We start from the raw sequence: 1,041,098 nt of genomic DNA on the forward strand, positions 1-1,041,098 counted from the left end.
GCCTTTTACTTTTAAGTAGTTAAACCATTTGGAATTGATTTTTGAGTAATAATCATACGATATAGGAACTCAATTTCTTTCTTTCTTTGTTTTGGATAACGTATTGTTCCAATATATTTAATTAACATTTTATCCTTTCCCCAATGATTCACAGTAGTAGTTCTGTCATATATTAAGTTTACTTAAATGCATTAGTTGATTGGGGGCTCTCTGCTTCCTTGGCCTATTTTTTAATCCTTGCACCATTATCAAGCTGTCTTAATTTAAATTAAGTGTTTGGCCCGCGTTAGATTTGTCTTCCCACATTCTTTTCCCCTCCCTTTCTATCTTCATCCTGGTTTTATACTTCAAAATAGTTCTTACTTTAAAAAACTTTATTTCTCAAGAAAACCATCCCCAATTTATAACCCTGGCTCCCAAGAAAAGGTATTATTTTTCAATTGTAAGAGACCATAGCCTTAGAAGAAATTATCTCATATTATTGTGAGTTATTTCACCAGCACAAATAAATCTCAAATATTGTTTTGATCTATGAGATGCATTCTGCTCCCAAGAGTAATTAACTCATTGTAGACCACATCTAAGACTCCACAAATTGAAAACACTTGGCCTGGAGTTCCTTGGTGAGCTGATATGACACATATTCTGCTTTCACGGAGGACAGCCAACATAAAAAATGGTACTTCTTCTCACAAAAACATATGCCTGATTATGAAGAGATTTGGCTGATTTACAGATGTAACTAGGGTTTGGAAAATAGTGTTTGTAACTCTATACCCAAGGATGGTCTCCAAGAGCATGTCAAAATTACTTAGTTTTTTACTTCATCTGTACTGAGTGATCCATCAAATATAAAATTCTCAGATGTGAAGAAAAGGATATCACTGGAGTTGAGATTTAAGTTTTTCCATAAAGTTCATGTATCAGAGAAAAGACTTTTTGTTTGTCCACCAAGTACTGAAAGGATAAGTTCCTCTATGGTGATGATTTTTTTCTTTTTTTTGAGATGGGGTCTTGCTCTGCCACCCAGCCTGGAGTACAGTGGCACAATTTTGGCTCACTGCAACCTCCGCCTCATGAGTTCAAGCGATTCTCCTTCCTCAGCCTCCCAAGAGGCTGGGATTACAGACACACACCACCATGCCTGGCTATTTTTTATATATTTTTTATTTTTAGTAGAGACAGGGTTTCACCATGTTGGCCAGGCTGGTCTTGAACTCCTGACCTCAAGTGATCTGCCTGCTTCGGCCTCCCATAGTGCTGGGATTACAGGCATGAGCCAATGTGCCTGGCTTATAGTGATGAATTTACTACCCTTCAGGTTCTGGGTCTCTTAGGCTTAGAAGTTCAGTATGTTCAGCAATAGATGGTAGATCTATCTCTGAGGAGCAGACTCCACTTTTAACATACTCACGAAAGCTGATGCATGATGCAGAATGCTAATTGATTAATGGACAATCATTACAGGGTTTGTAATATTTGACAAACCCAATCTAGAACTTATTTGTGAGCACAGTATAGATTCAACTAATTATTGCATAAATAATCTTTAAAAATATATTGTGAGCCAAATATGGTCGCAAGAAGTTAGGTTAGTTGTAGGATTCAAAAGCCTAATAATGCCAGGTGTTTCAGTGATCTACTATAAGATAACAAAGCACCTGAAGCTTAGTAGTTTAAAACACCAACAATCATTTATTTTGCTCATAAGTCTGCAATTCTGGAAGGACTCAGCAGAGACTGTGTATCTGTGTTCTACACGTCATTAGCTGGAACAGCCTGAATGCAGGAGGTGACTTGATGCCTGGGGGCTGGAATCATCTGAAGGTTGACTCACTCACATATCTGACAGCTGATGTTGGCTGTCTATTGTGACAGCAGCTGGGGATTTTGGCTTGGACACCTATAGGTAGCTTGGCTTTCTCCTAGCATGGTGGCTGGGTTCCAAGAGTGAACACCCAAGAGTAGTAAAAAGGCACAAATGCATGGCAGTTTTTTGAAGTAACACTGGAAATCATGCACATCACTTACACAGTACTGTACTGGGCAAGGAAATTGACAGAGTCTGCCCACGTTGAAGGGCAGGTGAAATAGACCTCACCATGCTCTTAAGTAGCTTCACAGTCACATTGTAAAAAGAACATATAGGAGAGAATATTTGCAGCAGTCATCTTTGGAAAATATCACCTGCTCCATCAGGCTATCAGAGTCCAGTGCATGTACTGTTCCTCAATTGAGATATAACTGCTGTTTGAAAAAACAGATGATATTCTTCCATTTGACCCAGCCATCCCATTACTGGGTATATACCCAAAGGACTATAAATCATGCTGCTATAAAGACACATGCACACGTATGTTTATTGCGGCATTATTCACAATAGCAAAGACTTGGAACCAACCCAAATGTCCAACAATGATAGACTGGATTAAGAAAATGTGGCACATATACACCACGGAATACTATGCAGCCATAAAAAATGATGAGTTTATGTCCTTTGTAGGGACGTGGATGAAATTGGAAATCATCATTCTCAGTAAACTATCGCAAGAACAAAAAACCAAACACCGCATATTCTCACTCATAGGTGGGAATTGAACAATGAGAACACATGGACACAGGAAGGGGAACATCACACTTTGGGGACTGTTGTGGGGTGGGGGGAGGGGGTAGGGATCGCATTGGGAGATATACCTAATGCTAGATGACGAGTTAGTGGGTGCAGCGCACCAGCATGGCACATGTATACATATGTAACTAACCTGCACATTGCGCACATGTACCATAAAACCTAAAGTATAATAATGATAAATAAATAAATAGATAAATAAATAAATAAATAAAAGAGATATCAAGGATAAAAAGAAAAAGAAAAACAGATGATATTCTTAACCCTATTTGGGCAAAATTTCCAAAAAGCCATTAGCTTTCAAATGGCTAAATTTGACATGACTAAACTTGCTCTTTAGCCATAATATTCACATTTGAAAAGTATACTGACCAGTGGAAAAGGCAATGGATAAATAATCAAGAGATGAGAATATCAGTCCTAACACTCCCATTATCTGTAAAACTTTGGACAATATCAACCCCTCTGAACAACAGTTTGATAATTAGGGATTTTTTTACTCTAAGGTCATATGACCATCACTTCTTGGCCTTTTAGCTAAAATCAAGTGTAAAATTATGTGACTTATATATGTGAATGACCGAGTATCTTGTTCATTTGGTTTATTTCCCTTTTCATTTTTTTTATGGGAAATATTTATTTGGGGGAAGGCTGTCAAGAAGGATGGCATTGAAACTGCTGGGAAATGTAAATTTGCAGCAGATCTGGAATCTGCTGCAAGTGTGAACACCCTCAGATGTTTTTGACCGGTGTTTGGAGAAGTGACCAGTTTCCCACCAGCCAACTGAAGAACAGATTTAATAAAATCTGGACTATCCACATCTTCACTAAGAACATCTTTCTGTAGAGTAAAGGAGAATGTAAAGATGATTTTTAACAATCAGCTAGCTCCTTACTAATCTTTTTACAGAAAACTGTACTGAACCTCCTTTTACCTTTTGGGAGCTTTGCAATTCAGTTCAGTAGATCTTACAGATAGGTTACTGACAAACAGAAAAAGTCACCTTCCTTTAGGCAAGGTTTCTCAACCTCAGGACAATTGACAATTTGGGCTGGATAATTCTTTGTTGCTAGAAGCTGACTTGTGTAGCATAGGGAGCTTAGCATCTCTGCCTTCTACCCATTAGATGCCAGTAACATCCCCTTTCCCTGTTGTGATCAACAAAAATGTCTTCAGACATTCCCAAATGTCTGGGACATAGTCATCCCTGGTGGAAGTCCACTGCTTCAGTATGTCATGCTGAAATTTTGTAGATTTTATCTACCTGTTAGTCTTAATAGATAATGTGGCATTAAAAAATGCAGTGAGTCCTGTGCATTGTGACCGATTAAAACTCTAGAACAGTAGTTTTCAGTCTCGAACTCAGCCTCCAAGACTCTGACATAAATGATGTGGGTGTCACCTAGGTAGATTTTGTTATTATTATTGTTATTGTTGGTTGTTGGCTTGTTTGGTTTTAGACTCCAAAGTGATTACAAAATTCCATCAGGGACAAGAGACACTGCATTAAAGAAAAGTTAGTATCCTACTTTGAGTCCATTTAAGTTTGTGGACATGTGACTGTCACCAAAGTACTGAGCTGGGGCAAACTTGGACAGAGTTCCAGTCTCCTCATGCCAGCAATAGTCACTCCCTGCCAGACTTAGGCGTCATCTGGCCAATGTCTCCAACAGGGAAGGTTACAATTAGTAAGACAGAATTATCTGCAGATTCAGAGATCAATCCTAGATCTGGGGCAAATATGGAAAAGGATCTTTATAATTAGCCCGACAAAAGACACTAATGGAAGAATTGAAATGCGTAACAAATAAATGACAGAGATAAATGCTTGTGGTGGTGGTTCTTTGTGTGAGAAAGCACTGTTACTGACAGTGATATTGATATCTATGTTAAGGGCAAGGTTAAGAAGGCAAATGCGTGCTTAATGGCATGTAATATTTTCAATGGTGCTATTAATGTCATTGTGCATTTGTATGCCCATTATAACAAGTAAGAGTAAGATGGATGCTATAAGGAGTGGCCTGGGAAAACCTCATAGCTTTTTGGTATTGCACTAGCCATGATTTCTTAATGTTGAAAATTTTGGACAAAGCATTTTATTTATCACAGATATTTGTAAGAATTTTTCAAATTCAAATCAACAGGAGAATTTTTTTGTTAGCCATTGTATAAGGTGACTTATGTGAGTTCTTCAACCAGGTAGAAATCTCTGAGAACTGGCTGGATTCTAGCTCCCAGAGGCAGCTAAGAGGGGGAAATTTTTGACGTTTTGGAATTCCAGAAATCTGGATGAGAAGTAAAATGTTTCACAAAGGTTCTGGAGGTAAATGTATCACAGTGTTAGGAACAGTGGCATTTCAGAGGAGGAAAGGAACAGGCACTCCGTCATCCTTGTCCTGCCCTAGCTCCAATTGCTTGTGTGCCACTATCTAAGAATCTTCATCTTGCTGCCTTTCAGTTATTCACACAGTAAATTGGAACTGGCAAGACCTAGAAGCTCAAAACCCTATTCTTTTGACTAGTCACTTCTCCATAATCATCACTCTTTGTTAAAATAGTATACAAGCCTCTGAGGCTAATTGCCTCTTTGGATTTTTGACTTCTTTTCTGTGAAGCCCCTGTGCATGTAAAATTAAAAGTATTTTTTATTCAAGTACTTTTTAATTTTAAAATTAAAAGTATTTTAAAGTTTAAATTTTAAATTAATTAAAATTAAATTTTAATTTTAAAATTATAAAATACTTTTAATTTCAAATTTAAAGTACTTTAAAATTAAAATTATACTTTAAAGCCCCCATATCTCTTTTCCTGTTAATCTGTCTTTTGTTAGTTTAATTCAAATACAGAACATAAGAAAGTAAATTTGTTTTCTTCTACAAAACGCGTCACACTGATCTCTGTATCTGCAATTATATTGCCTTCTTCTATTTGTTTTCCTTCCTTCCTCTTATGAGAACCCTTGTGAATATATTGGATCCACTAAAGTAATATAGTAGTAAAATCTCCATCTCTCAAAATTCTTACCTTAATCACAACTGTAAAGTCACTTTTGCTTTATATCATAACATTTTTGGATTTCAGGGGTCAGGATATGGGCATTCTGGAGAGTCATTAATCAGTCTACCACTGTATCTTATTCACAGTGTATGTGGTTCTAACAGAGGGACCCATCCACTGGTGAAAGGATGGGATGCAACTCAGGCTTGGCCAATCAAAGAAATCCACTTACCCCTAAACAACCACAGTGGTTAGATCAGCTTGATCCACACATTGTAACTTGATCTAATGAAACTTTTATCAGAACTACTGGAAGAGAAGGAAATTGATTTCCACTTGGGTTGTGTAATAAATTAAACGAAAGCCTGAAGCTTTTGGGCTATGTGTGTTGACAGTTAGGAGTCCCCTGCCTTAAAATAAGGCATCACAGGGGAAAATTAAAGCCAGGATGGGGAGATTGAAGTCATCTGCTTACCCATATCCAACACTACCTGAAAGTCTATTCTGCTCTATTCTTTAAATTAAATAAAACTAAAAAGTAATTTTCTGCTTAATCTAAGTTGGATTTCTATGTCTTGCAACCCAAAGTATCATGAATAATACATTATTATTCCCTATATAGGACATTAAATAAAAAATAAACTGGAGGTCAGAAAGGTAATTTTAAAAATGCCACAAAGAGAAAGACAAGACTTTAATTTACTGACTCTTGTGTTATTTTTACATGTACTCAAATGAGCTGACAATATCTGATAATGTATGATAAACTCATAATTCATCTGTGCAGGAAGTTCTTCCATTAATTATTAACCGAGTATTTCCTGAGGTTTTTCTCATGATGATAAGCATTTTGCTAAATTCAAACTGGGCTACCTGCTCTCAAGTGACACTATTCAATTAGAGAACAAAGCCTACACAAAAGGACTCATTCCTCTACAATAACACGGGGCAGAGATATATGCTAACTGATGGTGTAGGTAATTAAAAATCCAGGAATTTTGTGAAGAGAGGTGGAAGGATATCAGAACTATTGTTTGTAAGTGACACTTGACCTAACTAGCATAGGAAAAATTGTTCTGTAGTCTGATCAATGTGCTAAGTGAGTGGGAAGGCTCCAGGTTTCCAACTGAATCAGGTACCATGCACTGTGGTTATGGAGATGGAATCTACTAGATCCCATTGATAATAGTGACAGAAGGTAGAAAGTTGGAAAAGAAGTTCCCAAAAAGGAGGAGAGTGCTTTTCCCATCAAAAGAGGAGTGTGTTGGGTTTATAAAAGAGTAATTGTCTACCACAGCTAGATAAGAGAGGGAATGCCTTGGGGAAGACTGAGACAGGCTTTGAAGGAGGCATAGAATTTGGACACATACCAAAAAGGGACTGTCTGGTAACTCCAAAATCACATTCTCTGTGACCTAGAAGAGCAACAAATTTTAACCAAAGGGAGAAGAAGAATAGAATCTGGAGAGAGAGGCCTGAGGGAGGCAGACAGTTCCCATAGAGAAGTACCAGTTGTTACTAACTCCTTTATGTAAGAATAACCACACAGACTCACTGACACAGTGTGGGAGGGAGCTGAAATCAACAGTTCTTTATTTCTTAATCATGCAGCAAATTATTAGAATTAAGTGACACCCTCTTCTATGCAACCATAAAGTTATAGAATAGTGTTTTTATTTGTGTGTTTTTGTGTGATAATAAGTTACCCTTCCCTAAATGAGGCCCTTGCCTAACCCCAACTAAACTCTAGTCGAACCCTCTCTACTGTTTACAGTTACAAGGAGTAGGGTGGCCACCTAGATAGTGTTAATAAGGCAGGAGGGATGTATTTGCAATTTCTGTTTTAGTTAGAAGATTCTGAATTGAATCATAGCGTTGCTTTTAATTTTATCTCCATCCCCAAGAAGTAATCCTAGTGAGTAAAAAATTAATTTAGTAAACCAAGTGAGCACTCTTGCTGGCATTTACTCACGGTGAGGGCAGGGGCAGGGGATTCTGTGTGAAAATAGTATGAATACTGCAAATACGTTGTAGATTAGTTGGCATCTTGAAGGCTGGTTCTGGCATCTCAGAACCCTGTAAAATATTCTTTCTATGAGAAAATGCAATCTGATTTGCCTATTGGCTGAACCACAATTCCTTCAGTTAGGAATTATCTGTCATAGGAGATGAGGTTGCCAATAAGGAATCATTTATGAAGGATCTTCTAGGCCAGGCAGAGGAGTCTGATGCAAAAGGGAAGAGAAGCCACTGGAAGCCACTGGAAGCATCAGATGATGGAAGTGGCAGAATGAGAGCAATGATATGGGCCAGTTGGAAGGACAGGGCCATGAAGACTTAACCGGAGGAAGAAGCCGACATCAGAATCATCAACACCTAAGCAGTGACTGTAAATCTTGCTGCTTTTTTTAAGAGAAGGAGGAAAATTAATGCAATGAAATTTCCTAGGATTCTTCAAAAAGACCATTAGAGGTCTCTTTGAGTAAACAAAAGAACTTTATTTCTCTATGGCCTGATAAAATCATGCTTTCTCTAGCTTATGGATTGTAACTCTGCACTTGAAAAAAGTATTTTCCTTGGAGAGGGTAAAAACACAAGCCTAAACAGAAGCATTCTGTTGAGGTCATGCTTCAGTCAAAAGCTTTAAAAGCTCAGTGGGCACTTGCTCATGCAGAAATGGAAACAGCAGTGGTTTAAGATGAAGCATGTCCATTCAATACAGTCCAGCAGGAAATGGTTATTAATAATTCCTGTGTCCCTCAAAATTGTCTTCTACCAGCTCCTGAAAAATAACGGCTTAAATAAAATAAGTTTTTGTTTCTTCTTTTATAATTAACAATAGGTGAGGATTTCCTTCCTGGGACTTCTAAGCACCCTGGATTTTATTGTATTTTACCAGATATACTATTATAATATATTATAGTGTATTTACCAAATATACTATTTACGTCAGAGTTCCTGCAGTAGCCATGTTTTATTACTCTGAAATCAACATGCCAATTAGTTAACTATGAATGTAGGCATTTGTATTAGTTTCTTATTGTTGTCGTATGTAACAAATTACCACCAACATAATGGCTTAAAATAACACAAATTTATTGTCTTACATTTCAGGAGGTCAGAATTATAAAATGGGTCAGTAGGGCTGTATTCCTTCTAGAAGCTCTAGGAAAGAATTCATTTCTTTGTTATTTTCAGTTTCTCGGGGCCATCTGCATGCCTTGGTTCATGGCTTCTTCCTGTGATTTTAAAGCCAGCAGTGTGGCATCTTAAACTCTCTCTCTGACTTCTGCTTCTGTCATCACATCTTTTCTCTTACTGGCTCCCCTATTTCCCTCCTTAGAACTTTTCTTGTGATTATATTGGGTCCATCACGATACTCCAGGATAATCTTCTCATCTCAAGTTCCTTAATTTAATAACATCTGTAACGTCTCTTTTTGCCACAGTAGCTAACACATTCACAGGTCCTGGGGACTAGGATGGAAACTCCATAAAATATATTATTTTTAAGTGCCTACTCTTCTGGAAAGGGATACTGGTCCAAGATTATCTAAATTATCATTCATAAAACAATCCATGTGATTAAATTTTTTTCTTGTGGTATTTAATATCATAAGTAGTTGGTTTGGGGTCATGATTTTGAGGAGATGGTATAGCAGAAGGCGGTCTAGAGGTTTAATTCTATTATGGGTTTTCTTAGCTTAGAATGAATAAGGGAAGAGATTCCTCTATCTTCCTCCCACTTCAGAGAGCCTCTGACATACCCCCTTGTCTTCATCTCCATAAAATAAAGCTGAGCATTTAGAGCTTATTTTCTGGATATTTTCAGTCTGCTCTTAAAATGCACGTGGGCAGGAATCAGTTGGGTTTCTTCTTTTATGACCAAAAGGATGTGCTGGATTTTTTAATAGATTCAAAGTTGGCAGTTTCTAAACTACTGTAATTCCACAATGAATGAAGGAGACATATTAACCCAAAGAAATAGAAAAAAAATCTCCACACTTCTGTGTATACTAGTGTTTGGTCATTGATGGGACACAATTACTGAATATTGGAAATGTCCAGCCTGGGTCAGCAGAGGGCCTTTGCAATGCCTCACCACATCATTCTTCAACTCAGTGCATTCTTCAACTGCACATTCAGGAAGCAAGTGAGGCTATAGTTTAATTTTTGTCCAAGGAACACAGTCTAGGTGCTGACAGAAGTTGAAATGAGGCCCTTATAGATATTTGATCTTGAGCAAAATATTGCAATTGCCTATCTTCTTCCTATTTGGAAAAAAAGGGCAATGTCTACTTACCACTTTTTGGAGCTTTTTGATATATTTAGACTTAAATTCTTAATAATATTTGTTATTATAGCAATAAATAAAATCATGTTAGAGTCCCAAATTTCTGTGTTTGATGTTATAACAACAAATATCAACAAACAGTTGGCTTTTATAGTTTTTACCTGGTGAAACCCAGTACCCCTAAAAATGTGATGAAGCTGACAAAGACAAATCTGAGCCACACTGGAGGAATTAAAACTTAATTGATGCTGTGTAAGTAATTATGTCAGACTGAGGTCAGATCAGAGATTCCCACTTCCCCAAAAATTTATCAGATGAAATGAATTTAAAAACAAAAAACAAAATTGAGCAATAAGAAGTCACAGCCCAGTGTCACAAATACCAAAAGTTTTTGGCAAGAAAACTGTTCCTTTACTCATAACCCTTCTAAAATGAAATGTGTGTGATTTTTTCTGCCAACAACCAATTCTCCAACTCCCTGTGGAACCAAGTGGGTGTCCGACAATTTCATTTCAATTCTGACACCATATGACGTTAGCACAGACTCCATAGATTAAGGGCTAAGTCTCACAAGACTGAAACTGCCCTCACAGGGTTAAGGAGAAATACAAGCCAGACTTTAGGCAGAATTATAGTGGGTAAGCTGACCAGGGTATGCTGGTGTGCTTTAAGTCACTTGCCTGCAGCTGCCAGCTAACCGAGAGTCACATAGCACTTTGACCACCTGCTCCCCTATTGTTCCTATAGATAGAATCTCTAACACTGAAACTTTTAACCCAGGAATTGCTTAAAGTGTTTTTTAGATCCTGAATCCCAGCGGAACAGCTGTCATCAAGTGGTCTGAAGACCCCCACCAAGGAACCAATTCAGCAGAAGAATGCAGTTTCTTCATCTCTCTGTCCCATGACTTCACCCTTTACTTTTCAGTCAATTAGTGATCCCCACACTTTAGCCCATCACCCACCCAGACCCCTTAAAAAATCCATCACCAGATGTCTCAGGGAGGCACATCTGAGGTTTCTTCTTGTCTCCTCCTTCAGCTGCTCTATGATTATTAAACTCTTTCTGTGTGGCAACCCCTAGTGTCTCAGGATATTGAATCACTCTGCATTGGGCAATGAACTTATGGTTACAAGACTGCTCCCCACTTCAGACATGGTTGCAAATAGTGTGTCCCCAGATTACCCACACTTCTGTCTGACTTTAATACATATTGGGAATTCCCCAAAAACTGTTCCTCAGTTTTAGATATTTTGCTATAATAGCTCACAGAACTCAGGGAAATAGTTTATGTTTACTGATTTATCATAAAATATATTACAAAAATGCAAATGAATTGCCAGTTGAAGAGGTATATAGGGCCAGGTCCAGAAGGGTCCTGAGTGCAAGACCTTCTGTCCAATGGTGTTAGGGTGCACCACTCTGCTGGCATGTGGATGTGTTAACCAACCTAGAAGAAATCAATGGATGGAGAAACTATTATAAAAATAAATCCAAACAACAGAAGTATATTTTTCATTAATGTCTTATGCTTTAGAAGAATAAGAACATGAATTCAACAAAAATCTAGATGACAAAACAATGAAATAAAACAGAAGTGAAGATTAGAAAATAGAGCCAGTAAATTGAGAAGAAAAGTGATTCCATCATAGACAGAATAAATTAATTAAACCTACCAGGAAACACAATAAACATGGTTGGCAGTAAAATTACTAACACAAGAAACGTCTTGAGATAATAACAAAGGAAAATGACAGAATGATAAGAACAATCTGGAATGGAAATATTGTGCAAAATGGAGAAACTAATTCAACATCTGGAAAATTCTATTCCTGAGTGTTCTGCTAAGGTAAGAAATATTATAAATGAAACAGGCATTCAAAGAAATGCCTAGAAGAGTGAGGAGAACTTGATCTACAAATTGGTAAAAACCTCAATTTATTTTAGAAGAAAAAATATATCCAGAGTGATTGACACTCAGACATATCCTAGCTAAGATTTTAAAATATACTGAAAAAAAATTTTTTCAAGCATTCAGACAGCAAAAGGGGGAGATGCTAGTCTGGCTTTAAGCTTTTCCTCATTGGCATTTAAGGCTAGAATTCAAGAGCAAAGTATATAAAATTCTGAAAGAAAAAATTGTGATCCACGAATACTATGCCCAATCCAGTTGTCATTCCAGCATAAAAGTCATAGACATTTTTAAACATGCGAGAGCTATAGCTATATATACTCATGGATTCTTTATGGCATAAAGGTACTTGGTTATTAAACTCTTTCTGTGCTGCAACAGAGCAAGTTGCAGTATAACTTTCCTGATAACTAAGAGATTTTTTAAATAAACTTAGAAATGCAAGAGATGAAAATAAAAAGATCGTTGGTGGCCATTAAATTTATGTTAAAATGAACCAACAGTGGGAATTATGATTACAGGTTGGAGTACAAATGTAACTCTTACACACACATACACATGTGCATCCATATGCATAACAAAAATTAACTGCCAAGAAGAGGAACCAGAAGGAATGATAAAGTCTAATTTTATTGTCTCTTATAGCAAATAATCTAAAAACTCACAATATTAAAATATAAAAGTAATTCCAAGATCTTAATTATTTTAATAACCTTTTTCTATAAAGTTTAAGAAATCTTTTAGGAAGTAATATGTATTGGGGGTTAAAAAAACATTGATCATAGATTTTAAATGCATTTTATTACAATTTAAGTTTTTTTCTGCTACATTAAGTACAATAGAATTACATCATTTAACTTATAGATTGCCATAGAACTTATCTTTGTAAAATTCACCTCCATTAGATCAATGCCTACAGGTAGGAGAGTGACAGTTATTCAACAGGACTTCAAAACAAAATGCCAAGTTTGCCATTCTTTTCTATGATTTTTCAAGCAGAAGAATACCTGTATCTCTGATCAGGTAAGATTTACATTCTAACTCAACAAATATTTGTTGAACACATACTATAAACAGCTATTAAGGGTCTATGCTAGGTGCTGTCATATGTCTTATTTTGTTCAATAATCAAAACACTAAACTGCCCTATAAAAGAATATTTTAAAACAGATCTTATAAGCAACTAGGATCACTTTCTTTTATACTTATTGAATGGTTTAAATGACTTGACATACACAAGTTTTTTTTTTTTTTTTTCTCTTGGTCTAGCTAAGAGGGTCCCTAGTGTCCATAACAATTAGTGAACAGCATTTATACATGAAAACAAGTGTACTCTACTGTTTTAAAAACATCTGCTGGATGGTTTTTAAATCTTTAGAAAAATAATGCTTTTTTGCACTGGTTTTAAAAACAACTAAACTAAGGTAAAATATCACATCAGTAAAATGTCAAATTATTAAAAAGTAAATTATATACTATGGTTCAATTTTTTATAGACTGAAAACTATTCGTCTTGTTCTCTGTCAAGCTACTGACTCATCCAAATGGAGAGATGTAATGACATTGAACTCAAGCTAAAGTTATTCTAACTGGTAGAAAGATAATATTTTAAATTTACTCTCTTTTAAATACTTTGATATTCTGTTAAAATGCTCTATAATGATTATGAATTACTATGGACTGAGTTGTGCCTCCCGTCCTCCAAAATTCACATACTGGAGCACTAATCTCCAATGTCTCTATTTGGAAATAAGGCTTTTAAAGAAGTAATTAAGGTAAATGAGGTCATAAAAGAAGAGGCCTAACCCAATAGGACTAATGTCCTTATAAGAAGAGAAAAAGACACCAGGAGTGCATGCTAGCAAAAGAAAGGCCATGTGAGGACACAGAGAGAAGACGACCCTCTGCAAGCCAAGGAGAGAGGCCTCGGGAGAAACCATATCTGTTGACATCTTTTTCTTGGACTTCCAGACCCCAGAACTGTGAGAAAATAAATTCCTCTTGGTTAAGCTACCTAGTCCATGAACTTTGGTATGGCAGCCTGGGCAAGCTAATGCGTTCATTATTTCTCTCTCTCTCTCTCTCTCTCTCTCTCTCTCTCCCCCAACCCGCCCCCCCCACCACCCCCGCCGTCACCACCCTCCCATAGTTGACAGAATGCCAGATGGCCTTTTGAGAAAAGATGCTCTGTAAGTGTAAAGATATAATCATGATAGAGCCCCTAAAGAGTCTGAAAAAGACTTGCCTTTATCCACACTTACCAAGACTGCAAAATTGGTCTCAAGGTTTCTTAAGAAGAGGCCGTCTCCTGAGAACATTCTCAACTGTCAATTTCCAATCATGTCAGAAAACACCAGAAGAGCTCCTTTTACAATAGTTGGTACTTAAGCTTTTGGTCCTCTCAAGACTCTGAAAGTGCAGTGATCTATTTCTTATTTCTTAAACTTAAAAATGTTTTGAGCTGCGTGAAGGTGATGGTTCAACTTGATATTTTTCCCCAGTACCTTGAGAAAACAAACCTAGGTTGTTTTCTCCCATTGGCTGGTCTATTACAGAATTTGTCTCTTCCATTAATCCTATGTTTCCCAAATTTTCTTTCCACTGCATTCTTTACAAATATACTGTGTTAAAGTCAAATGCATTTGAAAAAAAAAATTGTCCATCTTTTCAAATGGATTCCTCAGAATCCTTAGACATAAGGATTATAGAGAACGCTAATATTAGAACTTGGAGAGTTCTCTATAACAACTTTCTAAATTTATGTTTTTATTTAATAATTATCAAAAATTCACAAACATTTTCCAGATTATGTATATGACTTCTTATAATGAAACTTTTTCACAAAATATCAGTATCAGTTTTCCCATTCGTGTTTATTAATTCAGGCCTATGCCAGGACCACATGATACTCTGGCATCAAAACAAACTAAATTTTGGCATCATTTCCAAAAGAGAAAACCAGAGAGCTGAGATATCATAAGACATATAGCAGTAGATGATGCTGACCTCAGAAGAACCTGCCTTGTAGCAAAGTATACAATGACCACTGTAAGAGAAGATTTGGTAGGACCTTTTCACTTTAGTGTACCACCTCTTACTAGTTCTTTAGCAGTAGAAACACTGCTATGCTAATATTAAATATTCCACAAATTTGTGAATTTTTGATAAGTATTAAATATACCATGAAGAATGTTCTGTTCTTGATTCCAGGAGTAATTTTACTGTGTACCCAGAGAAGAAGTAAGTAACTAACAACTTGCATTTTGAGTATATTGTCAACTTTTGCTTATAATAACATTTATCTTTTAAGACATCTTTTATTTCTACAGCTCACACATGCCCTCATTTACCCTTACAATCTTCTTCTATTTATCTACTTCTTTTCTGAACACTATAAACACCTAAAAAGAACTGGGAACATTGAAATAGACTTGACGCTATCCTTGAAACCTAAGGTCTTTGTGCTGCAGAAGAGAGAAGGTGACTTTTTAGATGGGAATTTATCTGACAACTGTTTCATGCTGCTGTTTCTAGCAGTTGCCCAGTTATTTGAATGCTATAAAACTCAAAAGCTGATGTAATGAAATTATAGGCACATAGACCATTTATACCTATCCAGGGCTGGCTTGGTTCCTCTTCAATATCTCTTTCCATTAATAATTTCTTTTTAATCAGCAGCAAGGGGGAGTACAATGAATATCTTCTGCCAGGCTAGATGGTCTTTTGCATTGCCTGAAATTTCAAGATCCATGCATAGACCAACCCAAGGTGTTTTACTTACACAGTTATTCTAAAGTGTTCTAAGATATTCTGTCTCTAAACAATTACTTATCTTTGTGAAAGTCTTGTTTTCTATAACTACAAATATTGACCAGTCTTTCATTTATTTATTCCTCTCTGTCTTTTTAGACCAGAGGTTGATGAACTTTTTCTGTACACAGCAATATAGTCAATAACTATATTTTCAGCTTTATTGACCTTATGTCCTCAGTCATAACTACTTAATACTAACACTGTAATTCAAAAGCAGGCATTGATATAACTGAATTGGCATGACTGTATTCCAATAAAACTTTATTTACAAAAATGGGAAGAAGGACAGATTTGGCCAAAGGATCATAGTTTTGAACCTCTGTTCAGACTTAAGAAAATGTTAATAATACAGACTAAACTTAAAAGTATGTCATGTTTGTAGCTGTTAGATTGTTCATAACACAAAGACTGAGTAAATATTCTTCCAGTGTTTGAAAACTGTTATGTAATTCAACAAAAAGTCTCTCACGTTATTGATAAGTAAGTGAAGTTCCTATCATCCTTGTTGCTTCACTCCCATCCCATTGTTTAACATAAATGAAGATATCAACCAGCATTCAAGTCAGAACTATAACTGTTTATCAGTTACAAATGTAGGTTGGCTGTTAATACAAGAGTTTGGCAAAATATCAAATAAAGCATCCTATAAGAATAAATTAAACATGTAGAATGGACAATATTGTATAGTTATTATTTGAATATTGTGCTCTATACTTCCTTTTATCAGGAAAAAAAGAATAATTTTTGTGTGTATGTAGATTTGATATAGATATGCACATATTTGCTGAGGAGCCATTATAATCACATGAGATTTAACTGTTCCAGAAATCTATAGCAACCCTATGGTTGACCTCATGTGATTATTATGTTTAGGATTTTGGTCCATGGGCAGGAAAAAGCTTACTAAAAATCATCCCTTACAAAATGCTGTAGGGGAAGCATATAGAAGTGATTAATTTCATGAACATAATGAAGCAGCTCAATCTGAATTCAAATCCTAGCTCCATCTCATAGCTGTGCAATATAGTATAATTAATTTTATTCATTTTGGCCTCTAATTTTCTCATCTATCAAAAACACAATAATGATAATACCTAACTCACAGATTTTCTGAAGGAATAACTGTGAAAAAAATACATGGAAGATGTGGTGGAATCCCTGATAAGTAAAGGCATTCAATACTATTAACTGTGGAACTGTAACAATTATAGGTGGGCAAAGCTGCTTGTGAGGCTGAGACAGAATGATTGCTTGAGCCCAGGAGTTCATGCTGCAGTGAGCTATCATCACTCATGCCACTGCACTGAAGCCTGAGCAACAAAGTGAGACTCTGTCTCTAAATATAAATAATACAATTGTAATTGTCTAAGTGTGTCAAATAGCACTGGTTTTCTTCCAATATCCCTTCCCTACTTCTTCATTAGTAATCAAGCCCCTTTCATTTAGCAGGATACATGACTTCTAGAAGTCAACCCCTGATGGAAAGTATTACACCTCTGGGAGAAGAAAGATATGTTATTGAAAAAGAGGTTTCCTTACCCTGATAGCCAATAAAAGGCACACAGATATAGAAGTTTGCAATGTCCACCCAATCATTGTCCAAGAGAGAAAATTCCCTGGCACAACACTCTGAGTCCCAGTGGCAAGCCTTAAGCTATTAACAAATCAAGTCCTTAAATCTCAGAACCAATGTCCCTTGTGTTCTGATTACGTGCTAACCAGCCATTCTGATTGTTACTTCGCAGCTGGGGTGGGGCGGGGGGGAGCAGGAGGAAGTATTGAACTTAATTATACTGTCCCCTCCTCAGTTAAAATTAAAATTTAATTTAATCAATCAGGATTTTTGTTCTACATCCTAAATTTGGTTTTATATGTTCACCTTGGTTAATGTGAGTGGTCCCTTAATAAACTAATCTACATGAAAAACAATTCAACTTTCTAAAACTGCAAGGTTTGGAGATGAACTATGAACAGTGGGAATCATTGACAAGTCTTGGTTCTCTGAGATTTTCTAGAATAATTTTCAGACTTGTCTTTCTTGAGAAAGCTACCTGTAACCAAGCAAAGAAACAAATAAGAAAATAAGGAACAGACATTTGGTTACCCACTTTTATTTGTCTTGGTAAGAACATTAACAATGAAATAAAACCTTCCTTCTGTTAGAAGATAGCAAAAAGTAATTAGAATAATAATAAAAAGAATTTTGAAAGAATGAAGAATGAAATAAAACCAACAAAAACATCTATCATCTTGATCACCATTGTACATGTGCACGCACACACACACACACACATGCACACACAAAGCATTTTAACATAAAAAGGTAGGATATAATCTTGGAATAATATAGAGTCTCTTTCAAAAAGAAATATTATTGGTTACACCTTAGCATATAAAAGATACGTTAATAAAAATTGAAGACAAAGATTTTAACATAAAAATTTATTGTCTGATATGGCATTATATAGAATCCTTTTTGGATACAAAGTTGTCAGTCCCTATGTGCATATTTGGCAGTGCAAAATAGTTTGACTATCCAATTTATTCAGGTAATTTATTTTTACTACAATCACTGCCCAAAAATCCAATTTCACAAATTATAATCTGACAAAATGGAAATGACACACCTCACATGATTTCACTCCATTTGGCAAATTCTGAGTGAAGTGAGAGAAGTTGAAAAACAGTAACCCCCAATCCTCTAGCCCTCTTCTGAGCCATTTTCTCAGCCTTGGGATAAGGACCACCCTAGAGGTAGGACTACATTTCACTGACAAAGTGATCTGTCCAGAAGGCACATGGGTGGAATCAAGGGAAAGACATAGTTTCCAGAAAATTGTGACTGGTAGGCAGGCAAAATGAATGTCCCATGAAGAAAATTATCTAAAGTTTGGAAGTAAAACAGAAAGCTTATTTTGATCTTTGATGTAATGCTGTTGCATCAAGATTGCCTAAGGATGATGTGATTCTCCAGAGGAGTGTAGATTACTATTACTGTTAATTAGAACATATATATATATGATGTATATATGAGACACATATATGATGTATATATGAGACACATATATGATGTATATATGAGACACATATATGATGTATATATGAGACACATATATGATGTATATATGAGACACATATGATGTATATATGAGACATATATATGATGTATATATGAGACATATATATGATGTATATATGAGACATATATATGATGTATACATGAGACATATATGATGTATACATGAGACATATATATGATGTATACATGAGACATATATATGATGTATATATGAGACATATATATCATATATATGAGACATATATGATATATATGACATATATATGATATATATGACATATATATCATATATGAGACATATATGATATATATGACATATATATCATATATGAGACATATATGATATGTATGACATATATATGATGGTAAAGTTATAATTCTGTAATATATTAATTTAAGAAAATGGATGTAAGTTATTTCTATCTTATAGGTATGCAAAAAGTTTTTTCCTGATAGTAATGCAAATTACTTTGGTCTATTAAAGAAGATAACCACAGAGGCTATGTTTTATTATACTGTGGAACATTAATTGGTTTTGCTTTAACTTATAAATATTACTTGATCATTTTGTGTTTTGTCATTCAATGACATACATTTATTTTTTCTTTTGAAGTAATATATGAGCTCGCATTCATTTCATCTTATCTACCTTTGAACTAGTTTTATCATCCTGCTGGTTCTCATTAATGAGCTAAAATAAAAGTTTAGCATATGCTTACTATTAGTATAATTGCGTGAGATTTTTAACAACATTTTGAAAATTAAACTTTTGAGAGTCTACAACAGAGACTACTCAACACAGAGCTGTGAAAATTGGGTCCTTGATCACTCAACACAGGATACATGTCTTTGTCTGAGCAGAATGATATAAATTAAAGAAAATGTCATCTTGGCATGGAAGTTGGGAAACATTTCCCTAGAAGATAGTCAGCAGGCTGCTCCTGTGGGTCACTATCTATATTTTTAATTTTTGCAGTAACTCAGACATTCAACTTGCAATATCTTTCTCTCCTCCCCCTCCCTATTTTCCCACATTTTACAAGTCACTGCACTCCGTTCTTTTAGGTTTGCTTTTCTCCAATCTATGCCTTTTGCATTCTCCTAGCCATTGGCTTTCTGTTGGGACTCCATTCTACCTCTTTTTGCTTCAAATTATTTCAATAATTATTTCAATAACTGTTCCTAGATCCATCAAAACATAGCAGGAATTAGGACATTATTCTACTAAAAAAAAGTCCTTGATGCATCACCAACTACCTATAAAACAAAGCCTGTGGCTCTCAGATAAATTGCATCCATCTTTACATTATCTTCTATTTATCATTGTTATGGCCTATCATTGTATCAAATCAAATTTATGTTTCTCAAATATACCAGGAATTTCCATACCTCTGTGCACATGGAAGATAAACTTATGCTGGAGGAAATGTATAAACTTCCCAACAGTTTAGATTGTAATTGGCAGCAGTCTGACTTAGGTCAGAACACCAGTTCTCTGTCTCTAAGTGAACAGGTCTTGAGAAATTTGCTTAGTCTCTCCAGGTGTCATTTTTCTAATCTATAAACTGGTGATATATCACACAGGGTTGAGAATTAAAAGGTGTCACTGTGATTCATTTGTTTACTCTTGCAGTTTTTTATTGGTTAATTTAACAAATAGGAAATGGGCCCTCACTAGGTGCCACTGTACAAAGTCCTGGGGCTACGAAGTCCAATTAATCAAGGTCCCTGTAGCCAGGCTCAAGATATGTGTAACTTTCTTTAAAATATTTTTAGCATAGCAAGAGTGTTATTCTCTGAATGCTGGTTGGATAAGCTACAACCCAGTAGCAAATAACATGCTACTCATAGATGCTACTCATAGATGCTTACTCCTGGTTTGCTTAGCTAGCAGTGTAGCCTGTTCTCCAGAAGCACTATTACAAAGCACACCTGCTATTCTTATCTCAACCAACACCAAAGGTTTGTAAATCAGCATGGTGAATATCAGCAATTCGATTTTGCTTGTGCAACTAATATCTTGATGGCATGATGAATGTTAGAAACAGTTTTGCATTGGTGAACTCTAAGTATTGGCTAAGGATTTAGAGCTATTGTCCAGTCTTGCATGAACAGGGCTTAGAAATACAGTGAAGTGTGTGGTCTTTTCCTGGAGGGATGATGCCAAGAGATAATCTCTAAATGGTTTGGTAAAATTGGAGGATTCCGTCTGCTAAATGCCTGCTGAAAGAATAGCATTCTGCCTTTGTTCATTAACAGGGTGCCCCCAACTGAATCTTTCCCATGTAAAGTGAAGGTTAGAACACCTGAAAGACAAAAAGATGGGATTTGATTGAGTTTTTAGATCAGTTTGTATGAACTGTTTTTGTGACTGCTTATTTATCAATAGATGTATAATTAATAAATATCTGCCCATTACAATTTTGTGGGTTAAGATAGAGAAAGCTGGTATAGCTAAATCTCACCCATTTCAGAGGTTTAGGTATCCACTTTTATTTTTCAAAAAGCACCCAAAATATGTGCACATAGGAAATCAACTAGATCATTTTGCTAAAGCAGGAGACTCGCTGCCAAGGAGAAGAGACAGAGGAGTTAACCTATAATTACAGTGAAGTGTTAGAAGTGTTTGTACAGGGAGATATGAGAGCACAGAGAAAGCATATTTGAATCAAAGAAAGGTTTTGTTATAAACTGACCCAAATCTGTCGAGTTATTCACAATTATTAAGTTCTTTTTGGTAAGTGTTTATAGCCTTCAATAGTCAGAGTAGGTGAAGGCTATAGGTTTTTTTGCCTACAATCTTATTATCAAGCGATGTGTTTAAAAGACAGCAAGCCTGAGACTTTATTCTATTAAACATTTGAACATTTATTAGAAAGCTGGCACAAAAAAATAGGTCATCCAGATATTCCACAAGCTCTATGAAGTCTCAGTGCTCCATCCTTTCGGGTTCTCTGACGAGCACCTTTTTGTGAAAGAATCACTCAACAACATTCTAATCGTGGGATTCAGTTAACCTAGGTCTGTTTGAGCAAAGAATTGCTTGAAAATGATGACATATATGACCATTAAGCAAATTTACAACCCCAACCCTGATATTCATCTGAGATAAATAGCTGGTAGTAGCAGCCTCTGGAAAGTGGATTTCTGAATAGAGTTTTAAATGCTAACCTCCCACACTTTGAATGTGCTTTCCTGAATAGAGTACTTCAAATCGTAAATAACCACACCTAGTTAGATTAAGATAACAGATAAATATGAACCTACTTATAATTTAGTACTTAAAATGCAGATAATGTAGCAAAAGTGAAGTGCAAAAATCATAAGAGGGAGCATTTTGAGAGGGGCATCACTTAAACTGAGTTGTAAATCCCAAAGAGTCACTATGAAGTACTAATATATAAATGAAGTGCCTGAATCTTTGGGGGCAGGTGCTTAATAAATGTTTTCCTTCCATTTCTTCTTTGCACATGTCTGTTTTTTCAGTCCAAGACATACTTCCCATCACTATCGCTCTAAATCTGTTCATCTCTGAAAGCCCAGCATAAATGCCATTCCTTCAGCTGAACTTCCCCTAATCATCAGCACCGCTACCCAAATCCCCTACTTCCCTATCCCCCTCCCCACAGCCAGAATCAATCTCTTGTCTACCGTGGGCTCCCACAGTATACTGTTCACTGAACATTAGAAATCCTTTCTAGGCTCCTTTCAGACGAGTACCTTATCTTATAATTTCCAGGTGCCTTCCATATAGTGGGTGCTCCATAAATGTTTGTAGAATAAATAAATGGAGAATCGTTATAACACTGACATTATCTTCTCCTTCAGAATCCTTGCTTGTGTCCTTCAGACTTTTCAACTAAATCCTTTTAAAGGCAGTGGAGAGTGCAAAAGAAATGAAGGTGCATACCTGGAAAGATAAGCAAAGATATTTATTTGTGGGTTCTTGTTTTATCTGAAAAAATGTTATCCTACTTATGCCTTTTTTTCAGTACTTTAAAATAAAAAATCTTAATTGTGCCAAGCTAAATTACTTTTAAAGTGAAGAAAAAAAATGAGATGATGTTCCATGTTTATTCTGTGGTTGGGTGCACCTGGGGAAGCAAGAACTCAGGCTTGGGAAGCATGACTTCAGGTAAACTCTCTTTAGTGTGTTTCTCATGATACTGTCTTTTAGCATCAGCTGAAAAACTTGTTTAAAAGTAAAATTTCATGCAGGGCCCCAGCTTCAGAATTTTAATTCAGGATGTCTGGAGTGGGCCTGGGGGTGGGGGTGGGGTGGCAGTTAGGGAGGAGCCAATTAGCACTTCTAATATGCAATTTAATGGATTCAGTTACGAGTTTAGGTTTTGATAGACACTGTACAAAGGGGGAATTCTAGTTGATTAATGGTCAAATTTCTAGCTATAGAATGATACTTCCCTTAGTGCAGTGCTCTTTGAGCTCCAAGATGTAACTTTACACTGAGCTTTAAGTAATTTTGTGTGACGCAAGGCTTCTTATAAATATGGAGATCTTAAAACTTTGATTAAATCAAATCTGTCCTCTGATCTTGTGTAGATTACAAATCTTATAGCTCAGATGGCCTACGGATTCTAAATAATTGCCCATTTAAGTCACTTTCTTCTTGCTTTTTATGATTTAAAAAAAGACTCAAAATAGTTGTGACATTTGCGCAGTGTTACACTGTGGGTCAAAGGGAGAGTAGGGATAGGTCAGAGAACTAATTATGCTCACCTTGGTGTTCCCTCACTACCTTCTCACCAAAGGGTTGTCGTATACACCATTTCAATGACTCACTGACCTAGAAGCTGCCCCTCTGTGGCCAGGCAATCTCCTTTATCCTTACACTTTTTTCAGTCTTGGCTTTGACACACTAAATCCCTCAGGATCTTGCTGGGACTGTGGCAAGCTTTATTCTTAAAATCAGCCTGAGACCACCGGCTCATTTCATAACTGTCAGAAACTGAAGAGCTGTCATCCTTCTGTACAGGTTTGAAAGCACAAGTGAGCTGAAGTTGAGCCTTCTCCTGCTTATTACAAATCTCCTGAATCACTTGGCAGGCAAAGCCACTGCAAGAAATCAAGAGTAGGCTTTTGTTCCATTTATAGAACAATGTAGGCTTTCTCTGGAACCAAAGTCACACTTGTGTATTCATTTAATGAAAATGGCTTATAATCAGAGTCCATTGTGCCAAAAAAAATGCATTGTAATTTCACATATTTTCTCCATTATGCTACAAAGTAGAGAGAGACATAATTAGCCTTATAAAATGATTGACAAATCAAGACATAAAGAGATCAAGAGATCTTAAAGTTCACATAGTATTTTCCAAGGAAATAGAGTGTAGATATTCTACCCTTCCCTATCCAATATTCTTTGCATTATTTATGATCCTCCCTCTTCAAAATGTCTGCCTATTTTCAAAATAGATTTGAGAAACTTGCAATAAAAGCACATACTGAATAAGGCAAATACAAATATATAAAAACATCCAAAAAGAGCTTATGAATCTCTCAGAGCAAGAAGAAACATTCAAGGAACATGGAATATTATGGAATAATATGGATAATATCCATAATAACATGGAATATTATTGTCTCAACTGAGCAGTGGAATTGACTTTGAGCTTCCTGGTAACCAATGTGAAAAGAAATCAAAATGAATCATAGGCTTTTAATTGCCTGGTAAAAGCAACTATATTATTTTTCAGAAAATGGAGTATCAATTTCTACTCTAAATTCTAAAGAACAAATCTTTAATAGTAATAATGCAGAAAAAGTAAAAATGATTTTATATTTTGTCTTGCCATCCTTAAAGAAACATAAGGATATACTATTAAATTGTAATTCAGTAAAGAGCCTTTGGTAAGACAAGGTTATTATTCCAATACTTCATTTTCACATTGCCATGCAGGTCTTTCCTATTAGCGGTGGGCATTACTTTCTTACCTCTTGAATTTGGGCCAAGTCACGTGATTTCCTTTTGCAAAAGGATTTTAGCAGATGTAATGCAAGCAAACACTTGAAATATTCTGTGGGTAGGGTTACTCTGTTGTGCCTTTACCACTGGCATGAGAAGAACATGTCCTAGGTATCCTGAAGGCCGAAGGAGGATGAGACTTGTAGATCAGACCCAAATCTGCAGGCTTGTAGAAAGAAACAGAACTGCCACATCTGTATCCCGCCAAGTCCACAACCCAAATGCCAACTCACACATCGTAGACAAGTGATATATTAAGGCACTACTTTTTGGAGTGGTTTACTGGGCAGAACTTTATAAGTGAGGTTTTCAAAGATATCATTTATAGGAAAGACGATCCTTTCTTTTGGTATACCGTATTATACATTCTGAAAAATGTAAACAGGCATCTAACCACCACTACAAACAAGATATAAAACATATTTAACACCTCAAAGATTCCTTCATTTATGTTTAGCAGCCAGTCCCCTCTACTACTGCCAGTGATTATCAATCCCTGATCTTCTCTCTGTCTCTGTAGTGTTGCCTTTACCAGATTGTCATATAGATAGAATCATACAGTATGTAGCATTTTGTAGCATTTTGTGTCTGCCTTCACTTAGAATAATCCATTTGGGATAAATTCATATTGTTGCACTTATCAGTAATTCATCCTTACAATTGCTAAATGGTATCCCATTGTGTGGCTGCACCACAGTTTGTTTATATATTCTGCAGCTTATGGATGATGGGTTGTTTCCAGTTTGGGGCAGTATGAATAAAGGTGCTGTAAAAGCTCGTGTGCAACTTTTGATATGAACATATTTTCACTTGGCTTGGAGTAAATATCTAAGAGTACAATCACTGGATCATACAAAAGTATATAAGAAACTGCTATTCCCCAAAGTGGCTATACCATTTTGCATTATCTCCAGGATTGTATGAGAGTTCCAGTTGCTCTACATCCTCACTAACACTTGATATTGTCAGATTGTACAATTTTAGCCATTTATAGAAATGTGCAATGGTATCTGATTGTAATTAGCAGCATTTTTGTGGCAATGATTAACTGATAAAAAGAGTTAAGCCAATGTGATCCAAATACAATGTTTGCTGGTGTTCCAAACTTCACATGTAACTACTGCTGTTTAAATAAAAGATGGCAAAAGTTAACCTATATTTTAATTGTTCCAGATGCAGTCTTTCAGAAAAATTTGGAAATCTATTAAGACTTCCAGGATGTCTAGTGGTAATTCCTATAGCCTCCAATATTATAGTGACAATGTAGTAACTGCAATAACTGCTCTAGGCAATTGTTCTTTCCCTTTTTCTCTCATTTTATTTTAATAGTTGTAACAGGCCTGTCTTTTCTATCGGCTGCAATACTCTTTTAAAGACCAGTCAGAGTTATTTTATTACTTCTGCTTTATAAACAGGAGTAAAATCCTAACTAGAATCCGGCCTCCAGGACTGAAACTTGAGATGGAGAGAGAAGTTTCCTATGTTTTAGTATTTAATTTCTCTTCTCAGTCCGGGAAATTAGATTTCAATAATGTGTTCTTTTCATTTAGAACTGTTTCAAAGGTAAAAGAGGTAGCATTTCAATAGATTCCCTGCAAAATAAAATCCAAATAAAAACTCAATTTTTCCAAATACAGAATGCCATTTAGCATAATGTCTGTCTTAATTAGTGTCAATTCAAAAGGAAATTGACCTAGAAAAAAGGAAATTGGATTCATGTCTTAGAAATTAGTTCCTGGTTTTGTGGTCTGTGGTCATCAGTACCTGGAAGGGCAACTGTGCAATGCTCTGTTCTTTTTGCTGAATGGCTATTCCAGGCCTAAGATCTTTTGGGGTTTTTTCCAGGTAATAGACTCCAATGAGCCTTGCCGCATTTTAGTATAATACTTCAGATTTCAAGCAAACGTTATTTTCACTAACCCTGTTGACTTTCGGGTGTCCTAAAGTTTATGACTCATTAATATTCAACAAAATGTTCTGGTAGGGATGTTTGTCCCAAGGAAGAAAAAATTGATGAGAAAATAAAAACTATGTTTAAATATTTTAATCCTCTCCTGTGAATGAGAAAAGAAACTTAATGTTTTCCATAGGGACGTGCTAGGAATGATGAGGAGATACTTTGTGAAGTCAGATTTGCTTCAATGTGAGGAATAAGTGCTTTCACCAGTAGAGCTTCTGACAAGGTCAGAAGTGGTTTCCCTGTGCTCAGTTAACACCCAGACAGTTTGAAATGCGATCACATAATCTGAACAAAACCTGTGAGGTAATTCCTAGCTCTGGGATTTTCTGATTCTGTTATTCTCATGCTTGGGCTATAGAAATACAAAGGATTACTTATCTGTTAGATATACTTCTTAAAATGACCCTTCACCCTTCCCATACCTCATGATGCTCATGGTGCTGGTGGTTCTCTCTCTCTCTCTCTCTTTCTCTCTGTTTTCTTCCTCTTCCTCCTTCTCCTGCTCCTCTCCCCATCTCTATATCTCTCATACATGTGTTGTGGGGAGAGGTGAATGGCACAGGGAACTGGGAACTGTATTTTCCAGTAATTTTGTTTGTTTTGTTTCTGTTTCAGTACATTTTGGTCTTTTGTTGTGAGTGACAGAAACCTAATTTGAACCAATTATGTCCTTCCTCCTGTCCCAGAAAGGGGAATACTTTGATTCATGGAATCAAGCTGCAACAAGAACATGGATATAGTTCCGTTAGAAACCAATGCAACCAGCCTGTGGAACACTGCTTAGGGCTCTCTTTCTTATCTCTTGTCTCTGCCTTCCTCTGTGTTGGATTCATCTCTTCTATTGCTAATCAGCTTTTACCAGGTCACGTGGTGCAAGGTGCATGGTTTCTGGAGGTGTCTAAATTTTTAACTAAATTTTAATAGAGGACTGAGCATCTTTCTCTTGTACCCATTTTTAAAATCCTAAGAAAGTACTCAGTTTGAATGAGGTATCCAGTCCTGTGGCCTGAGGGGCAATAGATTCCTATAATTGTCAGCCCCATTGAAGCACATAAGAAAACAAAGCAATTAAAATCCACTGCTGGGTTGAATTCCTTTATGTAAAAAACAGCTATAGCACCTACTACATGGTAGGCACTATTGTCTATGCTTTGCAAATATTAATTTATTTAATCCTTATACTATCATTCCTATTATTATTATTTTCCTTTAGAGATGAAGAAACTGAGGCACAGAGCACTTAAGGAATGGCCCAGGGCAGGACTGGACTGAATCAGAGTCTATTCACATGGCACAGGCTGCTTCACATTCACAAAGTCTGAGAGTGTTACCCTCAGAGCTACTTTCTAGATCCTTAACCCACCTCTCTTTTCTTCACAGAGTTTTATCTTTTTACTGTGTACTTATGCTTAGCATAGCAGTCTTTTTGACTGGCCCCAGTCTTCTCCCTCAACTGACAGAGGAATAATCTTTATCTGGTTGACATGTCAAGTGGTGAGAAATATTGGCATTCCTTAAAAAAGCAATTTTTCTTTTTTTCTCAAATGTATCACGTGCAGTTAAATGGCACTGACTTGTGCCCCCACCGACCAAATTTCACAGAGATGGCCTGTCAGAGGCTGGAGAATCTATTGAGGAATGGGTGTCTTCTCTGTGGAAATATCCCAATTACTATTTCTTGTGGGAAATGCAGCATCACCCCAGAGATCTGTAGCCATCAGGAAAAGTAGCCAAGCTGAAGGGACATCCATCTTCATTCCCAGTAGGGACACCACCATCTTCTCTAACTTGTCATCTTGAGGAATAGAAAACTCTAACTAAATAAATGAAAAAGGATGGCAGAAAATAATCCACAGTGACTTGTGCATCATTCTCCATCCATAAATAACTTTATATTTCACTTTTGGCAGCAGAGCCGAGCCAGGAGGTAATGAGCCATTGTGGAAAACCCATCTGTTGCTCATAAGGGGAAAGGCCAGATTTATGGAGGAAGAATCTGGAGTGTAAGTCCTGTTATTGTTAATGGAAGTTGCACATCTAATTGGTCATGCTGAAAATATGCCCTATTATATTCTTTTCCTGGCCAGATGGATGTGCTGAGCTGCAATGCTGAGAAGAAAAATGTACCTAAAGAATTCAAGAGTAGGAGTGGGCATCTCAGCCGATAGGGAACTGACAGTTCTAATGAGGACAGATAGTACTTGTCCATGGGCCTGATTTAAAGATGTTTTCCAAAGAACCCAAAGGGCCCAATACAGGTATTTCTAAATGGAGTGCCATAGTCCAGTCCCCTGGAGTGGATAGTGCTGAATCATTTCAACTAGCTCTCACCAGCCCCATCATTAGAAACACTTCTGCCTCTCATTCTTTTGTAACTGGCCCATTGGTACTTAATAATTGCTTTGAGACTTTCTCAGAATGGTGCTGGATATTGGCAATTGAAAGCCTTTTCTTCCAGCTTTCTCTTTACCACTGTCTTTTCTCCCAGCATCCTCTTTACCACTGTGGTAGGAAGAAAAACAGTAATCAAAGGCAAACTCATATACTAAAATTTTTCCAATCATCTTTGAATTAGAGTTGACAGAAGTGAGGGATTATATCTTAAGACAGTTCCTGGTACATTGTAGTTGCTTAATAAACATTGAATGAAGGAGAATAAAATCAAGTAACACTGATTCACAGAATCTTAGAGATTCAACTCTCTGAGCAGCCTTACATATTTTTATTAGTTAGGGTGTGTTAACTGCTATAACAATCCCTAATTCAAAGTAACTTAACAAAGGTTTAGTGCTCTCATGTCGTGGCCCAAAATAGTGGATGTGAAGGAGGGGCATGTAGTGGCAGGTGACACAATGGTCCACAGTCATTCCCTATCTTGCAGTACTTCCAATTTCCTACCTGCTCTCCAAGGTCACACAGAAGGAAAGAAGAGTGAGGAGGCCCTGTCAGGGTACATTACTCTCAAGTCTTGGAGGGAGATATGTCACCTCCACCATTACGCTGGTCAAAACTCAATTATCTGGCCCCAAATAATAAAGCAAAAGCTGGAAAATGTAGTTTTCCCACATGCCCAGAAGGAAAAGAGCTGCGTTTTGTGAACACATGGAATTGTCACTGATACTAAGACTCTTTAGTCAGCGCCTTGATTTTACAGATGGTCAAACAAGTGCTGAGACTGGATGACTTTCAGCAAGTCACATGATTGTTCCTTGGCAGACTCAGAACAAGAACTCGGATTTCCTGTTTCCTAATACCACTGAGTACATGGGGGAGAGAGAGCGAGAGCAAGAGTGAGAGAGAGAGAGAGAGAGACAGAAAGAGAGAAGGGGAGAGAGAGAGAAAGTAGAGAAATCAGGTAAGGGGAAGGGGCGAGGAAGGGGGAAGAGGAGGGGGAAGAAGGGGAGGGAAGGGAGGAAGGCAGATACTGGAGCACCCTATTAGGAGACCTGGAGAGGAGTCAGAACATCCAAACTCATGTTCCTGACTCTCTCATCAGCCTGACTCATCAATTACACTCCTCATTTTTCCCTTCTATAAAGTAAGAAGTGCAAGTGATTATTGAGATCCTTTCAAACTCCAACAATCTTCTATTAAGAGACATGGAGAAGAATAAACCAAAATACAGTCATGCATCATTTAATGATGAGGATACATTCTGAGAAATGCATCATCAGGCAATTTTGTAATTGTGTGAACATAATAGAGTGTACTTACACAGGCCTAGATGGTATAGCCCCTACACACCTGGGCTGTGTGGTACAGCGTATTGCTCCCGGGCTACAAACTTGTAGAGCATGTTATTGTACTGAGTACCATAGGCAATTATAACACAGTGATAAGTATTTATATATCTAAACATACAAAAGTTCCAGTAAAAATATGTGTACAAGATACAGTATAAAAGATTGAAAATGTTGCACCTGTATAGGGTATTTACCATGAATGGAGCTTGCAGGAACTGTGAGTTGCTCTGGGTGGGTCCGTGAGTGAGTGAGTGGTGAGTGAATGTGAAGGGGCGGGACATTACTGTGTGCTACTGTAGACTTTATAAACATTGTACTCTTAGGCCACGCTAAATGTATTTAAATTTATTTTCTTCAATAGGAAATTAACCTTAGCTTACCATAACTTTTTCACAAACTTTTAAATTTTTAAAACTTTTTTGACTCATAATAATACTTAGCTTAAACACAAACATATCATATAGCTGTATAAAAATATTCTTTCCTTATATCCTTATTCTATAAGCTTTTTTTAATTTCTAAATCCTTAAATTTATTTTTATTTTTTCAACTTCTTTGTTAAAAGCGAAGACACAAAGACACACATTAGTCTAGGCTTCCACAGGGTGAGGGTCATCAATATCACTGTCTCCCACTTCCACATCTTCTTCCACTGGAAGGTCTTCAGGGGCAGTAACATCCATGGAAATGTCATCTCCTATGATAACAATGCCTTCTTCTGGAATACTTCCTGGAGGACCCACCTGGATTTTAAAAAATATATAAGTTAGAAAGAATACATTCTAAAATAATGGTAAAAAGTACAGTATAGTAAATACACAAACCAGTAACATATTATCATCATCAAGTATTATGTGCTATATGTAATTGTATGTGCTATACTTTTATATAACTGGCAGTGCATTAGGTTTGTTTATACCAGCTTCACCACAAACACATGAGTAATGCATTGCACTGCAATGTTAAGATGGCTGTGGCATCAGTAGGTGATAGGAATTTTTTAGCTCCACAATAAAATTATGGAACCACCACCGTCTATGTGGTCCGCTATTGATCAAAAGGTCACTATGCAGTACATGGCTGTGATAAGAGAAGCTGTCAAAGTCAAGCAAGTGGATATGAGATGAGGGATGTGATAATGTTAAAGAAAGACAGGTAGGTTCAGCCTTCTGGGCATCATGGCTTGTGAGGATGGCACAGAAGCTTCTCACCCAGTAGTGACTCAGAGACCACGGGCATCTTCCTGGAGTTCATTTTGTCCTCGTATAGACTCTCTCTCCTCCTATTCCCCCAATCCAGGCCCATTGCCTTCTCATCAGAGACCCATGGTATGAGCCCCACTGCCAGGCTGTCACAAGACTTGGGAGCAGCCTGGCCAATGGCGGGGCTGAGGGGGCCTGGCAGCATGTAGCTGGGCAACTGCCCCTTTTCCTACCTTCTCAGGAGCTTCACTCTCACTCAGCTTCAAGTGTGCAAGTTGCAGCAGCAAAGGGATTAAGGTGACCCTATAGGCGGCTTCATTAACTGCTCCGAGGCCAGCCAACCCCGAGAGACTGTCCTCATGCAGGGGTGATAACAGGCCACAACAAGGCAGCTGGCGGCAGACTCAAATCCCTTTTCAATTCTGCCCACTTTAGCTTGTTCAAAGGGGAGAGGGATCAATTTCTGAAATCAGCCTTTCCCTTAAACACGGCCAAGTGGCAGCCAAAGCATAAAAAGAGGTAATCCTTCAAGGAGTGACACTTCAGGCTCATCAAACACTTTCATCTCAGGATTCTAAAATCTTTTTCAATCATTAATCGTTTTCTCTAAGCCTCCTGTTCTCAGAATCATGCAGAAGCAATGTGGAAGCTCTGCGAGGAAGGGTGGAAAGCAAGAATCTAAAAGGCACTAGCGGAGCACAGCTACATTTCCATCTTCCACCGGGTTTCTGTAAATAACATGAACAGAAATAAAGAATTGCTTGAAATAATGGCTATCATATTGAGACAGCATTGCTCAAACCTGGAGAGGGAGCAATTATGAGCTAGGAAATCTAGAGTTATGGTTTTCACTCACCTGGTCTCCAGTGATGGTGAGGCTGGATCAAACCCTTAATATCTCTCAGGGTCTCTCCGTCTTCACTTTTGACTGGGTTAACATGGAAACATTTTCTAATCATTATGAGAGACCCAAAGACGATAATCTTAGACTGCAAACTCTCAAATGGGTTTATATTTGTGGAAGGCATGATTTTATAGCTACAAAATTAGGTAATATAGAAATAATTACACTTCCTTATTTTTTAACCAGCAGCATAAACCAGACACCAGCTTTTATCTCACCAGGCTGATGGAAAATTTCGTCCCAGCCATATAGCTGCTGCCCCATCACAGTTTAGGAATTCTCAGGGACTTGGGTCACTGGTCCTCACCAATTCATGATGAGCGGTCCATTGGCAGAACTTGCTCAGCTCCTCGAGGACTGCTGACTGCTGCTTCTGTTAATGGAAATGCCAACTGATTTTGGAAACCTCAGTTCCACAGGTTCTCTACTTCATGTCTTCCAGGCATCTTCCCTCTGAGGTCTCATTGTTTCCCCAGTGCTATCTCACAGAGGAGGTGGTGTGTCCTCCCTGTCCACAGGACGGATGCCTTCTAACCCCTTCCTGGAAGAAGGCAGGAAGGAATTGACTGGGAGAAATCTTTCTTATTTCCTTTACTACTGACAAAGGCTCTCTTCTTTGATCAAACTTAAGTCTGGCTCCTCTGAGCTCCCTTTGTGACAAGCCCAGCTCTGGGCTCTGCCCTTTTCCTGTTTAGTCCAGTTTTAGCAGGACTCCTGCTGTGTCACTTTAGCAAAAATCCCCCATATTTGATATCTGATTAAATTCCCTATCCCCCATCCTCAATGTGTCATCACCTTGGCCTGCCTTCAGCAAGGATCCTGTCTGTCCAACTGGTTTCGCCAGAATCCCCTTTACCCCTGATGTTTCCTCTTAGTAATTTTCCATCCACTGTTTCCAACCCTGCTCCTTGGCTATAAATCTTTGTTGTATTTGAAGTTATACTCGACTCCTCTGTGCTGCTAAAGGACATGTCATGAGTAATTTTTTTTTTCTTAACAATACCTTCAAAGTCATTCCACAATTTCCCTTCTCACTTTACACTCTGCACAGTGAAAGAGTTTTTTTTTGTTGTTTTTTGTTTTTTGTTTTTTTTAAAGGAAAATGTGGCCAGGTACAGTGGCTCACGCCTGTAATCCCAGCACTTTGGGAGGCAAAAGCGGGCATATCACGAGGTCAGGAGTTCGAGACCAGCCTGGCCAATATGGTGAAACCCTGTCTCTACTAAAAATACACAAATTAGCTGGGTGTGGTGGTGGGCGCCTGTAGTTCCAGCTACTCGGGAGGCTGAGGCAGAAGAATCGCTTGAACCCGGGAGGCAGAGGTTACAGTGAGCCGAGATCTTGCCACTGCACTCCAGCCTGGTTGACAGAGTGAGGCTCCATCTCAAAAAAAAAAAAAAAAAAAGAAAATGTAAAGGCCATGGCTCTTGGTTTGAAAAACAGAAAAAAAAAATTATAAAATGAACAAAATGGCTTCAAAAATTTTAATAAGCCATCTTCCTAAATTCTGTCACTAAGAAAACCAACATAGACTACCACCACCTCAAATTACAGAAGGAACAATGTTCAGCCAAAGAGATAGGCAGAAGCCAAAAATAGGATCTGCTTGTCTGTGGTGCATCTTCCGGTCACTAGTGTTTGCTATAGACAAGGTTAATGGATACTGGGATTTACTAAAAACTGCTTGTGGCTTGAGTGATTCCGAAGGAACTTTCTGTAAGCCTGTATGAATACTTTCATCACTCCATGTTAGGTAAAGGACAAGGGGTCAAATAGTTCACTCAGTTTGTTTTCTATCTGAAATACTGCACTTAGTCAACTTCCACAATGAGCCAGCAATTTCTCTTGAGGAAACCCATTACAGATAACAGTTTTTGGACCAAATCTAAACTTCCCCTGGCTGATCACAATTCCATCCTCTAGTCTAGAATCATAAAGGCTGTTGGGAAGAAAATTAACTTCTGCCAGATTTCCATTATGTGCCAGACATTCTCAGATCACTTTTTATGTTTGCTTCATACAAATTCTGAAAGGTAGCGATTATTTTCTCCATCAAGGAGATGCAGAAAGAGATGAAGGAGGTATCAAGGAGGTTAAGTGATTTGCCAAAAGTCAGTTATAAGACAAAAGAGTGGTACCTCAGTTCTAAAGCAATGTCCTTCCCACTGTACCAGGCTATGTGCCAACTTGCACATAATCATCTATAGAAATATTATCTCTAATGAGATCACTGCCATGATCCCACTAACTTTTCCAGGTTAACCATTCGCTCACCATTATTCTGACAATAGTAGCCAACATTTATTGAGGACTCTATTATGATCAAGATTTCTGGTCATGCCTTTACATGGACCACCTCATTTAAGTATTTCCAGAACCCTATGAGGCAGATACAATTGTACTCTCATCTTACAGTCATAGAGTTACCCAGCTTGTTAACAAATTAAAGTCTTGCCTATGCCTCTTTGGCAAATGGTTGCCCACTTTCTCCCGAGGCAAATTCCTAGAGAGATTGCTTTTTCAATTGTCTACGCATTTTAAAATATCTTATTTCCCCTATTGAATCAGACTCAACTCAGTATGTCACTACTTTCTGAGCAAGGAAGATGAAGATCTTGCAGTTTCATTACAGTGTGGTAGAACTTACTAATAAAATCGCTAAATTAAGGTTACCTTTCTGCCCCATTTTTTCAAAGAGTTATTGAAATGTTTCATACCAAGAAAGACCTTCCCCCTCATCCTTTGCCCGAAATTTCCAGCCCTAACAGAGGTGATGAACTCAAACTATGATAATGCAAGCAAATAAACCTCTCTGGTGGTACTCTGAATTTAAACTCAAGCTTTTACATCTCTAACATGGTCTCATACACAAAAATAATATAACAGCATTAATTCTATCTTACAATGGGAATTGTTCAACTACAAAATTCAGGCATCTGAGGACAAAGTCCTATGAATGGCTAATATACTCCCCTTCCTACACCCTTGCCAAATTTCCGGAGGAAACACTAACTGCAATGCATTGCCATTTCGGAAAAGTCTTATTTCCCCCCTAATAAAAGGTCTCCTCAGTTGGAAGCAGAATGTCAGGATGTCAGATAATAATCATGAACCTCCTGATTTTTCCAGTGAAAGAAAAATTTAATTCATGGCCATTAAAGTCAAACAACCTAAGTCCAATGAACAACAATACAGAAGATAGATGAATCTCACTGACATAATGTTGAGTGGCAGGAATGAGACCCAAATAAGCACACATGGTATGGTTCTATCTGTATAGTTCTCAAAGCACATAAGTTAAACCTATGGCCCCAAGTTAAACCTATGGCCCCACATCAGGATAGGAATTACCTTTGAGGAGGAAGTGCCTAGAAATGACAGCAAAATAAATTTCTGGGATGGTCATTCTGTTTCTCGATCTGGCTCTTGGTTACATGAATGTGTATAATTTGTGAAAAATCATTGAGCTGCAATGCTTTGTGTACTTCTCTGTATGTCATACTTCAATAAAAATTTATGAGAAATCAAAAAGTCAAAACCACTAAAAAATTTATTCCCATGAAAATATACACAAAACACACACAAAAGTTTGTTCGGCATTGCAGATATTGCCAGAAAAATTGATATACAGGGCATCAGAATTTTAGTTAAAGAAAGTACTGTTTATTAAATCTATTATATTCAGATGGAGAGCCAGAGAATGATGTTTTTCTATTTCCCCTTCTTTATATTCAATTTTTTTTGAAAAAAATAATGCCTTTTGAATCAAGAAGGAATTTATAGAATATCAGTAGGAGAGAGTAAATTACCTTCATTTACTCACCAAAAAATCAAAAGTATCCATCCCCTTATTTTAAGGATAGTCAGGTCATTAAATCAATTCTGTGCAGGCCGAGACATTGTTCTCTGAGAAGAGGAAGACAGTTATCATCATATGCTTAATTATAACCTACCAAGGTTTTATTTGTAGGCCACCATAATGCTATCTTAAAAGCAGATGTTTCATAAAATACTGTTCTATAGATGCGTTTGGCATATTGGAGAAGTTACCAATTTCTCCTCCCTATATCCTGATGCAGTGGGAGCTGAAGCACTCACTTAGTTTGTTCTTCTGGGAAACCGTCCTCATACCTTGAGGTCTGGGGTAGTGAGGCTCTCCTTTGAGCTGCCAAAGAGCCATATGCTAACTCCATCATTGGATTTAGCATATTCCAGCTCGTCAGTTTACATATTCATCTTCCACTCTATAATGTATGCAATTTGACCACAGGTGAGATACACATGAGGTTGCTCTGTCCCTGTGTCCTCAGTCTACCTCAGCAATCAACTGCAGATGCAGGGAGCAGGAACCCTATACCCTGACATCTTCCCACTTCAAGTGCTTAAATCTCTGTAATACTCTACCTGCAGGAATTTGCTCAGCCATGCAAGGCAGCCTAAATGTCCTAGAGACTTAATGCTTTACAACCAATGAGGGTTAGATATTGGTGGATTAATGCCCCAGTGTCTGTTTACTGTTGCATAATAAAACACCCCAAACGCAGAGCCATACAACAACATTGATTTTACCAGGGAGCTCACAAATTCTCCGAGTCAGGAATTTGGAAAGAGTAAGCAAGGACAGCTTGTCTCTGCACCATCATGGTTAGGTCTCATTTGAGAAAATGCAGTCATGGAGTGACTTAATAACTGAGAGTAGTACTCATCAGAAAGCTTACTTAAAAATTTTCTCCCATTCTGTAGGTTGCCTGTTCACTCTGATGGTAGTTTCTTTTGCTGTGTAGAAGCTCTTTAGTTTAATTAGATCCCGTTTGTCAATTTTGACTTTTGTTGCCATTGCTTTGGTGTTTTAGTTATGAAGTCCTTGCCCATGCCTATGTCCTGAATGGTATTGCCTAGGTTTTCTTCTAGGGTTTTTATGGTTTTAGGTCTAACATTTAAGTCTTTAATCCACCTTGAATTAATTTTTGTAAAAGGTGTAAGGAAGAGATCCAGTTTCAGCTTTCTACATATGGCTAGCCAGTTTTCCCAGCACCATTTATTAGATAGGGGGAATCCTTTCCCCATTTCTTGTTTTTGTCAGGTTTGTCAAAGATCAGAGAGCTAATATCCAGAATCTACAAAGAACTTAAACAAATTTACAGAAAAAATCAAACAACCCCATCAAAAAGTGGGTGAAGGATATGAACAGACACTTCTCAAAAGAAGACATTTATGCAGCCAACAGACACATGAAAAAATGCTCATCATCACTGGCCGTCAGAGAAATGCAAATCAAAACCACAATGAGATACCATCTCACACCTCTTAGAATGGCAATCATTAAAAAGTCAGGAAACAACAGGTGCTGGAGAGGATGTGGAGAAATAGGAACACTTTCACACTGTTGGTGGGACTGTAAACTAGTTCAACCATTGTGGAAGACAATGTGGTGATTCCTCAAGGATCTAAAACTAGAAATACCATTTGACTCAGTCATCCCATTACTGGGTATATACCCAAAGGATTGTAAATCATGCTGCTATAAAGACACATGCACACATATGTTTATTGCAGCACTATTCACAATAGCAAAGACTTGGAAGCAACCCAAATGTCCATCAATGATAGACTGGATTAAGAAAATGTGGCACATGTATACCATGGAATACTATGCAGCCATAAAAAACGATGAGTTCATGTCCTTTATAGGGACATCGATGAAGCTGGAAACCATCATTCTCAGCAAACTATCGCAAGGACCGAAAACTAAACACCGCATGTTCTCACTCATAGGTGGAAATTGAACAATGAGAACACTTGGATACAGGAAGGGGAACATCACACACTGGGGCCTGTCGTAGGGTGGGAGGCTGGGGGAGGGATAGCATTAGGAGAAATACCTAATGTAAATGACAAGTTAATGGGTACAGCACACCAACATGGCACATGTATACGTATGTAACAAACCTGCACGTTGTGCACGTGTACCCTAGAACTTAAACTATAATTAAAAAAAAAGAAAGCTTACTTAATCAATTTCTGGCAATCAGTGCTGGCTGTAGCTGGCTCCTCATGTGGATCTAATGGCTGGAACATCTGCATGTGTCATCCACATGTAGTTTGGGCTCCTCACAACATGGAGGTAGAGTTCTAAAAGTGAGCATCCTAAGAGAAACTAAAAGAAGCTGTATTTCCCTTTATGTTCCAGTCTCTGAAGTCAAGTAACACCATTTCCACTAAGGTCACAAGTTTATCCATATTTAAGGGGAGGGGATTAGACCCAAGCTCTTGAGTAGATGAGTCCTAAGGTCACATGATAAGAGGAGCGTATCAGATGAGAGATATTGTTGTGGTCATGTCTGGAAAGGAATACACACCAGAACTCATCTCTTTTGTTCCTCATTGGGACAATTCTGAGATATATGTTCTCAATGATTCTTCCAAGTGTCTCAGTAGGACAGAATCCTAGCTGTCCACTGCAATAATCTATTCATATAGATACAACAGCTGACTTTTCTGACTTACTTGTGTCACTTTCCACACTCCTCTATTTGAGCTTCCTAGGCTCACCTTCCAAATATTGTCTGCACCCAAGTCCTTGCCTTACAGAATGCTTCTGGGAAAACTTTGATAAGAGGAGTTGAGTCTTTATGTTCTATAGCTGGAGTCTAACACCATGGCTGTGTCATAATTAGTGCTTAATAAAAGCTAACCGGATAAATAGACATCTCATTTCATGGATTAGGATAGTGATACAAGGAAAACATTGGCTGAGCAGCAGCTTTTAGAGCTAAATATCAAATTCATATTGACATTATTTTAGTATTTTCTTTTATTCACAAGCTCAGAGCTCTTTAAGACTTGTTGAACCTTTCCTAAAATGTTCTAGAAAACAGGATCAAAATGACTCCATGTAGTTTGACTCCTACTCTGTTGTCATCTTATTCTAACACAACTATTACCATTACCAATAGGGTAATTGTTGTGTGCTACTTACAGTTAGTATTTCTATGTATGAAATACTATACAAATATGAAATACTATACAAGTATGAAATACTTATACTATATAAGCTAGTGAATTCCACAGTGCTCTACAGGGGATACATGCCAATCTGATCAATTAACAAAACTGAATGTATTTATATCCTTACAGTTGTTTTGCAAGATTATTCTGTCACTTTCTGTATTTTTAAGTCAGCTTCTTAAATGGAATAGTTTTAATAATGAGGTAATTTTTTTCCAAATATACAACTTCCACAGCTATTGCTCTATATCTGTAAAATATCATAGAGTCAACATTTTATAGCAGAAAAATAAACCATTATAAATCTAAGCTAACCACCTCTATATACTGAAGAACCCTGAGTGAAGTGCAGCTCAGAGATAGTTCAAAATAACTTGTTTAAAAATACAGCTAATTAGTGGGGGAAAGTGGAATTAGATTTCAGTTCGTTCAAAACCAATTCTTTGAATATATAGAATTAATATATATCAATTGATATATATATATATCTTTCAATATATTGGGCTTCTTTTAATATATTGTGTTATCTATGAACTACGTTTATCAGACCTTCAGTCTTAATTGAGAGCATGAGATAGAATTGAGATGAATAAACTTCTTAATGCATGGTCAGATAATATAAATTCCAGCTGTAATAGCAGATGTAATAAATCATACATTTTAGAAGCAGAACTTATTTTAGAGACAATCTATTGTAACTAGTGTTATAAATGCTGACATTCAGAAAGGCTAAGTGAATTTATTCATTGTCTCACTAATTTAATAAATATTTATTGAGTGCCCATATTTCATGTCAACCACTATTGTATGCCTTGATGATTGAAAGGTAAAGCTTCCATGGAGCTTATATTATGATCACAATAGGATCTTATTCAACCTTTGAGATTGTTGTCGCTTTGCTTTACCCTTCAAATATTTAGATTTTGGATAAATAGCAAACACCATAATGTGCACATGGCTACATAACACAGACGTTTCACATGCAGTTTACTGGTAAAATGTATTGAGTAATTTTGAAATTCCAAGTGCGAGAGGCACTTCTGAATATATGGAGAGACATGAAGCATACTGTCAAGAAGGTAAATACCCTAGGCTCTTGTTGTCCGGCTTAGGAGAGGGAGAGTAATAGGATGAGTTACCACAAGAGGGGAAGACAGATAAATATCAAGAAGTTCCAAATGATAATCTTGTCTCCAAAGGAAAAGTGACTAAATAATGGGGATCACCACTGGGAATCATCTTGCAGAATCTGGTTCTCTCTTTTGAAGTACCAGACATTAGTCTTTTGTTTTGCTTTTAAACAACTCGAACTACAGAAAATTTGCAGAGACATTACCCAAAATGTTTTGTTCTGGACCATTTGAGGCAAGTTGCCAACATGATGCCCTATCTCCTCCCACCTCATCACCAGTAAGTTCATGTGTATGTCCTACAAACAGGGATATTCTTCTATATAAACCTAATGCAATCATCAAACCCAGTGAAATTATCACTGATCCATTACTATCTCCTAATCTACAGACTACATTCAAGTTTGCCAGTTGTCCCAATAAAGACTATGGCAGAAAGGATTTAGTTCAGAATGAAGCATTACATTTAGTTGCCATGTCTTTTTATTCTCCTTCAATAGCTCTTCAGTCTTTGCTTGATGATTTTGATGATTACAGACCAGTTATTACATAAAATTTTCCTCAGTGTGGCTTTATCTGATGTTTCCTCATGATTAGATTCAGATTACACCTCCTCGGCAGGAACCCATCACAAATGAGTTTCTGTGTTCTTTTCATTGCATTCTGTCAGTTGTCATACGATTTTGCTTTGTCCTTTTATTGATGAGTTTAAGTGTTCTCATCTGATTAAGGTGGTATCTAACAGGTTTCTCATTAGAAGCTTATTCATTTTCTCTTTGGAATTAATAAGGATTTCATGAGAAAATACATTGAGACTATGTGAATATCCTGTTCCTCATCAAACTTTTAATTGGTTTATTGACATTATTATGAACTCATGGTTTTCTTTTTTTCAGAGGAAAATAGTTTTCTCAGATTTGGCTAGGGGAAACTCTTGCTGTCTAGTTGCTGTGTCTTGTTGACATATCCCATCATTCTTTGGAGACTTCCTTCCTGTCACAAGGTGGCCTAGGTTCTTGGATTTTCCATGTCCTATCTCTGGAATCAGACATTTATGCAAGGAGCCCTGCTTGCTTCCTTTCATGGAGAATGATATTAGAAACGAAGATCTGGGTGTCAAGTGTACTCTTTACTATTGAGATATTGTTTCTCTTAGTGAACAGAACTAAAAAATGTGTGTGCGTGTGCGCGTGCATGTGCATGTGTGTATCTGGTGTATAAATGTGTGTTTGTGTGAATTGTCCTAGTCTGCTTCATGCTGCTGTAACAGAATACCACAAGTTGATAATTTATAAAGAAGAGAAATTACCGAAATCTCACAAATCATCCCGAAAGAACTTACTCATATAACCAAATACCACTGTACCCCATAACTTATGGAAAAATAAAATAAACAATAATAATAAAAGAATGGAAATTTACTTTTCACAGTTTTCTGGAGGCCCTGGCATCTGGTCTGGTAAAGGCTTTCTTGTTTTGTCCTCACATGGTGGAAGGCAGAAGGGCAAGCTTGCTAAATGTTGTGTGAAGCCTCTTTTTTTTTAAGACCTTAATTTCATCTGTGACAGAAGATTCTTCTGGCCTAACCACCTCTTAAAGGCCCTGCCTCTTAATACTATCACATTTGACAAGACCTGAAATTTTGGGGAGACACATTCAAACCATAGAATGCATATACACATTCTTCTGTCTATCCATCTATTTTTATCTATCCATACTGTAAATTATAAGGTATTCGAATGCCTCCAATTTCAAGTCAATATCACAAGAATCATTATGGCTTTTCTTCTTTCCATACTTGTAACTTTCTTCCCTGACGGTGATCCACCCCACTCCTATTCTAGTATATTTTCTTATTTGATTAGACCCGTATATGGAACCAACCTCTCTTTGTCACCATCTTCCCACTTCCATCAAAGATGCCCTCCTCACCCTGCTCAGGCTATAAGATTGCTTGCTAAGATCCATCACCGTGAACAACCTCCTTATTCCACTTGGGCTGTGATACCATGCAGCAAGCCACCCATCCGTGGGGATGCTCTCCTGCCCCACCTGGGCCCTAATAGTTCATGCTCAGGCTGGAAACCCTCTCCTGTTCACATGGATGTCCTCCTCATACTGCTTGGGTTGTGACACCATCACTAGGCCACCACCCACTCCTCACCCTGTGGCTATATCAATGGATCTCAAATCTGACTGCCTTGGGACTATTTTATAAAATACCAATGTCTAATCCCAACCCAGAACAGTCAGCTCAAAACTTCTTGGGGATGGAGCCCAGAATAAATATTTTATTTAAAAAAAAAGAAAGAAAATTTCCCAGGGGATGATAATGAGCAGCCAAAGCTGAGAGCTATTGAGTTAGATGGTTCAAATGTTGAAAAGCTAATTGGCATCAGTTTAGGATATCTTAAAGCACCCAACTCATTTTGAGGAACAGAAATAACTGGGTTTGGTTAAGGCCTCTCCTTTTCCCTTCAACAGAGCTAGAAAATTCACTCCCATTGGTTTTTATTGCTTTTGTTTGGTTTTGTTTTGTTTTTTTTCCTTTACCCTCAATCTTCTATGTTTGCATAGCTGATGAATATCCTTCTACTTGACATTGCTTTTTTTCTTTTTTCGGATATTGCTGATTGATTCAGTCAGGTTATAGTGATCCAGGCTTATTCAGAAAGACTTTACATTATCTGAGTCAAAGTCAATATGTTGATTTTAATAACGATATCAATAGTTACCACAGAGACCATATCATAGGCATGTTCAGAACATGCCATCCCAAAATATGCCACTTTGGCTTACTGATTATTTTGAGTTAAAGCATTTGATAACAACATATGCAAAAAGGGTACTCTGATCTTCCTTTTCTTCCTGAAAGCAAGAGATAAAATTTCTATGAGAAAGGTACCCTCCCTGTACCAGGAGGAAGAAAGACATTTTTATTGTCCATATTGGCAAATCAAGGCTAAGAGAAAACTATACAAATCTTGTTAAACTAATCTTATCTACCTAGTATTTTTTCACAATTAACTGCCCTAGCTCAAACCCCTTTGTCTTGACAAATTTTCACAATGCACTACTCTTTGTCCATCTAGTACATAAACTTTCAGCTCTCGCTGCTTTTGGGGTCTTCATTTTTTTCTTTGGATGGCTCCCACGTAGATATAAAAATTACAGAATAAAATGTGTAGATTTTTCTCCTGTTAATTTTTCTTATGTTGGTTTAATGCTTACACCCAGTCAGAGATCCTAAGAAGACAGAAGAGAAATTTTACTCTAAGAAGAACTTTTTACATCAATCACACTTAAGAATCATTACTGCTCTATAAAGTAAATAAATGTGTCCCCATTTTATAGATGGGACTGAACGAGATTAAGTAACTTGTCCAAGGTTACTGAACACGCAATTTTTACTTTAAATCCTATGTTCTTCCTGTGCATTGCTCTGCCTCTCACATTTTAACTTTCAAAGGCCAATCTTTTTTGCTCATTTTCATATTTTTTGAAGAAATTTTCCATAATTGTAGCATTCAAGTGCTAACAAAAGTCACTGTAGCATAATTGACTAAAAACTGGATTTCAATATGAGTTAGGACAATCTTGGATGCCTGCCAGAGTTATTTACTAACAGTGATTGAGAAGCCAAAAGGAAGCATGCGTAAGAAAGATTCATGTGCAGACCCAAATGGACTCCTGTAAGAGTGAAGCTCAGTATTGTAAATTGGACAGGAAAACAGAGGCAATTATCTAAATGTGGTTTCTTTGCACTATAAGCCTGCATTCCTGAGCAGCTTAAGTACAAAGGCTGAAAAGAAAATTGTTTGGCCTGGGACTTGTCATTTGAATTTTCCCCAAAGGTGACATTCAGATATATAAAAGTAACAAATTTAAGTATTACTTTAAAATGTCTACTTATCTAATCCTCAGGTAGTTCTCAAGTTAAATGTTATTATTCAGATCTTTCCAAGAGCCACTGACTGATTTTTCTTTATGTTGTTTTTATTAACGTGAGTCACCTTTAACCTGAATTATTTAACCAAAAACACAAAGAAGGGAGACAGAAAGGGAGAAAGAGATATAATAAACAATAAAGAAAGCAAGAAACTGACCTTTGACTGAGGTGGTCAAGTCAAAGCATCTCTTATTACACAGGAGGATATATCTCACAAATGAGATTTACCTTAGCATGAATTTCCCTGTTTCTAGAGGCTGGAACATTTAGCAGGTTATTAATGACCCATGATACTTGCATTTCATTGTTTAACCAGAAAAAAAATAGTGTCATATGAGGAATTTTAGATGACTAGCTATGACTCCATTTATTGGTCAAAGAAAGGTTTATGGAAAATTCTGAATTTGCTTTGTTCTTTATTACTTGATAGTTCCCTAAGCATTGAGCTGTGAATCCAACTTGCTTGTATGCTCCAAGTTCAAGTATTAAAGGACAATTATAAATCATTTGTGAGCAATTTAGTTAAAGAAGTTTCCTGGGAGCCGGGTGCAGTGGCTCACGCCTATAGTCCCAGCACTTTGGGAGGCCGAAGCGGGTGGATCACAAGGTCAGGAGATCGAGACCATCCTGGCCAACACGGTGAAACCTTGTCTCTACTAAAAAAAAAAAATACAAAAATTAGCTGGGCATGGTGGTGGGTGCCTATAGTCCCAGCTACTCAGGAGGCTGAGGCAGGAGAATCGCTTGAACCCAGGAGGCAGAGGTTGCAGTGAGCCGAGATTGCGCTACTGCACTCCAGCCTGGTAACAGAGCAAGACTCCGTCTCAAAAAAAAAAAGTTTCCTGGATAGCTCTTTGAGGCTTTTAATAAATTATGGATGCATTAATTAGTCATCATGATTTTTGGATAATAGAGTAACCTTGAAGCTTACTCCAGAAGATTAGAATATTCTAGACTTTGTTCTTTCCTCTTTTATTCCTCTGTCCAAGGACTGGCAGGGCAGAGTTGCAACCTTCTAAGCAATGGTTTCCAAAAATTTTTGGTTGTGTATTTCTGTTGATGAAAAAAAAACCAAAGTTTGTGAATATATTCCCCAAAATAATAGATATGCACTACTATAATAATATAATATAGAATCAATTTATATGTAATATATAAATGGTAAGAGTAGGAGATAAAAATGTAACCATCCAACAGGTTCACCTTGCCCACTGCCTAGACAGAGCCAATTTATAAAGACAGGGTAATTGCAATAGAGAAAGAATAATTCATGCAGAGCCAGCTGTGTGGGAGACCAGAGTCTTACTATTACTCATATCAGTCTCCCCAAGCATTTAGGGATAAGAGTTTTTAAAGATAATTTGGCAGGTGAGGAGGCCAGGGAGTCAGGAGTGGTAATTGGTTGGGTCAGAAATGAAATCATAGCAAGGCAAAGCTGTCCTCTTGCACTGATTCAGTTCCTGGGTGGGTGCCACAAGACCAGATGAGCCAGTTTATGGATCTGGATGGTGCCAGCTGATCTATCAAGTGCATGGTTGGCAAAATATCTCTAGCACTGATCTTAGGTTTTATAATAATGATGTTGTCCCCAGAAGCAATTTAGGGAGAGGGTCAGAATCTTGTAGCCTCCAACTGCCTGACTCCTAAACTACAGTTTCTACTCTTGTGACTAATTTGTTAGTCCTACAAAGGCAATGTATTCCCCAGGCAGGAAAGGGGTTTGTTTTGGGAAAGGGCTGTTATTACCTTTGTTTAAAAGTTGAACTATAAACTAAGCTCCTCCCAAAGTTAGTTCAGCCTATGCCCAGGAATGAACAAGGACATCTTGAGGCTTAGACACAAGGTAGAGTTGGTTAGTCAGATTCCTTTCACTGTCTCAGTTATAATTTTGTGATGGCAGTTTCAAAAACAATAATAAAAATTTTATTATTTTAATTTTATAGTCCATTTTAGGAGTCATTTTTCATATTTTAATGTATATAAAAATTGCCTGGGAATATTGTTAAAAATGCAGATATTGATTCATTAAGTAAGAGATATGGCCTGAGAATTTACATTTTTAACAAGCAAGCAAGGGATACTGATATTGCTGGACTACGGACCACATTTTTTAACAGCAAGACTCAAAATCAAATGTCACATTTTATAAATTATTTCCTCCTCTTCACATTTCAAAAAATTTAATAGCACATCCTTGGTCCAGGGAAACAACCGAAGCGTTCACATACTTACTGTGATGGTTAGGCTAGCTTTGTTTGAAAGATGATGTCACAAAAAAGGTTTATGCTTTTTCCAACCCTCTGGAAGTGAGCCTGGCTTCCCCTGAAATCTGAGCGTCCACACTGATGACCTTACGGATAGATTCTTTTGGCTCTTAATCTTTTTACTCATAGTTTTCCTCCTGAATACAATGCCCTGAGCTTAACAAACTCCTTTTAGCTTAGTAGCAACAAAACTGGGACTAGGGTGAAACACTATCCTTAGATAAAAAAGTTTAAGAGGATGCCAAAAAATAACCAAGTAATCAAGGTAGGTAATGTTATGATTCAGTATTTTAAACAATTAAATCGACAAACTGTGGCTGGCTGCCTGTTTTGTAAATAAAGTTTTATTGGTCCCAATATTCTTCTTTGTCTTGCCATTGGGCACTGCCCACTGCAGCACCAGGAGCTTTATCAGACATATCCTAAATGTCCTCTTCCAAGTAATTGTTAAATATAGCCTTCAATAAACTAACTTAAAAAAAATCTATGTTATAGCACACAATATTTGAAGAAAAATCAAATATTTTTACATTAATTCTCTGGATTATTAAAAAATTAGAAGGAATATTTAAACTTATGATGTCTTTTAATGAAATTAGCCTGAAAGATAGAATGGCCCCAGTGGTAAAAATATTACCTTAATTCCAATCTTGATTGTTGTATAAAATCTGACCCATAATTTTTCTGCTGTGAAGGAAATACAAGAGGTATCAGATTTGATAGCATTTCTACCTACGGGGCAGAAAAAGTAAATTATCTACAAACAAATAATGTATTCAAACTCAGTCTTGAGATATCTCAATATATCAGTAAATGATCTTAAAATCCATTCAATCATCAAGCTAGAAACTTTGATGCTGTTGTTAATTTTTCCTTTTTGGTTTCATTTGGCCATAATCGATTGGTTGCCGAATTATTTTAGTTATATTCCTCAGAGACCTTTGGATTTGCCTTTTATCCTTTTGAAACCTTTATTATTATCATTAGTTTGAGACAGAATCTCACTCTGTCACCCAGGCCGGAGTGCATAGGTGTGATCTCAGCTCACTGCAGCCTCCGCCTCCCGGGTTCAAGCGATTCTCCTGCCTCAGCCTCCCAAGTAGCTGGGATTACAGGCACATGCCACCATGCCCTGGTAATTTTTGTATTTTTACTAGATATGGGGTTTCACCATGTTGGCCAGGCTGGTCTCGAACTCCTGACCTCAGGTGATCTGCCCACCTCAGCCTCCCAAAGTGCTGGGATTACAGGCATGAGCCACCGTGCCTGGCCCATATCCTTTCTGCTTCAACACTCATCTGCACTGCTCCTCAAGAATCTAGGTTCTTCCAATTCCAATTCAATCTCCATATTGCTATTATAAAATAAAGCTCCAGTCACTTCATTTCACAACTTTAAAACTTTATAAAACTTTCTGTGATGGGTTAAATGCACAACATTTAGCTTAGTGCTAATCAGACTGCATAGCCTTATCTTCCACTGTTTCCTGTGTACCTGCTACAGCCATGTTGCACTGTTTGCTGAAGTCATTGAGAAATATGTACTCCCTGAAGTCATGGATCTCAAATACTATATAAGTATATATATAGTATTTATATACTATATATATACTTATATATAGTATATATAACTTGGGGTTTTGTTCATTTTATAAAAAGAGTCTAAGTCTAAAGCCAAATGCAAAAATAAAACTCAAGAAATAGATAGAAGGAGATAAAGATGGAAATGGAAATAGAGGTAGAGAGGTGGGGAAAAGAGGGCAGTAGGAGAGCTAACAGGATTATCTGAGACTAGGGTGCAGCTGTATCTGAACTAGTTCACCTCTAGATATAAATATCTAGATCTTTATGTAAATTTAGTTTTTACAGTAAATTCATTCTCTTTGTATAGACTAACTTGAGTTGAGTTTTTGAGGTTTGCAACTAAGACTCTTAAACAATACAATAAACCTAATAAAAATTGAATTCTGCTGCTGTTCATTATTATACAGTTGGTATCTGTGGTTTTCTAGTTTCTAGTTGAGATTAGCCAAAATGAAGAGCAGACAACGAGCATTAGTAGGGGCAGGAGATGGAGGCAAGGAAATACCCGTAATTAAAGACAGGCAAATTGTTGGTTTTTTTTTTCTATGAAGATTTTTCATTTTCTGATTGGCTCACATTTTAGAATTGTCCAAACAAAGTAAGCCTCTATACTTACAGATATATAAAGTTCAAAATACATGCATTATATGTACATAACACAATGAAAACAAAACAAAAGAATATGCATTTTTCAGAGCTGGTGACTTTTCTTGCTGTACTGGAACTAATATTGTCAGGTGTGGGCTGAAGGTAAAGGACAAGAAAGGATTTATCTTGATTATTTTTCTTCTAGTTATGTTTTTGCTGAGTGTCACAGTGACCTTCCCAATGCAGATGCTCACAAGCTGCCAGCTTCTCAACATCTGTTACTATTGCTATTTTGAAAATTTAGAAAATCAACGTACAGCTGGACTCTGCATTTATTATGGTCACAAATGGAATCTCCAAAGCCAATGGGGTTGATTTTGTCTAATGATTCAACCCAAAGAAATATATGCCTTAGGCCATTTGCTCGAGCCTGAGCTATTAGGAAGCGTGAGATGACCTTGGGCTTTGATCCCGTCTAATTTGCTGGCCACAGCAAAAGCACTCATGGCAATCAACAAGAGTTATTTAAATCATATATTTGTCCTTATTTTAATAACTTTATTCTTTCATGCGTCATAATTAACTGCTTTAAAATCACATGTTGTTGCCTGAAAAAGGCAAGGCTTGTCAAAAAAATAACCTGCAAATTGACCACAGCTGATTTACTAACAAAAATCAAAGACTGGTGGCATACTTTTTAAATCAAAAACTAGGCCTAGTGAAGATGTTTTGCCAAATGTTCTTGTATAAAACTTTTGTTATGTTGGTAGACTTTCCATCGCTGTAAACATTTCATCAGGAAAGGAAATGAGATGCCTTTGTTTTGGACATCCACAACTCAAAGCAGCAATCTCCAAAAAGCAAAACACAATTTCATTCATGAGTAGAACATTCTTTTCTCATCAACAAATTGGTAATGCAGGCAGGATGCTGGCTATCCTAATGCTACTGGGGCATGGATTTTGGCAGCAGCTGTCTGCAAGTGAGCCTGTGGACATGCTGAGGGTCACCCTTACTTGTCTTTTTCTGTTAATTTCTCTCCCATACTTCTCATTAAGATAAGAAGTCTCACCACTCCCACACGTGGCTTTCTCAGCAGCTTTCTGGCCTGTGCACTAGTTGGGTTGATTTACGATTTAATTTTATGGATGATATCACACAATTATCTCCAGATGAAATAATCAGGATGAAGATCTGCCAACCAACATTAGAAATGAAGCAGGTTCATCCAGCACCAGCCATTTCTTCACTGTAATTATTTTTTGTTTTGACTTCATAAATTTGTCCGGAGATGCTGGGTGTTCTTTTTTAGCAGGGCCTCATTTGTCTAATTCAAATGAGATTATCTCACTCTGTTCCCCACATTTCCTCATATTTTTCTTATCATTTTGCATCCAACAGAGAGACTCATAAATTATGATTTGTGGAGCTAAAAATATACAAAATCTAATCTGCCCAATTTATGATGCACTAACAGAGTCATCTTGATGAATTGTGAATCTTAAAGTTTTGATTCACAAAAGGGAATTCACTTTTGATTCACAAGAGGGTAGAAGCAAAGGAGAAGCAGAGTTGATGATCTGCAGGTCCCCTCATCACTGAAATCACCTAAATAAAACTTGCCAAGTTAAAGCCAGAAATGTACAACCAGTTGTAATGACTGGATATGTTCCGTTCACTGAGCCCTCAGTTGCTATGTGATCTGTGGTACTGAAGGACATCTGTTCTTTTTGTTTTTTAATGGTACACTGAAGAATTATGATGGGTCAACCTGACCAAGTATTCTCCATCTTTCTTCCTTCCTCCTAGGCATAAGAAAATTGCATGCTTAATTCAAGCCAAAATTCATCATAGAAGCCTATGAGAGCATCTTAACCACAAAGATCCCTTTGTTGAATGTTGGTATTTACAAAAATGATGATACAGAACGACAACAGCAAAACATACTTCAGAAGCTTTGGACACTTGTTTATTTAGTTATTCACAAATATTCATTGTTATGCCAGACTATTTTTATGCTTGTAGGCCAAATTAAGTTTCTTTAGCCAAAGAACAATGAAACTGTATTATAGTATCTAAAGCAGGGAAGAGGAAGCAGTGAAGAAGGACATAATTAGATCTTACACGCTGTGGGTTATGGAGAAATAACTGGAGTAGAGAGAGGTTCTCTAAGGGTGGTTCTTGAACCAAGCCCATCAGCATTTCCCGTGAGCTTGTTAGAAATGTATATTCTGAGCCCCATCCCAGACCTATTGAATCAGAAACTCTGGGTGGTAGTGACTACTTTCTACTTTAACAGGCCCTCCAGGTGATGTACACTCACTGGAGCATGGCAAAAGTAGCTGTGGAGGATTTCAGATGAACATCCATATTAACTAAGATATAGCTGACCCTTAAACACAAGTTTGAACTGTGAGTCCACTTGTACATGAACTTTCCTTTGCCTCTGCCACCTCTGAGACAGCAAGACCAACCCCTTGTCCTTTCCCTTTTCCTCAGCCTAGTCAAGTGAAAATGATGAGAATGAAGACCTTTATAAGGATCTACTTTTACCGAATACATAGTAAATATATTTTTTCTTGCCTTTTTTTTTTGAAGAGACAGGGTCTCCTTATGTTACCCAGGTTGGATTTAAACTCCTGAACCCCTGAGCTCAAGCAATTCTCTCTCTTTTGCCTCTTGAGTAGTTAGGATTGCAGGTGCAGCCATTGCACCCAGCTCTACGATTTTCTTAATAACACTTTTTCTCCAGATTACTTTGTTGTAAGAGTGCAATATATAATGCATATAACATACAAAATGTATGTTAACTGTTTATATTATTGATAAGGCATTCTGGTCAATAATAGGCTATTACTAGTTAAGATTTGGGGGAGTCAAAAATTATAGATTTTTGACTGCCTAGGAAGTCAGCACCACCAACCCCTGAGTTGTTCAAGCATCAACTGTACAGTCATATCTTTCTTAAATATGGGGATACATTCTGAGAAATGCATCACTAAGCAATTCTGTTCTTCTGTAAACATCATAGAATGCACTTACACAAACTGAGATTGCATAGCCTACTACACCCCCAGAGTCTACGGTATAGCTTATTGCTTGTAGTCTACAAATTTGAACATCATGTTACTATACTGAATACTGTAGACAGTTGTAACACAAAGGTAGGTGTGTATCTAAACATAGAAAGGGTATAGTAAAAACAAGGTGTACAGGCATTGTGACTTTAGTACTAATATCCCTCTGTTATACTATGAATCATATGACAGGGTGTACATCCCTGTGACATTAGGAGTAACATCCCCCTAGAATAGGACAAATAATATCACAGGAGGTACCCACCCTGTGACTTTAGGAGTATCACCGCCCTGAATTATGAGGAATACTGTCCCAGGGTATTAACCTCCTGTGACCTGAGGAGTAACATCCCACTGGAATATTACAAATAATATCACAGTGTGTACACCAACTGTGATATTAGGAGTCCTATGAATTTTTAGGATATTAGGTATAGTATCACAGTAGGTGTACCTACCATGATATTAAAAGTTATATCCCCCTAGGGTATTGCGAATAACATCAAAGTGGGTGCACACCGACTGTGATATTTGAAGTAATATCTCCCTAAGATATGACAAAAAATATCAAAGCATGGACCCTGTCTGTGACATCAAAGGTAACATCGCTGTGGATATTCCGAATAATATCACAGGGTGTACACAACCTGTGACATTAGGAGTAGCATCCCCAAAAGATATTCCGAGTAATATCACAGGGTGCACACCCCATGTGACATTAAGGGTAACATCTTCTTAGGATGTTACGAATGACATCACAGGGTGTACGCCCCCTGTGACTTTTCAAGTAACATCCCCCTAGAATATTATGAATAATATCATGAGTGTACACCCCGTGTGACATTAGGAGTAACATCTCCCTAGGATATTACGAAGAATATCACTGGGTGTACACCCTCTGCCGTATTAGGAGTAACATCCTTCTAGGACATTATGAATAATATCACAAGGTGTACACGCACTGTGATATTCGGAGAGATATCTCCCTAGGATATAAGGTGTACACTCACTGTGATATTAGAAGCAATATCTAACTATGATAGTATGAGACATATCAAAGGGAGTATTCTCACTGTGATAATAGATGTAACCATGGATATTACAAATAATATCACAGGTTGTACACACATGACGTATACCCACTGTGGTATTATTTGTACTGTCTTAGAGAGATATAACTCTCTAATATAACACAAAGAGAGATAATTCTGTAATATCTCTGAGATATTACAAATAATACCACAGTGAGTGTACACCCACTGTGAGATTTACAGTAATATCTCCCTATAAGACTACAAATAGTATCGAAGGGTGTATACCCCCTGTGACCTTAGGAGTAACATCCTTCTGGATATCGGGAATAATATCATAAGGCATACCCACCCTGTGACATTTTGTACACCCTTTGTGACATTAAAAGTCACATCCCCCTAGTGTATTATGAATAATATCAAAGGCAGTTGATGCACATGGTGTGCATACCCTGTTACATTAGGCATAATCTTTTTCTGTGATTTATGAATAATATCATAGAAGGTGTACACACATGGTGGACACTCCAGGTGACATTAGGAGCAACATCACCCCAAGATTTTAGAAATAGTATTACCAGGGTTGCATACACATGGTGTACTCTCCCTGTGACATTGGCAGCAACATTCCCCTAGAATATTACGAATAACATCAGAGGGGGAGTACACATATAATGTACGCACCTTGTAAACTTAGGAGTAGCATCTCCCTATGATGTTATGAATAATATCACAGAATGTGTACACACATGGCGTATACCCCATGTGATGTTAAGAGTTACATCCTTCTAGTATGTTAGGAATAATACCACAAAGGTGTTCGCACATGGTTAACACCATATGGAGTATTAGGATTAACATCCCTCCAGAATATTACAAACTACATCACAGGGGATGTGCACACATGGTGCCCATGCCCTGTGGTGTTAGGAGTACATTTCCCTGACACATTACGAGTAATATCACAGAGTGTACACCTTCTGTGACATTTGGAGTAATGTCCCCTAGGACAGTACAAAGAATATCACAGGGTGTACATCCCCTATGACCTGAGGAGTAACATCTTTCCAGGATATTGTGAATAATATCACAAGACGCACAGCTCCTGTGACACGAGGAGTAACATCTACCTAGGATATTATGAATAATATCACAGGGAGTACACCTCATGTGACAGTAGGAGTAACCTCGCCCGAGGATATAAGGAACAAATACAGAGGATGCACACGTGTTGTGACGTTAGCAGTAACATCCATTTAGGATATTACGAATATTATCACAGTGTGAATCCCCCCTGTGATATTAGGAGTGACATCCCCCTACAATATTGGAAACCATATCATACAGTGTACACCCCCTGTGACATTAGAGGTAACATTTCGTTAGGATATTATGAATAATATTACAAGGTGTACAGCCCCTGCGATCCTGGTCATGGTTCACGTTCTCGTGTTTATTCCCATGTCTAGTAATTTTCTATTGGATGTTAGACACTAAATGCTATATTGTTAAATGTCCTTTTTTTTAATGTATTGATTTAAAGCATGTTGAGTTTTGTTTGGTATGCAGTTACATTTCTTGCAAATCAGTTTAGTCATTTCAAGTTAGCTTTTTTTTTTTTTTAGCTTCGTTAGCATATGTCTCAGTAGACTTTACTTCAGGGCTACTTTAGCTCGTCTACTAATGTATAACCTTTCTGGGGTTTCTACTGAATGCCTCAGGCATTCATTGAAGTCTGTCTCCTCTGACTAGTCAGAGCTCAAATGTATTTTAGCCCTAATGAGCTTTGAAGATTGCTCAGCTTTCATATTCCTTTTCCTTTGTCCAGCCTTATAGATTCTTGCCTCATGCAAGTACAGCTATGCATTCAGATAAAGAAAAGCCCTATGCCAATCTCTAGAACTCTCTTTCTGTATAACCCACTCTCTTTTGCACTCTGTCTCACAAATTTCAATTCCCTTAATTTTCCCTAATTGATTTCTTCCTCTTCAATTCCATGAGATTTTTATGTTAAATTTTGTGTACCTTTCCCTCCACCATTGTCTAGAAATTGTCTCACAGAGTCAAGGTAATTATAGGTCTCACATCATTTCTTTCCCTTTATTTAGAAATCACAGTCTGTATTGTCAGTTTTCCAATACCTGAAAATAGTTGTCTTCCCCTTTGTCCCCCAGTTCTCTAGTTATTTATGGTGAGAAAACCAGTTCAGTATCAGTTGTCTCATCATGGCTGTTGGCAGAAACCTCTCTGGGTACCTTTTGAAGTCCTGTCAAGGAGAACCTTACTAAGTTGTTATAGGTCATGGTACCTTCTTTCCAATATATGGTAAGAGAATGGTTACCTCCTGGTGGGGTAGAATACTAAAATGAAAAATCCTAAGACAAATTAATAACAAGCAAGAATCAAAGTTTATGTCTAATTTGCTTCAAAGGAGTAGATTCTAAGAAGATAAACTCAAAATTTTCTCCTTTTTATAAAAAATAAAGGAGGTAGTAAAGAAACATCTAGTTAAAAAAATTTAACTTCTGTTTGTAGTATGAATGGGTAATTAACTCCCCAGAAGAAATTGTAATCTTATTAAATCTATCAGAAAATTGCTTATTTTCTCTGAAATGCTAATTACTTTCCAGAAAGATAATAAATGATATTAGTTAACATACTTCTATCTACTTTACATTTTGAACAGTTTTTTGTGGTTTTTTTTTTGTAATTATAATCCTCACTTCCTTAAAACCAGTGTCGTAGCTGTAGGAAGGAAAATGAAGCCTGGGGCAAGCAATGGTGATACCCTTCATTTCACTACTAAATCAACTCTATGGTCATCCCCAATCTCAAAAGTTCCAGCATTTATACTATGTTCTGCTGGATTTCAGAGAGGGGATAGCAAAATGACTGGTTTGTTTTCAGTTACAACCAATTTGGTATATTGGAAGCAGATGAGACATGGCAGTTCTAGTACTTGGTGGTTCTAGGTTGTCCTCTAGCTACAATTAGAGAAAGAGCTTATTTCTACCTGCTGATGCCTTGACAGCCCCTGGTGCAGAGATCCAACTTCACCTAGTGGAGATAGATCACACTTACATTAATTCAGCTTCTCAGGTTTTAATATCCTTACCTTTTTTGCTTTAATATCCTTACCTTTCTTGCAAAGAAGAATTTGGTGACTAGATATAGATAACACAGAAGGAGGAAGAGAAAAGGAAAATAACACAAGATAATATGTATGATGAAAATTGAACTTCAAGTGACTGCATACTCATTATCTCAAAATTCTGTCCTGGCTCACTTTTAAAATTCCTATTCACTAAATAAAGCATATTTAAATTTGCTTCAATTTTTTTTTTTTTTTTTTTTTTTTTTGAGACTGAGTCTCACTCTGTCACTCAGGCTGGAGTGCAGTGGCATGATCTCGGCTAACTGCAACCTCCACTTCCCAGGTTCAAGTGATTCTCATGCCTCAGCCTCCCAAGTAGCTGGGATTACAAGCATGCACCACCACACCCAGCTAATTTTTGTATTTTTTGCAGAGATGGGGTTTTGCTATGTTGGCCAGCCTGGTCTCGAACTGTTGGCCTCAAGTGATCCACCTGCATTGGCCTCCCAAAGTGCAGTGATTACAGGTGTGAACCACCATGCCGGGCTGCTTCAGTGATTAATTGTTATAATAAATTTGTAAACAGTGCATTATAGCCAAAAAGAGTGAGTCTGTTTGTCCTATATATTGAAAGGGAGATACATTCCAAGATTTCTGCCTTCTGTGTTTTGTGAAAAGATAAGTAGCAGAAATGTTTCCATTCTGCTAATTGTAAAGTGAAAAGTTCCCATTCCAGTAAGTTCATCACAGGTAGGAACAAGTAGCCTGATGGAAATCATTAGTGAAAGCATCCACTAGCTAACTGTTGAAAGTGTCTAGCACAAGATAATTAACCTGTGCAGAAATGACTGTGTAGGTTCAACAAACAAGAAAAAAGTAAAGGTCCTCATGCCCAAATCGGGAAGACTGTCAGGAAAAATTCATTCCATAATAGCAGGATTTTTCAACCTACTGAGATTTTGGACTAAATGATTCCTATGACTAGGGGTGAGGCAGTTTGGGGGAGATGAAATTGTTAAGAGGAGACTGTCCTGTGCATCATAAGATGTTTAGCAGCATTCTGGGCCTCTATGCATTAGATGTCAGCAGAACCTCACCCCTACCAAATGTGGCAATCAAAACATCTCTAGACATTGCCCAATGTCCCTTAGAGGAAGCAAAATTACCTGTGTTTGAGAACCACTTTTCTATAAAAAGAGGAGTATCAAACATGGGATGCCAAGGCAGGTGGATCACCTGAGGTCAGGAGTTCAAGACCACCCTAGCCAACATGGTGAAACCCCATCTCTACTAAAAATACAAAAATTCGCTGGACATGGTGGTGCATGCCTGTAATCCCAGCTACTCGGGAAGCTGAGACAGGAGAATTGCTTGAACCTGGGAGGCGGAGGTTGCAGTGAGCAGAAATCGCACCACTGCACTTCAGTCTGATCAATGGAGGCAGACTCTGTCTCAAAAATAAATAAATAAATAAATAACAAATTTAACTTTTTTCTCCCTTTATTAGTCTGCTAGGGCTGCCATAACAAAATACCATGGAATGAGTGGCTTAAACAACAGAAACCTATTTTCTCACAGTTCCAGAGGCTGGAAATCCAAAATCATGGTGTCAGCATGTTTGGTTTCTTCTAAGGCTTCTCTTCTTGGCTTGCAGATGGCCTCTGCTGTGGACTGAATATTTGTGTTTCCCCAAAATTCATATGTTGAAGCCTAAATTCTCAATGTGGTCACATTTGGAGGTGTGGATTTGGAAGGTAATTAGGTCATGATGGTGGAGCCCTCCTGAATGGGATTAGTCCCCTTATAAGAAAAGACATGAGCGATATTGATCTCTCTCTCTCTCAGCCACATGAGGATAAAATAAGAAAGCAGCTATCTGCAAGCCAGGAAGAATACTGTTACCAGACACCACATCTAACAGCACCTTGATCTTGGACTTCCTGGCTTCTAGAACTGTGAGAAATAAATTTCTACTGTTTGGAACACCCAGTTTATGGTATTCTGTTAGCAACCTCAACTTACTGAGACAACTGCTTTCTTGCTGTGTCCTCACATGGCCTTTTCTCTGTTTACACACATACGTGGTGACTCTCACTATGGGTGCCACAGATCGGCACATCAAACAAAGGCATATGCTAAAGCACAGAAGGGATCACATAAACACAGTAAGTCCAATCTCTTTTTAACTTACATCAGTCAGATTGGGTTAGAGCTCACTCTAAAGACCTCATTTTATCTTAATTATCTCTTTAAAGCCCTCTGTTCAAATACAGTCACATTCTGAGGTACTGGAGGTTAGGACTTCAACATGTAAATCTGGGGTGATAGAATTCAGTTCATAATACTCCCCTACCTTGGACAGTCACATATTATTTGGGGATGGTAGTAGCAAGTAATTCAATTTCTGGAAAAGAACAGAAAGTTAGTTTGAGAAAGTTAGAATTAGTTAGAGCCTTTTTTCCTCAACCTACCTTCCCCTACCCAATCCTTCACCTCTGTGGCATAGCCAACTAATAAATGCTTCATTGTCTAAACCTGTCTTAATTATAGATCCAATTTTTCACATTGATTGTGACAGAATCAGTGTGAGACTTGGTTATCCAGAGATATTCACTCATTCTAGGCCCTTCTAATATATTCTTTTTCTTGCAGTTTATATTGACAAGATGGGAACATTGTTTTTACAAATCTTTGCAGCAATTTGGGAATGTCAATCTAAAGATTAGGAAATTGGGTTTGGTTATGATGAGTGTTTTGAACTTGACTTTTTACAATTTTGTTTTTAAAAATCCCAAACCATCTCTCCTTTAGGCAACAGACTTTCTTGTATTAATTTTTCAATGTACATATATATGTGTATAATATGTATTTTAATATATATAATTGATATCGATTCATTACATATATGTATTAAAATATATACTGCTACTTAGATCTTTTATTAGTTTTCCGTACTTGGTAGCACATTGCAAAGTATCACCTTGCCAAGAAAAGTTAAAGAAAGTAAAAGTTTTAGGTTATGGATTTAATTCAGTGTAGAAAAAATGATGGCTATTTGGTTGTTGTTGCTCTGAATTACATCTGGTAACTCTGGTAAACAGAAAACTGAAATATGCTCTAAGTGAAATTTTGAATAAAATGTAGATTAAATGGAAAGGGGTAGCCAAATTGTTTTGGCTAATAGAGATTCCAAGATTGCAAAGGACTTTACAAATAACAACTAAATATAAGATCCCTTAATGTCGCAGTTTGTTTTAAACTTTGACCTAAAAAAATGGGTATATCAAAGTGTTCTCAGTATACTTAGAGATTTAATTTTTTTCTTCATATTTTTTTCAGTTAACCATTTTCAGTAATAAGTCCATATTAATTTCACAATGAGAAAACAGTTAAACATCCTCCATAAATGTTTGTAATGGCTATGCCAGATTGGCTTTCAACAAGAATCTCATATCCCTTCTCATATGCTTCAGTGTTCTACAGAACCGGACTGGCCATAAGTTGCATTTCTCTGACTCTTTTGTAGCTCCAAATCATCTTTAGGCTCAACCTAAATTAGCAGGAAGTGACTTAATATAGAGAATTAAGTTAAATAAAAAATTGGCAGAAGGGCTCAGGCCTTTGGCTGTGCCACGAATACCTCTTAGAACAACATTGTGGGATTAGCCCACACAGAAGCTATAACTCTACATAGAATGCAATTAGACTCATTTCCATGAGATTTGGAATACAAAAGTAAGGCAGCAACATGGTTGGAATGATATTGGGTTTTTCTGCAACAGCGTCAACATCATTGTCTTTATGGGTGTCAAGAGGCAAGGCATAGAACATTTGTTTCTTTCCTCAGTAGATATCTAGAAGGCTTGGCATGTCTCCAAAGACATGGCAGTGGCTTCCTAACCCCTGGAACCTGGCCAAATGAGTGCATTTTGAGCTCACACTCCCAATTGGTAGCTTTCTGATGAGAGTTATAGCTTCTATATGGGCTAATCCCACAATGTTCTTCTAAGAGGTATTCATGGCACAGCCAAAGGCCCGAGCCCTTCTGTCAATTTTTTATTTAACTTAATTCTCTATATTAAGTCACTTCCTGCTTAACATAGCTAGAGAGTCTTATGTTTTGTGCAAATGAAGGCCAATGTACTAAAAACTGTACTACACCATTTTAAATAGTCAATTTATAACTGTTTTTTAGGTTGTAAGTAAATGATACTGAAGAGAAACGAAAGAGATCTTAGTCCTTATTTCTTTTTTATTTCACTAATGAGTGATCTGGTTGTCTTATAAGCAGTTAAAATGCAAAGAACAATGTTTGCAATTAAAATAAACCAAATTCTAATCATAGTTATTAAGAAGTCTGCACAGGCACAAATGGTATATAAAATCAACATTTAGAGGTTTTCACAACTGGAAGTGAGGATAGGGGGATTAAAAGTTAGAAAGAAAACTGACAGAATGACTGTAAGAAGTAGAGGAAAGGGAGCAGTCAAAGATGAATCAGGTTTTGCACTTGAGAGTCTGTGAGAATAGTGATGCCTTGAAAGGAATGAAAAATAGCCATGCAGTTGGGTTTGTGATGAAGGTAATAAGCCCAGATTTAAACACATTAATTAAAGCACAGGTTCTGTTAAAGGGGATAGATGTTTCCAGTAGGGTAGTGGAAAAAGTTGAGCTTTTTGGGAATATTACCCAGGAGATTAATCACAGAATTATCCAACAAAACCAAAGAGATAAGATGAATAAACAGGATTTTTAAAAAAGAGAGAAGGGGAGGAAGCCACAGATCAGCACATCAAACAAAGGCATATCCTAAAGCACAGAAGAGATCAAATAAACACAGTAAGTCCAAGCAAGTAAAAGTGGGCAGGGGTGACTGAAAATCTAAGTGTGGGAATACTAGGCTCAAGCAAGGACATTTCTTTCACGAGAAACTTGGTGCATTTGTCCAGGCCAGAAGCCTTCAGGAGCTGGGCCAAAAATGGACAAGGTGCAATTAAAGGTATCTGGAAGAAAATGCCAACAAGCAATTGACAATGACTGGGTCTTTAGAGAGTGGTTAAGGCTAGATTTGGATGTTGGGGCCATTCCTATTGAGGTAATAGTTGACATCACTGATGGTGACACACAGGAAGAAAAAAGTGTGCCTTCACAATAATGGGATGGTAGTGGAAAAATCAGCTAAAATGAAACTTAAAGGGAAGATGGTGGAAGATAAAAAAAGATAAACCGAGCAGTACTATTTACTGCATAAAGAGAGGCAGAACTACAAGTGGCTAAGTGTGGTTGACAACATCAAGTGCTTTTGAAAGGGGGAAGACGGCATTGTTAAGTGACCATTGAACATTGTTAACCAAAAGGTCATTTGTCACTGATGACCTTCACAAAGAGAATTTGATTAGCATAACCTGAGTAAAGAAAGAAGCTAAGAGATTAAGGAGGTTACAGATGGTATCATTAGAGGCTATTTTGGGCTTCCAGCTTAATCAGGAGGGAGAGATCAAAAGTCCAAGCTATTCTTGTTCATATTTCTTTGTAACTGATGTCTTAGACTCCTGCATTTTTCTTCAATACCTTTCTGCCTTAGAATAATTGACTTCACCTTTCTCTTTGTAGAAAGGTAAAACTAATGCATTTAAAAATAACATCCATTCTGTTGAACGTGGGCAGGAGGTAGAAGACACAAAATACCATTTCTGCCAAATGATAAAATAACCTGGTTATTTCAGTGCTTATAGAGTACACATCCCAAGATGCCAAAAGCTGAAGAGGTGGTAATGAAAGGGTAGCTTCAAGGGCTAAAAGAGTTAAGAGCAAGCTTAGAGTGTCAGACTGATTTTTCCCTTTAAAGGTCTTCCATTTTCCTATCCAACAATATAAATTTTTGTGTTAGTGGAGAGTGGAGAAGAATGAAGTTGGCAAAAGACTATCAACTTTGGAGTCAGAGAGTACTTTATATTTCCTATACAACCATGTCTAGAACATCCATTTGAGGCTGGCCAGAGACACGCATTACCCCAGCTCTCATAAGTTCCCCTCAGGCAACATAAAATCAGACAAATTATTAGACAGTGTAAACCAGACTAGTCTTTAAGTGACCTAGGTTACCATGGAAACATAGTACTATGGAAATGGGTATCAAATAGGACGTCCTTTAAGAGGTAATATTCGGAACTCAGGGTCAATGTGAAAATATATATCTCTATGTATGTGTACATATAATGTGTCTGTAGGGATATGTGTATATAGACATGTTCTGCCTTGAGCACTCTTCCTCCAGACCTCCACAAAATTGACTTCTCTTCACTCAGGTGCTATCTTAAATGTCACCTCAGTGGGGTTTTCCCTAAGAATCCCATGTAAAATAGCTCCACTACTCCTGCCTGTCATTCCTCATGACATTACCCTATTTTCTTCAAAACATTTATCACTTTCTTAAATTATCTTATTCATTTTAAAAAATGTATAGTCTTTTTCCTTCTTCATTTCCAGTATTTATAACAGTATCTGGAATATAGTAATTGATCAAAAAATAATTATTAAATGAATATGCCTAAATAGTAACAAAAATTACCTCTTCAGAAAGATAAGAGGACACTGAGGGGAGTTAAGGAAATAGTCTGTCTAGAATAGAAGGAAATGGAATATCCTACAGGTAAAAACAAGATTTGAAGTTGAAAGAAAGAAAAAATAGGTGTCTGATGGAGTAATAACTAGAGCATTGATTTAACCTTAGAAAGAAGGACCAACTCTTTTAGTTAGAGGAACCAGTGAGAAGGAGGGTTAAATAAGAAGAGATTAGATAAAGTTTAGGGGGAGAGAAGGAAATTACTAAAGAAGCATTAAGAAAGAGGGAGGTTGAATGTTACAGAAATTTTATTTTCTTCTTTTTAAAATTTTTTTATTATACTTTAAGTTCTGGGGTACATGTGCAGAACATGCAGGTTTGCTACATAGCTATACATGTGCAATGGTGGTTTGCTGCACCCATCAACCCGCTATCTAGGTTTTAAGCCCTGCATACATTAGGCATTTGTCCTAATGCTTTCCCTTCCCTTGCCCCTCACCCCGCGATAGGCCCCAGTGTGTGATGTTCCCCTCCCCATGTCTATGTGTTCTCATTGTTCAGCTCCCACTTATGAGTGAGAACTTGCGGTGTTTGGTTTTCCGTTCCTGTGTTAGTTTGCTGAGAATGATAGTTCCAGCTTCATCCATGTCCTGGCAGAGGACATGAACTCTTTCTTTTTTATGGCTGTATAGTATTCCATGACGTATATGTGCCACATTTTTGTTATCCAGTCTATCGTTGATGGGCATTTGGTCAGTTCCAAGTCTTTCCTATTATGAATAGTGCTGCAAGAAACATATCTGTGCATGTGTCTTTATAGTAGAATGATTTATAACCCTTTGGGTATATAGCCAGTAATGGAATTGCTGGGTCAAATGGTATTTCTGGTTCTAAATCCTTGAGAAATAACCACACTGTCTTCCGCAATGACTGAACTAATTTATACTCCCACCAACAGTGTAAAAGCATTCCTATTTCTCTACATCTTCTCCAGCATCTGTTGTTTCCTGATTTTAAATGGTTGGCATTCTAACTGGCATGAGATGGTATCTTATTGTGGTTTTGATTTTCATTTCTCTAATGAACAGTGATGATGAGCTTTTTTTCATATGTTTGTTGGCCACATGAATGTCTTCTTTTGAGTAGTGTCTGTTCATATCCTTCACCCACTTTTTGATGGGGTTGTTTTTTTCTTGTAAATTTGTTTATGTTCTTTATAGATTCTGGATATTAGCCCTTTGTCAGATGGATAGATTGCAAAAATTTTCTTCCATCCTGTAGGTTGCCTGTTCACTCTGATGATAGTTTCTTTTGCTGTACAGGCCTGTTCACTCTGATGATAGTTTCTTTTGCTGTACAGAAGCTCTTTAGTTTAATTAGATCCCATTTGTCGATTTTGGCCTTTCTTGCAATTGCTTTTGGTGTTTTAGTCACGAAGACTTTGCCCATGCCTATGTCCTGAATTGTATTGCTTAGGTTTTCTTCTAGGGTTTTTATGGTTTTAGGTTTTATATTTAAGTCTTTAATTCATCTTGAGTTAATTTTTGTATAAGGTGTAAGGAAGGGATCCAGTTTCAGTTTTCTGCATAGGGCTAGTCAGTTTTCCCAGCACCATTTATTAAATAGGGAATTTTTTCTCATTGCTTGTTTTTTTTCCGGTTTGTCAAAGATCAGATGATTGTAGATGTGTGGTGTTATTTCTGAGGCCTCTGTTCTGTTCCATTGGTCTATACATCTGTTTTGGTACCAGTACCATGCTCTTTTGGTTACTGTAGCCTTGTAGTATAGTTTGAAGCCATGTAGTATGATAACTCCAGCTTTGTTCTTTTTGCTTAAGATTGTCTTGGCTATACAGGCTCTTTTTAAGAAACTCACTCAAAACCACACAACTACATGGAAACTGAACAACCTGCTCCTGAATGACTACTGGGTAAATAATGAAATTAAGGCAGAAATAAGTAAGTATTTTGAAACCAATGAGAACAGACACAATAGACCAGAATCTCTGGGACACAGCTAAAGCAGTGTTAAGAGGGAAATTTATAGCACTAAATGCCCATATCAGAAAGCGGGAATGATCTAAAATCAACACCCTAACATCACAATGAAAAGAACTAGTGAAGCCAAGAGCAAACAAATTCAAAAGCTAGCAGAAGACAAGAAATAACTAAGATTAGAGCAGAAAGGTTTTCTGAAAAAACGCTTCAAAAAAATCAACGAATCCAGGAGCTGGTTTTTTGAAAAGATTAACAAAATAGATAGACTGCTAGCCAGACTAATAAAGAAGAAAAGAGAGAAGAATCAAACAGACACCATAAAAAATGATGAAGGGGATATCATCACTGATGCCACAGAAATACAATCTACCATCAGAGAATATTATAAACACCTCTATGAAAATGAACTAGAAAATCTAGAAGAAATGGATTACTTCCTGGACACACACACACCCCCAAGACTAAACGAGGAAGAAGTCGAATCCCAGAATAGACCAATAACAATTTCTGAAATTGAGGCAGTAATTAACAGCCTACCAACCAAAATAAGTCCAGGACCAGACAGATTCACAGCGGAATTCTACCAGAGGTACAAACAGGAGCTGGTACCTTTCCTTCCAAAACTATTCCAACAGTAGAAAAAAGAGGGACTCCTTTCTAACTCATTTTATGAGGCTGGCATCATCCTGATACCAAAACCTGGCAAAGACACAACAAAAAAAGAAAGTTTCAGGACAATATCCCTGAATGAACATCAATGCAAAAATCCTCAATAAAATACTGGCAAACCGAATCTGGCAGCACATCAAAAAGCTTATCTACCATGATGAAGTCAGCTTCATCCCTGGATGCAAGGCTGGTTCAACATATACAAATCAATAAATGTAATCCATCACATAAACAGAACCAATGACAAAGACCACATGATTATCTCAATAGATGCAGAAAAGGCCTTCAATAAAATTCAACACCCCTTCATGCTGAAAGAACTCAATAAACTAAGTATTGATGGAGCATATCTCAAAATAATAAGAGCTATTTATGACAAACCCATAGCCAATATCATACTGAACAGGCAAAAGCTGGAACATTCCTTTTGAAACAGACCCAAGACAAGGATGCCCTCTCTCATCACTCTTATAACATAGTATTGGAAATTCCAGCCATGACAATCAGGCAAAAGAAAAAAATAAAGGGTCCTCAAATAGGAAGACTCAAATTGTCTCTGTTTGCAGATGACATGATTGTACATTTAGAAAACCCCATTGTCTCAGCCCAAAAACTCCTTAAGCTGATTAGCAACTTCAGCAAAGTCTCAGAATACAAAACTAATGTGCAAAAATCACAAGCGTTGCTGTACACCAATAATAAAGAGCCAAATCATGAGTGAACTCCTATTCACAATTGCTATAAAGAAAATAAACTACTTAGGAATACAACTTAAAAGGGATGTGAAAGACCTCTTCGAGAGAGAGAGCAAGAATGAAACTGCACCTGGAAAAGCTGAAGGTACTCAACACTAGCCTGGAAAAGCAGCCAAGGAGGTGGTACAGTGCAAAGCCACAGAGCCTGAGCTGCCTAAGGCCTTGGGAACCCACCCATTACATCAGCATGCCTTGGATGTGAGACGTGAAGTCAAAGGAGATTATGTTGGAGCTTTAAGTTTTAATGAGTGCCCTGCTGGGTTTCAGACTTGCATGGGGCCTGTGGCCCCTTTGTTATGGCAAATTTCTCCCATTTGGAATGGGAACATTTACCCAATGCCTGTATTCCCATTGTATCTAGGAAGTAACTAAATTGCTTTTGATCTTGCAGGGTCATAGGCAGAAGGGACTTGCCTTATCTCAGATGAGACTTTGGACTTGGACTTTTCAGTTAATGCTGGAATGAGTTAAGGCTTTGGGGGATTGTTGGGAAGGCATGATTGCATTTTGAAATGTGAGGAGGACATGAGATTTTGGAGGGGCCAGGGACAGAATGATATGGTTTGGCTCTATGTCCCCACCTAAATCTCATCTCAAATTTTAATCTCCACATGTCAAGGGAGGGACCTAATGGGAGATAATTGGATCATGGGGGCAGTTTCCCCCATGCTGTTCTTGTGATAGTGAGTTCTCATGAGATCTGATAGTTTAAAAGTGTTTGGCAGTTTCCCCCTCGCTCTGTCTCTCTCTCTCCTGCTGTCATGTAAGATATGCCTTGCTTCCCCTTCATCCTCTACCACTATTGTATTCCCTCAGGCCTCCCCAGCCATGCGGTACAGTAAATCAATTAAATCTCTTTCCTTTATAAATTACCCAGTCTCAGGTAGTTCTAAAGCAGTGTGAAAACTAATACAGCAGGTCCGTTTAAACACCACCAAGAGCATCAGGATGGGATTCTGAATAGCAGCCAATGTGTATCCATGGTCCTGATTGGTAACTTAGACTTGATGCACACTCAGCATTTTCCCTGTCCTTCCCAGGTGCAGCAGCCTCCATCCTTCTACTTTCATTCCTTACATCAGTGGTCCCCAAAAGGTTGGGGACCAGGGACGAGTTTCATGGAAAATAATTTTTCTATAGACCCCAGGCGGGGATGGTTTTGGGATAAACTGTTCCACCTCAGATCATCAGGCATGAGTTATATTCTCATATGTAGTGCACAACCTAGATCCCTCACACACACAGTTCATAATAGGGTTCGTGCTCCTGTGAGAATCTAATACTACTGATGATCTGACAGGAGGTAGAGCTCAGGTGGTAATGTTTGCTCACCTGCCACTCATCTCCTGTGGCATAGTTCCTAACAGGCCATGGACTGACACAAGTTCATAGCCCAGGGGTTGGGAACACCTGCCTTACATTATTCCATACATGCGTTATTCCATACATGTAGATTTGTGTTTCACATTTTAAGGCCCTAGAGAAGCATATTTATAATTTATAAAATTCTGACAGCCCTCTACATCCCCAACACCCCTAGGTCTAGATAGTGTTTTACACCTATTTTATTTTAATGGAATATATCCATCTAATGACGGTAAATGCAGCAAGGGCTTTTGCTGTCCCTAGCTGGGATGCCAAACTGCAAGGGAATATTTCCACACTGACTGAGGGTGAGACTCTTCCTTCATACTATCATCATCTTTAAAAATGCCGAAGTTCCTAATTCTATTAGTCAAAGGTATACACAGGGTTAAGAGAAATGAGCAGGGAATCTTGCAGTTTCCGCAGGGCTGGTAACAATGTAGAGCTATTATCTAAGGTGCAAAGGAAAGAAGTTTTCAGATTACAAAGAGAGTATTGACTCTCTACCAGAAGCTATGACCTTCACTAGAAAGCTACAGCCACTCCACTGCAGCAGAGCAGAGAGGGAGCCAGACTTGACACATACCCTGACACTCTCTAATCTGCAGCTAGTGTTTGAACACCTGCATTAGCCCATTTTGTGTCGCTATAAAGAAATACCTGACACTGAGTAATTTATAAAGGAAAGAGATTCATATGGCTCATAGTTCTGCAGGCTGTACAAGCATGGCACCGGCATCTGTTTGGCTTCTGGTGAGGCCTCAGGAAGCTTTTACTCAGGGCAGAAGGTGAAGAGGAAGCAGGCATGTCACATGGCAAGAGACAAAGCAAGAGAGAAGGGATCAAGAAAGAAAAGGAATACGCCAGACTCTTTAAACAACCAAATCTCATGTGAACTAATAGAGTGAGAACTCACTTATCACCAAGGGGATGGCACCAAGCCATTCATTAAGGATTTGCCCCCATGACCCAAACACCTCCCACTAGGTCCCACCTCTAATATTGGGGATATTTCAACATGACATCCAGAGGGGACAAATATCTCAGCTATACAACTCCCAACTAGGAGACAGAAGTCAATGGAGCTGTAGATATATGCACCATTCAGGTCAGCTTCCTTGGGCAAATGACAAGATGGAGAAGAGTGAAGAGAGGACCTGGGGGGGTGGTAAATTGAAAATTTTCTAGCGTGCCCTTCCTCCATTAAGAGACACTTACATGTGTCCTGGACTGGAAAGAAAGGTATTTCCATGGAATGAAAAAGAGACTGGCAGAATCATTCTAAATGGGACGACTGACATGTGGGGCCTACTGATGCTGAGTGTGGTTTTCACGGGAGGGGAGGGGGATGCAAAGGGCAACTCGGCTTCCTCAGTGTCAGGTCAGTGCTTATTCTGGGTTTCTCAGTCTCAAGTTCTCCTCTCCAAATGGTCCTTCCCTTCTTCCTCTTTTTTAGCACCATTGTTTTCACTCATCTTTGGGAGAAGGAAAGTTTTCTAAACAAGCCTACAGCCAAATTTGTATGTCTTTCACTGTAGCCAGTAGTTTGTGGCTCAATCATTGAGTATTTTTTAGTCTTCATTCAAATTTCACAGTAAGTAACCTAGGTCTACTACAACAGGGTCTTAGGGTACACAAAAAGGAATTTGTAGGCGGTGTTGGGGTGAGGAAAAATAAACTAAAACTTCGGTGTGCAACCATCCACATAAATTTTTATAGTTAGAGTAAAAATATATGTTCGTGCTATTGAGTGTAGAGGACAGAGGGAAGCATGCAAGGTGAATATGTGTTTTATGACCCACGCGATGCTCCTGAAATGTGATTTTTAAAAAATAGTGCTTGCCCCTCATGTCTATTGGCAGCTATGCATGAAGGTGAGAAGACAGGAACATTTTGTTTTATCTTTAAAATTCCCTGTATGATAACTTATATTTAGAATTAAAGCTGAAAATAAAATAAAATCTTGATCTTTTAATACTGGAAATTTACTTTGTATTTATAAACGTGAAACATGGCCATGAAAATGATTCCCTGATTTGTGCAGCGTTAGTGTGGAGAGTAAAGCAGTCCCATGCTTTGTTGACTGTAAGTATGCCCTATTTTGTCAACTCAGAGCCCAGGGGTATACTAAAGTCAACATCTGGTTTAAGCCAGGCCTATCTGTCTGATTTTCCCCTTCAGCAAATCTGAACTACCCTTTATTTCACCACCATTCTTTGCTCATACACTCTTCCCTTATTTGGAATTCTACTCCTCCTTCAAGATTTCGTACACATTTCTTTCATGTATTTTCACAATGCCAATGCTATAAATTGTGTTTGTGATCCACACTGGAAGAAAAATGTTCTATATCTTTATATTGAAGGGAGTGTTTGATGTGGCTCTCCTTGACAGCTAAGACTCCAAGCACAAAGTCTAGAATAGGGATACTCAAGTTGCGGTCCAATGACCATAACACTTGCATCACCTGCAAGCTGATTAGAGAAGCAAATTCATAGGTCCTACTTGCAGTGACTGTAGAAGAGTTTTGAGGAAAATTTATATGATCTATTTTACATGCCACTTAACTCCAGAGGACATTCTCAACTGAGATACCTACTTAAAAGATTTTGTTTTTAACTTTTATTTTTTTAAGACAGAATCTCACTCTGTCACCCAGGCTGGAGTGCAGTGGCATGATCTTGGCTCACTTCAACCTCTGCTTCCCAGGTTTAAGCAATTCTCCTGCCTCAGCCTCCCGAGTAGCTGGGATTACAGGCTCCCGCCACCACCACGCCTGGCTAATTTTTCTATTTTTAGTAGACATGGGGTTCCATCATGTCGGCCAGGCTGGTCTCAAACTCCTGACCGCAGGTGATCCACAAACCTCGGCCTCCCAAAGTGTTGGGATTACAGGTGTGACCCACCAAACCTGGCCTTTTTTTACTACTTAACACCTACTCTCAAATAAAATTTGCTGCCCAGCCTACAGTTCAGTGAAGGGATTAGTAATTTCAATGTGGCTTGCCCTGGCCCCCAATAAAATCAGTCTGGCTTGTTGTTTTTGTTGTCTCCCAATTTGATCAGCAATAAATGATACAGAAAATACACATGGATCATAAAATGTTCAAGTTAATAAGTCTATTAGAACTTCCATTTGAGGATTCTGAAATACAAAAGTCATGCAAAATGATTTTGCTAACATTACTTAGCGTGAACACAAGGAAGTATTATTGTAATCAAGATAGTCCTCATAACAACTATACTATATGAACACTATTATTCTATCTATTTCACAGATAAACACAGGGAGGGTAAGTAACTTATTGAAGATACATCATGAGTAAATAGTTTAAATGGCGCTCAAGCCCTGGCAGTCTGGCTCTAAAGTTTCCAGTCTTAATCATTATACTATATCAGACAGGCAGGTTTCAGGTTTCTTCCTACTATTGCTGCTGTATTTTCTAAACACCGAAGTCAAAATGACAAAAAATCTATATTCACATAGTGGAGTCATCACTTTAGCTTAAGTTGTGCCCAATGCTGTAATACAGACATATTTAGCCACATGGAGCTGACTTACGTGGCAAATCTGACTATACTATACTATGCATGGTAGTTTTCCAGGGTGGAAGAATAGAGATGGGCAGTTTGCTAAAGAGAAAGGGTTGAGAGTACAATGTGATCTTTCCTCAGAAATATGTTGAACCTGAAAGAGCAGACAACATTTAAAGGTGATATTATAATGTGACACACTTGGACATAGACGGTGCTGTTTGATGTTTAAGTTAAGAAAAAAAGTTAATTCCCAGCCAAGGCCACTGTCTGCATGGATTTTCTCTGGGTAATTCTTTTTTCTCTCACATTTAAGTTTGACACTAAATGCGGGAACAATGACATTCTCCTGATTCTGCATGGGTTACTATTTAGCCTTGGCACCTCTCAGGTTTTCACGATGTTATTCTCAACAATTCGCAGCTCTTTGGAGATGGCAAGCTTTGCATGGTTATTATTGGAGCCTATGGACATCCTACTAGGCACTGGTGATCTTGGGAGTGATGAGGTATCCTCGAAGGAAGAACAACGCAGCAGGTGCTATGTGGCAGAAAAGACTTTTATTGGCTCACTTGGATACTTGATGAGGACTCTTGGAAAGATTTGGGATCTTACTTTCAAGGTATTAAAGATCTTTGTATCAGTTAGGATTCATTCAAGAAAACAAAATCACTCTGTATTCTAACTATAGCAGGTCCTTGAATAATGTTTCATTCAACATCGTTTCACTATAATGTTGATCGGAAAAAAAGTTAATTCACAACCAAGGCCACTGTCTGCATGGATTTTCTCTGGATAATTATTTTTTCTCTCACATCTCAAAGATGTGCATATTAAGTGAAATAGCCTGTCCAAATTGTCCCAGTCTGAGTGTGTGTGTGTGTGTGTGTGTGTGTGTGTGTGTGTGTACGTACCCTGCAGAGTATAGGCATCCTGTCCAGGGCTGGTTGCAGCCTTGTGATCTGAGCTGCTGGAATAGGATCCAGCCACCTGTGACCCTGAACTGGAATAAGTAGACTGGGAAATAAATGAATAAATACAAATTATTATCAAATATTGATTTGTAAAGTCTATGATAATCATACAAATTTACAATAAACAATGCAGTACAAAAGCATTCAGTGAGCTCTCCTCATTTGTAATTGTTTATTTTTGAACTGTGTGGTGGTAGGAGGTGCTCTTTACAATTTTTACCTTGCAAATATTTATTCCTTGATTTAATGCACTGTCACTATGACCACCATCACTCACTGATTCACCAAAAATTAAATAATTATCTTTGTTTTATTAGTCTTTCTTAAATGTATGTATATCACATTTATTTCAATGTTTACTATTAGAAGTGTTTTGAATCTTAATTTAGGAGTTCAGTGATTTTTGGTGATCAGAAATCTGCCGTAGGAACTTAACCCTTTTTGATATCAATTAGCCTATGGTAAAACTGGTTTCATTATACGTTATTTCACTTAAAGTCACCGTTTGCAAGGATCTATTCTGCACATTAAGTGAGAGCTCCCTGTATCACAGATTTAGTATAGGACCGGGGACCTATGTGATAGGTAGAAAAGTGGCAGTGTCAGGGAAACTACTGTGGAAGGCCAGGGGAGCTGCCCCCAAAGGCAGAGAATTGATGCTCAAGACTTCAGATTGAAGTACCCAATTTGATTCTTCAAAATTTGCCTGAAGGCTGCTACAACTCTTGAGAATCATTAAGAAGCTCCCACCATCTGCTTTTTCTGAAAAGTGGGTCATGTTTTGGAGTTACCAGAAAGCTGCTGTGAAACTCTTGTCTTCCTACACATCTGGCTGTACTTGCCTCCAGAAAATAATGATTACTGCTTTGCATTCACTTTTCAAATCGGACACCAGCTCCTTTCATTGTCAAACACCAGTCTGGAACCATACGTGGAGGAAGATTCTGAGAAATATAATTCCCAGCCTTAGGGTACGGTGGCGGTAGTGGCAAATTGACAGCAAATAATTTAGTTTGCAACTGTGACTGCAGTAGGAGCAAAACCCAAAAAAGTAGTTAATTACTGTTAACATGATACCAATCCTAAAATGTCTGGAAGAAACCAAACCAAAGCAGCACACATACAGAACAACAACAACAACAAAATAAAGCAAAATGGTCTTGCTCTTAACTAGTAATGATAACAGTATAGGTCAGGAGTAGAATAAAAGATTTATCTGTAGAGGTAAATGTACAGATAATTTTGAAATCGATCAACATTTTAGATTAAAAAAAAGTAGTATACAAGTGCAAAAATGACCACCAAGGATAAGACATTAGGTTGAGTATAAAAAATATAGATAGGAATCAAACTTTAACTTTCAGAATGTGCATGAAAACAAGGCATACATATTGACTGGACAGATGCCAAAGAAAGTGTAAAATAAAACCCCTATTCATTGACTGAACAGTCATTTGAAAGTGGCCATGTGATAAGAATAAATTATATTTTCTCATAGTTTTTGATGAATACTGAAAAGAATAAGGTTACTTCAGGAAGCAAATCCCTAGCTTAAAAACAAAATTTCTCAGAACCAAGAAGATAATGTTTAATTTTAATGGCTAAATGTTTTCCATTTTAAGCTTTAGAAATCAATTCCAGTATGGTTGGGAAATAACCTGTATTTTAAAGTACTATTAGTGTCCGTATTTATTGTCCTCATCTTTGTGTGTCATTACATGATCTTTTACTGACTTTTATCTCCACCCTCATGTTTGTTTCAAATCAATTCTACTCTTTGTACCAAGCTGAGGTCTCAGATGGGTGTCTATCACCCTCTTCTAATAGCCAAATATGCTATTTCGTGGGCAAAATGGAATTGGAAATGGTTACTCTTGAAAAAAAATGCAAAACACAAAACACATGCAGCTTTCTTATATAGTCTGCTTGGTATGCAAGTGATCAAAATGCAGAATTCTTATTGCTTCAGATGAATAGGTCTTTAGCAGATGGGCTTGGGAAACATGCTTCTCATGAATAATGTAAGAAAATATTCAAAATTAGACATTAAAAAAACAGCCAACACTTATAAAGTTCATACAATAGATTGGGTATAGTTCTATAGGCTCCCATGTGATGAACTTCCCTTCGAGAAAAGGACTGTTGTCATTATTCTCATTTCACAGATTAGGAAACTTCAGATAGATGATTGATGGAATATACTCAAAATTACAGAGCTGGGGAGTTGAAGAGTCGTGATGCATGGATGCAAACCAAAGCCTTGGATGTAAACTCATGCATTTGAACTCCACAGCCTGCGCTATTCGCCATAATTCTATCCTGCTTCTCAAAAGAAATAAAATGAAACTAAAATGCTTGTAAGAGACAAGGCCAGGGACAGCACAAAATAGAGAAATAACTTCGATTATCTCTATTACTTATAGCTTTACATTTTGCCTTTAAGACAACGATCTTTTTGTTTGTTTATGGATTTTTAATTGCTCCTATACTTTCTATCAAAAAGACCATATTTCCTTCAACTAATCTCTTTGCACTTTTGTTCAAAAATCAGTTGACCATTTTTGTTTGTGTCTGTTTGTAAGTTTTCTTTCCTGTCCAAATGATCTATGGCACCCATCCTTCCACTACTATCATAGACTTGATAACTGTCACCCTCCTACTTTATTTTTGTTGTCAAGATTGTATTAGCTATTCTAAAATAGCTGTGCCCTTCCATATATATTTTACAATGATCTTGTCTGTCTAGGAAAAAAAGTCTTGCTGGGATTTTGAGAGGAATTGCACTAAACCTAATGTGCACTAAATTTGGGAAGGATTGACATCTTTACTATTTTGAGTGTTCCGATCCATGAACACGATGCATTCTCTTCTTTGGTTTCTTTTAACAACATTTTGTAATTTTCAGCATATAGAACCTTAACATTTTAAAGTATGTGCCTGAGTGTTTCATCTTCTTTGAAACGATTACAAATAGTGTTATGTTTTTAATTTCAGTTTCTACATGTTCATTCTTGGTATATAAAATGTGATTAAATTGTGTGTGCTGATGCTGTATTTGCAAACCTTGCTGACCTTACCGGTTCTAGAGTTTTGAGAGTTGTATATTTCTTGCAATTTTCTATGTAGATAACCATATCATCTGCAAATAGGGACAGTTTTATTTTCTTCCAATCAGTATGCTTTTTTTTTTTCCTTATTGCAGGGGCTAGAAATATGATCACTATATTGAATAAATGGCGACAGCAGAAATCATTGTCTTGTTCCTAATCTTGAGTGAAAACAGCCAGTCTGTCACTACTAAATATGATGCTAGCAGAAGGGATTTTGTAGATGCCCTCTATCAACTTAAGGTAATTCTCTTCTATTCCTAACTTGCTAAGAGTTTTTATCAGGAATGGAATTCAAATTCTGCCTAACGTTTTTTTTCTGCATCAATTGATATGATTACACAATTGATACGATGAATTACACTGATTGATTTCAAATATTGACACACTTTGCATGCTTGAAATAAATTCTACTTGGAAATGATGTATAATTATTTATATTCATTATCGGATTCAGTTTGCTGAAGTTGAAGGTTTTTGTCGAAGATTTTTAATCTAAGTTCTGAAGAGATATTGGTCTGTATTATTCACTTTTTGTACTCTCTTTGTGTGGTTTTGGTCTTAAGACAATAATGACCTCCTAAAGGGCATTGGAAAGTGTTATTCTCTCTTCTGTTTTCTGGAGGAGACTCTATAAAAGTGTTTTTAACTCTATTTGAAATATTTTGTGGAATTCTCCTGTTAAACTACCTGGGCCTGGAGATTTATTTTATGAGAGTTGTATATTGATTTTTAGTTTAAGGATTTGATATAAATGTGGTAATAATATGGAGTGTAACACATAAGTAGCAATTTTGCTCAATAGGGTGGTGTAGCAGGTGTGTTAGCAAATCACCTCATTTCTTTTGGACCTTTATACCATTTCTCTGCACAGCTGCCTGTCTTTGAATGGCCAGAACCTGCATCTTTGCCAGCAGGCTGTGCTGAAACCCACATAGCTCACATGTAAGGTTGACAGGAAAGACTGAGAATTAAATCTCCCGTTGCCCCCAAGCCTTTAACCAAAAACTGACAAGTACAGGAATATAAATACCCCAGTTTCCCTGCCCTTCACTAGATAACGCTGAGGAGTATATTTTGCATCACTTCTAGAGTTTTTCTGCAGGATTAGGCTCCAGTTATCCATTACAGAAACCAGCTTTATAATACCCGCTTTATTGTTTGCCTTTCCTTTCCCTAGCTCTCTACCCCTCACCTATTTGTGTTTCTTACGCTTGCCAATAAACTGCCAGCACTCAAATGTTTGCTTCAGAGTCCGCTTTGGGAGAAGTCCAACATAAAACATTTAATATCATATATGAGTATCTTATGCATATGGAACATGGTGATTGAAAACTGATACTATAAATTGCGACTCAGAAAATGCTATAAGGGAAAAATATGGAATTTATACTTAGAGTCTATATTTAGGTCCTGTGTGTGTGTGTGTGTGTGTGTGTGTGTGTGTGTCTGCATGAATTATGCACAAATGATAATTCTATGAGGTGCATTAAAAGTAAATTTAGTGGAAATAAGTGTGCTATTTCAAACCACATTTAAATGGAACAGCATTCCAGGGTTCCAGTCATGCTCTTGGCTGCCTGTAGGAACTTTTGTTCATGTCCTAGGGTGGAAATTTACTAAACATAAGCTAAAATTTCTCCAGAGCCCTTTCTTTCCTTAAATAACACAGGAAAACCAAAACAACAACAAAAGTGCTAGTGAACAGCACCAGTGGAAAGGCAAACATGACTACTATTTTTAAAGTACGAGATGATAATTTTGTGCAATAAAATTACATCAATTATAAACTGAATATTTGGTAAGCAACTTGGGTGTTTTCCTTAACAAAAAGCAGAAAATTTTGTGCTTGTTAAGTGAAAGTATGGATAAACATTAAAAATCTTTGAATGTTCCCTTCTCGGCACTCTCAAATACAAAGGGATCATGGGTACTTTCCTGGAATAATATGGAATTTTGAAGTTTGGATCAGGAATAAAGGTGGTAGCTGTAATTTTTAGGGCTGATAAGACAATTCCAGGGGAGATGCTAACGTATAGAATGGGTTAACATTCCAAATAGTTGTTCATCTGAAGGGCTGATGCTGAGAAGATATAGTATGAAACCAAATGAAAAAAGACTTTGGAAACCAGTTGACAGTGAGAAATAAGGGTATAATATGGAGCTTGGATCAATGCCTGAGTGTATGCTTCAAGAAGAGACAACATCTTTATCTAAATGCCTATAGACTCAGTATTGGGTGGGGATAAAGTGGTGAATGTGGATAATCTTCAGGAGCATTTCGTTTGTTTGAAACGCATGCAAATATTCATAAATACAGATCCGTTTCAACTATGTCTTTTCATATTGCCTCAGCCCCTTGTAGCCTAGTTTCTTTTGCAAGAATCTTTTGGGCTTCTTGTTTCATTAAGGGCAAAATTTTGAGAGAAAATATCAGAAAAGGATTCTTACACTCTTAATATCTGGTATGTGAAATAACTAGATACAATATTTTAATACATAGCAAACTGACTTTGGAAAAAACTATTGAGATAAAAGCTGCAAATTTGGCCGGCTAGAAGTCCACCTGCCTGTGTGATTTCAGGAGACCCTTGCATGAAAATGTCATGCTAATTATATGATAGTGGTTTCTTTCATTCTAACTGAAGAGCTTTGGGATCTTCAGTATAAATTGAATTTTTCATTAGTATGAATTTCAACATTACAATGAGATTGTACACATATTAACTAAATGATCCTCAAAATAGCTCAATGAAGTAGGTCCAATGAATTCTCATTAATCTTTTATTACAGGTTAAAGAAAGGCCACTTATCAAGGAATTTTATTTTAAATTTAAAATGTCCCTGGGAATCAGTGCTATAGAATAACTTAGAAAGAAAAGAATACTGGCCAGGTGCCTGCTTGAAATGAAGGTGAGAAGAGAATAGGACATGGAGAATGAGAAGGTGCTAGAAAGCAAACTTCTTGAATTTTATGATTTGGCTAGGACCTTCCCTGAGTGAAATCTAGTGCTTCAAGGCATGATCACACTTACAACACCAACACTTTCATTGTGAACTACTCAAAGCATCTCTGCAGATTGCCTGTTCATGCCATCCAAAGTTTTGAAAAAGAGGAAGAAGAAAATTGTTTTTCTCTCCCTTAAATGTCTGTGGTATTTGGCCTTGTTGTTTAACTCAATTACTGTAGAAGGCTTGCTTTCTCCACCTAGTGGCCAGAAAAAAGAAGATTTTTATCTATGGAGATGAAAAGAAGCAAGAAAGGGCAACAGAATATGTAGAGTAATAGCAACTATAATTTGTTGAGTATTTGTGCAGGTGCTGTGATAAATGCTTTACATATGTTACCAATCCCCACACCACGGGAGACAGGAATTATCATCCCACTTTACTAAAGCGAAGAAAAATCAAGTGATGCCCAGGTTCACATAGTTTGAATATGGCCAGAAATACATATTTGAATATAGCCAGAAATTTAACCTAAGTGTATAACTTCAAAGCCAGTTTTCATCTGCATTAATAAATTTGCTTTCTGGAACACATGGATGCTAGATATTCTATCATCTTTTTTGGAAATAAAGTAATATGATACATACGATCACCAAGCTTCGAGACAAGCCCAAATAGACTGAGAAGAGGACCTAGGACTGAGCACTAAGGAACTCCAATGTAGGGGTGTGTGTGTGTGAGTCTAAGGGGAAGTCTAGCTCCTTATTTCAAAGTAATATTTTATCACTTTTCATTATTAAGCAGTTGTACTACTGGTTCCACTTTCTCTTATTTGTCTTCCAAACAGAATACCTCAAAGGAAAAAGTACTTAAAACCAGTAAACTACACAATACAGACCTAACAGATTCCACAGAAATCTCACCAAAGCAATTATAAGATATGGGGCATATAGATTGCAGAGAATAAGAGAGGAGAGGAGAGGAGAGAGGAAAAGAAAGGAAGAAAGAAAAAGAAGAAAGAAAGAAAGGAAAGAAAGAAAGAAAGAGGAAGAAGGAAGCAAGGAAGGAAGGAAGGAAAGAAAAAAGGAAAGAGCTTACAGTCAGATAGGGTGGCCAGTGTTCCCCACCTCCAAAAAAGCTAAGTTCCAAAAAGCAAATTTTTTTTTAATTTTACCTGTAGTATGCAAGACTTTTCCAGTACTTGCTCTGATATTAAGCAAAATGAGATGGCACATTTGGAAGTGGTTGCTTCAGATTCAGGAACGGGTGATGACATGAGTTTCATTTGTTCTAATCATTGACCGAAACTTTTATTTTTGCTTAATGGAACACAAGACATATGATCCATTCTGTGAGTAAGTAGAGAGAGAAATAAAAAGAAAACCAAAGGTTTTCTGTCTATCCTGGTCATGTTTTACTGATTTGTTTAGCTTCTAAAACTAACTAGCTAGCTGATAAAAAATAAAATAAAATTATGACCTAAGGTACATTTAAGCTGAAAACCTGAAATGCACTTCTCCCTCCGCTGCACAGATCCTTCTGGAATTATATTTCTTATTTGGTTAGTGTTTCATACAAAACAAAGGGGTTTCTCGTGGCGCAGACTTTCCTTGTGCTAGATTAGCTCTCAGTAAAATATACCGAATCCAACTATCTCATCTTAAGGCCAGTGGTCCTTAAAGTGTGGTCCAGGACCATCAGTATCAGCAACTTCTGGAAACTTATTAGAAAGGCAAATTCTCAGGCCCTGCCCCAGGCCAAGTGAAATGGAAACTCTTGGGTTGAGGCCCAGCAGTCTGTGTTATAACAAGCCCTCTAGGTGATTCTGATACCTGTTAAGGTTTAGGAATTACTGTATTAGGTAGTAATGTTGTCTTCTACAAGGGAAGGTCAAGGTCTAGTAACAACAAATGGCGTAAAAGAATACATCACTTTCCCAACATTTTAAGATTACATTAGTACTCCAGAAATCAGATGCAGTCCTGGAGAGGAGAAAACACAAATCGATTGTGATTAACTTTCCACCAAAATATGCCAGGTAAAATTGGTGCTTAAAATAAAATTTAAATTGAATTTGAGAAAAAGAAAATATTGTTTCTTGCATGTCTGGTTTTGTGGATTGAGATTGTGCCTGTCACACTATAGTGCCTCTACTATTTACTGGTTATTAAGACTGCTGAGCCCTGTAAATTGTTGTTAAATCATTGCAAATCCCTTACTGCTACTGCAAAAACATATTCATTAAATTAATTTACAAAACAGGGTATAAATCTGATGATAAGTGACATGATCATTAGGAATGCATATCATGGTAACATAAGAACTGCTGTTTCATAAAAAAACACATCTAATCTTGACCCACAAACCTTTACAGGACTCACATTATCACTGTAACCACATTTCTCTTATCATTCCACCCTAGATATAATTGACATTTTCTTAAGTATGGAGAAGATATAATAATTTCCCATTGTGATTTTATATGCCAATGCAATTATACAAATTTTTCAATACAATAAAATATAAAGATGTTAAGTTGATTAAACAGAATTAACCTTCCTTCCCCCAAGCTCTAAACACAAAACAGAGAAGCCTTAGACAAGTATTTGAAAACTCCTCAGTAATCTCGTTCATTGAAAGTACTTCGCGTCATAAAAATTTCAATAACTCACAATTTTATATAGTGTTTTATAGTACCTAGAGTTTTTTCATATATTTTCTCATTTAATCCATACAAAAGTTCTGCTCACAGCATATCATCATCCACATTTTCAAATGAGAAATCTGTTATTTGGAGAATTTGTCAGTTTCTTCTCTAAGACTGCAAAGTTAATGGAGGCAGAGCCAAGCACTCCTTAGAGAGAATGGGTTTCCATTGGAATATTCTGTTCTTCACAAGATGAGTACATGGGTCAACATTCCAAGTGTTCCAGTTGCCTCCAACTACACGACAAACCACCACAAATTTCGTGATATAAAACAGCAGCAATTACTTGTCAGTGTCACTTCTCATGGTTCTGGAGTTTGATTGGGCTCAGACAAGGGGCTCTTAATGAGGGTCTTTTGTGTTAGGATGCATCACAATGACTGACACTGGAGTTATCTTGAAAGCCTCTTCACTTACATATCTGGTAACTGATCTGGAAAGCCTTAAACAGATGAAGCCCAGAGTAGAATAGCTTGGTCTTCTATGGCATCTCTCTCTCTATCTCTATGAGATCTCTACTCTTGAGCATGGTGGCTTCACGGTTGCCAGACTTCTTACAGGATGCCTCCGTACTCCAAATGTGTATGTCTCAGACAGAAAGTTAGACAGGCAGAACTTTAGGCACCTTTTATAACCTAGCCTCTGAAGTCACTGAGTGCCATTTTCTCCATTTTATATTTATTAGACAAATGACAATAATATCAGCTCACATTAAACAGGATAAAAATTAGACTGCTATGTCTTGATGGGAGGAGTGTCAAAGAATTTACAGACACCTGTGGAAGCAAGCTGGTTGGATGCATATATCCAAAATGGACCAAATCATTGATTAAGACTTTATATTAATCATTTATACACCTTCTTGACCCCAGTTAGCCAGGTTATTACCCTTCTCCTCCCACAAAGGAGATTTCAAGTTTATTCTCCAGAGAAGTTAGGCTAGAGATGCTATGGATTTGGGAACACAGAAGAGCAGAGGATGGATGTGAAACTTAAGATGAAAAACATGAATATTAAGAGGCCTGATCCCATATTGAGACACGATAGTTCCCTTGACCCCTTAGTGGGAATCATGAAGGGGTAGCTCACTTACTCAGCCAGCAGCACTCAAACCCCTTGCAGGAGCGGAGCATGCACGTGAGTGGATGCAGGAGCTGGGGCATGTGGCTTTGGACTCCAGCAGGAATGAATCCCATACCAGCCCACGGCAGTGTCTACGGTTGCCCACAACTTCTGGAGCTTCAGAAGGTGTGTGTTACAGCATGCTTTTTTAGCTTTGCCATTTGCAGATGGCTTAACTGTTAAACTGCTCAGTGGAGAGTAAGTGTGATAGCCTCTTGCACCTGCACCTGGGTCCTTGTCTGGTGCCCAAGAGGAATGATGTTACACAGACTTGAAGGATGGTGAATATGGAGATTTTATTGAGCAGTGGAAGTGGCTCTCAGTGGGATGGGGAACTGCAAAGGGGATGGATTGAGAAGGCAGTCTTCTCCTGGAGTTTGGCCCTCCCCCAGCCAAACTCCTCTCCAATCGTCCCTGGCCGAACTCCTCTCTGACCATAGTCTCTGATGTCCAGCTGCTTCTCCTCTTGACATTCAGTCGTTTCTCGCTTCTGTCCTTCTCCGCCATGCCACTCTGCCCCTCTGCCAGTGGAACCTGGGTTTTTATGGTTACAGGGTGGGGCAGTACAGGCTGGTTTCTGAAAAGGCAACATTCAGGCGGAAAAACAGGGATGTGAAGTTCTCAAGTTAGGGACACAGGTCCAGGTTTGATGGTGGAGCCCTCGCCAGGGACCCTGCCCTCTTCTACCCAGTATTTCCCTGCCTCCTGTCTGTATCAATATTACTAGCTGATAAGTATATACTACATCCCATCTCTACCAAGGCAAGAGCTGGATGTATTTTCTCCAGAAAAACAGAAAGCCCCCTGAGCAAAGATCTTCAGACACTGACCTTTGAATGTCTTTCAGCCAAGAGCTGATCCATGAGCAACCACCTTGTCTTGCAGCCCATCTCTGCACACAGTGCTTTTTAGTGCCTGGAACTTAGGTATTAATGACAATTAGCCATTTGAAGAAAGTCTCTGACAGAGAGGAAATCCAAAGTAAACAGAAATGGAGAGCTATAAACTAACCAGAGCTCAGATCTACTACATGCTAGGCAGTTTTCAAGGAGCACCAAAAGCTGCCTATCTCTTATTCTTGCAATAACCTTGTAAATAGCCATTATACTGTCTCCATTTAATAATAGGCCTGAGGCACAGGTTTTTAAATGATTTGCCCACAGTCACTCAATGCAAAGAAGTCAAAGCCATTTCCAGTACTTATAGTTCCCTCCCCTGGATGCTCTGTGAATTCTAGTTTTACAAACCTGTCCCATGCCCACCTTTCCTGAAGTGATTATATTTTTGAAATAATTAGTACATTATGTAGTGTTTCTTGTTTCCTAATTGCCTGTGCAAGTCTGTATACAACGTTGAGTGCAAGTAGTGTTTTTCCAGTTTCATTTGCTATTCTTTTGCAATAGTCTATCACTTTTCTTTAATGAAACCAGGTTGTAAAAGATACTATTTTCTCAGCTTCCCAGTAAAATCTGACCCTGAGGTTTTATTTAATTAACCTTAGCCATTGTATGCAGATAACAACCTCCATTTTAATAAGAGAATAACAAGAAGAAGTCCTTTGGGAAGTGAAGATAGGTAAGTGGCAAAACATTTGCCATTTTTCCCCTAGGAAAAAATAGATCTTATTCTTCATTGGTTGGAGGAAAAAAAAATAAAAGAGAGAAAAAAAATCTCTGTGGCTGGAAGTCGCATTTCCGTTTAGCAGATGTCTCTCTTCTGAATAATTTCAGGAACTGGAGAGGGATCCCCTACAGGAAGTAATTAAAACTTGGCAGTAGGGACATACGTCAACTTTTAAAACTCCAAACCAGAATTATCAGTCATATCTCTTGGAAATATTATGAGATAGTTTAAGATTCACTATCAGCACACACCTACAGTGAACTCATTTTCAATAAATATGCCAAGAACATACACTGGAGAAAAGACAGTCTTCAGTAAGTGGTTCTGGGAAAAAAGAATATCCATATGCAGAAGAATAAAACTAAACCTCTGTCTCTTACCATATATAAAAATCAAATTGGAATGGGTTAAAAACTTAAATCTAAGACCTCAATCTATGAAACAGCTACAAGAAAACATTGGAGAAACTCTCCAGGACATTGATCTGGGCAAAAATTTCTTGAGTAATACCCCACAAACACAGGCAACCAAGGCAAAATGAACAAATGAGATCACATCAAGTTATAAAGCTTCTGCACCACAAAGGAAATAATTAAAAGTGAAGAGAGATCCGCAGAATGGGAGAAAATATTTGTGTACTACCCATCTGACAAGGGATTAATAACCACAATTTATAATAAGCTCAAACAACTCTATAAGAAAAACAATCTAATAATCTGATTGTAAAATGGTCAAGAGATGTGAATAGGCATTTCCTGAAGGAAAACATACAAATAGCAAACAGGCATATGAAAAGATGCTCAACATCTGTATTAGTTCGTTTTCACAGTGCTGATAAAGACATACCGAAGACTGAGCAATTTACAAAAGAAGGAGGTTTAATTGGACTTACAGTTCTGTGTGGCTATGGAAGTCTCACAATCATGATGGAAGGTGAGGAGGAGCAAGTCACATTTTACATGGATAGTGGCAGGCAAAAAATGAGAGCTTGTGCAGGGTAACTCCTCTTTTTAAAACCATCAGAACTCGTGAGACTTATTCACCATCACAAGACTAGCACAAGAAAGACCTGTCCCCATGATTCAATTACCTTCCACTGGATCCGTCCCATGACACATGGAAATTGTGGGAGTTACAGTTCAAGATGAGATTTGGGTGGGGACGCAGCCAAACCATATTGACATCATTGATCATCAGAGAAATGCAATCAAAAATACAATTAGATATCATCACACCCAGTTAAAATGGCTTATATCTAAAAAACAGGCAATATCAAATGCTAGAGAGAATGTGGAGAAAAGGGAACTCTCGTACACTGTTGGTGGAAATGTAAATTATTACAATCACCATGAAGAACAGTTTGGAGGTTCCTCAAAAAACTAAAAATAGAGCTACCATATGATCCAGCAATGCTACTACTGAGTACATACCCCAAAGAAAGGAAATCAGTATATGGAAGAGATATCTGCACTCCTGTGTTTGTTACAGCACTGTTCACAATAGCCAAAATTTGGAAGCAACATAAGTGTCCATCAATAGATGAATGGATAAAGGAAATGTGATACTTCTACACAATGGAGTACTATTCAGCCATAAAAAAAGAATGAGATTCTGTCATTTGCAACAACGTGGATGGAACTGGAGGTCATTAAGTTTAGTGAAATAAACCAGGCACAGAAAGACAAACATCTCATGTTCTCACTTATTTGTGGGATCTAAAAATCAAAACAATTGAACACATGGAGATAGTAAAAGGGTGGTTACCAAAGGCTGGGAAGGGTAGTGGGCAGTTGACAGGAAATGGGGATAGTGAATGGGCAGAAAAAAAAATAGAAAGAATGAACAAGACCTACTATTTTATAGCACAACAGAGTGACTATAGTCAATAATAATTTAATTGGATATTTTGAAATAACTAAAACAATATAATTGAATTGTTTGTAACACAAAGGATAAATGCTTGAGGGAGTGGATACCTCATTTTTCATGATATAATTATTACACATTGTATGCCTGTATCAAAATATCTCATGTACCTCATAAATTTATACACCTACTGTGTAGCCACAAAATTAAAAATTAAAAATTAAAAAAAGAAAGATTCACTATCCATTGCAGACAATCAACAATGAACTTGGCTTTCCCTGGGATCCCCCCCCAAAAAAAATGTGTTTTTTTGAGAAATATTTATTGTTTTTATGGCTCTAAGGAAAAATAATTTCAGTTATGATTATTTTAAGGTCTTTTTGTTTTTATTGTTGTTTGTTTTTTTTTTTGAGACAGAGTTTCATGGCATTGCCCAGGCTAAAGGGCAGTGGCACGATCTTGGTTCACTGCAACCTCTACCTCCCAGGTACAAATGATTTTCCTGCCTCCGTCTTCCAAGTAGCTGGGATTACAGGCATGTGCTACCATGCCCGTCTAATTTTTTTGTATTTATAGTAGAGACTGGGTTTCACCATGTGGGCCAGGCTGGTCTCGAACTCCTGGCCTTAAGTGATCTGCTTGCCTTGTCCTCCCAAAGTGCTGGGATGACAGGTGTGAGCTACTGCACCTGGCCTCAGTTATGATTAGTTTTAATCATATATATGTAAGCTCAATTATATTTATTCCCTTAATTATTAGGGAGAGTAAGTGCCTTCCAGTTTAGAATTGTGTGATCATGGTACTGGACAGAACTGTCTCAAGATAGAACCAAGATTGAAATAAAACCTTAGGAATCCAGCCCCTCCACCCCACAAAAATAATTTCTTGCGTTTCTATAGCACTTTGTAATTTATCAGATGCTTTTGCCACTATTACCTGTATTGATCCTCAAAATAATCTTGTGAGTTTTATGTAGAACAGTGCCAAATTAGGAAAGGATCAAAGAAAAAAACTTTCACCTGGTTTTGGATTGCCAGATTTAGCAAATAAAAATATAAGATAATCAGTTAAATTTAAATTTCTGATAAATGATCAATATTTTAGTATAATTGTGTCCAATGTAATATTTGGGATTCATTTATTTTAAAAATGTGTTTTTATTTGTTGTTTTTCTGAAGCTCAATTTTAACTAGGCATCCTGTATTCATTTGGCAACCCTAAGTTGGTACCATGGGCAGATGTGCAGAAGATATAAAAAAAGAAAATATTTGTCCAGCATTTTAGTGAAGGGCCTCTTCTTCATTGTTCACTACTTTGATTAAGTTTGAAAGCTACACATGGCTAAGATCAGCCAATCAAAGGACTTTATTATCCTGGCCAGAATGATTGCTCAGTGATTAGCATGTGACTCAAGCTGGACTAATCAGTGAAATATTGAGGAGATTATCTTTTCTCTCGGGATTGGTAATGTCAGGACAATGTGAGTTTAGAATTGCCCACTGGGGGAATTCTGAGAAAAAATTCATCTCAGCAAAAAGGAGTTATAGGAGAGAAACAGTGTGTTTGTGAGATTATTTGGGCCTCTGGTTCCAGCTGCACTTGAAATCAGGTATACTTCTAGGTGCTTAAATCTCTTGCAACCAACAGATTTCTAATTAACATTCTGAGATATGTGAATTTGTTAGGAGAAAAGCTGAGTGTTGGGAGAGAAGCTGAGGCAAGGCTTGCATGTCTGACATAATGTAAAAGAGTCTTGGAACATGTCCGGGATCCAGGGTCTAAAACCTCTTGTGGCCTTTGGAACACCAAGCTCTGTGCTAAAGGGTGGAAGGCTACCCTGATGCAACATAATCTAAGCCCAGGGCATAAAACCCCTCATGGCTTGGATAGAATCCAGGGCTTGTGGCCTCTGGAATGTGTCTAGACTTGCTGGCTCCTTGCTCCTTGCTCTCCCAGGATCGATTGTATCTTGAGTTAAAATAACCTACTCCCCATTATCTCAAGTAGCAGAGCAAATGCTAAACCGTCACAGCAATAAATCACGTGCTTAATACAACGCTCCCTTTGGACCCCCACTTTCTCACCACCTGTTTCTTTGTTGGATTACCAATAAATAGTGTGGGCTCCCAGAGCTCGGGGCCTTCGCAGCCTCCATACACTCATGATGGCCCCCTGGACCCACTTTTCTCTTTCAAATTATCTTTTTCTCATCCTTTTGACTCCGCTGGACTTCGTCACTCCCACGGCTTGGTGTTGGGTCTGACCACCCCAACATGAATTATTTCCTAATTTGCCCACTAAATCAGATCTCCCTGACACCCAGGCTTGTGTGTGCAGCCTTCCCTGGTTTCCTCTGACCTTCATCTTCATCCTTCAACAAGAAACTACTCACGGACAGGTTCTCCAGAACTGTGTGTGCTTCTCTGAGGCAGAAATTTTGGATATGATGGAAATGAGTTCTCCCCAGGCAAATGTAGCTGACAGGCTTCCTATAAAGCCCCAAAATTATTCATCTAAGACAGGAGTCTGCAAACTTTGTAAAGGGTCAGATAGTGAATATTTTTAATTTTGTAGGTCATACGATCTCAGATATGATGATGCAACATTGTCGTTTCAGTGTGAAAGTATTTAAAGACAATAAGTAAATTAATAGGTGTGGCTGTGTTTCAATACATCTGTATTTACTAAAATAAGCAGTGGACCAAATTTGGCCTGCAAGCCATAATTTGCTGACCCCTGATTAAAGGATCCAACAAAAGTCAGTGTCTAGTATCAGTAGGGTATTCTCAGATGGTTAAATAATTCCCATTATAATAACCCAGCTAACTCTGAGACTAGTGAGAGTTTTTGAGTTGGAAGTTCATCTCCTGGGCTGTGTGCAGGTATGGATATAGCCAAGATAAATTAGTTTATATGTCTTCTTAATTTTGCTTTTAGAAAGTCTAGACTCTTCAAGTCTATATTTAAAAAAAAATTCTCTGTACATTTATGTGAAAAAAACTCATTTTTTTTTAATGTTTGCCTAGCATGAGCCTTTGGAGATATTATCTGGACACTGATCTTCCTCAAGCTTTCAGATACTATTGTTATTTGATATTTGTCTCATATTGACCAAATTGGTCCTAAAGACTGCTTATTAGGTAGATTTGTAACAACTTTTTGTTTGTTACAAACCACCCTAAAACTGAATAACTAGAGACAATAACAGTAATGTATTTTGCTCACAAAACTGTAACTCGGGTAGGTCTGGGTGGAGAAGGCTCATTTCTATTTTATGTGGCATTAGCTGGAATCTCTTAACTAGAAGCTGGGGAATTTATTTCTAATATAAATGACAAATTATTGCTGGCTGTGAGCTGGAAACTCAGCAGAGCTGAGGGATGAAGTTTCAGTTCTCTAAATTGGTAGCCCCATGCGGCCTGGCCTTCCTCACAGTATGATGGCTGTAAGTCCCATCCCAAGAGAAAGAGACAAATGGAAACTGGATCACACTTTATAGCCTAGCCTCAGAATTATACATCATTACTTCTGCCTCATTCTATTCACTGGGGCAGTAACAAAGCCCCCATCCAATTTCAAGGGAAGTGAAAAAGTGGAGTAAAAAAGTTCTGGAAGGACAGATAGGATTAGAAGTGTTACAGAAACATTTTTTAAAGGGAAAATATCCATTTTTAAAAAATTTGAATAAATGTTGCACAAAAAAATATTTTAACAAAATATAGTGTGGTGGCATAAGAAAAAGAGAGTGAGAGCATCCAAAGATGTTTAGAACTTTTTTTAAATGGGAAATATCTCATAATCCAGTGATATAGTTTGGCTGTGTCCCCACCCAAATCTCATCTTGAATTATAACTCCAACAATTCCCACACATCTTTGGAGGAACCCAGTGAGAGGCAATTGAATTATGGGGGCAGGTCTTTCCTACACTATTCTCATAATAGTGAATGAGTCTCATGAGATCTGATGGTTTTAAAAATGGGAGTTTTCCTATTCAAGCTCTCTCTTTGCCTGCTGCCATCCACATAAGATGTGACTTGCTCCTCCTTGCCTTCCACCATGATTGTGAGGCCTCCCCAGCCATGTAGAACTGTAAGCCCATTAAACCTCTTCTCCTTCCCAATCTCGAGTATATCTTTATCAGCAGCATGAAAATGGACTAACACATCCAGCAGAGAAATAAGAGGTCTAAACTTAAAAACCATGATTTAAAAATATATAACTATAAAATGAAAATGTAATATTTATGCTATCCTAATAATAGACACTTTCTTTAGCTAAACTTTCGAAGTCAGAATTATATTTTATAGTATTTCTACAGAAAGAGATTATTTATCCAATTCAATCTTACACTTTAGAAAAAGTTCAATCAATGAGAAAAAGTATTTTACTAATTTTTGATAAATAAATCTGTCAAAATCAATAACAATAACAACAACAACAACAAAAACCATGAATACAAGACACAATTAAAACTGGAAATGTGAGCATCTTTAAATATATTATCCCATGGACAAGGGAGATGATTTTATGGATGAAGAAATAATTAATTCAACAGCTGCTGTCCATGTCAGTATGACTGTTTCATAGTAATGGTAGAGATCAAAACATAGAAGACACAATGGGCCTTCAATGAGTGCAGTTGATGAGTAAAATTAAAAAGTAAAAAATAACTTCAATACAATGTGGGGGAGAATGCTAAAACAAAGAGAGATCTGAGGAATGCTAAATCAAATCTAGTAGAATTAAGGAAGTGATTCCCCCAGGAAGTGATGCATAAATTGAGTCCTAGGATGATAGAAGTTAGCCAGGGATAGGTAGGAGAACGTCAGTGAGTATAGCATGTGTGAAGGCAGACAGACAGAGGAGGATGTATGCAAGGGCTGGCAACTGGTGCAATGATAATGTCCACATGGGTCCAACCATGAAGGATCTTATTTGACATGTTCAAGAGTTTAGTTAGAATCCTCAAATCCTTCTTTTTAAGCAGTTATGGTGGTATGACCAGGTCTGAATTGTTTAAAAATCACCAGTGGCAGCATTGAACCAGTGAGCATCATTTATTAGAAACGAGGACCTAGAGTAAGGCAATAATAGTGGTGGCCAATTTAAGTGTAATTCATTGAAAAAAAAAAAATGATCAATCTTGGTAAATGATTAGATGTGGAGAATAAAAAGTAAGATGACTAAGATTTCTAAATTTGACTCCCGTGTTCTCTCCACCTAAATATATTACATCAAATAAAAACAGGGCTGAAGGTTAATCTACTTATAAAACATGCTGAGATCATTATTGGAGTTCCAAAACCCTCTGTAGAAAGTTGTAGCCTAGACTAACATAGAGGTAGGGAGGTGTTAAGACTAACAGAAGGTTTTTACCACTTGGCCTGCTATAACCAGTGTGTTAGATCCCTATCGACTGAGGCAGTGACAAATTCCTACCCAATTTTAAGAGAACGGAATGTGGATGCTACCTCTTTTTGGTACCATGAAAAAGTTCTGGAAGTGTACATAAGGATCAGAAAGACTGTGGCAACAAAGTACCAAAAACTGGATGGTTTTAAACAACAGAAACTTTTCCCCTCACGGTTCTGGAAGCCAGAAGTTCAAAATGAAATACAGATGTTGGCAGGGTTGGTTCTTTCTGGAGATTATAAGTGAGAATCTGCTCCAGGTTTTTCTCCTAGCTACCGATAGGTGATAAAAACTCTTGGTGTTCCTTGGCTTGTAGACATATCACTTCAATCTCTGCTTCTGTCTTCTCATGAAACACTTCTCTGTGTCTTCTGTGTCTTCACATAGTTTTATCTTCTCTATCTCTGGATTTTAATTTTCCTCTTTATAAGGACACCAGTTATTGGATTAGGGGCCATCCTAATCCAGTCTGACTTCATAACTTGATTACATCTGCAAGAACCTATTTCCAAATAAGAGCACATTGACATGTTTCAAAGTAGACATGAAATCTGGTGGGAACATTAGTCAACCCAGTTCAGGCTTGGAGAGCATTTGGGGGCCATGTCGTCTGATCTTTTTAAAAGCTGTATAACGCATAGTCTCCTCTGTTGCTGACAAACAATTGTGCAAGTCTATCATTTTTGTAGATTGCATTAATGGCCTTACTTATTTTCCCTTTGTGGCTTTACAGTGCTTCCCCTTAAATAAGTGAGGCACATTTTTCCTCCTCTGGGCTTTGGCTTGAACTGGGAGGATAATTAGTGGAAGTGTCAGTGTGCAAGTTTTGAACCTAGGACTCGAGGATTTTTGTGTGTTTCTGCTTGTTTCTTGTTGCCTCTTGCTCCTACAAAGAAGATTAGAAACATATAGTACAGAGCTGAGCCAAATCCAGCCAAGCCCAGCTTAGGTCTGCCCACCTTCAGCTGATCTCCAGACAATCCACGGATCCATGAGGATAAATGGCTGTTGTTTTTTTAGCAATTAGTAGCAAATACAACCCCAACAATAGTAATATTCTATATCACTTGCTTATATAGCATATTTCTTCTACGAATGTCATCAACTTAGAGACTTGGAGAAACCCAACGATAATACAATAATAGTTAACATTTACTGCCTTGCTAGGCATTTTACAATAATTATTACAGCAGTCTTTCAAAGTAGGTTGAGTAGAGGTGACTTTGGGGAACTTTGGATTTTTGTTTTCTACCTCCTTTCAGCAGCTTATCAAGGAGCTCGTATCACAGACATTTATTGAGTAACTCCTGTGAGTCAGACTTTCTGATGGGTGCTGGGAATTTTGAATACAAGAAACTCCAAGCCATCAAAAGGCTTTACAGCTGAATTATTCTTTTGTGCTTTTTTGCAGTCTGTGAATCCCTCCTTTCTAGCAAGGACATCACCCCTGACCCAGAGGCTGCATGCTACACATTGACCTAAATCTTCCCTGTTTTGTTGCTTTGTGGTGCATTGCAGAGGCAGAGTCACTGCAGTGGAATACTCACTAAAAAATGTCAAATCTGGTGCCAGCGTGTCTATACTAGCATACTTTGGTACAATGAGAGATGAAGGATTTGTGCTCTGATACAAGGGAAAGGTATTAATGGTATGTGTGTGTCCATGCCTACTTTGCTTACCATAGGAAAGGTTGTTATACCATTTAGGCAAGAAAACTGAGGCCCAGAGAGATTAATTCAACATTACATAACTACTAGTACTGGAACTTGAAACTGTGTCTGTGACTCTGAAGCCTGCACTCCCAGTCACTACTGCATCCTCTTTCAGGTTGTAAATAATTGCACTGCCCTTTAACTTGTGATTAAGCACTCTGCTATCTATACTCCACCCACTCTTCCCCTCAACAATTGCCACAGCCCCTACCACTACCATCTGAGTTATGAAGTTATTGATTATTATTTCTCATTATTTCTCTTTCCTTTATCTCCATCTTACTTGCTCAATACCCTTTGATTTTAGAGACATCTCAGTCTACCGTATATAACACACCTTTCTTTCCTTGTCACATTATAAATTATTGACCTCCCTCTAAACTGTTCATTACCTCATAGTGAACAGAAGTCATGCCTTTATTCATTTCATATGAATTCATTCATTTACTAGACAGATGTTTATGCAGTAACTCCTGTGAGTCAGACTTTTTGATGGGTGCTGAGAATTTGGAATACAGCAAACTCGCAGCCTTCAAGGGTCTTTACAGCTGAATTCTTCTTTAGTGCTTTTTGAGGTCTAGCATAGTGTTAGGTAGATGTTAACTATTATCATGCTATTCCGTAAAAGTGTAAGAAAGGGGTAAAGAGGATGAAATATTTCCAGTTAAAATAATTTTAAAAATATACCACTTAAAGAACTGCCTTTCTTCACATACTTAGAAACTTCATAGTTTATCTTTTCTTTTCTTTTTAAAGTACAAGGGAAGAACAAAGAGGGATAAGGAAAAGAACATATACAAGGAGTAAAACAAATGCACAAAAATAGCATTAATATTTAGCAAAATGTTATCACAAGGAGAACCATATGTTGTCAAATAAATGAAAAGAGTTCATCCCTACAGCAAGCAACTGATGAAATGCTGGAGTAAAAGTTACAGAAATTAGGTGGGCTGATACTTCCCTTTGGAGCAAATAAAATAAAGACACTTAAACATTTGTAATCAAAGTTTAATATTCTCCAGTAGCAGCTTGTATTTTCTGAAGATGTCCACACCAATATCACACACCGTTTTACAATGTGACCTTGATATTCTTTCCATCTAGTGGCGGGCTCTGTGGATGAATGTTTATAATGGTCTTCATCAATATGTAACCATTGGAGGGGTTCTTCCTGCTGGCTGCATGAAGAAAGACCACAGCACTGTCGCAGACAAAGTGTTTAACAGACACAAGGCCGATCAGGCTACATGGAAGTCAGAATTAGCCCTCACATCATCTCCTCCAAACCTCCCAGATTAGGGATTTTTCAAAGGCAGTCTGGGGGAAGGGGTGGGAGTAGCCAGGTAACAGGTGCTTGATGGTGATTGGTTGGGGTGGAGATGAAATCATAAGGGGTCGAAGATGCCTCCCTGGGCTAAACTGCTTCTGGGTGGGGCCAAAAGAGTGGGGTTGGCAGTTCCAGGTGGAGCCATGGGGGTTAGACATGCAGAAAACTCAAAAAGAGATCTCAAAAGGCCAATCTACAATAGTGGTATAATTTGAAGGAGTAATTGGGGAATTTGCATATCTTATAACCTCCATACTAATTGCTGACAATCATTTATGTATGCACTTTAGCAGGACTAAGGATCCTCTCCTCCCCCCCAGCCTAATGGCCTTCCATTAGCTTTACAAAAGCAATTCAGTTTTGAGCAAGGCCTATTATCATTTAAACTATAGCCTAAATATCTTCCAAAGTTAGGTTGGCCCAGTATCTCAGGAATAATTAAGGAAGCAGCAAGATGGAGTGTGCGTTAACTCAGATCTCTTTTACTGTCATAATTTTTTTCACTGATACAATTTTTGCAAAGGCAGTTTCAAATAGAGTACACTATGTGACTGCTAAGGGTAGCTCATAAAAATATCACGTACTTCTTCTTGGTTCCTTTAAGGTATTTGCTCTTGTAATTCAGCTACCATGTTGTGAGGAAGCTCAGGCAACCCATGTGAGTGAACCAGCTTGAATGAGTGTCTTCCAGCCCCCACTTGATGTGAAACCGCCTTTGCAAAAATTATAACTGAGAAAATTATTAGAGTCAAAGAGATCTGACCTAACCAACTCCATCTTGCGTCTAACCTCCAAGTTGTCTTTGTTCATTCCTGGGCTGAACTAACTTTAGGAGAAACTTTGATTATAGTTTAACTTTGAAACAAAGATGATAACAGCCCTTTCCCAAAACAAACCTGCTTCCTGCCTGGGGAATACATTGCCTTTTTAGGACTAACAAACTAAACACAAGATTAGAAATTATGGTTTAGTAGTCATGCAGCTGAAGGCTACAAGATTTTGACCCTCCCCAAATTGCTCCTGGGGATAACATCACTACTATAAAACCTAAGATCAGTGTTAGAGACATTTTGCAGACCCTGCGCTTGATGGATCAGCTGGCACTATCCAGATTGATAAACTGGCTCATTTGGTCTCGTGGACCCCACCCAGGAACTGACTCAGTGCAAGAGGACAGCTTGTACTCTCTATAATTGCATCTTCAACCCAACCAATCAGCACTTCTGACTCACTGGCCCCTATCCACCAAATTGTCCTTAAAAAACCCAATCCCTCAATTTTAGATTTGAATAATAATAAAAGTCTGGTCTCCCATACAGCCAGCTCTGAGTAAATTAAACTCTTTCTCTATTGCAGTTCCCCTGTCTGGATAAATTGGCTGTGTCTAGGCAGCATGCAAGGTGAACTCACGGAGCAGTTACATGAAGAGTGAAGGAAGGGAGAAACAGAGGAAGGGAGGAAAGGAGGAAGGAAGAAAACATGCTTCATGCCTCTTTCCTTTGATTTATTATTCCTTCATAAGAGCTGTAAAAGCATTTAGAAACTAAACTTTTCTTTTTTTTTTTGTTATACTAAGTTCTAGGGTACATGTGCAAAACATGTAGGTTTGTTACATATGTATACATGTGCCATGTTGGTTTGCTGCACCCATTAACTAGTGATTGACATTAGGTATTTCTCCTAATGCTATCCCTCCCCCCTTCCCCCAATCCCACGACAGGCCCTGGTGTGTGATGTTCCCTGCCCTGTGTCTAAGTGTTCTCATTGTTCAATTCCCACCTATGAGTGAGAACATGCAGTGTTTGGAAACTAAAATTTTCTTACCATAATTTGTATCTTGTTCTGTGACATAGAATTTCAAAGTTGGAAGGAATGCTAAAGGTCATCTCTTCAGTTTTTGGAGGTAAGAAAGGATCTCTGCATCACTTTTTATTTATGGTTGGCATGTTTACTATTTTCAAGGCATTTATTGCATTTGGAGGGCCAGTTAGAAAAATGCTTCTTTCCATTAGCCAAATTCTGCCTTCTCTATTTCCGCTCATGACTCTTGCTTCCTGAAACTGGTATAGATTGTGATGTGCCTGATATTTTTTTTTTTTTTTTTTTTTTTTTTTTTTTTTTTTTTTTTAGCACGGTGTAAACTGAAGACTCCTCAAATGAAAACAGATTACATTTCTTCACTTTCCATGATCTAATCAGAATTTACCTCCCAAGCTTATCTCCTGCTAATTTTTCTATCTCTACTAGAGATTGTTTACTATTTCTCAAACGTATCTTACATACTTCTGCCTTGCTTTGACCTCCAGTGGGGATGCTCTTCCTGTTAATCCATATCCTGTTGTCAGAACCTTGCCCACAGATCAAAGTATTTTCAAACTCCTAGTTATCCATTAAAATTATTTTAATCCCTATCAAGCTGATGCAATTTTTACTGTTATTTGAACTTCCATAGAACTTGTTATCATTTCAAGGAACATAAAATAGTCAACATTTTGGAAAAATTATATATTCTTTCCTTATAGTCATGTAACACTAGAAACACTGTCTTTTAATACTTAGTACTGAGCTTTGCACATAAAAAGTACTTATCAAATATATAATTGATTGACTTTGTTGGCTTAAATACATTAAAATTTAAAAACAAAAGCAAAAAACAATTAACTTTATACCAGACAGGAAAGAACTATAGCAGAATATCCTGACACTGTTAAATTTTGTTGTTGTTGAGTTATCTAGTTGTGCTGGTTCTTTTCTAGCTGTTGCCTGTTGACTACCTAGGTTAATTTTCTATTCTTCTATGTCTTGCTTTGCACATTAGATTGATGCAATTAACAGACCCCCCTCGACAGCTGGCATCAGTTTGAATTTCATCAATGAGAGACAGTGGCAGGAGACAGGATGGCAAAAGGAAGTGGTTTGGGTGTTTGTCCCTCACTTTTTGAAGTGCCTCTGATAGCAGCTGCATCCCTTCATGACTGCAGCCCACTAGACATTTTCTCCATGGCTCCAGCTCTTGCTCTGATATTACTGTCTTCTGCCTTTATTTCTTTAACCCTCATGGTGATAACACCTTTCTACTGTGGCTAGTCTCACCATTGCCTTTTTAATTTTTATTTTTAAATCTCAGCACAAACTTTTTAAAGTAGTCCTTTTATTAATGTTTTTCATTTGAACAATCTGGAGTGAATTCTGTTTCATGCGTAAACAGTGACTGATAGGTTAATTAGCAAATTAGTTTGGAGAAAAAGACACCTTTTCTTCATTGAGAAAGGTGCCACAAAAATCACCCATGTTAAGGCATATACATTTTCCCTTGCAAAAGGATAGCTACACTTCTGAGAAGTTCTGAAGCCCCTTGAAGATAATGGCCCAGGACAATTTCTAGGAAAGGCTTTTCTGCCTAAGGTTTAGACAAAAGAAAAAACGAATTTATGTGAACAGACACTTCTCCAAAGAGTGCATACAAATGGCCAGCAGTGTATTAAAAGATGCTCAACATCACCAATCATGGGAAAATGCAAATCAAAACCATGAAGAGATGTCATATTGAAAAGAGCCAGCTTGGTTTAGGCAGACACTAAGGGCAGGGTTCCCCCACCCCACAAATGTTTAAACCAGACATTTTGTGTATAAGGGAACTTGCACAAGGGACTTGCCTAAACATGCCCACAGTGGAAAATTCCGTTCCTTAATTCATGCACAGTAAGGGAAATAAATCAATATGGAGCGTCTCAGTGTATGGGCCGGCAGGCACATTGGAAGGGTTTGGTGGGGCCACCAGGAATTCACACCTTAAGCCCGGATATTCAACTGTGAAGGGGGTAACTGGCTTTCAGGACCCCTCTCTTTGCTGAGAGCATTCCTTTTGCATAATGAATTCTACTCCACTCACTCTCTGGGGTCCATGCACCTAATTTTTCCTGATCATGAGACAAGAACCCAGACCTAGCCGAGCTAAAGGAGCAAAAGTTCTGCAACATTTTGGTGGCTGTATGGGGATCCTGAGGAAAGGTGAGTAAAAGGTGGACCCCAAAAAATCTCTTTCACTTTCGTTGCTGAGCCTTCTCATCCTCAGACTTTTTCTCTAAACAGATGTAGCACCGGGCTTCTGTTAGCCTATTAAGAACGAAGGGCATGGCTGCAGAGGCTGCCATCCACCCCCGTCACACTCGGAGGTTGAGAATATGGGCCTCATCCCAATCCAGTCTGCTCTATGGCATTTTTCTTCCTCCTTTTGGGGCTGTTACAGCATCTATCTTTTCTTTTACAATATTGGGGGTGTTATTGCAAACTGCAGAGATATTATGAGATAGAAAGGGTCTTTGGCCCAGCCATCAGATATGCAATTTAGAACAACGCGATTTCCGTGTGTTCTTAAGCATGTTGCCCTCCACTCCAGGCTGAGGCGCACGGCCATGTCTGCCTCATGTTCATGCAGCGCCCAACGGCCACACGGCACAGCAATCAGCCTCAGCAGCCGCCCAGGCCCTGGGCGGTCTCCAGGGCCAAAGGCCCCATGCGGCTGGCTGGCCAGTGTTTCCCACTTGTCGTCCCCTCCCACCAAATGCCCGCAGAGTCTTTCTTCCCCTGGCCGAGCCAAAAGGAGAGTACAACGATTAAGAGTTTCTCTCCCTGTTTGAGGAATTTATTTGCATAGAGCTAGAGGTTTTTCCCCAGGCGCCCTTTCTGCCCCACACATAAGCTGTTTTATTTTCCTTTTCTCTGTTATTTATTTTCCATTTCTCTGTTAACACAGACCTGTGAATACAGAGAGTTTTCTATGTGACAGGTTTTTTTTTTCCCCCCCCTTTTGGAAAGTGTCTTGCAAGGCCAGGACCCCAATTCACAGGACTCCCTTTTCTCTCCTTTGTATGAGGGGGGCCACCTGGGACTTAAGGAGTCCATGAACTCTCCTGAAGCACATTTTTTTGTCACAAACTCAATTCCAGGGTTCGGGTTGAAGCCCTAGGAGGGAAAGCTGGATCTAAGGGATACAGAGGCAGGCAGCAATGGAAGAAAAGGAGCACAGCACGGGTGAGTGTGACTAATTCCCGCTGATTAGCCACCACCCCCCTCCACCCCAGTTTCATAGATAGAGGCCATGCAAGTATCCATAGTATAGACAAGGTCTAGGGAACTCAAAGGTTGCCAACAGCAGGGAGGAGGAAGCACACGGATAAACGCAGATTTTTCCCACCCTTGAGGCCTCCCTGTTAACATGGGTGAAAATCTGCACTGGCACCCACAGGTGGTACCCCACCAAGGTCGCTGGGAATCGGGGATATAAGGATTCAGGAAGGAAGGTGGACACCTCTTCTTCTCTCCCTCACGTACCTCGTGTATTTGCTGGGAAGCAAAAGGAACTAGGGAGGCCTTGTTCCCCTCTTTCTAGAAGGGTAACCAGTCATCTTCAGTCTGTATTTCTCTGGAATGACTCTTGAATCACTGGGATTCCTTTGAAAGAAAAAAAACAAAATGCCTTCTTTCTACTTTTTCCTCCTCTGTCCTCTCTTCACAGATGGTAATTGTGTCCTCATATCACAGGACACTCCCCTTGGATGCATCCCCCAAACTGGAAAACCTTAAGGACATTATGCTAAGTGAAATAAGCCAGACATAGAAAGACAAATATTGCATGATTCCATTTATATGCAGTACCTAAAATTGTCAAACTTACAGAATCAGAAATTAGAATGGTGGTTTCCAGGGGCTGTGGGAGGGAAAAAAGAATTGTCTTACAATGAGTATAGTTTCTGTTATACAAGATGAGTAAGTTCTAGAGACCTAATCTACAATATAGTCGCTCTAGCTAACAATACTGTATTGTGCACTTAAAAAATGGTTAACAGACAGCCGGGCGCAGTGACTTACGCCTGTAATCCCAGCACTTTGGGAGGCGGAGGTGGGCGGATCACGAGGCCAGAAAATAGAGACCATCCTGGCTAACACGGTGAAACCCCGTCTCTACTAAATAATACAAAAAATTAGCCGGGCATGGTGGCAGGCGCCTGTAGTCCCAGCTACTCGGGAAGCTGAGGCAGGAGAATGGCGTGAACCCGGGAGGTGGAGCTTGCAGTGAGCCGAGATCGCACCAGTGCACTCCAGCCTGGGCGACAGAGAGAGACTCGGTCTCAAAAAAAAAAAATGGTTAAGAGAGTTGATCTCAGGAAAAGGGGTGGTGGAAGCAGAAGAAATATTTTAGAGGTGATAGATATGCTTATTACTTGATTGTGGCGATGATTTCACAGGGTTATGCATATGTTCAAACCCATTAAATTATATACATTAAATATCTGTAGTTATTTTGTGTATTAATTGCACCCCCCAGAAAAGCTATTAAAAGTGAACAAATTGAAGTAGGAGAAGCTGAAGAGGGGGAAATGGAGACTTGCTGTTCAATGGTGTAAAATTTCAGTCATGCAAATTAAAAGTTTAGAGATCTGCTATACAGAATTATGCTTATAGTTAACAATTCTGCACTATTCACTTAAAAATTGTTAAGAGCATGTATCTCATGTTACAAGGGTTTTTTTATAATCACAATAAAAGAAATGAAAAGAAAAAAAGGAACTTACAAAGATTATGAGCCCTCACAACCCCATCTCAAGACATTCTATAAACAAGGGCTGTAACGTATCAAAGATGGAGGCCTCCATCAGTGACAATCCAACTAAATTGTTTGAGAATAAGATGAGTAACAGAGCTTTGGCATTTAAAAACATAAAAGGTAGAGAGGTTGTAGACTCTGAATAGAGTGGAGGGTCGGCTGAAGGAAGACAGCAGGAAGGGACAGAATTCTATAACGGAAAAAAGTAGCTGGATTCTGAGCCCATCAAGTTGACATAACTCTGGGTTTCCTAATGGCCCCCAAAAATGTGAGGGCCAGTGAGCAGGGAAAAACATATCCTATTACCACCCCAGTTTCTTAGACTCAGAAATCGCAAAAAATCCAAATGTAAAGAGGCACGAATCATAGTGAAAGAATAAGGACTACACTTTTGCACTGAATTTGGCAATAACTGTTTTATATCAGCTGCCAATATTTAGTGTCCTTGAGCCCTTAGATATGCCCCATCTCAAAAATATTTTGTATCCTGGAAAGAACAAACCCCATCAGCTCCCTTATTCAATTTTACATTCAATTAGATGCCCACAAGTAAGTGTTGTTTCAGACTTCATCTTATTACTTTTGGTGTATTTGGGTCCAACATGCCAGGGGTAGATGAAGAGAAGCTACATTGGTACAGAAGAAAAGTAAAAACCAGGAAGTGTTTATAAAGTAACTATTATTAGAAGCAATTCAGTCCAATTATTTACTGTCTACGTAGACTATTTCTTAAACATCTACCTCACTAGGATGAATTCTGGAGTGTCCTGAAACCATTTAGCCTCAAAGAGTTCTGCTTTTGGGTAAACCAGTTTGCCAAAATTATGATAATTTTAACTGATTTATTTAGCTTCCAAATAACTGTTTTATGGATCTATATTTTCTAATGAAATTTTAGATATGAGAAGAAAGAGTAAACCTATTTTGAAATTATAAAATTATGATAACTTTCATCGTTCTTTATAGATCTGAAATTTGTACTTCATTAATCTGTGAAGTTATTGTTTTCTATGATTCCTCCTAATGAGTTATGTGAGTCAAAACCCAATCTAGTCTTGTTAATTTTTTCCCTGGAAGATGTGAGAAGAGGAGAAAATTCTTTATGAGGGATTTGAGTCAACTTGGACGTCCAGGGAATTTTTTTTTTCCCTCGTAGGAAAATACGGAATTAAGACTTTTCTTCCTTATTCGTAATGGAGTTATGCCACTATCATTGTGCCATTTCCTGAAATATATGTGGCATATCTTTCCTGAAAAATGTTACATAATATCAGCAAATATCCTGCTTAAAGTATAAAACTCCTATTTACTTGAGCTTTTTGATACATTAGGGAAAAATATTTTAATTACAGAAAAAGAAGTTGTAATTCTACTTCACTTGTGTTCCCTACAATTTCTGCTGGAAACAGGCCCTCCCTTTGCTGCAATTGCTAAATGCGTTCCATAGTGTGCTTTGGACACAGTCCCATATTTAATCCTAATGACTGGGTAGAAAGTGCCAGCCTTGGGCTTCAGGACCACATAAAGAATTGATGAACCCCCCTTGAAACCAAGTGCAAGAGGCAGAAGGACTAATGTCTGGATATTGCTTTTCATTGCATTTAATAAGGAATAAAAGCCTTGGACTGCCCTCTGCTCTTTGTTTTCCCACAATTTCCATCTTACTGTTATTAAAGGAAACAAAGCACAGTCTACAAACTTCTGATTTGCCAACTGCTAACTGCTAGATCTCTCATGAGAGCATACATAATACTTTCTATAGGAGAAGTGTACAAGTCCCCTTAGGAAGTCAGCATCCAAAGTCACTCTGATAGGGACAAGAGGCAGAGAAATTCTAGACAGAGAGGAGAGGGGAGGAGAAAAGAAGTAGCCAGACATCTGAGAGAGGCAGCTTGACTTCAGAGGGACAGCTTGATGGCAGGACTTTGGAGAAGAGCCTTGCCGGGGGTGGCCAGACTGCAGGGGAAGACAACCTTCCCAGTCTGTCCCCTTTTCAGCTCCCTTTCCTGATGAAAGCCACTTTCATTGGCAATAAAAATCCTCCATATTCACTACCTTCCAATTCGTTCCTGTGACCTGATTCTCCTGGACATTGAACAAGAGCTTGGGAGCCATGGGTGCAGAGGCTTTAGCCGTTTAATTCTTAAGCCCTCTGCAAATGGCAAAGCTAAAAAAGCACTATAATACATGCCCTCTGGGGCTCCAGGGATCACAGATACACCCCTAGGTGCCGCCATGGGGCTGCACTGAGTTCTGCTTCGGCTGGCGCCCAAAAGTACTAGTCCCAGCTCCTGAACCTGCTCACCTGTGTGCTCCCCCTCTCGCAAGGGGTTAAGAGCTACGGGCTGAGTAAGCAAGGCACCCCTTTTGCGAGGTCCGTTAAGGGATCAGGGAAAATTTTCTGTTTCAACTCCACGTGGAGTTGACTCTACTTATGGTCCAGTGGAGAACAAACTACGTGCCTAATAAAGACAATAGGAATTCAATGCAGCCCATTAGGGACATTGGAGCCACCATCATTAGCTAGTTGAAACTTCCTAGGTTGTTTTTAAGTTTTCTTCCTCACTCTAACTCTAGTACTGAAATTTTCAGTTTTTCCTTCCTTGTGTTGAACTTTCATGTTTCTACTCTCAAGGAAATTATAGCAGATTGAGAACTATTCATAGAAAGTGGGTTGAGAAAATAGACGTGCAGAAAGGTGTGAGCATATCAAGTCAATGCATTTTCAACCTCTAAAAGAAGGGCAAATTTAGCTAGGCACACTGGTGCATGCCTGTAATCCCAGCACTTTGGGAGGCCAAGGTGGGTGGTTCACTTGAGCCCAGGAGTTTGAGACCAGCCTGGGCAACATGGTAAAACCCTGCCTCTACATAAAATACAAAAATTAGCCAGATATGGTGGTGTATGCCTGTAGTCCCAGTTACTCAGGAGGCTGAGGTAGGAGGATCACTTGAGCCTAGGAGGTTGAGGTTGCAGTGAGCCAAGGTCATGCCACTGCACTCCAGCCTAAGTGACAAGGTGAGATCCTGTCTCAAAAGAAGAGGAGGAGGAGGAGAAGGAGGAGGAGGGAGAGAGGAGGACGGAGGGCACATTTTTTTTGAGACAGAGTCTTGCTCTGTCATTAGGCTGTGGTGCCGAGGAGGAGGAGAAAGAGGGGGAGGAGGAGGAGGGGGAGGGAGAGGAGAAGGAGCAGGGAGGAGGGAGGGCGGGAGGGAGGACAGAGGGCACTTTTTTTTTTGGCGACGGAGTCTTGCTCTATCGTTATACTGACGTGCGGTGGTGCAATCTTGGCTCACTGCAACCTCCGCCTCTTGGGTTCAAGTGATTCCCCTGCCTCAGCCTCCTGAGTAGCTGGGACTACAAGCACGCGCCACCATACGTGGCTAATTTTTTTATATTTTAGTAGAGATGGGATAGGAGGGCATATTTTTAAGAAGAAAACTTTGAACACATTCATTGATGCTCTTCACTTCTAGGACCTTTTTTAAGATTTATAGTGAGCACTTACTCATTGAGTATAAACATAGCTCTATGTAAATCAACATAGGGTCACATACTGTGAAGCCAAAAGTATCTGAGACAGGTCTCAATCAATTTAGAAAGTCTGTTTTGCCAAGGTTGAGAATGTACCCATGACACTGCCTCAGCAGGTGCTTACCACATGTGCCCAAGGTGTTAGGGCACACCTTGGTTTTACACATTTTAGGGAGACATGAGACATCAATCGATGTGTAAGATGTATATTGGTTTGGTCCAAAAAGGCGGGACAACTCAAAGTGGGGGCTTCCAGGTCATAGGTAGATAAGAAACAAGAGTTTGCATTATTTTAGGTTTTTGATCCGCCTTTCACTGAATTCACATTTTACATGTCAGGCTGTGGGTAGAGGAATAGGTATTTATGCCCTAGTCTAGCTCAGTGAATCTGTATTTTTACATAAATAATAGGGCAGAGGAAGGAACCAGATATGCATTTGCCTCAGGTGAGCAGAGGGATTACTTTTAGTTCTGTCAGTCCTTCGTCCCACCCCTGTGAAGATAAGCTATTAATTTATATTGTCAGTATAAAATTCAACAGAACTGTTTTAGGGTAAAGATTTTGAGACCCACAAGGAATTTTCTTGTGGGCAAATTGTGAGAGAGGTATGCAGCTTTTTTTTTTTTTTTTTTTTTTAATCTTTGGAGCTATCTTATTAAGGAATAAAATGGGAGACAGGTTTACCTGATGCAGTTCCCAGCTTGACTTTTCCCTTTGGCTCAGTGATTTGGGGGTCCTGAAGTTTATTTTCTTTTCACAATACATAAGCCATATCTGATTTTCTTCTTTAAAATTTTACTTGAGGATTTATTCAATGCAAAATCTTGCATACTGATGAAATTTAGAGTTGAGAGACTGCAGATTAACATTCAGAAAATTATTCTATATAATAAAAGAGACACTAACCGGTTAATTTCAAACTTGGCAAGCCTATGATTGCCTAGTACTTCTCTCGATGCCTGTGTGTTTCTAGTAATTCATAACATGGTAGAACATGGGCCAGAATGTGAGAGGAAGAAAATGATATATTCTAACAGTTTCTAAGTATCCAATCTTCTTTGAGAGAAAGTCTTCAAGAACCTAGCGTCAATTTTGTGAATTCAAAGAGTAGGCAAAAACATACATTGTAACTGAGAGTGTTGACGAGAAAAGTCAAACTCTGTAAAATATTTGAAGAGATTTATTCTGAGCCAAATATGAGTGACCATCACCCGTGACACAGCCCTCAGGAAGTCCTGAGAACATGTGCCCAAGTTGGTTGGGGCGCAGCTTGGTTTTATACATGTTAGGGAGGCATGAGACATCAATCAAATACATTTGAGAAATACATTCGTTTGGTCCAGAAAGGCAGGACAATTCGAAGTGGGGGGCTTTCAGGCTATAGGTAAATTTAAACATTTTCCGGTTGACAATTGGTTGAGTTTGTCTAAAGACCTGGGATCAATGGAAAGGAAATGTTTAGGTTAAGATGAAAGATTGTGGAGACCAAAGTTCTTTTGAAGTCTCATAGTGGCTGCTGTTAGAGACAATAGATGACAAATGTTTCCTATTCAGACCTTAAAAGGTTCTAGACTCTCAGTTAATCTCTTCAGGATTGGGAGGGCTGGGAAGAAAAATATCTAGCTATGTTAATAGAGATTCTTTACAGATGCAAATTTTCCTCCACAAAGGACAGCTTTGCAAAGACCATTTCAAAATATGGCAAAGAAACATGTTTGGTGGTAAAATATTTTGATTTTCTCCTTTGTCACATGTTATGCCAGAGGCAAATTGGAAAGTCAGTCATGATATATATGGTTAAATAAAACCATCTGATGAGAATTTATGGTTTGTAAGGCATGACTTCCCAGACCCCTTAGATAGGAATATGGGCAACATAAGAAAAAATCAGAGCTTAGTCATCACGACTACCCCCATTTTTCTAAGAGATAGTTTATTTTCTCTCTGTCTTTTTCCTCCTTTTCCCCACTTCCTATTTAGCCCTTCAGAAATGCAAATATAGCCTTTTACCTCCCCTTCACCAGACATTCCCTACAGGGCAAGTTCTAACTATGTGCTTAGGAGCCACAGAAAGGAACTCTCAGCCAGCAGGAGGTTTCCTGAAGAGATAACAGTCTATTTACAACCCAAAGTCTACCTGCCCAAGAAGAAGAAAGTTGTCAGCAGAACCAGCTGGGTAGATAGGGCACCAAGCTAACATGTGGACCCCTCATCTGCTCACTCCCCCTCCCACCGTGGGCAGTTCATGTTAGGCACCCTTTTAAATTGCTCACTTTCGGCCCAGCGCAGTGGCTCACGCCTGTAATCCCAGCACTCTGGGAGGCCAAAGCGGGTGGATCACCTGAGGTCGGGAGTTTGAGACCAGCCTGACCAACATGGAGAAACCCCGTCTCTACTGAAAATACAAAAAATTAGCCAGGTGTTGTGGCGCATGCCTGTAATCCTAGCTACTTAGGAGGCTGAGGCAGGAGAATCACTTGAGCCCGGGAGGCAGAGGTTGCAGTGAGCTGAGATCGTGCCATTGAACTCCAGCCTGGGCAACAAGAGCGAAACTCCGTCTCAAAAAAAAAAGCACTCACTTTCTGCTTTGAAAGTGAAGTGGTACTCTTAAAGGCAGGAAACCTGTACTTCTTCTCCTGAGCTAGCTTTGGAATAAAAAGTCATTTTCTGTATAGCAGACCTTGCTCTTGTTAATTGAACTCTGTAAGCATCGAGTTACTGAACCAGGGTTTCAGTTACAATATGACATGACTTACAGAAGACCAAAACCCCTCCCTCTTCCCAGGACCTATACTATTTCTCTGAATATATTGCCATATTGTTCCCTTGACCATATAATGTTTCAAACATTTTATCCAGGGAGCTCTTATATACAACAATTGTCACCTAGCAGAAATGAAGGATTGTGAATGAACAAAAAGTAAAAGAAGAAAAAGAAAACAAAATTATTGAAGGGAGAAGTAGAAAAAAGTCTAAAATCTGGGGAACCATTAGAAAGCGGACTGCATGACTGTCAAAGTCAAAGACTGACAAGTCAAGGTGTGACTTGGTCAAGGTTTAGGTGAAAGTGGAACTAAAAAATGATTTGGAGATGGTGAAAATATAATCTATTTCCCTTTTGCTTAATTCTTACTTGATTTCTTAATTAGAACCAATAAGGGATGAATGTTGCTGTTTCTCCTAGATCTATATTAACATAAAGATACTTCCGGGCTGGACACAGTGGCTCATGCCTGTAACCCCAGCACTTTGGGAGGCTGAGGTGAGTGGATTGCTTGAGCCCAGGAGTTTGAGACCAGCCTGGGCAACATAGTGAGACCCCATCTCTACAAAAAATACAAAAATAAAAATTAGCCAAGTGTAGTGGCACATGTCTATAGTCCCAGCTACTCAGGAGGCTGAAGTGGGAGCATTGTTTGAGAGGTGGAGGTTGCAGTGGGGTATGACCATACCACTGCACTCCAGCCTGGATGTGAGAGTGAGACCTTGTCTCCAAAAAAACAAAAAAACAGCAACAAAAAAACTTTGGTGTTCTGCCTAAGGGTATACAAAAACTTGGAGATTCCCTATAGAGGTGTTTCTCCAGTTCCTTCTGGTGAGGCAGTGCTGGGGTAACAGGGAACTGCACACTGGATAATAGGCTTACAGTCTCATTTAGTGCTGCCCCTTCAGTGGCCACCCCGAATCAGGTATCTCAGCAAGCAGAAACCAACAGGAAGGTAAAAAACAAACTGTGTTTGGGGATGATGGCATAACACAGTCATATTGCCGCAGGCTCTCTTGTCCCTTTAAAAGAACACCATCTCCTTGGCGTCTACCATTTGGAGGGCACTCATCAATGGAGTAGTTTTATAGTGTGCTATTTTATTTTGATAGTCAGCCTAAATTGACTATTCAAACACAGCAGCACATTAAGATTATTGCTGCACTGCTAGGGGAAAAACAAAGAAGAAGAAAAACGACAAAGAAAAACATGTTCTGGCAGTTGGCAGAAAGCATGTCAATCAGGTAACAGAAACTGTGACAGAGCAAAAGTGAAATATCTCTGCTTCTGTTAAGGAATAACATGTTCAAAGAGTAGTCTTCTGAAGCAAACACATTGATAAACAGATGGCTCTGATCCTATCAGAAAAAATTCAACCAAGTAGTCACACTTTAGAACTGAAATACAGAGAGCTACTTGGGGGAAGAAGAGGATGAGGGAAAGATAAAAATAAAACTCATAGCTCATTCTTAAGTCAGAGAAAACCCTTAATTAATCAGTTTTGGTTCTTGTGGTTCTTCATTCTCGTTTGAATAGTAAAACCTGGTCCTTCTGTGAGGCACAAAAGACTCATCTACATAGAAAAGCCAGTTCGTTTCTCAGGTTCCTAAGTTCTGGTACCTGAAAGTAACTAGACCTTCTCCGGTCATCCCCACACAACCCAGACTTAACCTGCTGCCTGCTGGATAGGGTTTTTGCCACTTTTCTCATCCCGCTGAAATATTTAGAGGATCGCAAGAGGAGATGAGTTTAAGAGGGATTTTTTCCACTCTCAGGGAAATCCTAGCCTTGATTTCTGTGCCAGGCAGAATTCCAATTTCTTCAGGGAAGACTCAATTTTTTGAGTCTGTAATAGCACTGTGGAAGAAATCTTGATATCTGATTTCTCACCTAAGATCTGCTAAGATCTAGTTATTCAACATTTTAAAAGCATGTGCACTTTGACATACCAATTCCACTTCTAGGAATTTATTCCTCAAGCATTCTTTCACACATGTACAAAATATCATTTGGACAATATTAAATGCTACATTTTAGGAAGAGCTAGAGTTTGTAAACAAGAAAATTTTAGCATTATGGGACTAGCTAAATAAGTTCTGGTACATCCATATATTGAAATATTATACAACCAGTAAAGTGAATAAAGCTATTCCATACACAAGTGCCAGGTGTGTCCCACAAACCCTGGCCAACGGATGAAATGATTACTCAGACACAGGTATGCAGTGTAAGAGAGCTAGGTGACTGCCTGGCTCTAGTGGCCAGAAACCAGCTCCAAGAAGCTCGAGCTGCTTGCTTTTATTCAGTGCAGGCACAATGCTGAAAACCTGGAGCAAACACAACCTGTAGGTAATTAACATTTATTGTTCCCCTTCAGGGAATGTCTCGTGCATGGGCGTGGATGATCAAAGGTCAGTTCTTGGTCAGTATAAGCAAACAAGCCTGTTTAAGATAAATTTCCCTATACTCCCTTGTACCTACTCCTTGCTCTCTGCCTCAGGGTTATAGAACAGTTGCCTTCAGCTATTCTCCCCCAGGGCTCTGCAAAACCTTCTGACCTTTCAGAAGGTTTGCATCCTTTCCCAACAGTTTTTCCCACCACTCTGACTGATCCCCCACATCACAAGAAATATTATTTCATGGGAAAGTGAAAGTGCTAAACAGTGAGTATGTTATAGTCCCTAGCATTTACGTTTGTATAATTATTTGTGGGAAAACACATACACACACACAAGAAACTAGTAATAGTGATTGTTTCTGGGGAAAACAATGTGTATGTTTTATATTTCAGACTTGGTATATTTTGAATACTTCATACTATTTAAAAATACAATAAAAACATGAAATAGAGTAAAATAATCACAATATTACTCTAAAAATCACTCACTAGGAAAGTACGTGAGATGATAGATGTTATTCTGTTTCACTGTAGTAGCCATTTTACTATGTACATATATCCTATAACATGTTGTGACCTCCAAATATATACAATAAAATTTATTTTAAATTAAGTATATATTTATAATATTTTATGTATATATATCCATATATAGATTTTATATGATTATGAATATAAGAAGCTAACACAATTAGCCTAAACACAGCTTGAAGATGGTGTGGGGGATGAGTAAAGTAAGCAGAGAGAGATAAGCATAGGAAGGGAAAAGTAAACCAAGAAGAGAAAGAGAGAAGGTATATACTTTAAATTTTTTTCACATTTATTCTATGAACACTTTTTTTGGTTAAAAAGTGTAGTTTATGTGCATATATGTCTAAAGAAATTGAAAAAAAAGTTTGATCTATAGCTAATGGCTGGTATGAATGTCCACCCATGATAAACTGTTGTTTTTTTTTTAATTTGCCGAAGTGAAAAATAGTATTTTTGAATTTTTTGAAAATTCAAGCAAATACTTATTTGTATGTGTGTATACATATTTCACCAGCATACATACATATATATGCGCATGTATATACATGCATATATATACACACACACGTATATATACACACACGCATATATATACATGTGTATATATATATGCGTGTGTGTATATATACGTGTGTGTGTATATATATGTACGTATGTATCCTGGCTATGACTTTTAAGGATGAAAGAATGAAAAAGTACATACTCAGCCATTGCCATTGATCTTTTCAGTAGAATGTCATTGGAGAGAAGGATGGATGAAGAGGTGATTAGCTTTGCCTTTGTATATCTTTAGTTCACTTGTTATAAACAAGAGTCTATCCCTTTCTTTTTGTGTGTTTGTTTTGAGACAGGATCTCATTCTGTTGCCCAGGCTGGAGTGCAGTGCTGTGGTGTGATCACAGCTCAGTGAAGCCTCGACCTCCCCGGCTCAACAGATCTCCCATCTCAGTCTCAAAAGTGGCCTAGGTAAGACGATTTTTTTCTTTTGGAGATGGGGATCTCACTACATTGCTCAAGTTGGCCTTGAACTCTTGGGCTCAAGCAATCCTCCTGCCTCAGTCTCTTGAGTAGATGGGGCTATAGGTACATGCCATCGTGTTTGGCTGATTTCTAAAATCACTTCCAACAGTCACCTTATGATTGTATTCTATTTCTTAAAATTAGTAAAAGAAGAACATTGGGATTTTAATAGAATATGCATTTGTCTCTGTTTGTCCTGATTTGGTTATTTGAAGCATGTGCAGTTGGTGATGGTGGTTTTGAGTGGGCATTAGCATCAGAATGCTCTCAAATTCATCAGAATTTTGTGAATATATCAAAATTCCTTTTAAGGGTAAGTACAGCAATATCCAAGAGTTCATGTGGGTGGTCTGCCACTTTTTCTGCCCTCTAAAATGCTTTTCTGTCATTAACATCTAGAAATGATTACATCAGACAAAAATGTTTTACTAGATTAATCTAACTCCAAGGGGACTGTATTTTATTCAAAAAGGGTGAAATTCTATTGATTTCTTAATCTGGGAACTGATATTTTCCTTCTTGTGACTTCATAAATTTCGCCAAATCAAATGACCACAGATAAACCTGTTCTTCCCAAAAATGAGAGAAAATGGAAGACAGGTGCTATTAACTGCCTTATTTGGTGGTTAAGAGCAGAGGATTTTAGAGTAAAGCAAATTTGTGTTTTAATCTGATATTTACCACTTACATGTGAGGTGACCTTGATAGAGCTGAGTTATTTTATATCTCTAAACTTTGATTACCTTATTTATATAAATGAGGAAAATACTATTCCTTCGTAGAATTGTCATTAGGATTCCATCATATAATATATGAAAGTCACAGGAAGATTAACTGAACTCAAAGTGCTATTATTATTGTTATTATTGACTGCTACCAGTGCTCTTGCTACAATTGTAGTCATGATAGTCCATGTTGTAACTTCATACATTTCACTAAAATTTTCTAGTATTGTTTAACAAATATATATTTATTAGATAATATAGTCATTTAGTATAGTATATAAATCTGACTATAAATGTTTTACATATAAACTGATGTATTCATGAGTATCTGTGCTATTCGTATTACCATATAAATAATAAAATATTCTGGAAAATTTACTGTTTATTATAAAAAAGATATTACACACATATATTATACATATAATATATTCTTATATCGTATATTTATATGAGAGAATGAGAGATGGGGAAATTGGCCTGCCCTGGGTTCCTTTTTCTCTGCTGGAGTCATCTTTCCCAGCCCTCATAGTTGCTGCTATCTGTTTATTTTTCACACACTTGAATTTAAAAAGAGAGAGAGATGGAGAAGGGAAGGGAGGAAGAAGGGAGGAAAACAAGAAGGGAAGAAGGGAGGGAAGGAGGAAGGAAAAATAAATATTGGCAAAAGTCAACATGTTTGGGCAGATAGTGATTTAAGTTGCTCTGAACTTCAGGTTTCAGGTCTCAGAAACGTGGATCACTGAAGGAAAGTGTGAGTAAGACAGGGGAATTTAGGGTGAGCCTTGAGCTCTCCATCCCACAACACAAATGCTGCTGATGCACCTTTCACAGCAGACGGAGGAAAGCAGGGGCCTATTGGCATATTGATGTCATTGTCTACCAGTCTGACCTGCTCAGCCTTGACAAGCTGTTAACAGCTAGCTAGGAGGAAGTATCATGCATGCAGACTGACTGTTCCACTAGTACTTCAGTTGGAATCTGGGCTGTCCAGATCCTTTAAGAGCTGCAACAACCAGGGCTTGGCATGATGTATCTAGGCTTAGTTGGGGCAGAAGTAGGAGAAGGATGGGAGTGACAGCCAAGAGCCACGGTTTTGAAAGGGCAGAGACAGGCCTTGCAGATTTGGCTCATTTTCCAATTTCAGAAAGAAATTACCCTACATAATTTTTAGCCTGAAATTTGATAAGGTAATTTTTGTAGAACTGAAAGTAAGTCTCTGAAATTAAAAATATAAAAATCCAAAATTTAATTTTTATTCATAGATAATAGTAAAACAATGTTCAAGATTATGATTATCTGCCTATCAATATATAGTGCTTCAAGTTCAAAATTATTTTTAGGTGCATCATCACCTATGATGTTCATTACCACCCTATTACCCATTAGTTCCTCTTACAGAAGTAGAAATTGAGGTTCAGATTGTGCATGAGACTCAAAGTCATTAAATATGCAATAACTTCAAGATGAGGATTCTAAGAGACTAAGATCAAGAAGAAATATAATAATAATACAATTTATAGGACATTAAAAAGTTATTCCTGCTCTGTTTCTTTAATTGAATTCCCCCAGAAGCAGAGTCTGAGACAAGGATTTAAGCACAAGTAGTTTATTTGGAAAGAGATTGTTGGAAGACGTTTCTCCACAGGAGTGTCACATTTCCATACATCTTGTGAGCAGAGCCACTGTCTTTGATCTGAACTATCTTTTCAAGGTTGTTTATATAGCAAACAACCTTGGGAGATAGAGATAGTGTCTCCCTTCACAGAACAAGAATGCCTTTGATTTATTTTGGTTTGGCTTGTCTTTTTACTTTCCAATATAGTAAAGATGTCTCACTTTGAAGGTTCATCTCCCATAACACGACCCAAATGTGCAGGTGTCACCTGGTTTTCTTGGTGTCACACTGTGAGGATTGGGGCTTGGGAAACAAGCTCATGCACTAATGCTCTGGTTACTGTTATTGCTGTGAGTAGTACATCCCTTTGCATCTGACCCGGGAATCTTGTATCTTTTACCAGCTTCCATGATATTTTGCTAAGCTAATTATTACCTTGCAAATAGAGTAAAATCTGATACCCTTCATAGTCTTGCAGTGACCCCAGGAGGCACCAGTAGGGGATTATGAAAGTAAGACACAGAAGGAAAGCAAGCCAATAAGGAAGAGCACATGCTATGGGAAACTGAAGGCTGGAACTTTGGAAGACAGCATAGATTATGCCTCAGCTATCCCCAACCAAGGGGTAAGGGGGCTAGGGCACTTATTCAACAACATCCATCAACCATTGGTTGAGTGCTGCTCCAGATAGTTGTCTGCCTTATCTGGCCTGTTGTGTGTGTGTGTGTGTGTATGTGTGTGAGTTTGTGTGTGTGTGCATGCATGTGTTTGTGTGTGCATGTGCCAGCAGGGTACAGAGGCCAGAGAAAGCCCTTAGGAATACAGTGACAGGTAGAAGCCATTGGTCAGCTATTCATGGGAATGATGAATGTGTACCCTTTGGCCCAAGTGGTTTCCTTCAATTTCTAGGCCTCAACTTCCCTCTAACATTCTTACAGATCTTTAAAGGTGTGTTTCTCATTGTCTGTCTTGTAGCTCTGCCAAGTTATGATGGGCACAAAGGTAGACAAAGAGTTAGTGAGTTAGGCTATTTAATGGCTTTCACTTAAGATTTCTTGGATAAGAGATCCTTGCCTAGAAGGAGTTTAATATTTTGGCCCTGAACCAGGAAGAGTGATGAGATGAACTCTTAATGTCATTTTAGCATTTTAAGTTAGTAAATTATTGTTCCTTTAAAAAGTGTTGCATCCTAGGAAAAAAAAACATGATTCCTGATAGAGTGTGCTGATATTAAGAACCTTCCAAAGACAAGCTGCTGTTACTGGGCTGTATTCTTGCCACCTTGTGGCTGGCTCTGCTGATCAGATTCACAGTTCTTCTATTGACTGGTGTAGTGTGTCCTTATAGTTTCTATAATAGTTTCTGAATCTTAGAGCTCATGCACCACAAACAGAAGTTTACACAGTGACAATATACAATATCTATTTCTCAATTCCTCTGAAGATATCAGTAGGCAGGAAATGCAGAATGTATTTATTCAGTCAGTTTTAATTTACTCAACAAGTATGTATTGAATGTCTCCTACATGCATGGCATTGAGTCCTGGAGATTCAGTGGTAGACAAAACAAGGCAAAATAAAACAAAATAGTACTATATGTGATCTCTGACCCTCTGGGGCTTACATTCTAGTAGAAGAGGTGTGTTCATCAAAATTTATAAAAAATTTACAAAATTATGACTCTGATATGTGCTATAAAGGAGAAATTGAGAGCCTGTAATTGGGAAAGGGGGAAGGAGAACTGGATCTAGAGAGGGAGATCAGGGAAAGCATCTTTAATAAAGTGCATAATGGATATAGACTTCCAACTAACTTTCTATTTATGAAACATGAAACAAACATGTATGTCCTGTTCCAAAAATTTGGAACCCAAATAGTAAAACAGCTCTTTTTTTTTTCAAATAAAACTGTTTTGTGTTTCATATACTGGCAATATTATCAAAAAATCTAGGCTATCTAGATTTTTGTGTTGCATATACTTGCAATATTATTAGAAAATCTAGGCTGTCTCTTGTATTAGTTTCTTATTGCTACTATAGTGAATTACAACAAAACCATTTAGTGGATTAATAAAGCAATACAACTTTATTATCCTGAAGTTCTGGAGGCCAGGGATCCATAATAGGCCAGCAGGACTGTGTTCCTTTGGAGACTCTGGAGAAGAATCTGTTTCCTTGCCTTTTCCAGATTCAAGAGGCTGCTTGCGTTCCTTGGCTTGTGGCCCTGCATCACTCTGACCTCTGCTTCCGTGATCACATCTCCTTCTCTGAGTCTGATTCTCATAAATGGCCTAGCATACTCTTCTATTCTTCTTCCTGTATTGTGCCACTTTTGTTTCTTCACTGGTGACAGGGTTGGTGAAGAAGAGATATGGTACAGATGCATCTTACTTATGAGGTACATTAATAACCTCGTACTTTCTGAAATACTTCTACGTCCAAAAGCAAACCTCGACTCTTCTGTGGGGCATTTTTGTGGGTATCTACATCTCACAGTTCTCAGTATTTTCCATTTATAGTGACTTTTTCTAGATGACTAATTAACACCGACACCTATCCCAGCCACTGAATTCTTATGGCCCACTCCTTTAGCAGCTCCTGATGGACAGACTTGCTTCTAAGACACTCCAAGTTTAGTTCTCTATGAGATCCACATCAGCCCTTCAGGAAGCAAACACACATCCTTGACTCATCAAACTCTGGAAGTGCAGGCTCTTCCCAGAGCAAACGTGCCTCTTAATTCTACAGCCCAGAAGGACATTCTGCCCATCCTCTCAGACACAGGTATTTCACTCATAAGATATCAGCTATTTTATTCCACAATCTCTATGGAATATCAAGTTATGTGAGTAGTTCCCTCAAAGTTTCTGATCACTTGGCTTATGATAAGAGGAAATACCTCCCCTTCTTCTACAACAATGGTCTCTCTCTAAAGGAATCTTCTAATTTTCCAAATTGCTAATGAATTCTTAGCCTTTTTCTCATATAACTTGGAGAGCTAATATTGGCATAACTACCTTTTTAAAAATATAACTTTATTAAGATACATTTTATATACCAATGAAATGTACCCATTTGAAAGTTACAGTAATCAACCTTGTAACCACCACCACAGTTGCAGTATAGAATATTTCCATGCTCCAAAAATTTCTCTCATGCCCCCTGTCAATTAATCCCCCGTCTACTTAACCCCATTCTCTTGTCCACAGGCAACCACTAATCTGCTTTGTATCACATTTGGTTACCCAGTCTAGAATTTCATACACATGAGGTCACAGGATATATATTCTTTGTTGCCTGCCTTCTGTTCCTAAACATAATGCTTCTGATAATTATTTTGCTTAACTTTGTTTTGTTGCGTTTTTCAGTAGTTTGTTCATTTTTTATTGCTGAATAGTTTTCCATTTTACTGATATACCACTGTTTGTTTATCCATTCACGTGTTGATGTATATTTAGTTTTCAGTTTTGGGTTATTATGAACAAAGCTGCTGTGAACATTTGCATAATAGTCTATGTGTGGGCACATGTTTTCATTTTTTTAGCTAAATATCCAGGAGAGAAATTGCTAGACCATAGGTTAAGTGTATTTTAACTTTTAAAGCAATTTCCAATTTTCCAAACAAATGGCATAACTAGCTTATGACTTCCTCAATTTGCAGGTGCTGCAGAGATGGCTTAGTGTTTTACTTTCAAGTGTGGAGTTGCTCAGCCACTATTATTCTCAATTTGAGGACTTTAGATGATACTCTGAAATAACAGAAACATTTCTATTTAACTAACACATAAAATGCTTAGTTTAACTTCCTTCCTATACAATACCAGACAAAATATTTGAGAGAGCAGGAACTATGTCTTATTTCTTCTTTGTTCTTCGAGATACAGTACCTGGCCACATAGTAACTTGAAAAAAAAAAAAAAAAGCAAAGCAAAGCAAAACAATTGAAATAAAAGCTAGTAAATTTGAAGGTATTGCCCGAACACTAAAACTACACTTATTTTAATTATTTCTTTCATTGTCTATAATTTAATAATTTAGACTTGAAGTTAGCAAAATCCATAAACCCAAGTAAAAAACGGCAGTGCTATATATTCACCATTTCCTCTCTGGCTAGCTATAAGAAATCTTTTCAGTTCCCAAGCAAAGTAAAATAACAAGGCAAAAGGGAAAAGAAAGAACAGTCATCAAAGGCACATTTTTTTTCTCTATTCCTATCTTCTGGGCCTCTGAGGCTGCACCTTGAGTTTGAACATGTATTAAAATTGGCATGAAGCCATTTTCCTCCCAGGCTGTAATTTCAGAAAGCCTTGTCTGGGAAGAAATGACCTTTCAGCTACTTCAAAAGCAGCTCCTCCCTAACACCCTGTGATGGCTGACTGGGACTGTGGCAGGGCTCTCAATTAAAAGGATGACTTCTAAATAGTTTCTCATCATGTCACCTCAGGCTTGTGATGGTGATCTCTGTGGCCGGAGGGAGAAATTGTGGCTACACAGGAGTCAAAGTTAGAGTCATGAGTTTGGAAATGAACAGAAAAATGAAAAGGAGAATACCACCACTTTTTAGTGGAGAATTTTTTCAGAATATGAAATGCAGGCAGCTCTGAATATACCTAGAGTACTCCAATTGGCTTCACAAAAGTGGTAGCTAGCTTGTGCTGGGTTCTACTTCCCAAGCCTTGTCCTGCAGCTCTCTGATCCGAAGGGCATTTTGCCTTTTGAAGATCAAAGGCGTCCTTGGGAATATGTCTTTATTTTTTCCCTCAGCCCACTTTCCCTTATTCAGTCTTCTCTGATTGTATTTCATCTAACACTCTCATGCATCCTTTGGGCTTTAGAATAAAGTGAAGGAAGGTGGTTCCTGAGGAGACAGAAAGTCTTGTCACAATTTGATCTATCTAGATAAGCCATCCATTATCCTGTTTTGACAGTTCTAGTCAAATGCAGCTATTTAGTGTTCTATCACATGTAACATTGACAGATGTATGGCCCTTAATGGCCTTTTCATTAAAAAAAAACAAAAAGCAGGAGATACTTTTATCTGACAAATGTGGGATGGAGGATTCTGACCACTTATACAAGTGCCTAAAGTCCCCTAGGAGAAATGCTGAAAGGTTATATCACTCTACTCAGATTTCTAACTTCCAGATCTGTGGCTTATTTAACACATGCCCATACAAAGGCTTGTATACAGATATCTAATTCAGTGAACTTTGCAAAGAAAATTGGTTAACATGTTAATTTAAACAAACAAATGAAACACACTTCATTTTAACCTCAGACTATGCCCTACATTCTAGAAGTGTAAAAGAATCAGGGGTGAAAAAGTTAAGCTATTTTTAACCGTATCTGACCTCAGGATGGGAAAGAGGGTGAAAAATTAAAAGCAATGGAAGTAAGCACAAATAACGAGATGAATTATAATAGATAAGACTACAAGCAACCGTAAAATTTTGTGTGAAAGACTGTAAGAAATAGTAGAAAGCTATTAATAAGGACTGTGGTAAATGTGAATGCACTAAAATGGCAGGGTATCATATTAATTTTATAAAAACAGGTTGCATGTAGGCTAATTCTGTAGTTTAAAAACGAAATATATGCATACATACCTGTGCTGTTGGTGATGTATATCATCTATATCCTGGGCTTTTATATGTTAACGCAATCATAGCAGCTGCAAATTTATCTACTTTATATATTTATGTATAAGATGCTGGAATAAGTTTAATTACATAAAATGATTCTGATGGATGCAACCAACCTCGATATTTAGCCAAATTGTTTTAACGTTTTTATTATTATAATAAAGGCTGTCAGAACACTGGCTCAGATACCTATGTGTTTCCATAGGACAAACTTGTAGAAGTGGAATTGCTTGGCATAAACTTCTGTACGTTGTAAAATGCTTCCTGTGTACTCTCCAAAATAACTGCCACCAACATGGAGCAAAAGTACAATCCCACCAGTAAGGCATAGTTATAATTCCCCAAAACCTCGCCCCTACTCCATTGTGAATATAAGGTATTTCATCATTTTATTATAAGTTTTAATTGGGCTTGTGAAGGCAGATGTGCCTATTGATATACTTCGCTCATTTTCATTTGGTGTTTTAAATTTTTTTTTAACTGTGTGTATGTTAAGAATTATAGTTAGCTTCAATTAAAAGCCTCTCCGTCATACAGGGCCTTAAATAGTGTTTTTTGTTGCCTTCATGACAGTTTTAATTTGTGACTCATTTTCATGTAACAATTATAATCAAGGAAATTTTTAAATTCTGATTTTTCCTTGTGCTCAACTTTTACAGATATAGCATCTAATGACTATACTAATTTCTATTCTCATTTTGGGAGAATACCAATTGCAGGTTTTTCTCTAGTTTTTCTCACTTTTAGTACAGTATCTCTTTTATAGTAATAATAAATTTGCTTTGATTCATTAGTTTTACATTAATTTAATCACCATTCATTAAATTATTTATTAATTTAAACATAGTTTTTATTTTTTTAACTTTTATTTTAGGTTTGGTGATACATATAAAGGTTTGTTATATATATAAGCATGGGTCACTGGGGTTTGTTGTACATATTATTTCATCACCCAGGTATTAAGCTCAATACCTAATAGTTATCTTTTCTGCTTCTCTCCCTCCTCTCACTCTTCCCCCTCAAGTGGACCCCAGTGTCTGTTATTTCCTTCTTGGTGTTCATAAGTTCTTGTTATATAGCCCCTGCTTATAAGTGAGAACATGCAGTATTTGGTTTTCTTTTCCTGTGTTAATTTGCTAATGATGATAGCCTCCAGCTCCATCCATGTTCCCACAAAAGACATGATTTCATTCTTTTTTATGGCTGCATAATATTTCATGGTGTATATGTACCACATTTTCTTTATCCATTCTGACACTGATGGGCATTTAGGTTGATTTCATTTCTTTGTTATTGTGAATAGTGCTGCAATGAAAATCCACGTTCATGTATCTTTACGGTAGAATGGTTTCTAGTCCTCTGAGTGTATACCCAGTAATAGGATTGCTGAGTTGAGTGGTAGTTCTGCTTTTAGCTCTTTGAGGAATCACCATACTATTTTCCACAATGATTGAACTAATTTGCACTCCCACCAACAGTATATAAGTGATCTTTTATCTCTGCAACCTCGCCAGCATCTGTTTTTTTTTTTCTTTTCTTTTTTTTTTTTTTTTTTTACTTTTTAATAATTGCCATTCTGACTGGTGTAAGATGGTATCTCATTGTGGTTTTGATTTGCATTTCTCTAATGATCAGTGATATTGAGCTTTTTTTCATGTTTGTTACATGAACGTATGTCTTTTTTTGAGAAGTGTCTGTTCATGTCCTTTGTCCACTATTTTTTTTTTTTTTTTGAGATGAAATCTCGCTCTGTCACCCAGGCTGGAGTGCAGTGGCATAATCTCTGCTCACTGCAACCTCTGCCTCCCGGGTTCAAGCGATTCTCCTGCCTCAGCCCCCTGAGTAGCTGGACTACAGGCTCCTGCCATCATGGCCGGCTCATTTTTTGTGTTTTTAGTAGAGACAGGGTTTCACCAAGTTAGCCAGGATGGTCTCGATCTCCTGACCTCGTGATCTACCCACCTCGGCCTCCCAAAGTGCTGGGATTACAGGCATGAGCCACCGTGCCCGGCGTTTGTTCACTTTTTAATGGGGTTGTTTGTTTTTCCCTTGTAAATTTGTTTATATTCCTTATAGATGCTGGATGTTAGGCCTTTGTCAGATAAATAATTTGCAAATATTAACTTAAACATAGTTTTAAAATGTCTGACCTTTCTTTTGCCACTTGTTCATTCTTATAGAGAAAGATTTGTGGTATTTTTGTTTGGTTGGTTGGTTTTTGGCACTGGGATTAGAGGCGGGTTTTATGAGCGATAAAGAGACCATTTAAAAAATCATTTAGTAAATATGGAGAAAAATGGAAAAGTTTACTATTAATAGGCTTTGCTTTTGTTCCACAAGTAGAGGTAGAGGAAGGGATCAGAGAGGTATTTTTGTTTTTGTTTGTTTGTTTGGCTTGATCTGGCAGCAGAAAATTTTTATGCAGAACCCTTCTTTCATTGTGTGTTGGTAGCCCTGAGTTAGGCAGGCAGCTCAACCCTGTTTCCCTGGCATGCTGCCCTTTCCTGGAGGCAACTGTGGCACTTCCATTGGTGCCATATATAAATACAGTATGTGCCGTCCTTGTCCCTGCTTCCTCTAGCCTTGGAAACCTGTAGCATGTCCCAGGGCCGGTTGAGATTGACATGTCCCTCACTCTCTTTCCTCCTCACACTCCACCACAGTTCTAGGCATGCTTGATACAAATTAGGAATGACAATGACAGCCTTAGTTTCAATATTCTTCCACTTTCCATCTGCAGGCAGGAGGTAGGGCACAAATCAGTTTTTTTCTTTCAAGTTAGTGTCATTTGAATCAGAGGTGGATTTTGGGGGTCATCAAGCTTTATAGAATGCTAGAGATACATCATTATGGGACAAAAATATCACTGAAAACATTTAATAAAAAAGAAAACAGTATTTACCCATATCTCCCCTGGGGAGATGAATCTGGATGTTGAGAAAGAATACTTTGATGATCTGGTTGAAGTGGGGATTGAGTGCAGAAGGAACCTACTCAGGTCAGACAAGATCACCACAACAGCTCCTGGCATAGCGGGAGCTCCTATTAACTGTTGAGTAGCATGTCCAAGTTGAAAGATGGGAAGACTAAGACTCCATATTGCCCTTCATTAGCTCTCCAATCCCCTGCCCCTTTCAGACAACCCCTCATGTCCTTTATATATAAATGCTTATCAGATATTAAAGAATATGGAGTTAAAAGGGCACCAAATAATCAAACTGCCACGGGTTATCAGGTGTTTTGGTCTGGCCCTTATCTGCATTCTGTATTGCAAAAGTTCCTTAAAGTTTCTGGCCTGTGGCTGAGACCATTTCTCTAGTTACCAGGGCTGTTACAGTCTCCCAGCTCTTCTGTTTATATTCACATAGACTTTCAGTAGAGATCTGAAGATTTAAGCATATGATTTTTTTAGGTTGCCACACTATTTGGACCCATCTATTTCCAAGTTTTAAAAATCTTGGCTTTCAAAAAAATCTTGACTTTCATATATAAAACTTCACACACTTTTCTGATCAAAAAATAAATTTGTGTAGTTAAGCTGAATTTCTAAGGACATGATATAGCTGAAAAGTTTGATGTGGGTGGTCAGTATCTTAGGCAGAAGTTTTAGGTATGACTTGACTTTGATGTTCCCAGATATTTTATGCCCTATCACAAAGGTTTAAAATCACCCAAGGTAGTATGATTTCAGAGTTGGTTTTAATATCAAGTGCACCAAAAGCACCCAGAGAGAGATAATGCTATACAACAACAGCACGAAAAGCCATTGGAATGGAACTGTGACAATTGCATGATTAATACAAATGCTGGAGGTTTGCCATCTATAAATTTCCTACAACATTTAATCACTTTTCAAGTTAAATAAACTCAAGCCATGTTTGAATTTTCTGATACTTGCAGATATCAGAGTCACACAGTTTGAATTTTTCTCAGAGCCCTTTTTGTCAAAGCTGTACTCAGGATAACTTTGTCCATGGCTACATCCAATCATCCCTTGTTGTATGCCTTTCACTCTTTTGTCATGTAAACTGCTATGGTGTGAATGTTTGTGATCCTTCCAAAATTCAGGTTGAAACTTAGTCATCAACGTGATAGTATTAAGAGATGGACCCTTCACAAGGTAATTAAGACATGAAGGAGGAACCCACATGAATGGGATTAGTAACTTTATAAAAGGGCTAGAGAGAATAAGCTAGACCCCCTTTTGCCGTTTTCTATCCATTCTGCCATCTGAGGGAACTGTTTAATTTCTCTGGAGGACACAGAGTTCAAGGTGTTATCTTGGAAGCAGAGACTCCAGACACTGAACTCGTCAGCGCTTTGATCTTGGACATCCCAGTCTCCAGATCTGTGAGAAAGAAATGTATGTTCTTTATAAATTACGTAGTCCTCAGATGTCTTCTCATAGCAGCAGGAATGCTAATACATTGACCCTTCTGTCATATCCTCAGGAGCCTCTCTTCCTCTGGGTGGGGGCTGTGCTCAGCTTTGGGTGCCATGAGACCTGGCAGACCCAACTCACTGCCCCTTCTCTAGGCAATTTGTCCCCCATTGTGCTAAAGGGCAGCTTCACCCAGCCTCTCCTGCTTGAAAGAAGCTGCTGCCTTTTCCACATCTGAGGGCTCACTTAATAGGTAGCACTAATTCACCCAGTGGGAAGATTGAGAGAACAGCCTGGAGGGGAGGTTGATGAGAGGACACAGGAGCCTTCTGGCTTCATTTAACCTCTCAAAAATCAGGAGCAAATTTCTTCCTACTAGAAGCAATGCATCTGAGGTGACACTTTTATAAGATTGTCTTTTGAATGTTAACACAACAACAGGTCATTGTTGAAGGCTTCCTAAAATAGAAAAGTTTGTATGTGTATGGTAGGGGATAATGAAAGAAATTCATATTATAATAAAAGTTAAAAGACAAATATGAATAATAGAGTCTTTACAAGGTTATTTGTTCTCATTAATATAGCTAACCATTAAAGATCTGAAATTATCAGGTTATTGGCACCCCAAGGGAAAGAATTATGCCTCAGGAAATTCAATTAATAAACAAGCCCCTGGGTATATTTAGACTTTGTTAGAAATACACATATATATATTAGGTATCAAGTGCAGAATAAAACAGACTCTCAGATCTAATATAAAAATGTGCACTACTTTTGAAGAAAGGAAATTAAAACACACATATACACAACACATTTGGAAGCCAGTTTTTTTATTTGACGTTAAATCTTTGATTGATATGTTTATCCTTTTATCATTTTCCCCTATCTTGCACCTTTTTAGCATTCCTTCTCTGACAGGGCACCGATTGCAGAATACATCGTCTTTTACTTAGTCATACAATCCAGCTGTCAGATCCACCCATCACATCCTCTCCTCTGTCGCCTTTGTTCAGTTCTGTTTCAGTCTTTGTTCAGATGATCAACACAAGCCTTAAGCGAGCTCTTTGCTTTTAGTTTTGCTCCATTCAAGGTCAATGTCATTTACATGTGATAGCCAATTACTCTTCTAAAACAAAATGTGACTTTTCCTTCTGCCTTAAGCCTTTAGGTAGCTTCTTACTGGCACATAGAAATAACAAACTGCTGAGGATGGTGCAACATGGTTTGACCCCTCCAAGCTTTCCCATCTGATATGGTTTGGCTCTTTGTCCTCACCCAAATCTCATCTTGAATTGTACTCCCATAATTCCCATGCATTGTGGGAGGGACCTGGTGGGAGATAATTGAATCATGGGGCAATTTCCCCCATATTGTTCTCATGGTAGTGAATAAGTCTCACAAGATCTGATGGTTTAAAAAGGGAAACCCATTTCACTTGGCTCTCATTCTCTCTTCTTTTTGCCTGCCGCCATCCATGTAAGACGTGACTTGCTCCTCCTTGCCTTCTGCCGTGATTGTGAGGCCTCCCTAGCCATGTGGAACTGTTAAGTCCATTAAACTTCTTTTTCTTCCCAGTCTTGGGTATGTCTTTATCAGCAGTGTGAAAACAGGCTATCACAGTAAATTGGTACCAGCAGAATAGGGCACTGCTGAAAAAATACCCAAAAATGTGGAAGCAACTTTGGAACTGCATAACAGGCAGAGATTGGAACAGTTTGGAGGGCTCAGAAGAAGACAGGAAATGCAGGATGTTTAGAACTGCCTAGAGACTTGTTGAATGGCTTTGTCAAAAATTCTGATAGTGATATAACAATAAGGTCCAGGCCAAGGTGGTCTCAGATGGAGATGAGGAACTTGTTTGGAACTGGAGCAGAGGTAACTCTTGTTATGTTTTAGCAAAGAGACTGGTAGCATTTTGCCCCTGCCATGGAGATTTGTGGAACTTTGAACTTGAGGGAGATGATTTAGGGTATCTGGCAGAAGAAATTTCGAAGCAGCAAAACCTTTAAGCGGTGTCTTGGATGCTGTCAAAGGCAATCAGTTTTATAAGGGAAGCAGAGCGTAAAAGTTTGGAAAGTTTGCAGCCTAACAATGCGATAGAAAAGCAATCCCATTTTCTGAGGAGAAATTCAAGCAGGCTGCAGAAATTTGCATAAATAACAAGCTGAATGTTAATCCTAAAGACAATGGGGAAAATGTCTCTAGAGCTTGTCCGAGGTCTTCGCAGCAGCCCCTGCCATCATGGGCTCGTAGGCCTAGGAAGAAAAAATGGTTTCAAGTGTCAGACCACGGGTCCCTGTGCTGGGTGCAGCCTAGGGACTTGGTGCCCTGTGTCCCAACCTCTCCAGCCGTGGCTGAAAGGGGCCAATGTAGACCTTGGGCCATAGCTTCAGAGGGTGCAAGCCTCAGGCCTTGGCAGCTTCCACATGGTGTTGAGTCATCGAGTGCACAGAAGTCAAGAATTGAGGTTTGGGAACCTCCACCTAGATTTCAGAAGATATCTGGAAACGCCCAGATGCCCAGGAAGAAGTTTGCTATAGGGGCAGGGTCCTCATGGAGCACTGGTGGGGCATGGAGCCTCTGGTGGGGCAGTGCAGAAGAGAAATGTGGGGTGGGAGCCCCCACACAGAGTCCCTGCTGGGGCACCACCTAGTGGAGCTGTAAGAAGAGGGTCACCATCCTCCAGACCCCAGAATGATAGATCCATGGAGAGCTTGCACTATACACCTGGAAAAGCTGCAGACACTCATTGCCAGCCAGTGAAAGCACCTGGTAGGAAGACTATACCTTGTGAAGCCACAGGGGTGGGGCTGCCCAAGACCATGGGAATGCACCTCCTGCATCAGTGTGACCTGGATATGAGACATGGAGTCAAAGGAGATCATTTCAGACCTTTAAGATTTGACTGTGCTGCTAGATTTTGGACTTGCATGGGGCCTGTAGCCCCTTTGTTTGGCCAGTTCCTCCCATTTGGAATGGCTGTATCTACCCAATGCCTGTACCCTCATTGTATCTAGGAAGTAACTAACTTGCTTTTGATTTTATAGGCTTATAGGCAGAAGGGACTTGCCTTGTCTCAGATAAGACTTTGGACTGTGGACTTTTGAGTTAATGCTGAAATGAATTAAGACTTTGGGGGATGGTTGGGAAGGCACGATTGGTTTTGAAATGTGAGGACATGAGACTTGGGAGGGAGTCTGGGGCAGAATGATATGGTATGGCTCTGTGTCCCCACCCAAATCTCATCTTGAATTGTACTCCCATAATTCCCATGCATTGTGGGAGGGACCCAGTGGGAGATAATTGAATCATGGGGGTGGTTTCCCCCATACCATTCTCATGATAGTGAACAAGTCTCACGAGATCTGATGGTCTGATAAGGGGAAACCCGTTTTGCTTGGCTCTCATTCTCTCTTCTCTTTGCCTACCACCATCCATTAAGACAAGACTTGCTCCTCCTTGCCTTCCACCATGATTGTGAGGCCTCCCTAGCTATGTGGAACTGTCCATTAAACTTCTTTTTCTTCCCAGTTTCAGGTATGTCTTTATCAACAGCATGAAAACAGGCTAACATACCATCTTGACTCTCATTACCACTCTCTTGTGGTATTTCCTCACATCAAGCTTGACTGATTTAAGTTGTCTATATGTATTTTATTCTCACTCAGATCTTGCTCCTTTACCTGGGTAGGTCCTACTCACTCTACCCATATGAAGCAATGTCTCCAGCAGGAGTTCTTCCCAGACTTCCTCCAGGCTGGGTTAGAATCCTTTCTTATAGCCTCCAAAAGCACTATTTGATTCTCTCTCTCATAGTAGTTGTCTTACTATAGCAGATCAATATACTTTCATTGGTAGAACCAGGTTAGGGTTAACATTTTATTTCTCTTTAAACCCCTGGATATAACACCAAGCCTGGCATATTGAAAAAACTCATTAACTTAGGGCTGTGCACTAGCTGTTCACTCTGCCTTTATTGGTTTCCCCCAATAGCTGTATGGCTCCCCACTCACTTCCTTCAAGTCGTTGCGTATCTGTTACCTTCTCAATGAGACCAACCCTGACAGAGAGAAAGAGACCAATGTTATAAATCCAGTTGTAATCTAACCTGAAAGCTTAAACATATAAGGCAAACAAGAAAAACTCTATGTGATCTCACTTATAAATATCTTTAAATGTACTAATAAAGTCTAATAGCAGAGCAAACGAGTAATTCAGTCTGAACTATAGAAAAGCAAAAATATATTATCTTTAAAACATAATAAATAACATCATCTAATACAATTTTCAAAGTTCAATTATCTCAAGAGATTCCAGAAAAGTGGTTTAAATTTAACTCTAATTCCATATAAAAATAATTAATAAATCATAAAACAATTGAATTAACCTGATGAAGATATTGGCAAATCAATAGGCAATATCATACCTGAATGTAAAACATTAGCGATAATTTCAATAAAGCCATAGTGAAGGCAAAGATATGAAATGTTGTTTATATATATATATTTATAGATATATATATCTATAAATATATATCTATAAATAAATATAATATATATCTATAAATATATATAATATATATAATATGTATCTGTAAATATATAGATATAATATATATTATATAGATATTATATATATATTATATAGATATATAGTTAGAGACAGGATCTTGCTATGTTGCCCAAGCTGGAATGCAGTGGCCAGTCAGCCATGATCATAGTGATCATAGTGAGCTACAGGTTTGAGTTCCTGGGCTCAAGCAATCCTCCTGCCTTAGACTACCAAGTAGCTGAGACTATAGGTGCATGCCACCACACTTGGCTTCGTTAATAGTTTTAATGTTCTGGCAATTATAACCAAAACAATAGATAATGTAATCAAAATAAAAATTATAATTGGAAGATAAAATATTAGGGACAATAATGTTGAATATATAACATTTATTGAGTCAATGGAGGGGTAAAAAATAAAGATTCAGAAACACATGTAAATATAAAAAAAAAATTCTCCTTAAATACCAAAAATAAACTGGCAGAAAATGTAATAGAAAATAATCACCTCAAAATAGCAACAAAATATAAAATAGTTAAAAATAATTGTAGCCAAATGTGTGCTAGACTTTTATGGAAAAAAATAACACTGTAAAAATATATAACAGAAATGTTAAAAAGTGAAGGGACTACTATTTTTTGAAAGATCAAAAATTATGTGTCAATATTATTCTTAGAATGGTAATTATTTTTAAATGTATTTATATGACATCACTTAGAAGATATTTTGGAACTTGAAATTATAATTCTAATTTTACTCCAGAGAAACTAGAGACAAATGAGTTCTTTTAAAAAATGAACTCTTAAGGATTTATATTTAATGGGATATGGCCACTAAAGTATCTTATAAAGTTTGAATAATGAAATGACATAAGCATTGACAGGAAGATTTATGAAACAAAATAATACCACTTAGATACAGTTGCTAATGTACACAAGAAGTTAATACACAGTTAATAAGGTATATACATCAGCATGAAAGAGGTTTATTTAATAAATATTTTTCAGGGCTGGGCGCGGTGGCTCACGCCTGTAATCCTAGCATTTTGGGAGGCTGAGGCGGGTGGATCACGAGGTCAGGAGATCAAGACCATCCTGGCTAAGGTGGTGAAACCCCGTCTCTACTAAAAATACAAAAAAAATTAGCCGGGCGTGGTGGGAGGCGCCTGTAGTCCCAGCTACTTGGGAGGCTGAGGCAGGAAAATGGTGTGAACCTGGGAGGCTGAGCTTGCAGTGAGCGGAGATCGCGCCACTGCCCTCCAGCCTGAGCGACAGAGCGAGACTCCTCTGTCTCAAAAAAGAAAAAAAAAGGAAATATTTTTCAGAATATTGATTTTGATGCTAGTGAAAAAAATGCAAAACAATTAAAATTGACAATACAACACAAAAATTTAGATACTGACTTTATACCAAAATAAATTCCAAAAGTAATAAAAAGCAAAATATTTAAAATCAGTCATGAAAACTATAATGTATATATGGCTATTTAATTTACCTCTACAGGATAAAGGATACAGTTAAGTTAAAAACAATAGAAAAAAATTAAAAAATAAAAATATCCTGATTTGAATATTAAAAAGTAAATAACTTATCAAAGAAGGCATAAAGTTAAAAATTAATAACAAAAATGTATAGTAAATAAGCCACAGAAATACTTAACATAATAGAGAAAAGGCTCATATCAAACACAAAAATATGGTAAATTGAAATAAAAGTAATTTTGCAAATAGTGCTGCATAACTGCTAATAAAATACAGACTGGTTAATCTCAATGGTGATCAAAGAAATCTAAATTAAAATACAATTTTTGCTTATTAAATTAGTAAAGATGAGAACATTTTAAAAAGCAGCTTCATTAGGCCATTATTGAAATATGCACCCTCGTACATAACTGAGAGTAGAAAATTATGTACTCTTTTGAAAAGCAAGTAAAATATCCCTACCCTCTGACTTGGTAATTTCCCTTTTAGAAAAATCTACCCTAAGGAAAGAATCTGACATATAGATAGAGATTTATCTGTTGTTTATAACAGTGAAGATTTAGCAATAACCTAATTGTTTAACCTTGGGGAAATAGTTAAGAAAATTATGATGCAGCCATATAATGGAATATTCTATACAGAGGTCACAAAGTCAAAATGAACAGAGATCAGTCAGTTAATATAAATGAGTAAAACAGGGAGATGAAAGAAAACCTTACAGAAAAACCAATACTAGATCTACATTAGAAGCTGCCATTCAGCTCTAAGTATCAACAAGTTTTTTGAGAGGATCCAGGTGCCTTTTTCTATAATTCCCTATTTTCTTGCAGCAGCTGGAAATCTGGATTAGTTAATGTTAAATCAATCAACTTTTACATTACTGGCAACTAATTTAAACTTTATGTCTATAAACAAAACAAATCTGCCGGCCCAATGTAATGCATGGAAGATTGCTTTAGATCTTTTGCTGCACAACTATTAAAATTAATTTTCATGAAATCTCATTTTGAAACATGGGGGATTGCCCATAATATAATAAACAGGAGATTTAAAATTTGAAGGCTGAAAACTGCCTCCAGACAAGAATAGTGTTTATTTTGTCATCGTTGCCTGCCCAGTATCCAGCACAAAGTCTGATACAGAGCAAGCAGCTGCTCAGCAAACATTCAAATGACTGTTATCAGATGGAAATACTAAGTCAGCTGTAAACAAAAATGCATAAACTGACAGAAAATATATCAATATGCCAACATTAATTGCCTCTTGTTTTCCTTACTTGAAAGGAAAATATTAGATTCATTTTATTCATTAGTATTTCATTCATTCGTTTCATAAATATTTATTGAGGACCCAGAATTTACTGGGGAATGTTCTTAATAATGGAGATATAGAAGTTAAAAAAAATAACAAAAATAAATTCCTACTTCATGAAACTTGTATTCTAATTAGGGATGACGTGCAATAAACGATATAAATAAATTAACTGTATAGTATGTTTCATACGAAGTGAGAAGACATAAGAAGTAAATGCCTTAACATTTGCACTTGAGATTTGTTTTAATCGGGTGTGTTAAGACACAGAGACATGAGGTGATTCCCATAGAGGAAGAAGTTTCTGCTCACAGATACTAAAAACAGGAGACACAGCACACCATGCTGTGCTACATGGAAGGGCACCAAGGGAAGTCAGTGGGCAGAAGGGATGAGATAAAGTCATAGGCTAGAAACTTTATTGGGGTTTTAGAGGGAAAGGTGAGGTAAGGCAGGGTAAACAGCTTTGGACTGCCTAGTTTGTATAACGCAGGTGGGCTTTGTGGCATAAGGTCTGTCCCTAGCTGACTTGGACCTGACCCTAGGTTGACTGAGGGGAGAGGAAACACTGGCCTAGGTACGTAAGAGCTTGATAAAGGAGATGGTTAGGGCTGTGGGCTCTGGATTGGTTAGTCTGTGTATGAAAGATGCGCTCCCTGACAAGCCTTTTGCTATCCCTTAGGACTGGCTACCTTTGGGAGGGCAGTCTCTCCCTGATTAGTGACAATAGAAATGCCAGAACACCAAGAATAGAGAAAATAAGTACAATTAAGACAGCAAAATATAGCAAAGAAAGGGGATAGAGAATGTTAGAGTGAGTGGGCTGGAATTTTAGACAGGAATGCCAGGATAGGCCTCACTGAGAAGATGAAAAATTGCGTGAAGATCTGAAGTGGGAGAGGGAGTGACCCATTTGCATATCAAAGAAAGTTCTTTCCAGGCAGAAGGAACTGCAAGTGCAAACGCATTGATGTGGGAATGTGTCTGGCCATTTGGAGGAATAGCAAGTAGGACAGAATGACTTCACCTGCATGAGTGCATGAGGGAAGTTGAAGGAAATAAGTCAGAGATATAATGGGGTGAGGCACAGAGGGGAGAAGAGTGAGCAAGTACTGTAGGCTGTTGTAACCCATTTTAAGGATCTTGACTTTTAGCTAACTGAATCCACAAATGTGCTTATATGTAATAAAAAATGGCCAAGAATGGTTTATCCCAGGAACATGAAGATGATAAAAGTTAGAAAATACATGAACAATTTACTGCATTAATAGACCAAAAGGAAACAAAAAGTTATTTCATTTGATTCAGAAAAATAGCACTTGATGGATTTTAGTACATATTTAAAACATTTAAAAAAAATTCTAGGAAACTATAATTAGAAGGAAACATTCTTCACTTTATAGAGGTCATGTACCAAAAATTTATAGTACACTACCCCTAGCAAAAGACCTTAAGTACATTCCCTTTAAAGTTGAGAATGAGATTAGTATGCTTATTCTCACTATTAATGCATAACATGGTCCTGGAAGTCCTGGCCAAGTGTGTAACAAAAGAAAAAGAGAAAGGAAAGTAGTAAAATTTTAAATAGAAGAAATAAAATTGTCATTACTTATGGAAGTATTATCTGCCTTAAAACGTTAAAAAAGAATTATTAAATTATTAAATCTAATAAGAAAGTTCAGTAAAATTGTCATGAATAAGATTAAAAAAACAAATTACTTAAATGGAGAACTTGAAACAATACTTACATGGAGAGTGTTTTAAATATCTAAGGCTACAAGAATACAATGGGAATCACTGTGGAGATGTTCATTATTACCCTTGGCTAAGACAACCTAATATTATAAAAATGTCAATTATACTTAAATTAACCTGTAAATTCAATGCAATACCAAACATTTATTTCTATTTTGTTCATGACTTAATATATTTATTTTAAAATTTACATGGCTGAATAAATATCCACCATCCACCATCACTACATTAATTTTAATTTAAAAAGAGAGAAAAGAGAAATGATTTTCTTGACTGGATACTAAGATATATATTAAAAACAGGGTGGTATTGATGGGGGAAAAAAAGGCAAACTGGCCATTGAAAAGAATGAAAATGTAAAAGACAGATATATATGGTTATGAAAATTTAATATACAATGAAGATGGCACCACCAAATCAATGAGGAAAGTATAGATTACATATGAGTCCATTTTCACACTGCTATAAAGAAAATACCTGAGACTTGGTAATTTATAAACAAAGGAGGTTTAATTGATTCACATTCAATGTCTCAGAGCGGGGATGGCTCCGGAAGCTTGCAATCATGACAGAAGGGGAAACAGGAATATCTTACATAGTGGCAGGCAAGAGAGAGCTTGTGAGAGCAGGAAAAACTGCCTTATAAAACCATCAGATCTTGCGAGAACTAACTCTCACTCTCACTCTCACGAGAATAGCATGGGGGAACTGCTCCCATGGTCCAATCACCTCCCACCAGTCCCTTCCTCGACACACAGGGATTATGGGGATTACAATTTGTGATGAGATTCGGATGGGGACACAGGGTCAAACCACATCATATTACTTGGGAAAACTCCCACAAAATCAATAAAAAATTAAATTTTCCCTACATATCACTATATATAAAAGGAGATCACAGGTAATTAAATACCTAAATGTGAAAAATAAATCTATAAGCTTCATGGAGGAAAATAAAAATGTAATTGTAAACTACAGGGAAGTAGTAATTCTTAAACATAACTTCAAATGTACAAACCACAGAGCAAAAAAATATGAATTATACAAAAATTAAGAATTTCTTTTCAGAAACTGATATCTTGGATAAAGTTTATAAGTGACAGAAGGTGAGAAATAATTTGCAGTTGTTTAAAACCACCAAGAAATTAATATCTAGAATATAAAACGAACTCTTACAAAATCATAAAAAGACAGAAAAACCAAGAGAAAAATGGGCAATGGTTGTGAATAAACAGTTTAACAAAAAGGAAATCAAAAATTAAGCATATGAAGTCATATTTTAAATAATTGCTAATCAGAAAATGAAAATTAAACCACAGTGAGATATTGCTTTACATCATTAGCCTGACAAATTAGAAAGCTGAATAACGCTGAGCATTGGTGAGAATATGGACTTCTTGCACACTGCTAGTGGGAATGTAGACTGTTGCAGCCATTATGGAGTGTGGTCTGTCATCAGTAAGGCAATTAAGAAAATGCATATACACCCTATCATTTAGAAATTTCACTCCTTAACATATATTATAGAAATTAGTGCTAGTCATCAAATATTTCTGTCTCTCAACCTCCTAGGCACATGATAAGATTGCACTGATTTGCTCTTCCACCTTTGAAGATAGATGTGGCCATGTGATTTACTTTGGCTGATGAAATGTGAATAGAGATATGTTTTCTTGCTACTGCTGCAGTGATAATGGAAACAATATGTTAAGATGGAGTCTCTATCAACCTGGGTCCTAGGGTGCCTATAATGAGCATATTCTCTATGTTAGTTAAGACCTATCTTGGATCTCCAGAATGAGTAAAAAATAAACTTTTGTTGTGTTAAGCCACTGAAATTACCAGGTTGTTTGTTCTTGTAGCACAATTTGTAACTGATACAGTATTCCAAGGAATTTTTTTATATATGCACATCTTATGACCTGAATATGTATCTCCTCCAAATTCAAATCTCGAAGCCCTGCCCCTCATTGTGGCTATATTTGGGGATAGGGCTTTTGGTGGGATTTCTATCTCTCTCAATATATGCACAGAGGAAGGGACATAGGAGGACATGGTTAGAAGGTGGCCATTTACGAGTCAGGAAGAAATCCCTCACCAGGAACCAAACTGGCTAGCATCTTCATCTTGGTGTTTTAGCCTCTAGAACTGTGAGGAAAAAAAAAAGTATCTGTTGTTTAAACGATCCACTCTGTGCTATTTTGTTATGGCAGACCTAGCTAACTAATACAGTGCATAATGTGATATGTATAAGGGTTGCTTTTTCTTTTTTTTTTAAAGCTTTTTAGTAGTTGTGGGGAGCTGGAAGCAATCTGATCCTCTGTTATTGACTAAATTATGACCCTGCCTCCAAATTAGTATACGTGAAGTTCTTTTTTTTTTTCATTATTATACTTTAAGTTTTAGGGTACATGTGCACAATGTGCAGGTTTGTTACATATGTATACATGTGCCATGTTGGTGTGCTGCACCCATTAACTCGTCATTTAGCATTAGGTATATCTCCTAATGCTATCTCTCCCCCCTCCCCCCACCCCACAACAGTACCGGGTGTGTGATGTTCCCCTCCCTGTGTCCATGTGTTCTCATTGTTCAATTCCCACCTATGAGTGAGAACATGCGGTGTTTGGTTTTTTGTCCTTGCGATAGTTTGCCGAGAATGATGGTTTCCAGCTTCATCCATGTCCTTACAAAGGACATGGACTCATCATTTTTTATGGCTGCATAGTATTCCATGGTGTATATGTGACACATTTTCTTAATCCAGTCTATCATTATTGGACATTTGGGTTGGTTCCAAGTCTTTGCTATTGTGAATAGTGCCGCTATAAACATACGTGTGCATGTGTCTTTATAGCACCATGATTTATAATCCTTTGGGTATATACCCAGTAATGGGATGGCTGGGTCAAATGGTATTTCTAGTTCTAGACCCCTGAGGAATTGCCACACCGACTTCCACAATGGTTGAACTAGATTACAGTTCCACCAACAGTGTAAAAGTGTTCCTATTTCTCCACATCCTCTCCAGCACCTGTTGTTTCCTGACTTTTTTATGATCACCATTCTAACTGGTATGAGATGGTATCTCACTGTGGTTTTGATTTGCATTTCTTTGAAGGCCAGTGATGATGAGCATTTTTTCATCTGTCTTTTGGCTGCATAAATGTCTTCTTCTGAAAAGTGTCTGTTCATATCCTTTGCCCACTTTGTGATGGGGTTGTTTGTTTTTTTCCTGTAAATTTGTTTGAGTTCATTGTAGATTCTGGATATTAGCCCTTTGTCAGATGAGTAGGTTGCAAAAATTTTCTCCCATTCTGTAGGTTGCCTGTTCACTCGGATAGTGGTTTCTTTTGCTGTGCAGAAGCTCTTTAGTTTAATTAGATCCCGTTTGTCAATTTTGGCTTTTGTTGCCATTGCTTTTGGTGTTTTAGACATGAAGTCCTTGCCCATGCCTGTGTCCTGAATGGTATTGCCTATGTTTTCTTCTAGGGTTTTTATGGTTTTATGTCTAACATTTAAGTCTTTAATCCATCTTGAATTAATTTTTTTATAAGGTGTAAGGAAGGGATCCAGTTTCAGCTTTCTACATATGGCTAGCCAGTTTTCCCAGCACCATTTACTAAATAGGGAATCCTTTCCCCATTGCTAATTTTTGTCAGGTTTGTCAAAGATTAGGTAGTTGTAGATATGTGACATTATTTCTGAGGGCTCTGTTCTGTTCCATTGGTCTATATCTCTGTTTTGGTACCAGTACCATGCTGTTTTGGTTACTGTAGCCTTGTAGTATAGTTTGAAGTCAGGTAGTGTGATACCTCCAGCTTTGTTCTTTTGGCTTAGGATTGACTTGGCGATGTGGGCTCTTTTTTGGTTGCATATGAACTATAAAGTATTTTTTTCCAATTCTGTGAAGAAAGTCATTGGTAGCTTGATGGGGATGGCATTGAATCCATAAATTACCTTGGGCAGTATGGCCATTTTCACGATATTGATTCTTCCTACCCATGAGCAGGGAATGTTCTTTCATTGTTTGTATCCTCTTTTATTTCATTGAGCAGTGGTTTGTAGTTCTCCTTGAAGAGGTCCTTCACATCCCTTGTAAGTTGGATTCCTAGGTATTTTATTCTCTTTGAAGCAATTGTCAATGGGAGTTCACTCATGATTTGGCTCTCTGTTTGTGTGTTATTTGTGTATAAGAATGCTTGTGATTTTTGCACATTGATTTTGTATCGTGAGATTTTGCTGAAGTTGCTTATCAGATTAAGGAGATTTTGGGCTGAGATGATGGGGTTTTCTAGATATACAATCATGTCATCTGCAAACAGGGACAATTTGACTTCCTCTTTTCCTAACTGAATGCCCTTTATTTCCTTCTGCTTAATTGCCCTGGCCAGAACTTCCAACACGATGTTGAATAGGAGTGGTGAGAGAGGGCATCCCTGTCTTGTGCCAGATTTCGAAGGGAATGCTTCCACTTTTTGTCCATTCAGTATGATATTGGCTGTGGGTTTGTCATAGATAGCTTTTATTATTTTGAGATACGTCCCATCAATACCTAATTTATTGAGACTTTTTAGCATGAAGCGTTGTTGAATTTTGTCAAAGGCCTTTTCTGCATCTATTGAGATAATCATATGGTTTTTGTCTTTGGTTCTGTTTACATGCTGGATTACATTTATTGATTTGTGTATGTTGAACCAGCCTTGCATCCCAGGGATGAAGCCCACTTGATCATGGTGGATAAGCTTTTTGATGTGTTGCTGGATTTGGTTTGCCAGTATTTTATTGAGGATTTTTGTGTCAATGTTCATCAAGGATGTTGGTCTAAAATTCTCTTTTTTTGTTATGTCTCTGCTAGGCTTTGGTATCAGGATGATGCTGGCCTCATAAAATGAGTTAGGGAGGATTCCCTCTTTTTCTATTGATTGGAATAGTTTCAGAAGGAATGGTACCAGCTCCTCCTTGTACCTCTGGTAGAATTCGGCTGTGAATCCATCTGGTCCTGGACTTTTTTTGGTTGGTAAGCTATTAATTATTGCCTCAGTTTCAGAGCCTGTTATTGGTCTATTCAGAGATTCAACTTCTTCCTGGTTTAGTCTTGGGAGGATGTATGTGTCTAGGAATTTATCCATTTCTTCTAGATTTTCTAGTTTATTTACGTAGAGGTGTTTATAGTATTCTCTGATGGTAGTTTGTATTTCTGTGGGATCGATGGTGATATCCCCCTTATCATTTTTTACTGCGTCTATTTGATTCTTCTCTCTTTTCTTCTTTATTAGTCTTGCTAGCAGTCTATCAATTTTGTTGATCTTTTCAAAAAACCAGCTCCTGGATTCATTTATTTTTTGAAGGGTTTTTTGTGTCTCTATCTCTTTCAGTTCTGCTCTGGTCTTAGTTATTTCTTGCCTTCTGCTAGCTTTTGAACGTGTTTGCTCTTGCTTTTCTAGTTCTTTTAATTGTGATGTTAGGGTGTCAATTTTAGATCTTTCCTGCTTTCTCTTGTGGGCATTTAGTGCTATAAATTTCCCTCTACATACTGCTTTGAATGTGTTCCAGAGATTCTGGTATGTTGTGTCTTTGTTCTCATGGGTTTCAAAGAACATCTTTATTTCTGCCTTCATTTCATTATGTACCCAGTAGTCATTCAGGAGCAGGTTGTTCAATTTCCATGTAGTTGAGCTGTTTTGAGTGAGTTTATTAATCCTGAGTTCTAGTTTGATTGCACTGTGGTCTGAGAGACAGTTTGTTATGATTTCTGTTCTTTTACTTTTGCTGAGGAGAGCTTTACTTCTAACTATGTGGTCAATTTTTGAATAGGTGTGGTGTGGTGCTGAAAAGAATATATATTCTGTTGATTTGGGGTGGAGAGTTCTGTAGATGTCTATTAGGTCCACTTGGTGCAGAGCTGAGTTGAATTCCTGGATATCCTTGTTAACTTTCTGTCTGGTTGATCTGTCTAATGTTGACAGTGGGGTGTTAAAATCTCCCATTATTGTGTGGTAATCTAAGTCACTTTGTAGGTCACTAAGGACTTGCTTTATGAATCTGGGTGCTTCTGTATTGGGTGCATATATATTTAGGATAGTTAGTTCTTCTTGTTGAATTGATCTCTTTACCATTATGTAATGGCCTTCTTTATCTCTTTTGATCTTTGTTGGTTTAAAGTCTGTTTTATCAGAGACTAGGATTGCAACCCCTGCCTTTTTTTGTTTTCCATTTGCTTGGTAGATCTTCCTCCATCCCTTTATTTTGAGCCTATTGTGTCTCTGCATGTGAGATGGGTTTCCTAAATACAGCACACTGATGGGTCTTGACTCTTTATCCAATTTGCCAGTCTGTGTCTTTTAATTGGAGCATTTAGCCCATTTACATTTAAGGTCAGTATTGTTATGTGTGAATTTGATCCTGTCATTATGATGTTAGCTGGTTATTTTGCTCGTTAGCTGATGCAGTTTCTTCCTATCCTCGATGGTCTTTATAATTTGGCATGTTTTTGCAATGGCTGGTACCGGTTGTTCCTTTCCATGTTTAGTGCTTCCTTTAGGAGCTCTTGTAGGGCAGGCCTGGTGGTGATAAAATCTCTCAGCATTTGCTTGTCCGTAAAAGATTTTATTTGTCCTTCACTTATGAAGCTTAATTTGGCTGGATATGAAATTCTGGGTTGAAAATTCTTTTCTTTAAGAGTGTTGAATATTGGCCCCCACTCTCTTCTGGCTTGTAGAGTTTCTGCCAAGAGATCAGCTGTTAGTCTGATGGGCTTCCCTTTGTGGGTAACCCAACCTTTCTCTCTGGCTGCCCTTAACATATTTTCCTTCATTTCAACTTTGGTGAATCTGACAATTATGTGTCTTGGAGTTGCTCTTCTCGAGGAGTATCTTTGTGGCGTTCTCCGTATTTCCTCAATCTGAATGTTGGCCTGCCTTGCTAGATTGGGGAAGTTCTCCTGGATAATATCCTGCAGAGTGTTTTCCAACTTGGTTCCATTCTCCCCGTCACTTTCAGGTACACCAATTAGATGTAGATTTGGTCTTTTCACATAGTCCCATATTTCTTGGAGGCTTTGTTCGTTTCTTTTTATTCTTTTTTCTCTAAACTTCTCTTCACGCTTCATTTCATTCATTTCATCTTCCGTCGCTGATACCATTCCTTCCAGTTGATCGTATCGGTTACTGAGGTCTGTGCATTAGTCACGTTGTTCTTGTGCCTTGGTTTTCAGCTCCATCAGGTCCTTTCAGGACTTCTCTGCACTAGTTATTCTACTTATCTGTTTGTCTATTTTTTTTTCAAAGTTTTTAACTTCTTTGCCATTGGTTCGAATTTCCTCCTGTAGCTCGGAGTAGTTTGATCTTCTGAAGCCTTCTTCTCTCAACTCATCAAAGTCATTCTCCATCCAGCTTTGTTCTGTTGCTGGTGAGGAGCTGTTTTCCTTTGGAGGAGGAGAGGTGCTCTGATTTTTAGAGTTTCTGGTTTTTCTGTTCTGTTTTTTCCCCATCTTTGTGGTTTTATCTACCTTTGGTCTTTGATGATGGTGACATACAGATGAGTTTTTGGTGTGGGTGTCCTTTCTGTTTGTTAGTCTTCCTTCTAACAGACAGGACCCTCAGCTGCAGGTCTGTTGGAGTTTACTGGAGGTCCACTCCAGACCCTGTTTGCCTGGGTATCAGCAGCGGTGGCTGCAGAACAGCGGATATTGGTGAACCGCAAATGCTGCTGCCTGATCGTTCCTCTGGAAGTTTTGTCTCAGAGGAGTACCCGGCCGTGTGAGGTGTCAGTCCCCCACTACTGGGGGTTGCCTCCCAGTTAGGCTACTCGGGGGTCAGGGACTCGCTTGAGGAGGTAGTCTGCCCATTCTCAGATCTCAAGCTGGGTGCTGGGAGAACCACTACTCTCTTCAAAGCTGTCAGACAATCCATCTTACTTGCTGTTGGCCATCTGCAACCCAAGGGAAAATCCTTTCCCAGACATCAACCTTTCTGCCATCTTGATTTTGAACTTCCAGCCTCCAGAACTGTGAGAAATAAATTTCTGTTGTTTAAGCTGCCCCATCTGTGATATTTTGGTTATAGAACCATGAGTGGATAAATATAACCTCCATCCTTGGGAGAACAGGCAGGTAAAATCTGGTGGCTGCAAAATCCCAAGTACTAATCCATCTTACTTAGGGAGTTTTTCTTGGCTGTGCTATAACCATTAGATTCTCCTGGGGGTATCAGGTTTTCTTGTTATTTGTACCACCAACCCTGACTCCAACCATATCAAAATTCTTTCCCTGGAATTTTTTTTAAATTAGGAATTAGAGATGACATAAATCAGCACAGCTCTGGTACTGGTCTAAAAGGAAGGAAAATAAAAGAAATTGGAATTCAAAAAAAACATCAAAAATGAGAGGCAGAAAGAAAGTTTTGCTGGTGTTTAATTTCTTAGTTCCAGATGTGTCTGAGATCGGTTACATTTTGCTCCCCCTGCAGCTTGATTTTTAAGCCAAATATTAATACATCTCCTCCTTGAGAATCAGCCATATAAAATTAACTTTCTTTTATTTGGAATTAAAATAATATAAATCTCAAAAAGACTTCAAGTTTTCTAGATTCTTCACATCTAAAAGTTTTAAGAACACAACCTAAGAATTAGAGAACCCCAGCTGGTTCTCAGCACACAAAAGTTATTCTGCAAGGAACAAATATACCTATAGTTGGAAAAGCTGCTATAAAAAATGAGACTTTTGTCTCTGACTTTGGAATCCGCACAGTGATGAAAACACTTTAGAAACTCTAAAGCATTTTATAGTTGCATTGTGCAGGATAATTCTTCAGTTTACCTGTCAACTATAGTAAGCCACTGAAATGCAAGTTTCCTCTAGTGCTATTAAGTTGCCCCATATAATTCATAAGGTATGCTGTGGTACAATCTACCTGGACATAAGGGAAAAAAAGTCTCTCTCTCTCAAACAAAGATAACACTTTCCAGGAGGGAGGGAGGGTGGTGACATGATCAGGCTGAAAGCTGAGACATGATCACATGAAGTTGCCTGTACAGGAAACATCTAAGACATGCTGCAGTGCCCTGACCCTGACTTCAGACTTTAGATGGTCATTCTAAAAATCTCTGAGTGACATTTTGAAAATATGGCTGTAGTATTTCATTCTCTTCTAAGTTCTTGACCATTCTTTTCTCTACCAAAGAGCAGACTTTATGCATCCTGCTGAGCCACTAGAATATTTCTAAGACAGTAGTTCTGGAGGTTTACTTTTCTAGATACAAATTGGATAATAAAGAAACTCATTATCCTTAGTCTCAACTCACATGAAATCCTGAGGGTCCATCCTGAGCCATCTGAAGGTTCAGACATGTCAGTGTTGGTTTCACCTTTTGATTTAAACAGTACCTTATCCCATTCCTACAGTGAAATAGCTAAAATCTGCTATAGTAATGAAATGAATTGTTTTCATGCTACTCATCATATATATTATTCAGTGCCAACAATAATTATGCCTCACAAGTTTTTCCTTAGAATCTCAGAACTCAATAAATACACTCATTTAGTACTTAATGAGTAGATAGCACCTAATTAGTTTTAGTATCTTGAACGCTTCAGAGGAAAGGCAGCTTATTAGTAGGAATTTCTAAACATATATTAAGCCTTCTAATGCCACTGTAAGAGCTATAAACGTTTTAACATTTAGTACAAATGCTGAGAGAGTCAGTTACTTGCCATACCACCAGACATAAGTTAGTAAAGATGAGAGTGAATTCTAATTTTCAATCCATTTCTTTCACTGCAGAACTCCACAGAATTCCTTTTAATGGTGGACAATATAGCACAAATGCAACTTCTAGGGTTGTTATGTGATTTGATTCTGATGCAATGCCTTTTATTTTGTGTCCCTGGTGCAGTTCTTCTATCATTACAATGGAAAATATGACAGCTCAATGCAGAAATGTGTTCAATCTAAATTAAAACACATGCAGAAGCATCAGGACTGAATTCAAAATTCTGTTAATAAACATCACTGACAGAGTATCTTAGCTTAGTTAGCAAGTCAAACTTCTGTGACATTAAGGTATGTGCAAATCTGAAAAAGCCTTCAGCATTTCCACACAAGTCTGCAAGATTTAGGATTACAGCAGGCTGAATTTTTCTGAAGGCATTTCCCAGGTATAATAACAGGCTGGCGCATTCAAAGCACATTCTTCTAGGCAGGTATTTACTTAATTGCTATTTAATGCACCTTCAGACATAAAGTTCCCTTGAGTCAAAATGAAATTACTCAATAGTCACAGACCAATCCATGAGACTTATTCCCAAAATATAACCCACACACAGCACCTCTTGTCACTAAGAGAAGTTTAGAGAGATGGGAAAAAAAACAAGTGGCTAGCCCTTCTCTTTCTCTTCTGTTAAATAACATTACTTTCATGATCTGGTTTCTTGAGATTCATCCAATGGGGACCTTACACCCAATGCTATCAGCCAATTTCTGCATACTCAAAGAACACACCAACTATGCTCTCTTACAGTATTGTGACTCCAGTTGAGCTTTTTTATATATTATGAAATATTTAAATCAAAGAGGTATGAGGATTAATATAATATAGTCGCCATGCTGCTTCACAAAGAAAATGCTAATACAGTTAAAAGTCCTGTGTGTATTTCTATACCATTTCTTCCCCAACACCTTTCTCCCAGGAATAACTGCTATATTAAAATTGGCATTTTATTGTTTCTCTGCATTTATTATTTTAGATTCATTCATACAGATATGGATTTTATTAATTTCACTGCAGTACTGCATTCCACTGCATGAAGATACCATATTTTATTTATTCAATGCTCTATTGATGGACATTGGAATTATTCCCATTAGGAGCTATTAAGAACAATGCTGCAAAATGCCTACATGTACATGTCTGCTCAGATATATGAGCAAGAGTTACTTTACGGTATATAATATCTAGGTTATGCACAGTCTGCAACTCCTTTAGATTATGAGGCACTTCCTCAAAAGGTTGTACCAAGAGCCTCTGTACTTAAAAGCCTGTTCTAAGTGATATTTACAGAGTAATAAAATGTTTAATTTTCTAATAAACTTAGTATCTTCAAGCGTTGTAATTTTGCCAACACTCATAAAATGGAATAACTTTTCATGTTTATTGACCATTGTCTTCCCTTTGTAAATAGTCGTTCACGTCTTTTCATTTTTCTTTTTGTTATTGATTTATAAGCATTATTTACATATTATAGATTCTAAAAATATATAGTCCTGGTTGGAACATGAATATGGAGGGCTTTAATAGGGAAATTGCCCCCACAGTGTATTTAATTAAATAGCTAAAGTGGTTTTATGTAGTGAAAAGAATGTTTGTGGGTTTTTTTACGACAAAAATTCACGATAGATATATAGTAAACTAAGTAAATGCCAGGAAAAAGAAAAACTTGAGCAAGAACATAATCAGTGTACTTAAGAACCTCAGTTTTAAGTAATTACAGCATAATAAAATGTAAATATCATGCATTTAACCAAAAAGAGTGGCATAATTTTATTGTCAAGTAGGTTTGTGTGGGGAAATAGGATGTAATAAAACTAAATTTTCATTTTATGTAGCAGGAAGTCGGTAGATAATATATACAGTTTTTAAAAAAGTGAATTGCATGCTACTTAAAAATATGGAGAAAAACACATCAATAATAAGTTACTAAAATACTTGAAAGCATTTGCCTCTAAGGAGTAGAATAAAAATAGGCAGGAATGAGACAGGGAACGGTTGGTTTTCACTATAAATGCTGTATTAATAATCAACTTTTAAAAGTTATACATGTATTACTTTGATATAAACATTAAATTTAAAATTTTAGCTATACCTATCTATGAAATTTAGAATTTTAGGTATATCTATCTATAGGCATATAAATAGATTACAAACACAAACATAAAAATAACATAGGAACCCATGAACCAAATGTTTAATAGTGTTTACATGGGGTATCAAGGTTATAATTGACTTTTATTTTCTAGTTAATACTTTTCTGAGTTTTCTAATATTTCTAAAATACACATATATTTATTTCTTAGCACAATATTGGTGCTATTAATTTTTAAAGTGAAAGGAAATAATTAAAAAGAACAAGATTATCCTTCAAAGGGTGTAGGAAATGGACTTCAAATGATGGGAGGGGAGGCCAAAAGCAAAGAACAATTAGGAAACCATGAAGGCCTGAACTAGAGAGTGTCCATGGTAAAAAGTTCAAATTAACATGTTTTGGTAAGAAACTTAATGTGGGAAAAGTTTGAAGCATAAATTTTGAGAGCCTTTAAATTCTCTGGTTTGGGCAAACTGGTGTTCCCATTCACTGAGATAGGAAATTTATCTTGTAGAGCAAATTGAGTTCCATTTTAGAGATACTAAATCCTTTATTACACTGCAATAGTTGGAGTGGTCTAACTGCTGTAACTAACAACTGCAATTCTCAGTGGCCTAACACAACTTGACTCTTCTTTCCAGCAAAATCTGGTGCAAATGTTTCTGGCTGGTGAACCTGTGACACTATCATCTTTTAATGCTGTCGGGGAAGAGAAAGAGCTTGCGTGATCACACAGACCATGATAGGGATGATACACAGAAGTGATCTGTGTTGATTCTAACCACATCCCATTAGCCCTGTGTCTATCATACAGCCTGCATAAATGTAAGGAAGGTTGGCAAATGTCTAGCCACAAATATGAAGCAAAATTTAGGTGGACACATAGCATTTTCTCCACTCCAGACCTCCTGGTGGGGAAATTCAGGAGACAGAAATGTCCAGCTGAATTAGAAATCAACCAGATAAAACGTTCAATAATGTCATTACTTAAATGGTAGTTGAAGTCAGGATTAGGTGATTTAGAGGGTGCATAGACTAAGAAAGAATTGACATGGAACCCAAGGGAATGTGTAAACATATGCAAAGGAGGAAGGAAGAGGCAGAGAGGAAACAACCAGAGACAGAAAGTTAAATCAGATGAGAGAATCGGTGAAGGAAGAAACTCTATGATGCCAGACGTTAGAGAAAGGCAAATCAAATTTGGACAGGAAAGCTTTTCTATGTTGATCTTGGCAACTAGAAAGTCATTGGTAGCTTTCACATACAAGGATTAAGTAGGTTTGGAAGCAGGAATCAATCTCTGGGGGTTGTGGAGGAAGTGGGAAATGAGAAGTATGAATGAATAACAAACATCTCTTTCAAATCCTTAAATACTTTGAAGGGAAGGAAGGCGAGAGAGCAATTGGAAAAGTAGGGATGAATGGGTGATGGAGAACTCCATGTATTTACTTAGTAACCATTTCATTTCCTATTTATATGAGTCAGAAATACTTAATTACCAAATGGATTCTGATCAATGTAAGCACACTGGTTTTCTATAATTCCAATGCAAAAGAATATACTGCTTTACTCAGACTGAATGCCCATACCAAGAGTTTTGAATTATCAATTACAGCTTGTCAATTCTATTTACTATTTATGTTAATCTGGGGCCCCAGTTTGAGAGGCCATGTTCCCCATTAAATCGCTCAAACATGTGGCAGGCAGGAATTCTCATAAAATTAAATTTCGTAAGGGGAGGATTTAGGTTTTGTAGAAAATGTAAAATAGTATAGCATTGGGCAGGATTAGAATAAGAAAAACACGATATTGTGGGAAAGGGGAGGAGATCCAGAAGAAAAATTATGTTTGCTAACAAAATAATTAAATGCTCTGTGGAATATCCATTTAGTTATATATTTAAATGGTTTAATAATTTTTTAAAATTATAAAATATTTATTTTTCTTATATTCCTTTGTTTCTGTTTTTTTGGTAGCAACATTTAACATTGGGACTTACTCTCTTAACAAATTTTAGTAATTTGTTAATTGCTATATAAAAATAGAAACAATTAGGATAACTATCCAGAGTCTCCTGGAAGGTGGGAGGGCCCTTTCAGGATTTCGATGACCACTCAGCCTCAAAGCTGTGTTGTCTGTGAGACAGTGTTAGATAGACAAGATCATGTTGTTATCCAAAGTGATTGTGGAAACTATATTAAACTAGGCGAGAGACTTAAACTGTTTAAGAGTATTTGCTTCCCTCCTCCTACACCCCTTGGTATAGGATTCATCAGTTCATAAGCCTGAAAGCTATCTCTTGGTAAGCCTAAAAAGTCAGAGCCTGGAGTTCTGATACCTTTGTTGCTCCTAATTGTGTCTCCCCAGCAGCACCAGTGCAGACATCCCTGACCACAGGCTAGGAAACTCACTTAATACTTTTCAGCAGCTTACCAAGAGGAAACAGGGGGAGGGAAATCACATTTTCACATGAGAAATTATGATCAGCTGTGATCCTCTGTCAGCCCATGAATTTCAACTGGTGCCGCATTTTCACATTCACTATTTCAGTCCTAATCAGTCTGTGGAAAGCAGTCATGGGGGTTATACTTCACAAGCAGTTTGGCTTACTGAACACTCAAAGGAGACTGCAAGCGAGCTTTCAGCTGATAAAATTTGCTCCTCAGAGTACAAAGGGAATATAAGTAAATCTGTCTTTATAGTCCCAGCATTTGAAGCAAACTAAAGGATAGCTTGAAAGCATTTGATTGTCAGAGATTTGAGGCAAAGCCTGGATTTTCAATAAGCGATGGGTTGGGGCATCCTCTGTGCTGAAGGGGGCAGGAGTTTCTCAAAGCCCTACTGAGTTGGAAATGGATAGACACATTTTATTTCTAGTGCTAAGAAACATCTGGAGGGGGAAAGCCTCGCTTCTTGTAGTTTCCTTGGATATTAGAACCTGTTCCACAGAACCCACAAATTCCAAATACTTTTCCCAGATGAATCCCAAGAGGCAAAATTTTAGGTGGACTTTGTCATGGAGTTACTGTATCTAAAACAGCTTTCCATTACCAGACTTGGAAATAAATAACCTCATGGAAGTACACATATACATATAAGATTAAGCTACTGTTTCCATTTTGTTTTTGTCTGTTTTCCATCTGGGGGTAAAAATTTCGGAAGTGTATAGTCAAATTAATGTGTTTAAAATAAATCCTACCTTATTGAAAAATCAATAATACTCATTGTTGAAGTTAAAACTTCATGCATTTCTCTCCATGTTAGAAAACATGCACTTCTCTCCATGTTAGAAAAATGCAAAGCCTAGAAGTAGCTGCTTTAAATTATTGTGTTTATGTACCCAGACCCACAAGCACGCTTGCTGGATTGTAGTCTATGGTGCCCTCTGGTGGAACAGAATCACTATGGTGTCTCTTAATCCTTAAAACCAAGTGTCAATGTTCAAAGAAATCTAGATTCATTTTAGACAGATGTGTCCTAGGATTTGAAAGACTTCCATGAAGTATAATGCCAGCTGTTTTGGGGTGTGTGTGTGTGTGTGTGTGTTTTGTTTTGATTTTTCAATGAATACTCATCCTATGTTGATTTGTTCAGAATTTGAGGCTTCTATAGATACATTTTTGAGATGTTCTTTAAAAAAATTATTAAAAAGAATTCTGATAACTCCAAATTCCATAGTTTTAGAAGTAGTAACACTTCTAAACTTTGTCTTTGATAACTTAGTCTTATGACTTGTTTGGTGTTTTTAACCACGTAATCTAAAATTTACTACCAGTAAGAGAAATGCCTACTTAAATGGAATCATTGGAAATGATGTTGTACAAACAAACAAGTAAAATAACACCACCACCAAAAATGAGACCTATTGTGAATGCAAGCTTGATTTGCAGCATGTTTGCCCATTTTCACAACCATTGTAGGTTTGGGCCCTATTCATAAATAATACTGTTAATGGGAGTTCATTCATGATTTGGCTCTCTGCTTGTCAGTTGTTAGTATATAGGAATGCTTGTGATTTTTGCACGTTGGTTTTGTATCCTGAGACTACGCTGAAGTTGCTTATCAGCTTAAGAAGCTTTTGGACTGAGACAACGGGGTTTTCTAGATAGAGGATTATGTCATCTGTAAACAGACAATTTGACTTCCTCTCTTCCTATTGGAGTAACTTCTATTTCTTTCTCTTGCCTGATTGCCCTGGCCAGAACTTCCAAAACTATGTTGAATAGTTTTGGAATAGGAGTTGAATAGGAGTGGTGAGAGAGGGCAATCTTGTCTTGTGCTGATTTTCAAAGGGAATGCTTCTAGCTTTTGCCAATTCAGTATGATATTGACTGTGGGTTTGTCATATATGGCTCTTATTATTTTGAGGTATGTTCCTTCAAAACCTAGCTTATTGAGAGTTTTTAACATGAAGGGATGTTGAATTTTATCGAAGGCCTTTTCTGTGTCCATCGAGATGATCGTGGTTTTTGTTTTTAGTTCTGTTTATGTGATAAATTACATTTATTGATTTTCATATGTTGAACCAGCCTTGCATCCGGGAATAAAACTAACTTGATCATGGTGGATGAGCTTGTTGATGTGCTGCTGGATTCCATTTGCCTGTATTTTATTGAAGATTTTTGCATTGATGTTCATTAGGAATATTGGCCTGAAGTTTTCTTTTATTGTTGTTGTATCTCTGCCAGGTTTTGGTATCAGGATGATGCTGGCATCATAAAATGAGTTAGGGAGGAGTCCTTTCTTTTCAGTTGTTTAGAATAATTTCAGAGGAAATGGTACCTGCTCCTCTTTCTACCTCTGGTGGAATTCAGCTGTAAATCTGTCTTTTTCTGGGCTTTTTTTGGTTGGTAGGCTATATATTACTGCCTCAATTTCAGAACTCGCTCTTGGTGTTCATGGATTGTACTTCTTTCTGCTTCAGTCTTGGGAGGGTGTACGAATCCAGAAATGTATCCGTTTTTTCTAGATTTTTGAGTTTATTTGCATAAAGGTGTTTACAGTGTTCTCCAATGGTTGTTTGTATTTCTGAGGGTCAGTGGTGATATCACCTTTGTCATTTTTTATTTTGTCTATTTGATTCTTCTCTCTTGTCTTCTTTGTTAGTCCAGCTAGCAGTCTATTTTATTTATTTATTTTTTCCAAAAAACCAGCTCCTGGATTTGTTGATTTTTTGAAGTCTTTTTCATGTCTTTATCTCTTTCAGTTCCGCACTGATCTTGGTTATTTCTTGTCTTCTGCTAGCTTTGGGGTTTGTTTGCTCTTGGTTCTCTAGTTCTTTTAGTTGTGATGTTAGAGTGTCGATTTGAGATCTTTCTAGCTTTTTGATGTGGGCATTTAATGTTATAAATTTCCCACTTAACACTGCTTCAGCGGCATCTGAAAGATTCTGGTATGTTGTCTCTTTGTTCTCATTAGTTTCAAGGAACTTCTTTATTTCTGCCTTAATTTCATTATTTACCCAGGACTCTTTCAGGAACAAGTTGCTGAATTTCCACATAGTTGTGTGGTTTTGAGTGAGTTTCTTAGTCTTGAGTTCTAATTTGATTATGCTGTGGTCTGAGACTGTTCCGTGTGATTTCAGTTCTTTTGCATTTGCTGTGTTTTACTTCTAGGTATGTGATCAATTTTAGAGTAAGCCATGTGGTGCCAACCTAGGAATACAGCTAACAGGGAAGTGAAAAGCCTCTTCAAGGAGAACTACTCAAGGCATTGCTCAAGGAAATCAGAGAGGAAACAAACAAATGGAAAAACATTTCACATTCATGAATAGGAAGAATCAATATTGTCAAAATGGCCATACTCCCCAAAGTAATTTATAGATTCAGTGGTATTCCCATTAAACTACCTTTGACATAGGTATTATAGAAAAAAACTATTTTAAAATTCATATGGAACCAAAAAAGAGCCTGTGTAGCCTCAACAATCCTAAGCAAAAAGAACAAAGCTGGAGGCATCACATTACTCAACTTCAAAATATACTACAAGGCTACAGTAACCAAAACAGCATGGTACTGGTACAAAAACAGACACATAGACCAATGGAACAGAATAGATAACTCATTTATAAGACTGCACATCTACAACCATCTGATCTTTGAGAAATCGGACAAAAACAAGCAATGGGGAAGGGATTCCTTACTTAATAAATGATGGTGGGAGAATTGGCTAGCCATACGCAGAAAACTGGAACTGGACCCTTTCCTTACACCTCATACAAAGATTAACTCAAGGTGGATTAGACTTAAATGTAAAACCTAAAACTATGAAAACCCTAGAAGAAAATCTAGGCAATAACACTGAGGACATAGGCACGGGCAAAATTTCATGACAAAGACATAGGCATGGGCAAAGATTTCATGATGAAGACATGCAATTGCAAAAAAGATGCAAATTGCAACAAAAGCAAAAATTGACAAATAAAATTTAATTAAACTAATTTTTTGTTGTTGTTTTGAGATAGAGTCTTGCTGTGTCACCCAGGCTGGAGTGCAGTGGTGTGATCTTGGCTCACTGCAACCTCCGCCTCCCAGGTTCAAGCAATTCTTCTGCCTCAGCCTCCCAAGTAGCTTGGATTACAGGTGCCCACCATCAAGCCTGGCTCATTTTTGTATTATTAGTAGAGATGGGATTTCACCATGTTGGCAAGGCTGGTCTCAAACTTCTGACTTCGGGTGATCTGCCTGCCTCGGCCTCCCAAAGTGCTAGGATTACAGGTGTGAGCCACCGTGCCTGGCTGTGATGTAATTAAACTAAAGAGCTTCTGCACAGCAAAAGAAACTATTAACAAATTAAACAGACAACCTACAGAATCACAGAAAATTTTTGCAATCTATCCATCTGACAAAAGTCTAATATACAGCATCTATAAGGAACTTAAATGTACAAGAAAAAAAAAACCAAACAACTCCATTAAAAAGTGGGTAAAGTACATGAACAGACACTTCTCAAAAGAAAACACACATGTGGCCAACAAACATGATAAAAAGCTCAACATCACTGATCATTAGAGAAATGTAAATCAACATTACAATTCTCACACCAGTCAGAATGGCAATTATTAAAAAGTCAAGAAACATCAGATGCTGGCAAGGCTGTGGAGAAATAGGAATGCTTTTACACTGTTTGTGGGAATGTAAATTAATTCAACTATTGTCAAAGACGGTGTGGCAATTCCTCAAGGTCCCAGAACCAGAAACAGCATTTGATCCAACAATCCTGTTGCTGGGTATATACTCCAAGAAATAGAAATCATTCTGTTACAAAGATACATGCACAGGTATGTTCCTTGCAGCACTATTCACAGTAGCAAAGACATGAAATCAATCCAAATGCCCATCAATGATAGATTAGATAAAGAAAATGTGGAACATACACACCATGGAATACTATGCAGCCATATAAAGAAATGAGATCATGTCCTTTGCAGGGACATGGATGGAGCCGGAACCCATTATCCTCAGCAAACTAGTGCAGAAACAGAAAACCAAACACTTCATGTTCTCATTTATAAGTGGGAGCTGAACAATGAGAACATATGGACACAGGGAGGGGAGCAACACACACTGGGGCCTGTTGGAGGTGTGTGGGGAAAGGGAGAGCATCAGGAGAAATAGTTAATGCTTGCTAGGCTTAATACCTAGGTGATAGGTGCAGCAAACCACCATGGCACACATTTACCTATGTAACAAACCTTTGCATCCTGCACATGTAACCCAGAACTTAAAATGAAATAAAATACAATAAAATATATTTAAAAAATTAGTGGCTGAATATGGTGGTTCACACCTGTAATCCTAGCACTTTGGGAGGCCATAGCGGGTAGATCATGAGGTCAGGATATCGAGACCATCCTGGCTAACATGGAGAAACCCCATCTCTACTAAAAATACAAAAAATTAGCCAGGCGTGGTGGTGGGTGCCTGTAGTCCCAGCTACTTGGGAGGCTGAGGCAGGAGAATGGCATGAACCCGGGAGGTGGAGCTTGCAGTGAGCCGAGATCGTGCCACTGCACTCCATCCTGGGCAACAGAGCAAAACTCTGTCTCAAAAAAAAAAAAAAAAAGGAGAAATTAGTAACTGGTTTCCTTCCCAACTTGAGAAAATTGTCAACTTTCCAAAATGTTCGAATCTTATCAGAAGAGATTCTACAGAATATGACACTCTGAATTACCTCAGAAATGCAAAGTGTGTTTTTGAGAGTGTGACAATAATAAAAAAGCTTAGCCAAACAAAATTGGACATATTCGAAGACAATAATGAAAAAAAAAACGTAAACAAAAAATAAATTTTGCCTCTGAAAACCAAAAGCTTTAATAAGATGCACTAGTTGAGGGAGAAATTAAAAATTGCCTTAAGGATCTGGACACATAACCTGAGGCCCAGAGAGATGTAGTATCCTGGTCACGTTCTCTAAGTAGAGAGCCCACTGTGACCTATGGAACTCAGGTCTGATTTTAAAGTTTGACTGCTTCCATTCTGCCAGGATTTCTCTCCATGAGGTAAAGAGCTGGGTCCTATCTGAATAGGCAGATGTGCATGAGCCCCTATCTACAAGTGTTGAATGTGTGTGTTCCCATTGTTCATGTTGTAATGTATGTGCATGAAAAGACAATATTTCCAACCAATACAGGCATGTTTTTTGAGACAGTAGAACATGGTTCTGAGAAGCCTGAGGACAAAGTAAGGGCTTACTCACTGAACAGGTTATTGGTTTTACCTTCCTTTTAAGACCATCCTGCCAAGCAACTATCATGCCAATGGCAGCACTGTGGTCACATGAGAAGGTCTAATGACACTAAACTTTCCAATTTTACAACTGAATCCAATTTACCCATTCTATTCTTACCCAGGAACATTGTGGTTACAATATGGGTTCCAATTTTCTCCAGAAACAAAAGAATCTGATTATATGTTCACAAGAATCCAGTCTCCATAATGATCAGTGTCATTTCATTCAATAAATTAGCCTTTTCATTTTGTATCAATTTATTCATTCATTCACATGTTCAAAAATTATTTATTGGTCTTGGCCTACAGAGGACAGCCAAAAAATTATTTATTGGGAGACTTCCAGTTTCTCTCAGGATAATGCTGCTTGAATACAAATGTTTCTACTTTACTTACCAAACGCATACAGAGCATTTAGAAAAGAGAAAGAGAGAGAGAGATAAATTACAATCTATGCCTATAGCATCACAAGGAAAGAAAACATATTACAACCTTCAATTTATGTACAATTACCTGAGAAGCCCATGCCAGGGCGAATAGTCAAACATGTTACACAGAAAAGAAGTAGATGCAACTGGGAAAAACTAATATCATCATCATCATCATCATCATCATCATTATCATCATCATCATCATCTCTGTCTCTTTCTCTCTCTGTCTCTGTAATCACTCTGGAGAAGCCAGCTGCCATGTTCTGAGGACACTCAAGCAACCCTATGAAGAAGCCTACACGAAGAGGAACTGAGATCTCCAGCTAACATCCAGAGAACAGAGGTCTCCTTCCAACAGCTTGGAAGAGAATCCCTCAGCCATAGTCAACCCTTTAAGTGACTGCAGCCCTGGCTGACATCTCATTGCTACCTCATGAGAGGCCCTGAGCCCAAACCTCCCCCTTAAACTGCTTTCCAAGTTCCTTTCCCACAGGAACTGTGATATAATAATTGTTTCTTGCTTTAAGCCACCTGATTCAGGATGATTTGTTATACAGCAATAGATGGTAACTAATGTAGGGGGGGTCAAATGGAAAGGATTTGGATGTGCCTACGACCAAAAGTATTAGTCTTGTGAAAGTAATGCTTTCTGGAAGAGATGAGCTATCTTAATAGGGAAAGTCTTCCCTTGGAGGTTTGGCAGTGAAGGGAAAGAATGAAGCAAGTTTATAAATTAAGGGTCTAAAAGAAACAAATGAAAATTACAGAATCAGAACACATAGCCCTCTTCTATTTCACAAACACTACATTTAACAACCTGCATTTCACTGTGCCAACCAAAAAGTACATTCTTGAACTAAGAAACCTGATAAACCACCTAAATCCCAGACTCCTAACACAGAAACTCATGCTATTATTCACCAAGGAAAATTTAGGACATTTAAAAACAAACAGAAAATGGCAAGCAATAGCCATATAAAGCTACTGTAAGAAGAAAACAGAATATGAACATCAAAACTCCTCAGCTAATTAAAATTGTCACCTGCATGTGAAACCATAAAACGGAAAACTTGTAAAACAGTACTCTGATATAGATCAAATATCTTTAAACGAACACTTGTAAATATGAAAGACCTTAAATTAGACAAAAATTCAGACTAGAAATGGGCTAAAATAGGAAGATGTGATATGAGTGTTGACCAATTCTAGGAAGTAAATTGAAGGAAAATTCAACATTATCTCAGGAATAAAGACTAACATGACAAAGCTGAACATAGTGGTCCACACCTGTAATCCCAGTACTTTGGGAGGCCAAGGTGGGTGGATCACTTGAGGTCAGGAGTTCGAGACCAGCCTGGCCAACATGGCAAAACCCCATCTCCACTAAAAATACAAAAAACTAGCCAGGCGTGATGGTGGTTGCCTGTAGTTCCAGCTACTTGGGAGGCTGAGGCACAAGAATTGCTTGAAGGGAGGCAGAGGTTTCAGTGAGCCAAGATCGCACCACTGTACTCCAGCCTGGGTGACAGAGCCAGACCTTGTCTCCAAAAGGGGGAAAACAAGACAAAATGACAAGTAACCTAAGTAGTGAAGTATCAACTAAAATGGAAAAGGCGTTAAGGAGAGGAATGAAGCAGACAAGAAAAAGAAAGAGTGATAAAGTGATACAGAAGATAGAAGATCCAAGAAAAACAATGAAACAAACTAATGTTTAAAACTGTAACTATTTAAAACTATAATCAAAGAAAACTTTCCAAAAATAGAAAATCTCAGTCTATTTATTGAAAGGGGTCACTATTCCTGGGGAATCAAGGTTGGGACACATCCTAGAGAACAGACTTACAGGCTTTAATGCTATAGAAATAAAAAAATTGATTACTCCAGAATAAAAAGACCACATTTCTCTCTCTCTCTCTTTCTTTCTCTCTTTCTTTCTCTATCTCCCTCTCTCCTTTCTTTTCTCTCCTTCCTTCTTTCCTCCCTTCCTTCCTTTCTTTCTCTCTCTCTCTTTCTTCCCTTCCCTTCCTTTCCCTCCGCTTCCCTTCCCTTTCCTTTCTTTCCTTTCTTTTCCTTTCTTTTCTTTTCTTTCCCCTCCCTCCCTCCCTTTTTCTTTCTTTCTTTCTTTCTCTCTTTCTTTCTTTCTTTCTTTCTTTCTTTCTTTCTTTCTTTCTTTCTTTCTTTCTTTCTTTCTTTTTCTCTCTTTCTCTCCTTCCTTCCTTCCTTCCCTCCTTCCTTCCTTCCCACTATGTTACCCAGCCTGGTTTCAAATTCCTGAGCTCTAGTGATCTTCCTGCCCCAGCTCCCAAAGTGCCAGGATTATAAGCAGGAGCCACCACGCTGTGCCAAAAAGACCACATTTCTTATGAAACATAAGATCAGTAGGATCTTGACAGTAATAAGCAAAATAAATAATAGTGGTACAGGAAATTTCAGTAAATTCAAGGAAAAGATATATGACTCACAATTTTACATCCAGCCAAATGTCTTTCAAGTATTGAAACTGTAGAAAAGCAAATTTAAACATTCAAGGACTTGAGGGATATTATACTCCAGACCCTTTCTTGAAGGGTGGACCAAAGGAAGACCTTCATCCAATGGGGATATGGCAAGAAAAACCGGAACAGAAGGAGTAAAGTAAACATTGGCTAGATATTTTTTAAGATCTAGCAATAAAACAAAGGTGAAGACAAGGGAGGAACAAGAGTACATAAGGTTATGTGACCTGATCTAGTAGAAATAAACATAAAAAAGAAGAAAGAGGAAAATTGAATAAATGTATTGGTTGCTGAATAGATAACATGTGGGAGCCAAAGGATAATATTTAAATTTCATAAATCAAATAGTAGAGTACGGAAGATGGAAATATAATGATAATGATGATAATACTAATAATAAAGTGTTTATTTCTACCAACTATTAGATATCATCAATAACAGTTTATTGTTTTTGTTATTATCATTACTTTATTTAGCCACATAATATTTTGAAATAATAAAAATTGAGTGCCTTTAAACAGGGCATATACTGTCCAATTCCCACTGGGTCTGCACTCCTATAATGTCACTTATTCACATTCCCTGCCGAGTCCATGAAGGCATTTTAGTTGAGGCCATGGGGATACTTTATACATAGCGAACAAAATACATGTAGATTTTGATTCAAGAAGCTGACACATCTATCTATATCTGATTAGCATTCATGATCCTGATAAAATTTGAGGCACTGAGAAAGTGAGTTCCTACATAAGAAAGCCTGAGGTATGGAGGAAGGATTTTGAAGAATTTACTAAGGTGAACTGAATACTACTTCATTCAGTCAACCTTCCTTGGCAACACAATATATGTAGATATCCGTATTTCCAATGGTGCTTTTAAGCTTATTTGATTATGGTGGATTGAGATATAATATTATCTTCATTTATAGAATGAGGTAATTTTATTATTTATCATGAAGCCTGGAAAAAAATGTTTTCGTAATGTGATGCCAAAAGAGAGTAACAAAATCTTCATAAATTATTTTTCTAAACAAGCAATTATAGATGACCTACCTACTATGTAAAGTAGGATGTTGTGAGAAATTCTGTATATTCAGATGAGGACACAGCCAATAATTATGCCAAATTCTAAAATAATAGGTTAAATACACATACATCAACTAAAGGATGTGCTTTGATGAGGGGGTAATAATTCTTAACGTGTGCTGCAAATAAGTTGAATGAGCTTAGATAATTTATTAAAATAAATCTTGAAGGTCAAGGTACCAGATTCCTGTTGTATCCCTCTTACCTCCATCCCCTCAGCTTCCTCTCTGATGTCCACTGTGGCTTTTGCCTAGTTCCGTATGAAATTTAACTCATCTTGCTCTCCTAGCAGCTCACTCTTAAGTGTGTATAGCACATCTTTTGCTTTTCGACTGAGGGTTTCTCTTTTTGGCATGCGTAGAAGTACAGAGGAGTTAGCACACCCTAGGGCAACCTTCAGTGGGTACTGGAGTTGATAAATGTTTCTCTTTGGAGATCATCTGGTGGGAAATTCTGAAAGTTGTTTTGGAAGCTCCTCAGAAGATCTGTTTAGATGAAGTTGCCCATGTTGTTTACCAACTCAATAGCACACTCCTTTTTTCTCTTTCTTTTACACGTTCTCTGGCCCTGTTTCTAGGAATCAACTCCAAATATAACTACCTGCACACCAGACCTTGTTACTAAGTTTTAGGAGATTCAGATGAGGCCACTCATCTAGCAAAACGTAAAGAGTCTAGCAATTATGGAAACCAGTATTAAAACTTCTCAAAAAAACAAAATAGAATTATCATATGATCCAGCAATCTCACTGTTGGGTATATATCCAAAAGAAACGAAATTGTATATTGAAGGGAGATCTGCATTCTCATGTTTATTGCAGCACAATTCACAATAGCCAACATATGGAATCAACCTAAGTGTCCATCAACAAATGAACAAATAAAATATGTCATATATATACAACGAAATATTATTCAGCCATAAAAAAGAATTGAATCTTATCATTCTCAGCAACATAGAACTGGAGGTCATTAAGTTTAATAAGCCAGGTATAGAAAGACAGATATCTCATATTCTCCCTCAGATGTGGGGTCTAAAAAAGTGGATCTCGTGGAGGTAGAAAGTAGGATGGTGGTTACCACAGGCTGGAAAGGGAAGGGAGAAGGGAGGAGAAAGACACGTTAGTGAATGAGGATGAAAATACTATTAGACAGAAGGAATAAGTTCTAGTATTTGATAGTAAAGTAGGAAAATTATAGTTAACCATAATTTGTTATATATTTCAAAATAGCTAGAAGGATTGTAATGTTCCCACATAAAGATAAATGTTTGCAGTGATGGATATCCCAGTTACCTTGATTAGATCATTACATACATGATGATTGTGTATATGTATGAAAATATCACATGTACCCCCAAAATATGTACAACTACTATATATCAATTGAAAAAATATATTTTTAGGTCCCATCCTCCTTATAAGTGGGAGAGAAGAACTTCCTTTGCTTTGTTGATAATTCTATCCCAAATGCCTTAGGCTACTTCTTGTTGCATTCTTAATGATCTACCTGTAATAAGCAGCCTTGGGTCTCTGATTCTCAACACATGCAATTCTCCCTTTTGAGTATAGTGATTCTTACATGAGCATGCATTACAAAATTATTTGTGGAGCTTTATGAAAATTCATCATCCTGGACTTCATCCTAAAACTATAGTGTTAGAATTTCCTGAGGTTCTTCTGATATTCAGCCATGCTTTATAATCATTGGTCTAGAGACCCCAATCTACTCTTTGTCCACCATCATCATTTATCCATTTAATTATAATTTATTAACCTTCAACTATGTATCAGGCACTGTGCTAGGAACTGGGGATAAGATAACAAATAGAACTACGTCCATTTGGGTATCCTAAGCTTATCTTGGTGTATAGCCATGCCACCCTGAATGCATCTGATCTCGTCTGAACTTATCTTGGATGTCACTGCCTCTATAAACTCTTTACCAGACACTTTTACTACCATGAGCTTTAACTTTCCATTCCCTCTGTCCATAATTAGAGGTCTCATTCTTAATTCTTCCCTAATAACTACGATTCATGTTGCTACAAAATTTGCTGCATTGCTCTGAAATGATTTACAATTCTGTTTATTCTACTCTACTCTGAGCTCTCCAAGTACAGCAATTGTATTCATTATTATGACATTTTTGGTAATGTTAAAAGGAAAAATGGGAGGGATAGAGAAAAAGAAGAAGGAAGGGAAATAGTGAGGAAAGCACATTTACTGTTGTGAATGTTCATGACATCATCCTTAAACTTGGCCCTTTGCAGAATGCTTTAATTCAGATAGAAAGGAAACAAAAATAAGTATTATATGTTTGCAAGTTGGGTCCTCTCATATTTAATTCTCTCAACAGTCTTGTCTTAGACATATTATCATTTCCATTTTGAAGATAAGTAACCAGATATTCAAAAAGATTAAGTGTCTTCCTCAAGATGTCACTTACTTCTTAGTAAATGGAGGATCTGGGGTTTGAACCCAAGGCTCCCAATGAGAAAAAGGCCCAAAGTTTTTACTGGCCTTGCGTATACAGACTGCTGCAGTGTATGAGTATGTCTGTTTGTAGACTTTTCCCTCCAATGAAACTTCTCAAAGGCAGAAATAACATTTGTTTCATCATTTCCAGTATAAGAGTCAGTGTTTAACAAAGTTACCATCAGGAGAGGAATAAATTCTTCAAGGGAATGTTCATCTGTTTCTTTTGATTTTTGGCATTAAAGATCTCGGTAGTCCTGCTAGAAATTTTCCATCAAGGTTATTCTCCAAGTTCTTGTGGATGACTTTGAAATTTAAATTTTCCCATCATCTTCCAGAATGAAGGCTGAGGTTAAAAAGGCATATTTCATTTTTTCTCCTTTTCCCCATGGCCTTCAATGTCTTTTTTTTCTCACCATTATCCTTTCCCTCATCTGTGATATATCTGAAAAATGTTTTACTTACATCTTCAGCTGGCTCTCCTCTTCCCTTTTCTCTGTGCTTTAAGCTTCTGAAGCTGCATCTTCCCTGTGGAACTCATGCCAAATATAATTATCCTGCACTGTTTGGGAAAGGCTTAGATTTGTTTCGTAGGTTGTTTCTTTAGCCTTAATAAGTACAGACACTTATTAGCTGGCCACAATTTCATTCTTCCCTCTGTGGGTTGCATTTCTTTGCTCATTAATGTGTAAATCATAGATTTCCCTAATTACACACTGTTGCCTTTTTGTCTCAGAGCTTGAAAATTAGTACGGGGCTGGGTCGGACCCTGATAGAAATGTCTAGAATGGTTTCTTCACACACATTTGGGGATGCTACAGAGACAGAGTAAATTTAGCTTCAATGTGTGTGTTTGTATGTGTGGTTAGCTGCACTGAATGTTCAGTTTGATTCTGAGGTTAAGAACACAACAGCTAGTGTTTAAGGAAAACATGTTTCAAGAACCTCAGCCTTGCAAAGTCAAAACTATAAATTCAAATGAATTAATTAAATGTTCAGTAAACACTAAAGTAATTTTGCCATTTATCTCATGTCTCCTAATGATCTAACTCTGAAATTAACAATTTTTGTGTTTCTGATAAAAAAGCTGGAAATGTTTTTTACTCGATAATAAATTTCTTTTATTTATTTGAATCTACTATAGTAATGATTTGAACCAGTTTGTGTATGGAGAAACATACAAAGCTGATTATAATTAGAGTTATTTTTGAAATTCTTCTAATGGGTGAAAACCCAAAATACACTGCGTCCTCCTATCCTTGTAACTCAAAGTGTAGTCTTGGGTCCAGCAGCCTCAGAGCCAGAATCTCAGGACATGCCTATCCACCACAGCTCAGACCTACATAATTATAATTTGCACTTTTAACAAGATCTCCTGGTAATCCTGTACACATTAAAACTTAGGAAACATTGTTCATTATCATGGATCCCTCCAAAATACTTCGCTTTGAAATACATGGCTAGTTCAACCAAACTGCTATAAGAAGAAAAATAAAAAAGGTAGCTAGGTAGCATGTATGTAAAACCAACCACAGAAAGAATTCAAGTTCTGAACAGAGTTTCTCAGCCAATTTGCTTTGTTTTTGTAAGGGGTACTTCTTAAGGATATTAACCATATTATCACATGTTTCTGTTGCACAGTATTTCTACTGGCTAAAACTTATTTCAAAGAGGATTATAGGGTTGAGGAAGAGAACACCAGCACTCAAAAGGATGTAGTCATTAGAACCAATCTCACTATTTCAACGAGTGAGGATAAAGCCATGTAGAGATGTGAACTTTTACTACCGAATACTTAGGTTTCCAGCTTACATGTTTCAGGTACTTTACTACATGGATAATGATTTCCTTTTCCTTTGTAAGGAAACATCAGATATACACCAGACACAATCTTTTATTCTCCTTTAAGAGCTGCTCTGAGTGACTAGTTTGCCATATTAATTTTGTCCTTTTCAAGTTGTGTTTTGAGCATATGAACTGCTTTGGCAATGACAAAACAGTGGCTAAAACAGTAAAGGATAACTTGCTTATGAATAGCAGTGCGCCATACTGGGTCTTCCTATTTATTTCCTTATTTCTGAAATAGAATTTAAAAAACAAAGACAACCAAAACATCCCACAAATTTAGCAGTATTGCAAATGACCAGAAAATATTTATCAGCACATTAAAAAAATTCAAGCTCTCTGCTCATTACCCTGAGTAATAGCACAAAGGTGAGATACACCAAAAGAATAATCACTAAAATTCACCAAGTGATTGGACAGAATGCAATAGATGGAATGCATCTCTCATTGGAAACCTCTTAATCATCTTGTTTTTCCTTCCCATTTGCAGGCAATTATTTCTGATCAACAGAATTTAGGGTGTGGAGTTGGATAAGCAACCCAGTAAATGTGGTAGAAGTGTTTAATTGATACTTCTGTTGTACCCTTGTCAGGTGACTTTGTTCCAAGTACTTATTCTTGCGATATTGATTTAAGGAGGGACACTGTTAAACTCACATGCGTGGAAAATACTAGTGAGAAAATTTCATAACCAAGTTGAATAAATTAGTAAAAGTGTGGGAAATAGAATTTAAAAGCATGGCCATGTAGCTCACTTTCATCCTTTAAGGTTATTAAAAAAAAATAGCTATTTAGGAGCGAAAAGGTAATACTTTCTATTGCCCTTCATGAAGGTTATGGCTAATACTCCTGTAACAAAAGACAGATTAGTAAGAGAACTACAAAAAATTATTTAACAAAGTTTTACATGAAACAGAAGCTTTCAGGAATGACTCAAAGACTCAGGGAAAACTGTGTATTTTTATGCTTTGCTGGTGTAAAGAATGGACAGTTTTGTAGAAAGAAATGTGATTGTATAAAAACAGTGTGATCTATTAGTTATGACCAAGAGGGGAAATTCAGCAAGGCCTGTTTGTTCAGATTCTTCTTGGCTTCTTGGTGTAGCATTTCTTTCCCTCCCCAACCCAGCTATAGGGCAGGACCACTTTGGAACTAGGGTATTATGACCTATTTTGAGGCAAGGTTGGTCAGAAAATTCCTGTATTAGTCCATTTTCATACTGCTATAAAGAACTGCCTGAGACTGGGTAGCTTATAAAGGAAAGATTTAATTGATTCACAGTTCAGCATGCCTGGGGAGCCCTCAGAAAACTCACAATTGATGGTGGAAAGCAAAGGGGAAGCAAGAAACCTTCTTCACAAGGTGGCAGGAAGAAGAAGAACCCACTGAGGAAGGAAAATCCCTTATAAAACCATCAGATTTTGTGAGAACTCACTCACTATCACAAGAATAGCATGGGGGAAAACGCCTCCATGATTCAATTACCTCCACCTCGTCTCTCCCTTAACACATGGGGATTATGGGAATTATGGGGATGACAATTCAAGATGAGATTTGGGTGGGGACAGAAAGCCTAACCATAACAATTCCTTTACAACCATCCTTCACACAGAAAGACAGGAAAAATCAGAGTGAGCTTCTTGCTACTGAGACCTCCACCAGTCTCCTTTAGGTCAAAGTACTTAGTTGTAATATTTTCTGAGACACAGCATTTGCAAATTCTTTGATACTCATCCCATTCAATGATAAGGTCTGTGTTTCTGAGTGGACTTGCGACTCTTGTAATCAATAGAATACATTAGAAGCAATACTGTATGACTTTTAAACTTAGTCTGAAACAATGAGTCTACTTCCACCTTGTTCTTGGAGCACTGAACAAATCTGTAAGAAGCTCCACTACCCTGAGGTTGCCACACTGTTAGGAAGCTGTGTCACACAGTTAAGCCAACATGTAGGTAGCCTAGTCATCAGCCTGATCTTTAAATCCTCCCAGCCCAGGCCCTTCAAGTCTTCCCAGTTGAGGCCTCAGGTAACCTAAAATAGAGATGAGCCATTTCTGTTGTTCCCTCCCTGAATTCCTGACCAACGTGATCAATTAGCATAATAAAATGGTTGTTTTGAGCCACTAATTTTAAGGTGATTTGCTTCACAGCAATAGTAATGAAAATAACCTTCTCGCTCTCTGTCTCCACCCATTTCCCCAAGGTCCAGAGTTCTATGATATATATTATTTTCCAAAGCAATAGCTGAAAATATATAGAATTTTGGCTATGGATAGTACCTTAAGTTGTATCCAATCCAGATTTCCTCCAAATTGAGTAATTTCCACAGAGCCATATTTTCATACTACCTATATTATTATTAATTCATGATTTTCTTTTAATTCCCTTAATTATTTTTACTATTTAGCCTTATTTTAAGTGATAGCGGCCACGATGGAATCTTGATGCTAAGTTTTATTTTTCTAAAATTATGAATATTCATAAATACAAATATAAGAAACATCAGTGTATCACCAAATAACATGTTGTATACTAATAGTGTAACATGTCTTCCAGTTTTGAAAATAATGATCTGATACAAACCTTCTGTATGACAGACAACTCCATCTGACATAGACTAATTATGCTCTGGGCTCTTTCCATTTCTAAGATCAAAGAATAAAAAGCATTCTACTGTTCTGCCAGCTTCTTGTTTTGACTGTTTCTCCAAAAGCACTTATTGTCTTTTATACTTTGTGCAAAATTATGCATTTTATTTATTTTATACTTTGTGCAAAGTTATGCATTTTATTCATTTTATTTCAAGTAACTAAATTTTACACCTTGCCCTCCTCAAATACAATAGAGTTTACTTCTGATGGTAACTACTTCCTTAACTGTTGACTTTGGTCTTCACAAACTTGTTCCTGTGGAAACCTATTAAAAAGGAAATAAGGCAGAAGGGATGCCTGGAACACATGTCTGTGTATATGAATAATGCAGTGGATATATCATATCAAAAATGATGTTGTAGGCTGGGCGTGGTGGCTCACGCCTGTAATCCCAGCACTTTGGGAGGCCGAGTCACGCGGGTCACGAGGTCAGGAGATCGAGACCATCCTGGCTAACATGGTAAAACACTGTCTCTACTAAAAATACAAAAAATTAGCCGGGCGTGGTGGCGGATGCCTGTAGTCCCAGCTACTCGGAAGGCTGAGGCAGGAGAATGGCCTGAACCTGGGAGGCAGAGCTTGCAGTGAGCCGAGATTGCCCCACTGCACTCCAGCCTGGGCGACAGAGAGAGACTCCATCACAAAAAAAGAAAAGAAAACAAAAGAAAAAAATTAAAAAAGATGTTGTAGCATAGGGCTACTCAAAGTGTGGTATTGAGGCAGGTGCCAGTGGGTGAAAGGTTTATTACTGTCCTATGGGTAGATAACAACAACATTTGAGAATTGGCATTTTTAAACTTTATAATTTAATGTCAGTTGAATTTAATAATAGTTAAAAATAGGGAGCTTAAATTGTGTGTCTGTTTAGTTTAATTTCATCTAGAAAGTTTTTGTTGTGTTTTACAAAACTATTGGTTTGCGACAGACTAGAAGTTAAAGCAAAAATAAATGATTATTACAGATAGTTTGAGAAGCACTTGTATAAAAAAACTAAATAGAATATAAAATCTTATTTTAAAAAGGACTCAGTAAATTGTAAGAGTATCATCTCAATTTTTCAATGATATAATTTGTAGATATTCTGGGAAAAAAGTGGAAAGAAGCATATTCACTAACATAACCAATATTCTAGCATTAATTGTTGCTGAGTGGCGGGACATGACCCTAAAATGCGTATCATAACCAGTTATTTAAAAAGAAAATGGAAATATTTGTTTTCCTACTGATTCTTACTCTTTTTCCTCTGCCCCAAACTCTATCAGAATTTCAGCACTTGAAAAAATGAACACCACTGTCTCTCAACAACTTTTACCAATTGCATTTGACTGAATTAATTTTATAAGACAGCTTTCAATTAAATCCAACATTGCTGGAATATAATGTTTTAAAATATTTGGGTAAAGCATAATAAGGCTTTAAAACAGAGCTAGAAACAAGTTTTGTTATGCCTTGATCCTAGATTACCTACATTTCTGCTTAACAGATGCAATAAATCATAGTTACTGCTAAAATGCTCTTGTCTGCTTTCGGTAAAAACCAAAGTGATTCTCATAGATCAAATGGGCTCATTAGATACTGAGACATGGAAACACACTCACATATAACTGGTATTCCACTTTGTAGCCATAATCTATATGATGTAATGTTGCTAAAGAAATAATGGGATTTGAAGCCAAATTTGAAGTTTGAGTTTGAATGACAATTCATCAATTGCTCCTACCTCCATGGTTGTTTCAAAAATCAGATATTGATTATGTAAAGAGTCTGAAGAAATACTTTATTATTTGATATGTAGGGTTTTAAAGTAATCTATACGATTTTGCTTATAACATTATAAATAGACTTACATAGAGGTGACTAATCTCCCGAATCTGCTATTCCCATTACCTAAAGGCCTGCTTGTGGTTGAGATATATGGATATAATTGCTAGTTTAGGAATATGTTTCTGACAAAAATAAGATTTTCCTCTCAAATCGTCCCACTTGCAGTTTGGCTCTACACCAGCCCATCATAGCCATATTCAATAATATTGTTCTATCTCTTCTTAAAACTCACTTATCTCTTATTTTCTGTAATACTTTGTTTCTCCATCTAGCTATAAACAATTTTTTATCAACATCTTTTATTGGTTCCTTCTACTCTATCAAGACTTTCTTTGAGTTATCACTGTTTTTTTTTTTTTTTGGCCCAATTTTATATTCACTATTCCCTCTCCCTGAGCCATCTTATTAACTTTCATGATATTAGCTATCAGCTATAACCTAATGACTTACCCTTTTCTGACTTCAATCTTGATTTCTTTTCAAACCTTAAGTATACAACTGAAGGTTAAATCATCTCATGTAAATGTTTCACCAAGAGTTCCAACTCAAAATGTCTCATAGTGACCTCATTAACTTCTGCCACAAAAGCTGTTTCTCTTCCGCTAATTCTATCTCATTTTTTGAACCATTATATCCTCAATTACTCTAATCAGAACCTAGAGAATCTCTTCCACTGGTTCCCCATTTTCTAAACTCTATATCCATTCAACTACTGAATACTTCTAACTTAATATCTCTACTTATCACCTTGTATTGCATAAAAAACAACCTGAAAATCTCAGTGGCCGACCACCGTAGGCATTTGTTCTCATTTGTATGGTTCTAGGGGGGTGACTGTGGTTCTGCTGATTTAGGCCAGACCTATCAGGGATGCTCTGCTTCAGATTGCAAGGCAACTGGGTTTGGCCTCAGACCAAGTATGAGATTCAGGTGTATTCCCATCCTCCTGGAACTAGAAGCTACTAGGGTATATTTTGTGGTAATAAGTTCAAGAGGGTTAATTGCATACTCACATTTCAAACCTCTGTTTATAACAAGTCTACTCATATCCCATTGTCCAAAGAAAATAGTTAAGCCCAAAGACAAGGGGTGGGAAATATACTCTGCTTCTAGTGCAAGGGACAATGTTACATGGCAAATGCTGTGGGCATGTAATTCCAAAACAGGGAGAACACAAAGAATTAGAGACTTACGACCCAATCTACCACAGTATCTTAAGTATTTCTTAGCTCTATCCTTTGTCCTCATTCTAAAAGGTATGTTCCCATTTCATTACTAATTATCTCTGCACAAACTTAGGTCTCCCACCAACCTAAACCCATCTTCTATAGTGCAGCCAGAGCACTCAACAGAAAACACAATTCAGACCATGTAACTTCCCTCATTATAGTTTTTCTGATGCTCCCCGTCGCTCACTGAATAAAATCCAAGCTCCTCAGCAATGCACAGTGTTCTCCAATGCACATTCCTGCCCTTCTCTGCAGACTCATCTCCCCCAACTCCTCCCTTTACTTTGTGCATCAGGATTAATGAAATACAAATAGTTATCTCTGTGTTGCAGTTCCACAAGTTTCCACACCCTTCTGCTATTGTTCACATTGTTCCTTCTCTTGAAACATTCGTTTTTCTCCTTATTCATCTGGCAAATTCTTGCTTGTCTTGTAAGAGCTAGCCCACACGTTGTCTCTGTGGTGAGTCTTGGGATATCCTCAGGCTGGCTAGTGCTCCATCATAGACCTTACTATGTTTTGTTCAGTGGATTGATCCAAAGTTATTTCTTTTCCAGCATACCCCAAAAAACTCTTTCAGGAGTCTGTGAATATGAGTAGGAAAAAAATATATTCCTTTATTCTTACTAACATCCAACAGAAATTTAACATTTCGTTTAATGACAATTGTAAACAACAAACCACAGTACTATTTAGAGTGCTTTATCACAAATAGAAATTACAAATCATTTTATATCACACTACAATTTTTGTAGATAATTCAAAATTTCATGTCAGTAAATCATATATAGCATTAATAAAGAAGTTCATTTATTACTAAATCAACAAATTAAAAATATTTTAATTTTTTCAATATAACTTCTACATCTTATTCCCATGAATTTTGTTTCTGTAAACATTTCTAAAGTATTACCAAATGCCAAAGAGAGCCCTGACACTCAGAAAACCAAGAACCCTGAATAATGCTTCTCTGTTGGCAGTTTGACAGTTTCATTGCAAGGAGTACTGGAGAGTTCAAAAGCCAGATGGATATCTGAGTCAAAAATATTCACCTCTCTCTTTTGAAATTTTTTCCTTAGTGTTTGTATTGTTTTGTTTGTCTGTGTGTTTATTTGGAAGAGTAACACGTTCACAAAATAACGCAAAAGATGTGAAAAGTATGTAGTAAAAAAATTTCCTTGGAACACAAGCTCCCCTACCTCTACCCATGGAATAAACCAGTGTGATAACTTCCTTGTAACTGTTTCCAGAGACATTCTATCCCTGTACAAGCAGATTCTGTGTATGGGTATGGATATGTATAAACAGAAAAGGAAAAATGTAAAATATATCAAAACACACATATACACACAGACACAGATTTTTGTTTTTGTAACTCAGCTGACTGGTATACCAGACATTGTTCTTCACCTTTTATTTTATTGAATACTATCTCTTTTTTCTTATTATTTATTTATTTATTTATTTATTTATTTTTCCATCAGTTATTATAGGTCATGGGTTGTTCTTTATAACTCATGTTAATTACATGAGTAAGTTCTTTATTGGTGATTTATGAGATTTTGGTGCCCACATCACCCAAGTGCATCCATCACCCAAGTGTATACTGCACCCTATTTGTAGTCTTTTATTCCTCATCTCCCTCCCACTCTTCCCCCAAAGTGCCCCAAGTCCATTGTATCATTCTTATGCCTTTGCATCCTCATAGCTTAGCTCCCACATATCAGTGAGAACATACAATGTTTAGTTTTCCATTCCTGAGTTACTTCACTTAGAGTAATAGTCTCCAATCTCATCCACGTCGCTGTGAGTGCCATTAATTCATTTCTTTTTCATGGCTGAGTAGTTGGATACTAACTGTCTCTCATTCATTCTAAATTACTGTTGTATGTAAAAATAAGAACTTCTTGACATTCAACTTCAGTTGTTTTTTTACCCATTTAAGGAAAATAAATTTGTAATCAAAATAGAATTTAAAAATTAAGTATAACTCACCACATACTATCTCAAGTACAGTTTTATTTATTGATTGATTGATCCTGAAATCCTCCACAAAAATCTGAGTGTCCTGGCCATCCAATGCAAGCAGCTTAAAGTAAATAACATGAGGCAGTCTTCTGGGTATTGCTAATGGATGCTGACTTTTTTACTTAAATAGTTTAAAGTGCAGCTCCTAAAAAGTGAATTGTCCATCATTGTTCAATACTATAGTTTATGATATTTTTATTTTTTAATTAATTAAATCCAGAGGTGGTTTATAGTATGTCTATTCGAGGGAATTTAATGTGATGTTTAAAACAGTGCAGTTGAAAATAATATAGTGACAGTGTTCACAATGTAAGTGAAAAAATGACACATACTGTCATAATATAAGTCTATGCATATAGGATTGCATATAGAATTACATATAGAAAACAAAAGAGTTAAAGAAACAAATTTCTCTGTTGTGCAGTTATGATAGGTATTTATTTTCTTCTATAAGTCAGTTTGCATTTTCTAAACTTTCTGTAACCATTATGAACAATCAGAATAATTAGGAAAAAAATTAAAACAAAAATCCAAATTGAGAGAGCCAAAGACATGGAGACAGAAAGGCAATGAACCAGAGAAAAAAATAAATAAGGACTTTATAACATAGCTAAATACAGATGGAAAAAAAAGAAAGCTAATAAGAAACTCATTCAAAACGCCGACTTTTCTAGCAGCCAAGACTGGGTGCAATTCACTAAATAAGACATAGAGAAGTGTTAAAGAAGAATAGATATCCTGCTTCAGCTGTGTACCACAATAGGCAAGCATCACCCAGGCAACAGTATGTCTAACACAGACACAAATTCAAGAGCCAGGGTTTGAGGCGTACAGGGGACTGGGATTCACAGTGGTTGCTGACAAATTTTCATGTGAGGAATATACACATGCAGCTCATGAGGGAGAAGGGAGAGCCTGGGAGGTGAGCCCACATTGCCAGCTTCAGCATTTACCTCCTAGCTGTCCTCCAGAGTGGATGGGGAGGAGGAAAGTTGGAGGAGGCAAAAGGTCAGAGTTTGCAAACAAAAGAGCGGAAGGACAAAAACATCAAGGTGTACTAAAGATGTCATATTTTGTTTGAAATAAACGATGAATTTAGTAATAGCACAATATAGAAGAGACGTTTTAGGCATCCTCTAAGACTGGAAAGACTCTTACAATGTTTCAGAATTATAAGAATGCCTCAGAAGAAATACATAGAATGACATTCTTACCCATTTGTTTTAAGTTAAATAGAGATTTCTTTTCCTGATTCACCACTGTGGATTAATTCCTGAAAGGATCTAACAGTAATGTCTGCCACCTGGAAAATCATGTGTCTTCTCTGAGCCTCAGTGTTCCCATCTGTATAAAAGAAAAATAAATCTCTGCTCTACTAACCATATGTACTAGAGAATATGAAAGTTATAGACCTATGATGATTTTGGAATTTGTTCAGTGCTATAAAAAAGGATTATTAATTTCTCATATATCAGTAGCAAAAGGACACAGATGTCTTTTTATTTCTTGTTGCACTGGGTCCAGCTGATTCAAAGTGGACCTCATACCTAAGCACCTAGCCACCTGCCACACTTCTTGATGTTTCAGAGCAGAACCAGGTTCTCTTTCTTCACAGTTTTCACTTCTTTGCCAGATACTGAAACAATTTGCTTTCTTCGGTTTTCTTCCTCCATAATTAACTGGAATGAAAAAAAACTAAGTCTTAATCTAATCAGAAGCCCTAAAGAGTGAAAAGATTTAGAGAAGTAGTGTCTGAGAAAAATCCAACTTGCTGTGGGTCAAGTAGTAAGATCTTTGTGAACTCGACTCCCTGTTCACCTTTCAACCAGGATCTATCTGATATCTCAGAAAGGTTACCTTTCTAACCCCTGAAAATGGTTGCTTGCCCCAACCACTGCATATTGATGTAGTTTCCTTGTATTCTTGACTTCAGCAGAATCTTTTAATAAGATAATAGCATTCAATGTTTGCTGAGCACTTACTATATGCCAGTTACCCTTTTAAATGTTTTACATGTATTTATTTAACTCACAAAAACTCACATGAGACAGATACTATTAGTTTACTTATTTTAGAGATGAGGAAAACAAGGTTTATAATGTTAACAATGGAGAGCTGAAAATTAAACACAAGTTGCCTGATTTGAAAGACTGTGCTTTTACTGCTGGACTGTACCTCTGCTACAGTAGTAGAGAGGGACTTGGGGGGAATTATTACCCCCTGGATGCCCCATTTTTATTACAGTTAATATTTTTAGGTATATTTCCTGTTTAGAAGTGTAGTAGATATATTGCTCATGAATATGGATGCCTATGTATAAAGATTGTTAAAGTTTTATTTTAATATTTTGTACTGTATAAAATAAATTTACCTTGGTAAATAACCTTATTGAATATCAGACAAGGGAGTTGTCAAAAAATGTCAAGAGTCTTAGAGGAATAAAATGTCTCCGTAGTGTTAGGTACAAGTAATAGCAGCGTCTAGAGTAGAGAGGTGAAGGAAGTATGCCCTAATTGCTGTTGGAAAAGCCCTCATTAATCAATAAACTTCTGGTTTTTACCTTACTTTTCCTGCCATGATGACTTCCAATGCAGTAGCTAAGTGTAGCAAGAAAACCATCTCAATTCTGATAGGCCCTTTCCTGTCAGAATTGTTGGCTACTCTCTTCCTAGATCAGTTCACTCTCGGGGGACCCTGACTTCACCAATGCTGAAGCAAGACAATGGAGAGCTAGAAAACATGGTGCTCTTTGTCCCGTCTTTCCTTTTGTTTTGAGAGTCTGGAAAGATCAAAGTACCAGTGGGGAAAAAACAAAACTGCTATTCCAGAAGTCAAAAGTCTTTCTTTTTGTTGGTTCCTAGTTAGCCTCAGAGTAAAGTGTCTTATTTAAGGAAATTTGGTTATGATTTTGAAATTAAAAACTAAGATAATCAAGAATTCTAGTTTCAGCTCAGATATGTAGAAAGATAGAGAGCTCCACACTTACAACATTGAAAATGTTGGACAGGCTGCAAATTTGATGACTTTTCTTGAGGCCATCAGAAAACTGAGGTCACGGGGCAACCCACTATAGTAAAATCTGAGAAAAGAGGTATCTCCTGAGAAAAACAGGACCTGAGTAAGCATCTGCTTGCTTGCAGCAGTTTCTGTGCATGTCTTATTGCATGGCAGAGGCACCTGACAGTCACAACTGAAGCAAACCCTGAGAATGACCCTATGGTCTAAGAAGCATGTTGCTTTAGAGTTCTGAGTTAAGGAATCAGGAAGTGACCAGCCCGGAAATTCACTCCTTATCTATGAAGGAACTCGCGGCTTAACCCTTGGAACACAGGTGGTCCAAGGAATAGAGGCCCTTTATTTTTGGGGTGAGTGGAGATTGCTAGGTGAAGGGTGTGATGTGTAAATGCTATATAAACTGCATGCTTTGTACAAATAGTAGTGGTCTTCCTATTCAGCCCACTGCCACTGAACCACACCATACGTAAGTCCCCCCCAGTAAACCCTGTGTCTCCTTCAATGGCTCTGGTTCTTTGGCCTCTTGAACGTGGTGCCATCCCCACTGGAGTCAATAGAAGTCCAGCACAGCACTTATGTACTAGCTTCTCATGGCTGTCGTAGCAAAGTACTACAAGCTAGGTGCCTTAAAACAACAGAAATTTATTTTCTCACAGTTCTTGATTTTCAGGCCAGAATCCTGAAATCAAGATGTCCCAGAGCCATGCTCCCTCTGAGGTTCTAGGAAAGAATCTGTTCCACTCCTCTCTTTCAGCTTCTGGTTGCTTCTGGCAATCCTTGGCATCCCTTGGCTTGCAGCTTCATCTCTCCAGTTGCTACGTTGGTTCTCACATGGCTGTCTTCCTTCTGTGTCTGTGTGCATATGTGTCCCAGTTTTCCTCTTTTTATAAGGACACCAGTCATATTGGATTTAGGGCCCACCCTAATCCCTAATCTCATTTTAACTTGATTACATCTCCAAGGACCTTATTTCCAGATAAGGTCACATTAACAGCTTCTGGAGGTTACATCTTAAACATATCTTTTTTGAGCAGGTCTGGAGGGAGACACCCTTCAACCCAGTATACCATATAAGCCCGATAATCTGATTCCCCTAAACATTCTTAATGAGTTGCTAAAGACAGCCTGTGGGCTAGTGTGAGAGTGTGGAGCCCAGAGAATCTGCAAATATAACAGAATGTGCTCCGTCTTGCAGGCTTTTCCTCCAAACTCCCACCAGGAAAATTGGAGAGGAATCTCCAGAAAGAGACAAAGAGAACGTGAGAAAGAGATCTTGCAAAAGTCAAATCCCTGATACCCAGACTCAGGCATATCAGAACCTCAAAGAACTCACTTCTCTTACCAAAATTTTAAGGCACAATGTGTGTGTATGTATATATATATACATACACACACATACACACACAAGCATACATGTCCACATATACATACATGTACACATATGTGTATATATGTGTATAAGCATATATAAAAATACATATATACATATGTATATATACACGTGTATATATACATATATGCATTATGCCTTAAAATTTTAAAAATGTATAAAATATATTAATATTTTAAAATTTGATTTTTTTAATATATATATATATATATTTTTTTTTTTTTTTGAAACAGAGTCTCACTTTGTCACCCAGGCTGGAGTGCAGTGGTGCCATCTTGGCTCACTGCAACCTCCACTGCCCAGACTCAAGTGATTCTCGTGCCTCAGCCTCCCAAGTAACTGGGACTACAAGTGCGTACCACCACACCCAGGTAATTTTTGTATTTTTGTAGAGACAGGTTTTTTCCATGTTGGCCAGGCTGGTTTCAAACTCCTGAGCTCAAATGATCTGCCTCCATTCTGCCTCCCAAAGTGCTGGGATTATAGGCGTGAGCCACTGTGCCCGGCCACAATGCATATTTTAATAGAAACTCTGCAGAGGGTTCACCAAAGTAGTAGGTTTTATGTTAGTTTTACAAAGGCTTTGATTCCTGCTTGCAGGACCACAATGGTAAAAGGATGTATATATGGTAATCCCTCCACCCCAAATGCTATGTAAACCCCAAAGCACATACCTGGGAAGTAGCATAAAGAGACCTGGTTGATCACTGATCTGAAAGATTCAGTGTCAGGAAAGTAAGACAGTGATGGCAAAATCTATGTAAGAAAGCGCTAAGCAATTTAAAATTATAATCAGAAGCCAAAGGAATTGTCAGTCTAGTCAGTGGGCGTGGGTTTAATATATTCCATATGATGTGCTTTTGTGTAAACGATGGTATATTGGTAACTTCTAGCTCTGGAGGGTCTCCCATTGAAGTCTGGAATCAGCTGTCCCGTGTCAATTATTGTCTGAATAAGCAGACAATAAATGACATGCCACCAAACCTTAAATGAAGCCTTACAACCAGTCTTTCCTTAGGACTCAGCAATTGCTTTTAAGTATGGCTCACTTGAGCTCAGGAATTGGAGACCAGCCTGGGCAACATGGTGAAACCCCATCTCTACAAAAAATTAGCCAGGCATGGTGGTGCATGCTTGTTGTCCCAGCTACTCAGGAGGCTGACATGGGGGGATCACCTGAGCCCAGGAGATAGAGATTGCAGTGAGCTGAGATTGTGTCACTGCCATCCAGCCTGGACAACAGAGTGAAATCCTGTCTCAAAAATAAAATAAAACAAAATTACATTAAAATAAAATAAAATAGGCTGGTTAATATTCTCTCATGGACATTTAGTTTAGGACTTTTGCTAAGCTATAAGGGATGTTAAACATTGAAGAGATGGTAGAAATAATTTGTCTGATCTCTGAAACTGAAGGTCTTTAAAATTTGGGTAATATAGCCATGTGTATAGTTTTCAGAGGAATAATAGATATCTTGGGGTTTCAAACACAAGAAAAATTGTTAGTTGTCTCTTCCTGTATAACACCTATATTCTCATAAAAACATTCCAGTTTGCATTTATGTAAAGTAAAATTCAGACAAAAATCATTCTAGGGTTTTAGAGTTCAAGATAGAGTTACCTTTGGAAGAAGGGTTTGCATAATGACTGAAACAGAGCATGGGAAAGTGATATCTTTTTGGTTGCTAATAATATTCTGTTTCTTGGTTATTCTTGTGTGTTCAGCTTGTGGACATCGTTGTGTTGATCATTCATGGTGTATTGTTGTTTGTTTATTATCTTACTGCATTTTAGTAAAAATCAAAACCAAAAACAAACATGAAACAAATCAACCATAAGACAAGAGGGGCGGGAGATCATGGCAGCAGGCAAAGAGGCAGAGCTATGTATATATCTCACAGCCACTATCTTATGTTCATTAGACTTGTTTCAGGTGTTTTAGAGGCCAGACCTTATTACATTTTCTAGTAGCAATAATTTGTCTTAGAAATATTTGTTTGATGCAACCTACCTATTGGTGTGACTATTTTGATACTGTCTACTTGTTGGGATAAACATGCTTTGTCAACTTGAGGTCTAAAGAAGATTCTGCCCCTAGTTCTTCAATGTTGTTTTCAGTTCACAATGTATAGTAGTCTTCTCAAATTGTTAACACCTGCCCCCTTCCATCAGTAGCTGCCTTTAGATTATATGCAGTTATGGAGGAAGTCCTAAGAAGGTAGAGTGTGTATGGTGATTTGATGATAATACAGGATTATCATTCAAAATCATGGGTGAATTTAGCTCAACCAGCAGCTATGTTTCTGTGTTCTCTTGTTCTTGTGGCCTGGAAGCTGGTGGCTTCAAGCCTGGCATTTGTGTCCTCCAGAATCTGACAGCATTGCAAAGTAGCTAAGTGTCACCTTGGTTCTACCATTGCCTCCTTTCATCTTCTTAGATATTAATCTTGTCTTTAACTCTCAGGAGTTACCCTCATAAAAACATCTTTAAAGAGAAACATCAGAACTAAACAGTTAAAATTATGCATAACACTTGATCGATAATTTTTAGAGCATTTACACATGATATATGTATTGCCTGTTTTATCATAATCATTCTGAGAAATAAAAGGTATGTATTTTGAGACATAAAAAAACCTGACATTCAGAAAGAAAGAAAAAATGTTTTGCAGATGGTATACCTAAAGTCAAAATCCAAGCTCTTTTCACTGCTTGCCTGGTATTTTTTCTAAAATTTTGTTATCTATCTCTAAGAATAAAGTTATAACGGTGAAATGCCAGGTAATAGAAAAGTTATTTTGGGGAAACAATTCATTCCTTCAAGCCATATGAATAGATTCAGCATTATTAGGAGGAAAATCATTGGCTTTTGTACCTAGCTGATCCTGTGTGTGGATTTTGCCTGTACCATGAAAACATGGCCAAGTCCTATAACTTTGAAAAGTTATGTCCAACTTAGAATGGCATATTCCACTCTTCTTGCTGTCAAAAGAATTAAATGTCCCAGGTCACTTGGGAAAAAGATAACAGACACTCTGTTAAGGGGCTGAACTAGGGAATAAGCAGCAGCAAGGGTTAAACATATTGCCCACAAAACTCTCTGATCTTATTTCACACCAAAATGTTACAAACTGGTACTTACTAGAATACAATACCTTACAAACAGGAATGCCTACTCTCTTTTGGCATCATTAAATTATTTATGGAGGGTCCATATGCTAGAAACTGTTCAATGAATGAGTCAATGAAAAGTTAAACCTATCTATTTGGTAGACAAGTACTTTCCTTCTAGAGTAAATCAGACAGACTCAAATACAGAAAAGATTGAAACAGCAAGTTATTTCTGGAACAGAAAATGTGAATTGTGTTGAGTTTTGTCACTAAGGTGATTAGAATGAGTGTCCAATGCCCTTCTTCTACAGAAATCACAAATCCCAGGCCAAGTGAGGCAAACTATTAAAAAAAATGCTGATTAAAAACAAACAAGTAAGAAAACACACGCACAAACAACTGCCTCCCCCATTGGCATTTCCCAAAGTCATTTCAGAAGAAATTTTTGAAGCCAAGGGTTCAGAATTTGAATGTGTTTTTAAAGCACTCTCTAGCCCTTCCTAAGTATAGGTCCATGGGTAGGTTGCCCAACTCTCCAAGCCCCATCTGGGAAATGGGGACAATTTTCCAATCCCTATCTCAGAGCACTCTTGTGAAAGTTGTATGAACTCAAGTATGTGAGGGCACTTGGTGCAGCTCTTGGCACAGAGTGAGTGCCCAGTTAATGGTGATCCTTTCTCTTACAGCCTTATCTCACATTGCTGGTTTTGTGTAGAATAGAGAACCTGGGATTTGGGTTTGGAATCCACTAGAGACTAATACTGCAGCGCCACCTGGTGACCATTTTACCACAATAGTAACCATACAACGTCCTAAAGATCATGGGTGAGAAAGCTATCTCCCTTTGTTTCTAAAGATTTAAATAAAAATACAGTCTCTTGATATATTAGAGAGACTTTTATCATTATTGAAAGTGTCACTCCTTAAAAAAATTCCAGAAATAATCAAATTCTCAGAGATTAAGTTTGAGCTATATTGTTTTTCATTTTACTGCCTTTGGAAAGCAGCTGAATGTTATCTTCATCAGCATCAATTAAAAAAGGCATAATGGGAACATAAACCTTGTTAGAACTATTGAGAATTGACAGTTCACTCAGTTCTTCTTGGAGAAAATAAATTATTAGACGGTAAAAAATGCACAGATATGAGATCAGAAAATCATGATTATTTTATGTACGAGGGTCACCATAATAAATGTAGTTTGTTTCTTCATTTCCTAGTCTTCATTCTCCTGTGTTCATACCTTGTAACCAAGGGTTCTTCACCAGAAACCTCTAGGTACATTTTAGGAAATTCCAAAATGTCTTGCAATTTGAAGCAAAAATTTTGTGCATATTGGGTGGTGGTGCAGTACTATTATTTTTTAATCCTAAACAAACAAAAAAGAATTTCAGGTCTAAGAAAGCTTTGATAGAACATGGATGTGGTGTTCTGAATGTTTATGTCTCCCAAAAATTCATATGTTGAAATACCCCTAAGGTGATAGTGTTAAAAAGTGGGGCCTTCTTGACATGATTAGCTCATGAGGGCTCTGCCCTCATAAATGGAATTAGTGCCCTTATGGAAAAGGCCTGTGAGAACTTGTTTGCCCCTTCAGCCTTATGAAGACACATGGAAAGCACAGTCTATGAGGAACAGGCCTTCACCAGACCCCAAAACTGCTGGTGCCTTGATCTTGGACTTTCCAGCTTCCAAAACTGTGAGCGATGAATTTCCGTTGTTTATAAATTACCCAATCCAAGGCATTTTGTTATAACAGCCCAAACAGAACAAAGGCAGTGGGTAAAACTAAGTTCAAGATCTTTGTTCCAGGCTGGGCACAGTGGCTCACGCCTGTAATCCCAGCACTTTGGGAGGCCGAGGCGGGTGGATCACAATGTCAGGAGATCGAGACCATCCTGTCTAACATGGTGAAACCCCGTCTCTACTAAAAATACAAAAAATTAGCCGGGCGTGGTGGCGGGCACCTGTAGTCCCAGCTACTCGGGAGGCTGAGGCAGGAGACTGGCATGATCCCGGGAGGCGGAGCTTGCAGTGAGCCAAGATCGCACCACTGCACTCCAGCCTGGGTGACAGAGCGAGACTCCGTCTCAAAAAAAAAAAAAAAAAAAATCTTTGTTCCACACTTTCTTAAACTATCCAATAAATCCATTCTTCCAGTTTTCTCCTCTAGTTTTCTCTTCTGCCAGTACAATGTGGACTGATGTTCAGAAAGGGAAAAGGTATATACACAACATATTCTTAGAGCCTGGGCACCGATTGGAGAGCTTTCTCCACAGCCTCCCCTGGGTGCATGTATTCTAAAGCAAGAAGATGCCATGTGGGAAATCACCTTGATGTAGTGGTAGCTTCCAACTACACTGTTATGCAGATTATATTAGAAGTCATAGAACAGAAAGACTCACAGACCAATAAAGATGCTAGAAGCACGGGGCTTATTAAATCAATTTTAAATACACAGAAAAGAAACGAGGTAAAAGTCATGGGGTAGGTTGACTCATTGAGGTTAAAGTGTGAGAGGGGTGGAAGGATCACACTAGCTGAATGTTCTGCAATGTGGGTATATATACTCCTCTTCCCTCTGCCATATTATCCTTCTCCAGTGACGGTGTGTTATACCAGAGTTGGGTTTTGAGCAATGAAAGAGGGAACCAATGGAAGATTCTTACTCCCTCCAAGACAATCAGGGGCAAACCATTGAAATTCACTAATTAGGTTGATGAGCTGCTATGGGTACCAGAATGGAAGGCAACAAAGAGTGAGCAAATTAAGACCTAATGAATAGTGAAAGCTTAATTTTCTCACATATATATCTAGTGTATCGCATGTAGTGTTTTCTTGGTCTTTCTTTCCCTTTCTATTTTTGTTCACACTCACATGCTGTACTTAGCTTTTCTGTCTTAAGGGACACTTTGTTGTTTAACACATCATAGGAATTTCATGTATCCCTTTGTTTTCCTGTCTTCTGCAGTAGAATGGAATATTTTTGAACAACATAGCAAATGACTATTACAGAACAGCATATTATTGGCTCTTAAATATGAGCTCCAAGTTAGCTTGGATTACTCTGGCCTAGAAAAATAGGTTTTCTTTTTATTTGCTTAGCACCGTCTTCTGTAACTTGAGGAATGGACACTTCTTATTTTGGTTGACCTGGATTTAATCCTTGCAGGGATACAAACCAAAGGTGTCAATATAACTGGCCTTCATCCAAGATTCATCAAGTAGTTGGTAGCTGTTAGGCATGTTTGGAGATAGGAGTTCTGTGGTCTCTAAATCCCTAAACTTGAGAATGAGGAAGATTGTGGGAGTCCCTGGGAAGACCTAAATGGTCCTCTCTTTCTAAATTCCCACAAACAGTGGCTTTCTCAGGTCCCCTTGGCATGTATTGAATATTCCCTCTTCTCTCATTTTTTGTTAGCTGAGATGATTCTTTAAAAAATTTCAGCACTGTTCCAGATTAAAGGTGGACACCACTCCTTCCTATCAGCCCTCCTCCCGCAACCAGTCTCTGGATGAGTGCAGAAAAACACAACAGCCCTATTCAATTGATTTTATTTTCATTTTTTATTGAAAGCTTCATCAAAGAAAACAGAAGTTTAAACCTAACATCCACTGATCTACAGAAAGCCCAAGGGATGGGGGAGATGGTTGCTAATTTGACTGTGGTACAGATGAAGAAATTAAAAATAAAACCAGAAACACCTTAGAATTACAGAAGTTTCCATGACAGTCAGAGACAGCAGTACAAAAATGCTCTTAAATAAAGTTCAAAATTGAATGATGTTTCAGAAGTTCCATGAAGTTAAATATGGACTGAAACAAGGGTTTTAAAAGAAGCTGTGTCCCTTTTTTTTTTTTTAGAAACTGAATATCTCATAGCAGATACTACTACATATATTTTTTAAAATTAAGATTCCATTTTTCTTCTTCTTCTTTTGAAATAAATGGAAGCATTTGTGTCCAGAATAGAGAAAACTTTTTCAAGTGTCTTTTTGAAATAATTTTTACAGTTCCTGAAAAGCATGGAATAACTCATTTTTTTAATATATGAAGAGATAACATATTTGAGGGAAGAGGAAAGAACATCTTTCTCAATAATCTTAGACCAGAGGGTTTGAAACAAAATATAACATTAAAGTTACAATTTGGACATTATTTAAATTTGATGTGATCATAAAAATATCCATGGGAGTGTCAAAGTCATTCGGCCTTAATACAGTAATGCAGTCAAAATGTAACAAAAACAATGCAATAGTTTTGGTCAAAGAAAGATTTAAAAATATGAATATGACTATACCAAGAGCTACCGTTATACTCTCATTGCAGAAGTTGTGTTGATCCATGCTACTGGTTTAAATTTAGTGGAGTGAAGGAAACAAAATTAGCTTTCTTTTGAGGGAAGCTGAATTCTTTGCTATGATTTTTTCCCGTATATTCTGCAAGAATATAGCCAACTCTCAATTATTTGTGTTAGATAAGAAAAGACATTATAGGTAATCAAAATTTATGACACATAATGTACTGACATTAATTTTACCAATGATTTCAAACTCTTTTAAGAAATTAATACTTTATAAGAAATAATCAAATTTTATTTCCAATTGTTTGTCCCACCCTCAGGTGACATGCTAATAAAAGGAAACAGAGCCCAAGGCCTACACGTTGAAAAGAAAAAACAAAACATACCCACAAAGTAGATAATTAGCCCTTCAAAAATTGAGAATGATTGTATTTATGCACAACTTAGAAATTGGGGCAGTAGTAAGAAAAGCTCAAGTATGACTCAGTGGCCTAGTGGTTCTTCCTGCAGATCCAAGCTTGACTGCACCTCTACTTCAGCTTTAAAGCTTTCTAAGTGGAAGAAAATTTTCTTGATATATTATTTACCCTCACAAAAATAAACAGAAATGAATATTGAAAGCCATTCATCCCTGTTTTGCTATAGAGAGCATCTATATGTTAGAGTATAAAGCCAATGATAAAAGAAATTAATCTGGGGTGAACTCTTGTCTCTCACATCATAAAAGGTCTTTGGGGCCACTTGGGGATTTAGTGTTTAGTTTTCTACTTTCCTGAACGCTATGTAATCCGCAAAGGACAGCCATGACCAAGAGCATTTGGATTAAAGGACCAATTTCATACTTAAGAATGTTTGGTAAGAAATGTTAAACTTGAGTCAGACCCAACTGTCTTCCAATGCCACAGTGGATGTCATTTGTAAAACAAATTGATTCATTAACGAAATCCCATTATCACTTGCCACAGGAAGGGTGGAGTGTATGGAATCAATGAGCCTGTTTAAATTCTGTCAATCCTGCAGATTGAAGTGAGAGGCTGTCAGTCCCAGTAAGTTCAAAATTTTGAAGCATGCCAGCTACAATAACATGAAAGACAAAATCTCATCCTTCACTTTTTACTGAAGACAAAGTAATATAGATCAAGGTTCTATGACATGTTTAAGCTTTATTATAGTGTGTGATTCCTCAAACGTGCTGAATGTTGTTATACACGTACATAAATATTGTCCCTTTACTTGATTTCAAACCATACAAAAAACATTTATTAGTGAAACCCACTTGAGAATTTCTCTCTGCTTATCAGCTCATCTGCAGTGGTTCATGCACTCAAATTAAGAATGAAAATGAATTGCCAAATGTATTTTAATCTCCTATTAACATCATAATCTGTCTAGACAGCCTATTGAAACTTATCCTCAATCGTGAAGATGACCGCAAGAGTCCTAATTAAATCAAATTTCACTTTTCATTAATAGGGGTTTTAGGCAACTGTAAAAAAAGAAATAGGTATTTAGCAAATATCCCAATTATTTAAATAAAGAGGTTTTTTTGGAAAAGAAAAAACAATTACTTTTTTGGGGCCATGCATAAATTGAAAGTACTTTTAAATCACTTTGCAAGGGGTCCAAAGATGTATTTTTAGGCATAGTAAAATAAAGTGAAATTCCTGCTTTAAACAGCCTTCTTCGGTTCTCAGCCTTATATTTCTAATGGGAGTGCTTTTAACACCATGCAGTTTTTCATTAGAAGGGGGTGGAAGTGAGTCATATGCTGTCAAATGTGACAGATCTGCTAAGGTCACAGGAGGAAGTAATTCAAGTGAAATATGGAGGTAACATTCTGAAATGTTGAAATCCACCAAGGAAACAAACTAATCCTTGCAAAACTAGAGTCAGGTAGAGGATTTTTTAAAAAGAGTATTATAACATTTGCAATATTCAAAACATGTCAGCATTCAAGGACAAACTGTCATCAGCACCTGCCAGTATTACCTTCAGTTCACTTGGGATCATTACTTTGTCTCTAGAAGACATGGCCACGTATTGGGGAGCTCCCAGTTACCATGCACACTTTGCCTCCCTTGACAACACCTTATTATTATTAAAAGAAAACTCACTCTTGCACTGACCATGAAACTAGAGTTTAGATGAGACAGTGTTTCTCTCATTTGGATTGTGGCTTTAGTTTGTTTCCTGATGTTTAAGCTAAGTCTTGGCAATTAAAGTCAAAAGGAAAAATGGAAACATCCGAATAAATGCTTGAAAATCTGGTGGACCAGAATGCATGGAAAATTAACTTCAACTTAAAGAAAAAAAAGATTATAGTCCTAATTAGGATGGGCGACAGAGACTCCGTCTCAAAAAAAAAAAAAAAATCACTACAATATATTTTGTTGATTAAATTTGAATTCTGTTGTCTGTATATATTGAAAACTTATTTTGGTTTATTATCACACAATGTAATGCTGCTTACCTGTTGATGCTTTTTTTTCTCTCCCAGACTTGGCTCTTCAAAACAAGTCTTAGGTAAGACAACAGACAAAGCAGAGCAAATTTGAGTATGTGCCATTGTTTTCCTTCCATTTTTTTTCTTTTTGGTTTGAAAACATATATTTTATAGAATGGCATGATATAAACTATCCAAACACAAAACACACATGAACACATCAAATGACAGGTCATTTACTTTTGCAGTAACTGGCTTAAAAAATTGATATTGAAATTTCATAGTTGAAAAAAATATTTCTGAATGTACAAATAAAGCAGCAGTTTTGAATAGAAACAGGAAGTTACCTAGGCACATTCATTAGCCACATGGTAGCTACCTCTTAGCCTCATTGTTGATTGTGTAAATGAGACTTTCTTTGTATCACATTAATACATGTTTTTGGTTATTTTTTCACAAAAATGAAAGAAAGTATGTTGGTTTCATATTCAAATGAATTATGCCCAGGATAATCCTTATTTATACAAAAAGAGTTTAGAGAGTGAAAAAGAGAAACAGAAAATATGGTTCCCATACGTGTCTTTTTGTACCCCAAAAAACTTTGGGGCCCACTTTTCAAAGATAAAAACTTAAGTGCCACCTTTATAATGCATGGGAAGCTGAAGGATGGAACAAAAGACAGTATAAATCTAGCATTTTCTCTAAAGCATGAAAAACCATAATGGTGAGTGCGACCAGTTGGAATTTCTCTGTAACACACACTACATTTTCTTGGATACACTTTTGCCTCCAATGTGACCATAAATATATGGAGTCATTCTCTGATTTGGGCTTCCAATTCATGGGGTTGCAAATAAGAGAACCAGAGTTTACATAAATAGAATATTGACAATTTCACATGAGTCAGTCAACCTTATTACTCACGTTGACCTAATGGGAATATGATTTACCTTTAAAACTTTTTAATTTTTAAAAAGCTCACCCTGTTTTATAGTGTGCTTAAATAAATTTCCCTGCTTCTTTTGGACTAAGACAGGCTCCTGTGACTGACTTAGTTTGTGAAAAGAGTTTCACCTATTTGATTCAAAGGATTCATTCAGAAAGAAATCTAGTGAATAGTTCACTTAACAAATTCTATTCCATTGTCCTTAATTTCAGGTAAAACTGTAAAGGTTGAACACATATCTCATGAATTAAAAATGTAGATCTATTTTACAAGTGGGTCAATTTAATTCATTTTAGACAAAGTTTTGCATCGTTCTAAATGCAAGTATTCCTCCTTGGCTTAAATGATTGATCAAACCTAATTCTTTTGGTTCTTATTGATATAAATCATACTGTTCCTTGATTGTCAACTAGCATTTTAAGGACTTCCCTAAATTCCACTAATAGAATTCTCAATCTTATTGGTCCTACATGCCTCAAAGAATTAAACCGAAAGAAAAAGTTCTTTCGGCAACGCCAATATATGAAAATACAATGAAAACAGGCAAAAAGAAGATACCCCCTCCCCATTTGCAAAACCAAGGTGACTATTCATGGTAGGTGATGACAAACACAGAGGTGAAAAGACAAAACCCAGAGGTGTTGTAATTTAGAGGGAAGACTATTGTTACACAATGAGACCTTTCCAGGAGACCACTCACCATATCACAGAATATCACTAAGCTTTTTTGACAAATGACCTTTCAGACCAGGTTCAGAAAGTGTCTTTAGCTGAAATTTCATATAAAGAATATTCCACCTGTTAAATAAGCATCTTGGTTTACTAGTGGCCATCAATATAGGTTTCACTATTCAAGACAGCTAGTGAGAAACCAGAAAAGCTCACAGAATTTAAAGCCACTTGGCTCTATCAATCAGTTGATATCCAGAACTCTTCATGCTGAAACTGCTAAACACAGCAGGTACAAGCTTCTGCTATCAATGAATACACATTTAAAGAAAAGAAAGACACCTCCCCCCACCCTCTTTTTTTTTTTTTTTTGCACTATGTAAAACACCAGTGGAAGGTAGTTTAAACAAACAACAAAGTAAGAACTGGTCCGGCCATGTCGGTCAAATAAATTTTTTTTTTTTTTTTTAAAAAGAAAAGAAACGAAAACAACCTCTATCTTCTGGACTGTAATAGGGTGTCACTTCATCTTTGGTATAAAATAGGCCATCCATAGGCTGAATTTGATCACAACTAGGAAAGACTACAGAAATTGTCAACAATTTCTCTATCTATTGCTTTTTTTTTGTTTTTTTGCACTTTTTGACCATAAGCTCCTATCTACTTTTTTTTTTTAATGCTCTTAAGCTAGGTTTTGCAATGTGACAAGCAAAGCTGACTAAAAACTTTGTAAAGCTCATAAAAAAGACTGCAGATAAAAAGCACTAATGCTTTTGCTAGCGATCACGCTTTGTAAATTAAAAAAATCTGCATTCTGCCCCCCAAACACGCATTATTTCTAATGCAGTTGTTTTTAAACCAACATTAATAACTTTACTGTAAAATGTTTTAGCCTTTTAGAATGATTCATGTCAACACTTAAGACAAAGTTCATGAAAAGTCCCAGCATTTTTCCAATTCTTGCAGTTGCCATGGTTTCTTTTATCAACAAATTTTCTTCAAATGAAGAAAAACATTTTCATTTAAACTGTACAGTTTTTTTTTCACCCTAAAAACTCATAGTCTTAAACTTCTGTGCCAGTGAAAGCCGGCACAATATTTCAATTCTTTCTTGATTTTTGTTTTTAACAAGACGTTGACAGCTTGCCTCGAGAGACTTTGACGTCCTTAAAATTAAGGCAATTAAGATTCAAGATAAACCTTACCTAAATATTTCTAAGAAAAAAATAAAATAAAAAAACCCACTAGATTAAAACAAGAAGGGAAAAAGAGAAAGTAGCTTAATTATTGAGGAAGACAATTTGTTTCCATTTCTATTGTCCACCTCTTGACATCAGGTTTTCTGTTAAAAAAAAAAAAAGTATCTACACCTTCAGGAAAATTCTGAATTCAATTCAAATGTTCTTCCACATAAAATATCAACCTTCAACGTTTTGTTTTTTGTAGTTTTTTTTCCTCTTCTGGAAATTTTTTCTTTAATTAAAAAAAAACGATGGCAAAAATAAATTGTCAGACCACATGAAGACCATTTGCACAGCACATAAAAACTTTGTTTTCATTGGGTAAGGTATAAAACTAAAAAAAAAAAAAAACAACAACAACAAAAAATGCATTCCATTGACGTCTGTGCAAACTGGAAGCCAACTTCTTGTTCAATGAAGTTTCTTCATTCAAGGCAAAGATTCAGACGGACATTCTTCAGTCCTGTTTATGGTCTGTGAAAACAATTGAATAAGAGTGGTCATTAAATTAAAGTAACTTTGAAATCACATTCTGTGACCTTTTCCAATGAGGCAGCTTTAAAAGATACCAAGCTTTCAATATAATATAGTCACAAAAGCATCATAAAATCATACTGAGTCTATGAGATTGTCAAATTCTGCCACTTTCATTTAAATACAGATTTGGGCCAGAGAGTTTGTTTACATCAAAAATCAAGGTTAATAGCTTATGTTATAGCTCCTTACAGATCCTTTGAGTAATTCTGTTCCTTTAAAACTACTATAGGAATCATCACTAATTCCAGCAACAAATATGAGATTCTTTACTATGCACCCAAAATAACTGGGTTGTATGTTATCTCATGGTATTCACCACGTACATTTACATAAGGCTTATTGCCTGAGGAAATAAGTGAGACAGTTAAGAGGCCAATGCAGTTTTATTCTCTTGTCCTCTTCCCTTTCTCTTCTTTCTTGTTCATTCCCCCTGTCAAGATTATAAATTTGTGAGAGCAGGAACTATATTTTACTTCTACCTTTTACCCTTTAGGCAGAGTGGTATATACACAATAGGTGTTTAACTAGAAAAATATCATTTTACTATATGCCAGTTTGCTTAGCTCATGTCAAATAAAGACTTCTGCTACTGCCCCTTCTATGTTGCAAGGCTAACCTTCCAGCAGGATGACTTTACTCTTAGCTCTTTTGCCCACAGATTAGAAGTTTGTAAAATAACTTCAGAGTTGTGCTATAGAAAGAAGGACCTCTATATTATCTGTAAGTTACATTTAGCTGAAGGCCTCTTTGCTCAGGGTATTGGATGCCAGCAAAAAGTTATGCAAGTTCTTCTGATGCACAGTTGCTTAATTTAGTAAATATGACTCAGTGTTACTATGCATAGTTTTACAGATCGTTTACTATACAAGATGTATGATTGAGGGAGTGGGGGCTAAATTTCAGCCCATCGTCTGCTCCCCAAGGTATGTACCCTGGAGGAGAGCTGTAACCCCAATTCACAGTGTTTTAAATCGTGTAATCTTTAGCTTGAGATGGCCCAGAAAGGACATAGTTTCCTCATTTGCAAAAAGCCATCACGTGAGCCAGCTATGGCAATTAGGAACCTGATTAATTTCTTCCTAAAATCATGTGAGAAAAGCAACTAGTTGAGAGATCGAATATTCAATTTTTATCAATAGGTTAAATCCCTAAAAATATATTTCTGTGTTATATGAGAAAGTGAGATATCTTCTAAGAAGTAAAGCAATTACAATTTTCGTACAGTAGCAACAATAAGAAAAAATTTTATTAGTGGTAGTCATGGAAACCATGGTTTATATTTCAACTATCTCTAGCTTTGCAAACTATAGACTTACTCCATTTATGTCTAAAAATCTATATTACTAAGGGAACAATTTTTTTTCTTGGTTATATAGTTTTGTGTGTGTGTGTGTGTTGGGGGAGAGTCTGTTCTTTGTTCCCACTCCCATCTTCTACTCTGGTATTATTGTGTACTGAACCAAAAATGCCTAAAACACCATGAATCTCTTCAGCGGCTGCTCAGTGAATGATGTCTTATTTAGTGGACTACAGTACACAGGATACCTGACCCATCAAACTCAAGTACTTGATATTCACTGGTCTCAAAAGCATTGATATTTATGAGCTAGGCTGGAACTACTTTAGGTTTTATAACTGTACACAAATGTTTCTAATAGCCCTCTCCCATAATTTGCTTGGTCTTTAAAGTGGCCCCATTGCCACATGAAAACAAATGATGGCAAATAGATGGTTGTACTTTACAAGTTCATGTTTGCTAGCTGAAGTTTGAAGGAAAAAGGATCTTGCCATTTAATAGAACTGAGTTCACTCCTGCCCATCTCCTCTGTCCTAGAATAAATGTGAATGTGCACATTTACATAATACTTACGGATTGCACTGAAATTCCTAAAAACAGAAGGGTTTTAATTTTTTTTAGGCTGGGATCTTTGGCAACAAGAACATTTTAAGTTGGACATTTTAGAAATAAAATGGGTTACAACTTGAAAACAGGAATTCATGTGAAGAAATAATGAGTATGGAAATCAATTGCAAACTGTAAAACAGTGCACATACAATGTATTATTACAATATATTATAATACATAGAATGTCGTATTACTCACAAGTGTGAAGGACATAATTTGCTCATCATTAATATACTGACAATGTATAGAAATTTGATATTCATGGCAGTTCAGTTAGCCAGAGAAGATTTGAAGTATAAAAAGAACTTGCAATACCAGGGTTGAGATGAGGGCCTTCTAAAGTCAGAGTAAATGTGGTAGAGTAGGAATTTCACTGAATTTAAGAATACAGAGTCATTTTGAATCCTCTCATCACTCCTCCACCCTCAAAAAAAAAAAAAAAAAGGCACAGTGAATATATTGGAACGTAACAAATGATAATCTTAGAAATCTATCTTAGAGCAGGAGGAAGTTTTAGAGATAGCCAAATGAAGCCATATTTTCCAGAATAATTCCTGACAGACTAGCTTCATGTAATGCTATGTAAAAAGTGGGATTCTGTGATCCAGAGTGTGGAAAAATGTCACAGTATATTCCCTCTACTGGATTACTCACAGGTAAACTAAAGAAGTGGTTAGGGCACCCATAAGGAAGGGCATAAATATTTTAAAAAATTGTCCTTGAAAGAATGTAATCTTTTACATAGGTATCTAAATTACAACATGTAGATGAAACTGTTAGACTTCTTTAGTAATTTAATTTTTCTTTTCTTTTTTTAAATTATACTTTAAGTTCTGGGATACGTATGCAGAACGTGCAGGTTTGTTACATAGGTATATACACATGCCATGGTGATTTGCTGTACCCATCAACCCATCAACTACATTAGGTATTTCTCCTAATGCTATCCCTTCCTTAGCCCACCACCCCCTGACAGGCCCCAGTATGTGATGCTCCCACCCCCGATGTCCATATTCTCACTGTTCAACTCCCACTTATGAGTGAGAACACGTGGTGTTTGGTTTTCTGTTCTTGTGTTAGTTTGCTGAGAATGATGGTTTCCAGTTTCATCCATGTCCCTCCAAAGGACATGAACTCATCCTTTTTTATGACTGCATAGTATTCCATGGTGTATATGTGCCACATTTTCTTTATCAAGTCTATCATTAATGGGCATTTGGGTTGGTTCCAACTCTTTGCTATTGTGAACAGTGCCACAGTAAACATTCGTGGGCGTGTGTCTTTATAGTAGAATAATTTATAATCCTTTGGGTATATACCCAGTAATGGGATTGCTGGGTCAAATGGTATTTCTGGTTCTAGATCCTTGAGGAATCACCACACTGTCATCCACAATGGTTGAACTAATTTACACTCCCACCAACAGTGTAAAAGTGTTCCTATTTCTCCACATCCTCTCCAGCATCTGTTGTTTCCTGACATTTTAATGATTGCCATTCTAACTGGCATGAAATGGTATCTCATTGTGGTTTTGATTTGCTTTTCTCTGATGACCAGTGGTGATGAACTTTTTTTCATGTTGGTTGGCTGCATAAATGTCTTCTTTTGAGAAGCGTCTGTTCATATCCTTTGTCCACTTTTTGATGGGGTTGTTTTTTTCTTGTAAATTTGTTCAAGTTCTTTGTAGATTCTAGATATTAGACCTTTGTCAGATGGATAGATTGCAAAAATTTGCTCCCATTCTGTACGTTGCCTGTTCACCCTGATGATAGTTTCTTTTGCTGTGCAGAAGTTCTTTAGTTTAATTAGATCCCATTTGTCTAGTTTGACTTTTTTTTGCCGTTGCTTTTGGTGTTTTAGTCATGAAGTCTTTGCCCATGCCTATGTCCTGATTTTCTTCTAGGGTTTTTATGGTTTTAGGTCTTTTTTAATTATTATTTTATTATTATTATACTGTAAGTTTTAGGGTACATATGCACAACATGCAGGTTTGTTACATATGTATACATGTGCCATGTTGGTGTGCTGCACCCATTAACTCATTTAGCATTAGGTATATCTCCTAATGTTATCCCTCCCCCCTCCCCCCACCCCACAACAGTCCCTGGTATGTGATGTTCCCCTTCCTGTGTCCATGTGCTCTCATTGTTCAAGTACCACCTATGAGTGAGAACATGTAGTGTTTGGTTTTTTGTCCTTGTGATAGTTTGCTGGGAATGTTGGTTTCCAGTTTCATCCATGTCCCTACAAAGGACACAAACTCATCATTTTTTATGGCTACATAGTATTCCATGGTGTATATGTGCCACATTTTCTTAATCCAGGCTATCGTTGTTGGACATTTAGGTTGGTTCCAAGTCTTTGCTATTGTGAATAGTGCCACTATAAACATACATGTGCATGTGTCTTTATAGCACCATGATTTATAATCCTTTGGGTATATACCCAGTAATGGGATGGCTGGGTCAAATGGTATTTCTAGTTCTAGATCCCTGAGGAATCGCCACACTGACTTCCACAATGGTTGAACTAGTTTACAGTCCCACCAACAGTGTAAAAGTGTTCCTATTTCTTCACATCCTCTCCAGCACCTGTTGTTTCCTGACTTTTTAATGATTGCCATTCTAACTGGTGTAAGATGATATCTCATTGTTGTTTTGATTTGCATTTCTCTGATGGCCAGTGATGATGAGCATTTTTTCATGTGTCTTTTGGCTGCATAAATGTCTTCTTTTGAGAAGTGTCTGTTCATATCCTTTGCCCACTTTTTGATGGGGTTGTTTGTTTTTTTTCTTGTAAATTTGTTTGAGTTCATTATAGATTCTGGATAATAGCCCTTTGTCAGATGAGTAAGTTGCAAAAATTTTCTCCCATTCTGTAGGTTGCCTGTTCACTCTGATAGTAGTTTCTTTTGCTGTGCAGAAGCTCTTTAGTTTAATTAGATCTCATTTGTCAATTTTGGCTTTTGTTGCCATTGCTTTTGGTGTTTTAGACATGAAGTCCTTGCCTGTGCCTATGTCCTGAATGGTATTGCCTAGATTTTCTTCTAGGGTTTTTATGGTTTTAGGTCTAACATTTAAGTCTTTAATCCATCTTGAATTAATTTTTGGATAAGGTGTAAGGAAGGGATCCAGTTTCAGCTTTCTACATATGGCTAGCCAGTTTTCCCAGCACCATTTATTAAATAGGGAATCCTTTCCCCATTTCTTGTTTTTGTCAGGTTTGTCAAAGATTAGATAGTTGTAGATATGTGGCATTATTTCTGAGGGCTCCGTTCTGTTCCATTGGTCTATATCTCTGTTTTGGTACCAGTACCATGCTGTTTTGGTTACTGTAGCTTTGTAGTATAGTTTGAAGTCAGGTAGAGTGATGCCTCCAGCTTTGTACTTTTGGCTTAGGATTGACTTGGCGATGCGGGCTCTTTTTTGGTTGCATATGAACTATAAAGTAGTTTTTTTCCAATTCTGTGAAGAAAGTCATTGGTAGCTTGATGGGGATGGCATTGAATCCATAAATTACCTTGGGCAGTATGGCCATTTTCACGATATTGATCTTCCTACCCATGAGCATAGACTGTTCTTCCATTTGTTTGTATCCTCTTTTATTTCATTGAGCAGTGGTTTGTAGTTCTCCTTGAAGAGGTCCTTCACATCCCTTGTAAGTTGGATTCCTAGGTATTTTAGTCTCCTTGAAGCAATTGTGAATTGGAGTTCACTCATGATTTGGCTCTCTGTTTGTCTGTTATTGGTGTATAAGAATGCTTGTGATTTTTGCACATTGATTTTGTATGCTGAGACTTTGCTGAAGTTGCTTATCAGCTTGAGGAAATTTTGGGCTGAGATGATGGGGTTTTCTAGATTATGCAATCATGTCATCTGCAAACAGGGACAATTTGACTTCCTCTTTTCCTAATTGAATACCCTTTATTTCCTTCTCCTGCCTGATTGCCCTGGCCAGAACTTCCAACATGATGTTGAATAGGAGTGGTGAGAGAGGGCATCCCTGTCTTGTGCCAGTTTTCAAAGGGAATGCTTCCAGTTTTTGCCCATTCAGTATGATATTGCCTATGGGTTTGTCATAGATAGCTCTTATTATTTTGAGATACATCCCATCAATACCTAATTTATTGAGAGTTTTTAGCATGAAGGGCCTTTTGCCAAAGGCCTTTTCTGCATCTATTGAGATAATCAATAGATTATCAAAGCAGTGTGTAGAGGGAAATTTTGTTGAATTTTTGTCAACGGCCTTTTCTGCATCTATTGAGATAATCATGTGGTTTTTGTCTTTGGTTCTGTTTCTATGCTGGACTACATTTATTGATTTGCATATGTTGAACCAGCCTTGCATCCCAGGGATGAAGCCCACTTGATCATGGTGGATAAGCTTTTTGATGTGCTACTGGATTCGGTTTGCAGTATTTTATTGAGGATTTTTGCATTGATGTTCATCAAGGATATTGGTCTAAAATTCACATTTTTGGTTGTGTCTCAGCCAAGCTTTGGTATCAGGATGATGCTGGCCTCATAAAATGAGTTAGGGAGGATTCCCTCTTTTTCTATTGATTGGAATCGTTTCAGAAGGAATGGTACCAGCTCCTCTTTGTACCTCTGGTAGAATTCGGCTGTGAATCCGTCTGGTCCTGGACTTTTTTTGGTTGGTAAGCTATTGATTATTGCCACAATTTCAGAGCCTGTTATTGGTCTATTCAGAGATTCAACTTCTTCCTGGTTTAGTCTTGGGAGGATGTATGTGTCTAGGAATTTATCCATTTCTTCTAGATTTTCTAGTTTATTTACGTAGAGGTGTTGTTTATAGTATTCTCTGATGGTAGTTTGTATTTCTGTGGGATCGGTGGTGATATCCCCTTTATCATTTTTTACTGCGTCTATTTGATTCTTCTCTCTTTTCTTCTTTATTAGTCTTGCTAGCAGTCTATCAATTTTGTTGATCTTTTCAAAAAACCAGCTCCTGGATTCATTGATTTTTTGAAGGGTTTTTTGTGTTTCTATCTCTTTCAGTTCTGCTCTGGTCTTAGTTATTTCTTGCCTTCTGCTAGCTTTTGAATGTGTTTGCTCTTGCTTTTCTAGTTCTCTTAATTGTGATGTTAGGGTGTCAATTTTAGATCTTTCCTGCTTATTCTTGTGGGCATTTAGTGCTATAAATTTCCCTCTACACACTGCTTTGAATGTGTCCCAGAGATTCTGGTATGTTGTGTCTTTGTTCTCGTTGGTTTCAAAGAATATCTTTATTTCTGCCTTCATTTCGTTATTTACCCAGTAGTCATTCAGGAGCAGGTTGTTCAGTTTCCATGTAGTTGAGCGGTTTTGAGTGAGTTTCTTAATCCTGAGTTCTAGTTTGATTGCACTGTGGTCTGAGAGACAGTTTGTTATAATTTCTGTTCTTTTACATTTGCTGAGGAGTGCTTTACTTCCAACTATGTGGTCAATTTTTGAATAGGTGTGGTGTGGTGCTGAGAAGAATGTATATTCTGTTGATTTGGGGTGAAGAGTTCTGTAGATGTCTATTAGGTCTGCTTGGTGCAGAGCTGAGTTCAATTCCTGTGTATCCTTGTTAACTTTCTGTCTCACTGATCTGTCTGATGTTGACAGTGGGGTGTTAAAGTCTCCCATTATTATTGTGTGGGAGTCTAAGTCTCCTTGTAGGTCATTAAGGACTTGCTTTAAGAATCTGGATGCTTCTGTATTGGGTGCATATATATTTAGGATAGTTAGCTCTTCTTGTTGAACTGATCCGTTTACCATTATGTAATGGCCTTCTTTGTCTCTTTTGATCTTTGTTGGTTTAAAGTCTGTTTTATCAGAGACTAGGATTGCAACCCCTGCCTTTTTTTGTTTTCCATTTGCTTGGTAGATCTTCCTCCATCCCTTTATTTTGAGCCTATGTGTGTCTCTGCATGTGAGATGGGTTTCCTGAATACAGCACACTGATGGGTCTTGAGTCTTTATCCAATTTGCCAGCCTGTGTCTTTTAATTGGAGCATTTAGCCCATTTCCATTTAAAGTTAATATTGTTATGTGTGAATTTGATCCTGTCATTATGATGTTAGCTTGTGATTTTGCTCGTTAGTTGATGCAATTTCTTCCTAGCCTTGAAGGTCTTTACAATTTGGCATGTTTTTGCAGTGGTTGGTACCGGTTGTTCCTTTCCATGTTTAGTGCTTCCTTCAGGAGCTCTTGTAGGGCAGGCCTGGTGAAGACAAAATCTCTCAGCATTTTCTTGTCTGTAAAGTATTTTATTTCTCCTTCACTTATGAAGCTTAGTTTAGCTGGATATGAAATTCTGGGTTGAAAATTCTTTTCTTTAAGAATGTTGAATATTGGTCCCCACTCTCTTCTGGCTTGTAGAGTTTCTGCCAAGAGATCAGCTGTTAGTCTGATGGGCTTCCCTTTGTGGGTAACCTGACCTTTCTCTCTGGCTGCCCTTAACATTTTTTCCTTCATTTCAACTTTGGTGAATCTGACAATTATGTGTCTTGGAGTTGCTCTTCTTGAGGAGTATCTTTGTGGCGTTCTCTGTATTTCCTGAATTTGAATGTTGGCCTGCCTTGCTAGATTGGGGAAGTTCTCCTGGATAATATCCGGCAGAGTGTTTTCCAACTTGGTTCCATTCTCCCCATCTCTTTCAGGTACACCAATCAGACGTAGGTTTGGTCTTTTCACATGGTTCCATATTTCTTGGAGGCTTTGTTTGTTTCTTTTTATTCTTTTTTCTCTAAATTTCTCTTCTCACTTCATTTCATTCATTTCATCTTCCATCACTGATACCCTTTCTTCCAGTTGATCGCATTGGCTACTGAGGCTTCTGCATTAGTCACGTTGTTCTTGTGCCTTGGTTTTCAGCTCCATCAGCTCCTTTAAGGACTTCTCTGCATTGGTTATTCTAGTTATCTGTTCATCTAATTTTTTTTTCAAAGGTTTTAATTTCTTTGCCATAGGTTCGAATTTCCTCCTGTAGCTGGGGAGGAGTTTGATCATCTGAAGCCTTCTTCTCTCAACTCGTCAAAGTCATTCTCCGTCCAGCTTTGTTCCGTTGCTGGTGAGGAGCTGCGTTCCTTTGGAGGAGGAGAGGCACTCTGATTTTTAGAGTTTCCAGTGTTTCTGCTCTGTTTTTTTCCCATCTTTGTGGTTTTATCTACCTTTGGTCTTTGATGATGGTGACGTACAGTTGGGTTTTTGGTGTGGATGTCCTTTCTGTTTGTTAGTTTTCCTTCTAACAAACAGACAGGACCCTCAGCTGCAGGTCTGTTGGAGTTTGCTGGAGGTCCACTCCCCACTCTGTTTGCCTAGGTATCAGCAGCGGTGGCTGCAGAACAGCAGATATTGGTGAACTGCAAATGCTGCTGCCTGATCGTTCCTCTGCAAGTTTTGTCTCAGAGGAGTACCTGGCCGTGTGAGGTGTCAGTCCGCCCCTACTGGGGGGGTGCCTCCCAGTTAGGCTACTCGGGGGTCAGGGACCCACTTGAGGAGGCAGTCTGCCCCTTTTCAGATCTCAAGCTGTGTGCTGGGAGAACCACTACTCTCTTCAAAGCTGTCAGAGAGGGACATTTAAGTCTGCAGAGGTTACTGCTGTCTTTTTGTTTGTCTGTGCCCTGCCCCCAGAGGTGGAGCCTACAGAGGCAGGCAGGCCTCCTTGAGCTGTTGTGGGCTCCACCCAGTTCGAGCTTCCCAGCCGCTTTGTTTACCTAATCAAACAACTAACTCAGCAATGGTGTGCGCCCCTCCCCCAGCCTCGCTGCCGCCTTGCAGTTTGATCTCGAACTGCTGTGCTAGCAATGAGCGGGACTCCTTGGGCATAGGACCCTCCGAGCCAGGTGCGGGATATAATCTCCTGGTGTGCCATTTTTGAAGCCCATTGGAAAAGTGCAGTATTAGGGTGGGAGTGACCCAATTTTCCAGGTGCCGTCTGTCACCACTTTCTTTGACTAGGTAAGGGAATTCCTTGACCCCTTGTGCTTCCTGGGTGAGGCGATGCCTCGCCCTGCTTCGGCTCACACATGGTGTGCTGCACCCACTGTCCTGCACCTACTGTCTGGCACTCTCCAGTGAGATGAACCTGGTACTTCAGTTGGAAATGCAGAAATCACCCATCTTCTGCATCACTCATGCTGGGAGCTGTAGACCAGAGCTGTTCCTATTCGGCCGTCTTGGCTTCTCCCTCAGTTTTAGGTCTTATGTTTAAGTCTTTAATCCATCTTGAGTTAATTTTTGTATAAGGTGTAAGGAAGGGATCCAGTGTCAGCTTTCTGCATATGGTTAGCCAGTTTTCCCAATACCATTTATTAAATAGGGAATCCTTTCCCCATTGCTTCTTTTTACCAGGTTTGTCAAAGGTCAGATGGTTGTAGATGTGTGGTATTATTTCTGAGGCCTCTGATCTGTTCCATTGGTCTATATATCTGTTTTGGTACCAGTACCATGCTGTTTTGGTTACTGTAGCCTTGTAGTAGAGTTTGAAGTCAGGTAGCATGATGTCTCCAGGTTCGTTCTTTTTGCTTAGGAATGTCTTGGCTATGTTGGCTCTTTTTTGGTTTCATATGAAATTTAAAGTAGTTTTTTCCAATTCTGTGAAGAAAGTCAATGGTAGCTTGATGGGGATAGCATTAAATATATAAATTACTTTGGGCAGTATGGCCATTTTCACATGATTATCTCAATAGATGCAGAAAAGGCCTTCAACAAAATTCAATAGCCCTTCATGCTAAAAACTCTCAATAAACTAGATATTGATGGAATGTATCTCAAAATAGTAAGAGCTATTTATGACACACCCACACCCAATATCATTCTGAATGGGCAAAAACTGGAAGCATTCCCTTTGAAAACTGGCACAAGACAAGGATGCCCTCTCTCACCACTCCTATTCAACATAGTATTGGAAGTTCTGGCCAGGGCAATCAGGCAAGAGAAAGAAATAAAGGGTATTCAATCAGGAAAAGAGGAATTCAAATTCTCTCTGTTTGCAGATGACATGATTGTATATTTAGAAAACTCCATCATCTCAGCGCAAAATCTCCTTAAGCTGATAAGCAACTTCAGCAAAGTCTCAGGATACAAAATCAAGGTGCAAAAATCACAAGCATTCCTATACACCAATAACAGACAAACAGCCAAATCTTGAGTGAATTCCCATTCACAGTTGCTACAAAGAGAATAAAATACCTAGGAATACAACTTACAAGAGATGTGAAAGACCTCTTCAAGGAGAACTATAAACCACTGCTCAAGGAATAAGAGAGGACACAAACAAATGGAAAAACCTTCCATGCTCATGGATAGGAAGAATTAATAATTTAATTTTAAAAAATTTTGGAGGCCAGGCATGGTGGCTCACACCTGTAACCCTAGCATTTTGGGAGGCCAATACAGGAGGATCACTTAAGGCCCGGAGTTCGAGATAAGCCTGGCTAACACGGCGAAAACCCATCTCTACTAGAAATACAAAAATTAGCTGGGTATGGTGGTGCGTGCCTGTAATCCCAGCTACTTGGGAGGCTGAGGCAGGAGAAATGCTTGAAATGGGGAGGTGGAGGTTGCAGTGAGCTGAGATCATGCCACTACACTCCAGCCTGAGTGACAGAGTGAGACTCTCGTGCTCTCTCTCTCTCTCTCTCTATATGTATATATATATAACATAAATAATAATTTTAAAAAGCCTCTTAGAATTCCCTGAGGGGAAGGCATCACACACCCTAATCTTTCTGGAAGTAAAACATTGCCTGTATTTATCAGACACTCTAGGAGGTCATATCAATTAGTATTTTTATGACTTTGAAGAAAAATGAAATAAGAAAACTATTTCACTTAGTTTAAACCAGTGTATCCCAACATAATTTGACCAGAATGTGCTTCCCTCCCACCCCACCCCACCCCAACTCCAGGGCACAGTGGCAAATCCTCCCTCAGTACTAGAGACCTAATTAACACTCTTTGGAGAACACTGATGTAATCCTCCCACTTTAAGGAAGAGTAAAATGAGGCTCCAGAGGGCTGAGTGATAACTAGGAAGTGGTAAAAGTGGAATCTGAACCAAGGACTTCTGATTCCACATATTAGAATTTAACTTTGATTGAAGACATAGTTTTCAGATCTAGTTATTTTTAAGGTTTCCTACATAGCACAAAGGAAAACAGATAACATGGGTGGGAATTGGAATTTCCATAGAATTTCCAAAACAACCCACAGTTATTTCCTCCTTCTTTGATAAGAATCTGGAATCCTTTTGCATTAGTAGCCTCTTTTTTGTTATCATTTTAATAGTTTTTGGAGTACAAGTGGTTTTGGTTACATGAATGAATTCTATTGTGATGAATTCTTAGACTTTGGTGCATCTGTCACCTGAGCAGTATACACCATACCCTATATGTAGTCTTTTACCCCTTAAGTAGCCTCTTTTAACAATGGGGGAAAGAAAACTCCATAAATACTAAAATGTGAAGTCCTTTGATTTACCTTGAAATGTGGAATTTGAAATATTAAATATTTGCCAACATATATCCCAAATATAGTCCCTTAATTCATAGGTACATCATTTATATTTCTCAAACTCTTCCCTTTAAACCATCTGTTATGAAGTCTGTACTTTACAATATCTTTAGTGCGGACATTGTGATTTGTTAAATGTATATATAATGGGTTAAGCTACTTTTCAGGAACACTTGCTGCCCTAATCAGAATTTCACACCCCACAGGAGGTCAGCTAGCATTTAATGAGAAAGGCCAGAGGTTTGTACAAGTACTTAAAGCTATTGTATCTCAATTAACGTAATGATTGTTAGAAATGGGCTTCCTGATGAAAATAGTAGCATGTTAATTAGCATAATGATGCTGGAAATGAGCTGTCATTTGTGAAACTTGGAGTATTCAAGATAATGTGGATTGGTTAAATTATTTTAGAGATATTCTACACTTTACAAGAAAAGGAAGGATACAATAAAAATGTGGGGAAAAACCAGGTGAAGTGATAGGTGTCTGTAATCATAGCTACTTGGGAGGCTGAGGAGGAAGGATCACTTGAGTCCAAGAGTTTGAGGTTGTAGTGAGCCATGATTGCACCACTGCACTTCAGCCTAGGTGACAGAGTGAGACCCTGTCTGTAACTTTTTTTAAATAAAAAAGCTTTAAATATTAAAAATGTGGGGAAATTTATAGCATACAACTAACTTTAGGATGTTGTTTGAGCTTGATCTCAAAATTGGACTGTCATTGAATAATTTTCTGGTGGCTTCTGCAAGGATAACATCACCCTACCTCCAGAAAATGGTCAAATGTAACCTGAGTGAATTTTTCATGTAAGATATGGTCAGGTTATCTCTAAAAACAGAACTGGGACTTCCGGTATACAGAGCAAACTGTATAAATTGTGTTATGCCTATTTTCTAATCAATGCTTGTTAAATATTTACAAAGTGCCTCCGTGGGTGCTCTTGCATCCCTCACACTTTTCCCAGTGATGGTTACCAATGAAAAGAAACCCAGTTTTTATGACCCAAATGCAAAGCTGAATTACGAGTGTCTTCCTTGAATGGTTGTGAAGAATCTCATGTCTTACTGTGGCTAAAATTGATATAAACTTAGATAGAGTCACATTAATTATTCCTGTTTACAAATTTACAGGAGTGATTGCCATCTACAAATTAATTTTATTTATTCACTTTGTTTCATTTAATTTTGTATTGCTATTGTTGTTTTAAGTCAAAAACTTCTAGCACTTTGTATCATATCAAAAAAGAGAATATAAGCAGGAGCTGTTAAAATTTTCTCCAGGTTTAATGTCCATAGGGCGATATAAGTTGGTTTTCACAGGCCACACTTTTCACATGTCACACCATTGAAATATTTTATGTTCCAAGGTGTGTTCAGAATAATTAGATTCCTTGTCTTTCTCCAAAAATCAGGCCTTCCTGCGCTTTTAGCTCATCTGCCTCCATTAATGGCATCAAAAACTTCATTGTTTTGCTTGGAATTTTTAAGTCTTGTTTGTTTCTTTCTTTTTCTTTGGTCTATCCCTATTCTACTTCCCTACCCTACCATTATACCCACTACCATTATACTTCAGACCTTTACCTCCTCCTGTGTGAATCACTGAAATAATAGGACTGTGGATTTTCAATGCTTCCAAGTGCATTGTCTACTTCAGCTGGAATAGCAGTCCTAGAACAAAGAAAACGCTGTCCAAGCACCTCAGTATGACACGATACTAGAATCTGGGTCAAATCTGCCTTTTCACACTATTCTATTAGTCTGCTTCATTTCTCAGAGAAATACTCTGAGCTTTCCCACCCCTGGACTTTGGTCAAACTGTTATTCTGCCTAGAACATTGCTTTTTCCCATAAGACCCAGATCCAGTTGCCAAAACTTCCATTAATGTTTATCCAGCCAGAAAAGAAAAATGATGTGCATTCTATTACTACAGTATTTTTGCAGAGAGTTCTTTTCATTTTCTTCATTGCAGTACATACATAGATAGATAGATAGCTATAGATACAGATATAGATAATTCATATGTAGATCTAAATCACCTACTGGATTGTAAGCCTTGGAGAGCAGGGATCCTGCCTCCTAGTACAATACCTGGCATAATGCTGGTACCACAAGTGAAGTTGGACCTGTGTATGGAGGTGATGGGGAGACTGTCACCAGAATCCATTAGAGGCAGAGATATACTCTCTTTGGATGAGGCAAAACATCTGCTTCCCCACCACATTATACAATGACCAGGCAAAGGTGCCTTACACCTGGGTAGGGACAGCCTTGAGAGAGAAGAGAGCACTTCACTGGAGGTTCACAAATGGAAGCAACTAAAGCTTCTTTAATCAGGCAGGGAGAGAAGGAGATTCTGGACAGTTGCAAGAAGGGGAAAAATTTGCATTCTGAAATCCATCCTTGAAACATGCTCCTCTTTACCTAGCATCCATTGGTAATAGTCATTGATGTTTAAATCAAATCATATCATTCCTGTTTTTTTAAAGGCTTCCAAAAGCTTCCTAGCTCACTTAGAATATAACAAAGTATAATTACTGGACGCAAAGCCAAGTAGCCAAGGGCCAAGGACTCTATAACAGCTGGCCTGTTTCACTTATCTCCTGTTACTCTCCCCTCTAGTTCAGGACATTCATGCTTCAGGTGGCCCCTCAGGGCCTCTGAACTTCCTGTTTCATCTGCTTAAAATACTTTTTCTCCAGATCTCTCCATTATTAGCTTCTAATTGCTTTCAGATCTGAAGACCTTATAGACAGGCTTCCTCTGATACCTAATCTTAGGTACTTGGTCACTTTGTATCAAAATAATCTTTTAAAATAATATGCTTTGTAGCTCTGTCTCTTTTTGATTATTTTCTGATTGATCCATTGATTATAAGTCTACTAATAGAAGTAAACTCCAAGAGAGTGGGGGAGGCATTTGCCTCTTTCATTAGTCTTTCCCTAGCACCTAGAATGCTGCCTTTCACATAGTAGGTGCTCAATAATTAATTGTTGATTGGATAAATCAAAGTATTTTTTTCCATTTATCCAGACATCATTAAACAGCAGGAAGGTTCTAGAATCATTCATTTCCTTATTGTGTTTCGGCACAATCAAAGCCAGTTTCACCTACTCACTGAGTCTTGAGAGGTGTTTCTGGCAAACAGTATATTAGTGAGACTTTTCTAAAGAAACAGAAATAGGAGATATTTATTATAAAAAATTTGCTCCAAGATCTGTGGTCAGCAATCTGGAGACCCAGGAGAGCTGATACTGATAGTATAGTTCCACTTTGAGTCTGACAGTCTGAGACCCAGGAAAGCTGATGATATAAATTTAAGTCCCAGAGCTGGCAGGCTCAAATCCAAGAAAAGCCAATGTTTCAGTTCAAATCCAAAGGCAGGAAAAGACTGATGTGCTAGCTTAGTCTGCCAGTTTTCTTTTATTCAGAGGAGGCTCAACTTTTTGTTCTGTTCAGGCCTTCAACTGATAGGATAAGGACCTCCCACACTGGGGAGGGCCATCTGCTTTACTCAGTCCACTGATTCAAATGTTAATCTCATCCAAAAGCACCCTCACAGACACACCCGGAAATAATGTTTGACAGACTATATGAGTATCCCATGGGCCAGTCAAATTGACACATAAAATTAACTATCACAAGTTAACTTCTTGTCAACTTGGCATTCATATGCATCTTCACAAACCATACTTAATCTTTATATAAAGACAATAACAAGGACATGATTCCTTATAACATGACACAACTATCCTACATATGGCTGAAAACACACTAACCCCTTTCACAGAAATAGAGGTAAAGTCTTTGAGTGACGTTTACTCTCCTCTTTGATATTTTGTAACTTAAATACTGATGTAAAATGAACAATACTTAAATACTATGATATGAAGTCAACATACAATTATACATAAGAGAGTAAGAGAAAAAAAGATATTTGCTTAATATATACGTTAACATATAAACATACACGCACACAAATGTATCCATGAAAAGGTAAGGAGGAGATACTGATGGCAATTACAGTCTTTATTGCTGTAGCTGGTCATAGCTGATATTTATAATAATCTTCTTTCACTATTCATTCTGTGTTCCCTTCGCCTTCAGCAAGTACTTCAGCTGGTCAGGATGCTTTACCTGGTGGGGTGACCCAAACCTCCATTTCTGAAGGATCTGGGCCATTGGATTGAGTAGTCCTTCTTGGATTGTGTTGTAATTTTCCATTGACCTTAATCACAGGGCATGGTAATACTAAGAGACACACTAAGGGATCTCCTGTATTCCAGATATTCTTTTCCTTACCTCCATTGTAGAGTAGTAGTCCGATTTCCCTTTGTTAGTCAGGATTAATCACCCCAGCCAGCACAGTAACTCACTTATTTGCCTGTTGATTCAGAAACATGAGGAGTACAAAGTGGCTAAGCAGCAGTATTAACTTCTAGTTCAGTAGAATTACTGTTGTCTCTCCTGGTGCAAGCATTCCTCCCTTAGCAACTGAGGTCTCTTGGCCAGCAGAACATAATGTCATGGGTATAGGAAGCAAAAATTTTGCTAGTGAGTCACTAAGGGTAATAGTGAGTAGTGCACTCTCATTTTCACCTTTTAATTTCTGGACCCATGAAACCTGGCTATAGGAGAACCAGCACCATATATATTGGGTACTCATTCAAAGCACATATAGCCTTTCAGAAATCCTTCACCCATCCCTGTAGGGTATTGCCAGTTAGCTAGCATTGTAATTGAGTCTTCAAAAGGACATTCCACTGTCTGTCAAGCCAGCTGCTTCAGGGTGGTGGGGAACATAGCAAGATCAGTGAATTCTATGAGCCTGGGCCTGGGCCCATTGCCATGCCTTATTTGCTGTGAAATGAGTTCCTTGATCAGAAGCAATGTCGTGTAGAATAACATGATGGTGGATAAAGCATTCTTTAAGTTCACTGATGGTAGTTTTGGCAGAAACATTATGTATAGGAAAGGCAATTCCACATCCAAAGTAAGTCTGTTGTCTAGTAAGAAGAAAATATTGCCCCTTTCATGATGGAAGTAGTCCAATGTAATCATCCTAGTACCAGTTAGCTGGCTGATCACCTCAGAGAATGGTGCCATATCAGGGATATGTTGCTGGCAGATTGGGCACTCAGCGGTGCCTATGCCAGGTTTTCCTTGGTGAACAAAAGTCCATGTTGCTGATCTCACTCATAACCTTCATCTCTGTAACTGTGGCCATTTTGTTCATGAGTGCATTGGGCAATGACAGGAATGGCTGAGAAAAGAGCTGACTCATATTCACAGACACATATTCATCTTATATCTTGATTATCAAAATTCTCTGTGGAGGTGATCCTATGATGGACATTTACATGGACTATCAATATCTTCTCTTTATTTATTTATAAGATTTTCACATACCTTTCCCACAAATTTCTTTGTCACCAATTTCCCAATCACGTTCTTTCCAAGTCCCTTACCATCCAATCAAACTCTTGGATATAGCCCATGATTAAGTATATAGTCATACTTCTGGCCATTTTTCCTTCCAAGCAAAGTGAACGGCCAGAGGCACTGATATGAATTCTACCCAATGAAAGGATTTCACTTCACCACTGTCCTTCACGAATGGCCCAGAAAGGGACTACAGTGTCTCAGCTGCCCGCTGTCGGTTGTGCCTGCGTATCATGCAGAGCCACCTATAAATTAGACCTGAAGAGGCAGGATAGCAGGAGTGGGAAACATGGATATTTGGGCCACTTTTTTATGTAGCTTTCTGTGCCTTCAGGTTCTGCTCAAGCCCAATCATGTATATACCACTTCCATTTTATGATAGAGTACTGCGTGTCCATCTTTATGGCTTGGTGAGTCAGATAACACCCAGTTCATGACAGGTAGCTCAGTTCACATGGTAACTTGATTGCGCATAGTTAAGTGTTCAGTTTCTGCTGAGGCCCAGTAGCAAGCCAAGAGCTGTTACTCAAAAGGAAAGTAGTTATTGATAGAGAACGGCAAGGCTTTGCTCCAAAATCCTAAGGGCCTTCACTGCAATTCACCTATAAGAGCCTGTCAAAACCTCCAAATAGCATCCTTATTTGCAACTGACACTTCAAGCACCATCGGATCTGCTGAATTATATGGCTCAAGTGACAGAGCAGGTTCCATTGCAGGCTGGACCTGTTGTGAAACCTTCTCTTGTTCTGAGTCCCATTTAAAACCAGCAGTTCTTTGTGTCACTCAATAAATGGGTGAGAGTCACATACCCATATACCCATATACTACCTCTAAAATCCAAAGAAGCCACTCAGCATTGTGCTTTTTTTGGTGATAGGAGATACTAGATGCAACAGGATTAAACTTATCTTTCACCCTTAGAGATGTATTTTCACAAACCCTACCACACTGGACCTCTAGAAATCACTGATAGAAGTTCCTTGAATTTTTGTTGAATTTATTTACCAGTCTTGGACACACAAATGTTCTACTAATAAATCTAGAGTAGTTATTACTTCTTGCTCATTAAGTCTAATCAGCATAGTGTCATGAATGTAATGGGCCAGTATGATATCTTGTGGAAGACAGAGATCATCAAGATCCATGCAAACTAAATTACGGCCTAGGCTAATATACTCCTGAGGTAGGACATTGGAGGTATATTGGTGGCCTTGAAAGCTGAAAACAAACTTTCTGGTGGGTCTTATTGACAGTAATGGAGAAACAAAGGAATGTGCCAGATCAACAGATGCCTAACAGGTACCAAGGGGTGTGTTACTTTGCACAAGCAATGAAACCACATTTGATGCAGCCACTGCCATTGGAATCACCACCTGAGTATGTGATATGGTTTGGCTCCAAGTCTCATCTTGAATTGTACTTCCATAATTCCCATGTGTTCTGGGAGGCACCCAGTGAGAGATAATTTGAGTCATGGGGGTGGTTTCCTCCATACTGTTCTCATGGTAGTGAATGAATCTCATGAGATCTGATGGTTTTAGCCGGGGTTTCAGTTTTCACATCTTCCTCATTTTCTCTTGTTGCTGCCATATAAGAACTGCCTTTCACCTCCCGCCATGATTCTGAGGCCTCCCCGGCCATGTGGAACTGTAAGTCCAATTAATCCTCTTTTTCTACCCAGTCTCAGGTATGTCTTTATCAGCAGCATGAAAACAGACTAATGCAGTATGCTTACAACAATCTACTGTCCTTCTCTAAGTTCCATCTGTCCTTTGCACAGGCTAAATGGAAAAGTTAAATGGAGTTATAATGGAAATCGACCCTGTGCATGTTTCAAGTTCTTGACAGTAACACTAATTTTTGCAATCCCTCTAGAAATGCACTATTGAATTTGGTTTACTATTTTCCTATGTAGAGGCAGTTCCTGTGTCTTCCATTTTGCCCATTCCACCATAAAAGTCTCCATTCTGCAAGTCAGGGAACCAATGTGGGGACTCTGCAAGCTACTGAGCATTCTAGAACTAAAGAAACAACCACAAGATGGGCTTGGGGATTCATGGAGGGACTTGAGCTAAAACTCCATTGATCACCTGACCTCTGTATGTCTATACTCTGGTGCACGATGGTGCCATTTTAGGTCTCTTGTAATTAATGTCAGTTCAGAGCCTGCGTCCAATAGACTCTGAAAGATCTTTTTTTTCCTTTTCTTTGCTCAGAGGCAATAGGTCCTTTTTGGGAAGGCTGAGAGAAAAATTAACAGTATACATTTTTGATAGTTTATCAGTGTCCTTCTTTGAGGAAACCCAATCTCCTCTTCAGTCAATGGATTCTTGGTCTGTAAACTGGCTAAGTCTGGGAATTTATTGAAGTACGATGAATCTCTCTCTTTATGATTCAAGTTAGAAATTTATTCACCTATAAGGCAAATAAGAATTTAGTAGACTTTCTATGTATTTTACTTCTAGGAACACCATGATCAACCAGCCAATGTCGTAAGTCTGCATGAGCCAGACAATCCTGATTGCTGTTTTAACTCTGCTGTCCACTACAGTAGCCATGCCAATCTTGCTTTTGGTGATTGAATGTTGCCACCTGGCCCCAGTCACTCAGGATCCAATCAAATTGCATTTAGGTTTCCCAATTCAGTGACTATAGTTCCCACTGTAAGTTCTGGGCTACAGAGAAAAGCAATTACAGAGTTATTCAAGGATGCCAAGGCTCCCCTCACACATGTATTTCTTATAGTTGTGGTGAAATGTCTTCTGGACCCTCCCAGCATGGGTGAGTAGATCTGAAATGATAAATCCACTCCAATATTAAAATCTCTCTAAGCCTTTGAATCTCTTCCTCTAGGTTAAACCAAGGTAGGACTAGCATAGCCACGTGGGTCATCTCTTGATCCATGTTTTAGTCAACAAACTAAGCTATTAGAGTCAACAAACTAAGCTATTAGAGTCAATAACTCCTTGAGTTGCAACATTAATTGCAGAATCTATGCTTAGTGAGCCCATGTCAATTACTTCGGGCTGATCCAACGTTATGTTCCTTCCATTATTATCTCACATCCTTGATATCCATTTCCACACATGTTCCCTGAATTTCTGTCTGTGTAAATTAAAAAATCCAAGTAGTTCTTCTGAAGTGTAGTGCACCTCCCTATAGGTGATATTTTGCACCTCACCTTTAGGGGCTTGCTAGGCTTGAGCCTAGTTATAGATCTAGAAGCAAAGAGGGGTGGTGGAGGTGAGTCCTAAGAAGACTCAGCTTTGTCTTACATGACAACTGACTCAGGGGAAGCCATTCCAGTTTTTTCAGGCAATGCAGGGTTAATCTCCTCACACAGGGGTAGAGAAATCACTCCCAATTGTAGTGGAGAAGCCACTCTCACTGGGCATGGGGAGGCTTCTTCCACTGGCAAAGAATACTCATCATATTTAGGGACTCACTGTCCCCAGCTTGATTAGGTTTTTCCCCCCCATATATCCATGCCAATTACAGGATCCCACTCTTTCCCAATCAGTGCCTTCACTTTAACAGTAGATACTCATGAAATTAGGAGTTCAACTTTTATTGTAACTCAGCCTGTCATAGGATGAGATTCTGGGTTTGATTTTCAGCAATCTCAGCCATGTGGCTATAGGAAATAAAGGGCTTTTTCAAGGCAGACATAGAAACCTTCAAGTCATTTATACAGTGGTTAAGCTGAACATTTGAATCCCTGAATGCATCTTCTTCTTTCCCCCACCTTGTCTAGTGATATTAGGAGCAATCAGACAATCATATTCATTAATTTCCTAAAAAGTTTGAAAATGTCATATACATAAGTCACCCATCTCCTTGCTTCTTATAAGTGGTTGATTAGGAGTATCTAATTGAGATATTTTGCATATTTCCATTGTCAGATCATGTCATGGAATATAAATGCTCTCTTTACTACTAGAAATAGAGTCATTAGTTTTAATCCTAATCAGATCAGAAAACCAATTTCAGAAGTAACTGTGTGTGTGTGTGTTTGTGTATGTGTGTGTGTGTACATATATATACACACACATATGAGAGAGGGAGAAAGAGAGAGGAGAGATACAGAGATTTTTTAAAATAAGAAATTGACTTGCACAATTATTAAGATTGAGAAGTCTCATGATCTACAGTGATCTGCAGCTGGCAGACTGGAGACCCAGGAGGCCAACAGTGTAATTCTAGTTTGAGTCTGAAAGTCTGAGAACTGAAAGAGTTGATGTAAATTCTAGTTCTATAGCTGGCAGGCTCAAGATCTAAGAAGAACCAATATTTTGTTCAAGTCCAAAGGCAGGAAAAGACCAATGTTCTAGCAATAGCAGTCAAGTAACAGGAGTTCCTTCTTCATTCATGAGAGGTTCAATCTTTTTGCTCTATTCAGGGCTTCAACTAACTGATTGGATGGAAGCCTCCCACAGCGGGGAGGAAAATCTGCTTTAACTGATTCAAATATTAATCTCATCCAAAATCACCCTCACAGACATACCCAGAAATATTGTTTTGCCAAATATATGGGTACCCTGTGGCTCAGTCAAATGGTCACATAAAATTTCCCATTACCCACAGTATTTCTCATCTCCCACCAATGTCTCTTGCTATGCTTTATACATAGCCAATATCTGCTCCTTTCCCCACATATAACCCATTGACCAGGCTGAAAAAAAATTTCAATATGCTTGGACTGGAGTTTCAGAGTCTACCACAGTATTAGTTTTGCACATAAAAGTGATTCACACAGGCTATGTCAATTAAATTAACAATAACATACGGCTTTACTCAGTAACAATCTTTTCTGAAAGTCATTATTGCTATTAATAATGGCAATCATAATAATACCTTATATTTGTAAGTTTAAGTCATATTCTGAGCAAATTTAATTTGTAAAGCTGACTTTAGACCTAAACCACACAAAAAAGAGTTTATTGCTTTGATGAATCTAACAAAAAAATCTCTTAATGTATACTGAAGTTAAAAAGTGACAAAGATTCTCTTCTTGCTCAACTTTTAGTCAGGCTACTGAGTCCCCTTCTTGAGTAGGCGTAGACTTTTGCCCCCATTCTTGCCAGTTCTTTATAGCCTAGTTTTAGCAAGAATCTTGCTAAGTCAGTTTAAAGAGAATAGCCTATCGTTGATATGACCACCCTCAATATCTGATCAATTTTCTCATCCCCTACATTTGATGTTTTTATTCCTTGATCTGCCTTTAGCAAAAATCCCGTCAATTTAGGTTAGCAGTAATTCCCCTGTTCTTGATGTCTTCTGTTAGTAATTCTCCACTCACTGACCCCCTCACGCGGCTTGTTGGCTACAAATCCCCAGCTGTCTTTGCTGTGTTCTGAACTGAGCATGTTCTCTCTTCCCCTATTGCAATAGTTCTTTTTTTTTTTTTTGAGACGGAGTCTTGCTCTGTCACCCAGGCTGGAGTGCAGTGGCGCAATCTCTGCTCACTGCAAGCTCCGCCTCCCGGGTTCACGCCATTCTCCTGCCTCAGCCCCCCGCCCGCCCCCGCCCCCACCCCGGAGTAGCTGGGACTACAGCCACCCGCCACCACGCCCGGCTAAGTTTTTTGTATTTTTACTAGAGACGGGGTTTCACCGTGTTAGCCAGGATGGTCTCTATCTCCTGACCTCGTGATCCGCCCGCCTCGGCCTCCCATAGTGCTGGGATTACAGGCGTGAGCCACTGCGCCCGACCTAATACCTATGGTTTTTAATGGCAAAAACCGCAATTACTTTTGTACCAACCTAATAAATAAATTATTTCTTAATGTTTTAACAAATATCAGAATAATTTTTTTCTTTAACAAGAAAAATTATTTTAAATAATAGAGCAGCACTCTGTAGACAGGCAGGATTGTCTGGGGATTCTCTATTCATCAGGGATTTTATTGCTATCTACAAAGTTGAATAGTTTGCATGCCAAGACACTTGTATAAAGACTTTGCTTTTCTAAATTCTTTTGGTTTCAATAAACAGCCCTCAAACTTTACCAAAGTTTGCCAAATGTTTACTCAACACAAAGCCAAATGTACTTTGCATTATGAGTGATTTAAGGATTTTCAAGAGTAATTCTGAAAATCCTTGCCATTTTATTCCTGAATAAGACCATATTTTATATTGCTTCATATGTTACAATACCCTTTTTCATCGACATTTAACTGTGTATTCAAAGTAACCCTACAAGGGGGAGTGTTACTGTCTTCATTTAAGAGTGAGGAGACTGAGACTCTATTCAGTTTCAGGTAGGAATATTATAATTTTTCTAATAATAAATATGGTAGTTTTTTTTTTAATGGCTGCAGTGCCTCTTTCTACATCAAGCTTTTTCAAAGTGAACTGGTACACTGACTGTTTGGCCAAGTGACTTGCTTTGGCTAATGAGACAGTAGAAAATTAGTGATAAACAGAATTAAGAGTGTTTGTACATTTGGGCTTGTTCTTTACTATTCTTGAAATTCTGAGACTTCCGTGTGAATTAGCCTGCTGGAAGATCAGAAACATATGGCCTAGTCACTTCCATCACACATCCAACAACTAGCAACACCCAGAAGCAGAGATGCATAGATAATCAGCAGCTGTTCCTAGATGTTTGATTCCTGTCAAGATCAGAAGAACCATCCACCCAAAGTTAGCCCAAATTTCAAACCCACATAATCATGAGCTAAATAAATGCCTGTTGCTAAGTTTGGGATGGTTTATATTTCAGCAAAAGCTAACAGATACAACAAAAAGAGTGATGTCAAGGTGGCTGATCTTGAGGAAAAGAGCTTAGCACAGCCTGGACTTACTTAGACTGTTGGTAAGAATATGCAGGTGCATGTTCGTTGGATGTGTCCACTGCTATCTGTTGCTGCTGACCACTGGTGTCCTGGGATGAAGGTGCCACTGTCTGGGGAGAGGTATCAGCAACAACACCCTAAGGAGGCAAAGAAGAACATAAAAGCCTTACTTGCTTCAGCAAAGGGCCCTCTCTAGATAGGCTGTAAGTACCCCTCTTCTATTTGGCTTAAGTAGAGATGCTCTCAGCTACATGAAGTCACAATAAGTATTCAGAGGAAACCCAGAGAGCACATTTAGATAAGGACTAAGTAATTCATCCTAATGTGACACCAAGAAACCTTGCCATTAGAAGTCGTTGGAGTAGTTAAGTGGTCAGAAAATAATTTTGCCTATACTTGGAACTTTTAAACCAGGTTTGTACATTTATCCACAATAAATAACAATTTATCTTCATTCAGGATTCCTATACAAACTTGTATGTCCAAACATTTTCCTGGCATATTTCACTGTATCATGACTATATCATTTGGGATAACAATGGAAACTGACCTTAATAAAAATATACATCAAAGTTTGGAAATCTTTTAAAGGATGCTATTAAGTAGGTTTTCTCTTCAGTAATTTGATTTGTTTTGTTTTCTGGTATATGAACTGAAAGTCACCAATAAGTTTTAAGAAAACAACAACAAAACTTGTCCTTAATTTTGGTTTCCTTTTCCTTCACCTTTCCTATTTTTTTTTTGTTTCTCACAGATGCTGGCAAGAGTGGATTTCTGGAATTGGTCACAATCAGGAATATATTTTTGGAATCCAGAGAGGCATAGGTGATTTTATTTGGTTGTTAGTGGGCCTAAGAAGAGCACCTATCCTGATAAATTTTCCTGGTTTTATTTGTAGTCCTGGATACCTGCAGTGATGTCAAATTTCAGATGTTCTTGGTTAATTCTATGGCTGAAATTCCCTAAATTTCTTCTTTAGAATTTGAAAATTCTCTATATATTTATTCAGTCTTTCCTTTCCTAATTTACTATTTGGTATTATTTATTTTTTGAAACCTCCCACCTTTATAGATATTGATAAATGTTCAATGAGTGTTTTCACATAGAGAATGAATTAATGCTTTTCCTTATAATCACTGGTTCAAGGCAATATATCAGAGTATATTTATATTTTTATCAGTGAAATATTTCTTTTAATCCCTAAATATAACTATAATTAGACTGTTTCCAATAAACCACACTGTCAAATGTCTCATAATCATCAAAATGGTCGAATTTTGTAGATAAGTATGTCTTTGGTGTACACAGAAATGAAAATATATGGCAGAAGTTTACACTTAAAGTGCCTAGAATATCCAGATTTTTAATTTTCTTATGGCATAGGTGCTTTTTGATAGCTAAATATAGCAAAGAACATGAAATTTAATCATATATTCTTGAAATTCTGAAAAGACAATTAAAACTGTTTAAGATGACACATTCTTTGAGACCTATAGGTCTAGAACACATGAAAGATTTAAACATTGGAACTCCTTGATTTCCTAAGCTACCTAACAGTGCCCTGTTAAACATCTGGATTTCCTAAACCTTGGTATGAACAAACATCTGTCACACAACAAAACCAAGAAACATTTTAGAAGATCCAATTTAGTCCGTAAAGGTTTCCCTCAATCTCAGAGATTTAGAGTCTTGGTGAATTTTTATGTGGAGTGGTACCAACACAGCAGTTGCTTGCCAACAAATTGAGTAGCAAAGACATCAACTGCAGAGGATTCCCAGCCGCTGAGAAGGAATGCACGGTGACCATAATGCACATGTGCATCAGGAGAGGGGAAAGAAGGGCAATAAAAAAGTAATGGCTAGAACCAGAGAGAAGATAGATACCTAAGTGTTTTACCACCATCTGCATAGCTCTGTGCCCTCTCCATTTCTATGTAGTTTATGGCCCTGTCCAGTAAAATGATGTGTAGAGGGCATAGATTTATCCCAATGGAAAGAGAGAATGAAAGCAGTAAAGCTTCCATTAAGGACAAGCTGACATCATCATTCATGATATCTACAGCAATAAGAGTTTTACAACTTCTTTCTTGTCTGGAAGAAGCTGTAAACCTGTGCAGGTTCATGGCCTAGAGCAAAGGTTTCTAGTCTTTGGTACATATTAGAATCATCTAAGATCTTTTGAAAATATGATGTTCAGTCTATACTCCAGACAAATAAATCATAATCTCTGGGGATAGGACCCAGGAATCAATATTTTTTAAAGCTCTCAAAATAATTTAAATGTGCAGAAAAGTTTGAGAACCAGTGCATTAGTCCAGTGTCTTTAATGTGCATTTGGATCACTGAGTGATCATCTTAAAATGCAAATTCAGACGCAGTAGGTCTGGATAGTACCTAAGAGTCTACATTTCGTTTTTTTTTTTTTTTTTCTTCCTTCTGACAAGGTCTCACTGTTTGACCCAGGCTGGTCTCGAACTTCTGGTCTCAAGAGATCCTCCTGTCTCAGCCTCTCAAGTAGCAGGGATTACAGGTGCATGCCATCATGCCCAGCAAGTCTGCATTTCTAACAAGCTCTCAAGGGATATCAATGATGCTGGTCTAGGAACCACTCTTTGAGGAACAAGGCATTAGAGAACTAGTTCATTCACATAGTTGCAAACTTTTTGCCTTTTATAAGTATTTGTGATTAAAATTTGATGGAATTGTGATTTGGCTTCTGGAATTTTCTCTAAATATGAAAGAGACTCCCATCGTGCCTCCGTAGCAGATGAGCTCATTTCATGTGCAAAGCAAAACAACCACATTCAAGTAAATGTTTATACTTTCATATGCTGAATTTACAATGTCATATTTTAGAGTAGCACAAAAATTGCAAGTGAGGATTCCTACAGTTATGGGGGACTACAGTGTATGTGACTGAGATTTACTTCTTCTAACCTCTTTATTAGACAGGGATAGACTTACTTCAATAGAAACAGCTGTCGGAGGCACAGGCGTGTACTGAGGAATGTAGGTCCCTTGCATAGGAGCAGCAGCAGTCATATACTAGAGAGAATCAAAGAAAAATGCATGTGAACTTTGAGCTGCAACCAGTGAGAAAATTAAATACCACATGAGACTGCTTTAGCTATGGGGCCCATAGCCAGTGTGTATTTTTTTCCAACTCAATTTTCACTAAAAATAATGCAGCTCCTCTCAGTATTGAAAGGCCTTTGCTTACTGATTCAGTACCCACAGTAGCCCTACCTCCTAATTATCAATATGAGTTAATTCACCCCCATTTCCTCACTTTGTCCTTTTACACATTCTATTCTAAATAAGATCGCAAACATTTCACATTTCACATCTAAACAAACAAACATAAACTCCAGGAGAGTTGGGGATGATGTCTCTTTTTTACTCTCTTTTATTGCTAGCACCTATCACATAGTAGGCTCTCAACAAGTATTTGTTGAATGAATGATCATATAAATTGTTAGTAATATTTATTTTTTGAATTTAAAAAAGCAGCAAAGTAATGTAATAGTTATGTGATACATTGGCATTATTGGCAAATGTCATTTTTTCATTTTTGCATCACTTTTTTAAATATAAAAAAATGGAGTATTACAGATAATATTGAAGTCTCTATTGTTCCCTTCTCCCATTTCATTCTCGTAGCAGTGTTAAAATTTCCTTTCCAATACCTTTAATCCACCAAATTTTTCTTATCAGGATGAATAATGAAGCCAAATCATTTTTTTGCTAAGTTGTACTAGTGAATAAATTATGTATTGAGGATAAGTTGTATTTTTGCAACGAAGAAAGGGAGCCCCAGCAAAACTATATGTTCAGTTACATAAGCATAAAGTATGACCCATATTCATAACACACATATTCACCCTGCACATTCAAAGTTCTACTCTTTAAGAATTGAATTTTCTATGGAATCAACTATGTTTCTGAGTTTCTGAACTTCACCAATAACACAAAACATCAAAACTGGAATCATCAAATGAAGACAAGTTTTCTCAATTCATAAAGTTTAGAGGAATGATTTTTTTGGAAAATCAAAAGCTCCTGATAATTTTTCTAAATTTGCTGAGATCAAATACTAAGTTCATGTATCAATATGAAAAAGCTAGATTACTGTTTTGTGTATCTTAGTATATTCAGTATTTAAGAGGCATGCTGATTCTGAATCAAGGAAAGCATCTGAACACTAGTCCATCTTTTCTTTTTCTTTGTTGTTGTTGTTGTTTTCCTCCTCTTTTCAAACTGGGTTTCATTCTGTTGCCCAGGGTGGAGTGCAGGGGCATGATCTTGGCTCACTGCAAGCTCTGCCTCCAGGGTTCAAGAGATTCTCATGCTTCAGCCTCCCGAGTAGCTGGGAGTACAGATGTGTGCCACCACTCCTGGTTAATTTTTGTATTTTTAGTAGAGACAGGGTTTTGCCATATTGGCCAAGCTGGTCTCAAACTCTTGGCCTCAAGTGATCCACCTGCCTTGGCCTCCCAGAGTGCTGGGATTACAGGTGTGAGCTACTGCACCCAGCCAGCATCTGCCTTTTCAACAAGATTATTCTAGAGAGTATGTTGTAGAAAACAGTTCCCTGGCCATTTCAGATAGGTAATTTGCCTCTGCTATATAGGTTCTAAATATCCTTTAATTTAGCACTTTTTACAATATATTCCTTGGAACACTAGCTATACTGAGAGTAAAGCTTTCTGTGTTCCAATGTATTTGAGCAATGCTGCCTGATATATCCTCTTCTTGATATTGACATATGATTAAACTGAGAAATCGTGTTTTACAGAAGAAGCCTATTTAAAGGTGATAAACTAGTATTTCTAAAACTTTTGATTTTGGTATCATTTATTAGTTTTACTTAAAACAAACTACTACTCCAAGAAATGTATTCTGGAAAATGTTTCTTTAATTGAATCTCAAAAATCTAGCAGATTTATAGCAAATGAGAATATATTTTTACCAACCATGAATTTAATTAAGTTCAGAACTGATACATTTGTGGCTCATGTTCTACCATTTGGTCATGGTTTTCTAAGGTTTACTATATACTAGTAAAAGGATAAATCCTTACCTATTTGAGTACTTCCTATTCTAAAGTTAGTAATTCTAAACTTTGCAACTTGCCCAGTAAGTTAGTATGTGTACCCTTTGCATAAGAGGATGTCACTGGCACCCTCTGTAGAATACTACTCTGATCCATCCCCACTCCACTCTCTACATCTCTAAGAAGAAATTCTGTGAATTAGAGGTCATTAGAAACATGACTTGTGGCCATATACAGCAATGTTCACTAGTTCACATGAGTATCTATTCCATTATTTAGACTTTCCTTGCCAAACTGGAGTTCCTAGGTAGTATGGTTAATAAGAAGCATTGGGGGTGGTTGGCAAGACGGATGAATAGGAACAGCTCTGGTCTTGCATCTCCCAGCAAGATCAATGCAGAAGGTAGGTGATTTCTGCATTTCCAACTGAGGTACCTGGCTCATCTCATTGGGATTGGTTAGATAGTGGGTGCAGCCCAAGGAGGGTGAGCCGAAGCAGGGTAGGGCATCGCCTCACCCGGGAAGCACAAGGGGTTGGAGAACTCCCTCCCCTAGCCAAGGGAAGCCATGAGGGACTGTGCGGTAAGGAACATGCATTCTGGCCCAGATACTATGCTTTTCTCACAGTCTTCACAACTGGCAAACCAGGAGATTCTCTCGGGTGCCTACACCACTAGGGCCCTGGGTTTCAAGCACAAAACTGGGCAGCCGTTTGGGCAGACACCAAGCTAGCTGCAGCTTTTTTTTTTTCATACCCCAGTGGCACCTGGAATGCCAGTGAGATGAACCATTCACTCCCTTGGAAAAGGGACTGAAGCCAGGGTGTCACCTCTATGGAGCCCAGCAAGCTAAGATCCACTGGCATGAAATTCTTGCTGCCAGCACAGCAGTCTGAAGTCCACTTGGGATGCTGGAGCTTGGTGTGGGGAGGGGTGTCTGCCCTTACTGAGGCTTGAGCAGGCTGGTTTCCCCTCACAGTGTAAACAAAGCTGCTGGGATGTTCAAACTGGGCGGAGCCCACCACGGCTCGGCAAAGCCACTATAGTTAGACTGCCTTTCTAGATTCCTCATCTCTGGGCAGGGCATCTCTGAAAGAAAGGCAGCAGCCCCAGTTAGGGGTTGTAGATAAAACACCTATCTCCCTGGGACAGAGCACCTGTGGGTATGGGCAGCTGTGGGCACAGCTTCAGCAGACAAATGTTCCTGCCTGCTGGCTCTGAAGAGAGCAGCAGATCTCCCAGCATGGTGCTTGAGCTTTGCCTCAAGTGGGTCCCTCAAGTGGGACCCTGACAGACTGCCTCCTCAAGTGGGTCTCTGACCCTCATGCCTCCTGACTGGCAGACACCTCTGAGCAGGGGTCAACAGACACCTCATACTGGAGACCTCCAGCTGGCATCTGGTGGGTGCCCCTCTGGGACGAAGCTTCCAGAGGAAGGAACAGGCAGCAATATTTGCAGTTCTGCAGCCTCCACTGGTCATATCCAGGCAAACAGGGTCTGGAGTGGACCTCCAGCAAACTCCAGCAGACCTGCAGCAGAGGGGCTTGACTGTTAGAAGGAAAACTAACAGAAAGGAATAGCGTCAACATCAACAAAAAGGACATCCATACAAAAAACCCATCTGAAGGTCACCAGCATCAAAGACTAAAGGTAGATAAATCCATGAAGATGAGGAAAAACCAGTGCAAAAAGGCTGAAAATTCCAAAAACCAGAATGCCTCTTCTCCTTCAAAGGATCACCACTTCTCACCAGCGAGAGAACAAAACTGGACAGAGAATGAGTTTGATGAATTAACAGAAGTGGCTTCAGAAGGTGGGTAATAACAAACTCCTCCGAGCTAAAGGAGCACGTTCTAATGCAATGAAAGGAAGCTAAGAACCTTGAAAAAAGGCTAGAGGAACTGCTGACTAGAATAACCAGTTTAGAAAAGAACATACATGACCTGATGGAGCTGAAAAACACAGCACGAGAACTTCATGAAGCATAGACAAGTATCATTAGCCAAATTGATCAAATGGAAGAAAGGATATGAGAGATTGAAGATCAACTCAATGAAATAAAGCATGAAGACAAGATTAGAGAAAAAAGAATGAAAAAGAATGAACAAAGCCTCCAAGAAATATGGGAGTATGTGAAAAGACCAAACCTACGTTTGACTGGTGTACTGGAAAGTGACGGGGAAAATGAAACCAAGCTGGAAAATGCTCTTCAGGATATTATCCAGGAGAACTTCCCCAACCTAGCAAGACAGGCCAACATTCAAATTCAGGAAATACAGAGAACACCACAATGATACTCCTCAAGAAGAGCAACCCCAAGACACATATTCATCAGATTCACCAAGGTCGAAATGAAGGAAAAAATGTTAAGGGCAGCCAGAGAGAAAGGTCATGTTACCCACAAAGGGAAGCCCATCAGACTAACAGTGGATCTCTCTGAAGAAACCCTACAAGCCAGAAGAGAGTGGTAGCCAATATTCAACATTCTTAAAAGAATTTTCAACCCAGAATTTCATATCCAGCCAAACTAAGCTTCATAAGCAAAGGAGAAATAAAATCCTTTACAGACAAGCAAATGCTAAGAGACTTTGTCACCACTGAGCCTGCCTTACAAGAGCTCCTGAAGGAAGTACTAAATACGGAAAGAAAAAACTGGCACCAGCCACTGCAAAAATATGTCAAATTGTAGAGACCATCGACACTATGAAAAAACTGCATCAACTAATGGGCAAAATAAACAGCTAGCGTCATAATGACAGGATCAAATTCACACATAACCATATTAACCTTAAATGTAAATGAGCTAAATGCTCCAATTAAAAGACACGGACTGGCAAATTGGATAAAGAGTAAGATTCATTGGTGTGCTGCATTCAGGAGACCCATCTCACATGCAAAGACACACATAGGCTCAAAATAAAGGGATGGAAGAATGTTTACCAAGCAAATAGAAAGAAGAAAAAAAACCGGGTTGCAATCCTAGTCTCTGATAAAACAGACTTTAGGACAACAAAGATCAAAAAAGACAAAGAAGGGCATTACATAGGGGTAAAGGGATCAATGCAACAAGAGGAGCTAATTATCCTAAATATATATGCACCCAATACATGAGCACCCAGATTACTAAAGAAAGTTCTTAGAGACCTACAAAGAGACTTAGACTCCCACACCATAATAATGGGAGACTTTAACACCCCACTGTCAATATTAGACAGATCAACAAGACAGAAAATTAACAAGGATATTCAGGACTTGAACTCAGCTCTGGACCAAGTGGACCTAATAGACATGTACAGAACTCTCCACCCCAAATCAACAGAATATACATTCTTCTCAGCACCACATCTCACTTATTCTAAAATTGACCACATAATTGGAACACTCCTCAGCAAATGTAAAAGAATGGAAATCATAACAAACAGTCAGACCACAGTGCAATCAAATTAGAACTCAGGATGAAGAAACTCACTCAAAACAGCACAACTACGTGGAAACTGAACAACCTTCTCCTGAATGACTACTGGGTAAATAATGAAATTAAGGCAGAAATAAGTAACTTCTTTGAACCAATGAGAACAAAGACACAACGTACCAGAATCTCTGGGACACAGCTAAAGCAGTGTTTAGAGGGAAATTGATAGCACTAAATGCCCACCGGAGAAAGCAGGAAAGATCTAAAATCGACACCCTAACATCATAATTGAGAGAACTAGAGAAGCAAGACCAAACAAATTAAAAAGCTAGCAGAAGACAAGAAATAACTAAGATCAGAGCAGAACTGAAGGAGATAGAGACATGAAAAATCCTTCAAAAAATGAATGAATCCAGGAGCTGGTGTTTTGAAAAGATTAACAAAATAGACGACTAGCCAGACTAATAAGAAAAGAGAGAAGAATCATATAGACACCATAAAAAAAATAAAGGGGATATCACCACTGACCCCACAGAAATACAAACTACAATCAGATAATACGATAAACACCTCTATGCAAATAAACTAGAAAATCTAGAAGAAATGGATAAACTCCTGGACACATACCCTCCCAAGACTAAACCAGGAAGAAGTTGAATCCCTGAATAGACCAATAACAAGTTCTGAAATTGAAGCAGTAATTGATAGCCTACCAACAAAAAAAGCCCAGGACCAGATGGATTCATGGCCGAATTCTATCAGAGGTACAAAGAGGAGCTAGTACCATTCCTTCTGAAACTATTCCAAACAATAGAAAAAGAGGGAATCCTCCCTAACTCATTTTATGAGGCCAGCATCACCCTGATACCAAAACCTGGCAGAGACACACACAAAGAAAATTTCAGGCCAATATCCCTGATGAATATCGATGCAAAAATCCTCAATAAAATACTGGAAAACTGAATCCAGCAGCACATCAAAAAGCTTATCACTATGATCAAATTGGCTTCATCCGTGGGATGCAAGGCTGGTTTAACATACACAAATCAATAAATGCAATCCGTCACATAAACAGGACCAATGACAAAAACGACATGATTATCTCAATAGATGCAGAAAAGGCCTTCAACAAAATTCAATATCCCTTCATGCTAAAAACCCTCAGTAAACTAGATACTGATGGAACGTATCAAAATAATAAGAGCTATTTATGACAAACCCACACTCAATGTCATACTGAATGGGCAAAAACTGGAAGCGTTCCCTTTGAAAACTGGCACAAGACATGGATGCCCTCTCTAACCACTCCTATTCAACATAGTATTGGAAGTTCTGGCCAGGTCAATCAGGCAAGAGAAAGAAATACAGGGCATTCAAATAGGAAGAGAGGAAGTCCAATTGTCTCTGTTTGCAGATGACAGGATTGTATATTTAGAAAACCCCATTGTCTCAGCCCAAAATCTCCTCAAGCTGTTGAGCAACTTCAGCACAGTCTCAGGATACAAAATCAATGTGAAAAAATCACAAGTATTTCTATACACCAATAATAGACAGAGAGCCAAACCATGAATGAACTCCCATTCACAATTGCTACAAAGAGAATAAAACACCTAGGAATACAACTGACAAGGGATGTGTAGGATCATTTCAAGGAGAACTATGAACCACTTCTCAAGGAAATAAGAGAGGACAAAAACAAATGGAAAAAACATTTCATGCTCATGGATAGGAAGAATCAATATCATGAAAATAGCCATATTGCCCAAAGTAATTTATAGATTCATTGCTAGTCCCATTAAGCTACCATTGACTTTCTTCACAGAATTAGAAAAAACTACTTTATATTTCATACAGAACAAAAAGAGAGCCTGTATAGCCAAGACAGTCCTAAGCAAAAAGAACGAAGCTGGAGGCATCACAATTCCCGACTTCAAACTATACTATAAGGCTACAGTAACCAAAACAGCATGGTACTGGTACCAAAACAGGTATATAGACCGAGAGAAGAGAACAGAGGCCTCAGAAATATGCCATACATCTACAACCATCTATCTTCAACAAACCTGACAAAAACAAGCAATGGGGAAAGGATTCCCTATTTAATAAATGGTGTTGGGAAAACTGGCTAGCCATAGGCAGAAAACTGAAACTGGACCCCCTCCTTAAACCTTATACAAAAATTAACTCAAGATGGATTAAAGACCTAAATGTAAGACATAAAACCCTAAAAACCCTAGAAGAAAACCTAGGCAGTATCATCCAGGACATAGGCATTGGCAAAGACTTCAAGACTAAAACACCAAAAGCAATGGCAACAAAAGCCAAAACTGACAAATGGAATCTAATTAAACTAAAGAGCTTCTGCACAGCAAAAGAAACTATCATCAGAGTGAACACGCAACCTACAGAATGCGAGCAAATTTTTGCAATCTATCCATCTGACAAAGGTCTAATATCCAGAATCTACAAGTAACAAACACATTTATAAGAGAAAGACAACTTTATCAAAAAGTGGGTGAAGGATATGAACAGACACTTCTCAAAAGAAGACATTTGTGTGGCCAACAAACATATGAAAAAAAAGCTCATCATCACTGATGATTGGAGAAATGCAAATCAAAACCACAATGACATACCATCTCACACCAGTTAGACTGGGGATCATTAACAAGTCATGAAACGACAGATGCTGGAGAGGATGTGGAGAAATAGGAACACTTTACCCTGTTGATGGGAGTGTAAATTAGTTCTACCATTGTGGAAGACAGTGTGGCAATTCCTCAGGGATCTAGAACCAGAAATACAATTTGACCCAGCAATCCCATTACTGGGTATATACCTAAAGGATTAGAAATCATTCTACTGTAAAGATACATGCACACATATGTTTATTGCAGCACTGTTCACAATAGCAAAGACTTGCAACCAACCCAAACGCCCTACAATGATAGACTGGATAAAGAAAATGTGGCACATATACACCATGGAATACTATGTAACCATAAAAAGAATGAGTTCATGTCCTTTGCAGGGACATGGATAAAGCTGGAAACCATCATTCTCAGCAAACTAACACAGGAACAGAAAACCATACACTGCATATTCTCACTCATAAGTGGGAGTTGAACGGTGAGAACACATGGGCCCAGAGAGGGGAACATCACACACTGTGGCCTGTCGGGTGTTGGGGGGCTAGGGAAGGGATAGCATTAGGAGAAATACCTAATGTAGATGACAGGTTGATGGGTGCAGCATACCAACATGGCACATGTATACCTATGTAACAAACCTGCACGTTCTGCACATGTATCCCAGAACTTAATAATAAAGTAGCATTTTAGGTGAATCTTAGCTAAACTTCTTCAAATGACACTGGAGTTATTTAAAACTCCATCTGCATTTTGTTTTAGTAAAACTGAATCAGAGTATCTTTACTTCTTTCATGACATTCAATAAAGTTGTCAACATGACCAAAACTGAACTGCTTGTCATGCAATTCATACTCAACTTCTCTTCAGAACAACACTGAGTCAAGCAAAATGCTTTACCTATTTTACAGATGGAGAAATATAGGTTCTTCTATAACGAGGATAAACCCCAGTTTTGTCATTGTTGTTGTTGTTGTTTCTTTCCTTCTTTTTTCTTTTTGTTTTAGAGGCAGTCTTGCTCATGTGGCCCAGGCTGGAGTACAGTGGTACAATCATAGCTCACTGTAACCTCAAACTCCCGGGCTCAAGTGATCCTCCCGCCTCACCCTCCCAAGTAGCTGGGACTACATGCATGCGCCACCATGCCTAGATATGTTTTTTTACTTTTATTTTTGTAGAGACAGGGTCTTGCCCAGACTGGTCTTGAACTCCTGGCCTCAAGTATCCTCTGGCCTCTGCCTCCCAAAATGCTGAGATTACAGGTGTGAGCCACCAAGCCAGGCCCCCAGTTCTTCTGACCTATTATTCAGCACACTTTTCAGTCTACTTCATTATTTTTGAAGTAAATAAGGTCTTAAGATCTTCCTTCTGATCATTTTTATGTAATATAGATATTAACTTTTTTTAATGGCCTTTAATAATTTAAGAAAGATAGAAACATATGCCATTGATTGATAATTTTAGGGTTTTTTTTTTCCATTTTTTTTAACCTTCACTTTATATTCAGACAACCTAATTTTCTTCTAGGTGAGCTACCTTAAATACTTGGTAACTTACTTTTATGTTTATTTTCTTAAAATAACCAGTACAGATTTAATAGTATAATTGAGATTAGCTCAGTTCAATGTGTTGTATGTGTGTGTATCTTTTAATGAAAAAAAACCTTTCTGCTTGCTTTTCTTTTGTCACAGAAAACCTAACAGAACTTGAAAAACTTGTTTGAAAATTAAGAACAGGTTATTTTAAACTAATCAATGCTATGGAGTTTTATGTCCCTTAAAACTATTATCTCTGGGTAAAAATTTTTGTATTACAGTTCTTCTGTGGGAGACATATACTTTCTAAGGTAAATCCTCAAGAAGTGACAGTCTTGTGAAATTAGGAACAAGTGTTTACAGGAATTGGCTATAGCTATGTGTAAGCTCAACTCCTAGCTTTAGGTAATTAGTGACAACTCTGAACTTTCTCTGCAAGCACATAGTTTGATTTTCTTCAGAGCACAGATGAACTACAGTCAGACTTAATAATACAGCCTGCACAAACACTGATTAGATCTGGGTGCCTCAGAGACTGCTTTCATTTTATCCAGCTAATAAATGGCAGAGGACTAAGAGAATGACCTGTGATATCAATTCTGCCCTTTTAACTTGATAAATTCTCACAGATTACTTATTAAAACCACAAGAATAGATGTATATCCTTAAGCTATTTTTTTTTACTAGAGCCTCACAAAAGCTAGAAAATATCTGCAATAATTATTTCATGAACACAAGTTTTTTATTTTGCATATTTCAGATATAGGGGCTAATGGGGACCACAGTACAATGAGATGACATATATTAATCCATACAATATTTCCTTGTATATTCACCAATGCTATCAGTAGCAGCTTGAACTTATAGCATTAATGAATATATATATATATTTGGTAAACAGCTTGATGATTTTTACCTATTCTGAAATCATTAGATTTTCACATGTGAATGTGTAGGAGCACTGAATAACCATTTTCAAACCCACAGAATAAATTCCAGACTCCATGCCTTGTTCCAAAAAGTCTAGACACTGCATCACCACGGTGTTGCATGAAGAAACAAAAAAAAATTGTAAAATTGGAACGGAACTGTGTTTTTGCCTATTTCAGTTGGGACAAATGGTTTCTATTAGTGTGGAATCATTGATTATTTCTGTGGAAACAAACAAAGAAAACCGCAAATTATTAGTTCTAGATTTACACTCTTTTCCTCCACTAAAGCAAAACAAAACAAACATATTTTATATATTTCCTGTGGGGAAACTTTTTATTTTAATTATTTGTAGAGCCAGGGAGGGGCAAGGAAGTTCCTGCATTTTAATATTTGAAATTTCAGTTTTTGGAATTTCCTAAAATAATTGATCAAACTAATTTGAAGTTATCATTGTACCATTTGAATTTTAAATTGGTGCTTCCAGTCCTTGCTATAAAATTGATGAAGCTGGTTAACGAATTTCAGAAAGGAGAGTTTTTCAGGTCGTATCAAACCCAGAAAGTCAATGAGAACAACAGAGGAAAGTTGTAAAAATGCACTCTGAAAGGAAGTTGAACAGAAGAAAAGAAAGATTGTGCTAGATGATGCTAAGAGCATGCCATGTGAGTTACTTTCAAAAGCATGTAGTTCAAAATTTCTTTTAACAAAGGAAGCTTGGGGATATAGGGAATAAACTGAGTTATGATTTGTCAGAGTTGAGCGAGTAGCTGAAGGAGAGAAGCAGTATTGCCTCAAGCAGAGGTATTCCACACTTTTGAGGGTCACATTTTTAGATTTGCATAATTCTATTATTTCTGAATTGAGGCACAATGTCTGAACCTGGTTTGGCAAATTGATACCATTTCACATGCTTGCTTTGACTAATGAATTAGTAATATCTGCCTCAAGTGAAATTCTAAGAATGTTTTATATGTCATCATGTCACTCAAGGGATGAGAGACCATGCACAGAGAGGATGAGATCTTGAGATATTTTCCTTGAGCACAGAGTGTCCCTACTAGGGCATGGCAAGGATGGACTCCTACCTGGACCTCTACTGCTCAGTTCTTCCTATATTCTTTCTACTTCTGTCAGTGGAATGTATAATGGATGATGAACTAGATCTCTATCCAGACTAGTAACAGTGTATGCATTCATAATGGTTTATATTAGTTTTAGTATATAAAGGAGGCTATTTGCTTAAGGTACTAATATAGAAATAACAAAGTAGACAGTTATAAATGATGAAATGATCATCCAGGAGGCAAATACAGAGCAGGGTATACTTCTACTGGGAGTGAAAGTACTTGAAGAAGGAAGAAGGCCAGTTAGTGGGCTTGACAGGTATATTATTCCATTCAGTCTCCCAGAATATCACTAAACATAACCCACAGGAAACTGTGCATTAAACTATTAAAAAAGAAATACAGAGAATTATTTTATTCGGGAGTGAGGGTCATTTGCTAGTGGCATACAAAATTGTATCTCTATATGTCAACAAGAGACAATTAAAATGAAAATTAAATACTACATATATATATATAGCATCAAAAAACAAAATAACTAGAAATATGAGAAAAGGCAATGAAAACTTGTATATTACAAATTAGAAAATCTTGATGAAAGAAATTAAATAAGACCTAAATATATTCAGAGATATACCACATTCCACAATTAGAATACTCAGTCCTGTTAAAGTGTAAATTTTCGTTACAAATTGCAATCCCCATTGAAATTCAAGCAGATTTCTTAGTAGAAATAAACAAGCCCATTCTAAAATTTATATGGAAATACAAAGGACTTAGAATGTGGAAGAAAATTCTGCAGGCAAAATATCAAAGTTGAAGCATGTATACTACTGGATATCAATAGTTACTGAAAAGTCAAGGTAATTAAGATAGTGTGCTTAGTGTCATATTGCAAAGATAGAAAAATAGACTAATGGAACAGAATAGAGAGACTACAAGGGATCTCACTATATGATTTCTTAGAACTGCATGTGAATATTCAATGATCTCTAAAAATTTTATTAAAAAACAAGACAATGAAAAATTTATATATATAGTTGATGTAAATGATAATATGCATATTAAAACATGATTGATCTCACTTATTGGTCATTAGGAAAATGCAAGTTAAAAATATTATGATATAACACCCTACTCCAACCAGACTGGCAAAAATGAAAAAGGCTCACAATACCAAGTGTTGATAAGGATGTGGACAACAGGAACTCCTATATACTGCTAGTGGGAGTTTAAATTGTAAAATTGTTTGACATTGCCAATTAAGCAGAACATTTGCAGAACGCATGACCAAGCAATCACACTCCTATGTATGTATCAACAGAAATTCTTACAAATATACACCAAAAGATAAGTATAACATATTTAAAGTAAAATTATTTATAATGATTCTAAGCTGGAAGTCACCTAAATATCATCTACAGTAAAGTATATAAAATATAAAACATACATAAAATATATAAATAAATAAACATTTTATATATAAAATATATAAATACATAAACATATTTTATATACAAAATATATAAATACATAAACATTTTATATACAAAATATATAAATACATAAACATATTTTATATACAAAATATATAAATACATAAACATATTTTATATACAATATATAAATACATAAACATATTTTATATACAATATATAAATACATAAACATATTTTATATACAAAATATATAAATACATAAACATATTTTATATACAAAATATATAAATACATAAACATATTTTATATACGAAATATATAAATACATAAACATATTTTATATACGAAATAAATACATAAACATATTTTATATACAAAATATATAAATACATAAACATATTTTATATATAAAATATATACATAAACATATTTTATATATAAAATATATGAATACATAAACATATTTTATATATAAAATATATAAATCTATAAACATATTTTATATATAAAATATATAAATACATAAACATATTTTATATATAAAATATATAAATACATAAACATATTTTATATATAAAATATATAAATACATAAACATATTTTATATATAAAATATATAAATACATAAACATATTTTATATATAAAATATATAAATACATAAACATATTTTATATATAAAATATATAAATACATAAACATATTTTATATATAAAATATATAAATACATAAACATATATATAAAATATATAAATACATAAACATATATAAAATATATAAATATATAAACATATTTTATATATAAATATATAAACATATTTTATATATATAAACATATTTATATATAATATATAAATATATTATATATAAAATATATAAATATATTATATATAAAATATATAAATATATAAACATTTTATATATAAAATATAAAACAGTGAGAAACAAAGTACTCTATAAATATGGATGGGTTTCACAGATACAATGTTGAATTAAAGAAGGCAGACATAAAAGGTTTTACACTGTATTATTCCATTTTCTTAAAGCTTAAAAATAAGACAAATCTATGGCAATAGAAGTTAGGATTTTTTATACTTTGGTGGGGATAATAAAAGGGGCAGGAATATAAGGGAGGTTTCTGTGATAAGACCCTTTTATATGTTGATGTGGATGATGGATCCATGAATGTTTACACTTTGTAAAATTTATTGAGCTGTAAACTTGTGAATTGTGTAGTTTTTCTGTACATGCGTTATACTTCAATAAAAGAGTATTTAAAAAACTGACAGAAAACAAAAAATAATGACTTTAGATAAGAACAGGGGCAATTTATTCATTCAAAAGGATACAATTAATAGATTCAGATGTGAAAAGATTGGGAGATTTGTAAGGTACCAATGTTCTCTTTTCATCATTTCTATATTTGAAGCAAGATGTGAGGTGAAAATGAAAGGTGGTGGGCTTGGCAGTCAGAAAGAAGGTATAAAATGGTTGTCTTGAAGAGCAGGAGAGTGAATGGACCAGGGTTATGTAATAAGATTTCTAGGAAGTGTTGAGGTAACATTTAAGTCTTGTGGTTACAAAATCAAGGTAAAGACCAACAACATAGTGGTGTTTTACTCTAGCCATATCCAGCTGTTCAAAAGAATGGAGCAGTCTGAGAATGGAATACAAGTGAGATCCAAGTTTTACTTGAAGAAGATGATGAAAGAAGAGTTAGCCAGGGTAGGTGAGGCACAGGAAAGACAGTGATTACTATCTTTTACTATGGAATCTAAGTTAGAGATGGATGTGAGAAAATGAAGAGGGAAAAGTACTGAAAGAGGGGGCAATAATAAACAGAAAAGCAGGCTTAGTAGTGTCAAAGAACTGTTGCCATAGGGTCATGAAAGAAGTGTGTGGAAAGAAGGAAGTGGTCATCAGAATGTGATATGTGTGAAATTGAGTGCTTAAAATTGAGATTTAGAGTGAGCACAGTAATCTTACATTCACCATAGTACCCAGGAACCAAGTAGATAATCAAATTCCTGCAAATTGGATCTTTCATATTATTACTACTTTCTTCTGTTAGTGTTTCTATTTCACATTTGAATTTCTTGTCTGCTGATACCCTCTTCAGTGTTCCTTAACATTCTGTTTTCTTTTTGCCATATTAGTCTGGTTTGTAAAGAATAAAGAATTTAAAAGTGCCTGTAAAGTAGTGATCTCTTTAAATAAGAGAGTCTGTTTAGGTCAAACCAACATTTATTATCAGTCTTTAAATTTGAAATAAGAAGAAATTAGTTTAACTGGCCTGACCTATTATCTAGTTAGTTCTTTTAGAAACTGACATGAACACATAAACAACTAATGTCCTTAGCCTCTTTAGGTTCATTTAATTTTGTCTGTTGACTAGGCTTGCTTCTTTACTTTGGAAACGAAAGAACTGAGGGACTTCGTCAAAAAGACAAAGGAACGAAGAAATCCTCAATGTGCCTGGAAGCTTTGTTGTTTTCTATTTAATTTCTGTGACTCACGCATTAGATTGGGCTTGGTAAAGATGCTTTAACCAAAGAGAAAGGGAACTTATTCAGACTGCCACACACAGAGTAAATTCCATTTCCACACAAAACATTTCCTTTTGATGGTCTCCAGCCCACACATCGTGAATGCCAATCATCCCAGTGGACTCAAGTAAATGATGCAACTAAACAAGAGAAAATGTTGAAGGCATTCCTTAATGTTTTCTGAAACAGAGCTCAGTCTCTACAAGGGTCAACGATATTATTTTTTAATGTGTTTTTTTGGTCAAGAGATTTTCAGAGACAGAACTCGACTTACTCAACTATTTTGAATATTCATATTAAAGGTTGATCCAAGATGGGTGGTAAGCAAATGAAGACAGGGAGAAAATGGAGAGAAGAAAAGAAGAGGCAGCAACATTCTAAATAAACAAAGTAATAGAAAACAAAAAGTTGGAAACTGCAAAAAATAGGGCATAAAGCTATTTGATTAAAATACCTCTAGGAACTGTGCATATTTAGAGGGAAACAATTAAATGGTACTACTCTATCCATGGGGGTACGATTTGGGCAATATAAAAACAAAATGAAAAAGTCTCTGCAAGCACTCTTTTTTCCAAGGCTATGAGGAGTTCAAAGTAAAGAACCAAAAGCAAAAAAATAGAAAAGAGAACTGGAAGGAAATCGACCCTCTGGTGCCAGAGTCCAGATTCCACTCCTTGCCAAAGGAATTGAAGAATAGTTAGTTTGATGAGAACTGTCAAGCAACGGAGAAGCAAAGTATGTAATTGTGGGGTAAATTTTATTCCACTCCAATTCAATTCTTAGAATCATTGTGACCTACATCATCTCACTTATGTTTGGCTATTCCAAAATCCACTTGCTCACAGTTAAGAGCACTTTCTTGCTAACCTCCTTCTTCTGTGCCTTTTTTGTTTCCACTGTGTTCAAACTTTTTTTTAATCCACCTACAACACAAATCCAAAACCTGTCTCTCAAGCTGAGTCCAAATGCTGAATTCCTGTATGATGCCTTGCTTCAGTCCCCCATTGGGAAAAGTTAACTATCTCTTATGACATCTAACAGCTTTTTCTCTGTACCTCTGCTAAAGCTCTTAGCAGTCAAACCAGGTAAACTAGAAAGACCATGCCTAATTCATTATGGTTGGTATTTAATATATATTTGTTGAGTGAATGAATGAATGAATGAGTGAATGAATAATTAAGCATTCTGGGTAAAAAGCTTAAGGTTTTCAAGGAGAACATAAAAAATTAAGGGAGAATAAAGTCAGTTAAAAAAGCAGGCTTTTTAAAAATTGAATAATTAAGGGTGAGAATTAAAGGAAAAATATTAAAATTAAGAGAAAAGGAATTCTGAACCAGTAAAAAATATTGCCCTACACCTAACATATTTGAGAAGAAACCGGAGCCACTTATGAAACAACTTAAAATTAAAACAAACAAACAAGTGTATTAGGACAAAAAGAAGCAGGATACCAAATGTATAAGTAAGATCTTCCATCATAGGAAGCTCTTGACAACATTGGGCTGTGAAGTACTCTGTTAAAAGGCATTCTGAAGTGAGGCCAAGGCTGAAATCATTGGTAATGAAATAATGTAGTCTTGAGGAGGTGAGAAGAGATGAGTATTGGGCCAGGGTGGACAAATGAGTACAAGAGAGGAGGCAGTTATAAAGCGGGGAATGGGAGAATCTTGTGTTTCTAAGAAAGATGGGAAGAGAGAAGACACTGGAGGAGCTGGAGAAGTGAGTCCAAGAGAGGAGGCAGTTATAAAGCAGGGAATGGGAGCATCTTGTGTTTCTAAGAAAGATGGGAAGAGAGAAAACCTGAAGGAGCTGGCAGGAAGAGGGAAGAGAGAGGAGCCCATGAGTGGTATGGGCCTGAAATTCCACTTTGGTAAAGCTGTTAAAAGGCATTTAAACCACAGAGATGTAGCTTTATATTCAAGTTGAAGTTATTGGAATGAACAATATGTTTCAATTCCTGAACACATCCCAAATCTTCATTAATGTGACTCTGAGTGGGATTTTTATGAGAACATTGAAAAAAGAATAAATTTTACATCAAAATCAACCTAGAATAAAGAGAGCAAATAAGAGTGATTATTAATGCCCTTGAAAACTCAAATACATGTTGCATAAAGCTTTGGACTTCTAAAGGGTATGGAATTGAGGATTTTAGACAATCATCTGGTTTCAAAATATTGAGAGACCCAGTGATATCTCAGTTACATTCTTAAACAAAGAAAATAAATTGGATATAATCAACTCAAAAGGACAAATCTTAATATCTCCCATTCACTGGAAAAAATAAGATATAAAGGGTCTGAACATTAAGAGAGACATGTAAGAATTAGCTTCGAAAAGAAATAAAACTAATGAAATAAATAGATGAGCAAACCAGAAGTGCTCATTATTAGGTGGTAGCAAAGAAGAAGGCAGCCAAAGTCAAAGACAAAGAAAAAGCAATATAGATATCATATTACTCTTCATTTTTATCTCCTAATTTTCCTGATCTGGTCTCATCTAGTTTCTTTGTCCTTGAATGCTATATCCTAGAAAACATTAGTTTCTGTTTAGGGCCTGGGGACACTCCTTCACTAACTCACAGGCTACTATGGACAGTTTTTTCCAAAAATGTTAACTACATATTTTTCTAGAGTTTTGCTTAATGAGGTCATGTTTCCTATATTATATAAAATTTTTATTGAAAACCAATTATATTTAAAATGCTGTAAGTTTTAAAGTGGTAGATATAAACTAACATCCTCTTTAATGAATTTCATACACACATAGAAAATAAAAAGATGTAGGTTTGAATTTCCTAAAAATACTCTTAAGTCTTGTCTCAAGGATATTTATAAAATAAGACAGATTTTTAAAAGAGGGATCAATGACTTAAGGTCAAAAGTAAAAATCAATCAAAAGTTGTACTTGTACACTACAGACAGAAGGATATGAAGAATGATGACAAGGGTGAACTTCTATTTGCATTTTTTTCTTACAACTCAGCATTCATTTCCTATTCTCGATGATAATCCACATTTCTTCTGAACATCCTATGACCCCCATTTCACTACCATGTGGTTAGAATGTGATTGGCTCTACAGTTAGTGTATCCTGATCATTTGTTCAGAAATAAATGAAAATAACCCTAACAGAGCCAATGAAACTTGATGTTTACTTAAGCTACTGGAGAGGAAAACATTCTCTTTTCCATACAGAGACACCTGGAAATGACCTGTTCTCTTTCCTAGCATGGTGTAGTGTAAGCTTATGGGTCAGCGACTCCGTTACCATGATAGAGAGGACATAGTTTTGTCAGATATGAGAATATGGAATGTGAAGACAAATGCAAATGAATATAAAGAAAAAAACATGTAGTGATATCATTTAAGGCAGCTCTTGCAATTGGCTTTTTATATACATGAATCAATCAATTTCTTTTAAAATTAAACCATTTTGTGCTGGGTGTTTAACTGTTCTTTGTGGTTGGGGAGATCATATGAATTTAGAAGGGTAAATTAAGCAAGAGACAAAATCAGTTAAAAAGAAATACACAACATTGTCAACTCTGGTAGAATTATCCAAAATCATTATCAGACCAGGGATAACCTTAGAGCCTTGTCTATTAGGCATTTCATCTTCCTTTTTCCTGTCAATCATACTCAGTTGCTAATAGAACCTTCTCCAACATTGATACTTGACTATCCATTTAAAATGTTTATCCAAATCCAATTTGCCTAATTACTTTATTTTCACCACTATCTATGATAACTCAAAACTTTTCATGATTAAGAGACTAATTAAGTAGAAGTTTTTGAGATCTCTTAGGACAGCTATATGGAGAATTACCACCATCATGCTGCATCTGTCTTACAATTAAATATCCATCACAGCGCCTGAAATTCCATCACTAGGGTCAAACGTTAACGCATTCAGGGATCATGGTGGACGGAAGGCAGACCTAGATTGCAGCTCCGGACAGAGCAGCATGCGAAGGCTTGCACTGTGAATTTTAGCACTAGATCCACTGCAAGAACAAACCAGCAATCCTGAGAGGACCCACAGACCCTCTGAAGGAAGCGGACTGCTCCTGCAGGACCCAGGAAGCACCCCAAATACAGTGAGTGCCCCAACTGAGGAAGTGGGAACGGGACACCCTTCTCTCCTGAACACACAACCCCACTGGAGAAGCTGAAGGTCTGTTTGTGGGAGAAGTTTCCGACTTTACCTGGAGCTGAGTCAAGTTAAGAGAGCAGAGCTGAGTGAAATACAGGGATAGAGGAAGCAGCAGAAAGGCCTCGGGAGCTCACCGGGTCCTCAGGCAGCCCATTCCTGCCTGGCACCACAGGGATCCAGCAGGAGGGTGGCCAGAGGGGCAGGGGCTAAAACTCCACTGGCAGAAGGAATTCTCTATCTGAAATTTGTAACAATTTGAATGGGGAGAGAAACCCCCCAGCCAGAACTCAGGAGAGGGCATGAATCTGGCTAGCGGACTTCACAGGCAGGGGAAGATCTAAAGCCCTTTTCCTTTGCAGCTGGGAGGCAGAAAGCCTCGGGCAAGTTTTCAAGCCTGTCTCACCCTCCACCTGGAAACAGACTGTTACAGGGGCAGGCCGGGTGGGCAGCCGTGGGAGTGAGTCCTGCCCTCTGGGATATCAAAACCTCTGGGATACAGCTAAGGTGGTGCTAAGAGGAAAGATCACGCCCTAAATGCCTACATCAAAGAGTCTGAAATAGCACAAACTGACATTCTATGGTCACACCTTACAGCACTAGAGAAACAAGAACACACTAAACCCAAACCTAGCAGAAGAAAGAAAATAACCAAGATCAGAGCAGAACTAAATGAAATTAAAACAAAACACAAAAATACACAAGATAAATGAAACAAAAATCTGGTTCTTTGAAAAGATAAATAAAATTAATAGACCATTAGTAAGATTAACCAAGAAAAGAAGAGAGAAAATCCAAATAACCTCACTAAGAAACAAAACAGGAGTATTACAACTGACACCACTGAAATACAAAAGATAATTCAAGGCTACTGTGAGCACATTTACACACATAAACTAGAAAACCTAGAAAAGACGGATAAATTTCTGGAAAAATACAACCCTCCTAGCTTAAATCAGGAAGAATTAGATGCCCTGAACAGACCGATAACAAGCAGCAAGATTGAAACGGTAATTAAAAAATTACCAGCAACAACAAAAAAAGTCCAGGCCAGGCACAGTGGCTCACGCCTGTAATCCCAGCACTTTGGGAGGCTGAGGCAGGCAGATCACAAGGGTCAGGAGATCGAGACCATCCTGGCTAACATGGTGAAATCCCGTCTCTACTAAAAGTACAAAAAATTAGCCAGACATGGTGGCACACATCTGTATTCCAAGCACCTCGGGAGGCTGAGGCAGGAGAAGCACTTGAACTCAGGAGGCAGAGGTTGCAGTGAGGCCAGAGACTCTGTCTCAAAACAAAACAAAACAAAACAAAACAAAACAAAACAAAACAAAATCCAGGACCAGACAGATTCATAGAAGATTTCTACCAGACATTCAAAGAAGAATTGGTACCAATCCTTTTGCCACTATTCCACAAGATAGAGAAAGAAGGAACCTCCCTAATTCATTCTATGAAGACAGCATCACCCGCTAATACCAAAACCAGGAAAGGACACAAGCCAAAAAGACAACTACAGACTGATATCCTTGATGAACATAGATGCTAAAATCCTTAGCAAAATAATAGCCAACCAAATCCAACAACATATCAAGAAGATAATCCACCATGATCAAGTGGGTTTCCTACCAGGGATGCAGGGATGGTTTAACATACACAAGTCAATAAATGTGATACACCACATAAACAGAACTAAAAACAAAAATCGTGGTCATCTGAATAGATGCAGAAAAAGCATTTGACAAAATCCAGCATCCTTTATGATTAAAACCCTCAGCAAAATTGGCATACAAGGGACATACCTTAATGTAATAAAAGCCATCTATGACAAACCCAGAGCCAACATAACACTGAATGGGGAAAAGTTGAAAGCATTCCCTCTGAGAACTGGAACAAGACAAGGATGCCTCACCACTCCTCTTCAACATAGTACTGGAAGTCCTAGCCAGAGCAATCAGACAAGAGAAATAAATAAAGGGCATCCAAATCAGTAGAGAAGAAGTCAAACTGTCCCTGTTTGCTGAGAATATGATTATTTACCTTGAAAACCCTAAGGACTCCTCCAGAAAACTCCTAGAACTGATCAAAGAATTCAGCAGTTTCTGGATACAAGGTTAATGTACAAAAATCAGTAGCTCTTCTATACACCAACAGCGACCAAGTGGAGAATCAAATCGAGAACTCAACCCCTAGCTGAAAAAAAAGATACTGAGGAATATACCTAACAAAGGAGTTGAAAGACCTCTACAAGCAAAACTCCAAAATATTTCTGAAAGAAATCATAGAAGACACAAATGGAAACACATCCCATGCTCATGGATGGGTAGAACCAATATTGTGAAAATGACCATACTGCCAAAAGCAATATTCAAATTCCACACAATCCCCATCAGAGTACCATCATCATTTCCACAGAGTTAGAAAAAACAATTCTAAAATTCATATAGAACGAAGAAAGAGCCCATATAGCCAAAGCAAGACAAAGCAAAAAGAACAAATCTGGAGGTATCGCACTACCTGATTTTAAACTATAAGGCCATGGTCATCAAAACAGCATGGTACTGATATAAAAATAGGCACATAGACCAATGGAACAGAATAGAGAACTCAAAAAATAAACCCAAATACTTACAGCCAACTGATCTTTGACAAAGCAAACAAAAACATAAAAGTGGAGAAAGGACACCCTTTTCAACAAATGGTGCTGGGATAATTGGTAGCCAAATGTAGGAGAATGAAACTGGATCCTCATCTCTCACCTTATACAAAAATCAACTCAAGATGCATTAAGCACTTAAACCTAAGACCTAAAATTATAAAAGTTCTAGAAGAATATTGGAAAAACCCTTCTAGACATTGGCTTAGGCAAGGATTTCATGACCAACAACCCAAAAGCAAATGCAATAAAAACAAAGGTAAAGTGTTCGGGCCTAATTAAACTAAGATGCTTTTGTTTACAGAAAAAAGAACAGTCAGCAGAGTAAACAGACAACCCACAGAATGGGAGAAAATCTTCACAATCTATACATCTGACAAAGGACTGATATCCAGGATCTACAATTAACTCAGACAAATCAGTAAGAAAAAACCAAACAATCCCTTCAAAAAGTGGGCCAAGGACATGAATAGACAATTCTCAAAAGAAGTTATACAAATGGCCAACAAACATGTGAAAAAATGCTCAACATCACTAATGATCAGGGAAATGCAAATCAAAACCACAATGCGATACCACCTTACTCTTGCAAGAATGGCCATAATAAAAAAATTAAAAAAACCAGTAGCTGTTGGTGTGGGTGCAGTAATCAGGGAACACTTCTACACTGCTGAGGGGAATGTAAACTAGTAAAGCTGCTATGGAAAACAGTGTGGATGGATATTCCTTAAAGAACTAAAAGTAGAACTACCATTTGATCCAGCAATCCCACTACTGGTTATCTACCCAGAGGAAAAAAATAATTATTATTATTCAAAAAATATACTTGCACATGCTTGTTTATATAGCAGCACAATTCACAACTGCAAAATCATGGAACCAACCCAAATGCTCATCAATCAACAAAGCGGATAAAAAAACTGTGGTATGTATATATGATAGAATACTACTCAGCCATAAAAATGAATGAATTAACAGCATTTGCAGTGACCTGGATGAGATTGGAGACTATTATTCTAAGTGAAGTAACTCAGGAATGCAAAATCAAACATCATATGTTCTCACTGATGTGTAGGAACTAAGCTATGAGGACAAAAAGGCATAAGAATGATATAATTGACTTTGGGGACAAAGGGGGAAAAGTGGGAGGGGAGTGAGGAATAAAAGACTACAAATATGGTGCAGTGTATACTGCTAGTGGGTGCACCAAAATTTCACAAATCACCGCTAAAGAACTTACTCATGTAACCAAATACCACCTGTACTCCAGTAACTTATGGGAAAATAAAATTAAGAAAATTAAAAAGAAATGTTAATGCATTCAGAAATCAGTATTTTACCATACAATTGGCCCCCAAGAAGGAGTTGGGAGAATCCTGAGAAAAGGTTACCAGTTAGTTTTCATGAAGGAAAGAAGAAACTATAGACCACAACTGATTAGATAGGCTCCAGAGGTATAAAGTTCAGAAAAAGAAAGTTTTTAGAAAAGCCCGGGAGAAAAGAATATAAAATGGTGAATGAGTATAATAGAAATGGGATATTGGATAGTCCCAGACTAACCAGTTTGTTTGAGCTTATCCTGCACATGCCACTAGATCTAATGTATCCTGGCACTGTATTTCTGCTATCATACCACTCTACTTTCTTACCTGATTGGATTTCCCTTTCCAGTGTTAATAAACGTTGGAGTCCTCTACATACCATTCATTTAATTCTTCTGTTAATTTTTGGAGACTGACTTTTTAAAACTAAATTTCACATGGTGCTTGTGATCTAAATACCCTATTTCTATTAGATACTTCACATAATTCCTGAAGTCTTATGTTATACTTCACACACTATTTTAAATATCAAATATGACAGCAAAGTATAGTAAGATCTGATATAACTGGGTTTTTAATAAGCATTTCAGAAACACACTTCGTGGTGGATCCTTTTAATCCATATTTTCTGAATTATATTCTATGGAAGATGTGTTCCAATAAAATTTTTACAGGTGTTCTACATATAATGAAATCTGAGCAAACAAATTTGAAATATGATGAAATAAGCCAAGCTAAATAGGTTTTCAGTTTTTCTTGGAGGTGTGAGTTACTTTTTCTCTTGTCCTCCTTCATTCTTTACATCCATTTTCTTCCTTTATGTACTCAGCCTTTAATATATATATATATATTTTTTGGAGGGGGGCAGCCTGGTTCTGTCACCTAGCCTGGAGTACGGTGGTGGGATCTTGGCTCACTGCAACATCTGCCTCCAGGGTTCAGATGATTCTCCCACCTCAGCCTCCAAGTAGCTGGGATTATAAGCATGTACCACCACACCCAATTAATTTTTGTATTTTTAGTGGCGATGCGGGTTCACCTTGTTACCCAGGCTGGTCTCAAACTCCTGACTTCAAGTGATCCACCTGCCTCGGCCTCCCACAGTGCTGGGATTACAGGCATGAAACACCGAGCCCAGCCAATGTGAAAATGTTCATTGTGATTCTCTAAGTGTTTGTAAGAAGACAAAAACAGTCTGCTACATTTCCCAAAGGTGGTAAATCTTAGAAGTTTTTTGTTTGTTTAAGTATAACACTAATATCGCATAAGACTGAGAGGAATCCTTTAGGATCCTTTCAAACTTGGCTTTACATTGTAATCACCTGGGAAGATTTAATAAATTACTGATGCTTGGATCCACCCACAGATATGCTGATTTAATTGGCCTGGACTGTAGCCTGGGCATTCGGGCATTTAATGCTCACAAGGTGATTTTACTAGGCTACAAAATTTCAGATCTCTTACTCTAGGGAATGTTTGGGAAATGATGTTTAAATATGTTCCCTAAGGAAATCTATATGACCAAAAGATAAATCAAATTTAAGTTATAATTTTGTGTTGAGTACTTTGCATTTTGATCATTTTTCCATGGGATTTTATCTTGCATTCTGAACAGGAAAGTAAAACAGAAAAAAAAAAATCCCCAAAGTAACTGGAAGCAATTGTGAAGGGCACAGGGGATACAGAACTGGAAGCAATGTGAAGGGCCCAGGAGATAAGTAAATATACGCACAATAAAATCTCTTTCCAGTTCTATGTAGGATTTATTCTACAGGCACTGAGAGAAAAATAGAAAAAAAAAAAAAAAAGGAGCTGTCCTCATTAGCTGTGAGTCGAAGTGAATCAGTAGTCAAGGAAGGTTAATTTGACTGTGATATTTGGGCCTCAGTCGAGAGATTTATTTCTAGTTTTATATATTTTATAAATACAAACAGTGAATAATCAGGATTAGATGCTTTCAGTTATGAAAAGAGTCTTAATATCCAAGCACGATGTAATCCTCTTAGCTGGTATTGACACCAGTGGAAAATAAAAAGGGCCAATTTAGTTACTGCTCTAGTTACTAGAGGTTCAAAGGATCATGCTAGGGATGCAGGGCTTGTTGGTATGGTATTATATATATATATGAGTCTTGACCCATATTAAAAACAGAGCTTTAACTCAGTAAAACCTACATAAAGTAACCATGTAGAAACACTAGGATTTCATACCCATACACCCCACCTCAGTGCAGTTATGTTTATAAACAATTGTGGCTCCCTCCTCTTCAGACCAAGAGATGAGGAATGAGCTATCATGCTGGTTTTAGACCTCTAGAACTCTAAAAGTTATAACCAACTATTCCATAGTGGATACACACACTATGCAAAGGTACTGATCACTGGATTTCATTTTTTCTAGGACTTCCTACATATATCATTTTATCCTGATAGTTTTTATTGTACTGGATAAACTCAAATAGGGATTTATTTATTTCTCTCCAAGGGGACCAATACACTCATTTCCAACCTAAGTGAAATTATGTCGGTCTTCAAAAAAAGTCATGCAAAAGGAAGGAAATCATAAAAGAAAGATAAATATATATATATCTTATTATATATATACATATATTATATATAAAAATATATATTAATATATATTATACATATATATGTATAATTCTGGAAGGAAGGAGTTTGACTGATAAAGAATAATTAACATTCTACACAAGACTAAAAAGTCTACTGTCAGTTTAACTCCCTCCTGATTAGATTTTGCTGTGTCCCCACCCAAATCTTATCTTGAATTGTAGTTCCCGTAATCCCCACATGTTGTGGGAAAGACCTGGTGGGAAGTAATTGAATCATGGGGGCAGTTACCTCCATGCTGTTCTCAGGATAGTGAGTGAGTTCTCATGAGATCTAATGGTTTTATAAGGGGTTATTTCCTTCTTTGCTTGGCACTTCTCCTTCCTTCCGCCATGTGAAGAAGGATATATTTCCTTCACCTTCCACCATGATTGTTGCAAGTTTCCCGAGGCCTCCCCAGTCCTGCAGAACTGTGAGTGAATTAAACCTTTTTCCTTCATAAATTACTCAGTCTCACGAAGTTCTTCATAGCAGCATGAGAACAGACTAGTATAGTAAATTGGTACTGTGTAGTGGGGTGCTGCTCTAAAGATACCTAAAAATGTGGAAGCAACTCTGGAACTGGGTAACAGGTTGAGGTTGGAACAGTTTGGAGGGTTCAGAAGAAGACAGGAAGATGTGGGAAACTTTGAAACTTCCTAGAGACTTGTTGGATGGTTTTTACCAAAATGCTGATAGTGATATGGACAATGAAGTCCAGGCTGAGGTGGTCTCAGATGGAGATAAGAAATTTCTTGGGAACTAGAACAAAGGTGACTCTTGCCATGCTTTAGCAAAGAGACTGGAGGCATTTTGCCCCCGCCCTAGAGATCTGTAGAACTTTGAACTTCAGAGAGACGATTTAGGGTATCTGGTGGAAGAAATTTCTAGGCCACAAAATATTCAAGAGGTGACACAGCATAAAAGTCTGGAAAATTTGCATCCTGACAATGCAATAAGAAAGAAAAACCCATTTTCAGGGAGAAATTCAAGCTGGCTGCAGAAAATTGCATAAGTAATGAGGATCCAACTGTTAATCACCAAGATAATGGAAAAATGTCTCCAGGGCATGTCAGAGGTCTTCATAGCAGCCCCTCTCATCACAGGACCAGAGGCCGAGGAGGAAAAATAGTTTCCTGAACCAGGCCTAGGGTCCCTTTGCTGTGTGCAGCCTAGGACTTGGTGACTTCTGTGGTAGCTGCTCCAGCCATGGCTAGAAAGAGGCCAAGGTACAGCTTGGGCTATGGCTTCAGAGAGTGCAAGCCCCAAGCCTTGGCAGCTTCCACGTGGTGTTGAGCCTGCAGGTGCACACAGGTCAAGAATTGAGGTTTGAGAATCTCTGCCTAGATTTCAGAGGATGTATGGAAAAATCTGGACGTCCAAGCAGAAGTTTGCTGCAGGGACAGAGAACTCTCATGGAGAACCTCTGCTAGGGCAGTGTGGAAGGGAAATGTGGGGTGTGAGTTCCCACACAGAGTCCCCCCTGGGGCACTGCCTAGTGGAGCTGTGAAAAGAGGGACACTGTCTTCCAGATCCCAGAATGGTAGATCCACCAACAGCTTGCACTGTGTACCTGGAAAAGCCACAGGCACTCAATTCCAGCCTGTGAAAGCAATTGGGAGGGGAGCTGTTCCCTGCAAAGCCACAGGGGCAAAGCTGCCCAAGGCCATGGGAGCCCACCTCTTGTACCACATCCCTGGATGTAAGACATGGAGTCAAATGAGATCATTTTGGAGCTCTAAGATTTGACTGCCCCACTGGATTTTAAACTTTCATGGGGCCTGTAGTCCCTTTGGTTTGGCCAATTTCTCCCAATTGGAATGAGTATATTTACCCAATTCCTGTACTCACATTGTATCTAGGAAGTAATTAACTTGCCTTTGATTTTACAGGCTCATAGGTGGAAGGAATTTCCCTTGTCTCCTATGAGACTTTGGATTTGGACTTTTGGGTTAATGCTGGAATGAGCTAAGACTTTGGAGGACTGTTGGAAAGGCATGATTGTGTTTTGAAATGTAAGGACATGAGATTTGGGAGGAGCCAGGGTGAAATAATATGGTTTGCGTATGTCCCCACCCAAATCTCATCTTGAATTGTAGTTCCCATAATCCCCACATGTTGCAGGAAGGATCTGGTGGGAGATAATTGAATCATGGGGGCAGTTCCTCTATGCTGTTCTCGTGATAGTGAGTTCTCATGAGATCTGATGGTTTTATAAGGGGCTTTTCCCACTTTACTTGGCACTTCTCCTTGCTGCTGCCATGTGAATAAGGATGTGTTTGCTTCCCCTTCCACCACGATTTTAAGTTTCCTGAGGCCTCCCGAGCCCTGTAGAACTGTAAGTCAATTAAACCTCTTTCCTTTACACATTACTCAGTCTTGAGTAATTCTTCATAGCATCATGAAAATGAACTTATATACCTCCCACTGTTTTAATCATTTTATCCTTTCCCCATTCACACACAGCAAATGTTTGTGATTTGCTGATTGGCTTAAGTGGTTCTCAAACTCACCATCAGAATCATGCACCAGAGTCACCTGGAGGCTTTTTAGAAATCAGATTGTTCCACCTCCACCCTCGCCCCCTGCCCAACCCTTTTGGGTTCAGTAGATCTGGGTCAAGGCCTGAGAATCTGTATGTCTAACAAGCTCTCAGGAGATGCTGTGCTGCTAGACTGGGATCACAGTTTGAGAACTATTGGTTTAAAAAATTGAAAATGCTAAGTCAAAATCTTGGAATCCTGTGATGTGGGAAAGACTGAATATCTATTATGACTATGCCAATATCTCATCTAACTCTCATAGTATATCTCTGTGGGTATTGTCATTATCTTCTTTACAGATGGTAAGACAGCTTCAGAGAACCCATACATAGAGTCCATGCAAGAGCTGGGATTTAAATGCTCATCTTGTTCAAAACTTGTATTCATTCTTTCACCACATGCTGCCTGCTCAGCATTGAGATGGGATGAGGTACTTCTACTGAGCTGTCAAATTCTCGTATCTTCTCATTATGTCTGGCCACTCAGGAATGGACTATGGTGAAAAAGGGGTAATGAAGGGAACTCACTGCAGAAATGAACACAAAAGCTGAACTTTCATGCTTTATTTAACAAGAATGCATCAGCTGTATTGCCTACTTTAATACTCATTTTTTAACACACAAATTACTGATTCTAGAATAAGGCCTGTGAAGTTGATGTACTTTCCTTTAGCCCACTAACGGCATTTCACTCTTGGTGAGATTGCTAAGAAAAGTTATTTTAGGAACTGGGACCTATACACACATAGACACTTTAGCATCACATTAATTTAATTCTTCAAATGAACTTAAAGTCTAAATGGCTTGGTTGATAAGCACAAATGCCGATAGCGTGAGTTTTAAAGCTAACAGGCACCTTATAAAGTATAAGCTAAGGGCAATATAATTCAATTGAGTTTAGAGGATTAAAAAAAACTCTCAAATTTTGCCTAAACTAGCCAAGTTCAAGGGCATCAATCAAACATACTTTCCTAAAGGGATTAAAATAACAGCGGAGTTTTTTTTCTGCATGAATGCTAAAGGAATTTAAAAAATACCTAGAATGACTGCTTACTTTACATTTATATCCAGTTTTATAATGAGAAAAATCAAGAGGAAAAACATTTCTTTGAGAGTAAGGAATTCAAGAAACTGAAATCCACAGACAGGAACCATCAAAAAGAAAGGCTTTCAAAAGATTAATTGATATTTTATCCCTTTGAATACCTAATCTGCAAGAATTTTCAATGTCATTTAGAAAACATGATATTTCTTGCAGACTGTCAAGAAAAAATAGGACAAAACAAATGAGAAAGAAAGAGGGGAAGACAGCAAACTTTTCTGCTAGATGAAAGGGTGCCGTGTTTGATCATGGCTGAAAATCCTATCTAAGGAAAACCAGCCCTATGTACACAGGCTGGCTGCATTTCTTCAGTAAGCTCTTGATGTAATAGTGTATCACTAACAGACTGAATATGGTGCTATTCCATTTCATTAATGAAAAAGAACTAAAAGACATTACTTGCTCTGATTACCATTAACAATGATGGTGAGGCACCTGATGTGTGTCCAGAGAATCTGTAAAAGGCATAACATAGGCTATTGAAGAATCTATTTAAAAAAATAAAAATAAAGCAAAGATGTGACGTCATTGGGACCAGTGTATGTTTGCAATGGTGTACGTGTGAGTGATCTTGGCAATGAAAAGAGTATAAAAGTACTTTTACAAGGTGACACTGGGGAATCAATTATGATGATGTTAGTAAGATAAATGAATATGATGGCTATCTAGGGAAAATAAGAAAATGAAACCTTTCAGATAAGCAACATTGCAGAAGGGGCATTCATATTTCTAATAGACACATTGTAGATTTCCACCAATATTTTAAATTATTTCATATAAGAATCATTTTCCAATTATTCTACTGTCTCCAAATCCTTTCACATCCTCCCAACTCCATTTTCTTGTCATGAGTTTTTCCTATCCCCTTCAGAAAGCTCTCTGCACTTAGTTGTTCATTCACATTTCCAGACTTCTTGGGAATTCTGAGTCTGTTTTCCTCTTGCTATTTTAATCTTTTGAAGAGAAAGTTAGGATTATGTAGAAAGTGTGTCTAACAAATCAGCATTTTTACATATAGGTATCATTTATTCAATCAATGAATATTTAATAAACACCTACCATGGGCCAGATGTTGCTGGATTATGGAGAAATAAGGTAAATATGAGTAATCCCTGCTCTACGAGTTTATAGCCTTTACTCTAGAGGGGAGAAATGATAATTAAACTGGAAATGGTGATTCAGTGTGTTAATGTTACAATAAAGATATTCCCAGACATCTAAGGGGAGAGAAAACTCTAAGACAAGACAAAAGGATAAGGGAACCTTCCAAGAAGAAGAAAACATTTGAGACAATTGCTGTGAAACAAGCCAGCATTAGCAGGTTGAAGAGTAAAGGAAACACATTCTAGATGAGGATTTGCTCATGTTTATCTATTCCCACTTATGCAAAGACCCTGCAGGCTTGGCCCATCCCAGAAACTGAAAGCAGTTCATTATGGCGGGAGAACAGAAGTAGTAACAGATGAATGTGAAAAAGGAGGCATCAGGATCATGAAGGGCCTTGTTGCACAGGCTAAGGACTGAGGATTATGTCCTGAAAGCTGTGAAAGGATTTCAAACATGTCGTGTTTGTTTCAGAAACGTGGCTCTGGGGCTGTAGAGAAAATGAATTGAGTGGAAAGAAGGCTTGAATCAGCCAGACCAGTTAGATGGATATTGTGCTAGTCCTGCCAAGGGATGGCAGTTACCTAGAGTAACTTTCTGGAAAGACACTTTTAAATTTTAGAACTGTGAGAGAAAATTCAGGCATCTGACTAGCCTAGTATTACCTCCCTCCCCCACTTTTTTCCTCCACATTTATTAAGAGTAAAAGCCAACATTGAGGTATATAATTGAGGGTGAGTTCTTACTTAAAGACTTATTTATATCAAAAATTTGAGCTTTAATACCACAAGGGATAAAAGGAATGGCAGAGCCCTTGATCTCCAAACCTCTAGGAACTTATAATCTAAAGGTAGGTTGGAGAGAAGATAGTGAGGAATGTGCAAATATCTAACATAAGGTGGAATTCATCAGGTGGTATCAGAAAACTTTGAGAGTTTTCAAAATAAAGTGTGAAAATCGGAAAGAAACTCACAAGATTTGATCCACAGAGATGGCAGGTGTGGCAGGGAAGAAATTCCAGGTGGAAAGTGAGCATGAGCAAAGACAAGAAAGCAAGCACTCGCCACTAAACACATCCTACAAATAACTGTGACTAGTGAAAGAAGAGTCATGAAGCAGACAGAAAGAAAACTAGTTGGGAAAGTAGCTTGAAGATTATACTGTGGCAGGCCTTGAACACAAGGCTGATAAGTTCTTAATTCTTGTAGCATTTGAGTTGTGGCTCTTAACAGAGAAAAATAATACACTAGTCATTTCCATTTCCAGAATTTATTTAATTATAGTCCACCTTGCTGCCCAAAACTATTTAAGGCAGCTTTCAAGGTTGTATAAAATATTGCAACGTCCAATAAGTGAGAAAAATGAGGTGAAAGGAAAGAGAGTATGATGAAGTCAGCAAACAGGCTAATTAAATAAATGCTATTAAAACGTTATCAGAGTTAGTTAGCAATGATTTATACAAGTCACTGTGTCCATTAGGTAAGAAAATAAGCTAGGTGCATTGAAGAACGATTCCCAATATGGAAGGAAGAGAGATGTTTCTCCTGTGAGTCTGAAAGGAGCAGACACTGTGTAGTCTAATGAATAACAGTCTTAATATAGCAAAGCAAGTTTCCAAGGGCTATTTATTATAGTGTCCTTCAAACATTAACAAATGGTACTGTGCCAAGGCATACTTCATGAAGAGCAGTTTCAGGGGTCCAATGGAATGCAGTCATCCAGGTAAAACAGCTTTTTTTTCTTAGCTTAATCCAAGGATCTAACTTAGAATATCCGAGGAAAATGGATATACTGCATAAGATCCAAATATTTCTCCAAAAATATCATTTCTCTTAGTCAAGGTTCTGAAAGGTATGAGTGGCAGTGACTTTGAAATTGTTATGTTTCTTGAAAAGTACTTGGAAGTAGCTTTCTTTGCTGCTGGCTACACACAGGACCATATGTTTAAATTATCAGCTGAAATCGGCATTGGATGATAGACTCAAGTGGAAGAAGCGAAGAAGAATGAGAACCCACTGACTCCTTTCAAGACACATACCCCTTCACTTCGATGTTAGCTGCAGGAAGAGCAATATTCCTGCCAGAAAAATTTTAGATCTCCTCTCACGCAGAGGCCAATGGGCAACTATCATCATACTGTGGTTCTGCGGTATGACATAGTTGTTACACCTGCCTCCCTGTAGAAAAATCTCCATAAGCTAACTATAGCTTTGAGTAGTGTAACATTTCTGGTACATACTGGTTACGAGTTGGAGGGCTGCTGTTAGAAAAGATGACTTTAGATTCAGAAATCTGATCTGTATCCTACTTTCTGGCAGTGATCAGATGGTAGGGATAGCTATCTACTAAGGTAACTCCTAATTGTTCCATTAACATATTCTTGCAGATAAACATTTTTAAATGTTAATCTCAAAATTTATTCTAGAATGTGTGTGAAGGATGAATAGGAAAGAGAAGTGCTAGGTGTTGACACCAAAACAACACTCAAATAATAAAACTAGAATGTAATAAGAACCCAGCCTGGACCTGGGTAATAGAATGGAATGGGTACAGCAGATTCAAAATACATTGTAGAAATAGAATCTACATGAAAAAGGAAGATTGCATGTGGCATGGAGTACATCAAACACCTCTGAGGTTTTAAGCACCATTGGCTAAAAGAAAAAGAACTCACCAATTTGTAAAAGATTTCCTATCTGACTCCAAGCTTAGTATAACATTAAATCATATGGTTCTTACCCCAAAGAGAAGAGCTCTATGCTACTGTCAAAGACTCTAACAATCTTAAACTTGTAGCTACACTTAAAACATCTTGGCATAGAGAAAGAATGCTTACAGAGGTTTGCTTGAACCCTAGGAAAGTCTGCAGAAGAAACTGGATTGAGAAGAAAGATTATGAGACATTTGAAATTGTGAATAAGAAGTTTGAACTATAAATGGGCCAGGTAAGAGTGGATGGGGGATATCTAGGAAGTAGTTGGAAACGTTGGCATGAAACCAAAATAGATGACAGGATTTAGCAATATAGATTTGGAGGTCATCTATATAACAGTTAAAAGTGAGGAAGCACATGATGCCATTGAGAAAAAAATGAAGAAAAGCAAAGTGTCATAAGACCAGCACCATGAGAATCTTGAGGCAAAAAGGATCTATACATTTCATCAAGCATAGGAAAAATCATCATTGAATAAATATATATTGAAGAAGGTGCATCTGGGATAGAGGGCAATCAATGCTATAAGACCATAAAAACAGATTGAGACAGATGAAATAAAAAACATACAAGGAGGGGTTAACATCGACAAAAAGAGGACTATGGCTTGACAAAAGAGGAAGATAGGAAGAAGGGAAAAATGAAGAAACAAACATTTGAAGATCATATAACGTGGTACTGATCTTCTCATAAAGAAAGAGCCATTTTTTAGCATAAATGGCGAGACTCGTGTTTGGAACTTAAGAAGGTGAAAAAGGCTGAAACAGCTGAAGGAGCATAAATATGAGTGTGGGTCCAGCTGAGCTTATAAAGAACCAATTTGCAGAGGACAAAGAAACTCCCTGTTTTAATGATTGTGACAATCAAATGTTACAAATCAATTCACGTAGAGCACTAAGTACAGTGCCTAGAACATAGTATGTATGTGATGAATACATACTATATGATGAATAAAATACGTGATGAATAAAACACTATTTTACCCTCTCTCATGTTTGCATTTATATTTCTTCAAGGACATTTAATGTTCTGCTATATTTTTGTTAGGCAATATTATAATTGCCCTTGAGATAAGGAAAGAATTTATGGAAATCTTTCAAATAACCTTTAATTAGCTGGTAGCTATTTGCAAGGTCATAGCATTCCCAACTAAACAATTTTCGAAGATTATGAACAATTTTCAGACAAGGCCACTCAAGGACTGTGGTGGATAAAAGAGAGACAGGTACATTCTGCAAACCTAAACAATCAAACATCTCCTTTTTCTGTCTAACATTAATGACGGCTGCATCTTTGCCAATGATAACTTGAGCCCTTCTTTCTTCTTCCCAACTACTAAATAACACTTAAGACACACAATCATTCAATTGCCCCTCATTTCCAGATATCACTCAATGTGGAACAAATGGTCACTTCTTCATAACCCTTCCCAAAGTCTTACTGCACAAGCTCTAATTCTGTAATAAGCCCTTCCAGACTTCCTTTTCTGAGATGCTCCACGGTTCAACTGGCATATATTTTCCCTTGTTTCAGCAAGCTAATGAACTTAACTATGTTTGACTATAGTTGATCCTTAGTTTTCTTTGGCTAGTAGGCTTCAACCCTCCAGAACAAGTATCTCAAGAATCTCTATAATTTTTACCAAATCTTCATATTTTATTTGCTAATGTAACTGCTCAACTATGAATAAAATTCATATTTCCTGGATCTGGAGTCCTGTGCATTCCCATATCTGAGTCTCTTGGGCAAACTGCTAGACTCAGAGCAGGCACATAAAGTTGCCTGATAAAAAATAATATACTGATATATTCCACATGATCAAAATAAATAAAACAGTGGTAGAAAGGAAGGAAGAATAAACAATATCTTGGGTGGCAAAAGCACTTAGAAGTTATATCAGCTTGATTGGGTAAGTATAAGTATTTTGTAATTACAGCTCAGGGAAACAAATCAACAGCAGATTTCATTTTAAGCAGAAAAGTAAAAAAAAAATGTGTATATAGTAGTAGTCTAAGTTGCAGAAGTTAGACATAATATGTAATTAAAAGTGTATTATATGCGGTCCCCTTTCAAATATGTCATATCAATTCTGTAAACCACAAGAGCCTTGATGTCTCACATAATATAAACTGGGAAGGTTTTAGGTTGTTCCAACTGCTGCATGCAAGAAACATCATATATCATTTGAAATGTGATTTCAATATGAAAAGCGGCATTAACTATTGGTTGTGGAAATGTTGATCTTCTGGTAGGTGGAAAATGAATTTACATAAAATTTAATGAATTTAGATTATAGAATCACTCAAAAATTCTGCCAATTCTATATAGAGATATAATGTCTCTTTTAATCTTGCCCTAAATGCCTTAATGTTGAGATGTGATGAGTGGAGGTGGGGAAAATGTTAGAGGTTACCACTGCTACTGCTATCATCCATATAATCACCACACTCATTATCATCATCTTTATTTTCATTTTCATACAGTCATGTTTTTCTGGTACATAAATGTCTCCTTAAAACTGTTGCCATTTCAAAGACTGTTATTAAAGTTTTAATAAATTATAAGTGTAGCAAAGCAACATTTCAAGAAGTTTAGAAATAGAAATTGAAAACATATGAAAATAATTTTATGCATTCATTTCTAGATTTTTTCATGTGTATGTTTTAGGCTTCAAAATCATAATGATTGTTCACTTTTGTCATCTTTTCACTGTGCATTATGAACATTCTTTTTCATGTTATTAAATATTTATATTTATTATATTAATTCACCTAGTAATATCATAATAGTTTGGCCAATAAGAAAGATAATATAATTAACTTTCTTACTATTTCTTTTATTTTTAGATATTGAGTTTGGAAACTATTTAAAAAGATTCCTTTCTTTGGATCAGTTAATCTAACATAGCAAATATAAGATTAGCGATACTTCAAAAAGTCCTAACACACTTTCCTGAATGCAAAGAAAGGAAGCAGAAAGGAAGCTTCAATTATTTAATATCGATCATGAGTCATGCCCTTACTAGGTACTTTGGACATACCCTTTCAATTAATCCTTTTATTGTTGTGTATACATAAAGAGGTAATAAATAGATTATATACTCTACTCTTAAGGAGAGAAAAGCTAAGCTTCAGAAAATTTAAGTAACTCTAATTGTTAAATAATTATTAAATAATATGACCCAGAAATCACATACACCCTGTGAATTCTAAAAATCATTTTGATTTTTTCTACCATACTTTTTTCCTGTTTAAAACTTCATGTGTGAGAATGAAAACAAACAGTGTCTGGCGGTAAATTTTTAGATAAGATCAACACACAATCAAAATCATCTTTCATTTTGTCTTTCTCCTAAGATGTTTAGCACACAAACTTCCCGTTAGCCCAATAGTATTTCTTCATTTATTTTTTACTAACGGAATTAGAAGCTTTGTACTTCCAAGTTGAATTTGTGGAAGATTTACAAAATTAAGCACTGCATTAAGAAGTACAATTAAAAATACCAGCAAATCAACGAACATTTAAGAGCAATAGAGAGAACATGCTACCAGGAACACTTGCAATGTACTCCATCTAATTCCAACTATCCTGATAACCAAGGCTAAGGGGAAATAGATTAAGCTGGGTATTTTACATTGTTAGTTAAAAATAAGTATATTCATTCATCTGGAGAGAGATACTTGCTGAGACACTGAACTCAAGGATCTATTAATCATTTGCTTCTTTATATAAAAGACATTGTGTAAAATAACAGACAATTATGTTTGCTGTGGCATCTCAAAAGGCTGGTAACGTTGTTTAAATGTTCGTGTAATATATTGCTTCTCTAAGAAAAAAGAGGTTAAAATGTTAAATTTTAACTGAGAGAAAACATTTCAATAGGGACGTCCAATTTTATGGTTCAGGCATTTTGCATTCTGATAAACTAATTTAACATAGGGTCTAGAGAACTGTTAACATGTTTGTTAGGCAGTATCTCTCCAGAATCAGATGTCTCTCGCATGCCTCTGGCAAGGGCTGAATCATACATAGTCAATTCATGACTATATTCTCTGACAGGCTCCTCAAGTGCCCACTTTGTGCTGTTGATTTAAAACGGGGACCATGTGATTTCAGTACCAGATGTGCTGATTCCTGCACATGCAATTAGCTTACTTTAAAGTCCATTGTTGTCTTGAAAGTGTTCTGCTGCGTATTATGTAGGCTCTGTCCTTTTGTAGATGACTGAGGCACAAAGTGATGCTGTGTGCTGCTGCTGCGGGAGGCTTTAAGTCAGTTGCTGCCACTCACTGAAAAATTCTACTGCAGAAAGCATTTTGAGAGGCTGCCTTTTGATTTGATGTGTGTGCTGCATCACTAAGCGTCGTTTTTCTCTGACCTTGCCACAGAGGATAGTCATATCTCCAGCCATCCCAGGCTTGCCCTGTGTAGTGTTTGGCTTTTAGACAAGACCAGGAAAGCTTTCCCTTATGATCAGATGGCAAAGCAGCACACAGTACTCAGGGAAGCAGTTACCCAGGGGGAAACAGAATAGGTAAAATACTGGCAGATCAAGAGTAATTTCAGTGGACACTAATCAACAATCACAACAGTAACAGAAACTGCTTCGGGTGGTGTGACAAAGATGTCAAATATATTTTACTACAAATCTTTTGGGATGATATATTTCTCACCTTTTCTCTAAATTTCTAAAAGTATAGGATTCTAAAGGCTGCCAGGAGAATATTAAACAGAATATATGTTTGATTTTCCTGATTTTGATGATCCCCTGTTGCTGCTATAAGTCCTAGAAGACCAATATATAATGAAAATATTAAAAAATTAATAAAATATAAAAAATAAAAATATTCTTAATGGGTTTTAATATATCACTATTATAATCAATTATTCTGTACACACTAAAACACTAATAAATGTTTTTCTCAACCTCCATCTCAATGTCTACCATCTCAGATTTTCTGATATTTCTGTCTTTTATGAAATAAAAAAGCTCAAAAATGTGAATTTTAAGGGAAGGTCACTTCATATGTATTATAAAGAATATCAGTGATAGTATTTAGTTTGGAATACCTATAAAAATAAATTGATTAGAGAGAGCAGGGGTAGGCAAACTATAGCCCACAGACCAAATCCAGCTTGCTGCCTGTTTTTGCATATAAAGCTTTAATGAAATATAGCCGTGCTCACTTATTTGCACATAGCTTGTGTCTGCTTTCATGCTACAGTGGCAGAGTTGAATAGTTATGACACAGACTGTATGGCTTGCAAAGCCTAAAATATTTACTATCTGGAAGTTTACAGGAAATGCTTGCTGGATTAGAAGATGAGGCATAGAATTTTACACCCACCTATCCCATCCTCTGAAAACAAAACAAAACAAAAACCAAAAAACAACCTGGGCTAAATAACAGTGATGTTTATATATTAGTCCAATCTAGTTGCCTATTTTATACATAAATAACAATTATGGTCCCATAGGAAAATTCTTAATGATTCAATTTTTATAATTTAGCAAACAAAATAAATGCACCAGCAGGAACACAATAACTCAGCATTCACATGCCTATTTGTCAAATACTTGCGCAAATATCATGTACAGAGTCCTGCTCTGCAGACCACTCCTATGATGTCTGTCATATACTATGTTATATGACATTTCTTTATAACCTTTTACTCTGTTAGAATCTTTGTTCTTTGGGGGCAAGAAATGGACCTACCCTTAGTTTTTTGTAGCACTGTAGGTACTCTGTAAATATTAGTTGAATAAATGAAGAATAAGTAGAGCAAAGTCTCTAAGAACTTATTACGAAGAAAAAAATCAATTAACTCATTTAAAGAAAGACAGTTTTGTAGTCAACATAAATGCACAGTATTTGAGCCAAAAAATGAAACTGATTTTCATGTGTGGCTTGTGGGAACACATAACAATGTGTCAGGTCTTTTACAATAAAAACAATTTAATGGCTAATTGTTGCTAATTGGAGGTACTAATGGACTTAATTTTTAATTAAAAGATGGAAATTATTTGTAATTAGCTCATGGTATCTATGAAAACAAATGTTGCTTAGAGCTTGAAAGATGGTCTTGTTCTTCTTGTTCTTTGAAGCAGCTAAAATACTCTGCCTTTCCCTCCTCTAGATGATAGAGGATAGTTTTACACAGTAATTCTCACCTAAGATGCAGCATAAAAAATAGGCTTCAATTAGATATTTGCTTGGACATCACAAATTCCAAATTAATGAGGCTTTCCAATGCAAACTTAGATTGCTGAAACAAAAACAATGTGAGAAAGTGCATGCTGTTTATAACAGTGAATTTTGTCTTACGTGCATCAAGTACTCCAACGAAGAACTTTATTCGTAGAGCACAACTCCATGGTTAGAAATCAGACATTTAAAAATTTCTTATTGGACCAGTATATTATGATTTATGCAAACTTTTTCTGAGAAATCTCATTATGAAGTTGTACTGATAACACTTATTATTTAAGCCTGTTTCAGCTGGTGCATAAAAGGTTAGAGCAAAGAATGAAAATATGCTCCACAAGTTCTACAGGTTCTTTTCAGTGTATTTTTCAGGCCCCATTTTTCTTTTCTTTTAAAAAAAAATTTTTTTTCAAACCTAGGTTCAAATTCTGAACTCAAAGCTTTTTAGAAAAAGAGGACAGATTTTCATTCTACTTTAGTTCTCTAGTGATAGTAGTCTCTTTTGCTTGATTTCATGCTGATGTCATTCAAGGAAATTAAGCTCAAAACAACTGAAATAAAAATTTGACTACAAATTATCTTCGGTTTTCATAGGTGTTGCATAAAACCCAACCATGTATAGAAAATGGTATTTTACTATGCCTTTACATATTTTTTCACTAACATTTGCTCAAGAGAGGAGGATTGTTAAAGGAGTTATAGTTGTTATGGAAAAGAAATACTAAAAAGAGAATAGATTCCTGCTTTGGTGTGAAAATGTAGAGGGCAGTTTCAGCCTTCTGTCTTCTCTCCTTGAAATGAGCTAGGTAAGGCCTAGCAGAGATGTAGGCAACAAGAGATGACTCCAGGGAAATAAATCAGAGATGCTTCTGTTTCCCAAGCTTCCTTCTTTCTTTTGAACATCACCATTTTTGCTTTAACTCTTTCTTCCCAGATTATTATTATTTTTAAGACATATTCATTGTTGAAGCTTAAATATGTAACTCAGATTCTTCCTAAGTAAAATATTCTTGAGCCATGTATAATTTATTAATGGCAAAGAACAAACAAAACAAAACTAAAATATGCAAAATACCCCCACTTCATTAGTCACTTTTTATGTTCACATTAATGAACTCCCTTAACTTCTGTCACTTTCACCTCAAATCCACTGTGGCCACCTGCTCCCGTGATTCAAACTTTGCCAAGAAATAGTTCATTATCCAAAATCTTAAATCCAAGTATTTTACTGACTACATTCTACATCTCATTGAAACTGCTAATCTCTATATTTTATTTTCTATCTCTCATCTACCACTGCCTTCTTTTTTCTTCCTTCTTTATTATTCTTTAAACCCACAGTTTGCCACTCAACTACTTTCTTGTCAATATCATAATTGCACACTCTCCTTTTCCTCACGTACCTAGTAAATACTAACGCTGCATTAATTTGCCTATCTGCCTTCTTGGCTACTGATCGTGACTGCAGAAAATCAAACATCCTCACAGATTAATCACACAAATACATAGTCCACAGCTTCAAATGAACCCCCACTAGTACCCCTCAAAATTCTATGGATTGTTAGTTGGCCTTCTCAGGCCATAGTTTTCCAAATCTCTGTTCTTCTTAAATCCTTACTATATGTCATCTCTCGCTCACTCTCAGAAGATGACATCACTTAATATTACACAGAAAAACAAACAGTATTTGTCTTCCTGAGGATTTCAAATATTCTTTCTAGATTCCTGATTCTCTATACTTCATGCATTTAACATCAAAAAAACACAAATAAATGTTGTTATTAATGTTATAATGGTCTAATATTATACCATAATATTTTAATCAGGGGTCTATTTTCTGTTCATCTTTGTATCCCCAGTACTTTTGTGTAGTGTCTAGCACTCAGAAGTTGTTCAATAAATGTTGAAATATTGATTGAATGAAATTAAGTTATGTATCTGTAAATTGCCAAGCAGATATCTCAACTTCGATAAATTAAAACAATTTAGTTAGATTCTACACTGGCAAAGAATTGATTATTTGTTTTGTCCAATATTGACATATTGGAAGATTTGGGAAGGAGATATTACAATGCTATTGCCTGTTTCACTTTCCTGATATGGCCAAGGGTTGAGAAAAGCATATTCAATTTCTCAAAAGTCATTGAAGTTGTCCTACCAGCCAATTAACAAGCATTTTGGAAAGGCAAGTCTATTTCTATTTAGATGTAGACCAAAGAAGTCTGTGAAACTTATGTCAGACTACCAATTAAATCTTACAAGGGGAAAATAACTGTGAAATCTCCCAAAATGTTATTTTTCATATTAACTCTATATTGGGTCCCCTCCTTTGTACTCCACTGCTAGGGACCTAGGATGATTTTTTATTATAAATACAATATATCATATCTAATCTTTTTAACTATTCCATGTGATTTTTATGTCTTCTTGCTAAAGACTACACACAACTTTCAGATTACATTTCTTAAAGCATTGCTTTTATCAAGTCATTTATCTGCTCTAGAACTTTCAGTGGCCCTGTGTATGCAATCAGGTGAGAACTCCTGAGCCTAGATTTTCAGCCAGATCTTTTGCCTCAATTGACTTACGTAGAGCCTGACCTATGACTGATTTCTGATAAGTACTTTTAATGATTTTCTTGCTTTCTTCATTATGTTCTTGAAAGTAAAATCAGGAAACCTAGTTGAAAGTAAGTTCCAGTTTGTGTCTTTTATTTTTATAAATACTGGTAAATTATCAAGAGTAGATGTATCTTGTTAAACAAAAGTACCATGTATGAAATATAGTCTCTTCCCAGAGGCCCTAAATCCTAAATGAAATTGGCATGTTAAGATATGACAGGAAATACACTTTGGGAAAAACTAAGTGATATTTTCATTAGTGGCAATTTATTGTAGAGACCTTAAAGAGGACCAAAATGACTTCTCAGCCAAATGCTAACTTATTCTTCCTCAATGGGACATTATTAATTGAACTTTAAAGATGAGTATTCAGCCAGGAACATAACTAAGCAAGGCTACAAGAAATTAAAAAAGAATTACCATTCAGATGCTGGGTCAAGCAAACAGGTGGCCAAAAGCAAGATTTCCCCTGCTTGAAAACCACCAGCAGGTTGACAGATTCAACTGCTCCATGGGGTCTTTCAGTCTATTTCTGACCTTTGTTTCTTCTGTCTTTCCAATGCATTTTTCTCTTTGTATTTTATGACCTTGCTGTCTGACATGTCAAAGAATCAAAGAATTCATGCTCTTCAGATTGCCAGTATTTTATTTAATTAAAAAATTAACTGAAATAAAAAATTGTGCCCATTTTTCTCTTTGCAATAAATCAAAATTCAAAATTAAAATGAAAGCACAAGAAGATCTGTGCAGTTCAAAATAAAAATCCACCTCTTTACATAGACATATCCTATTACAAACTGCACTACTCAATTTTATGAAACAACTTAAATATTGCTAGTTAAAACCCTCAAGACACTAACATATTTTCAAATCAACCTCTGCCACCTTTTTGTATAAATGGAATAATGGCAGCTTTTCTTTCAATATCCGAAAGAATCGTTTTGGGAACAAATGTGAAGTGTAGATTCATTCAACAAACAATTATATTGAGTACCTACTATGTGTCAGACCCTTTGCAGGGTGCTGAGCAAGCAAATGGGATGATTTTCCAATTTAGAAGAATTCTGGTCTCTAAAGCAGTGCTTCTCAAACTATTTTTTATTAATCTGTACTCTCTTTTGCTATACATAAAATTATTTTCCCACTTTTCAGGAATTTGATGACTGTGTCTAACACTGAGAATCACTGATACACAGAACACAGATTCTATCTTCTGTGTATCCTTGACACATAAAATGGTTTTGAGTTTTTACTTTCTATTTAAAATGCAACACATTTATTTTCCAGACATATAACTGAATTATAAGTTTATGTTTCTGAACTACATATGCCCCCTTGCAAACTGGAATTCAAATTTCCTGCGCCCACCTCTGTTGAGAATCACTGCTTTAAAGAGTTTGGGAAAAAAACAGGCAACCTCCATCTCTCCCCTCCAATCCAGTCTTAAAAGAATTAGAATTTTCCTACCTGACACAACAGCTGGTGGAGTATCATAATCCTGTCTTGGGATTGAATCTTTGAATGAAAAGAGCATGAGAAAGAATGCAATGAAGTACAAAAGAAAATAAAATAGAATCAGCCCTAACACGTGGAAGAGTCCGCTGTGTGTCATATGGTTGCCTGACCCCCCTGCCTTAGAGCAGTAAAGGCATTAGGATTCCTCATTTGCATTTGATACTATGGTCCCTATTACCACAATACTGTACATGTTATTAGGTCCCGTTAGACTTGCTGGGACAGTACAGTTTGTCCTGAAACACTGTCATCTTCCACAGCCTGTTTGGTACCTCCCTTAGGGAATCAATATAAAACTTTTACCCTCTCTGGCTGACCAAAAGAGTTCTACAAGGCAGCCCATCTAGAGGGGGCCCAGAGCATGATATGAAACAAAGTCCTGGAGAACAAAAGAAAGAACTAAAATTTAAAAGAGAAAAATAAAAAATTTGTACATTCTCATATTCTATGGAGGCTAACACATTTTGAAGGCAAAATTTCATTATTTATTACTCAGCTCCAGCTCTGATCCTAGTGGTTGTCAGTGGGCAGAGCAGAGGGTGCTTTCACCTCAAGGCCAAAAAGCTTTATGTGTTGTAACTGTGGGAGCAGAGATACACAGAACAGAATCTATTGAACATGACGGTTATCTTTATCCCAAATCTCCTAGTATTGAAGGTGTCAAATTCTAGATAAGGCTTAATTAAACTACATGGCAATCATTTCAAAATTAGGGCTTACATGGGACAAAATATATCTGCTTTTTTAAAGATGAAAAAAGAGCTTTTGGTTCACTGGAATTTCTTTAGCCAGGGATCTTAAAAAGGAGATTGGGATATGGCGTAGGCCTAGGGTCCCTTTCTAAAAATGGAAAATTCTAATTTTGCCCCCCACTCCATTTGGAGGGGTAAACTCTAAAAGAAACTTGAGATTGTTTAGATTCAAATCAACTGCCTACACATGGTTAAATAGATGCTCTTGTGTGACTCTTATTCCATTTATATGACCTTTATTAAAAGCAAAAATCCCAAATTTTCTTTTTCCACCCATGCGACAACTTTTGGACTATCACGTATTTCTCACTTTCATCTCCTTGCCACAAAAGGTCAATTTTAATCACTCTCTCCTGAGTAAATGGCATGTGAGAAGACAGATTAGAACTTGAACATTGCAAGGCACTTTGAGCAACAAAAGCAAACATGATCAAAAGATTCAAATGCAAATAAACCAGACACATGAGTTATTTTGTTTCTTGCAACAGGTACCTGAACTACTGAGTTGATTATAATCCCCAAATCTAGAAGAATTAGAATCATTTTAAAAGTTTTTCCAGTTTTTAAAATAATAGTAGTAACTCCCAGTACCTTTTGAAAAATTGCAATCACACATTACCACTCCAAACCAAAAAAAAAAAAAAAAAAAGTTAATTATTGGACCATGCTACTAGACATTTTCCAAGAATATACTTATGACATTTTAAAATAAATAATAAAAGCCAATAATGTTTATTGCTGAATAGCTGGATAATGTAGAAAAGCATAATGATTAAAATAGACATTACTCCTAATCCCATCACCTGGAAATAGCCACACTTGTTTTATATTTCTCTTTAGCCTTATAATACTTCTTTAGAGTTGATACTGAACTCCACACATGCAAATTTACATCTTTCCTTCCTTCTTTCTTTCTCTCTCTCTCTTTCTTTCTTTCGACAGGGTTTCACTCCATTCAGGCTGAAGTGCAGTGGCACAATCATAGCTCACTGTAACCTCAAACTCCTGGGCTTAGTTGATCTTCCTGCTTCCGCCTCCTCAGTAGTTGGACTATAGGGCACACAATAATGTAATGCTTAGCTAATTTTCAGTTTTTTTTTATTGTGATGGGGTCTTGCTATGTTATCTAGGCTGGTCTCCAACTCCTGACCTCAAGCAATCCTCCTGCCTCAGCTTCCCAAAGTGCTGTGATAACAGTCATGAACCACTACAGCCTGCCTTACTTCCATTTTTTCAAATTTAACATTATAAATAAACTTTTTCCCAATTATTTAATGCTCTTACGATTTCATGCTGCATTACATTCTGGTTTATGGATGGATTATGACATATTTAATTATTCTTCTTTGTTAGACATTATAAAGAACACCGTGTCAAAAATTTTTGAGATATAATTATTTTTCTGTTATTTTAGAATATTTCCATAGACCAGCTTCTCAAAACTATAACTTCTTGGTCAGTCAGTATAAACGTTTTGAAGTATCTCGACTGACTACCTTGCTATCCAACTGGTACTCATACAAATTTAGATTCCTATCATCAAGCAATCAGTGCTAGAGAATGCTTATTTTCCTACACTTTCATTAGCAATTTGTACTGCACTTTGATAGCTTTATTTGATGGGATATATGTACATGTATATTTAATTACTGTTTATGTTTCTTTGATTACAATTTTTGTACATGTTCCTTGGCATTCTATTTACTCTTTTATCAACTTTCTGTTCATGTTCTTTGGCATTTTATCTATTAAGGCTTTTTTACTATGTCAGTAATTTATTTGAATTCAGAATTCATTTTTTTAAACAACAAAAGTGTAATATTTACAAATATACACTCATACTACTAGACTTATACTTAATGCCAGTTCATTTATTGTTTATAAGACTCCCTTCAAAGGTCCTTCATTTTACAGTAAGACTAAACCAATTTTTTTAAACTATTACATTTTTAGATATATTTTCTGCTTTGTATTTGAGTGTTTTAAATTAATTAATATTTTTTCTTAAAAAACTATTTTAGGAGATGTACTCATTACCATTTATGATACTGCTTCCTGAATCAGAGTCCATTTAACATCCTGTTAGCTTTTTAAAACTCTGTCTTAATATTTATATTCATACCTAATAACAGAAAAAAGAACAATGTCTAAACAAACTGAATAATTGAGGATTTTCACCTGATACTATCAAAATTTCAGAGCAGCGAAGGAGTGGTGTGACTGAAAAATGCTAGAGAACTGTGGGGACAAATGGAGTACAATTACAAGGTTATTTTTGTGAGTGACTATGGTTACACTGTGGAAATCAATGATATCACAAATCATCAGTGGCTTGGAGAATACAAACCAAACTGCAGATACAAAACCTGCAGAACAAAATCTTTTTATTTCTTCCAACAGATTCTGGTGACATTGTAAGCCACTGGTGACCAGCAACTGAACAAATGAAAAGGAGATAAGAAACTTGTAAAACAAGATTGTCATGCAATTTGGAGGTTCTCATAACACAGTAAAATCTCCAGTGGTTTCTGCTAAAGCTTACAATAAAGTGATAAGAAGTTATGGATAATGGGGCTTTGGTTCCATCAACGGAACGCTGTGACAAAAAAATAAACAAAAGTAGAAAAGCTAGGAAAATCCTTCAGGGTCAGCAGAGCCCTGAAATAAAACAGTTACACTGCTTGCATAAAATGCATCTTTTTTGAGGCCTGCAGATTCTGTCTAGCTTAAAACAGAGAATTGAACAATAAACATTTGAGGTGGCAAATTGTAGAGAAAGGTTAATTAAACTACATGGCATTCATTTCAAAATTTGAGGTCATGGGAGACAAATATATCTTCTTTCATGAAAAGGAAAAAGAGGTTTTGGCCCAATACAATTCCTTTAGCCAGGGACTTTAAAAGGAAGAGTGGAACTAAGCCAGTGTTCAAGATCCCCCTTCTAAAAATGGCAAATTCTAATATAGCTACAACTTCCGTCAGCCCTGATCACTTCCTACTCTAGATTACTCACTGGATCGCTCTCTGCTTTGCCCTTGGAACCCATCTGTTTCTAGAGTTTAGAATCCTATCTTAATCTTAATCTTAATCTTGACTTGTCACTGTTCACACCTTGTTTTGCAGAATTTCTGTGAGCTCAGATGTCTGAAATCCTTTGAAATGTTTCAGTTAGGAGAGAGACACAGTCAGATAGTTTTAGATTGACTACCTGTGACGACAGGGTAGAGAATGGATTGGAGCAAATTGAAATTGAAAACAGGAAGAACAGTTAGGAAACTGTTACAATTAATCAAATGAGTCCCAGGGCGGAGACTCCAGAAATGTAGAAGAAAGAATGTATTTGACTGATGTCTATGAGAGAAAATCAGTGGGACTTGAAAAGTAATTGTGTATGGAGGTGAGGGAGAAGGAAAGGGTCTTGATTGGGTCTTAGTAGATGTATGGTTTGGCTACAGGGAAAATGGTCATGTCATTAGCTTGCAGGGAAACAGGGAGCAGAAACAAGAGGAACAGGTTTCAGTTGGAAGAAAGTTCTGGAAGGCTCATGAGATTAGTTTGGGTCATGCTGACTTTAAGATGTCTGAGGGAGATTTCCATGGAGATATGTAGCAAGTAGTTGGATAAATGAGTCTAAAATTATTAGATGAGGTTAGTATTGGGGACTGAGATTTAGGAGTCAATGTGGAAGCCAGGGTTTAAAACCATGAGAGTGAATGAGATTGCTTACGAAAATCATGTGGCATAAGTATGTTAAAAATGAAGCTCTGGCTTACCAATCTGTGCAGGAAGAGAAGGAGGAATGGCCAGAGAGGTTTGTGGAGAACCAGAAAAACCTTGGGCAGGAGTTCTTGGGACAAACTGGACCCAATATTTAAATATAGGGAAATTTCAAATCAAAATTCAAGAATTCAGCTTATCTTTAAAAGTGGAAAGTGAGACCACCCTGGGTCTGTATGTCCATGTGGCAATAGCCATCACAACAGCTGTACTACCAATGGAATAGTGGCTGTCCTCTTCAGATAAGGCATCCATATTTCAGGCTGCCAAAGGCACCACCTCTCACTTCTATTTGCCCAAAACTCAGGCAGAGATAGTATTATTATTGCATGGAAAATACATCTTCTCTAAAATATAATCTCCAATGTCATATATGTTTATACAGTATGAGTATGTTTATGATACAGGCAAATATTTAAAAATTGATTATATATTTCCGAAGGTTTTTGTTTGAACTTGATCCACTTCATTCATTAATATGACTTGGCTGGACTCTACAGGCTTTTGAGTTTGCTACCTTAAAAGAGAATGTTAGCAGCCAAAGAAATGGAGACGTTAAAGAAATTATTTATATCAAGTGAAATAGTGCAGGTAAGTGATTTATACCATGGATTTTATAGTGTGTTACATCACTTCTGGCTACCTAAACTAGACTCCCACCAGTTAGAAGCCACTGGAAGTGAAGGGTATGAGAAGCTCATTTGAGAAGCACATACTAGGTATCACACTGTATAAGATATGCTGCATATTGTCATTTCATTAACACTCACAACATCTCTGGGATGTAAGCATTATTTTTCCCACTTTGTAAAATGAGAAAGCAAAAGTTCTGAGAGGTTAAGTAACCTGCCTAAACATGCAGAGCTAATAAGGGAGCAAAGCCAGGTTTTGAACTCAAGTTTAAAAACAAGGCCAACTGATCTTTCCATTATGCCAGGATTCCTTCCCCATCAATGAAAATGTTGGAAAGATGCAATAAGGTAGAAAAATCTGATTTTACAAAATCAACCTCAACTGGATAATAGTCACTCCAAATGCCAATCAAAATTCAGATAAAATGAATCTATGACGGCATATCGAAGAATTAGAGTGACAGTCTAAGAAAACAATATAACAATATTCTGGACACCAACCACACTTAATTATATTTTGTTCAATGAATCAACAAAGTAATTCTGTTTTCTCTCTACCTCTTCGAAACCGTACTAAATTTTACACTTTCCCATAACATCAGGTAATGCAAATATTATAATGTATCTAAGCATTATTTAGTATGAATGTAAAGGGTGAAAAGAAAAAAGCTAGTGGAAATTTGGTGTTAATAATAAACCATATGCTTAAAACTTTTACTCTCTAAGAAAGAGAATGTTATATATTATTACTGAATCATTTGGCTATTACCAGCTGCCTAAAAGTCATGGTCCCTTACAAATGTGTTCTTGTTGAAATGCTCAAATGCAAAATCATAATATATGTTATTGAATCAATAACTATTTTAATTCTGAGTCTGTTCTGTGTCTTTCAGCTTATTTTTTTAATTCCCTAAAGGATTCAGTCATATGCTTAGTCAACTAGCTCTTATATTTCTACTAGTTTGCAAACTTAAATTTTAGCAAGTCAGTTGGCTTTACTTTTGAACCAAATGAGTAAAAATTATAAAGAGTTTCTATGTTTTGCATTATAACTCTCTCTTTAATCAGATTCCAGATTGTTATTCAATACAGTAAAATTACATTACATCACTCATTCAGAATTTATGATCACTGAAGGACACGAAAGCTGATATGGAGGGAAATCTACAATGTATTAATAAAAATAAGAAACTGCAGGCCTTCTGATACTATTCCTAGGACCTGCTTATTAGTAACACACAAAATAATTACAAATAATTCTTTGATAAAAGCAATAAAATATTGTCTTCAAGCTCTATCTCCATGATGAAAATTAGCTGTACCACAGCATATAGTTAAATATATCTTAGACACGATTTCTAAAAGTGTAGGTCAGAAACCTAAGAGATCATTTGATCCAGCCCAAGCATTCAGACAGGTAAGGTACCATCAACTGCTTTTTACAGGTTCTGCAACTGAGATCTTAGTGATAGGCACTTTGTTTATGTTACTAAAACTAAAATTTCTTTGTTGAAAGAATGTGGCTCTTTCCATTAAATTATATTGACTTTCTTCCTATTTAGGACAGATTAGTGAGTTCTCAGTGGACATGCCAGTAACTTCTTATACTCTTAAAAGCCCATGAGTCAACAAGATTTATTTGGCAAGCAAGCCATTGCTATAGGGTAAAATTCCTGATACACAACTAGTGTGCATATTGTACATAGATATTTGGAGATGAAGTCAGCATAATTGAAGAATCACAGAGGTGGTAACTGTAAGACATATAGGCTTAAAAATATAGAATTGAATATTCAAAGGGCCCCTTATATGATCAAGTTTAATACTTCAACTAGATAGAGAAAAAAATTCAGACTAGAGATATTATTTTCCCAAAAATTGACAGAAACTACAGGGCTTACTCAAGTTTTATATCTAGGATTTCTGACTCCTAGTCCAGTGCTCTTTCTACAATATTTAAGCTGCTTCAGTCAAAAGAAAATATATTTTTATTTCTATGTTTTGTTAAATGACAAGATTATCTGCACTAACATTTACGAAAATAAAACTGTTACTGAAGGTGTCACATGAGTGGTTAGGTTTCATGGTTTCATTGTTCTCTGTAATGGCAACTAATGAAGTTTCAGTATTCTAGATTGTATTAGGCTTTTGCCTCCTTGAACATTTGGGGAATTATCTTTTAAAAAAATCTAACATAAAGTTTTTCTTATGATTTAAAATGCCTCATTGATACAAAATCCAGGCTGCAATAGGCATTTTTCAGCACACTTTTGTTCTCTGAGGAGAAAGATGACTAGTCAAAAATATCACAACCTATAAGAAAAAATCAAGCACATTAGGTTCCCTTCCTTCTTTTCAACATCATCCATATCAACGTATCAAAAAGAAGGATTAAAAGAACTCAATTATACCTCAATTACTCTTTATTGATTTAATAGTATCAGTCATAGATCTGGCCCCTCACTTGTGTATAACCTGGTAATAATATAGTAGCTGAGCTGGTAAGCAGCTGGGAAGAGAAAACCAGGATTGAGTATATTAAGTCACAGGGTCTAGATTTGCAGGTGCATGCAAAAAGGACACCTTTCCAAAAACAGACATTCTATCTGGTACATTGTACCATAAAAAACAAGAAGTAACTGAATGACACAATAGAACTTTAGCCTTGCTACTGTGAGTACATGTGTCTTGGAATTGAACATACATGCAGAATGCAGCTTATTCATACTGAAACCTGAAAGATGTGTTAGTCAATGAATATGGTACAGACACAGTTTCACTGATAATGCCAGTAAAAATGGAAAATATCACATCTGATCAAAAAAGTTCAAGGAAACAAAACAATCTCTTCAACTCACCGTTCCTGTTGTGCCCAATGAAAGGTGATTCATCTGCTGTGTCAGGGGGCCCATCATGTTGGCTGGCTGCATTGACATGGGATGGTCCATGGTTGGTGTAATCACAGCACCCTACAAGCATATACAATGTCCATTTGAAAACATATCCTACAAGGAAGGAGACTTCTTACAAATAAACGCTGTAAATTGTAAATGTCTGAACATCAAATGTTTTTACTTTTTTACTAAAAAGGCTAAATTCAACTGTATATAATTTTTATGTCCATTCATGTCATTTTGTGCTTGTCTGAATAGATGGCATTAACAACTTCCTTTCTTCTGAGGTAATTTACCTGTGATGTGTCTAAAATATGTCACTTACATTTTCATTTTTTGAGGTAGAATGTATTGAAAATCATCTATATCCTCTTGCCCACTGTTCTAAATATAAACTTCTCTGACTGAAAAATATGAACATTAGTGGAAATTCTCTAATTTTCTTGTTATTTGATAAGACTTGGTTTATGTCATTTATCTATTATTTATTAATACATAGATAATTCTTAGTCACCCTAATACAATCTACCACTAAGAGGGATAATGCTGGCCCACATAGGTTTCTGAACTGGATCTCTTTGAAGGACATATTAAAATCTATCATTGATAATCTAAAAATCAAAATTACTATTTCCCATTTGTTTTCCTCCTAACCTTTTGACCTGTTTTCTATCTATCTATATTTTAGACACAAGACAGAATACCAAACTCTGTTAAAGCTGGTCAAATTTTTATGCCCATCTACAATTTTTTTTTAAAAACAAAAGTGTCAACTTTTAAATCAGATGTTAAGAAAAGTGGATGTCTAGAATATGTCTTTTGATTTATTATCATTGTTGGGGATAAAAGAAATTACAGACACTTTAAAAAACTTCCATCCATATGCAAAGTGTCATATGGTGAGTGAAGAATGGAGCTAAGTCATTTTATCCTTCCATTTCTCTTTCTCTACCCTGCTACTTTCCTTGCAGTAATTAACTTGGAGAATGAAAAAATATTTTAAAAAAACAAACTTAAAAAGCTTGAATTGGATGGAATCTTTGAGAGTATATAATTTCAATGTTTATTTAAAGATTATGATAAAAGTAGAAACATGTTTTATAACAACCCATTTAAATACTCAGTTATGATAAAATGATTATATATCTGAATAAATTATTTCCCTAAACATTATTTTTCTCATTGGACAGATGCATGTAGATGGCCAGATCTTGGCACCCAAACTAATTACCCACTGTGTGTTTCCTAAAATGCTTTTGCTCAAACTAAGCAATTCTTCCTGGTATTATCAAAATTCAACTTCCTGACTATATCTGTGAAAAAGATCAGGCTATCACTCTGCCTTCCCTACGGGCTCCTCCCCATTAATTTTCAGAGATAATAGAAATTGAGCCAAATATTTGGAAATGCTTGATATACAGGGCCAGCTTTGTTCACAAACACATTTAGGCTTTTCAGTAGGAATCAATCAGAAAACATGTCTGTTATTTTAAAGGTCTGTAGCTTGTAAATATACACAATTGTGCATTTGTGTTGTTTGAATTTCTCGATGCTTCTGTGAATTGTCGTTCATCAGGATGCCTCTTAAATGAGAAACGTAAGATAAGCTTTTACTTAATTATAATTCAGAGACACATCACTTTTCTTTCTGCTGCCTGAACCTTTTTAACAAAAGCATCTTTATTGTTTTCCTTTTTAAAAAAATACTTACTGGCCTTCATTTCAGGTATTTGTTGTGCCAGACCAGAAGTAAACACTTTAAGAAGAACTAGGGTTCTTCTTAAATCACCTAGGGATAAATTATAGAATAACCTCAGACTTAAGATGGAAGTCCTGAAGCATTTTTTTTTTTCAACCAAAAAGTGGCACTTTGACAACATTCTAATGCTTAGCAGGTGCAAGACTTCGATTCTCTTCTTGAACTCAAGACAGGTTATGTTTTCAGAATATTTGCCCCTAGACATTCCAACATGCAGCTAAACTGTCACAACCCCAGAAACCCCTCAATTCTAAACAGCTTGCTCTAGCCACAAAAAGGATCATTCATGTAAATCAGAGATAAAAACCAAACTGCGTTTGGTAAGGATACTTTCTTCTCAATATCCTGGAGGTTGTCTCATTCCCCAGGGGTGTGTTTTTTTTTTTAAAGGCAATATGCAAATGAGGTAGGTGAGCATGTGACAGAACAATCAAAATTCATGCATGATGAGAAGGATCGAATGCCTGCACTTGGAATTAATTTTGGAAGAACTGTCTGGTCTCTTTGAGAATCTTTTCATTGAAAGCAGTATTTGGGGACTCATTTGATTACAGATGTCACAGAGTGAGTGTTGCTTCTGTGTATAAACCAGAAACCTGACAATCAAAGGGAAGAGTAAGAAGGGATTTATCATTAATTGGAATTGTAAATAGCAACACTAGGCACAGAGTGGAAAATAATGTAAGGAGACCAGTTACAGCACATAAATGAACAGTTCTTTCTAAGCAGATCAGTTACTGCACATAAATAAAAAATAAAATAAGGATTCTTGGGGAAGGATATGTAAGAATCTAGAGTCTTGTTCGCATTCAATAAAAACATTCAGTGAAAACAATCCTACAAATTATTAAGAATACAAATTTTTTAATCTTAAGGGAATGGAAGAAATGTAGTCAGGGAGTAAACTGGAAGTAACTAATAGGAACTCCTGGGAGAAATGAATTTTCTTAGTAACACTTTATCTGGGACAGACAAATTAGAGAGGTTTAGTGTTGGTTACCTGCAGCAAAGGGGGTGTTTGCCAGCCACTTTGCTTATTTAAAACTACAGAATCTCTTTTGTATTGTATATGACATAAATAAATAAATACAAAAGAAGAAAAGGAAAGCCTTATGGTTAGTATGGCAAAGCCAGTATCCACAACCGTAACTCTGACTTATTAAATACACTGTCAAATCCACTCCAACTCAATACATTTAAGCCATAGGCTGAAGAGTGTTTGTGACAGATGTTGCCAACACATTAAGCATAATTTTGTTTACTTGAGATGTATAGGATATGGTGTCTGACAGAGTTCACTTGGCAAGTGGCAAAGGAAGAAGAAACAGATTTTTCATTTTAGCATCTCTGGATGTCTGGGTTTGCTCAATGTTTGGGCTGCAAAGAAAAATATTGTACAATGCTATAATTCCACTAAAAAATACAATGACCAAACAGCTGATGGAAACGTCTGGTCCTTTTTAGCCACTGCCTTTGCAAAACAAAGCTGCTCCCACTCAAGAGACAAAGGGTGGATCTGGTTGCCCTAGTTCTGAAATAAACAATTTTCAACAGTAATTTGGGTAAAGTTTCCAAAGATCATCATGTGTGGCGTAAATATATCTGACCTAAGGCCAGAAAAGCATCTGTGTTGTTAACCTTCTGCCAATGTTTGAAAGAAATTTGAAGTCTTTGAAAGTTCAATATTTTAATTTCCCAACTGAAATACAAAACCATTGGCAAATCAGGGAAAAGCATGTGTGGTTTCTCTCCCATCTAGAGCACACATAGCTGGCTTAGCACCTATATTAATCCCAGAAGATGAACCACAATAAGAAGAATTAGCTGCATTAATATTCCTGTGATAGTATCCTAGGTCAGTGCCACCCCAACTATGGTTTGTGGTTCAGTAGCAGCAGTAGACAAAAATTAGACTCTGGGATTAGGCCTTGAAATCTGTGTTTTAACAAGCTCTCCAGGTGATTCTGATATACTCTAAAGTTTAAGAAGTATGCTCTGTCTAAAAACTGCTACCATATAAAGCCAGTGTTACAGTTCTTACAGGCAAACAAGTGGCTTTATTTTATGTATGCGGTTGCTCAATTATTTGTTTGAATCCAGTCTTTTTACAGGCCATGGTCTTTTATGTGATAATCACATTATATCTTGTTAAAAACATTCAAAGGGGATAAGCCTGCATTTTTGATGAGCTGACCTAGAAATATTATCTGAATAATCACACCATATAATTACTGAATAAGTGTGATGACGTGACATGCTTCAATTTGATCAGTTTGGCTTGTATTATAACACATTGGGAATCCTTCATATTTGGAATCTTAGTAGCCTTGCATTTGAACTCATAGAAATGGAAAAATAAAAATAAAATTATTTGGATAAGTGAAAATTTAAAAAACAGCATCCCCTTTTTTCTGTTGTCTTATCTAAATGCCTCAAGTCAAAATGTCTGTGATTTGTATTATACTATTGCCTATAGTTATTCACACAAAACTATATATGAATTTTAAAAAGGTGGTTTTAAGTCACTATTTCATTATTCTTTTATTCATGTCTGATTTTTGCCAGTTTTTAATATTCCTAGAATAAATACCTAATAGCAACAGAGATCTCATAATGTAAATGGCATGAAGGTAGCTTAACTTGAGGAATAGCTGTCCAAATGCAGTGTTCTGCAATATTAGCGGGCAACATTCCTTGTCTTGTAGTATATGTAGGGATGTCTAATTTCTTTCATTTGTTGATGTCAGCGGTTTTGTTTTGTTTTGTTTTGATGAGGGTTCAGGGTTTAAGAAAGACTTTTGTGGGGAGAAGAAACAAAACGAGTAAGAAATGTCTCTAATTCTTAGAAACAATCATTAATCCTTATCTACCTTGATAAATTTCCAACCAACGGAGTAGTGCAGTTCAACTTTAAAAAATTATGTTTGAAATTCAAAAGCTGTGGCAAAGGTGGTAGCCTTTAACTTTGTAAGTATTTTGGAAGGATTTGACAAATGCTTGAGCTATGGGAAATGATGAATTACATGGTAAGCCAGAAGCCACACTGCCCCTAGAACTTCATTTTAGCACTTAATACCTCCCTCCCCTTTATTATTGTCTACTTGTTTCTTTCCACATTACATCTTTCAAGAGGGAAGACATTATGTTTATACAACTTTTGTAATCTCTATAAATAGGAATTGCATGCAGTAAGTACTCAAAACAGTTTTTGTAAATTAATTTTATATATCAGTACCACTCATTTTTCAGTTCAATGACAAACAGCAAATATTTACCAATATTTCTGATTTTGATTGTTTATTCTGAAAGGGTTGAAATTATGTTGTTTTGTTCACCACTGTCTAGTGTCTATAGTGCTATTTATGGTATGAGGCATATAATATATGCTTTATAAGAGTTCATCGAAAGAATGATTAAAGAATGAAACTTCTAATCAAAAAGTAGTTAGTTAGAAATGTTATTTTGAGATTGCTTGTTAAAATGGATCATTACAAAATTCTTGAGAAAACCTGTTCTCCCAAGGGGCAGTTCAGTTTTAAAACCATAGTTCAACTCACACATGCGCATTAATGATATCTTCAACCACCATCCCCTTAAAGATGAAATCCAAGATTTGCTTGATGAAAAAAGTTTGACTAATGCTATATAAGTATATATATATATATATATATAAAAGAATAAAAAGTATTTGTATATGTACATATTTCATTTGTTCTCAACCAGGAGTGATTTTGCAATGTCTGGTAACATTTTTGGTTATCATAACTGCCGAGGTGTGCTATTAGCACCTAGGGAGTAGTGGTTATTGATGTTGCTATACATCCTACAACACAGAGAACAGTTCCCCACGACAAATAATTATCCAGCAAACCCAGGATCAGTGCTAGGGTTCAGAAACCCTGGTCCATACATACATATATCCGTAAGTTCCATTTATACAAAGTGAGGAAGAATTTGAAAGGCAGTAACTAGAAAAATGACACAAAGTAGGCCGGGTGTAGTGGCTCACGCCTGTAATCCCAACACTTTGGGAGGCCGAGGTGGGCAGATCACGAGGTCAGGAGATCGAGACATCCTGGCTAACACGGTGAAACCCCGTCTCTACTAAAAAATAGAAAAAATTAGCTAGGTGTGGTGGCAGGTGCCTGTAGTTCCAGCTACTTGGGAGGCTGAAGCAGGAGAATGGCGTGAACCTGGGAGGCAGAGCTTGCAGTGAGCCAAGATCATGCCACTGCACTCCAGCCTGGGAGACAGAGCAAGACTCCGTCTCAAAAAAAAAAAAAAAAGAAAGAAAGAAAGAAAAATGACACAAAGTATTCATCTACAGTCTGTTCCCTACAACTAATAGTACATTTTAGATCTATGGCAAGATTATGGTTATAATATACACCAATTTCCCAAATTCCATAATTGTGCAATGAAAGAAAGCAGGACTATTACATGACTTCCAATGGCTTTATCATTATTTTTGATTGCTAACTTATTTTGCTATTTATTTTGGAAATGGGGCAAACTAGAGCTGGGTTTCTCTTTCCTATGCTTGGACAGGATTAGACTAATTGGCATGATATTTGGACTACTATATGGAGATATGTAGCTATGGGCTAGGGGTATAATGTTTAGAAGACATTTTCCATTGCTATATGATAAATGTAGAAGAGATATATACATGTACATAGATTTCCCAATAACAGAATATCTATTAATTATAAACATAGAGTTTTTTTCCTTGTACTCTTAATCACACTTTTAATTTCAAGTTGATTTTTGATTCAGTAACTAGTAACTGGAAGTATTTTTTTTTAAAGTTATAATATTAATAGACACTAAAGCCAAACTAGTTTTAGCCATGGAAGTCCCTTTAAAAGAATCCTAATTATGTGCTATGCCTATTCAACTGTGAATAATGGTTTCAATTATTGGTTAAGTACCTATTAATATAATAGTGTCATTTTGAATGAGAATATAAAGTAAATATGTCATATTGAAGTATTTCTTACCAAAGCAGGTACATAGATAATAAGGATTCTCAATAATGCTTTATTTTAATCCTTTAGACGTTTGTGCCTAAAACTACAGAAACAAGTTTATCAGTAGCTTTTGGTGTTTTCAGTAGCTTCTTTAGAATCCTAATAGAGCAAAGTGGCTTTTAAATATATTGCATTATTGAAGGAGAGTTGAAAATTTGAGATTTTGAGGACCCTGTGGTCAAAGGGATTTTGTTGACTGAATATGCAACAGGAAACTTAATTATTTTGTCATTAAACTTGTACACTTGATTACAGAATTGATCTTAAGATTATAAATTTCTTACACAGATGGGTTACTATATTTTTTCCTCTTATTTTTCTACTTAAGGAGATCATAACTGCTGGGTCAATGGAAATATTAATTGTTTAGAGAAAGATCCCAGGCCACTTCAGAAGGACCTTAGAGCTTCAATGACAAAGGGTGAACTTGTGTTCATCAGCTTCTGATTCTAATCGCATAACTAATGAGTAGCTTTCATCTGGGGATGTCTACCACTCACAAATATGTTATGGGAGAAGAGAGGAGCAAGTGGCCAGTAGCCCGGGTCAGTCATAGGAGTTATTCCCCAGAATGTAGTATTTGATAAGAATTTTAGAGGACACATGTAAACTGCTGTAGAAGTTTACATAAAAATACATGTGTTGTGGTGTAGATAATGTGAAAAAATGAGACTATTTGTGTGTAAAAATTAGTGGCATAACCATAGTCCTTTGTCTTTGCTTTGCAGGGCCCCCGTGGTATATAGCTTTCCTATACAGATGTATTGCACACTCCAAAATCTATTTAAAGGAATCAAAAACAACACAAGACAAAAAAATCAAAGACAATAGACTATAAAGCTATGACACTTAAAAATGAATTGATTAATCAAATATATTTCAGCTCCTTCTATGCTTTTTTTAAGATAGAAAGAAAACCGTTGATCTCTACCCACCAAATATATTTCATAATAGAAAATTATATTTGAAATATTGAGATTACCTCCTAATAATTTTTTCTACCTTAAAAACAATATGTATATGTGTACGCACATATGCATATATATGTATATGTGTACGCACATATGCATATATATGTATATGTGTACGCACATATGCATATATATGTGTACGCACATATGCATATATATGTATATGTGTACGCACATATGCATATATATGTATATGTGTAAGCACATATGCATATATGTATATGTGTACGCACATATGCATATATGTATATGTGTACGCACATATGCATATATATGTATATGTGTACGCACATATGCATATATATGTATATATGCATACACATATGCATATATAACCTTTAAGAGGAGCGGACCAGTTTCTCCTTATTTTTTGTTCTGAGTGGGGATACAAGGGAAACAGTGTTAAATGACCTCCTTTCCCAAAGTGCAACCTAGAGGTGAGTTAGTTTTTCATATTGGAAATGTCCTTTTTAAGACACTGATACTGTTAAGTCAATGGCTATTCTACATTAAATGTACTGGAGGAGTGTAAGAGTAGATAGGACAGTTCAGTGACAGGACAAGACATTTTTCTATTCCTGCTTGTCTTATTCAGAAACCAGTTACAGTGAATGAGTTGTAGGGCCGCCCAAGAGCATGTGCTTTCTACTCTGTTTCAGCATTATCTCTGTCAAAAAGAGACTTCTACAGGTAGGTCTGGGATGGCCTTGTTAGCATAGCACACATAATCTACGAGGATCACACAGCTTTCAATTTACCTTTCTAGCCTGATCCCCAGCCCATACACATGAAGCCTCTCTTTCCACCACACTGTATTCCTCATCATTCTCTTGTCCGTCTTACCTCTTACCCTTGCTGTCTTGGCCTGCAATGCTAGGCTTCTACAGCAGTTTACATGTGTCCTCTAAAACTCTTATCAAATACTACATTCTGGGGAATAACTCCTATGACTGACCCAGGCTACTGGTCACTTGCTCCTCTCTTCTCCCATAACATTTTTCACACACTTCGATCATGATCAAACTTTATTTCTTCCCTGAATCCTAAGTTCACTGGTATCATTAGCAATACCTTATATATTTCTTTTTTAATGGTTCTGAGCCCAGCACAGTGTCTGTCATAAAACAGATGCTTAGTTAATGGCGCTAACGGACTGAGTGAGTGAATGGCACTTGCTCACCAGCCAGGTCTCTGATGACTTTAATGGTATGTGAAACCATAACAGCAGCTCCTTGCTCAAACTGGACAAGAAGATTCAATGGAAATAACAGAAGCATTCTCAGGCCAAAAAGATGGATGTAAAAGATCCATTCACACACTTCCTCTGCTTTTCTTTGACAGTATCTCAGTCTGACCACTGCCAGCTTGACCTTCTCATCATTTAGTATGAAAATCCCAGGGCTTCTGAGAGCCACACCCCACCCAAGGAAGTTTAACATTGGAGTTCACAACATGATTTCCATTCTATGGAAGAATTATTTATGCTCAGTTAAATGCTGCAAGATGTTCTGTACATATTACAGCCAATGTGTACTGCCACAAATGTAGGTTAAGGTTTTTTAAATTAGGACTTCACTATGCCATGAACTGTTTTAGCAGCCATATATCTGCCTAAGATTCTTGTCAAACCTTGTCTTGTGATAAGAAATGCTTTATTCATTTGTACAGCAATCACTTTGTATACCTCCAAACACATTTTCAACTTACAGAAGTTTCAAGCACACATCAGATGCAGTATTCAGGCCAGCCTTCTTCCAAACGATAAGGCAAACAGGGTTCCCAGCAGATGTCTGAATATTTATGGGCCTCATCTTTTGTCTGGTAAAATGTTTATCTGGCTTTAACTAGCACTCAGGACAGTGAGCTGTCATAAAACTTCTCATTAAGAACTTCTCCTTACTGACAAATAGACTGAAAGACCTGGTTGCAAATCCTTTTCAAGGTCTTGTAAGATCCTCTTGGCGAATGGGCCTGCAAAATCATTGCTCAAACCACGGGGGCAATCAAGAGAAAAAGCTGCCTGTTATCTTACTTATGGCCACTGTTTATAGTGCAAGTTGCCTAAATATGTCACAAGGCACCTCAATTTTTGGCTATTACTAGGAAAGTAGCTATTCCTTGTGCTGCAATTTGCTACAAAAAGCACTTTATTTTGTGGTCCCTCAGAGAATATTTCTTTTCTCCTTTAAGATATTTTTAGGAATTTGCCTGGTTAGGGCTGGAAACTTAACTAGATCTAAGGATACAGGTGTGAAGTCACTACCCTATTAAAGAACTAATTTACTTCTTTTAAAGCACACTTTCTATTAGTATTATTATTGCTAACATGCTTCAAACTCAGTACATAACCTACTGATGACATGTTCTCTAGTCTAATGCTGAGATAAAATATGTCCTGGTGTAACAGACATATTCTAAGGTTAAAACTTATATATTAGCATCCAAACAAGTTACATTCTGAGGCCTTCAAGATTTCAATTAATATATTTAAAACTGTCCAGATGAGATAAAAGACAGCTTTATCTTGTTATCCTTCAGTGTCCTATTTGTTTCAGGATTTGTGCAAGAAACTTAGTTACATGTTTTATTCCACTTAGACTTTATTGCCATTTCTCCTAAGCAGTAATACTATATGATTAATTTTAACTTTTTTTTTTTAGTTTAATAGAATGTTCTTAAACTCTACTACCTTGTTTCTCAAAGTATGGCCTGGGACTGGATACTATCATCAGGGAGCTTAGTACAGAATCTCAGGTCAACCCCAGCCCCACTAAATTAGAGCCTGCCCCAGGTGAGTTATATTCACAATAAACTTTGGAAAGCTTAGCTCTACATTTGGTCTGCCAGGGCTCTGAGTGAATTTTCTATTACATTGCTTCTAAAAAGATTCTTGGTTTGACTCTCAATCATTTTGTTAAGTCTTTTGTTCTTACTTGAGAGCCAGATAGCTTGGAATAATATTAGTAATATTAATATAACTCCTTATTATAATCACAGCCAGTGATACTTAGTATAGTTCCTCAATCTTCTCCATAGGATTTCTGCCTTTACCCATAAAATCTCCTTTAACAAAAAAATTCCCTTTCTTTTCCTATGACATATTTTCATGGCAACCTTCACACTGAAACCTCCATTCTTTCCAAATAACGTCATCTGCTTAACCAGTGAATTAGAAATAACTATGACAGCCAAGCATTAGAAGAGATGGTATATGCCGTGTAAAATAGTAAGACACAGCAGCGAAATATTTTGGTTAGCTCAATATACATACTATAAAAATAAGGTGTTAGAAGTAAAATTCCAAAATATTCCCGCTTGTTAAGACTTGATTAATCAAAAGTGCTACAATTAGTTTAAAAATTAAAGTTTTAAAAAAGTCTTTCTTGCCTTGGTGTTTCTTCTGAATTCATGATCCAAATTTCCAACTACTGACTGAATCCCATGTACCTCAAAACTACTATGTCCCGCTCTGAATGTTGTCTTCCTCTTTCATTCTCAGAGTATTCTTTCTTTGCTCGATTCTCAGAATAACAAAGAAACTGCTAAGTCATCTTGATCGTTTCCTTCTCCCTCATCAGCCATAACAATTCAGTCAGGAGTCAAGTCTTGTCAGAACGACATCATAAATTCCTTTAAATCTGTTCTCTCTCTCGCTCTCTTTTTTTTTTTCTTTTTTTCCTGAGATGAAGTTTTGCTCTTGTTGCCCAGGCTGGAATGCAATGATGTGATCTTGGCTCCTCCTGCAACCTCCGCCTCCCAGGTTCAAGTGATTCTCCTGCCTCAGCCTCCTGAGTAGCTGGGATTATAGGCATGCACCACCACGCCTGGCTAATTTTGCATTTTTAGTAGAGACGGAGTTTTTCCATGTTGATCAGGATGGTCTTGAACTCCCGACCTCAGGTGATCCGCCCCCCGGCCTCCCAAAGTGTGGGGATTACAGGCGTGAGCCACCATGCCTGGCACTGTTCTTTCTTTAAGATTTCTTATTTTGACCAATCCAGTTACTTCTTGTGGTGTACCTCTGCCATTCATGGATGTAGAAATTTATTTTTCAATACTCTCTTCAGATGTCATTAGTTTCCCCCAATGTGAATCCTACCTCTTCAATGTAGAATTGAAAAAAAAGAAAAAAAGAAAAAAGAAAACCCTTCTAAAAACATTTCCTACACCCTTTTGCTGCTAGATACAGATTTGTGACTTCTGCTAATCGAAAGCACCTGCAAGGGAATTAGAGTTGAAAGACAGATTAAAATAATAAATGAGCAAGGAATGTGACATCCACTTTTCCAGTGAGGTGTTGGCAAAAGTAGCAAAATTTCAAAGTGTGCAGCAATGGCAACCATTTCCTTACCAGAGCAGAGTGGAATGGTTTGGGAGACAGCAGTGACAGTGGTACTCTTTGGTCATGTAACAGGGTATATATAGAATTGTATTGTGCAAGAATATTCAGCATTTATTTGCAATCAGTTTATCTGTTGCAAAGATTTCTTTTTCTATAGCAACTATATGAAATAAAAGTGTACGTGAATTTTATTGTTTTTAATTTATTTTCAAAGGCAGATGGGGTGGGAAACCAAACTATTATAATTACATCAAAAATAGTTTACTAAGATGTCTTCATTTTTCCTCACTGCTCCTTTAACAGGAACAAATAGGACTTTATGTCTACTAACTGGTATTCACATTTGAAATATTTATCATTATGTGGCCTTGGTGACATAGCATTTTTATATTGCCTTACAAAACTTCTATAAAAAAATAACATGGGGATACAAATACATTAAAGAAACTTATTGCAAAAACACGTTTTCTGACCTCTCAGCCTCCAGTTAAAATTATACTGATGTACTAAAGTTATCCAAGAGAAAATTATTCAGAACCAGTTTTTTTCCTGCCATTATTTTTTCCTAGCACTCCCTTCCTTTTCTCATAGTTTATACATGGCAAGGAAATGAATGGTCAGCAAAATCAGGCGATTTGACAACTGTCAGAGATTTTTAACATATACTTTTGCTTCATTTCATGCAAGAGCAAGCCTGAAGCCATCTGCCTACCAACAACACATCTTTCATTCCTATTATAGAGACAGAACCCCCCATGTCATCATTAAAACACAATCTTCAAAGGCACGTTGTTTTTGCTTATCCATATTGTGACAGATGTTTTATATCATCTATCCCCATGTGCTAGTCTCTCTGTGATGGACTGCCCACTCTTTGCAGCCAGCTGTGGAAATAGCTCCATTGTCAACTGTGGCCACTCTCATTCCATTCCTGTGACTTCACTGAAGACCACATCCAACAGCAAGAAAAACAAACAGCCCTGATCACTTCCTTGAAAACATGTTCAGGGCAGGAGGTAGGCTGTCTCTAAACAAGCTCTCTTTATGAGGTATGTTACAAGGGAGAGGCAATCTTATTTGAAACCCTCACATGTCATCGAGTTAGCCAATGGAGGTAATCCCTAGATTAAGGAATAATGAAGCAATAGCATCTGTGGGCACGATTCGGGTGAAAACATCTGGTTGACTCAGTACCACTTCAATTAGTTTGAGTATGCATCAATCATTTATTTTCTTTTCATTGTATAAAGTTCCCACGAGGAAATGTTTACACCACCAGTTTATCCAACTCTTTGAAATACTCTGAAAAGACTATAACTATATTGTTTTAAATGGATAGACAATCAATGTGAATTCTCTGTGGTAGAATAATACCCTGATATTAGGATATATTTTTAGAAACAAAAATTGATCTGTTTTTAAAGAAGTCTATCTTAGCTGGCTTGAAATTGATAAAGCAATACTTTTAGTAGTAAGAATTGTGTCAACTTGAAATACTGAGGGGGGTACTCAAATTATAGTATATATGCCAAACCATCTGCAATGTTAGAGCCTTCATAACTTTTTAAAAGATATTTTGGTACCGTACAGTGTTTAGAATAAAGAATATTCATTAATTCATCCATTCACGAATGCTGAGTTTCTGTTATATCTTGCTGTGAAATAACTTAGAGTTAACTTACAGTTAAATAACTTTAACAAGCTATAATAGAGTAAGTTTCAAAAATGCAATATAAAGTAATCAAGGACATTACAATTTTCCGCAAAAGTAAACATCACTGGAGAAGCCATGTTATTTTCTGTCTTTTTTTAGTCTAAAATTTTCACTGGGTGATGCTCCTACCACTCAACTCCCAGAGTCACAGTTGAGCCACAAGACTTGCATCTCCCACTGTAAGTTAAGGGACTGTTTATGTTGAGCAAGCCTGGATGTTTTGCTTCAGCAGGAGGCTCTGGGTCCCCAGGAATAAGCCTGAGATCACTGAGTATCAAGCTGAAAAACATACTGTAGGAAGGAAATAGTTCTAAAATATGATGACTTGTAGACACACCAGATTGCACCTAAAAACATGGCTCGATTGTTATCTTAGTAATCAAGAACAAAAATACCTTTATCTTTATTGAGACCCTGAAGTCTCAAGGCATGGATGGCTCATCTCTGAAGAGTTGGCTATAATTACATTTCGGTAATTCCTGTTGTTAATCACAGCTCATTATGAGGAGAGCCCTCTTTCTCCTTAGCTCTGATCAATGCCAGTTGTCAACTCACTGGTTAATTGATTGGTAGTATTTTATTGTGTCATTCCTCCTGACAATTTTTCCTGCATCCCCGCCCCCGCAACCCCCTGCCAAACAGTCTGTCAGTTGATAGCTTTTAGCATTTGCATGGCAATGGAATAGCAAATTCAGCTAACCCACATATTCTGAGTGGCTATTCTGACTATAGTGGGTATTTTATAAAGGGTTAAAAAAAACTAAACCAGGTGCGGCGGCTCGATGTCCGTAATCCCAGCAATTTGGGAGGCTGAGGCAGGCAGATCACTTGAGGTCAGGAGTTCCTGACCAGCCTGGCCAACATGGAGAAACCCCGTCTCTATTAAAAATACAAAATTAGCCGGGTGTGGTGGCGGGCACCTGTAATCCCAGCTACTTGGGAGGCTGAGGCAGCAGAATCACTTGAACCTGGGAGGCAGAGGTTACAGTGAGCCGAGATCACGCCACTGCACTCCAGCCTGGGCAACAAGAGAGAAACTCCATCTCAAAACAGCAACAACAACAACAACAAACCAAAACAAAAAGTCAAATTATAATTCCATGATTTCTTCATAGGCTAGACCCAACAAATATTAATATCCAATGGCCTCGGTATAAGACCTTCCTTTTAAAATGTATTTTTTACACAGCACCCCCAAATGTACACAATTCAAACTTAATTAAAAATAATAAAACTTCACTGGTTTATAATCATATCTGAGGATTTTTTTTTTTTTTTTGAGACCGCGTGCCACCACACCCGGCTAATTTTTTGTATTTTTAGTAGAGACAGGGTTTCACCATGTTAGCCAGGATGGTCTCGATCTCCTGACCTCGTGATCCGCCTGCCTCGGCCTCCCAAAGTGCTGGGATTACAGGCGTCAGCCACCGTGACCGGCCTATCTGAGGTATTTAAGTTAACTATTTCATGTATATTCATTAGGGGCCTTAATGAACCAGGAAATTAATTGTCAAAGTTAAAAAAAATTATATTCCAAGGATATATCCAAATATGAAATGATGATTTCACCCCATCCTAGTGATACAGCTATAGTGTGAACTCAGATGGTTAAATCATCTAGGATACTGTTTTTTGGATGAAAGAAGTAGTGTGCAAAAATTTCAGAAAAACAGAAAACTATTTTTATTTACCTATGGCTTTGGAAAACAACAATAAAATGCAGTGCTTAGTTTGGCATTCTTTTAAACACTCATTGTGAAGAACAGTAATTATACTTTCCAATTTACTCATACTACAAAATTTCTAGTAGTCAAAGAGTAAATGAGATTCTCAGCTTTTCAGTGTATAGACACAAGAGTAGGAAATCTGCTGGTCAATTTCAAATTTCAAAACTTATCAGCAAAAGTGAATGACAATTCACATTTCATTTTATTTGGTCTCAGTCACCTTTCTTGATCTGGTTTGATTATAACCCCATGTGGCTAATTTTCAGCAGGTCTATGAAGAGCTTGCTTCTTATTACTGCCATGCATGACGTTTCCCTTGAGTCGGACCTTCAGTAAATATTCATGGGACAATTTTTCCCTAAGTACATTAAAAAAAGTAGAGAGATCAATAATGGAACAATTGGCTTTTCTAAAGAGTTCTGGAGTTAATACTCTAAAATCATATTGTATCTACCAAATTATTTCATAATTATTTTCCAGAAAATCTGGGTGTAGGAAGAAGCAAAGAGATCACTAGGTGAACAATGTGGGAGCAAAGTTTGTGAATGAAGTGACAGAAAAGTTGACAATGTACAATGCTGAAAGCAGCAGGAACAGCTGCCTCAGGCAGTGACAGCATTATGCAGCCAGGGCTGCATAATTTTACAGGGAAATGGAATCCGCAGCTAGAATTCCTGCCCCTTGAATGTAGTTCAAGGCAGGATTCCCTAGGCCTACACCATGAAGGCATCCCAAGTATTAAAACAAAAATTGTCCAAGATAGAGAGGTTATTAAACACATGTATGTTTTGGTTATAATTACTAAGAGACAAGGATTTACACTGAAAATATAGAGGGACAGCTGACAAAAATTAAAACTGGGATTAGCAAATGGAGCAATGATTGACTTCACAAAGTTCACATGAAGCAAGCATATACACACCTATGTATGAGATAGATGTGAGGTCTGCATGCATTGAAATTCCACAGCTTGAACAGCTGCATTTCTCCTCCAGGAAAGCTTAATTTCTCTACTTTCTTTTATGAGAAATTCTTTTTCTGGCTCTTTATTTTACCTGTCCATCTCTGACTTCCTGGAAGAGATGCTGTAGTCCCCCATGCCATGGATGGATAATTCACTATTGATATTATTTTTCAATGGGAATGGTCTTTTTCTTTCATTTAGTGAGTCAGTAGCTGGTCAATGAAGCCCACTGGATTTGTTTCTGTAGTATTATAAGGTCTGTGTTTGGCAAATTATTCTCAATGCCATTACATAAATGCAGGATTATAAGCAAAATTTCCTAAGTAGTTTTAAAATTTAATTAGGAAAAACTCTTTAAAAGAGTAGGAAATATTCCACCTTTATTAAAAACTGTTTTCTCATTTTAAAAATAATTCAAGCATATATAAAAAGAAAAATCCTTTTTGCTTGTTTTTGTAACTGTTTTTAGTTTTACAAGTAGATAATATCTAATATAAGGAAAATGACAAAATATTATTACTTTAGAAGAAACTATTCAATGTGGGTTTGATTCAGAGTTCTTTGATCTTTTAGACTTAATATGTAGGGTTTTGAAAAAAAGTCTCATCTTAAAAAATTAAATAAAAATGTTGTATAATGCTCAAAATTAATTATACGCTGCAATAATAAACTATCTTACGTGTAGAAATTGAAAAGAATGTTAGCATATAGTTTTAGATACTTAGAATTTTCTCATAGTTATCTAGTCTACTTTTTATAAAGTGCAAACAGTGTCATTAATTTGATAACCTGAAATAGAGCTACAATATTTATAATATTAAGGTGGGTCTTATTCAGTGATTATGAACATTAAAAATAAGGCATATTTACCTCAGACATATCACCCAGCATAACACAACTTTGAGACAAAAATAATTAAATTATGGTACACTTGGATTCATGTGCCTGTCAGATCAAAGGTTTTAACTAACCTTAAGACAGAAAGAATTAAATTATGATAGTATTTGGATGAACATGTCTGTCAAAATCAAAGCTTTTAGCTAAATCATAAAACTCCTTTCCAGTTAAGATATAATGATAGGATTGCTAAAATATTAAAAAATATCTTACTTCATATGCTAATGTAATTGGCATCAAAGGACATGGATAACATACTAGTATTTTGTCTTTCATATACCGAAGAATCCAATCATAATTTTTTATTAATCTGCCAACTTGATTTACTCTAGGTTAAATTATATAACCTGAAATATCAAAATTTAATGAAAAAATCAAGCCAGATATAATGAAATACAGTTGGTGTTAACTGAATTGAAACATACCTGTCCCAGCTCTGCCACCAACTTGTGTGATATTAGTAATGCCAATTAACCTCTCTGAGCTTCACTTCCTTCATCCATAAATACATTATCCTATTATATTCAGGTTAATCTTTTGTGATAGTACATACAATATTATATAATTGCCTCATGAAAAGACAGAGTGAAGGACTTCTCTGTACCCTGAATAAGTAGGACATTATTCCAAAGCATAGAAGACTCCAAACCCAAAAGACCAATGAACTTCTTGCTGATACCTGGAATTTTCTAGAAGGTTCACAAACGTTTTGTTACAAAGTAATAGGAAAAATATTGCACACACTTAAGTCTACTGATAACCTCATTTACCCCAAGATGCTAATAACCAGATCAAATTTTTCAGGAGAGGTTTTGGGAGAAGCATCCACTATTAGTTTAGCGGGAGTTGACGATTGTTTTCTGCCTCCCGTGACCCTCTCTAAGAGAATCCCACAAAATGCATGCACAAACACACACACGCATGAGATTAGAGTCCCATGAATCTTTGTTTAATAGAAGATATGGCCAGTTTAATTTCTTATTCCTTAAAATACTGATTTGATTTCTCTCTTCCCCAATACACTGGAAGTTTCATAAAGACAGGGACTATACATAATTTGTACTGCATTAAATCTCTGAATATGTGCAGCACATATCTGGCACATAGTGGGTTCTCTTTAATGTTATTTAAATGAAAAAGCAAAAGAGAGAAAGAATGACCTTTTGGAACATCTAAGCGTCTTGAAGGAAGGACATCACCAAGTGGGAAGAAAAGATGTTGAAAATAATGGCTGGGGTTCTTAAAGACAAATCACACCTGCTTGCTATTTTTACCAAAATCTGGCTCCAAATATTTAACATCATTTGCCATTGCATTTTTAGTTTTTAAATTATTTTTCCCCTGCTGGAAGATAATTCCATGAAGAGCGGATCTTTTTTTGGTTTGGTTTTGTATTCTAACTGAATACAGAATGGCAGTGCCTGGCACATAGCAGATACCCAAAAAAATGTATGTTGAATGAATAGAGGAATGAATGACTCTGGTTTCATTTTTCCAATAAGTCGCTAACTTCAGAGCAATTTAACATTTTCAGTGTTAAGGGAAAAAAACTGGCAAAGAATATGAACTTTTTCATTGCTGTCATTCTTCCAAGGCAACAGAAATGTTCTTGATTCTGCTGAAAACATTTCAGGAATTAATTAATTACATGATAATTATAATTTGCAGCCTTTGAAATTCTTTCAGAGGATTTTTAAATACCTTGAGATTAATAAAATTTAAAACAAATTTTTATTCCCCTAAGGAATCTTTAATTTTCAAATACACATACATTTTTTTTCTGGAAATACAATCCAAATGTTTCTTATTCTCTTATAACATATATTTTTCTGGAAATACAACCCACATGTTTTTGGTTCTCCTATACTTGCAGTATTCCATCACAATATTGGCTAGGCTGATATGATAATTAACAGCCTGCTTTAGAACAAATATGTGCTTCCCCTGAACAGCCAATAGGTAAGTTTTCATGATAATTAACAGCCTGCTTTAGGACAAATATGTCCTTCCCCTGAACAGTCAATAAGTAAGTTTTCTAATAAAAGCAATACAAGGAATGTCTAGCTGATTTCAGATTGGCTCGAAATCCTAGTTCTAATGACTTTTAACAATTCAAAATGGGGGAAAAAGCATATGCTCTTTAATGGATATTCACTGGAGATTATTAAACTTAACAAATTAAAGAAGGGAAGATACACTTTAAGCAATAATATGAGGTAATTTAGTAACTGTCTAATAAATTGAATCTGTATAGCACCAAAAGTAAATGGAGAGGGGGAAAGAGAGAAAGATTTATCAGAGAGAGTACAGGGATATGAGGAAAAGTAGAAGGGCTTTCCTTCTCGCATAATTTTGGCTCTGCTAGGAAACCAATGCTGTAACAATTTATTTCATTTTCTAGGACAGTTATAAGACGAAATTGTGTTAGCCAGAACATTTCTCATCATACGCCTGACCATGTGTAATAGAAATGGACATGATCAAATGGTTGGACCATTCTGATTTACGTGGGACTGTCTACATAACTTCATAAGCAAGGGTGATTGCAGTAACAGAGCTGCCTTGCTGAATCATTACAAATCAGAAATACAGGGAACACATCCTAGTCCATCTCAAGAGAAAAGACTAAAGCTACATGCTTTTGCATTAGAAGTTTGTTCCAGATGCAGAATTAAGTTTCTTGCTTCTTTTCTTTGTTAGAATTACAAAAGTGAAAAAGTGACAAATTCCTTGATACTGGTTCAGATGTCAGTAATTAGATAGCACAGATTAAAGGTTTATATTTGAAATGTTTAATCCTTTTGTATCACAGGTAATATTCCACTAAAAGGACCTCCTGCTGATTGTCTGTCAATGAATCCTCACTCTTGACAATTTCGGTTTGAACTTTGTATTTAGAAAAAGACATGAAGGAAAGTTAAATCTTTGAGCCACAATCCAATTTGTAAACATTTGTCTGGAGATACGGGCATACTGTTATGGATTCTTAAGAAACTTACTTTAAACTTCTGCTCTTTAAAATGTCGAATAGAACAGAGAAAAAAAAACACCAACAAAAAGCATGTATAAATATTCAGGGCATGGAAAAACCCCACAGGAAAACATGATGTTCTTCAATAATTTAGCTCTCACATCCCCCTAAGTAGCTTTTTCAAGTTGGCCATTTGAAACACTTTGGAATTAGTAAGTCACTCTGAGCTCATACTTCTATGATCAGTAAAAGTGGTTCTCATTACCAGCATCAACCAGAACGTTAGAGAAAAATACGGTTTAAAGCCCCAAAGGCCAAAGATGGGATTATCCAGCAAAGCCTGAAATAATCTATTCTTGTCAATAAAGTAAAAGAAATGGATTTTTTTTTAGGAACACTCTATTCTAAAAGCAGTGGGAACCCTCCAGTGATAATAATGTAGGGTTTATAAAAATCCCCGCATGCACAATGACTAACAATGAGACAGATATATCTAAACAACAAGATAAATAAACAGTGGACTTTTAAATTTTTCTTATAGGCTTGGCAAAGGAGCTTATTGCTTTCTTGGTTTTTACTAGGCAGAGGCTTGTTGCTGTGCTTTTCGAATTTTGTTGTTCTTCCACTAGCTGGGCTAGTGGCTATGGAAGAAATACGATTTAATAAAAAAAGTTTCCTGAAATGTTACGCAAAATGGAAATGAAACAGCTTTTCATGGATATACAGGACAATTTCTGAAACCTTTACATCAACTGCTAGACTTCACTGGGGGCTCCTAAGATTTCTTCTAATTTGAAGTATCTATCTCTATTTTCCTAACTTATCACTGTGGTCAGTTCCCTAAGAGGAAACATCAAGTGCATATACATTTGATTAATTCAAAAAGACATATGTAATACAATACATAATTAGCCATAACAGTATAGGTATAAGAAAAAGCATAATTGGGTTGCTAAACAATCTTGCTTGTAAGGGGCATATGCAAGCACTTAATTTAGTACATATAAGACTAGTAAATTTAAGGTAACATCATCATATGCACAATACTAGCTATTGCATATATCAACTATGGTAATTACTATGAAAAGTAAGCAAATTGCTAGAAATCTCGTCTGTTCTCTCCAACAGGAATAAATGACTCATAAGTCTGTTACTACCCTTCTTGGGTAGCAAACCTGTATTTGGAGGTACATATTGAAAATCTTTATCTGGCCTTGAAAGGTCAACATGCCCAAAAGGAACTACATATCCCTGATCCTGAACTTATGCCTTCTCTTACACATCCTAATTCAGTTTAAGGAGACCACTTTCTACCTAGCCACCTAGGCTAAAATTTCCTAGAGTCAGTTTTGACCCATGCATCCACCATATTCTCTTCCTTACTAATTAATACCACAAATCTCAACAGTGTTCAGTCTTTAAATGTAACTCTGAATAAACTCATATAAACACACATTTGTATTATATGTATATTTCAGTCTTTTCGTTAAATAATATCTATAACGGAGGGCAGCTTTCAGCATATAAAGACAGTAATGTGTATGTAGCATCCATCAATCATTCCTCAGTTCATGCCATGTATAATATAAACTCTTCCTTGAAATAAATTTCATATATGCATCTTAGAAAGTTAGATTATTTTGGAGTGTGATATCAGAATCTGAGTATTTAGACATGTATCATGTAACACAAACTTGGAAGCATAATGATTTTTCAGTATTGATTGAAAATACTTAGAGATACAAGACAAAGAAGATAAAAGCCTTTATTGGAAAGTAAGAATTGATTTTTAATATACAACATTGTTATGCAGAAATGGTTCTAATGTGTATTGCTTAAGAACCTTCTAAGAATAACTCTTTGATAAAAGGTTTCTCTTCTCAATAGAAGTTTTAAGGTTATTATTCAGAACCCAAGTTGATAATTAGCTTGATTTTCTCTATGCTAAATAAGAAAATAAAGCGAAGAGCACAATGTTCTTTTTAACATAGATGATGACTAATCCTCTTTCTTGGAATTTGCTTTCAGTTTTCTCAGCTTGTTTCTACTATTTCTCCTCAATTATGTGCAATGAAATTATACTTATGTTAAGTGATATAAAAGGGAACAAGTACCACCCTAATTTGTCAAATATTATACATAAACGGTGTGATGCTAACTGAACTATTTGTATGCCTTCCTAGGTCAGCAAGATGTTTTCTCTGCTGATGATATAGTTTTTCTGTCATTTCTCAAGTGCAGATTTCAGAGTCAGCTGAACATACCGAGTAATTATTGTAAGACAGAATGGTTTGATACCAGCTTTATCTGATGCCAAATCATCAATTTATGCAGATACTTTTAAATTCTCATGGTCCACATCAAATAGTTCTATTCTATCGGTTCCGTTTGCTACCACGGAGTACATTTTACACCTGATTCATCTTGGCAAGTGCATCAGAGTCTAGTGCTGCTAAAAGTCATGAGTGCTTTATGAGCCACCTAGTGATGATAGCCAGGAGGTCTTATGCCTGCCCTCAATACTTTGGATGAAATTTGCCTCTCAAGCACTCAAGAGCACAGAACTACTAGATCCCAATTGTGTACATGCTTGGGCTCCTGTGAGAGCTTTGAAGACATTTATTAAGGAAAATTCTGGCACAAACTAAGCAATCTTGCCATCTTTTCCATGAGAGGTCAAATAGCCTGTATCTAGATGATACTATAAATCAGTTGGTATAAATTTAATAATATCCTGGCTCAGACTAAATAAACATTAAAAAAGCCACATGTCAGCCAATTGGATTTACTGAGTCATTCTTATATCAAGATAGGTTATAAGAAACTTACATACCTGAAGAATATTAATTTAGTTGCCCTATACACTTCTTCACAAAATTGAAAGTTAACATGTGCTTGGCTTTTATTGAGAGTTAATAAAAGAAATGTCCACAAGAAAACGTTTCTCTCTACAGATGTAACTGCCAATTAAGACATTATACTGAATAACACAGTTGTTTCAGCTGATATAAACAAATCTGCAACTGAAAAGGAATTAGAATACTACATTATGAACATAAGAGAACTTTTCCTAAATTGTTTTTAACAAACCTCCTTATTGGCAATGACAATATTTAATGACCAAACTTACAAAGACAAGTTTAATATTAGCATCATTTTCCCTAATAAGTTGGGCTTGATTTCAGAGAAGATGCACATCTTTAATTTCCTCAGAAACCTTTGTCAGTATCCTTGTCTAACAGCACCTGGAAGCTTGTGTCTTAATATTTGCCAATGCAGAAATAGTCTATAAAGTGTAACCTATTCTCAAATATTTATTTAGAACAAAATAGAAAGGGAAAAATATTGTGAACTATATGGAATAAACTCTCAAATAATAAAATTATACTGTAGTTGGGAAAGAAGAATTAGTTGCATGTCCCAGGATATCTATTACCTATATTTTGTCTGTCTGACCATCCATCCATCCATCCATCCATCCACATCCCTGCATCCATCCTTCCCTCCATCCATTCATTCATCATCTATCCACCCTATCTATCTATCTATCTATCTATCTATCTATCTATCTATCTATCTATTTCTCTATTTTTCTGTCTATCATGTGAATATAACTGATGAACTTGTTTTACTTGTATGATTAATAAATTATCTCTAAAAATTATTCCCAAAGAATAAATTTTTAAAATGTCCTAGTCTAAGATGGCATCAATGGAAAAGGCCTCCCAAAGTAATTTCATCGAATGGAAAAAAGAAACTCATGTAGACATGTAAGTTCTGGTATTTTTTCTTAGAATCTCTATCATCTTACTTTATTGTTTGAATAACTTAGCAATGAAGCATTTGTTGACAGTCAAATGATGAGACACTACGCATTCTTGGGGTTCTGAGGGGAGTAGAAATCTCACTTTCACGTGGGGTATTCAGATAATTAGAACTAATTAGCCTTGTGCAGAGGCTATAACGATTACTTTATGACACCCAAGTAATATCAATAACATTCTCTGCATATTACACTCAACTTTGAGTGGAGAACTTCTGAAAGGGCACATCGGATATTGTTGAGGAGGCTTTGCCAAGAAATGCAAACAGATCTCTAGGAGAAGATGCCATGTTTAATGGAATATAGGACAACAGCCCTAATTCATGATTAAGTGATACCTTCTGTGGCAGAACTGTTGAAGGGCACACAAATGTCATGCATATGCCCCAGTGTTAGAGACACCTGGGAGCCTGTAAAAATACCTTGCTTTCTCTTAGATGTTCACCAGCTGCAGCACATGGTGAATAGGACCAAAACCCTGCCTACAATCTACTGTTCACTTTGCTCAGAGCACCCTTCCTGCCTGACACCCAACACTTGTTGGTCTAAAAAACTCCTTTTAGTTTTCAAAACCAAGTTCAGGAGTTACCTCCTCTGTGAAGCCTTGTTCTTATTCCTCTACTCCCTCCACAGTGAGTAACTTCCTCCTCTTTATGGACTTTGCTTATGGACTTTGCACATGCCTTAATTGTTAACCATAGATGAACATATTAGGATTATTTGTTTTCTGACAGAGTCTGATTGGGAGGGAAACCAGTTGTTCTAAAACAGGGAGAAAAATGTAAGTTTAATCCCTATCTTTGGTAAGTTTCTTCTTAGGCAGTAGAAAAGTTTAAAGGCATTTTACTTGTATTTGTGTTATCATTTTGAAAAATATAACTCTAAACTGCATAATTCTTTAAGCAAACCTGATTAATCCATACACGCCATACACAAACACACACATGAAAATTATATACATATACATATACATATGTATGTATATGTATAGTTTTTCCCTTTCTCTCCATTAACTACTTCCCTCCCTCATACACCCTAATTGGTTGACCTATAAAACTCAAGCCTCAAGTTAATCAACACCATTAACCATGATCCTAAATTGCAGACATAGCACCTAGGTAGAAATAACTAGGTTCTCTAGAACTAATCTAGCAAAGTCAAAATTCAGAGTAAAATAAAGTATCCCAATGACATACTGAGCAGTAAGAAATCAAAAATAATATCTTTTGATATTTGAGAATACTCTCAATATTTGAACCCATTTATGATCATCTATTTAATGAATACCCAAATACTTCACGTAAGTGTTAAAAGTTTTAAATACGTTTGGACATTTTGTTCCAATGTGCTATGAAAGAACAAATAGTTCCATGGACTATCTGTACTTTCATCCTAAATCTTTCAGTGATTTCCACGAGTAGTTTCTGTTACCCTGGTAACACTTATAAAATAAATGATTTACCCTACCTCTATATGATTGTTGCCCTGGTAACTTCCTGTTTTCTAGAAAGTCTGACAAAGACTTTATTTTGGCTGCATATTTTCTTACTTTAGGAAATAAGAATTTAACAGATTGGATATTTAACATTATTTCTATTTGAATTATATTTAATATGTTAAATAGCTATTAAGGAAGTAACATCATCTACATCTTTACGAAGGAACTGGCAAAGCTGTGATACTCTGCTTTACTAATGATGAAGTAATGAAGAAATTCTAAATACTATCCAAGGACACACTGGAGATCATGTATGATTGAAATTTTTCTTCTTAGCAGCTGTCAGTTGTGTCATGTTCAGAATGCTGTGCCTGCTGTTCTAAAAAGTGATACATTATGTCTTGAGCTAGTCTTTCATTTTAAAGGTTGTTAGTAAAATAACAGAAAACCACATGCAGAAAGATAGGCCACATGCACACACACCACACACATGCACCCACATACTCCCATAGTAACAGAGCTAGAATACTTCAGTTGGGACAATTTTTATGTTACTGGGTATAGAAACAGTGGCCATCTATTAACAGATGCATCCCTATGTACTCTGGAGATGTGTTGGTGCCTAGCACTTGGCAGCTTCCAACCACCATATCTGAGAATTTAAAAAATGTATTAAAGCATATTTTTGTATTTCAAAAGATTCTAGACTCTGCACTGCCCCTAGACACTCCTGTGCCTTGGAGGCAGGGATCTCAGACAGCAGAAAGCTTTCAGGAACTCTACTTGGAAGATAAACATTACCTCCAAAATTATTTAGGAATATAAAATGACTTTACATACAAAGACTTTGCACAATGGTATTTCATAATGTAGCAGAATTTATTTTTTTCTATTTATAATTGATTCATACATTACTCCACTGCATATTATTACTTTTACGCACACATCAGTGACATAACTTACTCTTTCTGTTTTACATTTTTCAAAGTACACTTAAATTCTAAACAATAGTACTGGGATTGTCAAGCTAATAAAAAATGTGTAGGAAAGTCTGCCAGATTTGACTGCACGAAAGTTGTAGTTCAATACGTAGCAATTTAACTTTCCAACCAAATATTTCCCTTGTTCTCTAATATAAACATTTCACTTAAGGCAGGCTATTTGCTCTGCCCGTAGTCCCCTTTGAAATAACTTGAGACTCTCCTCCCATACTTTTTGTGTATTATTTTCACTTAAAATATTCTCCTTTTTTCATTTTAGCCCCACAAACATCACCCATCCTTTAAGGTCATGTTTATGTCATTGTTCTTCCCTGTCCTTAACTGTTCACAGAGGCCTCTTCATTTTTTAGGTTATATAATTACTAAAATTTTGATAAATTTTCAACTGTACCTTTTCAATTAAATTATCCTGAGCATATAATGTTTTTCTACAATTATATTGCAAGTCTTGAGGACAAATTATTTCTTATTTTCTCTCCTCCATTTCCAACAATATCTAGAAAAATATCATACACATATTTGATGCTCAAGAATATTTGTTTTCATTATTTGTTGATTTTTTTCATTGAACCCAAGTTTCTCAATGTTATAAGATGAGGAGTCAATGATTGGTATAGCTAAGGGCTGAGGGAAAGAAAGACTGAATCAAGAGAACATGTGAGGAAAATATTCCTCAAGTTTTATGACAATCAATGGCATTAAAAACTCTATACATTCTTAAAAATTACAAATTATTGATTTACAACTTGCTCATACCTAAAAATTCCTTATTAGGCAGTTGGCAACTGATTATTTTTACTTGTACTACATTTAACTTAAGAACTATATGGCCTATGATCTAAATATCAACAACTAGTCATGGAGCAAAAGATAATGCTAATTTTGTTAAGACCATGGCATTTCACAATCCAATTGATTTGATCATTCAGCAACATGACTATCAACTATGCAACAATCAGAGTTCTCTATGATCATGATCATACATGGTATTAACAAATTCTTTTTTTTTTTTTTTTTTTTGAGACAGGGTCTTGTTCTGTTGCTCAGACTGAAGTACAGTGGTGTGATCTTGGCTTACTGTAGCCTTGAGCTTCTAGCCTCAAACAATCCTCCCACCTCAGCTTCCCAAGTAGCTGGGACTATAGGCATGCACCACCATGCCTGGCTAATTTTTTGTATTTTTTGTAGGGACAAGGTTTTGCCATGCTGCCCCAGGCTGGTCTCAAACTCCCGAGCTCAAGCAATCTGCCTGCCTTGGCCTCTCCAAGTGCTGGGGTTACAGGCTTGAGTCACCGCACCGGGCCAACCTTAACAAATTCTTAAATAGATTATAAAGTTTTAGCCTCCTGAGAGCATGTCTGACTGCAGTAATAGATTACTTTTTAAACTGGATTTGGTAAAATAAATGCATCTCCTCTCCAAAACTAAGATAGTCTTGCGTATGAAGACTTTATAATCTCCAAAAAGAGATTTTTTCAATGTCATTTAAAATTGTTTCTGTAATTAGAGAAAAAGGAATTATTCCAAATTAACTTTATGAAGCCTTTGTTAATTGAATATTCAAACCTGACAAAAACAGCTTACTAATTTTATTAATAAAAACTGATGCCAAAATAATAAACTATTAACAAGTATAATCCAGAAGTCTATTTTTAAGAGGGATATATCATAACCAAATGGAGTTGATGGCAGAATGATTCTACCTTAGGAAAATATTAAAAATTATGATACAATTAATTACAAATATATTAATACAATAAAATTGGCAAAAGGAAAATAATATCAATAGTTTCAAAAAAACTTTGATTAAGTTCAACATCTATACCTGAATTAAAAAATAATTCATAGTGGCACTTCCATTATGATAAGAAATAGGTCAAAGGACACATTCCAAAGCCATTTGGCCAGAAAATGAATTATGAAATACAAAGATTTAAAATCAGGTGGAAAAGTATATTATTTTTGATGACCTGGAAAAGCTGAGAATGAATTAAATATTCGATTGAAAACAACGAGGGAATTCAGAAAGATAGCTGGTTATAAAAATTGTTTCATATATGAGATAGAAGAAAAGGCTAAACAGCATCATGAAGAATCAACCAAACATTTCGCAAGAGTGGGATACATGGCAGGACAGCTAACCATGAACAGGAAGGGAAAAAAGACTGCCAGATTAAAAGAGCCTTAAATGACCCAATAACCAAATATAATATGTGGTCACTGATTGCTTCCTGGATTGGGTAAACCAGTGTAAATAACATTTTTGCTCAATTGGGAAAATTTGATGAGAGATGATAAAAAATTCTCAACTGGGAAAAACGGAAAATATTCACTGAAAATGGCACATATTGTGTGATGTCATTTGACTGATATTTTGGTAAATGGTATATACACATACATGTGATATATATAATGCGTATATTGTGTGCATGTGTGTTTGTAGATGTAGATAAGTTGGTAGATATTGATATAAATACAGAAAAACATCTGGAAACAAGTAACATTAGATATTAACTGTACTAATCTTTGGGTAAGAGGAAATGGGTATTTTATATGCATATTTTAACTTATGTGTATATTCTAAATCTCAGCAATACTTTTGAACAATTAATAGATTTTTTAAATTAAATGAATAAAATTAGTATATACATTTTTATACACTAAAGTGATCAATGAGAAAATATAATAAAATTTTTATAATTACAATGCTGAAGAATATTTCATGTGTTAGAAAACTTACACATTAGAAATAAGTGTTGTGTCCTCATGAATGGATTAATGTCAGCTGTGTCCTCATGAATGGATTAATGTTGCCATGGAATTAAATTTGTGGGAATAGCTTTGTTAGAAAAAGAAGCTCTCTCTGGCTCTCTTGTTTTTGCCTTCTTGCCAGGTGATGTCTTCTGCCATGTTATGACATAACAAGATGGCCCTCACCAGCTGCCTGTATCAAGCTCTTGGACTTTCCATCCTCCAGAATTGCGAGCTATATAGACTTATTTTCTTTATAAATTACACAGTCTGTGCTACTTTATTATAGCCACAGCAAAAAACTAAGACATATAACAACAAAAATACTAAGATGCCAAATAAAACATTAAGCAATATATAGAATATACATGGAGGAAACCTGATACTCTATTAAGTGATCCAAAATACATAAAATAATTCTTGGGTAGATGAAAAGTTCTTTTTCTTGTACAGAAAAATTCAATGTTGTAAATATGTCATATTCTTAAATTTCCCATAAGTCAATATATAATTTGAAATTTTAGTACATTTTTAACTTCATAAAATGCATTAAAGTTCATCTGAAAATGTAAAATAGCTAGAAAAATGTTTGAGAAACAATAAAAAAAATATTGTGGCCATTTCCTATCAGTTTATAAGGCAAGTTTCCGCAACATGTGGCCCACTGGCTGCATGCAGCCCACAACAGCTTTGAATGTGACCCCACACAAATTCACGATCTTTCTTAAAATATTAAAAGATTTATTTATTTATTTTAGCTCATCAGCTATCATTAGTTTTAGTGTATTTTATGTGTGGCCTAAGACAATTTTTCTTCCAATGTGGCCCAGGGAAGCCAAAATATTGGACACCCCTGATTAAGGTATTGTAAGTTATAGTACTCAAAATAGAGCAATGCTCAAAAGAAATAGAGAAGCAGGACAGAAGAGCATTTGGAAAACAGACACAAAGATAAAACTATTTTGTTATGTGATAAATATTGGCATAAAATTCATGCCAGAGGAGGAAATACAGAGGGCTTCTTTGGTAAAATTTGTTATGGCAATTGGTTCCACGTTTGGGGAAAAAAAAAAATCAAAAAAATGAAACTTTGAATCTTAATCTCATCTCATGCTATAAAATAAACTTCAAAGGTAACAACATTTTAAAACAAAATTTACTATAAGCACAGTAAGAAAACATACAGCATTTTAAATCTATAGTGATTAAGGTATTTTGCATGGAATACAGATGCTCTAAAGCTGGGGCTGTCAAAATATAGCCTGTGAGTCAAATGTGGCCATACCTATTTCTGTAAATAAAGTTTTATTGGAACTCAAGGCACACCCATTCATTATGTATTGTCTATGGATGCTTTCACAATAAACCATAGAATTGAGTAGGTGTGACACAGACCATATAGCTCACAAAACAGAAAATATTTACTGTTTGGCTTTTTACAGAAAAAGGTTGCTGACCCTTGTTCTAAAAGAAAGACTGATACATTTGAATACATAAATACCAAAAATCTGCATGGCAAATATACAATTAAAATTTAAAGTAAACCGAGATAATATTTAAATTATCTATGATACTATAAACTTACTAACTGTAATAAGATCTTTTATAAATAAGAAAAGATCAATACCTCAAAAGAAAACTAAGCAAAGCAAACCAACTTGAAGTTCAGAGATAAAGAAAACAAAATCAGTCAATAAACATGTGAAAATCAACTCATAGGATTCAGAAATGAAAATAAAATATGAGTGAGATATTTACCACATTAACAAAATATTTAAAACTTGAGATTACCTGCTTTTAATTGAGGTTATGGAGAAAGGAAAACTGCTATCTAAAAGGCATTTTGACAATATTGTATATCAAATTTTAAAACATAAATATCTTTTGTGTCAGCAACTTATCTGACAGATGTTTTCTCACTAGGGCGTAATATTACTGTCTTGAGTTTTCAAGAAAGTACACCTTTTGGTGCATTTATACAATAGTGATAATGGAGCTGTTATCAAAATTGATATAGATCTATATGTGACTCATATTTATTGACATCCAGAACATTTTATTATTGAGGAAAAATAAATCAAATTGTAATACAATATTTGTAGAGTAATATTGTTTCTACATTAAAAATACACATTTACACACATGCAAATATATACTTTCATATGCAATAAAATTGACTGGATAGAAATATCTGATTTTGTTTACAATGTTTATTTCCGGAGAATAGAAATGATGAATGAAGGGATCCCAGGTGGAAAATCTTTTATACTCTCTACATTTCTTTTGAATTATAAGCCTTGCATTTCATTGTTTAAAGTTATTTTACTCAAGTTGCTGAGATTATATTTGAAAAATTACTGTAAAATTTTGAAGTTATACTTAACAATAGGAATGCCAGGACTATTTTCTACAGTAATTAGGGCAAATTAGGCCCTCTCAAAACACACACCTACAAATTTGAAGGACACAACTCTAAAACTAGTCCTTAGGCCTTACACGTTTAAGGTCAAAGAATGACCAAATTAAGTGTTCTGGGGTTTCTTATACAGCCTGGTTGTAGAGAAGCAGTTTATATTTGATCTTTAGCTGAAAACTCAGGGTTTATTAATCATAACAATTATAATTTTTTATTTGCTTGCAACTTTTTTGCCATTTGTTGCCATGGCAACAAATTATGTATTGATTCAATAAGGGCATCTTGCATTTCTTAGAATACTGTAATTAGATAACCAATTTTTAATTAAGTCAAAATGAAAGCTGACCTTTCTCCTTGAGATGATATAACACTAACCATATCAAGAACAGAAGATTTATGCTTCAAATGAGCTTAAATAAAGTTTAAGAAAGTGGAACTCTGCTTCCTCTTGAAAACTATCATCTTTACTCCTTGTCAGTAACACAGATGTAACAAAATATCCAATGTATTGGAACACAGCAATTTCAACTGTGTATTCATATGACATTGCAATGTAACATACTTCTCTGTAGAGTAGGTATTTGGTGCAATCCATCAACTATTAAAATTCTGTCAGTGCAATGGTCAGATTTCAGCATGCAGTACAGACGTCTGTGCTGAGAAGCAGAAACAAATAACCAACTACATTGACAAAGTCAGCATTTTTACTTCTTCTCAGCAAAAAGTGAATTCCTAATTTAGTCTAACAGTGTTGTCTTCTCAGAGTCTATTCAGGTGAACAATAACAAAAGGCAAACAGAAATGCTCTTGCTTCCCTACATGGGGTTTGACAGCTTTCCACGAGATCCAGTAAGTTCCCAGGGTCCAGTAACAGAAATCTCTTTTCTTTCCAAAACACCAGAATTATAATCCATGCAAAGAGACATCTATCCTTTCTTCCCAGAGTATTTTGTTTCTAAATCTACAAGCACATTACTTAGAAAATTCAATGTACAAAGAAACAAACTTAAATGGCAAAGTTTAGAAATTATATGCTTATGTTTTCTGTTCTTCTTTCATGCCTTTACTGTTCCCTTTCGTTCTCTGTGTCATTTCATTTCTCTCTTACCAATTGTTGCCCCTCCAGTTTACCCATTCACCCTCCCTAGCAAAGAGATCAAGGACATTGCGCTCTACTTTAGAACTTTATGGAAGCACTGTTTTCAGATACAAACCAGATTGAGACATTAGAGCCCTTTAAGTCAAGCCTGAGAGAGAATCCGAAGGGCTTCTAGCCTAGGCAATACATCTGGCTCCAACTCAGGAGTCAGTGTACAAGCTTGGTGATAGGGGAGGTATATTCCTGTACAATGAAACCTCATGCATGAAATTATCATAAAGTGAGGAAAGAGAAAATGTGATAGAGAAGAAAAGTTGCAAGCAAATTGGAATTATGGGCAATATATTTGAGACATAGATTTTGACACCTTGAATTTATTTGTAAAGTAGTCTCCAGTTACTGAAAAAAGGAGATTCTCAATGGGCATTTTAAGTTTTAGGTGTTGAATTTTTAGAAAGTAAGTGAAATAAGTACCAATGTAAGCAATTTATCTTGTTTATGGCCACAGAGTTTCTCTCCACCAAACTCATTAGCAAACTAAGGTAATTAGCACTATGAATGTGGTAGAAATAGATGATTCTCAACAAAGTTGCTTATTTTCAACTTTCTGCTTACAGCAACATTCATTTGATAAAACTGGGACAATTTAAAGCATAATGAGAAATCTATTAATATAATTAAATAATAATAATTTATTGAGTGTTTGCTCTTTTCCAGAAATTATTTTAAGAGCTTTAATGCCTTATTTCATTTAATGAACAAAACATAATTATTTATGTATTATTATGTCCATGTTACAGATGAGAAAACTGTGGCTCAGAAAGTTTACATAAATAGCTCAATACCCCCTTGCTAAAACGGGTTTCCTATCCTAATGAGCTCAACCAAGAATCCATGCTGTTAATCATCAAGTTCCTCATTAATTCTTCTCAGATTCAGGTTTTTTGATTTGTAGTCTAAGATGGCTTGAATATTTTTATATTTTAGTATCATAGGGTAATTTACCCTCACTTTGATGATAAAATTAAAGCCAGCTGGGTAAAGTTACTTATGTAATATGGACAGCCAACAAGATTATTACAGGGCAATGATTGATGGTACAAACTGTGTTTCCATGATACCGTTTTGCCCTTTTCTCCATCTAAAAGATAGCAAAGTGGTGGGTGGCCCAGCCACTTCTATTTTTCCAGGAATCCACCCCAGCCATAAACATTACATTTAAACCTAGTGGCCTAAGCTCAAGCATGATGTGTAATCTAGTCTGGGAAGTGGTATGATATCAGCTCTGAGTAGTAGCCACAGCAAGGAAAATCTAAAAGGACAAATTAAAGTACACACACACGTACACACACACTAATAATACACACACAGAAATAATACATGCAAACACGAGGCTGAAGCTGTACTGGGGTGGAAAAGGAGGTGTGTGAAAAACTTTGTAAAAGTCCTGAGTGACAGCTGAAATAAAGTCCCATACAACCATCTTCCCTGCCCCTAATAGATCTAGAAGTACTGAAGAATGTTACATAGTTTGACATCTGGTAAAATATTCAGATTTTGCCAGATATGCACTCCTTTTGGCCACAAAGAGATGATGTTAAAACTCAGTATGAGGACTAAGTTAGTATTAGTGCTTTACGGATGAACACATTTTTTAGAAGGTGGTTGTTTCCTTCCAGAAAGTCTCCTTTTGAGAACTTGGCAGGACTTCTTTCCTTTTCCTCCATTGGCTCAGTCTTTGCTATGCTATGTATTGCTTTGGCAGCACAAACTGAATTTTACCTTATGACTTGGACAGAAAAGTGTAGCCTGGATTTGTTGCATAGTGGTATGATTTATAGAACACAGAAGTAGATGAACTCAGAAAGCCCTCAAGGTATGTAAATAATAGTAAATAAAGGGATTTGCAAAATATGGTACAAAGTTCTGCTGTGGTAAACTACATATATTTTATTCTTTAAATAAAAAATCACCAAAATGTTTGGAGCAACATGAAAAGTTCCTTATTTAAAAAAATAAAATAGATACAGCTCAAATATGAAAGCCAGAGTCTCTAATTTTTTGAGTCCAGGAAATGGATGTCTGTGTATTTAGCTCCCTGGTCTTTAATATATACTAACTTACTTACATTTATCTTCTAAAGGGGTTAAAATTTAGCACTGCTTCTTCCTTGTATAATGAACACATTCAATAATAATGAGGACAATGATAATAATAATGCATAGCATGTATACTTTTTTACATTGTCTTTTACATATGATCTCTCATTTGATCCTCACAAAAGCACTAATCAGTATATAGTGTCAGAAAAGGAAACAAATGCACAGAGAGCATACCCAGAAGAGTCACCGAGACCTTGTCACACAACTTCCAGTCTAGGGCTCTTTCCCCTGCCTCATACTCTCATGAGTGTGTTGCTATTGAAATCTCTATCTCGCACTTCTATAGAGCTAGAAACCCTGTAAGACCTAGGCAAAGATAAATGCAATCATTAGCCCTCAGTCTACATTCTAATGTAATACATCATACTTTTCAGTTGGAATTGATGTAATATTGTGCCATAAAATGGGAAATCTAGCAAGTAGAAAATAGAGTTTGAATATTTAGCAGAGAGAAAATTTCCACTAAAGAAAAAGAAAACTGCTATAGTTAATTAACATGAAAATATTTACACACCTTGCCATCTATCTATATGAATTCATCTATTATCATATTTGAAATATATTGCTTCAATCAAAACTTGTCTATGATACTCCAAATTGTCCCTAAAGCATATCAGACTGTGGCCAAAGAGAGAAAAGCATATCAGAAAGAGAAGGGAAACAAAGAGTTTCCTTGTAGAATAAATTTAATTGTCTGGAGTTCTGAGTTCCTGCATAAAGCAGAAATTCCTCATGCATAAGAAATGGTAGACTCAGCTTGAATTGTTGATTGCTATTTCCTCTAATAAAGTTTCCACGCACTCTCTCTCTCTCTCTCACTCTCTTGCTTTTTCACCCTCTCTCTTTATCTGATTCTATGTGTATGTTGATCTCTAGCTATCTATTGTACATGCTTTTGTAGAATTTCAGGAACAGCTTTTTATCTGGAGAATATGGCTGCCTGAACGAGTTACACGATATAACAAAAGCTTTACCCCAAAGCTTCTATGCATTCCAAAAGCTTGTACTTGGATAATAGAAATATTAGCCTCAGGTGACTGAGAACACTTACTGTTGGTTGCATAACGTATGGCGGATGAGGCATCCATGAAGTACTCTGGACCTATGCATCAAACAGCATTTATTAGCACAAAGCAATCATAGAGAGAACTTGGTTCTTGTGTTCAGTGGAGTCACACTAGGTCATAAGAAAGTGGAATCCACCCTACTTTACAGTTAATTCGTGCTCAAAACCAAGGGTAAAAAGGGAATTCTTGGACTTGATTAAATTGGTCCCTGAAACAAGTAAAAGGTAAAGCAACTTCCTATATCAATGGAGCTGACTTCAGTGCCCACATGGCCCAGACTGGTCTTGGAGCATATTTTGAGGTTGATGTTGAAGGCTAAAGTCTTAGAAGGCCTCAGAGACCATTTGAAGATCAGCTTTCAGGGATGTCCTGGCAAGTAATGAAGGAAGCAAGAGTTGACTGCTAAGACTTTCTCTTTTTCTGTCATCAGTTGTAACTTCAAATGCTCAAGTGATCCCATTTTAGAAATATGTCCAAGTGGTAAAAGTTGTGTTAAGAGCTAAAGAGATAAACCAAAAATTTGGGGCAGTTATTTAGGTTTAACCCAAGTTAAGCAAGTTTGTAATTATTTTCACTCATGGTAATTGGTATAACAAATAAAAATGAGTATGTCAGCCAGCCAACTATTCTTAAATGTACCATGTGTCAGCCAAATGAAAAAGTCAGCCCGTATAAACTGAATGTCACGTGGAGAACTCAGAAGATTTTTTTTTATATACTCACACACACAGAATTGCCAAAACACTTTGGATTGAAAAAACCTGGTGAAAGGTGAGAATCAACAACATAGATCATTGCTGTAATCTCTTCTTTTGAGAAAAGGGAGCTACAGTTAAATTCCACTTATGAGCCCTCCCAAGTAAAATCACTCTTCAGTGAATATTTTATTCATGTCACCAAAGTGCTCTACACTGGGGCTTAATGGGTGGTCTTGGCTGGAACAGAGGCCAAGATTAGCAAAAAAAAGGAAACACACACACACACACACACACACACACACACACACATTACAACCAGGCAGGCCTGCAGGAAGAACAAAAACTGAACAGAACCTGCACATAGCCTCATGGGTCCCAAGGAAAGGCAATTAAGAAATCAGCCATTCAGAGACCCTCTAATGTAATTCAAATGAAAATCTATTCCATTTGCCCATGGATATGTTTCAAGAATCTGAGTGCAGAAAAAGAAAGAAAATGATCTGCTTCGGGGGGAATCAGTTAAGGAAAAGTGCACATAGTCTTAAGTTTGATTCTCTGACAGCTGGGATATCCTGAAATGAAGTATATAGTGACTGAACAAGGCAAAACTTCACTGAATTAATAGCATCAGCATCATTACAGTTTTACTCATTATATAACATCCACAGCCACCAGCTGCAAAATTCAAGAAGCACATACATACACACGCTTGCTGCATTCTCTCTTTCTCTTTCTCCCTCCAAACTTTTAAGAAATGACACTAGACACTTTCTACATGCAGCATATATATAGGCATTTTCTAATTAGAATTGGAAGAACTGTTTGAAGAACAATATTAGGTAGAGAGGAGATTAATATCACATACGTAATAACTCAGAGGAATAAAATAAGGAGTATTGTTTGAGGGAGAAGTGTGACTATTTTAATCCACCTATGTACTTGGAATTAACTGGCTATAATATCTAGTTGAGGAGACACATTGAGTCTCAGACTTCCCAGCATTTCAACATGCGGAACCCCTGAGGTCTCTTTTGGTCTCTCGGGAACTGAGAATGAAATAAGAGCAGGGAATAGGAACAACTTTTTACCACTTTGATAATTTCTTCTGTTTCTTGGGAAGTATGATTTAACATCTATCTGTGTAGCTTTACCAGGACAACCAAGACAAAATGAGATGACAGTGATAAAATATCCTGGAGTGAGTGAAGGAATTGCTAGAAATGTGCTTTTAGAAAAGACACAATAGGGAACATGAACAAACAAAATAACAGACAACAAACAAAATAATTTCCCAGTGGTGAGAGAGCTGTATTAAGGTTGGTTGGACAGTAGCATAATCATGAAAACTCAGCAGGAAGAATGAAAAGCGTAGTGGATTTTATTATCCAGTGAATTGATGCAAACAGGCTCTTGAAAGTATAGGCTAACTCATAACTTGAGTATTATTACATTAAGATGTGATTAAAGTGTATGAGAACTTTTTTTCTTTTCATTCTACTGTGTCCTTTTTGCCTCTCAATAGTGTATTACTGCAAGAAAGATATCTCCTAAGGTGCAGGTAAATCGGACATACCTGGTATGTGGAGACAGGGGAAGCAGCAATGAATGGCGTGATAGATGTCTGTGGAATCATGCGGTTGGTTGCAATACTGTACGGTGAAGAATAAAATCTGCAAACAGAAAACAAAAAAAAGAAGATTCACGAAGCTGCTACATGCCTGGCCTCTAATCAAATGCTATCAAGTACCTATGGGAAAGACATATTTCCACCCGCACGTTTTTCCACCAACCATTAACAGGAACATCCAGGAGATTTACATTATTTGATTCCACTAAGAGAAATAAGTAGCTCTGAATGAAATGACTTTGAGTCATCTGATAAAATTAGCGGCACAAAATCTTTCTTATGCCAGATAAGTTTAATACTGCCTCCCACCAGCAGGAGGAGAAAAGCCATGAGTGTTGTTTAAAAGGCTTTGAAATAAAGACAAAATGGAAGCACCAAGCTTTACAAAAGTGACTGATGTTACAAATACAGGAACTGCATCTGTGTCTTCAGTCAGGAAATAAAGACCAGTTCCTAGAAAGTTATGGATATTTTGTGTTAGGCATAGGTCCATGCCCTCATGCAGAAAATACTTTCTCCATGAAAAGAGAAGCAACAGGACAATTTGTATCGAGGTTGGAATAGGAATGTTTTCTGGATTAAGTCAAGGCACTGGCAGAGACACTGAACCTATATGATAGGCTCCTATAGACTCTGTAAAAAGCACTGAATTTGTAGTCCTCCAGAGCCCCTCACTGAACAATTGTAGAATGCTACAAGATCAGGAATTCACAGATCAGAGGAGGGATGATTCTTCTTGAGATCTATTAAAGTGTAGCTTCTGGATATGAAAATAAGTGAAATGTCCATTTCTGCTCAGACTATACTGTAGAGTCCATGAGTTACTGAATGCTCAAATCCTTCAGCAGAATTTAAATTGTGTTTCCCTTATGTCTTACTGGTAAGTGAAAGGTTAGACTGGCCAGCCAAAGAACAGACAAAACCAGGTTGCCTGAGATGGAGTATGTCAGTGATGTGAGGATAGGTTGGAAAAATGCATGTGAGAAATAATGGTATAATTCTTTTGCTTTATTGTACTTTTAGCAAAACTCAATTACTATGATTTTTTTTTAATAGTATGACTGAGCTTGGAATTTACGGGACAAAGACTTCATCCAACCTCAGGGATCAGTGATATTTTAAATAGAGATTTTCATGAGTTGCCTTTCTAAGAAAGCATCCTATGAGACTCCCATTAAATATGGGAGGACTAGAATTCAAGATTGTCAGGATTCAAGGAATAAATTCTTAAAGCTTATTTTCTGTAAAAGTCTTCAAGCAAAAATATAGTCTTAAATGTACTTAAATTATAGTCTTAAATGTACTTTAACTCTTAACAATGATTTGATAAGATCATACTCTTTTGGGTAAAAAAAAATAGTGTGGATGAAAAAAATTATCCCATCATACATTACATTCTTACTATCCATACTCACCAGACCCTTAAATTTATAGTTGTGATGTTTAAAAGAAGCCACTGACTATACACCTGATATAATGACAAAAAGAGATAATACAAAGTTGTTTTTTTTTTTAAAGACAACACTAACAGCTGACAAGGATGCAGAGAAAGTGGAATTCTCATTCAATGTTAGTGAGAAAGCAAAACATTACACCCATTTTGTAAAACAGCTTTGCAGTTTCTTTTAAAGTTCAACATACACTTTCCCTATGGCCCAGCAATCCCACTTCTCCATACTAACCAAAATTAAATCAAAACTTTTGTTTATGGAAAAACTTTAATCCAAATGTTTATACAGAATTTATTCATGATTGCTCCAAACTGGAAACAACCCAAATGTCCTTCCTCTGAATTAATAAACTGTGGCACATCCATACAATGGAACACAACTTAGCAATAAAAGGAAAATAACTACTGAAACATTCAACATGATGAATCTCAAGTAAATTTTGCTAAATGGAAGAAGTCAGACTCAAAAGGGTATGTACTATATAATTTCATTTATATCACACTAGGGAAAAGGCAAAACTATAGAGGGGTGGAGGAAGAGGTTGATTCCAAATGAGCACGAGAGAATTTGAGGAGGGGAGATATCTGTTCTACATCTTGATTGTGGTGGTGGTTACATGATTGTATGTGTTTGTCAGAATCATAGAACTGTACACTAAAGAGAGTGAATATACTGTATGTAAATTACATCTAATAAATCTGATTTTTTTAAAAAAGATAATTACTATGTAAGAAAACATTCATCTTTCCATTTTAAAAAATTATTGAACATTTACTATGTCTAACAAAGACGAGTAAGACTCTAAAATACCCCTTTGAGTTTCTCTATTTATTCACTTAAATTGTACTGTATTTGTGTATTAATTAGCCTAAAGCTCTCCATAGGCTTTCCATTGCAATGTGAACAAATGTTCACTCCTTGCACTGGCTAGCACAATCAGGCTATTGCCTACTTCTCTGATACTGTTTTCTTAACCCTTTCTCCATAGCTGACTAGGATTGAACCAAACTGACTTTCTTCTGTCCTGATCTCATCATTCTCACTCTCATCTCTACACTGAACTTGAAATTCTCTCTACCTAAAATGCTCACTTCTCCAAAGTTTTATAAGGCTGTCTCTTCTTCATTTCTGGTCTCACTCAACTGTCCCTTTTTCAGAGAGGATTGTAGCTAAATTAGCAACTGCCATGTCTGTCCCAATTGTTTTCTATCCCTTTCTCTTGATGTATTTATATAGTTCTCTTATCACTATCTGAAGTGGTAATTTAAAAAATTATTTTATATGTTATGGACTGAATGTTTGTGACCCCCTAAATTTACATGCTGAAGCTCTAACCCCTACCGTGGTTGTATTTGGAGATGGGGTGTCTAAGGAAGTAATTGGGGTTAAATGAGGACATAAGGGTGGGGCCTTAATGAAATAGGATTAGTGTTCTTTTAAGAAGATACATCGGACAGCTCACTCAGGCTCTCTCACATGCACACACTGAGGAAAGGCCATGTAAGGACACAACAAGATGGTAGCCCCAGGAGTTTGAGACCAGTCTGAACAACATGGTGAGACCCCATCTCTACAAAAATACAAAAATTAGCTGGGCATGGTGGTGCATGTCTGTATTCCCTTCTACTTGGGAGGTGAAGTGGGAAGATCATCTAAGTCCAGGAGATCGAGGCTGCAGTGAGCCATGAATGTGCTATTGCACTCCAGCCTGGGCAAAAGTGAGACCTTTTCTCAAAAAACAAACAAACAAACGAAAAAGATGGCAGCCATCTACAATCAGGGGAAGAGCGCCTTTACCAGAATCGGCTACATTGATCTTGAATTTCTACCATTCAGAACTGAAGAAAGATAAATTTTTGTTGTTTAAACCACCAAATCAATCAAGCCACTTTGTTACGGCAGCCTGAACTGACAAATACAATGTATTTATTGACTATTTTTCATTCTAGAATGTCAGCTCCAAGGGGGTTGAGTGTGTATATCAGTATTGTTGCCTAGAACAGAGCCTGGGAGATAGTAGATACTTGATAACTCTATGTTGAATGAATGAATGAATAAATGCAGAGCAGCTTATGGAATTCAGTAGTGATTACCATACAGGAAGATCAATACCAGGGTGGCAGGACCATAGAAGAAGGGTCCCTGAAAGAGGTAGGAAGCTGAGGAATGAGAGCCCAGAGAAGACGGTCCAATATCACATATTAAATGCTAAGTGGAAGCTTAAATAATATACCAAATTTCTAAGCATGCAGGGGCATTAGAAACTAGAAAAAAGACAGTCCTTTTCTATGAAAATCAAGGTTTGCATTTGAAAATTCCTTCTAGGTCTTATCTTTGACAGATCTTCATTTGTGAGGCAGTGAACAGTATTTGGGGCTCATAATGACATGTGAGGCACCCAAGGCCACTCAATAAACAGTCCTCCTCATACGCCGTGCAGTGGTTTAACTTCTGGTAGAAATCCAGGTTCAGCCTCTTATACAGACAAAGCAAACCACACATTACATTTTAGCGTGGCTGGTCGGCTTTGTAAAATGCGCCAATTGGAGTATTAAAAATGAAAGCAATAAAGATTGGATTGACAGGCAAAGTTTACAGGAAATTCTATGGGGAAAACAGAGAACAGAAACATAAAGAAAGCAGCCAAGTAAATGGATACTAGCAAAAGGAACCCTTGGGGGAAAATTTAATGCATTTTTTGTCCTATCTGCTCTAATCCTATCCATCAAACAAGAATTACATTTCATACTTCCCAGCAAATTCCAATACTGCCACTCAAGTCAGAGAGTCATTTAGAAGTGAAAATGTTCTGGGAAGAACAGAATCGGCATACCATCTTGATCTCCTAATTCTGGTATTCTGAAATAAGCTCTTCTCAAGTCCAAACATACACCAGATGAATTTACAGGAAACCCCTGCTTAAACCATGACAGGAGAGGCTACTATTGCATCTGAGGCTTAGAGGTACCATATCTAAAGAAAATACGCAAGGTCAGACTCCAAGGAGGGAACTGCAGAATGTGTTTCCAAATCTCTTAGCTTTTTCTCAGTCCCTGCCATGGTCAGTGTTTGAAAATATTTTCACACAGGCATCACATTAAAAATAAATAAATAAACAAATACATACATACATACATACATACATACTTCAAGCAGAGATGTCATGCTATTAGGGAACTTTCTAGGCAGAATAACAAAATAAGGTAATTCTAAACATGGGAATTTATGTTTTTATATTTGGTAATATATGCATTATGCATTATGCATTTTGCCTTGCAAATGTTGTTACAGAAAATGGGAATGAGTTGTTTAACAAGTTATTTTCCTGGTAAAAGTTTACTTCTTCACCAAGATTCACAGCATTATGTATATACCAAGTGCCTCTTTTACACTGAAACCAGTGGTTCTAAGCCACAGGTGATTTTGCTCTCCAGCAGACATTTGGTAATGTCTGGAGACATTTTTTGTTATCACAACTGGAGGAGATGGGGGAGCTACTGGCATCTATTGGGTAAAGGCCTGGGATGCTGCTAAACATGCTACAATGCATAGAACAGCTCCTATGACAAACATTATCTAGTCCTGAATGTTAGTAGCATGAAGATTGAGAAACCTTGCTTAAGCACATGAGCTAGTTACTTCTGGGGTTTCTTTCACATGAACAAAATATTAAATGCCAAAGTGGATAAGAGACATTAACTAAGTATGATCCATGGAAGTCTAAGCTAACCTTTGAAAAACTTAATATTTTCAAGGAATGCAAAGAATCTCTTGGTTCTTTGGCATTAAAGGCAACTGTCCTCCAGAAATCCAGAAAATGCAAATCTAGGTCACTAATAGGGCATTATTTTGCCTGCAGAAAAGTCATCTTCAGGGAATTTGGCAGTCAGTAGTAATACGGTAAAATGTTATTTCGCTGACAATAAAAATAGCATGAATATATCAGTAACCCCAGGGTATAATTTTTTTTACTATACAAAAAACAAATCCTATTTACATATTGAAATAAACAGCACTGGCTTGTGTTTCATGTCCACAGGCAATGTTGTTAGGGCTGGAACCATGAATACTATCCTCAGGGTAACACAATAGTACAAGATGAATAAGTTATTGGTCATTTTTATTGTAATACCAACGTATCCTTCACATTAGATTCCTTTCCTAGTGTAATAAGATAAGGTTTCCACATTGCTTAACACCAAATGCCCATATAAAGCAGCCAGCAAACCAATGCTATGGAAAACATTCTTTTTCGCATCTTCCCCAAGAATGTATTTTATTCAAATAAAACAATCCAAGAGGCTTTTATACAGCAGCTCTCAATGAAAAGGGCACAGGAAAGATGAGATTTTGAATATGGGAGGGAATATTTCCCACCTCCCCTGCTCATCTTTGAAAGGGATGGAATTTCATATTGGATTGCTAAAAGAGCAGTAGGGCAATAGTAAAAACAAATTAGAGTTTTACCAGATAGCTCTAAGAGAATGGACATTTTTATTCTTGTAAGTTAGCCTGTAGTAAAAGGTACTAAGATTTTTACTTTTCTGTTGTGACAGACACTTCTTCACTCCACCCTTCAGAGTCCTAGATAAAAGTGCTATTGATCTAATTTTTAAGTGATAACTTGGATAGATTCAGGCAGATGACAGAACTGACATTTTCTACTGCCTAAATGCAAACAGCACAGATTCACCATGGTGTAGTTATGAACTGTTTGTTCTTCCTTAGCTAACAATCAAGCTAACTTCGGGGGTCTTTATTTCAGTTTCATGTTTCTGTATTAATGTGAAGGTTATGAGATACAGACCATTTAGCTCTTTACGCAATTTAACCTACTAGCTACAACTCAGACACATACTTGCTTAAGATACTAAAAAAGCCCTATGGCTTAGTTTACAGTTACAGGATTCCATAAGATCACAAAATATGTCATTTAGCTAGGATGTGGCACCTCTCCAAGAGGAAAAGCTCATGTCACTGCACTATCAAGAAGCCTTCCCAATTCCTCATCAGAACACAACTGCCTCTCCTCCACGGTCCTATGGAAATAATTTGCTTTATTTTTCTTTTTGAAAAAATAAAAAATAAAAAGGTAAACGGTGAAAGATAAGTTTCCCTCTCACCCTATTTCCCACTACTCTGTTGGCCCTTCCCAGAGAATCACCATCATGCTTTCTTGTGTACTCCTTCAGAAACATTTTATACATATAAAAGTTAATAGATACATATATCTTATAGTACTTTGCGGTTTAATCGTGACAGTTTTGCATTCTCTCTCCTATTAGAATTGTATATATGTCCATTGTTCCTAATATGATGTGAGCATTTTCTTTTTTCTAATTTTAAACTGTACTATAGATAGAAAGTTGAAAAAAATTGTTAAGCTTATTGACCTCAAGTGAATCAGCATTAAGCAATGTTGAACAATAATAACTGGATTGGAGTAAGTTGCAACTACATCTTTGGATACCCTATGTTCTATGTAAAACGGGACCAGGCTCTTCTCTACAGTAATATTTATCTTTCTGTTAGGTTACTTATCTCTGAGTTATATTTGATGGCTAAATTGAATACAGCAATGTGAATGAGGAATAATATACTCTATTATGGACACTTATGTTAGGCTCCTTGGTATGTTGAGTAAGTTATTTAAATCAGCTTCCACACCTCTAAGAGGCATGTCCCAATGTTAACTCAAGAAACAGTATATACTTGTGTGACATCTCACATGCATAGAAATGGTTGTTCTGGTGTCCTACTACTGGGAATGTTACCATATAAAGGTAATGAAACCAAAGATAAGCAAAACAGTTTAAAAATAATTTCTATAAAGAAGTATCAAATAAATAAGATCAATTAGCTATAATCCTCTTATTTCTTTAATTTCTGAATGTAAAATTTCTATCTCCTTGTTGCCAACAACATAATGGATAGTCCAAGCCTTCCAAAATTCCATCTTTCACTCAAGACAGAGAAACTCATGGGTAGTTCGGCTGTTTTGGGTGAAACTAGAGGTAATATTTTAGGAGAATTAGGTTAAGATGTTACATGGGGACAGACTGACTTGATGGCTGGGGAGGAGGATGGTTTCTCTGATGTCAACTTGCTGGAGCCAAGCAGATATCATCTGTCACATTTCCTTGTCCTGATTTAGCATTCACAATACTGGGTTAAAGAGTCTATGAAAATGAATAAGATATGGTGCCTATCTTCATTGAGTTATATTCTAGCAGGGAACTATTACAGATATGGGTATCAAGAAGTACATAATAAAAAAGACTAATTGTCAAACCTATCATGGAAAGGCCAAACATAGGGCAACAATAATGTCAGCATTTACATTGATGATTATCTTGTACCACACAAGGTTCCTTTAATCTTTACAAAGTCTTATAAAGGTACTGATATTATTATCTTTATTTCACAGAGGAAGAAACTAAATTATGGACAATGGGTCCATAATCGCACATCTGGTAAATGACAGAGTTTGGATGCATCCCTGAGCAGGATGATTCTGAAGTTTTCACTCTTAACCATTGCTTAAACTGTTTTTCCAATGACTAATAGCATAACTAGCTCTGCCTGGTATGATTTAATGATGTTCTTGAAATGAAAACAATATTTTAAAAAAGTATATTATTACGTAGTTACTGATACCCATATCTATATGGTGTGTGTGCATGTGTATGTGTGTGGTGGTGGGGTCATGGGGAGTCAGTTTTACCATATGGGAACTCAGGCAGAGAGAATTCCACGTTCAACAAAACACAGAGGTACAAAGTAGCATGGGATGTTCCAAGAATCACAGACGGTCCAGTTCAGTTGCAGTAACCAAATTATGAAGTTCTGTTCATACTATCTGGGGAAGTTTGAGTGTTGTTCTGTAGTTAGTAAAGGCCACGTAATACTTCAAACCAGGTAGGTAGGTGATTTCTGTAGTTACATTTGCTTAAAAATTATTCAAAAATTAATGTGAAAATTGTTCGTGGGGGGAGGTATATTAAAGGGAGTAAAAAGCTTAGTATAGGTAGGAAATGGTAATTGAATAAATTCAACCAGTGGCAAGGAGGAAGGGCTAGGTTGAAGATATACATCGGATATAGATTGCACATCTTAATGACTAGTTTTATTGTGAAGAATGTAGGATAAGAAAGAGTCCAGAGGAGTGGAGATCATAACCTAAATGGATTTAGAGAATTTAAAACAAAGGAAAACAAAATTTGATATGTGTGTTTTGTTTGAATTTGTGTAGTTTGTATTACAAAATATTGATGAGGATAATGACCTCAGTTTGGGACAATGACGTAGTAGCAGTACCTAGTAAGCTAGAACCATAGAACCACAGGTCATTGATCTCTGAAGCCAGTTACACACTTGAAGTATAGACTTGGGAGTCTTACTTTACAGAAAGCAAGAGAGGTTGATGAGAGCAACTAGAGAGAAGAAAGAAAGTGAGAAAAGACCAGAGTAAGATTAGTAAAAGTGGGTAGGAATATTTATTGCACAGGAAGTATTGAAGAGAGGGACTGGTGCTACCATTAGCAGCAAGACAAGAAAATAAAGTGAGGAAAGATAATATGCCCAATTTCAATGGACTAAAATTATTTATTATATGATATTAGAGATTTGAGATTAGATAATATAATATGAGATAATATAATAGTATATAAAATCTCTTGATTTGGATATCTTTAGCATCTTAACTAAAGTTTGTTTCTTGAGGAAAATATTCATTGTTGTAAATATCTAAGTGGGTAGTCACAGAGGGTGAACCATTTTTGCAACTGTTCAAATAGTTTAAAGGATACAGTTATATTGTTAATATAAGGTATAGATAAAGACATTTCATATTTCAGGTGATTTAAGGTTGACAGATGTACCTGCAGCAAATCCAATAGGGTCCAGGAGTGGTAACCTGAAATGTGAGGTGTAGATTTTGAGAAAAAAAGAGAAATGTTCACTGTGTTCTAGGCTGTCCTCACTGCCTTGAAAATTGCATGGCCCAAAGTTCACCTTTGATTTCTCAGATTAGGATTTGAAACCTCGATTTATTTTCTATGTCGATTTGTAACAATTAAGGGTGAGTATTTGGGAAATTATGTCTTTGTAGAATTTTAAATTGTGCATTAGAGAATGACTGATTAAAATCATGCATAACAAGTTATCATTCCCTAACTTCAGTTCTACATTTACCACTGACTCTTGATCTTTTTTTGTCTTAATGAGTCTTAGTTTGTCTTAGTGAGACTTAGTGAATCTTAGTGAGACATTAATCAGGCATGTTTGAAATTGAGCATATCATCTACATTAGTCTGTTTTCATACCACTATAAAGAACTGCCTGAAACTGGGTAATTTATAAAGGAATAGAGGTTTAATCGACTCACAGTTCACCATGGCTGGGGAGGCCTCAGGAAATGTACAATCATGGCAGAAGGTGAAGGGGAAGCAAGATACCTTCTCCACAAGGCAGCAGACAGGAATCAGTGCCAAGCAAAGGGGGATGAGCCTCTTACAAAACCATCAGATCTTGTGAGAACTCACTGTCATGAGAATAGCATGGGGGAAACCACCCTCATGATTCAATTACCTCCACCTGGTTTCTCTCTTGACACATGGGGATTATGAGGATGACAATTCAAGATGAGATTTGGGTGGGGACACAAAGCCTAACCATATCATCATCTTTCTTCACTTTATTTCCTTGTCTTTCTGCTGATGGTACAGGATCACTTTTGTTTCTCTCCTTTGCCATCAAATATAACATCCAGTTCCAGTTGGTCATTACATGTTGTCAGAGCTCAGCTCAAAGAATCACTTGTTTAGAGAAGTTTTAACCACTCAAGCAAGACTAGACAACGCATAACACCCTGCAATTCACCATTGGGTGCTTATGGTATATAAGTAATAAAATACTTTTAATGTTGATTTCCTTTGCTACAATGTAGATGAGTAAAGACTGAGTGTGTCTTATTCACCAGTATGTCCCCAGCCCATGATGGAGAACCCTGAATGTAGGATTGTTTGATGGCCACTTGCTTAATGCATGATTGAAAAGTTTCTTCAGGTTGTCTCTCCTTTTGGTTTCTTTCTTCCATTCATACATTGGCCACTCCAGAACAAACTCTTACACTTCTATAACTGTACTATTTTAATATCCTCTTAATGATGCTTCCTACTAAGAGGATTTTCCTGCTCCAATATAGTCTTCATCATTTATATTACACCACTCCGTAGCTAAAAAAAAATAATTACTCCCCAGGCTTATGAAGTAAAAACCAAATACTTGAACTTCCAAATCTGACACCAAAAAAACTTTTTAAACTTATAAAACTCCTTCACAAGAAACTTTCACCCCAGTAAAACTTGTTGGCTTGTTAATCTCTACAAATTCCACTTCCATTCATACCAGTCCACTTTCTCAATAAGCATCTTTCCCTATGTCTATCCTTGATAAACTAAGTCATCCTGGATAATCTATGCCAAATCTCATTGCTTCCATATAGCCTTCCCTTTGTCCTAGCTGGACAAAGACAGCAGGCTCTATTTAGTGTTACAGACTGGCATTTGATTTCCAGCTCTACCTCGGACTACATAGCCTCATTTTCTTATCTGTAAATGGGATATTAACACTCACCCAAAAGAATATAATAAATAAATGAAATAATCCATATATTTTGATATGACTTTTTGATTTTGCTTCAGAATCATCCAGCTGTAAAATACATTTTGGGGCAATGAACAAAGTTGAAAAATAATCTGGATAATAGATGATATTTTGAAATTACTACTGATTTCATTTTTTGTGATGACATTTTTATCATGTGACTAATGTCTTTATTTTTGAAGATGTAAGAAGTTAGAAATATTATGATGTTTAAATTTTACTTTGATATGGTCCAGCAAAAACTATCTATATTTCTAATTTAAAATGCTTAACACAATTTTAATAACTGACTACATAATTATATATAAAAGTTAATTGTTATTTTATTTCTATCCTTAACAATCTAAGTTTCATAAATGCAAAAACAAGTTATGTCTGTGTCACTGCTGCATCCCCAATCCTTGGCATAGATCCTTGGGCAACAAGGTACTTTTTACAAGTAGATACATAGATAAATACTATAGACAGGTAGATATGTATATACATACATAATACATACTCTAGATAGGTAGATACATATGTATATATAACACACATGTGCATACATATGCATGCATGTAAAATATTATAAAATATGAATATTTATTGAATCCAATTACTGGACATACAGGTATTTTTTGAACTATTGTTTCTATTTTCCTTTGTATAAATTTCCCATATAAATTTATAATTGTAATCACATGTATTCATTTGAAACCATGTGCCACTAAATTACAAAGTACTTTGCACAAAATATGTGTTCAATAAATGTCATTCCTTTCCATTATAACATCTATTTTCAGTCACTATCACTTAATATATAATGCCTTATTTTTTCCTTTTTGAGTTAATTATTTATCTCCAACTACATAATATAATTCTAGAGGACTTTCTTCTCCATATCTTTGCTTCTTTCTACACACCAAGTTTATAGCATCTTGTTGGAAATAAGTAAATGCCTATTGGATATATGAAAAGATATCCTTAATTTTCACTTCTAGAGGGAAATTTTAATCAACCCAAGGACAAAGGACTATACTCCTACCCTAGTCTACCATTAATGTTTACTTTTTCATGGACGAGTAGATTGTGAGCCTCTTAAAGGAAAGGGTCTCATATCATACATTCATTGTATTCTTAAATCTATAGAACATAGCATTGTGCCTGGAATACTTACTGGATATTTGTTGAATGACTGACTATATGACTGCCTGAATGAATAATATAAGAATAAGAGGTAATTATTTAAATACTTTCAATATCCCACAGATTTTCTTTAGAGGCAACTGACAAAATAGAAAATGAAGTTTAATTCATTCTACCCTCTATGTTGATCTTCAATGAGGCCTTTATAATGAGACTGAAAGACAGACAACTGAAAGCCATGGAGAATTCCAAAATAAAAGACAGTGAAAAGAAATAAGCAATCAACCAAAGAATAATTATTGTCAATTACAAGACAGCCTAAGCAAAGAGATTAGGAAGGAAGAAGAAAGTTTCAACGAAAGATATTTAGAAGTCACAGAATTTTAGAGTTGCCACACCGTGTAGTTTCACACTTGTTTTTCAGAGGAGGAAGTTTAAGCTATATGACTTGTTCTAAGTAGGTGGATACAAATTTCCAGATGCTTATGAAAATGAAGATGCAATCACCTGAGTTACCAACTTGACTTTCCTCGATTACCATTCCCCTGATCACCAGAAAGAAAGAATAAATTGACTTGGGCACACACCAAAAAGTGTTTGAAAGCTAACTCTAGAGTTATTATTCTCTCAGCCTAGCTTTACCTGTTCTTCAAAGACAGAGAAAGGGGGGGGGGGTGGGGGAGAGAGAGAGAGAGAGAGAGAGAGAGAGAGAGAGAGAACAGGGTTTAATGTGGGCAGAGGCATTGTGAGAATGGGAGGTCAGAATAACTTATAGGATGAAAAAAATTATAATGATGAAAAATGCTTGTTTTAAACTTTGTGTTTAAGGATGTAAAACAAAAGCAAAACAAATTTTAACATTTTTCTTTGGTGTTGATTCAGAGCTCAAAGATCTATTCACAATTAAAATAGAGAAAATGTGATCTACTTACCCATTCTGTATGGCAGCTGTCGGGTCATAGGTCAAAGCCATGCCAGCCTGTATATAGGATGAAGAGGGAAGAAAATAAATCTTAACATTTTTATTGTGGTGTCCAAAACATTTAGTACACACAAAGACTCTTATCATTACTTTCCATGATTTAAGTTTATTTTCTCCTATGTATATCTCTACTCTTACTGCCAAGGCTAGCATTTTTACTATCCACAAACCAGAATATACCAGTGAGTTGGGAGTTTAAATTATATATTCAGACATACTAAGAAATGGTGCAGCTTGGATGATTTCCATTTTTATTTCTTAAAACATCCACTGTCTAACCTCACATTCTTATATTTTCACACTATTGTCAAGAACACCTATTGTACATCTCATGGCATGATAAAAAAGTAAGAACGAATCCTGCAGTTAGGATAAAAATAAAAGCTACTTAAAATGCATTCAATCTTAAAGAAGAAAATGTTTTAAAAAGTATTTATTTAAAAATAGACCATATGCCTAAGGGGAGCGTAGGTAGAGTCCAGAGTGCTTCTTTGATATATTGCTATTTCTTATTTTAACAGGAGTGATAGAAAGGGGAGGTCATTTACTTATGAAGAAAATTCTAGAACACATGGCTAATAAGGAGGTAGTTACGTTTTGTTTTTAGGAATAAGACCACCTCTGAAAAAGTACACTTCTCTATAACTGGATATAGTTTCTGAAAAGAATATAAACTTCATGAGTGCTGATTCACAGTCTACCTTGTTCCTTCATGTACATCATCACATTTGATCCTCACAACAATCCTATGAAGTAGGCAGGAGGAGTATTTTCTCCATTTTATAGATGAAGACACTGAAGCTTGGAAAGGTCAAGCAACTTGCTCAAGATCACACATTTGGAGGCAGAACCAGATTTCAACCTAAGTCTTCTGATATGGACTCCTTTCCATTCCTCGGCTATGACATTGGCCCAAGAATTAAATTAGACCTGAGTATCAATATCCAACAATATGGGGAAAGTTTCTCTGTGGCCATATGGGCATACCATCCTTTGTTTACTAGGACTGTCAGCATGGTTAATACTTACAATGCTTACAATGTTGAGTGGAATTTAAAACTGTCCAAGTGATAACTTGGACAGTTATCACTTGTGGATTTTTTTTTTCTTTTTTAGAATTTAAAACTGAATTAGATCAACATCAATGTCCTGGCTTTGATAGTGTACTATAATTACTTAAAATATAACAATTGGGAGAAACTTAGTAAAAGGTAAACAGGACATCACTGTATATTTATTTTGGAACTTCCTGTGAGTCTATAAATTCTTCAAAATAAAAAGTTAGAAAAAATAGTGGATGAGCTATGAAGAGTTTTGTAAAGGATAAGAAACCATAGACATTTTAAAGAAAACAAAATACCTTTCCTGTTTGAGTTTTTTTATTTTTCCATTGTGGTTGAGGATGGTTTTCTTGTTGGGCTCATTGAATTCCTCAAATTTAGCTTATAATTGACATGAAAATTCTCAATCTTCTAAAAGAGGGCCTGATATACAGTATAGCCTGCTGCTTTCAAGCTTAGATTGCATGCATTATTTCCATAAATAATAAATTTTAAATTATTATGAAGATTGGTATGAGGAACAAAAGTGTAGAGCCACATGCAAATGGAATTGGTATAAAGGGAGCATACATAAATTGAAACGGAGTTTGCAAACAGAATTGAAATGACTGTCAGAAGTTAACAGAGGTGTACTGAGAACACATGTTTAATGATAACTGCATGACCTCTTTAAATTTATGAATCTCATTCATGTTAAAGAAATACGCAACTGATAATGTGACAAGCTGAGGGACTGAGAAACGAGAATAGAATACGACAGAAGAAAAGAAAAAAGGTTTTTGTTTTTTTGCCATGGGAGAGGCAAAAAGATAGTGGTGTCAAGATGAACAAAGATTCTAAGTTTAAATTCTTCCCAAGATGAAGGCTCTGCCACATGACTGGCTGGAGGTTGGCCTTAGGCTGAACACAGAATGGAGCTGTCTAGGGCTTAGCTGAAACTCTCTGGTCTCAGGCACCAGAAAGGGCAGTTGTAAAAGCTGTCCATTTGGAATTAGATTTCCCTCGTAGGAACACTAAGCTTCTCTCCTCTAATTTATCCAAGATGCGGCACTGCAGGCAGAATAAAACAGGTGGGCTTTACATTCAATCGAGATATTATTAGTGCATGAGAGATTTAGGATGATAGTCATATCTTCAGTCTACTAATTATCTCAAATTGTTTAAGTACTGGGGACTTATAGGAAGCCTTCCCTAGTCAACTGCACATTTGCTTCTTTTTCCTTGTACTTATTTTCCTACGGTGCTCAAAGAGACCAATGCTATCTAGCCCCTCCCGAATTACAAACTGTCTTGAACATTCTTTTTATGCCATGCTTATTTGTTCTGGCCACTTAAGATGAGAATTTTTTCTTGCATTTTACTTGAATTCCTCATAGATTCTAGCTAACCAATCAATTCTAGCTAGGAATACAGTAATTATCAATAAACTCTCTTTGTTCAACACACATTTGTTAAGGAAAAAATCTACATTGACCTCCTTCTTCATCTTAAACCCCCATCTTATCTTTCAGAAGATGGAAAGGAATTGACTTCATTAGGGTACAGTGGAAATCATATGTTTTGAAATAAGACATACCTGAGTTCAAGTTCTAGCTCTGTTACTTTGTAGCAGTGTGACTTTGGGCAAATTATTTAACCTATTTGAGCTGCAGTTTCCTCAACTTTTAAATGGTTTAATAATACCTACCTCATCAGATTGTTGTGAAATTTAAAAGAGATTACGTTTGTAAAGCGCCCAGCACAGTGCCTGGAGACAAGACACATACATAAATATTATAATACAAAGCAATATGTGTTAAGTGCCATATGAGTGGTATGGATGGGGTGCAGATGAGAGAGGCTGGGGGTGATCAGATAAGGCGTGTAGGGAAGTACAGCTGAGCAGAGCCCTGAAAGATGAGGAGAATTTCCACAGATGGAGATAAGAGGTCAAGGCCAGCTCAGGCAAAAGGGGTACTATGGAAAAAGGTGTGTAAATAAAAATGGAAAGGTGAGCGAGCTATTTTCAGTAGAACATGTAGAGGGGAGAGTGGGAAATAAGACTCAAAAGGTAAGGATGGAGGATCTTGATTGTCCAGCTCCTCTTGGGGAGCTACTGAGTATTTCAAAGCAGGGACATTATATACTCAAAGAGTGATTGGGGGACAGGAGTTAGCATGAGCTCCCTGGAAAACAGAGGGTAAATCCAGAGGATGAGTAACTGGAGTAGGTACCTTGGGAGAGGGAGGTGGAGAGAATCTAAGGTGAGATTTTCATTGCAAAAGGGTTGGGAATGAATACAAGATTCACCTACTTCACGATTTTGCCTAGGGACAGTCCTGCCTCTGAGTACCTTTGGCAAGAGGAGACAACAAGAGATAGTGTCAGGTCATATGCATTTGGAACATTGTGGGTAACAACACGGCATGGGTTAAGCAAAGGCTTGTTTGAACTTAACCCACTGGCTGAATATAATAGCACAATAACTAACACTTGGATACACCTGGTTTCCACTTCATGTGTAACAGATTGTTGAGTCATAATTCTAATATGGTATTAATGCAAACTTTGCATTCAATTTCCTTTTGTCTCTTTCCACAAAGGAAAAAAGGAAATCGATTTTGCTGCTCTGTCGAGCTACCTTTATACTAAGCTAGAACCATGAAATCATCATTATACAATCACTAAATATTATGGCATGTTTACAAACTCAAGAGTCACACACAAAGTAAAAACCTTGGAACAAAATGAAAATGTCACACCACGTATGTAGAAAAGTGATGTTTAATCATGTCATTTATTTTCAAAAAGGAGTTATTAGATTCAGAAATATTTTCCATTTTTCAGGTTTCCATTATTTGTATAATAGAGACATTCATAGTTTATTTAAAATAAAATGGGGCATTTTTGTCATTTTTCAACAACAGTTAAGTTTTAATTTAGTATTTCAGCCATAATAGGACATTTTAGGTCTTCCAGACAGGATTTTTACTATAGAAGCTAAATATTTTAGAAGAAAAGATTTTCAGTGGTATATTGGAATAATTAGGGGATTTTTATTTTTAACAAATGCATCTTTTTTTTAAATAAATTCATTGAGACAAATCAGTTGACTTAGGACATAGCTATTTGATATTCATAACTGTAAATGATTAGATTATATCAAGAGGTAATAATTGTGGAAATACTGCTTGAAGAGTACACATTAGGAACCAGGCATTGCTACTTCAGAAAGATTCCCTAGACTGCAATGCTTGGTCTCCGTTGAGGAGCAGAGAATCATTGACTGTAACAAAGCCAATATGATGATGGCCTGAATGATTTTTTTTTTTTTTTTTACCATTGTTGAAAGTATTTTTAGACTGCAAGATAAATGGGGATCAAAAAATTGGGGGCAGCAAAATTTATACAAACTGATACAAACTGAAGTTCCTGGACAAATAAAACATTGATATTTTAGCCTAATATTTCTCCTTTTCTTAAGGTCTGGCCTGATACATAATTGGGTAAATTACAAATAATTATAAAGATTTCTAGTCTTCTACAATCAGAATTAAAACAACACTTTAATAAATGTATAGAAGATGTTGAATATTTTATTAAATATTGTATACTGAATTAGCACAAGTTGAGTCCAAGAAGCTAATAAAGACAAATATTGTTTTCTGCATGTTATATTTAAAGTGTTTATTTCTTGCAGCCAATTTTAACAATATTTACAACTGTTCACTCGTTATGATTAAAAATTCAATAAAAAATAAGTTGATTAAAAATTATGTATAAAAAGGGCTTAAAATTATGATGACATAAACATCTAGCTACTGCTACTGAAGCAAAATTTCACTTAACTTTGCTCATATTTATTTGCTAGTATTTCTACTTAGAAACCTTTAGTGAACAAGTCATGATACAAAATTATGTGTACAATATGTGTTGAAAGCAAATATTTTAAATATCTCTGACTAGAAATAAAACTAAAAATGAATTTCAACAAAATGTTAAAATACGGGGGTAGTATAACAACTTTTTTTTGCCTTTCATGCATTGTTTTGACTTATTTTTATTTTTACTTTAAATATTTTAGACACAGGGTCTCACTCTGTTGCCCAGGTTGGAGTACAGTATAGCTCACTGTAACTTCAAACTCCTGGGCTCTAGCAATCCTCCTGCCTCAGCCTCCTCAGTAGCAGGACTACTGGTGTGCACCATTAAGCCCAGCTAATTTTATTTAAATGTTTTTTTTGTAGAGATGGGGTCTCACTGTGTTACCCAAGTTGTTTTCAAACTCCTGGCCTCAAGTGATCCTCCCGCTTTTGCCTCCCAAAGCACTGGAATTACAGGCATGACTTTTGAGTTTTAAAAGTTGTATGTAATAATATTTCCATAATGTGGGGTGAGGGGATCCTTTAATTTATAAAGCATATTATGTCTTCTATGACTTGTCTTAAAATTTTTAAGAGGGAAAAAAGGGCATATCATTTATGAAAGTAATATAGGTCAGAGGCCTGATTCAGAAGTAAGCTTGAAAATGTCAGGGTGCATTTAGCTCTGCTGGGTCAGTAGAATAGAAAAGTAGGACAGAATGGGATTGCCACAACCAGAAGGGTCAAGGTGAGAATGGGCAGGAGGTCAGTAACAAAGAAAGAAAATTCAGGGGAAATGATATAGTGTTTCTAGTAGTAGAAACCAGTAAGAACTCAGAAATTCAAATGGCTACACACTGGCTGAGAAATTGAAGGTCTCATATGTGACACTAAAAGTGTATATAACTAAGATATTCAGAGAAGCCAATAAAAATCATCAATGATTAGAAACCTACTAGATCAGGGGTCTCCAACCCCGGGGCCGCAAACCAGTAACCATCCATGGCCTGTTAGGAACCGGGTTGCACAGCAGGAGGTGAGCAGCTGGCAAGCGAGCACTACCGCCTGAGATCCACTTCCTGTCATTTCAGAGGGGCTTTTGATTCTCATTGGATTGGGAACCCTATTGTGAACTGCACATTACAGGGATCTAGGTTGCGCACTCCTTTTGAGAATCCAACTAATGCCTGACGATCTGAGGTGGAAAGAGGTTCATCCTGAAACCATCCCCCTCCCAAACACTCCTGTCAATGGAAAAATTATCTTCTACAAAACCAGTTCCTAATGCCAAAAATGATGAGGACCACGGTACTAGATGGCCAACATTAAGCCAATATTTTGGCCAGAGAAAGAGTTTTTAACCTTCTTCCTGTTAAAGGAGAAACTAATCTCGGAAAAAATAAGCCTAGAGCAAAACTGAGGGCAATTTATTAGTTCACTTGCTGAAAGGGGATATGAGCAGATCACCTTCTGACCTTCATAAGTGTCAAGCGGTAGAATTTTACTGGGGAACAACTCTGGCACAGTCAGGGGACTACTGAATGGTTTGTTTCTACCAGGAGAGGCAGTCAACCATGCACAGTAGTTATCTGCTCTCACCTGCTAAAGGGATGCTCCTTAGGCTACTGTGCAGTTATTCGCTCTCTTGAAGAGAAGATGAACTACAAATAAGATCATAAATAGGGAAATTCCCAAGGTCTGTGCAGTCTGAGATAAGACAGTAAAATCTGGGCTAATGGTTCTGCAAAAGGTTCCAACCAACCTGTGAAATGGTCCACACTATACTCTTTAATTTTCATAATTTCTGAATCCAAGGAATACTTTGATTCCAAATAATAATTACATTCATTTGCATCATTTGACCAGTGTATTTTTCTTCCTTGGTTTCTGTGATCCTCTCCCCTTATTTTTGTTCTGACCTCTCAGAAAGCAATTTCTTCCTTAGTGTTACTTGACCCAACTGCCTATGAGATGCCAGAGTGCTCAGGGCCACGGTTTTATCTCTCTCCTTTACTGCAATACAGTGGTGACATTCACTTTCTTATCCCAACTATTATTTATTTCCTGGTGATTCCCAAATGTTTGTCTCAAACTCAAGTTTCTATCCTGAATTCCAGACACATATTATCAAGTTTAACTAGTAAGTTCAATGCATGATTACTGCCTTCTTACAAGTTATCATCCCTTGTTTGCGTGTTTATGAGTATATTTTGGTGTAATATCTTCTCCTATATTTGCTCAAAACCTCTTTCCAATCCATCAGTCACACCATTGTGTTATGAGGATTGCTCTTGCGAGAGGCAAATCTGACCACATTATGGTCCTCCTTTCAGCAGCATCCTGTTACCTTAAGATAAAATCCGGCCCACAGAAATCTCATGATCAAGTGCCTTTGTACCTGTTGGTCTCCACATCGTTTTTTTTTTCACCTCTAGACTTCACCCTTTACCAAACTCAGACATACACTCACCTTGCCCTGGAGCATTACCCCTGGGCCTTCGCAAGGGTGGTTTTTGGCTGGAAATTCTCCATTACTTTCTGTGGGAATATTTCTATTCTATTCTTTCAGCCTCAGATAAGATGTCATAGCCTCTTAAAGCCAGCTCTTTCTCCAGGTGGCATTGAAGGCATTAACTATTGCCTTTGTCCTCCTCCCATGACCCACGGTGGAAGCTAATATGACCACGCTTTGCCATGTGTGTCTCCCAGCTAGTCATGCTCATCTTGATATCTCCTCTTTCTAGCCCAGTGTTTGGGACATTGCAGAGGCTCTATAAATGTTAGTTAAATGAATTAATACATGAATAATTCACCTAAACAAATGTTTGAATTTGAACTTTAAATTTTTATTTGAAAATATTTTTAAGCTTTTTTTTCCATTTTGTTAGTAAAATTTACTTTGGAAAAGCTGCAGCTTGACTTAGCTGAACTTCCAAAGATAATTTTTTTTAGCCTTTGATTGGTCAAAGAGATAGGGGTAAGCAACCTTATTACTGAGATTGCTAAGAGACCTTCCTGATGATGTGGGCTCAAACCAAATTACAGGCAGGAACCTAGGAGGAATTAGAATAAGCTGAAAAGCTGGAGGCCCTTCTTCACAAAATTACTGGCCTAGAATCACGATAAGAGAAAAACTATTAAAAGTCATTTTGACAGCTTCAAGAAGTTTTTCAAAAATCAAGCAAATAACATGCAGGAGATTTATCACTTTAAATGTAGCAAAATGGTGAGAGAACAGAGAAAATTAACTTCTTTATGTTTGAGAAAAGAACATCAAAGGGAGTCTTAATATTGTTATTTACATGCACTATATCATCACAATCTTTCTTCTTTTTGGCTTTTGCTAACATAGTGCTATCAGGCAGAATTTTTCCCTATATGGCAATAAAGAAGGACAAGATAGAAAGATACCATCAGAACTAAGACTGGAAGCCTGAGAAAGTCTATGGCACAGAAAATGCTAGGCTAAAAGAGAAGCAGAAGAAAAGTATAATATAATATAGCTATCTAAAGATCTCAAAATCTTGGAAAAAAAATGTTTTAATCTGAGTTTGTCATTAAAACCAAAGTTAAATTAATCTTTAATTGACACCATAAAAAAGACAAAACATTGTTACCATATTTTATGTAGGTTCATCTGTTTTTATCTCAATTTAAATGACTGAATTTCATAGATTCCAAGACACAGATTTTTTTTCACATTTTAATGTGAAATTGGGATTTAAACAATAATTGATAGCATTTTATAGTATGTCAAGTTCCTTTTCTTTTATTAGTGGTATTTAAAGTAATATTTCATCTTTAATCAATGGTGTCTTATAGTCAATGATGTAGTACCTATACTGTTAAATCCCACCATAACATGGTTAAGTAGGATGAAAAATATACAACTTTGATATTGCTACTAAGATGAGCCTGTGCAGCTAGATAGAGTTCCAGGAATTTGGCTAATTGACCCATATTCTTTCAGGTTCCAGTTATAGTTTGATGTTACCTGGAGGTTGTAAACTGTTGCTTAAACATTAATGGGGGTAATTCTGAATCTTGTGGCAGGCTGGGATGGCCAGGACACTACCAACAACTCCAGAAATCTCCCAGTTGGTAGGTGTCATATATAGTTGTCTTGATCCATGGAGAATGGGTCAGGAGACCCAATCATGGTACATGGATATTTCCTGCCAACTTTTCCACTTGTAATTACTTGCTGTAATCTTCCCAGCCTTAAGCCTTTCCTAGATTTCCCACTGCCAACCCCGCCCCAAGAACCTAAGTATGTTATACCACCCTATTCCTTGAGAACATAGGCTAGGCAGAGGACTGAAGCTCATCACCAATTACATTAATCCAAACTTACACTATTACAGGGATTTACATGACTTACTTTTTATCCTTAGTGATCATAGGTTAGTAAATATTGGGCCTAGTACCTTTAAAATAGAACACTTAACTAAAGAAGAAAGTTTTCATGCTGAATTATTGAGAATTCAAATTCTTGTGCCACAAAAAGATTTATTTTAAGACTAGAAGTTCCATTAACCTTGAGCTTGCTCTCTAAATTGCAGATAAAGTATATAAAATAAATACAACCATATCTGGTGTGCTAAGTACGAAAACCAACTTGCAAGTGCTAACATGCATCATAATGGCCAAAAACTCTTTTCAAGATCACATATGTAAAGAATCTCCTCCAGTTTAAGGTTAAAAATACTATTTGCAGAACCTGGCAGTGTTGGTAGATATATCTTAATTTTTTTTAAGGTCATCTTAAACATAAAAATTTGGACAGCAAATTGCCAAGCACTGTGGTATAAACAAAGAAAATAATGATAAACTATATAGATGATGCCCTTACCTTGGAAAATGGTCTAAGATATTCTGAGCCTAGATGGTATTACCAGGTTTTCCAAATAATTCTTTAGATATACTATTTTCTAGGAATTGTGCTTCAGTTTCTCCTTATTTTTATCTCCAGTGGCTTAATTCTGTGTCTCTGAAATATCAAGTTTCCACTGTTCAGTGTTATAAAATTCAATTGCACCCCATATGCCTTCAAAGCTAATAGAAATGTTGTGTTCCCAGACTGCATTGTCAAGTTTTCATGTTTATAAGAATGCTGACTGGTGACTGGTCAAATATTTAATGAGCTGAATGCACCATTAAGAGCAGATTCAACTAAAGACAAGGGGACTATTTTACTGAGTGTGTCTTCTGTCCCTCACTTCTAAGAATGCCCCAAAGCACATACTTTACATTAGCATTAGTAACAGCTAGTGACAGCCAAACACTGTAAAAAAAGCCATGATCAAATAGGCTTCATCACTGGCATGCGGGGTTGGTTCAACACATGAAAATTAATTAATGCAATTAATCACATAAACAGAACTAAAGACAAAAAACAGTTGATTATCTCAAATGATACAGAAATGAATTTCAATAAATTTCAACATCACTTCATCTTAAAAACTCTCAATAAACAAGGTTTTGAAGGAACGTAGCTCAAAATAATAAGAGCCGTTTATGAAAAACCCATAGTCAACATCATACTGAATGGGCAAAAGCCAGAAACATTCCTCTTAAAAACCAGTACAAGACAAGGATGCCCTCTCTCAACACTTCTATTCAACACAGTATTGGAAGTCCTAGCCAGAGTAATCAGGCAAGAGAAACAAATAAAGGGCATCCAAATAGGAAGATAAGTCAAACTATCCCTGTTTGCAGACAACATGATTCTACCTCTAAAAAAATCCCGTGGTCTCAGCCCAAAAGCTCCTTCAGCTGATAAGGAAAATGGTCATACTGTCCAAAGCAATTTCAATGCTATTCCTATCAAACTACTAATGACATTATTCACAGAACTAGAAAAAAACTATTTTAAAATTAATATGGAACAAAAAAAGAGCCTGAACAGCCAAGGCAATCCTAAGCAAAAAGAACAAAGTTGGATGCATCATGTTACCTGACTTCAAACTATACCACAGGGCTATAGTAACCAAAAGAGCATGGTGCTGCTACAAAAACAGGCACATAGACCAATGGAACAGAATAGAGAGCCCAGAAACAAGGTCGCATACCTATGACCATTTGATCTTCAACAAAACTGACAAAAGCAATGGGGAAAAGACCCCCTATTCAATAAATGGTGTTGGGATACCTGGCTCACCATATGCAGAAAATTGAAGCTGCATCATTACCTCGTTTATACATGATGAACCTCCCTTACATCATGTATAAAAATAAACTCAAGATGAATTAAAGACTTGAATGTAAAACCAAAAAATATAAAAACCCTGAAAAATAACCCAGGCAATACTATCATGAACATAGGAATGGGCAAAAATTTCATGACAAAGATGTCAAAAGCAATCACAACAAAAGCAAAAATTGACAAATGGGATCCAACTAAAGTTAAGAGCTTCTGCACAGAAAAAAAAAGATCAACAGAGCAAACAGACAACCTACAGAATGGGAGAAAATATTTGCAAACTATGCATCTGACAAAGGTCTAATATTGAGCATCTATAAAGAACTTAAACAAATTTACAAGAATAAAACAAACAACCCCAGTAACAAGTGAGCAAAAGACATGAGCAGACAATTTTCAAAAGAAGACATACATGTGGCCAATAAGCATATGAAGAAAAGCTCAACATCACTGATCATTACAGAAATGCAAATCAAAACCACAATAAGATATCAACTAACACCAGTCAGAATGGCTATTACTAAAAAGTCAAAATACAGCAGATGCTGGTGAGGTTGCAGAGAAAAGGGAACACTTATAAACTCTTGGTGGGAGTGTAAGTTGGTTCAACCATTGTGGAAAATAGTATGGTGATTCCTCAAACAGCTAAAAGTAGGACTACCATTTGACCCAGCAATCCCATTACTGGGTATATACCCAGAGGAATATAAATCATTCTACCACAAAGACACATGTATGCAAATGTTCATTTTAGCACTATTCACAATAGCAAAGACATGGAATCTACCTAAATGCCCATCAATGACAAACTGGATAAAGAAAATGTGATACATATACACTATGGAATACTATGCAGTTCAAAAGGAGAATGAGATCATGTCTTTTGCGGGAACATGGATACAGCTGGAGGCCATTGTCCTTAGCAAACTTATGCTGGAACAGAAAACCTAGGATGGTCTTTCTTATAAGTGGAAGCTAAATGATGAGAATTCACGAACACAAAGAAAAGAACAACAGACACTGGGTTGTACTTGAGGGTGGAGGCTGGGAGGAGAGAGAGGAGCAGAAAAAATTACTATTGGGTACTAGGCTTAACACCTGAGTAGTGAAATGATCTGTACAACAAATCCCTGTGACAGGAGCAAACAAAATAATCTTTTATAAATGGCATTAATAACATTATTTTTAAGGACATTAAAAATTCAGAACTCTAAAAATAACACAGCAGAATTTAGTAATATCATCCTTCATGTCTCAATAAGGTGTGGAAGCCCAAAGGTCATGTACATTCAGCACTATGGAGACAGTAAATTTGATAAGCCACTAGCTATGCATTAGAATGCTTCTTCTGTCAAAGGTAATTGCTATGAACCACAGTGGAAAGTACTTGAACATGAGGAATCCTTCTCATAGCCACCAAGTTGCATAAGCACCTCTGGTATCCAAAATTTATTGTTATTATTTGCCAGAATAAGTAAGTTAATGATTCATTTCTTTCTCTTTGAAAACATTGACCATTTAACAGTTCTCAAATGTAGCTCAATCTTTCTTGATTTCTAGCAAAAACTCAAGTTTTTGTTTTATTTTTCGTTTTTCTTCTTCTTTCATCCTTTTATCCAAGCCATTCTCTTCCTCCTAGCTCTTTCAGCTTTTATGATTACATGACCTTCAAAGGAAAATTGGCTAGAAACGTGAAAACCACATAACATTCCAGTACTAAATAATGCTTTATGATTTGGAATGTGATCTTACAAAAATATTAATATAATATGGGTCAAAGTTAAAATATATTATTTTCTACTTGTTTTATAAAATGTGTTTTATAATCTAAGTAAAAATATAGTTGACAGATTATATTGGCAGCACATATTTTTTTCAAATAAATGCATCATTAAAAATAATTCCTGTTCAGAAAATAAACTGACATGCCATTAAACTGAAAATCAAGGAATTAAAGCTTACTAGTCATAGAAACTCATAGCAAAGCTGGTTTTCAGATTTAAAAACTTTGAGTTGTGATGATATTATAATAGTTAATAGTTACTATTTAAGCACTTATCATTTGCCAGGCACTGTGTTTTACCTTCGTCACCTCTATAAATCCATCTGGTCACTAAATATGCACTTTGAACCATTCTCAGTCTGCTGGTGAGGAATCAGAAACTTAAGGACTTTGAAAAACCTGCCCATTCATCCCTGGGATGCAAGGCTGGTTCAACATATGCAAATCAATAAACTTAATCCAGCATATAAACAGAACCAAAGACCAAAACCACATGATTATCTCAATAGATGCAAAAAAGGCCTTTGACAAAATTCAACAGCCCTTCATGCTAAAAACTCTCAATAAATTAGGTATTGATGGGACGTATCTCAAAATGATAAGAGCTATTTATGACAAACCCACAGCCAATATCATACTGAATGGGCAAAAACTGGAAGAGTACCCTTTGTAAAACTCTCTCACCACTCCAACATCGTGTTGGAAGTTCTGGCTAGGGCAATCAGACAGGAGAAAGAAAGAAAGGGTATTCAATTAGGAAAAGAGGAAGTCAAATTGTCCCTGTTTGCAGATGACATGATTGTATATCCAGAAAACCCCATCGTCTCAGCCCACAGTCTCCTGAAGTTGATAAGCAACTTCAGCAAAGTCTCAGGATACAAAATCAATGTGCAAAAATCACAAGCATTCTTATACATCAATAACAGACAAACAGAGAGCCAAATCATGAGTGAACTCCCATTCACAATTGCTTCAAAGAGAAAAAAATACCTAGGAATCCAACTTACAAGGGATGTGAAGGACCTCTTCAAGGAGAACTAGAAACCACTGCTCAATGAAATAAAAGAGGATACAAACAAATGGAAGAACATAACATGCTCATGGATAGGAAGAATCAATATCATGAAAATGGCCATACTGCCCAAGGTAATTTATAGATTCAATGCCATCCCCATCAAGCTACCAATGACTTCCTTCACAGAATTGGAAAAAACTACTTTAAAGTTCATATGGAACCAAAAAAGAGCCCGCATCACCAAGTCAATCCTAAGCCAAAAGAACAAAGCTGGAGGCATCATGCTACCTGACTTCAAACTATACTATGGCGCTACAGTAACCAAAACAGCATGGTACTGGTACCAAAACAGAGGTAAAGACCAATGGAACAGAACAGAGCCCTCAGAAATAATACCACACATCAACCATCTGATCTTTGACAAACCTGAGAAAAACAAGCAATGGGGAAAGGATTCCCTATTTAACAAATGGTGCTGGGAAAACTGGCTAGCCATATGTAGAAAGCTGAAACTGGATCCCTTCCTTACACCTTATACAAAAATTAATTCAAGATGGATTAAAGACTTAAATGTTAGACATAGAATCATAAAAACCCTAGAGGAAAACGTAGGCAATACTATTCAGGACATAGGCATGGGCAAGGACTTCATGTCTAAAACACCAAAAGCAATGGCAGCAAAAGCCAAAATTGACAAATGGGATCTAATTAAACTAAAGAGCTTCTGCACAGCAAAAGAAACTACCATCAGAGTGAACAGGCAACCTACAGAATGGGAGAAAATTTTTGCAATCTACTTATCTGCCAAAGGGCTAATATCCAGAATCTACAAAGAACTCAAACAAATTTACAAAAAAACAAAACAAAACAAAAAAACAACCCCATCAACAAGTGGGCAAAGGATATGAACAGACACTTCTCAAAAGAAGACATTTATGCAGCCAACAGACACATGAAAAAATTCTCATCATCACTGGCCATCAGAGAAATGCAAATCAAAACCACAATGAGATACCATCTCACACCATTAGAATGGCAATCATTAAAAAGTCAGGAAACAACAGGTACTGGAGAGGATGTGGAGAAATAGGAACACTTTGACACTGTTGGTGGGACTGTAAACTAGTTCAACCATTGTGGAAGACAGTGTGGTGATTCCTCAGGGATCTAGAACTAGAAATACCATTTGACCCAGCCATCCCATTACTGGGTATATACCCAAAGGATTATAAATCATGCTGCTATAAAGACATGCACATGTATGTTTATTGCAGCACTATTCACAATAGCAAAGACTTGGAACCAACCCAAATGTCCATCAATGATAGGCTGGATTAAGGAAATGTGGCACATATACACCATGGAATACTACGCAGCCATAAAAAAGGATGAGTTCATGTCTTTTGCAGGGACATGGATGAAGCTGGAAACCATCATTCTCAGCAAACTCTTGCAAAGACAAAAAACCAAACATCACATGTTCTTACTCGTAGGTGAGAATTGAACAATGAGAACACTTGGACACAGGAAGGGGAACATCACACACCAGGGCCTGTTTTGGGGTTGGGGGCTGGGGAAGGGATAGCATTAGGAGATATACCTAACGTAAATGATGAGTTAATGGATGCAGCACACCAACATGGCACATGTATACATATGTAACAAACCTGCATGTTGTGCACATGTACCCTAGAATTAAAAAAAAAAAAAGAAAAGAAAAACCTGCCCAGCATTGTCACTGTATTGTCACTCAGCTCAGAGGTTGTGGATTTGTGACTTAAATTGAGAGTTTGCTCTCTTACTCACTACAGTGCCTGGATAATTGTGAAGATAAGCACACAATACTGAGCACATCACAGATGGTGACACACTCAATTCCTTAAAATTCATAACGACTAATTTTTCTTAATGAGCGTATCAGAGGACTCAGCATTTGTTAACCATTCACACCCCAAAGCTCCAATTCCTTCTCTAAGTATCATTCTCTCTGTGCCACTCAGCACCTGGGAACATAGAAGCCTCTACTGGCCAAGTGACAAGGTGAAGCTTTTCAACATTAGGAAACATTTCTGGTTTGTAAATGCACATACAGCAATTTCTTAGTTACCCACCCTGAAAATCAGACGAAGAATCAGTTCATATTTAGTAACAAGAGGAATATACACCGATGTTCTTGTGTCTGCTACTATAGTTCTTGTTATTTTTATTATTACTTTGGCTTTGGTGTTCTTTTACAGTTGCGTAGATATGAAGCCATTTACTGCTAATGATTTCATTTCTATAATACTAAATTATATTGTGCTCCACTTTTAATCTCCTACTCTGCAGACAGAGAAGATCTTTGCCATTTTAGGCTCCAAGGGAGAAGGGAATGGACATGTGTTACACCATGTCCATACTACCAGTCCTATGCCTCCCACATAATGGACACTCAATAAGTCCTTATGATGACTGAATACTTTTTGTTTAAGCTGCTTCTTCTTTAATATTGTCTTTAAAACAAGCTTTTTCAAATATAATTCTTCTCTTAAAAAGAATATTTCTGTAAAAAGTAGTCATACACAGCCGGGCATGGTGGCTCATGCCTGTAATCCCAGCACTTTGGGAGACCAAGGCGAGCAGATCACTTGAGGTCAGGAGTTCGAGACCAGCCTGGCCAACATGGCAAAACCCCGTTCTACTAAAAGTACAAAAATTAGTCGGGTATGGTGGTGGGCACCTGTAATCCCAGCTACTCAGGAGGCTGAGGCAGGGATATTGCTTGAACCCAGGAAGCGGAGGTTGCAGTAAGCTGAGATCACACCACTGCACCTCAGCCTGGGCTACCAGAGTGAGATTCCATCTCAAAAAAAAAACAAAAAAAAAAAACAAACAAAAAAAAGAGGGGTCATACACTAAGAAAGTAAGAAAGCAAATAGGAAACCCAAGGGTATTAAAATGGCTCTCACTGAAAATGTGCATTTCCAATGTGCATTCAGGGCAGGGATTTCCTCATGCCTATTGAGGTACACATCCTCACACATTGTCAGTGCATAACGCAAATTATTTGTCAAGGAGGGAACAAATGCGTACGATAACAATGATACTGAAAATAATGATGGTGATAAAGACATGGTTGTAATTCATAATTGTGATGCCAAATCTGTAAGTATTCACTATCCTTCAAAAGACAAACAGAACTAGAACATATCCCTCAAGGAATGTTTACTAATCTTGAATTGGATTATGAGATATAACTGTTGTATCATTTATATGGCTATCTGCCTACTTAGAAATCTAAACAGACATCTTTGTTTTAATCATAAATGAATTTAGTCAGAATAAATAATTACACCTAAAGCATTGAGGCACAATGGGGAGGAAATTGGGTGTTTGGAATCAAGTTTTCTCAACTTTGCCTGCACTTGGCTATGGACTCAAAACAGCCTGACAATTCCATTCTCCCATATGACCTTTGCAGGCCTTCATTCACTTACTGGCACTGAAGATAATTTTTATTAATAGTAGGTCTGAATGGACAAGAGTGATAAAACTTTATAGCACAGGGGAAGTTTTCATCCATCACTGTAAACGAGTTGATATCAAGTCTGAAAATAGACAACATATTACCTGGGTTATAGATTATAACAAATCACTTAGTGTAAGCTGGCTGTGATGAAACTGATAACTTAGCTTTCAGCTCACTAGTAGCAGATTTTGTGAGTGCATTAATGGGACCTACTAATTTAAGGAACTTAAAATACACTATGTCAGAATATTATATCCCTTAAAAGTTTTCAAACTAACATTTCCAGGCAGGATCACAAGCACTGAAGTATCCCTTGCAGTGACATTTACATCTAGTTTGTGTGAATGGTGCCCTTAATATTGTGCAATGCACATACTGCACTTCTGTACCCAGAAGACTGTGATTTGGGGAAATAAAAATGCATTTAAATAAAATATCTTTAAGAATTACTATATCATTATACCTCACCTAAAACTTATTCTTTAATTGGAAATCGGTAAAGAATTCCAAATCTTAATATTCCTAGAATGCATCTCCAAAAATCTTACATTATTTTCTCTTCAACATAACCTGTAAACTATGTCTGGGAACCTAAGTGTTGATTGTTATCAATATCACATTAGTTCCACTAGTTCATTTTCATGTTGAGGCTGTGAAAATAGTCTTGTTAAATGTTTCTACAATAAGGAAAAAATCTCTTCAGAGCATCAGATAGACAGAAAATGTTTAGTATTAGTCATTGCTTTTAAACTGACTCCAGCAGAGAACTGTAAACAAGATAAAGGAAAGAAATGCCACTTTATTGATTTTTGTTTTTATCATAACACATTGGCATTTTTTCACTAGACATCTGAGTACTTTGTTGGGTTACTTCTTGTTCAATTTCCATGTCTCTTGTTTGTGTCCATAGCCAAAACATCATTTCTGGGAAGTACAATTCCCAAAGCAATTGCTGTCAATGGCATTTATTAACTCAATTAATAGAGCTTGGGGAGATTTTGTGAAAGCTAGATCAGAGTTTTCGAGCCAGTGTGAAGTGGTTGGTTGATATTTGTCCTACTTAAGGATAAAACCCCAGCATAAAAATTTGGTGAAACAGCACCATATTCTGGAATTTGAAACTTAGCATTTACCGATATTTGAAAATTCTTAAGGAAACCCAAAGACTACCCACAACCAAAGTTAACATAAAGCATTTTTAAAATTTAAGTGTCTCTCATCATAGTGTAAACATATCCATTCTTTGATTTAATCCAATCATCTTTACAACATAGTTCAATAAAGGTTTCAAAAATAGGCATATCACAAGTTCAGATGTGTGTCTGTTTATGTGTTGTGACAATATATTGGAAGTGGTTGAATAAGTGAATGAATCAATGAATGCATGAGTAAATGTCTATTTTAATTTACAATTATCTTCACTGGGGCACTAAGTTATCATCAATCAAATTTTGATCTGACCATCTAGAAAATTCTGCAGCTATTTGCTTTTTGATCAGCTGTTATTATTTGTGGTGTAAAGTATAATTTGGTGACTTTTTGGTAGTCATTGGAAAGGTCTTCTTTGGGAACACAGAAAAAAGCAACAGGAGTTCCTGATATATTTTTGAACTGGCTTGAAACATTCCTGGTTCCACACCACTCCACCAATCATTTGGGAGAGCACAAACAAGGTTGATGCAGGCAGTATTTTGCCTAAAGTAAGAAAAAGCCTCAGATGTATAGAATACCTAACCAACACAATGTTACCAGGGGTCATCAGGGTCCCTGTCATAATTAAGTGGACTACTTCTGAGCTAAGGGTGACATTAAAAACATTTTGCTACCAATATGTCGTAAACACTGGCTGATCAGAATTTAAATGCACGAGTAGGATTTGGGGGAACTCCTGCTGTGCCAGCCAGTACCCCATTCTTGCTGGATCATGATGCTCCTGGAGGAGGCACTGGGGAGGAAGGGGAAATGGAGTTGCATTGATGGCCTAGGGGCAGTGTCTATTTACCAAATGATAAGATACATTTTAATATACCAACAAGTTGCATGGCCCTTCTAGTATATGGAAGCTGAACATTAGCCCTGCCCTTGGCTTCAGCTTCTTTAGGACAGTGGTTCTCAAAGTGTGGCTTAAATACCAAGAATTCCTAAGATCGTATTAGGAGATCTATAGGGTTCTCCCTTTTTAAATGACTTATCTAGATGAAGGAAGAGTTTTCTCTATATGTTTAAAGCAAGACAGAGTATAGCAAAAGAGAGAATGCTGAAGTACATGCACAAATCTGGCCATTTTTTACTGAGCCAGACACTAAAGCAATTTGTAAAAATAGAAAAGTGCACCACTTTTCTTAAAAAATTGCCTTTGTTTTAAAAAATATATTTTAATAAAATATACTATTTTTATTAGCACATGATGAGTTAATTTCTGTTATTATTTATTTTGTTGTAAGTAATAATTTTTAAGAGTATAAAGGGATCCAGAGACCAGGAGTCTGAGAACTGCTACTTAAGGAAATAAAACAATAAGAACTGTAGAACACCAAGGAGGAAGAGCCTAATAGCCCCCATCCCTCGATCATTTTATTCAGAGTTCCAACTGTCTCTTGAAAGATTAGTTAATAATCTAAAAAATTCTTGTGTTTTTCACTTATGCAGAACATGGCCACTAGCATATATTTATATTTCAAAATCTTGCTAATTTATACTAATTTCTGTGTATAAAGTTTTCTGTATTAGATTTTTTCATAAAGAAGTGCATTTAGCCAAACTTTGCTAATAAAATTTTTATCAAAATGCCATGAGGAAAAAATAGCTTTAAACAATAAATTAAAATTTTAATTAGTCTATCAATTGTCATGCGAATGGTACTTCTAAAATATTTGTAATCTATTGGTTTTGTATCCTAAGAATTTCATCAGAAATCCCTTTCACATAACCATTTTTACTTATCTTTTAGGAGAGAGGAAAAGTAAACGTTAGCCTTAGTCTGTGCTATTATCTTCAATTCCACAGCAGCATAATCTAAACTACCATCTTTCATTTTATCTAAGACAAGGATTCAAAGGTGTACCATTGTTTCATATATCAAAACAAACAAACAAGCAAAAACAAACACCCCAAATGATCTCTTTGTAAAGTTGGTATGCCAACCTTAGTATAATGGTAAATGAAAAACAAAACTACCCATTAAAAACAGACAGCAAAGAAAGTTACTTGTCTCAATCATGACACTGAATGAAGGAAGGGGTCAAAAAATCAATCAAACAAACAAACAAACAAAAAACCCTCCTTTAAGAATCTAACCCAGATCCTGGCTTTGGTTAGTGCTTTTATTTAGGAAACCAGTGTGGTCAAAGACCTTAACCAGTCAATGTAGGTAGTGCCCTCAAGTGATTAACAGGAGCAAATGTATATTATCTTGTAAAATGCCACTTAGTATAAGAGAAGCAATTTCAGAAGCTTTAAAGTGTGGAAAACAGCAACAACAAAAACATGTGTCTTAGAATCAAACACGGTAACCAGAATTTCCTGGCATATAAAATTAATTAAATATTGCTTATATAGGATTAATGTGTATCATGACAACTTTATCAACTTGCAAATATACTTTAGCAAGTAAAATGCAAGGGGGAAACGGAAGCAAAAAATATAAAGTGATGGGCACACAGTTATCCAACATTCTTTGGGTATCTACTTCTAAGACCACAATCAAAGTGTACAAATTAATATGCGCATCCCCAAACAAAAATTTGATAAGCATACTTCTAGGGCATGCTATCTCTCTGCCTAATCTATTTTCTCTCAATGTGTATATATATTTGAAATATATTTTATTCATCACAGATAAATTTTATCATGGTCCCTTGATTTTCATAGATCAACAGGAAAATTTATAGCTCTTAAAAATCAACTTTTGAAAACAAAGATTAGGAATATACCTTTAAAACCTACGTTTAAATTATAAGGTGCTCTGGGTCCTAAACTCAACTCCACAATGCTTCCACATCATAGTACATATAGCATTTATCATGCTTTGAAGCAAAGTCTTAGATTCTATATACAGTAGCCAGGTGGCAGCTGTAAGTCTCTACATTTTGTCTTTAGTGATTCCATTTTCAAGAAATGTACACTGAGATGAAGTGTCTTGCTGCAATTGCCATCTATTGTATGAAGGTAATATTATAGTTCCTTAAGGAGACAGAAACTGAAGCTTCTGTCATTAATGCCAAGTTGCTAATTGAGTCTTGGGGCTTTGTGATGATAGTCTGTGACCCAAAGATATCTCTTATCAGCAGGCATTTTATCCAACCAAATTTTAAAATGTCAAATGAGTCTTTCTAGATTATGCGTGTTTGGTAGGGGACATGTGATAATGAGTGCTATCAGGCATCAGTTGTCTTCTGGGGCCAATAGGGTTATCTGCTGATGCACTGGACTCCATGCTAAAAACACATGGATCACCCCCTCCACCTCCTTTTTAGAACATAATACCCATTGCCTTTCTAAAGTTGAGAATATTAAAACTCTTTATCTTTTTTATTAGCTTTTGATGCTCAATGATGATTCTGTTTTTCATGTCTTAATGTAATGAGTTACAGTTTATATAGTACTTGAACATAACTATAACCTTTAAGAGGGGTTTTGAGACCTGCATGGAAACACTCAAAACAAACAATGGTCTTAGAAACAGAAACTGAAAAAAGGCTAAAGGATTTGCTGAGAAAAATTCCAGCTTCCTTTCTTCTTTACCACTGTTCTGTCAGTATTGAAAGTGTAAAATGCTGCATCAAGTACAATGCTTCTTAAATGATAAATGGATGAAGTAGGTGCTTTGAATGAAATACTAAATAAAGCTCTTCTGTTGAAAGTATGGCCTTGGTACAAAATGGCATTGATTCAAGTCATTCAAACAACTCTATTCCATTTCACAAATAATGAAAAGACCTCATGGAAGCTCAGGCACCTTTTCCTTGTCTTCTTACAAAAAAGTAACAAAAAGAACCCATTCCTAAGTGGCATTGGATCCATAAACTGGCTTTTTTACCAGTGTGTATTGAGGGTAAATGGATAGTGAGCTGTTCAGTGCTTTTCCTTCTCCTCGTGAAAAGCAAAATGCTGTATGTATCAACTTTTCTCCCTCTCTTTTGACCAAGACAATATCTTATTTTATATATATATATAAAACAGATATCAAAACATTTATGAACATATGGGAATATGCATAAATATACATACATGTGCAAGTAAACCATCTCAATAGCAGGATGAAAAACAACTAAATTTTGTCTGCCTGTTTCAAAACACAAACATTCAACTCTCCCTATTGATTTCACTGAAAATATTTTGTTAAGTAATTATACCCTCATTTTATAGCTATTACACAAATAGAAATCAATTCTTTGTAGATAAGTATTTCAGTGAGTTCCTTTCAGGTTCAAGTTTGGTTAAAGACAGAAGTCTTGCTGTAGTGCAGAACTGAGGTTAATTTTGAAGTCCTCTACTCCTCAATATTTTCATCTAGAACACATTAACATGGGGCTGCTCACTTGCCCCTTTGAAGACATTGGGTGTTCCATGGGACCCAATTTCATTATGGCACCATAGGTCTGCCTTGCCACCTTCTGAGGGATATCTACTGCCAAATTTCAGAGCAAATGTCAGTCAGGACTCACCTCTCCTTCCCTGGGCCAAGGCCTCCCATTCTGGGTATATTTGCTTTGATTCTGTCGTTTCTTTTGTCCTCCATCAGCGAATTTGCACAGCAAAGGCTCACTGGGGGCTGGGAAGATAAGAAACCAATTCTACATTAACAACTCCCCCTTAAAAAATAAGTGATTCATTATGTGAGTCACAGTAGTGCTTTGTAATGAGTATCTTTTGAAGTAACATCTTGCTTCTGAAGAGATATTTGGCCCCCTTTTAGTCTCAGCTCTATTGGCCGCTGTTCTAACTAACTGGGCTTCAAAAAAGTACTGGCAGATCATAAAAGAATACAACCAATATTGTTGAAAAAATAATCAGTTGAAGCAGAATGTGAATTTGCTTCAGAAGTAAAGAGGCAAGCACCGACCCTTCCAGTAATGTCAGAAACGTGTTCATAATCGGTATTTATATGTGGATAAATATTTCTTCCTCAAAGCAACCGCGTTTGCACTGTAGAAACTGAAGGATTCAATTTTGGAAAGAGATGATTAGGAGCTTCTTTCTCAAAAGAGAGACATTTTGCTAACTGCAATCAAATTAGCTTTTAAAAAGTTAGTCCCCTGTAATTTCTAAATGGCTAGAAGCTGATGCTCCACCCAACCCTTTTCACTCCAATTTTCCAGTAAAATCTAGTCAGAATCCCAGAGAGAACAATTATTAGAATGTTAAGTGAACCCACATGATAAAAATATAGCCAAAGGATATGGCTATAACTTGTGAGTCCCAGATTGCTTGACGTGGTCCTACATGACTCAGGTAAATGTATTTCCCAAGAGAAAGTGACCAAAACTGATGTCAGAACTCCTCTTCCAACAATTACATTGGAAAATGACAATCTTTTAAAACCCAACAGGGCAAAATTATTCTTTGAGAACTGATGTTCTCCTTCACATCCCTGCTTGACTGGAAAATTGCTGCTTGTTATCACAATAAATATACTTTTAAACGAATGAATAAAATGAAAGCCAAAGTGGCCTGACAAACTTTTTTAATACATTAATATGGCTGGGGAGGTTAATTCCTTAGTTTATCTGCTTGAATTAACCAAATATTAATTTCTCAGTTTACAGTCTGAAAACCAAAATGACCACCCTGCACAACTGTTACTCATTAGGAAAAGTATGTTTTACTAAAGATTAATTATACTAAAGGCCCTAATTCTTGACCAATCCGTGTGTCCTTGCTTTTTGCTATATAATATTGTGGAGCCCTCTCACTCTGACTCTAGGTCTGACCCCATGTGATTGCTTTGGCCAATGGGATGTTAGCAAATGAGACATGAGCAGAAGCTTGAGAGTTGCTTCTTTTGCTCCTCTGCATGGATATGTGAACATGCCCAGGTTAGCCTGCTGGAGGATGAGATGCGAATAAAGATACGTCATCCTTAACATCCTAACATTCCAGCCAAGGCCATACTAGATCATCCAATGCCAGCCACCACCCAGACATGTGAACCTGCACATCCAAGATCGGTAGTGGTGCGGAGTTAACTTGCAGTTAACAACAGAAGAAAATATATAAGCCTAGGTGATATAAACTGAGCCCACCACACAAATGTGTAAGCTAAAGAAATCTTTGTTTCATGCCACTAAGATGTTATAATTGATAAGTGGCATTATTGTCTTGATAGGTAACTGACACAACTTCCCCAACACCCATTCTCCCCCATTCCCACCCCAGCTAGATTCCTTGCATTTACTTATCTGGGTAAAGTTAAACATTTTTAAGGAATTAATGAGAATTCCAAAATTGTTTCCAAAATCAACGTGGAAAAAGAGTACAATCAAACAGGTACCTACAAATAAATATTTGAAAATCATTTGGCTCTAAGGGGGAGTCGTATTTTGTCAAATCCTTTTAGCTCACTCTTTATTAGCAGCAACTTTGTTTATCAGTACTGGAGGGAATGACTCAAAGAGACAGGGGTCACCATTGACCAAGAGAAATAAAAAACAAAATGTCATACCTGCCCTATACAGAGCACACAGTTCTGTATAGAGAGAGCACTCAATAAATACCATTGCCTCACTGAACACAAGTGGTTTTTCATACTGACTGCTCTGATGAGCCTCTGACTTCAGTGACTTGGGTGAAGCCAGAAAAATCACACAAGAGAAAGACTGCATCATGGAATGTCTGTAGATAGTCACTGCCTTTATGTTAGAAGTACTGTAAATTCTGATTCCTGATTCTTTATGTTAGAAGTACTGTAAATTCTGATTCCAGATGAAAAACCTAAATGCTAAATGCAATCATTGCATCCCAACATTCTCTGAGTAACATAATTTCCTGTGAGACTTCAAAACTATATATTTATATCACATGTAAACTCATCCTCCTTTATAGAGTATTTTCTCTCTTGCCATTTTAAAGATTCAGGTACATACAGCTATTAAAATGGGATGGTCATGCTAACATATGAGTTCATCACTGTCAGTGGTACAAATTTCTCACAAAAGGTAAATCTAGAAGCGCCTTACATTTCTTGCTGTAAAGAAACTGGTTCCAATTTCTCGTGAGGAGAGATGGCAGCTTTGTGTGCCTCTGTTAGGTAAGAAATTTTCCTAGCAACTACATTCACAGACACACACATAACACCCACAGGTAAGTTTTTATGTTTGTTTGTTTTTAACAGGTTTATTGAGTTAACTGACATAAAATAAACTGTATATATTCCCAGTATATAATTTGTCAGCGTTGATATATGCATATGCCTATGTGACCATCACCATTGTCAAGATAATGAACATATCTTACCAGTCAGAAGCTTCTTTATACTCAAACATAGTCTTTTTTTTAACCGAGGAATGTTATCCAAGGAGAGGACTGTTTTTTTTTTTGTTTTTTTTTTTTGTTTTTTTTGTTTGTTTTTTTAGTATTTGGTGTTAATAATAGACTAAAGTTTATCAAGCACTTCCATTTTACATAGATCATTCATTTAATCTTTACTACAACTCTATGAGGCAACTAATATTTTTCCCTATTTTACCAGTAAAGGAATTGAGATTCAGAATGGTTTCGTGGCTTGCTACGGGTCACACACCTGGGATTTAAACCTAAGTAGCAGCTAAACCAAGTGCAGTTGTACCAATACTGAATTAGAAATCAGGCTTTATCTGCTAGGTATCATCCTTGAGGAAAAAAATATCTTGTCATACCTATTTGCATTGTGTCCAAATAAGCAGAATTGACTCATACATAAGAACTTTTGTGTCCAGATTTATTTGTAAGTCCTACAGTCCATGCATGATGGGTCATCAGTGACCCAATATGGCATGAGGTCGAATTTGATTGTCCTCTTGGATGTCTAATTCATAGGTGAGGAGCATGTTTTCACTGCCTTCCTTAGTCCCCATACCAGTTTTCCCTTAATATCATAAGGCTTCTGTTAATGTCAGATTTATATTTAAAAAGAGACCAACTTGCTTATTTTGTTCTTAAAACCTTCCCTGATAATTTCCAGATTTTTATTCTGCCTTACAGCTGTAAGAACACATTGACCAGTGGCTACAGAAAATTCTGGGTTTCTTTTCCAAGTTGTAAATGGTAATCTGTTTTTATTTAAGTTTTACCTTTTATACAGCTTTGGGTAATGGCTTTTATGAAACATATTTCTACTCTTTGAAGCAGGGTTGTTTATTGTCCCCTAATAATGGTTCTTATAAGGTTTATAGGATAGTCCCTGGTTCTAATAGTCTAGAATATTACTTCTCTTTAGGTAGTTTCTATAGGCTCATATTTCCATAGGCTTTATCACATAATTTGGGGGCACTTAATTATTAAGGGTGCCAGCTTCCTGGGTTTGAAGTCTGGCTCCCTTACTTGCTAGCTACAAAATACTAGGCAAATTTCCTTCCTTCCTTCCTTCCTTCCTTCCTTCCTTCCCTCCTTCCTTCCTTCCTCCCTCCCTTCCTTTCTTCCTTCCTTCCTCTCTCTCTCTTCCTTCCTTCCTTCCCTCCTTCCTGCCTCCCTCCTTCCCTCCCTCCCTCCTTCCCTTCCCCTTCTCCCTCCCCTTCCTTTCCCTTCCCTTCCTTCCTTCCTTCTTTCCTTTCTTTTACATTTCTGTGACTCATTTTTCTTATGTATAAAATGGGGAAATAATGTTAAATACTTCATAGAGCTATTGTGAAAGTTTTTTTTAAAGAATGTATTATATCTAAATAAATACTGAATCTGTTTGCTGCAAAGATTATTATTGATTAGAATCTCTGTCAGCCACTTCCGAGTTACCAACTGTGAAACCTGGTCATGTGTCAGTGTCAGAGAGTTTGGAACGTTTAAGCTTTATTTTCATCAGCTCTCTTCCATTTTAACTCCATGGAGGCTTTGTCAACATACAGAAGTTGCAACTGTCTTCAACAACAACAAAAAGATGTGTTCATGGAAAAGATCTGTGTTTCTAAAATGGTTCTTGTTTGCTATAGCTTGTCATTGGGTCATCTGGCCACTACAGCACTAGGTCCCTTTCCTGAGTCATTGCCAGAATTTGGCTTTCATTATCTCCTATGTATGATGCATGTTACGTCATTATTATCTGTGTTAACCTCCAATTGCCTATGATGAATGCTCTCTGTTCCTTTGCTGTTGTTTCTGATCATTAGTACTATTACTATTATCTTGCCACTCAATTGCAAAAGTTCTGCTAGCAGTTTAAATCCATCAGGGTTGTATTTTACTACTAGGAAAACTACTGAGCCATCTACATAGTACTAGATTTCACTGGGGTTTCCCTTTTCCAGGTCCCATATTAAAATGTTAAATAATTACTGTTGCTAAAGCTAAGTTCCAGAAAATCTTTCCTCATTAAAAGAGACCATCTCTACCTTTCGTTACCTCTCCCTAAAACAATTACATATCTATAATTACATTCCAAAAAGACAGGTCTTTCCCAATTCCCGTATTTAAACATTTGTATTAAATAAATAAAATAAAATGCTCTAAATGAGTTATTTACACTAATATTTCTTCTACCGACTGGCATAAAAAAATTTAGCAGAGGCATCCCTTAAACAAATATTACCAAATAACAATGTTCTAGATTGCCAAGGATCAAATATATAAAGAGTATGAAATTCAGGATTTTAAGCCTACCTTAAAATTTTCCCTTATTGTAAAGAGAACTTTCAAATAGTTATTTTTAACACTAAGAGAAAATTTAAAAGTCATAGGGTGAGATTTTCTTAGCTTTCAACTAAGATCTCTTTGTGAACTGTCTCATAAATTTTACAATTTTTTTAAAGGTCTCAAATGTTAGCCACCCTGATATTTGGGGATCTGCATAAGCAGTTAGGCTATGAATATTGATAATGACCTATTCATATTTACTGACATTGCTAAGTTAAAACATCTGATTCTATTAATTTTAAGATGATTATATACTGTTAATTTTAAGATGATTATAATGGAAGACAGATACAGCCACAATGTTTTACTAGATACATTTAAAAAAATTCCAGAAATACATTTTCTTTTTTTTATTATTATTATACTTTAAGTTCTAGGGTACATGTGCACAACGTGCAGGTTTGTTACATATGTATACATGTGCCATGTTGGTGTGCTGTACCCATTAACTCGTCATTTACATTAGGTATATCTCCTAATGCTAACCCTCCCCGCTCCCCCACCCCACAACAGGCTCCGGTGTGTGATGTTCCCCTTCCTGTGTCCAAGTACATTTTCAAATGTGCTATTTCAAAAACAATGAATATATTTCCATATTATCCTTAAATTTCAGGAGTCAAATTCAGATTAATTTCCCAAAGAGAAATATTTCATTGAGAGTGTCAGAGAAAACATTATTAGAAGAGGTGAACTAAAATTCACATAATCGTCTTGTTCTTAGGTAATTCCTAAATACCTTTAAGATAAAATCCAAATTGTTTGATTAGAAAATAAGAACTTTTCCCCTTCATCGTATCTTTATTAGTATCCTTCCATCCCTGAATAGTTTACACTCTGTCACTTCCTTTGTTTTTTTTTTCTTTTTTTTTTTGAGACAGAGTCTTGCTCTGTCTCCCAGGCTGGAGTTCAGTGGCTTGATCTTGGATCTCAGCTCACTTCAACCTGTGCCTCCTGAGTTCAAGTGATTCTCTTGCCTCATCCTTCCGAGTAACTGGGACTATAGGCACATGCCGCCACACTTAGCTAATTTCACTCTCGTCACTTCTAAGGGCAGTTCCTCCCTGCCTGGAATTTCTTTTCCCAACTGCCCCCGCCACACATGCACACACACACACCCCTCCATCTGGCAAATGACAAGGAAGCCCTCTTTGACTCCCAGCTCAGAGTGATATTATCTAGTGTGTATTTGGCCAGCTTTCACAGGTTGAATGCTGTTTCTCTTTGTGTTAAATAAATCCTTTGACAGGATTAATTTATTTCCAGGTCTGAGGGTAGAAAGTGATCATAGGAGAGGTTGGAGTGAAGTTTGCCATGTGTGTATGTATGTGCACGACGTGTATGTGTGTGTGCACACTGTTAACAGCATTTTGCACTTAGTTATAGATAATACCTGAAAGTGATGTTACTCACAGTAAGGTCAATGAACCCAGCAGCAATGGAATCATCACCTGGGAGCTTGTTAGAAATGTAGACTCTTGGGCCCATTTCCAGACCAACTATATCAAAATCTGTATTTTAACCAGATCCCCAGGTGATTTCTGTGTATGTTAAGATTGAGAAGAACTGTTTCGGTTATGACTGGCTCCATAACTGAAAGAGGAATGCATATTAAATGTTAAACATGAAATACTCTGAATAATTAGAGACTTCAGTAGCACAGAAATATTATATTGCTTACAATTTCCTTACTGTGGGATTATGGTGCCAATTACTTTCGTTTAGTCTCTTTTAACAGTAGTTAAAATAGAGACTAAATGAAGAAGAGGGCTTTGTGGAAGTGGGATGCTGTTATAAGCCACAGACTTTGATGTGCTAGAAGACATTATGGTCTATGATGCAAATGGGGAGTATTTAAAATATAATTATAACAATGCATGGCAATAAAGTTGCACAGTAATTATGAAGGAGAAATTACTGTTTGCTTGCTTAGTGGAGTATTTCTAGTCTTTCAAACTTTGTATTAAACATGCAACATACAATGCATAAACTGATATAATGATCAGATGGCTTATAGGATTTGATGTTTTAAGCAAGCAAACAAAACATGACAAAGATTTTGCTTGTCAAAATTAAGGTATGAGAATTTATTTTGATTTTCTGTTTACAATTTAAAATACACGCAGTTTGATAAGTCACTAAAATGTTCTTTAATATGCTATTGATGAGAAGATATTGACATCTAAGATATCAACAGCAGAATTCCTGCTTTCCTTAGAGAAGCTGAACACTTTTAATTTTAACATTCAATTTATTTAAGTTATTCCAGTGTTTGCATTGGACTGTGGTGATGGTTTTAAATATTTCTTTATTGCTAAAACATTACTGGTCTGGTACTTTAACTATTAAATTTAAAAATTCCTCATTTCAGATAGATTCCAAATCTTCAGGAAAAAATAAGAGTGGGAGGAGCTGGGTGGAGAAGAAAAGCTAATGACAACAGAAGCAGTTTATTCAAGGTGAGTTTATAAAATCTTAGTATAAGAGTAGACAAAATAAAGGACTTTAAAAAAGAATCTCAAAAATTAAAAGTTAAAATGTTATAAATTTTTGATCCAGGAGTTACCTTTAAAGAAAAATTGTGAGGTTGTGAATTATTTCTCAATTGAAAAAATGAAACAAATGATCACGAGGTCAGGAGATCGAGACCATCTTGGCTAACACAGTGAAACCCCATCTCTACTAAAAATACAAAAAATTAGCCGGGCGTGGTGGTGGGCGCCTGTAGTTCCAGCTACTCAGGAGGCTGAGGCAGGAGAATGGCATGAACCCGGGAGGAGGAGCTTGCAGCTAGCCGAGATCGCGCCACTGCACTCCAGCCTGGGCGACAGAGCAAGGCTCTGCCTCAAAAAGAAAAAAAAAAAAAAAAAGAAAAGAAAAGAAACAAATGAAACCTCCTCCCTAAACTATTCCTGTGATATTCTGGGTGACTTGCACATTAAAAAGCTGTTCATAGTAATGGATGAAAACATGATACTAATAGAAGGATGATAATGAAACTCAGGAGCATTTTTAACACAGTCAATCTTTTATTTATTTTTTGACCCACATGTATTCAATACCAAATAATACTGGCACTACTCTAAACTTTGCTCCTGGCAAAGTGGTCACAGTCTAGAAGAGGAGAAAGCCAAGTAAAAGGAAAACTCAAGATTACAATGGCTGCTATAATAGAAACGTAGATAGGCATTTGTAGAGCATGGAATGGATGTCAACCTCCAGCACTACAGTCAGAGAATATCCTTTAGCTTAGAAATCACATCCAATTCCACAGAGTTTGAAACAATGGTTTGCATATATGCCCCACCTCCCACCCCATGCCAGCTGCCAAATCATGAACTAGCACATGGAAAACAAGTCAACTGTCACTTACTCTGGATAAAAACAAGTTTTAATCAAATGTCTGTTAAATGAAAATATAAATTAGGAAAGTGGATGCGATGCTAAGATTTAGTCAAAATGCTTTAAGAACGTCTGGGGCCATCTAGACCTGATGTTAAGAACTGGTAGCCCTGCAACAAAAACTTAGAACTCCTTTTGTCCTTGCTCCAACACTCCACAATCCTTCCAAATGCAGACAGAAGTAGTTTATACTGATTTGGAACAAAAAATATTTATGGAAAAATGCTAGAAATAAGTGTCTGAAGCTAACTGTATGCTGGAACCCATGCCTTTAATTATTTTCACTTATCCTAAAACACTATTTTGTTTGTTATATCCAGGAAGGTCTTGCAGAATAAGGCCTCTGAAATGTTTGCAAAAGGTTTTGTTAGAAAACGTCCACTTTCTTTTCCACATGTGCCCTATGCATGATAGACTTCTGATGCCTACCAGTGTGTGTATGTGTGTGTGTGTATGCCCCCGTGCATATGTATGTATGTATGTATTTCTAGATATAGAGCTGGCAAGCTTTCAATTTAAACCAATTTACATGGCAAAAATTACTTGAAGGTTACAACACAGAATTATTATATTTTGGAGTTAGAAAACCTGCATATGGCAAAGGAAGCTATTTGGTTACATTTTCTTTTGACTCTTAGCGTCCCGTTTAGTATTTAATTATGTTTTGTGTACAATAATAAGCGAGGCATAGCTAGGTATGTAGTTCTTAGTTGTAATAAAATCCCATGCTGAATGGCGTATAGATCCTGTCTGCCATATAACTATAAAATTTTCTTAATTCAAACTCTTGATTTTGTCAATAAGGAAAATAAAAATAAAAGTTTAACGAATTGCTAGCTAATTTGTGGTAGTTGGTGGCAAAGTTACAATCAGTCCTTTTGATATCTAAGTGAACGCTTTCTCCAACTGCTTACTTTCTACCCTCTTTACCATCAGAAGGAATAGAGGATGAAGTTTGATCAGTTCTTATGACTGACTTTATCAATTTGGAATGGGGCAAAAAGATTGAGTACTCACAAAAATATAATTACAGTGGTTCTCTGGACCAGGTTAGAATCAAAACCGAAAGCTAGGAAACCAGTTAGGTCTCCTAAAAGAATGTATGCTGCCCCTCTAATAATGGCTTGTTTTAAAATAATAAACAAATCACCTGGATTATATTTATAAGTGTCAGGCTCATGTTTATGCCTATCATTTAGGCCAAAAACCGGTGAGGGAATATAAACTAAAAAGAGGAAATAAATAAAAAATAGCGTACGTTGATAAAATGTAATTTTCATGCACACGCCTAATTTTATCCCTCAGTAATGGATTACTGCTTATATTTGGTTTTATATATAATTCTGTACTATGTGAAATAGCCTTACAAGAAAGAAAATGCCCCACAGTGACGATAAAAGCAGAGAACAGCTATTTGACTAGAAACAGCATAGAGGAAATCACCTTTTGACAAATTGTATTACAGCCTAAACAGTGATCTCAAGATCTCCTCTCTGTTTGAAAGATTAAAACACCATCATTTAAAAAAGTTGTAACAATACTCTGATAATTCCTTCCCTATATAAAAAGATGGTTCTAAAAGGAACAACCATGCCCCATAAGGGGAATAATGTAACGCTATTGTTTCAAGTGGAAAAAGTTAATGTTTCAAGTAGATGGGACATAAAGTTTTCACTGACAGTTAAATTTAGTTCACTTTTTGGGGAAAAGGCTGGAACATTGTTGGTGCTGAATGAAGGCAATGTTTTGACACCAAGACATTGGAAAGTCCCAGCACTTCCAAGAAGTATCAGTTGGTTGATGTAGCAACAGACTAGCGAAACTTGTGTGGCTAAAAGGCAAAGCACCAAGGAAAAAGTTACTAAGATGAAGCACCTTTGAAATTAGAAGAATCTTATTTATTGACCAAGATGAACTGTTTCTGATCCTGCCTCATCCCTCCCTCCTCCTTTCCTCCATAGTATTGCACTTTCCTCTGAGAGAGCTCTTTGTATACTGTATTTTATGTTTATAGATTACTATGTACTATATATAAGATGAAATTTTTTTATTAGAAAGAGGTACAAAGAAGAAAAATATCACTATAATCTTACAGTTCAGATACCCCTTTGATATTAAAAATGAATTAAAAAATGGAAAAAGGACATGTAAAAAGTTAGTAAATTCAAACTATAGAAAGGTTAAAAATAAAAAATACCTCTTTTAAATCCCCCACTTTTTATGATTTCTTTCAAAAATGCATAACTATATACATCTACTAATTTGTTTATTTAGTTCTTTTTTTTTAATTTCAAAGATGGTAGTATTGCTTAGTATGTTGGTTTTGTTTGTTTACCTTAATCGTATATGAAGAATTTTCCATATTAGCACATATATCGTGAAATGCTGCTTAGTATTGTGGCATAATTATGATGTATCATAATTTATAGATGTTCATCAATATGGGATGAGCTAAATGTCATTAATTTTCCATAATGCATTCCCATGTTCCTCTCCACTACTATGAGAATTTGATTTGATTGAGGTCAGGAGCTGGGCCCTATTCACCGTTGCCTAGTGTCTACCTCACTGGTCCTGCAGAGTGGCTGAGGGTAATACACATGTCAATATCCTTTGATCAAATTATTAAATAAATGTAGACAGACAAACAAAATAACTTCTTAATATTACTTCTATAATGAAATGTAGTTGGAGAGCAGGGGCACAACCTTTTTTTTTTTTTTTTTAACAAAAAAAAGACCATAGAGTCCCCACATTTCCACATGTAAATGTAATTAGCCAACCTACTTGAAAAAGAAAAAAATAATAATAACAAGAAAGAATTCCAAGTCATATTCCCAGGTGTAACTCTGATTTCAAGTGAAACTCATGTTAACCACCCTAGGAAAAAACAAATGGGGGCCCTGGTGGGGGTGGGGGTGGGGATAGATAGGGAGGAATCTTTTAATGTAAAACATTAGGATCCTTTCTAGTAGAACATTCACTTAGGATTCTCCACCAAGGAAGCAAATACATATGCACCCTTAGACTGAACTCCAACTAAGGTCAAGAAAACACATCTCAATTTCCTTCATGCTGTTCCTAAGCATATATTTCCTGTGCTAGAGGCTGAAAGAACTCCAAGGATGCAGTGAACTCAGTTAGTAGAAATAAATACAATTCTGGTTTCAAAGTGAAAGCTCTATGTTACAATGCAGGTATGAGTTAACAAGGCTAGAGGCATCAGCTAGAATGAGAACCTTGCTTTCAGTAGGTAAAAGATTTACAGGTGTAATGACCTGAAATGGTATTTTTTCTAATTCAAGAGTCAAGGTACTGTAGTTGTGACAATTTGAAGAGTGCTCTCTTATAACTTGAATCACATACTAATTAATACAATATAAATTTAATCCAGGTCCTAGAAACTGAATTTTTCAAGGAGATGTTAAAGACCATTTGTACTGTAAACATCTATGGATAAATCAATCTAAGCAATCATAAAAAAAAATAAATAACTTGGCAACGTCGCCTATGAAGGTGTTTAGTATAAAAACAATGCATAGAAATGACTATAAAATACAATACCCATCCTTCTGTGCTATAGAAACAAAGAGATAAACTAGTTTGGTGCTAGACTACCCCAGGAGAAGGTTGAATAGCTGTCCAGAAATTCATATTTTTCTTAGATAGGTACCAATTTTTCTACTGGGAGTGAGCACTAAAGTTATCTTACATGGATTCAAATTGTCAATAGATCTTTCTAAAGTGTAAATTTTACTTTAATCGCCCACATGCCCACCTATAGGATAACGTCCAAACTCCTCAACACAAAAGGCCATCCAATGTCATGATCTAAATGTATGCATCTCACTTTCCACATACAGCACTTCTCAAAAAGGGCTGAGACCTTTCACACTCTCCCAGATTTGCTTATGCTGCTCCTTCTGTCTGAACTGGCTTCTCTCTTTTCCTACTTAATCACTTACATAAAATATTTCCTGACCGTTTTTCCCACCCCACCAAATTCCCATAAAATAACTTATTATTAATTAATTTTTAATACATTAATTCAACTTATTTATTCACCCTTGCCTGAAATTCATTCAAAATTCATTGGAAACATGGGGCTATATATCAGGTGTTGTGCTATTCATGAAAGACTAAATAATGAATAAAATAGAAAAAGTCCTAGTTCTTAAAGAATATTCTTTCTGATAGCAAAGCAGACATTAAATATGTTTTTAAATTATAAGTCAATTTCATTTATTCTTGTGTGAGTCTATTATATACACTTCTAATTTGGTATCTGTGAAACACCTCAGCTCACTCATTTATTTATATGCCTTTTTTTTTTTTACAATTTAAATGTCTCTCGAGTATAGGGTCTCTGCATTATTTATCTTTGTATCCCCTAAGTATAATGTAGTTCCTAGAATGCAGTAGATTATACACATACATGCACACATGCACGCACCTGCACAATTTTAGCAAGCTTATGTATTTTCCAGGGTGGAAGGCACCCTGACAACTGTCCTATGGCTCGACAACAGCAAAGCACCCTCTCAGCTGAATAAGCCAAGACTGAACTTAATTCAGTCCAACATTGGATATATCTGTCAGGCTTTTAAAATATCTGCATAAAGAGTCTCTAAATTTCTTAATAAAGCATTTAATATTTAACAAGTCTCTCAGGAAGGCTTTCTTACCTAAAATAGGCACTGGAAATCTCTCCCCTATTTTCTAAAAGATCATTGCAAATTTGGCTAGTCACAAGTTGTACATATTCTAAATATAGTAATTGCAGCTTGGCAGCATATTCATTTTTTTACCGAAAAATAATCATAATCAAAGAAGTAAATATTTTGTATTGAACATAATGTGTATTTTTGGCATATAATGATTAGATATAAAACATGTAGAAGCAATTAAATTTAACCATCTAGGAATCTGTAAAAGCTTTCCTTACAGGAAAAAGTCATATTTGATGTAGTTTTCACAAATTAAGGATAGTCAAGGATTTGATATATATGATCTTTTTACTGATAATAGACTTAATTTTCACATCTCAGTTTCACCACTTACTCATTGTAAAAGCGGACCAGCAACGTAAAATTTCCCTAACTAACAGAATTCTATGACCTTACACTGAACACTTAATCCCAAATCTGGCATAGAGTAGCATGTAGTAAATATTTGTTGAATGAATAAAAGATTGGGAGTAACTTGCAGCATTATGTAAGGTAAGCAGGGGAATAACTTTCACGATCCATGGAAAGACACAAAACAAATGTTAGATACTATTAATATTATTGAGGCACATGCAAAAATTATTATTTTTAGGGCCATTTTCCTGGAGCCATGCCTCTCATTTTATTTCCAGCATAGAAATAGTACAATCAATTGAAAATAGACCTAACCTCTGCAGGCATCACAGTGATGCATTTTAGAATTGAAGAGAGTTCAAAGGCTCTATTTTGGACTATAAAACTTAAAGTGGTAAGAAGGAGAGCTTTCTTTTTATATGAATTATGATCTGTTTAACAAGGGTTGACTTTGTGAAAGGACCTAAATATGCTACATTACTATAAAGCTCTCTGATTTGTTTCACTCTTGTAGACAAAGCCCATGAGAGACACTGTCAAATTTGCCAGGTAATACAAAGGGCAAAGTAAAACCATTCTTTACTTTTTCCATTTTGGATTATCTCGAAGAAAGTTAGCTAACAATCAAGTCAACCTTCCTTTCTCTATGACCATGAAATGAAACAATTCTCCAACCAGAGTTGGTGAACTGTTCCTAATTTAGTAATGGATATATCCTGAGACCTTTAGCGGAGTAGAGAGAAGGTCTCCTGAAGGTGTCTCAAATCTAGAATTAATTACCTGGTTCCTCACATGAGAATTTGATTCTGAAGAAACTGGCTTTATGTGGTCAGGAGAAAGAACCCCTTTCCTTTTTCAAAATTTGAAAACAGATGGGCCAGATGTGCCCCTGCTTGTCATATATACAAATAGTTAGAAAGTAAATTGTAAGAGGCCTAGCCTCTAGGATTTGACATTGGGGACAGGCCCGGAAACACAACATGGCAGCACACTGAGGCTGGGGTGGAGGCCAACCTCAGTGCTGGCTGCTGCAGGGACGCTGGGAGGGATGCCCTTCTCAGCCTGGAGCTGGGAGGAGGCTGGGGAGCAGTGCCAGGAAAGGTGTCCCCGGGGATGAGAACTTCTGTTTCTATTCCAGATTCCCAGACTCACAGCACAGAGGGGAGGCTTTGTGCTCAAGGCTTTTTGACACTTTCAAAAAACAAACAAACAAACAAAACAGTATGGTCTCTGGAAGAAGTGGAGGAGTGACTCATAGGTGTCTCCCTTCTGCCAGTCTCTAGGCACCTGGGGCCACCAGAGTGCTTCTGCCCTGGGCTTTGAGGGAAGCTGATCACCCGGGTCTCCCTGGCAGGAACTAGTAAGTAGGGGCAGGTTTCAGGGGGTGGAGACCCCAAAGATAACCTTGGTCTCAACCTTGATGCTGTTTAGAACCACCCAAAGAGCCAAAGCTCCCAGGTGATGAGAGACAGGGCTAGCTGGATTTCCTAGGCTGACTAAGAATCCCTAAGCCTAGCTGGGAAGGTGACCACATCCACCTCTAAACATGGGGCTTGTAACTTAGCTCACACCCGACCAATCAGATAGTAAAGAGAGCTCTCTAAAATGCTAATTAGGGAAAAACAGGAGGTAAACAAGTAGCCAATCATCTATCACCTGAGAGCACAGGGGGAGGGACAATGATAGGATATAAACCCAGGCATTCCACCTGGCAATGGCTACCCACTTTGGGTCCTCTCCCTTTGTATGGGAGCTCTGCTTTTACTCTATTAAATCTTGCAACTGTGAAAAAAAAAAAAAAAAAAAGAAAGTAAATTGTAACTTAAGATACAATATGAATTTTAATTTCTAAAAAGCAGATGAACTTGTTAAAGGAAAATTACATAGTTACCAATTTTAAGTTTTTTAAATTTAATTTTTATTTTAAGTTCAGGGGTACATATGCAGCTTTGTTACATAAGTAAACTTGTGTCATGGGGGTTGGTTGTGCAGATTATTTCATCACCCAGGTATTAAGCCTATAGCCATTAGTTATTTTTCCTAATCCTCTCCCTCCTCCCACCCTCCACTCTCTGAGAGGCCACAGTGTGTTGTTCCTCTCTATGTGTCCATGTGTGCTCATCATTTAGCCCCCACTTATAAGTGAGAACAGGTGGTATTTGATTTTCTGTTCCTGCATTACTTTTCTAAGGATAATGACCTCCAGCTCCATCCATGTTCCTGAAAAGGACATGATCTTTTTCTTGTTTATGGCTGCATAGCATTCCATGGTGTATCTGTACCACATTTTCTTTATCTAATCTGTCATTGATGGGCATTTAGGTTGATTCCATGACTTTGCTATTGTGAATAGTGCTGCGATAAACATACACATGCATGCTTCTTTATAACAGAACAATTTATACTCCTTTGGGTATATACCTAGGAATGGGATTGCTGGGTTGAATGGTATTTCCATTCATAGGTCTTTGAAGAATTGCCACATTGTTTTCCACAATGGTTGAACTAACTTACACTCCCACCAACAGTTTATGTGTTCCCTTTTCTCTGCAACCTTGCCAGCATCTGCTATATTTTAACTTTTTGTAATAGCCATTCTGACTGGTGTGAGATAATATCTCATTGTGGTTTTAATTTGCATTTCTCTAATGATCAGTGATGATAAGCTTTTTTTCGTATGTTTGAATTGGCTGGATGTATGTCTTCTTTTGAAAAGGGTCTCTTCATGTCCTTTGCCCACTTGTTAACGGGGTTGTTCTATTCTTGTAAATTTGTTTAAGTTTCTTAAAGATGCTCAATATTAGACCTTTGTCAGATGCATAGTTTATAATATTTTCTCCTGTTCTGTAGGTTGTCTGTTTACTCTGTTGATAGTCTCTTGCTGGGCAGAAGCTCTTAATTTTAAATTAGATCCCATTTGTCAACTTTTGCTTTTGTTGCAATTGCTTTTAGCATCTTCATCATGAAATCTTTGCCCATTCCTATTTCCACAATGGCATTTCCTAGGTTGTCTTCGAGGTTGTACATTTAAGTCTTTAATCCCTCTTGAGTTAATTTTTGTATATGGTGTAAGGAAGGGGTTCAGTTTCAATTTTTTGCATATGGCTAAGCTAGTTATCAAAATATCATTTATTGAATAGGGAGTCCTTTTCCCATTGCTTGTGTTTGTCAGCTTTGTTGACGATTAGATAGTTGTAGGTGTGCGGCCTTATTTCTGGACTCTGTTCTGTCCCATTGGCCTATGTGTCTGTTGTTGTACCAGTACCGTGCTGTTTTGGTTACTGTAGCTATGTAGTATAGTTTGAAGGCAGGTAGTGTGATTCTCCACTTTGTTCTTTTTGCTTAGGATTGCCTTGGCTATTTGTGTTCTTTTTTAGTTACACATACATCTTAAAATAGTTTTTTCTAGTTCTGTTCCTCACAGGAAAATTCAATTCTAAGGAAGCTGGCTTTATGTGGTCAGGAGCGAGAATCCCCTGCCTTTTTCAAAATATTAGAACAGATTTACCAGAATGTGGCCCTGCTTGGTATATATAAAAATAGAAAGTAAATTGCAATTTAAGGTCTGATATGAATTATAAATTCTAAGAAGCAGATTAACTTTTTAAAGGCAAATTGCATAGTTATCAATTTTTAAATGAAGCTTCCTTTGTGTTTGATATTGTGGTAGATGCTTTAATGTGTTCACATTTATTCCACAAAACTACCTTTTTTTGAGTTGAAACCCCTTTTGAGATGGAAAAAGTCCTAAAGATGAGAGAGTTTAAGTAAATTAAGTATACCCAGCTAATAAGTGTCAGAACCAGTATATAATTCTGGGTCTTGATATTCCATAGTTCATTCCATACTGCTTCCTGGATCAAACGATCCCCACCGCCTTATTTATTTACCACAATCTTCAGTGATTGCAGCCTGTTCTTAACAGTAACAGAAGAACATTCATTCATTCACAACTATTGAGCACTTACTGTGTTCCAGGCATTATTCTAAATCCCATAGAACTAGACTAAGGAATGTTGCTGTTGTGGAAATTATACTTTAGTAAAGGGGACAGCCAAAAGACAAGTAAACATATAAATAAAACTTCAATTGTGAAGTGCTAAAAAACGATAAGGTAATGTAAAGAGCAGAGACTGACAGAAGAGGAGGTAATAGATGCGGTAATCGGGAAAGATCTCAGTGAAGTTCTAAAAGAAAGGAGGGAGCAACCTTTGGAAATATGAGGAAGAAAAGTGTTGTAGGCAAAAGGTTAGAAGCACAAAATGTCTTGAGGTTAGTGTGTACTCAGCTCTTTGGAAAAATGGCAATGAATGAAAAAGGGGGAGGGTGATGGGAGAGGAGATCAGTGAACTAGTAGGGATCCTTTCTCGATCCCTTTCCTGCTAGAGTGACAGGGACCTCTAAAGGCTAGCAGGATGCCTGAGGAGAAAGGTGCAACTCAAGGGATGAGAATCAGAATTCAAGGTCTAGCTGTTCCTAATCAAACAGAGGTACTTGCATTACCAAACCTAAAGATCTGGGTTTTATTTGTTTGAAAAGATAGCAAATCCCTACATGTTTTCATATTTAAAAGAGGATGTTGGAGGAGAGATAATCTAAGATCCTTCATTCTAAGAATCAATAAACATTAGCCTTACACATGTGGCTCCCAATTTCGTAGTGAAAATGGAGAACAGGATAGAAATTTCCCTCAATTATACTCAAAGGAGCCCAAAAAACTAAAAAAATGTAATTTCAAAAAATATTGGGGAGGAGCCAAGATGGCCGAATAGGAACAGCTCCGGTCTACAGCTCCCAGCGTGCGCGACGCAGAAGACGGGTGATTTCTGCATTTCCATCTGAGGTACCGGGTTCATCTCACTAGGGAGTGCCAGACAGTGGGCGCAGGTCAGTGGGTGCACGCACCGTGCGTGAGCCGAAGAAGGGCGAGGCATTGCCTCACTCGGGAAGCACAAGGGGTCAGGGAGTTCCCTTTCCTAGTCAAAGAAAGGGGTGACAGACAGCACCTGGAAAATCGGGTCACTCCCACCCGAATACTGCACTTTTCTGACGGGCTTAAAAAACGGTGCACCAGGAGATTGTATCCCACACCTGGCTCAGAGGGTCCTACGCCCACGGAGTCTCGCTGATTGCTAGCACAGCAGTCTGAGATCAAACTGCAAGGCGGCAGCGAGGCTGGGGGAGGGGCGCCCGCCATTGCCCAGGCTTGCTTAGGTAAGCAAAGCAGCTGGGAAGCTCGAACTGGGTGGAGCCCACCACAGCTCAAGGAGGCCTGCCTGCCTCTGTAGGCTCCACCTCTGGGGGCAGGGCACAGACAAACAAAAAGACAGCAGTAACCTCTGCAGACTTAAATGTCCCTGTCTGACAGCTTTGAAGAGAGCAGTGGTTCTCCCAGCACGCAGCTGGAGATCTGAGAACGGGCAGACTGCCTCCTCAAGTGGGTCCCTGACCCCTGACCCCTGAGCAGCCTAACTGGGAGGCACCCCCCAGCAGGGGCAGACTGACACCTCACACGGCCAGCCAGGTACTCCAACAGACCTGCAGCTGAGGGTCCTGACTGTTAGAAGGAAAACTAATAAACAGAAAGGACATCCACACCAAAAACCCATCTGTACATCACCATCATCAAAGACCAAAAGTAGATAAAACCACAAAGATGGGGAAAAAACAGAGCAGAAAAACTGGAAACTCTAAAAAGCAGAGCACCTCTCCTCCTCCAGAGGAACGCAGTTCCTCACCAGCAACGGATCAAAGCTGGATGGAGAATGACTTTGACGAGCTGAGAGAAGAAGGCTTCAGACGATCAAATTACTCCGAGCTACGGGAGGATATTCAAACCAAAGGCAAAGAAGTTGAAAACTTTGAAAAAAATTTAGAAGAATGTATAACTAGAATAACCAATACAGAGAAGTGCTTAAAGGAGCTGATGGAGCTGAAAACCAAGGCTCGAGAACTACGTGATGAATGCAGAAGCCTCAGGAGCCGATGCAATCAAATGGAAGAAAGGGTATCAGCGATTGAAGATGAAATGAATGAAATGAAGCGAGAAGGGAAGTTTAGAGAAATAAGAATAAAAAGAAACGAGCAAAGCCTCCAAGAAATATGGGACCATGTGAAAAGACCAAATCTACGTCTGATTGGTGTACCTGAAAGTGATGGGGAGAATGGAACCAAGTTGGAAAACACTCTGCAGGATATTATCCAGGAGAACTTCCCCAATCTAGCAAGGCAGGCCAACATTCAGATTCAGGAAATACAGAGAACGCCACAAAGATACTCCTCAAGAAGAGTAACTCCAAGACACATAATTGTGAGATTCACCAAAGTTGAAATGAAGGAAAAAATGTTAAGGGCAGCCAGAGAGAAAGGTCAGGTTACCCTCAAAGGGAAGCCCATCAGACTAACAGCTGATCTCTCAGCAGAAACTCTACAAGCCAGAAGAGAGTGGGGGCCAATATTCAACATTCTTAAAGAAAAGAATTTTCAATCCAGAATTTCATATCCAGCCAAACTAAGCTTCATAAGTGAAGGAGAAATAAAATACTTTACAGACAAGCAAATGTGGAGAGATTTTGTCACCACCAGGCCTGCCCTAAAAGAGCTCCTGAAGGAAGCACTAAACATGGAAAGGCACATCCGGTACCAGCCGCTGCAAAATCCTGCCAAAATGTAAAGACCATCGAGACTACAAAGAGACCACATCAACTAACGAGCAAAATAACCAGCTAACATCATAATGACAGGATCAAATTCACACATAACAATATTAACTTTAAATGTAAATGGACTAAATGCTCCAATTAAAAGACACAGACTGGCAAATTGGATAAAGACTCAAGACCCATCAGTGTGCTGTATTCAGGAAACCCATCTCACGTGCAGAGACACACATAGGCTCAAAATAAAAGGATGGAGGAAGATCTACCAAGCAAATGGAAAACAAAAAAAGGCAGGGGTTGCAATGCTAGTCTCTGATAAAACAGACTTTAAACCAACAAAGATCAAAAGAGACAAAGAAGGCCATTACATAATGGTAAAGGGATTAATTCAACAAGAAGAGCTAACTATCCTAAATATATATGCACCCAATACAGGAGCACCCAGATTCATAAAGCAAGTCCTGAGTGACCTACAAAGAGACTTAGACTCCCACGCATTAATAATAGGAGACTTTAACACCCCACTGTCAACATTAGACAGATCAACGAGACAGAAAATCAACAAAGATACCCAGGAATTGAACTCAGCTCTGCACCAAGTGGACCTAATAGACATCTACAGAACTCTCCACCCCAAATCAACAGAATATACATTTTTTTCAGCACCACACCACACCTATTCCAAAATTGACCACATAGTTGGAAGTAAAGCTCTCCTCAGTAAATGTAAAAGAACAGAAATTATAACAAACTATCTCTCAGATCACAGTGCAATCAAACTAGAACTCAGGATTAAGAATCTCACTGAAAACCGCTCAACTACAGGGAAACTGAACAACCTGCTCCTGAATGACTACTGGGTACATAACGAAATGAAGGCAGAAATAAAGATGTTCTTTGAAACCAACAAGAACCAAGACACAACATACCAGAATCTCTGGGATGCATTCAAAGCAGTGTGTAGAGGGAAATTTATAGCACTAAATGCCCACAAGAGAAAGCAGGAAAGATCCAAAATTGACACCCTAACATCACAATTAAAAGAACTAGAAAAGCAAGAGCAAACACATTCAAAAGCTAGCAGAAGGCAAGAAATAACTAAAATCAGAGCAGAACTGAAGGAAATAGGGACACAAAAAACCCTTCAAAAAATTAATGAATCCAGGAGCTGGTTTTTTGAAAGGATCAACAAAATTGATAGACCGCTAGCAAGACTAATAAAGAAAAAAAGAGAGAAGAATCAAATAGATGCAATAAAAAATGATAAAGGGGATATCACCACCAATCCCACAGAAATACAAACTACCATCAGAGAAGACTACAAACACCTCTATGCAAATAAACTAGAAAATCTAGAAGAAATGGATAAATTCCTCGACACATACACCCTCCCAAGACTAAACCAGGAAGAAGTTGAATCTCTGAATAGACCAATAACAGGAGCTGAAATTGTGGCAATAATCAATAGCTTACCAACAAAAAAAGTCCAGGACCAGATGGATTCACAGCCGAATTCTACCAGAGGTACAAGGAGGAACTGGTACCATTCCTTCTGAAACTATTCCAATCAATAGAAAAAGAGGGAATCCTCCCTAACTCATTTTATGAGGCCAACATCATTCTGATACCAAAGCCGGGCAGAGACACAACCAAAAAAGAGAATTTTAGACCAATATCTTTGATGAACATTGATGCAAAAATCCTCAATAAAATACTGACAAACCGAATCCAGCAGCACATCAAAAAGCTTATCCACCATGATCAAGTGGGCTTCAGCCCTGGGATGCAAGGCTGGTTCAATATACACAAATCAATAAATGTAATCCAGCATATAAACAGAACCAAAGACAAAAACCTCATGATTATCTCAATAGATGCAGAAAAGGCCTTTGACAAAATTCGACAACCATTCATGCTAAAAACTCTCAATAAATTAGGTATTGATTGGACGTATCTCAAAATAATGAGAGCTATCTATGACAAACCCACAGCCAATATCATACTGAATGGGCAAAAACTGGAAGCATTCCCTCTGAAAACTGGCACAAGACAGGGATGCCCTCTCTCACCACTCCTATTCAACATAGTGTTGGAAGTTCTGGCCAGGGCAATTAGGCAGGAGAAGGAAACAAAGGGTATTCAATTAGGAAAAGAGGAAGTCAAATTGTCCCGGTTTGCAGATGACATGATTGTATATCTGGAAAACCCCATCGTCTCAGCCCAAAATCACCTTAAGCTGATAAGCAACTTCAGCAAAGTCTCAGGATACAAAGTCACAGGATACAAGCATTCTCATACACCAACAACAGACAAACAGAGAGCCAAATCATGAGTGAACTCCCATTCACAATTGCTTTAAAGAGAATAAAATGCCTAGGAATCCAACTTACAAGGGACGTGAAGGACCTCTTCAAGGAGAACTACAAACCACTGCTCAAGGAAATAAAAGAGGATACAAACAAATGGAAGAACATTCCATGCTCATCGGTAGGAAGAATCAATATCGTGAAAATGGCCATACTGCCCAAGGTAATTTATAGATTCAATGCCATCCCCATCAAGCTACCAGTGACTTTCTTCACAGAATTGGGAAAAACTACTTCAAAGTTCATATGGAACCAAAAAAGAGCCCGCATCGCCAAGTCAATCCTAAGCCAAAAGAACAAAGCTGGAGGCACCACACTACCTGACTTCAAACTATACTACAAGGCTACAGTAACCAAAACAGCATGGTACCGGTACCAAAACAGAGATATAGATCAATGGAACAGAACAGAGCCCTCAGAAATAACGCCGCATATCTACAACTATCTGATCTTTGACAAACCTGAGAAAAACAAGCAATAGGGAAAGGATTCCCTATTTAATAAATGGTGCTGGGAAAACTGGCTAGCCATATGTAGAAAGCTGAAACTGGATCCCTTCCTTACACCTTATACAAAAATCAGTTCAAGATGGATTAAAGACTTAAATGTTAGACCTAAAACCATAAAAACCCTAGAAGAAAACCTGGGCATTACCATTCAGGACATAGGCATGGGCAAGGACTTCATGTCTAAAACACCAAAAGCAATGGCAACAAAAGCCAAAATTGACAAATGGGATCTCATTAAACTAAAGAGCTTCTGCACAGGAAAAGAAACTACCATCAGAGTGAACAGGCAACCTACAAAATGGGAGAAAATTTTTGCAACCTACTCATCTGACAAAGGGCTAATATCCAGAATCTACAATGAACTCAAACAAATTTACAAGAAAAAAACAAACAACTCCATCAAAAAGTGGGCGAAGGACATGAACAGACGCTTCTCAAAAGAAGACATTTATGCAGGCAAAAAACACATGAAAAAATGCTCACCATCACTGGCCATCAGAGAAATGCAAATCAAAACCACAGTGAGATACCATCTCACACCAGTTAGAATGGCAATCATTAAAAAGTCAGGAAACAACAGGTGCTGGAGAGGATGCGGAGAAACAGGAACACTTTTACACTGTTGGTGGGACTGTAAACTAGTTCAACCCTTGTGGAAGTCAGTGTGGCGATTCCTCAGGGAACTAGAACTAGAAATTCCATTTGACCCAGCCATCCCATTACTAGGTATATACCCAAAGGACTATAAATCATGCTGCTATAAAGACACATGCACACGTATGTTTATTGCGGCATTATTCACAATAGCAAAGACTTGGAACCAACCCAAATGTCCAACAATGATAGACTGGATTAAGAAAATGTGGCACATATACACCATGGAATACTATGCAGCCATAAAAAATGATGAGTTCATGTCCTTTGTAGGGACATGGATGAAATTGGAAATCATCATTCTCAGTAAACTATCGCAAGAACCAAAAACCAAACACCGCATATTCTCACTCATAGGTGGGAATTGAACAATGAGAACACATGGACACAGGAAGGGGATCATCACACTCTGGGGACTGTTGTGGGGTGGGGGGATGGGGGTAGGGATAGCATTGGGAGATATACCTAATGCTAGATGACGAGTTAGTGGGTGCAGTGCACCAGCATGGCACATGTATACATATGTAACTAACCTGCACATTGCGCACATGTACCCTAAAACCTAAGGTATAATAATAATAATAAAAAAAATATATCAGAGTCTCAGTGGAAGAAGGGATGACGGTAGAAAAATAAAGACATTCCTTTGTGGGCATTCTTTCTTGTAACTTCAGTGAATATTAACCAAGTAGAATGAATATATTGAATTACATAACCTCAATAAAGATGGCCTCCTTCATGGTCCTGTCTCATCAAGGAGTCAAGTGTAAAGAGAAACAATTAAGAAGCATTAAAAAGTTATTCAGTCTACCCTAGGAGCTTAAAGAAACTAACAGAACAGCAAGAAGTTCCCATTAATAAGCTTTTTTCTCTCGGTGTTTTTCACTTTTTCTGCGTATCCCCTCCTCCCCAGGATTACTTCTCAGTCTCCACAGAAACTTATCTTTGTACCCCCATGCCTTGTCCTCTAAGATCCAGTGTAATCTCTTGCTAGCAGCCTTCCAAAAGGGAAGTTTGCCAGTCTGTCCTAGTCCCTTGCAAATCTTCACCTCTGCCTACCTCGTATCTTTACCAGAAGTGCAAAAGGCAGGTAGGCATATTCTTTGTAAAGCAAGAAAGAAATAAGGCTGCAAATATTCAGGCATTCATAATTTTTCTCTGACATAATTGGCATGTTTATTGATTACTCCTCCAGTGTCTGAGCTGATACTTCTAAAACCTTAAATGAAATGGAATCAAGGAAATTTTCTGTTACGTAGGTGAGATGCATTCTCATTCAGCATTGTTATTAAAATGGCCATCAAAATGGAACTGCACTGTAGAAGGCTTCTTGCTGTTAAAATCTTTCTGCAAATCAAGTTCTTCACTGATGTTTGTTGATTTTGTTCTTTTAACATTATTGGACCTTCCCCATTTGTTTGATAACTGTATCAAACAAGTTACTATATAAAAATCTAAATTTGAAAAAGAATGTGCAGCATTACCTGATTAACCCAAATACTACAGTTGAGAAAAACAAACCTTTAGTTGGCCTGCTTTTTTTTTTTTTCTTTTTTAAATTGAGACAGAGTCTCACTCTGTCACCCAGGCTGGAGTGCAGTGGTGTGATCTTGGCTCACTGCAACCTCTGCCTCCCGAGTTCAAGCAATTCTCCTGCCTCAGCCTCCCAAGTAGCTGGGATTAAAGGCACCTGCCACCATGCCGGTTAATTTTTATATTTTTAGTAGAGATGGGGTTTCACCATTTTGGCCAGGCTGGTGTTGAACTCCTGAACTTATGATCCACCCGCCTGGGCCTCCTAAAGTCCTCGGATTACGGGTGGGAGCCACTATGCTTGACATTGGCCTGCTTTTATATGTGAAATACACACACACACACACACACACACACACACACACATTCCTTTGGTGGAGGGGGTGGAGTGGTGTATTTGTATGTGCATAACTATGTGTGAAAGACAATATTCAAAAATGGAATAGACCTGAGTGTATGTCTGATATTATTTTAGTAGTAGTAAAGAAAAAAATGTCAAGGTCTCTAAGGGGCTGCAAAGATATTAATAAACACAAAAATATCCTTTGTGATTTTACAAAAGATCTAGAAAATGATCTAGAAAATGATTCCAATTGCACTTCAAGGAGCAAATTCTAGCACTCACAATATGAAATTGAACAATGTCCAAAAACGGTAGCATTGCTTTCTTTTTCTCTTTATGTAGGTTTTAGTTTGTCCCCATATGTTTTTGAGCCTAACTTATTAATAACAACAACAAAAAAACTCTTAAAAGTCTGTTTAAAAACAAACAAAAAACCTGCTCAATCATCCCTGGATGGTTGCTTTCACATATTTATTTTTTAAAAATAATTTCTCTATATGGAAATTTTCAAACACACAGATGCAGAGGGAATAGTATAATCAATCTCCATATTCTCACCATGTAGTTTCCATATGTATTCATGGTTTGTCCATATTGTTTGATCCAGCATCCCTGCCCTTTTTGGCTGAAGCATTTTAAAGCAATTCACGGATATGCAAAGATTTACAAATAAAAGGCTTAGATTATTGTTTAACCCCCTGGACTTTTTTGTTTTTTGTTGGATTTCCCAAGTTTTATAGTTGCTCTAGAAACTATAGTTATCCCTGGACAAAATGTAAAGCATATCATAACTATATACATAAGCTTCAAGTGAAAGAAAAGATAAATTAGAGACCTCTGGATTGATGCTAAATGTGAATTATAAAGGAGTAAGGGAGCACGTGGCTGCTAAATGGTACAGTTCATACAGCACAGGCATAGGAAGAAAAAATGACTTATGGCAGATTGGAGAAAGATCCTGTAAATGCATCTATGCCTGACTGTCCAGGTGCGCTGGCTGACTGCTGTGTGAGACCTCACATAGGCTGCCTTTGAAGGGAAGAACTTCTGTGAGCGCTGCTACCCTCTCTCTTTAAATGGCCAACAGAAACTGAGAAGCGATACCACAATTAATTCCTTCATTCAGAGACTTAGGGGGATATCTAGAAAAAAGGTGAACAAAGAGTTAGCTCTAGTTTGTATTGAGAATGCGTGTTCCAGCCCTACACAAAATACAAAGGGGAAAGACCACATCCCCTTGTGTAGGTTCACAATGTTTCATTTAAAACACAAAATTAGAGTGGCCCAGATTTATCCCTTATCCCCTTTACTGGATTTAACAGAATGACTAGTCTGGCTGCTTCATGAGAAAAATAATTTTAAATGAGTTATTGATACCTCACTTTACTTGCATTATGGCACTGACTCAAGACTTAATATAGAAAATTATAGATCTTGGCCTAGGGTAATTTTAATCTTTGCCCATAATAACAGGCCTTTAGCTGCCAAAGGCAAGGGCTTTGTGTGCTGAAATTGGAACTCTCACACTGGGTTACAAAGTCATAACTAGTAAGCACAAAGAAAGATTCCAGAACTTGGGAGTTAGTATCTCCTTGCAGAAGTTATATATAAACAAATGTGCATCATACTAAGTATCCACACAATGTACCTCCCGTACAACATTATGTCTTAGATCAGAAAAGAAGACCTCTTGCTCAATATAAACTATTTTATTGGACATTGTTGAAAACAAAAAAGGCACATTTAATTCATCATTCTAAAAAGCTTCATTCATTGATTTTGTATCCTGAGACTTTGCTGAAGTTGCTTATCAGCTTAAGGAGATTTTGGGCTGAGACAATGGGGTTTTCCGGATATACAATTATGTCATCTGCAAACAGGGACAATTTGACTTCCTCTTTTCCTAATTGAATACCCTTTATTTCCTTCTCCTGCCTAATTGCACTGGCCGGAACTTCCAACACGATGTTGAATAGGAGTGGTGAGAGAGGGCATCCCTGTCTTGTGCCAGTTTTCAAAGGCAATGCTTCCAGTTTTTGCCCATTCAGTATGATATTGGCTGTGGGTTTGTCATAGATAGCTCTTATTATTTTGAGATACATCCCATCAATACCTAATTTATTGAGAGTTTTTAGCATGAATGGTTGTTGAATTTTGTCAAAGGCCTTTTCAGCATCTATTGAGATAATCATGTGGTTTTTGTCTTTGGTTCTGTTTATATGCTGGATTACATTTATTGATTTGTGTATATTGAACCAGCCTTGCATCCCAGGGCTGAAGCCCACTTGATCATGGTGGATAAGCTTTTTGATGTGCTGCTGGATTTGGTTTGCCAGTATTTTATTGAGGATTTTTGTATCAATGTTCATCAGGGATATTGGTCTAAAATTCTCTTTTTTGGTTGTGTCTCTGCCCGGCTTTGGTATCAGGATGATGCTGGCCTCATAAAATGAGTTAGGGAGGATTCCCTCTTTTTCTATTGATTGGAATCGTTTCAGAAGGAATGGTACCAGTTCCTCCTTGTACCTCTGGTAGAATTCGGCTGTGAATCCATCTGGTCCTGGACTCTTTTTGGTTGGTAAGCTACTGATTATTGCCACAATTTCAGCTCCTGTTATTGGTCTATTCAGAGAGTCAACTTCTTCCTGGTTTAGTCTTGGGAGGGTGTATGTGTCGAGGAATTTATCCATTTCTTCTAGATTTTCTAGTTTATTTGTGTAGAGGTGTTCGTAGTATTCTCTGATGGTAGTTTGTATTTCTGTGGGATCGGTGGTGATATCCCCTTTATCATTTTTTATTGCGTTTATTTGATTCTTCTCTCTTTTTTTCTTTATTAGTCTTGTTAGCGGTCTATCAATTTTGTTGATCCTTTCAAAAAACCAGCTCCTGGATTCATTAATTTTTTGAAGGGTTTTTTTGTCTCTATTTCTTTCAGTTCTGCTCTGATTTTAGTTATTTCTTGCCTTCTGCTAGCTTTTGAATGTGTTTGCTCTTGCTTTTCTAGTTCTTTGAATTGTGATGTTAGGGTGTCAATTTTGGATCTTTCCTGCTTTCTCTTGTGGGCATTTAGTGCTATAAATTTCCCTCTACACACTGCTTTGAATGCATCCGAGAGATTCTGGTATGTTGTGTCTTTGTACACCAATAACAGACAAACAGAGAGCCAGATCATGAGTGAACTCCCATTCACAATTGCTTCAAAGAGAATAAAATACCTAGGAATCCAACTTACAAGGGAGATGAAGGACCTCTTCAAGGAGAACTACAAACCACTGCTCAAGGAAATAAAAGAGGATACAAACAAATGGAAGAACATTCCATGCTCATCGGTAGGAAGAATCAATATCGTGAAAATGGCCATACTGCCCAAGGTAATTTATAGATTCAATGCCATCCCCATCAAGCTACCAATGACTTTCTTCACAGAATTGGAAAAAACTACTTCAAAGTTCATATGGAACCAAAAAAGAGCCCGCATCGCCAAGTCAATCCTAAGCCAAAAGAACAAAGCTGGAGGCACCACACTACCTGACTTCAAACTATACTACAAGGCTACAGTAACCAAAACAGCATGGTACCGGTACCAAAACAGAGATATAGATCAATGGAACAGAACAGAGCCCTCAGAAATAACGCCGCATATCTACAACTATCTGATCTTTGACAAACCTGAGAAAAACAAGCAATAGGGAAAGGATTCCCTATTTAATAAATGGTGCTGGGAAAACTGGCTAGCCATATGTAGAAAGCTGAAACTGGATCCCTTCCTTACACCTTATACAAAAATTAATTCAAGATGGATTAAAGACTTAAACGTTAGACCTAAAACCATAAAAACCCTAGAAGAAAACCTGGGCATTACCATTCAGGACATAGGCATGGGCAAGGACTTCACGTCTAAAACACCAAAAGCAATGGCAACAAAAGCCAAAATTGACAAATGGGATCTCATTAAACTAAAGAGCTTCTGCACAGGAGAAGAAACTACCATCAGAGTGAACAGGCAACCTACAAAATGGGAGAAAATTTTTGCAACCTACTCATCTGACAAAGGGCTAATACCCAGAATCTACAATGAACTCAAACAAATTTACAAGAAAAAAACAAACAACCCCATCAAAAAGTGGGTGAAGGATATGAACAGACACTTCTCAAAAGAAGACATTTATGCAGTCAAAAAACACATGAAAAAATGCTCACCATCACTGGCCATCAGAGAAATGCAAATCAAAACCACAATGAGATACCATCTCACACCAGTTAGAATGGCTGTCATTAAAAAGCCAGGAAACAACAGATGCTGGGGAGGATGTGAAGAAACAGGAACACTTTTACACTGTTGGTGGGACTGTAAACTAGTTTAACCCTTGTGGAAGTCAGTGTGGCGATTCCTCAGGGATCTAGAAATAGAAATACCACTTGACCCAGCCATCCCATTACTGGGTATATACCCAAAGGACTATAAATCATGCAGCTATAAAGACACATGCACACGTATGTTTATTGCAGCACTATTCACATTAGCAAAGACTTGGAACCAACCCAAATGTCCAACAATGATAGACTGGATTAAGAAAATGTGGCACATATACACCATGGAATACTATGCAGCCATAAAAAATGATGAGTTCATGTCCTTTGTAGGGACATGGATGAAATTGGAAATCATCATTCTCAGTAAACTATCGCAAGGACAAAAAAACCAAACACTGCATCTTCTCACTCATAGGTGGGAAATGAACAATGAGAACACATGGACACAGGAAGGGGAACATCACACTCTGGGGACTGTTGTGGGGTGGGGGGAGTGGGGAGGGAAAGCATTAGGAGATATACCTAGTGCTAAATGACGAGTTAATGGGTGTAGCACACCAGCATGGCACATGTATACACATGTAACTAACCTGCACATTGTGCACATGTACCCTAAAACTTAAAGTATAATAATAATAAAATTTTTTAAAAAAAAAGCTTCATTCATTTATGTCTCCCAAGCAGGCTTTCCCAAGGCTGTGTCATGTAAATAACTTCCCTGAAATGACAAATGTATTTACTCTTCATTACTTTGTTATCTTGTGTCATGCAATATGGCCCCTTGGATCTTTGACTTCTTCCTGGGTACTATATCAGATGGTCACACATGTGGCAGAATGCAACAAACTACTTAACTGATTAAAAATTTCACTCTAATATTTTATTTCATTAGGGAAAGAAAAAAAATCCACAACATAGTTCTTTTTAAAACAAGGAAGCTATACAAACCTATTATTAGTTAAAATTCCTCTTTGTTCTTGGCTAATCAATTCATTTGGGCCTTGGATGAATTGTCAATGAAATTTTTTTGTTTTGCTTTTGACTCTGAAGTAAAATTTATCTTCCTCGATTTATAAGCTTATCTTTGTAAATTCTATCACATTTTTTTAGAGAGTATTTATGAGCTTCTAAACTAAGATGCTTTAAACTTTCTTGCAGCAGAACACCTAAAAGAAAATATATTGAGTCATCACATTGCTGAATAGCATACATAACAGGCAGTCATTCAAAAATAGGTATAATCTAAACCAAAATTATTGTATTATTTGAAAGGCCAAAAGATTTGCATGTGACTGACAGTCAGTTAAATGTTCAAGAAGTATCTGGAAATAACAGATGCAAAGTATGTCTCTTGATATCCCATAAAGAGCCCATTCTTTCCCCAGTCTTCATCACAGTACCATCTACCCAGTTGCTGAAGCCCTAAATCTAGTCTTGTTTCAGCTCTAAACTCTTACCTACCTTATTCAAAATATATTAAGTCTACCTTCAAAATATATCCCAAATCTTCCACTTCTATCCATATCCCCCCCACCAAATAATTCATTCAAAATTACCACCATCTCTTTTCGGAATTCTGCAATGGTCCCTTTTATAAAGGAACCATTCTTTATAAAGATCATTCTTCCATACATAGTCAGAATGATCTCTCAAAGCAAAAATCAGATCACATCCCTTTCCTGTTTGAAAACCTTGAATAGTTCCACATCAAATATTGAAAAAAAATTCAAACTTTTTTTCATAGACAAAAAGGTCACTACTTATCTTTACAGTCTCGTTTCTAAAAACTCTTGACTATTGCTCACTTTTGCTTTAATTACATTTGAACTAGTTACAGTGTTCTTGCTTTGGAACCTTTGCACTTGGAATTCCCTCCGCCAGAAAGGAAATCTTTCCTCTCAAATATCTTTACATCATTCATATCTCAGCTGAAACACTGCTTCTTCAGAAAGGGCATTTCTGACTATCAAAATGTAAGTCTTAACCAGTCAGTCTTAACCAAATCCTCCTTTTTAAAATATATTCATAGGAATTATTGGAACCTGAAATTACAGTTTATTTATATGTTGTTGATTTTTGCCTCATTTACTCTTCACTGCTCCAGAATTCAAATATTATGAGAGCAAAACCTCATGTATTTTGTCCATTGTTTATCCGTAACCTCTAGAAAAGAGTAGACACCTAATAAATACCTATCAAATGAATGATTAATAGTTGTAATATATTTGTCACAAATAGGAAAATCAATATTTTATTAGTTCATACATGTTAATATAAATGAGGAAATCTCAACACTGTTATAATAAAAAAACACATATGTAGGCATTTAATTGGGTTTAACCAATTGATAGATAAAATGAATATAAATGCATGGTAGCAATGAAACTACCATATTTTTAGAGGGCTTACTAAATGGCAGCACTTTATTTCATTTGGTCACTATAACAATCTGATGAGGGGAGACCTATTTTTACAATGGAGATTCAGAGAGTTTTAAAAGTTTGCCTAAAGTCATGGAATTAGTGGCAGATTCTTAACTATAAACTTGCACTCCCTCTAAAATAATCATAGCGATGGTGAAAAAGACAACATTTATTGAGGTATTTTATGAGCCAGGCATCTTGCTAAGCATTTTAGATGTTGTACGAAGGACTGTGCTTACCAATATCCATGTTTCCAGTCTTTCCTTATAAACATAAGCCTCCATGGCCTATAAACTACCAAATGTGACAAGTGTTATTTCTGAGCTAAGCCTTCAAGGCTGGTGTTCTCCTTTCATCTCTGATCTCCTGTCATCATGTCCTCGGAGGCTGCAATTTCTATAGATGGTATGGTCTCCTTTTCACAAGATTCTGAATAACTGTGCAGCGGAGCCAACCACATCTTAACTTTCTAATATAAACAAAGAATAGCACTTTTAAAGTGTTAAGCCACTAAGTTTTGAAGACTTACTTATTACCACAATACGATCTATCTTATTTAGACTAATGCAGATACAATACGTCATTTAATTCCTTAAATTCTTCAGTAAAGGTACAGTATTACTTGCATTTCATGGATTATATAAATAAGTCTTAGTGATTTGAAATAACTTACTCAAATCGTATAATTAATAAATGGTTGGAAATGCTGGATTGTTTGAATCAAAAGTCTGAACCTTCCACTGAAGACTGTGTTCAGTCCCATTAATGGGATACATTTCTTTTGAGAAAATACATTTACATTATTAAGTGGCAATATTAATCATAGTGCTTTATGTTGCATAACCTCCTGGAGAAAATTTAGATTAGAGGAAAGCAAAAAGTCTTATTATCTTATCAGGAAATATGACCAAATTACACATTAGTTAATGGCAACGTTTCCATACTCTGTGTTCTCTAATAAACATTAAATACAGTACTCTAATAGCTGATTTTGAGACTTTATTGACTAGCCTAGTCATAACTGCTTTATAATTTGTAACTCCCCACTGCTCTTCATTTTATCAGAATCATGGATTGTGCAGGTCCCCATGGGAACAGATTATAGGCACAAAACAAAACAAAACAAAAAAAACAAAGAGCTTTCTCAGCACACCTCAGTAAAAATGTTCAGTTATTTTACAATTAGAATAATATTTATATAACCAAGGAATTTGTACCACATCTATTTGCACTCTTCCACTCTTCTTGATAGAGATAGAACTTCTACCAAAAGCAAAGAATGTAAAACTACATATTTTAATATGAACCAAAGAAAAAAATGTAGAAAATGTTTCAGTCAACAGTTTTTCTTATCCCCCAGATGTATAATTATACTGTGAACAGACTAACTGAAAGCAACCTTTTTTTTTTTTTTTTCTTTGAGAAAGAGTCTCACTCTGTCACCCAGGCTGGAGTGCAGTGGAGCAATCTCGGCTCACTGCAACCTCTGCCCCCTTCCCGGTTCAAGTGATTCTTGTGCCTCAGCCTCCCAGGTAGCTGGGACTACAGATGCACATCACAACGCCTGGCTAATTTTTGTATTTTTAGTAGAGATGGGGTTTTGCTATGTTGCCCAGGCCGGTCTCAAACCCCTGGGCTCAAGTGATCTACCCCTCCTGGCCTCCCAAAGTGTTGGGATCACAGGTGTGAGGCACTGCTCCTAGCTGAAGGCAACTCTTAACATTTGGTTCTTTATTCCCGAGATAAACAATAGCAGATACAGTTCATTTTCCACTAATGAAGGAAGAAAACCCTGGTCCATGTCCATGGCTTGATACATTTTTTGTATGTCATAGCAAAGGATTTTGATTATAGATTATAAACAAAGAAATATACCTCAGTGGCTACTGGAATAAACAAATGCAAGCTAAATATATACCTATGAATTCATTTCAGTAGTGTCAATATCTTAAGATCACACCTGTACTGGTGACCATAGAAATCACTGGAATCCTGCATTGCTTATCTATATGATCCGCTATCTCTAGATTTTAAACTCTAATATTACTTTCCAGTAAACAGATAGAGTTAAGTTCTATAAGGATCAAGTTCAAGGAAAATTTGTCTTCTAAAAAATATGCAGCACATTTTCATTTGAATTTATTTACATTATTGTGACAAAAACAGAAAAGACCTTGAGTTAATAGAAGTTCACAATATACATTGTATAAAGAGTAAAATCCAATCCACTATGGCAGAGGGGTTGAACTTAAATGTATCATCCAATTTAAGTGCTAAGCCCTATCATAGATGCTTGATTCTGGAGGCAATATCTAGTGGCATGGAGTACAGAAAGAAATTGGAGTAAAAGAGGTATATTAGTTTCCTATGGCTGCTGTAACAAATTTCTACAAACTCAGTGGCTTAAAGCAATACAAATATATTCTCTTACTTTTGTGGAGGTCAGAATTCTGAAATTAAAATATCAGTAGGGCCTTGTTCCTTCTGGAGGCTTTAGGCAAGCATATACTTCCTTGCCTTTTCAGGTTCTAGAAGCTATTACATTCATTGGCTTGCAGCCCCTTCCTCACATCACTATAATCTCTCTCTTCATCATCACATCTACTGCTAACTCTGATCTTGTTTCCCTCTTATAACGACCCTAACAATTACACTTGGCTCATCTGAAAGAATCAGGGTAATCTTCCCAACTAAAGATTCTTAACTTAATCACATCTCCTAAGTAAGGCAAGATATTCACATGTTCTGGAGATTAGGACATGGACATCTCTGGGATGCAATTATCTAGCCTATCACTGGGGAAAAAGAAATGAAAGAAAAGGCAAAAAGACAGAAGACTTGCAAGTATTGTTGTAGATAATAATAATAATAATTACTGTTATTCATTCATTCAATAAATGTTTATTGAGCCATTAAATCGTTTCACATAAGGTCTTGTATGTCATAGAAACACTCTAAAAAGGTGAGCTCAAATTAGTTACACGGCCACATGTTCAAATGTTTATGTCCTGTCTATATCTGGATGCTCACAGTTAGTACTGATGAATGAATTGTATTCTAAAGAAAACTTCAATGACAAGTTTTAGAAGTAGCTTTCTTTATTTATTCAGTTTATCCAAGATGCAAGAAAAACATTTTTCAAAATAGACTTGGTCCCAGGATGCAATTAATAATGACAATAATGTAAATGGTGCACTGAAAACAGCAACTTTAAAATAATATGCTCAAAAATGTTTTAACTTAGGAACATCATTTTACTGGGCGAAGATGTAAAATATTGCAAAAATTAGTTGATGGTAAAAGTGTAACTCAAGTCTAAGAACAACCATTCTAAGGGGAGAACATTTTCTTCTTGTAGAGATCTTCATTTTTTGCAATCATTAGCAAAAATAAGAAAAGAAGACACTAAGTGGTTGGATGAAAAAGACAAGTAATTACTAAGGTCTTCTCTTTTACGCCTAGGGGAAAATTAGACTTGGTTTTCAGATTGTGTGTCTTCTTCCTAACAAGAAAATGGAAATGCTTATGAAAGTAGAACAAATTTTGCCTCAGGACAATTTCAGGAATTATTATAATTTTAGAATTCATCTATTTTGATAGATTACTCCAATTATAGAAAACGTCATTTCCTGATGAGCTTTTTGAAACCACAGAATAGTCTCAAACGATCTCTATATCTAAAAGCGTTATTTCTAGTAAACACAGGTGGAGAAAAGGAGTGTTTAATTAATGTCACTACTAATTATTGTTATTCATTAATTCAGCTAATACCTATTGAGCTATTAAATTATATCGAATAAGGTGCAGTACATGGTAGACACACTCTATGAAGGTGAATCTAAACTAGCTACACTGGTCATGTAATCAAATCTTATAACCTGTCTATATCTAGATGTCCAGAGTTAATACTGGGAAGCAAATCGTATTGTGAACAAACTTCATTGACAAGTTTTAAAATAGTTTTGTTTATTCAATTCCTCTAATTTTACTATTCCTCAAATAATAAAAAACATAGAAAAGAGGCATAGTCTATGAAATGTGTACATGACTAACATTCCAAGTCATTATATTGAGAATGGTCTCCTGAAAATATTAAATGTACTGATTAAGAAAAAAAAATTTGTGAGGCACACAACAAATCGAGGGCTAATTTGGTTAACATACAGAGTGTTAACAAGTCAATACATAAAAATACACAACCCAAGAGAAAAATAATCAAAAAACTGGAACCATAGGTAAATGATGAAAGATATAATTGAACAATGCATGCATGAAAAATGATCAAACTCATTAGTAAAGAGGAAAATCATAAAACAAAATCATGACACTGTCTAACTTTTACCTTGGCAGAGCATATAAATTTATACTTTCCTAGTATTTTGAAGAGCTAGGAAACAAGAGTTTGTATTGTTTTGGTGAAATTAAACATTTACAGCATCTTTTTCTTAGGAGGTCAATACATCATACTTTAAGATATGCATGACTTTTAACCCTGCACTTCACTCTTGTGTCCATCATATACATAAATCCATGCATGGCAGCAAATATATTTTATAAGGACATTCATTGCAACATTGTGATAGAAAAAAACCTGAAAGCAATACAAACATTCATTTGCAGAGCAGTTTATATAAATATGGTACATTCATTAAAATGGAATACTATCTAGGTACAAAAATAAAATATATCTATCATATGCCAGCAGTTCTCAAAGTGTGATCTGAGGACCTTCAGGTATCTCCGAGACCATTTCGAGTGGTTCACAAAGTCAAAATTGTTCCATAAAAATACTAAGATGTTATTGGTCTTCTTTTACTCTTTCAAAAATCCTCATTCTTAACAGGTAGAATGAAATTCTTTTTGAGTCTACATGATATGTGATATAGGAAATGCAGAGGGATTTAAGAAAATTTAGCTGCGTTTTATTATGTCAAACATTAAAGAAATCTTCAAAAATGTAAAATAAGCCCACCCTTCTCACAAATACTTTCATTTGTTTAGAAAATATGGTTGTTTTTAATAAAATGTTGTTTTAATTGATTTTCAATGCTTTTATTATCTTTTAAGTATATTTTTAATGTAACTTTTAATTGTCATTTTAAATTTCTAATATGACAAATGTTGATACTTATAACCAACATAAACAAAAATTTTTTGGTGTTCTTGATAATTATAAGAGTGTAAAGGAGACCTGAGAACAAAAATTTGAAATGCTGAACTCAGCCGATACACTGTTGCCCCATAGAGATCTCCAATCTAATTTTCTTTTCCTTACAGTTTCATATTAAAAGTGCAGATATACAGGAGAAAGAGAAAGGGAGAAGGAAAGGAATAAGGAAAAAACCCTCAGACAAATGGAAACTATAGAGAATTAAGAAATATTCCTGCATAATCTTCAAAGTATATTGAATAGTGATAGGTAACTGGTATAAATGTCATAGATAAAATTTTTATAGTAAGATTATATATTGAAAATCTTTGAAGATATTATTTTTTGGCAATTTTTTGTATTTCGTGTTTAGTGTATGTCCATTATTTTAGCATTTCAATTTTTTCTAAGTAATAACTATTTTATAATATTTGCAAAGTGCAGAACACAAAGAAGAAATCTGTATCTCTACTGCTGAGACCAATGACTATTAACATTTTGGTGTATTTGTTCTGAGTAGTTTTTATTATAACTGAGTCATTTATAAAGTAAAAATGAGTTTATTTTTATTACTTTTTAGGTAACATTTTATAAACATTTCAATATTATTCTAATTATTATTTTATTATTATTTTCTCTTTTTTTCCTGAGGACTATTGATGATAATCAAATTCCAGTTCTATCTTTAAAAGCTTCCTCATTAATAATTTTAGATGTCCACCTCTATGAAACTTCATAAGAGTTTAACATTATTTTAAGGAAAATAACTAAAAGCATAAAAAGAAGGGGGTCTCCTTTTTTAAAGGAAGTTGTAACACTTTAAGCAAAATATTGGCAGCAGATGTTTGTAGCTGTGGTTCTAAAACAACAGAAGCTTTCCTGACTATGAGATCCACCGAAGGGAAGTCATGAAACTGAGGGAATAAATGATTAGACCAAATGTCACTGATGTCAGGAAATTCTTTGGGAAGTGACAGAAACCTCTCAGAAATTTAGAAGTGTTCCCTGCACCACACAGGAAGAAAACCATCTGTGCATCTCAGCATCAGGGGCCAGTTAAAATAATTATTGGCTGTCACCAAATTAATGGCTACAGATAAAGACTGGCGCTACCTTGAAAAATGTATTAACAATCCACTCATTGTGGCTGACACTGTAGTTCTGGAATGAAAGATAATTATTCACTTTAGTAAGAACTTACCCCGTAATGAGGAGGATTCACAAAAGGTAATTCCAATAGAAGCTGTCCCCCGGCAGCCTCTATAAGAATGTTCATTAATATAAACTAGGGAATTTCAAATACTCATCTTTGATCATATCTATATTGTGAGAGCTACCTAATGGTGACTCAATCTCACGGAATTTATCAACCTGTTTTCCAGATTGTCATACTAAACAAAAATATTCCAGTTGACAATAGAAATATAAACTTGATACTAATGGACACATATACTATTTGCATTCAGTTTTTCCAGTAAATAAATGTTATTGCTGCATAAAAGAAAGATTAATAAATTGCCAGTTTGAAGTAAATAATTGACTAAATCAGATTTAGCAAATATCCATCACTTAAAACCCTCCAGCGTTAAATGTGCGACAAATGTCTCAGATGGTCTTATGGCATAAAATAAATCAAAACACTGTGACAAAGTGGGACATTCACAAGGTAATATGTTTCTTATTATTATCAATTAGACTTAAGATTTTCCATTTTAATACTTTTCTTTGAAATATCCTATTCAGGTGGGCCGAAATTAATATAATATTGAAGAACATATTGTTGCTTAAGACAAGTGTTCTCATCATAATCAAAGCGTTATGAATGAATAATGAATATATTTGTTGTAGAAAGTATTGGTTTTATTTATTTATTTTATTTATTTTTGGACAGGGTCTCACTCTATCACCCAGGCTAGAGTACAATGGCACAATCATGTCTCACTGCAGCCTCCACCTCTCAAGCTCAAGTAATTTTCTCACCCTGGCCTCCTCAGTAGGTGGGATTTCAGGTGCACACCATCACAGCTGGCTTTTTTTTTTTTTTTTTTTTTTTGTACAGATGAGGTCTCGCTATGTTGCCCAGGCTGGTTATGAACTCAGGTTCAACAATCCTCCCAGTGATCCTCCCATTTTGGCCTCCCAAAGTAGTGGGATTACAGGCATGACCCACCACACCTACCCAATTTTATTGTTTTTAAGTGCCCTATTTCAGTATTTAAGTATTCAGAAGGAATAATTAGACTTACGGCTACCAAAAACCTACTCTGTAACATAAACTTAGAAAATGACAATTCGACACCTTTCACACATCATAAGGAAACATGTGGAATGCAGTACCAGGGCTCTGTAGCATTTTTCTGTGTTTATAACTTAGAAGACCTCTGGAAGTATGAAGGAATGCACAAATACATCATTTAAAAGAAAATGACTCAGCCAGCCAGAACACATGACCATTAAGACATAAAATCAACAAATCATACCACATTCCTCATCAGGGTTCACAGTTAAGCTAATAAACATATATATATATATATATATATATATATATGTTAATTATATGTATGTTAATTATATATATCTCTGCTAATTTGATCTTTATGTCTAAAGTTACTGTTACCATTAATTAATGGAATTATTTAAATGCATGAGCAGCTCAATACAGACTGGGGAGGGGGTACATACTTTTATCTAACTCTGATTCTGATATTGATTCCTAGCTTATAGGTAAGGAGAAAACAGGGCTAAAGTTTGCGAAGTTTGACTACTTTTACTGAATGGTATAAAAATCCAGATTAAATGTTCTAAATGTATAACAATTATAACTGAAGTGTGAAGAAAAGCAAAGAAATTAAATATCAATCCCAGGACACAAGGAAAATAATCCACAGTAAAACTAGACTACGTATAAGGTTTTAAAAAATAGTAATAAACAACAATATAAAGAGTTTAAAAATATTATTCTATGCTCACTAAAGTATAGGTATACATTTATTCAACAGACTCATAATCATTATGGTTTTGGAGGAGAATCACCTGTGTTGGAACTATCATTTAAGTATCAAGAAAAAAAATTACTCAAGTCGTTTGCAAAAATGATGATCGACCCCATGTAACAGTGTTAGCAAAACTGTCATTTGAGTGCAGCACCATTTAGACTTGGTTAGGCATTATGGCAAAGACTAAACTTGGAAGGTCATTTATCTTGCTTCTGCATCCACTGAATAGTAAGGTCACCATCTGGAGGTCAGGAGAGGACAAAGATGGGCAAATTGTCCAGACCAAAATGTATAGGCTAGTTTTTTGTCTTGTACATAAGTTAAACATTAGAGGTTTCCTCCCCACCCCAGCTTTACTGAGGCATAATTAACAAGTAAAAATTGTATATATTTAAGGTGTACAATGTGATGTTTTCAGATATGTGTATATATATTATATACATAGTGAAATGGTTACCACAGTCAAGCTAATTAATATGCATATCTCTCACATAGTTATATTTTATTGTGTGTGTTGTAAGGATATGAAAAATCTACATTCTCAGCAAATTTCTAGTATCCAATATATTATTATCGACTATACTCACCGTATGTACATAAAGTCTCCAGAACTTATTTATCTTATACTTACAAGTTTGTTCCCTTTGATCAACATCTACCCATTTTCCCCATTTCTATACCCCTGGTAATGATCTTTCTGTGCTCTGTTTCTGTGAGTTCAACCTTTCTAGATTCCATGTGTAAGTGAGGTGCTGCAGTATATGTTCTGTGTTTTGCTTGCACCACAGTGATAAACACCACTTGATCATAGTGTATGATCCATTTAATGTGCTGTTAAATTTGGTTCGTTAGTATTTTGTTGAAGAGTTTTACATCTATGTTTATCAGAGATATTGACCTGAAATTTTCTGTACTCATGGTGTCCTTGTCTGGCTTTACTAGAGTAATGCCAGCCTAGTAAAATGAGTTTGGACATACATCATCCTCTTTAATTTTTTTGAAAGAGTTTGAAAATAATAGCTATTAATTATTCTTGAAATGTCTGATATAACTCACCAGTGAAGCCATTAGGTCATAGGTGTTTCTTTTATGAGAGATTTTACATTAATGATTGAATCTCTGTAATTGTTATTGGTCTATTCAGATTTTTTGTTTATCATGATTCAGTCTTTGTAGGTTGTTTGTTTCTAGGACTTTTTCTATTCTAGGCGGTCTAATTTGTTACCATATAATTGTTTATATTAGCCTCTTATGATCCCTTTATTTCTGTGGTGTCTGTTCTAATTTCTCCTCTTTTATTTCTGATCGTATTTATTTAAATATATATTTTTTTCCTTAGTGTAGTGAAAGTTTACCAATTTCGTTTACCTTTTTTTTAAAAAAAGTAATTCTTAGTTTTGTTGATCTTTTCTATTGGTTTCCTCATCTCAAATTTCATTTCTTTCTTCCCTGATCTTTATTATCTCCTTCCTTTTGCTAAATTTGGGCTTAGTTGGTTATGTTTCTAGCTCACTGAAATGTAGAGTTAGGTTGTTTATTTGAGATGTCTCTTTGTTTTTCACATAGGCATTTATCACTCTAAACTTTTCCCTTAGAAATGATTTTGCTGCATCCCATATGTTTTTGTATGTTGTGTTTCCATTTTCTTTTGGCCCAATATTTTTTTATTTATCTTTTGATTTTTTGACCCATTGGTTTTTCAGAAATGTGTTGTTTAATTTTCACATATTTGTAAATTTTCCAGTATACTTCCTGTTATTGATCTCCAGTTTTATACTACTGTGGGTCAAAAATATGCTTAATATGATTACAATCTTTTAAAACTTGTTAACACTTGTTTTGTGGATTAACATATGATCTATTCAGGAGAATGCTTTGTGTATGCTTGAGAAGAATGTGCATTCAGTTGCTTTTGGATGGAGTCTTTCACATGTCTGCTAGGTTCATTCGTTCTAAAATGTAGTTAAAGTTCAGTGTTTTCTTATTGATTTCTGTCTGGATGATCTATTCGTTATTGAGAGTTGGGTATTGAAGTTCCCTACTATTATTGCATTGCTCTCTATTTCTGCATTTAGTTCTGTTAATATTTGCTTAATACATTTAGGTGCTTTAATAGTGGGTGCATATAAATTTACAATTGTTATGTCCTCTTGATGAATTGACTACTTTACCATTATACAATGACCTTTACTGTTTCTTTTTTCCAGTTTTTACTTAAAAGTCCGTTTTGTCTGATAGAAATATAACTACTCCTGCTCTTTTTGGTTTCAGCTTGCATGGACTATCTTTTTCCACCTCTGTACTTTCAGTCTACGAATGTCCTTAAAGCTGAAGTGAGTTTTTTGACAGTAGTATTTAATTGCATCTTGTTTTAATCCATTTGGCCACTCTATGTATATTTTGATTGGAAATTTTAATTCAGTTACCTTTAAAGAAATTATGAATAGGTAAAGACTTACTATTGCCCTTTTGTCAATTGTTTTCTGTCCATCTTGTAGATCCTTTGATTCTTTCTTCTTTCTTGCTATCTTCCTTTGTGAACTGATGCTTTTCTATAGTGGTACGCTTTGATTTATTTCTCTTTATTTTTTGTGTATCTACTATAAGAGTTTGCTTCATGATTACCTTTAGGCTTATATAGTACATCCTGTAGTTATAACAATCTATTTTACATGTATTTCTTTAATTGCATACACAAATTTTACACTGCTGCCCACCCAATTGTAAGTTTTTATTGTTACAACTTACATCATTTTATATTGTTCATCTATTAACAGGTTATTATAGCTATAGTTATTTTAAATACTTTTGTTTTTTAACCTTTATACTAGAGTCATAAGTAATTAACACACTACCATTACAATATTAGAGTATTATGAATTTGCTTATATATTTACTTTTACTGGTGAGTTTTATACTTTTATTTGTTTTCATGTTACTAATTAACATGCTTTCCTTTCAGCTTGCAGAACTCCCTTTACCATTTCTTGTAAGGCAAGTATAGTGGTGGTGAACTTCCTCAACTTTTATTTATTTATTTATTCTTGTCTGGGAAAGTCTTTATCTCTCCATTTCTGAAGGACAGCTTTGCCAGGTAATCTATTTTTGTTTTGTAATTTTTTTCCAGCACTTTGACTATATCATTCTACCCTGTGCTGGCCTGCAAGGTTGTTGCTGACAAAAACCTATTTCTTGTCTGATAGTCTAATGCAGGTTCTCTTATATGTGATAAGCATGTTTTTTTTTCTTGGTGCTTTCAAAATTCTCTTTGCCTTTGATTTTTGACAATTTGATTTTAATGTGTCATAGTGAGTCTTCTTTGGGGAAGTCTGTTTGGAGGCTTTTGATCTTCATAATCCTAGATGTTCACATCTCTCTCCAGATTTGGAAATATTTCAGCCATTATTTCTTTAAATAAGAATTCTATTCCTTTTCTGTCTCTTCTTCTGGAGCTCCCATACAGTGACCATTTGCTTTCTTGATATTGTTCCATAAATGCTGTAGGTTTAGTTCATTTGTTTTCATTTTTTTTTTCTTTTTTATCTCTGATGGAATATTTTCAAATGATATATCTTCAAGTTCACAGATCATTTCTGTTTGATCAAGGCAGCTGATGACACTCTATTGCTATTTTCATTTTATTCATGTGTTCTTCAGCTCCAGAATTTCTGTTGGTTTCACTCATAATTTCTAAATCTTTACTGAACTTTTTATTTTGCTCGTGTTTTTTTTTCTGATATCATTTAGTTGCTTTTCTGTGTTTTCTTGTAGCACATTCAATTCACTTAATGAATTGTTTTGTTAAAACAATTCTTTTGAAGGCAATTTGCCAGGCAATTTACAGATCTTAATTTTTTTGGTGGGCTCATTATTGGAATATTATTGTGCTCCTTTGATGGTATCATATTTCTTGATTATTTAATGTTCTTTGAAGTCTTACATTGCTGTATTCTCATTTGAAGAAGCAGTTATCTCCTCCAGTTTTAATCCTTCACCAATCAACCCAGCGAGAGATTCTGAGCTCTCTTAGATTCAGCTAGTACTCTTAGACATTTTCCATGGATGCATCTGCTCCATGCCACTTGTTTCCTCTTAGGGAGGAATTCTTAAGGCTGTATGCTGTCTCTCGATCCCACAAAGCCAGGATAGGTTCTGAGAACCTCCCATTTGTGTTCTCTGTGGCCGTGCCCGGAAATGCTCAAGTTCACATGCCTTCTCTCAATCTTGCAGAGTCATGCTTGGTGTCTGAGTGAGACACTTGCTCTTGCTGTCCATAGTGGTATACTAAGGAAGCTGGCTTGGAAGGGGCTTGAGGTGCATGGAGAACTTGTGGTGCCCATGAGCTAGTTGAGGAGGATCCACAGGCAAGGCATCCTAAGTAGTTCATGGGTGGACTTCCTCGCGGAGTCTGTAGAGTTGTTAGTAGGGTCTATAGCCTCCGTTTCCTGTTCCCACCTTCTCCCAATCACTCAGTCATGCTAATTACCTCAGTATCCTGGGTGGGGTTAGAAAGAAGTGGATGTCTTGGGCAGCATCCCATATGGCTAGGGGAACTGGACACTGACTAACTACTTGCTTGTTTTTCCGTATGGGAAAAATTGCAGGCTGAGGGAGCCTCTCTTGTCACTGAGCTATGCCCGGTAAAGGGGTGACATGGGTAAAGTGAAACCGTTCTTCTTATTCTCTTCAATACATCTATCCTTGGATACCTTTTGCTCCAACAGTGTACTGGGACTTTTCTGCTAGATGCCCAGACTCCCACAAAGGTACTCTCATCCATTGGTATTTATCAAAATCAGTGCTTTTGTGGGATATTATGGTAGTATGTTTCTGTTCCACCATCTTGCTCTAATTACTAGTGCTTTATAGATTTATTACCTAGACATCAGTTTGGTATAAGAGAGTTTCCATCAAACAAAAAGGGACCACAAGTCCTTTCTCTTTCCACCTCTCTCTTTGTGTGTGTCTTTCTTTCAGTATAAATGTACTGATTGCATTTTTAAGAACATTTGTCTAGTCAAAGTATTAAATACATTATGTGCATTATCTCATTTAATCTTTACAAACATCTTGTGATGTGTATTTTGTTACTATTTCTATTTTAAAGCAGGTTCAATAATTTTTTAAAACACAAAGGAATAGTGTAGAGAGAAATAAAGGAAAAGAGGACAGTACTACAATGGAATAAGTCATTTAAGCCCTACTAAGCTTATGATGATCACACACCAAAGCTGATTTGAGATAATCTTTATCTTATATAAAAATTGTATGTTATTATATCAATTCTCCCACGTTAATTTTTTTATTTAAGGTAAATGTCTACCTTCAGAAATTTAGGGTGAATAAAAAAATGTGTTAACACTATTAACAAATCCTATAGAACTCAAAATCTTAGAAAAACAAGAGGAAAAATCAATCTAACAGCTTTTGGTAAACCAGGACCTTATATAAAATTATGAAGAAAACTCCTATAACAGATTTGCCAAACATTTCTGCTTTTCTTTGGTAAAAGTATTTGATGAATTTTGAAATATTTGTTTTAACTTCCATGTCAGCAAGTATTGAGTGATTTATAATAATTAATTACAGTAACTATATGGTTGAGTTTTCATATAATTATTTTATTCTCCTTTTCTTGGGTTTTACATTTCTTTATATTAAAAATTCTTGCTGTGTAAATTTATTTTGAATTATGGATCATTTAGTATTATTTTTGAGACATAAATTCAGAATTTTTAGAGCTTCAAAACGCTTCACACATTATTTTTTCCTTCATTTTTATTTTGTAGCCAAGAATACTGAGAGGCAAATAGGCCCCACCATGTGGGACAACGACCAAGGTAACTTTAAAAAGAAAAGCAGGGCTGGAACTCACACTCTTAACTGCTACCCAGTCCTCAAAAGGAGAATTTGATCGGCATATTACGAACAAACAAATATACTCATTCATCTTTGGCACTATTCAACCTGTAATAAGAGTTAAAGTAAAAGGCATATAGTAGCCATACTTTCGTTCCTATGTATATGAAAGTTGTTTAAAACCCACTCTGAGTAAAGTTTCAGGCAGTCAAAAGTTCTCAAAGAAGATCTGTTATTTTAAATATGATATTTATTTCTCAGATCCCTGAAGAACTAGATACTTAAACATTTATTGGTACAAGGTCATTGCATTACTGAAATGGCTTTAACTTAGTATAAATCAACTTAGCACCTCTGTATATCCCTTCTTTAAGGAAGGACACAGAAATCTGGAATCGAAGGTCACTTTAATTCTTACTTATCCACACTTATTGAGGTAACAGTCTAGCACCCTGTGCTTCTATTTTCTGTTGGGTGTTTAAGATCAAATGGTGTTAAAAACATCACTGGAAATGAATGCACAAGTGGCAAAGGATCTGAACTGCAATATGTGAGCTAAACAACTTGCTTTTGTATTTGATGCATTCACCAGAATAAAATAAAAGAGAATAAAACTTCTACTGTCTGAGTAGAAGTTAAATTTACAGAAATAAAAATGAAAGAGTCAAAAAACCATGGTTTTTAGTTAAGTACTAAAATTATCATCAACGGAAAGTCTCTAGGGGGCTTTCCAGGCCTGTATCTCTATATTACATACACACCCATTCTATATATTTTACTCTGTCAAAGCTTTGTGCATAACCACAATCAAAAGGACACATATTTTGAGATTTCTTTCTTTTGTTTTACCGTGCTGGTAACAGCCTGCCCTGCAACTTCACTACCATAAGTTTTAATCTATTGAGTTTATTTGTGAGCAAAGGAAGAGTTGAAGACGGTATTCTGTTGGTTGTCTGCTTGATATCTGCTCCAAAATAAAGTTTTTCTATGCACAAACTAAAATGTTCCGTTTTGAATTAAACCTTGACTTTATTTTTATGATCACCAATATGTTTAGTCAAATTGTTTTAAAATTAAAATTTTTAATATAGGAAAACATTCCTTTTCAACTTGACCCCAGCACAATTTTATCAAAAATGTCTCAAGGGAGAAGTAACAAGTGGAGGAAAAAAAAAAGACTACCTCCCACTAAAAATATCTGCACTATATAATTAGCTGATAAGTATATAGGAATGTAGCCCAAAGAAACAGAACAGCTTGCTAACAAAATAGTATACTCTTTAACTGAAATAACAAGACTTTCGCAAACAGCTCCAAAATAAGGCAAACTTTTTTTTTTTTTTTTTTTTTTAATTCCCTTGAACAAAGTAGTGAGTAGGGATAGAGGGACAGGAAGCGACATAATAATTCTGCAAGTTTTAGCCAAATATGCTACAGAACTATGCGTGAGAAATGGGACTGCAATGCAGTGTAAATAGCTAATTCCTCTTACCAGAGGCATTCTCCTCTTGATGGTGCTTTCTAGTCTGCTGTAAGACCATTGAAAAACATTGTCATACCTGCATTCTGACTTATTGCCTGACATTGAAATAGGGAATGTGATAGGAATTTTTATAAAATCTTTGTCAGACTCAAGGTTTCATCAGCATCAACTCTAGCCAGAATATAAATATTTTAAAAAGTACATGCTCAATGGTTGGATAAAACAGTTTTTAAAAAAATTCCCCACTCTCTCCTCCCCCATTCTGCTTCAGCTATTTCACAATATTCCACTACATATTGAAGATAAAAGAAGACTGTTGTGTTGGGAGCTCTGGAGAAGCGAAATAGAAGATTTAAGTTAGGTGAGAGAAAGAGAAGAAATGCCACCAGACAGATGGAAAATATATCTATTTTTATAACAGCAGCATGTTCAGCGAGTTGTACATCAAGACATGAGTAAAGAAATTCCAAGTGAACATTGTAGACTAAGAAACTCACTTGTTGCTGGGTGCTGTGGCTCACACCTGTAATCCCAGCACTTGCAGAGGCCAAGGCGGGTGGATTACCTGAGGTCAGGAGTTCGAGACCAGCCTGACCAATATGGTGAAACCCTGTCTCTACTAAAATTACAAAAATTAGCCGAGCGTGGTGGCATGCCCCTGTAGTCCCAGCTACTCGGGAGGCGAAGACAGGAGAATCGCTTGAACCTGGGAGGCAGAGGTTGCAGTGAGCAAGATCATGCCATTACACTCCAGCCTAGGTGACAGAGTGAGATTCTGTCTCAAAAAACAAAAAACAAAAAAAAAAAGAAAGAAAGAAAGAAAGTCACTCACTAACAGCAGGCTGGATGCCAAAGATACACATGTCTTCACCCTTCTTTCTACTATATGGGTTATTACTGAACACACAGTTATCTTTAGAATGGGAACAAAAACAAATGCTTAAGTATGTAAATTGATTGCCAGGAATGCAAATATTTCCATTCTGCTTTGCTAAGGCCATTAAAAACACACACAGTGGAAAAAAAATCACTACTTTTTTACAAATTAATTTTCCATCTATAGACTGTACAGTTTCCAATCCAACATCTGTTACCTTTCTTAGTCTGTGACCTGCCAAAGATTGTTTTTTAATACCCATCTAGAGAAATGTGAAATTCATAATTTTAACTCTTTGAATGCCATAAAAATTTTAAAATATATATTTCTTATTTAAGGAACTAGGTAATGTTGAGAACAATGTTGATAATCCATTTGTAGAAAAGATATGTATATATGTGTTCTGTCCGCTTACATCACAAAGGATTTGGGAAAAAATAGAAGATAATATGCTTGGTGCGTTGTTTTTTATGTTCTAAGTTACTTAATGCTAAACACTTTCAGAAGACTAAATGTGCATATCAACTGAGCAGTACACATAAGTGATCGGAACAAATATTGTCAAGTGGCCTCTTTATGTTAAAACAAAATAAAGAATAATATAATACTAACAAAGAAGTTCAAGTTGAAGGTATATATCTAAAAAAGAGGAAGGAAAGAGTCACCAGAGGGAGAGAGGAGTCTACGGTATAGTGGCAACTCAGGGCTTCTTGGGATATAGGGCCAGTGAAATTTTGTGTGGCTGAAAAGTGATTTCCAGGAGAGCACGGCTAATAGATTTAGGTTGGCAGCTGAACAGTTCTGTGCTATGCTGTTTCTCCATTCTTTCTGTCTCTCTCTCTCTCTCTCACACACACACATACACACACACACAAACACACACACAAACATATACACACACACACACGAAGTCAATTGTCTTACTGAAGCAAAAATATATGAACTGAGCTACTCTTGAGAAATCAAGGGTAAAAACAAGGGGGAACCAGAGAAATGACTCACTGTGTCTGGATGCTATGAGGTTACCATCAAGCGAAGCGTTTACTATGATCCACAAGATTTAACAGAGACACAATCTTATTATTTCATTTCTATATTACTTTTCCTGTCATCTTTTTGGTCTGTTTTATGTAGCCTGCCATCTTGCTGACTCTCAGTTCTATGCATTACCTTGTAAAAAGGCTGTTTGGATTCATTCATTGTTTTTCTTAGGTAACTTACTTGTTCCTGCTACATGCAAGAGGCAGTGTGATATTTAAATAATGTATCACCTGTGTTTCTGGTTCTAAGACGCTTACTCAGGTTACTCTAATAGAGGTAACACAACATGGAATTGAGGGACAGTCTCTGATTGTAAGTCAGAATTCAGAGTTTCAGCCCTGGTTCAGTTAGCAACAAAGGAGTCATGAGATATGAATAACCGGTTAATCTTCTTTATGAAACAAAGGAGAAAGATTAGATAAAATGAAAAAATCCTGGAGATCAAAAACTTTTATAATTCCAGGATATTTCTTCAAAGTAATATAGATATGAGGGAAAACAAGGCGATAATTGTCACAAGAAAGTGATTGACCATTGACACAGGGATCACCATCCTCACATTCATATGGCCCTGAACGAACCATTGCATTCAAAAATTTCATTAACCTATTTGTTGTCTTCACTGAAAATTATTTGTGCTAAACTTAACTGATGGCAGCTCAAATTGGAATGCATCCATAAGTGTCTTCTTGGGAAGTACAGGGGACTTCTGAAATCTGTTACTGTATGGAGGGTTCTTTAGCAATTCAAAAAGGATAGCTAGGTTCTAGCCCCCATGACCACATAGCAGAGGCATCATCTCAGATCAGGCACTTAACCTCTCATAAATAAACACAATAGTTAACTTGCTGGAACATAGGTAGCTATACTGGAGGTCTATTCTAATTCCAAATTCTGTGATTCTTAAATCACTCAATTACCCCTTTGCCCCTCTTTCAAGCCTTGTACAACCAAACAACTTGGTAAAGATGTGTGTGTGACCCATCTTGGTACTCTAGAAATGTGTCATGTCATCATTTTATCATTTACAATTTTTCCCCACTAACTTCTAATTCTTGTGACTATTTCTATTGTATAGTAGAGAAAAATAAATTTTAGAAAAGTGAAAGGATTGCACACTCAAATAAGCATTAAAGTATAAGTAAGCCACCAAAATGGGCAACATGGAGGTGATCCAAGGAGAAATATTGATCCAGGGCTATGATCTAAGAAATGTAGGTGATTTCAAGAAACTGAAAAAGTTAAGTAATTAGATTATCTCCTGGAGCATCCAGAAAAGAATGCAGCCCTGGTGACGGCCCTGTGAGAGCCATTTCAGGCTTTTAACCTAAGGAATTGTCGGATGTTAAGATTATGTTTTTTTAAGCCACCCAGTTTGTGATAGTTTGTTACACCAATAGAAGACTAATACAGTAGCTAACCAGAATATACAGTCAAAAGTTAAAAATAACACAAGAGTTGTATGTTAAATTAGGGAGAGATCCTAACAGATGGGGATGAGAAGAGAAGTCTTCATGGAAGAGGCATAATTAATGTGGCACTGAAGGATATGCTGAATTTCATCTTGTAGAAATACATAAAAAAGGATATTTCTGATAAAAAATACAGTGTGTAAAGGCTGCATGGGAGGAAGCATGAGATTTTATAGTGAACAATGGCTATAGGAGACTCACGGCTTATAATGACATAAGTTGCAAGCAGCATTTTAAGTAATGTTGTTAATGCAAATTAAAATATCTATAGTAATAACTAAAACTAAAATTCATTTTCATAGCCGTCTAATCACTGATATATATGCCATCAGTATATAACACTGACAAACCACTTGGAGACTTAATGACCCTAATGACTCATACCAAAATGGAAAAAGAGCATTTATCTTTCAAAAGCTTTCAAAGGAATCATCTATAATCATGACAAGTATAAGAAAATGCAAAGTAACATAAAAAGAAACACTGGATGTTTACTACATGTAGAAGACGTAGTGCTTTCTAAACACTTTCTTATTAATTCTCACAATTCCTTGAAATAGATTTGATTATTAGTATCATCTATAAGTTAATATTAGTGCCTAATCTTAGAATAGTTAAGTAAATGACCTAGGTCTTGCAAATGAGTGGCGGAGCTGGGATTTGAATTTTGGGGAAGCAATTTCTTAACCAGTGTATTAGTCTGTTCTCACACTGCTAGTAAAGACATACCCAAGACTGGGTAATTTATAAAGGAAGGAGGTTTAATTGACTCACAGTTCCACATGGCTGGGGAAGTCTCACAATCATGGCAGATGGTGAAGGAGAAGCAAAGTCATGTCTTACATGGCAGCAGGCAAGAGAGCCCGTGCAGGGAACTCCCCATTATAAAACCATCAGATCTAGTGAGACTTATTCACTATCACAAGAATAGCATGGGAAAACCCACCCCCATAATTCAATTACCTCTCACCAGGTCCCTCCCACAACACATGGGGATTATGGGAGCTAAAATTCAAGATGAGATTTGGGTGGGGACACAGCTGAACAATATCAACCAGTTAGTATCTCTCATGTACAACACATAAAAAATGAATAACTGCCGGGCACAGTGGCTCACACCTGTAATCCCAGCACTTTGGGAGGACAAGGCAGGTGGATAACCTGAGGCTGGGAGTTCAAGACCAGTCTGGCCAGCATGGTGAAACCCTGTCTCTACTAAAAATACAAAAAATTAGCCAGGTGTGGTGGTGGGTGCATGTAATCCCAGCTACTTGGGAGGCTGAGGCAGGAGAATTGCTTGAAGCTGGGAGGTAGAGGTTACAGTGAGATGAGATCACACCACTGCACTCCAGCCTGGGCAACAAGAGCGAAACTGTAAAAAAAAAAAAAAAAGAATGATGATATAGTTTACCTTAATTTTAAGAACAGTTTGAAGACTTTGGGGCAATGAATAATGTCTTCATTTACTATCTTCCAATTGAAGAAAAGATTAATAATTGAATTTCAGAAAAACCCAAGTGATGATAAAAAAATGCTCTGTATAAAATTAATCATACATTATTTGATGTAAATTTTTAGTTTCTTGGTTCATTAGCAATCAGTAGCTATATTTATGAAAACAAATAAAGCATTACCTTTTTTAAATTAGTGTGCTTGTTTCTTGTATGGTTTCTGAGCTAGATTTCATTGGAATTTGTTATATAGGTTTACAACTGGAAACTAATTTCCAAGTTTGTACACATATAACCCTCACCATCAGTAGATGTGTTGATATTAACTTCCATCAGAGATAAAATTTCTAATGCTGAAATTGCTGTGAAGTGGTTATAATAAAGAAAACAATTGGTGAGCATAACTCACCTTGATTAGGGTCTGGATTTTATTGGAAAAACAATGGGAAGTTGAGAACAGATTTAAACAAAGGAGTTGTGATCTGATTTGTATTTTTTAAAAGATGTGACTCTTTTCTGAAGACTATTGTCTTTGTCCATTTTGGCTGCTATAACAATAAGCTGGGTGGCTTACAAACAACGGAAATTTATTTATTGCGGTTATTGAGGCTAGGAAGTCCAAGATGGAGGCAATAGCAGATTCAGTGTCTGGTGAGGCCCACTTTCTCACAGATGGCACCATCTCACAGGGTCATCACATGGGGGAAAGGCAAGTAAGCTCCCTCAGAACTCTTTCATAAGGACATTAATCCCATTCATGCATGCTCCACCCTCATGTCCTGTTCACCTTCCAAAGGCACTGCATCTTAATACCATTACCTTGGAGGTTACAATTTCAACATATGAATTTGGCGTGGGGTGGGGTGGGAGTGGGGGGACATAAACATTAAGACCATAGCAACTAGATTAAATGTAACCAAGAATGGATGTGGGGAGATTATGGAGGCACCTAAAAAGTAAAGCCATTAATGGTTAAATTTCCTTTTTAAATAGAAAATGTCAAGTATTATCAAGAATGTGGAGAAACTGGAACTCTCATGTGTTGCTGATGGGAATAAAGATAAGCACAACTAAACCCCTCTGGTAGAAAACTTTCTGGTAAAATCTATTAGAGGTATATTTGCATACCTTATGACCAAGCAATTTCATTCCTAGGTATAAAATAACGATTCCCAACAGTTTCATTTCATTCCTACGTGTAAAATAACTATTCTCAAATAAGCACATGTGTTCACCTAAAGACATGTGCTAGAACTGTACTGTCCAAGATAGTAGCCACTAACCAAATATGACTACTTAATAAAAATTAGCTAAAATTAAAAGTTTATTTCCTCAGCCACATTAGCCACACATTTCCAGAGGTCAAAAGCCACATGCAGCTAAAAACCACCATACTTGGTGGTGCATGTTAAGAATATTTCTGTCATTGTAGGAAGTTCTATTGCACTATGCTATTTTAAAATGTTTTATAGTAGCATTGTTAGTAATGGGCAAATGTTAGAAATGTCTTTCAACAGATCGTGATATATTCACTCAAAGTGATACCACACAGCTATGAGAATGAATAATCTATATCTACCAGAAATAGTATAGGTGAATCTCACAAACATATTTTTGAGTGAAATAAGTTAGATATAAAAGAGTACAGAATTTTCCAAATTATATAAAGTACCAAAGAGATAAAACCCATTTATTTTGTTAAAAGTCAAAATAGTGGTTATCCATGGTAGTTGGAGGGGTAACGACTGGGGAAGAAAATGAAGAGGTCATTGGGTGGGGGGTAGAGGACTGTGTTCAGCTTGTGAAAATTTGTCTTACTGCATATTTATAATATGCAGATTTTTCCCTCTATACACAATGTTAAACTTTAATAAAAGTAATTTTTAAAGTTAAGCTGCAACACAAATTTTAAATGTGAATTTAAAAATGTAAATATTCATTATCTCCTCAATGCTAGAAAAAGTGAGGTATTTACTTTCCTGAACTAAGCAACAAATTACAATGAAATCCTCCAAGTATCACACTTTATTAAACATTCCTTTCAAACTTTTTAAAATAGAACGTGCAACGTGCTTATGAAACACTGGAGGATTTTAGAATATTTCTTACCACTAACCCTACCACCTTCCACCAGAAAAGATATCTCAAACGTAATATGGCAGCCATGACACCATCATAGGTAGACATGAACAGTGATATTAATGAAGGCCTGCTAGGGTTGCCCAATGTCACACAGCAAATCAGTAATGGGAAATCAAATCAAATCCGTATCATCTCCATGCACTCTCTCTAGTATATTGCTTTACCTTTCCACTCTGAATTTTTGGCCCTACATAGCCAATAATTTGTGGCATAAATTGTCATTGGATACATTGAAATATGTAGACACATCAAATAGAGAGTGGAGTGTTGGAGAGAAACTCAATCTAAAGCCATAATTAATCGAAGCGTCTCCAAATCTGACATTGCTAGAAGAAATATTACTGTGACTATCAATTTATTCCACCAAGAAAGTGCAGTGTAATATGTTTTAATGCACTTTCTTTAGGACTGCAATGCAAGTTTGATTTGTTTTTCCCAGAAGCAATTTACTTTTAAATTCCAAAGCCTTAGACGTCATTGAAGAATGTTTTGGACTACTTAATCACGGCAACAGGGATTAAACTGGGAAACTGGTAGAAATAGTCTGTTTAAAATTAGGCATTCACTGGTCTGAAGGAAGTGAGAAATAAAATTCTGAAATACTTGCAGTCACACACTCAGACTCAGGAAGTGGTGAATGACACAGAGTGTTCTGAACGATGAAGTGTGTTGGAGCAAATGTGAAAAAAAGAGAAGCACCTGCCACTGTGATGAAAAGCACACAAGAAAGCTTTAGCTCAGTGTTTTAGGATTACCATCCTTGTGCAGTTTGAAAAATTAAAATCATATATTTGAGTTTGAAGTAATGACCCAATTAATGAACATATGATGAAAAAATAATGCTCCCTAGGAATTAGTGACTTAGTTGAATTTTGAGAAGAAGAGCCAGACTTATTTTATTCCTGGTCACTTCTTTTCAGATTTCTGTTTTCTAATGACAGAAAGAAAAAATGGATACACTTTCCATCAGGATCTGATGTGGCTAGAAGCAAGCAGAAAGAAACAAAGGCAAGAACTTAATGATATTCTGCAAACATATTTTCTTCTGGTACCCTGATATCAAAAACCTAGAATGAGACTTAGTTGTTAGCCTACATTTCAGCTTCTTAAATATTAAAATGTTCCTATGATTCAGATCTCCTGAAATTATTCTGTTGTACTTTCCAGAGAATAATGGTATAGGAAACCATTCCAATATTCTGGCTTCATAATATAAAAAGTGTTGTAGTCCCTCACAGGTAGTTTGCTTAGTTTGTGATTGCAAAAACATGAGTTAGTTGAAGGCAGAAATGGTGCCTAACTTTATATGGTATCTTTATAAGCCTATGCTTGTCAGCTTTGCTTTGCATAACTCAGTATTAAGGGACTACTGTCCCACTTTGTTTTGGGAGTCATGTCAAAAACCCTGATTCCTGTCCAGTAGCATTGTAGACTATTTCCAGGTGTAGAAATAAGCCTGAAATAAGACTAAAATAATCAGGAGGTCCAGGAGCTTACTCAAGATAGAGTCCATGATTATGAATTAAAGAGCTAAATACAAAATGCTGGGACAATGGAAAGTAGGGAAAGTTGTAGAAAATAAATCAATAAACTTCATAACCCAAGCAAAATTTTAGATAAATAAAAGAAAAATCAAATTCTGTCTGGATGCTTATATGAAAACTTACTCTAAAAATGTATCATATTGACAGATATGTATACTTGGCTGTTTGGATATATGAACTTGGATTCACATTTGCACTTCTATAGGAAGCCAGTGTATTCCAGTCATAAAACAGGACAATTCTAGGCAATCAATATCTCTAGTAGAGGGTTGAAGAATCTGATAACAATGGTTGCTTCCCAGGAGGGAAACTGGAGCAAGGTTTGTTTGTTTATTGAGACGGGATCTTGCTTTGTTGCCCAGGTTGGTCACAATCTTCTGGGCTCAAGCAATCCTCCCACCACCTCAGTCTCCAGTCTCCGGAGTAGCTGGGTTTTAGGCACCTGCTACCATGCCCAGGGAGAATTACTTTTTATTGTGGACTTTCTTGTATTCTTGGAATTTTGTAGCACCACGTGCATTAATTAGTTTACAAAGTAACACTTTGAACTGTCTATCCAATGACAGTTTACCTGAGTAACAGGAAAAAGACTTTGAATGATACAATCTTGCAAAGCAAAACCTAATTAGTGACAGAAAATATCTTAGGGCAAAAGGGGATACTTGTATTCGGAGTTTATAAATAGCTAAGTTTGAATAAAATGAACACTATCCTTTGAATTAGCTGGTTTTGAGTGCAAGAGGAAAATGAAAACAAAGTTAAGGCATATAAAATGGTATTTGATTGAACTACCAGAAAAATTAACATGGAATCTATCAAATAGATTCAATCCTCTAATAGAGGATTTGATCTAATTAATAGATCAAATCTATCAATCCTCTAATAGAAAAAGCCTATGTTTTACAATCAGAAAGGATTCAATTGTCATCTTCAAAAATAAAGTCTTTATTTTTTGGCAACATTTCAGTTAAATAAATAGATCATAGTATTTAAATTTACCATTTCTGCCACCTAATTTTTTTTTGTTTTTTTTTTGAGAAGAAGTCTCACTCTGTCACCCTGGCTGGAGTGCAGTGCCTCAATCTCAGCTCATCGCAATCTCCACCTCCCAGGTTCAAGCCATGTCTCAGCTTCCTTAGTAGCTGGGACTACAGGCATGCACCACCACACCCAGCCAATTTTTGTATTTTTAGTAGAGACAAGGTATCGCCATGTTGGCCAGGCAGGCCTCAAACTCCTGGACTCAAGTGATCCACCTGCACTGGCCTTCCAAAGTGCTGGGTTTACAGAAATGGGCCGCTGCACCTGGCCTCACCTAATGTTTTATATAAGGAGTAGATTATGAAAAGAGTGGCTTCGACACTTTAATTCTGTCTATATTCACCAAAAAAGTTAGCTGATCTCAGCTATCCTTGATTTTCATATACTAGAAAATGTCTTTTGAGCTGCTAATTTAGACATAGAAAATCTGATAAGTACCCTGAATGTCAACACAGTACCACAAAGAATCTTTTGCATATATACACAGAAAGAGAAGTTGAAGGACAACCATTGCCGCATTGTTGATAGCAGTGAAAAATGGGGGATTAAACAACTGCTCATAATTAAAAGATTAGATAAATAAATGATTCGACATAGCATGTGAAATGAAGAGGCTAGATCCATCTGTAAATCTCAAAACCATGATATTCAATTAAAAATTGGCTAAAATATATTTTGATGCTATTTAAAAAATTTTAAAATACCCTTGCTAATACAACACATCAAAAATTGGTAAACTATGGCTTGTGGTCCAAATCTGGTCTGTCATCTGTTTATATAAATAAAGTTTTCTTGGAATACAGCCACCTCTATTTATTTACACTTTGTTTATGGCTGCTTTTTATTGCCACCAGAGAAGAGCTGAGTAGCTGTCATAGAGAGGTTATGACCCACAAAACCTAAAATATTTACTAGGTGGCCCTTTAAGTAAAAGTTTGCAGACTTCTGTAATACATGGCTATGGATATGGAATGAAATAACAACCTGCAAGGGCAGGATACACACTGCTTCAGGAGAGTAGTTGGCTACCTCTGTAGAAGGATGAAAAGAATAGAACACTTGATGTTTCACTTAACGTCGTGAGTCTAGAACATAATAAAAGTCCCTGACATCTTTTTTATCTTGTTGGGTGGCAATGGAATGTATTCTTTTTCTTAATTTTACTAAAATTTCCTGGGTCTAGAAAACTACTTTTTAAGAACTATTTCATGCAATTTTAAAGTCCACTTCTTTGCATTTTAGTTATGTGGGTTTTCATAGTAAAACTTAGCGTTCATGCTTTTGAGAAAGGCAAAAGCAGCTACCATGGAGATAATAACTCTCATTGAATTACTGAGTTCAACATAACTAATGTATGCTTATTCAACATTAGGCCAAATAAGGAGCCACATTATATATTTTCAGGGACTTGAAGTAAATAAAAGGCATACTGATTATTATTTTACTAATAAAATGGGATGCTTGAAGAAATTAACCAACAGTTATGGTGTGTTGGTTGACTAATAAATGGTGCATAGTAAATAAGTGTTTTTCTTATCCCAGTTCGGTCTCTGTGGAGGAAATCAAGGTCGCATTGGAAGTTTTATAGTATTCATAAATATATAAAACTTTTCACAACATTTATGTTTAGAGATTATCATAGTCAACAATAAAACATTTTATAAAGACATTGTTGATAACAATGTGTAAGCCTGAATTATTGAGAAATTCTATCAGTAGGGTCAAGCAATATCAAATGTCAACTAAAAAAATTATATAAATTATTGAGAACTAATAGAAAAAATATACACATGGACAAAAAATGTAAAAAAAGCATAGTCTCAGAGTTTTGAAAAAAAATTAGAATTGTATTTTACTTATTAAACAAGCAAAATTTTAAACTAGTAACTAAATAAAAGGAGAAAAAAATAATGCTGTATACTGTCAGTAGAAGAGAAAAGTTACACAACTTCTTAGGTCATTTACTAGTTATTGATTGAAGTTAAGATTTTCAGTGAAAAATATAGAACTTGAATATTAAATAAGCTTCTCATATTTAGACAACACAATGTCGAATGTAACACTGATTAATTATATATCTTTCTCATTATACCTATATTCATTTATATATCTTTGTAAATGTATATTCATTTAGATTTATATATGTAAATCTAAATTAGAAGATTGCTGAAACATTGAACATAGTGTTAAGGACAACTTGTTATAAAAACATCTGACCTAACATAGAGTATAGCATATAGCAGGTGGCAATCAATCTTCAATAAACGATGGAACAAGTGAATGAATGCATGATCATATTGGTGGTTCAATAATAGATTAACTGTAGAAGGGCTACTGAAGTAGACTGTTGAACCTACAATGGCTCTTTCTGCTTGTTTTTTTTTTATAATATTCTATTTCTTTTCAAAAATTATTCAAATGGTTTATCATTTTTCCCTATCAGCCCACAAAGGCAAAGTTTCCACTAGGAATATAATCTTCCAAAATGGAAGGTGACATTGTATTAATAAACCTACTTTCTATATTAAGCATGCTGAGCAAAAGCATTTCCTTTTTCTGATATTTTCTTTCCCAAATGCATGTTGACTTCTACTTTCAGATTCAATCAGAAATAATCAAATTTTAAGAAAACATGCAATTACTAAATTCAATTTATGTCTTTCAAAATGTGCCTTTAGAAAATTTGGAAATGCGGCTGTGTGCAGTGGCTCATGCCTGAAATCCCAGCACTTTGGGAGGCTGAGGCGAGCAGATCACCTGAGGTCAGGAGATTGAAATCAGCCTGGCCAACACGGTAAAAACCCATCTCTATTAAAAATACAAAAAATTAACCAGGCGTGGTGGTGGACGCCTGTAATCCCAGTTACTCGGGACACTGAGACAGGAGAATCGCTTGAACCCAGGTGGTGGTGGTTGCAGTGAGAGGAGTTTGCAGTGAGCCAAGATTCTGCCATTGCACTCCAGCCTGGGTGACAGAGTGAGACTTTGTCTCAAAAAAAAAAGAAAAGAAAAGAAAAGAAAATTTGGAAATGCAACCTATTTTAATTTTTAAAAAGAATAATAGATAACTAATTAGAGGCATTTTATATATACTTCTTTCTTTATTTATTTTTTGAGACGGAGTCTCCTTCTGTCATCCAGGCTGGAGTGCAGTAGTTCGATCTCGGCTCACTGCAACCTCTGCCTCCCGGGTTCAAGCAATTCTCCTGCCTCAGCCTCCCATGTAGCTGGGATTACAGGTGTGCACCACAAAGCCCGGCTAATTTTTTGTATCTTTAGTAGAGACAGGGTATCACCATGTTGGCCAGGCTGGTCTCGAACTCCTGACCTCGTGATCCACCCGCCTGGGCCTCCCAAAGTGCTGGAATTACAGTTGTGAGCCACCACACCCGACCTATTTGTTTTTATCTACTTAGATGCCAGTTGGGATCAAGCATGTCTTAAGTACTCTGTGCCAATTGTTTTGACTCACAAAAGTTTTCTGTGTTTGAAAATGACTATTTTCTATGGTCACTTTTTGTGCAAAAATGAAAAGAACTGCACACTATAAGCATCGATAATAATATTTTTATATTAAAGGGTTTCTAAGCACCGGAAGAAACTTTGATTTCTGGGCTTGGCTGCATTGAACTTCAACAGAGCAAATAACAATCAAAGCAAGAATGCTTAGAGGTTGTGCCAATTAACAAAAAAAAGTTGGTTTTATATCCAAATGATAATAATAGCAGCTTGCTAAAATGTTCACCAACATCTGTGTTGTGTTTCTCTTGGGCATACAACCAGATTACATTTCCCAGCTCACCTGCATGTAGGGGAGTGGGTCACATGATGAAGGTCTGTTCAGTGAAATGTGTGTGTGTGTGTGTGTGTGTGTGTGTCTCTGTGTGTGCGTGTGTCTATGTGTGTCTGTGTGCACGCACACGGGGGATGCACATGACTTTTTGGCTTTGCTAATTGGGCAGTCTTCTGTGTTTTGTCTCTTCCTTTGCCTGCTAACTGGAAAGAAGACGGTCCAGTAAAAGACTGAGAGGCCCTTAAAGAGGTCGAACCATGTGTCAGAAAGATCTGAATTCCAGCATGTAGGTGTGAATTAGAATCCATACTCCCTACACATCCACCAAACTGGACTATGAAATTACTAAAAATTAATGTTTACTGAGACATGGCAAGTAGCCAATAATTGCTACAGTAACAGCTAATATACTACTCAATTCAATCCTCACAACCCTCTCTTCTTTTTTTTTTCTTTTTCTTTTTATTTCAATAGTTTTTGGAATACAGGTGGTTTTCAGTTACATGGATAAGTTCTTCAGTGGTGATTTCTGAGATTTTGGTGCACCCATCACCCAAGCAGTGTACACTGTACCCAATGTGTAGTCTTTTATCCCTCACCCCCTCCCACCCTTCTCCCTCCTTGAGTCCTGGAAGTCCATTATATAATTTTTATGCCTTTGCATCCTCATAGCTTAGCTCCCACTTATAAGTGAGAACAAACGATATTTGGTTTTCCATTCCTGAGTTACTTCACTTAGAATAATCACCTCCAGCTGCATTCGAGTTGCTGCAAAAGACATTATTTCATTCCTTTTTATCACTGAGTATTATTCCATGGTGTATATATACCACATTTTCTTTACCTACTTGTTGATAACCCCCTGTTCTTAATTTTAATTTTAACCCTATTATAAAAAAGAACAAACTGAGGTATAGAGGGATTGCCTTCAACTTCTAACCAGATGTTACTCCAGAGCCCATACTCTTAAACATTATAGTATATTGTTTCCTAGGGTGAAATGTGAAAGCTAAGAGAAAATAAAATGAGATATAACTATGGTATTAAGTCTTTAAAGTTCTAAAAGAGGTGACTATAAATAATAATTGCTGCAAGGTAGTTGACATGGGTGATATCTAAGGTTTTGGGTGTGCATGGAAGCTAGAGTGCAGATAAGAAAACTAGAAATGTAGGAATGATCTTAAATGACCAGTGTTAATGCTGGTTCCCCCATCTAAAGTAAAGTGGCCACTAAATGGGCTCTTGTGCTGCAGTTGAAGATGAGACACCAGGTCCCTTCAGAGTGTGTTAGGGAGAGGGAAAATGAAGGTAAGCTAATATTCCATTAATTGTGCCTGGATGGACTTCTTTGTCATTACAATGGTGTTGTATTTATGTAAAGAAGTTCATGATACACTACTGGATGAAAATAACAGGTACTACAGCAATATATAACATATAATATTTTATATATGCATATGTGTGTACATTGTACATCTGTGATATGCACACACACATGCACATATGATTAGTAAGCTGAAAAATCAATACTCAAAGTATAAAAGCAATACAATTTATTTATATGTTCTACCATCTCATTGAACTTTATTCATGAAGTAGGAGACATCATCTTTCCATCACCCAGAAGGCATCGGCAAATATATGCTCTAGACTTTCCTGGTTACTCTCAGAAAAAAGAAAAACTCTTTCTCACTTTTGGCAATAAAACTATTTTCCATTTTAATACTTCAAATGCAAATTCCAAGTAATAGTCAAACCTTTGAATCTAACCTAACTTTAAATATGCCTTCCATTCCAAGTTTTAGATGGGCAGACTGGATCCCAACACAGCAGCAGTCTCCTGCTTTTGCAACCAAAACAGTTGGCCAGCTCTTACCTAACCCTCTAGATTTTGGGAAACTGGGGCAGAGCAAGTTAGATCTCAGTTCACCGCTGCTTTTAGCTTTTTTGAATCTAAGTCAAGTACCAACACCTAGAATCTTCCAACAGGAGAACCAACATATCAAAGCACTCAATGACCGTCTCTTTAAAACTTTCCCACTAAGCCTTTCCTCAAAGGTAGGAGTGGAGGTGGTGGGAGGGGAAAGATTCGTAGCACGGTAATGGCTCTCTCCCAAGATATCTTTTAACCAATCCCTCCCTTCTCTTTTCTCAGTGACCTATTCTTATATTTTTAATTTATCTAAGGGGCTTGTATCCAAAAATTTTATCACATTCTTGGAACCATTTTCACTGTAATTCCACATGTTAGGGAGGGGAGGACATCTGACTCACACTCACTTTGTATCCTAACTGTCCTGTCAATATCTCAGCGGAATTTGAAACCCCACTTTAAGAAGTCCCACTTTAACATCTTATGTCTATTTCTATCACAATATATGGACTTACAACAAAGTATCAAACATGACTTTTTCTATTCCACAGGGATTGACACGTAGAGCCCAAATCTGGGGAGGAAATCTATAGTGTCATACATATTCATAAAAAGACCAATATCTTCCACAACTTCCTAAGAAATGGCAGAACATACCCTCAGCAATCACCAGCAACCATGGTTAGCTCCTCAACCTAACTCCAAATCAATGCAGGAAGTCTGGGGAAGTGAGAAAAAAAAGAACATTTTTGAGGTCACTCATCTTTATCCTAATGGACAAAAGATTTTGGGGTACCTTTGAGAAGTAGACACGGAGATCTGAATCACTGGTTGGACATCTGCTTAGTGTGGGCATTTGATTATCTGAGCAATGTATAATTTAGCAGGAGAGAAAAAAAACTGGAGGGAATAATGGGAGAGAGGGAACAAGTTTTGAAGCACCCTCATGCCTTATCTTCAGCATGGTAAAGATACATGTGTTTCCTATGAGTTCTTAGAATGTAGACTCCATGAGAGCAAGGGCTTTTTGTGGCTTTGCACTAATGAATCTCAAGAACCTAGAATAGAACTCAGCTCATAGAAGGTACTCAAAATATTTGTAGAATAAATGTAGTGAGCATCACAGAAGAGAGCCAGTCTGGACTGTCCTGCTGTACGCCAGTTAAGAAGGCTGCTTATTGGACAGCTGCCAGAGGCTGTGTGGGCTTCCAGGCGTGCCCCAGGATGGTAGCTGGGCCAGTACAGGTGGATCTGGAGATAACTCTTGCAGGTCATGGAACTGTGAAGTGGAGCAGCTCCAAAAGACCACACTAGAGAGCTCCAAGGAGAGCCCCAATCTTCAGCGATTACCTGAAGATTACACCACCTGAGAGAGAGAGAAAAAATGCCCTCATGTTCCCAGGTACTGAAAATATTTGCCTTTCTTCCTTCTTTTTTACCCCAACACCAGTACCACAGGATTTAGACTTAAATTTAGACTTAAAAGAGAGAAAGAATTATCCTGGGATCAGATGCCACAACTGTAGTCCTCTGCAAACTATTCGATAATGCAATTTTATGGAGACAATGTTCATTATCAAAGAAATGAGTTTGGGAAAATATACATACATCAAAAGTAAGTAATAGGCTTCTCTACTAGGAAAGACTTTGTTATTACTTTGGTGTATTTTCTATTGGTGTCTAAAAAATAAATCAATATTAGTATGTTGTAAAAACCAAATGTAACAAAAAAAAAACTCAGTATATCATGAACCTGTTACTTGGAAAAAAGCTTTCAAGAGTGTTAAGAGAAATATAATTACTTTAATTATTACTATGGTATTTATCTTAGAATAAAAATGTGTGGAAACACACGTACACATATATGCATATTTGTACATGTGTTTATATGTGCATTTGAAATGTCATCTGGAAGGAGATTCCTCAAATGCCAAATAGGTCCAAGGTAGTTTGAAGATTTCAACCATCCATTAATTAGAAATAAGCTGCACTGACATATAAGTATCTAATATTCCCTGCATAATACACAATTAGTTTAATTTTTTAAGTTAGAAATAAAAAAATTTATAACTGGAGATGTACAGAATGTTGTTAGAGCTTAAAAGGTCACCTACCTCAATTAGACATTACTCAACATGTCACTTGTTCTTATCCACCTAAAGTATTTTCTAAGATCACTGTTTTTTAAAGGAAACATTGTGTCCAATTATAATAAGGATGAAAATAATTACTTCTATTAACAAAGCATATACTATAATGAAGGAACTATGCTATTTCTTTAGATTTCTAACCATAATGACCTATTTAAATTGAAAACGATGCTTCCTTGATAAGAATGCAAGCAAATTCCTTAAAACACCATATCAATATAATAGTAAAATGAAGTAAAACAAAATTTGAAAATATCTAATCAATGAAAAGAAAATTTAAGGACCATGATGGTGCGGAGGTAGTGACAGAATTTTTACTTGAAACAAATGCTGCTTAAGCGATTTTTTTCTTCCTCTAAAATTCCTAAACTGAAAGTTATTTTCTTCATACATTAGAAAGCATTTCAGCCTAAACTGCTGCCTTCACAGGAAATATCAATCTATACTGTTAATCATCACAGTCATCAAACCTTAGAGAGGATTGCTCAGAAACAGGTACTTTCTCCTAATTCCTAAAAAAAATCTGTGAGAAGATAGTGACAGCCTTGCAAGAGCAAAAGATGTAAGCTCTGAAATAAACTGTTTGCCTTTATTAAGGCAAACAAAAAACAAACATTTATCAATCAAATATATGATAAAATTTAACTTTAGTAATGAAAATTGGCATTGGCAGAAGTATTGACATAGTTGAAGACCCCGTTACTAATACATCAGTGATTTATTGTCTCACCTAAAATAAAAAGGTATATATACATGTGCATGTGCAAATGCTAAGCTGGTTTAACATGCACACACATAGAGAGTGCCCATGATTAAAGAAACAAAAGTAGCACTTAAGTATTTTAACAGGATCTTTTTTTTTTTCCACTGATCATAGTGCTGTCAGTGAAAACATAACTAGTACTTCAAATCATTTCTATGTAGTTGTAGTCCTTATTATAATAAGGACAGCAAAATAACAAGAATGAAATTCTCCAATGAACTTTTGAAAAAGGATTTTTAGGTAAATTATTAATTTCTTATAACATGTCATTAAACTCTTAAAATCTGAGATCACAACAATCTTTTGTGATTTAAGTTTTATTTTATTTTCTCCATTGACTGTTAAGAAATAAACGCAAATCAGTACTAACTAGATATTTGGATAATTTCATATTTAAGGAAAAATAAGAAGAATATACATTTAGATTTCTTTTCCATCACTGTGACAAATCACATTTCGGATCAATGTTTCCTTACTGACCATTTTTCCTTAATGTCCTTAATTGAACATAATGCAGTAGAAGTTCCTACAATATCTTTTAAAATAAGTCTAAACTTTATTAAAAAATCAGGATTGCTATTATAATTCTTTTCGAGCCATGGTAGCCAATGGACAGATCCAACCCATTTCTAAGGCTTTTCCTATTCTTTTGTCTCTTTATAATTTATAATTCTTAAAACAATTGAACAAGTGTAAGTGACAATCAAGCAGGTGACAGGATGAAGCATACTGTAATGTTTTAAGAGTTTAACCAGACATTAAATTAACCAGACGTTAAATTATTTAGCCCATTCTTAGAGTGATGTTGGATTAGATCAGTAGTATTCTTGGGTGCTTTACTACACCATAACCTCAGCAATGCATCCTTATTTTACCACTGTGCTTCAAATTGCAAAATCCTTTGGCATTTTCCTTTTCATTTGTCACTTGGCTTTAGAAGGTGAGAGATTTCCTACAGCACATTCCATTGTGTGGTTCACAATACCAATTCTACATTAGATACATTAATAGGCAAAAAGAAAAAGAGAAGAAGCCAAATTGGGTATAAATAATTAAATTTGTAAAAGGTCAGTGAGCAAATAGCAGGAAGGAGAAAGGCTGTAGAAGTTATGCAGCTTTGATGCTCAGCTACAGAGGTATTGAAATATGAATATTATCTGCTGACATAGCTAACAAAAAAAAATGGATGACAAAAATGGTCCCAAGTAGCGTGTGATCCTGAAGCGTGGTGATAACTGAATGGTTACCTGTTAACTGTACTTTAATGAGAGTTAAATGCCATAAACCATGGAATACTACAGTAAACCTGGTGTTAGAGAAGTAATCCACCCAATCAATATGGTATGTGGGTTACCACAGCTTTGACTCAAATTTTGTTAGTATTAAATTAGAAAACTGTACTTGGTTTTGCATATACAAAGACAATTTCACTTATGAAGAGAAAAAATTGAAATTTCAGGTTAAGCTGGAGGAAAAAAGAGGAAGAAAATAATTAGAATTTAGAATAAGAAATTACTATTTTTCCATTGCCCAAATATAGTTAGGTATTGAACATACACATACACCTCTTCACATAGTACTTTTTTATTGTTTTGGTATTTTATTTTTACAATGAGATTGAGCTTCATCTCATGATCTACACTTGCTTCTTTTACATAACAATGTGCTGTGGAACATCTTTCCAGGTCACCATATTGCCATCTCATTTCTTTTTAAATGTCTGCGTAGTACTGCATTGTACACTGAAAAGTTATAAAAATCATTTGCTCATTGAAAGACACTTGAGTTATAATACCAGTTTTTTATATTACTAACAATGCTGCAGTGAGTATCTTTGTACAAACATCTGTATGTATGGATGCTATTATTTCTGTGGGACAGAACTCTGCCTATAAGATTGTTGGGTCAATAGGTTATGCATATTTTAAATTTTAATACACGGTGCAAAATCACCCTCCAATAAGATGTTCTGTCTTGGCAGTAATCATATACAATGTTTGATTTTATTTTGTTTATTAATGTACGAGAATTTCTGCTTCATGGTGAAAAGGATTTGGGAAAGCTTAGAGGCTAGATTTATGCAGAGAAGAAAAAGACAGTTGCTTAGTTAGTGAGAAAGTGACATTTTTGTCATGTTGCAATGTGAAAAGCAATCTTGGTACTGACAGTTTTATGTTCTTACTATTTTGTTACAGGTATTTGCACTTGTTTTCTTTTTCCTTTGAACCTGTTACAGCCCAGTCATGTTATTTTTTTCTCTATTTCTAAAAGATTTCCTGCTTAATTGTCTATTTGTAAATTGAAGCATATATTTTCACAGGCAACCAACTTACAGATTAATAATGCATATAGTCAAAGTAGATGAGTTTGACATTTGAAAGTAAATACAGATGTTCAGGACTCAGACGTTTATAATATTGGAAAAAACCCATTGCCACTACATGGCAAAAGAATCCCAATCCTTTTTGAAAAAGCAACTGCAAATAGTTAATTTGTGAAAAGTAATAGACCTTAAAAGCATAGCTCCTTGATCAACATTCCAGACTCCACAAATAATATTCAGTAGGTGCTGTAAGAAATGGAATTCATGACATATCTGAATAAAGTGAGAGAGAATTTACCACAGTCCAGAAACCTGCCATCACCTTGTAATAATTATTAATGAGCCATGATATAATAGGCCGGATTCTATGAACAGACATAGTGAAGAGACTAAAGCAACATTTATCTTCCTAGTTTTCTTTGCTACATAAAATTTACATTTTACTTGTAGACTCTGTGCTCGTCTTTGAGTGTGAGGCTTACCTAAGCAGATTTAAAAATTGTGCTGGCTTTCTTTACTATCCATCAAAACTCTGTCAGTTGATATGGTCAATAAGAAGTGCAAAATAATCCTAAATTTGCAGCACAATATTGCACAAAATATGGTACATTTCAAAACACAGTTTTGTGCATAACTTTTAGATTATCTATCATATCAGACTACCTGTGTCTGTGTTCTTTTTCATTGGCTTAGACAATCAAGGGGAGAGCTCATAGCTGAAGCATTTTGTCATTTAGCTGATTTGAAATACTTGCACAGTGACATAGTGACATAAAAACAATAATAAATAAATGAGTGGTCAAAATGACCTGGTCTTTTAAACTATTTTTACTTTTTGTCTGGGTTCTTTTTCTGAGGTTCTTGTTTTACCTGTAGGTTTCGAGTTCTCTGAGAAGGGAAATATGGTTCATGCATCAAATAGGTTTTTAAAAATCAATTATGCTCTGAAATGAAAAAGAACAAGCTACTTTTCATTCTTCTCATATATTTTGAACAAAAATTAGTGTGGAAAACACAAAACAGTACAGCAAAAATATGTTACAAAGCATTAAAAATGGCACCCCTGTATAGGGTACTTACCAGGAATGCAGCTTGCAAAACTGAAAGTTGTTCTAGGTTAGTTGGTGAGTGGGTGGTGAGTGAATGTGAAGGCTTAGAACATTACTGTATACTACTGTATACTTAGGCTGCATTTAATTTATAAAACATATTTTTCTCTCTTTAACAATAAACTTAGCTCACTGTAACTTTTTTAGTTTATAAACTTTAATCTTTTAAAATTTTGACTCTTTTGTAATCACATTTAGCTTAAAACACAAACACATTGTACAGCTGTACAAAAAATAATTCTTTCTTAATATCCTTATTCCATAAGTGGTTTTCTATTTTTAAAATTATTATTTATACTGCTTAAAATTTTTCGTTAAAAACTAAGACACAAATATGCATATTACCCTAGGCCTACACAGGGTCAGGATCATCAACATTACTGTCTTTGCTCTCCACATCTTGTCCAACTGGAAGATCTTCAGGGCCAGTAACATACATAGAGCTGTCATCTCCTATGATAACAATGCTTTCTTCTGAAATACTTCCTGAAAGACCTGCCTGAGGCTATTTACAATTACTTTTTTTTTCTATAAGTACAGAGAGTACACTCTCAAATAACCATAAAAAGTATAGTATAGAAAATATACAAACCATTAATGCAGTCATTTATTATCATGATCAAGTATTATGGACTGTACAGAATTGTATTGCTATACTTTTATATGACTGGAAGTGCAGTAGATTTGTTTACCCAGCATCACCAATAACATGTAAGCAGAGCATTGTGCTAGGACATTAGGATGGCTACAGTGTTACTAGACAATAGAAATGTTTCAGCTCCATTATAATACGATGAGACCGCCATCATATACACAGTCCATCATTAACCAAGAGGTTGTTATGCAATGCATGATTAAACTTAGAAATCTAACCTTATTCAAACATAGAACAGATAATTTAAAAAATACTAGTAGTAGTAGTTTCAGAATAGGGAATTGAACTCATTCAGTACATATCACTGGGAATTTCAACAGAATTTTGCCACACACACACACACACACACACACACACACACACACACACGTACATGCAGATTCTTTGCCCAGAAAGCATGGTAAACTGTGGTAAGCTATGTTATTGATTAACATTTAAAGCAACTGGTATCTTTATTTATACATCAGAAAAAAATCACAGATTCATTTTGTCATTTATTTAAGGCATTATGCAAATTGAGTTTTCATTTATGCTCTGAATGTGAACAAACTGACTTTTTGACAAGGAAGAAATCAGAAACAGAGTGAAATTTCCAACAACTAGCCTATTTCTAGTTTCCAGAAATAAACAGTAAGATATGGCAGCATTTTTTAAAAACACACAGAGCTCAGAGTGTTAGAAGTATAGGCTTTGTGTCAGTAAAATCAGATTCTAACATTTCTTAAGAGTATTAAAACAGTAGAGTTGAATGTCAATGATTGGCACATAGTGTATATAATTTTTAGCTTCTGTTATCAATCTTAAAATACATACAGGGTTCTTTTTTGCCGTTCACCAAGCTCTAGGTGCCTTTGGGTTACTTGACATGTATTCAAAAAACATTAAAGCAAATAGAATATAAGTCTATATATTATAGAGCTAATTATAAATTATTTGCGCCTGTTTTGTGATTGTTTTTTTCTGTTAATTTCCCTAATCAATTAAAAATCATCTTCTAAACCAATGGCTTCTACATTGACATTTATGTATATATTTCATTTGTCAGCATTTTTTTCTTTTAGTTTTATATCAAACATGAATATGCCTAGACCACTTTGAAGAAAAAGAACACAAATAATTTCAGTCTTACATTTTTTTGAGAGGAGCAGTTAAAATACCAAGTTTTGTCAAACTGCTTGTATAAAGTGATTTACATGCAACCTGGTGGTCCAGGGAAAATGACTTAACTTGGTATAAATTTCCTTATCTGTGATGCTGGATTTGGATTAGGTGTTCTCTAATGATTTTGTATGATTTTTATAAAATATCAGAAGCAGTTTAGAAAAAAATACAGATAGAAGAATAAAATAGCCTACTTTGCACTCTGGATGCATAAAATATTGCCAAATTGAATGTGATTAAATTCTTTATAATTACTCATTTGATAATAATTACAATAATTGCAGTTTCTTGAAAATATACCATACCAGTAACTTGCTCTCAAGTGATTTAAAAATGTTTCTTATTCTTCACTTGCAACTTTCTGTAGCTTGAGATTGTTTAAATGTATGTATGTATATGTGTGTCTATATATTTCAACACATACATTTTACATATCTAATGTTATATTACATATAACATTATACATATAATATATAGTGCTATATTACACATATATTATATAAAATGTGTGTTGATAAAATATATCTTTTGGCTCTATTCTATTAAACACTACAGACAACCAGTTTGCAAACTGTGATTATATTAAGGTAGGTGATAGATGCTCCAGTGAATTTTAGCTTTTGTCTTTAACACCCCTTTGTCCACAAATCTCCTCTTAATAGAAACCATATTATGCTGTGATGGGGATGGGCGGAAGCAGGGTATTCTATTTTGCCATTTAGATAATGTTTTATATTTATTCAGTACTTTGAAATTTTCATGAAGCATCTTCAGAGTCACCATTTAATTTCAATCTAAAAAATAACCCAGGAAATATAAGCATAGCAGTGAGTTATTATCATACATTATACAGGTGAAAATACTGATTTGCTGAAGTCCCTAAGAAAGTGGCAGAATAAAACTAAAACTTAAGTTTTCTGATTCCATATAACTAGTGAAAAGGGAAAGGGATTTGACAGGATCTTTGCTACGTCATTTATTCTCCCTGAGCCTCAGCTTATTCATTTGCCCAAGAAAGACATTACTCTTTTTCCTTAATGGGCTGTGAGTATCAAATAGGATCCCATCAGAGAGCTATAGTACTAGAGCTTTCAGATAAAGCCGTTCATCATATCTTCAGAAAGTCAACCTCCTTTCTTGTCCTGTCTTTTCCAACTCCCTCACCTTGATCGAGTCTGTGTTTTTAGCATTCACCATTCAGAGTGCTGCATCTTAAGGGCAGAGAGGGTCTTATAATAAGGATAAATTGTATGAACATACACACTCACATTTTATAAACGTTACAACTGCACCGGATGCTAGTTAATTTTTTCATTTATATCAGACTGCCCTAACTCTACTAGGCCACCAATCATCTGTCCCTCTTCTCTGTCAGAATTTTACCCGCAGCCGAACTTACTTCTAACTAGATATTGACATGCAAGGCTTTAGACTAAAAGTAAAATAAGTAGCATGTTACAAATAGGGCATAAACAAATTGAGTGGGCATATAAGCTAAAATAACTATTGCTTTATTTCATTGACATGTGGGCACATGCTATTTGTCAGGGGCAAACAATGTTCTTTGGACGATGCCTGTTAAAATGATCATGGGTTATATTTAAGTAAGTATTGTCCTAGTTTGGAACTTTTAAAACGCCGCTATCAAAACAATCAAATAATCAGGCCTTTTTTTTCTGCTGTGAGAACTGGGGTTATGTTATACACACAATAGATATATTTATCCACACCCTTGGACTAAAGGTCACCTTTGCTGTTCATATAATATGAGAACAGTAGAAAGCCTTCTAAGAATCCATAGAAGAAAGGCTGTGGTTGGTGGTATTGACTTTGTCACTGCCCGGTCAGATAGATAAACAGCAGTATGTGAGCAAATAGCCCATAAAGTAGATTCCTGGGCTGATCCTTAATCTGATATTCCTAAGGGCTCCTGGTTTATACTCAGGCTTGCTGTCAGGTTTTAACAGTAGGGCAAGAGTGTTACAGGTGTACAAAAACACCAGAGAAAATAAGCAAACTTTCCAGGCCTAAACATCCATGATGCATAATATCCAAAATACATATCGTCTCTCAAATGATAGTTTGGGAGTTTCAGAGAGAAAAAGAGATGTTGGAAGCTGTGGACAATTTAATCCTAAAAGTCAATAAATATGATAGCAGCTCCCATTTATTGAATATACATATATGCTATAATTCTCACAACAACCCCAAAATGTAGGTATGAATGGCCTGATTTTATGGATGAGGAAATTAAGATGAAAGAGCTGGTAAAGAGAAGTGGTATAATTTGAACCCAGGCCAGTCTTTAAGGCCTAGAGTCTTCCCACTTACGCTTTGTAAGACATGAGAAAAAGAGCAGAAATTTCTAGAAGGCCACCATATTTTACTGTGTGTCATAAAATAAATACAGTGAGAAGGAATTTGCCTTAGAATGTTTTTTCTTTTATGGCAGAGAAAAACTTAGCTTATAAATGAGAAAGAAAAAATAAATGAAATATTTGGATTTTCCTTCGCAAGCCAGGAAGCTAAGATTAAGAGCAATGATTCTGGCCAGGTGCGGTGGCTCGCACCTGTAATCCCAGCACTTTGGGAGGCCCAGGCGGGTGGATCATTTGAGGGCAGGAGTTCGAGACCAGCCTGGCCAACATGGTGAAATGCCATCTCTACTAAAAATATAAAAATTAGTCAGGTGTGGTGGTGGGTGCCTGTAACCCTAGCTACTCAGGAGGCTGAGGCAGGAGAATCGCTTGAGCCCAGGAGGCACAGGTTGCAGTGAGCAGAGATCACACCACTGCATTCCAGCCTGGGCAACAGAGAGAGACTTTGTCTCAAAAAAAAAAAAAAAAAAGCAATGATTCTTCAAGTTTGGTACTAGTAACATAGCTAAACCACAGTGGAGTCTCCTAGTAACCTGGAACTGACCTCCGTTCCTGTTTCAACATAAGAAACATTACAGTTTTGGCTTCTGATATGGCTTTAAATAAATAATGTAAAACTTCTTCATACTAGCCTATAGTAGCATATTAACTTAAACTGACTTTCAATAGTACAACTATTATGACCCATTTTATTTATTCCGGTTACAGGTGTGTGTGTGTGTGTGTGTGTGTGTGTGTGTGCGTGCGTACATGCACTCATGCACACTTGAGCTCATATCCTTGTGAGGGAAGGGAACAGGTGGGGAAGCAAGCAGTGAGATACTAGGTATGTAGTTTCAGGTAATTTTTCTCCTGACAAAAGGGTCACATGAACTGGGAAAATTTGACAAATCCGATAAAAGAGCAAAACACTGTGACATGGAATAAAATGTGTGTTCTCAGAGACTAGTTTATGTAAAGTAAGATGTCAAGCAGTCACCATTAAAACAAAAGGTTTTGTTTTGCTTTGTTTTTACACTTTACTTTTCCAAAAAAAAGTGCACTATTGAATAAACAGAAATTGTTCTGGATCCTCAGAAAAAAAATACCACAGAGTTTTAAAACTGCATTGCTATGATTAGTTATTAATATAAAAATATGTGTAATAGCATAGTTCTTGTACATAACCTTTGAAATTTGATGATTTTATGATGTATAGCCTTTTTTCTAATAAGTAGCAATAGTGACAATTGTCAAATATTTTGATAAAGTATTACATAGAAAATATAAATTATTTTATATTTGATTCTATGTCATTCAAACTTTATCTGTAAGACATATGAATATTTTTTTTCCAATAACATATTTATAGAAAGCAAGTTTATTTAAAGGGAATACTTAATAATGTGTCTTTAACTGCTAAACTCTTTCCTCTCATCCCCTCCTCTTGTCTCCACCCCTTCCCACCTCTCCCTTCCTGACTTAAGACATAACCATAAAAATGGAGGAGGGGGAAATGCTATAATGGTAAAAAAAAAAAAAATTAAGGCCTTTCTGAAAACCATTTAGATAATCAGTTAACAGAGTTCAAAAGGGCAGGGAGTGAATAAAACTGAATATTTTTTCCTGCACTGCATCAGACCAGCACAAATTGATTAATTTTCAAGAAGTTAAAACTAATTAGTATTCTCTGTGTTGGCTTTGATTCCTAAATGCCATTCAGTAGACATGGTGCATCTATTATGTGATGTGAGCAGAGGGAGCTAAAATGGACAAACAGTGACTATAAATCTTGATGAAGTTGTCCATGAGGAACAAAGGCTGTGGGAAAAGAGTATCAAAATATACCAGCTAACTTTTCCCACCTATTTGCTGATATAACTAAAGCTCCCAATGGGTCAGAGGATGTGGAGATGCCTTTATACCATCACTGTAGGAGGAAATAGACAGAGACAGCTAGATGTAAATCACAAGGAGTAACAAAATTTTAGGATAGGCTTTCTAACAGCTTTCATTTTTGTTTTCATCAATGTACATTTTATATGTAAACAACAGTAGCTTGTTTTAATGAAGTGTATACTTCAAACGTATTAAAATGAATTATTCAGGGACACAGCAGGAAAGCAACAGATGTACCTATCTGAGGGGGGTCATGCTTAGTTTCACTTGATGAATATTTGTTTTGTTGCTTTGAAAAATTAATGCAATGAAATATTTAAAATGAATAAGGAAGTTTTAAATTGACTTGGAGAAAAAGTCTTTCCTTCCAGGATTTCTTTTTTGTTGTTGTGCCATTGGCATTAAGGAGAATAGTATTACCATAGTGTATTTTGATGTGCTAAAAAAAAGTTGTAGGGAATATTTATTAGGTGTAAATATTTGATGATTCATCATGCATGGAGAAATTGAATTTAAAGACAAGTTTTGAAATGTGGGAAATCTCAAGCATATCCTGTCACTCAGACAACTCAGAAAAAAGTGAAAGGCATGACAGTTTGGAAACTTTGACGATTTGGTGGAGGAAGATAGAGGATTATGTAATATTTGAATTGATTTGACCATCTGTGTTAGAAATTTCTTCAATGGCCCTCTTATCATGTAGCTTAGTTTAGCATTAGGTCAACTCCATTTATGGATGATTGAGAGGCATTGACCATTATTTCCTAAGTGAGATTTGGCTGCTCTCACTGGTAAATCAATGACATTGCTTAAAAAAAGACCGTCTGTGAAATTGTTGCTAATATTTAAAGAAGTTGAAGAAAAAAATAACTTCATATCCTCAACATTAAGATTAGATTGTACAATCCCTTGTGATTACAAAAAAAAAAAAAAAACCCAGAGGGTACAAATCATTACAATTGATGTTTCAAAAAGAACTTGGGTGTATAAAATGATTTTGAAGATCCAAATGATGCACTAATTAAATCCAGAGAGTCATCAAAAATTCTACTCTTACAACAATATCTGACAATACGCATTTGATAGATGTGGTTGTTATGGGTATAGACACCAAATTGCATCACTATGTCATTTGGTCAGCTTAGTTTCATATGGGCTAAGGTGAGGGTTCTATAAAACTTAACCTTCTTAAAATTTTTGCTAAATTCTTTGGCGAAAAGCATAACATGCCAACAACAACAGTGTTAGCACATTTCCAATTCTGGGAAACACCTCCTATTCCATTCTGTGTATGCTGTAGAGTTAGTTGCTGTGTTTGTTTGTTTGCCAGTAAATTAAAAGAAGAGACAAAATTAATTTCAGGACAATTTTGACACAGCCCTCTGCCTCTTCTTTCCTTCCTTTCTCCCTGCCACCTTTGTCACCCCTTTCTCCTTCTCTTTCTTTCTCCCTTTCTCTTTTTCTCCTTTTCTTTTCTTTCTTCCCCCCCTTCCTCTCCCTCCCCTCCCCTCCCCTCCCCTCCCCTCCCTTCCCCTCCCCTCCCCTCCCTTCCCCTCCCCTCCCCTCCCTTCCCCTCCCCTTCCCCTCCCCTTCCCTTCCCTTCCCTTCCCTTTCCTTCTGTCCTTCCTTCCTTCCTCTGTGTCACACCTTGGTCATTCTCACAATATTTCAAGCTTTATTATTATTTTATCTGTGGTGGTAATCTATGATCTATAATCTTTGATGTTACTACTGTAATAGTTTTGTGGCACCATGAACAGCACCCATTTAAGACAGCAAACTGAATTGATAAATGTATGTTCTGACTCTTTTCCTGGCCAGATGTTCCCCATCTCTTTCTTTGTCCTCAGGCCTCACCATTTCCTGAGATACAACAATATTAAAATTAGGCCAATTAACAACCCTACGATGACCTCTAAGTTGTTCAGGTGAAAGAAAGAATGGCGTGTCTTTCACTTGAAACCCGAAAGCTGAATTGGTAAGTAGTTTAAGCAAAAATAAATGATTTCAACTCATTAGATTATGATACCCATACCTACCGAATGCCCTCTATTTACATAAACATTGTATTAGCATTTACTATATCACTTCTGGGAGCATTAATCTATTGATCACACCTAATATCATCCCTACTATCCCTAGAAGGAATAATATTATCGTTATTCATTATAAATACCCTCACAGCTTTAAATATACACTTCCCTCTAGCAAATATTAGCTAGAAATAATTCAGCTTAGTCTGGAAGGCATGTCAAAAGTCGAGATAGTCTGAAAGCTAGGCCTTTGTACCAGTTAGCCAAGCTGTGAATGCAAAAGAAAAGTTCTTGATGAAAATTGAAAATGCAACTGCAGTGAACACATGAATGATAAGAAAGCAAAACCACTTTATTGCTGATCTGGAGAAAGTTTTAGTGGTCTGGATAGAAGATCAAACTAGCTACATTTCTTAATGCCAAAGCCTAGTCCAGAGCAAGATCTTAACTCTCTTCAACTCTATGAAGGCTAGGAGAGGTGAGAGAAAGCTGCAGAAAAAAAGTCGGAAGCTAGCAGAGTTTGGTTCATGAGGTTTAAGGAAAGAAACTGTTTTCATAACATAAAACTGCAAAGTGAAGAAACAAGTGCTGATGCAGAAGCTGCAGCAAGTTATCTAGAAGATCTAGCTAAGATAATTTATGAAGGTGGCTACACTAAACAATAGATTTTCAATATAGATGAAATATCCTTATATTGGAAGAAGATGCCATCTAGGACTTTCCCAGATAGAGAAGAGAAGTCAATGCCTGGCCTCAAAACTTCAAAGGACAGGCTGACTGTCTCATTAGGGGCTAATGGAGTGGTGACTTTAAGTTAAAGCCATTGTGGCCGGGCTCGGTGGCTCACGCCTGTAATCCCAGCACTTTGGGCGGCTGAGGTGGGCAGATCATGAGGTCAGGAGATCAAGACCATCCTGGTCAACATGGTGAAACCTCGTCTCTATTAAAAGTACAAAAAATTAGCCAGGTGTGGTGCGGTGTGCCTATAGTCCCAGCTACTCTGGAGGCTAAGGCAGGAGAATCATTTGAACCCAGGAGGTGGAGGTTGCAGTGAGCTGAGATGATGCCACTTCACTCCAGCCTGGGTGACAGAGCAAGACTCCATCTCAAAAAAAAAAAAAAAGATTCCTTTCAAAATATTACTTCTCATTGATTATGCACCTGGGTCACCCAAGCACATTGATGGAGATGTACAAGAAGATTAATGTTGTTTTCAGGCCTGCTAACACAACATCCATTCTGCAGCCCATGGATCAAGAGTAATTTCTACTTTCAAGTCTTATAATTTTAGAACTATATTTCATAATGCTATAGCTGTCATAGATAGTGATTCCTCTGATAGATCTTGGAAAATTACATTTAAACCCTTCTGGAAGGAATTCACCATTCTAGATGCCATTAATAACATGCGTCATTTACGAGAGAAGATCAAAATGTCCATATTAACAGGAGTTTGGAAGAAGGTGTTTAAACACTCCTGGATGACATTAAAGGGTTCAAGACTTCAGTGAAGGAAGTCACTGAAGATGTGGTAAAAATAGCAAGAGAACTAGAATTAGAAGTGGAGCATGGGGGTGGGCACAGTGGCTCAGGCTTGTAATCTCAGTACTTTGGGAGGCAGATGCAGGAGGATTACTTGAAGCCCAATATACATGTTTTTAGGCACAATGCTATTGCTCACTTAATACGCTACAGTATGATGTACACACAGCTTTTATATGCACTGGGAAACGAAAATATTATTGAGATTCACTTTCTTGTGATATTTGCTTTATTGCAGTAGTCTGGAACTGAACCCACAATACCTCTGAGGTATGCTTATACACTGGTCATCCTTTGTTCTTGTATCATACAGAATTATATGATTTGTTCATATCCATTTCCTACCCCTCTGGAATCAACCGGCATAGGAACTGTGTTTTATTCAAAATAGGCTGGTACATTGTAGCTACTAAATCCATTTAATTCCCTTTGGTAAAATTCTATTAATTCCTATTTTTCAATTAATCAGTGAATTGATGGGTCAGACTAATATTCCTTCCTGCTAACAATGCACAGAACTCTGGAATTGGAATGGACATTTACAAGCCATCTTGTTGTCCCTCTTCCCTCCTTCCTCCCAGTTTACAGAGGAGAAAGATGAGTCTAAGATATTTTGAGAAATCTACTCAAGGTTATATTTCTGTATTATGGATTAGAATCTAATTCTACTACCATTTATCAATTAATTAATTCAACAAACATTTGTTGAGCTTATGTGTGATATACAGTTTTAGGCTAGAGATATAACAATGAACAAAACTGCATTCTGGATTTCATAAAGTTGATGCTCTGGTGTGGGGAAATGGAAATTAATTAGTAAACAAATCAATTAGCTATCCAGTTATATAATGAAAAGAAAATAATGCTGTATTTTGTCTTACTAGTCATATATGTAGTTAACCTGAAAAATGCAAAGATACCTTTTAAATATATACTCAGCCTGGAGGTTTTCAGAGGTGGAGTATATCTCTGATACACTTCCAAGATTGAGCACGAATTTCCCAGGGTTACTGGCTTCCACTTTCTGTGAGAGCACATATACACATCTGTGATTTCTGTCCTTTCCCAGGAAATCCTGGATTGCTAACAAGCACTTACAAAAGACAGAGAAAGGTACCAGCCGTGCAGTTTTGTTCAGCTTCCTTCTTGTGCCCTTTCCTAATCCCTATCAAACAACAGCTGACATAATGGAAGAGGCAAGTAAAGAAGTATTTCCTATGATAACACACATGAAGCCTGGGGAATCTGATGAGGTCTGGTAATAAAAAAATTAAAAATGCCCATGTCAAACAACAACCTACAGCTTCAAAAAATAGTACTGATGAGTTGAGAATGGGAAGCATAGAGTTATGCTATAATAACATACATGCTTTTTAAAGGGAGGCCTGCGAGAAAGAAATTGAATTTATTAGGTTATTTCTCCCAACCCTTTAGCAAATTGTTTTGCCGTGTGTCCTGCTCTTTATCACCTGTGGATAGCTGTGTACCAGGCACATGACCATGTGTACATTCACAAAATGAATCTCCTAAACTTGAGGACTCAAGGCAGTCAAAGATCTCTTCAGAGACGAGTAGTGCTTGATAGGTCCATGATTCACTTGTGGTCTCAAATTGTTATAAAGTCGTGTACCTGAAAATCCATTTACATTCATGATTCAAGGCCCCTATCATGTGTTCTTGTTGTTGTTGTTTGTTTGTTTGTTTGTTTTTTGAGATGGAGTCTCGCTCTGTCGCCCAGGCCGGAGTGCAGTGGCGCAATCTTGGCTCACTGCAAGCTCAGCCTCCCGGGTTCATGTCATTCTCCTGCCTCAGCCTCCTGAGTAGCTGGGACTACAGGCGCCCGCCACCACACCTGGCTAATTTTTTGTATTTTTAGTAGAGACGGGATTTCACCATGTTAGCCAGGATGGTCTGGATCTCCTGACCTCGTGATCCACCTGCCTCAGCCTCCCAAAGTGCTGGGATTACAGGCGTGAGCCACCACGCCTGGCCATCATGTGGGTTTAAGATGCTTCCCTATGGAGAGAGCTAAGGAACAGTTGAGAGGAATTGTCTCAGTAGGAACAGTCCATCAACAAAATCTCAGGGTCCAATGGTGTATTAGGTTGTTTATGCATTACTGTAAAGAAATACCTGAGGCTGGGCAATTTATAAGAAAAGAGGCTTAATTGGTTCATGGTCCTGCAGGCTGCACCAGCCTAGCTCTAACAACTGCTTCTGGTGAGGGCCTCAGGAAACTTACAATCATGGCAGAAGACAGAGGGGAAGCAGGCATGTCACATGGCAAGAATAGGAGCAAGAGAGTGAGGAGGCAGATGCCTTCTAACCAACCAGATTTTATGTGAACTTAGAGTGAGAACTCATTTATTATTGTTAGGATAGCACCAAGCAATTCATGAGAGATCCACTTCCATGACCCAAACACCTCCCACCAAGCTCCACTGCCAGCATTGGGAATTACATTTCAACATGAGATTTGGAGGATACAAATATCCAAACTACATCAGACGGGATTCCACATTCACTAGAAAGGACCAAAGAATGACCATACATCTCTGAACCAGCATGTAAGTCACATCAGTGAAGCTAAGCTTCATGGAATGCAATGTGCACATGATTCTCACCTGATTACCAGCTTAAAGATACAACTAGCTAAAAGAGAGTTGGAGTTGACCATGTTTATAATGAGTCAAAATTATTTTTATTAAGCTCTTCAAAATAAGAGCTTAATAAAAGTTTCTTAAATAAGATCAGGCATCATTATCCATCTTAAATTAGAGAGGAAATTGTTTGGAGAAATGGATGCTATATAAAATTACTTTGTTAGCAATAGAAAATGTGACATGATTTTTATTATTCACTGATTTCATAATTCACTTAATAAATATTAAATAAACCCAAATTATTATCTAAGAATCATTCAGGTTCTTAGTATATAGAAGTGAAACATAAAAAAAATTATGACAAGTCTTAACTTCCCCAAAAGCTAACATTCTAACATTCTAGGCTGAATTATGTAACTTACTAGGTTTCTCTTTCTGCTTTTCTTTTTCTCTTTTTTTTTTTTTTTTGAGATGGAGTCTCACTCCATTGCCCAGACTGAAGTGCAGTGGTGCAATCTTGGCTCACTGCAACCTCCACCTCCCGGGTTCAAGCAATTCTCCTGCCTCAGCCTCCCAAGTAACTGGGATTACAGGTGCACACCCAGCTAATTTTTTGTATTTTCAGTAGAGACAGGGTTTCACCACATTGGCCAGACTGCTCTTGAACTCCTGACCTCAAGTGATCCACCCCCTTGGCCTCCCAAAATGCTGGGATTAAAAGTGTGAGCCACCACACCTGGCCAGCTTTTCCTTCCAGGAAGTTCAATTATAGTTCATTTCAGGTCTTAACTTAGATGTCATGTCCATGCTCTACCAAAAGTTTAATGTTCCTTCTCACTATTTTTCTTTATTGCTTTGCTTTGGTTCCATTTATCCATATGTTTTATTTTATCTGTGGTTAAGTAAACTCAAATCTATTTTTGTTAAAACTGGAAGTTGGTGAGGTATAAATGATTATTTAATTAAGGAGTAAATGATTAAGAAGAAAAATAAACAGCATTTTTGCTCCCTCTTTTCCTGTTTCATTTGGCCAGGCTTTGATTCTCCTGCCAGATCTCAGCTGGTATCAAATACTGGCCCAGCCACTTATTAAGTGTTTGTGGTAAATACTTGAAATTCTGTAGAATTCTTTAAACTTTTAATCAGAAATGACAAAATTAAGTTGTAGGCTTGTGGAAACAAGATGTAATGTTCCACAAGCACTTAGAACAGTACTTGGCGTCATTGGTGTTTTATCAATGTCAGTTCTATTTAACTGCCTCTTTCTCTATCCTATTTTAGTGAGCAATAGTTACTACAAAAGGGAGATAAAAAATATGCAATGATGCTCACATGTAGCAAACCAAAGTGAGCTTTCTATCATAAGAGCCTTTGAGTATGCGGATGATTGTATATGAAGATATTTTGAGTTTCACAATATTTTGAGTCTCTAAACCCACCATTTAAAGTAGTAGGTTGCCTGTACTTTTTTACAATTATGAAGAACTCTATTTAATTGGTCTTAAACTGAGTATATATTGCATATATGTTGCATTTATTGACAATTTACAGTAAGCCAGTGGCTATGGGCTCGCATGCCCATAGCTCATTGGATTCTCAGGAGAAATCTCTGGAGTAAGTGTTATTATTCCCATGAAGCAAAGAAAGTACCTTGCCCAGGGTTCTACGGCTGTATGTCAGGTGGCACTATGGTCAAAATTCAAGGTTTAGGGCCAGTGCCTACCTTCTTAGCTACTAACTAGTACCACTAGTACTAGTATCAAACCGAGGCAAACATATTGAAACTGTGTTTGCTCAAGCTCCTGACAAATATGTTGCTTGTTTGGGTTAGGTTACAGATTAAGAAGAAACACAACCACAGCTTCTACTGGGAGTTCCAGCCATGTTTGAGTTCATGCAGGTCTTCCTCACAGCTACATGCAGACCTCCATTTAGAAGTGAGCCTAAACTTCTCACGGAAGTTACTCTACCAACTGTCAGGCAATCCTGGCTTAAGAGTCATGCCGGCATTACAGATAGACAGCACTGTGAGGAGGTTAAGTACAGTTCTTAGAAATATTTTGGTAAAATGAATCCTGTTTGAGATATATGTTTAATATGCACTAATTGATTAAAGAATCATAACTCTGGTCTTGTCACCTTGAGGAGTGCTTGAGAGAGAGTGTGTAGTATTTATTTATTTATTGTTGGTTTCTGAAACCTCTTCTTCACATAGGACTTTATCACCATCCCTGGAGATGACAATCAGTTATTGAGAGTCCTTCTGTTTCCCCTCATATCACCCTTCACCCAACTAAAATAAATCAAAATACTTGACTTTTTAATCCTCTCAAATAGTCCCTCACCATTAATGTAGAAAATATTTTCTCCAGGTAATTCTTTAATATTTTTCAAAAAAGCACCCTTAAGGGATTTAAAAAATAATTTGCCTTCCATGTGACAATGGCAAATTTTTTTCAGAGAAAACTTTGTAGATGGCCTGAAATTCCCTTGGGATGCCTTCAGATAGATGGATGGTGAAATCAAGCCCCATCGGCATCTGGGGCTTAGCATAGTGCTTGGTGCAAACAAAGGGCTCCAAAAAATAGCTGTTGGATAGGTGAGAATGTTGAATGTGTCTTCAAGGAGGAGAAGAGTTTGTCCTCAAACATCAATGCGCAGGCTAGTGTTTCTCTCACTGCTTCTTTCTGATCTATGTTTATGGTAAATCAGCAGAGCAATGTGGCCAATACTGAAGTCTAGTCAATCTTATTAACTGTGTTCACAACAAATAAGGCACTTTCACCTCTTCCTAGGAAGGAAAGTGTCCTCAACAAACCACAAAACGAATAAAAAACAAACTATAAATAAGAGTCTCTGATACTAATAAGCCCTAGTTTGTGTTATATCAAAAATGTGAAACTTAAATCTAATTTTATTAAAATATATTTTTAAATAATTTTTATTTTCTATTTTTTTTTTAACTTTAAGTTCAGGGGTACAAGTGCAGGTTTGTTACGTAGGTAAACTTGTGTCATAGGGGTTTGTTGTACAGATTATTTCATCATCCAGGTATTAAACCTAGTACACATTGGTTATTTTTCCTGATCCTCTCCCTCCTCCCACCCTCCACCCCCTAAAAGGCCCCAGTATGTGTTGTTCCGTTCTATGTGTCCATGTGTTCTCATCATTTAGCTCCCACTTATAAGGGAGAGCATGCGGTATTTGGTTTTCTGTTCCCATGTTAGTTTGCTAAGGATAACAGCCTCCAGGTTCACCACGGAATACTATGCAGCCATAAAAGAGAATGAGATCACGTCCTTTGCATGAAGAAAAAAAATAGTATTTACTGAGCACTTGCCCTGTGCAAGTGTTTTACTGGATCTTTAAATTGATTATTTTATTTAACCTTAAATTTCATCTCCAGAAAGCTTTTCTGATCACTTAATCTAAAGTAGACTACATCTTATTCTTTTTCATCAAATCCTATTGTTTTCCTTTATAGAATTATCAAAATATATAACTATTTATTTACAGAACATTTGATTATCAATTGTCTTCCATCTGAACACTAAGCTTCACAATCCAGGGATCATAAAAATTTTGTTTGTTATTGTATATTCAGGGCCTCACATTCTGCCATGTTCATGGTAGAGATTGAATAAATATTTGCTGAGCAAAGGAATAAATTACAGCATAGAGGGGTAGTTTCATGCAAGTGATTTTCCTAAGTACTCTCTTTTTTTAAAAAAATTGCCCTATCTACTCTATAAAATAATTAGGACTGCTAACAAAGATAGCTATACTCCACTCCAAAAGTCTTAATTGCAGAGTTTAGGATGTACTAAAGCAATGTTGCAGTAAATAAGTGATGTTGACCTCTATTTGTGATGATCATGATGGTGATAAATATTGCTATAGCAAATATTTACTGAATACTTAACATGTGGTTGCTCTATTTTAAAGGCTTTACATATATGACCTTATTTAACTTAATAATCCTACAGGGTAGATGCTTTAATTGTTATTATATAGATGAGAATGCTGAGTCAAAGAGAGGTTAAGTCACTTGCCCCAGGTCATACAGCTAGTATGTGGTACAGGTGGAATTCTGATCTGGATAGTCTGGTTCCGGAGTTCATGATGTCTTTTTTTAAGACAGCCCAAGGTACAACAATATGTGCAATATGGTAGATGACAAGCCTAGAAAATTCAGTGAGTTTCAGAGGATTAAGCCAAAGAATGAAGGACTCTGCATTTCAAAGTAAGAACTTCATACAGAACATGGAGAACAATAAGACATATTTTAACTCCTCTGCTAGGAGGTGAAATGCAGTTTGGATTTGTGCCTACTTTTTGATAACTGGAACTGAGGCAATAAAAAAATGAATGATAATGATGGACTGAAGCAGGGAACCAATGTTTGGGTATTGGTCTATATCCACTTTCTCTCCTTTTTAACCCTATGTCACTTTTAGATAGGAAAATATCAGAAACACAAAAAGAAATCATAGTGTTATATAGTGAGAAGTTGTGACTTTATAAAAATGAATTCTGGTCCCATGTACCCATGTTTTTATTTTAATAAATGATTTAAAGGTCAAGATCATGGATGTTTCTGGTTAACTTAAAAACATGTGATAAACTACAATATAATTTAAAAAACAAATTTGAAGATTAAGATTTGTCATTATATTTCACTAAAAAAATAAAATATGGTCATTTTAGAAAAATAAATAAGTTGGTAAGAATGATTAAATATAAGAATAACCATTATATGACAGTGGCAATTCAAGTTTTTTTTATTTTATAATCATGAAGTTGCAATACAAATGCAAAATCCATTGGCAGATATTGTCACTGCTTTGTTGATGGAAATCTCTACTGAGATATCCACAAACTAGCTTTTAGTGAACCCTGTCAGGATGTTCTACGAGAGGAAGAGGTCTTGTCTTGGTTTTCCTAGCTGAATAGGATAAAGTTTGGGGATAGAGGAGAGTTTTAGTCACTTAATGATGGGTTCAACCACAGTATGTGTAAGGTAAAAAAATCCTCTCCTCCTAATGATAAACAGTAAAATCTATTCCTTATAGACTGGTCTAAGTTCAAAGCCATCTTTCAAAAAGGAATTTTCTAGAAGGAAAGAAAAATAGACAAAAAAAACATTGAGAAGCTATTTGAATAATTAATATCAGCTAAAGCACACCACTGTTTGTTCTTTTTATCATTTGCTGCTGTTGTTTTTTAATGATATCCTGAAATTCCAAAGATGATAGATAAGAGGCTTTTAAGCATCATTTCAACATCTTTGGTCAGTTACTTTCATTGTGGAATATGGAATTTCTATTAAAACAGCAATACATAAAAAATAGGATTGACTGCAAGGCTTTAAGATGAGATCAATGCAGGAAACGGAAATGCATTTCTACAAGGCAGCATTTACATAATACCTATCTTCTAAAGAAATCAATGTTATTCACCTGTTCACCCCACTTATGTATGAGAGCCTCTTTAAAAAACAAAAACAAAACAAAAATAAGTGGATTTCTAAAAGCAAGATGTGTTACAAGACTTCTTAAACCTACTGGTATAGAGGAATAGGTTCACCTTCTATCGGGGCTGAGATGTGAGGGTTCACTCTGATTTCCTTGCCCATCTCCCACCAAATTTAACACTCAAGGCAGGGGAGAAGCCAAAGCTAAACAAATAGAATGGGCCTGCAGAGTTCAGTATCAGGGGACATTCACCACAAAGAATTAAAAGCTTTGAAATGGAAATGGAAATCAAATTAGTATTTTAAAGATCATGCTAACTGGGAAATTTTATTCAATATCAAAGTATGAATACTTTTCAATTGAAACTTTAAAAATTTCAGTATTTTAAACTTCAAAATCCCTATAACTGACTCAAAAAGCAAGAAAATGAGGGCAGACACAAAAAAAGGAGTCTTTTTGAAAATTAACACACTTTCCTGAATGTTTAATCTCTTCCTGTAAAACACTTAGTAAGTCACAATACCAGAGAAATGAAAGGTGGAGGGAATATTGGATGGGTCATTTTAGAGAATCTCTGACATCTGTGTAGGCTTAGTCCCAATGGCATACTTCTGAGAGCGTTGATATTCACAGAAAACCATCAAGACAGGATATTCTAATGACTATACAAGGACTATGGGTTACTGATTACTCATGAATGAATCATGCTCTTTGAAAATTCATAGAACCAAACCACGCAAAATATATTAATACCATCTACATTAAGTGAAAATGAATTACGTAACCAAATACTCATAATGGCCTACTATACTTTACAAAAGACGCCTCACAAAATTGAGTGCTATCATGTGAGCACTAAATATGAGATTTAACCTTTATAGCGCAATTATATCTTGTTTTAATATAATGTTTTAAATTTCGTATGCTACTTTTTTGCCTATATTTTAGAATAGATTTTTAAAGTAGTCCTTGAAATATTGAGCAAAAAATATTTTCTCTATGTCAGTGCAGAAAAGAGCTGTATTTACTTCTGTAAAAATGTGTTTACCATCAAAGAAAAATGGAGAGCGATCTCCAGATGTTTGGATTGTCTTAGCTAAAATCACCTGTAAAAACTCAAAAAGTTATAAGATGATGTAACACCTTTTGTCTTTAAGATTTTGAGTTGTGAGAGATAGAAAATTGATAGCAACGCCTGTGAAGTGGAAGTGATTTAAGCCACTCTTCTGGGGTAGTAAGAAACCATTTTAGAACATCTGGCTATAATTTGAAATGGCTGCCAGATGATGTCATAGTCTTCCTTTGGTCACAAGCATTCAAAGTTGAAAGTTTCCTCCAGAAAATCATATGTTCCTCTCACTTCAAATTATGGATGCACAAATCATAAAATGCCCATATATGCAGGGGGCAGGCAAAATATAAATTCTAAAGTTATTATAAAATAGATAAGCAAAAAAAGCCAGGAATATTATTTAAAAGAAGAGGAATGATGGGTGGTGGTGGGAATGACTCCCTAAAATATTCAAACATTATGTAAAATACTAATTATCAAAGATGTACATTAATAACACATGATTTGACTGGTCGGTCAATGAAGACAATTGAAATTTCAGTAAAATAAAAAATATGCATGGTGATTTAATAGAAGAAAATGTAACATTTGGATTCTATGTAAAGAATGTATTATTCAATAGTAGAACAACTGACTAACCATCAGGAAATTTTAAAAATTTAAATTAAAGCTGGTTTCTCCATCTTACAACTAATGCTAAAATAAATTCTGGATGGCTTCAAAATTAATTTTTTTAATAAAAATTATCAGAGAAAAAATCAGTTACATTTTAATATTCTCAGTATGGGCATTACATATATATGAGATATTCAGATTTTTAAAAAGGACAAATATGTCTATCACCATTCATTATGTTTCTCTTTTGCCATTCAAGTTTTTAAAGGACATTATTTTAAAAAATCTAAATGGCAAAAAAAACACATCATGAATGAAGTCAAAAGATAAATAACTTACAAACATCAACTTTCATGTGATAAAGTTCTTGGGAATTAATTTTTAAAAGGCCCAATTCAGTTGAAAAAATGGGCAAAGAATATGAACAAGAGAGTTCAAGAACAGGAAATACTAAAGGTCTAAGCACATAAAAAATGTTCAATCTTAGCTCACATTTCTCTTATTATTATTAAGACTACAATGTGCTAAACTTTTCACCTATTATATTAGCTAGGAAAAAGATTCATAACCATTGTATTGGCCAGGGTGTTGGGATACAGGACTTTTCACACTGGCTAGTGTGGGTGTGAGTTAGGATAACCTATGAGGAAAATAATTTGGCAAAAGTTATCAAAATTAAATAAGCATATACTATATTACCTAGCAAGTACAGTTTATATATTTTCTTGTAGATAAGCTTGTATCAATGAGAAAAAAGATACAAACATTTACTTTTCATTTTTGTACTGTTCACAATAAATAAAGATTGGAAACAACCTAGATCTCTGTAAGTAAGGAAACGTTTGAACATTTAAATAAAAAATATTGTACATATGTTCAACAGAATACTATATGGCCATCAAAAGTAATGTGACAGCTTTTCTTGCACCCTTAAGAATGAACTCCAGGCCTGGCACAGTGGCTCATGCCTGTAATCCCTGCACTTTGGGAGGCTGATGCAGGCAGATCACAAGGTCAGGAGATCGAGACAATCCTGGCTAACACAGTGAAACCCCGTCTCTACTAAAAATACAAAAAATTATCCAGGCGTGGTGGCACATGCCTGTAGTACCAGCTACTCGAGAGGGTGGGGCAGGAGAATCACTTGAACCAGGGAGGCGGAGGTTGCAGTGAGCCAAGCTGGCGCCACTGCACTCCAACCTGGGATTTTAATTACCATTAAAATTACAAATTTTTAATTACCATTTTTTTCCAAAAAAAAAAAAAAATGAACTCCAAAGTACATTGCTAAGTGAAAAAAAAAAAACAAAAAAAACAAGGTTTAGAGAAGGGTGTGTACTTGCCACTATTGGAGTGAAAATATAAACATATGTTTGGGATTCAGGAACAGTCTCTGGACACAAGGAATGTTGACAATAGCTTTTCTAGGGAGAAACTTGGGTGGCTGTGTCACAGGAAAGAAAGAGAAAGTATTTTTCACTGTGAAGTTCCTGAATTTTTAAATAATTGTACATATTACCAACTCAAAATATAAAATAAATCAAATGTACATTAGAAGAATCCATCATAATGAAGTTTAAAATTTCCCAGGAAAAATAGATGGCTAAATATTTTATTTTATTTTAATTTTTAATTTTTTTTATTTCAGTAGGTTTTGGGGTAACAGATGGTGTTTGGTTACATGAATAAGTTCTTTAATGATGATTTCTGAGATTCTGGTGCATCCATGACCCTAGCAGCATATGCTATACTCAATGTGTGGCCTTTTATTTCTTGCCACCACCAACCCTTTTTCCCTGAGTCCCCAAAGTCCAATGTATAATTTTTATGCCTTTGCATCCTCATAGCTTAGCTCCCATATATGAGAATATACAATGTTTGGTTTTCCATTCCTGAGTTACTTAGAATAATAGTCTCCAATTCCATCCAGGTTGCTGCAAATGCCATTATTTCATTCCTTTTTATGACTGAGTAGTAGTCCACGGTGTATATATACCACATTTTCTTTATCTACTCATTGATTGGTGGACATTTGGGCTGGTTCCATATTTTTGCAATTGCAAATTTTGCTGTTATAAACAGGCATGTGCAAGTATTTTTTTCGTGTAATGACTTCTTTTCCTCTGGTAAATATGTAGTAGGGGGATTGCTAGATCAAATGGTACATCTACTTTTAGTTCTTTAAGGAATCTCCACATTTTTTTCCATACTGGTTGCACTAGTTTACATTCTCACCTACAATGTAAAAGTGTTCCCTTTCTACCAAACCCACACCAACATCTATTTTTTTTTATGTTTTTGATTATGGCCATTCTTGTAGGAGTGAGGTGGTATCATGTTGTGGTTTTAATTTGCATTTCACTGGTAATTAGTGATGTTGAGCATTTTTCCATTTGCTTGTTGGCCATTTGTATATCTTCTTTTGAGAATTGTCTATTCATGTCCTTAGCCCACTTTTTGATGGGGTTGTTTGTTTCTTTCTTGCTGATTTGAATTATTTTAGATTCTGGATATTAGTCCTTTTTCAGATGTATGAAGATTTTCTCCCACTCTGTAGGTTGTCTGTTACTCTACTCATTATTTCTTTTCCTGTGCAGAAGATTTTTAGTTTAATTAAATCCCATCTATTTATTTTTATTTTTGTTGCATTTGCTTTTGGGTTCTTGGTCATAAAGTATTTGCTCAAGCCAATGTCTAGAAGGGTTATTCTGATGTTATCTTCTACAATCTTTATGGTTTCAGCTCTTATATCTAAGTCTTTGATCTATCTCGAGTTGATTTTTGATTAAGGAATAGATGAGGATCCAGTTTCATTCTTCTATATGTGGCTTGCCAATTACGCCAGCACCATTTGTGAATAGGATGTCCTTTTCCCACTTTATGTTTTCGTTTGCTTTGTTGAAGATCAGTTGGCTGTACGTATTTGGCTTATTTCTGGGTTCTCTATTTCTGTTCCATTGGTCTATGTGCCTATTTTTATCCCAGTACCATGCTGTTTTGGGGACTGTGGCCTTGTAGTATAGTTTGAAGTCACGTAATGTGATGCCTCCAGATTTGTTCTTTTTGTTTAGTCTTGCTTTAGCTAATGGGTCCTTTTTTGGTTCCATATGAATTTTAGGATTTTTTTTTCTGGTTCTGTGAGGAATAATGATGGTATTAAGATGGGAATTGCACTGAATTTTTAGATGGCCTTTGGCAGTATGGTAATTTTCACAACATTGATTCTACCCATCCATGAGCATGGGATGTATTTCCATTTGTTTGTGTTGTCTATGATTTCTTTCAGCAGTGTTTTGTAGCTTTCCTTGTAGAAGTGTTTCATGTTCTTGGTTAGGTATATTTCTAAGTATTTTTTTTTTTTTTGCAGCTATTGTGAAAGGGGTTGAGTTCTTCATTTGATTTTCAGCTTCTCACTGTTGATGTACAGCAGAGCTACAGATTTGTGTACATTAATTTTGTATGCTGAAACTTTGCTGAATTATTTTATCAGTTCTAGCAGCTCTTTGGGTGAGTCTTTAGGGTTTTCTAGGTATATGATCATATCTTCAGCAAACAGTGACAGTTTGACTTCCTCTTTATCTATTTTGATGGCCTTTATTTCTTTCTCTTGTTTGATTGTTCTGGCTAAGACTTCCAGTACTATGTTCAACAGAAGTGGTGAAACTGGGCATCCTTCTGTTGTTCCAGTTCTCAGGGGGAATCCTTTCAACTTTTCTCTGTTCAGTATAATGTTGGATGTGGGTTTGTCATAGATGGCTTTTATTACTTTAAGGTATGTCCCTCTGTGCCAATTTTGCTGAGGGTTTAATCATAAAGAAATGCTGGATTTTGTCAAATGCTTTTTCTGCATCTATTGAGATGATCATGTGATTTTTGCTTTTAATTCTGTTTATGTGATTCTATGTTATGTTATACTATGTTTACAGTATAGTATGAAGTCACGTAATATGATGCCTCCAGATTTGTTCTTTTTGCTTAGTCTTGCTTTGGCTAGTGAGCTCTTGTTCGGTTCCATACGAATTTTAGGATTGTTTTCTCTAGTTCTGTAAAGAATAATATGGTATTAAGATAAGAATTGCATTGAATTTTTAGATTGCATATGTTAAACCATCCTTACATCCCTGGTGTGAAACCCACTTGATAATGGTGGATTATCTTTTTGATAAGCTGTTGGATTCAGTTCGCTAGTATTTTGTTGAGGATTTTGGCATTTGTGTTCATCAAGAATATCGGTCTGTAGTTTTCTTTTTTTGCTATATGTTCTTCCCTGGTTTTGGTATTAGGGTGATACTGGCTTTATAGATTGATTTAGGGAAGTTCCCCTCTTTCTCTATCTTTTGGAATAGTGTCAGTAGGACTGGTACCAATTCTTCCTTGAATGTCTGATGAAATTCAGCTGTGAATCCATGTGGTCCTGGACTTTTTTTGGTGGCAATTTTAAAATTACCATTTCAATCTCACTGCTTGTTCAGAGATTCTATATCTTCCTGGTTTAATCTAGGAGGGTTGTATATTTTCAGGAATTTATCCAACTCCTCTAGGTTTTCCAGTTTATGCATGTAAAGGTGTTCCTGTAGCCTTGAATAATCTTTTGTATTTCTTTGGTATCAGTTGAAATATCTCCCATTTTGTTTCTTAATGAGGTTATTTGGATTTGCTCTCTTCTTTTCTTGGTTAATTTTGCTAATGGTCTATCAATTTTATTTATCGTTTCAAAAAATGAGCTTTTTGTTTTATTTATCTTTTTATATTTTTTGTTTCAAATTCATTTAGTTCTGCTCTGATCTTTGTTACTTATTTTCTTCTGCTGGGCGTGGGTTTGAATTGTTATTGTTTCTCCAGGTCTTTAAGGTGTGACCTTAGATTGTCTATTTGTGCTCTTTCAGACTTTTTGATGTAGACATTTAATGCTATGAACTTTCCTCTTAGCACCACTTTTAGTGTATCCCAGAGGTTTTGATAGGTTGTGTTACTATTATTGTTCAGTTCAAAGAATTTTTAAATTTTCCTCTTGATTTCATTGTTGACCCCATGATCATTCACGAGCAGGTGATTTAATATCCATGTAATTGCATGGTTTTGAGGGTTCCTTTTGTAGTTGATTTCCAACTTTATTCCACTGTGGTCTGAGAGAATACTTGATATAATTTCAATTTTCTTAAATGTATTGAGACTTGTTTTGTGGCCTATCATATGGTTTATCTTGGAGAATGCTCCACGTGCTGATGAAAAGAATGTATATTCTGCAGTTGTTAGGTAGAATGTTCTGAAAATATCTGTTAAATCCATTTGTTGTAGGGTATAGTTTAAGTCCATTGTTTCTTTGTTGACTTTCTGTCTTGATGACCTGTCTAGTGCTGTCAGTGGAGTACTAAAGTCCCCACTATTATTGTGTTGCCTTCTATCTCATGTCTTAGATCTAGTAGTAATTGTTCTATAAATTTGGGAGCTTTAGTGTTAGGTACATATACATTTAAAATTGCGATATTTTCCTGTTGGACTAGTCCTTCTATCATTATATAATGTCCTTCTTTGTCTTTTTTAACTGCTGCTGCTTTAAAGTTTGTTTCATCTGATGTAAGCATAGCTACTCCTGCTCACTTTTGGTGTCCATTTGCATGGAATATAATTTTCCATCCCTTTACCTTAAGTTTATGTGAGGCCTTATATGTTAGATAAGTCTCCTGAAGACAGAAGAAACTTGGCTGGTGAATCTTTATCCATTCTGCCATTCTGTATCTTTTAAGTGGAGCATTTAGGCCACTTACATTCAATGTTAGTATTGGGATGTGAGGTACTATTCTATTCATCTTACTATTGGTTGAATAAATACTTTTTTTTAATTGTGTTATTGTTATATAGGTCCTGTGAGGTTTATGCCTTATGGAGGTTCTATTTTGGTGTATTTCTGAGGGGTTTATTTCAAGATTTAGAGCTCCCTTTAACAGTTATTATAGTGCTGGCTTGGTAGTAGCAAATTCTCTCAGTATTTGTTTGTCTGGAAAAGACTGTATCTTTCTTTCATTTACGAAGCTTAGTTTTGCTGGATACAAAATTCTTGGCTGATAATTGTTTGTTTAAGGATGCTAAAAATAGGACCCCAATCCCTTCTAGCGGGTAGGGTTTCTGCTGAGAAATCTGCTGTTAATCTGATAGGTTTTCCTTTATGGGTTATCTGATGCTTTTGCCTCTCAGCTCTTAAGATTCTTTCCTTTGTCTTGACTTTAGATAACCTGATGACAGTGAGGCTAGGTGATCATCTTTTTGTGATTAATTTTCCAGGTGTTCTTTGAGCTTCTTGCATTTGGGGTGTCTAGATCTCTAGCAAGGCCAGAAAGTTTTCCTGGATTATTCCCTCAAATGTGTTTTCAAAACTCTTAGGTTTCTCTTCTTCCTTGGGAACAACAGTTATTCTTAGGATTGGACATTTAACATATTCTCATTTAACATAGTCCCAAACTTCTGAGAGGCTTCATTCATTTTTTTAAATTATTTTTTCTTTGTCTTCGATGGATTGGGTTAATCTGAAAGCCCAGTCTTCAAGCTCTGAATTTCTTTCTTCTACTTGGTTGATTCTATTGCTGAGATTTTCCAGTGCATTTTGCATTTCTCTAAGTGTGTCCTTAATTTCCAGAATTTGTTATTGGTTTTTATTTATGCTATCTATGTCACTGAAGAATTTTCTTTCATATCCTGTAACATGTTTTTGATTTCTTTAAGTTGGACTTCACCTTTCTCTGGTGCCTCCTTGATTGGCTTAATAATCAACCTTCTGAATTCTTTTTTTGGCAATTCAGAGATTTTGTCTTGGTTTGGATTCATTGCTGGTGAGCTGATGATATGATCTTTTGGGGGTGTTAAAGAAACTTGTTTTGTCATATTACCAAAATTGTTTTTCTGGTTGCTTCTCATTTGGGTAGACTACGTAAGAGGTAAGATCTGGGATTAAATGGCTGTTGTTCAGATTCTTTTGTCCCATGGGATGCTCCCTTGATGTTGTGTTCTCCTCCTACCCGTAGGAATGGGGCTCCCTGAGAGCCAAATGTAGTGATTGTTATTGCTCTCCTGGATCTAGCCACCCAGCAGAGCTCCCAAGCTCTGAACTAGTACTGGGGAGTGTCTGCAAAGAGTCTTGTGATATGATCCATCTTCAGGTCTTGTAGCCCTGGATACCAGCACCTGCTCTGGTGGAGGTAGCAGGGGAGTGAAGTGTACTCTGTAAGGGTCCTTGCTTGTGTTTTTGTTTAGTGTACTGGTTTTGTGTTGGTTGGCCTCCAGGTAGGAGGTGGAGCTTTCAAGAGCGCATCAGCTATGGTCCTATAAGGAGGATACAAACTTGCCCTAGGGACACCTGGTTAAGTATTCAGGCTTCTCAGGCAGTGTGCAGGGCCACAGAGATCCTAAGAGATTATGACTTTGTCTTCGGCTCCCAGGGTGGGTAGAGAAAGACCACCAGGTGGGGGCAGGGATAAGCATGTCTGAGCTCAGTCTTTCTTTGGGTGAGACTAGCTGCAGCTGCTGTGGGGGATGAAAGTATAGTTCCCAATCCTATGGAGTTATATTCCCAGGGGGATTGTGGCTGCCTATGCTGAGCCATGCAGGTCACCAGGGAAGTTGGGGGAAAGCCGGCAGTCACAGGCCTCAACCCTCTCCCACACAGCCCACAGTCCTAAAGGCCTGTCTCACTCCCACTGTGCCCCCACAACAGCACTGAGTCTATTTCCAGGCAGCCAGTGACCAGGGCTGATAACTTGCCCTAGACCACTAGCTTCCCCACTGAGAAAGCAAGCAGACTCACAGTTTTTTGGTGTCTCAGGGAGCCGGCAGCAGTGATCCAATTTCAACATTTTAAAATTTAGTTATATAAGAGGTAGCATTAGCAAGCAATCAAGGATTAGACAATGAGTTTCTCAGGTATTTCATAATATTCAGGAGCTAACCCTGATTAATAAAACCAAAATTTTTATAAAACATTGATTTAGCACTAAAAGTGGGCATTTTATCATATTCAATTTCCAAAAACTAATAGCAATCAAAATATTCAGCTGGAGAATAAAATGCAGTATAAAACCATTTAATGAAATACTACTGAGCAATAAAATGGAACAAACTAATGATACATACAACCATGTGGATGAATTGTAAATACCTTATGCTAAGTGAAGGAAGGCAGACTTAGAAGGCTACACATTGTTTGATTTCATTTACATAAACATTCTGGAAAAGAGAAAACTACAAGGATAGAAAACAAAGAAATTGTTTCCAATGATTAAGGGTGGGAGGGAGGGCTTGAGCACAATGGGGAAGCAAAAGGGAGATTTTAAGAACTGTTCTGGGCGGGAGGGGGGGAGGGATAGCATTAGGAGATATACCTAATGCTAAATGATGAGTTAATGGGTGCAGCACACCAACATGGCACATGTATACATATATAACAAACCTGCATGTTGTGCACATGTACCCTAAAACTTAAAGTATAATAATAATAAAATAAAAAAAAGAACTGTTCTATATCTTAATATAGTATCGTAAGAATATATCATTTATATTTTGGAAAACAAAGTGACAAAATAATTTTGAAGTAGATCTGGATAATGAAAACAGCAAGAACAGCTGAACAATAAAAAAATCAAACTGGAAGAAAAATTTAGAGCAGGGACTTGTTCTGTGAGATAAGATGTATTATAAGGATTTGTAAATTCTCACACAAAGCAAGCACACATATTACAGGTAAGTAAGTGGTATAAGCATGTATTATAGGAAAAGGTGATATCAAAGAATATGAAAAGAACAGATCAATTCTTCAGTGCATATAGGATACTGGTTTTTGGGAAAATAATCAATTTAGATAGTTATTTGATACCAAATATACTAAAGAGTTAAATTTAGAGAAAAAGCAAAAGATACAGAAATGAATATTAATGAAATCTCTTACATTTAAAGTGATTTTTTAAAAAGATACATTGGAAAAGTTTATTTCACATAAAAAGTAAACTATTATTTTTAAGAAATAGAAGTAAAAGTTAAAGAGCAATCAAGGTAAAACATGAATGACAAATGCAATAGACAAATGTTTAATATTCTCAATATAGAAAGCATGTAGTCAAACCGTAAGATTCACTCAAATTTATTTTTTTTTGTAATTTGACTGAATAAAACTTAACTCAGGCAGTTTCAAATCAAACCTAACTAGACCAAACCAGCTCCATCTAGTTATAATCAATTCAAAGGGCTCAGGAGCATATCTGGTTCCCTCAACCTATTTATTATCAGCAAAAACTAGTTCTCATCAATTTAAAGTCAAGCATATAGGATTAAACTTGAACTATATCAAGATGCTTCAAAAAGCATCAGTCTATTTCTGCTTGGAAACATCTTTCATCTTTATCTTTGAATTTCAGTAAAAATGGATGCTTCTCCAGAATATTCCTTGATTCCTCTCCTCCATGAAGGGTTTATCAATCCCTCTTTTTACCCCCATTATTACTTCCTTTATTGTAATTATTCCATTATGTGCTTAACCCTTACACTGAAAATGTATTTCTATGTCTACCAGATATTCAAAGATATTTGTTTATTGAATAAAAAAGAGCTTACTCAAATGTCTACAAGTGTAAAGGACATCAAAGTATCATAAGAAAAGCTAGGCTCTAAAGTATACAATCTTTTTGTGCCTTCGATCAGTAACCTATTGTATCTTCTACTATGTTATTAAGATTTGGGGTTGTTTTTGTATATATATATATATATATATATTTCATCTTAATCTAGGATTGCTGAGATTGTTTTTATCCCAGTAGACGTGACTTTCTTATATGACTTTAAAATTTGCAGCTTCCTTGTAACCACAGAAGGAACTCTGTTCAGGTCTTTTGAATTAAATACCTGTGGTAATTGTTTTTTTAAGAGGTACTTTTCAACCCTAGAAACAATACTGATAGTAAGACACTTTCTTTCCAGCATCTCAGAAATTCAAGGAATAAAAAGCATTATCATGTCTCACTCAGTGTCTATGGCTTCTTTGGCCCATTCAAAGAAAGGATACTATACAGATGGAGAAAATATGGGTCTGACATTTCTCTAATTGGAGCTTTTTAATAGTATGCATTTTCTTCTAGACTTAGCTCTTAAGCTTTATATACATACATGTATGTGTATATATATGTTTGCATATATATACACACACACACATACAAAAGAACATCATTTTACAGCTTAGTTTCCAAAGAAAGATTGTTTCTCTAAAGGGAGTTTCTATAAATAGGCTACCTTTCCTTTAAAACAAAAGAATCACTTGTTAAACATCAGTGTTAAAACCAAGTTCATGGCTTGGGTCAAAGGGATGGCCCAATATTTCCATTCTGAAAATTAGAATGAGTGTTGAAGTACGAAACTGAATCTCAAGGAGGAATCTTTGACCAGACTAAAGAAATGATGTATTTAACCCAATACAGGATATTAATATTCATTCTGTGTATCATGTAGGGAAGAAGGTTGGTCCTCCACGTTTGGTAATGGAGGGAAGTGACACTCAATTTCTTGCTGATCTTTTCTCCTATAGTGTATCCCCTGTCCATCAAAGAAAAGACCTATGACATAGCAGTACAATGTTAACACCTAAGTAACAGTATTTACCAGAAACATTCCAATTGCTCTATGTAGTTTAATGTATTTAATCCATAGCCAATCTTGCAACACTAGTACAGAAGAGACTATGGTTATTCCCATTTTACCAAAGGGGAAATTGAGGAACAAAGAGGTTAAGTAACTGCTCATGGTCACATATCTAATAAGGTGACAGAATTAAATCCTGGGGTCAATCAGCCCATTTACTGCTATCATTACTAGTACGTATGCATCAAAGCAATTTACACACATAATGTAAAACTCAGCCTCCTCATCTGCAAGATGGAACAGTTTCTTTTTCCCTAACGGTGTTTGAGAAGTAAATTTAAAAATCTGTAAAATACTAAATACAACATTTGGCACATAGTAATTCCCCAATCCCGTTGCAAAAAAAAAAAAAAAAAGCTTATTGATAAGATTGGGAACAGGGGATCAGAAACATTTCCTGGCTCTAACTACATCTTTTAGTAGATATTGGTGTGAAGAAGTGAAATTGAAATAATCATATACAAAGAGTAACAAGAGAACAAGAGAAACAGGCAGACAAAAGACAAAAAGACACATATGCAGAAAGTAGGAAATGCTTAAACCCTGAAATTAAAAAATGAAATTCAAAGAAAGAAATTTTCTTCTCTGCAGAAGCCAAAAGAGTATAGAGCGTAAAATAATTCTGTTGAATCCAGGACTAATACATTTCTGTGCCGAACTTAACTGAGGTAACAAGAGATTACAAATGTAAATAAAACAGCTTGATGGAAATTTTCTGAATGAACAGGAGGCAAAGGTCAAGGGGAGATATCAGTGCTATTGATAAAGGACTTCACTAAGCCATCAGAGAAAAAGGGTGTATTTATTTGAACGACACTTCGAATCAATGTAAAGGTTAATGAATCCATTCTCCTGATGGCACGGGGCACTACAACCCCAATGTACTACAAGGACAGGACCTGAAGGAAACTTTGGGAAAAGAGAAACCTCTGAGAAGACAAAAACTGTGATTTCAAATGATTTTAATTAGAAAAAAAAAATCTAATTGTTATTGTAGAATTGTAACAACCAACAGGATGTTTGGTATTCTGACACATTTATTTTATATTCCTTTTGTGTTTAATGTCCATAGGTCATTACTCTTTAAAAAAGTTAATCTGGAGAAAGTAGCAATAGAAAGCAGGAAGCAGAATGGAAAGATAATTTAATCTTTATGAAAATGAAAAGGGTTCTTGTGCTTTTAAACATTGTCTTCCATTTGAAAGAAGGCTTTTGAGGTTTAAGTGTTTTAAAATGTACCAAAAAAGTATTACGTCATATATTTCTATATGAAATCATCATAGTTGATGGTTTCTGCATTCACTTTATAAGCATTTACTAATAAAATGCATTATTAAGTGAGAATTAAGGCAATATTAGGAAATCACACTGGAATAATATGCTCAACTATTTTAAATTCAATTTAGTGTGTCTAGATTAAACATCGTACATTCAAATGGTAGGTATTGGAGGAGATAAAAGAATAACAAAGGCATAATTCTGCCATCCAGTGGGATAAGATAAGCATACAACAGTTGTTAAACGAGGCTACATGTCACAAATAGACACCCAGTATAGGAGAAAAGCATTTAATGCTGTACAGTGACAGTTAAGGAAAGAGGAGTTGGAAATCAGGAAAATCTGCATGGAAAGTATTGTAGTTGAACAGAATTTCTCTGGGAAATAAGAGTGGAATGAGGGGAATGCAGGCCCTGGGAACTAGAGGTGCAATGATATGCTGGGAAAACATTACAACAAGTTTGGGATCATGCAACTTTGTGTGTGACTACATTAACACAGTTGCCATGGTCCTATAAAAAGTGGGACCACTGTTTATGAATCTGAGGATTACCAGAGCAAATTCAAGGTAAATATTTCTCTGATGCTATACTCTTTCCAATTATCTCAGAAAACTGTCAACCTGTAACATGGACATGTATAATTTAGTGGATACCATTCTAGAATGAGCTATGACAACTGTACATAAGGCTCAAAATGGAAGGGTAGTCCTTACCTAGTTGCAAAGGACGTGTACCTTATATACCCCATGTACCAGATAATGCTCATCAATGATGTCATTCAGAGACTTCAACTATTAAATTACACTTCTAGCCTAGAAGGCGGATGTTGATGAAATAATACTCATGAGGCTAATAGATGCCACTAATAATGCTACTAATACTATCTACCATTTCTTGCCAGAATTCTTTGTGGGGCTATATAAAATCTCTCAGTTAATTCTAGAAACACTTGTAAAGGAGATATTGTTAACATCAAATGGAACAGTTAGGTTTTTTTTAATTATATAATCTTTAAGTCTTAGGGTACATGTGCACAACATTCAGGTTTGTTACATACGTATACATGTGCCATGTTGGTGTGATAGCATTAGGAGATATACCTAATGTTAAATGACGAGTTAATGGGCGTGGAACAATTAGGTTCTGTGAGGAACCTGGCAAGATGCTAAATAACTTGTTTAAGTTAAAACATAAAAAGAGACAGCAGCATAAGTCAAACCAAAGTCCATCTGATTACAAAGGCAAAGGTGGTATTCTCTGTAGCATATATTCTTCCAGAAATTAAATCCATAAAGGGCAAAGGAGATCCTGGCCATGAGGATCTCATAGAAAGCATATCACAAGCTGGACGAATGGTGCTCTTTTCTTTAACATCATATAGGTGTAGCAAAGATGTAAAATGCTTGTCTTTGGGATGAAAGAAATGAAGGGGCTGTTAAATGATGTAAGCAATTATTGAGTTGTGTCCTTTAAAAATAAATTATATGAGAATTTTATCTTAAATTCTTTTATCTATTACATGGATTCATTCAGATAAAATTACAACTAGTTACAAAAGATGACTAGAGAATTACTTTCCTTAGAGATCGTTCAAATTAGGTAAAGATGCAATAAGCTTAATGAAATCATGATTATGTGACTCTACAATAGGAGACTTTACTATTTCTGAAATTTTTTTAAGATTTTATGTGAACACTAATAATATACAGTGTTCAATTAGTTGCATGCTAGTTTTTAAATATATTATTATCATTATTATTATTAGCATGTGCTACAACTAGCAAACCTGGAAGGTCGTACTTAAGATATGTCCCACATGGTGAATAGCACTCACCCTGGTGAAGTCCAGATGTAAGAAGAACATTATCTGAAATTAGCAACAACTAAAAGAAGCAACACAGAATAGTTCTTATGATGATAACATAGCTCCCATGTGGCATCTATGGTTAGCTTTCTGTCTCTTAGATATTAGTCTTAAACTCTCCCTAAATTGTGGCAGACTCATTCGCATGCTACTCACAAATTCAGATAATTCCATTCCCACAATTGCACCATGCCACACATGCTTCTTAAATACATTGTCTTAATAAAACATTCACATATTCTGTCAAACAATATGCTATTTGCTAATAAAAATGAGAATGCAAATGTTCAGAAGACTAACCATTGCCTCTGCATTTAAAAAATAAAACAAAACACTCACTATAGATTAGGCACCTGAATGCTTGTTTACCAAAAAAATAAAAAATAAAAAATAAAAAAATAAAAAAATAAAAAAAAACTGGTAGAACTCATGTAATTGAAATTTATTTTTTAATTGCTCCATTGAAACTAGCTTTCTAGAACATACATAGGTTCTCAAAATAAGACCAAAAACAGTGACAGCGTATTTTAAACTTCGCCTTTATCCTGGTTATCTTTCTTCATCTTTTCTAAGATGAAGGGCTTGAATTTGACTCTATATAGGCAGTTTTCAATGTTTGTTTTTTGTTTTTGTCTCAGCGCCTCTTTACACTCTGAAAAATTATTGAAGATCCCCCAAAACTTATTTAGACGGGTTATATTTATTGACACTTACCATTAAAAAATAAAATAAAAAAATTTAAATGTTTCTTTATTTTAAAATAATAATAGTACTGTTACATATTGACATAAATCATATACTTTTATTTAAAAATACTATTTTCAAAAACAAAATAAAAAAGAGAAGAGTGGCTTTGTATTTTCTGGCTTAATAAAAGACAGCTGGATTCTAACATTTGCTTCCATATTCCAGCTTTTGCCACATCTCAAATCATGTAGCCCCCGGAAAACTCCACTTTACATTCATGAGAGAATCAGAGTGAAAAAGGCAAATAATTAATTAGTATTATGATAAAAATACTTTCGACCTTGTAGACCACCAGAAAGGATCTTAGGAACCTCCAGCGGTCTCTGTAACACCCTTTGTAAAGAGCTCACTATACCATCTTAAAATGATTACGTGTAAAAACATATTAGTTTCAATATTTTTCTTCAGTGCTTTTGTACACTTTGCTAAGATTTTTTTATTTTAAAACCCCATTATCTTATGTATGGATACGATTTTCATTCTTTTGAATGAACCTTTATTAAGACATATTGTGATTAGCTCAGTGATAATCGGCCGGTGATTGCTCACTCACAGGAGACATGATCACGTTTTTATCTGCCGTTACACACACTTTATCAACATTTAAATGGTGTATCCCTTTTATAAAGAAGCCAGTTACCTATAAACAAGTGCTGCCTTACTTAGAGTGTCTAGTATGTCTATTTCCAGTGAAGTGAGAGAATTTGAGGAATTTTATATTCACTTTTAAAACCTCCCTCAATCTATCCTGAGGGATTCAGTTAACTTGAGTACATTTTACAGATGAGACTGTAAAACTCAAAACATTAATGAAAATAATAGATCATAGAATAACAAATTTAGTGTCTATATGAATATAATATCTTAGTTTGGGTTCACCAGAAAAAGACTTTGAAACAAGGTTGCTTGTGAACATGAAGTCTTAGGAAGTATTTTCAGGAAAAGCCAGTAAGAGAATAGGGAATTGGGACCAGGAAGTGAAGGAGTCAAGCAAGGATGTGGTGTTAAACAGCCCCACAAACTATAACTGTTTGAATCCTTCAGCAAAGCTATAGAGATAGTATACATCACACACAGGGTATTCTCATCAGAAGCAGAAGAACTGGGATACTGATACTCTAACAGCTGTCAATCACTGTTTACGGATGGCCCCAAATGGGGATGTAAATTCCCAAGTACTTCTGACTCTCACTGCTCACAGGCAAAACAGGCTGCTGCAGCCTAAGGGCAGTCCACCTAATCAAAGAGATGCAGGTGCTGGTTGATGGCCACGGGCAAACACTTCGGGAGCACTAACATTTGCTCTAATAACAAACAGCTGGAAATCAACTTAAATTATTGAGTTCTTTTTCTTGAGGGCATCTCAGCGGGTCAACTAGTGCAACTGTTTGATATAAACCTCTGGTCCAAAATGTGTCTCACACTCAGTTCAATAGAAAATGGTTATGTTTTCATATGTACAGCCTCCCAATCTTGCTATAGGAATAATATGGAATGTATAATAACTTTGGCTAAGAAACACATTTTTGAAAATGCACTTAATTTTTAAAATTATTTTATCATAAGTATTATCTATCTTTCTTAATATATAATAAGTATGCATATTCACCACCTCTACATTTTTAATTTGTGTCTCAAAACTAAGCTTTCATATGAAAGATTTAGGGCATTTAGAGCTTTAGGACATTCCCTGTTTCATGGGACAATGAGTAGGGGTGTGAGCATGGTCTATGCTTTAGATATAATCATCTAAAACTTAAAGTTGATTATGACCTCGAGGAGCTCCATTCTGTTTTTCTAGGCTCTAATAATTTTTCAAGAATAGGAATTGTTGAAAGCAAGTATTAAGGTTGAGACCCAAGAGATACACATTTGCATGAATTTATATTAGCAATTAGGATTATTTTCCTGGCATACTTATGGTATCAGATAGTTTAAGTTCATATTTTATTTCTTTGAATAAAAAAAAATGTGCTCTAAGATATAAGGACTTCCCAAAGCCTCTTGTTTCAGACGCTGAACAGTCTTCTATAGTAATATGTGCTTATGAGCAGTTATAAAGAAACTGTGAAGTTAAAATAACTAACAAGATTTTTTTTTTGTATTTAACACACAAGCAACTCTAATGATACTGAAAAGATTCTTTATTTGGCCTTACTTTAGTCAGCTTACTGAACTTTCTTCTAGGTGACGTCTGATTACCCTGGCCTGTCTTCAGCAAGACTCCTACCCCTGATGCTTCCTCTTGGTAATTTTCCAACCACTGACCTCCTATGCTGCTCCTTGGCTGTAAATTTCCACTTGTCTATGCTGCATTCGGAGTTGAGCCCAATCTCTCATCTCCACTGTGAGAGACTCCATTGCAGTGGTGCCTGTAACTATTGTGATGGTGCTGAAAAAAACTCTTTCTTACTGTGCTTTAACAAGCATCACTGAATATTATTTTTCTTCAATAAAAACTCACAAAGAAGGTAAAAACTAGGAGAAACTATGAGAGTTTTTCAGAGGCTATTTAATAATGTAATATAGGAATAGTCTGGATGATACTCAGTGAATACAAGTTCTATACTAGTATATTAGTTTTCTGTTGTTGCTAGAACAAATTACCTAAGACTTAGAGGCATAAAACAACATAAACTTATTATCTCACAGTTCTATAGGTCAGAAGTCTAACACAGATCTCACTGGGCTAAAATCAAGGTATCAGCAAGGCTAAGTTTATTTCTGGAGGCTCTAGGGGGTAAATCCAAGTCTTTGCGTTTTTCAGCTTCCAAAGGCTGCCTCCTGTCTTCAAGGCCAGCAATGTTGGGTTCATTCTTTGCACACTGCATCACTCTGACCTCTTTTACTGTTCTCCTCCACTTTTGAGGATGCTTCTAATTACACGGGGTCCACCCAGATAAACCATGCTAATTGGTATGGATTGGATTTGTGTCTCCACCCAAATCTCATGTCGAATTGTAATCCTCAGTGTTGGAGGAGGGGCCTAGTGGGAGGTGACTGGATCATGGGGGCAGATTTCCTCCCTGCTATTCTCGTGATAATGAGTTCTTACAAGATCTGGTTGTCAAAAAGTGTGTAGCACCTCCTCCTTCACTCTCTTCCTCCTGCGCCAGCCATGTAGGTCATGCCTGCTTCCCCTTCACATTCTGCCCTGATGTAAGTTTCCTGAGTCTTCTCCAGCCACACTTCCTGTACACCCTGTGGAACCAGGAGCCAACTAAACTTCTCTTTTTTATAAATTGCCCAGCCTCAGGTAGTTCTTTATATCAATGTGAGAACAAGCTAATACAATATTTTTCCTATTTTAAGGTCAGTTTATTAGCAACCTTAATTCCAGCTGCAACCTTAATTTTTGCTGTAACCTTAATTACTCTTTTTCATGTAACCTAACATATTTACAGGTTCTGGGGATTAGGATTTACAGATCTTTAGAGGACCGTTATTCTGTCTACCACAACTAGGTATTTGCTTATTTATTTAACAAATGATATTCGTATTGTTCTGTGCCAGGCATTGGGCTAGATGTTTGGAAGAAACAATAAGGTGCAGTCCTTGTTTTCAAAGGGTTTGAATTGTTTAAGGAAGATGGGAGAGATAAACATCAAAGTTCTTTCTCAGAAAAACCTACAATCTAATGGGACAAATGAATCTTCATAAGCATGCCAATTTCCTATGAAAGATTTATTTTTTGTACTGAAAAATAACTAAAATATTACTCAAATAATTGATTCATCATTCAGGGCTGAAAGACGTAAGAAATCAGAGGAAGCAGCTAATAAGATAAACACATAATGGCTAGTTCAGAGCTTGCCTACTGTTTTCATTCACATTTCTCTTAAAATATTTTCTTAAGTTTTGCAGACTTTTCGTTCTAAAAATTAGATCATAAATAATGAGGTGTATTTATAGCAGTCTTTTTGATGGTTACAAGGAGAGAGTGGCAAGTATTTAATTCAGAATACTATCCATTCATACAAAAATTGGTTAGAATGTGTTCTTAAATCAATACTATTAAATGAGATTCTAGAATGAAATGCACTAAGAACTTAATTATTCAATTTGGTTTCCCTGGCTTGTGTGTTAATTGGTCTTAAGCCACTCAACCCTCAGCTTGCTAATAGGACTCATCCGGACAGGCACTAAATGGTTTAGCTACTCATTAGTGATGCTGACAGAAGGCAAAGCCCAACATGGTCTAGAAGCAAAATTAGTGTTTTATCATTTATTTTGTAAGTTTTTACATGGAATTATCAGTTCAGAAATTCATGCAGACTTGAATGGAGTCAGTATTTTAGAAATAAGTTATTAAAGTGGTTCATGATTTTGGAGATGTATAGAAAACCTCCTCATCCCTTTTCTCTATCCCATGAAATTACAACTATTTTAATCAATCAAATTCTGGAACCAAATGGAAACTCCAGACACATTATGCTGCTACTTATTGGTGCTTTATATGTAACTACAGAAAAAATATGGTCAAGAAAGCATTAAGCATATCTTATTGATTAAAAATTATAGAGTATGTTATATAATATTATAAGAGAAATAATATGTTAATGTGGTACTTTCTCTAGGCAGAAATGAACAACAATATTATGCCAAAAGGGATATGATATAGACTGGAAATTCTCTTTTTTGTTTTTTCTCAAGACATCTATCTTTTTATGTGAAGAAGTGGCAGGGGGAGCAAAAGTGCTGCATAATCATTGTGCTTAATTAGCTCCAGTGGCAAAAAGTTTAGAGACATTATTCCAGTATAATTAGGCAAGACCATTTGCCATGCCAGAAAACAGAATTCACCATTGCACTGTTCAAGAATGAGTTCTTTAAAGAAACTACAATTAGGTCTTCAGTATACACCTTGAAAAGCAGTCTTAGAAAAATTAGGCTTTCCAAAATGTAACTGAAATTTTTCTCAAATAAGTTTCTTATTCTTACAAACATTTTTCTCTCTCTCACTCTTGCTTTCTTTCTCTCTCTATTTAGATACAGAAATATTTTTAATTAAAACATTTAAAAATATTTTAAGATTTTCCTCAATGTTTTCCTCCAAATTGGTTGCATGCTTGTTTACCCAGAGCTGTGCATCCTCCCCATACCTTCAGAAAGTTCATTAAAGGCAAATATATGTATGACTGTCATTTAATTCATGAAACTATACAACTCCAAAGAGTATTTAGTGAGAATTTACAGAGCTAAGCATACAGCCCTTGAGCTACAAAAAATGAAAAATACTCTGGTTTGGAAAATTCAAAATCGGATAAATTAAGAAAAAAAAAACCCTCTTTGTCACTATTCACTTAACCTGCTCCTACCAAGATTAGAACTTCAAGAGGCAATCAAGGCAAGCATGACATTAAGGAATAAAATTTAAGGTAATAGTGAAAGACCTTCCAACTTTCTAATCATAAGCCTCCAGCTGCTCGACTAAAGATCTTTTTCACTTGACTTCAGCCAGCTGTAGGCATTCACACGTTGGATGTCATATTTGATGTCCACCTCTACATTTATCCAAGACCAAAACCTCAAAAAATACCTTCTGTTTGATAATTTTCTATGCCTGCACTTTACCTTCACTTTACTGGCTTTATGGCTGCCCTAAATCTTCTCCATTTTTATCAGCCATCTAACTCTTTATGTCCTCAGTTGTTCTCAAGTTGGCCATGCCACCATTCTTGTCTTTTTCTTGTCCTTCTTGTCTTTTTCATACCTCTCTTGCTAAATTTCAACCCTGGCTTGCTACCTGACTACTACCTCTAATGTTCACCTTCATTAACCCTACTATGTGATTTATAATCTGTGCTCTTTAAAAAAACAAAAAGTCATAAAAACAGTATATTTGGGCCATGAAATTCACTTTACTACTTTAGTGAAGTGAATACCTTCCTTTATAGCCAAAGATTTTGAATCAAAAAGTAGTTCCCTAACACAATTTCTAGAACCCCCAACTTGAATTTGACTTTCTCTAAAATCAGAGCAAGGGACAAGGTAGTTTAATTGGGAGCTGATGTCAGGAAGCTGGTATGATAGAAAAGGAAAAGACAGGGAAGGGGGAAAATGCTAATAAAGGAAACCTCATTGAGCTTGTGACCACTGTAGACAACCTCTCAAGGAACCCTGTAGAATGTGACTCGGAATTATCCTTCCAAAGGATGAGAGACCCAATGTTATCTTCTGGCTCCTATACCCTGTTGATTGAAGACTATCCCAGGGGGTGATAATTCCCTCAAAGTTTGTAGAAGACATTTGTCTGTCTCATTCAGCAAGCTTTTATAGATTTTGTCCTGAGGTGGAAAAGTGAAGAAACTAGGTGGATACATGAGGTAAGATGCTTCTAGGTTGCGTCTCATATGCAGCTGAAATCACAGGTGGGTAGAGTAGATGTAGATCTACTGTCAAAAAACTCATTTCAATTATTTCTATTCTTTTGAAGATGAAACTTTTTCCTTCTCTGTTTAGCTTCTCATACAAAGATTTAGAAATTTAATCACCTCTTCTTTCTGTCTTATATATCTAATCAGTTACCAGCACATAGCTTTTTTACCTTCACAATATCAGATGTGGCTCCATAGAAAGGTTGAAAACTGATTGACCAAATCAAATTCCATAGAACTCACATAGATTCTCAGACTCCATTGACCATGATGTTATCCAGCTGCTCTGTGAAGTTCACTAATAATATTTTAAAGGTGTTTTCTTCATCATGAAGCAACAAAGTATGTTTGATACATAGAAAAAATCTGAAGACATCACCAACATTAAGAATGCAAAAATTTTTCTAGTGAAAAATCTAAAATGATACACTATTGGGGATTACATTGTTCACAAAGTATGTTATACAAGTGATGCTTTAGTTTCACAAAGATGAAACATTTGGAGAGAAGCAATACTCCACCTGAGCAGAACAATCAAGACATATTTTTTGCCCAACTATACACCACAGCATTTTTTATTTGTTACCTCTTCTCAGCTATAGTTTTATGTATGGACTTAATAGACTGTTACTATTGAGCAAACACAGATCGCAAGGCTCTGCAACATTTCCCACTGATAAAAATTTGTAAATCTATTGCTTAAATATTCTGATTTTTGAATCACGTAAGATAAATTTAAGATAAATTGCATTTAAATATGTTGTCGATATTTTACTCTGGCAGGAATGTTAAGTTTATACAAACATTTGTGTTCATCATTTAAAAAATCATTTTGTAAATATTTTTCCTTGCTTGCTCCCATAAAGTATTCATATACATACATAGTCATACACATTGTTATTTACATCAACACACAACATTAAAATTACTATGTCAAAGCATCAAAAAGCCCCATGCTTTATTTATTAGAAAAATATTATTCCTCTGATACATAACTATGTGTGCAAAGTTCTGTCAGTCACAAGAGTTGTTAAATTTTAAAAGATCCCATAATGTGCTAGGCTTTCTCTGAAATTTTCCTTACTTCTTAGAGTTCAATTAAGATTAGAAACAATTATGGAAAGAGTAAGGAAAGCATACCAGAAGTTAGTTATTCCATTTTATTCTGAAGAGACTGCTCCACTGATAGGAGCACGTGCTTTCAGGAAAAACAAAAATGTCTAGTTTGGGAGCAAAACATGATTTATTTTTTTTACAAACCGGCCTGCATGTTCTGTTCATCAATACATGTCCCTACATGTGAAAACATTTTCCGCATGGTGTATCATTCTGCTCTGGGGGCTCTTTGAAAGTGAGCCTTTCAAGTCCATGCCCCACAGATCCCTGAAGTGTCTGGGAACTAACCCTTTGCTTTTGCCAGAGATTTGAAAATGGAACACTTTGGGGCTATACAACATTGCTGTGCAATTCATTATGGGACAAAGAAATGTCTGGGGTTAGGCAGGCAAGCAACTAATGATCCTTCATTTTGTCCAGAAAAACATCAAGATCGATATGTAGGACATAAAACATTTATGGAATGCTGTATTTTCTTTTCCCTCTAGGGAAGGGAGAAAACGCCGAATGATCTCTTTCTGCTGATGGCTACAACACTCAAACGATTGACACTATTTAACCCATGCTTTTTGTCTCTCCTTCTCATCTGCTAGCAGCAATACACGTGACTGATTTTTCTTAACTTCCTGTATACCAGTACTCAATAATTTGAGTTTTGGCATGTACATTTAGCTTCATTGATCCAGGTAACCAAAATCTGGGGACAACATTATAATCTAAAATGAAAAGAGGTAGTTCTGGGATATGCTAAAAGACATCAATCACCCATGATGTATTCATTTAAAAAAAGATCTTTTATGAATAAAGAGGAGGGGCCCAGAGACATAAAGCATGTTCCAAAAAGATATCCGTAAAGTTCTCTTCCAGCTCACTTATCTGTCAGGAATTAGAACCCAATACCAACATGAATCATATTTAATTAGCAAATTATTCCAACAATGGCTCAAATCGAAATGGGGCAGCAACATAAATGTGGTCAGTGTTACATGTCCTGGCAAATTTCCTTAACTATGACATTTTTAGAATTTGAAATTCAGAGCAAAAATGTCAACATTTTAGGTTGAAATAGATTTTTTCCTTGTTCTTTTTCAGAAATGACATAGTAGGGGACTTGGAAACTAGATGATCATCTCAGGAAAATAATTAGCTTTGCACCTCCTTTAAGAACAATTGTCATTGTCAACAGTGACAGAAACCGAATGCCATTATATTTGCCCAATAACACAGGCACATTTTCCCCACACTGTCCCTAAACAGAGAGGTAGACAGTATGAATATGGCACCAATTGCTCTGTACTTGCTTAGAGTTATATTAAATGTAGGCAACATAGTTTGGCTGTGTCCCCACCCAAATCTCATCTTGAATTCCCATGTGTTGTGGGAGGGACCCAGTGGGAGATAATTGAATCATGGGTGCAGGTCTTTCCTGTGCTGTTCTCGTGATTGTGAATAAGTCTCATGAGATCTGATGGTTTTAAAATGGAGAGTTTGCCTGCACAAGCTCTCTTCTCTTGTCTGCCGTCATATGAGACATGCCTTTCACCTTCCACCATGATTGTGAGGCCTCCTTAGCCACGTGGAACTGTAAGTCCAATAAATCTCTTTCTTTTGTAAATTGCCCAGTCTTGGATATGTCTTTATCAGCAGCATGAAAACAAACAAATACAATAGGGCCCTAGTATGAGAAGAAGATGATTGACATAATATTCAATCTTTCAACAGCTTTCTTAAGACCCGAGGATCTCAGGTCATCATTATTGGATCACTGTGAGTCCCTCATCTACATGACCTTAAAGCAATGTATTTAAACAATCAATGTGCAGTTCTATAAAACTGCAAACTTCTCAATTCAAATACGTCAAATCTTGATAAGGCAGAACACTGAGATTTTTCAGATTTTAAAAATTGTATTTTAGTTTTCAGTGGGTCACACTAATTATAGTTGAGTATATTCACAAGCAAAGACACACTCTCTAAAGTAATGGAAAATATTAGGAAATTGGCCACTTAAAAAAGGTATGAATATCTGATACCATAGCTCATAGTGATATCCTACTCCCTATCTTAAATATGGAATCAAATATTGGTTAAGACATACCTTTCTGAAAGTAAGATTTCAGCTATTTCCAGGTAATAAGTAATGAGGACCAATAAAGGCAGACAGCATATACCCAAATTGTAATTATACCTGTCATGACTTAGTAATTATACTCAACAAGGGCAAATTACTACTTTACCTTGCAAAATACCCATATCTTGTATCATACCCTCTTTTCTTCCACACCTAATTTAAGTATCAAAGATTAAATGTCTTTACTTAGCATTTGAAGCCTTTATTCAACTCTAACTTTCAAAGTAATTTATAAATAAGCAGATTCAAGCACTGATGATGATCAATATTATGTATTTAGTTCTATTATGATGAGTGGAAATCTCAGAAGCATACAGTTATCTCTCCTAAGAGTTTTATAACTGAACATAATTATTTTGTCTTTCTTGTTCCCAGGAGATAAAAATGAGTGAGAAAACTCATAACCAAGTTCCTGCTATTCACGATGTTTCCATTGGGTGTAGCTATGATATTAGATAGGTTAATATCACAGCCTGCATATTCTGGAAGGATGCCCAGACATTCGGGGATTCGTAGTGACTTTCTTTGTCTTCAGCATTAAATCGTATTAGTCAGCAATATGTTCATTGGGGAAAACCAAATAAAATACTTTCAAATCAATCACGGCAAGAAGGCTTTCAATATGTCTTTTTGACATATCAATTTTTTGAACAAATCAAAAAATTGAGACTTGTGCTAAAACTTGAATCATTCATAATTTCTACACAGTGTGCTCATTTTTATTTTTATATAATTATATAATTTACACCTAGTTTGAACAACTTCTATATAGATAGGTATCTGTTGGATAACATAGGACAAACAAGAAGAAAGTCCACAAACAATGCAACTCCTTTACTCGATGACGGGTTTGAGTAAAGTGTCTTAAAATGTCTGTTTATACAAAAAAAAAAAAAGTATTTCTGCTAAAATGCAAGGGCAGCTAACATGCTGAGATGAAAACTGCTAACTCTTTTCTTAACAACACCATATGTCTCCAATTGGATCATAATGCAGTCAGTTCCCAAGGGAACCTTACACATGGAAGCTAACCAAATCAAGGCACAGTCTTCACTGTATGTTGACTCACTGATTAGCCAGCAATCAGCTACTTTAGATTTTCAGATTATGCAAGTGTCTGTCTGAAGGGTCTTTCTGCATTCTTGACATCCCCCTTAAAAAAAGCAAGTCATTACAAAACCCTCCACAAAAATATTTCTCTTTTTGTATATGCTTCCTCTTATCTATAAACTCAATATATTTTAAGAAACTAAAATGCTCAACCTCTGAACTCTGATGGGTTTTAAATAGTAGATGCATTATACAGCAAACACTATTGAAATCAAGCTTAAAAAGGTGAAAGTCACATATCGTAAGATGGAAGAAGTCGCCTTAGTCTCCTCTGAGAATAACTGTATATAAAAGACCAACAAATAAACCAACCTGCCTTATTCAGATGAATCTTTATGTAATTTTTCTCAGTTTATACTTCACTCCATTGTTAATTTTTTATATTGGAATTATATTTAAACCTTTACTTAGTTAATATTAAAACCTTCCACATACACTACTGCCTCAAGTTCTGGCATTTGTAGCTCTGATACACATAATAAATCCAATTATTTCATGTTTAATGCAATTCTTAATAGCATAAAGTTAGAACACTTTATAATGTGTATAAAACCTTAGGAATTTTGCCTTGGGAAGTGTGAAATGCCCTGGGATAGTCCAGATTGGGGCTTCTCAAACTAGCTCTGATAAATGGACAGTATTTTCTAAAACTTCCAATTTGTCAGTAACTGATATTTTTGTAAAAGAAAATTATGCACTCAGATTTCATGACATTGTCAAATCGCTATACTAGTTTCTAAATGCTTTCTCTCAGTTTCTGTGCTTTTCTTGTCATGGACTGGTGAGAAATGTTTCAGGGCTGGCATCATTTTGTGGGATTCATTGTGAATATCATTGTTATATATTCACAATTTTGTAACTTGGAAATTGGAATTTTAATATTAATGCTGAGTCATAAACTTCTATCACTTCCAGCACATCATTCTTTAACTATTCTTTGCCATGGTTTTTTTCTAATCCACTTTAGAAAGTTAGCAGCAGAGATTCAAAAAGCGAAAAAAGAATTACCAAAAAGCTTTTGAGAAAGATGAGTTGCTACACAGTATTATTTGAAAATACACATTAAGAAAAGCAAACCCCCCAACTCTGCAGTGATCAACAAGGGCTTTACCGTGTACTTATTCTAATAAGAGCAATTTAAGCCACGGCATCATTTAGTCACTTATTAGTGAATTTCTTACCTGGGATGCCTGGTGGTGTTTTCAGATATTTTCCATTAAAATGTTGAATTACCACTTCACATTTTTCAGTAGACTCCATTCTGGGAAAAAAAGGTAAACCAGAGGTCATATATGGTTGTCAAGAAGTAGAAACTTAAGAAGTAAAGGAAAACAAGAAAGCCATAGAAATACTTGATTTGAGAACTGTACCCTACTTGCCAAATTTTGTCATGAACATGATGACCGGATTGATAAGAGAACGTCACAAACTCATTAATGCTGAGAAAGTATTATTCACTCTTTGAAAGGTGTCTATTCGGAGGGCTCTGTTCAGAGCACTCATTCAGAGGTAACCCTGAGGCATTATCTTAATTCACTCAGCAATATTTGGCAATTGAAAGTGTTCAACAAATGTTTGTTGAATGATGAATTAGCAAACCTGATGGGTAAGTCTTGTTATTGTCATTCATAGCAATAAGGGCACCGAGGCTTAGACAGATAAACTACCTTTCCAATAAGAGGAAAAGTCAGTATTTGAACTGACACCTGTGCAGCAGTAAAATCTGTGCTATAGCTACTAAGCTATACTGCTGATGGATCCCACAAAAGAGGTTGACAAGATGTGTTTTATTTGAATGGCTTGCAGCCTAAAGGACTGATTGGTACAGCAATGTAGTCGTCAGCATTATGACATTTTTATTGAAAATCCACTTTATGTAAGACATCCAAAGAGTTAGGTGGGGTCCTACATGTTGAAGGAAGGTATAGATACACAAACCTTAGGTTCTATACTTTCTCAATATTGAATTTTAGACAATATCCTATTTTTTCATACTATCTTATCAATATTCCTAAACTGGTGTTCTTGTGCCAAATTTTGGCATCTCACGTACAACCTAAAGCATGAACATTTTGAGCCATACCAACATAATTTAAATTTTGGCAATGATACCATATCTTAAGTGCAGTAATATTTGTAGCATTTTCCAAATAATGAATAATATCTGGCCTTTATTATTTTATAAAATTGGATGGGGAGGATAATAATTAAGGATTAATTCTGATAAAAGAAAATTAAGTCTTCCAAAGAGTATACTAGAGGCAAAAATAAATTTAAGAAACAGCACACATACACATGAAAGAATGTGTACGAAACGTGTAAAGTGTGTTCAAAAGGCAAAGTATAATTTTGGATTTTCTGCTGTTATTAATATGAGCTTTCTTGGAATGGTGCTCATCAACTCAAGTTGTAAAACTTTCCTACATCTAAATTTTACGTGTATTTCAGGACCATATTACATGGCCATATTACAGGACCATATTACATGACAAAGGAAACAAGATACAAAAAAATATATTAACAAATGTCAAGTAAGTTATACATACTTATTACAGCTATAAGAATTCAAATGTGAGAGGAATCCCAGAAGTGACAGAAATGCTGAGAAGAGGCACAGAATCTAGGAAAGGCTTTTGGAGAAGTAATTAGGGCAGGGGGCTGAGCTGGGCAGCTTGGAGGGCATGCGTCCTTATTACAATGTGGTAGAGAGAGCAAGCATGTGGCTCAGTGGAAGGTTTGCCCGGGAAATTCTTAAAAATTAACTGAGAGAGGAAGTCAGGGCATCCGTATCACCTGTTTAACAAGTTTGAAGATGATACCAGGAACGAGTTCCGTTTTTCAGCTATAATTATTTTCTGACAAAGTTTTGTTTTCAGATGTACGTTCCTATGAAGCATGGGATGAGTGTGCATCTTTCTGTATTGATGGATATGACAAATCTCTACCGCCAAGCAGGGCTGAATTTAGAGGAATGAGGCCTATGTCTTCACACAGAGCCCTACACTTAGAACAACCCTGCACTTGGTTTAAAGTTCTGCTGTTGCCGCCTTGAGCTTCTTAACAGTGTTTTAACAAAGGGATCTACATTGTCATATTTCACCCTAATTTAAGTAGCTGATCCTGCTATGACAAGAAAGTGTAGGAAACTAACTTAACATTAACGGTCAGTATGTATATCATCAGGTGACCCAATGGATCCACATAAGTATTATTTTGAAAAAAAAATCTTCAGAATGAATCAATTTGATGTCCAAATAAAAAGAAAACTCTTTATGCAATTTTAATAGATAAAAATAAAAACAAAAACAGCATTTTGTTTACTACTCACTCACAAGTTGCCCTATATCAGAAGATGTTTGGATAAGAAAGGCAAGCGGAATCTTTCCTCATTCTAAATATTTAGGAACAGCTAAGTACAATTTTCCTAACTCTTTCAAGCTTCTTTTCCAGTGGAACCTTTTACGGCAAGTCTTTCAATTTTTTTATCTTTTTCTTTTTTAAAGTAGAAAATTTCCATTTCCAGGAAGAAAAGAATTCTAACTCTGTTCTTTCTTCCCACAGGATCCACTATTGTCTCTTAGGGAAAATAACCTTCCCTCCTAGCAGAGACATGAATGGGAGAGGAAATGTAAGCCCTTAATTACTACAGATGTTACTTTATGGAATTTTTATTCCAGGAGAGCTACAAAATGCAAAGTTTATGCCTCAGAGCCCCCTCCCTGTTCAATCTCTCTCTGGGTACTCATCTGGATAAAAGGCAGTTAAGAATCTAAAGCTTGCTTGCAAGAGTCCTACAAATAAAATCCTTTCTCTTTGTCTTAAAATGGCATGGAATTATAAATGAAGACTAATACTAGGGGTGTGTGTGTGTGTGTGTGTGTGTGTGTGTGTGTGTTTATTCTACATAATACATTTTAGGGAATAGAGAGGAAACTAAAAAAGAAAATCAAGTGGCTAACCCACTCCACCCACTTAAAATATTTTTGTTCTGTTTGAAAGCCTCAAGTCCTCCCTTCTGTATTCTAAGTATGATCATCCTTTCTTAACACTGTTTTACAGCCATATCAAACTGGATGGGGGCTGTTTCTGTGAACACAAAGACAGTAGAGTGGATTGTTCACTTTGGGTTCATTCAGATTTAACTAAGTGAATGTCTGCTGTGAGCCTTTAGAGACTCCCGTCTCTGAAAGAATAAATGCAATAAAAGTCTGTTTTCTGTAGCTGCCGGCGCTTAGTGTCAAACCATGTTATGCTGCACCACCCAGCAGTGACAATTCCATTTTAATACACGGGGCACATTTTAACAAGGCAAAGCAGTCCCAGCAAAGATGGCAATATAGGAGCTGCCAAGGGGAAAAGGCTCAGTGTTCCTCGTGCATTTTATGTGGAAGCAGAACAAAAGTGAGACTGAGACCCAGAAAGCTCTGGTGGGGAGGAAAGAGACTATATTTGAATAGCCATCTTAGGAAGAATGTGCGCATTTTCTTCTCAAGTTTCACAATTAACCTCTCTGAAATGCCAGCTCAAGCTATCTGGAATCTGGCACACGCTTCAGTTGAAACTGACACTAGCATTATCAAGTGAGTCTGAAAAGACAGCACGCCAGACACAGCTGCCTTTATATGTCCCTTTCAGATGGGCCACTGAATCACTACAACTGCATCTATTCTTCCTAGGCGGTACCTGAAACCCCTTGCGTCCCTCAGAACAGCTTGAGTGCCAGGCCAACCATTCACCTGACAATACATTAATTAGGATCTTACAAGGCTCTAATCATTGTATAAAGCTTCAGGGTTTTCTGTTAGGTCTGATGTTTAAATATAAATACACATTAAAGGTCCTGTTTGACATTCTTTCTTGTCTCAGTACCTAGGAACCTGGCTTCAGTTATTTGAAACACACCACATAATTGTGCTTCTTCTTCTTCCTTTTTTTTTTTTTTTTTTCAAACAGCTACTAAGAGGAGCTAGTTTAACAGCCAATACAATTCCCACAGGCAAATTACATCAGATGAGAGGCTGATCCAATATTAGCAGAATGTTCTAGGTCAGACTTAGCATGCAGAGGTAGAAATGTACTTTGCAAAACCATTTGCAACCTACCTCTGTCACCTCCATAGAGAATCACACAGTTTATGGTCTTAAAGCAAGAAGCATTATTAACCATGTATTTAAAACAAATCCATCCTTCGTTTATTATGGTTAATTAGAGGTTTCCAGTATTGTGAAATGTTTGTGGTTTTGCAATCACAGGCTCTGTACAAATTATTGGCAACTTAGAGTATCTAACGTTGTAAGCCAGTCATCTTCATTTCTGGTAAGATTTACGTATGCACAGGGTCAACATTAAAATATTTTTTAAAGTACTAAACTGTGCACTCCTTCTGACATTTCAAAAACAAATTATGTCATTTCCTTCTTAATCCATTGTAACGGAAGGAATAAAATAGTGAGTCCCAGAAACAGAGATGAATGAATGTGATGAATTTTCTTCTCAGTTTTTGCAATTTGTTTTCTTCCTGCCAGGCACCTGACATTCTTAGGATACAAGTGTCTTAAGTACCAAACAGTGAAGCCGAGAGGCCTCCCTTACATGCCCTTTTGTAGAAACCAGAAATTTTGAGGTATCTTGCTCAGCATTACAACACATTCCTCTTAGGAAATGAAACTGTGGATGACAATATTTGACTAATGAAAACACATTCCAGAGTTTAAGAATCACATAATTTCAAGACTGGAAATGGCCTCAGACATCAACTTCTATATTGTGCAGATGAAGAAAGTAACACTAGAAGACTGTGATTGGCTTCCCTAAAAACTAGTTAGTGGATGAGCCTGGAATAGAACTGTTGTCTCATGACTTTCAATTGAGACTATTTATTTGGAAGAGATGCAGTTCCATTGCTGGCCTCATGTCATCCCTCATGATTTTCTCTACTGACTGATGTACTTCAATCTGTTCAAGAGTAGGATGGGTCCTGCTAGCTCCACTCTACCCAGCCACTATTACTTCAAGAAATTGTTTTCAAAAGTGGAATATAACCTGATATGAGATGTGAAGGGTGTTTCACCTCTGTGGTATTCTCTCCCAAAACCCATAAAAACTAGGGGTCCTATCCTGAGAAAAACAGCTGACAAACTCAGATCTAGAGACATTCAGAATACCTGGCCAGTACTACTCAAACAAACAAAGTCTAAGAAATTATCACAGATCAGAGCAGGCTGATGAGACAGGACAACTAAATGCAATATGGTAACTGGATTGGATCCTGGAAGAGAAAGAAAATGTTAATAAAAAAGTTGGCAAAATCCAAATAGAGTCTGGAGTTTAATAGTAATATACCAATGTCAGTTTCTTAATTTTGACAAATGTGCCATGGTAATTTAAGGTGTTAATTGGGGAAACTAGGTGTGCAATATATAGAAAATCTATATTATCATTATGGCTTCTATGTGAAGGTAAACTTATTCCAAAATAAGAAGCTTTTAAAATCACTGTACATTAAAATTATCAGAAAACTATTTTTAAAAATACTAATCTCTGGGGCCCAGCCCAGGAGATTCTGACTTAATTGTTTTGGCATGAGGCCCAGGCACAAATATTTCAAAGCTACCCAGGTGATTTCAGTGTGCAGCCAGGGTTGAAAACTCCTGTTCCGAAGTTCTGTGTCAGGTATGAGAGACTAGAAACCATGGGCCAAACCCAGTCTACAGGTATGTTTTATTTGGACTGCAAATAGATTTTGGAAATTTTGAAATGGTTGTCAACATTTGAAACTTGGGAGATTTCACATGAAAATTGAAATTTGTGATTCCTTTTAATAGATGGGAGAGTTTAACCCATGCTTTCTGCATGGCAACAATGATATAATAAAAAATATATTTAGTCTTTTTCTCAGGTTGCTGACACACAGCTTCTAAAACCCTTGGAATTTCCTGAGCGATAGGGGTATGTTTTATTATTCAGAATAGACTATTTTTAACCACATCTGAGTTTATGCTAATGAGGTCACTCAGGTAGCTTCAGGATGGGGACTGGTCACCAGAAAGACTAAGACTTGATTAGTGGGTTGGAACTTTTATCCCCACCCTCTCTGACTTCCAAGAACTGGAGAGGGGCCGGAGATTGAGCTCAAACACCAAGGGCCAATGATTTAATTAATCAAACCTAGAGGTTTTACCTAATGAAACCTACATAAAAATCCCTAAACAACAAGGTTCAGGAAATTTTCAGGTTGGAGAAGACACTGATATATGCCAGGAGGGTAGTGAGCCCAGAGAGGCTACAGAAGCTACACACCCCTTCCCTGATACTTGGCCATATGCATTTCTTTCATTTGAGTTGTATCCTTTATAATAAACTGATGAAGTGCTTTGAGAGTCATTTTAGTGAGTTACTAAACCTGAATTGGGGAGTTGTGGGTACTCCCACATTTTGTAGTTGCTGGGAAGAAATGTGGGTAGCTTGGTGATATGGTTTTGCTGTGTCCCCATCCAAATCTCATCTTGAATTGTAGCTCCTACAATTCTCATGTGCCATGGGAGGGACCTGGTGGCAGGTAATTGAATCATGGGGGTGGGTTTTTTTTCTGTGCTGTTCTCATGATAGTGAGTAAGTCTCATGAGATCTGATGGTTTTATAAAGGATGGTTCCCCTGCACACACTCTCTTGCCTGCCGCCATGTAAGACATGCCTTTGCTCCCCCTTCACCTTCCACTATGATTGTGAGGCCTCACCAGCCATGTGGAACTGTGAGTCCATGAAGCCTCTTTTTCTTTATAAATTACTCAGTCTCAGATATTTCTTCATAGCAGTATGAGAATGGACTAATACACCTGGGCACTCCATTTGCAGTTGGCGTGGAACTGAGCCCTTACACCTGTGGAGTCTGATGATCATCAGGTAGTTTGTGTCAAAACTGAGTTAAATTGTAGGACATCCAATTGATGTCAGAGAATTAGAGAATCGATATGCAAAAATAAGGTATTTGATATCAGAAAAACCCACACATTTGGTGTCAGAAAAAAAGACATCACAGCAACCATGGAACAGAGTAAAAGAGCAGTTCTGTTCTTTAAACGAAGCCACTTTGCCATTATTCCTACCAAGCTGTATCAATTGCCAATCCTAAGGCAAAATAGTAGGTGCTGTTTATCACTGAACTTGCATTCTTTATTTTTGATAGTTAGGAGAAAAGAAAAATTATTTAACTTAATTTATACAGGGATAGTGGTGTATTTCTGCTCACCCTTTTCTAAATGTCCTCTCTGTCCTGCTCTATGCCCCAAGGAAGTAACCCTTCTATCGACTGTGTAATCTTAGTTCTTTTGTTTACTGGTTTTCCATTGGGTTCTGCCTATGGAAGCTTGAAAGAACTTCAAAAGACAACAGTAGAGAGAAATCTGAGTGGTTTTCCCTCTTTGTCTCTCTGCTTTGGCACTTCTGTCTAGCAGGGGTTGCATCTTTCCCTGTCTACAGTCCTTCCAAGCAGGTCCTCCTCTGAGGCTCTGGCTCTCACTGAACTCTGGAAACACCCCTCTGGTTGCTCCTTGAGCTCTCAGGGTGGTAGAGGTTTCCCTCTGTTGCTCCTCTCTAGGAACATCAACATCTCTTTGCCTTTACCTCAGTTCCCTTAACACTGCTTATGTAAATATTTTGTAAATACTCCTTAATTTTCTTCAGTAGAATCATCTGGAGTGAAACTCTGCTTCCAGCCAGTGCCTTGATGCCTACACCATAAAGCTATCAACAGCAGAGGGGTAAAAAAATTATCCCAAAGACTGTGTGTTTCAAGAAGTGTATAAGAAATAAAGTTTGCCTTATACTCCATCTAGAAACTACTTCTTTCACTTGGATTACCTGATTATCCCCAGTAGGGACACTCATCTATGTACTCATATAGATGCATAATTATCTAAATATATTTTTTTAGCCAGACCAATGTTTCTAGAAGGAATTTTCATAAAGAAATGGCAGAAAATTAAACTTAAATAAATAATCTGAGATAAAGTGAAAATTAAATATAGGTGTAGAAAAGTCATACCATTAATGACTCTGGAATACATTACCACTTTTAATCAATCTCCTAGCTACAGCCATATTTCATTCCTGGATTTTATTGAGAAAAGAAAAATAGCTCAGAGCAGGCTCAACTATGTGAGATATGCAACATTTATCAGGCCCAGAGCGACATAAGTACAGGGCTTCAGTCATGGCTGTCTCTCCCCTGAGTATCCATGCCTGGGGGCAATTGTTTAAGGCATTTTTGTTCCTGACTAGCTTTCTCACCCATTATCTTCATATTCCTAGCATTTGTGACACAAAGAGCAATGAATAACCAATTAATAGCTTATGTTATTTTAACGAAAAGTCTTGATAAAAAACTTCTCTTCTTTTTTCCTTTAAAGACCCACTTGTAACTATTGCTAATTGGACTGTATATTCCGGGCAACACGAATCTGGCTCCTGGGTGGCCATCTTCAAGCTTTGAGCTCAAATAATCTCTGTACTTAGGTTATTTAAGGTTGACATTTTGGTGACTCAGGTGGGACCTGAAGCAGACTTTCAGTCATCTCCCTTGTTTTGCTGACAGCTGGAGCCCTGATATGAGCATAACTTTCATTCATCTGACCTCACTGGAGTCAATGGAGGTCAGTCAACTGGGTAAGCCCTCCTCAAATTTGAATGCTCCATTCTTGGTTGAAGATTCAGACCAATTCACTTATTGAAGCTGCACACATTCCTGCCTCAACATGGTTGGAACTGAAGCTCTACTGTAAGGTAGGAGTTCCATTTTTTATTCTCTAGAGTTTCTGCTGATTGCAGATTTGTGACTTTCACTTTTTCTTTTTGAGCTAGTGTTATTTTGAATTAATTCTTAGAGTTTTTCCATCTTTTGGCCATGTACGGTGGCTCACGCCTGTGATCTCAGCACTATGGGAGGCTGAGGCAAGAGGATCACTTGAGGTCAGGAGTTCAGACCAGCCTGGCCAACATGGTGAAACCCTGCCTCTATTTAAAATACAAAAATTAGGCATGGTGGTGGGCGCCTGAAATCTCAGCTACTCAGGAGGCTGAGGCAAGAGAATCCCTTGAACCTGGGAGGCAGAAGTTGCAGTCAGCCAAAATCTTGCCACTGCACTGTAGCCTGGGTGACAGAGTGAGACTCTGTCTCAAAAAAAAAGAGTTTTTCAATCTTTTATCTCATTTAAAATTTTGGTCAGGGAAAAAATAGTTTCTCTCTGAAAAGAAAAAGTGTAATCTTACGGCTTAAGTGAAAAATTTGTAATCTTTAAAATTGGTCAGATTTCACAGCTCAGTTCAATTGACAAATCTAAACATTCTTGTTGGGTGACCAAAATTCCTCTCACTGGGTCTTTTTTATCATTCAAAAAGGAAGTATAATTATGGGCAATCTTACTTCCATAACTGAATCTAATAATAAAGATTTGCAAGAGCTCTTAGAAGTAGTAACTGATCTCTTTAGCTTTTAGGATACCAGGGATTACTCTGTACTATGAGATACAATTTGAATTGTGTGTGTGCAATGGCTGACAAGTCACTGGCAAAAACTGTGGTTTCTGAAGTAGCTGAAATCAGTTGCAGTGAATGATTATAAATGTACGGGGCTACTCATTTTTTCCGGTGTTTAGATAGAAAGACAGGTTTGAACACTTGAAGGTGGAGGAAACACTTCCCCTCAAGGCATAAAACTCCTCCTGTGGGAGGGTGGTCTGATCACAGAGTGGGCTGATGGGCACTGGTCGCCTAGCAGTCTTGAGGGAATGTCTGCAGTGAGGTGCATTGTGGAAACATTGCATACCCCGGTCTTGTGGTATTTCTCTCTTCTAGGGAACCCAGGATTCAATGTAAAAGTGGGATTGTTCAATTTTAAATATCTAGGTGCACTGCCTGATTTTCACACATGTAAATATTAGTCCTCAAAAACTGCAAATGCTTTCATTTTGCTATTCATTAAAGGGCTCAATCCTGAGGTTAGTAATCTAATCAATACATAAGCTAAGTTGAAAATACCAGCTGTCTAACTAGATTGGTCTCCAAAATATGACTTTCTGGCATTTAGGTGGCTATTTCGAAACTCTTTGTAAAATAAATTTACATATATAAAGGAAATCTCCATTTGTAGGAGCATCTCCCTTGCTCCACCTAAGCTACTAGAAACTTTTATGACAGGAAAAACAGTGCCTTAAAGTTTATAAAACCAACTTTACTTTTGTTTAAGATATTTTTACTGATAATTTTATCTTGACTGGGCCTTTACCTATGCCCTTCTTTGTCTCGGTAAATAAAGGTGTTTAGATCTAAGTTCTGTGCCTTTGGGATGTAAATTTTCACCTAAGAGTCCTGTTTTTCTATTGTAAATTTAGGATAGCCTAGCTAATTGTTGTTTAGGGCTTGACAGTCTAAAGAGGAAAGAAACTATTTGCAAACTGACAAGTGGAGAACCTTATAAAGCTATTAATACAAAATTTGCTTCTATGTGTCCTGTATGTCTATGTGTTTATATGTGGCATGTGTATGTGACATTTTACTACCAACATATATGAACAACCTCCAATTAATTGTCTTAAATAAAATGTAAGTGGTTAAATCAAATATTTTATCAGAAAAATGGAAACTACATACAGACAGGAGGCAGGGAAATACTGGGTAGAAGAGGGTGGTTCCCTGGCGAGGGCTCCACCCTCAAGCCTGGACCCAATGCCCTAAATGAGAACTTCACATCCCCGTTTTCCCACCCAAATGTTGCCTTTTCCAAAATCACCCTGGCCTGCCCCACCCTCCACCCTGTACCCATAAAAACTCCAAGCTCCACTGGCAGGGAAGGAGAAAAGAGGAACCAGCTGGATATCAGAGAGAAGCAGCTTGACTTCAGAGGGATGGCTTGACAGCAGAATTTCATAGAAGAGTTCTGCCACAGATGGCCCAACTCCAGGGGAAGACTATCTTCCCACTATATTGCCCTTCCAGCTCCCCTTCCTGCTGAGAACTACTTCCACCACACGATAAAATCCTCTGCATTCACCACCCTCCAAATTGTTTGTGTGACCTCACTCCTCCTGGATGCCAGACAAGAACTGAGGTGAGGGGGAAGAGGCTGTCACACTAACTCCCCATTGAGCTGTTAAACAGTTAAGCCATCCACGGACGACAAAGCTAAAGGACCACACTGTAACACACATCCTCTGGGGCTCCAGGGGTCGTAGGCAACCCCTAGGCGCTGCCATGGGCCTGTACAGTGTTTGTTCCTGCAGGCACCCAAAGGCACTCGCCCCAGCTCCTGCACCAGCTCACCTGCGTGCTAACCCTCCCACAAGGGGTTTGAGTGCTGCGGGCTGCCTAACCAAGCCACCCCTTCATGAGTCCCACAGAGGTACCAGGGGAACTATCCTGTCTCAAAACCAGCTCAAGTGCCTTTTAGTTCACATGATTTGAGTAAATCTTTAAGACTAGTTTAATATTGTTGGTTCAGTGAAAATAGCTGTCTTCTGATCAGGAAAATACCCGTGTATTTATCCATAGAATTTTTGCTTAGGTAGTGGCAAAACATCTTAAGCAAGTTGTAGAGGGTTTGTGGAAGATTAATCTTGGGAAAGAAATTTTGTGTGTGTTCAAGTTGTCTAAAATTAGAAATTATTTATATGTTTTTCTAAAAACTGAGCATTAATATCAAAAGCACACTGATGTAAGGCCACAGTCTGTGCCCCTATGTTGTCACAAGGTTTTCTCAGAATACTGATCATTTTTAATAGAAAATTAGAAAAGGTTATAAAAGGTTTATGGAAATCTTATTTTGTGAGGTCAAAGCTGATTGAGATTGGACAGATTTGGTCATAACGTTTTATTAACATTAGCTTTAGTATTGATAATACACTAAAAGTAAAACTTGGTTTTCTCCTTAGAACAAGAATTTTGTGTATTATTAATAAGAGATAGTAAAAGATTTGTTTACTTTTTGAGTAAACTGTGAAATAATTGAGTTGCAGGGAGAGTTTCCCTCATGTTGTCTTTATTAGGTCCCTTGATTGGGTATTAAATCTCTTCTCTATCAAATAATAAAAAATTTTGCTTTCTGAAACATTTGAATTATCATTTTCACAAAATAAATGACTATTATTATGCATTGACTTCTGATTCTATTTTGATCATGTGTTTTAAACATTTTTTAATTTCAATATCAAGTGTTTTAAACCTTTAATACTTTACATATTTCCAAAAATTAAATTTCAAATTCTAAAATTATCTTTTGATCTGTACTAACCTGGACATAAAAGAGGAACCCCTGGAAGTCCAGGAGAGACATATAACGCTTATTTGGTATGTTAAAATCATATAGGAAGCATTGTCAAATAAGAAATGCTGTTTATATGGACACATAGAAGGGAACAACACACACTGGGGCCCTTCAGAAGGTGGAAGGTGGGAGGAAGGAGAGGATCAGAAAAATAACTAATGGGTACTAGGCTTAATATATGGGTGATGAAGTAATCTGTACAACAAACCCCCATGACACAAGTTTACCTATTAACGAACCTGCACATGTGCCCCTGAATTTAAAATAAAAGTCAGAAAAATAGGTTTGAGTTATATTAGTATACATGTATTATTAATATGTATTCCAAAATTTTATGAGATTCTTAAAATTCAGATATGTCTTGATACATGCTATCAGACATAATTATGATTATTATATTAAATTGTTTTATGCCACAAAAATAATTAAATTTCTTGTCAATTACATCAGCTATAGTCCAAAATTTACTTCTTCTTCAAGGAAATTCGTGGAAAAGAATCCCAACAAGAATTCTTGAATAAAGACTTCTGATAACTTTCCAGATCTTACCTCTGGACTAAGTAAAATCTTCCAGAACTCTAATTAAAAAGTTGATACATTAATGAAGATTGCTAACTCAACATCAATCAAAAGTTATTTCAATTTACTGAACTGATAGAGGACTAAAATGATATTTATGACTTTTTTGTTTGCAACATTACTGACTCTTTTATATTTTGTCTTATTTTCTTTTCAGCTATTCATAGCTTATAGCAACTGGGTAAAGTATACATTTGCAAGCAAAATTGAAATGTTCACTTTTCTCTTTAGCTGATTTCTTCAAAATATGGAAACTAATAATGAGTATTCTTGTTTTATGGCAATATAGTTATTTGCATAAGTTCAATAAGAATATGTTTGTTTTTTGGTAACAGGACACATTGAACATTGGTAATTTTACCAAAGCTTTTATTGGAATGGCATATTTTTAGATATGACCAGATTGCTTTGAGGAATTGAAGTTGACCTTAGAAACCCAATAAAAAGCCTCTTGAAAAGACTGGCATGATACATTTTTACATGGTTCTCTTACAAGGTTCCTGACCTTATGATAAGTAAAGAATATCACTTTCTGACAGGCCCAGGAACCTCAAGATATTTTGGGACCTCAAGAAGAGAGGATTTTGCCCAATTCATATAGGTATTACAGGAACAACCTGACAGCAAATCCTTGGCTTGTTTTCCTAGCCTCAAGAGGCTTTTAAAAATCTAATTTGAGATTCCTTATGAAAAAGTTCTAGCAAAGCCAACTTAAAGGAGCCTGTATGGCCATTCATTATTCTTGTTACACTTTATACAAATAATCAGGCCAAGAACACTACTAAAACTTATTTTGCAAATAAATTGATCAGACTAAGAATTGTCCTTGGTTTACATGGGGAACTGGAGAGAGAAAAATTATGTTTCAGAATAATAGCACACCTGCTATTAGATTCCAGCACTGACTATTGTTTTTGAGTTTTTATGATTTTCCTATATTTTAGACTAAATCCAGAATTATTTCCTAGCTATGAGTCTCTAAAGGACAAGGGTTTAATTTTCTTCAGGATGTTTTCAGTGGACTCACCAGTGGAACAGGTTTCCTTTTTCATTTTGGAATACATATTCTCTTTTTGTAATGGTAATCCTTACTTGCAATATGTATCTCTCATTGTTTGACTGCTTCTGAGAAAATTAAAGTCATAATATTCTAAAGACCAGGATGATTCAACAAGTGACAGCAACTATATAAACAAGTTGACTGAGATTTGGCTAAAGTCTCATTTTTGCCACCCTGTGATACCAATCCAATTCAGCTTTAGGCACACTTAAAATTTCTTACTGAGATGTATTCTCTCCCCCGCCCCTTCCACACACACCCACCTGGGTGGGACAGGACCATTTGGGAATGAACCTTCCTTATGATATAGGACTAAGGAGTCAAAATGCTTTTAGTTCATCTACTATGCTTTCTTCAAAACATCTTGATGAAATGGAGGGAAATGAGAAAACTCAGATCAGGCTGAGCTGTGTGAGGTATGCAAAATTTATCCAACCCAGAGAGCCATGAGTTGGAGACTTTTGATCATGCTCTTCCTCACAGCATCCATGCCCAGGGTAATTTTTTAAAGGCATTTTTTGTTCCTAATTAGTTGTCTCTACCGTTATCTTTATGTTCTTGGAATCTGTGATACAAAGAACCATGAATAGCCAATCAATAGCTTATGTTACTTTAATGTACATTCTTAGTAAAAACTTAAAAACGGCTTCTTTTTTCCTTTCAAGACCCACTTGTAACAACTGCTAATTGGACTGTATATCCAGGGCAACTTGAATCTACACTCCTGAGTGGCCATCTTCAAGCTCTGAGCTCAAATAAACTCTGTACTTAATCACATTTTCTGAATCTCATTATTTAAGGCTGACATTATTACCTATTACACCTCTTTCCCTTACTCAATGTTTCACAATTTTGTTTCCTTTCTATTTCCCAAACATGCCAAACTTGGCCCCACCTTAGGTTTTCTACTTCCTTTTCTCTTTGCCAGGATTGTTCTCTTCCCTCCCTACTCCCACTAAGAGATTTTCTTGGCTGGTTCTTTCTGATTTGTATTTTAGTTTCAATGTTCCCTCTGAAGACAGAACATCATTCTCTTATCTCTTGCTTCCTATTGCCCCATACTCTCTATTACACCCCTATGTTTGGGGTGTTTTTGTAATACTTTCATTATCTGATGTTTGATTATTTGTTTATTACATACTTATTGTCGTCTCCCTGATAGAGGCAGGAGGCAGACAAATACCTAGGCATATAGGAAAGGGTCCCTGGTGAAACCTCACCTTCAAGCCTAAAACAGCCGGAAGGCTGAAAGACATGACTGCTGGTTCCAATTGAAACCTGTGACCCAGAGGGACAACTTCTGCCCCTGTTTGTCTGCTCTTTCCCGATTGATTCTTTCTGAATAATGCCTTTTAACCAATCGAATGTTGCCTTTTCCAATACTACCTAGGGCTATACTACCGCTCTCTTTGCTGAGAGTTTTCCTTTCACTTAATAAATTCTGCCCTTCTCACCCTTCAATGTATCCACATGCCTAATTTTTCCTGGTCAAGAGAAAAGAACCCAGATTTAGTTGAACTAAGGAGCAAAAATCCTGCATCATCCCCAATCCAGTAGAATGTTGGTCTGTAAAAGCAGATTTTTTTGTGGGTATATGTACATCTCTGAATTACTTCATCTATAACAATTACTGGAATATTGACCAAGCCAGTATTGGATAATAGTGACCTGACATCCATCCATCTATCTATCTATCTATCTAGATAGATAGATATATGTCAGGAAAAGAGGCTCAGAGAGTTTATATAACTGCCCCAAGAACACAAGTAAGAGATGCAGAACTAAGATGTAAGCTAAGTTATTTCAGACCCATGTAGAACCATGTTTATAACCATAGAGATACAGAGAATAAATGTATTGGCCCAATTCACAGAAAGCTGAGAGTGTAGAAAATATGCTAAATAAAAGAGGCTCAAACTTGTGGTCCAAACAATATTGGGCTATATTTCCACCTCTTACTTTTCTATTGGCCAGAAGCAGACTAGATGCCTCCAATGTCCCCAGTTTTCTGGATGCTCCAACATTCCTTGACATGCTTTGTGTTTACAGCAGGTACAGGTCAAAGACATGTTATGAGCCCTGAGCATACTGAATGGCCACCATTTCTAATCTGGAGGTAACAAAGCTCCTCCAATTCCATTTTATATAGGTAAATAATTTTTCAGAACTCTCTTCCCATTTCACAGAGGGCATTATTTTGTATGTGGTCATTTTTATTTTATAATAATAAAGCAATAAAGTATATATTGTATCTCCTTCGTTAGATTTTTATAAAGGCATATATACAACAAGAATGGAGTCTCGGAGACTTCAGAATAACAAATTATTTGATGCAATTTATTTGTTTGGTTGGTTCACTGGTTAGTTACGGTTTTGAAACCCAGGGCTCTGAATACATGAAAAAGAAAATAGAATGTTCAACATTCTCCAGCTGTGATTTTGACTTTCTGATGGTAAGAGAAAGACAAAGAGGCAAGGAGAAGAAACAAGATGAGACACACAAAAGAAGAGCAAAGATGAAGAAGCTGCAGGGGGTCCAGGAGTATACTCTCCAGCAGACCACATCTGATGGCAATTAGAAGAAGAATTAAAATTACCAAAAAGAATGAAACATACAACCTTTATTCTCTTCAGTCTCAGAAAACACAGTTGTAACCTGTTTCTGTACAAACACAGCTGTAGTTTGGAGATTACTAATCACTAAGTTTACACTTTAGAGATTTTCCTTAGTCACTTTTGATTTCCTGGTTCCATGTGTTTAAAATAGTAATGGCAAAAGGATTGCCAAAATAGCAAGGGAGAAATTGTTACTGCAGTGATGGATTCAAGACAGATACAGTCAAAACAATATTCCAAACAATTCCAAACAGTTTAAAAAAATTTGATAGACTTGATGGGCATTTTAAAGAGTCATATATTTGCCTTCAAAAAAGTATTGTTATTTAACATATTTTTTAAAATTCCTGTATTTTCATATGATTATTGTGTTTCTGTGGTCTCATTATATTTCAGCAGATGGAAGAAGAGAACAAGAAGTATCAGGCAGTAGAAGGTAAAAAAATAACATTTTAATAATATTCAAAGTTATTAGTAGAAAACACAAAAAAGACCTGCTATTTATACTGATTGATATTTAATAAGCAGGCTAGTATTTGGATGCCTATAACCATCTTTTTTTTTTACTTAATGAAAAGAAAGAAAAACTTAAATTATTTATTTAGAAAACTTGCACCTTCAGTAGGGAGAGGTAGAACACAGGGCTGCCCATATGTTAGAAGTCATTCAAACAAAGCTCCATGAGAATCAAATTAAGAGTATTGAAGAAGGGCAAAAAATACTACAAAACACAAAGGTCTCTCTGTTCAGCGGTCTCTCACGCTCTTTAGCTCACCAGGGGATAGTAAATGCATTGCTTAAAGAGGTTCCACGTTCCCAGATGTTGAAGCTGGATTAATTGCGAATGCTCCCCCTGCTCCCCCTGTCCCCCACCCATCACTTCCCCACTTTGGGTCATTCTTTACTGGCCTCTCATAACACCCTCTCAATGTGATTTTTGCTGGACAATCAGTCTCATGTTTCTGGGAATGGGAAATGGATAACATGAACACACAGTCATGGCCCTCCAGACTCTGGCTGATTTACGCTCTGATCCTTACCCTCGCAGGCAAGGTACTCTGTTGGCATTCACTAGCTCTGCAGTAGTGGGGCTGACTGTCAGCATTCCCACCATAAACTTCTGTTTTTAGAGGTTTATAAATTGGCTATAAAATGCTGCCTGGAGGGGGGTGGATCTTACAAAATTGTTTTAAGTTACAAGAGAGTAAAAAAACACACACACACACACAATAAAATAAAATGTCTGTAATTTCAGACACTATCTTGTGCTTCTGGAACTTTGAAAAGCCTGTAATTTTGCTGTCTGTGCGCCCTACTGGCATTCAAATCAATGCTTTGAAGTTCAGCATTTTAAATATAAAATGAAGATACTCCTTTTACTTTGAAGAGATGGTTATCAAAGAAGATTAATGTATAGTTGCAAGTAAAATAATAACTGAGGCGGGGGGGTTCTTTCTAGTCAGAGGAGTTTTGGAATCCCTTGTACATGAATTAAGGACCACATACGATGGTTAGAAGTCACCAATAGTAACATTCAAAATGAAGTCCACGAAAAAATTATTCAGGTTTTCTGAATTGAAACAGTCATAAATTCAAGAGATATGTACAACAATTTACTATACGCAATTATTGGCTGGGTATTCTCCCAATTAAATAAGCAGTTTTTTTTGTTTTTTTTTTCCCGAGACAGAGTCTCACACTATCGTGCGGGCTGGAGTGCAATGGTGCGATCTCAGCTCACTGCAACCTCCACCTCTCAGGTTCAAGCGATTCTCATGCCTCAGCCTCCCGAGTAGCTGAGGTTTCACTATGTTGGCCAGGCTGGGCTCGAACTCCTGACCTCATGATCTGCCTGCCTCGGCCTCCCAAAGTGCTGGGATTACAGGTGTGAGCCACCGCGCCCAGCCAGCATATTCTTTTAATAATGCCTGTGGAACTGTAAACTCCTAGAGGAAGAAACAATTTGTGAACTAATACTAGTTGGGCTGGTGCTACCATAGATTTTTCTAATATTCCAGTATCTATCTCACAATTGGTTTATCATTATCATCAAATGTCTTTCTGCATATTGCTATATTTAAAAAAAAACCCAAAACCTTAAAGTGTTTTCATTTATTTATCATAAGAAATTTGCTCAAGATCAATTATGTGTCAATATTCTAAGTACTGGACAGATATAAAGAAGAAGGCATGGCCTCTACCCTTGGGGAACAGGAAGGGGGATAGTTCCTTTTTAGTAATTTTGAGAAAGTAAAACAGTGTAAATCAGGCATCAACAGGAATCAACTCCACCTGGAAAAATCACAGACAACTTCAAAGCATAGTTCTCAAAGCGTAGTTCCCATATCAGCAGTGTCAGTATCACCTAGAAACTTGTTAGAAATGCAAATAATCTCAAGGACAAAAAACCAAACATCGCATGTTCTCACTCATTGGTGGGAGTTGAACAATGAGAACACATGGATACAGGAAGGGGAACATCACACTCCGGGGACTGTTGTGGGGTGGGGGGAGAGGGGAGGGATAGCATTAGGAGATATACCTAATGCTAAATGACGAGTTAATGGGTGTAGCATATCAACATGGCACATGTATACATATGTAACAAACCTGCACATTGTGCACATGTACCCTAAAACTTAAAGTATAATAATAATAAAATTAAAAAAAAAAGAAAAGAAATGCAAATAATTGAGTCTCACCCCAAACCAACTGGATCAGAAACTTTAAGAGTGGGCCCAGCAATCAGAGTTTTAACAGATCATTCAGATGGTCCTAAGAACAAGTACTAATGACCCAAGACAAAGCTTTAGAGTGCTTTTAGAGTCATCTAAAGTGCTTGTTAGTACACAGATTACAGACTGCTGAACACCCTCGCTGCCAGATTGTTAATTCGGTAGATTGGGGGCAGGAAATTTGCATTTCTAACAAGTTTTTAGGAAGCACTGAAGCTGCTGATCTGGGAACCACACTTTGAGAACCACTGTCCCAAGACATCTTCATGTAATAAAATAATTTCTCTCACTTGCTATGTGCTATTCTTGGAAGAATCAAGAAAATGGTGACTGAAATCATCTCTGTTTTGTGGTTCAGAGGGAAAATTTCAGATGAGAAAAGCTGAGTGGAAAAGGGACAGGATAATATTTTTAAAAGGAGAAACATTTGTGCAAGAATTAAGTTGTGAATGATCAAATTAGTTAAGCAAAAGCCATAATTGCTTGAGAAAATGCACAGCCAATGTTATAGGGAAGTAGGAATTTGGGCAGATCTATTTATGGTACAGCTAAAAATATATTCTCACCCCATCAAATTAGGTTAATCATATGGGATTCTGCTCCTCAAAATTTAAAATCTAAGATACATGGAGAATGAAATACTTTTTCTGTGTCGGTTTCCTGGCTTCTTTCAAAAGATAGTCAGACTCACACTTCATTTTTATTTCTTAGGCATAAGAAATCAGTGGCTTGACTTGAACCTATGTTTGCCTTTTCAGTCCACATGCCACTTTCTGAAATACAGATACCTAAATTTCAGAATTGGAATGTGACTGCTAATTCATATTTGAAGCTCAAAGTTGTAAAAGACCAACGAATTTAGCTATTCTGAAACTTCACAGAACGGTAATTATGAAATCCACTAGCCACACATCCAGTCATCCATCCAACAATGAAAAAGAAAACTTGACCTAAGGAAATGTACGATCCATTTGGTGAAGACAGAAATTAAACAATGAATTCATTGTAATCGTGATATATTTTATTTGAAAGAAAAAATGAAACTTTTATAGGAGCTATAACAAGAGCACCTAACTTTGTCCAAAGCCAAAGATTGGAGGTCAGTGAAAAATTCTTTGAAGAAAAGATGGTTAAGCCAATGCCTGAGAGATGAGCAGGCAGAAGTCAGGAGAAGAGCCATGGGAAGTATAATCAGGCAAGAAGGGCAGCTTGTGTCTGAACATGAGACAGAAAGAGTCAAAGCCAGGAAGGTGAGCAATATCAAGAATGATGCTGGAGAGGTTGGCAAGTGCAATGTTGAAGGATTGTAAGCAGGACCCTGACATGATGAGATCTGAATATTGAAGGGCTCACTGTGGCTTCTGTATGCAAAATGCAATGGAGGAGAGAGAGAGGCTGCATTCAGAATAGAGCTAAAATGTAAAATTCCCACCCTTCCTCAGTTCCTAAAGAAAAATAACTTTGTAAGTTTTATTCTTTCATGATCCCATATACCAGCATTATAGTTCTGCCTTTTAGAATATATATTACTTGACTCTGTACTTAAGAAAAATATGCCTCATTTTAAGCAAACTCTCATTGTATAGAAAAGATAAATGGGAGAGAAATGAATAGTTCAATCTTTGTGTTATGAACTGAATTGTGTCCCCTACAAAATTCATATGTTGAAGTCCTAACCCCCAATACCTCAGAATGTGACTGTATTTGTAATTACCCCTTTAAAGGGGTAATTAAGTTAAAATGAGGCCATTAGGGTGGGCCCTAATGCAATATGACTTGGTGCTCTTCTAAGAAGAGATTAAGACACAGGCATGCACAAAAGGAAGACCATGTGAGGACAGAAGGGGAACACAGCCATTTACCAGCCAAGAAGAAAGGTGTCACAAGAAGCCAGCTACAAAGACATCTTGACCTCTGACTTCTAGCCTCCAAAATTGTGAGAAAATAAATTCATGTTGTATGAGCCACTGTTCTGTGACATTTTGTTATGACAGACCTAGGAAACTAATATACTTTGTACGAACACATCCTTTGTTTAAAGAAAAAAATATCACTGTAGGTCTTCTTGGAAATATGTTCTCTCAATGCATTTGAAATACATTTATTTCCCAGCAGGAGTCCAAAGGAAGGAGAAACTAATTTATTGGAGAGTTTTTGGAGGGCAAGGGATGGGGGAAGAACCAAAGGAATGTGTATGGTATGTAAAGTGAAACATGACAGTTGGTTCAGTGAACTCCCACACATTGCTCAGGCCTCCCATAGCTAGTTGCACACTATATAAGAATGACTACATTGGTTAAATTCAGAGATTCAAGTAGTGTCATAAGCTCTGCCTTGGCCATGAAAATCAACAGTTGTGAATGTCCTGAAAGCCTGAATATCTCATGCACACATTCAAGTCAGGGAGATTTTCTTCATTCTGTTTATTTCTATTCAAATCATCAAGCATGTACCTTGCATTTGTCTACTGGTTTACTATGTATACATTATGGAGAATAAGAAGAATTTTCACACATGGTCCACAACCATAACTCCAAGGAAATAAAGTTAGAGATTAGTTAACATATACATGACGATTTGTTATCTTCTAAAGTGAGTTAACGGAAGTTAGTTTGGAATGGTTTTTCTTTTTTTTCTTTTTCTTTTTTTTTTGAGATGGAGTCTCGCTGTGTTGCCCAGGCTGGAGTGTAGTGGCACGATCTCGGCTCGCCACAACCTCTGCCTCCCAGGTTCAAGTGATTCTCCTGCCTCAGCCTCCCGAGTAGCTGGGACTGCAGCCATGCGCCACCATGCAATGGCTAATTTTTGTATTTTCAGTAGAGATAGGTTTTCACTATGTTGGCCAGGCTTGTCTCGAACTCCTGACCTCGTGATCTGCCCTTCTCAGCCTCCCAAAGTGCTGGGATTACAGGCGTCAGCCACCTCGCCCGGCCCTAGATGAACAAACTTGTCTGCAATGGGCTGACTTCCACATAACACTTAACATCCATCTATTCATCCATGTTAAATCAGCTGGAGACACACATAAATGTACCAAGCCATAGAGACAAGACTTATTTTTCTTCATTGTCATTGAGCAGTTTCTTTTACTCTGTGGTTTCTTTAGCTTTGTTTTTCATGAAAGCACAGCAGGTACAACTATTTAAACTCCATTCCTGGCTGAAATCCTCTTTTGTAAACATTCCTTCAAAGTTAAAATGAAAATTACTCTTCCTTTTCTTACAATGAAAGGAATATTTTTTTTTCCCTGTTCTGCCTAAAATATCAAAAACATAGCCAGGGCCTCTTAAATGCAAATGGCTTCTTGACCTCCTTTGTGTTTCTGAGTTTGTTGGGTCTTCTCAGTAATTCCTGTTTCTCTAAATGTTTCCTTTCTTTTATTTTCTCTTTACTGAGAAATGCTAGCACCCTTTTTTGGAAATCAATGCGAAAACATTTAGATGCTTTGTTCACCACATGAGCTCTTTTGCTTTGGGGTACTGGGCATTTATTATCTCTGTCAGGTATTGGCAGCATCTGATTTTGTTGATCTACAGGCACAGAGAGGACTGGGAACTGAGTATGCATGTTATTATGACTCAAGACACATAAATACATTCTACGTACATTTTAACAAGCACAGTTTATTTATAATTACATTGAAATTATTTAGCTCCAAGCAAAGACACAGAGGGATGACAGATTTGATAAGCTACTTTTAATTTTTTTTTTTTTTTTTGCATATTCTATTGCTTTGGGCTCTAGTACTAAAAAAGGAATGGAATTTAAAAGGAACAATGAGGAAATAACGGTTACATACAAAGAAAGAATTTTACCTGGCAAAGCCAACACCTCTGCTGACTCCATTAGCGTCTCTTAGTATTCTTGTGGAAATGACATGTCCAAAGGGTTTCAGCATATTCTCAAGCTCCTGCTCATCCATAGAAATGGGGAGATTTGAGATGTATAGGTTTGTTGGGTCTTGCTCTTGTTGCTAAGGGAAGGAAAGTAACAAATGTGGTAAGTCCTGAGTATTGAGAAACATTGTACAAATAGAGAAACTTTTGTTTAAACTGCAATCTAGATAATAATCTCCAAAATGCTCTTGAAAGTGCTTTCACTAGGGACATTACTTCTTTTTACTGATGTCTTATGCAGAATGTTTATCATAGACAAAATGACTAATGAAAGCCAAGCTCTCTGTCCATCATTCCTTAGAAAGACTAATAAACTTTTTTCCCTTTTTTCTTGAGACGGAGTCTCGCTCTGTAGCCTAGGCTGGAATGCAGTGGCGCGATCTCGGCTCACTGCAAGCTCCGCTTCCCGGGTTCACGCCATTCTCCTGCTTCAGCCTCCCGAGTAGCTGGGACTACAGGCGCCCACCACCACGCCCGGCTAATTTTTTGTATTTTTAATAGAGACGGGGTTTCACCGCGTTAGCCAGAGTGGTCTTGATCTCCTCCTGACTTAGTGATCCGCCCGCCTCGGCCTCCCAAAGTGCTGGGATTACAGGCGTGAGCCATCACGTCCGGCCGACCAATAAACTTTTAATGCAATTGAACTAAGGCAAATGTGTATATTCTTTTTATTACCATTAACCACTACTTCTATGATTACCACTCTTACTACCATCACAATTAGTTACTGATATTGCATTTAATGAGAGTTCATAATATGCTAAGCATTGTTCCAAACACTTAACGTGCATTATTTCATTCAATATTCTTAATAGATATAATTACCATTTTATGGATGACAAAACTGATCGCTAACTTATCCAAGTTACACAGCTCATAAGTGCCAAAGTCAGGGCTGAAATCTGGGCCTATCACCAAAGTCCATGGGATTTATTGCTCTGGTCTACTGCCTTTCGCTAGACCAACGAGTCTCAAAGTATAGTCCCAGAAATGCAACATCAGCCTTAGCCTCATCTGGGAACTTATTGGAAACACAATTCCTCAGGCCTCACCACAGAACTACTGAAGCAGAATCTGAGAGTGGGCCAAGAAATCTGTGTTTTGACAAGCCCTCCAGGTGATCCTGATGACAGCTTAAGTTTGAGAATTGCCGTCCTAGACCAAGCCTAAATATTTATATACAAATAAGATTATGATGTCTACCATCTCCTAATTAAGCAGCAATAATGTTTAAATAAGCTTTGCTTAATAGAATGGGAAACCAAACCACAATTACGAGCATTATTTCTGTGTGTATCAATTTTCTCTATTTTATATAATGAATTAATAATTTAGAACTTAGTTGTATTTATGTCTCAAATAAAACAGTCAAAAACTTGACAGATTAGTCATTAATATCAAAATGTACCAGATATTTAATTGAACTATTATATTTTAACTAAACAAAAACCTTAGCTTCAAGGATAAGCCAGACATTAAATTAGAAAAAGAAATCCTGAAGTCTATAGAAAATGGTATTACATAACAGTCAAATATCTTTTGTGAAAAGATATCATATTATTAGATATTTATGGTTTTAAAAATAATAAACAAGTAGAATCAACAAGAATCCAAATATTGTTTCAAGTCAAGAAATAATTTTTGTATGCAACTAAATTTCTGTATTTTTAACAACTAAATATTCCGATAGGTTGTGATATTTTTATTAAAACTTGGAGTGAATATGATGTATTATTAGTTTCATTTTAAACACAGTTTACTTTTTAAGCTTTTTAGCACCGTGGGAAATAGCAAATATAAAATATAATCAATCTGGAAAAGATGACTAGAGACTTAATATTTAGGAATAGTTTACATATAGAGACTGAATGAGTGAAGTCAATCTCCCTCTCTCTTTCTCTGTCACAGACATACATATAAACACACACACACACACACACACACACACACCACTATCACCACCACCGTCATCAGTATCACCACCAGTAACTGTAATGGTCCTAGAGAAAAAACAGAGATAATATTATTATTCTTTAAATGGTTTTGATCTTGTTTTTGTTTTTGTTTTTGTGAAGCGGTAAATTAAAAAAGGGGGACATTTCAGATACATAATAATGAACCTTATCTACATATAACTTCCAAGGTTCATAGTATTTCACCATTCATCATTTAATTTTAATCTTCACATTGTAGCTCCAAAAGTAGTTTGGCAAATATTATTACACTTACTGGATAATGAGGAAATGGAGACACGAAAGATTCAATCTTGCCCAAGGACAATCTAATAATTAGTGACAGGGCTAAAATTATATTTAGTGACTAATTTTCCTATCTTCCAGCTCAGTGTATTTTCCACAAGTCCAATGTTTCTCAAGCTTCAATTATTTGAAATACCAAATGTTAGAAATTTTTGACAGTCATAGGTTGTTACTTATTTTAAAATTTTTCTAAATAAACATACCTCTGGGGCTTAAATAAATCTATTTTAAAAAATAACTTTGTAGGCCTGGTGCGGTGGCTCATGCCTGTAATCCCAGCACTTTGGGAGGCCGAGGCGGCCAGATCACGAGGTCAGGAGATCAAGACCATCCTGGCTAACATGGTGAAACCCCATCTCTACTAAAAATACAAAAAATTAGACGGCCTAGTGGCGGGCGCCTGTAGTCCCAGCTACTCGGGAGGCTGAGGCAGGAGAATGGCGTGAACCCAGGAGGCGGAGCTTGCAGTGAGCTGAGATCCTGCCACTGCACTCCAGCCTGGGCCACAGAGCGAGAGTCCGTCTCAAAAAAAAAAACACTTTGTGTTGTTACCATAACTAAAAGGCCAGTATTACTTGCCATAAATAGAAGGTTACTGTAAAAACTGAACAAACTCATGTTTTCAAATTATAGCTAGATACTGTTTGCAGAAGGCTTTGGTGCTCCTGCTTCACTCTCTGTTGCAAAGGGAATTCATAATTAATGGAAGTGTTAGAAGCACACCAGCACCAGACTGAGTCTTTTTACTGGGAAGAATCAGAATTAAAAAAGAATTGAGAAATGAACAACTTCCTTATGATGGATTTCCGAGTCCCACATGTCTAGAACTACTCAAGTTATACAAGAAATACATGTCCCAGAGCTTTGGAGTTCCTCATCAACCCAGAGCCTACCAATGAGTGGGCCACAGCACATGACAGTCCTATGAATGGGTTGGAATTTGCTCAATATTCAATACCCCTTTGCCCTTGATCAGGTTAATAATTACAGTCTACACCATTGTCTCAGGGTACTGTATAGACCTTAGAATTTTCTCCAGGCATCAGTGCACCAGTTTATCCAAATTCAAAGTCATTTCCAAATTCCCTGAGTATTGAATGCATTGCAGCTGCTCAAAATGGTGTACCATAAATACGCAGAGCTTAGTACATAAGGGATTGCCTGGTAAGCTATTTTCTGAATCCAAATTCAAACAACAAGGCCAACTCTTTAATTTGTATTCACAGAGACAGTAGCCATTGGATAGTGTCATTATTTAATTTGTATTCACAGAAAGAATATGACATTGGGGAGTGTTATTTAAGTAATTCTGTTCTTTGAAATGAATGCAGTATTAGTCTTGAATATATTGGTTGAAAATAGAATTTAAATTATGCATAAAATAAACTTTAAAATAGTACATACATTTATATTTTTACTTTCAATTTGATTTATATATCAGGTTTATGTAAATGGATGGTCATTTTCAAAAGGTTCATTGTCACTATGAAACAAAGAACACTTTCCTTTTAATTTTCCAGAAAGGTTTTTCACAAGATAACTGCAATCAAAAAGATCTTTTTATAATTTTTTAACTTAAATTTTTATGGCCAAAGCTCCTGAATGGACCTAAGGTGGCATCTTATCCAATCTTGTTATCTAACAGATGGAAAAAAGCAGAAGCTAGTGGTGAGATTATGACTTGCCCAAGGCCATTCAGCTAGAGGAACAGGCTAGAAATAGATGTTAATCTGATGTTATTGCCAATTTACAACACTGACTTTATTCTTAAAATCCAATGATTGATAAATAGGTTGTGGTTCAAAAGAATATTACAGAGACAAAAATAAATATATCTGAGTTGCTTGTTTTATTCACTTTTGCCTATTCGTCAATAAGCTTGAGTCGAAGAGTGAAGGCTATGAAAAAAGAGTTCCTAGCCTTAGCTAGTATTCTACACATAGTCATTGAATGAATATTGTGTAGTGTATATTAGATTATAAAAGTATATGACTACAATTCATACATCTATTACATATAACTGTCCATGTCACTGTAAGTAACTCCCCTATTTTGGTCTGTTTCTACACGTTTTCATTTGTACGAGGATTTCTTGGTTTATTATTTTGTTTTGTCAAAAGCTCATTAAAAGTTAGAAAAGTATCTTCTCCCTTGTTAATGGGAGCCCAGATCTGTCATCTTATGCAAAAATACGTAAAAAATTTATTTTCTCTGAAATGACTTCCTTTTTCTCAGGTTTTTAGTGTATGTACGCTGTCAAAATCAGATTTATTGGCATTCATTTGCTTTTGAGCAGTTTAAGACAATTTCAGAACTTCAGAACATTTCAAGGTGGCTAAGCAAATGAATACTTGTAGAGGACAAGAAAACACTGCCCTATCTACATCAAAGGTTACGTCTGGGTTTTTGAATACGCATTATGGCCATTATGGAAACACAATTCTGAAAAAGGCTATTAGTAGAACACAATTTTAAAACTTAAAAACAATCTGCTAACATTCATATTTGATGGAATGACATTTAAATGGTCTGGAAGTAGCTACAGTACTAGCATGAAGTTGAGATTTTAGAGTAATTTCTTAAACTACCTGGAGTGTGAACTATTTTTATTTCTAATATGCCATGGATCAATGTATTTGTAGAATATAATAAAAATAAATTAATAAAAAATAAAATAAAAGGATATACAAAATGCAAGTCCAACTTTTCATCATTACACTCAGCGGACACCAAATTACATATTGCATTTGATATTATGTTAATGTCAATTGTTATAAAATATTTTAAATGCTTTCTCTCAATTTCTGTACATATTTCATTGTGGACAAGTATCAAGTAACAAACTTTGAGTAGAACTGCTTTATGGGAATATATTCCTACTATTTCTTTTCATAATGGAACACCCTATGGGTCTCAGTAAGTGATTAGTTCTTGCTTACTTTATATACTATCGAACCCTTTTTAAAAAACATTTTTAATTGGCAAGTAATAATTGTACAAATGTATGTGGTGCAAAGTGATATTTTGATATATGAATACAAGTGTAATGATTGAATCAGGGTAATTAGCATATTCATAACCTCAAACATTTATTATTTCTTTGTGTTGGGAACATTCAAGCTCCTTTCTTCTAGGATATGCAATAAATTATTGTTAATTACAGTCATCCTACAGTGCCATAAAACTCTAGAACTTATTTATCCTCACTAGCTGTAATTTATCAAAAGATCCCCATATCCCCCCTTCCTGCTACTCTTCCTAGCCTCTAGTAACCATAGTTCTACTCTCTGCTTCTATGAGTTCAACTTTTTTAGCTCCTACATAAGAGTGAGAACATGTGGTATTTATCTTTCTGTGTGCCTGACTTGTTTCACTTAACATAATATCCTCCAGGCTCATCTATGTTGTCATGCATGACAGAATTTTATTTTCTTTTATGACTAAATAGTATTCCACTGTGTGTGTGTGTGTGTGTGTGTGTGTGTGTGTGTGTATACATACTAAATTTTTAAATGGTGCTATAAAAACTAGATATCCACATACAGAATAATGAAACTAGACCGCTATCACTCACCGTACACAAAAATCAACTCAAAATCTCCAAACGGCTTAAAGACTTCAATGTAAGACCCCAAACTGTAAACTACTGGAAGACAACATAAGGGAAAGGGTTTAGGATATTGGTCTGGACAAAGATTTTTTGTGGATAAGACTTCAAAAGCACAGGCAACAAAAGCAAAAATGGGCAAATGGGGCTATATCCAACTAAAAGGAAACAATCAACCGAGTAAGGAGACAACCTGCAGAATGGGCAAAAATATTTGCATACTATTCGTCTGCCAACTATTCATAATGGCCAACAGATATATGAGAAATATACTCAACCACTAATCATCAGGGAAATGCAAATCAAAACCACGATGATATATCATCTCACCACTATTAGAATACCTATTATCAGAAAAAACAAAAAATAATCAATGCTGGTGAGGATGTTGAAAAAAGGGAACTCTTATACACTTTTAGTCAGAATGTAAATTAGTATAGCCATTATGGAAAACAGTATGAGGGTCCTCAGAAAACTAAAAATACTAACATGTGACTGAGCAATCTCACTACTAAGTATCCAAAGAAAAGGAAATAACTATATCAAAAAGATATGTGCGCCTCCATGTTTATTCCAAGAGCTTTTAAGTCACAAAATTGTGTATAACCAATTTATAGAAATTTTTTAACTACTGGGTGAAAAAATGCTATCTCAAGATGAATTATCCTGAGCAGTGGTGACAAAACATTTAGAAATACCCTGAAGAGGTATGAAACAACTCTAAAGCAAGCATGCAACTATAGATATTTTTTAAAAACATTGAGGAAGATGTATATGTAGACTAAAGATAATAATGTTACCTTATATAGAGCAGAGTTTTTAGTATTTTAAATGTTTCAGGGTCATTTTGTATCATGTGGCCCTTTATCTATCTCGTAAGGTAGATAGGGAAAGAGGTATTATTCCAAAAAATACAAATGAGAAAACTGGGTCCTACATCTTAAGCTAGTAAGTGAATAAGCAATATCATAAGTGATATTGTTTGACTTGATGTAGTACTTTTTACTACACTACACCAATTCTAGAGATTGCCTATAAATATCGTTATTCAGTGACTCTCATCTGTAGAAAAGAAAATTAATGTGGATGCAAGGGAGCAAGATTTTTTTAATGGAATAGTCTATTTTATATGCTGCAGCAATTTAAAAATTAATAATAATAAAAACTAAATGTTTTTTCTCACTTTGAAAACAGGGAATCAGAGCATTCCATGTTAACAAACTGCCCTAAAGGCATCAGATATTTTGGAATTAGTTTAACACTAATTCGAACAAAGATGTCCTCACTTTTCTAGTGATAGTTACTGCACCTCTAGATGAGAACTGATGGAAGCCTGCTGTTTTAGCCATACTTGCTTCACTAGTATATATTTGTGTGATAGTTAATTTTATGTGTCAACTTGACTGAGTCACAGTGTGCCCAGATTGCTTAAACCATTTTCTGGGTGTTTCTATGGGGCTATTTTTGAATGAGTTTAACATTTAAATTGATACACCGTGTGAAACAGATTGCACTCCTCGATGTGGGTGGCCCTCACCCAATCAGTTGAAGACTTGAATAAAACAAAAAGGCTGATCCTCCCCAGAGTTAAGAAAGACTTCCTCCCGTCTGACTGTCTTTGAGCTGGAATTTCATTTTCCTGCCTTCAGACCCTGACTGAAATATCGGCCCTTCTTGAGTCTTGAACCTGACAGCCTGTAGACTGGAACAACCATGTGGGCTCTCCTAGGACTCCAGCTGCCAACAGAAGATCTTTGGACTTGTCACCTCCAAAATCTCATGAGTCAAGTTCATACAATTAAGAGGGGAGGGGGTAAGATGGAGTGATGTGGAGGAGAGAGGAAGGAAGGGAGAGAGGGAGGAGGAGAGGGAGAGAGGGAGAGAAAAAGAGAAGGAGAGATAAAGAGAGGGAGTGAGAGACTAAGGTAAAGGGATGGAGGGACAGAGCGGGGGACAGGGAGAGAGGGAAATGGGAGACAGGGAAAGATGGAGGGATAGAGGAAGAGAGGGAGATGGACAGAATGACAGAGAGAGACTTGCAGTGGGGAGAGAGGGAGATGGAGTGATGGAGTGCACGAGAGGGAGTGAGACAGAGACATCCTATTGTTTCTGTTTCTCTGGAGAACCCTGACTAATACAATGTGTCAGTTTTGTCAAATCTATATTGCTATGAAAAAATAAGGACATACGATCAGCTCTGAACTTCCCACTAGGACTTCTGCATTCCCTGGACACAAAGCCAGTGCCTCTGACTAGGCAAAGTAAGATGCCTTACCTCAAGATAGGCGCTCCAGAAGCAAACATCCAAGGTAAGGCATTAAAGACCAAAGGGAAGAGTAAAGAAGGACTGCAAAGAAGTAGGCTTTCACCCTTAAATGGTACCTAAAAACATGCCCTCTGTCCTGTTTGCTAAGCAGTGAAGGTGCCTGTATATTTTCAATTGCCTTCTGTCTCTACTAAAAGAGAAAAGGTGATTTCTCTTTTGTTAGTTCTGCATGGTGATTCAGTTACAGGAAGCTGACTGCCAATTTTTTCCTTCCAAAGCAAAAATAAGAACAATTTCCCTAAGATAAGAAACACTAAGAACAATGTCCCCAAGAAACACTTTTTAAAAAAGAAGTATTTACTTATTTCGGATATAATGTAAGCACGGTGTCAGCAACTGGAGTTCATGTCCTCAAGTTCAATTGGAGGGTTTAATTCTGGAGAACAAACTCAGCAGGGACCTGATTGTGCAACAATGCCCAGTGCTGAACCACTGATCATTTAGGCTATTCTTTAAGGCTTGGGCTGGCTTTTATTTCGAGATCAACTGAGGAGCCTTGAATTGAGTTAGGCAGTGAATGATTCCATGAGGATCTCCAGCCTTTATGACTAAATTTGAGTTACCTGTGGTCCTGGAACAGGTGGCCAGATTGGATCCCTGGCTTTCCTTGACTTCTCCCTCCATATACACCTCATGAACTTGAGCTCAGTATCACCAGTTATCAGCCCTGATGTGATGGTTTCTCCTATGAGAAAATGCTAAATTAACATTTTACAATATTGAGATCTCTCTATAGTTTTATTATAATATATTACTATATCACAAATATATATTGTTTTGTACTCGTGGTCCTGATGGTCAAAAATGAGAACAGGAAACAAAACTATAGAGAACTACTCGATATTGTAAACAAATCTCACATTTTCTCAGAGTTTAATTCACTGCTCAGAAAGAGGTTCCCCAGGAATGTCTATTTTATCCACCTGCTATGAACTCTGAGATAGAAAGCTGTAACTGATTTATCAATAAAGACTATGATGCTCCAAACAACTATGGAACTATGGAAATGGCATGAAGACAGCCATAGGTTTACTATGATACACTACTAATTACTTCTGAAATAATCACCATAACACATACAAATATAGAACAGATGGAAAACATTTTTATATATTCTGTCTAGAATATGACAGCTTGGGATGGCTGAGTCTCACCTAGATTCACCTTTGGTAAACATACAAAAACATACCATTGAAATGTAAAAGATATTAGGGGCATTGAGTTCCACTCAAGGACAACCATTCTCATTGTAGTCTACTGACATCCCCGCCCCCGCCCAGAACAGAGCACAAATGATGACTCCTGGAATTATGCAACAGAGCTCATGTGACAAACACTATGTCATATATATTAAGGCTGCCCAATAAAATATAAGACATCTCATTAAATTTAAATTTTTGATAAACAACAAATACTATTTTTAGTATATCATGAATAATACATAAGATACACTTGTACTAAAATTATTCATTGCCATATAAGATTAACATTAATATCATTTTATATAAACTATTTGTTGTTAGGTAAGATATGTATCATTACCTTTACCTTTTTATGGCATGATATTATCTAGTATTTATACTGACTACTATATGAAAAATACTATGCTTTAAAGTCATTTAAACTCATTATGTTTATATTCCTTAGCCCTTGAGGTACATAGCCCCATTTTGCATGTGAGAAAGCTGAGGTTATAAGAAACAATTGTTCTTTTTGCTTAGGATTGTCTTGGCTATGCGGGCTCTTTTTTGGTTCCATGTGAACTTTAAAGTAGTTTTTTCCAACTAAAAAATTCTCATCATTATTAGTCATCAGAGAAATGCAAATCAAAACCACAATGAGATACCATCTCATGCCAGTTAGAATGGTGATCATTAAAAAGTCAGGAAACAACAGATGCTGGGGAGGATGTGGAGAAATAGGAACGCTTTTACACTGTTGGTGGGAGTGTAAATAAGTTCCACCACTGTGGAAGACAGTGTGGTGATTCCTCAAGCATCTAGAACTAGAAATAGCATTTGATCCAGCAATCCTATTACTGGGTATATACCCAAAGGATTATAAATCATGCTACTATAAAGACACATGCACGCGTATGTTTATTGCAGCACTATTCACAATAGCAAAGACTTGGAATCAACCCAAAAGTCCACCAACGAGAGACAGGATTAAGAAAATGTGGCACATATACACCATGGAATACTATCTAGACACAAAAAGTTGAGTTCATGTCCTTTGCAGGGACATGGATGAAGCTGGAAACCATTTTCAGCAAACCAACACAGGAACAGAAAACCAAACACCACATGTTCTCACTCATAGGTGGGAACTGAACAATGAGATCCCTTGGACGCAGGGCGGGCAACATCACACACTGGGGCCTGTTGGGGGTTGGGGGTTGGGGGGGTGGGGGAGGGATAGCATTAGGAGAAATACCTAATGTAAATGACGAGTCGATGGGTGCAGCAAACCAACATGGCACATGTATACCTATGTAACAAACCTGCACGTTGTGCACATGTACCCTAGAACTCAAAGTATAATAAAAAAAATATATATTTAATACATAAAGTGAAAAGCCACAACTTTCATACAAAATGTTCTCTTGTGTGCTGTTTTGCTTGAATCTACATTTATTCCTAAATTGTCCAATGTCAGTTGTACAGAAAACTGGCCCTGTAAAGACATGTGCATTTTATGTGTTATAGAGGAAGCAGTCACCTCTACATTGGCACTTAAAAAAAAAATTCTGCTATACATTAAAATTCTGTCAGTCTAACTGAAGGATGGCATATAATAGATTTATTTCATCCTAGTCTTTCCAAAGAGAGACTTTCCAAAGAGAACAGGCTGCACAACTTTTGGTAAAATGTGATCCTTAATATTAGCTTGGAGAAAATGTGGTGTGCTGTGTGTGTATATATCACAAAGAAAATCAGTTTATTAATGCCATGTTAGCTGGAGAAGGAACCCAAGTAGGTGATACTGTCTTGCTTTCATTTCTTATATTAACGTGGTGACTTTGGTAGAGAAACAGCAAAGAAGAGGTGCAACAGTGAGTTAAGGATGTTCAAATAAGGTTAAACTATTTTTTTATTTTAAAAGAATGTCTTTCATCACCATTGCCAGCATCATTTGGCATGTACATTATTTACATTTTTCTTTAGATTTTACTTTAAGTTCTGGGATACATGTGCAGAATGTGCAGGTTTGTTACATATGGTATACATGAGCCATGGTGGCTTGCTGCACCTATCAACCCGTCATCTAGGTTTTAAGCCTCACATGAGTTAGGTCTTTGTCCCAATCCTCTCCCTCCCCTGACCCCACTGCCCCAACAGGACCCCAGTGTGTGAGGTTCTGCTCCCTGTGTCCATGTGTTCTCATGCTTCAACTCCCATTTATGAGTGAGAACATGCAGTGTTTGGTTTTCTGTTCTTGTGTGAGTTTACTGAGAATGATAGCTTCCAGCTTCATCCGTGTCCCTGCAAAGGACATGAACTCATTCTTTTTATGGCTGCATAGTATTCCATGGTGTATATATGCCAGGTTTTCTTTATCCAGTCTATCATTGATGGACATTTGGGTTGGTTCCAAGTCTTTGCTATTGTAAATAGTGCTGTAATAAACATATGTGTGCATATGTCTTTTTAGTAGCATAATTAATAATCCTTTGGGTATATACCCAGTAATGGGATTGCTGGGTCAAATGGTATTTCTGGTTCTAGATCCTTGAGGAATCGCCACACTGTCTTCCACAGTGGTTGAACTAATTTACACTCCCACCAACAGTGTAAAAGCATTCCTATTTCTCCACATCCTCCCCAGCATCTGTTGTTTCCTGACTTTTTAATGATCGCCATTCTAACTGGCATGAGATGGTATCTCATTATGGTTTCAATTTGCATTTCTCTAATGACCAGTGATGACGAGCATTTTTTCATATTTGTTGGCTGCATAAATGTCTTCTTTTGGGAAGTGTCTGCTCATATCCTTTGCCTACTTTTTGATAGGGTTGTTTTTTTCTTATAAATTTAAGTTCCTTGTACATTCTGGATATTAGACCTTTGTCAGATAGGTAGATTGCAAAAATTTTCTCCCATTCTGTAGTTTGCGTGTTCACTCTGATGATAGTTTCTTTTGCTGTGCAGAAGCTCTTTAGTTTGATTAGATCCAATCTGTCAATTCTGGCCTTTGTTGCAATTGCTTTTAGTGTTTTAGTCATGAAGTCTTTGCCCATGCCTATGTCCTGAATGGTATTGCCCAGGTTTTCTTCTAGGGTTTTTATGGCGTGGGGTTTTACATTTAAGTTTTTAATCCATCTTGAGTTAATTTTTGTATAAGGTGTAAGAAAGGGGTCCAGATTCTGTTTTCTGCATATGGCTAGCCAGTTTTCCAAGCACCACTTATTAAATAGGGAATCCTTTCCCCATTGCTTATTTTTATCAGGTTTGTTGAAGATCAGATGGTTGTAGATGTGTGGTGTTATTTCTGAGGTCTCTGTTCTGTTCCATTGGTCTATATATCTGTTTTGGTACCAGTACCATGTTGTTTTGGTTACTGTAGCCTTGTAGTATAGTTTAAAGTCAGGTATTGTGATGCCTCCAGCTTCGTTCATTTTGCTTAGGATTGTCTTGGCTATACAAGCTCTTTTTTGGTTCTATATGAAATTTAAAGTAGTTTTTTTTCTAATTTTGTGAAGAAAGTCAATGGTAGCTTAACAGGAATAGCATTGAATCTATAAATTACTTTGGGCAGTATGGCCATTTTCACCATTTTCATTACATTGATTCTTCCTATCCATGAGCATGGAATGTTTGTCCATTTGTTTGTGTCTGCTCTTATTTCCCTGAGCAGTGGTTTGTATTTCTCCTTGAAGAGGTCCTTCACATCCCTTGTAAGTTGTATTCCTAGGTATTTTATTCTCCCATGCAATTGTGCATGGGAGTTCACTCATGATTTGTCTCTCTGCTTGTCTTGTTGGGGTATAAGAATGCTTGTGATTTTTGCACATTGATTTTGTATCCTGGGACTTTGCTGAAGTTGCTTATCAGCATAAGGAGTTTTTGGGCTGAGACAATGGTGTTTTCTAAATATAAAATCATGTCATCTGCAAACAGAGACAATTTGACTTCCTCTCTTCCCATTTGAATACCCTTTATTTCTTTCTCTTGACTGATTGCCCTGGCCAGAACTTCCAATACTATGCTGAATAGGAGTGGTGAGAGAGGGCATCCTTGTCTTCTGCCACTTTTCAAAGGGAATGCTTCCAGCTTTTGCCCATTCGGTATGATATTGGCTATGGGTTTGTCATAAATAGCTCTTATTATTTTGAGATATGGTCTATCAGTACCTAGTATATTGAGAGTTTTTAGCATGAAGCGGTGTTGAATTTTATCGAAGGCCTTTTCTGCATCTACTGGGATAATCATGTGGTTTTTGTCATTAGTTCTGTTTATGTGATGGATTATGTTTATTGATTTGCATATGTTGAACCAGCCTTGCATCCCTGGGATGAAGCCAACTTGATTGTGGTGGATAAGCTTTTTCATGTGCTGCCAGATTCGGTTTGCCATTATTTTATTGAGGATTTTCACATCCATGTTCATCAGGAGTACTGGCCTGAAATTTTCTTTTTTATTGTGTCTCTGCCAGGTTTTGTTATCAGGATGATGCTGTCCTCATTAAAGTGGGTTAGGGAGGATTCCCTCTTTTTTTATTGTTTGGAATAGTTTCTGAAACAATGGTACCAGCTCTTCTTTGTACATCTGGTATAATTCGGCTCTGAAACCATCTGGTCCTGGGGTTTTTTTTGGTTGGTAGGGTATTAATTACTGTCTCAATTTCAGAACTTGTTATTGGTCTATTCAGGGATTTGACTTCTTCCTGGTTTAGTCTTGGGATGGTGTATGTGCCCAGGAATTTATCCATTTCTTCTAGATTTTCTAGTTTATTTGTGTAGAGGTGTTTATAGTATTTTCTGGTGGTAGTTTGTATTTCTGTGAGATCAGTGGTGATATCCCCTTTATCATTTTTTTGTGTCTATTTTATTCTTCTCTCTTTTCTTCTTTACTAGTCTAGCTAGCAGTCTCTCTATTTTGTTAATCTTTTCAAAAAACCAACTCCTGGATTCACGGAATTTTTGAAACGTTTTTCATGTCTCTATCTCCTTCAGTTCTGCTGTGATCTTAGTTGTTTCTTGTCTTCTGTTAGCTTTTGAATTTTTATTTGCAACTTTTTAAAAACTCGTAAGTTAGAAAGAGATAAGTCTTACGTTTAATGTGACTCAACAAGGAGTTAAATAATTTTACTTAGAACGCCTAGGCTATCAATGAAAAAGTAATGCATACATCTTAGTTTTTCTTAGTTATACGTTTTCTCCCTATAGGAGTCTTGTGATTCAGTAAGCAGCTCACCTGAACAAATGGAGGTACTCGTGGTCACAACACTAATCCAACTCAAAGTCACTTGTCGATTTCCATCTCTTGACTTGGGCACATTACTAAATGGATCATCCACTTATTTTTTCATATTTGCTCTTGATCATTCACTCACTCATTCAATAGTTTTTCCATCTTCTAGTGCATGTCACCCCCTGAGCTAAATTCTGAGGACAAAGATGTAATAGGACATGATCTCTGCCTGCCCTAGAAAGTTCAGACTAGTGGATGTTATACAACTAAATTTCAATAATAAAGTGCTATTTTTTGTTAGCTGACACATTAGGGCAATCAAGAATTAGATATCTGTCCCCTAACTCTTATAGCCCTTAACTTGAAATTCCAGTTTCCTTAAAATGATGATTTGATAATCTAAATTATTTTTCAATGGTGTCTCAGCTACATGATATGCATGAAAATTAAATTTTAAAATGTAAAAGACATTGAGATACATTAAGCCTTGAAACAATGACAAACATCAATTTGGACTGACTATATAACTATATATTTCCATTTTAATAAAAATGATTTTGTTCTTAATCTTCCAGAAAACTTTGAGTAGGCATGAGCTGTAAACATGTAATGACATGGAGGTCCTGACACTAACTGTTATTAACACTTCTCAGCAAATTTCCTGGACTCAAAAATGGAGATAATAATACTAATAACCTTAGAGGGTTATTGTAGAAATTCAATGTTATGATATACTAAAAATTTAGCAGAGTTCCAGGAATATAGAAGCTCAGTAAATCACGATCATTTCTATAATTTTTATTACATAAGGAAATTTAGAACATTTTAAGATGACAGCTACTAACTAAATATAAGTCATGTCAATTAAAGAACAATTATCACTATTTAGAATGTGTCCCACTGTGTTCCTCATAAGTGTAAACTTACTAGATGTTATATTGAATTATATGGAGGTAGGCATATTAAATTGATAATGAGATCCTTAAAATGTGGCCACTGTATTAGCAAGAGAATCAAGAAATATATTACAGGGTGGGAAACATAACACTGTTGCTATCATTTGTGAGCTACAAAGATTAATGATTTATTACTGGGCTCATTAATCAAAACTGTGTGGCTTTTTTTTTTAAGGAGTAATTCCACTGTTCAAGTCAATTAGCTCACCAAAGCTATTACACCAAAGAAGCTGCAGCATTATTCAGACTTCCCTGGGAGTATTTAGAGTATAAAATAAATGCTATTATTCAGAAGATACCGAATTGCTAAGCTTCTTAAACTCATACAATTGGGAACCTGCAGTACATTAAAATGCTGAAACTCATTAAGAGAGTTTTTTTTCCCATCTTTAGAGTCACTGGCATTCTCAGCACTGTTAAAAACAATAAAATGCTCCTGGCTTCCAAGGAGAGGGTGACTTCTGCTCTTTCAGCTCCACCTCAATGAATCACTGAGGCAGAACTGTCACCCAGCCTTTGAAACTGCAACAGATTCTGCTGGATTATCCTAATATTGGAATAGGACAACAATATTAGCTAAGATGTTATAGAAGAGAGGAGGAAAATGCAACTAGTGCATAACTGATCACCTTCTTAGCTCTATTTGAACTGTCTGAGCATCTGTATATAAAATGTCGTTAATGATTTTAACACATATGATAAAGTTACAATCTATGAGTTCCTTATATAAGTGAATTACTAGACAAAAGAGGAAAAAGATAAACCTGTACTTAAAGTATAATAAAAGCTAATAAATGTAGAAGGAATACTGACATTAACAAAATCACCACATGACACCCCATTGGTAATAATTTATTTAGGCTAGAACGATCAGTGTATGTAAAAACTAGTGAGTGAGGCTAGACATGGTGGCTCATGCCTGTAATCCCAGCACTTTGGGAGGCCAAGGTGGGTGGATCACCTGAGGTCAGGAGTTGAGACCAGCCTGGCCAACATGGTGAAACCCCATCTCTACTAAAAATACAAAAAATTAGCCAGGCGTGGGGATGTGCGCCTGTAATCTCAGCTACTCAGGAGGATGAGGCAGGAGAATCACTTGAACCTGGGAACCTGGGAGGCAGAGGTTGCAGTGAGCCAAGATCACACTGTTGCACTCCAGCCTGGGCAACAAGAGTGAAACTCCGTCTCAAAAAAGAAAAGAAAAAAAAAGTGAGTAAAAGTCTGAGGGGAACTAGGAAATGTACATCAATCTCCATGGAAAACTATAACTTTTCCATGGAGACATTTGGCAAACATCACCGTAAACAAGTGATCAAAGTAGTATCAGCAGAATGGGATGAATGAGTCCCTTGCGCCTCTTGATATGATACACTGAGAAGGACATCACAGCACTATATGGCATTCCTTTCAGCAAGGCATAACCTGAACCTAATCATAGAAAAACATCCCATAGATCTAAGGTAGGGATGCTCTACATAATAATTGGCCTATAATCTTCAAAAATGTCAAGATGAAGAAAGACAGAAGAATGATTGCAGATTAAAGGACACTAAGAGACTCACGAATGTAACATTTGATCCTGGATTGAATCCTAGATCCCAAAGCCTCCCCTAAAAAAATTTTTTGTTTATTATAAAGGACATTCATGGAATAGTGCAAAATTCAACTCAGTTCTATAGTTAGACATTTCTATTGTACCAGTGTCAATTTCCTGATGTTGATTATTTCACTGTTGTAGTGTAAATGAATTACTTTGTTATTAGGACATATAACTAAACTCTTTATGGATACAGGGGCATCATGTCCTAAACTGAGTCTCAAACATCTTAAAATAATAATATGTATATATTAATAGAGAAAATGATAAAGCAAATGTAAGAGATGTTAATACGTGGGAAATTTGGGTGAAAAGTATTACCGTATTTTTGTAACATTTTTATAAGTTTAAAATTACTCAAAAATAACACGAAAAAACTGAAAAAATAAAATAAACAAGCTGTTAATTTTGATAGCCAAAATGCAAAAATATAAGAGTATTCCTCATAAGTGCTTTACCTTATAAAAGAAATTTAAGACAGTGTATATTTTGTGTCTTGCATTCAAACTGCCCTCCCTTGAGACAGAAAGAATACCAAACATGAAATTCAGCATCTGCTTCTCCTAATATTGCACAATTAACATACTCAGCAGTACCTTGGACAGTGTTTATTTGTTTGGTTCCTTTGCATACCACTAGCTCATGGTCTCCACTAAAGGTTTTAGGCAACATTTCTGCTTAGGCGATTGTACAGACAGAATGAAGACGGACATCCAAACTGGATTCCAGGCATCAATAGGCAATAGTAAATAAAAGAAGAGCCACATAAATTCTCTTTAATTACAGATATATTTCTCTTCTACTTTCCCCATGCTCACCTGACTCTGCCAGATTCTCTTCTCATAATGTTGCCTATATATGCACTTTCAGAATTATTTCCTCATTAATAGTTGGAAACATCATAGTTTTGTGAGTTTACAACCTCATCCACAACATGGAATAAGGCAGTGGTTACTATCTTAGAGAAATGGATAGACCTGTGACCCTGAAACAAGGTAGTTTTCCCCTCAGAGGACTGTTGGAAATATCTGGAGACATTTTTCTTTGAAACAACTGCACTGTAGGGGCTGCTACTGACATTCTACACACACAGGAATGTCTCCTACAACAAAGAATTATCTGTGAAAGAATCTGTCATGCCAAGGTTGTTATACCCTAGTATTAGACCACTTACGAGGAAAAAAAATACATATTTAATATTATATCTCTGTTATTAAATAGTTATTACATCACCATATATCATATATATCTTATATAAATATACATAAGGCTTCCAATGTTGATTTGGGTATTTTTATTATTAAAGAGTCCTTACATGTGTGCAAGGATGTAACGAGGCATAAATGCCTCTGTTATAGTTTGAGTACAACTGTTAAGCCAAATACATTTTAAAATTTCATAAAAGCTAACTTGTATAACCAACACAATTCAATTAAAATATTAACTTAGTATCATAGATAATGTTATTTTGCCAAATCTAAATTGCCGCTTGCAGTGTGAATCTGCTAGTATCTGCTGCAACACTAAATATTTTTGAAATTCATGGGCTGTATACTTTGTGCCACATGACATTTGGATTCTTCCACTACTTTTTCTAGAAAACCTTAATCTGAGTGTAGCTTGCCAGGGTAACAGCTTTCATTTGGTTTAAAAGCATCATTTACTTATTTAGTCAGCCTCTTTTCTCTTTCCTTCCTCATTAGCCCCAGACAATGACAGCAGGCCTCTTTGGCACCAGATAATTACAGATATAAATACAGACACAGACAGTGACATTGACCGATCCTCCAGATGATCTCAAATATGCTTTCATAATTTTTAAAGGATTACCATAGAATGAAAAGTCACACACACACACACACACACACACACACACACAGATTCTTACAGGGAACTCATGAATTCTTCAAAATTATTTCCACACACTTTAGTGAGAACAATGCCAATACAACAAAAAAATGCCAGAGATTTGCATGGATGATCAATCTGCTTTCAAATCCAAAAGCACTTAACATATTATTTAGGTATATGTTTATATATATAAACACACATACATAGGTAGACCCTATCATTCCAGACTAATAAGTTTACCTCCTTGAGTTTTTATTTCACTGTCAGTTAAAAGAATACTACCGCTACCATAGGGTTACCGTAAAGATTAATGGACAATTTGTAAATGTTAATACCTTTTCTTCTCTTCCTGTTAATTGGCTGTACACATTCACTGGGTGCCTGTCTATATCCATTCTTCCCAAGTAAATGAGAAAATGCTTACAATGGCTACATGTGATACAATTTACATAGAAAAAGGATTGATGAATTTCAGTTTTACTAAAAAGTACTACAAAATTAATAGAATTCAAAACATTTTCAAGGAAGGTGAAAAGGCCACGTTTCTCAGGCAAAAAATTGCTCCCTGCATCCCGGGTAAATAAAAAGGGCCAGTGTGGGTGCAACAGAGAGGGCTAGCGGGTAATGGCATGAAGTGACTTTGGAAAGGTAGGCAGGGGCCAGATCACATAGAGCCTTGTGGGCCATGCGGATCTACATACTGTGAATTGGGATTATGCTAAGTACAATGAGAAGACATTGATGAATTTAAGTGGGGAAAGACAAAATCTGATTTGCCTAAAAAAAGAATGTATCTGTAAGAAAATGTAGGGCCAATAAATGGAGCCGAGTTCCAATTAGGTGGGAAGCTGTTGTAATGGATGAGGAGAGTCCTTCTGGATATATTAGTGAAGACAGTTATAAAGAAAAGTGGATTAAGAAATCTGTTTTGCAGGTAAATTCTACACACTTTCTGATGCGCAGAATTTGAGGAATTTGAGAAAGGAAAGTCCAAGGATGATCTCAGGGTTTTGACATTTGCATCCTGGCCCACAGTTACTATTGATTGTCATAGAAGATGGAGGGCCAAATGTGAGGGGGGAAATCTACAACTCTCTTTTGAATATTTTAAGTTTGATATATCCATTAAACATCTAGGTTTGCAATCTGACTCATCTAGTTTCACCTAATAAGAGTGGTGATGATCTATAAATATAAACATGCAGGAACCCTGGAATATCTGGAATATCTTAAATCAGGTTTTATAGCCTTAGTTTGGCTCAACACAATCATGGAACTGAGTAGACAAGAAGCATACTCTTTTTGCAAGTAAAAAAATGAACATATTGGATCATAAAATACTACCTATGGCCAAGGCACCTGAGTGATAACCATGATAAGAAAAGACTTGCCCAAGGTCTCAAAGCAAATTTATAGCTGGAAATTAGATTCTCTCAGCTCCTAGTCCAATGTCTTATCTTGTGGAAAACTTTCTAGACTTTTATAAGGAACATTTTCACAACGTACAAGTTTCTTTCACGTTGTTTCATTTTAGAACCACGAACTCAAAGCCTAATTTATGGATCAATAAGACTTGAGGAATCATTAGAAATGGAAAGTCTTAGGCCTCACCCCGGATATACTGAATCAGATCTGCGTTTTAACAAGATCCATAGGTGACTCGTGTGTACATAAAAGCTTGAGAAGCAAAAGTCACTCTTTGTTTTATGGAGGAATATTTAGCATACCTATATGTTCACACAGTAAAATTAAGACAAAAGCTGGCATTGTACTCACTTAAATGATTAGCTAGGCCACTCTAATATTCACGGAGGAATGCTGTCATTAAAAACAAAAAGAATGTGTGCATGCACTGACTTGGAAATGTATCCAGGGATACGTTGTTATGTTTTTTAAAAAGCTAGTTGAAGAACAGCATGCAGGTCAGGATTGCAGAGGCTCCTGGTATGCGGCAGCACATCTCCTTGGCCTACCTGATTACCAACAGAACTGCGGTAGAGACTCATAGACTGTTACTAGTTCCATACCAAGCACGTGCTGGATCTCTCTGCCCTGCTTTTTCCAGAGCTGCAGAAGGCTGCTCAGCTGTGCACACATGCAATCCAAGTTGCAGGGGTGTTAACACTCTGGGGCAACCTCCAACCAATGGAGTATGGAAGTTGAACAATAAATGCTCCAGACTTTTCATCTTGGTGCTTTCTACATGGTTCCTCAGAGTTTCCAGCAGAATTGAGCTCCAGTTCTGCTGGAGCTCAAACTTGCTTAATAGAACATGATTTTTGAACATTTTCCCCATTCCTATCTTACTTTCCCTATTCCTTTAGTTCTGTTTTCATGGATCACTTCCTAAATAAACTTAATGCACTAAAATATTTGCCTCATGGGCTGCTTTGAAAGAAAAAAAAAGCAATATTATTTTAAAAGTGTATGTAATACAGACACGTGATATATAGAAGTATATAGACTTGAATGTATGAAGAAAGAACAAAAAGTCTACATAGGAAGATGATAATGTTTGTCTCTGGAGGCAGATTGACAGGAGACTTTTACTTCAGATATTTTTGTATTTTTATCATGACAATTATTGATTTATATTTTAATAAACTTAAAAAGAAGGAAAAATGAAAAACATCAGGAAAAAGAGATCTTTTAATCTCTATACTAAAGATGGGAAACCAAATGTCAGTGTATACTACAAAATTACATAATCAGAAATGTCATTTATGATTGTCCTCCTGTGACTTCCATTTCCCATGAGAATCTGGCTGATAATGACAATAGGTCTCTTCACAAAGCGTGGCCATTCATGATCTTTATGAATTATTTTCCCTGAGAAATGCAAAACGCCTGCAGCAAAATCTGACGTTAAGGATGCAGAAAAGCCACGGGGCATAATGAAGAGATCTAAACGGGTTATTATCAATTTGCCACGCAGCTAAATCATTTTTCTGCTTCTCCTCCTACTGCATTTTGAAGTTTACACTAGAATCACTGAGTCTGAATTTTACTATTACGAGGTAAGTAAGAGAATTTTAAGAGTTCAAGCCCTATATTTCTGCACAATTCTAATGGATCAATGGCTTCATTACTGTACACACTGAATAATTGTCCTTCTACAAAAATGTTAACAGATTTTTAAAAGTTAGCAATCTAGTAGCTCTGGTTTAAAAGATACCAATTCATACAGATATAAAGGAAAGTAGGATCTCATGGTTTTGCCAAAAATTTCGTTTTAATGCTAGCAGTTTACAATTCATATTTTAGCACTACTTGGGGTAGAAAAAGGGACAGAAGAAGAGAAAGGAGAATGTGCTCATTACAGAAATGAATGCATAAGATTAATACAGTTTATAGCTGAGAAAATTATACTTGCCTAGAAGTAAAGAGAACGTGTAGCAAGAAACAAAGCAAAGCAAAAACTACAACAACATCGAAAGAACAGTGTGAATAATGAGCAACAAGTAACTCTAGTAACAGTGACAACTCTTCATTAAGCACTTATTATGTATTGAGCACTGTGTGTTGCATTACCTTTAATACTTATATTTAGCCCCTAATGTAGGTATTATTGTCATCACTATTTTGCAGAGGAGGCAACTAAGGCTGTGAGTGGGTAAAGGATCTACCTCAAATCACACAGCTACCAGTCAAGGTTCAAACTAAGGCAGTCACTCTAGAATGCAAACTCCTAAAGGATACCAGACTTCCGCCAATAATGTATCTTGTGCTACTCCCAAAATATATGTGCCAAAATAAAATGCTATGGCTAAAATAAAAAGAAAATATGTGTTATATATGTGTAATATATATATATGTCTGTATGTGTAATACATATGCATACATATGTACTACAATGATTATAACTAGCTGACTTACTCTACCAGCCATAAACATTATTTACCAAGAAAGAAACAAATTAGAATACACTGACTTAGACTATTAACTAAGTTTCCACAAACCCAAAATCTATCAGCATAAGTGGGACAGAAACAATTAACAGAAAAGGAATATGTAGATGCCTTTTTTGTCTGCTTCCATTATAATACTTGAGCAAAACTGGAAACAACTAAGTATCCTACACAAGGGGAAGTTTTCATTTACTGCAATTACATATAACAAGGAATCTTGATCTTATTAAAAATGATTCTTAAAGTTTTAATAAAAGGAAAATGGCAGTGTTACAAAGTTAGCACATAATACTCTTGCACAGAAAAGAACTGAAGGAAAACACATCAAATTTTTAATAATGGTTATCTATGGGTGGTGGCACCAATAATATCCTCCTTTCTTCTTTTTTCTAATTTATCTATGGTTTCAAATTTTTTAACATAGAAAGGATAAGACTTGCATTATTAGCAAAATAACTAATATCAATTCAGAGCTTATCCTACTTGTTGTTTGTTTTAGAATGCTATGTAAGTGTCCTTTGCTTCTCAACACCATTGAATGATAATAAGCAAATATTTTGACCTAGTTACTTTGCCCAGATATCTTAATTCTGGTAACTGTGCGAGTATATCTAAAGGATGCATTTCTAGCAGTAGAATTATTAGATCAAAGGAATTACAAATTTAATGTGTTTTAGGTATTTCCCTAAATGTGTATAAATTTATACCTCTATCAACAATATGTAAAAGTTCCGTTTTCCTCACACACCTACTATAGTAGTGTGACCCATCTTCTTAATCTTTGCCAATCTATTTGCTGAGTTCAACAGCCATCTATGCCTTCATCTCTTTGAGTCATTGAAATTCAAAGGTCATATTTTAAGACATCTCTTCCCTTTTTTTTAACTTCCCAGAAATAATATGGCAGAACAAAACATGAAAAGGCATCAAAGAATAATTAGACCCATTTAGGATTTGTGCAGGTCACATGAGCATATACACGGAAGAAGTGTGCACAAATATGATAAGGCATTGATGCACTAAATTGGACAATCCCCTCATTGAACACTTACAATGTCTCAGCAGGTAGTATACCCTGAACAAAACGATTTGTCACTAGAGAATAGGCTCTAGGCTTTTTACCTCTGACATTGAGATTGGTTTTTCACTTCTCAGTTACCAGGTCTATGAAAAGAAGTTAATCAGAAAAACAGCCATTCATGGGCAAAGAAGATCAAGGTGGTTTCAGATTGAACATACAAGGGAGTTCTCCAAGGGAAGACGCTGTCAATAGAATTCACTATTAAATGCTTAGTCACATGGTTGGAAGAGAGTAAGCACTGATTCTAGGCAACTAACAGTAGATATATTTAATCTGCGTGGCTTAAATTGAAGGCAGAAATTTGGAGGGGAGCAGGAAGAGTTCAAGTTATAAAAAAGATGCAGTATGATATACAGAGAAAAGAACATAGGATTTGAGTTACAAAAACTCATTTTACTAACTTAACCAGTTTCTAAATCTCTCTAATCTCACTTTTCTCAGCCATGAATGAAGCATATTATACCAATATCACCGAGCTGCTGGCAAATTAGGTACAGACATTTGTGAAATGCCCACAGAATGCTTGGCACATATGAGCAACCCTGAGGTAGCCCCTGGATTTCACATTAGTTCATTAAAGAAATAAATCTTGCCTGACTGGAGGAAATTATTTTACAATTCATAAAGGACAGAGAAATCACCTTCTGGAAAATATCTTCAAACCATAATTTCAAAGAAAACCACTAATTGGATAGGAGTTGGGGGCACAAAGAAGAATGGAATTATCTTCAAGAAGTTGTTGCTTTTATTTTTTTCCAAGAAATTAAAACTATTGTCTATTATCTATGAGGGATGAAACTACACAAGATCCCCTTGTGTTTGATGACATGGAAAATATATAGCTCACTACCCAAATAATCAGACTAAGGCCCGGGAAAAAAAGATTTGCCTCAAGGCCTGTAACTGCTAACTGCTGTCATATTCATTACAGGCCAAGTTTCTAAAACAGCCCATTCAACATTGTCTTTATCTTTTCAGAACTATTGTTTGAGAGTATGTGTGTGTTTATGTGTGTGTGTGTGTGTGGGTGTACGTGTGTGCACATGCATCTGTGAATATCTAAACTATTTTCTACAACCTAATCCTACCTTACATGTTAAATGGGAAAAAACACAAAGTAATTTACCACACTTGCTCTTTGTGCTTCTAGGAAGACGACAGCTAAATATTCTCTCTTATGTATATCTGTCTTCCTTCTCCTACCTGTGATCCCTACAAGGTTGTGTTACCAAGTCTCATGATTTTAAATTCCATCTGTAAGTCATATCTCCAATCCTGTCCTTTTCCTTAGTCTCTAGACTCACATACTTGGCTGTCTATTCAACATTTCCACTTGGATGTCTCATAGATACTGTCCCATCCCATCCTCAACTTACTCTTTCCCAGCCAGTCTGTCTTATAAATGGTAACTTCAACCCATCTGTTGCGTAGGCCACAAAACTTGAAGTCATCCTTGACTCCTCTCTTTGATATTTCATATTCAAATAAATTGTGAAATAATTCAAATTAAAGGACTCATTAAATCTTTCAATTCTACCTTCAGAACTGTTCAGAATTTAACCATTCCTTCATATGTACACCACTGCTCATTGGTCCTAGATTATCACCACAGCCTCTTGACTGGTCTCCCTGCTTCCACCCTTGCCCACTGATGGTGCCGTCTCAGCACAGCAAATTGAATAATTCTTTTGAAACTGTAAATTTTATCCTATCACTTTTCTGCATAAAATCTACAGTGACTTTCCACCTCACTCAGAATGAAAACAGATGTCCGTAAAATAATTTGCAAGACTCTGCCCTACTCTGCTTCCTGACCTCATCTCCTATTAATATCCCCTGGCTTATTTTGCTTCAGCCACTGAGGTTTCCTTACTGTTCATTAAACACCCCAGGCCTGTTTCTGCCTCAGGGTTTCTGCATCTGATGTTCCCTCTGCTTAGAGTCATATTTCTCCAGGAAACCACATAGCTCTCTTGCTCAGATCTTTGAAAAAAATCTTTGAAAAATATTACCTTTCCAGAGGCCACCCCTCACCACTTTTGTACACATACACCTTTATCTTACCCCCTTGACATGCTTTAACTTTCTCCAGAATAATGTGGCTTACTATACAATTTTCTTATTTTTTTGACTTTCTTCCTTGTGAAGGGACAAGCTGCAGAAGTATAGGATATTTGCCTGCTTTGTTCGTTGATATGGCCCCAGCCCATAGAAGAGATCCTGGCTTATAGTGGGTGCTCAATAAATATTTGTTAAAAATAGTTTTTTGTTTTCTTTTCTTTTCTTTTGTTTTTTTGAGACAGAGTCTCCCTCTGTTGCCCAGGCTGGAGTACAGTGGTGCAGTCTTGGCTCACTGCAACCTTTGCTTCCAGAATTTAAGCAATCCTCCCACCTCAGCCTCCGGAGTAGCTGGGACTGCAGGCATGCACCACCATGCCTGGCTAATTTTTGTATTTTTTGTAGCAATGGGGTTTCACCATGCTGCCCAGGCTGGTCCTGAACTCCTAAACTTAAGTGATCTACCCACTTCGGCCTCCCAAAGTGCTGGGATTACTGATGTGAGCTACAGCACCTGGCCCAATAACAGATTTTTAGCAAAATTTTTCACCATAGAATGGTTCCACTGCTCTCAGGACAGTATATATGCTTGGAGGAAGCAGAGACACTGTATATGAGAATGCATTAAAGTATAAAACATTTTCTTACTCATGTTTGTGGCTAGAATGTTTGAAGAGAATGTGGAGAGGCAGGACTAGAGAAGTTTCCTGGCCAAAAACTAAATCAGTGCATGTATAAATATATTATTGCTTTTCTTATGGTATAGAAATGACCAGTCTTTTTCTAGAATGGAGCCAGCACAGGATGTGGCCAGCCAGGTGAGTGGCATACTCACAGAACCAGGAAGAAAAAATTTCCTCCAGGTACCAGGCTACCCGTAGGTTTCCATTACAGACTTTTCTCTTTGACTCTGGGAATGGTATGCCAGGTAGTTTAAGAGAAGGGCGCATCATGTCTTATCTTTCTTTTCAGTGAGAAGCAGCTTAAGGGTTTTAATCATCCTTACATGGGATCAGACGGCAAACACTGAACAAGGAGAGGGTGAAAATGTTCTACGAAAGTATGGAAGTGATCATTAATGAGGGGGAAGTGAAGAGAAATTTCATGCAATTGAACACTTTTCTAAAGTTTGATACTACAAGGAATATGTAATCTGTGGCCCAGATCTGTGGCACAAAGAGGTTTGCTTGAGTCATAGTATTTTCCAAGCTGGTCTGTCTTATATGAAGAGAAATTTCATGCAATTGAACACTTTTCTAAAGTTTGATATGACAAGGAATATGTAATCTGAGGCATATTATATATAATATAATATAATAGATATTAGCCACAATAATCAATCACTAAGAAGGTCTTGAAGAATTAATATTACCAAAATCACATCCTCACAGGGAAAATATATTAAGGTTCTCCTGAGAACCAGAACCAATAAGAGATATCTCTCTCTATCTCTGAAAAAGAAAATGGGATTTATTATAGGAACTGACTCAAATCATTATGGAAACAAAGAAGTGCAGGATATGCTGTCTGCAAGGTGGAGAATGTGGGAAACTAGAGATGTATTTAATTTCTAGCCCAAAGGCCTGAGAACCTAGTGGGTGCCTGGTGTCAGTCTCAGAGTCTGAAGTTTGAACCTGAAGTTCTGATGTTCAGGGACATGAGAAGATGGATATTCCAGCTTCAGAAGGGAGCCAATTTACCCTTTCTCCACCTTTTTGTTCTATGTGGTCTCCCAGCAGGTTATATAAAGCCTGTCCACATTGGTGAGGGCAGATCTTCGTTACTCAGTCTACTGATTTAGATGCTAATCTCTGCAGGGCATAGTGGCTTATGCCTGTAATCTCAGCACTTTGGGAGTCCGAGGTGGGCAGATTGTTTGAGCCTAGGAGTTTGAGACCAGCCTGGACAACATGGTGAAACTCTGTCTCTACAAAAACTATAAAAATTATCAGGGCATGGTAGCATGCATTTGCAGTCTGAGCTACTTGGGAGGCTGAGGTAGGAGGATCACTTGAGCCTGGGAAGCAGAGGTTGCAGTGAGCCAAGATTGCATCATTGCACTCCAGCTTGGGTGACAGAGTGAGATCCTGTCTCAAAATAATAATAATAACAAATAAAAATTAACAAAAATAAAAACCAAATACAAATCTTTCCCAGAAACACCCTCACAGATATAACCAGAAATAATATTTTACTAGCTCTCTGAGTATCCCTTAACCCAGTCAAGGTGAGATCTAAAATTATCCATCACAGCTAGGGATGACTTTCAATCTCATTTTGGAAAAACAGAGAACACCTTTTTCTCTTATATAAAATGAGCCAAAAGAACAAATTTAGGGAGAAATGTCTGATTCTTTAAGCTGTAGGCTTTATTCGAGGGGAAAATGCTCTCCTACCATAATTAATCACATAAAGAAGAAAAAGGAGCAGCAAAGTGATCACTTAAAAGCACAGTGTCTCTGTTATTTATGAGCTATCCAAAGATATATGAGCAGTTGTCATCCATTGAATTTTTAACGTTTAATGGTTATGCTAGTATTCACTTTCATATCGGTAAATAATGTAGTTGGTTTGCTTTATTATTTTCCTTTTCTTCAGTTACTAGCATTGACCCAGATGTTTGCTCAACCACAAAAGGCAATAGCTAATCCTCATTATAACCCTATCCAAAGTATTTACTAGGTTAAAACCAGGGTGTGCCAAAGATTAGAGTGTGTGTACGGAGACACGGGAAGAAAGTGACCCTTGAAGGAGAAAATTGGATTCTGGCCTGGCTTTTGCCGCAACCTCATTCTGAGATCCTGGGTTAGTAGTTTGACCCTGCTTGGCTCTGAAGTTTCTGTATCTGTTTAAAATGGTCGGATTAGGTGGTCTCTAATGTCCCTTCAAGTTCTAAATTTCATGACTGTATCCATCAGGCAATCTCTTAGGCTGTGCTCCAAGTTTCTTGGAGGTCAAGAACATGACCCAGTTATTCATACTCAGGCCAAGTCCACAGAGTCAAACCATAGAAACTCTCTTCCCAAATTTGTTCAGAACAGCTGAGAGAGCCAACGAATATGGAGAAAATCATTTCCAGGAACAGTCTAAGGAACAACATGAAAGTGAACACAATGTCCATTTTCTTTACTACGCTAGTCCCCTCTTATCTGTGGTTTCACTTTGCACAGTTTCAGTTACCTAAGGTACAGTACAGTAAGATCTTTTGAGAGAGGGATCACAATGACAACTTTTAATATAGAATATTGTTACAATTGTTCTCTTTTATTATTAGTTGTTAATCTCTTATTGTGCCTAATTTATAAATTAAACTTTATCACAGGTATGTATGTATAGGAAAACACATAGGATACACAGGGCTAAGTACTATCTGTGATTTCAGGCATCCACTGGGGGGTCTTGGAACATATCCTGTGCAAATAAGGGGGGAACTACTGTATTGTATACTTAATGCCTGGAACAGTGCCTGACACATAGTAGGTACTCAAATATTTTATGATGAACTAATGTCTCTTGGCATGTATAGTAATGGCTGTATAAGCAATTATTTTTACTGAAAATTTCAGAAATTAAAGCATTTCCATAATGTACAGCATTAAATCAGTGACAAGCAATAAAAAGATATGCAAAGAGCAGCCTGATAACTCTGAAAGCCTCTAAAGAAAATGGTAATGATTTAAACGGAATCTCAGAGGTTTAAAAACATGTGGTGTAATGCATGGCCTGACAGTTAAACTGGATGAAGGGAATTCACTGAAATGAGATGGATTATGGTTTTCAGTCTCTGGACTAACACACACTGTTTTCACTTGAAGCTGATTCTATTCCTTTTGAGGACACAGAGCTGTCACCCATAAATGTTCAGTATATTGGAAAGAGTATAGTGCCAGTCAGGCTGCCTGACCCCGAATGTTGTGCCTGCTACTGTATAGCTGTGTGACCGGTGGTAAATTACTTAAATTTTCAAGCCTTTAGCTCTCACAGATTTACTGAGAACTTCCTTATAAGGCTTCTGGAGAAACACAGAGAAAATATATGTAGCAGTGCTAGTATAGTGCCTGAACAGAGAATATATGCAATGAAGTTTGGCTGTTATTATTACTGATATATTATTATTTACTATTGACATAGAGGAGAAGGAGAATATTTAAATTTAGCATTCCTAATGACTATCACCCATCAAAGAAAAAGATAAAAATAGGCATTAATAAGGCCTGGTTCTTTCTATTCACAAATCCAAAAAGGCAAATCAAAAAAACTTCCAATAATAGAGAGGTGAACTTTTAAAATGGAAATAGCCTAAAGGGTTTCTTCTTTAAAAATTATTGTATGTGTATCAACCAAGTTTGAATGGGTAATGCCAGTTGCTCACATGAATAATCTCCTTCCATTTGATTAATTTCCATTTCACAAGAAAGTTACGAATGTAATCTGAAAAATGGTAACGTGTTTTTTTCCTCAAGTGTTTTTCAGCTATTCCTTCACCTAACCGACCCTATATCACTCTATTTCCTTTTAATATTCTTTATGACTGATAAAATATCAAAAAGACTTTTGTGCAAGATAATGCTTTATCTCTATGATTATATATAATTATAGCTTTCTTGGAGGAAGAATTAAATATAAATATAGACTTTTTCAATTATCCACAGGCAGTTTATTTAAAAGTTAGGTTTTTAAATGTGTATTATATAGGCGTTTGCATTCAAATGTAAGTAAAATGTACTTTGGGGACAAACATAAATGATTCTGGATAAACCATTGTTTTAGTTTATATTGGACACCACTGCCCTCCATTGCAGATAATCGAATTGGCAGCATCAGCGAGTACTGATAATGAAGGCAATAATTCTTTAAAATCTTAAGTCAGAGAGAAGAAGTTTTTTAAAAGACAAAAATTCATACGGCCATACACGTAACTCAAAAACTATGAAAGCTTCATTACACTAAAGCCAACATATTTCTCACAAAACAGAATATACTCTTTTCATTTTCTCCAATTCCATCAGGAGCTGATACTTGGTCCCAGGTGAAAAGATGAAGGCTTGGGACCTTTCTTAGACTCATTCCCAGAACATTTCTGCACTTTCAATGTTAGCCGTGAAGTTGTTGGCATTGCTAACAAGAGCTACCAAACATAAAGCAGGGTCACAATCCTACAATGTGACTGTAATTGCAAGCAATCAAGTACAAGAATTCTAAATGGGACTGATTACTCGTTGGCAGCAGGTTGGTTTCCTTGGGAAGCCAACCCTGAGACAGAGTTTAGAGGGAGTCATGTGCATTAAGGAGAGGTTTTGGGGACATCGCCTGTGAAAGGGAATGTAAGGAAGCAGGAGTGAACAAAGGGAGAACGCAAGCTGTGACGCATTTCGGACTTCAGCAGGCCCCAGTGGGAGCTAGAGTGGTCCTTAATTGAACTGAGTTGGGCTGAGACAGCCAGGCATAAAATACAATCACACTGATCAGTTGTTGGATGTGGCCTACCCCATGAAAGGCGTGACCTTGGGTCAACTAGCTTTCTGCAACTGAGAAAATTCCCTTAGGGCTTGACAGTTGTCTGTCAATAGCCCTCCCAGTAGCTGAGACAACAAGTTCTTCACTGAAGGGATGTGTGGATGGCATGTCAGTGTCACACATCCTTCAATACTTCCAAAGTTAGATAGTCTTCTTATGATGATTCCTAATAGATCTACCAGAAACAGGTGTAGGGAGCCCGCCCATAGTCTCTGCTTCCCATCAGAGACGACCGAATTGAAGCCACCCACTTCAGTGCCAAGGAGCAGTAGCCTCTGCTAGAATCACCCCAATCACTGGTGACTTCTCCTAGCATCTTGGGTGGGAGTATCAAATGCAGGAAATGACAATGAAAAAGAAATTAAGTTTGCACAGCTTTTAATACTTCAGCAAAGAAAACAATTTGTTTCTTACAAGATCTAATTCTAACTCTGTAGGAATTACACTATTTATTATTTTATTTTTCCAAATGGAACATCTGCAGCAGTCAATAATTTGGGGTAATTCTTAATTTTCTTGCCTACATGTAGAGCCAAAAATAGCCATGCCCCTGAAATGGTGGCTACTTTATCTTCCAAGATATAGGGCAGTGACTATTTAACAACATAATCAGCATGCTTCTAAACCTTTCATCTGATATTTAAATGAAAACAAGAGATAATCAGTAGTGAAAGTCTTCAATCTGTTACCTTGCCTTTTCAATTCTAAAGCAAGGTTGCTTTGGAAATTGGTCGTTTCTTACATAAGGTACCATCTGAGAGTGTCAAGTGTTAAATAATTGAAAACAAAAGTAGCATATATCGCTGTCAATCAGTAGGGGCTTTAATTTGCTTTTTGTTGCAAAAGGCATGATACTCTCTAAATGGAAGGTGCAATCAGCCCTCGGCAGGCCTACCACCAGTAACCAGTAATGTTTGACTCTCTCACACTTGAGGGCCATCCCACAGGCTGAGCCAATCACTTGATGTTCAATGAAACTTAACGATAAAACACACCACAATAAAAGTGTCCACTGAAAGCATCACAACATATAAGTATAAGCTGTTCCGTATTTTGTAGGCTTTCTAAAATGAAAAACCTTGACCTGCCTTTTCTCAAATGGACTTACTGGCACTTGATAGTCTTTCCATTCCTACCCTCGTTTGGCAAGAAACACAGTAAGAAATTGTCCCATGGCAGAGAGAAATGGCAGGGGACCATAAAATAAAAGTGTCTTTGATTTCTGTAAACATGAATTGTGTCTAGCTTGGCCTTCTGTGGTTTTGAAAGGATAGACAAAGAAAAAGCAAGGCATACTTTTTCCTTATGGGAAAGACAGAAAAACTGTCAGCTTTTTTGTGTGTGCAAAAGAATTATTTGGTAGTTTTTCTTGTCAGATGTTTCGTTTGTTTTTATAGTAAAGACGGTGATAACCCATTGCTACACTTAAGAAAAATCATGTTAACATGGAACCGTATTTTCAAAATTAACAGGTCTGGAAAATATGGCTCTTAATTTAAAATAGCTATGGAATATCATTAATCCCTGATTTTACATCTAAATGTTCTAGCTATAAGGATGAATGTGTTTATTAACCCAATTAGTAAAATCTACCCCAGCACAAAAGTAGACTGATTTATTTCAAACATCTTAATTCACTTCTCACAATAATCATCTGTAAAAGAGAAACTAAATAGGCATTGGCATAATCTGTCTAAAGTACACATGATAAAATTTTATAGTTATTTGGGGGACAGAAATATTAATATAAACGAACATTTTCCAGATGTGAAAAAGTCATCTTTTATGAAAGACATTAATTTCAAGCAGTTTCTTCATGTCTCTTAGATTTTTTAACCCACACAAAGGCAGAGACAATTAATGTATATACCCCATTTGAATTTGAAAAGTACAAAGCTCACCCCTCTCCATTAATTTGCTATCTTAAAAGGAGGCAATAGTGATCTCTCTAAGACCTCAGGATTGTGTCAAGAACATGTAAGTAGCAAACCACCTTTTAAAAAAGTCTGCATTTCCTTTCCTTCCACTCCAAGAAAATGGATGCAATATATCTTTGGGGACTTCAGTTCTCTTAACACCATATTCTATTCTTAGGGTAACTTGGAAAAGCAATAATAAAAATATCCTGTGCACAAAGGTTTCTGGGAAAAATACTGTGGTTTTGCTAAGGCATCCTTCTGTCATACAGAGAGTGTTTAAATGATGGTGATGGACTTTAGGAACATCTTTTTCATTCATGGCTTTATCCCTGAAGATCTGCAAAATGTTTCAAGATGTCACTCGTTGTTCTCCCTGAAGAGGTTCTTGTGAGAGAGTGGTGTAGTGGGGTACATGATTTCATACTATGAGTTCTGCCAAATCCTGAGTCTAAGCTTCACTGAAAGGGATCCTTGGAGATGTCTTTGGTAGACAGCTCTCCCCTCTTCACCTCCTGCTCCAGTGCTGTCTGTGAAATAAACAACGCAGCAGAGCAATTGAGCCTGCTTGGATCTGGAAGTCTTGATTATGCGTCACTTTTGATTGATATCATGACAATATCATAGCCCTCCTTGCATAGCAGAGAAAATCAGGGTTATAGATGCTTAATTTTCAGAGATTTTATTAGAGGGAGGGAACTAAAAGTATCAGTGCAAGAAATTACAACACTGGAATTATTCCATAGAAAGCAAGTAATTATGAATGTCAGGACTAGAATGCCTTTGTGAAGGGGATTTTCATGACAAAGGTAGGTAAATGGCAGATTCTCTTCCTGATATCAAGTGGCAGTGTTCTTATACCTAATGGCATATGCTTCCTTTCTACCAGGGACCAATTATTCTGTCACAACAGACTGGAAGCCTTCAGCAGGTGACATCATGTCCTTGGAGCTTCAGTGTCTCACAATTGCTAGAACCAGCTTGATGTGAATGACAGCCACAGAAGGGAAGGCAGAGCCCTTGCTGGTACACCTGCTGTTTTGTTGAATAATAAGGGAAAACTCAGCCAATACCCTATACTCTCTTGTTTTCAGGCAGTAAACAAACCTGACATTACCACAGTTTGTTACGTGAATAGTGACATCAACTGTATGGACTTAGTGCCACCTTAGTTCTTAAATCTGAATACCAACACTAATTCCTAATATTTGCATGAATTGTATATCATATATGTTATCTCAGTTTTTCTTCACTACAACCCTGTGATGTAATTATGCTATGATAATGCTTCTCTATGAATTGAGGTTGCATAGGAGGGTATAATTACAAGACGAGATGTGTAGGAGGGTGGACAGGTGGGTCAATGTAGGAAATAACTAAAAATAACTGAAAAAGTAAAATCAAACTATAATCATTCACAACAAGAAAAATAAACCCGGTGAATGTTCATATTAATTATATTTCATTTTAAAACACATTTCCCATTTCATTATGTTTTCACTTGCTGTGCCTGAGTATAGTACTTAAGCACTGTCTTACGCTCTGGAGGGACTTCTCAGCTCCTGGCTTCAAAGAAAAGGATGAGTTCCTATAACATGTGATTCTTTATATTACACAAGCAAAAAGAAAGGAGGAGAAAGTAAACTTCATTTGCATAATGTGCCACTTTTATAGACCATGTTCTGGTCCAAAGGTAAATTGGAGGGTTTCCTTCATATACATTTTTCTGCATAAAAGTTATTTTTCAAGCTTTATATGATACTGGATTTAAATGACACACCCTGTGGATAACAAATGCTAGAAGATCTTTAAACTCCTTACCCTGCAATGTGGCTGTAATGGTTGGTAAGGTGTAATAGGATTGTTATTCATTGTGGACATGGGTGAGAAAGCTATTGTTTTATTTGGTGAAACAAAAAGCCCCTAGCTAAAATCTAGGGCCTCATCACATGCACAAGGGAACTGACACCAGAAAGCATTCCCCTTGGAACACCATGCGGTAACAGTTTAATTAAGCCAGTGATCATCTGACAAGATGTCTTGACAACATTATGAATTTGGAAGTAAGAACTAACCCCTCGCCAAGCAATGGCCAAAGCTAATAAATGCCATGTTGGCTTTTCTCTAAAAAGTATTTTATTTCTGTGGGTAAACCCTACCAACTTTTATGTTGAAACAAAGTTCAATCGCATTTTTTCCTGTCAAAAAAATCTGCATTCTTCCCTTACATCTAATAATTTTTTAAATTATTTCAATCAGAAAGTCTGAAATCAACACAGCAATTCAAAAAGTAATGTCAGCATTTAAAAATAATGATAATGCGACTGCAGAGCTAAGGAAGAAAGATAAATAAATGATCCAACATTGGCTGAATGCCCACTAGATGCCTGCTACTTTACATGTATTTTATCACAATAATCCTATAAAATAGGCAGTAGTATCACCGTTTTACAGATGAGGCAACTGTGACTTTGAGAGGTTAAGCGATTTGCCCAATTGGGTAGAAATTAGTTGCTTCTCTTGTTCCTGGAAGGTTTTCATCTTTAAAAAATAACTACACATTTAAATGGAAATGTGGTAAGGCCCAAAATGCATCTGTATTTCAACACTGGAAACACTTATCCAATAAAACCTTCTTTATATACCAATCTCTTTCTGGAATACACACGTGTTTTATTCATTTTTAAGTAATTGAAATAGAAGTAAAGATTAAATCAGGGGTCCCCAACCTTTATGGCACCAGGGACCAGTTTTGTGGAAGACAATTTTTCCATGAACCTGTGCGGGGAGATGGTTTTGGGATGATTCAAGCGCATTACATTTATTGTGCCGTTTATTTCTATTACATTGTAATATATGATAAAATAATTATATGACTCACTCTAATGTAGAATCACTGGGGAGCCCTGAGCTTGTTTTCCTGCAACTAGACAGTCCAATCTGGGGTTGATGGAAGACAGTGACAGATCATCAGACATCAGATTCTCATAAGGAACACACAACCTAGATCTCTTGCATGTGCAGTTTCACAATAGGGTTCAATGCTCCTATGAGAATCTAACGGTGCCACTGATGTGACAGGAGGGAGTTCAGGCGATAATGTGAGTGATCAGGAGCAGCTGTAAATACAGATGAAGCTTCATTCACTCGCCCAGCACTCACCTCCAACTGTGCGGCCCAGTTCCTACCTGTGTGGCCCATTTGTAACACAACCTGTGGGGTTGGGGATCCCTGGGTGAAATGAATATTTAAAGATTTTACAGGTCTTTCAGAATAAGAATGGGAATCATCAGTTTTGGCTCTAAATCTTCTAAATCCATTCTAATCGGGTGAGTTTGCACCTACTTCAATAGCAATTAACTTGGTAGAAAAGGAAAGATAATAAACAATACTTCGTTATAACATGGCACTATCAGGGTAGAACTTTAAACCTACTACTGTACAAATACTCTGGGCATTGCAGGTACGTTAGCACATGCAAACCTATATGTACTAAGATAGAAAGTTCCCAACCATAATAGTTCCCATCTGATATTCTGATGTTCTCCTTAAATAGCATTCATTAAGTTGTTTCTGGCAACCGATCTCTTCAAATTGTTTCCTATAGACAACGTTTTCTTACAATTTCACCAGACTTTCAGCCAAGTTCTTCCCCACACGTTAAATTAACATATGTACATATGTCAATCAACTTCAAGCAAAAGGGTTATACCTACTTTCTACATCACAGTTTCCATGGAGAAGACAGTACAGCTCTGCAGTGAAGTGAGTGGCCCCTGGACACAAACTACAAACTTCTACAACTCCCTAGTTCTCTGGCTTCAGAAATGTAATGCAATTATGCCTGTGTTTCTTTGTACTTAAATGTAAGGGAGAATTATTGTAATAAACAATCACACCTAAAATAGCTGCTTTGAAAGTTAAATATTTGAAATAGCTCAAAATATCGTCTGCATCAGTATTAGATACATCTAACAATATCATCTAGTGCTAACATAAACACTTAACGTAAGTTAGTCATCATTAACCACTCTAGGGCTTCCAACAATCTCTTCAGCTTCCTATTGTGTCTGGAATTGGTGGGTTCTTGGTCTCACTGACTTCAAGAATGAAGCCACGGACCCTCGTGGTGAGTGTTACAGTTCTTAAAGGTGGTGTGTCTGGAGTTTGTTCCTTCTGATGTTCGGACATGTTCGGAGTTTCTTCCTTCTGGTGGGTTCCTGATCTCGCTGGCTTCAGGAGTGAAGCTGCAGACCTTCACTGTGAGTGTTACAGCTCTTAAGGCGGCGCCTCTGGAGTTGTTCATTCCTCCCGTCCGGAGTTGTTCGTTCCTCCCGTCCAGAGTTGTTCATTACCCCCTGGTGGGTTCGTGGTGTCACTGGCCTCAGGAGTGAAGGTGCAGACCTTTGTGGTGAGTTACAGCTCATAAAGGCGATGCGGACCCAAAAAGTGAGCAGCAGCAAGACTTACTGCAAAGAGCAAAAGAACAAAGCTTCCACAGAGTGGAAGGGGACCCCAGCGGGTTGCCACTGCCAGCTCTGGCAGCCTACTTTCATTCCCTTATCTGGCCCCACCCACATCCTGCTGATTGGTCCATTTTACTGAGAGCTGATTGGTCTGTTTTGACAGGGTGCTGATTGGTGTGTTTACAATCCCTGAGCTAGACACAAAAGTTCTCCAAGTCCACACTAGATTAGCTAGACACACAGCACTGATTGGTGCATTTACAAACCTTGAGCTAGACACAGGGTGCTGATTGGTGTGTTTACAAACCTTGAGCTAGACATAAAAGTTCTCCAAGTCCCCACTGGAGTCAGGAGCCCAGCTGGCTTCCCTTAGTGAATCCCACGCCAGGGCCTGGGGCAGAGCTGCCCACCAGTCCCATGCCGAGCGTCTGCACTCCTCAGCCTTTGGGCGGTCGATGGGACCGGATGCCGTGGAGCAGGGGGTGGGGCTCCTCCGTCAGGCTCCAGCTGCCCGCAGGCTGCAGGTCCCAATCCCTGCCCCGCTGGGAGGCAGCTGAGGCCCGGTGAGAATTCCAGCGCAGTGCCAGCGGGCCGGCACTACTGGAGGACCAGGTGCACCCTCCGCAGCTGCTGGCCCAGGTGCTAAGCCCCTCACTGCCCAAGGCCGGCGGCGCAGGCCAGCCGCTCCGAGTGCGGGGCCTCCGAGCCCACCCCCACCCGGAACTCGCACTGGGCCGCCCGCACCGCGCGCAGCCCCGGTTCCTGCCTGCGCCTCTCCCTCCACACCTCCTTGCAAGCAGAGGGAGCTGGCTCCGACCTCTGCCAGCCCAGAGAGGGGCTCCCATAGTGCAGCAGCAGGCTGAAGGGCTCCTCAAGCGTGGCCAGAGTGGGCACTGAGGCCGAGGAGGTGCCGAGAGTGAGCGAGGGCTGCCAGCAGGCTGTCACCTCTCACCATGGGCTACCAAACAGTCATTCTCTAGACTGCAGTGAGTGAGCTCTTCCATTCTGGTTCCTAGCTTGTTTTTTACGGAGGTGACATTCACTACTTAAAACTTTTGTCTGTTTTTTTTTTTTTTTTTTTTTTGAGACAGAGTCTGGCTCTTATTGCCCAGGCTGTTGTGCAATGGCGCGATCTCAGCTCACTGCAACCTCTGCCTCCTGGACTCAAGCAATTCTCCTGCCTCAGCCTTCTGAGGAGCTGGGATTACAGGAGCCCGCCACCACGCCCGGCTAATTTCTGTATTTTTAGTAGAGACTGGGTTTCACCATGTTGGCCAGGCTGGTCTCAAACTCTTGGGAGGCCAAGGTGGGCAGAGTACTACTTAAAACTTTTAAACAGTTCTTCATTGTTCTCAGAATTAATTTCAAATGGTTTAGCTAGCCTAACAAAGCCCTTCAAGTCCAGGCCCTTTCTTACCTTTCCAACTTCTTCACCTTTCTCAAAAGCGCAATGTCCAATCTCCAATGTATATGTGTACACATGCACACGAACACACACACACATGCTCATAATCTCCCTCGTGTGTCCTCTAACCAGATTACTTGCAGCTCTCTAATTTCTCTTTTTTTTAAATTCCCCTATCCTTTTTGAACCTCTAAGCTTTCCTGGAAAATATTCCCTTCTCCCCTAACTCCCCATTACTTTCCTTGGCTAATTATACCTTGTCTTCACTTTCCTGGAAAAAAAAAAAAAATGTCTGAAATAATTGAGTTAGGATTCCCTCTTTTGCACCTATTCATATCTTACTATAGTATTTACCATACATGTTCTATAATTACCAATTTTCTTGCCTGTCTGATCTATTAAACTCAAAGGCCCTTGAGAGCAAGTAAAATTTGCTATTTATACTTGGATTCCTAGAGCCAGCCAGCTGAGTATTTGTATAATGATTAATTTGGGAACATGAGCCCCTACAAGAGATGTAGGAAAGATGTATTCCAGGAAAATTCTGGAGCCTCATAAGCTCATGTACTACAACCTGCCTCAATGGAAAGGATTCAGACCCTACACAGTTTGGCATTAATTCTGCAACATATGGAAGAGAGTGAAAAAGAACTCCATACTATTCCTGTCTTGACTAATAAATTACTCTCTAGCTTATCACAGCAAAGAGCCACCATATTTTGATGTTTAACTGTAACACATCTATAATAGATCTACTGGCAGATACTGAAAAGTGAGAGAAAAGCGTTCCTGGAATCAAAGGATTCAGAAAAAAGGATATCCAGAGGTCACACAGTCCAGTATTGTGACTTTATTTGGGATGTGGTTAAAATAGCCTAAATCGAGCATCTACCTTAGAAAGTCTCTTAGAGAGCTCAATAAATATAACTACTAGGGTGCCAATGCATCTAATTTAAATGTGACAAATCCAGTCCCTTTGTTCAGTCTTAAAGGAAGTAAAATAAAATAATAGGCCATCATCATCTTTTATACCCCTGCTATTTGAGGTTTCGTCCAAGGATAAGTGGCATTGGCTTTCCTGTCCTGCCTCAGACCTACTGAATCATAATCAGAAAGAGGTTACACAGACAGGTAATGTAGGTACATGTGCACTGTGGTTTAGTGTGCAAATCAGTATATCTTCCCTTATATGTAATATGGCAATATGTATGGGGGTGTAATATGTCTGTACATTATGGATAAGTGGTTAATTATAATATTACCATACTATGAAGACACTAAAATCATGTTTATAGAGAATTATTTTTGACATAGGTAATGCTTATATCACAATGTTAACTGAGAAAAAAAGGCTACATGAGTTACATACATCCTAATCTCCTACGCTTTTAGAGTTGTGAGTATGTGCAAACAGAACAAAAGCTGAAAAGAGTTAATAATAAATTGTATGGTAAAATTATAGTTGATTTTCATTTTCATTTTTGCAAATTCTGAATTTTAGCCATTAGAAAATAGCTCCACAGGACAGGCACGGTGGCTCACGCCTGTAATACCAGCACTTAGGGAGGCCAAGACAGGTGGATTACCTGAGGTCAGGAGTTCGAGACTAGCCTAGCCAAGTGAAACCCTGACTCTCCTTTAAAATACAAAAATTAGCTGGGTTTGGCGCCATTTACCTGTAGTCCCAGCTACTTCGGAGACCGAGGCAGGAGAATCGCTTGAAACTGGCAAGCGGAGTTGCAGTAAGCTGAGATTGTGACGCTGCACTCCAGCTTGGGCAACAGAGTGGTACTTCATCTCAAAAAAATGAAAATAGCTCTACATTTGAAACCTTCTTTCAAGAAGGTACTTATTGAAAGATTTTTTGTGTATGTTTAAGGCTTTTCACTAGGATAGTATTTCATAACACAGCCAATTGCCTATCAATTGGGAAATGGTTTATTAAACTGTGAAGTATTCACAAAATGGAACTTTATGTATTTGTCAAAAATGAACAGAAAATGTTTACATTTGTTATTATAAAGGAGCACCAAGATATGTTGTTATATGAAGAAAGCTGGGTGAATAAAAGTGAATAGTATGCTACCATTAGTCTAATAAATGGTGATAAATATTTTATAATATTGTTTAATATGGTAGTATTAATTATGTAAATTTTTCATGCAACAAAAGATATGTAATTACATCCAATGGGTCAAAACAATAATTAAAAATAAGCTCTATAAATTATGTAAAATGTCCTCTCCTTAATAAACATTAAGAATAGCACAGTCCACACAGAGTCTTTCCAGAATTTTCAATACTTTAAAAAAAGCAAATGAGAAGACTTGGGAGATGGTAACAATATATGATTGTACTCACTTGTCCTTCATGTTTTGGTAGACATGCCCAAATTCTCTTCATGCTCATTTTATTATGAAATACTATTTCATTGAATCCCCCATCTGGACCCACCATCCATAAAAATAGGCAATAGTTGAATGAGTAAACAAAGAGTGTTGAGAAGTCAAGATTCCTCCAAAGACTGTAGTTCTCCATTTACCACTTTCATGGCAATGTCTGTGATATCCTGGCTATAGAATTTACATGAAAAAAAAATCTGGTTTACAGCACATTCAGACACAAGCTGTTCCGGTTTTATTATTCCAATAAAAGCAAAGGATTGTTGATTCTCTGTTTGCCTCCCTCACCAGGGACGACATTTTGCCATGGCTGCATTTGCTGTTTATGTAGAATTCTGTGCATTACTGAGAACTTTCTGGACTCTTATAAAATTGAAGTCCTGTGGCTATAAATAGAATAACAGCAGTCTGAAGAAGGAGCATTAATTTCACTGGAGTGTAGGCACAGCCACAAGCCTGTCCCTTCAGGGAGCTCACATAAAATGAAGCACCAAGTATGAAGATTTTTGTGTTGCTTTTCCCCCTTAGTTGTTAAGACAGGTGCACATGGAATATGTCAGAGGAATGATTATCAGCAGTATAACAAAAGGACAGAAGCTGGTAGAGTCTGCAAATGAATGCACTACTAAGCATATCAGGCAGGAGAGTACTTAAAGTTTTTGTATACAGATTAGGCAACTCTAAATAAAAAATCTGAAATCCACAATGCTCCAAAATCAGAAATTTTTTGAGCGGTAAAATGATGCACAACTGCAAAATTCCACATCTGATCTTATGTGATGGGTCACAGAAAAAACAGTCACAACTTTGTTTCATGCCCAAAATTACTTTCAAATAGTGTACAAAATTACCTTCAGATTATGTATATAAGGTATATATGAAACATAAACAAACTCTGTGTTTAGACATGGGTCCCATACCCAGAATATCTCATTGCGTATATGCAAATATTCAAAAATCCAGAGAAATTCAAAATCTGAAACACTTCTGGTCCCAAGCATTTTGGATAAGATATATTCAAACTGTAATAAGTTTCTTCCTTTAAAAAGCAGAATACTAGATTAAAATAAACTCCTGTCAGTTCATGGATAACATTGGTAAACAAGGTAGCTCAGAAAGGTGGATTAAACAATGGAAAGAAAAGTAAACTGGGTGAAGTTCTGGTCATGTTCCCCCAAAGTTTCAGAGAGACGGACAAGCATGTAAGTAAAATGATAAATAGGATTGTGCAAATGGGCTCATTAAGAAGCAAGTGTGCAAAGATTAATGGTTTTGAGGAAGTTGTCTAAAATTCCATAGGTATATGATAGCTTTTCTTTACCAAAACTACATCTGTTTCAATAGCAAATTTTAATATAAACCAATTGTATCGTTAAGAATGTATGTTCAGGAAGATTCTCATTAAAATTTTCCCAAACTCTTAGATCCATATTACTGTATAAGAAATAAAAACAAATGCTTTTTGTGCCCGTTTATATTCCCTTGTCCTTACCACGCTGAGCACCCAGGCCCTGCATTTCTTTATGTAAGAACTTCTCTGGCTGGATAATCTCTGTTGTCCTCCTTTGTAGCAAGTTAGACGTTTTGGAGAAATCACAACTACTAGGGGTACCTACAAAAATTAAAAATTAAAAAAAACCCCAAACGACCAGTGGAGACATTTTACTAGTCAGTCAGGGGTTGGTGTATAAATAACCTAGCTCCCTCACCCCTTGTGTGTGATGACTCTAAGATGTGTACCCTACACTGGCTCTTGGAGTTGCCCTAGGGGATTGACCTCCAGTCACCCACAGTGGTAGCTGAATTAATAAGGTACTCTTGTCCCAATCCCCATCTATCAGTGTTGTTTCTTCACGTGCTCCTGAACCTCCCCAGAAGCATCTGCTCTTTGGGGAGCAAGAGCTAAAACAGAAATTACCATCAACTCTCAAATATTATGAATTAAGCAATTTTATAAATCTAACTTTTCATGTTCTGGCCTTCGTGCAGAAAAGAGGAGCCAGCAGTCATCTATGAGACAGGGTGGCTGATATAACAAAAGACCTATCCTTTCCAGTTCTCATACAGTGTGTGACATTGCTACTCAAGGGCCTTTCATCAACAAATGCTTAATTGGTGAGGAATGACATTACCTTCCTTGAATAAAACACAAATTTAGTACAAATGGTTGTTTTTAATTAGCTTGCAATAATAATGGCAGGTACCATTTATTCAGCACTTACTATGTTCTACGTTGTGTGCTAAGTGCATTTATCTTACCTCTGAGATTGGCACTATAATCTGTATTATAATCAGGTACTATAATCAGGAAATATAATCCCCATTTGAAAGATGAAAAAAACTGAGAGCCTAACTCACGTGAAGTCACACTGCTAGTAAGGGGCAGATCTGGGCTTGGAAGCCAGGATTGCTTGAATTGGATGCCTGTGAGTGTCCATAATTAAGTGTCACCATCCATCATTGTTACAGAGATCAGGATCCTAAGGGAGTTAACAGAAGACATGGAGAGTTTTTAAAATGTCAATGCCCAGGGGATCTTTACTGACGGCAAGAAAGAAGAAAGAAACATTGAAATCCTAGAGCCTGGTCTTGGTTTAGTGACCCCCTGGCCTTACCCTTTGTCCCTTGGCCATCTCACTGCTCAATTTGACCAGTTCAATCAACAGAAGAATGAAAAAGAAATAAAAATCAACTTGGAAATTAGTACAACTTTTACTGTGGGAACTGGTTTACATTTTTGGCTAAAATTAAGCTTGGGATTGTTTGTGAAACTCAATGAAGCAAGAGTTGGCAATGTGTACAGGCAGAGTGTGTTCTCCCGTGCTGTCCACACATGATTTCCTAACAATCAAAAGAAAATGCTTTATCTGTTAGTAAAAGTTAGCAAAGTTTCATAACTTCCTGTAATTACTACTCTGAGAGTTCACAATGGTTATTTTTTCACATGAAATTGTTAAATGAGGGCTGCCTGAGATTTCACTTAAAATTTTGCACTTGGAAGAAAAAAAGGGGAAAAAATGAGAAGCCAACAGAATAACAACTCTAGAAGTGAAGAACTAACATTTAAAGAGTGAAAATAACAATTAAAAGTAGTATCTGTATATTAACTAAAATGCCCCTCCTCAACAAACATAGGAATACATACTCTACACAGAGTTCTAAGAAGTTCGCAGTGAGCTTACATTTGTGGAATGCCTACCATGTTTCCAACCAATTGTCCATATTATTACATTTAACCTTTCTACGAATCCAGTAGCATTAGTATCACTAATCCTTTTTTATTAATAAGGAAAAAGTCACAAAACCTGAATTCATACCATTTTGAAATTCGTTAGTTTTATTTATCCTTTCTTATACTAAATCTTTGCAAAACTAGATAATAATTCATTGCTTCCAGATAGTCTGCGAGATCCTAATATGAACAAACTGCTACAGTAGTAGTAAGAGTAAAACTCCAAAGGGACTTGGAATTTTTCATGTTATTTGAGCAAAAGCGTTGTTTAAAAAAAATGGCCAAACTTGCTTTCAAAATGAAAAGGTGAGTGACTCAGCAGTGGGCAATGAGAGACTCTCACCAGCCTTTAAGTGCAGTGATAAATAGCAGACATTGCTTAGCGAAGTTATGAATAACCACACCAGGAATGTTTCTGCTTAGGCTCCTGTGCCTGACAATTGTTACATGAATATAAAACAATCTGCCTTGTATTTTTTTTTTTTAAATTTGCATGCAGCTTTTTACTTTGCCAGATTTTAAAATTTGGGGCTGGGGTGGGAGGTGGGTAAGAACAGTTTTTTGGTTTTTTTATTTTTTTATGCTTCCTCCTCTTTAGCCACAACATTTAGGACAGTCACTTGCACAGATAATGTGTTTAAAACATAATTGAACTCTAAGTCTATGCAAATCGTGAAATACCTAGAAATTCAGAAACTTCCTATATTAATTGGAATTCAAAAAAAAATCAAGCAGATTACTGCGACCACCTACATCCATATATGGATTTACAAACTAATTGTTAGTCTATGCTAACAGTGAATCCCAAATAACCCAGAACAGAGTAACTCTTGCTAACTAGTTCTACAGTAATAACTTTTTTTAAGAATAAGAGTAAGACAGCCTTATGAAATATTTTTAAAGCAGATTTCTCCTTATAACAAACAATTGTAAAAGGTTTATCTTTCTGCAATAGGACATGTTCCCTCAAAATAGTAGAGAAATTTGTTATATAGACAAAGGCTTCCATGAATGATTTTGGGGATGTAAGTTGGAAATGAAAGAGAAACATAGTTCCAGACTTGGGTGAAAATGTATGTGACAAAAAGATGACATAATCTATCAAAATGTAATGAAAAACAGATATCAGAAGCAGAGGTAACTAACATAGCCATGGCCACCCCCTTCCCTCAACACACAAACCTGCCTCACTCTCCAGAGGCTGTCTTGGCTGACACAGAGGATGCATTCCATACATGTTTCAAATACCAAGGATCAAGAAGCAAATCCAAGTGTTCACTGCGTAAGTGTTCCTGTGATTTTGTGGTATTTTGAAGAAACCACTGTGAAGCAACTTGGTTCAACTATTGCTTTAAAACTCAAACACTGATCATGTTGACACTGTCTACAGTAATCAGTGTTTGAAAAATAATGGATAAACATTTTACTGTTTGCCTTTAAAGAACAAAACAAGAATAGTATTTCCAACCTAGCTAAGAGGGGACAAACAGAAAAGATAAAGAATTCAAAGTTTTGTCTTAGGATGAAGAAAAATCAATTTGAAATTATTGATCAAATTATTGAAATTATCATTATGTACAGCTTCAGTCTCAACCTAGTTCACTGATGTTACCCATTTCTCTACCAAGAAGGGCACATTTATGAAACTGAAGAATGACTGTATAAATAAAGTATGTTAAGCTTTCTTATATGCTAATGGTAGTTAATCTTTGCAGTAATCTTTTGAAGTAACATGATTTATTTTACAAATAAGTAAATTGAGACATAAGAAAACTAAGTCATTTACCCAAGATCATAGTCAATAAATAAATGTGGACCCTAAATTTTAGCTCCATAGAAATAAATTGGCATGCTTTTCCCATCCCCCGGTTTATAAGATATATATTTGCCCATGACTTGGGCTGTTTATTAGATATAGGACATCCTCAAAGGCATCCATGTATGTATATGCATTCAATAAATGACATTATTCCTCAGGCATGAAACACCTTAAAATATCTTTCTAACTATCCAGGGAAAATTATATTCATGAATTTGAGGTCTATGTATTAGTCTGAATTTGCTCTGTATAGCATCACACATCACAATTATGCATTTTCAAGGAATGTTTTCTGATGGGTATTTGTCTTTAATTCATTCTAAAATTTGGGGAAAAAATGTAAAGAAGAGTGTTGTATTTTTATCAGGTACCATAATGTTGGTTTGTCATAGAGAAAAGTATCGCAGTAAAAGACCACTTTAGTCTCCATGTAAATTATGCAGAAGTGTCTTAGCCATTAAACAATAAGTTATAGTGTATGTTTCTGGAAATATAAATCTAGACACATAAATCAGGATGTCTAGTCAGTGATTTAAAAAAATATTTAGTACAGTGGTCATATAAAGGATCTGTCCATGCCAAAACATAAATGAGCATAATGTACATTTTATAAAGCAAATATAAGCACTAAACTTGAACACTAATCACTTATCCTAAAGAAAAGAGAGCATGATTATATATATAATTTATAATTATGCTTAAGGTTATGTTTCCTGCTTTGTAAAAGACCTATCTTAACTTTCAGCCCCTTTGGAGGTAGCAGTATACTCATTACTATCATGCGGGAACAATATAGCTATTCACATTTGCGATGTGCTTTGCAAGAATATTATTAGGTCTGGTAAAGGATTGGAGAAAGATATTATGAAACAGTTTCCTCTCCTTCTGTTTCTTCTTTGAAGTGAGACCTAAGGATATGGATCATGAGGATAAATGATGGGAGAGAAAATGATAGAAAGGGAATCTGAGAAAATGATGGGAAGAGGAAAACACGTGGTCAGTTTTTTGATTAGGTTGTCAAATAAAGTCTCTTAATGTAATGTTTACAAGAAAATCTTGAGATTACTCCACTTTTTCTACTATTCTGTTGTTCCATTTTTAATGTGAGCAAGTCAGGTCACTCAAGCATATTCAAGTTCAACTCACTAAAGCGTAATAATGCTTATTGTTATACTTCATTATAAACAAGGCTCAAAATAACGAATATTGGCAAGCTAAAATTATATCTCTTTAAGTCTTAGCAAGCTTGGTTAAATGGTTATATATGCAAGATCAAGTTAAAATGGGAACATGAGGCATTTAAAAAATATAGAGGTCGGGCACGGTGGCTCACACCTGTAATCCTAGCACTTTGGGAGGCCAAGGCAGGTGGATCACCTGAGGTTAGGAGTTTGAGACCACACTGACCAACATGGTGAAACCCCATCTCTACTAAAAATACAAAAGTTAGCTTGGCATGGTAGGGGGCATCTCTAATCCCAGCTACTTGGGAGCCTGAGGCAGGAGAATTGCTTGAACCCAGGAGGCAAAGGTTGCAGTGAGCCGAGATCCCAGGAGGCAGAGGCTGCAGTGAGCTGAGATCGTGCCATTGCACTCCAGCCCGGGCGACAGAGGGAGACTCCACCTCAAAAAAAAAAACAAAAACAAAAACAAAAAGAGAGAGAGAGAGAAGGGTCACACATAAATAAGATTTATACTTAACTTGTTTGATTGCTACCAGTGTTAGATTTGAAAGCTAGCCACGTAAACTATTGGGAGCAAATCCGCATTGTTATGTGACAGAGAGAAGATGGCATCTAGAGGAAGAAACGTGCTATTTATTTTCAGTGTTTTTTTCCATAAGATTTAACTCTAGGGCAGAATTATGAGTCTCTGTCAGAGAAACCAACCAAAAATAAAAATTTAACCTGGTGCTTGTACATCTTACATGACAGATGAAAGAAGACTCAATAAATCACAAGTGTCATGAATTAAGCCATTTTGTTTTATTTTATTGTTTCCTTTGGGGCATTTCTGTGGGACTTCTTGACTTTTCATTCTAAGATGAGTAGAAATGAGGCATGCATTAAACAAATGATTGGCTATTACAAAGAACCACTTTATTGGTGTTGACAGAAACCCATGAACAAGTCATGAAAAGAGAAGTAACAAGAGTGTGTGCTATTATTTCTTAATAGTAGAGCAGAGAAAGGTCATTTCAAGCCATATGTTGGGTCAATCTTACCAGGAAAGAAAGTTATTCCTCAGGTCAAGGGCAGGTATTTTGGGAGAAGGTACAGAACCCATAATTATTTAGTCAATTTTCTTCTTGATGCTTTGTGGCCTAGAAGATTTAGTACAAATAGAGGAGAAAACTTTTGCTCTGCAAAATACTTACAAGAACTTATACCTCAAGAAATGCTCTGTTCTCCTACAGTTTGATGAAAGTATCAATACAAAAATGCGATGTCAAAATATGACTGGCATATTTATACAATATCTCTTTCTGTCTGCAATTCCATGGAGTTAAACTTGCTGAAAACCATAAGATAATAGAACTCCCTCTGGTAGATTATATTTTCTAGGTGTACTTAATCCTCTATATATGTATAAACCTTGCTAAACATTGCACACAAAGAATATAAAAACCCTTTCAAGCACATGCTAATTATGAAATCTAAAATATATTCCCATTCTTTTGCACTGAGACATGAGACAGATTTTCAGTTCCATGAGTTAAACTGATATAAAAATTCCTAAAATAACATTCTTTTCTAGGTGATAAATTAACACTAGTCCAAATAAACAAATTGTAGCAAAAAACAGAAAAGTAAAAGTAGGAGTTTATGACAGAGCACAAAGTTCAAACTGTTTAGGCAAAACAAAAATGCAAAACTAAAATACTGGTATGGAAAGCACAGAATTTGAAAGAGAATTCTGGGCCTCTAAAATTTCTGATTAGCATACTAACTAATAACAATTACTTTCAAAACTCTTGGCAACATGAATGTAGAGATTCAATTTAGCACTTGAATACTGTCAAAACTGAGTCATGAAAATATATAACCCATTTCAAAGATACCACAAAGAAACATAATTGATTAGAGATAATTAATTGATTAGAGGTGAAGAACAATTTGAATCAGTTATAACAGAAAAATTTTAAAATATACATATGTCATTTGTTTTTCATTTTTTTGAGACAGGGTCTCATTCTGGCAAGAACACAGCTCACTGCAGCCTCAAACTCCTGGGCTCAAGCAATCCTCTTCTTCGACTTCCCAAGTACCTGGGACCACAGGCACATGCTACCACGCCCAGCTAATTTTTGAATTTTTTGTAGACATAAGATCTCACCATGTTGCCCAGGCTGGTCTTAAACTCCTGGGCTCAAGCAATCCTCCCACTTCGGGCTTCCAAAGTGCTATAATTATAGGCATGAGCCACCACATCTGGCCAGATATGTCATTTTGCTTTTGCTCAAAAATCTCTATCGATCTCTTATAAATATAATTTACATTATCATATATATTGTGAGATAAGTGATAAATAAAATGTATACTTGCCACATATACCAGAAAATCAATACCTTAAGCAATGTTTCATTTCTTTTGGTTAGCCAGTAGCTAGATTATGAAAGAAACAGTAATAGCATCTCCCTTTCTTTCACTTTTTTTTTTTTTTTTTTTTTGGTAGAGATAGGATCTTGCTATGTTGCTGAATCTGGTCTCAAACTCCTGGCCTTAAGTGAACCTTATGCCTCAGCCTCCCAAAGTGTTGGGATTACATGCATGAGCCACTGCTCCTGGCCATACTTCTCTTTCAAAATATTTTTATAAAGATGTAAAATATGGATGCAAGCAGAGATTTCTTTGCAATAAAAGTTATTTTTGTCTCTTTCTTAGACTAATAACTAAGAAAAAATAATTTGCATAGTGCTTCCTTACAAAGTAAGCCTTCTAATTAATCAGTACATGTAAACAAATTCTATCTAGGGCTTTATTTTGCAGGTTTAGAATACATTTTTATATATTTTCCACTCTGCTTCCCTGGTAAACTTTCTCTAATAAAATACTATAAAACTTACAAATTATCAACTCTTGCCATACAAGTAAAATTAAACTCCTGAGAATATCTGCTGCTTTGTCAGCCCAATTTTAAATATTCAAAATGTATGTCACAAAATTAAGCTTAAAACCACATATTTTCATAAGTTCATTTATGTACTTTAAAAAATGTATAAAGAAAAAGAGTCTTAAATAATTTTTATTTAATTCTTTCTTTATGGGTAGGCGGAGCACATAATTAATGACAGAAAAAAGATGTAGATTTTTTATGAAATTATGAATTTTGCTTTAAGGCAAGGATAATATCTGAGAAGCATTATAATAAATAAGTTTAAATTTCTAAAGCAGTTTATCTTTTAAAAAAATTACTTTGACCAAATATACACGCTCTAAAGGAAGCAAGAAGCTAATATATCTATATCTATATCTATAATCTATATCTGTATCTATTTCTATTTAGGTATGTAGAAATAGGTATACAGAAATAGATATAGATATGTATTTTTTTAAATGATTAGCTCTAGGAATTTTGGTACAGGTTTAGTAGATAACAGCATTGTGAAGTTGTCCTATGCAAAGGCCAAATCATAATCTCTTCACAAATTCCCACCTCTCTCATTTCCTTTTTAAGAAAAAATCTCTCCATCAGTCTTTATCAAGAAATATCCTGGGCCAGGCACAGTGGTTCACACCTGTAATCCTAGCACTTTGGGAGGCTGAGGTGAGTGGATCAGGAGGTCAGGAGTTCGAGACCAGCCTGGCCAACATAGTGAAACCCTGTTTATACTAAAAATACGAAAATTAGCTTGGTGTGATGGCACGCGCTTGTAGTCCCAGCTACTTAGGAGGCTGAGGCGGGAGAATCGCTTGAACCTGGGAGACGGAGGTTGCAGTGAGCTGAGACCACACCATTGCACTCCAGTCTGGTGACAGAGCAAGACTCCATCTCAAAAAAAAATCCTGTAACTTTTGTGCCTGATGTGACTATTTACATTAATCAAAATGAAAAACAAATTTATATACTAAACCAGAGGTTAAATTCACAATGTGGGATCTACCCTCTTCCAGAAAGATGTGGATGATGAGAGTGTATGAAGTCTTTAGAAGGATTACAGTTTGTGGATAGAAAATGTCCCCTCTCTTTGCCCTCTTCTAAACTGACAAAATAACTATTAACAAAAATGCATTAAGCTCTTCAATTTGCAATAAGAATTTTTTGGAATCACTGCAAAGGCAAATAATCTCTCTACCCTCAAGAAAATGGGGATAGGAAATCAATGCACATAAAAGCATTGGAAGATTGATCATTGTTTCAGGATGTGGTACTGGCTAAGAATAACAGGAGGTAAGAGAAGAGAAGAAAGAGCAAATCAGGGCTGAATAACTCACCTTCATCAAGCAGAAAGATGAGAAAGCTAGCTCTTGCTTTGGGAAAAGCAATTAGCAATTGGAGTAGAGCTGGGTGAAAATAATATCAGTTTAGATGTTCCATGAAACTAACAGTAATTATTCATGCAGCTTCCTCTAGTACCACTGAAACATAATATGACTCTGGTGTCCTTTGTGGCAAGAAATATCAAAATTTCTATAATCTGGGCATGTTGTAATAAATGTAATTATCATTCTATACTACTTGACTTCAGTTCATGGGTCTAATAATCCCTTTGAAGCTAGTTGCTACAATTAATAGGTAGGATATTATTTTATTATGCCTTGTAACTTATGTCTAGCAAGTCACAATTGTGAAAATATTGATTCTTCTCAGCATGGAAATGAGAAAATAGGAAAGCAAAATTTGAAGGGTCCAAATTTTTTCTTCAAATTAATGTTTTTGCTGTTATAATGTTTCACGAACATTCCCTATATGAGCCAACACAGCATACCCCAAAAACCTTTGTGTCTAATTATCAGTAGTTATTTATCATTCATTTCTCAAAATAATTAGCTTCGCTTGTCTAATGAAGGAAAATGGGGATTAAATTGAGATAGCTTGTGTCAAATATGAAACAGATATTCTCTACTCTACAAATCTGAACTTAATGTCTTCATGTTGAAGGAAAAAGAAATCCTATAGATAATAATGTTTAAATGCCTAGATAACCTTGTCAAAACTAACTAAATAACATAATACATGTTGCCTATGGACTGGATTCTTTGAGGATTCTATTGTTTTGATTATTTCAAGACGAACACATGGCTTTAAATATCAGAGACACAAGCTACATTCTAAAGGGGCTGGATTAAACAGAAACCTGGCTGTTCTGGGAACTTAGAAAAATCTTTTTATGCTAGGTGGCTTTTAAAATCACTTCTATTATCTGTAGCCATGTCCTCAGTTGACACAACTTAGAATATTTTGCATAAAAGTATAAGTGTGACCTGAAAAGGAAGGAAAAAAACTTATCTGACTCAAAAAGAAACCACATGTAAAGAAAACCCACAAAATATGCTGCACTTTCAAAATGCATGACCTCATTCTTTCCTAGTACTAGTCTGAAAGCAAAACAAAGCTGATGATATACTTGTAGAGTGCAACATCTAGCCAGTACCTGCCATTTTATCTTAGAGAAGAAAGATAAGGGCCATGTTTACTAAGGCTAGCAGGCCCCTCCTCCTTAAACAAAATAATGACTTTATTTCTGACAATACTAAAGTTTTGTAACACATAGAAATTGAAGAAAAAAATAAACAATAAACATTTTTTAAGTTATATCCTATTATTTTAGAGTTTATGTGTATCAAGATAAAGGAACATAAGGAAAGACGTACGAAAATGTAAGCAATCATTGGTTCTTATATTTAATTAATTTCCTAGTCTTTGTAACTATTTGTTTTTGAATTTTTTTTACAGACAGGGTTTTTCTATGTGGTCCAGGATAGAGTGTGATCACAGCCCACTGTAATTTAGAACTCCTGCACTCAAGCAACCCTCTGGCTTCAGCCTCTCTAGTAGCTGGGACTAGTGGGGCATGCAACCACATCTGGCTTTTTAATTTAATTTTATTTTTTACAGAGATGGGGTCTCTTATGATACCCAGGCTGGTCTTAAACTCCTGGCCTCAAGCAATTCTCCTATTTCATCTTCCCCAAAATGTTGGAATTACAGGCAGGAGCCACCATGCCCGGCCTATTTTTTATTTAAAATATCAGAACTGTCCATGATATGCTATCAAACAATGAATATGCACCAAGCCCTTCAGAGACACAGTAAGCCTAAAAAGATCTAATAAAATAATTTTGAAATGGGGGGACTCAAGAAGACCATATTTTTACTGAGAGACATGCAGTAATTTTATTAGAATGTACTGATTAGAGTAATAGAGGTATGGTTAAGATGAAGCAAGTGAAAACTCAAAGGAAAAGAACTGTTAGCCTACGTTGGCCAGAGAGTCTTGGTATAGAAGCCCTCCTGAATATGTCCTAAAGGCTAGTTGGTACCCACCTTTTAGGCCACCTGTCTAAGGTCAAAAGTGCTTACCATAGTAAAGTGCTTGCCTCCATCTCCAGTAATGAAGATCCAGAGAGGGAAAGCGATGTTACACAATTTTAATTTGGGCCCACTTTGGAAGACTTGTTGGTAAATATGGGAAAACAAACGTTAGAAGTCTTCCTGATTTACCCAGCTGCCAGGCACAGTGATGGTGGTGGTGGCAGTGGTGCAGAAGGTGTGGGGAGAGGTGGGACTAACTGTGACGGAGGGTGCATATAAATGGCAGGCAAGGTACTGAAGTTCTTACCAAAGTGATGATGCAGGGATGTCCTAGATATGTCCCAAAAGAATGCATTCAAGCTCTCAAACAAATATTACATTTTCCTGCTTATTTATGCCTATTTGTTTCAGGTCGAGTCCTACAGTTCCTGCCTATTGTTTAAGCAAGTGATTTCTTTCTAATAAGTATATACCTCTTTGTGTATCTACTGGTCTGCTCATATCCACACCTGAGGGAAGGAAGAAACCGGAACTTGTTTTGCACCAAGTAATGGCTAAAGAACTGATGTTCTTCCCTTTTTTAGAGGATGGAATGGACTCCCATGGGACAAAAAAAGATAGACTTAGAATAGAGCTTAAATAGCAACTTGAGTATCACATCAAATATACAAATGAGAAAACAGAGAAACTAATACAGAACGTGTTAAAACTCTCTCTGTAAAAAAATGTTTACTGGGCTGGGCGCTGCGGCTCACGCGTGTAATGCCAGCACTTTGGAAGGTCGAGGCGGGTGGATCATGAGATCAGGAGATGGAGACCAACCTGGCTAACATGGTGAAATACCGTCTCTACTAAAAATACAAAAAAAAAATTAGCTGGGCATGGTGGCGGGCGCCTGTAGTCCGAGCTACTCGGGAGGCTGAGGCAGGAGAATGGCGTGAACCCAGGAGGCGGAGCTTGCTGTGAGCCGAGATCGCGCCACTGCACTCCCGCCTGGGTGACAGAGCAAGACTCCATCTCAAAACAAAACAAAACAAAACAAAGCGAAACAAAAAATTGTTTACCGGAAACTGTTTTACCACTGAAAAATATAAAACTTATACGTTCACACGTACACACATAGTAAGAGGAAAATTAAAATCTAAAAAAAGAAACAATAAAACATGCAACAGAAACCAAACAGAATTCTGTTTGTGTTTATCAGTAAACATACTAAGTGGAAAAAAAGTTATCCTTTTAAGTACACAAAGACCATCCTCTTTAGCTCAGTGTGTGTGTGTGTGTGTGTGTGTGTGTGTGTGTGTACGTAACAAACCTTACATTTTACCTGTTTGAATTTTGTGACCTTCAAATTCTGGATAACATGCAATGTTAAAAAATTGGTTTCTGATGGCAAAATAAATAGAAGGGATCAATCATATGTGAAAAGTAAAATTATATCCAAGGACTTATAAGGAAAATTTTTATGTCTATCTATCAAACAATCAGAAAACTAACAAAAACAATGCTTTCGGGGAAAAAAACTATTCATTCCATAACTCCCTAAATAAAATTCCATATACAGTTGAATAAGTCCACTAGAGGTTATTTTTTTACCACCACAGTTGGTTTTAATTGACTCTATAAATGATACAGCCATGTGGTAAAACTTCTTATCATATAGATAGGTACATACGTACATATAGATAGGTACATATAGATAGGTACTTTCCAGAACTGTGTGTTTTTGAAAATCCCACTTATTTTAAAACATTAAAGTCTGTTATAATATGACATTTTATGTTTTTCAGAGTGTCCACAAATAATAAAGACATTAAAAGTAAAAATTTAAATACAGTGACTCTTGTCTTCCTAAAAGTAGGGACTGTGTTTATTTTATTTTTGAATTTTAGTTGATAGGCCTCCCAGTACAACACCATAACTATTAAAATTACTGTGCAGGGTATTATTAAATATATCTCCTGAATGCATTGAGAAAATTGTCTGTAATGCAATAGTCAAAAGAGAAAATGAACTGTACTTATAACATATTGATGTGAATAATTAATTGGTTTCTCACAAGAATATCCTCTGTGGCTTCTTTTGTTTATTACAGTAGTCATACCTTTCCTGGACCAAGCAATTCTATTCTTAAAGAGCTACATAAATCTAGACAGGAAAAAAGATCCTAAATATATGATTGACACCAAAACCAGCAAGCCAGCAGCTCTGGGGATAGTCATTTTACAAAACTGCTTAGTCATTCCTGTCCAGCCCTGTAATGCCCAAGTATCAGCTGCTGAGAAACCATATCATGAAAAGTTAATCTGGCTCTTAAAGATAACACGCTTTTAAAAAGTGATAAGAAAGAAAAGTTGAGCTGGGTTCAGACAGACTGTCTCTGTTCCCAAGTTCCGAAAATGCACTCCCAGAAATATTTTCTGTCGCCTTATCAGCAGTAACATTCCTTAGCAATCCTGATGAAATAAAATTTTTCTTCCTTCAAGGAGGTGGTGTGTTTGTGTGTGTGTGTCACTATATATTTCTGGCCAAGAGTTAGCATGAGACTGGGTAGAAAGCCAGTCTTATAGGCATGTCTCCTTAAACTTCACACTTTCCTAAAGTTGTTTTTTCTCTTTGCCTTCATCTGAGTCCTCTCTTCCCTCCTCCCCTTTATTCCCCTCTGCTATTTTTCAATTTGGCATCGCATTTATGGATGCAATCTTTATGAGACCTGCTATGTGAAATAAACTCACACTCTATTCTCGGCATCCTCCCTTCTCTTGTCTATCCCCCTTGGAAAATGTGATAACCTGTGTTTTTGAAAATACTACTGTCTTGTGTGTACGCTTGCTTTGAAAATTGAGTCTTTGAAAATGATCTTGAGCAAAGCAACTCACGCTTGGAGAACACTGCAGTGAAGAGAAAGATCACATGGAGGCTGCGAGGAACCAAACAAATGGTCTTGACATCTGCTGAAGTGTTATGAAGGAAGCCGGGTAGTAAAAAATGAAAGCAAAGCTTGATTTTTCACCCCACCATTCTGCCCCTGACACACTAAGAATAATCTTGACTGACCCAGTATCTATTTGCCTCTCTGAGAAAAGCAGTGAAGTTGAACTGGGCATTATTATCCCACAGTAACAGTGATCCAAATACTTAAAACACTTAGAATTGTACACTTTGCATAGGAAGGGTAATTCCTAGAGTATATCAGCTTTAAGGCAAATGGTGACATGTTTTCATTCTTAGAATGATAGAATATGCTAGTTTCTGCCAATCTATCTCCTTCTCTCTCTCTTTCCTACTTTGTGTATCCAAACCCTACTTGGACAGCCTTTATGTGAGTAGCACTGTTGCAGAGAAACGTTAGCTATTTTAATAAGACACGAAAATGAACCAGAACAGAAATGTTTTAGAGTGGTACTCTGTGCCCTTCTATCCCTTTCAGTTGCCAGGTGCAGCAGTTCGCTCCCCAAACCTACAATGGGAAAGGAATGCCACCCACTCCCTTGCTTTCCAGTTTCAACTCCTGCCTGTGGCAAAAACTGTAAGAAATCTTGGTACTCTTCCACTAAGTACAGACAGGATCCTTCTTAACACAGCACTCCAAGCAGCCAAAAATCATTATCAATGAATCAGTGCTTGTTTAAAAACTAGCATCTAGCCGGGCGTGGTGGCTCATGCCTGTCATCCCAGCACTTTGGGAGGCCAAGGCCGGCGGATCATGAGGTCAGGAGATGGAGACCATCCTGGCCAACATGGTGAAACCCGTCTCTACTAAAACAGACAAACAAACAAAAAATTAGCTGGACGTGGTGGCGTGTGCCTGTAATCCCAGCTACTCAGGAAGCTGAGGCAAGATAATCACTTGAACCAGGGAGTAGGAGGTTACAGTGAGCCAAGATGGCGCCACTGCGCTCCAGCCTGGCATCAGAGTGAGACTCCGACTCAAAACAAACAAACAAATAAACAAACAAACATCTAATTGCCTTCCTGCATCAAGCCATCCTTTCTTAAGATCGGTGAGCACAAAGAAAGTTGTGGATCCATTTAAATGCTATCTCACACCAGTCAGAATGGCTATTATTAACAAGTCAAAAAACGACAGATGCTGGTGAGGTTGTGGATAAAAAGGAATGCTTTTAAATTGTTGGTGGAAGTGCAAATTTTAGTTCAACCATTGTGGAAGACAGTATGGTGGTTCCTCAAAGACCTAGAGGCAGAAATACCATTTGCCCAGCAATTTCATTACTGGGTATATACCCAAAGAAATATAAATCATTTTGTTATAAAGATACATGCATGCATATGTTCATTGCAGCACTATTCTCAATAGCAAAGACATGGAATCAACCCAAATGCCCATCAATGATAGACTGGATAAAGAAAATGTGGTACATATACACCATGGAATATTATGCAACCATAAAAAGGAAGAAGATCATGTCCTTTGCAGGGACATGGATGGGGTTGAAAGCCATTATCCTCAGCAAACTAATGCAGGAACAGAAAACCAAACACTGCATGTTCTCACTTACAAGTGGGAGCTGAATGATTGAACACATGGGCACATGGAAGGGGGAACAATACACACTGGGGCCTGTCTGGGGGGGATTGTGTGGGGGAGGGAGAGCATAAGGAAGACTAGCTAACGGATGCTGGGCTTAATACTTGGGTGATGGTATAATATGTGATCCAAACCACCACAGCACACATTTACCTGTGTAACAAAGCTGCACATCCTACACATGTACCCATTAACTTAAAATAAAAGCTGAAGAAAAAAAAATAAAGTTATAGATCAGTCAGCATGAGGCTATTTACTTATGTTGAAGGTGTTGGTAGGAGAAGAAGCTGATTAGCTTTCTCTTTGTACATTTTTTTTCATTCTTACACTAATTTTAATGAAACATTTCATGAAGAACATTTAAGAAATCATTCAGTAAGTGCAGGATATATAGGCCAACAAGTAGGCTGAGCAGAATGTAATTTTCATTAAGAGAGTAGAGAAAGGTAGCAGAGAGATGAACATGTCAGCCCCCACAGCTATGCTGTAATGTACTAGTGGACTCTCTTTATTAAATTAAGAAAAGTATCAGAGGTCTAGCAGTATGTATGCATCAGTGCAGACATATATACATGAATTAATTTCTAGGGTGATGGCAATGTTATTTCTCCAATAGGGTTTTAAGTTACACAGGTAAATACATTTGGCAAAGCTCATTAAACAGCGTACTTAAGATTCATGTATTTCATTGTATTGAAATTCCATCCTAAAAGAGGAAAAATACAAACATTGAACTCTACTTGATGATATACATGCTGAATATTTAGAAGTGAAGTGTACTGATATCTGTAATAGATGCCTTATTGAAAAAAATAGGATGAATGAAAGAGCGATGGGCGTACAATAAAACAAGTATAGTAAAATGTTCATTGTAGAGTTAAGGCAGTGGGCTCACTGTAAACTCCTTTTCATTTTTGATTGTATTTGGGAATTTTATAATAAAATGTTAGGGAAATTTTACAATATATGACTATCTCTTCATGAAACTCTTGTGGTCTGCCTTTCTCTTGCTTTCTTCTAATTAAAATCAAGAAATATTTCAGTCACTGTTTGCACCAAGTGAAATTAGACAGAATGACTTGTTACTGGAAAGTCTTGATTTTCTTTTTCATAAAGAAGCGTTAGGAAATGCCAACAAAACTCTACTCAGAGGAGGAAAACACACACTATTTTGCTTAGAACTCGCTATGCTCATCATATCCAGAGCAAGAGAGAACAGAATTGGACCCAAGTTAATGTATCTTAACCCAGCACTTTTGTTAGGCAAAACATCACTCAAGTGCAAGTATAAAAACATGTTTGTCTTAGCTTGATTAGAACATCACTGATCTTATTTATTTATTTTTTTCCTCAGGCCACATAGGCATTAATGCTGACTTGGCAAACTGTGGCTGATAAACGACTGTTCTGTCAAATCTACACTGGGGATTTCGGAGTCTAAATGATGGATACTGTGAGGCACAAAGAATTCAAGGCTTGAGCCTTTGTAAAACAAGTGCAAAGAGCTCAGTGAAAACCTATTATCACTGGCAGAATGGAAGAGGCAACACAAAGGTATTTTATCAGCGGTGGCCATCATCAGATTCACATGAAATATGTTCCAATTCTAAATCACACTTCTCCCCAGTTTAGCAGTTTAAGGGCAGCTAGACAGGGCATGCTAAAACAAGGGAATTTTAAACAAGCAGAATTAAGATCAGAATATTTAGCCTATTTTATTAATGCTGATGGGGTGAGTTAATATGCTTTAGCAGTAATTTATAACACTATGTATAATATATATATATGTATATATATATACAGTCAAGTAGTATAAATTATTGCTAAAGTATATTAACTCACCCATTGTGTATATATACAGTCAAGTGTTATCTATCCTCTAGTCTGCCTTGGGAAAGTAAAATTCCAAAGGAGTAGGATGATATAATATGGCTAATGAGAATAAGTGAGCACACTGCAGTATCAAGGGTTCACTGCTTGGCCTGTGATTCCATACTTTTTAATTTCCTTGTACAAACAGGGAACTGAAAGAAAGGAAAATCCATTTGGCTGGTATGAGCTACAAATTAAATGCTTGATTAAATTTTGGCAATTACATCTTCAGGTCGTTTCCATTTAAACATTTTAAATTCATTTTAATAAGCTTCTTAATCATGATCTTGGCAATCTATTGTATGGCAAAAATGACTCTAATAAATACTATTAAGAGATTGGCTCAAAAATAGAAAAATCGACAGATAATGCAAAACCCCATTTTACTCTGCTTTTTGGTTGTTTGCCCATGGGTATATGTTGAGTCGAAAAATAAATACAAGAAGCTCATATATATTCTTCACGAGTAAAGAGTAATCAATATTAGTGGTTTTTCAAACTTTATCATGCATAAAACTCATCTGGAGAGCATATGAAAACACAGAATGCTGGGACTCCATTTGCAGAGACACTAATTTAGCAGGTCTAGGTGGTGCCCATGAATTTTCATTTCTGACAAGCTCCCAGGTGATACTGAAGCTGTGATTCTAGGACTATCTGGAGCAGTGCTTGCTCAAACCATTTTGATGTAGCCACTATACTAAATGGTTGTTAGAAAGTTTGGGAAATAATGTAAGATACCTGTAAATTATTTGTTCAGCTTTTAAAAATGTGCTGAAAGGTGATTATATCATCTCAGTCAATAGCCAGTCAGTGGCTAGTAGCTCCTACTGAGGGTTGGATCTCAATAAAATGGAGGGGTAGATGGGCCCCTGGACTCCATGTGTTGAACCTTTCACCTCTACCTGATGTAAACTTCTTCCCCCTTCAAGAATCCAGTATCCCGTAGCCTTCTCCAGTAACTCATTCTCTCAAATTTTTAATTGTTATACTATATCTTTCTTGGGTGACTGCCTCCTCATGGGTGACAAAATATTTTTTGTCAAACCATAAAATTTGTATATGGAAATTATGGCATCAATCCCTGAAATCACAAGTGGGTGACTCTTCCTTACAAAGATGTCCGACCCTGTTTTCACTCTCTGGAGATTACTATTGATGCAACTAAAGCCAGTTTTCATTTGCCCTATAATTATTGGAGACAAAGAATCTTGGTTGGTTATTAATCTCAACTGTATCACAAGTAATGGAATATTAAATCTTCTTTCGGACTTTTCTCCTCAAAGCAAAATACCATCAGTTTTTCTTTACTGTTTGGTGTAAGAACTACTTCCTAACCCCTAATAACATACATAAATCTCCTCTGAATTATTTTCAATTATTTTCAAATTTTCAAAGGTAGATACTCAAAAGCAAAACTCCTGTTTAATATATATTTTGAAATCCCTTCTCTTCTTATCTCCCACCATCCCCAAGTGACTAGAATATTTTATATCAACCAAGGTTTCAACGAATCATGTATTAACAGGAATTGACAAATGGGGCAGAGAACTTGAACACAGGCCTAACCAGAACTGAGCATGATGGAAGGACTGGTTCCTAGTTCCTTCATGTATTAACCTTACTTTCTTTAGCCCCATAGTTCATTTTAAATAAATAATTGCTAGCATTCCGATTTATACTTCTCATGTAACTTACTCATGATTTCATGCAGGTTCTTTATTTAATTCTCACAAAAACTTTGTAAAGAAACTGAGGCTCAGAGTACTTGGTGATTTAACCAAGGCCACAGAGCTGGTATGTGACAGAATCCTAGTTAAAATTCGCTTGTCTGACTCACATTCTGGTACTTTTTCTATTACATTACACTAACCCCAAGAGTGTAACAACTCTTATTAGGTTATCCTTCATTATATCTAATTTTCAAGAAAATAGTCCTAGACTGCCTGTGGAAAAAAGGGCCTATTTTCCAGAAAACCCAATAAAAAGAAGAAAAGGACAAAAAATTTCAGAAGCTGAGGCTGTCTACAGTAAAACTGGAAAAATGCCACAAGTTCAGAGAGCAGATGTTGAAGTATATATGTCAAATGTGGAGAAATTTGCAATGAGCGTTTGAATAGACACTCCTGAAAATGAGTCACCTATAAAGTGCACAGGCTTTCAAAAAAAATCACACCAAACAAAAATATTCTAATTTTAAAAAGCCATTTCTAAAAAAAAATTAATGAAGACTTTCATAAATCTACATACGAAAATTGACTACCAAACTTTAGAAAAATTTTGATGCAGAACAAGCAATAACTATTTAATTTCAAGAACAGAGAAAAAATCGTTAAGGCATCTAGCTTGTTAGCGATCAGATAGTAATTCAGGATTACTTACTTTAGCAACACTATCATCAGAAGAAAACAAACATCAAAGCAAGTGATATGGTTTGGATTTGTGTCCTCACCCAAATCTCATGTTGAAATTTAATCTCCATTGTTGGAGTTGGGGCCTGGTGGGAGGTGATTGGATTATGAGGGTGGTTTCTCATGAATTGTTTAGTACCATCCCCCTTAGTACTGTATAGTGAGCGAGTTCTCTTGAGATATGGTTGTTTAAAAGTGTGTAGCTTTCTGTCTTTCTTGGTCCTGCTCTGGCCATGTTAAGACGCCTGCTTCTGCTTTGCCTTCTACCATGAGTAAAAGCTCCCTGAGGCCTCCCCAGAAGCAGATGCTGTCATGCTTCCTGTACCGCCTGCAGAACTATGTGCCAATTAAACCTCTTTTCTTCATAAATTACCCAGTGTCAAGTATTCCTTCATAGCAATGCAAGAATGGACTAATACAGCAAGCAAAGAAATTACAAAACAAAACTATGCTGCAATTAGTTTTGAAGGGGAAAAAATGGCATGTGTTTTATACCCAGTAAAGTTATCATCATGTATATTTTTTAAAAGGTATTTAAAAATATGCACAGATATTAGAATATAGCACTCACATGATTTCTCTCAAAAGCTACTGGTTGACAAAATCTAGAAAACTGTGATATCAATATGAGAATTTAAGGATTGCACAGTCATTATATAAAATGATTCAAAGTTACTACTGATTTCATTTAAATGCAGAACTAAAGCGAACAATTTTGGTTATGATGGTTGTTTAATAAAATGTAAATCTTATAAAACTGAATGTAGAAGCAGTAATATGAATAATTGAATTTGGAAACTGGAAGAGAGGGGTAACATGTGAAAAATTAAGTTTACTAATTTCTTTTTTTAAAATTTATTTATTATACTTTAAGTTCTAGGGTACATGTGCACAACATGCAGGTTTGTTACATATGCATACATGTGCCATGTTGGTGTGCTGTACCCATCAACTCATAATTTACATTAGGTATTTCTCCTAATGCTATCCTTCCCCCCTTCCCCCACTCCACGACAGTTCCCAGTATGTGATGCTCCCCACCCTGTGTCCAAGTGTTCTCATTGTTCAATTCCCACCTATAAGTGAGAACATGCAGTGTTTGGTTTTCTGTCCTTGCAATAGTTTGCTGAGAATGATGGTTTCCAGCTTCATCCATGTCCCTACAAAGGACATGAACTCATCCTTTTTTATGGCTGCATAGTATTCCATGGTGTGTATGTGCCACATTTGCTTAATCCAGTCTATCAATGATGGACATCTTGACTGGTTCCAAGTCTTTGCTATTGTGAATAGTGCCACCATAAACATATGTGTGCATGTGTCTTTATAGCAGCATGATTTATAATCCTTTGGGTATATACCCAGTAATGGGATCACTGGGTCAAATGGTATTTCTAGTTCTAGATCCTTGAGGAATCGCCACACTGTCTGCCACAATGGTTGAACTAGTTTACAGACCCACCAACAGTGTAAAAGTGCTCCTATTTCTCCACATCCTCTCCAGCACCTATTGTTTCCTGACTTTTTAATGATTGTCATTCTAACTGGTATGAGATGGTATCTCATTGTGGTTTTGATTCGCATTTCTCTGATGACCAGTGATGATGAGCATTTTTTCACGTGTCTGTTGGCTGCATAAATGTCTTCTTTTGAGAAGTGTCTATTCATATCCTTCACCCATTTTTTGATGGGGTTGTTTGATTTTTTCTTGTAAATTTGTTTAAGTGCTTTGTAGATTCTGGATATTAGCCCTCTGTCAGATAGGTAGATTGCAAAAATTTTCTCCCATTCTGTAAGTAGCCTGTTCACCGTGATGGTAGTTTCTTTTCCTGTGCAGAAGCTCTTTAGTTTAATTAGATCCCATTTGTCCATTATGGCTTTTGTTGCCATTGTTTTTGGTGTTTTAGACATGAAGTCCTTGCCCATGCCTATGTCCTGAATGGTAATGCCTAGGTTTTCTTCTAGGGTTTTTATGGTTTTAGGTCTAACATTTAAGTCTTTAATCCATCTGGAATTAATTTTTGTATAAGGTGTAAGGAAGGGAACCAGTTTCAGCTTTCTACATATGGCTAGCCAGTTTTCCCAGCACCATTTATTAAATAGGGAATCCTTTCCCCATTTCTTGTTTTTGTCAGATTTGTCAAAGATCAGATGGTTGTAGATGTGTGGTATTATTTCTGAGGGCTCTGTTCTGTTCCATTGGTCTATATCTCTGTTTTGGTACCAGTACCATGCTGTTTTGATACCTGCTGTTTTGGTTACTGTAGCCTTGTTTTGGTACCAGTACCACGCTGTTTTGGTTACTGTAGCTTTGTAGTATAGTTTGAAGTCAGGTAGCATAATGCCTCCAGCTTTGTTCTTTTTGCTTAGGATTGTCTTGGCAATGCAGGCTCCTTTTTGGTTCCATATGAACTTTAAAGTAGTTTTTTTCCAATTCTGTGAAGAAAGTCATTGGTTACTTGATGGGGATGGCATTGAATCTATAAATTACCTTGGGCAGTATGGCCATTTTCACGATATTGATTCTTCCTATCCATGACCATGGAATGTTCTTCCATTTGTTTGTGTCTTTTTCTAGTTTGTTGAGCAGTGGTTTGTAGTTCTCCTTGAAGAGGTCCTTCACATCCTTTGTAAGTTGGATTCCTAGGTATTTTATTCTCTTTGAAGCAATTGTGAATGGGAGCTCACTCATGATTTGGCTCTCTGTCTATTATTGGTGTATAGGAATGCTTGTGATTTTTGCACATTGATTTTGTATCCCGAGACTTTGCTGATGTTGCTTATCAGCTTAAAGAGATTTTGGGCTGAGACGATGGGATTTTCTACATACACAGTCATGTCATCTGTAAACAGGGACAATTTGACTTCCTCTTTCCCTAACTGAATACCCTTTATTTCTTTCTCCTGCCTGATTACCATGGCCAGAACTTCCAACACTACATTGAATAGGAGTGGTGAGAGAGGGCATCCCTGTCTTGTGCCAGTTTTCAAAGGGAATGCTTCCAATCTTTGCCAATTTAGTATGATATTGGCTGTGGGTTTGTTATAAATAGCTCTTATCATTTTGAGATATGTCCCATCAACACCTAGTTTACTGAGAGTTTTTAGCATGAAGCGCTGTTGAATTTTGTCAAAGGCCTTTTCTACATCTATTGAGATAATCATGTGGTTTTTGTCTTTGGTTCTGTTTATATGATGGATTACATTTATTGATCTGCGTATGTTGAACCAGCCTTGCATCCCAGGGATGAAGCCCACTTGATCATGATGGATAAGCTTTCTGATGTGCTGCTGGATTCGGTTTGCCAGTACTTTACTGAGGATTTATGCATCGATGTTCATCAGGGATATTGATCTAAAATTCTCTTTTTTTTGTTGTGTCTCTGCCAGGCTTTGGTATCAGGATGATGCTGGCCTCATAAAATGAGTTAGGGAGGATTCCATCCTTTTCTATTGACTGGAATAGTTTCAGAAGGAATGGTACCAGCTCCTCTTTGTACCTCTGGTAGAATTCGGCTGTGAATCCGTCTGGTCCTGGACTTCTTTTGGTTGGTAGGCTATTAACTATTGCCTCGATTTCAGAGCCTGTCATTGGTCTATTCAGGGATTCAACTTCCTCCTGGTTTAGTCTTGGAAGTGTATATTTGTCCAGGAATTTATCCATGTCTTCTAGATTTTCTAGTTTATTTGCACAGAGGTGTTCATAGTATTCTCTGATGGTAGTTTGTATTTCTGCGGGATTGGTAGTGATATTCCCTTTATTATTTTTCATTGCGTCTATTTGATTCTTCCCTCTTTTCTTCTTTACTAGTCTTGCTGTCAGTCTATCAATTTTGTTGATCTTTAAAAAAAAACCAGCTCCCGGATTCACTGATTTTTTGAAGGGTTTTTTGTGTCTCTATCTCCTTCGGTTCTGCTCTGATCTTAGTTATTTCTTGCCTTCTGCTAGCTTTTGAATGTGTTTGCTTTTGCTTCTCTAGTTCTTTTAATTGTGATGTTAGGGTGTTGATTTTAGATCTTTCCTGCTTTCTCTTGTGGGCATTTAGTGCTATACATTTCCCTCTACACACTGCTTTAAATGTATTCCAGAGATTCTGGTATGTTGTGTCTTTGTTCTCATTGGTTTCAAAGAACATCTTTATTTCTGCCTTCATTTCGTTATTTACCCAGTAGTCATTCAGGGACAGGTTGTTCAGTTTCCATGGAGTTGTGCGGTATTGAGTCTCTTAATCCTGAGTTCTAATTTGATTTCACTGTCGTCTGAGAGACAGTTTTTTTATAATTTCTGTTCTTTTACATTTGCTGAGGAATGTAATAAGTGCGATGTGGTGCTGAGAAGAATGTATATTCTGTTGATTTGGGGTGGAGAGTTCTGTAGATGTCTATTAGGTCCACTTGGTGCAGAGCTGAGTTCAAGGCCTGGATATGCTTGTTACCTTTCTGTCTTGTTGATCTGTCTAATGTTGACAGTGGGGTGTTAAAGTCTCCCATTATTATTGTGTGGGAGTCTAAGTCTCTTTGTAGGTCTCTAAGGACTTGCTTTATGAATCCGGGTGCTCCTGTATTGGGTGCATATATATTAAGATAGTTAGCTCTTCTTGTTGAATTGATCCCTTTACATTATGTAATGGCCTTCTTTGTCTCTTTTGATCTTTGTTGGTTTAAAATCTGTTTTACCAGAGGCCAGGATTGCAACCCCTGCTTTTTTTTTGTTTTCCATTTGCTTGGTAGATCTTCCTCCATACCTTCCTTTTTAGCCTATGTCTGTCTCTGCACGTGAGATGGGTCTCCTGAATATAGCACACTGATGTGTCTTGACTCTTTATCCAATTTGCAAGTCTGTGTCTTTTAATTGGTACATTTAGCCCATTTATATTTAAGGTTAATATTGTTATGTGTGAATTTGATCCGGTCATTATGATGTTAGCTGCTTATTTTGCTTGTTAGTTGAAGAAGTTTCTTCCTAGCATCGATGGTCTTTACAATTTGGCATATTTTTGCAGTGGATGGTACTGGTTGTGCCTTTCCATGTTTACTGCTTCCTTCAGGAGCTCTTGTAAGGCAGGCCTGGTGGTGATAAAATCTCTCCGCATTTGCTTGTCTGTAAAGAATTTTATTTCTCCTTCGCTTATGAAGCTTAGTTTGGCTGGATATGAAATTCTGGTTTGAAAATTCTTTTCTTTAAGAATGTTGAATATTGGCCCCCACTCTCTTCTGGCTTATAGAGTTTCTCTTGAGAGATCTGCTGTTAGTCTGATGGGCTTCCATTTGTGGGTAACCTGACCTTTCTCTCTGGCTGCCCTTAACATATTTTCCTTCATTACAACCTTGGTGAATCTGACAATTATGTGTCTAGGGGTTGCTCTGATTCTCAAGGAGTATCTTTATGGTGTTCTCTGTATTTCCTGAATTTGAATGTTGGCCTGCCTTGCTAGGTTGGGGAAGTTCTCCTGGATAATATCCTGAAGAATGTTTTCCAGCTTGGTTCCATTCTCCCCGTCACTTTCAGGTACACCAATCAGATGTAGATTTGGTCTTTTCACATAGTCCCATATTTCCTGGAGGCTTTGTTTGTTTCTTTTTACTCTTTTTTCTCCAAACTTCTCTTCTCGCTTCATTTCATTAATTTCATCTTCAATCACTGATATCCTTCCTTCCACTTGATCGAATCAGCTACTGAAGCTTGTGCATGTGTCACATAGTTCTTGTGCCATGGTTTTCAACTCCGTCAGGTCATTTAAGGTCTTCTCTATGCTGTTTATTGTAGTTAGCCATTCGTCTAATCTTTTTTCAAGGTTTTTAGCTTCTTTGCGATGGGTTCGAACATCCTGCTTTAGATCGGAGAAGTTTGTTATTACTGATCTTCTGAAGCCTACTTTTGTCTACTCGTCAAAGTCATTCTCCGTCCAGCTTTGTTCCATTGCTGGCGAGGAGCTGTGTTCGTTTGGAGGAGAAGAGGCACTCTGATTTTTAGAATTTTCATATTTTGTGCTCTGGTTTCTCCCCCATCTTTGTGGTTTTAGCTACCTTTGGTCTTTGATGATGGTGATCTACAGGTGGGGTTTTGGTGTAGATGTCCTTTTTGTTGATGTTGATGCTATTCCTTTCTGTTTGTTAGCTTTCCTTCTAACAGTCAGGACTCTCAGCTGCAGGTGTGTTGGAGTTTGCTGGAGGTCCAGTCCAGACCCTCTTGGCCTAGGTATCACCAGCAGAGGCTGCAGAACAGCAAATATTGCAGAACAGCAAATGTTGCTGCCTGATTCTTCCTCTGGAAGCTTCCTCTCAGAAAGGCACCCAGCCTTGTGAGGTGTCAGTCAGCCCCTATTGTGAGATGTCTCCCAGTTAGGCTACCTGGGGGTCAGGGACTCACTTTAGGAGGTAGTCTGCCCATTCTCAGATCTCAAACTCCATGCTCAGAGAACCACTACTCTCTTCAAAACTGTCAGACAGGGGCGTTTAAGTCTGCAGAAGTTTCTGTGCCTTTTGTTCAGCTATGCCCTGCCCCCAGAAGTGGAGTCTACAGAGGCAAGCAGGCCTCCTCGAGCTGGGGTGGGCTCCACCCAGTTGGAGCTTCCCAGCTGCTTTGTTTACCTACTCAAGCCTCAGCAGTGGAGGACGTCCCTTCCCCAGCCTTGCTGCTGCCTTGCAGTTCGATCTCGGACTGCTGTGCTAGCAGTGAGCAAGGCTCCGTGGGCGTGGGACCCTCTGAGCCAGGCGCAAGATATAATCTCGTGGTGTGCCATTTGCTAAGACCATGGAAAAACACAGTATTAGGGTGGGAGTGTTCCGATTTTCCCGGAACCATCTGTCATGGCTTCCCTTGGTTAGACGAGGGAATTCCCTGACCCCTTGCGATTCCCGGGTGAGGCGATGCCCCGACCTGCTTCGGCTCACACTCCGTGGGCTGCACCCACAGTCCAACAAGTCCCAGTGACATGAACCCAGTACCTGAGTTGGAAATGCAGAAATCATCCATCTTCTGCGTCGCTCACGCTGGGAGCTATAGACTGGAGCTGTTCCTATTTGGCCTTCTTGGAACTGGAAGCCTACTAGTTTCCTAACGAATTAAATCTTCAATGATCCTATTTCCAAATAAGGTCAGATTTATAGATGGGGGAAGGAACACATGAATTTTGGGAGAACACTATTTAACCCACAATAAGAGTCCATTTAGCCTTTTATGTAGGTAGGAATATGTTAAATATCATTTACTGTGTAGGAAAGCATTTACTGTGTAGGAAAGTAGCACCAGATACCTATCAAATATTATGAGGAATGATTATATGGAATGATCTCTTTTTTAAAAGAGATCAGAAGCTAATAAACAAAAACAAAAACTGACAAATCTGAAGTTGAAAGCCCTTATATAAGACATGCAATTTGAAAATGTGAAGTTTGGCAAAGGACACCAACGTAAGATTTATTCAGAAAGATACCTAGTCATGATTCTATGAAAGCGCACTTGCTAGCTGAATCAAAGTTATTGCATACTCACGTGTGCAGTCGCCCCAGTAAGAAACCAGTCCTTCCTTCAGCATAGGTGGTTTAAAAAACAACAACAAAACTAGCACTGAACATGTAAAGGAACATGAACAACAAAAAGGGGGAAGAAAATGGAATGAGGGAGAGAATGTACACTCACGCGAAGGCTGAAAAAAATCACCCATGGAACCCCCACAATGTTTCTAGGAGTCATTAATCTAACACCTCAATGACATCTTTGTTTTTAAATCAATAATTTTTATCTATCAGTCACTCCGGACTTCATTTTGCGAATCTTAAGGGGAATTACAAAAATATCCTGATTTTTTTTTTTTATTTTAATGAGACTTAAAAACAGTGTGGTACAATGACTCTAGGGTTGGAACACTAGGTTTAAAGCAACATGACCTTGGACAAGGCACTTAGATAGATGACTTTCTGCGACTCAGTATTGTCTACTGGAAAATGAGGCAACTCATGTGAAGCTCAAATTTGAGAGTGAGGAGAAACAGTATGGATACCATCTTAGGTTGGAGTACCTAGAAGCAGAACCTTAGACAAGGATTCAGGACATGTGATTTATTGAGGGAGTGAAGTAGGTGAGGTAAAGCCGGAAGGGGAAGAAAGAAGAGCCAGGCGACAATATAGTTTAAGGTAAAGTCTAGCCTTGGTCTCTCCCATGAGGGTTTGGGAGCACACTCCACACCACAGGCTGGCTCTGCCTTGAGACAAGGAGAATAGCTTTTTGTCAGAGCAGCAAGCCTACCCGGAGGGTGTGGGGCACCTCCATTCAGCCCAGGGCAATTTTCCAGAGAACAGGGCAGCTGTGAGCCCAGAAGAAACCAACACTTCCATCAACTAAGCGGGAAACACATCAGTCGATCTGGCAAAGGGGAAAAAGATGGGGTACAATGGCATCCCAGTAGTGCCCGCTACAGGCAGGGATCTAACCTTTCAACATCAGTTTCCACACAGTTTTGCCTTTATCTATTTTACAATGAACTTATTCCTCAGATTTTCTTTCAAAACCTCAGTTATATAACTGAAAAGTATTAATATTTCAAAAAATAGCACAGGCAAAAGGATATCAAGGATCATGTAAGCTCTTAAATTCTGTGATTCTGTGAAATCCAACTGATTTTTAAAAAATATGTCCTCACATCTGTGTAAGTATTGTACCTCCTTTCTTTTAGCTTCATTCCACCCTTTTGTGCATTATTTTGTATTCCATGGGCCGAGACCCTGCAAACAACACTTTTCCAGCTAACTTCTGGTTACTTCTGCCAATGGTAGTTACTAGTGGGATACTGAAAGATAGGAAAAAAGGCAAGTGTTATTTTTTTTTTGTCTTGGCTTCTAGATTTGTCCTCAACATCAGTAGGCAGCTGCATGTTCCAGCAAACCTGCGGTTCCAGTTTAGCTGCTAGCTTGCTCTAGCATTGTTGACCAAAATGGCAGGGCCAGCCTAGGCCAGTAGTAGTATTTGGCAGCTCTCAAAGTGGGATTGGTGGCAGTTCTGAGTAGCAGAGTCCTAGAGCAGTGTTAGACAGGTATGTAACCCTATGATCTGCTAAGACAACCTCCTCAGTTTTGTTCAGCCAACCTTAGGGGAAGTAGCAATTTCTTGTTTCTAATGTCTGATTTATGTCATCCTTTGCTCTTTTCTCCTCCAGTCCTAACATTTTTGTAAACAATTCCTGTATTAGAGGCTCTTAGTCTGAAATACCTACAGTGTTTTGTGTTTTTCTGTCTGGACAACTGACATATAATATCAAATGTATCCCATCCATGAAGAAGCTAATGTAGTTTACAATGAGAATGACATGAAAGAAATTAAAACAGTGATTAATTATATAGTTCAAAGATAGTAAAGGAAGTGTCTTGGTGAGCATCTCCTATCCTTATTCTGATTGGTTACTTCTTACTCGATTTTGTAAGTCAAAATTTATGGAGGTATGATAAAAAAAGAATCATTTTGTTTTGTGTTACAATTGTACATGAATATGATTTGTCATCCCGACAGGATTACTAATGTTTTTATATTAAACTTAAACTCTTTTATCTCCCAAATTTAAATTTATAAATATGGGCTTAGAGATTTCTAAAAATAAAACAAAAGCCAGAGAAAGACTGGGTCAGTGCTTCGTTTCTTCAACAAATAATATATTCATGGTTGCTAGCAGAATGTCATTTCAGAAGACTTTCCTTCAGAATCTTTATAGTAATCTTAGTATAATTTCTTCTATGGGAGGAAACATATATTTTGCATCTTTGTGTTCTGCATAAGACATAGTACCTTACACATAACAGTGTCTACATATTTATTTACAGAATGGGAACAATCAGTGTTTCTCAAACTATTTGCATGAGAATTATCTGAAATAGTTGTTTAAAAACTCATCACTGGGCCCCACTCTCAGAGTTTTGATTAATAGGTTTGGGGTAGGGTTCAAGAATTTGTATTTCAAACAAGTTCTCCGGGGTATACTGACATTGTTTGGTCCAGAGACTACATGGTTATACCACTGGGATAGATTAGAGAATGCCCGAGAGTTAAATGCAGCCAAGTAATGGTTCTTTACCCAAGAAAAATGGATATTTTCCAATCTATGTCAATGTCAACTTGACAGTAGGTAGCAATCTATTCAAAATCATATTTCATCTCATTCAGATTGCCAGAGCTCGTCCAGTTATCACCAATACTTTCCATTTGTTATCTTTATAATTTATTTGGGGAAAGGAGGGCAAAAACATTATTTCCCAGATTTTTTTTGCAGCAGGGAATCAATTTGGTTAAATATTAAATATTAATTTACATTTTTAGATAATTTCAAACATTGGCTTATTGAGTACAAGACAGGGCAGTAAAACTATTTTTATTCTTTTTTGCCCTATTTGGTGGTAGCAAGATAATCCTTGAACTTAATAGTAGATTAATAAATTAGGTGAGTAGGTGTTACGTAAATGATTGAACTTCAAAGCTAACAAATTGAGGGCTACTCATTAACAACTGTGATAAACTCATTCCCATTTGTATAAGCATGCTAAATATTAAAATTATTTCTACACAAAGTAACCAGTTATTTTTAAAAAATTAAATATTTTTGGCAGATTCATATAGCTATTCCTAAAAAGTTATGAAATTAATGCCGATGATGCAAATGATACTGCTTTCAATTATATTAATATTAACTTAATAGAATGATTTAATGATAAAATTGGTTTTGCATAATCAAATCATGTATCTGATTATGTATGTGCCATTCCCTCCATTCAAGTATAAAAAGGAGTTAGCTTTCTCAATATCCCATATGTTAGCCATATAAGATTCTGGAACCCAAAAGTATACATTTCTACTGACAGAATGAAAAAGTCTGAAAGCCCTGGGAAAATATAAGATGCAGTAAATGTGCATTTACTCATTCATTAAGCAAATATCAAAACATATAGTGGGTCCTCCCTAGGTGCCAGACACTGTTTTGTGCCCTGGGCATACAGCAGTAACAATTGCAAAAATCCCTGCCTTCATCATGCTTTCATTCTAGTGGGTGAAAACAGACAATTTGAAAAGTAAAGCACTTAATATATGTGCTGTAATGAAAAATAAAATAGGAGTAAAGATAGGAAGTACTGAAGTAGCAGAGACATATTTTTCCATAGAATGGTCAGGGTGGTCAACTTATCAAGTTACATTCGAACAAATGCTTGAAAGAGATAAAGGAGGCAAATGAACATTTGGGAGAATACCCATCCAGGCAGAGGAAATGCCAGTACACACGGGCTCTTATATGAGAACGTGCCTTGGAAATTTTCAGACAGCAGAGAACCCTAGTGAATTGAACAGAGTAAGCAAGAAGATGAGGAGGGGGTTAACTGTAGACGAGCCTTTTAGATTATTCTGACTGGCTTTTACCCTAAGTGAGATGAGGAGTCATTGTAGGGAATTTTATTAAACATTAGATATGAACTGGTACTTTCAGATAATGGAACTGGTATTTAATTAAGATTAGAAACTTTATCTGCATTACACAGTTGGAAAGTTTCATATAGAATCCCTACCTCTGTACCAGATGCAAATGATAATTAATTAATTTTTTTGTACTGGGAGCATATAAAACATGTGAAGTGTCTTAGATTGCATTACACTTATTAGATCATTACTGTTATTAGCTGTTCCTAATGATACATCATAATGTGATCTTATCAATCTAAAATTGAAGCAATAAAAAGTTCATTCCCTAGAGCAAAAAAAAAAAAAAAAAAAAAAAAAAACATTTGAAATAACAAAGATCAAGCTAGTTTTAACTGGTTACCAATAAGTTGTTCTCAAAATGAAATGAGTTCTCAGTAAATTATAGAGCCTAGAAGGGCAATGTTGGCAAACTCAAATGCTTACTTACTTACTTACAGCAATTGTTTATATTGCCATCAATTCTGTTTGCAAAGAGGGACTATTATCAGAATGTTTATGTTCATGACACCATTCCTGACAAATTAACTAGTTTGACTGGGAGGGGAAAAGACAGATAGTGTTTGGAAAGGGGAGGAGGAAAAAGAACCCTGAATTATTGAAATAGTTATTTGGTGAAATCTAATTGAATATTGCATTCAGTTAAAGCTAAGTTATGTAAACTATTTTATTTTCAAACTATATTAATTTTTTATGAAAGAAGAAAAAAAGACAAAACTCAATAAATCACTGATATATAATTGGCTGTATCTTCCTTGAGGACAATGTAGAATTTGGTTATTCTTCAGCAGCCTCATGTTTAAAAAATAACAGTAAAATTAGTAAGGAAGAGTTTGAATCCACGTAAGTCCACCACACATAGAAAAACTAGCTAAATATTTATCTTTCAGAAATCTGGTAAGAATTGGTTTCTAAAAGACTGGATATGCTTAATTCTGGTTACTAGCATTTTCATTATTTATTATATACACTCCTTTAGCTGGTATTATGTAGAAAGCTAGAATGTTATTTTCACTAAACATTATTCTTCATAAGTTCTTCTATTCTTCCTATTCCTATTGGGCTTTAAATATTCTTTTTTCTTTTTCCTCCCATTAACTTAAATAAGAAATTTCTCTTTCTTTTCTTCCTCAAAGGATTCTTGCATTGTACAGAAATCTTGAATAATCTTAAATGTGTCCTCTAAGAACTCTTTTCTATTTGGTGTTTAGAAATAAACCACATTTACCTAGAAGTGTCCTAAACTACGCTTCAACCCACATATAGAATAGGGTTTTAATTAACATCCAAAATGTTTAGCTGTCTTCAAAAGACTTCTTTCTTTAATGCCTATAGCTCTAAAAAAAACATAAAGTACTTTTTTTTTTTTTAATCATCTGAGCCTATTATCATGTTGGTGTTTGGGCAGAGGTGTTTGCCTCAGTTCTATTTTTTTTGTATAATGCTTATCATACCATTTCCATTTGATTGGCTATCTACCATATTTATAAAAAACCACTGCTTCAACTTTGGAAAACAATGACAAGTCATAATAAATGTATACAATAAGATTACTTTTTTTTTTTTTTTGAGACAGAGTCTTGCTCTGTCTCTAGGATGGAGTGCAGTCGTGCCATCTCGGCTCACTGCAACCTTCGCCTCCTGGGTTCAAGTGATTCTCTTGCCTCAGCCTCCTGAGTAGCTGGGACTACAGGCGCACGCCACCACACCCAGCTAATTTTTGTATTTTTAGTAGAGATAGGGTTTCACCATGTTGGCCAGGATGGTCTTGATCTCTTGACCTCGTGATCTGCCTGCCTTGGCCTCCAAAAGTGTTGGGATTACAAGCATGAGTCACCGTGCCTGGCCCAGTAAGATTAACTTTTATCAACAAATGCACTTAACACCAGTTCCCTTAAATCCAGAATCTCAGATTTCTGGATCCAAATTAGAGACATTATTCTCTTTCCATCTGAAAAGTGGTGAAATTCATGATCAGAAGTGATTACCAGATAATTTTACTATTTTCAAGGGGTTCATACTTATATGTCAATTCAATGACAGTATTTAGAAAACTTTCAATACCTCTGTTGTTAAAGGTTTACAATAATAGATAATTGAAGCCATAGACATTTTTCAATTGAGCAATTGATTCATTCCTTTATCCAAAATATCTATTGAGTTCCTGCTCCTCCAGGCACTGTTCAAGACACTGGGAACACGGCCTTGAACTAATGGGCAAAACTTTACTTCCAAGGGCCATATATATGAGTTAGCCAAAACCATGATATTCTCTGTATCTGAAATATAATTTTTTTAAAAAAGAAACAATCTACAAATGTCTGATCATAATAGATTGTGAGGAGCCTCCCAGTGATGCCATGGTGTAGTCAGAATAATAACAGAAGCTGTTAGATAGTATAGTCTTCTCGAGGACATTGGTGTAATTATAGCTCCCCAAATTGCCTCTTACCTTTAATTCATCAATTTAATCCTCAATGCTATTGCATTATTCAGGCTTCAAGAGGAGCTTATTTTTCCCTTTTGGAAGAAGGCTATCAAATTGTAAGAAGAATCAGAAAAGAAAGTTCATTAAAGGCCACAAAGATATCTCCATGGCCACTTTATTAATCAAAACTACAAAAAGTTGCTGTTTCTTCATACATGTCCAAAAATGTCATTACTGATAATCCAGAGTCAAGGTCTTCGATATGCAAGAAATTATAATTGGATTATAGTAACATAGGCTACTAAGGAATTTTAGAGGTTATTGACCATTTGTATACTTCACAGGAGATGATGGAAATTAAAGCACTATCCGTCTCTCTCTTTCAGGAAATGTTCATGAGGATGATTTAAAACTAAAAGCCATTTAAAAAAATTTATTCCACAAGGAGAAATTGTGGGGAGGCAACATTAATTTCACACATATATTTTGAGTACCTACTCTATGAGAGGCATTGTATGACTGACATTGTTTAAAAACCAACCAGCCAACCAACCAAACAAACAAACGAGAAAAACAGAACTTTTACCTCCAAATCACTTTCCGTCAGACAGTAACCTCTGCCTCCAAGGATTCTACTGTCTTCCCTCTTGCTGGATAACACGTTTACACCAAAAAACCCCACACATTCATTAAAACTGTGTTAGATGTATATTCACAGCTAAAGATACTCTTAGAAGAAACAGATGTTTTATATCATTTATTTTAATATTAATAAAATATTAAGAAGGGCAGCACAAGCTTTGTATTACCAAATCATTGGTGGCTATCACTCATTCTTCTTGAAATGTCTATACTGCCATGTCTTTCACTGCTGGTTTCCCATGGAGAAGAAATCTGTAGAAGGGCAGTTTAAGAAGAGAGTAGAATCACGTGGATAGGATTCAAAGATAATTATTTGGAGACAAGCAGAGACATCAAGTAAGTATGATCAGAGCACTTTGGGGTGTGAGCATTTACTTTCAATCCCAGTTTTCTCGTAGTGTTGGAATTCAGCATAGTTTTGTTGACAGGCTGGCTCTATCACTAATTTTGGTCCCTTTAGGTATGCATCAAAGCTTGCCTCTTCTTCCTTGTCAATATACGTACTACAAGAATATAAGCTTTTTCTACTACATACAGTTGAAATGGGCTGAGTTAACATATATAAGGTGATGCCCAATTTTCGAAAAATATTAAACATTTATTTATTGTCAGTTAATCTTCATGCCCTTTCCCCCTTTTCAGTATCTATAAACAGGTAATATAGAATGGTTCTTCTGTTGAAAAACTAGGAGATGTCAAAGTGTGTAACTGGGCTCTCTTTCAACATTTTTATTTCCCAAAGAGTCATGACTTCATAAATTTTCATATGTATATCTATACATGCATCACTACATATAATCAGTTGTCACATTCTTTTTTCTCTATGTGTTGTATTTTTAACAGAACAATCCCCCATAAAAGAACCCTTAAGTACAGACTATTTTTCCCCCCAAAAGGTCAATGTTGTCACAAAATGTGCTAGATCATTCAGCTGACAATTATAATAAAATGATAAATAGGACTGTTGGTTGTAAAAACTGAAAACGTGTGCACTGAGGATGCGCAATGTTTGCAGTACATTGTGCCAAGAAGTGGGAACTGAGATGTTGATCAGGTGCGTGCTCTGGGTTTCCAGGCTCTGGGAGCTTCACCATCCACCTTTGCTAAGTTGGGGGCACCATGCCATTTACTATGGAAATACAGCAGCAGGATAGGTGCAAGGAGAATGAAGGGCAACCCTCTTGAGAGACTTCAAAGCCTACCTGCAAGCCATCACGTACCTCATGTACCAAGTCTTGGCTTGGCTATAGAATTCCATAAAAATAAAGATAAGCGTACTTTGAAGGAAGATAAGAAAAAATGAATATTCAAAAGATAAATGACCAGTGGATTCAAAATCTGAATATTAGAGCACTCCCAACAATGACATACGTTCAGCAGGATTATACATAGTTAAAAGGACAATTAAGGGGAAAAAATAAATGATATTAACAGAAACAGTAGTGACCTAAATTAAATAATCTAGCAGGAATCCTAAGACACTGCTCTGAAAAATAGTGCAATGAGATCTGTCAGAAACAGGAGCCAAAAAAAATACTATACAAACTTAAAAGCTAGTTATTGTCTACTGTTCAAATCTCTAGTATTTTCTTGAGCATATTGAGGAAATAATAACGCCAGAATAATGCCAAAACGGTAGGCAACAGCTCAAAGAGATTCTATACACAACCAGCAGATAGGGGATTCTGGGAAGGTGGAATATGAAGAACCAAGAATTTGTCTCCCCACCTGGACAACAATTGCGCAGGTAGAATCTGTCTGATATAACTCTTTTGTAACTCCGAAGTATGTTGAAGGCTTGCAACTTCCAGGGGAAGGCTTGGATGATAAACTGTGGTTAATTTCAGTGAATTCCAGCATATACTCAATAGCAGCTACCCATTCCCCACCCCTATCCTCATGGCAGGTAGCTGTACACACGCTCCTCGAGCAACCTGTAGATAGCTAGTAAGAGTCAGAGTGGGCAAAAAGGATCACGTACTCCAAATACTGGGTGTCCATGCACTGATTGCTGATTATTGCTTCTGATTACAAAAGTGCAGACAAAGAATCTAACTCTCATAATTGTTGTACTTCTTCCCATTGGTGGAAGCCCCCTTCCCTCCAGCTGAATGACTTCCGGTGCCTTATCCCTATTCCCTTCATTTTTCTCTTTATCTATGCATAGGAGGCTGACATTAAAGACTAGGAAATTTGAAAGAAACTGCATGTATAGGGAATATCAGAGAGTGACCACACATGCCCCAAGAAAGATGCAAGTGCAGAAAAGATCTGAGAAGAATTTAGGTTTACACATCAGGCTAATTCTTGGTACACAGACAATATTTTGAAACTACAACATTCAAAAAACCAAAAGGAAAAGATTAAAAAAACCCAGCTAACCCTGGGGAGGCAACAAAAAAGCTACACAGCATATAGAAATCAAATAGCAAAATGACAGAAGTAAGTCTCTCCTTATCAGTAATGAATTAAACTCTCCAATTAAAAGACATAGATTGGCAGAATGGATTGAAAAACATAATCCAACTATCTGCTGTCTATAAGAGACTCATTTTAGGTTCAAAGACACAGAAAGTGAAAGGATGAAAAAAATGCAAATGGTATCCCAAAGAGTGCAAGGGTGGTTGTGGCTACACTCTCAGACTAAACAGACTAAATTTTAAAAAGTTTACAAGAGACGAAGAACATACAACTAAAATTTTAATATAGAAAGATGATGTAACAATTATGCACATTTATGCACATAATAACAGACTATCAAAATATATGAAGTAAAAAAAAGACAACTGAAGGGGTCGACAGTTGTACAATCATAGTTGGAGACTCCAATACCCCACTCTAACTAATCGTGAATACACTGAAAAGGGAATTATAAAAAAATTATTTTCAATATCATCAAAATAAATAAAATACTTAGGAATTAATTTAACCAAGGAGGTGAAAGTCTTGCACAATAAAAACGATAAAACATTGCTGAAAGAAATTAAAGATGCTCAACATCACTAATCATTAGGGAAATGCAAATTGAAACTACAATAAGATATCACCACACCCATTAGGATGGCTGCTACCAAGAAAACAGAAAGTAATAAGTGTTGATGAGGATGTAGAGAAATAAGAACCCTTGGTGCACAGTTGGTGAGCATGTAAAGTGTTATAGCTGCTATAAAAAACAATATGGCAGTTCCTCAAAAATATTAAAAATGGAACTACCATATCATGCAGTAATTCCAGTTCTCTGTAACCGCCTCCCCCACCTGCCACCCCCGCCCCCCCCGCCAAAATAGAAAGCAGGGTCTCAAAGAGATTTTGTATGCCCATGTGCATAGCAGTATTATTTACAATAGCTAAAACATGGAAGCAATCCAAGTATCTATTGAGTGATGAATGGATAAGGGAACTGTAGTATATACAAATACTGTAATAGTATTCAACCCTAAATAGGAAGAAAATTCTTATGTATGCTACAACGTGTATGAACTTTGGGGATATTACATTAAATGAAATTAGTCACAAAAGATATATACTGTATGATTCCATTTATATGATGTATCAAAAGTAGTCAAAATCATAGAGACAGAAAATAGAATGGCTGTTGCCAGTGACTGGGGAATGGTGGAATAGGGAATTATTGTTTAATGGGTGTGGAGTTTTAGTTTTAAAAGACAAAAAGAGCTCTGGATATAAATAGTGTTAATGGTTGCACAACATTATGAATCCACTTAATACCACTAAACTACACATTTAAAAATGGTTAAGATGGTAAATTTTATGTTACTTATATTTTACCAATATAAAAAATTGGAAAAAAATCTCTGTACATTTAAAATGTGCATTTTATTCTATATAACTTATTTCTCAATAAAGTTAATTTAAAAACAGCAAATACAGGCTGGGCACTGTGGCTCGTGCCTCGAATCCCAGCACTTTGGGAGGCTGAGGCGGGCAGATTACAAGGTCAGGAGATCAAGACCATCCTGGCTAACACGGTGAAACCCCACTGCTACTAAAAATACAAGAAATTAGTGTGGTGGCTCGTGCCTGTAGTCCCAGCTACTTGGGAGGCTGAGGCAGTAGAATCATTTGAACCCGGGAGGAGGAGGTTACAGTGAGCTGAGATCGTGCCACTGCACTTCAGCCTGGCTGACAGAGTGAGACTCCGTCTCAAACAAACACACAAGCAAACAAACAAAAAACAGCAAATAAGAAATAAGAGATCAGAATGTCAAAAAGCCTCATTAATATTGAGGCAGATTACTCGTACTTCACTGGCTCTTAAAACTACATTCCTAGGCCATAATAATTCTTGTCACCAAATTATGGCATAAATGAGAATTTGGATAACTTCTTTTGCTCCTCAGACATCTAGCTCAACAGCATCTTTTGCTTACTTATGGAAGTTTCTCAAGTATTTTGCATCACGAAGAGTAATTTTTTCTTTCTCATCATTTGCCAGGAATCGAATTATCACATTCATAGATAAAGAGCAGATAACCCAAGATTTAGATAAAGATATAACTATAACTAAAGTTTAACTCATTGATATTCACAGTGTGGTCCATGAACCAGCAAAATCAATATCATCTGGAAATTTGTAAGAAAGGCAGAATCTCAGGCTCCATGCCATGCCTAAAGAACCAGAATCTCCATATTAACATGATACTAAGGTGACTGCTATGCCCACAAAATTTTGAGAAGCATTGTTTTAAGTTCTTTTGCTCTGTAAGAAGATGGTTTTCTTCTCTGTGTGATTACCACAACGAACCTTTATCAAGTGTTTTCTACCAGCCATGCGTAATGTTATCAGATCTTCACAAACATCATTTTATTAATTCCTGCTAAGACATCATGAGTCCTATTTTTATTATCTTCCCTTTACAAAACAGGAAGATAAGTTTCAGAATTAACTTGCCAAGAATTACAGGTAGGATTTGGTATACCTAGGATTTAAACCTGGATAGTCCATTTATAGAGCTCCTAAACACTACACTCTATGGCCTAAAGACAGACAATTGTTGGGGGATATTTTTGTTCATTTATTTTCTTTGAAGCTTTCATGAATGGGTTGAGAAGTTTTGCCAAAGGTTAAATAAATCTATGCTTTTCATAGATACTTAGGTTGGCAATTCTTGTGACACGTAACAGTTTGGGTGGATGTGTATTTATCTTTTCTTTCGTATCATTTATCAATCATTAAGAGTCACATCATATAAAACATTGAGTTAAAACAGCAAGAACATTTGTATTGCTTTGTGTGTGTTGATTAGTATTGACTGCCTACACTAATCAACGTCACTCCATAATTTCACAATATTCAATCATTTTATTGTTACATTACACATCACTCCAAAGAGAACTCTGCCCCTCCCTTGAGAGTCTCAGAATAAAAAACTAAAAATAACAAACATGTTTTTAGATTTCTATCCAGGAATTAATAAGTTCCACCAGGACATACCTAAGGAAATCACAGACAGTCACAGGCATGTTTGTCAGCATCAAAGCTTACTGACAATAAACATTTTCAAAGTTGAACACTTTCAATGCTCAATGGAGAAGAAATCTCCCTTTCAAGTAATAAGGTAGAGTTAGTATATGGAGAAAACAGAAAGGTTAAAAAGCACCCTTCAAAATAGTGTGAGATATATTTAATGAAAATCGAGAAGCTAGTATAATAGCTGCAGAGCTGCAACAGAGTAAACAGAACGACAAATTCCATCTCCAGCATCTGCTAAATGAATTAACCATATACCTGGTAGATTATAAAATGGGAGGGCAAATGACTGGAAACACTTTATGCTTGGCAATGTCTGTGGCTCACCAAAATCGGTCATCTTTCTTAGGGCAGAGCTCTACCACATTTCCCAGCCTCATGTGTGTGGAAATGTGACTGAATTCTAGCCTAGGAAATGTGAGTCAAAAATCACATGTGCCACTCTCAGACTTCGCTCATAATCATCTTCCACCTATAATTCACTGCATTCTTATCACGTTTGCTGGCTAACGGGGAGGCCCAGAGGATGATGGAGCCGTAGCATGGAAAAGGCTTGGCTTTCTGAATCATTATATGAAATGTCACCCACTAGCTAGAAACATCTGAGAGATAAATGAACTGTTATTGGGTTAATCCAATGATATGTTGAGGTATGTTTCAGTAGTTAGTCTACCCTAACTAATGTACAAGAGAGAGGGAGAGTCCAGTGATTAAAAAGACAATTTGATTAGAGCATAAAAAAGGGTTATGAGTCAGAGCCTTAGGTAGACAGGTCACGTATTATTTCCCATACACACCTGCTAACAGGTATAAACTCATGAATTCACATTGTGAGCGTTTTGCTCTCTTTACATTATATTGCATACAGAGTCTTTACAGTTATGCTTTGCTTCACAACAGAGATCTGGTCTAACAAATGCATCATTAGGTAATTTCATCCTTATGTGAACATCATAGACTGTACTTAGACACACCTAGACGGCATAATCTGCTATAGAGCTGGGCTATATGGTGTTGCTTATCGTTTTTAGGCTACAAACTTGTATAGCATGTTACTGTACTGCATATTGTGGCCAGTAACACGATGATACTTATTTGTGTATCTAAACATATCTGTACATTAAAAGGGTACAGTGAAAACATGGTATAAAAGATTTTTAAACGATGTAGTACATGAATGGAGCTTGCTCTGGGTCAGTCAGTGACTGAGTGGTGAATGAATGTGAGGGCCTAGAACGTCGCTGTACACTGCTGTAGACTACTGTATCCTTAGGCTAGACTTCATTTATCTTAAATTTTTCTTTCCTCAATAATAAATTAACCTTATCTTACTGTAACTTTTTTACCTATACATTTTTTAATTTAAAAAAATCTTTTTGACTGTTATAACCTCCTACCTTAAAACACAAATACATCACATAGCTGTAAAAAATATTTCTTTCCTTATATCCTCATTATAAGCTTTCTGCTATTTTTTACATTTCTTTTTTTTTTTTTTTTTTTTGCTTTTTAAGCTGCTTTGTTAAAAAGACACAAACACACACATTAATCCAGGCATACACAAGGTCAGGTTCAGTATCACTGTCCTCCACATTCACATCCTGCTCCACGGGAAGTCTTCAGGGGCAATAACATACATGGAGCTATCATCTCCGTAATTATGCCTTCATCTGGAATTTCTCATGAAGGACCTGCCTGAGGTTGTTTTATAGTTAACTTATTTTTATAAGTAGAAGTAGTACATTCTAAAATAACAAATATAGGATAGTAAGTATATAAACCGATAACATAATCTCTATTATCATGATTAGCATTAGGTACCATACACAATTGTATGTGCTATACTTTCATTTGACTGGCAGCACAGTAGGTTTGTTTATACCAGCATCACCACGCACACGTGAGTAACGCATTGTGCTGTGATGTTATGGCAACTATGATGTCACTTAGGAATAGGAATTTTTAATTTCCATTATAATCTTATGAGACCACCATCATATATGTAACTTGTCCTTAACCGAAACATCTTTATGTGGTGCATGACTGAAGTATCATGCAAGCAAATCTCAGAATTCTCATTGTTGCTTTATGCTTCACCAGAGGAAATAATCATGAAGAAATATTTTCAGCTTCTTCCCTAGTTTCTTCTTTTATAACTCCTTGCAGACGGGGAGCTAAATGGACCAGCTCTCTTTCCATGAAAGCACACATGATTCAAATGCCACTTAGTATTCACAAGCCATTGTTCTTCCACCCAGGGAGAAGAGCTTAACCAGATGACCTCATTAATCTTCACATGCACCACAATCCTTAGTCTTTTGAAGGCAAAAAAATAAATGTTCTTATTCCTATTTCACAGATGAAGACACTGAGGAAGAAAGAGTAAGGGGGAAACGCTACAGAATAAAACAAAAGGGCATCAGTTAAAATGCAACATGAAATGAAGCATGTGGTTTAGGAGGTAAAACTCTAAACTTCTGAAGTCACAATCTCTATCAGGTCATGTTTTCTTTGGCTAGTACTGCCTTTAAAAATAGTTGTTAATGTTTTGGCCAGGTGCAGTGCCTCATGCCTGTAATCCCAGCATTTTGGGATGCTGAGGTGAGCAGATTGCTTGAGCCCAGGAGTTTGAGACCAGCCTGGTCAACATGGTAAAACTCTCTCTCTACAAAAAAAAAAAAAAAAAAAAAAAAAAAAACACAACAATTAACTGGGCATGGTGATGTGTGCCTGTATTCCAGCTACTCCAGTGGCTGAGGTGAGAGAATCACTTGAACTCAGGAAGTGGAGGATACAGTGAGCAAAGATTGCACCACGGCACTCCAGCTTGAGTGACAGAATGAAACTCTGTCTCAAAAAAAAAAAAAAAAGTTTAAAAATCAAATATATGCCCAATACACACACACACATACATACGCACACATACACACACACATACACACACATACACGAATCCAATTCATGTATTCTGGCTTCTCTTGAAATATCCAAAGATACAGTCACACCAGTTTCATATTCCTGCATTTCAGGACCGTTTACTGTAGATGAGTAGTGATATCCCTCATTCATCAATTATAGGCTCCAATTTGATAGTGTCTACATGATAACATGTGTTCAATGATTACCAGTGACATATGAAAGTTTGTAGTCCAATACTTAAAGTACATATTAATAAGGAGTTAAGAAATCTAGATTATTTCATCGCCAAATCTCTCCCTACTATATTCTAGGTTTATCGTTTGTAAAATAGGTTTAAAACTGTCCGAATAGGAATTACATGCAGAGTGTTTTCTGTCAATTTTCCCTACCTTTTCATTTCAAAATTTTGTCTATAGAGGCAGCTGTTAAAAAAAGAAAGGGCAGAAGTGCCAGCTAACTAGTACCTTCAAATTGACTTACTACCAATTTCCTGTTTTGCAGAAATGTAAAAGGGAATAAATTCCACTCAGAAGGGACATAATTCATCAGATCCTTATGAATTCTTGTGCAGAGAACAGTAGATATGTGCTGAATAAATAAATGACTGACAAGGTTTATGAAGACATGGAAAACAGGGCTTGACAAGGCAGACCTTGGAGTTGAGGACTAACAATTTCTGCTCCATGGAAAACATCAGATCTTCCCGAGCATGACATTGTAGTCAAGAAACTTGACTGATGGCAAAATTAGGAAAAGCAGAATTGTGAGAGGATGATTACTAGAGACATATATTACGGTATTTGCTAATGGGGATGGAGGAATCACTGTAGGGCTGATTAGGTGAAAAAATAAAAACAAAAACAAAAACAAAAAAACTTCAACTGTTATGGGCCAAAACCATAATGAAAGTTTTATTCGTGTGAAAGAGTGTTATGTTAATTAAGGTTTAGACCCAAGAACAGTTACCACCTGGAAGCCCATAAATACACATCCTCACTCTGGTCCACAGCTTAGAATCCTTCATTTGAAAGAAAACAATATTAATCCCGATATCACTGTGTGTCTAGGCTTGGGCAGTTAAACATGGTTCAGAGATGTTTACCTTCAGTTCTGTATCATCCTTTAGACTTTAAACAGCGTTATGCATCTTCAGTGATAATGACGACAATGAGGATAAGAAAGTGAAGTAAGAGTAGATCTAACTTACTCTTTCCAGGTGTGAGGTTAAAAGTTTCTACTCAAAACCTATAATCCTAAAACAACCATGCAATGTAAGTATACTTATCCCAATTTTGCAGATGAGGAAATGCCACTCAGAATTTTAATTAGCTTATCTGAGATCTAATGGCTAATAAGCAACAGATCTAGAATTAAATGCTAAATCTGTATTGATCTAAAACTCCACCATGGCGCCACCACCACCACAATTTCTGAGCAAATCTTAACAATGAAAGGAATTCTTCACCAAGGCTGTTCATTTTATTTTTCCCAATAATTTCTCTTTCCCATCAATATCTCCAAACAGTTAATTCTTCTTAATCAGGTTATCTGGAATTTGACTATAGAAGTTGATTTCTATATTACCATTGATATAAAACCTGCTGCTATCCATTTCCTTGCTTTCTAAAAGTTGTCTCTTCTAACCTTCTTGTATGTTTACTCCAAAGAGATTGAAAGAGGCTTGAACTTCAGCTGTCAGCCTTACACTTCCAGGAGCAGAACATTAATACTTGTGAAGTTTACATTTCCATAGAATTCAGAAATTCACAAAAGAGCATGTGCCTTGGTTAAAAGATTCCTTCAGGACTTCCGAGATTAGAGAGCTTTAGTCACAAAAACAAACCTTAAAGACATTTAAGAAACAAAATTCCAAATATTTTGCCTGCTTAAACACCGTTAGCTTTATTTTTACTTTTTTGCATGGATTAATTTAGAAACTTCCAAAAAGAAATTTCTTTGGGAAATTTTAATTTTGTCTCTGATTCTATGTATGTGAGAAATACAATTCCGCTATAGCCTCTTAGTCAACTCCTCCCCAGATCCACGCCAGTCATGTAATTATGAGATCACTAGCAGGAGGGCCTAAAACCATTGATTTGTGATAAATATTAAATGGGTAAATGTAGGCATGGAAATTATAAATAATATTGGTTTTCTTATAATATTCAGTGTTTATCTAGGTTCTACGTGCTTTGGAGAGCATCCTAATAATGCTTAAATAATTGTTATTTATATGAGTTTTTGACTTTTTCTTTACTTCAGCTCCCATCTCCCTACAAGTATACAAGGTAAGGGAGAAGTTTTTTTTTTTTTTTTAGCTTGTTTATGGATTTAATTATTTAAATGTTAGTTTTGAGTAGTTATTATTGTATATAGTAAAAATGAAATCTCTTACTTGTCCTTCATTCAGTTTTCTTCTCCAAAGTCAACCCTAATTGGTTTTTTTTTTTCTTTTATTATTATTATTATTATTATTATTATTATACTTTAGGTTTTATGGTACATGTGCGCAATGTGCAGGTAAGTTACATATGTATACATGTGCCATGCTGGTGTGCTGCACCCACCAACTCGTCATCTAGCATTAGGTATATCTCCCAATGCTATCCCTCCCCCCTCCCCCCACCCCACAACAGTCCCCAGAGTGTGATGTTCCCCCTCCTGTGTCCATGTGTTCTCATTGTTCAATTCCCACCTATGAGTAAGAATATGCGGTGTTTGGTTTTTTGTTCTTGCGATAGTTTACTGAGAATGATGATTTCCAATTTCATCCATGTCCCTACAAAGGACGTGAACTCATCATTTTTTATGGCTGCATAGTATTCCATGGTGTATATGTGCCACATTTTCTTAATCCAGTCTATCATTGTTGGACATTTGGGTTGCTTCCAAGTCTTTGCTATTGTGAATAATGCCGCAATAAACATACGTGTGCATGTGTCTTTATAGCAGCATGATTTATAGTCCTTTGGGTATATACCCAGTAATGGGATGGCTGGGTCGAATGGAATTTCTAGTTCTAGATCCCTGAGGAATCGCCACACTGACTTCCACAAGGGTTGAACTAGTTTACAGTCCCACCAACAGTGTAAAAGTGTTCCTATTTCTCCACATCCTCTCCAGCACCTGTTGTTTCCTGACTTTTTAATGATTGCCATTCTAACTGGTGTGAGATGGTATCTCATTGTGGTTTTGATTTGCATTTCTCTGATGGCCAGTGATGGTGAGCATTTTTTCATGTGTTTTTTGGCTGCATAAATGTCTGCTTTTGAGAAGTGTCTGTTCATGTCCTTCGCCCACTTTTTGATGGGGTTGTTTGTTTTTTTCTTGTAAATTTGTTGGAGTTCATTGTAGATTCTGGATATTAGCCCTTTGTCAGATGAGTAGGTTGCAAAAATTTTCTCCCATTTTGTAGGTTGCCTGTTCACTCTGATGGTAGTTTCTTTTGCTGTGCAGAAGCTCTTGAGTTTAATTAGATTCCATTTGTCAATTTTGGCTTTTGTTGCCATTGCTTTTGGTGTTTTAGACATGAAGTCCTTGCCCATGCCTATGTCCTGAATGGTAATGGCTAGGTTTTCTTCTAGGGTTTTTATGGTTTTAGGTCTAACATTTAAGTCTTTAATCCATCTTGAATTGATTTTTGTATAAGGTGTAAGGAAGGGATCCAGTTTCAGCTTTCTACATATGGCTAGCCAGTTTTCCAAGCACCATTTATTAAATAGGGAATCCTTTCCCCATTTCTTGTTTTTGTCAGGTTTGTCAAAGATCAGATACTTGTAGATATGTGGCATTATTTCTGATGGCTCTGTTCTGTTCCATTGATCTATATCTCTGTTTTGGTACCAGTACCATGCTGTTTTGGTTACTGTAGCCTTGTAGTATAGTTTGAAGTCAGGTAGTGTGATGCCTCCAGCTTTGTTCTTTTGGCTTAGGATTGACTTGGCGATGCAGGCTCTTTTTTGGTTCCATATGAACTTTAAAGTAGTTTTTTCCAATTCTGTGAAGAAAGTCATTGGTAGCTTGATGGGGATGGCATTGAATCTGTAAATTACCTTGGGAAGGATGGCCATTTTCATGATATTGATTCTTCCTACCCATGAGCATGGAATGTTCTTCCATTTGTTTGTATCCTCTTTTATTTCCTTGAGCAGTGGTTTGTAGTTCTCCTTGAAGAGGTCTTTCACGTCCCTTGTAAGTTGGATTCCTAGGTATTTTATTCTCTTTGAAGCAATTGTGAATGGGAGTTCACTCATGATTTGGCTCTCTGTTTGTCTGTTATTGATGTATAAGAATGCTTGTGATTTTTGCACAATGATTTTGTATCCTGAGACTTTGCTGAAGTTGCTTATCAGCTTAAGGAGATTTTGGGCTGAGACAATGGGGTTTTCCAAATATACTATCATGTCATCTGCAAACAGGGACAATTTGACTTCCTCTTTTCCTAATTGAATACCCTTGATTTCCTTCTCCTGCCTAATTGCCCTGGCCAGAACTTCCAACACTATGTTGAATAGAAGTGGTGAGAGAGGGCATCCTTGTCTTGTGCCAGTTTTCAAAGGGAATGCTTCCAGTTTTTGCCCATTCAGTATGATATTGGCTGTGGGTTTGTCATAAATAGCTCTTATTATTTTGAGATACGTCCCATCAATTCCTAATTTATTGAGAGTTTTTAGCATGAAGGGTTGTTGAATTTTGTCAAAGGCCTTTTTTGCATCTATTGAGATAATCATGTGGTTTTTGTCTTTGGTTCTGTTTATATGCTGGATTACATTTATTGATTTGCGTATATTGAACCAGCCTTGCATCCCAGGGATGAAGCCCACTTGATCATGGTGGATAAGCTTTTTGATGTGCTGCTGGATTCTGTTTGCCAGTATTTTATTGAGGATTTTTGCATCAATGTTCATCAAGGATATTGGTCTAAAATTCTCTTTTTTTGTTGTGTCTCTGCCAGGCTTTGGTATCAGGATGATGCTGGCCTCATAAAATGAGTTAGGGAGGATTCCCTCTTTTTCTATTGATTGGAATAGTTTCAGAAGGAATGGTACCAGCTCCTCCTTGTACCTCTGGTAGAATTCGGCTGTGAATCCATCTGGACCTGGACTTTTTTTGGTTGGTAAGCTATTGATTATTGCCACAATTTCAGCTCCTGTTATTGGTCTATTCAGAGATTCAACTTCTTCCTGGTTTAGTCTTGGGAGAGTGTATGTGTCGAGGAATTTATCCATTTCTTCTAGATTTTCTAGTTTATTTGCATAGAGGTGTTTGTAATATTCTCTGATGGTAGTTTGTATTTCTGTGGGATCGGTGGTGATATCCCCTTTATCATTTTTTATTGCATCTATTTGATTCTTCTCTCTTTTTTTCTTTATTAATCTTGCTAGCGGTCTATCAATTTTGTTGATCTTTTCAAAAAACCAGCTCCTGGATTCATTTATTTTTTGAAGGGTTTTTTGTGTCTCTATTTCCTTCAGTTCTGCTCTGATTTTAGTTATTTCTTGCCTTCTGCTAGCTTTTGAATGTGTTTGCTCTTGCTTTTCTAGTTCTTTTAATTGTGATGTTAGGGTGTCAATTTTGGATCTTTCCTGCTTTCTCTTGTGGGCATTTAGTGCTATAAATTTCCCTCTACACACTGCTTTGAATGCATCCCAGAGATTCTGGTATGTTGTGTCTTGGTTCTCGTTGGTTTCAAAGAACATCTTTATTTCTGCCTTCATTTCGTTATGTACCCAGTAGTCATTCAGGAGCAGGTTGTTCAGTTTCCACGTAGTTGAGCGGTTTTGAGTGAGATTCTTAAGCCTGAGTTCTAGCTTGATTGCACTGTGATCTGAGAGACAGTTTGTTACAATTTCTGCTCTTTTACATTTATTGAGGAGAGCTTTACTTCCAAGTATATGGTCAATTTTGGAATAGGTGTGGTGTGGTGCTGAAAAAAATGTATATTCTGTTGATTTGGGGTGGAGAGTTCTGTAGATGTCTATTAGGTCCGCTTGGTGCAGAGCTGAGTTCAATTCCTGGGTATCCTTGTTGACTTTCTGTCTCGTTGATCTGTCTAATGTTGATAGTGGGGTGTTAAAGTCTCCCATTATTAATGTGTGGGAGTCTAAGTCTCTTTGTAGGTCACTCAGGACTTGCTTTATGAATCTGGGTGCTCCTGTATTGGGTGCATATATATTTAGGATAGTTAGCTCTTCTTGTTGAATTAATCCCTTTACCATTATGTAATGGCCTTCTTTGTTGGTTTAAAGTCTGTTTTATCAGAGACTAGGATTGCAACCCCTGCCTTTTTTTGTTTTCCATTTGCTTGGTAGATCTTCCTCCATCCTTTTATTTTGAGCCTATGTGTGTCTCTGCACGTGAGATGGGTTTCCTGAATACAGCACACTGATGGGTCTTGAGTCTTTATCCAGTTTGCCAGTCTGTGTCTTTTAATTGGAGCATTTAGTCCATTTACATTTAAAGTTAATATTGTTATGTGTGAATTTGATCCTGTCATTATGATGTTAGCTGGATATTTTGCTCGTTAGTTGATTCAGTCTCTTCCTAGTCTCGATGGTCTTTACATTTCGGTATGATTTTGCAGTGGCTGGTACCGGTTGTGCCTTTCCATGTTTAGTGCTTCCTTCAGGAGCTCTTTTAGGGCAGGCCTGGTGGTGACAAAATCTCTCAGCATTTGCTTGTCTGTAAAGTATTTTATTTCTCCTTCACTTATGAAGCTTAGTTTGGCAGGATATGAAATTCTGGGTTGAAAATTCTTTTCTTTAAGAATGTTGAATATTGGCCCCCACTCTCTTCTGGCTTGTAGGGTTTCTGCCGAGAGATCCGCTGTTAGTCTGATGGGTTTCCCTTTGATGGTAACCCGACCTTTCTCTCTGGCTGCCCTTAACATTTTTTCCTTCATTTCAACTTTGGTGAATCTGACAATTATGTGTCTTGGAGTTGCTCTTCTCGAGGAGTATCTTTGTGGCATTCTCTGTATTTCCTGAATCTGAATGTTGGCCTGCCTTGCTAGATTGGGGAAGTTCTCCTTGATAATATCCTGCAGAGTGTTTTCCAACTTGTTTCCATTCTCCCCGTCACTTTCAGGTACACCAATCAGACGTAGATTTGGTCTTTTCACATAGTCCCACATTTCTTGGAGGCTTTGCTCGTTTCTTTTTATTCTTTTTTCTCTAAACTTCCCTAGGGAGAAGTTTTTATTAACATAAGACTTTATATATATATAAACCAGACAGCTGAAATTGAAATTACAGCTGAGGAAATCATAACCACATTGATCTCTGTACATTTCACAGGTTTACAAAAACTTTGGGAATTTGCCAACACATTGAAATGTCTACATTTCTAAATTGTTTGGGAAGAAAGACATCTTCTGACTACCACCATCATCAGAAAGATGGATTTTCTACTCTTCAGAATTTTATGGTCAGTAGTTATCCAAAGAGAAGGAGGAGAATATAGTTACATATTTATGTGCGTGTAAGCAGGACTATGCTAGTGTTAAGTTTTAAGTTGATAAAAAATGTTTTAAAACTACCATTTATTCTGCAAAGGCTGAAAATATAAGTATGGTAAGTGAAATTATATTATTTATTCATTTCTAGAATGTATTTAAAATTACATGAGGCATGACAACTTGTATGTAAGGCTGAGTTGGAAGAGATCTTGCAAAGCTATCAACCATCCAAACTGCCATTGTTGTAAATCATTCAGCTATTTGCTTTGGGAGAAACTGAGTAGTAGTAATAGGATTTATATCGCTGAAGTACTGATGGATAATGAACGAAAAGAGTTCTCTATTTAGGATTAGACAAAAGATTACTATTTCAGGATGGGCAGTACTTAAAAACTCACCAACTTTTAATCAAAAACTGTATGTTTTGTGTGTGTGTGTGTACACCTGTGTGTATGTTTTCTTAATTTTGAAAACTGATAAAAATCAAAATGAATTTTTTGCTTAATTCTGAATATGCATGTACAAACCACAAGTGACCCTTCAATTTTAAATTTATCATGAGATAAGAGAGAGGAAAGTTTTCTTCCATTATGTCAAAATCCACCAATTTAACTTGTTCAAAGAATAATAATCACGTTAGACACTCCTGATTTCCAGTTCATGATAAAGCAAACTGATTTCTTTCAAAAATGTATTCTTGAGTTTTCTCTAATTTTCTAAGTGCAACATTAGATGCTGTTTCTAATTAAGATAGAACACACTGAACATGTTTTACATGTATTAATTCCCTCAGGCAGGTAGAGTCCTGTGCAAGATCTCTATTCTGATTCCCGTGTCCTGAAATCAGTAGCCTCTGTAGCAGGGAAAGCATTTGTTGTTGATCTGAAGATGTTGTGATTAAGTCAGTCTTGTAGTCTTTCATGTGACAGCTTGATGGCCTATTGGTCTGATAAAGTAATAAATATAGTTTTGAGTTTTTAAAGGCAACACCGAAAAAATCAACAACTAAAATAGTTGAGATTTATCCAGGGGTATAGAAACATATAAAGACTTCAGGCTCTGTAAAATAAATTGCATTTATACCCTAGTGAATAAACCAGCATTCCTAAACACAACATGATATAATTAAATTCCTGAAATGTGGTTAAGACCCTTAGATTTTCCATACAAATAGATGGTTGAAGCATTAGTCTTATGAGAATGCAGCTTTAATAAAATGGGTACTTTTAGCTAACATACCTGAAAGATTATTTTAGTGCTGCCTTTTAATAACTTAAGCAGTGGCTTACCCAGTAATTAAATTGCCTTATCTAATTCAATTCATTTGTCAACTGGGCAAGTACCTTGTCAGGCACTACATATAAGTGACACTTTGGCTGCCACAATGAACCTATCTCTTCAAAAAGAAAAAGCAAAGACGGAGGCCAGGCGTGGTGCCTCATGCCTATAATCCTAGCACTTTGGAGGGCCGAGGCAGGAGGATCATTTGAGCCCAGGAGCGTGAGACCTACATGGGCCACAAAATGAGACATGGTGTCTTTAAAAAATACAGAAAAATTAGCTGGGTGTGATAACATGGGCATGTAGTCACAGTGACTTGGAAGGTTGAGGAAGGAGGATTGTTTGAGCCCCAGAGGTTGAGGCTGTAGTGAGTTGTGATCACGCCACTGCACTCCAGCCTCCAGCTTGGGTGACAGAGCAAAACCCTGTCTCAAAAAAAAGAAAAGAAAAGGAGTAATCGACTTATTTGGGTTTAAAATATTGCCTAGGCATCTCATAGAAATAATTCAAATACACTTCGTTTCTGGGTGTTTCCTTTTCTGTTTGTAAAATATTGCTTTTTAAGAAAATATCTCAGACAATCCTTTTAAAATGAAATCAAGTAACATCTCTATATGAGGATGTGAAACTAAACACAATGTAAACCACTCTTCTCTGGACAGTCTCTGAAATGCTGATCTTCATGACTTGCTCATCACAATTGCATCCTGAGGGGCGTGGCCAATAGGGAATCAGTCCTTCCGAATAAGAGTGCTTGGCCTTGTGCCACGTGACACTCCTTGATTATAACGATCTTTGCCAGTTTAATGTGGAGTTTGTGGCATCCAATAGATATGGATGGCATTTACATAATTATAGTATGATGAGAGACAATACTGAGTATCTCCACATTGGATACTAACTAATACATTAACATTTTATCTTTGGGGAATATATGCATATACATAAAAGATAGTAAAAATGTTTTCATGTGGAAGATAAGAAAATATGGCAAGTAAACTTGTCCTTGTTTCACGAATGACAATGTGTCATCTCCAACTTCTCCAGTTACTTGATAAACATTTCAGACTGGGAACCTCTGAGACTCAGAGGTACTTTGCAGCTGCCTAGAAGGTTCATTATGCTTCCTCAGTTCCCACATATGATTATAATAAGCACCCGTCACCCATGACAGCACTTTTTCCCTTATGACTTGTAAGAGCCTAAGTAATGCACACCTTCACAGGCCACAAATCATGTATTTACTTCACTTAGTTAGCTTGCCTTGTTAGTGAAAAATTTGAAAAAAGAATATGCTTGTATGAGTTTTTTAAAATGTCATGTGTTAGAATTTGATGACACAGTCTGAAATGTGATGATAAATTCACATGACATTTGTACAACTCCATCAAATGGAGATTGTGCCCCAGAGCTGCAGAGCAAGATTCCATGGATTCTTAAGGGAAACTTTCTTAATGATGGGCACAGATGAGAAGGAGACTCATCATTTCATTTATTGCCCTGTGAACATATTACCTATTCAAAAACTAAATAAATTTGCAAATTAAAAATTAATTAAGTAGAGAAAAAAATAACATGGGAAAAAGTAGTGTTTATAAAAATGGAATGAATGGGTAACAGACTTTGAAAACCTTAGACCAAATAAGTTATACTTATTAAAAATCATATTACTTCTGAAGCAGGGAATGAAGACAAAGTTACCATGTTAGTTAGGCCAAAAGGCTTAAGGGCGCCTTCTTTACTCTCAAAACAGGTGGTGAAGTTGTATTGGTTCCGAGGGGATTTTCCTAAAGTTGGAAACAATGAGACAGTTTGTTCTGCTGTACTGGGTATTTCAGTGACATGAATTAGCTCATATGCCTTTGAAAATGAAGAGAATGATGTAAGAATAACATGGAAGTCTTGATTTCTTGGAGACTTTCAAGTTTGTTAATGTCTAGAAGTGACGGGGGTAAGCTTTTTTACAAGTAAAGAAAAAAACTTAGATATTTGGACATGTTTAGGAAAAAAAAAAAAACACTGTAATTCTACAGAATTGTTTTCCTTTAGTGCAAAATGTTTCCTCTAGTGCAAGAAGTTTCAAGAATCTCCTTGCTTTCCTTTAAGCTAATTCACATAAGCCGTGAGTTCATGTTAAGAAGTATAAAGTCATTTCCCCTAGCCAGTTGTGGTGGCTAATGTCTGCAATCTTGGCACTTTGGGAGGCCAAGATAGGAGAACGGATTGAGCTCAGGAGTTCAAGACCAGCCTGGGCAACACGGCAAAACCCTGTCTCTACAAAAAATACAAAACTTAGCCAGGTGTAGTGGCGCACACCTGTAGTCCCAGCTACTCCGGGGGTCTGAGGTGGGAGGATCACTTGAGCCTGGGGGAGAGAGTCTGCAGTGAGCCATTATTGTTCATGCCACTGCACTCCAGCCTGGGTGACACAGCGAGACCCTGTCTCAAACAAAACAAAACAAAACAAAAAGACATTTTCTATTTTCCCTATGTTAGAACAAGAGATTAATGAAAATATAATTGAATATAATTCTTAAAAATCTAATAAAAAGAGTCTCTAGGAGAATTGAATGCCATCCAACATCTACATCCAGAAGGAGCAAGGGACAATGTCAGGGTTTAAGGTCGTATTGGAAATGTATTTATAAATATTCAGGTCACAAATTGTTATATGTTTTATGTGGTCTGCCCATCCCAGTGGTTTCCACGTCTCGTTATTTTTAGTGCATGATTTTGCAGAACATGAAGTCTTTCAGGAACTCGTATATGGTGTTACAGTAACACCTCTGTATGATTTTTCATTCAGTAGACCCAATAGATCTTAACCATTCTTATGCAATTCTTTATAACTGAGATTGGACAGGACATTCACAAAAGATTTGAGGATTTTTAAAAGTACTCTTAATAAATTTTATCTATATTTTAACAGAAATGTGTGTGACTATCACACACATTAGTTAAACAACATCATGGCAGGAATCATATGTCTATATCAGAGTGCTACGAAATCCCCAAATCTTAAACTTTCAGGTTTGCCTACACATGTATTTAAGATGGTTACCTCCTGCTCTGAATACCCAGCCTGGGAGAAGTATGTTCCAATCATACTAAGTTCTTGAAAATCCTAAGCTCTTAAGATACTACGGAGTAACACAACATCTTTTAGTCTGTGAATTTGTTTCCACACTGAATTATGCCAGCATATTTAGTTGTTATGGTTTCCACCTCTATCTAGAAACATGACAATGGAACATTTAGGCATCTGCCATGTGAATGTCTCATGGGAAAACTTTGAATCATAGTTTTGCTTTTGTTTTTGTTTTTGTTTTTAGTTTGATGAGTCCCAGCTTTCAAAGAGAACAGGCAGCAGTATCCACAAAGTGTTAAGACACTTCCTGGCAAGGGCCACCAATCTTCCTGGGCATTCAGATTTCAGCATTTGATAAAAAAGAAAAGAGGCCGGGCACGGTGGCTCACGTCTGTAATCCCAGCACTTTGGGTGGCCGAGGCAGGTGGATCACCTGAGGTCAGGAGTTCGAGACCAGCCTGGCCAACTTGGTGAAACCCCATCTCTACTAAAAACACAACAAATTAGCCCGGTGTGGTGGCACGTGCCTGTAGTCCCAGCTACTTGGGAGGCTGAGGCACAAGAATCACTTGAACCTGGGAGGTGGAGGTTGCAGTGAGCCAAGATCACACCACTGAACTTCAGCCTGGCCAACAGAGTGAGACTATGTCTCAAAGGAAAAAAAAAAAAAAGAAGAAAGAAAACAGAAGGATGCTTTTGAAGCCTGGTATTTGCCTCCAGATTATACTGCACTTATCTAACACACATTCCGAATGAGGAAGATACATATGCAAGATAGCTGACTTGCCCCCAAAGACTCCTCCACTTCACCCAAATCATGTGGGAGATTCCAAAAACAGAATATCTACTTTAAAATATGTGAAACTCTCCTCCCTTTTTTCCCTCTGTCACGTAGACATCATCAAGACAGAATCGCAGGAATAGAAGACAGGGAAGGGAAGGGAAGAAAAATGAGGAGGGAAAACTGTAGTTAGGATAAAAAAAAAAAAAAAAAACCACGAGAGAAAATGAGCCCTTGGCTGGCATGGCATAGAAATGATTTGGTATGAAAAAAAAAAGCCATAAAAATTGTTAAGAAACTTAAACCAGTATTTAAACGTAGACATACTTATAAGAGTCATTAAGTAACATGCTAACTGTAGTGAAACAAAAAGAACTGTCAAGTGGCCATTTTCCCTATTCCTTTTAAAGAATTAATAAAACCAACATTTGAATGATTTCATTTAATTGCAGAAAGCACTCATGATAAGATGCGATTATAAGTGTGCACATTCTGAGAGTCTCAGCCACTTTTATTGACTTTGCTGTTTCTAATATTGAATCTGAAATTGTACAGCCACGATTGTTCTCTGCCTCTAAGCCAATGTAGACATTCTCCTTTATGAGTTTATCAGACATTTAAGGCAGTGTCCACCAGAACTTTATGCAATGTCAGCAATATTCTATACTCGTACTGTCCAATCTGGAAGCCACTACCTTTATGTAACTATTGAGCATGTAAACTGTGACCAGTACAATTAAGGAACTGAATTTTTATTTAATGTGAATGAATTTAAATTTCAATTTAAACAGGCATATGGCCAAACGATTACACTATTGGACAGCATAGATTAAAGGGAACATCAAAGACGACAGCAGGCTTGTATGTTACCAATATAAAATACCAATGCATAACCAGTAAGATTGCCTAAGCAGATAAGAGGTAATGTAGGGCTTTGTAGGTATTTCCAAATATGGGCCACAACAAATCACATAAAGAGACAATATAAATTTAAAAGGCTACCTATATGGGTGGGTGATAAAGGCCATGACCCAGTGGTAATTCACCTAAACTACCAATTATTTTAATATTACCAAAAACATTACAAAATACCAATATGAGATGTATGACATCCATGCTGCAAAACATCAAATGTCCTCTTGGAAATTTTTAATTGTCTAAGAAGAAAAAATTAGCACAAGCCTAAAGTAGACTCTGCCTCAAAATCAAAACGTGTTACACAAGCTGACTTTTTAAAAGAAAAACCAAATTAAAAATGACAGAAAATGAACAGTATTAAAAATGATACAGTAAAATGGAAGATCCCTTACAAAATGGATCAATACTTGGATTCATTGCCTCATCATGATTTAACTAAAGTTTGAAGTTGATAGCACTCTTTGTACAGAAGTTAACTAGATCAAGGCAGCCTGATAATTCATATATGGCAATAATGGAATTTATTATTGTTGCTTATACAAAGACCCTTCTGTCCTGGGACATTCCTTGGACAGCACCAGACACCCTGGCAGAGAATGAATAAGACACAAAGCTGAACTTTTACAAAGCCCAACTCATTCAGCAGATATTAATTTGAACAGAGAAATCAACAATGTATACCGATTTGCAGATCACAATCACTCGAGTAATTCAAGATCTAAGTTTTAAAGCAGAGAAAAAAGTGCCACATTTGTAAATACATAGAGGTTCCATTGCTCAAACAAGCTCTTAATATGCAGCCTCTTTTTTTGCATCTCCTACATTCCTGAATCATTTTAACTTGTATTGAGAAATAGCCTTGAGAAATGTAGGAACTGGTATTCTTTTTATTTGTGACAATGATACCCTAATAGATGCTGGAATCATTAAAAGTCTTTGCTATAACATTTTTATTCTCTCATTTTGATTCTGGGAGAAGTGAACCATGGTTAAGCAATACTTCTATAGGGATTAGTGACTATGCCATTAATTTCTCATATATGTTGTTATATTTTCAGATGAAAGATGTTATATAAGTGATGTACTATTGACATATTTCAATATAATTTTTATTGGGTAAACTTTTTAATCAGTGACCTCAGTGGATTGAAGTACACATTCAGGTTCATGGAACCATTGATAAAAATGCCAGCCATGAACTAGTCTTCAGCTATAACCCTACTTTCACCTGTGCAATCAATACAATCAGAGTCCAACAGTATAGTGCCTGCAATAAAAGACTAAAATTTGTATACTATTATGATATATTGGATGACAGTTCAAAACTAGGGTTTGTTTGTAGTTTTACTGAACCTTTTAGGCAAAGTTCTATCAATAGCATTTGTGAGATCTAAACCTAGAATGAATGCAGACACGACATAATTAGAAACAGAACAAGAAGCACTGGAACCAGTCTACGTGTTCCACCTGAGACACGTTAGGCTCTAGGTCCACAGGCTTCAGACACGAGGCTCAAAGATACTTATGATTCAGCAACAGTTCTTGTCTGTGCATAGAGGCACACCCAAACTATGCAGCCCCTAGTGGCATATACCTCCCACAATTACAGGAATAACAACATCATTGTTTAAGCCCACAAAAATTTCAGTTGAGAGGATGCAAATTGTGATTGAAACCCGTTCAAAATTGTAACACAACAATTTAACACAGGATTTCAAATTTCCTTTTTTTTTTTTTTTTTGGGAGTGTTCCATCTAATGCGTTATGCTGTGATTGCTAGAGGCTATTTGGGAAGCCCATTTATCATGGATAACTTTGGGGAAAATTACTATATTGTAAACCTGTTAGGGACTAGAATTCCCCTCTATTAGATTCAAATGTTTGGATTCAGACTAACCAAGCTGTGATTACGAGAAGTTGGAGAAATGTTTGAAAGCAGGGAGTAGAAGCGGCATACTGCCATTGTTACATGTTTCAGAAACCTCAATTTTGGAGTGTCAGAAACCAATGCACTTGAAAAACATTCTGCTTTACAGGACTAATATGAAATTATCCTAACGGAGGTTTTCAGAGAAAGAAAATGGCAGGAAATTCATTAATGCTTCCACTCCCTGAACGTGTGTGTGTGTTTTCCTTTTTTTGTCGACCCTTACATTCCGTGTTAAAATTATGATTACAGAAATGAGACGTGATCTATATTACCCAGAGCTTGACATTCAGAGACAACGACAGAACTAAATATCTGTTAACTGTTTTCTTTTCTCCGGCCTTTTCTCTAGAAACCTCTCTCAAATCACCCACATTGGTAGAGAAATGACATGAAAAATGGCCCACAAACAACGGCGCTTTCCTTGAAGAAAACAACTTTCACGTTTTTCTCCCTTTTTTCCCTGCAGACTGTGTTACGCTCCTTAATTTGTCCCTGCACAAGAAATAAGCATGTGGATCCGTGAATGTACCCTTCCTCCTCTGCTGCATTCTGAAAGGAAAGTCAGAAGCTCGTCAAACTTAGAACTTGAAGCTGAGCTAAGACACCCTCGGCAACGCAGGGGAAAAATAGGAATGAGAACAAAATGAAAAATCCTGAAGAAACCACTCTGGGGGAAGAAGTCAACAAAGAAATTATACCACTATGAGGCTCATGAAGCCCGTGCAGGCCAAAAACCTTGTTCCTAAAAGCTCCCCATGTGTGGCTGCTAATGCACAGGAAATGTGATTAGCTGCCTGAGAAAGGCCTAGAATTACTCCCATTCTGACTAGATTACTGGATAATTAGATTGGTAGCACTCTTCCCTGACCGTGGCTGTCAGATTAAATCTGGCTGGTTCTCTTTAGATAACTGTCATGCCCCCAAAATAACAAACAGAGACTGACACAGCGAGGAGCCTTTTAAAAAGTGTTCCAAGAATCAAAGTGCCTATTTTTTCTTAATAATAAAACATGAACAATGTTCAATGGACTTGAGTTTATTCAAATTGTCATTATATTTGATTAAGAAAATGCTACCAGACAAAGCCTGGCCAGACAGGCTTAATCTCTGTTGGTAAATGAACATCGCCAGGCTTGACTAGCCACCTCTGGGATTGACTGAGGGAAAGGCAGACGTGAATTACTCGGAGAATAAGCCAGTGGTTCTGTTTTAATGCTCTGAGTCAGCAGCCTTTTATAGCTCAAATCAAGGTCAACAAGATATGTAGAGCACCTTCTCTGAGCACTGGCTGGAACACAGCGGCTCTTCTTTCTTCCTCTCTGAGACAAGAACACATGCACTTTTCCTGTAAGTGTTGTCTCCCCAGTTATTCTGGAGACCATCCAGAAGAGAATGAGAATAAAGAAACGAACAGAAGAAAGGTATAAAGGGGCCCAGGTTCTTACCAAGTTCCCACAGTCTTGTTCTGCTGTCCCTAGTGACTAAATGTTTGCAGTGACTGGGGCAGTGTTTCCTCAGGTGTTATAGCCTGGCCTCTGGCAAGAGATGGGAAACGGGATAGAAGGATGAAATGCTTTTCGATGGTACACATGAAACCATACATTTTTACTTATTTTATTTTTATATGGCAAATATAACTGATTTTCTATTTATAATAGAGATACAAAGTTTCCTTTTTAAGGAAACTAACAACAAAGTGTTCAAAAATAAACATAGATGATCAATTTGTTTTAAGAAAAGGTTAACAGGCAGATATGGCAAAACGCAAATGTAACAAAGATGGAAAGCTGAGAAACCTGGGTGTAAATAAGAGAAGAGAGAGCAAAGCATCAGATCAGATGGTGAATCCCAGCATTTCCACTTAGAATTGCAAACTCTTGGGCTAGTTCATTCACTTCACCCAGGGTCAGAATCCACTCATTGGCAGATCTACGGGTTATAACCTTTCTGATCACAGAAAGTTGTAAAATATCAGCAGTGAGCCTGCCACAGCATGCATGTTCAGTAAGTGAAAGCAGTTATTGTTTTTAACAAGTGGAACTGGAGTTCTATATATCTCTTCATAAAATGCCCGAGAAATGTCAGTTCTCTTTGGGCAGGACTTGCCAAACCTCCTCGTTGTTTGGTTCCCTCTTCCTTGGGAGGACAGCTCTAAGAAGAATCCCTTGGCTTCAGATGTTTAATATGCATCTCCAAAGCCCCTAGAAGGACCAGGCAAATTTCACCGTGCCTCTGCTGTTCATGGGCACCACTGACTTTAGCATAAATGTCCTGGTCTTTACATCTCTCACCCTATGCAATGTGCCTGTCTTGAGTAGATGCTCAACAAATGTTACCTCAGTGAATGTGACAATTAAAGAAGCAGTGCAGTATACATTTTTTAAATTCAAATGTTCATCCAGTATACAAGACAGAAAAAAACAAGTGGCCAAATCTTTTTCAAACTCAATAAAATAAGCTAAAAAATTAAAAGTCATTGCCATTTCTTCTACAAAGTGAATGTATCTATTGTTTAAAAAGTATTTTATATACTACTAAACGTAATAATTGGCACAAACATCCTGGAAGGCAATTTAGCAGTACATTAAAATGTGTATGAAATATACATTTAAGATATACCATTTGGTTCAGCAATTCTAACTTTAGAAATTGATTCTAAACCAATTATTATGAATATGTAGAGATATTTACTTATAAGGATGGTCAATGCAGCCTCTTTGAAATACTGGTGGTTTGGAAACAACCATTATGCCCAGCAATATATTTCTGAAATACAGTATGATACTGCTTTACAAATGGGAAAGCATGTGGCCACTGAAAATAATGTTTTTGAACAATATTTAGTAACAGGGAAAATGATTTAGTTTATACACAACTTACCAGATTAAAATACAATATGTATGAGTAGATTCATTTTTGTAATTTGTGTTTAAATGAAGAAGGAAGAATAAAAGATACCAAAATGACAGTACCGCTTGCTTCGGAGGTGAAACTATAGAGGATTTTTATGTCTTTCCTAGTTATTTTTCTTGAAGTTTCTATTATGAACAAATACATTTCATAGCTAATTTATTTTGTGCAATTGGCCAAGGACTATTCCAAGTTTGTTACATGTATTATCATGTAATTCTCACAAAAGCCCTATGAAGTAGGAAGAATCATTATCCCCATTTAACGGCTGTAGAGAGAGTAAATAACTTACCCAGGGTCACACAGGAGTAAGGGGTAGAGGTAGCCTTCAAACTCAGTTTATCTGACAGCAGAAACGGAATATTTTAGGGTTAAATACAATACTGTTTCATATGTATTATTCTTTATATAGGGTAAAAAGCTACTTTAAAACAAGGAAAAAAATGCCAAGGATCACTATATGATTGATAGCAGAAAGAATTGTACAGATGAATGTAAAATCATTAAAATGTTTTCCTCCACTTTGAACCAGTGGAATCTATGCATGATCAAACAGTTCAGTGTAAATTATTTTGTGTAACACATCATCCTTCAAGAACCCACGGATTTTGTTTACAACAGACTGACCAATTGATGATTCTAAATATTAACTAGTGAAGCAAAGCTCTTGGTCCTATAGAATTTTAAATTATCAAACTTTGCTTATCTTCTGTTAAATTTAGAATTTTGTTTGTTTAAAACATCTAAGAATGATCCCCGAAGTTTAATCATTTTCCTCTTTGTTATACAGGTAATATATGCTCAATTTTAACATCCAGAGATAAACTTTCTACCTTTTGCTGTTTTCTTTCAGTCTTTCGTGCGTGTGTGTGTGTGTGTGTGTGTGTGTGTAAACAAAATGTCAACAAAATGTTTACTGCATGAGATTACCCAGATATTTTAGATTTCTGGAGTCATCCTAGTACATCTGGGGAAATACTTGGCATAGTTACACATCTGTATCTGCTCATATGCCATTCTGATTTGCTAGCGTTTCTTTCTCTCAGCCTTGTATCAACCTGTATGCAGAATATAGTGACATAGCAGTGGCTTTTCTCTTAAGCCCTTCCAGAGCGTGCTTCCTGATGGTCAGGGCATAGGAGGGGATTATGTCAGAGTTCAGGACAACACATTATAGCAAAAAGTTTATGTTTCAATAGTAGAAATCCTTTTCTTTTTATATATATCTCCCCATCATCTGAATACCTCATTGAATAGTTATTCAATTTTCTCCTGGATCTTTAATCTCTTGTTCAGTGTCTCTTCCTTTCCCTTTAAAAAATATCTGGCCTTATTCTAAGAAAAACCCAGGGAACTAAAAATCCCTGTTGCTCTTCGGTTATGCTTTGTCTCACACTCGTCCTTCTTTCAGGCAGATACTGGGCTTCTCTATGTATATGCAAGTGTTTTTCTAAACAAAAAGAGGACTTCCAAGGCCAGCTTTTACAGTGACACTTTTTATTTACTCTGTGCTGCATTCTGATCATTCTCTCTCTCTCTCTCTCTCTCTCTCTCTCTCTCTATCTATCTATCTATCTTCTATCTACCATCTATAGTGTATATTCTGGTTTTTGCCATATAGTATTTTATGGTGAACATTTTCTCATCTTACTACAAACGCTATGGAAGCAGAATGTAATGGCCAAGTAAAATTCAACCTTACAGATGTATTAGTGTGATGTTTCCAAAGTTTGCAGAATGATAAGTATCACCAGGCGTGTTTATAAAAAAATACAATTTTCAAAAATTTCCCCTTGGATATTTTGATTTGGTAGGTCTTGGATAGGACTTAAAAATCCATAGTTTGTAAAAAATGTTTCCAAATTATCCTTCCTGTATATGACCATTTCCTTTCCCTTAGACAAAAAGTCATTTCTAACTTTTTGTAAAAGTAGATAAATACTATTAATTTCTGGAAACTTTCAGGAAGAGATTAAGTTAAATCGCTTGGAAATTCAGCCAAGATAGACCATGTAAACATGCCTAAAGCCTCACCCAGGCCTCTTCCCTCAAATTGAACTATTCCTTACAATGTCATTTTCGTGCCTTTATAAGTAAACCAGAGTAAATAACTTGAAATTTGTAAGATTTCAAAATACAATACAATAAAAGAAACTTTTAAAGAAAGGATTATTACGATTCACACTTATAGCAGATACAGGAATCAAAATGTTTTCTAATATTTCAAATAAAAAATAGTCTTAATTTACAGTGATATACATTAAGAAAATTTTCCAGCTTGAAGCAATGTCTGATCAACAACAAAAATATACCTAATACAGTAATGTCTAAAGAATAATACTTTTTCAACCTTTCCTGCAATATTTCAAGTGAAGTAATGTTTATGATGAAATTTTAGAGTAGGAGAAATTATTTGATGTGTTGGCCTGTATCTTCCTTGCAGATCTTTGCAGATTTCAAATGCTTTACAAAACATTCACCTAAAGTGCAATTGAGCATTTCAGGATTGAGGCTATCTTTTAGTAGTTCCAGGATGGCAAGAATTGCGAATTGTACTGCAAATAGTGACCGTGAGACATTCATCAAAACTTTCTGAGCTCTGCCGAGTAACAGAAGATGGTGATGAATAAACTATCAAGCCATTTTTCAGCTGTGAGAGAAGATCTTATAAGCCACATGATCCAGGGAGATTAAATGAAATTCTCAGAATAATATCAGAATATTAAGAGTTGTGAGTTACAGCCTTGGTGGATTAATAATTTTAACTATATAGCCATTCACATACTGTAAGATAGGCTCATAATCTATTCTTGACATGGATTGAAATTCAATACATGTTCTTATTCCAGAGGATGATATTCCTTGTGAACCTGTCCTGGCATGTTTTTCAAGATGGATACAATATGTTAAAAAAAAAAATTACTACAAGAAAACTCATTAGCATATCCTTCTCCATTATATTAAAATTGTGTTTTGGGCTCTGATATCTTCCTATTTGGTGGGGATAGGGGGAGGTGTCTTCCTGTGCTTTCCAAGAACATATTTCCAAATTGCTTAACACACTCAAACATACCTTGAGCTATGTGGTATCCTATTGAAATAAACATAGCTGTTTAAGACAAATAGTATCCTTTTACAAACCATGATTCTTCCAAATGGATGGATGTTCAAAGGAGATGAATAATTTTTTGTTTTTGTTTTTGTTTTTCATTGGCAAAGTGGAAAGAAGGTGGCATCTAACTACTACCAGTGGCTTCTTAGGAGTCTTTCAATGCTTGGATAATTTGAGTGTTGTCAGGCAAGTTTATTGCTTGTAATGCTATTAGTCCTATTTGATAAAGAGAAAAATGGTTTCCTCCAGTGCCCATGTTGTTATGGGCACTAAATGCTTTATACATGTATCCTGGTAATAAATACTCCATAATGAAGAAATGAGGGACTTACAAAGTAAATACATTACTAAACTTAGTGTTTTAATATAAAGTCCATCAAGCTGCCCGTATATGCAGGAGAGGTGCTTCTTAAACGCTCCTGATGATAACAGAAACTTAAGATGCTTATTAAAAGTATAGAAACTTGGGTATCACCCAGGCCTCAATCTCCAAGATAAGAAACTTAAAATCCACGTTTTAATAAGCTCATATCTCTTGTAATCAGACTATTTTAGAAGCATCAAGTTATAGCAAAGGTTGGGGTTCTGAAAATGTTTTATTTGAGAAAGATGTAATGAGGAAGGATCCTTTCATTTCCCTTTAACCAAACTTAACCAAATTAACGTGGCTGCTGCATCTTTTGGAGGTGGTGGTGGGTAGAGCATATCAACTAAGGTTTCTATATGGTTTTTAGTTTCTGCCTATGGCAACCTAAAATCACCAAGAAATCCAGAAAACATAGAACTTCTGCTTGCTGCCTTCATTTGCACAGGCACCAACAGGAAACAGCAGTCCCCACGGATGTCAATCTGGCATCGCTTTGGATCAGCAAATTAAGTAGAAATAAACTCACAAATGAGCAACAAGAAAAAAATTGAAAGTGTTGCTTCCTGCTGAAACAAACTTTGAGTGGCATCATTGTAAATAAAAGGCAGGATGCTCCTATGTGAGAAACTTTCTCCAGCCTCATTAGGAGCTTCCATGCTGCTAATAACCTGGGTCTGAAATTAGAAACAGTTACATTTCACACATACATGATATGTTGCCTGATGCTTAGTTGAGACCACCCATTTGCTACTTTGCGTAACTTAGACAAACAGTTGCCTGCTCTTTCTATACTGACAAATCTTTTACTCTTTGTTCAGCCAGTTACTTTACTTATTAACAAAAATAAAACCTAATTAAAATGGTGCACCACATACCTATTTGGAAAACCTCCTCCCATGACAGAAAGACTGAAGCAAGTAATAATGCTTTCATTTACCATGTGAAATCCTGCTGCGCAAATACATTTATGCCCGAGGTGACACTAGTATTGCAAGTATTTCCAACACAAATGCTCATACAAAATATCTTTGCTTCTAATACGCTACCCAACAACTAGAAACCCATTAAATGCCTTAAATTTCATTTCCGAGGGGAAAACTTGTTGGGCATTCCATAATCCAAAAGCCAAAACAAAACAAGACAAAATAACAATGAAATTCTAAGCAGATTACCAGCCTTCCACCCTCCCCTCGCACATACATGAATAGTTTCAGTGACAGAGCATTCTAGTGACAGCCATTTATTGGCTGTACTGTGTTTGATTTCCTTTAGAAAAATTTTTATTTGCACTTTACAACTATCATTAACTTCAAAGGATACTGACAGTTCTCAAGTTATTAAGTTAAAAGGCAGCCAACTTTCAGCTGGAGTCACTGCAAATTAATTCCGTCTTACACGGCCACACTGGGTCATTTCCTGAGCTGGTGGCAATAAATAGCCCTTATTTTAGTATAAAAACAAGCGAGTATAGTAATGCTTTTCTGATTAAAATGCTCAGAACTGGACAAGACCTAGACTCAGTGTAAACCATGGGTATTTTTCCACCATCTGTGGTAGAAACTATTTATCTACACAGTGTACATTCTTTCTTCCTAACTGAAAACACACACACACATACACACACACACACACACACACATTCTTGATGACAGCATCAGACCCTTCTAAATATTTGCATTTCTCAGGATCCCTTGCAGCTACAGTGGCCTTATGGTATTGTAACAGGATTTCTTAGTTTTGCTTTCTATGGGCACTGTTTCTTCCTTGCTTGATTCTTTTCCATTTTCCCAGCTGGACCCATAGGTAGGAGATTTGGGACATGGATTCTAGTGGAAAGGGAGGGAGGAGGAGAGCTGAGAAGTACAGTTAATTAGGATTATACCTTAAAACTGTTATACTTCAAAAGCTACTAGAACCCCTAACGTTTCAAGAGAATAGGAAACACGTGTATCTTGATCAATATGTAACCCCAGTTCCTAGAGCACAGCTGACACAGGACCAAATGCTTAGATCTGCTGCATGAATGGATACATTAATTAATATGGCTAGAGCAAAGTGAGTGAGGGGGCAAGTAGTACAAGACGAGGGTCACAGCGATATTAGAAACTCTTCAGATCAGCCCTTGTGGGCCATTGTAAAGATGTGGCTTTTACCCGAGTGAGACATGCATCTATCGCATGCTGACTTTTTGCAGTAGAAGGCCATGATCTGTGACCCAACAGTTTAAAAGGATCTCTCTGTCTTTAGTGTTGAGGATAGAAGGCAGCAGAAACTGAAGCAAGGAGAACAACCAGGAGATGCAGCATTCCAGGTGAAAGCTGATGCTGGCTTGTGCCAGAGTTTCACTGGTGGAGAGGATGAGAAATGGTCAGCTTCTGATATATTTTGAAGGTAAGAACACAAGGATTTCCTAACGGATTCGGTCAGGGTATATTTAAGAGCCAAATGAATAAATCAAGGATCTCTCCAAAGCCACTAGAAGGACGGAACTGCCATCAACTGAGATGGAGAAGGCTGCAGAAAGAGCAGGTTTGTCTGAGGAGATTAGGGGTTTAGGTTTGATGTTTTGAATGTGAAGTGTCTAATAGACATCTAAGTACAGATGTCAAGTAGGTAGTGGTATCTAAAAGACTGGAATGAGAGAAAGATTTGATATGGAAATATAAGTATTGGGAGCCTGTGGCATATAGATAATATATAAAGCCATAAAACTGAATGGCATTACTAAGGTAGTGAATGCAGAAACCTCTGAAGTTTTATAAATGCTAAAACCATGGAATACAATAGAAGCTTAGTAAAACTTGTCTGGTAGTGATTTGTAAGATTGCCTGAAAATTATACAAGTGAGAAGTAGAAATGCTTCCATTTAGAGTACTTCTGCAGAATGCTTCTAGTTAGAGCACTTCTGTGGAACCCCAGGCCTGGTAGAAAGAAGCCTTGAACTAGTGTACTTCAGAAAGATGGGGCTCGATAGGCCAGTGTCAGTGAGGAGTGAAATGCTAAACATGGAGAAGGAAATGGTGGTGCTTTGGAAGAACCTGTTTTTCTAACCTAAAGGAATAGGAAGTATTAGAAAAGGTTATTGTCCTGGTTAGGGTTCCCCCAGAAACAGACCCTGAGATGAGGATTTAACTACAAGTGGTTTATTTGGGAAGTGATTCTAGGAAACACCTAGATGGGAAAGGGGGAATAATTCAGGAAAGGAAGAAAGTCAATAAAGAGCGTATTATCAAGTAAGTTACCACTGTGGGAAACTAGAGACCTCTGAGACACAGTATAGAACAGCTGCCTTAAAATCATTCCAAAATAGGGGCATTTATTTACCTACTTGCCATTTGTTAGTGACGAGGGGCTGCTGTTTCCAGGAAAACAAGGCTTGCAGGTAGAGGCTCCCAAGTTCGCGACAAGCTATTTTCCATGTACAGAGGTAAACGACAAGGGGATATGACTGGAATATCCATGTGTCTGTAAAGTTACTAAATTGTTGGGGAAGGTAAACTTGGTGTATAAAGATAGTACATGATCTCTCTTCTAAATGAGAAAGGTGTCCATATTAACACAGATAATTACATGTAGTATGTTTCTGCATATGAAAGCAATTTCAATGGTGAGACAACATGCTGTACTTCGCAAATGCTAGGTAGTAAAAATCCCCCTCAAAGAAGAGCAGCATCAAGGAATGAACGTATCTTTCTCCCTCTTTTGGATACCCACAATGCATAAAACTACGATAAAATACTGTTGGTGATCAACAAAATACCTACCGGATTATTTATTTTTAGTTATTCTGATGATAGAAACATCTTCCTTTGTCAGAAGCAAAAATCAGTACTGCAGGTATTAAACCAATCTTTATAAAATTTCTTTATAAGATATTGGCAGGTTAGTTGACTCTATTTTGCTAAATGCTCTTTTAGAGAAAAAGATGAGATTATTGAGTGGGATTATTTAAATGAAGTCTTTATATACTCATAATTATTAATATTCAGCAGATAAAATATGGGATGGAAGTCAGAAACCTAGGTATCCAATCTTGATCTGTCAAGGAAATTGGCCAAAAGTAAAAGCTGGATCTTTGATCTGATTACAACAACATGGCAGGGCATTCATCTGTGGATTCCTCTCTCTGTTTCTGGGAATTGAATTTGAGCAGGCAAAGATGTCTTCCTCTACTTGTACTCTGGGCTGGAGTTTATGGCTCAAGGCATTTTTAGGGTAGAAACAGGTTTGTGCCCATTAGCCACATCAGTAGTTTCCCAAGAAAAAACAAGCTGGAAGCCCTAAAAAGTTCTGTGATGATGTACAACATTGGGGATAAATAGGTAGATGAGATTCAGATGCCCAAGATAGCAGCGAACTTGCATTTAGCACTAACATTAACTCTGGATTCCAAAATACAAGACGATGAAACAGTAATATTATACTACATAAAAATAATCTGATATGCCACAGCCCCTCTTATATCTAATGATGCTCTTTCTGCATAAGTTTCTTAATTTTAAAAGGCACAGTAAATTATATAGTTTTATTGGATGAATTATAAAACAAAACCAAATTCTACCATTATTGAGGGTATATGAAGATATAAGGCTCTATGCCTATCTATTAATTTTCCTGCTTTTTTTCAACTGCATTTCCCCCAGTACAACTAATTATCTTGGGATTTGCACAGATAGCCATACAAGCATTCTATTGTTTCCACATATTGATATATGGAGGTAAAGGCAGTTATGGTTACGTATTTGAAAAAAGCAGCAGAGGCAGGAATCATACTTCAGTAAGATAAGCACAGCAAAAACCTAGAACTTACGTGCCTGGAACATTCTCAAGTGTAATGTACACAAGTACAGTGCAATATTTGCTTAGAGATCTTTATAAAATTGCTTTTAGCACACACTAAACCTTATTAGAATAAAAACGAAAACATTTCATTGTGCCAGTTACTCAGAATAAGTAAAAAGTGCCAGTAGAAACTGTGTCAGGCATGGGGAAATAAGCAGAGGAAGGATCTGCAGGGCCTTGTTCTTGCACTGTCCACAGAAAACTTCTTAGATTTAATGTTGGGAAGAAAAAACACAAAGATCCATTCTTTGCTTATTAAGTTTTCTACATTCATAAATCTCGTTCAAGGAAGTTACCTTTTGGTGTTTTTAAAATGTCACAAAGATCCATTTAGTCATTTCCCTTGGCTTTTGGATCACAAAATGCTATTTACAAGACTGAGGATTTTCAAAGCCACCACAAAATCCTCTTTATAATTATTATCAAAAGCACGACCCACACAAATCAAGACAGGAATAAGATTCCCAAGTGCCAAGATACTCAAATGCCCAAATGTTTAGTAGCTCTAGTTTTTAAATGAAAGATAGAATTTAAAACTTTCTAGAATTTCAATGTATAAAAACAACTTGTCATTATCAACCAATAAATCTTAAACAATTATAATCAGATTCAGTTGCACACACTAAGTCCTTTCCCATTTCTCCTACTCCGTTCTCCCCCCAGGACTGTTAAAGAAAGTTGAAAAATGACAAAAGAGATTTATTGCAGAACAAAGATAACTACATAAAAATCAAAATTTTTATTTCTCATACTGGGTATTTAAATGATTGATGGTTTTTAGAAAGTTGCTAACACTTTGAATCATCTGTGCCTGCGTCTGCACAAAAGTTAGTTAATATAGAATTTTTCTCTACTCGAATGGAATTCCATTGGTAAAACTCACATCAAAGCATATGCCCAGGCTCTGAATTGAAGCAGCTCTACAGAGAAATACAACAGGCACCAGTCTATACAGAATAAGGAAAGTATCTAACGTAACTGCTATTCATTTGCAAGGAGGTGTTGTAAACACACTTTCTGCACACTGGTTTGCTCTTCTGGTTGGCATGCAAATGCGCATGTATGTGTCTCTTGTTCTTCTTTTTGGTTGTGAAGTTTTTTGGGAGTGAGGAGAGTCAGAGGATAATTGCTTCTTGCTTACCATCCACCCAAAGTAAAGAAGTTTTGAAAAGTTAACCATGCCTCTCCTCCCCTTTTCTGTTTAATTTGCACAGATCATTAGCAAGTGAAAGGTACTCTGCAAACAGAACGAAATAGGTTTTCAGATAGACAAATACTGATTTACAAAGGCTAGAAAAAAACATGCTTAAACTAGGCTATTCATTGTAGAAAATCTCATTATAAATGAATCAATAAGCATCAGCAATACGGGGACATGTGTGATTATTTTGGTTAGGGTCAAATTTTGTTCTAGTGGGATTCTGGTGTTTGACCTATGGTGTGTCAACATGTCTTACTAAAGGATAGTAATAATATTCTAAAACTATTGAAAAATAATTATATTTATATGAATGTTAATAAAAATCTTCTATGGAAATTTGAACCTCTTATTTCCTCTGGGATTGAGCTATCAGATGACTCAAGAATATTTATTATTTATAATGCTTTATCTGACTGAGACCCTCAAGATAACAGAAAAGCAGTTAGAGATGAAATGATGGCACCAAAATTGTACATGTCTAGAGACAAATAAAAGAACAAATATAACTTGGCAAAGTTATTATTCAACTATTTATCATACTGTAATAGAAAGCTGTAAAAAAGTAGAGCCTCAAGGAATGTTCTTATTTTTATGTGATCTTATATATTCACATTAAGAAGTTTTGTATTATTTATTGTCTTTACAGTGATAGTTATAATGCAGTTAGGGGAAAGAGAAAAAGTTTCTGACTTCCTGAGTCACTTCTCTTAATACCAACTAAATACCTTTTAAAATACTCAAATTTTGCTAAGCATTAGAGGGTATTAGGTCCTGAGTTTAGAATAAAAACAATATTTTTCTGCCCCCAATAATGGGCAATAGAAAGCTCTGAAATAAGAGTGAAATTATGGTTTTGAAACCAATCCTAAAACAAGAAAACTTCCTTCTCAGTCATTGGCTACCCAGCACCACATTCTAATATTCCCATTGGTCTGAAATGTTCAAATGCTAACTTGGTCTAAAATGAATCATTACTTGTTTTATCAACTTAAACATTTTCTAAAAAGCATCATAGTATTCCAGTGTTTTAAAAATTTGCTTGAACATAAGAATCACCAAGAGTGATAATTATAAATATAGATTTCCAAGACTTACTCTTGAGGATTTTGATTCAAAGGCCTGGGATGGGGCTTAAACATTATATTTCTAACCATAAATGCCAGTGATGACATCTATGATTAAGCCAGTTGCTATACTGTGTTGATATGATTCAGAAAGGATTCAAGAATCTTCTCTAGTAAGCTAGTTTTCTCTCTCTTCCTTTTTCCTTCCAATTCTTACTAATTTTTGTGACAATCAACAAGAATTGACTGAGTTTCCTATGTATAGCAGGCACTGTAGTAGGCACTGGGGGAAATTGACAATGAGTTGGTCCCCAGTCCTTTCTCTCAGACGGCTCATTATTTGGAATAATAGAAATCTAGAACACAATAAAACACATGTGAATGAATAATGACAATATCCATTTCTCTAAAATTCTCCTAACTTCAACAGTTGCTGTTAGTGACTATGACATCATTCACCAGCTTTTCTATGCTGTACGACAGAAGAAAAAAACAAAACTGAGTTGGCATTCAATGAAAGCCCTACTCTACATTTTGTGAAAGGGACTATAACCTATTTCTTGTTCTATGGAAAATGAGATGCTTTTTCCAGATTCTTCAAGGGCTGGCAAGATGGGAGAAGCAACAGAATTCAAAGAGAAAAATAAAAACTGCAAAGGTAGAGTGTGGCTACTAAGTTTCAGTTACCTTCTAGGAAAAAAAAAATAAACATATATTGGTTTTTAGTTTCTGACATCCTATCTTTTTCTGTTTCATAACATGAGAAAGGGATGATTTCCTGTGACCTACTATGAATTTAATACAGAATTAACATCAGTAATGATAATGCTAATCCTTTGGTTTTAATTTTCAAGATTTGTACTGAAAGGTATTAGTGCTTACATTGAGAAATTCACGTTAGTCTAGAATAGATAGCAGCCTTGTCAGGTCAATTGTACTTTAAGCTGTGAATTAGTTTCTGAGTTAACATTGACTTAAAAATTGGACTGAAAAAGGGTATAGGACGTAAAATAAAATCAATTATTGATCAGCTGCTGATTCACCATTTGGCCTTAGAGAAAATTCAAATTGTTGATAGGAGAAAGAAAAAATAGTTCACAAGACAACTATGGATGAGTTCCCCGTTAGATAAACTGTATTAAAAAACAATACTATCTGAATCTGCTCATTATCTTGAAATGTATCCAATTCATTGTGAAGACATAACATTTTTACCAATTTTAGCAGTCTCCACTTCGAACATCACATATAAAATGTTCAAATACAGAGAAAATGCCAGTTTGAACTGAGCTCTTGTTTTAAAAAGAGAATATATTTTTGTATAACTACTCAGGGCAAAGAGGTTTATTTTTATTTATCATCACCAGTGTTCCTTTGAGGCGGGTTTCACAAATGAAGAAACTGAGACACAGAAGAGTTAAATAATTTGCCCTCATTAAAATAGCCTGCAGATAGCAGAGAAATGTGATTTTAGCTCCATCTGGCTCTGGATTCTCAGCACTTTTCACTCTGAATCCTTTCAAGCCTTTAAAGTAGAAAGTAGATAGTCCTATCATTAGGATGTAAATTACTTATTTCATCAATTCTAAAATGCACATTTTTTCACATTTTAATGGTCTCTGAAATTAGGATTCTTCTTAAAACAGCTACCAAGCAGATACAATCATTAGGCCATCACGATGGCCTGCATATGCACTTCAAAACATCAAGAATGGGTGGTTTGGAAGAAAACCCCAGAGACATCAGTAGAGCATCCTTCCAAGCAATGCGGTGTCAACTATGGTCTTGATGACACGGCTGAGCACACTGTGTGAGGGAAAACACATGGACAATCACAATTCTCAGTCAAAAAATCACTTAGAATTAGATTCTGACTGTGAAAAACAGTTTGGAATGATTTACCTTAATTTGCTTATGCTTTCCTTTTTATGAGCACACAAAAAAGATTTTAAAAAATCTAAACCTAAGTAAATCTAAAGGAACTATATGAAAATATCTTAAGTTATGAAACAGTGTGCTGTCAGCGTAAAAGCAATGTTTTTTCTTTTCTTGTGTTATATGAAATAATGATGAATACATGAAATGTATACTGATGAACATGAATAATGTACATATATAATGGTACAAAAGTTACATATATAATGATGCATACATGAAGTACAATAATCACATCCTTTAAACACTTCAAATGTGAGGGTTTCAGGTGAGACGTTGGTGTACTCATTCAAACTTTCTGTAGTCATAAGAGTTGGATACGGCAAGTACCAGCCCCCCAGAAAAACCACAAGTCCCCTCTGAAGTTTACTCCCACTGAAGTCCATTCTGAGAGGTAGGTGGAAAAGGTAATCTGAGGAGAGAATCACTGACATAGCCAGTTTTATAAGAGGAAAGCCTCTATCCCTTCCTTTATCTAGCAGGGAAATATTTCAATTTCATTGACATTCAATGTGGACTTCAGCCCATTTTTTAAATTGTTGTTTACACAAAATCATGAACTCATGGTATAGCTGAAGCATCCCTCTGTTTCATGTTTATATTGAGCATTAATTAGCCAACTACAGTTGACCTGTGCAAGAGTTTCCTCTCATAACAGATGTATTACTCCCTCCACATTCTTCTAAAACAAGGGCTAGTATCAGTTTCTGTTTTATATCTGACTGATGATGGTATTGGGTTTTTAATGCGGTAATTTAATATTTCTGTTAAATATAGGATTGATTTCCATATAAACAATAATGGACCATGTCTTTTGCAGACCATGTCTTTTGCTGGGCTTCTCCTTGGGAGTACATAGTGGTTTCTCTACACTGGCTCCTTAGGAATCAAGTTACCCCCTCATGTTTGACACGGCAGAGGGACCTGAAAGATACATAATGGAGCATTAGACAATATCAAGATCAGCTGATTAACCACCTATCTTCCTTCTTTCCTCTTTCTCTCCCTCCTTCCCTCCCTCTCTTCCTTTCACAAATATGCATAGAGTGCTTACCACATGAAAACAGATGGTAAGTAGGACACAATTCCTGACCAAGATAAACTCACAGTCTATAGGAGGAAATGTATATGTAAACATTATAAAAAGGCAAACACTTATTTCAAGGGGGTACATTCAGGAGCACATAGGAGAGATTAAATTCCTTCTGGGATATGCACAGAATGCTTTCCTGGAGGAAGTAGTATCTAAGCTAACATATAAACAATGCTTTAGAGTAGTGGTTCTCAAATGGGGGCAATTTTGCCTCCTAGGACATCCTGACTGGGGTGGGGAAGATGCTGTACTACTGGAATTATTAAGTAGATGCCAAGGATTGTTATGCTAAATATCCTACAATGCAAAAGACAGCCCCCTACAACCAGGCTTTATCCAGCCTCAAATGCCAATAGTGCTGAGGTTAGGAAACTCTGCTTTAAAGTTAGTGAGACAGAAGAGAGAGAGAGAGAGAGACAGAGAGAGAGAGAGAAGAAGACAGAGAGAGAGAAAGAGAGAGAGAGAGGGATAGATACTTCATACTAGGTGAGATGTTCATCCATGGGGAGAAGTGGTAGATGTTCTTGTCAGCACTTTAATGCCAATTGCTGCAATAAATATTTTTTTAAACTAACATTTGGATAGTTCCTGAGAGCTACAGTGCAACTGAGGTCACTTCATCTTATTAAATCCTTCACTGTAATGAAAGAGGTAGATATTCTTATTACTATTTTTCAGATAAGGAAACTAAGACTCAGAGAAAAAAAGTGACAGAACGAGGGTAGCAACCCAGGCTTTATTATTCTATATAATATGATAGCCACCTTTTTCTTGCATTCTGAACTGCTCTTGGCACTTTGCATATACTTACTCACTTAATTTTATTACTGTTCTCATTTGGACATGTAAAGAAACTGAGGCACAGAAAGATTAAGTAACATCATCAGTGATTTAGTTGGTAATGAATCTGAGATATCAGGACTTCTTGTTTCAGGGCCCTGAATCTCAACACTATGTCCTTGTTTATTTACTATATTACATTTTGTAACATTTATTAGACATTGGCATTTATATCTAACCTGCCAATATGCAGGTGCTTTGTGGTTTTTAACTCCTCATATTGATGTTTCCACTACAATATCTGTATATTCCCATTTTATTGCTCAATGATTGCCAAACAAAAATGATAGCAAAATATTATTCATATGCTGACCAAAAATTCTTCTTGCAGGTCATTCTGGATAAATTATTATTTCCTAATATTTTAGATATAGGCCATTCATTGCCACTTTGCCACTCACACTGTAATATTTATCCTTAAATTGTATCTTCCACAGGCCAGAATGGCTAATATTGATATCCAGAATTAGGAGAGCTTGATCATGTTTTGCCAAAATTCATAGGATTTTAATTTCAATCAGATGTTCCTGACTTTTTGTAGTCTTCTGTTATTATTATTATTTTTTGCATTCTTTCTCCTTTGAATCACAAACTAAGTTTTAAGAATGGGGTAGGCCAAACATTGGTCTCCCCATTTTACTAATGACTCCCAAACGCAGAGTTTAAGTGACTTGTCCTAGAACAAATTATCAGCTAGTGCAGAGCTGCTAAGCCCGTTTTACATTTTACTACATGATGCATTGTTTCCAGATCAGGAAAATAGCTTCCTGAGAGCCATTCTTCCCTCTTTATAATCAAATGCTCATGTAATGAAGCACAGGCACCCAACACATACACACTGTTATATTTTTAAAGGGCTTTTTGTTGTTTGTCACTAAAATTAGTAATTGAGTCATATTCTGGAACTGTTCTTTTCCCAGTAACTTCAAAGGAGGTGCATATCCCCAGGATGGCTGTCTTCTTATATCTCAGCAATAAACTAATTTGGTGACCTTCCTAAGCCCTGGGCAGCACATTTGCTGTTCTGGAAGAGTTTACACTTTATAGATTAAGCAGAGATTACTGGCCATAGATCACAAAAAGCTGTCAAAGCTAATGGATGGTGGCTCTAAAGAAGCTTCACCAAGAAAAGACTTCTTTTTATATTTATTTATTTATTTATTTATTTTAATGGCATTTCACTCATGTAGCCCAGGCTGGAGTGCAATGGCGCAATCTCAGCTCACTGCAACCTCCACCTCCCAGGTTCAAGTGATTCTCCTCTCTCAGCCTCCCAAGTAGCCAGGTTTATGGGCGCACACCACCATACCCAGCCCAGTTAGTTCTGTATTTTCAGTAGAGACGGAGTTTCACCACATTTGTCAGGCTGGTCTCGAACTCCTGACCTCAGGTGATCCACCTGCCTCGGCCTCCCAAAGTGCTGGGATTACAGGCGTCATCCACTGTGCCTGGCGATAAAAGACTTCTTGCATCAAATTGTCTTCTCCAAGGATCAAAGGTTTTGCTTACACCTGTTTTAAGTTGGTTCTATGTGGTCTGTTACAAAAATGCCACAGAAATATAAAAAATAACTGTGGTAAGTAATGCCACAGCTTGCTTGGGTACTGGGAATTTTAAATAATTTGTAGTCAATTGTATTAGTCCATTTTCACACTGCTATAGAGAACTACCTGAGATTGGGTAATTTATAGAGAAAGAGTTTTAACTGAACCACAGTTCTGCAGGGCTGGGGAGGTGAAGGCAAAAAGGAAGCAAGGCATGTCTTATGTGGAGCAGGAGACAGAGAGGGTGGCAGTGGGGAACAGCCAAACACTTTTAAACCATCAGATTTTGTGAGAAGTCACTCACTGTCAGGAGAACAGCATGGAAAAACCATCCCCATGATCCAATCACTTCCCACTGGGTTTCTCCCTCAACACATAGGGATTACTATTCAAGATGAGATTTGGGTGGGGACACAGAGACAAACAATATCAACGATTTTGTAAGTCAAGAAAAAATCTGATGGGACCAAGAGATACAGTCCTTTCCTTAAAAGCATATCGTCATACACTGAACCTTCTGTATTCCTTTCCTTCAAAAGGTATCATCATATACTGAAAATTCTCTAGGAAACATAGAATATGTTTATACCTGTTTATGCTCATATGCGTGCTCCTTTTATTGTTTTAAAGTTTTAAAATGAACATAAGACATATATAACTATGAGAAACATAAATGAACTATAGCCCTTGCAGTTATCAATTTCTTATATTGCTCTTTTCTCTTACTGCCTTCTTCCCAGTGATCAGAAAAAGAGTTCAGAAACGAATTCTAAAGCATAGTAAGAGTCAGAGATAGAATCTGGCCAATCAAAAGCTATTATACTAGATACTATGGACTCTATTTTCAGCATATTCAAAAGTAAATTTTCAATTACTTTGAGGATATCCAAACTGAATATAGATGGAATAGCAAAGGCCTTTAACTTTCATTCTTACAGTCTCACTTTGTAGCAACAAAGCTTTAAAAAAATTATTGCTTTATAAATTTCAGGGGTTTTTGTTTTTTCAAAGTTTTGGGGAGCTAGACTTCCATATTACTAGCCAAGGGAATTAAATCATGAATAACTTCAATTTGTAATCCTACTTTAAAATAATTTAAAAGTGCTTTCTTAAAACCCTCATATAAAACAATTACACATTTTGGCAAAAGTTTCCTTGGGACTCATGTACACATGCCTAAGAGCATATTTACAGGTAACTTGAGGTATACGTTGGAAGTCTTCGCAAATATGAGTTTTTAGAGTTCAAGTTCGATATCTGTGTAACTCCTGGGATATTAGGGTTAAATTAGAACATTATTATAGGCATATATTTTAGCACATAGCTAGAATAATAGCCATACTGGCCATCTGCTTTCTTCCCCTCCAATATTCTAGTAAACTATACTCCACAAAATTAATTTGCCAGACATATATTTAAAAATTCTTTTGGTTCCACTGGGAAGTTTGAGAAAATGTTACACTTCATTCATAGTCCATTGTTATCTTTCCATTATCCATTAGTCTATTGATATCTATAATGAAGGGAGCATTCCATTGTCCAATAAGATGATGAAGGGCATTTGGGATTTTTTTCCTCTAGCTGAAGTTTACTTAGTTTCTTCAGCACAATTCATACACTTTCAATTATAATCTTTTAAAAATGAATTGTTTGTGTAACTCAAAATGTCATTGTTGGAAGTAGCGAGGAAGAGAAATGACTTTTATACTTTTTTTTTTTTTTTTTTGAGACAGTCTCGCTCTGTTACCCAGGCTGGAGTGCAGTGGCATGATCTCGGCTCACTGCAAAAGCTCCGCCTCCCTGGTTCACGCCATTCTCCTGCCTCAACCTCCCGAGTAGCTGGAACTACAGGCGCCCACCACCATGCCTGGCTAATTTTTTGTATTTTTAGTAGAGACGGGGTTTCACTATGTTAGCCAGGATGGTCTCGATCTACTGACCTCGTGATCTGCCTGCCTTGGCCTCCCAAAGTGCTGGGATTACAGGCGTGAGCCACTGTGCCCGGCCAACTTTTATACTTTTATAATCTTTACTCATTGCCTAGTACTCGATGTATATTTAAAGTAGTGCTTTGATTACATTATAGCCATCTTAAAATTAAATAGATTAAAATATGCTATTAATAATAATTTAGACCACCCCAAGTTAATTTAATCCCCTTTAATCCTCACAGCAACTTTATGAAATAGGGACTACTTTTTTTTTTTTTTTTTTGAGACGGAGTCTCCCTCCGTTGCCCAGGCTGAAGTGCAGTGGCGCGATCTCGGCTCACTGCAAGCTTGTCAGTTCAGGACATTCTCCTTCCTCAGCCTCCCTAGTAGCTGGGACTACAGGCGCCCGCCACCACACCCGGCTAATTTTTTGTATTTTTTAGTAGAGACGGGGTTTCACTGTGTTAGCCAGCATGGTCTCCATCTCCTGACCTCCTGATCCACCCGCCTTGGCCTCCCAAAGTGCTGGGATTACAGCTGTGAGCCACCGCTCCTGGCCAGGACTACTTTTTAATCCCATTTTACAGATGAGCACACTGAGGCACAAGGAAATAAAGTTACTCCCCTAAGTTTCCACAGTGGCAGAGTTGGAATGTGAACTGGGACAGTCTGGCTCCACAGTCTGTGCCCTCCATCACTACACATTGTGTCTTCATGTTTGGCATTACTTTAATGGCACTTACTATTCATCTAAGATTCAGGTCGTCTCCTAGACACTTAATGTTTTACATCATAGATGCTACCACTATATGGGACAATGACGTTCAACAAGTCAATTTTATTGTACATTTCATCTGATAGAAGATTATTTTACTGAATAATTCTCATGAGCCTATTTTTTAAAGCTGTCTCTCAAAATGTCTTCATGCATTTATTTTACAAAGTATATTTAGATTCATATTATAAAAACTAATTGCTCATGCACACTCTCAACAACACAAGCTCAGAACAGAGCTTGTTCTCCAATCTGTATTCTGGTAATACACATACATCTTCCAAGAATATCACATCACCCTATGTGTTTCTTTTTCTTCACTAAATTTATTACAATGCAAAATTATATTATATTTATTTGGATATTTTTTCAGGCTCTGTCTTCACTTTCCCAGATGTAAGCCCTATAAGGGCAAGAACAGTTTATGTTCCTGTATTGTTTACTGTGTCATCAATACCTACAGCACAGTTTCTAAATTATAATAAATATTTGTAGGAAGAATAAATGAATATATTCATTGATTTTTTTTCCATAAAATTTTAGAGCTGGAAGAGTTTAGAGTTCACCGGATCCTTTAATTTTATAAATGAAGGCACTATGGTCTTATAAATGAAGAACACAGAAGCCAAATCTTATTTTTTATTTCATCCCTAGGACCTTGCCAGTGCCTGAAGTATAAGTTTTCCACAAGTGTATGTAGATTCTCCTACAGCAAAAGCAAAGACTAGATTAGGCATCCCAAATTGAAGATTGTAGCTAATTCCATAAAGTGGGTTTTCTCTTTTTTCTACAGGTATGTGATATCTTTTCAGATTTCCTCTGTTACCTGAGAAACTTTTTTTTTCTTTCATCCTTTTTTTTCCTGTTGTTTAAATGGCATTGTGCATACATTTTACTGCCACAACAAAGTAGCATGCTTGAACCAGGCATCTTTAATCTTAACCAAACTAAATATTTGTAGCCATTTTATTTTCATTTTAGAACTTGGTATTAAGCTGTCAGGAGACTTCTGATAAGTTATAGGTTGTCCTTTCCAACTAATGGAAGTAAAACTCTGTTCACTTTAATTGAAAGGTTTAATACAAAATACAATGAGGTGCTCTACAGATATAATAACCATCTTTTACATTCATTATTTGATCAATAACAGAGAGACAACTACAAATAATCTGCAGAGTCCCTGATAGGAGTCCCTTGTTCCAGCCCCATCTTGCGCACCAATCACTGAGCATCTTTCTGAAGAGAAGACTATTTCAATTTTCGAAAGTTCAACCTTTATAACTACATGAGTGCCTGCATTTATGTTTTCATTCCAGCTTTTACAATGTTTTTAGAGGGCATAAGAATTTAAAGTTCTGCCCCATTATGTATTATATCAGTTGCATTTAAATACATAGAATTATTATGCTCTCTTTCACCCAATAAAAGCATAAAAAAAGAAGCAGGCATTTGGAGCAAGAACACATGAATAAATCACCCTAGAAGACTCACCAGGATGAAAATTCAAGTTTCAGAGACCCTTTTATTGGTTTAATTCTGACAAGGGCCTGCATGTTCCAGCAGCCTTTATGAGCTATGGGTTTCCTGGGTATGAGTTAAGGGCATGGAATAGAGCACTTCATTTAAAAACAAAAAATATTCTATTTCTTAGACTTACTAGATATGTTCAGATATTAAAATAATTGGTATGCATATTTTACACAATTAAAAACAATAATAATAAAGTAATTGGTTAATCACAGTATTTCAGTTATTAGTAAAACCATCAAATTCAATTCCCTAAAAAGATAACGTTTTTAAAAAGACTAAACTAGTAACTTTAGGTTGCTGAAAAAATGTCAAAGTAGCCAGAGAATGATTTCTAGGATGACTTAACAAACACCTCTAAGGAAAAAGTTAATTAGGCACATTTTTTTTTCTCTGTAAGTGAAATTTCTTTAGAGGATGCCAAAGTTAACTTATGGAATTGGTGCAAAATAAAATTTTACTTAAAACACACTTTTAAGTGCCAATATGAAAATCAAGTACATAAAGATAATGTACTTATAAATATTATTCTAATTGATTTTTTAAAACATTTACACAGTAAGTGGACCACCTCAATTAAAGAAGAGTGACCTGTGTCACAAGAGTTTTATCGTAATTGTAGCCCCTAAGATTGTTTTAGTTATGATTTAAAGTTACTGGTGACTTCAATGAGAAGTGAGATATAAGCTTAAACTTCAATATATGAAAGAGAAATCAGGGGCTAAAGTGAAGTCTCAAAAATTGTGCAAACAAGTCATTGAAAAGTAGCCAATTACATAGAATATGCAACCTGGAATGTATAAAAAAATTTGTTGTAACATCCTAGAATTGTAAGTGGCACATACAAATATGTCAATAAAAATAAGGATGGCATGTTAATCTAAGCATTAAAGGATCCAATCCAAAAGATAAAAGTTTATGCTAGCCAAGAAAAAAAATTATTAAATTTATTCTTGCCTTTAATATCTCCAACATTTTCCATTTGTTTTCTGCAACTGTAAGCTATCCTCACAATTATTCACCCTTATTTTAACTTACAGAAACATTTTCTCAGGATTCAAAGCATTTTTAAGCTTTTTCTCCTGCTCCCCGATTTTTATTCTCTAAGATCAAGGGTTTACAAGCTTTCAATAAATACAATTCAACATACCAGAGTTCCTTGGGAGCATAAAACATTCAACAGGAAATACTCAGGAAGACAAGAACAGACTCGTGTGTAAAAAAACTTCACTGTTAGAACCTGCCAGACTCAACAACTTAATGTAAGTGGTGTATAAACTAGATCCTATCCAATAGGGGTTTTAACAGGAGGTATAAAAGTTAAAACTTTCCTTTATTAATAATATAGACCAGCAGCAAAAAAATCCATGTTCCCAAATCTCACAGCACAGAAATTTTGGAGTGTTCAACTGAATCAAGTGAGTCATATTTTATAACTGGCAGAGGTTAATCAGAGCATTGTACCCATTGTATAGATGGATACACTGAGGCTTGGTGAGATAAGAGATTAGTCCAAGTTCAGCAGAGAGCAGATTGCTTCTCCATGTACTGCTTTCTCTATTGCCACATTGCCCATCTGGTCTCTTAAAAAGATCTCCCAACTACATGCCTATATCCATGCTGAGAGAGATACAAGAGAAACTGACAACAGGGTCCTCACCATAAAGAAGCTTACACTATCATGTCTATCATTGTGATTTTTGCAATTTACAGCTATCCATAATTCTAATAAGTACATCACAAATTTTGAAGGAGTTTTTCTTTGTTTGCATTTTTGTTCTTTTTTTTTAACTAAAACTGTTTTCTTTATTCAATTTTTTTATTTTACATAAAATACATGTACAGAACATGCAGGTTTGTCACATAGATATACGTATGTCATGGTGGTTTGCTGCGCCTATTGACCCTTCATCTAAGTTCCCTCCCTTCTCCCCTCACCCCACAACAGGCCCTGGTGTGTGTTGTTCCCTTTCCCCTCCCTGTGTCCATGTGTTCTCATTGTGAAACCGTTTTCAGACTCTCACTTCCCTATCATTTTCTACGTCAAATGAAAACATTTTAACCACATGTGCATTTTCCTTCTCACATACTCTCTCACACACTGGAGAAGATCTTGAAAAGTGTTTTCTCCGCATAATTCTTTCCCTACCTACTTTTGTTTGGGCTTGGAAATAATCACCACTTGTTCCAGCAGATGCTTCTCTAAGTTAATTTTTGTTGTTGTCATTGTTCTTGTTGGAATAGGGAGAAAGAGAAGCAAATTAAAGCAGCATCCAGGAAGTTGCTATTTGCTGCGCGGTAGGTATTTTCTAAAATTATTATGGCATTTAGAAACAATTGTTGAGTTATCGGACATTCCTCATAGAAGCCCCTGGAAGCCAAAGTATTTTTACTAATATTATGGATCACAAGGGAAAAAAGCCTTTTTTTTTTTCCTGTCAAAAAGTTGATTTTTTTGGAACAAAACCTTCAAGGCAGGCTCATCATTATACCATTACCTATCCCTACTCATAAAGGACCACGCTGATTGAGAAATGACAAGGAGAAGAAATGGGCTTTGCTCTGTGCTATTTTTTTTTCTTTCTTTTTTTGAGATAGAGTTTTTGCTCTGTTGCCGAGGCTGTAGTGCAATGGTGCGATCTCGGCTCACTCTAACCTCTGCCTCCTGGGTTCAAGCGATTCTTCTGCCTCAGCCTCCCGGGTAGCTGGGATTATAGGTACCCACCACCACACCAGGCTAATTTTTGTAATTTTGGTAGAGATGTAGTAGAGATGAGGTTTCGCCATTGTGGCCAGGCTGGTCTCGAACTCTTGAACTCAGGGGATCCACCTGCCTCCGCCTCCCAAAGTGCTAGGATTACAGGCATGAGCCATTGCACCCGGCCTACTCTGTGCTATTTTTAAATTTTTATTTAATTTCCTAAATAGCTAATACATTTATATCCTTGAAATAGGGAGAAATGTTCTGAGGTAGTCTATGAATAGTCCTGTCTTCTACCTCTTTTACCCAAACAAGCAACCAGTGTATTTTCTAAGAGATACCTTTGAGGTGGTTTTATAGCATCATACGTGAACATATGGATGTAGCCTCCCTACTTCTTTTATCTAAAAAGTTAGCATGTATCATTTAAGTAGTGAACATATATACACACACACAAACATACACGCTCCCATGACTTCACTTCCCCAGATATAAGCTCGATAAGGGCGGGGACATTCTCTGCCTTGTTTACTCCATCATCGATACCTACAGCACAGTTTTTAAATCATAATAAATATTTGTAGGAAGAAGAAATGAATATATTCATTGATTTTTTCCATAGAATTTTAGAGCTGGAAGAGTTTAGAGTTCACCAGATCCTGTCATTTCGTAAATGAAGGTACTATAGTCTTATAAATGAACAACACAAAACCCAAATCTTATTTTTAATTTCATCCCTAGGACCTTGCCAGTGCCTGGAACATCATAGGATTTCTGTAAGTGTATATAGGTTCCAATATGGCAAAGCAAAGACTAGATTAGGCATCCCAATTTCAAGATTGGAGCTAATACTAAGTGAGTGCACTACTCCTCAGATAAAACAGTAAAACATCAACAACTCAGAAGCCTTCCTCATGCTCCTTCCTAGTAACAATCCTCCACTTAAAGGTAGGACCTATTCCAACTTTCATCACCCCAGCTTAGTTTTGACAGTTTTTTAGCTGTATAAGTGAAACCACAGTGTACGTTCTTTTTTGTCTGGCTTCTTGTACCACCTTCTTAACACAAATGATTTAATTTAACCATTAAGTCAAGTCTGCAATATCAATATCATCTTGCTCATTTTACAAGTCACAAAAATGAAGTTCAGCAACCTTAGTTTTGGAGCTGGCATTAAAACCTGAGGCGCGTCAACATTAAGTCTGTCTTCCTGCCCAACAGGCAGTATAGTCTCACAAAGACATTCTTTCTCTTCCAGTCTCTGAATATTCTGAATTATCACAAGTTGAGTGACTTTGATGTGGTCTTCTCTCCCTTCCTCCTTTCATCCATCTATCCATCTTTTCATTCATTTAGTGATGTCCCCTTTATGCACTGCAGTGAAAATAAAAATGACTTTTACTCCCACCATACTGCAGGGAGCTATGACTCATATTTTTAGAAACTAATCTTCCTGGGACTTTTCCACCTGTATATATTTCTCCCAACCAGCTTGGATTTTGAATAAGGAACCTAGTTTTTTTGGCTTTACTATTGAACATTTTAAATCATAAACACTGATTCCTCTACATAATTGCTTGTAATTATTAAATAAAGCTGGACAATTACCTATGAAACATATTCTGTTTATTTTCCCAGGAATGTAGAGAATATACTGAATTAAAAAAAAAATCCCTAGGGAATAATAGCAGGTAAACTTGTTGAGGGACATGCGAAGAGGTATTATTGGGCTCCAAGGTTCAAGGCCTAATCTGTAGCTACAGCACATCAAGGAGGAAGGAATTGGCTACAAAGAAGCACAAGGAATCATTTGGGGGTGACAGAAATATCCACTATATTGACTGGTGGTGGTCTCACAGTTGTATGCAAATGCATTGATTTGTAATTTGTTTGTTTGTTTGTTTGTTTTTGAGACAGAGTTTCGCTCTTGTGGCTCAGTCTGGAGTGCAGTGGCGCCATCTCAGCTCATTGCAACCTCTGCCTCCCGGGTCCAAGCGACTCTCCTGCCTCAGCCTCCCAAGTAGCTGGGATTACAGGCACCCGCCACCACGCCCAGCTGTTTTTGTAGTTTTAGTAGAGACGGGGTTTCACCATGTTAGCCAGGATGGTCTCGATCTCCTGACCTCGTGATCCGCCTGCCTCGGCCTCCCAAAGTGCTGGGATTACAGGCGTGAGCCACCCTGCCCGGCCAATTTGTAAATTTTTAAGACACGCCCTTTGTTGTACACAAATCAGACTTCAATAAAGTTAGCCTTAAAACAGAACACTGGAGGAAAGGAGAACTGGCTCAAATTTTCTATACTTTTCTCCTGTAACCACTTCTCATTTCCTCCTTGAGCTGTCTCCCTGTCATATGAACATGGTTGTCAACGAGTGGCTTCTATAATTGCTCAGACTTTCTTTTCCTCAACTGAAATTCCTTCAGTTCCCTTAGCCCTAAATTAAAAAGTCTACATAGCAAGAACTTCTATTCCTCATTTTGAAAATTTTTATTTCCTCTCATCATGTTATGTCTCTTAACATTAAAACAAACCAAAAGTAAAGACATAAGAGAGAAGTTTTATTTACATGAGTGATACAAGAAAGTAAAAATTGAATTTAGTTATGAGCTTGCCATCTTCTGTTGAATATTTCTGGGTCACTTAGGAAATGGAATTCAAAATTACGGAACTCTATATTCATTGCTAAAGTTTACCACAGCTATGTTGCCCAGGCCGATCTCAAATTTTTGGACTCAAGTAGTCTTTTTACCTCAGCACCCCAAAGTGCTGGAATTCATTAAAACAACAAAATCTGATTTAAAATACATCTTTTTATTGTATTTTATTTATGATATATGAAAAAAATGTTTATGCGAAGCATCATTTTTCTGGTTTGATCGTTTTAAACAATCATTTTTTTTGTGTGTGTGCTAACTGTAGTCCAAGTCCTTCATATAGATAATCTCATTAAATTTTTTGGAAAAAACGCCTATGGTATAGATTTTATTAACATCCTATTAATATGAGGAAAGTTAAGTTCAGAGGTAGTCTTAAGATTCATGATCACAGACAGGAGACTTGAACCCAAGTATTCTAATTCTAAGATATGAGTGGCTGTCATCTTCCACAGTTGTTTGAAAGATCTTTAATTGCTTTTGATTTGTATAGCAGGAAGGAGAATCCAGTCATGGAATATTATGGTGACAATTGCTTCCAACTGGAACCATTATCAAAATGTGGCAGGGAAATCTGGCCTGGTGAAGAAAGAGAAGGTGGCGAAGCTGACTCAGTTCAAGTTCAAGATCTGCTATTAATGTGCATGTCACTGAACACAAATCATTAAATTTCCCTGAGCTTCAGTTTTGTTTTTCAAATTGGAATAATTGGATAATTAGATCTCTAAAGCATACATCATCAGTACAAAATGAGCAACTTCTCATTTGGCCTAACACTTTGAATGGGAAAATAAACTCATTTATGTATAGTGATATTCTACTACAGCCTTACAGAGTAAACAGTTACGTAAATGCAAGTCATTTTTATTGTTCACAAAATAGGATCCCTTTAAAATAGATCTATATCAAGTCTCATCCACAATTACTTTATCACAGCTCTGTATTATTTGACTGACACACTTTGAAAACATAGTTTCCAGAGATCTCACATATTTATTTTATATTTATCTCTTTAACCAGCTAGAATTTATATTGATATATGAGATAAGGCTATTACCAAATTTAATTTAATTTTTCTACAGTTTTCAACCAGTTGTTCCCGTGCTAAATAGTCCATCCCTCTCCCATTGATTTATCATATCAACTTAATAAATTTTTATTTTATTTTTGTTTCATAATATGTATATATTGTGGAATGGCTAAACAAAGCTAATTAATACATGCATCACCTCACATATTTATCATTTTGTGGTGAGAACATTTCAAATCTACTCTTCCAGCAATTTTCAAGTATATAATAAATTGTTATTAACAATAATCATCATGTTGTAAAATAGATAACTAGAACTTATTTCTCTTGTCAATAAAATTTTGTGTTCTTTGACCACCGCCTTTCTAATTCCTGTCCACCCTCCTTCAGCCTTTTGCGACCATCACTCTACTCTCTGCTCTTATGCTTTTTCTGATTCCATGTATAAGTGAGATCATGCATTATTTGTTTTTCTGTGCCTGGCTTATTTCACTTAATGTATTGTCCTCCAGTTTCATCCATGTTGCAAATTACAAGATTCCTTTCTTTTTTAAGGCTGAATAGTATTCCACTGTGTATATACACTGCATTTTCTTTATCCATTCATCCATTGGTGAACATTTAGGTCGATTCTGTATCTTGGCTATTGGGAATAATGCTGCAATGAACATGAGCAGTTACCTCTTTCACATACTGATTTTATTTCCTTTAGATATATACTCAGCAGCGGGATTGCTGGATCATATGGTAGTTCAATTTTTAATTTTTTGAAAAATCTTTATAAGGTTTTCCATAAAGACTGTACTAATTTACATTTCTACCAATAGTGTACAGGGTTCTTTTTTCTTCACATCCTCTCCAAAACTTGTAGACTTGTAGGATAGCCATTCTGACAGGTATGAGGTGATATCACATTATGATTTTAATTTTCACTTCTCTGGTGATTAGTGATGTTGAGCATTTGTTCATATACCTGTTGGCCATTTATGTGTCTTCTTTTGAGAAATGCCTATTCAAGTCCTTTTCCCATTTTTTAATTGATTATTTATTTTCTTACTACTGAGTTGTTTGAGCTTCTTATATATTTTGGATTGAATGACACTCCTTTGCTGATATTCCATATATTTTAAATAATGCTATTTTATCATAAAGTATGAGCACAACCACAAGGCATTTCTCAACAGACAAACAAACAAATATTCTATGTTTCAACTGAGCCAGGCTAATCAGTAGGAAATGTAATTATTGCTCATCAGGACTGGCTATAGGAAAATTGTGGAACCCATTGCAAAATGAACATGAGGGTCCATCAAAAAGCATTCGTGTGATGATGATGTCATCAAAAAGATGAGCGATAACAAGTGTTGGAGAGGATGTGAAGAAAAAAGAACACTTGCACATGGTTAGGGAGAATGTCAATTAGGACAGCCATTATGGAAAACAGTATGGAGGTTCCTCAAAAAATTAAAAACAGAACTAACATATGATCCAGCAATCTCACCACTAGGTATATATCCAAAGGAAATGAAATCAGTATGTTAAAGATGCACTCTCATGTTCATTGCAGTATTATTACATTTAAAAGTTATTAAGTATTTCAAGACGAAAACAATGAAGCATTGTTCACGTGTGGGACCCTACTGAGCATGGAGCTCTGTCATACACACACGAATGCAGCCCTGGTGCTAATAAGGCAAGGCAGATAGAGAAGAACATGAAATAAGCTTGATTCAAATTCCTGATTTCATGTCCTTAAAAATTAATTACGATAATTATAAGACTAATATGATACCTATGCAATTTTAAAATAACATATCAAGGTTGTGAAAATTGCCATTTGTAATATTTCTTTCAGACTTTAATGAAGTTGTATGTTTGGAATATAATTCTTCACTGAAGCTTTGGTTTATGATGTGTGACTACTGGCCAAAAAAGCAAAAGCAATCATGTGTTACTGATTAAGCTGATTTCGTAAACTCCATAGTGGCCTCTTCTATCTTGGTGCTTCATTCATAATCATTTATTCTAAAAAGGGCCTTAAAGGAGCAGTTTTCAAAACATCTCCCTTACATGGCAACTTTTTCATCTTGGTGGTAGAAGAAAAACAGCACAAATTTTGTAGAATGTTTGTCATTAACCACCAATAATTTAAAGGCATATTCCCTTAGACCCACCTCTATGCATTTATCCTACAAATACAGTTTTATAAAAGCACAGTCATGTACAAACAAAGATGCTACTAAAACATTTTACATGAAGCAGAGGATTGGAAAAATTGATATTCATTAATACAGGGCTCATAATTAAATTATGACATATCTATAAACTAAGATTCTGTATAGCGATTACAAATAAACCTTTATATATACTAGCATGACATGTCCAAGATATATGTCAAAAGGCAAGTTGCAGAGCAGTATCTACGGTATACATTTGTATAAATATGAAAATATATATATATGTGCAATCGCTATTTACATATATATGCTTATTCTCTTGATTTAAATGAATATTATGTTGTTATTCATAATAACAATCAATAGTTAACTTTGGTCGAACACTTCTTCAGTAAAATAGGTGCTCTTCTAAGCTAGATTCTCACAGCAACCCTATGACATAGATATTATAATTTTCCTCATTAAAACAAAAAAATTGAGGAGTTGGGAGGTTCAGTAACTACTTAAGATCACATAGCTGGTGGGTGAGACTCAGGAATTAGACTGTAAGCCTTGCATTCATAACCGTTATACTGTACTACACAAATATATGTACATTGGGGAGGATCTATTTGTGTTTGGATAAGTACAGAAAGTGTCTGGATCTACATATGAGACCTGTTAACGTTGATCACCTCTGGAGATGGATGAGGAATGAAGTTTAACTTTGTATTTCATACTCTAAAAACTTTTAGTTTTTTTTAACATTGGAAATGTATTTCCTAAAAATATGTTTTAATATACAAAATGTGCAACAATTCTGGTTTTCTACCCTGAAACCTTGACTACAGAATTTTTAAAGTTGTCTATGAATACGGAGCTCCTGCCCTCTGGCTTTATTCATTGAAAGATTAACTTGAATTACGAACTTATGAAGATTCTTCGACTCACTCAATACCTGCATTTTTCTGGCATATAAGATTGACTTTTTATTGCTTTGTACAGTATGCAATTACATAAAATACACATCAAACTCATCCAAGTACCCAGTCATTTAGCTGTCTGTTTGGTGTACTCATACATTCTGTCATATACTGTGAGCAGAATACAGCCGAATTTGATCAGGCTGCTGTTTACAATTTACAACAGGGACCTCTAAATGACTCCTTTTTGGTATGTTTCTGGAAAGGTCAGGCACCAACGTGTTTTACCAAATAAAACTCAGGTTTGAAGAATATGCCTTCTAAACGGATTTTTACTACCTGGACTTTAATAAGTTTTACAGGGCTTCTTTGTTAAATTGCCCTGACAATTTCCATTTCCAGTTGCTTCAATCATATTAACAGAAGGTAAAGTTCACAAATAGTAAAATATGTCATTGCACTGCATTTGGGTTTTCAGAAATAGATCACACACCTGACAAACACACAAGACATAATGTTCAGCATTCCAATTCATGTTTGGCTTGGCTTGTCTCATTTGGGGCAGAACAAGATGCCCTACCACAAATGGAAGTATCTCATTACTCAGGAAATAAAACATGTCTGCACCAAAGACTTGACAAATCCCATTAACTGTATAAGAAGAAGGATGATTTTTTTTTTTCCCCTTAAGGAAAGGCAGAAAGGTCAGGGATGTGTGGTAGAAAATATGTGTGTAGATACATTAATGCTTGTGTCATTTTAAAAATATATGTGTAAAATTATACCAGAATGAATGACTCTCTTACAGAAGTATTTCTCCTTCAAAAATATGTTGTCATGCTCTATTCACAGCTGGGGTCAGCAAGAATGAGACCAGCAAGTGTTTTCTAGGAATTAAATAAGACCATTCAGTTTTTTGAAGGCTCATTAACAGATCCACAATCTACTATGTATCTTTCTGTTGGTATCTATTATTTCAGTTCCTACATAGCAGTTACGGGGCTAACTGTGTGGGAGAGATCAAAAGTAAAGAGTCAATGCAAAAATGCTTTAAGGCCTTTGACAGGATAATTACAAGAGGCTGGAAAGGATCAAGGAAGGCTCAAAGAAGGGGAGATAAGTGAATATGGGTGGAGGCACTGTCCCTCAAAATGGTCCTGCAGGAAGTGGCCTCTACACAGACATCTGAAAAATGGCTTTGTGTTACTTCATCAAGGTGGGTAACAGAGGGTAGTGAGAGCCAGTCTTGTCCATAGGCCTGGACTTGAGAAAGAACATGACAAATTGTGGTGACTACTACATAAAATTTATTTCTTGTAGGTATTTAGCCTTACATTAGTTTGCTACTGTTTCTAGCTGATGTTTGTACATTAATCTGTCATATTCATTCTAGAGTGTACCTGTATTAATGACAGGGTCCACATTTATCTTGTATCATCTCTCATCAGTTAATACCCCATATCTCCCTGGATATTTGTCCCCAAATAAAAAATAAGTCATCTAAAATATTTAGAATAAAGATTTAAAGGGAACTTATTTTAGAATAGGCTTTGATTCAAAGTAAAATTGATTTTTAAAATTAAAATTTCTACTTATGAGAAAAGGCTGAAATGTTTTAGCAGCATACATGCAAATAGGATTAGGTCAAATGAACAGAAAAGCTCTACGTGTACCTTAAAGCAAATGTATATTAATAATTCTTTGACTTGGCCACGGGTTCAATAATAATCTGTTTCCCTTTTTGTGCATGAATCCCCTTACATCTGATTAGAAAGGAAGCTCTGCACATCCTGACACTGACATATACATACCTTATTTGAGTGTCTGAATTACCACAGCTTAATACAAATTTTAAAAGGGAAGAATTCCTTCTACAAACCTCTTTCAATCAGTCACCCATCAACTCAACAAATATTTACTCAGCATCTACCATGTATCAGGGCTTTTGCCAGGCACAGAGGCAACAAGAGGCTCCCTGTTCTCCAGTATCTATAAATGTAGAGATGACAGCAGTACAGATTCTCCACTGATAGGCACTGGTATTGTTTGTGTATGGTTATGCTGGTTGTTTACATAGTGAAATACTTCCACCCATACCTGTTGGAAAACAGCTTCTGATTGAATCCTCCCCCTACCAAGTGTCTTCTGGACTGCCTCATTCACCTGACTCCTTTAGGACGCCCAGAATCATTGTACAATCCAGTTAAAACCTAGGATAGACAAGGGAGCATCCAGGACCCTTTCGTTAGCTCTTTTATTGATGTCTTTGCTTCCTGGTCGTTGACAGTGCCATACTGCCAATCCAATACTGCAGTTGTCACCTCTACATATGGATCAACAGTCTGGACCAGTACTACATTAAGTATCGTCTTCAGATTAGGCTCACGTCACAAAGTGTTTGTTAACCTGTCTCAGAAGAAATAGGGACAGAAATTCAGAGTAAGAATTTAGAAACTTTTGTATTCATTTGATAGATGAGTTTTATGTCTATATCTTTGTTTTCCTTTATTTCATTTTTCTGGTAATTTATTTTTATTATATTTTATAAAAGCATCAGTCCACAAAAGTTTGGAAATAAAAATAACTAGTTCTACAACATACAGATAGTGAGAAGTAAGCACTCCACTCATCCAACATTCTGCAGTGAATGCTGCACATAAAGAATATGAATGAAATTTATAAGGAATACATAAACCACACTCTCTATTAACATAAAGAAGACTCCTGCCTCCCCCTACTCTTCTCCCTAATGCAAACAAGGAGCACAGAAGAGAGACATACTTACACACAAAAATATGCCATTAAGCACATTCAATTTCTGCATTCACTCAGGGACTATTTGGAACTCTTGTCCTCTCAGCTATTCTAGTTAAAGGGTAAATTAAGCTGTACTTTCCCTAAGCGGATTTGGTGAATGTATCTAGCTCCCCGTTTTTACCTTGACCATATTCTTCTCTCATCTCAGCTCATTCATGCAGTTTAATACATGCATGCAGCATGTGTTAAACTATGTATAAAACTTAGATGAGTAACTCATGTAAATTAAGAAGTATATTCTGCCATCTTTGGTCATCTAAATAATAGACTATCAGCCAAAATCAACCCCAAGGGGATTAGCTTGGAACATTTTCTGTGTAATTGTATAATCTTGACTTTAAGCAGCATATAACTAATCCTTATATCACAATGAAACTAAGAATGTAAGAAGAAATGTGTCATGCCTTATCTTTAATATCCTACTGGCTTTATTACACTAAGTTTTAAGCCATTTTTCTAGCTAATTCTCAATTATTTAATTGGAAAGATTTAAGTTTGATTTTAGCTCAGAATATTCCATCCTCTTATGATTCTTCCACAAAAGTTAATGCTGCTTTAAAAAAATACCTCAATCTGGATGATGAATACATACCAATTCTTGGCTGGTAGAGGCAAATGGTAAAATATTTATAGGTGAAATAATATGATGTCTGGAATATAGACAGATATATTATTTTGTCCATAAATATTATAAAACAATATAATGTATTCTTGTAGAGTAAGAAGGTGGTAAAATACTTGGATGAAATACGATTCATAGTGGAATAAATGTTGAAGCTGGATGACGGGCATATTGAGATTTCTTATACCATGTTAATTACACTATTTTCTCTGCTTTTGTGTATGTTTCATAAATTCTATAGTAAAGGCAAAATATACACAAAATATGCATATACCTATCTTTTTCCACAAAGCTTATTTTTTTCTTAAAACTAGCAGCAAAGAATTAATATTGTAAAGGAATATACAAAATTTATGATCAAGATAGTCAAAACAATTAATTAATTGGTTAGATTTTGTTGTAATATGTTCTGATTGGGGACTTTAAACAAAGAATAATATGAAACTTACAACAGAGCAAGACATGAATTTTCTCCATGTAAAGTAAAAATGTAAAATGCTTAAATTTTCTTTCTAGTAAAGGCATTTGGGAAAAAAAAAATCAAATTCAGAGATCTAAAAACAGGCAATCTTTTTGCCAATTGTACAGCTGCTATGGTCTGAATGTTGTGTCCCCCCAGAATGCTTATTTTGAAATACTAACTCCAAAAATGATGATATTGGGTGGTGGGGCCTTTTGGGAAATCATTAGATCATAAAGGCAGAACCCTCATATATGGGAATAATACCCTTACAAAATAGGCACAGAACTTGTTTGCCCCTTCCACAGTGTGAGGACACAGCTGGAAGGCTCCATTTGAGACAGGAACCAGGCCCTCAACAGACACTGAATCTGTCAGCACCTTGATCTTGGACTTCCCAGCCTCGAAAACTCTGAGAAATAAATTTCTGTTGTTTATAAGCTACCTAGTCTATGGCATTTTACTATAACAGCCCAATGGGACTAAGGCAACAAAAAATAGAATGGAACTTTAAATAAAATATTTGATAGTTTATTATTGAAATGTCAATAATCATAAATATCTAAAATGTGTAATAACTTGACATGATAACCAAATATTTAAAATGTACCCAATACAGCAATTCTGAAACCCACACAGAATGTTTGCCGTTTTCCAGCATACTCCACACACTGACTTTAAGTACTGTGTGACACACACAGTACTTTCTTCTCTGTCAGATTATTTTATTTATTAATTTATCTGGCATAGTTTGCCTATTGTTTGCATTGCATATTATAGAATGCTTTACATGAGAAAAATTTCACTCTAAATTAATACAATGGAAAAATTTTCAATTCAAAGAAAAAAATAGCACATTGATGGATAGAATTTTTTCTATGTTTTATCTCGTATTTTCTTAAACATTGGCATGGGCAACATTTGTCTGCAGGTGAGCACTAGAAGATAAAAGAATGAGTAAACAAATAGTAAAGGAACAATACAGAAAAACTCAGAAACAGCTGTGAATGTTTAATCTGGTTGCTGTTTTTTTTTCCATGTCCACTTACGCCTGGTTGTGATTTTATATTGCATACATAAAATACAGTCATATATTCTGCTCATGAAATTGACCCTACTTATTATAACAAATTAGACATGACAGCTTCTCATGGATGCTTTATACAAAGAGAGTCTGAGAAGTCTGAGGAAAGATTCTAATGACATGAGCAAAATGTTCCCAACTCCAGCTCTGATTCCAAATTCCATGTGTTATCGAAATCCTCTGGGATCCAGTAAATTTTATGTTGATGTTCAAAATAAGTCAAACACACTTGAAATGCTTGTCAGTAAAATCTTTTGGTACACAAGTGACCATGTCAGAAGGTCTACCATCCTGTAAGCCAAGTAGTGATCCATACATATTTGCATAAACCTTGATGGGAATCAGGTTCCAAATAATAGGGTCTTTAAACATCAATTATATGACAATGCAAAGGTATTGTTATTACACCACTGAGTGTGTGGTGAATATAATCTAGGAGTGAGAAAAGACAGCCATTCCCTATTTAATTTATCATTAAGCAACCTAAAGACTTAAGGAATAGACAATCCGCAACCTCACAGTACTGGAGTATGATTCAGCAAAACTCCTACTTACTAAGAAAGGTCAAACTCTGTAAACTGTGAGTTTCACCAAAGCTAGGGTGATATAACTCATAAGATATGTATACACTTCCAAGGAGTGAAAAAAAAAAAAAAAAAGAACCTATCTTGTTTCATATCTTAACAAAGCCAGAAAGAGAGGAAAATGCAAGAAGACCACATACTAAGGTCAAACTGCTATATCTGACCAGGTTCTAAACAGTTGTGACGATCTTGTTGGAAGTGCAATGAACATGTTAGCAATATTAGTATAAAAGGACATAAATCATCAGTACTAGCATTCTTGACATAGTACACTACATCCATCCACTAAAATCGAGTTAGGGAGAACATTAAAAAACGGTCCCAAAGCTGTACCGTTTCCCCGCCTTGTAGAATCTGAACTACCAAAGTCAAGTATAATTGAAATTCATTTTTATCCTCACAAGTTCATCAACTGATGACATAATATTACATTATCTTCCATTTCTACTTTTTCTATATTCTTTTGGATAACGCTTGCTATCTGCATTCACTCTCAACCTCATTTCTTTTTCTACCAGGATCTACCATGAAGTACATGAAGTATGTAGGTGGTTCCCTAATCCACACTATAATCTGGGATCATTGATATTAACAGCAACATAGAAAGTTTATAAATCTACTTCATTTAAAATTCTGGAAAACGCAAAGGAATGTCCATAGTATTATTCAATATTATTCTATATATTGAAATGTACAACATTTCATGAGGAATTGCCTTTGTTAACAGGGTATACAACCTTCTCCTGGTGCATTGACTTTTTACTAGCCAGTCAATGCCTATAATACCTAAACAATTGTAAAATGTTTCATTTTTTCTTCAGTTTAAGAATTTTTACTCTGCACAGGTGCTCCCTTTAATCCATAACTTGTTTTCAGATTGTATTTCAAAGAAGAAAAAGTAAAGGAGGATAAACAATTTACAAAAATATAAGCAGAATAAAATATTATGCTTGAAATATACAAAGAAGGAATGGAACCATAATATTCAATGCAAGTTACAAAACAAGCTATGAGAAAGTTGTGGTGTATGAATAAAAGAAAGAAAGTCAGTTTAAGATTTATTTTTGCTTTATTTTGGAAGAGTATGCCAACATATCCGATATGCTAAAAGATATCTCAAAACACCTAAGGTTTAATTGCCATCATTCTCTAACCCCATTAAAAAGATATGCTGGTAGACAAATGCCAACCAAATTTCCACTCCTCTAGTAGTCTATCCCTGGAGGAAAACTAATGATCACTAATTGCTAAGATCCACTGAGTGATAGATATTAAAAACTAAAGGAACGGAGCTGTTTCCTGAAAAAAAAAAAATGGAACGTCCATTGCAAATTATCCAGAAGCATAATCATATATGGTTTCCAACTCTAATTGAAGGAATTTTTAGTGATCAAAAATTTAATATCTGAGCTCATTTGCAGGTACTGTAGTATGATATCTATTTTAGTCAATTGGTTTCTTCTTTCCCATGACATTTAGTTGCCTAGCCTCTGAAAGAGAATTAACTTGCTTTGAGACATTCAATAAAAATCTGAGAGCCGCCACGTGCAGAACCCTACAGGAAGGATGACAAGGAACCAGGCATGGATTCTGCCTCCAAAAGGAATAGCATCCAAGGGCTGAACTTAAAAAATAGAAGTGTCACAAATGCTTCAGATTGTACTATGATAGAAGTTTAAAACAAAGGAGGTACAATAAACTACAAATGTTAGTAAGATATGTCATTAAAGATATTAAAAATGGTGTTTCCAATAAGTAATCATATAGTTTCTTGTCACTTATAAGATGAAATATTATACACTCACAGTTTAATTGCTAGTTACAATATGTAAAAAATAATTATGGAGAGCAAGAAAATTAAGATTGATTTTTTAAAATGCAATGACAACAACACAATGATCTGGCTTTATTATGCCAAAATAGGGTTTCTCAACCTTGACATTATTGACATTTTAGACCAAATAATTCTTTATTGTAGCAAAAATGAGACACTATTTAATGCATTGCAGTATGATTAGCAGCATCCTGGCCTCTACCTACCAAACAGATGCCAGTAGCAACTTGTGCCCTAGTTGTGACTACCGTAAATATTTATAGATGTTGCAGTTGAGAACCAGTGCTCTAAAGCAACTTGTGCCCTAATTGTGACCACCATAAATGTTTATAGATGTTGCAGTTGAGAACCAGTGCTCTAGAGAGAACCACTCTAAAGCAGTGGTTCAGGTGTTAGCTTCAGTATTAACATAGTGGCCAGGTGAATGTACACCTCTAGATAGCTCTTTACCATGTGTAATAATTTCCTATTTACTTATCTGCACTTCCCTATAAACCATAAGTTTCCTCAGGTCTGGAATTATATCTTACTCATTATTGGTTTTCTATACACTAAGCACTCTATGCATATACTTTATGCTGAATGAATCAATGAAGGAAGCTAGAAAGAAAGGAAACAGAAGAGGGAGGTAGCTGAACTGACCAATGAACTGTGGAGGGGCTCTGGCATGCATCATATAGTGTCAGTGGATGCCAATATTAATTTTCCTCTCAGTCAAGAGAACCGCAAATGTCTCCAAACATTGCCAAATGTCCTCTATGGTGGGCAAAATGCCTCTAGTTGAGAACCAGTGTTCTAAAAGATTGCACAGAGAAGGTTTCAACCTTGTTATGAAAGAAAATATGAATTTTCCAGTATTTTCTTTCTTTGTCCTACTCAATTAAAAAGAAAGAGCTCCAATACATTAATGGCTTTGGAGTTAGACATGAGATAGGATACTGACATCCAGTTGGCTGTATGATTTTAACAAATTAGGCTCTTTGAGCTTTAATTATTTCATTTGTAAAACTGGGACATTAATGACTACCACATAGAGTTATTTCATTCAACAAGTATTATTACTTGCTACTTGCTGGATAGGCACTGTGGTTGGTTCAGAAGATACACAGTGGGAGTGGTAACAGTTATGATCTTTGCATTTATATTTTATACTCTAGTCTGGAAAAGCAACAGTAATCCAATAGTCTCCCGTATAAAATTTAAATTACAAATTGTCACATAAACCCTATGATAATGAAGAAGGTTCTATGAGAACAGATAAAAAGGGGAACATGACCTAGAATTGGGTGTCAGTAAGATTTTCCCAAGGAACTGCCACTTGACCTTGGGCCTGAGGGAGACAACACGTGAAAGCACAAGGCTGTCCTGATATCTGGACACTCTGTAGATAATCAATGACTGCGAGCAATAGGTTATAAATAATCATCACTGTCCCTAACAAAATTAATGGATAGGAATAAGATGTTAAGCAAAGTGACATTGTATTTAATATCTTTATCATAACAAAAAGGTATGCGTAATTCATTTTATAGAATTCTGAACTAAGATAATAATTGTAAGAAAATTGTGGTACTAATAATGTTGACGCAAAAAAATCAGTTCTTTTGGAGTATAGAATGTTGGTGCCTTTAACATCTTTACTTTCTGGATATAGAATTTCCCATTGTATTTTGCATTATGGTTACATTCTTCAACTAGGGAACAACAAGGATTAGCACATAGTCCAGTTAATAAAACCCAACTATTCCACTGTGCTAACCGTCCCTATGAGAACTCCAGCCATCAGTTAAACAAATCATTTGGCTGGGAGTGGAGCATTTACCATATGCACAAGTTACTAATTTCCTGGACGTTATCAGCCATTAGCTGGTTTCCTGTGTCCCAGCAAATGCTGAGGTGAGAGCCTTGATTGCCAAGACTGAACATTTCAGACATGGGTCCATGGACCATTTCCTCCATCTAAGATATAATAACACTCTATATTTGTAATTCTTCTGTCAAATGCATGTGGCAAATGGCCAGAAAGTTCAAGTGAAGGAAAACGTATAAAAAAGAAAAACTAACTTGTGTCAGTGTACCGTGCAATTATGCTGGCAAAACTCTATTAAAATTTGGAGGACTCAGTTGCCTGCAGCAAGAGGAGTATGAAACAGAACTAATCACCAGGAAACTCCCACACAGCATTTAGGGATTTACTTAGAGATCAGACTGTGTCCAAATGAATGACAATTGTCATTCTACAAATGCTGCTTTCTGGCTAATCAGAGTTCCCAAGGTGGGGAAGGAATATATATGGTCCCTCTTAACTCTACTCAAGACCTCACAGCCTATGCTCACTCATAAGCAAATGTCACCACTGTCTCCTCTTCTGTATTATCTTGGTGACTTCAAGGCATAAATTAAAAAGTACATCATCAAACAAAAAAGACTGAGAGTCTGAATTAAATACTTAAGTGACCAGAGCATTTTGTCCCTCACAGTATTCTAATTAATGGCTTATTTAATGTGCAAGATAGTGTGACAACTTTGTTTACAATTAGAAATTATTTGCACAGTGAAACCTTAGAACAGTAAAATAGGAGGGCAGTCTGTTTTTTAATACTCGAGGATTATTGACAATATTTTATTAAGGCAAACACATGTCCCTTAATTTTTAGAATGCATAATGTTCACCATTTGACCTCGGCATAGCACTTTATCATACTCAATATTTATTTATGCTGTCTTCCAGCCCAAAAGTCTGTCTCTATATGGAGACCATTTGAAAAGTTTCAAGCCTTTATAAGTAATGTTATTCATTATCTTAGACATCCTTTACAACCTAACAGCTTACTAAATAGAGTAGGAGGGCCCCCCAATTTCATAATTTCAAAGATGACATATACACTTTTATCATTTAGATTCAGCATAAAGAATTATATGAATTTCATAGTTTCTGTGATGGTTATTAGCAAACATCAGAATTACATTTCCTAAGTAATAAGTACTCAAGAAACACAGCATTGTCTAAATAATTTTCATGTATTTATATGTACTTATACATTTATACATCTTTATTATGTAAAATAAGTAATAAATACATATTTTATGTTATGCTATTTTATTAGGATGAACTCAATTGTCACAATAAGTACCTAATTAAAGAGGCTGATTTGCCTCAGCATTTGATCAACAGAGTTCCATCACTGTTCATGCTCTGACAATCCATTAACCAGTACATGCCATGTGACAGGTGACAGGTTTGGTTTCTGAATAATCAGCTAGGTAACTTTTTATAGATCACATTTATTATCTTTTTTATTATGATATTGTCATTTTTACATTACAAAGTAACCAATGTTCATTCTAGAGAGTTGGAAAATACAGATATGATTATTGAAGAAAAAAATCACCCCACTTCCCTACCTACAGAATTTTAGTATCACTTTTACTATGACCATTTTTCCCTAAGATTGACTATGCTCGAAAAAATGCTATTTAAGTGGCAGCAGTTGATGGCTTTGCCATAATTTTCAAGCTACTACACTACAGAGACTTTGTCGAGCAGGATTATTTTTGGGTATTTTATGTTGTTCAAATTTTTACCATTTACAATTCATGCTACAACAGAGTGTGATCTGTGTCTTGGTCAGTTTTGTGTTGCTTAAAAGAAATATGTGAGGCTGCATAACTTATGTTTTTAAAAAAGAGGCTTATTTAGCTAATGACCCTGCTGGCTGGAAGACTGGGCATCTGGTGAGATCCTCAGGTTGCCTCCACTCAAGACAGAAAGCAAAGGGAAGCCAGACTGTGCAAAGATAACATGGCAAGAGAGAAGGTCAAGGTGGCAGGCTCTTTTTAATAACCAACTTTTATGGGAACCAATAGAGCAAGATCTTATTTATTACTGTTAGGAGGGCACCAAGCCATTCACGAGGGATCTACCTTTACGACCCAAACACCTCCCACTAGGCCCCAACTCCAACGCTGGGATCGAATTTCAGCATGAGGTTTGAAGGGACAAACGTGCAAATATTAGCATTCTGCATCTTTGATTGTTATTTAAGGTAGGTTTCTAGAAGGAAATGAACAGTTCAAACACTAAAAATAATTTTCAGAAAAGTCAAACCAATTCACATTTCCACAACAATTAGTAACTTTATCAAAATATCATTATTCTATTTGTTTTAACTAGTGTACATTTGATAGTAAAAATAGTATCTTGGTTTTTTATTTACATTTATTTTACTACTAGTAATATTTATGATGATTTATAATGTGGATTTTCATATGTGACTTGTATGTTTACATCTTTTTTTGTTTACTATATTTGTCTTTCAGTATATTTGCTGATTTGGGTAAATACTTTATGTATTAAGATCAGTTTTTGCACTTCAAATGGAGAGTCTTTCTGTGCTTCACTCAGAAGTCTGAGTATACAATTTTGTGGTCATATCTTCCATAATCAGCAATCATTATTCTATCCTCTTCTGAGTTTAACCCTATATTGAATATATACAAAGAGCTAGGTTTTGTTCCTTTTTAGTTAACCAAGCCTCCCTGCTACATGAATGTTTGTACATTTTTATTTTTAAATTTAGCTACGTTTCTAATGAGCCTACATACCTGTGGACATGTGTCTTTTCATGGTGATTGGAATGTGGTCAGTCCTTTCAGTCTCCATGAAAGGATATGTCATCTCTGGAAAGATGTCTTTAGTTTCTGTATTTGCTTATTGCTTCCGTTTTAGCTATTCTTATTTCTTCTTCTGGATGATGTACTCACTGTTATGTTAGACCTCCACTCACTTTTTTTTCTATTTTCTTTTTTTACAGGAGAATGGGGTATCCATCCCCTCAGGCATTTATGCTTCAAGTTACAAACAATCTAATTATATTCTTTATTTTAAAATGTATAATAAAGTTATTATTGGCTACAGATACCCTATTATGTTATCAAATAGTAGCTTTACCAAAAAAAAAAAAAAAAAAACTCCACTCTCTGTCCACCATGCTTGCCATGTTTTCTCTCATTCTTTTGATAATTTGACCTTTATTTTCCTGCATATTGGGAGAGCTTCTTTAATCAGTTCTTTAAGACATTAATTTGATTTTCCGTGGTGTCAATTCTGCCCCGACTATCACCAATATGGAATTTAGTTCTGTTACTGCACAATTTTTGTTCTTTCTAATACTTCACTTCACTTAGTTCTCTTTGCTCCTTAGCTTAATGTTTCTTCATTTTGCCCTACTGAATTTGCACTCAAGCTGGCTTCCTCCTTGTAGGTTTTTGTTCCTTTTAAACAAAATCTAAGTTTATCAAAAATACAGTTAAGCATTAGGTATTATAGGAGAAATGTTTTTAAAATATACATTCTCAGATTGCGCTCTTAGAGACTCTGATCTGACGGCTCTTAGAGGGAGGTGGGGAGAAAGAAGAAGAGAAAAATAAAAAAGATGATGAAGGCACCTCCTCAAATGAATCATACTCAGCAGGAATGACCACAATATCAGATGCCTACATTTGACAATATGATATGGTTGATATGTATTTGTTTGTGTGTTTGTGTGTAATCTTATCTTCTAGAAGTTAAGCAAGGGAGAGAGAATAAGAAAAACAGGACTTTTGTATAAAATAATTAAGAATAGACTAAAGAGATATTAAGAATCTCAATTTTGCTCTAAGATTTTATCAGTAATTATAAAATCCTTGAGTATTTCTGGAAATCCATTGCCTATTAGCCTTGGTCTTTCAAGGGAAGTTGTTGATCATTCTTTACTGTATTTTTACATATTTCATGGGGAAATTGGGAGTGGCTTCCTCAGGAATATATAAAGCCAGAAGCTGGGCAGACACTTTTAATGATGTTACATTAGCAAATCAATATTTTCTGGGAATTTAGAACACAGACTTCTGTGTGCTGCATTCTGGAATCCAATAAACTTAACTTTGTTTGATATTGTATCTTTATAAGGTAGTGACATTTCTTACATTAATGTCTAACTATGGATATTTCCGAAACCAGATACCTCACTTACTGGTAAGTGTTCGTCCACAAGTAACATGTCATTCTTCTCGTGGAGTGTGATTTATATTTTTTAATGATGATGATTTCTGTAACGTCTATCATCTTACAAGAAATTTACCTTTGAATCAGAAAAGAGTAAAATTCATTTTGTGCTGGTCTCATCAAGCAACTTTGTTCAGTTACCTTAAATACGAACACCAGGGAAGACAGTTTATCTTTGATATATGAATATAATTTCCAAATGGATCCTTAGGCTAAAAGTAATTCATGAGTATGAAAAAATGAGCTCTTAGTACCGCTTCATTTAAAACTTTATTTCCTTTATAGAAAGGTATGATATTGCTAATGTCACTTTCACAGAAAAGTGAAAAAAAAATCCATTTCAATAGGAAAAAAAAGTCTGGTTTTGTTTTGAATTTTACCATTTTTCTAAAGTTGATTATTTTCTTAAGTTTGGAATACTTCTTAGATATGAAGAAGGAGTTAATGTGCTTACAGATGTTGGAATGTCAACTTCCACTGATTTAGCCAGCAGACTCTAAGTTTCACGGTGTGGTTAAGTCATTCAAATAGCAGTTAAAAAGTGTGTCCTGGACATGGTGGGAAAAGAGGATCAAACTGAAATCAATATCCCGCACAAGAGTGCTACTCTCCTCGCTCCGGGCCCAAAACAACACTCACATTTCTGTTTTGTTTTTGTGTGTCCACTGTATGCATTTGTGAACAGCTCTCACAAGTGTCCAAGTGATACACATCATAGTGTAATAAATATAGCATGCACACAAAACCAGAGATCACAGAGGCCTATCATTCAAGTTTGTTTATTACTTATCTTTAGGTTTCACTTTCAATAAAAGTCAGATGTGCTGAGGGGCTATCAAACATGTTTTAGTTATTGTGTTATTGCATGGAAAAATTATAGCTACCTGTGATAATTGAACATCTTTAAAAAAACATGTATTTTTTGAATGTATATGTGTGCATACACATGTGAATATATGCAAGTGTATACCCAATTTCTTTAAGACTTCTAAAATATAAGAGTTATTGGTCTTCATTTCCAAATTCTTGTCATCTATTTTCTCAAGAAACAAAGATGTCCATCTTGTCCCATTCCACCAGTCAATAGTTAGAAGGATTATATTGAACCATTGTTTGTGAGCTCAGGAATTATGTCCTCCTGAATAATTGGTTAGGATAGTGAATTAAAGGACTATTTCTGTGCAAAATTCAGTTTGAGGTCACAAAAATTTATCAGAATTGAAAACCATTAAAATATAACCAGTGCTGATTATTCATTTGTTCATTCCCATATTCATTAATTCCACAAAGATTCATGAAGCCCCACTATGCATATCAGGGACTCCAATAGATTCTGCAGTTCACTGATTTAATAATTTTATCCAGTCTGTTATTCCGTTTTAGAAATTCAAAAGCCAGGCTCTGCTGAAGAGACTAGAAAACAGCATTAGCAGACTTATGATCTCCTTGGAAAGAATAAGGCTTTGGAACCAGAAAGGGTTGGGTTCAAGACCACTTGACTATCTTAGTGAATGTGGGACATCCCCTATTTTTTCACCTGTACAATTGGAATAATAATAACTACCTCCAAGGACCCTAGTAAGAATTAAATGAGATAATAATTATAAAAGCACTTAACCTATTCACCAGCATAAGGCTGATGTTCAAGAAATAATTTCCTTTATTCCCTGCATCCTTTTGTCTGTCTCCTTGCCTTTTTTCAGAATAGATATAGTTAAAGGACTTGAAGAGAGTCTCAGAGCACACCAGAAGTAAATTACACAGAAACAGAAGGTGGACCGTGAACCTTGGTAGTCTGTAGGTTTCTCAATGTTAAAATGTTCAGCCATTTAGCATAATTCATATATTATATAATTCTACCATTCCAATTCATCCAATCATTTTTACAGTACAGTATAAAAATAAAATGCAGAAAGCAATTATAGTTGGTTAAAAGTTGGGGCCAGGAAAGCAGGAAAGCCAATTATAGTTGCTTATATAGTTGGGGCCAGGAAAGCTTCCATTGCTTCTACTTTCTTATGGAAAGATAGTGGTGTAACACTCCTGGTCCTTCTCTTACTTGTCCACTTACATAATACTTCCAAATGGGAGAAATAATAACTCACCTGACTTGTGAGTTTGAGAGCAAGAGCTCAGCAAGTGTGGCTCATTGCTCTCTCCCTTGTCCTTGGGATCTATCTGCCAGTAGAGAGCACATTCACTGTTTCCTCCTAGTATGATAAGAAGTAAAGATCTTATCCATGGGTGGGGAGACACATGGTTGTCCAGCACTCCTTGTGACTGAATGGCTAAACCAAATTTTGACGTTCGCTATTGAAAGATTCATTTTCCTCACAAACCTAAGTCACATTTTCCTAATGTAACACCAGCAGTCATACAATCAATAGTTTTCTTATTTTGACATACTTCTTTGTCCTTTTCAACGGGATCAGAATCTACGTGGGATAAAGCAGTACTTTTAATTAGGCCCACCCCATGTACAACAATGGTGATTAGAGAAAATACCTTTTCCTTTCAACTTTAAGAACAAATTATTAAAGCCATGAATGAAGACTATTCATTATTTGGTTTTCTCAACAGTACATCAAGAAATGAGTAATTGACTGAGATCAGCCTGTGGACACATTCTCCTCAAAGAGGCAGGATGAAAGTGTAAAAGTGTTGATGTTTCTCTTCTTTCTTTTTTTTTAGACTGAGTCTTGCACTGTCACCCAGGCTGGAGTGCAATGGTGCAATCTTGGTTCACTGCAACCTCTGCCTCCCGGGTTCAAGTGATTCTCCTGCCTCAGCCTCCCGAGTAGCTGGGATTACAGGTGCCCACGACCACGCCCAGCTAATTTTTTTGTATTTTTAGTAGAGACAGGATTTCACTATGTTGGCCAGGCTGGTCTTGAAATCCTGGCCTTGTGATCCTCCTGCCTCGGCCTCCCAAAGTGCTGGGATTACAGGTGTGAGCCACTGCGCCTGGCCGATATTTCTTATAGGATGAAAAGAACTTGAATTCCACACATATCCTTCAGTAAGTAAGTGCCTGGTCAACTAGTAGGGAGCCCAGTTTAAGACACTGAGGCAATTCTTTTGTTGATTTTTGTTTTTGTCCAATGCTAGGAAAGTAGAGAATTTTACTAGTATACATATGCACTGTTTCACTTAAGATGACACAGTAGAGTCCTTGCAGAAGCAGAGGGTAGTACCCACAGGCAGATTATGGAAATCATTCGATATAAGCTAATACAAATATTTAACTTAAGATGAGTCTGCTTCAAAAACTTCAAATAATTAATGAATAGGATTAAGATCAACCCCGACAATTTCAATATTGAGTTTTGAATCCCTGCATTCAGCATTTGGATCAGGAAAAAAATTGAGCCAAATTGACATAGCCAACAAAGCAGACATTCACAAATATTTTATAGACATGTAAAAGACCAGCCAATAAGTATTTCTTTTCCAGAAAAATTTAAAATTTTCAATCATGAGAAAAATAATACTTATATATTTTTAGAGAGATCTGTCTGTTGAAGATGTATCCCACAGGAGCAAATGATACAAATATTCATTTTAGGAAATGAGATAGAGCAAGGTTTACATTACATAGCATCAGTCATTCAAGAGTAATGAACTGTGTTAAAAGCAATATCAGAATGCTTTTCTTTGGAATCACAGTTATTTAAAGGGCATTCCACAACCGTAGAGGAGGGTGTCTTGTCATATTCTTACACCCACTGGTACAACAATAGAACAACACGATTTGAAGAAGATAAGTGTTGAAATAAAAATTCACTCATCAATTAGAATTTGACTCACATGAAAAAAAAAATTCTAAACAGTGCAATATTAGGATGACTTGAAACCAGACAACTCCCACAAAAAAGGGGGGGAAATGATGGTAGTTTATGCAACTCTTCTATTGTTATGACGATGCAGAATATAGACAATAATAAAACCCAAAGATGCTATCTCACTAAAGAGTCTGGTCTATTTTAAATTACTATATAAATTTTTCATAACTATCGCTTAAATATAAGTATAGTTTTCTCCTCTCATTTCTTTTAGATACGTGTTCAAATGTCACATGATTAGAGAGGCTTTTCCTGACCACTGTACCTAAAATACTACCATCTCCATATCCTATTTAACCACCATCTCCATCTCCTATTTTGTAACTGTAACTGGTTTTTAATTTTCTTCAAACCAATTGTTACAATCTAATAAATTATATCTCTTTGTATAACAGTTACTTTTTGTAATCCCCTATGTGAACTTCATGAAACTTTGTTTGACTCAGTACTATGTCTGTAGCATGGAGAACAATCCTTGTGGATAGGAGGTGCTCAACATAAATGTGTTGAGAAAGTAGGAGAATGAGAGATTCCTGCTTCAATTCGAGCCTACAGCCCTAGTCCCCATGGGGGAAAAATGGGATACAAGCAAATGATAGCATATAGGGATCTCTGATCCTTTGGTCTTATTGCAAAACAAACAAACAAAAAGACATGGACGTTATTCTAGGAACATTAGCATCCCCAGATAGCCCTTGTCCATCACTATATAAAGTATTGATTGTTTCCCACCCAGTCTCAGGAAATATCTCTCGTATCGCCTGCTCAAGTTACCCTGGAAGAATGCCTCTTTCCTTCCTTCTTAAGGAGCCCTTGAGAAGCCTCTATGTTTACCAGGAGGCTCCATCCCACTGTAGTGACCAATAAATATCAAATAGCCTGTTTCTTCTGCTTTACCTAGGAATGATAAAAACAAAAACTACTAATACGATCTTACACTACAGGAGTGTGGCTGACAATGCCTGTCATATACCTGTGCATTCAGAAGAGTAGCTTTGGTAGACAACAAGCCACATTATGAGGCCAATAGTTGCACTTTGGTAAAATGTTCTAGAATGTACTATTGAATACATCCTTCCTTTTTTTTATTATACTTTAAGTTCTAGGGTACATGTGCACAACATGCAGGTTTGTTACATATGTATACATGTGCCATGTTGGTGTGCTGCACCCATTAACTCGTCATTTACATTAGCTATATCTCCTAATGCTTTCCCTCCCCCCTCCCCCCACCCCCCAACAGTACTGGGTGTGTGATGTTCCCCTTCCTGTGTCCAAGTGTTCTCATTGTTCAATTCCCACCTATGAGTGAGAACATGCAGTGTTTGGTTTTTTGTCCTTGCGATAGTTTTCTGAGAATGATGGTTTCCAGCTTCATCCATGTCCCTACAAAGGACATGAACTCGTCCTTCTTTATGGCTACATAGTATTCCATGGTGTATATGTGCCATATTTTCTTAATCCAGTCTATCATCATTGGACATTTGAGTTGGTTCCAAGTCTTTGCTATTGTGAATAGTGCTGCAATAAACATGTGTGCATGTGTCTTATAGAAGCATGATTTATAATCCTTTGGGTATATACCCAGTAATGGGATCACTGGGTCAAATGGTATTTCTAGTTCTAGATCCTTGAGGAATCACCACACTGTCTTCCACAATGGTTGAACTAGTTTAAAGTCTCACCAACAGTGTAAAAGTGTTCCTATTTCTCCACATCCTCTCCAGCACCTGTTGTTTCCTGACTTTTTAATAATTGCCATTCTAACTGGTGTGAGATGGTATCTCATTGTGGTTTTGGTTTGCATTTCTCTGATGGCCAGTGATGATGAGCATTTTTTCATGTGTCTGTTGGCTGCATAAATGTCTTCTTTTGAGAAGTGTCTGTTCATATCCTTCACCCACTTTTTTATGAGGTTGTTTGGTTTTTTCTTGTAAATTATACACCCTTCCTTAATTAACTAAAAGTCTTCTACTGGAATATAACTGATATGGCTTCACTGTGGTGATATATTTTGTAAATTCATTGTGTGTGTGTGTGTATGTGTGTGTGTTTGAATTTAAAATATTTTCTTTTGTGTATTCCTTGATTTTGACTTTTCATCTTTTTATATTTCAAGTAAAAAATCCACTGATTTTTTTTTATTTTTTTTCAAAGACAACTACTACCAAGGTCATTGATTTATCAGAGAAGTCCTTTCCTCTGGTCCCCATCTAGTTTTCTGCCATGGTAGATATAACATTTTTATATTATGCCTGTCAAGCTACTTGACATCCTCTGGGACACTTAGTCTCTTTTGTGATTGCTTAACTGAGATTTACTCTACAAATCCCACTGGAAATGAATCACGTTTGGGAACTGTAATGGCAGTCTGGTAGTACACCTGATGAAGTCTTAGCTGAAGGCCCTGAGAGGGAGTGACTTCTTTTCTGCAGACATTTCCTCTAGAATAAGATATACTGTGTTTACTCATATTTGGAATTGACAGAAAGCAAATAAGAAAGATGCCTGTTAAGCCTGAGATTACTCAAGGACTGGTTGGTAATAATTCATGGCTGTTTAATATGTAGACCCATTCTAGTGTCTCTAAATATATCCAGGAAAAGCCTCCAAAGCTATGCAGTTCTCCAGCGAGGCCTCATTGAGGCCACAGAGAATAAGGGGCAATTAAGATCCCCCTGGATGACAGAATCAGGGGTTATGTGATTGGATAACCAAGGAACTTACTGCACTGACAATGCAAGAATTCTATTTCCACCTAGCAGGATTTGATATGTATTTGAGATCAATAATTAGGCTTGCTTCCCATTTTCTCCCTCCCTAAATAGTCATTTTCCTTTAAGTGCATGTATCCTGTTGTTTCTGTGTCATTCTACATTGTGGGAATTCAGACAGATAACTTCTCTTTTAAAGGTATGACTTGCTGAGCTATGAGGAGGAGCCATGGGCCTGTTGGAGATAACGGAATCACCAGATGCAATCACAGCTTTGAGGTGGGTTCCTTTTAGGAAAGAATTAATGCATGCCACCTAAAATGTATGCATGCATGCCACCTTTATTGATGTCATGGATGCTGGATAGCCAACGGGATGGACTATTCTTAGTTTTCTCTACTGCAGAGGCAAAGAAGTCAAAATACTCATCATTTCATACTCTCTTACAAGAAAGGGGGAAACCATATGCCTCCGTTTTGGCTTCTGAGTTGTAAGCACAAATTGCTGAGTTGAGATTCTGGAAAAGCCTTTAAAAGGACAAAATCAGCCATACTGCTCCTTCATCTATTTGCTTTTTTCTCTTTTTCCTGGATTAACTGTGGACACAAGAGCTGGAACTTTAGAAGCCATCTTATAAATGTGTGACATAAAAGCCAGGGATAAAAGATGGCAGAGCTGCCTTGATCCTTGATGGCACCCCAAAGAATTGGCCTCTGCTGTCTATCTATGGACTTCTTCCTACATGAGTAAAATAAATATCTGCAAGTTAACTTATTGTTAGCAGGGATTTCTTCACTTTTTTTCATGCTTATAGAGACACATATTCCTTGGCCAATAAGTTTTTTCTCTATATCCTGAAGTTGCCAAGAACAGTAACAGCCAAAATTCATAGTCTGGAGCTGTAGCAATTCAGGAGATAGAAGAAATGTTAAACATTCATTAAAAAAAAAAGAATTTTTATTCAATCTTCATTCTCCAATATTCAGCACCCTGCCTAGACAGAGTAGGCAATAAAAATGTTTGCTTTGATGCTACTTATTATATATTTTAAAGAAAATAATTTGGAATAGCACACATTTAAAACATGTATTATGAATTATACAAGGTTTAGTAGCAAATTTGAATTAAATGTATAACAATATTTATTGAATAATTAACATTTACTAAATTCTTACTATGATCTAGGCTCTATGCTAAATAATTAATGTATTTTTTAAAATTCTCACAGCAGTTCTATAACCTAAGAGTTATTATTAGAGAACTTCAGAGACATTTAAGTAACTTAGCCAAGGTCACACAGCCAGGTGGTACCAGAGCCAGGATTCAAGGCCAAGTTTACTTCTCTCCAAATCTATGCTCCTAACCACTATGTATTACTAAAATATTCTGAATCTGATTCCCTAAAAGAAACATGACTTTTGATACCAAAAAAAACAAAAAAAAACTCCTTTGTGGCAGAACAGTAAGTATACAGAAAAACGTTCATCTACGTTAATGGTAATTCATTATTAACCAATTACCACTTCCTGGGTAACTTGCTGTTGGTTGACAAATCAGTTGGATTTTCCATATGCACACACTGGAATAAGCTAGCTAAATACAACAATTCACTTGGAGAGTTGTATGTTAGCTGAAGGTTACTATTGGGAAACTAGAGTATTTGTAATATTTTTATTTTGAAATCCTGGAGTCATTAAAATGTGACATCACAACATGCATAGTAGGATATTGATAAGAACAGGGATGCAAGAGGTGATTCAGTAGATACTTAAATGGCCAAAAATATAGTGCAAGTTTCACACACCCTGCAGACTGCAAGTTTATATGATAATAAATAACAGTTATCACCAGGACAAAGGAGTAAAATGCCATGAAATCCAATAGCTCAGTGAGAAACCTGCTAATACAGGTGGTGGTCAAGCTTGTCCTATTTTATTCTCAGAGGGAGCCTATTTATTTTCTTATAGATGGTTAAATTACAGAGTCATTCATTGCTGAAAGTTTTCCAGTAGGCAGATATGAGTGTAAAGCTAAGAGAATAAGAATTAACTTCACAGGCAGCAGAATTGATAAGGTAAAATCTTTGAGCAAACTACAGAAATAAAAGTGACTTTAAACATTCCAATTGGAATCTCTTTTTTTGTACAGTGGGCATGAGCCAATGGCCAAAATGCTGGCTAGGAAAAATAATCATTTTAGGAGGTCTTTAAAATAGTTCCCCAAATCAAATAGCCTTCTGACTAGGTGAGATATCAGTGATTAGAGAGAGAATGAAAGAGTCAGAGGGTGTGTGGGGGTGGGTAATAGAGAGGGAGAAAGAGGGATTCTCGGTGCACCAGAATACTGGGAAACTGAGGGAAAATATTCATAATGGTTCCTCAGTAGTTATGAAATCAATGTCAACTTTCTTTTCCTGTTACAGAAGATGGCAGTGGTTTTTATCTAACAACTAACTATACATATTCTGAGGACATTTGAAATGGTGGAGATTATGCATGCTGTTTTCATTACTTCTAAAGTGCTACAATCTGCTAACTTCCAGATTTGGGAGTTTACCAATGGAACAGATCAAGAAATTCCAATAACAACTTTTTCGTTAAGCATTTTTATATTCATTTTCTTGGAAGTAGGTGTTGCTTTCAGTCCAAATTCAAGTTACTTATTTTACATATACCTAACAGCTCCATTTCATCATTTGTTTTGTGCATACAGGAAGTCACTACTTAATGCCATTGACTCTTTGCCAAGTAACCTTTAAACCAAGACATGTATATAATTTCCCTATTAATTAAAAATATTAACTTCATCAATCTTAGTCCATGAAAAAAATCCAAAGCTTCCAGGCATAATCTTGATGAAGAATACATTACACAGCTGAAAGAATTCAAATTTATTCTGCCTTGAACAACTAGTCATGTGTCATAAAGGACAACGAGTTCACCAAAGTAATCTATATGGGAAGTGACTTGCAACAAAAGGTTAACAGATATGCTCTGTATCAGTTTACTAGAAGACAACTGTAGATGAAGAAACCAAATATCTTACCTCTAGTTATTTGAGGTCAAAATTGGAAAATGTTATCAAATAATGTTAGCAATCTCAACAAAATCCAAATAACTGAAAATTTGACTACTTTATCATTATATCACTCAACTCTTATGGGAATAGTTAAGTGTATACATGAACAGAGCATGAATATATTAGATCAGGATTTCAAGGTCTGTTGGCCATTCCACCTAAAATTTATAGAATCTAGAGATAAATAAGTTCACTATTTTCAATCAGAAAGAATATTTAAAGACTTAGGTTGCAGGTGAATAAATCTTAAATGGCCATCATTTTAAAACAGACATCTAACAAGCATCCATATTATAAACAATTGTTTTGACTTTTTATCTAGAAATATTTATAGATTTACAAGATGTTGCAAAGATAGTACAGAGAGATCCTATGTACCCTTCATGAGGTTTCTGCAAATTTTACATGTTATATAATTATACAATATCAAAACCAGGGAACTGACATTGGCGCAATATGTGTATATAGTTCTATGTTACTTTATCAGGTATAGATTCTTGTGACCACCACTGAAATCATGATACAAAAGGATTGTAAATAATTTAACTTATTTTCTTAGATAATAAAATATATTACAGTTTCAGGTAGAAGGTTCTAGAATACATATTCTATTTAACAATACGTAATTATTGAAAATTATTAATATCTAAAATTATCTTAGAAAACTCTCCATATAAAGGCCAAAGTGAAATTCTAGCAATACAGACACGGTACACTTCAGTTAAACTCATTTCCCTGCACAGATCAGACAATCCCATCATTCGACAATCAGCTCTCCCCAGCTAAGAGAACGCACACTTTTTTTAGCACACAGTTTATCAAAGACAAGTTGCTGATAATTCTACTACTCCAAAACTGCTTACCAGTAGAAGTCCCAGACACACACACACAGACACGCCCCACCTTTCTCAAGCAGAACAGAGCACTTCACAAGTGTCCTTAAATCTCTAATGAGGTTACCATAACAAAAGATACAATAATAAATATACACAAAGAAACAATGAGATAAGCCAGACAGATTCCCCTAAGCCAAACCTAATGTGGAGATTCTTATTTTCCCTAACAAGAAAATATAAACCAAATTGTTGCAAACTCCACGTCTGAGTGAGCTCAGAGCAAAGGAGAAATATTTAATCTCTCCTTCTTCCTTCCTCCTTATCTCTCTCTCACTCACACACACATACAAACACCCCTAAACATCAATCTTACCTTAGCCATCTGTGCCTGCACGCCATTTGCCTTGAGAGATGCTACCGCTTTCTGTGCGGCTGCAGGACTGTCAAAATCTACAAAACCATAACCTGTGAAAACACAAAACCCCCTTGTTAGTATTCACAAAAAGCTGAATCTCTATCTTAACTGATGAAGTACAAGTTTACAGATAGACTTGCATTTGTTTCTTCTGACATATTACCCTGGTTGAACATTAGGCTCTTAGATTAGTGGTCCTTAATGCTTTGGGAGAGATAAAATCATAATATCTCCAGACATAAAATAGTAACTCTTATTTTCTAGGCATTGTTTTGGAGATTGGGTGTACAATCAGTAACCCAATTCAACCTAATTTGGTGGGTAAGTTAATTGACTGTTTAACTGTGTTCTTTCTTCATGGATTATGGCAAAAGTGAGGTACACAAAATGCTGGAAAATATAGAAAATTCTCTCCCTAAAGTTAATTTTCAAAACCTCAAATATTGATGTTAACAAAAACCATGATAAGAACTTGCAAAAGGTTATCAGCAACTACAATAGTGCTTGGCACACAGTAGGCATTCAATAAATATATGTTGACTTCATGAATAAGTAAATATTGTGAATGAGAGGGTTTAAAACCTAGTTCCATTTGATTACTAAGCCCATGCTCCTCTATTATCTTGTCTATCTCAATGATAACATCTTAAATTATTTTGACTCTTACGGATCTGTGAAAAAGAATGATTAAATACATAAATATTCTTGTTTCTTTTAAAAATAAGAAATACTATGTTGCTTATTTGTTTCTAGTGTACAGTCTGAAAAGGCTATATGAGTTTCCTATGCTACTCTGATTGTGCGCTTGTGTGGATGTCTATATATGGTGAAAGCAAATAAATAGTAAAACAGAGTCAATGAAAAGTCCATTTTGCATGTCCTTAAGCTAGCTAATAGTCCAAGGCTTAGCCTAACAGTAATGTTAACTGCCAAGAAAATTTAATATAAATGCTCAAGAGTGAGTATAAGGACAGCTTTGTTTGGCATGCTTAAAAAGCTCACCATATGTATCCTATATTTCTTCTCATCTGTCAGGCAGGGAATCATCTGTATTCTTACACTTATCTCATTTAGAAATTTTGAGGTGAGCCACTGAAGCAAACCTACTAACTATGTACTGTGACACCTCCTCTCACCCCAAAATAACCAAAGAAGAGTGCAAGGGAATCCAATTACCAAGTTGTTTCTTTTAATTAACTTTTTAATCTTTTCCCCTCGAATCTCGTCTTCTTTTTCTCCCTCCCAGCATGTTATCCTAAAATGAACTTGTTACACAGCAGTGTACTGTAAAATGCTCTTGAAAAGCTGGGCAGAGAAGCTGTGAAGTTTGTATTTCTAGTCCAAAAGGAAGCCTGTTCTGTAAGTACTGCAAATTCTTCTCTTCCTACAAAATCAAACTAAATGGGTAATATAAGTATTACTACCCAGTAAGATGAGTAAGATAGGAAAGAAAAGTGAAAGTAATAGTCAAGAACTAGGGTCAAGGGGAGAAGAAAGCAAAACTATAATCTGGATATCATCTCTCACATGCTGATTGCTGTGCTGGGTAGTTGACACACTGGTACTTGGTGAAGTCATAATAACATCAGGTACTACTTGCTTCATGCCATTATACACATGAAGAAACTGAGGTTAGGGTAAGGTGATCCAACTTGACTACAATCACAAGCCAGCCACTCATTGAGCAGATCCAGGATTTGAAGTAAAGTCTGCATGTGTCCTTTCAAATACACCATACCATGAATTGCTTTATATCCCCACATTGTAAACTATTCTAGTAGCCTCTGAAGCCCATCAGAGAAAGGACTCAATTCTTGAAAATTCCTTAAATGGCATGGAATAAAACAATTCCATATAAGATGAATTAATTGAGCTCATTTAATCAGTACATTTGCCAATGGAGCCGTTGATGAGTTAAGTTGAGATTGAGATGGGAACCACCTTGTACCTTACACTTTGGCCAATCTTCTTCATCCATTCATCGGCTCATTTATTCATTCAATAATAAAGTTCTATTTCAGGCACTGCACTAAGCAAAGGGTATATAGTGGTGGGAAAAAACGTCAGTTCCCACTCATGCAACTAATAGTTGAGTTGGGAGATGGATGAGAACAAATAACCATACAAATGAATATATAATTACAAAATTGCAGATCTTCCTTGAAAGTAAATGAGAGCATATAATATAGATTTTAATTATTGATTGTTCATTATTGAAAGTTTTAAAGAAGCAGTGGTGTGAAATGATCTGCATTTTTAAATTGAGATTGCAATGTTGTGGGAGAGCTGGGAAACTAGAATGGAATCAGGAGATGACTTAGGGGCTATTGCAGCATTCCAGAAGAAAGGCAGCTGGCAATGAAACAGGGTGAAATGGATGCTTTGAGTTATATTTTGGAGGCAGAATTAACAGGGCTTTGTAAATGGATTGACTGAACTGGAAAGAAGGAAGACATAAAGACATAGACAAGGATTACCACTGGTTTTGTTTGTTTGGTTGGTTTTGTTTTTGCCATAAGCCACTGGGTGAGTGGATATGTAATTTATTGAAATGGGAAGACTCAAGGAAGAACCAGCAGGGGAGAAGGAAAATTTAATTATTGGTCTGAGACATGTTGAGTCAGAAATGCCCGAGACATCTAAATAGAAATGTCAAATCGCAGCTGGATATATTAGGTTGGTGCTCAGAAATGGAGATGAAATTGGAAATATAGGAGGACAACAGCACAAAGATATAGATGTTATTTATAGGAAATAGTCAAAAATGCCCAGAGTAAGTATAAAAGAAAAAGGTCCAGGACTAGAACTCAAACAACTTCAGCATTTAGGCATTACATAAGAAGAAAAGACTGCAAAGAAAGCTGGAGAGTCAGAGAGGAAGAAGGAAATGAAAAGGGAATCAGATGTCTCAAATCCAAGGTAAGAAAGTATTCTGAGAAGGAGGGAGAGATCAATTATGTGAAATGCTACTGAGAGTTTGAGCAAGAAGACAGCTTCAAGACGCCCAGTGTCTTTAGAAACATGATGTCATTATCATGATTTGCTTTAGGCAAGTGGTGGGGATTGAAGCCTGCAGGAGTAGTTGAAGAGTATGAGCAAGATGAGGAGGAGGATTTACAGGCCTCTTTGCAGTTATCTTGGCTGGGAAGAAGAATTAAGAAATAGATGTAGCTAGCAGGGGATCTAAGGTCAACTGAGTTGTTTCTGTTTGTTTGTTTTAAGATAGGAGATGCTATGGTTGTCTGTGTGTGTGTGTATCTATTTCCCACCTGATTCCAGTGTGAAGCTAGGGTAGGAAACTGCTGAGTATTCACGTAAATTATTCAACAAATCGTTATTGACCACTTTCTACAGGACAGATACTGTTCTTGGCATTTTTGAATGTTGAATATTGATAGGAAAGATCAAGCAGAAAATAGATTAAAACTTCAGGAGGACAAGTGGATGATTTATAGAAAAACATTCCTGAGAGAGTAGAAGGATGGGCGTGTCTAGAAACTTCATGCAAGTGTTGCCCTTCGCCAGACAAGGATCCTCCCCTTCACCCATTGTACCTGGAAGAAAAAAGAGCACTCTCCATTACCAGGTGTTGTTTCTTTGTATTACCCCAGGTACTGGGACTGTACCTAACATCTAGCCTATGCTTAATAAATATTTGTGAAAATAAATGGAAAGCACGTTTGAAAAATGTTAACTTACTTCATGGAACTATGAAGGGGATGAACTGATAAAAGTGTCTATTAATACTGCTGGGCTATAAAGATCACGTAATGCTAAGTGGTCATGGTTCTGTTTCAGCCATGCTGCCACTCAGCAGGCAGCCTCTTATTTTATGGCTTCCACCCTTCAGTCTAGCGTGTCTTCTCTCTGGCTTCTTCTCTTCCTTTCCACCCCCACATGGTACACAGGATATTACAAAATCAAGATGCTGACCTCCAGGACTAAACTTCAATCTGAACAGAGAACATTTCTGTGAGGGTAGGAGACACCCTGAGCTTTCTCTGAATCAGGGACGTTCTGGCTAAACTTTGAAAAAAGTGTACTTATAAAGAGTCACTCTGCCAGCAAGGAGAGAGAGGCTGGCCCTTTTGTATAAAATATCTGTATTGACGGTTCCAAGCCAAGGGGGATAAAGACTTCATAAATAAAATTAAAAATAGGGGATAAGCTACCAAATCAGAAATATTTCACTGAATTATGTGTTTTTCATATATACTCACTTTCACTAGTTACAATGGAAGTTTATGTAAAATGTCTCAAGCAACCCTGAAAAATACTCCCATTCTAGAAATAAACATTGCATTACTGAGTTTTACATGACAGCAGATACTACATCACAATCAGAAGAAAACAAAATGAAATAGGAGACTGCCCCTAAAGAATAATGATGCATTTAGCAAGGAATAAAGCCACTTCAATTTGCTTTCAATTTGTTTTCCTTAATGACAAATAATCAAGTCTGGGAACAGCAACCTCTGTACCTACACCTGGTGAGGAGAAGGGTAAGGGGAGATTAGTTCAGCTTCAGCTAATAATGCTTTCCAGTAACTGCTAAAATCCTCAACACAACACTGGCAAATGCTAACCATCAGAAACTCTGGCCCAAGTGGCTGTAAGCCCACCCGTCTCACTCTCTCAATTACATAATTAAGCTTGGCAGCAGGTTCAAATGAATTAAAACTGAATGTCACTGTTTTCTCCACACACTCCTGTCCTTGTTTTTCTTCCTTGTCAGGGGGAGAAGGCCAGCAGTTCTGCAATTAGCGAGAAGTAGAGCAGTGAGAAAGAACCAACTCTGTGATAATTAGGTCGTTTGCCAAATACACTCATTCCATTGGCAGATATAATCAATGCTTTCCTGAAATGTTTTAAACCCTGTGTGTTAATTTAAAGTTTTGCTATTTTTATTGCACTACAAGCCTGGTGACTTTAGAGAAAAAACTGTATGTATGTGTGTGTGTATCCATCCATCTATCTATCTATCTATCTATCTATCTACCCATCCATCCATCTATAATGGAATTCTACAAAGAACAGTAGTGTCCAGATGGTTCTTATATTGTTTCCTTTAGTGCATTTGCTGGCAACATCTTCCCTGAGACCTTTGCCATTCAGTTGAACCACTGTGTGACAATCCATCTGAAATTTCATTAAATGTTTCTTTACCAACTTCAAAAGCTTATTTTACACTTCTGTGTTGCTGTGGGCTCCTTAAGTTCTCTATTTAAACTGCTTATTTGTTTACCAACATTGGGATTGTTCTTTATGTGTGTGTTTTGAGGTGTATTGGGGGGAAGTAATGATAAAACTAGAACTCCTGCTTTAGATTTGCAGTGCCATCAACAGTGAGCCAAGGAGACTTGCTCTCAGAGTGTAACTGCACACTAAATTTCACATTTGTATTGTTCCACCTCTTCAGAATGACTGTCATAAAAGCTCGCTTGAAACACAGATGGCTTGGTGTAGCACCCAAATTCTTTCAAAGACAATCCAACCGTGAGTCAAATGTGATTTCTAAACAGAATAAGCAAACATTTTGGCTAAGAATTATATATACATTCAGCTGAAATTCTACCTAAGTTTAACAGTTGAAGACGTTAACAATGAATCACCTTTCTATAAATCCTTCCCCACCTTCCATTTGGGCTTAGCAATATTCTGAGGCTGTTGTCTGGGCTCAGAATAGGATGACTGAGTTGCAGGGAGAGAGGGGTGGTTGGCAGGCTGCCTGGAAGTCTGATGGCACTTAGACTGCCTCCATACCTCTGTATTTCTGCTGGATTTCTACTGTATCCCTAAACTATTCAGTTATTCCTGACTATCTTTCCTTATTGGATTTCCTAGTTCTTTGCATTATGTGATCACAGAAGATAATGAAATAACAGCATTGATATATTTATTGCAACTTTTCTTTTAAAACAACAAGAAAACCTACTCATTTCTTCAGTATCTCCTTTTGTCTCCATTTACTGTGAGTGATCATCATAGTAAAGCCGGGATACCACAGGGGAACCAATATGATAGCCATATGGTCTACCTTAGATTTGTGAAAAAATAAAGGCAAAAGATAGTTCCTGCTGAAAAGCAAAAGCCAGAGACAAAAGAGCTTACTGTGAGAAAAATTCTAAGCCATTATAACCTGAATCACCTATGCTTTCAAATGTCTTAAAAATATAAAATGCAGGGAGTTGATACAGAAAAGAAACCACATATGGACTGCCTGAACAGGAAGGGTTGCAGCCTCAGACACTTAGCAAACAGAGGAAAATAACCTGGGTAACAATATCCACTGTACAGAAAACAGGTTGCTCCACTGGAGTCCCCTCATATTCCAGTTTAATTGCCTAAGCATTCTGAAATTTGGGTGCCAGAAATACGAAAACAAGACATCAGCTTTTGGAACAGGAATTTGCCTATTATTAGTGATATTTTTGAACCACAATGTGATCTTCCTTTTCTTCTTATTATTATATTATTAAATTTACTAAGCGTCTACTACATACAAGGAAGACAGTGCCAGATGCTGTAACGAAAACAAAAACTCTAACATGGCTTCTCTTGACAAAGAGTTTATGGTCTAGTAGAGTGGATAAATAAATTTAAATGCAGTGGTTTATGTTTAAATGGCATATAGACACAATTATCTTATATTATTGAACTAATTTTATACCGTGTAGTATGTATGGCTTAGGGTGTACAGCTCTGGTCAACAGAGCTGAACAACTGAGCCAGGTTCCATTCAGTAAGTGCCATGATGGTAAAATTATCCATATTCTAAATTTATGTATATATGTATGAATTAGTCTATCTTTCTGTCACTCAGTTTGTTTGAAATTAAGTACAAGCTATAGAGAGTAATCACTACCATATAAATTGTGGGAAAAAAAGTGTTAGTATTTTAAAATGGCAACTGTTTCTTCCAGGTGGGGGAAAACTCAATATATTTTGCACACAAATGATAAAAATAAGGACTGGGGAAAAGGAATAGGTCCCCAATGGTATTTCCAAGCAGAATAAAACAATTACAAAGACAGACAAATTTAGAAAGCAAAGTATTTAGTAGTATGGCACTTGAAAATGGAACACTTTCTCATTCCATTTATGTTACACAAAAAATCTTAGTAAACTAAACACAAATTCAAATCCCAAAACTCACTTTCCTCTTCACCATGTTCGATTGATTTTTAAATGAGAGAAATTGCTTCTTTATACTGAATAAAGTCAAAATGAGTATCAGAATCATTATTTATGGGCTTAGTGCAGTCACTATGCTTTATTGAGATTAAAGAAACTTACTGATTTGCCAAAGACCAACTATTATTTTATTATAATATTGCACAGATTAAGGAGCAGCATACTTGGCAGTAAATGGGCAGATTAACCTCTGGGAACCATCTAGCAAAGCTTTGCTTTGCTAACGGGCAGTGTTCAAATATACAAATAAAATATATGTCTTGTTTGAGCTGTTGGTCCTGTGTGTCTCTACCATCAAAACAGCAGGAGGTACAAGTGTGTGATGGTGACTGCATGAGCAAGCCCAGCATATTAATAAAACAATTCCATTGAGTTTACAATTATGATAAAAGTGGGCTATGACTGAACACTTTAATTATAGCTCTACAATCCCCAGCCCCAATTTAGGATAGGCAAACCTAACTAAAATTTTATTCCTGGCTGTCCCATTCTTCCCTCCCCCTTGCTCTAGACTTACAGATGGGTAGAACAATAGACTATTCCTCCATACAAGGAATAGAGGTAATGATCTCAGGGTGTCAACTGGAAGACAAGCCCCCTACCTCTTCCCAGGTACTTTAATCCCTATTCACACTCAATAGTTTCAGCAAATGGCCTGGGAAGCATGCTTGTACTCATCCCTACTTACTCTTCCCCACAACCGAAGCATCCTTCTTTTTACCACCTATTCATCTTTAGAGGATAGACCATTATAATAAAATTGGGCAACAACCCGGAAAGATACATGAAATAGTTCAGAGCAGAAAGGAAGAAAAGTGAATTCTACATATAGGGTAACCCCTTTAAGAAGCATGTATTACCTGTGATTCTTTGTTTTTGTTATACTGTGCATTCTGTATATTCCCTCCACCAACTTGTCACTTCATCTAAATTTCCTTATAGAGCCGTGTGTGCTTTTGCATACCAGTATTTTCCTGGGACAGGGTTCCATCCATGATTTCCTCCTTCAAAACCTTTGATAAAAGGTTCTATTTAACTACAGTTGTGCACTTTCCTAATTTATACTCATATTTGATTGAATATGCTCTTCAGTCACATGTTTATAGGCCTTATTTCAAATATTTTAAATAAATATCCTCAAATACTGTCCCTGTCACTATGAGACATGGTGGATTCTACATCTTCTTATACTCCAAATTACTTTTCTCCATCCCACTTGACATATCAAATACAAGCTTAATTATTAGAGTTTTAAAAATAAAAAAGCACTTATATGTATATATGCACAATCGAGAGTAATAAATGTACCTGGTAAAAACAAAAACAAGTCAAACAAAACAGAATTCAGTAAAATGTAATTTCCCTTACACCTAGACCTTGGTGCTTTAGTCTGCCTTCAAAACAAACTGCCCTGTGATTCCTTCTGATGGTCCTACCTGGAAAGGCAACTAAAACTAATTCTTGAGCTCTCACTATTCTATGTATTAGGGACACCCAGAGGTTTATAGAGTTATAAAAATATAGTTCCTGTTATCATAAATTATAAAATCAAAAATATTTGTAGTAAAGGTTTTGTAAATGGCTCTCCAATTGTACACACATTTCTTTTCCTAAAATAAATAGTTGATAAAGGATGGAACAAAATGGCAGAATAGAAACCTACATAGTTGGTACCCCCAGCAGGAACACCAAATTTTAACAACTATCTGCACACAGAAAAGCACCATCTCAAGGACCAAAACTCAGGTGAGCAATCCCAGTACCTAATTTTAACTTCATATCTTGAAAGAGATTGAGGAGAACAGGACAGACAGTCCTGAAGCACCAAAACCACCCCTCCAACACCACAGGTAGTGAGCCATGCAGCACAGAGTCTGTGCATTTGAGGGAGGGAGAATACAGCAACTGGGGGACTTCACATTAAACTCAGTGCTGCCCTGCCACAGTGGAGAGCAAAGCTGTACTAGGCTCAGCCAATGCCCACACACAGAGGGAGCATTTGGACCAGACCTAGCCAGAGAAGAATCATCCATCTCATCAGTCGATACCCAAGATTCCTGGCAAGCCTTGCCATCACAGGCCAAAGTGCTCTGGGGACCTAGGTAAACTCCGAAAGGCAGTCAAGGGCACAAGGACTGCAACTCATATGCAACTCCTAGTGCTGGACTGGGCTCAGAGCCAGAGGACTAGGGTGGCATGGCATGAGACCTAGGGAGACACCAGCCCGGGCAGCTAAAGGAATGCTTGTGCCATCCCTCCCCCAGCCATAGGTAATGCAGCTCACAGCAATGAAAATGTCTCCTTCCTTCTGCCTAAGGGGTGGACAGCAAAGAGTAAAGAGGAGCCTTGTGTCTTGAATACCAGCTCAGCCATAGTAGAATAGGGCAATGGGCAGAATAATGAGCCCCCCACTCCAGGCTCTAGCTCTCAGATGACATTTGTAGAAACACCCTGGGCCAAAAGGCAACCTGCTGCATTGAAGGGAAGGACCTAGTCCTGGAAGGATTCATAACCTGCTGACTAAAGAGCCGTTGGGCCCTGAATAACCAGCAGCAAAACCCAGGTTGTATGCTATGGGCCTTAGGCTCTGAGATGTATAGAAAGGAAAAGTAAAGGAGACTTTGTCTTGTGTCTTAGGTACCAGTTCAGCCACTGTGGCATAGAGCAAAAAGCAGGCTCTTAGGGTCACTAAGCCTAGGCCTAGGCTAGTAGACAGCATTTCTGGACCTGCCCTGGGCCAGAGGAGATCCAAATTCTCAGAAGGTTGAGTCTCAGGCTTGGCAGCATTTACCACAAGCTGACTTAAGAGTCACTGGGCTTTAAGGGAACATGGGCAGTGGCCTAGCAGAACCCCTCAATGGGCCAGTGGTGGCAATGCCCACAGGGAAAGGCTTCTCTGCCTGTGGAAAGGAGAAGAGTGGAAAGAACTTTATGTTGTGGACTGAGTGCCAGCTTAGCTGGAGTATAACAGAGCATCAGTCAAATTTTTAAGGTTTTTGACTACAATCCCTGGCTCCCAGACAGTATCTCTGGACCCACCTGGGGCCTGGGGAAACTTGCCATCCTGAAGGTAGGGACACAAACTTGGCTGGATTTTCCACCTGTAAATTGTAGAGGCCTAGGGTTTTGTGTAAACATAGGTGATAGCCAGGTAGTGGTTAGAGTGGGCCTTGGGCAAGACTCAGTGCTATGAAGGTTTCAGGTCTGACCCAGCAGTCACATTGATGGCAGCCACAGAAACCACACGGGGTCAATCCCAGTGCATCACCACACCTCCAGTTTGAGGTGTCTCAGTGTAAAGACAGAGATTCCATTTGTTTGGGAGAAAGTAAAGGAAAAGGAGAAGAGTCTCTGCCTGGTAATCCAGAGAATTCTTCCAGATCTTATCCAAGATCACCAAGGTGGTACCTCTATGAGTCTGCAAAAACCACAGAAATATTGGGCTGAGGGCCCAAGTCCTTTCAAATACCTGGAAAGCCTTCTCAAGAAGGATGGGCACAAACAAGCCCAAACCATGAACACAACAATAAATACCTAACTCTTCAATGTCCAGACACCTCTGAACACCTACAAGCATCAAAATCATCCAAGAAGACATGACCTGACCAAATGAAGTATATAGTGCATGAAGGACTAATCCTGGAGAAACAGAGACATGTGACCTTTCACACAGAGTATTCAAAATAGCTGTTTGAGGAAATTTTTAAAAATTAAAGATAATACAGACAAAAAAATTCAGAATTCTATCAGAAAAAATTAACAAAGAAATTCAAATAATTTAAAAGAATCAAGCAGAAATTCTAGAGTTTAAAAATGCAAATGACATAGTGAAGAATGCATCAGAGTCAACAGTAAAACTGATCAAGCAGAAGAATTAGTGAGCTTGAAGAAAGCCTATTTGAAAACACACAATCAGAGGGGACAAAAAAGAGTAAAAAGCAATGAAGCATGCTGACAAGATCTAGAAAGTAGTATCAAAAGGGCAAATATAAGAGTTATTTGCCTTAAAAAATGAGGTAGAGAAAGAGATATGTGTAGGAAGTTTATGCAAAGGGATAATATCAGAGAACTTCCCAAACCTAGAGAAAGGTGCCAACATTCAAGCACAAGAAAGTTATAGAACACCAAGCAGGTTTAACCCAAAGAAGACTACCTCAAGGCATCTAATAATCAAACCTCCATAAGTCAAGGATAAAGAAAGGATCCGAAAAGTAGTAAGAGGAAAAAAAGACAACATATGATAGAGCTGTAATACATCTGGTAACAGACTTTTCAGTAGAAACCTTACAGACCAGGAGAGAGTGGCATGACGTATTTAAAGTACTGAAAGAAAAAAAAAAACTTTTACCCTTGAATAGTATATCCAACAAAGATATCCTTCAAGTGTGAAAAAGAAATAAAGACCTTTCTAGATGAAAAAAAAGCTGATGGATTTTATCAACACCAGACCTGCCTTCCAAGAAATGCTAAAGGGTGTTCTTCAATCTGAAAGAAAAAGATGTTAATGAGCAAGAAGAAATCATCTGAAGGTACAAAACTCACCAGTAATAGTAAGTACAGAGAAAAACACAGAATTGTATAACACTGTAATTGTGGTGTGTAAACTACTCTTAAGTGGAAAGACTAAATGATGAACCAATCAAAAACAATAACTACAATTGCATTTCAAGATACAGACAGTACAATAAGACATAAAGAGAAATAACAAAAAGTTAAAAAGCAGGTGATGAAGTTAAAGCGTAGGGTTTTTAGTAATTTTCGTGTGTGTGTGTGTGTTTTCTTATGCAGTCATCTGTTTAAAATAATAGGTTATAAGATAGTATTTGCAAGCCTCACTGTAACCTCAAATCAAAAAACACACAATGGATACACAAAAAATAAAAAGCAAGAAATTAAATCATACCGTCAGAGAAAATCACATTCACTAAAAGGAAGACTGAAAGGAAGTTAAGAAGGAAGGGAAGACTACAAAACAACCAGAAAACAAATAGCAAAATGGAAAGTCTAAGTCCCTACCTATCAATAATAACATTGATTGTAAATGGACTCTCTAATCAAAAGACATAGAATGGCTAAATGGATGAAAAAATAAGATTCCATGATCTGTTGCCTACAAGAAACCCAGGTCACGTATAAAGACCCACAAACTGAAAATAAAGGGATGGAAAAAAAAAAGATATTCCATGACAATGAAAACAAAAAACAGCAGGTGTATCTACACTTATATAAGAAAAAATGGATTTCAAGACAAAAACTGCAAGGAGAGACAAAGAAGATCCTTACATAATGATAAAGGGGTCAATCCAGCATAAGAGCATAACAATTCTAAATATATAGGCACCCAACACTGGAGCACCCTGATATATAAAGCAAATATTATTAGAGCTAAAGGGAAAAGTAGACCTCAATACAATAATAGCTAAGACATCAATAATCCACTTTCAGCATTGGACAGATCTCCCAGATAGAAACTCAACAAAGAAACATCAGACTTAATCTGCAGTATAGAAAATATGGACCTAATAGATATTCACAAAACATATCCTCCAGAGACAACAGAATACACAATTTTCTCCTCATCATGTGGATCATTCTCTAGGATAGACTATGTGTTAGGTCACAAAACAAACCTTAAAACATTTAAAAAATGGAAAAAATATCAAGTATCTTCTCTGACCACAATGAAATAAAACTAGAAATCAACAACAAGAGGAAGTTTGGAAACTATATGAACACATGGAGATTAAACAATATGCTCCTAAATAACCAGTGGTTCAATAAAGACGTTAAGAAGAAAATTTAAACATTTCTTGAAACAAATGATAATGGAAACATAACATATCAAAACCTATGGAATACAGCAAAAGCAGTACTCAGAGGGAAGTTTATAGCTATAAGTGCCTACATCAAAAAATAAGAAAAAATTCAAATAAATAACCTAAGGATGCATCTTAAAGAACTAAAAATGCAAGCATGATTTAAATGCAAAGTTAGTAGAAGAAAAGAAATAAGGATCAGAGTAGAAATAAATGATTTGAAATGAAGAAAATAATACAAAAGATAGATGAAACATTTGTTTTTTGAAAAGATAAACAAAACTGACAAACTTTTAGCCAGACTAATGAAGAAAAAAAAGGAAGAAAACCTAAATAAAGAAATAAATAAATAAGAGATGAAAAAGGAAGCTGAGCGTGGTGGCTCATGCCTGCAATCCCAGAACTTTGGGAGGCCAAGGCAAATCACTAGAGGTTGGGAGATTGAGACCAGCCTGGCCAACATGGTGAGACCCCACCTCTACTAAAAATATAAAGATTAGCCAAACATGGTGGCAAGCACTGTAATCCCAACTAGTTGGGAAGCTGAGGTGGGAGAATCACTTGAACCTGGGAGGCGGAGGTTGCAGTGAGCTGAGGTTGTGCCACTGCACTCCAGCCTGGGTGACAGAACAAGACTCCATCTCAAAAGAAAAAGTAAAAAAGAATAAGGAGCTCTTAAAACTTATGTCACAGAAATTTAAAGGATCATTAATAGCTACTGTGAGCAACTATATGCCAATAAACTGGAAAATCAAGGGGAACTGAATAAATTCCTAGATATGTACAAACCACCAAGATTGAATTATGAAGAAATCCAAAGACTAAACAGACCAATAACAAACAATGAGATTGAATCCATAATAAAAAGTCTCCCAATAAGGAAAAGCCCAGGACCCAACAGATTCACTGCTGAATTCTATCAAACATTTAAGATGAATTAATACCAATCCTCAAACAATTCTGAAAAATAGGGGAGGAGGAAATAATTTCAAATTCATTCTATGAGACCAGTATTATCCTGATACCAAAACGAGAAAAAAGATACATCAATAAAAGAAAACTACAGGCCAATATCTCTGATTAATATTGACACGAAAATCCTCGACAAAATACTAGCAAACTGAATTCAACAATACATTAAGATGATCATTCATCATGACCATGTGGGATTTAATCTTGGAGGCAAGAATGATTCAACATTCACAAATCAATCAATGTGATACAACGTATCAACAAAATGAAGGACAACAACCATATGATCATTTTGATTGATGCTGATAGAGCATTTGAAAAAACTGAACATCTCTTCATAATAAAAACCCTCAAAAAACTAGGTATAGACAGAACATACCTCAACATAATAAAAGCCATATGTGACAGACCCACAACTAGTATTATACTGAATGAGGAAAAACTGAAACCCTTTCCTATAAGAACATGACAAGGATATTCACTTTCACCACTGTTATTTAACGTAGTACTGGAAATTCTAGCTAGAGCAGTCAGAAAAGGAAGAAATAAAGGGCATCCAAATGAGAAAGGAAGAAGTCAAATGATCCTCATTTGCAGATGATACGATCTTATATTTGAAAAAACTTAAAGACTCTACCAAAAATACTATTACAATTGATAAACAAATTCAGTAAAGTTGAAGGATACAAGATCAACGCACAAAAATTAGTAGCATTTCCATATGCCAACAGGGAACAATCTGAAAAAGAAATTTAAAAAGTAATTCCACCTACTATAGCCAAAAATAAAATTAAATACCTAGGAATTAATCAAAGAAGCAAAATATCTCTATAATTAAAACTGTGAAACACTGATAAAAGAAATTGAAGAGGGCACAAAAAAATTAAAAATATTCCATGTTCATGGATTGGATATTGGATAGCAATATTGTTTAAAATGTCCATACTACCCAAAACAATCTACAGATTCAATGCAGTCCCTATCAATATACCAATGACATTCTTCTCAGAAATAGAAAAAATAATTCTAAAATTTCTACAGAATCACAAAGATCCCGAATAGCCAAAGCTATTCTGAGCAAAAAGAACAAAACTGAAGAAATCACATTACCTGACTTCAAATTATACTACAGAGCTATAGTAACCAAAACAGCATGGTACTGGCATAAAAACAGACACATAGACCAATGAAACATAATAGAAAATCTAGAAGCAAATCTACATACCTACAGTGAACTCATTTTTCACAAAGGTGCCAAAGCCACACATTGAAGAATGGACAATCTCTTCAATAAATGGTACTGGGAAAACTGGATATCCATATGCAGAAGAATGAGACTTGACCCCTGTCTCTCACCATATACAAAAAACATATCAAAACGGATTAAAGACTTAAATCTAAGACCTCAAACTATGAAACTACTAAAAGAAAACATTGGAGAAACACAGGCAACCAAAGCAAAAACGGACAGATGGGATCTCATTAAGTTAAAAAGCTTCTGCACAGTGAGGGAAAACAATGAACAAAGTGAAGAATCAACCCACAGAATGAGAGAAAATATTTGCAAACTACCCATCTGACAAGAGCTTGATAATCAGAAAATACAAGGAGCTCAAACAACTGTATAGGAAAAAATATAATAATCCAACTAAAAATGGGCAAAATATTTTAATAGAAATTTTTCAAAGGGTAACATACAAATGGCAAACAGGCATATGGAAAGGTGCTCAATATCACTGATCATCAGAGAAATGCAAATCAAAACTATGATGAAATATCATCTCAGCCCAGTTAATATGGCTTTTATCCAAAAGACATGCAATAACAAATGTTGGAGAGGTTGTAGAGAAAAGGGAACCCTTGTATAGTGTTGGAGGGAATATAAATTAGTACAACCACTATGGAGAAGAGTTTAGATTTCTCAAAAAACTAAAAATAGAGCTACCATATGATCCAGAAATACCGTTGCTGAGTATATGCCCAAAAGAAGGAAAATCAATATATTGAAGAGATATCTGCATTCCCATGTTTGTTACAGCACTGTTTACAACAGCCAAGATTTGGAAGCAACCTCAGTATCCATCAACAGATGAATGGATAAAGAAAATGTGGTACTTATACACAATGGAGTACTGTTCAGCCATAAAAGAGAATGAGATCCTGTCATTTCCGACAACATGGATGAAACTGGAGGTCATTACGTTAAGTGAAATAAGCCAGTAACAGAAAAACAGACATTGTATGTTCTCACTTATTTGTTGGATATAAAAATCAAAACATGGAGATAGACAGTAGAAGGATGGTTACCAGAGGCTGGGAACTGTAGCAGGGGATGAAGGGGAGGTGAGGATGGTTGAAGGGTACAAAAAATAGTTTGAAAGAATAAATAATATCTAATATTTGACAGCACAACAGGGTGACTATAGTCAAAATAATTTAATTGTACATTTTTAAATAACTAAAAGAATTGGATGTCTTATAAAACAAAGGATAAATGCTTGAAGGCATGGATACGTCATTTTCCATAAAGTGATTATTATGCATTACATGCCTGTAACAAAATATCTCCTGTACCTCATAAATATATACACCTACTATATACTCACAAAAATTAAAATTTTAAAAATAAGAAAATGGCTATTGATTTTTTCTAATTTTATAAGTTATGTAATTTTATTACAGAAATTCAGCCAATACAAAGAGAAATTAGCTATGATGCCACCATCCAAGATAATAATTTTTTAATAAAATTGTTTTCCTTATTTTAGCCAAAATGATATCAGATTATACATACAATTTTAACATCTGATTTTTCCCTAAGCAACTCATGCAACTCCTTTCCTTGGTCGATAAATATGGATCTCTATAATCCCATCAATCTAATATTTTCAGCATTCCAATTGCCTAACCCTTTCTGAAAGATTTCTGAGCTATACAGTTTGCCTTAGCTAAATGTTTCTTAACTTGCAAAACTGATTTTATTCCAAGATTTGGAAAGATTTTTAAAATTAATGAAATGGAAATAGGCAATGCTTTCAAAGCCTCCTAGACTTTAGAGAATGATATTTCCTAAGTTTTTTGTTTCATTCAAAGATCTTTTTTTAAAAAAAGACTTTCATGCATTGCAAGCCAAAGATATCAGAAGGCAGTTAAATCAAATTCAAACACCCATCTCTTGAAATACAAGGGATTGGAAGCCCATTTTTCTTTTCATTGTAATTAAGTTGGATCCATCTCAAAGGATTTTTGGAAATATATCAGATCCTTATGAGACAAAATTTGAGATCTGTGATTCAAAAAGGATATCAAAAGTTTGAATAGTCATGTAATTGTACCATGATTACATATTTATTTATAAGTTCAAAGTGGAATTTTTTTTTTCAACAAAGACATGTTGTCTCCAAGAACATTTTGATGTAATTTGTAAATTAGTATGCTTGCTGATGGTATCAGCTCTTTCGTGTCCCTTTAAATTGCTGGAGGTTCATGACTTACAGAGGAAATCTCTCCTCTAGGCAGTAACCTAATTGTATAAGGAAAATAGCGTTTCAGGATCCTAGGACATGCTGGTTCAGACACAGTTTAGAGAACTGTTTAGTTTAGGATGTTTTTATATAATTGCCCTAACTATGGTCAAGACCTGAATCACTAGGAAAATGGCTCTGCAAGCAGAAATCAAAAGCACCTCACCTGAGAGTTTTCTACTTTGCTGCTCAGATGTGATCTGTGGAAAAGCAATGTTGGCATCACTTGGGAGCTTGTTAGAAGTGCACAATTTCAGGCCTACCCCAGGTCTACTGAATCAGGCTGTACATTTTGACAAGATCCCCAAGAAAGCCATATGCACATTAAAGACTGAGACTCCCCGGACTGCAACAAGCCACTCATCAAGTCAGGATTGCACCTGCTACTCTCATAAAACTATAGGGAGAATGGGAATTTTAATGGTCATCTTCTTCAACCTCTATTGGATCTTCGAATCTTCCTACAATCTCTTTGCCAAACACTCCTCCAAACTCCACCTGGACAATTCTAATATTAGGGAGTACACAGTCTTCCAAGGCAGTCCATGAGAGATAAGCGTATTTCATAGAAAACTGTTGTAGTTGAAAGGCACAGATGTTGCCATCATGCAGTCTAGATTCAAATACTAGCTCCACTATTTGATAGCAATGAGTCCTCAGGCACAGAACACTCAACCAAAAATAAGGATAATAATAACACTACCTAAATTCTATGTTGGTTCTGGGCATTGAATAAATTTAAGTGTATTTAAAGCACCTGGCCTAATGCCAAAGGTATTTTCTCTCTCCAACTCCCTCACCTTTTTAGACTGTGCTGAAATTTAGCACCTTAATTTAATTCATTTGTTTTAAATACATTCTAAGAGAAAGCAGACAAATGTATTCCTTTCTTCACATAACAAATCTTTATATTTTTAAAGACAGTAATTCTTCTCCTGCTTATATGTACAAAATGAATATTTAAAAATATAGGACTGGGGCTATTTTCTCATAATAGCCTGTTTCAGAAGAAGTATCTGCTCTCCTTCCCTGTCTCTTTTATGTTTGTTCATCAGAGACATACTTAATTCTGTTTAGTTACTAAGTTCAAATTGGCCCTACATTAATTCATCTCTTTAAAAAAGTAATGTTCATTTGAGGAAGCAGGTAACCAATGTGAAGAATGATTATACAATAAATGTATTATGCAAATTCCAGTGAACATTTTATGCACACTGGATAAAGAATCAAATTAAAGTCTCATAACCCTTGGAAAATTAAAGTTAGCAAGCACAGAGGTTGATTTGCCCTTGAACACAAAAACTGCTAAGGGCAGACATTCCCCCATCATTTTCACAAAACTGAACCATTTCTGAAGGTTTCAGATTAAAATAAGAAATCCCCTAGGAGTCATAAAGATCAGCTATTTTTACAGGAATAATTTGGAATTGCAATTTTAAAGTGTTATGAGTTGGAAGGAATTGGTGAACTTCTGTGTCATATTTTGAAAAGCTAATATTCTAGGTAATCGGCCAGTTGAGAACACCAAAAATTGCATAGAGAGAGGCTATGAGGAAAGGAGAAAAAGAATTTCTCAAGGATAAGCACATGAGGGCTGATTTACACAGTTCTCCTCATAGCAACCCAACAGCGGCAGTTATGCAATAGACCACTATGCTCCTTCGATTTTCCTTCACTCGTAATGGGGCATAAGTGTCACCTTCCTATAACACTTTTGTGTCCCCCTCCTTACACTTGACAACGTTGATTCTACCACTGGACTCTCTACAGAGGAATAATGGACTATTAAGAAGGATAATGCGGGAGGGTCTGTATAGCATTTACCTACTGGAGAACACAGAAACCATCACAAGCATTTCATTAGATCAGTAAGTAAGCATGAGTGTGAAGAAGGTAGGTTGAAAACCCTTTTCTGCCACCAATTTTTACACATGGAGACAGGATGTGGGCTCCAGTGCCAAGAACAGTCTATTCATTCATCAACTCCTGGAAATCAATTTCTTTTCCTGCTCATCCTTTTTGGGAACCGGGCAGGATATAAATATAAAAATATTGCTATTGATTTACCAAATGCTCAGTGAAGTTCTTTTATGTATTCTAAGCTAGGTGCTGTTGGGGGTAGAAAAGTACAAATGAGACATGGTTTCTCTCTTAAGGCAATATGCAAACCCAATGAAGAAACAGCCACTTTAACAACATGACACTCACTGAGGGCTCTATGTGGTATGCTTATCACAAATACAAAATCCTGTAACACATGAACAGTACATGCCATGATGATAGAAAGAAAGCTTATTTCTTACTAGAGAGATAATGGAGAAGATGAATTTAAGCTTTTTTATTGTTTTTCTTATTCTATAACTTTTTAATCAACTTATTTAAGATACAATTTGCATATGATAAATGCCATTTCAGTGTACAGTTTGTTGAGTTTTGACAGATAATCCACCTGCATAACCACCATAACGATCAAGATACAGAACTCTTTCATTATCCCCCAAATTCCATTTGCACCTCTTTGCAGCCACCTCCACACACACCCCCAGCAACGAGGCATCTGTCATTACAGATGAATTTGGCATTTTCTAGAATCTTCCATTAATTGAATCGCACAATGTATACTCTTTTTCTCTATTTTTTTTTTTTTTTGCATTTTGCTTAGCAGAATGACAACATTTAGACGTGAGGGAGAAATAGCATTCAAGTATGAACAAATATTTGGGGACAGGTAAGTAAAGGGTGAATTCAAGCAATTAACGGGGACATGTAATCTAGACCAAAGTGGAGACACTGGGGAAGGTATCATGTAGAACAGTGCAGGACAGGCAACATCACCTATGTGTTACATAGAGCTTCATAATTTTTACATCAATTTTCATGCTACTCTTCTACTCCCTTACTATATTTTGGCCACATTGAGGCTTTTGCACCTGCTGTTGCTTTTGACTGGAGCACTCACTCCTCAGCATTGTATAGGAGCTGAATTCTTCTCCTCCATTAGTGTCTATCACCACATGCTGTTAATGTCCTTCATTGCAGTGGGCATAATTTGTGGATTATTTTATTTGTTTATATGATTATTGTATTTTACCCTAAGAGGCTGTCAGTGCCAAGATCATAGAGAACAGGATGGTTTTGTTTGCAACTATATCATCTTACCACACATTCTGGCTCATACTAGCCATTGAATGAACGAGTCAATAAGTAAGTGAATGAATGAGCAAATTCCTAACAAATTAAAAGTCTTTCATCTGGTCACATATATAACTTCAGGCATTATAATTCTCATAACTCTCTGATACACAATTCCTTGCCTCTCTTATTATAAAATACTCTTATATTATAATTTAAGGAGCATCATAGAATCTTATAAATTTGCAACTCCAACCCTACAATCATGACATTGGCCTGACTGTATTTTTGTGCTCTTTGGCACAAAAGGGCAAAACATTTATCTTCAAGAGAGACCTGGAAGATGTTGGATATAAAAGTTTAAAACTAAAAAGAAAACAATTTTTTTCATAAAGAACTACCTTTTCTAAATTGTCAAATATGCACTGAAAACAAGGATATCTAGTGTTTTGGTGTTAATACTTTGGCTGTTTTTGAGGAACTAGAGATTTATGCTATAGGATTTTAAGGTGAGGTTACCACAGTGTGGTTTTCAGATCAATAAAGGACTTTGTGTCAAGGACCTCCTGGTTGCTTGCCTAGTTTATTGTGACTTAACAAAAGAGCCCAGGAACAGTATTGCTCAGCAGAAGGAAAACAAAAATAGGTGAGCTGATAGCTCATCTTGAAGAGACAAAAAATACCAAGAACAAGGATGCTCACAAAGAAGTCCTGTTTAGAGAACACCAGAATTCCATAGTGAAATCATTGTTTTCAAGTCCTGCCTTTACAAACATGACCTTGGAAATGTTTTCAAACACACAAAAATTCACAAACAGTGTCACAAGCCAGAAGTTTTTTCTTTATGGTGCATTTATAACACATTAATAACTCATTCCCTCTAAGTTTTTGAGAGCTCTCTTTTACACTGTACAATAAGCTCCTTCAACCACTTATCAAATACCATATACAAGATAAATAAACGTTTGGAGCATAATTTAACTTTCCTTTCCTAAACTGGTGGTGAGGGGAGAATAAATTTCCCTCTTCGTTTTATATCAGTTTATTTTGCTGATGAACAGGAAGCTTGAAATTCCCTCTGGTCTTGAATTACACAAGGAAGAAAAAGATCAACCTAAGAATGCTTAATTTCTGCCCTTAGGAGAAAGGAAAGGATGAAAAAAATCTGCAGGAAACTCCTGCTGCCTAAAGCATCCTTGTCTAGGAAGCAAAGCAGCAACAGCTTCGATGAAATATTTTGAGATTGATTTTTAAAGATATTCTTTTTTTTCTTGGAATTTATAGAATTGACTTGTATCTAAGCCCAAACTATGGCATTGTCTTTAAAGAAACTGACTTGCCTAAGCTGACACACTACAGCAGGATGAATTCTATTCTGAAACATAAGGTACAGCTGGAGGAAAATATTCCAACTCTTCTCCCATCAAGTTTCTGCAGGGTAGTGTAAACCTTCTGGTTTGAGGTAGACAAAACCAAACTCCAGTGTCCAAAATACACATATCAATATTTACATAATAATAAAAATAAAGGCTACATACTGTATGCTATATACTAATTTCTTTTCCTAGTTTATCTCATTGAAGTCCTACAACTTTATTAATATAATTATTTCTAATTTGTACATAAGGTAACCTAGTCTCAGAGAACTAAATTTTTTTTTTTTTAAATGAACTTTTTGCTCTTGTCGCCCAGGCTGGAGCACAATAGCACAATCTCGGCTCACTGCAACCTCTACCTCCCAGGTTCAAGTGATTCTCCTGCTTCAGACTCCCAGATAGCTGGGATTACAGGTGCCCACCAGCATGCCCAGCTAATTTTTTGTATTTTTAGTAGAGACATGTTTCACTATGTTGGTCAGGCTGATCTGAAACTCCTGACTTCAGGTGATCCACCCACCTTGGCCTCCCAAAGTGCTGGGATTACAGGCATGAGCCCCTGCTCCTGGCCTAAACAAATTTTATTGTAATATACATTAGCTACATATGCAATGTGAAATTATGCAGGTGGGTTTCATGTGATATACGTATTTTTTAAAAGACTTAATCACAAATGTAGAAACATTTTCTTTCCTTCTTTTCTTTCTTGCTTTCCTTCCTTCTTTTCTTCTCTTTCTTTTTTTCTTTCTTTTTCTTTTTTTTTTTTTTTGACAGGATCTCACTCTGTTGAGAGCAGTGGTGTGATCATAGCTCAACACAGCCTCAATCTTCCAGGCTCAAATGATGCTGTCACCTCAACCTCCTGAGGAGCTGAAACCACAGGCACATGCCACAATACCTGGCTAATTTTTGGAGAGACAGAGTATCTCTATGTTGCCCAGACTGCTCTTTAACTCCTGGCCCCAAGTGGTCCTCCTGTCTTGGCATCCCAAAGTGCTGGGATTATAGCCATGAGTCACCATGCCCAGCCAACATTTTCTATTAAATATACATCCAATTATAATATTTATACATAATGGAAACAAGAGGTTTTTTTAAAAAGTTATTTTTTGGTGTCTTGTATTTAGAAGACTAACTGGTATAATGTAAGCCCTCAATAAATATTAATTGAATAAATAGGTGAAAAATACATTAAAGTGTTTTGTTCCCGTGTAATTAGTACTATGGGCTCCTTTTTTGATGATAAAGATCAAAGACGTAAGAATTGCCTGAAACTGGTTGAGGTTTCAGGTAGCTGTTGAATCTCTACAGTGTCTTTACCCCCTGCAGAAATGTCTGGAATGTGGCAGGTACTAAAGAAATATTGGTTGAATAAATGAACAGACCCATGCTGGTCACAGTCATTTTAGGTAATTGACAATAGAATTAAAGCTTGAAATATCCGAGCAATTTAGGAGAGTGTTTTGTCCGTTAATATGTGTCTTTCTTCTTCCACATCTTTCAAAGTAATGGAAATAGTTCTGGCTCAGATTTATGAAATAATAGCATTCTTTCCTGTAGAACTATAGGTTACTTTGCAGGAAGGTTTCTGGGAATGAGATAGAAGAAAGATTATGACTGGGAAAATTTTCGGCAGTCTTTTACAATGACCTGCTATTCTAGAGGTTTATCTATCAATTCATAGGCCAGAATCACAGGAGACCATGTACTGCACTGTCTTTTCCAGATCAAAGCGTTAAATCTACAACCATATAAACCCCATAACTTTGCCTCTTTCTGCCTTTTTTTTCCTTCTATGCTTTTCTTCCAGACATGTCTCCATCCTCCAGTACTTTAAGTGGCATCTTTAAGCTAAAAACACAAAACTATCTAGAAAGGTTGATATTTCAAGAATGGCTTCCCCTGTAGGAATTGTATTTTTAGCACACAATAATTTTGCCTAGAGATTGATTTAGTCTTTTACTCAAAGACAACCTATGCTTATGATGAGTGAGTATGGGTTAGAGCAGGATACAGCTAAGCTGGGATACATGCACAAGGAACAATCTATAGAGAAGGAGGAAAGGTGATACCAGCAGATCCTCCCTGAAGGCAATTAACAACTCAAGATAGATCCTCAAAAGGTCTAACAGTATATTTGGAACTTGATAACCAAGTAAACATATATCAAGTATATCGAAGGGAAAATGTTGTTCCTTGGTTCAGGTAGGCCCCTAGAATAGTCCTTGGAGGTAGCAAGTCCTCACTTGACACAGGTGACTCCATCATCAACATCGTAGTTTCTTCCTTGTAGACCAGTGGCCCATGTAGTAGAGCCAGTGTACAGATGTGATCTCTTTGGTCAGCACTATTTTTAAAATTTTTAAATGCGTTTTAATTCTCTGAAACGTACTTTCAAAGTTGAGAAATTTCAGATAAGAATCAGATTTTCAGCTTCTCTTTAACAATCAGAAGATTGGGCAGCAGTGAGCCTGGGTGAAAATAGTTAACTATCACTGAGTAGGGGCTGCTGTTTTCTTCAGTTTGCTCATGCTTATATCAGTTTATTGCAGGGCCCATCCAGCCATGCTAAATTCTATTGCTTGCCTGGGATATGTCTGGCTGTTGTAAACAAGCAAAAATCATTCAAAATCTTGGATTTCTAATATTCTAAGGCTTCCAGCTCTGAAAATTAGAATTACAGGATGTAAAGTTGAATAACTAAATCATGTTTAAAAAGAAAACTAACTCTACAAAGGCTTCTCTTTATTATCAGTTAATACTACACCGTGTTTCTCATATGTATGCATCCAACAAAGGTCTTATATCCAACATCTAAAAAAAAAAATTAAATTTATGAAAAAAACCCACAAATGACTCCATTAAAAAGTTGGCAAAGGACATGAACAGACATTTCTCAAAAGAAGAAATGCATGTGGCCAAAAATCACATGAAAAAAGCTCAATATCACTGATCATTAGAGAAATGTAAACCAAAACCACACCATCTAACACCAGTCAGAATGTCTACTATTAAAAACTCAAGGGCCAGGCATGGTGGCTCATGCCAGTAATCCTAGCACTTTGGGAGGCCGAGGCAGGCAGATCACAAGGTCAGGAGTTTGTGACCAGCCTGACCAACACAGTGAAACCCCATCTCTACTAGAAATTCAAAAATTAGCTGGGTGTGGTGGCGTGTGCCTGTAATCCCGGCTACTCAGGAGGCTGAGGCAGGGGAATTGTTCGAACCAAGGAGGCGGAGGTTACAGTGAGCTGAGATTGTGCCACTGCACTCCAGCCTGGGCAACAGAATGAGACTCCACCTCAACAACAACAACAAAAATAACAGATGCTGGCGAGGTTGTGGAAAAAAGTGAACACTTTATACACTGTTGGTGGGAGTGTAAATTAGTTCAGCCATTATGGAAGACAGTGTGACAATTCCTCAAAGACCTAAATACTTTGGTCTAAAGAAATATCCTTTGGTCTAAAGGGATTAGACCCAGCAATCCCTTTACTGGGTATATACCAAAGGAATAAAAAGCATTCTATTATAAAGACACATGCACATGTAGGTTCACTGCTGCACTATTCACAATAGCAAAGACATGGAATCAACCTAAATGCCCATCAATGATAGACTGGATAAGCAAAATGTGGTACATAGGCACCATGGAATACTATGTAGCCGTAAAAAGCAACGAGATCCTGTCTTTTTCAGGAACGTGGATGACGCTGGAGGCCATTATCCTCAGCAAACTAGCACAGGAATACAAAATGAAATACTGCATGTTATCACTTATAAGTTGGAGCTAAATGATGAGAACGCACGGGTACATAGGTGGTAACAACACACACTGGGACCTTTCAGAGGGTGGAGGGTGGGAGAAAGAAGAGAACCAGGAAAAATAACTAATGGGTACTAGGCTTAATATCTGGGTGACAAAATAATTTGTACAACACATCCCCATGACACAAGTTTACCTATGTAACAAACCTGCACTTGTATTCCTGCACTTAAAAGTTAAAAGAAAGACATTTAAAAAACAGAGTTTATACAACAAAATGACCATCTTTAATTTCAGTCACCCCCAGATTCTTCTTCTCTTTCAAAATCACACCATTCTTTAATTCCATTGTATGTTATTGAACAAACTACTTGGGGCCACTTGCTGTATATGCGGTGTTGCGGGAGAAGCATTTTGCAACCCTTACGTGAAAATAACAGTGAATTTAAATTTTAATAGTGACTGTTCCCTTATGTCAGAGACTTTTGTTTCTGTTTGTCTTTGATGCTGGGAAGCATGCTGTGCACATCTGATTGCATTCCATCCTACTTTTGTTGCTAAGTTATCAAATATTTCCATACTTTAAAAATATTTTTAGGTAACTCCTAAAAAACATAAAGGACCATAAGAAATCCCATGATCCGAGTTAGTAATGGGATGGAATATAGCCATTACAGTGGGGAAGAAATTTTTTGGCAGAGAAAATAATTAATTATAAAATTCCAGATGGGCTCTTATTTTTGGCATACAATATTTGTTTGGAAATACAGTGTCATCAACTTTCAAAATGCAGGAAACTCCATCTGGTATTTGTATGTTTCTGTAAGAGGATGCTTGGATTCTCCTATTATCATTTTTTGCTCATATTGTATGAAATTATCACTCTTGGTTAAATTTAAATAATGATCATGTAGATACACAACGATCTATGACAAGTGATTTAAATATTTTTGAAGGCTGAGATAAGTGAGGATGTAATGCACTAACACTTGGCTGACATAAGACCATGTAAAATAAGATGCTTTTGTATGTCAGAATGCCCTGCACCCAGGAGACACTCTATCTTGAGTACTTTGGAAATGAGAAGCATAAGTAAACACAAGTAAAATTGTTAATGCCCTTTGAAAGAAAGCTCTTTATTTAGGCTCACCACTAGGAAACATATTAATAAATAGGCATTCTGCATATTTTAGGCCATGATTCGTTGGTTCATTGATTTCATTCATTCATTCAATAAATGCAAATTGGTGGCTAACTCCACTGTGTGGACCACTTATTTGCAGAACATTAATAGATGGTCTATATAGTTTTGTAGACAAGTTTGAAAATCCTGGAAGAAGCAACAATAAACAAGCCTTTTTAAAAACTGAGACTCTTCAGAACTTTTAAAATACTAACATGAATAGTCGGGTTTTTTTTTTTTTGAGACAGAGTCTTGCTCTGTCACCCAGGCTGGGGTGCAGTGGCACAAACTCAGCTCACTGCAACCTCCACCTCCCAGGTTCAAGTGACTCTCCTGCCTCAGCCTCCTGAGTAGCTTTGATTAGAATAGTTAGTTTTTAATGAAAGACAAAGAAGGTGATGAATGCTTTTATGGTGCGATAACAGAATTCACAGCTGGCACTTGAGTTAATGGTATAGGGGACTGGTAGAAGCTTTACCAAGAAGACAACATTTGAACTGAGTCTCCTGGAGATTTTTTTTCTTTTTCTCAATATAAAATTAATGTACAATTATTTAGAAAATACAGAAAGGTAAAAAGATGATAATATTTAACTATAAGGACATAGTCTAGAGATAATCACTGTCAACAATTTTTGGATTTCCTCACGATCTTTGTTTATTGGATAGCTATCTCTTCCTTTTTTAACCACTTTCTGTAAAGAGCTTAATATGTCAAGTCTCACACACTGACTTGTCTATGCCATATTGTGTGATTGTGATTTTTATACAGTATTAAATAATCTTTAAGGCTGTTCATTTCAGTGACTAAAATAATGTAATAATTCCACTGCAGTGGCACATTTCTGTTCTATTCCCTCGCGAATTTTTGTTAATGCAAATCAGTGGTTCTCAGTGTTTGATTCCTGTACTAGCTATATCAGCATCACCTGGGAACTTAGAAATGCAAATTATTGGAACCTGTCCTGGACCTACTGAGTCAGAAACTGCAGGGGAGAGCCCAGCATATAAATAGCTGTGATGCTTATACCTTTACATAAACCTTTTATGTAATTGTGAAGACTAATTACCTTTAATTCCATATACAGATCATTTCGGGTTCTAAGAGTTTACATTATTATATTTTCAGTACCCAGCACAATGCTGGGCACACACTAGAAGCTTATTTGTCGAATGAATGAACACTACTCTAAATCTGCTTCATCATTCTTTGAAATTCAGTGTTGCAATTTATTCTATGGGGCCAAATAAATATTAATTGCTTTATAGATAACTTGTATTTTTGTTTCTGAATGCATCTCAACCTATTTTCTTATAATTTAAAAATATCAGGCTATATGTCTAATTGTCCTTTAAATAATGTTGCCTGGATCATGGTCAGCCCCTGTAATCTGCATTGCTAGTTTCCCCACCCCTTTCCTCTTCAACCCCCCAGTTTAGGACAGGTTTCTTCAATTGTATCTTTAATTACTACTTCTGTTACAGTTAATCTAGTTTCTTTCTAGAAACTCAAAATTTTTAGTTTGTATCTCCTTCACTTCTCCTGTATATCTATTATTACTTTCTTCTGTTCTTCTATGTGCCGTTATGGGATGTGTATGTGTATGGAGGAATTGACATGAAAATGGTTTTAATTTTGAATTTCTGCTGGACTCCCTCAGCACCTCCTTTATCCTACCCAGCTTGTTGCCTTGGCCTCATATCCTGTCTTCTTTTCATCTCATCCTGTTGTCCCTTTATCTCAGCTTGTCTATTTTGTGGTTTTCTTTTCCTGTTTACTAAAAGCACTGACTTCTTAAATCAGATTAAGTACGATAAACAGTCTTTTAAATTTTCTCTGGTTCCTGTTATAAATAATCTTCAGAGGTCTGCTCTTCCTCTTGTCTTCAGGACATTGTTCCTTTTCATTTTTGCTACTGGATGGCTTTCATAGGGTACTATTTTTTGTTTGTTTGTTTGTTTACCATTTATCCAAAATTAGGAGAAAATTACCCAGAGTTGGTTTTTATAAATAGACAGGGTTAGTAGGTTTCCTTTAGGTCACCTGTAGGCTCTAAATATCTGGATTAAAATCCCAATCAGATTTGTAGCTGAACTGCAGCTAGATCAGCTCCAGTGTCAGTCACTTTGTGTGAGTATCCTGAACAGTGGTTTGCTCTTCTAGCCTCTGCTCTGCATCTGATCTCTGAACCAATCAAACACATTAAAATCCTTCGTTCCAAGCAAATGCTTCTACTAAGTCTCCTTTTCTATCTTGCTACCTAAAGCGTCTTACTTGTGGAAACTAGACCTCCAGCCAGAGCTTGGTCTCAGCAGTTTCAACATCTTGGAATTGCACTCCTTAGGGTATGGAAAGAATGACATTGGTAGAGATGCTCACGATGCCTTGGCTACCTTGAAAAACAACCTACACACAGGCAATCTGGTTGTTGAATTTTAGTTACTGGATCTGTGGTCATTTTAGTTTGCTGGGAATGTTCTGTTTTGTTATTCTTCTCTCTCTGAGGGTATATTTACACAGCTTAGAAGATTTATTAACTCAAAACATATCTGCAAAATGTGGAGTACAGGAAAAAGATGTTTTAAGCAGAAATCCTTTCTCAGACTTCCCTGGAAGCATACCTTGAAACAAATTATTTATATTAAAGCTATTTATTAAGGAAATACTTCCAGGAAAACCTACTTTGAGTGACAGAAAGAAGCAGACAGAGAAAGAGAAGCAGTCAAGCAAGGGTACACTTTCAAACAAAGTTTCATGGAGGGTGGTTTTGGCCTAACTTTGCAGGGAGCTGTGGAGTGTATGTCATACTTCAGAGTTTATCCCAACCCAAGCAAGGTAGCTGAGCTTTCATATTCAGGCAGTAGACAGTCATTACGAGCCACTGCTGGGAAAGAAAGAGATGCTTGGACTTCTAGAGGCTCTTGGCTCTGTTTGTCTACAGGCAAAGCAGCTTCAGTAACCTAAGAACTGCCCTAGGAAGAAGAGTCACAGGTGCTAGCAATTGGAAACAGAAATACACTCAAGTCTGGGGAGGGGCTCACAAAAGACATAAAAGTTGTTCAAGGGAATCTGTGCAGAGCACTGAGAGTATCTTCTCTAAATACCTTGTTCATTCATTTTCTTTCTTTTTCTTTTTTTTTTGAGACAGAGTCCTGCTCTGTCGTCCAGGCTGGAGTGCAGTGGCGTGATCTCGGCTCACTGCAACCTCTGCCTCCCGGGTTCATGCCATTCTCCTCCCTCAGCCTCCCGTGTAGGTGTAGCTGGGACTACAGGTGCCCGCCACCACGCCCAACTAACATTTTATATTTTTAGTAGAGACAGGGTTTCACCATGTTAGCCAGGATGGTCTCGATCTCCTGACCTCGTGATCTGCCTGCCTCGGCCTCCCAAAGTGCTGGGATTACAGGCGTGAGACACCGTGCCCAGCGTACCTTGTTCATTTTCTTATCTGCATATACTTAGCTCCTCCAGAGACATGGGAAGCTAATTACACCAACAGAAAGGTAGTTAACTCCTGCCTTGACCTATCAAATAAAGTTACATTAATTAGAAAATAATTCTGAGAAATAATTTTGTCTTTTCAAAGCAAAAGATGATTTACCTGGATATAAGCTTTTTTTTTTTTTAACTTTATTGTAGCTGATAGACCACTTATGATGCGGCAGAATAATACAATGCATATTTTGAAATCTTTAATGTAGCTAATAACTTCCAATGTGTCTTCAAATTAAAACATGTTTTCCCAAATGACATATTTCAAATGTAATCTGGTTTGAGCTTTCTTATATTTTATCAAGCATTTGATTTAGCCGTAGCAGGTAATATATAAGAATGAATTACTATTACTACATTAGTTCTGAAAAAGACTTTTGAAATATGTCTTTTCTCAGAGCAGTTTTCTTTTGAGCGTTGGTTCATTCATGATTATGAAACCTAAGTGATAGAGTAACAATAGCATGGTATCCTGGTCTATGTCTGAGTGAGAACAAAGTTGAGGGCAACCCACAGATGGGAGGAGCAGGAGACAGAACCAAATTCCACTTTAGACTAGGAGTAACACTGTTAAAATGCACAACAGAATCTCAATAAATTCCTGAGATTTTTGCTACTGAATGTGCATTTTGATTTCTTGAGATTCTATTTTGCATTTTGATTGCTTGATTTCTCGCACCTTGATTTCTCACAAAAGTAAAAATGTTTCAATAAACTCAACAACACAGCATGAAAGGTCTCAAAGTATTCTAATTCCTTCTAGATCCTCAAGCAGACGGATTACTTGGCCTTCATACTGCATCATTTAAGTTTGGGTTTCCAGATTTCGACTTTGTTTCTGTTCGTAGATAAGAGGGGAAATATAAGCAAACAGAGATGCTTCATTGAAGAGAACAGTTGGGATGAAGGGTCATTTAGAGGGTCTGTATAATCTCTTCTGCGAAATGTCACATAGTGAAGGACTTTAGTGTTCTATTCGTATGTCTAACACATCGGCCTGTAATCACCAAACGCTATGCACTATTGAGACTCAGAACTTAAGGTCAATGACTGAAGTAAATTCTGCTCTGATTCATTCATCTAGCACAAAGTAGGCTCTCAATTTATATTTGTTGAACAAATGTATAATTTTAAATAGATATTGATTTTTATCTTAACAGCCCCAAGGTCTAACATCCTGCTAAGGTGATTATATACTCATGAATTATGAATGAAGGAAAGAACAAAAAATAAAAGAATAAGTTAATAAACTTTCCTTGAACTGGGGCAATATCTTTCTAACAGGGATATAAGTCTTCTACCTTGCTTCATATCAGTGCAACCATCTTTCTTCTGAAGCACTAATCTAATCATGGCCCTATTCTGTTCAAAAAATTATGTTTTTGCTTACAGAGGAATTGAAACTCTTTACAGTCTGGAGGTCAAGTTCCTGGAATATATGACTCTAAATTATTCTTTCCTGTCACCTCTTCGTCTCATATAAGCCACCCGTACCAGATGACTCATAGTTTCATATATCTGTAAATTACTTTTATATCCCTTTATCTTGCTGTTACTTTTATTTCAGCTCAAAATGCCCTGATCATCCTTTTTCCTTGTCTAAATTTTACACATCCTGAAAAGCCTAGCTTAAAATCTTCCTCCTCTATGAAGCCTTTTCTTCCTGCACAATTAGAAATAATTGCCCCTATCTCTGCCCCAGCATATCACTGGTCATGTTTAATTTTGTGGATACTTATTTACTTCCATTTATAGTAAATAAGTCTCTCATTTTCATTCATAAGTACTTTTGAGGGAAAGATTAAGTTTTATGTTTGTTATGTCTGCCTCCTTTTAATAACATGAGCCAGCATTGACTGTTACTGCTTAGTGAATCTAACTGAATTGCTGAGTTTTAGAAAACTTAGAAAATTATATAACTTATAGTATATAAGTTATACTACACAGTTAGAAAATTTATAACTTATAGTATGATTTTGTAGGCAAAACCTGGTAACAGGCTGAAAACCAAAGGCTAAGAAAATAGCACATCGATTCATTGGACTCTCATGCTTCTATTAAAATTACTATTGTAAAAATTAGTCACATGAAAATATTTAGAATGTAATGTTAAGTTAAATAAAAACTAATGTAAACTACATACTATAAATATGCCTATATAAGGTACATTAGCATATTAGGAAGGAGAATGTGGTAATTAGAAAAAATAAATACAGTTGATATCTTAATATGGAATAATGAAGTTTCATTTCAAAGTCCCCTTATTTTTCTTATAATGCTATCTATGCCATGAAAAAGGAAAACAAAAGGCTCATAGGAAGCTAGATTTGGAAGAAGGTTACCGTAATTATAAAATGTTCAAACATTAACTCACAAATTCAGAGATTGTATCCACACTTAAAAGATGACAAGCTAAAACATCAAAATTCACACAGTGTACCTTTCAGGAGATAAGGAGGCAAATGCCTAGGAAAATGTTTTTTTTTTTTTAATTAGCCAGTTAATTTTGGTATTGTAATAAAAATTGTTTTATGTTTTTCTCAATCTGAGCCTGGGAGATCTGTTACAAAACAAATCGAGACATTCATAATGAATGCAAATAATATTATACATGCACATGTGATGGTACACTGGTGCATCACTAGGTGTCCTGTTTGGGACTGGACACTCATTCTTCCAGCTCTTGATGGTTTTGGTGAATGCCAGCTGCCAGATGAGTTGCCATCTGGGCAGTACCCTCAGCCCAAAAGAGCCACCTGGCCCAAGATTATTTCCCTTCCCATCCAGAGCTGCATCTTGCATTCAAGGACTCATCAATTGTGAGGGGTGTAAAAAGACCTGATCCCCTCTGTCTAAACTGGGACAACTTTAAGAGCCATTCCAACCCATCAGATCAAGGAATTGTGAGATATTGTGACAGCTCAGCCTCTCCTTCTGCTGGTTCCTGATTCCTTCACTATCTGCTACTACTGTTGATCCAAATTACACTCCATAATAAACTTCAACTGCAAATCTCTGCCTCATAGCCTGTTTCCCAGGAAACTTGACCTTAGAACAGTATTTATAACTAAATCTGCCTAAAACCTAAAAAGTTGAAAATAATCGTATACAGGAAAAATGTTTCTAACATACACCTTAGTAACCTGGGAATAAAATAAATATGCTTTCATGTTTTCTAAGAACTTATGTGCAAGACACAGAAAGAGCCAAGCAATTCACAGATATTAATGTACTTAATGCTCAAAACTGCCTATGAGGCTGATACTATTCACTATCAGCCCTATTCGCAGGTTGCAAACTGAGATTAGAGTAGTAAGTTAACCTACCCAGGGTTATATAGTTAGTGGCAGAACAAGGTTTTGAACTAACTCAGGGTCATATAGCTTCATTGAACTTCTACCATTTACTATCTCTAGATAGTATTTAGAGATACCATTTACTACCCAGATACTATCTAGAGATACATTTTACTGACTCTAGAGTGTAATGCCCTAAGAAGTTGAACAAGCAAAGAGAACACATATATTTTGTGTTCACCATTTCCATTTGGTGTTATAATGTCTTAGGGATTAACAAAACCCTTCAGTTCTGAGGTGTTGAGCATTGTGATTATATTTTTTTAAATTTTCTTTTCTTCAGCCAATATCCAATAAAAGTTGTGAAGAAGGAAAAGCTCAACGAGAAACCATCGGAATAACAGTACTGCTATTCACTTTTTGCTTAGAGAAGACGGTTGATGCATTTTATTACCAATTAACTTTATGCTCAGTGTGCTTTAAAGAGAAATATAACACTTCCTCTGAACACTTCTTGGATTGTAAAAATCAAATGAAAAGAAGACCAGGCCATTTTCAGAGTCAGGCTGCGGGGAAGATTCTACAGTACAAAGACTGTTTTCACTAAAGATATGCATTCTTAAAATACATACCCTGACTATGGATGTCTAGTTCAAAAAGGGAGAGTGTGGCAGTTTAGATCTTACAGCAAATCTCCCGAGACTCTGGAATAATAACTACAATTTCCCAAAGAGGCAGGAATGTGAAGCATCAAGATAACATAGTCCTGAGTCCTGAAATATGTTTTCTTCATGATGTTCTGAGGAGATTTGCCAACAAACTTCAGCAAGAGTAAACATTCCTTTCACCTCCAAAAGCCATGGTTTGTTGTATCAAGATTTTTATTTTTAAACTTAATTTTCAGAACTCCATGAATTAATCCCTGAAATATACTCCTGCTTCAAATTTGCATTAAATCTTGAAGTAAATTTGTCATGCAGTGTTTCTTTTTTTTAAAGCATTTGTGAGTTAGAACAATTTTTATTTGTGAAGATTGCAAATATATCTTACTAAGACAAACTAACATTAGGTTCAGCAGGTACTGCATCTGCAGCAGTGAATGGGAAGGCAAATCTTTCTTTCTTTTCCAGGAGCAAAGGGCCTGTGTTCATAGGATAAAGTGACATGTACATCTTATAAGGTGTCCGTGATGCTAATTCCTTTTACTTTATGTTGGTACACTGAATGTTTCCAGAAACAAAAAGATAGATTTGGATACCTCTTCATACTTGAATTGTCAGATTACTTTTTAAATTTTTCACAAAGTAAAATATGTTTTTTCCTAGCATCTTCTGTATTATTCCTCTCACATTTCAATAAGAACAAGACATATGTCCTGTAATGAAAACTTGCCACGTATGAATTGCTGAATTTATGACGATATGCAAGTAAGACCTTACATACAATTGAGACCGATTATTTTCTTTATCCCTATTGTATTTTTCTAATTTTTAAAGCATTTACCCAAAACTTCCAAGAACTTCAGATTTGTTCATCTGACAAGATCTTCCCTGGTTTTTATGGATGAAAGCATAAGCGAATACATCTAATTTGGGGCTTACTATCTTATTTTGTTATGTATTATAACTCTCTTGACAAATTTATCTGTAATCTGCAATGCTCTCTCCCATGTTTCCTGATCATCTTCAAGGACATCATCTGTCAATCTAAAATTAAATCCTCTTTTTAATAGGATGAGAATAGAGATGATGGACAAATCTCAAAAGATCTATATGTCAATCAAAATGTGATCAGAAAAATGTTCACTTCATTTCTGTGTTCTGCCTTTCTTACCTCCATGACAATGTTTATGCTATTTTACTTCTTCTTACCTGCCCATCAAGGCTTAAATTCCATCTCCATGACAGCATCTCACGTGAAAGACATCGTGTCTTTCTTTAAATGTCCGCAGAACTCCCAGACCTCTCTACTGCCAAGTAATCACTCTCTTGGTGTATAAACGTCATAGAGAGAATGTAGCAGAGACTTTAGTGGACACCACTTCTCCATGATCTGCCCTAAATTCCCAGTCTTCATTGCAGTTATACTTAGGCCATGTGACCAGTTCTGTCCACAGGACTGTCAGCAGAAGTGATGTGTGCTGCTTCTGGACCAAGGTAGATAAAGTGTCAGTGATGCTCCATTTCTTTATTCTCTTGGCTGCTGCAACCTTGAAATACACTTGCCAAAATATGCAGGGTTCACAGATAAAACACAGGGCTCCCATTTAAACTTAAATTTCAGATAAACACCAAAAAAATTTTGTGTAAGCATGTCCCAAATATTGCATGGAACAGATTTATACCAAAAATTATTACACAAAATTATTATACTATTACACTATAATACTGTATACTATATATTACACTGTATTATAAACTATATAATAGTCTTATAATGTTACATTATAAATATTATACACTATACGCTAAATTATTTTACTATTATACTATTTGAATACTGAAAACTTTTTATACTATTATTACACTAAATCATTTTTCTAAAACATTGAACTTTAGATGAGCAATAAATACTTTTTAGTATAAATATGTTCCAAATATTGCATGGGACATACTTACACTAAAAACATTGTGTCTACTTGAAATTCAAATTTAATTGAGTATCCTGTATTTTATAAATCTGGCAGCCCTATGAAATGTAACATTACAAAGTGGTGAGAACTTCACTGTGTGACTTACCAGATGGAAGGGAGTATCTGCTGATACAACTTTGTGTTGGTGAGAAATAAATGTTCCTTGAATTCACAGAAAAAAACTGAAATGTTACTGCTGCAAAGCCTATGCTGTCCTAACTAAAACAGAACCAATGGAGCTTAATGTTGGAAAGGAAGAATGAGATCAGATATTTGAGAGCTTCAATTGGCAAGTTAGATTTTTCCATTTTACTTTGGAGCAAGGCAGAAGCAGTGAATGTTTGGAAATAAGAACTGACACCACCAGAACTGATTAATTTTATGTTTTTTTTTAATGCCAATATATATATAAGAGCAAGGACAAGCACAGAATAAGCAATAGGACAAGAGAGTAGTATATAATATGACCATTTGCCAGGGAACTTGGTTGTTGGGTCACGTAAAGCTAGAAAAAAATATTTTACTGCCTTAAATCCAAGAACCATATATTAGATTTTTTTTTTTCTGTGGACTAGCATAGCTGCCAGCCTTGTTAAGCATTCCATATATTCCTGCTAGCTTAAAATATTTTTTCTGGTTAATGTTTTTAAAAATCAATCCACAGTGGCTCATGCCTGTAATCCCAGCACTTTGGGAGGCTGAAGAGAGCAAATCACCTGAGGTCAGGAGTTCGAGACCAGCCTGACCAATAAAGTGAAACCCCGTCTCTACTAAAAATACAAAAATTAGCTGGACATGGTGGTGGGTGCCTGTGGTCTCAACTATTCGGGAGGCTGAGACAGGAGAGTTGCTTGAACCCAGGAGGCAGAGGTTGGAGTGAGCTGAGATCATGCCACTTCACTCCAGCCTGGGCCACAGAGTGAGATTCCATCTCAGGAAAAAAAAAAAAAAAAAAAAAAGAAATCAATCCAATTGTATTTCTTTTCTTTGATTTTTCTCTGAGACCAAAATGACCAAAGAGGACCAAAAGCAATCTTTGTCCTAGCTCACCTTCTTCTGTAAACACAGCACAGATATATTATTCATCCCTAAATTTTGCATCTGCCACCAGTACAATTCCAGACGTCACTGAGAGACACGAAGAAGGCACAAATATTGGCAATAGTAAGATCTGGGGAAAAAGGAGGAGAAAAATATAAAAGGAAAGAAAGAAAATTCAAGTAAGCCATAAGGAAGATATAAGTATAGATGTGAGGGTGGAATGGAGAGGGATGGCAAAGAAAAAAAAAATGGAAGTAGGAGGGAAAAAGGAGAATTTGGGCTTGTGTACACATCTTTGTTTTCTTGATTATTTGTTTGGTGATTTTGCTCAAATTTAAACTAATTTTCATTCTGTTTTACCACTTTTACATTTGAGAATTAGGTTTATTGTAAAAATAACAATTATTGGCCAAAATTCTCTTTCTTAAGCTTGGCATATTGTTTTTTCTGTATTCTTGGTGGTAGAAATATTGGGTAAAGAGTTTGCTTGGTAAACTGAGAGGACTTCTTTTCTGGGAAGTGGTTGCAGAATGAAGAGTTGGATGTTGAGGACTGGAGAGAGGTTACATGCACTGATGACTTGAAGCTTTAATACCAGATGACGTTTTTGGAAGCCAGTGTGTGATATTCGACAATAAGTTTATAGAAGCCTGCTTGGTTTTCAGGTTCGATACAGTTTTCCTTTTTCTTATAAAGTATTGTTGTTATTGTTTTTATTTGTCATTTTGGTTTTTTTCCTTTATAAAGTATTTTATGTTTAATCATATATCACATATATTTATATTAATAAACTTTATAAGCATTCCTACTTACATCCTTCATTAACTTTGTTTTTTTTTTTTTTTTTTTTAAGAGACAGAGTCTCACTCTGTCACCCAGGCTATAGTACAAAGGCACGATCATAGATCATCATAACTCTGAAATCCTGGGCTCAAGAGATCTTCCCACCTGAGCCTCCTGAGTAGCTAGACCAACAGGCATGCCACCAGGCCCAGCTAATTTTTTTAATTTCTATTTTGTAGAGTCAAGAGTCTCACTATTTTGTCCATGCTGGTCTCAAACTCCTGCCCTCAAACAATCTTCCTGCCTTGGCCTCCCAAGCTCTGGGACTACAGGCAACGGTGCCTGGTCACCTTCATTAACCTTTTATGGATGGATTTATTTCCTAAGAAAAATTTCAATCCATCTCGGTGCTGTGGCTCACACCTGTAATCCTCATTGCAGTTTGGGAGGCTGAGGCGGGCAGATCACTTGAGGTCAGAAGTTTGAGACCAGCCTTGGCCAACATAGAAAACCCCATCTCTACTAATAATACAAAAATTAGCCAGGGGTGGTGGTGCATGCCTGTAATCCAAGTTACTCAGGAGGCTGAGATGTGAGAAGATGGAGGTTGTGTGAACTGAGATTGTGCCACTGCACTCCAGCCTGGAAAACAGAATGAGACTCTGTCAAAAAAAAAAAAAAAATCAATCCACAAACAAGCTTATCAGTCAACTGAATTTAGTATGACCTGACTCTGCTCCTAGCAGATCTATACAGACTATTCTCTGAAAAGACTTGGACTAAGAAATGACAAGTTGTTCCTTAAAAAATATATATTTTTAAAAATTTTCACTTGGAGTCTGTTTAGCTATTTGTGCATGTAATTATGGCCAGTGAATCCCCTGAATCAGAAAATATCCCTCAGCAATATGAAAAATTTAAATATAAATAACACTATTAAGGATTGGATACTTCCATTTTCTTTCCTCTTGTCTTTGCTAGTGGAGCTTGTAATAATGGTGGGGCGGGGGGAGGATTTTGTTTATTTTCCAGTTGCTTAATGCAACTGATTGATGGAAGAGTAATGATAGATCAGCTGCTCAGGATCTTTCTGAAAGTGAAAAGCAAGTTACTAACTACAATGTATTGGTGAAAAGTGATAATGAATGATAATGATAATTGTCACCACAGTAATTTGATGACTTTCTGAATGTCATTAAGGATGAAGAAGGGCAAATTCTCTGCAAAATTTAAAGGGGGTATATAATTCCAGTGCTTTGGGAAGCTGAGGCAGGAGGATTGCTTGTGGCCAAGAGTTCAAAACCAGCCTGGACAACATAGCTAGACCCTGTCTCTACAAAAATTAGCCAGGTATAGTGATGTGCCTGTAGTCCCAGCTACTCGAAAGGCTGAGATGGGAGGATCCCTTATGCCCAGGAGTTCTGGGTTATAGTGAGCTATGATTGTGCTATTATACTCCAGCCTGGGTGACCAGTGGGACCCTGTCTCTAAAAAACACAGCAATAATATAAAAGATAAAACTTAATAAAATATTGAGGTGTAAATGTCTAAATAAAGCATAATTTGTTGTTACAGGAAGACATTTTGTAAGATTTCTAGATAGATTCCATGTCTACAGGTATTATAGACTTGCTGTCATCAATTATGTCTGATTCAGGTAGGAGAGAGGTGCCAAAGTCTCTTAAAACACTTTGAATTCCAAGGTGGAATGAGTCTACTCAAAAAAACCAAACATCTCTTGAGTGTTCCTAAGTAGCAATTTCTGTATCCCAGCCCAATGCAATCATAGACTAGCAAAACTTACACTTGCAAGGCATCCCCACTGTGCTACTAGCCCTCATATATATTTATACATTGTCAAAAATTTAGCTCAGGTCTGTGAAAAAACAATTTTTTCTTCCAGAACTGTAATAAAATCTCAAGTTTATTTTAAGGTAAGCACATCAGTGTTTTTGTTTATTTGTTTTAGATGCATATAAGCAGTCATACAACACAAACTTTTTTGCTGTATATTGCCTCTTAACCATTTTTCATGTGTCCGTATCTCATCAGTTAGAGTCATACAGTTGTGGAGGCTACATAGCAAGTGTTGTGAGGCAGTTGAGGGAAATGTTTATACCACAACCTACAGGGGCTTGAATCCTAGCTCTGCCACCTACTAGCTGTGTACGTTTTTGCAATATACTTTACCTCTCTATGCCTCATTCTGTTCCATAAAATGAATGATTTATGATAAGCAAATGTACCTTCTAGGGTTGTCATGAAGATTAAATGAGCTAAAGTAGCTAAATTAAATAAAAAATAAATGTGTATGTGCATATTTCATGTGAAACACACACACACACACACACACACACACACACAAACCTGTCTCATCAAACAGTGCCAGCAACATATAAAGCACTAAATAAAGACTTTTTAAAAAGTTACTGATTTTTTTGTCAGCATTTTATTCTGGAAAAATTTGCTAACAATGAAGTTTTCCTTAGAAAAACTGACATTACAAATGTTAAAAAATCTTAAAAAATAATTCATAAAAAAGAAGATTTCATAATAAGAATTTCATTGTATAGTTAAAATCAAAAGACTAGAGATGGCCATAGCTGTGGGGAGTTGGACAGCCTTTGAGCTTTCTCTAGGAATCTGAAGAACTCATATTACAATGTTGGATGAACAAACTTGTGAGATATTTTCTTCTCTGAATCTGAGAAAAACTACAGAATGTCTCAATTGGCAGTGGTTACAATGGCAAAAAACAAACAAAACAAAAAAAAGACAAGAAGACAAGAAGCATCTTTTATTTTCTCTTAAGACAAACTGAGAGGAGCCTAAATTCTAATGTTAAATACAACACACTATTTCTTTTTTGAATAATTTGTGTCGTGATGGTTGTCTTCAACATAGCGCTGAAATGCCTGTTTCTTTGATAGTCTAAGGGTGTGAATTCCCATGGTAAAAACTAAATTAACAACATGTAAGATTACTTAGAGGGCTATGAGATTTTCAGGATTTTATTGAAAGTATCTGCTTCATCATCATTTAATAATCTGCTTATTGTTACACATTTTTTCCCAAATTGAAATACCTTTGCTTTTTTTTATTCTAGTTATAAAAGCAATATACTCTACACAAAAACATCATAGAGTTTTAAGAAAAGGAAATTATTTCTAATTGTATAATCTGGAGATTATCATCAAATCCAGAACAGTATTATACTTAATGTTTTATAGCTTATTTCTTTCCAATTAAGGATGTATTATGGACATTATACTACATCAGTACATATAAATATGTGACATCATTTACTGAATATGTAGTATCTTACTGTAGGAATAAACTATAATACACATAATTTATTTCTTATTGAAAGGCTTTTAGTTTCTTTTCATTGTGTTGTTGTCATAAATAATGTTACAATAAATGTCCTTACAGATAATATCTTTATGTATTTGTCCAAATATTCCCTTAGGATAAGTTACTAGAAGTGAGATTGCTGTGTCAAAGGCTAGGAACTTACATAAAATCTGATTTGGCCTCAATATTGCCTATCCAAAGGGCTAAGCCAGTTAACACCTTCATTAGCGTATATAGTTAGGGTTGGCAAACTATAGCCATGGGCCAAATCCCATCTTTTATCTGTTTTGTAAACAAAATTTTATTGGAATACGGCCCCACCATTCTTAAATATATGGAAAATGTTTGCTGAACACTAACACAGACGATTCTTTTGTCATAAAAGGCTATCATCAACTATACACACACACACACACACACACACACACATTTACATTTCACTCCCTTCTTTTTTCTTATCTAAGGATATTCTCGAGTGGGACTCCTAGCAATTAGAGGGCACTGGAAATCTTATATGAAGTCGTGAAGACTTAGCCTCACCTTTTTGTTCTACAGGCAGATCATTGAAATCCAGAGAATATCACTGAGACAGGTAACATTTAACAATTACTTTCACAATAAAGTCAAGTGTTTGGATTCTCAGCTTAGTGATCTTTTCTTTTATTTCTGAAAATTTCCAAAGATAGTTTTTAATATAAACAATAGGTGACCTTTGGGTTGACATCTCCTAAAAAAACAAATTTGTAAGACTTCTCAAGAAAGCAACTTGATTTTATCATCAGTGAAAAACAAATTTAATTGAACATGAATTAATAAATAATTCCTAAGATATTATTTCCCCCAGACTTTCCCTAGTGTCCTTCCTTTCTATTACTTTATTCATTACATGTTTGATATTAAACTCTAGCAAAAGTGAAACTGAACTAGTAGATAATCTTTAACCTTTTGTCTTTTACAATCTAGTTGGAATACTAAAGTCACAATGTAAGATAGAATTGGATCAATGTTTTCTTCTTCCTTTGTATACTGTGTTAGGGAAGCAATGACAGCTTGACAGTTCTCTTATTATTATAAATAATTACATTACTTTAAAAAGTATTCACTATTTCCTTAATGATTATAAAAATAAATTATTAAATATCAATAGGATGATGAACAGTTATTTGATACCAATCTCCTTCCAATACTTTTATTACCCAAATAATCATATCCTAATTATCCCAATAATTATATTTTCTATTTTAAAGAATATTACAACTATTCTAGAAGATAGACAAGAGCCTGAAAAAAACGATGTACCTTATAGTTCCTTCAAGATCAGGTTACAGAGCACACCTTAAGCAATGCACGGTGACATTTTCTGTGACAAAGCAGAGAATCAACTAAGTGATTTTATTTTTTATTTTTTATTTTTTGAGACAGAGTCTTGCTCTGTCACCCAGGTTGGAGTGCAGTGGTACAATCTCAGTTCACTGCAACCACCATCTCCTGGGTTCAAGCAATTCTCCTGCCTCAGCCACCTGAGTAGCTGCGATTACAGGCACGCGCCACCACACCTGGCTACTTTTTGTATTTTTAGTAGTGATGGGTGTCTCACCATGTTGCCCAGGCTGGTCTGGAACTCCTGAGCTCAAGCAATCCACCAGCCTCAGCCTCCCAAAGTGCTGGGATTACAGGCGTTAGCCACCTTGCCCAGCTATCTAAGTGTTTTTGATCCTTTTATTTATTTTGTAAATATGAATTGTCAAATTATATTTGATTTTTTTCAGAACATTTTTTTCTAAAAGACAATCCAAACTGTTCAAAGACTATGGAGAATTGTGGCTTTATTGGCCTTTTTTTTTCTTGCTTCATATTATTTGTTCTAGTTTTACCTCAAATTGCATTCAGAAAATATAAATCTTTGCCTGGTTTGTGTAACCGAACTTAGGTTTATCTTTGGATATTAATACTCAGCTCTAATCCTAAACTTGATGGAAATGTCTCTTGGAGGTCAAAGAGAAACATGGCTTTCACTCTGCTTCCTTCCCCATATGTGGTGGTCTCTGTCCTCTGCCCATTTTCTAGAAAGTCTCTCTCATTCAAAGAGGGGACGCTATGCAGTGGATTCTTTCCCACAGTGACTATAACCCATGTTTTATCATTTCTCTTAAACTTAAATCATTTAAAAATATTTGCATTGCTTCTGAAAACTCTTATGAACTATTAAATTTTACCTTTGCCAAGGTTGGTGAACAGTATTTTACAAGTTACTTAAGAGATTCTCTGATCTTTTTACAAAAAGCAAGAGGCTAGGCCTTGACATAAATGCCCCTAGGTGATGTTAAAATAAAAGAAAGGAAGAATTGTTTAAACTTTACAACTGTCAGTCAACCTAGAAATAGTTCAAGACTTATTAGAGGGAACTGAGTATTTAACCGGGAGAAAACTGTCACATCCCTTTCCATTTAAAACTTGGGGATGGGCTGGGCGTGGTGGCTCACGCCAGTAATTCCAGCACTTTGGGAGGCCAAGGCAGGCAGATCACCTGAGATCAGGAGTTCAAGACCAGCCTGGCCAACATGGTGAAACCCTGTCTCTACAAAAATACAAAAAAGTAGCCAGGCATGATGGCAAGTGCTTGTAATCCCAGCTACTCAGGAGGCTGAGGAGGGAGAATCGCTTGATCGCAGGAGGCGGAGGTTGCAGTGAGCCGAGATTGCACCATTGCACTCCAGCCTGGGCGTCTGGGTGAGACTCTCAAACAAACAAACAAAAAATTGGAGATGATAATTCTTGATTTTGGGTGAAGAATAATACCACCTGCTTGTTAGAATAAGGGACAATAAATGGGCAAAGTATTAAAAATGAAAAGACATCACTTTCTACAACATTTATTTTAAGCAAAAAGGGGGATAGTTATTATTTTCTGATGAATTCTTAATCTCATCCAGTAATCGTTCATTGTTCTCTCAACAAATATTTGAGAACCCACCACTTTCCAGAATGTTCTACATCCTGGACATATAGGGTCTGTAGCAGAAAAAAGTCTTTACCTTCCTAGAACTTACATGACAGTGGGAACCCAGACAACTGATAATGGGGATATGCTAAAACATATATTTGTGATAATTTTCAAGGGGAAAAATAAAGTGAGAAATGGAATAAGATTTGATCCTTTAGCTGGGGTGGGATGAGGAGGACTCACTGTGAGGAAAACCCCTTTGAGGAACCATCTAGAAGAGGGAAGGAGCAAGCATGTGCACCAGGGAGGGGCATTGAAGCAGAGGAGACAGAAGGGCTGAGGGCTGCGGCAGTAGAGCAGGTGAGATGGGGGCAAAGTGATGAAGTCAAGGGGCAGAGGAGGTGGGGGACAGAAGATGTAAGACCTTGCCAGCCATGGCATAAGCCTTGCATTACTCTATGTGAGACAGGAAGCCACTGGAGTTGTTTTGAGGACAGGAATGACATTTTGACATGACCCCTTAGGTTGTCAGTTGCGAAGAAAAAGAAGAGGGGCAAGGGATGAAGCTAGACACCAAATTAGGAGGCTTCTGCAAGATTCCAGGTGACAGACACCTGTGCTTACACGAGGGTGTGGCAGTGAAGGTGCTGAAATGAGGTGAGATTCAGCTTGTATTTTGAAATTAAGACCAGTGGGCTTTGCTGTTTGCTATATTGTGGTGGGAAGGGCATGAATGAAAAAAAGAATGAAAGAAATCTGAGGCTAACTTGAGACATTAGGCCTAAGCAACTGGAAGAGCAGAGTTGACTTTTACTAAGTTAGGAAAGCTTCCAAGAAGAGCCGGTTTGGGAAGGAAAACCGCGAGATGGGTTTTGGCTTGTTAGACAGGCCTATTGGTCACCTAAGTGGAATTGCTAACTGGACAGTCGGGCATGTGTGGCTGCATTTCTGGGGAGAAGTCTGAGCTCCAAATACATTTTTGGGAGTTTTTCACATATAGATGGCATTTAAAGTCACATTTTATATTCATTTAGTGCTTAATAGTATAAAATTTAGGCCTACCCACTTAAACAGTTACAGGTGACACCAAGGGTAAATTCGGTTAGGCCACTTCACATCCGTGTGAGCCACACAATGGGCTATGTAGTTTTCTGTGTCTCAGTTCATTACCCTAAAATCAGGGGCAAATACAAGATTAGTTGCGGGTATTTGTATGGGAGTAATAATGCAATTTAGGTGAGTAGGGAAACACTTCCCAAGAAAACTCAAAGATTGTGAAGAAATCCATCCCTAAGTTAAATTGCGATGAGCCCAAGGCTGCATAACCACTGCTCTTTCTGAAAGAAATATTATGGGTATAGCTAGCAGTTTTCTGCTTCCAGACATCAACCGAAACCCATAGGCCTGTGTCAGTAGCACCACTCAGAGTATTGGCATAAAGGGGAAAGTCCACACAGCCTAGGTGCAATCTTATTAGCTCACGCATCTACTAAGCTAAGTGATACAAGTTACCTAACCTCTCAGGCCCCAGTTACTTCATCTGTAAGAGGAGGATTATAATTTAATCTGTGTTCGAGAGTTACTATATCTATATAGTAACATCATGTATGTAAAGCCTCCATTCCAGAGCTCAGCACAGATCAGAAAAACAATATATGTTAGCTAGCAGAGAACTAGAAGAATTCTAGATACTATTCAGGATGTTACAAACACATTAGAAATATTAGGTGGAACCATTGCTTCTTAATTAACAAATGTTGTATAGAATACAGAGCCTTATAGCGTAGAGTCAAATGAAAAGAGGTAAATTTACTGACTAATGGAAATTTCAATAAAGGTTTCAATAAAGAAATATAAACAAATTTTAAAAATAAAAAAATTCTGTTGTCATAATATATCAGGGAAGTATACAGTTTATTACATTCTTAGAATTTGTTTGCCATTTGGGAAGCACTTATTACTGTTTTGATTTGAAGAACAGATGAGATATAAAAATATCCCCTTTATGTGTACTAGGAAGTATGGCCTATGGACAAGGAAATATTTAAATGTATGGTAGTTAAAATGAAATATAAAACTTAGACATTTAATAGTTAATTTTAAATGCTTTAGGGGTTGTTTTAAAATATCTTTCATTTTTAGCGTGAATGAAACCCAGTAAAAAAGAAACAGAATATTACCAAGAGGCATCTAGGTGAGACATAAGAGTGTTTGAATGATAAGTATTGCTAAACCTTTGAGCAAACCTACCAAGAAAAAGATGAAAATTTCCTTCTCTCATATTCTTCAAGAAATAAACTGTTATCTCCTGTGAATAATCCAAAGTAAACTTTAGTAAGAGAGCTATAATTATTAGTGAATATAACTGAATATTTGAGTATTCAAAAAAATTTTGATGATGTTGAACTTTGTGCATGTGGGGTACTCCTGATGTCTTGTCAGTCTTTAATAACTCCTGGGGAAAAATAGAATAACATTTCACCTTTTGGAGCACAGTGAAAACTAGCAATTAAAAGTCAAAAGGAGCTCCAAAGAACTAAGAGAGAAGTCACAGAGTTCATGTATCAAAAACTCGGGTACTTGATACCTAGATGACCAGATTCTGTTGATTCTTCTTTTATTCACAGTTAAAGTTGGCTTAGTTATCTGATCTTGAGTCTAAAGAAGATTAGATGTAATAAGCTGGAGGGAGGTAAAAGGGCTTCAAGGGCTGGTAAATGGAACAGACGGACCTCCAAATAACCAAAAGCACAAGACGCTGAGGCTATTTGTGTAGGACCAACTTTTCAAGGACCATAAAGTACTCAGAGTTTGCTCTATATTAAAGCAGAATAAAACCTGATGACTCTAAATTGCTACAAAGGAGTTTATTTTTGCTTGGTATATTCATCTTTAAAAACAAAGAAGGCTGCAATCCAATTTGAAACTGACTTTCACTATAAATAGTTACCTCTGTTTTTTTGCATTGACAATACATTTTGTTTCCAAAAGGGTAGATGCTCAGCTTTGGAAGCCTATATCTCCATAATAACTCGTTTCCTGTAAGACCCAAACAGCTGTAATAGTGTCTGCAGAATGGAACTGAATCAGAAGCCCAGACTTCAGTTGTAATTTCTGTGATTATATTCATTCTTTTGTGTGTGTTATTCCTCCATTATATAAGTTGAAATTAGTGACAAGAAGGGAAAATAAGCATAAAAATGGGGTTATTTCATCTTTAGCTGTTAATGGTTAAGACAGTGCTGTGATAACCTTAGCTCTTTTACAAATCTTTTATCATGTAATCTCAATAACTATGTAATTGAGCATTCTTATTTTACAGAAATAAAAAATCACTGAATGTCACAGAAGCCATAGAACTTGACAAAGGACACACAGCTCAGTATGAATCCAGGTTGGCTTGACACGATACTGCCTGCAGGACAACATGTGCCTTCATTAACCATAAGGACTAAGTCTACCAAAGTGGCCCACTTGATGCTTATTATCCTCTCTTTATAATATGATGGCATTTATAAAAGTAATACTGAGAAAATCCAAAGCTTATAATTTGGAAACATAAATCTACCCATAGCACTGTTTTTAAGCACCAGACAAATTCAAACTCACTTGCTTCTAGGCAACTCTTACTTAAATAAATTAAGAACATCTTTTAGACATTTCTGCCAGGAAAAACTTTGGCATCTGCTGAGGGACTTCCTCAGTTATAATAAGGATAACGATGTTCCTTATTTGTATCCCTTTTTGTTTGGGTTGCCAGGAAACTTCGCACTCAATAACCGTATATATCTCTTTCCTCTTCCTGTTAGTGCTCTTGGTTTGCTATTTCTAGTTCGAGTTTATCATATTCATTGTAAAGCATATTTTTTGTAAGTTACTTCAGAACTTCTGTGGGAAAATCCAGGGCGCATAAATTGTACAGAGGCCAAAACAGTTTATAAATGTGTTTATGTGCTTGATAGCACCATAAATGTTCCAGTATTTGATTATCTTCTACCTATCCACATTTATCTTTATTCATGTTTCTTGAGTCAAATCCAATGTAAGTCTATAGTGCTTTCTGTGACATGTGACAAGCTGCCCAAGAATGTGAATGACATGTTACACTAGGGCCATTCATAAGCAGTGGGTTAATATGACAGGCCCAGGTTATTTTCCAAGATATAAAATTATTTGCTCCCTGTTCCCAAAATTTTGCAAAACTTAAATATATATGCAAAAAGCAAATACAAGGCTTTAAATATTGCCAGTATATTATATGAATAGTCATCATGACTCACAATGTGAAGATGAAATGGAAAAGATTCAAAGTCATGGTATCAGGGGCAAATTTTTTTTCTTTCTTTTTTTTTTGAGATGGAGTCTTGCTCTGTCGCCCAGGCTGAATGGAGTGCAGTGGCGCCATCCCAGCTCACCGCAAGCTCCGCCTCCCAGGTTCATGCCATTCTCCTGCCTCAGCCTCCCCAGCAGCCGGGACTACAGGCGCACGCCCAGCTAATTTTTGTATTTTTTGTACAGATGGGGTTTCACCGTGTTAGCCAGGATGGTCTCGATCTCCTGACCTTGTGATCCACCTGCCTCGGCCTCCCAAAGTGCTGGGATTACAGGCGTGAGCCACCGCGCCCGGCCCAAAATTTGTTTTTATAAAGCCTCCTGCATTGGTTCCTGTGACAATGGCTCAATCGTTCTTTGAAACAACTTTCACCTAAGAAATTTAGTTTAAGGTATTTTGGTAACTTCTTAAGAGTTCATGGCATTCAGTAGCATGTACTGACTTCAAATTGCTGTTGCCAAGGGAGCAGATGTGAAAGCCAAAATGTTCTTCCATTAAAGTACTTATTATTTACCAAGTAAAATAAAACAGTATTTCACCAAGTGCCTTTAGGGCCAAAGTTAGAGTCCTGACAAACCATTTCAAATTCCACTTGAACTAATGAAAATGTGCCAATAGTCCATTCAGCTGACAAACTACTTTCCCCCATGTGTCAGTCTTACCCTTTTTACCTTCTCTTTCATTACCCTTTAGTAAAAATCTAAAAATACTTATTTTTATTAATATAAGAAACATTCCGAATCTATTTGGAAAAATCAGTTTGGAAATTTGGGGAAGCCATCATTTTCCATCTTTTCAAGAAAGAAAGCACACATGATAGGCATGAAATGAGAATTATTTTCCTTTTTCCTGTCTTATAACATTCTCTTCAGAACCTACAAGTAGTAAGGTCTTAGTACAATGTCTTTAAAGCCATTCTAAAATGTAGCTCTGAGACACACTGACCAACACATTGAGGTCCAGCCTAATTCTCATATTTTATATTATCACTTGCAGTCAGAGCAGAAACTGCTTTTGTCATCCTAAGTAGTAAGAGACACAGGCACAGAATGTGACAATTCATTTTCTTGCTCTTTCTATATACAATTTAGGGCAGCATCACAGCAAAACAATTAATTGGCCTGCCCAGAAAGCAAATAAATCACAAACTCAACATGTTGCTTGGAATTTGCAGCTCATTTCTGCAGTACTGCTGTGCAATACGGCTAACATATGAGGTTGGTAAGCTCTTCTGACACGTCTCCAAGTTTGCCTAACCCCTTGCAAGGTTATGGTAGTGAAATATAAGAGAGATTGTGGTGTAGTTACGATAGCATATGTTCCAAGTCAGTAAACATCAGAACAGAACAAAGAACAATAACAAAACTGATGCAGCACATGACGCAGTGATAAGGAAGGTAAAGATAAGCAATCTTAATATTCATTCAGTAATCTTGGAAGTAATTTTTTTTTGGCCAGTCTGAAAAAAATTAATATATGCTGATTTAGCATATTATTAATACTAGTGTTACTTGGTTATTGAAAAATAGTCACATGCACATACAAAAATTTTTTCCCTTGCACGTCAAGCTTCCATTTAATGAAATTACCATAAATGACTGTTTGGCTCCTGCTGTATATGTGTGGAGCATGCCTGCCTACCAAGAGATTTTTGGCATTGCCTTTCCCAGACATTTTTTACCTAGGAAAGCTATGCAAATAAAAAAAAAAAATAGTTTGAGAGTACCCACCATGCTAACTTTTCAGGTCTTTTTATTCATCCTTGTTAAGAGATTCAGAGGTCATTTGTAGTGGGTAACATACATGTCTAGCTAATTCTGTGAAGATTCAAAACTTCAGATGAAATTTAAAGAGCAGTAAGATTAGTACACTATGGAAACTATTACAATGACTATTTGCTACTTATTCTGAAATGTATGTAATTAATAGACTATGAATAGACCACAAATAAATCACTTAACTGGTAAATAACTCTAATAAAATATTTGTTTAAATTATAAATGAGTCCATGAAGTAAGCCATGCAGTCCAAACTCACCATCCTGAATACCTCTTGATCAGTTGCAATTTAACTGCTATTTACCAGCAAAAAAAAAAAAAAGAGCAATGATATCAATCATTGAACTCATACTTAAATGCGTGATTTGATAGACATCTGTTTTTTACGTCCTACAAATTCTTTACAACTAGTGCTTCTAGAGAATGTGGAAGGAACTGGGATGTAGACTAGGTCTTGTCAAACTCCAGATCCAAGAAAACTCCATTATCCTGAATCTCCAGAAATCTTGAGAGGGTAGAAAAAGTTAATCAGGAGAATTTTATACCCAAAAGGCAGAATGAATTTACTGGTGATGGCAATTAGCTCCTTTTTAGCCATAGTCAAAGAATTTTAAACAGTTTCATTACAGTTTAACATGTAATGAAAAACTTTTAACGGGAAATGATTTTACAATCCAGCCAATGAGATTACAGAATGATGCATTTACAATCTCACACAGATTATCAAGATGAAAACAAACACAAAGTGACATTTTCAAAATCTTTATTGTAATGTAGTCATTACCATCTCTAGCACACAAATATTTTTGCTATGTAAGATGATATGTTTTATTGCTTCCATTCAAACTTGCTCTAAAAACCCCTAAGGAAAATTGGTAAAAACTCATGAACGCCTTTTTCTGACAATGGAATTCCATCATAAAGAACCCTTAGGTAAATGACCTTGTACGTTTTCTGCTAAATTGCTCCATTATTTGCACTCAGTTTTATTCACAGGAATAAAATACACCTCTGGTATTTAGTTTAGCAGTGTCCATAAAACCAGTTGCTAACATATATCCTATTGTTGACTGTGTTTTTTTTTCTTTTCTCAATTTGTGTTGGGCTTTATTTTCTTCAATTTACTCCATTTAATCAATAATCTCTCCCATCAAGAAAACTTTCATCCAATTAATGTTACAGTTATAATTCACGAAGTTTGCATGATGACATATGACATGAATGGATAATATGTGAGCTATGCTGCTGAAAGCTATAGAACTGAATTTGAAGGCTGATGAATGATCAAGGCTTATTTAAAGTATAATTAATTTGTCACCATCTAGAAGATTTGATATAAATTATTCTAAATCCCCACTGCTAAACATCTTCATGATCCAAAAGGTTAAACCAATTCCAACAAAATCTATAAATCTAAAATAGGCCATCTTAAATATCTTAATGCTAACTCAAGATGTAAAGAACCTTTAGGAAAAAATTATCGTATTTAACAGATGTAAATTATCTCCCACCTGTGATACGCCTGTAAGAAAGACAACATTTTTATTATTTTCTTCCCTATTACAGAGTGTGAATTTAAATAATAATTACAAAATGAGATAACTCTTAAAGTAATGAGGTAAACCTATGACCTTGTTTCACCCAACCAAGATAAATGTGAGGAAAAGCCACTTCAGTTACCAATTTTGGAGGCATGACGTATCTGGCTATTACTCTCTTTCCTTCCGCAGAAACTCAGATTTCTTGTTTAAGGATAACTGATTGAGTTTCAAAGTAGAATCCAGTTGGTAGTAAAGGCTTAGCTCAGGATGTTGCTGCAACATGACCTTTGTCCCCACACTGCAGAGAAGAAAGAAGACTATATCCTTCAGAAACATTGCTGCATCTACAGGTGGCAGGTGCTATTATTATGTGAAGTTGGAGCCTAACGGAGTAAGATAAATAGGAAACTTTACTCATGAAGTTACAAGGACGGACATCAGCCTGGTCACCTTTCTTAATTTGAGTCACAGTGTTTAATTACTCTTGTGTTTACATTTCCATGAACAAAATGGACATGAACATGCAGCGGATTTAGGAGTGACCTAAGGAGTGACCCATAATGTTGATCAAGAAACACTTGGTGAATACTTACTTGGCTTTTTAATCACAGGGCATTTAATGTTCAGCAGAACAAATAGGTTAGAAATAGATTTTCTCAACCTTTATAGTAAGAAATGAGTGAAGTATAAACTCCAAAAGGGGCTTTATTTATTTATTTAGAGACGGAGCCTCGCTCTGTTGCCCAGGCTGGAGTGCAGTGGTGCAGTCTTGGCTCACTGCAACTTCCACCTCCCGGGTTCAAGTGATTCCTTTGCCTCGGCCTCCAGAGTACCTGGGACTACAGGCGCGTGCCATAATGCCCCACTAAGTTTTTATATTTTTAGTAGAGATGGGGTTTCACCATGTTGGCCAGGCTGGTCTTGAACTCCTAACCTCTTGATCCTCCTGCTGAAACCTCCCAAAGCACTGGGATTTACAGGTGTGAGCCACCATGCTGGGCCCTATTTTTATTTTGAGATAGGGCCTCACTGTGTCACCCAGGCTGGAGTGCAATAGCGTGATCACAGCTCACTGCAGCCTCAAACTCTTGGACTCAAACCATCCTCCCACATCAGCCTCCCAAGTAGCTGAGACTAAGGGCATATGCCACTACACTTCACTAATTTTTTTTTTATTTTTCACAGAGATGAGTTCTTGTTTATGTTGCCCACACTGGTCTCAAACTCCTGGGTGCAAATGATCCTCCTGCCTCAGCCTCCCAAAGTGCTGGGATTACAGGCATGAGCCACTGTACCTAGCCCAGAAGGGCATTTAATAGGTAATAGTAGTTAAAAGTAACTGCATTAAAATGAACCTGGAAAGAAGAAATTTCTATCGACCATTTAGGCTAAATGTGTTTGGTTTGTGATAACTTCATAATTGACTGGCATAAAACATAGCACTCTAAAAATTCAAAACAGGATAAAGGCATCTGAGAGAAAAGTAATCAGAAACTTTTAAGGCAGTAACTAAAAAAAAGATCTATGTAGAAATTCAAAAATCGAAGTAATACTACTTATATAGGTATCCAGTGGCTTAATTCATTCAAAAGACATTTTAGGAGCCATGCTTCTCTGATTTTTTTCACTCACAGAAGTGAAAAGGCCACACACATAAATGTATTACATTACTTCCCATTACAGTGTTTTTGAGTTGCTTTGCACTAATGATTTTTTAACTTCTTAAAGAATCAGGTGTCACAATTATTCTTGTTGCTATTTTTAGAGACTGGCTCTGGCTATGTTGTCCATACTAGAGGGCAGTGGCACAATCATAGCTCATTGTAACCTGGAACTCCTAAGCTCAAGCAATTCCCTGCCTCATCCTCCTGAGTAGCGAGGATACAGGCACACACCACCATGCCTGGCTAATTTTTTAAATTTTATTTTTTTGTAGAGACAGAGTCTTACTATGTTGTGCAGGCTGGTCTTGCACACTTGTTTGTAAGAGCTTGGAAACTTTTTCCAATCAAAATTTTATAAAGAACCATAATATGTACAGTGGGCACAGCGTTGGCAAGAAGGAAACTGATCCCTGTTCACTCAGTTTCCCCCAAAGCAGAATGGTACCTAAGAAATGTATGTTGAAAACTGGTAGTCCAAGGGACTCTTGTCTTAGGACGTACCAACTTAAAAAGCACCATGAATAATATGCATAACAGGTCTACAGAAATATATATATATATATATGCAAAATTAAAATAAGACTGAAAGATCATATATAGATAGATCAGGAATGATCTTTCTGTCTAATTTTCATTTTGCAGATAAGTGAAAGACAGAAGACCTAAACAGTACATCAAAGTGACTATCTAGCTATTTATATTAAGAAAAAAAGAGAGGAAACTAGTGACACTACTGACATGTATTGAATGGCTGCAATGTTACCAGGTACTATGCTAACTCAAGCCTCCCAAGACTTAGAATGGCTCCCTTTCTGTTATTCCAAGGAACACTGGAAATGGACTGGAGACCAAAATAGTCAGCCAGGCTCCTAGATGAATGTACAAGTAATGGAAAAAGAGGGAAAATACTAGGGAATTGCTACGTGACAAAAGACAGTTTACACTGATCCCCAAATGGGTTAACCACATGTGGCTTAACTCTCATGGTCCAAGTTCTATTTTTGTTCCTGAAGTTTGTGTCCTAATTTGATAAATACTGAGAGGGATCTCTATCCCTTAGCATCATAGTCATTACCAGGAAAACATCCTGCAGACGCACAGAACTGCATTTTCCTTGCTGCCTCAGCAAGAACACTTGAGATGCTCAAACACCAAGGGAAGGGCGGTTATTAACAACAAAAACATCAGACGCTGCAAACAAGGACACATGGAACATCAGTGTCTCATATTCTATAAATATTCTCGCTACAAAATTCCGCTCTGAAAGAGATGACAAAGTTTCCTTTTCAAATCATATCATTTGTGTTTCCTCATAAATGAAGTGAAAAAACTGAGCAAATGAAGAATAAAAGACATATCTCATAACAAGCATAAAGGTGGGTGGCATCACCATGCAGTCATTAGATGAAATAAACAGAAATGAAAATAATCCATGTAAGTCTCATGGTTGAAGCCTGACTTACACAGCATTTGACTACAACAGTCCTTTTCAAATTTTATTGTACATAAGAATCATCTAGGGATCTTGTTAAAATGCAGATTCTGATTCAGTACACTTGGTTTGATACAAAGTCTGCCTGTCTGGCAAGCCCCCAGGTGATGCTGATGCTCCTGTTTTGTAGACTGTTTGAGTAGCAAGGGAATTGACCACCATTCTCCTGGTAACAAAATACGAAGTTTCCATTCCTCAGTGGATGAAACTGTCCTCAGGGATGGTGCTGTTGAATTTTCACTGTTAACTTTTCACTTTGTTAAACTCTCACATTTAACAAATCTGAGCTCTGCAAAGACATAAGTATCCCTGGGAGGAATAACCCATTAAGCTCTTGAGAGGAAAGGGTATTCTGACCCCCCCATTTTTGGGACATTTTAACTACACGTTTATGGATACAAAACCTTTTAGATAAGATTATGTAAGCATTGAAACACTTTTTTTTTTTTTTTTTTTTTTTTTTTTTTGAGATGGAGCCTCGCACTGTCACCTAGGCTGGAGTGTAGTGGTGCGATCTCAGCTCACTGCAAGCTCCGCCTCCTGGGTTCAAGCAATTCTCCTGCCTCAGCCTCCCGAGCAGCTGGGATTACAGGCAGCCGCCACCACGCCCAGTTAATTTTTGTTTTTGTATTTTTAGTAGAGACGGCGGTTCACCATGTTGGCCAGGCTGGTCTCGAACTCCTGACCTTGTGATTCACTCGCCTCAGCCTCCCAAAGTGCTGGGATTACAGGCGTGAGCCACCGTGCCCGGCAGAAACACTTTGATAAAGTATATTCCAAAATCAACTGCATTTAGCCAAGTCCATTTCTTTATCAATTTTACATACGTGGCATCAAAACATTTTCATTTCACTTTATGGAAATTATTTTCTGGGTCAGTTATTTTTCATGCACATTTTACAAATTGTATTTTTTTAGTCCACATGAAGTTTTATCATTGTGATTTTCTTTGGTGGCTATTACTTCCACATATCCAAATTTCTGGGGTGGAAATTTCACAATTCTAAATTTGGTTTATATTATTTGATTTTTCTGGAATGTTTACAAGTGCTGTTTCAGCTGTTGTCAGAATCGGTGTTTATTAATTTCTGCACAAATATGAATTTTATAAAAGAGGGTTTGCATTTATTTCTCAGACAAACAGCCTAAAATGGAAAAGGCTCTGGATCCGGCTATACATAGGTCAGGTTAGATGCGTATTTGGGTAAAAAAGGCTTTTGAGGTGAAAGAACAGGTTCCCACAGTGTGTACGGCAGGGGATGCCTAGCGGAGGGAATGCAAATCTCAAGAGGACAATGAAATATATTGGAATGAAGAAAATATTTACTTACTAGCCAATAAAGCATACCATCCACCCTACCTAGAGTGTTGGGAAGTGAAATCAATTCTCTGTCTATCCTGTAGTATATCAGTTTTTTTCAGATATTTATTTTCTTCTTCCAATGATTATCCATATGCAGTTATGAAGGGCTACTGGAATTTTATAAGCAATGCCATAGATGTTATTAACTTTAAAAATCCCATAATTTCACCATTATAATATTTGTGAGTTTTGCTTCCAGTTCACAAAATAGAAAATGAAACTTTATCCATTCTTAGATAAAGCACAATTAAGGAAGTGATCCTTAGACCTCACCAAAACACCCACATCTATAGTGATCATGTTGTTTTACTATTTCCCAGTGTAATGGCCTATATGAAAAATTTGAAATGTATTTTAAATTTAAAAAAATCAAAATATCTATGGGATATATATACTCTATGTATATCTGAGTTTATGCTGTCTTTAAAACAGAAAGGTCTTTTTTAGATTTAGATTAAATAAAGTAATAAAAAAGACTAAATTCTTCTCACCAGAATCATGCATTTTCAAAAAAGTAAAATTTTATGAATTTATAAAACGTGTATGCAAATTGTGCTCATCTGTTTTTTCCCTTCTTTCTGTCTCCAAATTTTGCCTCTCTCCATCTCTTTTTGCCCCCATGGCCATAAACTACGTTTGTGATAATTCTAGAAGTTATAGACACAATTTGGAAGATTAGATCCTGTTTATGAGAAAACCTCTCAAATATGGTATGGTTTTTGGGTCTTCTATCACAAAGTGCATATCCTCTTGTCTGAATAGTTACAAGAGATCAATAAATACACTCCCATAAGCTCACATTTTTTATACTCATTTTCAATTCTAAAATATGAGTAGCAAATCAATGACAGATTTTATTTTTTCTCAAAGACAACATAAGAGCAAATGACTATTCTGCCACTAAAACAATTTCTAGAAAGCAATTTTCGCCGGGCACAGTGGCTTATGCCTGTAATCCCAGCACTTTGGGAGGCCAAGGTGGGTGGATCACCTGAGGTCAAGAGTTCGAGACCAGCCTGGCCAACACAGTGAAACCCCGTCTCTACTAAAAAAAAAAAAAAAAAAACAACAACAACAAAAAAATTGGCTGGGTGTGGCGACACACACCTGTAGTCCCAGCTACTCAGGAGGCTGAGGCAGGAGAAACACTTGAACCTGGGAGGCAGAAGTTACAGTGAGCCGAGATCACGCCATTGCACTCCAGCCTGGGCAACAGGAGTAAAACTCCATCTCAAAATAAAATAAAATAAGAAAGCAATTTTTAAATTTTTCAGATATTTTTCAATATGGTACTCCATCAAAAGTCAGGTTTTAAATCTCTAAACAAAAATACCTAAAGTTAAAAACAAATTCTGGAGTAAGCATAAAATGCTGTAGAAATTACAAGTATAAAATGATCATGAAAATGTAATTGATAATATTCCTAAGGTCAGGAGCATTCTAAGTGACCAACATCTGACATATCAAAGACATTTGAATAATGCGTGCTGATGTGGTTGGTATACATTTTTAGAAGATCTAGTACTACATATAGCACTTAAAGGTATTCATTAAGCTTGCTTGCATTTGTGGGCCAGGCATGGTGGCTCAAGCCTGTAATCGCAGCACTTTGGTAGGCCAAGGCAGGCAGATCACTTGAGGTCAGGAGTTTGAGACCAGCCTGGTCAACATGGTGAAACCCCATCTCTACTAAAAATACAAAAATTAGCCAGGTGTGGTGGTTGGCGCCTGTAATCCCCGCTACTTGAGAGGCTGAGGAAGGAGAATTGCTTGGACCTGTGAGGCGGAGGTTACAGTGAGCCGAGATCACACCATTGCACTCCAGCTTGGGTGACAGAGAGAGACCCTATCTCAAAAAAAACAAAAAAGAAAAAAAAAGCTTGCTTGCATTTGTGGATGTTTCAACATGTTTAGCATTTCTTGATCACTTAACCTGATTTGTTTATGCTTCTTTACAATCAATCACCAGTGCAGTGCTTGAGTATTTGAAGGTAAAAAAATAGACTAAGAATTTTCAGATTATCTCTGCTATTTCTTTTTATTTTTTTATTTTTATCAATTTTTTTTTATTATACTTTAAGTTCTAGGGTACATGTGCACAACGTGCAGGTTTGTTGCATGTGAACAATGAGAACACTTGGACACAGGAAGGGGAACATCACACACGGGGGCCTGTTGTGGGGTAGGGGGAGGGGGGAGGGAGAGCATTATGAGATATACCTATAATGTAAATGATGACTTAATGGGTGCAGCACACCAATGTATCTGCTATTTCTGTGTGAAAAGTCTGATTATAAATCAGGAAGCATTCCTACATTAAATTAAAGTGGTGCTATCAATTGATATTTCTTTGAGTGACATTTTGCCAAATATAAACCAACAGTTAAGAAAAGTGATATAACCTAGGACTTCAGGATGATGGATTTATGCAGAACATGAAAAGTGTACAGCAGACTTTTATATAGAAATTAAGATACCCCTCATACATACTGAGCCCCTGGTTATGGAGTTGCTCAGCAAAAATTCAGGCCCAGATTCACACAAGTATCTGAGTTCCGGCCAACTGCTTCCTGATTCTGAAGCTTAATTTAATCATCTTAGTGCAATGCACTAGATCTGAAAAGAATGGCCTAAATCCTACTTTAGGACTTTACTTGTTTACATGGCATTAGGTAGTGAATGTAGCTAATGGAAGTTCAAATTGTAATTCTGTATTTTAGTACTGAAGCTTTAGTACTATTTAGCATAGTTCTCATTTAAGTAGCTAATTTCTATCTTTTATTTTTTTTTATTATTTTTTTTTTTTAACTCTACCTAACAATCACATCTGAAACCCTATTGTCACTCATTCGGTCCTCCTAGATATCGTGGCCTGGTAGACTCCAAGAGAATGCTTTTAAATATTTCAGAATCAGCAGCAGATCTCTGTTCTACAATTTTAAATAGCCCCTGCACTTTTTACAACACATATAATAAACTGACAAGTTGGTAACTAGAGTCCATTAATAAAATAGGAATGGTCACGTTGAAAAGTTTGGAAGCCAGGCAAAGCAGGGAATGGCTGAAAATAAATGCTTAGGATGAAAAGAGATAAAAGAGAGGGGTGAAGGAATAGTAAGCAACAGGCAATGAAAGAGAGATGAGAGAGAAAGAGAAAGAGAGGGAGGAATTGGAGGTGAGGAGTTGGGAAATGTTATCTATCTTTAAATATTAGATGGGTCATATTAGACTTATTCCATTTGCTCTAAAGAGATGAAATAAAGACTAAGTGTAGAAATTATAAGTAGGCAGAGTTTAGCTGTCCAGCAAATTTTACACCAGTGGCATCTCTATTATTGGAAGTATTAAAAAGAGGCTCTAAAATCCCTCTCAGAATTGCTTAGAAGACCAGATGTGTGCCAGATCACTGCTTCTCAAACTTTTTTTTTTTTTTTTTTTTTGAGACAGAGTCTTGCTCTGTCGCCCAGGCTGGAGTGCAGTGGCGCGATCTCGGCTCACTGCAAGCTCTGCCTCCCGGGTTCACACCATTCTCCTGCCTCAGCCTCCTGAGTAGCTGGGACTACAGGCGCCCGCCACCACGACCGGCTAATTTTTTGTATTTTTTAGTAGAGACGGGGTTTCACCGTGTTAGCCAGGTTGGTCTCCATCTCCTGACCTCCTGATCCACCCGCCTCGGCCTCCCAAAGTGCTGGGATTACAGGCGAGAGCCACCGCGCCCGGCCCCTGCTTCTCAAACTTTACCTTGCTCGTGAAACAAGAAGGGATCTTATTAAAATTCCGATCTACATCAGTACTTATGGGCTGGAGCCTAAGATTGAGCATTTTTAACAAGCTACCAGATGATGCCCAGGCTGTCCCTCTGTAGACCACATTTTGAGCGGTTAGAGACTCCCTTAAGGTGCCTTCTCAGTGGAAATATTAAAGTATTTCCTCAGGTAGGTAGTAGAACAAAAGAAGTGAAGGAAATCACAAGAGTCAGCGACACTACATGCTCAAATTTCATTGACAAAATGGCTAAACCATCCTGTCTTTTTAGAGGCAGAAAATCGCTGGAAAACAACACTTCAGAGATAATAGCATAAGCACTGAGATAATGATACTAAAATGCCCTCAAAGAAAATTGGCAGCAGTTCCAGATTCATACCCAGTGTAGACAACTGTGAGGAGCTTGAAACTGAATGTAACCTCTAATACTGAAATTGAAGCCTGCTAGCTAATAGCATGTTCACACAAGCCTGTGTTTAGGGAACAAAGATTGAAGATTGAAGAACTCAATGAGACAAGGATCTGAATATATTGCACCATTGAGCCATCGTGGGAGTGGAGTTACAAACCAATACACTGAGCTTTTCTGTGTTCCTATTGACCTTCGGACTCAAGGAAACCCAAAAAGGAAAGAGAACTGGCATCTCAGTTGCATACCATGCTACTTTTAATAAGCTGCAAGATTTTGCTGCCCTTGAAACACTGCTCCCTATTCTGCGCAAACAGCTTGACGGAGGGCCAGCTGAAGGGATGTCACTCGGTCAACAGGAAGTGAGTGTGGACAGAAGGTCCAAGTTTAGGAATGCCTCTCTGGATTTTATTTTGATACAGAGCCTAGTCAAACTTGGTTCTTGTGGCCAGAGCCAGAATAAAAAAATGTGCTCACAGGCTAACCATGGCCTTTTTATTTTTATTTTTTCATTTTTAAAGGCATAGTCCCTAATAACACAATCATATGCAGAACCCAACTAGAAGAAAGCTGGAATACAAGAGAGGGGCATGAATTTCTTAAATGTTCTTTCCCAGTTACATTTAAAATGTTCGTTAATGTTTTTCCTCACTAAAGGAAAAAAAAGGTAAATGCATTTCAGATGCTTTCCTTTGCTCTCTGTGGCCTGAAGAGGTCTTTTTTCTTTTTCTTTAGAGACAAGGTCTGACTCCGCAGCCCAGGCTAGAGTGCAGTCCCATGATCATAGCTCACTGCACCCTAGAACTCCTGGGCTCAAGCAATCCTTCTGCCTTAGCCTCCTGAACAACTGGGACCACAGATGCATGCCACCACCATGCCAGCTAATTTAAAAAAAATTTTTTTAGAGACAATGTCTCACTATGTTCTCCTGGCTGGTCCAAAACTGCTAGGCTCAAGCAATCCACCCACGTCAGCCTCCCAAAGTGCTGGGATTACAGCATTAGCCACCACACCCAGCCTCTCAAGAGGTCATTTTTTCACAATGTAGGCTGGTTGTGATAGCTCATGCCTGTAATCCCAGCACTTTGTGAGGCCAAGAAGGGCAGATCACCTGAGCTCAGGAGTTCAAGACCAGCCTGGCCAACATTGCGAAACCCTGCCTCTATTAAACAAACAAACAAACAAAATGCAAAAGTTGGCTGGGCGCAGTGGCTCGCACCTGTAATCCCAGCTATTCAGGAGGCTGAGGCAGGAAAACAGCTTGAAACCGGGAGGCGGAGATTGTGGTAAGCCGAGATCACATCACTGCGCTCCAGCCTGGGAGACAGAGCAAAACTCCGTCTCAAAAAAAAAAAAAAAAAAAAAAAAAAAAAATGTAAAGGGAGTCACTCATATCTTCCACGTTAAAGTGTTTTATGAAATCAGTGTACAGTGTGTACATAAAAAAGCATCATCAGTTCTTAGGCATCATGAGGAAAAGCTGCATTTCCTTCATCACAGCATGATTTCATGTTATGGGGTATTGAGTTTCACTGAAACCTCCGTAAGTTTTGTAGTTAGACAGATACCAGTTCAAATCCCCTTTCTGCTACTTACTGGTTGAGGTATATGAACCTGTTTCCTCATCTTGAAATTTGACATGGTAATAGTTGGAAAAAGAACTGGGTAACAAAAAAGGATACAAAGTAAGTGAATTGGAAAATTTTATCAGGAAGCTCATAGGGTTGTACTGGGCATTTAATAGAGATTATGGGCTGGGCGCAGGGGCTCACACCCATAATCTCAGCACTTTTGGGAGACTGAGATAGAAGGATTGCTTGTGGCCAGGAGTTCAAGACCAACCTGGGCAACATATGGGGACCTCATCTCTACAAAAAAATTTAAAAATTAGCCTGGATTTGTGGCAAATTTCAGTAATCCCAGCTACTCAGGAGGCTGAGGTGGGAGGATTGCTTGAGCTGGGTAGGTAGAGGCTGTAGTGAGCTAATGATTATGTCACGGCACTCCAGCCTGGGCAACAAAGTGAGACCCTGTCTCAATTATTAAAAGGCAAAAAGAAAAAAAGAGATCATGTATGTAAAACTTTCAAAGTCTAGTAAGCCATCAATAGCAGACTGACAACAGAAAGTAGCTGTTTAAAGACTGCTTGCCTCAATAGTATTAAGGCTTCAAGAATCATAACTGGTTCTGTTCCTATCAGTGAGAAGTACTTTTTGTTGCAGTATCACTTCCCTAGGTAATATTGGAGATGTCTAAAGAAGAGATCCAGGAAATATCCCTGGATATTTGACCCTGCGGATGCTGCTTTCCAGACAAAACATTCAGCTATGAAGGTGAAAATGTATAAAAATGAACAGTCAGACTGGGAGGTAGGATTTTTGAAACACTAAAAACAAAAAAAAGAACAGTTTGGAAAACACACCCAAGTGACTATAAAAATTTAAGATTCTAAGCGACTACAACATAATATTAAAATTAGAAAATCATTTTGTTCAAACAAGTATTTAATGAGCATCTGCTACGTCATGCCCACTACTGGGTGCTCAGTGAGTTAGAAAGGTGAAGGAGACAAAAAGTCTTGAGAGGCAGTGGAGGGTAGTGGTTAGGAGAATCGATGCTGAAGCCAGGCAGTCTGGATTTGAATTCAGGTTTTGCTACTAACTGTGTGATATTGAAGAAAATGTTACTGTGCTTCAGTTTCCCCATCTGGAATATTGAGATAATAGTTTTTGTTACTTCACAAGGCTCTTGTAAGGATTAATGAGGTTACTATATGAATGACACTCATAGCAGTGCTAGTAGATAATAAGTGACTGTGTGCTCAGCACTACTGTAACACCTACAATGCTGCAAAAGAGAAGTACTAAGTAAGGGCCATGGGAATTCTGCATTCAGAGGACCTCTAAATGAGAGCTCCACAAAACAGCACCTCATGTGTGCTGGCCAACTCCCTGTTGGTCTATAGAACCATTCTCATGCTCTGTATCCTGCAAATCTACCTTTTCCAGACTCCTTTGTCAACTAGATTCCAGTAGGATTGGCCAATGGGTAGTATTGGCAGACGAATAAAAGACTGAAGAAAAGAAGTCAAGGATTTTCTTTCTCCTACAGTGTTTCCTCCTGGTACCAACTCCCACCAGGCAGCCCTGTCATGGTTCTAGCTTTCATTAGATGGCTCCAACTTCTGACTTAATAGTAACCCCATCTCCTGCCACCATCTTCTAGACCTAGGATTGGTAGCAGCTTCCTGTAACCCCACTTCCTTCCACTATCCCTCGAAACCTAGATGTTAGCCTGGCACAGTGGCTCATGCCTGTAAGCGGGCCGATCACCTGAGGTCAGCAGTTCGGGACCAGCCTGGCCAACGTGATAAAACCCTGTCTCTACTAAAAATACAAAAAATTAGCCGGGCATGGTGGTGGGGGCCTGTAATCCCAGCTACTTGGGAGGCTGAGGCAGGAGAATCACTTGAACCCAGGAGGTAGATGTTGCAGTGAGCCGAGATCACAGCACTGCACTCCAGCCTGAGTGACAGAGCAAACAAAACAAAACAAAAAACTAGGTGGGCCAGTGTTCCCTGTTATCCTAACCCCTGGATTGCTCCTCTAGACTATTTAGCTTCTTAGATTTTCCTCTCTGTGCAAACAATCTTCTTCATAAACTGCCTAGATGTGTTTCCGTTTTCCTAACTAAACGCTAATTTTATAGCATGCTAGGTCTTGTAAAATGAGCTGGATTATGTTCAGATGAAGATAAAGAACATTCCAAACTGACTGCATGGCCAAACCAAATTAAATAACTCATGATCTTAAACTTTCAGTGAAGAGGTCAACAGTAGCTATCTTTTAGTAAATACACAAGGTCAGCTGCATTAACCTTATGTATCAGGGTTGTTAAAAATTTCCAGAGTTAGCCTTTCTGGATTCAAATTATGGCTCTGCCACTTACTGGCTATATGACCTGAGCAAGTGATGCCTTTGCTGCTTCAGTTTCCTCTACTGAAAAATGAAGATAATGATAGCACTCCATGTTACAGTGAGAATAAATGAGGGAATGTACATAAAGAGGTAAGAACAGGCTGAACACAAAGCACGTGCTTCATATTTTATTAAGTCCACTTAAAAAGTAGCAAACAAAATTTTTAGCACAGATTTGTACATCCTGGACTCAATTTTCTGGTATGCCAGTTCAGAAAGAAAGTTTACTTCCAGTAACAGTGAGATTTTTCCAGGAATGTAAGCTTGTTGAGCCCTGGAGACCTGGCTATAGGATTACTGCTGTATTCCCAGTATCTACCATGTATCTGACTCAGTACAGAAGCCCAATACGAGAAAGCAAATGAGCAGATATTCAGAGGTTACATTTTCCTGATTTTCAAAATGGGAAAAACTCAGTTTTTGAGATGTCAACAAAATATTAAGTAACAAGTAATGATAAATGTACTAGGAAATATCAGAGAGCTCATAGGATCACAATACTGCCTATGAACTAGGGTTCATAGGTTCTGTGGGTTCTGAAGATACTGCAGTGAACAACTTTGCCATCAGGAAGCTTTTCTGGGGAGACAAAAAATAATAGAAACTACTTACTACAATTTAAAATATTAATACAATCAAGGATGGGGTGGAATAAAATAGAATGTCAGTATTATGGAAAAAAATAATAAAGCAGGGTAAGAGTGAGAGAGTGACAGGGTGCTATTTTAGATAATAAGTCAGAGGAGGGCCTCTTAAAGAGATGACATTTGAGCGGAGACCTGAACACAGTTAGGAACAACCCTTGAGACACTCCATGGAAAGCACGCTACAGGCAGAGAGAACAGTTAATATTAGTTTTGACATGAACCTTGACCTTAGCAGGTATTTCATTGAGATTCCTTCCAAATTTAGGTGTCTATGCTATAAGATTCTTTAACCTCATTGAATAGAATGAAACACCAAAGAATTATGACTGGAACCCCATGAAGAAATACTACATGTATTTTTAATATCACAAAGAAATCAGCACTTTCAATGTTTCGCTGAGACACAGGAATAAAGCATAATACATCCTTCATATTAATTTGTATATAGTGCATATGTGTTTTCTGATCTTAAAAAACCCTCCCTAGGTGTTTATTAAACTATTTGTATCAAAATGAAGATATACTCTCCTTCTTCTCAGTTTATGTTGGCTAAACTTGTTTTGTGTAAACCTTGCACAACTTTTATTCACTTTCTATGCTGTTGGTATATATTTAACTTATTGACAACATCTTTTGCAAGATAAAATAGCTAACAAAAAAACAGTATTTCCCTTAAATCTAGAAAATCAGTACTGTCCAATAGAAATGTAGTGCAAGCCCCAAATATTTCAAATTTTCTAGTATCTGAATTTTTAGAAAGTAAAAGGAAATTATATTTAATTCCTTTAATTCCTTTTAATATATAGGTAAAAGTAAATATATTTAATTTAACCTTAGCTATAAAAAATATTATTATTTTGACATGCAATCAATTTTAAAATTATTAACAAGATACTGCACATTTTTTAATAGTAGGTTTTTAAAACTTGGTTTGTTTTTTACACTGACAGCACATCTCAATTTGGACTAAGCACATTTAAGTACTCAGTAGCTACACTTGGCTCCTTGACTACCATCGCTATGTCTAGATCATTAGAATGAATGGACCTTCTTAATATTGGGACTAGGTTGCCAGATTTAGCAAATAAAAACACAGGACGGCCAGTTACATTTGAATTGCAGATACACAATGAATAACACCTGCATGTGACACATTATAATAAAAATGCTTATATGAAACAAGTACTAAAAATGTATTCATTATTTATCTGAAATTCAAATTTAACTGGAGCATCTGTATTTTATCTGGCAACTCTGATTAGAACAGAAGGGTCAGACTTTTGGCCACAGACTCAATAAATCACAGTAAAAGTTATTACGTGGTGTAAAAAAATCACCATACTTAAGAATGCCATTGTAAAGCTCCCATTTTAATAACAATAAGGCAGTTTGATACTATTTTGGGGGGAAAATGAGGTCCAAGCTTGAGATTTCCACAGTAAAATCTATCCGCTAATGCTATCCTAATTGGTCTAGTTAACAGGAAGTGTGAAAGCCAAGCAGATTTTTCATTCAGATAGAAACCAAATAGCAAAAGAACTGCCAGTCAATTAGTTAACTAAGATTTCAGTTCCGTTGGTTGACCTCTGAGTTTCACACACTCATCTAAGGAGAATGGCATAGGACTGAGTGGTTTTCAGACTGTTTTCAAAAGCAAAATGTTTGTGACCTTTCTAGTATATTTTTTGCGCCTTTTATATTTTGTTTCTCAATGAATGAATCAAGACAGTTTCTTGGAGGTCGTTCTAGGCTCCTTCCTCTTCTTCACCTTGCATCCCACATCTGTCCCTTCCATCATCCAACGGAGTCAATGTGCCTTTTTAACCTTTCTTGAATTCCCTCAATCTGCACTGACACAGCCTTCGCCTTATTTAGTCCTCAGGATTCCTCATTTAGGTTCTACAGATGGCTTTCTTCTTCTCTTGGGTAAGTTTATATATCAAAATCAGTTTGCAGTAGTGTAAATGCTGAGGTAACACATCTATGGGGCTTGAAACATGGACAAACTGCTTTCTAGAAGGGTTGTACCAACTTACGTTACAGATATCAACAGAAGACATTGTAATTTCACTGTCACATTGCCAGTTCATGCTATTATTACTTTTTCTTTTGGAACACGAAAATATACTCAAAGCACAGAATTTGCTCTATGCGTATTCTACTTTCCTTCAAATGATTCATTACAATCTTACTAATATAAAATGTCCACTTTCAATCACTTGCTTCCCATTTCTCTTCTCACTCCAGGCCCCCAACAGCTTTGCTCACAGAAGTAGCCCTATCATCTACAGTTGTTTTTTGTTTTTACTGAACATCATAATTAATTCTTTATGAGGGAAGTGCATACTTTGCTAGTTGAGACACAAAATTAGAATGTCATCTCTGCTACATATTAACATACAGTGTATAAGTAGACCTCTGCCTTCAGCAAATTGCAAACTGTGAATGAGCTGGAATATTGTACCAAATTTAAAAAATAAAGAAAGAAAGTGGTATGAAATGTGTTGACGAGATGAAAATGGCTACTTAAACTTTAGACATGTCCTGCCAAGGTGAAATGAGAGTTGCTAACTGATCCTGAAAACATAAATGTTTTCATATTCTTTTCTGTTAAAGGATGCACCTTTAATAATGACCTTCTTTTACTATACAATAGATCAGGAGATATCCATGCACATTTATTAACAATAAAATCTCTGTATATTTCCTAAGGCATTTTTATTATTTACATGTCCACACATAGCACTGGCTACTTTATTGACTAAAACAAGAAATAGAGGCATTAGTTTTGTACCCAATGCCATGACATGATAACTCATAAAATAACAACTGTTCTATCCACAAGTTTCAAAAAGAAATTAATTTCTAAGTGGGTATAGGCCCACAGAAGGAGGGTGGATATTGGTTTCGTATTTCTCTAAATTTAACCACAAAGAATTGCAGTTCTTGGTAGTAATACTGGTGCTAGCTACACCCAATGACCTGTGCTTAGTACAGTATCAGGCACATAATGGTCACTCAGTACATACCTGTGTGCATGTGAATGAATGCCCTGCTCTCGGAAAGAGATAAGAGGCAAGGATTATCTAAAAAATGTAGGCATTGTGAGTTACTCTTACTTATGCACAACAGGCCTACTTTTTGCCTTTTTAGCTACCCTAAGATAAGACAGTTTTACAAAAGCTACAAGAATGATTATTTAGGGGGAAGAAAAAGGTTATAAGGAATTTCTGAGGAACAGGAAATAAAACAGAAAATTCAATGACTTCACTTAGAACTTTACTCACAGTATGTACCCATTTCCTTGACATTTTTTCCCACAACTACAATTTTTGTCTTTCAATAGGTTTTTGATCTGCCTTGACTTCTATATGATTTCTTCTCTTATTGAAAACATCTTCTGTAAGATAAAACTGCTAACAAAAACCCAGTATTCCCCCTAGGTCTAGAAAATCATACTGTCCAATAGAAATATTGGACAGTAGCAGTAGACAACTGTCTCTGCAAGAATATGAGATCATCTAGGGCCAGGTGCGATGGCTTACATCTGTAATCCCAGCACTTTGGGAGGCTGAGGAAGGTGGATCATGAGGTCAGGAGATCAAAACCATCCTGGCTAACAAGGTGAAATCCCGTCTCTACTAAAAATACAAAACAATTAGTCTGGCATGGTGGCAGGCACCTGTAGTCCCTGATACTAGGAAGGCTAAGGCAGGAGAATGGCATAAACCTGGTAGGTGGAGCTTGCAGTGAGCCAAGATTGCACCACTGTACTCCAGCCTGGGCAACAGAGCGAGACTCTGTTTCAAAAAAATATATATATATACACATATATATATCTACACACACATACACACACACACACACACACACATATGAAATCATCTCACATACACAGATGAGAATTTCATGTTTTTCTTTTCTTTTTTTGGAGACATGGTCTCGCTCTGTCACCCAGGCTGGAGTGCAGTGATGCAACCAAAACTCTCTGCAGCCTTGACTTCCTGGGCTCAGGTCATCCTCCCATCTCAGCCTCCTGGGTAGCTGGGCGACAGACATGTGCCACCACACCCAGATAATTTTTTGGTATTTTTAGTAGAGATCGGTTTCACTATGTTGCCCAGGCTGGTCTCGGACTCCTGGGCTCAAGTGATCCATCTGCCTCAACCTCCCAAATTGCTGGAATTATAGGATTGAGCCACCATACCCGGCTAGAAGTTCATGTTTTAATGCATTTATTGTTTCAACATGTATTGAACACTAATGATGACCTAATTGCTAACTCAACATCTCCTTTCGTTCTTAAATCTAAGGTATTTGATACTGTTGAGCATTTCATTTTAGAAATATTACTCCTAATTTTTGTGATATTGCTCCCCTTTCTCTGATATTTTCAGCTTGCTCTTGAAAAGTTCCTCTCCTTGGCCAGGTGTGGTGGCTCATGCCTATAATCTCAACACTTTAGGAGGCTGATGTGGTAGGATAGCTTGGGGCCAGGAATTAGAGAAAAGCCTGGGCAACATAGTGAGACCTTCTTGGTCAGGCATGGTGGCATGCACCTGTGGTCCCTGCTATTCAGGAGGCTAAAGTGGGATGTCTTGGCTACAGTAAGCCATCATTGTACCACTGCACTCCAGCCTGGGCAACAGAGTGAGACTCTGTCTCAAAAAAACAAAACAAAACAAAACAACTTCCTCTCCATAGTTTTCAGGCTTTATGCCACTCTATGTGTCTTCTTAGTGATTTCATCAACTTCTGTGGTTTAGATTATTCTGACACTCAGATCATCATCTCCTGACCTCTAGGCCTGTTTATATCAACTCACCAAATTTTTCATCGGATGTCCTAGAAATACATAAAACTCAATATATCTTGAACCACATGTATTATTTTATTGGTAAAAACTGATCTTACTTGATTCTCCACACCTCAGCTAAAACCATCATCACTGATGCAGTTGCCAAAGTCAGAAACAACAGTATCTTCCTTGATCACTCCCCTCCCAGCCTGCCTCATCTTATTGGTCCCCACGTCTTCCCGATTCTCATTCCTAAATCCTGTCTCCACTTTATCTTTTGTACCCTAAAAGTCCCTGGTCCATGTCCTCTTCAACTCTCACATAAACAATTCCAATATCAATTTTGACCGAATTCTCTTCCCTACCAGCATTCTATTTTATTAATGGTTGTCAATGTGCCTAGGTATAAAAACTACAATTTCCAACATCATTTGGGTATTAAGAATCCACGACCATGTTACGGTTTGGGGCCAATTATAAAAGCACAAAACTTTTGAACAAGGACACACTCAGCTGGCACTTGTCTTTTGCCCTTTAGCCTTCCTGGTCTTCCTGCACGAACTGCAAATGTAATGCTAAAATGGACTAGCCCTGTGCAACCACAAGGCAAAGGCAGGAAGTGAAAGGTACACACCAAGTGCTGAGTGTCTAGATGGAGTCACCCTACTGCTCTGGATTGCTTACCTTCAGTCTCCTTCTTATGCGGTGTGAAAAACAGTTTAAGTCTGTGTTTAGTCATTCTTTCTATTATTAGCACATGAATGCAAGAGAAAGGATACATCCTTCCAGCCTGTCTTCCTGCATCTAGCTTTCTTCCTTCTTTATCATTCCAAATTCTTTGCCAGAATCGACTTTCCAAAATATTACTCTGGCCATATTATTTCTTCTGCCTATAAACCTCTCCTTGGTTTCCATTGCGTTTATAACAAGCTCTTTACCCTAGCCTTGATGCAAGACCCTTCATCATAAGACGAGCTTGCATTCAGATTATATCACTTACTGTTTCCTTACGCAAGCACTGTACTTTGAAGACAGAAAATGTCATGCACTTCAACAACTTTCTGCCATTTCCATGCTCTTTCCTTTTCCAGGTAAATCTTTTCCTGCCATCCCTGCTAGATAAACTTCCATTCATTTTGGAGAGCAAAGCTCAAATACTACCTTCCTCCTGCAGCTTTCACCTAAGCCTTTTCCAAACTTAAGGTCGACTTGACCACTTCCTCATTCTTTCTAAGAGCATGTTATTTATAGCACTATTGCATAGTTGTTAAGATCCTGTATTTGGGAACTTCCTGGACTCGGGCTCTATGACTTTGGAGGCTGATTCATCTTGAGCATAGTGGCTCAATACCCTCATCTGTGAAATGCTGGTAACGTTGACATCTACCTCAAAGGGCCTCTGTAGGATTAAATAAGACATCTGGAGTTATTAGAAGAAAATCTGACATGCATAAAGTACTCACTGACCATTAGATATTATTTTTAGCTATTATACTCATATTATTATATATATGCCTATCATATATATATGCCTATCATATATATACATGCCTATCACATATATATATGCCTATCACATATATATATATGCCTATCACATATATATATGCCTATCACATCTATATATGCCTATCATATATATATGCCTATCATATATATATACCTATCACATATATATATTTGCCTATCATATATATATGCCTATCATATATATGTGCCTATCATATATATGCGCCTATCATATATATATATGCCTATCATATATATATATGCCTATCATATATATATACATGCCTATCATATATATATACATGCCTATCATATATATATATATATGCCTATCATATATATATATATATATATATATATATATGCGCGTCTATCTCTCCTCCCCTTGAGCATTTGGGGATAAATTGCTTCCTTTTTCTTATCCTCAGTGTCAATCACAGTGTTTTTCAAAAAATACATGTTTGACAAATGTTGGATCAAATCACATTAGATTGAGCAACTACTATGTGTAAATCCCATTCAGTGCTAAATGTCAGGTTACTAAAGTTCATTTTAATATGTGTTGCAGATGTTAAATGACAGAACTACTACCAATCCCCATCCAACCCAAATCATCCTTGTCAAGAAAGCTTTTGAGATAGAGGAGCAACTACCTCTAAGGAAGTCTGAGTAGCTTTAGGTTGCCAAACATGGTGAGAGAGCATTCTGCCACATAAATTCCCCAGAGACAAATATAGGGAAGCACTAAAAATTTTAGAAGAATGGAGAATTGTGTCATTGCTACATCCTTAACAACGTTTAATTCAGACAACAGTCCCTGATTTTTTAAAGTGCGTAATAATCCCTTCCTTACATACTCTATGTTTTACCAATCTATTATATGCTTCCTATTCTAGTCTACTTCACGTTTAAATATATATCAGTGCCTTCAAACATGCCAGGCACTATGTTAGGCACAAGGAGTAGAAAGATTAATAAGATTCTCTAGCCTGGGCAGAGAAGGCAAGGGCAGAGAATGCTTTAGAGAGTTATGAATATGATTCTATTTCCCCAGGGCATGATTGTGTCAAAGGAAGTTAGGAGTGTTGAATTTTGAGACCACGTCCAACATTTTATTCATCTCAGCTATGGAAAAGCTCGGCAAGAAGGAAAGTATAGAATGAACTTAGGAAAGGAAAAGAACACATTTTTATAAGCTTGACTGTAGCCCAGCAATATTTTTTTTTCAAATAGAAGGCAACAGAAATAGGCAAAATATGTGGTGTCTCGCAAAGACAAATTTTACAGGCACCCTGCATACTTCTCTCACAAACTCTGTGTCCTCCTCCCAAATGAAATTATTATATATACAGATCATTCTAAAAGAACTGAAGATTCCTGGCCGGGTAATTAATGAATGACAGATCAGTCACCCATGTGAAAAAATAAAATGTGGCAAGAAATTATGGCTTTGTCAAGAACTTTGAGGTTTTTAAACTGAAAGCAATTTGTACAATGACTGTTTTGACCATACAACTTCCTAATCTCAGTTCCCATAAAGTCTGGGTGGGGGCCAGTTGGAATGGTTCATCTCAGTTGCAGAGATATCGTTCACAGAGGAAATAAAAGGATTTTAAACACTGGAGTCATTTCCTTTGGTTCTCAGCTCTTCGAGAAAAAAAATTCCTTTTGGTTAGTGATATCTTCAGCTCAATTCCTGCAGCCTAGCTTAGAAAAATAACGAAATCTGTTCCCTGAAATGTTTTCCAATCAGACAAGTACAGTTTTCAACTCAAAACATTGAAGTCCAATAAAAGATTTTCCTTTGCCAGAGGGTTCTAGGAAGACTAACACCTTTCTAAGGTTCAGACTGCTCTCTAACAAGTTACATAAAAATCCGCCACCAGTGTAAATGTCAAATGCGAAAGGATGTGTTCAGGGGAGAGACCTATATAATCAAATCTCTAGCTGCTCCTTTGGAACTGCTGCTAAGGGGTCTTGCTGAAAATAATAGGGCCCTTTTATGACACATACCACAAATGGTAATAGCAAGTTACCTCTCAAGTGGAACCTAAGAACTCTGGAATGGTTACCTGAATGTGGTGAGAGCAGACAAGCAGCGCTTTCCAAATATATCCTTCAGCTAAGGACTTTTGGAACTGCTGCAAGATTATAAAGAAAGGATAGATTGTTGGAATTTTCCTCTGCTCATATATATGCATTCTAAATGTCAAGGTTGGAAGCCCGGTGCACACAGTATTGTTCACATGCCACAGAATTTGAAATATTAGACAGCCTTTGTCCCAGATTGATCTACAAGGAACAGGAAGTATTATGGCTCTACCACCGCTGCTTTTTGTTTGGTGTGGTTTATTTTGTTTTTATTTTCCCTGAAAAGTCCTTAGTGGTAATCCTCAAGTCTTTGGGTTAGTTTCTTGATGAAAAGAAAGTCATAAAGTAGGATGGATCAAATATCAAATGGAAAATGTAAATAAATAGAATTATGTTTATATCCTGATATCAAATCTTAAAGTTTTAAGACTTTTTAAATTACTTATTCCAGATATATTTGTGAACACTTATAAATCTTAATTATTAAATTAAAGAAGGAGTAATGCAACATTTATAATCTCTAGATAATAATTTAATTCTAACTGTAATGTCAGATGAATCAAAATTTGTTCATTGCACTTATCACATTCTGCAGCTAAATAATAAATTACTGTTTTTAAAACCTTTTTCAAATGCCTAAATCTAAAACTTAGAAATCTTTGATATATTTATTTAGAATTAAATTAGTATAAAAATGACAGAGCAGTCCTTTACTTGGTAAATAATCCTGACTAACTGATGACAGAGAAGGAAGACCACCTTTTCATTGTGCAGACTTTCCCGTTTTTTCTTTCTCTTGACTCTTATTTTTAGTAAATCTGAAGAAAGAGTCAGAAATGATAAGGAAAAGGAGGCTTTTACTAAATGTGTCAGAAACATCTAGTGTTTCTGAAACCAGAAAAGGGAAAAAATATTAGTACTATAACATAAGAATTTTAATTGCATGCAAATTTAAACCAAATGTTACTGGGAAAGCTTGCCTTTTACTTTCCAACTTCTTCTCTCCAAGGAATTCCAAACCCAGGAGCACAGTGTTAGCAAAGTGGCTCTGAATATGAACAGAAATGAAATTTCTGTTTTCAGTTAGTCTTGTGACACATATGCTTTCATTTTTTCCCGAGACACAATGGGATCCTTCAACTTTAAAGTCATAATGTGAAAATCCTATTTTTGTTATTATTCTTACAAATGGTGAAGTGGTTGAGTAATATTCTCCCAATAAAGGCAAAAGGGGTGTTATTCTTTATGTATGATTGTCCTATGACTAGGGTCCATAATTTTAATTATTTGTGATGATTCAAACTCTTTTGCCTGGCTCCCCTTTATTACCAACAGCAGACATTGGCAGTGTTGGGCTAAATATAAAGTTGAGGTCTTTTGACATGAGTTAGAATCAGTAGACCAAACATCATGACTCACAGAGGCACCAACAAATACCATGGAAAAGTAAAAATAGTTCTCCACATATGTTATATACTGAATATTAAAGTGACACAAAACACCCATGCACAGAACTAGTTTTATGCTATTGCCTGTTCATATACCTTATTAGGATCACTGTTAAATTTGAGAATCAAACTTATTTTTAGAAATTTGGTTTAAAATAACCTTTTTTATTTATTTTATTTTATTTTTTTTGAGATGAAGACTCTCTCCGTCGCCCAGGCTGGAGTGTGGTGGTGCAATCTCAGCTCACTGTAACCTCTGCTCCCGGGTTCAAGTGATTCTCCTGCCTCAGCCTCCCGAGTAGCTGGGATTACAGGTGCATGCTGCCATGTCTGGCTAATTTTTTGTATTTTTAGTAGAGGTGGGGTTTCACCATGTTAGCCAATAGGTCTTGATCTCCTCATCTCGTGATCCACCCACCTTGGCCTCCCAAAGTGTTGGGATTACAGGCGTGAGCCACCACGCCCGGCCAAAATTAACTTTTTATTTTAATCAGTGCTCATGATATCTGTTGAAAGATTTTCTCCTTTGTCACTAACAAAAAGGAAACTCAAATCTTTCATAATAAAATATTTGTAAAACATGCAGAAGAGATTTTAGCACAGAGTGGGCACACAATAACTTATAATTTTAAACAAGAGAAATGCATAGCATCTGTTAATATCTTTATAGGAAAAAATAAACAATGCTAACATAACTAAAGCAATGCTGCAAATAGTCAACAATATTACAAATTGAGCATCCCTAATCCAAAAATCTGAAATCCAAAAGCTCTAAAATTTGAAATGTTTTGAGTTGCTTATATGATGCTGAAAATTCATGCTCAAAGTAAATGCTTATTGGAGCATTTTGGGTTTTGAATTTTTGGATTTGAGATGCTCAATTAGAATGCAAATATTCCATGATTTGAAAAAAAAAATCTGATAATCTGAAATACTTCTGGTCTCAAGCATTTCAGAAAAGGGATACTCAACCTGTATCATATGGTAAATTATTTGACATAGGCAATAGAAAAGGGACTTTACCAAGAGCTAATGTAGACAGGGAACCTTCTATAAAGTAAGTAGAATTTGAATTTGCCTAATAATCTAAGTCAGGTTTAGAATGGAAGAAGAAGAATGAGCTGGAGTATGAGCTGAGTAAAGACTGAATGGTGGTATAAGTATAGCGCGTTGGGATGTCAAAGGTACATATTAGAACAAGATGAAAATCACTATGGGTTGATCTATGATATGAGTGCTCTTTAAATCTATACTGAGGAATTCAAACTTGATAAAGAATGAAATAACAAGTCACATACAGGTTTGAAGCAGCCAAATGTTGTGATTAAAGCATTGTTTAAAGAAGCAGTGTATCTGCAAAAGTATGGAGTCCACAGGTACTTAATGAGAAATTGTGCTTATTCTATCTGTGTGACAAATGGCTGCAATTTTATCCCAGTTTCTAATCACAGCCAGAATCACATGCATGATCATTTTTTGGTGCTATATCCATGAATTGAGAATCTGAGATGTGGTTAAGCCATTCATCATTTTATTCTTTTAGACATGCATTGGATAACTACTTCATGTGTAAAGCATGTGCTAAGCACAAGTGAACAAGAAATGAATACGATACAGTCCTTTGTTGTTGTTCTGAATAGGTGTACAATTCTCACTCTTGATAAGCCCATAGTTTAAGTGAAACATGAATAAAGAAAAATCACTGATTATACACAGTTTGCTAAATTCTGGGTATACTTTTGGGAGAACAGACTTGCATTAAGGGATATAGAGGAAGGATACCTAAGGCAGCTTGGGCTAGGGTGGAAGGCACAGGGAAAGCTTTGAGGAATTTATCAGCTTAGTCTCGCGAGTCAAGGAGGAGCACACAGGCAGCATAAAAGAGGGATGACATGTGGACATTAAATACCCAGGCTTTAAAACAAAGCAGACCTGAATTTATATCCCAAATCTGCTATTTCATGTTATGGCAACTTAGGCAAGTTCCTTGTCTCTTTCACCTAGAAAATGAAGACAATAATTATATCGATTTGAAAAAACTGCAATCATATATGTAAAACCCTTAGAATAATTTATGTACATAGAAAATGCTTACTATATATTAGTCATTATTGGTAAATGTGGGGTGCTTTTTACGTTACAGGCAAAGAGAACAGGCACCAAAGTATTTTTCCATGTGGCATGTAAATAATTAGGTATGGTTGGTTGGATATGTGGTAAGGGATAAGAATTGACCAGAGCCATTGCTATGGCCACATAGGTTGCTCACTGTATAATTCTAGAGATACTATTCATGTGGAGTGGAATGTGAATACTCCCTACACTCAAGAGTTGTATTTTGCAATCTACCCATCTGACAAAGGGCGAATATCTAGAATCTACAAAGAACTTAAAACAAATTTACAAAAAAAAAAAAAAAAACCCCATCAAAAGTGGGCAAAGGATATGAACAGACACTTCTTAAAAGAAGACATTTATGCAGCCAACAAACATATGAAAAAAAGCTCATCATCACTCGTCATTAGAGAAATGCAAATCAAAACAACCATGAGATACCATCTCACGCCAGTTAGAATGGCGATCATTAAAAAGTCAGGAAACAACAGATGCTGGAGAGGATGTGGAGAAATAGGAACGCTTTTACACTGTTGGTGGGAGTGTAAATTAGTTCAACAATTGTGGAAGACAGTGTGGTGATTTCTCAAGGATCTAGAACAAGAAATACCATTTGACCCAATAATCCCATTACTGGGTATATACCAAAAGGATTAAAAATCATTCTACTATAAAAAAGCATGCACACGTATGTTTACTGCAGCACTATTCACAATAGCAAAGACTTGAAACCAGCCCAAATGCCCATCAATGATAGACTGGATAAAGAAAATTTGGCATATATACACCTTGGAATACTATGCAGCCACAAAAGGAATGAGTTCATGTCCTTTGCAGGGACATGGATGAAGCTGGAAACCATTATTCTCAGCAAACTAACACAAGAACAGAAAACCAAACACTGCATGTTCTCACTCATAAGTGGGAGCTGAACAATGAGAACACATGGACACAGGGAGGGGAATATCACACACTGGGGCCTGTCGACAGGTGGAGGCACAGGGGAGGTACAGCATTAGGAGAAATACCTAATGTAGATGACAGGTTTGTGGGTGCAGCAAACTACCATGGCACACGTATACCTATGTAACAAACCTGCACATTCTGCACATGTACCCCAGAACTTAAAGTATAATAATTAAAAAAGAAGGAGATATGGGAAAAAATAGGTTATATTATACAAATGTGCACTCTCTCTGGAGTTAGAGAGGAGAGAAGAAGCCAGATGACGAGAGGCCTTATATTATGATTAGTAGTTAGAAGTTTATCTTTCTTGACATCTCATTCCAAATAACAGAGATTCAAAAATTTAAATATATAATTGAATTTTAATGACAATATTAATCTTTATATTTTCTCATTATTGAAAAAATGAGTTTTTCTTGCATCTCAATATTGCTAAATTGTGCTAATACTACTTTAGTCATTATTGTTGTTTTCTATTATAGATAGGAGAATTTTTTAAACATATAATGAACATTGAAAAATCAATACCTCACCACACAAGAATCCTTGTAATCACTGCTACACAATTCCTTTAGACCTTTGCCTTCTAAATGCATTATATTTAGAGAATTGTGGTCAGACCATGGATACAATTACATAATTTTATTTTTTTGCTATCTTTTCAAGGGTTAATTGAGAAATATTTATTAGCTCATATTATGTGCTAGGTCTTGTTTTTGCACATATGGCAAAATATGCTCTCCCCACCAACGAAGTCACAGTGCAGAGGAGAGAGACATGTCAACTGATAATTACACATATCAAGTAAAAACATTGTCAGAAGCCATCATACTTCACATTTTGACCTACTTATTAGCAGAGCATACATACATTTGTCTCTTTTTTTCGCAACTAATATCATACTATAGCTAGGTTTCCATGCTGCCTCAGAGTCTTAACAATTTTTCCTTTACATAATTATAAAATGCTCTATTGTTTTAACCAGAGTTTAGCCATTTCTATTTGTGCATATTAGGTTATTTCTAAGTTTTCAGGAATACAAAGCAAAGGTTGCATTCATGTATATAATTTTTCTATGCCTAAAATATTATTTCTGTAGAAAAAAATTACATAATCTAATTTACGTACCTAAAGAGTATGGAAAGTTTATTGACTCTTGAAATGAGGTCATAAAAGATCCTCATTTTTTTTTAAATACAGCTGATAGTAAAGAGGTATCCTAATGTTAAACTTCAAGGAATCAGAAAAAGAAAAACAAATTAAGCCCAAAGTTAGCAGAATAAAAAAAAATAAAATAAAGATCAGAGCAGAAATAAGTGAAGTAGAACTAGAAAAACAATAGAAAAGGTCAACAAAACCAGGAGTTTTTTTTTTTTGAAAAACAAACAAAATTGACAAACCTTTAGCTAGACCAACAAAGAACAAAAAGAAAGAAGACTCAAATAATATCAGAAATGAAAGAGGAGACGTTATAGCTGATATCAAAAAAATACAAAGGATCATAAGAGACTGCTATGAACAATTATATACCAACAAATTGGATAACGTAGAAAAAATGGATACATTCTTAGACACATAAAACTAAAACATGAAAACCAAGACTAAACCATGAAGTAATGGAAAATCTGAACAGACCAATAACAAGGAGATTGAAACAGTAATAACATTTTTCCCATGAAAGAAAAGTCCGGGGCCTGATGATTTCACTGTTAACCAAACATTTAAAGAAGAACTGATACTAATACTTTTCAAACAAGACTTCCAAAAAATTGCAGCAGAGGGAATACTTTTAAATTCATTTTATAGGGCCAGCATTTTCCTGTCATCAAAGCCTGACAAGAACACTGCAAGAAAAGAATATTACAGGTCAATATCCCTGATGAACATAGATGTAAATAACCTCAACAAAATACTAGCAAGTCAAATTTAACAGCACATTAAAAGGAGCATTTGCCATGATCAAGTGTGATTTATTCCAGTGATGTAAAGGTGGTTCAACATACATAAATCTATAAATATGATAAATCACCTTAACAGAATGAAGGACAAAAACCATGATAATCTCAATAGTTGCAGAACAATTATTTTACAAAATCCAATCCCCTTTCATGATAAAAAATCTCAACAAATTAGGTATAGAAGGAATGTATCTCAATACCTGAAAGGACATACATGATGAACCATAGCTAATATCTCATTCAACGAGGGAAAGTTGAAATTTTTCTTTTCTGAGATTAGGAACAAGACAAGGATTCCCACTCTTACCACTTCTATTGAACATATTATTGGAAGTCCCCTAGTGAGAACAATTAAGCAAGAAAAAGAAATAAAGGGCATTCAAAATGGAAAGGAAGAAGTTAAATTATCCTTGTTTGTAAGTAACACGATTTTATCTATAATGTAGCCTAAAAAATTCCACCAAAAAACTATTGGAACTAATAAACAAATTCAGTAAAATTGCTGGATTAAAAAATCAACATACAATATAGTAATGTTTCTGTACACTTAACAATGAATAGCCAAAAATGCAATTTTTAAAATTCCATTTACCATCACTACAAAAATATCAAATACTTAAAATTAAATTTAACAAAGGAAATGAAAGGCCTGTACACTAAAAAAAACCCAAAATTGATAAAAGAAATTGAAGAATACACAAATAAATGGAAACATGTCTCATGTTCATTGATTAGAAGAATACTATTAAGATGCCCATACTACCCAAAGCAATCTACAGATTAAATAAGATTGATATAAAAACTCCAATAACATTTTTCACAGAAATAAAAAAAAAAGTCCTAAAATTCATATGGAACCACAGTATTCCTCAAACAGCCAAAGCTATCTTGAGTAAAAACAAACAAACAAAAAACAAAATTGAAGGCATCACACTACATGACTTCAAAATACACTACAAAGCTATAATAATAAAGATAGTATGGTACTGGCATAAAAACTATTACATAGATCAGTGGAACAGAATAGAGATCCCAGAAACAAATCCATGTGATTACAGTCCATTGAGTTTTGACAAAGGTGATGAGAATACACAATAGCAAAAGGACAGTCTATTCAATAAACATTGTTGGGACAGCTAGATGTCCACAAGCAAAAGAATGAAATTTGACCTTTATTTCATACTACATACAAAAATCAACTCAAAAGGGATTAAAAATCTAAATATAAGACCTGAAACTATAAAACTGCTGGAAGAAAACATAGCCGAAAAGCTCTGTGACATTGGTCTGGTCACTTATTTATTGGACATGACACTAAAAGCACAGGAAACAAAAGTGAAAATGGATAAATGGGACTACATCAAACTAAAAAACACAGCCAAGGAAACAATCAACATGGTGAAGACATAACATATGTCTGATGCGGGAGGAAATATTTGCAAACCGTAGATCTAATAAGGGGTTAACATATATCAACTCAATATCCTAATTTTAAAAATAGGCAAAGGACCTGAATAGATATTTCTCAAAAGAAGACATACAAAGAGCCAACAGGTATATGAAAACATGCTCACCATGACTAGTCATCAGAGAAACACAAATTAAATCCACAATGAGCTATCAACTCACACCTGTTAGAATGGCTATTAGGAAAAAGATGAAAGATAAATGTTGATGAGGATGTGGAGAAAAGGGAATCCTTGCACACTCTTGGTGGGAATGTAAATTAGTATAGCCATTAGAGAAAACAGTATAGAGGTTTCTCAAAAAATTAAAAATAGAACTACCGTATCACCCAGCAATCCCACTACTGGGTACACGTCTGAAGGGAATAGAATCAGTATGCCAAAGAGATATCTGCACTTGCTTGTTCATAGTAGTAATTATTCACAATAGCCAAGAAATGGAATCTACCATCAGAACCTTTTTTAATTTTTAATTTGCCAATTAAAATTTTATAAATAAATAAATCAGACAGAAAAAAAGGCAAGAGGCCTGCTCACTGTCTCTTAAATTATTTTTATAGTTGCCTTCTCATAGACCAATCATCACAAATTTCCACTTTATTTGGGTTCATGTTTTGTGGCCCCCTAAACCTCATTAGGTCCTGTGCACTTTAAATGAGCTGCTGCTCCCTGGACCAAGACAGAGCCAAGTCTTCATGACGTACAAATTACCCAAGAGGTCATTTTTTTCCCCTACTAACTGGCACGGCTCAGACATATGTGTGACCTGGGCAAAACATCAGTCCCAGATCCTGGCTAGTGAGAGGGAAGAATTTCCTCTCTAAACTTAGAGACCAAGTTTGTATTTCTGGAGTGGATCTAAAGGTCATAGCCTCTCTGCGTTTCCACATGTGTGCAGTTAGCTAATGTGGGCTGGGAATTCTGAACACAATCATCTACAAACTGTTTAGAGAACAAAGCCCAAACAAGGCCGCACAGAGCTTCAGGTAATGCTTTAACTCTTGAGTTAAATTCAGATGAGAAAGCCTTTACATTTCTTCCCCACAGCTTCTCCCAAAAATTCAAAAATTCTGGCAATGTCAAAACTAACTGTGGTTTCTGTGGAGGAACAGGGATGCCATGCCACATAGGATGTTATTTTTTCCACTGCAGAGGTACTTTATAGTCATCTATTGCAAATGATCTTCACCTTCAAAGAAGCAGGAAAAAATACGTCTGTGGTCTACCTGAGAATTACTTGATTTTGGTTAGAAATATGAAACGACTGCCTTGCTGTTATGCTGCTTCCTATAAAAATCCTATCAGCAAAATTAACACAGACAAAGGTGTTGGAGAAGTAAAACAATACTCCTTATAGTTCCCAAAGCAGGATCTAGTTATATTAGGATTGGTGCCTGGAAGTAGAATGTCAGGCCAGAGAAAGACAACTCAGGAACCAGGCAAGAAAGAAATGTAGTTAGATTCTAAACACTGTAAAAATTCAGACTCAAACTTGGACAGGGGAATCTAGAGTGAGTACGAGGAAATAAAGCATGTGCTTGAATATAGCTGTTGAAAAAAACTGACACAGATGCTTAACATTTCCGTAAAGGACAGAAGGGAATGAATGACTAGGTAAATTTTGGTAAGAATTAGAGGCTGGAGGGCAACTTGAGACAATAGGAAACTACGTGGATGGGGGAAGAACTTTCTGAGAAAAACCAGATTTCAAAAGAAATAATTGGCCTTAGCAGGCATTTGGATGTTTTGCTGCAAGAATTGGTGCCTGGATGAATTCAAAACATAAGAGTCTTTGGATTAAACTTTATCATACCTTTAGAATTCAAATAGAAAATGTTTGTTTATCTCTGGGTTCATCCATCAAGAAGATAATGACCCCCAAACATTCTCCACAACTACACGCAAGCTATTTGAAGAAAAGAAAAGAGGCTGGGTAAGTAATTGGGATACAGTGGCCTCTTCAGAGGTCTTAACCTTATCCCCACTGAGCAAATATGGGAGGCAAGCCAAACAGAACTTAAATAAGATGAAAGAGAGCATTTGCTCTGAAACGACCACATAGGCCCTTTAAAGGAGCACATGGCTCATTCTGAGGCCTGAGAGCAAGAGAAAATATCAGCTGCACCTTGTCTTTCTACCACAATAATTCTGAGGCTATTTTCCCACTTAAAATTTATTTAACTGCAGCTCACTTTAAAGTTAACCTAGATAGAAAGCTAGACATTTGCCAACATAAGTGCAAAATTGAAGTTAGCAGAAAACCATTCTCAAAATATAAAAAAGGAAAATGATTTTAAATGGAACAAAATGATCAAAATATTTTCAAAAGGAACGTGTGCTTTCATAGTGCAATCTCCATGTTTTTTATATCTATATTCAGTGACAAACAGAACTAGAACTGCTAATCGATACTGTTTATAGTGGGATGGAAGTGGGAGACTAAGAACTACTACAAGTTTCTGTCAAATTGTCTGCCTTTATACGAACTCAAAACATTGTGCTTGTGTCTAATTGTCATTAAAAACATCCAGGATCATTTACTTCTAGTCTTACTTATTGGGATTATTTTATGGGAGAAAGAGTGAAATAGTGGAGAGACCTATGCTTTGGGAGTTAGACTTAGGTTTGGATGACTATTTGATGTTTGACACATTTCACAGCATCTCCTGGTTTGTTTCCTCATGAGTAAAATGGGAATAATAATAATTTTGTTAGTTACTTGATGTCCATTCAACAACGGTATAGGCTATTGAAAGTTGAAGATGCACATGTCTTCAATGGCCAAGCAGGTATACAAATGAGTGAAGTGGGCTGGTTTTAAGAAAATAAAGGATAGTTTAGGTTCCACTAAAAGGCATCCTAATTTAAATACTTTTAACAGTATTGTAGCCAAACAAAATTCCTTCCCTAGACAAATTTGCCCGTCTGATGAATTACAGGAATGTTCTAAGAGACTTCTAGACTCAGTATGCTCATGGGGCTGAGCTGCAAAGTATGTTAGTATAAATATATCTCTGACATTGTAACTACTGCTAACCATTTTTCTGAGGACTCCACAGCTTATTGTTTACTCATTTTCTGCTTACTGTTAAGTAGGGCTTCTCTCCTGGGCAAGCAAGCCAAAGACACCATTCATGATCCCTCCCCCTAGGATTGACTTTCCCCTCTTTTTTGAGTATTTTTATGTTTATGTTTTGAGTTTCGGTATTGGTTCTTTAGTCTGTTTTATTTGGTCCACTGATTGGTTGGTTGATAGGCTGATGGGAGATAGATTGAAGAGTTTACCTTCCATATTTAAGTAAACTCAGACAGGAAACAAAAGATACAGATGTTGGTAAATGCTAATGCAGATAGGGCTGACCCCTGATGCAACAAATGCCTGCGGTTAACAGAAGCACCATAAGTCTTCCTCCTAAAACAGATAAATTAACCTCGGGCTTGCAACAGTGTCGGATGTTTTCACGAATTTATGTGTGATACTGGCTTTCTATCGTCTACAGAAGATCACTTGCAAACTGGAACCATCTTATCTGGAAAGATATATTTTATATGAATTTTTAAAAATGTCCTCAACAGTAAACAGAGACGAACTGTTGGCTCTAAACTAGTAACTTCTGAAGGACACACAGAGTGGAAATATAGACTGAACTGGACACGATAACGGAATGTACTTAGTTGTATTAATAGTCCATATTAATAAGATATAATATGTGGCAAATACAAAGTGGACATGTTAAACTTTCATGGAGATTTTAAACATATACACATGATATCAATGCTTGAACAAGCTTTTATTAGATAATTGTATATGCAGTGTTAACTTGTTATTACTTATCTCAGATTACTTCTCACAACAGCAGATAACCACAAAGAACCTGACAACTCCCTACGGCAGAACAACTTCCCCAGGACTTTTCGGTTTATGTAACGTAGCAGATGCTTAATTACAAAGCACTATGGGGATTTCATTTCAAGATTCCTTTTTACGTTTTATTAAACTAAAATATAAACTTTTAGGTAAATCTTCATATAACAATTTTTAAACTCTCTTTGAATAAAAATACCTCATAAATGTTTTGTCCCTGTGATACACACATACACACACACAGATGTACTGACATATACATGTAATTATATACAGTCATGCATCACTTAACAATGGGAATACATTCCGAGAAATGTATCTTTGGGTGATTTCATTATTGTGCAACCACCACAGAGTTTACTTACACAAATGTAGATGGTATAGCCTACTATACACCTAGGCTGTATGGTATAGCATATTACTCCTAGGCTACAAACCTTTACTGCATGTTGCAATACTGAATACTGTAGGCAATGGTAACACAATGGTAAGTATTTGTATATCTAAACATAGAAAAGGTACAGTAAAAATATGGTATAATCCTATGGGACAACTGTCATATATGAGTTTTGTCAATGACCAAAACATCATTATGTAATACATGACTCTATATGTAGAATAAATATGTAAATATATGTATATATAATAAAATTATATATATATTTATATTTCACTTGGAGTTATTCTTATTTGGTTCAAAACAATGGCCAGAAATTGAGATAGACTGAGAAAATTTCTATTTTTTATATGGGAATCTTTGACTTGCTAAGTTTTCCTCTTGTCATATTCTCAATTTTATCATCTGCTTCCCTATGAAAATATATAGTATTATCAATAATTTCCTTATATCTTAGATGTGAAATTAGGAATTTTCTGACTTTGAACCCCTTGTCATTCAAAAGAATGTATGGAAAGATTGAGAAAATTTTAAGCCACAGTGTCTTAATACTATTTTTCTAATGACCCTACAAATTCAACCTTATATAATTCTTCTTTTTTAGAAAAAAAAAATCCTTCTCATTGATTAAAAGCTACCATTTTTGGTTTATCTATTGTAGCAAGTGTCCCAAAGACATAAATTCCAAGGTGCTTTATATTTCCCATGGAATTTCACCACATGATTTCATTCAGTGTATCTCAAATATGGTTATTTTTCACATCACCCTTAAGCCCAAGGCCCAGTGTGTTCTTTGACAGTTGCTTCCCTAAAATCGTTTGTTTCAGCTCCTGCTCTTTGTATTGTGGACGAGACCTGAGAATATGAACAGCTGTGATATCTGCAGCTTAAGCTTCCTATTGCTTATTGAAAGAAATTGTGTTTTTAAAAATGGCATAGAAAAAGTGTTCCAAATATGCTTTATGATACGGGTTTCTTCTAATTCATGGCTGATGTCAGCTGAATGACCAATAGGTCTATCTGTATGCCTAGCAGTGAAAATAAACTGCCTTTTTCTTAAGAGAAGTAGAAATTAAATGAAAATTTTGTAATTTTCTCTTATTACACAACTCTAGGAGAAAATTATACCTGTTTCTAAAATGATATTAAAGTACTTATATTGCCAATATTTTATAGATAAACAGGCATTTGAGGTCACTTATACTCCTTTGAAGAAGCATATCACGTGGTACATTCACCTTTCAAACTCAGTTTAGGTTTTTGTAGCTTTTTTTGTTTTGTTTTGTTTTTCAGCTACGTACATGAGTTTTTCTCTTTCATATCCCAGAGCTGTCTTTTCTTTACTAAAGGGAAGGAAAAAGAATAGCTATTTAGTATCAGTGTGATTAACCAATAAGTTAATAAGAACAATTGCTAGCATCAAAGCAAATGATGATTGACCATGCCTTAAATGCCAGATGCTTTTACCATAGTTTAAAAAACTAAGGAGTCAAGAATCTTTAGGCATTTTTTGTTCCTTTTTCTTTTAAACTTGTAAAACAATATTACAGAGTGAATAGCATAACAAAGGAGTGAACAAAGAAAATTTTTTTCCCAGAACCTATACAACTCAACTAGAATGAATTCCATCACCTGTCACTGTTATGGAATGTGCTTTATCTCAAGCACATCAGGTTTATAGGCCCTAAAAAGTCTTGAAGCTATCATATAGCCAACACCAAAAGGTATGAAAGAGACATCCTTTAAGTACTTATACTTTTTGCTACTAACAAAGCTAATCTCAATAAACACAAGTCAATTCATAAAACACACATTTCTTACACTTAAAATGTACTCAGAATGGCATTAAATTATGTAAGTTATATACAAGCTCTAAACAAGTTGGTTCCTAGAAGAAATCCAAGTCCAAGGCCACAGAAACGTTTGCCTGATGTATGTGCCCAGCATACGGCAATTCCATGTAGTTCTGAAAATACCTTTGTATTGCAGGTGTAGATAACCTCACTTGGCAGTTGAAAAACAGATGTTCAGAGATGTTATGTGACTTGTCCAAGAAAACTAAGATCATAATTTAGAGAATTTCTTGGTATAGACTTCAATTGGAAAATTTTTGAAGAACTGTGTCTTTTTTATATTTAAAAGGCTATTTATTTACTTAGTATTACAAATTTACATAAATTTTAATGAACTGAATACACACATTTATCATATTTGTGCATTATACATTATTCTATTTTGTATATCATTTTAAATATACTTTAGTATATATAATTTGCCATATATTAATAAAATCATTAATGAACAAAAATAGCTTTAAACCAGTAAAAAGAATAACTCCACATTAACAAAATAGGTACTCTTTGAATTAAGAATGAATACTTTTGGCCGGACACAGTGGCTCACGCCTGTAATCCCAGCACTTTGGGAGGCCGAGGCGGGTGGATCACCTGAGGTCAGGAGTTCGAGACCAGCCTGGTCAACATGGTGAAACCCTGTCTCTACTAAAAATACAAAAATGAGCTGGGCATGGTGGTGCATGACTGTAATCCCAGCTACTTGGGAGGCTGAGGCAGGAGAATCGTTTGAACCCGGGAGGCGGAGGTTGTGGTGAACTGAGATCACACCACTGCACTCCAGCCTAGGCAACAGAGCGAGACTCTGTCTCACAAAAAAAAAAAAAAAAAAAAAAAAAAATGAATACTTTTAGAGAATAACTCTGAGAAACATACGCATCTGTATGTCTTTGGTACTCTTGGTGTCTGTACAGGCCTATGGAACACATACCTGGCCAAGCTTGTGCTTTCCATTGATGTAACATCAAAGGGTCTCAGACACAGAGGTAAAGCACTAGGATCTAAGTGACTACTCAGAACTGTCCTGCATCCTCAATATTTCGGCAATAATCCTAACTACCTGGGTCCCAGGGAGTTTATAATCTACAGGAAGGACAAAAACTAATCATAAAAGCATGGGAGATGGGGTATCCTTAGATCTTCGCACACAGATGGTGCCCAAAGGAGGTGGTTTTGTAAAGGTGTTTAGATAGGATGAGTAGAGTCTTGGAGGACTTTTTGAGAAGGTGACTTTTGGAAGCAATAATTTACATAGACTATTAGAGGTAGGAAGAGAGAGCATTTTATGTTTATCGACATGAGTCAAATTCTTAAAATAGGGAAGTGAAAGACAGGAGCAAGGAAGCAAATAGAATACCTGGATGACAGTTTCCGTTTAGTCAGATAACATGGATTAGTAAAAGTAACATTCAGTTTATGGGTGAAAGTAATGTAACTCTATCATTTTATTTTTAAGATGTTTTATATTCCTCAACAATTATTTTAAAAATGTTTTCCCAGGCTGCGTGCAGTGGCTCATGCCTGTAATCCCAGCACTTTGGGAGGTTGAGGCGGGCGGATCATGATGTCAGGAGATCAACACCATCCTGGCTAATACAGTGAAACCCCGTCTCTACTAAAAATACAAAAAATTAGCCAGGCATGGTAGAATGCACCTGTAGTCCCAGCTACCTGGGAGGCTAAGGCAGGAGAATCACTTGAACCCAGGAGGCGGAGGTTGCAGTAAGCCGAGACTCTAGCTTGGGTGACAGCGTGAGACTCCGCCTCAAAAAAAAAAAAACAAAGTTTTCCCAATAAAATCCTTTCTGCATGTTCTGCATGTACAAAAGCATTAGGGAAGTAGGTTACAGTACTAAAGGCTGTTGAATACAAGTTGATACTTAAAACAGCAATGCTGATGTTATATTTCATGTTAGTGGATAATTTTACTTTTGTCTAATATGTATATTAAGTGATTACAAGCAAATGCCGAGTAAATATATAGCTATAAAACCTGCTGAAAAACATGTAGCTGTATGACTTCCAAAATAAAAATACCTATTTTGTTTTACATTTATATCAAGGACTTCTCAAAGTTAACACTAAATAATCATAACATAATTAATATCCTGATACTGGAAATAATAAGTTTGGAAAGCTAATTTTTGGCAGAAGTATTACCTTTAGTTGTAGTCGTCTGGTTGGGTCGTAGACAACAAATAAAGACCATTTACCATCAAAGTGGATATCCTTTCCAAACTTGGCTATAAGATAATAAAATTGGTATTTTCTTAAAAGAGTCACAGGATAAAAACTCTACATAAAAGGTACCTACAGGACAATTCTGAGTAAACTTGATGCACTAATGAAGGTTCCAAAGTTCCTGCATATGCTAACATTTTCTGAAATGAAAACAAAAGCCAATATCAAAATCAAATAAAGCGAACCTTCAAGTTTATAAATTGATGACCTATGACTAGTGGTAAACTTAATACCAGAGTAGATTAGAGTAAAATTCACAAAAAAGGGCTAGGGAAATATTACACATTTCATATTCCAAAGATAAATATAATTTAAAATGTAACACTTTTTTGTCTTTTCTTTTTTTTTTTTTTTTTTTGATGTGGGCAGGGGATAACCTAATCCCGTTACATGAAAATTGAATAAATGTGTTTTTCAAGCCATTTTGCTTCTCATGAGCTTCTTGATCAATAGACTGTGAGCCCACCTGGTGGAGGTGCTTATTCTTCTCAAAATGTAATTCCTCACACTCATAAATTTCACAGAACATTTATTTTAGTTTCCACTGCTTTCAAGAAATAAAGGTACTAGAAAAGAGGCTTTCCATGGTGTTGGTTTCTTCCTTTACTTGCTTGATTTCCATGTGGACCAGCCCTGGAAAGGTCTGTTATCCGCCAGAGTTAAATAGTTCCACTTAAACATTTCACCACGAAGGCATGTCAGTGTCACTTGCTAAAACTAATCCATAGGTAAAGGATACCTCATGTCCTGTAATTACTCTACCTAAACATATAACAAAATATAATATCCCGCCCTCCTTCCAGGTTCAGGGGTATCAACACAGAAATCTGTACTTCTGACCAGGCGCAGTGGCTCACACCTGTAATCCCAGCAATTTGGGAGGCCGAGGCAGGTGGATCACCTGAGGTCAGGAGTTCAACCAGCCTGGCCCACATGGTGAAACCCTGTCTCTAATAAAAATACAAAAAGAAATTAATGGGGCATGATGGTGCGCACCTGTAATCCCAGCTACTCCGGAGGCTGGGGCAGGAGAATAATTGCTGGAGGTGGAGGTTACAGTGAGCCAAGATCGCGCCACTGCACTCCAACCTGGGTGACAGAGGAAGACTATGTCTCAAAAAAACAAAAAAAAAAAAAAAAAAAGAAATAAATATGTATTTCCCTCACATGTATAAATATTCCATCAGTGCATAAACAAGAAAAGTAAAATAAAATTGATGAATTCCAAAGTCATCCAAGTGTATGGCCTAATATTTATTCACCTAGAAATACTTTAAAAATGTATAACATGATTGTGAGTCTAGAACTGCTAAATGGATTCAGTCCAGTAACAAAGTCACACCACTCTCTGAGACAATCTAGATGGGCTCTAAATCCTCTCTATAAAATAAGTGTCATATGCAGAATTATTTCTCTTATAGAAGAAATAACAATTTATGATTTATTTAATAACGAATGATATCCTTCATGGATGATTTCAGAACTTTTGGATACTCGTCTCCAATTTTGATTTTAAGGGCTCAATGTAATGTCAAAGGTAACATAAGCTCCATAAATATAATTTAACCAGCCTGTGACAACAAAGGCAAAAGAGAGTATTTCAAACCCTCAGAAGTGAGCTGGTATGTTTGGCACACTCTATCTACTCTTATACCCTATGGTTAATAGGCATGGAAACCTTCTATGGAATATCCATTACTCATTCCCTCTACTGTAAACATATAGCCTATCAGAAATATGATGGTGGTGACGCCGGTGGGTGCAGGGAGAAAAGGGAAACCAACCTTCAAAAGCAGGAAGGCACAGACAAGTGAATTCATTTAAGATTTACACCTTGTTTCCAATAGCTTTCATTTAATTTTCCCTGGCTTTTTAAATTAGCAAATACACTGATCCAGAAGGAAAACACATGGGGAAAACAAAAGCCAAACAAGCAAAAAATGCAGTGCAAATCTCTGTGACTTGTACAATAGCTCTTATTTAGTCCTTGAGTTTGAATATCTGAATGAACTGTGGTCTGTTTTTCATTACTCCCCATCTGGAGCTGTTACTCGCTTTGTTCAGCAATTTCTGGTCATTTTGGCTTGATGGTGACTGCTTTGTTGTATGTTGTCATATTATACGGAATGAAAGCTGATGCAGCCACCACCCAAGAAAGAATGATCTTGAAAACAAGAGGTTATGTTGAAAGAGTTCCTGATAACCCCTTCCGGAATAAAAAAGTGAGCCTGACTACTGTCCCTAACTTACAGGGTGTGGGTGGGATTCAGGACAGCATAAAAGCTTTTCTTTTAAATGCTAAAATAGGATTCAATTCTGTTGGTTTAATGCATCAGGTTAATTTTGATACCTTTTCTTTTTATCTCTAAGGAGACAAGTTCATGGACTTTCTCATACCTTGGTAAAGACTAACTTACACACAATATGCTGTATGTGCAACAGCTAATGAAGAACTGAATTACTATCATGTCTTTAAAAAGAAAAACAAACAAATCCTTGAGTTCATGATGTTTAGATTTAATTGTATAGCCTTTGCCTGGAGATAAAGTTGCAAAGGATTCAAAACCAAGTGTCACAGAGAAGACCAAATCCAGTTTGCGTTCTCTAATGATGACAGTCTTGATGTCCTTAATGATTTTGTTTGAAAAAGCCGCCTCACACATCCTGTAATTTCTTTCCTAAATAAAGCAATGGTCAAGAAGTACTCAACCTCTGCCTATTATTATTTTAAAAAGCAAAACATGTTATTCTCTCCTAATTCTTCACTATTTTCATCTGGAATTATTTTACAAAAACGAAGAAACATATAGTCATGAGTTACTCAGGTTCCATAGAAAGAACAACCAAAATATAAACATAATTAAAACCAGCTTAATTTTTCCAAGAGCTGTATTTTTTTTCTTGCCCAAAAAAACAACAGAACAGATTTGGAGAAATGTTAAGATGATAATAATGATGATAATAATAATAATAATAATAATAATATATCACCCATAAGCCCACTATGTTAAAACAAACATTTTTGTCTTGCTTGATATTGCCAGTATTTTATACAAAGGTAACAGGAGATATCGTCAAACATTTTCCATGTATTAACATTGTTAATAATCACAACACACTGCGAGTGAGGCTCTGTTATTACTTTGCTGATGTTCTTACCTTGCAGAAGGCACAGCAAGTTGACTAATCTACCACAGGTCACACAGCTACTAAGTGAAGAGGCAGTGTTCAACCCAGGCAGCCTGGATCTACCACAGTCATAACCACACTGATCCTGACTCTCAAATATTTACATAGCTCCACATTCAGTGTACACATTATTTTATATCCTTTTATATTGATTTAACTTCATATAATAAACATTTTTCTAGGCTTGGCATAATCTAGTCTTTATGACTACCATTTTAACAGCTACATAACAGTTGTATATGCTCCCTAAGCTAGAATTTGGATGCTTCCTATATTTTTTCCTAGTAAGGAAAATGAGAGTGCTCAAAGTTGTACATAGATACATAATTTAAAACATATGTTTAGATAACATATTTGAATAAATATTCTCAACAGACTAACTAGTTTCAACTGTATGCTCTTTATTGCTGTTTCCATACTGACTTTAAAAAAGCTGTACCAATTTAACATGGTACCAATGAAGAATGGATGAACCAGTTTCAGAGTGAACAGCATGAATGGCCTACATGTTATAATGTTTGCTACTTCAGTGGTTATAAACTATCACTGCATATTGCTTTAATTTGCACGTTTCCCATCACTACCTAACTTACCCTGAGGACACTATTTCCCTTGTAGCCCTCTCAAGTTTGAGTTTTGTTTCTTTTTTTTCTTCCACATCCCTCCTCCCACTGGACCTGTAAGTGGTAGTCCGCTTTCCTCCTTTCTCAGTATGGTTTCTCCCCTACCTAAAATCTCCAATTTAGAATCTCACATCATCACATTTTATAACCAACTAGTCTTCATTTTCATCATGGTCTACAGATCCCTAGTATCATTTCCCATCCCATTATTTCTCCACAGATACTTTTTGGATTAGTCAGTTTTTCTAATACAACTCCTGTTTCATTTCTCCGCAATTCCAATAAACATTTAGACGATTGTTTCAATACTCGTTCTTATCAGTTCCTTGAACCTTTCCATGACCTCATGTCTTTTTCCTATTATTCCCTTGGTCATCACGAACAATTATATACAATTTTCTATAATTGCTGTCTTTCTAATCATATCTTCTCATAACTATGTCAAGGTCTATTTTTTGAAAGGAAAATACTCTAATACATATCAGCATATCATTAAAATAGTATTTTTCTAAAAATATGAAAGGGATAGTAGTATATTTTTGATCATGATTTGCTGACTTACAAGGCACCTCCCCCATGATGTGCTTGATGAAGGTTGTGATTCACTCACCACTGCTAAGCACAGACTCCACATGCTGAGGATAAGCAAGGCAATGGGAGGCTTTTATAAGCATATAATGGACACATGATCACTTTGCCTTCTTCATATTACCCTCAGGGCAAACGGTCTAAACGGTGTCCAATTTCTTTTTTTTTTTTTTTTTTTTGAGACTGAGCCTAGCTCTGTCACCCAGGCTGGAGTGCAATGGCACAATCTCAGCTCACTGCAAGCTCCGCCTCCCGGGTTCACGCCATTCTCCTGCCTCAGCCTCCCAAGTAGCTGAGACTACAGGCACCCGCCACCATGCCTCGCTAAGTTTTTATATTTTTAGTAGAGACGGGGTTTCACGGTGTTAGCCAGGATGGTCTCGATCTCCTGATCTCGTGATCCGCCCACCTTGGCCTCCCAAAGTGCTGGGATTACAGGCGTCAGCCACTGTGCCCAGCCTAACTGCTGTCCAATTTCTTACAGATGCCTTTCTTTAAGTGATTTTCCTAGGCTGTTCCACAGCCCAGTCTTTCCTCCCTCCCTCTCTTCCTTCCTTTTTTACCTCCTTCTCTTACTCCTTTTCTTCTTCCATATTTATTGGTGAGACCAGTATTCATATCACTAGAGATAAAAGTATTTTGAAGCAGTAAACTCAATATTTTCATATTTATTTAAAATCTATGTATTTGTAAGATTATATTAATATATAATGTTCACAAAAAGTTGATGTAAAAAACAAACGGAGATGTAAATTCTAATATTTTCTTTTAGCATCTCCAATAAACAGTCTTGTATCACCCTTCACATATCTCACTTTGGAGATAAGTTTTAAGTTGATATAAAAAACAAAGAGAGATGTAAATTCTAATGTTTTCTTTTAGCATCTCCAGTAAACAGTCTTGTACCACCCTTCACACATCCCACTTTGGAGATAAGTTTTCTATAGCACACAGGCCCTGCTTCCACTGATTTTAGGAATCTCTCTACAGAAACAGAAAATTAAATAAGCTGTTGCAAAATAGTGTGGATAGGGATTTTAGGAGCCGAGGTAAGGATACCCATAGTATAAGGTCCTGATAAGCACCACACTCCCACTATATAATTTGCTTATGGAGACCCTGACCACCCATTTTTAGTTACATCCCTGTTTCTTCAAACCTTCACAATTATAGAAGGGTATAGTTTTTGCATGTTGGCAATTTACATTTTCGTGGTCTTCAGTGTTGTACTGTGACAATAGATATCAGCAGGCTTGAGCAACTCTACCTTTAAAAACTTTCATGGTGAACCCCTTCCTATTACCCTAATAGTAATAGTTAAGCTGATTTTTTTCTAATTTCTCTCTTGTACTATGGCTTTAAAGCCTACATTTTTTTTTTTGCTTCCACTCTCTCCCTTTATAATTCAATTTCACGCACCTTTGCTGAAATAACGTTACTAAACACCTATAGAATCATATTTTGTCTGCTCAAAATTTTAAATTTTAATTTTAAATTTAAAATATCCAGGATATCATTTAAAAACCTACAAAATTTTAACCCCTTTCTTCTTTCTGTCCTCACTGGTACTTTTTTTTTTTTTTTTTTTTGAGAGGGAGTCTTGCCCTGTAGCCCAGGCTGGAGTGCAATGGCACAATCTTGGCTCACTGCAACCTCTGCCTCCTGGGTTCAAACAATTCTCCTGCCTCAACCTCCCAAGTAGCTGGGATTACAGGCGCCTACAACCATGCCCAGCTAATCTTTGTATTTTTAGTAGAGTCAGGGTTTCACCATGTTGGCCAGGCTGGTCTCAAAGTCCTGACCTCATGATCCACCCTCCTCAGCCTCCCAAAGTACTGGGATTATAGGCGTGAGCCACCGCACCCAGCAGTACTTTTTTTTTTTTTTTTTTTTTTTTTTACAGCTACATGGGTCTACTCAATTACATTCTGAAATTATCTCTCCTGAACATCCACGTGTCCCAAGCTCACCCATTCTACCTTGACTTTATAAACTTCATTTCCCTAAAAGAAATCTCTATATTCTCCTCTAACAGTGGTTTGTCGATAATTCTGTTTTAGATACTGCTGTTACACCCTCACATATGTTAAGGTGATATACTAATCCTAATAAGGATATTAGAATTAGTTTCTTGGTTTTCTTGGTATCTTTTCAACTAGGACTTGAAACTATGAGGTGGAAGAAACCATGTCATATTATTCTTTGTCTTGTAATATGTAGTTCATTTCTGAGTTTATAGAAGACATGGAATGTTTTTATTTTTTTAATTGCTGAATTGAATCTGACTACCATTATGCAAGTAGGTAAGGAGATACATATATAGGAGTTTCTGAGTGTTCTTTCCTAAAGCTTGTGCACATTGTATTTGTATATGAAATAGAGGCAGTGTTTAGAATGAATGTGGCTCTGCTATACTTCTTGATTTCAGTGTTACAACAAAGATTAGATTAAAGGAACAACAAACAGCATGTTACAAGAAGCATTCCAGTTTTCCAGTAAGAACTGAGTCATGCAAGAGAGACCATACAGGTTCCACAATTAATTTAATGCAACTTTTAAAAGAATATAGGACTCCCAGACATGAAGAAACATGAGCCACAGATATAGTCCAATGACTTCAGAAGTATTTCCAGGAAAACCAAAAGCCTGTCTTAATAAGATACCAACTCTGAAATCCCTGAGATGCTTATAGCTGAAGCTTAATACAATAGGCCCACCAGTAAATTTATTCATAGTCAACCAATGTTGCTAAAGCTTTAAAGAACAGAGAAATTAAAATGTGTTTTGCATGGGGAAGTTTTCCCCAGAGTTCCTCATTTTTATATAGGAAATCAATTTGCATCACTGATGATATCATTCACATCAGACACCCCAAAGTTGTCAGGAGGTAATTTAGTTTTATGCTGAAGCAATTTGATACTTGTTCTGATTTGTGATTTTCATTTTGTTTGTTAATGAAAAAAATTAATGAGCAATGTTACTAGAAATACAACTTATCAAAACATTGGCATCATTAAAGAGGTTTTCCATACCATGCATTGTGATCATTGTGCAGCTGGTACCTGGACCTCCACAATGGAAGAATCATTAATCAGATAGCATAGGCAAGATTTCAAGGTACAGATGCCCTTACACATACCTTTGCACTGATTTGTGTTTTTGTCAAGAATTGCCTTTGTAGATACAATTTTTCCATACCTGAAAGAGAGAGAGAAAAAAATCCATGTTATTGTAACCCAGTGAAGACACTTAAAACACTCTAATGAACATCGGGGCACACACAACTGAGCATGGATAAACCAAGAAAACAAGCTCTGGATTCCCATTTCACACCTGGATGATGTCGTTTCACCAGTTCTTCTTCATAACTTAGGAATGTTCTTCCCTATGTAAGCAATGGGTTGAGCTTCAAAAATAAACTTGTCAGGCTGTCACAGGCAGCCAAAAGAGGATCACACGTGATTGTGATCACAGTAAATCGCACTCTGTGGATTCATGGAAGAAAGCATGGACCTTGGTGCTAGACTGAACAGGGTTTACATCACCTTGTGTTGTAACACTGTAGAGTTTAACCCAACTTGACTAAGACACAGTTTCTTCATCTGTAAAAATGAGAAGCTAAATATGTCAAATCTCCTAGTTCAATCAACATTTATGTCTTTGGGAATCCACTATATTAGGCTCCAGGAGCAATGTAATATAGTAGTTAAAAGAATATACTGGGGCACCAAACTACTATGGTTCAAATCCTAATTTAGCCTGGGTATATTTGGTTGGCTAAGTAAGTAATATGTGCTTTTTGCATCATTTGATCATCTATAATAATATAAATATATTTATTTAAATAATGATTTGAATTATTTGTAATGATATAAATATTTTTGTAAGTATATAAGATGAGGATAATATTATCTTCTTTATAGGCTTTTTGTGAAGGTAAAATGGAGTTTACCTAACATGCTGAGGACAGTGGCCGACACAGAGTAAGTATTATTCATGTTAGCTCTTCTTCCAATGATGCTCTCCCTGCTATCAGCTATATAAAAATGTCTCCAGCCTTTGGCATTCTCTGAGAATGATGAGAAGTGGAAGTGGATAAAGATTCTGTCCCCAAAGCTTCAAACATTACTACTTAGACTGTCAAAACCTTCCACTGAGAAAATTGACGTGTAAAGTTATTTGCTAAAAGATAATTACATTTACAGTTTACATTGTTAGTTTTAAATGTTAAGGATTTCATTATGTTCTCACTCTACCTAGTTGTACAGATACTCACCTGTTCAAAGCTTTTTTGTTTGTTTCATATTATCAAAATGACTATTACCTCATGCCTATTACCACGCGAGATTATTCCCTTTAAAAACTCCCAATCCTCCCTTTCCATCTCCCCCAAAACACTCTTTTTGGAGCCCTATTTCACCCCAAGAGTTTCTCTGTTGGGAAAATAACCAGTAAAATAGACTCATATTTGAACAGTCTCTTTACTAGACAATGATTCATCATACCTACAATCGTACCCATTCATACCCAAACATACCCAATCATACACAAACATACCTAGCTGTAATGTTAGCTAGGTTTGAGCTATTAAGGTAAATAAATATTTGCAAAATTATATGTATCTTAGAGTAGAAAATAAGGGATAAGAGAAGAAAATGTCACTGCATCTTTTTTTTCTACACCAAGCACCATTGATACAATATGTGATAAGTAAAAATCAGAAAAAGAAAAAAAAATTAGACCAGGTATAACTATCTTACACCAGGCACATAAACCCTTAAGACAAAAATCCTTCTTAATTGGTTTATAAAGGTGTTCCTGAAATTTTTATATAAGAACCTTCTAAATTGAAATTTAGCTCTGTCTTAAATATGAAATTAAACATTACTGTGTTTCATAATGGATTTCATCTCACAACTGGACTGTTAACAATAGTCAATGGCAAGCATATTGTCCTACTGGATCAATATTACAAGAACGTCCTCTACTGCATTAAATGTAGTATATGTAATCATTTTTACAGCAAAAAATGTTAAATGTTTTCTTATGGAAAGCATTTGTGAGTATTTTGACAAGTAACTTTTTTATAAACAAAGAAAAAGAATTTTATTTCTCAGAAATTATTACAATATTACTATCAATGGAAAATCACACACACAGTCCAAAAAAGCAAACCATGCTATTTCTTGATTTCCTTATTTCTAAGCACTCTCTAGGCCAGACTTTCCAATAGCACAGAATCACAAAACAATGGAACCCAACTCAGAGTACTTGACCCAACCTCTACTATGACTGGAGGAACAGGAATTTCATTCCATGGCTCCGTTACAACATTCTGCGTTAACAATTAATTTGCAAAGCTAGGATATGCTTTAAACAACAAGAGAAGGTACTTAATGGGCCACTGGTTACAGTTCACGTCTGAACTCTCAGGATGACAAACAGGTACTTTCTGCATGACTGGCTCTGTATTCTCTGTGATCGGCAAAGTCAACAACTGATGTAGATAAATAAGGTTTAGATTTTTTTTTAAAAGACCTAACCACCATAAACACAAGACCCATGAATGTACTATACCTATGAAATTATGCTTTTATCAAAGTATACTAGTAGATTAGAATGAAAACTACTCTACAGAGTAAAAGTACATGATTTTATACACTCTGAAGGAAAATAAAAATTTCTGAAGTAAAAAAGTATGCCTTCATGTATATAACCTCATTTACTTACTCTTTCCCTTCATAGGGTTTAGATCAAGACCTTATGTCTTCATAAAGTTTTTTCTTCAACTATGCCACCCACCACTGGAAACAAAAATCTAATATTAGAGAAAATTATATGACCAAATTGCTGAATAATGCCTGGAAATAGACACCTGAGCACAAGTCCCATGTGCCTCCTGACTCCAGAAGCTTTCAGACAAATCCAATTCACTTCTCTATCCTTTCATTTCTTGCAGTTAGATTAGATAAAATACTATCCACAGTCTACTTCCTTGGGGGTTTGAACTTTTCAAGGGAAACAAATAAATGAAGTAAATACATTTTACACTATACTTCTTTCCATGTGGGCCTTCTCTAGTCAAAGTAGGAACTCCCTAATACAGCATTGCAAAGATGCTTTTTGTCAACTCCATACCTACATATTCACCGACTATCCTGAGTGCTCATATATTCTACAAATATAGCCAGGTCTCTAATGACATTTTCTTTATATTCAAATACAGCCAGGTCTCTAATGATATTTCTTATATTCTATTTTCTTTATATTCTAAGAGTATGCTTTAAAAGAGTAGCTAGTCTACAGTAACTATTTGCTTATTACATTTTTGAGTTTTCATAATTGAGTTTTATAAATGTATATATTGTCTATCAACTTTTAAAAACACTTTTACCCTAGCTTGTCAATACAATTTTCATATTTAATTTTTTAAGAGAAATAGCCAGTTCTTTTCTGGCATTTATTCTTAAACAGCATCTGAGTCAAACTATATTTGTTGATACACTTGATTATTCCACATACAAGCCTAATTTAAATTAATGGCATCTTTTATTTTCGAAGCTGAAGAGAAAAAGAGCTATTATGGGTCTACTCTTCATGAATTATGAAGACATCAAATTGGTGGGATCCTTCAATAAAGAATTTATTTTTAAACCCTTTTGCTGAATCACCCACTGTGTATATTAATTCAAAAAATACAGGCAGAGACTGAAAATAGAGTCTCCGCAGTCAATTAACTCTCAGCTAACTCATTTTTCACATGCCTTCTATATTGATACCAGACTAGAAAAAGGTATCACATTTATTTAATGGATGAAACATTATCCTTTCAGCAAATGTGGTTGTTTGCCTACTTCTAGATGGCTCATTCATTCTTTGGCATTTGGGGATGGTAATGGAGCATATCTGTAGCTTTAGGGACCCAGTTGGAATGTTGTAGGGCTATCTCTCTGATGGAATACATCAGGCAGGTTTCACCTACAAGTTTACAACCCATTTATATTCTGAAGTTTTAACAAGTTCAATCTACAAATGAGTCATCAAAGTCATGCATAATTGTTATGGACTGAATTTTCTCCCCTCAAAATTAATATGTTAAAATTGTAATTCTCACTACCTCAGAATGTGACTGTATTTGGAGACAGAGCTTTTAAAGACGTAATTAAGGTAAAATAAGGTTATACGATAGGCCCTAATCCAATATGATTGTTGTCCTTATAAGCAGAGACAGGCACAAAAAGACCATATGAAGTCATAGAGAGAAGGCAGCCATTTATAAGAAAAAGAGAAAGGCTTTAGAAGCAGCAATGGTGCCTATACCTTGATCTTGTCTTTCCCACTTCAAAACTTTGAGAAAATACATTTTCATGAAGCCACCCAGTCTGTGGTACTTTGTTATGGCAGTCCTAACAAACTAACACAATAATCTTCTCTGCAAGGCCTCCTGAGCTTTGCAAAAAGGAACAGAGGTGAGAGGATTCATCAGACAAGACTCCTTTTTAAAATGCTTTGCTCAATGATTTTGCACTTGTCCCTTCCAAGCTCTTACCTAAGACTTTCAAGCTCTTTCTCATCTAACATTTGTGTATGATAACAGAAGCCTAGAAGTCTCACAGTGTTACAAAGAGCAGATAACAAATAATCCAGAACCTGGTCCTTGGTCTTGTAAACTGGGCAGTGTTTCTTTCCCCGGAGAGATAGTCAAACTCTGTGATCATGCATCCACACCAAGTAAACTTTACATGTCTATTGTGCAAACTAAAACGTCTTTTATTAACATACTATTTCGAGCTAGTACCTTACAAAGAACACAAAATAAGATTATCTAGCTGGGAGATTTGGAGAAAAGTTCCTAGAAGAGGAAGTGTTTGAAGAAGGGGCAATATTTTGTCAATGAGGAATGATTTTTATGTGTCTTAGAGATTAGAAAAACAATTGTTAAAAAAATGAGTCTTTTTTCAGGTCAGTGTATTACTACTTAGCAAATTTCTATTTTCATGCTACAAATATCTTCACCAGGAACCTAGGGCTACAAACAGCATTTCGAGTTTGATATACTCAAAGTAAGTGGTTCTCCATGTTTAATGGGCAGCAGAACCTCTTAGGAGGCTTATTAACACAGGTTGCTAGACTCCACCCCCAGAAATCTGACTCAGTAGATATGAGGTGGGCCTGGAGAGTTTGCATTTCTAACAAGATCCCAGGTAAGGTTGATACTGCTGATGGTGCTTTGAGAACCACTGCTCCAAAAGACTAACACACAAACAGCAAAGAATGTGGTTTGTTATTTGCAATACTCCAGAGACTAAGGGAACTTTCTTTCTTTCTCTCTTTTTTTTTTTTTTTTAAGACGAAGTCTCTCTGTCGCCCAGGCTGGAGTGCAGTGACGCGATCTCGGCTCACTGCAAGCTCCGCCTCCCGGGTTCACGCCATTCTCCTGCCTCAGCCTCCTGAGTAGCTGGGACTACAGGCGCCCGCCCCCACGCCCGGCTAATGTTTTTGTATTTTTTTAGTAGAGACGGGGTTTCTCCGTGTTAGCCAGGATGGTCTCGATCTCAACTAAGGGAACTTTCTGTCAATATGGAGAACTACTTTTAAAACTTCAAACAAATTTTCGTTCATATAATACTTTAAATTGAAAATGGTAGGCTGGGGGCGGTGGCTCACGTCTGTAATCCCAGCACTTTGGGAGACCGAGGTGGGTAGATCACGAGGTTAGGAGTTCGAGACCAGCCTGGCCAAAGTGGTGAAACGCCGTCTATACTAAAAATACAAAAATTAGCCGGGCGTGGTGGTGCACACCTGTAATCCCAGCTATTCAGGAGGCTGAGGCAGGAGAATCGCTTGAACCTGGGAAGCAGAGATTGCAGTGAGCCAAGATCGTGCCACTGCACTCCAGCCTGGATGACAGAGCGACACTCCATCTCAAAAAAAAGAAAAAAGAAAGAAAGAAAATGGTAGACTGTGTATTTTTTCAGAGTTTTGCCTAACGATATACCTCATTTAGCCAATATAGTAACAACTTACAACTCTGTTTTGAAATTTGTTTTCAGATACCTTCTAGAAACAAAGTCCAAAGAAAACATTGGCAATGCCTATGTAAATCTCTTCTGCCACTTGAAATAACTAGTTGCTAAGTAGCAGTTTGACTGAATTACAGTGAAAATCTTGTGAGGAAAAATGGCAAGCAGATAATGATTAGTAACTGGTTTGTGCCTTTCCTTGTTCTTTAATTAGAAATAGATGTAAATCTGGCACAAAAACAGCAGACCAAAAATGCATACTTTCAAGTTCTAAAATAAAAAAAAATCACTTATTTCCTAGTTCTCAGAATTAGTAACTCTTGGGTTATACTTTAGGTCATATAGTTGGGTTATATAATTTGGGGATATATATAACCTGTCACCTTAGCAAAAGTTTATGAGAAAGGGATTTCCATACCAATAGAGTCAGAAACCTCACATGCATCTGAGTACCTTCTACAACTGATTCCAATGCATTTCAGCATATTTAACATTCTTTAATATTTGGCCAACTAATATAGAAAGAGCATGAGGTTTAGAATCAATTAATATAGACTTGAATCTGAACTCTGCCGCCCACATGACCTAGGGCAAATTACTCAACCCCTCAGCACCTGTTCCTTGATCTGTATGATTACTATGTTGTTTTCCACAGCAACTGTAAAAATGAAATAAAATAGTATGTATTAAAACTCCTAGCACAATATGTGACATGTTAAAATTGATTCCTTTCTCTTATTAAACCCTCCCTTATTACCTATACATTTACTGTATAGCATAAAATAATAACTCAGACACTAGTATCTTATGACCATTTGATAGAGCCAGCATGTCCCAGTTCAATGCTTCCAGAGGCCCCAAGGAAGCACATGATTTAGCATTTATGCTTTCTAATTTGTACTCCAAGTCAATTCACAGTTTCCTCTTCACTCACTCAGTCTCCTTCTGACAATACCTAGTTACTTGCTCAGACTGTTCTCCAGGCCACGTGAATGCTGTCTCCGCTACCTTCCCATATGCTTGTCCCTCCTAATCTTTCCACCAGGATCCACTACTCTACTTCAGTACCTCTATTCTACCCTGTTTTCTATTGTCTCCTTTTCTGGCCATCATCCAAGAAAGCCATTATACCTGGTCGACCACATCTTGACCATTTCTTGGTTGTTACTGCCATCAACTCCTCACTTATTCATGCATAGTTGATATCGAACGGTACCCCATCTCCAGAACCATTTGCCTTCTAGAACCTAACCATGTAGTATCAATTCTCAAGTTCTTATGTAAGTGGCTTTCAGATTTTGGAGGTTTTAAAGTTCTTTCAGGAATTCATGGGTATCCCTTTCAAAGCTTCTCATCTCCACCCCAATGTGTTTCATTTAGCTGGCACCTATTTTTACAACACTTCCTAGACACTAGCCCTTTTTCTAAGTTCTCTACATTTTTCAACTCATGTTAATCATTGCAACAAACCCATGAGGGAGGCACTATGTCTAACTACATTTTACAAATGAGGACACTGAGCCAGCCACAGGGTAAGTAACTTTCCCAGGGTCACATGACTAGGAAGTAGCAAAACCAGGATCCAATCTCAGACAGACCAGCTACAGAGCCCAGGCTCTGCCAACACTTGTTGCCTCTCAGCTCTAGTGCCACCTGCCATTCTCCTGCCTCAAAAGAAGACCTGCTTCTCCTTTTCTCCCCGATTAGTATTCATCCCTGTGATGTCTGTGACCTGTTCCCCTATCTATCACCTATATTTCTCTGAAAGGTACATGCTGTTTCCCAAATGCCAGGGCTCTTTCCCCTCTGCCTGCCCTTAAACATGTGCAAATCCTTTCCATCCATACACTGGTTATCATAGGGTTTCTCTCTTTTCATTTACTGCCAGACTTTTCTTGAATGATTGCTCTACTCAAGCTACTTCTTTCTTTGCATTACCCAGTTTCTGCTTAATTCCAAAACACTGACTTCTGTTGGAACAATACTTTGAAAAGTGACCAGTAACTTTCTAATTGGTAAAAATATTCAGTTATTAGCCTTAACTTCTTGGCACCATTTGACATCCTAAATAGCTTCCTCTTGAAATATCCTTTCCCTGGGATACATGCATTACTTTCATCTGGTTCTTTTTTCCTTGCCTGTACTTTTTTCCCTTATCTCCATCACTTACCCCTTCTCTTGCACCATGTTCCAGAAAGTGTGTGTAGACAAGCTTAATCCTCAGTCAACTCGAGTTTTGGTGCTACAATGTCCATTACAGTAATAATTCTCAAAATGTAATGTGCATTGGAACAACTGGGTGGCTTCTTATAAATCTGGGGCCTCAACCCCAGAGTTTCTGATTCAGTTTGTCTGAGACTGGGCATGAGTTGATCCCAGGACCACACTATAAGAACAACCGTATTACAAATCTCCTTTATTATCATGCTTTGAATTCCCATTTCTTTGTGTTTCACTCTCAAAATTTCTTCTCCAGATCTGCCTTCACCCTCAATCCTCAGTACTGAATCTCCAGTTAGAGTTATTAGATATTTCTCCTTGTATGCTGAATGATCATCTCAAATGACACAACAAAGTTCAACTCACCATCTTCCCCTTTTTCTTTTCTCCGAAAGTATTTTTAGGGCAGAAACTAGTCAGGTATTGAAATGGATACTGGATAGAGACTGTGATGACCTGGAGAACTTCAGCTTCAACTGAAGTGACATCTGCTTGTCAGCTCAACCAGTATTACCATAAACAAATATAATCCCAGCATTTCCAGGCCTTCTGATGTTTTTTGAAAGAAATTGATTTTTAGGCAAAATTTCCCAATTTTTTGAGGTTGGCTTAGAGATTTTACAAAGCAATATAAAGGCAAAATAAAAAATTGCCAAGTTGACCAAGCCTGAAGAATCTGTTTGTGATCCTGGTACTATTGTCTAATTTCCCCTTTCCTTGCTAAATAATCCAGGTCCTTCAAAATTAAACTGCATGTTTTGACTCATTTGATCACCAATTATTTCTCTCAAATCTGAACAGCTGCTGTGCTCACAGCCTGTATGAAAGCACCCAGTACTTTATTTATTTATATATTTATTATTTGATATGTTGTCTGTTGATTCCCCTATGAGATTTTCTCTTCAATGAGACCTTCATTTTGAAAAGGTCCAGATCAGTATAGAGCTTGATGCATAATAAGCCTCCATGAACATCTTTAAATTTCTCAGTAATTTTTATGGACCTGACAACATTCTCCATATCAGAAACACCCACTAATGATTGGATTACATATATATACACATTGTATATTATATATATTATATATACATGCACACATATACATTACATATGCTATTCACTGAACACCTGCTATGTGACAGACAGCAGTAGATATTTTATTGCAAATTCTCATGCCTACATAATTAGTTGATATTATTTTCATTTATTTAACATGAAATAATTAAATTTAGGTATATTAATTTACTTGACTAAGTTCATGCAGCACTTAAGTTATATTGCTTATATTTAAATTCGATTATATTTGGCTTCGAAATCTCTACTCTCCCTTGGATTTCATGCTGTCCCTATGTATAGTGAATAAGCTCAGATAAAATTCAGTCATCTGGCCAGTCAAGATGCCTTAAAAAAAATGTGTAAGGTTTGCAAATTTTGGACATGACTAGTCCTTTAAAAGGCAGAAAAATTACCAACATTCCTTGGAAATAACATAGCTTCATATTTACCACTGCTTGTTAGAACTTCCTCCTAAAGAAACTTGTTCCTTGAAGCAGCTTATGGCTTCACAATACGTAGCACATTCTAGTACAACTGTGTATCCAACATCAACCGAATACGTAATGGAAAACATAGCTTCACAGCAGATTTTACATCTGATATTTGAGAAGACATCAAATCTGATTCTGAAAATCCTGACATCATCGACAGTCTCAGTTTTAAGAGAAAACTCCATTAAATCTGCAACATATGTAACCATTTTCAGAGCCACATTTCAGTAGAGTGGAAGTCAGCTGTTTATAGCACATTCTTGGTGCTACAGTATGAATGTTTGTATTTTCCCAAAATTCATCTGTTGAAACCCAATCACTAATATGGTGGTGTTAGGAGATGGGGCCTTTGGGAGGTGATTAGGTCATGAGGGTGGAGCCCTCAAGAATGTGATTAGTGCCCTTACAAAAGAGGGCCCAGCAAGCTGCCTTGTCAGTTCCATCATGTGAGGACAAAGCCAGAAGGCAACATTTAGGAACCAGACAATGGGGCCCTCATTAGACAATGAACCTGCTGCTGCCTTCATCTTGAACTTCTCAGCCTCTAGCATGGTAAAATATAAATTTCTCTTTTATGTAAGCCACCAGGTTTGTAGCATTTTGCTATAGCAGCCCAAATAAACTAAGACAGTTGTTTTTCACTGTATCTGCAAGCACAGTTCCAAACCACATACTAGGTTTTCAAATAAGTTATATGTTGCTAATGAGGTGGTAGCTCCCAAGCCTGGCATGAGTCATTTAGTTTCATTCTAACCTCCTCCAAATTGTCTTTGGGCTGGGTGTGGTGGCTCACACCTGTAATCCCAGCACTTTGGGAGGCCAAGGTCAGTGGATGGCATGAGCTCAGGAGTTTGAGACCAGCTTGGGCAACATGGTGAAATCCCATCTCTACAAAAAAAATCAAAACTTAACCAGGCATCGTGGTGCATTCCTGTGGTTCCAGCTACTTAGTGGGGTGAGGTGGGAGGATCACATGAGCCCAGGAGGCAGAGGTTGCAGTGAACTGAGATCGCACCACTGCACTCCAGCCTAGTTGACAGAGTGAGACCCTGTCTCAAAAAATAAAAAGAAAAAATACACATCATCTATATCACTAACCTCATTCTCCTCATCCCTACTCAACTGACGTATCTCTAATGTTTTTTTTTTCTCATCCCCAAGTAGCTAATTTTAATTGCGGTTATGATCAAATAGGATTTTGGGCATATCTTTATTATTAGAGATGGCAATTGGATCATTAATTGTATCAATGATAAAATGCTGTATTTTATTAGTACTGTATTGTATTGTACTATATTGTATCTTTTCTTATCCTAACAATGAGGATGAGTTCTTCAAGAGCAGAGCATAAATTTTTTTGTTGTTGTTGTTATATCCCTGACCCTACACACAGGGCTCAATACATGTTCATTAAATGAGTGAATAGATTAGTGGATACCATATATTACACCTTGAACACGAAACAAGATGATTAGGATGGCTATGGGAGTCAAATATGTCTAGGTACAGTGGTATGCCTCCTATTTTCCAAAGTGACAAAGTGCATACTCTGCTGATAAAGATACATTGCTTTTTATACATTATGTTGAGCACATTTCCTTCATTTCATCCACAAAGAGAGTGAGCTATATCACTCAAGGGTCAAACTAAAAAAGAGTTTAAAAATACTGATTGTAAAATACTTTATGAAATTTGTATTATTTTTAAAACTGCAAGGACACTCAAAAGAAAAAAAAAATGAGTTAAAATGCTAAAAGAGAAATTCCGTGTACTGTAGCAGCTGCTGTAAGCTTTTTAATAGATACACAGTTTTGAGTATTACTATGAATAAGTACCTAATACAAATAACTCAATGATGTATTTCTCAGGGAGATTTGTCTATAAAAGAATGACAGTTTTGAGATGTCTGTAGAATCTTTCTGAGCTTCGTAACACTTAAATTGCATTTCTGTGATTAAGTAATAAAAGAATGCATGCTTCATTTAAAGATTCAGAACCCACAAAAGGCAAAATACACAAAGCCATATAATGCAGAAATAACCAGTTCCATGAAGGTGATTTTTATTTTTTAAAAAAGTTACATACATAGAAAGAGCAGAAAAGATAAAATCCAGGCCAACTTTAATTCAAAATAACTCTGTTTTTCTTATTTCTAAAAATGTATAAAACGAAGTACCCAAGTGAAAGAGACCACAGCTATTTTGTCAATACATTAATCTCCTTGTATTAAATTTTGAGATGCATACTAGGTAAAGCTGTTATTTGTCACTCCAAAAGATCAATCCTTGTGGAACTATACTAGGGAGCCCATTGTCCAGTCTTTAGTTAAATAATTCATAATTGCATAAATCAATGGTGTAGTTCAACTACCTATGAGAAAATTATTGGCTTTATAGACTCTGTATAATCCAGAGAACTTTAAAAATTCGGTGTAAAATGTATATAACTACCTCACTGGTGGTGAGGTTGGTGAGAAGACCTAAAGGAGTATGTAAAGTCTTCTAGCTCAATAATAGGCTTATAATAGATACTCAAAAACAATAGTTCATGGGGTCATGCACAATCTTTTAATTGCCTGCTGGTCAGAAATTTCAGGCTTATGTTATAATTAGATTCCATAAAGCATAATCAAGAAACACAGTAGATTGCGAAGTTTGTGTGATGCTGTCTCAAGTGAAGTATCAGTGACTTCTGGTTCACTTGTTTGCCTTAATCCTTCTCATTACTGCAGGTGTGCATGCTCCCCTGAGTGCACGCCTTTCATTCCACAGGGAGTCAGTGGGGGATGTTTTACATGACAAAGAACACACCTAGGATGCCTTTTTGTTTGTGCCATTTAGGAGGGTCATGGGCCAAAGGAAAAATGCAAGAAAAATTCAGCCGCTCTCTGCATGCCAGGAAGACTGTAATGTTGTCTTATAGATCTTTTTACCAGATCAACTCTTTTTTTTTAATAAGCTTAAATATATTTATCTAACTTCCAACACAAGGCCCCACATAATGCTCTCAATATGACCTGATTTCTGTACTCTCATAATCCAAAGCACTGCTTTCATACTTTCTTGAAATATCTATGACTATGAATCTTTGTATTTAGGCACCTATCACATCCCATAATCCTTTAGGAGATAGCCCGTGCTTTATACGTTTATGACGCAAAGGATATTTACGTCTAGTAGATATACAGTAAACGTTTCATGATTTGGTAATGTTCCTGGAGGAAAGATAAGACCAACCACTCTTAATTGTGGTGTAAATAAGAAAAGGAGTAATTGGCTGGGCGCAGTGGTTCATGCCTGTAATCCCAGCACTTTGGGAGGCTGAGCTGGATGGATTGCCTGAGCTCAAGGGTTCGTGAACAGCCTGAGCAACACAATAAAACCCCATCCCTACGAAAACTACAAAACATTAGCTGGGCTTGGTGGTGTGCACCTGTAGTCTCAGCTACTCCAGAGGCTGAAGCAGGAGAATTGCTTGAACCTGGGAGGCAGAGGTTGCAGTGAGACAAGATCACGCCATTGCACTCCAGCCTGGGTGACAGAGCAAGACTGTTTCCAAAAAAAAAAAAAAAAAAAAAAAAAAAATGCATTGTACTTGACTAATTGTTCCTCTTAATTTTCGTATTTAATTATGCCTTAAGCATCCATTACAGACACTATTTATACCATAATAAACCTTTCATTAGCATATGTATCACTTTGCTCAGCTGGGTTGCAATATTATCTCAGTGAACTATGCAAGAAGCTTCTTATGTTTTAATAATTCTTTAGCCCTTCACAATGCTTTATATATCTTATTTATACTATATCAGTTTTTCCCCACTAAGCTCAGATTCTCTTTCTATTCTTTATATTTCCATCACTCCCCAATGTGACCCCTTAAATACAACCAAATTCAATCACGGGAAATTTCTAAAATGTTCCCTGCTATGTTGCAATTCCATCAGCCAAGAATTTTCTTCCTTTTCTCCTGCCTCTCTACTCACAACTTGCTTTGTCTAATTTCAGTTTAATGGTCTCCTCTATAAATATTTCACTCACCATCTTTCTTTTAGCTGAATTAAAAGCTTCTTCTAGACCAGTATGCCTCTTTGTAGCACTGTCCCTACTATATGATAAGCACATACTTATTTCTGAGAGTTACTTGAAAACATAAATTGTGTCTTCCTTGTCTGTGTCACCCAGTCATCACACAAAACACAGCACAAAATAGGTGTTCAACATAAGTTGTAAAATAGGCAAAAATGAGGATGTTAATCCTATGTAAACAATCAACTTAAAAGAAGAGTTAAACTTGAATCTTTTTTCTGCTATGTCCACATCAGATAAAATTATTAGGGAAGCTGTGTTTCTTTTTTCTTGCAGTAATCCCTTGTACTAAACATACTGTTTACAAATATAAGAATATTCATCAGCAGCCTAAAACTGGAAACTACCCAAATGCTCATTAATAATAGAACAGATAAATATATTAGGTTTATTCAAACAATGGAATACCATACCATTATGAGAATAACAAACTAGAGCTACAAGCAACAACTGTGGGTGAATCCTCAAACGATGCAGAGCAAAAGACACCAGATAAACAAAAGTATATGGTCTACAATTGCATTTATGTAAACTAATGTATTAGAAGTTAGGATCGTGGTTATCCCTGGCAGAGATGAAAAATTAGAAGAGGTGCTGGGCGCGGTATTTCATGCCTGCAATCCCAGTGAGAGGTGACAGCGTGCTGGCAGCGCTCGCAGCCCTTGCTCGCTCTCGACGCCTCCGGGCTCCCACTTTGGCAGCACTTGAGGAGCCCTTCAGCCCACCACTGCACTGTGGGAGCCCCTTTCTGGGCTGGCCAAGGCCAGAGCTGGCTCCCTCAGCTTGCAGGGAGGTATGGAGGGAGAGGCGGGAGTGGGAACTGGGGCTGCACGCGGCGCTTGTGGGCCAGCTGGACTTTCGGGTGGGTGTGGGCTTGCCCGTGCCCTGCCGGCCCCGGGCAATGAGGGGCTTAGCACCCGGGCCAGCGGCTGCGGTGGGTGTACTGGGTCCCCCAGCAGTGCCTGCCCACCGGCGCTGTGCTCAATCTCTCGCAGAGCCTTAGCTGCCTCCCCGAGGGGCAGGGCTCAGGACCTGCAGCCCCCCATGCCTGAGCCTCCCCTCCTCCATGAGCTCCTGTGCACCCGAGCCTCCCCGATGAGTGCTGCCCCCTGCTCCACAGCGCCCAGTCCCATCGACCACCCAAGGGCTGAGCAGTGCGGGCACAGGGTGCCAGACTGGCAGGCAGCTCCACCTGCGGCCTCCATGAGGGATCCACTGGGTGAAGCCAGCTGGGCTCCTGAGTCTAGTGGGAACTTGGAGAACTTTTATGTCTAGCTAAGGGATTGTAAATACACCAATCGGCACTCTGTATCTAGCTCAAGGTTTGTAAAGACACCAATCAGCACCCTGTGTCTAGCTCAGGGTTTGTGAATGCACCAGTCCACACTCTGTGTCTAGCTAATCTAGTGGGGACGTGGAGAACCTTTATGTCTAGCTAGGGGATTATAAATACACCAATTAGCACTTTGTCTCTAGCTCAAGGTTTGTAAACACAGCAATCAGCACCGTGTCTAGCTCAGGGTTTGTGAATGCACCAGTCGACACTGTACCTAGCTACCCTGGTGGGGACTTGGAGAACCTTTATGTCTAGCTAAGGGATTGTAAATACACCAATCGGCACTCTGTATCTAGCTCAAGGTTTGTAAACACAGCAATCAGCACCCTGTGTCTAGCTCAAGGTTTGTGAATGCACCATTCGACACCCTGTATCTAGCTAATCTAGTGGGGACATGGAGAACCTTTATGTCTAGCTAAGGGTTTGTGAATGCACCAATCGACACTCTGTATCTAGCTACTCTGGTGGGGACTTGGAGAACCTTTATGTCTAGCTAAGGGATTGTAAATACACCAATCAGCACTCTGTCTCTAGCTCAAGGTTTGTAAACACACCAATCAGCACCCTGTGTCTAGCTCAGGGTTTGTGAATGCACCAATCGACACTCTGTATCTAGCTACTCTGGTGGGGACTTGGAGAACCTTTATGTCTAGCTAAGGGATTGTAAATACACCAATTGGCCCTCTGTATCTAGCTCAAGGTTTGTAAACACACCAAACAGCACCTTGTGTCTAGCTCTGGGTTTATGAATGCACCAATCGACACTCTGTATCTAGCTACTCTGGTGGGGACGTGGAGAACCTTTGTGTTGACACTCTGTATCTAGCTAATCTGGTGGGGACGCAGAGAACCTTTGTGTTTCGCTCAGGGATTGTAAACGCACCAATCAGTGCCCTGTCAAAACAGACCACTGGGGTCTACCAATAAGCAGGATGTGGGTGGGGCCAGATAAGAGAATAAAAGCAGGCTGCCCGAGCCAGCAGTGGCAACCCGCTAGGGTCCCCTTCCACACTGCGGAAGCTTTGTTCTTTCGCTCTTTGCAATAAATCTTGGCGCTGCTCACTCTTTGGGTCCACACTGCCTTTATGAGCTGTAACACTGGGAAGGTCTGCAGCTTCACTCCTGAAGCCAGCGAGACCAGGAACCCACCGGGAGGAACGAACAACTCCAGACGCGCCGCCTTAAGAGCTGTAACACTCACCATGAAGGTCCGCAGCTTCACTCCTGAGCCAGCGAGACCCCAAACCCACCAGAAGGAAGAAACTCTGAACACATCCAAACACCAGAAGGAACAAACTCCAGACGCGCCACCTTAAGAGTTGTAACACTCACCACGAGGGGCTGCGGCTTCATTCTTGAAGTCAGTGAGACCAAGAACCCACCAATTCCAGACACATTAGCACTATGAAAGGCCAAGGCGGGCAGATCACTTGAAGTCAGGAGTTCAAGACCAGTCTGATCAACATGGTAAAACCCCATCTCTACTAAAAATACAAAAATTAGCCGGGCGTTATGGTGGGTGCCTGTAATCCCAGCTACTCAGGAAGCTGAGTCAGGGAAATCGCTTGAACCTGGGAGGTGGAGGTTGCAGTGAGCCAAGATCACGCCATTGCAGTCCAGCAGCCTGGTCAACAGAGCGAGACTCCATTTCAAAAAAAAAAAAAAAAAAAAAAAAAGAAAAAAATTAGAAGAGGCATAAAGGGTTTTTTGTATGCTGGTCGTGTTCTGTTTCATGATTTGGCTGCTGGTTACATGGATGTGTTCAGTTTGTGAAAATACAACAAACTATATACTGATGATTAGTACAATTTTCTATCTACTTGTTAGTTTTCAATAACAATGTGCGGAAAATAGCAGCATTGATGGCGGAAGCTAACAATGTTTTTTAGTGAGGATGAGATACATAGACATGGAGAAGTATGAAATGCTTTCTATTCATAATTCTCCCAGGAAATTTAACTGTTGTGTTTAATGTTCCTAAAATCTTTTTAAATTTAGAACCATTTGACACAAGCTGAATAAAGAAAAAATATGCAAACGGAAGTACACATTATAGATGAGAATAAATTATCAGATAACATATTGGATTTTATTGTGTCTAAGAAGACATTTAGCCATATCAAAGGACAGTAATTACAAAAAAAAAGAACTAAGTCCTCATGATATAAAATTCATTACAGCAATAAAAATAGTAGTTTTGAGATGCATAGTATACAACCTGTATGCCCATATTTATTTCTCATAAATAAGCCTGATTCTATTACCAGGTAGGTTCCCTTCAAGGCTACATGATTTTTCCCAACTGGATTATAGGTTGAGGTTACAGATGTGCATTACACGATGGAATTGACCTACCAACAAAATGAAATGTATTCCGCTCAAGAGGTGGCCTCTTGTTCGCTTGTCTTAACTTTAACCATGGGGAAGCCAAAGTAAAAGTTGATATATTTACGTAGTATGTACTTTTCACATGCCACAGGAACATAATTGCTTCTACTTTCCTTAACATTAAATGAATGAAAAGCTACATTTCATGCCCATAAAAATGAAATTCTCTTAACTGTCTTCAGCTTACTTCTTACCTGAGTACTGACATAAGTTGATTATTTTTGCCAGTATAGAGGGAACATATCCCATAAACTCAGAGTTGGAAAATGTAGAAAAACAGAAACATGTAAATTAGTTATAACTCCTTCACACACAGACATGCTATGTTGTTTTCTTTTCTATATATTTTTTTGTTTGTGTGTTTCACACAGTGGTAATCATATTACATAAATTATTTTGTATCTGGCGTTAACATTTTCCATACCTGTCCACATGACTTTTAAGTTTGACCAGTGCCAAAAGCAATGTATTTAATATAAATATCTATTAGTACTGTTAGAAAATTTTATCAGGGTAAGTTACACACACAAACAAGCAGGCATTAAGTAAGCAGTAACTAATGCCATTCACTGGGTGGTTTATAATTTACACACTTATGAGGGAATCATTAGTTATTATTATCAAATTTATTTGTGTGTTTGTTTAATGATTGATTGTGATGTTACTAAATACCAAAAAATGTCAGGAATATATAAGTGACAATTCATTTAATTCATTTCTACTGTCATATTTATTTCAAGTATATCATCATTCCAGGGTATATAAGCATACCAATAAACTTCAAACTAATACAAATATCAGCAGCTGATTTCTACCAATGTACATGTCTACTGGTTATTTTATAATTAGTATTGCCATAAGTATGTTTTGAGCTAGCCTATATTGCCTCCTTCTGTAAATTACATGTTTCTAGGAAAAAAAATCAGAAAGCATGGAAATCTGTGGTGTTGGTATTAATGCGTGCTTATAGAAAGACTTCTTCCTACAAACACTACAGTGGAGTCAATGAGCAACCAGATTTAATCTTGTTAGAGAATAACTGATATAGCTATTTAAAGTTGTTGATGCAATGAAAGAATTCATTCAGTACATGTAAGAAGTGACATGTCTTCTGAAGACTTCTTTTGAGTCTTTTGACTTCTGAAGACTTCTTTTGATCTTTGAAACTATAGAACTTCAATTGCATGTTAGATAGTTGCTGGGTATTTTAAAGTATTTACTGTCAAATTGCAATTTTAAAACAAATAGACATTCAAAAAACTTAAAACATGTATTTTCCACATCATTACAGACAAAAGGTAAAAGTTGGGGGTTAGTCATGGATATTTTTAAATTTTAGTTTATTTATATACAAATACTACCTTGTTTGTGTTATAATTTATTATATTTCAGTATATTTAATTATTGAAGTTTAAATTAATCAGTATGTATATGATGCTTTTATATATTTTAATCATTGAATTACATATTATATAATTTTATATAATATAGGGTTATATATTACATAATTTCATGTAAATTATATAAATATGTATGTATGTATTTCTATATACATGAGTATTAAATATGTGAAAGGCTTTTTATAAATATATGAAAGATGTAAAAAGTTAAAAATTAACACACGACAGAATTTAAGGAATACATGGCTTAGTTGTGAACTTTCTTGCTTGCCTCTGTCCAACCTCATTTCTTCCACTTTCCCCCATAGGCATTTTATCTACTTCTCTGTGTTCTGTAACAAAATATCCCTTGTCTTTCTTATTGTTTTCTTATATGTATGTATATATATATATATATATATATATATATATATATATGCACATATATGGTTTAGTTTTCCCATGTTAGTTGTCTATTTAAATGAGCCATAGCTTACATATTTTACTACAATTTTTTTTTACTTAACATTTTTAATCATGAATTCAACCATGATGGTGTAAGAGACTGCAATTCTGTTATTTTCACTGGTTTATAGAGTTCCATTAAACAAATAATTCACAATTTATTTATCCTATCTCCCATCTGTTTTCACTTAGGTTTATCCAAACACCTTCCCTTTATTTTTGTCCTTATAAACATTGCTGTTATTAACATTCTCATATCTATCTACTGGTAAAAATGTGCAGAAGTTTTACTAGGGTATCTGCTCAGGAGTGGGATCACTGAAGCATGCAGAACACATTTCCCAAAGTAGTTGTCTTACCAGCAGAATAATAGTTTCTCCACAGCCTTACCAATGTTTAACGATGCAGGATTCTTTAATATTTCCCATACTACGAGTTAAAATGTTATCACTATTTGTAAGATTTCTAGGCTTTACAGAATAATAAATAATGCATTAATGAAACTTGATGGACAAATCTAAATTAGACATTTCAAGATAGGCCTCCCTGCTATTTACGAGAATGCCAAACTGTAACTTTATTGAGTCATAAACTAGTTCCAATATGTGGTCTGATTTTTAGAAAGAACAAATGTTTGTAATATTATGTCCCACCATTTCTCTATAATTCACCGTGCTTTTGGAGGAACATCTTGAGTGTGTGTCTGTGTTTGGTTATAATACACACAAAAATAGCAACTAAAAAATGACTTTGTCTAGAGAGCATCCTCATTTCCAAACACTTTTTCTTTAGATGGTTCTGTCTCCATAAGATTTTTGTTAATTTGAGGCAGCTTATTTACATTAGGTCTGGAGAAGATTTTTCTAGCTTAGAAAACCAATTTCATGAGACTGTCAAGCAAAGATGAGTAAAAAAACAAAAAGGAAGCCAATTTTATAGAAATAAACTAGTTAGGAGAGTATGAAATAATCCAAGCAATAAATATTTAACAGTACAAATAAAACCATGTTTTTGGTGTTAATACAGAGACAAAATTAGAAGATACAATAAGTGTCCATCTTAAGTTATTTCTCAAAGATTACATATTATAAGGCTTTCTACACTGGAAAGCCCCAAAGCCCAGTCCTACAAAGTTACTGTATTCCACCACGTACTTAGGATAAGTTACTTAACTTATTCCAGATTAGGTTAATGCCACATGATGTTTTTCTAAGTGTAATGGCTGCATTTAAAGCTGAGCCTTTCTGGAGGTACATATGGGTATTGTGTGCAGTTATCTAAATAAGCTTAAGTCCCATCAAACCACAAGCCTTCTGGGGAATCTGCCACCACAGAAGTCAGAGGACATAGAGATCTTCTGGTCCACTGTTTCTTTTTGATGAATGGAATATTTCAAGCACATCAACAATTTCAGCATGTAGAGTGCTGGTAGACTCTTAAGATCACTTAAAAACCATAAAATGTATAAAAGCAACCAAATTTATGGAATTTTTCATGGTCCTGAAGCCATTTTCATTGTCACATATATACATTTATATAGATGAGACCACAGTAATGGGGAGAAACCAAGTTGCTGAAAGTGTCAATAGCATTCCTTGAAAGATTAAACTGTAGCTAACAGGCAAAGAGGTAAAGCATTATTTAGTCCTCTACCAAGAAAAAAGTTCTTAATAGATTCTCACTTATTCAAGTGAATAGTATCATATCTTTACATATTTTTGGAAAGCTAATACTTCTACCTATAAAAGATATGTTTAATTCTCATGTTTTAAGACCTTGCTATTCAAAGTGTGGTCTGTGGAACAACAGCTTCGGCATCACCTTGAGCTTCTTAAAAATGCAGGTTATAAAGCACCATTCCAAACATACTGAACCAGAATCTGCATTTTAATTAGATCACTAAGGGTATTTTCTTATCACTGTCTGAAACACAACTTCATGACACACATATGTATGTACACACATAAACGCAATCTGGTGAAATTCCATGCATTTTTGTTGAACTTGGGTACAAGGAGAAATTAATTTTGTATTAAGAGTCAAGATAACTTTTCAGGTTAGTAAAACCCTGCAATTACTAAAACTGAAGTAGCTAAGTGTACATTTGAACTTTACATGAGACTCTTGTTTTCTTTCCCTGTTGCAAGATTTTTGTACAGCGACAGGTTCACATAATCTATAGCTAATACAGAGAGACATTTCATGGTATGCCAAAATGTAAGCAAAAGGTGCTTTGGTCTCATTTAGGGAATTTGGTAAAATGTTCAAGGAAAAGAAAAGCCAAGATTAGAGTATATGAGAACTCTTCACAAATTAAATTATACATTTTCACTTGGCCTAAAATTTCCCCATAGCCTTTGGCCAAACAAATTTAGAGTAATCTAGTAGAAATAGGATATGTGCTATCAAGACTAAATCAATGCCAGTCTTATGTGCATAAAGGCTTAGGGACACAGAGCTAAATTTCACTGGCACCCTGTATTAGTATCAGTGAATACAATGGTAATAAAACAATTAAGCAGACATTCAAACTGCATCGAGAGTTAAAATTATAGTGCAATTATTACCTAAATCACAGATTAAGAAAAAAAACATAAGGCCAACTATGTCTGTACATAAACAGTGCTTAATTTGTTATTGTGTTGAGCTTTATGTGTGGGTGCCTTGTGTCTGACATACCGTTCAGCTTCCTGCTTCCTTAAGTAGGTTTTACAGTTAAATTATGGCTAGAATTAACCAACATGCCAGTACACCATGATATTAATCTCCCAACTATTCAATCACTTAACAATAGCATCATTATTCTGGAGAACTCTGTTTCTTCAGTGTTTGTTCATGTTTTCAGATGTCTCATTAAGAGCAATTTTATTTCAAAAGAATTCAAAAGCCGCGCGAATGCATGATCTAAAAAAAAATCTTAAATATTTAATCTTCCAAAGGAGTTAAAAAAAAGATAAACAATCACTAGGTCCATGAATTCAAAATGATTTTTTAAAATTAAAGCGTTTTGGAGAGTTCACTGTGAGGGCACTTGAAAGAAGAGTGTGAAACACAGGAGGCTGAACCCTGCTTTTCATAGCGAAATCACCAACTTCCGGGTATGTGCTTTGTCAGTTGTCATAATTCAGCTGCCGTTGCAATAGTGTGTGTCTCCTGCTTGTTACATATCTATAGTCTTTAATTGGCATTGGTGTGCAGAAATGACTATAATCACTGTATCAGAAATGACCTTCTCTTCAGACTGCTGATTTTTATAGTTCATTAAAAGCATTTCTCACGAGGCATTCATATTGAATTTTGACTTCCAGAATGACCACAGAGAAACAGCTACAAGCAGTGAGTGAGGTCCTGCAGTGGAGTCATGCTGATCCCTGAATCATATCCAAAAATCGTGAGCCCAGTATTTCCAGGACCTGCTGCTTACACAGCTGTTTGGATGGCCCAGGGCAAACCAGAACGACCAATCTTTCACTCCTAGTCCATTCCACCACAATATGCTCAGACCCAATTTAGGATGGAATTTAAGAAACTAAAATAACAAAGCATATCTGTGAGATCCCCTTCAAATGACTTCAGAATTTGCATGACTAAAAGAACACTTACAGAAACATAGCTTTAGAAAGTCAATACTATGAACTATTTGCTCTAGAAAAATAAACCATCTAAATAGCAATGATTTCTGTCTTTGAAAACACATTTTTTAGGACATTACATAAAATATTGCAATTAAAAGTATTTTTCAGTATATAGATACCTGAGCCTACAAATACAAAGTATGCATTCTGAAAGACCCCTCAGCTCAGGGGCTCACTAGATTTACAGAAAAAAAAAATTTTTTTAGTCAACATTCCCATCTGTTTTGGTCCCAAACCCTAAAGCCTTCTTTAAAAGATAAAGAAGACCGTCCAATAGGCCAGAGATAATAGAAGAAGGAACATATTACTCCGGAGGAACATATTAACTATTTATTATTAATTATTTAAGTGCTACAGTGTTCCCGTCTCTAAATATGCACTTGTAAGTTAGAAACACTCATTAAAATGTATTGCCTAACTACTAATGCTCAAGCATTACACCAAGAAGCTGGCACAGTTAAAAATGATAAATCCATTCACTAACATTTATGTCTTTTATTCACATGACTTCTTCTGTGGCTTTTTAGAACACAGGAAAAAAATTAAAAAGCATCCAGATTCACATTTTCCACTTTCTATCTTCAAAGGCCCTTGTGTTATCATCATCATCCATTGTGGATACTGTACATTCCTTTAGAGAAATGAGATTGCACTAGATAAATTAATGTGTTTATTGTTATCATGTTTATTACTTACTCTTCATTTACGTATTTTAAACTACATATCTGGTACCTTCTCTGTTCCAATCATTGTCCTTGTAATACTGAGATGAATCAGATGTGAGTTCTGTCCCTAAAATGCTTATAGGTGAAATTCAGGTTCACAGACATGAAAATAAATCAGTCCAATATTCTGTTATTGATACAGAGTGGCCATGATTGAAATACATGAGATGAGACATCACGAGGGAACAAAGGCAGTCACGGATACATCTATGCTGGAAGCTAGGAATAAGGTGGGGGTGAACAGAGAAGGACGAGTCTCAAAGGCCTCCCAGAGAAAGTAGCGCTTGATCTCAGTGTATTTTTTTTCTTCTGATGAATAACATTCAACCTGTGATGTTCATCAATCACCTGTATCCCCTGACAGTCATAGAGAGTTCAATCCATCTGCCAAATCTTTCTTTGCAAATGCCACAGAAATTTTTTAAAAAAGATTTCAAGACAAGGTCCTGGCTTTAGATTATTTCTAGTTTACTTGTGAGTAACTATGGCTTAACAATGCATTTGAAAGCCCTAGTCAACCAATAGTCTGGTTCCCTTCAAACTCAAATATGATATTTTAAAGGAAAGGCTTGAGGTACTGGGGAAAAAAGAAGGAGAGTGAGCCTCAGTCTATCCTCTGCTGTATTAAGCAAATGGCTCTTTTGACAATCTTGAACCAAACTAAACACCCTGCAGTTGGTTATTCAGCTACCTTAGAAGGTGGTTTACAAACAACCTATCATTTCTCAAGACCGTGAAGGGCCTTGCCTCCTTCCTCCCATTCTCACCGGCTGCAACCACAGACTTACGCATGGTTTTTCTAATCTTCTTATATTCCTTTATATTTTAGAAACCCCTGGAGCCCTGGGTAGCAGTCAGGCTGATTTTTCATTAAATTGTGGTCAATTTGTACACAAGTTAAGGGTTGTAGGTGCCCAAGGAAAAACAAGATCACTAAAGATCCTGAAGGTCTCAAAGCTCTCAATTATGCATTGTGTAGAACATTTTTCATTGGTCCACGTTTCACTAAACAATGTACTTGACAGCCTTAGGTGGCTGTCAATTCTGAATTGTATCTTCATATGTACAATGGAAGGCAGGGCAGCATCCAGTTACCCAGGAATAGAAAAGGCAACAGGATAACACTCTATTTTCTTATTGTGTTTACGTATTTCCATAAGATAGTTTAATGTAGTATGTAGTGTGGGGTTAGGTTAGGGGGTAAAGAAGGAAGAAATAGGGAGGGTTGACTATAGTGTATTTTTAAGCAATGAGGATGTCCACTCCACTGATGTTACTTTGGACTAATGCTAAGGGTTCCAGCTGCCAGGACCTAGAGTAGTGCTATAGAGCCCTCTCTCTGTAAGGGCATTTCTACTTCCATACTGCTTTTTTTTTTTTTTTTTTTCCAACTATCCAGAAATACGTAATCCTAGTATTCTGATATCTTGACAAGTGGCCCTGTATTCTTGTTGTAACCGAAGGACCACGAGCAATCGTTGCTGACAGAACTGGGATTGGCTGGAAAGGGAACAATGGCAAGATTCTATGCCTGGGAAGGAACATACCTTGTCTCTGAAGAATGATTCAAAAACCACACATGTAGCTCTGGATTTCAACATATTTACCTCAACCTTCTCAAAAGCTGGATTCATACATAGTTAAACAAAATGTTTGAATGGTAGTTCCCATTAGGGTATGGCTGTGAAGTGCAAAATTGCTATTTTTTTATTTGCTAATCTAAAGCTACATTGATATAGGTACAAGTACTCATTGGTTGCTTATCTGAGCACCAACAACGCCCTCATATTTACCTAAAATTAGGTTAAATGTTAACAAATATGTGATTGTGCTGAATAGAAGCTCTGGAGACACATACTGTCTAAATATCACCTTGTCATGGAAGCCTGATCATGAGGTCCCCCTCCTCTCCAGCTTAAATCAGATCTCTTTAAAATATACTGTGTACTTTTCTTCCACAGATTTTAGTAGTTCATGTGCATTTCCCTTCATGAGATTTAAAAATTCCTAACAATATCATTATATCTATAGTTTCCCTCTATGTTTACAAAACACTAGTCATATACATTTAATACAAACTTGTTGAATGACTGAAGACTATCTCTAAAAAACTGTAGCTATCTGAAAGACAGGTTTAATTTAGAATTGCCACTTCAGTTTTCTTAAGTCATTGTGTCATTTGTCTCTTAAGTCAAAACCAATCATTAAAGAGCTCTAATTTACAAACTCTATCCCTCTGGGTTATAGAGTTATCATTCTCAACAACTCAGCTGTGGTAGCAATCTATGAATATACATTTGGCATACATCAAATATAGCTTTATTGTTATTGTTCAATTAAAAAAGAGAAACAAGGGTAAAGTAAGTATTATATCCATTCTAAGGTCTGAGTAACATTGGGAAACACAGAGAGAGTGGGTAGCATTATCCCAGAACTGATATTTAAGAAGTAGTCAAGAAAACTGAGAAGGATCAGCTCCAAGTCCACAGCCAGGCAACTGCCAACAATTTAGCCTAGACTGCTCAGAACACTTAATAAATACATGGACAACAGAAGTAAATGAGAATATGATACATCATTGAATTAGGAGGCAACATACGATAGTGTACATGCAAGAAAGCAGCCAGTGATTTAACATTAAATATTTGGAATTGACAGCAAGATTAAATGAATACATAGCACAGACTGAAGACAGCCTCTCCTGAAAGGGGGCGTGCAGTCTGAAACTGATGTTAACAACATTGACAAAGGGTCTGTAGAGAAATTAGATTTAACTTAACAAATGAACCTGTAATTCAGGAATCGAACATTGGTCATTAGCACAGAACCTTCCATGAGTATAATTCTTTACATTTTATCATGTATTTAAATCACTCAATCTCATCATGTATTATCACCCCATTTTAAAGAGAAAGAAGTAGAGCCGGGCGCGGTGGCTCACGCCTGTAATCCAGCACTTTGGGAAGCCGAGACGGGCGGATCATAAGGTCAGGAAATCGAGACCATCCTGGCTAACACGGTGAAACCTCGTCTCTACTAAAAATACAAAATAAAATTAGCCGGGCATGGTGGCGGGCGCCTGTAGTCCCAAGTACTCGGGAGGCTGAGGCAGGAGAATGGCGTGAACCTGGGAGGAGGAGCTTGCAGTGAGCCGAGATCGCACCACTGCACTCCAGCCTAGGCGACAGAGTGAGACTCCCTTTCAAAAAAAAAAGAGAGAGAGAGAAAGAAGTAGAGACTCAGAAAATTAAGTATCTTACCCAAAATTTACAAGCTCATTAAGTGGCAGGTATAAACTCATAAGTTTAGACTTCCTCTTGCTATACTCCAAAATATTAAAAGTTCACAAATATCTCACAAACTAAAAACCACTTCCTACTCTTGGACACATTTCAAGAGCTCAGTCCTATACAGTGTTGCAGTATTACCAAGATGCAGGCCATTTCAATTTGTGTGTATCAAAGCTTCTTTCTGCAATTGTTAACAGTTTGTAAACAGTTTTTGGAATTGTGTGAAACCAAAATTGGCACTTCGTTTTTGTTGTCTGAACAACAGAAGAGTCCTGGAGAGAGGAACTACGGCATAGAGAGTTGTGAAGACTTGCAAAGGTAAGGGCGAGCAAGGTTGTGAATTTCAGGAATGGAGAAGAGAAAACAGTGAGGAAAGAAGCATAGGCATAATGCCAAGCATACATCTTTGAAAGGAAAGCCAACTTTAGAAGCTGGGGAAATCCCTCAAAACTGTAAGCATATTGCACACTGAAGGTGTTCCCAAAAGCAGCCCTTGGATGATTCTAAGATAAAATGAAGCGCACAAGAAGGGAAGAAGAGGAGAAAATGAAATGTTATGGTAAATCATTAACAAGGAAATTAGAAAATCAAGTTGGAAAATGACAAATAGTGAGTAAAATTTGTGAACTATTTTGCATTGACATTTTCCGTTAAGGAAAATCAACTTTGGACTGGAGCAGTTAGATGAAACCAATGGTAAGATCACAAAACAAAGCAAACCATTGAGTATACATTGTCCCCCAGATGAATTAAGGGTGGTTTAGGGAAGATATATTAGAAAACTAAGATGGGTCATACTCTTTCTGAGGTCAGCAAACCTAAATTAATAACTCCTGAGAATCAGACACTGTTCTCTGAGAGTCCTAGTGTTTGTATCTCTAACCCAGCCTCCCTCTCTAGCACTGTTCCCACATCTCCACTGTCTCCAAAGAGGGCTGCGAAGCACATTATTACAATTTCTACAAGTATTTAGTTTCACTTAAAAATACAAAAGAAATTAAGCAGTACTAATACATTTACTAAGCATTAATAAAATTTGCTATGTAGATTGACACCTTTGTCCTTACTCAGCTCAGCTCTTATGTAAGCTGTTCATGTTGTCACTTAGTGCAACAGTGCTCAGAGTGGACTCTATAGATCATCATCATCAGAACTTGGGGGCTTATTAAAAAATGCAATTCATAGACCTCACCCCAGATACATCAGTGGCATTTTATTTTACTTTATATTATCTCTTGTGACCCACATTAAAAAATATATTTTACTTTGGGAGTCAGTTTACACAGAAACACCACCATGAACACATATCTGAAACAAATTAATATTTCATGAAACGATATCTATGCTTACTATGTGGAAAACACACAAACATTTTGTATTTTATTTTATTCAGTTCTAAATCTCATCCACTGGACTGAAATCACTACCCACTGATTGCAACTGGCACTTTGAAAAACTCTGTACTATTGTGTATATTCAGAAAAGACTTTGGGATGGTGAACATATTTCTACCAATGGTGTATCGATTTTATTTAGCCTGGAGAAAGGGCTCAAAGTCACTAACAATTACCTTGTTATATTTGCAAGGCTGTTATGCTGAAGAAGAATTAACTTTGTTCTGTGTGGCAAGATGTATTTTGATTCATTACAAGAAAATAATTCATAAACAACAAGAGTTGATCAAGACCCACATGAAAGGAGGTGGGGAGTGTGTCTTACTAGAAGTATTCAAGCCAAGCTAGTGGACCATTTGGCACTTGAGTAAACACAAGCTTTAGCAAATAGTTTGAACTGGATGTTTCAATGCACACTCTAACTCTAGGATTCTATGGTTCCCTCAGTTCTAAGTTCTTGCTTCACATTAGCAAATTTCGGCTCTAAATTCTGTATTGTACTTACCCAAAGGGCCTATATTACAGAAGTGCATCTAAGGCAAAATTGCTTTAAGTTCGAAATCACGTATTTTGCAGTTAGCACACCATTGTGATTATGTCCTTCCCTTGGTTCCCCCACTCACCTCTAGGGTCCTCATGGGCTGGGCCTTTACTCTAATTACTTTTTATTTCAGCACCTTTGACAGAGGCTTAAACAAGCTGATGATTAGTAAGTTTTCTAAGTGAGTGAAAGACTGAATGAATGAATATTTCTCATGATGATAAATACCTATACCTAGGAAGCAGAAGACAGTCTAAGAAGAGTATAATTTGTCCTTATGGAATCTTAAACAGGTGGACAATAAATAATGCCATTCTTTATATTTAGATGATTGTTATATGCTTATGAAATTATTCAGCTGATAAAGTGACAAAAAGAGAACAGAAATCAAGTTCTTAAATGCTAGTCAAGCGCTACATGATGAGACTACTGATGAAGAGAACCCTTACCTCTAATAGTTTATCATGAAATCGTATGCTATTAAACTGTAAAACAACAGGGGAGGGAGTGAAATTTCAAACCAAGAAAACTTATCAATCACTTCTTAATGATAATTAAGAAAATATGATGTATGTTTATCAATGAATCTTGGAAAGTGCCTTGCACATAATAGGGTGGTAATAACACAGTTGTCCACAGGAACAAATGACTTGCAAGTTCTGATACACTCATCCCAGCAGCTTCTTCAGCAGACAGTCAGATTAACCCTCCCAAGGTAAGACAGTAAGAACAAGATCTCCTGATTGCTGTTTCATTTGATTTCTCTATCCAGTCTCTCTCACATCATGATGTAATAGGAAAATGCATTAATTGTAGAGAAAAATATTAGATAAATTGAATAAAAGAAGATATAACACTAAATGTTTGTAAGAAGTAATGTAAGATAATAGTAAGAAGTAATGTAAGATAATATGCTTAGCTGAAAGTGTGGTGGTAATATTCATCCTGCTTACATCTGACCACTCAACAAAGCCGTAAGTAACTTGAAATTCAATGTGTATGTTGAGAAAAACAATTTAAATGCTCTTCCATTAGTCCTATCAAGATTTATAATAGGTCTTTTTTATGTACAGTTGGCCCTCTGTATCCCATCCCCATATTTAATCAACCATGGATTGAAAATATTTGGAATAAACCCAAAACAATAAAAAATAACAATACAACAATAACTTGAATTTTTAAAAACCCAGCATAACAACTACTGAATAGCATTTACATTTTATTAGGTATTACAAGTAATCTAGAGATGATTTAAAGCATACAGGAGGATGTGTTTAGGTTATATGCCAATACTGTGCAATTTTATATAAGGGACTGGAGTATCTTAAAATTTTGGTATCTAAGGGGGTGATCTTAGAGCGAATTCCCTCTGGATACCCAGAGATGATTATAATTACTATCTAATTTAAAGAATACACCATGAGTCGTTATGAACCATCCGAGTATTAACATATAATATACAGATAAATACTGTGTATCTCTGGCTATGTATCTATGTTTAGCACTCTCTTTCCATCAAAAATCTTCACTAGCCCATTTGCCAGTCACTGTGTTATTTCAATTTATACTGGAAAGTACTCAGTAATAAATAAGACATACTCTTCATCTGCAAGAAACTTACAGTCCGGTTGGAAGGGAGTCAATAATTTAAATATATAATCATAATGAACTGTGAATTAATTCTATAGGGACTAAGCACAAGGTGTAATGTGAAAGATTCAGAAGGCTAGCTGATCAAATTTCTGAGTCAGGAAGAGCTTCTTAGAGGAATTGGCATGTAGGTTAATATATGAACTGGTAAGTGGAAGTTACTTAGATAGGAGAGTGGTGGGGAAGATAAAAAGCTCTAAGCAAAGGAAGCAGCAGGTATAAAGCCTGTAGGCAAAAGACAACATGGCAATCATAGTTATTTGAGGTGAGGGCTTAATGTCAAAAAAAAAAAGTGCAAAGTGAGAAATGGTAAGAGCTAAGGTTGGAGAAGGAAATGGGGAAGCAACCTGTTTTTAATTGTCTTTATAACATGCAAGAACTGTGAGAATCTTTTTTGTTGTTATTGAGACAGAGTCTCACTCTGTCACCCAGGGTGGAGTGCAGGGGCAAGATCTCAGCTCACTGTAACCTTCGCCTCCTGGGTTCAAGTGATTCTCATGCCTCAGCTTCCTGAGTAGCAGGCACTACAAGCACGCACCACTACGCCCAGCTAATTTTTGTATATTTAGTAGAGACAAGGTTTCACTATGTTGACCAGGCTAGTCTCGAACTCCTGGCATCAAGCCATCCACCTGCCCCAGCCTCCCAAAGTGCTGGGATTACAGGTGTGAGCCACTGCTTCAGGCCATGTGAGAATCTTTAAAGGGTTCTGGGCTTACCGGTAAAATTATATGGTTGACAACATGAGAAGTTGGTTCTAACTGCAGTGTGAAGAACAGACTGATGGGCCTTCATTAGAGACAAGGAGAATAGTCAAGAGGCCTTTGGAGTAAGAGACTGCAGAGACCTAGGTGGAGGTAGTCATAGGAAGGATGAGGAGAAAGGGATGAACAAACTCTAAAGACGTCTAGGAGATAGACATGTTAGGATGTGGCAACTGGTTGACTGTGGAGGTGGAGAAGAAGGGAGGTGTTGAAGATGTCTGCCAGATTACTGATTTGAGTGAGTCAAACCTGACTGTGTCAGCTCATGCCACAGGCTCACATACACTATTCTACCTGAGATGAAGTGTGACTCTCAGCATGCCTGTGCTGTCCCATGGGTGTGCTTTTTTCCTGTGGTTCACCATAACCATCATAATACAACCTGCCCTACAAGAACCATTTCAAAAGATCCTATCCATATCTTCTCATTCGGATTCCATCTTTATCACAGTACTTTATGTCCCTCCTCCTTGTGTAAAAGTTAGTTATATACTTTTTAAATTCCTATGCTATGCCTTTCTTCACCTGTGTGTTGTCAGGACTTATGCCCTACCATGTATTTCTTATATCATCCTGACATGCAAACACTTGATTTTTAAATTGAACACATTACTTAAAGATGAGAGTTTAATTTTTTTAGTTCCCACAAATACTCGTGTAGGCAAATATTTTTGAATAATATCTTAGAAATACAATATCCATTTTTTCCTATTATAAAAATACTATTACTGTGAAAATGGTCTTTACTTTCCTAGGCATCTTAATGAATCCTGATATTATTCATAATCCCGCATAGTATGAATAAAAAGTTGTACATAATATATCTAGTGGCACACAGTGGATTGGATAAATTGCAGAGGATCGTTCTCAGGAGTGAATTATCATCACTAAGATGCGTATCCATATTCTATTCTGAGCCAAGCTCATCGCTGCTGCTGTGAGTCCATTGTGCAGATATTTGTGCTCATGATGTGCCTTTATGCATTCTATACTTTATTTTTAGTATAATATAGTATTAACTTCTATATTAGAGCAAATTACAGGGAGAGTGGAAAACACATGTTTTAAAATTTTCTCACTCTTCTGAATTAAACACTCAAGATAAATAAAGGATACTTTGGATATCACATAATTTTAAAGTAAACTCTACTTCAAATAAAATTTTTTAATTACTATTTATAAAATACTCCACAGAAACTAAGCCTATTTCCATGACACACTTAATTTGGATTAAATAAAATGGTGACTATCATATTAAATATCAGTGATACATAATAGAGTTGATCCTCATTATTCACTGATTCTGTATTTGCAAATTTGCCTACTTGCTAACATTTATTTGTAATCCCCAAATCAGTACTCACAGCAGTTTTGAGGTCATTTGAAGACATGTACAGTGTGGTGAAAAATTTGACAGCCTGATGTGCACATTCTTATCTGAGATAGAACAAGGTGATGGTCTGCCTTCTTGTTTCAGCTCTCTTATCGTAAACAAGTATCCTTTTTGGGATCTATTTACTGCCACGTTTTTCACATTTTTGTGATTTTTTTTTTTTTTTTTGTGATTTTGCTGTTTAAAATGGTCCCCAAGTGTAGTGGTAAAGTGCTCTCTAGTGTGTTCCTAAGAGCCAGGAAGCTAGGATGCACCTTCCTGAGAAAGTATGTGCATTAGATACGCTTGGTTCAGGTATCACTTATAGTGCTTTGGCCTTGAGTTTGTAAATTATAAACTTAATTTTGATTTGATTGACAAATGTCAATGAATTAACAATATATATTAAGTAGGTATCTTTAAACAGAAACATGCAAAACAGTTACACATTAACTGGTTGATGAGAAAGTTGCGATCAGAGGCTTATAGGAATCTTACCCTACACTTTCCACAGGAGCTCTGGTTCAATATTTGATAATTCAGTGTTTGCGGTGACTTCATAGAAAAACATTCTGTGAATAACAAGAGTCAACTCTACCTCTGTATTTCAAACTTTAAATGTACTTGCTGTAAATGCTGTTAATTTTTATTTACTATACAATTTAATTTCCCTAAAATCATAATGTATACAATAAAGGATAAGACAATTCCTGCTTTCAGAATCCTCAGGCTAACAGAAGAGATGAAAATGTAGAAAAGAACTAGAACACAGGGTGAAAACTGTGATGATCGAGATATAGGCAAAGTGAAATGGGAACATACATGTATGTTGTGCCAAACGATCCTGCAAAAATTGGAGAAAAAATGTAGAGTGCATTATGAAATGCATTTGAGTTTCTTTGGTATGAGTGAGTGTTCAACAGATAGATAGGGAGGGAGATGGAGTAAATAGAGGCTCAAACACAAATTATTCAACTATGACTTCATGAACAAAAATGCCAAATACCAATGTGCTATTTTGACATTGAAATGCATCACTACATTTTAAAAAAACACTCAGATCTAATATTATAAAATTATTCGGAAATGAAATATTCATTCAACTATGAATAGAATTTTTCCTGAAACTACATATGTGAATCTGCTTTGTCTGTGACCCAGATAGCCCTGAGGGTTGTTTTATATGTTGGGCTACAACATTAAGGTTTCTTGGATAAATGTTCAAATAAGTAAAAGAGTTATCACTGTATCAAATCAAAGAAAAGGCAAGAGAAAATTTTTACCATTGCAGAATACCATTGAAACTATACTCTCATTCTACTTACTTCATTTATTTTAAGTGCTAGATATTCTAGTCATAAACTTAGTTCCAGAAAGTGATCACATATGTGGAATAAAAGACACGTTTCATAGAAAGCGTCCTGTTGGTGCTTGTCCTGGGTGGTGAGGTGGGAATCCTAGCAATTAAAGACAATAGAGTTCTTGTTCTTCCATGCCAATATTTTTAATAGATCCACCATTGTAGTATACTTCAACTTTCCCTGGGAGAAATTACCAGATCCTTTCAAAGATGTTGAGAATTACCCAGGAATCAACATGGAGGGCACAATGCTGCAAACAGTATTATGGTGTCTGTGAGTGAACAGAGGGAAACTAATCTTGCCAGAGTCCCTTCTCCTCACTCTCACCCCAACAAAAGAAGAGGGATGAGTGCTTTCCAAATATGCTGTGCCCGACTCCTGCTAACTCAGTTTAAATTCATCAGCAGCTGCAGCAAACTTATAGATGGTGCCAGACCCCAGGAGGGGAATACCTACAGGGAGCTGGGGCCTCCTGGAAAGCTATACTTTCTCCCTTCCAAAAGCTTAACATCAAACTATTCTCAAGGTCCAGAAGTTCTGGCAGAAAAAGGGAGTTGAAATACTTAGGGAAGAAATTTTTTTTTCTTCCCTACTTTGGAAATACAGAGAAAATTTAGTTAAGACTGTGATCACCTATTGCTACTATCATTACACTCAGTGGTTGTGGCTCTATCTTGTGGGCCAGTTTCTCTTCCCTCACCTCCTCCAGTTCATTTCCTCTGACAAGTTTGCTCACCAGGTCCCTCAGTCTTAACACTTTTCACAAAGAACAGTGCAAAATAGATGCCAGCAGGGCCAAAGGCAGATGCCAGCAGGCTGTCGCTTCATCGCCCCTGGCTAGCGTGGAATGCCAGCAGCTCATATTGATTCTGCCCTCTTCCAGCCAGCCTCCAGTGCAAGCATGCTCTGGCCAGCGCCCCTACAGTGTCAGCCACAGCTGCCAAGAATTCTCTTAACTTTAGGTGGTCTATAAGCATCCTAATTCCAGCCAGACACCACAGCTCAGGACCCATGCAGGACAACCTGCTGGAGATGACCCTTGTCAGGCCAAAGCCTACCATGAGGCTGGAAGAGAACAAACCCAGAGAAAGCCTCAAGGGTTTGGTTACTAACTGGGTTGGGGGATCTGGCAACAGAGCCATGGCCTCAGGCACACTGCTCGGATTCACTGCAATAACCAGCTGCTTGTCTGGCTGCTTGTTGCCAAATAGTAATCTTGGCATGTAGCCATTAGGCTGGCACCAGGTCTGAAATGCTGCAGTTCAACAATTTTCACCAGGCTGTGCCAAACCAGAGACACAGAACACTGCCTTGTCTAAAATCCAATCCAGTGGTATCTACTTCCTGTGGAAGCCCTAAGTCCCAGTTTTCTTTACCTAAGTGCAGTAAAAGCATTCCAGAGAAAATGGCTGAAAAGCAAATGCTACATACTAAAACATATCTTCCAAATGAGTTCAAAGTCAAACATTTGAGATTAGCTAAATTTCACATCCTGGAAACAGCTGCCCTTGTCCCTGAGGCCTCTGTCTTAGCAAGCAAGGGAAGCAGTGGGGATTCAAAGAGCTTTCAGTATAAACTCTATGAATATGTAGATTTTCTCCAATGTCTCAACATATTAATAGCAAGATTATAAGTATTAGGTTCCATATGTCCAGAATGCATTAAAATTTACACCAATTTTTAAAACATTTTCAGGCTATGTAAACTTGCCCCTGAAAAATGTATATTCAAGCATACTTTCAAAATTTTGCATGCGATTTTAGTGACCCCTTAGAACCCTTGTTGAGGACCCAGCTTTACCTTAACTTATTCTGTTTATTATAAAATTCCTGGTTTGAGCTACTCAAGAAGGATAGTGACAATGTATGTTTCTTTCCATTTTATTGCAAGTTTTTACCTGTTTTCATAAACTATAACCTAGGTCCCCTACATAAAATCAAGCAAATAAATGTCAAATAATTTGATGGGACATTAATAATAACTAATTCCTGTGGCTCAACAGCTGAAATTCTTTCTTGTCTCCAGCTTTCCTGGACTGGTTTCAATTCTTTTCGCAAAATACACCAAACAACACTTGAAGTTGGCTTACGGGCATTCTAGGTGTCAGAATAATGTAATTATTGACATTTGAAATCCTAAACCTCTCTTTTTTTCCAATTATTTCAAGAAACCTTGCTTTTGGTATAGATTTTGCAGAAATTTGTTGATTCTAGATCACAGAGTAAAATATATGAGAATGCTCTTAATTAGAACCAGGTCAAAGGCTCCAAAAAAAGGAGGCAGGTAATAAGCCATGGGTTTTCTCATTTTTGCTTCCACTGATCCAGATGGCAAGAATGTATATCTATGCTCTGTTTAAAACTCATCCACACACCCTGAGGATTGTTGAAAATAGGAGGTACAACAGAGAGGTAAATAAGTCGAGAATCAACTGGGAGGGACATTTCCTATTGAGGAGGAGCCATATATTGTACATATCACAGCCAGAGACTATGAGCTTCTTACACAGGAAAAGCCCTGTTATCTGATGTCATGCCTAAATGTATAACTTGACATCCTTCAGGCATAATGGACACATCCAGATCCGGAAAACAACTGCTCTGAAAGTCTCATGGCCTAATTTGTGTTTGTTCATGCAAAATATCCCTCATAACACTCACTATGCAATTTTGATTTTTCCTCCTTTTTTCAGGGGAAACAAAGGGGATTACTGAATTGTCTTATTGCATTTAAGGTGAGTTACACCATGATTTGTTCACATGATTCACACAGGATATGCTGCAACAACATGAATGTGGTATGCTTGGAAACTTTCTTGAAAAACAGTTGCATATTTACTATCTAAGCTGGCTAGCAAAGAATATCCAGGTACCTGTCCATTAGCCCATCTCAAATGAAGCATTGCAGGCATAAATGAATAAGCACACTGCCAATCAGTTCTGATCCAAGATGAAAAAAAGTGACAGCATCCTTCCTTCCCCAGTGGTTTTGTGCAAAACCTGCCATGCCTGCCCTCTCAGAAAGTAAAGGATCCTGATCTACTTAAATATCTGAAAAAAACAAAAACCACAAAATCCTCATAAGTAGAAGGGAAAGCTGAGGATATTGTAGGTAATTTTGAATTTTGCTTAATTATACATTAGGGAGACACTAAGATGCTGGTGGAGTGGTCTTTTTTCTGTGGACCGTTTCCTGATGTCCCCAAATTTTACCTTTACTATCTTTATTTTAAAAAGCCCAGAGAGGGGGGAGTTAGCACTAATTCTTGCAAGTACCTAAGACAATGTCCCATGATAGTCTTTGGCTTCTTCATCTTCACCATCACCTACACCCTTTCAACTATTTGGTTCAGCATTTTGAGGTTATAAAAAAGGTTCGTCCTATAATTATAATATACAAACATGTACTAACACAAATTGAGTTTTCTGTAAAGTGTTGGTTCTGTGGAATGCAATTTCTTTCCCTCTGTCCTAGGAGTGAAATTGATAAGAGTATAAGATGTAAGAAACATTCGCAGGATCTGGAAATTAATTCCAACAGTTAACATTTGTTGACACGAAGTGTTACGGGGCACTTGGTATGTGGTAAGCATTGAACTAAATGTGGGGGAGTCGATGAAGACAATACCATGCCTACCTTTGAGGAAATTACAGCTCCCAAATATGAAAGTGTTGACAAGCACATAGACACCATGTGTGTGTGTGTGGTGTGTGTGTATCTGTGTGTTGAGGTAGACTGTTATGTGCTGATGGGTACTGGGCATAGTACTTGCTTTGAAAAACTAACCACAGATTTCAAATCTGCCTCACTATTTTTGACACCTTAAGTATATGCTTCCCTTATTCCTTCATAATCTGCTATTTTTTGTTTGTTTGTTTTCCATTTACCACCCTGGTTTAGGCTTAGGATATCTACCTTTCATCAGGTTTAAAAGTTACCCCTATGAATAAGGCATTCAAAAACAAAAGACGAATAATATCCTTGCAGTAATTTCAATGTTTTAGCAATTAGCATCAACACCAAGCAGGACTGCGCAAAGAGGCAACATAGGATTTTGAATTTAGGTGAAACCACTATGACGAAAATCCAGGTAAAACTTTATGTTGTGCTTGAAAAGACAAATCTACTAATTCAATAAAACTGATTAATACTTTAGTGTGCACTGTTCATTAGCAAAAAGCAGGGATCTTAAGAGAATTGGAGATCAAACAGTTTTGTGTTGAGTAATGAAAGGAGTTTGGAAGGCCATAAAATCATTGGGGCAACTGCAACTTAGGCAGGTAAAAGGACTTGCCAGACCATGGAGCCCTTTGGTGGCTGACCTGGGAAGAGACTTCAGCTCTCCTCATTCCCAGCTACCACTACACCCTCATTCCCACTATACCAGCGGCCAATCCTTGCTCACATTTTCCCTGACCCAATGGATGTCTTGCAAATTCACTCCCTCCATGCTGGCAGTTGGACACTCTGGATGGAGTGGGCATAACCACTCCTAAGCCGAGAACCCATTCTCTCCCCTTGGCCATGTTAGATGCTAGGCCCGCTGTAGTTTGTTTCCTTCTTGGCACTAGCTTGGGGGCTGTGGTTCCTCTGCTTCTCTCAGTTTTCCCAGAAAACTCTCAATTGAAATAACATGAAATACGTTGCTCCATTTCTGTCAACATGCAGATGTGAAATGGAATTCTACATCCACTGTGGTAAAAATAGGAAGCTCTGGAGCAAGTTGGAAAACTGACCCCCATCTAATGTTGCACTGAATTTAGTGTCACAAACTAACACATAGATACCAAAAAACAAGTGCATGTAATACAACTGCGTGGACCAAATTATTTTTTGTAACATAACTCCTATTTTTGAAGTATGTTGGGATACGATTTAACTTTCAACCATGACGCTAATATGATGGCTCTTTTAGTGTTAAAACGAACTTTTAAGAGAAGTGTGCCAGTGATGGTAAATTTAAAGTCAATCTGTGGGCTAGTAATTAATAGTAAGTGTTTTGTTTAATTAACATTGCTTAATAGAATTAAAAGGTGGTAACACCATGCTGATCTCCTCCTCTTGTTTTGTTATTTTATTGGTTTTCTAAATCTCAAAGTCTGAGAATTATTATACTACTATATTAAGAACATTTGGTTGTTTACACAGGCAGTAAGTGATAGAAAGATTTAAACTGTATCAATGGGCATTTATATCACATTGCTGAATAGGAAATAGTAAGTTCCATTTGAAATGTGGTTTTATATTTGCAGATATTTTATCGTTGTCTGAGTAGATTTTCATACTCTTTTTTTGAAAGAAAGGATACAACACAAACAAAACACATTTTTGCTGAAGAGTTTTCTCCCCAAACTAGACCTAACACTATTTCTTAAGTAGTTGCTATGCAAGGTACTACACAACCTGCAAATTATAGGTATGTTGTATTGTTAGAATTCTGTACTTACTTGGTTTCCTATTAATGGTTCAGAAAGACAATCCTTTGTAGCCACTGACAAGCATTTTTGAGACAAGTTAGCATTATAGTTTGGTGTCATCCACAAATGGTGTGGAAATAATTTTCCTTCTCTCCTTATATCCACCAAGACTGAAGTACCCAAGTCCAGAGTTCTAGTGAATAAGGTCTAGTTCAACAACTTAAGTGTTTATTACAATAGTTACTCCCAGGTAGGGAGAAAGAGAGTAAGCTCTGATGTCTGGGTTTGAGTTCTCATTCAGTCACTTGCAGTAAATGTCAGTAAGTATTAAAACTTCAGAAATTGTTTAACCTCTTAGTGCCTCAGTTCTGTTAGTTGCAAAAGAATATAAGGTTACCTCATTGGGAATTGGAGGGGTTGATAATTAAATGAAATAATACTTGTAACAGAAGGCCTAGTTTGCCTGCTACTTAGAGTTTCCCAGGATGTAGGACTTTCACGGTAAAACTGAGACTGTCCTCAGCAAACAAGAAAGAGTAGACCACTCTACCTGTAAAGTGCTTATAACAATACCAGGTACAAAGCACGCACTAAAATGTCAACTCTGACTGTAATTGTCCTTTTCACTGCAATTCAAACATGGAGTGAATACAAATGCATTCTTTCACAGAATTAGCGTAAAGTTGTATCCTAATAAATCCTAGCCTTTTGCTTTAGAGTTAGAGAAAGAAGAGTCACACACAGAGGCAGAGAACCAAGAACTGTTTATTTAAAGACCGACAGCAGATCACTTTCTGCTCAAACAAAATGATTGTGACATAAAAGCATTCCCTGGAAATATGCCTCCTTTCCCTTCCTCAGAGGTGTCATTCATTATCAGTTCAGGATGACTCCTCTCTTAAATTCTGAAATGGGGAGAGTCTTTTACAGTCGTCCTCTGATAACCTCATTTCAAGTTCATACTTGAACTGCTTATGGCCTTTTTCTGGTTTGTTGTCATGAAAGTGTCCTTAGGACACATAATATCCAATAAAACACACAGGTGATTGTAGCGATCAGAGAGTTCACTGTGCAATTGCACCATTGTTCTGTGTTGAGACATGCAGGTCACCCATAGATTATGTCTCTTGTTTGTCCCATGATGTTGAAACATGAATCAGTGAAACAAGTCCATTCTTTATCTTAAATTTGGTTGCTTTCCCGAGATTCCTGTGCAAGAATCAGCAAGGCTCAGTTTTGCAGGTAAACTAATAATGTTAGGCTTGGTGACTCTGAAAACTCATGTGTGGAAGGCTGCAATGATCAAAAACGAAGGTCTGTGGCCCAAATAATAAAGGCCATTCTGTTTGTATACATAAGGTCTAGAATTAAAGAAGGACCAAACACAGGAGCTCGAAAGGACATTAGAAGTATATTTTAATACAGAGTTTCAGCACAGCGTAAAAAATCATTTGAACAAAATGGCCATTAGTTTTACACACAATTTTCAAACTGGGAGCAAATTAACTTCAGTTTATATTGGGTAAGTTCTCATAATCCTAATACTCACTGGGTACTCACTCCATGCCAGGCTTTATTTAAGTGCTTTTTGTGTATTAACTCATTTAACTATCTTTACTATTCAAGAAATGGAGATAGCATTACTATATCCACTTCGTAGAAAGAGAAACTTTGGAACAGAGAAGTTGCATAACTTGTCTAAAGAGACACAGCTAAAAATTGATAGGTTTGAGAGCTGAACTCAGGCATTCTGGTGCCAAAATTGCCCTCATAATGATGTGACAGAGAAGAGAAATATCAAGCTCTCTGTATTTTCTGAGAAACAAGTCAACCTAAACTAAGTTTAACATGCATCTGAATTTATCTATTTATAATTGAATATTTCAATAACTGATATTATTTAAGCATCTATCTTCCTGATTCTAAATTTACTGTAATTACTTAAATAAATATTTTTAATAAACAAAATTTTCTTTAAAAGACTGCTGGCTGGGCGCAGTGGCTCACAACTGTAATCCCAGCACTTTGAGAGGCTGAGGTGGGCAGATTACCTGAGGTCAGGAGTTCGAGACCAGTCTGGCCAACATGGTGAAACCCCGTCTTTACAAAAAATACGAAAATTAGCCAGGTGTGGTGGCAGATGCCTGTAATCCCAGCTACTCAGGAGACTGAGACAAGAGAATGGCTTGAACATGGGAGGTGGAGGTGCAGTCAGCCAAGATGGCACCATGAACTCCAGCCTGGGCAACGAGAGTGATACTATGTCTCAAAAAAAAAAAAAAAAAAAAGGCTGCTTAATGGAAGCATTGAAGAAACACTCCTTAAATATATGCTATGTAAAAAACACACCTAGTTGATAAGAACTGATTCACCCTAAAGTCAAACTCAACCTATAGATTCAGGAATAAAATCCAAGTGATATCAGAATATCATTGATAGACACATATTGACTATGATTACCATGTTTTAAACTGCTTTATTATATTGAAGAACTGAAATGCTTGGTATCCCTTTGGTTCCAAAACTTCCCTTTTACTATTAAAGCATACTATTATGACATGTTTATGCACTATAATTGTGTTTTTAAATTTGTTTTGTACTGTATTTTAATTTTAGTCTTTTAACTGCAACCTAAATTTTATGTACTTATTCTGATACTGTGAATATTCATATTGTAAAATATACCAGTGTACTATGTATAGTGGTGATGATACACAATACTACAAGACAATATAAGGATCTATGGTTACTAAATATGTATAATCTCTGTTAATATACAAATAAGATAGGAATATAAAAATCAAAATATGTGCTTTTTGAATACAGGACTCTTAAAATTACAGGTGAATTTTATTTAACTATTCCTCCTATATAAAAATATGAATTACAATAAATGTTTTTGATTGCATAACTGAGTAACAATAATGAACAATTATTGAGGGCTTAACATGTACCTGGAACTATTAAGCCCAGAAGGTCTCAATGACTTGATTAAGATTTCACAATGAGTAAGTGGTCAATTAGAACCCACAATGGACTCAAAATTCCATGCTACTCTTGTGATGGTATTATGCTGTCTCTTTGTTTTCTTAAGTAGGATGATTTTAAATTGTGGACTTCTTAGAATATGGTTATATTTAAAAAAAATCTCCGCGGATGATAGAAATGTTTTATATCTTGATTGTTGTGGTGGCTACATAGGCACATGCATTTTCAAAACTCATCAAATCCTATGCTTATGATGAGTGCACTTAATTTTACTCCTCAATAATGTTGGCTTAAAAAACTAAAACAAAAAATCTATTTTCAAAAAATCTGTGGACATATTTACCATGTAAAACAAAGTGCTTGTTTCTCAAGAGATACTACTGTGTTACAGATATAATGAATATGACAACAGATAAGAAATAAAACAAAAATTTGTTTTTTAAAATTTTCTTTTTAAGGATAATTTTTAACTGTACCTTATTCTCAATCATGATTAAACAATGTGTATATATCATACTACTGCCAATTTTCAGATAAAAAGCTTTCATTTTTATCATGCCAAATACACAGATATGCTCTGTGTGTTTTTTCACCAACAGTTTCTTATTGTGTGCCCCTAAAAGTCAAAGATTGTAAAGAGAAATCTGTGAAAAGACAAAATTCAGCAAACACCATTCAATGGGTCCAACTTACTTGACATCAGACATAGAATTAGCAGATTTGGTAGAACACTGTAATCTGTTTGACAGCTGAAACCTGATGGCTCGGGCAAAAATAAACAGGTTTTTTTTTTTTTTTTTTGTCTCAGCAGCAATACTGAGTGAGTAAGCAAAGTATCGATCCTTATTTGCTTCTTTTGATTCAAGTTATCCTGAGGCTTCCCTTCAAAACTCTCCTTGGGATCTACACAATAAAAGAGCTTCATATTCAAAACCTTCCTTCTTTCACCTCAGTGGCACAACATTGGATGTCGCATCTAAGATAAAATGCTGTTTCCTGCATCTCCCAATATAAACTCAAACTCTACCTTAGAACAAGTTTTATGATGTAAGTTCAATAAAATCATTTTTATATTACTGATGAATTTGGGCTTCATTCCGTCATTAGATATTTATCAGTTACCACTTAAAAACCTGGAAGTGTGCTAGGAACTAGGGGTTAAAAAATGAATTGAATAAATCTATTATCCTCAAAAGTTTTCAGTTAAGGATACAGTACAGATTGGTAGGGAGTACGGAGGGAAGGAAACAGACAGGAAAAGAGAGAAAGAGGAGTTACTGAGATGGAACAAGATAGAAATTGAGAGAGTGACAGAGACAGAGATAGATGGAGATGATAGAGTAAATCAGAAGATCAGGGAAAGAATGGTAGGAAAGAAGACTATTTGGTATGGGTGGGGCAAAAAAAAAAAAAAGAGGCATATATTTCCACTTGAAAGAATTGTTGAGTGATGAAGAAAGGACCACTTCAGAAGGCTTTCAGCTTTTAATTGTCTACAAAGACTTTCCTGCTCAAGTTTTCCAATGACCTTGATGTTGCCAAATCCAAATATAACTTCTCTCTTGGTATATTTCTTGACTTCTCAACAAGTATTCAACACATTTCATCATTCTGTCTTCTTTAAATACTTTCTTCTTTCAGCTGCTGTGGTATAGCACACTCCTGCACTCCTGGTTGTCCTTTACCATACTGATTGTTCCTTTATAAACTTCTTTCTTGATTTCTCATCCTCTTAGAACCTCAGAATTCAAGTTGTGTGAACATTTTCTTTTATTGTTATACACACTCCCTATGTACGGATCATGGTTAAGAGATGGGGCTCTTAAACAAAACTTCCTAATTTAAAGCCTGGATTTGCTAATTACCAGCTGTGTGACCTTCGGAAATTCACTTAACTTCTTTGTGTCATTGTTTTTTCACCGATAAAATGGGAATTGGCATGACATCTAAATGAGTTAACATATGTAATATGAAGTACTCATATGCAAAATACTTAGAACAATCTGTAGTACATATTAGATACCACGCTCTTGTCTTATCATTATGGATTTAAAAGCCATTTATAATGCTTATGACTCCCATTTTATATCCTTTACTTTTTCACCTTGAAAACTAGAATCAGATATCAAACTCCCAATGCAAAGCTCATTTTAGATATCTAATACAGTCTCAAAAATAATAAGACAGAGAACAGTTCTTGATTTCTGTCCACCCAAAGTTGCACTTTCCACAATCCTCTTCATTTTCTGAAATGGCTCCATATTTGCTCCAGCTAAGCATTAAGGAGTTATCCCTCAAGATGCTCAAGCTAAGAGTTAAGGAGTTATCCCTAATTTCTCTTTCTCTTAACCCTTTTGTCATGTGCCATTCATGAGTAAATGCTATCAAAACTATCTCCAAAATATATTCCAAATTCCTCCCACTTAACCTCCTCTACCATTGTGATCTTATTCCAAGCCATCACCACCTCCTTCCTGGACTTCCACAAAAGCCTCCTTGCTCGTCTTCTTGCTTCTTCTCTTGTACTCCCCTAAAATCTATTCTTTGCAGAAGAATACCTAACCTTCCTTATGTTCCTGGTATACAACAAGCTCATTTCTTTCTTCAAGCTTTGGCCAAATTCTTATATATGTCTGTAATGCGTTATTTCTGAATATTATCTGCCTGACTCCTTCCTGCAAATGAAGTCTCATGTTAAAGAGAGCACATAGTCTAGAGTAACCTCCTAGTCATTACTTACAACCTGCTTTTCATGACATTTACATATTCTAATGTTTTTAAATTATTTATTCATATATCATTTTTATCCATTAGAATGCAAATTCTATGGAAAAACTTACCAGTCCTTAACATATCTGCAGTGCTTGGTACACAGATGACAATCAATAAGTACATTTGAATAAATGAGTAAAAAGACCATGGCAGTACTGAAGCAGAAGAGCTATTGAGTATCATAAATATCAAACAGTTGAGGTCTTGAAAATTGATTCTAGATTGGGGAAAAGAGTTACCCCAAGATTTTTTATTTGGACCACTATTCACATAGAGAATAGTAGGATCCCTTAAAGCAGGGATAAGTCCAGGAATAACCCTCTTTGGACAATGAATTTGATAGCTCTTGGGTTACAAAACTGGAATTGTCTAGGGAATCATGAGATACGGATCCAGAAGTAAACAAATAGTTGATGGTGGGCAATATAGAATTAATAGTCATTAGAATAGCTGATGTTGTTTGTGTAATAAAGAGCAGACAGTTTATAGAGTGAAAAGAGGGGTCCAATCTCCAGAAAACTCCAAAATATTCAAAAGGCAGGTAGAAGAAGAGAAAGTAGAAAGAATAATCTCCAAAAGGTAAGAGGAAATCCAGGGAAGAGGAATTTACCATCCATAGGAGAAGAAAGGAGGGGTCAACAGGGTCAAGTCACAGAGAGCTTAATTAAAATAAGGACTAAAAAGAGTCAGCTGTATTTATCAGTTAAAAAATCATTGGGCAAATTGAAAACCAGGATGCCATCTGAACTTGCCAGAGTCCTGCCCTTAAAACTTAAGTCCCTCAAATTTTCAGGCATTCAGGATGAGATCTGCCTAGAACTCCACCTCTCTGAGCTCCAGATCTTTACTCAGCACATCCAGAAAGAGTTGATCACACCCTTTTACATCTCCATCTTTTTTGTGCTACCACCAAGATCGTAAACTAAGTCAATTGGTCCTCTCAATGATTTTTTTATTTTTATTTTTCTCTTCTCTGTTCCAAAGATAAATATGGAAAAATATCATCGGCTATCAGGAATTTAAGTATATTTTTAAACTGATCATGAGATATGTAAACATTCAGCAGAAAATTCTTCATTCAAAGTAATAAAAACAATAATAAATGAGTGATCAATGAATCAGTGGGACAATAATTTCTAGGATGCCCCCAAAACACTAGGAGATGTAAATTATGTTTTAAGACTCACTGGACTTATGTTCACTAAACTATAGTCAGCAAAAAAATGTAAGTATATATAGAAATTTAATCACATGAGTCAAAACAGGAAGAGTTTCCTGCTTAATCATCAATTAAATGCAAACATTATTAAAAAGTAGAATGTTGAATAAATGACTTTTGGAAATTATATAAAGCAGGAAAGTAAGATTCTTCCAAGGACATCCTTGAAAACACTTGTAGAGGCATATTCCAGGGCTTTATTATTCATGTGCCTAATCTAAAATGTCAGTTTGTTATCAGAAAATCAAATTCATCCCCAAATTTTCATAATAATATTCATTTTTAATACTTCTGGTTAATTGAAAGCACAGTGGTAGGTCCTATGAAATTGCTAGAGCCTAAGAAAGAGTAAGAAAGCTAAAACAGGGGATTAAATTATGTTTTCCGATTTGTGTGTGCATCATTAACTCTAAAAGTTCTCAATCTTTGCTACATACTAGAATTATCTGAGCAGGCTTTAAAAAATCCCAATATCCAAGTTGACCCATACTGGTTAAATCAGAACACTTGAGGTCCAAACCTATTTTCTAAAGGTCCCTAAGGGATTCTCTCATGAGTAGTCATGGAACTGAGAAACTATGATTTATGCCACCCTTATTCTCATTATATGAATGTTTCAGTGATTATGAATATCGGCTTTGAAGTCAGATCCAGATTTTGAATCCTGGTGGCTATGGTGGCTACATCAATTTGAACAAGTTTCTTAACCCTTTTGAGTATCAGTTTAAAGAAAGTATTATTCCCACTTCATAGGGAAGTTTTGAGCATTAAATAATTTAAAAACTTAGTAGAGTATGAGGCATGTAATATACAATAACTGTGTTAATATAAATAATATATAAATATAACAACCTATTATTAATGACAATTATTTAGAACTAATCAAATACTATGTCTAATTTACAGCAGATGCTTGGCAAACATAATTTTGCCCAAATCTGAATTAATATACATAACCCATTGTCAAATCTCTGCTGAATCAAGGAATTCCAATATCGTGTTTTGGGTCTTTAAAGCACTCTCTCATTTAAAATACACAAAGGCAGAGTTTAAAGATTCCAGTATTCACTTCCTGCTCACACCTGCCACCACATAGATTTATGACATCTCAAAAGCAGCTGCGTAATTTGAGTCTGACTTGCAGAAGAAAGCTACTAATAAATTTCCTAGGGTCTTATTAGAGGAAACTTTTAAATCTTCAATGACACAGTAAGAAAGAACTCTAAAAATTTCCAGTCACATTTTTCTTATTTACTTGGTTACCCTGGAGTGCATGATGACTTGTTTTCCTTTAGTTGTATCTGAACAGTCTGACAGATTACTGTGACAAGGTTACTTTTAAATTGATAAAAGGTTTGATTGTGTCGGTGCATTTGTCAAAACTGTCTGACACCATGTATAATGGACTCTGCACTTGGAGTCTGGATGGCACTTGAGTCTGGCTCTTACTATTCAGCGTTCAGCACGCACCATAATGAGACATCCAACAGGGTTGTGTAAAAAGTCCGGGAGATTAGCTTGGGCAGACCCTTCAGCTCTCCAGCGCAAACACTTCTATTTTGTTCCTCTGGCTTTTCATTGTGGGTGTTTCCCCTCTCTTTTTAAATGTTAAAGTGACATTCAGAGTTTCATTTTAAAGGGGGAAATGCTAGGGTGTCATAACTTGAGCAAAGAAAACATGTACGGAGAAAAGTTAGGGGCAGGGCAGTTGACTTTCCTGCTCTTCTGGTAAGGACTGGAAATATGTATGTCCCTACCCAAGAGTTTTCCTCTATTTTCCTGCATTCTGTTTCAAGTGGCCTTAGCAGCAGCATGTTTACTTTATAATAGAAAAACAATTCACTCTGTTCCTTCACAATATTTTAATTAACTCCACAGCAGTTAATCACAGGAAAGTGGGGGCAATTGGCTGGGGCTTCCTGAGAACATCGTATTAAATCAGATTTATAAGCCACAAAATGGTTAGATAAAATATGTTGTAGATGTGGAAAATATAAATACAATAATGATTTTTTTCTATTGTAAATGCTACTCATTATGATGCACATTTGATTATATTTTTTAGGAGCAATTTAAATGTGTTTCAAGGGCATGTTCAGAATCATAAAATAGAAGTTACCAATTTCTTGGAAGGACAAAATATAACATATGTAAAAAATCATTACACTACAAATATTTTATCTGGCTCAAAAAAGTTACAATGCTCTCTCTCGCTTTCTTAAACCAAATCTATCTTCTCCAACTTCCATCTGGTCTTCCTGAGATAAGCATAAAGGATATATATGATCCAAGTGTTCCATCAATAGTCTTCAACTGATCATCCATCCATGAGTAAATCTATATAATCAGTTGGATTCCTAGTTTTTATTACATTGCCTTTAGTGCTTTTAATATTACAGCCATTTAACTGTTTAATAGTATATTGATGACCCCTTCATGACCGGGTAAGAAAAAGAGATTAACTAAAAATCAACTCATTTGGGTTCTATTCTGGGCTACTTTGCTGTTTCTTTTGAAGTTCATTTGGTTAATTGTTCCCATGTCCCTGCTTTTTAATGGAAAAAAGAATGCATATGACAAAATCTTTCACCACACGTAATTTTTCTACCACCACAAATATTACTTCTCACACCCTCTTCTTTGAACAAAAAGCATTCTTCTTTCAGCTTTTCAACTATTCTTACTCTAATTGTTCCTTGATCTCAGAGGATCACTTCTCTGTACTCTGCAGCTGGAGTTACCTATTTGAAACAAAAATACAGCTATGCAAACTTCCTGTTTATGACAATTCAATGATTTCCTCCATTGTTCTTAAGATAAATCAAGCTTCTACCATCATCTCCAAAGGAATCATCTTGTCCTTTCATGTTTTCTAGCTAATTTTGCCCCACACTCTACCTCTTTCTCTCTGCTATAGTCACATGGCTTTTTCTTAGCCCTTTGTCCTTGGCATGCCCCCTCCAGCCCTTGGCTCTGCACACAATGTTTCCTTTACCTGGCTGCTCTTCCACTTTTTTCTAGATTAGTGAAATCTATTTATCCTTCTAATCTTAGCTCAATTGTCACTTCCTCAGAGATACCTTTGCTAATCGCCCTAACTAGGTCTAATCTTGTGTTAAAAAATCTGTTAGTATCATGCTCCTCTCTTTTTTGCACTTACAGTTGCAATTTTTTATCAGATCATGTATTTAATTGATGCCCATTTTCCCTAGTAGAATATAATATTTCTCCTTTGTCTAAATTTACTCACCACTGACTCCTCAACACAGGCATGCAGGATATACTCTGTAAATATTTCTTGATTGAGAAGAAAATAAAGTTCCTTAAGGTTTCTCAAGAAAAAGACATTACAAGGTTTTTAACTATACTATTTTCTACTCTACACACAGTATAATGTATTCATCCAAAACATAGGTACAACTAGAAAGATTTTTCCATAGAGTAAAATCATTCTTTATATTTATTATTCTTCAGTCCTATCTTCTTTTCTTTGATTTTACTTGTGGTCTGAACATAGAAGCTTTGATGATGAATGTGAATAGAATTCCTTAATAAGAATTTGCTCTCAGATTATATATTTAGAAATAATGCAATTTCTTTTTCTTTAATACAATTTTCTTACTGTTCATTAGCATTAACATGGATATAATGTACTAATACCAGAAAATCCAATACGTCTATGCCTTTTTAAAAAAAGACAATATGCTGTTTTGTGTATCTGTTTTCTATTATTTTATTACAATGGATATTAGCAAATACTGCATTTCCTATAAGGAATATTAATTCTAAAAGTGCTTATAATTTCATAGAAATAAATATGGAAAATGAATCTTGATGGCAAGTTCATTTAAATCTACTAAAATTATCTGTTGTGTGAGTGAAATTATTTTAAAATGTGAGATGAGGTACAGGAATGGAAAGTGGTTTTAATCTTTAGAAGACTATTAATGTAAAATGGTAACAAGCACTGTGAGAGGCCAACACTGCGAGAGACAGATAGAGAGAGAGAGAGAAAGAGAGAAACAAACAAGGTTTTACAAATGACCTGCATTGGTCTCTTACCAAAGGTTTTTTCAGCCATCAGGTCATACCCATGAAGCTGAATAAATTCTGACTGTGCCCCTGCCAACACTGCACGAGGGGATTGGAGAAAGATACAAAAGGTGATCTTGAGTAAGTCTGGCAGCTAAATAATGAGGTCCTCAATCAAATATCAGAATTTTAGAATGAAAAAAACATAAAAGATTGTTGAGTTCAAATACATTATTTTGTATATGGGGGAAACCAAAGTTAAGAGGCAAAAAGTCATTACTCTTAAGGCCAAAGACTCAGTTGATAGCATAGCCAAGATTGAAAGACAGATCTCTTAGTGCACAGTTATTTCCACTACATTATGTTGCCCAATCACATCAGTTCTTTAAGATTCTCTATGAAAATAATCTAAGCAATAAATCCCAGTTCTAGATCACTGCAGTAACAGGAGAACCCACAAACATTTTTACAATAATAATAAATGGGCCAGATCTTATTAGCTGACAAATATTAATATGAACAAGTAACTATTATCCTCTGTTCACTTAATATTCTTTATCAAATGCACATAAAAAACATTAACAAAACTTATTCCCTCAATAACAATGTTTCTGTGTTACCACATCTCTTCTCTGAGTTAAAAATGGCAGTATAGGCTTTTAAGTAATAATTTCCATTTACAAAATTCTGGCAATTCTATGCAGAAATGGATATTGACACAGCAATTCATAGTATGATGCTACTACATCAGTGGTGTGTTCGTACAGCAGCTCTTCAATAAAATAAAATTTTAAAAAGCTCTGATTTGCAGGATGTGCTGATTCCTGTGTTATAAATACTCCCACAAGGGCCAATTTCATGCTACCAAGTCTGTAACAGATTGCTCACAAAATTCTTGAATATTTAACAATTGGCTCAAGTGTGTTAGTCAGAGGCAGCTCCAGCACACTGCTGATACTACAAGTAAACACAGAAATAATAAAAACCAAACCAGTCTTTTAAGAAAGAGGAAACTGAGGCTTAGAGGGAGGAAGTGATATGCCTCAAGATTACACAGTGGTTGAGCAGGTTTTAACACTCAAAATTCCATCTCAACTACCCTCATCAGTTAGTGAAACTTTATACAATAGAAATAGTAGGTGGTCTTCAAGACTGTTGAGAGAAGTGCTTCACAAAAGATCAGCAACACTAAAGATCCTGTTTGAAATACATATTCTTGGGCTCTACCCCAGACCTAGTAAATCATAATTCCTTGGGCCCAGACATCTGTGTGTCAATAGGCTCTACAAGTGGTAAAGAGCAGTAACAAAGAACCTTTCCCTAATGGCTACCTTTAAAAAAAAATAAGTTTCAAATATAAATCAAGAAGAATAGCTATTTTTCTTTTTACTTCATCTGAACCTTCTATCATAAGGTCTACAATCGTTCACATTTTCAAAGACCTTGCTTTTCAAAATAGAGTTTAGATTTTTTAAACAACAAAAGAAAAAGTTGAGTTATTTATCTTCTGATTCTCAACCTCAATATTCTATAGGCCAAAATCTAACATATATTTATATGTCTGAGCTCTGGCACATTTAACATTTTTTGAACAAATTTAAAAATATATATATTTATCTTTCAAGGTTCTGCCTTGGCTTTTTCACAAATCAAGGCACTCAGTAGCAACAGGGGACTCCAACCCTAATCTACCTACTGTTTTGTCAAACAATTAGATAGTTATGTATTTGTATTTTGGTTTATCTGCCACTTTCTGTTGTGTTGATATGTGCTCCCAATCTTCAAATCTAGGACAAAGGCAAATAAATACTGTCTGCTTTGTTTTCCTCTTTCAATATTTTAGAGGTCAGAACATTTACAAAATAAATATCCTCATGGCTTTTTAAAAAGCATTGCAAAAGAGAAAAATAACAATTGAGTAATAGTTTTTTAAAATTTAAAAATACACAGCTAAGTCACAATCAAATGACAAATATATGTTCTAATATTATGTTGAAAATAATCAGATACTAACCTAAAAATACAGGTCTATGATTCTTTTTTTTTTTTTGAGACAGAGTCTCGCTCTGTTGCCCAGGCTGGAGTGCAGTGGCGTGATCTCAGCTCACTGCAAGCTCCGCCTGCCGGGTTCACGCCATTCTCCTGCCTCAGCCTCCTGAGTAGCTGGGATTACAGGCGCCCACCACCATGCCCATCTAATTTTTTTGTATTTTCATTAGAGACAGGGTTTCACTGTGTTAGCCAGGATGGTCTCGATCGCCTGACCTCGTGATCTGCCCGCCTCGGGCTCCCAAAGTGCTGGGATCTACAGATGTGAGCCATAGCGCCCTGCCAGGTCTCTGATCTTAATTCATTATTAATTTTACGAGAAGGTGAACTTAAATATGTTTTTATTTGCACAGAAATAAGAGAATTAATGACATAAGTGTTGGTAGATAATAGATTCATGAAAACATTTTTGAAGAGGATTTAATCATTTCCAAGCTTCCAAGCAAATATAAAACTACTTAGTGAGTGTGGTCCTTGAACTTGGTGGGAGATAGCTTCACTGGACTAGGCAGTAGATGTTTTCAAGGAAACTAGAGGATTAGTCTTATGTCTCTCCAAATACATGGTCCTGGCTGAACGGACATTTACCAAGCACTGGCCAGAAAAGCTTTGTAACACAAGAGGTAATCCTGAAATCTACCACTTCTGAGTTTTTGAGATTCCCTTCACTAATACTTCTCAAGAAAATCCGTTTATTTCATGAGGCTCATCAATGACTCCACTGGCCACATGGTTTGAGAGTGTAACTCTATTACTGATCTTCATCTTGCAGGTCAAATATCTATGAATCAGCCAGCATTTCCATGTATATCTGCTCAAGAACTTCTACTCGACAACAAAAAGTAAACAAATTCCACTCCCCAAAATAAACTAGCATTGAATCTCAAATTTAAGTCCTGTTTGTAAAGAAGAGTCTTCCTCACTGAGACACCAGTGGATGAGTGCACTGACTGCAATAACACATCCTGCCCACCAAGGCAAGTATGGAAGTGAGAAACAGCACAGGCAGCAGAAGGACACTTACGGTTGGCACAGCTTGATTAGGTCCTGGTCAGTGGTGCCTGGTGGGAGGCCTCGAATGTACAGGTTGGTTTTACTCAACTGTTCCCCGCTGCTGTTGTTGCTGCTGTTGTTGCTGCTGCTGTTTGTGCTGGGGCTGGGAGGAGCCATGGGGTGGGGAGCTGGTGCATAGGACTGCTGGAAACAGAAAAAGCTGTTACTGGAAAAACAAAAGCCAGCACCCGTTCACAGGCCAGCAGCACAACTCGAAATCAATGTAAGCTATGTGTCCTCTCCAATACACACATGTACATACACACACACATTTATATCACTACTCTCTGTTGCATTCAAGAATATCGTTTGCTTCCCCCGCCCTGGCCCTCCATTCAGATCAGCATAAGTCAGCCATAAAAGGGACAAAAAGCAGTTATCAGGTGCTCCTGGCAGTAGCATGTGGCATTTGAACTTGTCTCTGACTATAGTGACTCTCCTTAGACTGGTAAAGTAGCATATCTTCCTCCCTAATAAAATAAAACCGTCACTTTTGGCAATAAACTCTGACCCTAGCTTACCTTTAATACCCAAGCATCTTTGGTTTCCCTCTATTACTTTGTTCCCTCCTTTTCTCCAAAGAAACTCCCTCCTATTGTTTTCCTCAACGTTACTGTTCAGCATAATTCCTGATACAAAGAAATCATTCCTATAAACAGTGATTCTATGAATGACTGAATGAATGAATCCATCTTAGCTCTTTCTCATATTCCCAAAATCGTTTCTTTACGTTAAATGTTCCTTGTTTGCAAGATGGAGCTACCATTCTTTCCTTACCTTCAAGATCCTCTTTAAATTACTCTAATCCAGGATCCCAACCTACACACTATAAACCATCTGAACAGGATAATTATTTGTTGTGGGCACTGTCCTTGTTCATTGTAGGATGTTTAGTAGCATCCTTAGCCTCTATCTCCCAGATTCTAGTAATGCCCATTCCCCAGATGTGATCACCAAAAAATATTCCCAGACATTGCCAAATGCTCCCTGGTGCTGGTAGGAATCTCCCCCTGGGAGAACCACTGTTTTAATTCATTACATTATTATATGGCAAAATTAAAATGATAAAATGACTCCCAGAAAATTGCAATATACAATGTGAGAGTTTTTAAAATTATACATACCAGAATTCATAGATACATATTTACTAATTATGCTTATTTCTTGTTTTATACAGGCATATCTTCAAAAGTTCTCAACTAACACTGACTGTCTAGGTTGAGTCCGTGCTGTGTCTCTTACTGGCTATGTGACCTTTAAGTGGTGCCTTAACCTCTCTGAGAAGCAGCATTCTCATTAATATGAAGGAGATAATAATGGTACTCTCTTAAGTAATGAGATTTTTTCAAAAAGTTGAGTTAATGCAAACAAAATGGTTCCTAGAAATTAATAAGTGTACAATAAATATTGGCAAAAATAACAATAATATTAATATTCATGGTTTGTATCTGTCTTGTAGTAATATCAACCTATATAACTATCCCAGATTTTCTCAGTTGTGACCCCAAATGCTACCCAAAACCAAAATAAGCACATTCATCAAGATTCCAGTGGGGAAACTTTGGGCTGGGTTCTCATCTGAAGATGAAGAGTCTAGCTGTTTTATCAGATTTGGGAGGTGTGAATTTGTCAAACAGCACATTTTTGGCACATTAGCAAGTAAGTATTCAGATGAGGTCAAACTCTAATACCTTTTGTGTCATGGCATAAAGGTAAGGAATAATATAATCTGAGAGAAAAAATGTACTTTGTGGCTCTACAGTTTCATTCTAAAAAGAAACCTCAAGAAACATATTCAACCTGAAAATAGCATGTCTTTTCATTCCAAAACTTGTGCTGCTGACCAAATTGACAGGCCTATTGGGTCTGGGTAAATAATGAGATATCCTGGAAATAGAACTGACTGTGGCCTTAATCACAGACAGCTAAACTTTGTATGTAGAATCCCGCAGTGGCTTCCCACCAAACTTATTAAAAAGTCCTGAAAGCTCCACATGATTTTTTATCAGACTTTTTCTCCAATCACTTCTTAGACCAGGCACTGTGGTACTTCCAACTTTTCACCCTTCCCATTCTCAGCCCTACTCTACTCAGCTGGCTCTAATCCATCCTTCTGATTTCAAATTAAGTATCATCCTACAACACTCTGGTATTTTCCTCCACAGCTTTCAGTGTATTTGGTCTTATTTAATTATTTTTGGCTTATTTAATGCCTGCCTCTAGCATTAATCTGTGTTTCCTGAGAGCAGGGAATGTGTCAAACCATACATGAGTAGCACCTAGCCTAATGCCTGATATACAGTAGGTGCTTGAGAAATATTTAGGCTACTATATATATAATAAAAAATGGAATAAAGATAGCACTTAGCATTTAGAGAAAGAAGGCCAAGTTTTAGCAGTACCCAGCTTCATTTCTTGCAATAGTAATCTGTTTTACACCTTCTAGGATTTTAAATTTGGTCAGTCCCTATTTCCCACTGTCTATAAGACAATGTGCTTTAGATTCAGTATATCAAATGCAACTCATTGCACCTATTCTCTCATTCCCAATTCCCCACACCAGCCACCCAATACAATTACCCCATATCTTTCAACGTTGCTGTTGTTCTGCCAGTCTCCATGCTAGAAAACTTGGTGTTAGCTTTACCTGCTTCTTAATTCTAAATCTCAGAAAACAGTCAGCCACCAAAATCTCGAACAGCCTCCTGGAAACATGCTTTTCTCTGAATTCCCATTGTTTCCCTCAGCCAGAGACTGTACCATCTCATATGCAGCGGGCTTCAAGCTTTCTATCATGTTTCATCTTTTATGCCCCTTATTTTGGGGAAGGCAGGGTAGGTTGGGAATAAGAAAATTGTCCAGACTGGGCACTATGATTCATGCCTGTAATCCTAGCACTTTGGGAGGCTGAGATGGGTGGACTGCTTGAGCCCAGGAGCTCGAGACCAGTCTGGACAACATGGCAAAACCCCATCTCTACAAAAAATACAAAAATTAGCTGGGTATGGTGCCACGTGCCTGTGGTCTCAGCTATCCAGGAGGCCGAGGTGGGAGGTTCACTTGAACCCTGGAGGCTGAGGCTGCAGTGAGCCATGATGGCGCCACTGCACTCCAGCCTGGGCAACAGAGCAAGACCCAGTCTCAGAAAAAAAAAAAAGTAAAAATAAAAAAGAAAGAAAACTGTGCAATGCAAACACACACTGACCAATAGTTAAGAAATGCAGAAGTGAAAGAGTAGACATGACAAGAGCAAAACCCAGAGCCTCCAGATTTCTTCTTTGAAATAAACATTTTTTGGCTGGGCGTGGTGGCTCACGCCTGTAATCCCAGCAGTTTGGGAGGCTGAGGAGGGCAGATCACAAGGTCGGGAGATCAAGACCATCCTGGCCAACATAGTGAAACCCCATCTCTACTAAAAATACAAAAATTAGCTGGGCATGGTGGTACGTGCCTATAATCCCAGCTACTCAGGAGGCTGAGGCAGAAGAATCGCTTGAACCCGGGAGTCAGAGGTTGCAGTGAGCCGAGATCGCGCCACTGTACTCCAGCCAGGCGACAGAGTGAGACTCTATCAAAAAAAAAAAAAAGAAAGAAAGAAAGAAAAAAAGAAAGAAACATTTTTCTCAACTATTCTTTAGTATTGCTTTAGTATCAACATTTTTCACGTAGAATTTTAAAATGAATTTTAAAATGAATTATACAGGATAAAACCTTCTTTTCCTGGTATTTGGATGAAATAGAATATATTCATTGCCTTTTGAAATTTAATATCTACATAAAGCTCAAGTTTCTTAGCTAGCATGAAAACCTATGACTTATTTCCTGACATAAAGTATTCTGTTTAGCTTCTTGGAATCCTCACAAAACTTAAGCTCTACCTCTTTTACAAGTCCTGCACACAGTAGGTGTTCAGTACATGCTTGCCAAAGCGGTTCCTGGTGTATCTCATAATGGGTCAGATGAGATTTCTCTTTACTTCCCTTATATGCCTTACTCTCTTAAAATTCCCAGGGCCTTTTTAAAGCTGTTTGCTACCACTTTCACCTCCCCTCTCTCCAAATTCTTTGAATTCCATTCTGTATTCAGGCTTTCTCAAAAATGAGACTTTGTTTAAAGCAGTTTTTCCCATTGCATAGCCTTTAAAACCACCAGGGAGCCAGAAAAATGTCTCCAGCTTTATGTATCACAGATTAGAAGGACCAGTTCAGACTGAGTCCTTGACTAATCAAATAAGAAAGCACCAGCTACAGGATGATCAATATGTGTTTACTTAATTCTTTTCCCCCCTAGGGCTCTTTGTAAGCATTTCCATAGCCAGAACACCATTTAGTAAATTGCATGATGCCTAAAACAATAAATGTGTCCTCCAAAAGGCCCAACAAATTCACTGGGAAAAAAATTAACAAAACAGTCAAAAGCCAACCGAAGTTGGGATGAGGATCGGGAACTTGTGTGCCCTGAAGTGAGATATGTAATTTATAATTAGGAGTGGAAGCACCAGACTTGTGGAGAAAGAATGTATTTCAGAAGCTTTCTGAACAAAATACAAAAAGGCAGTTTTCTTTGTCATATCCTTGTTTGTAAATTCTAGAAATTCTGCTGAAAGCGGTCGATTTTCTCAGTGTTATTGAACCAATCAATCCACAGATTTTAACACCCAGTGTAGGAACTCTTCCTTATCTTTAGTATTTCACTTATCTGTTGATGATGCACTGATTGATTCAGGTAGCAGTCAGCATTATAAATCATTCTTTGGTTTTAAGAAGTATAAATTCCTTCCTCTCCACCCATATTCCAAATACACATCCTTTAATCAACAAAATGTTGGCAGAAAGTTCCCGGAATGCCTGACAAATGCACAAGCCCAAATGAATTAATCTGTGAAAAGCAAAAGCGATTTTGTATGTTCTTGCTGCCAAAGACATATGACCAAACTACAGTATCTTAAAAAACAAATAAATAAATAAATAAAAGAAGTGTCAATAATCTCTAGGGGTTAATGGGTCACAGCAGCCACTTTACTGATTAAAGTGGCTCTGCTTCCTTTCTCAATTCTTTGCCTTTAAAGGGATTTGGGATTTTATCACTGATTAGCTTTTAAATCATTTTGGAGCACTGAGGAAGGGATTTTAAAATGTTAGTAAAGAAAAATATTTTCCTGCAGATAAAATTGACTTTGCTATATTGCTCAAAGTCGCACTTTATAAATCCTATTTAGGAGGAGAGAGTACTTACAGTCTGGGGTTACTGAACACTGTAACACTGTGCTGTAACAGGACAAGGGGTTGCTATGAATTTGCAGTGTCAGCTTAGAAGCGGTGGAAATGGCACATTCAGAAGGGGATTTTGGATGACACTCTGATTGAAGAAGAGAGATACAGGATTTCTCTTGCAGCTGCATATGCTTGGTTAGTATGCAGATTTTTCTTAGATGTTTATTCATTGTAGCTTTGCTGGAAGGTTCTGTTAGGGATTATGGAATAGGGTCTAAAGCCCTTCAGCCACACATTAGGGATGCTATCTCAGAGGATCAGTGCCAATGTCCTCTTTAGGAAATGAAATAAGATGAATTGGCATCCATTGTGAAACATGCTATTCCTAAAATAGTAATCCTAATAATTATAGGTAGCATCTGTTTATGCTTGCTAAACATTTTATATGCTATCTTCACAACAGCACAATTGAGGCAAATAATATTCTTCTCATTTTACAAATGAGGAAACTGAGGCACAAAAAGGGTAAATGACCTTCTCAAGGTCACACAGCTGGAGCCCAACTTGAGACCAGGGACTCTGACTCCAGAAGCCATGCAGTCTCCCACAACACTGCAGAACTTTAGCTCTTAATTACATGGACACCAATAAACATAAACACTTCCTTGAAGTAAACACTGGAGGATGACGCTCTGGCAAAAGCTCTGGAGTATCTAAGTATCAGCAGGAGGGAAAGAATGATGATGATAAACAGAAGACAGTCAAAATGAAGGTTAAAAGGCTCTTTTTCTCTATCAGAATTTAAATGAAGTCCATCTTAAAATTTAATTTCAAAGGGGAAGTGACCATCAGAACCAAGCATGTTATGAGTTTTTCAAATAATGTCAAACAAGTGGGTTCATTTGTCAAGATTCATGGTTTGTTATTTAATAACAGGAAAATGAACTGGCTTGTAGATCATACTAAACAGCTGATTCATTTAGTGTGCTTTGTTAATATACCTCATTTTTCAAGTTTGAAAAGTGAATCAACTGGGTCCTCCTACCTTTGTAAAATGTGTGGTTTGGGTATGTAGGTTTGGAGAAAGGTTAGTTGTGTTTTCTTCTTCTTCTTTTTTTTATTTTAACAGAAAGCATTTGGGACATTCAATAAATGTTGCTCACACATCAAAAGAGTAAAGCAAATTATTTAACAATCTTCTTTTATACACTATCAAACTATATTTGATGAACACTTGTCTGCAGGTGGGGTTGTAGTGAATATATATGAGCCAGATAATTTTAAACCTTAGTTCCATACTTTGGCACCACTCACATTTTGGACAAGATAATTCTCTGTTTTAGGGAGCTGTCCTGTGCATGGTAGCATATTTGATAGCATTCCTGTCCTCTCCCTACTAGACGCTAGTTGCACTGCCCTCTCCCAAAGTTGTGACAACCAAAAATATCTCTAGATACTGCCAAATGTCCCCCTGTAGGGTTGGGAAATCTCTTCCAGTTGAGAATCACTATTTTAAGTAGACCCAGACCCTCTTCTTGAAAGGCCAATACAGTACCCCTCACAGAATGATACTAACTCAATGGCCTAAAAACCATAAACAAAATCTTACCACCAAACCAAAGTTCAACTTCGCATGGTGTTCACCCCCTCCAACATACGCAGTTCCACCATCTGTAACCAAGATGTCAGTATGCCACATTTCATTTGCAGCAGACTAAGTCTGAAACATACTTCTCCTTCTGATGGAAAACATAACTCTTTACAAAGAGAATTTTAAATATTTTTTGCATGCAATTCCCCTTGGCTGGGAATCACAGAGCCCTGATGCCAAACTGCAGTCAGTTCTATTGCCGGCATCTGGTTGCTGGCAGGATCCTGAGGCAGTTGGTCTGGTGGTTTTGGAGTAGCCTTGGACTCCATCACACAGCAGTCTGTTCTGCTGATGGTCTCCCCGATTTGTTTTTATTCATCTCCTATGCAATAGAATTTGTACTCTTTTTATCCACTCAAGGGTAAAGCCCTGGATAAAATCTCCCAAGGGACTGACATGCCAACTCTTTTACTATCCAAAAATAAATACAAACTACATTATTGTCTTAAATCATATATTATTTAGCTTGCACGTACACATGTAATCCATTGCTCGCTGGATAACACTGCTACAGGCTGTTGGATTCATCTCCTTGACAGTGTAATTTCCACATAACCTTTATTCTTCAGACCTTTCCTCTAGTGTGAACACAACATGAGAGAGTGGACATGATAAGAACTGTGGCAGTCACTAGTGTGTCTATAATAGACTTAAATGAGGGTGAATATGAATACTCTCTGTGCAAGTAATAACAAATGCAGTTAAATTAATATCTAAGGCAAGCCATGCAATTACAGCCATGGTTTCATGAACCACATACATTATGGCTTTGCAATTTTATGCTAGACAATTGCCTCTCCATTATCTAGAATACAAGCATAGTAAACAATTGTTTCAATTATGTCTTTCGTAACAGTTTGGTGAAAATCTGTCCTACTTCTCTTTTCCTACCCAAAGCTCAGATATGGAAATAAGCAATAAAAGACAAAACTCCTCATGAAAGGCAATCATTTGAATATTCTCTATCAACTGGCCTAGGTAATAGCTGCTGTCAACAGTGGTAACATGGTGTTTAAGAGCTCCGGATTGCCCACTATGAATCCAGCTCCGCCACTAACTAGGCACTTAAACCTCTTGTCATGAGTGAAAGAGGAATTACGATTATTTCACTTCATCGGAGTGTTGTGAAGCTAAAATGTATAAATTATTGTCAAATGTTTATCACAGGGCCTGGCACAGAGCCAATATTCAGTAATTCTTTCTTGTTTTCTCATCATTACCATTGTCATTATCATCATCACAAGGCAGATCCACAATATGAGCATTGCCTTCTCAGTTCTAGTTGGAGTAATTCACCTTGAAGGGGGTGCTAAAGAGCCAGTGATTTTTTAAACATGAAAGCCACTATTCTTGAAATGAAATTATGTCATTAGAACTGTGGTTTGCCATTTTCATCAAGAACTAAGCTGTGATGAAACAATCATTGTGGCTGGGATGGCTAATTTGTTTGAAAGTATTTACAAATCACTACTGAGTTTTTATTAAAATTCTGTCAGAATGAGATTCACTTTTGCTCCAAATGTTAGTTTTTGAAAACCTCAGCAGATTGCATAATCACACATTGCTCTGTGCTATTTACAAATAGGTTTAATTTAAAGTCATTGAATTCCATTCAGAGGCTTAGATATTAAATGACATTTTAAAATTCATGGTACTTGGAAACACAAATAAACTAGTTATTGTTCAGTTCAAGCACCTATAAACAAATTTGATTAATAAATTTATAAGCTAGCAAAAAGGGGTGCTATAAATGACACCAATGGAGTTTTATAAAGATTATCAGTTTTTCAAATGCCAACGACATCTGGTCTTTGCCCAATTCTTCTTTTAATTTGACTAACTTTTTATCTCTTTAAATACAAACAAACAAAATTAACATATACTTCAGACATTGCAGTGCTGATGGAATTAGTTTAAAAAGTCAAGTGTATACCTTGAAAATAACCCAAAATGCTAGGACTCCAATATTGATAATGATTGCTTCCTTGTGAAATAATGAGCCATGATGTGTTCCCCAGCTGGAGATTACAGTATTAGCTACAATATGAACAATAATTGTTAGAATCAGAGCGTTCTCCAGAAATACTGAAAGTGACCATAATGGAATATCTGCTTTGTTTGTCCAAGGAATACCTCAGAGATCAACCCAAATGCCTGCTTTCACGATGAGCTAGAATAAGTAGGCAATGAGTGAAAACCCAGAACAGGTCACCAGAAACTCTTTATGGAGATTACTGGGCTAGCCAACCATGTCAATGTCAAATACAATCAGAGATAAAGAGGTCTTCAGAAATGTAAAACAATTATGCTTAGAGTAACATTCTTACACTTAATAAGAAAGATATATTTGCCTAATTTTTTAGTTTAGTTTTCCCCCATAATCTCTATTTTTTATTTATTTTTTTAGTTTGTGAGACAGAGTCTTGCTCTGTCACCCAGGCTGGAGTGCAGTGGCATGATCTTGGCTCACTGCAACCTCCACCACCCTGGTTCAAGCAATTCCCCTGTCTCAGTCTCCAGAGTAGCTGGGATTATCGGTGCACTCCACCACACCTGGCTAATTTTTTTTTTTGTATTTTTAGTAGAGATGGGGTTTTTCCTAATTTTGTATTTTACATAATATTATGTTTCACGGTCTAATATTCTATTTCCCTAAAATTACAATTAGTAATATTGCCAACAATTAAAATTCCCCTAGCTTTTTTTGAGATGGAATCTCACTCTGTCACCCAGGCTGGAGTGCAATGGCACAATCTTGGCTCACTGCAACCTCTGCCTCCTGGGTTCAAGCGATTCTCCTGCCTCAGCCTCCCAACTAGCTGGGACTACAGGTGGGTGACACCAAGCCTGGCTTTTTTTTGGTTTGGTTTTTTTTTTTGGTATTTTTTAGTAGAGACAGGGTTTCACTGTGTTAGCCAGGATGGTCTCAATCTCCTGACCTTGTGATCCGCCCGCCTCGGCCTCCCAAAGTGCTAGGATTACAGGCATGAGACACCGCGCTTGGCCTCCCCTAGCTGTTTTAAAATGTGCAGCCTCCTAAATAGAATGGAGACCAATGGATGTAGCTTAAAGAGCTACATAAAATATGCAGTGATAAGCTACAATGGATGTAGCTTAAAGAGCAACATAAAATATGCAGTGATAATACTTTATTGCAACTAAATGAACTCTTGCAAAGTTTCCTCCAGTTGTGAAAGTCATGGCTTCAGATAATAATGAGGGATTTTCCATTTTAATTGACTAGCTTCCATATTAACCAATCACATTACTGATTTGGTTACTGGTAGCAAAGGGATGATAGAAATAACACACTTTGTTCCCAATTACCTATAACAAAAATTACTGTCAGTAATGGAAACACAATCAGAACACAAAATAGTATCAGTTTTTTTGATACACCAAATATTTTTGTCCAATTAAATGAGAACTTTGCTTTTCTGAAAGTGAATCTATGTTGACACAGGAGCAATTCAATAATAGCACAAATAGCATATACAATCCGATCTAATTTCCTTATACCTGTTCTCATCCCAACTCCATAATGCGTCCAGCCTACACGTATCCCTGTTTCCTTCTACTTCCCAGTACTCACCATTCAAACCACAGCGTAGTCACATCTGCATCTATACCTTAATATGTTATCTTCCCTGCATCTGAAATGCCTGGGCTGTACTCCTGTATCTAATTCTACGGTGACTTAATATTTATCTTACAAATTGGGAAAATTTGAGAGTAAAAGAGGGAGATGTTAGTAATTAAACCAGGACACAAGGAATAACAGATTGTCTGAAGCAAATCAAGATGCATGGTCACCCTGTAATTACTTTCTATTTATCCAAATCCCACATATTCCTCAAGGATCACCTAAAATTATACCCATTCAGGACATTTTCCTTTTATTACTTTAGAGCTATTTCATTTCCATACTTTTTCAGTTTCTACTTCATCAATATCTACAAAAGATTATAAAATAAGAATAGCAATGGCTAAAGTTTATTGAGCATACATTATATTCCAGGCACAATTCTAAGAGCTTTATGCTCATTGATTTATTTCCTGATCTCAGAACTCTTAGAGGTAAGAACTATTATTATCTCTATGTTGAAGAAGAGAATACTGAGACTTAGGGAGGTTAAACGACTTTTCAAGGTTGTTCAGCTGCTCAGCATCATACCCAGGACCTGAAGCTAAGCAGTCTTCACTTCCGTTAACTCCAGGTTTAAATCTAAATATATACAGTCCAATCTGACAGTCATTAGCAGCATGCAGCTATTTAAATTCACAGGTAATTAATTAAAATTAACTTAAATTTAAAAATGTATTTCTTCAGTTGTGCTAGTTACATTTCAAATGCTGAAAAACATATGTGGGTACTGACTGCTGTATCTGACAGGTAGACACAGAACATTCTCATCATCACAGAAAGTTCTACTGGACAATGCTAATATATATCATTCTTATAGTTACAAGGTATAATCTCCCATACTATGTGCTGATGAAATAATGGTCACAGTTTCTATGCTATGCTACTAGTTACAGGAATTTCTTAAAATGTAATTAATCTCCTTTTAGTAGAAACCATATTCAAGCTTCCTCCCACACTCAAGAAGTAGGTTTATATTTTGGCATATAAAACCTCTCTTTCAACTGATACCTCCCCTGACCAAACATGCACATTATTAAAAGATTTGTAGGAAGTAAAAATATAATTTGAGGGGAAAAGGTGTATTTTATCTTTTTAACCAATAACTAAACTTTCATTTGAATTGTAATATTGCTAAATACCAAGAAAAGATAGAAATTAAGATTAGCTGTAGGTACAGAGTAAATGTGTCTCTCTTTGGCAAACAAGCTGCCTGCCTGGGGCCCTCGGCATTTTCGGTACCATATAATCTACTTTACCTGCCATCCCAAAAGAGAAACCACCCCCGTAACCCTGCCATCCTCCATGTAACATACATGCTACCAATTTTATTTCTGTCCAAACAGGACCAAGGCAAAAAAAGGAGAAGGTTTTCTTACAGTGAATTAGCAGGGCAATTCAGCAATTTCATAAACAATAACCTATACTCCATGACATAAAATAGTTTTGTTGCTTTATTAGCCAATTCATTCATATCTTATTGATGTAGCAAAAATAAATGTGAACAGAACCTAGGCCTTTAAAGTCCTAAATCTAAGAAATTTGAACTATAAAACAGAATAATTTCCTCAAGAAGACAATGTTAGAGCACAGATCAAAAATGTGACAGAAATTAATACATGCAAAGTAATTGCTTCATTATAAAAATTGAAATGAGCACTTGCATGGATAATTTCCTATAAATACATTTTCAAAATTTATTATGTTTGGGGCTGTGAGGTGGTAACTATGAGAATAAATTAATGTTCAAGTTTAAGAAAAAATACCTCATGATAAAATGAATATTAGGCAATTTATATTATCAAATTTCTTATAATTTTTATAATAAGAAACTTATAAAATATTTACACAAACTTCTATTGCTCTTAATTATAAACCTGTATGAGGACTCCCATTTTCAGTATATTTTAAGTCAATGCACCTCAAACCTTAGAGAATTTCTCAAAAGAATATAGGCACATCCAATTCCAGATGCATCTTTTCTTTTTTGTGTGATTATTACTGGAGATTCTTCTTTTTTTTTTTTTTTTTTTTTTTTGCCTGGTGATATTCTACATAAGAGAAGGAACTAACTCTAGTAATAAGATAGTTCTGCTTTTTCTTCTCCAAATTGCTATTGTCCTTTTTTAAAGAAGTAATTGAGCTTCAGAGACTGGCAGTTAAAGGGCATTTGCCCTTGATTGGTATACTCTTCATAGGCTCAGGAAGAAGAAAGGAACATTACTGCCATTGTATAGTTACTAAGAACATAGATCCTGCAGACACACAACCCAGGCTCAAATCTTGCTTTACTTCTATTGCCACCTCTTTTGTCTCCGTCTCCTCATCTCAAAAAATTGAAATAATAACTACCTCGGAACATTGTTAAACATTTCAAGTGAGTGATTGTGTGTAAAGCACTGCGAATAAAACTGGCACACAGCATTCTATATATGCTAGCTATTATTATCACATAAATCCTAAAGCATTTTTATAATATCCATTGTTTTCATGAACAGTAATGTTCTTTTGGTTAACAGGTGTATTGGTTTGTTGACTGATCTAGCCAACTCTGGCTTGCCTGATTTAAAATCTCGTGATACAAAGTAAAAAGTCCATTGATGCTTGTCAAAATGAAATTCTCTAGATTATAAGTCAAAGAATATCCTTCTTTAATGGGACATTAGGTTTAGTTGGTATTATTCTAGCTACTGAGAGTAGCTACTATTAGTAGCTAGAATGCTCTCAGATAAGCTGATGACAAGACTCTCAGAAGAATTTTTTAAGATAAATATAAATTTTTATAAGGGAAGTCATTCTTAGAATACACAGATTCTGAGAAATATCTAAAAATTGTAAAAGTACTAATTAAAATAAGACATATTTAACTGTCAGTGGAAAAAACTTACAGGTTAAATAACACACCAACTACTAAATATCCATGCACTTAATTAAAAGGAGCTTTATATACAAGAAATAAACTGTACTAATTTCATGGCTCCCAACACTAAAAATAATTAGATTTTTAAAAAATTGTTCCCCTGCAAGAATATTTTGTGGGTAAACAATGGCTTAAATTGTTTTTTTCAGTTTAATTATCTCCCTAATTTCTAACAAGTCATAAGATAGATGCTCTAGGGTAGCTGAAGCAAATAGTCCATAGCGTAAGAATGGGATAGTAATACATTTATACATTCCAGAGTACTTTCTACACATCTCCAATATTCAGAGTATGCTTTTGTTTTGTTTTTGCTTTGGTTGAAGAATACGATGTAAAACTTGGCAAATAGTGATAACGGCCTTTTCTTTTCTGTTTTCTTTTTTTTTTTTTTCTTTAGAGACAGAGTCTTGCTCTGTTGCCCAGGCTGGAGTGCAGTGGTGAGATCTTGGCTCACTGCAAGCTCCACCTCCTGGGTTCATGCCATTCTCCTGCCTCAGCCTCCCGAGTAGCTGGGACTACAGGTGCCCACCACCACGCCCAGCTGATTTTTTTTTGTATTTTTAGTAGAGACAGGGTTTGACCGTGTTAGCCAGGATGGTCTCAATCCCCTGACCTCATGATCCACCAGCCTCGGCCTCCCAAAGTGCTGGGATGACAGGCGTGAGCCACCGTGCCTGGCCGATAACAGCCTTTTCTAAAGTACAATCACTAAAATAAAGAGTATTCTAGGAGTGATCATTTATTTGCTTCCCTTAAAGAAGCCTCAGTGCTTGCTCTATGCACTAAAAGGCAAATTGCAAGGAGTGGGGAATCAAAACAGAAAACTATTCAAAATTAGTGGTGTGCAGGTATTCTGAATCTCTGAGAGAAAAAAAAACAACAGGGAAAAAGCCCTGATTTATAGCTACGTTGATTAAAAAAAAAAAAAAAAACCCTAAGTACAACACTGATTTTTACCTTTAAGCAGTCTAATAACTGAGTCACGTCATTTCTGAGAATTTAACAATCAGCTCTCACAAGTGGTCCTAGCCAGCTCTAGGATCCCACCAAATCCCATCAGGATGTGACCTTAGGTGAAACGCTATGCAACTGCCCAGCATCCTAAATGATACACACAGGTGAATGGGATTACAAGAATGAATAGTAAAGAAGCAACTAGGAATATCTTGGGGGAAAAGAAGAAGATTTATTGATGGCCCTGGCTCAGCTGCTAGGACCAGAAGGCACCATGAGAGAATATGTGGGCAGAATGCACAGGCTGATTTAGTAAGTTTCCATGATATAATAGAGGAATAGTACAGGAAACATGAAAATTTCTCAAAGAAAGGTGGAACTCAAAGAGAACATCCTTATTTACCAGCCAACAGAGAACTCCCCGCAATTAAAGTATCTTTACTAACATCATTTCTTGCTTTACAAATGCTCAGGGTCTACTTTAAGCTCTCAGAGGGCAGACCATTAACGCCATAAAATTGACTACATCTTAAGCAGGATGAAAACAGAGACACCAAACATAAGAAGCTAAACTGAGACAGCATCCATCGCCAAAGCAAAAAGCATAGCATGAACTACAATAGTAATAACACAAACTGCCTTCTTAAAATCATGTTGGTAGTGGTGTAAGTATTCCTTAAATTCAGGAAATGGGTCTTAATAATAGCTTGTGAAGTTCAAAATTTTAATAAGCAAGATTTATATATTAATTTACACACAAACTTACATATGTATCGCTCTCCCCTTCTACCCATAGCCAACATCATATGGAACCCAACACTTTGGCGAATAATGGATAACTGATCTGCCTAAGTTTACAAACCAGTGAAGCAGCCTAGAATTATAGCTCATTATATTACCATATTACTATGTATTATGTTACTATAATGATGGTTTTGTAAGTAGAGAAAATATTTTTATCTATAGATCAACTTCCTAACACTACTGGTATTAAGAATTTCCATCCAGAATTTCAACTTGAAGAAGAGATCTAATTAGAGAAAATTTATGATAATATAACAAAGACCAGAGATTTCTAATTCTCAGGTAATTGATAAAAATTTAACCTACACTATAACATGTGTAAAATAGAACAGATAATTAGGATTCATCAGATAAATTCAATGATAATATTATAATAAATGTTGTTATGAGATAATATTTTAAAGATTAAAATATATCCAGTGACAATTACTCCTTGAAGTCCTAAGATAATGAAAGTAGAACAGTTTATACAGGTGGGGTTAATACAGAGTTCTCAGCACACAGCACAGCATAGAAAGCAAAGAAAAGATAAATAGATAAACTTGGAATACTGAAATATGGTCTATACTTACCTGTATTAAGAGTAGAGGAGATTGCTTCTTGGCCTTTTGATCAAGCATAGAGTACAGGAAAAAATGGCACCTGCATCCATTGCTAATTCTTGTGAGAATGTCCAGTTATTTTACTGTAAACTGTATTCTTTATAATAAAGGAAAACACATTTCACTACCCAGAGTGACAGTTTTAAGTATCACAATGAATAGAATGATGGAATGGTCTAGTTTTATAACTGGAGTTCTCAAAGACAATAAATGTAATCAATTTGATTGCTCTTTTCCTTGTGGTTTGCAGTAATTGGAGAAAACTGCTTTAGTAATAATACAGATAAAAATAAAATGAGAGAAGGACTAACAACATAGGACTTTTGCTATTAGCATGGTGGTTTTTACTCAACTGAATTAAGATCCATTAGTACACTCATATGTAAGACATTTTTTAGCAAAGGAATATTTTTCACCCAATGAAAACAGGCACCCTCTAGAGTTATGTCCTTATTTCAGCAGAGGAAAGCAAAGATTCTCAAAGTATACACTACATCACAGAGACAGAGCTCTTTTTTAATGCCTAAATCCTCCCAGTTTAGTCATGCGGAAGAGTGAGATTCTAGCACACCCACCATTGGCCAAGAACCACTTTTTGGAGTATTATAATATTCTGCAACATTGACTGTCTATTCGTCCTGAATCTGGCTACGCTATGTGCAAAGGCACATTTCCTTTTATTTATTTGGATTCCACTGGTCATTAATTTCATTTAGCACTGAGGCTTCTGACAAAGTCAGTTAGTGTCATATGTTAGCAATTTCAGAAAGAGAGACAAATAGCCACACCTCTAATTTTGGCCACCAGTTCCTATCCTGGACCCAATTTACAATTTTGTGCAATGACACAGATAATAACAAAAAAGAAGTATATTCTGCACTTATTTTATCTTGATTAGAAGACTGAGAATGGCATGACCTAGTGTGTTCCATTTACTTTGAACTACTTATCACATCCTAGCAGGTCAAATAATGACTTGTTTATGAATGGAAAGAAAGTGAGAGTTATGTCTGTAGTTGATGTGCTAGTTTTAGTGACCAATCAATATCTCATCCCTGCCTAATGATATAGATTATTTTTTATTGAAGACACAAAGGGGGAAAACTAGAAAAATAATCACTGACGTTATAATTTTGCCGATTATACAAGCTTAAATTCCAATGGTTGGTCTTCCTGTTAGTCAAGAACACATCTTATGTGTTCCATTATGAAATGGAGTAAAAATAATTATTACATTTGTTTTACCAAAATGTAATAGAGTATTGATAAATGATAGACAATTCCTTTCCTTGTCAGTAGATTATACACTTCTGATTATATACTTTATTTCACAGGATTGTGTCACTTCTGAAAATACTCTTCTGAAATGAAACTAGTTTAAATTCTCAAACTTCTCTAAATGGAATAATATTCCATGTTCATATATTCCCGATTTTGGTGTATATTCCACTGTTGTTTTGTTTTGAACCACATATCTCTGTTTTGAAACAGTTTTAAAAGTCTGTTTAAATATATTTCTCAAATACTATGCTATGCAGAAAGGGGGACGTTCTTTTTAACTGGAATTAGGGTACAGCATACTAAGGGATACTAATATATTCCACTTAATATAAACCCATAGGATATTCACAAATTATAATAATTAGAGAATTAAGATATTATTGGGTAGAGCTAACTGAAGGTAAAAAGGGAGAACACCATAAAAGTTGAAAGCAACAGATATTTAACTCTACATGGACTGCATGGATGAGCCAGAGGTTAAGTTTACATACTTGATTATGAAAATTAAGGTGTCCCCTGAACCCACAGACAAACTCAGGTCTTGTTGTGCCTTAAGTTTATACAATGTTGGAGACCCATTTAAAGAAAGAATAAAATGTATAAATATAAAATTACTTAAAAAATGAATATTTGTTTAGAATAAAAATGAAATTTCAACACATCACTAATATTAAAAAGCTGAAGAAAAACACGAAAATAAAAAATGTAGAAAATAATATTAATTCCCTGACACACTTCAGAAATAATCCCCTCTCCTTTTTTGCTGCAAACCTTTTGATTGTCTCTTTATATGAGAGTAATTTCATACTATTTTCTCCAGCGAGAATTATCTAGAGACAGATAATTCTGCCTGTCCTCTAATAGCTGATAGGCACTTTTTTTTTCTAGTGATAGTTCAGAAATGTTTTCTTCAGCTTCACAACTCATAAATGGTAATAGCTTATAACTTGTTATAAGGTAAGAATGGTAGGAAGGTTAGGATAGTAAATTTGGGCACAACAATGTGGATGAATTTTGCACAGAGTTGGCTTCTGGCTTCAGATTTTTTCTTCTACTTCCCACATCCTTCCAGTGTTGGGCACCAGAGACCACATTCCTATCACAATAGAACCTTGTGTTGGCCCAGCATGTTCCTACCACAATGCCCAAGACACTGGTACAGTGAGGAGTATGAGTATTCTTGGAAACCATTCAGACCACAAAACATCTAGCAATAACACAAACATAGATCCTATTGAATCCAAAATAAATGCACCTCCCACCCAACTTACCCTTAGCTAAATTCCAAAATACATGCCACCACTGGAAGGAAAAAAAAAATACAAATAGGGAAACTAGTGTGAAAAGAGACAAGGACCAGTTGTGATTAAAACGTATTTCTTTTACAAATTTTCCAAATCCATGTAACCATGTAAACACATTGCTAGTTAATGAAATAATGTGGATCTTGTGGGATCTAAATTTTATACACTTTGGATGGCCATTGACCATTTTTGAGGAGAAGAATACAAAATGATTATACAGGATTAGATATAAGATTATGGAAGAGGTTGGGGAAAAGGAGGGACCCTAAAGCCTAAATTTTATCAGCTTCTAGGCAAACCTGCACTATCTCACCTTTTCAGCCACACCTCCCTCTGTCCACCTCTCCCACATACCAAGAGGTGATCTGAAAATTCCACCTCTCTGTCATATCAAGAAGTGATCTCCCATTTTCAGATGTAAGTATCTCGTGTGATAGAGCTAAATGACTTAAAGTAAATAGGGAGAGCACCAAGAAAGTTGAAAGCAACAGATGTTTAACTCTAAATAGTCTACAGGAATGAGTCAGAGGCCACGCTTTTCCTATGCGTTTCCACTTGTTCTTTCTGTCTACAATGTGCTTTTAGCCCATGCCCCTTCATGTCCTTTTCTGGACACTTTTCCGGATGGCTCTACATGCTGAAGGGCACCTCCAAGTGTTGTATCATGGCATGAAAATTTCATCCTACATTATGCCTTGAATATTCACTTGAACTTAGCAATCATTTTCCACAGATATACAGTATACTGATAATTTAACATCTGGATACATCTTTTTAAAAAAAAAAAAAAAATTTCATTGTCGTGACTGAGTCTCATCCAGGCCCCAAGCCCTGCCTATGCTGCATTCTCAGTGTCTCCCACATCTGTCTTTTCCATCCATTCTGCTATTTCTATTCGGAGCACTTCACTTCACATATGGATTAAGGTAACTGTCTCCAAATTGCATTTCCTGTTCCCAAGCTCCAAGTACTCTAATCTATCCCACATGCAGCCTTAAGCTTTATCTTCCCCCAACAAAAATTAATTTTCACACTTCATCCCCATGTTAATAAAAGCAATCCTGAAATTCTCTTCACTGTCTATAGATCACCTTCCTGAGACTGACATTCAAGGGCTCTGGGCCAGTTTCACGGTCTCCCTGACCATTAGCACACAAAAATAAATTTCTATTTTCAAATGTTCATAAATTTACTGTCTTGCGCCTGCAAGCTATTCCATTTATTGTTGCAAATTTGTAATAATATAATGCTCTTTGCTGAAAAAGAAAAACAATTGCTTCCTGATGCACGCCTGAGCACCTATTACTCAATAAAAGATTTAATTTCCAAATTGCCGGTTTCTACAGTTTGCTTGTTTTCTGTCTAAAAATCCCACAGAACTGGGCACTTATGAGGGCCCTGTTGAGTAATATCATCTCGATGGGCAGAAATGTATTTGCGTAATTCATATTTACAAAGATGTGAGTTATATAAATCTTTCTTACACAGGGAGAACACTCCAGTGTGGCCACTCACATCTAAATGGTCTGGGAATTGTCCTTCTCAGCATTTATCAGCAATTTCCTTATTTTATTCTATTACGGGAGAAAAAAGAGCAATGCTAGGCTGATCAATGTGCCAGTGAATCTTATGGCTATATTTTAGAATGACCTATATTAAAGGAGCTAGGCAAACGTAAGAGAAATTTACTACTCATGGGATAATTGCTCACTGTAGCATCACGGTGCCCTAAACGTGGCATATCCTTGCTTTATTTATGCCCCGATGCTTGACTGATAGTCTTTCTCATATTTTGCCTTACTTTTGAAAGCACAGATTTTCTTGCCTTATTGATCTCTTTATACCCTTATCATTTTTCCCTGAGTTATTTGGCATGATGACAGCAGTGTGTCGCGAGGCTGATTTAACATTATCTCCCAAGTATGCAGCACTGAGCTCAGAGTGGAATATTTTAAGACTGAAACATGTAACACATTTGTCAAGCAATGATACAAATACAATCCCTTGTCAGAACTAATGAATGAAGTAATTCGAAGTATGGATAAATAGCAAGAAAATGGAAGATGCTAGAAACTATGTTTCCCCAAAAAGCATTTCTGAGTAACTTATTTGGAGAAGGATGTTGTGCCTTTGTTTTTGGTTCCAACTCACTTATTTTCACTAAAAGACCGTGGTGGTTATTTTTAGAGAATGAAAGTGCAGTAAGAAGCAGACAGCTATCCACATGTTAATGGAGAAAGTGGGTGGTCCTTTGACTGTGGCCTATCTCATGGGATAGATATATTTTCCAATAAATGTTTTGTAAAACTTGTTAACCAGGTAGCTCCCCTTTATTTGATTGCAGTTCAAGACCTTTTTGTTTTTGATTTTGCACAAGCTTTGTTATCGAATGTGATCAGGCATAAGAATAAACACAGAAACTGCAGGGATGATTCAACAGTGATTAGAAATGGACACAAGTTACCTGTCAATAATGCTTCATCCTAAAACCTTAAAAGACTCCTGCACAAGGAGAAAATGATGTCCCAAAATGGATTGTTTTTACTAAGTGTGTTTAAGTGCATTCTGAAAGGAGAAAGAGGGTGGAAGCATAGATGCGTCTACGTGTAATGAGAGAAGGGAGGATAGAATAGCAGCCAGTAAGGGAGAAGGTTAAGTAAAAGGAACGAAAAGAGAATAAGGACCATGTCTCTGATGCGGGCATTTATTATCCTATGGAAAAGGAAGTTCCCAATTTCATACAGGATCTACTTGGTTATTTTTAACTTTGATACAACATTTTAAGCAGTGATTAAGTTCTGTGGATGGCCCTTACACAATTCAGTGCTCTTCACCTAGAAACAGAAATGGAAATCCAGCACTGAGGATCCAAGGGAAAAATGACCTCCTATGTCTCATGTGAACGAAAGTTGTTTCTAATCTTACTTAACCCTGGATGTACCTAGAATCCTACTGTACCGTTGTTTATCCTACCATGTTTGATATTCTCTCGTAACACTAGTGTAACTATTAAATAAAACTAGAATTATGTTTCTAAATATTTGAGTTATTAAATTCTTATCAGTATATACATACACATCATTATCTGGTATTCCTATCAAAATTATACTGCATTTCTCCTGGCTTTTCTGCTGCAACTCTATGTATGTATGTATGTATGTATGTATGTATGTATGTATGTATGAGATGGAGTTTCACTCTCTTTGCCCAGGCTGGAGTGCAGTGGCACGATCTCAGCTCACTGCAACCTCTACATCTGGTTTCAAGCGATTCTCCTGCCTCAGCCTCCTGAGTAGCTGGGATTACAGATGCCCACCACCACATCCAGCTAAATTTTTGTGTTTTTAATAGAGACAGGGTTTCACCATGTTGGCCAGGCTGGTCTCGAATTCCTGACCTAGTGATCTGCCTGCCTTGGGTTCCCAAAGTGCTGGGATTACAGGTGTGAGACACCGTGCCTGGCTTTCTGCTACAACTCTTTTTCTTCTGTGGGAAGAGAAATAATATTAATGTCCAAACAGGGCCATCTTCTCTTTTCAGTGCCATCTAACCTAATAGTAGTATTTGAGCATGCTTTGAAAAAGCCATTTGAAAATGAGCAGTCTACTGCCTCCTGATTCCTGCTGCTGTTCTACATAAAATGCCTTCCTCTTGGTTCCCCAGTAGCCAAGACTATTCATCCTGAAGGCAGGATTCAAATTTCACCTCCTCCGAGAAACCTTTATCATAGACAGATTTATCTCCTCCCTGCTTAAGGTTCTAGGAGACGTTTTTTCTCATGTCCCTGCTGGTGATAAACATTTTGTCCTTCAGTAGATATTTCTACCCCTGGAATGCTGAAGAGTTGAGGACAGGCCACGCAGCCAGCCACACTTCTGATTCTCAGCACTTATATGTACATACTTGGAACAAAATCTTTCAGTAGGCACTTAATTAATCTTTGGCTGGAAGGTGAATTTTACCATAAAAGTCTAGTCAACAATGATTATTCTTGGGAGGCTTGGGGATAATTCATCATCCTAACTCCCAATTATATTATTAGTTTTATTAGATAAGTATATGTTGCCTTATGTATCTATGAAAACATGGCAACTTGAGGAGAGGTTCTACTTGCCTTTATGCTTCTGAGGCTGTGGTAAGAACAAAAAAGGCAACTATAATAAATGTATTTTCTCCATCCTTCCCCTTCTGCAGTTCTCTGCCAAAACACCTGCCAGCATACTACTTACTTACAGATGCAACCACAGCATCTGGGCTACCCAAAAAGCAAGCATAGTGGCTTATGGAAATGTATTTGTTCATCATTGGCCAGAGAGAATACACCCACCCATTTCAAGCATAGTCATACATGACTGTCAAAACTGTGAGGAATATAAGCTCCTTATTTTTGGTCTCACTATATATGTACAAAGTGAATTTTGCCTGTTACAGAAATAGAGGGGCTAAGAGAGCTCATAAGGTATTTGCAACACATGTAAATAAGTGTCTTTTCTATTATAAACTAACTAAATGCACATTTGAATTTTAAAAATATTTGACTATCAACATTGACTTTTTCAAAAGTCTTTATTTAAATAAGTTCAAATCATTGTTACAATGTAGTTTTTCAACTATTTTAGTAAATAACTTATTTTATTCACATCGTTTGACAGACATAGGGCATTCATAGGAGTTTCTTTCTGCTTCACATCAGTTTTGTGTATGTGTTTGAAACAACAAAAACTCCAGTCAATTCAGTTGCTATTTGTGAGTGGTGATGGAAAAGATCCATTCTTTTCTGGAAAAGAAATATATTTGTAGCAAATAGCTACCAACTTTAGTAGAGAAAATTATTTGCACACTGAACAGGGAAACTGCCAAAGCGAAGAACAGAGCATCTGCTATGGACAAGGGTGTAATTATCTTGCTCATCCAAACACCGTTGGGCATAAAAGTTTCACTCTCTCTCTCTCTGGCAAGACACTCTGCTCAGATTTTTAACACAACATTATTAGCAAATAATAACTAGTTTGGAAGTCCTGTCAATAAAAACAGTATGTCTTTTGGACCATTTCCTGAAAAATGGAAAACAGGCACTAATCTGATAAAATCATGAATCATTTTAGTGCCAAAATGATCAAAAGCATCATTTCTGTCCTGTCTTAAACATGTCAGATGTCTTTATACATTGTTTGCTATAGAATGAGGATTTGTCAAAAGAGGAAATATCTATCTTTCTGGTTCCAGATTACAAGTTATTGTATGTTTCTAAAAACGATTTTCTGATTTGTAATGTTTTCTTTACCCAGGAGGTGAGATTACCATTACTTTTATGCCACCTTACCTTCATTTAGAATGAAATATGAGTAGATCTTTCTGCTAGGACAGATTAACAAAATGAAAGAAGCCTGTTTGTGATGAACAGATATCACGTATCAAAGGGATAGCTGCTCTTCTGATTCTGTTGTTGTCACTTCTAACTTTTCTCTGGGGATTTCAATCTGAGATGGGCAAGAGACTTGAGTCCACTCAAAAAACCACCAGAAAAAAGTGGTTGAATTTCCTTTTCCAATTGCTTACATGTAGTTGTGTTGCTTTTTTTTTTTTTTAAAGAAGAAAGGGATAGGAATCATGAAGTCATTTCCAGCAAATGTCCTTAATAGGCAAGCTTGCTAAAATATCACCGTGCCCCTGTCTTTCCCAAAACCTTCCAACAGCTATCAGCAACAGCTGACAAGCACTAGCTAATTTGAAATTGTATGTTCTCTCCTGTCAACGCTAGACCACACACACAGCTCTGAAAAACATCCAGTGAATACCATAATTTTTAAACAGAGGGCTCATCATGTTCCATTTTCTTGTGCTTAAAAAGTAATATGTACTTTCTATTGAGAATTTAAAAACCTTCATCACTCTTTGAAGTTTTAGATTTAAAATTTTATTCTTTGGCATCTGAAGGAAGAGCACATCAAATATTAAAGGCAATAAAACAAGTAGAAGTGACAACTTCCCCTAAGGTTGGTGGTACCAGACACTGGCGCAAATTCATCCATCTGCGTGTCTCAAGGACATATTCCCACATGAGGATTTAGGAGGGAAAGTGTCACAGAATGAACAGATGGGCTTCCCTTGCCTAGACTAGCCTAATGGAGCTTTTAGGCAATTTGCACTCTAGCTGTCAGTGACACAGGTGTGTGTCAAGACTTGAGAGAAACTAAAAGAAACCTTATACAGGGCATACTTTCATGGCTGATTCATGCTTGCCTTCATTGTGAATGCTAATAGGTGATATTTGTTAGAAGGCCAGCAGTTCAGTGGTGGCACTTTTTTTTTTTCCCTTCTAAGTTGCAGGCTGCAGGTGGGTTCAAGTCAGAATAATTTACATTCCAATAAAAGGCTAATACTGAAGTCTTGCTCTTTTTATTAGTGAAACATATCCAAAATAGTATTCCCATGCCTTCATTTTTTATTAAATATGTTGGATCTTTTCTAGTCTTATGGTCAAAAATTTGAATGTTGAAATGTTGACAGCTGCCTGGCTCTAGTACAATCTCACTACCTGAAAGAAAGAAACGGTGGCAGCCAAAACCAATGTGACCATTCCCAGGGCTCATCAAATTCTAGAAAGTTCCAACTTTACCACAATCCAATAACAGACTCATAACAGTGCACAGTATACTGAAGTAATGAAAAAAATAATCAATTAATTTAAGTAGTGTTACATTATGTGTTACATACTGCAACTTGCTCCTTGACCTTGACCACATAAATTCTCCACCATTTTGGTAGGCAGGCACATTGATGCTTCAAATGAACCACATCTTCCATAATTCACACCCCAGTCCAGTGTACTCTCACATTAGCTCTGGGTTTAGCCATAGATTTGCTGCAACCAAAAGATAGTCACAAGTATGATATAAGCATTGGTTAGATAAGCACTCCCACACATCGGAGCTTATTATCTTGGGATGCTCCCGAGAGAATAACTAAGTAGTTTAGAACCCAACTACTCAGCCTTTTGGAATCCATCCACTATGCTGTGAGGAAATAATCCCAACAACATCATTTCCTGATGTCGATTTACTCAGACAAGCTTCGGGGACAATAATTTGTACTTACTGCAAGGAAGACTGTGTTGCGTTAGGGCTGAAACTTATGTCATTTCAGGCCCAGAATATCCTGCTACAGAGGGAGGCCACATGGAGAGACTCTGGAGAATGAGATAATATATGAAAAAAAGAGTCCAGGTAGAGAAGTACTGAGGTGCCCCAACTGAGGTGTCCCAGCCAAACTCTTCAGTGACTGGAGTAACCCCTATTGGTACCATGTGGAGCAGAGGCCTGCTATGTCAATGAAAGGAATCATTAGAAAAAATAAATTGTTATTGTTTTTAGCTACTTTGTTATCTATTTCTATTTGTTATACAGAAAATAACTGAGATTTTCTAAAATGAAACTTATTTCTGAGATTCTAACGGACAGCTAACTTGCTGTGTGACATTAAAACTGACAAAGGCTGTTTTCTCATCTATATTATGAGCAAGTTGAATTAGATGGTCTCAGAGGTTCCTTTCAACTCTGATAGTCTATTGCATTCTACACCAGGAGTAAAATAAAGGGTGCAAGCATCCTGACTACAATAGCAGACTAATTATGCAACATTGCATCCTTAAAAGAAAGGAATTTTAAGTTGGCAGCCATGGTCTAATATAAATTCACCAGATAACAAAACGTGCTTTGTGCAAAAGCCCTCTAGCTCAGACTGATCACAGCTGATCATTTTGATATAGATTCTTCAACTCTGTATTGTACATATTCTGATGAAAAATATTATTTGGTACAGTGATTACACAATATAACAGTGTGGGTACTTCTCAAAAAAGCTGGGGTCTGCTGCTGTAAACTCATTTTATGATTTAGAAAGAAAATATATATTAAAAAAGTGTATCATAATGACATTAGAGAGTCAGAAGTCTGTGCCTATGGCATATAAACCCCCTAAAAGTACAGGGTAATTTAAAGACCATTATCAAATGTCTATTCTGCAACAATTAAGTACAAAGAATAGGTCATATATTTTCTTGACCCTTAGAGATTTTTTTTCCTAAACCATCACTTTTATAGTGCTTATGGTATGTCATACACTGTTCCAAACGTTTTACAGATGCGGAAATTGAGGCACAGACAGATTAAGTGCTTAATCAAAAACTTAAGTCAAAAGAGATCTGTGATTCTGAAGCACATTAAACAGAAACATTTTATTTACATAATTTTCCTACTTTTTTTTTTTTTTTTTGAGACGGAGTCTTGCTTTGTCACTCAGGCTGGAGTGCAGTGGCACAGTCTTGGCTCACTGCAAGCTCTGCCTCCTGGGTTCACGCCATTCCCCTGCCTCAGCCTCCCAAGTAGCTGGGACTACAGGCGCCTGCCACCACGTCCAGCTAATTTTTTGTATTTTTAGTAGAGACGGGGTTTCACTCTACTCGATCTCCTGATCTCGTGTTCCACCCACCTTGGCCTCCCAAAGTGCTGGGATTAACAGGCGTGAGCCATCGCGCCTGACCAATTTTCCTAATTTCTAATGACTTTGAAAATTGAGTAAATTAGGACTGCTCTCTTCTGAGTTCCACGATGTCTCTTAAGGATATTAATATTTATTCACTAATTTTATTTTCATTAATAGTGTGAATTCTATTATTAGTCAAGTTAGAATATTTATGCACAAAAATATTACAACAGCATAACTTCATGACATTGATTTATTCAGACAAGCTTTGGGGATAATCATTTGCATTGACTGTAAAATAGACTGTGCTAACAGGGCAGAAATATGTGCCATTTCAGCCACAGAAGCAAGTGCAATGCTCAAGCCTAACTCAATCATCTGTTAGAGGGAAGAGGGAGAAAGATATAGAAACATTTAAGTACCTGGCTAAATGGTTGGGCCCTGAAAACAGCTTTCTATATTAAGATTATTTGACTCTACATAATTTAATCACATTGCATTTATTATATAATATGCATATTTAAATCAAATTATAAGCATAATGTAGCTGCCTTGACTAAGATTTTTGACTATGTATATTTTAACCAAATTATCATGAGTAGATTGATAAGAAAGATCACCCTTAATGTTCGGTCACAGAATGCAGTGGTAAGAAATTGGGACTCTCAAACTGACTGCCAAGGTCATCTACATACACCTCAGTCGCTAGTCAGGTGACTTTGGGAGAAGTTATTTAACTTCTCTGTGCCTCAGTTTCCATGTCTGAAAACTGAGAATAAGGCTAGTATCAACCTTCTTAGGCAGTTGTGATAATCGAGTGAACTGAGCAGATGTTAAACCACTTTAGAACAGTCCCTGGCAGTGAGCAAATGTGCAGTGATTGTTGGTCATTGTTATCATTTGTATTGTTCTTGTTTTTAAGTTTATCACTGAACTGCGCTGGAATGTACATTGATTCTGCAAAATGTATTGCATAGCTTCTGCATCAAGTCAGAACTTCAACCTGAAGACCCATCTATAAGAAGATCAGCATGCATCTAAGTTTCATGAATATGAGCTTAAAAATAGTAATCTAACTCACAAGGTTAAGGTCATTTCTTCCTTGGCAAAAGAAACCTGGATATAGGTAAGTGACTGTGATGCAGACAACAAATCTGATTTTCAAATTTAAAAATTCTGCCTATTTTAAATATTGTTTTACTACTTAACAATTTCAAAGGAGTAGAATAATATTTTGGTATTTCTAATTGAAAGTAGTCAACAAAAACTAAAAAATTAGTTTAATGAAAAAAATTATTAAACTATAAATATATGTTTGCGTATGTGTATGTGCATATAAACCTGTATTTTTTAACACAGTTCAGGGTTTAGCTTAGGGTTACAAAAAACAGTTTCAACATCAAGCCCAGTCTTGGCTCATGATATGTGTGCTATAAATATTTGCTCAAATATTGAATGACAAGGCAAAGGAGTAGAACTTAACAAATCATGTGTAAAAACTGTTTGGCTTGATTATTCAGGGGAGTTGTGATGTGGTTTAATGAGCCAGACCACCTTTCAGCCAGACATAGAAAGGGGCTTGGATTGTCATTTAGGGAGTTGCAGCAGTTTGAAATAAATGAATTGCTCTGTGTCAGTTTTTGTGACTAAAAGCTACAGTCATAGCTTTTAGTACAGATTTCATTTTTAATAATCTCCTTAAAAATCACTAAAAATATCACCCCACCGTGTAATTTGTTTCTTTCACACTGTTGGCACTCCTACTGTTTAAAACTAATTGCTTTTTTACATTATCTTAAGGTCAGTCTCAACAGAATGAATTTGGAGACAGCATAACTGTGAGCCACAACCGTTTAACACATCAAGAGCAGATCTCGATGCTGAATGAATGTCTCCTTCAGAACTGCACTAAGATACCAACTTTAATTTGCCTCTAGGCAAACATCACAATGACTGACAGTATAACTTTAAGGTTTGTTAAACATAGTCTGGGTTTTTATTTGCATCTCTCTGGAAGACACTCCAGAAATTATGTTAGTTCTTTAAAATGTAACAATTAGGATATGCAGCAGGGGAAAAATCATGTGTGGGTTCAGTTGGAACTTTTGTGAGGACATTCAAGTACTGTTTCAATCTATCCAATCCAATACACCTCTTAAGAGATAGCAAATACATTCAAAAGTTGCATAGCCTCTCCACCTTTCCCAGATAGTGGCAAATCATACAACCAAAACAACCAAATACATTTTCTAAATCAATCCCTAGGTCACTAAGTTCACCTTAGAATAACTGCAAATGTAGATAAAATGGTTGAATTTTCCTCCATGTTTTAGGTGAGAAATGAAGCAGGTAGCTTAACAACAGCCATAAAATTTACAGATTGAGGGAGCAAGATGCAGTTAAGCAAGTTCGTAAGTGTATGTGTGTGACCCATTCACCTTAGTACGTATTCTTTTCTTCCCACCTTACCAAAGACACATTACAGCCACGTATGTGGCAAACGGCATGACAGTATGCCAACAATCAATGATATCCACTATGAAAATAATGTAACCTGATTTGCCACAAAAACTATAATATATGGGCAAGAATATTTATGAATTCAGAAGTAGTGGTGGAAAAACATTTTCTCTTCTCAGAGGCACACAAAATAAAGAATTCTTAAAAGTACGACCTGGCAAATAAATTGTCTGTGAATTTTTTTAGCAAGGGCACAGGATTATAGACAAAGTCTGGATGTTAGCATTCAAAAGCATAAACATGGTTAAACTATATGCAGGATCTGTTTTCTCAGAGAAAGTTTTGATTCTCTTGGATTCTCAGAGAGAACATAAAAGTTTCCAGATAACTTATTCATGAACAACACCTGACCTTCCCATTAATATCTAACTCTCTTTTGAGAAGAACATTTTAAAATCTATGAAAACTTGGGTTTGGGTCCTAGATGTAAAACACATTCTAAAACATAAACCCTAGGCAAGAAGTGACTAAGCACAATCATTTATCCATGGTTATTGCAGCTTTTAACTCTAGATAAATGTTTTCTTCCATTCCTAGTTTTATTACCATTCATTATAATTCAGAAAGGGTTAAAGAGCAGTCTGGCTTTATAATCTTTCCACAGTTAAATTCCTATGCAAGACTATATTATTTGTCAATTTTTATAGTCACATATTTGTTGCTATATTTTTGGCATGTACTTTTTCACCAGAGGTATTGGGAGAGAAGAGGAAACCAATGTATTCAGTTTGCAGGTACTTTGCCATCTTCAGAACTGACCTATTTGTAACCCAACACTCATATCTCTGTTAATAAGGCAAATTGAAGATTTATCACTCAAGACCGACCTGCTAACTCATCATCATTATCCTACCTAGGGCATGGTGGTAAGGGGTTTCACTGGAGAATCCAGAGCTACCCAGGAAGTAATATTTTTCTTCAAAGTAGCTGATGGAAACAAAAGAGCTCACTACTCTGAAAACAGTGTTGCAATTAAGTGAAAATGCAACAGAAATATAGCCTATAAACTCTCAGCTAAAACATGCTCTTCACTCATTCATATAAGTTGGACCTAACAAAGAGCATTTAGATAGTAAGCTGTACCTATAACATATGTCTCTTAACCAGCAAAAAGAAAATAGCATCAAAATAAAAACAGAATCACTGGATTTCAGCAATCATTTAATATGTTCTCACTTCATTTTATAAATGGGGAAAAGAAGGGTAAACCACTGTCCCAAAAACAAATAGCAGAGCCAGAACCCCAAATCAGTGATCTCAGTGTGATTCATGGATTGATGCCACTCAAAACTGTGACCAGTCTGCAATAAGATCAATTACAGTAATTGAGAATAAGGACTTAAAAACTTTTATGCTGGTTTGATATCATAATGTCATCCAAGTGTCTGATTTCATTTTAGCCTGCAAGAGGTTGAAAATGAAAATTCAATTTTCATCTTCGATAGTCTGAGGAGCACTGCTGGACATCAGCCCTCTTGGGCCCAGGATACTGGCGTCTCTACAGAATATTCACGTTCTCATCCAATCTATGATGATACTACATAATCCACTTGAGAAGAATGTTGATATCAAAACATAAAGTTATGCGTATTTCTATTATCAAAAGTTTCATATGGGAGAAGAAAGAAATCACTGGGCAGTTTCAGAACTACATAGCACTGTCTGTGTTGGGGATGGATTTTTATACTTTTAAAAATATGTTGGCTCCTTTATTATTTTCAAAGATTAGAAGCAGGAGCAAGGAATTTCTTTTTTATTAATAGAAATCTTTAATTTCAAGTCTGCAATCACTTTTTAATAATGACAGAAAAGAAAAGAAGGAAAAATTATTGTTTTTTTTCTCCAACTTTAATTGCAATTTATTGTTCCATCTACTTCACTATCATCTTTCCAGAGATTCCAACAGTTCAACAGCCCTGGAATGTCCTTTTAGAAATCCCATTGCTTCTTCCAGTCTGATCTGCCTTATGATTGGGCCTAAAGTTGGAGATGCTGTTCTTACATGTTCTAGATTGGCTTTTCCCCAGCTCATCTTCCCTGGTTGATAGAAAGATGGCAAAGTTAGCTATGCAAGTGGCTCTAACTCTTCCTAGAGCCAAATCTCGTTTGTACACTCCACCATATTGCATCCTACAGCCACATCTCAACTTAAAGTGACATAAGGTGCTTCTCACGTTTGATCTAAACAAGCACCTTAAATGAAACCAAGAAATACATCCATCTATATTACATACAGTTTTTTTCCTTTTGACTTCTCCACCTGAAACTTAGCTTAGGTGTGGTCAAGAATTTTCCTGCTAAGATAAGAAAACATATTCAATATATATTCAATTCTTAATGAACTACAGGAAAGTAGAAGATGAATACTTTTTTATGTTTGTTTTTTATTTCTAACATTGTTACTCTTTTATTTGGCTTGAGAACAGATCTTATCTGATTCATTTATAACCAGCAGCTCAGCCCCACCTCCCATGTAATGTTTTACCTTAAATCATTCTATGATCTTCTTATACTTTTTTTTTTTTTCAGTTGCTGCAGGACCTTATACAAGTTAAGTGCTCAGTAAGTAAAGTATAAACAGAAGATAACTATTGTATATGATCACTGTGCTTTTTGTCTCTTATTGTTTAGAACTGCTGAGTTATTTTGTTAATAACTCCAGTTTATCATCCTAGCCCTCAATTTGAATTCTTCTCTATCAATCCAGCTTCAATATTATATGATGTAAAGTTCTGTGCCACAGAATGAAAACATTGTACAGAACATCATTCCTCCCCTTGAAAAATGTAAAATTTAATACTAGTTCTATATCAATCAAATGCTACATTTTGGAGTCAAGACCAACTACACAGAAGAGGTCTTCAAAATCATCAGCTCTTTGACCAGTTATACTTCTAATCAAGTATATGTCTTAAACAAATGGGGAAATATTTCTAAGATATCTCTGTAAAGATTGATACAGCTAACTCATTGCCATCATTATTAGAAAATAAAGGAAGTCAAAGTACATTTCATAACTACTAGATAATTTTACTCACATTTTTGATTTCTGGTGTTGTAAAAACCTACATCACTGCTTAATCTGTTCATTCAAGAAATGTTTATTGCACACAAAATCTGCAGGGAATACAAAAACAGATAAGACACAATCCCTTAAAATATATGGACTGATTTCTAAAGTGGGCAGTTGAGCTGTTTGTGCATTTGGCTTAATATCATGGTTTTGTTGGAGTCTTCAGTACTACCTTGAATTCCTGATTAAAGATACTCCAGATAAGCTTTTACTTTATTAGAATAATGTTTCCTACATAGGAGCCTCTTACAATTTGAAGGCCACAGCATTTACTACTTTTTCAGGCATATATCCACAAGCCTAGTCTTCAATATACTACCAAGGGCTTTTTTTCATCACCGTCAATGTAAAAAGTCAACACTGTGGCATAAAATAAAGAACACTGAAAATGGCAATCACCCACATGTCTCAACAACTAACACACACCAGCTCGGTATCTGTGCTGTTATCTAAATTACAGTATAGGCAGCTTCACTAACGTTCTTGACGTGTAAAATGCTTTACTCTTGGGCAACTTGTTCAAAGCTGTCTTTCTCTAATTTGAGGCAATTCCCCCTTTTCAAGTTTTAAAAAATTAATCATCATAGCCATGACTACAAGATAGTAAAGAATCGTAGCAGCTGTCTGAACACTGAAAATGATAAAAACCTAAGCACTAAAGTTTTTCTGCAAAGGGAACTTCCCTGTGTCACAAAGTTTAAATAAAATTAAATTAAGTTTGGTTTTACTTATAAGCAGTATTTGAAAAGAAGGCAGATTCCAATCCCTCATCTTCATTCAGAAGTTCCCACCTATGTCATTCTATATGCCTATGCTCCTTTATGACACCAAAGTGACTAGCACTGTTTAAATGAAAAGCCAACCTAGTCTAGCTATAACTTTTCTTCTTAAAACATGCCCTAAGTTTAAGAAAGCAGTAGTCAGCAGAAGCAACATCTCTTCCTGTAGCTCTGCACCAGTGAGGGCATTAAATGTCTTCTCATGATGAAGAGGTATATATTGTCCTGAAACTCTTCATCCTTCTGAGAAATGTTAGGCAGTAAATGCAGAGACTGTAAACGTGGGACAGCCTAGTTAGATTTCAAGTTTCTTTTGTAGAGGTAAACGTAACAGTTTATAACTTCACTGTATTAATGATTTGATGATATCTTACTGAAACATATTTTGTACCAACATAAAACACAAAATTTTAAATAATATTAATGTGAGCTATTTTGACAATAAATGAGGGAAAATTCTGGAAACTCTTTCTTTTTAATAGGTGTGCCTGTTGGGAGAAAATGGGACCACTCCTAGCGAACTGGATTGAAGCCTCAATCAATATTGAATTTTGCTTCATCTTATCCCATATGACACCAGCAGTTAAAATCAAGAGCTGTTATTGTATCTTGCTCTCCCTCTCACACATTATTTGCACTGCTTCACTAATTAAGTTCACAGCAATATTGATTATATCAAGATCTTATCCTAAAACCTTCCATGGTTTCCAACTTTGCAATGAATTACATTTTTACCTCAATATTCTTTTATTCTCCAAACTCAACTTTCCAGTCCACAAATCTCCTGTTTACAGTCTATCCTACATACTCAGGCAAAGCAGTGGACTTATTCTCCCTTAGAAGTGTCATGGAGTTCCTGATATTTCTCATCATCGCCCCAATCATTTCACCTGTAAAACTTGAAAACATCTATCAAGATCCATTTGGCTAACCAAATATGATCCTTTCAACCTGTTGATCCCCACAGTCATTTCCAACTTCCATTTTCACCTATTCATTATGCCACCTGGTTTAAGAATAAGTAGGTCCTTTTCCCATTGGATGGCAGCTGCCTCGCTTTCGTTCTGCTTGTCTTTGTTTTTTATTGTGGTAGAATAAACATAAAATATACCATGTCAGCCATTAATACATGAATAATTCAGTGGCATTAAGTACATTCACATAGTTTCGTAATCACTACCACCATCCATCTCCAGAACTTTTAGTCCTCCTGAGTTGCAACTCTTTACTCATTAAATTATACCCATTTCTCCCTCCTTCCAGCCTCCGGTAACTAACTGCTTTTCTACTTTTTGTCTCTATGAATTTGACTACTCTAGGCATCTCATGTAAGTGGAATTGTACAGTAATTGTCCTTTTGTGCCTGGCCTATTTCACTTAGCATAACATCCTCAAGGTTCATCATATTGTACCATGTGTCAGAATGTCTGTGGTGTCAGCACAGTGTTTTGAACTCAGTAAGCGGCCCATAAATATGCCTTGAATTTAACTCTTCATCTCAGAATGAAATACAGACATCATTTAATTTTATCAATAGGTTTATCAAGCTTTTTTTCCCCAGAAGGGCTGGAAAGTAGACATTTAAAAAATTTATTACTGCTCTAGCCAAATATTCTGCTTGGGTGTGCCCATCTTTCTGCTTCTGCATCTACAACATCTTTACCATACTTTTGCTCCATATCTTTGAAACCTGAATTCAGCAACCTGGTACAGGTATAGAATTTGATCCCTACAGTTTTTTTTCCTTGACCATTCTAAAATAAAGCAAAACAAAAAAATGCAGTTTTCTATAATTCTCTTGGGATCTGTGACAAATACAATTAGTTTTAGCTGATTTAGCCATTGTCCTTCATATTATTTCTCTACCTGCCTATCAGTGCTTTAGCTAGGAGTGGCCTTATGACACTTCTAGCCAACAAGGCATAATTGAATATTGGCTAAGCAGATATTATTGGGTTAAAAAAATCTTACTTTTCTAATCAAGGTAATAGATTCAGTGGGCAAATATATTTGGCTTTTGTTCCCCTTTGGCTTTATTGAAGACTTTAACATGGGCAAAATTCAGGACATTGATGTAATCAGGCCATGATGCTGGAAGTTTGGCAGCTATTTTGAGACCATGAGGCCAAAGCCGAAGTGCCATGGATGTTTGCAACTTTTCAGTAGCAATTCGTTCCTAGAGTATTTGTGTCAGCCTTCTTTTATAAAAGGCAAATAAACCTCAATTTTTTCAAGCTCTTAATAGATAGATTTGCTCTTGCTTATAGCCAAGAGTCTGTATTTGTTAATCACAATGCTCAATTACATTGTACCTAAGCCAACAAATGGAAGAAATAGAGTTTTGAAATCCACCTTGAAATTCAGGTACTTTGCCACCAAACTACTACTGATATAAGCCCGTGGATTGAAAACATATATAGATGTGTGGACGTATGCATATTTGCTTATATATATATACACACACACGTGGGGCCATAGCTGTTTGAGACTTGGACTTTATTTATTTGAAGTCATTATGCCCTGCAATTTACGAAAGGAAGTTAAAACTTTTAGAGGCAAGAAAGGGAAACGAGGCAGGGCTAAAGTAGAGAAAAGGCTTGATAGGAAAAAATGATTTTTCATAGCTTCAGCCAGAAACACTGCTTAGCACTGGCAGCCTGGGAATATCAAAATGGAAACGCTGAGGAGAGCTACTAAGTGATTCACACTCACAATAAGCATTTCCCAGATGTACAGCAGAAAATTCTAAAAAAACAAAAACAAAAACACATAAAAACAAAACCAATCGTCCTCTTAAAGCTGAGTTCCCAGAGCTAAATTACATTATCTCCTTTGTAAGTGTCCTCGTGTGTAGATCCACTATAAAAATAGGCTGGTTGAGGTTCGCACTTTTAGTTTTATTCATGGCATGTAAACATTTTTTGCATCACTTGGCACTTGCAGCACATGACAAGGATCTTGTAAGCACTAAGAACACTATTTCACTGCATAGCCATCTTGGCAGCACTTCTAGACATCCTGGTCACCAACAGTTATGGTGGTCAATGACCATGTGTTCTAGCTGGAACTCTGCCAAAGGGAAGATCTGAGAAAGATCTTTTCATCTCTAATTCAGAAGAGTTTTCAAATCACACACACAAAAATCTGACTTTTGCCAAACCAAGATCTGTTTATCAGTTAAAAGATTATTTTATTTACTCCAATAGCTGGCACATGATTCTAGGATGTGCAATTGAGGAGACACTGGTCCTTGAGACCTTCCTGATGACCAGAGAGAAAAAGGGAGAGGAATTTGCCTCACTTGTACATAAGCTCCTTCACACAAATTGTATCCATCCTGCTCCCTAGTCAAAAAGGTTCTGTAAAGACTGTCTTGGTGTTGAAGAGGTAAACTATCCTAAAAGTTAAATTAAAGAAATAACACTGCTGGCCACAATGACAATATAAATAGCATCTTAGACAGTATTTCACACCTCTCAAGTGTCCTCTGAATTCATCTCATCATTACCTCTATTTGATGGATGAGGAGTCTGTGACTCAAAGAGGTTGATTTATGATGCTCATATAGCCACTAAGTTGTAAAGAAGGAATCTGGGTTCTAGATCCTGCAGATTCACTAACAGCACTGACAGTAGCTATGTGTATAATTTCCCAAAGGCCATAGGGAGATTTACAAATAATCTCTTTTGTATTCTTCCTTATCATAGTTTGAATATTTGCTCATCATGGAAGCATCTTTTATTTATTCTGTCACTAATAGGAGATCAAGACTCTATGGTTATGGAATCACCTGTCTACAGCTCACTTGTGGCTAAAATAGAGAAATGTAGCCAGGCACAGTGACATGCATCTATAGTTCTAGCTGCTCAGGAGGCTGAGGCAGGTGGATTGCTTGAGCCCAGGAGTTCGAATCCAGCCTGAGTGACATAGAAACATCTCATCTCAAAATAAAATAGAGAGGAGTTTAGAACAGAAGAGCTGTAAGGGGGTGGGGTGAAGAGCAAGTTGAAGAACAAGAGGATAATAGGAAAGGATGGGAGAAGAAGGACATGTGAGGGGGAAAAGTTTTGGGACATGGCTGTCTTAGAGGTCTGTTCCTCTCTTTAGGGTTAAAGTTAGTCTCACTTCCTTATTCCAAACTAGCCAAGGATAAGTATTATATTGAACATGCTGAGTAGAATGGTAAAAGTTGGGGGGACCATTCAACACAGTAAGCATTTAAAACCAAGGCCAATTTGGGGGATCGGATCATCATAAATTAAGAACTAATTGATGTGAATTTACATAAAGAATCTTGGAATTTTAAGGAAGAATATAATCAGTTTTTGAAACTGAATAAATTCAATCATAGACTACAGGAAACATGTTCCTAAAGCATGCTATACTATAAGGAATTAAGTAGATATCTAAAACCATATATCCAGAAGCTCAATGAATAGGTACTTTACATATAACACACAAACTCCTAATCTGCCATGTCAACCTGGAAATTCTGTATATAAACATGCATTTAAAGAGCATCAGTTGGTTAACTCTATCTGTAGTTCTCTCTTTATAAAATGATTTGAAGTTCATATTGAATTCATGTTCCTAACACATATGGGGCACAGACATTTGAAAATGAATGATGTACAATTTCATTATTAAACACTCAGCAGGCTACAAAGACAACTGCATTTCATTAATAATAAATAATAATAAATGAAAATGCAGTAAAATATTATCATATCAAACACCTCTGTATTGCTATTTTTATGCACGAAACGTCTTACCTTCCCAAGAGACAACGTCCGTGCCTGATTGTAAGTTAGGTATTTACTAAAGAAAATAAACTCTTTCAGATGAGTCAAATAAACAGAAGCCTCAACTGCTGTGCCTCATTATATTTAAAAGTATTTTATTTGGAAATAATTTCAAACAGAGAAAAGCTGCATAAATAGTACAAAGAAAATGCAAGAATATATCTTTTCCCTAGATTCACCTACTATATTTTGTCCTGTTTACTTTAAAATGTACTGCTCTGTCTAGATCTAGATTTATTTGTCCATCTAACTATCTAAAAACATTTTTTTCCTGAACCGTCCAAGAGTGAAATTGGTAAATCATGGTTCTTTATCCCTAATAACTTCAGTATGAGTTTTCCAGGAATAAGGATATTCACTCATTTGACTATAGTACAGTTATCAATATCAGTAAATCTAACATTGATACAATAATCTAGAATTAGTACTCCAATTTTGCCATTTAACCCCATAATGATAATAGCATTTTCCATCTTGCCACACAGCATCCAGTTATAGTGCATTTAATTGTTATATCTCTTTTGTCCCCTTTAACCTGGAACATGTCTTTGGTTTTTGTCTTTTGTGATATTGACATTTTTTAAGAATATAGGCTTGTTTTATTTAAGAATGCTCTTTATTTTGAATTATCTAATGTTTCCTTGTGATCAAATTCAGATTATGCATGATCCCTGGCTGGAACATACATAAGTTATATTATGTCCTTCTCAGAGAATCATATCCATAGGCACATGATATCCACCTGCGCCTCACTGATGATGTTCATCACCTGGTCAAATTGTTATCTAACGTTTCCATTGTATAGTCACAATTTTTCAGCTTGAAACTAAAAAGCAATTTATGAAGAGATGCCTCAAGACTATGCAAATATCTTGATCCTCATCAAACTTTCTTCCCTAGATTTAATGTCCATTGATATTTCTTTACTTTGATTTCCAATAATTCCAGCCTCCATCCATATTTACCCTATTATGTGTTTCATTATTTATGTGGGAAGCAAAGTTGGAGCAGAAAACATACTCAGCACCCTTTATTACTTAGTAGCAATTTGACCACAGATAAGTCACTGACCTTCTCTGAATCTAAATTTTAACATTAATACCTGAAACATGTCTTTGTTTTTAACCATTACAAGAATGCCAACAATATTTTTGAGAAAATTAAGACAATGATTCACTTGAAAACAATGGTTACTTGCTTATTGCTTTTGAAAGTGGGACATTTTATAAAAATATAAGGTGTTATCAAATGTAAGCATCTGCTTAAATGTAGCTCTTATGACAATGATGAAAAATGTCATAGCACTCTCCAGCATTAAGAGCATTTTGGCATACACTAACTCATTTTTATCTAATGGGAATTCTGTGCATTAGGTAGAACAGGAATTACCCGCATTTTACAGATGGGGATTTGACCCTAAGTATTTCTTATGACCGCTGACCCGGTGTTTTTCCCATACCCTACACGCCGTTTTACAAATACATACATAAAACACACTCACACACAAATTTCAGATGCACATCCATGTGGGTATTGTCAGTTGACAAGCTAATACCTAATTCCAGAAGTTTGCTGTAGGTTAGTTCCAATGGTGGCTAGAAAAAACTTGTGGTAGAAAATGACTAGCAATGTAGAAGAGAGGGATACTTTGATAACTGGCTCCTGATGCTTTTCACATTCGGATTAGAAAGTGGTAATGAGGATTTGAACAGAATCATGAATTATTCTTCTTTACAGATTAACCCCCCCAACCCAGCATACATAAAATTAAACAGAGTAATACTGGGAGATTGGGAGGTGGCATTGCTGAAATGGGCCAGAGAGGCAGTTTGTAAATTTAAGTGGGGTGGCCAGAGCAGACTTGATTGAACTTTTGAACAAAGTCCAGAAGGAGGTGTGGCTATGTGAGGAAAGAGCATTCCCAACAGGGGGAGTGCAGAGTGGAAAAGAGTTGAAGCAAGGCCAAATTTGAGTTCCAGCAAAGAGGCCACTGTGGCTGAAGCAGTCTGAACCAGAAAAGTAACAGGAGAGGCAATCAAGGACAGGGGGGTGCCTGGAAAGATCACAGAGGGCCTTAGAGGCCACTGTGAGGACTTAGGGGAATTTTTAAATGGTTTGGTGTTGTGGGAAGTCAGGGACCAAGAAAGGAGGGACCGGCTGAAGCCGTGGCAAAGAACATAAATTGTGAAGATTTCATGGACATTTATTAGTTCCCCAAATTAATACTTTTATAATTTCTTACGCCTGTCTTTACTGCAATCTCAATATAAATTGTGAAGATTTCATGGACATTTATCACTTTCTCAATCAATACTCTTATAATTTCCTATGCCTGTCTTTACTTTAATCTCTTAATCCTGTCATCTTCGTAAACTGAGGATGTATGTCTCCTCAGGACCCTGTGATGATTGCATTATCTGTACAAATTGTTTGTAAAACATTTGTGTTTGAACAATATGAAATCTGGGCACCCTGAAAAGGAACAGGATAACAGCGATTTTCAGGGAACAAGGGAGATAACCATAAAGTCTGACTGCCTGCGGGGCCGGGCAGAACAGAGTCATATTTCTCTTCTTGCAGAAAGCAAATAGGAGAAATATTGCTGAATTATTTTCCCAGCAAGAAATAACCCTGGGAAAAGAATGCATTCCCAGGGGGAGGTCTCTAAATGGCTGCTCTGAGAGTGTCTGTCTTATGCGGTTGAAGATAAGGGATGAAATACACCCTGTTCTCCTGCAGTGCCCTCAGGCTTGCTAGGATTAGGAAATTCCAGCCTGGCAAATTCTAGCCAGACCAGTTGTCTACTCTCGAACCCCGTTTCCTGTTAAGATGTTTATCAATGACAATGCATGCCCAGTGGGATATGGAACCTCATCAGTAATCCTAATTTCACCCTGGCCTGGTGATCTTGCTGTGCCTCTCTGCCCTTGTGATCTTTTATTGCACTTCCAAGTATGTGATCTTTGTGACTTACTCCCTGTTCTTACCCACCTCCCCTTTTGAAATTCCTAATAAAAACTTGCTGGTTTTGCGGCTCAGGGGGCATCACGGAACCTGCCAATGTATGATGTCATCCCCGGAGGCCCAGCTGTAAAATTTCTCTCTTTGTACTCTTTCTCTTCTCAGACTGGTCGACACTTAGGGAAAATAGAAAAGAACCTACGTTGAAATACTGGGGGCAGGTTCCCCTGATAGTTTGGGGCACAGGAGTCATATAACCTGACTTACATTTTAATAGAATCGGTAGAGTTTTTGTCCTATGTCATAAGCCTGGTTTTGTTAAATATGATACTATTAAGTGGCATCTGGGTAGTTCATCATCCACTAGGCCTTATTTTCTCCTTCTGATGATTTTCCATTGAATTATAAAATTAATTAATTGTGTGTGTGTGTGTGTGTGCATACAATTTGGAATATACACCTCTTAAGCCATCTCTGCCAGAATTCTTTAATTCTGCAACATTGTACTGTATTTATAAAAATTTCAAAAGGCTCATTCCTTTTCTTTAATACATTATGCTGTATTTATTTGCATATTGGTATCATATCCTGGACCATGAGTTCCTGGCGGGTAGTCCCATGCATTTTTTAAATTCTCAGAATCTAAAATAGTCTCTGGGTCACAGAATGGACCTTATAATAGAGATGGGCTATATCTGTCATAAGTCCACACAGTATATTATATTACAAGTCATAGAAAAGGTTATGTTCTGCTAATAGTTAAGCACATTATAAGGTCCTTTGCAGTGTAGTTTTCACACATAAACCAGCAAAAGTTTACTCATTGTTAAAGCAATCTGTGGAAATAGTGGCTTTTTCGCAAAAAGGAGGAAAAAAATTCAGCAGAGTGAATCTGACCCTGACCTTTAGGTGAAAAATTATAACAGGGAGAAGATAAATCTTCTTTTTTTTCTTGTTTTTTTCTGTAGACACTATGCCATCTTGTAATGTGGCAACACGCAACTGCAGTGAAGTGACTGGCATGATCTCTTTTCACCTGACCCAACATAGCAGGAGATTCTCTTCTGTCATCCTTACCATCATAGATGTATAACTGTGACCAATCATATTAAGGCAATTTATATGCGTGTGTGTGTGTGTCTGTGTGTATGTCTATGTGTTTAACCTTCTCTCCACTGTGGAATCATGGTTTGCAGTTTAAAATATTTTGTTATTTGCAATTTAAAAAAATTCCAGAGAAAAATATTATCTACTAAGCAAAGGTTTAAAAGCTTTAAGGAGGACACAGTATCAAATTATAATAAGTAGTAAATGAGGGGATTAAATTATATTTCATTTATGTATTAATTTACTTTGCAACTATTTTGTAAATATTTACTGAATGACTCCTATATTCCAGGAACTAACCATAAGAGCTGGGATACAGTGATGAAAAAAAGAAAGTCTACTCTCATGAGTGATATTTTCCAGGTGGATGAGATGGAATAAACAAGTAACCAAAAAATAAGATTATTTCAGGTAGTATCATACACATATTCATTTGGTTTGTATATGTTTTATATATATTTGGCAATAGATCTAACTTTTTATTTTTCTCTATGTTTTCTTTTCCTTTTTTAGACAGGGACTCCCTCTGTCACCCAGGCTGCAGTGCAGTGGCGTGATCTCGGCTCACTGCAGCCTCTGCCTCCCGGGTTCAAACCATTCTCATGCCTCAGCCTCCCGAGTAGCTGGGACTACAGGCTTGCGCCACCATGCCTGGTTGTTTTGTATTTTTAGTAGAGATGGGGTTTCACCATATTGTCCAAGTTGGTCTTGAACCCCTGACCTCAAGTGATCCACCCTCCTCAGCCTCCCAAAGTACTGGGATTACAGGCATGAGCCACCATGCCAGGCCTCTACGTTTTCTTAATTTAACTTTATTTATCATGGCTATAATTCCTCTATTATGTTAAAAATCAACCTCATACAACTCATTTAATTGTCAATGAGTTTCATGTCATCGATTTCTATTTCTGTATTGAGTTTTACAAAAACAATCATATTTTTATATAATATGCGTGATTATTTTTGTAAAACTAAATATCTTGTTCAATTTTGCTCATCCCTACTTTACAGATCAGAAAGTAGAGACTGCAAAGTTGATATGAACATTTTTTCCCAAGGATAAGCCACATCTCTCCCTCCCTAACCCTTCCCATATGACTTACACAAATATAATTTTGGTTGTCGCCTGATGTCAGATTTAAATAGCATTCTAGGAATACTCTCAGCTTATAGCTAAGAGTGTATTAATAACTACAATAGCCTTTTAAATTGTGTCAGTCTTCATAAACTCTCACCAATCAAAGTCTTAATCTCCTTTCTACTGTTTTTCTAATTGAACTCTTCTCAGTGAAGTCACAGTTTGTCACACAAATTTGATGGCTTGTTTAGAATAGTTTCTTTGATTTTTTTTTTTTCTGGATTCTCAACAGTTGTTCTACCTGGCTTGCTCCATCTATTTTTTTTTCAAGTTTGTCTTTCATTTCTTTTCTTTCTCAGAATTTCTCCAAATATTTCTACAGATAGCCTGCCTTTGCCATGCTTGTATTGGATAATATTCCATGTTATTTTCCAATTTTTTGAGCCAACATTTTATTTGTTCATTTCTGGCATTTGAAGCACTCTTTAATGACATGGTTGGCCTGAGATTCTTTGCCATAGACCTTAACTACTACACAACTGCAACCAACCATTTTTTTGGGGTTTCCCCCTCTGTCGATTCCTAGTCTCTTGGTGTCATCAGTCTTAATTAGGTTGATTTGGTGTTCAGCACAAAGGGCCTCCACCAACTTGACATACAAATCTCATTACAGTTGAATGTAAACATGCAGAGATGGGCGTGGCTTTTGTCTAAGACTGTGACTACTTTACAAATTCCCCATGGTAGCCCTCATGGATGAGGGTGGTCTTCAGCTCCTCTTGTAAAGCAGTGTTAATGTCCACTACACTTCCAGCAGCAATGCCTTCCTTGGGAGTGGCAGTGAGTTATGGGTGAATACCAATTTTCAATGCCTCCTCACAATAAGGCAACTTGGCAGTGAAAGAGCCAAAGAAATTCTAACAAATGTTATGAGACAGAGTGGTGTGATAGAAACTCAAATGGCTAATCAGGTGGTTTGGGAAATGCTAGTTTAAAGAAATCTTAACAGATATTTTTACTGCAGTGTTTCTCAGAACCTAAGATATACTAATCAACCATGGGGCTCTTCAGAAAGGTTGTATATTTCATAAATTCAAAGGCATGTCTTTTCATTTTTTTTTTACAAATAAACTTTGATATGGAGATGCTTCTTATAGTTGAAGCAGAGTCTAATTGGCAGTATTTTTTTCTTAGCAGTACATTAAAACAGTCTATATTATAATCAAAAGCATCTTAGATTTAATGAAATGCATTAATAGGCAGGGCCTTCCCAGCTTATTTGACTACGCAGCTTTTTAAAATACTAAAATATCTCTTTAAATATGTAGCAATAGAACTTTTTTTGGCAAATACAGTGTCAAAACCACATTTCCCAAATCTATTTATTTTAGAACAATAACATTTTATCTTGAATTTGGAAACCCCCAAGATGTCTACATAGGCAGAAGAGACGGGGAAAGGGGGATTCCTACAATCTTCCATTTTCAAAAGAGTTTAAAAAGTCTCCCATAGCTTTGTTACTCATTCAAAATGGAATTTGATAACAGCCATGCAAACAAAAATCAAAACTTGATTTTTTTCACAGGAGTGGTATCAAGGGGTTTTGTAGGAGGGGTCTTTTAGAGCCTCTTTTATCTCCATCAGCACATGCACTGCCTATCAATCCCTACCAAAGCCATCACAAACAAATATAAAATCTAAATACAGTGACCACTTTCAGTAGCAGTCCCTTACTCTTCCTTCCACCCACGAGGAGCCCCCCATTCCCTATTTCTACCTCTATGAAGCAATTCTGGAGCTACCACTAATAAGCACTCAACGGCCCCAAAGCTGAGTCCTCAAACAGCAGAGCCTTATGAGAGAAATAAAACTAAACTACAACTTGCATTTAGTGAACAAGAATAAAGACTGCCACTACTCAAGCAGTCTGGGGATTATTGCTATTGTTTTATTTGGGGCCCACTTCCCTAGTCCCAGCCAGTGTTTATCAGCACAGAGAACTTCAGAAGCAACGAACATACTTTTGCTCAGCATATTTATCACCATCCAACTCAATGTAAAATTCAACTTTGGCCAGATGGGAGATGCTGAATCAAGATAGTGAGTGGGACCTGCACTGCCTGGTAATCTGATCATGGAGTCAGAATGTATTTAAGGATGCCCAGTTCACATAAAAATTATGCCTAAGGATGTTCAACGCATTGTGAACATCCCTCAACAGTTCACTCTCTGTGACAAAACATTTGTTCAGGTACTTAATGCCAGTGAATAGGCAGCAAACATAAAGCCAAGTGCAGTTCTGCAGCAGAAGAGTGACTTTTTTCCCCATTTTTTCCTCATTAAGTTTATAAACTTGTCTTATCAGAGGTTGAGATCGCCATTACAGCAATCTCAAGGGTGGAATGTTTTAACAGAGAAAATAAAAAAAGCCAAACTAATGGCAAAGAAGAAAAATGAGAACCCATGGCTAAGAGATATACCTGGGCAATAAGAGGGGAAGAGAAGACAGTGAGAGTCAGATCTTCCATACACTTTTATTTTTTGCTTGTCTAGAGGGAGCACCAAACTGATTCTGCTGTTATGTCTTCACTGTTTTTCCTAAGGTAGGATAATTCTCCAAAAGGATTCAATTAAATAAAACTTGTAAATTTTAAAAAATCAAGAGAGGATTCCTTTCAAATTCTCAAATCAATACTGAGGCAAACTGCCTGATGATGTGTCTACATAAATGGGAGGGAGACATCAGGTCTGCAAGTTCTTTCTGTAAGAAAATAGTAGTATCTTATTGCAACAGAAAAATTTGGGGCCAGGTGCAGTGAGTAACGCCTGTAATCCCAGCACTTTGGGAGGCTAAGGCGGGTGGATCACGAGGTCAGGCGATCGAGACCATCCTGGCTAACACGGTGAAACCCCGTCTCTACTAAAAATACTAAAATTAGCTGGGCATGGTGGCGGTTGCCTGTAGTCCCAGCTACTCGGGAGGCTGAGGCAGGAGAATGGCATGAGGCAGAGCTGGCAGTGAGCCGAGATCGCGCCACTGCACTCCAGCCTGGGCGACAGAGCGAGAGTCTGTCTCAAAAAAAAAAAAAAAAAATTTTTGCCAGTACACAGATTGGCAGCGGGGGACAAAGTGGTGTTTCAATGCCGAATTCTCTAACTCTCTAATTACAGTGTTTCTTTAACGTGGCCTTCCTGGACACCAAACTTGGGTTTTACATTGCAGTGATAAAAAAAAAGATAAACAGTCAAATCTAAGCTCATACACATTTATTCAGTGAGTTATTCATGCAACAAATATTTATGGTGCATCTATATGTCATGGACTCTTCTAGGTGCTAAAAATCTGGCAATGAATAAAACACACAAAAGTTTATACTTTTCTGAAGCTGACATTCTATTACAGAGAGTCAGACAACAAGGAAACCATTTATTTCTCTATCCTGAGTGATTTTAGAATATGGAGATAAATAAAGCAGGTAAAGGTATATGAAAAGCTAGGGGTAAAGGGAGTGGTGACACACATGTATTTTTTAATATACACACATATACATACACACACGTGTGTGTATATATATGTGTGTGTGTGTGTGTGTGTGTGTGTAGACAGTTTGGTTGGGGAAGTTATTTCTGATGGAGTGACATTTCATCAGAGACCTGAATAAATAAACCAAACATAAATGAGGGTGGGAGTGGTAGGAAAAATGTTTGGGTTCTCTTAGCCTAAGAAATAGGTAAGAGGCCAGCACTGTTAGAACGCAGTAAATTAGGAGAGAAGAAGGTAACAGAAGAGAAGCAAGGTTGTGTGGATATTTATAAAAGCTTCTTCTTTTACTTTGAACGAGATGAAAAACTTTTGGAAGGTTTGTAGCAGGAAAGCATGGCACGAATTTACAGATATTTTATTTATTTATTTATTTATTTTGTATTTTTTAGTAGAGACGGGGTTTCACCCTGTTACCCAGGATGGTCTTGATCTCCTGACCTCGTGATCCACCCACCTTGGCCTTCCAAAGTGCTGGGATTACAGGCGTGAGCCACTGCGCCTGGCCATATATACATTTTAAAACGTTTACTCTGGCTGCACGGTGGAGAACAGATTGTAGGGAGGCAGGGATATAAGCAGGTTTAGCAGTTAAAGATGTATTGCCATACCATAGGCAGGCAGTTATGTAGGTTTGGGCCAGGATTATAGAGACGGAAATGTGAGAAATGGTCAAGTAGAGCCATTGATATTTGCTGATAAATTCTATGTGACAGGTGAGAAAAAAGGGGACAATCAAAGTTTTAGCTAAATCAGTGAGAAAGATGGAGTTGTTTTTTCTTTGTGATTGTAAAGACTGAAAGTAAAGCAGGTTTGGGGAAAATAATGACTTGTTTTGAACATGTTAACTTTGGAATTCCTATTTAACATCCAAAGTGAAAATGCAGTTTTTAGTTTTTTATAACCTGGAGTTCAGGTTAGAAGTCAACCATAGTGATACAAATTTGAGAATCATCATGATATAGGTGATATTGAAAGAAGCAAATTTATATATGCTCCTTAAAGAAATGAGTGAAGATAAAGATATCCAGAGATCCAAGGACTGAGCGCCAGAATCCCCTAGAATTGAAATAAGGGAAATCAAGCTGGCGAGATTGAGAAGGGGTAACTGGTAAGCAATGAGGACATAAGAGAAGACTGTCTCACAATCCAAGTTTTAAAAAAGAAGAGTTGATCAAGGGTATCAAATGTTGCCAAGATTTTAAAGTAAAATGAAAAATGGGAATGGTCCATTGGATCTGGCAACATAAAGATCTTTGATGACGTTGACAAAAATCATTTTGCTGGAGTAGTGGAGATGAAAACATGATTGAAGTGGCTTTAGGAGAGAACAGGAAGAAAGGAAGTGGAAACAGTGAGTAGAGGCTTCTCATTTATTGAGTTTGCTTTAAAATGGGGCGGAGATTAGGCAGTCACTGAAAATGAAATGGAGCCAAGAGCTTTTTTTCTCTTAAGATGGGAAGCATTGTAGCATGTCTGTATGCTGGTAGAAATAATTCATTTGAAAAAGGAAAAAATGACTGATGTTTCAGGAGAGCAACAACTGCTGCTTTGTATAGGGAAGAGGTATGTGATCCAGTGCACAAGTAGAAGAGATGATCTTTGCTACGAAGGACCCTCATGATTCATCCACAGTAACATGAAAGAAAGAAGAGTATAAGGTTATAGATGTTGGTAGTATGGAAGGGTTGGGAGGTATTATAGCGGGATTGTTTTGAAGTTCTCTTTCCATTGATTCTCTGTTTTTAATGAAATAGTAAAGTTAACAGCTGGAATAAATATTGAAGAGCAGAAAGGAGAGAAAATGTACAAAATAGTCGTCATTACCGAGTGGGAGAATAAATAGACTAGAAAAATATAATAGGTTGTGTGGCAGCACTGAGAACCCACTTAAGGTAAGTGAGTGGTCATGCTGTTAAAATGAGACTGTTAAGCAGGATAGAGTGTTTTTCTCCAGCTCTGTTCAGGTGTGTACATGCAGGTAAAACAAAAGTCAATTGGATATACCAGAATTAGTATTTTACCAGAGTCATTCAAAGGAAGAAGAGAGAGGGACAACCAAGTTTATATAAGGAAGGGTATAAGGATACAGACATTGGTAGTTTGGAACAGTTTTTCATGAAATAATGACTTTTCACGAAATCTAAGCAGAGTATAAAGAGATGCTGGGACATGAGGAAAATGAGCAACAAAGAAAAAATAATAGATGCAATAGTTCATAACGAGATTAAAAAAAGTGTTGAGCTGCTAAAATAGGAACAAATGACCCAAAAGTAAGATGCCTGAGATAGGAATTATGAAGGCTTTTTAGTAATTGGTAATGAGAGAGTCTAGGATATGTCCATTGCATGTGTAGCTGAGGTAGAATATGAATAAAATAAATGGAGGAGAAGAAGCCAAAGAATGGAGAGGCCGCGGTGCAAAAATTTCCAAGAATATGGCAAGGTCAGTATAGGATACAGCGAATAAAGTAAGGACAGGCAGTGAGTGACATAGCCCAAAGACCCACGAGACTCATAGAGGGGGGTTGCACAGAAGATGGAATGAGAATGATCTGAAACTACAATAAAGAAGGCCCATTGGCACCAGCAGGTATGCTCCCCCAATTTGAGGTGGCTTAGAGGAAGTAGTGTCTTCTGGGGTATCCAAGTCTGAATTTGAGTCAAACAGTGAAACCAAGAAATTCAGGAAAATTTGAGGATAAAGGAGATTTTATATATGACTGAGTTCCAGAGGGCCCAAAGGAAGGGATTGGTTGGGGGGTCAGAAATGGGAGTGGACATATCTGTGGGGATTAGAGCCTGAGTGCTAACCAGACAGTCCTGGGAGTCCTGTGGTAATAGGATTAGTTGTGAAGGTCTGCTGGGCATTAAAAACAACTGTGGTCACTTTAGCATGTGCTCCAGAATAGCCTGCCAGAACAATCTGGTTAATTTTTCTCTTTAAGGGGCTTATTTTCTGATCATCTTTCAGAATGGCAAATACTAAACACCATCAGGTAATGTTGGACTAACCACTCACTGAAGAGTATCTATTGTTTAGTCTTTACCTTTTCACCTTCCTGTCACACACAACAGGCAGGAAACGGGGTGTCAAAGATGAGGAGGTTTGTTCGGCAACACATTTCGTTTTTAACCTCAGGAGTTATAAGATCATACATCTCTGCTCCAAAAGCACTGATTTGGACAGCTGGAATTGTGGTGACAAGAAACGTACGTTAATACTTTTTCATTTAACCAGAACAAGGTAATCTGAGCCAACTAAAAAGCATTTCTCTCTTCCCCACTCAAAACACTGAGGAATGTCAGAGGCCCTCAGGGAGTGAGGATGCTTTATGCAGAGCGGCCTGGGAAGGCCGGAAACCACTTATTGGCTTTACCGCTCTAAACCTCTGAAACACTCATGTCTCTTCTCAGACCTTTATATTTAGACTCCAGACATCCTTGAGTCACACTTGCTATATTAATACAATTAAGGCATCAAATTATCAGTATCTGTAGCAAAACTTCTCTCCCTGTTTTACAACACAGGTAGTTTCAATAAAAAGTTTTAGACCGGAAAAGAGGAGCTGTAGGCCTCTATTTCACTTCACTACTCTTTTTCAAATCATGTCAGATGTTATTTCCTACATCTGGAATCTTTCTGGCTTATTATTATTATTGGTGTATATGCTTTACTTCTTAAGCAAGGTTAGAATTCCATCTTCATGTTCAGATTCTCTTCCACTAGAATTGCTTTCTTTTTTTTTTTTTTTTTCCTGAGACAGAGTCTCACTCTGATGCCCAGGCTGGAGTATAGTGGTGCGATCACGGCTCACAGCAGCCTCAACCTCCCGGGTTCAAGAGATCCTCCCACCTCAGCCTCCCTATTGGTTGAGACTATGGGCACATCTCACCATGCCTGGCTAATTTTTGTATTTTTTGTAGATATGCTATTTCACCATGTTGCCCCAGATGGTCTTGAACTCCTGGGCTAAAACAATCTACCTGGCTTGGCCTCCCAAAGTGCTGGGATTACAGGCATGAGCCACTGTGCCCAGCTGTCTTCCATTATAATTTCATCATTACCAACCACCTCAGGTAATGGTTTATTTCAAAATTTGGTGAGTAAAGAAATACTTATTGTATAGTTAACATATACTGGTTGCTCACTATGGGCTGAGTACTTCACGCTTTGCCTTTTCAATCTTTATAGTAATTCTATGAGTTAAATAATAGTATTGCCCACATTTTACAGCTAAAGACACTGAAAACTTACGGTCACCGAAAACTTATGATCCAGGATCATATTGTTAGTAAGTAGAAGAGCAAAAATTTGAACCTGGATAGTCAGAGTACAGATCACACATTTTCTTAGCTACTACAATACATTGCCAGGTACTAAGTGAGGTGCCAGGGAATGAAGTTGAATAAGATGAATGACCTAAAAGAGTTCATAAGCTAGTATGGAACTGGATATTTTACGCTAAGAATATATCCCTATTCCTTGGCTCCCAAGTGTACATCCACATACAACAGTTTGAGTCTGAACCACGATAAACTTAACTAGCCTTCTGCATTGATTTTTTTTACCCTTCTTGACAAATCAATTTACAACTGTCATGGAAGAAATATTAAGATTACAGAAATAACTTTCTTCAGCTTTTTTCCCCATTTTCAAGGGGTAAGTAGCATTAGGAAAGACTGATAGCCAAAATACTTGCATTCAATATCAGTGGCAAAATCAAAAAGGACAGCTCTGTATTGTAATTCTTCCTACATAGACAAGTGGTGAGAGAAACCAAGCTAGTCTAATCAGAGGAATATTTCCACTCAAGTGTCAATTCTTATGATCAAAAAACATAATTTTTAACTTATTTATGGATTCACATTGGTAATCGCTGTCTTGGAAAAGATCACCTTCCCAGTATAAGTAGTGTCCTAAAAATAAAAGGCATTGTTATTTTAACAGAATACGTCATCTATGACCTTGTTGCCCTAGAGGCTGCTTGTGGGGCCTGAAAAGCCAGAGCACAGGTGAAGGGTATACGTCCCCAAGTCATGCTCTTTGACAGTTACACCTGGCCCATTGAACAAGCAAACAGGTTTTCTCATTTTGCTTTGTTTCATTTTCTGATCAGAGGGGTCATTCATAATATGTACATACAGATGAGCTTATGAGTATGTGTGGCTTGTTCATTAATCAACCCAGATGTTGTTAATTTGCTTAAATAGGGTTATAAAAAAGGAGAAAAAATAAAAAATCCAGGATGTCTCATCTCTGGATTCTATATTAAAACTGTAAAGAACAACTTTGTTAGTTTAAGCGGTGGTAGTATAGAAAGGGGATATAAACGAAAAATAAAATACTGAATTGCCACATATTTAGAGTCTGTGTTAAAATTGGAAAGATGTTAGATGACTTTATAATTTCGGTATTGCTTCTTAAAGTCGAAACAACGTGTTGCTTCCAGGATTTTGGTGAACACAGCAGTGTGAGTTTCAGTGCTTCGGTGCTCATAGAAGAATTTCAAATACTTCAGAGCATTCGTTTTCATGGAACCCTTCCTCTCCCCCACACATAATGGGCACATTTCTTAAGTGAGGCAATTTAAATACTAAAGCAACAGACAAAACCTTGCAACACTGAAGAGGCAGGAAGTAGTAAGCGTTGAGGAAGAAATCAATACTGCACAAATCCATGCTTTTACATATACATTATTACCTATGTGGGAGCATTCATGGTATTGTGTGCTGCAGAATAACTGCTCTCTGCTTCCATTTACTATCCATGAAGCAAACTCCCCAAGGAAGATGTTAGTCTTCTACTGAAGGTAGCTAATGTTTAACTGGAAATGAAATTTTCATTGTTTTTGACTAAGACAACATGGGAACTAAACGTCTTTCAAAAATTCCACATTTTACCTCCATGTGTGCCTTGTTTGTAGAAACATCTGGACTTTGTGAGAATTATAAGCCTTCAGAATGTCTTCATTAGGGGTATGATTCTATTCAAAACTGCAAGGAAATGCCTGTCTACTCACAATATTTACTCAACACTATGATACTGATTTTTCATCAGAAGTTTCCTGATTCCCCAGTTAAGGAAAAAAGAAAGAGATAGACAGGGAAGGAAAGAAAGATAGAAGCTGTTCCTACGCTAGGCCCTGTTTTCGTTCAGGAAAGGAAGAGGAATCTGGTTCGACAGCCAACACAGAATACCAAACACATGAGGTGATGTTAATAACAATAACAAAAAGACAAAAATGAACTCATCACTTCCACCCAGGTGCCACATATGTGATGTCTGACCCAGATAGAGTCATTAGCTAAGGGAACAAAATAAACCTCTCTAGTTAGAGCAATAGGGCAGGGGCAGATATGTTAAAGGTTAGCATAGTAGATTAAAAGATAAAGATTTCTGAATAATGTGCTGCTGACACTAATTTTCTGCAAAGTGGTAGAAAAAGCACTACTTCAGCTCTTTTTACATTATTTCTTCACTTGAGGATAATTGTGCTGTTTTTACATACAAAGATGGCACTGTGAAACTCTCTTCAGCATCCCTTACCCCTACTTCAGGATCTATCCAAACCTCAAAACCAACCCTATTTCTGTAGGCTGGTAGGTTACAGCTAGAAGAGTGCGTTATTACCTTAGTAGAGAAAAAAGGTAGCACATACCATTGGTCCAATTAACACTATGCTCAAGCTTTCTGGACCACTTCACCAGGTAGGATGTTGATAAGTATTTAGCACTTAACACTTCCTTGCTTCTCTCATAGGCTCACGATTTCCAGAGGTGTTGAAGAATGATTGCAGGAAAGTGACTATCATACTATGGAACCCAAACTACTACTTGTCAGTGCCAGTGGAGAGCAGGGGGTCATATGACCTCTCCCCTTTCTGGATCTTTCTCTCATACTCACTTCCTCACAGGTCCAAGAAGTGAGAAAAAAATAAAATGAATTTCCACAAGGCAAATTACAAATGGCACTTTTTGCACATGATGTATCATATGGAGTATCGAGAGACACAGGAGAGAAGATTTAACACCTTATTTCATCTATGGTGGCACAGTATGTAGTTTAGAGCACTACTTTTGAATTATCTGAGATGAAGCACCACTTTTCTCCAATCCATCATGAACGGAAATGTGTTCCTACAGTTCCTGACTCATATGTAGTTCATGTCACATGCAATTCCACACTACACTCAAAGTGGTCTATACGTTGTTCAATAGGACAGGGCCAATAATCACACATTTACTTCCAGTTTCTGTATTTATCATAGACTAGTGACAAATAATTCACAAATTGGCATCAATCTGTGGACTACACTTTGAATACCACTGATTTTGACAATGGGATTTGAGCCTCACTGACGTGCCCTAATACTGGCTCCCTCCTTTGCTTACAAATGTGTGTGACATGGCAATTCACCTAATCCCTCTATGACTCAGTTTCCTTATCTGCGAAATGGTAACAAAACAATACTTACCTCACAGACTTGTTGTGATAATTAAAATTAGTTAACACATGCAATGCAACTTACCACAACTATAACAATACCAAGCACATTATAAGCATTACATTTTAGATTTTTTACAGTTATGCCACTTTAACTTACATGGCTGGCTTTGCAACTGGTATACATCAAAATATGTAGAGCAGCATATAAAAGATAGTAGAAAATACTGGCATTCCTTGCCTTGCCAATAACCATATTTATAATAAGCTGAAGTTATAAAAATTACAGGATATTTTTAAGAAATGTCCTGTACTTTTTATAACGTTAGCTTATTATAGATGTACGTGTGTGTGTGTGTGTGTGTGTGTGTGTGTGAGATTTCCCTACTAAATATCTACTAGATTCTCACTATTCTTTATTCTTTAACCTGGCTGAAAGGCCTTGAATAATATAGTACCCACTATTCATTTTAAGCTTCATAAAAGCCACAAATTTTCCTTCCCCTTTTCTCTTCTTGCAAATCCTCATACTCTTTTGCTCTTTCCCCCTGTCAGAAATGTCCTCCCTCGGGGTTTCTGCAAAGCAAATTCATTCTATTTCTTCAGGTTTCAGTTGAAAGGCCATTTTTTAAGAGTGTCCTTCCTGACTATGCTGACTAAATTAAGTCGTCCTCATTATTTTATATTCCCACCCCTTGCTTATTTCCTTTAAAGCTCTGATCACAGACTGAAATGATTTATTAATGTGTTGTTTGTCTAGCTCAATGTGGATCAAGGCAGCACCTGTCATCTTCGCTGATAAATCTCATAACCAGCTTGATACCTGGTATATAGTATATTCAGCAAATACTTGTTTGGTCAATGAGGTTGACATGGCTTCACTGTGTCCCCACCAAAATCTCATCTTGAATTCCCACTTGTTGTGGGAGGGACCTGGTGGGAGGCAACTGAATCATAGGGACAGGTCTTTCCCATGCTGCTCTCATGATAGTGAGTAAGTCTTATGAGATCTGATAGTTTTAAAAAGAGGAGTTTCCCTGTACTGCCGCCATGTGAGACGTGCCTTTCACCTTTTGCCATGATTGTGATGCCTCCCCAGCCATGTGGAACTGTAAGTCCAATAAAACTCCTTCTGTAAACTGTCCAGTCTTAGGTATGTCTTTATCAGCAGCATGAAAATGGATTAATACAGATGCAAATTTCTCTATTAATCTAAAATAAAAGACCCATTTTTTTCTAGTTACTCTAACTTCTTCTCAACTTAAAAAATTCTCTAATTCAATCATGTATTCGAGATTTATTGGATTACAGCTACATATCAGAACTCTTAGGTAAAAGAGGTTAGAATAATACATTGAGTCACTGCTTTTAAGAATTAGAGAAATACCATTTAACAAATTACCCTTATAAAATGTGACTTGCACTATATGTGAGGGCCTATGTCCCTGCATTCCTGTATGTACATATATATGTGTGTTCGGTGCTCAGGAAACTCAAGAGGAAAGCACAGAAAATGGCAAAAGGAGTTTTACCATGGAAGATCCAAAGAAGGCTGTAAGTTTGAGATTGACCTCAAAGGAAAATCTCTCTGCAGACAAGATAGAGATAATGCTCTGGAGGCTGAGAAAGTTAAGTCAGCAAACTTGTTTCAAAGGTTATAGAAATCAAATGAGAGACAGTCTCCCAAATACCATTGAGCTTATTTGGAAAATAAATTAAGTATATTCCCATATGAATGCATTTTGGTTTTATATTTTTTTGTTTTAATTTTGACATCACACTTAATGATTAGGAATGATCTCTGGAAAAAAATCATTTTAAGATTTTCAATACAATTCTGTTTTATCAAAGACAGAATATACAACCCAATCAGATCTGCAACTAGAAGAATATATATCAGGAGAAAATGTATATTAAAAATAATCATCTGAACATATGCACTTGGATGTTTACCTTTACTTATAACAGCTAATACCATTTGGCTGGCTGGTAAATATGAATAAAACTTTATAGCTGCACATTGATATGCTTTTCAGAATTACTTCATCAACATTATCTCATTTAATAATCACAATACCTCTATGGAATAGACAGGTTTTTTTTTTATGTTTTATTTTTTTGAGACAGAGTCTCGCTCTGTTGCCCAGGCTGGAGTGCAGTGGCGTGATCTCGGCTCACTGCAAGCTCCGCCTCCCAGGTTCATGCCATCCTCCTGCCTCAGCCTCCTGAGTAGCTGGGACTACAGGTGCTCGCCACCATGCCCGGCTAATTTTTTGTATTTTTAGTAGAAACGGGGTTTCACTGTGTTAGCCAGGATGGTCTCAATCTCCTGACCTCGTGATCCACCCTCCTGGGCCTCCCAAAGTGCTGGGATTACAGGCGTGAGCCACCGTGCCCGGCCTGAAATAGACAGGTATTTTTATCTCTATTTCACAGTCCAAGCAGCTGATAGAGAACTGTTAAGGACTTGTCCAAGATCTCAAAGCTAGTTAGAGGCAGACAGAGGCAAATTAGAGATAAAATCTCAGTAGTTTTTCCATTATAACTTTTTGCTTTCCCTAGCAACCAATGCTTAATAAGAGGAATTGGGGCTGTTATATATTAAGGTTATAATATCAGGAATTGGATCAATATACACAGGCTGATTAAAAATACAGGTAGCAAGAGCCATTTTATTCTAGTAAGATTCTTGCTAAAAGACTAGTTTTGGTAACATTTTAAAGACAACAACCACTTTTTTGCAGATGATTAGGATGAAACCCTTAACACATGCATTAACAATAATGAGCACCATACCCAGTATTGGGGGTCATATATCAGTTTGCCCAATATCTGTCATGGCAGTGCTTCTCTGATATAGGAGCATGGCTGGACAAAGGGATGACTGCCCTGCTTACAGTGATTGGTTGAGAGGTGGGCACACACGGTCCAACGTCAGGCCAATTAACTTCTCCTTTGGACTTGTAATGGAACTCTTGGAAAGGAATACCTCTCTCGTTTAGAGATAAGCTGCTCAGAGGGCCATGCGATCTTGAAGCTGGCAGCCAACATGGAGGTAAAGGAAGATTCACTGAGAAAATGGATGCAACCGAGTCAGGTAGGCAGCAGGATCATAAGGGAAAGAGGACATTGATAAGGAGGTGGAAGGCAAAAATTCATCGCAGTTTGGCCTAGATGTGGTTTTCAACCTTGGCTTCTTGTTAGTATCATTGGGGAGCCTCTAAATATCCCAACATGCAGGCCTCACCTGAGACCGGTTAAATCAGACACTTTTCCTCTGTTCACGCTCATGTTCACGCCCAGCACATCCGAAAACCAGTGGTTTCCTGAAGTCCCCCTGCTTTGGTAGAGGCTCTGCTGCTATAGCAGGAATTGCTCATTAACTTCTAAGAAGTGGAGCCACTAAGGAAGAAGTCAACAAAAGACCCATAAAGAGGCTGACTTTAGCAAATAGCATTACATATTGTGCCTTTTTTCCTTTTCTTTTTTTTTTTTTTTTTTTTCTGAGACAGAGTTTTGCTCTTGTCACCCAGGCTAGAGTGCAATGGCATGATCTCAGCTCACCGCATCCTCCGCCTCCCAGACTCAAGTGATTTTCCTGCCTCAGCCTCTTGAGTAGCTGGGATTACAGGCATCTGCCACCACGTCTGGCTATTTTTTTTGTATTTTGTTGTTGTTGTTGTTGTTTGAGACATAGTCTCGCTCTGTCACCAGGCTGGAGTGCAGTGGCGCGATCTCGGCTCACTGCAACCTCCGCCTCCCGGATTCAACAATTCTCCTGCCTCAGCCTCCTGAGTAGCTGGGACTACAGGCGCCCGCCACCACGCCAGCTAATTTTTTGTATTTTTAGTAGAGATGGGGTTTCACCATATTAGCCAGGATGGTCTCCATCTCCTGACCTCGTGATCTGCCCACCTCGGCCTCCCAAAGTGCTGGGATTACAGGCGTGAGCCACTGTGCCTGGCCATTTTTTTGTATTTTTTAGTAGAGACGAAGTTTCACCATGTTGGTCAGGCTGGTCTTGAACTGCTGACCTCAGGTGATCCACCCGCCTCAGTCTCCCAAAGTGCTGGGATTACAGGCGTGAACCACCACACCCGGCCCACATTGTGTCTTTTTAACTGCTCCCGTGAAACATTCAGAATCACCACCCTGCTGCTGCTTTACATATGGATAGGGGTAAGGGCAATCAAAGGGGTAAATGGAAAGCCAATTTATTTTTATTTTTTTATTTCCAACTTTTAAGTTGAGGGATATATGCACAGGATGTGCAGGTGTGTTACACTGTTAAACGTGTGCCAGAGTGGATTGCTGCAGAAATTATCCCATCACTTAGGTATTAAGGCCACGATCCATTAGCTATTCTTCCTGATGCTCCTCCCACCCCCCACCCTCTGACAAGACCCAGTGTGTGTTGTTCCCCCATCATGTGTCCATGTGTTCTCATCATTTAGCTGCCACTTATAAGTGAGAACACATGGTATTTGGTTTTCTGTTTCTGCATTAGCTTGCTAGGGATAATGGCCTCCAGTTCCATTCATGTCCCTGCAAAGGACATGATCTCATTCCTTTTCATAGTATTCCATATTGTATATGTACGACATTTTCTTTATTTAATCCATCATTGATGGGCATTCAGGTTGATTCCACGTCTTTGCTATTGTGAATAGTGCTACAATAAGCATGCACGTGCATGTATCTTTATAATAGAATGATTTCTATTCCTTTGGATATATACCCAATGGGATTGCTAAGTCAAATGGTATTTCTCTCTCTAAGTCTTTGAGGAATTCCCACACTGTCTTCCACAATGGTTGAACTAATTTACACTTTCACCAACATGTAAAAGTGTTCCCTTTTCTCCATAACCTTGCCAGCATCTGTTGTTTTATTGACTTTTTAATAATAACCATTCTGGTTGCTGTGAGATGGTATCACACTGCTTTTGATTGCATTTCTCTAATGATGAGTAATATTGAGCTTTTTTCATATGTTTGTTGGCTGCATGCATGTCTTCTTTTGTTAAGTGTCTGTTCATGTCATTTGTTCACTTTTTAATGGGGTTGTTTTCTTCTTGGAAATTTGTTTAAGTTCCTTGTAGATGCTGGATAATAGAGCTTTGTCAGATGGATAGACTGCAAAAATTTTCTCCCATTCTGTAGGTTGTCTGTTCACTCTGATGATAGTTTCTTTTGCTGTGCAGAAGCTCTTTAGTTTAATTAGATCCCATTTGTCAATTTTTGCTTTTGTTGCAATTGCTTTTCTTCATCATGAAATACTTGCCTGTGCCTATGGCCTGAATGTTACTGCCTAGATTTTCTTCTAGGATTTTTACAGCTTGGAGTTTTACATTTAAGTCTTTAATCTGACTTGAGTTGATTTCCTATATGGTATAAAGAAGGGGTCCGGTTTCAATTTTCTATATATAGCCAGCCAGTTTTCCCAACACCTTTTATTAAATAAGAAATCCTTTCCCTATTGCTTGTTTTTGTCAGATTTGTCAAAGATCAGATGGTTGTAGGTGTGCAGACTCAGTTCTGAGTTCTCTATTCTGTGCCATTGGTCTATGTTTCTGTTCTTGTACTAGTACCATGCTGTTTTGGTTACTATAGCGGAAAGCCAGTTTCAAGCCACCAACATCACATTATAGAATGCAGGTTTGGAAAGAAATGTGCAGCAGAACCTCATTATATAGTATTGTCATCATACAGATACAATACATGTAAATAGCTGCCAAAGCATAGATAATGGTAAAACATAGTACAGTTATTATGACGTGATGAGTTTTGAGTATTGCCTTTTCTGTGTACTGTAATTTATTCAAATACAGTTGCTGCTCAAGTTATTATTAGGTTACATCCCAATGAATCCATTTTAAATTGAAAATATCACAAGTTGAAAATGCATTTCATACAGCTAGCCTACCAAACATCATAGCTTAGCCTAGCCTAACTTAAACATGCTCAGAACACTTACATTAGACTACAGTTGGGCAAAATCACCCAACACAAAGCCTATCTGATGATAAAGTCTTGAATATCTCAGGTAATTTATTGACTACTGTACTGAAAGTGAAAAACAGAATGTTTGTATGGGTACCCAAAGTACAGTTTCCACTAAATGCAAATTGCTTTCAAGTCATCACTAAGTTACATACTATCTGTGTAAGTTTCTACCCAAATTTCTATGATGTAACTTTTAATATCGGCTCTGTTTCAAAACCAGCTTGAAAAATTCCTGGGAAATCAAAAACTCATCTCTCACAAGCTGGTCTGAGCTATCTGTAGCAAACCAGTAACTTCTACGTCTTTACTGATATATTCTCCTTATAAAATCAACTCAACATTTTCTAAAAGGCTATTTATCTAGGTTGTGAATGATCCATCTTCACAATGTTAGTATCTTCTTCTTGCTGATCTCTGCCATTTTGGATTGGTTGTTAAATGCAGATAGAGAAAAGTCAAATGGTATAGTCCCCAGGCTGATACATTTCCCCTTCTCTGCAAGCCCATTGCTGTCCCACTCAGCCCTCACAGTAAACTCTCTTTCCCAGCAAAAGCGCATAGCCTTCTGGGTTTCTTTGCCCCAGTGCCTTGTGTCTGTCTAATACTCTAATGCTGACCACCCATCCACCAGCAGAATTTTTAAGGCTTCCACATTTACTAGGCAGGATACTAATACTCCATTTGATTTGCATCATTGTGCCTCTAGCTCTAAACATTCCACAGTCATCTTTAATACTAAAAAAGCTTTGATTACTTCTGAGAACACTACCCACCCCTATCCAACCCTTTTCAAACTGCAAAGCTTAGAATTTCATTTCCTGCAAACAGGCACTCAGAAACCAGCTAGATGAATATCAAAAATGTATCATTCTAAATGACAAGATGCTTTCCAAAGGGATCCCTCAAGGCTCAATTACTTGCCACTTCTTTGCTTGGTTTCATATGTTAGCATTCTTTCCCAGTCTCTAGCACAAATCATAAGGACCTTAACCACTGATAACAGTCTGGAAACAGAAACTGATCATTACCATTTTTTTAAACCAACACCAAGGGTTTCCTTCCCACAAGGTCTAGGAGTCAAGTCTGACTCTTATTTTCCTTCTGCATCTTTTGGTTAATTGTTTCAATTTGTTCCATTTCCATTCACTTTCTTTTGCTGAATCACAATTATTCGTTACATATGTGTATCCAGAAGTTAGGGAGAACACCCAGCTGGTATTATTGGGAAGCCAAAATTTCTTTTAGGGGGAGGATTATCCTTGGCATGACCCAATAGTATCTTTTTTCTTTTTTCTCAGTTTCAGAAGCTGCTTCTACCCCGAGTAACAGTGCTGAGAACTCCCTGGATTGCCCATGATCAGTGGGTTCTGGAAGCAAATGGACAGAAGGAATTCAAGATTAACACAGAAAAAGACCATGACATCACCACCCCATGCGTGTGGCCTCCAGACAGTAACTCTAATATGAGAAACATCATACAATAATTCAGAAAGTAATTTCAAGCACCTGCTTTGTGGTGTTAAAAACCCAGAGAAAGTTACGTGTGCCCAGTCTTAGAATTTTTCCTGCTAGTTTTAAAAATTTATATTTAGGTTTAATAATGTATAAGCATAAAATAGAGATAACATAAATGAGCACTTACTATATTCCAGGCACCACTCTAACGGTTTCAAGGCTTTTTTTTTTTTTCTCTCTCTCTCTCTCACTGAAACATCACAATAATGCTATTAGGCAGGTTCTATTATCATTCCCATTTTATAGATGAGTAAACTTGAAGACAAATCTTTTTGTCCTTTTTCCATTTTATGCAATGCTAATTTTAGGCAGAGTAGATATTTCAATTAGTGGTTTTCCTTTTCCCATCACACAAGAAAGATGTGCTTTGTCTCCCCGAGACATTTAGTATTAGAGGAATAACAGTAAAATCGAGAGAGAGGAACAAAAAACCAATACATAAAAACAGTGCAATTTAAAAAATCAAGTTGAATTATTTGGTTGCTTAATGGCTCAAAGAGACATTGGGACTTTGCCTCCCAACAAAGCCATTATTTTTTTTTCAATAGTTTCCAACCTAAATTTCTGAAATATTTCTGTTTTATTATGTACTAGGTAACATCCTGTTTATCAGAAGAGGAAACTAATGACACTTTAGCTTATCTCGTTATAAAACAAATAGAACCTAGAATTATTAAAGTTCTTTTTTAAATCAAATCAAATCAATGCTTTGGTAAACTTTTTTTTTTTTTTTTTTTTTTTTTTTGAGACAGAGTGTTGCTCTGTCACCCAGGCTGGAGTGCAGTGGCGTGATCTCGCTCACTGCAGCCTCCACCTCCCGGTTTCAAACAATTCTCCTGCCTCAGCCTCCTGAGTAACTGGGACTACAGGTGCACATCCCCACATCCAGATCATTTCTTTTGTAGTTTAGTAAAGACAGGGTTTCCTACTTAACTGTTTCACACATTTGAACTTGCATTCTAATGGCAATCATTGGAAGCTTATGTGGACTGCTACCGTGTCTTCCTCTTCCCCCTACTTACCAGGTGCCTTTTGGCTATGCTTATTGTTCTGTGATCTAGAAGTTATCTTTGAATCTCTCGCATCAAACAGAATGTTGATACATGCTTGTTACTTAAAAATGTTCAAATGATTAATAAATGAAGAAATAAATGAATAGAGGAATCTTTTAAAGGTGACGAGGATATGGAAAAATAATTTAAAAAAACCTTTTTTGGTAAACGAAACTGATTGAAACATCGCCTAGTTCTTTAAGCTCTGGGTTAGTCAGGTTTGCTGGTTTTAATTCCTCTCTCCTCCAGAGTATCAAATCTATCTTTACTCTGGACCTTTCTTGAGAAACTTAGATCAAATGTAAAGGCTTCCTTGGAACCAATAAAACAAAATTACTTACGTTACATGTGCCATCTCATACCTTCCTTTAAAATAACACCCATACAAACACAGACACACACATGTTCTCATATACACTCATACATATTCACACATATGCTTATATAAACAACAAACACTATCATGTTTTAATATGGTTATTGGTGCATGGTGTCCCTTAGTTCCTTGCAAGCAGTGACCACATGTTTTCTCACTCAGTAAAGCATGTGTGTGTCTGTGTGTTTCCAACATAATTTTACAGCTAGATATTTAAATCCCATTCTGGTTCACAAACTTGTCTGGACCATCAAGTACATGTTTTTGCTTTTTCAACACCAGGAATTTCCCAGGCTCAATGGCAAAGCCAATCAAATGTCTGTTTCTGTTTCAAAGATGAACTATTCAAACTTATTGGCTTGTACCTGCCTTCTCCCTGCCTCTCCTCTATCCCTGTGTTACCAATCTTAAAACATTAAGTATGTTGAAATGATTCTTAGGTTGGGTGGCAGAAACCACAGGTATGAGTGAACAGCTTTGTCAGAGAAGATACTCTCCACTCCATGAACAAAACCACTGCATTTTCACAAGGAATTTTTAACACAGCGTTTTGGGAATTCTAACGCAGCTCATTGCTGGAGCACTGAACAAACAAAGATCGCTTAAAAATAAAATCATGAAAACGACATTAGCAATCATGACATTCAGACATTTTTATACCTCTCTTTTAAAATGTCAGCTCTTCCAGACAGCTGGATCCAGCCATTGGAGTTAAGAAATGTTACTATTTGTGAATCCCTCTAGCCTCTGCCATGTAGGGAGACTTCAAACAGCCATCAGTAAACAGCATTCTCATCACTCCAGCCCAGACTGAATTCTAATCAAGGTCTTTTAAATGCCATTGAACAAATCTATATACTATGGATTGTTTCTTGTATGCCTCTGGCCAAATGCTATTCACTGGGTCATTTATTATTTTTAGAAAACCAAAACAATCCACACTAATAGTATAAATTACAACACATCTAGAAGCACAGTCCAGGCAATCTTGTTGATTTAATACTAGAACTGAAAGAAGCTTTTAATTATTCCTCCTCTGGTGATTTATTAGACACTTGGAATCTAAGAGTCTCACAAGTGGATGAGCCAGGTTTATACCCCAATTAACCAACAGAAAGTGTCTGGTCTAAATATGCCTTAAAAGCCAAATACTAAATCTAAAGGGTGTGCATAATTGAGTCTAAAAAGAACTAAAATATAGAAATTAAAAGTTCCACAGATTATCAAAAGCAATAAATTTACTAAGAGGCAGAACTCCCAAAACAAGTTATCTAACATGAAAATGGATGTACAACCTGAACAGAACTTTCTGTGAAGTGTTCACATAAATTTTCAGACGTGAGCTGCAAGATATTATGACTATATCTCAAACAGGTTCATAGGTTCAACAAAGTCCAACTAAAACCAATAAATGACATAATGACATCATAGTTCACTTGTTCTCTTAAGAAAAGTCCCTCAGGAAAGTGACAGAGAAAATACCAGAAAACTTGGTTGTTCAAATTCTTTGCATCTGTAGACAAGTCAATTAAAAAGACCTCCTGGAACACCTGTCATGAGGCCGGGCTGTCCATCATCCCTGAATGTATGAAACGAAAACCATAAAGTCATTTCTTTGGGCTATTTGTTAGGAAGACATAATTTTAAACTTAAAATAACCTCTGAAAGAAAAGCTGGTGTCTGCATTGTATCTTCAGATTAATTAAGCCAAAGTCTTGGAGGTTTGGAATTGAAGTTTCAGACAAAGCTGCTTCTTTACTAAGAAAACTTATCACTGTAAATCGGGGTAGCATTGGAGAGTGTGATAGAAATGGCTGCCTTTAAAAGTCCTACCTATCACCAATTTGGGACCTCTTTACCGGAAAGAATTTTAGCTACATTCATTTCTAGGATCAATAATCTATTGTACATTAGTTCCCCATATTTTCTGCCTCTTCTTTGTCCCTTAGCTCTAGACTCTGAATCATTTTCCCACCTGTCTTTCCTATATTCCCTCTTTCCTTGATGTTATTTCAACCATCACCAAGACTAGCTGAAACTTCAGCAGCTCCCTTAATTAGCAGAACTTTTTCTTCATTGTTCCCTCTCCCCTCCTCATCCTCACTCAAAGAGTGTGTGTGTGTGTGTGTGTGTGTGTGTGTGAAGGAGTGAGGATCTGAGAATCTGAGTTGGGGACACTGGCTTAAGAAGTTTCCTTTAAATGACTATTAGGTTGGTGCAAAAGTAAATGCGGTTTTTGCCATTGAAAGTAATGGCAAAAAACCACAATTGCTTTTGCACCAACCTAATATAAACATTTGTGAGATTTTTAAAATTTATTTTATTTCAGGCATACATGTGTGATTCATTATATAGGTAAACTTGTGTCATGGGGGTTGGTTGTAAGGTTATTTCATCACCCAGGTGTTTAGTCTAGTACCCATTAGTTATTTCTCCTAATCCTCTCCCTCCTCTGACCCCCTACTCTCAAGTAGGCCCCGGTGCCTGCTGTTCCCCTCTATGTGTCTATGTGTTCTCATCATTTAGCTCCCAGTTATAAGTGAGAACATACGGTATTCGGCTTGTTCTTCCTGCATTAGTTTGCTGAGGATAATGGCTTCAGCTCTATCCATGTTCCTGCAAAGGGCATGAACTTGTTCTTTTTTTATGCCTGCACAGTATTCCATGATGTATATGTACCACATATTCTTTATCCAGTCTACCACTGATGGACATTTAGGTTGATTCTATGTCTTTGCTATTGTGAATAGTGCTGCAATGAACATATGCATGTATGTAGACCGATTTATATTCGTTTGGGTATATACTCAGTAATGGGATTGCTGGGTCGAATGGTATTTCTGTTTTCAGGTATTTGAGGAATCACCACACTGTTTTCCACAATGATTGAACTAATCTACATTCCCAGCAACAGTATAGAAGCATTCCTTTTTCTCTATAAATATATGCGAGATTTAAAAAAAAAGACTAATACAAACTGAGACTGTCACAGACAAAAAATCTAAAAAAGATCTCATTTTTCTTCATTCTATTTAAACTTAAAGCGAAGACCTTTTTTTTTTTTAAACAGCTCCTCGTGAACTCTCATTTTTCAGTAGTGATGTGAAAAATAGCTCAGATTGAAGCCTTTTAGAATTCAGGAATTCATTCAACAAATATTTACCGAATACCTATTAAGTGCCACTAGATACCTAGATACTAGGCATTGGGGATAACATGATGACAAATTTTCTACCCAGCAATACTCCAATAAATATAGATCAGCCTGTTTCACTTTCAGCCTTCCACATCTCAGTAAGGACAATTTCATCTTCCCAGGTGATCAGGCTAAGTACTAATAGGATTTGCTAGTTCACAGAGCTGCATCAGCTTTACTGCAGACCTTGATGGTCTTTTCCACGAAATAATGCAATGTCAGACCCACTCCTAACTTCTATTGATTGGTAAGCTATTTCAGGATAAAACTTCTCCATTTTGATAGAAAGTCAACTAAATTGATGGCCACATAAGTATTCCATATCTATATACAAAGAGACATTTTACAGTTATCTGACTACTAATGCAGGATTTGAAGAGCTAGTTACAGTTTCAGTGAGCTGTGTGTGCAAACTGGTCTATATGTATAAAAGAAAGATGTAGCAATGTTTCCCTTATTTCTATCCAAGTTGAAATCTTGATTTTTTTTCTTATGGATGTTTGAACATATCCTTCTTAATTTTGTTTTTATCTATTGGCTTAGAACAGAGGAAGAAAGCATAATAAAATAAAATGTACTATTGTCCTTCCTGATTAGTAATAATCGAGTTGTAGAGAAAGTGCATTACTGTCTTATTTTTCTAACTTCATCAAAATATTTGATTAAGCATAGGGGAATATTATTTGCTTCTCTTTAAAAATCAACTTTATATTTTCTTCTAAGAGTGATACATGTTCTTTATAGGAAAAAATAGAAACTACAGAAAGTCAGCAATAAACAAAAGGCAATTATATTCCTATAAGTACAGACATTACTTCAAAAATTGTACATTCTATGAGTATTATGCTTTGTTTGTAAATAACATACTATTTATTGTGTGTTTCTGATTATAAATAAAATATACATTAACAGCCAATTTGGAATATGGAGAGTTGTATTTAAAATATCTGTGATTATACCAATGCTTTTATATTGGCACATTTCCTTTCAACATCATATTAAATGTTATTTCTTGTCTCAGTCTCTATCTGTCTCTCTCACTCATACACGTAGACACTCACGTTGTATGTTGCTTTCTTAATATCTCCCAATTGCTTTTCAGGTTATTAAAAACATTTTTGAATATATGTTTTAGCAGAGATATAATATACATAGAGATGTAAAATAACTGAATACTTACATGTTATCTGAATTAGGTAAAATCATTTTTCTATTACAATTAATGATGAAATAAAGGTTAATTTTTCTTTAATTCACATTGCCCAGTTTTTTCATAAAATGGAAAAAAAATCAAAATTTTAAGCATATTCAATTGTCCCTATAAATACTGTATATTCAACTCAGAAATAATGTTTACACAATTTTCACTAGCTGTTATATACAAATTTGTAGTCTTTTTCCTTTTTAGTTCTTCCATGTGTTACCAAATATCACTTTGTGTTCTATATAATATTTTCCCCATTATTAGACATCTAGGTTGCTGATCAGCCTTTATAACTGTTTTGATTACTTGATCAAGGACCAAAATGCTTTTCTATTAGAGACTGACTTTCATTTTCATGTCAAGATATAGATTTTTTAAAAATGGCAAAAAAGTCATCAAAAAGTGACACAGCCGTGCTATAAAAAGATGAATAAAATGATGCAGGAAGATTAATCTAATTTTATTTGTGTTAAAGTAGTTGATTTGCTCTTCGGGATGTACAGGGAACTGTTGGCCCCAGAGATACCACATTCCCTCTAGTTCTCAAAACAGTTGGATATCGCCAGGTGTGGTGGCTCATGCCTATAATACTTTGAGAGGCAGAGGTGGGCAGATCGCTTGATCCCAGATCAGCTTGGCAACATGGTGAGACCATGTCTTTACAAAAAAAAATTAAAAATTAGCTCAGCCTGGTGGCTCATGGCTGTAGTACCAGCTACTCAGGAGCTGAGGTGGAAAGACTGAGCCCAGGAATCTGAGACTGCAGTTAACTTTGATACACCACTGTGCTCTAATCTAGGCAACAGAGCAAGACCCTGTTTAAAAAACAAACAAACAAAAAAAGGATTCAGAAACACATATTTGGAGGCATTGTTCATTAGGATTCTAAGTTTATGTTATAGTTCTCAAATTGATCAATCTAGATCTATGTGTTTGGGTAATGTCTGCATGGCACTGATAATACAACTATCACTTAACAAAGTAATCATATTTTTAAATTATTATATATCCTATTTGCAATTCAAATTCCACAAATTATTTTAGGCACTTTATATGAAAAAAATAAACCTGACTTTAGTTACATTTTTACAAAGAAGGATTTCTTTATATGTCTCAAATTTATATGCATACTACAGTGTGGAATATTTTTAAAGCTTAAAGCTGGTTCAACTCTTACTTCACATCGTCTCTGCTAAAATTATACTATGTGACTTTTTTCCTTCAATCAAAATAATAAGAGCAAATGAGTAAAATCACTTAAGTCAAATATGAGGTTCCCAGCGAGTACTCAGTAACCTGGTGAGAATCTACCACAGCTCACAAATGTTAAGGAGGCAGTGTTCAAAAACTGGAAGAAAGTCAATGAAAATGTTAGGTTCAAGAAGTTTCAAAATAAAATATAGGGAACTAGAAAAATTGGCAGCTAAATTAAGGTGATTTCTTTTTCCATTCAGTAACAGAGGAAATACAGTAGACAGTTGCATGTACCTAATGGCAGAAGTGAAGGAGAATGATTTGAAGGTGGCCAGGGCAATGGACATTGCATCCATAGGAGAAATTAAGGACTAACAGAGATACCTAAGAGACCAAAGGTGATCTTTTCTAAGAGTATGGGCCAGAGGGAACAAATACATAGAGATTTAACACAAAGAATACTGTCTTTTTGTTTCATGTTCATTGTAGTTTGAAATAATTTTTTTTTCAAATTTTAGCCTAGAAGATCCAGATGTCAATCACTATTGTAAGAAGTAATGTTGTATTGTTTTCCTTTACTTCTTTGATACGGAGAAAATAATCCATGCTAACATTATGAATGATGGAAAAATGTTTTTTCCACCGAATTTCTTAAATAGAATGGCAATATCTAAAAAATTTTTTAAAGAATATATATATATCTCCTAATTTGCCTTGATAGCATTACTTTTAAAAGGCACAGCTTAATGTTAAATTTATGTGTTATTGCTTTCTGAAGTCTTCCCCACAAATATTGTTCCATTTATAAAATTTCCATTTGGTGCAGCCAAGGCCTCTTCCAAAATCTATGTGAAAATTGAAATTTTATGCAATAATTTCCATGCATATAAATAGGTACTATTGAATAATCTTGATATTGACATCAGTGGAACCTGTAGTCACATCCTAATATAAAATATCAAAAATAATTTTATACAATCTTCCATTTTGACCCTTGAGAAGTTTATTTTCATTAATTAGGTCTTATCTTTTTACTTAGCTCTTAGGAACTGGGAAAAAGGAGGACTACGTGGAGCTATTTCAACCCAAACTCCACAAATTATTTCAGGCATCAGTGACTCCACAAACTCATTATGCTGGCAAAACTTTGGAGGAAGGAATTGGTTGACAATCTCAATAGTTCAAGCTATAAGAATATGGAAAAGGCATAAAAGGATATGCACCTGAAGCTTAAAAAGCCTGTGTACAAAGAAGTTTAATTTATTATTCTAATGACTTTCACAGCATGAGACTCTCACCAGGAGACACACATCTATGCATCTAATAAGGCTGCCGAGATTGGGCTACTCCGAAGGACTCTCATGGCTGTTTCCAAAGCATCTTTTTATAGATGGGAAAATGTAAAGTATGTGAAAAAGGCTCAAGACTGATACTATCTATGATGTTTTGCTGCTAGTTACCTTCATATATATTCCTCAGAAAAGAAGCCAACTTTAGCCAGCAAGCCTCAATTAATATATTTAGGTTGTTTTCATTAAATACTTATTCATACTTTGCTGTGGAAGCATAAGAATACCTAGATAAGACATACTGTGTTTAGGATAAAACCCCTGGAAGCTCTGCTTAGTTATAAAATATAGTCAGGGTTTGCCACAATTACGTCCTCTGTTGATGTTTGCTCTTCTCCCCTTTATCACCCTTCACTGAATCTCCCTTATTCTCTGCTAATGTTTTTATGCAATTGTAAATGATTATAAATATATACCCATAAATCAATTTTTATATAACATATCATTCTATATGCATTGTTTTGCAGAATTGTTTTTGATTAATGATATATTTGAGAATTTTTAATGCCATATATGCATCTGTTCTATGTTTAATCACTCCTCCCCCTCACTTTGGACATTTAATGGTTCCAATATGCCTGCAATAAACACTCCTGTACCTATATCGTTCCACTTCCTAGAAGTAGAAATATTGGCCCTAAGATATATGAATTTAAAAATCTGATGAATATTCCCAAGTGATAACACAAAAGTTTTTCTAAATTATATTTAATAGTACATGAAAGTAACTGTTTCTGCTCATCTTTGCCACATTAAATAATATGTGTTTTAAATTTCTATCCAATTCGATAGCAAAAAAAATTATTTTTATCAATTTTTAAAATATTTGTTGTTTTTAAGTGTTGCTAAAACAACAGGCTTTTTTTTTTATTATTATTGTTTTTGAGATAGAGTCTCACTCTGGCACCCACGCTGGAGTGCAGTGGCGCAATTTCAGCTCACCACAACCTCCACCTCCTGGGTTCAAGTAATTCTCATGCCTCAGCCTCCTGAGTAGCTGGGACTACAAGTGCATGCCACAACACTCAGCTAATTTTTTATGTTTTTAGTGGAGATGGGGTTTCGCCATGTTGGCCGGGCTGGTCTCAAACTCCTGATCTCAGGTGATCCGCCTGCTTTGGCCACCCAAAGTGCTGGGATTACAACGTGAGCCACCACGCCCGGCAAATAGTTGTTTTAATTTGAGTGTCAATTGACTTTGTGGTAACGTATAAATATTTTCACTACATAGTGAAGCCTTCATCATCCTTTTCACATTTTGATGTTTCATAAAGCCTTGGATTAGAGAGTCTCTGTAGGTATCATATTAGATAGTAACCAGATCTTGCCGATCTCATCATGATTATTTGTAGTAAAGACATGGAGTCACAAAGTAGACAAACAAAAATAAGGAACAATCTAGTTTCAATTCTTCCCAGGCATATTTCTGCCCAAATGCATTATAAAATAAATGCACTGTATCCAACTCTTTCTGAATAACACACTTAAGTCTCCTGAAGGATTATAATAAGGCAACCCTCAGATTTAGGCCAAAGCATGAAAAGAGGCCAAGTTCAACTAAAAAGGCCTTGAGGTGAGCACAAAAATAAAAAAACAGACACTGAAGCCATTATATTCTGGATAGACTTGCACATAGATGAGGCCAATCTTAAGGACAGATAAGAGAGGAAAAATTTCTACTTCCCCCAAAATGTCAAAAGCAAGGGAATCATCTATTTATGTATTGTAAAAAGCAAGATCATAGATAGATAGATAATATATGTTGGAATAATATCCCAAATGGGATTCTACCAAAAGGACTAAAGAATAGGAATACAATGGAGTTTACTTTTACCAGGGAATAGATTCTAGGTCAGTGTTAATTAGCTCTGGTATAGTCAAAATTACTCCTAAAAATACCGTAAAATATCTTAATCCATTTGTGCAGTACACTATATATGGCTCAATCTAAAAAGTAAGCTGTAGAATTTTGGAAGAAATCATATATGTTAAAATTGTGGGTACTCCATCCAAGATGGCCAAATAGGAACAGCTCCAGTCTACAGCTCCCAGTGTGAGCGACGCAGAAGATGGGTGATTTCTACATTTCCAACTGAGCTTTGAAGACAGTAGTGGTTCTCTCAGCACGGAGTTTGAGATCTGAGAATGGGCAGACTGCCTCCTCAAGTGGGTCCCTGACCCCCGAGCAGCCTATCTGAGAGGCAGCCCCCAGTAGGGGCAGACTGACACCTCACAAGGCTGGGTACCCCTCTGAGACAAAACCTCCAGAGAAACGATCAGACAGCAACATTTGCTGTTCAGCAATATTCACTGTTCTGCAGCCTCCGCTGCTGATACCCAGGCAAACAGGGTCTGGAGTGGACCTCCAGGAAACTCCAACAGACCTGCAGCTGAGGGTCCTGACTGTTAAAAGGAAAACTAACAAACAGAAAGAACATCCACACTAAAACCCCATCTGTACGTCACCATCATCAAAGAACAAAGGTAGATAAAACCACAGAGATGGGGAAAAAACTGAACAGGAAAACAAAATTCTAAAAATTAGAGCGCCTCTCCTCCGAAGGAATGCAGCTCCTCACCAGCAATGGAACAAAGCTGGACCGAGAATGACTTTGTTGAGTTGAGAGAAGAAGGCTTCAGACAATCAAACTTCTCCGAGCTAAAGGAAGAAGTTCGAACCCATCACAAAGAAGTTAAAAACCTTGAAAAAGATTAGACTAATGGCTAACTAGAATAAACAATGCAGAGAAGTCCTTAAAGGACCTGATGGAGCTGAAAACCATGGCACGAGAACTACGTGATGAATGCACAAGCTTCAGTAGCCGATTCGATCAACTGGAAGAAAGGGTATCAGTGATGGAAGATCAAATGAATGAAATGAAGCGAGAAGAGAAGTTTAGAGAAAAAAGAATACAAAGAAATGAACAAAGCCTCCAAGAAATATGGGACTATGTGAAAAGACCAAATCTACATCTCACTGGTGTACCTGAAAGTGACGGGGAGAATGGAACCAAGTTGGAAAACACTCTGCAAGATATTATCCAGGAGAACTTCCCCAACCTAGCAAGGCAGGCCAACATTCAAATTCAGGAAATACAGAGAACACCAAAAAGATCCTCCTCAAGAAGACCAACTCCAAGACACATAATTGTCAGATTCGCCAAAGTTGAAATGAAGGAAAAAATGTTAAGGGCAGCCAGAGAGAAAGGTCGGGTTACCCACAGACGGAAGCCCATCAGACTAACAGTGGATCTCTCAGCAGAAATTCTACAAGCCAGAAGAGAGTGGGGGCCAATATTCAACATTCTTAAAGAAAAGAATTTTCAACCCAGAATTTCATACCCAGCCAAACTAAGCTTCATAAACGAAGGAGAAATAAAATTCTTTACTGACAAACAAATGCTGAGAGATTTTGTCACCACTGGGACTGCCCTACAAGAGCTCCTGAAGCAAGCACTGAACATGGAAAGGAACAACCGGTACCAGCCACTGCAAAAACATGCCAAATTGTAACGACCATTGATGCTAGGAAGAAACTGCATCAACTAACGAGCAAAATAACCAGCTAACATCATAATGACAGGATCAAATTCACACATAACAATATTAACCTTAAATGGAAATGGGCAAAATGCTCCAATTAAAAGACATGGACTGGCAAATTGGATAAAGAGTCAAGACCCATCAGTGTGCTGTATTCAGGAAACCCATCTCATGTGCACAGACACACATAGGCTCAAAATAAAGGGATGGAGGAAGATCTACCAAGCAAATGGAAAAAAAAAAAAGGCAGGGGTTGCAATCCTAGTCTCTGATAAAACAGACTTTAAACCAACAAAGATCAAAAGAGACAAAGAAGGGCACAACATAATGGTAAAGGGATCAATTCAATAAGAAGAGCTAACTATCCTAAATATATATACACCTAATACAGGAGCACCCAGATTCATAAAGCAAGTCCTTAGAGACCTACAAGGAGACTTAGACTCCCACACAATAATAATGGGAGACTTTAACAGCCCACTGTCAACATTAGACAGATGAACGAGACACAAAGTTAACAAGGATATCCAGGAATTGAACTCAGCTCTGCACCAACAGGACCTAATAGACATCTACAGAACTCTTCACCCCAAATCAACAGAAGATACTTTCTTCTCAGCACCACATCACCCCTATTCCAAAATTGACCACATAGTTGGAAGTAAAGCATTCCTCAGCAAATGTAAAAGAACAGAAAGCACAACAAACTGTCTCTCAGACCACAGTGCACTCAAATTAGAACACAGGATTAAGAAACTCACTCAAAATGGCTCAACTACATGGAAACTGAACAACCTGCTCCTGAGTGACCACTGGGTAAATAATGAAATGAAGACAGAAATAAAGATATTCTTTGAAACCAACGAGAACAAAGACACAACATACCAGAATCTCTGGGACACATTTAAAGCAATGTATAGAGGGAAATTTATAGCACTAAATACCCACAAGAGAAAGCAGGAAAGATCTAAAATTGACACACTAACATCACAATTAAAAGAACTAGAGAAGCAAGAGCAAACACATTCAGAAGCTAGCAGAAGGCAAGGAATAACTAAGATCAGAGCAGAACTGAAGGAAACAGAGACACAAAAAACCCTTCAAAAAATCAATGAATCCAGGAGCTGGTTTTTTGAAGAGATCAACAAAATTGATAGACTGCTAGCAAGACTAATAAAGAAGAAAAGAGAGAAGAATCAAATAGACGCAGTAAAAAATGATAAAGGGGATATCACCACCAATCCCACAGAAATACAAACTACCATCAGAGAATACTATAAACACCTCTACGCAAATAAACTAGAAAATCTAGAAGAAATGGATAAATTCCTTGACACATACACCCTCCCAAGACTAAACCAGGAAGAAGTTGAATCTCTGAATAGACTAATAACAGGCTCTGAAATTGAGGCAATAATTAATAGCTTACCAATCAGAAAAAGTCCAAGACCAGATGGATTCACAGCCGAATTCTACCAGAGGTACAAGGAGGAGCTGGTACCATTCCTTCTGAAACTATTCCAATCAGTAGAAAAAGAGGGAATCCTCCCTAACTTATTTTATGAGGCCAGCATCATCCTGATACCAAAGCCTGACAGAGACACAACATAAAAAGAGAATTTTAGACCAATACCCCTGATGAACATCAATGCAAAAATCCTCAATAAAATACTGGCAGAATGAATCCAGCAATACATCAAAAAGCTTATCCACCATGATCAAGTGGGCTTCATCCCTGGGATGCAAGGCTGGTTCAACATATGCAAATCAATAAACGTAATCCAGCATATAAACAGAACCAACGACAAAAACCACATGATTATCTCAATAGATGCAGAAAAGGCCTTTGAAAAAATTCAACAGCCCTTCATGCTAAAAACTCTCAATAAATTAGATATTGATTGGGTGTATCTCAAAATAGTAAGAACTATTTATGACAAACCCACAGCCAATATCATACTGAATGGCCAAAAACTGGAAGCATTCCCTTTGAAAACTGGCACAAGACAGGGATGCCCTCTCTCACCACTCCTATTCAACATCATGTTGGAAGTTCTGGCCAGGGCAATCAGGCAGGAGAAAGAAAGAAAGGGTATTCAATTAGGAAAAGAGGAAGTCAAATTGTCCCTGTTTGCAGATGACATGATTGTGTATCTAGAAAACCCCATCGTCTCAGCCCAAAATTTCCTTAAGCTGATAAGCAACTTCAGCAAAGTCTCAGGATACAAAATCAATGTGCAAAAATCACAAGCATTCTTATACACCAATAACAGACAAACAGAGAACCAAATCATGAGTGAACTCCCATTCACAATTGCTTCAAAGAGAATAAAATACCTAGGAATCCAACTTACAAGGGATGTGAAGGACCTCTTCAAGGAGAACTACAAACCACTGCTCAACCAAATAAAAGAGGACACAAAAAAATGGAAGAACAGTCCATGCTCATGGAAAGGAAGAATCAGTATCGTGAAAATGGCCATACTGCCCAAGGTAATTTATAGATTCAATGCCATCCCCATCAAGCTACCAATGACTTTCTTCACAGAATTGGAAAAAACTACTTTAAAGTTCATATGGAACCAAAAAAGAGCCCACATTGCCAAGTCAATCCTAAGCCAAAAGAACAAAGCTGGAGGCATCAAGCTACCTCACTTCAAACTATACTGCAAGGCTATAGTAACCAAAACAGCATGGTACTGGGACCAAAACAGAGATACAGACCAATGGAACAGAACAGAGCCCTCAGAAATAATACCACACATCTACAACTATCTGATCTTTGACAAACCTGACAAAATCAAGAAATGGGTAAAGGATTTCCCATTTAACAAATGGTGCTGGGAAAACTGGCTAGCCATATGTAGAAAGCTGAAACTGGATCCCTTCCTTACACCTTATAGAAAAATTAATTCAAGATGGGTTAAAAACTTAAATGTTAAACCCAAAACCATAAATTCCATAGAGGAAAACCTAGGCAATACCATTCAGGACATAGGCATGGGCAAGGACTTCATGTCTAAAACACCAAAAGCAATGGCAACAAAAGCCAAAATTGACAAATGGGATCTCATCTAACTAAAGAGCTTCTGCACAGCAAAAGAAACTACCATCAGAGTGAACAGGCAATCTACAGAATAGGAGAAAATTTTTGCAATCTACTCATCTGACAAAGGGCTAATATCCAGAATCTACAAATAACTCAAACAAATTTACAAGAAAAAAACAAACAACCCCATTAAAAAGTGGGTGAAGGATACGAACAGACACTTCTCAAAAGAAGACATTTATGCAGCCAACAGACACATGAAAAAATGCTCATCATCACTGGCCATCAGAAAAATGCAAATCAAAACCACAATGAGATACCATCTCACACCAGTTAGAATGGCAATCATTAAAAAGTCAGGAAACAACAGGTGCTGGAAAGGATGTGGAGAAACAGGAACACTTTTACACTGTTGGTGGGACTGTAAACTAGTTCAACCATTGTGGAAGACAGTGTGGCGATTCCTCAGGGATCTAGAACTAGAAATACCATTTGACCCAGCCATCCCATTACTGGGTATATACCCAAAGGAATATAAAGCATGCTGCTATAAAGACACATGCACATGTATGTTTATTGCGGCACTATTCACAATAGCAAAGACTTGGAACCAACCCAAATGTCCAACAACGATAGACTGGATTAAGAAAACGTGGCACATGTACACCATGGAATACTATGCAGCCATAAAAAAGGATGAGTTCATGTCCTTTGTAGGGACATGGATGAAGCTGGCAATCGTCATTCTCAGGAAACTATCACAAGAACAAAAAACCAAACACCGCGTGTTCTCACTCATAGGTGGGAATTGAACAATGAGAACACTTGAACACAGGAAGGGGAACATCACACACAAGGGCCTGTTGTGGTGTAGGGGGCTGGGGGAGGGATAGCATTAGGAGATATACCTAATGTAAATGACAGTTAATGGGTGCAGCACACCAACATGGCACATGTATACATAGATAACAAATCTGCACGTTGTGCACATGTACCCTAGAACTTAAAGTATAATAAAAAATATATATATATAAATAAAATAAAACTGTGATTGTACCCACTATTTTTCCCTTTCTAAACTGAACATTTTTGTTTATATGTAATCATGCATGGATAATATGTTGTTAAGCTGCACTCAATGTAAGACCTGCCCTTTTTATCAATTTCCAAACCAAATAACACTCAACATTTCTGACTGCACTATCTCATTTGGTCCTCTCAGCAGCTCCATGCAATAAATGCTATTATTAACCCTCATTTTATAGCAGAAAAAAATGGGGTCCCTTGTCACATTGGTCGTATTAGGTATCTCAATGTATGCACACATCCACTGACAAACACACACGTCTTTCACAGTAAATATTATTCACCATGTAAACTTCAGACCAATCACATGAATGTGTAAACACTACTAACTTTTTAAAGCAACATAGTCCTTGAGAAAAATTGGCTGACTTAACAATTACAGTGGCTATTGCTATTTTCATATGCATATTTGACCAGAATGTTTAGGATAATCATGAATGCTTATTTAATAGAATGAAAGTCACTAAGATCACATTTTGGCTAGTTTTAGCAAGTGGAGGAATGTTAACTAGGCTCTCTGAAAATAAAAGATACTACTATTTATTCACAGGGTTCTTTGGCCGAATAAATTGCCTTAAGAAAATATTCATTATTATAATCTAATTGCTTGACAGCTGGGTAACAGAGTTTACCACTAGGTCAACAAAACATAGAATAAAAGCATCTTCCCATCACTACTTTACTGAGAGGGTTGTGAAACCACAGCACACAGTAGTTATTCAAAAGAAAGAGACAATGCAACAGAGGTGAGAGAAACTGTTAGCCTGAGACCTGTTTCTCAACAGTAATTTTGAAACACCCTTCCCTGTCTCCGGTCAACATTACCTGTGAATTCAACTTGCACTGATTATACTTTTATCAGGACTTTTCTCTGGATGATATACCCACGTGTAGTTAATTCATGGTCCTTACAAAAACAAAGATGGTTACAATCACATCTCTTTCAATAACTTCTCATTTTGTAAGGTTTAAAATGAAGTTCTTGAACAGCAGAATTAAGTTATTGTGATAGACATCGTATCAGTGGTTACGAAGGGGTGGGACTAGGAAAGATTCACTGGGAGGGAGACTACGGGAACTTTCCGGAGGTACAGAATGGTTCTTTATCTTGATTGGGTTAGTAATTATGGGTTACCTTTATCAAAAGTCACTGAACCAGAAACATAAGATTTGTGCTTTTTTGTTTTTTGTAGATTATTCTTCAATGTAACTTTCACTGTGATTTTTTCTTTGTGGGGGAAAAAAAGGAATTACTACACACTCGATGCTTTTCCCCTCATTTTGGAAATGAAGGCATATACTGTGGAGTCACTGATATTTTGGAAGACTAAATGCTGCTATAATGAGTCATACATTTCTTTCTGAGATGTAACAATTATGCAACCATATTTCCCAATTAAACAGGTAACATCAACATATTTTCCTTTTTTTCTTCTTGCTGTATATATTTTCCCATAAGGAATCGCCTTGTTTGGTTAAAAAATAGGTAAGGTGTTAGGAAGTTCCAAGATATTAAAAATGGCAGTTTTTCAAAATAACTTTTTAAGTGCACTGATGACAAATGGGAACTAAGCAGTAAGCCAGATGAGACATAAGTTAGAAAAATATGGTGTTGTTTTTCTGTATCACCTCTTAACCAAACCTCATCTTTTCAGCTTATTAAACAGGTTTTTTATTTGGAAGATATATGAAAAGGGATCTTACAGAGACAAACTTTTACTTTAATTCAATTAAAAGTGAAAACCAGTTATGTATCCCCTATTACCTACCAGGCATTATAATGACACAAGATAGAAAGACAGGCAAGATTGACATGGCCCCTTATTCATAGAACATGCAGTCTGGCAGGAGCTCATGTAATTAAATGAATAATTACAGCAGGATGAATGAGATAGTACTACAATGGATAAGAGTATGGGCTCAGGAACCAAAATGCCTGGCTTACATCCTAGCTAACCAGGCACTTACTAGCTGTGTAATTGTCATTGAACACATTGCCTAAATGCCTTATGCCTCAATTTCCCACCTGAAAATGAAATGGATAAATGGTATCTATCTCAGAAGTCTTTTTAACGTTTAAGTAATGTAATCTAGTTGAAGTTCTTAGAACACAGTCTTACACAGAATGAGTGCTACATAAGCAACAGAGAGACAGAGGCCATGAAGGAAAAGTGAAATTAGCCAACACTGGCATTGCCTAAATAAGTACCATCTGGGCAAGAATACTCCCCCTTGGTCAGTATCCACTCTATTAGGTGTCCTGATGTTGGCAATGAATGTGTCAGGTTTGCAGGGCCTGATACTCTTTAGTAGTAGTATCATATATTGAAATTCTTGGTTTAACTTCAGCAAAGTCCCTAAAAACTTGACTTGCTATGCCTTGTATACACACTTGTGTGTGTGTGTGTGCGTGCATGTGTGTGTGTGTGTGCACGCATGCATGCGCACACGTGCACCCTGGATACAAATAGTCAAGAATATATATATATACATATATATATACACACACACATACACACACACTCATGCATATGTATGCATGCAAATGGGTACCACAGAATTTACCACTAGGTTAACAAAGCTTAGAGACAGAGAGAAAGTATGTGACCATGAGAAGCAAGAATACAGTTTGCTTCAGAGTTAATTTTTGCATCATAAATGAATGAAATTCTATTATGGCATGAATATTTATGGGCATAAAATACTTGTGGAAATTAACATACACAAATATGTAAACACATATATACACCATACACACACATATGTAGAATGAGATAAGAGTAGCAAATGTTCCAATATGTGAGTATTCCTAATTGCAGAGTTTGAAGAAAAACACTAACAAAGGTAGATAATTAATAATTATCAATAATCAATAAATTGTAAGGGTAATTTAAAAAAGTATTTCATAAAAGCACCTACCATTAAACAAAAATCAGAAATGAAAGCAAAACCAACAAACCAAAAAGAACACCAAAATGAAAGCCTCTCACTTTTACTGGAGACTAGAAGAATTACTGGCAAAGTTTCCAGATCTAATACTAATTGGTGTCCGCCGATGTGATTTCAAATGCTGTAGAGTTCAAATGCAGAATATATCTACTTCTAAAGAACTTTTGGCTCACATCTAAAATAACTTAGCATATGTTTATCATTGAAATTTTGCTAATAAGAAACTGCGTATGTGTTAAAATACAAGCGTTGATCTCTCTTTTTCATGGTTTATAATTTGATCTCATAGAAGTCCATATGCTCCTTGGTAGAAACTTTCAAGCAATAATTAATTACGTTGTTTTAAAACATTATTGGTTGTTTTTGGTTGCTTAAGTTGTGAATATTAGAACCACATTAGCAAAATCATCAAGTAAAAAATACATAACTCTATTTGATTTGCTATACAGAGATTCCATGATGAATAATTAAAATATTCCCACCAGACTTTTCATTTCAGATGGCAAAATGAAGCATGATTACAAAATCTTCCTTCCCACAGACCTAATTATAAGTAAAAGAACAGCAAAAATGCCCAGCTTCAATCAAGCTAAGAAAGTAGCTTATAGCTATTTAAGAAATAAATGTTTCTATAAATCTATACTCCTTTAATGCAAAATGGCACAGAGCTCAAGTCTAATATTAATAATAAAAAACTTCTAATTATAAAAATATCTGGTTTATTTGTACCAATACACACAAAGTCAAATGCCACCATCACATTTAATGGGGAAACAAGAATTGCTCTCATTATAATGAAGAACGTAATAAAAATGTGCCATAATTTTATACTGCTCCGGAGGTACTAGATAATGCAATCAGATAAGAGAAAGAAAAAGAGTTGCAGAAATGGGAAGCCAGAGCCAGAGACATATTTATCATCAATCTTAGGTGATGTGATTACACCTAACAAAACCCAAGAATATCAAATTAAAAATATATTAGGAACACTAAGATTATTCTATAAGAAAGCAATATATAAAATCGCCATTTAAACGTATTAAGTATAATGAAGGCATGAACCAATTTTCAATAGCAAGCAAAAACATAAAATACTATATAGAAATGAAATACTGTTCAGCCATAAAAAAAAAAGAATGAATGTACGTCATTTACAGTGACATGGATGGAACTGGAGGTCATATGTTAAGTAAAATAGGTCTGGCACAGAAAGACAAATATTGCATATTCTCAGTCACATGTGGGAGCTAAAAAAGTTGATCTCATAAAGAGTGAGAGTAGAATGATAGAAACTACAGGTTGAGAAGTGTTTATGGGTGCAAGAGGGATAAAGAGAGGTAGGTTGATGGGTACAAACATACAGTTAGACAAAAGGCATAAGAGTGATTATCCAACAGTAGAATAGAGTGACTATATTTAACAACAATGTATTGTATATTTCAACCTAGCTAGAAAACTTGAATTGTTCCCAACACATAGGAATGATAAATACCCAAAGTGATAGATACCTCAAATACCTTGATTTGATCATTATACATTCTACTGCATGTAACAAAATATCACATGTACCTTATAAATATGTATCATGTATCAATTAAAAATAAATATAAAATACTAGGTATAAATCTAACATAAATTTATATCACTTATGTGAAGAAATTTAAAATTCAACCACATACCATAAAATATTTTAGTGAATAAATAGATATATCATGCACTATAAAAGAGGGACCTGAATGTATAAAGAAGCCAAAATTGTTCAAAATTAACTTATAAGTAAAATGTAGGCCCAAATGAAATATCCATAAATTAGTGTATGTTTGTGAAAATGAACAAAATATTTGTCTCAAAAAAAGACAAAGAGTTGCAGAAAATTTTTGAAAATTAAGAATCAAGAAGGGAGAATAGCCTTAAAAATAATTATAAAATTATAATTTTTAATACTCTTTTTTGGAGAAGAGATAGATCTATAGCAAATGTAAAAAATAGAAGAATTCAGAAATATAACCAAAACATATGAGAATTAAATCCATAATGACACAACCAAATTTCAAATCGGTATACAAGGAGGAGTTATTCAATAATTACAATAATTAGTGTTGGGACTCTAGGTCCAGTTGATTGGATTGAAATTATATACATGTACATGTGTGTGTGTATGCAATGTATGAGCACGTACATGTGTATTCCACCGTTTACACTAAAATACAAAAATAAATATAAAAAAATCTAGAAGAAAGAATGGTTGCATTTATTCATAAACTTTAGTGGGAAAGGTGTTTAAGTAGACATCAAAACCTAGAAAGCACAAAAGAAAAACATATTAGATATTATTATACATATATTTTAAACTTCTATATGGCAAAAATATCATAAACAAAATCAAAATGCAGAAAACTAATTGGGGAAAATCTATGCAATGCCTTATCAAATACATATGTATTTTCCTTAATCTAAAAAAAACTCAAAAAAGTCAGTAAAAGACAATACAAAGTGAAAAATCTGTAAGGAAGGGTAGGTTTCCAGGAAAAACATACAAATATTTTATCCTCCTTTGTAATGAAGTAGATATATCGTAAAATTAAGAGATTGTGTTTTTCACAGTTCAGATTGGCAAACATTTGTAAATACAGTGATTGTAATGTTAGAGCAATTATGAGGAAACACAGAAAACTGTACTGGGTAAAGTGTAAAATGCATGGATAATTTCTTATGGGCAATTTAGCAATTTCTATTACAATAACAGAAAACTCAGGATTTCTTTGATATAATACAGCAACTCTTAGAGAAATTAATCCTAAGAATACAGTCCTAGAAGTTCATAAGGAAATTTGCAGAAAAATGATCATCACATCGTTATTTGTATTACCAATGAAAGCATCCATAAGAGTGGACTAATTAACTACAGCAAATATAACGTTGCTATTAAAAAGAATGAGGTAGTGCTTTAAGAGAAAAAGCAAAATGAACAACTGAGGGAAGAAGGGAAGAAAACAAGTAAGTATGTAGGTATAGGCATATCTATAATAACTTTATATATATGCAAATATATATATATATACACATAATATTTTCTAGAAAAGCAGACAGAATTGTTAATGGTAGATTTGGAAGGAGAAAATGGCACAGAAGATGTCCACTTTTCCTTTTATAGCTTTCCATAGTATTAATTTTTTTTTTAACCATGCACATATATAGTTTTTTGTTTTTACTTTGTTTTTGTTTTACCTTTTATGGCAAAAGGCTTATCTGTGCAGTAGATTATGAAACATTTTGGGGGTCCTTTTTTATATTCCTTAACATTAAAAGAAAAACACATTATTTAATACATTTAAAACTATTCCCCTAAACAATCAATTACCATTCAAAAGAAACTAACATACTCCATATTTGCGATGCTGATTAAGGCTCACTCAAGACAGACACTTTCAGAGCAGAGCATAAACTCTGTCCCAGGAGAGAGGGAGCTTAGTTCTATCCATCTCTGTGGCCCCTGTACTGTCTACTATAGTGCCTTACATACATGAGATGCTTAGGGCAATTTCGTCACATGAAGACCTTTCAAGATTGAATTGTTTTCACTTATTTTACATGAAGTAAACTAACTGAAATTAGTTTACTTTATATAATTACCTATATGATTTTCTGTTCTGTGGACATCAATCCCTGTCTAGACAAATTTTACATATATTGGCAATCTCTAAAATGAAACAACCAAACCTAACTCAATTGATCATTCAATTTGCAAACAAACAAAAAACAAAAAACCAATTTTGAACCATGTTAACTAGCAGGAACAGTCATCCCTTAATTCTTAGCCATAATTTTATAGTGACAGTTTTTTAAAAAATCCCTACTTTTGAAAATGTTCAAAATGAACAACTAGATTTTTTTTTTTTCCAGATGGAGTTTCGCTCTTGTTGCCCAGGCTGGAGTGCAATGGTGAGACCTAGGCTCACCGCAACCTCCGCCTCCCAGGTTCAAGCAATTCTCCTGCCTCAGCCGCCCGAGTAGCTGGGATTACAGGCATGTGCCACCACGCCCAGCTAATTTTGTATTTTTAGTAGAGATGGGGGTTTCTCCATTTTGGTCAGGCTGGTCTCAAACTCCCAACCTCAGGTGATCTGCCCACCTTAGCCTCCCAAAGTGCTGGGATTACAAGCGTGAGCCACCTCACCTGACCTGAACAACTATATTTTTGTGAATAAATTGAGATTCATTGGATGGATTCACAAAGGGAAACAAAAAATAAGTTCTGAAGGCTATCGGAATTTAACTTATTTGCAACAGCATGTTAAATTGGATTCTTTAACTGAGGCACCAAGATAAAACAGACAGCAGACAGCTGAGTTGTTAGACACACCATACAATACAATTTGCAAAATGTCAGAGTAGGATGACAGAGAGCTAAATGGCCTAAAATCTACATTGAGGGTTAAAAATTAGTGCAAACCAATGAAACCAGGAAGAAGGACTTGTGTTAAAGATCTGTTTGGAGAAAGTTGTTCTGTGCTTACTTCTCAAGTTAAGACAGAGGAGCTTCAGAGGGACCCCTCAAGAGCTTAATATGTTCCTCTGAGTTAATACGGCAAAGTGAACTGTGATTGGTCCCTATACAGGAAACACAGAGGACAAAGTAAGCAACTGATGAACTGCTTTGGGCACAAAGTGGAAAGGTGCAGCTGTATTGGGATTGTCCTGCATTCTCAGACTTTGTTGGAGCCAGGGATCAATGTCCCTGGACAAGATGTGGGTTACAGAGGAATAGAGAGAGTAAGACTGTAGCTTTTTTGTCTCCTGTCCAGGAAAACCACTGGAGGCTAATGAGATTCCTGCAGAGAGAATTTTAGGAGTAGATCTCCACCAGGTGCAAAGGGAGCAGAGAGCTGGAGAAAAATCTATCATCAGTGTCACAGATGTGCTTTCAAACATCCACAGTAAAGGCCTCAAAGGAGCCTAAGAAAGATCTCAAGAAAGAGAGAGACCTGGTAAGAATATACAAAGCCATCTCAAGAAAGTCAAGTACGAACTTCCCTACCTTCCTCACCTCTCCTCCTCCACCCTCTCACTTTGACACTAGCAGGGTTAGAAATGAGAACCAGCAGTTGAAGAACGAGGTGAACTGCAAGAGAGGAAAGAAAAAGAAGCAAGAAGCATCTTACATTCAAGTCCCTTCTACTGCAGACTTGGGCTGGAGGATGGGACACAATGTTAATCTACATTTTTATTAAAGATGGATTATTGAATGGGAACTGCACATTCTAATTTCGGAATTGAGCCTCAGTTTGCTACTTAAAGTGGATCCTGGTCTCTGTGACCTCATTTAATTAAGGAGGAAATTGGAGCTCAGAGAGTTTATGATTTTTGGTTTTTGCCAATTGCTACTCAACTTATTAGTGAAAAGCAAAGAGTAAGCCACATTTTTATTATTGTATTGTAACCATTTTTAAACATAAAGAGTGTTTTGATTTGATTTTTTTTTTTTTTAAGAGAGAAGTCAAGAGTGAAAAGTTCTCACGGCCTTAAGTCTACCACAAATATGTGGCACTATAATAAAGTCTGTTGATGAAGTACATAAATTAACTTCCATTTTCTGGAGACAGTAAATGCAGTGTTTTGTCTGACTATATGCTCGATGAACAATGTAGCATTTTATAGCATTTCTTTTATGCACAACCCCACCTGCATATTATTAATATTTCCTGACTAGATTAAAAGTTTTAGAAATAAATTTGCCTGAAATATTTTAGTTCAATGTCCCCTTTGGGGAATTATTTTCAGCCTTAACAGCTTAAATGACAAGGCAGTCAAGAGACTTGAAACAAGATGAAAACAAGAATACTGAGGAAAAAAATAAATTTCCAACTTTATTGATAAAGAGACCCTACACTTAGTAAATTTCAAGTATGCAGCATCCCGGAAAACTCATTTGTTGTTTACTTGTCATTTACTTAAATGACAAGGCAGTGAAGAGATTGAAACAAGAGGAAAATGATGGAAAAAAATAAATTTCCAACTTTATTGATAAAGAGACCCTACACTCAGTAAATTTCAAGTATGCAGCATCCTGGAAAACTCATTTGTTGTTTACTTCATTAGCACTTCATGTATATAGCCAAATTTATTGAGTGTATTAATATGAATAGGTTATTGTTATGATCATAAACCTAAGCTTTAAGGCCCTTATCATCTGGAATGTTTCAGTATTTCATACTGCTAGAAATTTTGTGTTAAAGAAAACGAGTTTGCATTCTCTCCCTCTTGGGGTGCTGTCATGGCGAGTTTTGTTGGGAGAAATAAACTGAACATTTAATTCTGTCCCCACCCTATACTCCTCCCAAAACAAGCCACTTGAATTGTAATTCCATCCAAACTCCCTCCAGACTATGGTTCATGAATTTCAGGGGTAAAATCTTTGTCATAACCTTGGAAGCTGCGTGGAATCCACATAATTGACTATTTCCTGTGATTTGTCAAAACGCCATTCTTCCCAATAGACCATTTTCCCCCCATCACGAATGCACACACCCATAGATAATAACTTTAATTATCAAGAATATACAAAATAGACTATAATTTAATAGGATTACAAGTGTATTTCATTTTATTAAATTAAAATAAACAAACCCCTAGACCTTTCCTCTATCAATTTTAGTCAGCAACCTGCATGCAACGAATGAAATCTATTTATTAAATATCTTTAAATATTATGGACCTAGAAATAGCGCACTTACCTACACATATTTATGTGTCACTTGAAGAATACTGATTTACATTAAACTTAAAAGTGCTAGAAAGTTAACTTGATGCTTTTCAAAAATTCTTTTAAACAATTTCAGATCTTATTTTAAAAAGAAAATGAAATAAAAGACAGGAATTGGCATGATGTTTATGACTTCCCCATTATTTGTCTCTCTCATCAGCTTCCAGAGTCTTCATATTTCCTTTTGGTCACCAAAGGAATTCCCAACATTCTTGGTGAAACTCCTTGTTCATGTAGCCAAAGGCATTAACTGAAAACCTACCACCAGGCTTCACAGAGCACAACTAGAAGAAAAACCTGAAATCTGGCAAGAACTTGATTTTCATAGTGCTTTTAGTTAGAAACGTATGGTCAATAGCCATTTAAGTGTTATGTTTGCTGGCCAAAGGAGTTCTTTCATGTAATGTTTACTTTGTGTACAAAGAGCTTCAACACCACAATAGCATACATTTGCTTTTATAGAAACTAAGAAATGTTTTAACTAAATTGTGTCTGCAAAGAGTTCTGAAACTTGCCCCTGCTAATGCTCATTAATAATCTCTAAAACCGATTGGTCCATGATAGTTCAGGTTTTCTGAAGGTATAAGAATGAATTGCTGGCCAGGCGCGGTGGCTCACGCCTGTAATCCCAGGCCAAGGCGAGTGGATCACCTGAGGTCAGGAGTTCAAGCCCAGCCTGGTCAACCTGGTGAAACCCCATCTCTACTAAAAATACAAAAATTAGCTGGGCATGGTGGTCAGTGCCTGTAATCCCAGCTACTCGAGAGGCTGAGGCAGGAGAATCACTTGAACCCGGGAGGCGGAGGTTGCAGTGAGCTGACATCGCGCCACTACATTCCAGCCTGGGCGACAAAGCAAGGCCCCGTCTCAAAAAAAAAAAAAAAAAAAAAAAAAGAATGAATTGCCTTTACTAGGATTCACAATAAAACAGAAATAATCAAGAAAATGAAAGCATAAGTGGAAGAAAAATTTCTCAGTCCTATTATTTAGCCATACTTAAAAATATGGCTTTGGTTGCCTCAGCAAACATACAAAATATTGAGGCCCTACTATGTGCTAAGCCATCTGATGGTAATTTGGGGTACTTGTATTCTTTCTGGAGAAGCAATATGCAAGTAAATATTGTGATTGAGAACTGTCTTATGTTAACATGGGCCAACTCCAGTTCTATGCAAATATTCCCTCTGTTTCTTGAACGTGGATGCACCCCTATGCCCAGTCAGCCACCTGGCAAAAGGGGCTGGGATAACAGACCTAAAGACTCACAGGAAAACCAACATAACAATAATCATAGTTTTAAACTTTGCAGTATCCTCTTGATAAAAGAAGAATGACGTTATTTTAACGTGTATCTTCACTTTTCCCTTCTCTATATAAAAAAATTGGCTCCTCTGGCCACATGTACAGTCTGGGGGTATAACCAAAGCATTTTTCTAATTAGTTTGAAACACTTCTCTTACTCCAATTAATCATTTTAATTATGCTGTCAACATCTGTGTTGGGACTTCAATCAAACCTGTTTCCTTAATGGCCTCCTTTGGCCATGAATTGTCAGCCTGTCCCTTAAAACATCAGACCCACACATAAACCTGGTTACATGAATTTTCTGGGAGTCTCTAGTAAGTTTCATTAGAGCATGGTGAGCTTTCCATTTGGATGAGAAAATTACATGCAAGGCAAGTAAAATATACAGATGGAAAGAGCTGTCTCCTATGACAGGGCTTCTCATGGAGACGGGCATTTTATGTCTTTCAGAGGAATCCCCATAAAAGCAATGGGGGAAGAAATTAAGGTTTTAGGTAAAGTACAGCTGAGAGTAAGAAACAGTGGGAGAGGAAGAGTGGGAAAAAAAAAATCCTCCTCCTTTGAAACTGCTAGAATGTAGAGCTCCTTGTTATTAAATATTTCTCAGTCAAGAAAACTGAAATCTATAGCATTTCTGTGACAGAAGCAGATAAAGCCATGACTTTTCAAGAGACAATTTATTCATTCTTAGTCTTTCTGTTCTCTTCACAAGGGAAATTATAGACAAGACTATCAGGTAGAATTCATTGAATAAAGAATGCAAATTGCTGCCCCTTAGTTCTAGAGATCATTTAAAATAATAAAGGAAGTCTAGATGAATGGGAAGACCCCAGTCAATAGCTCACTTCCACCATAACTAACAAGCTGGGCTTGAAGGAAAATAGTACAGCAGTAATTTAACTTCAGGGTCTTTAACAAGACAAATATCGCTGCCATCACAGTTGGCTACATGGTGTTATCAGGATGACTGAAATTCGACATTTGTTAATTAAGAATCCTACAGCCCTTTGTGGAAAGACATTTTGTTGAGCTACAGAGAAATCTGTAGGTCCTGGGCTTGAGTTAAGTGACAGCCACTGGGAGTGTCTACACACTGTCTTTTCTGAAGAAGTTCCTTATGGAGAAAATGACAAGATAACCTATTTTATTTATTTCCTCTATGCTTAAATGTTGAAAATTTTAAATAATCCTTTTTGGAAAGAGAGAAAGGGAAATATGTACATGAAAATTATCAGCTTAAGCTACTCCCAGAAAAATACCAGCGACTACCTCAATCCCTTGCCTTGTGGTCTGGGTGGCAAATACTGGTAAATATATACAAAAAAGAATAGTCACCTTTCTAAGGGTAGCCTGGTTGCACATAATAGCTAATTGATTTTGGACTGCATTTAAGACATTATCCTCAAAAAAGGGAATATCATTTATAGACACAAGAGTCTTATGAAACTAAAAATAGTAGCTATGATTGGGAACTTACTCTCTACCAGCAATTCCCAAAAGAAGATTCAAAACTGCTGAACTGAAGCAGAACCAAGGACAATTTCAATTTGCCCTTGTTTTGTTAAGAGAAATACTAAGTTTTTAGGAGTGTCTGTTCTACTTTTCAGGAAATAAGCCATTGCTATTGTGTGATAAAATTCTACAGACCACATAGTACTGTGACAGTGTTCAAAACTGTTTAGCACTCCATGGTGCCTAGCACAGCACCTGGTCTACAACATGCCTTTACAAATAATGGATGAATAAAAGTGATATGAAAAGGCTTTCCTTACAAATATGAGGGAACTTAGTTTCTTTGCTTTAATGAAAGGAAGGACAGACATAAGGAAGGAAGGAAAGAAGGAAAGGAGGGAGGGAGGAGAAAAGGGAGAAAAATGTAATTTCTTCGGTCTGGGGTCAATATAGGCAATAATACAGACTTAGGAAAGAGATCTAAGTCCAAATGCCAGCTTCACCACCCATTATTGTATGCCCTTAGGCAAGTACTTGTACTGTACTCACTCCCCATTTCTGTATCTATAAAATGAAAACACTATTATTTATGTTTGCAGTCAATTATTGTAGTGAAGGGCCAGGATAATGGAGGCAAACTACCAGCGTGCAGCCCAATCTGGTACACAGCATAGCAAAATAGGGAATGCAGAGAATGGTCTTAGCTCAAATCCTGTCTCTGCTACTTACTAGTTGTGACCTTAGGATCAAAAGCAGCAGGAAAGTTAAATTTATACCATCATATTTAATTCTTCATTCTGTAAAGGAGTTGTTTTCTAGTGCACAATGACGTTGAATTGGCTTTCCTCAGTGCCTTCAGCTCACCAACATTCCAGCCAAGACCTAAGTCGTATTCCAATTGAGAGGCATGTTGTCTTCCATTTTTGAAGTTAGGAGCACTTTTTTTCTCTAATTTGATACTACATACAAAATAAGAACGGTTCATAAATAAGGGTAAAATATTATCCGTCTATTTAAGGGAAACTATAGTCTATTAATTAGACAGATATGTAAATTTTTTTTTCATGTAGGAAGTTTATTTTGAAAGATCCAAAAATAATTCACTCAGACTAAAGTAGTTAATATGTCAAATTGCATTGTTCTTTTTTGTCAATTAATGTGGATTTCTCAACATTATCAGTGTCGGTACAACTAGATGAATAGAAAACACAATATTTTCTTAGGTAACTGGCTATATCTTAAGAAATTTCTTTTAAGAAATTCCCCAAACAGCATTATTTATGCACATACTTAGGTGTTATAAACCAATCCCAAAAGATATTTCACTCAGACCACAACTCATAACCTCTATGTATGCATGGAAGCTCTTCCTTAGGTTGTTTTTATACTACTACATTAGATCAACAATATGGATACAAACATGTTACTGAATTGAGTTTTATATATACAGATACAAACTTTTCACCATTTCAAAAGTATCCTACTGAATTGCAACTATATAAGCAACCAGTTGCACTAAAATTCTTTCCTAATAGCCCAACTTTTAAAGTAGCTTAAACATAATACATAACATTCATCTAATTAGAATTTCAGTCTCTACTCTCACACAAGCCAGTAAATCAATTTTTCCATTAATTTCCATTTTTTTGGCTTTTTTTGTATTTTATAAACTTAGAATCATATAATTTTATAGTGAGAAGGGGCTGGAGGATATTCCTCAACTCTTTCTCAAACAAATGAACTATTTGTATAATGGGTGAAAAACTGTGTAATTCAATCACTATGTATAGATTTTAACATATACTTACCTGACTATATAATTGATCAAAGTAGGAGTAAAACATAAGTTTCAAGGTAATTATATTCTTTATAACTATGGAAATAAATCCCTACCCACTTGATAATATCCTTGGCATATAGCTACGTTATACTATATGTTATCCATTGGGTTTTCATGATCCAAGCTTTAAATTAGCTATTTATTGTACTCTGATTCTTAAAGATACTATAAAAACACTTTTTTCAATGATTCTAAACTTTCAATACCTTATTCAAATAGAAATGGGAGGTGCCAATAATAGACACAATGGGTAAGGCACAGGTAAATTAATTTTTAGCATATTCCAAATCCAGAAAGTCAACTGGCTAAAAATATAATCAAACCAATAAAAGATTTACCATTATCTGTCCACTTGGAGTTGGCCTCAAAATTGGTTTTATGATTGGGCAGCTCTTCCATGTATCTGTGAGTAGTAGAAAGAACTAGGTCTCAAATCCCCTTGGATGATCTAGTAAATCAATTGGTAAGAAAATCAGGTATCCATTTTCTGTTCACATCTGAAGCCTCCATTTCTGGAAATAACTCAAAATTCAGCACAGTCTATTCTTGATTTATTCCATGTTGTTACTTCAAAAATATACCTCCTTATCACATCGAGAATCATATTCTTACTTTCAGACTTCTCTAGAGTCACCAGCTACCCCAACTGTATCTCCAGGGATGCAATCTGACTAAATACATGATGTTTTATGAAGATCAAGCAAGAGGGGTGAGGTTGCACATTCAAGAGAATATGTGTCCCTTCAGTTTTAATCCAATTAAATGAAATCCAATTAGTAGTGTTTGGCATCATACTGAAAATGAAGAGTTCAATTCTACATTTTCAGAATAAAAAATGACTTTAGTTTGTCTTCCTTGTTTGAACGTAATTATTATTTTAGATGGTGGGAGGTGAAAAATAATAATTTCATATAGGTTAAATAGGCAGAAATTCTTATAAAGGATTACAAACCACTAAAGACAAATGCATGCTGCTAGTTAAGAGCAGTAAGAGGAAGAGAAGCCAAGTGGAGGTCTAGGGACAAGACCACAGAGCTGGGGGTCATCAGTGCAATGTTCCAGCCTCTGATGGGCTCCCAGAGAAATGAGCAAGCTCAGACAATTCACCTTACCTCCTTGAGCTTTAATAACCTTGCTGGTCAAATTGAATATTTATTATATTACTTAATATAAAAAAGTAGAAATACAAATAGATGATAGAATAAAAATACTTATAAGAGTTAAAATATTATGCTTGAGATGGCAGAGTGGTATGGAAAGACCACGCATTTTAGAATTAATACAAATAAGTGTTCAAATCCTCCAGTGAGTGACAATGGGCAACATAATGAAATTTCCCTGAATCTCTTTTTCTGACAAAGTAGTGATAAAGCCAACTTCACAGAGTTGTTAATAATTAAATGAGAGAATATGCAAAACATTTTGATTCTTCTGTATTTCATAATTTTATATGCAATTACCACTTATCAGTTTCATTAAGATTTCATTTATTTATATCTGCATACATATAACAGCATTTTATGTATACATGAATTTTTATATATGGATTTTTATTTCTGTAAATACAGGGATTTTTCATATTTGCATGCATTAATTTTCCTTTAATAAGAAAAAGGATTATTGCTAGTGGCTAGCTCTCCTTAATCACTGCAAGAGTGGTATGGAGCTTATGATAATGATATTTTGCATGTTGAACACTAATAAAACAGACAAATATATTAAAAATTATTAAATTAAGTTTAAATTAATTTAAAAAACATTACAGATAGCATTTTATCTATTCAAAAAGGATTTAACTTCAACTTTTAAAAAATGATATATATAATAGGAAAGAGGGATAGAAAATATAAAATGTACTTTATTTGCTACCATTTATGCTATGCCACTGAAATACTATGATCTAATTATCTTGTCAAACTGAAAAAGAGAAGCACATAGAGAAAACCAAGATATTTGACATCTCCTAAAAAGTAGAATTGGTTTTAGGGGATTTTACAGTAAAACCAGCTTTGCTTTCGCTATAATAGATTCAGGCAAAAGGTATTTCCTCTCTTCTAAGGATATTTGACTTTTGAACAGAAGAAAAGATTTGGCGTTTTGTCAAATCTCACTAGTACAAACTTGGAACTGGCGCTATAAAGAATATGATGAACACATATGATTTTGAGATTCATTAAACTCAATTTATTTGGCAACTAGAGAGGGTATTCAAAATCCTTCATTAAGTCCAGGGAAAACCTTTACTACATAATTTTAAAATTAGACTTTGCAAAATTGCATTCTATCATAAGATAACACCCCAGTGGCGGTGTTCATTGGCCAAATAAAAAACAGAAAAAGTAAATGTGCTAAACGAAGACAAGGCCAGCTTCATGGGCATTAGACTTGTACACAGAGCTTTTCACTTAGAGGGACACTGTTCTTAGTTTAATTCTTTGCTACCACCTCGGAAATACTTATTTTTGTTGTTGTTGTTTTAACCAGAAGCCTCACATTATCATTTTGAACTAGGCTCCACAAATTATGTAGCCAGTCCTGGGAGAAGACAGACAAACTCTATCAAAATATCTTCCTATATGTGCTTGACATTACTTTGATCTAGGATTGTGCTTTAATAGAAGAAGTCTATCAGTAGAGACCTGTCCTCAGCAAAACTGCAAGGTAATGTTTGTGTCTGGCCCCATCTTGGTTTTTTTTGCCAGTGTTTTCCCTTGGCATCCATCTCCTTAGGTGCAAAGGATGCTACTTCTCTCATTTTCCTCCTACCTGTAGGCAACAAAATTTGCTGCTCACCCTACACTGATGCATAGTCAGACAACATATTCTGTGCCATCTTGTGACTTTAAGGCAATAGTTCGTCTCTTCTCAAGGCATTTCTATTATCCTTGAAATCTTCCACTAATGTGTTCAAATTTTTTTACTCTATTAAAGGGTAACATAACTTCTGAGACTTGTGAATAACATATTATTTTAGATAGCAGTTCTTGCCAGAACTCCAGGAATTGTACTTGTGAGGCAACTGCTTATTTAATACCACTATTCCCCTCACTAAAAAGGTATGACTGTTCTGACCACATCATTCTTTCTTCTTAAAAAAAAAAAGTGTTAAAGTCTACTTGAGATCTAATCACTCTGCAGTGTCATCAGGAGTTAAATAACAGCTGTAAAGCTCTCCTGATCCTTTGCTTAATAATCATGATTAATGACTGCAAATAGTACTGTCCGACTATTTTTGGACAACAAAATATCAGAAATTCAGTTCAGAAATTCCACATCTGCGAGGACCTGCAGCCACTTCCTGGTGCTCAGACCAGCACACCAAACACTGAGAGAACAACTGATTTCTTATTAGGTACACTTTAATGCTCCTGCCCCCAAGATTTTCATTTGTAAATGCTATTTGTCTTGGTCTGTCTTCAGGCAGACAAGGATAATGAAGTGAATTTAGTGTTGGTGAAAACAGAATTTGGGCCTAGAGCTTGAAGAATGAGGCTTCCCTACTTAACTCCAGAAGAGTTATGGCATGGGCCCCAGAGAAGTCAGGCTTCCTCTACTAACTCATCCTTTCCACAGCCCTGTCAGGGGGTACCACAGGTGGGGGTGAGAGGCTAACAAGAGTTAGAGGATCCTGGAGTCTCCTGGCTTACAGTGGCTGACCTCTGAGTGAGGTCTGCTAGCAAAGATGACAATTAGTAGCAAGAGTGGCAGAGACAAACAGGTGAAGCAATCATTTGAAATTAGCAAGGAAAACACCTGCCAAGAATCATATCAAAATTGATGATGCTGTTCCACTCAACCATAACATGGTGACAAAATTTGTTCTAAACCATATCAGAAGTCTGGAGTAATAGCTGATACAGTGGTTCTTAATAACTATATATTTAAGAGACATTACTCATGCAAAAGTAATAAATTATTTATGTAATAATAATTATAACATAAATTATTTATGGAATAAGGACGAGGAAGGGAGGGAGAGGAGAGGAGAGGAGAGGAGAGGAGAGGAGAGGAGAGGAGAGGAGAGGAGAGGAGAGAAGGAGGAGAGGAGAGGAGAGGAGAAATCCTAGACAGCATAATCTAGACCAGTAGACCAGTAACTCACACATTAGCATTTATCAAAATTATCTGAAGAGCTTTTCACATACAGATTGCTGGACTCCACCCACTGTGTTTCTAATTCAGTAAGTCTGAGGAGAAATCTGAGAATTTGCATTTCTTACAAGTTCCCAGATGGAGCTAAAACTTCTTGTCCAGAGACCACACTTTGAGAACTACTGTTCTAAACCTTTACAGGAGAGATTCTATTCTGTAGTTTACAAAGCCCATATTGTTGGGCTGAAGGCAAACCAATTACTCTTTTTTTGTGCTTCAGTTGACACCAATCTGTAAATTATGACACATTTTATTTGCTTTTATATAACTCATAGATGAAGTATAAAATACATTCTAAGCCTCATTTGTGATATTTAAGATGCTAGAATTGATACTTTATAACTGGCATATGAAAATGAATGCAAATCAAAGACAAAATAGATGTGGAGCTTGGTTTTTTAAAAAAGCGTCAAGAGACCCAATCACAACATATAAGAAACAGCACAGATCATGGCATGCAGATTTTGTTCCCAGATCCCTACATCTTTAACTGGCCTTAGGTCTTGAGACTTTCTGTCACTTGATGCTGTTGAGCCTCAATTTTCCCATCTCAAAAATGGAGAGGTCAAAATAGATGAGTCCCTTCCATTTATACCATTCTAGCCAAGGTTATAAGGCAGTCAACAGAGTTGTTTTCCAAGTCACCTGCTTTTTCCTAAATTATAATTACCAGAAACCATTTTGCACCACAAATGTAATTTAGAAAGATCAGGCTTATCAAACATGTCCCCTAACTGTGCTACTGGAAACGGTGTTTGTAGAGACAAGTAGTATTGTAAGGTTGTTTTATATTTGTGCTTTGTTTTATCAGATGGTTGTATTATTACACTAGTCTTTGATCCTGTGCAGCTTCATATCACATTAGAACATCTAAAACATAACCTTCCCTAGTGTATTCCTATTCCTGAGTCTTTTTTTAAAGTTAGATACAGGGTCTCACTCTGTCATCCAGCCTGGGTTGCAGCAGCATGATCATAGCTCACTGTTCCCTCAACCTCCTGGTCTCAAGCAATCCTCTCGCCTCAGCCTCAGCCACCCAAGTAGCTAGAACTAAAAGGCTCATGCCACCATGACCAGCTAATTTTTTAATTTTTTTGTAGAGATGGGGTCTCATTATGTTGTCTAGGCTAGTCGCCAACTCCTGGCCTCAAGCAATCCTTCCAACCCTTGATCCCAAAGTGCTGGGATTATAGGCATGAGCCACTGCATCCAGCCATATATTCCTAAATCTTATGGATTACTAGGGCCATATAGTTACTATTTTAGTACTTATATGGTACCATATAGAAAAATAATTTTGACCAATAGGGAGAATTTTTTAACATTTTGTATCAAATATCCCAAGGACATTATGCTGGGTGTGAGAACTTACTCCAGTGATAGCAATGTATTCATTAGTTTACAAATATTTCCATAAATGAGCACCAACTTTAAACTGAAATCATCTTTAAAAAATAACAAAAGGGATAAGCTGTGGGGGTTAAGAATAATTAACCATATTATATATATATATATATTCTAGAGTTAATTTTAGAATTTTAAGCATGTTACAATGAAATTATAATTAGAGCATTTTAAAAAACAGTTTTAGATTCGCTAAAACTGTATACTTTAAAACACCGAAGAGTATTAGAAGTCTAGGAAATAAGAGAAGGTACATGGAATTTGACTTAATTTTATTTGTAATTGTTTAAATATGAATTTGACCCCCAAAAATCAACATATTGTCTTTTTTCTCTTTCCTAAAGGAAAACATGATGGCAAAGCAGGCAGTGTCAGGCCTGGGTTTGAATGTTTAACCAATTTACCTTTGACAATTTGCTCAACTTTGCAAGCTTCAGTTTTTTCATTATAGAGTGACTAATAATGTCTTTTTTTAGGATTAAATGACAAGATACATCTCTGTATGAGAATATTCACATATGTATATTTCATTTCATAATGCCTAAGACATGGTAGCTGATTAATAAATTATAGGAAGTGATACTGTTCTTACAGGGGCTCAGCTTTCCTAGAAAGTAATCCTTTCGTTCCGCAATAAAGTCATTGCCATCAGTATTTTTGGGGTTTAGGCTGCAAACACCATCTCACAGGTTGACTATGTTTTTTTTTTTCATCTAAAATTACGTAAGCAAAATCAATATTGGCATGTGTCAGTAGATCTTGATTGAGCATTTTACTTTGTATACTTGTAATTGAGTTTTATGGAAAAGCTGACTCATGATAAGAATTGTGCCTTGCAAAAAAACACAACTGCCATGGTATAGTCTGGATCAGAAAGCATCCTTGAGCAAAATATGTTGTACATGCACACAAAAGTACATCTACTCCTAAGCCTATGAAAATTAACAGAAAGCCTGTTTCAAACTGTGCTTACCACACAAAACATGAAGAAAATGTCAAAATATTTTTTCTTACTTGTTTGAGAACTATTTTTAGATAGTTTTTGAATAGAGAACACATATTTGTTAAAGATGCCGAATTCATTCCAGATGGAGGCTTTGCTGTGAAGTTATGGGATGCAAAAGATCTGGTTTTCCTTTGTTAAGAAAAACCGGAAAGGCTGATCGTTGAAAAATTAAGGTACGCCAGGCCTAGGCCTAAGAATTGCCATGAATATTTTATAATCATTTTAATACATTTAGAACAGAGTACTCCTCAAAACCAAAACAGAGTAAAAAACAAAATGAAAAAGAGGGAGGGAGGCAGGAAGTGAGGAATTAAGAGGAAGGGAGGAAAAAGGAAGGAGGGAAGAGAGAAAAAGATATCTTCACAAATTTCACAAATCTATCTTTTGGTCTCTTTCTATTCAGGCTGACCCCTGTTCCTGTCTTCCCTGCTGAGTTCTGAGCTGGGTGGCTGTGAGGCTTTGGAATGCTCACACTTTAGACGTGACAGACGCCGTACACTGGGCAGTCCCAGAGTTACGAGTTTCTCCCACATACCAAACACATTAAGTAGCAGTAGAGTGCTTAGAAGAGCTTTGGCACCAGGCCACTCTGTAACAGGAACTTGCTTGGCAAAGAGCTGCTTTAAGCACATTTGCTGTGTATGTATTTGTAGCAATTTCTTTCCCTTTTAGACCCTTGAAATTGACACGGCAGGGGAGTTCTTTGAGCATATCTGCCATGGACCAAAATAAATGCTTAACCTTCTAGAATGTGCCATATGAACTATATCCATAATTTCTGCTAATTTATTATCGCACTGCTTGCACCAACATGCATTATCATTGGAGATTGAATCAAAACCAGGAGGGGGGTAAATAATGTTTGCTCTATCATAAAACTGGCAAAATCCAATAGGATAGTCTTTTGTAGGAAGAACAAAAACATCTACAACACTGACAGTGCAGTCTAATTGTAGCAGTTAACCATTAAAAAAAAAAAATGTCAAACATAACTGAGAAGCAGGCTTCATTTTCCAGTATAACAGCAAAAAAGGCAGACCTATAGTCAGGAGGAAAATGCCTGCTATTAAAACATAACTGATGAATGTTACAAAAAGAGTATTTGTCATCAAACAATGCTTCCATTGTAAAACAATTCCAACCTATGCATGAAAGATTCCAAACGCTAGTACAGCATTCAATTTGATACTGGAGTTTTATCATATTATTTCATGCGAAGAAGAATTATATACTCAATCTGTCTGACAGCTTTGCATATAAAGAACAGTTTCCGCATGACAAATGTGGTGAGCTTATTAAGTTACCAGTACACTGCCAAGCCATATTGTCTCAGCAACAGCAGACCCAAAATATTTTCAAATGATTCTTTAAAGGGCAATGCAGGAAAGCCTGAACAACGACATATTCTGACTTCAATAAAATTCACAATTGCAGGAGCATTTACCTTATATCTAATTAGAACAAATCATCCATAAGCCTCATTTAGTCCATATTTAGTGTGTCAGACTTTTATTTTTTGAGATAGTTGAAAATACTAGTTTTTGATTTATCATCTGCTGCCTCACAGCTGCAAAAAAAAATTAAACTATTAAGCTTAATATAAAAACAGAACACTGTTTCTTAAAAATATAGAGACATGAGAGTATTTACAAACATTCTTATAGGATGGGAAAAATTAGCTACTAAATAATGCAAAATATTAAGAAAACACTTGATCAAAATTAGGAATAGCAAGTAATTTAAGCAAACTAACCTCTTAGTTTTTTTCATATTTGTAAAGACATCTTAACTCTCAATCTTGGAATGAACTTACGGGATTAAGTTACATTTGTATTGCAAACAGGAACTGCGAAAAGCTTAAATAATAATGATGTATAATGAAAGCGAAAGGCTAATGCAACAACTATGACTTTACTGTTATTGTTCACAGGCACCGTTATCAAGAAACATTTGCTAGTTGTTGGGTACTATGCTAATAGCACTTTAGACATAATTTTTAAATTTTCACTCTCACACCAACTCTCTAGTATAGTCCTACTGTACAGATGTGGAAAATAAAACATAGAATTGTATGAATTGTATAGCTTGCCTATGGTTGTAACGCCAGATACAAGCAAGTCTATATCTCTCTAATCATGGAAGTACTGAGCACTGAACCATTCTGCTTTACTATCTTTTCTTGACTCTTGCTCCACTGAACAAGAAATTTCTTTGCATAAACAAATACTAAATAGGATTTTCAGGGTATCCTATAAAGAACTGTCTGTCATATCAAAAATCATAGCCTAATCCTACTAAGAAAACAAAGACAACTTGGCATCCCTGTTCTCACTTGTTAAAGATGCAGAATTCATTCCAGATGGAATTCATTGCACTGTTGCAACGGAGACTCAGCGACTCAACTTAGTCACATGGATTGCTCTTTATTGAATATTTTAAGACTTACCCACCCTAGTTCCAAAGGGAAGTTGTTAACTGAGAATAGGGACTATACTAAATCGCCTTAATTGTAGCTTCACTATAAATTTAAAATTTAAACTGCCCTGTAGGTTGAGAGCAGTTTTGTTCTGTTTTACTTTTCCCTCAGTCTGGTTTTAGAGTTACAGAAGAATGGGTTAATGTAGTGGAATTTTTTTTTAATTATACTTTTTATCAAGCCCCATGAATTCTTAAGCCACCGTCTCAGCACTGAATGTTATATGTGCTGATGCTGCATTATAGTGCTACTGCTTTCTAATTGGGCATAAACCCTTGAGAGGGCACTGGATGCAAATGATCACTGATTCTCCTCTGGATCACCTAGTTCACCTCTGGGAATAAAGGAAATAATCTACCAGGTAGGATCATGCCATGAAAGAAATACACAATTGATTCAAAGATGGACTAAATATAGTTTTAGAGTTTGCCAGAATCTTTTCCCTTAATTTCTCTCTGATATAAAAGTAACATATGCAAATATTACTATACATATAGATTATATACACACATATACAAATTTAAGAGGATACCAAATGAAAAAAAGTACATGGTTACTAGGTAAAAGGTTAGATTTTCCTGTTTCTAAAATTTTTCAATATTTTCTGTTACTGAAATTTTTCTATATTTAATAGACTAGCTGAGAAAATAATAACTAGTAAAATCATATGCTAGTCTACAACAATGGTATGAAGTCATCCCAGAGTAATGCCATTATTTAATTAAACTTTGAATTCTCATTTCAATGTCAGTCTGCTAATGATTGCAGGAACATGCGACATAAGTAAGATTTCCTTATTTATTTTCCAATGTTATCAATTATGTATTTGGGGCAAGATTCTGAAAAATAGCTTTTTGTCCTTGCAAGAAATATAGTGCCAGATTCATCTGATCATTGTTTTATTTCGTCAACATTAATTTGAAAAACTTGAGGAACACCAAATATGTGCAAACACTCTTGGAAAGAGGGTGTATAACTGGATGTTTCGAGTATTTATTTCAAAACTTCAGAACTGAAGGAGGCATTGACACCACATTCAGGGTGCTGTTCTAAATTTCAGTGATAGCTTCCGGAACAATCTTGCCCAGGCAAGCTGCCTTTGGTGCCCAGGGTAATTCCACATTATATTCAGGTCAGCATTCATTCTTGAAAAGATACTTATTTCTGAGATAAAGCATGTTTCTCACTTAATATTTCTAATGTATTTGAGGATGACACAGAGTGAGAGCCAGAGAGAGAGAACTGAAAAAACAATAACATTTCATTTGTGAATAAAGACCTTAGGAAAAAAAACAAATGGAGGCAAGAGAATGTTCATGACTGTTTCTTGTTGTTTTGTCTCCAAATGCATCACTTCCTAACTTGCCATTTATTCTTGATTATCTTGATATTCCAATATTCACTGGATTGGGAATAGAAAATGTATTGAATTTAAAAGAGATAAATCAGTCAGTGTTTTCAGAGCTGAGCTGAATAAACTGAAACAGAAGAGGCTAATCAAAATGAAGCAGTCAAAAAGACTGTTATCACAAACCTAGGTATACTTCAGTCCTTTCATCAGTAGAAGGCAGCAACCAATTACGGAGGAGCTGTGGAGTGGAAGACACCATGTGAGTTGCTTGTCAGGGATTCTGATGACCAGATACCCCCCCAAAGAGTTCACAGTCCAGTTTGAGAGACAAATTCTGTAATTGGACATAGTATGTGGCCTGTGCTTTAATAGATGAACAAGCCAGTTTCAGAAAGAGCACAGGAGAGATGTTGCGCTTGACAAAAGCAAACAGGAAAAAAAAAAAAAAAAAAAAAAAAGGAGCTATCCTGGGTTTGAATAAGTTTTGTGATTTCAGAAAACTCAAATCACCATTATGGACAAGCCCCTGTGAATCTGGAAAAAAAAACCTTGTGATTTCCATGGACAGAATCAAATGCGTGTACCATGAGAGAAAAACAGTCATAGAAATCTGGTCAGCCACGCGAGGCTGAGAAGTCTGACTATAACATTCTACATGGATCACAGAAAAAGGAATGATGTCTCAAGTCTGGTTTCCTGGAAGCAAGGTCTGAGATGAGGATTTGTGGGTAAAATTTATTAAAGAAGTGCTCCCAGGATAATTGGGAAGGAAATCATGGGGAAACAAGACAGAGAAGGGAAATAAGCCAAGCAAGAGTACTTTTTCAAGTGAAGTTCAACAAGGATAGCTTTAGTTTGGTCCTACTGGGAAACTACAGGCTGTAAGTCACATATTGGAGTTTGTCTTAACTTAAGGAAAGGGAGCTGGGCTCTCATAAACACCAGGGAGGACGTGGAACTCCCAGGTACCTCAGGTCTCCAGGTGTCCTAAGGCAGTCCTCTGAAGAAAGTCACAAGTGCTAGCCTGCACAAGTCAAACACCCAGAAGCTGAAGAAGGGAGTGCAGAAATGGTAAAAAGGGATTCAGAGAGATATGGGTAACAGTGCCAACACCAGGCAGCGCACAGACTGGTGGAAAATGGGAGAGGACAGGCTTATCCCATCAGCATAATCAATTCGGTTTCTGGGAAAATTTGTGGACCACACCCTCTAGGAAATGTCCAGCCAATGCTCTTATCCCAGTACCAGCACAAATATGCCAATATAGCCCCTAAATCAGTGCATTAATATAAAAATACAATTACAGCATGCAGGAAGGGAAGGACACTACTAGCTGTGAAATTCATATGTCTGCAAAGCAATTTTATTCCAGTGGCACAAGCAATTCAATCACCATCCGGGTGCTGCAGATTTAATAGCTTAATTTTCTATGGACTGACAACGTCCATCCTAACAAGCCCTTTGCAGAATGCCTTAGGACAAGGCTGCACAACACATCATTTGGTGCTGTGTGCTTATATAATTATTCCCCCTCTAGAAGCATTTCACAGGGTGGGCAGGGAGGAATGAGTTAGCAGGGGAAACTTAAGCACTGCTTCAATATTTAGAGAACATAAGGTATTATTATAGGATTAATAAGCAAGGCTAGTTCAGCAATAGGGAGGGCTGCCAAGGGAGGCTTTGGAATTGCTATCACTGTAGATAATGAAGGCTGAGAATAGATACCCACACAGAATGGATTTTATAGACAATAATAAGCTATCCCGCTATTCCAGAAAAGGGGATGAGCTATGTATTTCACTGTAGCACTCTTCCAGCCCAAATGATTTCATAAATTAGATAAAGTAGTTTAGTTTAAAATATTACTTATTAAGTATTACTTATTCCAAAGTGTATCCGGTACAGAGATGGTTGAATGCAGAAGCTATTGAGTGAAAAACATAACTGGAATTACAAACATACTGCTAGCACCTACAAACAAACACCCACTCTGAAAACAGGACCATGGGAATCCAGGAAGGCAGATTTTTGTAGTGTGGAGAAATAGAGACCGCAATCCCACACAGTGGTATATTCAAACTTAGGTATTTAGGGGTCAAAAATTAGCAATAGTTGCAAGCGTTAGATCTGTGTTTTGTCCAAACACTGTCTGATGTCTACATGGTACAGACAGAGCTCTGAATGCCTGGTCTATTCTGGCTATAGTCCCTAGTGATGTCATAGAGTAAGATGTATATTTCACAAAGATTTGAATAGTTGCACAGGAAGAATTGTTCCAGAAGTTGGAGAAATGAATAAGATTTTAAAGTATCTTGTGAATATAACAAAAGTTATATTTATATATATATTAATTATATATAGTTATATTAATATGTATTAATTATATATAGTTTTATTAATATATTAAAAAGTTTCACATGATTTATAATATATATATATAATATATAAAAAATTTTCACATGATTTTTTCCATGTCAGGAACAAAAATTCCATTAGGGAGTAAAAGACCAGTTTACCACTCAGATGCTGGAACTGTGATTAAATATGCACTAAGCTTGACTCAATGCACGGCACATCAAAATACTTCATTTTCTTTGAATAGGTAATCACGAAAATCTATCTAGTTAATATTCTGTAGTACCTTCTGCCCAAAGAAGAGTCAAAGAGTATGACATTTCTCTAAACCCATTCCGTTTTCTATATGATATTCTATGAGTTAACTCCTAATGAATTATTTCTTTTGGTTTCATTATGAGTCTTTTAATAAATGCTTCCTGTGGCTTTTATTGTATATCAATTGGATACATGCTAACTATAGACTCTCCTGTGATTTTTAAATTTTTGATTCTTATCTTAGAGTAACACAATAAATTACTAGAACCTCTCAACCACCCACCCTTCCAGATTTTAATTACACCATGAGCTTTGAAGAATTGTATATACATTTTAAAGTTCATATACTTACAACACTTGTAAATGGGTTATAAAAGTAGGGATGCAGTTATGCTCTAAAACCAAAAGGGTTATCTTACAAACCCCCCGCCCCGCCCCCACACAAAAACCAACTAGGAACATTTAATTGAAGTTCAGGGGTAAAAAATACATGTTACGGAATTAAAAGCCAAAAACATGTATTTTCCCGGTATAGTGGCATTAAACACTGAACCTTAATTTACATTTCGGAGTAAAGAAACAATACTGATTTAAATTGCAGAAAATTAATAAAATCATAACTAGGTATGCTTTTGATGGAGATACCCCAAATTATATTTTATAGCCAGAAATGAGTGTTTTTACATCTGAACACTCTTTCATGTTTCAAAAATATTTACTCAGTGACTGGTATGTGCAAAACATTATACTTGGAATTAATAATCCAATAGGGAGTTGAAGACTGCCCTCAGCTTTATAGGGCTTTTGGATTAATAGGGAAGGAAGACTAATAAAAATAATCATGTAAACAAATGTGAATTTGAAGGTTTGCCAAGTAAGCAGTGCTCTGAGCACCTTTATGAGAGATCTAACCCAATCAAGGAGGTCAGGGAAGCCTTGCATAGGAAGAAAGACCTGAGCTCTCATTAGAAGGAAACATAGAAGTTAACTAAGTGAAGAAAAGAGAGAACAATTTTCTAGGCCATGAAAAGACTAGCAACATTAACTACCAATAAATTTACCTGGAGGTTGAGGGAAAAGAGGACATATTCCCAAGTTCTTAAATCATCTAACAATTGCATGGAACCGTGGAAAGCAACAGACCAACCCTAATTCTGGGATGAAGGGTTGGGTGGGTGGCAGGGATGGTGGAATTGAAAGAAACTGTGTAATACCAATGTCCCTTTTTTCGTTTCATCCCACAAGCTTTAAGATTTCATTTCAGTTTATTCACATTTACAGAAAACATATCTACCACTTCTAACAGATAACGAAACAGATAATTGTTCTCACAGACTTTTCATTTCAATATTTAAAGTTATGGTCACCATTATATACTCTTGTGGTCAATAGAAAATTTTCTAAATTTTAAAATCTAATGTACAATAAGCCAAGAATTTTATAGTACTAGTAAACTACTTAAATGTGCCTCGTTGTTTAAATGGAGAGGCACTCTGCAAACAGTTGAAGGAACTGAACTGCGTGGTGCCATTAGCAAGACATAATGATGTTATAATAGACTAAATCAGAGTAAGTGCCACCTAAGTGGGCAAAATGCTAAATAATGCCAATTTCTCTTCTTTCTTTGGTCCTAGATAACAATCATTTACTGATAAAAGAAAAAGGAAGGCACTCAACAACTAAGATGCCAGAGACTAAGATCACTTTGTTTCATCCTCAAAAAATTCTAGCATTCTACCTGCCTCACTCTGACGTGATCAATAATGGCTCCTTGGTGCTAATCTTGATGAACTGAAATGGCAATAGTGAGTTACATATAAATACAAGCCTTTATTAGGACCTAGAAAACAGGGCATGCGATCCTTGGAGAAGATAAAGATATGATGGCTAAAATACTCCCTTACAGTAAAACTCACTGCAACTCTATGTGCCACTCAGTAATGTGCCTGTGTAATACACAAGACCACACACCATCAAATCATTCTCATTTTATGATGAGCATTTACTCCAAAGTTATAACTTAATATTTTCAACAAATATACAAGTACAACTCAGCTAGGCTAGGCTATTAAGCTATTATATTTCCAGATTAGAAGAAAATAATGATAACAGTGATAATATTAAGTAACAGAAGGAGGAGGAAAAGGAGGAAGGGAGAAGTAGGAGGAGAAAACTGTCATTTATCCTCCACTCCACATTTGTGGGCATTTTTTGGAGAACACTCTGTATATCACATAGAGATAGCCTTAACTTTTACAATTAAATGTAAACATAAGACTTCAAAGCAACAGGAACAATCATGATTTTTTCAGGCATAATTTACAAAAAGAGCACAATTCTTAGTAGCATATTGCCTTAATCATCATCAAAATAAACACTAATATGAAGCAAAGGAGATAAAGAGAACCTGGTGGAATACATTCAAAACTAAATCATGTCCTTATGGCAAATAATGAACAAATTAGAGACTGTGCTTTGTACTTTCAATTTTCATGTCCTTAATGTAAAGGCATTTCTTTCCCCACTCCCAAAACCTTCCTTAACATTAGTCTCCCACCTTTTTTAAAAGGGATTTTTAAAATACTTCCTTCCACATAGAAAAGAATTCTAGGCTGGGCGCGGTGGCTCTCGCCTGTAATCCCAGCACTTTGGGAGGCCAATGCGGGCAGATCATGAGGTCAGAAGATCGAGACCATCCTGGCCAACACGGTGAAACCCCGTCTCTGCTAAAAATACAAAAAATTAGCTGGGCGTGGCGGTACACGTCTGTAGTCCCAGCTACTTGCGAGACTGAGGCAGGAGAATCGCTGGAACCCAGGAGGTGGAGGTTGCAGTGAGGTGAGATTGTGCCACTGCACTCCAGCCTGGTGACAGAGCGAGACTCTGTCTCAAAAAAAAAAAAAAAAAAGGATTCCAGTAGTAAGACTGAAGCATTACTCAATAAACCAATATTTACTAATCACAAAACTCTATACCAAACACTGAGCTCAGTACGAGGGAATACAAGGATAACCAAGACCTTCATCTGTGCTGCCAATCACTCAGAAGGTAGTGAGGAAGGTAGGTAGTCACATAAACAAATATCTGGAATAGGTCCTAATGACTAGATTTATAATAGGGGTAGTTACATAGGACCATGGAAACATAAATAAGCAAGAGATTAATTGTGGATAGTTGGGAATCAGAACTACAGAGAGAACACTTATTTGTGTAAAACCTTTAAATGGTAATAAGAGGCTTGCAAGACATAGAAGGTGGAGAAGCTCATTTTAATAAACAGAAAGTAATTAGCAAAGCCATGGAAGCTTATTGGGGATCATAATTTGGGGAAAGAACAGGTTTAGAGAGTTTATGGAAAGACCAGTGGGTGGAGATAAGAATGAGGATGAATTGCATGCTTTCCAAGGAGTTTAGTCCATATATATTCTGTGTCCGGTGAGAAGACACGGGATGCAATTAGTAAAAAGGAACAGGAGTCAGACTGCATTGTAGAAAGATAAATTTGGTGGCAATGAAGACATTAGACCTGCAAGGAAAGCCTGAGATTCAGAATGACTTCTTAGGAAAAAAACACCATAATCTCAGTGGTAGATTATGACAGTTTAATCTACAGTCAAGTGTAAAGTTAATAAAGCAGGGATGGAAAGGTGATTCAGGATTGCTACACCTCATAGTCCTATCCAGGTGACCTGGGGAAATTAATGAAATATGACCCCAAAAGTTTCTATAGCACAAGAGAAGAATGAAGTTAAAGAGAGTAATAGCTCAGGCAACCTGATGATAGATTTTTGATGCCTCAACTTAAGACAAGGAAAGATTAGGCCAATAGTATGAAATTGCCAATATTTAAAAGGGTTTTTTAGTTAAAAATGACAATTTTACATAATTTAAGCCATAGATAGCTAATATTCTAGAAGAACACCTATGAGTTTGGATAAATATACCAGTCATGTCAATTTTATACATATGTGTGTGTATGTGTGTGTGTGTGTGTGTATATATGTAGGTATATACATATATATCCCATTAAATGCATCCCACATATGTATGTGTATATATATGTATACACATATGTATACACACACACACACATACATATATATATATATGGATATATATATGCATTTAATGGGATAGTTTTCTTTCAGCTGAATCTTACATTGGCTTCCCAGGTTTACATTATTATATTTCACTTTTTGGATGGATAATATATTAATATACTTTTGAAAGTTAATAAATACAAAATGGTATAATGATAAAATCTCCCTTTCTACTATTCCTCAGCCCATCTATCCTTGACACCCAGGAATAGTTTCCTACACAAATTTTTTGGTGTTTACTAAGAGCAATAAAATGTAAAATATAATCTTATTTCCCACCACCGCCTTTTTTCACAAAGGAAATATAAAATACAAATGTTCTGCACTATGTCTTTTTTTCACTTCAAAAAATATTTTGGAGAGATTTACAACTTAATACATACAATGTTTCCTGATTCTTTTCTACAGTTACAGAGTGTTCTGTTTTGCAGACATGCCATAGTTTATTCAATTTGTCCCCTATTAATGGACATTCAAGTTGTTTCCAATATTCTCTTCTTACAAAGAATGCAGCAATTCATCATTATATGTGTGTATTCTTTCATCTGTGTGCAAATACGATAAAGCTCCACTAACTGGGATCTAGTTTTCATAACAGAAATGACATGAAATTAGAAAAAAAAATAACAGTGGGGAAAAGGAAAACAAAGGGAATAATGAGAGTAAAGGAAGAGGAGAGGAAGGAGAGAAGAAAAGGCAGATGGACAGGCAGACTGGAAAGAATACCAGGTAAGCAAAGAGAAAGAAGGAATGAGAAAAAGAAAAAGGAGAGAAGGAAAGAATTAGGAGAGAAAGCTCTTGTCTTCTTTAGGATATTACGAAGGAAGTGATTAAACTTTAGTGCAGGAGGTTGTAAGGGCTTAATGGAAGGGCACATGGGAAACATCTTGGAGCTCTACAATGCTGGGAGAGCACAACAAGGAAGTGACTCTTCCTGTTCAAACAATCCTACCCACTCCAGCAAGACAGCAGAAATAAATTCCACAGCCAAACATGCAGCACAGAAAGGCCCAGGACATGGCCGTTCCAGGTTACGTAGCAAGCCAGTCATCCAGGCGGAGGCCACATGTTTTGAAAGAGAACCAATTACATGAAAAGACCTGGCTCTTGAGGCAAATGTTAATCATATTAGCCCAAACTGTGCATAATCCATAAATAGCTATGAGGCTTGAACAATAAGAAGCTCACAAGTGCAGTACAAACAGAAAGGAACCAAAAAAGAAACTGAAAAAGGAAAGAAGAACCTAGACCAGACCAGAACACTGTGCCTTTTCCCTGAGCCACAATGACTGCTGGTTCTAACTGGGTCCCTCCTGAGGAAAATGAAAGGTTGAAGTCAGTGTTCATGACTTACTTTATAGAAGTGCATTTAAGTTCATTGCACAGTAAAATCTGTGTTATTCCCACTCCAGTGAATTCCTTTGTCCTTTTAATAAAGTCCAGAGTTAAAAATAAAAACAAAAAAAAAATCTAGGTATGTTAAAGACAGTAATTTAGCTTGCAGTGAATTTTTTTTTTTTTTCAGAGTGGGCAAATCCAAGAAAATAGGACCCATTTGAGAGCCCTGTTTGAATAAGGGTAATATCTGAATCGGTATGTTATTTTATTGGCTTTATCAGTGTTTTCCAAAAATTCCTACAGTGGCATAAAGTCTTAAAAAGCTTAGTTCACACCAAAAATTGCCTACAAGCTTAAATAAAAATCATGGGGGAAATAAGAAGGGGTGTGAATTATATGAAGAGATACTAAATTATTGATTTTTAAAATTTCATCTAGAATTCAGTCCATCTAAGGGGTGTGTGTGTGTATGTGTGTGTGTAACTGTATGTGTCCAATATCAGAAGGAATACACATTTCAGAAGAGAAGACAGAAGGGTGTCAAGAGCACCACAGACATATTACATATGGCTTCTGATGTTTGTTTCTTTCCACTGTTAATTTTACTACGTATGTTGGAGTTAAACATGCATTTTTAGGCCATATAAAGATCAACATAATATAAATAACATAGATTTAAATTTCAGTATTTTCTAGTTACCCTAGTTACAAGTTTGCCAAATTATTAAATCAGCTCTGTCCAAAAATTCAAAAGATAACAGTAATAATATGACCTACTTTACGGCTTGTTTCTTTACTGTGGTAGTTGTAGATAATTCTGCAACTAGTATAAATTCTATTGTTATTATCCAAAAAATCAACTTTGTGTGAAAAATAAGCTAAAGTACATACCTGATTTTACTTCAAAAAATAACATATAAAACATAAAAATAATTTATGCCTGTGACTTTGTCAATTGTCTGTGTGTTTGTGTGTGTACATAAAATTTGATATCAGAGCCGCACCTTTGTCAAAGGTGGAGATTACACCAGTGACAATGTGTCTGAGCTTCAGTCTTTCTTGACTTCTTGATTTGCTCTTGACATTAACAGCACCAACTTCTACTTGGTTCTGATGGATGAGAGGATGAGACTAGAATTTTATGGTCTCCATGGTGATGCCAGGTTGTGTTCTTGGCACACTGTATGCACTTAAATAACACTTATTAGATGAATGGATGACTTCGAGCAAGAAAGGTCAAAAGCATAATCTTCAAAAAATAGGCTGCCCTAGAGTTCTAAGGAGTCCTACAAATTCTCCATACTATTCATTGAACGGCTAAGAGGTGCTACCCTATTTGACTCAAGTAGCTAAAGAGCTTATGTCAATCATTTATAAACCCTCTCCGTGTCTTGAGGTTTAAATACCTTCTAAAGTCCATGAAAATTAACTCCAAGGAACCATCCACAAATCCTTTACGTATAGTGAGGTTTTCTTATATGCCATCTTTCCTGAAATAGAAAGCCCAGTGTCTGGAGTATGGCCATTTTTTTTTCATATGTGAAAACTAATTAGCATGGCAACTGACTTGATCTGGACTAGGTACTTTAAAAGAACTGTAATCAAGAATAGCAGGACTAAGATTTTTTAACTCATAAAATGTACGCTTTATTTTCAACAGATCTATTTGAATGTTAGAGGATGAGCATTTTAATCATGTCTACAGCATGTGGAGGATTACATTAGGTGATATAGGCCCCAGAATATTATTGTATTTTAAGGCATCCAAAGTGATTATAAATTCATGTATGGATATGTAAATAAACACAAACTCCAGATAAATTAAAAACAAACACACAAAAAAACACAGAAAACATTTTTTACTAGATTATTAACTCCTTAATTTCTCATATCTGTAGTTCCTCCTATGATGTCTGGCTTTTCATGGGGATACGGTAAATGTTGGTTGACTCAAATAAGCCAGACGGTAGAAAAGAAGAAAATGAAGAAAGAAAGCAAATGGGAAGGATGGAAATAAAAAAAATAAAAGAGAGGAAGAGCCCTTCATAGATGGAGCATCCTATAGAAAATTCTATATAGCCCTAAGCTCAGTGCCTGGCAAAACCATTGTTATTTCTTTTTCTACAATTTTATCACAAATTCTTGTACAGTCTCATTATCAAGGGCATGATTGGGATCCATTATAATATCTAATTTTGAAAAATCATTGAATTAAATAACACAGTAAACATGCTTTTTCTTCTTAAAAGGAAAGCATTTAGAGCCACTTAGTTTTTACTGAGTGAGCATGCACAGCCCTTAGAGAGGACGAGTGTGCCCATAACTCAGGACTTCAGTAGTTAAAGCCCTGAGCTGAATATCTCTAGCCAGCTTGGTGGCTTTGACCTTCACAGATGTACAAATTGCTTTCATTTTTGGTCTTGTAATTTATTATTTGGATTGATGAAGGAGCTCTGGTTAAAATGCAAGAAGTATATGGAACACTGCTATTGAGAATAAAATTGGTGTTCATCTTAAACAGAACATTAAAATGACCGTAGTATTTCACAGGGAATTGCAAGAGGAAAAACTACATATGTACATATTTGAGTCTTCATGTCAGCAAAATATAACAAGTGGAGAAAGCTCACAACATGAGTTTCTTTCTTATCTGATCCTTTAGAAACAACTGAGGAAAATTAGAGAATTTAGTCACATAATATACATTGCAATCTGATATCTCTGTGGGTTCAAATTATTGTTCTATTTTCAGATATTTTATAAGTTGCTTACAAACTTAACTCTGAAGTAACTGAATAGAGCACAACATTTGTTAAATGGAAAACAGTAAAAATGTGTCTTATTTTATTTTTCACCAGGTAATAATGTCAAAATGATTAGTTTTTTTAATTTCTAAGGAAGTTGCTGGGATTACATATTTCAATGAAAGGGACTAATATATCATAAAAGTTTGGAAAACCCATGTCTAGTACAATAAAACACTTAAAGCAAGGTAATTATGTATAGGTTATTCAGGTTATAAGTGAAAGAAAGAGTTCTACGAAATTCTATCTTAAGGTTCCTGCCCTATGACCTAAGCAGGTGATGTATGAGTCATTTGGTACCTTCATTGGCTAAGTATATGATATCTTAAACTCAATGTATTCCTCAAAACTTGCTGTTTTGCATGATACAGGAACAAAGTTTAAAGATTTTCCCCAAACTTTTTTTTTTTTTTTTTTTTTTTACATTCACAAATCTTAAAAACAGAGTACTGGAGCCACGGCTCGTATTTTGTCCTCTCTGACTTCAAAGTTTATTCTTTTAAATATGTTACATTATATTTAACTGATCTTTCTATTAAGGAGTATTTTTATTGGCATTTCTGTACCTCTTAATAGCCCTCCACTTCAAAAAAGGGCCACAGTTATTTATTCAAATTCTTAATAACTAAAAATAATAGCTTTTTTATAATACATCTCTTATGACTCCAAGCTGCCTGAATAGCAAAGTTATGAGTTTGCTAATAAATAACATAAAATAGAAATTCAATCTGCTAGCAAATCCTTCCTTTAAAAATATTCCTCTGTAAGTGAATAAAATTCTCTTTGACACTTTTTCTCGGGATTAAACATCCCCAAGTTACATATGTCATGTTTGTAAATTTTTCTCTGTGATAGTATGAATTTCTCCATTAATATGCCATAGAATGTTTCTAGGAAGGAAGATGATACACCTTTTATTCTTTATTCATGTATTTATTTTTTTACTCAATGGCTCCTTTATTCACCTTTGGAGAAAACATTTTTCATGAAATTCCTTTAGAGCATTTAAAAGGAGTTTGATATTTAAGAGTTATAATAAAAACAGGCACTCTGAACCTTTCAGAGGTCTCAGAGAAAGTTCTCCTATTTTGTAGAACCTCCGTTCCTTCATATTCGCAGTTGACTGTAGTCTAATCTGAGAGTGAAATTAACTTCTTGTTACCAATCAGTAACAAAGCTAGCAATTTGTGCAAAGGTGATCTAAATAACCCATTTAATGTCTGACCTGTGAAAACAAAAATCTATGTACTCAGAGGAAAAGGACTTGATGAGGTAAGTCAGTTGCCTCCTTTTACATGGCAGAAACTAAATCCCAGAAAGCTTAACTGACTCGAGTCTGATCTCAAACATTGTTATGGTCAGCACCAGGTTTAAAACTTGGCTCCAGAATCTCAAAACAGATTCTTTCTACCATGTGTCTGCCAGAATATTAGCACAGAAAGTTCAAGAAGGAAATGTTTTAAGGGGAAAGGGTGCTTACTATGTCCTTAAGAGTTTTGACATGTGCTGACATGACCAACTTGAATATAATAGAAGCAAGTCTAGGTATCAGATTTAATTACTATTCTAAGTACTTTGGACTTAGATCTGGGAGAATACTGCCCAGACTAGAAAGTATTAGAATATGCAAATAATGGTTTTCTAGAAACAGATCAACTAAAGTTAAAAATCCAAATTTCATATTTACTGTGCAATTTTAAGCAAGACACTTATTTTACTTACCTGTAAAATGGAGATGAGAATAATATCTATAGACATGGTGAGGATTAAATAAGGTACCGTGTAAATGCACAGTGCCTGGCCCACAGCAGTTGCTGGCTTTTTCTTATTTTCGCTTATGCCTCCCTTAATGGCATTTCTGCATCTTTTTCTATACAGTCAAACCAGTATAGATAAAGGAGAAGTTGCTCACAAGAAGGTGGCCGGCTGAGTAGGTCCCCAGCTTAACAGAACAGATACAACTGAAATAGGTTAAAGAAGTTGGTAGGTGAATTCCATTTAGAGAAATGAGTCGTGCCTTTACTTTTAAGCTCATATCCCAAACCCCATAGAAATGCACTGAATGAGGCAAGGGAAGAGCTTTGTGGTTGTGTGACATGGAACTGGCATGATGCTGGAATGCTATTAAATGAGAAAGGTGAATCCTTTCCTTATGTCACTTTGTCCCAAACTATACTTACTAGTTTATCATCTTCATCTTTGGTGATCTGATCTCTGGCTGGATCCTTAGCTTCAACATCTACCACCTATATCCCTTAGCTTCTATTGCTCAAGCCACACTGAAGTGTTTGTCATTACTTAAATACCTGGTCCTGTTTTATATCTCTTTGATACATGCTACAATACTGTCTCAATGCTCTGTAACTGAAATCCTACTTGTTCTTCAAAATTCAGTATAAATATTGTTTCCTCTAGGGTATTTTCCCTGAATCTGATTTTGATATCCTTATGCCCCCCTAGTATCCTAGTCATGCTTCCATTATAGCACTAATAAAATTGTAATGTAATCATTGATTTGCATATTTCTTACTTAAGTCTCTCAAGGTTCCAGATCTTGTCTCATTCAAGTTGACATCCCTAGCACGTAGCACAATACCTGGCCCACAGTTGGCACAAGATACATGATGAATGTGTGAATAAATTAATTAAATGTCAAAGGAAAAAGCTAATCCATGATGACCTACATTGGTTGTGACTTTTGGCAAATCATAAACTCTGTCCAATCATTCAAAGGTAATCATTCGGAAATAATTGCTAATCAGTGCCAGGGGAAGATACGTTCCATGGGAAGGACCTCTTGTGTTTGATGAGTTAAAACAGTAAGGACCTTGCATTCTGCGGGTGATATATTAGCCAGAGTGATATATTAGCCAGATAGCAAATAAGGCCATCCATTTGACTTATGCAGTACATCTGACTCTTCCTGCTATTGCTCACAGAACCCAGGTTAGGGCTTCTGCATCTTTGTGAATGATCATTTTGTCTTGCAACTGACACCCAAGTTACCTCAGTCACTACATGTCTAGTTTGCAAAATTCTTGGCAGCCTAGTTTATAAACCTAAGAAGTAAACCAACTTAGCACACAAAAATATTTTAAGATGCATAAAATACAAGCTTTTCTTTGAAATACAGTGAAGACACCAATTATGAATGTTACAAATTCCTGCTTTTTCTAATTAGATTGATACGAACAGAAAAAGAAACAGGAAATTAATACTGAAGACTTGCAGGACAATAGAAAAGTGTTTAACATGATCCCAAATAGGGTAATTTGATCTTTCCTATTATTATCTTTTATGTACCTACAAATCGGAACAGGAAAAGGAATTCTTGGGAAAAAAATTAACTAACATAAAATAAGATTGCATTCATCACTGAAGTTCAACTATAAAGAGGTTAAAGCTGTCCTGTAAACTCCAGATAAAAGGCTCATAACTCATTTCCACTGGAGGGTGATAAGACAAGCTGTTCTTTCCATGAGTGGATGAAACGAGTGTAGTCTTGTAAGAAGAAAACTAAAGATGAGTAAAACAAACTCCTGCTACTACTGGAAGATGAACTATACAGTTTAAATGATGTGACATTACTGTATTTTTTGTACTTTTATGATCAATAGGTAGAATTATTTCTTCTCAAATCTTCACTATGTAAATACACAATTTCTTTCACATTTTATAATTTTTAAATTCATTAATTATTTACATAGAGTTTCCTTTATTTTTATGTATTTCTGTGTGTGTATATTACGGGTGTTTATTAATTCTTGTCTTTTCCATCCAATTAATAACAGCTTATATGTGTTTTGCCTCTGCGGCTTCTGAATGGCTGTGAATTCATTACACATTCCTTCTGTTGTCGCAATAATGATAGAATAGGTGAGATTTTCATCTATAGATTATTTAAAGCTTTTAGGTTCAAGCAACACCAAAAACCAGAGAGAAATACCAAACAAAACTCAATATGCTACTGTAAGTCTCCTAAAGAATATCCTATCTGGACATATAAAAAATATAAGGATAAAAAAAATTCATTCACCAATTATGTTGGTTTTCTGAATATATCATTGCTCAACTCTATCATAGCTTGGTTTACCTAAGCCAAAAACAAATTAACAACCCACATAAAGCTTCCTAAACAAGAATAAATGTCACAGTACGCAATATGAATAGGCTTCCTTTTAGATCTATCATATTTTGACTTAAGGCTTTTTCAAATATTTGACTGAGTTTTTACTACACTCCTTTTATCCCTAAAAACATTTTGACAAAAGAATGAATCTCGAAGAATAAACTAAACCTAGCACACAAGCAAGGGAACAATCTACATACAAATTGGGCATCAAATTAGAGTTTTAGAAAAATTTTATGCTGGTATGTCAATATCTCCAGTATTCATTGTTTATATTAGAATCACTAAAATTTCTACAGGTGAACAACAACGGTATTAACATTTTTCACTTATCCAACAAATGTCTCTTGAGTGCATAGGAATTAAAGGTTAAGCCACATCACCACTTACACAAGCCTCATTTCCAAGAAGTATATAGTCCAGAATAGAAGATTAGAGAAGTTTATAATAGCTATTAAATAGTATAGCTCAAAACCTGAAAATTAGTAAAATATGGCCCAGAGGCTGGACAACTGTTTTTGTAATATAATTAATTTAATAATTTAATTATAACTTATAATTTAATCAGGACAGAGCCACCCAAACTCATTTGTTTAGGTATCACTAAGCTTGCTTTCATGTTACATACTGCAGAGTGAGCACAGTGGAAAGTGTATACATAGCAAGCAGAAAATATTTACTATCTGGTCCTTTACAAGAAAGTTCACTCGTCCCTGATGATGATAATAGTAACTACCATATGAAGTTCAAACAAAATGACAAAACTGTTCATAGAAGAATGATATCTTTGCTAGGGAGGTATCATTTAAGCTGAACTTTCAATTATGAGTAAGAATTTTAATGAACACATTCATTGATAATAGCAATCCCAGAAGAAACAAAACAAACAAAAATCAGATCAAAGACATATAAGCAATGCATATTTGACATATTTAGAAAAGATCATATTGTAGAGTTTGGTTGGGTGACAGGCTGGAAGAAGTGAATTCCAGTGAGAGTCACATGTCTGATATCTGGCACATTCACACCAGGGCAGCCATACCAGTTGTTTATGGCTGGACTAGGCAGTGATGGCCTCTTTCCTGAAATATTTTTTACCGATTCTTAGATATTCTTAACATCACCCCGGTAATACCTATCAAAACCAATGAGAGGTAGCCAACAGAGCATTTGAAGGACAATTTATAGTCTAAAGTAAATTCATCGTAAAACATAAAAGATACAGCATTTATCTCAAGAAGCTAGAAAAAGAACAATAACAAAACCTGAAGGACTCTCATATGTTGTTTGTGGGAAAGTGAATCAGTGTAGAGCTGTATCAGTGATAGCAGTAGGGTAGAGATGCATTTAGCCTGATTATCAAAATTTAAGTGTCCTTTTGACTCACAATTCTACTCCTAAAATTTGATTCATGGGCATGCCCCTATACATGTACCAAAATACAGCAACTAATGTGTTCACTGCAGCATGATTGTATTATCAAAATTGGAAACAATCTTAGTATTTACCAAGTTTAATGTTTAACAGTACATCCTGACTCTAGAATACCATCTAGTTGATAAAACAATTATGTAGATCCACAGGCTCTCTCTCACACACACAAATGCCCATAATATGATAAAAAAATAAGTTACTGAACAATATCCCTAGCCTTACAGTTTTCTTGGAAATTATATTTTTGTATATATGTATAGCTAAATGTGTATATACATGTGCATAAATATATGTATGTGTGTACATGAATGCTTGTATGTATGTGTGTATACATGAGAAGGGGAGGAAGAAATATAATGAGGATGAGGTTTCGAAGTATATACCAAACTGTTAAAAGTGGTTGAACTTTTGCAATAGGAATCTTACATTTTACTTTACATATTTTTGGTTTTTTTTAACTAGAATATTATTCTGTAGTTAAATGAAATAAATGATGAAGAAACAAATAAAACTACGACAAACATCTCTGAATGTATACATTTCTTACTATTCCAGATATGAAGTTATTAGATGAAAGCTTATAAACATTTTAAGGTTATTGATAAATAATGCCAGATTGTTTTTCAATGGTGCCAATAGTGTCTAATTTATCTGTTTTCTTTTTCGAGTTAAATTTTAGCAAGGACTATAACGAAACCGGAGATTGCCACGCTCCTAGGCATAAAAGCTTCAGGCTCTAAACTTTGGAGCTCTATATTTATGGCCACAGTCATTTAGAATGTTTCCCAATCCTGGGTTCCCCAAAGCTAAATCCAAATGGAGGATCCAATGATTTTTGGCATATTTCTTACTGATCTCATGCCAGCTACTGGCATCACTTTACTGAGCAAAGGCACATGACATTTTTAGGCACTTAAGGAAAGAGCAGCTCTCATTCAGAAAAGCATGATACAAGACAACACTCATGTTTGATACATGAAGTTAGGTTTGCTTCACTTCGTATGACCCAAATTGGGACACAACTTAAATACTTAAATCAAAGTCAAGGCCACTTGACAAACCACCTCCTGGCTTCAGCTCCCCGGTAGGTTTTGTGCACACCATATCTGGTTCCCTCCAACCCTGTGCACCTGAGATAAAAACAGGATGTAATGCTGAAACCCAGGGTACTTGTAATTAAACCAGGGTCAGAGCCATGGTCTTTTAACCTTTAAGCAACAGCTTTATCCCTCCCATAGATAACTTTATAAACCTCAGCCTATATCACACTCATGGAAAGCACAAATTCTGGAGCCACACTGACTCTACATGCCTGCTGCCTCCCAGCAGTGATCTTTAAGTAAGTCAGACTTCAATTTCCTAATGTGTAAAATGAGGATACTAATAGGACAGTGAGCCCTGTCATGTTTTTGTTCATGGAATCTAAAATATTCAATCCCATAATACATGAGAAGGTATTATTGCCAGATTAATGAAATGACCAAAGTTAGCTAGCTGGCTGATAAGTTCAAGGATTCTGGAGCCAACTGCCAACTACATTACATCTAAACTCGTAGGATACAGTATCACGGGATTTTTACCACAAGGTTGCTATGAAGACTGAGTTAAACACCAAGATTAGGGAGTTGCATAAAGTATGATGAATATATAATCTTGCCTATTATCATTATGACTTCTAATACTATCACCACCCCTATACCTCCACCACCACAGCACTGCAAAGTAGACAAAGCCAAGAAAGAAAATTTGCCAATGACCAAACAACCAGAAGATGATAAGCAGTAACAGCAAGGATATTTGTGTATTTGTTAAAGGATAATCCATCTAATTTGTGCTGACTACTCTCCACTCATCCCGAATTTTCCTTTTGCTGGAAGTCAACTGCTAAACTCTGGGAGGGAATAAGACCAAGACTTGAGGCTGACATTTAAGAGCGACTGTAACAGTGATTGGATTTATATTAAGCATACTATCCATCTATAAACCAGTCACCTGTTTGCTACACATGGCTAGCTCTGGAGACCACTGCTGTCCTCTAGTAAGCATCATGCCTTTTTAACAAATATTGACAACCTGAAGTCTGTGTACCATAAGGCGTAGGATTTTGTTCCTATACGGGAGTTTTAGGATTTCTGACGGGAAAAAGTGCTGTTTTGTGACGGGAAAAAGTGCTGTTTTGTGACTGGAAAACTTGAGAGGCAGCCGTGGCCACACCACCCTAATATCGTGACATTTAACATGGTACTGTTGCAAATAAATCATGTCACCATAGACTCCAGTGACCTGTGCCTCAAATTTCCTTGTTCAAGGCAGAAGTCCCAGACTGGAATTTGGAAAAGCAATATATACAGTGCCTTTACGCCCATGGACAGGCAAGTGACTCTTGGCAAATATAGTTATTGTGGAATTAACTTCCTTTCTCTACTTGAGGCAGTGAGTTTCATAATACAATGGCAGTAAGAGAAAGCAATCAGAGCTGAGGGCAGCGAGGACTTTTACATGTTTCCTACCTCTTTCTTGTTGTGCATTAAACAAGACCAGATGTTTCAACAAAGAAATGAAACCAAAGTCACACTACATTTGATTTGTGGGACCACCCTTACTTGAAATGCCATCTCATCGTTCCAAGGTTTGAAAAATGATGTGCATAAAAAGCAAGATAAGAAATGTGAACATTCCTTCAAAAAAGTCATTCATTATATGACCCACAGATGGTAAGAAAATGCCTTCCAAGTAGGGATGGAAAAATGCAAAGATTATTTGCTTAGGGCTTGAGACAAGGCAGACTCTCTCATCCTTCTCCATGCCTCTGTCCTGAAATGATGGGGTACATGTGAATGGCACCACAGGGGCAGTGAAGTTAAAGGTGAAAAGCAGAACTGAATCCACAAAAGCCAGGAGAAGACAGTGAGCAGAGCAGATCAAAGGCAAAAGATCTTGGGATTATCTAAAGTGTCCACAGTTTCCAGGGAAGCGCAGTTCTACAAAAGGTTAATACAGGGAGTCACGGCACATGCACATTTAATTTATGGGACTTCATCTCTATATTTGCAGATGGACTCCTTAGACAAGGCAGACTCTCTCATCCTTCTCCATGATAGGATGAGAGGTAGGAAAAAAAAGGAGAGGGAAGGGAAAAGAAGACAGAGAGAGAAAAGGAGAGAGAGTGACAAAGGGACAGATATAGACAGAGACATATAGATATACAAAGAAAATGAGAGAAAAAGATACGCAGATATAAATGCAAAAAAAAAAGAGAGAGTGCAAGAGTTCAGAAAGAATGAGAATGAATTAGTGATTTAAATTTGTGGTCACTTACTAATCCCACCACTATTTCATGAATAAATTTATAAAAGAAAGTTAAACTCAAGTTCTGAAATATGAATTTGCCTTCCCCTGATCACTCTTTGTTCTCTTGTGTCCCTACGTAAGTGAATCTCTTGTCAGGTTGAGAGCAGTTCAAGTTTTTAAAAACAGAGCATGTATTCTTCAAAAAGCACATTCATGAATTATCTTACGTGCAACAACAACAAAAAAAACAGAACGCTAGAAAAAAATAACTGGCTGTGTTGGATTTTAAATTTCTGATAGTTGCCTTAAAATTTAGAATGTAACCCCAGTATTAGATTAACACTAGACGTGTTATTCTCCACAAGACTATATGTTCACAAAGTTTAGGAAAGGGTGGGTTCAGGAAATTTAAACAGTTGTCCTGCCTTCAGACCTTCTCAAATCCCTTAGTATACTAACCATCGTTAGGCCTCTCTACCATGCAGATGGACTATGGGAAACGAAACTGACTTGATTATAGAGCCCCCTCTTTTTCAAAGTGTGCTTCACAGCACAAGTACACTGTGGAACACACTTAGGAATCTCTGATCCAACTCAAGCATTCTCATTTCCAAATAAGGAAACCAAGGCCTCTCTAAGGGCATGCATCTGGCTATCCAAATGCTGCAACATGATGGATGGCCCTGATTGATTTAATGATTGCTATGGACATGTTTTATTTCTTCATACCCTTATTCCTTCACCCCTAGGTCACTAAAATGGCCAATACCCCTAATCTTCTCTTCTGCTATTCAAGTTTATATGTTAAAATCAAGCAAACCTTTCTAAATGTAGATTTCATTGCAATGCTGTTATGCCTATTACTCTATAGTGGCTTCCAATAGCCTATAAGAGTAAATCTCAAACTTTCTCCAAATACGTGAATTAAATAGTAAATCTCAAACTTTCCCCAAACACCTGAATCTAAATTACATGGCACCCCAGGAACACATGCCATATTCACACATCTCCTAGCATAATGCCAACGTTTTTTGGTGGCTTGCATATTGTGGTATGAGACACAAACTTAGAATATCAAGTGCTTATTCTTCAACCAATCTGGCAGCTCACCTCACACTCAGACCAATTTTCTGTTCTACCTATGTCTTTCTCTCCTTGAGGGCTGGCTATAGAGCATGGAGCAGTGTACAGAAACCATTATTAGATTCTTCAAACCTAGGCTGATCGGAGATCTCAATTTCAATTCAGAGAAGAGGTATATTAGAGAACTGGAGAATGATATTCTCCTGCCAGAGCTCTCCCGAGATAATAAGAGAACCTAACAAACAAACCCGCCTCAAATCTGTTTGCACATAAAAGATAATGTCTAGCTTTGCTTATTATCTCTGTTTATCAACCAGTGCCATGCTCACTGGCCCCATTAACCTACTGAATCAAGGATGTGATTTGAAAAGAAATGCCTATGGCATGGACCACAGAAGCAGCAGCACTCAGGAGTGATAACACAGTGGCACTATTGATATAAAACATCAGAGATAGATTTGGACTCACTGGGAGTTAGACTGTGCAAACTAAAAGGTTTTATGTTTTGTTTTGGTTTGCTTAGCTTTGCTTCACTTTTATCTAATAACAGAAAAATTCAGTGGAAATAAAACACTAGTTAATCTATGTAAGAACAATAGAATAACAGAAGAACATCAGAGCCATAAACACGGACAAATATGCCAGATGCTGCTCCCTGAAGTGCCACATGACAATAAATTTTCACCACATCGATTTACCCCAAGGAGCACATCTTGAGTGATCTTTGCCTCCAGCATTAGCCTAATAACAACTTGGAAGGTGGGGCTGAAGGAATTCACTCCTGTGACTTTCTTTGGTTTTATGTTCATCAGGAAGAGGAAATCTTCCCATAAAACAAACAAACAAATCTTAAAATGTTAGCACACATATATGGTTCATAGGCCTCTCATCCTTAACCAAGGTTTTTAGAATTTCACTAAAAATCAAAACTTCAAAAAAAAAAAATACAGAAGATTGAAATCTCAGATTCAAGTGTATTTAAATGTTTCAGTGGAAAGCATCCAATTCTACCATACATGTATTTCCCATGCATGTGATAACAGTTTCTTGTGTTTCAAAATCTTTAATTATTGAACTATAAAGCCTGAAGTTTTACTAGAAAGACAAATTTGACTTTGCCTCTCCAGATATGACCTTATCTGGGCCCCCCCAGCTTATTCACAGAGGATGACCTACTTTACTGAGATTAAAGTTTTCAGACATGATCTATTTCTACTCCATCCCAACACAAAATTTATCTTTGTCCTTATCCACCATCTCTTTCTTCCTCTCTTAAAGAAAGAAGTGATTATGGATTAGGTTTTCTAAGGCCAATTGCTCCACCTGTGCCCTTGATCTGTTCAATATCTGCCCCCTCGACCCAGGATTTACCTTTAATGGCATTTTTTTACTCACGTTCTCACATTTCCTATTCTTCACTGCCACCTCCTCCTTCAACTCAGATCACAAATATGCTCAAGCCTCCCTCTTTCACAAACACGTTCCCTTAATTATGTTATCCCACATTGGTATCTGCCCCTTTCTTTTCTTATTTTAAATCTCAAACTTTTTTTAAAAAAAGTAGGCTACACTACTAGTGCCTCTAGTTCTTACTTCAAAGTTTTCATCCCCTTCTTCACCTGCCCTCCAGCTGAAACAATTTTCCTGAAGATCAACAATGACCTCAAATTATTAAATGCAATGCATTTTTTCCCTCAGTCTTCAGACACCTTAAACTCATTCCAATATATGAAATCACTAACAATTCCTTTTGGCATGAAATTTCATATTCCCTTTGCTATAATAATACTCATTTCTGCTTCTTCCATCTCTCTGACAAATTCTCACCACCACCACCCCCACCGCATATTCCCTAGGATTCTATCTTTCAATTCTTTTTTCTATAATTTCCCTCTTAATCTCGTTTGTTCTGTGCTGATCACTGCCAAATACCAGCAAAATGACAAAATACATCATAGTGCCCACCTTATAAGTTATTGTAAGAATTTACCAAGTCAGTACATTATGATACAAGTACCCCCAAAGGGTTTGTTGTTGCTGTTATTATTTTCTTAATATTATTAAATCTAAATATTTATTTTAAACTTCAAGATAAATTTCTAGCAGACTTCTAAGCAGCTACAGATTGCTGACAGACTAACACACACTTCCAAATTCACATGCCCAAAACTTAACTCTCTGTCATGACTCCAAAAACCTGTTCTTTCTCCTATATATCCTCTTTTTTCAGGTGGAAATACCCCATTTTCAGTGTCATTTCAGCAGGATGCGTTTGGACTCACTTTTGAAAGCTCTATATCCTTCACGCCCATGAATCAAAGTACTGCTCAACCTCTGCCAATGCTGCCTCCACAGTTCCTTTTCACTTTCAACAGAACTGTCCTAAGCCAGATATTAATGTTCTGTTACCTGTGTTATTTCTACAAATTCAATCCTGACTTGTCTCCAAGTTCTCTCCTTAGCTCTCCTGTCTTAACCAATGCTAGGGTAACAGTTTGAAACCATTGTTAGATAATATCACCTGCACTTAAAGCAAAAAGATTAGAGCTCATCATCTTCCAGATAAAATATATCAGCATCCTTACCATGGCATTCAAGGTTTTCTGAGCTTCCAAAATCAAGCTTTCTTCTTTTTTTTTTGACAAAATTTTTTTTCCTAGTTTTACTTTCCTGTTTTTGTTTTTTTTTTCTTTTATCACTATGCTATATTTCTTTCAGGCACATACATTTCCAACTCCAGACCTTTGGCCATACCATTCCTTTAGACATTTACATGTAATTCTATAAATTCTTTAAAATTCATATCAAATGGCACATCCTCCATGAAATTTTCACCAATATTTCAGACTTACATAATCTCTAAATTTTTTTTAGCCCTGGCAGGTTCCTATATCAAATATAACACTAACCATATTCTACATCACATAGTAAGCATTTATGTTCTCTTCTTAAAACCATTTAGTGATTTAGCTCCCTTATACATTCATTGTTGACTAAATGCTTTCTATGTACCAAACACTGTGATATACTCTGGAAATGTAATGTAAAAATATCTCTGCCTTCTCCAATGAGCCAACACTTTCAACCTAACGGAGTGCCTGATATGGCAGGTGCCGAATAAATGTATTTAGAATGGAACTGTCCCCAACCATACAGGTGAATGAAGTAAAGCCACCATGAATTCAAACACTTCCTGAAATCTCTATGACAAGTTTGTAACTCTATGAGAAGTTAAACTCAACATTTATTTGTCTAAGCATTCATTCCAATTGCAAAACATGCTGCTGACAAGTATTTAAAAATAACAGAAATTTATACTACTTAATGGGCTTACAAAACACTAGCTAAAACAAAAAACAACTTGGGTTTCCAATATATAGAAAATTTTAGTGATGAGGAATCTAGTGCATTTTTCATAAATTTAACTCAAAAGCAAAAGTGTGAGGGGTAATTTTCTTGATTTATGTAATTTACCCATTTATGCATTTACCAATCATTCACTCATTAATTTTTATATAACAAAATGAATTTAATATATACTATTAAACATCTTATATGAATAACAAATTGTTTATAAGTCAAGTTGATTTATGCTCAACAGCGCTTGCTCTGTGCTCTGTCATGTCATAGACAAGCAATTAATTTACAAAGGCTTTTATTTTCCACACTGCTAGAATAAAACTACCTTTGGATTATTGTAATATTATTCTAACCCATAAATAACATGTTTTTCTTTTATTTCTTCTTGAAATCCTACAATCAAAGGCAGCCACTTACTACATGTCTGTCACTCTAAATAGTGTCTCTCATCTGTTCTTCTCAGGCTTTAACCTTGCACTGAACAACATCATGGTCCCAAGGAAACACCAATAGCACACTGTGGTGAATGACTTACATTTTTCTGGGTTTCCCTGCTCTTTAGCCACATAATCCTGACCTCTAGAAAACCCCTCTCTCAATACAGACCACTATGTATAGCTGGCCTATCATGGTGAGAGATTAGGAGCTACTTTATAAATAGAGAACCACATGCTTACTCATTGCTCAGTACCAGCTGTAAGTGAGCTACTTAAAATAGGACTAACATACAAATGTAATTGCTTATAAGCAATGCAGAAATATTTACATTGGAGAAAGTTGGATCTTCCTCCAACCCTCAACTTACAATTTCTGTAGCTAAAGTACAATGCATTGATGAGCTCTATGACCAGCTGTGGAAAGAACATCAATGCAGGTGGAAACATTTGGTCAGTGGAGGGAAGTAATGATTGAGAGGACAGAATTAAAGCTGCCTGAGTTTGAAGACTGAAATGGAAACAGTGGGCATAGAACTAGCAGCAATTTTGAACTAGGTCAATAAATTAAGCAGTGAATATATTTTTAAAACAGTGAGTTTTCTTTTAATTGTGTGTTTTTTCATTAATCTAACGAATAAATTTCAATGTGGCTTTGCCATAGAAACAAGATGCAAGGCTTTTGCTTATGTGCTATGGGGTCCACAAAATGAATAAGACTCAGTGAAGAAGAGGAAAAAGGTTAATTTTAATATCAGAGGCCTTAGTTACAGGAGGTAGTGTATGAGGAGAACATGGAAGGTAGAAACAGGGCAAAAAGAACTGAGAAAGACTCCAGTCAAAGGGGAGAACATAAGCAAAGTCAAGCAGATAGAGCCTCAGCTTGATCAACTGAAGGGAGCCTCTGTAGGGAGGCTCTTCTATAGGGACACTCTACATTCTTTGGAAGCAATTAGTGTTTCTTCCTTATGTATATGGACATGACATAGTTCTGGTTCTGGCAGAAATGTAGAAGGAAGGGAGGAAAAATCTGAGGCTCTTCTGTATTTCTCCGTAACACTAAATATCACTTCTTTATCTTATTATTGTCCAACATTACTTACTTTCTGTGAATTAAGGTTTTATGGTTGCAAGTGGCACTAATTGATTCTTATTAGTCAAAACAAAACAAAATAAAACAAAAGCCAACCAGGTTAACTAAAGCAAAGTAAAATCTGAAGAGGCAAGCTTCTGAGAAGGAACAAGAGAAGGTCTGAGGATCTAAGCTGAAGAAGCCAACAGTCTCTTTGAAATACTAAAGATAATATGGATAAATCCACATGTATCTTCTTGGAAAAGAACAGCTGCTATTCCTAGATTGAGTCAAGAGTCCACCTTGGGTCCAGGTGCCTTACCCTTTGGTAAGCAATTGAACCAAAACCATATCCAATGGGAGATTAGTTTTCCAACATGAAAATTGGTATGCAATTATGAAAACAAGGAACACTAGATGCCATACATGCAAAATCAAATATCCATACTGTGCGATTTTCAGAACAGAGATTTTCTAAAAGTCTAAAAGAAAAGATATGTCAAGCAACAGATGGGCATGGGAGTTTGAAGACACATGTGCCATTGTTTCTTCCTGTGTTTTCAGAACAAGTAACGAATGCTCCCTGGTCTGTTGATGTTCATTCTTCCCTCTGACTATTCTGTGACAGCTGAGTCAGTCTGCCTTGTCTCAAGCCCTAAGCAAATAATCTTTGCATTTTTGCATCCCTACTTGGAAGGCATTTTCTTACCATCTGTGGGTCATATAATGAATGACTTTTTTGAAGGAATGTTCACATTTCTTATCTTGCTTTTTATGCACATCATTTTTCAAACCTTGGAACTCTGAATCTATGCAGTTTACTATTTTGATAACTTCCTTCAGGTAGTTTTAAAGTAAAGCACAAACATTCCCTAAGCAATTTCCTCTGGAAAATCACTTTACTTAAATAGCATGTGCATAAGTATCATCAGTTCAATTCTGGTAAAATGGAAATCTGGAAACAATTTCAAGGATCAACAATAGGCAAGCTATTTTGATTTCATGCTCAGGTAAACTCAAGGTGCCTCCTGGAACACTAGGAGAATCCCAAAATTGTGGTAGGCACAACCATCAATTATCAATGTCACCCTGGCTACAGTATGTGTGTGGGTGAGGCTGGTCAACGTATCTAAGTTGAGTAGATCCATTTTTGTTGTCAAAGACAAAGGGATTACTACCCTGGCATACAATTTGGCAGAGGAACTGGGAGAACAGAACCATGTCTAGGCATAAACCTGAGGGGCAGCTGGTTATTCACTCAACGAGTATGTATTGAGCACCTACCATTGTATTGAGAACAAGCCATTGTTCTCAGCTCTTGGGATATAGCAAAGAACGTAATAGATCAGATCTCTGCTCTTGTAGATCTTACATTTTAATAGGAAGGCAATTAGCAAACAAATAAGAAAATAAACAAGAAAAATATCCAGTAGCAATAGGAAATTGCATTGCAAGAAATTAAAATATGGTGAAACAATGGAGATTGGGGAATTCTTTTAAACTAGGTGGTCAACAAAGGCATTTAAGCTGGGGTCTGAAAAACAAGAATCATCTATGTTAAGATTGGGCTGGGAGAGAGGGCCACTGACGAAGAGAGAAGAGCTCTTGCTAAGGTCCTGGGGCTTGAAAGGTCTGGGCATATTGGAGCAACAGAAAGAAGGCCATTGTGGCTGGAATATGAAAGAGTGAGGAGGAGAAGAGGTCATAGAGCTGGGCAGGGGCAGAGAAGATAGTTGGGAAGAGCAAACTTGGTGTTTCAAGAAGCAGTCACTGAGGATATACATTGTTATGGTAGAGAAATCAAGAAAACACAGTCAAGTTGGTGAAGAGCCATATCTGGGAATTTGAGGAGTGAAAAAGGAAGGGTTCAGCAAGGGACTAGATTGCATTCAGGAGGAAGATGGCTACGAACAATGCAGGGGATCCAGACCCCACCATGAAACACAGCACATAACACAAAGTGGGTGGTAATATCTGGTGAAATAACCAGTTAATGAGTAGGGACTAGGAGAGAACTACAATCCTATGAAAACTCAAGGGCAACATGGTTTCCTAGGGGTGTTCTTGTGGAGAATGCTGGGGCATTGCTGGTACTTGTGACCAGATTACGACATTCCCATACATGGACGGGTAATTTCTTTCTGGGATCTTCTATGTGGTGAGATTAAAACTGTAACAGCCTTCCTTAAGTCAGTCAATATGGGCGCAGGACTTCATCAGCATGATTGTGTTATCAGTTGATCCAGCTGTGAGAATCTAAAGACGGCAGAGGCAGCAGTAAAAAGTGGTGAGTCCAGATATAGTCTCCTAGTGCTTTTAAATCTATCTTTGCTCAGAGTTTTACCACTCATTCCAAATATCAGTTTAACTTAGAATATATTGCATAAATATAATTACCATTACTTTAATATGTACAAAGTACCATCCACTGGGCAAGTTGCATGCATTATCCCTAGTCCTTGTAACTAATCTCCTAGAGAAAAAAACTGAAACCCAAAAATGACAGCACATGATTAGAATCATGTTTTTATGATCTTTTTTTTCTATTATAACAGACCCTATACAAAAGCAAACAAATACTGAGTTCTCTATGTGATATGGTTTTGCTCTGTGTCCCCACTGAAATCTCATCTTGAATTGTACTCCTACAATTCCCATATGTTGTGGGAGGGACCTGGTGGGAGATAATTTGAATCATGGGGGCAGTTTCCCCCATACTGCTCTCATGGTAGTGAATAAGTCTCACGAGATTTGATGGTTTTATCAGGGGTTTCCGCTTTTGCATCTTCCTCATTTTTCTCTTGCCGCCACCAAGTAAGAAGTGCCTTTCACCTCCCACCATGATTCTGAGGCCTCCCCAGCCATGTGGGACTGTAAGTCCAATTAAACCTCTTTTTCTTCCCAGTCTCGGTTATCTCTGTATCAACAGCGTGAAAACGGACTAATACGCTATGAAAAGGAAAAGAGTTTCTCTATTCCCCTGTATTAGTTAATGAATATTTGAAAGCATGTTTTGTGTCTGTTACTGCAGTAATTACACAATCCATTTAACTTATTTGATGCTTTGATATGTATTTTTCTCTTGATATGTTCTTAATAATGTATTCCTCTCAAGAGGACTTATTCTTTGCAGTTTTTATCAAGAAGTGTCATCCTAGGCTATAAAAGTTAAAAAGGGAAATTCAATGAAAGTTCACTTGAAAAGGTAAGCAAAATAGGCAGGTTTTATAATGCAGATATGTGACTCTTAAATTAAAGTAAGGAAGGGGCCTAGAGGTTAAGGTTGAATGGATTCTCACTCTATATTAGCACCTGAACCTGATGCCAAGCACCACACTTCAGGCTAAGATAATACAAAAGAGAAACACCTCACAACACTGTGAAATATTTCTGAGCAGTGAACCTAGCCTTTGAATTATTTCAATTACCAGGTTCATAAGAGTCAGACACCAATGGAAGATTGTGACCTCAACTTCACAATGAAAGGGCTGGCCCTGATGACTTCAAAGTTCCTTTCAGTTTTATAAAATTCTATAGCTCTGCTTCCTAGTGAATGAATAAATAAACAGCAGGTAAAGTGCTCAGAAAAGTAGATGAGTCTCCATTGAGGTGTGGCTGTTGGCTGTTCAGGGATCCACCACTTGGCTGTCATGTTGTTCTCTAGCCCTGAGGCCTTAGGAAATAGACTTCTTAGCACACACTGAGATCATTAGAATCCTGGAGGCAGAGTCACCTTAATTCATATGAGACTAAGGTATAACCCAGGAGACTAATTTGTCAATACACAACATAAAACATCCCTTTATGATCAACAGATTTACATTTTGTAGAAATAATAGCATAGGAAGTTTGCTGATAAAATGTAATTAAGAGATAAAGAAATAGACAGGCAAGAAGCATTTTTTCCCCCAGACCATGTTAAGAAGTGATAATGCATCCCAGCTACATAGCAGAGAACTTCTCTCTATTGGCAAGGGAGTTTGGACTCTGGGATTCAAATTTCTTCTCCCTGTGCCAAGGCAATACACATCTGTCCTACTGTCAGTACCTTCTATGGCATAGTCTTCCTTTAGATATATTTAAAAATTACTGATTAAGTTAGATATTCATATATACCTGGATAAATATTATTTCAGCATCTATTGATAAAATCAATTCAACTCTCAGAAGACAAACTATATATATATTTTTTCTTCCAAGATTGTGGGGACAATCCACTGTGTTCTCCCTGAAATTTTCTTTCCAATCACATGATGAAAGTCTGAAGGCACCAGAGCCAGGGAGGGTAAGACATAAACAACAATTTTTATTATTTAAATTATGGGCAAATTAAAATCTAGGCAAATGGCTATTTTGTATACAACAATAATCAGAAAGTACCACCAGTGATTAATTTCAACAGGTCAGGCACTGTATGTAGCTCACGCCTGTAATCCCAGCACTTTGGGAGGCTGAGGTGGGAGGGTTGCTTCAGCCCAGGAAGTCTGGACCAGCTTGGACAATATAGTGATAATTCATCTCTACAAAAAGTTTTTAAAAATTGGATGAATGTGGTGGCATGCACCTGTAGTCCCAGCTATTCGGGAGGTTGAGGCAGGAAGATCACTTGAACCCAGAAGCTCAAGGCAATGAGCCATGACCATACCACTGCACTCCAGCCTGGGCAACAGAGTAAGACTGTCTTCAAAAAAATTTTTTTTTAAAAATTTAATATTGTACTTGGTGATAGAGATGGATATGTCTTTGTGTGAAAAAGGGTTACGTAAAAATAAAAATTGGCTTCAAAATCATGTTTTTTCCAACAGTGCAATTTCACCTCTAGTTTGCAGACCCACAACATCAGCATCTCTTAGGAGATCATGCAAACTAGTTCTCAGGCCCCATCCCAAACCTACTGAGTCAGAATTTCCAAAAGAAAGAAACATAAATCAGTTTTAACAAGTCTTTCAGAGGCTTCTTATGCCTGCTAAAGTTTGAGAACAAATGCCCTAAAATACAACTTCAGAAACAAATCCCAGATAAAACAGTCGGTCATTCAAAAAAGCAAACAAAAAGAAACAAACAAAAAGGTAATTCAAACAAGCAAACAAAGAAAATATGCCCAATTGTCTCATTCTTTCTGACAAAAACTCCTCAAAACTGGGTAGATCCACACTAAAGGATCATTAGAGCAAAATAGGAAGCGGATGTCAGGGGCCAACTGCATATAAGCATCAAACTAAAATCTGGAAAATAACATTTTAGACGTTAAGAGGGGTTAAATTTCTGCTAAACAAGTTTTCTAAACTTTCTGAGACTTTTCACTCAAATACTCTTGTTAGTTACTAATTGTTTTCTTAATATAATTCTCATGATGTTGAAGACAATCTTAAACCATAAGTAAAGCATAGCACAGATAGAATAGAAGAAGAATAAAGCTCTCTTGTTAGACTTTTCTGATAAATTATCACTCTCTATAATTGTAGCTTGATATCCTCACTTTTGGTAATCTCGTTCATACTTATAACTTCAAATGTCACCTCCATGGTGACAAAACTTCAAGTCTCTTTTTTAGCATTGGATTTAGATCATGCTTCGGTTTTCTGTTTGTTTAGAGCACATCTTCATCTGGATACCTCATTGTTATATAATTAATATATTTAAACCTGGATTAATATCTTTATTTTTAGAGTCATCACAGACTCCATTTTTCCAATCTTCATATCATCTACCACCTTTTGGCCTTTCTCTGGTCCCACATGTTTTGTGCTTCCCTACCTATACTTACTCAGGGTTACCTTGATTTCCTAAATGTTAACTTTCTGTTTCATTGCCTTTTGTAAAATACTAGCAATCAATCAAAGCACTTTCTATGTATGTTATTTCTCTCTCTACTAACCAACTTGCATCAAGATCCTTACTTCTTTGCTTGGTTTCCTCTTAATTTCTTATTATCATTTTTTGGAAACAACTTAATTTTCAATATTAATTATTTGCAGTGATAATCAATGCATATTCAAAAGTATTTAACAATGCCTGCAACTCCAAAACTCACACAAAACTTTTCCTATATTTTTTATAAGAACAAATAAATACAGATACAAACATAAACATGTATACACATACACAGATTTCAAAGAAAGATTTGGAATCATATTATAAAACTGCTTTGTAACATTTTAAATTCTAACAGTATGGTATTTTCCTCAGTCATTATATCCATATTCATTGATTTCATGGCTGCATAGCGGTTCTTTGTAAAAATAAAACATCTTTCATTTAATCTATTCCCTTATCGATGGACATTTAGATTGCTTATAATCTTCTCTGTTAAAAGCAGTGCGACAATAAGCATCTTTGTAGATATACACTTTAATCTCTTTTCAAAAATTTCTAAAATTGGTTTTGCTATATAACAGGGCATGTATGTTTTTAAAGCTTTTGATACATTATCTCTCAAATAAAGATCCAAAATTCCCCTATTCAGTAATATTCCCCTAAGGATGAACAATGAGTGAAAGTGACTGTCTTCCGACATCTCAGTCTACTCTGGTTGTTAGGAAATGTTTAACTCTTTAAAAACCAAGTAGGCAAAAATAGTATCTCCCTCGTAGTTATTATTTCTTTGATTATTAGTGACATATATTTTTGAGTGCTTGGTAGCTATTTCTGTTTCTTCATTTATGCTTTTTTGTGTCTTTTATTATTAGAATATTTTCTCCCTTTTTTTCCTATTGAGTCGTACAAGCAAATTTTATATTTAGGGTATTAAACTTTTGTCATATATACTGCAGGCCTTTTTTTTATAAGACTTTGTTAGCTTTTTATGTTTCATTGTAGTAGGTTTTTTGCTATATGAAGATTTGTAAGTACAGTTGTCCCTCATTATCCATGGGGGATTGGTTCCAGGCACCCCCACCCCCATACTAAAATTTGCAGATGCTTAGATTCCTTATATATCATGGTGTAGTGTTTGTATATAACTTATGCACATCCTCCCATATAATTTAAATTATCTCTTGGTTACGTATAATACCTAAAACAGTGTAAATGCTATGTAAATAGTTGCTATACTATATTTTTATTTGTATTATTTTTACTATTGCTTTGTTATGTTTAATTTTTTTTTTCAAATAATTTCTACCCCGACTTGACAGAACCCGCAGTTGGTAGAAATCATGGTTGGTGGAGCCCACAGATGTGGAGGGCCAATCATATTACTTTAGTCAAAATGTAGGCATTTTATTAAAACAATAAAGAATTAAAAATATATCATTGTTTTCATTCACGGTTATTTCTTAAAAATGAAACTTACAAAACCACTCCCTACCCCAAAATTAAACCATTATTCACTTTTTCTCATCTGCCCTCTTAAAGCCTTTCTGTCATTGTTGTGCTCTAACTTTCTAACCTTGTGCCTCTCTGATGCATTGTTTCATCTAAGTCTGTTTTGTCATTATACCGTCCCTTCTCAATTCCAATCTCATGCCTGCGTTATGTTTCTACTTTTATTCTAGCAAGAATACTTTCCCTTCCTGCTGTTACTTAAGCAATATACCAAATGCCCAAATATATGCCCACCTCAAACCTGGCCCAAGACTGTCTTCTCCCTTTAAGGGTCTACTTGTTCCAACAGTCCTTGCCCTTTCTCCTCAATTTAAGTCAATGTCGCATGACTTAGCATTTGATTACCCTCCTTTGTTCATGAGTCCTCTCTGTTTTCTCAAATAAATTATCAGCTTCCGAGGGGCAAGAATCACATTATAACTCCTGTCTTGTCCAAACCATCCCCAAGCAGTGGTGGCCTAAGGGAGAGCTCCAGAAACATGTATTGATTGATACAGCATTTTATTTCATGTTCTAATATTCCAAGTACCAAACTCAATGTTAGTAACTATAGGATACATAATGAATAGATACAGTACTGGACTAGAAGATCTTAAAATTCAACATTGCACAAACACTGAAAAATCTTATTTCCCTTTTTCACAAAACGTCATGAGACCAAACGTACATAAAAGGGTGGGAGAAGGTAGATGTACTGAGATAAATGTCTTATATTGAGAGTAAACATGTGAGTAAGCAAAAAGAAACCAAATATTTCCCGGAAACAAAAAATCCCAAACACTTTGAGGAGAATTTTACCTTAATATTTTTGTCTTAGCTTTAGTATCTTTATAATTGAAAGTGAAATATTATTTTGAATTATTAAAAAGGAAGAAAGCAAACTGTAAGGGAAGCACAGGTAAGTATCAAGTAGGTTTTATTAAGTTTCCTGAAGATTATAAAATCAATTAAAGGACGTCTAGGGTAGGGAATTAGACCATACACTCTTTATTTAATAGATACTGACTAGCACTGTTGTAAGATCTGAGGGCAGAAGAAAGATGAAGTGGAGGATTCTCCATTCTGAGAGCTAATAGGATATACCAAAAGGAAGGCAAAAATGGTTATGTGCCCAAAATATATTGCTCAGTGAGTATTATTCGAGTTCAGGACGTGGAACAGCCACTTTCATGTAGACCAATCATTCAGTCAATTGACACTTATTAAACACCTACCACATGCAGGGGGTGGGGATCACATAGCTTGAAGACCTTTTAGATTGCCCTTGGGTTTTGAGCATGAAGAGCTTGGTAAAGGCAATCATAGTAATTGAAGGAAGATTAACAAAAGGGTAAAATTAAAGTTAGCAATGCTAAATGTGAGCAAGTTTGAAGATATTCGAAAGCTCAATGCTAAGCTGAAAAAAACTAAAACAAAACTCCATTCCTTCATTTCCCAGTGAATAGTCTGAAGAATTATCTAGTTAAAACCCAATACCACACCCAGAGCCAGTGCAGGCCTCACTCACAGCATTTTTAAACATGAGATTTCACTCTAGGGAGGCAAGGGCTGACACTCTGTAAGCTGGCTGCAAGAAAATGACACCTTTTCTCCCCTCTAATTTATTTACTCTAGGGGACAAAAGGCATCCCGGAAACTTAAATGAGGAAAGTACAAGTATTGTGAAATATAGCAATGTAAGAACCAGACAATTTTCCAATATATTCATCTCAGACTATACGGTGAGTTTTGAATAGAGTGCTGAGACAGACTTGCACTCCTTTCCAAAACAAAATAACAATAAAGAAAATTCATGTAAGAAGTATAAGAAATACTGAGAGCAAATCTCTATATGATTTCAATTCAGCTGATTGCGGAGATGGATGTGGAGAAGCATAATGGAAGTGCAAAGAAATGTTTCAATGAATAGCATTGATCTGAGCCATCTTAAGGATTTGTGCTCCATTATATTCACGTATCAAGTCAATTCCAAGCTTTTCAATTGCCCTCTCCTTACCATTATCACTAATAACAATCTCTTTGAGTTAATGGTTCTTATTTATATTTTATCACCTTCATAATATGTTAATATATTGGCATTCTTCACAGAACCCTGAAACACATTACTATTAGTCTAATATTGATCCTCAAGACATTTTTACCAAATAACTAAATATTCTTGTAATGGGAAGAAGTGACAAGAAGCTGAAATATTAAAACCTAAAGAAACTCCGGGGAAATGGTATTAAAGCAAGTTGCAGAATCAAAAATTGGACCTCCCACACCTATTATTCTACTAGCACACTCAGAGTCCTTTCACCTAACCACACTGTTTTCATTTCTGATTACTAAATTCCTTTTCCAGACTTCGTTAAAATGTTTCTACTTGCACTAAATGTATATTAAGTATATTAATGATTTTTAAGTGTGGGTTAAAAAATGGTGAGTCTTCCAGTAGTTAAAAAAAATGCTAATTTGACCAAAGTGTTAAAAAAAAAAAAAAAAGGTCATCTTTTCAGGTCCTTGGGAAGGAAAAACTCCCTGAGTTTCCAAAGCATGTGAGATTTGGCCATCAAACTTGGAAAGATATGATTAAGTTCTATGAAATATGACTATGTAAAGAGGATTAACTACTATGAGAAATACACATTCTTGGTCTAACTTTTCTTCTAGGAGAAGAAACTGTTGAGGCTTTATGATCTCCCATCTTCTAGACATATTTTAGGTAGTAAATATTTCTGTGTCATCCCAGCATCACATCTTAAATAGGTTAACTTTTATATTATTCTTTTTATTGTCATGCTCTGATCTTAACATTTGAATTAAAAGTGAGAAACATATCAAGTACAGGGGAGAAAAAAGAAAACAACAGATTTAACCTAGGTTCATTAGATTTACCAGAGTAACTTTTTCTAGCTCAATTGATAAACCATGACATTACTTGACACTGATTAAGTAGCACCAAACAAGTTCAACAGATGAGGGTTGTTAAGAAATACAGTTGTACACATTCCCAAGATAATAATGTAAAAATAAAAATTCTGATTCCCAAAGCCTTTGGAAAAAAATATGTGTTCTAGCACAAAAACATTTCAGTGGGCTTTGAAATTTATTAGGAAGAGTTGGGCTGCTTAACATTGTCCTTGACTGCTGCTGCCCTTTTAACTTTGTATATAAGGTGGCAGACAAAGGAAGCTGACCTTTCACACAAGAGCAGCCCACAAGTAATGAGATCGTAGAATTGCTGACCCCAAGCACTTGTTGGGATCTGTGATAGTGTCACAAAGGAAGGAAGATATTCCTGTTTCTGCCAAATGTGAGGGTTCCCTTTCAGCTTGTACTTCAATCAGGAAGTCCATCTTCTTACCAAAGGAAGCAGAGTACAACCCTGTCATCAAAACACAGAGGGGCAGGACAACCTTGCAGGGCACAGAATTTTTGGGCCAAAGAGAGATGTTAATCCTTCTGTAATATGAAACTCATCATGGCAATTTTCAGTGTTTTAAAGGAAGTAAACTTAATTAGAAGAAGAAAGATTTCATTTTTAGTATTTATATAAGTATGCTGAATATATATTTTAGAATTATTCATATTGGCAAAATTATGGCAATAAAATGCATGTCCACCTATGGGCAACACTTGCATAAAACGTGGTACAAATAAAGTAGGAACAATTAATCTGACAATAAAAAAACAGAAATATCTGACAACTTGGTAAGAATATCTAAATTATGTTTGTCATTGAAAAAGTAGTTAACCTGTTCAATTTGATCTCATATGTCAGATTGCATATTTGCAAGAGCATATAGAATTCTGTAAAAGACACACACCTTACTATTAATATTAGTTATTTCAGAGAGCTCTTGAAGACCTGTGTAGTGTATTGAGGGAGACTATTAACATTTTCCTGCTGTATCTTGAATTATTTCCCTAGATATGCAAAATATGCATTACTTTGAAATTAAAAAATTCCCTAAAGTTTCATGAAACATATATATATATATATATAAAATTTTCTGCAATTGGGAATAAGGACCTCAATGCAATAAAAAAAAAAGTATGATAGAGGAGAACACTGCAGAACAAACATAGGAGATTCAGCACAATTTGGAAAAATCAAGAGAAGTCCAAACCAAAATCACAGTTTGTACTCTTAGCCACAACAGGGTTATTGTTTTCAGATATTCCTTAGTGAGAAAAGCTTTGAAGTTTACATCAGAATTTCATCTAACATCATCTTGCATTAGTTTAGATATGTCTTTATACCCACATAGGTAATTGTACAGGGAAATTGTGTTTTGTTTTCTTTCTAAAATGGGTATTTTGTCATTTTTACCTGATACTTGAAGTCTTTTCAAAATTCTGAGTTAAAAAACCCATCTGGTTATTGCTTTGGATAGGTATACGGCATGGCTGGTTACTCCCGGACTATAGTCCAAAATTGGTTAACAGTTCAATATTAAGAACTACTTTAGTCAAGACCCTGGATTTTGAATAAACAAAATTGACAAAAAGATGGGCCTAAAACTCAGAACATCTCCTAGTTCTTCAAGCTAAGTTAATTTCCTGATATGTCCAACTTTCTGCCAACCCATAAAAGGAAGCCACATATAAGAGCTGATATTCTTGGCAATTGCTGAGGAATTGCCTCTCCAGTCTTCTCCAGACCACCACCACTACCATTTAATCCTGACATACTTGCTTACTTTCATCTCCCAGTTCCAAATCCTGGCTACTTAGTCTGTCTTTGAAATCCACTTCTGCCCCTCACTGAGTTGGCACGTGTATTGACTTTCTTGCCAGCAACTTATAATGCAGTACTATGTTTTTTTTTTCTTTTTTCCTATTACAGTTTCTGACTTAACTCATCTTGTGTTTTATGGTTTGTCCCATTAGTTAGTAATGTAACCCAACTCAAGCCAACAGCCTCAGGGTACTAGCCAAGTGACCCATGTGCTTAATGTGAAAAAGATAGGACCCCAAGAGATTGTATCCATGTGGACATGTAAAAAAAGATGTCTTTTGACATAAAGCATCACAGAGGTGAAGATGACATTAAGCAACTCTGGTTCAAAAAAGCACTGCCTTCAGCAATGGACCAATGTACAAGACACACAAAACAAGATAGACTAATACCTTCTGAAAACCTTTTCTTATGAACTTAATCTGCATCATACACCATACTATATATTGCAGGGCATTCAGAGATGAAAACTGTGGTCCCAGTTCTCAGATTGTTTACAGACTAACTCTGACACAAATATGATCTGGAAGAGTATAGTTATGTTTGAAAAGCCAAAAATAAATTTACATCTAAGCAAAAAAAGATAAATTAAAACCCAATCCCACTGTACCTTGTAAAAAAAAAAACAGAGAAACATATAAAAAGCAATAATTAAAAAAAAAAATCAAGAAAAGACTGAAAGCTGAGAGAACAAAAAGAAGGAAGCAGAATTTAAGGATCAGAGGGCAGAGAGACAAAGAAGGCAAATCCATAGCAGAAAACTTGAGAATAGAATAAAAAAGGGCAAGCAAGAAAGGGCTACAGGAGTAGAAGCTACAACAAAGAAATAAAAATATTAGCCCTAGGAAGGACAATCTGGGAAAGACAGGGAGATGGAGAAGACACAATGTTAAAGCAAGGTTGCATCAGCCAGCCATCCTAAATAAAACAAGGATGGAGAAATGCATACAATGAATTTGGCAGAAAAGATGGACCATGAATAATAACAATAACAGCTAGCCTTTTATGGGCCATGTTGAAATCTAGACACTCTTTTACCAGGCTCCTCCCCTCTAACGAAGGCTTATGTTAGCCCAGAGTAAGTAAGCATGACTGCACCCACATCCTCAACTGACCTGCTCTTTTGGTCCTCAGGCACATTAGTGGCCTCAGACTTCACTCTTGTTTAATAAGCAGTTGGTACTGTGTGGTTCTCATGGCAATACGGCTTTGCTGGTTGCACAACTAATGTCGCTTTTTCCTTCTCAGAACGAGATTCTTTCCAAACAGAACAACAACAACATTGCTCCTGGTTATATTTGTGAGCATATACAGATCGTATATGAATATGTTATATACAGAAAATCAAAAATACACATTAAAACTTGATTCCAATGACTCTTTCTGAAAACCATCCCTCTTTCCAATCAAAAGCATCAAGAAGGCTTTTATACAGGTTCTCCTTGAGAACTAGTGATGAGTAAGTCAAAACAACAAAAGCAAATGCTGGCTATTACTGAGTGCTGCAACAAGTGCAAAAACAAAGTAAAACACTAATTGTCTACATAAGCATTAATTTTCTTCCTAAGAGACCAAAAGTCTCAACTACAGGACTCCTCCACATCAAATTTTATATTTACATTGACGTTTTTTCCCAAACATCTTTCTTCTGTTTGTAAATGACCTTTTCCTTGCTAAACAGCTCTTATCCATTGCCTTTGGAAAGGAAAACAAGTTGTCACATTCCAGAAATGTTCAAAAGTACTTTGAGCCCTGATACCCTTAATCTTTCTCTTTAGTTCATTTTCTGTTTCTTCTTCTCTTTGTTTTATCTTTCTTCGTGTTTCTTATAAATAACTGGGTAAAGTTGTAGAACTGTCATCTTTTTTCTTTTTTTACTACGCTGCTATTGACAGCCTCATCACTAAAAGCTTTGAGGCTCATAAGACTCTTCACAGTTTAAACGACTACTATGAAATTATTTGGGATGAATTAGAATTAATCAATAAGATTTCCAAAAGATGCTATCAAGAATGACATAAAAAAGAGAGTAGATAGCTAACTTGTGTAATATACCGTCAATGTATCTCAGATTATGAGAAGGTACTATAATATTTGTGAAAGAAAGTAAAAAAATAGTAGTTACTTCTATTTTGGTAAGACTCACCCCTTTGTGATACCAACTAGCAGCAAAGTAAAATAAAATAAAATAAATTATAACTGGGAAGAACAGGAATGTGTCTTCTTAGGACCACTTTGCCTCTCCATATTTCTCTGTGGTCGTAAAGCCTCAGAGAAAATCTGAACCATTAAAATAAGCGTTAAGGTTTTCAGGAATGTATGTGCACGTGTGTGTTGTTGTTGTTTTATGTGTAAGAGAGACAATCAAAGCTGATTCATTGCATCTGCTGATGAAATTCAGTGAGATCTGTCTAGAGGGCTGGGAAGAAAAACTGAGTAATTAGATAGAGAATCAAAACATAGGGTGATTATGAGAGAATTCGCCCTCCAGCATTGGGGGATGGTGTGAATTTTCAGGTATAAGGATATCTATGGGGCTACAGACAGAAAAAAATTATTTCCTGAATAAGATTGGAGAAGATGGCTATGTCTAGGCTTGGGATCTTGATTTTCTTGTAACACTGGGATAAGAATGAAAATGAAGGAAACCATCACACTTGGCATATGGCTGGAGTAGCAGTATCTTCAGGTTGCCCAACCACTTGTGAGAGTGATGGTGGGTCTAGCTGCAGTGTGCGTACCTGTAGAGACATGTGTTCTTTAAAAGGCACGTAGATTCTCCAGGACTGAGAGAGACTTGTAGACACCAAGAGATGTTATTATCCTAGGTAAATAACCGTGAGAACTGGGGAAAAGGAAGAAATGTCAGTTTTAATACATATAAAAAACCTATGACCCTATTTTGAGACAGAAGAATTGAGAAAAATTATGCCATAGAATAAGTATTGTGCCATTGATTTGCCTCTTGCCTACTCCCCTAAGAGGGTGCCCTAGGGAAACACCTGTTACATTTAAGCTCTGTCTCTAGTAAACAATTTCACCAATTATGCAATAAAAAATTCTGTGAACCTGGCACCCACATCTGGAACTCCCAGTTGCTCTCACTGCCAAAGGTCAATCCAATGTGTCTGCTTTTGAAATATTTTAGCCAAAGAATGTTAATAACATTTTCCAACACACTGTGCTGTTCTACCACATGTCCCTCCCCGGAAATTTGGGATTACTAAAATACAGAGATATCTTGAGTGCCAAAAGGCCACAATAGTGAAAGATATGGCCAGCTTTTTAGATGCTCTGACCATCTTAAAGACCTACAAAGACACTGGTGCAAGGAAACAAACGCATTGCCTCCAAACTCTGAAAAGAAAAACTGCAAAACCCAAATCAATAAACATTTATATGCATATCTACAAAACATAATACATTGTCAACTTTATTCGTTGTTCCACTTAGTCTTCTAATAATCTCTTTGTACCTCAAAAAGATTTGTAGATTAGGTTTTTTTCACTTTGCAAGAATATTCATGTATGCAAGATGTCTCCAAATTCACAGATACGTATCAATTAAATTTTCTTGGACACAGAGTTTCAGGAGCAAAATTATAAAAGCTTTTTCAACATATTATTGTGAAATAATTAAATTTGGTGTTGAATGTTAGTGCACTTTAATATGTGTCTTTGGATGTGGAATGGAGGCCTCAAAAAGTGTCTATTGTTACAGGAAATAGCAAAACTTGAAGAGAAATTCCTCCATGTTCTTTCTTCTATTCCCACTGGCCTTTTCTTGTGTTTTTCCAGCTCAACAACAAAGTTAAACACGAGTCAGAAAGAGAAACTTCCATTGCTAACATGAAGCCCAATTGTCCTAAACAGGTAAATAATAAAGTTTAAAAGCAGTGGTTAATTTTTTGAAATAAATTGAGAAAAGGACATCAGAATTTTATTCTTTCCGGGATTCCCTACCTATGACTAAAAATGCAATATTTTTATTTCTAAACATGCAGTCTGAATTGGTGTACATTGGTAATGGACAGGATACCAGGGTTAATCCATGAACTGTCACCACCCTCCAAGGGTAGTTCCCACCAAGTCAAAGAAAATGAAATGTGGTTTTCTCAACTTTCAAGAAGAAATTAAAGGCCATAGGTCTGTCACATATTTATTTGTTGAGTATCCCAGAAAACAATCTCTGAAATTTTACATGAAGATGGAGATGAGATGAATTATTAGCAAATAATGTCACCAAAATCATTCCAAGTCTCTTAAATACTTCAAATACTTCACCTACTCAAAACTAGTTAAAAATATATTTGCTTGAATTCTAAGTTATTTAATTTTAAGTTACATATTGGGTGTCAAAATACCATTTACATGGTTGAAAACTGTTAAAAGAAGCAACATGAGAATTTACAGACATCAACAATAGCCTCAAATATGACTCACATACATAAGAAAAACTTTCAATATATCTTAACCAGTTCCAGAAAACCAGATAGTTAGTATTGTTTTCTATTTCACTTTTCATTAAATTGTCATCAATCAGCGAAAATGACTAAGCAGTAGTACATAGGATTAAAAAACAATAAGCTGTCTCTAAAAAAAATCCTTATTAAATTCTATGCATGATCTATATTCAGCTTGAAAATTATCAGCTAAGAGTGGGATGACCAGAAGATCATTTGCATCTAGCATATTGAATGTAATATATACCAATTTCTTAACCTCACAATATAATGATAGGAAAGTTAAGTCTAAAACAAATTTAAAAATCAGCTCCTAAAACTTAAAATATTGTTAGATTTACTGTTCTCCTATTATACCTTACTGTCCACACAACAGGAAAGGGCACTATTAGGGTTCCCTTGACTAATAAGGCATGTAGTCGAGTCTCACTTTTGTATTTATCATTCATGAAACAAAATTCAGGGTTCCATTTGCTTGTTATTTTCCTTGAGAATTTGATATATTTTCTTTAAGCCTTTTTATGTGTCTATATTTGGATTCTTTATGCTTTTATAATATTAGGAACATAGTTAACTGTTTTAACCATTTGATGCATTATAAACATTCCCCCATCACTAAATATTCTTCTACAACATAATTTTCAATGATTAAGTGGTGAAGAGCTATGCTTCAGCAAATAGAAATGGCTTTTATGCATTTGAGGAGCTCCTAAACTCTCCTGTGTTAAAGACAAGCTACCCACCTCAGAGCTGAGTCTGTAATAAAGTAAATAAAAATATGCAGTTGGGCTTCAGAAATGATAACGTTGCTATTTATTTATGGACCACCCTTCTCTTAACAGCTCAGCAACTTCATACCTTCCACAGCAGAGGCCACTATAATACATTGTTGAGGTCAGGGTTATTTCACCCATTTCGCAAATGAATAAATGAACACACAGACTGATATGAATACAAACCAATTTCCCCAAAGGATTATCTTCCTTGTTTTATACTCCAAATATACTCAGAGAAGCAAGCATAATAGCAACTTATGGACTAAGTTATATGAAAATAATGTATGATTTTTTCAAAGCTTAAATAATAATTTAAAATAGCGTATGTCATTTGCTTTCATTAATTCAGCTAACAGGGGCTTTTTGAAAAACAAGAAGGAAATCTCAAAAGAAAAACTAGAAAAGATAATTTTCTTGTTTATATGTCCTTGGGAAGTTATTTCCCTCCTACAATGCCCTATACTGTAGTAACCACAGTATTCAGTTCCCATGTTTTCTAGGCTACTATTCTGAGATTCAGAGATTGTAGGTTTTGCGGATTTGTAGGTTTTGGATTCAGTCGAAATAATATTTCATTAATTGTTATATTTACACGGACTCCTTATAATCATTCATGAAACTAAAGTTGTCAGTATTTTAATGCGGCAATTCTAGTCTCCTTCGTTACCTCAACTGGTTTAGCCAAACACGCATAACCATTTAGCTCTACACTACCCGTAGAGAGGAAGTTAAATGAGGAAAAGTAAAGCATACTATCACAATTAAGTTTTTGAATACACCTTAATTTTACCCACTCAGAAGAAAAATTGTAACTACCACAATAAAGCTGGAAAAGGTCACGATTAAAGAATGACTGTCATTTTGTTCCACTCCTGGGAACTGCTATCCACCCACTCCCAAGTGATGGACGTGTTTCTCTCAGTGCCCTGGATTTAGATGTGTGAAAGGATGAAGACAGTTAAATTTTTCAGATCACCAGAGAGCCAGTAAAGCAGCATTTGATCTGCTCTGTGGAAAGCATCCAGGAACCAAAGAAAAACTCATGAATGACAGAAAACCGAGGTCACCTGAAGATACCACTAAGATACCAAAGCAGGCTCAGCTATCTCACAATGGAAGGGATCATAGTGAAGGAACCCAACCTAGAAACCAATGCATTGACATACAAATCAGAGAATTTCCCCACAAAATGATAGGATCTATTATCTTTCTTTTATTATCCATACTTTTGAAATTTGATATTTATTAGGAATTGGTTTTGAATTATTAAAATTTTATTCATGATTCCACATAATATATACTCCCTAATAAACCTACATGGATAAAACAAAACATTTTTAATGAGACCAGATTATCGGCCAATATCAACTTAAAAGAAAAAAAAATAAAAACAAAACCAAGCAAAATTTAACTCATCTCAGTCTACCACTCTCTTTTTCTTTTTAAAATTACTTTTGTCTAAAATCTGAAATCTAAAAATAGCCAATTCTATAAGCTTTCTCAAGGCCCTGAAAACAATCACATATGAGTAGTGGTGATGATTAGTATGATTAATCCTATAGATTTATTATCTCTAGGAAGCTAGAGGCTATTAATTTTTATTAACAAATATTATTTCAAAAACACTGTATTAAATCACCTCATTAAAACCGGACACCTCTTTACGATAACATCTCTGTTACAGAAATAGAAGCAAAAGTTGTATGTCCTTGTGTATCTTTGTAATTTTTAACACTGGTAAGAAAAGAGCAATATTTATACAACGCTGAATAGCATCATATTTCCAAATATCTTTAAAAAGCAATATACTGCCACCTATTTTGCCATCTGTAAGTTGCTGATTCTTATTGCCTAATACTTTTCTTTAGGTACAAATGAGATGAAGGTTTTCTTACAACAGTTCCATAAAGTAGTAAAAAAAAATGTATAATTTCAAAACAGAAATGAGAAAGTCACTTTTGCTTTTTGAATGTGTACTCAATGGGAATAATTTTCATTCTTCCACTTGAATTGGTTTCAGATCTATTCAGCACCGATGTGTTTTCTAATTAAATGGCATGATCCACTCCATATTTTAAAAATGGTATTATATGTCTGTTTCCGTTTTCCGAGAGGATATTTTCTAAGCACATTCAAAATAGTTCAACATTTTCCCACTACTGCAAAAAATAGCAACACATATCCTCAACACACGTATTACACCACATGAATACATTTTCGCTTTTGGTCTCCCTTCAGTTCCATCTGCACTCTTGCTGTGCAATAGCTATAGCATAAAAACGTCTATTCTCACATGCTTTTGATATTACACTATTTAATCACATACAGCTGTGGCTTATGAGACTGTTACAAAACAATTTCAATGAAGTACTCGAAGCCAATTTTGAATAAACATCAACCATTTACTCTGAATAAAAAGTTTGACATTAAAAAAGTTTTATTTTAAAAGAAAATACTTTCTTTGTTGTTTTGGTTTGATTTCAGAATTTGGCATGGGCATAATCGTGACTGAACTCTAGCTGCCAAAAGACTGATAATGTCAAAAAGGTTGTGTAAAATCATATTAGTGCAAAAATGAAGCTTTCCAGAATTCCTGAAGCCAGAAAGACCTGGAATGAACTTGCATCCTCCCTTCTATATTGTCTCCCTCCCTGCAAATTATCCCTACCCCCAGCCCTCAGATACATTTTATTACTTCATGGAAATAATTTTATGCTATTTTTTTTTTCCAAATTGAAAGAAAGTGAAAGGAAAATGCTTTAGAAAGATGCTGTTAAATATACATGATATTTTCCTTAAGTTTGAATCCATTCTGGAGAGAAGAAAATACCATGAACTTTTTACGTTTCTACTCCTTTTAAGTAGGCACCAAACTTAGTGTTGTAAAAACCATGTCTGTATCATGGAAACAAATAGCAAAACATGCATTGGGATTGTGTCCAATTCCACTGATAATGAAGGCTTGGGGGAGTTAAGAAAAAAAAAACAAAACTAAGAAACAAGGATGGCCCCTTCCTTCTATTTTCCTCTTATTTGAAACCAATTAAAAATTCCATACAGTCTAAAGTGAGACAAACAGGATTTATCGTAGTTTCATGCTATCATAGTTTCATGCTATTATATTACCCCCTGAAGCGAAAGAAAATATTTGGAGTTGTAGCTAAAAATTCTGTCGCTGGAAGATTTTAGAAAACCAGTTTTGTATGTTTCAGGCTTTCAAAGGAAAACAGAACTTTGGAGTTTTCAAGGCTGTTTTAAAACAACTGGCAAGTTACCAACTCTGGATATCAATGCAAATCTGAGGCAGGAAGTACTAAGGAAATTCTAAACTCATTCCCTCCCTCTGCAAGATTTTCTACATTTTCATGCGTAAGGAGGGTGTTACAGGGTTGTTTTGTTTTGCTTTTGAAGGATCTGTACATTCACATCTTTAAGAATATTCTTTGCTCCGTAGTAGAAGCCTCTCTTCCTTCACCTACTTGTGTTTTCAAGTGTTTGCTCATGCTATGGCACAATCAATTGTGCTTCAGCTAGACTTTTAGAGACGGGTGGCTGCAGATGGTTGAATATTCAGCCTGAAATCAATGTGCAGTTGATTAATTACTTCTTACACCTGGCCCCTTCTTCATATCAGGCTCTGAACACAATCTGAATACCACCAGCCAAGAAATTCTATTTGGGTCCACTAGTCTGAACCTCTTTCTTCAAGACCTTCTGGGGAACCAGAAGGGAATGCAGTAAATTCATGTGAGAGCAACATCATTAGCAACTGGGCACTGGATTGGTAGAAACATAGTGAACTGGTAAGGGTGTGGAAAAGGAAGAAAGGAGAAACTTGCTGTGTGTGCTTAGGTGACTTTTTAAGTTTTATGAAGATGACTAAAGTTTTCCAAATATATGTGAGAGAAATATCTATTTCTCAGCTGGAAAAAAAATCAATTCACCAGGCTGTAACCAGGTTTTCTTCTTTTTAGCTTATCTAGTTTGACTAACTTTTTTTCAAGAACCCCCCACCCCGTCCACTCCCACCTACTCCCCACCCCCACCCCCACCCCCCACCCCACCCCGGCAAGTACCTCAAAAATTCAGAATGAAATTCACCTGGGATCTCATAATTCAACAGCAACAGGTTGGGTTTTTTTTGGAAAGGGTGATAAAATACTTGAAAAATGTTGGATTTCAACTAATCAAACATTTTGTATTTTGTCATTAAGCTAATGAACTATTTTTTGAGCCCCCTTTCTCTAAAACTTGCTGATTATTCTGGGTGTCCCTTCCAAACAGCAAATTTGCCTTGATAAACTATTTTTTCATCCAGCTGTTTCTTATTTAAATATTACAACATATCACTAAGATTTCTTCATTATTCCTTAACCAAAGTAATGTTCTTCCTTGAAATTGCTTCTTTTGGTTAAAAAAAAAAAAAAAAAAAATCAAAAAGAAAATTGACAAATGACAACTTTTTAAAGATGTGAGGTGTGAAAAGAGGGAGCATAGGATAATAATATTGTTACACATTATAGATATGAGTCAACCACTGGGTTTTTCATCTTAACTTACACGTATATTTTTCTAATATAAAACATTTTAAGGATTTGAAAAATTATTTGAAGGAGCATAAACATTTACTCTTAAAGAAACAAAGTTGAGAGATTCATTCCAATGCAATGGAAAATAATAGGAGCAGAGAAGGCAGGGAAGTGTCACAAGTTCTTCTAAAACTTTACTATGTATTCCAGGGAATGGAAACATCTGCATTTATTTCTTAAATCTCATTTTCATTTTGTTTTATCATTAAAAAATAGCAAAGGTATTTATCATTACACAAGTAGAAAAAGAGAGTTCAGCATGTGTGCATTTTCTGAAATAATGTAGTAATAAACATTTCAATCCTTTAAAATCCCATGAAGATTTTCCCCAAAAAACTAATGATAGTAAATAGCCCTTGTGGATTGGCAGGAAGAAAACCTACCTCAATTAAGAGAGAAATTTAAGATATGTTATCACCAGAATGTGATTTTTACCTACCGTAGAATCTATTTTCATCAAACATAAGTATTCTTGACATATCAGCATCATTTTAAATAGCTATGAATTTCAAATTGGATTATATCTCCAAGCCAAGGCTACAAAGAGTGGATTTTGTGAATTCCACCCAGGCTTACCAAATAAATATAAGCAGCATGTACTTCATTTCAAATGATTATAAATTATATTTTGAGGTATAAGTGTAGAAGGAACAAAAAGTGATGTGGAAATAACCTAGTTGTTTTCCCATTACTCTGAAACATGATGGTACTTCATTGTATAGTATTAACCCTGTCAGAAAGTCCCCAGTACCCACATTTTAAAATATGATTGCACATTGACTCTTCATCTCATTTCCTCTCTATGCAAGTTTCAAAACAGGGCACGTTTTCTCATCTTCAGCTTCCAGGAATGCTATTAATGTCTGTCATTTCAGAGCCACCATAACAATATAGGACAACTTCAAAGCATTGTCAACATTTTACAACATAATAATCAATATGAACTATCATGATAGGCAAAATAGCTGATCTTATATTCCCTACTATCGTGATCTGATTATCCAAATATCAACATAGGACGCCTAATGGATCTAACTTCTTTAAAAATGTTCCAGAAGTTCATGGTGTTGGCTAGCTTGAGAGTAACAAGATCCAGATGCCGCCTGTCTATACAACACTAAACTACGTAGAACTCCAAAACAGATATCTACAATCTCCCTATTTTTCAGGCTCCTCTTTTCCCTCACTATTCCACTCTCTCTCTTTACCCCCCATCTTTCTCTCTCTCACACACACACTTTCTACTAGTATAGCTCATCCAGCACCCTGTGTCTTTGAAAAAATGTGCATAACATTCACTATTTCCTGTTAGTAATAGGTTAAAAGAAGTCTCAAACAGAAAAACAATTATGTTATTCATTTCAATCTAAAGTTTCTTTTCTGAATATATACCATAGTAGAAAACAGGGACCCAAAACAAAGTGTAATTTTTGAAACACTTGGAAAAATTTAGCCAAATGAGTAAAAGGGATGGAATGTCTGATATTTTTCAGGCAACCTTTGAGTTTATTGTTTTTGTTTTGTTGAGGCATGAGAAATGACTGTAAATTTTCCCCTTTTCACTTGTCCTTGCTCTGCCATTTCCTTGAGGAACGGCAGGCAGCCTTCTCAACCTAACACCCCCAAAGAGTTAAAACTTAAGGCACCGAGCAGGAGGGCTAGTCTATTTAAGCATCAGCAGCACAAACTAAATGCTCACAAAGGCAAACAGCAGTGTGAGTCGACCTTGGAGGGGCAGGGTGGATTCTAAAGCAATTGAAAAAGAAAAAAATAAAGCAATAATATTTCGTGTAATACTGAAAGTCTGCTTCCCAGTCTGGTTTACAAATAGGCATTGTTGGATGAGACAAAATAAATGACAGATAACTACAGCATGAATTACCAAACCCTAATCATATCACCGAGTCCTGGTGACAGCATAGATCATTCAGGCACGCCTTGTTCACTCTCGGCATATTTATGTATTAAGGAGACAGTGGAGTCTGGCTAATGCTAATACAATACAAAATAATATCACCCATAAACTCGAGGTGGTCACTTCGCTAACATGTTTTCCCCCTAATCAAGTCCAATTTAATTGACAAATTGGAGCAGTGATTTCACACCTGAGAGTCTTTCATGTCTAACTGCAGGATAAAGTTCAGGGTAGGTACTGCCCACTGCTTACTTACGTGGGCTTGCCTCTGGGCCCCTAATGGTCATTTGAGCACACACACATAAAGCCTAAAGTATTTAACCAATTCAAGTCCAATTATGATCAGTTACATTTCATTCCTTTTCAAGACTCAAGCCTCCTCATGGCAGCTACACAGAAAAATAGATCTCGTAAAAGTAAAGAACATCTATTGTAAAGCAGTCTGTAGCATGCTGATCATCCTCAATAGAAAATAAAATATGCAAGGCAAATTAAAAATAAAAATAAACTCTCAGAGACTCTGGTAGGAGCCCTATACCTTCTCACAGCCTTCTTTCATTCTATACTCTGCGATTAAAAGTTTGAGTTACCCCCACCCTTGCACGTCCTATCCAGTGGGAAAAACCCTTTTAGAGCCACAAACAAAGAACAGCTCACCAGAAAAGCCCCTGAAATTATATTCTTGTGCCTGATAATCACTGTTGTGATCTGCTTTCTAAAAACCGTGCCCATCTGCAAAAGACTTTCCTGATATCAGGACCATTTATGCTGCCAAATAAAAACAAAGGAACTGAACTCAAGTGAAACTATTATCTCTCCTTAAAGAGAAAGCTACAATTCCGGGTTTGCTGCTTTCTTCTTATGTCTTCCTCTGCCTCATTAACTCCATTGGTATGTCACTAATTTCAAAGAAGCAGGAAGAAGTGATGGGGGTGGGGGTTAACTAATAATTCACACGCCTGTCTGTTTCCCATCCCAAGTGCAGAACGATACCACGCTGATTGCCAGACCGTGGGTCAAGCCATACCTTGGTTTGGAGATAATGAGGATAGTAGTAAGTGTACTGGGGGTACATTTGTGGCTGATCCAGGCGTTTGCCCATGTAGCTGGAATCTTTATCTCCGAGGCAGGGAACTGGATGACAGGGTATAGTGCCCCAGGCCGAGCTTCCTCTTAAACCACTATTCCTGACAGTCCCGGTGACTGATGAGGCTTCAGAGACTCCACCACTCGCTAGTTCCAACACAGGAAGAATTTTTTTAAAAAACAAAACAAAACAAAAAACACACACCAAAGGAAAAAAAAAAAAGGGCGAGGAGTGAGATCTGTAGAAAAAACACCCACACACAGCCTTCCCAGATCTTGCCTGACTTCCCCCAGCTGCCGGGGTCCACTTGGGATGAGGCAGTTTGTTCTCTAACCAGGCTGTCTGTAGTGATGTCAATTGCCAGCGTTCGTAAAGGGGAAAAAAAATCAAAGTCTTTTCAGCACAACTCCGAATCCTTGCAGATCAGCTTCCTGTCTCCTGGTTGTCTGTTTCCCCACCTTAAAGAAAAAGAAAAAAAGAGAGAGAAAGAGAAAGAAAGAAAGAAAAAGAAAAAAAGAAAGAAAAATGAAAGGGGAAAAAGAAAAAAAAAAAAAGAAAAAAAGGAAGAAAAAAAAAAAAAAACCTTGTACAGCTTAGTTGCTGCTGTCTCCCTCCCAGAGTGACATGGTGTTCGGGGCTTGTCCTGTCCTTTCATTCACTTCCCCTCCTTCCAGCCGGTGGGTGGAACCGAGAGAGCCTCTCCAGGGAGCAGCGTACGCAGTCCAGAAGGCTGCAGTATTTCCTCCAAGAAAAAAAAAAAAAAAAAAAAAAAAAGGCTGCTTCAACCCCTGCTGCAAGCAAAGTTCCGATTCCCTCTGCTGGCTATCTCGAATAGCAAACGATTTTTGCAGCAACGCTGCTGCCGCTGGAACTGAACCTGAAGAACTCAAATGCGGGCGGTGGATTATTTCTTATCCCTCCTCCATCTACCCCACACAAGAGCTGCTTTTTGTTCCTCTTTTTGCCAAGTTCCAAGGTAAGCCACACTGCTAAACAAAACACAGAAGACAGGGAAGAGAGGACGAAAGAAGGAAGGAGGAGAAAGGAAAAGAAATAAAGGCAGGGGAACTAACCTTGCTGGTTAAAGGGGAAAAAAGTAAGTCCCGGATGCTTTCAAAATCTGTTAACACACTACAGCCAGGCGCATCCAAGAGCTGATTGAGAAACTAACCTTTTACTACCTGGAAAACCTGGTGGATGCTAAGTAGTGAAGAAATTTTAGGGTCTACTCCATGACTACTATTAATGCCACATGTCATCAGATTGGACTGATCAACTGAACCTATCAAAAATAATAACTTTTTTTATTACATCCATTTTGTAAAAAAAAAAAAATCAAAGGAAGTGACCCCTTAGGTTTATCAGATTTTTTACAAATAAAATCTGTTTCTCCCATTGTCTCTCTGTTTATGATTATTTTGATGCATCGATGCTTTAATCACTTTACTGATATCATCTAAAAAAAAGAACAAAAATCATAATTGCTTGGCAGAGTTTTTTCCCACCAATGATAATATTCTGTCATGTCTATCAGCTGCTACATTATAATACAAATTGTTTCAGAGAAAATATATTTCCTTAAAGAGTCCCTTTTCAAGGCGGGCGAGGCTAAAATTAGATGTGCCAGCTGTGTTTTGCTGCGAGTGCTCACGCATGCCCAAAGCGTGGGCAGACCAATACTGAGCTCTTTTCTACTTTGTCAAGTCGGCTCTGTTCTCCTGAGCCCAGAGTCGCCTATTTAGATAAAAGGTCCCTGGTACAAATCCAGCTTCCTAGTCAAGAAGAACAGAGAATTTGGGCTCAGCGCACACATGGTGTCCATCCACATACAAGCCGCACCACCCCTAAAGCAACTGGCTTACACTGAGGGGAACTGGTTTCTGGAAGCTGTGTGAGTGCATACGTGTTCCTTGGATAAAAAAAGGATGGCAGGTAAATAGTTTTATGTTTTACTTTTGACAAGAATAACAATCAGAAGGAAGGAAGGAAGGATGGAGGGTGAGAGGGTAAGAGTTAGGAGGCCCTGACAATATGGTGATTGAGAATATTAAATCAACCCCACCTATCTCTTAAATGTGTTATTTGGGGCCTCAGTTGCCCCATCTATAAAATAGAAATACTGCCAACTCTCCTGGCTGAAGGCAGTACACTGAATCAGATACTAAAAATGACACTGATTTAAAAATCCTCCAGTGGCGTCACATTTCTCAAACAATAAAGTCCTGACTCTTTGGAGTCGTTTTCAGGACACTTGACGAGCTGTCTGGCTGGCCCTGGCTTTCTACTCTAGTCTCGGACCTTCAACTCTGCCCCTCACATCCTATACCGGAGTCACTCTGAGCTACTTTCAGGACAGGAACATGCTCTCAGAGGCTTCTGTCATTCCCTCTTCCTGGAGTGCTCTCCCAAGTCCATCTTCACCTCTTTTACCCTTCAGCCTGTCCTTCAGGTCTCAGTATGGATATCACCTCCTCACAGTAGCTTTCTCTAAACCCTTCCTTCTCTGCTGCACTTTATATTTGCCCTCATAGAAGGCTTATTCTACATGTATTTGCCTGCTTATTGTTTGTTTCTTCCATGATGTTCTGAACTCTAGGAGAGCAGGAGGTCACATCGTTCTCATTTGCCTTTATATTTCCAAAAACTTGCATAGAGTTGAGCACAAAATGGGTGTTCAGTAAATATCTGAAGAATAAAATGTTAAACATAATAAATAATTTTTCAACCTGACTTACATCCCTCTTTCAGTACATTTCAGTCCCTGTTACAGGTCAAGAATTGACCTGGGTGCAGGATATAGAGGCACATGAATCAGAACAAGGTCCTTCTTTCATCGAGGTTATATTTAGTGGGGAAGTGGAGATAAACAAAGGGATAAACAAGTAAATATGCAGTATAATGTCAGGAAATACATAGTGCTGTAAGGAAATATGAAACAGAGTAAAGAGAAACAAAGTCACAGAGATTCTACTTTAAACAAGATAGGAAAATGCTCTCCAAGAAGAGCCTTGGAAAATGCTTTCCTAAGGTCAAAGCAAGGGTGTGAACCATTCTCTGGGTATTGTGCACTGTGAGAATACTTAGTGTTAATGCCCTGGATCCCATCCAGACTGCCTGGGTTCCAATCCTGCCTCTTCCACGTTCATCTCCCTCAGTTTCTTCATCCATCAAATATCACTATTCACTTCATACAGTTATTTAGAAAACCAACCCAGATAAACACATGAAGCTTTTAAAACACCTTGTAACATGTTGGATCTGCTTAACAAATGCCAGCCTGCACATGGGGGAAAAGCATCCCAGTCATAGGGAACAGTAAGTACAGAACAGCCTGCAGTGGGACCGTGTCTTTGGAATGTGCAAGATCTGGCACAGAGGCTGAAATGAAGCAAGTGAGGAAAAACCATAAAATGGGGTTAGGGAGGTACCCTTGGGCCAAATCATATAAACCTTAGTAAAGAACTGATACAGAAAGCTAAATAATTGATAGTTAACAGTACAGCAAGGACTTTATCCAAATATTCAGATTCTACATCTAGTCATCTTCAACTATAGAATGCTGTCATTTAAACAACTTATTAATGTTCCTCCAAGTTCTATCTTGTAAGAACAAAATCCAAGATTGCTTTGGCTAATTCTGCCACCATGGACAAACGATATACGTACTCTTTTATTAATACATGGTCTAGATACTCCTTAAAGGGAAAAGAATACTATCTTATTTACAAATGAAAGACCAAATAACTCCTCAGCCAAAACTGATATAGCCCATTATCTGTAAAGTTCCCAGCATGTGTTGATGCTATCAGCAATTTCTACACAAAATTGTTACTTTTTAAAATGCTATTTGATTTCATTGGATTATTGTAATGTTTTAGGCATAAATTGTCATTAGCTTAAAAACCCTTATTGCACCTTTAAAGCTTTTCTTAAGTAATGCAAAGTAGGTTTACCACCTGTGGGAATTGTAAAACCTGTGTTTTTATTTTTTATTTTCTTCCCTCAGAGACACCAGTAGCCATGGCAATTCAGGAGGCAAGATACTCACATCAGAAATAGTTTTTATATCATTTCTGCTCTGTTGGAGCAGTAGCGCTTTCCATTTAAATGATCAAGTTAAGGTAGGAGGTAACTGGTTTAAGGCACTCTCTAAATCAGAAGACAGCTGTGTCCTATTTGCCAACTAACCAACAAATTTCATACAAATCCAAGAACAGCAAACTGCATCAAAGGGCATAGACTCTCCCTGGTCACATGATTCACAGGCTAGACAGAAGAGGTACTGACTGATTGATTGATCGATTGCTTTTTATTTTTTATTATATTTTGAGATGGAGTCTTGCTCTGTTGCCAAGGCTGAAGGGCAGTGGTGTGATGTCAACTCACTGCAACCTCCGTCTGCCGGGTTCAAGTGTTTCTCCTGCCTTAGCCTCCCAAGTAGCTGGGATTACAGGCACCCACTACCACGCCAGGCTAATTTTTATATTTTTAGTAGAGATGGGGTTTTGCCATGTTGGCCAGGTTATTCTCAAACTCCTAACCTCAGGTGATCCACCTGTCTCGGCCTCCCAAAGTGCTGAGATTACAGGCTTGAGCCACCATGCCCGGATGAGGCACTGATGTAGGACAAGTTTTCAACTAAGGGGCCTGAGATGATGCCTCAGACCTGCCACTGGGAAATGGGGAAGCGATGGCACCGAAATGCTGAAATGAAGATCACCTGGATAGAGATGAGAACGCTCTTCTAGTTTGCTCTTGACCTATCCACTAAGAGAATAACTGAGTCCTTTCTTTGGATGATTTGTGTTTTAAATTATGAAGATTTAGTCAAGGCTGGGCGCAGTGGCTTACACCTGTAATCCTAGCACTTTGGGAGGCCAAGGCGGGTGGATCACCTGAGGTTGGAAGTTTGAGACCAGCCTGACCAACATGGTGAAACTCTGTCTCTACTAAAAATACAAAAATTAGCCTGGTGTGGTGGCACATGCCTGTAATTCCAGCTACTCGGGAGGCTGAGGCAGGAGAATCACTTGAACCTGAGAGGTGGAGGTTGTAGAGAGCCAAGATTGCACCATTGCACTCCAGCTTGGGTGACAGGAGGGAAACTCCATCTAAAAAAAAAAAAAAAAAAAAAAAGATTTACTGAAAAGCAAAAGAAAAGAACAGAAGTCTAAAGACAAACAGTAATTCTACTACCGTAAAAACTACATACATATACCCTTCTATCTTTAAGAAGGACATGCATGACCTTGAAAGAATTTTTTTAAATCTTTGCATTTTATGCCCACTTTATTTAAATGTATTAAATCCCTCTCCAATGCAGCACTTGTCAAAGGAATGTTAAACATAAAAGTTGTTTAAAAATATATATATAAAACGGTAGATTTCAAATTCCAACATTAAGGTACTGTTACAACTCTTTTTTTTCTCTGCAGAATACTTACCAATGGTTTAGGAAAACACCCAAGACAAATCAGGAGAGACAACTAGTGATTCAAGTGTGTGTGGTCCAAATTTAAACAATAGTTGAATATAAAAATATTAATGTAAAGATGATTAAAATTGGCCTTGAAAGACAATATCAAATCTCAGGACAAAATCATACCATAATTTAGTTTGAGACATTTAATCAGGTAGAAAAGCAAGAAGAATTAAAAACAATGAGAATTATTAACTTCAACAGAGTTTTATCGAATACTTACTATGTGCCTAAATAATTGAGGGTACCAATATAAATATTATCGTCCCTGTCCTCAAATGGATTTAACAACTCTATATTTCTAAACACCAGCCATTCATGTATAATCTTTACGTTTTTTCTCATATCTGAGAACCAATTTGTAACAACAGTCATTAAATAGTTTTCTTTAAATCAACTTAATTTTTTTCTGAAATACATACTTTGTTAGAAAGCAAAAATACACACGAAGGCTTATGTCTATTTTTCTTCTATTATCTTTGCAAAAACGACACATTCTGTATCCTCTCTTTCTATCTCCATTTTTCATAGCATTTAATACTTGTGGTAGGGACATCCAGTTCTTTGTTACCACTGGGATTACCAGGATTCACACTTTCTCACTCCACTGAAAGTAGGCCTGGCCATGTGACTTGCCAAGGCCAATAAAACATGAAGCAGCAGTGACACATGTAAAAGCTTTTAGCTGCTGCTGTTTGATTCTTCTCTAGTGGAAACACGTGCTGACATGAAGGAGCTACAAGAAGGGAGCATCTTGGAAAGCTGAGGGCAGCAAATTTGGATAGCTGCCTGGACTAGACACTGTGGACTTCTCATAATCAAGAAATAAACCTTTGCTACAGTGTACTAGTAAAATGTGGTGATTGTTACCAGAGATTATCCTAGGCCACCTGTTTAATACAGCATTACTTATAATTTGGTTGTACATTTTTGGTTTTCTTATTTGGGTATTTCTCCCACTAATATCTAAGCTCCACAGGGCAATGAGTTTATTTAACACATTATATTCTGATGCACAGAATAGTCCTTGGGATTTAATGCACTCTTAATAAATATTTCTTAAATAAATAAATGGAGTACTTCCCTCTTATTCATAGGGGATATGTTCCAAGACTCCCCGTGGATGCCTGAAATCTTGGATAGTACTGAATCCTATATGTAATTTTTTTTCCTACGCATACATATGTGTGACAGATTTATTTATTAACTAGGCAAAATATGAGAATAACAACAATAATAATACAAAAGATAATTATAACAATATACCGTAGTAAAAGTTATATGAGTCTTTCTCTCGGTCTCTCAAAATGTCATACTGTACCACTGGTAACCGAAACCTGAAGCCACAGAAACGAAACTGGGAAGAAGCTCTGGGGGCAGGAAACAACTGTAAATGGTTTCTCTGAAATCATCTCATTTATGTGCTAGTGGTTAACGGACACTATTTTGTGAAAAAATAAAAGGGTAAATGAGACTTATACCCAAAAGGTAAAAAATGTTAGGTTTTCTGGGAGGAGCACTGTTAAAGTATTAGGTATTCTGAAGAGGGAAAGGTTTTTGTACACTGACTGTTGGAAATGGGTACTGGAGTTGATGAGCTAAAAAAGAAAAAAGTTAGAGTGTTATGAACTGAATGCTTGTATCCTCCCCAAACTCATGTGTTGAAATTCTAACCCCCAGTGTGATGGTATTAGCAGGTGGGACCCTTGGGTGATAATTTGGTCAGTAGAGTAGAGGCTTCATGAATGGGATTAGTGTCTTTATAAGAGGAGATATTGAAGAGGTGATCTCTCTTTCCTCTCTGCCATGTGAGGATACAATGAGAAGACCTGCCATCTGCAAACCCGGAAGCAAGCCCTCATCAGACACCAGGTCTGCTGCCACCATGATGTTGGACTGCTTAGCCTCCAGAACTGTGAGAAATAAATGTTTGTTGCTTAAGCCACTCAGTCTATGGTAATTTGTTATAGCAGCCTGAACTGATTGAAACAAAAAAGAAAAAAATATATTAATAGATGGCCTACTACACAGTATATACTACTAGTAATATAAATATTTCCTCAATAAATATTCACAAGTACCTGGGAAGTAGGTATGATTTTTCACACTTTACAACAGAGAAAATTGAGAGGAAGAGGATGTAACTACCCTATCCAAGTTTGCCCAGTTACAACATGGTAGAGGAATATTCCTGACTCATGTCTGTGTAGGGCCCACAGGCTTAGTCCTCAGCATCATCTGATGGCAATCTTATATGCTTTATTTGAAAATTGGATGAGATAACCTTTGTGTTTAAAATGGAAAAACAGTATACGTAAAAGATCTAAATAAGTCAATTGTGTCTGCATGGAGACAGACAAAAAACTGGAAAGAAAGAGCATGTCTTTTTATCACATAGCAAAAACTCTCTTTGGATGACAAATCTGATGGTTAATTGCACCTGTCAACCTGGCATGGCTGTGGTGCCAGTTGTGTGGTCATACACTAGTCTAAGTGTTGCTGTGAGGTATTTTTTAAATGTGGTTAACATTTAAATTAGGGCACTTTGAGTAAAGTAGATTACCCTTCGTAATGTAGGTGGGCCTCATCAGTCAGTTGAAGGCCTTAAGAATAAAGACCCAAGATCTTTGGAGAAGGAAGAAATTCTGCTCCCAGGCTGCCTTTGAACTCAAGACTTTTTACCACCTCTTCCCCAGGTCTCCAGCCTGCTGGCTCACCCTGAAGGTTATTGTGGGGACCCTCCAGCTCCCACAATAATTGTGTGAACCAATTCCTTGAAATCTCTCATGTATATATATATATATAATATAATATAATATATTATATAATATATATAAATATATATAATATATAATATATTATATAATATATATTATGTATAATATATATAATATATATATAAGAAGCATTATAGACATTTATTAAGAATGTATTAGAGTGCCCATCTCACTGATGTTTATAGCTGCCTTATTTATCTTTCATTATATTAGGATTTTCCAAAGAAGTGGAACCATATTTCATATATATGAAATATGAAATATGAAATATATATGAAATATGAAATATGAAATATATATATGAAATATGAAATATGAAATATATATATGAAATATGGTTCCACTTCTTTGGAAAATCCTAATATAATGAAAGATAAATAAGGCAGCTATAAACATCAGTGAGATGGGCACTCTAATACATTCTTAATAAATGTCTATAATGCTTCTAATATAATTTAAACAAAATATATAGTCTTAAAGATCATTTTCCAGTCATTTCAGTTCTAAGAATCTAAAATAGATCATCAGATTAACATTTTAAATGTAAGTAATTGGAGTAACCTGATGTCCAGGCCTAGCAGGTTGGTTAAATAAATCACCAATGAATAGATTATGATTCAACCATTAAAATGATAGTGAGAAAAAATTTATCAATATGGAAAATGTTTAGGTTGAATAACTAATGGAAAAAAATCAGAATATGATATTATATATGCAGGTTTTCAACTATGAAATACAAAGAGAATGGAAGAACAATACCAAAATAACCACAGTGAAATTTGTCCTCTGTGATTAGGTATTTTGTGATTTTACTTTTCTTTTTGATAAATTTTGGCATTTTCCAATTTATCTTAAAATGAACATGTTATTTCACTATTTAAAGTGAACATTATTTTAAAAGAAATTTTAGGGTAAGTGTATTCCAAAGTATAGATTTTTATTATTATCTGAGAGGACATTTTTAAAAGCCCAGGGGTGACAATAGAAAAATAAATTACATGTGCATTTTAGTCATTTCCTCTCAATCTGGACCAAACATCAATTTAAGAAAACTTTGTCTTTCTTTAAAATCTGGGAGCATTAGTTCTACATCAAAATGATGTCAAAATTCTCATTTAAGACATAAATACAAATATCACCTAATGAAATAATAACAGCTACCAATGAATGGCAAAGGATAAGTCTTTGAAAGGTTTAAACCTGCATAAATATGCAATATTTTCACTTTTAACATTCTAATCCTGCCTTTGCACTTGATATAGTTTGGATATGTGTCCCTGCACAAATCTCATGTTGAATTGTAATCCCCAGTGGGGCATGGTGGTAGGTGTTTGAATCATCAGGGCTGATCCCTCATGGCTTGGTACTGTCTTCGTGATAGTGACTTCTCACAAGATCTGGTCATTTAAAAGTGTGTGGCACCTCTCACCCCATACTTTTGATTCTGCTTTTGCCGTGTGTTGTGCCTACTCCTTCTTTGCCATCCACCATGATTGTAAGCTCCCTGAAGTCTCCCCAGAAGCTGATGTCAGACCTATGTTTCCTCTACAGCCTGCAGAATCATGAACCAATTAACCTTATTTTCTCTATAAATTACCCAGTCTCTGGTATTTCCTTATAACAATACAAGAACAGCCTAATATAGGACTTTTGCCATGTACTTCTCACTAAATTTATATTTTTTCAAATATTGATACATCTCTTGGCAGTTTATTTATAATGTGCTATAAGAATAGTGGGTTTGTTTTTTCAGTCTCTCACTATGCCTTCTGTATGTTTTGATACCACAAATTCCACTACTTGCAGCCCATTGAGTGAATTTTGCCCTGATGGAGGAGGTAGATTCCAAGTGGTCCTTCTCACAAGCATACCTTCTACCATGATTAGTACCATCAGCGGAGCAGTGCATTAGAAAACATGAAACTGAAAGCCTCAAGCTAGGGAAAAATATGTAACTTCTTTGGCGCATGGGAAACACATTTTTTTCTGAAAGAAATATCTTCACTTTTATTGACTTCTAGCTTCCAGCTGCCAATAGCTAAGCAAATATGGTCGATATGGCTAGATTTGATTTGGCAGGGCCGATTCTTCTCCCCAGAAAAATCTAGAGTGGCAGAAGTCCATGCCAAAAGGCTAGTAATTAGAATTGCCACATAAAATACAGGACAGCTGGTTAAATTTGAATTTCAGAAAATAATAGTTTTTAAAATATAAGTATGTCTAAAATATTACATATGGTATGCCTCAAAAAATTTGAACTGAACTTATAAAAATTATTCATTGCTTGTCTGAGATTCAAATTTAGCTGGGTATTTTGTATTTTTATAGCCTAAATCTGGCCACCCTACTCCCAACTGATGTACTGAGACAGTTTACAGGCCTTTCAGAGGACACAGAAGATTTGACGGAGTCTCTAAATGGAATGACAATTGACAATGGTTAATATTTTCTATCCTTTTTACACTTAAACTGTGTAAACCAAAAGTGTCCCCAAATTAACTGCCCTTTAAGAGAGACTTAAACCACCAGTCGTGTTTCTGATATAAAGCAATACAGTATTCCAGGAGCTCTGTTTTTATTACAGTTTTAAGCTGATGTCTTTCCTTTTGGCATGATGGAAAATTTAAATTGTTTTCTTAAATTGTTATTCAACACAATAAAGTACTATCTAGAATGATAGATGTCCAGATCCCCATCCCTGATATCAGAAAAGTACAATTTAGAGAGACCAGAAGAATACGTAAAACAGAACAGAACAGGAGATGAAGCGCAATGCTGCCCAAAGTGTGGTCTGCAGACAAGTGCTGACGGGCAAACTTTACACGTCCCTGACCAGTGAGTATAGGGATAAAGAATTCATGTCTAGTAACATTATGGTCATTTGTCTAAAGAATTGTTTGTCTCTTGTCTATAATAAAGGTTAGACTTGGATTTTGGAAGTCTGCTTTATGCTTTTTCATTTTCTAGTAATTTTCATTCTATTTTTACAAAAATATCAGCTGGGGTCAATTAGGGATTAAAAACACTAGTCTTTCACCACTGATAGAAAAGTGCTGAAAATTTTCTTATTTTCCTCCATTTTCATTTTTACACCTCTGGTGGTTAAAAATAGTTGCATTGATGTGTTTTCTCATTTTAAACAAAAATCTAATTTTTAAAATTTTTGTGAGCACATAGGTGTATATATGTATGGGGTACGTGAGATACCCAATTACATTTTAAAAATTATTTTAAAATATACAATTAAGTTATTATTAACTATAGTCACCTTATTGTGCTATAAAATAGTAGGTCTTTTGTTTTCTGATCACAGTACAAAGAGTAAACCCACATGAACTACAAAGGAAAAATTTAATTCCCTCACATTTCCTTTACTTGTTTTCTTAACTCTGTTTTCTTTGTCTAGTCCTTACTCTCTAACCTGCACCATACATTCCTGACCCTGACGAAGAAATTTAAGAGTATCAAACCCAAAACCAAGACATGCAGGGTTTCTTGGCTGTGACTGTCACTGGCAATATCAATCCCCCAGCTGGAGCCTCAGTGGCCTTGTGTGTAAAATGCAGGTTGTATTTAGTCATTGAAGGTCACCTTCTGATTCCAAGACTCCTGGACGGCTACAATACACTTGCTATTAAACTAAGATGAGCCTGCGTCTCTCTGCCTACAGGGGTACACTCACTGGCCCCAGGAGGTGGCTGGCGAGGCTCACATCAGCAACGTGAGGTTGTCACACCTGAGCCAGAGGGTTTGCCAGACTCCTAGCCCCTCCCAGCAGCTTTACACTGGGAGGCCCTGACACCAAAAAAAAAGCACCACAAATTATGTTTTGCCTTCTGGAGATGACATCCCCGTGAACAGCACTAAATCGTGGCCATACAGCCTGCCTGACACTTTTGCCAGTGCCTCAAAAACAGTTAAACCCCTGGTAGTCCAGATGCTCCATCCGTCCCACCAGGGCTTCGGTATTCTAGATGTTTATGTTCATTATGCAGTCAGGAAACATAATTATTCGTTTTTCTTTAAGGAAGTTTATGACCAAAGGTAATGGGGGGAACATAAATGTACTCACTGTTTACTGAGACTCATAAATGCTAAGAACACAGACAAATAATTGTCACTGGAGATTTGTTCTTGTAGTGTAGAATCTTTGTTTTTAGCAATTTAACTACTAAAAGTTTACCCACCTTGAGGAGAATTATTCAGCAGGAAATAAAACTTAGCACCTATTTCATTCCCTGCTCCTACAACTCTCATCCTTTCAGAAAATCAGCTTTCACATAAAATATGCAGAAGGTAGCTTGTTATATAGGGCTGGTAAAGCTAAGAGGTAATTAGTACAAGCTAAACTTCTAAATAATGCCAAGTTTTAACATTTGCGAGTTCTGGATCAACCTTAACTAATATGTTCTGTTTTCCTCTGTGAGAGATGTACTTTGGTACTCACCAGTTAACAAGAATCAAAAACAGAAATGTTAAGAAATATATTCTGTCCAATTAGTAAAAATGTGGCAAAGCTCAGGTTAGCATTTAGCAAGTATGATGAAATGCTTGTACCTCTTAAGAGTTTAGAACAGTATCCACTTATGGCCAGGATGGGTTGTACTGAGCTCATTTTAGGAGGTTTTCTGGGAATGTTTGGCACTGTGTGGTTGAGAAAACAGTGTGAGTGTGAGGCCCCTGAGACTTTGGGACTCCTGTTTTTTTGTTTGTTTGTTTGTTTTCGTTTTTGTTTTAATTTTTTTTACCTTTTGTAGAGATGAGGTCTCACTACGTTGCTCAGACTGGTCTCAAACTCCTGGCCTCAAGCGATCCTCCAACCTCAGCCTCCCAAAGCACTAGATTACAGGAGTAAGCCACTGCACCTGGCCTCGACTCTTGATCTTAACTGTCATAGTGGTGAGTAAAGGATGACATCATTGGGGGAAAGAGACAGTGAGAGACTCAGCCTGTAGATAGCCTTCCTCTGGCTTCTTCCCTCTCATAGTGGGCAGCTGCATTAAATTTGACAGTTAAACTTGTCTCACCCCTTCCAGCTGGGGCCATTCCCTCATATTCCCCAACATGCATGCAGCCTCTGAGCCAGTAAAGAGAGTGCAAAGTGAACCACCCTAATAACAAATTTTTTTTTCTTTTAATACTGAATAAGATTCATTATGCAGCTCACTCTTTTCCTTCCTCTTTACATCCAATGGGAAAGAGATGTGAGAGTTTTTCAGGATTAGCAATGTGCTATCAAATAGCCACTTGCAGGGATGGTACAGAAAAGACTCCCTGGCACCAACTTTGGGGTGTGGCATGTGGGAACCCAAGGCCACCACATCTTCAAAAGACAGCAGCTGGAAAAGAAGATGTCTGGCCCAGAGATGCCTCTATTATTCCTCGCTCAGGCTGGAAATGTTGGGTTCTTAGTCCCCAAAAAAGGCAAATTCTTGAGAGGAATCAATAAAAGAAAGTCAGTTTATTTGCTCGATATGATGGACGTGGATTACCCCCAAACCATGATCTGGCGTGAAATGCTTTATTCATTTATTTCTAAGGGCTGTGTGGACCTTATGCCAATGCTTGGGTTTACAATGGTACAAAGACTAAGATAAATTCATCTATCCCCTCACCAGTCATCCTCCCAGGAGAAAGCTACAAATGTTACCAAGGACAGGGATTACAGGCAGAAGACCCCTGTACCTGTATCAAATGGACCTGCAGAGTCTGTGGTTCTGATGTATGTTACACGGGAACTAGTCAAGGCCTGTACAACAACAGCTTATTTATTTTTGCTACAAACTCTAAAAATTAGCTTATTTTTTCTGGTAAAGAAACAATGCTTATGTCAAGGCCCCTAGAAAAATCGAATGGTGTTGTTTCATAAGCTCATAATGGAAGGCTCTATCCATTATAACCAGGGATAAATGTATTGGATTCAATATGTTTGGTTTGGGAAATCTCTTTTTGTCAGTTCCAGTATAACCAATTGTCCATTACAGCATGTCCTTGCTAAGAGTAGCTGATGTAGAAATATTTAACCACCCCATCCATAAACATTTATTTTCTCCCAGAGCAGGAAAGGGCTGAGCTTCTCAAGGCCCTAATATTATTTATTTGCCAGAGAAGGGATATGATTTTTATACCAGGTGCAGTTTTCCTTTGGTATATTTTAAAATTTCTGCCTTTGAAATGATTCCTAAAGCTAAGATTCTGACCACTTGCCCTCAGTAAATATCTGGTGATCCTTTTCCCCAACAGATGGGAAGGGCCTCCTGATATGCCCCTGGCCTAATTTCAATTTGGGTAATTGCATTCTGTCGACTTGAAATTTCCTCACCAGTTTCATCTGCCTGGGATATGATGCCTCATTCTTGGTGCTGAACTGCCTGGCGTGCCGTTGGAGACTGGGAACAGCTGGTGCATTCCACCCCAGAAGTGAATGCATTTTAGTGGCAGGTGCAAAGGTTTTCTTCTGCAGAATACAAATTGTGCCCTAGGAATAAGATTCATGAATGCTTTTTATTTTTGCAATAAATATAGGTACCAGAAAATCAGAAATATAAAAGTATCCAAAGCATAAATATGAATTGGGAGAAAAATACACTTTCACTGAAGCCATTCTGTAGTGTGATCTTTTGTACTCCATAAATCTTAAAGTGCCTGTAAGTTTGAATTTGGATAATAAGGATAAATAATTCACATGATGCAGGCAACCATTACTCTGCCATGTACACATATTACCCAGTTGTACACACACACACACATATATATGCATATGTATGTGTATATGTGTATGTGTGTGTATGTGTGTGTGTCCCAACTCTTACTTGCTGAGAGTCTTCATCAGTCTAGGACAAAATTGCTTTCCCCATAAAACCTCACTAGGCACCCTATGCATACCTCAGTACAGTAGGTCACATATTTAATTTAAAGGAGATTATTTGCTGTACTAAAGTAGAATCTTAAAAGGGATCCTATCCATTTCTGTTTCCCCAGCACCTAGAACTTAATAGGTACTCAGTAAATGAATTAAAATACAGACTACATAGGCCAAATCCAATTTGTCCAAGCTCTGACTCCCAAAATGTTATTTCTAAGGGATGTAAATCACCAGGATCTTTAGTAGCCCATGTCACATCCCCTTGGTCACCTTAGCTCTAGCGAACAGTTCCATGAAAGCATAGACTCTCCTTGCGTAAAGTACCCCATCTCAAGCAAATGCCACATAGTGTTCTACTTCTGCCCCAGGACCTTCTCCCAGAGTTGGTTTTCAGAGATGCTGGATACCCAGGTGGAGTGTAGCCTGAAACTAGAGAGCAATTACACCAATGCAGCACCAAAGAGCATAGGAAAGGAGATGGTGGGTAAATGTTCCTGTTTCCCAGCCTGCAGGCAGACAACTGTGGGAGTCCTTTGCACCTTCTCTGGAAGTTTCAGTGACACTGGACCCTACTGAACAATGCTACGTTTTTGTTTTGGTTTGGATTTTGCTGAAAATCTTTTAGCAGTGACTACGATAACACACCATTATATTGGATTGTCCTCCCACCATCCCCACTCACTCTCTCCTACTTCAGGACACCACATCCCAAGCAAACTATCTGTACCCAAGTCTTTTCCTCAGACATTGATTTTAGAGTAATCTAAACTGTGACAACTTGGGACATCACTATGCTGATAGTCACACTAGTAGACTGTCCCCATAAAAACACAGTATGCCTGTTCAGCCACCATTTCATTTTCTTTCCTATCATGAAGCAGATAAACATTATGCTAAGATTGCTCCTTTACATATAGGCTGACAGATTATATGCTATGCTTATGCCAGGAAATAGGAAGAATAAGACTGCTGTGATGTGTATCCTGAAATATTAAATGTTAGCTCTAAATGTTGTATTTTACCAATGACTCAGCAATTATTTTCAAAGTCTTCTAACTAGTGGAAAAGTCCAGATTCTGCCTTACTTTAGCCTCTGCAGGTCACCATACATTAGCTTAGAGGCCCCAAGCCTCTGTGTAACTCAAGCTGGCTTGAATTCTAATTTGTACTATGCAGCAATCCTGGCGATATCATCTGCATGCTTAGCCTCATGCTGCCTTAGCCCTGGGGACAGAAAAATATTTATGCAGTAAAACTTGTCACTACCATTCTTGTTTTGTGCAGATCATCAGTAGGTAGTGTTATAACCTAAGAGAAGGGCCTTATGAAGTCCATAGTCCACCATTTTAAGTCTATGCAGTTTAGGAAAGTTAGGGCAGCCTAAGAAGGCCAGGCCACCCCTGAGTTGACAATTCCATACTCACTGTAGGGATAGCTCGTTGGCCCCATCAGATAGAGAAAGGTAGTGAATGGGTGAACTGCAGAGAATCTCATCAGTTCTTTGGAACAGTTTAGACATCCAACTTCCATGAAGTATTCAAATTGAGGCTAGAATCTGACTTAGGAGCTGGACTGGGGCAAAGGTTAACTGAGGGTCTCTCTCAGTTTCAGAAAAAGGACTCCCAGACTTTAAAAATTGTATAAGAGAAGGCCTGCAGGACACCTGAGATCATCTTTATTTGATTTTTGAAAAATTGTTAACTTTTACTTGACTGTAAAAGCTCTACTCTTTTACCATAAAATGTTGAAATGCAAAATTTTATAAAAATAAACACAAACATTTACACATATAATCCCATTTGATTCTATCAGCCAGAGGTAATTGCTATTAATATTAAGTCCATTTGCTTCTGGCATTTTCCCATATGAATATATGAATATATGTTTCTCATTTTCTCTCTCTCCTTCTATTTTGTGTGTGAGATCCAGATAAAAGCATTATTTTATTGAGATTTTATAAAATTTTCATATACTTCTTTCTTCTGACAACATATTGTAAGCATTTCTTTTGCAAACAATATTTTTGGAGTATGTAACATTTAATGATATTTGATGATTCTCTGTTGATAGACGTAAAAATTACTTCCTATGTTTGTTATCACTAGTGAGACTACAACTTCCAAGTATCTTATTTATCTCTTTCTAGAAGTCTTGAGACTTCTCTTCTTTTGGTGTGGATTCTGGAACTCCTTTCTGAAGCAAGAGGCAAATATCTCTCAGCAGAGAATGCCAAGACCAATCACTTAACCATGGCAGTCTTCCTCGGCATGTTAATTCCGACCCTGATGGTCCCAAGATGGCTGCAGCAGTTTCAGCCATGTTATCCTAACCCACCAACATATGAAGGTATCTATCTTTTCCATCTCCATCTATTAAAAATGTAGGATACTTTTACCAGAAGGTCCTCCTCTAGACTACTACTCATGTTTCATTGGACAAATTTGGTCCCATGGAATTTGTTAAGTCATTTACTGATGAGGGAAGTGGAATTATCATGACTGGATTAGACTACCTAAGATTCACCACTCCTGAGCCTGGAGAAAGATCATTTTCTCAGAGCAAACAACTGCATATGACTAAAGATAGAAATGAACTATAAAACAAAACTGGAGTCCTCCAGGAAAGAAAGGGGGAATTAAAGGGAAACAATTGGGTAGGCAAAACACAACAGTCTTCAATGCCAAATAAACTTTGTTTTGTTACTCTCCCATCTACTTTATCACAGTTTTTTCCTTGTTACCCTTCTCACCTTAATTCATCACCAATAAGCTTCTTTAAATCAAATTTTTGCTGGTCATCCATAAATCTCCAAGAAATTGAGTGATAATTAACATTACAGTGATAATGAGCTTAAGGTCTTGTTTCTTCTTGAAAGCTGGGAGGGTAGGAGGGGAGTGAACGGTGAGAAATTACTTAGTGGGGGCAATACTCGTTATTTGGGTGATGGGTTACCCTGTAAGTCCAGACTTTACCATTATACAATATATCCATGTAACAAAACTGCATTTGCACCATTTAAATGTATACAAATTTTTAAAAAGAAAGCTCTAGAAGATATAAACATCTTCAAGATCTATAGGAATAAAGCAGTCATGGGGGTATGGCAGGCAAGAAAGGATTTAAGGCCCAGTTCGCTCCTATGACCTCCTCACTTTATCTCCTATCACACTACTCTGCACACTCCGTTATGGCCACATCGGCCTCTCTGCGGTTCCTCTAAGAGGCCAGCATTCTCTCACCCCGGCGCCTTTGTACTTTACTTCCCTATGCCCACACCAAGCTTTCTTCATATAACCATGTTACTTAATTCCTCCCTTACTATGAGTTTCTGCTCACATGCCACCTTATTAAAGAGGTTTGTCCTGACCATCTTATGTAACATAGTAACTTTATTTCATTCTTTGTCCTATTACCCCAGTTTATATATGTTTATGGCCCTTATAACCACCTGACATGGTATGCATTTATTTATTGTTCTTATAAGTAATTATCCATGAGACAAGTGTTTATATTTTGTTCACAATCTGTTCCACTGAGCCTAGTATAGTGCCTGACACATATAGGCATGTCTTAAATATGTATAGAATGAATTGATGGGTGGCTACTGGCCATGGGAAACTTAGATGATCTTTCTGTTCCTTAACGTAGATCACAACAGAATTCAAGAGGTACCTCATCCTGTGCAGGCATCTTTCTCTACGATAATCAGTGATACCCATAGTAAGCCCAAGTAAGTCAATATCTTTCTTCTTTCATCTACTTTCCTCTAAGCAAGACCCTCATTTTTTAGGGTGAGCTGTTTATGTTGAAAGCTGAACAGCATCTATCATTCTAATAAGAAATAAAAGGCAAATCCCAACAGAGTAGTGACGGAGACACATCCTACAACTTATAATACTCTAATTAGAAAATGTGTTTTAATTCTGATTCAAATGTATTTTATGTGCCAGAAATAGTCATAAAAACATATGTCAAAATCATGAAGAAATAAGGTAATATAATTAGTCAATAGTGATTTAAAAAATAAGTTTAGTATGCCTTGGAATTTCCATTTGATGTGGTACTTAAGCCACACACGCACAAAATGTTTCAGAGACTTCCAGGCAAAATGGCAATATGAATACTACACATAATTGCCAGAAGAAAAACATGGAAACGTCTATATACAAGATTGAAAGGAAGACAGCCAGACTACAGTGATAGGCAGGTGAGGGAACAGCCTATGTGTATTATATATGAAAGAGATCCCTGCAGAACCTAGTAACATCCACTGTCTGTGTGCCGGCAGTGGTGGTAGGTGAATATCTGAACCCCACTAGTATTGCTGAGAAGACTGTGAGAAAGGGACCACGAAGACCAGCCTGTCCAGGCCTATGCTAGGTGAGAAGAGCCCACTCAGCATGGGAAAGGGATCATCTTAGAACAAGGTCACCCTTGCCCAGCAAAGAGAAGGACCCTGGTCCCCTATCTCTGGGTTTCCTCACCAAACTCAGAGGATAAACTCCTTGGGAAATTTCTCAAGTTAAGGGGATCTGAAGTGGTAAGATAAAAGCACAGCAAACCCAAACAGATTTCTTTTCTGAAAAGAGTTCTGCAAACTGCCCCTCAATCTCTGACAGAACCCATTTTAATTCTCAATTCTGAGTATTGGGTAACAAGTTTGATTTGTGAAATGCTATGTAACTTTTGTTTTAAATATCACATCCTCAACTAACATTTGAGGATGCAAGAGATCCTTGTATTATATGTGTTATATTAAGTGAAAAATGTGTAAACAAGTAGGTGATTTAGGATTACAACCTCAAAATATTTTATACAACTAAACACACAAAAATTGATACAAAAGTATGGCACAGATATACAGTTGGCACTCAGTATCCATGGGGAATTGGTCCCAGAACCCTTTGTGATACCAATATCTGTGGATGCTCAAGTCCCTTAATAGTGTAGTATTAGCATATAACCTATGCACATCTTCCCATATATGTGAAATCATCTCTAGATTACTTATATGTCTAATACAATGTAAATGCTATATAAATAGTTGGAATACTGTATTGTTTATAGAATCATTACAAGAAAAAAAATGTTTGTACCTTTATAGCACAGACGCAGCCATCCATTTTTTCCTCCCAAATATTTTCAATCCATGATTGGTTGAATCCACAAATGTGGAGTCCACTGATATGGAGGGCCAACTGCACTCCATTATGGCAACGTATCAAAATCGTGAAGTTATTTTTATTCTTACTATTTCATATATTAGGTGAGAAGAAACTTAATTGGCCTTTTGTTCAGGATATATCCAGAATCCAAACACTATCTACAATTGCTGCCACTCTGGCCTGAACCACCATCATTTTTTTTTTCCTCAAATTGCGGCATTAGCCTCCTAATAGTTCTACTGGCTTCCCTTCTTGCCCACTGTGTGCCCCGTGGTGTAGTTTCTACACAGCAGTCAGAGTGGCCTTTCAAAGACGTAAGTCAGATTTCTCTGCTCAGAACTTCCCAGTGACTGTACATCACCCTCATTTCATAAGCCTCTCTATTAACTAGTCAGACATTATGTTCTGCTACTGTTCTTGTACTGACTGTTGTCCAACCACACTGACCTCCTTGTGGGTCCTTAGATTTGACAAACATTTTCTTTCCTTTGCACAGGCTGTTCTTGCTGCTTAGAACTCTTCCTTTACTTAGCACTCTCTTCAAGCCTTTAATGTAACCTTCTCAAGAAATACAGCTACCCCCTCAACACACCCCCTCCTCCTTCTAGTCTTGCCAAATGTCTGCAAACTTCCTTCCCAGAGTCATGTTGCACAGTTCCAGGGGATGGGTGTCTCATAAAATAGAATGTGAATGATACTTACTGAAATTGCGTGGAATGTGAAGACCTCACTTTATTTTTCTCGATAGTTCTTATCACCTTTTAATACATTACATCATTTGCTTTTAAAAAATTGTCTATCTCCTCCTCTAGGATCATCAGCTCCATGATGGTAGGAATGTCTGTTGTACTTACTGCTGTAACCTCAGTTCCTAGAACAATGTCTGGCACATAGTACACGCTAAAAAATAAATGAATCACAGGATAGTAGAAATAAATGTGATTTTAATTTTCTTCTATAAACTATCTATATTTTCCTTATTAATATTAAACCTAGAAAATGAATAAAAGGAAAAAAAACTTATCACATGTGCTCAATTCATGGCCTTTATTCTTAGCCTGGAAAATATACTAAACTTCTTCTGTATTCATACTAAAGAACAACTAAAGAAAATCTGTTTAAACTATCCTTGAATCAAACACCAATAAAACATATCTAAACTCTGCGGTTATTTCCATGGGTTTTTCCCACTCCCACTGATTTTGGTGTAGTTTCTGATCAATCATGATGGTAGGAGATGACCCAGTTTCATAACATCTGAAGCTATTCAATTTTTCTGTGATACAATTTCATCATGGGCCAAGTCAAATGGTCCAGCAGAGAGATGCTCTCACATTCTCTTAAAAGGTTATCCTTTTGCCTTTCTTTTGAGATATTGTTTCTTAGACAGGAGAAAAACTGAAGCTTATATCTAAGGGCAAAACTACATGATGAAAATTTTTTCTGTGTTGCCAATCCTCCTATGCCCACACAAGGGAGGAGCAATTCTGAAGACTTAGACTTTCAGTTCTAAAAATGTTAGTGATTATAAATGAATGTGAACTCTATCTTTAAATCTGCTTTCAAGGATTTTTTTAGATCAATTGAGGCATTAAGCAATTTAAAATGTTGATTATTTGTAAAATATGTCAAAGCTGACTCTGACGATGCTACATAAAACCAAAGCAACAAATACAAACAATAAGTGAGACATGTTTTCTTTGCAACACTTAGCTTTATTTAACGATGCAGTAATTTCCTCTATAATAACTCCAAACAGAGCAAAGACAAACCAACCACACGGGAGAAAATGAATCTGGTCAACAGAGATTTGGGACCCACCTTTAATCCTTTAATAATGGCCCAGAAAAGAATTTATCTCTTGCTGTTACTTCATATCTGGCAATTCAAGCAAAGACATCCTTTTGTCCTCAGCAGGGGCAGTAATTCTTATGCTAGCCTCTGTGGATAGCTTTGTATAATTTATGTAGTTTTTAATATTGGTAATAGCAACTAGCTCGCTAAGGCAATAAGCACTTTTTAACATAGAATAAAGAAATCTCTCACATTTCAATTAACTCACTGAATTCAGCATAACCAGTATGGCTGTTTCATTTGACTGTTGCTCAAAGAACATGCATTAAAAATGTTTCATTGTTAATATTTACAGTGTTCACACTGATATTATAATGAATATTATGTTCACACTAATATTGAAAAATTAGGAAAACACCAATCTGCAATAGAATAACCCATTACACTAACCCCAAAATATTGTTTTTTTCAAATTGGTGGCCTTGTTCTTTGGTTTTTACTTTTTGAAATGTGACAAGTACCACTGAAGTAAAGAGCAGGAATTAAAGATGGTGTGATACACAAGATCATGGATGATTGGCCCTATGTATTTAAAAATCTTTTGAAATTATCAATAACTTCTCTGATTTTACACTTTATGTTAAAGAATTAAAAAACATATGAACAAGAAGACACTATTTCCAATATATTATATGCCATTCTAATAAATCGTAATACTAATTGACAAACTATTGATGAATATAATTAATAACCTCTTCTCAGATATGGCATATAATAATTGTGTGTGAGAACACCATACAGTTATCTTGGACTAAATATGTTTCAGAAAATATATCAGAATCTATCAAAAGTCTATCCCTGTGATTGACTTAATAGAACATAAAATTATTATAAGCACTTGTATATATTCCATTATTTTAAAAATAATAATCACTTTAACCCTTTTTAGAATTAATTTCAAAGATATTAATCAATGATCTAAAAACGTATAAATCTAAACATAAACTTCCTACTTGTTATTTGGTCATCAATATTTATAAATTTCCAAATTTCATGCACATTTTTTCCCTATGTTTCAATTTATCTGAAAGCAGGTTTGTCACACAGTGGACAACATAAAAGCATTACACTACAGTTTGATAGGAAGCTTTTTGTTTTCCTTCCTAGCAGAACATAAACTAATGATGTATCTTGCAATCAGCATTTCCCGAATTCAACAAAATGCAGGAATAGGCATTGTTTCCCTGGGTGAAGGCCTGGATTTGTTTTATAATGTTATACTGAAGCACCTGATGTTGTACTGAAACATCCGAAAGTGGTTAAACACACTCCAGGACAGACCACTGAAGGGCCCAAGCTCACGCATGTAAGGCACTTAGTACAGTGCTTGGTAAAAAGTGAGTGCTCAATAAATGACAACTATTGCCTTCTTTTACATTAGGTTGGTTGAAAAGTCATTGCGCTTTTTTTCTATTAAAAGTAATGGCAAAGACTGCAATGACTTTGGCACCAACCTAATACATAGAGAGAATATTTGGGTATGTGTAGCAAATTCTGTCTCTGCCCCTGCCAGAACTCTTTTAACAAGCCCATGTTCTCTTCCTTCCATCTTTTCTGGAGACTTGCTTCTAGCTCACTGGAACCACCCCACTGGGAGTTGCCTGGGAGGTTACAACACTCCATCCCATCCTATATCCTCCACTGCAGGACCACTTTCCTGACCAGGAAGTATAAAAGCCCAACTACTTTGCCTAAAGGCAGGCAATGCTTATGTTCCAGAGCTGCCCCGGGGACCAGGCTGAAGCTAGAATTCTGAAACCACTTCTTTGGCGAACTCTTTCCCCTATTATACTTGGCTTCCCTCACTTCCTCACAGGTTTCTCCTGAGAGCATTCCCTCAATAAATCAATTATACAAGAACCACCATCTCTGACTCTGCTTATAGGCAATCCCACCTCACATGTTTCCTCAGGTTTCCACTGGGTGCGGTATTTATGTTTTCACTGGTTTCTACAATGTGTTTGGCTAGCATAATCATGTGAAAACAACAACCAGATGAACCTTGGGGAACCATATCTGTGGAGTTATACGGCTGCCCTTAGGGGCTCAGAGGAGAAACAGACATGCAAATAGACAATTACAAAGTATTAAAATGCACATATAAAAAAGGTGCGATAGCAGTGCAGGGAAAAGTGAATAACTAACACTTTCTGAGAATTCATCAAAAGCTTCATTGAAGAGGTAAGATTTGAGTTAATCATGGGGACATGAAGATGCCTAAGATTTGCTCAAGTAGACAAGGCAGGGAAAGCTTAATGAAAAAAAAAATGCCATGTGTTAACATTCAGATTTGAGAAAGCACAGTGTGTTCAGAAATCTGCAAGTAGTTTGGTGTGCAGGGTACAAGATGTAAATTGGCACAAGATGAGGAGATACACACACCATACTTACGTTTACATATATATAATTCATGATCATTACATGATGGAGACCTAGTAAAACACAAGCAGAAAAATGACATAATTCAATTTATTTCATTTAATTTTAATTAGTTGTTTAACTTTGTGTAAAGCATACACAATGAAAAACTCAAAACATAGAGATATAGAAAAGTTGGGTTTAGTAAACAGGATTCTAGTGAAAGTATGGAGAATGTGCAGGAATGGAGTAGAACCTGCAGGGAGGGAGACCAGTTAAAAGACGCTGGAATGGGGTGGAAGGGCCAAAAACTCAGAGTGTTAAGGAGATACAGGATCCTGAAGAATTAATCTAAAATTAACTCTTATCATAAGCAGATGCACATTGGACTTGTTCCATTTCTTGCATTTAGTAGGTAAGCAGTAGTAGGTAAGACTCTCTAAGTAAGGAAGTTAGTAAGTAAGCACTTAGTAGGTAAGACTCTTTAAGACATTCAAGAGAGGCTAGAGGGTGGAAAACATGTGAGAAAGGTAAGAATACATTCTTGAGAAAGTGAAGGGCTCATTCATCCATCAGACCCAATTACCGATGACAGGGTCCCTCTGTGAAGTCAAGAGACATTTGTCTCTCCAGTGGGGTGAATGTTTCTGAATCTCCAGCTTTGTAAAGCCATCTCTATGCAGTTGATATCTTGCCTGTTTTACTTACATTAAAGGGATTCACACCCTCTGATTTCTCAGTAAATCACCATTACACTTTTGACAAGCACATAACAATCTATTCTAATATCCCAGGGAAGAAGTGAAAAGGATGTGAACTAAGATAGTGGTCTAGGGAAAGAAAAAGGTGAGTAGGGGAGGAAAGACTGAAAAATATGGTTGGTAAAAAGAAAATAAATTCAAATAGTTATCATTTGGATACAAGGGAGAAGAAAATAGAAAATACCTATTTACACCACTTTAAAAATCCCCATGCATAAAAACACCTCAGTGTTAGCACACTCAAATAAGATTAAATAGCCTGATGCTGGTTAAACCACCAAAGTGTATCAGTTCACAAAATTCAAGATAAGCAGATAAGGAAAAGGAGAATGGGGACATAAACAAAAGCTATCTACTCAAACCATAAAAGTAAGATATGAACATTTAGGCTAGCTCTGCAAGCTAAGAAAACAAACAAAAAAGGTACTATTTTCCCTTATAAGATTTCATCATTAGACCACAGGTGCACGAACTGCAGTGGTGAATCATGGCTATATGGCATTGATTCTACTTTACTGTCTTTTAGGATGAGCCCTCTGTATCATTACAGCTATGGAAGCAGGCTTAAATCCAGCCAATGACTAAGCCTTGCCTTAGGTATTCAAGGTCACATGCCCCCACTGCCAGGAATTATCAGGCTCAGTTGTGAGGTGAATCTTCCTATTTATAAGTAGGTTTCCTGAGGAGTAGAAACTTTACTTGGCACCGGGTGTGGTGGCTCACGCCTGTGATCTCAGCACTTTGGGAGGCCAAGGCAGGTGGATCACTTGAGGTCAACAGTTCGAGACCAGCCTGAGCAACATGGTGAAACCTCATCTCTACTAAAAATACAAAAACTAGCTGGGCATGCTGACTCACGCCTGTAACTCCAGCTACTCTGGAGTCTGAGGCACAAGAATTGTTTGAACTCTGGAGGCGGAGGTTGCAGTGAGCAGAGATCACACCACTGCACTCCAGCCTGACAGAGTGAGATCTCTTTTTTTTTTTTTTAAAAAAAAAAAAAAAGAAAGGAAACTTCTTTAAGTGACATCTAACCTTTGTTTGACCAGAGGGGATACACCAAGCAAAGATTCAGCTCCTGAACGTAAAATGAGAATAGACTGTGTTCATGACTGGCCTGGCTTCGTTTTATGGATCTGGTATACCCATCTGCCAATTTCTGTGAATACCCTCCAATAAAAGGCTCACAATTGCCCTACTCAGGATAATTACCCTGAGTAATGTATGGCCAGCAATATATGGCCTGGCTCCCCCCCTTTCAAGGGAGAAATATCTTATAGGATGGTATACTTTAGAATGCCTTGTGGATCAGGACCAGGCCCCTTGTTTTTACCTGAGCACACATCCTTACTTGACTCTTTTCTCTTCTCTTGCTTCCTTTAAAGTATTTTGTTCACTTTTTTTCCTGAAAAGCACTCTGTGATAAATCACATACACCTGAATCCCAGTATCAACCTCTGCTTCTAGGAAACCTGACCTTAGACAAATGGATTAAAAACAGCATGGCTGGTTGTAAATAAAAACTGACAACTGAGATTTTCAGCAGGAAAAGAGAATATAGCATTCAGTGATAATATTCACAATCATAAAGATATTGGCAGGAAAAGCGATGCTTATAGTTGATTAGGTCTCAAGATAACATAATGATCCAACAGAGGGGAGTTATACAGTAACTATCCACGACAACTGCAACATCATAGCAGCAAGACAAACAATTCCGTGTTTTCCTTCAAATTTGTATTCCAGTAATCCAAGACTTGTGCTGCATCACTATATTTGTATGTCATTAAGTATGTGACCTTGAAAAAGTTGCTTAATCACTCTGATCCTCAGTTTCCCTATCAGTGACATGAGTTTAAGAATGTCTTCCCCCTATAATTATCATGAATATTAAATGAGAGGCTCCTGTAAAGCAATTTGCATAGCACTTCACTCTCTCCAAATATTAATTTACTTCCACTTTACTACCTTGTCACCATCAATTAATATTTCTTTTTAAAGTACTGGCTGCATTGTACTTTAATCAACACTAAGATTTAATCTAAGTTTATTCTTTTATCATTGCTCAAGGTGATGTGATTAGTATGAGTGACTATTTCTCATGCTTCTGAAGACAAAATATGAAAAACTGATGGGATTAGCTTAGTTACTATAATGGACATTTGTATTTTGCCTGCCCTGTGTCTCTTTTACTTTTTTGTTTGCATGCTAATTTTACCCCGAGAAACTATCTTTCTATAATTCTGAATGTGTATTAAAGATAGTCTCCTACCCACACAAGAATTGGGCACCTGACCCTGATTTAGCTGAACCAAGCAGAATCATTTCCTGAAAATGTATGTTTTACATGAGCTCAAAACAGAAAATAACTGGCATGTCTTCATCAGCACTCTGATGCCTTGAAGACAGTCTTCATTGATTCCTGTTCCTTGGTCTCTCAAATTCACCTTGTCTTTTGACAGTGCGTTGATTTTCCAACCCACATATTACTTCAAAAAACTGCTGTTATTGCTATTAGCCAGGAATAGTATCTGTTGCCTGCCACCGCAGGGCTGGAAACACAGTGACTCTTAAATTTAAAAACCAATAATAAAAAAAATTTTAATTGATGGATTTTGACTTCCTATTCTAAAGTAGAATGGCCTAAACAAAACGCAACCAAAGAGAGCAGTCTCTATTTTATTTGAAGAGATAAATGTTATGATTATTCATAAACATATATGTTTGATGTTTAGGGTCACTTGCCAGTTCAGATGGCAATTGATTACATATCTTAATTTAACAATTTTATGGAAATATATTACACCTGTCAGAAAATTTCAGCTACCCCTTTATGTCACTTTGATATTGTATTTATGTGTTTTGTAACATAAGCTCCTCCCTCTAACTAAAAACAAATACATTAATAGTTATTATGTTTATCCTTCAGGTTAGAAACGTAAGTATTAAGATGATTGTCAAGTTGTAATTAAGTTAGGGTAGGATTTTAAAATATTGTCCCAGAGCTTCTGAGTACAGATGAATTCCTACAAAACTAACAAAGATTATTCCACAGGGTATGTCCTGGTATCTGTTGTTAATCTGCCTGATACCATATTAAGGGAATTAATATGGTGGCAGCAGACACTGAATAGTATCAGGATGATTCTCACAGGTAACAGGAGCATCTCTTACAGACATGCCCTCCACCCATCTTAACCCATGTCATCCCACCCCTGAACCGCATACAAATCTGCTTAGACTAGATAGGCAAAAAGGAGACCAAGGTTTCTGAGAAATTCTTGGCAGGCTAGCTCCTAACCCAGGGAAATCTAGAAGGTCCATAGTATTCTGTAGACCAAGTACAGGTCCCTAAAGTGCTGTGACATTTTCAATATATCTCAGTTAGATTTTAAGCCACTGAGAGCTCCAAGTTCTCCCCTGCAATCCCTCACATCAAATCTATCTCTCTCAGAGAAGCTCCTTCATGACACCTAAGCTTAAAAAAAAGTCCAAATCTCCTTGAATGGCACACATTTTATCTGGGTTGTGGTGTGCTTTGTAAACACGAAAGATAAAATGACTTGGCTACCTGAATGCTTTGTTCCTTGAGAAGAAATCATTCTCTTTCCCCGCTATTGGCATATTGATTACTCATTAATCCAGAAAAACAAAGGATTAATTAATCTCCATGGTTCAATGAAGAATAAATTAGCACAGTTTAAAATGGGCCTGATCCAATATTACAAATTGGAGGAAATGTTCCATACTCTCTCTCTCCATTCAGTTCTCCAAACTTCATCTCCAGAGAATGGCATCAGAAGGCTAAATTTAGTTTGTGTGATATTTGGTATTCAGCCTCCTTCTTTAAAATTCAGTCCCTTGAAGCTACTCATTACTTTTCCCAAAACCCACTTTAACTATTTTGAAACACGGTAAGAGCAGCATTTTTTAAAGTGCTTTAGATACATCGCATATCTGAAACAACCTTTTTTAAATGTAGAAAACAATTTTAATAGCCAGTTTTTCAAAAATGAAAATAATACAATAGCCACATACATTCAGCCATATACGTACTTGTCCTATTATTTCTCCTGGGACATGAAAAGGGCTCTTACCTACCATCATACTCAGTCAGCAGGATTTTATTTCATAAAACATGTGTAAGGTACAGTCTCTCTAAGCATTCCCAGAGAAAAAAGAATAGTGTGTATATGTGTGTATGTGTGTGTGTGTGTGTGTGTGTGTGTGTGTGTATATATATATATATTTTTTTTTTTTTTTGCGATGGAGTCTAGCTGTGTTGCCCAGGCTGGAGTGCAATGGAGTGTTCTCAGCTCACTGCAATCTCCTGTCTCAGCCTCCCAAGTAGCTAGGACTACAGGCACGCACTACCACACCCGGCTAATTTTCTTTCTTTTTTTTTTTTCTTTAGTAGAGATGGGGTTTTACCATGGTGGCCAAGCTGGTTTCAAACTCCTGACCTCAGGTGATCTGCCTACCTGGCCTCCCAAAGTGCTGGGATTACAAGTGTGAGCCACTTCGCCAGGCCAAGAATAGTATGTTTTCTAATGCAATTTTTGTTGTTGTTCTAAATTGAATACTTTGAGAGCTATAAAACAAATCCATGTCAAATTCTCAGAATGCATTAAAGGTTAGGAATCTACACTTGTAAAGAAAGTATCTCCATTTGAAATGTCAATATCTAGGATGTGATGTCCCCACTGCCCTCTCTCCAGTTTTTGTTGCAGTTATATCAGTTTTTTAAAACCATGCATGCAGATTTAGCCTCTAGATTCTTGGCCAAAATTCCTACAAAACATATAACATTTGAAAGAGTAGAGAAAGAAAACATCATGACCAGTCTTTGTTTTCTGTAAGCTAATCTTTATTGTAAGATATTCTAAGACAACAATTTCATTTTCTGTTTGTCTCTTTGAAGGGAGACAATAAAGAATTTTCAGCCAGGTATGGGGGCTCACGCCTGTAATCCCAGCACTTTGGGAGGCCAAGGTGGGTGGATGACCTGAGGTCAGGAGTTAGAGATCAACCTGGCTAACATGGAAAAACCCTGTCTCTACTAAAAGTGCAAAAATTAGCCAGGTGTGGTGGCGGGTACCTGTAATTCCAGTTATTCGAGAGGCTGAGGCAGAAGAATCACTTGAACCGGGGAGGTGGAGGTTGCAGTGAGCCAAGATTGTGCCACTGCACTCCAGCCTGGGCAACGGAGTGAGATTCTGCCTCAAAAAAAAAGATAAAAGTGAATTTTCAAGTATAGAGTTTAAAATGATAAATGAAAAGCCAGCTCTTTTCTGGAAAGATTAATAAATTAAAACTTATTTTATATAGATACAGTTTCCATAATATAGTATCAACATCGTAAAATATAGTATCAAGAAGAAACTCTATCTATTACAGAGGGAAATTTCATGGTGTGTTCTGGCAATACAGTATAAGGAAAAGTTAAGAACTGGGAGTAAATATATGTTGTTTCTTATTCTAGACTACCCTCCCCACTTATATGGCTTAGTAAAATCCCCCCAACTCCCTGAAGGCCAGCCTCCTCAGCTGAAGATGGACGGGTGCGGACCACATGAAATTTAAGGTCATTACCAACTCTAAAATTGTATGACTCAATAATTCAGCTGACCACTCCTGATGACATAGTTAAAATGATGTTGGTACTGCATCCTATATTTAGAGACTAGGTAACTTTGGCAACATAAGGCTTTTTTTTTTTTTTTCTTTTTATAGACAAGAGTTTCACTCTTGTTGCCCAGGCTGTAGTGCAATGGCACGATCTCGGCTCACTACAACCTCCACCTCCTGGGTTCAAGCAATTCTCCTGCCTCAGCCTCCTGAGTAGCTGGGATTACAGGCATGTGCCACCATGCCCGGCTAATTTTGTATATTTTTTAGTAGAGACGGGGTTTCTCCATATTGGTCAGGCTAGTCTCGAACTCCCGACCTCAGGTGATCCACCCGACTTGGCCTCTCAAAGTGCTGGGATTACAGGCGTGAGCCACTGTACCCAGCTCATAGGCTTTCAAGGAGCCAAGTTGGCAACTAAACGAGAAAGGCAAGTGGAAGTATTGCCATTGCTGGCAAAGTGCCACTCAAGTTTCCCCATTGATGAAGCCCCAAAGCATCCCAGGTTGTGCCCATAGTCACAGGGGCCCAGAGGCCAGTATCCACTTAGGAGAATTCCTTTCGAAGGAGGATAGGGCTTCACTAAAAGGCTCCCCTATCTATATGACTTTGTGCTTAGAGGGACCTGGGATCAGAATAGGGTGAAGGAGACTCGGCTGGTAGGGAGGAGGGATTCTGTAAGTGGAGAATAAAAATCATATGCCCTCCTTGCATTTTAATTTTGAAGATTAAATGAAATAATTATTGAAAAGCAGTTAGCATAATATCTCATATTACTGTTAGCAGCTGTTATAAACCTTTCTGACCTTCAGACAAAAACGAATCTGCACTTAGGCTCACCTACAGCACACGTTTTAGAAACACTAAATCATTCCAACAGCAAGTCAAAAGATTTCTCCATAGGTAACGATTTATTTCCTTAAACTCAAGTGTTTTGTTTTGTTAAAACAAACAAAACAAAAGTAATAAGGTTTCGTTACTGCTTTCAACTGAGCATTTTTGTGAATGTAATTATAGCCATGCTCTATAAATCTGACAGCCATTTCCAAATGTGATTGGTAGATTTTATGCAAGTCTAAGCACTGCACATTTTGCTGCACTGTTTGGGACACAGATGATGTACAAACGCAGCAGCACTGAAATTTAAAGAACCACTTCGAAGGCCCATGCACACCAAAACAACTTCAAAATACATGCTCCAGGCCTGAAATATCAACAAACTTTATGTTTTTCATTGGTCATGCTGGGCAGGCAAGCCTCTGCTTTCTGATCTAATCAACTTCAGAATGACTGTGAAGCCAACAGCTGTGTCAGAGCAATTGGAAAACAGATTCAGAACAAAGGGGAAGACCCATCTCTCTGGGACTTCTCCCTCTAGAATATACACGAAGCTTCAATGGAACGTATGAATATTTCATTGACGATTTTGTACTACATTCCTCCCATGATTCATAGGTCAGACCCATTACTTTTAAAAGTACATTAATGTCCACTTTTAAAGGCATCTCTTCTAATGCCCATCTCCCCTACTTAATGGGCCTAAGGGAACTGGAACCCTAAGTAGAATCTCTGTCTGTTCTGTGTAACATCACAGGCTACCAAAATATAAACTCATTGATTTTTATTTTGTAGACGTGTACCTTCCCTCAGGAGCTGCTATCTAGGATGTTTTCTGACTTGTGTTTTGTTTTGTTTTCCCTCATATATGATATTTAAGTGGAATGGGGGTGGCTTCTGAAACAGTGGCATGAGTAGGTAAGATGTCTATTGGTCTATTTTTGCATTACTATAAAGAAATACCTAAGGCGGAGTAATTTATAAAGAAAGGAGGCTTAATTGGCTCACAGTCCTGTGGGCTTTACACCAAGAATAGTGCTGCATCTCCTTCCGGTGAAGGCCTCAGGAGGCTTCCAATTATGGAGCATGGGGAAGGAGGAGTAAACACATTACATGGTAAAAACAGGAGCAAGAGAGAAAGAAGGGGGATGTCCTAGACTCTTAAACAACCAGATCTCGTGTGAATTAACTGATGAGCTCACTCATCACCAAGGGAATAGCGCTCAGCCATTCATAATGGATCCACCCTCATCATCCAATACCTCCCACCAGGCCCCACCTCAGAACACTGGAGGTCACATTTCAATATGAGGTTTGGAGAGGACAAACATCCAATCCATATCATAAGGCGACACTGCACTCTATTTTCTTTGTGGTCTGAAAGCAGCAGAGAGAAAAATAAAGGGACAGGTGGGCAGATGAGGGAAGGGCAGGAAGAAGAGAGCAGGTAAGAAATGGCCAGAAGGAGCTGGGAGTCCGCCATCTAGTTCACTGATCCCTTTGCAATCTCACAGTTGAGCCAGCAGTGTAAAGGTTATGGCATAGATGGGATCAGCATGGCCTCCTCCAGATGCTGACTTTGTCCTTGCAAATTATAAAAAAGAAAGTTCAGTGTTCAAGTAGGTTAAAATAAATGAAACATGTGAATAAGCCTAATCCCCATTTGGTAATTTTCATGTTCTAATGGCGATCATACTTAAAAATTAGAAAGATATGGGTGGGCTAGAACACTACAGGGTATCCTCTAAGTCTGGGAACACAGAATAAAAAATAAGTTACATTTTTAATATTATGATCAGTATAATTTTTCTTAATCTCCAGATACCTTTTCAGCTAAAGTAGTGTTAAGTTGCAAATAATGGGTTCAATTGTTCATTGGGTAAAAAGCACACCAAATAATATATTAAATTTCCTCTATTACCAGATATTTTAGATACCCTCAAATGTTTCTATTCCCCTAAATATAAGTAGAGCTTCACTGATAGAGAAGAAATGTTTCCGAATGGATTTATATTTTTCTCATCCAGTGAAAAGTTCCTGCACGTGTAGATCCCTCGTCAGTTCTCCCTTGTGTCCATTCCTTGCCATCCCATCTTCCATTAGAGGATGACTCAATGTGCAGCCTGTTTCCCAGGTTTCTGTGTCTGCTGGCATCTGCCTAGGTTCCACCAGTGGGCTTCTGCCTTGGCTCCATCTGGCTGAAAACTAGAAGCAGGAAGATGGAAAATGTAGGTTATTTCCTCCTTCTTCTCTGCTTTTGGAGGCTTCTCCATTAGAAGGAAGCTTCTCTGTAGTTTTTGCTTCTACCAGTGGACTCTGGTTTGAGACTCCAGCAGCACAACCTTTTCCATTTGCCATCAGCCCTATGCTGATATTCCTGCTGTTGATAAGTTTTCAGTGGCTTCCCAGTGTCCTGTTTGGCTTCTCAATTCTTAACACCACCTGGGTAGCAAATTCCCTGCAATAAGTTTTTTCTTTAAACAATTGTCATAGATTCTGTATTCTTGGCTGGTTCCTGACTGATACAACTCCACTCTTTATTTGTCTTAATTCATTTAATATTTATTGAGTACCTCTAGTGGCAGGTATCATTTTAGTTGCTAGAGACAGAGCATTGAACAAAGCAAGCAATATCTCTGTTCTCTTAAAACTTTATAAGTTTCAGGAAGATAAAGAATCAAAAAACGCAAAATAATGGTAATAAGTGTAATGCAGAAAATTTTAAAGCTAGGTGATAGGAGGGTGAAAAAGTGAGCACTACTTTAAATTCAAGCATCAGGGAATGCCTCACTGAGCTGAGATGTGAAAGACTAGAAGGAACCAGCTATGTGATGGAAGAGGAAAGAGTATTTCAGGAAGAGACAGAGAAACTTGAGCCGGAAGAAGCTTAAAATAGTTGAGCAACAAAGAGGTGAGGAAGGTACAGCTCAGAAGAGTAGGCAGAGGTCAGAAATCAAGGTAGAAGACTGATCATAGAGGTTGGAGTTTGAATTATATTTTTTAAAGTGAGATAAAAAGCCACTGGAGAGTTTTTAGCAGGAGTGGGGAGCACAGTTTAACTTAGTTTTAGAGGATTACTGGGATTGCTTTTGGGAAGAGAGGAATCTAGGAAAACTGGGGTGCAAGCTAGGACATGAGTCACCTCTGCTGCTGGGTGACTGTGATGGTGGTGATTGGACTCAGGTGGCAGCTGTGGAAAGGGAGGCAGTTTATTAGATTTCAGACATGTTTTCAAGGGAGAGGAGACAGGATTGTTGATGAATAGAATGTCAGGGTCAGAATAAGAAAAAAAAAAAAAAAAAGGACAATTGTGGTTTTTGGTTGAGCAACTAGGTGGATCCTTAAACCAAAACCATTCTCAACCATACTTCTGTCATGCCTTCTTACTTGGGTTAACTTTCTTGTCTTGAAAAGTATTAATATGTGAAAATAAAAATGATACTTGTTTCATTGACTAACATTTATTTTGAAAACTTGAAACCTGTTGAAAATGTTGCAAGGTTATACTATAAACCTCCCTATTTTCCTTTACCTAGATTCACCAATTTTAACATTTTGTTGCATCTACATGTACATACACATATTTCTGCTGAAACTTTTTAGAGCAAGGAGCAGACATGACACTTCCCTTCTTAATTATATAGTATATCTCTTAGAACAAGGGTATTCTCCCTGTAAAACCATTATATTATTTTCTTTTTCTTTTTTTTTTTTTTTTTCAGTTGGAGTCTCGCTCTGTCACCCAGGCTGGAGTGCAGTGGCACAATCTCAGCTCACTGCAAGCTCCACCTCCCCGGTTCACGCCATTCTTCTGCCTCAGCCTGCCAAGTAGCTGGGACTACAGGTGCCCGCCACCATGCCCGGCTAATTTTTTAAATTTTTTAGTAGAGACGGGGTTTCACCATATTAGCCAGGATGGTCTCGATCTCCTGACCTTGTGATCCACCCGCCATGGCCTCCCAAAGTGCTGGGATTACAGGCGTGAGCCACTGCGCCCGGCCCCCTGTAAAACCATTATATTATTTTCATTCCCCAAAATGTTGACATTAATGTAGCACTATCTACAATACAGTGCCTATGGAAATTTCCTCAATTGTCCCTCAAAAGTGTTTCTTATGGTCCTTTTACAGCTTTAAAAACATCCAGCCTCTAATGAAGGATCATTTAGTTTTCATGTCTCTTTAGTCTCCCTTAGTCTAAAATAAACCCAGTCATTTTTATTTTTAATTTTATTTTATTTTATTTTCAGTTTCATGATCTTGACATTCTTGAAGAGTTTAAGCCAGTTAAGCTGTTCCTCAATGGGGGTTTGTCTAATTTTTTTGTGCACGTGATTAGATTTAAGATAAGCTTCATTTGGCAGGATTACTACACAGGTTATGTCGTGCCCCTTCTGATATATCATGTCAGCAGGCACATGCTATTATTTGGGTCCAATTATAGGTGACATTAAGTTTTATCACTTGGTTAAAATATGGCATTTGTCTTAAAACAAAACAAAACAAAAACAGCACTTAACAACTCTTGCCAACTGCTACCATTTTTAACCAACTCATTACATTACAGAAATCTGTATTTTCTGTTTAAAATATGAGAGTAGCCACTGTACAGAATGTACATAAAAATGTCCACTGCCTTTAAGAACTTTGTATTCAAGGTGGATAGCTCTCTGGAAATATAGGGAAACTAGTAGCAGGGATAGTGAAAATAAAATGGGTGTGTCATTCATCTTAAACAGGCTGGTTTCCATTGCCATTAACTCTTTGGTAAAGCGCTGCAACATAGTATGAGTAGAAAATGATATGCAGCTCTATATTTAAATGATCACAGAAAGTGAATTCTTCCATGTGTAATATCACTCATTTCCTTGAAATAAGTACCATCAGCTAATTCTGAGAAAGGACACTCATATGTAGCAAGAAAACTTTATGCCAGAAAATATGATTGATATTCTTGTACTTGTTTTATCATTCATCCTCAAAAAACCTTTATTTTTTTCATGTGGAATAACAGAGACTCAGAAAGTTTCTATAGGTCTCAAAGTTAATATGTGCCAATTTATTAACTGAATCAATATGTATATTACTGTAAGATCCAGGTACTCCCCAGCCATCCCTTGCAGCTCCACTCAGTAACAAGACTCATCACACTTTTCCAAGATTATTGTCATGGAAGGGAATGGGAATAAACTAAGAAGTGAATTGGAATACGCAAACACAGTTTTTGTTTTACCCTTTAAAAAGAGGTGGAGAAAGAAGTAGATATTTATTCCCCTTTCAATTGTAATGATTTCTGGAATAAATAATCAGTGAAAATTTGAAATATAACACTGTGGTTAAAACCTCAATATAAGTTAAAAAGAATTATGTAATAAATTCAAGTTTTAGTTTCTAAAAACATTTTGATAATCATCTCTGTAAAATTCTTTCCTATAACTTTAAATTCATGGGAGTAATTCTTGATGGCTGTTTGGCATTGTTAAGCTTATTTAATGGCTTAGTACTATGTATTTAAATCCAGACATTGACTGGTTTGCTGGTGAATATGGTCTGTAGGAAACTGGTCTATACTATTAAAGGCAAGTGAAACATTGGCAGGAACAGTAGATACATGTTCTTTGCAATTATTACAGCTGAACTATAGGCCAGTAACAGTTTAGGAAAACAATAACTGTTGAGAAATCTATGTAAAATTCCTGAGAGGAAACAAAATCGAATAAAACAGGGAACCTATCCTTAAGCAGCTTATAATCTATTTAGCTCTTAACTTTTTGATTGGGGAATCATAGCAAGAAATAATCCAACAAAGTTTTTTTCAGCACATTACAGTGGGACTAAAAATTCCCTTAGTTTTTCTTGTAATTTTTCAATCATTTCTTCAATCATTCTCAACTTTCTCAGGAACTATGTCTTTTAAAATTTTTTTTTAGCAAGTAGTGAAAGTTGAAGGCTTGGAATAAAAAAAAAACAAGATGCATAAATATTTTCTTAGTGCAATCAGTTTGGGTTTTTCCTTTGTTTGTTTTTATCACTTCCTAAACTGTCGGGAATATTACAACCTTATGATTAATGCAACAACAAGCTTTAAGGAAAGAAAAAAATTGACCCTCACACTTCAAGTTTCCTCTCCTTTCAATTTTAGGCAGTTGTCTGCTTTTCAGTCGTTTGATTTTGCTTTTTTTTTTTTTTTTTTGCGGTGTATCTTCCTCAAAGCATTATAATTATGTAATAGATGAAATGTAAAATATTATTTAATTTTAAAAGACAAGAATTTCCCCTCAAGGATCTTCAATTCTTTAAAAAATTGGCTCTCCAGTTTTCATAATTTCTTCACATGATAAGCAAAAGGCCAAGGGTTTTGATATTCAGGAGGAGGAAATCTTAGATATGCAGAATATTTGAATAAAACTACCCAGCCCATGGCATAATAGTCAGAATGGCAGGGGGTAGAGGGAAAAGAGAGAAAAAGAAAGATTATAAGACAAAGACAAGGAGAACAACAGAGGTATTTCTGAATTCTCCTTCATTCTGGACTTTATATTACTGAAGTATGACTTTTCATATTTTCTTATAAACATAAAGCACCAGTTGAAAAATGAATAAATATAAGAACACTGAATAGATACTCTTCAAAACAAGATATTTGGGTTTTAGTCTAGCTCAGAAATTATCCAGCTCTATGAAATTAAAAAATTATTGGATACTCTCTATGACTCTGTTTTTGTTTTTTTTCCTGAGATGGAGTCTCGCTCTGTCGCCAGGCTGGAGTACAGTGGTTCCACCTCGGCTCACTGCAACCTCCATCTCCTGAGTTGCTGGGACTACAGGAATGCACCATGATGCCCAGCTAATTTTTGTATTTTAGTAGAGACGAGGTTTCACCATGTTGGCCAGGATGATCTCAATCTCTTGACCTCGTGATCCACTGGCCTTGGCCTCGCAAAGTCTATGACTCTTGATGAGGAGATTGAACAATCCCCTTTCCGGCTCTAAGATTTCACGATTGAAAGTTTGTGGAATTGTCTTTCTAGTAGCCCACTGCACAAGGTGCTGGATATAGAGTATACCTGACCTACGGAAAATGTGGAATTATCTGATATGGTTTCATAATTTTCAAAATAAAAGCTAGGTTTCTTTTCCATATATTTATTTCTTAACTGTGTGTATGTGTGTGTATGAGTTTGTATACCTTTATATGGAAAATAGTAAAACCCTACCAACCTTACATCCTGCAATAAAGTTAATTTGGTTATAACCCTGTTGGTGACTGACTCTTGGACCCTAAAACTCCCAGTCGGCTGGTTAAGCTAGTTAACCCCAAACATCTCATTAAGCTCTCAATATAAACAAACATTTTATGCATTTGAATTTTTGGTTCTTACTTATACTACTATGTTGGGATTTTGCTGATATCTTTGAGTGTGTGTGTGTGTATTTATCTCAGCAAATATAAATGCAAGGGTGGTTGCTTCCTTTCTTGCTGTGATGTACAATGACTGTTCTATGTTAAATGTGAAAAAAAAAAACTGTCAATAGAAGGGTCAGGAGACAGGCTGCTATTTTAAAGATGCCACTGGACTTTCTGAATGCCACCAAGTCCTTTCTGTTGCAGGAGAATTTCCTGATCAAGGGTTTCATACATGCAGGACAATGATCAGACAGTCTCAAAAGAGCTATCATTGAAAATCCATTTAAGAATGAAACATATTCAGATGAAATGAATAAATTCTAACATCTAACTATAAGAAATTCTCACAGATGCAGTACAAATGGGCCTTCTAAAACAATTCTTCATCCTAGTTTCTTTCTCAGCAGTTTTATAGACAGAATTTTTCCCCTCTCCCCAGTTGAACAAGAAAGAACAAAAGTAGATTCCCCAAAGGAGGAATCATTCGTACTAAGTTTCTTTATGTAGGTCACCTCTGATGTGTTCTTGGTTGTATTTCAACAGCTAAATTTCCCATATCAAGGTTTCCGTTCTGATGGCTCTGCACATAAAGCCTATTGCTTTCAAATAGAATAATTGTCTAAATTCCCTGTTTGAATGTTGAAGTATACTACATGTTCTACTGATGCTCAATACATTATTGGTAATGTTAGTAACGTGATAGAAAATGGCAGAATGTTTTAATTTGAGGTGTCTCTGTGTGTGTACCTTTTAATATGTTGACAGGAAAAGAAGTTTCTCATTAAGCTAGTCTAATTTAAAGAGAAGTAACTATCATCTACACTCAAATGATTATAAATGTATGACTTTTGTTTTCAGCCTCTGATTTACCACACCAGTTTTCCTAGCCTTTTTTCATCTCCGGATATCAGTATTATAAATATCTCTTGGGTCTATTTCCTACTCTCTATTCCAACTGTCATTGTCATGGCTCAAGCCTTTGGCAAGCCATTCTTCACCTCTAAATCCATTCTCTACTCTATCAACTGTTTCTAAAAATAGATTTCATCAATTTACTTCTGCATAAGAACAATCCCCAGTTCCTCACTGCTTATAAAATAAAATTTAAACACCTTAATGAGGCATTCAAAATCTCTGATATTCTTTCACCAACTTATTTATTTAGCCTCATTCATTCATGTGCTCATGTAATCATTCAGCAATAGAATGAAAGTACCCCCCTAAGATATTAAGTGTCCCACTAGAATATGAGCTCCAGGAGAGTAGGTATATATTATTGATTTTATTCACTAGTGTTTACCAAATATCTAGAACAGTACTGGCATTAAGTAGATGCTTTAAAAATATTTCTGATACAGACAGGAGGCAGGAAAATCCTGGGCAAAGGCCCCACCTTCAAGCCTGGAAACAACGGCCCTAAATGAGAACAGTTATTCCTGTTTTCTCGCTCAAATGTTGCTTTGTCTAAAACCACCCTGGCCCACCATGACCCCCCATTTTATACCCATCAAAACCCCAAACTCCACTGGCAGAAGAGCAGAGCAGTACAGCAGAAAAGGAAAGATGAGAAGAAGCATCTGAACGTCGAGAGGGGTTCAGCTGGGGACAGCCAAACTCCAGCAGAAGATTCTATTCCCACTCCATCCCCTTTCCAGCTCCCCATCCCACTGAGAGCCACCTCCATCACTCAATAAAATCTCTGCACCCTTCAAATCCATGACATGAGCCTTCCTGGATGCTGGAGAAAAACCTGGGTACCAAGAAGGTATAAAAGGCTGTCACTCTGACTCTCCACTGAGCTAGTTAACACTTAGTCATCTGCAGATGGCAACTGCTAAAAGAGCATTAATTTTAACACACCCCTAGATGCTGCCATGGGGCCAGAGCCCAAAACTGCTTGTCCCGGCCCCAGCACCTGCTCACCTGCATGCTGCCTCCTTCAGGGGGTTTGAACATGGCAGCTAAGTGAGCCACACCCTTGTTGCAAATCCTGTGAAGGAGGCAAGGGAATTCTCCCATCTGACTTTGAGAATTAATGAATTCTGCAATACTTGCTGAATGGTTATTTTATTTCACATAGCTTGACATTGGGAACTCAGTGATTGAAGCCATTGTCTTTATTTTTAAGGAGGTAGCCAGGTAAATTGACATTATAGTAAGTTCAGTGTGCATATGTAAACATCAGTCTGGTTTCTGTAGTGATAAGCACCTAGAAGTAGGGTCATATTTTATTCATCTCTATATTCTTTGTTGTTAACTGAAGATTTATTAAATGTTGACTAAATAAATCGATCTAAGAATGCAATTAAGGCAGAATGGCTGAAAGCTGTGATAAACAAAAATAATTCCCCCAAACATGTTTAGATCCTAATTCTAGGAATCTGTGAATATGTTATATTATATGACAAAGGAGATTTTGCTGATGTTATTTAAGGTTAAGGACCTTGATATGGGGAAATTATACTAGATTATCCAGGCAGGCCCAATCTAATTACAAAAACCCTCAGAAGTAAAGGAAGAAGGAAGATGAGTGAGTCAGTGAAATGTAATTTGAGAAAAGAGGAAGGGAGGCATGAGCTAAGGAATGTGGAGGCCTACGGAAGCTAGAACAATTCTCAGCTGACAGCTAACAAGAAAATAGGGACTTCAGTCCTGTAACTGCGAGGAACTGAATTCTGCCAACAACTCAAATGAGCATGAAATGGAACCTCTGAAAGAAACACAGTGTTGCCTATACTTTGACGGTAGCATGGTGAGAACATTACCAGACTTTTGACCTACATAACTGTATGGGATAAATCTGTGTTCTTTTAAGGTGCTAAGTTGGTGACAATTTGTCTGGCAATAGTAGCAAGCAAATACAGTACTGATTCTTGGAAGGCTGGCCAAAGTGAGCCTGTGCCACGGGTTCTCATAACCAAAAATAAAATGATTATCCTTGAAAGTTCAACAATACAACTTACCTAGTAAAGAACATGCACAGATGGAAAATCAATTACACAAGACAAAAGAAAACTGTTCTTCACAAATGGAATTTAGATAAAGCCATTTCCCAAAATAATGACTGCTGATTGGATCATCAGATTTGGTATCTTAGGACTTCAACATGTACTATGAAAAATCTGTACATATGTAGCCTTTGGAGTATGTATTCAAATTGTTATGCCCTTGATGTCTAACTTTGATATCAGGAAAGTTCTGAGTTACAGTCTTCATCTCAGTCCAATCACCATAGTGGTGCAAGAACAGTACTTTATAGGTAAAGAAGCACAAGGATATAAATTAAACAGAAAATCTTCTCAGCCATGAAAGAACAAGTTGATCCAAGACTGACATGGATATCTGTGTGAATCATTCACTGCACAATGGGCAAGCTGTGGCTAAAACCCAGGCCGTACTCTGCTCACAAAACCATGTGCTCCGTCATAGAGCAGTGACCTCTTGGAGGAAGAGGCCCCTTGAAGGCAACACCGTAAAGATAAACAGGTTCTGCCTGACATAACTCCAGAAGCTGTCCTTTACAAAGACCACTATGAGAATGGTATTCCCTAGAGGTGTGCTATGCAGTGGCTCTAGACATCTTTTTGTAGTTTGCTTGCCAAGAATTCTCTATGCAAGCTATTTTATCAAGGAGGGTGGCATTTTCCAATTCTTGCAATGGTGTCACATATGCTAATGGTGATCCTGGTTGAGCCTGATACTGGGAATGAATACGTCTTGACTTTTTATGCTATTGATACACAAAGCAGCCAGTAGCCAGGTACAGAAAAATGAACAGGGAAGCTAAGGTCTGGATTTGCCAGTGTTTTAGGGCAAATGAAAGTGATCTCTGTGTCCTATTCGCAGGAAACCATATGGAGATTATAAATCTCTGTCCCAAACAAAGGTGGAAGATGAATTCAGAAGTTTTAGCCACCCAGTAAAGGCACATACTATAGCCTATTCTTGGGCTAGAGGCCATGAAAATGAAAAATCCAACCAAACCCATTCTCCATTCTCCTCCAGAATCTGCCTGCCTTGAGTCTCTGTCCAGTGTTTTTAGTTACTTGTTCTTTGTGTTTTGTCCAGAGTTTTTACTTGTTATCTTCAGAAAGGCTGGTCTAATAGGAGCTATTCTGCCACACTAGGAGCAGACTTTTCACTAGCTTTACTTTTGTCAAATGTGTCCAGGTGTTACTGGTTTGTGCCAGAAATGTTAATTATAAATAGCACAAGCATGACCACATACCTTAGTGTGCATATGTAAGGCTTTGTCCTGGCATACCATGCAGTTTAGCATTTGTACTGGACTAAAGTATTCTGGCTTCAACAATAGAAAATATATATATAGTCACCCTAGATATAAGATATTTTAGCAAAAGAAAAACTGTATCTTCCAGAAGACAAATGAAGGAAAAAAAAAAGGACTCATGAGATAGCAAGGAAAGTTTGCTTCGATACTTATCTACCTTTTACCCAAGGAAAGAGCATTATATGTTTGAAGACACCCTTGGGACAGTAACCTATTTCTATGTTAATTATGATAATACTCCGCCTAAGCACTCCTTTGTTGAAATTTAATCCCATTTTCTCTCATCTTGTACTTTGTATAAATTGATAGTGTGTTCCTTTCTTCCTTAAAATTACCCTTTATATACTTCAAGAGAATTAGGAAATCACCTCTTAGCTGTATCTTCCAGACTGAGTAACCCCAATTTCTCTTTCTCTATCATAAGTACGCTTTTACTTCTTTTTAATAATTTGACATGCTGTCCTCCACTCTGAACGGCATTCCAAATAGCTTTTGGAAAATGTAAGACTGACCCTGTGACCCAATGATTCTACTCACAGGTACATCTTCAAGAGAAATGGAGGCCTGTGTCCACACAAAGACTTGTCACAAAAACGCAGAAAGCAGCTTTAACCCAAGTATCTATTTAGGTGTACGTGGAGGAGTGGGGATTTAGGGTTGTGTTTTGCTTTTGAATAGAAAAGGGATGAGAGAACTCCCTGGGGAAGACAGAAATGTTCTATATCTTGATGTAGATGGTAGTAACATGAACATACATGTAAAAATAACTTATTTATAAATAATTTATTTAGTAAATATAATTAATTAATTATAGTACACATATTTACTAAATTACTCATTTAAATTTATATAGTACATATATTTACTAAATTACTAATTTAATAAATTAGTAAACAGATGCTGTTTCTACATGTCTAAATATAATATATATAGTGAAATACATACATACATATATGTGTGCATATATAACTACAAACACATGTATATAGATGCCTACATGTGTGCTTATGTGTGTATGTGCATGAAAGCCAAACGTTGCTTCACAAAGTTATCAATGATGAAAGATCTTAAAACTTAAATCTGTAGCCTTCCTAACTGTTCTTTGCATGACAGAACAGATTGACTTTCTAACAGGATGGACAAAGAAAAAAAGCCTCAGAGACTCTTGTGGAAATAGGGACTGTATAACAGCAGGTAGATGAACACACCAGCAAGACACCTCCAGGTGGGAAAGTACATCTGATTGGAGAATGCTGTCCACAGATGCTTAACAGCACGTCTGCAGGTGACAGAAATGTCATAAAAAAACTCAGCAATTAATTATGCCAACTTGACTAAGTTCAATATCTCTGGGTCTCTAACCTCTAAAATTTCTGGTTATAGGAGTTGCTGTAAGCATAGAAAAAAGATCAGGGGATTGAGATGGGATAACCCTGGAAGTATGTCAATCCCATAGTGTTCTCTGCCTAGCTATGTGACCCTCTGAAATTCTGTTCACCTCTGAGGTGTTCAGTTGCCTCATTAGGTAAATGGGATAATGTCTAGCCTTTTCTGAAAATTAAGTGAAATAATATCTAGGAAGTGCTTAGTGAAATGGTGGCAGAGAAAAGAAAAATTACTAATACCTTAAAATATTCATCTGTATTAAATCTATGAAAAGATCGTAGAGTTAATCAATTATCTTACCAATTTGGTAAGTGCTCTTATGGAAAATCCTGGATTTCATAAAAAGTCAGTATCATACTAAGCACTGAATGCTACTAGATTGAACATAGTTCTAACAAGAATATGGAGCCTCATAGGAGTCAGTCAGTTTCAATTTGGTTCATGGTCAATGGCCAAACACTTAGCCAGAGCCAACCCTCTGTTAATTCTAGTATCTGGCCACAAGTGAGAACAGATGTGAGCCCATGAAAGGACCACTGCAAATCAATCTACCAAGACCAGAGAATGATTCAAGCTATGACCTGCTTACCATGGATCAGTTATATCACCATGCATAAAGAATAGGATTTCTTATGCCCAGGGAAAACTCAGGAGACTCTAGAAATGGCTGGTGAAAAAGATTTGACAAGGAAAGAAACAGCTCAGAACAGCATCAAGACGGCATAAAGGAGCTGCTACTTTTCATTCTCTCCCACTCCCACTCAAAAATTTAAGCATCTGGCCAGTGACCAATAAGAGAACTGCTTGTAATTGTTGATAATCCAAAACTCATTTGCATAGTTTCCCATCTGTTGGAGACAGTATAACTGTGGCTTTGTATCCTGCCTGCATCTGTGACAGACAGGAATAACTAGAGAGAACTGGCATTTCTACAGTGCAGCTACCCTCCAATATGAGTCCACTGATTTCTATCCACTGACTTTGCCTCCTGATATATAGACCTCCGGTCCTTTTCCCAAGAGACACTTAACTAGTTTCCTAAGGAAGATTATATTTCTTCCCAACTTTTTGATGTGTCATTTTCTAATCAAAAATTTTTCAGTGAGCATCCACTCAGGACCTTTTACAAGATACTTTCATAAAACACTAGAAGAACAGGGCTGGGCACGGTGGCTCATGCCTTTAATCCCAGCACTTTGGGAGCCCTAGGTAGGCGGATTACAAGGTCAGGAGATCGACACCATACTGGCTAATATGGTGAAACCCGTCTCTAGTAAAAATACAAAAAATTAGCTGGGTGTGGTGGCAGCCGCCTGTAGTCCCAGCTACTCGGGAGGCTGAGGCAGGAGAATGGAGTGAACTCAGGAGGCGGAGCTTGCAGTGAGCTGAGATAGCGCCACTGCACTCCAGCCTGGGTGACAGAGCCAGACTCCATCTCAAAAAACAAAACAAAACAAAACAAAAAAAAACACTAGAACACAAAACAAAAAAAACACTAGAAACTGGTGCTTTAAAAGAAAAAAAATACTGGGACCAAGAAAGCCTGGAAAATGAAGCATACACTGTTTATAAAATCTATATCCATTGGTGTCCATGGTGAAATAATTCAGTATCATGGCTTAAATAATAATTATAGTCTGGGCATGGTGGGTCATGCCTGTAATCCCAGCACTTTGGGAGGCTGAGGCAGGCGGATCACAAGGTCAGGAGTTCAAGACCAGCCTGGCCAACATAGTGAAACCCTGTCTTTACTACAAATACTGAAAATTAGATGGGCGTGGTAGTGGGTGCCTGTAATCCCAGCTACTTGGGAGGCTGAGGCAGGCGAATCACTTGAACCTGGGAGGCAGATGTTGCAGTGAGCGGAGATCCAGCCTGGGTGAGAGTGCCAGACTCTGTCTCAAAAAAAAAAAAAAAGAACTATAAACTGATGACTTCTAAATTTTAAATCCCCAGTCCAGTCCTCTCTCGCAGATTCCAGATTGAATTGGTGATGACAATAATGATAATAGCTAAAAGTATCCAGTGATTAATATATTTGTACCACCATATATTTATCTATAGGCATATATGTCTATAGATATGTAGATAGCTATAGATATATATAAATTAATCTCTATATATCAATTAATTAAACAATTTAAGACACTTGTTAGCTAGATGGTGTTATTGACAACAAATTGATCAAATGACAATGTAATTTGAAAAATTAGAACTGGAAGCACAAAGAAGCCAAATGGCACTTTCAAAGTAACATAGCTGGCCAGGAAGTTGCAAAGATAAGAGTTGAACCAAGACAGATTGGTTCTCATATCCACCTGTGTTCTTAATAACTCTACTTGGATGTCTAAAACCAAACTCCTGGTCTTTTTCCAAAAGCTTGTTCCACCCACAGTATCCCCATTACTGTAAAAGGCAACTCTATCTCTCTAGTTTCTCAGGTCATAGAATTTGGAATCATCATGACGCTTTTCATTGTTTCACACACCACATCCAAGCTATCAAGAAATCAATTCACCTCTGTCATTAAAAATATCCAATATCTGACCACTTGTTACTGCCTTTACTGCTACCACTTGGGACTGAACCACCCTCTTCACTACCTGGAATGCTGTATTACGCTTAAGTAGTCTTCCTGTTTCCACCCTTGCTCCCCTAGTCTATTCTCCAAAGAGCAGCCACACTGACCTTTCTAAAATAGAGTTAGACTATATTACTCTCTTGTTTAAAGTCTCTGTTTTTTTTTTCCCCATCTCACTCAGAGTAAAGCCAAAGTCCTTGCAATGGCAAGTAATACCAAATCCCATTAGCTCTCAAACCCCAACTACTTCTCCCATCTTATTAACCTCCTCACGTGGCCTTCACACTCACTTCAGCCACATAACCTTCTTGTTATTTTTCAGATACTCCAGGCACAATCCTACCTCAGAGCCTTTGCATGGGCTATTTTCTTTGCCTGGAATGTTCTTGCATTCTAATTTCCTTACTTCCCCCAAGTCCTGATGAATTGTTACATTATCCATGAGGCCTGCCCTCACTAACAGTATGTAAGCCTACATCCTGCTCTCCTCCATCCTTGTCCAGTCCTTTTTCCCTACTCTATGCGTTCCTTTTTCTGTAGCATTTATCACCTTTGAATTCAACATATATTTTAGTTCTCATATTTATTTTTTAATTTTAATTTTTGAGACATGGTCTCATTCTGTCACCCAGGTTGGCGGACACTGTGCTATCATGGCTCACTCACTGCAACCTCAACCTATGAGGCTCAAGGGAACCTCTCACCTCAGCCTCCCAAGTAGCTGGTACTGCATGAGTGTGCACCACACTGAGCTAGTTTTTATATATTGTGTAGAGATGGAGTCCACTATGTTGCCCAGGCTGGAATCAAACTCCTAGGCTCAAGTAATCTTTCTGCCTTGGCCTTCCAAAGTGCTATGATTACATGTGTGAGCCACCACACCCGGCCCATGTTTTATTTATTTATTTATTTATTTGGTTAGTTAGTTAGTTAGAGATGGAGTCTCACTCTGTTGCTGAGGCTGGAGGGCAGTGGCGTGGTCTCGGTTCACTGCAACCTCCGCCTCCCGGGTTCAAGTGCTTCTCCTGCCTCAGCCTCCTGAGTAGCTGGGATTACAGGTGCCTGCCACCACTCCCAGCTATTTTTTGTATTTTTAGTAGAGACAGGGTTTCACCATGTTGTCCAGGTTGGTCTCCAACTCCTGACCTCATGATCCACCTACCTGGGCCTCCCAAAGTGCTGGGATTACAGGCATGAGCCACTGCGCCCAGCCCCCCATGTTTATTTTTAATATCTGTCTCCTCTTACTAGAGTGAAGTCTTGGAATTTTTGTATTGTTACTCCCATAGCTCAAGACCCTAGAATGATATGTAGCCTGCAAGACTTTTAGACTGTTAAAGGCTCTGAGAAGTCCTTTACAAAGATTTTGTGTATTTTTTCTTTAAAATAAAATCTCTCAAACTTATTGATAACATGTCCATTTTTCCCCCATAAAATAACCATTAAAATCTCATCATATCAGTGCTTCAAGGGAAGGAGTTTGGTGATGGCTATTGTGGAAGATATAGGAAAAGCGTACGTAAGATTGTAGTCAGCTTTCCAGAAACAGCTCAGGATATAATGAAATAAAATTTAATATAATTTGATAAAACCACCTTTGATATAATTTGATAGAATATAATTGTTGCAAATATAAACAGCAAATTACTATCTCTGGTGTTATACTATTGTTTGCAGTAGGCCACTGAATGGGAATACACCAAATCAGATTCTGAACACACATTTACTATCATGTCCAGTTTAACCTTCATAGACTTTTCTAAATGATCCAAATAGTGCACCTATGTGAGCTATGTTTTATATCAAGTTTTTACAGTAAGTCCCAAAGGAGTCAATTAAACTAAGGAATTATCAAAAAGAAGTAATACAGTTCTAAAAAGAAAGGAAAGAAGGAAAGAAAAAAAGACTTTGGGATATATGTAGATTATACAACCTATTTAATTCATTCTTAAATAGAAAATTAGGTTTAGGTTTCCAATATATATCAGTACTCAAGGAGTATTTAAGGAAAAGAACTTTGGATTGAGACATAAGTTTTAGTTACGGTTCTACTAACCAGCTGGGGGGATTTGGGGATGTTATTTCAGTCAGGATTTAATTTCCTCATCTGTGAAATAGGGGACTGTAATAAGTCTCAGATTATTTTCAAATGTAAAGCTCTTTAAGATGTTTTAAATTGAAATCCGATGAAAAGTGATAGCCATCAATATTTCTGTAGGTTTTAATAACAAGAAGATTACAATTATTGAAATGTCTACTTACATATTCTTTTGATAATTATTTGTCATAATTACTATTACAATTTAAGTTGTTATGGTATAACAATATTAGAAAGCATGATTTTGAATTTCTGAGAAGGATGTTGGTATTTGAAAAATTTAATGTAGAAACAAGAGGCCATAATAAGATAAATAAAAATGATTAGTCATAAAATACTGTTGAAAACAATCAAAGAAGACCTAATAAATGGAAAGGCATACCATGTTCCTGGATTATAAAACCCAATACTAAAAAGATGCCATTTTATTCCAAACTGACCCATAATTCAATACAAATTTAACTAAAATCCCAGTAGGATTTTTAAAAACTGAAATTGACAAGTTGATTCTAAAATGTATACAGTAATGCAAAGTAACTAGGAAAGACAAAACAATTGTTAATATGAAGATCAAAGTTGGATGAATTGTGTTATCTGATTTCAAGACTTACTATAAAGTTACAACAATTAAGACAATATGATATGGAAGAAATGAAAAATACAGATTAATGGTGCACGTTGAAAGTCCAGAAATAGACACACACAAATATGGTCGATTAATTTTCCACTAAGGTACGAAGGCAAATGAATGGAGAAATGATAGTGTTTTCAACAAATGGTGCTGGGATAGTTGGGAATACAACTGCAGAAAATTAACCTTGATCCTTATTTTGCACCCTGTATAAAAATTAACTCCAAATGTAAACTGTAAATCTGTAAAGTTCCTATGAGAGATCATAGAAGAAAATCTTTTAAGAAATTTCCTAGATACAAAATCAGAAGCACAATACATTTTTAAAAAGATGATAATTAGGCTTCACCAAAATTAAGAACTTTTAGGCCAGGCACGGTGGCTCATACCTGTGATCCCAGCACTCTGGGAGGCTGAGGCAGGTGGATTACCTGAGGTCAGGAGTTCAAGACCAGCCTGGCCAACATGGCAAACCTCCATCTCTACTAAAAATACAAAAATTAGCCAGGTGTGGTGGCACACACCTGTAGTCCCAGCTACTTGGGAGGTTGAGGCAGGAGAATCATTTGAACCTGGGAGGTGGCGGTTGCAGTGAGCCAAGATTGCACCACTGCTCTCCAGCCTGGGTGACATAGTGAGACTCTGTCCCAAGGGGGAAAAAAAAAGACAAAAAGTTAGGAAGTTTTACCTTTTGAAAGACATTGTTAAAAGAATGAAAAGACAAGTCAGAGACTGGAAGAAAATATTCACAAATTACATATTTGCTAAACTACTTATCAAAATGTATAAGGAATTATGAAAATGTAATAATATTTAACAAGCAAGGGACAAACTATTTAAACAGACATTTCATTAAGGAAAATATATATAAATGCAAATAAACATGTGAATAGCTGCTTAACATCATTAGTCATTAGGGAAACACTAATTTTAAAAAAAATCCACAGTATAGTACACTTATATATGTATTAGAGAGAGAGAAAGACAGGAATACAAGACAGAAAGAGAGAAGGATGGATGGAAGGAAGGAAGAAGGGAAGGATATAAGGAGAGGTAGGGAAGGAGGGAAGGAGGGAAGGAGGGAAGGAGGGAAGGAGGGAGGGAGGGAAGGAGGGAACGAGGGAGGGAGGGAAGAAGAAAAGGAGGGAGTGGGGAGGGAAGGAAGGAAAAGGAGAGGAAAGGGAAGGAAAAAGGAAAAGAAAGGAAATAAAAGAAGCCTGGCATGATGGCTCACATCTGTAATCCCAACATTTTGGGAGGCTGAGGCAGGAGGATTGCTTGAGCCCAAGAGTTTAAGACTGGCCTGGACAGCATAATGAGACTTTTTCTCTCCAAAAAAAAAAAAAAAAAAAAAAAAATGTAGCATGCACTTGTAGTCCCAACTACTCAGGGGGCTGAGGAAGGAAGATTGCTTGAGTGTTTGAGTGTGGGAGGTTGGAAAAAAATTACAAATGAGAGAGAGAGAGAGAGAGAGAAAGACAGAGACAGACAGAGACAGGAAGCAATACCAGTTGTTGGTGAGAAGTCAGAGCACCAGAAACTTTAACACATTGCTGGTGAAAATGCAAAATTGTCCAGCTACTCTGGAAAACAATTTGGTAATTTTTTCTTGTAAAGTAAAACATACTCAACCATGCTATCTAACAATCCCACTCCTGGGCATTTACACAAGGGAAATAAAAAATTATATTTATATAAAAGCCTATACAAACATGTTTTAAACAGCCTTATTTGCAATTTTAAAAAGGTAGAAACAATTCAGATATTCCTCAACTCAAAAATTCATTAAAAAAAACAACTGTGGTACACCCATGCAATAGAATATTACCCAGCACTGAAAAGGAATGAACTACTGATACATACAATAACATAGATAAATTTCAAATATATCACAAATGAAAGAATCCAGATTCAAAATGCTACCTATTTTATACTTTCATTTACATGACATTCTAGAAAAAATAATTAGCTATTAACAAGACTTGGAGGTGGGAATAGAGGTTGACTAAAAAGTGGTATGGAAAATTTGGAGGTGGTGATGCTTACATAATAATTTGTCGAACCTCATAGAACTGTACCTTAAAAATTGTGATTTTTAATTGTATACAAATTATGTTTTAATAAAAAATGAAAAATATGATTAGTCATTTTTCAAATCTTGGCTTTTCCATGAATTTTTTCAAACCTAGAAATATACCAAATCTGCTGGGAAAATTATTTTCCTAAAAACAGATGCAGTGTTATTAAAATTACTCTTTGGGCAATTCTAGGAGTACCATGAAGGAAGCTAATATTAGATAATTTAGAACAATAAAAAGAATATACATGTAAAGTATGGTATGAGCTGGACCTTGAAAGTTGTCTAAAATGAGATAATGAAGGCAAGTGCCCCTACAAATCAATTTATTTTTCTAAAATTTAGAAATGTATATAGATTATTCAATAAAAAATGTTCTGCTCTTTAATCCATGGAATTACATGAACGGATAAAAGAGTAACATCTGTGAATCCTGCTGTTAAAATGTATTATCATTGTACAAGAGCTGCACAGTTATGTATTCATTTTAAACTGCGAAAGGTATAGTAATCAAAGTACAGTGTAGAAGATAAGGGTAATGGAGAGAAATACTCTGTGTTAAACAAGAACTATCTGATTATGCTCTTTCTCTTATCTGGCCCCTTCTCTGACACTGTGCATTCCACACCTCATTATATATAGGATCATTGCAAACAGAAGGTGAGGAACAAGGATAAAGGACAAAACATTCTTAACTAGGGAAAGGAAACTATCAAAAGCTTCATCTCTGCTTGGAAGGTAACCATTATCCTGCAATCCTCTCTCATTTTTATTGAATTTTTCAAGTCAGTATGTATTATTCAAAGTCTTTCAAAGGAATAATACAGAAAGGATCACACTCGGTGTGTAATAGAAATGCTACTCATAAACAAATAAACAAAATCTAGGAATATATTTGCTTATTATGTTAGGAATTCAGGATGCAGTGTTTTACACTGTCAAGAACTCATTGGAGAAAGAAATTATGAGAGAAAAAATAATAATCAAAAGGTCCTTCTTTCTAAGCCACACTATTTGTAATGCTCTTAAAGAGTCTTGAATATTATATAATCATGGTGACTGAAATCACAATTTGCCATCAGTGCTATATTTAAAGAAAAACCCTGGGTGGTTTCCCAGCTCACGTTCAACTAATAAAAGAATTGTCTATATAGTTGGAGTATTTTTCTTATAAATACTTTTGCTTGAAGGCATTTTCAACAAAATGTCACCCTATGTTCTGATCAAGCAAAGCATAAATTCCCCATGACATATCACTGTGTTAGTTGGCACCAGCTCAGATAACAGGCACTTTAAATCACTGACAGCGGTTCAAGTCCTTTGCCCCACAAATTTTGGATTTGCCCACTAAATCTCCTTAAATTGCTGTTCTGTGAAAGCAACTCAGAAATATTACATTTTTATACATAGTTTCAATCAAATGTTTTCTTGAAAAAAAATAAAATTTATTGAGTGATAGCACAATTTAGACATCTATTTATTATTCACTAATTTATTTATTCCGCTAACATTTAGTGAATATGTAATATGTTCCAGGCATTGTTTTAGGAACTGGAGCAAAGCCAATGTAGGCCATGCCGTCTAACAGGGGAGAGACAATAAAGAGCATAAAACAAACCAAATTAAAAGAATAAACAGGTAAGATAAATACATCCACTAGAAAACGGAGCATCTAACAGCAGCCCAATTTAAGATCTATGTACAGCAAGCGGTTTATTTTTTACATTGCCAATACAAAACATGCACAGCTAACTGAAGATATTCTGCTTACACCTCTTCTCATGAACGTTATTGAATTCAAATGAGATTCAAATGTGCTGACCTGTCGCATAGCTTGCAACAAATCACTCGGAATTATTTTAATCTTTCCTCCAAGACTACTAAAAATTCTGTTCTCTTCTATGCTTTCACATTCATATAGGTAATAAATTACATGACTTCCATTGTGTTACCTATTTTAGTTGTTTGGATTCAGCTTTGTATATTTGTTCTCTCACTTCTTCTTATAGCTCTTCAGTAAACAAGAGAACCCCAAGCAAAACAGCTTGCTGTTACGGTCTCATACTCTGATTGTATTGAAATAACAGCCATTACAATAGGATTGAATAACCATAGCTGATCAATATATGCTCTGGTACTGGCAACATCAAATGATCCAGATCTTCCACCTTTCCTATGTCAAAATTCACAACCCAACCTCATCAAAGATGAGGAGGTAAAAGGAAAGGAATCATGCCTCTTTAAATCAGATATCCAATTTGTGGCAGTTTCTGAAGGCTATCACTGAGATGCTCAATTTGACCAGGTCAAATTTCATTTGTCTTGTACTTTTATTACTCTCAAAGCTAGTAAAACGTGTTTGCAATAGAAAAAAGGAAAACAAAAATGACCTGCCCCATTGGCTTGCTAGATTTTTAAAAGTAGATTGATTTTGTCCTTTTGAAATACACAGCTAGCTTGAAGGCTCTCTCTTCTACTTTCTCTGTTTTAAGATTGTTGTACTTTTTGGACTCAAAGAGAAGTGTTAGACTGGATAAATGTAGATACAATACTATTCATGGTGATGACACCATTTAACATTTATTGAACACTAACTATGTGCTGGAGTAGTTTTATATGTTTTTATTTTGATATCTTATTTAATATTGAAAACAACTGTTATTACAACTTCTGCTTCTGTTTGCTTATTAGACTGCTCTCCCCCTAATTTACCTTCTGCTTTCTTCCAATCTATTGCTTTCTTCAGCTCATTTTTTATTTAGCTTACATCCTGTGGTTTGTTATTTTAAAAATGCACTTGCAGAGCCATAACCTCTCTTACTGCTCATCTAGAAACTCAAACAAATCATAGAGATTCTACAAGTAACTGAGCTTGGCTGAAGTCCCTCAGAAGGACAGCTGGGTTTCTGTTGTAAATTTACGATCACTAATCTCAAATGGAAACATAGCATGGGCTGGCAATCATGGTACATTTCCTTGGCCAACTCACTTTCACATTGTCTGCAACAACATCAAACTTTTCTACTTTTTTCAAAGATCTAATTTCTAACCCTTCCACTATGTCTTGCCCCCTTAATCTCAGAAGACCCTGCCTTCTACTTTAGTGAAAAAAGTAGAAGCAGCTGGATGGAGATGCTCTCAGTTCCCTTGTATAAAAACTACTCATTCACTGAATGGGAGCTACAGCTCCCATTTCTTTGACCTTCGTGATCCCTTAAGTTACTGCACAGGAATGCCCTTTCTACCGTCCTAGCCAAATAAGGCTTTTTATTTCTTCTTCAGTTCCTATTATCTTCTTGCTTCTTAGTAACTTTTATGCTTCTCATCTTTCATATATCCAACCAGTTCTTCTCAACTGATGATCACGTTCATCAGAATTTAAACACGCTCAAGCCTCTCCCACTTTCAACTATCCCTTCACCTATCATCCTAAGTTCTTTACATTCCTTCTTTCATTTCATAGACACATTTTTTTGAAACAGGGTACTCCACATTTAATATTTATTTATACCCTCAATCTACTTGATATTGGATTAAAAGCCCATCTGTATGGAAACAGCTCTAGCTGGGCACTGAGAGGTAGAAAAAATCTGCTAATTTTACAAAGACAGCAGTGGCAGAGCTGAGATTTAAACTCATGCCAGTTTGATTCTAGAACCCAAGATATTAATTCTAATAAGTTAGACAGTATTTAAAAAATTAAACTGGCCAGGCGTGGTGGCTCACGCCTATAATCCCAGCACTTTGGGAGGCCGAGGCAGATGGATCACCTGAGGTCAGGAGTTTGAGACCAGCCTGGTCAACATGGTGAAATCCCATCTCTACTAAAAATACAGAAAATTAGCCGGGCATTGTGGTGGGCACTTGTAATCCGAGCTATTCAGGAGGCTGAGGCAGGAGAATCACTTGAACCTGGGAAGAGGAAGGTGCAGTTAGCTGAGATCGTGCCATTGCACTCCAGCCTGGGCAACAAGAGCAAAACTCCATCTCAAAAAAAAAAAAAAAAAATTAACCAACATTCATCCAAATTATAAAAACATTAATCTTTTGATCTAACGATTTCAGTCTTAGATATTTACTTTAAAGCTATGTTTTCACAACTGCAGAATGACATATGTACAGGATTATTCATTCTTTACAGCAAATATTTAGAAACAAATTAAATGCCTCTAAATAGAGGACTGGAAAAATAGATTATGTTATATGGATAAAGCTAAATACTATATAATTGTGTAAAACAATGAAGAAGCTGTCTAATTACCGATATAGAAATATACCAAGATATGTTAAGTTTTTAAAAGTAGGTGAATTTGTATGCATGATTTGTATAAAAATGAGGGAAAATGAGAATACTTGTATTTTCTGACTTTTGCATAAAGAGACATATGCAAACATTTATAACAAAAGTGTTTACCTCATGTTGGTGGATGTTTGGAACTGGGAAAATAGGAGAAAGTGAGCAGGAGTGTGACTTATCACAGTACACCATTATATGCCTTTTGATTTTTGAACCATGATATTGTGATAGATATTTAAACATTGAATTTTAATTGCTACCATATGGATTTCCCATGATGAGTAGAAAAATACTCAAGCATGATGTAAAACATTAGTAGTATCATAGTTTGATTTATGTATTTGCTGTATCACATCACCCTCTATAACTTTTCCAATAGCTTCCTCCTGCAACCAAAGTAAAATCCGCCTTTTTATCAAGGCCTACAAGGCTCTATCTGCAATAAATTTATCAAAATATATGCAAAAGTATTCCCAGAATGACAACATGATTTTCCCAATTAAGAAAGTACTTCTTAGAAAAATGGATGAAAATTACTCATACCAATCCACATCATTGTGGATTTCAGATCACATACACAGCATTGGGAATTAAATGTCATCTGATTTCTGAACATCAACACTCGAAACTAGGAGACAATGCAGAAATGCATTCCACATTCTAAGAAGAAAAATGATTTATAACTTAGAATTCTATATCCAAACTATCAATCAAATATGAATGAAGAATAAAGCAAAATTAACCTCTCACATAACCCTTTTTGGGAAGCTATTGGAAGATAGATGCCCCCAAAACAAAGGAGTAAGCAAAGGGAAAGGAAGACATCAGTGCCAGAAGACAGAGGATTCAATGAAGGAATGAAGAATAAAGCAAAATTAACCTCTCACATAACCCTTTTTGGGAAGCTATTGGAAGATAGATGCCCCCAAAACAAAGGAGTAAGCAAAGGGAAAGGAAGACATCAGTGCCAGAAGACAGAGGATTCAATGAAGGAAAGAAGGAAGAAGAAAATCTCCAGAACTGTAGAAGGAGATCCCAGGACATCAGCTCTGCAGCAGGTTAGGTGAGCAACTGTCCAGATTAGAACGGGAAAACTAAGCAAACAACAACAAAAGTGACATTATTAATTTCAGGGTATATAAGAAACTACAAAAAAGAATGTATAACACTAGTATAAGACATGGCACAGCTGTTTGTTAAGTATGTTTTATGAACCCTAAATCATCATCTAACAAAACATTAAAATATAGCTATTTTTAAAGAAGATAGAGAAGTATGTCTATGAATGTGTGAGAGTTAAAGCTTAAACTTCTATAACAGAAAAAACCAGTAGATAATATCAAAATTGAAATATTAAGACATAGAAGGGAAGGTATATTACTGAGAATGACACAGAGAATTCTCCAGGAAATTACTGGAACATTTCCGAGTAGTTGCCCCTAGAAGCAGAAAGCAAAGGCAGAACTGAGAACTGCCATTTTTTTTCATTTTTACAAAGATATATTGGATTAACTAAAGATATGAATAGCGATAAAACATTGAAAATTAAAGAAGGAAAGAAAGGAAATATCCTCAGCATCTGAACTTGAAGTAAAAAATATTAGTCAATAGTTATGTCTCCACCATCATTAAAGAGGCAGAAAGGAGAAATTCAACAACCTTATTTCTTTGGCATTCTTCGAATGACACAAAATTAATAAAAGATCTGTTAAGAAGTACAATTAAAATTCTTCTGGGGAAAAGATCGAGAGTTTATTGATTCTTCATAGCTGTTTTCTAATTCATCTTCCATTCTTAGACTAGAAATTCTCACTAAAATTAATGGTAGCTATTTGAGTGTAAGAAAAAGGACAATATATTCTTCTACAAGCTGGGAAGTATTTAGTGAAAACAATGAGGAAAGCGATTGTTTCTGAATTAAAAATAATTTCTAATGGCCACATAGCATTCTTAAAAATAAAATAACACTAAATATCTCATTATTTACCAGCATTATTACTGCTTTAGAGGAGTAAAATAACAACTTTCAAAAATTTCCTGAATTCACAAGCATTTATGTGTTACTAAACTTGAATATTACCGGTAGTACACACTAACATTATTTCATCTATTCATATATTATTTGTGTTGGGAAAATTTTTATCACCACTACATTTCATTTAAATTCTCAATAAACTCAAGATTTTAGTTGCAATATTATAGTACTGTATGATTTCTTAAATTATTACTAAATTTCTTGAATTTTTTGCTCAATGATGAAACAAAAGGACTACAGCCATTATAGTTATTGTAAAGAAGAAAAATGTTTCTTCTAAATTAAAATATCGTTAAATAATTCCCTTTCTCCTTTAGATATTATGAGGTTTCCTGTTTGGGGTTTTCTTTGGTTTGAGTCAGTTTACTGTAATTGATGCCAACTTATTTTGAAAATAAGATTTTTTTTTCATTTCTAAACATTTAAAAAAGTTGAATTTTGAAAATACAGAAAAATTAAAAGAAGAAAATAAATCACCGGTGTTTTCTCTGTGGCTCCTCAGAACACTGATGCCACATGATGAGATGGTGGAACTTCTAATGATCTAATTGCCTGAGATACTATTTGGACTAGAGTTCTCCAGGAAAGTAGGAGAGCAGAGCAATAAATAAATCTTTTTAAAATTAAACTACTAAAATGTCAGGAATATTTTGTTTCTATAGTAATATCTAGCTGATTCTGACAAATACCATCCCCAACTCTCACTCTATCAACCTCTACAGAAGAGGGAAGAAGAGAGACAAGGAGAAATGAAGAGAGGGAAAACCAGCCAGCCTGGATCCATTTGCTCTGTATAGGAAGATTTTGATGCTAACCTGTGCCACATATACTAAAGCATGAGAAGGCTTAGGTAAAGATGGTCGTAGTTCTAGGATAAACTATAACCAGTTCTAGTACTACAAAATGAAACAAAAACCCAGGCCAAAAATTTCTGAGAGAATGTGTCAGACAATACAAAAGGTATCAATAATTGTAATGATAATCACCAACAATGGCTGAGGGGACTATTTAATGCCAGATCCAGTTCTAACCATTTTGCAAATGTAAACATATTTATTTGCAAAACTCTATGAGGCAGATACTAATGCTATCTCTCATTATCAAATGAATAAACTGCGACACAGGGTGGTATGTAATTTTGCAATGTCACATGAGTAGTGAATAACACAGCTGAGATTTAAGCCTAAGAAGGCCGACTCCAGAAAATGTGCTCTCATCTACCAGGCTATGTTGCGTTATGAGTAATTAGAAGAATGTAATTCTTCATATGAGAAAATGACACATTAATGGAGTTACCTTAAAACAGATGTAGATATATTTTGTATAGTAATTTATGGAGTATCCAATCCCATTGCTTATATTTACTTTAAGCCTTGTTGACTTCCTTATATTTCTGACATGTTCCCCCAGTAGAAAATAGATTCATTTCTAGAGGTAAAGCAGTAAGTGACAGAGGCTGAACAAGATGGAAGGAAAAACAAGGACCTTTGTTGTTGCTAACATGTCCCCTTCCATTTTGGGGGGTGGGGGGGGGGAAGCATAAAGGCTAGGAGTTTTGAAGGTAGAAAGACCTAAATTTGAATCCTGGATGTTACTGAGCAACTCATTTTATAAATGAAGAGACTGAGGTTCTATGATAATATCAAGCCTTGGTTTCTTCATTTGTAAAATAGTAATTAAAAAGTCTACCTCAGAGATTTACTGTGACATTAAATCAATATATTATGCGAGGTGCTCATCACAATGACCAACTGAAACAGTAGTGAACAGATTGCTAGTAAGAAACCATCTGATTGAAACTTGTTTGGCAAAAGGGGAATTTATTAGCTCCTATGATTGCTGCTTTAAGAAGAGGCTGAAACTATTTACAATAGCAAAGACTTGGAACCAACAGAAATGTCCATCAGTGATTGACTGGATAAAGAAAATGTGGCACATATACACCATGGAATACTATGCAGCCATAAAAAGAGTGAGTTCATGTCCTTTGCAGGGACATGAATGAAGTTGGAAACCATCATTCTCAACAAACTAACACAAGAACAGAAAACCGAACACCGCATGTTCTCACTAAGTGGGAGTTGAACAATGAGAACACATGGACACAGGGAGGGGAACATCACACACTGGTGCCTGTCGGGGTGTTGGGAGAAAGGGGAGGGAGAGCATGAGGACAAATACCTCATGCATGCGGGGCTTAAAACCTAGATGACGGGTTGATGGGTGCGGCAAACCACCATGGCACATGTATACCTATGTAACGAACCAGCACGTCCTGCACATATAACCCAGAACTTAAAGTAAAAAAAAAAAAAAAAAAAAAAAAAAATGCTTCATCTGAGGGGACCTCCGTGCTAGCTTCCAGGAGCCTTGAGGTTCTGGGCATGGAGGGAGCTTCCACGGAAGGACTGACACAACAGGGGCAGGTGTAGAGGGAAGCTGGCGAATGCTTCCGCTTTCTTCTCCCCTGACTGCTTCCCGGGCCCCGTGGATGGAGCCCCCAGGCTGTGTGCAGGGTTGTGTAAAATGCTGATTGGAGTAGAAGTAAAGGGTGGAATGAGAAAGGGACAGGGCGCAAGCCGCACTGCATCCAGGGGAAGGGGCAGAGCTGAGCTGAGCGGCGCTGTGAGTGGCTAGAAGTAGGAAATGGGAGGAAGTGAGGGGGACTTGAAAGGCAGAAAGATTTCATTTTAATTTATCCACTGCATGATACTGCAATAAAACTCTCCTCATATAAATAAATCCCTGAAGAAAAGAAAAAAAAAAAAAGAGGCTGAATCAGTCATCTTGGTCTGGTCTCTTACTATCTTTCAGCTCTGCTTCCTTCAGAAGCCTCTCCATTCTCAGGCAGGTGTAACTCTCAAAGAGGCAAGATGTCTCCCAAAGTCTCCAGGACAATATTCCACTTTATAATTGTCCGCAAGGAAAATGAAATGCCTCCTTGCCAGGTGGTCAAGGGAAAATCCTAAAAATGCTTCTGATTGAAATTGATTAATTTGGTTTCATGATGTGCCTATGTGTAGTGCTCTATTGGCCAGACCTGGATGATATGACCGCCTCGAGAACAAAAACTGGGATTAATTCTACCCCAAATCACATACTGAAATAGGAGAAGAATGAGTGTCCAAAAAGGGAAAAGAGGAATGAATGATGCATGAAAAGAATAACCAATATCAACTAAAACCAAACATTCATATTATAATTCATAAATAGATAAGGGGGACATTACGGAATTAGTAAAGTTCTTCTTGTCAAGATGAACTGATATTAATTGGTTAGACCTTAGAATACTGTTAAGGCAACGCCAAGAGTTACTTCTCAAAGCACTAAAATGCATGAATAGTAATAGTAATGAAGTGTTTTGCAGAATGTAATTTTATAATATGAAAATACTTAATTTTGACCAGGTTAAAGCAAGCTAAGCATTGTAGAAATTAATGTATTTATTTATATTAAAAAATTAAAAACCTTGAAAATAATTTAAATACAGCATGAAACATTTTGTCTTAGCTAAATGCCATGGCCCTCAGTTAATTTAGGAGTAATGCCCTTCCTGTTTTATTATAAGTTTTCTTTTTTTTTTCTGAGACAAGAGTCTTGCCATGTCGCTCAGGTTGGAGTGTAGAGGCACCATCTCGGCTCACTGCAACCACCACCTCATGGGTTCAAGTGATTCTCCTGCCTCAGCCTCCCAAGTAGCTGGGAATACAGGCATGCGCCACCACACCTGGCTAATTTTTGTATTTTTGGTAGAGACGGGGTTTTACCATGTTGGCCAGGCTGGTCTCAAACTCCTGGCCTCAAGTGATCTGCCCGCCTCGGCCTCCCAAAGTGCTGGGATTACAGGCGTGAGCCACTACACCAAGCCCGAAGTTTTCTTTTTAAAAAAACTACATTCTTTCCAACAATATTCCAATGAGCCAAGCAGCTTACGAATGCAGGGAAAAGCCCACAACTCACAAGGCTACTTAGGGTTCTTTGGGTGGTTAAATACAACATGACAAAACATTTTAACAAGCTATATTGTTTTTTGTTGCATATTGGAAATAACTACTTATAATTTAAGAACTACTAATAAATGTTTTCATTTTCCAATTTTATGTTAAACAATGATTAGCAAACAACTATATACCCTGTAGACCAAATCTGGCCTGCCACCTGTTTTTGCAAATAAAGTTTTATTGGAATACACACCTATCTATTTATGTATTGTCCACGTTTTTTGCACTACAATTACAAAATGAAGTAGTTGTGGCAGAGACTATATGACCCACAAGTCTAAAATATTTACTATTTAGACCTTTATAAAAAAAAATTTTGCCGACTCCTTATATGGACAAAATAGGCAAACTACATCAATGACTCTAGGTCAAAAAATTTTCAGCTCTATAATATAGAAAAGCAAAATGTTCTTTTTCCTGGTTCAATAATATTATGGCAGCTGTTTCTATAAGCCATCAATAGCATCTGTGTTTTTAAACGATTTTGTATTTGTTTTGCTAAATCATGGAATGTACATTGTAATTTTAAAACTGCATAGAGATTTCTCTGGGTCCTCAGATAATTTGTAATCTAACAGCAAAAATACTTGGTTCTGAAACATTGCAATGATATTTGAGGACAGAATACCAGGAAACACCAATATGATATTCTGATGAATATTTATGAGCACCTCCACCTGGCCTTCAAGTTTTCCATGCTTCAGTGCTAATGTATTTGTGTCTGCATAGAGAAATGTGTGTGTGTGTGTGTGTGTGCGTGCGTGTAGGCTGGGGAAAGGGAGAACTATTCTGATCCAACTTTTCATAAAATAACCACATATGTTAAGTTCAAATTATTGCCCTCCTTCCCCACTTTTATATTCTAATTGAAGATCATCATAGATTCATCAGACTCTTAAGAGCATCTTTAGATCCTAAGTGTAGAATCCTCTTCTGATTCTTGTTTACTCACTGTCTCCATTTATGTAATTTTCTCTCCTTTTTTGAAACATTTTTTTCTATTTCTCTTACATCGTTTCCATTAGCACACAAGCATGCTATATTAACTCCCTCCAGTTTACACTAATTTCTTTCATTATCTTTATAATTACACTCATTGAAAGACCTTTCTATATTTGCTCTAGTCACTTGTTCTCTCCCATTCTCTCTTGAATTCATTCCAATCTGATTTTTGGCCCCCTGCTTCATACTCCATTGAAACTATCCTCAAGTTGTTAAAGACTCCCACATTGCTCAAATCTACATTCAATTCTCAATCCTTATTTTACTCAGGCTTTCAGCAAAACATGAATGTCTACCAATACCTTCTCCTTAAAACAGCTTCTTTGCCTGGCTTCTGAGATACCACACTCTTCTTATTTTCTTAGTAGTTCTCTGGACGTTTCTCAGTCACTCTGATTGGCCTAGTCCTATTTATCTGACTTCTAAACATTAGAGTTGCTCTAGATTTATTTATCAGGTATCTTCTCATTTTCTACATTCCCTTTCTAGGTGAATTTATCCAGTCTCATGATATCAAATAATTTTGTTATACTGATTAACTTCTATACTGGTTTTTAGTTTTCAATTGGTGTGAACAACAGGATGCCTTTGCTGTCTTTCTCAGGGATATGTCATCTGTCCTTCTCTCTGCTGTAATCCCATAATCTAGTCCACAGGGACCTTGTTCTTCTGGACGTTCTGTAGATCACCACATTGGTCTACCACACTGATGGCATAGTGCTGTTTAGACCTGGTGAACATGAAAAACAATAAACCTTAGGTGCCTTACTGGGACACATAAATGCCAGAGGATAGTCAAAAACCACAAAAATTCTGAGGCCCACTATCTGTGAAGTTTCTAAGACTCCAGTGGTCTGGAGCAAGTTGAACTACTTCTTCCATAGTGAAAGGCAAATTGTAGCAACTTGCACTACCTGGAATTAGGAAAGAAGCAGCATGCTAATTTGGTATCTTTGGGTTTTGAAGGCAAAATATACCACATTTGAGTATGCTGTTCCAAATAATGTAAAGGGTAACTTTAAGGCTTCTAATTTTGGGTGGGGCCTAGAGAAAGAGAAGATTCTGCTATAGATTCAGAGTGCATTGAAAGCTGCTGTATCATTTGGGCCTTATGACCCATCAGATCCCATGGGTTTACAGGATTTGTGGCACATATGGGTGTTTCATAACCTGCTATTATCCATTAATAGAACAGCCACAGCGTATACTTTTAAGGTTTAGGACAAAGGCGTATCCTATTTACAGAGTATTCCCTTTTTGAGAAACAGCTCCTAGATTACTACCGGGATCTCATGGATACTGTACACTTGACCGTGGTACACCAAGTGACCATGCATCTTGAGCTGCCTACATTTCATTTAACCTATCAAACCAGAAGTTTGGGCATATGCACCAGTGATCCACTAAGCGCAAATGAGATATTAGAGATGGATTTGGAGCAGGCCCTGAAGGAAGAAGTAGGTTTTGTGAGTAAGTGATTCCTCTAGCACCTACTCCTGCTACGTTATCTCCTCTCTCTCACTCTCTACTTAAGGCTTCATGGGAAGTTCTTATTAAAACTTTGGCCAAGGATAAAAACCTGGGCTTGGTTTACAGCATGATATCCTGAAAGCAACTGGACATAGATTGCTTCAGTATCACTGCCTCAATCTAGGTAGTTCTTAAAGACAAAAGTGAGGGGAGAACATCCTGCTGGAGAGAATTTGAACAGTATATTCTGTGCTCCTTTCTCTAGATTCAGAGATGGCCAAAGGAAAGGATCTATACTGATTAATAGGCAGTGGCTAATAATGTGGTTGAATGGTCGGGGACTTGAAAAGAACAAACTTGGAAGACTGGTGGCAAGAAAGTTTGTGGAGAAGTTATGTGATAGATCTCCCCGAATAGATACATGTAAAGATATTTTTGTCCTATGAGTTATAACATAAGTGACATCCACTACAGAAAGGGCTCTCAATAATCAGGTGGTCAAAAGATACACAGTGGATATCAGTTAGCCTCTTTCTCTAGTTATTCTAATGCTTGCTAAATGTGTTAATTGAAAACATAACCCAAGCTGAAACGATAGAGGGTACCCATGTGTTCAAAGTATGGACATCCCCCACCAAAGCTGATAAGACTCTCACCATTGTTGAGTAATTGCAAGCAACAAAAGAAAGGCAGAACTTCCTATATAATATCAATCCCAAGGAGACCACATAGCCACCTAATAAGTAGCAAGTGAATTACACTTGGATCCTTCTATCACAATGGGAGTAGTGATTTGTTCTCATAGGTGTACGCACTTAGTCTAGCTACTGATTTGTATTTTTATTTGCAATGCTTCTGACAGCGTTATCATCTCACAACACATTTCTTCTAACGAAGCAACTAAATTTTATAGCAAAAATCTGAGCAAATGGACTCATGCACAAGGAATTTACTGGCTTTACTACATACACCATCATCCAGAGGAGCTGACCTGATAGGTCAGCAGAATGGCCTATTGAAGACTCAGATGTGGCCTTCATTGGAAACAACACCGTAAAACTTTGGAGTATTAACCTACAGCTTCCAGTATAGTATTTGAAACAGAGAGCAATATGTGATGCTGTTTCTCCCCTATCTCCAGAATACTATGGTAGAAGAAAGACTAGTTTCTCTCACTATTACAACAAACATGCCACTCATAAAATTATTGTTTTCTTCTCCTCCAAATTTGGGTTCTGCTAATTTAGCTATCTTAGTTCCCAAGGGAAGAGTGCTTTGGCCAGGTAATACAACAAGATTTCCACGTGACTGGAAGCTGACACCACCACTTGTCGTTTTGGGCTCTTTGTACTACTGAAGTAATTGGCAAATGTGATTAAATATTGCTTGGGTACTCAATGTAATTTACCAAGAGGGAATCAGGTTGATGTCATCCAATGGTGGCAAGGAGTAATATGTTTGGCACCCAGGAGATTGTTCAAGATACCTATTCATATTTTTATGTCCAATAGTATAACTTATTGGAAAGCTACGAGAAAACATAAAGTCACAGAAACTGAGAATTCTAGCCTTTCAGACCTTTCTGAACTGAAGGCTTCATTCAACTCACCAGTTTAAAAACTGTTCAGATGAAGGATTGGCTGATGGAATGAGGAATATGTGATGGGTAATGGAAGGAGGGAGTTATAAATATCAACAACATCCTCATGTTCAGTTATGCAAATGGGGACTGTAATAGAAATTCATATATTATTTTCTCCTTATTGTCGGTTTATTAATAATATATTAATTGTCTCACCCTCCTCATTTCTTTTATCATAAAAGGACCTTTAAATTACAGAATATTCAGGTGGGATGTAAATGAATTAGAAGAAGAATAAACAACAGATAGCAGTATTGACTGTTGAGTTTGTCTCTTCCCTGTATGGGAGATCAGAGAGGGTCATGGTTATATAAAGAAAAGCAAAAAACACACTAAAAACCCTCCAACAGATTCCTGTCTTGTTCTGAATTAGATACAAAGCATATAACTTGGCTGGAAGGTGACTAAAAGATCTGATTCCCAGAAAAATTTCAGGCCTCAACTCTTACCAGTCCCCTTTATATACCCTCTGCTCCAGTCACACTAATCTCCTTAGTATTCCTCAAATACCCAAGCACTATCCCAACTCAGGGCCATTGTACTTGCTGTGACCTCTGCTTGACCCATTCCCCATTTCAGTGGGGTCTCTACATAAATGCCCCTTATAAGAGGCCCTTTCCTGACCACTCTCTCTAAAGCACCCCATGTCATTTCTCTCTAACCTTTACTCTACTCTATTTTTCTTCTTAGCATACCACCATATTACAGATTAAATCCTTATTATGTATCCATTATTTTTGAAAATATTTTAATATTTAATATTTATTCTTAGATTATTTTTCTTCTCCTCTATCCAAAATATAAAATCCACAAAGACAAGGATGCTGTTTTTGTTCATTACATAATATAATGTCTGGGATACAGTACCAGAATTTTTTTTTTTTTTTTTTACCTTGCACCGCCCATCTACCCTCTATTTACTGTTGAGGTAATCAAGGGATTCACTGATGTCATGTTATGCTCCTCAACAAATTTAACCTTGTCAAATGAGCACAGTATCAAACACAGCACTGGATTCATCATTTAATAAGTGACACACAAGTCTATAAAGGCAATGCCTCTTCCTCGGTGCCAAATTTGACGCTTGACTACTTGTTTGCCTTTTGCAGAGTATTTACTTACTTACCAATTCTTGCATCAGGATACAATGAAGAGAAGTGAAAAATTAGTGTCCCATTAAGAGTGAAAGGCCAAAGGTTTCCTCTAAATATTATCAGCTTGTCAGGCCTCTGGTCTCTGTTTTTACCTCCCTAAGAAAACATATGCCTGCCTATGCTTCTGTTCCTGACTTGAGCAAAATCACAGGCTGACTCATTGTCACAGAAGAAGGTTGTACTTGTAGGCATTATGGGAACATCTGTTCTCTTGTGATGTTGTTTTAAGCTGGAAAAAAAAACCATACATCATTAAATATTCCACCCAAATGATTCCACATGTCCATGTTCTGCAGAGATGCAGGTATGAAAATACAGAAAGACAAAACGAGGATGCATCTGTTGTATCTGATTACTCTCAAGGTTCTTTTGTAACTCAAACCTGGTGTAAAACTATTTAGAGAAGAAATGGCTCTTGAAAGAATTTGAGGAAAAATATGAAGCATGAACACTTCATGACACGTTACTGGTTGCCCCAATATCTGCTCACTTTTTACATAGGGTTACAATTCTAGTTGGCACATGATCATCAAGAGAAAAACATGATTTATAATTTCCTCTTTGTGATTAAATATCACCATGTGACTATATTCTAGCCAATGGACATGAGATGTCATGTGTCAACTTTATAGCCAATGGATGTGAAAGGTGATGGGTTCTTCTTACACTTTTAAATGTAAGGGAATCTCTTCATAACTTGCTTAAATGGGTATTATTTTGGATGTCTTTTACAACTTCCAGACTGATACCCAATACATTTAGAGTACTTTGACAGACTCAATGTGTCACTCAAAGCCCACTTCTTGTGAAATAAAGTATAGTTTGTAAGAGCACAGATTTAAGCCAATCTTTGGGTTTGCATCTGGGTTCACCATTTATTAGCTGTGAAACCTTGGTGATGCGATTTTACGTCTCTGTGCTTTCAGTGAAGTCAGAAAAGTAGTAGTGCTACCACACAAGTTTGCCACTAAATGCAATGAGCTACAATCCTTTACATGCTTACAATAGAATGTGGCACTTAGTAAGCACTCAATAAGCATTATCTAATATTATTTATTTAGAAATGACCCAAGGCAAGTCATTTATTCAGCCAAGTTTGCATCATCACAATGAAGCTTTCTTTGTGTCATAAAAGTTTCATTCCCTTAGCAGCTTGTCTGACAATCCCTGCTTGAGGGAGAACTGCCTTTTCTGAGAAAATTTTCTTATAGCCCAATTAAGGTAGGTGAGTGTGTTGGGGCATGAGTGGAAACTGCTGCCAAAATTTTTAAAATGTGGTTTGATTACTCTGAAGAGAGCCAGAAGAGATATTTCCTTTAACCCAGGGGTGTGTAAAGAAGGAAGTGACAAGTGAAGGAAATGGTAGCAGGCTGTGTGACATCTGTCATCCCCTCTCTGGGGCAATGAACTACTCAGTGAATTTACTCAAGCCTAGTATGGCATATTAGTCTGTTTTCATGCTGCTGACAAAGACATACCCCAGACTGGGCAATTTACAAAGGAAAGAGGTTTAATGGGGTTACAGTTCCACATGGCTGGGGAGGTCTCACAATCATGACGAGAGGCAAGGAGGAACAAGTCACGTCTTAAATGGATGGTGGCAGGCAAAAAAAGAGAGCTTGTGCAGGGAAACTCCAATTTTTAAAACCATAATATCTTATGAGACTTATTCACTATCACGAGAAGAGTATGGGAAAGACTCATCCCCATGATTCAATTATCTCCCACTGGTCCCTCCCACAACATGTGGGAATTATGGGAGCTACAAGGTGAGATTTGGCTGGAGACACAGAGCCAAACCATATCATTCCACCCCTGGCCCCTCCCAAATCTCACGTCTGCACATTTCAAACCAATCATGCCTGGGTAGGTGTTCAGGTCACCTCAGTGTTTGGACCTGGGCAATCAAGTTAAGTTCAGGTAGACATCCGCTTGCAGATGCCCTTCCCATCTCCCCATCGCCATTCCAGGGAAATTGACCACTTTTTACCTGGTGTTTCCCTTGTACTATGTACATGCCTCTTTTCTCTCAGCTATTATGTTGTACTGTGTTGCTTTTTGTTTCTTAAATACCTTTTCTCCGATTAGAATGTGGATCCTAGTGGTAGGGATTATGTTTTATTTCTCTCTGTACTCCAACTTCTTGCAGAGAATGCAACTGCTTATTGAAGGAATTATATCAAATAATGACCAGGTTTCTACTTTTCCATTCATATTCACAAAGAGAAGAGGGTAGTGGGCACAGCCATCTATGATGATAAGCGAAGATAGTGAGAGACAGAAGAACTACAGCTGTTCCATTATGTGCCAGTTGTGATGATCACAATAACTTGTCTAACATGTTATATTTTGTCAGTCAAAACTCCCAATGCCTAATCATTTTTCCAAAGGTAGGCTTAGTTTAGTAAGAGCATTACATTTATTCAGAATACCTGTTTAAATAGTTTTAGTAGTATCTTTTGTTGCACTTCTCAGTAGAAGCAGATGAAATATCTTAGAATCCCAATTGAGAGGAAATCTTTAATTCCCACACTAGATTGTCTGCTACATAGATCATCACCTTTCTTCTACTTCCATAAGCTTTTCAGGATTTCTTGACTTATTCAGTTTTTTAAGATCAGTGGAAATCTTGCTTAAAAAAAATACAGAAAATATATGTTAGTCATTTGGGACCAAGGAGGGTGAGACATTCATGGGAAACATTTAAATGATGTGCAGATGATGAGAACAACTATCCCTCAGCACTATTGACACTGTACTCTTCAAGGAATCAGGGCATTTGGAGAGATTAGAGAGATTGGTTAATGCTTTCATATGTGTAATTATGTGGAGATCAATTCTTTAGTTTACATGTGGGTGCTGGTAATACTCACAAGAAAGAAAATAATGGGAAGTACAAAACAAAATTCTTGGGCTGTGAGCTCTCCTGGGAAGGAAGATGGATTTATGACTTGCTGTGCCCCTGTCCCTGCTAACACCAAATGGAACCAATAGAGATTGTTAATTCAATAATTATCAAATGCATTAAACATGACTTTTTATTACTCTCATTTTGGAGTATTGCATTTTATTTTTTAGTTTTAATACACTTTTATACAGGGAGTCCATTTGGGGATTTCGATCTTAAAATCTGATAGAGTTCATCTGTAGCAGAGTAAATGCAAATAATATTCAACCCAACTTGTAAAGGACAGTATGTGTGGCTTAAGAGCAACTTATGGTGGAAAAAGAAAGCCCTAGTATATTATGCACAGAAAAATCTCATTACTTTCCATTGATGGATGATGTTTCTTTGCAAAGATGTTTTGCTCCTTACTAAAATGAGCAAAGGCACTACAAATTCAAAATTTTAAGGTGGGAGAGAAAGGGACTTAGATTTATGCACAGCAAATGCATGGATGATTTAGGTAAACCCAAAGGACAAAGAAAGTTGACAAAGCCACATGAAGGATATAGACATCCAGTCATTTAGCATTTATTGATTTAGTTTCAATCTGCAGCACAGCTTTACATTTATAATACCTCACTGTCTACTGCTACTGAATCACAGTACTTCTAAAGTTGGCTCTAAAATTCTTATTGACTCCATAGACCCTGCCTCAATCACATATCATTTGCATTTAGAATCTTTAAAGATTTGCAAGGTCTCTCAGGGACAGCAAGCAGATGTAAAAAAGCATAAAAAGGAGCTGAAGTGGTGACAAGTGAGGCATGAGGGATTGGAAGAACAGGACTAAAAGGAAACAAGTGTGAAAATATGGAGGAAAGCTAGACCCGGCCACAGTAGGAGGACATCTGAAAACGCAATTGCAGCAGAAAGAAACGAGTTTGGCCAATATCCATATACTAAAGGCAGATTCTTTGTTTGCTTAACTTACTTTGGTAAATGTACCATTAACAAATTAGAACTGCTAATCATTTGATTTGTGAAGCCCCACAGTTTGATTTAACAGCTCTGTGCTTGCGGTAATACCCAAACCCAAAAGGATTAAATTATAATGTAGGATCTTAATCTGATGAGTTACTTTGAAAGTTTAATTATATTTGTGCAACAGTAATTTAAAGAATTATAACAGGGCTTTTACAATATCCTTATTAATGATAGGGTTTGTTCTGGTTTTCCTCTTCAGCCAAATTTTTCTCATGGTACAATATATTGATAACAAGCTTAATAACTGGTTTTAGAATATAGTATCTATCATTTTATGACACTGGGTCAATTTCCAGTCTTTAAATCTACATTTCCTTGTCTCTAAAATGGTGACAACAGCAGCCTCTATCTCATAGGTAACTAATAGAATTAAATGAAATAATAGTTTAAAATTTTTATTCATTGCCAAACATAATTAGCACTCAATAAATGTTAGCTGTTCCTGCTACTGTTATCATAAGGCTCATCTCAGGCACAATACGTTTAAGGAATGTTCCCATTTGGGAATACATTGTATAAGAATGAGGAGATCTGTTTAAATGCTGCACCTTCGAAGATAGAATTGTTCCCACAAAAAAAACTATGAACTAATATTTACTTAATTCCCTTCCCCCAAGTCCTGGGTTATCTAAGGTAAGCCACTTAAGCCCCTGTTTCTTTATATCTATCACATTAGAAAACATAACACTGTGTGCTTGAAAGAATTCCTTTGATAAATATGAAATAATCACTTTAAATGGTTTAGAAAATATCAAGTACTTATGCCAGACTAAATGATATTGACCTAGAAACATATTTAGCTATTATGCATAGCTTAGATAAGATAGAGAAATTATTTAAATCTTCTTCACCATACTGCTAAAGATTTTCAGGTTATAGCCTACTTATTTTGATTAATTTTATCTCTATCTAAACATGATAAACAGATAAAATAGCATGCCTTTGAATCTTATGCTGACACTAACAAAATATGTGAAATAAACAGTATAATAAATGCCAAATGTCTATTTAAATATAATAAATTTTCATGTGATTTTTCTTAAAATCATCTGGCTTTCTTCTGAGGCTTTGGGAATTGTTCTTATCATGAGAACATAAATTCTAATATGTGCTAACAACGGATACTAAGATAATACAATTCTTTTTGAAATATACAAAAATAAAAAACATTTTAAAGGCATACAAATAGTTTTCCGTTAAGTGTGATTTTCAAGAAACACTAATACCTATTCTCTAACCATCAAAGAAAAAGAACTCCAGGGGAGCAAAATGAAAATCCATTTTTCAGCCTCAAACAAGGGAGAAACCATCTGTGCTAAATCATAAAACAAACGCACTGAAGTTTATATCAATATACACATGGGAAGGAGGTTATTTACTCTGTGGAGGAAAAATCCTCGTTATATTTAATCATGTGAATTTCCTAGGCAAGTAGATTCTAGACTATTTTTATGTTTTAAAAAAATGCTTAAAGTTTTCATCTTAAAGAAACATAGTCAATCCAATGTCAATCAAACTCCTCAAATAGAGCTAAGTTCAGGAACCTCCTTATCTCTATCCACAATGTTCTGAATTTAAATTCTGCAAGGGGATGTTAGAGAATGTGTTATTCACATCTTTTCAGGTTAATTCCTTCTCTCTAGCAATCTTTCACATTATCCTTTTTGCACATTAACTGATTCTGCTTATAAACTCCCAAAGGCCTAACCCAGATTAAAAAGAAAGGATACAAAAAACACTGCAGTGAGAAAGTGCTCTAGAAGGCGTCATTGCTTTTAATTAGGTTACTTATAAATTGTTTCTAATAGATAGGTTTGGATATCTGAGATATACTCAACAAGACATTTCTATATTGGAGCTCAGAATAAAGCTGGTCCATCTTCAGCCCATTCAAAGGTGTTTATGCCTGAAGTAATAAAGGGCGCTTCTTATAACTCTATCCTATGGTAAAAGGTTCAAGGATAGCTTTCTTACAAAGTCACAAATTGTGTCTCTGTGAAATACTAAATTTGTAGAAAAGTAGAATAAGGAAAAACTTACTGAAAAGCCATTGCAATAAAATTCAAAATAATTTGCTAATGTTTGAAGATGAAGAGGCTGACTTAATAATTAATAAGCATTTAAGTTAAAGTTTTCACATTCACAGAAATTTTTCTAATCAACATTTTAATTTATAATGTTAGCCTAAATAGGAGTTTTGCTGCCTTGGTGAGAGAAGAAATGGTTCTCTAACTTTCCAAGATTATGAAGTTTAACTGGAAGGAAAACACTTCCTAGAATTGAAACATTTCTCTAAACAATTTAATGAATAACAAAATGTCTCTGAAAGTTACACCCAACAGTAAGAGTAGCCTGTATAACTAAGTTAAGGGAAAAATTGAAAGACAGAGGCACAAAAGAAAATTAAAATGTTTTGGAGTTTTTATTAAACATGGACTAAAGGTATTTCTAGAATTCTAATGGGCTATGCCCTAAGAATCTGCATAAATGAATTTTATACCCGTGGTCTGCACTGCATTCATCAACATTTGTTACATGCTGAGATAAATCTATAAAATATATTCATTCTTTGCATTTAAAACTTCACCAGAATAACTTTTTATTTCTCCACTAGTCTTTATGAATACTTTAACATTCATTTCCATTGTGTAAATGAAAAGCCAGCTTGTTATTTGGTTATATGCAAGATTCATAAAGTTTTATTTCTGAAATAACATCACTTCTAAACTCTCCTTCCTTATGCATTGTTGACTTCAGTTGAATATCTGACATTCCCTTACATCTTGTTTATGATCTACAGATGTGAACTTTCTGCAGGACCTTGATGAGCCAAAAAGTTACACAAACTATCTCAGAGAACTTTCATTTTTTCACCCGACATTCAGGAAGCAGGTACCTACTGAATACCTCCCATGTAGTGGTCCTTTGCTAGATGCCAGGGATACAGGAGTCAATATACTGATCTGGTGGTTCCCGCCCTCCAGTAGAACATACTTTAGTGAAGGAGACACATCTAAGGGCTGTTGTAATGGAAGATAGGCTCTTTGGAAAGAATATGAAATCTAATTTGTCCAAGGCAGTTTAAATTGCCTTTATTCTTTGCATCCATAAAATACATAATCAGCTTTATTGGCTCAGGATATTGGGCTAGGTGCTAAAAGAACAAGCCATTGAGTTGAGGATTTTGTGTTTACAGATATGAATACCCATAAAATAATACTCTGGTTTTGGGGGTAAGAGTCTTATTTTTTAATTCATTTCTTCAAATTTCTATTTCAATATGATTTTGAGTAACTTACTAAATTTAACCTCTAAAACTAGAACAGAGGTGGTAAACAGGTGATGCACATACCTCCACTTCTTTCTCCCCATCAGAACAAACATCAGTAATTGATAACAGCTTTTGTTATGATGAACCTAGATATGATCTTAACATCCTTCTCAAGGCAGCACTTCAAGTACTGCTATTAATTAACCAGCTGAAGAAATGAACCCTCTTTTACCATGTCTTACTGGAGGATAAGTTATTCAATGGCAGCACTAACATTTTCACCACTGAAGTCAGTACACGTTTTACCTGTAGTGGGTATTCAGAACTGTACAAATCCTAGGAGAACCGAACTTAGAGAGAGACATGAACTCATCTAATTCAACTCTCTCATGTTACAGATGAATTTGGGACCTGGGTGACTAAGCATACATGAGGAAATAGGTCTTTCCCTTGCTGTGGTGTCTGTTTTTAATGACTTCACCCACACATGGCTAACTCTTGACTTTCCAAGATTCCACTGATATATTATTTCTTCTTACAGTCATCTCTGGTTAGAAAGCAAAGGTTGTCAGCTGGGCGTGGTGGCTCACGCCTGTAATCCCAGCACTTTGGGAGGGCAAGGCGGGCGGATCACCAGGTCAGGAGATCAAGACCATCCTGGCTGACATGGTGAAACCCCATCTCTACTAAAAATACAAAAAATTAGCCGGGCGTGGTGGTGGGCGCCTGTAGTCTCAGCCACTCCGGAGGCTGAGGCAGGAGAACGGCATGAACCCAGGAGGCGGAGCTTGCAGTGAGCCAAGATCGCACCACTGCACTCCAGCCTGGGCGAGAGAGCGAGACTCCATCTCAAAAAAAAAAAAAAAAAGAAAAGAAAGAAAGAAAGAAAGAAAGCAAAGGTTGTCATCTCATATTTGGTACTTCTATGACACTATCTATAGACTTTGATTTCCCCCTGTCTTGCAATTCTAATAATCTGTAGGTGTCTCCTACTCCCTTAAGCTACAGACTCCTTGAATGATTACATCTTATTCATTTCTGCACACCATGTATCTGGAATTACATGTGGCATGTAGCAGAGGCTCAATAAATATTTTTCAAAAGGATGAATAAATGGATGCATGAGTACAAAGCCATTCTCAATTTAGAAATAACCTATGTTTTAAAAAATATTGCTAAGTACTTTGTAAATTTAAACTACACTTACCCCAGAAACAAATTTATGGAGGGCTATGCAATCACGTAACATGGATCTATAAGCCTGTGGCAATGTTTCAATACAGAAGAGGGTAGAGTCAGGAAGGACTTGCTGCAAGAAGTGGTACCTCCACTAAGTTCAAAATTATGGGATTTTAAATAACTTCATTCTTACAAGGAGAACACCATTTGATTCAAAGAGTTGGGAAGTACATCAAGTCCTTGGAATAATAAAAATGCATTTGCCTTGAAGAAGAAAATAGTGGGACAAATGGGACCAGAAGTAAGGATAGTGGAGAAGGAGGGAAAGATGAGAGTTGTTATTGATTCAGGAATGCATGAAAGAAAAAAGAATTCATGAATCTTAATCAAGCAAAATAAAACACACCTTACAAGTTAGAATGGTCCAGGCATGATGGAGAGCTCAGAATAGACAGAGATTGTGCAGAGAATAGGAGGAACTGAATAGTCAAGATGCTAGATTCAATCAGAAAAGTTTGATTCTAATGACGTTAACATGTTCTCATTAATATAACACTAAATATTTATTAAGTGCTTTCACTTATGTTACTTACCATACTTTGCAGAGAACAAAAGCAAGTCAAGATTTACTAATGGTTTGCCTAGAGTCATCAAACAAATAAATGACAGAGTCAGGACCCACATTTAGATCTTCTGATACTACATTCTCTGCTCATTGCACATGTCAACCGTACAAAATACCATAGAAGGGGAGAATAGTAAAGAGGAGATAGGTAGTATATCAGTACAGATTATCTGATTTAAATCTCTTTGCTTTTTATCTACAAAATATTAGTCAAATTTTGCTTTCAGCTATTTTAGAGTGTTTATATCTGTTTATTTTCCTTCAAAAAACAACCACAGAGTCCTCTCTGACTTTAAAGAAAAAAAAATTAAATATCTTGAGTCTTTTGTGCATTAATAGAATAAGGAAGAACAAAAGGGAGACTTTTTATTCTGAAGTGTACATATCATATAACAATTTTAAGGTTTTACCAACTAGGTTCCCAACTAGGTATTTTCCATGTATAGCAACACTTGCCAGAGTTTCTTGTTCTCTGGTAATTCCATATCATTTATTAAAGATGAGACAACCAACTACGCTTCCACATAAACATCTCATATTGAATTACTTTTGTACCCCAAGTTTCAAGAGTGATCTTGTACCTGTCCTCCTTAGATTGATAAAAGATGCCAGGAGTAATTTATACAAGAAAAGACAAAAAGAAATGGCATTGCAAGAAAAAACAAATAATAGGATTAAAATAGGACTCCATGCAATCTTTCATCCTTAACTGGTTGAAGATTGCCAGATTTTCTAGATTTTGAAAGAAATATAAACTAATCATGATTTAGCTTATTAACCTGTGCTTAAGAATAAGTTCCAAATCAAACAGCTAAATTTAAGGAAATTTAGATGCCAGGAAAGTGGAAACAGGAATGATGGTAAGGGCACTTTGAACAAATATAAACTCTGAAAATAACGACTAGATGGTAGTAAAAATGGAATAGGTTACCAAAAAGTGCATTAGATATTCGTTAGTTAAATTTGGAATGAGGTTGCTATACATTTTCGGGGAGGAAAGTACATAAGAGTAGTATTCTTGTATGAATTGACTGAATTGAGGTAACAAGTCCTGTTAGATAAGAATTCATACTTGACAATGATAATTGTGACTAGAATTGTTTGTATAAGAGCAAAGCATGTTTATTATAGAGAAATTTTAAAGTGACAATATTTTAAATGTCTTTGCTAAATATACATTGGCTTTGGAACAGTCTTAGTGGTTTCAAGTTGTCGGAAAGTTTAAGATGACTGAGTACATTCTTTTGCATTGTTTCATGAATGGAAGAGAAAACAGGTTTTCAGTGTTGACTAAAAACTTGGTTAAAAACATGGTTGTATCTCGGTCAGAAGCATGACTTTTGGAGTCAGACAGACTTGGGTAAATCTGACTCTGCTTTATCAGCTGTATGATCTTGCAGAAGTTATTTAAACTCCCTAAACCTCCATTTACTTGTCTGCATAAGAAGGGGTAATAATATCCAGATTTGTTGAAAAGATTAAATGAGATAAAGCATTCCAGAAACTTAGCAAAAATCATTGTATATGAAATTACAGTAAAGACCTCCAAGAACTGCATAACGTGTTCCCTGCTTCTCCTCTGCTCATCCAACCCAAGCCCAACCTCAGTAAGTTTTGCCAGACTTACCTTCTTTCTGTCATCTAAACATACTAAGCCTGTTCAGATTCTGCCCTTTGTCCTGTCTGGAAAGCTTTTCTCTGAAGTCTTTGCATGGCCAACTCCTTCCCTTCATTCAAGCCTCAGATGGGATTCCATCGCAACAGACGTTTGCCCTCTCATCATGCTACTTAGAAGAGCTCCTTTCCATCTGCTGTTCATCCTAAATCCCACCACCCCTTGTTTTTTACTTCCCAGCACTCACCACTACCTGCAATTCTTACTTATCTATTTGTTTTCATGTTTATTGTCTATCTCACTATACCAGAATGGTTGCTCCATACAAGTAGGAACCTCATCTGTCTTACCAAATATAACAGCACATTTGGCAGAGATTAGCTTTATACTCACCAAGTTTGTTTCCTCTCTTCCAAGAAATATGGCTATGCCACATTTCCCACTTTCTCTGAAATCAGCATGACCATATAGCTGAGTCCTAGAATACAGAATGTGGAGGCAGTGATGTGTGCCCTTCAAGGCCAGATTCACAAAGACCTCTTAATTGCAATTCTCTATTGTCTCATCCATTCTTTGCTAATTGTAATGAAGAGGTTCCTGGGGATTGCCCTGAGGCCCAAGGGGGTTGCAAGTTTGGGACATATAATGAAACTAGTACCCTAATTCCTGAGTGGAAAAACTTCTGACCCCAAATGGACTTCACATGAATAATAGATTTCTATTTTTGTTTAGCCTCTGAGATTTTTTAATTTATAACAGCAATCGGCCATGTAAATAGCAGAACAAATACACTATAGGACCTAGAAAACTGCCTGGCACATAGTAGGTTCTCAATAAATGTGCAACAGATATTAGTTAAATAAGTAATTAATTAATGGTATTATGTGTCATATTATATCAAATATTTAGCCCTAAACTATATTCTTTCAAAGTGGGTCAAAGAAGACAATATCAGTCTGCAGTGAGAAATTCCATTCAGATGACCCTTAGAGACCTCCAAGGTATATATAATACTTAAGATTCAGAAAACTACACATCCTGGGTTTAGAAATTTAGTGACTATTAACATAAAAATGAAAATCAAAGAGATTTTGGTGTATAGTGTTACTCATTTCCCACATGGACATTTCCTGTTTGGGATCATAAAGGGAATATGAAGGACTCGTAAAAACCTAAATGAATTGTGCCATAAATGTTAACTACCACTGATAGCAATGTTGAACATCATTCTAAAGCAATGCTGCTACAGGGTAAATTTCTGCTCTGGTACCTGAGAGTGAATGCAAAGCCAACATCAGGTCCAAATGTGTATCTGTTAAATATGCACTACCTCGCCCCTCACAAAATGAGGCTACATCTTTATTCAAGTCCATCAATAAAAATCTTTGCCAACAAAAGTTTTATTTGTTTAAACAAGACAGACCTCCCACCCTGAAAAGTCAGATTCACTAAATATTCCTATGTGTTTTAATTATTAAATCCGAAAGTGACAAGTACCCTTTCAGTGTGATCTAGATGACTACGAGAATTTCATGATACTTATCCTTAGGTTTCAATAACATATACATTTTGGGAAAATTAAGAAATTTACTCTGTCAATTTAGGAATCTGTGGAAGGTTACGAGCATCAGGTCTATAGTATAATATATGCAAAATATCAATCAAGGAGAACAGTTGGCTAAACTAAATATGTGTATATATTTTCACACAGGTGGTTTGGCATAGATTTGTTGAGTCATGTACCAAGCCTATTTTCATTCTTTTCAGCAAACTCTTTTAAGAACTTTTATTACTTGTGGGGCCATATGAACTCAACAAACTGAGAATTGAAGTAATTGCTATCATCGGAGTATTCCCTCTGCCAGATTAGGTTGAGGCATTGAGGCTACTCAGAACTGGAGAATTGGCTCAGCAAACCCTGCACTGAATTGCTGCCAAATGCACTGGCATTTGAACCCCTTGGATGTGATCATTAAGCTTTAGAGTGGTAATCCCTTTTTATGTGCCACTGTAGAAATGAAAAAAAAAGCACTGAGGTTTTAATTTTTAAAAAGTATTTTACAAATATGAGAAATTATAAAGCGTATATGCAAATACTTGTGTTGATATCATCCAGCTTCAGAAACAGAACATTACCAGGAAAGTTAAGATACCTATATACTTTCCTTAGTGTTTCCTCTTAATTTGAATTTTATAATTTTCCTGGATTTTATTTATGCCTTTGTTACATTTGGTCATAACACTTACAAATATTTTCACTAAAAGCTTGCTCTCTGGAACAGAGATTAGAATCTTGAATATATGACACCTGTTTAAGTACTTTTGCAGCAATAAATAGATAAGCATTTTGTTGTGCTTTGTTTTGTTTAATTTGACATCTGTTGATTTAACGATTTGTTAGAAGGATATAATGGATCAGATGAGATAACACTGGTGAAAGTGTTTTGAATATTTGCTACTATTTTATTTTATTTTAAAACACCCAACTAAAGGTTTCAGGCAGCAAACCCAAATTTGTTTGTTTTTAGCATGGTTAGGTTTATGATTTTGTAGATGAAGTACAAATAGCCACAAAAATGCCATTTTGCAGGTGATACAAATTTGATTCTATTGCTTTTATGATGAAAATACAATTGCAATAAAATGGCAAGCATCTCTTCAGTTACACTGCTTTACATTATCACTCTATGTTTATTCATGGAAGGAACTCAAATGTTAAAAAGTTATAAATAGCTGAGAAACATTCAGAAACGAGGTTGGCTAATGCAGTGATAAAAGAAATACAAATTAGAACAAAAGAATACTATTTCCCCTAAAATTAACAAAAGTCTACTTAACTGACAGTATCTAATGTGAGCTAGAGTGTGATGAAGCATACCCTTGCCAACTTTGGTGATAAGGCAATTGAGCATTTCCATAAAAATTTTAAGTGAAAATATCATTAGTCATAGCAATTCTACTTCTCTAATACAATTATAAAAAAGCCATATCACAAACATATGGAGATATATACATAATGACATGTACATATACACATACACATATATACACTGTGTTACATACACCCACATTCATTATATCATTATGAAATTAAAGAACAACTGGAAAACACCTTTTGGTTCCTAATAAGGGAAGATTTAAATACTTTATTATAAAGCTATATTATTATACTTTATGCAAAAATCAAAAGGAAGATATATTCTATATTTCTAGCATGAAAAGAAAGTTCACATATGCTGTTGATTGAAGAAAAGGAAGTTCCAGACTAATAAAGGTGATGGGCTTCCCTCTTTGATAAGTCCTATGTGTCCTATCTATCTCGACAGAATTCTGTCAGGAATAACACTGTACTTGTTCCACACAAATTCTTTGATAAGCTTGTCTGAAATAGAATCTGAGTTAAATGTGCCATTGTTTTTCCCCAGATAACTTTTTGGAGTCTCCATAGATCATAGAAAGAGAGAAGAGAGAAACAAGGCAACAAATTGGGACATGCTGCAACACTCTGCCCTGAACATCTGACTTCAATTAGCCAACCCTCAATTTCCAATACAAAAATCACAAAAGGATTACTAAGGGATAATTTATAATGGAAAAGAGGTGAAAAATGGCTTCTTTGCTTTGATTATCCTGTAAAGGAGACAGAGGAAAGAAGAGACAATCACAACTGCCTTGTGGTAAAAAAATAATTTCTCAAACAAAACACAAAATGTATTACACATTTTAAAAAGAATTTTACTGCATTCAGATTAAGAACCCTGTTCATCAAAAGGCACCATAAAAATGAAATATAATGAAGAAATTGATAGGAGATATTTGCTATATACAGAGCTGACAAAAGATTATTATCCAGCTATATGGAGAAACGCTACAAATCATGAGGAAAAAGACAAATATTGCAATATAAAAATGAAGAGAAGGTAGCACAGCATTTCACAGAAGAGGAAAAAAGGCTCATGTTCAACCATAAGTTATAATATAGCCACAATCTGCCTAGACAATTTGATTATGCTACACCCTACAACCCAGCAATACCAATGCTTGGTATAGACAACATGTGGATAAGAAAACAGGGATTGGGCAGCATTGCTCATTATAGAGTAAAAACAAGAAACAGCCTGCATTCCCTTCAACATTAAAATGGATAAATCAATCATGATGTATTCAGACAATGAACTATATACAATCAAATGAACTATAGCTACTCACATCATAATGAATGGATATCAAAAACATAATGTTGACCAAAACCAAAAAGATTATGAAAATAGCTGTAGTACCTTTTGAATTGATATAAAGTTCAAAATGAGTCAACAATATATTTAGGTACCTGTAAGTGGCAAAACTATGAATAAAGGCAAGGAAATGCTTAGCAGAAAATTCTGGATTAGGGTTACCTCTGGGAGCTGGAAAGGGGATGCTTTAAAGGGGAATAAGAGAGCTTCAAAAGTGTTGACAATATTCTGCCTCTGCAGCTGGCTGTTGGGTTTAGAGGTGTACAATTTACTATATTTTTGTTTTTATTAGTAGTATTTAAATACACGTCAGTTTAAAGAGCTACTGAAGAATAACCATCGACAACCAAAAGGTATTTAGGAGGAAGTTTGAATTTTCACTTTAACTTTAAAATATATTTTAAAAGTTTGAGTGTTTGTCCCAAAAGAATCTGCACCAATTTTGTAATTGAAAGAAAAAAAAAGGTCAATTCAGCCTTATTGGGTCTTCATACACGAGTGATTACAGAGATGCTCCAATGAACTCAGCTGATAAGTTGATATAATTTAAGTTCATTGCCTGTGACTACTACAAAGCTTGGTCTTAACAGATTGCATTGAAAGTCTCTTCATCAATGTGATTGATAGAATTTGCCTTCCCTGAAAGGGTGAAGGGAGCTAATCAGAAGCATTTTTGTTTTTAAGCTTAAAATTATTTTACTTTTCAAAAGGGACCCCTTATAATGTAAATACATTTTGTCATTGTTTCTATCAAAGACTCAGCTTTATAAGATTGTGTTTAGGAGGCCTCACTCATAGATTAAAAAAAAAAAAACCGATAAAACTAGTAATGTATGTCAGCCACAGCATTTAGAGCACCACTGGTCATAAAACCTTTCCATCTCATGTGCCTTTCGTAAGAATGGTGCCATGTTTGGAAGAAAAAAAATCTTGAAATTCTTCTCATGTGTCAGATTCCCTATTACAAAGAGAGTTTAATCTTGCCCCAGTGATCATAACCAAACTGTATAAGACACCATGCTAGCAACTAAAATACTTGAATCTAGCTTATTTCTATAAGTTAATATTTTATTGATAATTTTAAAATTTACTATTTAATGTGACATTTATTGCATTTAATCAACTTCAATATTAATTTTTAATAATTATCGTGGCAGGAGATTTTTTTAAAAATCAAACATACGAAACTGAGTAGAACAGCATAAAATACCACAGCCTGGATTTCCAACAATGTCTTATGAAATTTAACCATCTGCCATGGGAGGTATAGACCAAGCCCAGATGGATGGCTGAATCCTTTCCCCAGAACATCTGTTTGGAACACTCAGAATTAAGTAGTATCAAGCCATGCATTATGGAAATGGTGTAAGGGACTATTAGGAGAGAGGAAAGGTCATGGGAAGGGAGACTACGTCATGGCTAGGAACTAAATGAAGGGAATGAAGTATATCAGATGAAATCTTAGTCTTTCATACCATGTGTGAAAAATAAAAGTCATAAGGGAGAGAAGCAGAACAGAAATCTCAATTTTATCTGGAAAACACTGCCACTTGGAAAAAAGCATATAAAAAATAGCACTTAAATCTTAGACCTTACTATAATTGACTAAATCTTGGCAAAGTTTTAATGCTTTCCTTGTCTTGGTCTACTGAAGCATGAATGTTAAACAGCAGATAAAGGAGAAAGGTAGAAATTTCCAGGCAGACACAAATAAGTCTTTTTGTACCTGAGGGGCTCTCAGTAGTTTAAAGTCTGAGTCTCAGGGTCTTAAAAACAGATGCCACCCTAAGAGTATAAACTGGGAGTCTGTAAGCCTTCTTTGAAGACCCAAATTGAAATTGATTTCTTTCCTATTTTAATATAGTTTGTATTTATTAAGTGATTTATAAATAGTAATTCTGCGTTCAACAGCTTTACACATATTATCTCATTAAATCCTCACAATGACATTAAAAACCAATGTATAATTGTCTTATTACATAAAGCAGGAAGTTGATTCTGAGACATTCAATAACTTTGCTCCAGGTCAAACAGCTAGAGCATTGATAGTTGGGATATGCACCCAACTCAGACTGGTTCCAGGGTCCCAATGTTTATAACATGCCTGCAACTTCCTCAAATTATAGTATTTAAAGGGCCCACATTTAACATTTGGGAATCATTGGTTTAGAACCTTGCTACCATCATCTGATATCTGTCTGTTTCCTCAGTTCTCTTCTCCACTAGATTTTAAGCAACTTGAATATATGGACACTTTATAATATTCATCATTCCCTTCATCTTCTACTCTACCCGCTGTTGTTGTGCCCACCCAACACAATGCCCAGCAGATAGCATGAACTCAAGTAATGTTTGCTGCATTGATGACATGACCTCATTCAAAGTTCATGAGCATTGAAGGGGTCATTGCTAGGACTCAGCTTCTCCAAAAATATATGAATCTAGACAACTGAAAAAGTATCGTCAGGATGCAAATACATTTTCATGAATCAAGTCCTGGCCTCTGAAGAATTATATAAAAGAAGGGACAAAGTTTGCGACAGGAAAACCTGTGTGTTCTCCCACAGCCATGTGCAAATGAGCATTGACAAACCATACACATGACCAAGAATCACAGATTCTTTTAAAATATTAAGAATATTTTAATATTATAATCACAGAAAAGAATACAAATTCTTTAAAAATATTATATAAATAGGAGTTGACTTTTAGTCTATAATTTTAAAAATTTTGTTTCAAGAAACCTGTATCTTGTAGGAAATACTGCAAGGCATGTTGGGGGAGGCAAAATAGCATAGGTTTGGGCACCTATAGCGAACACTGTTGGTTATTTTCCAATAGTTATTCCCGTTTCTCAGCACTTATGGAATCCTGAACCTATTTAGTTAACAATGTACTAAGGCTGAACCCTGCAGCACCACACACACTACTGTAGACCCAGGGTCCAGGCCAGCTCCAGCATACCCAGAATCTACATCTGTCCCAATAGACCTTAGCATTGGAGTAGGCCCACAGACCCTGGATTTGGGACTATCTCTGTATACCCAGGTCCCAGGCCAGCCTCCCAATACCTTAGGACCTAGGCCATCCTTCAGAGACCTAGCCTCTAGGCCAGCACTGTATAAACCCAACATCCGGGCAGGTTACCAGGGGCAAAGGCTCCAGGCTAGGCCCCATAGCCCCAGCCTCTGTCTCAGGTAAGCCACGGTGGCTCCAGGTACTAGGCAAGCACTGGGAATCCTAGGCTCCAGACTAATCCCCTCAGACCCAGGCTTCATGCCAGTCCCAGCATCAGGCCAGCCCCAGGCTCCTGTCCAGTCCATGTGGTCCCAGGTTCTAGAAAACTCAGGGTTCAGGCTTGCTTCAGCAGACCCTGGGTCCAGGCCAGTCCCTCAAGAACTCAGGTTCCAGGCCTATCCTATTCAGCCCAGGTGCCAGGCTCACTCCAGTGCCAGGCAAGCCCTTGAAGACTCAGACTGAAGGCACATGCTCGTGGACTTAGGCTCTATTCCTATCCCTGCTGGGATGGTTAATATTAGGCATCAACTTGATTGAATTGAAGGATGTCTGGGTGGCTAGTAAAGTATTGCTTCTGGGGTGTCTATGAGGGAGCTACCAGAGGAGATTGGTATTTGAGTCAGTTGCCTGGGAAAGAAAGACCCACTTTCATTGTGGGTAGGCATCATCCAATTGGCTGCCAAAGCAGTTAGAACAAAGCAGAGGAAGAAGGTGGATAACTTTGCTTGTTGAGTCTTCTTTTTTCTTCTTCCCATGCTGGACACTTGCTTCCGCTCTTCCTGCCCTTGGATATCAGACCCTAGGTTATTTGGCCTTTGGACTCTGGGACTTGCACCAGTAGCTTCCTGGGAGCTCTCAGGTCTTTGGCCATGACTGAAGGCTACACTGTTGGCTTCCCTAGTTTTGAGGCTTTCAGACTTGGACTGGCACACTATTGGCTTCTCTCTTCCCCAGCTTGCAGATGGCCTATCATGGGACTTAGTCTTTTAATCAGGTGAGCCAATTCTCCTTAATAAACTCTCCTTTATATATACATAGATCCTTTTGGCTCTGTCCCTCTGGAGAACACTGACTAATATACCTGTGGACCAGATCAGTAAGTCTACCCCAGTGGCTCCAGGATTCAGGCTCAACCCCATGTAACCAGGCATCAAGCCAACATACCTGCTGATTCAGGCACCAAGCTGGGTTACTACAGGAAATCCAAGCCTGGAGCCACTAGGGTAGACTTACTACCTAAGGACTCAAGGAGGAAACTCACTCTCAGACTATACCAGAGACATGCCTAGAATCTCTAAATAAGCTGACTACTACTAAAGAGCTTACCCAGAAAAAGTGAGTCTGTAAAGACTGGAACAAGTCCCTAATTCTTTAATGCATAGACATAAATGTAAGGTGACAAGAAACACACAAAAATAAGAAGACATAACACCACCAAAGAACACAATCTCCTAGAAGCAGACCCCAAAGAAATAGCAATATACAAACTGCATAACAAAGAATTCAAAATAGTTATTTTTTAAGAAAGCTAAGCAAACTTCAAGAAAATAAAGAGAAATAATCCAAAAAAATCACAAAAACCATAAACGACCAGAACAAGAAATTTAACAGAAAGATTAAAAACATCTTTAAAGAGAAATTCTAGACCTTAATAATACAATGAGTGAAATGTAAACTGTGGTAGAGAGCATCAACAGCAAAATTAATCAAGCAGAAAAAAATTATCCGTGAAGTCAAAGACAGCTTATTTGAAAATATATAGTCAGAGAAGAACAAAAAAGAATAAAAAACAATTAAAGCTTATAAAATTTATGGGATAGCATCTAAAGAGAAAATTATAAGAGTTCAAGAAGAAGACAAAATGGTAGAAAGCTTATTTAAAGAAATAATAGCAGAAAACTTTTAAAATGTGGAGAAGGATATGAATATTAAAGTAGAAGAAATGTCTCCATTCAGATTCAATTCAAATAAGACTACACCAAAATATATTACAATCAAACTGTAAAAAATCAAGGACAAAGAGAGATCTTAAAAGAAGCAAGTGAAGAGAAACAAATAACATATAAGGGAGTTCCCATAAGGCTAGCAGTGGATTTCTCAGCAGAGAATTTACAGGGCAGGAGAGGGTGAGATGATACATTTAAAGTGCTGAAGTACCTGCCAAAACTGTCCTTTAGAAATAAAGAAGACATAAAGACTTTTCCAGATGAATAAAAGCTGAAGGATTTCACTGCCACCAGACCTGTCTTATAATAAATGTTTAAGGGAGTTCTTCAAGCTGAAAGAAAATGAAGCTAATTAGTAACAAAAAAACATATGAAATTATGAAGCTCACTGGTAATTACACAGTCAAATCAAGAACACTCTAATACTGTAAGAGTGGTGTGTAAATCATTTATATTTTTAATATGAAGGTTAAAGTAATAGCCATTACTATAAATTTTAAGGGATACATAATGTAAAAAGATATAAATTGTGACAGCAAATATTTAAAATGGGGTCAGGCACAGTAGCTCACACCTATAATCTCTACACTTTGGGCAGCCAAGGTGGAAGAATCACTTGAGATCAGGAGTGTAAGAACAGCCTGGGCAACAGAGTAAGACCTCATCTCCACAAAAAAAAAAAAAAAAAAACAAAAAACTGAATTTTAAATGGGAGAGTGAAGTAAAAGCATAGTTTTTTAATGTAATAAAAGTTATTATCAGCTCAAAATAGCCTGTCATAACTATATGATACTCTTTGTAAACCTCCTGGTAAGCAAAAATCTGTAGTAAATACACAAAAGATAAATAGTAAAAAATTAAAGCATATCAGTAGAGAAAAATCACTTAATCATAAAGGAAGACAGCAAGAGAGGAAGAAAGGAATAAAGAACCTATGCAATAACCAGAAAACAATCAACAAATGGCAGCAGGGAGTCATTACATATCAATAATTACCTTGAATGTAGATTATAAGAAAAGAGACCCAACTCTATGCTACTTAGAAGATACTCACTTCAGCTGTAAGAACACACAGACTGAAAGTGAAGGGATGCAAAAACATATTCCGTGCAAATGGAAACCAAAAGACATCAGGAATAGTAATTATACTAATATCAGATAAAGTAAACTCTAAGTCAAAAACTGTAAAACGAAGCAAAGAATTTCATTTTATGATAAAATGGTCAGTCCATCAAGAGACTATAACAAAAATATTCATATATATGTACTTCACATTAGACCACATAAATATATAAAGCAAATGTTAATAGATCTAAAGGGAGAGAGAGATTGTAATTAAAATAATAGTAATGAACTTAAATACCCCATTTTCAGCTACTGAGAGATAATTCTGACAGAAAATTAGTAAGGAAATACAAGACAAACTACACTTTAGACCTAGTCGACCTAACAAACATACAGAACATTCCAACCCACAACAGAATACAGTCTTCTAAAGGGCACATGAAACATTCTTCAGGATAGATTCAGATCGACAGTCACAAAACATATCTTAACAAATTTAAGAAGACTGAAATTATATCAAGTATCTTTTCCTACCACAATATATGGGATATATTTTTCCATATATATATATATATATATATATATATATATATGGAAACTAGAAATAACAGGAGGAATTCCAGAAAATTCACAAATACATAAAAAGTAAACAACATGCTTTTGAAAACCAGTAAGTCAGTGAAGAAATTTAATGCCCCACCTTAAAAGAAAGCATACCAGTAGAGAAAATCTCTTAATCATAAAGGAAGACGGCAAGAGAGAAAGAAAGAAAATGGAACAATCAGAGAACAATGAACAAAATGGCAGTTGTAACTCGTTACATATCAATAATTACCTTGAATTTAAATGGATTAAATTATCTAATCAAAGAATTAAAAGGGAAGAAATTAAAAGGGGTATTTAAAAATATCTTGAGATGAAAATGGAAACAAAACATAACCAAACTGGTGGGATGCCACGAAAGCAGTTCTAAGAGTAAAGTTTATAGCAATAAACACTTACATACATCAACAAAGGAGAACGATCCCAAATAAACAACCTAGCACTGCACTTCATGGAACTAGAAAAACAGTAACAAACTAATCCCAAAGTTAGCAAAAAGCAGAAAATAATAAAGACCAGAGCAGAAATAAATGAAATAAGACTAGAAAAACAGTAGAAAAGATAAACAAAATTAAGAGTTGATTTTTGAAAAAGATAAGGAAAATCAACAAATCTTTAGCTAGACTAAAAAAAAAAGAGATATGACTCAAATAAAATCAGAAAGGAAAAGAGGAGACATTATAACTTATGGCATAGAAATATAAAACATCATGAGACTACTAGGAAAAATTATATGCCAATAAATTGGATAGTCTGGAAGAAACTGATACATTTCCAGACACATGCAACCTACCAAGACTGAATCACAAAGAAATGGACCGTCTGAACAGACTAATAATGAGTAAGGAGACGGAACTAATGAAAAGTCTTCCATCAAAGAGAAGCCAAGACCTAATGGTTTCACTGCTAAATTCTATCAAACTTTAAAAGATCTACTTCCAATCCTTCTCAAACTCTTTCAAAAAATTGAAGAAAAGGGAATACTTTCATACTCCTTTTTACAAGGCCAGCTAGTTTATCCTGATACCAAACCAGACAAGGACACTACAAGAAAAGAGAATTACAGGCCAATATCCCTGATGAACATGGATGCAAATATCCTCAACAAATACTACCAAACCAAATTTCACAGCATACTAAAAGAAAAATTCTCAAAATCACTAAGAGATTTTGAAAGATCACGAGAGACATACAAATTAAAACCACAATGAGATATTGTCTCATAGCTACAAGAATGGCTATTATCAAGAAGACCAGGGATAACAAGTGTTAAAGAGAATATGGAGAAAGGAGAACCATTGTCCACTGTTGGTGTACAGTCATTACAAAAAACCGTATGTATGTACACATGTTTATATACATACATACACATATACACAAAATGGAATACTATTCAGCCTTTAAAAAGAAGGAAATTCTAGCATTTATGACAACATGGATGAACCTGGAGTACATTATGTTAAGTGTAACTAGCCAGGCACCAGACAAATACATGATCTCACTTATTTTGTGGAACCTAAAAACATTGAACTCATAGACATAGAATAGGATGGTAGTTACCAAAGGTTGGGGTGGGTTAGAGGAATTGGGGAGATGTTGATCAGAGGATAGAAAATTTCAGTCATATGGTAAGAATAAGTTCCAGAGATCTATTGTACAACATTGGGGCTATAGTTAATAACAATGTATTATACCTTAAAAATTGCTGAGAGAGTAGATTTTAAGTGTTTTCACCATAAAGAATAAGTATATGAGGTAATGCATTTATTAATTAGCTTGATTTAGCCATTTCACAATTTATACATATTTTAAAACATGACGATATACACCATAAATGTATATAATTTTTATTTGGAAATTAAAAATCTTATTTAAAATGTTTCTAAAAATTGTAGCACAAGGTAAAATCCCCTGCTTTCTTTCTACCTTCTTGGAGCACTGTACTATATAAATGAAAGGTTTAGAGTTGTAGGTTTCATCTTGTTTCAAAGAGATGTGACATCACCAACACACAGAGGATGGCAAAGAGGAAAGGCAGAACAAGCCTATCTCTTAGATGATGTTGATCAACTGCTGCACCAAATGTAGAAATAGTTATTGTTCCAGTTACTATTGCTGAAAAATAAACTATTCCAGGTTTAGCAGCTTAAAACTACAGCCATTTTGTTATGATCACTGTTTCTGTGGGTGAGAAACTTAGATAGGACACAATGGGAATGATTTGTCTCTGCTCTGTCATTCCTAGGACTTTAGATGGGAAGACACCAATACCTGAAAGTGGCTCAGACAGTTGGAGAATGTAATCATCTGGAGAGTCATTCATACTCATGTCTGGTACCTCAAGAAGTAGGTCCAAGAAACTATTGCCCAGAGAACCTACATATGGTCTCTCCATGTGGCTTGGGGCTTCCTCTTTGCATGGTGATTGGAAGAGTGTGGTGACAGTGTCCAGAGAGAATGCATTCAGAAACTAAGCTTTTCAATAACAGTGAGCATAATCTTGAGTCTAAAGTCAAATAAGGATAATACAAGAAAAAAATCATGGATCTAAAAAAAAAAAAAAAAAAAAAAAAAAAAAAAAGAAAACCAGATAGAAGCTGCATAGCTTTTTCAAAGCTAAAAGTCACACTGCGTCATTTCTACCACATCCTATCGATTAGAAGTGAGTTACAAAGGCCAGCCGGTTTCAAGAAGAGGGCTTTGAGACCCCATTTCTTGGTTGGGAAATGGCAATATCATATTGCAGACAGAAATGTGGAATGGGTGTTATTATTGCAGCCATCCTAGACAAATATAAATGTGCATCCCTACATCCAGGCTTTTTATTAAGGCAGTTAATATAAACCTTACCATTAGAAGCCACTGTCAGTTGGATGTTCTGAGTAGCAAAATAATTTTAATTGATGGTTCATTAACCCACCTTAAATGACGTCAACCATGTTATTATCTGCCTTGTATATTTAGCCTTTTTTTTAGGAGATTTTTGTTAGGGGAAAAATTATAGCCTTAGATGTGCTATACAATGAAAGAGATACAGGTGTGCTGAGTATTTAATCTCTTGGCCTTTGGGAAAATTGAGCAGAGTTGGGGGCAGCTAGAGTTATGAATCCTGAGCAGCTCCTTTCACTAAAAGTGGCCTCCATGATGTAAAAAATGAAGCTTAGGAAAACTACCATTGAGCCAAGGTCCTCAAACTGTTCACATATGTCTAGAAGAATTTTGAAAAATTACATGCCCTGTATCCCATTTCTCAGTTATCTAACAATCTCATTAAAAGTTTAAATAATTGCAAAAGATATGTTAAAGACTTTCCTTCTCCCTTAGTACAGAGATACATACATGGCTGGAAAAGACTAGAAGCCCCATTGGTTTATAGTACCTGATTAATCATTACATGAGGCATCTCCTTTGTTGGTGCTCCCTGGAGAGATTTTAAACCCTGAAGCAATGAAGCACAGTAAGATTTGTGTGCAAGGAATATGCCTTTTTTTGTAAAGGAGTGTGGTAGGGAGACCATATAACTTCTAAACCTAAACACTTTTTAGAGTTAAAGGGGATATCATTAATAACTATACTAGGAAATAAGCATAAACTAGGAAAACTGGGGAATATGTTGACCTTAGCTATTGTAATACTGGTGAGTTTTCAGGCGAATCAGTTTACAAAAGAGAATTCATAGTATCTGAAGATCTGTTCATTATCTTTTGAAAACTGTCTATTGTCAGTACTTTTTGAAAAGTTTTCCATAGCTCCAAGAGTCTAGGCAGACCTATTATTAAGCTAGTATAGAGCAATACTAATTGTTAAAGTGTTGACACACTTCCACACGTTAGTAAATAGAATAAAAGTAATTGGAATAACCAATGAAAATTAATAATCTAAATCTCAGCATTTGTGTATCATTTCAGAAACTACAAACAAGTAAGCTGTGATTCCAAGATATCTTTCTGGCTTGGCATTGGAGCGCAGAGATAGAGGACCTGTGACAGAGGGTTTGCTATTTATTTGCAAAGTTGGAGGGTCTTTGATGCATAAAGGTCCTCATATAGAAGAAAGGAGACTTGCAACCTCTTCCTATCTTTTCTATACACTTCAAAAACAAAAAATCAAAAACAAAAACAAAAACAAAAAAAACACATGTCCCTATCCATGGGGAAAAGCATGGTCTGGGCTGAGGAAGCAGCTATGCAGGCTATTAGGTGCCATGGATATAGGCAGTTGCCATGGACATACACAGAAATTGCCTTTACTGTGGGCTAATGTCCCTTCTGGTAGGTTTGGGAACACTTGTTTCATTTGACAACCTAATTCTTGGAGAAAGGCAGTTGTCTCTGAGCCTTGTAAACAAGTTTCTAGGGAGGGAATCTCCTGGAAACCTATTTAATGACTAAAAGAGAGACTTTTTCAGCAAGACAGTACTAGGTCTGCACCCTTCCCCTTTCAGATTTTTTTTTTTTTTTTGAAAGAGAAAATTAGTACAGCCTTCCCACTTTTCCTCTCCTTTGTGCCTGCTATTTTCTGAAGGGATAGACAAAGGCTTAGAAGAAGCCTCTACTACCTGCAGGCAGCATGAACCTCTGAGCACCTGCTCAGAGGTTTTCTTTACCTCTTTCTATTTTCTTTACCTCTTTCTGCCTTGTCTCCCTTATTAAGTGGGCTACACTTGGGCACTGTCTCCCGATTAGCCTCAGTGGGGTGAAAAGTCATATTGTACTTCCTCACTGGAAAAAGAAAAAAAAAAAAAAAAGAAGGTACACAGGCTTCTGGCCTCAGCACCTAGGATCAGATCGTTACTATCTACTTTCCTTCTCTTTCTAATTCCCTTCTTCTTCTCCATGTCCCTAGGATCATTTAAATTGTAACAATTTCAAATGTGAGCAAAGAAAGGAGCAAGAGAGGAATAGATGTGGGGAGATCAGAGAGCTAGTATGAAGGCAGCCAATGAATCATCTTCCTTTTAATTAACATTATCCTCATATAATGGTTCTCAACTAATAGAAAGTTGTTGGAAATTTGATGTTATTCCATGTGTTAAGTCATGAAGCAGATAGAGTTATCATTTAGCTAGTAATAGAAGTGTCAAATGAAAGATCACTCCAACACACTAGTCCATATGCTATTTGGAAACTTGTGGAATGATTTTTGGAATAAAATATACTACAAATAATATGACTAAATAAATTCACTTATATATTAGTAGCTTCCTTGGATAATAAAAGGTATTTCCATATTTAATATGTGGCTTAAAAGTTGTAATATTGCATTACTTGAATATTTTGAATATTACTTTTTGCCACTTTTTGAATATTATCCAAGCTAGTGAGGGCATTCTAGATGCCTGGAAATTGTTTCTTCCTTTACTAGTGCAGTGAATAAAACATTGGTAGAGCTCTAGTAATCCTGTCTTTGTATTTTCTTTTAAGATATGTATTGGAGTAGTTACCAAGGGGATAGTTATCATCGACTTCATTTTAGAAGTGGAAAAACAGTGGATTTCTGGAAAATCAAACTTATATTTGTGAGTTTCAATAATTTTGAATTGCCACAGGGATTTCATCCTCCATCACTCAAAGAATCCCTCTCATATTATCTCCCTCAGTAAGATAAGCCTCATTAATTTCAAGAAGCCCCAAATACTTACCTAATGACTCAGAAACTAGTCTTTGAGTCATGGAATATTATGATCAGTGTAAGGGGAATAATCGTTCACCAGGATGTCTATGACCTAATCCCCAGAACCTGTGAGTATGATTTTATATGGCAAAATAAAATTTGCAGATGTGACTAAGTTAAAAATATTTAGACAGGGAGATTATCCTGGATTAGCCAGGTGGGCTCTTAAATGAAATAGCAAGTGAGCTTGTAAAAGGGAAGCAGAGAGAGATTTGACTATAGATAGGGAAGGTGATCTGAAGATGGAGCAGAGATATATGTGAAGATGCTATGCTGCTGGCCTTGAAGATGAAGACGGGCCTATGAGCCAAGATACGCAATGAATTTAGCTCTGGAAGCTGGAAAAGGCCAAGAAATAAATTCTCCTCTAGAGCCTCATGAGGGAGCACAGCCTTACCAACACCTTGATTTCAGCTCAGTGAAACTCATTTCAGCCTTCCAACCTCCAGAACTATAAAAGATAGACATGTTGTTTTTAGCTCAATGTAAGTGGTAATTTGTTACAGCAGTTATAGGAAACTAATACAGTGATGTACAAAAGGGCTCTGAGAAAATCCTTACTTGGTCAGGCAGAGGCCTAACTGCATTCTGAGATAAAATCTAGATTAAATCCTAGAATAAAATCTCAAGGTTACCAATTTCAAGTTAACTAACCAGACATTCATGGGATATCAGGATTCCTCAGAAGCAGGGGAATAGAGGCAAAGGGGAAGCCTTTGAGTCATATATACTTACTACACAAATACCACATTGGCTGACACCCTTGTAACTCCAGGATATCCAGTTAAAAAAACTGGAAATCTTCAATCAAACTAGTGAATTGGAGAAAAGGACATGAGTTTCACAAGGCAGGCAGAGGATTTATAGCTCCATTAAAGGCTACTAAATTATATGACTCAAGAAAATCACTGGGAATCTATTCAGACAAGAATTCCATTTCTGTGGTTTTAACCACGAAACCACTGTGGATCTTAGACTGCATAGCAACTATGGAATCCACTCTCACTTTTTGAAGCCCCAAATATTTCTCTTGCAAAATGGACTCAAGTAAAAACTATGAAATAGTCAACATTTTTGCATGTTGTCTTCCAAACCCAGCCCTCAAAGTCTCCCTATATTGAACCTCTGGTTTATTTTTAGATTATATAATTCCTTTCACAAAGCAGTAGCAGAGTTAAATGAGCACTGATCTTTGAGTCAAGAGTTTAATGGCATCTGATCAGGCATAGGAAGAAAATTTGAAAGAAAGTTATAATGTTGGGATAATGAAAGAATTCCAGGTAGGCTTTAAAGTTGATCCTCAGAGTGTCCTTGAAATCAGAAGTGTAACGCCCATGACTATTTTTTAAGGATTTTCTAATCTTTTGCTTCTACTTTTCTTGCTTGACTCACTTGACTCACAGCAGTGAGACAAAAGAAAGTATCAGCTGCTGGGCCTTAAAGCACAAAAAGTAGCTAGATAACCTGTAATTTTCCTGGTGGTTTCTAAGACATGATAGCACCTATTGTTTCCTCCTACCCCCAGACCTAAAATCAAATATCTTATAAATGCAAATATTTCTCTAAAGAGTAACATGAAAATTTAAGCTAAATTATTAGCGAGGGTTCTTTCTGAGATATAATCATGTAATTGTCCTCGGCATGTAAATAAAGACACAGTGATTCAATGTCAAGGGGCAATATAATACAATGGGTAAGAATACTAGTGGGAGGCTAGACAGTCAATGTTTGAATCTCAGGCCCCACTTCTGGTCATGTTACTTAGGAAAAGATACTTAATTTTTCTGAACTTCATTTCACTAACCCTTAAAATGATAATAATAGTACCTAACTCCTAGGGCTGTTTTGAAAAAAGTGTGTGTGTGTGTGTGTGTGTGTGTGTGTAAAATGCATGTAAAAGTACTTAATACAGAGCTTAGAAAACATTAAGTGCTCAATTAATGTCAGCTACTTTTAGATGACCTTGAAGCCAATAAGAATATGAATTGAAATACTTTATTAAATTACAATTTGTCAACTTCTGGCTTGACAAATAACTACTGAAGAAGAAACTAATGAGACATACTAGATATGAAACTGGTTACTAAAGAAAAATTTATGCAAAATAAATGCAACTTGGTTTTTCATTATAAAAACAAGTTCCATATATTTTGAACATCAAATAGGTCAAAGGATATTACAAGAAAATGTATTTTTTTGCAGTCACACATATGTGTGTGTAATACTCTCCTAATTTGACTCTGTACTTTACTTCTTATTACTCCACCAGAAATTTTCCACTTAGCAGCCAGACTGAGTCCTAAAAAAATTATGTCATATTATTTCCTTGCTTAAAACACTCTGATAGTTTTCCATCACAGTTAAATAAAATACAAACTCCTTACTTGGTATGACAAAGTGCTACTTTTCAATCTGAATAAAGTGATCCCTGTCTCTTTCTCTGACTTTATCTCTCTATTCTCTCCTAAGTTCCAATGACTTTCTCCCTGTGTAGGGAACCAGGCTCATTCCTGCCTCAGATCCTTCACACTAGCTGTTTCCTCTGCTTATAATGCTCATCCTCCCAAACTCTGCCTAGTTACATCTCTTTTTCATTCAGATCTCAGATAAAACCCGGCCTCCTGAATGAGGACTTGGTGGACCACACAATCTCAAGTAGCCACCCAGTTATTCTCTGTTACTTCAATTTATTTTAAGTCTCTGTGTAGAATTTATTTTGCTTAGCATATAACATTGTGGTATAATTTTCTTTCTTGTTTGCTTCTTTGTATTTATATGTTTTTTATATAATATCCAACTTCCCCATTCCCTAGAATAGAAGTTCCATAAGAGCAAGACTTGGTCTTGTTCACTCTTGGGTTTCTTTCACCTAGAAAAATACCGAACATATTAAATGGTTGATAATGCTTAATAAGTATTTGTTAAAAGATAAATGAAAAGAAAATATGGTTATTGAGGTCCAAGTAATTTCAAAACTGTTGTCAACACTATCCTTGTACATATATCCTGTACATGTCCGATTAAATGCCAAAAGTTTACTTATTGAGTCAAAAGTATGTGCAATTTTGATAGTTATTTCCAAATTGCCTATGAACAAAGTCATACTAATTTACATTTTAAGTGAATTCCTTGAGTCTTCTTTTAAGTGAAATTATGACATGATATTTGAGACACATTCTCTCAACTTAGAAGCACTGTGTACTTTATAGTTCCATAACCTTAAAATGCCAGCTGAAGTACAGAAGTCTACAATAGGTCTTCTGAATGAAATGGCTGCAGAATCCATGCCTACTGTGACTCATCAATTAGACGATTTGTTACGAGAGGCATATGTGACTCACTTTCAAAGGTCTTTCATTCTCTAGGCATCCTGTGCATGGGTTCTTAGCAGTAAAGAGAGATCTTACTAATCAACATTAATCATGACATTTTTCAAGTATACAAAAGGTAATTTGCAATCAAAGAAAAATTGTATTCCATGAGAATTGAATCAAAACAGAAAAACATATTGGTGAAACACGTACCCTATTCTAAAAGGTCTTCAAATTCCATGAGTTCGTTTTTCCCTTATTAGAGGTTTATTTCCCTTGCCCTTTGAATCATCTATGCCAACAACCTCAGATGTCTGTGTAATAGTAACTGGAAAATACCCTACTGATGAATCGATTTCTACATATTTATGTCTGTATAAATATGTCAACAAGGCCACTGATGAAAGTGGGGGCATCCAGGATCCCCCCCCACTGGCTTCTTATGTCATTTTGAAAGGCATCCTGTCTCAGCACAAAAGCAACCAACTAAATTCATAAGCAACAGTCAAAAGGAAACCAGAAGAATAAAACTAGAGATACATG

At 36.6% G+C, this 1,041,098-nt stretch overlaps 1 protein-coding gene, 1 long non-coding RNA gene and 1 pseudogene across 20 annotated transcripts; 1 reads left to right on the plus strand and 2 right to left on the minus strand.

The window, feature by feature from the left end:
- Window positions 1–179,959: 179,959 nt before the first annotated feature.
- On the minus strand, window positions 179,960–944,056 carry RBMS3 (RNA binding motif single stranded interacting protein 3). Of its 19 annotated transcripts, none has more exons than XM_063662092.1 (16): window positions 942,871–942,987; window positions 942,228–942,745; window positions 789,293–789,465; window positions 735,753–735,811; window positions 637,991–638,082; window positions 479,504–479,661; window positions 456,565–456,644; window positions 341,172–341,278; window positions 318,045–318,091; window positions 304,817–304,913; window positions 302,530–302,580; window positions 266,378–266,488; window positions 258,311–258,358; window positions 214,154–214,234; window positions 211,199–211,326; window positions 179,960–186,483 (listed from the first exon to the last, which is right to left on the minus strand). In XM_063662092.1, the coding sequence occupies exons 2-16, from the start codon at window positions 942,300–942,302 to the stop codon at window positions 186,477–186,479; spliced, it is 1,314 nt and encodes a 437-aa protein (XP_063518162.1). In that variant the 5' UTR covers window positions 942,303–942,745; window positions 942,871–942,987; the 3' UTR covers window positions 179,960–186,476. The 19 variants fall into 19 exon arrangements, with proteins under 19 accessions (XP_063518162.1, XP_063518163.1, XP_063518161.1 ...); XM_063662093.1 differs by having other exon boundaries at window positions 789,293–789,462; window positions 942,228–942,433; window positions 942,545–942,941; XM_063662091.1 differs by having other exon boundaries at window positions 942,228–942,433; window positions 942,545–942,941.
- On the plus strand, window positions 268,419–275,877 carry LOC129032447 (uncharacterized). Its single transcript, XR_008501365.1, has 3 exons — window positions 268,419–268,736; window positions 275,515–275,717; window positions 275,842–275,877. It is a non-coding gene; the product is annotated as an uncharacterized LOC129032447 (long non-coding RNA).
- Window positions 831,848–833,342, minus strand: LOC129034169 (small ribosomal subunit protein eS12-like; annotated as a pseudogene).
- Window positions 944,057–1,041,098: the final 97,042 nt, after the last annotated feature.

The sequence above is a fragment of the Pongo pygmaeus genome, chromosome 2 (genome assembly GCF_028885625.2).
Source record: "Pongo pygmaeus isolate AG05252 chromosome 2, NHGRI_mPonPyg2-v2.0_pri, whole genome shotgun sequence".
Taxonomy (NCBI): Eukaryota; Metazoa; Chordata; class Mammalia; order Primates; family Hominidae; genus Pongo; species Pongo pygmaeus.

Coding starts and splice junctions, on each gene's coding strand:
- RBMS3 (XM_054479599.2), bottom strand. CDS start 942,302: ATGGGCAAACGCCTGGATCAGCCACAAATGTACCCCCAGTACACTTAC. Junction 638,083..735,752: donor AAACACAAATCAGTGCAAAG/GTATGTGTAAGG, acceptor GTGTTTTCACAG/GTTATGGTTTTGTAGATTTT. Junction 266,489..302,529: donor CATACGTTATGCAACCAACA/GTAAGTGTTCTC, acceptor ATATGCTTGTAG/GGTGCTGTGATTACACCAAC.